Here is a 1,153,433-nt window from a genome sequence, read left to right on the forward strand (position 1 = left end):
CCTCGGGGCCTAGCATGGAGTGTGGCCCAGAACACATGCTTGGTGACTGCCTGCCTGACCACCAGACTGAGTGAACGAGCAAACCAAGGATCTCCCATCATCCCCGACAGGAGTGTGATCCACGGCTCTCTTGACTTGTGCGTGTGTGAGTGTCTGTAGGGGAGGCTGTTGAGGGAGGTCTCTGGAGGGGATCCTGGCCCAGCACTGTGTGTGTCAGACATGAAGCCATGCCCTGCCTGTGCCAAATGTGTTTTCTGGGCCCTTCGCGATCTCAAGGGTCACTATTTCCTAGAGAGCCCAGGAACAATGAAATGTTTTATTTGAAGGACGGAATGGAGATGAGATGGCTCTGGGGCCCGGGACCCGGGGAAGTCAGGGAGGATGGTGTTTGAAAGCCATTTAGCCATGAGGGCCCGAGCCTATAGGCAGGCTCAGGGTTGAATGCTGATAATCGGCTTGCAGGCACAGCTGACAAGGGTACATTGCTCAACAGTTTACTTGAAGCACTGGGTTCTTGCCACCACAGGAGGTTAGCAGAGCAGTTATTATAATTGTCATTTAAAGACAAAGACCAGAGAGGTTAGGTAACTTGTGCAAGATCACACAGCTACTAAATGGCAAAGCTGGACTGGACCCGACACCTCTGATCCCATGTCTGGTACAGTCTATCAGAGCAGGCTAATCTTCTGGTAGTGTTCATCTAGCCTGTAGTGTTCATCTGGGCCACCAACCCTGGGCATGTCCTGATTCTCAGCACATGGTGGCCATCCCCACCGTCAGGATTGTTTGTTGATGAGCCAGGGACCAAAATGAGTAATGGGGATGAGAGATGACAAAAGATCTGGTATGGGGGCTGGTAGTATTATGAGGGGTATCAGGTAGGGCTGGAGGGTATAGGAGGACTAAAAGGCTTGAAGGAATTCTCTGAAGGCAGGTACCCTTTTTAATGACTATGCAGTTAGCCAGGCCAGACCTCAGCTTGGGCCTCCCCTTACTTTCCATTTATCAGAAAGTTTCTTAGTAGTTTCTTAAATGCTTAGAGTAAATCCAGAGTCCTCACAATTGTCTTTAAGTGCCATAGGACGTGGCTGCCCATTATCTTCTCTTCTCTCAGTCTATAACCCTTCCAGTTCTTATTATATTAACCTTCTTGGCCATTTCTAAAACATTCCAGTATTAGGCCTCAGGGCCTTTGCACTTGCTGTTCTCTCTGCCCCAGAGGCCTTTCTCCTGGATGTTATGCAATCCACCTCAAATGTCACCTCCTCAAAGAGGCCCTTTCTTTCCCCTTATCCCATTGTCCTGCTTTATTTTTCTTTGTAACATTGATCGTTCTCTAGAATTTTATCACATATATTTGCATCTGTTTGCCAAAAATTAAGCCTCACAGGGCCAGGGACTTTTGCCTGTTTGTTCATTGCTGTCTGCTCAGCATCTTGTACAATGACTGGCATACACTAGGTGCAAGTTCAACTTATTTCTTGAAGGAATTAATACATTTTGAAGCTCTGGCCTCTCCATGGCTTCAGGTGCGCCACGTTCCAGGAACACTGATCTGGGCCTAGCTCGCCGGTACCTACGAGGCAGTAGGACTTGTACCTTATGAGGTTCACTGGTCCCCTGGAGAGAGGAGACATGTTTGGCAAGTGGCAGCCTCAGCCCCAGAAACCGCCGGGACCATCATGTCTCAGTCTGGGAAGCAGCAGTGGGGGCAGGGGCGGAAGCTCCCTGAGGCTGGATGTGGACCCATCAGCCAGAGCAGGCACAGGAGGGCAGGGCTGGGGAAGATCAGGACTGAGAGAGGCTGGGGTCAAGATCAGGACAGCAGGGGTTGGAGAGCAGGTCTTGTGTGTAGGTCAGCAGAAGCAGTTGTGAGGAGACAACGGACAGGGCAGCACAGTAGCTGTGTCTGGAAGGATCATGGGGAGCTTGCTCATGCGTCTCCTAGTACCCATCGATTCCTTAGGACTTCCCAACTGGCCTGGCTGGGCCCGGAAGATCCATTGCTTTTTTTTTTTTTTTTTTCCGCAGAATAAGAACAACACAACAATATTGAAATATGTAAAGAACCTTGATATCTATGATCTTGTAACAACTATGAATGTAGTTCAGTCATTCGTATGGTCAACAAGCACTATTAATCCCTTACTAAGAGCCGCACATTGCACCTGTTACCTTGGTCATGTACAAATCTCTACATTGATGGGGGTAACAGTTCTTCAACTAAACCCTTATTTGCTAAAAGAGGAAATAGCCCAGGAAAATCAGATATGGGACTCTCATCCCAGGATGGTCTCACTCTGGAGGCCAGAGGACTCTAAAGTGGCCTAAAGCAGAGGTTCTAAGAATTCGGGGTTTCACCAGACTGGTACATTTCTGAACTAAAAATGCCAAAACCCATTGGCGGGAAGAGGTCCAAAATTGCCAGATTTTCATTTTTCCAAGTAAGAAGAAAGAGAAAGAGGTTACTGGTCATTCTTATTTCACAAAAGGACATTTTAAAAATAGTCCACTTGGGTAAGGGATGATTCCAGAATTTTGAAAAAAATTGTAAAAGCCATCACATGGTGTCGGTTGTTCTCATTTCACTGAGGTTTGTTGAAAACGTCTCTGGTTAGCCTTGAAGGGACAGGGTGGGGCTCCCTTGGGCATCTGGGAGGCTCTGGTCTGGAGATTCCAGCCACTTACGGCCCTGTTTCTCTCTCCAGGTCTTCTCTCTCCTCCTTTCTCACCTCTGACATACAGACACATGGAAACACACTGCAAAGCTCCAAAGAGAAATGTAGCATGTATTGGAAATGGCTCTTGGATGGATAAGAAGGCAATCTCTCCTCCAAGTACTGAATCCCTAACTCCGCCAGGGGAGAAGGGTGGGGGAGGGAGCATCTTTCCCACTTTCCTCCCCACTGACCTTCTTTATTATACTCTCAGTATTTGCTTATGATTCCTATTAATCACATGTAATAACCCTCCCAATTATTAAATTATAGAGACATGCATTCCCTCAGCCAAACAGAATAATTATTTACTAAAATGAATTAACATATAGAAAAGCCTCAGTTCTATGGAGGCTGAAACTTAGCATAATGAATTTATCAGGCTTAAAAGAAGCCCAGACAGGCTTCTTTTTGGTGAAATAAATACACTGATTACAGCAAAGCTCATTCGTGCTGGCACTGTGCCATTTGCTATTTCTTTAATAAACACAGCTTGAGTTGTTTATCTGTTTTCAATATAATTTATTGAGGCTCCCCTTCTCAATTAACAGCCATAGTAGGGGTAAGGGTGGGGGGCGGGGAGAACATGTTCTCACCCGCCTCCTCCTGCAGGTCTGGTCCCCCAGGTTCCCCATTTGGGGCCTCCTCTGTGATTTGATGGGCCTGCCAGTCAGGAAGCCTGGTGCATGGATCTGCTCTGCGTTGACAATACACTTGTCACTTGGAAAGGCGTCTCCAGGACATCAGACTTAGCAGGGAGGGGAGCCAGTCAGGGGGAAACAATTATGCAAATGTAAATTCTCCAGAGCCCCTGCCATGACCTGGCAAGAGGATAAAGGTCTGCTTGCCATCCTCCTCCTTGGAGGCAGTAGCCTTCTTGCCGCATGTCTTCTGGAGGGATTCCTATGTTATTTACGCATCTTCAAGATGGCCTCGTGGACACACGGTTTGGAAACAGGATCTGTGCGTAATTCCTCCTGAAAACCCCTCTTTATTCATGGGTCCTACTAAGCCACTCAGTCTTCGAAATCTATTTTTTAATTGTGATTTGGGGACTGGGTCAAATGTTTACTGAGGGACATTTAGCTCATTCATCCACGCATTTGTTCACCCATTCAACGAGCATGTATTCTACAGGGCAGCACCTGGAGCTCTTGGGGCTTATGGTTCACCTTGTTCACTCCGTTAAAAATGTGCATCGAACATCTATGTCTCAGGTGCCAGCATATGGAGGTGAAAAAGGCGGGCGAGGTTCCCGCTGTCATGGACCTTTGCGGGGTTTGGATGAAGGGGGATGGCAGCCGTGACTCTGGGAAGTCACAGCTCTGTATAAATCCCCACTCCTGAGTGTGGGCTGGACCCAGTGAGTCACTTCTAAGACAGGGAATATAGCCACAGTGATGGAGGGGGGTTACTTCTGATTCTGTTACAAAGACCGCGACTTTGGTCTTGTTGGCTCTTTCTCTCCCCCTCCCTCCCTCAGCTGAAGCAAGCAGCGGGGCTGTGAGACGCTCTATGGAGACACCTACCTGGCAGGGAACCAAGGGTGGCCTCTGACTGACGGCTTCTGAGAAACTGGAGCCTCAGTCCCCCGCCGGGAGGAACTGGATGCTGCCAACGACTCTGTGAGTGAGCCGGTTTGCCGACCCGCCAAGCTTGACCTTGAGGGGCACCTGGCCTGCCCGACACCGTGACTGCAGCCTGTGAATCTCAAAGCTGGAGGCTCCAGCCCTCCCCGGATTCCTGACCTGCAGAAACTGTGAGATAGTAAACGTTGTTTGCAAGCCTCTGAACTCTGGGACAATTTGATATGTAGTAGAGAGAGAGGATGATAAACTGTTAACATAGTAGAATAGAATAGAATAGAATAGAATAGAATAGAATAGAATAGAATAGAAAAGAATAGATATAAGTGCGGAAAGAATATATCGACTGGTGACAAGGTGGTGCTGAGCATGAATAAAGGGCCCCATACTAAAGAGTGACAGGCTGGCGTGGTGACAGTTGGTGTCTCAGGGTGGGCCGGACTCTAAAATTCCTTGGATCCAGTGCCCTTGGTGAAGATTCAGCGTACTCTGCAGGTCTGTTCCAAGGGCATCCTGCCTTGGGTCAAATACCCCAGCTGATGGAAACGCCCATCTTCTCCATTACTCTATCCCATCTTTGGGTGTGAAAAATATTTGCTGCTGAGTGAAAATCGGCAGCCCTGTGGTTTTATCTCCCTGCTCCTGTTCCTTTCGTGGCCACAGGCCCACTCTGGTGTTTTGAGCTCCTCTCCCAGACAACCGTCTAGCTCTTCCTTGCTTGCTCTCTATTCCCTGAGCAACCTCTCCTTTCCTTCTAGACTCTTGGCCTCATTTGTTTCAATGCCACTTCTAACCTTTGTGATTGGAGACTTTCGAACTCCCCTTCCTCTACTCCTTGGGTCTCTCTCCACAGTCTCTGCTCTCGCTAGTGGTCTTGGTATTATTCCCATATTACAGAGGGGCTTTAAGTGACTTTGCCTGCATCCCTTAACTGGGACATGGCAGGGCTGGGATTTAAAAATGGGCCAGCCCAGCTCTGGAAACCCAAGCTCTGTTCAAGAAAACAAGGTATTCCAGTCCCTATGACTGAGGAACACGTTTCACAAAATTTAGTGGCATAAGACAACCATCTTTTGGGCTCATGTATAAATGCAGAGAGGGCACAGCACGGAGGGCTTGCTTCCAATTTACGGTGTCTAGAGTTTCAGCTGGAGGACTCGAAGCCTGGAGACTGTGCTCTTTGGAAGGCTCACTTGCCCCACTCTGCCCATTGAGGCTGCCTTGAAGCTGGGGGCCTTAGTTCCTCTCCATGTGGACAGGGTCTATTTCTGGGCTCTTCCTTTGTAAGAGCTCTGAATTCTCTGATCCTCTCCTCTCTCTTGCTCTTGCTCTCTTGCTCTCTACGTGGACGAACTTGGGCTTCCTTCCAATATGGCGGCCCCCACATTTGAGGGTCCAGAAAGAAGAGAGAGAACCAAGCAGACATCATATCTGCTTTTATGAGTTCTCCTCCAAAAGGAGCAGTATCACATCTGCTGGGTCGTACTTGTCAAGGCCGTCACAGGGGACCGTGTGAACCCCTGCCAAGGGAAAATCGGCTTCCCATTTGGATGGAGGGGTATCAAGGTTTGGAAAGGAAACATATGACCAGACACACTGCCCTGGCTGGCTACTATTGGACAATGCAACCAGCCACATAATGGACCCTGAAGGAATGCATCCAGGAGATGGGGGGCTCACCAGGGAGACTTTGTCCCAATCTTTGTAATGCTTGGACCCAACAAATGGAGACACCACATCATGTTTGTTGAATTGGGTGAATAAATAAAAAAATCCAAGTCAAGCTGTTTTGAGGGTTTATTCTTCCAATTTTCCTTTTACTGTTTTCTCTTTAACGTCTGCAGCCAAAATGTTTTATTTCATTGTTTTCCCTCAAGGTTTGTTTCTTCTGTCAGAGGTTCTAGGGTGCCATTGCATCACGGGCATCTGCTTCATACCTTGCGGGGATTTCTGGGGGAAAGCTCTTGAAAGCCTTGGATGCATGTCATGGAACTTTCAGCAGAGCCTTCAACTCTTAGGACAACATCGCCTTTCTGCCTTGCCCAGCCATGCTCAAAGCCTGGGGATTTTTTTTTTCCCCCTTGAGCTTTCCACAGACTGTACAAGGAGATGACAGGGAACCTGAGACCCAAGTCTTGAGGCTTGTCTTGGGACATCTGAGGGCCGGTGGTATATATGGCCTTATGTTTCTCCCGTTGCTGCCCCCGAGACTGCAGTAGTGGCTCTGAGTGATGGATGTCACAGCTATTTTTCTCCCAGGCAAGAATGGGTGTGTGTTTTCATGGGAAGAGGGCAGGAAAAGGCCTGCTCGTTCCTCAACAGAGCACAGGGCACAGGTTGGCGAGGACCAGAGGGGAGAAGGAGGTTGTCGTCCTTGGTTACACTGAGTTTGTACAGGCGGGTGGCAGCTGCGGGCTGGGGAAAAAGAGAACAGATGGGCTGGCAGCCCAGTGTTGCCACAGAACAGACACCTTCCCTGGGGGAGTAAACAGAAGGCAAAGGGCAGGCAGGCAGGGTCCCCTGCTCCTCGTCCCCAAAGAGGAAAAAGCCAGCAGGTATGGCCCAGCAAAGTAGTCCCAATATCCATTGGTGACCCCAGTTAACATCTGTGTGAGATGATTTCTTTCCCAGGGGCTATTGCCTGTTAACTGGGGAGGCCCAGCACTGGCCGCCTTGGGGCGTCTGGCTGACAACTGGGGCCGAGACACCTATGCGTCTTCTGTGTTGCCAGAACCTCCAGGCGGCCTTTAATTCATCCAAGGGTCATGTCCAGAGAGCTCTACAGTTGAGGGTAGAATAAGGAAATCTATGGTTCTCTATAAAAAGTAAAAGTTCAAATTTTTTTGAAATCACAGAGTATGCTCACAATAAAAGAATTTTAAAAAATACAGATTTTTTTTTTATTATTATTTATTCAACAGAGAGAGAGATCACAAGTAGGCAGAGAGAGAGAGAGAGGAGGAAGCAGGCTCCCTGCCGAGCAGAGAGCCCGATGTGGGACTCGATCCCAGGACCCTGAGACCATGACCCGAGCCAAAGGCAGCGGCTTAACCCACTGAGCCATCCAGGCGCCCCTAAAAAATACAGATGGTTTAAAGAAGAGAGCAAATACTCAAAACAAAAACAAAACAACAAAGCCTTGGTCATCCTTTCAGAAATTCTTTTCTGTACATATACACACACAGGTGGAAAATGTGTTGAAGTAAATAAATGTGGTTTATACTTTACAAACTGGTAACTGGCTTCCTACACCTTCCTACACCCTAACCCCCACATCTCCATCCATCAGCGTTCTCTTTTGATACCCACTTTGAAGATTGATTTTTCATTTTATGGGTGTACCATGATTTATTTTACTAACTCCCATCTCAGGGCATTTAGACAGTTTTCTTTTTTCTATTAGAATGAACAGCTTGATGGGCATTCCTACAACTAAATGTCTTCATACTTCTCTTATTATTTCTTTAGTATGTCTTCTGGAAAATATAATACCTTTAGTTGAAGCTCTTTAAAAACAGCTTTTGAAAAAGCTGAAAAAAATGTCTCCTGAAAGTTTGCAATTTATATAACAGGGTTGGTGCTTGAGGTTGCTAATAATTCATCACTGACACTTAGTGTTTTCTGTGTGACAAACATTGCGAGGGTTTGTAAAAAAAATTTTTAATTTTTTTATAATCATATAATTATTATTAGCCCCAGGGGTACAGGTCTGTGAATCGCCAGGTTTACACACTTCACAGCACTCACCATAGCACATACCCTCCCCAATGTCCATAACCCAACCACCCTCTCCCTACCCCCCTCCCCTCAGCAACCTTCAGTTGGTTTTGTGAGATTAAGAGTATCTTACGGTTTGTTTCCCTCCTGATCCCATCTTGTTTCATTTATTCTTTTGTTACCCCCCAACCCCCCACGTTGCATCTCCACTTTCTCATGTCAGGGAGATCATATGATAGTTGTCTTTCTCTGATTGACTTATTTTGCTAAGCATAATACCCTCTAGTTCCATCCATGTTGTCGCAAATGGCAGGATTTAATTTCTTTTGATGGCTGCATAGTATTCCATTGTGTATATATACCACATCTTCTTTATTCATTCATCTGTTGATGGATATCTAGGTTCTTTCCATAGTTTGGCTATTGTGGACACTGCTGCTATAAACATCCAGGTGCATGTGCTCCTTTGGATCACTTCGTTTGTATCTTTAGGATAAATACCCAGTAGTGCAATTGCTGGGTCATAGGGTAGCTCTATTTTAAACTTTTTGAGGAACCTCCATGCTGTTTTCCAGAGTGGTTGCACCAGCTTGCATTCCCACCAACAGTGTAGCAGGGTTCCCTTTTCTCCGAATCCTCACCAGCATCTGTCATTTCCTGACTTGTTTATTTTAGCCATTCTGCCTAGTGTGAGGTGATATCTCATTGTGGTTTTGATTTGTATTTCCCTGATGCCGAGTGATGTGGAGGATTTTTTTTTCACGTGTCTGTTAGCCATCTGGATGTCTTCTTTGCGGAAATGTCTGTTCATGTCCTCTGCCCATTTCTTGATTGGATTATTTGTTTTTTGAGTGTTGAGTTTGATAAGTTCTTTATAAATTTTGGATACTAGCCCTTAATCTGATATGTTGTTTGCAAATATCTTCTCCCATTCTGTCAGTTGTCTTTTGGTTTTGTTAACTGTTTCCTTTGCTGTGCAAAAGCTTTTGATCTTGATGAAATCCCAATAGTTCATTTTTGCCTTTGCTTCCCTTGTTTTTGGCGATGTTCCTAGGAAGAAGTTGCTGTGGCTGAGGTCGAAGAGGTTGCTGCCTGTGTTCTCCTCAAGGATTTTGATGGATTCCTTTCTCACATTGAGGTCCTTCATCCATTTTGAGTCTATTTTTGTGTGTGGTATAAGGAAATGGTCCAATTTCATTTTTCTGCACGTGGCTGTCCAATTTTCCCAACACCATTTGTTGAAGAGGCTGTCTGTTTTCATTGGACATTCTTTAGTTGACCATGGAGTTGAGGGTCTATTTCTGGGTTCTCTTTTCTGTTCCATTGATCTATGTGTCTGTTTTTGTGCCAGTACCATGCTGTCTTGATGATGACAGCTTTGTGTGAGGGTTTTATAGACATCATCTCAGTTTCCCCACTGCCTTCATGAGACAGTGTTGTTATCCCCACTTACAGATGGGAGAACTGAGGCTCCACGGGACTAGGTAACTTGCTCAAGGTGATGCAGCAGGAAACAGCAGAGCTGGGATTCCAGCCCAACTCAAACTGACTCCAACTCCCTGCTTTACCTCTCATGCTGCCTTGCCTCTCATTTGCACATTCACAAAACCTGCCTACTTTTTTTTTTTTTCTTACTACTAAGCTAAGTGTTCCTGCTCCCCTTATGGCTGCTGCTTTCATGGGCCGAAGAAGCTCTGATTCTCTCAGACCTGTTTTTGATTAATTAGATTTTTGTTGCCAAGGAATTAATTTGCTTCCCTTGCCCCTCCCTTTTTGCTCAAAAAGCACATGAGAAAATGATTTCAGCAGCAGGGATAATTACAGAAGATGTGGTGTTGACTCGGATGGAATGCAAATATTTTTGATTTTTTAAATTATTTTCCAGGACCGCCAGAGTGGAAGGAAGAGGGTGAAATAAACCCCAGCAGACATTAGGAGAGAGCAGGCACCAAGAACTGGCCCCTCTGACCGTCTCCAGGAGAAGCCACCTCTGGGTTTGAGTCTGGGTGGTAGTGAGAGGGCGGCAGCCCGTGGGAATCACTGTGGACACTCACAGGTCAAAAAGGCACAGGTGAAGTCGAGGTCCTTGCTTTTCCTGGCACTTTTCTTGCTTGGTCGTCATAGTTTCTCTCTGATATGTGTATGAATACTTCAGCCCCTCACAGGTTCAAGGACTTAAACTCGGCAGGCTAAAGGAGATGCTTGCCAAGAGACAGGGAAGAGAGTGGCTCGGGAAGGGGGGGGTGCAGGGTGGGGTGCAGGGTGGGTGTCACTGATCCCAGCGGTCCAGGTGGGCATGGGTAGGACCCCATCCTTCGACCCCCTCCCCTGGACTTGTCTTACACTTTCTGCATTTACTCCTTCATTTTGCTTGAACACTTCTTAGTAGCTTTATACAGAAGGATCCAAGAGGATAAATTGTCTTTATTTTTTTTCTAGCCTCAACATTCCATTGTTCTGCTTTCTCATAGTTATAGTTTGGGTATATAATTCTGGGTTGAGAGCTACAATCTTGAAGGCATTTCTTGTCCCACACTGCTACTCAAAGTGTGGCCACGGACCGGTGTCAGTCTGCAAACTGTTTGCCATTCATCTGTGATGAGCTAAATACAGAAATTTAACCACAGCATTTCATGTCTTTTGAAGTTGATGATCAGTTTTATTTTTTAATATTTTTTCAAGACTGTATTTATTTGAGAGAGAGAGAGAGAGCACGCAGGAGCAGAGGGGAGAGTCAGAGCAAGAGGGAGAAGCAGGCTTCTCGCTGAGCAGGGAACCGAATGCGGGGCTCCATCCCAGGACCCCGGGATCATGACCTGAGTCAAAGGCAGACACCTAATTGAGCCACCCAGGCATCTCTGATGATAACGCTTTAATTTGGCTTTTAATTTGGAATTTTTTGAGTAGAAGTTATTTCTACTCTGTTTTATGAAAGTAGCAATCAATGACAGAGAAAACAGTAAAATCTCCACCTAATACTTTGAGAAGCATTGTTCTAGGTTACTGTATTGTTCTTGAGAAGTCCTTTGTCAGTCTGATCTCAGTCTTGTCTTGTCTTTTCTTTTTTTCTTTAATATTTATGAGAGAGAGAGAGAGAGAAAGCGAGAACAAGCAGGGGGAGCAGCAGGCAGTGAGGGGAACTCACTCCCTGCCAAGCAAGGAGCCCAATGCAAGATGCAATCCCAAGACCCTGGGATCATGACCTGAGCGGAAGGCAGATGCTCAATGGACTGAGCCACTAAGGTGTCCCATGACCTTGGTATTTTCTAAGCAGTGAGTTTTTCTCTCTGAAGCTTTTAGGGTTTCCTCCTTATCTCTAAGGTTCAGAATTTCACTATGAGAAGTCTTAGTGACGGCCTCTTTTCACTTATTGCGCCGGGCCTGCTATGGGTCCTTTAACCTGGAGATTCATTCATTCATTCATATTAATTTTTTCCCTCTCCTTTTACTCTGTTTTCTTTTTCTGGAGTTCTTTTTAGGATATTGGTCCCCCTGCTTCGTATGTTGAATTTTTTATTTGTCCCCCTATTTTCAGTCTGTTCTTTTTGTTTTACTTCCTAGAAGAATCTTCAACTTTATTTTCCAATGCTTTCATTTATTTATTTAGGCTATAATTTATCGTTTATGTATACTATAGATTTTATTTTTAAGTAATCTCTACCTCCAACATGGGAATCAACCCTCCAACCCCGAGATCAAGAGTCACACACTCTACTGACTGGCCAGCACTTCTATACTATCATTGTTTTAATTTCAAAAACTCACTCTTACCTTTTGGTTGCCTCTTTTTCATAATATTCTCTTCTTGGTTGTTTTGCTTTCTTGGGGGGGGGTATGTAATAATCACTTATTTTGAGGATACTGACCAGATTTTTTTTTTTTTTTTTTGCTACGTCTTTGTTTCCTGCATGAAATCTGTTTCCTTCAGTTTCCTTTTCTCTATTCATTGACCTCAGCCTCTCTTCACATTGTCAAAGATGTTGGCTGTCCATTCCTATCTAATTGTAAGACATTACAAAGCTGATGGACACCTCTGTGTATGAGTATGGTTATAGGGGTTTGTCAGTTTGCAGACCTCATGTGGGCAATTGGGTGGGAGGCTGGCACTGGGAAATTTTTTCCCTTGGGACTGTTTGGATTTCCCAGAGAAGAATTTCCTGATGTCTTTCTTGGGGGAAGACACATCCAGTGGGAAAGAAGGATGAGGGATTTCAGTGTTCAGATACAGTAGGTCTGTAGTTTTGCACTGCCCCTGCCTTCTCCATGGCAGCTTCACTTCTTATTTTTTAAAAAGATTTATTTATTTTTGTGAGAGAGAGAGAAAGAGAGCATGAGTGAGTGCAGGAGTGGGGAGTGGAGGGTCAGGGCTGGTGGGTGGGGAGACAGGGGAAGCAGATTCCCCACTGAGCAGGGAGCCCAGGTAGGCTCCATCCCAGGACCCTGGCATCATGACCTGAGTGGAAGGCAAGAGGCTTAACCGACTGAGCCACCCAGGCGCCCCTCCAAGGCAGTTATAATCAAGTCTAGAGCTTCTCTAGGGTTCTGTGAGGCGAACTGGGGATCTTTGCCCTTAGCGTACTCTGCAAATTAATTTGTGTCTTTCTCTGCTCTGCTCCATCATTCAATACTCTTTCAATAACTTCTCCCCTTTCAAAAATTTAATGAAATCTCTCGTCTGCTGAAGCCCCCTTTCCCATTCTCTTTGCCTGGGAGGGAAAGCAGATAAATGTTTATAATCAATGGATCATTTTTAACCAGAAGTCTACACTCTGTACTTTCAGAATGAACTTGTACAACGTTGAATATTTATTCATTTTTCATTAGATTTAACCCATTTTGGATTCCACTGTGTCATGTGTCCCAGATCTTCATCCAACTAATAGATAAAAAGGTTGCATAAGCTAGGATCCAGAAGAAAGACCAGTGGCATATTCCTAAAGACTCCACTGATGGGTTAGGCACTGTGTCTGTCTTGTTCATGCTACAGCCCATGCGTGAGAACTTAATTGTTATATAATGAACATTGGATGAATGTAACCATCACATCAAAGAAAAGAAATGAGGGTGATCCTGTGAGATTTGTTTCCAGGAAACCTCTCTAGGTGTAATGCTCACCACTTTCCTCTCACTCATGAAATGTTATTATTTAATTATCCCTTATAGGATTTTTGTAGGGAAGGATATTCAACTCATGGGTTATGCTTTTGGAATATGCCTCTTTACACCTTCTCAAAAGAATAACACTGCCTTTTCTGGCTTTTCTCCTGGTCTTACAGATCCCAGTATATTATAACCCTGGGACAGGACATGCCTCTCTACCCTGGGTTCATTGGTGTGGGCTTGGTGCCTCCCGCTCATTTAAAACAGCCGAAGACCTGTCTTACTAGCTCTCTTTACTTTGTGTTCAAGTGCCTTCCTAAGCATATAGTCTATGCTTTCTAGTGTGAAGATTTTTGTCCTTGATAGAGCTAAAGGAGGTAAGTAGATTTTGCTTTTTTTTTTTTTTTTTTTTCCTCATCTGTGAATGTGCCCTGACACACTTAGCAGTCACCTCCTTATTCTTCCTGGTCTGAACACTGATTTTAAGAAAAGGGGAAGCTAAAAAGTCACTTGATCAGGTGCCGAAAATCTTACTACTGCATGATATTTATTTTGCTTTAATCAGTCTTTTACTGGTGCCAATGAAAATAGGTATGTTTTCTTTGGCAGGAGAGCCTGCTCGTACTAGTTTTAGAATACCTCCAAGCCCACTACAAATGCAGTGGACCTGAGCGAGGCCCAGAAGCTGTGAGTGTCCAGGTGAGGTTTCAGCAAGAGCCAGGACTCCTGGACAATGGCAAGGCGAGGTCAAGTTCAGGCCCTATGGCTCAGAAGGCCTCAGAACACTATGTCTGCTATGACCCTTGCCCACCTGTTAGCCTCATCCCAAACAATACTCTCCTTGTTTATTACATTGATGGCCTGTTCTTTGTCCAGGTCTTTGCATGTGACCTCCTTCTCTGCAGACAAAGGTGAGCTAGACAGCACCTTCCTTAGGAGGCCTTCTCTGACCACTCTAGCTAAATTGGGCTCTCCCCTCTCTCACTATTTGTTTTATTTATTATATCCATATAACTCATCAATACTAGGAATTTTCTCATTTGCTTATTTACTGACTTAGTATGTCTTCCTCCATCAACTGCAAACTCTAGGGACTTTATTTGCTTTCCCACTTCTGACTTGCAGTACTTAAGCTGGAGCCTGGCTCACTAAAGGAATATAATACACATCCATTGAATAAATGAATGAGAATAACTTTGCCAACCTCCTACTTCTTCTGAGAGTAATCCTTAACTATTACAGGCACACCTTGAAGATCCTCAGTCTATATTCTAGAACAAGGGTCTGCAAAATTATGGCTCCTGGGTCATATCTAACCCACCATCTGTTTTTGTAAATCCATTTTATTGAACGTGGCTGTGCTCATTCCTTGCCATATTTTCTATGGCTATTTGCACCCTACAATAGAGTTAAGTTGGTGAATCACACCAGAGGGCCTACAACACTGAATGTTTTTACCAGTTGGGCCTTCGCAGAAAAGTTTGCCAACCACTGCTCTATAAGGAAAGATTCTCCGCATGGCTTCAGCCCTTTCTCCCACGTGAGCTGGTGCCAGGCTGGCAAGAGGCTTTGTTGTCTCCCATCTCAGAGACCTCTCTCAGGCCAGCATCTTTAGATATGGGACTCAATCTTCCTATTCATAAAGTTTCTGGCCTTGACAATCTGCTTAATTCAGGTGGAAAACTACTTCGACCTGAATTATCCAGAGAACAGAGATCAATGTGTTTTCTCTAATTGTTAATTATCGGGATGACACATGGTATGATCCATTCTGCCTGTCTGTCTTTTTATCTAGAGGATGGGTTTAGCAACGCGCCTTGGTGACATGAAAGATAGACTTCAACTGTAAGATTTTATTATTTTTATTATTTCCCTTTGCTTAGATCTCTATAAGAATCATGATGTTTCCAAGGCAACACATGGCTTGGGGAAATGGGAGAGAATACTCTTGATGCAAAGGGATAACATCACAGCTACCACAACAATGCTATCCTGCGTGCAAATGTCGGATGTTCAGAGGGACCAAGTCATCTTGATTAGGATCTAGGAAGCTGGAGTTTCAAAGCGGAATAATCGTGCCCATGCTCCATACATTTGCAAGCCCTCCCTATAGTGCAGTGGAGAAGGGAACATGCTGGAAACAATGCATGGACGTGACTCCTGGGCTTACTCAGGTATGGGATGATTGTCAGGGGGCATATGATTGCCTTGCCAGGATGAAGCAGATGCTTTGGAATCTTCCCTTTTATACAAGTCTGGTGGGAGCCCAAGTTTCCTTTCCTTATCCACCCAAAATATTAGGAAGCTGTTCACACTGCCAGGTTGTTTTCCCTGAAATGATGCTCGTTTCCTAAAGAAAATTGCAAGTTTATTCCAACAGAGAATATGTTTATTGTAGAAAAACCAGAACATACAGTTATTTAAAAATAAGAAGGCAAAAAAGTCAAACTACCATTCCAAGGTAATCATTGTTCATATGTTATTATAAACCCTTCCACACTTTCCCGTATGGACTGAAATTTTTAAAATATATTATATATAAAATTTATATATATATATATATATACACATAAATATATAAAACAGACATGGAACAGATATGGCAAAATACTAGACACACTAGTCTGTAATCTGTTTTCTTTTTGGCTGAATAGCTTGTCATGTCATTTTTACGCTCTACTGGAGTCAGAATAGTGTGGGGTCAACATCATGTCCTCTGAAGCTCGACTGCCTTGTTTCAAATACTGACTCTATCAATTACTAGCTGTACAGGCCTTGGGTAAGTTATATAACCTCTCCAGTGCCTCAATTTCCTCATCTGTAAAATGACATGTTAATGATGGAATCTGCTACATCTAGTTGTGAGAATTAAATATGTCCATGCAAAAAAGCCCATGATGCAGTGCCCAGAACATGGGAAACTCTCATTAAATATTAGCAATTATTACCTTTCCATGTCAATACGTGTGTGTTGACCTCATAATTATACTGTCCGTGCTGGCGCTATTATACTGGGATGTGAGCACTCTTTTCTGCTGTTCCTCTGGTTTTGTGACAGTGTGTGTGCTTCAAGGCTGCACAGGCTTTAATCCTGTGTTTTCATGAACCAGAGGGTTGGAGTTGTATGTGCATCTAAGAGAAGAGAACTGAGGAATCTGTTACCTGCTTTCCTGCCAGAGCTCCTGACAATGTCAGGGGAGGGGAGAGGAGAGGGTAGATTTTGCGATGCTGGTACCCATTGGATAAGAGGGGATACAGGGACTAACCACATGAGCTTTGTGGAACAAGGTCTTGAAACTGCTACTTTCTGATCTTCATGAGAAAGCGACTTAACCTCTCTACACCTTAATTTTCACATCTGCAAAATTAGAATTCTTTTGGTATCGACCTCCTTAGGTTTTTGTGAGTGCTAAATTAGATCACTGATGTGAACAGTTTAGCACTTGCCTTGTACCTGGCAACCTCTTAGTAAATATTAGATACTATTATTAGAAATGGGAAGCTGCTGTCAAATATGAGGTTCATAATCAGAGCTACTTTTTCTACCCATATATTCACACATGCTTGGACATTCACACTGTTGATGTGCAGAACAGTCACTTGATTAAGTATCAGTTTGTATCTCTTCTTCCTTCTGTTACTATTACAATGCTGTTGTGTCTCAGTACTGCTTTTATACTTGGCTTTGGCATGCTGGGCTGGGACTGGTAAACCCCTATCTCCTTGTCGAGCGGTATGGTATTAGGCTCTGCCAGCAGGGGGTGATAGCTGGGGATTGGAAAGCAGAAGGAGGAGGGAAAAAAGTACTTCTTCCGGTTTGCTCTCAGTTCCTGCCACCATCACCCCACTCACCTTGACAATGGCAGTTGATGTCAATATAGCAGTTGATCCTGGTTTCATTTTTTTTCTCACAATCTCAAAACCAGTCTCCTTGTCCCTCCTTGGAGACCCTATCCCCAGCCAGTCGGCAGACCTTCCTCAGAGGTCTGGGTTCCTTCTGTGAGGACCTCCTTCCTGTTTCTGGGTCCTACAGCCCTAGCCTGTTCCTCTTGCTCCTCCAGCCTTGGTGGCCAGAGCTGCTTCCTGCAGCCAGTTTGGGGAAACGTCCGTATTCTCTCTTTGCTGTCTCAATATTCCAGTTCCCGGTGAACAGAACAATTCCCCACCCCACCCCCACTGCCCCAGTTTTATCCCGAGATTACTGACATGCAACATTGTACAAGCCTAAAGTGTACAATGTAATGGTTACATACATGTATATATTCTACCGTGATTACCACAATAGATTGAGGACTATTTTTTGTACTAGGTTATCTCTACTAAAATTATTAATTTTTTTTTTTACCAGACCCTGTCTAATACTACATACGAACTCAGTTTTTCCTAAATGAGTCACTCGAGAGGGACACCTTCATTTTATGAACAAAGATGTCAGCGTTGCCCTGAACAAGGGATGCCAGGAGTCTGCTCTTCATCCTGATGCCCTGTGCAGAACAGCTGCCTGAGAGATCACTTGCGTCCTGACTGTGCTCCATGGGGGCAGGGCTGCTCCGGGGCAAGCAGGGCTAAAGCAATGATGTGAAGGACCACACTGGGAGGGCGGGTGGAGAGAAGGAAGAGGAAAGAAGGAAATCTGGTTGTGAGAGGAGAGATGCTGTGACCATTGGAGTAAAAAATGACAGTTTCGAGGGGGGGATGGGGGGGAGAGGTGTTACAGAAGGCCAGGTGGAAGACTGTCCCCCAAGGGCTGGCCGAGGCTGGGGGCGGGGAGAGGCAGGGCATCCTGAAGATTATTAGGATAGTTTCGGCCTTTCATTTACTTACACATAATAAAAAAAGGCCTGCACAATAGACTGGTCAACACCACTTTCTTGCTTCAGTGGTTTCCAAAGGGACTCACTGCTTCCCTGCTGAGAGATTATTTCCAGGAGCCTGGTTCAGGTCACTCGCTGTAACCTCCCCGCTCCTTTCTCAGTTCCTCTGTCTCCCTGTCTCTGTCTGTTGTCTGCCTGTCTGTCTGTCTCTCACACACACATACACAGGGAGTGCTGGAAATCCCCTGGCCTCATCTGGGATACCCCTTCCCCGCAGCAGCCATGCCACCCAGCCCAGATCTGACCAGTGGGGCTTCAAGGGGTTGGGGGGGGGGATGCACACTGCCCTCTGACCCTTGGCTGTCTGGATCCATGGGTGACCAGGATGCCTTTGTTGAGTTCACACTGCCACTGGGGCTGCGGAGGGGGGAGAAGGCAGAGGGGTTCTGGGAGTGGGGGAGGAGTTGGAAGACCCTCTCTGCTAGGCCTCCCTATGGAGGCTAGAAACTCTGTGGAGTTTTTAGAAACTGTTTTTAGAAACTCTGTGGAGTTTTTAGAAACTATGGAGCAGAGAAACTCCCACCTTTGGCTTGGAAATTAATTGGTGGCTGAAAAATAAACTATGCTTTTTACTGCTTGGGTGAAGATTCAGTAAGAAGAACCAAAGCATCTACTGCTTCCACTAAGATGTTTGTAAATAACGCTTTTAATTTTGGAATAATTTCAGTTTTCAGAAAAGATAGTATGAGAGATAGTATGAAGAGTTCTCATATGCTCCTGTCCTGTGTTCCTGCTGTGAACATCTCACAACATTCATTGGAAGGAAGGCACCAACATTGGCACATTGCTAGTGTTAACTGAAGTCTTTATTCAAATTTCATTAGTTTGTCCATTTTGTGACCTTTTTCTGCTCCAGAATTTCATCTAGGTTACCATATTACATTTAGTCCTTGTGTCTCCTCTGGTGTATGATGATTTCTCAGTCTTTTTTGTTTTTGATGACCTTGACCATTTTGGGGAGTATTGGTATTTAAGAGAATGGCCCTTCGTTTGGGTTTGTCTGATGCTTAGACTGGGGTTATGGGTTTTGGGGAGGAAGATCACTGAGGTGAACAGACCAGCTCTCCCATCTATTAACCCTTCCTCCTCCAAAGTCCCTCCTGCTTCTTCATCACTGACCCTTTCCCCCATCCCGGGCCCCTGACAACTATTGTCTGTTTTTTGCCTCTACTTTGCCTTTTCCAGAATGTCCTATAAACCGAATCATATAGTACGTAATCTTTTTTTTTTTTTTCAGTTTTAAAAGCAGTGTTACTGAGGTATAATTGACATACAATGTACTGTACATATTTAAAGTATACAATTTGGTAAGTTTTAACATATGTATACATTTGTTGGTATCATCACCACATCAAGGTAGGGCACATAGCCACTGCCCTAAAAGTGAAGTATCCTCACACTCCCTCGTGATCTCTCCCTTCTGTCATTTGGCCTCAGCCCCTTCCTCAGCCCCCCCACCCCCCACCCCGACTGCCCTGGGCACACTTGCTGATCCTGTCACCTTCCCTGGCATCTGGTGCTCGTTCCTACTCTTAAGTCTTCCTCCCGCAAAGCTACCCACCTTGTCCTTTTGGTCTGCCCACTTCCGGCCTATCTTTCAAGTCTCTCCTTTAACTCCCCAAATAGCTAATTGGGACTTTAAAAGTTATTCTTTGAGAAGAATCCAGCTTACACTTGCTACTTGCTTTTCTGATACTAATATACTTGAAATAGCTTCTTGAAGTCCTCTTTGTTTACTTGTACAACAGTGCTTGTATCTTATTCTCCTAAGGTGAGGTGGCCCAGTGGGTAGCAGCATGAGCTCTGGAATTGGATACTTGAGTTCAGACATTAACTCCAGGCTTCTTCAGAACCTCTCCATGCCTCATGTTCTTTATCTGTAAGATTGGGGAGATAATATAACACCTACCACAAAGGGTGGTTGTGTGGGTTAATTGGATTTATCCACATAAAGCACTTAGAAAAGAATCTTTTTTTCTTTTTATTTAAAATCAAGTAATTAACATATAGTATATTACTAGTTTCAGAAGTGTAGGTCTATGATTCATCAGTTACATATAACACCTAGTGCTCGTTACATAGAGTGCCCTCCTCAAAGTCCATCACCCAGTTACCCCCTCCCCTCACCCACCTCCCCTCCAGCAACCCTCAGTTTGTTTCTAGTAGTTAAGTCTCCTGCAGTTTGTCTCACTCTCTGATTGCATCTTATTTTATTTTTCCCTCCCTTCCACTATGTTCATCTATTTTGTTTCTTAAATTCCACGCATCAGTGAAATCATATGGTATTTATCTTTCTCTGACTGATTTATTTCGCTTAGCATAAAACTCTCTAGTTCCATCCATGTCGTGGCAAATGACAAGAGTTAAAGGAATCTTGTTATAGATGGGCACTTAATAAATATTAACTCTCATCATCAGAATATTATTGTTGAAAGCCCTTTTTAAGAGCAAAACTACAGCTCTTACTTTACTTCCTGTGACCATGATGCCCTGCACTGTGGTAGGCATGTAGAAACTTGGCTATTTGCTGGGTTTTGCTCCAGGAGCCATTCTGATGTGTCCCAAGTTCCTGTGTGTGTTTCCCATTCTCTGGTACATGCTTTCTTGGGTCCTGCTGTTAGGCAAAGCACAAACAAAACAAACCAGATTTCCGAACCAGAAAGCTGTGACGCTTTTGTCTGGGTAAATATAGCCATGACATGTCTATTTCCATGGTTTAGAGTATCACCGGTGGAGATCTACACTGGAAAATTGAGTACAACACTTTTATCACATGGTTCGCTTTACTCATGTTTGGCTACGTCAGTGGCTTGGGAGCCAGGTGGCAGAACCCTACACAGCCAGGAGTCTGCTAGGATGCATTTTGCACAGAAGGCAGGAAAAGATTCAAACATTGACTGAGCATCTATTTCAGGGATGTGCTGGAGCTGGCTCAATACTCAAATTTTGGGGAGCTTTGCAAATGAGTTATTAAAAGCAGGCGTTTCTAAAAACTTAGACTTAAAACTAAATAAACTGTATTAAAAATAAAGGTAACAATGACATTCACATTGAGTATCAATACTAAACTATTTTCCTACTGTCTATGCTTTTGAGGTTATTTCCATGTATTGCATCTGCATGGTGAAAGGACGGTCTAATGGTGTGCGCTTTCCCATCTCTTGCCTTCTGTTTTCAGTGCTATCGTACTCGTAGCTGGCAATTAGCCTTGGAAGAAGCATGTAGAGTATTTACACCAGAGATATGGGCAAGCATTTCAACTCAGGGCTCTTCCTTCCTGGAGCAATGGCTGTTAAACTTTTCCCAGCACACCACTGATGGTGCCTACTGGGTGAAGCAGTTGGATGGTTTTGGTTGCAAGAAGCAGACACTCACTCATGTTAGTTCAACTACAGTGAGGAGGGGTTTATGCTAAGGGTATTTATTGTGAGAAAAGGGAGGTAGACAATCCTGGAGGTGATGATTCTTCTTATTCTTCTTCTTTTTTTTTTTAAGATTTATTTATTTGAGAGAGCTAGAGGGTGTGCACAATCCCCAGTTGAGAAGTGGCAGAGGGAGAGAATCTCAAGCAGACTTCCCACGCCTGGGGCTGGATCCCGCGATCCAGGAGATCATGACCTGAGCCGAAATCGCAAATCAGACGCTCAGCTGACTGAGACACCCAGGTGCCCCCCAGGGATTCCAGAATGGGCCCCGTCCCAGGGCATTATGGAGCTACAGGCAGGAGGGTGGTTCTGGGTCCAAGGCTACTCTGGTGACCCCAGAACTTGGCCTTGGGCTCTATGCTCTGGTTCACTGCTTGTTCTCATGGTACCTGATTCTTTCTGTCCTGGTCTCAGCAGGCTCCCACGCCCTCTACCGTATATCATCTCTCTGTTATTGTTTCTGCTTCCTCATAATTTCTCATATCTTTGGCTTGTATTGATTCATCATAGCCATTCCAGATTTTTCTTATTTTTTCCTGTTGAAGACTGTGTTATATTCTATTGTTTATTTGTTACTTTACTCTCTGCAAGAGGGAATCTAATTGGTCCAGCTAATTTTTTCATGCAAGATTTTGTCAGTTGGTAGTTGACTGATGATTTACTGGGATTTCCACTAAATGTTTGTATCCGGCCAATTTTGGCCAGGAAGGAAGGTAGGATCACACAGAAGAAATTTTGGCCTCACTTATATATGGAATAGAGAAGGAGACAAAGAAAGAAAGAAAGTCAAACTCATAGAAACAGAAAGTAGGAAAGTGGTTGTCTGAAACCAGGAATGGTCAGGGGGACAGAGCTTGGTAAAGGGGTACAAACTTCCAGCTATCAGATGAATGAGGTCTGAAGATCTAATGCATAATGTGATGATAGTTGATAACACTGTATTTTATAATTGAAATTTGTTGACAGAATAGAACATAGATATTCTCTCTTCCCCAAAAGATAAATATATAAGGTGATGAGATGTGTTAATTAACTAGATGAGGGAAGTCTTTCACAATGTATACATATATCAAATCACCACAATGTACATTTTCAAATCTTACCATTTTGCATGTCAATCACCTCAGTAAAGCCAGAAAAAAGAAGAAGAAGTAGCTACTACCAGAATGACTAAAATCAAAAAGACTGACAAAGTTTGGTAAGGATTGAGGATTTGATGCATCACTCCAGATTTCCTATTTTTCTGGAGTAAGTGAAAATCTGCACAGCAAGTTAGAAAACCATTAGGCAATATCTTCTAAAGCTGGCCATACTCTTACCCTGTGATCCAGAAGTTCTACTTGTGCTCATACTGCTCATACTCACCAGAAACAAACGCTTGCTTCTATGACAGGATGTGCACAGGAATCTTCTCCTAGTGGCCCTGCTGGTGACAGTCACACCCGCAATGCCCAGGAGTCTGTTCCCAGGACAGCGAACCCATAAGTTGTGGTAATTTCACACAACAGATAAGAATGTTATTGCCGGGGCGCCTGGGTGGCTCAGTGGGTTAAGCCTCTGCCTTCGGCTCGGATCATGATCCCAGGGTCCTGGGTCCCTCTCTGCTCAGCGGGGAGCCTGCTTCCGCCTCTCTCTCTGCCTGCCTCTCTGCCTACTTGTGATAGCTGTCAAATAAGTAAATAAAATCTTAAAAAAAAACAAGAATGTTATTGCCATATGTAACAGCATGGGTGCCTCTCAGAGACATTAATGTGTGTGAGGGGGGCCATCTTCCAAAGAACAGAACTGTATAATTTCAGTTATAGATATTCAAGAATAGATAAAAGTTATCTATGGTTAAAAAAGTCAGTATAGCGGCGGTTCTTCTGGGAGGTATTGGCAGGGAGGGGTACGGAAGTGTGGGCAGTGTTTTATCTCTTGATCTGGGTGCTGGCTCCTCAGGGGTAGGCATTTCTAAATGTTCTTGGAAATACACACTGAAGATATAGGCTCTTTACTGTATGTACGCTAAACCTCAGTAAAAAGTTAATAAAAGACAATAAAAAAGAATGAGGTATGAACATTGCTTCTAAGACATTCAGAGCCCACCAGGCGGTGCCTGACATTGAAAACACAGAAGTATAGGGGCCTCTGGGTGGCTCGGTCGGATAAGCATCTGGGGCTTCATTTCAGCTCAGGTCTTGATATCAGGGTCAGGAGTTCAAGCTCCGTGGTGGGCTCCATGCTGGGCGTAGAGCCTTTAAAGAAAAAAAAAAAAAAACCAAAAACCACAGAAATATACTTGAGAAAGGCAAATGCTAATTAAAATAAGTATGAAGTGCCCATCCATAGATGAATGGATAAATGTGCTATATATATATATATATATATATATATATATATACATATTATATATACAATATGTGTGTGTGTGTACATAATGGACTAATAGTCATAAAAAAGAATGAAATCTCACCATTTGTGACAACCTGGAAGCACCTGGAATGTATTATGCTAAGTGAAGTAAGTCCAAGATAAATACAGTATTATGTTACTTACATGTAGAATCTAAAAAACAAAACAAAAAACCCAAACAGACTCATCAGTTCAGAGGATCGGTGTGGGTGAGGGAAGGGCGCAGGAAATGAAAGGGATTAAAGATATAACTTTCCAACTATAAAATAAATAAGTCACAGAGATGAAAAGTACAGCATAGGTAACGTCATCAATAATATTGTAATACTGTTGTACGGCGATCGATGGTAACTACATTTACCGTGCTGAGCATTTTGTAATGTAGGTAATTGTCAAATCACTGCACCGTACACGTGGGACTAATACAGCATCGTATGTCAACTATACTTCAATTAAACAAAATCTGTATGAAGTGCTATGGGACCTCAGAGGAAGGGGCCACGGATTCTGCTGGGAGAACAGCAAGAAGGGAATTCGCATGCACAGTGTTAGTATGTGCCAACTGCATTAAGTAAGTTCCCTCATTTCATCCTGCCCTTCCCTTCCCATGCCATAATTCATAAGGCAGGAGAGCTTTGAATGGGCTTTTGAGTGACATGTGGGTATTCAACGCAAAGTAAGGAAAAGAATCATTTCAGGACCGTGGGACCATTTACAGTAGAACCCTTTTGTAATGGTGTGTTAGTTTCCAGAGGCTGTTGTAACACATGAACAGGAACTTGCTAGTTGAATGAAACACAGATTTAGTCTCCAACAGTTTTGGGGGGCAGAGGGCTGAAGACGTTGGCAATTTCTTGAGGAAAATGCAGGCTCTGGTAGCTTGGCCCTCCTGGGTTTGTGGCCACAACATTCCAGTTTCTGCTCCTGTTGTCACATTGCCTTCTTCTCTGTGCTTCTCTTTTATAAGGATACTTGGAACGGCAGTTAGGGACCACCTGGATAATTCAGGACTATCTCTTCTTCTCAAAATTCTTCATTTAGTTACATCTGCGAAGACCCTTTTTCCAGAAAAGGCAACATTCACGGGTCCCAGGGATTTGATGTAGATATTTGCCTACCACAAATGGGTTAATTGAATTAATAATATATACCAGTTTATGAAAAATGACTAAGTAGGTCTTTGCTAGGTACAGGGAAAGGGAAGTCTGTGTATACAGGAAAATCCTGGAAGGTGCTTCATGAGGATTATAATATATTTCATTGTTTATTTGCCCCTGACTTCAAACTCCTTGGTTGGGAACACATGAATTCATGCACATGTCCACACACGAGGGCACATGTGCATGTACACACACGCACACACACGCACACACACTCACACACACACACAAACACACAACTTTGGCCTAGTCTGGGATCTTCTGGAGGTCTGGAGATCTACCTACAGCCCATACATAATTCACAGTCCATCATGTGCTTCTCCAAAGGGAAAATATTTTGGAACTCTCATCTGTATTCTGAACCATCTTCAGCTAATAATCCTTTTCTTCCAACAAAAGCATGTTGGGTATAACTGATAAAGAGCTAAAGTCTGGAGCTCCACTTCTCCCTGATGCCCTTGATCCAGTCTCCAAAGAGCCCAATCCAAAGGATTGTTGTCTCAGATCAGGAGTTGGCAAACTTTTCCGGTAGTGAGCCAGAGAGTAAATATTTGGAGCCTTCCAGGTCCTGTGATCTCTACAGCAACTACTCAGCTCTGCCGTTACTGAAAAAGGAATGGCACGGCTGAGCTCCAAACAAAATTTATGGATCTGAACTTTGTGTTTCGAAAGTGTTTGTGTCACCATAGTTGACACGCACTGTTACATTAGTTTCAGGTGTACAGCCAGTGATTCACTTCTCTGTAAGTGACACTGTGCCCGCAAATGTAGCCACCATCTGGATGGACACAGAACTTTGACTTTAATATAACTTTCACGTCATGACAAACTTTTCTTTTGATCTCTCCTCCCCAACTATTTAAAGATGTAAAAATTATTCTTAGCTCCTGGGCTGTGCGAAAAGTCAACAGGTTGGATTTAGCCCGCAGGTTACGGTCAACTCCCTTCTTAGATACTAACAGCCCATCTGCGGAAGCTCTCTCAAGATTTATTTATTTTTAAAAAGATTTTATTTATTTATTTGACAGACAGATCTCAAGTACGTGGAGAGGCTGGCAGAGAGAGAGAGAGAGAGAGAGAGAGAGGAGGAAGCAGGCTTCCTGCTGAGCAGAGAGCCCGATGCAGGGCTCCATCCAAGGACCCTGGGACCATGACCTGAGCCAAAGGCAGAGGCTTTAACCCACTGAGCCAACCAGGTGCCCTAGTTCTTAAGATTTAAAATCCCAGAGCCCCCGTATTGGAAAGGAACACAGAGGCTCCCCGTCCTTAATTTCCTCCATAAGAGCCGCCTGCCCTCTAGTGCCTCCCTGTGTTGTCACCCAGCATCTTCCTGAGCTCCTTGCAGCTGCAGGAAACCCCACCACCGGGTCAGCTCATTTCCCCTCCCCCTAGACAGCGCTGATTGCTAGGGTTCTTCCCCATGCAGAGCGGCACCTGTCTCCAGTGAGAGTGTCTACAGGATATAGTTGAAACTGTGAAGCACAATATTAACACATCAGGTTAATTTCATGCTCTACTTGTCTTGGGCTGATATTAACGAAAATTAAATTTTGTGCTAATCAGCCTTAGCGTTCAGCATGCACGACACAAATTTGTGATTTCTGGCAAGGGTGGTTAAATCATATTTATGCTATTTGTGTGGTGCCTGAATAACAGGGAAATACTATTACCAACAATTAAACTCCCAGGTTGACAGATGTCACCCTGAGCAGACATGGGCCAGTGCAAATACAGATTCTTCTCAGCAAGCTGCAGGTGGAAAGGACACAAACCAGGGAGCCATAGTTACTTTTCAAATTTCCTCCTTTCCTTTGAGAGCTAATTCTGAACATTTGACCAATGCAAATGATTTTACTCTGTACTCTGATTTCGCCCCTCCCCCTCCCTCTTTCTTCTTTATTGGCTTTGAAAAGTACATTTTTTTTAAAGATTTTATTTATTTATTTGACAGAGATCACAAGTAGGCAGAGAGAGAGAGAGAGAGAGAGAGAGAGAGAGGAGGAAGCAGGCTCCCCGCCGAGCAGAGAGCCCGATGTGGGACTCGATCCCAGGACCCTTGGAATCATGACCTGAGCCGAAGGCAGAGGCTTTAACCCACTGAGCCACCCAGGCGCCCGAAAAGTACATTTTTAGAGAGGAGGAAGAAGGAATGTTTTCCTCTTTCCTCGACACCACCAAAAGAGTTCTTTGAGCACTCAAAAACATTCTTGATAGTTGCAGCTGACTTGTTGGTGTGAGTGGTTGGGGGGGTCCATTAGTACTTAGCAGAGTACCTGGCGTTTTATCTGTGTTCTCTCTGTGAAGAGTCAGTCGCTAGCAGAGGTGCTGTGTGGTGCATCTCATAGGTCTTGTTTCCTGGAGAAGGTAAGAGTCCCTGAGCACACTGGCTTCAGATGGGTATCTTTCCAAGGTCTCCTGTACTTCATCTTCATTCACACTGGAGCATCAGGGGAATTGAAAGTCCTTAGGTTCCTGGATAAACAGTTCATGTAAGACTCACTGGATGCATCCAGGTGTACGCTCTTGAAAGGTACCTGGCACATCTTTCTTTCTAAAGAGGAGAGTGTGCTCCTGACTACTAAGCTGCCCAATCAGCTCTGTGGGGTACAGGCAAAGCTTTTATACCTCTTGTCTGTAGGTTGACCAGTTGTCCCGGTTGGCTTGGGACTGAGGAGTTTCCTGGTATGTGAGACTTTTAGTGTTCAGCCCAGAGCAATCCTAGGCCAACTGGGGCAGTTGGTCAACCCACCTTTAAGGACTAGTGGGGCCAGACAGGCAGTCCTAGGCTACTGCCTGATAAATTGCTTATCGTCCCCCAAAAGGCTCTGGTGATTGCATCGATATTTTGGTGAACCCACCTCTGGCAACAACCTGAGCCCCTCAGAGCCCAGTTTTGACCCTTCTCTTTTCTTTATTCATGTATCCACTAGGGGTTGAAGAATCCTCATTTGGAAAGATGCGACTGGGGCTGAAATGACCAGCATACCACACGCCTACTGCCTCTTTACTCCCCCACCCCGGAACAGTCCGTTCTAAATGATCCTGTGCCCCCGTGTTAGCCACTGTCCAAACACTGAATCCCAGGCAAGTACTATCAATCAGTACAAGTTGGCACAAAAATAAGACCTATTTACCATCTTTGGACTGGGGCATTCCTCCAGAAGCTGATGTGACCCAATGGACAATCACAAATGGAAACCAGAGTGCAGAAGGTAAAACTCAGCAGATGAAGCACCCTGGCTATTGGGCCAAGGGCGGGGCTTAAAGATTGTGCAATCCAGGAGCCACAGAACCAGTCAGCTGATCTAGGACATGCCCCATTTCCGGTTTATTCAAATTGGGTGCAGATCTTGTGTTAAGGGGCTACTAAGCTGGCTTTGTGGTACTTGGTCTGACTGACATCTGGGGCCACCTGGATTCAAGCCTGTGTCCTCTCTTTACCTTGTACCCTGGCTGAGCATTCAGCCATGGGGCAGTGTAACAAGCTTGTGTTCCTCCCACTCTCTGTGATGGGTTTGGCCTTGTGACAATGGCACTCATAAACATGGGACTCTCTTGTGGGTGGGCCCAGGGCCAGGGCAGGGAGCCAGCCAACTGGCATAGGTAAGGCCATGCTCCTTCAAAATAGTGAAAGGGTCTAGCCTTGGTTGATCAAAGAGCCAGTGTCCCGAAGCCCTGGTCCTCACTTCTTCTTTCCCCTCCTTCTGCAGTGGCTGCCTGCCCTACACACCAGAACCTCCACTTCTTCTTCTGCATCCAGCAGATGAAAGCCATGCCTGGCACAGAGGCAGCCTCTAGGACAGATCTGTTGGGTCTGATTTGGACTATCAGCACTCTCCAGTATGATGTGATGTGCTGTTCCCAGTGCCCTGGCGCAGCCTCCCACTTTTTCTCCCACCCAGGGAGCACATCAGAAGGCCTGTGATGAATATTGCATATTTGCTATTTGTATTCAGAGCCTTTCCAACATCATCCCTGTATTAGGAGTAGCAAATAATTCTGGGAATGGATACATTTGTAGGGCTGTAGACATCGAAAATGTGTTAGTTCATTTGATTGTCACAGCGACTCTATGAGATATATACAATTGTCATCCCCATTCTGCAGATGAGGAAACTAGGCATGGAGAGTTACCAAAGGTCACACTGTGTGCGTTAGGTGCAAGTGGTCACAGACAGCCCCTTGGGGTCCTCACATGTTCACACAAGGCACAGAATGCAGTAGAATGTGGTCTTGTACACCAGGACACGGAAACCCAGCCGGCCTTGGGCTGAAGACACTAGGGCAGGCATTTGTGTGAACTGACACCCAGAGACCAGATGGGCCCAGGAGCATCCCAGTGGATGGCAGGGGGCCAGGTGATGACTGAGAACAGACACCTCTTTCCCCCATGCTTTGGTACCCCCACGCAAAAATCAACAAACAAAGGAGAAGAACTAAAGAAAATGCCAGAGTGAATACAATTTCACTGAGATTGTGCAGAAAAACACAGAAGCTTATATTTCTCACAACCATTTCTACTTAATATCCCCCTCCCTGCTTGGTTCTGGGAGGGGAAAACAAAGCCAGACTTGTCACCTGCCCAGGTCTTTACCTGGAAGGCGAGTCCCAGGGTCTCTGCTCTCATTTGCCTGACCTGTCCTGCCCTGGGGCCTGGGTCATATGTGGGGGCAGTAGGGCACAGGCGGTCTTCCTGGGGTCTCCCCAAATCTGAGCTCTCTGCTCACCCTCTCCCTCTTCCTCTCATAATAGCACATGAGATTACTTAGTCTGGGGAGTGGTGGGGAGTGGTAAGGTGTGGCTTGGGCTGACCACATTTTCTTCGAGATCTGTCATTTACAGAATAAACTTTACACTCTGACTCTTACAAGACTCAGGTAACTGTTGCTCAAGAGCCCAGATCTCATCACTCAAGAGCCTTGAAGGCTTTTCAAACCTCAAACGCTAAGGATCTGCCTCTAGAGTTCTGCTCTGCTTCTCTGTTCTGCTGTAGTTACCCGGCCAGGAGACGACAGGTGTCTCATGCTTCTGTTTAGCTACCCCAAGGGGATAGCTGGAAATACTGGGAAAATCCATCCATCAATATCATCCACATGGCCACTTATTTGCCTTCCTAGACTCAGTAATACTTTTTTAAAAAATTATGTATTTGTTAGAGAGGGTGTATGTGCATATGAGAGTGCAGGGGTAGGGGGAGGTTGGGAGGGTGGGGGCTTGGGCTGGGAAGGGGCAGAGGAAGAGAGAGAATGAGAATCCCAAGCAGATTCCCTACTGAGCACGAGCCCAAAGCCGGGCTTTCTCATGACCCGGAGATCATGACTCCAGTCAAAATCAAGAGTTGGACATTATACCAACTGAGCCACCTAGGCGTCCCTCAGTAATGCTTTTAAGGGTCAGTTTACTAGTACTTTGTCCACAGTAAATTTCCTAAATAAAACAGCTACTATATTTCAAGCTAGTATATTTCAAGTATATTTCAAGCTTCAACAGAAGCTCAAGGCTGCTCTAGTGTGAGGACAAAGTACCCAGACCATTTGGAGAAAGGTGACTTAGGAGCAGCCCACAGCAGGAAGTCTGTTCCATATCTGTTCCGTGGCTGCAAGGGCCAGGCTTGAGCTCCAAACCCAGAGCTGTAAAATGGGTTTAATCTCGTGCAATGATGAGAACTGGCTGCTGGAGTATAGCTGTGTTAAGAAGGATCCTGAGGCTGGGTCTGTGCCTAGCAGGAAAGAAAGAAAACGATTGGTTGATAATGTCTGACAGACACCTGACCCTGGAGGAAAGGGCAACGCTCCTGCCAGGTTCTTGCAGAACTTATTCCAACTCCTTCTCTCTGGAAGATATAGTGAGGAACCCCAAGTGGTACAGCAAAGTGGTTTCCTCCTTATGTCAAAGCCTCAGATCACAGGGATCCCTGAGCTGTTAGTACCCCCAAAGCAGCCTGGCAGGACTGGGCAGGACTGGCTCTGAGATGCGTGTCTACAAACCTTGAGCGTTTTTTTATTTGTTATTGTTATTATTATTATTTTAACTGCTCAGGGTTTTCTTTCTATCATCATCATCTCCTTGAAAGGTATAAATAACCCCACTGGCACAGTGGGGAACTGGCTCTTCAGGCTCTGAACCAACAGGGGGCAGCAGAGAGCAGAGAAGAGCCCGTCTGGCTTGGGCAGCCCAGGTCCCAGGAGAAGCACTCCACTCTTCTTCTACTCCCTTGGAAAGAGAATCCTTGTGGACTCACAATGTGGAAACGGTTATTCATATAGTGATGTGGTCCAAGGGCACATCAAGAAAGGCCCAATGCCGGGCTCGACTTTCTTGGTGCTTCAGGCGGAGAAAAACCGCTGTCGGAGGCCAAGCTGCTGTGAGATGGGAAGGAGAGAAGGAATGAGAAACAAAGAGTGACAGTAACTCAGCACCTACACAGGGTCAGGCCCCGGTGCCTGCTGTTTGCACTCACTTTCTCAATGACTGCTCAAGGTAGGTGAACCTCTAGCTCACAGATGACCAAACAGGGACCTGGAGGGCTTAAGTAACTTACCCAAGATCACATGAGCTAACATCTGGACTCTCCTCTGTCCAAGCCTCTGGGTTATGATGCCCTTCCAGGAAGGAGGCAGGAAGGTGCACATGCTGTCAGGATGTCCTGGGGGAGTTTCTGTGGGCCCGAGAGAAGGCCAACTGCTGTCTTGGTGCCGTTTCCTCTCTCCTGATGGCCACGGACGCCGCTGCACTCAGCCACATGATGGGCACTTGGATCCATCCATTCAGCATCCCAGGCAGGATCTGCCAAGAAGCAGGTCTGCGGTGAGGGTGCTTGTGAGTGTGCTGGTGGAGTGAAACCTCTCAGTGAGGTGGTATCCCAAGGACACACGCCTATAAGGAGCCCCTCTGACTGGGCAAGTAGGGAGCAGAGCACCTGCTTGGACGTGTCCCCAGGGAGCGCTGTGCCCCACTTGAAGCCCTCATTTTTTCTCTAGTGTCTTCATCCTGTGTACCCATTTACTCTGTGTTCAGTGGCCTCAGAAATTAATCTGCTGTGTGGGGACTGGAGCCACGGCGAAGGACAGTCGCAGAAAGAGATGGGAAGAAGGATCGTAGACACTAGTATGGAACTTCCACACGCTCATCGTGGGGGCCAATGATTTCATGACCCACCTGCGGAGTACTTACGTCTCCTTGGAAGCACCGGGGTGGAGCACGGATTAGAACCCGCCGGCCCCGGCCACCTGTAGGCTCAGCTCCACCGGGGCTCAGAAATCCAGCCTGGCCTCGCTTAGGAGAGAATATTCATGCACATTTGAAATTGTGGGGGTGGGCTTGGGGGCATTGGCGTCAGAGACATCTTAGTGTCAAGTACTGCCCTCAATTCTGAGAACTCTACTAATGTCACATTCCTGAGTCCAAGCCTGGCCCTAGAAACTTCGCTGCTGCCTCAGTAACTGCCCTGTACCCTGGGTCATCCCAGACCAGATGCCTGTCTTCTTTGGCTGGCTGGCGCCTGTCTCCCCTACCCAGCAGTCTACCAGCACAGCCATGGGGTTGAATCCCAGCTGAGGCCCAAGCTGTGAGCTAACAACAGCTCCTAACTCCACCACTTTTTTGGTGTTGCTTTTTCTTTAAGTTTTTTTCCTGATCATAAATACAATATTTGTTAGAAAACGTATTAAGAGAATATATATAAAGGGAAAAATGCCCTCCCATCATCCCCCCTTCTTTTTTTATTTATTAATTTTTTTATTCATCCCCCCCTTCTTGATTAATTTTTCATGATTGCCCTTCTTACTGTCTGATGCCCTGTATCTTTTTGTTGTTTTTGTGGTTATTGTCTGTCTCCCCTTCCAGAAAAGAAGGTTGACAGAAGGAGGGACTTTCACATTGTGTTCCATGCTAATTCATTAGTGCCCAGATCAGTGCCTGGCACACTTGTAGAATGAGGGATTTTAATTCATAATGCCAGGCACTCAGATCTAATTTTATTTACCATTACAGAGGGAGCATTTGTCAATGGCAGTAAGTGTTCTTCAAAAGCATGATTTTATTTTTATTTATGTAGAGAGTGCTTGAGTGGGGGGAGGGGCAAAGGAAGAGGGAGAGAGAGAGTCTTAAGCAGGTTCCATGCCCTGCGTGGAGCCCAATGCCAGGCTCGATCTCATGACCCTGAGGTCACGCCTGAGCTGAAACCAAGAGTCGGACGCTTAACCGACTGAACCACTCAGGTGCCCTCGGGACCCTATTCTTTCGGCAGCTGCCTGTGTGGCCTTCAGCAGGGGACCTGAACTTTGCTCCTGTCCTCTTCTGTAATTTTCTGAAATGCTGGTTATAATTCTCTCGCCCACACCCCAGGGATTTCCCAGGAGTGGATGAAAAAAAAAAAAAAATCGATGTGAAAATGCTTGTAAACTTAGCCAGGAATCCACCACCCCATCCTCCTCCACCTCCAGTCTATTCCAGAACAGTCCTTTGAATTAAGCACAGAAGTGGGAACATTCTGCCTCGAAGAATACAGGCTTGTGGGGTCACAGGCTTAGGACACAAGGCATTTTAGAGTTTATTTGGGGAGAAGACCCCAAAAGAGCAAAGGGCCTTGATTCCCAGTAGGCTCCCGATTTTGGATCTTTGCTCGAGCTGTTCCCTCAGTTTGCAGTGCCCTCCCCCTCCTTATCTGCCTGTGGAAAGGTTTCCAAGAAAACGTTCTGTTACCCTTCACACGTGGGAAGTGAACTTGTCCCCGGGCACTGCACAGGGCTTGCGCTCTTCACCCCTGCCTGCTTCTCCCTCCGGGCACTTTAGTCCATGTTTGGGTTGCCGAGGACAGTGGTTCTCAGCCATGGCTGCCCATTAGAGTCACCTGGAGAGAGTTAGACTCACCTGGCCATGGCGCTCAGCATCAGGATAATTTATGAGCTTTCCTGGTAATGCTAACATCCAGCCGGGGGGTGAGAGCTGCGGGCCGAGACCTCCTCCCGCCTTACATGGGATTTTTCTTACAGTCTGTTCTTGAAGCCCATAGGCCCCTTTCCTTCACGACCCCAAAGGAGAGATGAATTTCCATGAAGACAAGACTTCATTTCTGACTTGATGTCTTAAGCAAGGAAAACCTAATTCGTGGTGTCAGCGGGGCCCTGAATTCCTGTTCCAACCCTTCAGGCCAGCTGGCAGCCTGGACTGGGGTGAGCGACAGATGTCTCTGGAGCAGGACAGCCAGGTAAGCATATGCAACCCCAAGCTGCCCAGAGAACCAAGAAGCATCTTGCGTCTAAAGGGCAGGGTGCCTGTGTTTGCTGGTGAGTGCTGTGGGCTGGAGTTATTTACCTGCTGTTGTGGGGTCGGAAAGATGTGATTCTTCTGGGGGAATTCAGGCCCAGTGGTTCACTTTGGATTAACAACAAAGAATTCTTCCTGCTTCCGTAGCAAACAGGCATCTCTCTGTCTCCTACCAGTTGTAAATGAAGCTTGCTTGGTCCTGGGTCCTTAGTGAAGAAGACATAGAACTTGGATCGGTGGATACTTTGAGCCCATTAGTCCCTGGTAATTACCTTCCCTGGCTTACTACTGCTTGTGCCCTAACCCCAGCCTGAGCCTGGTTATTCAAGGCCTACTAGCAGTAGAACCTCAGTTCACTTTGTCTAGACTTCAAGTCACCATTAGAGATCTCCTAACCCCACGGTTGTTGCGTGGGCTCCTGGGGTAGGGCGGTAGGTGCCAGAAACATTCCTGATAATTTATGCCAGAAGTGTGTGTATTTTTTTTCTTGAGGAGCAAATCCATATCTTTCAGGTAACTGGAAGGATCTGTACACCCCCGGTGGTTAAAGAACTGTTGGTGTTGTCTAGTTCCTTTGTTCTAGAGAGGAAGACACTGAAGCCCAGAAAGGGTCACACAGAGGTGGGCTTCAGGGCCAGGGCTCCAGGGGCCAGGTGCTGCCACTGGGCCATCATGGATCAGCCCTTGACATTCTCCGCTGCCTCTGTGATTTCCCTGAGCTGATACGTGGGGTGTGCTTTTCTTTTCTTTCTTTCTTTCTTTTTTTTTTTAAGATTTTATTTATTTATTTCACAGGCAGAGATCACAAGTAGGCAGAGAGAGAGGAGGAAGCAGGCTCCCGCTGAGCAGAGAGCCCCATGGGGGGCTCGATCCCAGAACCTCGGGATCATGACCTGAGCTGAAGGCAGAGGCTTTAACCCACTGAGCCACCCAGGTGCCCCTGGGGTGTGCTTTTCTAAGCCGATTTCAGCAATGCCGATCAGGGCTGGCAGGAGCCTCCACAACCCTCTGGTCCCAATGGCCCAGGTTGGCTGACACTTCATGTCCTGGCGTTGGCTCTCCCTTCGTCTTTCTTGGGTCCCGAGCATCTGTTCAGGCAATGGGCCACCCAGCTGTGACGTGAGTCTCACTCAGGCATTTCTTACTAACATACCACTTACCTTCTCTATATCCCTTGGTTTCTGATTCACCTTAATTTAGGGTAGATAGGGCTTTCAGGTGTTTTTAATTTTTAAATTATGTTGATTTTCATTTTTTAGTGTTTTGGCCTCTATCAGATTACCATCTCTTGATTGCTAGGGCACTTAGTGACTGGATGCTTCATTAATTTGCAACGCTAATGTCAGCTGAGCACGTCTTACAGTCACATTACAGACAGGAACACTGAGGCATGAAGTCCCCGTGACTGTCTCTGCTGTAATTTTGTAATGATTAAATATGTGTGCCAATGTGTGATGAATGGGCGCTAACTGAATGGTAACTATTCCTATTGTTGTGGCTGGTTTTTTAGGGTTTTATTTGTGCAAAGACTTTGCAGATTCCTTGAGGGCAGGGATTATGTCTTAAACTCTCATTATCCCAATTGCAAGTGGCACAATGCTGGGCATTTCAGCACGGCTGCGTAAATTGCTGTGTGCTGATTTTAAGTAAGCTTTATGCCAGGTGAAGCCTGGGGGTGGAGACGTCTGGGAGGAAACGGTCAGCCTGGGTGTGGTGTCTGCTCTAGGGAGAGTGTGAGAGAGTTCCTGGGGAGTGGCCATCCTTTTGTCAGATTATTTTCTTGGTCCCGGGGCACAAGCTGATCTGGCTGGAGGTCAGGCGGCAGCTGTGTGCCTATGATTCCCCAGGACAGGAGGAGCCAAAGACTCAGCCAGGGCCCCCACCAAGAGTGCCTCCACTGTGGTCCCTGGGAGGCAGCCTTTGGACAGAGTTCATGGGCTCTGTGGCAGATGCTCTGGTACAAGCTGGAAGCTTGAACAGCTGTCGACCTCTGACCTTGAGCCCAAGACCTGGGAGGTTCCTTCTGCACAGAGCACGAAGGTGGGACCTGTGGCCGGTGGCGCTGACTTCACCTGCACCTAGGAGCAGGCTCTCGCTGTGTATTCAAGACACCAGAACATGGCTCTCTTGGTCCCATCTCCCTCCCTTGCTCACCTCTCTTAGGCAGATGGCCCTGGGAAGCCCCCACATGAACACCATTCCCCTGTGAACTCTGTGCCTCTCTCCAGCCCTTCTCCCTGTGCCCCATCATTTCTTGCTCCTGGCCTGCGATGTCCTTTTCACTCCTCTTTGAGCCATCATAACCCCCCACCCCATGCTTCCCATCAACTTACACAGACTTGGCAGCTCTGAACCAGGTCTGCAGGGAAATGTCTTTAGGGTACAGGTGAAATCAGGCTACATTTCCTGGTCGGGACCATCGACTTTGGCAGCAGACACACCTGGAATCAAAATCCAGTTCTGCTCCCTGGCCAAGTAAACTTGGGCATGAACTTCCTCTTTTCTCGCCCTAGTTTTAGCTGTAAAATGGGGTGGAGGGTTGTAATACTTGTCTCTGAAGATTGTGGAGAGAATTAAGAGATGCCAAAGGTAAGTAATGTCTCAGGCTCACAGCCAGCCCTCAGGAAATGGAAGTCATTTTTGAGGCCAAATCTTCAGCTCCCTGGTTTTCTAAGGGTCTATATGCCCAGGGCTCCACCCGCTCAGGACTCCCAAGGAGACAGGGATGCCACTGGCACTATCCCACGGAAAGCATGTGGGGATTGTGGTGTGGTACTCAGCCAGGAGGCTGTCCTCTGCACCCCCGTTTCTGGGAGGCTGGGATTGGAGGTGGTTATCGGTTTAGAACTCAGGGAGACCTGGCTTCCCACCATGTGCCAAGGTCTAAGCTCAGTAGATGTCATGCAATCCTCAGTCCCCTGACCCACGCATCAGCAGAATATACTTTTCCAGGCAGCTGTGGACACTAAATGAATAAACTGATGTACCATAGTGATCAGGAGCCCAGCCAGATTCTAGAAGCAGACTGCCTTCTTGGGTTTAAATCCAAGCTCTGCCCCCGACTAGCTCTGCAGTTTTGAGCAAGTTAATTGCCTTCTGATTTGAGTTACTCTATTGGAAAGTAGAGACAATACTGTTATCTATCTCATAACACTGTCATGTGTAAAATACTCAAAATATCGTTTGGCAATAGGTAAACACTTGGTAAATATCAGGTCCTGTTTTATGATGATGAGAGTACCTGCTACTGTGCCCGGCAGATTTTAAGTTGCTTCATGACAAATTTCCTTCCGTTCCCCTTTCTGAATCCAGGGGGATTATGGCGCCTGCGATTCCACCATTAGTGATTTTTGATCTCCTAGAGTCTGATAATCATGTGGAAATACCCCACGTTGAGGATAATAATCCTCTGGGTATTATTCAGTTCCAGGACACAATATTTGGCTCTTCTTGTGTCAGGTGCCCCTCCCCCCAGTGGTGAACTTGAATGAGATGTGATCCCTGCCTTGGGCTCACAGCTTACTGCGGATTGAGTTATTTGTGTATCTGTTCCCTTACACATTTGTGTAGCACCTAGCACGAGCCTGAGTACTTGTGGTCACAGGCACAGAGAGCCACAGGTACTGTGATGGGAGAGATGGAGGCACAGGGAAAGGGGCAGAGACATTGTCCTTTCAAAGCGTTCTTAGAGCTGAACCTTGGAGTCAGAACCAAAGATGGTTGAGCCTGGGCCTGAGCGTGAGCAACAGTGCGGTGGGAGGGACATGGGCAACAACAGTGAAACTGGGACAAAAGACCCATGGGCTTGGGAGAGTATGCCCTTCAGCCAGTGTCCTTTACCAAGCATGTGGGGGCACTGTGCTAGGTAGTAGACCCAGGTGGGAGAGAAGACGCCATCTCTGCTCTCCATCAGCCCGCAGTCTATGGGGGGACACATCCACTGTCTGGGCGAGAAGGTTCTGAATCTCCCTCTGGGCTTCCTGCTCCCTCCCAAGTCTGTCAGCTGCCGAATGAGTTGGATGGGCTGTCCGTGTTGACGGGCTTGCACTCATCACGGGTGGATGTGGGGTAACAGGGAAACTCAGGGTAAGCATTAGGCGTGGGAAGTGGAACGCGTGGGTGTCATTGTGCAGAAATAGGGACCAAGCTGAAGAATTTGGGGGTGTGTGCCGTGACCGCAGGCTTCATCTCCAGGTTGTACAAGGTGTGAACTCTGTTGTTTTTGTGGGGGGGGCTTGGTGGGAGTCACTGATGCCATTTGTGGGCCTGCCCTCGTCCTACTGTAAAATCCTTCCCTGCTAACTCAACCCAGCTGGCTTTGGAGAGGAACACAAGTAGTGATCTCGACAGTAGTTCACAAAAATCTATGTCCACTACTAGTCCTAACCAGCATAGGTCTTCATTAGAATTATAAAAAAAGGACAAAGAGCACATCGGAACTGGAGGGAGAATCAGCAACTCTGAAGAGGGAGATCAGGCTGAAGATTCAGAACAAATATTTCTGACTGAAAAAGAATTAATGTAGGAAACAAAAAATTTAAATGTATAATGAATAGCCTCAGAGGCATTTTTTTTTTTTAAATAGAGATTATTTATTTATTTATTTGACACAGAGAGAGAGAGAGTAGAGAGAGAGCAGAAGCGGGCCCCTAATGTGGGGCTCGATCCCAGGACCCTGGGAGAGAGAGAGAGAGAGAGAGAGATCACAAGTAGGCAGAGAGGCAGGCAGAGAGAGAGAGAGAGAGGGAGAAGACTCGCCGCTGAGCAGGGAGCCGGAGGCTGAATCCCAGGAACCTGAGATCATGACCTAAGCCGAAGGCAGAGGCCCAATCCACGGAGTCACCCAGCTGCCCCCTCAGAGACATTTTAAAAGATACTAAATCAATAAAGAAAAGGCTGTCAAATGAAGAGGAAATCAGAAAACATGAGTGTTCTAAGAAAACAATTAAAAAGAAAAAAGTCAATAGTGACCAGTAGAAGGGGTTACCACTGAAAATAGGATTAGTTCAATTCAAAGACAACTTGGAGACATTTTCCAGAATGCAGAGCATGAAGACAAAGAGATGGGGATTATATGATAAACAGTAAGAAACATATAAAATAAAGCTAGCAGGTCCAAGAGTCACAAAACGAGAATACTAAAGTAGAAAATAGAGTGAATCAAGGAAACAGAAAAACAAAGTTATCCTATTAGAAGAAATACATCAATCTAGATTGGGAAATCTCAATTTTATCAAGGCACAAACTGGCATATATCTGAAGTTTTGGAATTCTAACCAAGAGAAAAATCCTATAATCTTTGAAATGGGAAAAGTAAATTGAGGCTTTCTTCCCCTCTATCTTCCTCTACCCTCCTGGAGGAAAGGTCACAGTAGTATTGGATTTCTCATCTCTAACATTAAATGCTCGAATATGAGTTAGAGGGGGAAATAGAGGGACCCTATCTATAACCACTCAAATATTTCTTATGTGAAGGCATGAGAAAAAGGTATACAAGACAGACTCAGAAAGTACGCTTGCTACCCACAATAACCTTTAAAAATAATCCCTCAGAGAAGCTCTCCAGCTGAGGCACCTGCGTGGCTCAGTCAGTTAAGGGTCTGCCTTGGGCTCAGGTTATGATCCCAGGGTCCTGGCATTGAGCCCCACAGAGGGCTCCCTGTTTATGCAACTGAGGACACCTGTGCTGCCCGGAAACAGAAGAATGAGAATCAAAGCATAACCTTACCAGTATTTGTGCAAGTGTTCAAAGATAAGCCTTGTGGCAAAAGCTGAATTGTGTGGGTAGAAAGAAAGAAAGATGGATGGATGGATGGATGGATGGGTGGATGGATAGCTAGATAGAACAAGCAGCCAGCAGAATGGACTCTACCCTAATTGTTCTTGCCAGTGCAGAGAAGATAGAGGGGAAGAAAGCCGTGGTCAGATTTCCCCCAAGACAGGAAGCCCCCAGTTGGAGGTGAGAAATAGAAGAAAAAACTCTGCAAATAGCTATTGATCCTTAAAGATAAGTAACACGGAAGATTCTGGAATCAGACCCATTAACTCACCAATTGACAGCCCCTCTGGTAGTCAGTAGTGAAGCTGACAAGGGAGTGGGCAGAGACTGGATGCGTGCACACTTGGACCAAAGTGTCCCCTTCCTCTGCATTCCTCTCCTCTGGTTCTTTCTTACTCCACTGGTCTTAGCAGCCAGACCCAGGGACAGCCAGAGCTCTTCTCCCCCAGGGGAGCCTTGGTCTCACCTGTGTTCCGTCCTGCTGGAACCAGGTGGGCAGTGCAGCCTCTGAAATGGGTCCAAGCTGAGCATTCCTTAACTTGGGCTCACTTTTAGGAGCATGTCAAGTAAGTGCACATTATCTAAAAACTTGCTCTTATATTTTTCATCTCAAATTCTGCCCAGCTATGTCATCTACTCTAGTGCAGAAAAAGAGACAATGAACCAAAATAATAGGACCCATTCCAAGTTTGAACACGAACTCTCTTCCACTTTAAGGTTCCATTGAGAAATTAAATTTCAAAAGGAAATTCCTTTTGTATATAAAATCCCAAAGAGAAACTGTCCACAATTTCCTTTTCTGCAATTTCTTTTTCTGCCCATTCCCAGCCGGAGTGGGGCTGCTTGGGTAAGTGGATACCGTCTGGATTTTTCTTTGGTCACGTTAGCCTCTATTAGCTTTTACTGAAGTGATTGAATACCTCTTCACCTTCAAAATTAAATTCGTCAGACCTCAAATCTCTCACATGTTCCCCGTTCTCTCTCCCAGTCCCAGAGGTTCAGCAGGTCAGGGTAACACCTCTAAAGTGAGAGCTTGGCAGAGAGCTTGACCACTGTCTCGATAGGCCTACAAATGTTGTAACTTTATTCTGTGTATCTTTTTAACAAACCATAGAATTCATAAAGACCCCTAATTTTCCGTGTGATGTTTTTCTAACATTCAGGAGGACTGGCCCCAAATGGCTACCTCTGATTACGAATGCAGAAGCAAATCCTTCTCTATAGAATGTTAGCAAATCAAACCCAGAAAAGCATTAAAAGTACAACCACCACGACAAAGTAAGGTTTTGTTCCAGGGAAGACAATATGGTTTAACATGAGAGAAATTCGTTAATGAATTCATTTTTACTAATCAGATTAAAGGAGAAGAAGCGTATAACTTTCTCTATGACTGCTGAAAAATACTTCAGAAAATTCAGCATCTTTTCCTAATTAAAACTTAACTTCTGAAGCAGAGGCAGTTCTAAAATAGAAAAGAGTATAAGACATGAGCCGCAAGCAACACATTTGGTGGTACAACAATAGAGGTCTATCTTCATAAAGACAAGGGCAGTGTAAGAGACCTCCTGCCTCTGGGATTAGTCAGGAGGGTACTGGAGTTGGAGTCCTAGCCAAAGCAATAGGATAAGAGAACGAAATGAAAGGTACCAATATTGGAGGAAAGGAGGCAAAATTATAATTATTTGAACATAGGAAGATTGGTGAAACTAAAGTCAGCTATTAAGAATTTTTAGTGGTAATAACTTCATATGGTGACAGATGGTAACTAATCTTATCATGAGGGCCATTTTATAATGTGTAAAATATCACTAGGATGTACACCTGAAATGAATAGGATATTTACACATCCATTATACTTTAGTAAAAAAAAATTATGAAGTTTTTATCTGTAAACATTTTTAGTTGAAGTGGTAGGTACAAGTGAAGTATAGAAACAGCATGCACTTTGTATGATTTAGTTAGGTAACACAATAGGGAAAATGTTCTCACAACAAGATGATCTATGAATTAATTGGGAATAATTGTGGCTGGAAAATTTCAAGTCCAGCTTGAAGAAAATCATAGACCTTTATGTATGCACGAGAAGGTTTAAATAAATGGCAAAACACACCCTATTTCTATGTGGGAAGGTTCAACATTATAAAGATAATAATTCTCAAATTAGTGTGTAAGCTTAACTTAATATAAATAACCCAATGGGTTATTTTTGGTGAAGTCAGATAATTCTGAAATTAAGATGAAAGAGTAAATATGAAAGAACAGCTGAGAAACTCTGAGAAAAAAAAATCACACTTCCATTACCAGGTAGTAGCGCAAACTATAAATTTCCTGTGCTTTAAACAGTATGATTCTGGTGCAGGCTGAGCTAGACTAGTGGAACAGAATAGAGAATATACATAGGAATTCAGCAAATTCCTGAATTTTAAGTTAGCAGTGACAAGAATAGTTAATTTAAATATCATTATAACAATGATCTATCCACTTAGAAAAAAATCTAAACAGAACCTGAAGGAAATATTGGAGAGTAGTTTTTATAATCTTAGGATGGAGGAAGGTTTTATTTTTTTTTTTTAAAGATTTTATTTATTTGACAGAGAGAGAGAGAGATCACAAGTAGGCAGAGAGGCAGGCAGAGAGAGGGGGAAGCAGGCTCCCTGCTGAGTAGAGAACCCAATGCGGGACTCCATCCCAGAACCCTGAGATCATGACCTGCGCCAAAGGCAGAGGCCCAGCCCACTGAACCACCTAGGCGCCCCAGGAGGAAGCTTTTCTTAAAATATACTGAAGTCCCTGATATGAAACGAAGGACTGACAGATTTGGTGAAGTAAAAATTTTGAATATCTGAATGACAAAAGGCACCATAAGCACAGATATAAGATGAGGGACAGACCAGGAGAAAAATATTTGCGCATTGTATAACAAGAGAAAAGATTTCTAACCAGGTTATAAAAGATTCCTAGCAGTCAATTAGAGAAGTGCTAAAATCTGGTAGAAAATGGCCCCAAAGTATTGGATAGTTAAGGGATGCTTGCTAATGTAACAGATAGCCCCCAAATCTCTGTAAAATCTGAAATGATTGTTTATGATGACATAGCAGCTCTCCTGCAAGCAGTGACTCAGGGACTCAGAAAGCTATGCATGTAGGTTTCAAGGTTAACATGCTCCACTGGTGGTAAGTCAAGGTCTTTGCTCAACATGGTGCTTTTATTAAAGCAAGGGGAGATAGACTGAAGAAAAAAACAAGGACATTTTAAAAGCGAGATAATTTCCAAAAGTGGCAAGTGCTGAAGGTGGGGAACAGGAGGTAATCAGTGAGTAACTCTCTGGGGAGGTGACATTTGAGTTGTGACATTAATGAAGATTAGAGGTCACCCATGTGAGAATCTGAGGGAATAGCACTTTGGGAGGAGGAACAGCAAGGGGGAAAAAAAAGGCTCGGAGGTAGGAATGAACTTGGCTTACTTGAGTTGCACAAAGAAGCTAGGATTGGAGAAGTCAGAAAGGAGAAAGTTGTAGCATCACCAAAGGGGCTCGATGAAGTCCCACAGGGCCTTATAGAAAAAGTAAAGGTGTTGGTATTTATCGCACGAGTGTTGAGAAGCCAAGATGTCACAGTGTCAGGGCAATGCACACGATGATACCACTTGTCTCATTCCACAGAAAAGCACGAAAACCTAGTGGCAATGCAGACAGATTTTGAAAACCCTCTCTGAAGGCCATGTTGAACCAATCTGGGTGAGTTCTCCACCCCCGTTTCAGGTTGAGGTTTGCTGACTTAAGTAATTTAACAAGGTTTCAGCTGTGTAGAATGTGTAAATGTTATGCAGAATGAATTACAGGTCTGTAGACACTCATTTCAATAGAAATAGAGCCTATTAGCAAAGTTTGCCTTATGGAACGGCCCCAAATGATTTACCCTCTGCCAGCTTCTCAAGAAATGCTTCAAACCCCGTGAATGGTTAGAGGCTGATGAGATTGTTAAGAGATGTCCATTTGGCAATTATCATATGATCTCTCAGATATGAGGAATTTGAGAGGCTGGGTGGGGGGTTTAGGGGGTAAGGAGGAAAAAATGAAACGAGATGGGATCTGGAGGGAGACAAAACCATAAGAGACTCTTAATCTCAGGAAACAAACTGAGGGTTGCCGGGGGGAGGGGGGAGGGAGAGGGTGGTTGGGTTATGGACAGTGGGGAGGTATGTGCTATGGCGAGTGCTGTGAAATGTGTAAGCCTGATGATTCACAGACCTGTACCCCTGGGGCAAGTAATACATTATATGTTAATTTAAAAAAAGAAAAAGAAAAAGATGTCCATTTGCTTACTAGAAGCTCTAGGTTTGATTTTTGGAACATGGCTTGCATTTGTCATGAAAAGGTGAACCAGACCCTTCCACGGAACACCCGACACAATGTCTGCCCCCAGTCCACGCACAGTGCTGGTGAAGGAGTGTAAATGAGAGAGAGACGGACAGTTCTCTGTCCCTGGTCGTGAACTGCATGCTCTCCGGGAGGATGGGGCTGTGTCCCTAATACCTACAACGATGTGTGGCCCATGGCAGGCACCCAGTCAGTGTGTTCAAATGACTGAAATGGGAATGATGAGATTTCTGGATTTCAACCACATTTTTGCACATAACAAACGGTACAATCACTTGGTGCCCTTGGTTTGATGACAGTTCTTCAACAAAGTAGACCATGGGTAGGACTGTTGATGTGGTGCATAGGCGCCTGCCTGATCTGTCCCTGTCCACACCTCCAGCCTCATCTCTAGCCAACCCCCGCCCCCTGCTTCCTACTGACAGTGCTGGGGTCCTGGTGGCTTCTGTGAGACCTCCTCCTCAGGCCTTTGTAAGTGCTGTTCCTCTATGGAGAACGTCCTCCCCTGTCCCCCGCCCTCACCTTACTGGTTGGTCTTATCAACTCCCACTTAGCCTTCAGGCCCCCACTCAGGTGTTGCTTCTTCCGGGATGGTTTTTGTGCCCCCATCACGATACCCCATCACTCTTCCCTGTTAGGCATGCTTGTGTCGTCTCTTTCATGGTGATTATCAAAGTTCATGATACGACTCTGTAATTATTTTGAGATCACAACATGTTGCAACAGTCATATCTGTTCTGTTGTCTACAAGCTGCATGAACCTTGGCAAGCTGCTTCACCTTTCGATAGTCACTTCCCCGGCTGTAGAAGAGGGGGATAATCGCAGTTGTGAGAATTAAACAATGCAATAGATGTAAATGCCACTTAAAGTCCGCGATAATTGTTTGATGAATTTGTGTCTCCTCCACTAGAGCTTAAGCTCCAGGGGGATGAGACGAAGAGTCTATAGTTGACTTGCCATTATGTCCCTGATAGTCTGCACTGTGTGGCCTCTGGTAGGCTCTCAGAACGTGTCTGTGAAAGGAATGGATGAAGAAGTGTGGGGCTTTCCTCCAACAAAAAAGGTGTGGTACTGAGGGAGGGGCCTGCTGCAGAACCCAGGAAGGCCCCCTTGATGAAATGTCTCCCCCACTCAGTCCACTCCAGAGCCCGTCATCGCTAATATCAGGAAGTCATGAGGTCTGGAGAGTGCTGGGAAAGTAGGCCCTTTCAAAGTCAGCAGCGCACCTGCTGTGGGACAAACTTTGAACGCTACCCAGTCCCGGCCCAGCAGCTCCTCACAGCCTCCTGATTTTCTCAGACAGATGCCGGAGGTCCTGATGTATTAGAAGAGGGCGGTGGTTTTCCAACTTTTGGATGCATCAGGCTGAGCTGCAGATTTATTTGTTAAAGCCCAGATTGCTAGCCCCAGCTCCAGAGTTCTGATGCAGCAGCCTTTTTAGAATCGGCATGTCTAACAAATCCCAGGTACAGCGGATCCTCCTGGTCTCAGGATTATAGTTTGAGAGCCATTGGGTTAGAGGCATGTTCTATGGTTGGGGGAGGCAGCGTGTGGGGTTGGATTAGACGTGGGGAGAGTGGTCCCACTGGCGGTGACATTCCAAGTGGGTCTTCAAGGACAAGCAGCGTTTTGCAGGATGGGGAAGGGGGTTACATGCAGAGATGAGGCATGAGCAAATGTGCGGAGAGTTGAGAGTGTGTATTTGGAAAGCCGTGTTCATGGAGAAGGCTGGAGGCTGGGAGGGGCTGCTACCAGGTAGGACCTCTGCTTGTTTGTCCCTTGTTCGTCGGCATGGGGAGAGCCAGCCTGAGGAGCAGACAGGCCAAGGAGAGGACACCAGAGGCAGGAGGAGCTGAAGTTCTGGAGTGACACAGGCCTGGACTTGCAGCTTGACCTGCGGGTCAAGCTATTCACCTATATTCACCACCTGCGGGTCTTTCAACAAGTCATTTGCCTTTCGCAGCCTCAGTTTCCTTGTCTGTGAAACAGGACCAGTAATAGCACCGGCTTCATAGGGTTTTGTGGACAGGAAGAGTGGATGGCTCTTTGGCCCCTGGTGGATACTCAGTAATAGCGCTATCGGCAGGTCAGTCTATGCAGACGAGGAAGGTCTGGGGACTGCAGTAGAGTTGTCTATACCTCTGCTGCCCTCACTGGGCTGGGCCCCTCTGGGCACGGGCTGTGACATTTCATCTGGGTCTGCCCACCCCTAGCAGAGCTGGAGCCTGAGCCTGGACAGAGCCCAGACAGATGCTCTAGTAATATGACTTGGGCAGGAATCTCTGCTTCTAGGCAGGGCTGGGGTGACCTGAGACCAGTAGACATGTTGGGGAAGCGAAGGGACAGGGAGGCAGATAAGGTCATGAAGCCTCTGCCCATGCCCCAGCATGGCCACAGACTGAGGGCCCAGTCCAAGGGGGCTGGGGCCCCAGGCCCAGTTTCAGGCCACAAGACTCCTCTCTTACTGGACATTGAAGAGGGCTTGCCTCTCCAGACGGACAGTGCCATGACCTAGACACTCATCACCTGTGGTCCGAAGAGAGCAGGTGTCAGGGGAAAAGCACTGTCCTCGGAGTGAGAAGGTTTGGGTCCTAGTCTCTTCCTCCTTCCCTCCCTGCAGCCTTGGGCAGGTGACTTCCCATCTCTGGGCTTCTGGACTCATCTGTTATATGAAGATGATAATGTCTTCTCTCTCTGAATGCAGAGGGCTGGGAGCCCTGTTCTCTTTGGGTGAGAGGACCAAGCCTGGGGAAGAAGGCTTAGAAAGAGAGGGGATCCATCTTTCTGTCTTTCCTTTCCCTCCTTCCTTCTCTCCTGCTGCTTCCATTTACAGTGCCAGATGCCATGCATGGTGCAGGGGACAGAGCAGCGAGCAGGACAGACACAGCCTTGCTTTCAGGGAGCTTCGGGTAGGTGGATTAGAGGTCAGGAAAGCTGAACTAGGTGAGAAACCAGGTCATTATTCAAGGAGATCATAGGGAAAGCTCTGGTCCTTCAGCAGTGACTCTAAAGACCAGTCCCGGTGACTACAGAGTTGAAGGCAGCCCCGGCCCTGGCACTTAGCAGCCTCAGAATACAGTGTTTCTTCGAAGCTGCCGGAAAAGCCTCCCTCACTTATTCCTTCATTTCACAGAGGTTTATGGAAAGCTGCGGTTTACCAGGCACGGTTCTAGGCCCCTGGGGGTCTCAGGATGCAACTATGAACAAAGCAAAATGTCCCCCTCCTAAAGTTTGCATTTAGTGCGGGAAGATAACATATACATACCTACTGATATAAATCATCAGATGACCAGAACTATGAAGAAAAATAAAGTGGACCAAGGGATAGGAGCTGTATCTTCCCCTCCTCATCTCCATCCCTTTTAGTGGGAGCAACTGTCCTTGTGCAACATCCCTCCAGGAGGAGGGGCTGGTCTGCTCTTGGGGATTTGGGAGAGAGAATGGGTCCCACTCTCCTCGCTCCCAGTCTGCTGCCTGTGAGCCTGCCCTCTGCAAGCTCCAGCCTGCCCCACACCTCCAGCCTTAGTTCTTAGGTGTCTCTGCTGCCCAGGCCAGCTGGGTGAGCCTGTTTGCCTGGTCTGCAGCTTGGTACCCAGAAGCCTACGTGTCCGCAGGTCCAAGCCTCATTTTCTGATGGCGGTTCTGTTGGAAACAAAGGCAGCGTTTTGTTTTCCCATCTGCTCTGCCTTTCCCCACTTATTCTGATATTGAATCAGCATTAATGTGGGGCGAAAGGTGCTACTTAGTGGTCCCTCTCAGTTCCTAGTGAAGAGCGTTCCTTCTAGGGTGATAAGAGGGATGAGGAAGCCCTCTCTGATGAAGTGACACTTTATTTATTTATTCATTTATTTTTAAACGATTTTAATGTCGGACAGTATTTTTTTTTTTAAAGATTTTATTTATTTATTTGACAGAGATCACAAGCAGGCAGCGAGGGAGCAGAGAGAGAGGGGGCGGGAAGCAGGCTCCCTGCTGAGCAGAGAGCCCAATTCGAGGCTCGATCCCAGAACCCTGGGATCATGACCTGAGCTGAAGGCAGAGGCTTTAACCCAGTGAGCCACCCAGGTGCCCCTGAAGTGACATTTTAGTAGAAAAGGCCGGAGGAAGTGAGGGAGAAAGCCACGTGGAAGATGAGCATCCCAGGAAGAGGAAACACCTTGAGCCCCGAGGCAGGGTGGGGTGGTTGTAGAACAGCAAGGAGGCCAGGATGGCTGGAACACGGTGCAAGTAGAAGAAATGTCTCTTAACCGGCTTTCTGCCTCACACAGGTATTTGTCTGCGTTGGGTAAAACCAGCTGCTGAAGGGTCTAGTACACCTCAAATAACAGATACACGCGGCATTCTGGAAGCCCTTGGGCTTTTGTTCCGAGCAACCTGCAAGTCTCTTCATCCCTGTTCAGTGCCAGGACTCCCCTTCCAGTGCCAGGAGCTAGAGCCCTGTGCCGGAGAGCAGCCTGGAAGATGCATGGGGTCTCCGGGGGGAGCCTGGCTGGAAGGCAAGATTCACAAGACAAAAAACAGAGGTGACCCTAAAGTTGAAAGGCTTGAACCTAGCTGGGTGATTGATTACCAGGAGACCGCCCTGATTTTGTTCTCTAATTACGGTGTTTATTTGATGCATCATATTGGGCCTGAAACCCTTAATACCAGCCGGTGCTGTTCATTGTTACAATGTCCTAATTAAGCTTTGATTTATATGCTAATTTTATTCCAAGTGTGTTCAAAAGAGGGAAAGTTATTAGACTTTATTTTGAGATTACATTTTAATCCTGGGGTCTGCCGGGTGAGCACCATGTTTATTCTGTCACCTTTTGTTTCCGGGATGTTGGTGGCAATTGTGATTATTTCCTTGGAGGGGAGAGATGATGAAATGGTAGGAGCTGTTTGGAATCGGTGGGGCTTCTGCTAATTGGAATTATGTAACCTCTTGCCTTTGTCTTGACAGTTTCTCAATGAGGCTTGCTATGACTCCCAGCTGGTTAGGAGGGGACGACTAGGGTGTGCCTTGGGGATGTCATGGGATGGTAAGCATTTGGAAGGAAGTCCTTTACATGAGGGAGTGATTGGATTTTGGAATGCAAGTGGAAATTGGGCTTCATCACCCGAGTCTCTGAAATTTGTCAGGGTCACACAAAAAAATTCTGGTAAAGAGAGCAGCTGGTCTTTGCTACAGAAGGAATGCATTTTGTGTATCATGTGTGTGTTATGGGTGTGTTTACATTATCATCTATCCTGAGTAGAAGGCATTGGGTTTTTCTGCTCGAGGATTAAGAAGTCTTGCCATGAACTATATGTCTGTTTATCTCTAGGCCTTGGACTTCACAGATACCCTGAAATAATGTGCAAAACAGTATATGTATCTGCATGTGTGTGTGTTTTTCTGGGGAAGGATCCAAAGTTTTTATCAGATTTTCAGGAGTACTGACATTCTCAAATGTTAAGAATTGCAGGCTTGGGAAGCATTAGGCTTGGATCTGGGTTTTAATGTCCTAAGATTGTCTGTGTGGTTTGAAAAAGCCAATTACCCAGTGGCCCCCTTTCCCTATCCATCCAAAGGCTATCTGGAGGCTACCTAAAGGAGGGTGCCTTGGATGAGGGAGCACAGGAGCACGTTGGCTTGGAGAGATGTCTACCCAAGCATGTCTTATACTGAGTGGCATGGCCAAGACTCTTTGTGCTGAGTGGCCTGAAAATCCTTTTTGTCTCAACTCTTGAGGGATACTTTAAAAATAGTCGAGGACCTCTCAGTACACTCAGAGTTACCTTATCTCTAGCAGCTTGTCTCTCCCCATGTCATTCTAGCAAATGGCCCTCCACTTGTTCTTCAGATTTTCTGATTAGGTTTTATAGTTTCTCATACCTCCCATCCCAAGCACCCCTACTCTTCAGTCAACAGTGAACACTAGATAAGAGAAGTTTGCCAGTAGTTTCATAGCCTTCCATCGCGACTGGTACAGGGTCTGTGACTCAATATCAATCGCATTTGACAGCTTAGCTTATTCTAAAACGTTTAATTTAGGGATTCGGTTTCTAAAATAATGATGGAAGATAATGTTAATTGAGCTCTTCTGTGCTAAGATTTTTAACAGTCTTATCTCATTTACTGCTCCTAAAAATCCTCAGGGTAGGTCCCATTATTATCTCCATCCTATGGATGGAGAGCCCGAGGCTACGGAGGGTTGGAGGTGGTCTTGTGGTCCCATCTATAGTACGGAGTTAGTTGGGATCAAAGCTGGGTCCAGGTCCACGGTCAGGACCACTATACTGTTTCCTGCCGGGCCATTACTTCTTAGTGTCTCCTTTTCAAAAGCTTCTGCAGAGACCATTCATCTATCCTTTTGGGTATGAGGACATGGAAGGCATGAGGACATGGAGGTCAGCTCCTCTAGCTCAGGATTGTATCTTTCCAGGGTGACCAAGGGCTGGTTTTTCAGTTACCAGGGCCATGCCTCTAATCTCTGCAGGGAGCTGACCCTGAATTGGACAAACTGCCTTCATTTTCTTGGGAGGTCTTGGCTCTGCACCCCTCATCAGTCTTTCATTGTCAAAGCCTTCCATCTGACCTAGTTGCATTATGAGGTGACTTTAGGAAGGTTCTAACACTTGCTCTTGATGCTTATATATTAGCACCTCTGCTATTCCTTGCTGTTTGCCTGTATTTTTAACTTTACACTTCAGCTTCTCTCAGCTTTTCCAGAAAGCTGAAATGCCCCTGTCACCTGGTGCTGCTCCGGAGGAAGAATATTTACCACTTTCCAAAGATGCTGACCCTGGGATGGTGATGTCTGTTTGATGAAGGCCCCAGGTGACCCATAGAAGTTTCCTTTGAAAAGTATACCCTTTTAAACTGATAACATAGTTGGTTGAGCATCCAACTCTTGATTTTGGCTCAGGCTATGATCACAGGGTCGTGAGACTGAACCCCATCTTGGGCTTTGCATTCAGTACAGAGTGAGCTTGAGATTCTCTCTCTCCCTGTCCCTCTGCCTTGCTCCGGCTCATGCATGCACATTCTGTCTCTCTCTAAAATAAAGTGTTAAAAAGTCACATATCATCTTCCCACCTCATTATAAGGAATTCATCTGTCTTACTCCCTTCCTTACCTTTGTCCACATGTGTATAAATTTTACTTAGTCTCGTGGTGGCATACATCCATTTTATGTTCACACTTAATGTAGTGAGTAGGAATTTCACAAGTTACATATTAAGGGTGCAAAGACGGTCATTTTATTTTTTCTATAACTTAAATCTCTATTTTGAGTTCCCTTTATACCTGGTGGCAAAAACAAAGACACACACACATACAAAATCTTACCTTATTTAATCAATTCTATAGAAACTTAATCATCCAAAGGTTTCTTAGGCCTCTTTTGGGTAAGCTCAGTTGATTTAGAATGTTCTTTCTACCTCTGTCCTTTCTCTGAGAGTGTCTGCCCTTCCTCCCATTCATAATCTCTCTCTCTCAAATCTTTAAAAAATTATGTTTAGTTTTAAAGTAATTTATTATCTATTTATTTTTTAACTTAAGTAATCGCTATACCCAACGTGGGACTTGAACTCATGATCCCCAAATCAAGAGTCACATGCTCCTTGGACAGAGGCAACCACGCATCTCAATTTTTGGGTAATTTTTAGTTTTCAAAGATTTTATTTACTTATTAGATAGAGAGAGCGTATAAGCAGGGGGAGTGACAGGTTCCCTGTTGAGAAGGAAACCCGATATGGGGCTCAATCCCAGGACCCCAGGATTATGACTTGAGCCAAAGGCAGACACTTAACCAAGTGAGCAACCCAGGCCCCCCAATTTTGGGGTAACTTAAAAAGGAATATCTTATCAGCTTAGAAGACATGGAAAACACAGAAAAAGAAATGGGAAAATTAAAGTTACCCCAAATTCTACCATTCAGAGACAACTACCACAAATTCCATAGGAGGAACGACGTTGCTAATCTTGTTTACTTCTGTAACTCAGAGCCCAGGCACATTGAAAGTGCTCAGTAGATATTGCTAAATTAATAAACTTTCACTTAATTTTTTCCATCCACTTGATATGAATGGAATCCCGCTTGACCAACTGTTTTGTAACCTACTTTTTTGTGTGGTAATACATCATTAACATTTTCCCAAATCCATACATATTCTTCAATATTATTTTAATAATGGTAGGGTATTCAAGTGTAAAAGTGACTGTAATTAATTTAAATAGTTTCTTAACCCACTGAGCCACCCAGGCGCCCGAATTTAAATAGTTTCTTAATGTTAGACATTTAAGGTTTTTTTCCCTTAAACTTTTTATTCTTCTAAACAATTTTATATTCTTTTACATATATGGGTACACAATTGTCAACCCAAAAGACATGGCTATACCTTCTCAAGGCTTGGATGTGTTCTGTGTTCTAAAAGATATGTACATTTCTAGCACCATGAATTATACCAGAATGTACATTTCAGGAAGCAGGGATTTTGTTCATTTATGTACTATACCACAATGACTCTGGCCTAGAGCAATGCCTAGCGCAGAGCAGTTTCTTAATAAATACTCGTTGACTTTGTTTCCCCGTGCCCTCATCAGCAGGGCATACCATGACTTTAACAAGTTTTTTCCCAGCCTGATGGCAAACATAACAGTTCCTCCCTATAAAAATCATAAACTCATCCCACCTTCTATCCCCTAATGCTTAATAAGCCTGCTGGAGTTGGACCTAAATATTTAAAAGCTGTGCTCAAAACTACAGCTAGGCAGAAATAAGCTCTTCTAGAAGTGGGATCTCTGGTTTCGGAGGTTCCCTGAAGTGCCAGGCGCTATGACCCGAACTTGCTTCCACTCACACAGAGCCAAGCATTCCATCCCCATGGGAGATTGCTGCAGGTAAAGGAAGACAGTGAGATTCAGGGCAGTGATGCTTCAAGGATCTACTTTTCCACGAAGGAGAACATCTTTGGTTTCCCCCCACCCCTCACAAAGCTAACTTACTGATCCAGAAAGAAGAGGTTTTCTTTTTCCTTTTTCTTTGAGGATTTGGAATATGTAGGCTTCCATCAGGCGGTCCCGGGGGAGAAGACACGGCATGGAGTGGTGGCATCACCAGGCTTTGAAGATGCCTTGGAGAAGGTCCTACGTGTGGATGTGGGCTCCGGGGGCCCTGTGGGTACGGTGCTGTGTGCGCGCCAGCATACGTGCCTATGTGTGCGTGTGCATGTGTGTAAGCACGTGCAGATAAGTGCTAGTCAGGAGACAGAAAACCATCTAAAAAAAGCCAAGTAGGGTTTTTTATATGGGTGTCCTGGCTCAGCCGACTGGGCTTTGAGTAGTTAAACCATTGCACGCAGTGGGAGAGGAAAGGAATTGGCCTTGATTTCCAGGCCACGTTCACCTGATACCATAGGACCAAAAATAAAAATAAAAATAAAATATCGACTAGGGTGCCCTCCCATTGGAGAAACAAATTCTGGAAATGCAGACACTCCTAATGTGCTATGCAAAGTGGCCACGCCAGAGGCCCCATACCTGCCTTCACAGGAAAGGTTGCCATCAGTCCACACACAGGAAGCAAGGGTAGGCCTTGTCATCGAAACAAAGAGCCTTCTCTTTGAAGAATTTAGAGAAACAAATATCAATGGAGAGGCACACACCCAAGAGACAAACATTATTCAGATATGAAGTAACTGTGAAACTTTTATTCAAAGTAGAAGAGGACACACCTGTTCTCTTCCAGACAAGAGACTTGTTCTAGATTGGGAAGTAGTGGGCTCCTGGACCGCCACATTCTCTTGGTGACATGCCTAAATATTTCTCCCATCACCTGAGTCCATATTCTCCCCCGCCTTGCTTGCACTGCTAAAATTGCCTCCTGTCTCTGTGTCTGCCATCTTCCCTGCTCTAGTCCATTCTCCACACTGGCCACCAGAGATAACTCTCTTTTCTTTCTTTTTTTAAAAGATTTTTATTTATTTGACAGAGAGAAAGAGATCACAAGTAGGCAGAGAGGCAGGCAGCGGTGGGTGGGGGGAGCAGGCTCCCTGCTGAGCAAAGAGCCCGATGTAGGGCTTGATCCCAGGACCCTGGGACATGACCTGAGCCGAAGGCAGAGGCTTAGCACACTGAGCCACCCAAGAGCCCCAGGCTATCTTTCTAAACGGTGCTTCTGACCACATAAGTCCTATTTTTCTTGCTAAAAGTCCTTCAATGGCTCCCTATTGTCTTTAGGAGGAAGCATGGCTCTTGAGACTGTCCACTTCCGCACCACACCACGTGCATGTCCTCTCATCTTCAGTCCCCAGGTCTTTGAACACCAGAGTTTCCTGTGCTGGAACCCCTGGACCCCTTCTTCCTCTAACTTGTTCTTACTCTTTGCTTCCCCCAAGTCTCTTCATTTATCAAATGTGCCTTTCCCATGGGACCATAATGGTTGTTTTACAAACAATGGCTGTGAAACCACTAGGATAGATGTTTCATTATTAACTATGTTTTTAAGATGAGTACCATGAAGCTCCAGGAAGTTAGAGTTCTTTACCCAGATGGTGGAAATAGTAAATGGAAGATCTGGAGCTGAAAGCAGGCAGTGCAGTAAGTCTCCTCTTGGCTTCACCAGGTAAAACATGATCATTAGCAGCCTCAGCAGCTGGGGCAACATCTATTCCCATATTTTTCCACATCCATGTTCAACAACCCTTCTCGGTACAGTCTGATCTAAAGCTTAGAAAGGATGTCAGCAAAGGCCTACGATCAGGACGTCTACAGCCAGGCTACTTGCTCCTTACTAGCTATGTGGTCTTGGAAAGGTCACTTGGCCTCTCTGTGCCTTTTTCCTTTTCTGCAAAATAAGGATAACAATCGTTTTTATTTTATAGTATAGTTATGAAGATTACGGCTGGGTCTACTAGTGGGGGCCTGCAGTACACAGCACTCTTCAAGAGAGACTGACCCACCATAGACCTTGGCTGTGGCACTCAGGTGGTCCTGCCTCCCCAGCCTGTCCTAGCGGTGAGTCCCCGACTCAGAGAGAGGAGGGTAACTCAGAGGATGGCTTGGCATGAGAAGACAAGCTGGGTCAATCACATCTTCCTTCTGGCTCTGGAAGTGGGCCGACCCGGCTGTCAGTGGGAAGTGAGGCTGGAGAGAGCTCTGAGTCTAGGTGAGACAGCGGGCAAGCTGAGGTCCCTGGGAACTCCATGTGTAAATGGAGGAATCCCACTGGGCAAAAAGGAGGGTTGGGCAGATGTTCAAAGAGAGACTAAAATCACGAGACATCCTGTTATAGTGTGGGTAGCTCTTTCCTAAAACTCCTGCTGATATATCTGCCCCACCATGCCTCTCTCTCCCAAATATGTTCTAAATCTGTCCTCTTATGTCCCTCTCCAATCTAGGCCACTTGCCACATCTTATCTTGTGACTTTGGTGGCCTTCTAACTGGTGTCCCTTCTTCCTCTTTTATCCCTGATAATCCCTGTCCCAATAGCACAGCCAAAGTGAGCTTCTGAAAACATGCTCCCTTAAAACCTTCCCACTGCACTGAGAACAGACAACTCTGGCCTAATTTCATAGCACTCTTCTTGTCATTCTCCACTCTTTAGCCACATTGGTTTTTCTGAATGCATCAAATTCTTGGTGGTCTCAGGGCCTTTGCACTTGCAATTTTTGCTCTGTCTGTGAGGTTCTTCCCCAGGGCCTGCATATTTCCTTCTGGTATAATTGGCATTGTTATCTTTTCAGAGGGGTCCTCCCTGGTCATCCTATGAAATACTGCCCCCCCCACCTCACTCATTGTTTAATCACACCATGTTCTACTTCCTTTGTGAAAGTTGACCCTTTTAAAAAATTATCCATGTTATTTATTTGTTTCTCTGTTTAATGACTGGCTCTGCTGCTTTGATATAAATTCCTTAAAGGAAGGAAACTTACCGGTTGTATTCACTGTGGTATTTCCAGCAGTGACAATAGCGCTGGAAAACACAACATAGTAGGCACTCAATAAATCATTGGGTTTGTTTTAAATTGTAGTTTTCACTCCATCTCTAGCCCACATATGTCCCTTCTTTTCTTCCAGATATCTTGAAAATCGAATGAGCCTACTAAAATTAACTAATAGCTTGGATCTTCTTACCCATTTCAACCTTGCTAGAATGTTCCACCCAAGCCCCTTTCTCTACATTCGACTCCTCCACAGCCCAACTGATGTGCTCATGTCACCCGTGGGAGGTTCTCAGCAGGCTTGTTTTTATAGCATCCTCCCATGCTTGAAGAGCGCTGGGGCTGGGAAACCAGAGCCAGTCCACCCCCTGCTTCCACCCCTCACCAGCTGACAATAAACTCCTTCCCAGCCACTGTCTAGTTCAGACAATGTGGCATTGTCTCAAGCCATGAGAGTGCCGGTAAACAGTCTCCTTACCTCTCCTCCAGCTACTCAGCTGTGGTGGCGCTAGATAGGGGATGATGAGAGAAAAGTTTGAGAAGAACCTGCCAGAGGAGAGAGGGGAGAGAGGACTGGAGTGTCCCATCATCCACCTCTTGTAACCATTCTGCAGATGAGGGTGCTGAAGTGACTTCTGTTAAGTCACTCCTCAGGGAAGTTGCAGAGGGAGGCGGCACAACTGAGGGGCACAGACAGCCTGAGAAATGGGGACAGTATAGGAGGGAGAGAAGTTTTCTTCATATGCAAACCTCTATAGTTGTCTGGAACTTACGTTTTCCAAGAACAAATCTTCAGCTGCTTCCTAAAGACTCAGAATAGGAGTCATATTAAATATGATCACAGCAAATTGATTTGCCCCCCAAATGGGGAAAGGATTTATACATTCTTTGTGTGGCACTATCCATAGGACAGGATCTTTGTCTGGCTTACCCTCCAACATATCTCTAGATGCTAGCACAATTCCTGGGACAAATTTATTGGAGGGAAGAGACCTTACTTTGAGAAATTACTGTATGCCTAGATCTATGCTAAGGGTTAAGAGGAATAAAAAAGAAGAGGTAGATACTATCTATTCTCTCCATCTTTTGATTTGGTCACAAAAAATCTGCTACTAACCAGCTTTGTGACCAAAGGCAAGTTATTCAACCCCTCTGAGCCTGTTTCCTTCCCTTTCTTCCTTCAGAAAACAAGGATAATAACAGTACTCACTTCATTGAATTATTGTGGTCTTGAATGAAATTAAGTATTTAAAGCAATAGACATGTCATAGACTTGCTCAATAAATTATAATTGATAATTCTATCAGTGTAAAATATTGGCTATCCAGAATTTGAATTATTTTTGGCAGCTGAACTTTCCTAGTAGCCCTGACTTTGGTCTACTAAGTTCCATTTAGCCAATTTGTATGAAAAGCTCTCTAGGATACTAAAATCTTCCCTGTCTTATAAGACCTTTGTTGAATTGAATCAGCATTATGATGGGCTCATGCAGTTTAATGAATGGAGGAGATGCGTAAGATTGATTGCCCATTCCCTATATGGTCCCAGATTGCCTGTACCTTTTGTTTTGTTTTTCATAGGTTTGTTGGCCTCCTCTGTTGATGACAGATTGTCTTCTCTGACTTCTTATACTTGTCAGTTTGCCAACTGCTAGGGAGAAATGCTTTCCTCTGATTTGCTGTGGGCTTGGAAGCTAAATAACCAGCCCCATTAGAAGTGTGAGTAAACCAAGAGCCTACAGGCTTCGAATGAGGATCTGAAAGGCTGTATCTTTTATTGCAAACCTTTGTATCCCCTTTTTTGACTTCTCAGAGATTTACTAATTCTTCGCCTGTTCTCATTATTGAGAGCGCACTGCACAGACCTGGAAGTTCTTGGCATATGTAGGCACTCGATAAAATCTATCAACTAAATGAAGGAGCAAGAAAACATAGCCCCATAGGTATAATGTACTGTAAACCTAGGGAGTCTGTGTGAAAGGAAAGGATGAGGTGAGAGAGCATGGAGGAAAGTGAATTTGAGGTTACACTGAGGCATGTTGGAAGAGACAAGTTGAGCTAAGTCTTTTAAGAAGGGGAAGATGGTGGGTGATGATAAAGCTGGTATCATGCAAAGGTATAGAAAAGAGGAGGAGTGGATAGTCCCCTGTCCCTGCTTGCTCCTTAGGCTTGTTTCCCCCAGGATAATCTGATCAAGATGTTTGTAAAGTATCCATCCATCTATCCATCCATCCATTCCCAAGTTCACTAAGCATCCACTGTGCTTGGTTCCTTCCCAGGTGCAGGGGGTAGGAAGAGAAATACGAGATGGTTCTTCTATTGAGAAGTGCTCTTTGTAACTTGAGTAAAAAACAAACAAAACCAACAAAACAAGGAAGAGCTGATGTTATAGTCTTGAGTCTTTGTCTACCTGGATGAGGACGGCCAACATTCGCAGCAACATCTAGAGTGGTATTTGACCAAAAACTGGATACCACAGCCTAGCCAAAATTAACCATCCCTGGAGCAAACCGGATCTATTGGCAAAAGCCCTTCACAGCAAAATACATTATTGCTTACAAAGCATTCATGGCCACATATGATCCTCAGAACATGTTTGCCAAGAGGGGTGGCAGCTTCTTTATTTTACAGATGAGGACTTGAGGCTCAGAGATAAGGATGTTGGGTTGATACAAGACAGAAGATTCCAGCCTAAGCTGTTTGATTAATTCTGTGTTCTCACTATGTCACTTCCTACAGCTGGGCACATGGTGCCTCTCCCTCAAGGTCCCTGCTGGTCTTCTCTCTTACAGGACATCAGACAGACTTGCACAAATTGGCTAAGTAAGTGGCATGGTTTTCATTTTTCCATTCTCGCATCGAAGTGCTAACCAGGCCTGACCCTGCTTACCTTCTGAAATCAGGTGAGACTGGGTGTGTTCACAGTGGTATGGCTGTAGACCATTTCTCAGTTCTAAATGCGCCCTTCTGGGGCATGCCCCCGGTGTGTAATACAAGTGTATGTGTTTGAGTGGGCATGAGCGTATGTGGCCTCCCAGCCCAGCTAGGCCCGCTACTCTCAATACAAGGAGGCTCCAGCACTTTTCCTACCACAAGACCTGGGGTGTAGTCGTTGGAGCTGGCCCACGTCTGGCTGAGTACTGTGTAGGCCTTGTCAATCCCTCCTGCTCTGATGGCAGGTAAGCCCACCCCTGTTTTCTGAGCTTGAATCATGTTCCACACTTCAAGCAGCAGTAGAACTGGCCTTTTGTTTTGGCCTCTGTCCTGAGCCTCTTTCTGGAGGTCTGGTGGACAGACCCTGCTGCTTGGTGGCATCTGTAGGCTTTGGAAAGGGCAGGCCACTCTCTTGCCAGGACCCATAGGACTCCTAGCCCTGTCACCTTGGATACCCCATGTGATGGAGCAAATTTTGATTGGAGGGGAAAACAGGAGGGAAATATGAAGTCTTCAGAGGCAAAGGCATTTGCCCTAGCACCTCTCCTTTTACTCTGTTTCGGGAACTGGTCTTGTTTTAGGGGATGAGCGGCTCCCCCCCCCCCCCCCCCCCCCCCCGCCAAGTTCCAATCATATTTGCAAATACTGCCAGAGTCCTAAGATTCTCCCATCCAGACACTTGTACAGTAGGCTACCTCATGAAAGGGGAGTGCAGGGATACAACTGAGCCCAGACCTCTCTGACTTCAAAATGGCCCTGAGGGGAAGACAAAAGATGAATGAAGAACTTTCTGAAGAGGGGTTACCCGGGGACAGTATGCATTCTGCCTTCTAGTTTCTGAAGTTCTGGCTGTTAGCTGGCCATGAAACTTTGTTCTGTGTGTCCAAGAGAACAGAAATGGATCTTGGCATGGAGACAGGTTTCACTTTCGTGTTGGAAAGAACTTGTCCCCAGTCAGAGCCCTGCAAGGGGAAAGGTACTAAGCGTTGCCTTGGGAGACTGAGCGCTCCACCCAGGAAGGTGTTCATAGGCTGGACAGCTCCCTGATGGGAACCTGCCCCAAAGGATTTCTGGATTTAGTGGAAAACTGAACTAGGTGTCCTGATGTGTCTCTTGACTCAGGTTCTCCAGCGAGGCAGGTCTTCCTTAAAGTGTCAGGTCCAGAAGAAGGATGCCGAAAAGGCAGGACCAGATGACTCTCTCTACCCACCTCCCCCCACCCCCGGGGGCCTACCCTTGAGTGGCAGCAGCTCCAGAGAGACCCCTGCCTCTCTCTTCGGTCCCCTAGCCTGGGAAAGGGCTCGGGACCCCGGGATGGCGAGGTCGCCCATTGGCTGCGAGGCGCCATGTGAACGATGTTGGTTGGTTGGCGGGAGGGAGGAGGAGGCGGTTTCCCGGGTAACGGAGGGGAAGGAGCGGCTGCAGCGGCGGCGGCCCCGGCTGAGGAGCGCTGGCCGGAGCGTGGTGCGAGACCGGCTGGAGGCGGCAGCGCCGCGAAGCCGCGTGGGCGCAGGTAGGAGCCCCCAGTGCCGCTTTCCAGGCCGGGGCTGGGCCAGACTACTCCGCTCCAGAAGTGGCCGGGGGAAAGTTTGCCGTTCAATGGGACGAGAGGGGAGGAGAGGACTTGGGGATGCTCTGTGTTGGGCTCCGGGGCCGGCCAGGGCGGGGACTGCGGGTGGGGAGAGGGTAGGCTCCGCACCCACCCGCGCAGGGACCACACCTCCGCTCGCGGACCCTGGCGAGGGCCGGTGCCTCCCCGGCCGGCCGCGGTGGCCGCAGCACAGAGACCCTGCGGGCGGGCGCATAGCGACCCGCGCACGCCGACGGCCGGCGGGCCCTTGTTCAGAGACGAGCTGGGAAAGTCTTCCCTGGCGAATGAGGGCTGGGTGCGCATCGCGGGGCTGCGAGGCGGTGCTGCTGGCTCCCGGGGCTCACTTTCCCCGCCTCGGCTATGCCACACACGTCCCCAGCCAGAGTGGGTGTGCGTCCCCCTGGGGGTGCGTGCCTGAGGCTGGGTGGGTCTCCTTGTGCGTGTTCCTGTGTTTCTGGGTGTCTTCTGTTTGTGTGTCTGTGCGTGATTGTATCTCTGGGTTATCCTCACGTCTGGGTCCTCGTGTGTTTGCTGTTGGCGTGGGTGTCTGTGCACGCCCTCTCCGGGGGCTTGTGTTTGATTATCTCTGTCGATTCTTCTGCCAGCATTTCCATGTATTTTCGGTTTGTGTGTGTATTTCTTCTCTGTATGCTCGTCTGTGTGTCTATCAGTGTGTGGGTATGCGCGCGTGTTTTCTGTCTGTGCCTCTCTTTTCCAGCCACCTCTGTCTCTGAATGTAGGTCTGGTACCTGTTTGCGTGTGACCCTCTCTGGGGGGGATGTGCACCCCGGTGTTTGATCTCAGCTTAGGTAGGTATCTGGGCGTGCGGGTGGATGTGTGTGCCTCTAAGTCTGCGTGTGTGCATGTCTGAATCTCTGCGAGTGTCTACTACGCTTCTCTCAGTCTGTGTCTGAGTCTCTTTGCTGTGTCTATAAGCGTGTGTGTGTGTGTGTGTGTGTGTGTGTGTGTGTGTGTAGGTGGATCCGAGCCAGGGGCAACGAGGCCGGGCCTCGCATCTCCCTGGCATTCTCTCTCCCACGCTCGCTCGGGGTAGCCGCAGGCGGAGGGGCGAGGGCAAGGGCGCGGGCGGGGAGGGGGCGCCCGAGTGCCGGGAGCCTTGGCGCCTCCCGGGTGTGCGCTCCGCTGAGCCGGCTCCTTTCTTGCGGGCTAAGGGACCCTGGCGGCGGCAGCAGCAGCCCGCGCCGCCCAGCTGGGGCCCTAGTGACTTATTTTTGTGTGTGATCCTTTCTTTTCTTCAGGGAAGAGGCGGGAGCACGCTCCGCTCGCTTGCCGTGCGCAAATAAAGGCGGGGGTTGGTGGCTGGGTCAGCTCTCGTCGCCGGCTTAGCAGAAGCGGCCGGCTCGGGTGGATGCCCTTTGGGAGCAAAAAAGCCCCCAGATCAAAAACCCAGCCTGGAAACCACCATGCCTCCTTGGCTGTCTTTCTTACATTTTATGTAACTTATTTATTGATTGATTAATGAAAGGCTACGTTTCCAAGAAGCTCCTCATTTCCCCTATTGGCACCGAAGACTAATTAAAAATGCTGTGTTAGTGATGAGTGTTAATTAGACCATTGGAAAGACGGAAGCGCCCTTGTTTCAGAAGCTTAACTCCAGTTATGATACGAAACAGGTCAGGCTTCCCATTCTCATCAGCACCCCAACTCGCCCCGCCCCCAGCCTTTAATCCAGGTTTAAAACCAGTTTCCCCAGACTTGGAACCACCTGGAGGAGGGAGGTTTGGTAGGACAGGGGTAGCTAGAGAAGGAGAGAGAGGTGAGGAGAAGGCCAAAGAGGCTTTGCCAAATTTTAAAAACTTCGGAGAATTTAAGAAGGATGTTTCACAAAAACATATAAAATGGGCTGTCGATTCTAACACCTAGAGAGGAGGAAGAAATACATTCTACCTGTGCTGGCCTGGCCTGTGACTTGTCTAGCACCTGGAATCCCTGACTGGCATTTATCAAGAACAGAGTTTTATTGCAAGAAGGAACCTCAGTGGGCCTCTTGGAAGGACGCCTCTACATCTGAGACTAGATCCTTTTCTGGATCCCCATATTCTGGACTCTACCTTCAAATCAGTCTTTAATTTTTTTTTTTTTTTTTTTTCACTTGGGGATTACCCAGAAAGCAGGAAGAGATTTGAGCAGATGTGGAATGGGAAGTTGGAGAGTTTTTGGAGATGGTATTCAGTCCAGGCAGGAGGAAGCCCCGGCAGTGTGTTCAGAATGTCTTCAGTATGACTAGATTTGTCTTCTGGACTTCAAGGGGCATTGCCCTCCATGCCCCATTCCCCATCTTACAGTGCAATTGGGTCCAGCCTTCTCTCGTTCCCCCTTCTCTTAGAGCTGCTCCTGGCCGACTTCGGGCACAGAGGGAAGCTAGTGGCATGTTGCTGCATTTAGGGATCATTCCAGCAAACATGTTGACTTTCCAACAATCTGGTTAAATGGTCTCTTCGTCCCACCTTTCAGGTTTTGTTTGTTTTTTAACTCAAGTGTGTTTAAACTTCCTGAGATTTCTATGGGCAGTGAGAAAACAGCTTCTGCATCAGGACTTGCTTCAGTGAAGCCTGCCCTCCCCACTCAAGAAACAGATTGGATACTAGCTAAGAGGAGCATCCTTTCTTCTCCCCTTTTTTGCTTCCTCTGTATACTCCTCCCTTCACCCCCATCATCCCCAGCACCAGAACAGTAATGGCCCCAGAACGGGAAGAGACTTGCTCCCAGAAAAAAAACCAAGAAAACAAAAACCAAAAGGCTCCCAAGAGGTGTTGAGCATCCTCTCACTCCCTGCTGATGGGGAGGGACTTCTGTGGCGAGGACGTCTGTCCCCATGTGCACTTGGGATGTGTTTACCGGCTGGCATGATGGGATATGACAGGGTCTCACCCGGGAGAGAGCTAGGGCCTGGTGCAGAGTGCAGAGCTGTTCTCCTATGTGGAAGGAGCCCAGAGCTGCGAATGAAGCAGTCCCTCTAGAGAAGGCCCTTCCAAGTAGGAGACCCTTTGGCACCTGTTCTTTTTCTTTTATTATTATTCATGAGGAGAGCTAGGAGCTATAAAAACTGTGGACTCTGGATTTAGGCTGCTTGTGAAAAGCCACATAGCAGTGATCCGGCCACAGCGGCATGGATATGAGCAAGGACTCTGAAAGTCAGACCTGGGTTCAAATTTCAGCCTTAGAGTTTACTGACAGTGTGACCTGAGCCAACTTACTTGATCTTCCTTATCGTCGCTTGTCCCACCTCTAACACAGGCTATGAATCCCTAACTGAAGCAAGATCGCTGGCAACCAGTTCTGGGTAGAGATTTGTTGAATGAATGAGTGTGTAAAACAGCCGACAGGGTGTGGCCAACAGGTGTTCACGCTCCATCACCCCCTCCGTGTCAGTAGGTGATCCCTCTTCCCACTCTGTGTGTGTCACTGTTATCCCCACTTTACAGATGAGAACACTGAGGCTCAGAGAAGTTAAGTGACTTGCTCAAGGTCATACCATCAGTTAAGCTGCAGGGGTTCAGACCTAGATCTGAGCCTCCTAGTGTGAGGTCTTAGTCTAGATTCAGAAAACGGTATAATTTGAAGTCAGTTTGCCTGAGTTTATTTGCATTGGGATCTGGAATGATGAAGAATGGATCTGAGTTTTCACCTTTGTCAGGGATCCCATGAGGGGACTTTGGAAGTGAAGTGGTGGTGGTGGGCAACCAAAGGGCGCCTGTTTCTCTGGAAGCTCTGCTATCACCTGGGCTAGCAGTGGTCTTCACCCATGCTGTCTTTTTGTTTTTGTTTTAAACTTTTTTTTATTTATTTGGGTGGGGGGAGAGGAGCGTACAAGTGGGGGAGGAGCAGAGGGAGAGGGAAAAGCACACATCGCATGTATGTGAGGAAAAGTGCTCATCGTATGCTTAACTGACTGAGCCACCGAGGCACCCTTCATGCTGCCTGGCATGTCAGTGCCGTTGGCTAGAGGAGGTGCCCCTCTTCTGGACATTCTGCTCTCATTGATTCTTGCCAAATTCAGAACATTTGTGACTTGGGAATTCGTGTGCCAGAATCTGCTCTGGCTGAGTGTTTTCTGCGGTTTGGGACAAGCCTTCAACCTCTCCGCCACTTCTCTCCCCAAGAGAAGCATTTCCCGTCTTCCTCCTCACAAGCCCTTTGTGGCCGAGTCTCTTGTCCCCGTTTTAACCTGCTTTGGCACTGAGCCGTGGTGCGGAAGCCCCTTTGTGACGGGGGTGGGGTGGCTTCGGCCTCCTTCCAAAGTGGCCACCGGTCAGGACAGCTGCAAGGGATGGTCTGAGGGCTTCTGTCTCGTGCCCGCTGCGGCCGGATCTGCCCACAGCTCTCCCGGAGGCTGGCGCGGCCTGAATTGTAGAATGGCCAGGGAGTTGATTAGAAACGCTGGCAAGAGCTAGTGCCTTTTCTCGATGGGCTGCCCCCCCACCTTTTTTTCTTTTCTTTCCTGGTGCTGCTGGTTCTATGTATGGGAAGAGGCATTCATAATTTATGTATCGGTACCTCTTCGTGGGAATTCTCAGATACGTGCCCCACCTCTCGGCTGCGTCCACGGAAGGGCACACCCCGTGTGAAATGTTTTTCTGGGTGGGGAGGTCCCTCCTCTCTCCTCCCTCCCTGTCCCTTCGAGCTGCTGTGACGTCAGCAGGGAGGTGACTGGGTGCTTGCTCTGCCTGCGGGTTCCCAGTCAGGGAAGGCAGCTCGTAGCACACCCTGCCTTTCAGCCCACAGCTGGTCCAGGCTGCTCTTTTGCATCTCCCCCGCGGCCCCCGGTGTCTCGCCTGCCACACGCTGCCTCCGCAGCTGTAACTGGGGGGGGGGGGGGGGTCACGGAAACGTTGGTGCCTGTTTGCTTCCCAGACCATTGCTTCCCTGTCTCATCATACCTGGGCGCCTTCTTCCTGGGATGATGGTGGACCCCACATGGGTTTGAAAGATCCCCCCTTTCTGGCTCTGGGGTGCTTATTTCAAGAACAGGGACCTCCCCATGCCCCTCACCAGGAGGAGCGGGGAACCCATGAGGCCCCCCGGTTGCTTGCCCATGGAGGTGCTGGGAGGACTGAGGGGCTTGGAGGAAGATCGCTGGCTGCTGCTTGGTTGGGGCTCCGGCTGGTGGGTGAGACAGCTCATCCCTGAGTTGTCCCCCAGAGCCACAGCTGACTGTTGAACGTTGTCTCCTAGGTATGGGTCTCGCTCAGTGAAGGAAGACGACAGCCTGGGAGGGGAGCCACCTCTGGGATGAACGCCTGCAGGACCCGTGAGGGGCGGCTTCTGGCGCAGAGCTTGTGGTGATTTATGGGAGTCCGGGGCTGCCGGAGAGGGATGTGGATGCCATCAGCGCGGTGGATTAAATGCCCATTTACATTGTTATTGACATATAAATTATCAGTGCCAAGGAGACAGCGAGGGGAAGGATTTCAGGGGCAGTAATGGGGCACGTGCCCCAGGATATGGACTTGTCTTTGCCCAAATTTGTCCTCCGGGCTCTCAAGAAGCCAGTCTTGGAACTGAAGTAAAGCCCCAATTCCCCGCTCTCGCCATGCCGGCAGCAGCCGCCCTCATCACTAGGGCAGTGATGGCGAGTGAGGTCCCCGAGTGGATTTTAAGAAGTCAGGAAGACCTTTGAAGGGGGAGCGTGGAGTTCCTTGGCTGGAGAGGGCCGTGTCTGGCGGCGTGCATGCATCCCCTTTGCCTGGCTTGTTCTCTTGCTCCGTGGATTTGGAAGCCTCGCTGAAGGAGAGAGGGATTTTATTCCTGGGAGATGGAACCGGTCTCCGAGTCCAGCCAACAGCAAAAGAGAAAGCTGGTGACCCATGGACTGGAAGATCAGAAGAGGGTAAGTGGCAGAACTTGGTCGCCTGGCTTAGGGTGCTGGAATTGCTAAGCAGGATTCAGAGAACCCAGGTGGTGGTCAGGACAGGACACTGTTGTCCTCATTACGTGTGCTCCGTCTTCCTCTGGTGAAGCAGGTTGGTGTGGTGGCTTCTGCTTTGCCAGGTCCTAGTCCTGGGCTTGGAGTGGGCAGGGGGACAGAGGAAGGAGACCTTTAATCCCGGGAGCCAGAAAGTCAAAGATTTTTAAGCTTTAGCTCCGGAGTTAACAAAGGGTGTTGTGTTTCCGGAGTCAAATCTGAGCTTCTTTGCCCTGAAGTCCTCTTTGGGATTCACACACTCTTAGCACCTTTTGGAAATGGTGCTCACGACAGCAGTGGTTTTGTTTGAGTTATCCTCTGTGTGGTCTGCTGGCTCTTGTGTTTACAGATCAAAAACATATCCTACTCCAGTCTTTGGCCCCATCTGTGAGAATGTCACAGCCATTTAAAAAGGCCTGTTGAGTGTAGGTCATTTGCTGTCATTGGTCTGAAAGCCGCCGTCACCCAGGACCTGTGTCTACCAGTTAAAGTTCAACTTGTCTTTTAGAAGCCGGGCACATTCAGGAGTAGCACTGAGTGGCTGGCTATCTAGAAAGGAAGCGGGAGCTGTGTCTCCCCGCTCCCGAGGGGAATTGCTAGGACCAGGACATGGCAGGGGTTAAACCCAGCTCAAGCGGAGCCAGGATCTGTGTTAATCTGAAAATATTTCTGATATTTCATGTTGTGGATGGTAGAAAAACTTCTGGTGTCCTCTCAATGTGGAGTGGGGTATTTCTTCTCCTTCTGTGTTCCAAAGATCATTTCTTCCCGGTGTAAAACCCACAAGGAGGTGAAAACTAGCCTTACAGCTTTTCCCTGTATTTTAGATGGCTCTGTGTGCACACATGTGCATGTGAGTGAGTGAAAAGGCTTTGTATGGGGTTTGGATCTGACTTTCGAAGGATAAAAAGAAATGGAAACAAATTACATTCTCTAAACATAGAGACTGACTCCATTCCTGAAGAAAAAATATTCCACTCCCGAAACTACACTTGCCATAATGCAGGAAGAATACTCACTATCTTGGGCACCTAGATAAGTCAATTTGTTTTGTGGTGTTTGACTTACTCAATGTATAACCTACTAGGTCTGTCTGCTCCTATTTCTGCAGGAGATTTCTGAGAGGAGGGAAACTGATCATTGTGATTGGGACCAGGGATTGAGTGCATTTTACTAAGGGTTAGTCAAGTTTGGTATTCAGACACTTGGTAGAGGAACATTTGGGACCTCTGACACTGTAGAAAATTTTAATTGGGCTGGTACACCAAGATAATATGCAATTATGACGGCCTCTCCTGGCTAGGTGTAGATGTCTGCATTTCCCATCTGTTCTTGGCTCTGGCTGTGTTGGGTCCACATGTACTATGGAGCCTCTGGAAGTAGAATATAACCCCAAGCGAGGCTCTGCGGCAGCTGGGGTAACATCAATTGGTCATGCTCAGCTGACATTCATTTTAACTTGAACTCTAGCCGTCATGGCGATTATTAAATTTATAATGATATATGTACGATCCATTTTAATGACTCTCCATGCTTGAGCGAACTCTCACTTGTGCTGGCAAAATAAGGCTTAATAGAGTATTACATTTCATCTCCTACTGCATTTTCCAGGCTGTGGTCGAAACTTCGCTTAGGAGGACTGAGATTGTTTTTCCCGGTAGGCATCGTGATCCTGTTCTGTGTTGCTCAAGTACAGTTTTACTTGAGTATGGTTTCTGGGCTTCTAGAAATACTGCCGGCACAGCAGCTTCTGTTGGTGTTTACATGTGTGTGTTTGTGGGTAAACGCACACCCCATTTGCGTCAAGTGTGAAGCTAAACAAGCCGCTGAAACTGCGAATTGGCGGGGTTTTGGCTCACGTATCTTGGGTGAGCTGAGCGCTCCTCTTCAGGGGGGATTGGCTGCAAAATCCAACAAAGGCACAATCACGGCATCTGCTGGGGAGCTGGGAAGCCTCCACCAGCATGCTTAAGTTACCAAGCGTTCATTGGCACCAGACCCTTGTGGCAGTGCTGTCAGTCTGTGTGTGTGTGTGTGTGTGTGTGTGTACGTGCTCCTGGATGGAGGACAATTGTGCATAGCTACGGAAACAAGGCAGAGGGAGAGTGGCTGGCTTCAGTTTTGGTGTATTTCCTACTGTCCTGAGCAGCAAAATCCACTTCTCCAGGGTTTGGTTGGTTTCGTGCATCTCACCATAGCTTGGCCCTTATTTGGGGTTTCATAGAGTCGGAGTGGCTAGTTCTGGGCTCCTCGGGGTGGTATCTGCCTGTGCTTTCTGTGGTAAAGATTGCCATGAGTGGTTGAACCCAGAAAGTTGGGTTCAGATGTCAGTTGTGTTGCGTCCTAACTGTGCACCTCCGGGAAAGCTGCTTAACCTCTCTGATCTTCAGATTCTACATTTTTAACAGAGGATGCTAGTATTTAATTACAGGGTTCTTAAGATTAAATGAAATAAAGTGGGTGAGGAATTTGGCACTTGGTAATTATTTAAGAAATATTCTGTATATTCTTGGGACAGTTTGCAAAGTGGGATTTTTTCCTTCTCCTTTTGTTCTTAGAGCGCTGCATGTAATTTTGTTTTAAATCTTAAAAAAAAAAAACCCTCAAGTAATACATACTCATTACACACTCAAACATTACAGAAGAATACAGAATGCAAATTTCTCTTCTCTCTCATTCTACCCAGCACTGCTATTAACAGTTTTGTATATATCACTCCTGACTAGTTTTCATTTGTTTCTTAGTAAAAATGGAATTGCACTGTACATATTTTCAAGAGACTTGCTTTTTTCATTTAATATTCTGTAGATATCTGCCTGAGTCATTATATACACACCTTCCCCATGCCTTTTAATGAGTTATAGAATGTGCCAAAAATTATTTAATTAATCCCTTAGAGATGCGCATTTAAGATGTTTCCAGGTTTTTGTTTTTGTTCTGCATTTTTTTTTTTTGGTATTAAAAAATTCTTTTATTCATCCTTTCAACAGGTATAATAAGTGCCTTCCATGTGTCAAGCACCATCCTAGGCACTAGGCATAAACTAGACAGATAAGACCTCTGACCTGGCTCAGAACCTTATGTTTTAGACCAGCATGTTCCCATATAACTTCCTGCAATGATGGAAATGTTCTATTCCGGCACCATACAAAGTAGTAGCCTCTAGTCATCGCTGGCCACGGATCAATTGAGATGTGGCTAGTGTGACTGAGGACCTTAATTTTAAATCTCGTTTAGTTTATTTAAATTGAAATAAACACTTGTGACTAGCAGCTACCGTGTTGGGGGGTGAGTGCCTCTCTAAACACTAAGCCACAGGCATTACTGAACGTCATTTATTTGTGGACAATGGCTTATGCTCTAAAGAAAATAAATAGGGCGTGGTGGCATAAGGGGTGGAGGGAGGGGCACATTTCATACTTATAATCGTGTTTTTAATTTCCTTTTTAGTAGAGGTAGTACTTGCATCCAGTGAATTGCATGCTTCTTAAGGTCACAGGTTGGTGAAGTTTTTATACGTCTTACACACCTGCGTAGCTACTGTACAGATTGAGATGGAGATAATTCCTTGCTCCCGCGAGGCTCGATTTGGCTGATGTAGGGGATGCCTCCCTGAGAGACCTCAGTGAGAAGAAGCAGCTGGTCATGGGGAGGTCAGATGGCAGATCGGAGGTGTGCGGGCACCCATGCTCACCCCGTCACTGAGATGGCTGCCCTTCGGAGCTCCCCCGCCAGGTGACTTCTCCTGGCACCACTTACAGACAGTAGGTCTCATGTGTCCCCAGCACTTGTCAAATTTAAATTCTGTGCTGAAGTCAGGAAAATCCTAGAGAGGCGCGGGGCTGCAAATTGCTGCGGAGAGGAAGTCGGTGAGGTGAGTATTGTTCGGTGCTTTAAGAACCCACTTAGCCAGCATAGATGGGAGAAGTAAAATTTCCCTGACAGATACCTATTGATCAGTCCAGGGAATGACTCTTTGATTGATTTTTTTCTACTCCTCCTTAGAAGTTTGTCCTTCACAGACGGAGCTTTCCCACAGAGGCTGAACATGGTGAAGTAAGAATTGTTCAGGGGGGTTTTAAGATACTTGATGACTGAGCGGTGACAAAGATGGTTTAGCGTGAATCCTCCTGACTGTCAGCTTCTCGGCATGAAAGCCTCCTGGAGACAGTTTTAAAAAAAATTGACTTTGGAGAGGGTGAACTCAGGCTTAGCGTAATTAAAATCTCTGAGGTTGGCGGAACTGCTCTGGATTGCCGAATCCAGCTCTGCAAAGGGGAATTTGTTATCCCACTGCCCTATCCGTTTTTCCTCTTTGTTTTTATTCATGGGACCCCCAGCTTTGCTGTCACCTGTGGTGGCACCTCAGAGTCATTTGATCTTCCGATCCCCCCACCCCCGCCCCGGGTCCACTACTTTGCCATGCCGGCATCAGCTGCCCTTGCTTCTGTGTAGCCGTGTATGAGGCAGCTGTCTCTTTTCTCTGCTCTTACTGCTGAGTTTCAGATCCGGGAATTCTTGCCTGGTTGGTGGCACAGCCTCCTGGCTGGCTCTCTTCTTTCCAGCTCCCTTTGGTCCATCCTCTCCTCCTGGCCGGATTACTCTTCCCAGAATCCAGTTATTATCACCTAGTTGAAGTTTTCCCACGGTGTTGTTATAAGACACGGTCCCTAGCTCCTGGTCCTTAAGGCTGCACGCAGCTTCTGGGGTGTAACAGATGAAAGCTTGAAACTCACCGGAGTCTCGTTGAGCTCCGCTTCAAACCTGCACAAGTTCTGTGACCTCCCTGGGCTGTGTCCCCCCGCGGTATTTATTCCTAGGTTGTAAGGTGCTTAGCACTGTGCCTGGCACGTGGGAAGTGATCCGTGACTGGGGACTGCCGTAGTCGCCCACTGTCTCTGAGCCGGTCTTCTTGCCAAACACTGGTTGCTGTTCCATGAGCAACTGGTACATTTTCCCCCACCCCTGAGTCTTTGCCTATGCATTGTGTCCACCTGGAGGGCGCTCCCTCGAGATCCCTCACCTGTCCTCTGTGAAGAATGGATCCTCTTCCTGTTTCCATGCCTTGCCCAAGTGCTGCCAGGGTAATGGGACACTGAGTTTTCTTCACGGGCCCAGGCGTTTCTTTATATGTCACATCCGTGCCCCAGATTGTTGTCTCACTGATAAAGGAGAGACAGCCTTATCCCTCTCTCCATCCCCTGGCATGCAGTAGGCCCCAATAGAGATTGGATGAATATTGTCGCTTTGAGATTCCTCTTACTCTTCCCAGGTGGCTGGCTTGATGTGTCCACTCTTCTAGAAAGAGGAACAAGAAATAAGATTCAAGGGGATCGTTGGGAGTTCTGTGCGGTGATTGATTTAGGGAGGCTAGATGGGGCCTGGTGAGTGGAATAGCGGAAGGGGGGGGGGTCTGCTGAAGCAATGTTGTAAAGGAAGAGGCAGGAGAGTTTGGGTTCGTGGCTAGACCAGTCGCCAGATAAACGGAGAGGGATGAGTCTAAGATGTTGTTAAGCTTTTGCACCTCGATGGCTGGATAGGTCTTGCAGGGGTTGGAAGTCTTGACACCTTGACTTGATTTGTGCCAGTGGGAGTAAGCAGTTGTTTATTTTCAAACAAAGAAGGAAATCAAGACACATTTGAAGCCCATTTTCCCAGGCACTAGATGTGACTAGCTGTAGTGAGTTTTTCAGAAAGGGTTAAGAAATTAGATTAAAAGGCTAAGGAAAGAGAAAGTAACATATTGAACAACTGCTTTGTGCCCAAGAGTGTACTTTTATCTCATTTAGATATTTATAGAGATATTATCAACCCATTTTACAGATACAAAAGCTGGCACTAAGGGCTTCTTCAAGGATCCGCAGCTTATTTTGTCTGCTAGACACCTGCATCTCATTGCCATTTCACCTAGTCATTGGGATTGCATCTCTAAACTTTTTAAACCAGATTGTACTTGAAAACTAGTTTCTTCCAACTTCCTTGTAGTCATATACATGTGTAGACATGGACACACACACACACACACACACACACCCCACAGCCGGACTGGCCTTTGTGACATCTTACAGGTGTTTGCTCATTTGGGAATTATGTCCCGATTCTTCATCAGATCAGCGCTACAAGCCACGCCCTCCCCAAGATGTGTCATAGGCAGTTGTGGGGCTGAGCAGCCGCAGGGGAATTCTCCTCTGCCCTAGTGACCCCAGTGAGCTCTGAGATGCTGATGGTTTGGGGGGAGGTGGTGAGTGCTTTCCTCACTGAGCTGAAATGCTTCTTCCTCGGCCTGGGCCACGGTGCTGCTGCTGCCCCTACGGAGCCTGAGGTTGCAGCAATTACAAGTTGATCTACCTTCTGACAGCGCCCTCCTGGTGGTCCTGGCCATCCTCCTGGCTTGAATGGAGGAGGTGGTAACAGAGTGCTTGGAGGATGGACACTACAGACCGACCACAGCACATTTCACGTGTCACTGAAGAAGGATGGAGAGACTATAGCCAGATGTAATTCAATTCAGAAAGTTCTGAGGCCCTATTCAGGTACAGGAGAAGAGGGGTTAGGAAAGGGGTCAGGCCAATGCCCCACTTTCATTTCAATGGAAAGAAGGTGAGACAATACAAGACCAGTCCTGATCATTCATTCCTTCATTGACCCCATATGTATTATTTATTATTATTGAGTACTTACTATATGCTCGTCTGCCATAGTGTGGAGCCCTGGGGTCCTAATGAGGAACTTAGATACTGTTCCTAATCTCTTGGCACTTTCATGTCTTGGAGGAGTCAGTTCAGCCAGCAGTGCTGTAACATTAGGGAAGTGTCTGGTTTGGCAAGGTCAGGGGAGGCTTCCGTCCAGGTGGGGGGGAATCAAGCTCTGTCTCTCTAGGACCTCGCAAGAGACAGACTGGAGGGAAGACTCCGTAAGGAACTCCCAGGATGGACTGAATTGTGCCCTCCCAACCCCAAATTCGCATGTGAAGCCCTACCCTCCTGATGTGACTGTGTTTGGAGACAGGGCTATGACTGGTGTCCTCGTAAGAAGAGGAAGAGACACCAATGATGTACGTGCACAAGGGAAAGTCCATGTGAGACCATAGCAAAGAGGCAGCTGTCTGCAAGCCAAGCAGAGGCTCCAGGAGGAGCTACACCTGCTAATACCTTGATCTTGGACTTAAAGCCTCCAGATCTCTGAGAAAATAAATTTCTGTTTAAGCTACCCAGTTAGTGGTATTTTGTTATGGTTGCCCTAGCAAAGAAATACCCCAGTGCATAGTGAGAGAGAGAGTTTGGGCCAAAGGTCTATTGTCTGCAACAGCCCTGACCGTAGGCTCTCTGAGGACAGGTATTAGATCTGTCCCCTAGTATCTAACACTCTGCCCCATGCTGGTGCCGATTTTGTAAATATTTGTTTAGTGAACAAGTGCTTGAGGGAAAAGGATGAGGAAGCAGAATGGAGAGATGGGACAGCCCATGCGAACAGTTGGAATTTTGTCCTGGAGGCATTGAGAAATCACTGCAGGCTTCAGAATTAGGGACGGAGCCCAGGCGGTGCTTGGGAAGATTCTGGAATAAACTGGGGCAGATCTGAAGGAGTGAGGGTGGCCGTGTAGGTGAGAGAGCCCAGGATCAAAGAGTGCCGTTAGGAAGCCACAGTAGTGATGTAGGCAGGCACCTGGTGATAAACTTCTACTCCGGGGCTGAGACAAAGGGAAGGGAAAAATGAACACAGATACAAGGGGATAGAATTGCAAGAATTGAATTTGGCCAGCAACTGGTTCTGGTTGACTCCTGTCCTGTCCATACACCATTTGGATGTGGCTAAGCTGTTTAACTATAGGTGACATGAATTCCAGGTGTAGAGCCTCTGCTCTGTGTCTGGTAGAGTGGTGTCCGGTAGCCCAGGGGCGCTTTGGATTGTGACTCTCTAATGCACCCTGGACACGCTGTAATCTCCTGCCACCATCATAACACAGCAGAGGATGCCATCCCTACTGATGGCTGAGGGAAACGAGACATGAACAGGCAAAGCCACCTGCTCAAGGTCACACACCAGCCTAGGGCAAAGATCTCCTGTGCCCTCCCCCGCTCCAATTGAGGGTCCTCTTCTCCCAACTTAGGATCACTTTCCAAGTGGAAAAAACTCACCTTCTTCAATCAGCAGAAACGAATGCTGATGTTCTCTTATTTTTGCTTAATTTTCAATCGGAAAAAAGACTTGGTATTTTTTAAAGTTAATTTTTAAAATGCTGGAAACGTTAGGTTATTTATTTATTTATTTGGAACTTTAGGCACTGAAAGTTGAACGGTAATTCAGGCACCTTCTAGGTGGCTATTGTCTTTTATTGGAAAGATTCACATAGCCAGCTTTCTAGCTGGTACCCTCTGTGGGTCTCTGGGGTTTGCACATTTGTGAAAGCCCTTTTACTTACCTGATCTCTTTAAACTTCACTTTTTCCTGTTGGTCTCTACTGTTTCCCATTCATTCCTTTCTTAAACTTTCTAAAGTCTGGTTTTAAACGGGGTCGGGGGGGGGGGGGAGAGTGACAACGTTACCTAGGTTGTTTGGTATTTGTTAATAACACACAACCTTGAGACCTGATTACTTTGGATAATGGACTTATCCTTTTAGCCTGTGCTGCTTCATCTTGAAAATTAAGGTGATAATAATAAAACCTTTGGTGAGGATTATGAGATATAATATACTCGAAGTATTTAACGCAGTGCTTAGCACACATTTAAGTATTAAATGATAGCTATTCTCATTCTTCTCATATGTTTCTCTTTGCTCATTTAGCAAAACCCTTTAAGTGGCCTATTTGGGGAATAAAATGAAGGATGAGGGAGGATGGGTGACTGCTGCTAGTTCATTTGAGTTTACTTTTTTGGTTAACTGAGGATCACATAACATTCCTTCTGGTTTAAACTTCTATTACTGCACATCTTTGTAAAAGAAAGTCTGCTTTTCTGCTTTAGAGTACAGTGAAGACATTGAAATCTTCCCTTTGTAGCAGTCTGAGGAGCTACCTTGACCTCATCATTCCACACATTAAATGACAGTTTATAGGAATCTGGCATATGGGAATTGGGTAAAACCTTTGTGTGAATGCAAAACCTCCTGCAAATTGCATTTTTACTTGAATATATTTTGTGAATTTCATTTATTACACTTTGTGGCATCCTCTAAAACCTCAGCCCCAGGGAAAAAAGATCTGGTTACGTAGAGGTGAGTTCCAATTAATCAAGGTTTTGCAAATCCTGTCCTAGTTTGCTTTGCTCCTGAAGTGTAGATCAGATCCTTCCATTCCTGCAGTTGGAATCACAATAATGACATCTCTGACTCCCATCCTCAGGGCATTAATTTTTAATCTTCCTTCTCTTTGGGATAATTAGAGAGAGGGCTGTGGGGGTTGGGAAGAGAAAGGGGACGCAATGGCGATGGCAAAGAAGGAGTGGATGTATGTATAATGTAGCCTCTTCCAAGTAGGGGAAGGAGCAACTGAAGCTTTGTGTGTGCATTCCCAGTTTGCTTGATGGGGGGGGCGCGGCAGGGAGCAGAGGCAAGGATCAGGATGGGGGCAGGTGGCTGATGAGGCCAGAGCAGGGCTGTTCCTGACATGGGGTCACTTGGGGAATGAGCAGAGCGGTGTAACCGTATATATTAGAAAGGGAGTTCAAGAAGTACATTTGGGTGTATGTGGCTATTTCTCCCTAGGCTAGGCTGAGTAACTATAGACAGTTACTCAAAGCCTTATCCATTGCCTACACCCACACTCCCTTGAGCCTCTGGGATCACAGTGGGACTTGAGGGGCAGTAATCAACATCTCAATTACAACTGGCAGGGCCTTATGTCTTTTATCTCTTGAGAAGTTCTCACAGAAGGACCACTCTGGCCATCTGGGGACAAAGTACCTTTGTGTTCAGCATCCAGGTTTTTGCTAGGAGTGGGGCTCCTCTAGCAGCCCCCATGCCCACTAAAGGGTAGATTGCAGATGAGAAACTCCCTTGGAGTAAGTGATTCTAAGTTAAAGTTAAACTATTTCTCTCTTTTTCACCGATATAATTAAAATGCAATAAGCAAAAATCCTTACTGACATGGAAGAATCTTAATGGAAGCTAAAAAGTATAACGAAGAATTGTAGTTCTTATTAATCTTATAAATCTTCTGCATCTCACTTGTGTAATCCTGCATTGAATCAATTGCATGAAGTCTTTCTTCTTCCCTAACCACTCAGTTTCATGTTTATTTCTAGATTCTTACCACCTACTACATTGTTTGGCACATGGTAGTTGATCAGTAAATATTTGTGGAATGAATGAATAAATGAGGGGGAATCAACATCCTGAATGCATCGAGGGGGCAGGTATAAAGGGAAAGTGGGGGCTGTCCTTTTGACTCTCTGTTGGACTCCGTGACAAAGAGCACAGCGTGTTAGAAAGGAGAAGGCTTTCGTTGTCTTTGGTTTTGTGATGGGAGCAAGAGCGTCTGGAAGGACTGCTTCGATGCAAATCTCCCACATTTGTGCATCTTTAAATGTGTATGGGGTTTTTAAACTGTGAGGACCCAGTTTTATTATTGTGAACTATTATCCACCTCCACTACCCCCCAACAGAGATGTGCCTTTTTCCTTTGAGTTTCCATGGGGTCTATGGTGACGGGTGACCTGGAAGGTCACTTCACTGATGTCTGCCTGAAATGCTCACTTAGGGGTGAGATTAGAGGCAAGGACAGTGGTTCATGTGCACCCAGATAGGGATGTACTGAATACATCAGTGCAAAATATGTCCTTACATATTGCAGCACAATGGGACAAATTAGGAGAAGGAGTAATGGGGAGTTCAGGAGGGAGACATATCCCGTTGAAACCCGTGGGATTTTCTAAAATGGAGACTGATGATCGAGTCATTGACTAGAAATACCTGGGCCTACCTAAGGCCCCCCCCCCCCTTTTTCCCACAAGAAATGGTGTGAACTGGTAGGTTTATGGTGTTATTCTTTCAGGTGATTCTTGTAGAGCAATGGGATGATATTCAAGAGGAACAGCTTTGTGCAAGAGACGCTGGCTAAGGTTTGTCCTTGAATGCAGCTGGGGTGGTTTGATCCTCGTGTGACCCAGTGACCTCACTGATCAAAGTTGCCACCATTGGACTGCATGCCCCTTATTGTGGATTGGATGATTATTCTACAAATAGTCATTTCCCTCCTTATGAGAAGAGGGTGCTTTCTTGCCCCACCGATGTTGGACGTGGCCAGTGACCTGCTTGACTAGTGGAGTGTGGATGGACATTCAGTGTTCCAGCTTCAAGCGTAGGCCTTGAGAGACATAACTTGTTTCCATTGGCCCTTCTGGGAGTTTCTGACGTTCCTGTGAGAAGAACAGGAACTGTTCTTCAGCTGCTGCCATTCCATCTTGGGCCTCAGAAGCACATGAACAGACCCGAGGCAGAGCTGCCATAAAAAACATGCAGACCTGTGAGGGAGAAATCAATACTTACTTCTGTACACCACGGAGATTTTGTTGTTGTTGTTGTTTGTTATGCAGCAAAACTGACTGACACACCCTGGAATCACATAGACCTTTCCTGGGCAAAGTGTGTGGTCATGTGTGATGGTTAGTAATTACCTCAATGGATAAAATACAATAATAAAATTGACAAAAAATAATTAGGTGCAGGGTTTGTTAAAGTTTGCTCCTAGAACCTTTGTGTGAGAATTACCTGAACAAGCAGCTCTGATCCATACACACCAAATTAGAATATCTGGGGTTAGAGCCCAGGAAGCTGCATTTAAAAAATGTATTCCAGTGACAAAATGGGCACTGAAGTTCAAGAACTGCTCTCACAAATGGATTAAAACCGGTGACCACCTCCATTAACACCAAAACCAGACTCTGCAGGAATGGATTGGAGGAAAAGGATTTTTAAGTAATTGCATGGGCTTTCACTTAAGTTCCTTTCAGGGGAAAAAAAAAAGCATTTTATTGCCTCTTGTTAGTAGAAAGGATACATTTGCTTAGGAATCCAGAGAAACTTCAAGAACCAGTTCAGGAAGGGCAGAAAATAAGGGAACTCCAGGTCCTGGCCAATCCTTCCTTTTGGCTGTCTTGTCACCTCTCTGCCTCTCTTGGTACATCCATTCTTTCTCTTCTTCCTGACACCATTCCTCCATTGCTCTCCATAGTTTCTCTTGCTTTCCTCTTAACTTCAAGACAGACCCTCATCACCTCTACCCAACATCACAACCTATTCTTTCGATATCACTGTCCACTGAGAACTTTGTCATGTTCCTTAGTTCAGAGTCATGAGAACATCTTATCAGCCCATCTCAACTTGTCCAGTGTAGAAGCAAGCCCAGAGAGGTAGAGGTAGATCTACCTCTGGATTGGCTACTCATGAGTCCTGTGCCTGTTTCTGGGCCAATCAGCTATAGCTTTGGTGAGGCAGGGTCACATGGTACATAGCCACGGAGGGTGGAGGGATAGGTGATGGTTCATATCTCTGTGCTCTTGGATAGAATTTGACAGAGGAGGCTGGAGAGGAGCAGGCACTTTCTGGGGTGGACAGTCAGGGGCATGATGGAATCATCTGTTGAGTGTTGGTCTTTCTGACTGGATTGTCCTTGCTTTCACAAAGCTCAGAGCCCAACAGAATAACCAGACATTAAGTGAATAGTGAAGCAAATATCTATGTAGGTCTTGAAGTTGACAAATGAGATATACCAGGGAAGATGGAGCTTTCCATGGTGGAAACGGGAAGCCAGATGGTGCAGTGGAAAGAATTTGGGGCAACTGGGAAAGTGCAATTAGAGCAATCTGGGTTTCAATCCCTGCCTTAGGAAGTACTGGCTTTTTGATCTTGGGCCAGTATCTCAATATCCCTGAGCCTTACTGCCTTTTCTATAAAAAGTGGATATTGACAATTTCTACCTTGTAGGGTTATGTTAAATGAGAGAATGTGTGTAAGATACTTAGCATAGTACCTGGCATATTGCATTGCTTTTGCTCAAAAGCAAGTTCTCCTTTATTGGTCTCTGAGCTCTTGCTAAGCTATGAGAAATTGCACTTTGTTTTTGAGGTCTTAGGGGATCTGCTTTGGGACCAACATTTCTTGTCTACAGAAGTCTGAATTAAAGCCACACTTTTGAGAAGTCTTGGGTTCCAATTCCAACCCATCATCTGGCATAATGGCTACGACTGGGCGAGTTTGCCTTTGCCTGGGCCTCTGTTCCTATTGCACTGGTGTGAGATTCTTTGGCTCTTTTGTCCAGCCTTCTGCTGGCCTCTGGTGTGGGGGTCACTTTAGAGGGATCCTTCTGCTTGTAAGGCAGGGCAGAGCTCCCAGCCATACAGTGTCTCCCTCTCTGTCCACCTTCCACAATTCCAAAGCCATACACTAAGCCCAGGAACCAACTTACTCTGCTGATTGAGATTAGGAGAGGTTGAAAGTGGGAGTACTGAATGTGTGCATTCTCTTTTCTCATGGCCATCGATCACAGGCAGGGCTGGGATAGGACTGTAAAGGGGGAACTGGCAAATACGCAGTTTGCATTACTAGAACAACATGAAGTGCTTGCCTATGGTAATTGAAAAAAATCTAATTTCTGCCCATGTCCCTGGAGTATCTTCCCATTTAGATTCCTATGGAGTCTCCAAATTTTATTATCAACATAACTAAGGGGGCAGAAGAGATTCATCCCCCAGAGTTGAGTTGTGAGGAGAATCCCTAGGCCCGCAGAATGGTGCCCAACTATTGATGGTGGATCTCAGCTAGACTGGGGAGGATGGGGTAGAGGTGATGGAGACGTGAATGAGGACAATGCAGATGGGAAAGTGAGGGCGGGCTGGAGAGGCCATTGCTGAGGCCTTGAGGTGCAGGTGGTTTTAGGACACTGTTACTTTGAATCTTGACTTCAACAACATAGAAGAAATGGCACAATTGTATCCACTTTACAGATGGGAAAATAAAGGCTCAGAGAAGTTAGATAATTTTCCAATGGTTCAACAGCTGAGAGTGGTAGACCTGGGTGTTGAAGCCAGCTCTGTCTGCATGACTTCAGAGTCTATTCCCCTTTCCATCAAATACCACTCATTATCAGACATTAATATACCATTGACCCGACTTCTGCCATGTTATTATTAGCCCCTATCTTTAAATTGACTGACTTTAAAAACATTTAGCCTTGTTACAAGGATAATATCAATGAAATCCTGGATTTAATGGGCTACTTATTTCTTCTTTCTAATATCCATTAAAATAAAATCATGGTTGGGTTTAGGTGGTTAAGCATCTACCTTCGGCTCAGGTCATGATCCTGGGGTCCTGGGATCGAGCCCCACATCGGGCTCCCTGCTCAGCTCAGCAGGAAGTCTGCTTCTTCCTCTGTGCCTCCGCTATACTCATGTGCACATGTGCTCTCTTTATCAAATAAAGATCTGAGCTGAGACTCAGAGTTGGACACTCAACAAATGGTCATGACATTTTAAAAAAGTAACTTCAGTTTCAGAAACATTGTCCTGTACGTAAATAACAATGTAACAGCAGTAACACTTCCCAATTGTGGAATACTCACCATGTGGCAAACACTGGCTAGCATCCTATCCTAGTGGGGTAGAACACAGGCTCTGTAGTCAGACCTGGGTTTGAAACTCAAATTTGCTACTTCCTTGATGTGGAACCTTCAGTGACCTAATTAGCTTCTCTGTGACTCACTTTCCTTATCTGTAAAATGGGGATGAGAACAACTTTCCGGAGCTGTTCTGAGAATTAAACAAGTTAATAACACTTAGAAAAGTTCCTTGCACTTACTGAGTGCTGTAGAAGTGTTAGCGATTATGCATTCATTCATCCCATCATTTAAATACCTGACAATGTTTGATCATGTTCTATACATCAGAGACCGTTCTTGGTATAATCTGCTGGACAATGCGAATGATGTGTGAATTATTATTACTGTCCTCCACACTTTACAGTTAAGAAAACTTAGCTGGGTTAATTTCCCCTAGTTTCCCACAGCTCAGACCTGAGGAAGTAGAAAATCAAACTCAAGTATATATAAAACCCTGCTACCCCCAGAACACTTCCCCCAAATGTGGTGTTTTTTTTGTTGTTGTTGTTGTTTTTTTGACACCAGGTTTTTTTTTTCCCCCTATACTGTCCAATTCTCTGACACCAGCTGGATGTCTTACGATGCAACTGAATTCTGCCACTATCTACCTGGAGTTAGTGTCAGACCTCATAAGTTTAGGGCTCGGTCCCACAAGACTGCCCCCTTTTCGGATGCTAGGTGTGAGTCCAGACCATTTGTACTCCTGACCAACCAGTGTTAAATTGTGGGTTCTAGGAACTCTCCTTGAGTTTAAAAATTGGCTGGAATAGCTTGCAAAATTCAGGGGAACAGTTTACTATTACCGGTTTATTATAAAGGATACAACAGCCAAATGGAAGAGATGCCTAGGGCAAGGTATGGGAGAGGGGTGTGGGACTTCCATGCCTTTTCTGGGTGAACCACCCTCCCATCACCTCAGTGGGCACAGCAACTCTGAAGCTCTCCAAACCCCCTTGTTTAGGGATTTTTATGGAGGTTCCATTGTATAGGCACTATTGATGACATCATTGACCATTGGAGATTAACTCAATATCCAATGTCTCTCCCCTTCCTGGAGGTTGGAGGGGCAGGGGGCGAAAAGTTCCAACCCTCTAATCACAGGGTTAGTTTCTCTGGCAACCAGTTCCATCCTAGAGCTACCTAGGGGCTCCCCAAGAGTCATCTCCTTAGCATCTCATTAGTTGATACCCAGATATACCCAAGGACAAGACACTTCGCTCACCCCCCTCAGGAAATTCCAAGGATTTTTGAAACTGTGCCAGGAGCTGAGGAGGAAGACCAAATATGTATTTCTTATTATATCACAGTATCGCAGAAGCCTTAGATGCTTTTTTTTTTTTTTTTAAATTTTCTCTGCCATCTGCCATGACTGTCTCCCCATGAAGGGAAGCCCTGCTTCCTGGAAGAGGGAGGCTCACCCACTTATGTCTCTGACACATGGCCAGATGTCATCCTTTTGGGCCAAGTGAACTTCCTTGCCTAGTTTTCTGAAAGCAGCCAGTGGTACCCTGTCTCTCCCTGTCTTCCAGCTTTGATTCTATATATGTGTGTGAGTCTGTGACAACTGTTAGCCTGTCATGGCCATGGCCTCTCTGTGTCCCCCACAGTGGGCCCTAAGAGCCCTGGAGCCTCTGCTCGTGCTGGGCCATGGGCTGGGCTCAGTGACCTGAAATAGATGAATGTTACCATACCAGAAACAACAAAGCCTTCGTACCCAAACAGCTTGCTTTCTAAGGGCCAGGAGTTGAGGACCTGTTTTCCCTTGTAGGAAATAGTGGTTTGCTTTACAGATGCCATCATAGAGTTCTTCTGCTCAGAGATCTTTAGAAAACTGTGGCCCCTTGTTACTTGAAATGAATTTGTTCACTATGCAAAGCGAGGTTTACCCCACAACAATAATTTGATTTTTGACCACCTTGCACAGGAAGATCTCTGGGCAAATTTTATCATTAAGCACACCTGAGCCTCCTTTTGAAGGCAAGAAATTCACCTCTCTCCCTCTTTTGGAAGGAATGAACCAGAGTTGATCCTACTTCAGGTACTTTTTCAGGTGTGTTTAGAGTGCAGTTTCCAAGAATGTGGATGACATAGTACATAGAGATATAGCTTGTATTTGGGCTGTTGTGGACAGGACCGGCTTTCCTCTTGGAAACAGAGGTGGTATCTGTGCACTTTCACCTTATCCCCCACCCCCTTCTCCAACTAGCCACCCCTAGTCACTCTCCAAGATATTTTTAAAAATATTTTATTTATTTATTTGACAGAGAGAGACCACACGTAGGCAGAGAGGCAGACAGAAAGAGAGGGGGAAGCAGACTCCTCGCTGAGCAGAGAGTCCGATGCGGGCTTGATCCCAGGACCCTGAGACCATGACCTGAGCTGAAGATGGAGGCTTTAACCCACTGAGCCACCCAGGCGCCCCAGCTCTCCAAGATTTACCTCGTGTTTCTTTCCACTTGAAACCATTCCTATCTCTTCTCTCTTGTCTTAAGCAGACTCCCCTGCTGAGCACAGTGTCTGATATGGAGCTCGATCCCAGGACCCTGAGATCAGGACCTGAGCCAAAACCAAGAGTCGGACACTCAACCAACAGAGCCACCCAGGGGCCCCTCTCTTGTTCTTTCTTCTCTGACTCTATTCAACCACCTCCCTGTTTTTCCTGCCTGATCCAATATTTCATTGAGTCACATGTGGGTTAAGAGTTGTGGAATTGAACAATGAAAATCCCCACTCTTTAGCCTTCACAAAGTGACTTCACCTCTCTGCCTTAGCTTCCTTCTTTGTTCAGTGGGAAAAACATTAGTGGCCATATCCTGGCCCTATTATGGGGATCAAATGAGATAATACAAATATTTAGCAGGTACCGGGTAGATAGTAACTCTTCAGGAAATGCCAAGCAGGAGCGGAGACAGTGATAGTGATGGGAGTTATGGTCCCAATTAGAGTGTAAGATGCTGGAGAGCAGAGATTGAGTTTTGTATTTTTTTTTTAAAGATTTTATTTATTTATTTGACATAGAGAGAGGCAGAGAGGCAGGCAGAGAGAGAACCCTATGCAAGGCTCATATTTGTTTTCGAGTTGTTCATGGGTTACGCTTGGGACCGCTCTCCATAAATACACAGTGGATTTAAAGAAGTTGTAAATTTTATGCTTTCCCTTATGTCTGCTGAATTAGAATTGTGTTTAAATAATTTTAGTTTTTGCCTGGTACTTAGACCCATTTTACAGAGGGCACGCATCAGTAATTAAGTAAGAGTTGTATTCCTACGTGTTTATCTTCTTAGAGTGAGAAGCACCTGACCACACCTGCTTCTGCTCTAGGTCAGCTCGTGCAGAGTGTGAGCCCCAAGCAAGAGCCACCCTTGCTCTTTTGGTGTGAAGTGGAGCAGGTCATATTCTCAAAGTAGCCAGAGAATTAGGAGCAGCTCTGAGAATAGGGGAAGTCCTATGGGAGACGTCAATAACCAAAATTATCTCTCATTTCAGCAGCCACTAAAAAGATCCCCACCTGGCTCCTTCCCCTGGGGGCTGACCTCTCCCCTATGCTTGCAGGATGGGCCCAGAAGGGGTGAGGAGAGAGCAGTCATCAGGCATCGGGTTACCAGAGGGGCATGACGTCAGGAGACTCTGACTGCTCTCATGGAGAGGCAGCAGCTGTGCCTGAAGACTGTACATGCTCCATGGAGCCCTTCTAGGGCTGAAGCTCTGGGTGGCTGGAGGAGGGCTGGAGATGCACCCCCCCCCCCTCCACGTAGCCAGGCTGTTCTTCCTGCTCAGTTCACCCAGCAGCATTGCCTTTCTGCAGCTTTCCCAGTGAGGCCAGTTTGCAGAGAGGATCCAGGAGCTCCTTCATGGGCAAGAATGTGGGTATTGAGTTGAAGAAAAGCTTCGGGTCCCTGGGATGGGCTTGCTCAAGCTGCCAGTGGTAGATGGTGGCAGAAGGATGACCCGGGAAGAGCTGGGTCTACAATCAAACAAAGCCCAGATGAGTTCCTGAATTTAGTCCTTAGGATAAGACCTTTGCAAATTGCTTCTCGGCTCTGAGCTTGTTTTCTCATCTGTAAAATGGGGAGAATAATGCTTTTTAGAGAACACTGAGACTGTCTAATCCATAACAAGAGCTTTCCGCATTGGCAGCTCCTTGGTATGCCCAACTCTATCCCGCTACTCCCAATATTAAACAGACAACTAGCTAGAACTTAGTAGCCACAGCTTAGTAGCTGCTGGACTGTACCTGCCATGACTTGCTTCAGCTATGCCCTTTTGTTTGGGGCACCATCCAAAGCAGGTTTCTAAAGGCTGGTTGGAGCCCCTCTTTGATATTTGGGTCTTTAAATGTAGAGTCATCATTGTGCACCTGAGGACACTGAGGCCCAGAACTGTCATCCCCAGAGTGACCCAGGACCAGGCCCTCAATCCTTGTTATACAGCACCATTTGTAATTTCCTGACCACTCGGGATCTTTTCACATCCTCTGAGCATTTGCATATGCTATTCCCTCCGTCGAGAACAACCGCCTGTTCACTGTGCTAGACTGTCTTCCTTGAAGATGCAGATCGGGAGTCAGTTCTGGGAAGGCTTCTCGGACCATCGTCTCCCTGGCTGGGTTGAGGGCCCCTCCCCTGTGTTTCCACGGCCCCTGGAGTTGACCTCTGTGGTGGACTTCTCACACATCCTTGTGTACAGCTGTTTCCTTAATGGTCTCTCCTACTTAGCAATGAGCTTTCCAAAAATTCAGGCCAAGTTTTACTTGTTCTTATATTTCTGTCCTCATGTCTTGCACATTGTAGCTTGTCTAAGAACTTTTCATGCAGTGAATGTATTAGTGAATGAAAAAATATCGAGGATGGGAGTATTGCTTATGGTAGGAGCTTTTTCAGAAGCCTCCCATAGGCTCTGTTAAAATAGGTGGCAGACCTCTAGCCCATCTGACCTTGGATACTTCTCTGCCTCCCTCTGGGCTGGTGTCCCTCCTACTAACCTATCCTGCCAGAGCTGTATGTCCAATCTTATTGGCCTTAAGGCCTAGAAAGCTTCCCAAAATGAAGCCTGGAGAAGCCTGATATTTAGGGTCTGTATTTAAGACAGTCCCTGCAGCTTTCTCGTGGTTCTGTCCTTGGCCAACAGCCTTATAGGAGCTGAGTTCCCAGAAGATGCAGTAATGGAGACATCACTCTATGGTACTCCAGAGCTTAGCATAAATAACCCTGGTGTGCATTCGTTCATTCACTCATGCATTCATTCAACTCATTTCTCCTTCCATTAGGACACATCATCACAGAATGACTGCATATAACTTCATCACTCATATGGCTCCGGTGTTATTCAGAGTAGGCAATTAGATTTTTCCCAAAGGCCAGATTTAGGGGTCAAGAGGGCAGGCTGATGGACCATTGACAAGCGCTCTGATGTCAGCTTTAAAACATGCAGTAGAATCCTGAAGAAGTAAGATGCTTCCTCCCAATAGGCACACGCCCCCAACCTCCAGTAGCGGGTTTGGAGATAGAACTCCTCTCTTCCCTTCCGCAGGGCAGGGAAACAACCAGCCAGACCCAGAGGCCCTGCAGGATTTGAAGCCCTGAGAATGGCAGCCGTGATAATTCTGCTCTCCTGCAGTCAGAAGCAAGCAAGCTTGCTCCTTCCAAGCCAAGCCTCCTCGTTCATCTCAGGGCAAAGTCAAGCAAACCGATGGGACACTGAATGGGGCCCAGCTCCCTCCGGATTGTGGGAAGCTGGACCTGGGGGTTTGTGTGACCTTAGAAGAGTCATTTTACTACTGTGAGCCTCCGTTTTCTTACCTGTGCCATGAGAGGCTGAGCAATTCCAGTCCCCCCCGCCCCCCCCGCCGCCACCGGTCACATTGTTTGCTGGAGGAAATAAGGTCGTGTTTGTGAAAGTGAGAAGGATCCTAACCACGAATGTTCCTTGTGTGTTTATTCCATCCCAGGCACTGTTACAAGTTTCCATTTTGTAAATAAAGGACCTGAGACCTGGGGAAGGGAAGTGCTTTCCTCAAAGTCACACAGCAAATAAATAACAGCGTGAGAATTTGTCGTCTGTCTTACCCCTCAGCCTAATCTTTTCATTGTTCTGCCGTGTACCGTTTCATATTTGAGCTGTGTGACATTGGGTCTGCCACTTCCGTCTCTGGTCTTCGGTGGTGCCATCTGAAGATGAGAGACTTGGCCTGGATGAAAGCTAAGGTCCCTTTTAGCTTTAAATTCCCGCTTTCGTTTTAACCAATCATGCATGCGTGCACCACCCTACAACTTTTGCTTCTTCTTCCCACTTCGCTGTTTTGAGCATGGAAGGACTTGACCATTTGTAGCTTCTAGCCAGGAAAGCTTGCTAGAGGAGCAGGCAGATTGCAGCGCACATCTACATAGCAAAGCCAAGCCTGCCTAAGTGGGAAATGGATGTTGTAATACAAAGGCAGTTAGCAGGGTCCTTGGAGGTTTCAGCAGGATGTAATTATAGTTCTTTAAAAAAAAAGGCTCGCATATGTTTTTGAGCAAACTTAACAGATGCCCGGATGTCATGTCTGTATTCTTTAGGGAGTCTAGGATGACTAATTTTCTACAGCAAGTTTGCATCGCACATTGGAACGACCCATTGAAAATCAATTCCTAGGGTGCGACTTAATGAAAGCTTTCATTGATGATTCAGATTAATAACCGAGCATCCTTTATAAAATACCACAACTTCGCTTCTGCCTGGTCTACTCTGTGTTTGATAAACTAGATGGATAATCCTCTCTGTAGTTATAGTTTAATGTAATTCCTTTTTCCATAGCCACGCCTGTTTATAGGGATTGAGGGTTTTAATGCTGTGTGGTTCATTTCTGGTGCAACATCCTTTGCAAACTTTTCAGACTTCCGCAGAGATTTTCTTTGAGCTGTGCCCTGGGGAGATCTTCTAGATGGTTTGCTACCATTTTATTGTAGAATTAAATGCACATCGATTCTAAAGAATCAATGCCCGGTTAAGGCAGTTTGGGGGCCATTGCCAGACCCCAGCATACTTTATCTGGAAAAGTCTTTTGGAAACCCATGTCCCCCCGAGGCTGTTGAGAATATTGAGCAGCCGCATCAGGAAATCGAAAGATAACAAGCCTAGTTTCCTTCCGTGGGCACCTTGACATCTTTTTCCTTGTTGGAGCTCTAGCCAGTCTGATACATTTCCAGTTGAATTTTTGGCAGCGAGTGATTCCTGTTCCCAAGACCAGGTTGCAGCCTTCTGGGTTCACTTCTCTGTACTGGTTGCCTTGGAGCCAAGAAATTTTCCCCATAATAATAATAAACAGTTGAAAACAGTTGAAGATAAAAGCGTTGCACGTGTCCAGCTCAGGCAGAATGTCAGCCTTTCAGTTGCCTCCAACTATTCATAACCCTCCGTAATTTCATTGCTATCGATTTCTCCTCCTCCTCGACGCACTCTCTCATTGGCCTGTTGCCCGTATCCCGTAATTGTGCCAGTAACCCCCCTGACCTTTCCTTTGCTGAGCCTGATTAATAATGTACTCGACACATTTCCCTGTTGCATCAAATACCAATTTGGCCTGAATGGGTGAAAGAATGTCTAATGAGGAAATGGTTAAGTCTTTTTATTGGACAAGTCTTTTCATTGAGCTGGTCTTGGGAGATTGGGGGGAAGAGAGGAAGCTGCATGATAACATTTTGTTCAGCAAGTTTTTCTCAAACTCTGCCGCGGAGTCTGATTCTAATTACCCAGATGCAGCTTTTGTGCAGGAGAGAGTTATGTCATCTGTTATCAGGGGACTCTGAGCAGTAAAGGCCTCATGTGACACCGCTTTGTGGCAGGTGCTTGCTGCTTCTCAAATGTTTCTGCTAAATATTTTGGACCAAAAGGAGAGTAATTACAACATGGAGTAGAATGTATATTTAGGAAGGAAGGGGGAGAACCGTCCTCTCTTTCCTCCAAAACTTTCTTTGTGTCCTGATATGACCCAGGAATGTGCTAAGTCAGAGAATGGAGTTGGGTAACACAGAGGAGGACATGGTGTCTGCACTTGCTGACTCTCTGTCCGACAAGGATACATCATTTAACAATTGCTCCAAAGGCCAGGTGAAGCCGACATGTGTCAGGAGAAATGGCTTCCAAGCTGGGTAGCAGCAGCCGGCTGGGCTCTCCAAAATTGCAAGCGGAATTCTGGGTGAATTCCGCTGCTCCCTGGGAAGAGGCATTGCCTTGAGATACCCATAGCCGCAGAGAAGGTCAGTGTTGGAGGTTCTTCGAGATCCTATAACCCAAACCCCTATTTTACAGATGGGACAGATGGGGCGGGGGTGGTGTCTCAGGACGTTGTCTTCTATAATCCTTGCCATCATTGGAAAAGAACTGCAGAGGAGTGGAAACAACTGCAGGAACCCTGTTGTACTGAGCACTTATTACGTATTATTCTGTACTAAGAATTCCATATGCGTGATTTCCTTTACTCTTCAGAAAAAGCCCAGCTGGGAGGGACTATTTCTCATCCTCACCCTACTGATGGGCCAATGAGATTTTGAGACCGTAACTTTCAGAGGAGCCTGCTCTTCGGTCTTCGCCACCTGATGCCAGTCTTCATTCCAAATCACCATGTTCTTACCACCTTCTGACTGAGTCTAGTTTAGCTTCCGCTTGTTTGACGGGTAAGGACACCTGTAACTCAAGAAAGAAAAGCAACTTGCCCAAGGCCACTCAAAGAGTGGAAAATACTGTTACTGCTATTGAAAGTAGCTAACATTTATCAAGCACCTATGGTATACCAGAGATAGTGCTGTGTGCTTCCCGTTTTCTTATTTCATTTTTACCATCATTCTAGAAGGAGGTTGGTACCGCTGGGTGAGGTAACCAAGGGCTGGGGAGGTTAAGAATAGCTCTTCCAGGGATTCATAGTTAGGATTTCGGCGGAAGTTCCAAAATTTCAGCTATCCTCTTTCTAGTTTGTGAGGCCTGGTGTCTCAGAATCCTACACATACCCATTTCTGTATCTCATTGGATCCTAATGGTAACCCTGTGGGGGAGGAATCAGGAAACCTGGAGAGAATCGTAGCTTTGGTACTAAACGTGTCGTGTGCTCTCAGGTAACCCACATCCTCCCTCTGTGGGGCTCAGTTTCCTTACTTGTAAAAGAGGGGCAGTATCCTTATTTCTGCCGCGGGATCTCGTGAAGCCGTGAATGCTCATACGCTTCCCCAGCTGAAAAGTGCACAACAGGGGATTATTTGGGTTCTTTCCATTAGGTCCCTTTATCCTTTGAGGTCTGGCAGCTTCCTCTGGAGCTCTGTCCGTTCAGATCACCACTGGAGGGCCCGTATTTGTTGTGAGTTAGATGACAGCTGGGTTTGTCTTTGCTTCGGATGAAGCGTGGCCTGGATCTTAAATGGCTTGTCAGCGAGACCTCTTTTCTAGCTGCTCCGAGGGACAACAGAGCCGGGCTGGCAGGGTTCCCTCCGGTTGTCTGGGGGTGCCTGCAGAGAGGAGCGGTGGGACCTCTAGCACCAAGTCCCCATGTCCTCGTGCTTGAAGGATAATGCTGGAAAAGGAATGGTTCCACACTGAGGCAGGCTGAACCCTGGTTCAGAATCCTGCCCACCGCCACGAGTGACGTAAGGACCAGAACTGCGAGGTGTGGGTAGTAAGTCATGCTGAAAAACAGACCACAGAAAGCAGGTTTCTGGGCCTCCTGGCTGCATCAGCAGTGTATAGTAAGCATTTCACAACATTTGCCCATTTGCGCTATTGGGGGTTTCTAGGAAAAATTCATTTTAAACTTAACCAGTCTTACTGTGTGTGTGTCTTTTTTTTTTTTTTTAAATCAGGATGGGGGATATTGTTTCTTTCTTTAGTCTGCACTGATTTCTTCCTTATCTGAAATCCTGTATTATCTGATTTTTCTCTGAATCTAAGGGAGGTGAATGGCATTTTTAGAGAGTCATCTTGTCTCTTCACTGGACACTAGGCCAAAATTTTTACACATATTGCCCTCTATCATTCCTACAAAACCAGATCATACCCTCTCCCTGCAATGTTCACATTCTCTTGCTTTTCCTGCCATACTAAAGATTTTACCTGCTAAGCCTCCTTCATTAGGTCTTTCTCTGAATCTAAGTGCCCTTGGGCTTAGCCCCCCCCTCCTTTTTTTTTTTTTTTTCTTCTCAAGGACTTCATGAATGGGCTTGTCTGGCCCTTTTGGCTTTATCTTCCGTCTTTGTGCTGATAACGTCCAAGTTTATGTCTCCCGATGCAAGTGTGCGCCTGTGCTCCAGACTCATGCGCGCGACTTGGGAGTCTTGGCTTCTGCCTGTCTCTTCAGCCTTTTCTTTTCGCTTCTGTGAGGCACAGTGACCTTTGTGCTGTTCCTTCAACCTGTGAGTGAATTCCTACCTCAAGGTCTTTGCACCTGCTGCTCCCTGTGCCTGGGAATGGTTCCCCCAGTGTTCGCATGGCTGCCTCACCCTCTCTTCAAGGCACGTCCCCTAAAAGAGTTGTTCTGACCCCATCATTCAAACCCAGCCCTCCTGCAGGACCGCACCTTCCATTCTGTGCCCTCATAATGTCCTTGTTTTTTGGTTAGAGCCCTTATTCTACCCGAAATGGCATTGCATGCTTATTTGTATTCTTGTTTGCTCACAGTCCCTCCCTCCAGGGAGGTAAAATCTACAAAGGGCCTAATGCCTTGTCCTGTTCACCTCGGTAACACCAGCACCTGGGATGGGGCTGCCCACAGCCGGGGACTGATGAATGTTCGTTAGATGTTGAATGAAAGAATAAGAGAAGAGTTAGGTACCCAGTTTTATAGGCGAGCAAGTGGAGGCTGAAAGATGTAATATACTCCATATCACAGAGCTTTCTTTCCCCTCAGAAGACGTATCATGGTTTTAATCACCTACATGAAAACACCGCATTGAGTTATTTTGATAATAATGTATAACTTAAACAAGGATAGATCTCTCTTTGCTGTCCAGACAGCAAAACTCAGTATGTGCATTTCATAGCAATTATGGTCATGTATCATGACCACAATTTACCACATGTATGACCGATCTGTTTTCTCCCCGAAACACATGCTTTTTTGACTTCACGAATAATCTCGGTGTCTTATTATTTATTATGTGTACAGTAATTGGCACTCATAACTCTTTGTCAGCTCCAGTAGATGACCCTTTATCTAGGAATTTAAATACCCAAAGCATTCGAAGAAAATTTTTCTTAAAATATCTATTTACAAGACCCCTCATCACTGTCCTCGCTGAAGGACGATTTGTCACCGTGACAGGTGCAGGATGATGGGGGTGACCTTGGGTCAGCTGGATGGCCCTGGGGCCCTACGGTGTATTCTCTGGAGGCCCAGTGTTGGGAGATCCTAAGTCATTCCTGTGCTTCGGCAGAAGCCTGTTGTTCTGCACTTTTATGTCGCAATTATGCTAATGTATTTTATGTATCCATTCTTCCTCTGCGCAATAGGGAGAAACAGCAAGAGACTTCAACCAGAAGCTGCGGAGCTAGGTCAATTCCTTTTTTTCCCTTTCTTAACGGTCTCTCCTTTTGATTTTAAGGGTGAACTCTGGAAATACCGTGAATCCAGGACAGTTCAGAGTCTGAATATTTGGGGTATGCAACCTTCCCCAACCTTGTTCCCCAGCTCTTTGTTCTACCTGGCACGTTGGTGTCCTTGATATCACTTAATTCTCCCCTGCAAGGCTTTTTTTTTTTCTCTTTGGACTTGATGCCTAGCCTGTCTCTACATCAGAACCCTGCCCGACCTCCCTTCTGACTGGCAGGCCTTCTGGTTCACAAAGACAGACTTTGATTGTATCTGTCCCTTTGGGTTGGATGCTGCCTGGCTAACCCAGCCTTTGGATCAGGACTAGGACCCTGATGTCTTCCTCTGCAGCCACATCAAAAGCTCCTCCTGGATGATGACACTTGCAAATGCTAGCCCAAGGCTGGCTACCTGGAGCCAATCAGTAGAGATTTGTTTGTCCACTACTTGGTTGGTGGCAACCGGTTATGCCTTCCCACGATCTCCTCTGCACATCTGGGTAAAGACCCTTTGTAGTTGATGGTGGCAGATGCCTACAGGAGCATGGTTTCCCTGCTGCAGCTACTCAAAATCAGACATGTCTAAATTCATTCTAGAGGAGGGTGAGTACAGACCAGGGACCCACAATGCATTGAGAAAGCTAGGCAATGCATCGCTGCTCCCTTTCCTTCCATTCTAGCAAAATTCTTCTGGGTGGTTCTTTTCCTAGTGCTTGCATTTTAATAGCTACTCCCTCCCCTCCAAGCTCAGCTCTTGCTCTGTGCATCAGTCTGAATTTCCTGTTCTCCCAGCCTTGCCTTCCTATTAAAATAGGTATGAAAAATTTCCATTAGCCGATGGAAATTCTGTGCATACAGTTGGCATTCTCTGTGCATGACCTGCTGGAAGCCGTGGCTTGGGTGCCTCCGAATTTATCGACAGGATTACATGAGAGCCTGGCGCTTTCCTCTGTGGAGCTGTTCAAGTCCTATCACCTCTACCTACTAAAACACTAGGCTCCCCTGGAAGGTCTCAACAAAAGAATCCCATGTTATTATCTCTTGGCATTCCTGTAGCTCTTTATTTTTTAATCTTCCTGTGCTGATGGTAGGTGGGTATGTGTTTATGATTAATGTATTAGCCTTCTCTCACAAGATTCATTTTTATTAAAAACACAAGTACCACTGTAAGAGGATTTCGGGAGAGGATGGGCAGAAGAATTGAATATCTACAGGCATAACCTGTTGCTTAAACAAACAGCTATGAGGCAGCCACAGACTTTTTTTTTCCAGGTAGCCCTAGTCAGTTCTCATTCAGGTAGGGTGTAATCCCCCCCAAAGCTTGCTGTTTTAAAGCCAGTCCTGTCACAGAGGGAAAGGCAAGTTTATGGAGATTATTTTAAGAAAATTCATGTTTTCTACTTTCTGTAGTTATTTCCTGCTCAGAATGTTTCCTGGTTGTGCTTCTCTAGAACACATTTCCTTGTTTAAGCTAAGTTAAGATGGATTTTCTTTTGCTTGCTCTCTGAAGCATCCTGATCGGTAAATATGGGTAACACGTACACACAACATGTGGGAGTTTACAAAGCACTTTCACATTGATGGTCATGGTCAAATCTCACGACAACCCTGAGGTAGGTACATTCAGATTCCCCTAGCACAGAAGAGGAGCCAGAGGGTCTGAGGGGTGGGATCCTCATCCAAAACCATATTGCCAATGAGAGGTGGAGCTGCACTTGAACCTTAGTCCTTTCATTTGTGTTTCAAGTTCTTTCACACTGTCTCACAAAGATATAGGTTTTTGTCCATCCATCCTTCCGTCCATCCATCCATTCAAAATTACTCATTAAAGACCTACTCTATGCCAGATACTGTCTGCAGTGTTCAATTTGGCAGGCAAGACAGTGAGTGAGTACATGGATAATTATAGCAAAGTATGACAGGCATTAGCTCAGGCATTAGCATTAGGGCTCTGGAGGAACGAAGGAGGGACACCTGACCTGAACCAGTAGTCAGGGAAGTCTTCCTGGAGGAAGTGATGCTAAAGCAGTTTTGACATATCTGTGCATTTGACAAGCATTTATTTCCCTGGATGGGATGTTTCTTAGGCACCACTTTTCTGCCCTCCCATTATAGCACTCTTCGTTGAGCTCAGTTGTCAAGAAAGTAGTGGGGTGGAGATAGTTCCAGAAGGAAGAGCATTCCCAACGAGGGAACTTTGAGGGAGAAGGTGGCCCGGAGAAGGCTGCAGACACATGGGATGTGGAAAGAGCACCGTACAAGAATTGGAAGATCTGGTTCTGATCCTGTCTTTTTTCTGGCTCTTGCTTTCTTATCAGTAGCACAAAGGAGCTGGGTCTATAAAAAGCTGAAGAGTTTTGGCTGCACTGTCCCAAGCAGGCAGTAAGAACAAGGCAAATACGAATGTGGTCCGGGAGCTTGGCAGGGTGCCAACCCACGCTTTCTCATAGCTTTGTGGCTTGGCACTGGCTCTTCCTTCTGCCTGGAAAGACTTTGCCCATCTTATCTGTCCAGTAACCTCAAACTCCTCCCCTGCTCTGTTCTGCCTGTTCTGGGGAAGATACAGAGACCCTTCTCAGCCCCCACAGAGCCCGGGGCCCTATGTGTTTGTCCCGCCCACCTGTCTGGATATTTGCATGCTGGACTCTCCACTGAGCCTGGGCTCCGTGGCGGGGAGGAGTCACACCTCTTCCGTCCGTGTTCTTAGCACATAGACTGAACAAAAGATGGGGGACTCTGGACTTTGGTTTGATTGGAGACCTTCAAGATGGAAGAGGTTTCCAAAAATGACTTGGATATTCAGAATAAAAGGACTTTCATGCCTTTTTCACAGACAAAACTCTCAAGGCCCAGTGAGGTTCAAGGACTTACTGAAAACGGCAAGCCAGGTCTCCTGCTTCCCAGAGCAAAGGTTTAGTTAGCCGTTCTACCAAGATTCCCTGGATTTCAGTCTCATTTCATTCCTTTGGGAAAAGAGAGGCATTTTTGCTGGCGGGAGTTGAAGGAGCCAGGAGCCGGGGTCTAACAGCTTGAGGAGAGGGACGATGGGAAGCGCATGAAGGTTCATTTGGGTAAACAGCTTTTTCGATAGATTAAGACGGTGAGGCTGGGGGGAGGCAGGTGGAAGACCAGAGAGGCAGCATTTGATGAGGCGGAGCTGCCTGGGCCTGGAACAAACAGCTCCTCTCTGGGGAGGGCGGAGAGGATCTCGCAGAGCGTGTGTATGAGACAAGCTCCATGTGCGGTGAAGTGATGTGTACTGCAAACACGTCCCCCCCCCCCCCCGCCCCGCCTCGGCTGTCACAGACCTGGCCCTTCTGCACATGTCATTTTTCTTTCCGCTTCCAAGTTGCAGTGGACTCTTTCAGGCCATCTGAACATGGGGGACTGGGCTTTTTGGGGGGGGGCGGTGCTTGCTTCATTCTCATGCCTAGTCTTCACTGCTCTGGGGTATTGTTTTGGTCTTTGTTCCTCTACCCCTGACTTTATTCCTTGGCAACGTGCCTCTGGCTCTGTGGGGCCCCGGATGCATCTCCCCAAGCTGCTGCTTGTCAAAACCCACCGAGAGGCTTCTTATCAGTTCCCTGGCAGACGCAGGGTGGCGGCGGCGTGTGCACGCACCGGATCACTGATAGGCGCCGCTCGCAGACCCAGCACGCACCTTTAATGAAGAGCGCCGTCTTGCTATTTGCCATGATAGGGCTGGTCATGATCAAAGCATCTCGTTCGGACTGGCTTTCGAAATGGCAGATGGGGAGCTGGATGGGGGTGGGCAGGGGGAGCCCCTGGCAGAGGAAATGCTCCCTTTTGTAAAAAGCTGACTTTGTCCCTGCCAAAGCCTCTAGGTGCCCAGTCCAGAACTGGTTGGACGCTACCTTTGATTGTGCTTTTCTGCTTCAAAAGAATAGATGATCAAGATATACACTCCAGGCACTGCCAAGGGGTTCTGCCAGGATGTTGTCCAGACCAGCCTCTGAGCTCCTTGAAGACAGGGGCCTTTGTTGTGTTCTTCTGGTTCCTCATCCCAGACTCTGTGTCAGGCACATGCATCTGTGGGTGCTCATGGGCCTGAATTCAGCCTTTGCTTCACTCCTTGTTAGTTGTGTGATCTTAGGCAAATTACTCAACCTCTCTTGAATTCCCTTCCCAGCATGTGTAGAGATGGGAGGCAGAGATGTTTCCTGGAGATGCAGCTGCCCACACTGAGTCTTGATAGATTAGGAGACGGTGGGGCTCTGTGGTGGGCAAGTGAGGTCAGCTCCATAGACTCAGGTAGTTGGTAGTGAGAAGGACTGTTGTTCAAGGTCAGGCAGGCTAGTTGGGCGGACGGGGGCGTGCACAGGGAACAAGGATACTGAAGTCCTGGTGACGGGGTGGAGAAACCAAGAGGGTTGGAGAGAGACCTATTTAGAGACTAAGAGCAAGGTCTTATTGAGAGGAAGATGGGTGGTTGGGATGGGGTGCTTCGAAGCCATGACAGTGATAAGGTACATTCTAAGTGAGATCTGGAAGAAATTTGTGCCCATATGTCACCCTCAATTTGCTAGAAAATGTCCACCCTCTTTCCATTTCCCGGTTATATTCTGAAGCAGATTCCAAGTGGCTGCTATGGAGGAAAGGGTAGAGATGGGACAGTAGCAACCCCCTTGAACCCCGACACCTGCTGGGCATGGCCACTTGGGCTTCCCTGACTCTTCTCTCCCCCAGGATCTCTCTGATGTGCTTATGTCCCTGGGGCACTGACTGCATCCCCAGGTGTGCTTCTTACAGGCTTTTTCTCTGTCACTTCAAACTGCCTGCTTGGCCAGGTACTCCTCTGAGACCCAGATATCTTCCATAATACTTTGCTGTCTGCATACAAACTCCAGCACGACGACAGCTCTCCACTCCCCTGCCCACAGTGCTTTCCCAGGGGCCACCTCCTGCCTCCACCAGCACCAAGAATTAAACAAGCTCTTCCACATCGCCAACAGAACGTTTTAAAGGACAGATTTAATGAATATCTTGGGTAGCTATAGTGTCTATAATTATAGCCACTTATAATAGAGTGATATAATTAATATCTTGTACTATAGTTGCAGAAGGGATAAACACTGCCAGGACCGTTTTCACCTTCCAGACATCCCTTTTGTTTAATCCTCCTCAGCCCCTCGTTGTTGTACTACTTGCAATTAAACCACGTAAGTGGAATCTTTTTATGCAAACAAATAAAACTAATAAATAATAGAGTACATCTTCTCTTTGCTCTGGCAACAATTTACTTGGACTTAATGAGATTTGAACCAACATGGCAATATTGATATCCATCAAGGTGGTTGTAGTGCAGTTCTCTCCATGTTGGATTTCCTTAGGCTACTGGTGTCCCCTTGCATTAGACATAGGACACCTGCGGCTCTGAAAGTCTGGAGGGCACTAGCTGGAAATTGTGTTGGTCTGGGAAAACCATGGCTACATGGGCTGTCCTGTAAGGAGCCAGTAAGCTGTCCTGTAAGGAAGCAGAGTGCTTCTGAGTAGGTATGCGAGAGGGAAGAGCTTCCATCTCCAGTGATCCTCTGTGATGTCCTCTGTGACTGCAGGCCACCAGGAAGTGGCAGAGCCTTCAATTTCATGGCAGAGTCTCGGTGGTCCATGTGCTCTGATATTATGGTGCCGTGGTTGATGTCCCCCCGTGCCCAGCTGCAGGAGCCGTTGGCGTAGGTTTTCTGCATACAGTGTACATACAAATCTGATCATGTCAAGTCTGATCCTCCGTGGACTCCTGGTCACCTTTGCAAAATGTCCAAGCCCTTTAACTCGACAAAGAGCTCTTCCACGAGGATGACTAGCTGCCCCATTTTACCCGAGATGGCGGCAGGGGGGTTTCCTGAGATCTGGGCCTCTCGGTGCTGAAAAGGGAAAATAAAGGCAAACTGGGATGAGTTGACCACCCCTATAATCACAGCCGAGGCCCAACCCTCCATAGCCCCAATTCCTACACCCATCCATCTGGTGGTTCAAACTGGGGTATAATGGTTCCTTGCTATTTGCTGCTTCTTTGCCTACATTGCTGCTTTCTTGGCTGCCTGGAATGCTGCCCTGCTCCCCTTTTGGCCTCACCGATTCTCCTCTTCCTTTAAGACTCAGCTAGGCGGGGCACCTGGGTGGCTCAGTGGGTAAAAGCCTCTGCCTTTGGCTCGGGTCATGATCCTAGGGTCCTGGGATCAAGCCCCGTATTGGGCTCTTCACTCAGTGGGGAGCCTGCTTCCTCCTCTCTCTCTGCCTGCCTCTCTGCCTATTTGTGATCTCTGTCTGTCAAATAAATTAAAAAAAAAAAAAAAAGACTCAGCTAGGGACAGCCTCATCTGGGAAGCCTTTGCTGACCCCCTAAGCTGGGGCGTTTCTCCCTTCTGTGCCCCCGTTGTTACAGTCATCCCTCTAGCCCTTCATTATCTATTTCCTTGTCTTTCCCCCCCCCCCCTCCGCTGGACTGGACAGGAGTATGACCTGGTTCTCCTAGCACCTAGCACGGTGACCGGACAGAGGCATTCCTGAAATATTTAATTCAAAGATTTATTTAATGGTGTAAATATTTAAGCGAATGGATGAATTAAAATACAGTTCAGGCATTGGTGGACTTTCAACACTGTGCACCTGCCTTCTCCTGACCTGCACATGGGGCAGTTCATGAGAGACTTAAGGTGGCTCAGGGCCACCAGACCGCCTGTCCAGGGAAAAGGGGGCTGGAGGTGGGCTGGAGATATGGGCTAAGGGTGGTGGCTATCTGGGGCTCAGAAGCAGGCTGGCGTCCTGGGAGCTGGGGAGGTGGGGAGAGAGAGGGGGCATCCTGGGCATGTGTGAACCAAAGATAACATCAGGGCAAGTGGAGGGTCACTGGTCATTTGGCTCTTTGGTGCCAAAGAGATATTCTTATTTAGGATGTCTGCCCAAATAGGGGTTAAGGGCCCTTGAGAGAGAGAGAGAAAGAGAGAGAGAGAGAGAGGTGAGAGAGATTTAGGAAGGTGACCAGGACACAGAACTTACGAAGTTCCTTATAGAGAAGCCCTGCGTGGGCTTCGCAGGGCAGAGCAGAGCTGGGAAGGCACCAGCAGGACGTGTCACGGGCAGTGGGCAGTGTGTCCCGCACCAGCCGGGGGCATGGCCGAGCTAGTCCACGTGCAGCTCACGGGGCCCATTACCACCTGGCCCCCCGGGAGGGCGCGCTGCCTGTAAAAGAGGTCTCTGGGGCTTTGGAGGGGGCTGGCTCATGCACTGGGATTCTGTGTGCAGGGTGAGTATGGCAGAAAGGCAGCGGGGAAAGGCAGAGCCTTTTAAATCTAAGCTGAATGGGAAGCCTGAGTGGGAAGGGCACGGTGTCCTCAGGAGTGGAATAATGTGCTTGCGACACCATGTTCCCTGTGTACAATGGGACAGGAGGTGAACGTGGGAGATGGCTTTGCCTATAGAACTCCTTTCCTCTCGGCCAATGGTGAAGGAGAGCCTGGAATTGTCAGCAGTGACCTTTGACGGCAGCCCAGGTTGGGTGAGGTAACCGAGCTGCCCCTGGTGAACTGGAACCTGTTGGGGCGTCCAGCAGAGCCAGCCCTTCCTGGAGTGGCTCATTCTGGCCCGAGGCGGGCTGTGCTCTAGGTGAATGACTGCATGACGAGAGCCTCGTGGCAAGAAATGATCTCTCCTACTTCACAGAGGAGAAAACGGTGGCCCAGAGAGGTGTGATAACTTCAAAAGCACTTAGCAGGGCATCCCAACAATGTGGCTACATTTCAGATAAGGTTTGACCCATGCCAGCCATTGCCCTAAGTACTTTATTTTTTAATTTTTATTTCTTTAAGATTTTTTTAAAAAGATTTTATTTATTTATTTGACAGACAGAGATCACAAGTAGGCAGAGAGGCAAGCAGAGAGAGAGGAGGAAGCCAGCTCCCGGCTGAGCAGAGAGCCCAGTGCAGGGCTCGATCCCAGGAGCTGGGATCATGACCTGAGCCAAAGGCAGAGGCTTCAACCCACTGAGCCACCCAGGCGCCCCTGTCCTAAGTACTTTAAAGATATAGCACATTTATTCTTTAGAGCCACCTGTGACATAGGTGCAACTATTTGCCCCATTTTCCAGATGAGGAACCTGAAGCACAGGGAGGTTAAGGAGCTTGTCCAAGGCCACACAGCTTGTAGTAACAGAACCAGTTTTCGAACCTAGGTAGTCTGACTCCAGAGCTGGAGTGCTCACCGGTTTACAATACTACCTTGCATCCTGAGAATGCTCCATAACTGTTAGCTGCTGTTCCTATTATCACCTTCCCCCAAACCCCTGCCCCCGCAAGGCACACAGCTTGGCCGGCCAACGCTGGGACTGAACGCAGGATGTCTGACTCTTAAGACATCTGCTTTGAACCTCTGTATTAAGCTGAGGGAGGGATTTGTGGATTTTTCCAGTTAACTGGAAGTAAGTAAGTTAGTAAGAAAAGCCAGTTGCTGTCAGTGCTGTGGCAGATTCGCTCAAGCTAGGTAGTATCTGTGTTTCCTTTCTGGGCTCATGGCCCCATTACACGTCCCTGCTGACAGATAGAAGCAGAAAGGGTGTGCACCGCACGCTTGCCCTGGTCCCAAATAATCCAACCCATGTGTGACCCTAGAGGGCTTAAAAGAGGGTCACAGGAGCCAATAGCCTGGAAGCCTGAATGACCACATGGACTGCCCCCACTGGACTATGATGCAAGCAAAGGGCCATCTTTATTGTATCAAGTCACTGAGATATTGATATTATTAAAGCAATCAGTACCCCCCCCCCAAAACATGTTTTTGCAGGGGTAAGTGAACCACAAACTGGGAGAAAATATCCACAATGCATACATCTGGCAGTGGACTCCCATCCAGAATATATAAAGGTTTCCTATAATTTGACAATAAAAAGACAACTGCATAAAAAATGGGCAAAAACTTGAGTAAGCACTTTGGAGAAGAACATACAGGAATGGCTTAATAGGCGCATAAAAGGAGTTCCACATCATTAGTAATCAGGAAAATGCAATTTAAAGCCACAGTGAAATACCATATAGAGCTTTTAAAAAAGCCCCTAAGAAGGGCGTTAATCCAATTCTCCACCACGGTAAACTGAGAGAGTAGGGTTTTGAAATGACACAGACTTTGGGTCAGACCCAAGTGAGTTCCAATCCCAGCTTGTGCCTCAGCCTCCCTGAGCTGCACGGGCCTGCTCTGGGCCATCAGGGCACTACCTCCCGTGCTGGGTTGTGCTGAGTGAGACATCATGCAGCTAAAGCCTCTGAGCTCCAGAAATGGGAAAGGTCTTTCCCTTTAGTGAGAGAACCATTGTCCGGGATGTGTCAAAACCTGAAGTGTTTGCACGGCTGCTCGCTGAGCGATTCTACTTCCGGGAATTTCTTCTAAGAAAATAATCTTGGAGGCTCCAAGCCTTAGCTATTAAAATGTTTATCCCAGTGTTGCATTTAAGTGAAAAATTGGAAGCAAGCTAAATTTTCAGTGGTAGGAAATTGGTTAAATAAACCATGGTGCATCTATTCGATTGAGAACCACCCAGCCATTAAACATTATGGAATAGAAGGACATGTGAGGATGTGAAAAAATAGTCACAGTAAAAAAGCGGAACAAGCAGACTGCAAAGTAGGATGTATTCCATGAGCCCATTTTTAAACATAAAAAAAAAAAAAGCCTATGTAAATATCTAGAGAAGAAAGAGACTTAAAGTTTATACCCTAAAATACTAAAGTTTTTATCTCTGGGGGGTGGGGTTGTGAGTTTTTTTTTCTCTCCTTTGCTTATCTAGACTTTCTAGATTTCCTATCGTAAATAGGCATTACTTTGATAGAAAAAAAACTAAGTTATAAAAACTTTTTTTTTTTTTTACCTTTTCTGCATTAGCCATGACCTCCTTTATCCCCATGTGTGGTTGTTGACTTGGACAGTGTAAAAAATGAAGACAAGTATGTATCGACACAGGAGATCTCTGGAAACTTCGAGTGTGGGGTTGCGTTGTGGTTTAGTTGGGGGCTGGTTGTTGGATGTTTAATGTCATGGGTATCATTTGCATGGACACGTGTGCACATATGCATGGACGTGTGTGCACATGGATCTTTGCACGCCTCCCTTTGCCCAGAAAGTGTTGCTGCTCATGTGAACCCTGTCCCTGACCCAAATGTCCGTGGCCCTGAGACGCCATCCAGGTGCCCAGTGGATATGAGCTCCTGTGAACAAACTGAGGACCCCAGATAAAAAGTGGAAACTCCCAGCCTTGATATCACCAGACATCTGGCATGGGAGCACATCGTGGAGCAGCGTCCTCTGGGCTGATCCACTCACCACCCACTTTCTTACCCCCCGCAGCTGGGGACCGATGATTGTACAGGAGTTTGTTTCAAGATCGTCAAAAACATGTTTTTGCAGGGGTAAGTGAACCACAGACTGGGAGAAAATATCCACAATGCATACATCTGGCAGTGGACTCCCATCCAGAATATATAAAGGTTTCCTATAATTTGACAATAAAAAGACAACTGCATAAAAAATGGGCAAAAACTTGAGTAAGCACTTTGGAGAAGAACATACAGGAATGGCTTAATAGGCGCATAAAAGGAGTTCCACATCATTAGTAATCAGGAAAATGCAATTTAAAGCCACAGTGAAATACCATTTCATACCCATTAGAATGGCTAAAATTAAAAAAAAAAATCTGATAATTCCCAACGTTGGTAAGTATATGCAGTGAGCAAGTTCTCAGTTCAATGCTGTTTGAAATCCATTTAAATTTCTGTTCATGTACATTCTGTTCAAAATCATTTGATTTATATGAGAGGGCAGTTTCTGGATAAGTATGCTTATGTGTTCATGCACTTACACAACAGTCATGTGGAGTTCATGATGGATAAGTCAGAGTTCATGTCTTCGAGAAGCATATAGGAAGTTTGCAAAGTGAAGCCTGGTTAAGTCAGCCACCATACCGCTGGTGTTATTAACTAAACTCTCTTGATTCTCAGGTACATGTATTAGTCTACAGCCAATTTCAAAATTAATCTGACAACTGAAAAGAAATGTGTTCCTGCACCAAAAATAAGTCTCCAGGTGCCTTTGTCTGCATGTCATTTTTTCACACGTGGGCCTGGCTTCCTCAGGAAACAGGTTTCATCCTCTTGCCCTTTGCCTCCACATTTAAATTTTTTCAAAATAAGTGCATGAGAATGCATGGTATTAATGATGGTTTGGTCCATCTGTTCACGCTTTCCCCCCCTCAGTCTCTTGTTAAATATAACTACATTTTGACCTCTGGATTTAAGGAAATGAGATAAATACGGTCTTAAACCATAAGTTGGTATGGCTTTATTTACTTGCCCAAAGGTCTGAATATAAGGCAAAGGTTAAATCCACTCAACAGAATTGTGTGTGTGTTTGTGTCTGTGTGTGCGCAGGCCCAGCATTGAGCTAGGTGCTGTGGAAGGAACAGACAGCTCTGATAGGAGAAACTGATATCACTTTATAATGAGAAGAGCTCTGGATTTAAAGGTGTGGACTAGAGTAAGTCCCAGCATTGTCTTATCTATGTGATCTTGGGCAAGTCATTTTCACTTTCTCAGCCCCTTTTCTCCTGGGTGGAGTGACTATCATACAACCCATCTCATATGGGTCACGTGAAAAAAATCCTGCCACGTGACAGGTGCTCCAGGAATGCATGCCAAACCCGAACCTCAATAGAGAACCACGATGTGTCTGAACAGATTCTCAGAGACAACAGGAGACCATGCAGAGCCTATTTTATGAAGTTCTTAGGAGAAAAGCTCAACAAGAGGAAAAACCTGCTCATGTTAGGCCCCCTCTGATGAACCCCAGGCATTAGCTGGGCATTACTTTGCCTACACCTCCCCACTCTTCGTGTGTGACCAGGAATAAGGGCATCAGTCAGGAGTGCATTAGAAATGCAGAATCCTGGGGCCCAGGTGGCTCAGTTGTTAAACATCTGCCTTCAGCTCAGGTCATGATCCCAGAGTCCTGGGACTGAGCCCCATGTCGGGCTCTCTGCCCAGCAGGGAGCCTGCTTCTGCCTCTCCCTCTCTCTCTCTCTCTGCCTCCCACTGCTTGTGAGAGCGCTCAAGTGGATAGATAAAATCTTAAGACAAAAAAATAGGAAATGCAGAGTCCCAGGCCCCTTCCAGGCTTACTGAATCAGAGTATGCATTTGAACAGGAGCCTCAGGTGATTTGGATGCAGATGATAAGCATGTAAAAAAGATAGATGGTGTTGACAGAAGGCATGGCGAACTTTCCAGGAGGTGGGTGAGACCTTGAGAATACCACTTTCCAGGAGGAGGGAACTTGAGAACGCCATACTAGAAACCTCACATTGTGCAATGTAGGAGAGGGGGTTATGGGATTTGTAGAACAATGTGTGTAAATCTTTGTTTTGGAATACTTTATAAAACAGTGGATTATAAATTGCACGTTGGAGTTTCTCAGGATGATGGGACATGTGTGATTCCCCTTGCAAGCGCATCGCTCATCCTTGACAGACCTTGTGAGACGATGGCTTTCTCCAGCTGTTCCCAATCCAGGGAAAACCAGCTTTCCACCCGATGTCCCGAGCCTGGCTTCCTTGAGGTTGAGCCTCACTGGAGACGATGAGTTTGCCTGCTGATCCTTTTTCTCGTTTTAAGATTTTAATTGCTGGGTATTAAAAACACCCATGGAATATATTTTCCATTGGAGAACCTGTTTTTCTAAACGTCCTGTTATGTAACCTGTACGGCAAGATTGAATTATAGATGAGTGGAGGCTTTGCTGCTGGGAGAAGTCTGAGGGAGAGTGGGTGGCGGTGGTGGATTTGGGGGGATTTGGAGAATGGCTGTGTTTGTAGCGATTGAGCATAAAATAAACATTAACAGTGTGGTCACGCAGTATAAAACAAAGTCTGCAAAATCTTATTTTGTCATTGGTGTCACCCCTAAAATGCATAATGGCTCTGGTTCATCAAACACCTGGCCTGTGTTGCAGACTTTACATACGTTATCTCCAATGACGGCACAAGGCAGGTGGCATTATCCCCATGTAGAGGTGAGGAAGCCGGGGTTCAGAACAATTAAATACCTTGTCTAAAGCCATAGTACTAGCAGGAATGCTGGCATTTGTATGTAGGCCCTCTTACAGAGCGGCGTTCTCTGTACTCTGCCCTCAACTGCCCACTATGAACCAGACTCTGTTTTGGCATCCCATGCCACAGAACCCACCAGCTTTCTTTCTCAATGGATGGAAGCCAGTTTCATGAACGTGTTCATCCATGAGCAGGTGGGGGATGAACAGTGACAGGGCTGCTGTCCATCCTGTACGGGAACAAGTCAATCAGTCAGCTAGTCAATTCCACCAACATCCCGTCAATAGCTACTCTGCACGAGGCGGGGCTCCACAGCCCAGGGAGAGAGAGAGGAGTTACAGAGCCTGGGAACTAAAGCAGAGTAGCCTGGGCAACACAGTGTGCCTTGGCAAAGGGTCTTCCGTTTCAGAGGCTGCGGCGACATAGCAGAAAGGGCACAGAATTTGGACTCAAAATGTCTGGATTGGAGTCTTGCTCTCACATGCACCAGATCTGTGATGCCGAACAGATCCATTTTCCTCTCTGAGTCTCAGGTTCCTTATGTGGCTCATGAAGAACCCAGGACAGGCACCTCGTGGAGTGGTTGTAAGGCCAGGATGTAAGTGAACAAACCAACACAATGCTTGGCACGTGGTCATTGCTTTAAAAATGTTTATGGATTTCTGAGTATTTGTCTTTACTGTTTTCAAAGTTTTGCGGTTCCCAAACATCTCATCTGTGCTTCTGGGGGCTATACAGGTTGGCCTTACCCTTCTGAACTTACCCCAGCACCTCCAACCCGGCCCACAGACCTGAGCTCTAAGCAGAGAGGGACTGACTGTGTTCCTACATCACCACTATGATCTGGTCAAACCAAGAAAACTGTCCTGGGGTCTGAGATAGAACCCCATCTTCTATTCAGTGGCCCAGCCTGCTCTGTATCCCTGGCCACATGGGATATTTTTATCCTTTGGCCAGAGTTTTGTAATCTGCACCGTTTGTACAAACATTCCAGGAAACAATTGTTTGTACAGGCTCATAAATTTGTAGGACAGTTTACATATGGAGCCCAATTAAATGATAATCTTCTGGGGCTCGGGGCCCATTCCAGAGTCCTCCCTGTGGCTCTCTCTTTCTCCTGGGCCCAGCTGTGTGGGTCCCGGCAGCCTGAAGCTGTAAGATTCTGCTTTGGCCCTCTTGACTCTTTCCCTCAACCCCTCTGTGGCCTTCCATGATGGCTGGTCCCTGACCCATAGTTTTCTGTCTCTCGTGTCTTCCCAAGCAAGAGCTCATCAGCCCCTATGCCTCAGCTTTCATTCTTCAGTGGACAACTCCCAGACCTGCCCCAAATGCCCCATCTTGCATCCTGCTTGCAAAACAATAATCAGTATGAATTCCATCCTTTTGCAAACATTCACTGAGCTCCTACTATGTGCTGGTCCTGGGGATTCAGGGTGACTCTAATACATAAAGTCCTGATGTAATAAACATGTAAAATAAGAACTTTTTTAAGTCCTAAAGTTTCAGTTGGGTGGGGGATAGAAATGAAATGTCAGATCAGATGGTCAGGAGACCATCTGAGTTTCGTGGCCTGTCTCATAACTGGGAACAAATGAGTTATGCCTCTGGTTTGCCTGCTCAGAGGAAAGTAATGCAGGTAAGAGCTTGGTACAGGGCACCAGGATATGGTGATTTGGGAGGGGAAGGCTCCTCTAGGAACTGGACCTCCCAGGAGACCCTGCCTCCTTTGGAGCCAGAAGATCTGGGGGAAAAGCAGCAGAATGTACAAGAGTGGAGTGAGTGCGGTGGATTTGAGGGAGAGCAACTCTTTATTGTGCATGTAAGTGCCAGGCACTGGGTGTGGTTCGTAATCCATCCTATGTGGAAAATAGGGACATTATCCCTGCCAGTGACTCAAGATGTGCTTGGCACTCTGGTCCCGCTCTTGCTTTAAGGATGAAGAAGCTGGGAAGTGGAGAGAGGCTAAGTAACTTGTTCACAGGTGTCCCAGATCAAGCAAGTGGTAGGTCTAGCCTTTCACCAGGTCCTTCCTGGTCTTTGTCCTCTGCTGCTCACTGCCCCACGGTACTTCACTTTAATGAAACCTCACCTCCTGTCTTTACCATGTTTGCCTCCAAGGAGGCACCCCTTCTACACCTTTCCCATCAGAGTCCCCCGCCATGCCATCTCTGGCCTGTCCCCCTGCCTTGCCCCCAGTGCTGAGTCACTTTTTCCCCCCGATTTCCCCTTTGCCCCTTCCCAGTTGCATTTCGCCTGTTCCGAGAAAGCCCTCACTCTGGTTTCTACCTGTCCTGTCCTCCACCTTTGCCAGAAGCATCATCCTGTCTGCGACTTCCTCCCCATCCTTGAGTTAAACCTTCAGTGAGTTTGGATACTCTGAGTTTCAAAGGATAACAGGTAGTTTAGACCTTATTAGAGACATTAAGGAGGACCCCTTGAATTTGAAGAGGACACTGGAGTGAACAAGACATTCACTGTTAATGGGTGTCCTGGGAAGAGTCCTGTGCCTTTAAGTAGCAGAAACAGTAGGTGATGATTTTGAATTTGGGTGTTGCTAATGGCATCACAGTAAGAAAGTAATAGGGATTTTAACACCTATCAATGGGGTGTGGGGCAGTGGGGAAGGAGTAAGAACGGGTCAAAGAGGAGGGGGTTTTATATGTACATTGAAACTAACACTGGGTTCAGTCTTAACTTATTGTAACTTTTTAAGATAATTAATTAATTTGTCAGAGAGAGAGAGTGAGTGAGCAAGCACAAGCAGGGAGAGTGGCAGGCAGAGGGAGAGGGAGAAGCAGGCTCCCCGCTGAGCAGAGAGCCTGAGGCTGGACTCTATCCCAGGACCCTGGGATCATGACTTGAGCTGAAGGCAGACGCTTAACCGACTGAGCCGCTCAGGCGTCCCTAATTGTAACTTTTTAATCTATTTTATGAGTTTAGAAAAACAAATGACAGATACTTAGCACAGTGCTGTGCACATAGAAGGTGCTAATAATAGTTCTTTCCTAATTCCTCCCCCCCACCCCCAAGCTTAGCCCATAGCAGATTAACCAGATCTCCTGAATTTGTGTTTAAAGCTACTCTCCTGGAGAAAACGAGATTTAAATAAAGTTAAAAATTAAATAATTACAAACGATGGCGAAGGAGGGAATACATTAAACTCTTGGCCAGAATGCCCAGGGAATGAAGAGTCTAGGTTAGTGTTTTCTGGAAACTGAGAATTGTTCAGACTCTCTCTGTGGAACCCCATGATGACTGGATGATGAAGAATCAGGTGGAGAAGATACCGTACGGTGGATATGGGCAGAAGTCAGCCAGCTGGGTTCAGGTCCTTCCAGTGCCGATTGCTGGCTATGTGGGGCAAATTCATCTCTCTAAGCCTCAGTCTTCCCATCTTTAAAATGGGTGTAACAATAATTTGTTCCAGGAATCTACGGCTATGTAAAAAAACCATCCCAGCAATAACTTAAAGCAATGACAGCACTCACAATTGTGATGCCTTGCTCACAATCTGTGATTTGGGCAGAATTCAGCAGGGACGGTTTTCTTCGCTCCATTCAGTATCAGCTGGGATGGAAGCTGGAATCATCTGAAGGTTCATTCACTCACTGACATATTATTAGGTAGTTGATGCTGGCTATTAGCTAGGGGTTTAGCTGGGCTGCATGTGGCTTCTCTATGTGGCCTGGTCTACCTCACTGCATGGTGACAGGATCTGAAGGGGAGAGTCCTGAGAAAGTGTGTGGGGGGTGGTGGAGAGCAGAGGGGTTGCCTTCAATGACCTATCTCAGAACACCCCACATCATTTCTGCTACATTCTATCATCAGAAGTGAGCCTACAGACTATTCATCAGGAGCCAGCAAGCAGCACAGACATCACAGAGCCTGCCTGCACACTGGGTCGTGTTGGAATTCTGTTCTCCCTGTACGGGCAGAGGATCTGTGAATTGAATGACCTAACCTTTGCAGCCTGAGGTCATTCTTCCCCCTTTCCCAGAGTGTCCATCTTTCTGTCTTCTTTGAAAAGGGCTTTGAGGGTTGATTAACTGGGGACTGCAATATTTTGTTTTGCCCCATGCACCCTGCTGAAGGAAGGACACAGTCAGACTGTGAGTGCCATCTTTCTCAAGTGGTTGTCCAGAAGGTCAGACAGGCTTGTATGTCCTATTCCCCCTCTGTGCCCCGTCCCCCTTGGTCCTTAAGAGGCCCCTACGGTCTACTGGCTTGCCCGAGACGCTCCTGTTCTCCACACCGCCCTGAACTCAGCTGGGCTGATTTGTATCTTTAAAACACTCTCAGCCCTCTCCACTCGCTGTGCTCTGGTGATTTAGAGGGAGGGTGTGGATGAATCCCTTTGTCTGTTTACAGGGCTTGTCAACTACAAGCTATTATCGACAGCATGGAATTATGTATGTCAATAAAATGTTTTTTAAAAAAATCAACAAAATGTGTTTTTAATTTTACAATGGGAATCATATCAACTGTCAAATGAAAATTTGTTCCTCTTCCTTGAAATAGAAAGTACCTTTTGTAGACAAACCTGAGCAAGAAGACTAGGTAATTGGGCCACTATCTGCGGGCTTTTTCATTTGGATTGTCTTCCTTTTTCTCTCCCTTATATGTCTGTGGTTTTTTTTTTTTTTTTCTTTCCTGGTAGCAATTTACTTGTTTTATAAATTTAAAATGTACTGCATTCAGAGCTGTTTTGCTGCACATTATTAGTTGTGTGTAAAAGGGGAAATTTATGACTTAAGGTTTTTGTTTTTGTTTTTGTTTTAAGTCAAATATCACTTGGGAACCTGGGAGACTCATGTAGATTCTTGTATTAGGAACTTCTCTTTCCACGTGGACTGTGAACCCTTAGGTTTTTCGGAGGCAGCAATGCTGTGACCTGCTTGGTGGGAGGCGGGGAGTGGTGTGAGAGGTGGAAGACACATCCTAGGTCTCACCTGGGAATTAAAATCCAAACCATCCTGCCTGGTTCCCATCGCAGTGACCACGTCAGAGCCAGGGAAGCATTTGTGTCCTCTTGGGTACTTTGTGCAATGGCACCTCATGATTTTACTGTTTGGGGACAACTTTGGGTACTGAGAAAGAGGGTATATTCCACTCTATACTTTTCTTTAAAGTATAGATATTACTTTTATTAGGGGAAAGAAAACCTTTGGTTTAGGAACAAAACCACAATACCTGAAAGATCACTGTTGGTAGTGACTGTTTTTAGGGCTGTTGGGCAGTTTTTCCTTTATTCCTTTGGCCAGTATTTTCTAAGGCAGTCCTCTGTTCCAGGCACTGTGCTAGACTCTGTGAACTTAATGGTGAACCTAATCAGCCATGGCCCCTGTTCTTACAGAGTTTGGAGTCTGTACAGTAATCATATGGTACCATTGGAGGGTAGGAAAGGGAGATTTGACTCAGGTGGGAAGGGAAGATGAGACTTCCCTGAGCTGAAATCTGTGGGCAGGATTGGAGTTAGAGGGTACAAGGGGAGAGACGAGTGTCCCAGCCCGAAGAAACAGCATGGGTGAAAAGCCCAGCATCCAGAGGAAGGGGGAGGCTTGCAGGCCTGAAAAAGGCTCAGTGGGGTTGGGATGGAGCCCTTGCACCCGGAGGTTAGGAGAGGTGGCAGGGACACTCAGCTGGGCACTGCAGACGAAGTGTGGGGAGGTCGTCTTCATCTGAGAAGGTAGCAAGGGCCTGGTGCAACCTGCAGTGTGTAAATGAGCGGTCTAGAACCCTCTAAGAGCGCAGACGCAGGAAGCTGCTAAACCCCTCTTGCCAGCGGCAAGTCTTCCTCAGTGAAATGGGAAAGCACACCAGTTCCCACGACCTTTGGGTGTGCGCAACTGTCGTGTCTTTAGGTTCACACGATATCTTAAGATCTTGTGGTGCTGAGCTTTGGGGTCAGTGAGGAAGAATGAGGCCCAAGAGCATGTGTCCCTGTGTCTGTCCTTGAGTCCACGTTGGCCCCCGAGGGCGCACATGCTTGATTGCTGACACAAAGCCGTTTCTGGGTGGGTACCTAGGCCCACCTTCTGCTACCTTGGACAGCGCCCATGTTACTGTCCTTTGATTTCCGTGTGCATTCATTCCGGGAGGGCCTCCTGTGGGCCAGGTTCCAGGGATGGAGAGAGGGTTCTTGCCTCTGACAAAGCTGCCCCAGAAGAACATCCAGGCAGGTTGGGGCCACAGCTCTGCAAGGTGGCTGCCTCCAGCTGCCTTTTGCTCAGAGGCAGGTGCGTCTGCCCAGCTGTGTTCTTGCCCAGGAGGCACCATCTTAGCCGGAGTGCGAAGGACCCTGTGGCAGTCCACCCTGTGTTCAGGGCAGGAGGGAGCCTCCAGGGAGAGGAGGGGCTGAGTCTGCCACAGATTTCTGGTTTCTGGGTGTCATTTGGAGGCCAGCCCAGCACACTATTGCTCTGGGTCTTCTTTCAGCCTTGTCCTTGACACTGTCTCTGCTCCCACTTTTCTCCTTTTGCTCTGTTTCTGTTTCTGTGCCTCCTCTGTGCCTTTACCCCACAGCGCTCCTGTAACACACCCGAGTCTTATTTCCTACCCAGTCCCAGCCCTGTCAGACTGATCCCGGCCTTGCAGTTCCCCCCAAAGTTTTAAGTTGGGAGAATTTTCCACCAGCCTCAGTCAGGAGTTGAGAGTGTCCCCATCTGTGCATTGGGTAAAAATACCCACCTCCTGGGGTTTTGTGAGGATTAGCTGAGATGATGCATGGAGAGTGCCCAGAGCCCTGTCTGACCTGTCCCAAATAAATCCCTAATAAGTGACAATGGTAATTATGAATAACCAACCTCGGCAGCTTCAAGGGTACGAGAGAGAGAGGGTGGCTTTTAGTCAGTGGAACGACCGGTAGTGAAGCCTCTGCTACTACCGCTAGCTGACACAGAGCCTTAATATGCTCTGGGGACTGAATAAGACAGTCACTGTGTTTACCCAAGATCACACAGTGAGGAAGTGTGGAGACAGTCTTCGAACTTGGGTCGTGGCCTAAGGCATATGTGGGAGGAAAGGTGTGAGATGTACAGGATCAGGCTTTGGCCCCAGGGATGTCTGTACTGGGTTGGTATGTGGTACACAACCTCTAACGCACGGCCTGTGAGGACATGGACGCACTGCATTCTCTGTGAAGAGTTACTGCATCACTCAGAACGCCCTGTCCCCGTCATTCTTCTCACGTCCACGGCTCATGCAGGACCACAGAGTGAGATCCGTGGAGTCTGCAGGGGTTCCAGTAGCAAGCTAATGCTCCTTCCTTCTGGGGCACCTCAGCTGGTGAGGGGGGCTCGGCTGTGCGCCAGTTCTCAAGCTTTCTGCCAGCACCGCCCTTCTCAATAGTCCCAGGTGAGGGGACTCGGCTGACGTTAGAGTTAGGTTAAGGGGTGGCGTGTGGGGCCTGTGTTTCATGTCTGGAGTGAGGCCGTCTGTGACAGTGTGGCTGGGTGAGGCAGCCGGCTCTCAGAGCAGGTCTTCACTTGCCAAAAGAATTCAAGACATCCAAGCAAATCCCCTTCAGCCGTGGTTAGGCTGTTACATTTGGATTAGGGACACTGGATTCTCCAGAAGTGGGTCCCATGAGTCTTCACTGGAGACTGTTGCCTTGTGTTAAGGGGAATATTGAGGGGTAAAGGGTAATAGGTGTGCATTTCTCCCTGTACTTCTCTGTGGTTGGGCCGCTGGTGATGTTAATGAGGACAGGTAATCCTGACCACGTCCAGCAGGTGCCATGGACAGAACCAGTGATGGCTGGCATGGTTAGGAAGAGATGCAGAGGGCGTTGGGTACTGTTCTTAGATACTCAAGGACCTTCTTAAAAAGAGGAAGCGGTGTGTTTGGGGGCTGTCAAATGGGCTGAATGAGGGCTATGAGTGGGCAAGGTTTTGTTCAGTTAAAGGAGGACCTCTCTGACCCAGAGTTAGTGATCACTGGATGGGATGCTTCCAGAGGCAATGATCTCTCTTTGTCCTGGAGGTACACAAGTTAAGACTGAGCAACCACTCGGCTGGCCTATTGTAGAGAGGATTAGACTCTCTGAGGTATGTGTGTGGTGTGTGTGTGTGTGTTGGGGGCATTGTCTTTGTGTCTGTCTCCTGAAAGGGGCTGTAGACCCCTGACCCCTGACATCCAAAACTGTTACAATGGCTACTGGTGGTATGAGTATTTGGGGAGGGGAGGGAGTGAGTCTTGTCAGTATTTAATTTTTATTTATGCATATTTAAGTTGAATTTGTTATAATGAGCAAGCATTGATTTTAGAATAAAAAAATAGATTAAAATTGCACGCTGAATTAAAATTGCCTCTGAAATCCATATCTCAGAAGAAAGACTGGTGGTCTGTAAGTCAGGAGACCTGGGGTCTGGCCTCAGCCTAGCTGCATCCTCTCCGTGTGACTGAGTAGGGTACAGTTCCACTCGGCCTCAGTTTGCCCATCTGTAGAAGGGAGGATGGGACTGTATATGCTAAGCATGGGCTCATACAGCTCTGATAGTCAGGTTGGCTACAGTGGGGGGCGGGGCTCAGAAAGGGACAAAAGAGGGCAATCCCGGTGTCTCCATATGATGGGCTAGTGACAGCAAAGGAGTATGCATCCTTGGACTGTGTACACTTGGTCAATACTGCTCCATTCCCTGATCCTTCACAGTCTGGGAGATGTGTGGCAGGTGCTGGCTGGCACATCATCAGTGTCCCAGAAACTCCGGGATGCCTAGAGAAGGTGACCTGGGAGATGACACTGCTGGCTTCACCTTCTGTTGGCCAGTCTCTGTCCCTTTAAACACAGCTGGCTTTGGCTTTCCCGTGCATTGTGTATCATGCTTCCGCCTCCACAGGGAAGCAGGGCAGTTAGTCTTACTTACAGTCTGGCTTGTCATTCCTGACTCCCCTCTGTGCTCCACCCAGCCCTCTGCTCTCCTGATCCCTGAACTTCTCACCCCTGTGTCCATTCCCCCACCTACTGGAGGCCCTTCCCTTGCCACTGAAACCCAGTTTCTCTTTGGACCCTCAGCTCTGACCAGCCCCTTGACCCTGGGTAGACCCACATCTGGGGGCTAGTCTCAGCCATGTGAAGCCATCCCTCCTGAGCAGCAGCCTACCCTACGCCCCTCTGACAGCCCCACCCTTCTAGGGGAGGATGATCTGGGCCCTTTCCTTCACCCATAGACATGTGCATAGTTGGTGGGTGAGCAGTGCTCTTGGACACAGCATCAGCCCCTGGCAAACACCTTTCTTGAACCCCCGGTCACTATTGCTTAAGTCACAGCTGGATGCTGACTTCAGAGTACATTGATTTCTCCCAGGGCTTTAATAATCCTGAGCTTTGGTTTGCCTGTTGGCTCCTTTGTAATGTATCAGCCTCATAAAATGGTCACTTTTGGTTAAAAGATCTTATTACTGCAAAAAGAGATGTTGAATCACACTTTCAAGGTCGCTGGTGAAATGTGATCTTTGAGACTCATTGGCTCTGGTCCAGGGCACGGGGAAGTGGATATTAAGAAGATAAATTAGAAGTCAAAACACAGTTCTGTTTTCCCCTGTGTGTTAGGCTGAGTGTCTGTGATGAATTTTGCAAGGAAAAAAAAAAATCAGAACTCCCTCTCCCCGCGCTGCACTCCCTGCCACCTTCAGAAGTCAGATTCCAACCTGGAAAGGCCGTCAGCATCAGCAGCTCTTTATTGCAGCCGTGACATTACCAGAATGGTAATTTCTCTGGGAAGTAACATGGGCAGCTCTTTTCTCTCCTACAAGCCTCCAAGGTTGTCTACCCCTCAGCCCAGGCACTTTCAATTCTGTGCAGGGCAGCAAGTCCTTGTTGATGGCCTTGCTCTGTGCCAAGCACATTGTGCATGGACAGGGGACACAGAGGAACATGACAGGGCTCCTGACCTCCGAGCCTTCAGGCCTCTGGTGGGGAGACAGGGAGATGTGGTCAGAGTCCCCTTTTGCCCTCAGTGTGCTGCTGGGATAGATGGCAGACCCTGTGCTAAGTAGTCTATGTGCATTCTTCCCTCCATCCCAAGGTCTAGGTGCTATGAGCAACTCCATCCATGGTGAGGAAACTGAGTCACCGAGAGGTTAACATGCCCAGGGCCAGTGATAACACTGAGGCTGGAACCAGATCCTCCTGCCTCCACAGTCAGCTCGCTCATCACCCCACATAGGGTACCACCCTTCTCAGCACCCAGAGAAGCCCCAGGCCAAGTGGCCAGGTGATAGAGAAGCATTTTTAATTTTGCAGCCAACCCCCTCCCCTCACTCCCCACTCCCACCAAGGCCATTTTCACTTCCATAAGCATCCTATGAATGGGTCTCAGTAGCAGGTTAGTGCTTTAAAGTGACAGACTCCTCACTTGGATATGAGAGACCAGCTGGCCTTGAGGCAGCCTTTTAAAGCTAGGGCAAAAAGGGACCATGCCTGTTATCTAAAGGGTGTGTCAGGGCAAAGCTGGGGTGGGTACTAGGGTAAGTCCAGGGACAGCTGGGGATTCAGGAAAAGTCAGCCTTCAGGAGGGTGGGGAAATATCTCGGAGAGCCACCTCTTCCATCTCCTTACCCCAGCCTCGCTTCCCTTTGTGTTTCTTCCCCCTCATCCCTACAGACATGGTGCGCCCAAGGCTAGCTCACTCTTTGGGACGGCTGGCTTTTCTCATAGGGGGACAAATGGGGAGAAGAGGTTATTTCTTCCCCTTTGCTACTAAGTAAATTTTTGTGCTTCTAGGGTCATCTTTCATGGGCACAAGTACCCCTAAAAGATCCACCATTATAGCATTTCACTTCTGTGCAAAAATAACTCTGGATGAGAGCTATGTAATAAAACTGGAGATTTCTCAGCATAAATAGTCTACCGTCTAAGGACAACCTCCAGGGAAGGTGCCAGATCCTTCTTACTCATCCCTAGAGGAAGACACAGCATGGACTGGCCCATGAATATGGACTGGTGGGCATTTCTAAAGCTCTGAGGACTACTTCGGATTGGGAGATATTTTTGGTTATTTTCCTGAGCCTCTGAACATTTCCCCCTCTACCATTCATTCTTTCATTCATTGGAAAATGACTTTCTGCATTTCTGTTTTGTACCAGGCACTAGCCAAGGCACTAGGGGGATGCATTGTAGACAAAAACAGATTGGTCCTGTCCTTCTGGACTTGTATGAAAAGTGGGGATAATGAATGATCAAGATAAAATGAATACAACATGTTACATGAACATGAACAAAAATGAAGTTAGGTATAAAGATTAGGAATGTGGTGACAGAATGCTGGTGGCATGTGACGGAGTTTGGTTGGAAAAGTCCTCGTGGACATGGCCCACAATTCAGCAGCGTCCTCAGGTGACAGCCTGGGGGATGAGGGTGTCCAGAGAAGAGAGAGCAGCAAGCACAAAGGCCTCTCAATGAGAGCGCGTTTGGTGTCTCGAGGATGGACAGGGAGCCAGTGTGGCTGGAGCCCAGGAGGAGCCAAGAGAGAGCAGTGGGTGTCTGGGGCCTTCCAGGCAATGATAAGACTTTGGTTTTTACACTGAGGGAAATGAAAACCCAGCAGAGGGTTTTGAGCAGAGGAAAGACAACATCTGGATGACTTTTTTCCAAAGAGTCCTTGGAACTGCAGTGTGGACAGTGGCTGGAAGGGGCATGGGAACACGAGGAGAGCGGTTAGAAGAAGGTGGTCTCGGTGATCCCCATGGGTGGTAAGGGAGGGGCCTGAACTCTGGTCATAGCATGGAGGTAGAGAGAAGTAGACCGAGCCTGGATATGTTTTAATGTATGACAAACCATACTTGCTGATTAATGAGTTCAGGATTATGAGAGAAAGCAAAGAGTTAAGGAAGACTGAAATTTTTGGCCCGAGCCAGTGGAAAAATGGAGCTTTTATTTAATGAACCTGGGAATACAGTTGAAGAAGCACCTGTGGGGAGAAGAAAATGTAGAAGCTTAAGTTCTGGCCACACTAAGGGTAAGATATCTAGTAGACCTTCAAATAGAAGTGTTGAGTAGGCAGTTGGGTATGACTCTGAGGTTCAGAGAAGTCCAGTCCTCATACATGCATTTAAGTCATCAAGTCTGTTTAAGTGGTATTAAAACCATGACATTGGAAATAAGTATAGATAGAAAAGAGATCTGAGGACTGATCTTCCGATACTCACTCTGACATTAACAAGTCAGGAAGATGAAGGGCAACAGTGCAGGAGAAAGGAGGAACAGCCAATGAAATGAGAAGAGAAGCTAGAAATGTATCCTGTTGTGACCAGTATCAGAAAGATACAGTTCCTGGACATTCTCTGCTTCTTCCAGGCCCTGTGTGTCTCTAACTTTGAGTTTCTCCTGCAGAGGTAGCAGCAGACTGCTGTCACAGCGGACTCAGCGATGCAGAGTCCTCATCCTATCCTATGTCCTGAGTGAGTTTCTAGGGAGATCCTTTGGTCTATTGGCCAGGAGGAATCAGGACTACATTTCAGGTGGCAAATGGTCTTAGACCATTCTAGTAATTAGGATAGAGGAGGTTTGCTTATGAATGGAAGAAGAGTGGAGACTCTTTAAATTTTGAATCCACAAAGCAAGAACATACAGATATCCTTCAGTTTTAAATCTGAATTGGAAATCCAATCTTCCAATGAAACAATGAAACCTGCTGGCATTTCTGGGGAATTATGAAACCACTCCCTGAGCAGCTGTTATCTATTAGAAACTGAACTGCTGTGGCTTCAACAGAAAATATTGGAAGGAAGAGACCATTGTTTCACTGCAATTAGAATGTAGCTTGATGTCTTGGAAAGAATGAAAGCCTTGATCTTGGTTCAAATTCCAGATCTGCTCCTGGTTAGTCATCTGTCTGACTACTTAAGAACTTGGATCTCAGTTTTTTCATCTATAAAATGGGCATAATTTTTCCTTACTTATAGACATTAGAAAAATTTAAAGTGTGGGTAGTGCCTTGTTTATTATGGGCTTAGTTAGGGTCATTTTATTTTATTTTTATGCAGTTGCTTTTAAAATCATTTAAGGTAAAAACATATATTTATTACTGTTTTTAAGTTTTTATTTAAATTCCAGTTAGTTAACATACAGTGTAATATTAGTTGCCGGAGGGTCAGTTGATTTTATTTGTTTTCTTCTAGTAAGGAAGGGCTGGGGGGTTTTAGGGAGGTACAATAGCATACATTGTAGGCATAGGTATGTGCCTCCAACTCTGAAAATTGTCCTCTCTCAAGGACTCCTCAATCCCTTTGGAGACACAAAGCTGTTTGCATGAGAACAGACTGAAGAGTCCTTCGGTGAGAGACAGTCTAAGGGGGGGAGAGGAAGCTTCAAGCATGATCTGGGCTGAGCCAAGAAAGATGGATAGAGAGTATGGACTACAGGCAGTTCAATGAAAACCCATTTAATTTGAACCCTCTCGTTCATTCAACAGAAAATTGTCAGGAACTACCGCCGAGAAAACAGAAGTAGTTTTGTCCTCAAGCACTCCCAGGCCTGTAGAGTGTTTGAGCTGCCAGAGACATTCCTGATAGGGTGTTGTGAGTTCTCTGATGATGGGCAAAGGCCCTGTGGCAGCACGGAAGGGAGGCCTCTCATAGTAGAGACAAACCTGACAAGCCAGGGTTTAATTCACGATGAGCTTTGGAGAATCAGATCAGTCATGAGTCAAGAAGAAAAAGAAGAGTTGTCTTCTTTGAAGAAGTGGCAACATCTTCGTCATGTTCCCGTCATGGAGGCTCTGGGGAGGCGCTTGGCTGGTTCCAGCTAACTATGCATCATGAGGAAGGAAGAGCCTGGCTTTCCCATCTTTTGCAGCCGGCATCTTCCTTCACTCCCCTGGGGTTGTGTTGGTACCTCTTCCTGGCCAGCTTATATGTTGTCCCACTTAGCGCAGGGGAATCAAGATGGGATTTGAAGCCAGGGGACTGAGTTTGAATCTCAGCATCAATCTTGGCAAGCTGTGAGGGCTGCCCAAGTCCATTTCCCCAAAGGTAGAACCGGGGTCATGATGCTTCATGTGCAGGTCATCGGAGGATGACTAGCTTGTGTAGTACCTCTGTGGGAGTTAGAGTTTGAAAAAGCTATGCCTTCCTTACAACACTTTACCGTCATCTTCTGGCCTGTGACGGGAACAATGCCCCTAGATTGACACAGGGAAACACATTATCCATTCTAAAATGGTAGCTGCTACTGCTATGATCATTGTTGTCGCCTTGGTGCAAAGTAGCTCCAGCCGGACCTTTTGGTGAATTAGTTGGATCAGCCTGATGCCTGATGAATCAAACTTCAACACAGAAGCTCCTCTGATGAGCTAATATATAACCACAACAACAGGCAGGGGGCGGGTGACAGGAGCTGTGTCTTCTTATTAGAGCTTCTGTAACACTCGGTGTCAAAAACTGAAGGTCATCGAAACATTGACCATCTCTAAATTATTGTGTTGCCAAAATAAGTCCTACTGCAGAGCAGACTGTCTCCAGCCATTGGAGATCAAAATAGAACCTAATGGATTTAGGAAGCAATCAATGCTACTAAAGACATTTGTGGGTTATAGCCCATAAAATATTAATTCTCTCTGTTTGTCTTTAAGAATATATTTTATATGTTAATGCATTATTGAAAGATGCTTCTAATATTAGGTGACTTAAGACCTGAACATGGAAGGACCAAATTTATTTTTCTCTGTGATATAAATGTAAAATGAAAAGACAACACCCAAGCCCACTAACCATGCTGTCAGCCATGAGTCGAAAGCTGGGGAATCCAGCTGTACCCTTGTATCATGAAGTGGTTTTATTTGCATTTGGATGGGCAAATAAATAACTTATGTATGACGTTTCCCACCTAATAAAATGTTTCACTGTCGGATTTACTGGGCATGTTTATGAAATCACAACTGTACAGCTCAGCTTTATTTGGCCTTAATGACATTAGAATAAGGGAGGGTTGTGTCTGGATCTTCAAGGTACAGAATGTTGCAATTGAAGGAGGAGAGATTGCTGATCAAAGGAAGCCAGGGTCATCTGGAAGAGGGGGGGCAAATTGGTTAAGATCAACTCAGAATTTACCTTCTGGGAAGAAAGTATTGTGGACATGTGGGTTCTTCTGTGAGTCAGCATGGTAGGATCAATAGAAAAGTACACAGGGCATATATTTCTTGGTATATTTCATGAAACACAACATTCTGGAAGAAATGATTTACTGCATTTTTTAGGGGGCCACAGAGCACTGTGAGAATTTGAGCCATGGTGCCACACTTAAGACGCATGGTCATATCTACATGCATACAAAATTCTTCACTTGATTTCAGAGGGTTTGTCTTCCCCTACAGAAGACTCTTGGCTTGGATCAAGTCCAGCCATCCTGTTTTCACTCAGAATGCTGAAACTCGAAGTGGTGGCCTGCGCAGGATCACACTGCTCCTCGTACCTTATCCCAATGCCACCTCTACAGTTGGTAGAAGAAAGTGTCCGTGTGGCATGGAGGAGTGTAGACTTTGGATCAAGACTGCCTTGGTTCATATGGGGGTATGCTACTTTGTGGTTTGACCTTGAGCAAGTATTTATTTCTCTGTGCCTAAAATTTCCTCATGTGTTAAAATGAAAGTAATAATAGCACCCACTACACAGACTTGTTGGTGTGAATAATAAAGGGACTGATATATGGAGAGTTTGGTGCTTGAAACGTAGTAAGCACTTTGTACATACTGGTTTCTGTCCTTGTGTGTCTAGATCAAGGCCCCCTGCTATGTGCTTTCATGGCTCTTTTTATGTTTTCTCAGTCTGGTTCTTTTCCCCCTTGTTATGCCTACAGTGTAACTGATATAGCTTTGAAATGATCTTGACTCTATGTTGCTTATTTACTTTTGGTCTGTTGTGGTGTAAACAGATACTGCTTCATCCCCAACAGTTAGAATGGCTCTTGGTACGTGGTAAGCCATCAATAGGCATTTATTGCATGAATGAATGAATGAATGAATGGCTCTTATTATAATCTGTCGCTGTGTGCTCATGTGATTAAATAGCATCGGTCTCCCTCCTACACAGGAACCTCCATGAGAATATCAAAGTTCTCTCCATCCCTCAGCTCTGTGCCTGGCACATTGGGGGTTTTCAATAAGTGTATGTTAGTTGAGTGTACAAATGCTTATATGGAGAAAGGAGAGACTGAGAATAACAAAGGGAGCATAGAGAGAAGAGGGAAGAGGAGAAAGCATGATTTTTAAGGTCCAACATTTATGACACTTACCTGTTCATTCATAACTAAGGCAATAGGGAATGTTGGTGAAGAGCCCAGAATCCAGAGATGGTGTCAAACCCCATTTCAGCTGCTTACACTGTATAAATATGGGGCAACTTAAACTCGCTGTGCCTCCGTTTACCTATCTGAAATATGGGGTTATATTTATAGGATCTCTAAAAGGATGGTGAGTTGACCTCTGCAAAGTGCTTAGAGCACTGACAGGCAAATAGTAAATGCTCGATAGATGACAGAGGTAATTATCATGTATTTGCTAGTTCAGCAAAGATTTATAGACTATTTACTACCTGCCAGACTCAGATATACAGAACAATGCCCTCCTCCTATGGGGAGCTCAAAATCTTCTAGGAGAGACAGAGAAGCACATCAACAGTTATACTCTTGGGCAATGGAGTCAGCCAGGGGGTAGATCTGGCACCCTCACCAGGCCTGGGTCCAAGGCACAGGGACATGGAACGTTCCAGAGAAGGGGTGGGTGGGGGTGGAAGAAAAGCTGAGATTAACCTAGTAATAGAAATGGGAGGAAGGGCATTTCCCATAAAGGAACAGGCACTCAGCAACACACTATGTTTGGGAACAGCAGACAGAACCAGAAGCCGTTCATCCATTTAATTCATCCTTTCCATATTCACTGAGCACCAACAATGTGTGTGCACTGAGGGTAGCGCAGAGAACCAAATGGGCTAAATCCTTGGTGTCAGGAAGCCTCTATTCTAGCATGGGAAGACAGACAGTAAACTGATGTGGATATCCTCTGTCATGTGGCTGGGACCACGCTGGGGGAAAACCGAGCAAAGTGAGGGCTATAAAGTGTGCGGTTAGGGGAAGGGCTATTATTTTTGATGAGGTGGTAGAGAAGGCCTCTTTGAGAAGTGACATTTTTACAGAGCCTGAAGGAAGCAAAGGAGGGAACCATGTGACTCTCCAAGTGGACACTGGTCTGAGTAGAGAGTCAGTCCCTGAGGTAGGAGCGGGCTGGGTCTGCTGGAGAAATAGCGAAGAAGCCAGTCTGGTCAGGGTGCGAGGGGAGAGAGAGAGGAGGTCAGGCAAAGGTGCAGCCGGACGCTGTTGGGTCTCAGGATGCCACAGTGGAAACCCTGAGCACAGAGTGGGAAGGAAGACAGAGCCCTTGGGGTTCCGATGCCTGGGCCCCTGGTATAAGCTCTGCTGTGTGATTGGATTTTCTTCATGAGGGCCAGGAGAACCATGAGCAACAGGACGATAATGTTTTTAACAATGATAACTCTACACTGAAGAGTTCATCAGAGGGGATGGGCATCAGGTGAGGAGCTCACAGGGTCACCTAGGTGAGAGAGGAGGGTGGCCTGAACTTGGTTGGGGGAGGGGAGAAGAGTTGATCTCACCTGTACCTGTCTCCCTCACTCTTGGCAAGCTCTTTTCCCTCCATGGCTTGCCAGTGCCTCACATGGAGTAAGCATTGCCTCCTGAATTGAATTGTGGGTGGGAAAGGTCAGAGTTCAGTTGTGGTAGCTCAAGAGGCCGATAGTGAGACAGCACCTTGCAGCTCTCTGTGAACGCTTTCATAGATACAATTTCTGCAGCTCCAAGCCTAGGTTTATAACACAGAGGCATTTCCATCCCACATGCTGCCTTGCAAATCAGATTATTTTTTTTGAAATTAATGTCATCTGTCATTAACAATTTTTTAAATGCGCCTTTGTCTCTGTTCTTGGAAAACATTCTTAATTTTTATGCTAAATTGAGTGCTCACAACCCAAGAGCTCAGCGATTTTGCACTTTAAACATTTACTTCATGATTTATTTCCTTCCCATGAATTCATTATTAAATTTTAAATCCACACTCCTATTCAGCAGGGAATCTCAGAACAGAGGGTAAAATGACTTTTTTCTTTCTTTTTCTATTTTTAAGTTTTCTTTTGGAAGTGTTGTCTGTCTGGTCTTCAAAACCCCATAGCTAAACGTCTGCCTTCTCCTTCTGCCCCATCCACCTGTATTTCCAGTTACATAAAGCAGTGGACAAGGAAGGGGTGAGCACCAAGGACAGAGACAAAAGGTGGCTGACTTGTCCATCCTAGATATTTTGGCCCTAGTGCCTAGAGGAGAGGAGTTGGCATTAACTGTCCCAGGAGAGCTCAGAATCTCCATGCCTCTGAACATTCAGGAACAAGAAGAGAAGTACTCATTTACATGATTACTGAGGGCTGCTGGCTTCAGATCTCCAGGTCCCCCCAAACGGATAAGGAAGCAGATGTTTGGGAGGGATCTTCCAGGAAATTGATAGTTTTTCACCCCAATTTTGACACTGGACTGACTCCCTCCTCTTCTCCTTTCCCACCTGGGTCTCCATTCCCACCCCTCCACGATAAATGGTCCCTTCCTTTCTGTAGTGGGTGCTTCTGTTCTCCACTGAATTCTTCCAGCAATCAGGGCTGCATTTATGCTTCTGTGAAGGACTGGTGTCCTTCAGGTTTGTTTGTCCTGAGAGCCTCTCCCACTGCACCTTGCCAGAGAACCACACCTTAACCACTCCGCTGCCACAGATGCTTGAAAACCCCATTGAAAGACAGCCTGACACAGGGGAATAAGCCACACTTGAGATTCATACAGGTTTAGGTTGGGAGTTTCTACTTCCTAGCTGTGACCTTGGAGGAGTTCTTGAATTTTTCCAGACTTTTGTCCCCTCGTCTGTCAGATGGGATTAGCAGTACTTGGTCTGTAAGATACGTGCATATCCCAGCATAGAGTAGGGGCCAGAGAACAGTGGTTGTTCTCATTTTCTCTGTTTTTATGAAGTCATTGGGGGAAGGCTTTGGGTCTCCAAACAGCCCTGTAACATTGTAAAGGTTATTTAGGAGCAATGCTATATGATGCTGTGACCCAGAATCACCTTGTACAGATTGCTTATCAGACGAGATGGGGCTGTGGTGAGAGGAAACGCATTGCATTGTGTGAGTGTGTGGGGGGTGGGGAGATGGGGCAGATATGCAATCTAACTCTGGGTACAAGGAAACAAGTAACTGGGAAGAGCTATTGGGCACCTGTGAGGTAGGCACAGGTGCGACACGTTTTGCCGACTTCCAGTGGCTGGCTTTGCTTCCGTGTTCTTACCTGGCAGCTTGGGCCACCTGGTAGCCTGCTAGGCTCAAGGGAGTGCACAATTTGGATTTAGCAGGTTTGAATCCAAGCATGGCCACCAACTGGCTAGGTGAGCCTCGATAGGTGACTCCCTCTCTGATCCCCAGTTCCCTTATCTGCTTCAAGAGGGACTTGCGGGGGCGCCTGGGTGGCTCAGGGAGTTAAGCCTCTGTCTTCGGCTCAGGTCATGATCCCTGGGTCCTGGAATCTAGCCCCACCCACATCAGGCTCTCTGCATTGTGGGGAGCCTGCTTCCCTTCCAATCTCTGCCTGCCTCTTTGCTTGCTTGTGATCTCTGTCAGTCAAATTTAAAAAAAAAAAAAAAAAAAAGAGGAACTTGCCTATGAGGGTGTGGGAAGAGTGAATGGTATCAATGAGGAAAGCCTTCTGAAGAATGACAGGTTACTAAGCAAACCATGGCAGGGGATGTTCTCCAGGGTGACCTGCTCAGATGCTTCCAGGGGTCTCCCTGGAACGCTCCTTCCCTTGGGATGGGCTCATGTCCCCAGGAGTCTCCTGCTGTTACCCCTCACCCAGGCTTCTTTTCTGCAATTAACCAAGCTCCTTCGTCTCTTGGAAACCCTACCATCACCACTGCCTTTTAGGGCACGTGGGCCTCACTGCCAGAGCACCCTGTAGTCAAGAGGGTTTAATTTGCTCCTGGCCTTTAAAACACACCCATAAAGGCAGCAGGTACTCATGACTGTTTTGGGGAAAATTCTCTGGAATCACCTTCTTCCCCATCTGCTCCTAATTCTCCGGCACCCTCTCTTATCTCTCTGGCCCCAGACTTCTGCTGCACGTGCCAAATACCGTATCTACCTCTGCTCCCCTATTTTGGGATAACTTCCAAGCTCTCTCCTAGAGATTTGTTTCGGGTGTCCTGTATGGCTTTCAACTTTAACTCATTTGCTCTCTGTCTCTGAGTGCCAGACGCAACCTCATTTGGATGAGGGCAGATGGAGGAGATGGGGATCCTGACCTTACCCTGGCAGGACGTGCGGCCCATTTGGAATAGCTGAGTCCTGCCGGTGTGAAGGGTCTTTCTCTGCACATTTTCTTATTCATTTTATGGACAGTTTCAAGCACTTACTGTGTGCCTGGCATAGGGTAGGGGTACTGGAAGTGCAACAAATAAGGCAGGTCCTGCCCCAGAGGAGGGGACAGTCTAGGAAAAAGTAACACAGTGTCAACAGTACAGTCAAACAGGGTGGTGCTGTGACAGACCAGCGGGGAGCAGCACTGAATCCCAATTTCCTGGTGATCAGGGAAGACTTCTTGGAGGAAACCAATCATGGATGAGACATAAAGGAGGACTAGGAGTTAGTCACATGAAAGAGTGGAGAAAAGAGTGCTCCAGGGACCCTCAGCAGTGAGTGAGGTGTGGCAGGAGTGCGGCACAGGGTGGAGGGATTTTAGGGGTGCAAGCTGGGTCCGGAATGTGAGAGGGTGTATAAGAGTGCTAAGGAGTCTGGACTTTCCCCTGTGGACAATGGGGAGCCGTGGGATGATTGTAAACAGCAGCTTTGCACCCTGGAGCGATGGCTGCTGCTGCTGCTGCTGGAGTCTAGTGGATAGAGCCTATGCCTGGGCTGTGGGGGTGATGGATGACCTCAGCCCTTGGAACTGGGACCCTTTAGAGAGTTCCCCACCCCCCACAACCCTCAGGCGCCCCCCGCCCTTCCAACTTGCCACTTAAAAATGAAATGCCAGCCTTCCTTCCCCTCCACACTTGGCGTTTAGTGTGTCCCGGGCTTTGTCCAATCAGCACCGGCTGGCTTAGTGCCGCTCTGTTCCCTGGCTGGGGCCTGATAATGCGTGTCCTCCTTTGTTTCATTGTTCAAATATGTGTCTGCGATGTGGTTGGGACTGATAAGTAAAGAAAATTGTGTAGCTTAACAGCAGACATTTCATGACCTCCGGAGTCCCCCAAGATGCACGCTCCCAGCAAATTGTCGGCAAGCCCATTTATCACCGCTCTGACCTGGGACTTGGTGCGCATTTCCCTATGAAAACAAGCCGGCGCCGTCAGTTCCCATCTGCCCTGGTGCCACCATAATGAAGCGAGCTTTAACTAACCCTGGTACCCACTGAGCGACCCCATCACAAATGGCTTTTGGGATGAAGACACCTGCACCTAGAATGCATCCTCTTCCTAATGGTGGATTCGTGTGGAAATCCAATACACCCTTGAAGCTTTATTTATTTTTGGCTTAGGTAATTGGATAGCATTAATTATTTATATTTCATGTTGCAAGCGGGCAGAGAAAGGGCAGGCCAGAGGGAGGTTGGGAGACGGGCTGCCCACCAACTGGGACCCTAGAAAGCAGCAAAAATATTCTAAACTTGATGAAGAATGGGTAATCGTGTGCCGTATTCCCAATAAATTTTGTTAGAAATTTTTTGACATGGTTTCTCAGAAACTGGTGACTCATAAGGCAAAAATCATAAGTTATCATTCTTTGGGAAGTCCCTTGTCAGTGCAGTTCCTGCTTCCCCAAACCTCATTGCACACTGTGGTCGTGCCTTCAGGGATAAGAGCAAGCTGCAAACCCTTACTGGAACATTTGCCACGTGCCAGGGCCTGTGTTTAGTAGCCACTAATGTTTGAACCTCACAGTTGTGTGAATTATCTGTTTAATTATTATCCCTATTTTATAGATGAATAAACTGAGGCCGGAGAGATTCCGTATCTCTCCCCGATCACAGCTGGTGCATGACAGAGCTAGGACTTGAACCTGGGCCTGGCCGACCCAGAGTCTTCAGCCTCTTTTTTTCTGAGGATGTTAATCCTCCAGACTGAAGACAGGCACCCCTCTGAAACGGTGTGTCCCACTGGGGTTTTAAGCTGCGTGGTAGGATCAGGACGAAGAAGTGGATAGAGCTCCCTCTTTTATACTTGGCTTTCTTTATGAGTTGTGAAGCTAAAGGTTACTCTGTTAATTAAATGGGGAAGAAAGGGGACTGTTGGAGGATCAGTGGCAAAGTGACTCCAATTAAACCTTTAATGAGTATATTAAGCCATGTAAATCACACGCCTTTTTTTTCCCCTTTGGGAACATCAGCGTCCCTTGGTGAGCAAATCATTGGCCTACCCCGTGTCAGCTGGGGCCTCTAGGAAGCTAGAAACATGGTGTATTCTGCAAGTAAAAAGGCTGAATGATGTTTGAGGGTTTAAGGAAAAGCAAGTAATAAAGAATCCGCTTTTGATCACTGGTGTTTTACTAAATGTGACTTCCAGATTTAACAAAGCATGGAGACCCATTGAGGTGTTGCCTTTCCTAATGTTGCATGAACAGGACTTGGTTTTCTTTGAGACTCTGAGCCACTGCTGGCAGTCCCCTAATCTCTCAGCTGTGTTCTTGGGTGGTGGGTGGCATCTGGAAGCTCTCCTCTTGTTCCCGTCTCTAGGTTGAAATAGCCATGGGCTGCCTGGAGGGGGCTTGGAAAGGATGAAAGGAGGGTCTCCTCCTCACTAAATGGAGTGGGGGAGGCCATGAGCCAGAGTCCACGACTCTGGACTATGTAAGCAATCATTCATTCATTCATTCACCCATTCATTCAACAGATCCTCATAGAACCCCTAGAACACTCTAGGGTCCATGCCCTAGGATTTACCATGGCTATTTAATTTAGTTTTCTCAAAACCCTTGGAGATAGACTTTCTGACCCCCACCCCCATTCTAAAGATGAAGAGACAGACTCAGAGAGGGTACTTACTTGCTCAAGGCCACACAGACAATCTGTTACAGAGTTGGAACTTGAACCAAAGCCTAATTGGTTCCAAAGTTTGGGATCTTTACTTGATGTGGAGGAGGAGAGAAATGGCTGGATGTCCTAGGCTAGGCCAGGCAGGATTCAGGATTCCGTGGGAGAGGCGGGGGAGTCCTGGGACCAGACTGGGGGCCAGGAGCTGGGCACAGGAGACTAGATCCTACAAAGAGAGCCTGGGATAGCACAGCCCTTCTGTGCCCCAGGCATGGAGCTGCTTCTCTAACTTCCCACCCATACTTCGTGCCCAGCTGTAGGGGTGCCGACAGAGGGGGGCCCTTCCCAAGAGATTGGAAGCAGGTGGGGCAGTATTTTGGGATGTGGTATAAAGGTGGAGAATGTTTTGTATCAGACAGCTCTCGTGCCGCTTTCCTGGGGCCCTTCCCCCCCTTTTATCTATCGTATGGAACTTTATTTTGACTGTCTGCTGGTTTTCATCTAATCCCTGCTTCTTTATGTATTCAACACGCACTTAAACAGTATTAAGCATGCTGGGCACTATTCTAAGCACCTTATAAACACTAACTTGTTTAATCTCTAGATTAACTACTAAGTAGATACAATTTTTTTAAAAGGATTTATTTATTTATTTTAGAGAGGGGGAGGGGCAAGGGAGAGGTAGAGAGAGTCTTAAGCAGACTCCATGCTGAACACAGAGCTCCAAGCGGGGCTTGATCTCACGACCCTGAGGTCACGACCTGAGCTGAAACCAAGGGTTAGATGTTTAACCTACTGCGCCACCCAGGTGCTTCCGCTAAGTAAATATTATTATCCCTATTTTAAAAATAAGGAAACCAAGGCCTGGAGGGGTTAATGGACTTCTGCAAGACCACATAGTCAGGACATGGCTAAGCTGGAATTTGGACCCAGAGGACGTGGCTTCAGCCTCTGGATGCTTGACTACAACATTGTGCTGATGTTTCGGACAACCCTCTGATGGGATAGTGTCATTCCAAAGAAAAATGTAGAAAACCAGAAATACTTGGAGGCATGAATAATGAAGGCTTAATGGACGGACTGCTGCATAATAGGGCCGATGTTTGGACGCAAGACATTGTGTGCCTTCCTTCCCATTACACTTCAGACCGGGGTGGGGGAGGCCAGACCTCCTTTAGGGCTAGGCTTCCTTGACACAAGAAGGGTTCTTCCCCTTGCTGAATCACTGGACAGAGGTTTCCTGAGCACCTAGTATATACGAGGTACTGTGCTGGCTGGTGAGGACTGAAATGAAACCTCTTTACTCAAGAAGGTCAAAGTTGAGTGTAGGGGACAGAGAAAGGGGCCGTGTGTGATAAGGCTTGGGGTGAAGTGTTGGTGGAGTTTAGTGGGTAAGAGAATAGGCTTTGGCACCATCTTTACCTCGATTCAGTCCAGCTCCACTGAAAACCAGCGATGCCTCAGTTTTTTCATCTGTGAAGTGGGAGTAACAGGTTTTGTTTGTTTGTTTGTTTGTTGCTTTTTAAACCTTGTCCAATTCATGAGAATTGGATGCTGTGGCTGCCATTAAAAATGAACACTGATGGAATGTGATGATTTTCCAAAGATCCAGATGGTGGGAGCACAAGGCCAGATTTCTAGACGAGGTTTATATTCTTCTTACTTATTTATTTATTTTAAAAAAGATTTTAATTATTTATTTGACAGACAGAGATCATAAGTAGGCAGAGAGGCAGGCAGAGAGGGGAAAGCAGGCTCCCTGCCAACCAGAGAGCCCAATGCGGGGTTCAATTCCAGGACCCTGGGATCATGACCTGAGCCGAAAGCAGAGGCTTTAATCCACTGAGCCACCCAGGCACCCTTATACACATGGGGTTATATTCTTAAGGGGCGTGGCAAAGGGTAAGAAGACTTGCCTTAGCCCTGGCAGGCTCCATTTAATCGTGGTCCCGGGCATCTGGAGGTGTCTGCTTGGATAGTCATAAATTCTCCCAACACAATTGAGACAAATACCATTTGTCCAAAGAGGACTTGGCCGTGCTTTTTGTCACCCACAATATTTAGAGCGGTAGCTCACTCTTTTGTTGAAAGCTGTTGGTCTTTTTTTTTTTTTTTCCGCCAAATTGCTCTTTAGAAATACGGGCCCTCTATCATTTGATCAGTTGCCCTTCATTACCCGCCTGACCTCTGTTCCTTCTTTCAGAGCTCGTGTTGATGTGTCCTCTATAGAGAAGCCGTCCCCGCCTGGCTGGGGCAGAGGGCTTTGTACACAATGTGCCGTTCCTATAGCTGTGTAGGAGTGCTGCGATCGGCAGAGTATACGAGTAACCCCAAGAAGACGAGGCAAGCACGTGATCCAGCTTTGGAGCATTGTTGGACCCAAGGATTAACAATCAAAATTAAAATTTAAAAGTAATTAAATTCAAATTAAAAAGTAACTAAAATCCATTACTTACATGTCCTGGAGACACCAAAGATACTCATCATCATCTACCGCAAGCCTTGGCAAAATTCCCTTTTCTCTCCTCTCCGGTTGCAGCCAACCCCTCTCTCTGCCTCAAACCCCAAATCTCATAACACATGATATGCAAGAATTTTCTGCCTTTTTTCTCCCCTCTGTGTGTTCTCTATTCCTTGTCTGTGGATGTAGTTTCTTTCTTAGCAAGCAAAACACCTTTTTTCTTTAAGAGAACAAAGCAGGAAAACTAAGATGAAAACTAAGGATTTTCCTTAGTCGGTGGAGATGAATATAAACATGGAAACACTTAAAGTCCATCAGTTTTTGTCCCACCACTCAGGCTCCAGACCTCTCCACTGTGAGAGCCTTTGGACTGAGCAGGCATTGAGCAAATCGTCGCTGTAGCCTCTGTTTCCTGAGGTAATGGGGAAGGAAGAAAGGCAGGAAGCATAAATATTCATTTGCTTGTTGAGACTCTATATTCATGGCTCTGGTTGAGTTCCAGGATCATTTTTCTTCTTTCTTTCTTTCTTTCTTTCTTTCTTTCTTTCTTTCTTTCTTTCTTTCTTTCTTTCTTTCTTTTCTCTCTTTCTCTCTTTCTCTCTTTCTTTCTTTTTTCCTACAATGAAGAGAATCAAGGGCATGTGCATGGTATCAGATCTGCCCTGAGCTGGTCTGGAATGCAGGGAACAGGTGTTGGTGCTGCAGGGGCAGCTTCCCAGCCCTGTGGAAGCCTCCGTGTCATCTCCAGCTCTTTCATGTTCTTCAGGCCAGTTAGCTCTGGAGCTCTCAACCTGGTGTGTAGCAGAGTCACCTGGATACGTCAGGTGCCACTCCCCAAGTTTCTGATTTATTAAGGCAAAGTGAGTCCTGAGAATCTGAATTTTAACAAGTTCCCAGAGCTGCTGTTGCTGCCTTTGGAGCTGTACTTTGAACACCACTGTGTCAGCAGCAGAATACTTCCATTCCAGACCGTCTTGTGAGCTCACTAGAACTCCCAAGGCTCCAGGTGCCTGGGTGGCTCAGTGGGTTAAAGCCTCTGCCTTCAACTCAGGTCATGATCCCAGGATCCTGGGATTGAGCCCCACATCAGGCTTTCTGCATAGTGGGGGTCCTCCCCACCCCTTCCTGCTGCCTGTCTGCTTATTTGTGATCTCTGTCTGTCAAATAAACAAATAAAATCTTAAAAAAACAAAAACACTCCCAAGGCAATTGAAAGTCCCTGGTTTATGGGACATTTAAAGGAACTTTCTAGTAACCAGAATACATTTTCTACCCCTATGCCATCAATAGCATTTCCTTCCCCTTCCCAAATGTATCTAGAATCTTTCTCCTTCATTACAAGACCCCAGGGACATGGATGACCAGGAGCTGGTGTGTGTGTGTGCGTGCATGCGTGTGTGTGTGTGCATGCATGTGGCTAGGGTGTCTTTGTTCTGTCTCTTGGCAGTCTCTTCTGGCTTCCCTCCTTCTGGTTATGTCCTATTTATTATTTATTAAGAGGCTTTTAGCCCAATCCCAAGGCACCCTGCGAATGCACTAAGGGGTGGCACATGGGGAGAGGTGACGTGGTGACTAAGCCCTTCCATCTGGCGAGAAGAGGATCAGAGTTAGAGCTTGGCCTGGGACACAGCCCTTCCTCTGTGTCTGCCCAGCTTGGCACATCTGCACCTCATGAAGCATCTTCACAAGCTGCCATCCCATTTTTTGGCACAGCATCCAAAGAGAGGCAGATAGGGCAGGTATTACTATCTTGAATGTAAAGATGAAGAAATTAGGGCTTGGTGAGGTGGAATGATCTGTCCAAGGTAACATAGCTTGTGGCTATAGACCAGAGTTTGGAAAGAACCCCCAGTGTCTTTAGAGCAAGATCCGAAAGTCTTGGTTTTGACTCTCTGACATCAAGCTCTTTGCTTGCAGTCAGTCAGTCAGTCACTCAAACTTTCAACCCACTGGTGTTTACTGAGAGCCTCCTATCTGGGAGACTGCCTGTCAGGAACTGAGGGTCGTCAGCAGGCAGATCTACATGGTGCCTGCTTTGGGGGAGCTTACAGCCCAGGAGGGAGTCCAGGCACAGAGAGAATGCCACCAAGATGAGCACTGCTGAGGGAGTAGATATGGCACAGAACACACCCCTCACTTTGGACTCCGATAAGGGCTCGCTGATAAATTCTTTTCCAGGCTGAACCTCATATTCAAGAATGAATACTGGTGACTTAGGAGATGGGGCAGAGGAAAGCATTCCAAGCAGAGACCAGCATATTCAGGGTCTGCTGGGTGGAGATAGTAGAGCATATTTAGGGAACTGAAAGACCTGTGGGTCTGGTGCAAAATCAGCCAAGGGAAGAGTCTGGAAAGGGAGGCAGCAGCCAGATCATCAAAGGGATTTGGAAGATTTTTTCTAAGAGCTGTTTGGAGCCATGGGAGGTTCATGGCAAGCCGAGCAATGTGACCAGATTCACATCTGTAATGTGGCCGGAAGGCCAGAGTGGACGCAAGGAGGCCACTTAGGAGGCTATTGTGGGAGGTAGGACGTGGACTGGCCTCTCGGGGTGGCAGTAATGAGTGAAAGCAAGTGTGGACTCTTGTGATAGATGGTTGGTAGGATGCAGGGCTTCGTGGTCTTTGGGATCCAAGGGAGGGGGAAAGGCAAGAGTAACACTCAGCTGCTGGATGCCCATAACAGAAGTTCAGAGAATGTTTAGGGACCTAAACACATCTGATGGCAGACATATGCCTTGGATGTGGGGTGCCGAACCCTGGAGGTTTGGGGAGCAATGGTCCTGGAGGGCTGGCTCTGTGTTGGAGTGAGGAGTGCCTTTCTCTTTGTACATGGCCCCTGCCTGCAAGCTGGCCATTTCTGGACTATATTCTGCTCATCTTTGTTGTTGAAATGCTATGTCTAACAATCATTTGCTTTTTAGAAACCATGCAGCTTTCCTGCTATCTTTAGAGAAAATGCGCCGCAGGTGAGCCTCATCAACACCCCTACAGAAACCCGTCATGAGCCACTTAGAAAACTTGGGAAACAGGTCTGATATGGATGGGGCTCACGAACAAGATTCTCCAGGGAATGTGGGCACAATGTGTTTCCCTGAAGTTTGCATCCTTCAGGACAGCTGAGAACGGATGCTGGTGCAACAATCCCCTGCTCCTTCCTTTCTGCACTTTGGCTGGTACGAGGAAGGGACCGTAGCAGGTGAAACCTGAAGACCTGGCTCTTAGTCCAATGAGAAGAAATGGGGAGTGAGAGAAATGGATATTCCAATTTTTTCCCAGAATTTGTTGGGATAAATAGTTCTCTCATTAATGACATCTTAGTAATTCCTTGTACCAGGCTTAGTAATAGAGGATTAGGGAATGACAGAGGTGAGATGAGGCCCTTTCCTTCTAACAGCCTAGAGAAATGGTTGTAGGATGAGACACTTGCCCAGTTGCTTGAGAACAGGAATAATTTCTGATTAATTTCTGTGATCTCTGAAACTAGCATGAAGACTGGCAAAGCAGGAGTTGAAAAAATGTTTCTTGAATAAAGGGACGGATGGGGCACCTTGGAGACCCATTCAGTCAGTTATCTTTCACTCAGGTCATGATCCCAGGGTCCTGGGATTGACCCCCACATTGGGCTCTCTGCTCCACAGGGAGCCTGCTTTCTCCCCCACCTCTCTCTGCCTGCCTCTCTGCCTACTTGTGATCTCTCTCTCTCTCTCTGTCAAATAAATAAATAAAATCTTTAAAAAAAATTTTAAAAAAGCAGGATGGATGGTTGGTTGAATGGATGGATGGATTGATGGTTTATTGATTGGACACATGGATGGATAGACAGTTGGATACTCTTCAGTCTTAGGAAATCCTGAAATAATAAAATGTGTGTACAGGATACATTTTGTCATTTCATTGACCAAATTGTGATCTATTCACTTGGTCTTGCTGGTGCTCTGTCATCTCCAACAGCTTAATAGCCACAAAGATCTGCGTCATTTGGCATTTGAGTTATCAGATGACTTTCGCATGTTTTCCTCTCAGGACTGACCCAGGGTCGTCTACATATTTACACACGTAGTGAGTCAACCACTCAAACATTCTAAATGTTTGACTAAATATATCAGTCCACCATATTTAAACTGGAAGGAACATCAGCGATCATGTAGTTCACTACCTTTTTCTTAGGAATGGGGAGTAAGAGAGTTGAGTCAATATCAACTCAGCGAAGGGAATCAGAAGAAAACAGCCCTGAAATTTGTGTCTGGCAATCACTTCACAATTTATATAATAAACTCCTTGCCTGCTTTCTTCAGTTTGTTGTGAAGGTCAGATGAATGCACAAGAGCTCAGAGACCAGTGGGTCTAGCTGGTAGCTGGAGAGCAGACAGTAAGGCTCAGGTTTCTCAGTCAGGGTCTAGGCACTCTGCTAGACCACACTGCTCCTGAGAAATGTCATCAACCAATGGGCTTGTTGTACAGTTTGGACAAGACCAAAATATGGATGATTTATAAACCTACCAGAATGGCTGAAATTGAAAGGGTAAAAAATGCTGTGTTGGTAAGGAACAACTGAAATGCTCACACACTACTGGTGGGAGTGGAAGTTGATGCAACCACTTTGGAAAACTGTCAGTAACCACTAAAGCCGAACACGTACACTTACCTGACGGAGCTGTTCCAGTCCAACGTATATGCCCAAGAGAACTGAAGGCAAATATTGTCTAGAGTGTTCAGAGCAACATTATTCATAATAGCCAAGACCCAAGTACTCTACAAATAGCCAGTAAGAGTAGAATGAATAGACTATAGTAGACACAAATAATGTACTGTTACCCCCCAATGAGAACAAACAGGCTAAAGCTACATGCAAACCAAGAGTGCATTCCGCAGTGTGTGGGAGGGCACTGGCGGAGCCTTCCACCCCTTACCCATCACTGCCCACCAGAATTAGACCCCTGAGGCTACTGCTGCCCCTGAAGGCACTGGTCAGTCGCTTATCTTAGCCTCACACTGTGGGAAGCCAGACCTTAGGTTTGACGTGTGGCTGGGGGACCTGGTCTGTTCCTGCTCTCGCCCTCTTCATGCTCCCCCTTCTCCTGTCCCAGACCAGACCCTGAAGCCCTCTCTGGCTACATCCCAGCTGGAAACCATGCTCTTGGTTCTCAGAGATCAACTTCTGCCTCCTTTGCTTGCCGGCTGCAGTCCCAGTGCCCGTCACACAGCTGTCTCCATAACTGCTGTTTACCATGGTGGACCAGACCACAAGTCTCACACACACACACACACACACACACACACACACACACACACACACACATCCATACAGGCAGACAAGGGCAGACTCAGAGTAAGAGCTGAATGGAAGCTCAGAGGTCCCTGAGTTCAGCATTTTCCCCAAACAAGGCTCACTTGCCTCTGATGGTGTGCTTCTAAGCATTACCTGGAGTTTGTAATTATCAGTTTATTTTGTTGTGTATTAGGAAAGAGTATGATCAGTGCATTACAATCTTTTTTTTAAAGTGCTTTATAGTCTTGATTCATGTATATCATTGCTTAGGATGATGTTAAAAATTTTAGAACACTTTTGATTCAAAGACAAACATTAAATATTAGTATATATGACATAAAGATACAATGAAAGTCATGAGGGTGGAGGTTTGGGAAACACTAATCTAGTGTCCTTGGTTTACAGTGGGGAAACTGAGGCCCGAGATGGGAGGAACAACATCATGATTTTGACTCCTAACACCGATCCTGTGACAGGTGCCTTAACAGAGAGTTTCTGAAGACAGGCATTTGCCTTAGCATGGGAGGTTAAGATACCTTCCCTTCCCTTACCATTCCTTACCACCATCCCTTACCACCAATGAGGGAGCAGAGTCTCTTATGGGGGCAGTGATGAAAATATAGGTTTTAAAGCCAGATCAACCTAGAGTCACATCCCAACTCTCCATTTTCTTGCTGTGTGACATTGTGTGTGTCATTTACCTCTCCTTATCTGTAATGTAAAACCTTACATGTGCATCGCGGTGCTGTTGTAAGACTTAAAAGAGATGATCAAGTCCCAGGCCCACAGCTGATCCATCTCTGTCCCTGGAGAGAGGAGGGATTCACCTAAGACAGTGTTCAGAGTCAGAGCCAGACCCGGAATCCAGAGCTCTTTGCTCTGAGGAACCACATTTGTAGTTCTGCAAGTCCTCGCTTCAGTGGCACGGGGCCAGCTACGAGAAGAGCAGCAGCACCATTTACCCTGATCGCTGCTGGCTGGCCCGTCTGCCTGTGGTGAGAGCATCAGTGATTTTACGAAGCCTTCCTGAGTGGGCCTATGGAACAGTGAGCTGGGTCTCACCAGCCACATGGGCTGCCCGCTTGGGGGGAGGAGCCCACTGCTGTGGGGAGGAATTTAGGGTTTCTGCAAAGGGGAGCAATGCCCCTGTGATGCCAGCCCCAACCGACCGCGGCTGCCTGTGTAGAGTTCTGGGATGGGCAGGCCCAGGAGGGGTCCATTCCTGTCCAGCAGGAAGCCATTCCCGTGGGCCTTCTGGGGCTACGTGCAAACAAGAGGGCGGCCCTTTGTTGTTGTATGCACTGGCCGGACACTGCAGGTTCTGGGACCAGCAGGTCTCCAGGGCGACAGTTATGCAGGAGATTAAATGGAAATGATACGACCTCATAGGAACCACCCAGAAAATGAGAGGATTTGAGAGCACCCTCCCTTCCTGTTCTTCTTCTTTTTCTTCTTCTCCTTTCCTCTCACCTGCCGTTCACGGATTCACTTATTCAAGAGGCACAGTAACACACCAGGAGTGCTCACAGGCGGAGAGCCCTGAGTTCCAGTCCTGACTTTCCTGTTCAATATCTGGCCGATCCGTGTGAAATGGCCGTTGTTGTAAGTTTAAAATGGTCGAGAACTGTGGGCAAATTGCTGAATCCTTTCAAGCCTTAGTTTCCCCATCTGGAACTTCACTTGTCTCACAGGATTATAATGCTTAAATTACAATGTATGCAGCGTGTTTAGCTCAGCGCCTGACACATAGTAAATACTACATGTATTTTCTCAAGGGTGAGAGAGAGGTCATTTCCTATGACTTATCTATTACTTATATAGCCTCCGTGAAGTTGTGCCAAATCTCTTGGAGCTTCTGTATCCTTCACTGCTAGACAGAGAGAGTATCTGCCTCAGAGGGTTACTGTATAGATCAAATGAGCTAATGTGTGTGAAGTGCTGGTGGTCGGCACCCAGTAACTTCTGGCTGTTCTTTTCCACTCATTCATTCATTCATTCATACATTTACAGACATCTCTCAGCTAACAACTATGCCAGGCTCTGTGCAAGATGCTAGAAACACAAAGACAAAGGAGACATGGCTCTTTCTGTTAAGAATTTGCTGTCCAGTGGACTCGGCAGGCAAGAGGCTTGTGAATATTTTATGTTGTGGGGAAAACAAGTAAAGACAGAGCTGCCAAACTGCTGGTCCGATAGTGTGGGTTTTGTCTGAAGTGCGAGGAGCATTTACTGAGCATCTACTCTGTGTGGGTGCAGCGAACGCATTATCCCGTTTAACCAAGACCCAACCCATGAGGTAGGTACTATGTGAGGATCCGTACATAGTTCAGAGCTACAGCTTGCTTGCTATTGTCAGTCTACCTCTAGGGTTCATTATCTCTTTACTTCACATTCCCTCCCCCCAGCCCAGGGAGTAGATCTGGGGGAGGGGGACAGGAGGGCCTGAGGACCTGAATGTAGGAGTCCGCTTGATCTGACTGGCTACGGGTTTCCTTCCTCTGAATTACTCGTGAGTCTATAGAGATATCTGGGGTCAGGGGAGACTTCTGGCAGGTTTTCCCTTCTGGCCTGGGATGTGCCACTTGTGGTTCAGAAATAACTGGGCATCTCCTTAGGGCTTGAAGCTTGAGCTGGAGATCATAAAATAGCATCAAGCCCGTTTAGCTCTAACTCCCCCGTACAAAGATGCCGTGTTAACGCAGACCCTGTGAAGCCCCAGATCCCCCATTTCCTGTGTAAGGGGTGATTTGGGATGGAAGTTATATGCTGCTCTGTGATAAACTAATGCTCTTAGAATTTTAGCTATTCAGTGTAGGAGCTGCCTTGGCAGGGAAATTAGACATGGAAAATTTTAAGCTCTGGCCTTATTCATTTTTAATTAATTTTTGTGTAATAAGCTGTAAGCACATTAATATCAATGAGATACTTTCTGCAGTGTGGCTAATATACAGCTCTAAGGAGCCTTGGGTATTGTCTTCCCCTCTATTTGTGTTGAACAAAGATTACTGGTTCCCTAAGTAATATTTTCCGGTTCTTGGGAGGTGAGGCTGTGAGAGAGAATTACATTTTCCCATCAGGCTGGAGCTGAAATGTTGTCATGGACATTTATTTGAGAGCAACAAGAAGAACACTACTCATGGCACTTGTCAAAGGTTTCACTGCCAGGAATTAAAGAGTCTTGTACACTCTGAGATGTGGTCAAATGTGGGACCCATAACTCAATAAGCGGTAGAATTTGGAAGGGGATTATTCTAGTATTTTTATAAGAAAACCCATGCCAGAATTTCAAAATAAAAATATTTACTTATTTAGGTTAAAGTGGAGTAATTTTATTATATCCAGACATAACAAAATAGAATGGTATTCTATTCTTCCATTTTTTCATTCATTCATTCATTCATTCATTCATTCTACAGTAATTTGAGAGCCTATTATGCTCAGGGCATTCTACTAGGAAGTATCACGTACACAAATCTGAAATCCAGCCTGGAGTCTAGGAGACTACAGTTTAGTATGGAATGTTTTGATATAAGGCAAAGCAATAAGTATCGTCATTGAGGCAAATGAGTGCTGGAACCGTGGATTGGAGAGATTATTTGTAAAAGAGAGAGTATGGACATGACTTTTCAACCAGACCTTTAAGGAAGCATCGAACTTAGACTTGTACAAAAGGAAGGAAAAGCTGTTCTTGGAGAAGGAATAGCCAATCCGTGTCCAAGAAGAGCGGGGACAGGGTCAACAGATCCAAGGAAAATAACAACATGCTTTACCACTGACATATTTTTAATTATGCTCTTCCCTTCTTCAAGAATGCGTTTTCTTTCTTCCAACTGAGTAGGTTCCCTTCCCCCCATCTAAGGTCAGCCTGTTTGAATTCAACTGGCTTGTCTTACACCAGGTAGGGAAGCTATGAGCCAGAGAGTTAGAAGGACATATAACTAGTTGGTTACAGTCTTGACTAGAACTAGATCCTTGTGGTTTAGTCTTCTGTGCATTCTGTATCGTTCTGATCCATTAGGTCACAGAATAATGGCCAAGAAACATGCTTCTAGACATGGGAAACTATGGTGCTCCTAAATGTGGGAACAGGGATGGTTCTGGATAATAGAGGCTTATCCAGAAAACCCTTTTGTTCTCAACCCTTGTTAGTTCTGAATTCTTTTTTATACTCTAGTAGATAGAGTATAAGGCTCATATCAAATTCCCCCACCCCAGGCTTATAATTCTGAGCATCAGTTCTTATAGTTCTGTTGTTGACATCAAGCACAAGATAGCTTCTAAAAGTTACTGGGCAGAAAGAACCCTGTGGTGAGACTGTTTTCTTACATTTTTGTCTTTTTGTTTTTATGACAGAGGTAAAGAGGGAAGGAGATCAGGCTTCTGAGTTGCTGAGGGCTCTGATCTAGCAAGGTTTGATTAACTGAAATTGTGATATTTTGGAGAAATGTGCTATTTGGACAACTCCGGCTCAGTGATTTTGAGTAATGGTGAGAGGAAACACGAGTTTGGGTTTGGAGAGACTCTGGGAATGTGGTTTTCTGCAAAATTTGACAGCTTCCTGCCCACCCTCTCCCTTCCTCTGTGGTTTTAATCAGTGCTCAGGGCATCCCACAAAGCAGTCTGCATCCCAGCTCTAGATGCAAAGAGCTGTCTCTTCCCCGAAGAGGGACCGGGCTGGGTCACGAGGAGGTTTCTGGGATAAGTGCTGCTGGCAGTCTCCGAAGGAACCAGCTTTCCCAGGGCCACCGAGTGGCTTCTTCCCCATTACTCTTCTCTGGGAATTTTTGCCATCACAACCCGATACTCCATGAAGGACTCTGTGAAGAAATAAATCAGGGATGCTCCTTGTTCACAGAAAAAATATTGGCCTTTCCACTCCAGTCACTGTTTCCAAAGATACTGTCTCGCCAAGGATAACAACGTCTACCCACAAATGGTTCCATTAGCGAAGAGGGACAGGTCAGCAGGAATCCTGGTGTCTCTCATGGCGAACATGCCAAGAAAGAAATAGGATTCGAGCCTTGGGGGGAGGGAAGCCAAAATAGGCTGTAACCAGCGAGAACCTCTTTGTGGTCCCAGAGAGCAAAGCCATATCACTTTTTGCTTTCTAATGAGTTGATGGACTCCTCCCCTAGGTGCTCTATGATTGTAGGAAATCCGTGTCCCTCTTGAGGTGCTGTCTGACCACCCATGCCACCACATTGTCCAGGAACCTGATGATTTGTATGGTACAAAAGGTCAGTCATGCTTTCTCCTCTGATAGGAGGAAGCAGTGGTGTTTGGGGGGGTTCACCCCCACTGTTTCCATTACTCACAGCAGCCATTGAAGACTGGTCTTGGCACCTCTCTCACTGAAGGAGAAGATTAAAGAGAAACACAGAGTAAATCGTAGCATGGCACCCTGTGACAACGTGACGGAGACATCTCGGCAGCTGTTGAGGACGCTCTCAGCTTCTGAATTTCCTTTCACTCATTGAACCAAAACCACCCATATAAAAATAAGCCTCTCCTCCACAGGGACCCAAGCTGTGGCTCCTTTGTTCAGCAACTCCCTGTACGCATCTGTCAAGGAAGGTCAGGTCACATGGCTGTGTCCTCCCCTATATAAAAGAGGATGACTGTGCACTTGGCCCTGGTGTCGGGAAGAAATGAGATCGTGCACATGGAGCTCTGCTTGTCTCCTGGTGTACGGTGGAGCTTGGCAACCGAGCAAGACCTCTTTCTTCTCTCCTGCTGCTCCTCCCTTTCTTTCTGTCTTTAATAAGAAATGGAGGAGCACTTGCATCTAGGATTATTGAAGAAACTCACTTTATTTATTTATTTATCTGTTTATAGATTGGTGTATTTGAGTATAGCTGACACACAATGTTACATCTGTTTCAGGTGCACACATAGTGACTCAGCTTCTTTAAACCTTACGCTGTGTTCACCACATGTGTAGCTACCCTCTGTCACCATGCACAGCGATTAACATCATTAATTATATTCCCTATGCTGTACCTTTTATCCCTATGACATACTCATTCCATAACTGCAAACCTCGATCTGCCAAGCCCCTTCACCCATTTTGTCAATCCCCACCCCAACCCCTTCCCTCTAGTAACCATCAGTTTGTTCTCTGTGTTTTTAGGACTGATTCTTCTTTTTGTTTGTTTGTTCACTTATTATTTTTTCTTTTTTTAGAGTTCACATGAATGAAATCATATGGTGTTGGCTTGACTTCTTTCATTTAGCATAACACCTTCTAGGTCCATTCATGTTGTAGCAAATGGCAAGATCCCATCTTTTTTTGTTGTTGTTTGTGGCTGTGTAATAGTCCATGGTGTGTGTCTGTGTGTGTGTGTGCGTGCGCACGCGTGTACTACCTCTTCTTTATCCACTCATCTAGTGACGGACACTTGGGTTGCTTCCATGTCTTGGCTATTGTAAATAATGCTGTAGGAACTCTTTTATTTTTAACCAGAACCTTTGCCTAAAAATAGGAGAGCAGCATGTGCAAATTAAAAGCCAAATAGGATCCTGACAAAATTCTTGTTTCCATCTTCAGAATGCAGGTGTGAAACTCTCAAGGGCGTCTCATCGTTGGCACACATGATTGAAAGTCAGGTGGTTTCTGGACGGTGGTAGAAAATAGTTGTTTTTGGTTAATTGTCTGGAGAAGGAGTGCAGTCTCCTACAGCCTTGCCAACAGTGTGTATTATCAAGGGTTTTGATATTTGCCATTCCAACTTGTGAAAAATGACATCTCAATGTAACTTGATTTTTTTTCTGTAAGTTATAAGTGGAGCTGAACATCTCTTGTGTATTTAAGAGCCACTAGTCTACCATTACCTGTGAAGTGTCAGTTTATATCATCTGCTTATTTCTTACTGGGTGGTTGATATTTTACTTACTGATTTCTTGAAGCCTTTAGATATTAGAGAGCTCATACCTGTGGAATATGAGCTTCAGTTCTCCCCAATTTATTGTTCATCTTTCTGACTTTGTTCACAGTGGTTTTGACTCTTACGTAGTCCAAATTATCAGTCATTTTTAAAAATTACTTGTGGAAACTTTCCTTAGGAAAGCCTTCTTTATCCTGAGCTTACAAAAGAATTCTCCAGTGATTTCTTCTTCTACTATAATAGTTTCCTTTTATATATTTAAATCCTTGAGATCTTCCAAGTTTTTAATTAAACCCAGAAGTCAGATTTTTTTGTTAAATAGTTCATTCATTAATACTGACAACGAACTCAGATAACATATACACATGTTACGCTGGTCTAACAAAACACGCACATGGGCTAGATTTGCTCTGTGGAGCCCTGATACACAGTTCCAGACTGTCATCCTGCTGGAAAATGTCAAGTAATGGGGCACCTGTAGGTGTGCTGTTGCTATAAGGTACATCTTCATTTCCACAGTGTCTTTCCAGTCACATCCCAATTTGTCCTGAAGCCTTTGCCCTCTGTGTACCAGTGACTTTGGCTTAGAAGTGTTGTCTGCTGGCCAGTACTGAGCCTTGACAGCCGCTGAAATTTTTGCCAGCTGCAGATAGGGGCTAATCCGATTAGCCATCGCTGGGAATTATCTCCCTGACACGTTCAAGCCACTGTACTGCCTTGGCTGTAGGTAATTGGTTTTGTACCCAAAGAGGTGAGTGCTTATCCCTGGTATGACTTATGCAGACACTGAATTCAGATTCGGATTACCTGATTTAAAAAAAAAAAAAAAGTGCAGTTCGTGTCCTTTCCCTTAAATGCTTTGAGATCGCTGGGCAAAGGGTGCTACTCAAATATGAAGTTCGATGAGTCCAAATGAAGCTTCTGGCTCTGCTCCCTTTGCTTTCTTCAGGGATGTCCTGAGCCTTACAGTCACCTTTTCTCACCGTCACTCGGTCACCTCCTGGTGTAAAATTTATAAGCAGAGAATCAGGCTGAGAAAGAGAAGGGCTGACTGGCAAGACCGTTAAAATAGGAAACGAGCAGAGATGTACAAACTAATTGTTGGCAAACACTTTCCCATGTGATCCTTCCTTCATCTGTATCAAGAAAGCTCTTGCCTAAGAACCTTGACTTCTATGCAGGGCGGTAAGGTGTTTGGAGGCAAAGGAGAGGGATTTGTGCCTGTCTGATCGCAGAGCTGGGAAACTCAAATTTGGGTACCCCCCAAAGAGAGGTTGCCTGGGGAGGAGGGGAGCAGGGAAAATCCTGAATGGACCTCCGACTTTTTCCATCCATCACACATGCTCATGAACCCTTCTGTGAAGACATTCTAGAACCGCCCCCAGGCACACTCAGAGTCTTCTGCCTCTCTCGTTAGGGTTGGGAGCTGAATTAGAAGAGGGATCCTGGTTTCTAGATTCTTATCAGCTCCACTCACAGTTCCTGGCACAGGGCTGGTGTATGGTAAAGGTTTACTGGGTGAGTGAAAACTTGTGCCAATGCATTCGTTTATCCAGCAGCTCCTGGTTCTGCCCAGGGGGTCAGGCCACTGGTTACTTGCCAATCAATCAATTAATCAATCAACAGAACTTCAATGAGCTATTATGGAAATGTCCAGGGGCTTAGTAGAAAGAAGGCTGGCTTTGGGGTCGGGAGATTTTGATCCCGATTTCAACTCTGCCACTAACCCAGTGGGTGACTCTGTGAACCTCAGTTTTGTCCTGGGTAGTATGAGGATGTCAGATTACGGCTCTCCACAGTTTCCTCAGATCTGCTGTTCTAAAAGTCTGTGGTTTGGGGACTGTAAGGGAGCGGCCCCTGTTCAGTAACCGTAGACATGGGCTGGGCACCCCCCAAATGCCATTTATAGGTCGGCATAAACGCTTCCATTTTAATCCTCAATGCCTCTCTAAGAGGTGAGTATTATTTTGTCCACTTAACAGATGAGGAATGGAAGGCTTAGGACACTGGACAACCAGATTCTCCAGTTTTCTGAACTCAGTAGTTTCCTTCAGGAGAGCACTTTGTTTTTCTCCTGCCAATGCCTTCCATCTCACTTCCCTGTCATTTGGTGACATGCATAGTTTCCAGTCCCTTTCAGCCATTAAAGAGAAGAATTCTCATCTTGACTTATCTGAACGTCCAGTCCAATTTAAATCAAAAACTGTAATTTGATATTCAGCTTAAAGCTTGATTCCCCCCAGCTCTAGCCTGTTCTGGAGCTCAGGGAGTGACACTGGGGATGGGGGGAAACCTCTGCCTTTCATTGTCCGTGCTCTACCTCCCGTCCACCTCCCTTCCTTGCTCCCCCAGCTCTGGGTCCTCGGGGCTGGGAAGAGGAGAAAGGACGGCAGCTGATGCTCTTGGCACTGCTTGCTTAGCTTGCCACTTGTCTTCGTCAAGGTGGTTCTCCAAAGTCAGCTCTTCCACGGAGACGTGGTGGGTCCTCTGAGCTCTCTGCACTGCCCCCCATGACATGCACTGTCCCCTTGCCCCAGCTGACCTCTTGGGTGCCTGCTTCCCTCCTCCAGTCCCCTCTCCCATAGCCTTCTTCAGCAGGGTTCTTCTGAGACAATTCCCGCCTGCTTGGCCCTCACTGGTGCTCTCTGTCCCATGGGTACTGTGCAGCCTTGCCCTGCTGAACGGTGAGTGAGCAGCTAACCCACTCCTCACCCATGTGTTCTCGTCCCGTCATCACCATTCAGCCTGTGGCAGCAGCTTTCCATTCACGGACTCTTTCAAAATCCTGGGTGCCTGTTGAATTCCCAAATATTTTCTCACTTCTGTCTGCTCCATTAATGTCAAGGAGTTGTTTTTAGAAGTTTCTGGAACTCTGCACGCATCCAGTTAAGGAGGTGAGAAGCCATTCTCCCCTCCTGCATGGATCCTCAGTCTCTTGAGGTGGTCCCTCTGGGCCTCCTCAGTTGGCCAGTGAGGGCTGAGGGTGGAAAGCACCACCTTTCTCTCCCTCCCCATTCCTCTACAAATGTCCTCAGAATCATCTGCTCCTGGGGCGTCCGGGTGGTGCCATGGGTTAAGTGTCTGACTCTTGGTTTCAGCTCAGGTTGTGATCTTAGGATCGTGAGATCGAGCCCCGCGTCAGGCTCTGTGCTCAGCACGCAATCTGCTTGAGTTTCTCGTTCTCCTCTCCCTCTGCTCCTCCCCTTGCCCCATGTGTGCACGTGTGAGATGTACACGTGCTCTCTCTCAGATAGACAGACAGATAGATCGATAGGTCTGCTCCTCACCGAATCTCCAGCCTCCTCTTACACAGCCTGAGTCCAGAAGGGATCTCAGAGCTAGCTTTGTCATCTCTCAGTAAGTGCTGTCTAGGTGTGTCTGCAGCCCTCTAGAACATGGGCTGTTTGTCACCTTTAGCTTGAGGCTTTAGCCGAGATTTGGACACTGTAGAAAAAGCCCCCTTCTTTAGTCCGACTAGCCTTTACGATGCATATCTGGCTTATTTTAGCTTTATTAATGGCAATGTAGAAGGGCAGGTGGAGGGACATCTCATCTCCTGCCTGGGAGTTGCCAACAGTTAGTTTTGCCTGCTGTCCCTCTGCCCTCCGTGGTCCAATGGTGCCAGGCTGGACTGGTGCATGTTGAAGCCCGGAATGGGAAGCGACACAGTGGGCCATGCTTCCTGGAGCGTGCAGGTCAGCAGTCATGTTTCCAGGTCTTGGCTGCACTCAGTGACTCCCGGAGCTGCGATGGGGCGATGGAGCCTCCCCGTTGGCTTCAGCTTGCCCCAGGAGGAGGCCTGGGGGATTGCGCGTGCACTGAACAATAACCGCGTCGCTGAGCTCAGAAGGCCCAGAGGGGCCTGGCCTCCACAGTTTTCAAGTTTTGTTTTTATTTCAGACGCCAGTGTTCCAACAAACTCTTACCTGGAATTGAATTGCACTCAGTGGTGTTTCTGGCCAGAGTGGGGGTGGGGCTGGGGGCCGACTCCAGTGCTCTTGTTTTGCTTCTGTCTTCATGGTTCCAAGAGAGCTCTTGGGAACCATTGGGGTTTATGGGGCAGAGATAAGAAGCCCAGGGTCAGAAGACAGAATGCGGAGGAAGAGAGAACCTCCAGGCCCGGGACCTTCGGCAGAATCTCTGAAGAAAATCTCCTATAAGAGGCAAAGACATGCCCGTAAAGGTGCAGGTGGAGAATGGCAGCTTAGCAGTGGCTGGTGAAAGCACAACTTTGGGATTTTTCTGGGAGGCTTAGATGGCAATGGGGCTGTCAAGAGTATTGATGCGGGACGCTTGGGTGGCTCTATTGGTTGAGAGACTGCCTTCAGCTCAGGTCATGATCCTGGAGTCCCAGGATCGAGTCCCACACTGGGCTCCCTGCTCAGCAGGGAGTCTGCTTCTCTCTCTGACCCTCTCCCCTCTCATGCTCTCTCTCTCTCTCTCTCAAGTAAATAAATAAAATCTTCAAAAAAAAAAAAAAAAGAGTATGGATGCGCCTGGATTCATGGATGTGGTGTATGACAGGGTAAGCTGGGAGAGGCCCATCTTGCTGAGGCCCTTGTGTGAAAGCTGCCCGCCCTTCTCCTCTAGGTTGGTGGGTTACAGGAGAGTATCGGATCCAAGCTGTAGGCCGGTTGGCAGCTGATAGGGCGACCTGCTGCTGAAACTGGGCATGACTGGGGTGATGGTGATTAAGTGAAAATATCAAGTTCTCTCCCTGTGGAAGTTCAGAGTTTAAACCACAGAGAACGTGCTGGGAAACACCACAGACTACACATAGGCAGGCAGGAGAAGCTGAGAGCTGTCGCGGGTGCAAGCAGGTGTCACCCAGGAGTGAGCAGATGGAAGCTGAGCTGAGGGCTGGAGGGTGAGGCGGTTGGTGGACAGGATCAGGGGCAGCAGAAAGGTGGGACAGGGTGGGGGGTGGGTCTGGGACCCCCGAGGAGCGGCTAAGGCATTCGCATAGGTAAACCTGCATCATCCCGAGTCACCCTACACTTTCAGAGCATCTCCCGGCACTAATCCATTCCCGGGTTTCCATGAACTTCAAGTTCTTGCTTCCTCACCTTCGTTTTGATCTTCCCAGTAGACTTGACTGTTGAGGAGAGCCTGGCTGTCCATCGAAGCCATTCGCCTTCAGTCAGAGCCAGCTCACCCAGAACCGTGGTGTTCTGAACACCTTGGATGGCACCCCAACTGCTCTCCCTATCTGTCAGGCTTGCAGCTCTTGCCGGCAATGGTTCTCACAGGATACTGAGAAGCTGCATGGAGTCTGTTCCGAGGAAGGGTACTAGACACTGAGAAGAGAGGATGTTGGACCAGGTGATAAAAAGATAAGTGTCCAACTTCCAATTCTGTCTTCAGATCCATGAAGAGTCAATATGTGGAGATGGGATTGCATTTTTGGAGGGGGAGTGCCTCTAAAGGGCGGATATGGGACTGGAGAATGGAATGGTGGTTGTCACTTCAGCTTTCTAGTTGCAGTGGTCTTCAATGCTACAGTGTGCTTCTTCTATGAGTAGTGAGCTCCCCGTCAATGAGGGCAAGCAAACACAGGTTGGCTGCTCCATCGGGAATGCTTTAGAGGGGATTTCTGCATTTGATTGGGTACTTAGACAAAGCCCAAGAGTCCTCACGAGTCTGAGATGCTTGGATTCTTTATTCCTCTGCTTTTTAATAGGAAGCAGCGGTCTAGTCCTGTTGACCTGCCTAAAGGGAGGGAATGGAGTGTTTTGACTGTTGCTTTTTACAACTGAGTTCGGAGGCAAGCGAAACCAAATCTATTTTCAGAGCAGCAAATGCCAGCACAATTTATATCAAAACCTCCATCTGCTCAAGTGAAAGGTGGTAGTATGGACCAAGTGTTCTGTGACCTGGCGGCCTGCTTGCCTGTTGAAGGATGTTAGCTACACAGGGGCTGCCTGATTAGGCCCCTGAATCTAGCTGGGAGCTTTATATTAACTCCTTGCTGTTGTGACCACCATTGGCAAATTGCATTTCCCCGAACGTGAAGGCAGATCGTTGCTTTTCCAAAAGAAAAAAACAAAAACAAAAACAAAAAAAAACCCCTCAAATTCAATAGAAATGTTTAAGCACAAATAAAACACACAAATAGAATCTGCCTTAGAAAAGAGTTTTCAAAAAATAGAATTATGTTAGAGTAAATGTGTTAGCTGCAGTAACAGATAAACCTTACAGTCTCAATAGTTTAACACAATAAAGGTATATTTCTCACCCATGCCATGGTTTCAAGTGACTCAGGAGGGGGCTGTGCTCCATATAAACATTCAAGGACCCAGGCTTCTTCCAACTCAAGGCTCACCCACCACATACATCACCCAGGGACTGTTAGTACCCTCCATGCCATGAAACTATCATTGACCTTACTGATCACTCTCCAGGGTAACCTAATAGATCTTCAGCATCTGGCCAATAGGAAGAAGAAGAGAAAGCATAAAGATTGTGCAGGCGATCTAGGTGCCAGGCGTGGAAGTGTTGTTGGTCACTTTGCCCATGTTCCATTTGTGCGAAATAATCACAGGGCCTCCCTTGAGAAAAGAGGTCTGGGAAATAGGTCAAAGAGGAAAGGCTAACACAGATTTTGGTGAATACCAGCAGTCTCTCATAAGAGACAGAGGATATGACTTTTGATGTGTCTCAAGAGATGGATGTTACAAATTTATCAGTGAAATTGGAGCCAGGCATCTGATTTTACATACGGTCGGGGATCAGTGACTGTTGATGATGTGGACATTCAAGATAATAAGGCATCTTGGTCCCTAAGGGAGGAAGTGGCATTGGGGGTCATTTCTGTGCAATGTAGTGATGGAGGAATAAAGCACCTTTCAGAGAAGAAATAATATGTCAGAGTGGCCAAAGTTTTATTATAAATAATTAGACAAAGAGAAATTAAGAGCCAAGAGAGAAAGGGAAGGGAAGGGAGGAGTTTTGCAGTGGAAGGAGCTGAGTTGCCATTGGAAGCAGGGAGTCCATAACTGAGTGAGCAGCTACCCTCCTGGGCTTTGCATGAAGTTGCCATGAATGGATCCCCAGTGGTTTACCCCTGGTTTGGAGCTCATTCTTTCTTTTCCCTCCTTCTCCTCCTCCTTAACTTGTGCTCATTTGTGTGTGCGCGTGTGCACGCACACACACGCGCGCGCAAGTTCTTTGTAAATTTTATCACTTGTCTAAGACCACAAGGACCCTTTTATTACAGATTTCTTCTTCAGCTTTCTCAGAAGGCACGTACTGTTTTAACAGGTCTCAGGGTGATTTCCTGTCCTGGGACATCAGATTATTCTAGACCAGGAGATGGAAGCTAGCACCTTGGTTTTGTTATAAATGAGCCTTCAAATATCAAAAAAAGATGACATATACATGGAAATATCAAACGTAATTTGAATCTCTCATACTTCTATTAAGAGAGGGAGAAAGTGGGGAGGGGCAGAGAGAGAGGGAGAGAGAGAATCTTAAGCAGGCTCCATGCCCAACGCAGAGCCCAACTTGGGGCTCAATCATGATCTGAGCTGAAATCAACAGTCGGATGCTTAACTGACTGGACCAGATGCCCTTAATCTCTCATACTTTTATGGTCAAAAGAAGCACAGGAAAGAAACAAAAGACTGTGGGGGACTTTTGTCATTGTTCTTTTCAGTGAAGGTAGGAAGTTCTTCATGTTCCCCAAATCTGTTTTGACATCTCAACTGGCTCCCAGTTCTCCTAAGTCTTGATGGTGCCAATCTGTCAGCGGTGGAGTAAAGTAAGTGGAGTGCAGAAGGGACAGCAAGGTCATTCTGGATCATGCGGTCACAAGGAGACAGTGACCACTTGTGAGCTAAAGCTGCTACCATCCTCAGCCCCCATGTCGCTGCAATGTCCCAGGTTCAAAGATTTCTGGTTATCTGAGGCTAACAAGAAAAATCTTCCATTTCCAATCCTTGCAAACTTGTCCATAACCCCAAATCCAATCTCTTTTCTAAACATAATGTAGTAAATACAATAGAATCTTTTCTTGAAACCTGAGGATTTCAAGTGTCTTGGGGTGGGTTTTCTAAATACTGATTCCGATCAAGATTGGTCCCATATGCACCTTTCTTTTCTACCCCCTTCCTTCTCTCCATTTATCTTTTTAGGCACCTCATTTTCCAGCCAAATTAACTATGGGGGAATATTGGAGACATAAAGGAGAACAGTCCTTTATTCTTTAGGGTGAATTCCCAATTTTTCACAGCTAAAACTCACAAATAGGTCATATAGCAAATGTCTGTTTGTGAGTTATTGAATTTCATCAAATCTCAAATGCCACGGGTTGTAAAATTCACAGTGATTTTATGTGCCATTCAGAAAAAAAATGACCGGCAATTAAACCATGACACGAGGCGTTCTCCTCACTTAGCATGTTTCTACTTACAGAGAGTTCTCTTATATTTAATTAGACATAGCTTTCTACCATACCGCTCCCGCGCACGCATGAAAAAGACATAGACAAGATAAGTTGAGAAAGAGATTCCAAAAATGTCTCCAATTAGAGCCTAAGATTTCTGAATCACTTTTGAGCCATCCATATGTGTGTTTTCCCACAGAATATCATTCTCTGGCAGTGCCAACATAAGCATTGGCGGTTTCATGTTTCTGAAATAAATTCTTAAAATCAAAACCCATTGGTGCAGGACCCTTCAACTGGCTTGACCATTACACAGAGTGCGTCTACTTTTGACTCCTGTTTTCCGTGGCTTCTGATTTCTGCCCCCCATCCTTTATCTTCTAAGCCTTCAATTCAGGGGGTTAAAAGAGTCCTTTGCTGAGCTCTCGTTATTGGGCTTTAATGTACATCCCTCCCTATGTGGGGGAACTTGTTGATCCTTAGAACAACCCTGCGAGGAAGGTGCTATTGTCATCCCAGTGGACAGCTGAAGAAACGGAGGCTTCCAGAGGTTAACGCGTCTGAGACCCGGTTAGTGGGGAGTCAGGACTCGAACCGCATTTGCCTGCCAGCTTGCACCCTCGTCACTGTCTCCTTGTGAGGATTGCTGGCATGGTGTTGGGTCATCACGTGTGCGAAGTCAGAGGGTCACGGGAAGCTCAGGTCCGGATGGTCATGCACATGGACCCAAACTCAAACCCTGTGTCCGGCCTGGGAGAATGATTCACCTTTTCTGAGCCTGTTTGCCCAGTTTACTGACCTCACAGAGAGGTGGCGAGGTTTGGGCGGGGTAATCTGTGTAACAGACGACATGCAGCCATGTTGACTTTCTGTCCCCCACATAGGCTCCCTCACATATTTGGCCCTCCATTATTCATACAGGACACGATCAAGAAATGTAGTTTTGTGAATGAACACCACGACGGATGTAATTTCCTAGGTAACTGAGGGTTAATTAGAAATCCTCTTTTGTTCCAACCCTTGTTAGAAATACTTAGAAAATGTCAGAGCCCATTTTTCTTCTATGCAGCGAGCGTGATTTAATCTTTGATTCACTCCGAACATCAGTCCTCATTACCCAGGCCTGCAGGTATAGCCGCCAATGATGTAGGATATTGAGAATAACATGCAAATTGGTTAAAAAAATTAATTCCAAATGCAGACTTTAAGACCCTCAGCCAAATGCCTATATATTTGAATTAATGTCATTGAAGGCAAGGTATCAGAAGTGTTTGAAGCATGTCTTTATATGCAACTGCTACTCAAGTATTTGTACAATTATTCATTCAAAAAATTCACTCAGAGCTTAGGATATGTCAGGCAAAGGGATGGTGTACCAGATAGACAAATGTGGTGGCTGTCTACGTGACATGGGGAACACAGACAGCTGGTAGGGGCTGTCCTGGGAGCTATGGGAAGCCATGTCAGGAGTTCCTTCCTCATCTGGGTTTAGTGACTGGTAGGGGTGAAGGTGATGACAGTCAGGTCAGGGAAGGCATTCTGAAGGAAGTGATGCTTAAGCAAGATGAGCTGTAGGAGGAGTTGGGGTCGGACAAAAGTAAGGTTTCCTATGTATGAGACACTGCCTGTGCCAGAGTGTGCCTAGGGTTTTCCAGAATGCTGGGGTCAGTGTGGCTGGAAACCAGGAGGACTGAGAAAGGGTAGAGAGGAGAGGGGCCAGGTCACGGCCCTGACTGACCATCTAAGGGAGGCTTGCGCGGCGCCAGTCATTCATTCTTGCATTCTTTTCTTGGCCATTTACTTGGCAGCAGGAGGGCTGGAGGCACCACGTGTGTTAGACACTGGGTGTGCCCAAGAAGCAGGTGTCCCCTGACGTCAGGATTCCCATAGTCAGCGGGTGAGAGAGTCTTGTCAGCGTCATCAAACATGGTCAGGATAAGAGATGGACACAGATCCTAAGGGAAGAACACTAGCTCAACTTGGGAGGTGAAAGTTCCAAGAACGACCCTGGAGGGGGCAGGATGCATGAGCTGTGCCTCGTGCATGGTCCACACCTATGTCCTTAGCCATGAGATGCTGAGTGTGTGGCCCACAACTCCCCTGGTGCCAAGGGGACATTCAGTGAGCGAGGGATTGACTGAACAAATGAGGGACTGCGGAGTCGGTGTGACCCTCCCGACTCACCAGATAGTCCAGGGGTTTCCCCCGAGTCCATGCTGCAAACACATGTGGCAACACCTGTGCCTCATTGCCACACAGGCCAGTCCTCCCGCACAGCGTTCTGGAAATCCGTGCACAGAGAACGCAAGTTGACCTTGCTTGCCGAAGAGCTCCCGGTGGAATAAGGAAGACAGGCATTAAATAAACAAGCACACAAATAATTCTCTAATTAAAATAGTGACACGTGATACAAAGAAGATGTGCAGGATGATGTAAAGGTACATAAAAGGGACCAAGAAAAGATCTCTTGGAAACTGCTGTTTGCCTGAGGCTCTGCAGGGTCAGAGCAAGGTGGGAAGAAAGTCTCGGGCTGAAGCAGGAGCAGATGCAGAGTTTCCAAGACGGGGCAGAGTAGAGGGTGTTCAAGGACACGGCAGAAGGCCAGTGTGGCTGGAGCTGAGGCATTAGCTGGAAGAGGAGCTGGCGGTGGGGTGAGGCGGGAGCATGGGGCAGAATCACAGCCACCTGAGAGATTTTGATCTCTGGCCCCAGAGAACTAGATGCCATGTACTTGTAGGGTTCTTGGCAGGGGAGAGGCATGGTCAGTCACACGGGCTGCTATGAGGCCATCAGTTTGGAGGGGGCATAGAAAGCACACTCACACACACTCACTCTGACACGCTTGTATGAGCACCCACATACACACTTGCTCTTGCACACTCACCCCCCCCCCCCACACACACATATGCACAGCCTCCAGCCTGTCTGACAGACTTGGGTACAGTTATCTGTAGGAACCCCAGACAGAGCTCTGATAAAGAGGCCCGAAATCTCCGAAATCCAAAATCTTCCTGATCTTTCTGCAGTGACCTACCCCGTCCCCTTGTGTCAAAGCTGCCCCTAGAAAGAGGACCATGACTTGCTTTTTAGTTTTTAACCAGTTCTGTGAAACAAGATAGACAGCACTTCCACACCGTTGCGACTCTCAGGGAGACCGTGTGGGTCACGCGGATAATGTGCCTTTATCAGAGCCCATTTTCTCCTCGGTGTGGGGAGAGGGAGGGCCCGGACCTGGGGTGCTAACGTTGGACAGGAGTGGAATTCACCCCTGGGTCAGTGTTGGCTAGAAAGTGAGCATTAGCACGTATTCAATTTGGTATAGGAGCTCCCCTTGGACACTGAACCTGGTCCTTATCTCACTTTTCCCGTTAATAATGAGCTGTTAAATCACATTGCCCATGCCATTTGCAGAGATAGTGATGTGCTGGCCTAATTATGGCAGCTCTGACGCCCCATCATCTCAATCTTCCGCCTAATGGCTTGGCTGGGGGAGCGGCGGCTTGAAGCCACCCGTTGGGTCTGCCTTCCTTCGCTTCAGAAATCTCTAGGTTCAGAAGCAGGGACTATCACGACTGAAGTGGAGTGGGGCACTGCGGAGGGGAGACCACAGCCTGTCCCATCTGCGCATCCTCGGCTCCCCCATCTCCCCAGGGGCCCTCTCAGAAATGCCAGTGGGTTGAAGGAACGGGGCCAGCATGGGGCACGGCTGGCTGGCCTTGCACTCCTGTTTTTCCTTTCTGGCTTCTTGCGTTCCTTGCCTGAGCGTTTCAAGTAGGCCCTCTGCTCCCATCTGCGTTTTTCGGGCAGCATGGACAAGCTGCTGACTTCTTTGGGATGAGGCCAGCTGATAAACAGGGATAATTATATCTATGGGTTTGTAATCCCTCAAAACCCAAGGTGAAATGATTCGCCTCAGAGGGGGTCCTTCTCCAAGGAAAATGACTCGTGTCCTGTGGTAAGTTGTGGTGGGAAAGGAGGTACGTTTCTCAAATGTGGGGAGATGACCATTCTCTGCTCTCGCTCAGGGAGTCCAGGCATTGGAGCGCTGGCTAAAGTTAGGGTCAGGGCAGTGTTGGTCTGTAGAAGCCTGCAGAGTTTAGGAGATGGTGGCATCACAGAAAAGACCCAGAGTTCTGGCTCCATCCTGTCACCAGCTGGCTGTGTGAACTTAGACAAGACACCCTTTTGCTGCCTTGGTCTCAGAGTCCTGATCCTCACAATGAGTGTGAAAATGGGTTCCATCAAAAGTATCATCTTCTCCCTCTCAACCCCCATTTTTAGGTGTGTGGCTCACTTCCCTTGACCGAAAAAGCCACCCAGGTAGAAGGGCCTGTGTTCCTAATGTTGTGACCTCAGCTGCTCCTTCCACAGTGGGGAGAAAGAGGGTCTCTTATGGGGTGAGATTTGAGATACATTCCTGAAGAGGTCACCCTACGTTTCCATCAAAGTGCCGAAATTCCCACATTCACCTCTACTTTGAGAGGAGGGCCAAATACTGTCGCTGAGAGAGTGTGAGCTTTGGTCATGAGCCCCGAGCACTGGGCATTTTCCAGATTACTCACAGCACTTCGGAGCCGAAGTTCTGGGCCAGGAGGTTCCCCCTGACCTCCATGCTGGCCCTTATCCTTCTGGAGCTGCTCCTGCCTGTGAGACATGGAAGACGGGCCACACTGCAGCTTGTAGCCTGTGGCTTCCTCCGTGCCTACTGAGGGGCCAAATGATACCATGTGGAGGCCCAGTCAGGTCTCCACAGACTTGGACCAATGGGAAGGAAGACATGTGGGGGAGCTGGGAAGATGTGCCCCCACTCTTTTTCCCTCCCACAGACCCCTCTGAGGTACAGTTTGTCCTTGCTGAGCAGACACACCTGCCACGTGACCTGCCGTGGCTCCTAGCAGTAGAACAGTGGCCCACATGGTGAGCCGTCTTCTTGCCTCAGTCCTCTTTCCTTTCTTCCCACTCTCCCCGGGACCCCCCCCCCCCCCCGCCCCCCGTCCAAAGAGGGCTGGGCCTTGAATTCCTGCTGAAGCTCTGCTTTCCAGAGGGCCTGGACTTAGACAGCTGGTTTGGCATTTGGCTCTGCCACTGCCCAGCAAATTCTTCATGTCTCCTTAAATGTCAGTTTTCGTTACTACAGAATAGGGATAACAATGTCTCTCTTCTAGAGTGTGAAAAGCAGAGATAACGATTCAAGTGCTTTGCACAGAGCCTCGTGTGTATGGCATAGGGAGTGCTCAGTTCAAGACAGCTTCTTTCCATTGTCTTTATTATTGCCACTGTTACTGTTTGTGACTGAAACAGCTGGCTGTCCACCAGAGACCCCTGCCACAATGAAGAGTTACTGCTTGGAAGCCCTGTCCACCCAGGGACTTTATTCTCCAGCCTTCCTCGAATCTCGGGAAAGCCATGTCCCTAAGTTCTGGCTGGTGGGATGTGGGTAGAAGTGACGTAATGTCTCATCCAGGCCTGGCCCATAAAACGGTCTTGCTACAGCTGAAGTGTGTGCTGACGTCTGCAGAGTACCCATCACCCTGGAACCCCGAGTGGCTGCAGACTGGGGGCCTTCTGCTCCAACCCCTTACTCCAGCCTTGGACTATTCCTGAACAAGACATGAATTCCCTTTGTGTTGAGCTATCGAGGTTTTGGATCTTATCTGTTAATAGCAGGTGGTGTTACCTTAATAGTTATATTGTTGTCGCTACTGTTGCTATAATTTGTTATTATGCAGAGGAAGGCCTTCTCTAGGAGGCCCTGTGAAGGCGCTGCTGGTGGTCAGGCTCGAGGTCTCTAGCATTAGAGCCCCTGCAGGTGAGCTGCAGCTTCATCGATTTCCAAGCTGTGGGACGTCTGTGCTAAATCGCTTTATAAGGTGGGTCATAGGGTGTTGTGAGAATCAAGTAAGGAAGCCTATATGAAGAACAGGACAGTGTCCGGCACAGAATGAGGCCAGTGAAAGTGAACAACTGCCACCATGGTCACCACCAACACCATTGTCATTTTGTCAGTGGAGGGTTGGGGGCTGGGTGAGTGGGAGGTGGGGCCAGGGTCTGGCTCTCAGGTTGAAGAGGGGTGTGAAGATTCAAAACACGGTGCACAGCTTTGAGAAAGGCCTGGAGCCGTGGGAAGGGGAGGTGACGGGGTTCTGAAGACAGACAGGGCCGACCTCACAATTCAGGGAGGAGCGGGCGACAGTCTTCCGGAAGAGGTCCTACTGGCCACTCAGCCTCTTGTGAGAGCGTCCTGTGGGTGGAGCACCGTTCTGGGTGCTGTGGGGGATGCGGAGGAGAGAAGGAGGGCATGAGAGAGGACCCCCAGCACCCAGGGTGCACCAGACACGGTTACTTCACCACAAACCTCATGAAGTTGCTGGGATGCCCATTTTACAGACGAGGAAGCTGATGCACAGGACTCCATGACACCTGCCCAGAGTCACACCGTAAACTGTGGAGCTGAGATTTGCATCTGCAGCTGGGCAGGGACTCTGCGGTCTCTTGAGCCACATGCATTCACCAGAGCAGATCCAACAGAATTTGGAAACGTAGCTGGGGAAAGACAAGGACTGACAGTAGCCAGGTACTTGCTTTATCTTTACTGGTGGCTGACATTGTGGCATTTAGCACATCCCTTTATTGTCTCTGATGTATTTTTTTTTTTTTAATAAGTGGGAAAAGGCTGTGAAGGAAAGCCACATGTGTCAGGTGACTCACTGGATTCTTTCAGGACAACAAATAACTCAGTATCTTTCCAGCAGTTTACAAAGTAGGTGGTGTTATGGAAAACTGAGACCCAAAGAGAGATCAAGTCACTTGTCCCAAATCTCTGTGGCATATCCAGCTACCTGGGCATGTGTGTCAACAATGTTTTGGTGGCCTAACATCCCCAATTATTGTGCATTCCCATATTGGGTATCTTCAAGACTTCTTCCAGCTCTTAATTGACTCAGACTTCTTTTTTTTTTCTTTTTCTTTAAAGATTTTATTTATATATTTGTTGGAGAGAGAGAGAGAGAGAGATTGTACAATCAGGCAGAGGGAGAAGCAGGCTCCCCACTGAGCAGAGACATCCCCCCCCCCCCCCAATATGGGACTCCATCCCAGGACCCTGGGATCATGACCTGAGCCAAAGTCAGACGCTTAACTGACTGAGCCACCCAGAGCATTCCAACTCGGTCTTCTTTTTGCAGAACTTCTTCAAGATAAGCGGCAACTTGAATATGCCTAAGAAAATGGAAATGGAGCCAAGAAGCTGCCTTTGAAGCAGAGGGTCAGGGATTTTGGTTCTGGCTCCGAGCCCCTCTTTTCCCGCTCCTGCCGTGCCCCCATCCTAGCTGTGGCTACCAAGCTTCCTCTATTTCTTTAAGGATGGGGAGGAAAAATTTCAGTGCTAATTTCACATCCTTTCCCACAGATCTTCTACTGTGTGTTTTGTGTCATTGACCAAGGCCCACCCAGCACAAAAAACAGGACTCGGGCTTATTGGGGTTTAAAAAAAAGTAGACACAACTCGGGGTTTATCTCTTCGATGGACAGCGCTCCAGGGAATGGAGTTTTTGGGGAGTTTCTGCCTCTTAATGAGCTGCTTGCAGCCTGCCAGGTGATAGCAGGGGCCAGCGATTGCTTTAGGGGATTTGATAATAAGAGTGAGGACTGCAGCTCACGCAGAGTGCTGCCCGCCCACCAAGTCATCATTAATACGAACAGCTGAACTGCAGACCTGCGCAGGGCTCTTGGGTGCATGGGAACGAGAGAGAGACCCAGGGCATTGTGAGGGTGTCCTTGGAGTATGCCCGTCCACCTCTGCACTCGGGGATCCCACAGCTGCCGGATGTGGATCTGTGTGGATGACTATGGGGAATGCATGTTGACATATCTGGGCCCAGTGGAGAGAGATAACTGATGTCAGCCCCGCCCCTCAAGGGTCCTCTGAGTCCTTCAGGCAGGTGTGATTCCATTTCTCACCAAAGAGAGGGAATCAATAGTGAGAAAAAGAACACAGCGTGAGTCAGTGAGGTCATGCTGCTGCCAGTTGGGCCAGATGGGAGTTCTGTGCATTCCCTTCTCTGAACCCTGGTGGTTTTGCCCCCTCTTACTGTATGATTTGAGATACCAAGATCCACTCTTGTCCAGAAAACCGGTGGTTAGGAGAGGGTTCTCTCCCTTCTGGTCCCCACCTGAAAACCTTTTCCAAGTGGGCAAACCAGTTGGAAACAAGACCCAGGCAGTCTCTTTTTAGCTTACTCGTGGCTTCCCTGAAACTGAGCAGGATGGTTCTTTTCAAAGCCTAACTGGTAGATTTTCCATCAGACTGTCCTGTGGAGACCCGAGTGACCATTGGCATCTGTACCTTGCTTCACAGTTTTCAAAGCGCTCCCACGTATCCTCGTTTGAGCAGCTTGTGTGGCGTGGAGGGTCGGAGCCTGGATTCTGGAATCTGACAGAGTAGCTTCAGACCCCAGCTCTCCACTTCCTGGCAGAGATGCCAGGACCAACGTGCTCAGCCTCAGCTTCCGGATCAGCAAAGTAGGGATAGTAATTCCTGTCTTGTGGAGGTTTGTGGGAAGATGATAGGAGATGATGCATTTAAAGCACTAGGCTCAGGGTTTAGCATTTACTCTGCAGCTATTATTAGCACTATAAATAATTCTTACAATCCTGTGAACTACGAGGTAATAATTTACGAGTTATTAGGTGAAATAATATGCATCCTTGACTTTAAAAAGAAGTTTGCCTCACGGCCAGACCCCCATCTCCTTTCACTTAGTAGAGTAATGTGGATTCATGGACCAGCTACGAACTTGGGTTGATTTGTGAGGATGTCCCAGAAAGAGTTCTGTCTTCTCATCCTCAGTGTCCCATGAACCCATCCTTCCATAGGACTCCTACAGGGAGGCACGCCGCCTTCCTTCTCTTTCTTTTGACCAAACACATCCCAGCACCCTGGTTTTAGCCTGAGCTGTTGCCCATCACAAGTGATGGGAAATGGTTAAAGATGTTCAGGATGGCCTGGGTGCTTCTTCAGCGCCCATGCAGGCCTGGCTGTCTCACTGCATGGATTGGAAAATGAGTAATATATTCCTCCCCAGAGAGCAAGATGGAAAGGCCACCTGGGGCTGGGACACCCTTGGGGTTCTAGATCCCTACCCCCACCCCAAGTCCGTTTTTATACTGGATCCTGGTATGTGGTTCTCCTAGGGGAGGCCATTTGCTCTTTAGCTGGACAATTTTGCGGGGGGACATGGTGTTTGGTGCTCCGGGCTATGAGAGTTCATGGCATGAACTTGAGTAAGTTGCCTAACCTCACTGATCCTGTTTCCTCCTTGGTAAAATGAGACAGTTCTTCCTTCCTACTGTGGGCGTTCAATGCATCAGATGTGTATGCATGCTGCATATTGCCTGGCATATAGGAAGCCCTCAGTAGATACCGTCTGTTTTCTGTTCTGCTCCTATAATGACTAGTTGTATAAATAAAGCCTCTTCGGCAATGAAATTAGAGTCTGTGCAGGAGAGAGAAAGAGAGGGCAGCCAGAGAGTCAGTCTGCTAAGAGTGATAGCTAAGGAAATAGAGCTGTTTCGAGCGCAGTTATTTATTTGCAAAATAAACCACCCAGGATTGTACACAGCATAGGACTATTTTTTTTTTCCAAACTGTGAAATACAATTTGTATAACATGATCTATGGATTATTAAATTCACTGAGCCTGGAGCCAGCCTAGAACTGAGTGATTACTTTTACTTTCCCCTCCTTCCTCCTTCCCAGCCCCAGCCCCTTGCTCTCAAAAGCCAGAGTGGACCTGGCTCCTAGTTTGGGGAGCTGGAGCCAGTGAGGCAGGCTCTGTGCTGAGCACAGACTCACCCATGGCTGTGTCCATGGTGGTGTGTGTGGGGTGGGGGACTCTTGCAACACTCCCTAGGGGCGTCTTCCAAGGACGTGAGCGCCTGGTTTGAAAAGTACGAGTTGAGAAGTAATAGTCATGGGTAGAATGGGTAGAATGCAGTCCTGGGCCTGCAGGGAGGACTGTGAGCTCCGGGGGTGCCCTTCACTGCCCGTGGAGACTGCTTCCATCTTTTCCGCAGGGACTTCCACCTCTCGGGGCTGATCCTCCTTCCTCTTCATTGAGGGTAAAGGGAAAGTTAAGGTGGAATGTTTGGGGGGCAGGGGTAAGAGCATGGGTTGGGGTACACTTTTATTATTACAGTCTCTGGCCATGTCTGCCTCCCCCGCCAGGTTCTGTGGTCCTTGAGGGCAGGGCTGGACCATGGCAGTGGCTTCTATGTCCATAGTGCCCAGCACGGGGTCTGGCCCAGAGTAGGTCAGTGGTGGGGCTAAGAAAACGGTTGTGGGTTCCAGTGACCTTTCTTCCTTCTGCAGTTTTCTCTTGCATCTGCCCCCAACCCTGAATTTGTGGCTTCATCCTGTTATAGTAGAACTAAGCAGAGATCCAGAACAGAGGGCAGTAAGGAGTCTTATTTGGTTTTCTGGGGTGGCGGCGGTGGGGGGCGGGTAGGCATGACAGGAAGGGAGGCTGACCTGAAAATCCTATCACTTTCAATTCACCACTGGGACTTCATAAAAGAAAGTAACTGCCTAAGCATTTGGGATAAGCAGAAGAAGACCTTCTATGATGACAGTGAGGGTCTGATCAAGGAACTTAGAAGACCATTTGCGGCCCCACACTGGAGATACTGGGGTGAGTGGCAGCAGGGTGTGTATGAATCTTTAAAAATCCCCTCTGTGGCCCATTGGAAGTCAAGCAGCAGCTGATTTCCCTACACAGCTTCTAGTGATCAACTCCTCGGTGGCAGGGGGTCACTTGGAATCATCAGCACTCGGAGCTGCAGGATCTCCGAATTTCTTTCTCCTTTCATTTCCTTCTTTATCAGTCAGTGTCCGAAGACCAGCTCTTCCGAGTTGCAGAGCCCTGGAGGAAAAAGCCCTGGTTGCAGGAAAATGGCTTGGTCTGTCATTTTTGGGCCATAGCTGGCCCAGGCAAATCAGTGCTTCTAAGTTCTGAAGTTATTTGTTATGTCCTATAGGATAATTAGCAAAAAACCAAACAACAACAACAAAACCCCAAAAACCATCCGAAGCAGCTCATAATTCAAAACTTCGCTATTTCCTAGCTGACAAAAAATGCCCTATTAATAAAAATACCAGAAACTGTCACATCCGTAGGCTCCTTTTGACTTTTGAATGAAGGTCTGGCCTCCTGAGTGTTGAGTTAGTAAGATCTGCCCATGTAACTTTTATGCAACTTTGTCATTTGCAGTGAAATCCTGCAGCTAGACTGGCTTCGTCAGTTTGGTTTGAGGTAGGAACATGGTCATGCACAGTTTCCACCAAGTGGCATTGTTTCTTTTCTTTCAAGATCGAGGTCATATGTGTGTCGGGCCTGTACTTAGTGTATCTGATGCTTCCTGGTCTGGGCTGCCTGAGCACTGTGGGTACCAAGTGGTGGGTGATCGTTTGGGTCTGCTGGGTGGGGTAGAGAGCTGTAGCAATTTTGGAATAAGGTATGGGCTTAGGTTCAGAGAGGGTAGAACGACTTGGAGGTTTCGGATGGGAGAGGCTCTTAGTAAATGACCACATAGTAGGGGCTCCTTCAGTTACCCTCCCAGGATACACAGACCCAGAAGATTTAACTCACCCCAGATGAACTCTGGAAACACGGAAGGAGCTGCCAAGATAAAGGGATCTAGTAGCTTTGTCTGCCCCTTACCTCTGGCCACAGCCCTCATCCCCTTGCTCCGGAATGGAGATCCAAGGCTGCTGTGTGTGTGTGTGTGTGTGTGTGTGTGTGTGTTGTCTTCCTCTCCTCTCTGTTCCCTGCCCCTCCCCAACTCTCTTCTTTTTTGAATCTCACATATTCCTAGAACTCTACCTCTGTCTCCCAAGCAGCACAGAATCTGTGACACCCCAGAAAGGGAAACACACCTCTTTCTGATGGGCTCCTTGTCCATCTACACCTTCTCCTAAATGATACATGTTTTGTCTTCCCCCTTCCTCCTTCCGTCCCTCCCTTCTTTCTTCCTTCCCACTTTCCTTCCTTCTGTCCAGCAGTTGATCTAGCACGGACCTGCTCCTGGTGTGCTCTGGGCTAGGCTGGCAGCACCCAGCAGTGGAGCCTGCGATCTGCAGGTGGCGAGAGGTCACACAGCCAGTGAACCTTACAGGTGACACAAGGGCTGTGGAGAAGTGCGGGATGCTAGAGCACCTAGTGTCAGGGATTCAAAATGTGTGTGTGTGTGTGTGTGCGCATGCACGCATGTGGGTGTGCATGAAGCCAACGATCCCCTTCTCCTCATTTCCCTTCTGTTCTTTCCAGAGAGTGAATGGCCCTCCAAAAATCAGTCCAACTAAAGGCAAATTTAAGGAAATCCTTTTAAGGATTTAAGGAAAACTCATTTAAGATACTAGTTATCCAGCACCTGCCATGTTTCTGGCCATGCTGGGCCCTGAGATACCGAGACCAATGAGGAAGACACAGGTCACAGGGTGAGGAAAGGACCACAGACAGAGGACCGTAATGAAAGGCCCCATGCATTTCTTCTCTTCCAAGAATGTTACCCACTCCCCCTGGAGCACCTTCCTTCCTCAGGTCCCTCCCCTGCCCTGTCGGGATGCCACATGCTCTCTTTCCCTCACAGTCGCGTATTTCCACTTGGACAGCAGCAACAAGATTGCAAGCCCTGACACAATGGTTTCTATCCTCAGAACAACCCTAAATAAAGGTACTTGCTGTCCCCATTTTATAGACGTTGAACCCGAGTAACAGAGCTATGAAGAAATTTGGTCAGTGTCCTATAAACCCAAAGTCATGGCCAGTGAGTGCCAGAGCTGGGGTTTGACCCCAGGAAGTCTGCGTCCAGAGGCTGGGGTCATAACCCTGGGAGTACATTGCCTGTATTCAGTGTTTAATGCTATGAATTCCCCTTTAAATGTTAACAGCAGACACCACATCTGCTGGGTTCCCTCTAGATCCCCAGCACTTAGCCTTGTACCCGGTACATCGCAGGTATTCAAAAGAAAAACAGGGAGACTTGCTAATTGCAGATGACGGCAAAGTAAAATCCTGGTCAACAGATATAGGAACCGAGGACAGAGCAAAGCTGTCAGGGTTGGAAGCCCAGGAGGGCTGTGGTCCGGACTTGACCAAGTTCTGTTGGCCGAAAAAATTTCGATCAGTTCGCGAAAATTGATATCTTACACTGGATTTTAATAGTGTATTTATTTGGAGGATCCCTGACCTTGCGAACACATTTTGGTATGTGGATGTCTCCTCTGGACACCCTCTGGAGACTCCCACAGGCTGCCTGGACACACGCACGGGGTGTTATCTCTGATACCTGGCTTTTCCACACAGCCTGGAGGCTCTGCCGTGCTGGTCCCCCCCAGCACAGCCTGCCTGTCCGCTGAGCCCTGAAGCTCCGCCCAGAAGTCACCCTCTTCCTCAAGGGGCCATCGTCACCTCCCTCAGAGTACCAACCATAAGGGCTCCAGCTTCCTCTCAACTTGCCACAGCCCTGTTTGCATGAAAGAACTTGCTCTGAAAGCAGCTCACGGTCATTTCCAACCTGACTTAATTCTCTTCAGATTGGTGGAGGGGTCCAGGAGAGGCTGTCATGGTTTTTGGCTGAGACATCACTGGGCCTCTAGCCCCTCCGTTTCTGCCACTCCTGGGCCTCAGAGCAGAGGCCAGGGCTCGGCCTAATCCTTGAGGCCCTGCTGCTCCCCTCCTTCTCCTGAAATCCTTCCAGCCAGGGGTCTAAACCTTTCACTGATAAACCCTTTCTTTTTAAAAATGACTCATTTAAGGTTTTGTCTCCTGCTCAAGGCCGGAGTCAGCTCTTTAGAAAAGGGAAGAGAGAGCCCATCAGGAACCATTTGTCTGCCTCCCCGTCACTATTGTGCCTTAATTGAACCCCTTTATGTGGGGCGAGGCCATTACGATCATTTCTCATTATTAATTGCTCATTCGATTATGCCTCTGAATAGCCTTCACTGGCAATTTTGGACGCCGTTCTCTGCCACTGCCTCGGACACGGATTCTTCTCACAGAGCCATGCTAGCTCGCACACAACGAGGGGCCTAGGGCTGCGAGACCACAGCTTAAAGTCCACAGTCCTTGCCCCTGGGGTCAGTGCCACTCAGAGGGCTGAGGTGAGGGCTGAGGGCTGGGGTGGGGTGGGACAGCAGGGCCTTGTCGGGAGGCTGACCAGAGAAGCAGGAGGAAGGGCTCCGTCTCCCAAAGGTGACCGGGCAATGGGGTGGGCGTGGGGGTTCGGCTTGATTACACTGAAGGCAAGGGGTGTATGCAGAGGGGAAGCCATCCACCTGGCCTTATGGGCGGGGGGCCGACACCAGCTGCCCACAGCTGCCTTGGGGCTGGCCAGGAAAGTAGGTCTCAGGGAGCTTTGAGGGTCATAGCCCCTATGCGGCTCACCTTTAAGAGTGGATCTCTCATTCAGGCCTGTCACCCTGAGGGCTGGAGGGTGTCCGTTACACCTGTCATTTACGGGTGGCTAGGCCTTGTGCTTAGGGCCTTAACGTGGACTAGACTGGAAATGTTCCAGATGGGAACATCTCTGCGGACAGGGATCTTGTTCTTTATTCATGCCGCATAGACTTGTTGACTGGTCATCGCTTGCCTGCCCTGTGCGGAGATGGCAGGCAGGCCAAGAAGGGTCAGCCCTTCTGTTGGGGAGCCTACAGGAGAACGGGCAGTGAACCAGCCCAGGAATTACGGGGCCAGCGTAGCTGAAAGCCATGAAGGAGGCAGATGGCCGAAGAGAACGTTTCTGAGGAAGTAGCAACTCCTAAGAAGCAGCCAAGGGAGTGAGGGCTGGAAGGTGGGGGGGACAGACAGAGGCGACAGCACGTGCAGGTCCTGAGATGCCACAGACCTTAGTGCTTCAAGGAGGAAGACGAAGGCCAGTGGCTAAAGCAGCAGCTCTCAAAGTGGACCCGTAGACCAGGAGCATCAGTGTCGCCTGAGAACAGGCTGGAAGCGTAAATCCTCAGGCCCCCCTTGGACCTACCGAGTCAGGGACCCTGGGGTGGGGCCCTGCAAGCCCTCCCGGGGACTCTGACACATGATGGATTTCAGGAAGCCCCTGCACCAGAGCACAGCGAGCGGGGAGCTCTGGGACTTGCCCGAGAGCTGCAGGGCTGGGGAGGGTCAGGAAAGGGGCCATAGCTGTGTTGATGTTCAGTTTCATAGGAAGTCACCGAAGGATTTCCAGCACTCAGGTGACGTGACCTGATTTTTAATTTTAAAATCGTTCAGGCTGCTGCGTGGAGAGGAGATGGATCGGGGATCGAGGGCCGGCAAGGGGAGATGCAACACTGGTTGGGAGGCCGTCGACCTTCATCCCTACCACCTAGAGCCACAGGTGGTGCAGACGAGATAGATGTCCAGTAAATATCCACAGAATGATCACATTTTAGACTGTTACATACTCTCAAAGCATCCTGTAAGTTTCATTCGTAGCATTCGCCACATTTGGAAGTAAATGACTTGCCCCACATTGTTGGTATGTCTCTGCGACCCTGCTATGATTTCTGCAAAACCAGGACAGGGACCAGGCACAAGGCCCACCCCTTAGGGGCCCGAGGAATATTTGTTGAGTGAATAATGGAATGCCACCCCAGCATCATGATCAAGGGGCACTAGTTTTGTTCCCATTTTGCAAGAGATGAAACATAACAAGGGGTAAGTAAGTTGTCTTCCTCCCAGAGCCAGGAGGCAGAGGGGCATGCCTCGGAACCCAAGCTCTTCTGCACTATGTTAACTCCTCCCTGTTTTGTCCTTTTGCCTTTGTGCTGTTTCACAACAATCACCAGCAGAATTCAGGGTAAGGTCTGGCTGGTGAAACATTCCTCTGAGAATGGTTCTCAGCCTTGAGCTACTGCGCCAGAGCCACATCAAAAGGCCGGGGATATTTGGGGGCCTGCAGGGTTGCCATGGTGTTTGACCTCTTGAAGGCCCAGGCATCCTCAGGGCTATGGCTGAGGCCTGAGTGTGCATATTCATGGTGGGGCCGGCCCTGCAGAGGGGGGTGGGAGCAGCCCACGCAGACAGCATCAGCAGCACCTGCTGGCCGGGGTCTAAGTCCTCGGGGGTGAGGTGGGTTTATCTCTCTGCAGCCTGGATCTCTCCTGTCCGCACCTCCCACCAGCTGAGGAATCCGCTCTGTAGACCATAATCAGGAGGCTCTGCTGGTACAGGGCGAAAAAGGAAAGTAAAAGAACTTGCATTTCAAGGATACCTGTGATGTACCAGGTGCTCTGGGGTATTCCCTAATGGGAAAACCCCAAACCACCTAGTGTGTCTGAGGTGCTACGATGGGTCTCCAGGCACTCTTCCATCCTCAAAACCCTTTGAGAGATAATAACGATTATTGATAAGTAACATCTATCGTGTGGGACAACTTGTAACATGTAACGTAGCTGTTACACAGACAAAATGCTTGGGGCTGCAGAGCAGATGAAGTGCTCGCCTGACCTCCCAGGGGGAAGTTTCGGAAAGGGACATGAACCAGGTCTGTCTGACAGCACAGCGAGGCTCCCCGTCCCACCCCACCCCCGGCTCTCCTCTCGGAGCAGTCCTCTGGGATGGCTTGGTTGTCTCTCCCCTAGATGCTGCTTTCCAGTGATCTCTCCGGCCACAGTGTCTATGGTCCCGTCCTCTGACGTGCCTTTTCCCTTGTCGCTTCTCCGGGATTCAGCTCTTCTGTAAAGCGTGATCAAGGCAGGGGGAGATCAGGAGACTTACTGGGTTCTTTCATTGATCAGAAACAGTAATGGAGCTTCTGCTGTGTGCTCGACCCTGTTCAAGGCTCTGTACACGAAACAGATAACATCTCTGCTTTCATAGAATTCATTTTCCTAGGGCGGAGGAATATAAGCAAAATTTAAATAAGATGGGAGAGAAGGAAAACAATGCCACCACCATGTCATTTTGGGGAGTAACGCTACATATTGGGGTTAACCAAAGTCAAATGATGGGATAGAAAAGGCTGTATGGGTGGGAAGCCTGACTCCGGTTGGGTGGGGGAAGCGGGTCTCTAGGACGCTAGGGTCTCTAGGGTTTCTTGGGGGCAAGAAACACAGCACTGTGAAGACCTAGGGGCCCATCAGAGGAAGAGCAGGTACGGATGCTCTGTGGCTGGGAACGTTTGTCCTATCACTGGGAAGAGTGTCCCAGACAGAGCCAGCGCTTGGAGGGCCTTGTTGGCCGTGGTGAGTTCAGGTTTCATGTTAATTCGGATGGGAGGCCATTTGAGAGGTTTAAGCAGCGAATGACACCCTCTGATTTACATTTTGAAAAGGTCACTGGGGCTGCCACAGGAAGGAGAAAATACAGGGGTGGGGTAGGGAGCAGGAAGACCTGTCATCTCTGTAGGAGATGCCTGTCCCGGGCTATCACAGGCGATGTGGAGAAAAGTAGACAGATTTTATAATAAGTTTTAAGGCAGGGCTGTCCTGGGAAGAGGGGAGAACAAAGAAATTTGTGATGAAGCTCTTGCCCTAAAAGACCTTCCAGACTTGTGTTTTACCCCCAAGAAATAATTATAGAGAACTGAAGAGAATGAAAGGCAGGAGTGGGTTGTGGGGCATGGAACCATCTACAGACAGGTACCCAAGGAATTAGAGGAGGAAGGGAGATGGGGGGGAGGGTCTTCTCTTCCAGGCCCACTTAATCTGTCTACCTTCTTTCTGGACCCACAAGCCTTGTCTGGGCTCTCATCTCATGGGTGGTTTCATGACAGGTATGGCACCTGTGGGTCAGGCGTCCTGCTCCCGCCCAGTTTGCAAGCCCAGCCAGACGAGAGCATCTGGGAGGTGGAAGCATCATGGGAAGAGGAGGACCTGGAGTAGCATTTGGGCCTGGTACCCATCGCTGTCACCCAAGGAGTGGCTCACGCCGCAAGAGATGATTCCAGTGACAATCACAGTGCAGCAGCTGGGAGCAGAGGGGGCTTGTGCCAAGGAGTCAAGGGAATGAGATGGGGACAGGCTAGCCGTACTGCTCCCAGAGCCCCTTCCCATGAATGTCTGGTCTGGATGGAGAGGAACCATCAGGTGAGGGACCCTCCACTCATGCAGAGAGTTCACCAAAGCCTTCCTGTAGCGAGCAGGTCAAGGCTAGCTCTGCACATGCCCTGGAAACCTGCCCCGGAACATTCCCTGACTCCCTGTGTCCAACAGACCACACTTAGACGACACTTAGTATATGCTAAGCACTGTTCTAAGTGCTTTGTGTTTGTTTACCTGTTTAATCCTTACAATAACCCTTCAAGGTAGAATCTATGATCATCCCTGATTTATAGATCAGGAAACCAAGGCACAGAGAGGTTAAGATGTTCCAGCTCCACAGCTGGTAAGAGGAGGAGTCAGGATTTAAATCCAAGAAGTCTAGCTTTTGAGCCCCATGTGTAACTAGTTCACAGTAAATGACAAATAGAGCCCAGAGTCCTCTCTTTGCACTCTTGGCTCAATGGTCCATCAAGCCACCTTCCAGACATATCTCCTACCTCTGGTAGGCAGTCATCTACAGGTGCAGGAGTGCAGATTCAACTCCTGACCTAGACCTAGACCTAGCCTCAACCAACCTTGGCCTTGTGACCAGGGGCAAATTACTCAGGCTGAGAGCAGCTTGGCTCCTGGCAGGGAGGCTTGAGTGTGTGAGTACAGGTGACTGGTGCTGGGGTTGCGGAGGAGAACTAATAGGCCGTGAGCCTGGAAATGTAGGCTGAGCTTCTACTGTTCAAGTCCTCAAGATCCCTCAGGAGACTGAATATCATGCTAAAGGCAGGGAAGAGCCCCATCCGTTTTAGCTCCCAGTTGTAGGGAGGCTACCAGTTGTAAGTTGTAAGAAAGTCCAACACCAACTAGCTACAGAATAAAGGAATAGCCCGGGGTAGAGAAGGTTTAGGGCAGGCTAGATCCAGGGATGACACACCATGTCATTAAGAACGTGCATCTCCTCTCTGCAAGCTGCATTCTCATATACAATCTCCCCTGGGGTGGCCAGGGGTGTGTCAATGCCCCTGCACTTAAGATCCCCAAGAACAGAGCATCCTTTGCCTGAGCCCAGTCCTGGGATTAGCTCTGGAGCTGGGATTGGCTTGGTTTAGGTTACTTGCCCATACCTGGACCTATCACTGTGGCTTGGGGGGTGTGGTGCTCTGATTGGCCAGGCCTGGTCACAGGCTGACCCCAAGGTAGACTGAGTGGAGGACAGTCCCCTCTATTACCAGGAGAAGGACAAAGATGGTAGCAAATACAGCAGATATCTCCATAGAGCCATGCTCAAACAAAGGAGTGGTGTAATCAAACAGTATTTTAGAAAGAACGCTTCGGTGGTGGCATGAGGATGGACCAGGCCAGGGAGACGGTGGGGACAATGGTGGGGGATAATCTTCTTGTGCTGGAAATGTACTGTTTGGTGTGGACGCTGGAAAGACTGGATCTAGACTGAGGAGAGCCTAAGTCCAGGCTAAGTTTTTTAGATATTATTCTCTAGGTACTTGGGAGCCATAGAATGTTTTTGAGCAAAAGAGTGCTACAGCCTGGGTTGTGTTTTAGAATGATCACTACCACATAATCTATAGGGAGGTTTGGAAGTGGGAAGGAGAAAACCTTCCAAGATTCTGATCAGTGTGGAGAAAGCAAGAGGTTTAGATTCAGAGAGTGGGACTAAAGTCTGGTTCCTCCACTTTTAATTTGTGTGACCCTGGCAAGATACTCAACCTTTCTTTACTTCAATTTTATTTTTCATTTTTCTTTCTTTCTTTCTTTATTCCTTCCTTTCTTTCTTAAAAGATTTTATTTGTTTATTTGACAGAGGGAGAGAGAGAGAGACAGTGAGAGAGGGAACACAAGCAGGGGAAGTGGGAGTGGGAGAAGCAGGCTTCACACTGAGCAGGGAGCCCGATGCAGGGCTCGATCCCAGGACCCTGGGATCATGACCGGAGCTGAAGGCAGACACTTAACAACTGAGACACCCAGTGCCCCTACTTCAAATTGTCCTATCTGGAAGATGGGTTAATAATCTTTAGAAAATTTCTGTAAGCTCCTAGCATGGTGTACGGCATATTGCCAGTAGGCAGCAAATACTACTTTCTTTTCTTCCCCCCTTCCTCTTCATGTGATAGATTAGGCTGAAGAGTTTCAGGAAGTAGGTACTGACTTAGGGTGCATGTTTGGGCTTTGAAGCCAGACACCTGGATTAAATCCAAACCTCCCTGTTAACCAGCTGTGTGACCATGGACAATTAGTCAATCTCTTGAGCTTCTGTCCTCATCTGAAAGATTTCATTTACAGTCCTACTTTACCTAACAAAGAGAGCTCAGCATGTTGCCTGCCTGGCACAGAGCGGATGACCTCCAGATAGTAGTTGTTGGAGATCATCATTTAAAACAGTTCCTGGGCAGGGAGAGCAAAGATGAGCTTAGTAGGTATGTGAGTATCTCACTGGCGACCCTGCAGGAGAGCTTCCCCTCGCTTGATGGGTGGATTTCTTGACGCTCCTCATTTCCTTCTGCGTGCCACAGAGGGATTTGAGACTTACAGCATGCTTCTGATGGGATTCATAATTTCAGATCCTTAGAATTAAATTCCAGGTCTGATTTTCCAGGAGGGGGCGATTAGCAACTCCAGCGGCTTCCGTCTGCAGAATTCAGGTGCTGTGATGGTAATTTGTAACCAGCACCTTCCCATTTGGCTCCTTTGCAGCCATCTGGTCCCTTTAGCAGAGATCTGTTTTGCTGGCAACTACCACGCTGAGTAAATGCCACGAAAAAGTTGAAATTTATCCGTCAGAGCTCAGGGCACCACGGAGATTCCCTGTTTAGCGACCCTGCCTCCCCCCTCACTGGTCTATCGCCAACACTCCTCCATGGGGATTTTCTAGCGCTATGATTATTTTATTGCCAAGAAGCAGAGCAATTATAACTTTCGGAAGGATTTCCTGGGAAAAGATGCACTTAGATTTATGCACAAGCCCACGTGAAAGAAGAGGTTTGGGACTTGAGCGTTTTATGTGGTTTTAGATGCGAACGTGAGTTTCATTTCACTTAAAATACTTCATAAGTGTCTACCTAGTGCATACTTCATTAATAATAATGCCGATGATGATGATGATGAAAGCTACCAGTAATTGAGAACCTATGCAACAGGCCATGTGCTGGATATTTTTACAAACCTCTCTTCTGATCAGTGCAGCTTGGAAGGGACTGCTCGGATTCTTCTTTCTTTTTAGGTCATAGTTGAAGATCACTCATGGGTCATAAAATCATCTTAAAGAACTGGAACCAGCATTTTAAAATTGAAATAGACTAAAATGATATGAAGTAGAAGAGCAGATAGCAGAAAGCCTTGCGAGTAGCAAGGGGAAGAAGGTTGCCCGAAACGTGCGTCTCTGCAATGAATGTTATGTGTGCGTGTTGGAGTACTAGTTATGATGACAGATACCTAACTTACTGTGGGCTGGGTGAGAAAAGTGTGAACACACTGGGCCTCTTCAAGTGGTTCTCGAGCTTTATGTACATCAGAACCACCTGGGGTCCTGTTAAAGCAGCGTGCTCTACCCTATCCCTAGAGTTTCTGATTAAATAGGGCTATGTAGGACATAAAATTTTGTTAACATGTTTTCGGGTGCTGGTTGTGCTGTTGGTTCGCAAACAACATTTGAAAATTACTGGCCTAATTATCCCCATCTCATAGGGGAGGAGATTCTGAGATTCAGAGAGGGAGAGTAGCTCACCCACCACCATCTGAAGTTGGTACAAAGAAGAGCTAGGGTTCAGATCCAGTCTGCCTGAGCCCTAAACCGTGAACTGTGCTGTACTTACTTTGATTTTGGAAATAATCTGTCTTCAGTGATTAGGATCCAGCAGGAGTTCCTCTCTGTATATTTTGCATGTGTTTGCATTTTCTAAGTCCCATATAAATAGCCTGAGATAGAAGAAATGTGCCATTTGCAGACTCAGCCCCCCCACCCCCGTTATTTAGATGAGGGCCTACTACCCAGAATGGGGGAGTGATTGAGTAGCACAGGCTGGATGAGAAGCCAGGCAGCGTCCTTAGCTTACATCGAGCTTTGCAAGCCCACGCTAATTTACACTGTTTTTTCCTTCGTGCCTGGGTCTTCCTTGGAGTCTTGACACATGTGTTGCTTGGTTTCCTGAAGACCCCAAGGTCAAGAGAAAGCCCTACTGTTCAGGAATGTGCCCTATATCAACTGTTTCTGGAAGAGCCCTCGTAGAGGCCAAAATTTGGTACTTTCTGGGCTGGGACACTGAGTATAGTACTGAGAGTATAGTATTGAGAGGATACTCGAGCATAGTACTCAGAGTACTCTACTGAGTATAGTATGCAGAAGATACTTCTTTTCTTCTATGTGTAGCTGAGTTGAGCAAGCAGTAGCCATGGGATTAGACAGAGCTGGGTTCAATGCTGGGTCTGTTACTGTGTGATCCCCAGTCATCTACTGAATTTTCTCCAGGTCTCGATTCGTCATTTTGTATACAGGACTAAAAATACTATACGCTCATAGGAATTCTTTGAAAATTAAATAACATACAAAAAACACTTAGTGTGGTACTTGCTACTTAACAAGCCCTCACTAGGTAGCAAGCAGTATAGGCTTCATTCATCCACTCGCAAATGTTCATTGAGCACCTGCTCTGTTTCACGCACTGTTCTATGAATGCCAAAGCCACAGAACTGGATACAGCCCCACCCTTGGCTTTAGGCAGCTCACAGTCTATTGCTAAACTGGCACAGGTGCCTCCACTCTCTGATCCCGGGCCCGTGGCAGACGAGGTTCCCTGATTGGCATATCATTTCTTGGGGCACTCAACGTGCACCTTTAGCATCAGGCTACCCACGGCGATGAGGGCAGTGCTCCCAGCAGACAGAGTGGGCACAAACCACCAACTTCTCTGCCTAGATTAGCTAGATTAGCAAGTGAGACCCAGAAACGGACAATTATGGGATGTTTGTAAATGTCGCTAGGGGAAAGCAGAGGTCCTCAGGAGCTGTGTGACAGTTGTTGAACTCTCTGGGGAGTGCATGATGTGTAAGGCTTCCAGAAGGCGCGGAATCTGGAGGGACAGATAGGAGTTAATGAGGTTTCAAGGAGGGGTGGTGATCAGAGAGAAGGGGGGACAGCGTCCATGCATCCATACATGCAAGACAGACAGACAAGCAGGCAGATAGCTATCTCCCTATTCCTGTCCCGGGTTCTGGAGGCAAGCAGGAACAGGGAGGGTTTGGGGACCTGAAAGGAGGACAGAGGGTGAGGAAAGAGAGCTGCTGAGATTGCAGTTGGAAGGAGGGACCTTCTGGCCATCTTGATGCCCGTGGACCATCAGCGTGCCCCTGAAAGCCGGTGGGTGAGTGGCCCCCACTCTGCCCGAGGGAGCTGAGTGGCCACTGCTCTGCTGCGTAGGAGGAAAAGCTGAACTGATGCGGATTAACCTGGAGAAAAGAAGCCAACAGGCAAGAAATGTTCCTGCTCTGTATGAAAACCCCTGAATCCAGTGAAAAGATTTAAGGGATAATGGAAGCATTTCTCTATTTCATATGGTAGTAATCCGGGTCCCTTAGGATCAAGCACAGAACCTGATTAGTGCTGGGCCAAAGCGGCCCAGAGCACCCGTTTCTATCACGAGCTGACTGCAGGCTATACTCTAATGGGATTGTTTGTTTGGAAAAAAGAAAAAAAAAATCTCTGCTTGAAAAAAATGTCCTTCTCATGGAGCCCGAGCATTGTTGCTACTGTGAGGGGATGGGGCTGGAAAAAATATTTCAGGCCCCATTCTTGGGGGTGATTGCCTTTGAATTTTGGCTGCCGAGCTTTCTGGTTAATAAGCTTTAGAGTTGAGGGAGTAGAAAGGGAGTGAGTGGATGCAGGGAGATATCCTCTGGCTAGAGCAGAGTGATGGACAGAGACAGCACTCCTCTTGGTCTGGCACTTGGACTCACACTTGCAGGACCCTGAGTGAGACCCTTCCCCTCTCTGGGCCTCAGTTTCCCACCTGCAGGACAGAGAAGTTGGAATCCTACTGTCTACGTCTCCTGCCATCTATAATGTTCCTCGTTCCTCATTCAGATGGCAACTTCCAGGGAGATTTAGCTCATAGGGAGTTTGGTCAGCAAAGTTTCCAGGCTCTGTCTGTTCTCACCTATCAAGGGATGCATACAACTAACACGCCTCATCTGCATTTGCCGCTGTGATCAGAAGCAAACTGTGGGTTACAAGAAAGTTAGCCACTGCTGCCAGGTCCCTGCTGAAATGTGTGCTGTGTTCCTACAGTTGGCTTTTGGGTCTTTTGTGTCAAACTCAGAATGCACTTTTCAGGGAATATTCAATTTAAAGGTAACTTTCTTGGCCAACCTACACACACACACAACACACAAACACACACAAACAAAACAAAACAAAACACCCCAAAAACTACAAAACAAAACAAAACCACAAAACCCCTGTTTAGCTCTTAGTGGAACTAACATATTCATTTTAGGGGACTGAGCTGATGACAAAACCATTTCCGTGGAGTGGCTTGGAGCTTGGCTCCTTCACGAGCTAGCCTGGAATAGTAGGGTTTTGATGGGGTTTCTATGGACTAGTCCCATTTCTTTGGATTGGTTTGGAATGGTGTTGATTTTGACAGGCTGACTTGGGATGAAACTATCTTACAGGCAGGCCCAGGAAAGCATCTGTGAGATAGCATTTTCTACTTCCCTTGAAGTAAGAGGACATGGGGGTGAGGGACTTTATGGGGAGGTTGTATATTTTCTCCTGCAGATATGTCAACTATGGTAGCAGGTATGAGGGCTTCTGATTGCCCAAAGAGAAGGGAGCCCCTTGCTGGAGGGAGGACTGTCCTGCCATGGTAGCTGCAAAGAAGTCAACATTTCTATTTTAGGATTTGTCTGTACCTACAGGTAGAGTAGAACCAAAGATCATATTTGGTTTGAAAAGTAAAAACTTTTTTTCTGTTAAATAACCATTATTTTTCTAAAAGATTTTAACTGTTATTCAATAAATTAAAATTTCAGATTTGTAATGAAAGACTAAGAAACTCTGGACTTTTTGTGTGTTGGAAAGAGATGGAAAGGGGAACTTGAGAGAAAATCCCATGAGTTGGGCTTTTGAGAAAGTGACTGAACAAGTTTGTAGCTGAACTCAAAGATCAGATGAGGGTAGAGCCTAAAACATACTCATTTAAGGTTGTGTTTGGGGCCAGCCACAATTTACGTTTAACATTTCACTTTTTCCTCAAAACCACCTGTGATATAGGGATCTTTCGGTTGGAGAAATTGAGGTTTAGCTCATTGGTGGTGGAGGTGAAATTCAAACCCAGCTGTCCGATTCCTTTACTCTTTCTATCTTAGAATTAGAAATGGTCTTTGTCCTAAGGAAGGAACCCAGAAGGTAATCAGTAGAGAGGAAATTGAACAGCTAATGCTTTGATGGAAGAGCATTAACCTGTCCCTAGAACGTTTGATGCTTCCTAGAGAGACATAGGGGTCCAGAAATGTACGTGAATATGAGCATCATTAAAATGCAGTTCACAGTAGAGAGTTCATTTGGTTGAATTTCCTGTTTCCATGAGAGAGTGATGATGATGATAATATTGGTGCTGTGTGAGTTTGGTATTTTATTTAAATTTTTATAGCAACGTGCCAGATGGGAGGACAGGCAGCATTTATAAAAGCCTTGTTGCTGCCCTGGGTGATAGGCCAAGATAATGATTCACATGTTTCATTTTGTCTGTATTGATGGGATTTCTCCCCCTGTGACCTCATCAGGGAAAATGCATTTGCACCTGTCCATACTCCCCTGTTTCCTCCACCAAGAGTCCCCACCGTGCCTGTCCCTGAGATGGAGCTGGTGGCAACACGCTTGGGAGGGACTCTTTCCAGTTCAGGGGTGAATGGACTTGCCTGCAGTGCCTCCTGGCTTTTGTTTCTGAAAGTCTGGGAACGAGGTAAGAGGTGTGCAGGTGTGCAGGTGTGCAGGTGCCCGAGCCCACTGCTGCTCAGAGCAGATGAACCTTTCTTGGAAATAGTCCTAGATGATGAATCATTCATGTGGTACAGAGAGATTCTCGGGAAATTTTTCCATTCACGATGTCCACTCTTTGACTCTTGAATGCATTGATGTTTGCTTAGTCCCCAGCTCCACGTGGCTTGGGAACGGGTCTGAACGAGCCTGGGGGGAACCCCATGTAACCTGCCACTTGGAGCAGGAAGGGGAAAGGTTTGAATGTTTCGCTGGACAGAGCTGTCACTCCCCTTTTTCCCCTCCAGTTATAAAACATTGTGGAGAGCTCAGAAAATGGAGAAAGTTACAAAGAAGAGAAGAATTTCACTTCTAGCCTGCTACTCAAAAGAAAAGGATTTTTAAAATATATCTCCTTCTGTGAATCAGAAAATCTCTCTTTCCATCACCTTTCTTAACCCCCCACCTATCCATTTTTTTTTTTCTTTCTTTCTCTTTCTTTCCTTCCTACAGTCCAAGTGTGGTCATATTATATGTATAATTTTTAGCTTTTTTTTTTTCACTTAAACTTACAGCATTCATATTGTCCCATGATTTTAAATTTGTTTCAGAATTCACATTTTGAATATGCCTGATTTGATAGTTAATATTTCAGAAGAATTTTTTTAAATCAGCAAGGCATAATATTCAATGAGTATACCACAGTATAATCCATCACCTATTATCAGACATTTAGGCTGTTTTCAAAATAATAGTATTTTAATAAGCATCTTTGAACATGAATTTCAGTTGGCATTTCTGATCATTTTCTTAGAGAAAATGATCTACGTACTTAAAACAGAAAACCACTTGTGATATTCGTGGCTGACTTCCATTCCAGGAAGTTTGTACCAATTTACATTTCTGTTAGAGTCGAACAACTTGTTCCTTGGTACCCTGGGTGGACACAGATTTTTCCTGGAGAAACAGCATTGCATTTAGAGTAAGTTGAAGGAAGAGACCTGATGTCCAGTGTTACCCGAAATATATGGGAAATATCTTGTTTCTCGTGGGCACCTGTGAATCTCTCAGATTCTTGGACAGATCAGAATGACCTCTTGCTGCCAGGCTCAGCATCTTGTCCCTGGATGGAACAGTCTGAGGGCAGCTGGGCAGTTGCTTGGTGAGGCTGAACTCACTGCCCTTAGCTCTGGGCAGAGCAGAGAGGATGTCCACCTGGTTCTGGCCTGAAAGAGCTTTTAGTCTAATGATGGAGCCCAGGCTCAGCCCAAACTGAAGAGGGCCCACAGAGAGGACGACATAAAGACAGGTGCCACGTGGCCACACATGCTCTGTGGAAGCACAGGAACTCAGAGAAGGGAGAAGCCACCAGGGTGAGAGCCAACAGGCAAGGCTTCCAAGGGGGAGGTGGGCCATGGAGCCAAGGAGCCTTGGGGTGGGCAGCAGGTGCATGGAAGGGAATTTGCATGTGCTGAGCCTCTCCTGCGGACAGGCTGTAGGCTTGGTGGTCATGCATGACAGTTCTGGACCCTCTCACATTCCATTCCCAGCCCCACTACTCACTCTCTGTGTGATCTTGGACATGTTAGTTAACTCCCCTGAGCCTCCTCATTTTTCTTATCTGTAAAAAAAGGAAAAAAGAAGTTGCCTAGGGTTGTACAGTAGTTTCCCAGGACTGCTGTCATGAAGTACGATTAGCTGGGTAACGTAAAACAACAGAAATTGATTGTCTCACAGTTCTGGAGTCTAGGTCCCAAATCAATCTGTTGGCAGGGCCACATGCCCTCTGAAGCCTCTGGGGGACGATCTTCCCTTGTCCCTTCCAGTTTCTGGTATTCCAGACTTTTCTTGGCCTGTGACAGCCTAACTCCGATCTACCTCTGCCTTCTTCCTGTGTGTTCCCATGTCTTCCCAGGTCCCTTTTCTCCCTGTGTCTCTCCTTTTCTTAGAAGGCTACCATTCACCAAGGGCCCAGCCTCCTCCGAGATGACCTCATCTTAACTGATTACAGCTTCAATGACCCTATTTCCAAATAAGGTCGCATTCTCAGATATTGGGGATTAGGACTTTTGGGGGGATACAGTTCAACCCATTACAGGTTGGTTAGGACGACTGAATTGAAGTAAAACTCATAGTCCAGTGCCAGGCTGCAGTAAATCGAAAAAATTGGAAGCTATCACTGGGAACTGTTATTACGGTTGCCGCGCAGCTAGACCTCTCTCTGTTGTTATTGCATTTTGAGGAAGCTAGTTAGCCCCCATTTTTTGAAGAGGAAATTGAGGTGCAAAGAGGTTATGTGAAATATGTATCCCATAATGGTTCGGTGTAGAGACTGGGGAGACAAAGAGCTGCGGTTTCAGTCCCCACAAACCATGTCTGTGACCTCGGAGCTGCATATTAGGGATAATCACACTGACCTTGTGGGATGCCCATGAGTTCTTGCGAGGCTCGAGTGAGAGCATTTCATGTCAGGCTCCTAGCCCAGTCCCTGGCAGGCGGAAAGTCCTCAAAAACTGGTAGTCCTTTTGTTTACATGGCAGAGCTGGGATGCGCTGCCTCCCAAAGGCTGGTGGTTGCACCCTGGCTCTGGTTCTGGTTCCGGTCCCAGGAATGCCTGTGTGTGGATGTGAGTCAAGAAAAAACAGAGGCAACCCCCCCTCCCCCACCCCTGGATGAGGCGGAAGTGGTGGGGAGTCCATCTCTTCAGACTATGGCCTGTGGCCTTTGTTATTGGCTCTTTGAGGGTGGGGTGAAAGATAGCCTGGGGCTTAAAAGATTGGCCTGGGGCTTCCGGAGGATGGAATGTTCTCTGCTGTCCCTTCCAGACTGAGCAGGAAAGACCTACCATTCCTAGAGACCAGTCCCACTGGCCCTGCTAATAAAGCTATCTGGTCCACCAGAGCCATTGTGCTCATGTGGCCAGGGGTGTTAGTCCCTATGGTCCATCATCTCCAGCATATTCCACAATGACCTCTCATCTCACCTTACCGGGTGGACTGTCACCTGCTTGCAGGATCCTGGCAGGCTTTTTCTTGGCACCTTTGGCAGGCATTAGAAAGAACAAGAAGAAAACCACTGAAGTCCCAAAGTTATTTTCCTGATATGGCTACATTTGTTTCTGGCTGTCCTGTGTTTCAGCCTGTTCTGTATCTTCTTACTGGACTACTTTTAGTTAATTTTTCTTCTTGCTGTATTGAATTTTTCCAACTAGGCAACTCTGGCCCATCCTGCTAAAGCCCCCCTGAGGTGCTCTCACTTTGATTCTCTGTCTTCTTAGAAGGAAGCCAGAATGCAAACTAAGGCAGGCCCTGTGCCTTGTCTGTCATCTCAGTCCCTATATTAATGCTAAGAGAGGAGGGTTGCCCGATGACCTGGAGGTATCTTGACGCTGAGTTTGCCTCTGGCTAGAGGGTCAGCCCAGGTCATACCAGGCAGCCCTTACAGGGGCTCATGGGAATTTATTTCTGCAGATATTTCATTTCCAGTCCCCCTGGAGTGGAGGTAGGGGTGAAAGACCCAGAGGGGGCCAGTGAATCAGTGTTGGCTGACTCATGGGGCTTCCAGGAAATGTTGGTTGCTGTAATGACCCCCTGGAGGTTTCTGGACTGTCCCCTAGACAGTCTGCAGGAAAGTCAGAGTGAGTCCAGTAATGTTTCTGCTCTATAGACTCCCTGCAATCTTAGAAGCCTCAAAGAGGGTTCCTGTAGGAAGTGGGTGGCACGCTGGGAAGGAGTGATTGGAGGGGCTTGATTGAGGGACTGTTTACAAAGGTCTGGACAGAGGTACGGGAGCCAGTAGCAACTAACAAAAGTAAGAGCTCTTCCAGCCCCTAGGAGTGAGTTGAGGGGAGAGAGCTCTAGCCTTGGGCAGGGGCTGCCCCAGAGCATCCTTAGCTTGGGGCAGGAGAATGAGGCATCTTGGCAAGGAGGGAGCTGGGGAGTAACTCCCCGATCCCTTCTCTCCCTCTTCTCATGTGAGAGCCTCTCATTGACCTAGAAGGAAAGGGAGAGCAAGGCAGTCTGCAGAGTCTCTTGAGCCACAGAACAGGGTGGAGAAGTGTGCAGAATGGATCTGGTGGGGCAAAAGGAGAAAATCAGCCACCACCAACTGCCCCAAAGTCTCTGGTTTTAGTGAAGGTCATTTGCACTGGCGTTGAAATTTGCCTTCTGTCTCTTTCCCCATCTCCATTTTCTGGATGACTTTCTTAGCACCCATGACTCTATCCTCCTGATATTGGCGTCCTTTTGAACACTGCTCTAAGGGAGAGACAGGGCTCCACGCAAAACACGCATGCCAAGGAGTTGGTTGGTTCCCCTGCGCAAGTCCCTTAACCTTTCCAAGTCTCCATTTATTTGTCTGTAGGTTGGAGATGGTAATGCCCTCCATAGCAGGTGGTTAAGATGAGGAAGTATTTACCAGTACCTGACATGTGGTCCATGCCCAGCAAGTGGCAGTAGCCCTCGTGAGCCACAGCAACAACTATTTCTTGAGCTTACTTTGCGCTTACTTTGCGCTGGGCTGATGTGACTGATTTTAGGACCATCGGTGGATTGGGTTTTCTCTGGTGGAGGAGGTCTTCTTTCCAACACGATTTTATCTGTGCAGGGCATGAGGGGTAGAACTTAAGAAGCTGTCTATCGTCACACTGAGAGCTGATGAGGGAGCTGACCCAGGACTTCATTCTTATAACCCTCATCCTCTGCTCCTTCTCAGTAGTGAATACATCCCCATCCTCATCCTCACGAAGTACTCACCTTTGATTTTCAGAGGTAGAGAAAGCATGAGGAGGGCATTGCTCAGCCCAGCGAGGGAACTGGGTATGATCGCGGCCCCTGCTCTGCTCGGATGGGGCTGCCCTGGCACCCATCTCTCTGGCTCCCAGAGCCTCTAGGACCTTCTCTTCCCGAGCCACTTCACTCTGCTTCCCTTCCCTTAGGTGCTGCCCTCAGATCCCCCAACCCCCTTACAGGCACCTTTCTTGAATACCAGTTAGACCTACCAGATTCCTAGATCTGTTGAAATTAAAAAAAAAAAAAAAAAAAAAATGAAGTTCAAGGAGTAAAAAGTGCTTTGCTTTTAAACTGAATTTTGAGTTCCTCCCCATTTCCTAGATCTTGGCTCTGCTCCCGGGACTGTTGGTCCCATCTGTGTGTTATCGGGCAAATCTCTTTTCCTCTCTGGCTTTCAGTTTGTCTATCTGTAGGATGGGGAGATTAGACTCTGTTCTCTGCTCCCCCTTTCAGCTCCAATATTCTATGGCAAGCTGAGAGTGTGGAGGGGAATGAGGGGCAGTGAGGCCAGATGGCATAGCGGGTAAGCACAGGGATTCCCAAGTTGGCTCCAACCTCTACTTGCTGTACACTCTCAGGGCTTAACTCCCTCCTTTGTAAAGTGTGGGATAATTGGAGCATTTACCTTACAGAGTCGTCCAGCGAATTCAACAGCTGGTATATGCAGAGTGCTTAGAATAATACTTAACATAGATATGGTAGTAATAATAGTACGCCCGCTGTTATCATTGAGCCCAGAGCCACACAGGGCTGATCGAAGCCTCACTATCAGCCCCAGCAAATTCATCAATTGGTCTGGAACATGATCTCCCCATTCTATCAGACGTAGGTCTCACAGAGTGTCAGGAAGAGTAATTGATGTTATCTGTAAGCGTCTGGCCCAGAATAGGCCCTGGGAAAGTATTGTCACCTTCCTCCCTTGATGCTGTTTCTTCAAGGCTCCTGATTCTTGGTTTGTTGATGCCGTGCTGTTCATGGACTCAGTGGTACCTGCAGGGAAGATGAAGATCGGCCTGACATTCCAGGGATGACAGCACCCTTGAGGCCGCCGGGTCTGGTGCTGTTCGCGATCTGATGTGGGGCCCTCCCAGCAGCTCGGCTGTGGGGCTTCCACAAGCACCGTGATTAAGTGGAGGCTTTCCAGGTCTAGGCACAGAGTCCACACTTTGTGCTGCAGGCCAGTGGACTCCATTTTCCAGAAGAGAAGAGTGAAGGCTCACAGGAATCTTCCCAGGTCTCCGGAGAGAGCATCCAAGCTGGGATTTGGAGCCAGGCTTTCCGAGTTTGGCATTCTGGGTCAGACCCATACCTGCGTCTTTGCTGCTGCTTCTCCCAGCCATGTGCTTTGAGATCAGAGCCAGCCGAAACCAGAAGCTAATGTGGCTTAGTGGGGTCTGTGCGGGTCTATTTCTGGCCAAGTTGGGTTTGCTTTGTTCATACCTCTGACAGAATCTTTAACAGTTGCTAGAATCCTTGCAGATAGGTCAGAAACGGGCCCAGGTTTCTGGAGAATGTAGCTAGCCCAGTGCAAAGTCATGTCTGCGAAATGGGCACACTCATAGTCTGCAGGAGGGTTATAAATTGGGCATGGGTGAAGAGGGTAGCCATCCCTAGAGCGCTTCCCAGGAATCTTCTGCCTGCAATACTCTCCACCAGAGACAGTTTTAGGGAACCCAAATTAAAGAAGCTGTGCTCTAAACCATAGGAGCGGTGGAAGGATGCCAGGAGCAAGCAGTCCCTGTCACCTGCTGCGATCCCACATCTCACATCCGCTCTGAAAAAAATGCTTGCAGATGGGCCCCAGGAAGCAGCGCAGTGTGGCTGGTGAGGGAAAAATCCGTGAACAGCTAGTGAACCACGGCATGGCTGTACTACAGAGCATGTTAAGAAGACTGGGAAAGTTCTAGATTTGTGGCATTCTTCTATCCCCAAGAGTTAATTGAGTATAAAAACTAAATTGTGGAAATATATTCACAATACGATTAGCATTAAAAAGGGACAAACACTGCATAAACGTGTAGCCTTGGAAGTATATAGACTGTGCATGCTTTGAGGAACAGTAGAAGGTTACCAGAGAAGCTTCTATAGTGGTTGACTTCAAGGAGGAGAGACCGCGTGTGTGAGTGCAGGGGTGCGGTGAGGGGATGGAGGAGGGGCGTGGAAGGAGCGTTAAGCCTTTTCTATACTCTCTGGTAAAAAGAATATATTAGCATACATACATGGGTTATTTGTTTGATTAGAATTTTTTTAAGATTTTATTTATTTATTTGAGAGAAAGAGCGAGAGAGAGAGCACGAGCCAGGGGTGGGGGTAGAAGGAGAGGGACAAGCAGGCTCCCCTCCCTACCGAGCCAGGAGTCTGATGTGGGGCTCGACCCCAGAACTCTGGGATCATGACCCGAGCCACCTGGGTGCCCCTGTTTTGTTAGAAATTTATATTTAAAAAAAGAAGAAAGAAATTCATCCTCAGTCATGGGAATCACAAAGTCTTCTCCCAAGGATAGATGGATGAAAAGCTAGCTTTGCTTTCCAGAGAACATCCTTTATTTTCATTTCAAGAGGCCTCAAGGCCTTGGACAAATCACTCTACATCTGTGGCCTCAGTTTCCCCATCTGTGTAATGTCACTCACAAACTGCATCTCAAATATCACAAGGTCCAATGGGTCAAATTTAAGAAGCTGTTAGTGTACTTCTATGAAGAAGGAGAGGATGGACTTGGAGAAAACGGTCCTCTGGTTGTTCCTGACAGAGTGTCAGGCTGGTCAAATGAACAGGCGTTGGCTCAGTCTGACTGGCCAGTGGCCAGCAGTGTAGACAACCTTCAGCAGGGCCCTGGGTCAGCAGCCACAGGGAAGGGGAGGGCTTCTTTCCCTGGTCACAGCCCACACATGTGGGAGCCGAGACAGACTGTTCCAGAATGCTCCAGGTGTTCTGCGACGGGTCTCTGTTTCTCGGGTATGAGCAGCAGCCTGTGTTGCTGCGGAGGATGTATTTTGTATTATGTCAAAGGGTTCGGGTGGTTTTTCTGTCCTCTTCTTTCTCAGAATGAAGAGGACAAAGCCTCCCTCTCAGTGCAGCCTAGCAGACCAGAAAGGCTTTGAAATCATGAAATGCAAATTCTGACTGCTTTTGAACTGTGTTGAAGGCGGAGCTGCTGAATTAAATTAACATGGCCCATAAATACAGAGGTTACAGAATGGGAAACCAAGTGCTTAGAGCCTTTTGTCCCGAGGAAAAATAATCACAGGACAATGATCTATTTTGTTTGGATTACAGGCTGGGCTGATATCACATTAGCTCAAACCTGGCAATATTTATGTTGAAAACGGCTGTTTGCGGAGTACTGTTGTCCCAGTGTATCCCCATGGGGAATCCCTCCACGCAAAGCAAGCTGGGCACAGGAAACCTTTGCCTCCCGCTGACCTGCCTGGCTCTGCCCAGATTGCCAGAGAGCTAGAGTTTGGCTGTGGATAGAGTTTGAGATGTGGATAGAGATGGAAGGGGAAGGCTCTAGCACAGACAAACTGGGGACCCACGGGGGTGAAAAAAAATCAGCCTACCAAAGAAATTATTTTTTGGGATTTGTCTCTCCTGCTTCTCTTGAGAAATAAAATCGCAACAACATTTGACCAGCACACCCACGGGGCCATATCACTGGAGCCAAAGAGTGCTGTCCCTTTGGCCAGAGTACTCCTGTTAGCCAAGCCATAGTTCCCACCAATCCCTTTTGCTCCCCTGCCCTCAGGCTGAATGTCAGTTGCCATTAAAAGCATATCACTCTTGGGGCGCCTGGGTGGCTCAGTGGTTTAAGCCTCTGCCTTCAGCTTAGGTCATGATCTCAGGATCCTGGGATCGAGCCCCACATCGGGCTCTCTGCTCAGCAGGAAGCCTGCTTCCCCCCTCTCTCTCTGCCTGCCTCTCTGCCTATTTGTGATCTCTATCAAATAAATAAATAAAATCTTAAAAAAAAAAAAGCATATCACTCTTGTGCTATTGTTTATCTTATCGTCCAAAAATATTTATTTTACCAAACCCCTGGCATACTAAAATGTAAGATAATGTGCATAGGATCATCCAGACCCCCCCCCTTTTTTTTCTCATAGCCAGCTCTGCTCCAATGGGTACTGCTGAAGCTGCTAGACTAGACATTGGTCTAAGTTCTTCACCAACTGATCTTAGGCAACCAGTTGCTCTGACTGCCCCCACTCCCCCACCCCCTGCCCCACTTTGGGTTCTGGTGTCCTCCTATATAAAAGAAAGAGCATCCTAAACTGGGTCCCAAGTAGCTTAGCTCTGTGGGACATAGATAGGGTCCCCTGATCCAGTATACTGGGAAGTGCTGTTAGACAAAATAAGGTCAGTCAATCCCCACAGGCAGGCTTTCCAGAGCCCTGAAGGCATTGACAGGTGTCTGTTTCCTGAGTGAATTTACCAAGGAAGCCTATTTTCACAGAACACCTTAGACCACTAGAGTTCTGTGGCTGGGATCCTCAGGATGGGAAGGACGGTGCCCAGGTTCCTGCCTGGCAGCAAGTCTCAGTGCCCGGGTCTGGCCCTCCTGGTCCTCAGCCAGCATCACGGTGTCTTGCCCAGCACCAGCAGGCCCTGTGGCCCCCTTGCTGTGTATCTTCCTTCTGTCCTGCTCCCAATTTCCTCTCCATGCCCCCCTTGGACATCAAGGGGTTCTGGAGGGTAAGAAATCTTTACCTTCCCCATCATACCATGTTCCTAAGCGCCCTAACCCCCAGTCTGAGCTACAGTAGGATAAAAGAAGACAGTATGGGGTTAAGTAAAATGATGTTTTGGGATAAGGATATGAAGACGCTTTTCAAGGTGAATCAGACACTCGCACAGCCCTTCATCAATGTTGGCAGATGAACGGTGGTGAGGGTATTGGTAAGAAAAAATGGCAAAGCTTGTAAAACCCATCTTGTTCATGGCCCTTTTTGTCAGACTCTGACGTTCTCTGTCTCCTACAATGTTTGCTGCTTGCATGACACTGAAAGTCCTAGAGGGCAGGGAGCAGCATTGATTTTATTTGCATTATTTATTATACCCTATGCATTCCAACAGCTAATCAAGAAGGATTTATTGAGTGGGGTTGCTGACCCCTCAGGTAGAAGGTCCCACCTTAGAGTCACAAATAGCCAAATGCCCACCGTGTGGCAGAGCAGGAGCTGCAGACTCTGCAATCAGATAGAACAGGAACAAAATGGTCTACAGGACTTGGTCACATCGCTTCTCTCTGAGCCTCAGTTTTCTCATCTGTACAACGGGGATCATACCGGAACCATCACAGCCCTCACGAGGATTCCCAGCAGAGAGCCTGGCATATAGCAGCCTATAGGAGATTACCATTGTTGTGATGCCTGAAGGTTTGCTAGAACCTTCTTTCACGTGCATGATCTCATTGCCTGCTCCCTGAGCCAGGTGAAGCCAGGATCAGGACAATCTGCATTTTACAAAGAGGAAACAGAAGCTCAGAGAGGTCGAAGGCCTTGCTAGAGGCTTCTCAGCCAAGAGGATGGCGGGAACCAAGATTTAAAGTTTGGACCTCCTATTCTATATGCTGGGTGGCCTCTAGCACACGACTGGTTCCCACCTGACGGTGCGTTGCCCAATGCAAACCCCATTTCGTATGCTGGCTGATGTGGTGTTGTCATGAAAGATGCAGCACTTATCGCTATGAGTGAGCAAGGGTCTTTCCTAGAAAGATGTTCTAGAGCCCTCAAGGAGCCTTTGTAAGGGTAAGAAGCTGTGCCCGTGGCACAGGGTTCTATCTGGTAGAAAGGTAGTCAGGATCAACACCAGAAAGTGTGAGTGTCCGGGGGAAAAGGGTAGAGCACAGGAGCAGGAGCCCCCTTTGAGAGGTGGGGGGAGGTGGGATTCTGGTCCGCACAGCAGGAGGGAAGGGCAGAGGAAACTCAGAGAGCAAAGCTCTGCATCAGCAAAGCAAAGGGGAGTCTGGGTCATTCAGGGTGACTGGACAGGCCGAACCAGAGCCAGGTGCCTGCAAGAATTGCTGATGGAGGGCTTTCAGGGTGAGGGGTTGGGAGAGGAATGGCTGGGGGTTTTCAGGAGACAATGTCAAAGCAACATTTTTGACAACATTAAAGACAGGGCAGACCAGTTTGGAGCTCACCAAGAAGGAAAACAGCAAGGGCCTAGCAGACCCAAGTAGAAGGAAAAAGAGGGGGCTTATTAACTAATCACTTAATAATCAAATAGTTCAGCCAATCAGTCAACAAAAATGTATCGAACACCGACTGTGTGTCAGGCTTGGTACTCGCAGCTATACTAGCAAGATGGTAGGGCTCAAACGAAACCACGACCGACCCACCAAGATGAGAGCCAAGGTCTCACCTGCTGTCCTAACCCCTCTACCGTCCCATGCATGTGTGCACATGTGCACAGACACACTTGGGTGTGTGCACACGCATCCCCATCTTCCGTTCTTGCTGGCTTCCGGAAGCATTACCGGACATCCCTCCTCTGTGCCAAGGCAAGGTCCCCGACTTGTCAGGTCAGAGATTCTGATGCACACACAATGTCTACTTTAGAAGCAAGGCTTTCCCCATAATAAGATGATTAAAGCGGAGGCTTTGCCTGGCATCCGAAGAACTGTTTCTCATTACATGAGACAGGTGCACGTTTTTTGTATAGCTTCCAGCTTCCAGAGGTGTCCCGTGACATTGGCGGTCTGGACTGGGCCCACAGAGGTGGGTGGGCTTTTTACCAGGTTGCCCCAGCCAGCTGGATGGGGCTGAGTCTGGGGGGCAGCTGGGAGTTGAGCTGGGAGTAGTTCATTCGGTGGCCCCGGTCACTGTGTCGGGTGCAATTAACTGAGCTGAAAGGAGGCTAAAGCAACTTCGCTGACAGGGAGGTCAGAGAGGATGAACTCTGATGGGAAATTAATGATGAGAGTCTGGGAACACCACAAGAGGGCTTTGCCTCCATGGCTCTGGGGGGTACACTAGTAACGAGTCCTGCCCACTCCTTACCTTCCAACACAATGCAGGAACCCAGGGGGCCTCTTTGGAGATTGTTCCTTCTGGGTGTTTCAGAGAACGCACCACTGCTGGATGGTAATATTAATGATACCAACTAAACTGTCATCAGTGACATGAATAACTAGGGAGCACTTACGTGACAGTGGCTATGCCGAGTGCTTTATATTCTTACAACAGAGTGTCACAGTGACATCCATATACCAGGAGCCGTCGCAGAGCTTAAGTCATTTACCAGAGATTCAGAATCACTAACTGGCAGAACTGGGATTCGGACCTCAACTCTCCCCTGCTGTGTTATTTGATGTTTTAGTAGGTCTTGCCTAGAAAAGAAGGCTGGGGCTGGGGTGGTTCATGGTCTAGGGCAAAGACTGGCAAACTGATGCACCAGCTGTATTTTAAATAAAGTTTTATTGAAAAGCAGTCTCCCCTCCCCCCCTCCCTTTTTTTACAGATTGTCTATGGCTGCTTTCCACAGTAACAGCATTGTTGAACAGTTATAACAGCCTGGCTGGTGTCCCAAGCCTAAAATATTTACTTTCTGACCCCATTCACACCAAGTTTGTCAACCCTGATTTAAGGAAACCCACAGTGACTCAAATTAAATGGGTTTCGTTGCCGCATGCCTTCTCAGACGTTGTGAAGTTCCGAGACAAGGCTGTATATTATTTAGTATGAGGCAAACGCTTACCTGTTTGACCAGAGGACAAACCTCCCCCCCCCCCCCTTTCACAAGGCATCCTTGAGCTTTCGGAAGCGCTGCCGGAGACTGATCTCAGTCATTTGGTCGAGTAGAAGAGGGGCTTAAAGAGAAAAAGTGGCCCCAAGGCATGTAACATGTGTGGTTGTACAAGGACTTGACTTCAATCCCAGGAGTTTCCCGAGGGGCTGTGCGGTACTGTTTGCCCTGTGCCAGCTTCAGTCAGAGAGCTCGGTGCAGTTCCAGTGGCTCCTTCTCCAGAGGGGGGTCGGCGGCGGTGGTGGCCAGAGCAGCCTTTTCCTCATTCAGCTGTCCGATTACAATGATGTTCTACAACCCTGTCTTTATGAGGCCTGTTTGTTCTTCAAGCCCAAGAAGAGAAGGAAAAATCATCATACTAATAATGAATGTCAGGTTTAATCAGCATCATCTGACATTATGAGAATTGAATTTCTACCTTTCACTGCATACATTAAATATGGGGCTTTATCTCCTCATGCAGAATTGATTTGCTATAATTCTCTCCTTTGGTTCTTGTCATGTAAATCGTGGCATTTCTCCCCTATTGACTGCATGAAGCATAATCTGCAGAAGCAGATTAGAGGTGTGAATCCAGCCTCCCTGACCAGCTGCTGCTGAGCTCTTTGTCTGTCTGTCTTTCTTTCCCTGCTCACGCATTCCCTCTCTAGAATCCTCTTTGGGGCTGCCTACTGGCCAGTCATGCCCTCTACAGATGGAGCCTACCCCAAGAGATGGTGGTGTGCGGGCGGAACAGAGAGGCTGCATGGAAGTCTTGAGACCTCAGACGTGGGGACCTCCAGCTCCTGTACTGTAGACCGGTGACCAACGGGTAGTTTGTAAAAATGGACAATGGGGCCATTTGCAATTCTTGGCCACTAACTAATCAGATTACCAGTGTCTTCAACAGAGCTACACTCTCAAATATTCCCCATTGGGTCCTGGAAAATCTCTAGTTCCTGGCATCTGTACTGGATGGCTAAAGACAAAAGTGACTTCTGGCTGGTCAAAGAGCCAGGAGCCAGATGGGGACCTGGCCCATGGGCTAGACCTATGAACTCTGGCTTGAAAACCAGCTCAAGGCTCTGTGGAAAGGAGTGAGTTCTTGCAAGAACTGTCTCTGACACATAGGCTGTAACACTCTGTGAGACCGCAAGTGTGGACGTTTATACCACCACTCTGTAAAATCCTTAATCCTCATTTTTATCTTTTAAGTATTTCTTGCTGAATACCTGTGTAGTGGCTAAGAGACGGAGTTCTGAAGGCAGAAAGGTCTGGGTTCGAGTTCTGTCTTTCCCACTTATTATTAGCTGGGTGGCCTTGGGCAAATTACTTAACCCTTCTAAACCTCTGCTTTACTATCTGTAAAATGGGGTCATAGTGGTAGCCGTGTCCATGACCTTCTTTGGAAGAGTAAGTGAAATAATTGATGTGAAGCATCTGGAACAGTGCCTGATACATAGTAAATGGTCAACACATAGAGGCTGCTCTTAATGGTAAATTTTTATTCTGGGCCAGCTATGTCTTTTTTTTTTTTTTAAGGATTTTTATTTATTTATTTGACAGAGATCACAAGCAGGCAGAGAGGCAGGCAGAGAGAGGGGGAAGCAGGCTCCCTGCTGAGCAGAGAGCCCAATGCAGGGCTCGATCCCAGGACCCCAAGATCATGACCCCAGCTGAAGGCAGAGTCTTAACCCTCTGAGCCACCCAGGCGCCCCTGTGTTAGCTGTCTTAAGACACAACTTGTGGGGGGGCACCTGGGTGGCTCAGTTAAGCATCTGCCTTCAGCTCAGGTCATGATCTCCGGGTCCTGGGATCAAGCCTCGCATCAGGCTCCCTACTCAGCGGGAAGCCTGCTTCTCCTTCTCCCACTCCCCCTGCTTGTGTTCCTTCTCTCACTGCCATTCTCCCTCTCTGTCAAATACATACATACATACATACATACATACATACATACATAAAATCTTTTTTTTTTAAAAAGCCACAATTTGTGGTAGACTATATTAATATAGCGTTGTCTACCAAAAGGCTATTGAATATCAACAATAGATCTCAGGGGTACCTCACAAAGGTGGGGAGGGGCACTTACTGAACATCAGACACTTTTTAAATAATAAGTGGTCAATGACAGGTGGTTTTCATAATATCACTCATTGCACGTCCCTTAGTGTTGCTGTCAAAGATAGAATCCTGGGCAAATAACCAAGCGGTCTGGCTCAGGTGGAAAATTCTTAATGCTTTGCATAGGGACAGATAACTTAAAAAGGAAAGTATAAGTTACGTTTGTAATTTTCAATTTATTATTCATTTATTGAAAGCCTGCTCTGTGTAAGCACTCTGTCCAGAACTGTATTGTAATCTAATTATATTTCACAATAACCCAGGAAAGCAAGTACCATCATCATTCCCATTTTATAGACGATGAAAGTAAGAACCATCTACATAATCACTGGAAAGAGGACCACATCAGCTCCAAGATGAATTTCCTCTACAAGCCCTCTGCTGCTTCATGGTTAGCCTCCCAATTCTGTAATAAGCCTCTAGTAATGAGAATGTGCTGCTGAATTAGTAACTTGTTACCAGAGCTATATCCATCTAAACTCTACTGCTCTGGACCAGAATAGAAGTCCCTCAGGACCCCTGGGTTGTTGCCGCCTGTGGAATAAGAAGGCAGGCTTCCATGAGTCAGGCCATGGCCAAAGCAATACTTGCAGATACACGTAAACTCACTGTAAATGGAGGTGATGTGTTGATGTCGATGACCGGGAAAGGTCAGGCTTTAGATGATGTGAGCCACTCTGACCGCTCAGCACTGTCCTCTCCAGCGGCCTTTGCAAGCCAGAGCTATTGGCACAGGCCAGGCAAGGTCCTGAGAGGCTAAGAAGTCAGCCTGAGCTGGCCAGGTGGGCGGTGACCTGGGATTTTTGGTCAGGACCATCTAAGCAATAGCCTTAGTGCTGTTTGTCACAAGGTAATGAGGTGGGGTTAGCCTCCCCTTAAGTGTTCAGGGGAGTCACAAAGACTCCACCATCACATGTGCACACACGGGTGAATATGAGTGTGTGTGCCTGTAGGCATGTGTGTTTGGGCTTTCTTGAGCAGCGAACATTCCCCACCATGCCTCTCATTGCTACTGTGCACCATTGCTGGGCCCCACACCCCCGTCCTCACTTAAACACCAGCTTCCATTTCCTGAGCCCCGCTTCCTGTGTACCGCGCATTGTGCAAGCCTTTGAGCCTGCCCTCTGACTCAGTCAGACGCTGAACCCCTGTCGTAGCTGAGTGAACACTGTGATTCGACTTGGTTTTCAGAAGAAAAGACAGAAGTTCAGGGAGGCGAAGCCACTTGTCCAAGAAGTAGGAGAGCCAGAATTCACACCAAAGTCTCTTGATTCTGAAGCCCAAACTTTTGACTCAGCAGATACGGGTCCAAACACTTCTGTACCCCTCTGATGACGGGGAGATCAGTGCTGGTTCCACTGTTGCAAAGCCATGGCTGTTAGAAAAAGCATCTCTTCCTAAGGAACCATAATAGTCCCCTGGAAAACCTTGCCCCCGATGAGCAGTTCGGCCAACTGGTGTCTTTCTGTGTAGAGGAAGGGGCGCTCTAGCTCTTGACCTGAAAAACCTTTGCTTAGACCCTGAAGTATCTGTTCTTTTTGACCTTGGGCTGTGATTTCTCCCTGTTCCCAAAAGTGGACCCCTTCTGGGGGAAGTTCCAGCTTCGGGTCTTTCTTCCCCAGAAGGAGGCAGCAATAGGCTTTGTCCATCCTGAACCCAACCCCCTCCCTCATCAGCCTGCCGGCACCTGAGCCATCAGCCCTCCAGCCCACGCCCTCATCAGCCCCACAGCTGCCGGCTTCTGGGGTCAGGCAGGCAAAGGGCTGATGGATGGGCCGGCAGGTGCAAAGAAGAACACTCAGTGTTGAGTCTCTGGCAGCTGGCACAGGGCCCAACTTTCATCTGCCTGCTCTCCGCCCGTGTTCCTGCCCCGCCCATTACCCATCTAGACAAGGCTAGGAGGGAATCCATATGGGGTGATAGGAGAGTTCTGTTCCCAAGGCCAGGAAAATCCCTGCTTCTTGGGATGTCTTCATTCATCCCTGCATGCTAGAGGCTCAGGCTGCAAACCCAGTTGTTTGATTTCCCACTTCAGCTCTGCCGTAGGACTTACCATAGGCAACTCCCATGGACCCCTCTGGAAATCAGCACATACATTAGACAAAGCACAGGCCTGGGATTCCAGAGTCCCAGGATCCTTGCTTGGCTATACACTTGCTGCGTGACATTTGGCAAGTCACTTCCCCAGCTTGGGTGCTGATCTTCCCATTCACAAAGGGCATGTGTGGGTTTCTGGAGGAGTCTTGAGGCCAGGTGGATATCCAAGGTTTTTCTGGTCCTGAATTCCCATTGTCAGAACCCACTGACTTGAGATGTCCCCTGGGCACCATGTTCAAGTGGGAAGTGAGTAAGTAGAGGAAAAGAAAGCTAATTCATCTGTCTCTGCCCTCCCTTCTGCCTGGGATCAGACTCCTGGAATGTTACCAGCAAATGGGGCTTGATTTGGGAGATCCTGAAAGGCTCATATATCACCAATATCTTCTCCATCACTGTTAATTTAACAACTGTAGTCACTCTTTTGGGGGCACATGGTATCTAGAAGTCACCTGTCAACATTTAAATATGGTACTTGGGAAGAGAATTGAATAAACTCATTCCCATCCACTAACTCCCAACAGATGGAATTTGTTTCCTGTGAAGCAGACCCTTGAAAGACCACATCGGTAGAATGAGTTTTGATATGGGAGAATCTACTAAGGATTAGAAAGAAAGAAATTGAGGGGGGGGGCAGCAAGGGCGGGAGGGACAGTGGGTGGGTGTGGACAGTCCAGGGGATACCTTTGAATATTAGGGCGCAGAGTGTACAGGGGTGGGATGCTATGGCATGGAGATGCTCTGGTTTCTAATTACGCCAACAATAGGCCCTATGGCCTTGCGTTGTCCAGGGCAGGCCTGAGCCAGGCTGCAGGGCTGGAGAAAGGAGTCTGGCAAAAGCCCCTTGCACCACGTGCCTCAACCTGACCGTACTGGGGAAACTTGCATTGCCCACTTCTCTGAGTGGGTTGGGTTTTGCAGCCCTTCAGGAGTGGGGTAGAGCAAAAGCATACACCCGCCGCCGCCCCCCCCCCAGTAGCCCCGCCCAAGAGGCTCAACCTAACCTTCCTTTGATGTTTACCCAGTGTAGCCTCTGGGGTATTAGACCAACCAAGCAAAAGTGGGTGGCCTCAGAGTTGCTGTGGGCAGGTGCCAAGGAGCAGGGAGGCTTTACATGCATCCACTTAAAAGCTCCCCCAAACCCTGTGCCCCTGAAGCCACCAGGTAATGGGCTTTCCCACCATTTTTTCAATCCCCAGACCATGGGTTTTACAGGTTCTTCTGCCTCAGTTTCCCTTTCTGCCTTTCAACCTACAAGACTCAGCTCAGGCTCTTCTCTCTGAAGCAGCCTGCCCATGAGTGAGTGAAAGAATGAATGTGGGTAGTCCCTCAGATCTAGAACCATCCTCAGTCTATCGAAGCACTTTCTAGTATCCTTGAGTGGGTGCTCTGCAGCCCCAAAGAGCTCCTGGAGGCCCCACAGGATGCCCAGGGGAAAGTACAGTCAGTTAACTGCAAGCTGCAAGTCCTCTCCTGGCCCTCAGAGAGTGATCAGGATTCGGGTGGATCCACCTCACCAGAGGGGCGCTGGGCTCAAACACCAGAGAAGGCTTAGGCATATTGCCTGGGAAAGTCACTTCCCCTTCTGGGTGCCTTTCCCTGGGAAATGCCTGGAGAACACTGGGACACCTTCCAGCTGTAGCAGGGAGGGGCTGACTCAGTGGTTTTAAAATGCAAAGATCTGACGCTTGCAAGGTCACCCCAGAAGTGATGGGGGAGATTCAGTGCTGAAAGGCATTCCTGTTTAAAATCTTCCTCCTAAGGAAAAGAAACAGCTTCACAAAATGGGGGTTGGAGATGGTACTCTGCTCCCAAAGGCTTCTGACGCGTTCCCAGTGACCCCACAACTCACTGCCTGTTGCGGTCGCCTCCCCTAGTGACTTGTTTCTAGAAAACGGAATATGGCGTTGATGTAGAGATGTCACATTCACATCAGGTTACAAAAAACTGTGACTCTGTCTCGCTGGATTCCCTCATTGGCTTCTCAGCATGCTTGCTTGGGTGAAGCAAACCATGTTGGAAAGGTCCAGGTGGGGGCCCCCTGGGTGGCTCAGTCAGTTAAGCAGCTGCCTTCAGCTCAGGTCATGATCCTAGGGTCCTGGAATCGAGTCCTGCATCGGGCTCCTCACTTGGCAGGCCGCCTGCTTCTCCCTCTGCCTGCTCTGCCTGCTGTTCCCCCTGCTTGTGTGTGCATGCTCTCTCTCCCTCTCTCTCTCTGATAAATAAATAAAAGAAATCTTTAAAAAAAAAAAAAAAAAAAAAAAAAAGGTCCAGGTGGCAAGACCTGCTGTGGGCAGCCTCTGGCCAACAGCCAGGGAGAAACTAAGTCTCCTAGTCCAGCTGTGTTCAAGGAACCAAGTCAGGCCAACAGCCATGTGGGTGAACTTGGAAGCACATCCTTCCCCTGTTGACCTTCCTGCTATGACAACAACGCAGCTGGTGCCTGGTTTGAAGCCTGTAAGAGAGACCGCAGTATAGAAGACCCAGTTAAACTGTGCGTGGGTTACTGACCCACAGAAACTGCTGTTGTTTCAAGCCACTAAGTTTTGGGGTAATTTGTTACATAATAGATAACTCATACATGCTCCCAGAGTTTTAGGGAGCCATGGATGGAAGCCCTAAAAACGGGAGATAGCCTAAAAATTAGGAAGTTCCTTCTCCAACTTCAGAGGAGTAGGGAGAGCACCCTATGGTGTCACTGAGTGACTGCAGACATGGCACTGCCCCTCTCCTGCCTCAGTGTCTCCATAGGTAAAAGAGGGAGTTGGGTTAGCACGATGACCTTGGTGAATCATAACGTCAGCATTTCAACGAACATTGCCTTCCTCCTCCTTAGTAATTTTGCTTCCTGTAACTGATTGAAAAGATACGAAATGACAAAAAAACTGCTCTAAATACCACAGTGCTGCTGACCAGCTTTATTAAATAGTCATAATCAGACTTCCATATGTTTGATGATTTGTCCTCCCTTTTCCTGATTCAATGTAAGGCATTGCTGGGCAGGGAGTGACTATGGCTGAGGAAGGCTCTCACTGAGGACAACGAAGACAGGCCTTTTGGGACTCAATGGTACAAATATACAGGTGGCCAAGTAAAAGTGAAGGGGGGTTGCAGCACTCAGACAGCTTTGGGTTTGCATCCCAGGTCTGCTCCTTCCAGGCCATGTGCCACAGCTTCCTCTCTGAAGTGAGGATCGTAACAATCGCCCCACAGTGTTGTGATAAGAATTAACTTAGACGATAGAACGAACTTAGCAGCCAGTGAGTGCTAATAACTACTCAAATAAGCAAACATTTACCTTTGCATCATTCTTGATATGCTAATGTACACATAGAGGCCCTTTATTGAGCATTTATTGTGTGCAAGGCCTGGGCCCAAACTCTTGGTGGAGTGTTTCAGATGCCAGCTTACAGGACTCCCTGTTTGGAGGGCGGCCCTGCCTGTCTTCCTCTCTTTAGGGTAAAGCAGACAGTTTTCTCCCCAGGCTGCTTTGGATCCCTTGGGCAGGCCACCCTCTGGAGGACATCAGGGTGTCTGCTCTCAGGAGTCTGTCACACAGGTGATGCTTTCTTGAGCCCAGAACCCTGCATCTCTTCTGCTCTCCAAGGGTCTGTTTCTCCCTGGATGGAGTGGGTCATGTCCAGCAGCTTCCCCAGAGGTAATGAAACTGTCTTGGCTGACGGTGTGTGGGGGCATGTCTCTGGGACCGTGAAGATCCAAGGCCTCCATCCCTTCCCCAGAGATCTGTGTCTTAGGTGAAACTCTACCTGGAAATCACGGAAACCTAAGACTCAACAGTAGTGTCTTAAGCCCCTGTAAGGGTGGGCTGGGAAGGAGGGTATTCTACTGTTTGAAAATCATGGTGCCTTTCTCCTTCGGCTGTCACTTCTAATAATATGTTTCTTTGAAAAGAAAGCAATACTCTGCATTATGACATGGGAAAGGCAGAGAATCTGGTTTCAAGCACAGTAGTGTTTAATTTTAGCTTCACCAGTCACAGGCTGTTCGAGTAACTGTTTCCACTTTTCTATATCTCAATGCTTCATCTGTGAATAGGAGTCCAGTCCCAGACTTGCAGAGGGACACTTTGAGAGACGAAGCAGCAGCCTGGACGTCAGGAGTTAAAATGAAATGCACAAGGAGGTGTTCAGATATGATAGAGAATCACCTGAGCCTGATTTTCAGCTTTGTCTTGGGAAATCAGAGATGACATGAGAACTCTCTTGGAGTGTTGGGGTATACTAGGTACCAAGGAAGTGTTAACTATCATAAGAATGTTTCTTATGGGGGGTGCCTGAGTGGCTCAGTGGGTTAAAGCCTCTGTCTTCGGCTCAGGTCACGATCCCAGCGTCCTGGGATCGAGCCCCGCATTGGCCTCTCTGCTCAGAGGGGACCCTGCTTCCCTTCCTCTCTCTCGGCCTGCCTCTCTGCCTACTTTTGATCTCTGTCTGTCAAATAAATAAATAAAATCATAAAAAAAAATGTTTCTTATGAAGATAGCTTTCCTCCCCCAATTCATCCCTGACTTCTAGGCCCATGATTTTCCCACTGTCTCTTGAGAAGGACACTGCCATGGGATCTACAGGGATGTTCCAAAATACATTCTTATTTCCCCCCACAATCCCAGAAATCCAGTATTTAGCTGAGTACATATTTCCACCCTAGGAAACACTATATTTCTCAGCTTCCTTTGTAGCTAAATGTGGACATGTTACTAAGTTTACAAAGTTATGTATCATCAGATGTTTAAGGATAGGGCCACACTTCTCTTTGTCATTTCCATGATCCAGCTGCCTGGAATTTGGATGTGATGGCTGTAGCTCTTGCAGCCACTTTGGAGTATGAGGATAAAATCCATACTCAGAGTGAGGGGCAGACAGTGAGGTGGAAGGAGACTGACTCCCTTATGTGCCAGCATAGAGTGTCTATCTTCAGACATCTTTATGTAAGAATAAACCTCTGCTGCATTTAAAGCACTGCTTTTTTACTTTCTCTATTGTATTTAGCAAAACCTCATCCCCATGGATACAGATAGAAAATCTCTGTTTTCCAAAAGGGCTAAAACTTTGTTTTCCAGGGGCAACTGTGTGGCTCAATCAGTGAAGCATCTGCCTTCAGCTCAGGTCATGATCCCAGGGTCCTGGGATTGAGTCCCACATTGGGCTCCTTGCTCACCAGGGAACTTGCTTCTCCCTCTCCCTCTGCCTTCCACCCCCTGCTTGTGCTCTTTCTCAAGGAAATAAATAAAATCTTAAAACAAAAATCCCTTTGTCTTCCAGGAATTTATCCAAAGGGTGTAATTAGGTAATGCTTAAAGTCATGTGGGAAAAGATATTCAGTCTAATTGTTTTTTTGTAATTGCAAAAGAAGTGGATACAACCTACATTTCCAACAGTAGAGGAGAGGCTAGGTGGAACATGGTACATAACAGAGCAGTGGCTGCAAGTTAAGGACGTGGAGTCTGGAGTTAGAGACCTGGGTCTGAGTCTCAGCTCAGCCCCTCAGAGGCTCTGTAAATGGAGCCACTTCTACTTCACTTCTGTGAGTTGTTTTCTTATCTGTGAAGCAGGCTGATAACAATAGTGTGAGTTTATATTCTTGTCAGGAGGATAAAATAATATCAGGTAGGTAGAGCACTTAACCTAGTGCCTAACTCAGTGTAGTCACAGGGTGAAAGCTAGCAGCCTTTCTCTCTTCTCCCTCCCTGCTTCTCCTTCTCCCGCAGCAGGGTACTCTCCTGGACTTAAAGGTAGTTGCACCACCAACACCACTACAATGAACACAATAAAGGTGACCAAACGAGATTTTACTGGAAATTAGAAGGCATGTTGTACTCAGACTGTACAGCATGATTCTAGAAGTTTGTATGTATCTGTAGAAAAGTCCAGAGGGAAACACACCAGCAGTGCTTATCTCTAAGATGTAGATTTTATTGATTTTGCCCTGTTCCTTAAGCCTCTCTGTAATGTCTAATTAGACAATGGAGATGAAATATTGTCATAATTTATCATTAAACATAACATTATTTCCCTCATATAAAAAAGTGAGGCACCGCTAAGCTATCCCAAGCCTTGTGGGAACTGGTTCTTTAGGGAGCTGGTGAATAGGAAGCCCCCAGGTGGCCGACTCAGCCCTGTCTGGTGGGGTGGATCCTCATGGTAGGGCAGGTGGCCGGAGGGGTTGGAGAGACAGGTCTCTAAGTAGAGCTGCCCGGAAGACCTGCTACCTTCCCCACCATCCCTCCCGAGCATTTCTTTCCAGTCTCTTCTTTCACCTGGAAGAATGGCTACTGCTCCTAATGAATGCCCTCCAGAGAGTGAGTTTAATTCTCTATTCTCTATGAGGAAGAAAAGTTATTTGCCTCAAAAAAAAAAAAAAAAAAAAAAGGCAGCAAAGAAAGCAGGACATGAGCCCACTAGCTACATATGCTTAGTTAATGTGCTGTGTATTTTGCAAATCCTCTTAGTAGGGAATTGTTTTATCTCCCCTCTGGCTGGGTTTGCAGCTGCGGTGATGACAGATGCTGGTCTGGGCCCTGCAGACCCATTGGAAAGCCACAGAGGAGCGGCTTCTGGAACCCAGGCCCCTGGCAGAGGAGTGGCTGACCCCGGTGCCATGGGGTCTGAGACCCTAGTTGGAGTGTCCTGGAGAACAGAAAATAAGACAACTGAATGAGGTAGAAGCCGGGCACTGGAGGGGCCCAGCTGGGTCCCTGTGGGCAGAAGTACCCACTGGCTGGGCACCTGCTGTTATAAGTTTTTATTCACTTAAATGTGCAGGGACTCGGGCCAGGCCTGCTGTGATCTCTGATCTCCTGGCTCATAGGTTCCTCTCCTTACCCAAACCTTACTTCTTTGAGCTGCCAGGTCCTGGGACTTAACCATATACCTAATAAATGTTTGTTCTTTACTAGGCAATGTTGATATGTGATTTAATCCTCATACCTGCCTACAAAGTTGTCCCCATTCTACAGATGAGGAAAGTAAGGCTCTGAGAGTTAATACCACACAGATCATTAGTGCCGAGCCAGGGTTTGAACCCAGATGTGTCTGGTTGCAAAGCGTGTGCTCCAAAGGTGGCGGTCTCAGCCCGGGTCATGCATCAGAGTCACCTGTGGGACTTGCTCATTACAGAGATGGCAGGAACCTGCCCCAGGTTTCCCGAATCACCATTCGGCAGATGATGCTGAGGGTCAGCCTGGCTGAAGATCACCAGGAGGCTCCAGGATCCCGAGTGCTTGCCCTGCGTGAACCCGGTGCTATGGGAGCAGGGGTGCTAAGCCCAAGAGTGCATGGTGCTGGGTCTGTGGAGTGCGTACCTGGGCTGGTCTTTGGGGCCCTGCCATCCTCTTTCCAGTCCTTCTCACTCCACTCCTGGTTAGCTTCCTGCAGACCTCAGCTGACCTCTGGGCTAATGGTGGTCCTGGGGCCCCTGGTCAGAACACCGCACCCCATTTTTCCCTCTGCTTCTGCTGGGCCTGATCTCTGTCCTTAGAGGAGAGTTGTGGGAACAGATCTGGGGCTGCCTGCTGGGAATATGTGTCGACTTTCTAGGGCCCTGGTCTCCAAAGGACCTGGGGGTTAACTCTATGGCTGACAGTTGGGATGGGAACACTCGTCCGCCCCTCGGGTCACGGCATGAACCCAGATGTCTGCTCAGCTCATGACAGCTGAATGCCCTTGTCTTCTGTTTGTTCTTTTCTTATCTCACCTCGGCTGTCTCCCTCATTCCGCAAGTCAGCTCCAGGCTCTCTTGGTTTGGGCAGCTGGAATGGAAGCAGGCTCAAATAGGCATGACAGACTATCAACAGACCACTAGGTGCTGTGCTTTCTGCTGTGAGAAATGGAAGCAAACTCAGCTATCAGACCACAGAGGGGGGCTACAGTTAACACTGTCAAAGGGAAGGCTGCATGGAGGAGGTGTCAGTGGTTACTGACATGCAGCTTGTTAAGTGTCCTGAACAACAATCTATGCAGCAGAACATATAGGAGTGCTTAAACATAAACTGCCTTTTATTCCTTCAGGAAACATTTACTAAGGGAATCATTAATCATGGGCTGGGAGGGAATGCATTTTGCTAACCAAAAGGTGAGCCCCCATGTTCTAGGAACCATTTTAGGCATAACTGAGTCTCTGTTCTCATAAAACTTAAATGCATGGATAAGATGCATTTGTATAGTGTGTATGTGTGTGTGTGTGTGTGTGTATGTGGTGGTGGTGGTAATAAGACCTATAGAAAACAAAAACAAAAACAAAAACAGTAAATCCAGGAAGGAGAATAGGCAGTGCTGGGGGAGGGGCAGTTCCAGACATTGCTGTCAAGGCTTCTCTGATAAAGCGATATTCAAGCAGGGGTGAGGGAGGGCCACTGAGATAGAGGGGAGGGAGGGGTGAGAGGACAGAGAATGGAGGGGGCTGGTCTACTACTGGATTTAGAGATTACATTGTCTCACCTCTCATCTAACACAGTGGCTACAGCTCAGACCCAAAGGAGGAGGGGCTTTAGGAATAGAAAAACTGAAAAGAGGGAATTTCTCCTCAGATCAAGGCTAGAGAGAGACTTGGGGCTATGGCGTTGGGTGAAAATCAGAGTCACCATGTGATTGTTTTTTTCCAAATAAAATACTGACACATTCTCAGAAATTTTCTGATAAAAAAAAAAAAAAAAAAAAAAAAAGCTTTCAAAGGGTTAAAAACTCATGTTTAAATATGTGATAAGTTATCTGTTCCTGTGTAATGAATTACCCTAAAATTCAGTGGCTTGAATTATAAACATTTTTTATTTCATAGTTTCTGAGGGTCAGGAATCTGGGAGCTGCCCAGCTGGGTGGTTCTGACTGAAGGTCTTTCAGGAGGCTGCAGTGAAGACGTTGGACAGGGCTGCATCCATTTGAAGGCTCAACTGGGGCCAGAGTCTCCACCTCTGAGATGATTTCGGCCACATGCCTGACACGTTAGTGCGGATGGCTGGAGAAGGCCCTTCTCAGGTGGACCTCTCCAAAGGGCTGCTTGAGTGCCCTGACAACATGGCAACTGACTTCATTCAAAGCAAGTGACTCAAGAAGGAACAAGGCAGAAACCCCAGTGGGTTTTGTGGCCTAGCCTCGGAATTCATGGAACATTGGGTCTGCAACATCCTATTTGTTACATGGTTCTGTTTTGTTTAGTGAGGGAGAAGGCGACAGAAGGGCGTGACTAGCGGGAGGCAAGGATCACTGGGCGCCATCTTGGAGACTGGCTCCCAAAATTGGCACCTAAGAAAAATGTGTTTTAAAATGACATGCAATTCGTGTTATTCCAGGAAATTTTTGATAAGTGATTACTTAAAAAAAAAAAAAACCCAATCTGCTTGACTCTTATTACTTAAGGTCGGGTGGGCTCCTAATGACAAAAGAGGAGACACAGGCTTTGAGTTCTTCCAAACTTCGGGTTAGCTCGGAATTTCACTTGTTGTGCGTCGACGTGTTACTTAATCTTCCTGTGTCTCAGATTCCTCACTTGATAGAGTGGAGAGTAACAATAGCGCTCTTCCTGGGGGCTCTTAGGACTAACAGCGAACAGTACCCATCCCGGTGTGTAGAAGGTGAGGGGTTGAATCCCGGTGTTACCCCATATGGGTTATTTGACTCTGAGGAAGTTTCTTCACTTCTTTTTGCCTCTCCACTTCTATAAAATGGCAATAATCATAGTCTCTGCTTCATGGGGTTGTTCTGAGGATAGAATGAGAATTTCTTAATAAAGTGCTTAGCACTATGTCTAGCATATCCTAAGTGCTATATGAGTATTTGTGAAATAAAATAACCTTAGGGTATAGTAGGAGTTTTGTTATGGATAACTCTCTCCCCTCCATCTAGGCTTTTGCCCCGTGACAGAGACAGAAGGTACCAGAACATACTGGGGGGAAAAGGTTTCATTGCCTTGGTTGAGTGGGCACCTTTAGAGTAGGGGGTAAGGCCTCCCTGGAGTGGTCTAACGTGTCGGCTATTCCTTGGCTTTTCACAGCCTCAAATCTTCCAGACTCTCCTCCTGTTTTAAAATTTTGTCCTGACTTTTCCACAGTTAGACCAACAGCTGCAACCCCAGACCTGAGGGTCCACATGGCTCTGAGCATTAGGAGTCATTAATCAGGGGGTGGGAGGGAATGAATTTTGCTAACCAGGAGATGAGCCCAGCACCTGAACTTGTGACCTGAAAGCCAGATGGAGAAAATACAGTTCCCTTTCAGAATGTCCTGCTTTTAAACATCAGTTGGCAGAAGGTCCCCCATGAGTCCCTTTCTGCTCAGATGTTGTGCTGGGGGTTGTCAGGTTTGGAAAAGGGAGGAACATAAAGGAGTTTAGAACAGCCGACTCTGAGAGAAATCATTAACACCATGGCTTGCTTATTCTCAACCAGATACCATCAGAGCTCATTTTAGTGCTCATGGTTATCCTGAGGTCATTTTGTCATTGTCCTAATTTTACAGATAAGGAAATGGAGGCACTGAGAAGTTCAGTACCTTGCATGAGAACATGCACTTGGGAAGAGATAGAGCCATGATTCAAACACAGGCAGCCTGACTCCAGAGCCCCGTCTCTGGGCTCTCTATATGCCATCCTGGGAGCTCCAGTCTCTTGGGGCCATCCCCATGCACCACAGAGCTCCTCTGGAGAAGAGGACAACAGATCCAGGCAGTTTCCTGACTCTTATTAGATACTGACCCCCTGGTGGCTATGGACAAATCATTGTACTCCCCCTGCCTCAGTTTCCTCAGCTACAAAATCAGATCCCCCAAAGTCCTCCCAACTCCTGGTGAGAAGGACACAGGCATTAGGAAATTGGCAGATTTAGGTTGGAACCCTGGTTTCTTTGGCCAGGTCCCCTAAGTGACCTCTCTGAGTCTCAGCGTCCTTTTCTATACACTGAGGACAATTAAGCCACTCCACAAGGGTGCAGGTTGAACTGAATGAGAAAATACATACATCATGTTGATATACAGAAGGTACTAGTAAATGTTTTCTTCTCATTCCCACCCAACCCCATAAATATTGTGAAACTCTATTTTTAAAAAATCACAAACCCATTTCTTTATGTCACAAACATTTACTCTTACCAGTTTATCCCCAGATTTATCCTATTCCATTCATTCGTCTATCCATCTGCCTGTCCATCTTCCTCCTACTCATCCATTCGCTCATCCACACATTCATTCCCTCAGATAATTGTGCTCTTACTGTCTGCTGTCTTCCAAAGGTGGGAAAGCTAAGGGTTTTGCTCTCAAGTAGCTCATAATCTGGGTTCGGTATACGCTGTTGAGTACCACGTCATAATCAGAGGTCCAAAAGTCTTAATAAGTCAGGTTTAAATCATGGGTTGACAGCTCTGTTATTAAAGTAGCTTTTCCTCCTAAGGTTTTCCTTCACTTAGTATCAAGGTTCCATCGTTAAACCATTAGTTTAGCCCATCGTCATGTTCAAATCTGTGTTGTTGAAATAAATCCACAGTCAATGTTTGTCTCTAGCTCATTCATTTTGCTTGAACCGTACAGCCCGGACAACCTGCTCAGACCAGCTCTGGGCTGTTGCGTATGTATTTCTTAGAGGGCAGTGCCAACACCCCAGGCAGGCACAGCTGCCCTTGCCACCTGGGTAGTGTGATTTTTCCAGGAGTGCCTACCTCATCTAATTGGTTTGGATGGGGAGCAATTAATGATGTGGAACCTCTTTGAAGGCACTATAAATAAAAGGTGGGGAACCTAAGATTGAAGTGAACCAGAGGTTGCAATAATGATGACAAATTGTTTCTCCTAGAAGGTTTTTGTTGTTGTTGTTGTTGTTGTGTGTGTGTGTGTGTGTTTTAAAGGAGCTAGTTAGTGTCTCTCAACCGTGATGACCCCACATCAGGGTAAAGATGGGAGAAGGTAGGGATTCTCTGTGTAATTGGTGATGTGTGATGGATGCTAGGAGGGAGATGTTCCTATCTCTAAGGAGATATGAACAGTACCTGGCATTTAGATATCTGCTGAGCCAATGAAAGGATGTTTTTCAGAGCAGAGGAGAATGAATCTGGGTTTCAGAATGACACAGACCTAGCTCAGCATCTTGAACTTGGAAATAGACACAGCTTTACCCTGCTCGGCTTTGATTTCCTGCCTATTAAATAGCTATGGGCATAATGATTACCTCTCAGACCCACTGTGTAGAACCGGTGAGATAACATAATGTCCGCAGCTGTGTCCCCAGGAACTGGCCTGGGCTTTTGCTCCTTAAGTACTCATTGTAGATGTTCCATGAGAATGTAAGTCCCTTCCATGAAATAGGTTTTATCTCCGTGTCGTCTAGATGAGTTTCTGGCTTACAGTAGGTGTTTAATCCCAAACAAAGATGAGCCTGTTTGCTTTGCTTTTCTTCTCTGTGGTAGATTAACTGTATCAGTTTTTCCATTTGTTCACACACGCACACACACACACACACACACACACACACACACACACCATGGTATCCATGCCCTGTGCTATGTATCCGCATTTGCTTTCCGTAAATAACCACTTCCTTGGCTCTAAGGCTGGAGAGGTGACATGTTTTGGCCAATGGGATGTCTCATGTGACAAATACAGAGGCTCAAGGAGACATGGGCCCATCTCTGCTCTTGCTCCAATTTTATTGCCATAAAAAGAGGCTCAGCCTGGCCTAGTAAGGAGTAAGAGACACCTAGAGAAGGACTGGGTCACCCGACAGCCATCTGACCACTGCTTATGAGAGTGAACGGAGCCACAGCCAGCACTGCCCAGCCAAACCCAGCCTAAATCACAGACCCTCAGGCTCACGAATGAAGTAATGCTTTTTGTTTTCAGCAACAGGTTTTTTGGGTATTTTGTTACATAGCATTATTGTGACAATAGACAGCTGATACAACCTTTCCCAATTAATACCTGGGGTGGATCTTAAAAAGTGGCCAGGAGACATAATGAACATTTCTTGTCTTTTTTTTTTTTATTATTTTTTATTCATGCCTGGTAAAATATTTGGTCAGGAGGAAGCTGGCATTAATTGCTTAAATGATTTTTAATTGGAAAATCCCAGCCATCCCTGTAGGGCTGTCTATCGCATAAAGTTGTAGTCAGCTGGAATAATAACATTAATGACATTAAAATCTTACCTCCACAACACACTTTAAGACGTATGAAACCTTCCCTATTTTTGATAGGTGAGGTGACTCAGGCAGGGTCACATAGCTAATGAGTGGCAGAGAACTCTGGATACAAGGCGTATTCATTTTCTATGGCTTTGTCACAAATTACCACAAACAGCGGCTTAAGAAACATAAATTTACTATTTTAATATTTGTTAGGTTGGAAGTCTGATAGAGTCTCAAAATCAAGGTGTCAAGAGGACTGTGGGGTATTTTTGTTTGTTTGTTCTGTTTTTGTTTTTGTTTTTCTGGAAGATCTAGAAGTAAATCTGTTCCCTTGGTTTTTCTGGCTCCTAGAGACTTCCTGTGTTTCTTGGTTGGCACTCCCCTTCCTCCATCCTCAAAGCCAGTTATGTTGGATCTCTCTGACCCCTCATGTGTGGTCCTATCTCCCCAGCTGACTATGGTCAAGAGAGCTCCTCCACTTCTAAGGAATCCTATGACTGGATGGGGCTCTCCTGGATAATCCAGAATTCTCTTCCTGTGTCAAGGTCCTCCACCCTAATCACACTGGTGAAGTCCCATCTGCAGGTGAAGTGACAGAGTCGCAGGCTCCGGCAGCTCAGATGGGGCCCCCTTGGCAGGACCCCTGTTTTGCCTGCCGTACAAAGGGTCATTTCCAGTGGCTCATCTCATCAGATTTTGGCGGGTTATTAACCTCCCTCCCCTTCTTCTGCTCTCCCGTCCACCACCACTGGACCACCATAGTTTATCAACCCCACTGGTTATAAAATCTCAGTGTTTGGGCGAGTAGAGAGAAGTGCTAAATACTTTCCCCTGAACAGATCTTGAGGCGAAGTTGCATTCGAGGACTTTGCCTCCACGGTACTTTCTATTCCTATAAAATCACTTGCGGTTAGCTACAGACATGTTTCTGATTAAAACGGTCCAAAGGGTGTGTTCCTTCAGCATTTATTGCTTACTCATCTCTCTTGGTGTAAAGAGACCAGATCCTGTAGGGGAAACGGATTTATTTTATGGCGGGGTAGCAGCCGCAGAAATTATTTCATGCAAATGAAGCTTGGCAGTGTGACTTCATGAATAAGAAATGAGCCGGTGTCTCCTCTCCCCACGGGCGATATTGCGCACTGGGAAATTAATTGTGGCATTCACTGGGTGGCCCCGGCTTCTCTGTCAGGGTTTCAGGCAGATACAAAGATGCTTCCTTTCACCCAACTGGATATAAAACATCCATGCTCTGCATTGTAAGTGAACAATGGGCGGGTCTCAAGTCTAAAAGCATCTGAAAACCTTTTAGGACTTGAGAGCTCGGGGTGGAGGTCAGTATGGCACTGAGCCACACTATAGTGGCCATGGATTCAGATCACCTCTGACTTGACCCAAGGCGGCCTGGCTCTTTTGAATGACAGTATCCTCAGTGGCTAAGCACATGGTCCCAGGAGCCCAAGCATCTGGGTTTGAATCCCTAACTCTGCTCTTTTCTGGCTACATGACCTTTGGCAAGCCACTTAATCATTCTGCACCTCAGTTTCCCTATCTGCAGATTAGAGATGATAGTAACACCTCATAGGGTTGTTGTGAGGATTAAATGAGTAAATGGGAACAGAGCATTTATAACAAAGCCAAAGAGCTCTATTGACTCTAGGCTATGAAAGTGCCAGAGAATGTTACTTCAGCTAAAATTATAATGAATGGTGAGTGCTTTTTGCTGATGATGGTCTTGGCATTCACAACGTCATCAAGATGAAGTAGAAAAATAAGACTAATAATGAGAAGTCTTGGGTTCCAGCCCCACTTGTCGCCACCCAAATGTCTAGATAATTCATTTACTGTACCCTGCCTCTGTTTCCTCATCTGTTGGATGGGATAATGATTGTTCCAGTTATAGTAATATATGTAATATTATATTAAGTCAATATAATAATATATATAGTTACTATTAGTATAATATAGTTAATAGTAAGTTAATATAATATTATATATATACATATACATATATGTATGTGTGTGTGTGTATATATATATATATATGTATATATATATATATATATGAAACACAATTCACCACCAAATTTAGTACCTTATAATAACAGCCATTTTATTATAAGTTACAATTTTGTGGGTCAGGAATTTGGGCAGGGCTCTGCTGAGTGATGATTCTGTCCCACGTGGCATGGTGTGGACTAAGGTCACTTGTGGAATTCAGGAAACAATGAGCCAATCTGGCGGGTACAAGATGGTTTCACTCATGTGTCTGGTGCCGCGCGGGAGAGAGGCCCTGAGGGCTGGGCTCAGGTGGAACTCTCAGCTGGAGCACTTATATGGGGCTCCATCTGTGTGCTGACTTTGGGGTATGAATTTTGATGCACCAAGAGACAGTGTTCCAAAGGACAGGGGATGGGAACTGCCACCTTCACAAGGCCTGGCTTTGGGAACCAGCACAATGTTACTTCTGCCATGTTCTGTTGGTCAGAGTGGAAACAGAACTCACCCAGATCCAAGGGGATGATGGGACCTGGACCTCACTTCTGGATGGGAAGCTTGTCAAAGAATTTGCAATCTTTAATCTTCGAGATGATTCTGATTTAAGGATCATGGTGTGTGGACACAAAGTACTGGGTAAACATGGTGCTTATTGTTGGTTTTTTTTATTAGAGAGAGACAGTGAGATAGAGAGCAAGCACAAGTAGGGGGAAAGGTAGAGGGAGAAGCTGACTCCCCGCTGAGCAGGGAGCCTCAAGCAAAACTTGATTTCAGGACCCTGAGATCATGACCTGAGTTGAAGGCAGACACTTAACTGAGCCAGCCAGACACCCCACGGTGTTTATTAAAGTGAACTACCTGAGGTCTTTTTCAAAGGTCTCATCTAGGCTCATGATGGCAACATACACAGAGGAGCTTCAAGGCTTTGATTCCACTGTATTCTAGAAATCTGGAGCTTCCAACCTGTCAAGGATCCCAAGCCTGACGGAGGAGACAAATGAAATGTTTTGTTCACATCAGAGCCATGGAAACATGGAATGTGCTGCCCTTGTGAGGGAGTGAGGGTCCTGCCACCAAAAATACTCAGGTCTAAGCTAAATGACCTTTTCTTAAAGATTTTCAAAGTGGTCAAATGTGAAAGGTGAAGCCATATGACCTGTGCAGTACATACTTTGGGAATGTTTATGAATCTTTGATTTCTGGGGAAGGCATCGAGGTCTTTCTCAGTCCTGAGTGCTATGAATGAGGACAGTTGGAGTGACTCACAGGGCTTTGCGACTACACCCCATGGGACTAGGAGCAGAAGCAAAACCTTCCTCGATGGATAGTCCCCACCACCCATATGGAAGACAAGGGAAGGGAATCTACGTTTTGAGCAGAGATGGGGATGGGACTAAAGCACGACCTCATTAGATCCTCACACCTGCCTTGAAAGATGGTACCGTTCCCCTGACGTCTTAGATGAGAAGACGGAGGCACAGAGAAGTTAAATTTCTTGCCTTGGATTTAAAGATTCATACCCAGACCTGTAGGTCCCCCAAACCCAGCCTCTTCCCACTTCTGTGTTCCACTTCCCTCAGTGGGAATACACTGGACTAACTGGGATTCATTTGGTTGCACGTGACAGAAACTCAGTTAGGATGGCATTAGGTAACCAGGGGACATTTAATGGAAGTTACTAGAGAAGCACATAGAGCGAGTTAACCCCAAGAAGGATAAAGGAACTGTTGAGTTTAAGGAACACAGAAACCATGCCTGGGACAGCTCATAGGGCTCTTTCTGTAGCTTCTGCCTTGGCTCCTCTCTGCATGTGGGCAGAGCTCTTTCATGCTACAGATGGACCTTACCCAGGTGGCAGAAAGCATGGCCACTAACCACTACAAAAATCTCTTACATCCAGCCATAGACACTGGAGGTATGTATAAAGAAAAACAGACTGAATTACTTACACCCAGGTTAAAAATCCCCAAGGAAAGGAGGAATTCATTGGCTTGGCTTAGATCAGGTATCCCCAGTGGACCAATTAACGATGGTTTGCAGAGGGTGGGAGGGTCCCTGGAAGACAAGGATGGAGTGGGGAGGGCGAGAAGAAGACGAGTGCTGGTGAGCAAGGCTGTAAGTGACCACGGTATCTCTTAGATGGGGCCATTCCTACGCTCATGGCAGGACCAAAAATCACATCTCACTTCCAAGTTCAGCCTGTAGGTGGCTCAGCCATAACATAGGCTGAATGAGAAGGCAGTCTGCCTAGATGTGTCTTAGACCAGCTCCTCCAGAGTGCAGAGCCTGAGGCAAAGACTAAGATCTGGATGTTTCCTTTGCGGGGGTGCAAACTCAGGGGACAAAGGTGAGACAAAGGGAAATGAGGTAAGAGCACGTGAAGTAATGCTAAATGGCGTATTACCTTGATGGCTGCTGTCTCAAGAGCGTCTCAAAAGAGCCACAGAGAAACCCCACAGGTCAACATGTAGGATCTCTCGGCATGGGACTTCTGTGGGTGGGCAGCAAGGAAAGGCTGTCATGAAGTAGCCCATGGAGAAAGAAAGGAAGGAGAGTGGGTGACCAGCTCCCTCTTGACCCCATTTTCCTCACTGGTCACTGCGTCCAGTCGGGACTTAACTCTACTTCACCCAACCCAGTGCCATTAGCAGCCTCTGGGATAGCAGTTCTCACACCAGCTTGCAGAGTATTTCATCCGAGTCTGGAAGAGTTCAGAGGAGCCAGAAACTGCAGGCATGTGGCTGGGCAGGGCCGGCATCCCTAGAACTTACAAGAGGTAGACCTGCCTGGGCCCAAGTCAGGCCCAGAAGCACCCAAGGCAGACTGAGAAGCCCCTGAGAAGGCCCTTGGGAATGTTCATAAAATTTATGTCCCGAGTGCTGTGTCTTTGCAAAGTTACTGCACGTCTCTGAACCCCACTGTCCTCAGCTATAAAATGGACTTGATAGTAACCCACATCTTCCAGATCAGAAATTATATCAGTTCCTATTGAGTGTGGTGCCACGCTCACAGCCAGTAGTAAATACAGAGCGACCATTATTAGTAGGGTTAGGAGCAGCTCAATTCCGGTGACATTAGCAGGGCTGCTTTCCCTGGGGGAAAAACCATTGAGTTTTGGTAAAGACTCTTGAGCTAGAATATTGGGTGGATTGGCAGATCTGAGAGAGTTGAAAAGAGACAGAAAATGCCAGCCAGAAAGGAAATGCATAAAGTATCTGTCCATTGCTCACTCCTCACATAGCACCTGCTGCCTAATTTGTGGGAATCATTGCACAGTAGATATGTGGGGCTTCTTGTTTAAAATTTATTAAGAATTTGAAGACGATGTCAGCAGAGCATTAAGCCAGCACAGGGTCCTTCTGAAGGCAGAGCCCGGTCCGACTCTATAGGTCACGTGCCCACAACACCAGGCCTGTCCCCACACTTACACACTGTCAGAGTGAAGCATGTGCTGCTATGGGCCAGAGCTTGGCAGTGATCCCTTTTCCCTAGCAACCTCTCTCCTTACCTGTGCCGGCATGATGGGGTCTTGGAAACATCCCAAGATGGGGAGGGATTTTGGAGCTGACTGAAAATGGCTCTACCTGAGTCCTGATGGTGTCATCAGCAAGTCAATGTGTAACATGGCTTTTAAGGGCAAATATAGAACATACACATAGAGATATAATTCTTTGTGTTGATGCGAGTCTGTGTACTTACAGGAGTGTTGCCATGGTGATTGGCAAGGCCGGCTGTTGTTTCATTTCCCCCAAAGAATTATATGGTAATGATGGTCCCCCAGAGAGTTCTTCCAGGGCAAGGAATGATATTAAAAATCTGCAAATCAATGAACAGGTAGTATGTAGAACCTCATTCTCATTAGTTGTAATTAACAAGAGTGTACAATGCATGGAAGGGAAGTGGCCAATTTGGGCTGGAAATGCAGAGAGTGGACTGCTTTTGGAGCCTGGGTTTGAATCCTCATTGTCACATAAGAGCTGGGTCACTTAATTCCTCTGAGCTCAGTTTCCCCATTTAGGAAATCAGGATCATTATACCAAATTGTGGGAGCTTTCAAAATAAAGTATATGAAATACTTAGCTCAGTTTCTGGAATATTGTAGACATGTATTGCATGGTTGCTATATGGCAGTATTAATGAAATTCATCATAATAATAATAAAAATAAAGTTTCCATTTATTGAGGATGCCTACCTATGTGTCCCAATGTTTATCTGCATTATTTCATTTAATTTTATAGCAAACCTACCAAGTGAGTAAATTGTGTCATTTTATAGATGAGGACACAGAGAAGTTAAGAGACTTGCCTGAAGTCACACAGCTGGTAAATGACAGTGTTAGGATTCAAACCCCTGCAGTCTAATCACAGAGCCCAAGCCCTTAAATGCTATATACAGTTCCTCTGGGATGGGGATTAATAAAGACATGAAACCGGAAAAAGTGCTGAGAGATATGTAGTCTTTAAATTTCATGTTGGTTCTGGGAGATTGGTTCTTGAAGAAATAAGGAGTACACTTCTTTCTATCTCAAAGGCAGTGGTGGGGCAAGAGTAGAGGAGAGGGGTTTGCATAGGCTTTTACTGGTAGGGGTTGCTCTGTGGGCCAGCTTTGCTCTGTCCCAGGGGTTCAAAGATCTCTTCATAGGACTTTCCCACCAATTCCTCTGGAGTTGCAAAAACCCCTACCCTGGTCTGAATTATGGGTTAGGATTAGTCAAGATTAATGGGCCGACTCATTGACTTCCCCCTCCAAGGGTCCTTCCTCCCCAGGGCTCTGGGGCTAAAGATCTTTGTCTTCCTCCAAATGAAACAAAATCATGTAAATATTCAAGTCCCAAATTAGCCTCTTGGACTTCTCTTCAATGCTGTGTTTCCTTAAATATGGCAGGTAACTACTCTCCCCAAGGTCTGTCTTCTCGAGCTGTTTTCCTCAGCCTTCACTTCTTTCACTCTTAGCCCCACTCATGGTTAGGCAAATTCCCAATCAACCTTCATATCTGAGGGAAGTGTTACTTTCCCAGGGAAGCCTTCCCTGACTAACCCCTTCCCCGGGCTCTGCTAAGCCCTCTTGTTATAACTACTATAGCCACCTGTCTGTCTTTTGTAGCATTTATCAAAATTTTAATTAATTATGAGTGTAATGATTTGATTAAGATCTGTCTCTCTCAATCAGTCTTTTATTACTATTGTATCCCTGAATGCTTGTAACAATGGCTGATTCTGAATTGGCTGAATAAATAGATGAATGGAACCTCCAAAGTTCCACTATCAGCACGGGGTGGGGTGGGGGGGAGGGGTGCTTGTGCCTTGCAAGGTGAGAACATCACAGCTTTCCCAGCTTCCTCAATATCCGGTAGGCTGACTGTGGTCCTGCTGAGTGTTCAAGAGAAAAGCAAATAAGATAAAACAAAGTCATCACACAGCAGGTCAGTGTGGGAAGGAAGGAAAGAAGGTAAAATTACTAGGCATCTACTGCATTTTTTATTTTGTCCTCATAAACCCTACAATATAGGGGAAATGATTTGCATTTGACGAACGAGGAAACAAAAAAGATAACGGGGCATTAATTAGGGCAAGTTAGTCCTTACTCTGGACCCCAGTGCCCTGTCCTATAAAATGAAGGTGGGATCGGGGGCTGAAACAACCCTTAAGAACCCTTTCAACCCGTCCTTCTCTGACTGAGGCTTAGTCCCCTGACGTCCATCCGTGTATGTGCATGTGTGCATTAAGTCCATAGAATCATCTGGGACAGGGACACTGTCATCAGCATGATCACGGGCGCTGCAAGCTCTCAGGGGAGCCCCCAGCCTTGGATAATTACATTCCAAAGTTCAGACTTCACATGGACTTTGGGAGCATCTGTGTCCTGTGCACCCTACGAAGGCTGGAATGTCTTGTTCAGCTTTTATAGCATGCCATAGGAAGGATTATAAAGGGATTAAATGCAAATGCATTTAAGAATTGGCTGAATCAGGCTTGTATTCCCAGCACTGATAGTTGGGATATTTATTCAACCCAGGATCATAGGATGCTTTTCCTAGCCTTTTCCTGCTGAGCTGTGATAAATGATAATGCAATCAGCAGAGGCGAGATGAGAAGATAACTAGCTGCCCCACCCCCTTTTTGCTGGTTCTCTGGATTTCATCAGTGTTTACCCCCTTAAGCCACTGATTTGCTGCCCCTAGAACTCTAAGGAAGAAATGAATTTTCTTCTGGAGGCTGGGTGGTTAAACCCTTGATATTTGCTGGAATTGCTTTAATCTTACCCAAAACTTCCAGCCAGACGTGTTATGAGCTGGATCTTACAGGCAGGGACCCCATCCCGGGCAACGAGTCTGGGGGCCTTTTTCTCCTCTTCTGGGCATTAGCATTTTTCAGGAGGAGTTATCACGTGGTTTTAGTTCCTTGACTTCTGTGGTGTAAACAGACTGTTCAATGGAAAAACAGAGGTTATTTTACGAGATGGGAAAATACCAGAAGGAGACTTGAATGGAGAGCAGGGACCAAGGAGAGGTATAGAGGGAGCAAGTGGCAGGAAGATACCCAGGAGCTGGGTTTGGCCTGGGGGGGAATGAGAAAGAAGGCTGTAGAAGTAATACTAGCTAATCCTTCCACAGTTTTCTGTTCCAGGCCCTGCTGTAAGCACACTGTGGGTGCGAACCCACTGACCCTCACAGCTACACTCTCAGTTTGATACTCTAATGTGTCTATTTTATTTTATTATTTGACAGACAGAGATCACAAGTAGGCAGAGAGGCAGGCAGAGAGACAGGAGGAAGCAGGCTCCCTGCCAAGTAGAGAGCCCGATGTGGGGCTCGATCCCAGGACCCTGAGATCATGACCCGAGCCGAAGGCAGAGGCTTTAACCCACTGAGCCACCCAGGTGCCCCTATTGTGTCTGTTTTAAACATGAGGAAACAGAGGCATCAAGAGGTGGGAGCCAGTGCTCTTCACCGAATAGCTAGACTTACCCTCTGATAATGGTAGTGATGATTATAACCATGATAATACTAACAGTGGTGGCCACAGTTTACTGTTGACTGTGAACCCAGCTCTGGGCTAACCCCTGTCTCCGGCGATCCTACCACACACCTCCTAAGGATGGACCTATTTTTATTCCAAATCGTACAGGTGAGGAGACAGCTGAGAGGAGGTTCACTGGGCTGCCAGAGGCGACAACACAGAACCAGGCCTTAGAGCCAGGACTGTTCCAGTCCAGAGTCCCCACTCGTCACCGCCCAGCATCTTTCGTGGGAGCAAGGACTGATCCTTTTGTTTTCTTACCAAAGAGCACGGAGAAGCGGGCAACTCTCCTTTCCCTCTCTTGAGTTTTCCTTGGCAGCTGTGTCCACGGCACACAGAGTAAAGAACCCTGAAGAATAAAGATGGGCACTGGGAGAGAGGACTTGGAATTATCAGGGTAGGAAGACCAGCTCTTTACTTGTGCTTATAAACTCAAAAAGAGCTGGGATTGCGCTGAATTTATTGGCATGTGATGTGCTTTTGATGTGCGATGTGTGTGTTCACACACTACATCTTGGTGGGTCCTTGCCGCAAAGCTATGGGGCACATATGTATTAATCTTGCTCTGTGGTTGAGGGACAGGTCCAGGAGGCTTTGCTGGGGTCTCAGAGCCAGGAAAGGGCAAAGCCTATCCCTGCCCATGTTTCCTGACAATAAGCGTGTGGGTCTTTTGGAGCCATCGCTCCAGGGTGCTTAAACCAGGTCCCTGGGTGCTTAAAAAGGGAGGAAGGTCTGATTTCACTTACACCAAATGCCCAGAACAGGCAAAGGTAGAAACAGAAAGTAGGTTCATGGTCGCCTAGAGATGTGCAAGAATTTGAGGTGGGGGGAGAAGTAACTGCTAAGGGATGTGGGCTGTTTTTTGGGTTTGTTTTTTTAATTTTTTTGGCGGGGGTGAAAATGTTCTAAAACTGGTGACTGGTTGCACAACTCTGAACATACTAAAAGCCACTGAGTTGTACACTTTAATTGGATGACTTGTATGAGTATGATCTGTCCGTAGAGCTGCTCTTACCTAACAAATGTGGGGAAGGTGGTTGGGGGTGTGGACCAGGGAGGTCCAGTGCGTGAGAATTGCCATGCTGGGAGTGGAAGCTGGTTCAGGCAGCCTTTCTGGTCCAGAAAGCCTCTGGAAACAGACACTGTTGACTTCTTATCAAACAACTGTTATTTCTCAGCCAGTCTCCAACACCCTTCAGTTCAGGCCTGGGAGGTAATGCTGGAGGGGCTCACCGCTTTCATCACCCAGGCCACTGTGCCCTGGGGACCACCCATGGGGCCTGTGCCCTTGCTGGAGCCCTGGAGAGCCCAGCAGCCTCTCCCCAGCCTCAGGCCTTGCCATCTGGCCCAGCCTTTCCCTTCTGACCTGGGGCACTTTGCACATCCAACCCAGACTGAAAAACAAAGTCCTATCCAAAAACTGCATTTGCCAAATAGGAGTGGATGTAGCCAGTAACAACATATTCTGGTGTCTGATGGCCAGAATTCTGCACACTGTCCTCTGGGGGCCCTGCCTAATGCCTTTTGTACCCCAGCCCAGTCTTTGACATTGCTCGGCCTGGACAGATTCCAAGGGAAATAGACAGACTCTGTTTTCCTTCCCATCAGGAAACCTCCCTGCTCCCTGGGGAGCTCTCCACCCGGGAGGTTCTACTGGGACACTTAGGTGCCCTTCCTCTGAGGGTGGGAGGGGGATGGGGGTATCTGATCCATATCCTGAGAGCTGGGGGCTGAGGGGGTTCGGTAGGTGGTACTCTGCAGGCTCCTCTGACTTTGTCTCCTGGGAAAACAGCCTCTTTCATTCGCTGAAACTGAAACCCAGAGCTGGCAGGTTCCTCTCTTGGGCAGCCGCTGAGCACAGACACTGGGACTTAATTAGAGATGAAGGCGGGAGGGAAATCTGAGAGGGGAAGGAAGCTATGGGAAGTGGTACAGAGATGCCAACTGCCAAGTGGTCCACGTGTCTGGGAAGCCAGGAGGAGAGGCGCGTGGAGGGTGGGAGGAAGAGGGAAAGAGCCAGTCCCATCCCCTGATGGTGGGCTAGCATCCCAGGGTCCCTGCCATGCATTCACATTGTATTTTAGGTTCTTAGAGTAGAAGCTCATTTCCTTAGGATGGGGCAGAATGTCTCATTGGAATTTCTAGATAACTCAGCCGGAAACCATTCTGTTTCAAGCTTTGGAGGAAAAAAGTAACTTTTGTCTCCTCCTTGTCAGTCCCGGATGGCTTTCCAGCATTGTGTCTCAGTATCGATGTCCTACACTGCCCTTCACAGGCATGCACCGCATCTTGGTCCGATCCACAAGCAAGGCAATGACAGAATACATTACGGTTTCCACTGGTTTGGACATTGCTACAAAGAGGGAGTACAACCTGCTGTGGAAAAGAAGCAGAAAGTTAGTTCTCACGATTGACTTGAAAGATGTGAGAACTTGGCTCGGATAGTCCATAGGAGCACACAGAAAGGGCACTAAAGAGCTCCGCTCACTACACAGCGAGCCAGGCTGGGGGAGGGGGGGGCGGGGCGGCATGGTTTCCATCCATGCTTCTATAGCCCCTGGGTGACAAGTGTGATAACTGGATTTTTTTAAAATTATTTTTTATTTTAATTTTTAGAAAATGATCTTAATTATTTGAGAGAGAGAGCAGAGCAAGAGAGAGAGACAGCACACAAGCAGGGGTGAGGAGCAGAGGAAGCAGGGAGCCCAGCATCGAACTCCATCCCAGGACCCTGAGATCAGCCCTAGAGCAGAAGGCAGATGTTTAACCGGATGAGATACCCAGGGGCCCCTCTGAGCCCTTTCACAGAAAGGGTGAGACTTGGTCCTGTTGCAGCAGCAACTATGTAATTATCCCCAACTCCGTTCCTGCTGCTTTGTGTCTTTTTGCCACTTAGAATGTATCATCCACAGCTTTTGAATTTGATGGGGTGTTATCCTCAACCAAAAAAAAAAAGCTGAGACTCGGTAGTGTTGAAGAGCTGATGGGAGGTGTGATGACCCTGAGCATCTCAAGTGGCTGTTTGTATGGAAAATGATGGGGTGGGAGCCAGTGTCCCCCAGGGAAGGCTTGCAGGTTGTCCAGCCAAATCCCAGAGTGGTGGCACTCTGATGTGACCACCATGCTCCCGTCACTGGGCAGCAGTCACAGGGTGTCTCCGTGGAGGGGATGGATGGGGGTTTGGGGGTGCTCCAGAGGACAGGAACATGGTATGCACGCCCTGCCCTCAGGTTCCCGTTACTTTGTTTCTTTTGTGGCCAGTGGTTAGGGGTTGAATGGCATCCCCCAAAAAGATAGATTGAAGTCCGAACTCTCACAGTCTCAGAATGCAACCTTATTTGGAAGTCAGGTCGTTGCAAGAGGTGACTCATTAAAACAAGGTCATACTGGAATAGGAAAGGCCCTTGATCCAAGATGGCTTGTGTCCTTCTAAGAGGAGGAGAGAGAGACACACAGTGAGCAGACTGCCACATGATGATGGAGACAGAGACTGGAATGGGGTAGCTGCCAGCCAGGGAATGGTGGGGATGGTTGGCCACCAGCATAAGCCATGAACAGGCAAGGAAGGATGCCACCCAGGGTCCCAGAGGGAGCATAGCCAGCTGACAGCTTGCTGTTAGGTTTCTGGCCTTCAGAACTGTTAGGACAATAAATGTCGTTTTTTAAGCCATCCAGGCTGTGGACCTTGTCACGATAGCCCTGGAATATGAACACGCCAGCTCCCGTCATGCCCCACCATCGGTGCCGACCTATAGTTTTTCTTTAAAAGTTCTAATACCTGCGCTGAGCCCAGCATCCAGGCCCACAGGCCTGAGGCCCATTCTTTCCCATCAACATGCTTTTGCAATGCTCTGCACCTGTTCCTGCTGTGCTTGTCTTGTAGGAAGCCCAGAGCAGGGAAATCTTCATTTGCCCCTTTTAAAGCTCCAGGGAGGGCCTGTTTTCCTCAGAACTAGAACAATTTAATTTCCCCCAGGCTTTAACTCACAGTTTCTCATCAGATCCTCTCAATGATGCTTTAACACTGCTGTTAACCTTACTTTTTACAGATATTTTAGGTGAAAATATTGATCACCCAGCCCACTTCTCCCCATCAGGCCACAAGAGTCCCTTAGGTATGGCTCCCTCACACGTAGCCTAGAAGCTGCCGATGGGACCAGAGTCCACTTTCTCCTCTTCTCAGAGAGAGCAGCTCACTGGGCTTTTTATCCCTGATGTTGGGCTTGGAGGTGTATTGGACCTCTCACTCTAGGTGATGCTCCTTAAATCAGTTGAGCATTTACTGCCTGGGAGGGAATCACTGAAGAGAGGATTCTGGGTAGGAGGTCAGGCTGCCTGGGGCCAACTCCTGTCTCTCAGGCCGGCTGGCGTGTTGGTCATACTCAGCAGAGCTCCAGGTTCTCTGGAAGCCTTCCTTCCTTGCAGCAGCTGCTTTTATGAGGGGAAGCTTTGGACTCAAGAGCCTGACCAGAGGTGGCGGCGTGGCCCAGGCATGCCTCGGCCAGGCCCGGTTGTGTGTCAGGCTGAGACCAGGCCCAGACGACAAGTGTTGAAAGACCTCTGAGCACATCGGCCTTCTGTGTTAAAATGGGACAAGCTGACTGGGAGTTTGGAAACTCAGGTTCTCGACTCCCACTAAACTTACGATTTTGTAGAGTAAGAAAATAATAGTGGAGCCCATGGACTTTAGGTTTTGACCCCCGGATCGGAGCATGATCAGCCATGTGATTCTGGGCAAATTATGTAATATCCATCAGCTTCAGTTTCCTTGGCGGCAGAATGAGGGGAGGGGTGGGGAGGGGAGAGGCAGCACCTCACCTGGGACGTGGGTGTGAAGAAAACATGTTAACATATTTAGAAAGTTCATGGCACAATGTCCTGGCACCCAGGAGAATGAATTTGGATTGGTAGAAAGTGGCAGAAGGAATCGTTGCTAATTCCCTTCTTCTGGGCCCGCAGTCCACTTTCCCGGTTGCCAATGGTAGTTCGATGGTCATCTCAGAGCTGTGTCTTGCAGAAATGTATGGTCACCCGAGTGCCAGTCTGGAGAGGTTCTAGGGTGTGAGCATGTCCTTGGTGGTGGGTGGGGGGGCTCTTCTGTGGGATCTCTTCCCTGATTCAACACTTTCTGGTTCTGATCCTGAGGGCTCGCATGTCCTTGAGCCCATCACCGACTCTCCTCTGGTCTCAGTGTCTTCTTGTAGATTGCTGAGCAGATGAAGTAACGCGTCACCCACAAATGGCCCCTTGGTGCCTGGCGTTCGGTCTAGTTTCACGCACTCCAAATTCACCTCTGTCTGGCCTGCCAATAAGTGATTGTTTTTAGCCCTGCAAGGAGGCGGGGGTTGGGCACCAAAGGCCTAGGAGTCATTCCAGAATTCCAGGTCAAGCTACAGAGCTGTATGAGGCTCTTGGCCAGGCTTATCTAGAAGTTTGCACCTGGAACTAGTGATACCCCCCAACAGATGTAGTGGCTAAAGGAGTGGTTCTCAAGCAGGGTTTGGTGGCCCCCATGTGGTATGCCCAGCACCTTTTACGGGTGAAGAAGCCAATTAGAATCAATGGGCAAAAGTCATTTTGTTATAATCCTAGGGAGAGCTAGGATTTGAACTCTGACCATGTAGCTCTAGAAACTCCAGCAATGGCTGGCACACCCTGCTGCCTCCCACCACCCAAAGATAGTGGCCTCTCCATAAATATTTGTGTAATGAAGGAAAGAAAGTGAGGACACTCCCTTACCAGTTCTGGCATCCAGGAAGGCTTTCCCTCGCTCTGCCTGCCTGAGCTTGCCATCCAGCCCAGTACGTTGGTGTGCTATATTACTCCTCCTGTCTGACCAGACCTGATCAGGGCAGGCAATTTCATGGAGATCAGACCTGGAGGGGATGTCCTTCAGCAAATAGCTCTTTGGAGGAAATGAGGCAAACTGTGTGAACACCAGAGGAGTGATGATTCCACAAACACTGGCAGTCCTCTTGGGGAGATGCTGTGCCTTCTCTGGGGTGCCGAGGCTGGAAGCGGGATGCCCTTTTGATAATTCAGCTGCAGCAGGAACCTGCTGATGAGTGTGTGTTTATTTTGTGCTACGTAAGGCAGATTTGACGAACCGAGCTGGACGGAAGCATTTTGAAGGAATAGCTCTTTCTCTATGGCTGAGTCTTCCTTTCATTCTCCTTGGGCCCGAGAGCCCTGAAGTCCTTTCTTTGCTGGACCTGAGAAGGGAGAAGGTTTCTGGCAGGGCACCTGGAGCTGGGCTCTCCTGCTGCTCAGGCAGCCCTTGAGTTCAGGGATCATTGGGATGATGGCTGCTTCTAACCCTTGGATATGCCAGGCGCCTGTAAACAATACACATGGCAGTTTGACCAGACTATGGCCCAGAAGCCAACCCCATACCATATCTAGGCAAGTATCACCATGTACAGATGAATTTTTGAAACGTTGCTGAAACCTAGAAAAACATTAAAGGACTTGCCAGTGCAGAGGGGAATGAGCCATGGAATGCCTCTGGCATGGCAAAATCCTCCCCATGGCCCGTGGGCTCCCCTGCCTGCCTCTGCCCCACACATCCAGCCCTTTCCCCGTCATCACACCACAAGCTTTCTGTTCCATCCTACCTCCTTCTTGGTCCAGGGTCCTTGCAAACACTAGCCCTTCGACTTCCTTGCTTCCTCCTTTCTCCTTCTTTGGGGCTCCTCTCCCTTATTGCACTCTGTCTTTGGGGACCCTAAGCCCTCTTGCAGAGAACATGAACTCCCCAGGGACATGAAAGGTGGTTTGGGTTTCTGGGAGGAAGAGCAGGAGAGGCCTGTGGTGTGTGTCCAGGTATCTCTGGGTACCAGGCGTTCTGCTGGTTTCTGTCATAACCTGGCATTCACAGGAGGCAGGGCTGTGGGCCTTGAGGGAGCAGAGGCCACTACCAGCTGCCACTGCCATTTCATTACTCATCTGCTAATTGTGGCAAATGGGGATTTTACAACTCCCCGGGCCCTCATTGGGAGCTGTGGCAGTGCTTTGATGGGGGCTGCGGTGGGGTGAGGGGTGGAAGGAAGGCCAGCCTGGGAATCCCTTCAAGAGGCCCATGTGTCTGCTTGGCTGGCTCATTTGGGTCCTGCAGGCCTGAGTCTGGGTCTTATAACCATTTGGTGATAAGGCAGGGAGGGCGAGGATCCACAGATTGCAGGCCAAATCCTGCTTCTCCCAAGTCCTAGTGAAATCGGCAGCTTGCATCATTCACAACCGGTGGTCATTGGTTCCCATTGGGCTCAGAAGAGTGCCTGGGTCACATGTGGCTGCAGGGCTCAGCTTCGGACAGGAGAGTGGGGGGACTAAGGACAGAGAAGAGACTTCCTTCTGGAGACTATGGACCCGAGTGGCCATGGGGAGCCAGAGCCGCAGGGTATAGGGCTGAGAACAGCACAGACTTGGGAGCCTGACAAGCAGGAGCTGGCTGGCTTCAAGTGTGACAGGTCTCTTAGCCTCCGAGTCTCAGTTTCTTCACCTATAACATGGGAGAAGAATCCTCGTCTCTCTAGGTCGTGGGGAAGATGAAGTTAGATAGTGTGCCTAAGTGCTTAGCAATAAAGGATGGCTTCCGAGAGCCAGTTGTCAGGAAGAGGATTCTTATGCCCTGCCCAGCTCACGGTTCCATTCTTGGCTTATCTTCCATGTCGGTGGGGCTGCTGGAGGAGCCCCTGATCCTATCTGCAGCTCAGCACTAATACCATTAATCAGAGCTGCCATTAGGGAGCACACTTTGAAGGCCAGAGCGTCAATAATGTACTTCTGATCTTGACAAACACCCTGCAAGTAGGTCCTCTGAGATCCACGTTCCAGACAAGGATGCAGGAATCAGGGAGAATTGATAACTTGCCCAGGGTCACCCAGGGAGATGCAAACCCAGGACTGTCCCTCTGCCTGACTTAGAACCAGAGGGTCAGCTGGATCCTTCCTTTCTCTTTGGCTACAATCTTTTGGTTCTTTTTCTGAAGAGCTCTAGCCAACTTTATCTGTCCACCCCATGCTCTGATAGGTGGAATGCAGCGGGAGTTAACCCGGGGTTTAGGAGTTTCGACAGATGGGGCTTTGGAACCAGCCCAGCTCTTACTAGCTGCATGGCTCAGACAAGTAATTTGCCCTCTTTGGATCACACCTCCCTGTTTGCAAAGTGAAGATAAGGCCTGCTTCACAGAGAGGTCACAAGGGATTGGAAGTGTTCAAAGATGTGCTAGGGCCCAGAGAGATGCCAGATTCCCTGTCCCCTTCCTCAGGGGCAGCTGTGCAGCTTGGAATTCTCCACAGAGCCGCTGTCTGCTGACCATCCAAAGGGTGACAGTGAGACTGGACAGAAAGCCAAAGTGGGCCCCTCACAAAGGCCTGCCCTTCCTCAGCCATCTCCAAGCCAGGGGATCCAACAGCGTATCCTTTTTAATAAGGAGAGGAGTGGTCCAGAGAGCACCTGTTTCTATGGTTACAGGAGTGTGGCCTCCAGAGGCTTCTGACTGGGTGATGAAGGGCTGAGGCAAGTCTACCTCCCACCTTCATAAGGCCCACAGAGTTGGTTAAGGGGCCCACAGAGATGCCTCCTCCTTCTCACCAGTTGGGGACATCTGAGCCCCCATCCCTGACCTCAGCAGGAGCCTCTGGAGCCCTTCTCTGTGGTGAGCATCCAGGCTTCAGACAGTCACTCCGCCCTCCACTGACACCACATGGCCTGCATCTGAGGTGTCCCATCTCCCCTGTGATGCAGTCTTTCCACATTGGAGAAGAATCATAAACTTTGAAGTGGGGGTTGCTGGGTCATCCTGTGGGAGAGGAGAAAATGTACTAGCACCTCTGTTGTTTCCTGTCTGTGCTGAAAACCTTCCCCTGTGGTCTCCCATGTCAGTGAGATCAAGACCACGTGCCTGAACTGGCACTCAGCATTCTCCACGTACCCTGACCGGCCTCTGGGGTTGTAGTGATCGCTATCATTATTATAAGGAATCATGATGACTGTTGATTAACATGATCAATCATCCACATTTGAGGACTCACAAACCGAGAAGCAATATCCTAAGGACTTTACTTGCGTTACCTCACTGACTGCTAATGACCACCATTAGTACGGGTGAAGTACGGGTGAGGTCCCCATTCTCCAGTGAGTTGACTGAGGCCAAGAGAGGGTAAGTCTGGACGGAGGCTGTTGGACTCCAAAGCTCAAGCCAGGGTCATTCTGTGAGACCATCACCCATACATCCAAGGCCCCAGTGCACCCTTCCTTCTCTTGACTGGTCAGTCTCCAGCGTGCCTTCCATCATCTTCCCTCAAGCTTGCTCATGCTTTTCCTCTCCCAGGAAGGCCTTGGAAGCAGCATGGAATAACGGACAGGGCACAGGCTCCAGAGCCAGGCTCAGCTGGGGTTGGAATTCTGGCTGTACCACTTCCCAGCTACTGAACTTAGCCTCAGTTTCCTCACCTGGAAAATGGGAGCATGGCATGGCATTGGTTGATTGTTGATTTGATGAGTTAAGATATGCATAACATCTGGTTCGTAACACTATCTCACCTGTCCATGTTCTGCCTAAAACCAGAGGCCTGGTTCTGGCAGCCCCTACATTGATAACTTCTCTGACTAATGCAGTCTGTTGACACTTCTTCTTCCAAGTCACTCTGTGCCACCACAACGTCCTTTCCTCATTCTATCCCTTGAAGGCAGAGGCCGACATTGACCTAGTCCTATCCCCTGTATAGTACAAGAGTTTGATACAGATTTGTGGAGTAATTGCTTTTCAGGGTTCTTCACCATCTGCACCTTGTCTCTCTCTCCAGCACTCTCACTCTGTACCCCCAGTGTCTTCACCCTGCACTCTCCCATCACACGCCTGTGCCCCATCATGCCCAACTGCCTGTGCTTCCTCAGACATCAGTGTCAGTGTTCTCTCCTACCTCCTAGTCCCTCTGTCTGTATTGTCCTTCTCTATTTTTTTTCTGGGTAACTTCTGCTCCTACTTTGAGATTTGGCTCAGACATTCTCTCCTCCTCCAGGAAGTCTTCCCTGATATTCCAGGCTGGTTAGATACCCTTCATCTGTGTTCCCCCAGCCCCTCTGCTGACCTCTCCTAGCACTTGTCACAATGCATTTGCTGTATTTGTCAAGTTGTCTATCTCGACAGCTAGATTATGATCCCCTCGGGGCAGAGACTATGTCATGGCCATCTTTGGGGTCCTGGCATTTGACACAGTGTTCACCATAAAGCCAGTGGTTGTTGAGTGGATAGAGGGATGAATGGACACATGAGTGCCTTCTCAACACTAACTATTGAAGTATCTGCTGACTGGGTTATGCACTGTCTATGCCCACGATGTGACTTGGCCACTTTTGCCTTTGTATCCTGGAGACTGCGCCAGGCTGTTAAGGGATAGGACCCAGAACTACAGAATTGTGTCTAAATCTGCATGTGCATTTCGTGCTTCCAATTCAAACCTTGTTCATTAGCACAGCAATTAACGGCAGTGCCTAATGACAGATGGTCCGGCTGCGTGCCTGAACCCCTGGCTCCTTGGTGGGCTTGGAGTGGGGCAGACACGTCTGGCAAGGTTGATGTTTTCATTGATCTAGCAAGTCTGAGCTCCCAGGGCTGCCGGCTGTGGAGACAGTGAGCTGACGTCAGCAGTGCATGGGTGGGGGCTGGGCCTAAAAGGGCCAGGCCTTAGAGCTAGCACTTGGAAAGGTAAATTAGGGAGGGTGTCCTGCTTCCATTCTAATCCTAGGATTTTTTTTTTTTTTTTAATCTGACTTTCATATTGGGAAGCCCTAGCACAACACTCCCAAATTTTCTTAAGCCAGAGAAGCTCTAGGGTATTCTACAGGAGATGGTGTCCCTTTCCTATTAATTCCTTAGAAGCTTCTGGGCTTTCTGCAATTATTATATAGAATTGTAATGATCATGCTTCTTGGCTTAAGCTAACAGACACTTGGAGTTTAGTATTTAGAGTCATGTGAGATCTATGTTTGTATAAACACAATTATACTTAAGCCACTTCGGGGAGAGAATATTTTTTCTTCCTGTTAATCCCTGGTTTGAATTAGCTCAGGGATTATTACCCTGTGAATGATATTTATTTCTCCATGAAAGAAATATCAAATTGGCATTCAAACGGCCATCTTGGTCATAAATTCAAGCCAGATTGCAATGTCCTAACCCAGAACCGATCTCACAGACCTGGAATCCATCCCAGAGTTATCCTGCTATCCCAAGATAGAGCTAGAAAGATCTTCTTGTCCGACCTGCACACACAAGGAAGCAAGGACCCAGAGAGGCACATTGACTTGCTTAGGAACACACAGCAGGTTCATGGCCCAGCTGGGTCCTCTTCTCTACACCAGGTTTCAGAGCTTCAGAAATGCTCAAGTTTCGCCCTATGCCAACCCCAAACCACTCTAGCAGAAATTCTTCAATAGGTGTGGGACAGATCTCCTTCCTGGCCTGTGCACGAACTCTGAGTGAAAGAGAAGAGAGAGCGTGCCCTGAGGAAGGCTGTGGTCTGTTGTTAGTCTTGCAGAAACCACACATCTTGCTTTGAGAGATGTTGACAAGGAGCCCTGCTGGGGAAGAAGGTTAGCTAAGGTTTAGAAGTGCCCTGATATGAAGCCTTTGGGATATGGCCCTTCTCTTGGGTGGAGTACGGGGGGCAGAACTGGGGGAAAAGCCTGGTTCCCCTAAGTGCCAGCAGGAGACATACACATGGTGTAATTTCTTGTCCTCAACTTGCAACTTCTTACCCAGTGGACAGGCTTCCTTGAGAGAACCTTCCTGTGCCCTGTTCCTTATAGGAGGCCTCACCTTCATCCAGCACTGATCTGTAGTCCTTGGTATTTGTCTGATGACCTGCTGGGGTCACCGTGAGGAGGAATCTTGGTCCTCTTGAGTCTCCAGGCTTATGTGCCGCTTGTCACCAGGAGAGAGAAGAAGAGATTCCTGGGACAAATGCCTTGGAGCTAAGGTCCAGGTGTTCTTGGTGATCCACGGACAGGTCCCGCCTCTCCTGATATTGTTCCCCACCTCCCTGTCAGGGGATGCCGAGGCTTAGGTGGGCGTTGTAAAATGTTGGCCTGGAAGAAGGGCTCATTCTCTCTCAGAGTTGTATTGAGTGTGTCCACAACCCTATTCCCCATTGCCATTGGGGCAGACCTGTCCTCTCTGTCTTTTTATTTTTTATTTTTTAAAGATATTTCGTTTTTAAGTAATTTCTATACCCAACATGGGGCTCGAACTCAAAACCCCAAGATCAAGTCATACACTCTATGAACTGAGCCAGCCCGACACCCCTGTCTTAGCCTTTTTATTTTTAATTTCATTTCTTTTGGTCTTTGTCCTTTTAAAAATTTGTCCTGGGGCCCTATGGTGGAAGGGGGGGCTCAGGCACACATTCCTCTCTTGGGCCACAAAGACATGATCAAAATTTATCCAGTCTCAGAGACATTTTCTTTTTTTCTTCTTGGGAGACAGTTTTTTAACAAAATACAAAGGTAGCAGGAGGAGCTTTCGATGGGAAAAGTATGTCTCCTCTAACCCTTCATCTTATCACCACAATTTGCCCTTCCAGTCTTGGCACGGGTTTATGTATTTCACACAATTCTAACTTTAATAGAAACATAACTTTTATTGTCTTTTTCAAATTTAGAAAATTCATTTACGTGCAGTATTAGGACCCAGAATAAGCTTGTGTTACTTTGTTCAACAAAGAAACCCCAGAAGCAGTGGCTTAAACAAAACAGAAGTTTATTTCTCTTTGAGGTGAGAGCCTGCTTTTACAATGACCACTGCTAGTAGGAGTATATTACCGAACCACTTTGTTCCAGCGGGTCCCCTGTGGCCAGCATTTCTGTAGAAGTCCCGGGGCCCCGACGTTCCTGCCGCCTTACCCACTGCTGGGGAGGGAGAGTTAATTAGTGCTCGTGCAACAGCATCTCTGTCTGTCTCTCTCGCTGCTGACAATCATGCTGCCTTGCCTTTAGTTTTCTCAGATGGCCTGTATCAGGCACCAGGCAAAGATCCTCCAGTCTCCAGCGGACATATACTCTCCAGCACATTTAAATTACTTCCTCTAGGCTAGAGGGGGTAACCCCCCCAAGGTAGCTCCCTACACCTCCCCCTAGCAGCCCTCTCCAAATCCAGGACTCTCTTGAATTTATCAGACACTGACCATGAACTTGCAGCTTGGCCTTCACTGTACTATGCAAAATACACACTGCCTTTTTGTCTGTCTTAGGGTCTTGGCTGAAATGTACTTTTAGTCCTGATTCACAGACTGAACTAGTCCCTTCCGAGTGGTGGAGACTGTCTCCCACCAGAACTCCTACAGGGGGGAATCCGACAGGCTCCCCGAGTCTCCTCTGAGGGTTGTGGATGCCAAGTTGCCAGGTCACAAGGAGAGAACCCCCTCCTCTTCCCTAGTCTTGAGGATTAAGCTACTGTTTTTCCTCTTAACAAATGGCTGGGGCACGGTAGGAGGATTCTCCAGGAGCTTTGTGAAAGCGAACCATGCTCGTTGGCTTCTCTGTGATTTGGTGGCTGTCACGAAGGATTAATTAACTTCTGCATCAAGGAAACTGAGTGCCTGCCCCCGACCCCAGCCACACTTTTCTAATCTTGGAGAGGACCAGGGAGCAGCAAAGGGGATGAAAAAACAATGGTAGAACGAGAAAACAAGAAGGAGATGGATTCGAGGAAGACCTTCGGCATGAGCCACTATCAGTCTGCCATGGTGGGCTCTGGGCATTTTCCCCTCCCTTGCAATTTGTAACAATAATGAGTGTTTCACAATGTAGGGGCAGCGCACAGGGTCACATCTTTTATTCTGTCCTTCGCTCAGCCTGCCAAGGACTGTATTTCTCACATGCACAGTCTGCCTTCCTGAGGCCTGAAGCCCCGAATTGGGGACAAACCTGGCAGGTGCACAGAGGCCCTCCAGGAGCATTTACCATTGCCCTGCAGAACAGAGCCTGTTTCCCTTAACCTCGAGGCTGCCAAGTAAAAAGGCTAGGAAAACAAGTGGTTCCCGTGTCTTTGGATTTTGCAGACCAATAAAATCTTTTAAGAATGGGAAGAAACTTATTCTGCAAAGTAAGGACATTGAAGAAAAAAGAAACTCAAAAAAGGAACACTTCCATCATTTCATAAAAGAAAGGACTTCTTAGCACACACACATACACATGTGTGTGCATACGTGTACATATACACACACTCAAACACCTTGTAATCTCAGTGTAAACAGCAGAACTTTACGCTAAATGGATTCAGATTTTTGTATGAGAAGTCCCAACACTGTCTTCACTTTTCTCATCTTGTTGGCAACACATTAAGACTTCACAGTAGCCTGTTTCTTGGACTGAGGCTCAGAAAGCGCAAGCTGACGTTACTGAATTAGTCACAAGGTTAAGTGCACTGAGGTCTCCAGACAGCTGCATCTCACTGCATTTGCTGATGTCAGTGTTTAACATGTGGTGTGGATCCCCGAGGTCTCGCTGGGCACTAGGTTTGTGTGGGGATACACACAACTCCCTGACCTCAAGGGAGTGTGCACTTAAGTGAGGGATATGGAAATGTCACCTCCTCAGGGAGGTCCTCCTAGACCACCCTTTCCAAAGTGGCAGCTGAGACCCTCACCAGCTCCAATAATTCTCTAACACGTCACCTTTTTTTTTTTTCTTTCTAAAGATTTTACTTATTTATTTGAGAGAGAGCGAGAGAATGAGAGAGAGAGAGCATGAGAGGGGAGAGGTCAGAGGGAGAAGCAGACTCCCTGCCGAGCAGGGGGACCGATGTGGGACTCAGTCCCGGGACTCCAGGATCATGACCTGAGCCAAAGGCAATTGCTTAACCAACGGACCATCCAGGTGTCCTGACCTTTTTTCTTTTCCTTCAGAGTTCTTGCCTTCATGGAAATTCCCTTGTTTATGTCTTTGTATCTTCCTGTATGGCCCATCTCTGCTCTCTGAATGTAAGCCGCAGGAGTGCAGGAACATTTCCTGGCTGATTCCCCCGCCGGAGCTCCCACACAGGGGAACAAATGGGCCTTCCCTAGGGTGGTGGCTGGGGTAGGGTGGGATCCTGGGGTGGGGGCAGGTTGTGGGTTGCAGTGCCCCCTTGCCCTGGGTCTCTCCCACTTTGTCTAACCTCCTGAAATCACTCAGGGGTCAGGTGATGAGATTGGGGGACACCCTGCTTTGAATGGCTGTTTTGGCTTCTGAGTCAGTGGGGTTCCAGTGAGGAAGATAATTTCAAGTGGAACAATAGTGTTTCTTGAGAGAAAGGGAAAAAAAAAGATCTGCTTTCTACCATTGAGCTCCCTTGCTGCCTATGTAGAAGTTGCTGGAAGGTCATGCGGAACATTGAGAATGGAAAACTCAAGAGGCTCCCTCCCCACTGCCCTTCTTCCCGTGGAAGTCCTGAGCCCAACAAAGCACGCTGGTGGCAGCAAGAGGACCACCCTCACCAGGTCGCTGCTGGGAATGGTCAGAGGTCGCAGGCAGGAGGACCAGAGCCCAGCATTAGCATTCAGCCACCTTGGCAAGGAGGCAGGTGTGGGGACTGCCTCGGGATAGGGCTGGGCGCCCTGTGGTTGTCTCTCTGGGGATTATTGTGGTTACAGGAAAGGGACTGTAAGCTCCTTCCACCCTGTGTGGCAGCAGGAAGGCAGGCTAAGCTGGAGTTCAGAGCTCCGCCTGGGGCATCAGGGCCCAGGCAGTGAGCATTGCGTTTGTGGGAGAAGCTAGTTCGGTGGTAATAACGTGAGTTAATATTTGCTTAGAATTTGCCATGTGCTCTGTGCTTGCGCCAGAAATGCTCCTAACAATCATAGAAAATAGATGTGATCATTATCTCCTCTTCATGCGTGAGAACACCGCAGCTCAGAGGGGTGAGATAGCTCCCCCGAGGTCGGGCTGCTGATGTATGACATCGCAGGGACAGGAATCCCAGCCTGCCCTCCCGCCCACCAAGTGCACACACACACACACACACACACACAGCTGGGCTCACCTCTGCCTAACGTGTGCCCAGCTTTGGTGACAAGCCTCAGAGCTGCTCTTGCTCTAGAGGTTGGAATACAATAGTAATACTAGAAATAAAAGACAGGGGAAGACCTGCTGAGTGTGAGGCCCGATGAGGATACGTTGTGAACCTTTACTCTTTGAAGCCTCCATCAGCCCCGAGAGGTAGTGTTCTCATCCCCGTCATGTGGAAGACGTGTTCAGACAGTCTGAATGAATTTCCCAAGTCACACAGCCACAAGGCGGTAGATTCGGAATTTGAACCCAGGTTGGTCTGACTTCAGTGCTAACTCAAAAGCATCATCCTGCGGGAAAGAATTCATTCAAGCAATATTTACGGAGTACCTACTGCATGCCAGGCATTGGTCCAGAGGGTAGGGATTAGTCACTGAACATCAGAGACAAAAATCCATGCCTTCGCGGGGCTCACATTCCACCGGAGAAAATAGACAATAAATGCAGAAAGTGGTAACTATGTATAATTTCAGCCAATTATAAGTTATTTTAAAAATTAAACAGAGTAGTGAGGCAGGGGTCAGGGAGCTGGGGTGGTCCTGTCTTAACCACAGGACCCCTCTGGCTGCTCCCTGAGTGGAGACTGCAGGGGGTCAGGGCAGTTCCAGGACCGAGAGTGGTGGTGATTGCTAGAATCCAGTGAGGGACCAGTGTGGCTTGGATCAGGGCAGTGGTGGTGAATCAGTGGGAGGTGGGTGGATTCAGGATTTATTCTGAAGTGACTCAGTGAAACTTGTTGATAGATTGGAGGTAGATTGGGAAAGAAAGTGGGGGTCAAGGGTGACTCCCAGACTTTGGCCTGAATGACTGCAGGGATGGAATTGCTGGTTGCTGAGATAGGGCAGGCCAGAAGGTCAGGAATTCAATTTTATGATTTGTGTTGGAGGTGTTTATTCCCCATCCCAAAGGGAGATGTTGAAAAACCATTGTGATTTATGAGTCTGGAATTCAGAGGGTGTTCTGCAGTAAATACGTACCATATTTCATCAGATAGAAGATGCCCCCGATTGGGAGACCACTGTCATTTTATGTACTACTACGAAAACACACTGCCAGTTAAACTAGGGCACATCCCAACTTCAAAGATATTAAAATGTGTCTTGGAATCAACAGGATATAGTGAGTTTGGGAGTTTCCATTGTAGAGATGGTACTAAAGGTGATGGAAGGTAATGAAATCACTGGGGGAGTGATGGAACCCAGAGAGAAGAGAAAGAAAGGGAAGTAAAAAGACTCCGCCCACTGGCCAGCAGTGTTTCAAGCAGGCACATGCGCATCCTGTTCCAGCCAAATGCAGTCAGGCAGGTAAACCTCTTCTTTATAGGCAGATGCCACTGAGACCATCCCAGGGAGAGGCTTCAGTCTGAGGGTGTGAAGGTCAGAATCAAGGCCTTGGATACAACACACGACATAACCCAGCACCTGCCATCCAGGAAGGCTCACCTGGGGTCAGGCTTGGCCTCAGTTTCCTCATCAGCGATACATGCCTATGATGTCTGCTCTACCCTCCTCAAACCCAGAACACAAGACAGTCTCTTCTTTTTCTGGGCCTCTGTTCCTGCACCTACAAACGAAGATTGGACACAGGAACCCCTGAGCCCTGTTCCTGCTCCAGCATTGTGAAATCAACACTAGCTGCCACACTTTGAGCGTCTGAGAGGCAATTTATATAAGTGTTAATCATCATAAACAATGATTTAGTCATCTTGAGGAAGGTCAGAGGGCCCAGAACCCAAAAACCTGTCTGGATCCTGTTTGTCAGTGGTCTCCCTCTGGGTATCACATTTCGGGAGCTCTAGCTGCTTTTCAGACCGTTGAAGGGCCACGGGGGTTCTCTTAGAAAGCTGACATCTAAGCAGTCCGTAGGTTTTGTCAGTTTTGACAGCTGCTCAGAAGCAGAAGTTCCAAAGAATGCTTTGAATGGCATCCACTTTGATCCTGAAATTCCTTAAGCACTACAGCCAGAGTTGGCTAAGGCAAACACGAAGATGGCCGAGAACACGTTAGTGGGGCTCTGAGCCCCAGTAGTCCTCTGCCCAGCACTGTACCTCGCTCAGCTCATTGCCAGGGAGCCATCTGAGTCTACATACCTGCACTTCACCCCCGGAGCCCCGATATGTGGGCACCTGGCTACACTCTGTAGCCAGCAGAGTTAGCCCTCGCTCTCCGCAGGACTTTCACTTGTCCTGCCTCACCGCATGCCCGGATGTACTGGCTCCCTCCCTCTGAGGCGACTTCTCTGGCCTGGAAGGTTCCACCAGGTCTGCTGCATGCACTTTCCAGGTGTGTGATGCCGGCTGCAATCTGTCTTGTGGGTATTAATGCGGTCTTCAGGGGTGGCTGTTGTTCTCAAGCTGTTCTACAAAACTGGAGCATGCTGGCTCGGAAAAACCTTGCCCAGGTTGGATCCCTTCAAGACTTGGACACAGTCTCTATCAGGCATCTGTTTTTCTAAAAGAAATAAAATATAATAAAAATATTTTACTCTTCTACTGTATATATATGTGTATATATATATGATGTAATATCTATACTATATGTACGTATATATATATAATGTATATATACGTACATATAGTATATATATATACATTATATATATATATATAAAGATCATTCAGAGGACGTGTATTATTAGTCTCATTATTAGTCTCATTATTAGTCTCATTTCCACCTCAGGTAGCTGAGGTGGAGAAGCACTCAGGCCATTTCTGGTGGTAGAGCCAGGCTGCAAAGCAGGGTATTTAAAGGGCTCCAGGGGCACCAGGGTGGCTCAGTCAGTTAAGCATCTGTTTTCAGCTCAGGTCATGATCCCAAGGTCATGAGATCAAGCCCTGCATAGGGGGCCCCCTCAGGAGAAGAGAGTGAGTCTGTTTCTCTCTCCCAAATAGATTAATAGCGTCTTAAAAAAAAAAAAAAAAAAAAGCCTAGGTCTCTGGATTCCACCAAGCCTCCTGTCTCTGATGTGTGGCACTGACACATAATTCTCAAACTAAACTTCATCGCACCCCGGTCAGAGCCCATGGGCAGCCCCTTCCTGTAATATAACAAATGAACTTTAGGGTATTGGCACACAGAAATGGGGAAGGGAATTTGTTTCAGGGCCTCCTATGCTCTTATGGGAAATGGAGTGTCTCCTGGAAAGGTCAAGAGAGAGAGAGAGAGACAGCTGACACTGGGTGTGGAGGTAACTCATACCGAATCCTGTGGACTGAGTCCAGTGCTCTCTTAGACCATGTTTTTGCATGTCGAGGGCTGGTGTCCACAGAGAGTGGTGCTGAATGGTGTTCCCTTGATCAGAGAGAGGTTGGCAAAGGTTACTTGGTGTTCTCTGTTTCCATGAGATGATTCCTTGAGCAGGAGGTGGGAGGGAAAAAGTAGATTGGAGTGAGTTTGAGTGAGGGGACAGAGCTGGCTGTTGGCTTAGGCCTAGTCACAGAGCTGACCAGAGTCAGTTGCTGTCAACCCTTCGCGTGAGGGTTATAGTGTAAATCTTGGCACTGGGGGACCATCCTGGGCATTGTAGGATGTTCTGCAGCCCCCCTCAACTCTACCCACTAGACGCTGGTAGCACCCCACCTCCACCTCAGATGGGACAACAAAAAATATCTTCAGACATTGCCAAATGTTGCCCGAGGAGCAAAACTGCACCAGCCTCTTCCCCAGCATTAAGAACCATTAATGTGAACAATTTCCTCACCCTCCTAAAAAGATCAGCTACCTGCTTGCTTGCCTGTCCTGGGGACTTCCTGAGAATTCTGCCTGTGGCGTGTGGCCACGGGGCTGGGTGAAAGCTGGGCTCCAGTGTAACCAGGTTCTCCCTGTCCTTTTAACAATTGTCCTCTGGAGCCACCTCACAGTGAAAGCTTCTCTGGGACTGGTGCTTTCTCTCACGCCTCTCCATCCCTGCCAGGTACCTTCTGCTTATCCTCGAGCACATCAAACGTGTTCCCACCTCAGGACATTTGCACTTATTGACCTCCCCAGCTATGCATCTCCTTCTCATCATTCATGTCTCTACTCATGTTGCGCCATCTTGTGGGCCCTCCTTGGTGGTCATTCCTGTTACAACTCACTGTAGCTCTCTGCTTCAGCATTTTCCACCCTCTGGTATCATCTTATTTATTAATTTGCTTATTTGTTTCTTACATTCCTCCCCCACTAGACTGTAAGCTTCCCAAGGACAGAGACCTGGGCTAGTCTGTTCCTTGCTATATCTGCAGTGCCAACTGCGGTGCATGGCTCACTGTGGGTTGAACGGTTTGGGCGAGCACTTACTGAACATCTCCTCTGTGCCAGGCACTGTGCTAGGGGCTGAGGACGTCACGGTGAAGAGCGCAGTGCCCACCTCCTGGGAACTAGGTGCCTCGTGGAGGGAGAGCAATGAAGTGAGGATAGGGAGGTACGGGGGCATGGAAAGGGATCAACAGGTAAACCTGCCTGGCAGGTGAAGAAAGACCTCTGGGGAGGTAGTTAGAGGGAAAGGGGGAATGCACAGTCCCTACCTAGTCACGGGGATACAGAGGATCATGGGTGACACCCAGGGGCCAGGGAAGGAACATAACACAAAGCTCTGTGCTGGAAGAGTACCCATCTAATGTCTGCCATGAGGGTGGGGGAAGGTGAGGGTGTGGAGTACTTGAGGCCAACTCCGAGAGGCCCTGACTCTCAAATGAGGATACTGTCACCCTACCCCATAGCAAAAAGGAGCCACCAAGGCAGCATAAGCTAAAGCTTAAGAACGTAGGCTTTGAAGTTCATCTCAGACCTTGGTTCAAATCCTTACTCTGACACGACCGAACTATGTGACTGTCCCAGAAATGTCACATCTTTTAACCTCTATTTTCTCATTTTTGAAGCGGGATTCACATTCGTCTTGTTGGGTTGTTGTGAAAGTAAAATGAGTGCTTAGTACAGTGCCTGGCGAACAGTAAGGACTCGGAAGCTCCTCGCTATTCCTCCTGGTGTGGTTAACAAGGACATATTGGAGGTTTTCCAAATGGGCAAGGGATGTGATAGATTAGCATCTTAGCAAGATGGCTCAGGCAGCGGTGGGAACAGCAGGTGAGATGGGAACCAGGGAGAACCGGTAGGAGGTTGCTAGAAGGAAAAGGGAGGTGAGGGGAGGTTGTGTGCATCCTAGGTCCCAGAGCATCTATTATAGCAAGCTGTAGTGGCGGGAGATATGGCCGCACTTCACCCCTCAAAGAAAGGGCACAGGGCATAGAGGAGGATCCCCCACTCCTGACAGGTAATAGACACCTAGGTGAGGATCGGGTGGGGACTACAGCTCAGCCTAAGCTGAGCAGCTGAGAGCCTCTGGCCCTCTGGAAGATGCAGCTAGATCTGCATTTCAGATGGCTTGCACCCCTGGAGAAGGGGTGGCTTGCCATTTGCATGGGTGATATACTTTTAATTAAAATGGTAATCATTTGAGCATTCCTTAAAGTTTTACTTTGGGAATTTGCTGTCTTGCAAGCTCTGCCCTAATTAACATTCTCTTTATCTCTTATTAATAAATTATATCTCAGCAGTTTCATCCACCTCCTTTGATCATCGAGGCTCATCATTTCTGAGCCAAACTCCATTCCATATTGACATTTAAGGTACAATGGGCCCAAATCAGGAGTTTGAGAATTAGAGTTCTCAACTCCCAACAACATGCAGATCGATCTTCTTGCTGCTCAGCTGGGCCCCAGGCAAGCACACGACATATGTGTCCCTGAGGTCAGGAGTGTTGACCCCTTGATACTTACTTTGAGGAAGGACCAGAGGCAGTGTTCACAGATATATTAGGACCCAGGATCATAACTAGGAAAACAGAAGCAGAAAAGCTGGCAGGGTAGCTCACAGGCTTCAACCCCAGGCCAAGAAATGTTAAGTAACCTGATTCAGGTCACAAATAGTAGTTGAAGATTACCAGTAGTTGAAGATTAGGCAATCAGTAGAGACTAACATTTTCTGGGCATCTATTATGTGCCAAGTCCTACGTTAGGGGCTCTATGTGCATGGTGCCTGGTACTATATCAAGCCATCTAATGAGGTATAGACAGTTTTGTCTCCAGTCTCCAAAAGAGAAAGCCAAGTCTTGGTGAAATTAACCAACTTCCCTAATGTGACCCAGATGCCAAGAGGTCCACTGGTATTAAAATCAAGGTCCGTTCAGTGTCAAGGACTTCTTTCTCTTTACTGCATCATGCTGGCTGCTTTAGAGCTAGAATCTCCTAGATCCAACCCCTCTGACCTGTCTTTTAAGACCCCCTCTGGAGGGTGTGTTAGACCATTACTACTCTAGCTGTGGTCCAGGGATCAGTAGCACCATTAGCTCACTTGGGTTCATGATACAACTACAAAATCTCTGTCCCCAGACCACACATGGAAAGGATCTGCATTTTGACAAGATCCTCCAGTTGTTGTATTACTCACTAAAGTTTGGGAAACAAATTAGAGATTTGATATTTGTTCAGTACCTACTACTAACCCTTATGCACCTTCCAAGGTCAATGATATTCCAACTGAACCATGGAAGAGTTAAGTGACCTCTCCCAGGTCTTACATGCAGTTAGTGGCAGAATCTAGACGTGATCCCTAGCCTAGGCCCTGACCTAGATTCTAGGAGTTTAGGTCTAAGGTTATCCCATGTTTTCAGGTTAGTGTCCTTGGGCTTTAGGATGATGGCAGTGGCTACTGGGAGCCCTTTTTAGCATTCCCCAAAACCCAGCTGGTATCTTCTACTTCATCCTAGTCAGATTGTAGGGACGTGTACTTGGGCACAGATGTCTTTGCTTTTGACAAAAGTTATAACTGGCGAGCATGGAAACTGATTATTTCCTGGAGAGCAGGAGTTTGGATTGGCAATTGTACAGAGCCTTGATTAATGAAAAATGGAAACATTAATTAATTACCTTTCAAAAATTGACTTGTTATAGGAGACAATGGCTTTCAAATTGCAAGGTTCATGGTGGGAAGGAGATTTTAAAAGGAGTCCCTAGGGGTCTAGTAACAACTTCTCATTTGTGTTGAAGAAAAAAGCCAGTGGACCAACAACACTAGCCATCAGGGAAATGCAAATCAAAACCACAATGAGCTATCACCTCACACCTGTTAAAATGGCTATTCACAAAAAGACAAGAGATAATGAGCGCTGGTGATGATGTGGAGAAAAGGGAACACTTTGCACCATTGGTGGGAATGCAATTGGGGCAGCCACTATGGAAAACAGTACAGAAGTCCCTCAAAAAAATTAGAAATAGAACTAGCGAATGACTGAGTGACTCCACTCTTGGGGGTTTATCCAAGGGGAATGAAAACACTTACCTGAAAGGATGTCTGCTCTCCCATGTTCACTGCAACATTGTTTACAATATGGAAACAGCCCAAGTGTTTATTGATGGAAGAATGGGTAAAGAAAATGTGGTACACAAAGACACACACAGGGAAATTATTTGGCCATAAAAAAGAAGGAAATCCTGCCATTTGTAACACCATGGATGGACCTTGAGAGCGTTATGCTAAGTGAAGGAAGTCAGACAAATACTAATACTTTATGATTTCACTTACATGTGGGATCTGAAGAAACCAAACTTGTAGAGATTGAGCACAGACTGGTGGTTACCAGAAGTGGGGGGGGGGGGGGGATGGGGGCATGAGGGGAATAAGTGAGTGAAGGGGGTCAGAGCATACAAACTTCCAGTTCTAAGATGAGAAAGTCCTGGGGATGTGACGGACAAGGTGGTAACTACGGGTAACAATGTGGTATTGTGTATTAGCTGTGAAGAGAGCAGATCACACCACACACACATGCAAAATGTAACCACGCGAGATGATGGAGATGCTAAGTGGACTTATGCTGGTATCATGTGGCAATACACACAGATGTCAAATAATGAAATTGTACTCCTTAAACTTAGACAATGGTAAATGTCTATTTTAGCTCAATAAGGCTGGAAAAATAAAACGATAATTTCCAAGTTAAAGAAAATAAAAACCCATAGAATCTTGTAAGGATGCTAGTGTGGGTGCTGCTTCATACAGTATTTATTTAATTTTCACCCACCCGATAATAACAGCAACAGTACCAACACCATATAATACTAATCATAATAAGAGCATCCAACATGAGGAGAGACTATCCAGACGGTGCCAGCTGATGTTCTAAGCTAACTTCCCAAAACTTCATGGGGCAGGTTTATAATTAGGTCTATTTGTCACCCCCCTTTTACAGCTGAGGACAGGGGACTCAGGGTGAGTAAGTGACTTACCCAAGCAAGGCACACAACCTGACAAAGAGTGGAGCCTGGATTCACACCCATCGCCCAAATACCCTTTCTCTCCATGCACCCTACCCCTGCTGCTGCTTGGCTTCTCCTGGCGAAGCCATTGAGGCTGGTGGTTTCATTCTGGGGCTTTAGAAGGGGTCATATGTCATCAGCTAGCAAGTTGACTCCCTCTTTTCTTCCTGCTCTTCAGTGAATTCTGGATATGGTCGCATTTGCCATCCATCTCCAGCCTGGCTTTCTTGAACTCTGGACACAAACTCCCATTTATATCAGATCTAGTCCAAGCGCCTTTTTCAAGTCAAACAGAGCTGGGCTCAAGTCCTGATTTTGCCATTTTTTTATGTGGCCTCGGCAATTCTATGTCTGTGGGTATGTGAAAATAATGATAGCACCTCCCTCATGGGGTGCTGTGAGGATTGGGAGGGAAAAGGTATGTGAAAGAACTTGCCTGGAGGTTGCATTTTGCAGGGAAAGCTCCTGAGTTCCAGAGGAATTAGCAACTTGGCGAAGTTTTGAGTCTTCTCAGGGAAGGGGCCAGAACCCAGACCAGGTCCCCTACCTCACTGTCCCTTCTGCAACATTTGTGCTCGGCGGTAGGTTTGATGAGAAAATTATAAAGCATCTCAGCCCATTGAAGAATCCCTCTTTGCTTTTTGGTTACCATATCTAAATATCATTGACATTGGAAGGTCCTGGGTTAAGGCCCAGTAACCCAGTCAAGCTGTGACTTCTCTGGAGTGGCCTGGCCCACATGGCGCATGTCTATCTTTCAGCTTAACCCTGACCTTTTCTGCATCATCTCTCCTGGCCAATCAAGCTTTGGAAGCTCACCATTCATGTCCTAGTGCAGTCCTCTGTTTTATTTTCAAATTACAGCATTCTTATTTATACTTATGCTTCATGTCATAGTGCATGTTGGTTTGTGTTTTATTTATGTAATGTCTACCATTTTCTAATTAAACTTTTTATTTTGAAATAATTCACAAGCTGCTGTAGGAAATAATACAGGGAGATCTTGTTTACCCGTTATCCGGTTTCCCCCAAGTGTCAAAACTTGCAAAACTATAGTGTCAATTCACCATTAAGATACTGACATTTAAAAAAAAAAAGTATCTTTTTTTTATTTTATTTTTATTTTTTTTTTTAATTTTTTATTTTTTATAAACATATATTTTTTATAAACATATATTTTTATCCCCAGGTCTGTGAATCACCAGGTTTACACACTTCACAGCACTCACCAAATCACATACCCTCCCCAATGTCCATAATCCCACCCCCTTCTCCCCAACCCCCTCCCCCCGGCAACCCTCAGTTTGTTTTGTGAGATTAAGAGTCACTTATGGTTTGTCTCCCTCCCAATCCCATCTTGTTTCATTTATTCTTCTACCCACTTAAGCCTCCATGTTGCATCATGGAGTGTATCTTCCTGGGGCACCTGGGTGACACACTTGGTTAAGCATCTGACTCAAGGTTTTGGCTCAGGTTGTGATGTCAGTGTATTGACATCAAGCCCCACGTAGGGAGGAGAGTCTCTCTCCTCTCCCTCTGCCCCTCTTGTATGTGCTCTCTCTTTCTCTCTCAAATAAATAAATCCTTAAAAAAATTTTCTTTCCACTAGATATTAAGGCCATTATATCAATGATGTTGTCTTGTTCAACACAATATTCTCAACATCTAGAATAGTGCCTGACAGATAGAAAGGTATTCGTTTGCTAAATATATGAATAAAATGTAATATAAGAGCCCTGTGTCATTTGTCATTCATTCCCTCTCCCCCGCCCCCAGCCTGTATGGGTTTCTGTGATACCCAGGCAGCCTTACTGTTGAAAAGTCACAAGTTTCTCCAAGTTCTGTGTCCTGGGTCTCATTGAGATAGTTAACCTTCAGGCTGGGGTGAAGATTTTTCCAGGGCTAAGTATGCATGCATCGTTTGGAGAGCATCAATTTCCAGACATTCAGCTTGTCTTTCTACTCTCCCAAGACTGATCTGCCCAAGAAGGAAAGCTATCCAGAAGGGTTCACATAGGCTCTGCTCCCACCTGACAACAAGTAAACCCTCTCATCCCAAATCTTACTAGGATGTTTTGCCCTTGGATTTCAGACCACCTGAGATATAAAAGGGAGAAGTTGAAATGTTAGTTTGGAGTAAGTTATCTCTTTATTTTTATTTTTAAAAAAGATTTTATTTATTTATTTGACAGAGAGAGACACAGAGAGAGGGGGAACACAAGCAGGGGGAGGGGAGAGGAAGAAGCAGGCTGCCTGCTGAGCAGGGAGCCCAATGTGGGGGCTCCATCCCAGGACCCTGGAATCATGACCTGAGCCGAAGGCAGATGCCTAATGACTGAGCCACCCAGGCACCCCAAGAGTAAGTCATCTTTAATGATTAACAGGGCACCTTAAACACAGAACTTCTTGCCTTTCCCTGCATTGTGCATATTCCTGTTATAGGCAAAGCATAGTGCTGGAAATAAAGTCATTGAGCTTGTGTTGAGAGACCTTGAATCCAGAACGTACAAAGCAGTATAGGTTGGTGATACCTTGACCTTCTCAAGGTACTTGGATGTTTTTCAAGACTACCATTTCCTTTCAAGCTATATTGGTAAAATCCATGGGTAAAACTTATATGTGCTTTCCTTTCTATTTGACGTGCTTTATTCTATGAAGGTTGTTCAAACTTATTTTTTAAAATCACAACCTAAAATATTTATTCCAATGATACCTACTTCTGTTTCATCTTAGAAAACATATAGCGTTTTTTCCTATCCATTAACACAAAGGAAACTGTGTACATGCGTGATGACAACTTCTAGATAATCCGTCTAACAATTCACAAATGTTTTTTCAACATTCTTGTGGGGGGTGGGTGCAAAAAGACTGAAGACTACAGACACAACACAGCCATTTGGAAAGCCATTATCAGCTGCCATTTTGATTCAAGATTTAATGTCATTGGCATTTTGAAGCCTTTTTACTGCATCCCAAATTTGATGCAATTAGTCTACTCCCTGAAAAGTTATCAAGAAGCAGCCAGGCTACACATGCTCAGGGTTGAATAGTTCTCTTGAAAGAGGCCTAACTGTGTTCAGCTGATAATCAAACGAATGGCTACATTGCGATAGGTCGCCAAGAGGGACCCACTGCGCCCCCATCCCTTATCCAAGCCTGGGCTCTGTTTCTTGCTTGATAGGAACGCATAATCCCATCAGCGCCAATGGGAGTTATGTGCCTGTGTTACTGGAGACAATAGGCCATCTGAGAGGGACAATTGTTCCCAGCAACTGAGGGGGTAAACACGATTGGCTATTCCCAGCCACCATCCATGAAGGGCCTGGCTGAGCCCCTAAAGCCCTTTCTTTGTTAGGCTGCAGAGCTGCAGGATGGAGGACGTGGCCTGCCTTCTTCTGTGGTTGCTGTCCTCCACCTCCAGGGGCAGCCTGTCTCTGGGGCATCTCCCCAAGTCGCAGCCAAGACTGGGGCATCTCCCAAAGTCGCAGTCAAGACTCCTTCTCCTCCCTCTTTCTAGAGACAAACCCAAAGCCCTTTTTCTAGTTCATGCTTCACGATGAAATTGTAACAGTATCAACAATAAAAGTTACAACCATTTATTGAGCACTTATTACTAGCCCAGGCACTAAGTCTTCTGTAGACATTAAGGCATTTAGCTACAAATGCTCCTGGTAATTCTGCAGGGTAAATATAATTGTTCCCATTAAACAAGGTAAAACCGAAGCTCAAGTAAGTCCGGCTTCTGGTAAGCTATAGAACAGTTTCAGACCTCCAGGGCTAGTCAGTGTCCCAATACCGCTCTCCAAGTTCTGCTAGTGTTTCCCTCCAGACACTCCTTGAGACCCAGTCTGAGAATGTGCAGTATACCTGCTCACTCCACCCCAATCCCTTTCTTGGAGATTCCCAATGCATTTTACTTTATTAAAAGTTCTAGAAGTCCTGCAAGAAAGAAATGTGTAACTCAGTGCATTCCAAGTGAGGATCCTTTTTTGCACAACCCAGATCACATTTTCCTAAGTGCTAGCCCACACTGGGTCAATGCAGGGACGCTAGCTAGAGGAAGTCCTAACTGGGTCCCGCTCTTGCACTCATAGGCCCTAAGGCAGAGGTGGAGGTAGAGTTCCTGACTGCTGCTTTGGATTGGGGGGGGGGGGCGGTTCACCGTGGGGGGCACGTCCTCTCATAGTGTTCCAGCAGCAGCACAAAGCTCCACCTTCCAGTGGCTGTAATCCCATCTTCTACAGCAAACATGTGACCTGATTTCCCATAACAAGGGAAAAAGACAAGTTGCTCCAGGATATAGGGAAGGAGAGCTATTGGGCTGTATTGAGACTTTACTGCCCAGAGAAGGAGCTGGCATTCAGCGGGGCTGGAGTTTTCATACACATGAAAGTGTTGGGCCCTGTGGTCCACCTCTGGGCTGGCAGTCCGTGGCACGGTCCCTGGGTGATTTTGACTGTCCCTGGGACTCTCTACAGCAGCAGGCTGAGGCCAGGGCCGCTTCACTGTGCCCAGGGGCTCCTCCTCTACTCTGGGATGCGCTCACAGCTGAGGCCCCTCATCTCTTGGTCCCACTGGAGGGAAGGGACTGAGCCTCAGGCGTTAGGCAGAGCACGAGGTCCAGGCTGATGTGGGACATGCCAAAATGACATGTCATGGGGATTTGTGGGCCTCGCTGGAGCCATTTCCTCTAGGGGGTCATTTTATTTAGTTCCAATTGGACCCTGTGATTGGTCTCAGCCCTGGCCACCTGGTGTCCTGGCTCCATATGGCAATGGCTAGGAAGATGCCATTTTTCAATTGAAATATGCTTCTGCCTTACTGAGGATCAGTCTGTAATTGCCTTTGGCTGAAAAGGGGCTTTGATTTTTAAAACTAAGCCAGGAAATAATTTCTCCACCTCTGATGTGTCGGACTGATGGGTCAGTGTCTTCTCTATTAATTCAAACTGAGAGTCACAGCATGGGAGTGACAGGCAGGGTTTTAGAGGTCAGCGAGTGGGAATCCTCTCCACCTACCCTTGACAGATGGTCTGTAGCCTCTGGCTGAGCACCGCCACAGACGGGGAGCTCACTCTCTCACCCCGCAGACCTACCTGCTCTTGGCCAGCTCTCAGTAACTTTGACCCCATTTGGTGCTAATAATGTGGGCTCTTTTCAGGAACACTCGGGCCCTGCCATACCCTGCAAGGTATTTCGTATGCATGTCTTATCTGATCTTCACACTAACCCTCTAAGGTAGAGACTCTCATTCTCCCTGTTTTGAAGAGTGAGGAAATAAGTCACAGAGGGTTAAGGAAGTTGTTTGGAGTTCACAGGCAGTGAGGGAGGGAGCTGGTCCATTTAGGAAAGATCATTCCAGAGCTCTCAAACACTTTGCTTCCTGCTTTGGGTAAGAACACCCGATGTTCATCGAGTAGGATCCGGGCTGTGTGCCAAGGTTCTCCGTATAGATGGTCTCATTTCATTGTAACAATGTCTGGAGCATAACTCAACTAAGATCATCAGCAGAGCCACGCTTGTCAAAAGCTGTAAGGCTGCCATTCTAGAAACTGAGGCTCGGAAGATCTGGAAGTTTGCCTAAGGTTTGAGTGGCAGAGCCAGGAGGTGACCTAACGTGGACCACAAGCCCTTCCTTGGCCTCCTGCTCACCTCCAACCCTGCGCCTTGCCTTTCCTGCCTCTCCTGCTGCCTGGGTCTTCTGAGGAGAAGCTAACCCACCTCCCTGTCCTCTCCAGTAGCTTTACCACACTTTCTTGTGGCTGCTTAAACACAGGTCTAATCACCAAAGTTCGAGAACCACCCGACTAGAGGAAGAATTCTAAGAATTCCTTCCTCTGTTCTTGGTCATCTTCAGAAGAGGGTCCTATAAAGCAATGCGTATTTGAAAGTCAGAAAGTTATGGGTTCCAATGCCCACTCCCCAGTTTCCTCTCTGTGTGACCAACAGTTAATTGAATGACCTCCCAGAGGCGCCGTTTCCTTGTCTAGAGAATGATGATAAAAATGACCACCTTGTAGGTAGTCAAATCTGTCTCTTTTGGAAAAGGGCCTTCCTCCTGGAAGTACTTTCTAAATGTATCTCTGACATTCCAGGAAACATGGCTGAGCTGTTGATGACGTGTGTCACCAGCCACCATGGCAGCGGCCACTGCCATTGCTGAGACATCACTGTGCATGCTGTTTACTTGCACCCAACGACATCTCTGCGCTTCCTGTATCCTCACGACAAACCCCACATAATCCCACTGGCACAGCCTCCCCAACTTGGGCTCCTTTTTTAAAAAGAGTTTGGGGCGGGGAGGGGGGGCGCCTGGGTTGCTCAGTGGGTTAAAGCCTCTGCCTTCGGCTTGGGTCGTGATCCCAGGGTCCTGGCATCGAGCCCCGCGTCTGGCTCTCTGCTCAGCAGAGAGCCTGCTTCCTCTTCTCTCTCTGCTTGACTCTCTGCCTACTTGTGGTCTCTGTCTGTCAAATAAGTAAATAAAATATTTAAACAAACAAACAAATAAATAAATAAATAAGAGTTCGGCCCACTGTAGGAGTTAAAATCCATGGGGTTGGGCACCTGGTTGGCTCAGTTGGTTAAGCGTCTGCCTTCGGCTCAGGTCATGATCTAGAGGTCCTGGGATCAAGCCCTGCTTTGGGCTCTCTGCTCAGCAGGGAGTCTGTTTCTCCCTCTCCCAATCCCTCCCTGCTCTCTCTCTGCTCGCCTTCTCTCTCTCAAACAAATAAATAAAATATTTTTTTAAAAATCCATGGGCTCTGGAGTCAGGTGTTTTGCCGTTTTGGGCTGTGTGGTCTCGCATAGGTCAGTTAATCTAGCTGAGCCTGCCTCCCCAAACTAGAGTCCTTCAGGCTTAAAGACATATTCATAGGAGTAATCCGGCAGTATTTCTCTTTCTATTCCTTGCCCTCTTACCGTGGCCAGCTGGGAGGCTGAGCTCTCAGTGGCACTAAATGCTATTTGTCACTGCCTCTTCCTCTCGAGTTTGCAGGCTCATGCTCTCAAGTTAAGCTGAAGGATAATCTAAAAAGCATGATAATGGACACAAGCGTACTTTATCGTCTTATAAAAAGTGTGGTTCCAACATAAACTACTTCTCTTGTCCTTCCAGGCCAAATCTTGTGAATTAAACACACTAGTATGGCCATATGATTTGCATTATATGCATTCATTTAGATAAGATTTCTCGAGTGGCTTGTAGGTGCGTAGTGATCAGTACTGTGCCTGGTATATAGTAAATGCTTGATACATGTCTGGTTGCTGAATAAATGATTGAATGAATGAATGAATTACTGCTTCTTCAAGGTAGCAGTGACATGGGCAGAGCTGGCTGCCCTCTAAACCAAGTGACTTAAGCGGTGTGAGAAGGAGATAGACTTTGGTTTCAGACCCTCTAACTCTTAAGTTCTTTCTACTGCGAGTTTCTGATATGAGCAAAATGGGATCCATGATGTAAGCCAGCCACAGGTTTCCGAGGTGACAGTGTAGATGGCGGTCACTGTAAAGGTCAGGTTCAAGTCTGTTATCTCTGACACTCACTGGTTCTGGGACCCTAGTTAGGCAGGGTTGGAAACCCAGTGTTTTGAGTGACCGTCAATACTTGGACTGGGTTCACTCTCCCCATTCCACACCTGAGAAATGAAGCCATTTGGGAGTTGTGTGACTGTATTTTAGTGGAGGCTCTTGTCTATGCTGATGGCTGGAGTTGGGGAGAGAATCCACTCTTGGAAGAAAGGGGGGTTTACTCTGCAGCCTCTTCCCAGTTCCTCACCCTCTGGCTGCTTAGCTGGCCACCTTATCCTCCTGGAGACAGTGCGCAGAAAGCCTGGGAAGCCAGAGTGGGCAACTGAGTGTAAGGATGACGCCTGGCTTTGGAGCCACTCAGAGCTGGAGTGAACCTGACTCTGTCACCTGTTAGCTGCAAGACCCCAGGCAAATCCCCCAGGCTCTCCCTCAGCTTAAATCCTTGCGAACAACTTAAAGCAAAAGGATGGGAATGGGAATCCTAACACCTGCCTCATCAATAGGTTTCAAGAACGACCTGGGTCCCCCTGTGTAGAACACCTAGCACGTGCCTAGACAATAGTCAATGCTAGATTCTTCACCTGTCCACCCTGCTTTCAGCACAGGAGACCGTGACGCCAATTCGGGATGGAGAGGTTGCCGTGTTCAGACCCCTTCCCCCAAGTGAAGCTGCTCTGGGCCTTGTGGTTACTTTCTCGAGTGCCTGCTGCACGGCGGAACCCTCCTAGCCCAGGTGGGCATTTATAATTGGGAGCTCCCAGGAGGGCCACGTTACTGTCCAGCCCCAAGTGGCCCCTGCTGCAAGGTTTCATAAGGTGGGCAGATGTGCGTCTCAACACTGCCTCCGGGGACCTTGGTTTGGTCATGGCAGCGCACAGAATTATTTGCTACATGTGTGCTCTATCTTAGTCTCTTTCCCTGGGAGACCCTTGTGTGGTGTAAAGACTGGCATTTGAGGTGGGTGTGGCCTCCAGGGACAGAGTTCCTTCCAGCAGCTCATCTGTACCACCACTTGGATGATCAAAGGAAGACAGTCCTGGTGGGTGGTGTCTCCTTTGCTGTGGGGCTCTTGCCTGGAGGCCCCACTCATTTGAGGGGCCGGCCCTGAAGAGCTAGGAGTCAGTTTCTTGTCAGTTGAGCTTAGAATGAGTAGGCCAAAGCACTTTTATTTTTCCTTGAAGGTACGAAACATTTGGGGGAATGATCTAATAGTTGCCACCTTTCTTAAGCAGAACTCTTCTGTTGTTTGCCTCCAAATAGAATTGTGCGCAGTTATCAGATACAAATCTGTGCTTTGTTGTAAGGAGAGCCGCTCAGAGAGGGTTGGGCTTCTCCCCTCACCGAGGAGGTTTCCAACAGGTGTTCCCAGGGAAGCCGAGAAGCCCATGGAGCTCTGTTTCAAAACCAAGGGAAGTCCTTCTCTAGGAAACCACAGCAAACTGTGTTCAAGCAGGCATGGAAACAAATAGATGTTTCCTTGAACAGAGAGCCCATCCCCATTTGGTCTTAATTTGGAGTCTCTAACAAGGCCCCGCGGGTTTCTGAAGAGCAGATGACAGGGGAGGCTGGGCCCCCAGCTCTGAGACTTCCTCCTCTTTCAAGCCTGGCTGTTTCCTAATTGCGGCCATACTGAAGGCGGGACTGATGGACTGACTGACCCGTGGGGGTCCGGATGCCTTGATGGATGCAAGCCCTGTGGCGGCCCCTGCTGGGGGCCCTGAGTACGGGGCCTGGGTGGTGAAGGCCGAGCAGCTGGGGAGCAGGTAGGAGGACAGCCCGGCAGCTGGGCAGTGGAGCCGGCTGGACTGCCGCTCCTTTGAATCCCAGGCTCTCCAAAGCCACCTGCAGGGTGGGCTGACGTGGAGGAGAATGGGGGGGGGGGGGAGGGATGCACTGAAGGAGGGGCTCGTTCCCACGGTAACCACCCTCTGTTTTCCAAACTCTGGTGTGAATCACCCTGGGCTATTTGGAGGTGTTGTCTATTATTTAAATTGCCTTGGGGGAATGTAGAAAAGGTTTTGTTTCCCAGGTTTTGAGCTAGGGTGTGCTTCTGCGTGTTCGCTATCTCTGTCTCTCTCTAAAGTTCCCCCAAAGTAAATATAACCATTTTAGACTCCCTTTTTCTCCGTTTTTGTCCTTGAGATGGGAAGCTCCAGTCCTAACACATCTCACTTTCTAACCCCCAGGTGCAAATATCTCCCCAGTCTATCCAATGAGGAGACTCTGGGCTCCCTCTAGCTGTACAACTTCTAACTCATTCTGATCAGGGTCTGGGAAATCAGTTGAAATTGAAACCATGGTTAATACCTGGGTTCCAGAAGCTTAGCTTAGCCTTTGTACCTTTTTTCTGAATGGCGCGGGGTGACGAATCAGGGGTGGATGCCCAGAGACTGTGTCCTGCAGGCCGCCATGGGGGTCCCAGATACTGACATGGGGGGGGGGGGTTTCCTGTGCACCCACTTCCAACAGGGGCCTCCCAGCCCTGCGTTGGGGTGTGCTGCTGCCCTGGGGGTTAAGTGATCCTCTTCCTGTAACTTTGGAGGCCAACTCTCAGGTGGGAGAGTGGTTGTGAATTAAGGCAGCCAAGGCCTGCGAAGCCATCTGTGGAGCCCAGCTGAGGGCCAGAAGCAGGCCTGGCAGATGGAAGGCTCAAAGAGGCTGGAAACACTTGAGGCCCCTCACCCGCCCCCCAAATGTAATGCCACATTTTAAAAAATAGTACTTCATCATGAAACACAGAACTCGGACAGGAAAAGAGCTTCCTTCTGCTTTTTCTCACTGCGAACTCTTGGTAAATTATGGAAGCTGGTTTCCTTCTCCCACCACTGCTCTCCTAGGCCCCCCTTGGAGGCAGTGCCTGTCGTGGGTTCTAGCTCTGCATGCCGCCGTGCAGTCAGGCGTGGACAGGAGGCCGCTGGCTTCTGGCTGCAATTCCTGTCTTCTCTCCCTCTTCTGTGGTTTCCCAGGTTTTTCTTTCTTCTTCCCTTCCCTGGGGGCCCTTTCCAAAGGAAACGGTAGGGGCTGAGAGGCTGGGGGAGAAGGAGGACTCTGCCCTGCACATTCTGCTTTGCTCTGAGGCTTGCCCATCCTTGCTCCTGGACTAGTCATGAGAGTGAAATAGGAAAGGGCGTGAGAACTCACTTTCACTACAGGATCGGGCTGGCTTTCTGAGAGGTTTCTGGGCTCCGATTCCTTGCTAATTAAAACAAAGCAAAGTGCAGGCCAGAGAGTGAAGAAATTTCAGTGTCTGCAACTTGGTGGGTCTGTAAGAAATGTTCGGGACCCAGGGAGCCTCACTCCGGCGGCCGTTGATCTTCCGTGAACATCTCCATTCACAGGGTGCGTCTGTTCCTTGACAGTTTCATGGCTGGTGGTAATGAATATCTCCAAGGAACAGTTCACGAGGATCAAAAAGGAAAGAAACTTCAGGAAAGGACATAACAATATACTGAAATCCTGAAACAGCAAACACTGGCAATCAAAGGGAAGGCAGATGAAGGGGAAACTCAGTTACTGCCTTTCGCTCCTGCCAGCAAACATCTCCGCAGCGCACATATGCGGTTCCAGGTCTAATTCCGAGTGACACGTCCCAGGAAGTGGGACCTGTTCTTGTCTCCATCTTGCAGGTGCACTAATGGAGGCAGAGAGATGTCAAGTCATTGTCCCAAGGCCACACGGATAGTGGACGAGTGGGTCTTCATGGACACATACCGTCTAGGGTTACTGTTTGCCTTTGTAACCAAAGAGGGTGCCCTTCACCAATTACCTGCCAACGATGACTAATAGAAAACTTAAAAACATTCTAAAGGAGAGTATTGAAACGTGTAAGCTCCTCAAAGATGAGATCATTTGTGTTAAGTAGAGGGGACTTCTTCTCTTCATACCCTCCTTCTTGTCTGAGCCAGGGATACAGAGGAGAGACAAGACAGCACCTCTTTCCAGTTACTGATTCCCCAAGCAAGAATGGTTCAGAGGTCATCTGGGCCCCCAAGCAGGTGAATGTCTCAGCTTTTGGGACCCAGAGTCATTCTCCTCTTTATGAGCAGGATGAGATACTAAGAGGGACAGTTCTTACAGGCTTGGAGGTTTGTCTGTGGCTCCAAAGCTGAGGCCAGGTGTTCCCACTTTGTAAAGCAGGGCCTGAGCTGTCTACACTGGACTGGTTAAGAGGTGACTAACACCATCCTTGGGGATCCTACTTCCAGGGTGAATAAAGGCAGCCAGGGGAAAGACTGTCTGGAATCACTCAGAGAGGTTGAAGTTGTCTTCAAGAAGGGGGGCTGGCATCTTATTCCCAACCAGGTGCCTACTAGTCCTCATGGAAACCCATAGTGCCCTCTCTCCATCATGTGCTGTACCTTGGGACTGAAGGACAAGTGTTCCCAAGAGGCTGGGGATTCACCTGATGAGAAGAGATACCCCTGCCTTCAGAGCAAGGAGGGCAGCAACCTTGAGAGAGTGTGACCTTTCCTCAATAGTGTGGCAAATGGCCAGTGAGTGGTAACCAGGCTGAGCCTGGGCTGCCCACCAGGGAGGTAGGACTTCAACACCAGACTTGCATGAGAACGCTGGAGGGCAGGTTCCCAGGAGGAGTGAGAGGCCACCCCACAGGATGTGGAAGCCAAACTGTGCCCATGGGCACTAGGCCGTGTGTGCACTAGGCCACCGGCCATCCAGGGCTCCCTAAGCCAGTTAACAACGACATTACTCATATTCCTGAGTCAGCATCCGCCCTTTCCCCAGTAGTGTCCTATTCCATTTCCCCACTCCCCCGCCCAGTTCTGGAGGGACCAGACACAGGAAGGCAAGGGGAAGGGAGGGTAGATAGGAGAAGGCAAGCAAACCCCTCTTCCAGCCCTCTTCTGCTCTCTGGCTCCACAGCTCAAACCTCAGCCAGAGACAGAGGACATACACAGAGTTGGGAAAGAGCCACGTTTTCATTTAGATTGTACTAGACTTCTTACTACCTGGAGATGAGATTGTTCAGATACCCAAAGGCAACCAGAAAAACTCTGGGACCTGCTTGAGATATTGTCCAGGGACAAGGAAGGGAAATTTGACAGGGCAACGTCGGAAGGGAGAGAAGAAGAAAGCTCTTCCTGATGTTCACTTAATAAACTGGCCACATGAAGGAAATCAGTGGGTAAGAAACTCCAAATTTCCTTCCAGAGCCCCTCAGTGCCCCTGCCTTATAATAGGAAAGAGGAGCAGAAGAGGATATACATTCATTAACCACTTACTGAATGCAGGCCCTCTGCCAGAACCTTCTTCCCTAAAACATCATTAATCCATGGATCCGAATAATCCATGGGTTTGGGATGAACAATTCACAATCTCTGTTTCATAGATAAGGAACCTGAGACCCAGGGGTCCAGTGACTTGCCTGAGGGGAGGTGCGCATGGTCTCTGGAGCAGGGATTAGAATTTATAAGACTCATGGGCAGGAGCCCTGTTTGTGTGCTCACTGCTCTGTCTTTAGGGCCTGGCACTTAATGGGTGCTCGGTAAACATTTGCTTAATCAAAGCCTGCCTGGCAGGGGCTTACAGCAGCTCGCCCCTCTCTTTTCTTTCTGCAGAGGTGTGTAGCAGGTTGATTTGTACTGGGGATCGGGCTCCAGACTGTACCTGCTGCGGGGGGACAGACCACGTGTTCTCTTCCGCGAGGGACCCCTTTAACGTTACCCCCAGAGGAGGGGCCTCAGAGAAGTCACAGGACCCAGCCCTCCCCCATCCGTGGGCGTGTCCGCCTTCGCGCGCCGAGGCCCCAGGTGGCTGCTGGGGTGGGGGGCGGCGCCGGCCAGGGCCCGCCCCGGCCCCGGCCCCGCCCCTGCCCCCGCCCCGCCGGCCCCGCCGGCAGCCGCCAGGTGTGCGAGCAGTCAGCTTCTGGGGCGCTGTGTTGCGGAACATTCGAATTGGCAGGGCTGCCGCCGCTTCACACCGCGTGGCTCAGACTGGTAGCTTAAGCAGATGTCTTGTCAAAACAGAGTAAGAAACTGTGAAGAAATAGTCTGTGAAACCCAGCCATGTCCTGCTTCCTCTCATTTCTGGGATAAAATAGCAGTGGGGGTAAAAAAAAAAAAAAAAATGCTTTTTAGTTCTGTCGGAATCGTGTATTTCACGCGAGACCCGTGCACAACTTCTAGAATTGTGATTCTAGGTCAGATTGATTCTCCTGCTTTTCCTCGCCCTTGCCTTCCTCCTCTCCTGCTCCCCCCACTTCTGGCCCTCCCCACCTCTCCTCTCCTCTGGAGACGACTTTAACCGCCTGACTCCACAGCCCTGGGTTCCAGGGGCTTCGGAGGCCAGCACGTTCCCCTTCCCTTTGTCTGAGGAGCAGAGGGGAGGCTGGTGAATAATTGATGAGGGGCTGCTCTCTGTGGAGGCCCAGGGCTGAGACTGGGGTGGCGTGGGCCCTCGGAGAGGGCGCAAGACTGGCCTATTTGGGAACCTGTGGGGTGCAGAGGGCAGGGGTTCGGAGGGGAAAAGTGTTTATCACCTATGGTTTTCTCTTTGCCCCACTTGGGACCACTGGGGTGACCACGAACGGGGGCAGATGGAGCCAGGAGAGGGCAGGGGTGTGTGTGACGAGTCTGCAGGGAATTCACGGGTTTACAGCCACTGGGGTGTTCAACCTCCTCACCCTGCCCCTCTTGTGCTTCTCTGAATCAGTTCATAGAAACCCAAGGGCAGCACCATCACAACAACTAGGGTGCCTGGAAGCCGGAGCCTGCCTTATTGGACTCTGGGCTGCTGAGCTCAGGAGCCAGCCCCGCCCCAGCCTCCTCCCATTCCACCCAGAGCAGGGCAGAGTCACCCCAGCCAGAATCCCATTTGGGTCAAAGAACCAAGAAGAGGCTCCACTTGTCACAAGGCTGGGGAACAACATGAAGTGGAACCACTTTGTGGCAGGAAGGACAGGGAGAACCGTAAATTATTCAGTCTTGCAGATATTAGAGGCATTTTGGAGAGAAAGTGGGGAAAAAAGATTATTTCAGCGCTGTAGTGTGAAAGGGCTGAACCGCGTTCATTGGCCAGCATGCTGTGAGGATTTTCTGCCTTAAAGTAGCTTTCTCTGCGGAGCTGTCTCCTGGGCAGCAATTCTACCCAAGGAAGAATTTGCTTACTCCTTTAGCATTAATGTTGCATCCAGTGTGTGTGTGTGTGTGTGTGTGTGTGAGAGAGAGAGAGAGAGAGAGAGAGAGAGAAGGAAAGAGAGAGAGTGTGTTCTACTCAAGTAGATGAAATGAATGTGTAAGCAGAAATTCTTCTTGTCCATTGCCTCAATGGAGTGATAAAGAAGGCAAATTTCAGCAGTCCTCTCTGCCCTCAGCAAGGCTGTGTAAGATGCTTTCCATGGACACATTGTACAGGAAAATGTCACTAGGGTGAGGGGAAGCTGTCCCTGTCCCTTGAAAGAGCCCCGCCCGGATGGACTCCTGAGAGGGACAGCACTCTGGATGCATGGTCCTAGCCCAGCCCAAGAGGGCCCTCAGCCACAGCCTCTTTCTAGAAGGTCCCCCAAACGTTCCCCATCTCTAGAATCTGAGCTACAGGAAGTCAACGTGCCCCCCCATCCGAGCTCTGGGCTTCTCAGGTGTTCCTTGCATGGTCTTGAGCAGGACCCTCATCTTTCAGGGGGAAGGTGAGGGCTCTGCTCCAGAGTTTGTCCAGACTCCCTGAGGAAGGAAGAGCAGTGGGCACCCCTGCTTCACTCCAGGTTCCCTTCTGGTGCCCTCCACTTAGGGCTCATGGCCTTCAGAGCATCAGGATACCCAAATGAAGACAAAGTGTGCACACATGTGCACACACACACACACACACATGCACACACACACACTCATGCACACACACATGCACACACGTACACTTTCTCCCTCTCTCCCTCCCCCTCCCCCTAGGGTGGCTGAACGAAGTCTTTGGTTACTGTGTTGTCAAATGCCCAGGGACCGGTGAGCTGGGATGGCTGGTGGCCTCAGTCTGGTCTGAATCTCCACTGCCAGGCTGCATTGTTTGTAACAAATGGTTGTATTTAACAGAAGAACCCATTCAAGCACACTTTGGCGTGGCAAATTGAATCCAGCCTTGGCTGCTGCAGAGCTGAAGGTCTAGCCATCCTGTTTTTGGGGAGACACGCCACAGCTGCTAGACTCCATGGAAAGAGAGGTTCGGAGGCTAGACCCAGCTCTCTGTGGGAGTCTGGGAAGTAATCAGATGGTGAAGGCCCTGAATGGGCGGCAAATCCTCTGGGCTTTAGGCAGAGTAGTGTTGCCCTCTGCTGGCCAGTCTGAGCTAAGTCACTGCCTGGGCAGCACAGATTCTCTGATGTTCCCTCTGGTCCACTCAAAGGGCCTTGCACCCCACAGAAAGGGAGGCTGGCTTCTGTCCTCCCGCACTGAGAGAAGGGGACAGAGCATCTGATCTTACTGCCTCCTGAAAAGCTGTGAATGTTTTTTCTTTTGCTCTGTGCCTGAGAGGTAAAGCAAGATGTGTGGGGCAGCAAGGAAACTAAGTCAGGGCAGTGTCCTCCAAGGGCCAGAAGTGCTGAAAAATTTACGTCTAGGTTTTTATTTTAGTGTGTGGCTCAGTGAGGTAAGCAAACTGTCCCGAAGACACAGCTGGCAGGAAGCAGAGCCAAGATTGAATTCAGGATGTCTGATGCCAGCGCCCCCCATGGGAACCACCTTATGGGTTAGGATTTCTCTCTGGATGTTGGAGTGAGGGCAGGGGAGATGCCAGATCCCACAGGGGAGACACCAGACTTCATGGAATAAACTTCTGTCTAGAAAATGGGTCCTTTTGAACAAAGCTAGTAGAGGCGGCCTTGTGGGGCCGAAACCCTGTTAGTCTAGCTTTGGGTTCTAGCTCTGATGTTCAAAGCTCATGTGACTTTTAAGTCACTTGTCTTCAGGGATTCTGTTTTCTCACCTATAAAATGAGGGACATAGGCAAGGACTGGAATCAGATGCTGTTGTTTTACCAGCCAGGATCTTTCTAAAAATGATTTTCGATCTCAGGACGCCTGGGTGGCTCAGTCAATTAAACGTCTGATTCATGATTTCAGCTCAGATCATGATCTCAGGGTTGTGGTATCAAGCCCTATGTCGGGCTCCATGCTCAGCACGGAGTCTGCTTGAGATTGTCTCTCTCCCTCTGCCCCCTTCACCCTGCCCTTTCTCTCTCTCTCTCTCAAAAGAAAAAAAAAAAAAAAAATTCTCATTTTTTTCTCATGGACACCATGTTTTGAAAAAAATCTTATCTACCAACATGTGTTGTAATAATTTATTCCTCCTCTTATTTTGATTAAATAGAGATCTGTAACTATCTTAGATAGGCTTCTCAGGGAATGCAGGAAGCCAGGGCTTGTTGTGACAGAGTAAGAGCCAGTGGCAGTGGGGAAAAAAGAGGTTGGAGAAGATGTCTGTGACACAAAGGCCTCAGCCCATCCCCAGGGCTGAGCGGAGGGCCTGCACAGCTGTCTCCACTTGGTGAGGGGGCCAAGTCTGCAGACCCGACGTGGATCAGGTGAGAGCTGCAAGCTTGGTCAGGCAGCTTCCTTCGGGCCAGTGTTGTTCCTGGGGAGAGAGGGAGCCGTCAACAGCAAAGGACACTCCCAGAGCTGGGGACATGCAGGCCTCTGTCCTGAATTGGGCTCTGAGTGTGACACAGCACAAGATCCACTATACCGGTGTGTTCTTAAGCAGCAAGACACAGAATGATCTTCAGCCTAGAGAATATGTACACGTAAGGCCTCATTGAAGGTCAGTGTTCATTTTTATGAGATGCTTTAAAAGTAAAACTTGCTCACAAGCCACAGTTTTGCTTTCCCAGATACAATAGGCCTATGTACCCCAGGCTGAGAATGTGGTCCCTCCTTCCTAGCATTCTCTGAGGGTATGGCTTTTATATCCCAGAAATCCCAAGGAGATATCGCTACCAGGGAACAATGGTGGATTCCTCCAGTAGGCCTGCTTCTGTTCCCATGGTGCCTTTGGGAGAACGTGCCTTCCTCTTGGCGGCCAGCCCCAGTCACATTGCATGGCTTGCAGTGGAGACTGAGTAGAGCTCAACCCATGCTTATCACCTGGGTCGGACGCCCTTGATCAGGGCACAGACTGCACACCTGTCCATGGCAGTCCTGTCCTCTCATTTGTCTTTTCTGGCTCAACAGCTTCCCTTTCCTCCCTCTTTCAAAGCCTTCTCTCTTTTCCCTCCCTCCTGATTGTCAGAGCATTCTGCTCCCTGGGTGTCAGGGAGGATGTCTGAGCTCTGAAAATGCTCACTTTGCCACTATTGGGGATCTTGCCCAAGGAAACAATCTAAAATGTGGAAGATCCTTTATGCAGGAAGATGCTCACCCAATGTCATTTATAAAAGCGAAAGAGTCAAACCCTCCTAATGGCAGCAAACTAGAGAGGAATGGTATACTATGGTGCATCAGCAAAAATGGAAAACCGTTAAAAACTATATGGCAAGAAATAGCATAAAAACAGGTTTAGGGTTAACAATGCAGGCAACAGAATTATATTATACAACTGGAGGACAAAAATAGAAAATAAGTAACCGGTTAGAGACTGGTGGGAGTCTGAACTGTTCCCAGGCTTGAGGGGAGACGCCACAGCAGGTGAGTCTTAACTCTTTATGTGCAACAAAAACTCCTTTTGGCTGCTTGGTGAGCCTGTGGGTCCTTCTCGGCATGTTTTTAAATGCATGCAATATAAAACATAGAATCTCCAAGTACACCAATGGTATTGAAAAATGAGTATCAAAATATGAAAACAGATTTGCAATTTAGTAAAGTGTGTATTTCTTTTTGCTACCGCGAGTAATAAGGATTATCTAGCAGCACGTCAACTAGGTACCATATATATGAAGGAGTGGGGAAGGCAAACAGGATTTCAAAATACCTGCAAAGATGAAAATGTGGCGTATAAATGCCTGACATTTCTATTACTGATGGTGTGGCTTGCTCAGCTAAGACTCACTGTGATTTGATGCTTGTACTCATAATGGATGGAAATGCTGCACTCAAGTTAGAGGCTGATGAAATAAATCTGTCATGTTTCCCATCCCCGTTCACATTCCACTGAATGGACCCTGATTTTAAAACCCATGCATCTTTCTTTCTTTCTCTTTCTCTTTCTTTTCCTTTCCTCTCTTTTCCTTTCTTTCTTTTTCTCTTTCCTTTTCTTTCTCTTTCAATTTCCAAATTTTATGTAATAAACATGCATTACTTCTATAATGCAAACTAATCGGGGGGAAATGAAGACTAAATGAAGACTAAATAAGACTAAAAAAGCAAATGAACAAAGACAGTATGATTCAGACTTCACAACCACTTGTGTTCTCGCGTGTCATCTCATCCACTCCCAGGTTCACTCTGTGAGAGATCCTGTCCGTATAGCTATTTGGTGGATGAGGGCTTTGACGCCAAGGGAGGTTAAAGGACTTACCCAAGGTCATACAACCAGTAAATGATGGAACCAGAACTGAAACCCCGGTCTGTCTTTCTGGGAGCCCAGACTTTTACCTGTTAGACTCTACAGATTCTTACAGTCTGTGGCTAATGATGAGTAAGTTGAATGTAGTGTTTGCGTGTTTGATTTATCCTAACTCCTGGAAAGTAATTTCAGTGCAAACGTCTCCCTTTGGCTGAATGCTGTCTTTGCAATTCTTGACGACTGATGGTGTGTTGGGCTTGGAATAAGAAAACTAAGAGGTTTCTGGAGGCTTCAGGTCTGCTGATGGTTTGAGTAGGGACTTTTCTCTTTCCCCAAATGCTCTGATCAGTTCTCCTGTAGGAGCCTCGAGTCACCTTAGTTTGAGCTATACATGGGATGCAGTGAACATGACAAGCCCTGGCTAAAGCAAGACCCAAACAGAACAGAACAGAGCTGAACTTCAGTTGGGAAGGATGGAGTGGGGTCATGAAGGTTCCTGCAGGAACGACAGATTGCTGAACTGCCTTCTTTAGCTTGGGGCTGTGTAGAGGCCAAAAGGAGGTTATAATAGGCAGTGGCCACTGGAGGGCAGCATTGAGTCAGGATTACTGAGGGGCTCTTGGTCTGGTTCATATGTGAGCCCATGGGGAGGTTCCTCTTGGAGAAGGGGATGCCCCTGTGGGACCACACTCAGCAGGGATGGTCTCTTTAATGACTCTGAGAGGCATGACCTTTTACGAAGAGGCAGTATAATGTGGTGCTTACAAACGTGGACGATGGAGTTAGCCTGCCTAGGTTAAATACAGTTTTGCCATTATTGCGTGTGCAACTTTGGGAAAATTATTTAAACATTCTGTGCCTCAATTTCTCCATGGGGTGGATGAAGACAGATGAATTAATACAAATTAGGCACTGTTTTATTTGTCTACTTTTGCAAAACAATCACCCTAAACGACTATTTACTTGCGCACGATTCTTGAAATAAAGGCAGAGCTCCATGGGGGCGCAGCCCTCTCCTCCATGCAGTGTTGGCTGGGACAGCTCCAACTTGGGAGATCCAAGAGTTCTTCCTCAAATGTATGGCGCCTTAGCTAGCGGCTTGCTGAGCTTCTCTTTTGAGCGGGTCAGTCGGAATATTTTTACAAGGAGGCTCAGGACTCCAAGAGAATGAATGAATACCAAAGCTGCCACAGTCTTCAGGCCCAGACAAGGAGCTAACACGGAGAAACTCGCACCACATTCTGAAAGTCAAAGCAAGCTACAAGCCAGCACAGACTCAAGAAGAAGAGGAAGAAGCTCCATTTCTGTCTGGGAGTAGTTACTTGCACCTTAACGATGGGAGGAATTCTGGGTGCCTCTCTCTGCAAACAATCCAGCACAGATACTTAGAACAGTGCCTGGCACGGGGAAAACTCTCCAAACATGGGGCTCACGGTGGCCGCTGAGCAGACCAAGGCTGAGAGACACTGCAGAGATTTTCCCAAGCTCACACAGCTGGGAAGGGTAGAGCTGGCATTCTCTGGCAGATCTTTGTGAATCCAAAGCACATTCCCTTGCACATTGCCCGTATAAGCTGTGTGCCTTTGGCCAAGGCACTTAACCTCTCTGAGCCTTTTTTTCTTCATGTGATATCAGATAGACAACTACCTCATACAATTATCGTGTAGACCAATGAAGGAAATACCCAAGAAAGCATCGTATAAGTTATGAAGCATGGTGGGAGCTTCCATTATTTTGAGATATTACTTTGAACATTATTAATCAGAATTTGTCTCTTGCTGGTAGGATCTGGATTCCTGTTTACCTTCTTTGACACCAGCAGTGAAACTAGGATAATTTGGTGTGCCTGAGTGGCTCCGTCTTAAGCGACTTCCTTCGGCTCAGGTCATGATCCCAGGGTCCTGGGATCGAGCCCCGCATCGGACTCCCTGCTCAGAGGGAAGCTTGCTTCTCCTTCTCCCCTCCCCCCGTTTGTTTCCTGTCTCCATGACTCACTCTCTGTCAAAAAACTAAATTAATTAATTATTTAATTATAAGCCACTCTTATCTGTTTGGTAAGGAAGTTTCCAAGAACCGCCTTATATGAAAGATGAGTCAGGAGACAGGAAGTTGCCTTCTTGTGAAGCCTCTGGCCTCTTCTCTTTCCCAAGGCCAGCCTGGTTCATGTATTGTGTCCTCTGGCTGGGCTCCAGAGCCCCCTTCTCAGTAGACCACTCTGTGTCCTGGGCCTTCTGCTCATTGAAGGGTGGACAGACAGCTTTCCCCCTGCCTGACCTACCTGGCGTCTCCAGTTCTTGAATGGCCTCTCTGTTAGCCATTCCCCTCACGTGCCTGCTCCGTTGGAGCTGTGGGGACCAGAAGCTGTGCTTTTATTAAATTTCATCCTCATCAAAATTGCATTTGGTGGTTTTCCAAGTTATGACTTCCTAATTAGCTCTTTGCCGAAGCTATTTTTCATTGCTTCACTGAGGATCAGTGGTCAAATAGCCTCCATTTTCCTGACGGTTTGGCCTCCTTTGATTATGTCCCTTGTCGAAAAAGAATAAAAGAATGAAGCTATGCTTCCTGAGCCATCCAATCTCTAACCACAGCTTCGGAAAACCCCTGACATTCCCAGGCTATCTGCAAGCCAGACATCTGCTTCCTGCATGCAGGAAAACAGCCCCTCCTTGGGCTGGGGGTGCTGGAAGTTGGGCTCTTACAGACTTGCTGGGTTCAAACCTTAGCTCTGCTCTCTCCCAGCTGTGTGATCTCAGGCACATGAATCACATTCTCTGGGCCTCAGTGTCTCAGGGTCTCTGGGTCCCTGTGTAGCTTGACTATGGTCCTATCTAGAAGCTCCCTGCCCTGGAGAATGCCCTCAACGACACTGACAGCACTTATTATATTCTGAGGACAAAATGAAATACCATGAGGGAATAATATGAGGGCATAGGGAACCAGAAAACACTACACAAATCCAGGATTCCACAAATCCTGGTTTTTACTACCATGAAGAATAATTAGCTGTGTGGCCTTGGGTAGCTCACTTTAGCTTTCCAGATACTTGGACTAGAGAGTGGGTTATAAATGTAGTGGCTTTCGACAGGAAATGAAGTGGAGCCAATAGGAAAAATGCTATGTCAACAGGTATTACTATTAAAAAAAAGCACATGGTAGAAAAAGTTCCAAAGTTAAGTAAGTTTGGGAAACTGTGAGTTAAACAAAATTAAACAAGTGTCTTTCCTTGGGCTCCTCTGAACCTTGAATGTGACCACTTACACAGCGCATAAGGGAAGAAGACCACACGTTTCCAAACTTCTCTGACCACAGACCCCTTTTCCCACTAAGACTCACAGACCCCTTTTCCCACTAAGACTAGGTTCTACTGAAGGCACCTGCCAGGTGTCCCACCTGATCTCAACCATCCCTTCCAATTCTGACCTTCAGCCAGCCCTCAGTTTTGCTTGGGTCTATATGGTCAGGAAGAGGAATGCCTCATTGATGCTAAGAGACAGGAAGTGGGTTTTTTTTCCCTTTATTGTTGGTTTTCACTAAGATTACAATAGAGCACGGCTTGGTGTGGCCAGCTGTCGGTGAAACACAGGTATATGCAGAGATGATCCTAACCGAGCTTCCATCGGAAGGGATCAGGGGAGACTGGAGTGGGGGGCCAGGGAAGGCACACCGTGCTGGGGCCCGTCTGTTATTTAGGGAAAACCAGGAATCACCTGGACTTAATGCCCACCTCGGCATAACAAGGGTGAGGTTCAGATATCCAAGGCCTGCACTGAAGGCTGTTTGAGGCTGGCTGTTGCTTTCAGGGCACTGCTACTTTGACTGAATGTCTCCGCTTTCATGAAAGAGGTAAAGTAAACCAGTGAACAAATCGTGAGCTCCCAGTCTTACCAGGCATCCAGAAGTTACTTAATCATTTTCAACAGCTTTTCTACTTCAGATACATGTTAGGGAGTCCCTGGGGTCTCAGTTCACTCGCTGTGAACTCCAAATTCCACGGCCTACATGTCGCTAAAGCCCTTCCTAACTTTTCTGCTTCTAATACCTCTCGGACACTGAGTGCCTCGAGTGGGACCTCTGCCCTGCATCCTCCTGGCCAAGATCCCACAGCCTGTAAGTCGGGCTGGGTCAGGCTTGGCATCTAGCCCTGCCTAAGGAGAGGCTTCTCCACTGTCCCAGGCTGCCATCCCTGGGGGAGGAGGAATGGGCTGTGGGCGGGGGGCTCCTGGAGATGTGAGCTGAGGTCTCTGACGTGCCTTCACTCCGATCTTCCCTTCCTGCCGTCACCCTGGGCCTGGGTGCCAGCCATCTGGCCATCGAGCCTCCAAAGGGGTAGCCTCATGCCTTCGTGCTTTATTTCATTTAATCCTCCAACCATTTCCCTGACAGTGGTAGCAGAGGTTTCCCCTGCTATCCCAAAATAAAGCATTCCTGGGAGACCTTTCCGAAGCCGAAATGGGGTAAAACAAAGAATCAGAATTTATATAGGAAAAATTCTCAGCATTCCCAGACACCCTCCCCAGATAACCTCTCTTAGGCTTTTCTGATACCTTAGGACACATATTGATAAGGGCTGCACTAAATAAATCGAGATAGAGCCCAGATGCTCGAAGACACAGTTCAGAGCTGTGCGGCTTGAGGCTGAGCGGCTGAGTGTAGTTTCCGGGGAAGGCGCATGGTGGCGCCACTCCTGCTGTTGGAGTGCGGAATGTTCTCTAAGGGCTGCCTGCAAAGTGTACACTGAATGCTGTTTTCGCTTTTTGTCCTTTTTCATAAAAGCAACGGTCCGCCTCAGATGTCTTTCCGTTAGCCAACGGAGGTACTGATGGAAGCCTTTTGTAAAAGCAAAGTGGTGAAAAGCAAACTTTCGAGAAGATACCTGTATTATACCCATTCTACAGATACCCTTATTCAGGTTAACTAGTAAAAATAACCAAAACCACAACAGCTGACATTTATGGTGCTCTCGCTGTGTACCAAGTGTTACCTATATTGTCTCATTTATCCTCACGTCCCTTTATAGGAAATACAGCACCTCCAAGTGAGCAGATTAAGAATGACAGTGACCAAGTTATGCCCAACTCCCCAGACTTTGGGGCCAGATCTCTTTCTGGATGGTGGCAAGCCTAGTGGACAATCACAGTAACACCTGGGGATTCCGCACAAACTTTTAGGACATCTTGAAGGTGTCAGGTGTCCTTTAGGGAAGCACAAAACCTTTACAATAACCGCCCTCTTTATGAGACATGGGCTAAGTCTTCACTTAACCTCTTTGACCCTTGTTGGTTTGGGGGTTTCCCCCTCCCCTTTTTTTCAATTTCAGGTTTTGGTGGCCCTGGAGCTTGAATGGGGCTTGGGACTAAATGAGCAACAGGCTAGAATTCTAAGATGTTTGAGTAGGGATTATGTCTGCATAGAGCTGGGAGATATAATGAATCTCAGAACTCAGGAAGGAAGGAAGGAATGGACCATGGAGAACAAAGTCCAGTGCCTCATTTACAAAGATGGGAAGGGAAGCCCAGACTTGATAGGGATTCACTCTACACCATAGCAGTTGTTCTATGGCTGGAGCCCTGGCTGTCTGTCTCCTGGTATGCTGATCTCCTGCACTCAGAGCCTATAGGACAAGGCTGTTTCATAATCAAGTTTCCACTGAAAGCCAAGCATATGCCTTGGTGGTATGATTGGTGGCACGTCAGGGAATCACTGGCCATTCCTCCATTCCCTGACCACCGATCTACTCCAGTGAGTTTGCCCTGGGTCCTGAAAATAACATCACCCTTGAACTTGGAGTAGGTCCTACTAAGAGGCCTTACCTACCTGGGGAAGGTATTAACAGCAAAGCCCTAATTAACTTAACATCTGGGCCCATTAGAAAGCACACACTGAGACATTGGACAGCTAAGTTTGATTGCTCCAAAAGCCAGCGGGAAGCCAAAAGAAATACAGAGACTGCAAATATGGGTACACAGAATTTTCAAAACTTAGAGACCTCAAGTCCTCTCATTGCTTAGATGGATAAACCAAGATCAGGCAAAGAGGCTTTTTCAAGACTGCCCAGTTGTTAGGGAAACAACCCCCCCCTCCAGAAACACTCTTCTACTTTCTCAGCCTCTCCTCTCATGGGCCGCCCTCCTGGCGGATCACCAATCAGGGCGGTGGGGAGGGAGGGGGGGGGGGCGCGCAGGACTCTACCATCAAAGTCCCAGCAGTCTGGATAGATTTTATAGACAAACTTGGAGGCTGAGGGTCGAATTTACTCTTTGTCCTCCTTTGACACGGAGGGACTTTTACAGACCACAGTCCATTTCTCTGCTTGTAATAACCATAAATTAAAATGACCACCTTGGTTGCTATTTGAGCCCTTGGATGGTGAGGCAGCCCCCCTGGCCTGCAGTAGATCTCGAAGTAGGATCCAGGAATCAGTGACCCAGAATTCACCAATGTCCTTATTAAAATGCACTTCTGGGTTTTCCGCGACTCTCTGAATCCAGATCTATGGGAACAAGGCCCTGGAACTGGCATTTTGACGTGTGCGCAAGGGATTTGCATGCACCCTGAAGTTAGAGACCCACTGCTAGTGTGGTGGAACACAAGCCCTGGAGTCAGGCTGCCCTGGGTTCTAATCTCAGTTCTGCCAGTTACCAAATGTATGGCCTTTAGCACCCCTGAACCTTGGGTTCCTCATCTGTAACATGTGCAGGCAGAAATCATGATGACCTCATAGGGCGATTGAGAGGGTTTAAGGAGGTAAACCAGGTAAAATTCTTGGCATCTAGAAAGTGCTTAATAAATACTAGCTTCAACTAATGGCATTACTCTTTAGAGATAGTCCCTGTTTTCAGCTGTGCACATGGAAGCTACATGGAGGTCCTGGGGGTCCCAGGAGCCAGTCCTTCACTCTATCTTACTCCACCCCTCGAAGGGGGGGGAATTTGCTGAAGAAGTCAGCCACCCCTCCCCCGCCCGCCACAATCCCACTCTGCGGCAAGGGTCTCGGGGCACAGTGACAATGGCCACCTGCAGGGGGAGCCATACACACACACAGGAACACCTGTGGAAGAGGGCTCTCAGTGGGGAATGGGTTGAGGCTGGGATCAGCATGTTTTCTCGAATCTTCCTTCCACTGCAGAGAAGACTGTCTGGGGATAGTCACAAGACAAGGTGCAGCTTTTCCTCTTGCTGCTCGAAAAGTGAGACCTTGAGCCGGCTTGATGCTGGGCCTCTCCCCTGAGGCCTCCGAAAGCGCCTCGTGGTTAGAGGTTGATTTTGTTTTCGCCACCCAGTCTGGTCCTGGCAGAGCCTTTGCAGAGTGCTGGCCACGGCGCCTTTCTAAGGAGACTCTTGGCAAAGCTGTGATCTGGGCCTCGTGTTCTTTTTTCCATCTGAAGAAGCGTGGGGGTGGCTACCACACTTAGCCAACCCCCTTCACCTCAGAGTGGGGGTGAAGAGTGACGTGGGCGCATGAGGGTGCACAGACCTGCCCTCTGATCCCAAGCTAAGTCAACTCCCTTCCTGCCATCCCCTAGGGAACAAGGCATGAAGAAGCCCATCACCATGGTTTAAGCACCTATCGTGTCCTCTTCTGTACCTCATGAGCATTCTACTGAGGTGGAATGGAGATTCAGAGAGGTCTGGTAACTTGCCCAAGGCCACACAGCTAGTAAGCAAAGATAAGGATGTCACGTGCCACCAACGGAGAGCTTCACAGATTTGTGGGCTGGACGGCAGCCATATCACATGTGCTCAGTCCTCCAACAGCCAAGTTTGTAAACCCTGGTGTCTATAACCCTAAAGCCTTCTCCTGCCCCTGACTCTACACTGCCCCAAAATGCTTCAACAGATTACTCTCCTATTTCCCCAGTCTTCCAAATTACTAAAATTCCCATTTGTCCCACAATTAAAAGTCCCCTCTTCCCTCTTACCCAAGGGTACTTCAGTGAGGATGGCATGCGTGGCCAATCATGGTCCCAGTTTTTGATTTGCCCCAAATTCCTAGTCTTGAAAGCACCAATTCCGTGCTCCTCTCTGCTCCTAGAAGCCCACAGGTCAGAGCATCTCGAGTTATGGGGCGACTTCATCCCCGGAGAAGCCCGATCCCTTGTGAACCCCTTTCGTGGCTATCTGGCGTGGGCCTAGATTGACAGCCCTCCTTTTTGTCACAGGAGTGGATGCCAGCGAAGTGACTGCCTCAGTCCACTCGCTGCCTTGAGCACACCTAAAATACACCGTGTCTGTGTGCAAACACGTCTGCTTTTGTGAGCACCCGCCAAGATGTGCATTTCAAAGGTGCTGTGGTGAAGGAGTCCCGGGACATCTCCGTTTTCTGCCCCGCCATCTCTCCAGCCGCCGGGAGCGCCAGCTGTGGCCTGATGCAGACCTGCACCTAGAGGAACAGATCCTGTAGCTTCTCCTCCTGGAGCGCTGGGCTTCCTCTGGTTCACGCTGGCGAACTCTGAGGTCGGTCCATGGCCACTGCTGCAATCAGACCGCGGGACAGCGCCCTGCATCCCCCTCGCAGGGCTAACCAAGGGGGTCATTTTCATTTACCTGCCTGTTCACAGGCAGAGAAACAGAGGAGGAGAAACGGACAGGCAGTCCGGAGTGAAGGGCCTCTCTGAATCCAAAGGGGATGGGGGCTGACTACCACCGTAAGCCTCAAGTTTATCTGTGAGCTTGAGTTCTAGGAACACCATTTGGCTCAGTTATGAGATTCTTTCGGTCACTGTGACAGCCAGCCCTGTGCCAGAGAGATGGGGAGCCTGGGCAGCTGAGGGCCAATGGCCTAGGCTTGGTACTGCCTGGGGACCTCGGCACTTCTGAGCTGCTGGTCAGCTAGGAAGTTCACGGGGCAGAGAGGGTGGAGAGCAGCCGAAGGTGATCTACTGTGGGTGCCGCATCCTTATAGTCCCATCATGAAGGTATCTGTAAGCTCAGTCTAGGTATCAGAGCCAGGGAAACTGAGGCCTGTGGAGGCCCGGTTACTAGTCTGTGCTCACAGAAATGTTCTAGGAGCACATCGAGGGACAACTCAAATCCATGCATTTTCGCTATTGTCCGTGAGATGGAATTTCCCAAGTCCCATGGAGGGGTCTTCATGTGACTTATGGAAGGGGACCCGCGCCGGCTGCGGCTGTCATTTCTGCCAGCAGTGGGAACGCTGTCCTGGTGAGGGACGATCGACGTCAGACCAGAGACTGGACGACGGAAGGTTGTTTCTGAAATATTTATCCCTGCAAAGTAAATATTTCTGTCTCCATCAGTCCAGAACTTCCCAGCTGACAGCTTCCTACATACTTCTTTTGCTTTTCATTTTTGTCTGTGGACCTCTTGCAGCTGAAGGAAGAAAGGCAGGCGAATGACCCAACCGGGACAGGGACTGGGGGGCCGGGGCTGTGGAGGGGAAGCATCTGGGTGGGCATCCCACATGGTAATTCTGGGGGAAGACTCAGCTACTAGCGAACCAAGCTGGGGCTTTCCATGTGGTTTTGGGTCAAGGTATATTGTTCTCAGCAGTCATCTTGCAGGCTTACTACTGTAATATTCTCACATCCGTTCCCTTCTCTCCTGTCTCATTAGCCCCGCTAAGAGAGTTCAATAACTTGCCCAAGGCCACACACCTAGTAAGTTCTGACGTTCCATCTCCCCAGGGATGGCGTTGGCCTCTGCTCCGTAATCAGAAGGCCCTTCACGAGCTGGGCCTGCTTCTGTCAACAGGCACATTCTTGGGCCTCTCACCCTGGCGCCCTCTGTACCGGGCATGCTGCGTATCAGTCCCTCGGACACATGCTCTCTTCGTAGACCTCGCGCACGAGCCGCGCCTCCTGCCTGGGACCCTCTTTCTCATGTTATTATCTTAAAAAAAAAAAAAAAAAAAAGGCCCTCATGGAACTTTCTTAAAGTCCTGCTTAGACTACAGTTCCCCTCTTCTGAGGGGCCTCCTCCTACTGATCTACCTGCTCACCGACGTACACACACCCTATCCCCAGCCTCACCCCTGGGCAAGGGCTCCCTGCACACACGCGCACCCACACACACACACACACACACGCCCTATCGTAACGCTGATCACACTTTGTGTTTTTGTTTCATCTTCTGATTCGCCCAGACTTTGAGCTCTCTGAGGGCAGGGCCTGTCTCACGGCTGCAACCCCAGCAGCTGACGCAGGGCCTGCTTCCCAGTAGGTGCTCAGTAAACATTGGGTGGACGAACGTGCGAGCAGGGGAGCGAGAGCACAAGGCCCTGTCCTTCGGCCTGGCCCATCGTCCTCTGTGCTTCTCACCTACAGTCTGTGTGAGTCTGGTTAAAGGGCCCATTGCTCTGTGCCTCAGTTTCCCCCTCAGAAGAGTGGAATTAGTCATGGTGTACCCCAAATCTTCCAGAACTGTGCCTGGCACATGGTAAGGGCTTCATAAATGATGGGAATTTTGTTCTAAGTCGTACAGTGATCTTCATTCGTTATCTCCAGCTGGGGAAACCTGTGTTAGGTGCTGAAGCTTGCCAAGGACAGTTCCCCTCCCAGAAACAACAAACCACCAAACCGACAGAGGACATTATTCCTTTTGAAAAGCTGGCCTCAGATGGCATGGTACAAAATCTCATTTTCTCCTTGACTTTTTGTTTGGGAAATGCTTGGTCTCCGAAACCCAGGGGGGACTCTGCCTTGGTGCTTGAGATCAGGAGGCAGTCCGGCCCCTTTCTCTCAGGTGTGCCCCTGCTGCCTCCACTGTCCGGAACGGACCTCTCCCCTCCCCCAAAGTCCAAGGGCCACCTTCCTCACCGCCTACGCTTCTCAGAAGTCACCTACTCAGCGCGCCGTCTGTGGATACCCAGGGACATTCTAGCGGCCTCTGCTCTACAGAAAGCTGTGGGGTTTTCCTTCTTAGCACATTACCTGATGGACCATGTTATCTATTTCTTTATCTCGCTGATTATCCCCTCTTCTTCTCCAGCCCCTGTAGTAAGGGGTTTGAAGTCAGGGGTTTGACCATCTTGCTTGTTGCCTTTTCTCTGGCGCCCTGAATATGCCAGGCACTGAGCATGGGCTCCGTGCGGGTTTGTTCCAGGTTTGAGCATACAGCTAGGAAGGAGGATTTGCTGGCAGGTTCTGAATTTAGAACTCACCTGGTGCAGGTCTGTGCTTCGTAGAGAAAACCAATCTGTGCTGAGCTGTCTCTCTGGGCCAACCTCGGGCCGTGCATGGCATCTGTCATTTCAGTCCCTCTTCACAGTAACCTTACAGGGGAGAACGTTGGGGCTTGGAGAGATGATGAGACTTATCTGTCACTGGGCAGCAGAGCCTAGGGACTGTGTCCTTTCACTGGTCAGAAAGCGATGCCTTGGCCCTGCCATGCATTCTAGCCTTTCAGGGAGGTCTCCCTGGGTGGTCCTTGAGCGTGGAGGCTTTGCAGGGCCAGAAGGCCTATCTCTCCTCACCTGTCTGTGTGCGTGGGTGCCCTTGGCATATGCGCCGAGTCAGGTGGCCCAGGCAGCTTTCTGCAGTTGGAGGTGGCAGGCTCATTACCAGCTCCAGGAGGAGCCGCAGGGATGTGTAGGGAATTGTCTGAAAAGTGTGCCGAGAACCGTGGCCTGGAACGGCCCTCCCCCTCCACCGCCTTTCCTGGGAGAGTGGGATGCAAGGGCCGGGCCAGGACAGGCAGCATGAGAGTGTGGAGGGTTGTCTCTGCCAAAGGAAAATACTAGACCTGGCTTAGAAAGACCTGGGTTCTGAGCCTGGCTCTGCAGCTGACTAGTTGTGTGAAATCGGCCATGTTTGCAGAATATCCCCGTGTCCCTCGCTCATACCATTTCGGGGGTAATCCACGTGTACCTTCCAGACTTGTGGGAATGATCCATGACACTGTCCAGGTAGCATGCCTACCTGCCCCTCGTGCAGAATAAATCATAGCTCTTTTGTGTTTATGCCTTGCAAGCTACAACCTCCTCCCTGGTAAATTGCAAAATGTAAGGTTTCACTCAGCAGAACAGCCTGGCGCACAGTAGACGCCAGATAAAAGTCAGTCCCTTCATCTTCCCCTTCCTGTCCTACACCAGCTTCCAGACCTGCGTTGTCCTTGGGGATGCGACACCCTGGCCCTGCCCTGGAGGTTTGCTGTGGGCTCATGGTTAATGGGCCGTCTTCTCAGGGCAGGAAGCCTGGGGGCTGGGATGGTCATTTTGGAACTCTCGTGTTAGAAGTGCCCATCCCTTTTTCCTTCTTTCCTCTCTCCCCACTCCCCCCCCACACCCTTCTTCCTTCTTCTCAATTCATTTTAACTGAGGACCTATGAAGGGTCAGGCATTGTGTTAGGCACTGTGAAGACAGCTGTGAGCAAGACAAGGTCCCTGCTATCGTGGAGCTTCAGTCTACTTGGAATTCAGCAAGGAAGAAGAAAATAAATGTACAAGAAAATAAAATAAGCATTATGAAAGCAGAATGTCAGATCCTACTAGGAGCTGATGGAGAGGGGAAGCAAAGCTGTTTTAAATGTGGAGCCAGGAGAAGCATGACTAAGGAAGCACTATTTGAACCCAGACTTGAAAGATCAGGTTGACCATTTGTGCTCAGCATTGGGAGGAGGGATTTCGGGCTGCACAGCGGCACACACAAAGGCCCTGGGGAAGGATGTCCTCTTTCTTGGGGGCAGTGGGCCCCAAAAGGAAGCCACAGCTCTGCTCCTGCAGCTCAGGCAAGGCAGATAGGCTTCATCTCTAAGTGTCGGCCCCACTTAAGATCCTGCTCCCAGGATGTCCTTTCTGCAGTTAATTTGTTGCAACTGGCAGAGGTTAATCGTGTTCATGTTGCTCAGGACCCGTGCCAAGGCCAGCCCTTCTCACAGATGCTGGTTTAAATTAGAGGGGGTTTTTGCTCAAGACCAGATTCCAAACTGGTCCTCTTTCTGAGCCTTCCTATTGGGCAGACCAAAGAATGTTGGCTGAAGCTGGGATCATCAAGCACAGGTGGGAGATGCCTGATCCTGCCAGTCCAGGGAGAAACAACTCAGAGCCCATCAGCCCCCCCCCCCAAACCTGTCTGGCTCCCTGCTGCTGCCAGAATGCCAACCAGACCTGCTGATCTCCCATCCAAGGCACTCCACGATCGGCCCCCACCTTCCTCCTTCCTCCTCCTCTCTGCACACACCCTCCTGCCTAGCTCTCTGCCTCTGCCCACTTTGCCTCCCCGCAGGGAAGGTTCTACTCATTTTCCCTGGCACTGCTCAAATTCTGCCTCCTGTATAAGGTCCTTACAGATACCTCCCTGGGGGACTCCTCTTCTCCTTTATTCTCCTAATTTCTCTTATGCCCCTTTAAGGTATCAGCCATAGTGTCGATCGAGTTGGGGAGACTGAGTTCCACCCACGGCATGAGCACCTGGAGGGCGGGGGCTGTAGGTGTGCATCTGCCGTTCTGGGGCCTCGCCCAGGCTCATGGGTTCAGGTGTTCATTCAGCAAATGCTTATGGAGGGTCGGCTCCAGACCAGGCGCCAGGAGAGGCAAAGGGGAAAGAGCTGTAGGTCAGCCTGCTCCTTGCTCTTCAGTGGTTCCTAGCTTCGTGCAGGGGCCAGGCCATGAGGACACCATGGTAATGTGGAGGGCTGAGCAGATCAGGGTGCCTGTTCTCACAAGGGGTACCCAGGAAGGCTTCTCAGAGGAGGTGACAACTAAGACATGGAGCCACGCAGTGAGGGGTAGGGGGCAGGGTTACTGGCCCCAGGTCCCCCATCTAGCACATGGTAGAATGGGCCCACAAACTGGGGTCAACGTCCGTGCCAGAGTGGGCTCCCCTCCTTCTCCACACCCCCCAGTTGGCACTCTCCTTTCTGATCCTGCTCCACGGAGCGAAAAGGAGAAGTATCAGACCCTCTTGCCCCCAGCCTGGGCAGCCGTACCACATTCCACTGCCAAACCTTCTATTTCCAAGCTAGTTCAGACCTTTGATGACTGCCCTGGTCCTCGGAGATACAGAAGCTGTCAGCAGAATCTGAGGCCAGGGAACAGATTTCCCACCACGGGGGATTGTGGGACAGTTTTCTTCTTACTCATGGTTTTTTCTTTCTTTTCTTTTTTTTCCCCCCTTTTTTCAAAATAATGCATACTAATTGTAGAACATTTGGGGAGAAAATACGAATCACCCATAATTCTGCTGCCCAGAAATAACCATTGTTAAGGCTTTGCTGTATTGAAATAGCTATTCTGGGATTTTATTTAGAAGTTGCTACAATGTATAATTACGGCTTATTAATTTATGCAAAGACATGAATATGATTAACTTGTATATATGGAGCTTGTGGTAAAGACTGGCACACTCTAGTGCCTGGAAAGCTCAAAGAAAGAAAGAGGGAAAGAACTAGGTCTCACCACCCCACTGTAACTAACACCCTTCATGCAGATAAGGCAAGATCCAAACCCTGTGATCGAATAGACCTTCTCTCACGTATCCTAATCATGACCCATCAGATAGTTATTGTTCTTATTTCCATTTTACAGATTAAAAATAGAAAAATAAAATCAACAAGACGAGACCAGTAGGCCCCATAACCGAGAGCACAGGGTTGGGTTGCCGTGCCTGGGGTTGAACTCTTGGTCCGTCCTGCTTTCCAAGTGTGTGTTCCGTCTCCCTATCACACGGTCTCCGTGGCCTTATCAGAAGCCTCGGAGAGAACACACATGTTGCCCTGATAGATGGCCAAGCAGAGACAACTAATGGTTGTCTACTGGGTGCTACCCTCGTTTCTTTATCAAGCCCTCTGTTGGACCAGCCTCGGGGGGACTCCGAATGCTCCTTCCGGTAGTTGTGACATCTCAGCCTTCCGGGGAGGGAAAGGACCCCAGAGGATCAGCTAGCTAAGACGGTCACTGCATTTGGAAGAAAGAAATAGGGTCTGCGGTTGTAGAGTCCTCAAGAGATACTCCTGCTGGCTGTTGGCCGGAAGGCGTCCCAAAATAGATCTCTTGTCATGATTACAGCAGCCTTGGCCTGACCCTCAGCTTGTAGGCTCCACAGTGACTCCTACCAGCCACCTCCCACAGATCAGTCAATACTCCAGACATAAGGGCACTTATATGGGCAGGGCGTTGCAGGCTGGATTCTGTAGGATGAGATGGGATGAGGTATAAATCGTGTCCCAGTGTGCGACACCTAGAGAAAGACAGGGCAGAATGCGTGCTTGTGCAGGGCAAGCCTGGATGGTGCTACAGATGAGACAGAGGTCCCCACTGGCTCAGGACAGAGCAAGTGCCAAAGAAGACATGGCTGCTGAAGGGGTCCCACATCGGACAACAGTGGCTGGGCCCTTGTCTTCCTGCCTTGCTCAGTTACTGGTTGGGGCTGCCCAGAGGAAGGCGTGCCCTCCCTGCCCCTGGCTTTCAGGTGTTGTTTTTTTTTTTGCAGGAGGAATTGAGGCAAGCATCTCTGTGTATGTCACACAGGGAGAAATCTAACCGTTGCAAGGACTAGAAAGCTCCAGTTGGTTTCATCAGTGAATTCACACCACATAGAACAGCAATGTGGGAAGCTAAATATATTCAGAAGACTGCTAGCTGGGCCTGGAATCAGACCATAGGAATTATAAATTCGAAATTCTTTTTTTTTTTTTAAGATTTTTAAAATTTATTTGAGAGAGAGTGACAGAGAGCCAGAGCACAAGTGGGGAAAACAGCAGAGGGAGAGAGAGAAGCAGCTCCCCGCCGAGGAGGGAGCACAATGTAGGGCTCGATCCCAGGATCCTGGCATCATGACCTGAACTGAAGACAGAAGATGCTTAACCCACTAAGCCACCCAAGGTGCCTAAAATTGAAATTCCTAATGGCATCAGGGTAAGATAGTCTGACAAGGTGACAAGCTGAGTACTCTCACTTTAGGCTTTGTCACTTATATTAATTTGCAAGGGCTGCCATAACAAAATGCCAGAGATTGAATGGCTTAAACTACAAAAATTTGTTTCGTCTCCTTTCTGGAGGCTGGAAGTCCAAGATGAAGGTGCTGGTACACTTGGTTTCCCCGGAGTCCCCTCTCCTTGGCTCATAGATAGCTGACCTCTCATGCCTCTTCACATGTTGCCCCTGATGTCTCCCTGTGTGTCCTAATTTCCTTCTGATAAGGACATGATTCAGAATGGTGAGTTTTTAAGAGACATAATTCAGTCCATAACAATCCCTAGCCCTTCTTTGGGTGGACAGTGTCTGCCTAATGCAACTGACGCAGACACAAGTCTTGCCTTGTTGAGTCCATCCTATCTCTACAGAGAAGGGATGGTTGACATGGGATAAACTTTAAAGAGGTACCTGGCCATGAAGGGCCTTGGATGGCAGACTAAGGAAGTTGTATTTTCTCCTGAAAACCAGGGGAAATTCTTGGGGGGCAGTGGCATGATCAGATGCATATTTTTGGAAGATCACTTTGCCCATCGCTTGGAGCATGGGTTGAAGGAGAAGGAAGGAAGGGAGAAGGAAGGCTCACAGTCAAGAGATAATTGTGGTAGTCCAGAGAAGAGATAACATGGCCTGAAATGGGGAGGTTGCCATGGGAATGAAGAAGAAAGAACGACTTTCAGAACCTTTTAAGATCCATTTTTCCACAGTATGGTGGCAAAGACTCAGAGAGGCCATTCAGATGTCCAATCTGCTCATCAAAGAATGGAAACTGTGTTGCATGAGTCATATTTTTAACATCAAAATGCTTCCTCTAGGTGAAATCTTGAATGGGAGAGCCACATATAAACAGATTATATGTATTGAGGTTTATATTTTGTTTTGGCAGAAGTCATAGTAGAGATACCAAATCTCTGCCCATTGGGGTGCCCCAGTATCTCCCAATGGGTTCTGGAGATCCTGTACCCATCCTTAGGGTTTCTCTCCCTCCACTTCTTCCTCCAGTTGGAGGCAGACATTGAGCTGGTACACATTGGTGTAACCACATCTTTTTTTTTTTTTTTTTAAAGATTTTATTTATTTATCAGAGAGAGAGAGGGAGAGAGCGAGCACAGGCAGACAGAATGGCAGGCAGAAGCAGGCTCCCTGCCGAGCAAGGAGCCCGACCACATCTTAACCAGTTGGTGATACCACCTGCCCTGAGTTCTCTATGGGCCTCCCTGCTCAACATCTTCCAACCATCCAGCCCTTGCCCCTGCTCCCTAGACCTCTCATCAGTCCAGCAGCCCCTGGGACAGATACAGGCACACAGAGGGACTCTAGGACCTTGTTCTCCAGCTCTGTGGCCAGCATCTATTAACAGGTTGGTCCCTTGCCATGGTGATTAGCAAATGTCTTGAGTATCACCAATCCTTGTGTCTTGCATACCAGTCATTTCCAGCTACAGGCATTGTTCTCAGAAACCCTATGCTCTTTATTCCTTCTCATGGGAACGCCTTCCTCTCCTTTCAGCCTGGCCAGCTCCTGCATGTCCTTCAAGACTCGGCCCATGTCACCTCCTCTAGGAGGCCTTCCTTGCTGCTCCCAAGGCAGTGTTCATGGTTCTCTCTTAAACCCAACTCTCTTATGGTCCTTTTTGTGCCCAACATGACATATATCTATTTACCTGCTGTTTCAAAGGGGCAGACTGAGCCTATTATTCTTTCTCTAAAACGTAACACATACTAGGTACATAGAGTTGGAAGGAATGTCTCTGAGGCCCCGGAAAGGGGTTCTGGGGCTCTTCATTTCGCTGTTTCGGGGCAAGCAGCACTGGTTTTATATTCCAAGGGGAGGACTCTCCATTTCCTGCTGTGTCCCCTAAAGAACTGAAGTATCTTACAGCAGGCCGTATCTTCCTCATTAAAGTGTCCTGGGCTCCCAGGTCAGTGTCTGGCACACAGAACACCCTCAGTCCATGTTAATAAAAGGCCAATTTATCACAGTTCTGGCACTCTGCTAACATGGAACACAGGTATTCCAGCTCAACCCTGGGACCCAGGCCTAACACTGTGTTTATTTATCACTTGAGGAGACTGAGCTCAGAGGTCAGCGGTTTGTCCACGGTCACTGTATTAGTGATGGAACTCCAAGTTCTTAGTTAGCCTCTCCCCTGGACTGCACCTGCTTCCCCAGCGGGGCTGCATTTCAGACCCCCATCCTCCGGGGTCCATCCTACAGGAAAGAAACTGCCCGCTCACTCCCTTCCCTAGGCTTGAGGCAGGTGACACAGCACTGGGTGGGGACCAGTGAGGGAGAGAGAAGACCAGCCGCTGGGGTCTGGCTGTCCATGGGACCGTGCTGGCCCCCAGGCTCCGTCCCCACTCCTCTTGCCTTCCCAGATTGTCGCGGTCAGCCCTGTGTCGGCCCCGTTTCTTCCTCTGTGTCCTTCACCCCCTATCTTTTTCACAGCTCTGTTTCCCCTCTTGTCAACAGATCTCTCAACAAAATGTTTTCCATCATGGCAGGCTATTTTTAGCCCTTTATCAGAGTTCTTTCCTTCGGTAATGAGCTCCCTGGCACTGGGCGGGCAGCCCAGCCCAGGCGTCAGCAAGCACGGCGCAGGCAGGAGGCGCGGGGCCCGTGGGCATTGGGGAGAGGGAAGAATGGAGTGACCCAGGCTGGGCTGGGCCTGCGGGGGGAGGGGGTGTTCTGCTCCAATGGCAATGGCAGCGGCAGCGGCGGTGGTGGCAGCAAGAGGCTCATTCATTCCTCATTCCAATTTGTTCAAACCGTTCTTTAAGAAGGCGGTGTGTGTGGAGGGCCTCGGAAGCAGACAATCAGTGACAGGCGCCCAAAATAGCCTCGGAATCAGCAGCGTTTTGTTTTGCTCCAGGCTTTTCATGCCTGCACGGGGAGGAAAGAAAGGATCCAGAGCATTTTTTTGCGTCCAAACACACATCTTTTCTACAATAAGACAAATGACTCGTATTCCTGTGTATTAAATCCAGCAGTGTCCCCTCCCCACCAACTGCCCTTCTCCAAAGACCTCTCCAACATTTCCTTTTGAGGCCACAAGCGAGGGGATCAGCAGCTCAGGCAGGCTCTGGGGCAGTGAGCCCCGGACTTGTTGGGCTCCGCCTGCGCTCGGCTTTCACAAGTGGGGGTTTTAATAAATTAGCACCAGTGCTCGTGCTGCTACGGCTGCTGGGACGGCTCTCAGGAAGGTGCCGTGAGTGAGGACCAGGCCCTGCCAGAAGAGACAGGAGCCAGCAGCTGGCTGGTGGAAACCCAGGGGTCCCTAGTCTCTGGTTATATCAGCCTTTGCAGAAACCCCCAGGCTGTTTTCTGGGGCAGCCCTGGGTCGCCCTGCCCCTCACTGGGCTTACAGGACCAGCCTTCGCTTCTGCAGGAGACTCCCCCATGGCCAGGAAGGCCACGTAGGCCAAGAAGAGTTCCTAGGGGAGAGCAGGAGACCTGGATCCGTCTTAGCCCCAGGCTGATGCGCAAAGTGACCTTGTCCAAGCCGCTCCCCACCTTGAGACCAGTTGTGGGGGAATACACTCTCAGAGCACCGCACTCCTACTCCTTTGGAGCACTTACTTGTGGGATCCTTTGACCACTTAGTCATAGGTCTGCATACTTTCTAGGCCCCTGAGCCAGCTCTGGCCGTACACACTTAGGTCTGTATGTCTATGGCTGCTTTCGCAATACGATACCATAGCTGAGAGGTGGCTGTGTAGAGGTGGTCTGGACCCTAAAACTGAAAATATCAACTCTTTGGCTCTTTCAAGGAGAAATTGGCCAACCGCTGGTCTAGCTGGTGAATCCCATGAAAGGTTTAGGGACACTCTCAAGGTTAATTCAACCAGGAAGTGGCCTCAAAATAAATATGAATGTGCGAGCCTCAATATCCCAGACCATTGGGGTCTTCTCCATTAAGTCTGTACAGGTAGAGTTGGAATTTGCTTTAAAAAAAAGAAGAAAAAAGCCCCTCCCAGAAATAAAAGCCATCTGATGCATAGGTGGGTAAAGCCAGTTTCTAGGATAACATTCCTGAGCACGGTCTCTATGCATGTAGACACTCTACCAAATCCTAGCCATGTGGCTGCAGGAAAAGTTCTATACTCCTCTGAGCCTGCCTTGTAAGACGGGTCTAATAATACTTCTTTTGTAGGACCATGATGAGGGTTTAGCAGGATAATCTAAGTAAAGTGCTAGGACAGTGCCTGGCAAGTATTGGGGGCTCTCTCCAGTCCTGGCTCCCCTTGCTGGTCACACTTTTCAGCCGGGTTCCCACTGGTAATGACATGCCACACCCTGGTCTTTATCTGAAAGTCTGTCCTGAGCCACTGACGTGGCTAGACAGGCAGAGTAAGGGTCCTGGGACCATGAGAGGCAACAGGATGTAGAGGTTCAAGTACTTTAGAATCACTAGTTCAGATCTTGGCCTTTCTACTGATTCACATGACCTTGAGCTTGTCAATTGCCCTCTTTGAGCCTCATTTTCTGTATCTGAAAGGTAGATTAAAAAATGGGCCCTTTCTTGCAGGGTGGTAATAAAGATTAATTGCATGATGTGTGCTGTGTGTTCAGAACGGGACCCGGCACTCAAGAGTGCCCAACAGTAACTGCTTAGTTGCTCTTCCCTACCAGCTGAGTTGGCTCAGGGCGATTCCAGCTTTTCCCAAGTTCTACCAGGAATGGGGTCTATGGGTGTCTCTAGGCCCCTCGTGGACTGCACCTTGGCAGTGAGAAGCTCTGAGAAGTCCTCTGTTTTGTCTCACCGAAGTGGAAAGTTCTATAAAACCCGGAGGCACTGCGTGCCAAACCAGCCCGCTACACTCCTGGCACGGGGACCAAACAGTGACTTTCAAAATGTGTGTTTTCCTGGATAAAACCTCTAATTGGACAATTGTAGGTCTTCTGGCTGTATATAGACTTTATGACTTCGAAAGCTCTTAAGCTGGGGTGAGAGAAAATTTATGAATGGGATTTCATTATTTCTGTAGCACTCTGACTCATGCTGTTGATTCAGTTGTGGGGCTGGGCTTCTGTTACTAATTTCTCTTTGCCAGGTGGTCCTTACTCCGCCTGCTCTCTCAGTGAGCAGTGGGGGCCTCGGCCAGTGCGGCCAGAGACCCAGAAAAGGGTTTCTGGCTGCTTTAAGAAATTGTCCTGGACCCAGATTGATTTCCCAGGCAAAGGAATATGGTGCTAGGGAATTTCTCAGGGAAGCTTTACAGTTCTCTCTTAAATTTTGAAAGCTTGTTTTTACCAGGCTGTTTAAGGCCCTTGCATAGAACACCCTCATAGTCTGCGTTACAGGCATTGGTCTTAGAGGAAGGGCCAATTCCTGGCTGAGGGACATTTTCTTGGGGTGCCCGATTCTAAAAGATCTCTTGAAGGCAGGCAACGGAGCTACAAAGATATGTCTCGGTTGATGTAGCAATGAAGCTGACTTCACTTAAATGTTGCATTGGTTAGAGTAACAAAAATCTATAACAAAAAGATTCCAAAGTGTATAAAGGCTCAAATGCAATAGAAATTGATTTCTTATTTACACCATTGTCCAAGGCTGATCTATCTGGTGACAGTGGGTGGCTTTCATCCACCCAGTGATTTAGGAACCCTGGCTCCTTCTACCGTATGACCTCACAATCCTCTTAGAACCTTGAAGTAACCTGCATCTAGCCAATGGAAGGTGAAAATGAACGCAGGGAAGGCTTACCCGCTTCTCATAAGCCTTGGCCCCGAAGTGACTCTTTTAATGTCTCATTTTCCATCGGGAAGGACGTGGCTACTCCTAGATGCTAGGGGGTCAGGGGACTGCAGTCACTTACTGGGAGACCCTTTCACATGGACAGCTATGTGCAATGGAGGGAGTACATGAATTTTAGTGGACAATGAGCAGTATTTGCTATAGAAAGGGAAATGGACCTTTCTATAAAAGATTAAATACAGAGAGGATGTTGTTGAGTCTAGCCCCTGGCCCACAATGAGGGCTATAACTGTCTTTGCCTTTGAATCCTCATTCAATGCCTCATAGCAATGCCAAGCCTATAGCAGGTGCTCAGTAAAGGAATGTGAAAGGACCAAGTGAGGGGGTGAATATCCTACCAGTTCTATTTTTTTGTTCCCTGGCTTGGGCCATGTAAAAGAAAGTTAGGTTCCAGGTCAGCTGGCAGCATTGAGGGTATTCCTGTTGGGCCCCAAGTCCAAGGGTTGGTCAAATGTCCCCCCAACAGAATCCAGCACTCATTGTTACATATTCAATACTTTATAAGTTGCTTTTATTGAAGAGAGTAAAGATCATATAAATGTGGTCCTCTCCCGAACGATCTAGTGTATGGGTGTTGTACCTAAGGATCCACAGGATTTCTGATTAGAAGGTCCCTTAAAGGACATCGAAGTCCATAACTGCAAATGTGACCCAACTCACAAGCTAACATGCTTGGCCCTGGCTGGCTGGCCTTAGATTGTGCAGGAAAATGTGCTGCGATTGACTAGTGATAGGTACCACAGGCAAGGGGTAGGACAATGGTAAGCTAAGATTTTGAAAAATCCTATCAAGTCTAAGATCCCCATAATTTATGTGTAGGGGTAAAGCTCAGAGAGGAGATGTGGTAGGCAGCTGCCTTAGAAGATTTCTGTTGGAAGACCTGGAGGAGGAGGTAATTAGTGCCAGGAACTAAATAGATGATAACAGAGAGAAAAATCCTGAAAAATTCTCTTGGAAATGCCAGGGAGCCAAAGGCAAGGGATTGGTCTGTTGTGGCTATTTCCAAGAGAGAAAAGTAGAGACAGAGCACAGGTGAGGTCCACCTTGGACTTTGCTACTGGCATTCTTCCTAGTGAGCTTGATCAACTTTAGGAGGGTATTATGATCCAAATTGTATTCCCCCAAATTCATATGTTGAAGTCCTATCATCCAATACCTTAGAACATGACTGGATTCCAAGATATGGGCTTCAAAGAGGTAATTAAGTTAAAATGAGATCTTTGGGGGAGGAGTCTAGTCTAATATGACTGGTGTTTTTACAAGAAGAGGAAAGTAGGACACAGATACATGAGCAGTGATGAGACCATGTGAAGACACAGGGAGTAGACGGCCATCAACAAGCCGAGGAGAGACACCTCAGAAGAAGCTAACTCGGCTGACACCTTGGTCTTTGATTTCTAGCTCCAGAATCATGAGAAATTAAGCTTCTGTGGCTCAAACCATCACATACTTTGTTATAGCAGCCCTGGCAAACTAACACAAGGGGGAAACGAAGTCTGCTGTTCTTGCCCGTATTTCTCTCGAACACATGCGCCTTGGGCAGTTGCATGAACAGGTGGACAATGGGCAAATGGCTGGATTTTAAAGCCCTCAAGGTATCCCGTGGTGACCTGGACACAGAGGCACCATCCAACCCAGGAGCACCACAACTCACCACCAGTTGGTCCTGCCTCTGTCCCTCCCTGTGCTACCTGCTGGGGGTCCAGAGACACAAAGGTCATGGTCCCCAACCCAGGTGAGCTCAGTCTGGAGGGAGAAAGAGAAGTCCTGTGTTTCCTGGGTTCTAAGATGACAATGATTATGAAATACTTCATTGATTTAGCAACAGTGTTTCAGGAGGCAAGAAATACTCCCAAATTAATGAGAAGCATAGATTGTCAGACCCATCCTGATTTTAGTGAAATAAAAATGGGACCACTTGCATGTCTTGTAATCAAAAAAGTGGAGTCAGTCAATGATTAGAGTACCAGGTGACAGGTGCTCTTATAGGGAGGGTGTCAGGGAGATTGTCATTGTTTCTGCCTTGGCAGGAGGTCAGGACCCTAGAGAGGGGACATCTGAGGAGGAGTATGCCAGGCAAACAAGTCAGGAAGGGTATTCTCAGCAGAAGGAACAGCACCGGCAAAGGGGGATGGGTGTATACTTATCTGCAATGGCTACAGTGTGTCTAGAGAAGCGAACAGAGGTGGGTGGGCAGACAGCAGCCTGTGAAGTGCCTGGAATGCCTTTCCCAAAGCCCACTTCATCTAGAGCATAGGGTAAGGAATGAAGCCACAGGCCAAGAGGCAGAGGGCCCTGGCTCCATTCAGAACAGGAGTCCCTGAAGCAGACAAGCTATAGCAGCTCCTCTCTGTCATCTGCTTCCAGAATGGAAGCACAGACGCATGGCAACCAAAAGATGGTCTATTTAAAGCCACTGGTGAGTAAGTTCTAGAAAGCACACTGAAGATGAAGAGGGAGAGAGGGAAGGAGCAGGCCAAGAAGAAGAAGCTCTGAGGGGGAATGGCTCTGCTCCTGCTGGGCACACTGTGGGGTTTAGGACAAGTCCCTGCCTCTCTCTCGACCCCACCTTCTTCAGTACCCAGTAGTGGAAAACCATGTGGATGCAAGAGCTAGTCACACGGGTTCAAAGCTTTTGGGTCAAAGTCTTTTCTATGTTAAAATGGGATAATACATAACTTTTGGGTCAAAGTCTTTTCTATGTTAAAATGGGATAATAATGGTACCTACCTTTTAGAGTTGCTATGAGGATTGTGAGATAATACACACAAAGAACTTTTAACAGCATCTGACACATGCAAAACACTCCCCATCAGATATTGTGAGAAATGGTGATGATGATGATGATGGTGATGATGGTGATGAAGATGATGATGGTGATGATGGTGGTGGTGGTGGTGGTCGTGGTGGTAATGATGATGATGGTGCTGGTGTTAATGGTGATGATTATGGTGATGATGTTGATGATAGCTGTGTAGGACTAGCTTAGCAGGTTTTGAACCTTTAAACCATGCAAACTTTCCTCCAACCTCTTTGGAACATCAATGTGCAAGAAAGCCTCCACTGAGTTCTTTTGGTGTAGACAGGAGACCCTGAGCCCAGGCACTCAGCATTCCCTTACCCAGAGCTGTATCCCTGCCCACCTGGAACCCTGAGGCTCCAGAAAGTCAAGGTTGAAAGCAGTTGTCCCAGGGGATCTTTGAGGTTCCTCTCAGCTGTTTCTTTTTATCTAATTCTTCCTTGGTAGCTTGAGTGTACATCCGGAAAAGCTCTCTATAAACCTCAAAATCATTTTCCCAAAGCATCAGCTGAGCCAGGCCCCAGGAAGAGTCCAATAAAGGCCATGCAAAGTGGACATTTGAGCAACAATCCTAACTGCAAACACCCACAGACAATCTGATACCAGCCCCACAACTTTTTAAGTCAATAAAAAAATTTTAGCCAATAAATTTTTATTTAAGTAATTTTACATGTTATGATTCATTCCACTACACATCAAAGTCACCTTAGTTCCTGCAAAGTGTGAGTCAAGTTATCGTCAAAATAGGCCTTCTTGGGGCGCCTGGGTGGCTCAGTGGGTTAAGCCACTGCCTTTGGCTCAGGTCATGATCTCAGGGTCCTGGGATCGAGTCCCGCATCAGGCTCTCTGCTCAGGAGGGAGCCTGCTTCCTCCTCTCTCTCTCTCTCTGCCTGCCTCTCTGCCTATTGTGATCTCTGTCAAATAAATAAATAAAATCTTTAAAAAAAAAAAAAAAGATAGGCCTTTTTGAAAGATCTTATGTTACCTCTCCATCCCCCATTGTCTGTCAGTTAGCCTTGTCACGGTTCTCTTAGCTGAGAGACTTTTCTCTTCACTTGAATATGGACATAGTGATGACATACTTCATCCATCTCCTACCTAGGATCTTTGGACTCTAGTTTCTTCAAACGATTCACCTTAGAACTCCGGAAGTCGGATTGCAGAATGTACATTGCTGTTTTGGCTAATGATCTAAAATGTATTATTCCTTAATACACTTCTAATATGGAGGTCATGTTACTTCCAATTTTCACTCATGACCTTAGCAAAAAAAATTACAGGTCTTATCACGTCACCATTGCAATACATTTACTGAGACAGAAGAATGATCTCTGTCTCAGTTTAGCTGCATTGAGAATTTCTAAACACCACAAGCAGCAGTCCCCATTCTGCTGAGGATGTGAGGTGTCACCTCCACATTTTTAAAGAGAAGTGATGCACATGTGACTGTCTCTACTGGTCACAGTCTGGGTAGTTTCCCATCCCTTTGCCTCTAGACCATTGGCACAGCCACTGCCCAGTGTGTTGTACACCACCATGGTTGTCTCTTCTCTACTAAGGGACTGTGTCTTGTTCCCAAGCACAGGGTCTGCGCTTAGCAGGTGCCTGATAAGTCAACGCCGGATCTACTGAATGGGATTGAATCTGGATGCCTCTATGAGGTCAGCTCCAAGCTGGGTTCAATGAAGATCTAGAGAGTCTTGGATCCTGAGCAACACAGAATTTATTATCAGAGAAGGAAGATAAATAGGTACAAGTGTGATAGGTTCCTAACCTACTGTTAGGAAATAAAACTCCAAAGCCTAGGATAACCATTGTGTGGCCCTAGGACACAGAGAGGTAGAGGTTACCTTCAGAATCTGCTGGGGCTGGGCCTTAGAAGGACCCTGGAAAACTTTATCTGGTGGTCCTAAAAGGGACCTCAAGGACCTCTTCACTTCCTGGGAGCTCAGAACCCCCTGTGCAGCTCTGCGTGACTATTTCAACATAAACAGAAGGCTGGCCCCTTGTTGTGTACATTGTTTTCATTGTACATGCACTGTAGACATTGCTCTTTCAACATCCACACCAGACTTTGGAGGTTACAGTGAACCAAAGCTGGGAGAACAAGCCTAATCCCTAGCCTATCATTTCAAGCCAGTCATCTTTGACTGCTCATATTAATCTGCCTCTGCTTCTGGTCACATGCCAGCTGTTTTAGCTACCTGGGGCTTGTTGCACTTCTCTAAGTGCTTCCACCCCTTCAATGACCAGGTTCTTTCTGCCTGACTTGCCTTTTCCTGCACCACTACTCCTTCCACATCTACTGAGCTCCTACTCATTTTTCAAAACAATCCCCAAATGCCACCTCCTCCAGGCAGCCTTCCTAGATCTCTCCAGTTGGAATTATTTTACTCCTCTGTCTCCTATACTCCTATAGAACCTACACGGGTATGTATGATATTCTGCTTGGGTTTGAGTTACATCTCTTACTTTAGTCACTGTGTTATAAGCTTGACTGGAACAGAGATTTTTATCTTACTGGCATTTGTACCCACATGTATATGGGAGGTCTATGGATTTGGGCTTCAATTTCTAGGTCTTTTTTTTTTTTTTTCAATTTCTAGGTCTTTTGGGGTATGTGAACTTAGGCAAGTTGTCTAATGTGCTTAAGTCTTAGTATTCCGGACCATAAAGTGAGGGTAAAAATAATCTTCCTCATAAATTTATTGTGAGCATTAGATGAAGTGCCTTGTATACAGTAATAATGAAAATGACATAATAATAATAATGAGAGCTAATATTGATTAGGTACTTACTTAGACACTCATTTAGAACATAGATTTGAAGGGTGCCTGGGCGGCTCAGTCAGTCAGATATCTGTCTTCAGCTCAGGTCGTGATCTTGGAGTCCTAGGATAGAGTCCCACATCCGGCTCCTTGTTCAGCAGAGAGTCTCTACCGCTGCTGCTCTCCCCTACCCCCTGCTTGTGCTCTCTTTCTCACTCTCTCTCTTAAATAAATAAATAAATAAAGTCTTTTTAAAAAGCATAGAGGTATCCCTCATACACTTCCCCCAGTTTTCTCCGGTGGTAATATCTTACAATTGTAGCACAGTACTAAAATGGGGAAATTGACACTGTTATGATGATGCATATGTAGGTACATGTGGTTTTATCACTCATGTGGATTTGTGTCACCACTGCCACAAACAAGACACAGATTTACTATCCCAACAAAAACCTCCTGTAGCCTACCCCTTTCTAGACTTACCAGCCTTCTCCCTTCTACCATCCTTAACTCCTGGCAACCATTGTAGATTCTCCATCTGCAGAATTTTCTCTTTTCAACAGTGTTATCTGAATGGAATGACACAGTATGTGACCTTGTAAGATGGGATTTTTTTCACTCAGCAAAATCTAGCCAAGTTATTGTGTGTATCAATAGTGTGTTCGTTTGTTGCATGGAGTAATATTCTGTAGTATGGATGTACCATAGTTTAATCATTGAAAGCATCTAGGTTGTTTCCCTTTGGGGCTATTATAAATAAAGCTGCTGTAAACATCCATATGTAGGAGTTATTTGAACATAAGTCTTCATTTCTCAGGGATAAATGCCCAGGAGTACAGTTTTTGGGTTATATGGCGAGTGTACAGTTAGTTTTTTGAGAAAGAGTCAACTGTTTCCCAGAGCACCTGTACCATTTTACATTTCCACCCACAATGTGGAAATGATTCAGTTTCTTCACATCTTCACCAGCATTTGTTATCACTATTTTTTTTTTAATTTTAGCTGTTCTAATAGGTGTCTGGTGACATCTCATCATGGCCTTACTTTGCATTTCCCTAAGAGTTAGTGATGTTGCATACCTTTTCACATGCTTGTTTTCCTTCTATATATCCTCTTTGGTAAAATGGCTTATTCATGTCATTTGCTTACTTTATAATTGAATTGTTTTATTTTTTAATGCAGAGTATTGGGAGTCCTTATATATGCTAACTATGGGTCCTTTGTTAGATATGTGGTTTGTACCATTTGCTCATGTGATCCTCATAACATTCCCATGAAGAAGATACTAAGATTTTTTTGGTTTATTGGAAGAGGCGGTTGAGGAAGCAAGAGGTTAGCACGATGCCCAGCACATAGCAGGTGTTTAGTAAATAATCACAGGAAGCTGTATGCAGATGGAGCTCAGACTGAAGGCACATGCAGCTCCTGGTACTTTGGAGGAAGTATTTGGAGGAATGAGAAGATGGAAGTTGAAGCCAGCCATCTGTAGGGCACTTAGTACCTGGCCATCAACCCCATTTAACAGGCTGAAGAGTTGAGGTACAGGCCATGAGCACAGACTTCGCTCTGTCTGGAAGTCCTGGTAAAGCTGCTAAGACTGTTCCTTCTTTTCACATGCATCCTACCTCTCTCTTGTATGGCAAGTTTAATGGACAGCTGGCCAGTTTCCACTTCAGGGTCTTGTTTATAAGGCAGGGGATTTCTCCTGTGCTTGCCCTTTCCAGGGTGCTGGGAGGCAGCCGGCTGTCATGGGAAGCATAGAGTCAGGAGTCAGAATGCCTGATGCTGGTCCCAGCCTGGCAGTGGCTAGTGTGGGAACCGAGTGCTTAACATCCCTGAACTTTCCATCTGCACATCTCTCAAATGGGAGAAGCAACAGGCATTCATGGGCAGCGTGGCTGTGCAGATTAAACAGAGTGCTGAGGTTGAGAACAAGGGTTTTGGTAACACACATGAGTTCAGAATGGAGCCCTCCCTTTTCTGTGGGTTTCTATGTAAGATTTCTATGTAACCTTGATTGAGGAGCTTAAATTTTCTAAGCCTTGGTTTCCTTATCTGGAAAATGGGGATAATCTCAGTTCCTACCTTAGAGGGTTTAGGGGAAGATTAAACAAAATGATGCATATCAAATATTGACACAGATCCTATATCAAGATGAACATGACTCACACCAGCTAATATTTATTGAGGACTTACTTTGTGCCAGATCTGCTTGTCTTAAGTTGGGTTCATCCACAATAAGATTAGGCACCAGACAAGGATATAGATGTAGGAAGTTGATTTGGGAGGGGACCCCCAGAAGCAGGGTAAGAGAGGGACAGGGAGATGAGGAAGGTAGTGCTGCTGCGGGCCACTGGGGGAGGGGGATGCTCAGAGTCATTGCACCGGGGGAGGTGTTTATCCACCAGCTCTGGGTCCTTAGAGGCTGAGATTGGCTCCTGGGCTAGTCACTCGACCACAATTACCTGCCCCATGCTTGGGCTGAGTGTATCGCCACAGCCAGAGAGCACCCTCGAGACAGAGACTCAGGATGCTGTGGGCGCGTACATGGAAACTGGACCATCTCCAAGGGCACATGGGTGGTTCTGGCAGCCACTGTTCCAATGCCCTAACCACTTACAGTATTAACTCATTCCATCCCTACAACAATTCCATGAAATGGGCATGATTTCTATCCCCCTTACAACACAGTTCCCAAATACACTCCCAGTAAAGAAATGCAGCTTCCATGAGACAATACTAATCCATACCCTGTGCCATACACTCTGAAACTTTCTGGTTTTTATTTTTCCTTTTTTTTTTTTTTTTTGAATCGTGTTATTTTTAAAATGTTATTTGTCACCCACTAAACTGTTTCTATAACCTAGTAATGGGTTGCAATCCACAGTTTTGGAAAAGACGGTGTCCTCACATTCTATTTAATAGGACGATGTGGATGGCAGTGGTGATATCATAAGGCTGGCATAGGGCCTGGTGCCCAGAAGGTGCCCAGAGAATGTTGGTTTCCTTGCTTGCCTTCCTGGAAAACCAGAGCCTGCAGGCAGCTGCCTCCCTGGCTTGCAGACAGAGGCTTGGACAGGCCCCACTGTCTCCTCCTCTGACCCAGACTTGCCCCGGTGGGGACTGTGCAGCCTCCTCCCTGGAGATGGGCACCCTCTTGGGCTATGACCTTCAAGTCACCAGCTCCCCAGAAGCCAGCCCCTCCTTGGGAGGCGAGGTTATGCCCTGTCCCCACGACGCTGTCACTTCCTTCCCCTGAGTCTTTCTGAGTGAAGATTGTTCCCCTAATCAGGATGGAGACGCAGCTCATTACAAGCTGGTGAGGCAACGGCTCTGTGCTCTCGGCCCGAGACAGGCTGTCTGGGAGCTTGGCCAGCTTCCCACTGCCCTGAACGCCAGGCCAGTGGCCTCAGAGCAGAGCCAGCCCTCTGGGTTTATTTGCCCCCTTCCCAAGAGACAGAGGCAGACAGACACTCTACGACGATCTCCATGGCTTCCACTATTGTAAAAAGCCAACACAACGTGCTGCTTCTAATAGCATCAGACCAGCACCCATAATAACAGCTAGCTTTCACTGGACATTCGTCACCCACTAAACACTGTGCTGAATGCCTTCTATGCAGCATGTTGTGCAAACCCACCAGAGAGGCTTGATTATCCCCACTTTGCAGATGCAGAAAGCAAGGCATGGAATGTTTGGGTAACTTGACAAGCCCACCAGGCAGCTAGAAAGTGGCCACGCCCAGCTGTCCCTGATTCTACACCTGCTCACGTCACCATGTTGCTGGCAAGAATGTTCCCCTTCCTTCTGGGTTCCAACCCTGGCTTCCCTCTGTGTAGTGGCCAGGTGAGTTCCCACAGATGACATCACCTCTCTGAGCCAAGTGCACTCCTCTATAAAGCAGTTCCCTATGGCACCTCCTACCTAAGGCTGTTAGAAGGAGTAAAATGAATTGATGTGTATATGCATCTCTTGGAGCTCCTGATAGGTTAGAGGTGTTTAATAAACCTTTTTATGCAAGAGCCAATTCAGCTCTTTTCCCACTGACTTGACAGTACCCTGCAGCCATTTCCCAAAGGCATGATGTCATCATCCTGAGAGGGAATGGCAGCCCTTCTAGAAACTTCCATGCACCCCTAGGCTTCTCACACTTGTGCCTTGTCTCGCCCCAGTGCCTGACCATACTGACTTCCCCGGCAGAAATCTCTGAAATGACTAAGATCTCTTGGAGGACTATGAAGAGGCCATTCATTTCCTCTAACAACAGACCCCTCCGCCCGGAAATGAGGGGAATGGAGTGGTGGCCACAGAGCCTGGTGCTGAAATCCTCGTTAGCTGCAGTTTAATTACTGCCTGCAGTATAGGTTTTTAATAACAGTAAGTCCCAATTAGTTGCTTGTTACTTCAGAAATAATTACTGATAGTGGCCCTTTGTCTTTGTTTTAATTCCATTTTCATTCTCAAGCTGCAGCAGGCTAACTGAAAAAAAATTGGGGTACCGGGGGTGCATGAGGAGTGTTTGCATAGAACTGTGGATTTAGCTGGAGTGCATGGGTCGGTCTGGAATGGCCATTCGTCATTCCTGATGATACCTCTGCAGGGAAAAGCCTGGGACCTTTATCTTGAGCAAAGGGTGGAGATGGGGTTCTGCTATCAAGGGCAGGGGGGTCTGAGACTTGTGACCTGCCGCACAGAGGGACCACAGAGCTGCTGGCCTCCAGTTGGGAACCATGCCTGTTCCTTGCCCCTCCACTGCCTGGTGGGGGGAGGGCCAGACCCCGGTCACTAACCACAGCAGCGACAGGCACAGCCAGATGGCAGAGCTGTGTCTCAGTGTGAGGAGGGGCTGTGCCATTTCCTCTGTGGGGACAGAGCCCCAGTCTCAGCCACACTTCTGATCTGTGGTCTAACTGGGCCTTTCTGCCACACCGTGAACTTGGAAATGCCAGGGGGACCTCAGAGCTCTCACTGCACCCGTGGCCTGCACAGCAATCAGCCGTCTGGGCTCCCTGGGAGTTGCACACAGGTAAGGCCATCTGCAGCTTTGTTCCAGGCGCCACAGTGGTCTCCTAGCTTCCGGGAATCCTTCTTGGGTCTGACCTGCTTTCATGCTGCTTTGATGTTTTAACTTTTATTCTGTTGCACTGTGAGAATATTGTAGTACCAAGGAGCTAGTGTCTATTGAAACTGTGTGGCTGTTACAGCTAACAAGTGTTGGTTACTTATTATATGCCAGATCCTTCTCGACATGCTTAGGACATATTTATTCATTTCATCCTCATAGACAACTAACTCTCTGAAGTAAGTACATTTATTGGCATCAGCTCTGATTTGGAGATGGGGAACCCAAAGGACACAGAAAGGTCAAGCATTTATCCAAGATCACCCAGCCCGTCCATGGCATAGCTGGGGCATTCCTTCCCAGGCAGTTTGGCTCCTTGGGCGAGCACTTTCTCATTAGGTCTTCCTACTTCTTATTAGAAAAACTTGAACCATTGAGGAACAGGGTGCATCTCAGTGCAAATACCCTCTTGACCCCGAGTTTTCTTGGGTCAGTTCTGAATAATATATTCTTTCATGGCCGGGATTTTTTTTTTTTCCCCCTTTTAAAAATTTCTTGTGCTGATTTTTCACTCCAACTGTGTTCTCTGAAAGCTTCTCCCCTTGTGGACCTTGCCGGGAAGTTCCAGCCAGATGCCCTCTGTTCCTAGTGTTTTGTTGCTTCAGGGATGAATAAAATGGGCCAGGAACCTTTTGGATCCAGCCCAGGTGCTGTGACTCAAGCCGCCCTCGCTGGAAAGTGACGGAGTCCCCTTCCCCATCATGCTGGCCGGCTTTCAGCCCTTTTCAGTATGTCCTGTCCCTGTTCCCTCATGCCCATCTTGTCAAGGGAAGAAGCCACACTGCTGAGCCAGGAATTTGCTTTTTTCCCCACCATGTTCTTTGGTCTCTTTCCTTCTGAGCATCCTTTCCAATGAAACCGCAAACTGTTTGTCTGGAAGAACCTGATGAAAATGCGTCCTGTCTCTTGTTTTTATTCTTGCCTCCTGTTCATTTAATCCACCAGCCTGAATCCCAATGCTATCTTACTGTTAATAATCTGGGCTCTTCTGCATTTGGAAGCTCATTTGGAAAACCGTGTCCACAAGGCAGAAATACTCCCCTTCATCCTGGACACAAAGGGGCCCTTTGAAGGTGCAGAGGGTTTGGGCTTAAGAAAGTAAGCAAACAAGCATGGCCTTTGAGCAGAGGAGTGTGGGCGGGTGGGAAGAAAAGAAAACAGCCTTATGAAACCGAGCCTCAGTTTACTTAGACAATGGGAATTTATTTGTGCGCATGCTGGGCCCATTCCATGCTCATGTCCCAGAGTTGCGAGGAATGTCCCTGCCGTCGACTCCAGAGGCCCGGGGGCTCCTTGCCAGAACCCCCGATGGCCAGTCTTTCTGAAGGGTCAGATGACACGTGGGCTGAGGGGCTGATCTGCTCAAGGATCTGTGTGCGGGAGAGCTGGTGCCTGTGTCCCATTCCCGGGAGTTTCCCCTTCCGTTGGATGGCTTCCCTGTGCCTCTCTTCTCTCTAGCTCTTCCCCTGACAGCATCCAGAAATATTTCAAGCCTCAACAGGTCATAATACCTTTTCTTTTCCTCTCTCTCCAAACTGATCCACTTCCCTGTCTTAGCTTCCAAACAGACCCTGAGAGAGGGACCGCCATGCCAGTCGTTGACTTGGGAAGTGATGTCCCAGGGTGTTTACCCACCAGCTCACCTGCCTTGTCGCTTGAAAGGCACTCCTGGCATGCGAGCAGCCCGGCACTTCCGGCCTGCCCTGTCTGCTGGTCCGGCATCCCCTTCAGAGAGAGAGTGCCCCCCCACAGAGCGGCACTGTCCCTGCTGTGAGTGACTGCTGCACTGGGCCATCAGTGATGCCATCAGTGGTTTCTGCTGGAACACCTGAGGAGTGTGATGCCACCACCAGATGGGACAGAAGGAGAACCATGGCCAGTATTTACCTCTAGCCTCTAGCTGGTTGTGTGTGGATTAATCTGACTGATTCCTCCACAGCCTTGGAGGTAGGGCTGTGGTCTTTACAGTGTAGCCCTGCAGCTGAGAACATGGGTTCTGGGAGCACTCATGGGTTCAAATCTCTTTTCAGCTGAGCAGTTGTGTGACCCGGGCAAGTTACTTAGCCTCTTGGGGTCTCAGTGTCCTTACCTGCAAGACGGGGATGAAGAGAGTGCCTATTTTATAGGGTTGTTTTGATGATCCAGATAGCAGATATGTATAAAAGGACTTAATAACAGGAGCCAGCATACATTAGGTATTCGAAAAACACTCGCCATCAGTCGCATTCTACAGACGAGGAAATTGAAGCTCAGGTTGGTTGTCTTGAGCTCAGGGTTGTAAAGCCACCAAATGGTGGATGCAAGACCTTCACTCGGGCTCTCTGCAGTGACTGTCCCCCCCACTTTTCCCCTCTGCCATGTGATTCTGTAATCGTCAGTACGCGAGAAGACACTTTATAAACTGTAAAGTGCTCCGCACATGCTTTGCTTACGTGCCGACTATGTCTTGGTCCTTGTAACAGCAGATACAGTCTTGTTCTCTTAAGAGCTCCAGTCTGGCGTTTTAGTTCTGCTATCTGTCATCGCTGTGGAGCTGGCACTGGGCACAGAGCCTGGCTGGACGTCAGCTAAGTGGATGAGTTGTCGGAGGCCCCAGCATGGGCCGCCCCTGATGCCTCCCCCCTCCGACCCGTCACAGCTCCCATCTTGGAATTTCTGTTCAAGCCAAGCCCTCTCCCTGACCTGCCCCAGGTGCTGCCTCTCCCTCCTCCTTCCAGCCCCCAGTCGGAAGTGCTCCCTGCTCCACACCACCTTCTGCCTACTCCTGCGGTCATTGTCACCCATGTCACCACCTCCCCACTTCCTCCTTCCCCTTGCGTCCCCCAGCACTGACCTCCAACTCCCCCGACCACCCATCTACTTGCTCCCACCCCCATCCCATGTGCGCCCCTTCACGTGCCCCTGTGTGCTCCCCTTCCTGACTCTAGGTCCAAGGGCTGAGCATTCATTCCTCTGTTCATCTATTTATCTGTTGTAGCACCAACCACTGTACCCCTCTGGGTAACTGACTGGGAAATCGGGACCCATCCAATAAAATCATTCCATGACTAGAGGAGCCCAGTCCCCAGGGAGGATGGCAGGCAAACCTCACTAATGATGACAGTGAGTCTTGAGGGGGGCACAGAGCTGAAGGCGCCGGGAGTCTCTTTCTCCACATGGTAGAGTCATGGAAACCCTTACAGAGGTGACACCAGAGCTCAGCTGCTAGATCAGGGTTGATCTGGCTGCAAGGAAATGCAGCCTTCTCAGGGAAAAGCCAGGTCAAGGAGAAGTAGAGCAGAGGGAGGATGGATATGGGAGAAATACAAGGGAAACTTTGTAAGCAAAGAACAGGACCTTCTCTGTGGAAGTCGGGGAGTCGCCAGGACCCCTGGTCTCCTTCGTGGTCAGTGTCCAATCTCCTCTCAGCTTCCTTTACCCACACGATGCCATGCGACCCAGCTCTGAGCCTGTGTGACTTTTCCCTACCAGTGCCCTGCAGTCTCACCGACAGTTTCCAAGGCCTGCGACGCTGACCAGCCCAAACTGGGCCACCGGTCCATCCTCGGTCCAGGCATCCTTGGCCGGGGAAGCAGGGTCATCTCAGTACAAAAGGGTCACCTCAGACCCAGCAGGACTGGGAGGGGGAGGATAGCATCTCTACAACAGTTCTGAAAGGGAGTGTGTTAATTTCCTGGGGCCATCACAACAGATGACCACAAACTTGGTACCTTAAAGCAACAGAAGTTTATTCTCTCACAGGGGTGGGAGCCAGAAGTGCAAAGTCAAGTTACTGGCAGGGTCCTGCCCCTCTGAAGCTTCTGGGGGAAGTGTCTGTTCTGTGCCTCCTCCAGCTTCTGGAGGCTCTTGTGTTTCTTGGCCTAGGGTCCCATCGCTCCAATCTCTGCCTGTCTTCACATCGTTTTGTCCTCTGTGTCTTTTCTCTCATGAGGATCACTCGTGGCTGGACTCAGACCTCACCCTAACCTATGCTGACCTTGATCTTGAGATCCTTAACTTAATTACATCTGCCACGACCCTTTTATCAAACAAAGATCACCATCACAGATTCTGGATGAACGTATTTGGGGGGGGGGCACATACAACCTGCTCCAGTGATAGTCCGATGTGGGGATCAGGCTGAAGGCACAGCATGAGCAAAGGACTGCCACTCAGGGGACAACGGCTCAAGGGACAACGGCGCTCTGCTGCTCTGGGAGCCTGGGGCTTGCTGACGGCAGCAGTGGGACCTGAGGCTGGGTGGGACCGAACTGCAAGAGGCCTTCTGTATGTAACAGTAGCTTTGCCCTGTGGGCAGCAAGGGGCCCCTGGTGGCTCCTGAGCAGTGAAGGAACATCATATGAGCTGAGTTGTAGGCAAGCCACCCTAGGCACAGCATGGAGCTGCCTTAGAGGAGGACCGGGATGAGGGAGATAGTTATTCAAGAAATAGTTGCAAAGCACGTACTTTGTGCGGAGCATGTTTCTGGAGACTTCGAATAAAACGATCAGGGACAGGAATTAAGCTGCTGCTACATTAGGGCTTAAAATAGAGGAAGGAGAATGGAAAAGAGGAAACTATCCCCCCATATTTACAATATTAATCAGTAATAAGAACTAAAAAAAAGAAAACGAAGCTGAGAAATGGTTATAGTGCTTAACGAAAGGTTTTTATGCAGGAGGTTTAAGAAAGACCTCTCTGGGGGCACCTGGGTGGCTCAGTGGGTTAAAGTCTGTGCCTTCAGCTCAGGTCATGATCCCAGGGTCCTGGGATTGAGCCCCGCAGAGGGCTCTCTGCTCAGCGGGGAGCCTGCTTCCTCCTTTCTCTGCCTGCCTCTCTGCCTACTTGTGATCTCTCTTTGTCAAGTAAATGAAAAAAGTCTTAAAAAAAAAAAAGTAAAAAAAAAAAAAAAAAGAAAGAAAGACCTCTCCGATAAGGTGACATGTGAGCAGAGCCTGAAAGAAGTGGAGGAGGGAGCCATAAGTTTTCTCAGGGAATGGTGTTCTAGGCAGAGGGAATAGAAAGTGCAAATGCCCCGAGGCAGCAGCATTTTTAGCAGGTTCGAGGAAGAGCAAGGAAGAGAGTGTGGCTGCAGGCAGTGAGCAAGGGGAAAAGAAGGAGGCAATAGCATCAGGGAGGAGGTGGGGTTGGTCCCATAGGACCTCTTAGGCTCTAATGAAAACTTGGCTTTTATTCTGAGTAAAGGGTTTTAAACAGAGAAACAAAATCTGACGGAAATGTATTAAAGAGATTATTCCGCAGGCAGTGTGGAAGAGAGATAGGAGTTCAGATGGGGCGAGTAGTGTAGGTTACTGGAATCGTGGGGACAAAAGGTGACACTAGCTCTGAGCAGGGTGTTGGTGGTGGGCAGAACCAGCCAGATTCTGAATACACATTAAAGGGCGGCATTGATAAAATTTGCTGATACACTCCTGGTGGAGTCTGAGAGAAAAAGGAGAATAAAAACATGACTCCAAGGCTTGGGGCCTGAGCAACTGGAAGGATGGGGTTGTCGTTTACCGAGATGGGGAGCCAAGGAAGCACTGGGGTGTGCCGGGTGGGGGCAAGAGGTTGGGGGCATGCTTTTCATGGGTGGTTTGGGACATAGGAAGTTACTGAGCTTTGCTTTGTGCCCAGCAATACCTCCCAGGTATTAATTGCGTTGAAACTCACAGCAACCCCGTGAGATGTGTGTGGTACTATCAGCCCCACTTACCAGTGAGGACACCAAGGCTCAGAGAAGTTAATTACCTTCTCCCACGGTCTCCCGGTGAGTGAGCCCAGATGCGTTCCTGACTGCTACAAAGGACTGTGGCTGGCTGTTTGAGAGGTCAAGGGGAAGAGGAAAGGCAAGGAATATCTGAGAGAAACACACCCGGGGGGGGGGGGGATGGTGATAGGCCCCCACCTGGCCTCCAGGTTCTCATCTAGACCTTTCGGCCTTCCAGAGACTCTCCTGGCTCTCCAGCCCAGCCCCATCTAAGATTCTCTCTTAGAGAATAAGATTCTCCATCTAAGATTCTCTCTTAGAGAATACCCTTAAGAAGGGTAAAGGAGCACACCTCTACCCTGACTTTAAGTGTGTTTTCCCGCATTCCCTCTTGTTCTGTTTGTGAAATGCCCGCTTCATTTCTCTCTACTTAAAAAAAAATACACCGCAGGGGGGAAAGAAATGACTTAGTGGAAATGTTTACATTTCCGGGCCCAAAGTCATTTCTCAATATTATTTTTTTAAAAAGAAAAGATAATGCAAAGTGGCTGAGGTTGTGCCTAGCCCAGGAGCCCTAAGCAACCGAAGGGGAGAGGCTGGGAGAGCCGAGAGGAGGGGGGGCCTGCACCCGGCCTTGCAGACAGAACCTTCCTGGCAACGCTGCCTCCTTTGCTCTATTTGTTTGACTAGGAAGGATTCATTCTGGAGCTGCCTTTTTCTGAGGGCTTCTGCTGGGGACCCTGCAAAATGGGTCATGTCTCCCATTAGCTTGGTGAGAGTTCAGATTCAAAGTCCCGGGCCCTGGCAGTGCCGTGTCCCCAGGATGCCCTGCTCCCGTGCTGTCTCCAGCAACCTGCTGCTTGTGTTGGAAGCTGTCAGGGGAGACAGCAGGCCGGTTATTCCTGGAAATCGGGGTCTGTGCAATCACACCAGTTGAGACCAAAGCAAAAGATTAATGAGAATTAGCGAGAGGTCTGCATTCAGGACTGAATTCTATAATTTTATCTGTTTGAGTTCCATTTAAGTACTCATAATTGCTCAGAGCCCGTTCAACAGAGAGGAAGGAGTAGGGCTGGCTCGCTTTATTGAAGAATTGGGAATAATTTGCGACCAGCTTCTTGGCAGCACAAGCCAGGCTCCTTTGTTTGGCTGTCAAGAACCTACACAGGCTTATTTGCTTTTTTTTTTTTTGCTTTTTATTTCAAAATGCATTGGATATTGGATACTGTCACGGACCAGGCTATTCGCTGGCTGCTTTCTCATTTGTTGCTTTATTTAATCCTCATCCTAATCCTGAAGTCTCAATCTTTAATACTCGCTTATAGATGAGGAAACTGAGACTCAGAGAGTCCGCCTGCCCCAGGGACTCAGCTACTGAGTGTCAGGGTGCCGGGCTCTGTGTCTGGTGCTCCCCTCTGACAGCTACCCGCCCCCCAACCACAATAGCACCTCTGTCCCTTCCAACTTTCCCTCTCTTACCTGCCGTCCTACCACCGCCCTCCCAGCCCTGTGTCTCTGCTCCTGGATCTGCTCCAAGCAGGTACCTGATGCGAGTCAAATCTGAATCCAAATCTCTGAGCCCTGCCCTGGCCCTGCTCTTACTCTAGAATAACACACCAGGGAGCCATAAAGGCCAAAAGAAGTGAAATTACCTCTGCTGGGAGCTGTGGCTCGCAGAACACCATGGAAGTCCAGAAAAAGGCCTCCTACAAGACCTCGCTCTTGTTTCTGTATTATTACCCTGATGCTTTCTTGGCCTCAGTGCAGTCACAAAGTGGGCCGGCAGCAGGGCCTGACCTGAGGTCTTGCTAGAAGCCCAGAATCTTGGGTCCCACTCCAGATCCACTGAACAAGAAACTGCATTTTAGCAAGACTCCAAGTGATTCAGAGCATATACCCTGCAGCTGGACGGGCACTGTTCTAGCCTTTGTATTCCCTTCATATCCACAGCCCAGGTCCCAGATTAGGGAAGGGAGTAGAGGGCTGTACGCAGCTGGGCTCTATTCCCCTCCCCACTAGTGAGAGGCCCTCTCTTGTTTTGTGTCCCTTGGGGTTTGGTGAGGGCACAGTGGGAAAGTGACCCCAGCTTCACAGCCCTTCAGCTTTTACTCAGATGGGCCCTTGGGGCATGGACGTGACCCCGAATCCTGACTTCTTTCCCAGATCTCCTTGTCTGCCCTTGGAACTGAGAGCCCTCTTGGCCCAGAACAGAAACGGGATGATTCCTTCTTAGCTTTCCTGCTGCTTCTGAGCAAGGCCTGAGGACCAGTTCTACAAGGCAACCCTACCTGGTGAGAGAACAGGCCGAGCTGGGCCAGCTGTCATTGGAGGTTGCAGCCCAAGGGTGTGGGTTCTGCAACAGATGCACTTGACCCCATCCTGAAGGCTTTCTGCCCCGTCAGTGGACTGTGCTTCTTATTCCAAAGACAAGAGTACGTGGCCTCAAAGGCTGACTTTTCCACTCACGGCTCAACTCCTTTCCTTACAAGCCTTGGAGCCTCTGGTGAATGGGTATGGCCAGCCTGGGAACCCTGGTGGGGGATAAGAATGCAAACAGGTCCACTGAGTGGGATGTGAAAGGGGAAGCTCAGGTTACAGGCTTCTCATCACAGCATGGAAGAGATGCTTCATGTCAGAGGGAACCAAGGAAAAAATATTCCATGCCTTTTAGAAGCCTTTCAGCAGAGATTCTTCCACCCAGAGAACTGCCCGCCAAACCCTAGTGTTACTTCTTTACCATCCTTCATTTTGACATTAGATCGGGGGCTAAATGCAAGAACTGCGATGGAGTGGGAGCTATTTCTCTCAAAATGCAGTATCTCCTCGTGTACCCAGATACCCAGAACTGCCCTGTTCTCCCATTTCACAGATGAGGAAAAGAGCAGTGACAAACACAGGGACCACGGCCAGTAGGAGCCAGTATTCAAATCTAGCTTCTGGTGCCTTTCTGCGTCACCCTGTTCTTTTTTTTTTTTATTGTTTTTTTTTTTTAAAGATTTTATTTATTTATTTGACAGACAGAGATCACAAGTAGGCAGAGAAGCAGGCAGAGAGAGAGAGGAGGAAGCAGGCTCCCTGCTGAGCAGAGAGCCTGATGCGGGGCTTGATCCCAGGACCCTGGGATCATGACCTGAGCTGAAGGCAGAGGCTTTAACCCACTGAGCCACCCAGGGGCCCCTGCGTCACCCTGTTCTACTATGTTCAGCATCCCAACAGAGAAAATGGGCTCCATTCAGACTTTTCAGAGCTCCGTTGATCAAATAAAAGATCTGCGGTCCTTCTGGTAGGATGCATATTCTAACTGTAAAAACAGAGGTACATTTACAGATGGTAAAATGCCGTCGAGCCCCCTGCCTCTCCTCGGGGCCCCCACCCCATTCCCCTTCATGCCCTCTCCCGCACGGTACCCGGGATGCCAGCTGAAGACCGGCAGATGTCACTGCGGAAAGAAAGCACAAGAAAAGCAAAGCCTACTGCCCGGCTGTGCTTATTAGTGTGTGAACACAGTGATGCCCTTGACGTTTCTCAGAGGAAGGGGTGTGAAGGCCAAATCGACTTTGGCTCATGAGTCCCTCTCTGCACAAAGGTTCGATTGAGGGGAGAGTGTTCATTTATTTTGAGGAAACCAGTCCTGTGTCAGCCATGATCTGGGGGAGAAAAGATGTCCGTATGCCATGTGGCAGGTCCCATCACACACGTGTGTGCACGTGCACACACACACACACACACAGTCTGGTTGTATGGACACTAGGATATAAAAACTCTCCTGTGAGAAACAGTTTCATCACTCTCTTCTGTGGCCAGCTCTGTTGGTTTCCTACTGCTACTGTAACAAATTACTGCTAACTTTGCGGCTTAAAGCAACACAAATATATTATCTTCTGGATGTCAGAGTCTAAAATCAAGATGTCAACAAGGCTTTTGGAGGCAATAAGGGAGACCCTTTCCTTTCCTTTTTACGGTGTCCTTAGGCTTCCCACATCCCTTCTCTGGAGCCCCTGGCCTGCAATCTGTCCCCATCACTGGGACCTGTGTCTTCACGGCTCCTTACCCTCTCTCGCTCGCCCACATCTCTCTTCCATCTTTAACGACCCTTGTGATTACAGTGGGTCCACCTGGATAATCTAAGATTATCTCCCTATTTTAAGATCCTTAACTTAATCACACCTGCACAATTTCTTTTGTCATGTAAAGTAACATCTTGGGGGGGGTTGCTCAGGGAAGTAGGTCATAGAGATCTCTAGAGGGCCATTATTCTGCCGCACACACCAGCACAGGCCTTGGTAAAAGCAGATAACACATGAGGTTGGTTAATGAATTAATACACTGCAGGCATATTTTGGTCATTTGCATTACTACCAAAAGGACAGCAACTGATTGCAAATACAAAATTGGGACAAAGATTGAAGTTGACAAAAGGAAGAGGAGAGGAAGAAGAGAAGGGCCTTGCAAAAGACATCAGGAACAAGTGTGTAGAAACACAAGGAAGACTTGCAGAGGAAAGGGAGAGAGATCTGAAGGAGGGTTGAGGGATGGAACAGTGCTCCAGATGGAGGGGACAGCATGGGCACAGGCCTAAATGCAAGATGGGGCCTGGAACGGCTCGATCCTGTTGGTGCTGGTGCTGGTGGTTTGCAGGCTGGGCTCCCTGGGTAGACACTGAGCTCTCTGAAAGCCTGGACTGTGTCAGCACTTCCTTACAGCCCTGAGAGCTTAGCAGACCGACCCCTGCAGGCCTCCTCCAGCCTTAACTAGGGAGGCTGTTACCATTCGATATGTACAATTAATTGAAAAATTGGTTCTCAGCCATGCGAGCCTCTGTGCTCTCAATGATTCTACTCCTGCTCTGCTTTCAAAGCCCGAGTGGAAGGGAGAGGGCCCCGTTGAGGCTGTCCTCAGGGACTGTGGTACAGAGATTTAAACTTGGCCTCAGTCATGGTCAGCTCAAGCCCAGCAGCATTAGCAGCTAACCTTACAGACCTCTTACCACTCATCTTCCCAGCAGTCCTGCAGGCCAGGAACTAGTCTAATCCTCATTTCACAGCAGGAACACTGAGGCAGGGGCCTCCTCCTCGGACGCCCCCAAATCAGGTCTGACACTTGCTCCTTGACGCGCTGGCCAGCAAGAGGCCGTCCTTCGTGTGACAGCAGTGACGTCCTCAGGGACATGGGTGAGGGTGACGGGGAATGTGGAACTCTCCATCGGGGGTTTTGCCAGGGAGCTCCTCTCAGCTCCCGAAATAAATCCCTTCTTTATTCCATCTGCATGAGTTTAATTCAGTCATCTTTTCTCTTCATGATTCAACTTGATTCCAAAAAGGAGGTGAGGAAGCTTAAAATACATAAGTTAATGCAAGCTAGTAACCTCCATGCAGTCAAGAAAGTCAGAGGAAAGGAGGCAGAGGAAGAGAGAGGAAATCAGGAAATTGTTTCCAAGGCGATGAATGCCATGAGCTTGGACGTGCTGCGTGGGTGTGGGCTCTAACTGCGGCTCTGAGCTTTCTCTGAAACAGACTCTTAGAGTCCCAGAAGTCTCTGACCGCTTTATAACATGAATATAACACAGCCCCCCCCCCCCCGGGTAAAATGCCTTGTTGCTGGGAGACCTTTGTCATCGCCTGCCTACATCCCGTTCTCCAATGGTAGCCTTCAGTTTTAGAGAGGAAGCCCAGAGATCAACCAGTTTAAGAACAGATGTTGGCATTTATTCCTGTAGTTCTACTGGTTGGATGGTTGGATGGACAGACAGATGGACGGATGGATGGATGCAGGGGTGAGAGCCCGAGTCTCCCTGCCTATGTGCCTGGACATGAAGTACCACTTCGGGCTCAGGTGTGCCCCTTCCCAGATCAGACAGACGTAGCTGGAAAAGTTCCCCAAGGGACTGAGGTCCACCCAGTGTCTGAGTTGAGGCTGTGAATGGAATCAGAGGCCTTAGGAAGAGAGATGTGTTTTTAATTTTTCTTTTTTATTATTGTTCTGAATATGTCTTCCTGTTTCTTTTCCCAGCCTGTTTCTGCATCAGACAGGCCTTGGGTATGGGTGGATCTCCTGGAAAGTGCTGCCTTTGGCCTCCCAGGCTTGGCCTGTCCTGTTGTTTACTCTCTGATGGGGAGCTGGCTATCCCCTGCCCTGTCCAGGCTGTAGTCACGAAGTCAGGATGCGGTGGGAGGGCATCTGAGATGCAAGCCAGGGCCCTACCAATAACCTTCCCTTGGACTTGAGGGGTCGCTACAACTCTCCAGCTGACTTTTGCTGGGTTGAAGCAATTTTTATGGTTGTTAAGAGCCGAGCAGCCAGCGTTGGAATCGCTGCTGTTTACGGGCTGTGTGACCTTTGGAATGTTAGTGAACTCTGCTGTGCCCTTGTTTTATCAATGATTATATATTACTTACCTCAAAGGTGAGGAATGAGGATTAAATTAATTAATTCATGGTGCCTGGTCCATGGTAAGCAACTCAATAAATGTGACATAAGATGGCTAAAAATTGCCCCCAATTGCCTTGCCCACCTATTAGATTTGCTGTAAAACTCAAATTAGCCATTCACTCATGCAATAAATAATAAGCGTTTTCTACCTGCCCCACCTGGCCCTAGGGCCTAAAGGTAAGCCGCCTGCCTTTGGGGCCCTTTTGTAAGAGGACTCTGCAGATGCAGGTTGTCCACACCAGTGGGAGGGGGATGGTCTCACCCACATTTGAGCCTCTGAAGCAGACGTCTTTAAAACACGACCAGCAACGGGGTCCTTCTTCAACTGGAGTTTATGCAGAACCCCAGTTGGTAAAACCAGCAAAAATCCCTGGCAGCTCTGACTGGAGGGGGCCCCAAGGGGGCTGAAGTGGGGGGAGGGGTGACACTTCCAGGCTGCTGGGTCTGTGCCTCTCCACTCCATCCCCAGCCCTGGGGGCCCAGAAACCCTTAGGCTACTTAGAACACCGGTGAAAACCCTTGGACCTGGAGTGCCTTGTGTCTTTTTCTCTGAGTTCCACACATTTCTCTCTCTTTCTCTCTCCCTTCTTAATTGTAATGCTTATTTTTAGAGCAGTTTTATTTTCATAGCAAAAATGAGCAAAAATGAGGGGAATATCCTCCCCACATATAGGCAGGCTTTCCTGCTATCAACTTTCTGCATCAGAGTCTTTGGAGCTACATTATCGCCCCAAAGGCAGAGTTTCCATTAGGGTTCACTCTGATTGGTACTCCATTATCTTTTAAGCATACATCCCATCGGCATGGTGGGTACATGTCTGAATGCTGGGGGCCCCAGGCACCCAGCTCCAAGGGCCAGGGGGCAGATGTCATGCTGAGTGGAGGGGCCTGTAGCTTTCCTCTTCTCCTTAGAGCCTCTGTCTGGAATTTCCCTTAGCTCCTTTTATACAATGGATTATGATCAGAACTTCCCTCAATGCCTATGTGCCCTCTGTTTTTTGGAACTTTTCCTTAATGACCCAACCGGCTACCATAAAATTCTCATTTTTAACATCCAACACAGTCCTCTCCTTTGTGACTTCTGGACAACCTCCTGGACCATCTCTTCATGCTCACAATAACGTCCAAAAGAAAACCCTAATAGAGTCACCAGGTGTCTGCATGCCCCAAGCTGAGGAAAACTCAGAATTCATTGCCTGACAGGCTGGGAGGGTTAGTGCCCACTTGACTGGCTAACTTTCTTGACAATAAATACCTACTATATGCACACACACACATGCACATGTGCACACATGCACACACGTGTGTGCGCACACACACATGCACACGCACATGCACACACACAGAGTTTTTCAGCACTTAAATGGATTTACATTCACATTTAAACTCCACTTGGGGGCGCCTGGGTGGCTCAGTGGGTTAAGCCCCTGCCTTTGGCTCAGGTCATGATCTCAGGGTCCTGGGATCGAGTCCCGCATCGGGCTCTCTGCTCAGCAGGGAGCCTGCTTCCCTCTCTCTCTCTCTCTGCCTGCCTCTCCATCTACTTGTGATTTCTCTCTGTCAAATAAATAAATAAAATCTTTAAAAAAAAAATAAAATAAAAAAATAAAAAAAAGAAATAAACTCCACTTGGGAAATTTTCCTCAGCTGTAAAATGGGTATAACATAGCACCCCCTCATATGGTTGTTGTGAAAGTCAAACAAGATAATGCACGTAAAGTGCTCAGGCCGGTGTCTGGCACAGAGTGAATATTCAATTAATATTAGTTGTTTTCATACTTATTGCTATTATAAATGCATTTCATACACATATTATCAAATATTTCTGAAACATACAGTGTTATAAGGAATCAGCTCGGAAAGGGACAGCGTCAGAGGTGACAATGGAATGCTTCGTGTCATTAGTGGTATTGGGCACTTAATCACACTGACAGCCTTCGTGTATTGAAAGGCTGTAATGTGCTGGGCACAGTGCTTCAAAAGTGATGTCAGTGAATCTTTCCGAAGCAACCATTGGGGTAGGCTTGTGGTTTTTTGGTGTGTTTTTGTTTTTTCCTTTCAGGAAATTGAAGCCATAAGCCTATCAGCTGGAGGTTCCAACTGCCTCTGTATCAGCCACTGTACCCCCCCCTCCCGCCCCGCTGTCGATACAGCCCCTGGCCCGACCCCACCTGTGCTCTGAGCTGTGTGTGTTCATGGTCCCCACTTTCTCTGACAGCCCACACAGAGCTACACAGCTTAGGGCCATCTCTCCTGACTGCAAAATTTTTATAAACAGCACACAGTGGAAACATTGTCATGGTGTTTTTCCCTATTTTCCAAAATAGAGCCCTGCACACGGTGGATGTGTCCACATGTAGTTCCGTGTGTCCCTGTCGGGGTCCAGAAGCCCAGGGCATGTGGCGTCCGGGTATTTCTGTGCGTGTGTGTTTTTAGTGTGGGCCCGCCTCTCTTGATCAGTATTCAAAGATAACCGTTTCTGCGTCTGTGGATGTGTGTGTGTGTGTGTGTGTGTGTGTGTGTGTGTGTGTGGTGTGTGGTCGCTGTCGATCTGCGGGCCGCTCTGCCTCCCCCGGCAGTGTCCACAGGCTCACTCCTCCCCGTGCGTGTGTGTTTGGAAGCCTCGGGCCATGCCCACCTCTCTCCCAAGGGTGTCCACAGACGCGTGTAAACGATCCCTCTCTTCTGTTGTTGAGATTTTCCTAGGACACGTTGGCCGGCGGTGCAGGGGGAGCCGGGAGAGGGAATGTTTAGTCTGGCAGGCCGGCCACAGGAGACTCCCTGTGGAGTACCCAGGCAGGGCGAGCCGGGCCCCAGGGCTGCTCCGAGTGCCCCGGTCGGTGGGGAAGACAGGGTTCTCGGAGGGACAGGGCGCTCCTGCTGGGGCAATGCTAGGCTCATGATAGCTCCTCTAGCAGGAGGGACAAGCCGGCTCTTAGGCAACCCCAGTGCCACTGAGACGGGTTCCTTGACTTCTCTTATTTTCCTTTGCTTGGTTCTGTTCAGTCCTCCGGAGAATGGGTTTTTGTGCTGGATTAAAGCTGGGTGAGCACCGGCATGAAGTCTGGGGTCTGGCAGAACTAGGACTGAATGCTGGCTCTATCATAAACCAACCACATCATATGGGGATGGGGATGGTTACTAAATTTCTGAGCCTCAGTTTCTTTATCTGTGAAATAGGTATAAAAACAGTGCATTGCAGGCTTGTTTGGGAGGCTTCATGGTAAGATCTGTGTCAAGCCCTTCATAGGTTCTCTATCACTTCTTGTCCCCCTTTTCTTTGTGGAATTCTCTGGATACCAGCTTGATGACCAGACCTGCAGGGCAATGCCATGAATTTCTAGCAGAAGAGCTATTTATTTCTGGTGACGTAGTTGAGGGACAGAGAGGAAGGCTCAGCTTTGCCAATGGCTTCTTTTGACTTGTTATAAATTGAGTTTAAACCCTGGCACTTGATGTGAGTGGGTGTTAGGAGGGCATTTTAGGAGGATGGTGGCAGCTGGAGGAGGCACAGGATGGAATTTTGGCAGAAGGCACGCACCTGCCTTCCCGACAGAAGTGAGGTTTCTGAGCTGGTGACCAGCTCATGGGAGATCATCAGGCTGTTCCTGGACTGGTAGTCGGGGTGACAGGCTACTTGCTGCATCACTGTACAAGGCTCTGGTGCTATGAGGAACTGTTCTGGGCAGTGGGCATTCCACACTAAACAAGACCGATACAACCACTGTCCTCCAGCCACTTCCCCTCTTGTGGATGAAGACACAAAAAAGACCCCGCAGGAATCAAGAAAACTCATATCAGCTAGTTTCCAGAACAGCAAGTGCTATGAAAAAGATTAACTATGGTAGTTGTGATAAAGAGTGAATGGTGAGATGTAGGGTGCCACTTAGATAAGGTGGTCCTGGGAAAGGTCCTGAGGAAATAGCTGTGGTTCAGACCTGAATGATAAAAAGGCAGCAAAACAAAGATCTGGGGTGGGGGTGGGAAGGAGGAGGAGCTTCTAAAGTCCTCCTCTTCTTCAGAGTCCAAGTTCAAGTCCTTACAGTGGGCTGTCAAAGCTCTGTACAGTCTAACTTGCTCCTCTGTTATTCTCCCCCAGGTCATTCCTCTCTAGTCATACTGGCACACAACCACCTCAGGGCCTTTGCACTTGCTGTCTGTTCTACCTGGAGCATATTCTCATGGATAGTCACCTAGCTAACTCATTCCTTCTTTCAAGTCTTGCTTAAAGATCATCTTTTCCATGGGTTCTGGATTCTTCCTTATCCTGTGCTCTTTTTTCTCTTAGTCATCATCTTCTAATATTTAATTTACTTATTTATCCTTTATTGTCTTTGTCTCCCTTGTAGATAATAAGACACATAAGGGCAGGTATTTTTGTTAGGTTTCATTCTTTGATGTAAACAAGTACCTAGAACTGTGCCTGGGATATTATTAGGAGTTACTTAATAAATATCTGTTGGACGGATGATGGATGGATAGAGGGATGTGTCCCTGGTGACTCAAGACTCACCCTTATCATCAGGAGAAGCAGTGAATACGGTCTGAATCTCTACCATGGGCCCAACCATTTGCTAAGCTGTGGCAATGGGAAGCCCCAGATTTGATACAGAGATAGGACTGGACAAAGAAAAATCAGCTGAAAAAAAACCTCGAGTCATGTTGAAGAGAACAGGGCACTGAGAGGAGTTACATGGTTCGGGGACCATGAGAAATCTGAAAAGGGGAGAGTTAGGGGCGGGAGAGGGACAGAAGCAAGTGGAGTAAGGAAGAGGATGGCCTCCCTGGAACCGAGGGGGGAGAGTTCCATCTTTCCATCTTGGGTAGAGCTGAGGGGCTGGGGTGGCAGGAAGAAGATGGAAAGATCCACCACAGACACATACATGTGCGTACACACTCACACTCTCACACACACACTCACACACACTCACACTCACACACACACACACTCACACACACACACTCTCACACACACTCACTCACACACACACTCACACACTCACACACACACTCACACACACTCTCACACACACTCACACACACACACACACTCACACACACTCACACACACACACACACACACACACACACACACACACACAGCCCTGACCATACATTCTTAAAATGCAGTCTCAAATGTCTGGCTATAGAAGCACACTGATGTTTCCACAGACCTGAATTCAGATCCTGTGTCGTCTTCTTACTCAATATGTATCCTTTAGCAAGTGACCTAACAGTTCTGTGCTTTGTCTCTGATCCTGGGCTAAATATTCCCTACTTCATGAGAGTATTAGAAGGCTAAAATGTGATGATCTGATCACTGAAAACAGGCTTTGGAGTCCGGCTCATGTTCAAATTCTGGTTCCAACTTTTGCAAGCTGTGTGTCCTTGGGAAAGTGACTTAACCTCTCTGTTTCTCGGGGCTTTTTTTTTTTTTTTTTTTCATTGTAAATGGAAATCACATCAACCTTATAATAAAGTTATGGAGATGAGATGAGACAATAAATGGAAAGTGTAATATGTGTCATTTATGATATGAAAAGGTTCAGCACATAGTAGGGCCTGGCACTTAATGGGCCCTGAGGTGCTAAAAAGATATTTGGAAAAGGTGAGGCTGGCTGAGGTATATAGGATCAGTTGGGGGCCAAGAGGCTCACGCACCTGCTGTGCTGGGCTAGGACTTTGTGGTCTCAGGGACCATGCCGCGTGGGAGTGGAAGGTTGTCCGTGGCGCAGTCCCCTGGCCACCAGCCACAGGAGCTGCTCCGACCTACACAGTCCCAGTTTGTGCAGTGGGACAGAGTGCCCCGGACTCTTCCATGTGGCCTTTTCCCAAGTGGAAAGGTTGATCACCATTGTCTCTAAGGTCCCCTGCCTCGGTTCCAGCCTACCCATCTCCCGGACTTCCTAGCAGAGAGCCCAGCATAGAAGGAAATCTGGTAAGAGAGCAGGTCCCCTCCTGGGCTCCGGTCCCCCTGTCTGTGCCCTAAGGAGGAGGGCTGGAGGGGGATATTGGTTCTGCCTGCAGGGTTGAGCGCTTGGGCTCCAGAGTCAGGGAACCCCAGGGCCAATCCCAGCTCTACCTGGGCCTTGTTGTACAAGTTCCTTAACCTGAGCTTCAATTTCTTCATCTGTCCAAACGAGATCATGGTAATCCTAGCAACCACAGCTGTAAGGAGGCCTAAGTGAGTTTGTTCCTGTGAAATGTTCTGCACGGGGCTGGCGCATGGCAAACACCCAGTAAATGATGGCTCCTTTAATCACCCCGGGAGGCTCTCCTGTTGCTGACACTCTTGGAGCCGGTGTGTCTCCCTCCCACTCTGCCCCGAGGGTTTGGCTCCCTGGATGCTCCCTGTCCTGGCCAGGAAGCGCCTTACAGCCCAAGACAAGGGAGTTGGACTCATCAGGCAGGAGAGGAGCCAGTGGACATTATGTTCCTTCCCAGGAATGGGAAAGTGGGAATGTTCCTGGGCAAGGACTAGGGCTCTGGGGCGAGCTCACCCGGGAACATCCTCCCCCCATTCCCTGCTGCCCTGAGTCCTGCTGGCCGGCCGTGCTGAACCCCGTGGGGAGGCAGGCACATCGGAGGCAGCCGGGCCTGCCTCAGACTCCTGGCACATTTATGCACGCACACACTCAGTTACAGATATCCCCACAGTCCTACACACACGCGGTGACACACACCCACACCCACATGACCGTGTGCTCATCTGTGTTCTTGTGGACACATGTAACCCACAGATCCTGAAGTTCGGGCCCTATTGGCGCGCGCGCGCACACACACACACACACACACACATGCATATACAGGGCATTTCTTCATTCCCACATGCCTACCCACACCCACAAACGCACTTCGATTTACCCGCATGATCACATGGGGATTGGCATAAATGTGCATAACAGAAACACGCACACATGTGTCCAGGTGCACCAAACTCCCTGGCCTTCTAGCCTTCTGGCAGCATCTGTCACGATACTCTCCAAATCAAACAGCTCACGCCCTGTCCCCTCTACCCTGAGAAGCAGCCTCTCCTCAGTACTCCCAGACGTGCACCTGTTCTAGCCCAGCGGATCGGTCTCCTGACCTCGTTCTCAGCTCCCCCCTCCTGCCCCATCATCCATCCTCATTCCACAGGGTCACTGAGGTTCTTGGGGCCCCAGACTCCTGTAGGAAGTACAGGAGGAGGCAAAAACAGCTCTGTCTTCTCAGAAACCAAGTGGCTGTTCACGGTCTCGCTGTCCACATGTGCCTCCTGCTCCATGCCGGGGCTCTGTCTTCCTTTCCCTTGTCAGCCTCCTCTCTCCCACGCCATTTCTGAGCCCTTGCTCCCAGGGCCACTGCCCTGTCTTCACCCACCCCCGCCTCTGGGCCTTCCAGAGAACAAAGCTCAAATGTCATTTTAGGCAGACCCATTTTCCCCTCTCTCGTGTTTCTCCTTCCCCTGCCGGGCCAACGATCGGAGAAGCCATCAAGGCATTTTCCTAGAATATTAGTAAGAAGAATAGTGATGTCAACAATAAAGCCCTGTAGAGCAACTCCCCCAAGGTTAATCGTGCCTCTAAAAGTAGGAAGAAGCAGATGCTGGTGGTGTTCAGTATCTATGGTATTTTTTTCTTATGTACACACATATACACAAACACACACATACTCACGTACACACTCCCACAGCAGTCTTAGAGAATTAGTTCTCTTTTTCCTGCTCTCCCCTCTTCTCCCTCCCATTTTCACAACAGTTGCTGGAAAGGGAGAGGCTGAGCCCCTAAATAGATCCTAGAAAGGCAAGGTGGGCTCAGGTAGGAAGGACAAATCCTGGTAGCAAAGGGGACGTGGCAGAGGCTGAGCCGATCTGTTTCGGGTAGTTCCAGGGGGTTCCATCATCACACGAGGCACTTTCCTGCCTCGCACTGTTTGCTCTCAGCGCCTCCCCTGTTATGGTGCCACCAACGGTCCCAGCTTTGCTGGTCCAAGCATCCCCTTTTCAGAAGCCACCACCCCTGTCAGTCCAGGAGGACTCTCCCATTCTATACTCCTATGGGCTGTCATGGGCACTTGGGATAAGGTTTCCTCCACCTCATGGGTTGTGGGGCTCTCTCTGTCTCCCCAAATCTGTTGTGAGCTCCTGAGGAAAAGGGCCCATGTTCCCCCACCTTGGAGCCCCTAATAGAACCACATAGCCTGGCACAAAGAACACTCAATAAATTACATATCTTCATCTTCATTTCTCTGGATCTGTATGTGATAAATATCTACACCATCTCCATCCATACTCCTCTGCAAAGTAGTTTAGAGCAGGGAAGGCTGCCTGGTCCCCCCAAAGGTCCTCCACCTGAACAACGGGAACCTGATTTCTGGGTCTGCCTCTACCCCTTACGGGCTTTTTGACGCTGGACAGACCATTTCGCTTTTTCAGATCTCTGTTTTTTCATGTTGAACAAGGAAAGACAGGAGTTGAATGAGGACAGTGGTTTTCAAACTGGATTCTAAGGAACCCTAGGGTTCCAGAAAGATATGACGGAGAGCGCGGCAAGAATGGAGGAAGGTAAAGGCCTCTGGCTGGGGCTGAGCTACCAGGGCGGCTCCTCCTCATTCTGTTTTATCCACTACGGTTCCGTACAAGATTACAGTCTGACAAAGGGTCCTGTTGCTAAACAAGGAAAAGGAGAACTGTAAAATGCCAGCCTCGATGCTGCGACCGGGTCTTTCCAGCTCTGACAAGCCAGGATTTGTCTCCTCTATCACCCCTCAAAATGCCCATGTAGAGAGAAAGCAAAAATCATTCTTCCTTTATGGATGTAGGGCTCCCCACCAAGACTAGGGTGCTCCTATAACCTCCTCTTGCCTAAGGTGCTCATGTAGCACATGAGGACACTTGAGAACGTCACTCTTGGGGTTTCTAAGGAGACTTGTATTCAGTGAGCGATGAAGGCAAAACCTCCCCAGCCTAGACCATGGCTCCTGGAGAGTGGTGGCTCTGGTGACCCCTGCAGTCCCCGGAGCCTCTCTGGGCGTCATGCCTGGCTCGTGGCTGGGGTTTGCCACCCGAAGGTGAAGATGGCTCTGTGATTAGGAACCAGTGTGTGCTGTGAGACATCTAATTAGCCATCGTCTTCCCGGGAGACAGCTCAGTTGCGTAATTTTTATTTCCATATTTTACACACCCTCCATCAGCAAAAGAGACCCGAGCCAATCTTTCACCAGCCTCACTGTTTGTTTGCATTCCAGCTGTGCCAGTGGCCCCTTTCTCGTCTTTCCACCATTCCCACCCCACCGGGGAACTTGCCTCCTGGCAGACAGGGTAGAGGTGCAGGCAATAACTCTGACATGTTGCTTCAAAGACCCATCTCCAAGACCAGCACACTGAGAGCAGCCGTATTGGTTAGATTTCCTGTTTGTCTGGCTTGGGGGAGGGCGACTGCATACCCATGTACTGTAGGGAAGGGGTATATGGCATGGAGGACGCTAGGTTCGACATCAAACGGGACCCACCTTTGTCTAGCAATTTCTTTTTTTTTTTTTAAGAATTTATTTATTTATTTGACAGAGATCACAAGTAGTCAGAGAGGCAGGCAGAGAGAGAGAGAGAGGAGGAAACAGGCTCTCTGCAGAACAGAGTCCGATGTGGGACTCGATCCCAGGACTCTGAGATCATGACCTGAGTCGAAGGCAGAGGCTTAACCCACTGAGCCACCCAGGCGCCCTGTCTAGCAATTTCATTCACCTCTCGGAGCCTTGGCCTCCTTCTCGGTTACACCAGGAACCTAGTGCCTTTCGTTAGGAGGCTGTTGCAAGGCTCTGTCCTTCAACACGTAGGCCCTGGGTTCCTCTTGATGAAAAGATTTGATGGAAGAGCTTTGCAAACCGAGAGTGCTGTCTCGATGGGATTATTCTCACAATTTCCGTCTGCCCTTGATTATTCAAGGAGGTTTTATCAAGTTTCGATTATCCAGACTCGTTATTATGAGAATATTAGACTGGCCAAGCCCTTCCCGCCTGCTGTTGCCTGTCTTGTGGTTTTCATCTTGGTCAGTTCAAAGAGGCTGATTCCTTGGAGCAAGCCCAGTAGGGAGAGACGTACATCCTGAGGTTATTATCGATGGCAGTTTTTCTCTCCCATTGGGATACACACTCAACCTCTCTCTTACTAAGTAAGACTCGATAGGTGCTATAAAAGAAATAGAAGTCAGATTCCTGACTTCCACGGAATCTATCTAATCGGGAGGGCAGAGATCCTGTAGCAAGCACTGTTTTTATGAGCAAAGTACTTCATGGACAAAACACTTATCCTCATATGCTTCTCATCTGAATCTTTTAAGTGGATATTATTAGTCCCACTTCACATACAAGAAAACTGAGGCCACATAGATGGTAAGTGGGGCAGCGTGAATTTGCTACCTCCCTTTGACACTGCACCGAGACTGCCCTGTGTCCATCTCCCTCTCCAGACTCTGAGCTCCTCGGGGTCAGGAGCGATCTCTTCTCATCAGAGTGCCTGGTAGAGGCCCCCTCTTCAGATGCTGACCACTGAGCTAGCTCATTCGGAGGCCCAGACTCCTCCCAGTCTCTCTGCATTCCCCTCCCCTCCTAGTCACATCCCAGAAGGACCTCTGCCTTCCCGATCCGCCTGCCAGCAATTCAAGGGCCTCTGCACAGCTGCCAGGTTGTTGAGGCAAGCGAAGGCTTGACCGGGGCCCGGGGCTCCTGGCCGAGCTCCTGGATCTGTCTTCCCAGACAGAGGGGGAGGGCCCTGGCATGCGGGACCCTGGGCCCTTACCTGCCAGCAGGGCCGGGGGCCACTCACCCTGCCAAGAGGCTGCGCCACTCACAGCCGCCAGTGGAGACAGAGCCCGGGAGGCCTGGTCAGCGGTGGCCTGGGGGTTGAGAAATGTGCTGGCTCCAGTCTGACTCCTTCATCTGAGAAACAGGGGAACCTGACCCAACAGCTCAGTGTTTGTTTCTCCAGAGTCTGGAGCAGCCATACAAATCAGGCCTGCCTGACAGAGCCTGGGCCCCGGGGAAAAGTGACCTGTTTCTTTACTCTGTCTTTCAGCCCATGTTCAACAGGCTGCTGCCAGCAGAAGACTTCTAAATGTTTTGCTCGGACCAGGACTCATGTGCAGGCCTCATATCTGTGTGGGCCCAGGCCTTGGGTGTCCCGGAGGAACTAGGCATATCTCACTTCTGCGTTTTCCCACTGAGATGCATTGAGAGGTGTCCCTGCTCAGAAGACTGACAGGCCTGGGTTGGAGTTCAGCTCTGACAATTACCAGCTGTGTGGCCTTGGGCAACTCACTTAACTTCTCTGAGCCTGCTTCTTTATTTGCCAGATGGGGATAATAACAGCAGACTTCCAGAGTTGTGAGGACAGATACACCGAAATAATACATTGAAATTGCCTAGCACATGGGAGATGCTTTAAAAAGCTACACTCCTTTCTCCTTGCCCACGATGCCAAGGCTTCCTGACTTTCTCTTGCCTCTCACCTGTGTCTTCAACGTGCAGAAACCCCTGAGCTCTGGCTTCTACACCAACCACAGTCTAGCAAGTTTTCTATGTGGGCTCCCACACAGCCTGGGCTACTGCATCTCACTGTGCCCCTATTGTCCTCAACACATACAAGGGAGGGAATGTCCATTACCAAGAAACAGCCCATTCACAAATCTATTTGTTAACATACTCCATCCATTCATTCATCAAACATTTATTCACTTCTACCCTGGGAAGGGACCCCGAGAATGCAGACGTGAACAAGACACAGTCCCTGCCCAGAATCTAGTTACTGGAGCAGGTGGACAAATGAAGAGGTAAGAGTCCATGGGTAGGCAGCATTAGTAGAAGAAAAGTGCAGAATTATGGGGTACTTCAGAGATGAGACTCCTCACTCACCCTGGAGAACCAACGTAGGCTTCCCAGAAGAGGTGAGGCTAGGGTTTAGCAGGGCAATTAGGGGTTTTCTAGGCAGAAAATAGAGAGGAAGATGTTTTAGGGAGAGAAGACACACACACACAATGGCCTATGGGCTAAGAGAACATGCACATGAATTAGAATGTGCCAGCTACCATGACAAATGTCCCCAAGTGTCAGTGATGTCACACAATCGAGCTCTGTTTTTTGCTATTGCAAAAGGTCCAGCACTGGTGTTCCCGGCTGGGTGGTTCTAGCTACTCTCTTCCCAAGATAACTCAGGGACCCAGGCACCTTCTATCTATGACCCTGCCATCCTTTAGAGCCTCAAAATCCATCACTGTTAGCCATGGCCCCAGGAGGAATTTGCCTTTTAGCAAGTACAGAGTAGTATCTCCATCAGCCTGGATGAAAATTTTCTAAGAGTTGAGGAAAGTCGGAACAAATCAGGTAACCAAGAGGCAAGAGACGCTGTTGTACTAGGCAGCAAGACCAGAGCGTTGCAGGTGAGACACGCCAAGCTAAGGAGTCTGGATTTAATCCTGAGTGTAGTGCAGAGTCATCAGAAATGTTGAAGCAGGGGAATGATGTGATTGGATTTGCTTTTGAGACTAATTACTCCAGCTGCAGTGTGTAGGAGAGACTGGAAGAGAGAAATTGGGGGCAGTGGAACCAGTAAAAAAGGCAGTCTGGTGATCCAGGCAGTCTTACCTTAAGGATAGCAGGCAGGTGGGGGCTGGCAGGAAGCCAGGGGGTCAGAAGTTGTCCTAAGAGGCTGTCTGGGTCATCGATTGGGATCTGCATCGCTGCAAAGCTTCAAACAGCTTTTGGGTCCATATCTAGTTCAATGGCTAATTGAACCTCATGCTCGTGAAATTAGAGTCAATACAGGGCAGCTTCTTTGAGTGCTGTTCCCACCAGCCTGAGTCTCATCTATTAGAGACGTGGTCAATAGATGTGGACAACACATTTGCCAGCTCCTGAAGGAATCAGACATGTTTGTGTTGTTCTCTGAACATCTGCATCTTTCTATCTGGGTCAGGCTCTGTTTTCCAAGCCAGTTTCTCAATACCTCTGTCTCCCCTGAGGGAAGCAAGGACTTGCCCTGAGTATTGCTGGGAAGATGGAGATTTGCTTGCCCTTGGAAAGGAGCTCTGGATCCACAGCTGTCTGTCCTCCAGAAGACCCCCTGTAACTCAGGGGTACATCACCAAGAAGGGGATCTGTTGCCCATAGTCCTTGAGCCCAGGAGGCTGTTCGTTTGCTTCATGCTGGGAAAAAGAAGAGATCCAAGTCCCTGCAAGCAGTTCTTTTCTTGAAATCTTTGGGCCTTTTACTTCTCTGAAGGATGCTAGAATTTCAGGTGGTCCCACACCTTCTGGACTAAAATACAAGACCTGGTCGGTCCAGATCCACATGTATAGACCCACACCTTGTAAATGTGGCAATGAGTTTCCTCTTTAAAAAGGGGAGCTTCAGCACTGCAAGTTGAAAATATTCAAGCGGGTCAAATGTGGTCCAGGGCAGCCCAGCCATTCCCAGCAGAGGCTTCTTTGAGGTAGCAGGTGGAAGGGCTTCCAAGCCTCCTTGTTTCTTCTGTCTATCCAGGAGTTGGGCTTTGGTCTCCTGGCTACATGAAGGGCCATGACTTCTAGCCTCTGTGTTCTCCGGCTACTGGCCTTGCATCTGCCTTCAGTCTCTGCCTTAGTCCCAGCTTACCTCTGTACTCATGACCCCCTGAATCTGTTCCCTTTCCCAACCGAGCCTGCCCGTACACATGTAAGGTGATCGGGGGTCCTCAGTAACTGGTGGGGGTTTTGTTCTCTTTGTTTCCAGGTGACTTCTTAGGCTAGACTAGCAATTTGGCTTTTATTTCAGTAACAAATTTCTGATGAAATAAAAGTAGCTATCATTTATTGAATATGTACTGTGTGCCAAACATTCTATATATGTTATTTTTTGAAGTCATCCCGGTAATCCTGGGGATACATATGGCTACCCCACTTGTATGGGATGCTTATGGGATTATATGCTTCATGTCCCCTTTTCCAGGAGCCCCTTCTGCAAATCTATAGTGTTTCAGCAGGAGCTCCCTGGTTTCCGCGGGATCCCCACCACTGGCACCCTCATAAGTGATCTCAGGGTAAGCACGTGACAAAGGTGTCACCAGCTGCTTCCCTCCCTGGGAAGTCTAGTGCTGGGACTGAAAGAAGGAGATCCTTTTCTCTCTCAGTGTCTGAGCAGTAATGAGTAAACTACAGGGACCTTCTGTAACCATGCTTTCTACCACATGAATCAAAAAAACAAGCCTTGGGCTTGAGAAAGCAAAACTTTCTGGAAGCAATAATGTGGTAGAGTGAGATAGATGTGGTGGGGTGAAACCGACCCGGCTTTGAAGCCTCGCTTTGTCAGTTACTAACCATGTGGTTTGGACCAATGATACTAATCCTACTATTATCCAACACTTATTGAGTCCTTGCTACATACCAGGCATTGTTCCAAATGCCTTGTACGCAGACTTACATACACTCTACATGTGTCCTCAGAACAATGTAAGGTGGTTTCTATTATCATCCCACAAGGAGACTTTTTACCCATGAGGATACAAAGGGCCCAGTGCAGTTATCAATGTGCCTGAATGTACACAGGTGGTTGATTGCATTTCTTGAGCCTTAACCTACCCACCTGGAAAGAGAGAGAGCACTGGCCCTTGTGCAGAAAGGAATTTACACAGCAGGCTGAGACTGCCGTCCTTTCAACCCTTGTTTGGAGGGTTTCTGGAGGGCTCCCGCTATTCCTTGATAAGGGAAGGGTGGCTCTTCGTGCCTAAAAGAAATGTATGCAAACAACATGGTTTTTGCTTAGGGACTCCTGATACATCTCTCTGTTGGTTCTGTTGCATGAAGGAGAGGGTGAAGTAGATCCATTGCTTTGGAGAGGGTTTGGCCTCCAGCAGTGGGTACAGAACAGATCCTCTGTGAGCGGCCCCACAGGGAGAGGGTATGGCCCACGCCGCAGAGGCCTCTGGAGCCCTTCCACCGCCACAACCATGACTATTTTTGCTCCTCAGATCATTATACTTTAAGACTGGCATGCTACGTAGGATGGCAAAATATTTCTAGATATTTTATCTGCAAAGGAAGTATTTATTTCAAGAGGTTTTCCAGTTTTTAATAAGGTTGTGCGTGGGGAGGACACTTTCCGTTGCTGTATTTTTAGGTTGCTTCTCTGGGAAACTGAGCACCACTGGCCCACGAATGTCGATGAAGCAGAAAGAAACCCGTTGCTGATAGAGGCATTCCTGGTCTCTTCCTTCATTCTCAGAGGACATGGAGGCCCAGAAGAAAGATATTCTAGGTGTCTCGCAGGCCGCCCATGGCCGAGTGAGGCCTGGCTGTGTGGCTGGGCACAATGCGCCCCCCCCTACCTTGCCCGCCCATCCCCACCAGTCCAGTGGAGCCAGGGGACCCCACCCTGACCGACCAGCCTTGTGTGTGCTCGGGAAAGTGGAGTAGGAAGTGGGGAAACGTGGAGAAAGGGTCCAACTGTGGGATCCCCTTCCAGAAACGGGCTACAGAGTGTTGACATTCAATTGCATCTAAGACCTGGTTGTCCTTCGTGGGATGATTTATCTGAATTCATCAGGGCTGAGAGGAAGGGAGAAAGGCAACTAATGGCCTCCTGCTTGTCCATCAAAATCAGTGTGTATATGTAAATGAAGCCAGGTCTAGAAGTGCCAATAAAAATGACAGAACCCACTAAACAGGTTATTGAATTCAAAAACACCATTTGGGCTTTAAAACATCTAAATGGTTCAGAGCAAAGTGGGACTTGGAGCTGAAGTTATCCATTTAACAAATTCCATCTCATAACTCGGTCATCTGGAATGGTATTTCCCGAAGCGGAGCTATTAATAGTAGGTATTCTGGGAAGAAAGTTTGCTTTGGTCAATAAGTTTAGGTAATGTACTAGTCAACAAAGTTGAGTGGGTATCTTTACTGCGGGACTTGTCAGAGCCTGTGTATGTGCATTGTGAAACTCCAAGAGAAGGTTGTGATATAGTATTATAACACACACGTATACATATATGTATCATCTAAGTATCTTTAGTGTGTGTGTGTGTGTGTGTGTGTGTATGTGTGTGTGTATGTATGTGTGTATGTGTGTATATATATATGTATACATATATATATATTACAAATAACATACAAATGATGCTGTGCTTTGTAATATACAGTATTGCCCAGACTTACTCACCTGAGGATCTCTTGCTGTGAAGCATCTTATGGGACCATCATTTCAGGGCCTACTTTAGGAAACACAGTTTTAGATTGTGTTATCCTCCCCTCAGACCTAAGACAACAGGGGTAGGCTTTAGCCAGCTTCATTTTCTAAGCCAGGTGGCTGGGTTGTGAGCTAAGGGATGCAACAATAGGGCTTGAAAAAGATGACAGATTGACTTTTGGTCCTTTGGGCACTCTCTAAACTGGGATGTGTTGAAGTTCGAGATCCGCACCCAGGTGCCGCCCCTATGAAGGGACATCATGGGGCTGACGGGGCTCAGCACACCCAAAAGACATTTCTCCCGGGTTCACTGCCATCTATCAGGCTGTGGGTAGACGGCCTGTAGCTCATCTGCTCACCATCCCAAGCAAGCAGGGGCTGATGACCTCCTGGTGGGCCAGGCGTCCATTTAAAGTCTGAGTGACAAGGGATCTCTAAGGTCTCTCCTGGCCCTGGGATTTCTGAGTGCAGGTGGTTTGCCCTTGTAAAGTGGACCGATGACCGCTTTGTCCAGTCCCCTTCCCTGCTACATTCAGCCCATCAGCAAGCCCCTCACTTCTGCCTGCAAATGAATCTCAAATCTTCCCTTCTCTGTCCACTTCCCCTGCCATGACGCTAGTCCAGGTGACTGTCATTGTCTGTCTGGAGTACTGCAGTGACCTCTTAGCAGGTTTCTCTGCTTCTACTCATGCCCTCTTTTAACCAGTTCCGCACAGTGATCAGGGAGTTCAGCCTCTTGGCAGAAAGGCACTTGCCTCCCTGTGACCCACAAAGCCCTCCCTGAGCAAACGCAGCAGGCCCCCAGCATCTGCCGGCGTGTGCACTCGCAGTGTGAAACACAGTTCTCTGCTCCTCATGGGACTGGTCCTTCTCACCATTCAGGTGCAGGCTCAGATGTCACCTCCTCAAAGAGACGTCTGTGCCCACCTTCTTGAGAGGAACACAGCCTTCCTTCCCCAAGTGTGTACTCATGCTCTCTGTGTTTCTGAACACTTGGTCTGCTTCCTTCCTAGCACTTAGAATAATCTGAAATATCGGTTTTACTTACTTGTCACCTGACCTGCCTCCCCCATCTGTCTCTCCGGTTTCCATCTAAAATGGAAGTCCCCCAGAGGCAGAGACTTTGTGTTGTTTGTACTGTATTCTCAGCGAGAACAGCGTGTGGGAAAGAGAAGGTGCTCACTAATGCTGGTTGAATGACCAAATTCCTTAATGACCCCTTCATGTATGTGGGGGGACAGAGGGGTGGAAGGGACGGGAGTTCTCTCACTTGCAAACCTTGGGTGCAGTGCAGAGGCCACACAGAACCCCATGGAGCCCCCTAGGTCCCCACTTTCCCACAGTGGGCTGCAACCCCGGGGGTAGCTCTCCAGTTCCCACCACCCCCTTCAAGTGTCAGCCAGCCCTGCCCAGCGACACTCCTAGGAGTGGACCAGTCCGTGAAAGTTCTGGACTGTTTCATCCGACCTGCACCGAGAGACAGAGCCCTTTCCCCAGTGTGCAAACTGTTCAGCACAGGGTTAGGAGACCTTCCTTCCCAGAGGGCTTTTTGAGCAGAGAGACTCTCATCCTTCTGGGGCTGTATAGGGCAGACTTCCATCTGGAGATGGTGAGTGAGAGAAGAGAGGGACGTGGATGACCTCAGGAGTCAGGAATCGGCAGCGGCTCGACGCTTGTCGGACCTGGAGTTGCACTGCTGGGTTCTGCTGCCTCCTCACCGATGGCTCCAATGGCTTCCTCTCCACCTGGGCTCTGGCTGCGCCAAGGCGCTGTGCGCTGAGTTGACGGCTTTGATTAAGCGGCTTTGATCTCTGTGGAGCATCTCGGAATAATATCTTTTCTCTCAGCATCTGCGCCAATTCCCAAAATAGTTTAGCCCAGCCAAGCAGGAGGGGGGCTGGATTGCAAAGTGTATTATATGAGAGATTTAAAAAGAAAAGGCAGCTGCAAACAGTCAGGGGTGTGTGTGTGTGTGTGTGCATGCACGCTCATGTTACTGTGGGTACCCAAGGCCCCTGGGAGATGATTACCATGCTACCAGTATGCACCGGGCCCTGTGTTCACAGTGGTTGCCCGCTGGGAGAGAGTGGCCAGCTTGCAGCAGTCAGCCCCTTGAATCAAGAGGCAGTTCTGTGGGAGAAACAAAAACATCAAAGGCCTTTGTTTCTATTTACTTGACTTTTGCTTGTTTTCATGAAGACATTTGGAAACTGTAAGCCAGGTTGCCGCTGCATGGCAGTCTGTCTGGTGTTGGTCTGGGCTTGCGTACGTGGGGTGGGAATTGCTGTGGTTTCGAGGTGTCCATCCCATGGGCAATTTTTCTGTGCTTCCTGTGACATACTTGGGCACACGCTCACTGCAAAGTTTAACCACCTCTGCATCAACACACGGATGTCTGAGTGTCCCGGGTTGGAAGGTGGGCACCAGAGCCTATGCACTGTGATGCCTGCAGGTGCGTTTTTTTCATCGCGGGGATGAGCCCATGGATGCCCAGGGCTGTGTGGGTGAGTGCACATACATCCATGGTCTGGTGTGTTGGGCACACATGCACACTGGCTGTCTTTTGGTGGACTGGTCATCCTGGAGGGGCATGGTCTATGCACCAACAGAAGGAGGCGTGTGTAGTTACATTTGCGTGGGGTGAACTCCAGAAACAAATGCTGGGGAAAATGTGTTTGATGTCAGGGCATTTTGAACTCTAGGTCATTAGTTTTTCCCCTTTGGTGCCCCTCCCCTGGGAACTTTGTCCTTGTCTGTAGCTCCTCCACATTCACAAGTGGAAGAAAAACATCTCTATTTGAGACCCCTTTGTTCCTCTATAGGAAGCATTCCTCTGTGCTGGGTGTTTGCGTCAAGAAGCCTTTGTTCCTATGGTGGCCACAGGCCAGTGGATATGAATTTATGCATCTAACATAACCCGTTGTGGTGAAGGCCTTTGTACTGAAGCTGAGAGATGTGGGAGCCAGGAGGCAGGCTGTGGTCTGACATTCCTTCTGATCCAGCCATTCATGTGGGTTCCTTTGCTTGGAGGATCCCCCAGTGATGGGTCACGGGGCAGCCATGGAAGCTGGGCCCTTGCTGGAATAGAGAATAAAGCGCTGGGAGGGAGTAGTCTGTTTTCTAGTGCTGTTAAGTGGTCTGAGCCTACAGGAAGAGGTCCAGAGGTGGTTGGGTGGTTGGGTTTCAAGCTAAGGGGAAAGTCGGTAGCAGAGGTGGGACCTGAAAAGGTCCCAACTCCAGACAGATGGGAAACCGGGCTAGGGCAGACTACAATAGGGGTACTGCAAGGTGACCTGGTTAGTGGCACAATGTGTGGCCAGAGGTGGGGGGTCGGGGGCTCGATGGAAGGCCACATCTGCTATTTCTCAGTGCTAATTGCCTAGAGCACTATATTGGGAAGAACTCTCAGGCCAAGTACATTATTATGGGGAAAGATGATGATGGGTATATGTGTTTCCTATTGCTGCTGTAACCAATTATAGAACTTTGGTGGCTTGTAACACACAAACTTATTCTCTTCCAATTCAGGAAGTCAGAAGTCCCAACACATGTCTCCCTGGGCTAACTTCAAGGTATCAGGAAGGGCTGCATTCCTTCTGGAGACTCTGGGGGGCGGGGCGGGGAATCCATTTTCTTGCCCGTTTCAGATTCTAGCAGCTGATTGTATTTCTTGGTGTGTGAGTTTCTCACACTGCATCTCTCTGATACCAGCTCTCCTGTCTCCCTCTTGCACGTAGAAGGACCTTTGTGATTATGTCGGGCCCACGCAGCTCATCCAGCATCATCTACCTCAAGATCCTAATATTCGCCACATCTGCCAATTTCCTCTTGCCATGGCACGTGACATGTTCACAGAATTCAGACATTATGACAGGGACATCTTGGGGGGGCTGAAACTCAGCCTACCGCAAGAGGGATAGATTAGTAAGGTTTGCCAAGGCCTTTGTAGGAGTTTGGGGTGATAAGAATGCCAGATAGTCGCCATCCCTGATCTGGTACCTGATTAGGGTAAAGTTGGATAAGGGATATCAACAGCCTTGTGGGAACAGGGCAGGGGACAAGAATTGAAGGAGACCGCCATTTATTGAGGCTTTTCTCCATGCCAGGCACCTGTTATGACACGGAGACATGTCTCATTCATTACCAGCACAGCTCTTTGGGTGGACGGGTAATTAGTATTTTACAGAGGTGAAGACTGAAGCCCAGAGAGGTTATGCAACTCACCCGAATGCACCCAGCTGGTAAATAACAAGGAAGAAAGGCAAAACCAAGGGACACTGTAAAGCTGCCCCGTGGCTGAGGCAGAGGATAGGGCAGTTTCTGACACAGCCACAATGTCCTTTAAAGTGGGGCTGGCCACAGGGGCCGTGGTGCTGCCCTGGATCGATGACAGTGTCTGACACAGAGTTTTTCTCGGGAGCCATGCCCCCCTTGCAGATAGATGATCCCCCGGCTTTGCAAGTGGGGTTGAGTGAGAGGCCAGGGCTGGGGGCTTCAGCTCTATCATCAGAAATGCTAATGGCCTCCCTAGCAAACGTCACAGAAAATGCACACCCAGCATCTCTGAGTGTGACTTTGCACAAACGTGGTTTGTGTTCCAATTGTCTTTATTACCGACCTGGAGGGGCTGGTGGAGTGGAGCTGGATGAGAAAAAATATGGATGTGTGGGGCGGGAGCTCTTTTTTTTTGTCTTGAATACAGATACTACAATCAGCACATCAGGAGTATTGGAAATGGAGCAGAAGAGGCCAGCAGGCTGGCTTCCCCCTGCTTTTTGTCTTTTGGGCTGTGTGGGACAGCCACACGTGGCAGGCAGAGACGTGGGTTTAGGACCCCCTCGCAGCTGAGGTCCCCAGGTGGTATGTGCTATGGGCCCCAGACTGGCCAGAGGTCAGAGGGCAGAAGGAAGTGTGGGCTCAGAGCAGTCCAGATTCCAGACACGGGGAGCTTATGAGGGTGGGGTTATGTTGGAGTGTGTTACTGGCCAGAGGCAACCGCGACAGGACACCTATTTGGAAGGAATCATACAATAATTTTCAAATAGCAGCTATGCTCTAGGCACGATGCTATGTGCTTCAAATATAAAATCATCCATCCTACTAACAACACTATCAAGTCTTTATGATCAATTTCCCCAATTTACAGCTGTGGAACATGAGGCCCAGGAAGGTTAAGTAACTTGCATGAAATCACACAGCTGAATGTGGCAGAGCTAGGACTTGAACTGAGGCATAACTCTCTCTATAACCATGTCTCCTTGAGTACTGCAGGAGGACATTACCCCCCATCCCCCAAGCCCAAGTCTCCAGAATTTCTGAAGGATCCACTGTAAGCATGGGGCAGGGGGCCGGGCAAAGCCAGCATCTTCTGCACAAGGAGGAGGCTGGGTAAGAGACAGCGCTTTTCCTCAGGTCTCTAGCTTGAGCCGCTGTCGCTGGCTCTCCCTTGGTCTGTGGTCCAGACTGCCCAGATACAGTTCCCCCAGCAAACTGCCTTCGGCTCGTGGAAGACCACAGCCCCTAGGGGCCCGAGGCATGTCTGCACGTGTATGTGTCTGTCCACCATTGCAGATTCCAGTTGGGATCCGTCATTGGATTCCCAGTAGGTACGGAGATGTGGGCTCTGTGCCCCAGTTGATGCCACCATGGAAGCGTGCAGAATAGCCCTCGGGTCAGACCTAGGGCTAAAGCTGCCCTCTGCTCCCTGAAATGCCCCGACCCCTTGATCCCCACCAAGCCTGGAAGTTCAGAAACCTAACCACAATACAAAATGAGCATGTACTGGATGACTGGTGTCCACCCTCACTGACAGCAGCCCCGGCGCTGTCCTCCGTCGCCATTCTGACTGGAAGACAGGCAACATGGCCCGTCTACAGTTCTGGAAACTGAGGCCCAAGAAAATTAAATGACTTGCGTCTGCTACAAGCAAGTGGGGGCATCAGCACCTGCATCCAGATGTTCTAGCTCTCGAACTTGGATGTGCATGCCCACTTGCTATCCCCGTGGCCCGTTCCTTTCAGGGCTGAGCCCTGACTGCTGACAGATGTGGAATGCATGCAGAGTCAGGCCTCCTGATTCATTCTTTCCTGAAGGCGAGAGAGGAGGTAGGCTGTGGGGACCTGGAGAGGGAGGTGGGCTCTGGCTCTGCCTCCCATGTCTGCTTCAGGGAACGCCTGGAGACGGATGGTCATGGAGGACCTAGCATGTGCCAGACACAGCGCAGGACTCTTACCTTAATCCCCCCCCCCCCCAGTGCTGTGAATTAGAGGATTTGTCTCATTTCACAGAAAAATAGGAACCTGAGAGGCTGAGGCAGTCAAATAGCTTCCTGGAGCCTGCGTGGGGCAGGGGCTTTCTGTGCGGGATGGCGGCTGGGGGTGGCTGCTTCCTCAGGAATTGTGGGAGCCCCCAGCTCGGGAGAGTTGTTACTAAAAACTCAATTCTATCTCCTGAAAATGAAATGCCTGGTATTAAAAACGAAAGCAATAACTCAAAACTCATCACTTGAATCACTTTCTTAATAACTTTACTACTCCGTAGGTACTGTGATGGAAAGACTATTTAAAATACTACGTAATGGTTAGTTATGCCCACCTCTTCCCGATGCCACATTCAGAAACGTCCCATCGGTCGCTTGACATGAGCCACATTGAATCTTTATACCACAGAAATAAGCCAACAGTCCAAGCTGGGCTGGTTTTATTTTTCCTGGACAGCCAGCTGTTTACCTGCACACCACTGCCTGAGAGGCCTCACCCGTGTCATGTCCCAGGGCAGCCCAGTAATCCAGAGGCAGGCGCCCAGGGTCAGGAATCTGAGTGGCTCAGTCCCCACTGGGGATGGCCCTTCCCTTGGCTGGGCAGTAAGCTTTGTCCCGCTGTCACTGCTGGTGGCGCTACGATGTGCTGGGTAGGACAGTCCTGGAGAGTGGTTGCTGATGGGGACCCCTGTGACATCACCAGCGTGTGCTCTTGCCACTCTGCTATGTTTGGCCTTTGGGGGGGGGGGGACAATGGCAATGTCACACATTTGTCCTTTGACCATCCCACTTTGGCAGTAACACAACTCAATATTTGCACAATTTTTTTCCCCAAGATTTTATTTATTTATTTATTTATTTATTTATTTACTTGATGGAGAAAGAGAGAGAACAAGCAAGGGGAGCAGCAGAGGGAGAGGGAAAAGGAGACTCCCTGCTGAGCAGGGAAGCCCAACATGGGGCTGGATCCCAAGACCCTGGCATCTTGACCTGAGCTGAAGACAGATGTGTAACCAACTGAGCCACCCTGGCGCCCCTCAACACTCGTACATTTACTAAGTTTAGAGAAATCAGAGAATATGGATAAGTCACAAGGAAATAAAAATGACAAATTTCCACCATCCAGAAATAATTACCTACCTATTTTACATTGCTTGTGAACACTTTCAAAAGATAATAGTACACATAGGTTTTGTAACTGGCCTTTTTTTCATTCAACATTATAAGCACCTTTCCATGTTAATTTGTATGGAAGCTGTTTTAGTGGCTGTATAGTATTCTATCCTATAAATGTTGGATGCCTGCTGTCTTAGGGCAGTTAGGTTTATTCCTGTTTTTCTCATGTGTGTTGTGCTGGAAGGAACATTCTTGTCACTAATCCTTGTATATTTCCTCTGCATAAATTCTCTAGAGTGAGATACTGTGTTAAGGGGTGTGATACACTTCAGTATTTGCATCTAGTCAGCGGGTTAAATGTTCCCTCTACTTTCACCACTTGATCTGAGATTGAAACAAAGCAGTCTAAAAAATTTTAGAATAAGACTATCATTCCATTTTTTAAATGATATGGAGAGAATATATCATAAAGAACATTTACAACTCTAAGGAACAAAACAGATGAACATAAGGGAAGGCAAGGAAAAATAAAATAGGACAAAACCAGGGAGACAAATCAGGGAAGATGCTTAACTCTAGGAAACAAATTGAGGGTTGCTGGAGGGGAGGTGAGCAGGGGGCTGGGGTAACTGGGTGACGGCCGTTAAGGACGGCACATGATATCACGAGCACTGGGTGTTATATGCAACTGATGAATCACTAAATTCTACCTCCGAAACTAATAATACACTCTATGTTAATTAAATTTAATTTAAATTTAAAAAGTTTTAAAAGCACTTACAGTTTAATAAGAAGAAGATAAACAATATAGTTAAAAATTGGACAAAATACTTGAACAGACATCTGACCAAATAAGATGTCTGAATGGCAAATAAGCACATAAAAAGACACTCAACGTCGCCAATAATCAAGGAAGTGCAAGATAAAACCATGATGAGGTACCTCTGTATACCCACTGGAATGTTAAAACACGAAAGGGTGACAAGTACCAAGTGTGGGCAAGGATAGGAAGCACCTGAATCTTTCTTGTGTTGCGGAGGGGAATGTGAAATGATGCCACTCTTCTACAAACAAGTTGAGCAGTTCTCGCAACGTGAAACATGGGTTTACCACGTGTTGGGGGTTGAATGGTGTCCCCTGAAAAAGATACGTTGAAGTCCTAACCCTTGGTAACTGTGAATGCAACCTTATTTGGAAATAGGCTCTCTGCAGATATGCTCGTGTTAAGAAGAGGTCATTAGGGCGGCCCTAATCCCGTGTGACCTGGGTCTTTATATAAGAAGAGGGAAATTCAGACCCGGACGCGCAGAAGGGGAAGCTGTGTGAGGACACAGACAAAGAGGGAAGATGGCCCAGCGGAAACAGAGGCAGAAGCTGGAGTTTCACTGCCGCAAACCAAGGACTGGAGCTGGGGCTGCCAGAAGCTGGAAAAGGCAAGAAAGACCCGTCTCCCAGCGGGTTCTGAGGGAGCAGGACCCGGCCAACCCCTGGATTTCAGATTTCTAACCGACAGCACCACGAGACAATGGATTCCTGGTGGGTTAAGCCACCCCGTTGGGGGTACTTTGTACTACAGCCCTAGGAAAATATATATGCACATGACCCAGAACTTCCCTGGCCAGGTATTTAACCAAGAGAAACGAAAATACAGAGTTACACAGAAGATTTCTTTATAGAGGAGCCTGGCAGCATTATTCGTAATAGGCCCAAACTAGAAACACTCCAAATATCCAACAAGTAATGGATATGCAAATTACTTTGTGGCCACAATACAACACTACCCAATAGTTACAAGGAATGAACTACCAATACGTATGCCAACATGAACGCATCCCAGAAACATGCTGGATGATGAAAGCCAGACAACAAGACGATGTACAGAATAATCCCATCCATGTGAAACGCTAGAAAAGACACAATTTTTTTAAAATTTGACAGAGAGATCACAAGTAGGCAGAGAGGCGGCAGAGAGGGAAGGGGAAGCAGGCTCCCTGCTGAGTAGAGAGCCTGATGCGGGACTTGATCCTAGGACCCTGGGATCATGACCTGAGCCAAAGACAGAGGCTTTAACCCACTGAGCCACCCAGGCACCCCTAGAAAAGACACATTTAATCCTTAATGAACAAAAGCAGAAGGTGGGAGATTTCAGGATGGGAGAAATGTCTATACCTTGAGTGGGGTGACAGTTACAGGTCACGTTTCAAAAACTCGTTGCACTGAACCCTTCCATCGGGTGTGTTTTATTCTATGTACGTAAACTCTTTCTCAATAAAGTTGGCCTGAAGTCGGAGAGCTCTTTGCTTATGGTTCCACAGTTCTGATGGCCAAGACAGAGCGTGAGCCCCATTATCTGTGTCTTCATGTCTTCATTCCAGACAGCTCTTAGCAGAAAAAAAAAAAAAAAAAACATCCCACTAGGTTTGCTGTGCAAAGCCCTTAGGTGTGCTGCACAGGGCCTCTTGACACACTTGAAGAGCTTTTCCCTGGAAGGCATTCTTCACAGCTCATCAGGGAAGATGTCTTTTCTCAAGGGTCCTGTAAGAGCACAGAGATTAAGTAAGAGCTTGACTCAAGTATTTCCAATCTGCCAGGCCCCACCGGGGAAAGAGAGGCCCAGGTGCACTTTCCTGGGGGACCGCGGGCTGGAAACATCAGGTCCTGTACCGCACAGTCAGACAGGGGACGTGGCACGTATGCAGGTCATGCTCAAGGGACTACCCTTCACCACACAAGTCACCGGGTCCCTGTGACCGCAGAGGAGCCCGCACATCCGTGAGCTCCTGCCGAGGACTACTGCTGACAGGCAGGACGGCTGAGAGGTCAAGAACACCCTTTTCCCTGACGCTTGTGGGGCCTCAGTTTCCCCATCAGTAAAGGGAGCCTGTGATACCGATTTGACGTTTGACTGAGGAGGAAGTGAGGTAGTATTTGTGAAGCACTTAGCACCTTGTGGCCAAGGTAGAAGCTCTGTGTGTGGGAGCTGGTTTTCTTTTTTGAGTTATGATTACCCATCCCACTACGCTGAAGAATCCGAGGACGATCCAAGTGAAGAATGGAGGCGGGTAGCCCGGCTGGTTATCCACTTTACCCTTCAGAGTGAAGATAGGACGGATGGCAGCACTGACAGATGGCATCTGTTTCTCCAAACCATTTCTGGCAAGATGAGTCACCAAAGCGTAACAGCATATGTCTTCGTTCTGACCTAGAAGGACGAGTATCCAGTTAGGCCAGATCCTGGAGGACCTTGAGTGCCAGGGTAAGGCGTTGGTTTTCTATTCTCCGTACTGTGTTGTAATGGTGGGCCACAGAACATTCTGGAGCAAAGAGGGACCTGACAAGGGTGAATCTAGGATATTAACCACTGAAATGAATCTTACTGGGAAAAATGCAGTTTGTGTCCCTATGATCCCCACTTACGGAGGCCGTCATCCAGGGCTGGGGGCTCTGGGAGGGAGTGCTTGGAGGAAACTTGGCTTGGGCCAACACCCTTGGGACGAGCTTCGTCCTGGGGGCCGTGCTGGCCTGCACAGCACGGCTGAGCCACAGGATGGGTTTCTGCTAGAGCCCTGGGTCAAGGGAGCCCTAATCCCAGCCCCTCTGCTAGAGGAGCTGAAGAAACAGCCCAGGGGCCAGCCCTCATTGCTGGACATTTCTCTGAATCAGCCGCGGTATGAGTGAGAGACTGAGGCTTTCTGCAGACCCTGAACATCTCAACCGGATACACTTGGGTTTGTAAACAGAGAATCATTGATTTCCCTCTTTCTCTTTTTTCTCTTTCTCCCTTGACTCCTCGGGGACTACATGTATACAACAAACAGCAGCACAGAAGCATACGTGGTGTAAAAGCAAAAGCACGACTTCAGCCCCCATGCTTGCCCTGAACGCCCTTCCCCCCTGCTGGGGGGTAACCACTGTTAACAGTTTGGTAGGCAGCTCATGCATTTGCATGCGTGTATGCCGTATCCAACTATAGAGCTTTGTTAGCATAAATGGAACCATCCCATCCAGAGTCTTCCCCACCTTGCTTTTTCACTTGGCAACTTTCCACGACAGCACATATAAATTCACTTCTTTCCTTCTAATGGAGGCAAAGTATTTCATTCTTTGCATGGACTATAATTTCTTTAACTAGCTTCCTGCAGATGAGTCTTTATGCCGTTCCCACCTTTTTTGAGACTACAAAGCACCGGTTTTCATTTGTAGAGCTCTGGAGAAGGCAGAAGGCTGCCCGGCGTTGCACCTCAGCTCACTGAACAAGGCAGCTTTGCAGTCGTCATCCTTGCTTCCGTGCTCGGCTTCAGGCTCTCCCCTGGCCTCAGCCTCTCCTGCCCTCAGCCTTAATGACATGTGACACTTGGCACAAGAATGACAGAGCCATGGAGGAGCTCCACTCCATCCCTGATGCGCTGTGTTTCTTTTTTAAGTGCTCTTGTTAATGTTTCATGATGGATGGCAGTGAGACCTGGGAAATGTACCAGCCTGGATTCTTTAAGTATCTGCTCCCGCTAACTTAATGTATTCATTTATTCAGTGTGACAGTAACTGGGGGGAAAAGTACTGTGAAAGCAGAGGCGAGCTCCAAAGGGAGGTAAAGGAGGACAAGAGGGAGAGCATCAACATTTATTAGGCCCCTACTAGGTGCCAGGCGTTTGAGATCTGTGCACTCGTGGGTACTCCCCTATCCTCCCAGGACGTTGCTGTCAGGCCTCCTCTTTTTATAGATGACAAAACTGAGATGCAGCCATTTGCTCAAAGCCATGCAGACAGGCAGAGCCGGGATTCAAACCCAGACATGCCTGGCATCAAAACCTCGTGCTTTTCCCATTGGACTCTGCCGCCCTGGTTGCTGCGTGGTTGGAAGACATCAGAGATGACGGGGCATGAAGTTCATAGCTGACACTTACCAGGTGCTTACTGTGTTCCAGGCACCCTTCATAGCTCACAAGGCATGTGAACACTTTTATAATCGTGTAAGGGAGTGAACCCCTATTATGCCCATTTTACAGACGAGGAATGTAACTTGCCCGTGATAATGCAACCCTAGCTAGCAGAGCTGGGACTGGAACCAGAGCAGACTCTCTGGTCCCAGACCCCCTTGGGCAGAGCCATTTTACTTTCTTGCCTCTTGCCTGGATGACCCAACAGGACAGAACTTTAGGGGTGATGGCAAAGATCAGATGGCAGCTTTGCACTCCTCTGGGCCACTGGTTAGAGAGGAAGATTGCCAGATGTTTTTCTGAGTAGGGGCTCGGAGGTCAGTGGCCTTGCCGCACTGTGGTTATCTCACATCACGGTTTCCGGCTAAATTTCTCCCTAAACAGCAAACAAATGACAAAATGCAGAGCACAGAGGGACAGTGCGGAGGCTCTGCATTCCCAGGGAGAAAGGCTGGCAGAGCTATGGGGCCAGTTCCTGAGGGCGAAGGCCCATCCCCCATCTCAGGAGAGAATTCACCTCACTTTCTCTCATGGAGTTTTGTGCCCTACTGGATTCTCCAGCTCAGCATTGGTCTGACCGAGGGACCTGAAAATGCCAAGCTCTTGAGACAGGAGGCAGCTTGGTGTGCTTGAGAAGCAGAAAGAGGGTCCCTGTGGTGAGGAGCTGTGAGCAAGGGAGAGGTGGCTGACAGGAGGTAGGAGAGGGGGCCTGGAGCCAGGCTGTGCTTGAGACTGGTGGGCTGGGGTTTCCCTCCAAGTTGGAAGGGAAGACATTGGTGGTGGTGGGTGGGGAGGGAGTAGGGGCCTCGATTTTATCCAATTCGTGCTGCTGACTGCCAAGGAGGAAATGGGCCAGGGTGGAAGCAGGGTGACCGGTCAGAGGGGGTCAGTGCTTCTCAGTGTGACTTGGGCACCCAGCAGCACCCACATCACCTGGGAGTGTGCCAGGAATGCAGACCCTCTGGCCTCGCGCAGATCCCCTGACTCAGAATCTGTATCCTCAGGTGATTCCTGCGAGAAGAACCTCTCTACAGAGAGGTGAGGGTCCCTGGACTCAGATGGGGACAGGGAGAAGCTCAAAAGTGATCAGATTCACGATGTATTTTAAAGATAGAGCTGACGGCATTCGCTAATAATTTGGATGTGGGCCCTTTGGCAAGAAGAATCAAAGGCTCTCCCCACTAGGTCAAAAGCCTATTTCAGCCTACACAGCTGGGTGAATGGAGGCATCATTGACTCAAGGTGGAGGATGCTGGGAGGGAAGGCCCATGGCAGGGAGGGGACAGTTGAGTTGTGTCTTGGCTGTGATCCTTTTGAGATACTCTCTAGATATTCAAGGGGTGCCATTGGCTATACAGAGTCAGAGTTGAGGGGAGACAGCAGGGCTGGGGATATGTATCTGACTATAAAAATCCCTGGGAAGTTCTAACAAGTATGAGTGGAACAGAGTAAGGCCACAAACTCAACCTGGCCTTCAAATACTTGTTTGGGAAAAGCCACAGAGTCTAGAGCAGATTAGGAAGGCTACCTTCATGGCTACTCCTTTTCGAGCATATAACTTACAGCAGGTGCATAAGTGTGTTTTTAATTTTTGTTAGTACTTCTCAATATAACTGAGCAGGCAGCCCTGTTTTACACATCTAATATTCCAAAAAAGTACAAAAGAAGTGTGTGGTTCAGAAAGGGTAGGTATGGTGCTGAGGATTTGAACTCAAGTCAACTTTCAATGTATTCTTTTGATGATGCCCCCCTCCCCCCCGCTTCCAGGGCTGATCTTCAAGTGGATTCTGTATATCAGAGAAATGCACCTATGGCTATGTTGTCGCCCATTTCCCACCATCCTGTGCTGCCCACTTCCTTAGGCTCTGAAAGTTCTCCAACCCCATATCCTGAGAGGGCCAGGAACACAGGATTTAGTGACAGCAGACAGGTTAGACCAGACAGGAAGGACCTTGTGTGCAAGACTGTGTTTCTGTCCTTCACCACCCAGGCAAGGCTCATCTGCTGGCCTGGGGCTCCAGGGCCCTATGCAGGCAGGTAGTGAGACAGGGAGGAAGAGTTGGTGTCCCGAGAGGATTGGACAAACAGGTCCAAGCAATGAGACCTCTCCTAAAGGAGGAGCCTGGGGTGACAGATGGGAGCAGATTTCTGGATACATCATTACAGCAAGGACAGAAGCACTGGGTGACAGAGACCCATATTAAATCTGAGGCACAGTTGGGGACCTGGGCTGGAAACACAGTCCAACGTCAAGTATTACTAATTATGATTAATAATGAAAGCTACTATTATTTATCAGGCACTTTCTGTGTGCCAGATACTGTGCTAAGGACTTTTATATGTGCTACTGACATTTAGTCCCCAAACGAGAATAGCTTTTCCTCTGCTATACATTACACATTTATGAACTCACTTAATTTTCACAAGGCTATGAGGCAGGTACTATTATTATTCCACTTTACAACTTAAGAAACTGAAGCACAGAGAGTTTAAGTAACTTGGCCAAGGTCACACAACTAATAAATGTGGAACCAGGATTGATTGGAACCTAGGCTGTCTGGCTTCTGAAGAGTTAAGGCTTTGAACCACTACTCTGTAGTGAACACTTCACACATGGAAACTCACTTAATCGGCATGACAATGGCAAAGGTACCATTATTATCTCCACTTTACATACAAGGGAAGTGAGTCTTAGGAGGCTGTGTGATTTGTTTGAGGTCCATAGCTGGGAGGCAAGGGAGCTGGATTTACAGACACTGAAAGTCCAAACTTTGAGCCACCAGCCATGGCACTAGGTCTATGCCACTTAGCCAAAGGTGAAGCTGGCAAAGAGGCGGCTTCGGGCCGAGCCCTTTGAATATGGAAATCAAAGTCCTTGGATCCCTTACTGAGAATCAGACGGGCTCTAAAACTGATGAGCCCAGTGCTGTGCAGAAGCAGGCTCTTGTTGGCTCACAAGAGCTAATCGCACACATTCTTTCCAACTCTGCATTCGCTGACATCATGTTGGTTGCTTGAAATCAGCTACAGTGGGAGTGATCACACCATGGAAATCAGCAAGTGCTACAAATCAGGGATTATTTTTTTCTCAGAGAGCTGATGTACCAGAATACCACTGATTAGGCTTGAGCTGACATTTACAATCAAGTATATTCCGTTGGGGCTGGAGGAGAGTTGGGGAGTCAGAAAACCAGGTACATCTCTCCACTGGCTTTGGTGGAGACAGAAATCAGTTAGAACATTTTACAAACATGTACTTAGCAGTTCAAGTATGCTCTATTGTCGTTAAGTTTAGGTCCTGGAAAGATAGCAGTGCCTTTAATAAACATGTCTCTGATCTTGTGAACCTTATAGCCCAGGGGGTAAAATGGATAACAAAAAATAAATATAAGTGTACATTTTTGAGTTGGGACATTATGAAGGGAACAGGAGAATCTAGTTGTTTAAGGAGGTAAGGAAGGTGACGATAATGGGTTGACCTTTAAACCAGAGAGCTTCAGGATGCAGAAAAGGAGCCAGGAAGACCCAAGAGATGGAAGAACATGTGTGAATTTCAGGGACACGGGTGAAAAAGAGAACCAGGTATAACTAGATGGGGTCCTATGGGCCACAGGAAGGGGTGCGATGCAGCAGGAAGCTTTTGGAGAAGGGTTTTAAGTGGGAGTTAGCAGTGTCGGGGAAGGTAACGTACTTCCACTTCTGATGAGGAAAGATGACTTTGGTGTGGGTATGGAAAGTGGACTGGCAGAAGGGTGGTCAGAGCCGAAGCAGGGAGATCTCTTAAGAGGAAATTGCAGGAATTCAGGCAAGAAATGATGGTGGCCTGGACTCTATGGGGACACATTTGAGATCTGTTTTAGGAGGTAGAATCACTAGATGAAGCTGATGGACTGATAAAGCCTTTAAGGCAAGAGAGAAGATAGCATCAAGGATGTATCCCTCGTCTGGAGCTCAGTTTCCCTGAGACATTTTAGACAAGAGCCCTCAACCAGATTCCCTGAGTTCAAACCCAGACCGCCCTGTAGCCCAGGCAAGGGACTCAACCCCCGGGGCCTCCGTTTCCTTACCACTAAGAGAAGAGTTCTTAACTCACAGGGTTGTTGTGAAGATTCAAATGAGTTATTTTTTATTAAGTGCTTAGTGTAATATCTGAATATAGTGAGCACTATGTGGGGAAAAAAAGACTTATTGTCATTGTTATTGGTCTATTGATAATTTCTCTGTCTCTCATTAAAAGACTGAGTCTTTCAAGGCAAACAACTCTTGTTTGGAGAGAAAATGTTCTGGAGAGAATACCGCAGGCATCCCTCTTTCCCTGTTTGTGTTCCCTTCCCCTGCATGGGTTTGGTAGGCGAAGCTGTTCAAAATAAACACAGGTCTAGTGCCCCAGAAAATATCAGGTTAGGCATCACAGCAAAGGCCAGACACACGTCCCTGCTGGACAGGAAGAAACAGGCTTGCTTTATGCTGACCTGGCCGGGTCACTGCGTCCCAGTGGCTGCCCTAGCAGGGTGGACCACCCCAGCAGGTGGGGCCTCTGTCTACAACCTCATCACCTGTGTCGTCTGCTCCCTTTTCTAGTGTGGCTTGGGGTGAGTCACCACTATCATTCACCACTCCCTGGCCTGGACATTATGATTCACAGGCTCTTGAACTTGACATCCAGGCAGCAACAAGAGATGGGGTCAGGAAGAAAGCAAGTGAGCAGTGGAAGACAATTACACTAGGCTGTGTCAGGAGTACTTGGGGGTCTGTAGAGCACTGGGGTGGAGAGAAAGGCAAACACATGGGGAGGGGACAGCAGATCCCAACAGAAGCCAGAGACTCTCAAACACTTCCAGCTTTAGACATCCAGACTCAAGGTTTCTCAACCCTCTGGCTCCCTGTCCCAGCAGCCTGGAAGGTTTAGACAGGGTGTGTTACACACATAATAGGTAACTTTGTTTGCTTTCTAAATATAAACCTACAGTATTGAGGGTGGTGTAGTCAGTTAAGCGTCCAAGTCTTGATTTAAGCTCTGGTCATGGTCTCAGGGTTGTGAAACCAAGGCTCGCATCAGGCTCCATGCTGGGTGTGGAGCCTGCTTGGGATTCTCTCCTTCTGCCTCTCCCTCCACCATTCTCTCTCAAAACACACACACACACACACACACACACACACACACACACACACAAACAAACAGAAAACTGCAATATTAACTATTTGTCTGCTGCACAATTCTGATACAAGCATGAATAGAGCATGAAGGGGGAGTAGCCCAGCCAGGGATGGAGAACTCCCTTCTGATCATGGTAGTAGTCATAATCATTATCATTTCTGTGCAAATCTCTGACAACTGAGGGAAAATGGAACTTCTGCACAAAATCAGCCTCTTTTTTAAAATCATAAAATATACAGAATCTGAAACTTACCATTTTAACCATTTTTAAGTATACAGTTTGTTGGTTCTAAGTTCATCAACATTGCTGGGCTACCATCCGTCTCCAGAACTGGGGCATCCTCCCAGACAGATACTCTGGACCCATTAAACAATGACCTTTCTGCCCCCTACTCCCCACCCCCAGCCCCTGGCAATCACCCTTCTACTTTCTGTCTCTGTTAATTGGACTACTCAAGATACCTCATATAAGTGGAATCCTACAGCATTTGGTCTTTTGAATCTGGCCTATTTCACTTAGCACAATGCTTTCAAGTTTCATCCATGTTGTAGCATGTGTCAGAATTCCCTTCCTTTTTAAGGTATACAGATATGCCCCACATTTTGTTTATCCATTCATCCACTGGCAGACTCATGGGTTATTTCCACTTTCTGTCTGCTATTGCAGTGTAACTCTTGCTGCTAGGTTTGATGACGGGATTTTAGGTCAAAACAGCATGTAAAATAAAAGGCATGACTAGCTTTTTTTTTTATATGGTGTTTTCAGCTTGTCCAAGGGCTTCAGAAACTAAGGTATGATAGTAAGAATAGGAGTTTGAAGCCCAGACAGGTCTGGGTTGTGATCCTGGTTTTGTCCCTTTACTAGCTGTGTGACTTGGCACAAGTTCCTTAAATGTGCTGTGTCTTTGTGTCCTTATGTACAAAGAAGTGAAGAAATTATGCCTGGTATGGACAGTTTTATGACAGTGAATGAGAGAACGAGTGTAAAATTGTTGAGTCTCACACTTGGGTTTGATGGCTTCCATTGTTAATTTCACGTTAGTTCCTTTCATCCATCTGATTCAAATGAGAATTCGGAGTTAGGGAGGATATGTAAGATATAATGGGTAAGGAGACGAGAACACTACTTAATGATCAAGGTCAGATTGGAACCCAGTTCTCCTGGTTTTCATGTGAGAGATGATCAGGGAGAAAAATACATTTAATTATATGACAAATTCCAATCAGTTGCTGGGGGCTACCTGGAATGCAGTAGAGAAGTGCTGTGCTTGATTAGCAATGTCTGCCACAGGAATGGGAATGGGGCATGGGGCACGGCAGCACCTCTGGCCTAGATTATAGTGTATAGCATTATAAAAATTGTTGTTTTTCAAACTTTTGAAGAGAAGGAACCTCTGCTGTGTGTTTTTAAAAAACTGTTTATTGCCAAGATAATAGGAAATAACGATTGTGTACATGTTAGATTCCTAATTTGCCTCCCATCAAAGACCAGAACATTGTTGTCCAAAGCAGTTAAAAACAATATTATGACTGGCCGCTGATACCACACCGGAAGCGTACTAGTTGTTGTCAGAGCCCCTCTGGATGTCAGAGTAAAGAGGCAGCCTTCCCAGGGAGGCCTCATCTTCCATCCACACTGCAAGATGGCCCCAAGAGCCAGGCAGTGGGATCTTCTTTTTTTTTTTTTTTTTAAAGATTTTATCTATTTATTTGTCAGAGAGAGAGCGAGAGCGAGCACAGGCAGAGTGGCAGGCAGAGTCAGAGGGAGAAGCAGGCTCCCTGCGGAGCAAGGAGCCTGACGTGGGACCCAATCCCAGGATGCCGGGATCACGACCTGAGCCGAAGGCAGCTGCTCAACCAACTGAGCCACCCAGGCGTCCCCAGTGGGATCTTCTGATGGAGACTGATTAGCAAGCTCTTTTGCCTATAAGATCAGATCCCTGGGTCCTCAGGGAAGAATGCTGATTTTACTTCCACCTGCATTTCAACCTTTTAGATTCCAAGTGGTCCTCCTTTCCCCTGTGTGTCCTTCCTGTTAACCACTGAAGGGCGTTGTGAGACCCTGCACAGGGGGCATCCCAGTTGCTCCAGATAGACCTGCCCTTGAGCCTCCTTCCCATGCTTTCTGTCACTGAAGCTGTGCCATGGGTTCACAGCGGGGTTCCTGCAGCAACAGCTCCCTGCCTCAGCCTTGCCTGAGACACTCAGACCCCCAGTCCATGGGCAGGTGCACTGTGCGTGTTGTACCTTCCCTAGCCTGGTGTGCCTGCATCTTGTGGTGCTACTGCCTGATTTCAGGTACGAGTGACCTGATGCCAGCCAGGGCCCTCCTGATTTCCAGGCCCTTGTGGTCCATGCCCTGTGGAAATCCAAAGCCCTTCCCAATTTCCATCAATTCCTGGCTGGGGTCCCGGTAAGAGAGCCACGGGCACACGTCCCACAGAGTTGCCTCCTTACTTGGATGGTCATTTTCCCACATGCCCTTGTAGATTTTGCACCACATTTCCCGGGTTGCAAACCCTATCCCTTTCATGCAAAGCCGTGTGTGTGAACAGCAGGTTAAAGATGTGCTGGAGAGGGGCACCTGGGTGGCTCAGTGGGTTAAAGCCTCTGCCTTCGGCTCAGGTCATAACCCCGGGGCCCTGGGATCAAGCCCCGCATCAGGCTGTCTGCTCCGCGGAGAGCCTGCTTCCTCCTCTCTCTCTCTCTGCCTGCCTCTCTGCCTACTTGTGATCTCTGTCTGTCAAATAAATAAATAAAATCTTAAAAAAAAAAAAAAAAGATGTGCTGGAGAGACAAAGAGGGGATGTGTATTTCAGAAATGCATGAATCTCCTAAGGGGTGTTCGGTACTGTGTGTGTGATAAAGAAAAATAACAAAAGCTGATGTTTCCAGGATGCTTATTATATGGTAGACATTGTGCTGAGCACTGTATGGACATGATCTGATTTGATTGTCCCCATGACCCTATGAATTAGACACTATTATTTTGTCTCATTCACAAATAAAACCGAGGCTTTGGGGGCATAAGAAACTTGTTCAGGGTTACACAGCTGGGAAGTGGCAGAGCTGAGGAGTTGAACTCAGGCAGTCAGGCTCGGAGGCTGTCCCCCCAACTGCTCCCGTGATCCCTGGCCTCCCACCCCGAGTGGCTTGGATCTTTCTTGTCTGCTTTGCCATACAGCCCCCTGCCAACCCCTGCCACCCAAGTTCCACGCCAACCTGGTAACAGATTCTCTTTTCTTCCCATTCTCAATCCTTGTGCTCATCTCCTTCCTTCCGAATGAGCGTGGAAACTCCAATATTTTCTCCTTCTATTATTCAGAACAATTCTAGCCTCCCTAGCCCTTTCATCCCAACTTCTTCTTCTAGCTTAGATCTAGCTTAGATGCCATCAGAGCTCTCAACAGAACAGAGGGCCTCATGTATAATCACAACCACACACCTTTGAGATTAGGAGTGTGGACTCATCTTATAATATGCATGTTTTCTGCTATAAGGCAGGGATGACAGGGGTGTGGCATGCGGCTGCCACTCCCTGCTCCATACCCACGGCAGATATCACTAATTAACGACAGTAGTCCTTTCTGCAGAGCCCAACACACCTTCAGTGCCCACAGCATGGAGCACTGGGCAGCCATTACCAACTGATCTGGCCAGGTGCATGAAATGTAACCTTCTTCCTTCCCTCCTCTCTGGTGAGGAGAGATGAGACCAGACCACCCTTCGAAGGGAAAGGCGAAACCAACCGCAGTCACTGAAGGAGACTTGAAAGGTGGGCCTCCTGCTGGCCCTCAACTCCTTTCTCTGGCCTCTCTCTTCAGCCTGGTCTGTTTTGGTTGAAGGTTCTTTTGATCGAAGAAAGGAAGTTGACTCCTCACAAGGATGTGGGTCTGAGAGCCGGGCATGGAGGCAGCTACTGGGGCCTCCAACTGAAGACAAACCAGATTTGCCAGTTTCTTAGCACACCTGTGTCTCCCTGTTGTTATGCCTGGGTCTATAGTGGTCATGTTACGTCTTGGACATGACCGATCTGTGAGACATCAATGGAGGGGTCATGAGTTCAAGCTTAATTGAGAGCCATTCAGAGAATCACCTCCTCCCCCAAGTCAATGTGATGGTGACAGGGTTGACCGGAGAAGTGAATGTCCCAGAGGAGACTGAGTCTGTCATCCTTAGAGCTCTGGCAAGCTCTGAAAATGGGGTGAGTTATAGAACTCCGAATCTTTGTAGAAACCGAGAGCCAGGTATCACCCAATTCTTGACCTTTAGCTGGCCTGTGTTTGAACCTGTAGCTACATCCTGAGGGCTTCAAAGTGCCAGGGAGCTCTTGCGTGGAAGAGAATGTTGACCTCCACCTGCCCAAAGAAGGAGGGGGAAAAGATGAACATTTACTGAGCACCAACTATGTGCTTGTAATATGAAGACATATTTATATCCATTCTCACAATCTCACAACCTCAGAACAGCTGAATGAGGGATAGAGCATCTCCCTCCTCACAGAGGAAAAACCTAGAATTCAGAGAAAGTAAGTCACTTGCTCCGGCCACTCAGCCGGTGAGTAGCAAAACTAGAATTCGGAGTCTTGTGAATGGTCTGTGAAACCTGAAAGCTAAGGAGCTTATCACCTGTATGTCCTGTGGGGGCTCCTGGGTGAGAGGTAGCCCCGGGTCTGAGAGGCTGAGCTAAAGGACCCTAGCCAAGAGAAAGCCGTTGTGAAGACCAGCACCAAGTTAAGAGAACAACAGTGACCACTCAAACCCAAGAAAACAAGAGGCACACTTGCATCCACTCCCGGGACAGCAGCTCCTGCCCTGTGGCTCCTAGAGCCCACTGGGCTACAGACGACCAGGGGTCCTTTTGCTTCCCAGCTGATTACCTGGCAGTCCTGTTGGGCCTCTGGAGCTGATACTGTTTCTAAAGCTGGATGGGGAGAAGAGGGGCCAACAGACAGACGGATGAAGCTGATGGGGCATGATCTAGGCGGCAGCTGCCTAATACCCCTGCTCATAGCTCACAAGCTTCTCCTTGTCCTGACGGTTGCTCCATTCCAGAAGCCTAGCCAGAAAGAGGGAAGGAACTGGCCCTCTTGTAAGATGGAGGTATTAATATTTATCCAGAAGGGTTGTTGCTCATATTAAAATCAATATACGTAAAAGCCTTCAGAGATTACAGACACTCCATTGCCCTTACTGTTATTATCTCTTGATTTTTGATTCATTAAGATATAGATTTGAGGATGAATATATCTCAGACTTCTCACCATTGAAAGTATTTATCCTCTTCTCTGGGAAGAGAAAAAAAGCATGACAGAATCAATTTAATAACATTTGGCAGAGTGTTCTTATCACTTTTTTATAAAGAGCTTTTTAAATCAAAGTATAAAATGTGAATATGGTATTTATGATCAATTACAAGCATAATTGAAGATTACTTCATTCCACAATTATGAATAATCACAGCATAATTTCAAAGAATGGAAAGCCACCGTCTCCATCATCATCAGCCCTATGACAAGCTGCCATCTAAGGAACTGGTCCCTCCACATTGTTATGCTCACATCCCCCACAGACCTACAAGGGAGGTATTGGCAATCTCCTTTCGCAAGTTAAATAAAACTGGGTCTTCTTTCTGAGGCGTTAAATACCCATGTAACTTCAAATGGCAAAGTCTCGGGGCTGGAACTTGAACCTCCGTTCTCTCTGATTCTAAAAGCACACGCTTTCCCAACTCCATCACCCGGCTTCCACTATTTTGTGTGTGTTTTTCACTGTCCCCCCTCTTCCGGTGGGGTTTCTGATTCAGGTGGCCCGAGTTGGGGCCCACTGCATCCCATGGAAGCTAGGTTCCCCTCCAGCAGTATCTGGGATGTTGTGGAAAGGCCACCTTAAGCTTTTGGAGAAACCGCTGGTCCCTGCTGATGCCTCACCGTGCCTCTGCCAGCAGCCTGTGTGCAGCAGAAAATAGCCACCACGTTATGGCTAGCATCAAGGGAGATCTGAAGTGACCGCCTTGCACCTGGGAGGCTGCCGCCTGGAAAGTTAGATTTTCCCCTGTGGTCGCTAGCTTCCCAGGCAGCTTGCAGAACTTGGGGTGTCCTGATGCGGCCACCTGTCTGAAATGCTGCCTCCCTCCCGGTCTTTGCCCCCCCCCCCCCCTTAACTGTGCTGCTTTGCCTTCCTGGACTACACTGAGCTCTTTTGCAGCTCAGGACCTTCCCATACACTGATCTGGAAGGTTCTTCTTGCTCACCCAGCTACCTCCATCTCCACCTTTATGCCGCTTAATGAGGCTCTACCCCTGCCTCTCACATTAGAATCGTTTGGATGTTAAGTAATTAATTTGAAAAAAGAAAAGATGATATACAAACCTCACCTTCAACCAACTGAATCAGGATTTCTGGGGTTAAGGTCCTGTCACCAGTATTTCCACGTGGTTCTTCAGATTTTTGTTGTTGCTGTTGTTTTACATGCAGTTAGTACTAAAAACTGTTGATTCTAGCAAGTTCTACTTGACTCAAATGTCACTTGTCCAGAAGCCCTTTCCCAGTCTTCCTCCAACCCCACCCCAATGCTGTCACCCCCAGATGAGAAGAAGCCAGTCAGTCCCCCAAGAAGCGGTTAGGTCCTGGGCAGAGAGATAGTGTCTGCCATGTTCTCTAATCGGGCCTCGGAGCCAGTGCCGTGTATGTACCTAGGCCGTGCCTGTTCTGATTGGCTGGCTGATAGAATGGGACCCAACAGATTCTGAAATTCTGTAGTTCTTCACTGAAACCAGCTCTGTGCCAGAGCCTGTGCTGGGCTCTGGGGATGGACGGCTCAGGACCACATGACACTTAACCTTGAGATGCTCAAAGTCGGGCAGGAGAGACAGACATGTGAACATATGACGACGATGTGGCTTCTGACTAGGGCACAGATGGAAGGTGGACAATGCCTTCAAGCCTGAGGAACCCACTCAGGACACCTGTGGGTGTGCCTTGAGGGCACCCGGAGGTGAGGAGAGAGAGTAAAAACGCAGAGGAAGCTCAGTTGGTGAGTTGTAAGGCCCAGGACTGGGGCTGGGTGGCCTTGGGGGCTGGGGTACTCCGAGAGGAAATTGCTGGATGTTTGATAAGAGCTTGTGCTTGAATTGATGAAATCGAATGAGGCAGGTCAATGCCTGGTCTCAGGAACAGGAGAACTCCCTGGGCAAGTGTCAATGTGTGTGTTTTTTTTTTTTTTTTTTTTTTTTCGATTCTTTGTTGTGAGATGAGTGAAAAGAACACAGTTTGTAAAATGGTGACCCACAGGTTTTAGGCCTGGAGCAGTATCATGGTGAAAAGAACATTTCAGACGCCAAAGGAACTTCCGCATAGCTCAAGTCCTTTATTTGTATCTCCCAAACACGGTGGAAGAGACTTAAAACCCACAGCCATGCGTCTCCAGGTGTCTGTCAGCTTGTTTTTCAGCACTCTCATCCACTGCCTTGATCCCTCTCGGTGCCCTGGGAGCACGTCTTAGCCAAAGCCTGCCCAGTTCCCCCGCCGCCAGGTCCCCAGGCCCCCTGAATGTCTTCCCTCTATCTTTCTGCATCGGGAAGGACACCTCCCAGGAGGAGAGAGGACAAAGGCAGGAGGGCATCAGAGCAGGCAGAGCAGGAAGGGAAACAGTTGGGAATATACAAAAGAGAACTTTTTTTTATCCCATGGGAATAAGGCCTTCACTTGCCACGTGAAATGCTCTTTCCATCCGCTGCCTCAGAAAGTACCCTTGGGTTCAATAGCCCAGTGATCTGACATGTGCCTGCAGCTCCATGGTGTTCTCACATCGTTTCAGGCCAGGGAGAGATCCCCCTGATTCCGTTCCTCCTCACAGAGTCCATTCACCTAGCCCTGCTTCGAGGTGGAGCTGAAGAGAGGGACGCTGAGCCACAGGGCCCAGGTGCCCCAGCTGTGGCTGCCCAGAACTCAGGCTGTCTCTCTTCAGTTCAGGGGCTCAAAGAATGAGAGGTGAGTCTGCCAGCTCCCCAGCTCCCTCCCCTGGGGCAGTAAATAGGCTTTGGGGAAGGCAGAACCCTTGTAACAGAGAAGTGATGTCCCCTACACTTCAGGCCCGTGGGAGACAATTAGGAAACCTTGAGTGTTTATTTGCGGTGCATCCTCTTGGGGGACCAGTGAAATGAAGGACGAGTAAGTGGACAGGTAGGCGAATGGAGAGACGGACAGGTGAGCGGCACCCGGAGCGGCTGGAGAGGCGGATAGCTCCACCGATGCGCTGCAAACAGAGGCACGGCCCAAGACTGAGATATATCGCGCTACTCCTTGGTGTCAGAAGCCGCGCTGGGCCATTCTGTAGGAAAGAGCATGGAACTGCATAAGGCATCTCCACTGCCCACGTCCCACAGGATCCAGACATGTCAGAGCCTACACGCACTGCCACCTTGGTTCCTCACCTCGCCGTCCAGTTCCTCAGCCCCGCGGTGGCCTTTCTTGTCCCTTTCTTCCTTCCTTCACTCATGGATTTAAAATGGTTCCAGCACTTCCTGGCTTATATAGTAAGGGTTGTATTGCGTAGGCTTGGACAGGTTCCTCATTTTCTCTGGGCCTCGATGTTAACGTCTGTAGAACGTGGATAAGAAGAGCGCTTCTCTCCTAGAGTCCTGGATGATAGAATGAGTCCATGTCCTGGTGCACAGTATGTTCTAGAGAAGTACCCCCTATATAGATCACCTACTAAGTGCCGGGCACTGGACACCATGCAGCTCACAGCCTACCTCCTCTTCCGTCACTGGTGATATCCTGCCTGTGTTGTAGTTCAGTGCTTGTGAGCAGGGGTTTTGAGCTACAGGCCCCTGGCTGAGGGCTTTGAGCTTGGCTAGAGGGCCCTACCCTATCCTGTTCCCTCTTCTTTTAGGGAACTGTGGGTCATTCAGCATACCCTCCCTTTTGTCCCACCTTTATTTCATATAACATTATGCCCTCTAGGTCCATCTGTGTTGCGGGAAATGGCAAGCTCTCATTCATTTTTATGACTGAGTAATATCCCATTACATGGAATACACACACATATCACATCTTTATCCATCCATGTATGGATGGACACTTGGACTGCTTCCATGTCTCAGCTATCGTAAACAATGCTGCTATAAACATAGGGGTGTGTATATCTTTTCAAATGAGTGTTTTTGTTTTCTTTGGGCAAATACCCAGGGGAGAAATCCCTGGAATGCATGGTAATTCTAGTCTTAATTTTTAAGAAATCTCCATACTCTTTTTCACAGTGGTTGTACCAATTTGCATTCCCACCAACAGGGTATGAGGGCTCATTCTTCCCTACACCCTCACCAACACTTGTTATTTCTTGTGTTTTTGACTTTAGCCTTTCTGACAGGTATAAGATAACACCTCATTGTGGTTTGATTGGTATTTCCCTAGGATGAGTGTTATTGAGCATCTTTTCATGTGTCTGCTGGCCATGTGTATGTAGATCTTTTTTGGAAAAATGTCTGTCTGGGTCCTCTGTCCATCTTTTTTTAAAGTAGGCTCTATGCCCAATGTGCAGCTTACACTCACAACCCCAAGATCAAGAGTTACATGCTATACTGACTGAACTAGGCCAGAACCCCTTATAATTGTAAATTTTTTTGATGGTTGCATACCACTCTCTTTTTCCCCCCTGCCCATTTTTAACTGGATTATTCGTTGTTTTGGTATTGAGTTGTATAAATTTTTGTATATTTTTGATATTAGCCCCTTATCAGCTATATGACTGGCAAATATCTTCTCTCATTCAGTAGGTTGTCTTTTTTGTTTTATTGATGGTTTTCTTCACTGTGCAAAATTTGGCGTTTATTTTGATGTAGTCCCAACAGTTTTTAATTTGGTTTTTCTTTCCCTTACTTGAGGAGATGTATCTAGAAAAATTTTTCTACAGCTAATGTCAAAGAAATTACTGCCTTTGCATTCTTCTAGAGGTTTTATGGTTTCAGGTCTCACATTAGGTCTTAATCCATTTGGGGTTTATTTTTTTGTATGGTATAAGAAAGTGGTTTGCTTTCATTCTTTTTCTTATCTGATTGCTGTAGCTAGGACTTCTAGTATTATGTTGAATAAAAGTGGTGAGAGTGAACATCCTTGTCTTTTTCCTGATCTTAGAGGAAAAGCTCTCAATTTTTTACCATTGGGTATGATGTTGGCTCTCAGTTTTTCATATATGGCTTTTATTATGTTGAGGTATTTTCCCTCTGAACCCACTTTGTTGAGAATTTTATCATGAGTGGATGTTGTACTTTGTCAAATGCTTTTTCTGCATCCATGAAGATAATCATATTTTTTCCCTTTCTCTTATACACATGATATATCATGTTGATTGATTTGTGAATATTGAAAAACTCTTCAATCCTTAGAATAAATCCCACTTGATCATGGTGAGTTATTTTTTTAAACATATTGTTGGATTTGGTTTGCTAATACTTTGTTGAGGATTTTTGCATCTGTGTTCGTCAGAGGTATTGGCATATAGTTTTGTTTGTTTGTTTTATTTTTGTAGCATCTTTATCTGGTTTTGGTATCAGAGTAATGCTGGTTTCGTAGAATGAATTGGAAGCTTTCCTCCCTCTTCTATTTTTTGGAATAGTTGGAGAAGATTAGGTCTTAACTCCTCTTTAAATGTTTGGTAGAATTCACTTGTGAAGCCATGTGGTCCTGGACTTACTGATTCAATTTAATTACTGTATAGATTGGTCTGTTTAGATTTTGTGTTCCTTCCTGATTCAGTTTTGAAAGGTATATATTTCTAGGAAGTTATCCATCCCTTCTAGGTCATTCCATTTGTTGACCTATCATTTTTTGTAATATTCTCTTATAATCCTTTATATTTTTGTGGTATTGGTTGTTATTTCTCCTTTTTTATTTCTGCTGTTGTTTATTTGGTTAGTCTCTCTTTTTTGTTGATGACTCTGGCTAAAGATTGTCAATTTTATTTATCTTTTCAAGCAAGCAGCTCCTGACTTCTGGATCTGTTCTATTGTTCCCTTTAGTCTGTGAACCTGGCTGAGTGGTTGAACTTGGTTAGAGGGTCCTACCCTTTCCTGTTCACTTTTCTTTTAGTAAATTCCAGGTCATTCAAGATCCTGTTAAGGCCAGGGGCCCACAAGTGGACTTAGATTACGGCCTATAGTAGGTGGGACTCCTTCCTCCCTTGTGCTGGGTGATGCCCAATAGGTCAGACATGGAATCCTTCTTGGCATCCAGATTTTAAGTTTCTCAAAATGCTAATCTAATCACACCACTTCCCCACCTATGACTACGGATAGACTCAGGAAAAAGTCCTAATGCGTTCAGCTTGCCATATGGTCCTACGTGATTCAATTCCTGCCCACAAAGTTTAGAAACTCCGCCTTTCCTTATCATGCCCATCTCGCACTCTTTGACCCAGTCTGACACTCAGACCCTCAGATGGGCACACATGTCTGTTGGACCTCTGCTTATACACACGCTCCTTCCGCCTGGAGGACCGTACACCCCCGACGCCATCCTCACCTCCTGTAACTCCACTTGCTGCGTTATGTCCCTGTGTGGGCGTTGCCTCCTCCAACAATCCTCAACCCCCAGAGTCTGCGCGTGCTGCCTCTTGGCCTAACCCTGAACTCACCGGGCAAGTTTCGGCCTTGCTGGACTCCCAGCGAGCTCCAGGAGGAAGGGCACAGGCCTCTGCTCTTCACTGCCTGGTGTCTTTGGTGTCTCTGCTGGGACCTTATTCAGCGTGGGCTCTGTAGGTCCCTGTGGAATGAGGTGTTTGCCTTTGCATCGCTCAGGGAGCTGCAGAGGGGACAGTGTGCGCTCTTCTATGGCATCCCAAGGAGACAGCTGCCGCGGCACGATGGGTCCTCACCCCAGGCCACCCACAGCCTCCCACTGAGGATGCACAGAGTCCTCAGGGGCCAGGCCAGCAGAAAGGGGCTGCTGACCAAGCATCTCTCTGACTCACCCAGCAGAGGAGGGAGGAGGCGGGTGCTAATTGCCTGATCCCTCCACACCCAAAGAGAGGCCCAGCCTTTGAAGCTGCAGCTGGGCCACGGAGAGGGTGGGAGCAACCAATGAGGTGATGCCGTGGCCGTGGGCACCTCTGAGCCCACAGGAAATTATTAATCAAGAAATAACCACCGCGGAGCACTTTGTGTGGATAAATAATGACACCCTGTCTTCCCCGACAGCCTGGCCTAAGCACTTTCCAGCCACAATCTGGTTCATCTGGCCTCCTCGGAACGCCAGGGCAGCTCACGCAGGAGGCCTGCGTGTCCTTCCAGCTCCCCTCCGCCCTAGTGTAGCCTACCTGGCTAGGCCAGCCCTCACCACTCCTCTCCTCAAAGCCCTTGCTGTGCCGAGACTCTGGGGACTCCCTCTGGTCTGAAGACGGCAAATAGGTTGCATCTCGTGCCTCAACTCCAAATGGGCAGAGGGGCCTGGAGCGTGGGTTGGGAGGCACGTTAAGCCTATCGTAAAACAGGGTGGTGGTCAGTGAGTGTCCTTTGCTTGGTATCTTCCATCTAGCTCTTGCAATCTGCCTTGTTTGGGATTGTTTGCTCTTGCCTCACCAACAACTTGCGTGTGCTTTAAAAACTTATCACACACCGGAAGCATCTCTAGCATGTGTGCACACACACTCACAGATACATCCCTCCATGACGTGCGAGTGCTTGGGTATCCTCTTCCTTAGAGCGGCCTCTCGTCTCCTCTTGTTTATATGTCCTGTCCCTCGGCTGGGAATACCCCTTATTCACGGTGATTTGGGAAATTGGACTCACCCTTGAACTCAGCTCCCTCCACAAAATCTCTCTCTGACTCCCCCACCCTGGCAGCATGTTAGGGTTACTAATGCTGCTCCCCTGTTTCTTCTGCTCCTGTTTTCTTCCCGCAGTTAGATGAACCCCTGGGGGGTCCCACTGAGCCCACTCGTCCTAGCAGCTCCTCTCCACCTGCCCCTCAGGATGGGGTTTCAACTATTTAGAGTAGGGGGTGGCAATATTTTTCTATAAAGGACCAGATGGTAAATATTTGGGGCTTTTGCCTGGCCACCTCTGGTCTCTGTTGCATATTTTCGTTTTTGCTTGTTTACAACCCTGTAAAAATGTAAAATCATTCTTAGCTCAGGGGTCATAACCAAAAAACAGGTCAAAGGCTGGATCTGGCCCATGAGCTGTAGTTTGCCAGCTCCGGATTTAGGTCAATAAGCCTTGAGGCGCTTCTGCTTGTGCTTAGCGTGATTCTCCGTGTGGGAAATACAAGTCTGCACAAAGCACAAGCCGTGTCCGCAGGGAACACGCTGACTGGAAGGAGGGACATTGACCAAGAGGCCGTAGTGTGCTGTGTGCCCCAAGATGACTATGGGAATGTAGGTTTTTGGGGAGGATTTTGAGCTGAGACTGAACATCTAGGAATGAGATGGACAGGAGGAGGAATGAGACTAAGGCAGAGGGAAGAGCAGGGCAAGGGCACGGAGCTTGACCCTGGGTTGCATTCCTGGCTCTTCACTAACCTGACCTGGAAGGAGCAAGTTATTCTGCCTCTAGAAGTGTTAACTTTCTCATCACCATGCAAGGAGGGCATGGTGATGAGGCCTGCCTCTCGGAGATGTTTCAGGGAGTTAGAGAATCCCTGGTCAATACCCACAAATGGTGACCAGAATTTGGGACCAGCCTTTGGGCAGGTGGGATGCACGGGGCATTATTGGCACAGACCTGGCGGCAGAGGGAGCATATAGAGAAGGAGCCTAAGAGAAACCAAGAGCTGGTACATTCCCCAGCAGCCAGACGCAGGACAGGCCTGTGCACCGGCAGAGTGCCCTCCATCTCAGAGTCAGGGACTAGGGGCCTGTGCAGCTTCCTGCCAGCAGCTATGGCATCTTCCATGCAGGAGGATTTGTCTTGGAGAGGCAGACAGAGGGACAAAAAGATGTTCTGATGGCACAGAATATTGAGTTGTGAATATTTGTATGTTTATTTGCTCCTGGCCCTTCCCAAAAAGGAATTCGACAGGTTGCCATGAGTGACGTGCATATGGTATGATTGCTAGAGAAGTGAGGAACAACCGTAGCCCAAGAGCTGGATGAGACACTGGGTTTAGCTCAGAATCTATGACCTGCTAAGGCATGAGCAGAAGCAAGGAAAAGAACAAGGAACTAATAATACTGAGAATATAGAGAACACCATTGTTGTGGAGGGCATTTGCATGCAGCACTCCCTTGATGATAAATATTATTACTTCCATGTATAGGATTGAGAAGTTAGAAAGTCTATGTTGTGCTTTAAAAATACATTCCTGTGTGTCTGTGTTTATTGAACATCTACTACGTGGCAGGCAACGTGCCAGATGCCTCACACACAGAAGTAGATTTTGTCATTATCCTCATTTAACAGAGGAGGAAACCAACAAAGATCAGAGTGGTAAGGTGATTCCCTAAACGTCACACAGCTAGTAGGCGCCCAAGCCAAGATCTACACCCAGAAGAGTTTGATTCTAAATGTCCTCTTTCACCACCTTATTAAATCAACTTCTCTGAGAACAGCCTCCCTGGCACTGAATTCTGTAAAAAATTTCTCACATAGAGTCTTAATTAGGGGGAGAAGCAGAACTTGAATGACACAATAGGCAATTTTCCAGAAATCTGTGTTGGTTTTAGATGGAGGGTAAAAGTTTTTGTTCATTGTCTTTGGTTTTGATAAACATCAAATGGACCAACACCTTGGCCCATGTCTTTCTCCTTGGGGACCTCTTACCTTCCTTCCATGAGGGGCTAGGCCTGGGCATAGCCAGGTCAGGGGGAAGGGTAGTGAACCCAAGGGCAGGGACCCAAGATCCTTTCAGGCCACGGTGGGCGGCAACTGTTCGGAACGTCATACCCAGGACCACTGAAATTGACTAGCTGGCCCTTCCCTATCCCCTTCTTGGGGCTGTGTTTTTATGACACTTCAGTTCGCTGCTTCTCGGGCCCTGGGTGCCTCCTCTGAGCCGAGCCAGCCTTTTATGGCCATGGAGCTAATTAAGTAACAGCAACACAAGGGCGCTTGGAGAACAGCTCTGGTCGTCATCAGGCCTGGGCTGCAGAGCCAAGTGCCTCTGGCCTGGGCTATGAAAGGATCTCCTGGCTCAGTGTCAGGCTCTTCCTCGGCCCTCCCTCCTGCTGGTCCTGACTCACCTTCCCCCTTCCCTCTGATCAGGAACGCTTGAAGCTTCTTCTCTCCTGAGCTACCTAGAAACCTCCTGAGATGGGCCCAAGGATCCCTGGACCCCCAGTGTTATTTCCATTTCCACTCTGTGGTGACTTTTGCACAAGAGGGACATGAGGACAAGCTCTCAGGCATGCGCATGCATACATCTTCTTTCCTAGGAAGGCACCCTTTCTTTCCAGGTGCCGGCTTCGGGCCCCAGGACCACCCTTGACAAGCAGGAATAGCTACAGCTCCCAGTCGGCCATTTTTCTCAATGGAATGTTGCAAGCAACCAGCTCTGATGGTTGGATTCCCCTGCCCCCTTCCTGCAGCTTTGGAGCTGCAAGTTTGCTTATGGAGGTGCTGTCCCAGGCCAGGTTTCTCTTCTCCCGGGAAAAGGGAGGGTCTAGAAAGAAATCTCGGTGGACATACGGTGACAACTAGAGTTTCTGCAGTCGAGGTCACACAAACAGGCAGGCTTTCCTGAGTGTCAGGCTTCCTGAGTATATCTTCACTTCTCTGAGTGGAACGTCAGGCTTTCCACCCTCGGCCTCCCTGCCCCGAAGCCTGCTGCCCTCCGTCAGGCCCCACACTTCTTTCCCAGCCTCTCTGAAATGTGCTTCCCATCCAGGATACAGAAGCTCCTAGGAAGGGAGGGAGCCAGCCTGCCTAGGTTCAGACTAGGATCTGGTTCAGACCTTTGCCAAGCCTGTTTCCTCCTCTACAAAATGAGGGAATGTTTAGACCCCCTTGTGGAGTTCAGGTGAGGATTAAAGCAGGGAATCCTTGGAAAGAACTCAGCGGGGTACTTAGCAGAGAATCTGAGCCCTGAGATCAAGGGTGGCTCCTCCTCTAGCCTCAGGCTTCTATCCCATCCGCCATAGAGCCTGGACAGACCCCTCCCCAGCGCGGGTGGCACACAGCTGCCCTCTTGACCCTCCACCCCTAGGCCATAACCCTCTTTCCCAAGCCATTTCTCACCCTCCCCACTCTTCCGGGCTTCCCCAGGAAACTGATCTCTTGTTCCGGAAATGCCCCCTAGCCTTGTAGGTGCTATTCCTTCTTCCTGGTCGGCTCTCTTCCTCTTCTCACTTGATAAACTCCTACGTGTCTTTCAGGGCTTAATCTAAATGTCCCCTTCTCGGAGATGTCTCCCCTGCCTACCATTGTGCATACTCACACCCGCACACGCACTCACACTCTCTGTAGGGTGCCTCTCCCTCTCTGGACCCCTGTAGGAGGCATCACAGGAAATGAACAGTCAGTGTGTGCTGCTTTTCTATCTCCTTCACAGCCTGTGAGCTCCTGGAGAGTGGGTTTGTGCCCTAATCCCATATTCCTCCTGGCACACGACATAGCACGTACTAGATGTTCAGTAAATACCCACGGGACTAAGGCAGGCGTCACTGTTCTCACTGAGGGAGGCATGGTTGAAGCTTCCTCTCCTCCTCCAGTAAGTCAGGCTCGCTCTGGGTAGTCCGTACTATTCCCCAGTGTGGCTATTCCTATGGCCCCAGAGTCCTTCCCCCAAGTTGCCCAAGGCCCCCTTAAATTAATTGGTGTTTGCAATTCATAGTCTGCAAGTTTTCACCACGACTAGTGGTAACAGCAGTCAGAACACTAACATCTACTGATTGCTTATTTTGCGCCATATGTCTGACATGCCCGATTTCACTGAATACTTATAACACTATGAGGCAGATAGGGCTGTGACACCATTTTACGGAAGCTGGAACTGAGGCTCAGACTGAAAATTGGGGAAATGGACCTTATCCTCAGGCCCTTTGATACCAAATCCTGGGATCCTTCCACCTGCCCTGAGAACCTGGTGCTGGTGCATCAGAAGCTACCAGAGTCCTTGTTCCTCAACTCTCTCCTTCCTGATTGAGCTCCTTCCCTGTGCCCTTGCTCCTCTACCCCACTCACTGCTCCAGAGCCTGGCCTCATGATAAGAATAATCTGGGTCATGGGATCTCCTGAACCCTAAGCTATGTATTGAAAAGAAAGCAACAGTGGAGTATGATAATATTGAGTTCAAAATTGGCTCGGCTACCCTCTGGCTGCATGTCTGTGAGCAGGTGTCTTAGCCTCTAGATTTTCTAGAGATGCTTCTAGATTTTCATGTGCACAAGGGAAATAATATTACTAAGCCTAGTGGTTTGCAATGAGGACTTAGAACCTATCTCAATGCTTGGCTTATAGTAAATCCTGAAATAAATGTTTCCCTCCCTACCTCTCCCTGGAAAAAAGCAACAATTCTTAAAAAAATTTTTTTTTTTCAGAAAGCGATTTCTATGGCATTACACTCAAGGAAACCATAGCAACCGGTTTCCTGCAGCTTGGTTTCCGGCCTTCCCCAGCTGTACAATAGTGCTGGGACATAGCCTTTGTTATCCCAGTACCCCAGGGAAGATATGGAAGTCATGCGCTCTGTGGGGTGGGGGCATCTGCTGGGGACATCGCCCAAGCTGAAGCTGGTGTCATTGTCATTGGCACCTCGGCTGCCAGTGCACTGAGGCTACCCCAAGCCTGTCCCTTCGTGGTCAGGTCACAAGGATGCTTGGTTCCCCACTGGTGACTCTATTCATCTTCTGAAGGCCCGCTTCGTTGTGGGTCAGGCCAGAGCAGCTGGCCTTCTTTTTTTATGAGGATAAAAGCAGCATTTGGTTGGGTCTGGAGAGCTTCCTGACTCTTCTTAGATCTTTAAAACAGAAGACGTAAAGCCCACAAGAATATCCTGTGATCATATGCGCGTGTGTTGAGCGTGCGTGCATGCTGGCCGTGCCAGGAATGAAGGGAGTGCCTCTGAAAGGCACGACAGAGGCTGCCAACTCAGGTTGGTCTCGTAGGAGTGGGAAGATCCACATCCCCATAACCTCCAAGACAAAGGGCTCCGGTCCACAGTGACGCCACACCCAGCCTGCCTGCCGCCTTGCACTCGGCCAAGGCGTCGTTCCTGGCATGAACAAATGTGAATTGTGGGTGATCAATCACGATCCGTAGGAGAAACAGGCAGGGTCAAAAGAGACGCACGAGGAGGCTGCCGGGGAAACCGAGGCGTGCCGTATTCTGGAATAGCAAATAGCCACTGGAGTGTTCAGGATCAGGGGCCAGAATGCCGATGCCTGGAACAGCCAGGCAGGTGATGTCAACAGAGGAGCCTATTTCGTTGGTGTAAGACAGCTAGGAAGGGTGGGGTCTGTGGAGAACTGGCTAGTGCATTCATGGTGCTAGGTGTTCACGTGCAGAATTTTCCAGCACCCCCAAGGGCCAAACAGAACCTCTCTCAGGCCAGATAAGTTGTGACTAATATCTACTGACATGCTGACATGGAAAGATTTCCTAATATATTGTTCAATGTAAAAAAGCAGTCACATTACCATGTTTTGTTTTTTGTGTGTGTGTGTGTGTGTGTGTGTGTGTGTGTGTTTTAATGTCTATGTCTATATACATAGAAATGCACAGAGAGGGCGCTTCGGTGGTTCCAGTGGGTTAAGTGTCTGACTCTTGATTCTGGCCCAGGTCATGGTCTCAGGGTCATGGGATCCAGGCCCGCATCAAGCTTGACATTCAGTGGAGAGTCCCCTAGAGGTTCTCTCTCCCTCTGCCCCTTCCCCTGCTTGCATACATTCTCTCTCTCTCTCAGATAAACAAACAAACAAATAAATAAATAAAAGAGAGAAAGAGAGAGAGAACAGAATACACAGAGAAACAAGGAATTACTCCAGAATTTTAATAGATTTATAGAGGCTATTATTTTGCTTCTCTGTTTTTTCATGTTTTCCTTTTTATACAATAAACATATTATTTGCCTAACTTTTTTTTTTTTTTTTTGAGAGTGATTATATTCTTCCCCAACCCACCATCCCCTGAATCCATCCCTTCAAGATTCAACTGAAAAATCACCTCCTCCAGGGAAACTCCCTGGTTCCCAGAATGGGTTAGGGGCCCACCCCCCCATCCGAAGTGCTCTGTGCTCCCTATATCAGAGCCCTTTTGGGGGGAGGTTATTGTCCAGTTCCCTGTGTATACCTACTCCCTGCTCAAATGGACACTAAGATGGGGACAGTGTCTAATCCATCTTTGTAATTTCAGCAGCTACCATGGAACTTAACACACAGAATGTACTCCATAAATCTTCAAAGAATGGGGGAATTTCCGAGCCGAAGGCAGGAGAAGGGCCCACTGGAGGCCCCATCCACAGCGGGTCTAAGAGTGGGGGGTTGAGGCCCCTGGAGCAAGGGGCAAGGACATTCCAGGAAGGAAAGGACTAGAGGCCATCCGTGGTGTGGGGGACCACCCCATCTGGCTGGCTGGGGGTGTTTGAATGACAGTAGAGAGCCATCTGGTTGAAACAGAGGAGGGTGCCTAGAGTCAGGGGTTGGGCCATCAAACAAGGGAGGTGGATTTGGTTTCAGGAACCAGGGAAAGCCTGGCCCCTCATTTCCAGAAGTCACTCGGGCCCCCTTTCATCATTCCTCTGATTCCCCTCCCCCCCTCGCCAGAGTGCGTTCCTGCCTTTTTGGCACTGGGAGCAGTGCTGGCTTCTGTCCTGGGCAGCGTGACCTGCTGCCCATGACTCAGGGGCTCAGCCATTCCTAAGTGACTAAGGCTGTCACTTCCCGCCAGTTTCCCGTAACCGCCTGAGTAAAGACTCAGTCTGAATCACCGTTTATTGTTTTTAGGGGTTTTTTTTCCCTGCCGTCCAGTTTTTAAATATCAACCACCTCAGCCAGGCCACCACAGCTGACACACCCACATCCATGAGGGACACAGAGCCCCATTCTGTTTAGGGAAGCAAGGCGGCCTTGGCACTGGCACCAGATTAGACTGATGCTTGAATCCTGCTTCTATCCCAGCCTGCTGTGCGCCCTTGAACAAGTCACTTCACCTCTCTGAACCTCAGTTTCCTTATTTGTAAAGTGGGGATAATAATGGGATGTCTGGGTGGCTTAGTCAGCTAAGCGTCTGCCTTCAACTCAGGTCATGATCCCAGGGTCCTGGAGTCGAGCCCCGCGTTGGGCTCCCTGCTCAGTGGGGAATGTGTTTCTCTTTCTTTCTCTCAAATAAATAAATAAAATCTTTTTTTTTTTTTTAATGTGGATAATAATGCCTATTTCAGAGAGGGTTATTATGAGGATTGGAGGTAGTCTGTCAAACAAGTGGTCCATGGCTGGCATTCTAGACATGGTAATTAGGGTCCAAAAGTGGGCTCATCTGCTGAGGAAGGAGCTCATGCAGGTGTAGGTCTTTTCTACCTGTCTTTTCAGAAAGGCAAAACAACAATGGGCTTCCTGAAATTGCTACTTTGGGAGCTTATTTCATGTTGCTGACAATTCATCGAGTTCTAGTAGCAATAGCAACCTGCATTGAGCACTTACTGTATACCAGGTACTATCCTAAGCATTTTACACGGAGAAATTAATCACCATAGCCCATTTGAAGCAGGCATTTTTTTAATCCACATTTATATATAGATAAACGGAGGCACAGCAAGGCTCACTAGCTTGCTAGAGAGATGCAGAGCCCGGGTTTGAAGAGTGATGAGCTGGTTTCAGGAAACTAGCAAGAGTGTCTCAGGGACGCGCCTGGCCTAACTGGGTTATCAATACATAATGACAGTATGGCAGGCAATGTCCTGAGCATCACTCAATTTCTGTTTAATTGTCGCAGCATTTATAAAAGGGAGTTTTGATTGTCTTCACCTTACAGATGACGAAATGGAGGTTTTGAGTGGCAAGGAAACACCCAATGTCATCGGCAGTCAGCCCTTGACCCCAAGTGGGTCTCAAAGTCTGAGGTATTTCCACCACCTTGTGTGAAGTGACTGATTTGAAGTGGGAGCAGGTTGATTTTATGTTTTGGAAGCTGACTGACCTGATTATTTGTCATTAATGACCCCCACCCCCGGTCTGCCTAAATCCCCCTGAACAGGAGACCACTCTGGTGGGATCCAACAACATCTTCCCCCATTGGTCCTTCAGGCCAGTGATCTGTGGGCTTCCGAAGGAACTGGCTCGCCTCCAGCAAGGGAGTGTTTGAAGTTCAGGAATTCCCTTTGCATGGTATGTGACTACAGTGTCCAGAGTCCCTCGCCAATGCCTAGCAAGCGTTTCCTCCAGACCAGATGGTCAAGAAGCCATTTCGGGATTCTGCCGAGAGACCAGTGGCACATCTGAATGGAATTCCTGTGGAGGTGGAATGTGTCAGGTGGCTGACACAGGAGGCTGCCTCGTGGTTCCACACAGGATTCAGGACACCTGATGAAACAGACCGAGGTGGGAACTAGAGGTCCAGAACCTTGAGGAAGCTGGTGTTAGTTCCCCTGACCCTGATTAAACACCTCAGTGGGAGACAAGCTGTGGAGTGGAGCCCCAGGTCTGGGGACCACCACCAGAGCTTCTGACTGGCCAATGAGCGCACTTACCTAGACAGCCCCTGACCCACCGTATGATGTACTTCCTCACGGTACTTCTTACTTGTTGGTTTTTTAACTTACCTGCCTCAAAGAGTGAGAGACTTGAGGGGAATGAAGGGAAGACAGAAAGGAGGAGCCGATGATGATGATATCCTAATAATAATCGTTCCCCTGGTCTTGTTATGCACCGAGCATTGAGATAAACCTTTTACATACAGTCATTAGCTCCTATAATCTGATCATTATCCCCACTTAGCAGTCCAGAGTATTGAGTCTTCAAGATGTTCGTAAATGGCCCCGAAGGAAATACATATGGATCACGGTGTGGACAGCACGCCCAGCCACGTGTGCAGGGCTTTACATACGTGGCCTAATCATTCCCTGTGAGGACCCTGGGAAGCTGGTCCTTACTCTGCCCATCTGTCAAATGAAAACACTGAGATTCAGAGAAGTGAAAGTGTGTCCAAGGTCACACAGCTAGGATGAGGGAGGACTAGTCTCAGACCTAAATTTGTCTGTGGGCTGCCAATGGTGTTGCCGTGGCTTTGGCTGGAAGCTAGAAGGCCTGGGTTTTAATGGCTCCTTTGCCTCATGTATAAAATGGGGTTGTGGATTCACACACATTCCTCCGGGGAAGCAAGAATGCCCTGGAGTTCGGAAAACTCTTTGTTCTGGAACCTTCCAAGCCTGTTGCATGGGGAAGACCCGAGAGAGAGAGCAGTTCTGTGTTTCAGACCTCCATGCAGGTTGTCCGAGAAGCAGAAAGCCTCATGGCAGCAGCTTGGGAACGCAGGTTCAAAGATGTGTTTTCCTAGAAGAGGAAAGGGTGAGCCGGACTGCCTTCCTCTTTTAGTTATCCCAGCAAGGGCTGAACTTCTGTGGGCTGAGATTTGGTGCAGTGAAAAAAGTATGGTGCTGAGTTGAGTCCTCTGTGATGGTGTTCCTAGGGGACTCCAAATGGCTGAGCCCTCTGAAGAGGTCTGTGGGCAGGACAGTCAGACAGGTCACAGGTGTGCCCTGGAGCGCCCTGGAGAGCATCTGGGTAGCTCTGTGGGTCTCCTTTGCCCTGGCCACTGTGGAGCTCAGCTGTGTTGGGTGTCTGGAAGGGCCACACTCAGAGTCAGATCTGGGATGACCTACCTCTGCCCCTTCTTTCTGGTTGGGCAAGTCACTCAGCCCTTGGGGTCCCAACTGCTACAAACCAGTACAAGGGTAAGGCCATGCCTGACAGGTCCCCAAGGAGGTGAGAAAAATAAGGATATTCGGTTAGGTCTTCAGCAGCCTAAGTTTATTAAGAGATCAACATTTATTTTGATCAATTGTCTCTAGGTTTTTGACATTAAAATATCCTCTCTTTTACCAAAAGGTGATAATGAATATAAATGTAGCAGGTTGGGTTTTTTTTAATTTCTTAGGAAAATTAAAGTTACTGACTTGTGTATGCTCCCTGATGCTTTGAAGTTTTTTTTGTTTGTTTTAATTTTTTAAGATTTTATTTATTTATCTGATAGAGTACAAGGAGGAGGAGCAGCAGAGGGGGAGGGAGAGGCCATCGCCCTACTGAGCAGAGGCCCAACATGGGGTTTGATCTCAAGACCTTGCCATAACCAAGAACCCGATGCTTAATCAACTGAGCCGCTCAGGTGACCCACCCCCACACTTTTTAACTTGCTCATCCGTGAACTCTAAAAATTGGAAATCGCTAACACAGCTTCTCTGAATGCTAGTTTCTTCATCTGTGAAATGGGGATAATAATTAGTGTTATTTCCTTTGACAAGTGAGGTAATGTGTAATTTGTATGTTCCTGAACTTAGGTGAAATAGAATTATATTTCCTTTTCGTGCCAACTAGTATAGCCCTGATCACCCTGTCCCCCTCTCCTTCCATTTCTGAGAAGTTTCCCAGGTCATTGGCTCACACGTGCTCCAGAGAGACAGTCTTGAGGGCTTTCTGTTCCATGGTAGCCCTCTTGTTCTCCCACCACAGTCTGGGTTTTTAATGTCCCCTCTGAGGTTACCACTTGGCTGGCCCGGGTGTCCCCAGCCCTGGCTGTCTCTGAGACCCCAGAGGCCATCTGAGGGTCAGACCTGATTGCTGTTTCCTCTCAGAAGAGGGGCAGGCACTCAGACTTGCCCCTGGGGTATTGCCCCCATGCTGATTATCACCAAAACCTGCTGCTGCTTTGAGCTGCTGTTGTTTCCATCGTGGAGAACAGCAGCAGTGAGGCACTGGCCAGCTCCTGGAAGGCTTCCACGTAGCCAGGAACATTCACTGTCCCTCAGGCTGCTCACAGCCTCTCCATGCTGCAGGTCCCATAGGCACTCCAGTGAGGGGTACAGGTCTCCCCGCCCCAGTCCCTAGGACTCCTCATGTTGCCAGCCCCTTCCAGAAGGAACAGCTATGAGAGCCCCTGGTCCTTTCAAAGGGAGAGCCCTCCCCTCCATTTCAGGGCTAGTCTTGTCCCTATGGGCTAAAGAGCCACTGTCGAGGTCATTCTAACCCACGCACTGCCCTCCCCCCAGCACAGTGCCTGACACATCACAGGTGTTAGTGAATCTTGATTTCCCATCGTGAGTCCTTCTCTCTGTAAGCGCACAGGCTCAGGCAGGGCTGACCGGTCCTGACCCTCAGAGGATGCCCAGCCGTGAAGCTCCTTCTCCCCCTCCCAGCCCAGGCCCTGCCTCCACCACAACCCCAACACCTTCATTCCAGAAAGCCCAGCCGGCCTCTCAGCTTGGGATGTTTGGATGACTTGTCCTGCCCTCTCTGTTCAGAAGCTCTGCCATCTGGCTTTACATCACCTTCATTTCCAGCCTAGTAGGAGGCTTCCTCTTATTTCAAAGGTCCGTGATATCATCTGTCAGTGGGGACCAGAAGGCTTGGGAATTTCCAGATGCCAGCAGTGAGGTGGAGGGAAGCAGGCTCCGGACAGCCCTGCTGGAATCGGGCCCCGTGGCCACACGCCTTCCCGGTCTCTACTCGCACACGTCTGCAGGTGTCCAGGGCTGGGGCACCAAGCTCTGTGGGCTCCAGGATGCTGTGAGGAAGAGGGGGAAAGAGGAATGGAGTGAAAGGGAGAAGATCCAGGGTCCCCGTAAAAGGCCATGCCCTTAAATTCCTTCATTCTGCAGAGATGCGTTTAGTGCCTCTAGATGGACAGACAAGTTCCTGCTCATTAATGGAGCCTGTTGGTCCATTCCAGGTTGAAAGACTTTAACACAAACTAGTGAGGCATCCAGGCAAGGCAGGAGCATGGCCGCAAGTGCAGCAGGGACTGTGCCTGGAGACCTGAGATCCAGACCGAGCCCCACCTCTCGGTGGCTGAGTGACCTTGGTAAGTCACTCTGGTCCTCAGTTTCCCCATCTATCAAGGGTAGATGCATCAGTCCCTAAGGGCCCCTGCTGATGTGGCCCTGGGAACTGTACCAGTTGGTGCCTTTGGACTGGGCTGACTCTCAGGACTCCGGGATTTTCTGAAAGGCAGATCTCATCATGTCACTTCCCAACTTCAAACCCTGCAGAAGCTTTTCACATTCCGTAAGATAGTCCAGAATTCCCAGCATGGTTCAGGAGGTCTCCCATGCTCTTCTCCTGGTTTCCTGTGCTCAGGCAACACCAGTCCTTTATTCTCGAATCCTTCATGCCCACACCTGTCCTGTCCCAGTGCCTTCCTGCACTTTCTTCTTTGCCCTCTGCATTTCTCTGAGCTACCCCACCCAGGTGGTATGTTCCCCTTGCTTTTCCTAGACTATGAGCTCCAGGAAGGCAGGGTCCTTCTTGTCCTGCATGTCATCATGCACCCAGCCTGGCCACCATGCAGACCCTCCATGTTTACTGAACGACTCTCTCTGGCCCCCTGAGCTCTCCTGCTGCTTGGTCTCGGGCTGTGGCTCTCAGCCAAGTGCTCTTGTCCTGGTGCTCGCCAACCCCCCAGCTCTCTTCAACCTGGGGGTTCACTCACCAGCTAAAATTACATTCACCCCAGGCCCCGTCTAAAAGTTGCATGTCCTTCAACAGAAACCATGCTGCCTTCACGAGAGCCTTGTGGTCCTGCCACAAGGCTGGGTGGTCCTGCTCAGGGCCCCCAGTGTGGGCAAAGGGCAGCACACTGGTCCTTGTCACTGTCACATCTTGGCTCTGTGACCTGCAACAAGACACTCCCTTCTCTGGGTTTTCTCATATAAAGGGAGGGGGTTACACTCGATTATAACATTTAGTCTTTAATGGGCACTTATATTTGTGCCAGACCCTGGGCTGACATCTTTATATGCAGTACAAGTAATGCCCACAGCGACCATATGGGGCAGGCACTGTTATTAGCCCCATTTTACAGATGGGAAAACTGAAGATTAGAAAGCTTGTGCAATGTTCCCAAGGTCACGTGGCTAGAAACCAGAGTTTAAACATAGTTTCGTCTGCCTGATTCCAGACGTTTAGCTCCTAACCGTTTTGCCTCTCCTCTTGAGGACCTCCTGACTCACTATCTTGGGAGCGTGAATCTGCCCAGAGCCTTAGAAGGGACAGTGTGAGGGCTAAGACCAATATGCTCCTCATACAGCTTTTCTCTCTGGAAGCAGGGAGATGTCACTGGAACACTGGCAGCTCTGGTAGTGCTCCCGCTGGGGCAGGCTGCATTCATAGGGAGGAACAGACCAGAGCAACAAAGATTTCTTACCCAGAGAGTGGGTCTCTAGGCCACAGCCTTCCTTCTCAGCTACAACTAGGTCCTGTCTTTGTTTTCCTTTTCTTTTCTTTTTTTTGTTTTCTTTTTTTTCTCTTTTTCTTTTTGTTTCTCTCCCCTTCCCTCCCTTTCCTTTTGTTTCCTTTCCTTTCTTCTGTCCTTGTTTTTCAATTTAAATTTTCATTGAGGGGGCACCTGGGTGGCTCCGTCATTAAGCATCTACCTTCGGCTCAGGTCATGATCCCAGGGTCCTGGGATTGAGCCCCATATCGGGCTCCCTGCTCAGTAGGAAGTCAGCGTCTCCCTCTGCTTGTGTTCCCTCTCTTGCTGTGTCTCTCTCTGTCAAATACATAAAATATTTAAAAAAATAAAAATAAAAAAATAAGTTTTCATGGAGTATCAAATGTATTCAGAAAAGACATAGACAGCTGAATAAATCATCTCAAAATGAACACAGCCGTGTAGGCACCACCCAGGTCAAGGCCTAGAACATTACCAGCAACCCAGAGTCTCCCCCGTGCCCTCTCCTAATCATTACCTTCCAGCCCCTGTGTGTTTTGATCTGAGGATATTCCCTGGAGCTATGGAGAAAGGCTGAAATGAGAAGTTAATTTTCAAATTATCCTTTCATCTCCAGGGAACTTGTAAGGCTGCAGGAATGAGGTGGGGGAGGGGAGGAATTCAACCTAAGATGTACTAAACCCTGAGATCTGGCAAAGGACTGCAGGTGCCAGTAAAAAGAAAGAGAGGCGTGGACTGGACTCTGTATGTGTGTGAGGGAGTGCACTTGTGTGTGTGTGTGTGTGTGTGTGTGTGTGTGTGTGAGAAAGAGAGAGAGAGGACATGGCTAGGTAGGAGGAGTGCACAGGGTCACTGTGGCCTCAAAATTTGGGTACTTTGCCCTATCACAGAGTAAGGTCAGGCCTCACTAAAGGGGCCATGCTTGGCTGAGTCTAGGAGATTTGATCTAGGGCCTCTGTGCCCTGGCCTGCCTCCCACCCCCCATCCAGATGAAACTGTTGCAGACTCCAGCAGGTGTACCTGCTGGAGAAACTGTCCTTGGGTTTCTTCAGACACTGTGGAACAGGATGAAAGAAGGGCTGGGACCCACACACACCTCACATCTGGAGAGGGTCCCCTACAGAGGTGGCCTGCTGTCAAGCTCAAGGATCTCTACACGGAGGGCAAAGAATCCCATCTCAGGCCTTGAGCACATGATCAGGAAACCCCTTAAGACTCTTGATGGGGGTTTATTGGCCTTATGTGTGCTGTGCGTAGTGGAACAGAAGGATTCAGTAGAGGACAAAGTCAAATGCTTAGGCAAGCCCAGACTCTGAGCTAGACCTGGGTCGGTGGATGTTTATTCATTCCAACAAACGCTTCTGATGCGGTGAGCATGAGATGCATTCTGCCCCCACCCCCACCCCCACTGGGTGAGAGGCTGCTGTCATGTCCTGTTTTTCAGATGACAGTGTGGAACCAGGAGGCACACAAAACCGCGGGCTCAGCCTCTTCCCGGAGAGTAATTTCACTTTAGATTTTGAGAAAAAACAAATAGAGAGGTGGTTTTTAAGAGAGAAAACAAGAATATATTATTAAGTAGAAGGACAAAATTCACATGCCCTTTTGAGACTTCAGAGATGACTTGTGCTGTTGAAAAATTTAGGTGGCCCCTTCATACTAGGAACCTGTTTCAGGGCAGGGGGGTACATGTGAGCTCTCCTCTGCTATGGGGCACCTTTGTGGACCAGTCTGAGTATTACTAAACAGAGAAGTAATTTGAATATATATTACACAACAGAGGGATATGGTTATTCTCAGGCCTTATTGCTGAGTAAGGGTACTTTCTACCCCGGTTAGCCTGGGACAGTCCCTATTTATGCCTGTTGCCCAGACATTGTTATTAATAGCATCCTCTTCCACTGCCAAAAGAGCCCAATTCGACTGAAAAATCGCACTGTGGGTCTAGCAGTGAAAACCCAGGAAGACCAGGAGGAGGCCTGGAAGCACATTCCCAGGCTGGAAGTGACTCTGTAGAGGGAGAGCCTTGTATGATCCTCCCACCCCGCCCCCCGGGAGAGTTCCCAGAGACTTTGGGGATTTAGAAAGAGAGAGAGAGAGTCCTGATGTGACGACTCTCATTGGTCCATTCTGGACCCCTTTGGTCAAGGCAAACTTGCTATGGGCAAAGGTCATGTGCCAATGCCAAGCAGAGTCAAGGAGGCCAGGCTGAGTCAGCCTCAGCCTGTCTCTGGAGCAGCCAGGGAGGGAGAGTCTCCAGGAACAAGGCAAATTAGAGTCAGCAAGTTTGGTGTTCTGAAGTCAAAATAATGTGTCAGTTCCAAGGGAGAAGCACAAAGACATCATCAGATGAGACAAGAAAGCTGCAACCAGGAATAGAAGGACAAGTCTGAGAAGAATGGTACGAGGTGCGGGGTGGGGGAGGTGTCAGGGCTGGGGCTCAGGCAAAGCTGGCAAAGGCTGTGACAACTCCATATGCTGAAGGTCGGCATAGGAAGGGGTGCAGCATGGCTGGAAAGGAGGCATTGATCAGGTGGAACAGCCACCACCACCACCACCACCACCACTCCCACCCCCACCCCGCCCAGACTGCCTTCACAGTCAGCCACCCAAAGTGCTTCTGGATTTCTGGCCTCCGTGCATTGCTATGATTAACTTATATGTAGTTATTTTTATAGAAAAATTATTCATGAGAGAAGAGAGGGATCTTAAAAATAGGAAGGGGCTATTTTCGCCTGAACCCTTTTCGGATCATTTCCTCGGGGACGAGTTAATCCGCCTGGCCCATCTATTGAAGCCCAGCTCGCTGCAGTGGGTGTGTCTCGGGTGTCAGCTCGGCCACCGGACAGGGTGTCTTTCCCGTGAGGCTTCTGTGTTATGGGCACTGAGCTCAAGCGCAGGGATCGCCACGGTGCACAGCATGAATCCTCCCTCGAGGACCAGACGAGTGCCGCAGAAAGACCCAAGAGAGGAGGCTCTGTGCACAGACTTGATTCACTTCTCTCTATTTTAATACTTTCTTATTTCATTCCTATTTTTGCCACCTCACAGCCTCCGGCTGACCCTCCAGGGCACTCCTCTCCTCGCCAGTTGGGACTGCATGGCCAAGCCGGAGCTTGGATAGCAGTCAACACCCCTGTGTTGAGGGTTTGCTCCCCAGACAGGGTGAGACTCTGGCACCCTAGCTTCTGTGTCTGGCACCCCTTATCCAGGTGTGGGCTGGGAGGTTGAGGGGACAACTAACAAGGACGATGTAACTCTGGAGTTTTGAAGTCAGCAAAGTCAGGGGAAACTTTTGGAGTCTGGAAACCAGAAGCAAAGGTGGCAAGTTGAGAACAGGAAACCTTGGCAGATCGGGGTCTGAAAACACATATAAGGAGTTTCAGAACAGCCCGAAGGGTCAAGAATGAAGAGTTGGGCTCACCTGGAAATTAGATACAGATTGGACCACCTACAGGCTGTAGGATCTTGGGCAACTTAATTGACCTCTCTGTTCTTTGATTGACTCATATATGAAGAAGTTATACTGAGCCGTACCTCTTGAGGTCATTGCAAGTATTAAGAGATAACACATGGAAAGCATTAAGAACCAGTCCCAGCATGTAGCAAGTGCTCAACCTACTGGAACAAAAATATTAATTAAAGTAAAGTTCTCAGGACCCACAAAAGGACTTACTAGAACATATGAATCAGTTGCCCACTGTGTGTGACCGTTCTGAATGGGAAGGATACAAAAGCCAAGGAGAAAAATAAAACCCTCCCAGGGATTAGTCTCGGAACCTTGGAGGCTCCAAGTCACACCAGTTGGTGTGAGAGAAAGTCCTTGCAGGAGCTTTGAAGGTCTTCTCCTCCAGGTTCTACATTTGCAGAACGAGGAACTGGCCCCACAGGAACAGAGACTCACCCAAAGTCATGTAGCAATTTCAAGGCAGAGCCAGGAAAAGAACCGAAATTCCATGACTTCCAAATTAGTGCTATAATACTGCACAGACCAGAAGTTTCTCTCCTGTGTCTATTCTGCTGTAGACCTCGAAGCTGGCCCAACCACCCACAGTGAGTTAGTCAGGCATCCTAGGGAATGACCAAAGCGAGAGCTCTAATGTGCAAACGAATCACCTGGAGCATTTTATTAAAAATGTAACTCTGTTTCAGGAGATGGAGGGTGGAGCCTGAGAATCGACATTTCTGAAAACCCCTCCGGGGGATACTGTTACTGCTGTGGACAATCATACTTAGGATAACAAGGTTCTAGGGGCACCCGGCTGGTTCAGTCAGTAGAGCATGTGACTCTTGATCTTGGGGTTTTAGGTTCAAGTCCAATGTTGGGTATAGAGATTACTTTAAAAAAAAAAAATCCTTAAAAAAAATCTTTAAAAAACCAAAAAAAAAACAAAAAAAAAAAAAACAAAAAAAAAACCCCACCAAAAAAAGAGTAACAAGGTTCTAGGCCAGCGCTGTCCAATGGAAAGAGCATATGAGCTACATCTGTAGTTTTAAATTTCGCAGTAGCAACATGAAAGAAGAAACAGATAACATTCATTTTAATATACTTCATTTACCCAACATATCCAAACTATTCTCATTTCAACATATAATTAATATAAAAATTTGGGGGATATTTAACTTTCTTTCTTTCATACAAAACTCTTCAAAATGTAATGTGTAGTTAATACTTAAAGGGCATCTCCATTCAGACTTGCCACATTTCAGTGATGAAGTTGCCACATGTGGCTAGTGGCCCTAGGGCTGTTGTAGACAACCGCCCAGGGGCTTCCAGCCCCAGCCCCGCCCACACCAGCCATATTTGATATCTTCTTGGATCTTCTGTTGGCTTTTCCCACCCTGGCGGACTCACCTAGCCCACTCTTGCCACCCTTGTCACGGGTGAGCTCTGTTCCAGCCCTAAGCCATGAAGACCAGCAGCCCTAAATCCCACCCAGCCCCCGCTTCCTGGGAATACAAGAGCCTGGATAGACATAAGGACAAAAAAAGGCCAAAACCCACCTTTCCTCCTTCATTTCAGGGTAATACTCGGTTTATCTGAGCCAGAAGGCTTCTGTCTGCCTGGCCCCGTGCTGTCTGAATATTACCATTAAATGCTTCAAAGCCTGTGCACTCTGTTCTCAATTAGAGGACGGGGACTGAGAATATTTCCACACGGCTCGGTCCCTGCCACTGCCTGGCCTGGTAGCTTGAAGCTTGAAGGGTTTTGCATGGGGCCAACCATGATGGCGAGCGACACAGACCATGATTCCGTGGCAGAGTGCCAGCGTGACATCTGTTGGCCCTCTGTGACTTCAGGTGAGGCTCCTTTCCTGCCAGGGAGATATCAGTGGGATCATCCGACAGCTCTAGCCGTGCTCACAGACTCACTGGGAGAAATTCCCACACCTGCTCAGGGCCTCAGTCTGGAGGGCTTGGGGTCTTATCTGAGCCAGAAGGAAAGCTACAAGCCTCTTCCCCCATCTGTGACTTGCAGGGAACTCACCAGGCACTTCTGTTCACTATAGCCCCCAGAAACCCAAGAAGTTGGTCATTTGGCTCCTCAGCCAAATGTTTGCTTTTGCTTGCTTTTGTCTGAGACAACTCTTAGCTCGCTGCTACCTAATGCTAAACATATGACTATCTGGAAACATCTAAATGCACCGTGCTCTACAGACGAAACATCCACGCAGGGATGTTCTCATTTAATGGCATTTTCTGGTAAGGCAGAAACCGTTCCTGTTTTACTTCCTATTGTTGCTTCTAAGCTTGGATTGAGTTTTTCCTGCCTTAGTAAGTCAAGTATAATGAGCAGAATCAAATTTTATCTAAGGTCAGTATCATTAGTGGTGTCCATAGGCATTTTTGTGTCTTGACCGTATAGGCAATTATATTTTATTCATTCATTCAACAGCTGTGTATCCAGTGCCTGTCATGGGTCAGGTGTTGGTCTAGGCTCCGGGGATGCATCAGAAAAAAAATTCCTGCTCTTCTGGAGCTCAGAGTCAACTGTGCTCATATGTGTTGCCAGGAGGGGAGGGACGGGGATGGACAATAAACAGGCGCAGAGCCTACAGATTGTACCAGGTGGAAAGTGTTCTGTGCGCTGCGTGAGCTTGGTGGGCTCCAAACTGAGGTCACAGGGCAGACAAAGCTCCCAGACAACGGACCACATTTCCCCCACCCCCAGCACAGGTTTTGCTGCCTGCCCCAGACCCTCTCTCCATGCTCAGTAGCCCCCTGTTTACTAATGGCTGGGACTTGCCAATTGAACAGGTCATCTGCTGGCCTCCTGCCCCCATGTTTTCAGATTCATGTTCTCACTTTCACTTACTTGCCACCAGCCCGTCTCTGGCCAGCCCTTGATTTCCTCTGCGTTTGAAGCCATGACTGTGAGTGACTCTCATCTCCACAGAGTCCTCTCATGATGGGAAGGGAGGGGACGTGTGTTTGGGGTGAGATAGAACATGGGTTGTTTGTGCTGTAAACTTTCCCCAGCGTCAGGAGCAGTGATAGCTAGAGGAAATATAAACAGCAATTTTCCACATGCTTTTTATGTCTCCATCAGCCAGGAGCGCCGTGCCGACAGGAACACTATCTTCATTTGTCCAGTGTTTGAAGCTGAAATGTGCCACAAATGCACCACTGCCCTTCCAAGTGTTGGTCCATGCTGACTGGCTTTAAGAAGCCACCAAAGTTATCGTTTCAGGAAGATAAAATAAAAATATATTGACAGAATACTGCTCTTGGGGAAAGTTAAAATAGTTTTCCTATTTATGAGCTGTTCTTTTCCACTTCACAAATATTGATGGCTCTCCCCCACCCACGCCCCTGCCCTTTCTCCTGTTTTGGGTGAATTGGGTGGAGCCCCCAATTCACATGGTTGTCTGGTGTAATAACAAGTGGGTCCATGCCCAACCCCAGCCCAGTGAAGCCCGAATGCCAGCAACAGGGGAGATACTGGAGGCCAGCTCTAATCTAGGAAGAATGGAAGAGGGAGAAAAATGCACTGAGTTGGGAATACACCAGAACCAGCTACAGTCCTCCATAGAAAAATATCCTTATTGTAGCTGGTAGGAGAATGCTAGGAGACAGGGCTATAAAATCTCATTAGGTTGATCCATATAAAATGACCATTTTTTAAAATCAAGAATAGTTATTATTGGCAATTTCATCGGGTTCCTGCAAAAGTAAAGAACAATTACCATTTATTGATTACTGTCTGTGTAGCAGGCATCGAACTAAGCACTTTATAGGAATTCTGTTGTTCAATGTCCACAGGAACCCAGCGGTGCAGCCTTTTAGGTTCAGCTCCCCAGAAGTAGATTCCAAGATGAGGATTCATGATTATTAGAGACATGCTCCTAGGATAAAAGCAGGACAGGGACAGAGACAGAGACAAAGCCAAGAGAGGAAGGGTGACTTCAGGCAAGGTGTCAGCTCTGTCTCATCCTGCTGGGAACTCTGGAGCTTCTGTTACACTTCAGTGTTTGTTCCCCCCGAAGACAAGCAAGCCGGGAACTCATGACCCTGCATCCCTCATTGGCCATGAGCCACCCCCAGGGAGTAGACACTCAGACACATGCAGCTCTTCGCAGGCCTGGGTGAAGGGCTCTAGGATCTGAAGGCAGGACTCTGAGCAAGACCACTGGGGCTGGCCACTAGGGGCAAAGCACATAGCAGCTGTGGGAGGGAGGCCCATGGAAATGCTAAGAGATGGCCATAGGCCTTGGTAGAGCATCTTGGGAGTCCCCTGGAGAGAGATGTTAGTTTCATCACCATTTTTGCACACAAAGCATCTGAGATTCAGAAGGGTCAAAATAATTGCGCTCTGATCACAAAGAGGTAGAGCCAGAGCTCTGTTATCCTGAATTGGCCACTAATGTATACTCTCAGTGTCACCTCCAATGTCCTTGGTCACTGGGGTCAAGCTGGTGGTACCTGGCTCTTCCTTCCCTTAGAATGAGATTGTAGAACCCACTTGGTTCATGCCAGTGGATTTGGGGAGGCCTCCCCAGCAACCATAGCTTATCTAAGCTCTCCCTTGTACCTCTATAGGTTAGAAAGGAGCCCTGCCCTGCCCCCAGCCCCATGGGATCTGCTGATATGTCCCTACACTGTCACTGGAGCTTGGCCTCCCATTCAAGTGTCCCCTGGCACAGGCAGGTGTGACCTGCTGCTCTCCACGGCCATGGCCAAAGAACTCACTAAAGCCAATGCCTGAGAGGCTTCTTATTTCTTGGGCGAGGAGCTCACCCCCAACTGAACAAGGCCAAGGGACACACTGATACCAAAACACCTGGTGAGGGGATCACCACCAGCTGCTACACTCCCCCGGCCAGGTGCTGCCACCTGTCCTTATCTGGCAGCCAAAGGTGTCCTTCCTGAGGGAGGTGAGTCAGAACCTTCTGCTCAAGACGTGCCACAGTGGAAAGGATAGAGACTCCAGAAGCCGGGACCCACGTTCACAGTTCTGCCACTTCCTAACTGAAGTGTTTTTTTCATTTCTTCATATGTCAGTTCTGTTATCTATAAACAGAAATGACAGTACTCTACCCTGCAAAGATGAAATGAGATGTTATCTGTAAGTGCAGAGTGGGCATTAGAAATATTTGGCCCCTGCTTTTTTTCCCCCCTAGGCTTTGCTGGCATTGTTTTCTGTCACGGTACCTGTCTTAACTTTGGGTTACTATATGCAGTTAATACAGCCTAGCTGCTCTGGTTTTGATTGGGTACAGGGTGTAAGCTAGAGAAACATGTCCTTTATTGCCCTGTGTTTTGAAAGGCTTTGTTCTTTCTGGGTTACTGTTCTGTCAAAGGACACTGGATGGCCTGCTTTTTTCTTTTTTTTTCTTTCATCGATCTTGAGTAATGCAAAGCTAGCACCTGGCCTTCTTCATTGAATTCCATTATACCCCAGATGCTAATAGCTCCTCACAAAAGGCCCTCTTGGATAGCATACCACAAGAGAAAAAGCAAAATGCTACGTGACACTGAGATGCTGGGTCATACCCCGCTCCACCCTTATCCCCCATACATAGAAATGCTGTCCCAGTTTTCAGCAGCCTAATTGAACATCAGTCATGTAAGGAAAAAAGAAGAAAAAAAAAAAAAGAAAGAAAGAAAAAGAAAAACCTTCTTTGCCACCCACACCATTGTGCTAAGAATAACTTCTATCCCAGCCACAGAGCTGGTCAGAGCCACTTCACAGTATCTCCATCTGGGGAATTAGGTGTGAGGATTCAAAAAGTGCATTCGTCCATTTCGAGTCTGAAGCTGGCATGGTCCCTAAAACTTGGCAGCCTGGCATAAAAACAAAGCACCTAAACAACCAAATGCTGACTTACCAAAACCCTGTCTCATGTGAAAAGTCTACTTTTCTCTTTCGTGGTGCATTAAGCTCACTTAGTCTGCTTTCCCTACCGTGTCCAGGAGTCAGACTTACCTACCTACTTTACTTACTGGGACGGGGTCCCGTTCAGCCTAGTGTCTCACAGAGCTGCGTCCTCAACCAGCCGGAATCTTCATGACCAGGATCCTGGTCTGCTGGTTTCAGGCTGAAACTGAGTTTCCATAGTGATTGGCTTTGGGGCAAAGATGGTTTACTCTTGGATCTTCCATATAAATAGAATCATCCATTCATTCGAAAATCTATTTATAGGATGCCAGCCTTGTGCCAGGCGCTGTGCCCCAACACATATCCGTCGTGAAGTACATGCCCTAAAACGCCTTGTCCCGTCTCTTGGACATTAGTCTGATACTAGAGGTTCTCTCAGCCTCACTTCCCAGTGGAATCATCCCAGGGCTGCTTGAAAGTTCTCTTTACATGTATTTTTGTTTTCATCCTCACAATAACCCCACAGAACAGACGCTGCTGCGGTGCTTATTTTCTAGATGAGGAAACTGAGGCACGGGTTGGTTGAGTGGCTTGCTCCAGGTTACCTAGCATCACAGAACCTAGAGCAGCGCATTCCTCCAGAGCATCCCACCCCCCGGTGTGGGGGGCAGCACCCGTGGGCAGGGTGTTCAAGAACGCTGGAGTGGGGGAGGGCAGAGAGAAGAAAAACTAGAAGAAGCTCTGGAGAAGTGGACCAGAGCAGGGCAGGAGGGCTGTGGGAACCCAGACTCGAAGGCTGGGTTTCATCCAGTAGATGATTGGGATAGCTCTGACCTCTTCCAAAGAGAGTAAGAAGGCAGTAGCTAGGACCCATGTCTACACAGCAAAAAGTAGGTCAGTGTCTTTGGAAGAGAGCTGTGAGGTACAGACTCTCTGTGATGGCAATTGGTTCTGACAGGAGCTGTGTGCTGAGTAGGGAGGGTTACAAGAAAGGCCTCCCGCCCTTGCCCCACTGATCTCTTGCTTCCACACATTACTGGGGCCTCTGGGGGCAGCCCCAGAGCAGCTGGCTCCGTGCCTTCCTTCCCCAGAAGTGTGCTAGCTACCCAGCACCTGTGCCCACTCGGCTCATCAAGTTCACCAGAGCCTTCCGTGCATTTGACCAGGACAGGCTCACCACAGGGCAGGGCATGGGGCCCAGTGCCAAAGGGGCAACCATGCAAGAGCCAGAAACCCACATCCCTGTCCATTATTTAAGCCAGGAGAGAGGCTACCCACCTCGGAAACAGTAGGTGGTCCTATTTGCACAAGGGAGCCTGGGTTCAAATCCCAGTTCTACCACTCACTATGCAATGCGGGGCCTGTCCTTCAACTCTATGTAGATCAGTGTTTTCATCTATAAAATGGGGTGGCCATTCCTACCTTGCAGGTTTAAGAACCAGAGATAGTCATAAGATGCCTAATAAATGCGTCTAAGCCCCTCAGTCAATGACAGCTCTTATTATAATGGATGCGTTGCCATTGCCATATTCAAAGACCCTGTGGGTCCAAACGGCCCAGGTAGAGAGTCACTGAACAACCCCCTTATTTGCAGCTGAAAAAACTGAGGCCCGAAATTGACCACGGGCTTTTCCAAGGTCACCTGGATTTGAACAGCAGAATTGGGAGCAAGAAGGACCTGTGAGAGGCCTTATTGTGTAAGGGGTGAGAAGTTCAAGTCCAGCTTGGCCACAGCCACTGACAGCTTTTGCCCTGATTTCCTCTCTCCATCATGGCACAGATACAACCTTTCTGGAAGGGTTGTATGGACAAATAAGCTGTCATTCCAGGGTGCTGAAAAGTACTCCGCAGGTGCCAAATCATGACTCTCCGTGGATTTCAACACTTCGGTTGGCACGCCTTCCTGCCGGATGCAAGCTGCATGAGGCCAGTGTGCGCGTACACACGTGCGTGTTTGTGTGTGTGCGTTTGTGCAAGAAGTACGGGAAGAGTAGGGAGAGGAGAGCATAGACACTCTAGATTTTTCAGAGACTATTTCTATACCGAGTTCATGTGCACTGTGGCTCAGCCCCCTGCCCTAGGATGCACTCGGGAATGCTGTCTTCCTTCTCGGGTCCTCAGCATCCTGCTTGCTGGCACCTGCTAGGGGAAGGAGTGAGCATAGGCAGCTGGACCAGGGTCCCCACTCTGTGGCCCACAGAGAATCGGGATCACATTGCTGATGGCCCATGATTGGTCCCAACTTGAGCAAACAAGAAACAGAGTCAGGGACTCCGTCCCAGGTTGCTGGTATCAAATAGGGTATCATGAAGAAAGTTGGATTTGGAATTAGACAGTTCAGCATTTGAATCCCAGTCCTACTGCTGCCTAACTATGTGATCAGAGGAAACTTATTACTTTACTGTCTGCACCTCTGTATTCTCATCTGTAAAAGGGAGAAATGTGACTTCCAAGCACTCTGGAGACTTTAAATGAGATGGGGAATCTGACACTTAACTGTTTCATTGCCACCCCAAACCCTGCCACCATCCCAGTGGCCTTCTGCACTGAACTACCTCGGTGGCTGGGCCATGAGATGTTGGTTGTGATTGTGGATTTGGACACGTAGCAAGATTAAAAGGCGGTTGCTGGAAACAAAGCTTGTCTCCCAAGGAGAGGCATCTCCCCTGGAGAGGATCGCCTCAGGCCATTGGTGGTGATGGGGAGACACCTGCGTTTGCTACCTGTGGAGGAAGAGCGGCACAGCACCCTGAACAAATGTCTCAGAGGAAACAGACATGCGCAGAGCCTGATCATGTGCCTCGTTCCTGAGTCTGGCAGGAGGTCAGGTGAGGAGCAGCGGAGAGGGTGAGCTTGGGCTGCAGTGAGAGAAGTGGGGCCTCTCTGGGCCTCTCACGGCTTGTGGAATTGCAAGGGATGTGTTTAGAGAGATCTTCCATCACCTTCTCTCCAGCTTCTCTTCCCTGCCTGGTCCATTCTGGACGCTCGGTGCTGGGGACACAGATCCTTTCCCCAGGATGCTGGGTGATGCCTTAGCCCCTCTCAGAGAGGCATCGTTCTCCATTAGGCTCATAGCCTCGGTTATGTCTTAGTAGAGGAAATTTCCACACACAGATATACCTACAACAAGGGGTCATGTGGTGACTTCAGGCTAGGTGGGAAAGGAAATGTGGCTTAAACACTTACTGTGTGCCCGGAAAAATGCTAATCATGGGGCCAGGAAACACTGATTTAGTGCTTTATTCATATTAATTCATTTAATTCTTCCTTCAACACTGTGAGGGAGATACCATTATTAACCCCATTTTACAGATGAGAAACCTGAAGCATGGAGAGGTTAAGTGATTTGTTCAAGGTCACACTGCCAACCTCAAACCCTGTGGTCAAACTCAGGCAAACTCTGAAGTTGTCATCCTTTTAACCACTCTTGGCTACTTCACTGACACTCATTTAATTTCCCCCCGAAGTCCCAGGTGATGGGTCTTACTAATGACATAAGTGGGGAAACTGAGGCTCAGAGAGTTTAAATGACTGGGCCAGGATCACACAACCCATTCAAGGTCTATGCACATCTGTCAGATTCTTTCTACTTCCCTAAGGGTCTTCCAAAGAAGCAACCAAAACCTTGACATTGTCTCTTATCCTTAGGGTAAAAGGGAGGAGAAATGTGGTGGGGGAGGAGGACAACCAGCCCAAACTTTTACCCCAGGCACCCTGGAGTAACCCAACTAATGTGAGTTTGCTTCTTGGTAAGCCACAGATAGGAACTAAATCACGTGAGATGTCCCTACAAAGGAAACTTTATTTGTAGCAAATAAGGAGACCATGGGGTGTAATTTCTAAAGCTGTGACTCCCCAAGCAAGGGTGAGTGGTTTCTTTTACTTAGGGTTAGGATGAATATTTAAATAAGGGAGCCTCGGGGCGCCTGGGTGGCTCAGTGGGTTAAGCCGCTGCCTTCGGCTCAGGTCATGATCTCAGGGTCCTGGGATCGAGTCCCGCTTCGGGCTCTCTGCTCAGCAGTGAGCCTGCTTCCTCCTCTCTTTCTCTCTGCCTGCCTCTCTGCCTACTTGTGATCTCTCTCTGTCAAATAAATAAATAAAATCCTAAAAAATAAATAAATAAATAAATAAGGGAGCCTTGTCATCATGTGTAGAGGTGTGCATAAGGTCACGCATGTTCCTTAAGGAAACATGTTTGTATGTACATTGTATGTTATGCAAAGCAGGCTTGGGTGGAGATTTTACTATTCTAATGTAGTAAAGATAACCATTGGTCACTCCCTGTGTCACTCCATGCTCGGTCTGTGCAGGCATGCGTCTTGAGTTAAGCCCAGACAGGTCTGGGTGGTCTGGGCCGCCCAAGCTCTTGTCTAGGCAATCGTTACTGTTTGAGGGGTAGTTTTGGTTTCTATCATGGGATGATAGGGGGACAGAGTTTTGGTGGGCACAAGCAGGTGAGGAGTAAAGGTCAGCTCTTGGAGTCTAGCTGGTGGCACCAGCAAAGCATGTGTGAAAACCCCATTCTTGTCTGGCTACCTTCCTTACATTTCACCCCAACATCACCCCAAATATCACTTCTCCAGAGAAGCCTTGGGTCCTCCACAGTCTAAAGGGGTCTAGATTCTTTATCTGAGAACATAGCACTTGCGGCACTTAGTAAGTTTATATTCACTGATGTGATCATGAATTATTGTCAGTTTTCAAGATTATACTATAAGCTCCATGAGAAAAGACCTTTGGTTCTTACTAATATTATATCATCAGCGATTAGCATGTTGCCTGGCATTCAGTAGCACTAAAATACTATTTAAATGAATGAATGAGCATAACACCTGTATGGTTCTAGACTCACAAGGCTCTCCGCCTCTATTGTCTCAAATCCTTGCAACAGCCTTGGGAAGGAGTTACCATCATACTCATTTTACTATTAAACAAACTGAGAGTCAGAGAAACGAAGTGATCCTGGCTCAGCCAATCCCTGCTGAAGTTGGGATTCACATGCGGGTCTGCCTGACTCCACCCCCACTGTTGTCTCTCCTTCACTCCGCTCAGTCAAAAACGGATCCTGGAAACAAGGAGTATTGATAAAGGGGCTCTGTCAAAGAAGAAAACAGAAGACAGTGGCATTGTGGAGACCAGACAGGACTGAAAGTCAAGAATAAAAGATCAAAGGCAAGGAAAGAGCTAAAATGGTAATGGGAGGGGAGTTCTAAAACCTGTCTTTGATAACACAACAGGAAGTCAGCTTTGCAGGCCAGATGCCTTTGAACAACTGGATTCTTCATCTCTAGGCCCAACCCTTCATGGTCCCCTCCACCCTCACCCTCATTGGGAGGATAAAACCCTTGTGAGCAGGGGCGCCTGGATGGCTCAGTGGGTTAGACCTCTGCCTTCAGCTCAGGTCATGATCTCCTGGGATCTGGAATGGAGCCCCGCATCAAGTTCTCTGCTCGGCGGGGAGCCTGCTTCCCTTCCTCTCTCTCTGCCTGCTTCTCTGCTTGTGATCTCTGTCTGTCAAATAAATAAATAAAATCCCTAAAAAAAAACAAACCAAAAAACCCTAGTGAACAAATGTTTCTGGATGGGAGTTCATTCAATATCCCAAAGTTTGAGAACATGGTCTTTGTGGAAGCCGGGAAGCCAGAATGACGATGCTTGAGGATCTCAGATGCAATGTTTAGAGACTGACTTTGTTGGAGTCACATTTGAAGCATGTCCAGATTGCCTCAAGGGAAACATTCTGATACATTTATCAGTGAATGTCTAAAATTCTTGCATAACGTGGAACTTCAAGAAAGTTGCCAGGCAATTTTTTTTTTTTTTTTTTTTAAGATTTAATGGTGTCCTGCCCCACTGTTTGTAAAACGACATCTTTCTAAGCCAAAAAATAAAAGAAACTCCCTATTTTGCTGTTTTCCACCCATCTTGAGCTTTGAGGTTTTATTTGCCTTGGGTTTGGAGAGTGAGCGGAAATCAACACAGCTGTTTATGTTTAGCGGCTTCAAATGAGTTCAGGGCGCAAAAGAACCTCATGGGTGTCTCTGCTTTGTTGACAGTTTTTAGACCAGCTTTAAGCTCAGCCAAGGGGTAGCGTGAATTAGAATTCCCTTTCACAAGTGCCCGGCGAAGTTCATTTGAGCCATACCGGGGCCCATTTCCTTCACATCTCTTTCTGCAGGAGGAGGACTCTGTCTTCAGCACTGCTGGTTATGGAGATAGCTTGGTACATCAGTCAGAAATGAACTGATTTCCTGGTCCCTCCGCTCAGGGGTGGTCTTGGCACTTCTGTAGAGAATGACTCTGTGAAGAGCTGCTTCCTTGGAAGGAAGGGAAATTAGGCGGGGTCTCTGGAGAAACCGGAGGAGGAGAGTACCCTGTTTTCCGTGACTTTGTTACACATATATAGATAACCTTTTCAACAAGACTGGATTGTTAATCTTTGGCAGCTAACAAAGCATTGGTTTCTTTGTTTCTTTGGGAGAGGGCTCATCTCACTTGCCTGCAAAGGCAGAAGGCAGAGTTGGAGATGCATTAAACTTCCAAATCATGAACATTTGGCGCAGTGCTTGGTTCACTATAGGACTTCATAAGTGCTTCTGAGTAAATAGAAGGTTAAGACAAGTAAAGACTTTTTGAAATATACGTATTTGAAATATACATATTGAAATGTACAGAAAATGCCATGGAAAAGCAAGCTAAAATCACTCACAATTCCAACCCTTTAAAACAATGATATTAAATAAGAAATTACTGGTCCCCTAACCTGCCTCTCAGAAATAACTTCTATTGACAGTTTGATGTGATTTCATCCTTCCTTTTCCTTCTTGATTTATATGTAAACACATATAAATATATGAGTGAATTTTAATAGTAGTGAAACATACATATAAGATAAATACCTTTACTAAGACTCAGTTTTAAATTTTTAAAAAAATCACAAAATGCATACCAAAGCTCTCAGTGATTTTTTTTTTTTTTAAGTTATCAACTGCCAGGATTTTGCTTGCCAGCACACCCTTTCATAAACAGTGACCTCCAAGAGTTAATTGTGCTCCAAGCCCTCCTCGGAAAGCTCTGACCTTGGGCACCACACGCCTTCCCTGTGGGTCATATATGGGCTAGCAGCGCCTCTCCTAGCCTCTCCCAACGGATGCTCGCCAGGCTCTGTGCCTGGGGCAGAGTCAGAGGGTGGGCACGAAGGCTCCCAGGATGATCCCAAAACCAAAAGAGGAAATGCGGCCGAGGGAGCGGCCGAAGCCTTGCAGTTCAGCTCCTGGAGGCCCCCACGGGGCAATCATCAAGCTGCTTGATGTCATCCACCGAGCTGCCTGGAAGCAGCATGTGGGCACTGACCCAGCTGCATTTGGGCTACAGGGACAGCTGAACGGGCTGAGGGTGTCTCTCGGAGAGAAAATCCAGCTCAGAAAGTCATAGAAGGTCTGACTTTTTCCAGATTGGATGCTAGTGATTAGAACTTTCAAGGTTATTGCCATAATAATCCTCTGCTCAGAAGCACCGAGAGCACAAAGCCTTTGTAGCATTTCTTAAAGCAGTGCTTTTCAATTTGCCTACACCTGGAGAGCTTAATTAACATGCAAATGTCTGGGGCGCCTTTCCCAGGGAGGTTGATTTAGCTGGTGCAGTGTTGGGCTTGGGCAGCCCTACTTTATTGATTCCCCAGGTGACTTTCAGGAGTGGTCAAGGCTGCAAAGCAGAGAGTGAGGACTAGCGGATTCAGACGCACCCTTTAAAATGTGCATTCATGGATTCAGCATTCTAGGGGTTTTTTGGAGGGAAGGGGTGCATAGGCACCTTTGGTGATCTTAAGCTTCTTGTTTAAGACTACTGGTCCAGTTGTCTTTGTCTCCCAGCTGTCTGGCAGCTCTGTCTCAGAACCTGAGCATAGGGTCCTGCAGACAGGATCCCATAACTGGCCTGGTGCTCATTCTTTGCCTTGATAGTAAGACCAGTCTCCTTCACAACCTGGTTGGTTATGAAACCTTTTCCCTGCTTCCTCAACTGCAAAATGGAGCAATTGTGCCACCATATAGGTAGGTTCTACTGTTACTGTTATGAAGGCTAGTCCGTTGATAGGATACTGTCAGGTGTCCAGAGCCCAGGCTCTTAAGTTCGAGTGTCTGGGTTCAAATCTGACTTTTCTGCTTAATCAGCTGTGGGGACCTAGGTAAGATACTGAGCCTTCTCTTGGCCTCCATTTCTCTTCTGTGTCATGGAAATGACAATCATGATCCACCTCATGAGATGCTTGTGAGACTCAGAGCTGAAGTATGTGAATGCTTATCGTAGTCCCTGGCACATATTTAAAAAAACTTCATAAATTATAGTTCTTATCAGGATCATCATTATTACTGGGTCAACTCTGGCTGTTGGGTCTAATCTGTTGAAGAAGAACAAATAATACAAAACAAGAAATATAATTTTTTAAAAGGTCAGTTTGAAACTCGATTAACTAGATCTTTCAATTAATATATATTTTTAAATCTGTGACAGTGAAAAAGCGAGTAGACGGTTACAAGTAACAAGCACACCTAAGCGCTTCCAGGTGGGATCCAACGATAACCTGGGCATGTTGAGCTCAGTCCACTTCACCTTTACTACCTGTAGGTATAGTCCTAGGTCATGGTCACTCCACAACACAGGGAGATCTGAAAGACGCTGTGAGTTCTGACGTGGCTGTAGCCAGTGGTATGGACTAGAAAATCCAGACATTTTTATATTCCCCTTCTCGTACTTCACCTCTTAGCCCATACATACAATCTCAATATTCACTTTTTATTTACATTTTCCCTGGTACCATCTCTTTACTAGGAGACATTTCCTTCCCTTTCCCCTTCCCCTTCCAGAGAGAGAGAGAGTGAGAGAGAGCGCAGCAGTGGCAGAGGGAAAGAGAGAGAGAGAGAGAGAGAGAGAGAGAATCCTAAGCAGGTTCTATGTTCAGCATGGAGCCTGATGAGGGGCTCAGCATGGGGGTTGATCTCATGACCCAGATATCATGATCTGAGCTGACATCAAGAGTCAGATGCTTAACTGACTGAGCCACCTAGCATCCCCAAGTCAGGAGACATTCTTATTGAAATTTGTTTGACAGCCTTCCCCAGAGTTTTGCAAATCACTGAGTTGGGATGCTGGGTAAGGATGGACAGGGAAGCAGTTTTCATTCTCATGGTATTCCTGACTCGGAATTTCTGCTTCTCACTCTTTCCCCTATTCTCTTTCTTCTGCTTCAAAAAGAGCCCAGATTCAAAACTCAGCTCTTTTTAAAAATAATTTTCCCTCATCAAAAGAAAACTCTCAGCACTCAAGCTTTTGGTAGCACATTGGGCCTTATTGCTATTTTGCGGAAAGGAAAGGGTTTTCCTATGCCGCTCTGCTCTGCTCTTTCTGTGCTTGTCAGGGGTCTCTTCACGGTGCTCTGGCTACTGTGTTTTGGGGGGGTCCTTCACATGAAACCTCTTCTAGGAACCCAAATCTCTCACTTGTCATGGACAACCATATAGCTTGACTCCTGGACTCTGGGCTAGCTTTTGGATTATCCAAATGATCCCTAATGTTATCTCTCAGACCACATACTCACAGGCTCTTTCTTGAGTAGCCCTGAACTGGCTGATTTGGGGGTTTCAGATTTGCCTAGTAATCATATTGCCTGAATATGGCAGTGATGTGCGACTTATATTCCCACTGTTAGGATTTGTTCACGTACTCTCCTCCAAACTGCTGAAGGCAAAAGCAATCACAGTCCATGTTTTATTTTATTTTTATTTTTTATATTTTTATATTTAATATTTACAATTTAATATTATTTTATATAGTTTTATATAAATAAAATAATTTAATATTTTATATAATTATATATAAATTATGTAATAATTTCTTAATATTTATTTGACAGAGAGAGAGAGCACAAGTAGGCAAAGTGGCAGGCAGAGAGATGGGGGGAAGCAGGCTCCCTGATGAGCAGTGAGCCTGGTGGAGGGGGACCTTGATTCCAAGACCTTGGGATCATGACCTGAGCTGAAGGCAGCCCTTTAACCCACTGAGCCACCCAAGTACCCCACAGCCCAAGTTTTAAATAAGAATGTTTTTCCTGGGGCGCCTGGGTGGCTCAGTGGGTTGAAGCCTCTGCCTTCGGCTCAGGTCATGATCCCAGGGTCCTGGGATTGAGCCCAACATCGGGCTCTCTGCTTGGCAGGGAGACTGCTTCCTCCTCTCTCTCTCTGCCTGCCTGTTTGCCTACTTGTGATCTTTGTCAAATAAATAAATAAAATCTTTCTAAAAAAAGAATGTTTTTCCTCTATCACATTTATTCTTATTAATATTTAGTCATTTTATTGGATATGGAATGAGGCAAGATGTCAACAAAAGAATCATTTCTAGACTTCACATACATAGATGGGAGAATGGACCCATATCTCTTAGAGCTTCTTCTCTTTTTTCTTTTCTTTTTAAGATTTTATTTATTGGGACACCTGGGTGGCTTAGTTGGTTAAGTATCTGTCTTTGGCTCCAGTCATGATCCCAGGGTTGTGGGATCGAGCCCCACATTGGGCTTCTTGCTCAGCAGGGAGCCTGCTTCTCCCTCTGCCTGCAGCTCCCCTGCTTGTTTTCCTTCTCTGTCTCTCTCTCTGACAAATAAATGAACAAAATCTTTTAAAAAAAAAGATACAATTTCTTTATTTATGAGAGAGAGTGAGTGAGAGAGAGCAGGAGCAGGGGAGGAGCAGAGGGATTGGGAGAAGCAGCCCCCCGCAAGTCGGGAGCTCTATGTGGGGTTCTATGTGGGGTTCAATTCCAGGACCCTGAGATCACGATCAGAGCCAAAGAGGCAGATGCTTAACTGACTGAGCCACCCAGGGAACCCTCTCCCGGAGTTTCAAAACTAACAGTGGAAAGGGGATTTTTGTCCATTACCTTTCAGTTTTCTGTTGGTTAGAAACTTTCATTACAGCTACTGGGGAAAAAAATTCCATTATTACAGATCAATGCATTTTTTAAATTAACATATAATGTATGATTTGCCTCAGGGGTACAGGTCTGTGAATCATCACGCTTACACATTTCACAGCACTCACCATAGCACATGCCCTCCCTAATGTCCATAATAAATGGCTTTTTAATATGAAACTTATCTGAAATTCTTCAGGGTAGATCGGTATCGCTTATTATTTTTCTAACAGAAATTTTATTTTTAAGTGTGAGAAGTAACAAATTGTGAGGAATTGGCTGCGTATATTTTGTTTTCACCACCCATAATAAGAACAATCTAATTCACTGGGAAAAAAGAAAGTTTCATTAATCAAAGTAGCTGCTAACCTCATGGGTAGTTGATTCGCCTTAGTACCTCATTTATCGCATTCCGTGTTGCTTCTATTAGATTATTTGTTTTACTACGTGCTGTTTATTTCCTTGTGTGCTTCCCTTACTAGATTGTGACTTCTTCCAGTTTGTTGTTGTGAAAAGGGGTGATCCTCTAGATGGAAAGCAGCAGATGCATCATTCTTTGAACCTCAAGAACAGGGAACAAGAATTTCTTCTTATTTACTCTCTGTCATAATACCCAAAGCCTGGTACATAAGGGGCTCTCAACAATTTCTTCACTGAATTAATGATTGAGCCACTCCCTATGCGAGTGATGCGAGTGTGCACATTGGCACACACGCTCACACATGCTCCTCATGCTCCAGCGTCTGCAGGTGAGAGAGCCCCATCTCCCGTACATCGTCTTTGCGCATACTGACCTGCACACAGAGCCATCTGGAAGAAGGCAGGTTAGAAGTGAGTGAGGGGCAGGGTGAGCCATCCTTCTAAAGAGCCATGCTAAGGTTCTTGCCCTGGTTTCTCTGCAGCCTGAGATGTGTAGGCTCTCAATTCAGCTGTTACCGAAATGTGGGCATTTGTGCCCTCTCTGAGATATGTGTCGTAAGTTGCCAAACCATGTCATAGAAAAATTAAGGAAAAGTGTGTTTTTGAAAATAAGCTAGTGTGATTTTATTGACTCCCAAAGAAACTCGTGAATGTTTTATATTATTTCAGAGACTAGCAACATTTCCCTTCATCGTTTCTAGTCAAGGGTTTCCAAGAGGCTGCTGACTTTTTTTTAAGCTCCTTCCTTTTTGGAGTGCCTGGGTGGCTCAGTGGGTTAAGCTTCTGCCTTTGGCTCAGGTCAAGATCTCAGGGTCCTGGGATCAAGCCCTGCATCAGGCTCTCTGCTCAGCGAGAAGCCTGCTTCCCCCTCTCTCTCTGTCTGCCCCTCTGCCTACTTGTGATCCCTCTCTCTCTCTGTCAAATTAAAAAAAAAAAAAAAAAAAGATCTTTCCTTTTTTTTTTTAAATAAGCTGGGGGTTTCAATGTTTCAGGTTCTTGTGGGACTGTCTTCTTGGGAGGTCAAGCACAGCAAGGGGTCTTTCACTCAGATGAAGGATGGGTTGATGGGGCTGGTCACTTGCAGGTCAGCTCTGAAGCCCCATTCACACTCAACTAATCACCAGTGGCTGGCGTTGAGAATCTGAAAGCAGTGCAGCTGTCCCATAGTGATGTGAAGATGGCTTAGAACCAGGGAACTGTCCGAACTCAGGATGATTCAGTGATCCCGAGAGCTTCAGGGGTAAGTTTCAAATTGGCCCATCACTGACATGTGGGTGAGTTGGAAGTTTAGAGTTAGACAAAAGAAGGAGAAAGAAGGGCTATCAATGTTGAGATTTTAAGTGGTGGGCTGTCCATAGTGGATCAAATTAAAACAATTTTTTTTTTTAAACCTGGGTAGTTTGTTCTTTCCAAAGCAGTTTGCCATTCTCTAAACCAGTGACTTCTTTAGCTACCAAGGCTTGCCAAACATTGACTTAAAATGACTTCTTTCATGTTAACAGCATACATATGGAAGGAGTAACTTTATAAGGCATTTTTATAATTTGAGATGATCTTATTTAAGGAGGAATCTTGCAGTTACCTCTTTTGCCCCAGGAAAAAATAGCCCCCCCCCCCCGTCTGGTTATGAAGATAAGTTGTTTTGCTTTAAATAAGGAAAATGAGGGTTAATAGGAAAGCTATAAAGGAAGATAAAAAGAAGTTCCTGGAAAGAGCAAATAACATTATTAAAGAATGAGGAGGCAGGAAAAGAAATTGGAAATAGACTAAAAGATTCACTCATCTTTCATCAAGAAAGATGACAAATTAGCAGTCTTTAGTTATAAACATCAGAAAGGGTGAAGGTGAATGCTCATATGTTTACCAAATCCTAGAGGATTAGGAAGAGGTTCCAAAAAAGAAGTCACTGTTTTTCATATGAGCACATAGTTGAGGGTCTAAGAACCCCAAAAATCAACAAATACAATTTAAACAGGAGAGCAAAGATAGCAGATCAAAGATGGCAAATACTTAGCATGTTTATCACTGTTTCTATTCTGCACCCATGACAGATATTATGAATTGATTAGGCTGCTCTTTCTAAGTAAATTAATAGATGCACAGTGTGACAGAAAGTCAATTAACTACAGATGACCCTTGAGATGAAACCCTTTGTTATCTATGGTTTAGCCTCACTACTCAAAGTGTGATCTCCAGACCACCAGCATGGGCATCACGTGAGCGCTTATCCTGAAAGCAGAATCTCAGCCTTCTTCCAGACCTGTTGAACCAAAACTATATTTTAGCAAGATCACCAGTAATTCCTAGATTCAAGAAGGTTTAGGGCGCCCTGGAAGAGCACTGAGTGTAGGATATATTCTTTAGGGTAGAAGCCCTGAAGCTTCATGCATCACCATCACTGATTTAAAGGCTTGTTGAACCTAGATTGCTGGGCCCCACCTCCAGAGGTTTTGGACGAATTGGTCTGGGTGGGATTTCCAAACAAGTGTCCTGCTGCTGCTGCTGCTGCTGCTGCTGCTGCTGCTCGGGGAACCATACTTTTGAGTATCTCTGTGAACTTTAAAGTTGAGGACTACAAGTATCTTCCCATAACTCTCTGTACATCTGAATGAACCAGAGTTCTGGGTAAAAGAATCTAGTATAACATTTCTTATGACCCTATGTACTTGAGTCTAAAAGGCTCTCTTCCTGGAGGATTGGTGCTATCATCATTTAGTCATGTATGCAGTAACAATCTGGGTAGCCGTTCTGTCCACAGCATTATATTTGATGCCAAGAGACTCAAATGAAGGTTAAAAATCGCAGTTCCTAATGAGGCTTACTCTCTGCGAAGAGAATAAACACGAAACGCTAAATAACATGGTGACATTAGATGGCAAAGGGCTGAGTGCTAAGTAAGTGGCACAGACCGTGTATGATTTAATTTCAGAGAGAGGGAGAATACCTGGGTAGATATTTCAACCTAGCTAGAATAGTTGTTTAGAGTGGGTGGAAGATAAGGTGGCCAGGGAGCAGGCCAGGGTAAGAAGGCACCTTCTCATTTGTTAATGCTGCTTTCAGAGGTTGTTTTCAAAACTTTCAGTTTTCCTTTGGTCGGGTAATGATAAATCAATGCTTTCAGCATTGTAAATCACGCTACAGGGTGGACATACAGGGAAAACCTGTTATCTTAGAGACAGAGAAAAAAGACAAACAGATTGTAAGCAGAGATGACTGGGATGGTGGAAAGCAGTAATTTAGGAAAAGGGATAATAATGCCTAACTTCTATTGACCCCTTACACTGACAGGTACTTATGCTTAACTGACATGTGCTATCTCATTTAATCCAAACAACCTCGCGTGATATAAATGTAGTCAAACCTCCTCCTTCGCTCCAAGTGAAACCCAAAGCTTTGTAAGCGTGCATATCTGATGAAAGAACTTGCCAAGTTTAAATCCAGGCAATGCTCTGGGGTGGGAGATGCTAGTCCATGAACTGCGAGGGTTTGGGCCTGTCTGGATCCTGCTTTCCAATCCTCATATACTCTACGTCAGGGAGGAACCCAAAGAGCAACTGAGAAGACACAAATCCTCGGACGCGTTCAAGTCGAGGAACCTGTGGGGCCAGTGCGTCCAAGGCGCGGACAGGGAGGGGCTCCTACAAGAAACGAAGCAAGGGTTAGCCTGAGACAGCTGGGGTCATGGAGCCTCTCCTGGCTTCCTCGGGCCACCCTAATGACAGAGTCCGTGGTAGGTTGCGAGCGGGAGCAGACTCGGGGCGGGAGTCTTCCCTGGGTCCTGTATTTGCCTATAAATACTTCAAATAGTTAAATGAAAAGAGCAGCCTTTGAAAGCTGGAGAGGAAGCTCTTGGGAGGTCCCCCGGCCCGCCTGGAAGTGCAGGCAGAAAAGAGGAGAAATGGCTGGCGAGTCCTTAGCGCGGGAGACGAGGAACAGCCCTGCCCAGTCCAGACAGGGGGCCGCCGCGCGAGGGGCGCGATTCCGGAAGATTCAAACCGTTAAGGTGACCAGAACAATTTGAAAAAAGGAAACAAACTTCCTCCCGAGTCTTGCCCGCGGGGCCCCGAGGCGGGCCTTTGCATTCGAAAGGGCATTTTTCAAAAGAAGGTTTCAGGGACGCGGGAGTATCGGCCCGCTGGGAAGCGCGCCGCAGGAGCAGTGCCGCAGAGCGGCCACCAGCCGGCTTTGTACTTGGCGGCCGCCGCGGCCCCAGAGTTTCGACCGCAGCCGGGCAGTTGAGGCCACGCCCCCTTTGCAGAGAGGACTGCAAGCGCTGATTGGCCCTCCACCGGCCAATGGGCGCGCCGGGGCGGCCCGGGCTGTCAGCGCGCGCCGCAGCCGCGCCGGCCGCAGCCTGTCCTCCCCTGCTCGGAGCCCCGCAGCCAGCGCAGCCTTCCCGGGAAGCGGGGCCGCCGCTCGCGAGCGCAGCCCTGCCCAGCCCGCCAGCCGCGCGTCCGGGTGCCCGCGCCCCACGGCCACAGCCTTGCTGCGCTTTAGCTCACAGAGCATGTGCAGACCTGCTGGCGCTAAGGTGCTATCTGTCCGGGGGACTTCTAACCAGCGGTGACTGTCACGCCTAGAGAGACCTTTCGGGGGCTGTCGCCGCGCCTCTGCGTCGCGGGTGACACTGCGGTGCTCGAGATCGGGGCAGCAACTGCCTCTTGGTGGAGGCATTTTGGGCTCCGTGCGTCCTCCCTCTCCTTCCTCCTCGGCTCGCTCCTTGCCTCCCACCGCTGCTGGCTCCTACCCTCGGCCGCTGACACCCGCAACCTCCTGGAGCTGGAGGCGTCCGTCCCCGCGGTTCCTCTTCCAAAGGGGCCTCCTCACTTCGGAGATGCAGTGACAAGTTAATATGGGCGTCCAAGCCTCGGCTTCCCAGGAGGAGAATCGCAAGAGGGAACAGCCCCTGAACGCCCAGATCCCTTGAACAGGCCGCCCAAGAGGGGCGTGAAACCCGGCTGCAGCATCCGTCCAGGTGGGACCTGCTGAGCTCCGCAACCAGTCCTCTGCTCCATCCCGCAGGCGCGCTTGCGGGTTTGCTGCTAGCTCCCCGACCCGGGGATTTTTTTTTTTTCCCCCTCCGCTGGTGGTGGGCGCCTAGTGGGCCGAGGCCCGGCGCCTGCTCTGCTACCCGCGCTGCCTTTAGCGGTCGCCTCCGCCGCCGCTGCCAGGGACGTGCTGGGAAAGCCGAAGCCCCGGGAGAAGATGCCGGCCATCCTGGTCGCCTCCAAAATGAAGTCGGGACTGCCCAAACCCGTGCACAGCGCCGCGCCCATCCTGCACGTGCCCCCAGCCCGGACCGGCCCCCAGCCTTGCTACCTCAAGTTGGGAAGCAAGGTGGAGGTGAGCAAGACTGCCTACCCCAGCCAGATCCCCCTGAAATCCCAGGGACTGCAGGAGTCGGCGGGGGAGGGGCTCCCGCTGCGGAAGAGCGGCTCGGTGGAAAACGGGTTCGATACCCAGGTGAGAGGTGCTGTGTGCCGGGGCGCTGTTCGGGGGTGGGAGGAGGTGAATACTTCTTGGGGGTAAGGTGGCTTGGCTGGACGGGGTAAAGGGCTGCCCAGTGGGCGGAGAAGGGAGCCATTCCACTTAGGCTGGCAGATCTGGGGATGCGCGCGGGGGACTGGGCTGGCCGGTGGGTGTGGCCGGGTGCCGGTGGTTTGCCTTAAGGAGCTCTGAGAGACCGGGGTGTGGGCACGCCCGCAGCTCCCTTCTGGGGGCACGGGTGGCGTGTTCACACACACACACACACACAAACAACCAACCAACCAAAAAACAAAAAAAAAAAAAAAAAAAAAAAACCCAAACCAAAAAACCCAAAACGTGCAGCTCTGGAAATGTCAGGTCCTGCATGTTGAGAGCTTGGCCTCAAGAAGGCAGTGTCTGCTGCAACGGCTGGCGGGCTGGCGGTTCTGCAAGATTCTGTCTGCCAAGGAATGGTCTGAGGCCTCCTTGGGCTCAACGCCCCCAGGCCTGGCAGCAAGACTTAAGCAAAGGGGTCTGGGGGTTGCCATCAACCTGCTCCTTTCGGCTGGACGATGGCCTGCCCCTGCCCATCCCTTGGGGCGAAAGGATTCCAGGCACGGTGCTGGGACTGCCATGGGATTGCCCGTGCACCAGCTGAGGCGGGCAGCCAGAGACTCCCAGCGTCCTGGCCGGCAGTTATGGCTGGGGTGGGGGTGGGGGAGGGGTGGGGGTGTCTGCCTCCAAAAGGCTCCCCGGAAGCTAAGCCCCCTCCTTTCAGAGTAGTAGATCCCAGCGCTGGTAGCCTGCCTGACCCGGTGTGGGGATGGGGAGGGGGGGTGGCTCCAGCTTGAAGAGAATTGGTGACTTTTACCTTTCCCGACAGAGCCTGCATCACCCAGTTCGGCTGGGTGACAGGCCCTGGCCGGCAGTCTCTTTTAAGGAAATCCACAAGGGCCAATCAGGTTCTCTTGGCCTCCTGCCCTCCCTTCTCCTTCCACCCCCCCCCCCCCCCATCTGGTAGGAGGGAGCAGGGGCATGCTCTATTTTCTTGGCAGTCAGTCAGCAGGGACTTTTGGGGACAGGCTGACCTGACGGATGTGACTGTCCCAGTCAGGAGAGGCGGGAAGCCAGAGGGGGAGGTGGTTTGGGGCTGGTGTCAGGGAAGTGGCAACAGACCAGCTGACCTTTTTGGCACTTTCCTCTCTGCTGACACTGTCTCCACCTTCTCCTGGAGCTTTCTCTGATCAGAGGCTAGAACTCAACACATTGCTAGCCTGTCCGATGGAGGAACTGGAGCTGGGAGCTAATCGTAAGCAGACTTTTGGAACTCTGGGCTGGAGAAGGCCCTCGGAGCAGATTAAGCTCCCACACCAGGCTGATAAGCATGCCCCTCGCTGCTGCACTTGCTAAACATTTTTGGAAGCTGACAGGTTTGAGTGATGGCGTGTGGGAGGAAGGCAAGATTTCCCCCTATGCTCCGGGGGCCTGTCTCTGCTAGGGTTTAGTGCTCTGTTCTCGTTTTCTGTTGTTAGCCACAGGATTGGTCCAGTCGGCTCTGAAATGAGAATGAGCTCAGGGGTACATTCTTGTGAGGTTTTTCCTATCCATCCTTGGAGGTGGGGCTTGTGAGTAAGGTATGGTGGGTGGTATGTGGGAGGTCAGAGCAGTGACTCTGGGATATGACACACACCCTTCCAACCTGATGAGGAGGATCTGAGGAATGAGAGGGAAAGTGGACATGGGATGGTTTCTGCCCAGGAAGCTCTTCTGCCTTTGCCCATTCGACCCTATATTTAATAAACATTGTTGAAGGACTTGCACTGGGCAGGTTCTGGAAAGGTGATTCATCACCCTCTTTTCTGAAAAAATGTTTTCCAGCTGTTCCTGGAGGGGCGGGCAGGGTCCTGGTCCCTCACTACTTAGCTTCCCTCTCTTACTCTTGGTCCACCATCCCCAGAATGCTGCCATTGCACCTGCCTTGACCTCAGTGGGACCTTGTGTGCTGATCATGAGGATGGTTTGGACTGACTGCTAAGGACATTGGCTACTTTCTGATGGCCTATGCTACTTTTATCAGCCTCCTCTTTCCTTATCCACGTTTGGGCTTCCTGAGGGTTCTTCTCTGTGGCAGGTGGTGGATCCTGGTGCTCACTGCCCCACCTTGGCATTGAAGTGACCTTGGCAAAGGCGGTTTTCCCTTCTTTGGAAAGGGCTTCCTTTCACTCTGTCTAACATGGTGCCCATTTGCCATTCAGGAAAGCCTATTATAGGCTTGAGGACTTTGTCTGGTTTGACCTCTCTAGTCCCTAATTCAAATCCTGGTATTGATCACTGGAAGATGATGAGTTATAGGGCAGATGACATCTTGGGGTCTCTGACTCCCCCTTTTATTCAGGGAGCTTTTGGCAGAAGACTGGGGTATGCAGTGGTCACTAGCAGAGGTTTTAAAGTCAGGCAGGTATCTGTGGTGTCCTGTCTTTGCTGCGTAGCAGCTGGGTGACCTATTTAATGAACCTCTCTGGGCCTCAGTCTTTCCCTCTGTAAAAATGGGCATAAACAGCCTTACAAATTATAAGGATTAAGAAGAATAACATGTGAAGTGCTTAGCCCAGTGTCTGGCAAATAAGGAATACTTAATATAATTAACTATTTATATTGCTAAAGCAAGAGATAAGACATGTTGAACCTGGATCTAATAAGCTCTAAGTGTGAAAAGGCATAGCTTATCTCTCTAGCCCTTGAAGGGTATTAATCGGAATTTACAGAGCATCTGTCAGTACCAGGCATGCCCTGAAGAAGAGGGAAGGGCACTGCTACTTGTTTAGTGCCTGGCTCTTTACATATAATATTATTTCATCCTCACAGTATTGCTTAAAAACAGACAAGACATATTCTATAACAATGATTTTCTATAATAATAATATAATGATAATGACAAATAATATAATAATGGCAAGTTAAATAACATAATAATGATAAATTAATAATATAACAATGGCAAATCAAATAATATAATCATTGCTTACATGCCAGGAATTGTTCTAAAGACGAGTACATAAAAAGCCTCTTTTGATTCTTCTGACAATCCAATGACATATGTGTTACTATGTTATGTTACTATAGGCGTATTCTCATTTTGCTCATGAGGAACCTGAGGCAAAACCGGGTCAGCAAGCTTGTGAGTAGCAGAAATAGAGTTAGAACTTGGACGACAGTCTGCTTCTGGAATCCATGCCCTTAACCACTCTGCTGTAGAGAGAGAACCACAGAGACTTCCAGCTTACTTGCAGGCCCTGGTAAGACCCCAGCTCTACCCATTGAGCTAGAAGGGTGAGTGAGTCTCAGCAAGATAGAGCAACTTGCCCTAGGTTATCCTGCTTTGGTGTGATGGAACAGAGTCAGGATGAGTTAGCTTCAGGGCTGGTGATCTTCCCAACCTTCATAGTGGCCTCCCTCCATCATTTAACCTGGCAGGTACACAAACTAAATAAGACATGGCCTGGGCCTTGGGGATTTTATAGTCTAGTTGGGAGGTATATCTGAGGTACCAAGGGCAACGGGACACAGTACAGAGAGGACTGAAAGATATGCTTGGGGCCTGCAGGAAGGGAAGGGCCATAATGGCTGGGGAAATCCAGAGGGCCTCCTGCAGTAGGCTGGGCTTCAGAGATGGGCAGGACTGACTGCGTGGGGAGAAGAGGAGGTGAGATGACCATGAGAGGGAAGGATGAGGGCAGGGCCATGCTTTGGTAGAGAGCAAAAGATGATGTCACCACAGGGAAGCTGCACTTTCATGCAACAGATAATTGTCTCTGTATCTAGTATCTTCCTTTTCAAAGGTGGTGAGAACAAAAGCATCTTGCAGTTGAAGGATTGGCTTTGCTTGCTGGCTGGTGGATAAGAACTCTGCATACGCAGGCCTCCTAGGAGAAGCTGGGAGATGGTGTCCATAAAGACCTGGTTCATGGGGCACCCAGGTGGCTCAGTGGGTTGGGGCCTCTGCCTTCTGCTCAGGTTGTGATCCCAGGGTCTTGGGATGGAGCCCAGCATCGGGCTCTCTGCTCAGCAGGGAGCCTGCTTCTCCCTCTCTCTCTGCCTGTCTCTCTGCTTCCTTGTGATCTCTGTCTGTTGAATAAATAAATAAAAATCTTTAAAAAAAAAAAAAAAAGACCTGGTTCATAACAGACCCTTGGAAAAATGACAGTGATTATTGTTATTAGCTTGGGGTTCAGAATATTCAACATGGTAGTTACAAGGGGAAGGAGGTGATTCTCACGGCTTCTTTTATTATGCAGCAACTCTGTTCAGCTAGTGACAGCCCTTTCCCCCCAAGCCGGCTTTCCATGTCCATCAACTGTGAAAAGACCTAAGGTAGCCAGAAAACAGTTCTTACGTACAACCCCATTGTCAACTCCCCAAGCCCCTCACCTTGAACCTCTCTCACAAGCCTGCAGCTGGGCTGTTGCCCCACTGGGGGGCCTGCGCTCTGCAGCCCCACACCCCTCCTGAATTCCCTTCCTTGTGCTGGAATACCTGGGCCTTCCCCCAAGAGTGAACATTTATAGCATCTGCTCCATTAACGCGGTGTATAAATTATGACCATATGCAAAGAATTGTTTTAGAGACATGCTCTGCGTTCGTTCAGAAACCCTGGCCGGCCGACCTTCAGATAAGGAATGCGCGTGAGCTATTTGAGGAGAGGTTAGCTTATTTTTAAGAAGCAGCTGCAGGGAAAAAAAAAAATTATATATATAATACTTTGATATTTCCTGTTTTTAGGAGCCTGGTGTTCAACTTGCAACTCATTTCTTTAAAAAAGTAATTAGAAGTGATTGAAATCCTCTGTGGGTGTTTCAGATGTTTAAAAAGAAAGAGCAGGGGAGGCCCCTGGGAAGAGAGAGCAGCTCCAAGCTTACAACCTGTTGCAACTTTGCCCCATTGTGTTTTGATTAGAATCCTTGCTCCATCATCAAAGTTGATTATGGATTTGATTAGTGCATTTTTCTGCTATTGTGTTATTCCCTTTCTTCTCTCTCTCCGTTCTTAGAGGGGAATGTATAGCATGGTTATCCGCCAACATGCAAGAATGTTTATATTTCGCCTATTATTGCTTATTCCACGGGTTAGTTTTCGTAAGACACTTTAAAGGTGGGACGGGTGGCTTATTTAGGATATCATTATGTGTGTATATATACACACGTATAGAAGTACATCTCCTTCTGGGTATGTGTATATATACATATATTCACACACGCATATACAAATAGATCCACATGGAACAGCTTAAAGTAACGAGCACATGTTAGCACACACACACATCAAAGGCCAGGCTGGAGAAATTACAGCCCAATTTCCAGCCTTCGGAATAGCTAGATTCGCTTCCCTCTTCTCGCCCTCTCTTCCTCTGTGACCAAGACTGAAGCACCCAATCTTGGTGTCCCGTGTGACTTACTTCTATGGCATAAGAGATGTGGCCTTGAGAGAGGTGCTTTAATGAAGACTTGGAGACGCTCCAGAAGCTAGGCTGGGAAAAAGCCGAACCACCCAGTGAAATCTGGGCTTGAGGTCAGAGATGCTTCCTTCCTAGAATCTGCCGGCACAGCAGGGAAGGAAGCGTTTCTGGAGCATCTGCTATGTGTCAGGTAGTCTCCGCTGCTTTATAGGTATCTTTGTCTGGTGCATGTGTTTGTTTTGCTTGTATACGTAGTGCTTTGCATATGTATTTGTTCTACCTATTTGTGTATATGTTTGTGTGTATATAATCTCAGATGCATGCAATGGGTAAAATGTAACGTAGTCTATGCATTTTATTTTCTTTAAGGATTTTAGTTATTTATTTGACAGACAGATCACAAGTAGGCAGAGAGGCAGGCCGGGGGGCGGAGAAGCAGGCTCCCTGCTGAGCAGAGAGCCCGGTGTGGGACTCCATCCGAGGACTCTGAGCCGAAGGCAGAGGCTTAACCCACACAGCCACCCAGCCGCCCCATCTATGCATTTTATCTGAGGAAGCTGAGAGCAAAGGGAGTTCGCACTCAGAGGCCGTTTTACACGGTAGATCTGGCTTCACTGACAGACAGACCAAGATTTGAATCCAGGCTTCGGGCAAGTTACTTCACATCTCTAAATGCCAGTGTCTTCACCTATAAAGTAGAAATGGGTAAACAGGTAGGTCGTTGAGAAGAGTGTCTGGCATATAATAAGCAAAGAATACTTGGTATTGCCTATTTTTATTATGTAAGGTCGGAGCCAAGTGTGCAAACCAGATCTGCCTCATCACAGGCTTACATTCTTTCCACCCGACCTGTCTCCCAGGTGCCTCCCAGGTGCACAGTTGATTACATGGCAGAACAGATGACTGACCCCGTGGAAGCAGAGAACATGGCAGGGCTTTGGTTAGGTGAATGGGGAGCAAGAGTACATTAAGAATGATGTCCTCTAAATGAGTCATATCCAGAGTTGTGAAATGAAACCTCCACATTTTGGTTCCAGGCAAGCTATCCCTATAGCACCAGCCGAGCCGAGGGCTCTACTGCAAACCAAACTTATGGGAAGTCTTCTTTGTAAGACCTTGCCTGAGCCAGCCCTGCAGCCACTGGATAATGTGATGGCCTTGCCATGTTCCAAGAATGGAACAATCCCATTGGCTGGGCTTCTGAATGGCTACTTATTGTTTTGAGGGCAGAAGGAAAGCCCTCTTCCCTTGCAGCTGGCATGATTATGGTGGGAGCTGGGCCTTGTGATCAGTTTGGTCACTGAGGTGCCCCAAGGCATGGCCGGCTGCCCAACGGTGTTTTACTAACTGCGTCAGGGCCAATTTCAATGGCCACTCTGTCTCTTGGTCACATTGTTCAAGGGGATGGACAATGTGTTCCTAGAATGTCTTAGGGAGAATGGGTCATGGGATTTGGGGAATAAAACTGGGTCAGGCTTTTTGTGTTTCAGTCCACTCACGACAGTAGTGAGTGACACAAAAGTTTTCTCAGGAACCTCAAGTCACCCACACAGAACCTAAAGAATGACTCATGATTTAGTGTCCCTTTCCCAAGGAAAACAGACCCTCTCTTGTGTTTTCCAAACAATGGCCCCACAGCCTCAGAATATTTTGTCTTTCCTTCCAAGCGAAACCTTAATACCTTCAGTGGATTTTAGGTTTTTCCAATCCCCTGCCTCATCTTGGTGGAAGTCAAGGTAATTATGAGCCTAACTCCCAGACTTCTTTGGGGGCCTTTGAACAAAATCACAGCAGTGTGACAAATGAAAAATAATGATACTAACAGTCACTGACACTGACTGAGCATAGTGTCTGTACCAGTGTAATGCATGGCATTAGACACGTTGCATGTCATTTAATCCTCACGACATCCCATGAGGAAGATGCTATTTCCTGAAGAGAAATGGAAAGGAAAGCTCTTGGGAGTCAGCAACTTTGGTTCTAGTTCTATCTCTTTGGATGCTTTGCTGTGTGACCTTCAACAAGTCATAGTCTCTTTTGAGCTTTAGTTACCTGACCTATAAAATGGAGGGGAACATTCTTGCTCCACCTTTTTTGAAGGTTCTTGCGAAGCTTAAGAGAAGCAATTATTAGGACCGAGACACTAGTTTAAGCACCTCACACCATAAATACCCTTTAAGGAAACCAAGACTCAAGGAGGTTAAGCTACAGCCAATAAATGATAGATCCAGAATTTGAGCCCGTATCAGCTTGACTCCAAAGTCAACTTTTTTTTTTTTAAGGATTTTGTTATTTTTAGGTAATCTCTATACCCAACATGGGGCTCAAACTTACAACCAGAGATCAAGAGTTGCCTGCCCTACCACAGCTGAACCAGCTGGGTGCCCCTTGACCCCAAAGTTTCAGTTTTTTGTGGTTTTTTTAAGATTTTATTTATTTATCTGACACACACAGAGAGGTCACAAGTAGGCAATGAGGCAGGCAGAGAGAGGGGGGAAGCAGGCTCCCCGCTGAGCAGAAAGCCTTATGCAGGGCTCGATTCCAGGACCCTGAGATCATGACCTGAGCTGAAGGCAGAGGCTTAACCCACTGAGCCACCCAGGTGCCCCTCAAAGTTTCAGTTCTTAAATAGCAAGAGTGGAAGCACTTCGAGAAAAAAAAAACAAAACAAAACACCTGAAAAGCCATTGTTAATACTAAATCAAAGTAAATTGCTATAAAATTTCCTTGGGGTGGGTACATATGACATTTGACTCCTCTCCTCCACCCCTAAGGTTTAGAAATATTGAAAATATTCTTTCAATATTAAATAAATATTAGTTTCTTAATAGTATCAGTTAAACCCCTCTGGGATTGGTAAAGTTCCAAGTGCTCTGAGGCCACAAGTTCCATTAAGCATTTTTAGTGGGATTGGCAGGGCTGATCCTGGAGAGAGAAAGGAACAAATGGGGAATTTGAGGGGGCTCTTGGGTAGCTCATTCAGTTAAGTGACCAGTTCTTGGTTTTGGCTCGGGTCACGATCTCAGGGTTGTGAGATCAAGTCCCGTGTCAGGCTCCACACTCAGCGCTCAGTGCAGAGTCTGCTTGAGAGTCTCTCCCTCTCCCTCTTCCCCTCCCCCTACGCATGTGCACATGCTCTAAATAAATAAATAAATCTGAAAAAATTGGGGAATTTGTTTGGAATCATTTGTTGGCCATCAGATAAATTCAGATTATGGGTCATTCTTTAAGACAACAGGCCTGGTATCTTCAACACTGACAATGTCATGAAAGACTAAGAAAAAAAAATTTTTTTTTAAATGTAAATGGAGAACTATTCTAGAAAAAGAGAACAAAGAGTTATGATGACCAAATCCGGTGAGAGATCCTTGACTGGAACCTGCATGAACAAAACCATAAATCCTAGAAAGTTCCTTTGGAGACAACTGGAGATACTTGAATTCAGATGGTGTATGAGAGAGTATTATTTCATCGATGTAAACAGTATTGAGGTTATGTAAGAAAATGCCTTTTTTCTTGGGAGATACATGCTGAAATATTTAGAGATCGAGTGTCTGGGTGTCAGCAACTATCTCAGATAGTTGGGGGAGAGAAAAGGTTAGTGTATCTGCAGAGAGGACAAAATAAATGTCATAAAGTGTTAACAACTGGTAAATCTAGGTGAAGATACATGTGCAGTTCTCTCAACTTTTCTGTTTGAAGTTTTTCAAAATAAAATGTTGAGAAACAAAAGGAAGCTCTGGCTAGAGTGTACATTAGCAGTTCCCCTTGACCTCTACAGTGTACCCCTGAGAACGTAAATGAGATAGGGATGGGTATGTGTGTGTGTGTGTGTGTGTGTGTGTACTCACTGGCAATAAATAGCCTGGCCAAGTTTATTTCACTGGGTTTAGGATCTGGACTCCTTATCTCCTTTCTGTGTAGTGTGAGAATCTTGGCTTCATTCCTGTTCTTTCATGAGACTAGTTGCTGACATTTTATGGAATCACAAGATCCAAGTTGATTTGATCATCTCTTCTAAAAACCTAAAATGTTTGCAAAGTTGAAAGTATAAAAGAAATTATTCTTAATGAGGAAATTTTAAAAAATATTAAAACCCCTGGTTGAGTCCTACTCATCTAGGCAGTGAGAAGGTGAGTGTGTATGAGTGTGTATGAATGGGAGCGAGTTTCTTTCTCTGCTTCAACCCTTTTTCTGTCCCCACTACTTAGGTCTCCTTTGCCTGGCTAAATCCTCCCCATCCTTTACCCATCCAAGCTCAGGCTTTGTGTCACCTCCTCCGGGAAGCCTTCCACCATCACCGTGGCAGCATCTGTCCTCTATGCTTCCATAGCCTGCTCTATAGCCTCCACAGCTTGGCCTGTGATGGCTTGCTTTTTTAGCCAGACCATGCCTTCCATGAGGTCAGGGATGTGTCCCTTTTGATCTCTGCTACGACAGGGTCAGCACATAGCAGGTTTCTACTTATAATTTGCAGAAGAAAAGAAGGATGGGAGGGGGAAGATGAAAGAAAGCGTTGGAAAGCAGGAGTAAGTAAGATACGGCGCACCAGCTGTGTTCGTGAAGCTGTGACTAAGCCATGTGTTCCACAGAACTCCCTCCTGGCATGTGAACTGAGAAGATCACGTGGTGGTGGGTGGCCAAGTGTAGGAGACACAGAGAGGGTGACCTGAACCTTGGCTGAGGCCGGTATCAAAGCTCTCCAACCCTAGATCTTAGCAAAATGGGCCTGGGCTGGCTGGGTAGAAGGAGGAGGCAGGTTCCCTTATGCAAGGCTGTTTACAATGTCCAAACCATCTGGCTGCTCCAATTGAAGGTCTGTCAGGACGCAACAATGACTGTAGGATCAGCTGGAGGGGTTGAAGGGGAGAGAAACACCATGGGCTTTAGAGAGCTTTGGTGGGTTTGGGAGCCTGCGCGCGCGCGCACACACACACACACACACACACACACACACACCAGCTTTGGAAGGGGGACCTGACAAGGGTTCTGAAGGATTTTAGCTGGTGAAAAAAAGGGGAGGGTTTCGAGAGTCCCAGGGTGGGGTGGCCCCCCAGGAAGGATGATGCCAGCAATCATTCACGTGCCATTTCCATCCACAATCTCACTCAATCCTCACGCGAACTTTCCGAGCCAATATTGATCCTGTTTTACCAGGAAGAAGAGAAATGAGGAGTCACTAGGAAGAGCAGCCTGAGAGGGGGCATGGAATTTATTCAGGTCACACGCGTGCCACAGACAGTGACCGGATTCAAACCCGGGTCTCTCAAATTCCAAAACCTCTTAGCCACTGCCTTCTTCTGCCAGGAACTGGAGGAGGGCCCGAGTCCCGTACTGAGGTGTAGCTTTAGACAATCGAATGTCCAAACCCTCTCTCCCTGGAGCCTGCTCCCCAACCTTCCCTGGCCTTGGCCTCCCTCGCCTGTCCCAGCCTGTCTCTAGAAGCATCGTGTTTATTGAATGGGGAGCCCTGTTGGCTTTTGCCCACATCCTGCTGCAATCTGGGCACAATCTGGTTCTCTCCCCTCCGTGGCTGCCGCCCCCCAGGTCACCCCTGGGCTGTGGGGCCCAGCGGGGGCCGTGTGCTTAACAGCTGGCAGACTTCCCTTCGCATCCTCCCACCGGGGCCGCTTGGCTGCAGCTCGCCGACGGTCCCCATTTCATGCTGATTTGCTTTGATTCTTTTCAGACCTGGGAGTGACGCATGTTTACGTCAAAATGTGTGGACCACAAGGGTTCCAGAGCTGTTAGACCCTCTGGTGTGGGAACTTTGGTTGTTAGCTGTCTCTGGACAGAAGAAAGCAGCTCTGTTGGTGGTGGTGGGGGGGTGCACTATTTAGGTGACAAAACCAGATTTAGAACAACCGGGCTTTCTTGGGATGTCTGCTTAGGGCTCTGCGCCTCTAGAGCCTCAACATGCCTGAGCCAGGGCGGCCCTCGGAGGCCAGCTGTTGTCACAGCTCCGTTGTGCAGATGGGGAAACCGTGGCCCAGAGAGGGGTGTGACTTGCCCATAGTCACCTATCAGTGAGGGCAAAAAAAAACTGGAACCGAGGCCTCCCATCTTCCGTATTCTTTCCACCCCACTCGCAGTGGCCGGAAGGTCTGCTCTGAATGGCCTGATGGTTTAGAGAAGTGCATCTGGCCCTAAACTATGTTCTTTCCCCCTCATTCTACCAAGCAGTAAAATAGAATTAATCCTTGCCTATTAGAAAGCTTTTGCATTTGGCTCAATGAATCAGAAAACAAGGACCTCTGTGTGGATGTTGTCATTGTAGCTGGAGACCACTGCTAAACACCTCCCATGGGCCAGACACTTTACCTACATCCTCTTATTTAAGCCTCACGATGCGATAAGACTGGCGGCATTTCATCCCTGTTATGTGTGAGGCTCAGAGGAGGTGAGTAACTTGACTGAGACCACGTGGAGTCAGTACAGAAACTCCGACTTCATGTCCCTGCTCTTTCTGTCCAGCCTCTTAGACGCCCTCCCCTCCCCCCCACCAAGCTGGAAGTCAGAAAGACCCCGGTTAAAACCTTCCCTCCCCATGTATCACCCAGGCAGCTAGCTAGCTTCCCCCATGCTAGTGTGGGGCCTGGGAGTGCAGGCTCAATAAACAGTTGTTGAGCAGCAGCTTAGACAAGGCAGTCCCACCAAGCCTAGACAAGGCAGTCCCACCAAGCCTCAGTTTCCCCTGGGAGGTATAGCGTTCCAACGGGTCATGCGGATTAAAGCAGTCAGCACGTGTCCAAATGTCTGGTGTGGGATAGATGCTGTTATTTATGAGACACTCACTGTGCGCTGGGCAGACTCCTAAGCATCTTCCATGGGTTTTCCAGCATCCTCGTCACAGAAGCAGTAACCTCTGAGGTTGGCCCTTTAGTGATTATCTCCACTCTACTGGTGAATTACGGCCTGGAGAGCCTCAGCAACTTGCCGGAGGTCCCCCGCCTCTAAGAGGAAGAGCCAGGCCTGGAACTTGGGCAGAACCTGCAGGGCCTGAATCTTCACCTACGGAATGGGCCACCCTCTGTGCTGCTTCTCACAAAACCCGGCTCTAGCTGAGCCTGGGGAGGAGAGACACGGACAGCTGAGGGCACGCAGAGGGCAAGTGATTTGCTTACGGCTCTCCGGAGTGAGTAGTAGTAAACCATGAGTAACCCCATGCATTCTAAACAGCGTGGGCCTTCATCATTCTTTAAAAGGTCCTGCCTCTCTAACAGGAAGGGACAAACCATTGAGCCCGGGAAGCATTCCCAAACCAGACACGGTCACCAAGAATCAGCGACTCCCAGCTGCCTGGTGGCCTGTGTGCCCTTCCCCTTGGGTCCCTGCTTCTCACTCATTTGGAATTGTTCCTTCTCTGGACTGCAGAGCAGAAACCGATATAAATTTGACCTGGTCCCCAGAAATGTTTACCTGGCTAAAAATATGCCGGCTTTGTTATATTTTTAGCCAAATTTAGATTCGAAATATATGAATTGCCCACACCCATGTATTAGGCATGAACTGTTGGGACATTTTGTAACAGGAAGCTGCTGGTTTTCCATTCCAAAGAACTGGAATTCGGTCAGAAATTTGTCATTTGCAAATGCCAACTCTCACCACATTCCACTGCTGTTTTTAAGAGTGTCTCGTCACCTGGATTCAGGGGCAGCAGGCCACGGGTGAGGCCAGCCTGGCCAGGCTCCCCCGGTGGATTCTCCAGGTCTAGTGCCTTCCAAGCGACCTCCATCTGGCTCTCCCCAGGCCCACGCCATCTGCGGTGTGTTGCCTTTGGACTCGTGTATGGGCAGACAGGGTGCTTATTTTAGAACTGGAAGGAGAGGAGATGTATCAATAAAAAAATAAAATTAAAAAAAAATTAAAGAGCACGGAAGGAAAAATCCATTCAGTGGTTTTAAAATATCTCGCCCTTAACGGGGCAGATTATTTTTGTTTCTTAAAAACAACTGGTCGTTTGCTCCTCGAAACAGAGCTGGAAAGAGAGACGTATAGGACTATAAAAAAGGAAAAGCCTGGGAAGGTGTCCTCTTGGTTTCATCACCCTGACCCAGGCACACAGGACAGGTCATTTCCCCCCACCGTCGAAGCCTCTCCTGCTCCTAATGGTCAGACTTGGGAACCTTAGAGCGATATCACAAAGACCCTGTTTTCCTAGCCCTTTATTTTATAGACGAGAAAGTTGAGCCTCAGGGCCTTTGCACTTGTTCTTTCTGCCTGAAATGTCTTCCCAGATATTGACATGGCTCACTCCCTTACCTTTGGTCTCTGCTCAGACGCTTTATCAAAGGGATCCTTACTGACCACCCTATATAAAACAGCAATCTGTCATTTGATACCTCTCTCCTTACCTTGCTTTATTTTTCTCCAGAACCAGAGCAGTCTTCTGACATGTCATATGTTTGTTTATTATGTGCTTTCCTCTGCTAGACTTTCAGCTCCATGAGAACAAGGGATTTGTTCAGCTTGTTCACAGCTGTATCCTTAGCACATGGTAAGTGCTTACTAATTGCTTAGTGAGTAAGTGATGGAACTCGTAGAAGATTTCAGGCGGAGCTGGGACTAGCAGCCAGGTATGACTCCCAGCCTAGGGCACTTACACTATTTCTTCAGACCCCACTAAGAAATCTATATTTTGTCCCTTAAGATGCTAATAGGTCAAAATACCATCCTTCTGGCAGATTTGCTTCTTTATGGGGGCTCTTAGTGCAAAGGCTGGGTGAGTGTCTTAGCACAAAATCAGGGTCTTAACACAAAGATATGGGTGATTTAGGTTGGCTGGGAAGGGTAATAGTTTTGCTCAGGTTGGAGAATTCTGACCCTCTGAGCAGACTCTTACTTTATCCAAGCTTCGGGCTGGCTCTGAGATGCCCATAGTAGAATGTGGGGGTAAGAATTGGGTTTGCTAACATGCACTGGTTTCATTTTGTCTTCCATTTCCCTTCTTCCTCCCTTCCTCCTTTTCTCTCTTCCTTCGTTCGTTCCTTCCTGCCCGCCTGCCTCCCTGCCTGCCTCTTTTTGTACTTTAATCTTTGTTACTAAAAGTATGGTCTGTAGGCTCGTAGTGATGGCATCACCTGGAAGTTTGGTAGAAATGCAGAATCTTAGGCATCATCCCAAGCCTTCTGAATTAGATTTGTACTTTAACAAGACCCCCAGATCATAGGTAAATTAATATTTAAGAAGCAGAGGGGCCCTTATGCCCTGACCCCTTCAGAAGTAGTACTTAAGAGAGGCCCCCTTACTATAAAGTACTCAGCTACCACCTCTGTCTAGAGGCACAGGCCCCATTGTCTCTAATTATTTTACCCTGTGATTAGGGATGGCAGGGATAGACCGGTCAGCCCTAGAGGAGGAGGGTGTCATAAAAGAGACTTCTAGAATCCATGCCCACTCCATTTTTACATCTTACTTACCTGTGCACTTGGCTTTGCAGCTGGTGTTTGATCGGCATGTTGGAGGCTGTCATCTCTCTGGGTACTGCAGAAGGAGGGAAGATCTAGTCTGTGACGTGGGAGCTAGGGTTAGAGGCCGCAGCCCTCGACCCTGCTAGGCGGTCTAGGTGGCATCTTCCAGGAGTAGGAGACAGTTCCATCCTAGCCCTTTTCACAGATGAGCTCTGAGATCCTTTCTAGCCCCTTCAGCAAAGGGAGGACAGCCATTCCCACTGCTGAACAGAGCCCAACTCCCACCATCCCTTGCTGTTCTGAAGTCTCTTTCCCGTTCTCCTTGAGCTGCAACTGGAAATTGCATTGCATTGGGGTTGGGAAGGAAGCAGGATGCATCCTGGAGAACCAAGGGGAGGGCCTCATTGCAGTGGCGCTGCTGGGCCCTCCCACTCTGCCTGGGGAAGCCTTCTCAGTGGACAGGTGCTCTGCAAGGCAATTGGGCCACCTGCCCAGGCCATTCTTTCAAGCACACTGCGGTTGTGTATTGATGTGGGGAAAGCCATTGATAAGAGTGGAGCAAATGAACTGAGCCTCCGGATCAGGCTATTTGGTGAAATTATTGTCTGATTTGCTGCCGGAGCTTTTTTGCTGCATTTTGTATAAATCAGAGCTATTTAAAAGCTGCTCACACGGTCACTGGCACCATAGAAACGGCCCATCCTTGTGCACACTCATCTCAATCAGGTCTGGGCCACTGCAGGAGGAGGAAGAGGCTTGGTGACCTCTTGGGAGTCTTCAGGAGGAAGGAAGGTGGCGGAGGGAATCAAGGGGGGATTTCTCCCTCGTCCCCAGCTCCTCTGGACTTGTCTCACATAACCGCATCCCAGCCTCATGGAGGAGGGTATCCCCAGCCACCCTCAAGTCCAGACCTGACCCTGAGTGGGGACAGGAACGCTGTCCTGTGCCTGAACGACGAGAAGGGGTTTGTGTGTGCATGCATGTTTATGTGGGAACACGTATGTGAAGATGTCTGTGCACGGGCACGCTTGCGTGTATGGGCAAGTATGTGTCCAGGTGCTCCTTGAGAGATTGGAAAATCTATTTCATAGGAAATCTATTTTGACCCCTGGAAGCGCAGGCAGCATCGGGAGGCCAGAGGAGCACTGTTCTTGGAGTCGAGAAACTTAGTTTCCCTTCCAGATACTACTTTAACAAGCTGCATGACCCAGACCCCTAGCCATTGGCTCTTTGCCAGGAGCAAGTGGAGTTATGAAAATAGAACATGTCCAGACGTCTCCCTCACAGAGACAGGCCTGGGGTGAAGCTTTGGCAGCTGTAGTTCTTAGGTGCAGCAGCGGATCCTGAAGCCACTTTGGGGTGAGATTTCCTGGATTTGAGACCAGCACCCTCAAAAAAAGGCAGGAGAATGAAGTGGGCAAGAGCAGGTGGTGGCTGGTTTGCATTCTGGCTCTGTCCACAGAGATACAGCCTTAGATGAGCTGCTAGATTTGCCCCCATCTCCTCCTCTGCTCTAGGAACAGGAGATCAGTGACCTCACAGGGCTGCTCTGAGCATTAAATGCCACAAAGTATATGAAGCATGTGACAAACCTGTGTGATGGATTCTCCATCAACTTTAGGTCTTGAACGTGTATGTGTATGTGTGTGTGTGTGTATTTTTTGCTATACCCTAATGTATGATAGAAACCTCTCAAGTAAGTCCAAGGTAGAATGCAGGCGAGAAATGAGATGGCAGTCCTCGGTTGTATTAGTGTAAATTGGCAAACCAATTGATGACTTCTTTGTAATAGTTACTAACAGGAAAGGGAATATGCAAACAAAGGTCCTATGGGACCAGAGAGAGATGCCAAGCAGGCCTGTTTTGCTCCACGATTGTGATTCTTAATCTTCAGTGTGCATCAGCATTGCCTGGATCCTTGTTAAATGGGCAGAATCCTGGGGCTCCCTGGCCTCAGAGCCTCTGAATTTGCAGATCTGGGCAAGGCCCGTGAACTTGTATTTTTGGCAGGTAAGACGGATGTGCAGAGGATAGTCTGTAGCCCCTTCTCGGACAAAGGCTGGTCCAGGGTAAAAGATCAAATTGGATGATTAAGAGAAGGGGGAGCTGCGTGGCTGGGGCAGGTGAGAACAGGGTCCTAGGTAAAGTGAGAGGAGCTGAGGTTTTGAATGCGTAAGTGCGGGATTCAGAGACAACAGGGCAGCAGATCTTGGATTCAGTGTGGTGAACAGATGGTAGAGGGCTCTGGTGCCCAGGGAGCCCTGGCTCTTCTCCCCACCTCCCATGGCTGGTGTGGCCACGTAGGGTGGGCAGCTCACTGGATGTCGGCCACCGGGAAGGGTTAGCCAGGACGCCTGCACTGAGGGGTTATGAACCCAGAGTGTGTGTCCCTTTGGCCTCAGCTTAAGCCCCAAGCTGGCCGCCTTGAAGTTGCCTGACAGCGCCCAGAGAGTTGGGCATCTGTTGCTCTGTGTGCTCATTCAGAAGTCAGAGCTTACGAGCAACCTGGGGCAGGAGATCTGGAAGCGCAAAGTGTATGAGATACTCAGGACGCCAGAGCGGGCTGGCAGAAGGAGCCCCAGAGATGAGGGGAGGCGTTGTGTATTTGAATGCCGGTGCTCCTTACTACGGGGCCATGTGAGCTGAGAGGGGACTGGGCTGGAATCCCACGTCTGCAAAAACCCCGTGTCCTCTTGATAAAGTCTGAACCCAGATATCCCTATCCATGGGCTTTGAGTCTGCTGGTCACGGGAGAGCACATTTTCTGGAGTCCTCCATGGATCAGGAAGAGCTAGCAATGAGAAAGGGTAGAGGAGCGAGCAGCCGTGCGCCAGGCTCCAAGCTTCCGTGATTGATGTCCTTCCATCTCCACCTCAGCAGGCAGATAGCATTAGTCTCATTTTACAGATGGAGAGAGAAAGGCCCAGAGAGGTGAAGCTCCTTGCCTAATCTGCACAGCGAGGACTTGGCAACGCCGGGGCTTGAACTCGATTTTTCTGGCTCCAACGGATCACCTCAGTTTCTCAGTGAATGTGGGAGAGGTCTTGCTGCTCTGTCCTCAGGTGCGGGCCCCTCAGACGCACGGCCGCCTCCGCTGGGGTGAGAGGCACAGTGTGGGCAGAGTGCCCCAGAGTCCCGTGACATGGGCAGGGCGGAGGGTGGGGGGGGTGGGGGACTCTGTTCCATGCCCTCTGTCAACAATCCAGCCTTCAGTAATGTCGCCCTGGCTGCCCGCCGCTTTCACCACAGCCAGACCCCCCACCCACACAGGCGAAGGCTGTGGCCAAGGGCGCTCCAGAGGGGAGGAGGAAGTGCCCTCCAGAGGGGCCTGTTGCAAAGCCCCTGAATGGCCCCATTGAGGCTGGGCAGGATGACAATGGGCCTGCTGGGGCCCTCAGTCAGGGTCCACCGAGGTGAGAGGGCTGGGGCTGGGCAGGACACGCGGGCTCAGAGGCCAGATGCTGACTTCCAGGGCTGGGAGCCAGCGCCTCTGACGTGTTCTGAAATGCCAGTTCTGCTTAATGGGGAGCAGCTGGGGCGGGCTCCACATTCCTCCCCGTGCCAGGAAGACCGCGTGAACCCCGCTCCCGAGGCCATGGCCAGCCTTTGGCCTTGTCCCTGCTCATCACTCTCTGGGCCAGACACGGCTCCTTAGGCTCTGAGGACTGTGATTGGCCCTTTCCAGTGTCCCTTTGGTTCTTGGGGGCATCGTTCTCAGTCCCTTTGGGAAAACAACAGCCCTTCCAACAACTTAGGGCCCCCGCAGGTGGGGGGAGCTAGATAAAATGCAGTTAAACCTGAATTTCAGATAAATAATAATGTTAAAGTATGTAACAAATATTAATGAATTATTAAGGCTGAACCAAGATATTAGTCTGTTTGGTATGACAAGGGAAACACCTCAAGAATTATCGGTTGTTTACCTGAAATTCCAATTTAACTGGGTGTCCTCTATTTTCAGTTGCTAAATCTGACCACATGAGCCAAAGGAGCCATATGGCCATATATGGGGGGGTCACTAGCACTCAGCTCCGTTTTCTGAGATGCCACCAAGGTGGGCATGGGAGAAGAAGCCTTTGCTGGCCCCGCTCTCCAGCTCTCCTGGCCCCGCCATCCCTGTCCTACTTCCCAGACATAAAATGCAGCACCTTTCAACACAGCCATTGTCCCACTGAGGTTATGATTCACCTCCAGCTCCAGGAGCTCTAGCTCTTTCCCCCAAAGCTTGGAGGTGCATTTCCAGCTGGTGACTCTGCACCGAGCACCTGATTCCACACTGGCTGAACCCTGTTGATGTAATGGTGGATGCGCCAGACATGGTCTCTGCTCTCAAAGGCGCTTACACAGGCCAGTAGGGGAGACAGCAGTGAACAACAGAGCAGCCATGATTCACAAACCATAAACACAGTGGGTGGGTGGAGGGAGTGACAGAGGGGCTCTGAAATCCCAGGAGGACAGCTCATCCACACCTGCAGGGCTGGACAAACACAGAGAATGGGCCTCAGAGATAAGACGATCCAAGTAAACATGCTGGGCCATGTCATAGAACTTACTTGCTGTGTGGCCCTGGGCATGGGATTCAACCTCTCTGAGCCTCGGTTTTCCTCATTTGTAAAGTAGAAACAATCAATATGCCTTGCCTCTAGGGACTGGTGTGAGGTTCCAAGTAGAATGATGCATGTGAACTGGTGCTGGCCACAGCGTGGGTTCTAGATGGAACGTGCTTTTGTGGGCGAGTAAACGTAGGAGCTGAAGGAGAGGAGAGAGATGGGGTGGGCAGGAATGCTTGGGTCCCATGCCTGATCCTTGTCTCTCCCTACCAACCTCCCCGGATGCTAGTTCTCGGCCTCTACTTACATCTCTGGACATTATTGTCAGTCTTTTGTAACGTTTTCCTTGTGTCTCAGGTGACTGACAGTGATACCGGAGGTTTATATGGTATTTCCTGTTGGCAAAGGCCAGAGATTAAGAGCATGGGCTGGAGATTCAAACAGGCCTGGGTTCAAACACTGTCTCTACACTGTGACCTCAAGTAGATGCTTCACCTCCCTGTGCTTTAGTTTCCTCATCTGTAAAATGGAGCCTCATGGCGTGGTTGGAAGGATGAAAAGACATCATTCCCATAAAGTGCTTAGCATGGACCCTGCACATAGCAGGTGCCCCAGAAGTGGGCAACTATCAAGAGGGTCTTTTTTTTTTTTTTAAATCATAACAACCTTGTGAGGTAGTAATTATCAGGTTGGGAATAAAGCTCAGAGAGGTTAGGTGACTAGCCTAAAGAGGCAGAGCCAGAAGGAGTGGCTGTGGGAGATTAAACCCCAGGCTTCTGAGGAGGGACTAGTGTCCAGGGGACTGTGCCTCCAGCTCCAGCTCCAGCTCTCAGCCAGACGCCTCTCCAGGGTCAGGCCGCCATCAGGCCCTCCTCTTCCGGCGGTGGTCCGGGTGTCTCCTGGAAGTCCTGGCATGCCTATTTGTGTTAAGCCTTGTCCTGCCCAGCCTCCTGGGGGGCGAGAAAGAGCATCCTTTAGGAATCTGAGGATTTACGGGTCCCACACATCCACTTTTCCTTTGCTGGACTTCAAGTTGGAGCTGTGGGCGTTTTTATTACCTTCCTGAACCTCTTTGTTAACTGATGGCCGCACAATTATGTTGTTGGCCTGGATGCTAGTTTTATTGTCTTGAGCACAAAAGCAGCTTTGAAAAGAGGGGGCATTTCTGGGGAGAGGCTGGAGGTGGGCCTCTCATGGGAGAAGGCAGACTTCCATTGACCACACCCCCCTCCTGGGGGAGCAGATGGATGAAATTGCTTCTCCAGGCGGTCCTCTGGTTTCTAATAGAATGAGAATCAACGACTCGTTATTGCTTGGTTATTGCTTGTGATTGTTCGTTGAAGGGAAGGTGAAGGGAGCTACCCTTTACTAAGAACTCGCTGTGAGCGGCCCTATGGGGGGCTTCCTTTGCCACATCAGGTTAAGTGCCCCAACTACTCACTGGGGTTAGGCCTTAGATCCATTTTGCAGATGGGTAACATGAGTTGGAGAGGCTGGTTGATTCCATCCAAGTCAAGTTGTTGGTAAATGGTAGGACCAGCTTTGGAGCTCAAGAGTGGCTGGGGAGTTCGTGCTTTGTTATCACTCATGTGCCTCGCTCACCTTCAAGGTTTTGGCTAAGAACATAAGGTGCCCCACGTATCGTGCAGTGGGCACGGGGCCACCTGGCGCCAGCCGTCCCCAGCTTCAAAAGGGCAGATGGGGGATATGGGACAAGAGCTGCGTTCTGACCTCACCTCTTTTTTCCTTTGGGGGGATAAAGGATTTTCAGCATGTGGAGGGAGGAAAGAAGGCTTTCTGAGGACAGGAGGAGGTGTGCCATGAGGGATGGCGTGAGGAGACGTGCTCTGACTGCATCTGTACAGGAAGGAGATGGTGCATGGCAGGCTGGAGGCTGGAACATGAGGGCCTTGGAGACAAGAACATTTGGTCTCAATCCCAGAAAGTGGGAATCATGATGGGATTCCGAATAGGGGAAGACAGGCTGAAAATACCATACAAGGGATTCACCTCAGGACGCTGAAAGGGATAGAGACTGGAGGTAGGCCTGACTGGGGATCCTTGGTGTTCCCAGGACCACTACTGATAGTGGTGGCGATGACCAGCCCTTGACGAGTGCTTACTATGGGCTGGGTACCAACCGAAGACGTGTGCATGTATTATCTTATTTAACACTTGCAATAGCCTTATAAGGAAAGAACTACCATTAGCCCCATTTTACAGATGGAACCACCATGGCACCAAGGCCTGGAATGGGGTGGGCAAGGAGGCTGAAGAGCAACGAGTAGATCCAAGAACATCAAAGGGCGAATGAGCACAGGACTTGGTGTCTCATGTTGAGGAAGGAGTGAAGGGGGAGAGGCCGTGCCGTGACTCCTAGAGTAAACTATTGCTTTTTTATAGGAGCCAATTTCCTGGCGGTAGTTATTGGTGAAGTTACTACCTGACCAGCAGAGGCAAGGTAGCAAATTCCGTAACTTCTGTGTTAAAACATAAATGTCATATTTCAGAGGAGGAATATAAGAAATCAGTGCGGACACAGACACCTGGACTTGAGTAAGACCGTCAGCTTCAGGGCAGGGAGGAATGAGATGTGGACCCCAGATGGGTCAGTTTTGAGAAGACTTGTGCCAGCCAATGCCTTCCATCAGGGCATGCCACCTCCACACATGACTGTCTTAGGTCCCTTTCTCTTGAACCTCTCGCCCTTCCGTTCCCACCCCCCACCCCACCCCCACCCCCCGCACCCAGTCTGACGCAAAGCCATTCGTGCTCAAGCATTCATGGCCAATGCTGGGTTACTGAGCATCTCTCCTTCCAGGTCACGTGCTGGCGTTTTGACAGACTTTCGGAAGTTTGGTTCATGGAGGTGGGGGTGAATTGCCGTGAGCTGGGGCAGGGACAGGAGAGATTGGCGCATTTCCCCCCACTCCCCTAAAACATGTAGAGGGAGAGGGCTGGAGTCTCTGCTTGTGATCTGAGCCAGCAGTGCCTGGAATCCGGAGGTCTTGGACCCAGCTCCCCAGGAAAGTCACGAACCGCACGCCCAGCCTGATCAGCCATGGAAGGTAGGATCAGGTGCATGATCATCCTCTCAGGCTGGTGGTATGGAAAGCAGCCCTCATCCGCCCCAGGCCCGTCTCGGTGGTGTGTCGTCATTACAAACGTGGGCGCTCCCATCGGCTGGGCCGGAGTCCGGTCCTGGCCTCGTGCTTATTTACTGTGTGACCCTGGTTTTCTCATTTGCAAAATGGTGATAAGGATAGTGCCTTGCTTATAGTGTTGAGAGGTCCTATAGCATGCTGATTCCAGAACCTGCACCTAGTATGTGTTGACTAAAGGTAAGCCCCACTTGCTGCCCCCATACCACCCTGAACCCCTGTAGAAGACCTCTAAGGATGCCACTGGTTGCAGGGTGGCTGTGAGCTGAACCCGGCCTCCTGCCTGCTCTCTCTGACTCTCTCTGTTAGTGATGTGGGAGTACTAAGGCGTTCATGTTGCCCTGGGAGCAGCCTTCTCCCCTAGAATCCTAAATAGGGCCCTGTGGGATTCTTCTCCAGCCCCACAAAGATTTACATCAGAGCTAATGATAGTTCCAGCAATGACTTACAGAGCATCTCTGTGTTCCAGGCACTGGAGTGATTAATCCTCCCAGCCATTCTGTAAAATAACCATTGTTATTACCCCCATTTTACATGGGAGGCATCAGAGGTACAGTGAGGCTAGGGCCCTGGCTTGTGCTTGGAGTCGTATAGCCAAAATCAGAGGCAGGACTCACACTCCTAACCTCTCTGCCATTCTGGGCCAAGGAGCTTCAAGCCATTACTTCTGCACGATACATGAAATTTTAATAACCTGCCAACAGCCCAGGAGGTTTGCTGTTTCTCTGAGCACAGGGGACCAGAGCCATCTGTTGGGTGCTTTTTTGAGGGAGCTAGTGTGACTTGTTTCAGGGTAGAATGCAGAGAAATAGCATCCTTTTTTTTCCCCCCCGTGGTAAAAATAACCTGCAGGGATAGGAGAACACATGGGGCGTGCTGGGAGGCTGACATTGTGGGGAGGAAGGAGCTGGAGTGCAGGGGAAGTCGCCTGCCAGTCTGCGGCCATCTGCCCAACTTGGGGACATCAGCCTGACCTGCCAGCACCTGTCCAGCCACCAGCATCCACCTTCGGGAACAGAGGGTCTCCCAAAGAGTCTTAGGCCCAAGGCAGCTCAAGGGACAGAGAGAGGTCCATGGGAGGAGGAGGGGTGCCATTTCCAAACCTATTGTCCATTCCTAAGGTGCAGCAGGGACCGTATCCCTCTCTTTCTTCATATCAACCAGCTCCAGACACAGACTGGGCATGGCTTTTTGATCACGAAGCCTATTTAAAAAAATGAAAAACTGGAAGTAGTTAGTGAGGTTGAGATTATGTTAATATATGCAGTTTCCACTGCTACAAGGATTAAAAATAGCTTCCTTTTAGGAAAACTGGAGCTACTCACTGTCAGTCTGCCTTCTAGGCCACTCTCCCTGGATTCCAGGACTGGTAGGCAAAGGGTACGACTGGGAGCACCTCGCTGGCTATCACAGGCTCTGGAGCTTGGACCAAGTGGAAGGTCAGAAGACAAGAGAAAAGCCTTACCCAGCATGTTTAATAGAACTCGATCTGCTGAGATTCCATGAGAATTTTTCTCAGCATTAAACACCTGTGGACATAGTCTAATCCTTCTCAGGGAGTACCTGTTCTTTAGGCTTGGGTCTCCTGGGGCACCTCGCATCTGAGCTAGGTATGTGCTAAATAAAATCTTGATTGATTTGAAGGTCAGTTTCAAATTCAATAACTATAATTTGTTGAATGCCTACAACGGGCTGAAGTTGGTTGTTTTTTTTTTAATATATAAGATTTCTTGTGTCTTGCTCATTATAAATCGATAAGGAAATTATAATTATGTCCATTTCACAGAAGGGATAATTGAGAGTTATTCTTTATAATTGACTTGCTAAGGATCAGAGAACTAGCTGGTGGGAGAGCTGGGATTTGGAGCAGGTGTCCACATTCATAATTACTTTGTCAGCCTGCTTTCCCCAGCCATGGAGCCCAAGACAACATCACTGGGGTCACTGCTGGAGCTCCTTGGGGCATCTGCTTGACACCATAAATGGATGATGTTCAGAGGGGCTCTTGAAGGGAAAACTGAGGACTGGGCCTTCCATCATTCCAGGTCAGAGTTGGGGCACCCTAGCTACCCCCTCCACCCCAGCAACTGGAAGAAGACTTCGAAAATTTCTAGGAAAGCAATCCAGAGCCTGATTTTAAGGGCAATCATGAGTACAAAGACAAGAAAATATGAGGGAAAGAAAGGAAGAAGGGAGTGATTCTATTTATTAAGTCTCTTCTATGTGTCCAGTCCAGTGCTTGGCAGCATGGGGAGGGAGAGGGCAGTACAGAGTGAACAAGGACAGAATTCATGCTTTCATGGGCCTTACAACATACTGGGGAAAATAAGCACGAATCACATCCTTTCTAGAAGAAGGGGAGGGAAAAAGAAGGGAGGAATGGGGCCCAACTGTCCAATAGGTAATTCTAAAACAGGGTAACATGGTGGAAACTGGTAGATTATGATCCCAGGCTTTGGGGTCAAAAAGACTGGATTCAAGAACTGTCTTTGCTCCTTACTATGCAAGACGCTTCAACTCTAAGCTTAGTCTCCTCATCTGAAGAGCTAGGATAAGAGTTTCTACTTCCCAGGGTGCTTGGGACGGTCCAGTGAAATTGCTCTTAGAACACACTTAGCAGGAAGTCTGACACACATACAGTGCCCTGTGCATGGTGGCTTCTACAGGTCATTCTCTGATTGCTCAGACCTAAGCAGGCCCAAAGCAGCCGATGAGGAGGGCTGGGATAAGTAGGTGCTCTGACAGCCCAGTCAACAGAGCACAGTGTAGCCGCTAACGGCTTCGCAGCAAAGGAAGAGGGGACCCAAAAAATCCATGGTCTTATCAGTTTTTGCAGCAATTACTGATGGTTTTGATACTTCATGGGCGATCAAGAAGAGCTAAATTTCTGTCCAATGTGTCCAATGCCCTCAGATGTTTGAGAAGGTGAGATCGTATAATGTAGAACTTCATGGGAGTCTAAAAAGGGCTAAAAGAAAGGTTTGGGCACCAGTTATGTTTTCTATGTCTTGTGGTCTGAGTTCAGGCAGAGAATAGTGGCCGCTCGACATATGTCTGTGCAAGAGCCATCCGGAGCCTGTCAGCCTTGTCCGGGCTGGGTTTCCAGTTTTAGAGATGTAGATCTTAAATGTGGGTGAGGCCCATCCAGGAGACGAAAAGACCCCATCTGTTTGGTTCTGGAGAAAGCAGTATGGAGACTACGAGAAGTGGATGGTGGCTTTCCCCAGTGAGGAACACGTGGGTGAGTTTTCATGTGGGGATAAGGTGTTCACAGATAACATAGCTATCCAAACCTGATACCCGGCTCTTGGGCATGGTGGGTGAAGTTGGCAGATGGGGCTTGTGTTTGGGAGGGGAGACCAGGGAGGACATTCCTGGCCACTGTGACGAGTCTCTTCCCCATAGCAGAGGTCACGTGGCTTTTAGTGCATGGGCTCTATGACAGCTCTTCAAAGGTGTTGGAACTCCTGCAGATGGAAGGCTTCTGCTGCTGTAATGCCTGGGCTGCCTAACACCGTGCAGAGCTGTGTGCTGCCCGCTTGGTCAGGAAAATTTAGAGTCATTTATTGAACATCAACATACATCAGTTTCTCTGCCAGTCCACCTAGTTTTTCATTTAATCGCCATGGTAACCCCACAAGGTAGATTCTCCTTGTATTCCCATTTTAATGATGAGAAAATGGGTGAAGAGAAGGTATGGTGTCCCAGGTCACACAGCTAGGAAGTGTCAGAGCAGGATCCCTTTATTTTGAGGATCAGTGGCAAATGTTTAAGATAAAGTTCACACTGACGGCCCTCAGGATAAATTATGTCTATGGATACATTTATTCATTTGGCGCGATGTTTTAAAAATTGTGTGAGTGACTTCAGGTAGTGTTTTCTGTTTGCCACAGGCCCCACCACTCCCAGTTGTCTTACACCTGGTCAACTGCTTGCTCCTTTAGGAATCTGAATGTCCAGTTCTAGGCTACACCTTTCTTTTGCTTGAGTCAGTGATTGGGCCAAAGGGATTGACGGTGTGCTAGTAAAGGATGCTCTCTTTCTTCCTATGAATAGGGGAAAAGAGCTGGTAGCTTTCCCAGATTTGAGAGGACTGAGGACCTTCGGAGCCTTGGATTTTACTTTTGTGCTCAACAGTCAGTTTTCGTGAATTCAAGTTTCACAGTGGACCTGAAGAGGATAATGGAGAGGGAAATGCTTTAACCTGTCCTTGGAGCGAAAAGGAAAGCTCTCCCATAGTTACCAGTGCTCCAGTCATACCTCCCAGCCATTCAGCCCTTAGCAAGGTGTTATCTACACTGCCTACTTTTGGAGGCCCCTACTATGGACAAAGTGCTGTGTGAGATTCTGGGAGGGATGTCTGCATGCATCTAGGGACAAGAAAATTCTTAAGGAACTAATTAAAGGCAGACTAATTTGTGGTGGGCCTGAAATTTGGAGGGGTTTGTTCAAAGGAAGGAGGGTCAGTGGCAATGGTAGAGAGAACATGATGGGCAGAAGAACAGACATCAGAAAACATGAGAGGCATTAGGGAAGGAGAGTCACCCATGTTCTGGAAGCTGTGGAGGGAGGGGCATGACCAGAGAACCAAACATCAGACCATACATGTTTTGGTAGCCCAGTTGTGGATAGTAGCAAGCATTTATTGCTTATATATAGACTTACTATATTTTACTATAAATATTTACTACATGCTTACTATATATGGCTTATATATATACTTACTGTATATCCAGGGCAGGTTAAAAACGTATTATATATATACATATATGTTATCTCCTCTGATCGTCACAAAAAGCTTATGGGAAGGACACTCTTATTATCACATTCGCAGATGAGGAAACCAAGGCAAAGAGTCCAGGGTCCCATTCAGGGTCATCTTGCTAGTAAACCAGGTGGTCTGGCCCTGAGCCCATGCTCCTAAACTTGGTCCCGTGCTGTTTCCAACAGTGGCCAGCTGACCTGGGTGTCAGACTGTGGCAAGAGATCGAGAGAGTTTTCCATGCCAATGACACCATTTTCCAAGATTGGAGTCCAGGCTCTTCTCTGGATGGCCCATTTCCCTTTACAGTGTGTCTTCTCCCACTTATCCCTTCCAAGACCCTTATACTCCAGCCCAAACTCTATTGGAAGAGCATGAGCTCGCAAGTCCTATAGATGTAGGATCTAATTCTGGCTTACTGCTTCCGACCTCTGAGGCCCCTGGGCAGGTTACTTACCCTCTTTTAGCCTCTGTCTTCCCATCTGTAAACTGTGGGTGGTAATCGTGCCTGCCCCCCATAGAAATCTTGTGTGAACTGAAGGAGGTACGTGAAGGCATTTAATGCGGGGTCTGGCACAGAGGTACTGCCCAAGAGACAGCTGCTTTGAGCAGAGAATTAATTCCACAAGTAGTGGAACTGGTCTGGAACTGGCGGGAGCATTGGTGTGGTTTGAGTGAGACTTCCAGAACCACGTGCTACCTTCCAGGCAAGATGCTCTGGGCAGGGCCAGGCAGCGGATGGCTGACGTGCCCCTGGTCCGCTGGGGCCAGGAAGATGACTATTGCTGGTTCCCTGCTACTGGCACCTGGCCTGGTGTCAGTCCTGCCTGTCTCTAGGTAGTGGGAGCAGACGTGCTTTGGTCTTGGTGCCCAGACAGGCAGGGAGTCAAGAAGCCGCCCCTGTCTTTGTCCAGACGCATCCATGTGCAGAGTAGAAGAGGCCGCTCTGGAGCGCTGAACTTGGTGAGGTGCCGACCCACCCCGGTTCCTCTCGGCCTCCGCCGCTGCCCTGGGAAGCCGTAGCTGCTGTTGCCACCTAGTGGCGCGTTTCGGCAACACATGCAACCTCGTTCAAGGCCACAGAGCTCACGGGCGTCCTGGGTCCTGGGAAGTAAAGACCCAGTGCAGCCCGCTCACAGGACAGAGGACAAAGCTGAGATCCAGAGGCCCAAATGGCGAGGTTCAGGAGGAGTACCACCCACCTCATTGGGAATTCGGACAGACAACGGAACTTGTAGGAGTCAGTTTCTTACCTAAAACGTGGTGAAAATCCACATCTATGCATAAGGGCATTGTGAGGCTCCCTTGAAGGACTTTCTAAACTTCAGAGCAACTTTGCAAATGGGAGAGGTGAGGGGGGTAGAGGAGGTGGTGATTATTAGGTTGCAGCTGCAAAGCAATGGGTTGCTCCTGAACTTGTGTCAGGCATCGGACCTAGCATCTCCCCCAACCCTGCTGAGAGGGACCACAGACCACCCAAGCCGAGCGGGGAGACAGGAGCAGGACTGGAGGCAGGTCCTCCCTTTTTTCGGCCCAGCTTATCTTTAGGGTTGGGGGCACGCTGAGGTCTTCAGGCCCAGGCCCTTTTCTCCTCCTGGATCTTGCCTCAGGTTTCCTCACCCAAAGGCAGCTGTGGGTGGAGAATGCCTCGTGCCTGCGGTTTTTGGCTCTGGGAATGGAGCCTGTGGCTGAGTTTCCCTCAAGGACAAAATCCCGAGTCTGAATGAGGGACAAGACACAGCACTCCAAAATGAGGCCACAGAGAAGGGCTGGCCTCAGCCCCGGAAATGAGATGGTATCTGGACCTGGTCATGAAGTACTAGCTCATCCCTTCCTGCTGACAGACAAAGGGCCCTGGGTCAGGCGGTCATCCCAGAGGCTTCTCGGTGACCTGCCCTGGCGGCTGTCTTGACTGATCCAGCCCTGGAAGCCTGGAGTGTTTTCTGCCCCACTGAAAGTTTGGGTCAGGCTAAGGCCATCCCCATCCTCAGGCCCTAAAGGTCCTCTTCTGGTTGTGATGTGCTCCCCTGCACATAACATCCCCCTGCCTTCCACTGGCTTCAGAGCAGTCAGTGTTTATTGCATATCTAGTATGTGCTAGACATTGTGTTGAATGTCTTCACAGACAGTCTCATTTCTTCCTTAAAACGGTGGGGTAGTTTTTCCCCTATTACAGATGAAGAAACTGAGGCTTCCAGAGATTGCTATTTGGTTAGTGAACTGGGATCCTGGTTTTCAGCTCAGACTTTTTGCTTGCTTGTCTTTATGCCATCTAAAAATGAAAGTCCTTCCAGAAAGAGACCTGGAATGAAGGCCTAAAGGAGGGGTGAGTCCCAAGCTTCAATGAGTAGAAGAGAGAATCCCAGTGGACCCCCTGAAATGCATCCCTGCCAGCCTCTCCCTGACAAGGCCTTGCCCTCCCAACCAAACTCACTCCCACTCTTTTAGCAATCACCTCTGTGAATAATTACTTGTGCATCATTCCAAAAATTTTTATACAAAAACAAGCATATTTGAATACATCTCTCCTCCCCAGCTTGGAGTCTCTCCATGCCCACAAATGTCTTTTTTCACTCTTGACATGAAGATCAAATACCCTCTCTTTAACCTCCCTGTTACAGTCTCTTGTTGGCTGTTGGCGCTGCACAATGCGTTGGCTATAGCCCTCCCGGTGGACATTTTGGCTGTGCTGGGCTTTTAAACATCATGAACAACGTGTTCATTATACCTTTATCTGTGCACAGTTGCACAGAAAAGACTGTGAGATGGATTCCTGGAAGCAGAAGTGTTGGGTCAAAGCACATACTTTCAGATATTGCAAAACACTGCGAAATGATTCTCTGGAAAGTTTGTACCAGGTTGTACTCCTACCGCAGTGGAAGGAGTAAATATTTCCACCTGGAGGATGAGTCAGTCCAGTCGTGTGGCTGGACGCTGGTTTAGAAAGCATGATTCCCGAAGTACCCAGGATCGACTTCCTCAACCCCCTTCAAGAATCTCCTTCCAGCCTACCATGCTGTCATGAAATCTCCCTCATCACTTGACCCAGAATTGGCATTATCTCCTTGTATTGTCTCTGGAGGACTCAGCTGTCTAGGAACAGACATCAGTCCCAGAGGAACAAATGTGGGCTCTGGGAAGGGTATTCAGGAAAGCCGGCTGCATTCGTTAGCCATGGACTTGGTCAGGGCCATGGATGAGTGTGGGCCCTGGGCACTTCTGCCTTTGTGGACCTCTTCCTCCATTTAAAAGAAAAAAAAAATACACACACACACACACACGTATATATATTAAAGTTTATTTAATTACTGCTTTGGTATAAAACAAGTCTAATCTAGGCTGGATTGTATTTGTTATTTCTTCTGATTACAAAAAAAAATTATAACATTTCCATAGGTTCTACAAATATCGTGGGCCCTAAACATGGTACCTAATGGATCATTTAGGTCTGGATTTGTTCTCTGGGTTGCCCTGCACGCATCTGCCTCCCTACCTGTTGTCTTCCTCCTTCACCTTGGCTTTGACTCTGAAAAGTTATGACATCGAATCTAGCTGGCCCTCACAAAAAAGCACTCGGCAACATTTTGACCAGGTCAGGGCTGATAATAACCACTCCCAGCAGCAGAAACTTGCAGTTTCCAGAGTGACTCACCAATACGGTTAGCTTAAAATATTATGCCCATTTTACAGATTAGGACGCGGAGACATAGAGTTAGTAAGAAATAGAATTCCAAAAACTGCAGGCTTGGCTCACTTCACACTGTCCCGCACGGGCCAGCTCTCTCTTGGCCTGGGTCAACCCCAATCCTCGGAGACACCTTTGTCCTTTGAACATCCTCAAGTGTGCGCCTTTACGGAAGCCAAGGCGGTGACAGTACCATATCCCGACAGGCTCACTGGCAACACTCCACATATCTGAGCGACATATGGAAGTCAGTGCAGCCATGTTTCCCAAAGCTCACCTTAAATAACCGACTTCAGTTTGTGTGTGTGTCTGTGTGTTTAAACCAGAGTAAAACTGATTGTCACACGTGCCTGCAATCTCATTTTAATGTGAGTACAGCCTGATTTGAAATTCGGAATGAGACGGCTCAGCATTAATTACCTCCCGACTGCGCTTTTTATTTATGGAGTGTATTTACTGTCGTTAACCAGGAGGATGCTGGAAGGGCACGGAAGGACGATTAATCACAAGAAGGTGGATTTAATAAGTAGTTGTGGGGAGCGAAATTAGAAATGGATTTATGTCTTTTTTATTCATATTTCCTCTGATGTCCACATTCTTCTGATTCATCCAACCTCTTTGCCACATGCCTCCTCCGTTCCTCTTCCTGGAATCCTGCTTCCGTTCCCCTCCTGTCACCCTGTGCACAGCGTCACTCACATCCACCTTCTAGGATGTTCCCCACGATCTGTGCTCCCGACCAGGTGTGGCCGCAGGTTAAGGTTCGCGCCGAGAGGGACGCCCGGGTGGCTCAGTCAGTTCAACATCTGCTTTCGGCTCGGGCCATGATCCCGGAGTCCTGGGATTGAGCCCGCATCAGGATCCCTGCTTCTCACTCTGCTTGCTACTCTCTCTCTCTCTTTTTCTCTGACAAATAAATAAAGAAAATCTTAAAAAAAAAAAAAAAAAAAAAAAAGAAGAAGAAGGTTGGTAAAGCAAGGCTCCCATCATGTCTTCCCCTCTTTAAAAAGCCATTGCGATGATTATCACATTTGTCTACCTTGTACTGAACATTTACTAGGTCATCGCTCATATTATTTGACTTCCTGTAACGCTTCGGGACAGGAATAATTACACCCCATTCATCGATGTGAAACTTGAGGCTCAAGGAGATTGAGTCAGTAGCTTGAAGTCACACAGCACAGAGAGAGGACTCAAATTCATCACCTTCCATCCCCTGTGCCACTCTCAGACAGGACAGCAGTCAGACAGCGCTGCATAAAGCAAGGCCACCAAATAGCCAGGAGTGGACAGGACCTAGGGCAAGAGCTGCACCTCCCTGCTTGGACTGTCCAGTGTCCCAGCTGCCCTCGAAGGGAGGGGAATCAACTTTCATCCTGTTCCCGGCCCACTTTGCTTTGCCCTGACTGTCTCCAGGCAGTGGTACTGATCTGGTTTCAAGTAGGCTTTTTTTTTTTTTTTTTTTTTTTTTTTTTTAAACTGAAATTGCAGGGGCACCTGGGTGGTTCAGTCGGTCAAGCGTCTACCTTTGGCTCAGGTCATGGTCCCCAGGGTCCTGGGATCAAGCCCCACATCAGGCTCACTGCTCTGCGGGAAATCCTCTTCACCCTCTCATACTTCCCCTGCTTGTGTTCCCTCTTTTACTGTGTCTCTCTGTCTCTGTCAAATAAATAAAATAAAAATCTTGAAAAAAAAAACAACAAATTGAAAATGCAGCAGAGTTGGTGTAGACCATTCACATAGTACTTTCCCTCAGCACTGATTTCCCTTTCAGGAAGAGCCAGTGTTCCCTTTCTGCTCAGGTGGAGACCTGAGAGTCTCCCCAGGGCCCACTGACTGTGTGGTAAGGTGCTTATGCATAGCCCGGGAACCCCAAGAACACAGGGCATTTGAGTGCTGCACCTGTGGGATCCACCAGGCAAGGAGCAGGACCTTCTGGAGGCTTTGAGGGTTTGGCGGTACGATACAGGAGGTTACTCTGAGGCCCCGGGCAGCGCTGCATGGTGGAACAAAGGAGTAGGGAGATTGCATTTCCTGTGGAGCCAAGCACCCCCAAGTCCCACGTGCTCCCCGCCCCCCGACGGTTCAAAGGCCCTTCCAGAGTCCTGCGTGTGTCCTGGGCTTTCGCATCAGGCACAGGAGACCATGAGGCTGACCTGCTCACTCGCATTTTCCAGATGGGTAGCCGAGGGTTGTTGAGTTCAATTACGCCAGTCTCACTTGTGGTGAAAGTGAGAAAGACAGGCTCTGGAGACCCGGGCCCCATCTTCAAGGACTCTAGGAGGGCGGGAAAAAGAAATGCACCTGGACAGCTAGAGGGGAAAAAACTCGGGCTGGATTGGAATCCCACCTCCATTACTTCCCACTGATAAGCCTTTCCTGAGCCTCAGTTTGCTAACCTGTAAACTGGGTATAATCACATTTAAACTATAAGCTCTTCCTCTAGGTCTGCATGTTGTCTGGCATGGTGCTTGGCACTGGGTCCATGTAAATGAACACTTGGTGAAGGAAGGAGCATTGCTGTAAGCGCTAACTGTGGTACGGGGCTAAAACATGCAGCGTGGGGGTCCACAGGAAGCACTCGTGGACAATGGCTCTCGTGCTCCCTGGAGGGCTGAGTACCCTGTCTACGGAGAGGTGCAGACCCAGGAGAGGCAGGCTTGCGGGAGAATGAGGGTGTCTCTCAGCCAGATTCCCAAGGCAGGTCACGGTGCTGGAAGACCAAGCTGCACTTGGACGGACAGGATCAAGGATACCGACAGGCCCAAAAGGGACAGAACTTGAGCAAACTGCAAGGCTGGCCAAGGACGGGATTGAAGCCCAGACACTCTTAACTCTCAAGAAAGTGTCATTTCTGGACGATTCTGAGGTCTCTTTTACTCTTTTACATTCCACCGACAGATTGTGTAGCCATCCGCCGTTAAATGCTCTTAGAATTTCAGATGGACTCTTATTTTTAGAAGCGACATCACACTGAGCATTTGACAATGATTGATTCATTTCTCGGCTTATTTTAATAAGCTTAAAGGCGATGGTGGATCATCGTTTACAGATAGAGTCAACGCAGCATTTATGGTTCCTGACTCCACGGGCCTGCAACTCTCGGTGTCATCATTAAAATGAGGACACCCACATGGGAGAGTCGGTGGGGGGGGGGCTCCCCCGTCACAGGGGTGTCCCCACCTCTTTCGAGCGTCTTGCTTCACCAACAGCAAGTCACCGGCTGCTGCGACGTGGTTCCCAGTCTCACTAGAATGTCATTATGTTTTATTATGACTTTATTCTTCCTGTCAGAAGCTGGTTGATTAGGAGCTGGAGGCAGCCAGTAATGAAGCTTACCTGTCAGGGTTTAGCTCCAGTCAGAATGAAACGCGCGCTCCAACTTCCGCCTTTCATTTCCCTGGGTGTCAAGGCTTCTGGAATTAAGCTCCTTAGGGGAACAATACCTGACCCAAAAATGTTAGAACAGGGATTACCGAGATGGAAATTCGGTTAAGTTACCTCCTTGTCACGACCGGGAAGAGCTGTGAACGCTCAGGCTGCTTGGGAAAACTACTTATTTGGGGAGGACAATGGAGTTCCAAGCCATAATAGCCAGGGAAAGCAAGTGCTGGGATCAGAGCACTCAGACCCGATATTCCTTCGTACCCCAGAGAAGAGATGTGGGCTAGTCCGGAGACTTTGATGAAGAAAAGTGCAAAGTCCACAGAATCTTTGAGGGCCATTTGTCATCTGTGGGCAGGCCTGCCTCATGTCTGTGGCTTTGAGGGAGCTGTGTCAGATACTTTGTTCCTGCCGATGGTCCGTACGAGCCAAAGGCTACAGGAAGCTTTGTTCTCGACTCCTGAAAATTATAGTCTGATGTACTTCAAAGGGATTCTAATGAGGACATTGGAGGCACAAAGAACCGAGCTGTGCAGATTCGGTTTGCAATTCCGCGAAGCTGGCGTTCCTTGGTCTCCCCCGCCAACTGCTTGCTCCCTTGCCTGTGCCTGTGCCTGGTGACGACGGTCTTAGAGGCCCTCGTCACCCTCACCCGCCTTTCCCCCTCTTTGCCTTTGCTAGGTTCGTCTCACCCAGCGTTTTATTTGCAGCTCCTTTCTGAATTCTTTTCTCTCGCTTGACATTAAAGGTTTGGCAGACATAGCCTTCCTTTCTAAAATGTTTCTTAGGGATGCCAGGGTGGCTCAGTGGGTTAAGTCTCCAGACTCCTGGGTTCCGCTCAGGTCTTTATTTCAGGGTCCTGGGACGGAGCCCTGAGGCAGACTCTGCGCTCAAGCAGGGAGTCTACTTCTCTGCCTCTCTTCCTCTGCCCCTTCCCCCACAAAATATATATAAATCCTAAGAAAATTTTAAAAATGTGTTTATTAAAGACATTTTCTGAGGATCTATTAATCCTTAAAATACTCACTTAAATCTCTCCCCGCCCCCCCCAATCATATATGTGTCTCTATCTCTCTCGCACACACGCGTTCAGGGTTTTTTCTCTCGACTCTTTAGAACAGTTCTTTGATCTTTGCCAAGAAAGAACTCACTCAGGCCTGCTGTCCTAGGCTCCGCAGACATTTGTCACCTCTTTCCGGGTGGCTTTTAGTATCAGCGAGAATCCTGGGAACTCCATCCCACCCTTAATGATGCCTTAGTAACCTGTAACTACCCACTCCTTCCACGGGTACTTCTAGAACAGTCCCCAGAGTATGACATTGCAGAACATCCAGTCTGGAGGGAACTTTATAACTTGCTCTGTCCCTCACTTCAGAGAGAGTAACAGAAGCCCAGAGAGGAAAAGCAACTTGCCCAAAGTCACACAGGAGGCAGAGGCAGAATCAGAATAAGGCCCCAGCCCTGTAAGTGACTCTTTGCTCTCCTCTATGAAAATTCATTTTTTAAAAAGATTTTATTTATTTATTTGACAGAGAGAAATCATAAGCAGGCAGAGAGGCAGGCAGAGAGATGGGGGAAGCAGGCTCCTGGCTGAGCAGAGAACCCAGCGCAGGGCTGGATCCCAGGACCCTGAGATCATGACCTGAGCTGAAGGCAGAGGCTTACCCCACTAAGCCACCCAGGCGTTTGAGAATTCATTCCTGCATACAAGTGCCCAGCCAGAATAAAACATCCTCATGGAGTCAGAATTATAGCTCTCACTTATGGAACGTTAACTCTGTGCCATACATTAGGCTAAGTGCTTTTTAGACACACCTCATCTCATTCTCACCAAGTACTCTGGGAGCTGAAATCCATTTCACAGATGAAGGAACTGAGTGGAGGATATGCTACAGCTGGTTGGTCCTGGCTCTTGAGAGCCGATTGTCTGTGTCTCTTCTTAATTCTGTGTTTAGCGATTTCCCGTTGCTAGCTGACTTTGGCTGCCAGGGATGTATTTACACCACAGACATCGGCAAATGCTACAAATTGCGGCTTTTATCCACGTCCTGCACCCGCCACCCCAGGAGATCCAATATACCAGCACACTTCTGGGCTTCCTGTTTAGCCTGCTCAGGGCCGCGCAGCAGGGATGTGAGAGAGCCGGGACTGTGACCCACACGTGTCTGACTTCAAAGCCTGAGCCCTTCACCGTCACCTTCTGCTGCTAGTCACCAAAGCCAGGTTTTGGGAAACCTGTCCCCCCTGAGACTGGAGGCAGTGACATAGAGAAAGCTGCTTCTTTGGGTCTGCTACCTAGGATGGTGGCAGGGTGTGAGATAACCCGTTCCAGGGGGTCCACACCTGGGTGCTGGAGGTTACCGCCAGAGCATATCCCAGACCTCACTCCAACACTCCGCTCCAACACTCAGGCTTCCTGGATGTTTTCAAGGCCTCCAATCATACTCGCAACTCAGGGCCTTAGCTGCTGTTCCCACAGCCTTAAATGCTTTTCCACAGGTAAACGCAGAGCTTGCTCCCTCACCTCCTTCCCTGGGCTCTTCCTTGACCAGCCCATGGAAGACAGCGCTGCAGTGCTCTCCGTCCACTTCCCAGAGGTTACGTTCAGAGCACTTATCACACTGCCTGTCTTACCGCCCACACGCTTTCTTTCGCTTTCTTTCTCTCCAGCAGACGGTAAGCTCCATGATGGTTAGAACTGCACTGTGCTCACATGATAGCTTCAGAGGGTAGAAAAGGGCAGGATTGAATGGGGAAAGTAATAAATCTCAGCTATTACTCTATTCCACATGCTGCCTTTTTAGATATGCCTTAGGGGGTCGACTCCTAGCTTAGCTCTTTACTCATAAAGACAAAGGGCTTTCTCCTTGGCTCTCTGACCACATGGGATCGTCAACGTTGACAACCACCTTCTGTCTCCCCTAGAGCTTCTTCCGTTTTCCCACTTCCCCCACCACACACAAAATAGGCCAACAGTCCCATCTATCCATGTTGATTTGCTGACAAATAATTATTAAACCCTTTTTTGTTTTTTAAAGAAATTTTGGCAGGAAAGGCAGAGGAAGAGGGGAAAGAGAATCTTCAGCAGACCCTGTACTGGGTGGGGAGCCTGATATGGGGCTTGATTTCAAGACCCTGAGATCATGCCCTAAGCCAAGTCAAGAGTCGGATGCTTAACTGACTGAGCCACTCAGGCATCCCAATTATTAAATTTTTTTTAAAAGACTCTTTTAAAAAATATTTGTTTATTTATTTATTTGACAGAGAGAGAGAAAGAACAAGCAGAGGTAGCAGTGGAGGGAGAGAGAGAAGCTTAGCAGGGAGCCCGATGCGGGGCTTAATCCCAGGACCCTGAGATCATGACCTGAGCTGAAGGCAAATGCTTTACTGACTGAACCACCCAGGCGCCCCTATTAAATATTTTTTAAGAGGAACTTCTTTTTAAAGATTTTATTTATTTATTTGAGAGAGAGAGAACACATGCACAAGCAAGGGTAGGAGCAGAAGGAGAGAGAGAGGGTCAAGCAGATCCCCACTGAGTGCTGATCTCGACACGGGGCTCAATCCCAGGGACCCTGAGATCATGACCTGAGTTGAAGTCAGACACCCAACCGACTGAGCCACCTAGGTGCCCCAAAAGGAACTTTCAACTCCAAGAACTAATTACATTTCCATCTTACAAGGCCCAAGTGGCCATCCCATTGAAACTGACTATGTAAGAGGATGGTTGGGGCTGATTGAGTGCTACCTTTGAGAAGAAAATGTGAAGGGATTCGGGTCACAGCCCACAATGGGAGCAGCTGCAGGGACCGTGGGCTGAGTGCCTATTCACTTCTTCTGACCTGTGGGGTCACACTGAGGCTCTTTCTCACTTTCCCTGATCCTTTCTGACAGTAAGTACGTCATCACACACACACACACACACACACACACACACACCTTCCTTTTTTATTTCAAAAATTGTACGTGTTTATTGTAGAAATTTTAGAACATATGGACAAGGTAAAAGAATAGTTAAAAATGACTCATAACCTCAACTCAGAGATAAGAATTGTGAATATTTTGGTGAGTTATTCTTTACCAGTCTTTTTTTCCTACTGTTTAACATCTCTGTATTTTCTGGCCTCCATTTTTAAAAACTTCTTACATCATGGACATCTTTCCATGTGATCAGTATGTTTATACCCAGTCACTTTTACTAGTATTTGATAGTATGTGGGTAATTTATTACAACCATCCCTGACTGTTGGGCGGGCACTTACGTTGTTTCCAACTCTAGATTGTTAATACTGGGATATAACTTCTCCTTAGTATTTCTTGGACAAATAGTGATTATTCTGACTGTCATTAATGTCCATTACTGCAAACTCAATCTATGGACAGAATGTTTGTGCTTCACCCCCCACCCCCATTCAGGTGTCAGAAATCTTAATCCCCAACGTGGTGGTATTAGGAAGTGAGGCCTTCGGAGATAATTCGGTTTAGATGAGGTCATGAGGGTGGAGCCCCACAATGGCATTAGTGACCTTGTAAGATGATAAAAGGACCAGCATGTGAAGTTACAGCAAGAATAGGGCCATCCAGCAACCAAGAGGAAAGCCTTCACCAAGAACCCCAACATGCTGGCATGCAGCCTCCAGAACTGAGAGATATAAATGCCTCCCACAAATACTTACTACAATGGTGTATATATATAGCAACCAGGACTTTACCTCAGGACCTTTGTACATTCTATTCCATCTCCTTAGATAACCCTTTCCAGCCTTCTTCCCCTGATTATCATAGGTTCTTCCTGCTGCCCTAAAGCATACATTTTCTTACATTTTAATGTTTAAAAAGATGATGAATCTACCAGCCAGTGTGTGGGTTTGTGGTGGCAGTGAGTTGTGGACATAATTCCTTTTCACCCTTTCTAAAAAAAAAATTTATTTATTTGACAGACAGAGATCACAAGTAGGCAGAGAGGCAGGCAGAGACAGAGAGGGGGAAGCAGCAGGGAGCCCGATGCGGGGCTCGATCCCACGACCCTGGGATCATGACCTGAGCCGAAGGCAGAGGCTTTAACCCACTGAGCCACCCCAGGGCCCCCCTTTTCATCCTTCAAAGCGCAGCCCAGCCCAGACTGTAATCTCTGAGTTACCATAAACCCTTGGGCTACTCTCTCCTTGCACTCTGCACACTGCCTGGCACTTGCGCACTCGTTTGTCTCTCCCTGGACAGCAAACACGTATTTTTTGTTCCTCAATACCCAGGTCCCAGCAGCTCAGTAGCCCGCACTCCAGGACAGGTGTAGAGGGGAAGGGTAGGCGGGGAGCAGGTCTCTGGTTGCCTCCTTTCTCCCCAGCAAACAGGTAAATGGAGTTACTTCCTCATTCCAGGCCGTGGGGAGCTCTCTTGCAGAGCCCTTGGTGGGTAGGTCAGTGTGTTTCACCTGCCCGCCCTTTGAGATTAATGTCCGTCTCGGGCCTTGCTGGGTATATTTATTTACTCTGAGCGAGGGTGGGGAGAAAGCTTAGCAGGCGGAAGTTTGGGTCATTCGTGCCCACATGGCTCTAGAGAGCCTCCAGAAACCAGTAACCTGCATAGCCATTGTTTTCAGGGTACCTCACAATGACACTTAAGACTCAGGGGAAATGCTTGAATTTCAGCTTCACAAAAGGGCCTGCCGGAGATATCACCTTTCCCCGCTGGCCCCGCTGGCCCCGCTGCCCCGCTATGGCCCAGACTATTGATGAAGTTGGCCATTTGAGCTCTTCAGCATTTCCTCCTCCCAGCTTCGCCCCTCCCCGCACTCCCTTCTGGGTCTTTCTCTTTGTTCTGAGTTTGTCTTCCCTTATCTGCCTCTGCAGTACTTTTTGTCTTGTTTTTTATTGCTTAGCTCTAACTCCAGAAGGAACATGGCACCCGTTGCCTGGGGATACACACTTCACAAAGCAGGGAAACAGACATCTTTCCTCTCCAGTGGGGAAGATGGGGGAAGGCTTCAAGCAGGAGACCGGTGGTGCTTGAAGGATGGGTAGGATTCAAATAGTGGTATCAGGTAGAGGACAAGTGATAGAGGAAGGGGAGCAGGAAGAAAAAATGATGAACTCATTTTAGCTAATTACTTTCTAAGCTCAGGCAGGAGTAAGCCAAGGTCAGGAAGGGGAGGACTGGGGCTGAAGCAAACATGTCTGCGTTATGTTCATACAGCGGCCTCAGTATGCTGCCCACTTGCACGTATGGGTAGACCAGATGTCCCCAGGCCCCTGGTTCTCCAGCCTCTATGTTGGTCTGGATTCTCCTCACTCTACCCCATGACAACCCAGTCTCTGAGCTCAGTCTCTCTCCAAATTCAAACCCAGAGAATCCATCATCATGAAACTGTTGGTATCCAATTAAGAGTTCACTGCGTATTTTGTAAAAGAGATGGGGGGAAATGGGCTTATCTCGTACACGGCACCACAAACAACTGGAAAAATCCATTAGATGTTTCTATCCCCACCCCCAAACTCCCTAGTCACACCATGGTGTGGAGGGGTATGGCTCTCTACTGCTTTCAGTCTAGCTCTTATTGGTCCTGTCGATCTCCTGGATTCTTACCTGTGAACCTCACCTTTCTCTCTCTCCCTCAGCCAGCTCTTCCCACCCAACTTATATACCACTGACACAACATGTTTAGTCAACAGGGCTCCCTAGTTTTTTGATCTATGCCTTCCTGCAAAGAGGTTTATTTGGTTCTATTCTCCAAACCAATGTAATGCTTTCCTCAAGAGAAATTCTGTGGCTGATCTAGTCTCCCTCTTGTTACATGCGTATTTTCTCATTCAGATTCCCACAACCTTCACGTATAGATTAGACAACTGAAAATAAGAGAAATTGAAATGAAAATGAATTGGTTTGCTCAAAGTCACATGGAAGCCAACAAGGCAAACATGAGACTAAAACTCTGTCACTTTTTAAAAAAATGTATAAAAGCCACCCCTTATACATGGAGTGTGAGGAGGGTGACTTTGATGGGAGTAGGGCTAGACATGTAGCTGAGGACCTGTGTTAGGTTCCCAGGGCAGCCATAAAAAAAAAAATACCACAGCAGTGTGGCTTCAAACAATAGAAATGTATTCTCCTCGTTTTGGAGGCTAGGAGTCCAAAATCAAGGCATTAGTGAGGTGGGTTCTTTCTGAAGGATTCCACCAGGAGTCTTCCTTTTGAGAGAGAATCTGCTTCGTGCCTCTCTCCTAGCTGCTGGTGGTTGCTGGCGACCGTTGGCATGTAGCTGCAACCCTTCAAACTCTGTCCTCATGTTCACGTGGCATTCTCCCAGGATGTCTCTGTGTCTTCATGTGGTCTTGCACAGGCCATTAGATTTAGGGCCTACCCTAATCTGTGATGAACTCATTTTAACTAATTACATCTTTTTTCCAAATAAGGTTACATTCGGAGGTCCCGGAAGGATAGGGAGTTTTGATGAGACACCATTCAACCCAGTCAAGGACCAGTTCATAAGGGTTCTAGAAAGTCATGCTGGGAAATGTAGACTGAGGCCAAGGAACGATCATGAAGGGTTTGCAAAGAGGAGGATGGCAGGATCCAACCGAAAAATTCCTCCCGTCCCATCTGACTGGTTCCATGTGATTTCCAGATCTCTGCAGCTCCTTGTGCCTTCCTGCTTCATTCAGGAGTTCAGCTGGGTGGGCTTCCACCAGCCGGTGAGCCATTTCCAAGAGTGGCAGCCTTTTCTTTCTCTTGGAAACTTTGCACTTTGGGAGAAACTTAGCACTTGCCTCCGTGGTGCCTTGGGCTAATCAGTATGCCGCTTGGAACTATTTAAAGCCTGATGCATTAGTCACAACAAATCTGCTCCCGCTGGGAGTTGAAAAGACTGAACAGGGCGCCAGTTTCTTTTTGGTAAGTGCTGTCTGTTTTCTCCCTCACGTCATTTTCACCCAGCCCTTTGCATTCCTTGGACTTCGGGCCCAGAGTCCCTTTCCTGAGTTGTCCCTGATGCTGGAATTGCTGCCAACGGCTAGTCAGGCCACCTTTGAAGCCCTTTCTGAGGACAAGGGCCAGAGGGCTAAAGCAGGGCAGGGAGGGCAGAGCATGAGGGGCTACGAGGTCTGGTGGATCCGCAGGAAAGACCCTGAGGCCCAGCTGGAAGCAGCTAGAAATGCCTTGGGGACCTCTTCACTGCCCGCTCTAACCCACCCCCACAAAGGCCAGGCTATTTTGATATGCCTCGAAGCTGGGAGAGTATGGAAACTTTGGCCTGCTCTAGCGGCAGAAGCCACAGGCTCCCTCTGCCTCTGTGGCTTGGCCAAACCCTCAACTGGCCTATAGGGGAGCGGGCTTGGGGGAGGCACCGTTGGCCTCAGGGAGCGTGCAGAGGCCAGGGGCTTCCATTTATTTTGAGCAGGGATTCTCCAGCAGCAAGCATGGTTTCTCCACACGGGGCCCAGCCATGTCTTCGGATTCTGTCCGGGGCAATAGGTTGGGTGAGGAAGCGAGCATAGGTGGTGACAAGAGGAGAATTGAGATTCCTGAATCAGAGGCCTTCTGTCCTCTGCTCTGGCTACCTGCAGGATCTCCATCAAGCTGCTCTGAGCCTGGAGAGTAGGTAATTCCTGGCTCTCAGCGGGGTTTTAGAAGCACGAATGGGAAGATTTATATAAAAGTGCTTTGCAGGCTCTAGGGTGGGCAGGGGGGAGTAGAATGGAAAACGTGTGGCCCTCTCTCTGGTCCGCAGGAAGAACTTACATTTATGGCAGCGGCAGTATGGGCTAAAGGTTCTTCTGAATACTTCCTGTGCATCGTTTTACATAATCTGCCAGGGGGCCGAGGGGTTCACACTATTATCATCTCTCCTGTATAGATGAGGAAACCGTGGCTAAGTGAATTTAACCACTTGCTGAAGGTCAGACAGCTACGTAGTTGTGAGGACTCCATTCGGACTCTGGGACCTGCAGGCTTGCGCCCCAGTCTATGCTGCCTGTCTCGATGCAGTGATAATATTTAAACCTGCCGTTATCGGGACCTAGTCTTGACAAACCCTGAAAATCCACGGTCCCTCACCGTCACAGCAGCTTTGTCACCTCCCCTTGATGAGGGAGTAATACGTGCACTTTGGTTCCCTCCGTTTATTGAGCACCTACTTTTCAGTTCAAGGCCCGGGGACAGGAGGGATGTAACAGTGAAAAATGAGGGGGTTCTTGCCTTCCTGGGACTTTTATTTTAGCACCGGGAGACAGGCCGTGAAACACGCAGGGAAAATAATTTCAAATCAGAGTGAGGGCGGTGAGAATCAGACAGTGAAGTGGCAGAGAGAAGGGAGGCCAGGGAAGGCCTCTCTGAAGTGGGGGGGGGGGGGGGGCGCTGGAGCCGAGACCAGAAGAGTGAGGTGAGGCCTCTGAGCGAAACCTGTGAGGAGGAGCGCTCTCAAGTCGGGGGACAGTGGGATTCTGTGAGGTATAAAGAGGGGCAGGAGGAGTTGGAGGAGGGGAGCCCAGTGAGTGAGAGGAAGTGTGGAGCAGGTCGCAGGAACAGGAGGCGGTGACCGCGGTAGAAAGTGAGGTGACTCTTAAGAGGCAGTAAGGATCAGGAACCCTCTCTCACTCACGCCATCTCCTCAGACCAACTGTGCTGCCATGTTGTCCGCTATGTGCTCAGCAAGGGCTAATGATCGAGGAAAGGCCCGGGCCTGGGCAGGGCAGGATGGGCTGGTGGGTAACATCATTGGTGGGTGGGCTCCAGCTTGCAGTTGGTGGAACCCTCCCTATTTTGCTGCAGGGCAAGCAGGTGGCAGACCTGGGGCCCTAAAGGTTCCCTTCGCACACCCATACAAGCTAGAGGTCCTAGTCCCCTCCAGGAGTTGGCACCGTTGGTAGTCACCCCATGACTAGACCCAGCCAGCTCCCAAACTGGGAGCCAGATATAACTGGGAAGGCAGAGCCGTTTCTTCTGTCCTACTCACACTCCCCTACCCAGGAGAATATCGGTCTTAATTGATAACCTCTGGGGATTTTGTAGGAGCTCCACTGTCCATGGAGAATTGCTAGTATATATTCTAAAGAGCCTAGTAAGATTTTTTTTTCCTTTGAGAGGGAGGAGATGTTTTGTGGGATGGATCAGAATGAAATTACAAACTTTGGACCTGGAAGATACTCAGGAGATAGTTTTGCCCAACACTCTCACTGATAACAAGGGGCGAAGCCTTGGGAATTATTTATTTCAGCGTTTTTCTGGGGAAAAAACTAAAAAAAAAAAACTACAATTTTCCTGACTTCGTAAACAGAATAAATGGATTCTTTGATTGGACAGAGGCCGGCAGAAGATGAGAGCGGGGCTTCTGGTATCCAGGAAGGGTGTGGTTCTCCCAGGAAGTACTTAAGAGCTGGATGTTCTTGGGCAGGTCGCTTCAGGTCTAATTCCTCAGTTTCCTGATCCATAAAATACAGACAATGGTGGACACTCAGCTGAAGGGGTTTTAATGTGAACTGAATAAAATTACGTAGTGTATGTAAGGTGCTGGTCACACAGTGAGGATTCGATAACGGATGACTGCTGCTACCATTTGCGGCCACAGACGCAGAGGACGCAGATCAGCAGTGATGCAGAGCGGGTAGGAACGCTCAGGATGGCCAGCTGGCCTGCAGACATGCGGCATGGCTGTTCTCTTGAGCTCAGGCTTCCATAACGTCCCTCCAAGTTGATTTTTAATTCTCCATCCCCCACCTCGCCCCGAGTTTATCTTACTATTTGCCTCTATTTCCTGAAAGGCTGTTTCCGTTGCTATTGTTATTGTTGTTTTTTAAGATTTTATTCATTCATTTGACAGAGAGAGAGCATGAGCGGGGGTAGCGGCAGACAGAGGGAGAAGCGGGCTCCCCACAGAGCAGGGATCCCGATGCAGGGCTTGACGCCAGGACCCTGGGATCACGACCTGAGCTGAAGGCAGACACTGAATTGGCTTAGCCATCCAGGCGACCCCTGAAAGACCATTTCTAAGAGGAAAATATTCCCTATTCTGTGAGACTTCCTGGGTGTGAATTAGAATTTTACCATAGAATTTTGACTTTATTTCTGCAGTGACCTCAGCACATCTGCCAGTGGATGGGCCTGGACACTACTGCAGGCTGGAGAAAGGTACCCAGCCTCACCCAGTGGTTGTAGGACCCCATCCTTTGTCCCATATCAACTCAACCCCCAGGGCCACAGGGAAGAATTGTAAGATGACAGCTCATCTTCTCCCACAGGCACCATGTTATGGTTTCAGGTGAACTCATCACTGGACAGTGATGTCTGTTATTAGTCATTTCGTCCTGGCTTGGGGGGAGACTTCCCCCCTGGCTTGGGGAAAGCATCAGAAGCCCCATGGCCAGCAACCACTGACTCACAAGCTCTGAGAACTGACTGTTCATGGTGACTCGGCATTGACTCGTCCCTATGGCAGGCTCTGCAGGAGCCTGGCGGGGCCTCACCGTCCTGTCCCTTTCCTGTCTGCTGAATGCAGTCCCCATCTTCATGTTAGGAAGCATCTTTTCAAAAATTAAATTAGAAGAGTAAGAGACAAATATTAAGAGCCCTTTCCAAAAAGGAATTTAGCTTTGAGAACCGAATCCTGTTTAATATCCTGGGTTAAAAAGAACCAGCTAGGAACTACAAATGCAGTTGACTTTGGCCCTGAGATCTGTAGGGAAAACCAGAAAAAGAAATAGTCATGAATCAGCAGCACCAGCAATGTTTGCTTGTGAGCTCTTTTAGTCAGGTACGTGAATATATAATTCTGTCCTGGGATTCTGTGGAGTTTACTTTGTGCCCCAAGGTGTGGAGTTTGGAAAAATGCCAGCCCTGATGGTTCTTCTGCTTTGGGAAATAAAGCAAAGGAAACTCCCATGAGAATGCTGTCTCTTGGAGAACCGTTACTCACCTGAGTCCTGGGGTTCAGAGGGAGGTTCAGAGTGAGTTTGCAGGGGCTCATGGGACATCTGAGCCCAGGAGCTGCTCAGTCAGTGCCAAGGCCCAGGGCCCAGGGAGAGGGCACTCAGGAGGGGGGTGCTTTGGACTTTGGGGAGTCGTTTACTTCTTCATCTTCTTTTTCTGGAGCACCTGTTTGCACCAGGCACTGTGCTAGGCATGGTGAAGCAACAGTAAGGTTTCTGTTGTCATGGAAACCTTCTTGTGGGGAGATACACACAGGAAAGCAAATGCATTAAGAAGTTTATTTCAGAGTGGCAAGTGCTATGAAGACAGTGAAGCAGGGCGATGTGTGCAAGAGCGATTGGGGGTGACGTTAGACCGTGTTAGACCCAAGGCTCCAGCCATGGGAAGACCAGGGGAGCCCGATGTGGGCAGGGGCGTCACCAATTCAAAGACTGTGGGTAGGGACAGCTGTGGCTCCTCTGATGCACATAACAATGGCCAGTGTCCCTGGAGCCTCGTGAATTTGTGGCTCTGTTCAGATTTATCCCTGGTGTGCTATTGCCCCAACTGCTACATCCACTCAGAGGCCATCTCGTAGAGGCCGGTTAGGAAGGAGCATTTCAAAATGCTCTGGAGACAAGCAGAAATTGTTGAGGAGGGGACTACTGCTGCCCTCCTCCTCACTGCCACCATTGAGTCAGTGGGCTCATGCCTGCTGTGTCCTCCCAGGAAGTCTACTTCTCTTCATGTCCACCACCTTCTCCTGATTCAGACCACCAGCCTCTCTCCCCAGGTCTCCTGGAAAAGCCTCTGAAACCAGTTCCTCATGCATGGTCTTGCCCATTCCCAGTCCACTCTCCACACTGTGGTCAGAATGATCTTTTAAACCTTCAGATCTAGGGACACCTGGCTAACTTATTCGGGGGAGCATGTGACTCTTGACCTCAGGGTCGTGAGCTCAGCATGAGTTCATACCCACATTGGGTTTGGAGATTACTTGAAAATAAAAGCTTTAAAATTAAACCAAACTAAACCTCAGATCTAATCATGTCCCATACACCTCCTCCATACTTTTCTATAACTCCCCATTGTTGTCAGGATTGGGACCCAAATCCCCACAAGGACATGCAAGGCGCATCTCTACAGAACCCTTATTTCTCCACCAGCCTTGTGTCCAGACATTCATGGCTCCATTTTGTGCTCTGGCTGCATAGGCTTTCTTCCAGTTCCTCTAATATGCTGTACCAGTTTTGGCCTCAGGATCTTTGCACAAGCCTCGAGGGCTCTTAATCTCTTCTCCTTCCATGCATCCTGGCTTCAGCCACTTCTACCCAGGTCTCAGCACATCTGTTACTTCAGCAGGGACGTCTTCCTTGTTGATCAACACTGTGATACTACATAGGGTCTTTGGTTCCATGGCCCCAGTAACACTTCATATTCATCGTTCTAGCTCCCAACACATTTCTATTTATCCGTGATCCTTCTTCCCTGCACTAGGCCACACGCTCCAGGAGGGTGGGAACCAATTCGGTCTCGTCCATGACCGTGTCCTCAGTGCTTCGAAAGTGTCTGGAGCACAGTAGACACTTGATACGTATTTGTTGAAGCAATGAAGGGGTGAGTGCTCACAAAGACCTTGACTCTTAAATGTTCCACTTGAATGTGCTACTTGCTTTCAACAAAATGAATGAACAGGAGACCGTCTGTATTTTCTGTTCCATTTCTCTACCCTATAGAGATGGTGATTGATATCTGGAGTTCAGGAATAAGCACAGTGAGCAGGAATTCTGGCAGATGAACAACCTGCTTAGGAAGCCTGTTCTTGCCTTCGACTATCAGAACAGTGTTATTTTCTTTGGCCCGAAGGAGTCTAAGACTGTGTGTACTCAGGGAAACGGTGTAGACCCGCAGTGTGGAGCCGGGGCCAGGGGTGAGACTCGAATAATAATCAAGTGGGAGAGGGTTGTGTGAAGCCTGGTGGGGGACATCGCCTTTCTCAGCGGCTGAGGAATTGGAACATTCCCCCTTGTGTCAATGTGGAAGTGAATGAATTAAGTTCCGTTTTATGCTGTGCCTGGAAAAATACCAATGCCGCGTTCGCGTAGTTTCTGCAAGCAAACCCCAAATGCCACTCAGTCTCAGACCTGGGAGAGAGTGTTAGAGGGAAAAAGAGTCAACATTCACAGACTATGGGAAATACCACTGAAGTGGGAAAAGATTAGAGCCGTGGATTTTTACTCTTTTCGGGTTATGGACCCCTTTTGAAAATCTGACAGAAGCAATGGACCCTTGCTCCCTTTCATGCCCCTTGACCCTCTGCAAAATATATATCTGTATAACCTCCTCTCATCCATGGAGACCCCTGGAGGGCCATAGCCTCCAGGTTAAAAATTCCAGTTAGTGGGTCTGGTTGGAAATTGAGCAGAAAGAAGCTAGTGAGAGATGACATGGAAGCCCAAGGTGGACAAGGTTTGGTTTAAAGAGTGGAATAGAAACACCCTGTAAGGAGGGGCTTGTATTCCCGAAGTTCTTTGTTTTTTAGAACAAGTTGATTGGCACAGGAAGACCAAAGGCACCAGAGTGCAATCAGGCTAGCCTCTGAGGCTGAAGGGAAGCCACTCTGAGTATTTCCCCAATTCAGCCAGCCACGGTGATCCATCCACTAAAATCCACCAGGAGGCCAGGAGTTGAGCCTGTCATGTTCACCACTGGTTCCCGGTGTCTAGCTCAGTGCTGGGCACATAGTAGGTGCTCAATAAACACTTGTTGAATGGCTGACTCAATGAGTCTATCCTGGGTTGCCTCTCTTCACTCTGTCTTTCTCTCATTCATTTTGTTCTGGATTTATCAGATTTTAGTTTTTATTTCTTTGTTCAAGAGATATTAATTGAGGTCGGTGAAAGCATGGCATGGGTTAGCTGAATCCAAAGTTGATTTAATTCTAAAATTATACAAAAACCTTAGGTGGAAAAAAAAAAAAAAAGCAATATCTGTTTTAGCCTGCAGGTGGGCATTAGTTGTCCCTGGGCAAGGAATGACCTGAGACTGAAGATCTCCTGCTCTGGGATTCATTCCCTCTAGCTTGAAGTCTTAGTTCTGCTGCTTGGGAGTGACGAGAGCCTCAGTTTCCTCAGCTGTGAAATGGGATGTGAGGATGACGTAAGGTTATGCAGTTAGGGCACCTAGCACAATTTTTGACACACACCTACATGTTGCTTTTATAAATGTCAGACATTTTTGTTCTTACCTGACTCCTCTGCCGTGCAATTTGGTGGTTCCCTTAGGGCCCTCTTCCCTTTTTGAGCCGCCAGTTCTGAACCCCAGAAACTTTTGCTAACTATACACTACATCACGTGCAGCCTCTAAAAAGTCCCAGAAATATTCAATCATGGCTATATTTAAGGACTGGGGACATTACTAATTTCCTCCCTTCCTATTTTTCCATATTTTTAATTTCAATTAATAAGCATGTATGACTTCATAATTTAAAAATGACCAGATAAGAAAAAATATTGTAGTAAACGTGTGTCTATTCCACTTGGCTAAACTGAGAGGTAGGTAGGAAACAAGAACGTTTTATTGCATCTGGTCTGTAGCATCAATTCCGGGAGACCAGGACTCAGTTTGTCCATTACATCACCCAAATCAAAATACCCACAGACAGGTGCCGTGAAAGGAAGGCGGCATCCCTGAGTGGGCATGGATGTGCTGTTCTGTTTGGTAGATGTGGACTTAGGAACGGGGACTCCTGGCTTCATCTCCCAGCTCTCCCGCTGCCCAGCTCCATGTGCAACTTTGGGAAAATTTCAGCCCCAGTTTTCTGATCAGTAAAGCGGGAGAGACAAGAGGAGGGACATCTCCTCACAGACCGTTGGGGGAGCAAACATTGAATACTTCGCACGTCCAAGGAAGTCTTCCATTTCTCCAGCAGCACCAGTGACGTGTGTGTGCTTTGCACATGCGTGTGTGTGTGTAGGTGTATATATAAATGTTTGCATTTTGATGTCGACTCATCATCTTGGCCCCCTTCACGGCCAGACCAGAGCTCTTGATTTCTCAAACCCAGCCCTCCAGCCGCGCCTCCCTTAGTCTTCTGACCGTCAGGAAATGGCGCCAACGCTGACCCAGTTGTTCTGCCTCAGAACCTAAGCATCGTCCTTGGCTCCTCTCCCTCCCTCACACCCCATATCCAATGTGACAAGTCTGCTGATGTGTCTCAAAATCAGCCCCTTCTTTCGACAGCCACTGTCCCCATCCCAGGCAAAGCCACCATCCTGTCACTACCATGTGGGAAGACCCTATGGCCACCCCCCAACGGGGGAGCCAGAGTGAGCCTGACACACGTACCTCGGGCTGTGACACGCCCTTGCTCAGAAGGGCCCCTGCCAACCGTGGCTTCCTGTGATGCTGGGGATAAAACCCAGACGGCCCTCTGTCCTTCAGGTCTCTGCACTGGGGAACAAGCAGACCTGTCTGTCAAGGGCCAGGTAGTACATGTTTCAGGTTACGCTGTCACGTGGCCGTCCTCTTCTCCTCCTTCTTTGTCTTCACCATTGTCTTCATTTCTCTCTCCATCTTTGTTTCCTTCTTCGTCCAACCCTTGCCACATGTCATCCCTGTTCTTAGCTTGCAGCCCAACGGGAGCACACCAAGGGCTATCGTTTGCAGACTCCTGCCTGATGTGTGCTGGCCACGACTTTTCTCTCCAGCTCATCTGCTCTTGCCGTGTGTCCTGCTCTCTCTGCGCTGGCCCTCGTGGTGTTCCTGCTGTCCTTGAGCAGCACCCGGATCGGATTCTGCTCAGGGCCCGTGTTCTTCTGTCCCTCTGCCCCTGACGCTGTCCCCTCAGGGCTGCTATGGGGCTCACTTGCTTCATTTGCTTCTCTGCTGGCAGGTGCCTCTGGAGAAGTCTCTCTGAGCTGCCATTCTATGGTATTCATCCCCCATTCCGCACCCCCAGGCACCGTCTGACTCTCGCCCAGCTATGTCCTCCGGTACTTACTGTATGTTTACTTGCCTGTCAGTCTTGCTGCCCTTGTGTGTCATCTTCTGTCTGTTCAACACGCTGTCTCCCCGACACCCAGAAAAGGATGGGGCATTTGGAGTTCATTGAAAAATATCCATTGCATACATTAATAAATGTAAGAACAATTCTGCCCTATAGCTAGTTCTCAACCCTGTAATACTACTTGTCCACAACAAGGCGGCTCTCTTGATGAATTTTCGGCCCTGTTGGCTGGGTCTGATAACGGCACCAAGCTCTGCTCTGAGTGACAGTGAGGACTGTGGGGGTCTGTGGGATGAATCCAAGTGTGAACAAGGGTGTACAGAGGACCAGGGGGAGGAGGGAGAGCAAAGCCAGGCTTTGAAGTGAGGGGAACTGTCCAGCTCTCAGGAAACTGATGTCATTGGATCATCCCTGGATCACAAGTACTCAGTGGAGCCCATGCCTGATATCTCTTGAGGAGGGAGAGAAGCATTTCTTGGAACCAGAGGAAGAGGGTTGAGATAAATTGTCCTTCCCAGGAACACACAGCCAAGACAGCCTGCAAACCACTTAGTGCAGGCATTGAAAGGATGGTGCTTATCGGGCCCAGATGGGACATGGTGGGAAAAAATCTGGTATTTCTGGAGCCACTGAATAGAACATGGCGATTCCCAGCCCCAGGCACAGATCTCCCAGAATCTCCTTCTAAGGACTTTGGGATTGGCAAGCTAGAGGAGTGCATCTGGAGCAGTCAGGTTTCCCTCCTCCCACCCCACATTCCCAACCTGCCTTGCTCTTCTTGTTCAGAAGCCTTAGGAGAAGGGGGATTGGATCAGCATCACTGCAAAAGGGAGTGTAGGCCCCTTCCTGGGGGCATTGCAGGAGGTTACTCTGGAGGTGTACTCCAGGGGACATCCTGTGGATATTTCTAGGAGGACCTGATATCATGCCACTTCAAAGTCTGGTTCAGGGTCAGACCATGAGTCTTGGATTGGCCAGTGAGCCTGGCTATACTCTCACACACCAGGCAGGCACTAGATGAGTCCTGGCCCAGGAGCCAGGTCCATGGGTAAAGAGAGAGAGGAATCTCTTCCTTGCGTGCCCCTTAGGATAAAAACTGGGAGACGAGGGAGTGGGGAGCCTGTGGACTGTCCAGATTGGGGGTTTTATGTCCATGATTACAAGTCTAGTCCTTGATTTTTAGAAAATAAGACATCCATATGATAGGAGAAGAAATGCAATGATAGTATAAATCAGACTGTCCATCCTAGCCAGGCCTTAGGAGCCCAAGGCAGGAGGTTAATGGTCTGGGATCTGTGGATGGGTCTGCTGTGTGACCTTGCCCTAGTCACTTGACCTTTCTGGGCTTCAGTATTTTCACATACAGCATGGTCATGGTATATCTTGATGATGCCATCTCATGAGTTATTGGAATCAAACAAGAGAACAAAGTCTTTGTAAAGTTAAAAAGGCTCTAGTCCTGTATAACTTGATCCCTAACCAAGTTGCATAAAGCAGTAGACCAATAGGAGCAATAAACATCCGGTGAGCTTAGACCGGGTGCATGCCCTGTGTTCATGTGTTCATGTGCGTTTCACGTGGGCCTCACTGGGGAGACACTGGCACCATTATCACTTCCGTGAACTAACAGATGAGGTCATAAGACACAGAGAAGTTAAATAACTTACCCCAGGTCACACGGAGAGGCGGGGTGGGCCGGACTCTGAATTCTAGCAGATTGTCTCCAGGGGGATGCACTGGGAGCTTGCACTGGGACCTTGAGGGCCTGTAGCCCAGATCTCCAAGCTCCCAGCCCAGCCTCCAACCCCCCCGCCCCACCCTTGGCTTCCTCGGGGAAGATAACCACAAGTCTGTCCAGTGAAAACAGACCCATCACTATCTCTTCCCTGCAGAGGCGTCAACCCCTGCCAACTGCGGAGAGACGGCTGGGTCTCCACACAGCCTGATGTTTACCCCCTCCAGGAGCCAAGGGTTCCAGTGGGGATGCTGGAGGCCTGCCAGGCCTGGGAAGGAGGGGGAGAAGCCAGGGAGCGTGGGCTCCTCTGGGTTCTGCAGAGCGGGCACGTGCGGGGGAACTTCCCAGTCCACGATGGGCCTCCCTCACTGCACAGTGAGTGGGTCTTGAAAAAACATAGCCTCCTGTCCCTGCTTTCTCAAGGAACTCTCTTCAGAACAGGCTAGTGCTTTCCATGCCCTCCTCAGGAAGAAGAGCAGGAAGGGCAGTCAGCGCCCCCTCCCCTGGGTCCCTCCTTGAGGACTGGGTGGCCAGGCCAGAAGCCCGGGGCCAGGGGCTCTGCTTGCCTGATGTGATTCCATTCAGTGGAGTCTGCGGAGTTGGGCCAATGGAGAAGAGCAGACGAGGGCTGCGGGGCTTCCTCTCCGAGAATCCCTCAGGAGCCTTTTCAAATGGCCTGGGGCAGTGAAAGAACGTGAAAACAGGTACAAGAGGCATTATTAAAAGAACTAAGGCCTTTGTCCTGGGCGGGAAGCATGAGCACCATCGAATATGTAAAGGTCTGCCCAGAACAGGCTAGTTCAAGGTGGCCTCGGTGGGGTGCAGGGAGGAATGATGGGGAAGAGTGCAAGGAACCATGCAGACATCTCCAAAGAAGGAGAAAGAACTCCCTTGGGGGCAGTGAGCTCTCCATCACGGCAGGGGTTCAGGCAGAGAGAGGAGACCCTCTTGGCAGGGACCTTGTCAAGTGGGGGTGTGCGCCCAGGGAGGGAGACAACTCAGGGATCATGAAGGCCTGCCAAGCCCTCTGGGAGCCTGTGGCCCTATGAAGAGAGAGGGGAGGACGTGGATGGAAATGGCCTGGCATCTTCTATGCAGGCGTGCAGCATCTTCTATGCTGGCCTTTCCCACCTTCACCCTGGACCTCAGTTGTCCCTCTTGTTCTGTCTTGGCCCTAGCTCCCTGTGACGCCAGGCCTCGCTATTACCTTTTCTTCCTGTAATAGCCACCGGCCCTGCACCCTGCCCTTCTGTGCCCTGCTCATTGCTGGGTGACGCTACTGGTTAATGGGTCAGGTGACTCATTCTGGGGCTTTCTCAAGTGACATGATGCCACTGCCTGGGTGCAAATCTCCTTCCCCTGGAACAGTGGTCTCAAGTGTAAATGGGCATCAGAATGAGCTGCAGACCTTACAAAACAACAATGACAAAGCAGACTGCTGGGTTCTACCAGAGTTACTCTCTCAGTAGGCCTGTACTGGTGTCCAAGAATTTGTATTTGTAATACATTCCCAGGTATTGCTGATGCTGTAGGACCAGGGACTGCACTTGGAGAACCTCTGTTCTACGAGACCTATAATGCCGAGGGCATGGGTCCAAGGCTCTGGGTTCAGACAAACCCATGATGGAATTCCCCCATTTATGAGCTGTGTGACCATCGGTAATCTACCCAACATCTCTGTACTTCTGTTACCTCTTCTGGATACTGGTGATGGTGCCACTTTCAGAGAGTCATTGGGAGGATTGAAGATGCTGATTTATAGAAACAGCTTCGTGTCTGGGATATGCTAAGTATGCAGAAGTTCCATCAATGTTAGCAGTTCTCATGATCAGAAGAAGATGAGGGCTATTTTAGACACTCCACGCCTCCCTCTGTAGGACAGTGGTGTCAGAGCAAAGGCACATACCCTCCTCCCATTGTGCCTCTGTGTAGGGCCAAACCCATTGTTATTCCTTACCATCTGCTCCATGCTGGAAGGGTAGGGATTCATTATCAGTATGGCCATCCTTCAAACCTTGGGTTTGTGTCAGAGGCCAGCCACACATTCTGAATGACTGGCTTTCAGTGTGACTCTGCAGGATCCGGCCTGATAGAAACCAGATTGTGTGTAGGACACAGGGGTGGGGTCATCTGAGTTCTCCTGTCATGTTTCTGTTGGAGCCCCGAGGCCCCCATTGTCTCATCATCACTCAGATCCTGTGGTCTTTGGCCTGATTGTTATAAGGATAGAAGTGCAAGCTTACATCTCTGGCTGCAGGGTCTCAGAATTAAAGGAGCAAATCTAGGAGTGGCGTCAGAGGGACTCTTGAATGTTTGAAGAGGGAGACCCGCTGGGAAATACATCCCGGGTTCCACCTTGTGGGACACCAATCCTGAAGTGGGTTCCTTGCAGGAGTAGCTTGAGAAGTACTCTACCCACAGGGCCCTGCAGTGAAATACACTTGTGAGTTGCTCCATTAACAATTGCCTGCCTAGAGCTCCAGGGTGCTCACTAGCATATGTAAGCTTCCCAAAAGTCCTACAGTGGAGACGCATAGGTAAAGCTGTTGAACATACTCTAGTCTGTTCCCATCAATTAATTTTGGGAAACTAGTTCTAGGAATTTATGGTTTTTTCAAGGGCCTTCATAAGCAGTATCTCACCTGATTTTTTAAATAATCCTTAGAAGTAAGTATGTTCATCCCCATTTTACTAAGAGGAGGCTGAGATGCAGAGAGATTTATAACTCACTGCAGGTCACGGGGTATTTAAAATACTATCTACAGTTGCATGATCTGAGAAACAATTCGTGCATTTGATAGAAGTTTGTTTGTAGTGGCAGCAATCATTAAAATGGAACACAACCAAAAAACAAGCAAAAAAGGGGGAAGAAAGATCCCAATAACTGGGCATGACACCTATGATTTGTAAAAACCCTTTCAGTGAAGTATATTTATTTTACTTTTGACCTTGGACTCACCTTATGGTTACGATATTACTACACAGAGACAGGACAACACAGGTGAAGTATGTCAATTCTGCAGCCACTGCTTCAATCCAGGCAGTGTCACTTACTAGCTCTATGACCTTGAGCAAGTTATTCAACTTTTCTGTGCCTGGTTTCCCCTCCGTGAAATGTAATTTTTACACCTGTAGCACAAGGTTACTATGATGATTCAATGAGATATTACGTGCAGACCTCTCAAAATGGCCCATAACCCAGAAGACACACTTCAGAAAGTGTTAGCTATTTGCGGCTACTATTACTTTTGTTAATAATAAGAATACTATGTAAAGTCCCCGTGTCTTGAGGACCCGCAGAGAGGGTGTTTAGATTGGAGCCCGTAGGTCTAAGACTTAACCTGGCCTGCTCACTGAGCAGCTGTGCAACTTTGGACAGCTCGCTTAACCTCTCTGTGCCTCGGTGTACTCTTCGGAAAATGGGATCACGCCCGCCATCTAGCTTGGGTCACAGAGTGGTTCTAAGAAAAACCACCTGGGTAACCGCTGTGGAAGTGCTTTGACAAACATAAAACTAGGTCATCACGAGTTCTCCGTGTCCACATCTGACTGGAGCATGCGCAGGGAGGAGGGCGCCGGCGGGGAAGAACGGCTCTGCTGGTTGTGTCCTAGGACCTGAGAAATGCCCAGAAGTGCCGAGGCCGTTTCATCAACCGTAGCAGTTCCGTGGGCCTGCACAGTCATTAGCGGTGCCGAGAGAGTTTTCCTTTGCTAAACAATGGCGCCCTCATTCTGGGATTTCCCGGGTTGTCCTTGTTGACTTTGGAATAGAGGGTGATTGTGTCCGCACTGTGTCGGCCGGTGCATCTCAGACATCTGTTTCCTCCTGTTTACCCTCATTCATGTGTACCAGACCCACAGTGCCAGCCCCGAGCCTCACCCTTGTGACATTCATCACAGGTACCCTCTCCTGAGGGGGGGTGGGGGGCTTCAGAGGGTGTGTGTGTGTGTGTGTGTGTGTGGCAATCTCCTGTGAAATCAGGCTGCCTGACAAAAGTGGAATCAATTTACCTGCTGCTTTTGTTCCAAGGGAAAAGCCTCCAGAGCCCCCATTGGGGAATAATATTTAACCCACTTTAAGAACATTTGTGTTCCTTTCATCTCTCAATCATGAAAAGCAGTGGCATTTCCTACGGCACCAGTTTATTAGGGAGGCGCTGAGTTCCTCAACAGTGCCCAGGACGTGTAGACCACAGCCCCTTGGGAAAGATGCTGCCTCTTAAATTGCTAACTTTAATCCCTGGTGACCAGAACTGGCCCAGAATGAAAGGGCTGATCCCATGGGGAAAATAAAATAAACAAAACCACACCACCCTCTCCCCCCACCAAACCACAACCACCGAAAACAAAACAAACTAACGCAACCCAGTGAGAGTTCGAGGACGACTGCAATCCAGAGCGGGTCTCTGAATCATTCGGTCGCAAAGCCAGAACAGAAGACAAAAATTAGAAACCACTGAACTTCCTTAAGTGCTTTGACAATAGCTATCCATATTTCTGTGCCCATAGTTCTGTGGCAGAATTTTTTAAGACTTTTTTTACAATTTTTTAAATTTATACTTTGAACAGTTTTATTTCCCCTCACATGAACCCCTAGCCCAACTGCGGGGGCCGGATAGGCCTAAATGGGTCTTTAAGCTACCTCCGAAAACGTCTGCAGTCCCCACGTCCTGACACCTCACTGGGGTCAGAGCAGGAGATGCAGCCCTCAGAGGACAGGAGGAAGAGGGAGGAGAGAGGGCTGGCAACATGGAGGCCCTTTAAGCGGGGGGTCAGAGGTCACCCAAAGATTGCACAATTTCCACCCTTATCTGCTTCACTGAAGTAGTGAGAGGGGAGGGGGCTGGAGGAGGAGCCCCTGGGCCTGAGATGTTGAATAGAGCAAATAAATACCAGGGGTACCTGGCAACCCCGGGATCTGAGGGGGAAGCAGACCTGCTCTTCCAAACTGTGTCCTAGGCCGCCTGGGACCATTCTGGCTGCTTTGGATGTCAAAAGCCTCTTTCCCCAGAGCTTTACAGTTGGTCTTTGATTATTCATTCATTCTTCCTGAAATTTAGTGCTTGCCCTAAGCTCCTTCTATGTTTGGCAGTGTTTGGGAGGCTGAAGGGAAAAACAACACATAATCCTCACTCTCCAAAAGCTCTTCTTCTAGTAGGATTTAAAAGGAAATGTCCAGGGGCGCCTGAGTGGCTCAGTGGGTTAAGCCTCTGCCTTCGGCTCAGGTCACGGTCTCAGGGTCCTGGGATCCAGCCCCGCATCGGGCTCTCTGCTCCGTGGGGAGCCTGCTTCCTCCTCTCTCTCTGCCTGCCTCTATGCCTACTTGTGATCTCTGTCTGCCAAATAAATAAATAAAATCTTTAAAAAAAAAAAAAAAGGAAATGTCCAGTATCTAGATCCCCAGCAAGCAGGCGAGTCCCGAGATGCTATGGTGCCCTGTTTCCAGCCTCCAACTCAGTTGGGTTTCTTTTCAGTGCATTCCACACAGGGCAGCAGAAGTGTTCTATAGAAGGGCCCCGGATTTTCCTGGACAATTATGGGGGCAGGGGGGCTGGATGAACGTTAAGCCCCCTATAGTCCTGACCTTCTGAATATATTCATTCCATCTGATAATACCAACAATAAGCCCAGCACTGTTCTGAGTGTACAAAGATGAATAAGACGGAGTACCCGTTCCTAAGCAACTTACAATCCAGTGGTAATAATACTCCTATCAACACGAACACAACAGCCAGTGAGTGTATCGAACCCCAACTGTGGAAGGAGATGGAGGATTCCAAAGGCTGGTGAGAAGGCAGAAACAAAGAGCTGGGGACCCCAGAGGAGAGGAGAATATGTTCTCAAAGGGGAGGGTTCGAAGACAAGTTCACCAACTAAGTTACTTTTGCTCTGGATCCTGACAGACCTACATGATATCATTTGGCAGACAAAGGAAGGAGAAGCATTTCCATGCTTTTTTCCATGCACACCTGAGCAAAGGTGTGCAAGGCAGAGTGAGCAGCCCACGGGGACACAGGGAAGAGCCATGGGAGACACTGCCCCACTCAGACCCTGACGCCCCCAGCACTGAAAGGAAGAAAGTGAATTGTGGGAGGAGCCAGAAAGCGACAAATTAAACCCTGTTCAGGGAACCCACTACAGGCAAGATGCCTGTACATAATTCTTTATCTCACAAAAAAAGAAAAGGCGTGGGGGAGGGAGAGAAATCCTTTGCTAACCCAGCCCAGCCCACCCCCTTCTAGGGATGTATTCATTCATTTGTGGGCTTGTCAGTGTGACATTGTGTCTGCCCTCCTGAAAGCCATACATCTTACTTTCAAACCCTCCCATCGCCTTGGACCCCCCGCAGACCCCAATGTTCCCGGTGACCTTTTGGCAGGGGGCTCCGTCCCCTCCAAGGCTGGTGGAGGGGGAGAGGGCACCTCTTGGGGGCTCACCCTCCTGGTCCCCAGCTTTCTGCTCCAGGAAGGATTAGTGCTTTTTGTAAATTTGACTCTCCATTCCTGAAAAGCCTGCCAGCTGTGTACCTTCCACGAGTCTTTTATTTTTATGTCTTCCTCCAGATCCAAGATCTCCAGGCCCTCCCAGAAAGGGAAGGAGACTTCAAAGAAGCCTTAAGCCACTTGCCAAAATGTCTGTTTGCAGAGTGTCTTCATCCTTTCGGGGATGGCATTTCGGAGACTGCCTTTCCTGTGTGCAGTATGACAATACCATGGACACAACAGAGGTAGGGGGCAGGCAGACCGACCCCAGGGATGCTCCCGTTGGGCGGTCCTGGAGCTGATCGGATAGAGCCAGACACTCTCCCTGGGGAAAAATCACTTTTCTTTGCGTTGCTTTGATGAGTAATTGAAAGGTGCCCTGTGCCATGCTTAATAAATAGCGGCAAATAGGACTAGGATTTTCCTTTGACAGGCAATGCTAAACTCTTCTGTGCTATTTTACTATTCAGGCCCTGTTATGCGGGGGAAAAAATAATGCACTCCCTATGTTAAAAGCTATTCGCTTCTTTCCTACCTCTGGGGTGGCCCACGGCTCTTGGTTCCTCCTTTGTCATCCTTGCGCCATGTAAAAGCCGACATCTGTCCTGTGTGGGTGGAAAGGCCTCAGCCCACGTTCTATGGGCAGTCTAGAGAGCCCATTTTGTCTGATATTCCCCGGGCTGGCCCCCGCAGTGTCTGAACTTTTCCCCATTAGTCACTGCTTTGGCTGAGCAAGTGGAAGACCCCTGTTAAGCTGGAATACGTTATCTGGGAAACACATTAAGCCATTAACAGCTGGACACAAATTAGTTTATCAGACAGGGGCCGGACTTGCAGAATGTAGGAGGGAAAAGGGACTTTACAGATGATCATTTTAGAGGTGAGGGAAAAGAGGTCTGCAAATAGCAGGTTAGGGGAATGGGGCTGCCAGGCCTGAAACCCTGCTTTCTGGTCTGAACCTCTTCCTCGTCTCCAGCTTTCATTCAGGAGATACCACAGGCCTCCCCTGGCTGCGGAGGTACTGGGAATTCAGAGAAGACTAGGAATAGGGAAGACAGACATGGAAGGAAGCAAGGGCTGAGCGATGTGGGTCGCATCCCTTGGATGCTGGGGATGAGAAGGTCTGGAACAGGACACTATCAGCAAAGGGCAGATCTAGTGTCTGGTGGGGGGGAGGGTGGTCAGTGCCACCAAGGGTTACATAATACTGGAATTTAGGGCCCTACCTTGTGGCTACCATGAGAGTTCAAGAGAGGTCACGACCAGGGAGCTGAGCTAACCTTGGGGTCAGCACTGAAGAGGCAGGTGCAAGGGATGGGCCAGAAAGCCAGGAGCTGAAAAAGGAGGCCCACCATGAGGAGGAAGAAGACCACGCATTCAGGGCAGACCTTCACAAGCATTGCTCCCACCGCTGTGTCCCATGTGGCCAACATGGGCTGATCTCTTTCCCTTAATTCACATCAAAGGACTTGGTGGAAGATCACAGAACTAGGGGGAAGGAGAAGAAAGGTGCTGGGAGAGGCAGCCTGGGACAGGATGAAGAGCTCTCCAAGATGTAGGAGGTTTTAAGGAGGTGCTTCTGTTTCTGAAAATCGGCACGGTCCTGACACCTGCTTGGGTGAACTCAAAGCCATGACCCCCGGGAGTCACCCACTGCATCAGCGGATGGCTGGTGACGTTGGTGTCCTTTTCTTTACACCTCTCCGTATCCAGGTCCTCATCCTCTATCTCCTGCATGATTTTAACAGCCTTCTAACGGGTCTCCCTCTCTCCAGCCTCCACCTTTCCAAACTCGCCTTCTTGCTGTTCCGAGAGAGGTCCTGCGAAAATGGGGAGTCAGTCAAATCATTCCCCTGGTTTATAAGGATGAAGGGTAAGATCACCTTCACAACCCCATTTCCTGCCCCTTGGTCTCCTCCTGACCACACAGCACCTGCCATGCGTTTTCTTGCATGGGCTGTCCCGCCTTCCTGGGATGCTCTCCTCCTCTTGCCGAATCTGCCTTCATCCTTCCAGATGCAGGTCAGTGCCACTTCTGTGAAGCTATTCCATGCTTCCCAGTCTTGGTTATAGCTTTTATTCTTTAGGGCCCAGCTGTACACCTGTCAATTTGCACTGCAATGGTGGGTGTATGTGTCCGTCATTCAATAGACCGTATGTGCGTGTGATAGGGGGTCCTTCCTGATTCTCAATGCCCAGCACAGTGCTGGGTACATGCATAGGGTAGATGTTCAAAGAATGTTTGCTCAATGAGTCAGTATACCTATGGTCTGAAGCGTATAAGATCTGAAAGTCAGGGGCGCCTGCGTGGCTCAGTGGGTTAAGCCGCTGCGTTCAGGTCATGATCTCAGGGTCCTGGGATCGAGCCCCGCGTCGGGCTTTCTGCTCAGCAGGTAGCCTGCTTCCCTTCCTCTCTCTCTGCCCGCCTCTCTGCCTACTTGTGATCTCTCACTGTCAAATAAATAAATAAAATATTTAAAAAAAAAAAAAAGATCTGAAAGTCAAGGCCACGGATTCATTCTTTTTATTGAAAGAATGACCCAGCCCCTGCTTCTGCCTTGCACCATGAGTGGGATTTTCCATCTTTGACCAGCAAAGATTTTGACTGGAACTAATTGCTCTTTCAGTGGCTTTCTGGGGATGTCTAGTTTTTTCATGTTTGGGGGTATCCTAAAGAATATGATAAACCTATAGATGCTTCCCCAGAAAATGCACAAATGCCCAGTCTCACAGTATTTCATACAATCAGGAGGTTTCTGGACTGCACGTCCTCCCACCCAGCTCCAAGACCCCTGGCTTAACACAGCTGTCATAGACAACTTGTGTTTTGCTCTCTTGGCTGATAAGATTGGTCCAGCTTTATTTTCAGAGAAAAAAAAATAGTTATTTTAAAATCTTGTTTTCCAAATATAGGAATACATTATAATATGGATACGCTTTCTCACATGACATATGCTACCCCCCTTCTCTGTTTCCCTAGGATGTCCCCCTTCCCTTTAAGCAGCAAATATGCCTGCCTATGTTGCACTCGCCAGAAAGATGCATGGAGATGCACATAGCACAGTCTTTTGCAGTCCTCAGTCTCTGTCAGGGCCCAGACAGGATGTGGGATATGCTGTCCTGGTCTGGCTCTATCCTTTTGCAGAGGAAGCTGCAGGAACTTAGGACATTATCAACAGACTTTCATTTGGGAAACATCTACTGAGCTCCCACTCTGTGCCACGCACTGTTCTAGGCACTTGGGGATACAATAGGGGAACAAAACAGACAAGGCTCCTGCTTTCATGGAATTTATAGCCCAGTGGGACAAGGCAGACAATAAACAAGAATATAAGTTAACTACATTCACACAGTGAACAGGACAAAGGAAAGACAACAGAATATGCAAAGGGGAAGGTCGCTACATGAGAAGTCAAAAGGCCTTTTGAGGAGGTGACATGAGAATTGAGGCACAGGCAGGTCTAGGAGAATCAGAGATCCAGGGAGAGACACTGTCAGGTGCCAAGGTCCTGAGGTGGAAAGGATTTCAATGTGTTAGAGAAAAAGAAAGACCACCACCTCTACCACCCCACCACCGCTGCTGGAGCACAGTAGGCAAAAGGAAGACGGTGGGGCATGAAGTCCTAAGCCATGAAAAGAGTTGGGATTTTTCATCTGTGAAGGGAAAACAAGTCACGAGAGCTTTAGGCAGGGTAACATTTTGATCTAACTGGCATGTTTGGAAGATCACTTTTAAAAGGTTTGGATCCGTATTACCACCTCCCCTTACTCTGAAGAGTTTTGACTACTGAAATGATGTGTAATAAACCAATTCCCATGAATTCTCCTCAAGGCTCTCTACTAGCAGGGGACAGCCAGGTATTAATCCTAAATTGTCACCACCGCAGGGATTAGACAAGCCCTGAGGTCTGGGTAGGCCATGCCCTCTTGCCTTGATTCCTGAGCCTTTTCAGGCTACTCAAAGTCTCTGGGGACCCTGCCAAGGCTTGGCCTGGGAGGTGAGGAGGTGCTTAGCCCCCTACAATGTCAGAGGAAGACACAAGGTAGAGGGGGCAGGCCTGAGAAAGAGCCTGTGGCAGGTGAGGCAGGCAGAAGAGGAAACAAAGGCCACACAGTCTCTTCCCCTAGTCTGCCTCCCCTGTCATCGCCTGCCCCCTCCTCTGCGCACCCCCCCCACCCCCGGGCCCAGGGCCACGATGTCCTCTCTGTGGCAGCGGCCAGGTGTGTTTGAAAACACTCAAGCCCCGTCCTTGTCCTTCACGTAGCAGGAAATAAATGTGGCTGGGGAGTTGCGGTGGCTGGGGCAGGGTGTGGGCGACCGGGTGTGTGCGATGGGGTGGACATGGTGGGGACGGTGCCTCCATCCCACAGTCACAGTTCCAGTCACAGCTGGGGGGGGTGGTGACCCCGGAGGGCTTACTGTCGGACAACTTGGGTGAGTTCGGTGCTGAGAGCAAATGCACATGGAGCCGGGCATGCGTTGGGAGGGGTGCGGTCCGTGTCCGGGCTGAGGACCCGCGAGTCACAGACTGCAGCCCACTGCTCCCCCGCATCGAACCTCTTCGTTTGTGCCGAAGGCTGCCCGGCTACTGGCGCCCTCCCCGAAAGAGTTAAGGACCTCCTCCCCTTCCACCCATCTTGCCCCTAAGCCCGCACCCGCCACCGCGGGGGGCTAACCCGCCCACCCGAGCGGAGGGGCCTCGCGGAGCGGCCCGCGGGCCGGCGAGGGGGCGGGGAGCCCCGCGGCCCCGACTCCCGCCCCCTCCCCGCCGCGGCCCCAGCGGCCTCCGCGCTGCAAGGCGCGGGCGTTCGGACGCAGGGGGAGTTGTTTGATTTGGCGGAGGCGAGGAGGCTGGCGGGGAGAGAGCGGGGGAGGCACGGGAGCCGGGCAGCGTGGGGGCCGGGCGCCGGGCTCCGGGCACCGTCCCCCCCACCCCCCACCAAAACCGCCGCGCGCGCGCGGCAGCGGCCAGGGCGGGGGCGAGGTGGCCGAGGGCGCCGGGGATGCCCGAGGGTCCGGGGCGGAGACGACGACCGGTCCGGACTGCCCGACCTGCCTGGCGCGCGGGCAGGTGCTTCGGTCCCCTCCCCCTTTTTCTCCTTTCCTCCCCCCTTCCCTCTCTGCCCTGAAGTAAGATGAGCGTGATGCTGTGGCGCTGGGAACAGAATAACACCACCATGAAGCTGGTAAGGTGGACTGCAGACCTCCTCACTCCCGGGGGTCACTGTCCCACTTTTTATCCCCCACCCCCTCCCCATCCTCTTTGAGAATTGTCTCCCGCGATGAAAAGACCCTGAAATGCATTTTGTACGTGGTGTTTCCCCGTATTATTCTGAAGAGAGATTTCAGGCTTGTTTTAAACCAGGAAAAGTCCATGTGTGTATGTGTGTGTGAGTGATTGAAGGAGGGTGGGAATGCGCTGCAGTTTCTCCCGGTCCCTTCCACCTACTAATTCCTGGGGATCTCCTGGGTTGCACATGCATCTCCTGGGGATTGTGTCCTGCCAGTAGGTCTGCGCCCTCACCACCGTCCCGGGTCAACGTGGTCTGTACACCCACCCCCATTGTGTTGGGATAGTTGGGGAGACACGCCGGTGCTAGTGCTGATCTCTGTTGCCGTTTGGCTTGTTTGGGGAAGAGAAAAAACAAACAACAACAACAACAACAACAACAAAAAAAAAAACCTGAGGCTAGCTTGAATGCGCGTGGATTCCGTCCCCCCCCCCCCCCGCCTCTCACAATAGCTTAGTTTTCTTCCTAGCATGCAAGAATCTTCTTGGTTGCAGGTACTTTTCCCCTCCTCCGTTTTCAAAAATAACCGCTCCTCGCTCCTGGGAGGGCTTAGGAGAGCAGTGTTTTCCTCTCTGCCCCAAGAAGCCTGACTTGTTTCTCCAGCCCAAGGAGAAAATGTAATCAGAAGGCTCTTCTCTGGGTTTTGCTTTTGTGATTTGTTTCTTATCTGGTGGTTTCAAGTAGACCCTAATTCCCCACTGAAGTCAGCCAGCGGTCTGGCCAAGTTAGTTTCCCCCTTGGATGTCAGCTTCCTCCAGAGCAGAATGGGGCAGGTTCTCACCATGTGTTGCTGATGTAGGGATAAGAGACCATATTTGAGATTTTCCTGGCACATAATAAGAGCTCAGTAAGGACTGGGTATCATTAATAAGCCGGAATTCATACTGATTGTGCTCTTGAAAGATGCTACCAAAAAAGTCACAGCCGCTGCGTATACTAACAAGATGTGAAAATACCTCAGCTGGTTCTTCATATAATGAGCTTATTTGTTCAAAAAACGGCACCTTGCTTTTCCTACTTCTTGAGTTATGTTTGGCCTGTCTAACTTCAAACTACTATTTTACGGTTTCTTTTAATGTGCTGTAACATTAGCAGACGTTATGCACCTTTGCTGTACTGTGTCGGGACCGTAGTTGCCTAATCCTTTCCTGGAATCTTTCTCCAACCAGACTGTTGTGGGAGAGCCCAGAGTTTCACACATTTTCTCTCCAAGCTACACCTGAGACGCCACTTGAGAATGTAGCACAGGGAAAGGTGGGTCCTGGTGTGGACCGGCTAGGGTCCAGCTGCAAGACCTAGATGCTGCTAAGGGAAAAAAAAAAAAAGAAAAAAGAAAAGAAAAAGAATGACTTGGCAATAGGGAAAACGTGGAGCATCCCAGAGGACAGGTCTTCATGGCAGGTGGCTGTGGTAAGGGCTGGGATGTCCTCATTGCTTCAGCATAGCTGCCTTTTTACCCCATGGAAGGAGCATTCTCCACTGTGGGTCAAAGGTCATCCTTTATTGGGTCGTCTGGTTCTTTAGACCTGGGTCTCACTTTTCAAATGAACTGTGAGGACCACCCAAGGGTAGCTGTGGTACTCCAGAGGACTCACCTACCGGTGTGGGGGAGGTGCCACAGGAGCTCCAAGAATCAGAAAGCACTGGAGAGGCTGCAGTGGCTGTGTTTGTGGCCGCCCCCCACCCCCACCCCACCACTGCCCTCAGACCCCAGGCAGGAATGGTGATGACAACTATTACACACTCACATAGCCTTGGCTATCCTCAAGCACAGGCCTCAGCTTTTCTGCAGAATCCTGGAAAGCATTGGGCACACCATTAGTTGAAACATTGTTAGTTTGCTTTTTGTCTGGTTACCGACTGACTGGGTGACTTACCAGTATCCGTCATTTGGTACTTACTGGGTGCAGAGCCCAGTGGTGGTTGGGAGGCTGTGCTCCTCAGGTAAGGCTTTGCTCTCTGATGATCCTTGGTTTGAATTCTAGGCTGGTCATTTGCTAATGTTCGAATCAGTTTTCCTCTTTCCCAAGTTGTGAAAAGATAAGATGAGATGAGACTACAGAAACAGGATCCAGCAGAGTCTGAAACATGGGTGTCTGGACTGGGAACAGTTGTTGTTTGATGATGATGACGATGATGATGATTTTCTCTCCTTTGTGCTGTTGGGTGAATGGTTCAGTCTTCTGATGAGCTTGGGGAAGATAAACCTTTCTTACCTTTGAATTATGAGCGGCCCTTAGGAGAAAGGAGCTCTCTGGGAACATCCTGGAAGTCAATTGCTTGTGAATAACTATCCCAGAATGTGGCTAGGGGGCCAGAGGTGAGTGTCTGAACTTTTTATCACTGATGCAGTTCAGTAAACATGAAGTCAGTTAACCCACAGCTTGAAAATTCACTCTTCTGATTGAAGAAGGGAACCAAACGATTGAGTTTAGCTTCTATTTTGAGGCTAATTGGATCAAAATAAGGCCAAGAGTAATTAGAGGCAAAATTTGAATCTTTGCATGTTATCTCTGCAGGGGAATGTCAGAAATGCACCTGCCCACCTAGGCTAGAAGGCAGTAGCCAGCAAATCCTATTTCTGTCCAAATCCGACCTGACAGGGCCAATCACGCCTTTGACGGAAATGAGAGGGGTTGACTGCTCAGGCCTAAAACACCCACCGGGAGGGGTAGCTTGGGGCACAACCCCAGAGCCTGACATGGGTGGTTCTGACATCCTTATCACCACTTCGTTCCCTTCTTTTAAGATTCTTCCAGCTTGGGCAGGGCAAGGAGAGGCGATGAGGCCCCTTCCGGAGCAGCTTATTATCTGAGAAGCAGCAGAGCCAAAGAATGGGGAGAGGAAAGGGCCAGAGAGCAGCCACCCTTGCAGCCTTACCTGTCCTGGGGCACAGAGCTAAGTGTTCCAGCCAGAGAGACCCGCAGTCCCAACTCTGCACAGGAAGCGCTCTCGTGTGACCGAGGCCAGTTGCATAGCCTCTTACTATGCAATTTGGAAAGAACTGTAGTTGACAGGCAGTGCATGGTCGCTCTTAGGATTAAAAGATGACCCCGTAGTGTTGCATGTCTCCATGCATGAAGAAAAGATTCGACAGAAATATTCCCAGTGTTAAGGGGGTAGATTACCAGGGATTTGGGGGGGGGGGGATCCTTACTTTTCTTTTTTCTTTTTAAAAGATTTTATTTATTTATTTGACACAGAGAGAGATCACAAGTAGGCAGGGAGGCAGGCAGAGGGAGAGGGGGAAGCAGGCTCCCGGCTGAGCAGACAGCCCGATGCGGGTCATGAGACCATGACCATGACCTGAGCTAAAGGCAGAGGCTTAACCCACTGAGCCACCCAGGCGCCCCCTTACTTTTCCTTATATTCTGGATTTTGCCAATGACCATGCATTATATTTATCAAGGAAAGAGAAAGAAAGTACTGCTAAAAATAATCATTTTAATAGCTGATGTATGCTGAGCTTTTGCTTTACTCTTTATTCCACTTCATCCTCTCTGTAATCTGGTGAAGTAGAAACTATTATTAGCTCCATTATTCAGATGAGGACGTTAAGGCTCAGGAATTAAGTGACCTTCCTAAGTTTCCAGGCTTAGAAACTGGTAGAACCTCTGCTTTGTCTGAAAGCAAAGGCTGTGCTTTGAGCTCCTGTATTTTAATGGGCTGGGTATGTCCTGGAGAGCGGCAGGCTCTTCTGAATTCAGTGTATGATATAGGAGTATGCCTGTGCTGTACAGGGCTGGGTGATTCTCTCTGTGGGTTGCTACCCGCTGTGTATCCCCTTTGCTCAGGGAGATGCTGTAATTGAGGTGGAAAGGAAAGGGAACGCAGTGAACAGGCCTGGATTGGGTCATTGCCCTTCAGTGTCCTGGAAAACACTTAATGGGGCCCTTCCTCAAAATGAAGGAGAAAGTGGCTTAGAATGAAGAATAATTGAGAATAATGATGATCAGGGAATGTGCCTCTGACCTTTGACCTTTCCCCCCTAGAGATCGGTCAAAGACCCCCTGGGCCCATCTGAAGCCAGGCTAACAAGCAGATTAAAAGAGGTCAGTGGGTTAAAGGGCCCTGGCTGGCTTTCTGCAGTTACATTACTCCCTCCCAAAGGCAAGGATGCTGTGGACTCTGCAGGTCCTGAGCTCCCAGGTTCTGTTTTACAAGACTGTGGTCCTATAGCTCTTACTCATCTTTCTGTGCATAAACGGATTCTCCTCTTAATGACTTCTAGGGTTTTTGTTTTATTTTGTTTTCTGAATAAAGCTCGTTTGCCACTCGTCTGGAGGTACTCCACTCTTCTACTGAAAAATATCAGTCATTTCCACTCTTAGGGACTTCTAAAACTTTCTCCTGCTTTCCATTAATTATGACCGGCATAGATTTTACCAGTCTCCCAGGTACTGCAATCATGTCCGTTTTCTATTAATTACAAAACATCTCCAGGGAAGAAATTCCATCTTTTCCTGGAGAAACCAGGTTGAAATACATAGGAATGTTTCCATATGCATTTCTGCTGTGGGTAATGAGTCATCATAACCTTGATACACTTTCCACAATTGAAACCAAAGCATGTAAGGAAGGTTTGACTCTGGTTAATTACTGGGAAAATAAATAATTAAATATTGGAAAGGGAAGAAAGAAAAACCCTGAAAGTAGTAAGTGGCTTCCTTTAGGAGACATTTGGAGGTTACGCATTTTCCTTTATGTTGGTGTTAATAGAAACATAGAGATTTATAATTGGTCCCCCTCTGGTGGTGCAGCAGTCTTATATTACTTATGCAACTGTTTTTATGTGGACTCAACAAAATATATATATATTTTTTCCTTTTTTCGGTTTTGGATCTGGCTTCTGTCATATATTGCCAACTACCCAGAAGACGTGTGTGGCTAAGTTTTTCTTTCTAGGGTTGTCGGCTTGTCCAGGATGCGTGGACCAGACTGCCTCATGCCCCTGGCTGGTGAGACATGGGGTCTTCCCAGGGTTTGTTCTTTTTGACTCAGATGTTGACAACGTGATGTCATAGGAGATAGGCGCAGGGAGACCGGGAGATCGGGAAATGAGATGAATGATTTAGAATGATTTGAATGATTTAGAATGAGTTAGAATGATTTGGCCGAGTGTGTTTAAATGGGAAACAAGAAAGTGTGATGGAGATATCTGGGAAGGCTGGGAGGTAGGAGTGGATAGTCTTTGCCACCAAAGATCCTCACTGCCCATGGTCATGACGCCGTGTATGGGACAGGAGTAAGCACCTGCATTAGACGTGATCTTTGTCATTGTGAGAGAAGGACTGCTTGCTCCCAGGGAACATGGTAGGACCTAAGCAGAAACAAATCTATAGGAAGGCAGGTGCTGCCAACAGGGACTTCCCCAGCTCCAGTGCCTCCTCTCTGCAGAGAGTCCGGGGGTGAGCCTCGGTCCTCAGTTGTAGCTCCTATTAGCGTCTCTGGCCCTGTTCTGAAGTTTCCAGAATTGGGACTGCAGACTGAGTTCTTGGTCAGAAACCGTCTGTGGATTCCTGCTCACTAGTGAATGAAGTCTGACTCCTCCGTGGCACCCAAGGCCAGCAGAATTTTAAATCTGACTGTGCGGGGCCTCCATACAGAAGCTGTTCGTTCCAGTCAGCAGGGTCAGCCCCATGATTTAACGCTTTCCCTGCTCCCTGGGACTAAACGCTTTCTCCGTCTGTCCAGGTGCTGTCCTCTCTCCCAAAGCTCAACCCAAGTTCTCTTTCTTCTGGGAAGCCCTGCCTGACCACACCACCTCCTGGGCCCTCTGACAGGCAGTAGTGCTAGCCCACCTGGGGTCCCATGCCGCCCTAAATCCTGAGTGATGTGTGTTGCCTGAGCAGACATTAGGGGCATACAAACTCTGTCCCCTCCCAGCTCAGCTACTGACTGCAGTGCGCCCTTTAGCAAGTACTAACTCATCTCTCTGAGTCTGTTTCTTCATGGCCGTGATAACTGAGGGCTTCTTGGGCTTGTTTGATAAAATGGATGTCTTTTGAGCGGCACCCAGCCCATAGTAAGTGCTCAATAAACGTGAGCTTTTGTTATGACGATGATGGTACAGTCATTTATTCAATACGTATCAATGTCATTACTGATGAAATGTTTATCACATACCAGGGGAAGCTCTGCTAAACCAAAAGAAATTTTTGCATGCATGGAACTGGTACAGGCTCCCTGCTGTCTGCAGTAGGGTGTCCCGGTAAAACCTTGCAGCAAAAATGATGTAAAGTGAAGAGGCAATTGTCATTACTTTGGATGGACCTTTTTGTGAATATTCCCCAACCCAAAAGACAACCTGTCTTAGGCCTTTTCTGATACCTTAGGACACATCTTGCTCTTAGATATGCAGAATAAACCCAGATAGGGGAAAGAAGCTCCCAGACACAGTTCAAAGCTGTGGGACTTGATGCTGAGAGGCTGAGTGTAGTTCCCACGTAGGGAGCTTGGCGGCGCCACTTGCTGCTAGGGAGCCTCACGGCCTCTGGGAGGGCTCCCTGCAGAACAAATGCAGAGTGCTATTTTTGCTTTTTGCCTTTTTTCCTGAAAGTGAGAAACTTCTTCATATATTTTATTGGTTAGTGAAAACAGGTACTAATATAGGTGTTTCATAAAAGTAAAGTGCCATAACATGAACCTTCTAGAAGTAGGAGATACCTACCTGTATTTTAGTGGAGGAATCAGACAATAATGGCTCAGTGGGTTAAGCCTCTGCCTTCAGCTCAGGTCATGATCTCAGGGTCCTGGGATCGAGCCCTGCATTGGGCTCTCTGCTCAGCAGGGAGCCTGCTTCCCACTGCCCCCAACCCCACCTGCCTCTCTGCCTACTTGTGATCCCTCTCTCTCTGTCAAATAAATAAATAAAATCTTAAAAATATATATATATTTCTTTCCTATGGTGCTGGGTGCAAAGAGAAAATATATATTCCTTTTGTATAGTGCTGGATGCTGGAGAAAAATACAGCAGGATAAGGATAGGGAGTATGAGAGAGGTCACTGTTTAATATAGGGTGGTTGAGGAAGGCTTCACTGCAAATGTGACATGACTGTAAGCATTACTATCACTCCTCAGGGAGGCATTGTAAGTATGTGCCTGTATCATTTATTATCCAAGCCAGGATACTTCTGAGAGGGAAAGGGGGTGCTATCCCTCATTGCAGCAGGATATGGGAGTAAACCAGGCCTGTCCTGGGCAAAGTGAGATGCTTTTATGGTTAAACTTGCTTATTCCAAATATAGAGATGGGCTAAAAAGATAATGTGTCAGACAGACCTAGATTCACATCCTGGGTTCTGTTACTTTCTAGCTGTGAGATCTTGGGTGAATCATTTAATCTCTTTATGTGTCAGTTCCCTCATCTGTTATGCATATGTAATAGGTTTTTTGTGAGAATTAAATGAGGTGAGGCAAGTAAAGCATTCAGTGTGGGACCTGACACCTCACAAGCCGTCAATAAAAATTCATTACCATCATCATCATCACCACCACCACCAAGGGCAAATATTATTCTTTTTCATATCTTTCACTGTGCCTGGGAAGGGGTTAGGGGTATGCAGAGTGGGTTTGCTAATGTTAGGGTTGGAAATTTAGCTAAGCAGTGCACTTGGGAGGTGACTTGGTCTGGCAAATAATTGCTTATACCCATACACCTAGAGAGTAAGACTCACGATGCTTGGATGTTGGAATCAAAGCTTAGATGGGGGTGGGGGTGTGGTTCATGCCAGGCAGCCACAGGAAGAGTTAGACAGTCAAGTCTAGGACTAACAGTCTTGGAAAGTTCGATCAGGAGGGGGCCCATGACCGTGGCCCCCAACAATCCATTTCACAATGGAGGAACCGGAGAGATGAAATGACATACCCAAGGTCTCCTGGCCTGCATCCGGTTTTAATGCATCTGCCATTACCCACCTGGCAAACTGGTCTAACAAAGATTACACAGAACAGGAAGGGGGAGCACTTAGAATTCCACCTGGGAAAGCCATGTTTCTTTGGAAAGGGGCCATAGATGATGTAACCCTGCCATATCCCATTACCTAGTACTTGGCTAATCTTGGTACGAAACTTGTTTTGGTGAAACTTGAGTCTGGAGAAGTTGAGTAAAGTACTTACTTTCTCACTGTTGAAGACCTACTAGACCTGGACTAACATTTAATCTAAAGAGTAAGGTGATATTTCCTGAGATAGCAGTGAGTTCATGTTTTGAAATTAAATGAACTGAGTTTATTGTGTCGGTTGGCTTTTGTGTGTGTGTGTGTGTGTGCGCGCGTGCGCACACGCGTACACGCACACACGCACGCACTAACTGTGGTAGTAAATGTTCTCTCTGCAAAGTAACTTCTGGCTGCTGTTTGGGGAAGAGTGGGGAGCTCTAGACACAGAAGGTTTTAGACCTTAGAAGTTGTCTTACTGCTTCCCTGGTTAGGCCCTACTGCAAGCTGAGCCACATTGTGGTCTAAGGGGGTCCCCTTTTGAATAAATCAATTTCGGACCCGGGACAATTTGGGGACCACTACTAGGTTTTTCCTCCATTGCATTTCTGAATACATGCTAAATACTCTCTCCTCTACCTCCTCTCCAAGATGCTTTTCACTCGGTAAAGGATGGCTGCCTTCCTACTTACACCAGGTAAGGAGGAGAAAAGTTCTATTCATGGACAGCAAGCAGGTCATCAAAGAAAAAGAGCACGGATATCATGAGATAATGCTAGGAGATCGAAGTGTGGTGCATTCTCCTTTCACTTAGTTCCTGGAAGTTTCCTGTAAGAAAATGGAGATTGACATATGACTGAAATAGGCTTCTTCAAGGAGACAGAGTTTCCAGGCCATATATGGTGCAGTTCCAGGAGATTTCAGGAGCTAAACCCAATTGATTATGTCTTCATAGTAGCCATTGTGGATAAAGAATCTCATTCCCCATGCCCCCTCTTGAATTCCGCTTACCTTAACTCTGCAGACACCTATTAAAGCATAAGCCCTGGTCGGGGGGTGGGAGGGTTGGGGGGCACAACAATTGACTCCCTGTCATCTTTGCATTCCCCACCCCTCCACAGCACTGGGCACACACTGAGTGTTCAGTAAATGGGGCAATTCTGACATCACCATTCTGATTTTTCAACTTAATGCAAAGTTTAATCACCTAAAATGCTGGCTTGTTCGCTGGAAGGTTAATGAAATCACTCGAGCGAGCCTGAGCAGTAGCTGGCAGGGGTTCCTGGGCCCCGGTCCAGGGTGCAGTCTGGCTCCCTTGCAGCAGAGGTCCACTCCAGACCCAGTGCTTGAGTGTTTCTGGGTTTGTAGCTGCTTGGGACGTGTAAGACCAGTGGCAGTTACCGTAGGAGATTCCCGCTGGGGTGGCTCCTAGGAGGCTCCCAAGAGAGATCCAGACTGGGGAACACAAGGGACATGGAGATCCACCTTATACCTTCCAAGGAGGAGGTCTCCTGTTCCTTCCCCTCCACCCTCTTTCATGCATGTGCACACACACACACACACACACAGGGACACACATCACAAGGTCTTTACTTACGGTCCTCAAAAACTGAGGTTCTGGACTGAAGTCTGGAGCAAAGACAGGCCGAAGTCAAGCTAACGTGAGGCCCAGCTAGGTGGGGCTTTTACTGGGTGTCCCAGGCCGGTAGCTGCTGATTGAAGGTGGGGTTCACGCACCCGGTACCAGATGTGAGGTATCGCTGTGCTCGGGCAGCAGAGGAGTGTGGGAATCTGATTGATTCTGAAAGTTAATGTCGCATTTGGAAGAAGCACAGCAGCCCGTTCCACCTGCCCTTTATTGAATTTCCGGCCCAGGACTGCTGGAATGGTGATTTTCCACTTGCTCTGGGCTGTCGGCATTTGGTATGTCCCAGGTGCTGTGTTCAGTTCTGGGAAATGCAAAGATGATGGAGATGTCCTAGCTTTTGTCCCACGGTTTATGCCTCAGTGGTCCTTTCTGGACAGAGTAAAGCCGAAGCTGCGATGTTGGCATGGGAAAGGCATTCTTTGGGTAGGGGTGCTGTCGTGGAGGCAGAATTGACAAGCCTGGCCAGCTAATTGTCAGGGGCTCTCAAACAAGAAGAGGGGTTTGAAGATTCTTGAGACTTTTAGCCTGGGAAATTTGGATTACGGCACTTGTCACTGAGGGGAGTCAGAGACTCAGGAGGAGGATGTTGGAAAGACAGGGGAACGAGACATGACGGGTTGGTTTGGCAGGACCATGCTGGAGGCCATTTATATCATTTTCAGGTTTTATTGGACGTTTCTCTAAACTGTGGTCTGCACTATGCAGGGGGATGGGAATGCAACAGAAATCAAGACCCTCATCCCTTCTCCTTCCTAGGAACAGAGACAAGTAGCCTTTATTCACCTGGAGAAGCCCCTTTTTGGTAAGCACCTTGTAACTCCCCAACTCCAGGACTTCTGATACATTCTAAAGAACATGACTTAGCCCTGAGTCCAAAGGAAGGCTTCCTGCCTTCTCTCCCATGAGTGGGTCACAGGGTTAAGCTGATGTAACTTACCCCCTTGGCTCCTAGGTAGAGGTACTTAACAGATAGGAAAAGGGGGCCAGAGATGCCTGTACCCCAGAAGTGAAGGAGACGTCAGGGAGCCTAATTTCTGCCTTTGAACCCTCCCCCCAGGAAGTTGGGGCCCCTTAAGAGTACTGGTCTCTGCCAGGTCAGATTAGACACTGCATCTCCTATAGGGGTAGAGAGGGAAGCCAGAAATACTGTTAGTGCTTTGTTCTTCGGGGAATCCAAGTGGGATCCTGGGAAAGAGAGAAAAGGGGAGAATTTCCTCAGCATCCTCCCTGCCATCAAGCTCTTAACAGACTAGCTGGGGAGGCCAGACTAACACAGGGGGAGCGCATGTCTGCAAATTACCGAGTGAGGATCGTGTGCCAGCTGTTTGCATGCAGAGGGAGACAGGGCATGCTGCGGTCTGAAGCAGGACCTAGGGATCATCCAAAGCGTGTAGGTTAAGTGCTGCAGGAGATCAGAGGCACCCAGCCTGTATAGGGCATTGATTCTGGAAACCAAAAGAACTTGGTCTAAATCTTTACTTGTCTGAGCCTCAGTTTCTGTATCTGGAAGGTTGGTGGAATCTTGTCCTGCCAGGGAGGTTAGAAATCTTAAAGAGCTGTGTACATGAGAGCATATGACGGCCTACCTAGTGAGGGGCTCGCACACAGCAAGGACTGCGAAAGTGGGGCTTCTCCAACTCCAGACACAGCCAGCAGGGGGTCCTTGGGGAAGCCTCACAGATCTAGAACTTGCTGCCGGACTTGCAGCAGAATGTGGAGCGGGAGAAAGGAAGGGTTGCAGCTGGGCGAATGGCAAGTGTAAAGGCTCACATTTTCTTGATTTTATGAAATTTCTTTTACAAGTGAGCGGATGAGAGGATTATGAGTAAGACCACCTGGTTTTCCCAGCTCAGAGAGAGAGGACTCACTCTCTTCTCCTCAAAGGAATTAGGATACCAGTCTCGCTTTTTTTTTTTTTTTTTTTTTTTTACTTTCTCCATTCTAAGCAGTGTGGTTCCAAGGACAATTTCACATGAATATTTCAAATTTAATATGTCCCAGATGTGGTGCTAAGTAACCCCTCGGACCGTCTCCCCATCTCGCTGTCTGCGCTTTTGTAACCCAGGCTTTCTCAGCCTCAGAGCTATCGCCATTTGGGGCCCAATAATTATTTGTCACTGGGGCTGTTTTGGGCGATGTGGGTTTTGGAGCAGCATTCATGGCTTCTACCCATTACAGAATCTTTAGTAGCAACCCCTAGTGGTGACAATCAGAAGTGTCTCCATGAATTTCCAGCATCGCTGGGGTTGAGAAGAACCACAGCAGCCAAGGTCCTGACATTTATGAGCTGCTCAAGTTCAAAGCATACTTCCTCACTGGAATCCTCGATTGCTCCTTTTCCTGTACACCTCCTCTCTCTTTTGTATCCTCTTGGGCTACTCCCCGGCCTCAGGCTGTACCATCTTGCCTTGACCTTACTAAGTCTTTCCCGCTAGTGGAGTGCACCTGTGCTATTCCGGTGACCCGCGTCCTCTTCTCAAGTGTCACATGACTGCGTCTTTCCTATCCATTGGTTCTCAGCCTGGTGGAGCTCCTTCGTAGAGACCTCCCCGACCCATCCGTCTATCTCATAGGTATCCCCTTCAAAATCTCAGTCCCTTGCTTTCTCCTGCAAACACCTCTCTCAGTAATCCGCCGTCTCCTTTATCAGGTTGCTGGTCTCCGTGAAGACAAGAGTCACACTTGACTGTTTTCACACGTGTCTCCACTACCAGGCTCAAGGCAGGTACCTGTCATGCGTGGACTAAATAAATGAATTAAGAAAGAGAGATGCCATTAATCTTATTTTAAAATTGATAATAGCACATCTCTGGAATTAGACTTCTGATAAAATAAGGAATATGCCCATTTTCTTCTTTGAATGACAGTCTCAGGACTGCCGGCAAATGCCTGATAAGGAGTAACTGCCAGAGGGTGCCTGGGTGGCTCCGTCGGTTAGGTGTTTGCCTTTGGCTGTGGTCCTGGTTCTGGAGTCCTGGGATCGAGCCCCACATCAGGATCCCAGCTCAGTGAGGCGTCGTCTTTTCCCTCTCCCTCTGCTCTTCCCCCTGCTCGTGCTCTCTTGCTCACTCTCAAATAAATAAAATCTTTAAAAAAAAAAAAATGTAGCTGCCAGAGAAATAATTATTGAATAAGTGAATCACTTACTCTTGTATAGTAAGAATTTATGTAATAAATATCATGTGAATTAATTATGATGAACATAAATAGACTTTAAGCAAGTAGCTGAAACCCCCATGATCATTCTTTGGCCTTCGCAGACCTTTATAGGGAGAGTTTGATCCCCCCATCCTCACACTTAGCTCCTAAGGTCTAAGACACTGATGCTATTTTCAGACATTACTGGAGCTAGAACGTACAAATGGAGTACCGCCTGGCCCACAGGACATGTTCCCCGCATGTTTGTTGACTCGAGTGGAATCAAGGTACTGAAGAGAAAGAGAAGAGAATTAGGTGAGTTGGGGTACAGGGAGGTGTACTCATCAGGAACTCAGCAGGTCTTAATCAGAGGCAGACAAATTTCATAACTCCTGAGAATTTACTGTCCAACGGGTGAGGTGCAGACTTTGGACACAGGACAGCATATAAGTATATCAAACAGCACCGTACTGTTTTAAATATCTTCTCAGTTGCTTTGAATCAGCATTAGGGCCTTTTTTCTTCTCTCTGGACCAGACTCTGCTGCAAGAAGCATGGAGAAGTAATGAAGATTCTTTACATTCTCAGACTGCTTTCTGGGAATCCTGCAAAGTCCCGACTTCTTCTCTGATTACTCTTCTCATGGCTGAGTTCAAGAGCATTTTGCAAACCCGGACTTTGAATCTGGGAAAATGCTTTATGACCATTTTTATGACCTCAAAGCAACCCACTAAGGCAAGTTATTTCCCTGTCTTTGCCAAAGGGGAAAAACCAAGGGCCTGGTAAATTGCCCAGGATCTCCCAGGCTCAGATGCTCACTTGTGGGCCGGCCCTCATACACTCGGCCGCATGCCGGCTCCTTCCATTAGACGTGCCTTGGCTGCTCTGGGAAGGGCCTGTCAGCAACCTCAGCCCACATTTCCATGGACCTCATGGTCTTCCTCAGGAAGGGGGAAGGCCCATTTCAGAGAACCATATACTGTTAAAGCTGTAAGTTTTCAGTGCAAAGTTCTAGTCCAAACCAATCCTTTTATACTTGGGCCAACTGAAATCCAGAGAGGGAAAGTGATTTGCTTAAGGTCACAACCCAGAGTCTCTTGACTTCCAGCCCAGTGCATTTTTTATTCCAACACAGTTGTCTCTTATTAGAAAAGTGTCCTCAGCACCCATGAGGTTTCTTTTCTTAGGGACAGGATAGTGCAGTGAGAAGAGCAAGGGCTGAATTTTGGATTTGAGGCTTATTGCTGTTTGTTTGTTTGCTTGTTTGTTTGTTTGAGAGGTAGTTAGGTCACTAAGGGCAATGGTTAAAGCGAGGCCTCTGGAGCCAGCCTGACTTGGTTCCCACCTCAGCCCAGCTTGTTCAGTGTGTACCTTGCTTCATCCGTCTGGGCCTCAGTCATTCTCATCTGTGAAATGGGGATAATCACCGTACCTCCTTAGTGCTGAGGCTTAAATGGGTTAATATATGTAAAGGTCTCAGACCAACCCCTGGCACAGTGTAAGGACTGCAAAATGTTGCTGTTGTCATGGTGCAAATCCCAGCCGCGTACTGGCTGTGTGACCCTGGGCAAGTTATCTGACATCTCTGAGCCTCAGATTCCTCCAGGAATGATTCTGGCTTAGCAGGATTGTTGAGTAGACTAGAGGCCATGTATATGGAGGCACCAGCCCACCTGGGACATGCTGAGACAAAGACCAGATCTTTTGCTGCCTCCCAAGTGGTGAGGAGACTGGGCTTGTGCGGCGGTCCACACAGTATCTGCACCCAAGTTGGTGCTTAAGGAACCCAAGTTCCTTTTACTGTTTGCAAAAGGAAGGACTATTAGGGTTGGTCTGCTGCTGCTTCTGAGGAAGACCTTTCACTTCGGTGACATTTGATTAAAAAGAATATGTATTTTCTCTGGGTTAAAAGGTACTGAGCACTTGCTAGGTGGCAAGCCCCATTCTGTGCCTTACATGCATCATCTCATTTACTCTGCCTAATAGTCCCATGACGTTAGTGCTATTATTATCCCCACTGTATACATAAGGATATGAAATCCCCAAGATGGTAACTTACCCTGAGTCCCATCGTTAATGAGAAGGGGAACCACACTATTGCACCCAGATCAATCTGGCCTGAAAAATCTATACTCTTAACCACTCACTGCTAGGAATTCTGCCAGGCCTTGGTTCTACAACCCCAGGCCTGAAGGGGTTGACGCCACTCCCACCAAGGACACCAGAGGAGGATGGGGCACCCCTCCCGAGTTAACCATTACCACCTCGCCAGCTGCCAGATGAAGAGGGCAGGCAAAGGAACCCCTCCCTTGCCACTCCTCCCCCCCACCCCACACACCGCACACACCAATCGGCTGCAGCCTGTACATGCCAAGCCCGCCAAGTTCCCTTCCCAGCCGGTTGCAGAGCCCAAGGGAAGCCACCACTGGCATCCAGGTCTCCGGGCCTGGTGCTGGGCAGGAAGAAGCTGTGTCTGGAGCTTCTCAAAGGCCCATCTTCATCGGCAGAGGAGAGAGACCCCATCCCATTGCTGTTGGTGAACACACGCAGTAGCAGAGCTGGGGTGCTGCAGAGTTCTTTCCTGACCTTAGAAGGCGTTCCCGAGTAAGAACATCTGTGACTTTCTTAAGCTAGGTAAGAGTTTGGGGCAAGCGGAGTGGTTTGGGTTCGAAGCCTGGGCTGTTTCCATGCATACAGCAGCCACCCAGGCCTCCTGGAGGAGAGTCGGCTGGAAAGAGCAGAGCTGAGGGCAGTGCTCTGTCCGTGGGACTGCACATGGGACTTGGGATTGCCTCCTTCTGATTCCAGCTCTGTTGTGCACTGGTTACCCAGCTCTCCTCTAGTATGGAGATGGTCAGTCTTTCCCCCCTAAGAATTCTAGCGGATACTGTAGAGGCCTTAGGAGAGCAGAGACACTGACACAATGCTGAGCCCATAGGAAATGCTTTGCAGGTGTCCATCTTCTGCTATCCCTGTATAGCCTTGCTGCTGCACCCACATGAGGGAAGGGCTGTGGTGGGGATGGGGTGGGGGGTGCCTGTTCTTCATAGGCATGGCGGATTCCTACACCTGAGTGGTGGTGGGAGATGATTCAGTTCAAAGAATGAAGGGAGGCCTCCCTTTCTGCCTGGCTCCCTAACACACACCTACTTAGGTCCAGGTTGCAGGCTTTAGGAACCCCCATATCCTGACATTCCTGCCTGCCATCCATCCCTTAGCCTCTCCCCTTTGCTCTGTAAGTTCTTCTAGAAGCCCGAGCCCTCACTGCCAGGTGGCATCTGGTTCTAAGCCTTGGGGAGCATGGTCCCCTCTCAGTGCCATGCCCAACACTGTGGTCTGCTGAGGGGCACAGGACTCTTTAACAAGAACAATTTTCCAGAACCACTGAAGACTTGGGTTCTGCTGCCTGGCATGCACCTCGGGCTTCCGGAGGGACGGAGTAAATAAAGCCTTCCATCTCCCCTGCTACCACCCCTCTGCTGCTCTTTGAGGAAGCTGGGAAGCAGAGGCCTTCTCTGCAAGCTTGCCAGCCGTTAGGGAACTCGGCCTCTGCGGGGATGCAGGCTCTGGTTTATGTCTCCCTCTGGGACTTCTCTTCTTTATTCAGGACTTCCGGCTTCATTAATAGGTACCTTTAATACTCTTATCTCAGCACGCCTTCTGGGTTTACTGAAGCACAATGCCAGAGCACATTCCTCCTTGGAAGTTACAGTTTGTTCTGGGGAGGTTTCGGGCTCTTAACTTTGAAACCACCAAGTTAGAATGGGCTCCAATTATGGAGGCAGGGAGAGGCAGAGGAAGACAGGGTGCGCCTGAGAGTTTGTTTTTGAGTGAGCCATTTTCTGTAATAAGGATGGGGATGCTGCCCGGAGCTTGTCTTAATGCGTATTTGTTTTAAAGATTTTATTTATTTGTCAGAAAGAGAGAGAGCGTGCACACAAGCCGGGGGGCAGCAGGCAGAGGGAGAAGCAGCCTCCTCACTGAGCAGGGAGCCCGATGCGGGGACTTGACCCTAGGACCCTGAGATCATGACCTGAGCCAAAAGCAGACACTCAACCAACTGAGCCACCCAGACGTCCTGCCTTAATGTATATTTTATCTAACAATTAGTTATTGTTACATTTGAAGATGTTTGTTGTCTGTCTCTGCTTTAGCGCTAGTGGCTGTATGTACATTCCTTCTGACTTTCGTAATGATTGAGTGTAGGAAAGCCAACCAAATCAGGTAGAATTCCAGTCAAGTCATAATTTATTTCTTCAGGAAGCTTTGATTCAGTGCTGAAGTGTGCTCAGTCTTTACTGGTTGCTTTTCCTCACTTTCTTGGGTCTCCCCTACCATCACCTGTCCCAAGTCTCTTGTACCTCGATTATTCCACTGGCCAAATACTTGGGCTCCCTACTTCCACTCCTGGCCCCAAACCTCCATCCATCCTTCCCACAGGTGGCCAGAGTGACCTTTGGAAAACTTAGATCATGTTGGTCCCCACTTAAACCTCCCTGGCACTGCCCATTGTATATAGACTAAACTCAGCACCCCCATCATGGCTTGGGAGGTCCAACACCATCTGACCCTGACCCTGCCACCTGGTATTATCCCATGTTACCCTTTTTGTCCTGTGAGGGCAGGCACTGGGGACTCCTTTCTGTTCTTTTCACAATTTCTGGCCCTTTGCCACCTCCAAGCCTTTGTCTGGGCTCTTCCCTGACCCCGAATATTCTCACCGAGCTTTTCACGTGATACTTCTTATCGTAGCCTCAGATAAGTCTCCTTGACCCCACCCTCAGTCACTCAGCCATGAGCTCACATCACTCTCTGCCCTTCCACGTGCACTGAAATTGTCCTTTATGAATGAATGTATTAACTTGTTTATCATCCGTCTCACTCAACTTGTGGGTAAGTTCCATACCTTCAGGGACATGTGTGATTTTCTGCTGAATTCCCGGTACCTAGTACAGTAGCTGATCCAAAGCTAAGGCCTAATACATATTTGTCAAATGAATGAGTGACTGAACAAACAGGCAGACTCCTCGAGCGGAGTCTTCTGAAATGGAACACCTGTGTCTGCAGTCGTAGGGAGGCTTCCTTCTTACCTCACCCACGCCAGCAAGGCTTCCTCCCCCACCAACCATTAGGATTCTCCACCAAGTGTACTGTTGTTACATTGGTCACATTGAATCGCCGTGACTTTCTCACATTGTGTCTCTTGCATGCTCTCAGATGCTGGTTTCATGGATAGGCTTTGTAGCTGCTGAAGAACCCAATGTGATTGCTTTATGTAGCACGTGTGGCTTCACCCTCCAAAAAACATTGTGAGTCAAGGTGTTATTTATAGTGAGAAGAACAACTATTTCTGCGGAAGACATTTTCCCGTATCAAACATATTCTAGGATATGGTTTGTGACATCTCTGCTAAAAATGACCATGCTAGAGCCACAGGGAATTTGGTTTTATCCTCTGTTGATAATGAGTTACTTCCTTGACATTGTTTCTAGCCTTTTCCTTAATGCCTTCTTATGCTGAGTTTGGGGGTGGGGGGGTGGACCTCGGTGCCAGTAGCATCTTCATGAGAATGCTGAGAGAAGATCACGCACTTCCTTTCCTTCTCGTAATTGTGAATCTGCATCCTAGAGTTACCTTAGCTTTGCAGCCATAGCCCTATGACTAAGGAGGTCAGCCATGGCCGAGTTTCTGTTTGGTGCCAACTGCATGCTAACACAGCTAGTGTTTCCCAGCTTCTTTGGAAACCAGATCCTGGGAAGAGAGCTCAAGCATTTGCATCCACTAAGGGCACCTGACCCATTGTGGCCACTGCTGTTTCAGCTTCAGTGCGGGGAATTTCCCCTGTGTTTGATCACAGCCAATTGGAAAAGAAGATGCTTGTGATTCTGAGAAGTCCAGAAACTTCTTATCCCCCTCTCTACACTGGAAGGAAGGGAGGTAGGCTGTTTATTCTAGCCTCAGTATCATTTATACTTATAAGGACTCAAAATAAACAAGTAGTGTTAAAAAGAGTATCCAGATACTAACATTTTCCCCAGTTAGCATTTATTTGAATAATTTATTGCAGATCTTTCTCCCCCCACCAGCTCTAGGAATACACACACAATTACACACACACACACTGCATTTAGATGAATAAGTTAAACTAAAAACAACCATTGAAATGAATGATTTAATTTAGAGGGCGTAGCTGCTTCCTTCTGCCTCACTCAGTCCCCCGTGGAGTAAGCAGGCATGCTCATCACTACCTTCCTTTCTGGGCACAGGAGTGAAGCAAGCGAGGTCGACTTACCTGTCTGGTGCCACCATCTGCAAACGGCTATTGAAATCCCTAACTTCGTCTGACTGTCTTCCTTTAAGAGCCTTCAAAGAGAAGTGGGACAGAACATTATTTAGAATGAATTAGGAACATTCTCAGAGCTGTCTCATACTCTCCTGGTAGGCCGAGTAGATTAGATATTTGAAATTCCCCCCAAAAATATTTGTAAGATTTAAGTCTGTTACCCAAACACCATCATTCTTACACCATGGTTATATATATATATATTTTTTTTCCCCAAATTTGTCTACGTTTTATGTTGCTTATTTATTTACTAATTTCCTTTCAGTTGACTGCTTAATTTGAGGAAATTCATTTAAAGAGGAAACTATATATTCCACCTATAAATGCAAAAGCAGTATCATTGGACATAGTGGAACGTAATCCTAGAAGTAAATATGTAGCTATTAAAATACGATATTTACCAGTATGCAGTCTAAACTCTTGCAAAGCGTGCCACCACAATTTGTGTACCACACGTTGTGAAACAGATTGATAAAGGAAATCCAAGCCTTTTTGACCAGGGAGAAAGGAAGACAGACTAGAGAAGGGAGGAGGAGGAAGCATGAGGGCACAGAGTTGTCAGAAAGTTTTATTCTCATATTAAATGCTGAGTTAGCCATCTCAGAAGTGTGGTTAAAAATCTGTCCCTGTGACAGGTCTTATTTGTCACCCATGTTTGCTCTGGGACAAATGGTGGCTATTTCCTTCCTGAGCACACGATTCTGTAGATGCTCTGATTCTGCAGGTGCCACGGGAGCTGTTGGGTAATGCACATGCTCATCTGTCAGTCCCACAGACCTGTGGCTTTGTCAGGTGCTGTGGTGCCTGTTGGCATTGAGGCAACTTCCAGGGATGAGATAAATCTGGGCCCTGGCTGGACTCTTGAAGTGAGCAGCTCCTAAAACCAGGGCTGAGCCCTAAATTCCGTAAGAGATAATGTGATAGAGAGAGTTACTGAGCTGGAGATGCTGTGCAAAGCGAGGACTTACTCCACTGGAGTCAGTTCGGGAGCTCGCAACCATTCTAGGTCCCTTGAGCAGGAAGGGATTTAATGCAGAGAGTTAGTGACATACAAAATTGCTGGAAGGACAGAAGTTAAGAGGATGTGGTTGTACTCTTGGTTTTGAGACCACACCACCCTAGCTGAGATCTAGAGGGCCTGGCGATACCGGCCCACCCACCTCGGACTCTCTTGAAGCCCACCACCACACGTCGGACCCCGAGGTCTGGCTCCCAAAGTCACTCCCATCTGTTGCAGTTTGCTTGTCAGCCCCCCTCTGCCTCGCTCCTGCCTTTCAGAACTAAATCACTCCCAAAAGCCCAGCTGCAGGGGTCTGGGATGTGCATCCAGTGGATGTGGAGGTGGAGGAGAGCGTAGGAGGGGGCAGTCGTGAGTGCTGCGTGCCAGTAGGCAAGGTATCCCACGGGGAGATGCGGCAGATAATAGCCCAGGTACGTGTGTGACTCCCAGATGTAACAAGCTGCAACTACCAGTGAGGTCTCAGGAAGGAAAGAATCACGTTGGCTTGATCTAGACCTTGCAGAATTCTGATCCAGGGACATAGGGGGATGTGGTAGAGAGGCTCTTGGTCATGGGCCATTGGAGATGGAGCAGTATGGTGCTACCAACCTGTTTTCTGAAGGCTTAAAACTCTCCCATGTCTTTTTCTTGAACATTCACTAGGTTCCATGCAGTATGCTGAACACATTTCATGTATGGTATTCTCGGTTCTCCCTCTGAAAGTGAGATCTTCCTGTTTTTGCCTCAGAGAGCCTTAGTAATGTACCCAAGGTCCCATAGCTAATAGGCAATGGAGAGTTGTTGCTAAATCCAGGTCAGCCCAATGCTAAAGTCCATGGACCCATCATGAAGCCACATTGCCTATCTGTGGAGAGCAGGGAGGGTGGGGACGAGACTGAGCCATGAGTGTCAGGCTAAGGGTTCTGGACTTGATCTCGGAGGATGAGAAGAGGCATCCTGGAGGTTTGACAGTGGGGGAGTGATGTGATGGAGGTGTGCAGATGGATGTAGGAGGAGAATGTAGGCCTGAGTGACTCAGGAAAAGGCCAGGGACAGAGAGCAGCTAGAGAGGAGAGCAGTAGATGAGATGTTCCAGCAGGTTCTTGCCCTTCTTCCTCTTTGGTGTTCCAAGAGAGTGAGCTCGTTGCCTAATGATTCCTGAATCCCAGATGATTTTAGGCTTTCAGTTTGGTCAGTGAAGCAGATGCCTTTTAAAAAGCATTTTTTTTCTTTTATTCACTGATGGTTTTAATTTTAGACTATGGCCAAGGTCAACTTTCCGATACAAATCATTCTCTCTTGCTTTCTTTTTTGTGCCTTTTTTTTTTTTTTTTAATGCTTTGACAATGACATTGATGATTTATCTTACTACCTGAGCTGCTCTGATCATGAGAGTCAGTGGGAATGGGCCAATGTCTGTGGGAACGGACAGTGAGCTACGGCAGTTCTGATGGAAAGAAGCCGATTCTAGGACAAGGGATGAAGTTTCTAATCAGAGACACCAGGGATGCCTGGGTGGTGCCATCGGTTAAGTGTCCGACTCTTGGTTCTGGCTGTGGCCATGACCTCCCGGGTCATGAGACTGAGCCCCACGAGGGCCTCACGCTCAGCACAGAGTCTGCTTGAGATTCTCTCTTCTTCTCCCTCTGCTGCTCCCACTCGTGTGCGCACGCACTCCCTCCCTCTGTCTCTGTCTAAAATAAATAAATCTTTAAAAAAAAAAAAAAAAAGTACCTGGTTTGTATTCCTAGTCTGCTACTTTGTGTTTGGAACTTGCCGACCTCGGGCAATTTGCTTCGCTTCTCTGAGCACCAGCCTCCTCCCGTATAGTGGAGGGATGACAGCGCTGACCCTCATCGGGCTGATGTCAGAACTTGGTGAAGCCATGTGTTCTGGAAACAATTTTCACCTTCCCTTTCAGCTTTAGGGATCTGTGGGAGGTGGTTCTGACCAGCTGAAGCCAGTTGTTGTGAACCTGGTCCTAATGATTTGGCCTCTAGGGCTTTTCTCTCATAGTGGTCCTGGTCTGATTCCCCTCCCTCTGGTCCCTGGCACAGGCCTCGGGGTAGACAGATACACATTCCAAACCCATCCAGGAGAAGGGCTGGTGAGCCAAGCCTGGAACAGTGTTACCTCCCAGGGAATAAGAACCCACACCAAATGTCGCTGATGGTGTTTGAGTTGATCTAGCAGGTGCAGTGTACCTACTCAGTCCACGCAGAATGTCTCTCTTTTTCCCTGCCAGAGACAACGTACACTCCCTTCTCAACTGACTGAAACCCTCTGACATGAGCTCCTTGACAACTCCCGCTTCTCTGCCAGTGCAAAGGGCTGGAGGCTTTTGCAATTCTCCAAGCATCTGGCCCATCTTATCCAGATGACATTTGGAATTTTAATCTTCTAGTTATGGGTTTTCATAAATCTGGTTTGAAATCATCACTGCCAGTCTCCTCTGCTGTGGGAAAATGGCTCGAAAGAGACATAGGGAGAGGCGGGATTGTGTGCGTGTGGGGATGACTGGTGAGCGTGCAGGCCGTGGTGGGAGGGAAGCTGGGGAGGAGCAGGTGGCCCTTGTTTCTGACCAGGGACAAGCACAGCTATAGAGTCACTCTGCTTTGGAAGTCTGTCCTGGGGCTTTGGGATCTTGAACTTGCTCTGTGCCGAGCACTGTGGTGGGTGTGTTACCTGTGTTATCTCTCTGCTCCCTTCACACGACAGCCTTTGTACTGAGAGAGAAAAACTGAGGTTCAGAAATATTAAGTAACTTGCCTGTGGTTATCAAGTGGAAGGTGGAGAACGTTTTGAAATCTGGGTTTAACAAAGTTCAAAGCCCGTTACTTTTCCAGTACACCTGATGACCTCCCGTTAATCCGTGGATTCTTGGAAGCGAAATCCATAGACCTGAAACACTGGGACTACCCTAGCTGGCATTCTTTTAACCCCTCAGCACCCATCTCCTCCACTGTGCTCGGAGAGCCAGGCAGGGAGTTGCCGGTTAAGGCGGAGAGGTGAGCACAGGCCGGGCCCTGAAAGACCCTGCTGAGGGCTCAGAAGTAGTTGGGACTTCACCTTTTTTTTTTTTTTAATCTTTTTGAAAACTTATTTATTTATCCAAGAGAGAGCAAGGGGGAGAGAGAGAGAGAGCACAAGTAAGGTGAAGGGCAGAGGGAGAAGCAGATCCCCACCATCACCACCGAGCAGGGAGCCCAGTGTAGGGCTTGATCCCAGGACTCCAGGATTGTGACCAGAGCTAAAGTCAGACACCCAACTGACTGAGCCGCCCAGGCACCCCAGCTGGGACTTCATCTTGAGGACAATGGGATGCTATTGAAGGTTTTCTCAGGAGAGTGGCGTGAATCCACTTCAGCTATTATTCCTGGCCTAGTCTGTGGCAGGGGTGCTAGCCCTTGTCCTCTCCCTGGTGGTTGATTGAAAGCATTCTGATGCACATGGGAACTCTCAGAGACTTTACTGTTACACTTGCAAGGACCTCAGGGACCCTAAGCCCCCTGCCAGTAGAAGACATTTTTATAGGATCTGGAAAGGTGAAGAAGAACAGAGAGGGCATTCCAGATTATAGATCTTCACTGGGTCGGTTCTAGAAGTGCTCAGACCGTCGTGTCCCTGTCATCAAAACTCTGCTGCGAAGCAGCCAGCCCAGGCAAATGGAGCGAACCCCGCAGTGGGTCTCCGTGTAGGCAGACCGTGTGCGATTTGGAATTGGTGGCCCTCTGCCGTGGATCTGGCGTCTGCCAAGACTGGTCACCTTCGGTGCTGGGCTGCAGCTGGCCAGGCCATCTGCTGTGCTGGTGTGGGGCGTGGGCAGCCCGGGGCATCCCTGGAGCTTTGGAAAGTCTGTCACCTTCCTCTGCCAGGACAGCCCGGCATTGGCTTGTTTCTCCTGCAGAGCTTCGGCAAACCGTGAGGGGAGCAGAGTCCCAGATGCAGCAGCAGCCCCAGTAGCAAGAAGAGAACAGGTGTGTGGGTGCTGTTCAGACCCCTTCCTTTGTCTTCTCCTCACCCTACTCCACATGTATTGGCGAGAACACCAGAGCCCTGAGAGCCTCTACTTTGTGCGGAGCCATGTGACTTTCAGCAGTCAAGGGGAGGCTTGGAACATGCTCCTTTTCAGGAGAGTAATTTGATGGAGAAATTGTTTTAACTGCCTGCCCCTGGGTTTCAGCCCAGGGCCTCAAACTTGGATAAAAGAGCCTATCTTGGCAGCTTCCCGGAGCCCAAGGGAGCCCCTCATCTTTTACTAAATTGACACACTCTGTTTGATTAATGCAGATGGGACGTTAGCGATGGTTTTATGGTGCCCCCCCACCACTGCTGCATCTCTGTGCTCCCCCAGCTGGACTGAACCAACCCCCAGCCACCCCCCACACACACACCGGTGGAATCCTTGCTGGCAGTTTGGTGCAGAGTGGCACTGGGCCCACTTCTGACAAGCCTGGCTTGTGTGTGTCCTCTGGATGTTCCAGCACTTGGAGGTACCCACAGCTTAACAAAGGGTAAAAGAGGACCCCAGTTAATTTCCAGGCCAAGCTGCCCCCTCCTGGGCCCATCTGTAGGTTTCATAGGTAGTAGCAAGTCCCCAGGGCTTGAGAAGCAAGGAAAATTTCCATTTTCCCCATCCTGTAATTATTCCCCAACATGTATTCATCCCATTTCTTTTTTTAAAATTTTTATTCATTTATTTATTAGAAAGAGAGAGCGCACGCATGTACACAAGCAAGGTAGCTGCAGGCAGAAGGAGAAGCAGGCTCCCCGCTGAGCAGGGAGCCTTTTGCAGGGCTTGATCTCAGGACCCCGGCATCATGGCCTGAAGCTGAAGGCAGATGCTTAACTGACTGAGCCACCCAGGCGCCCCTCTTTTTCCCATCTCTACAGAGACATCCTGAGACCTATCCAGTCATGTCCTTTCCTGACCAAAGTGTTTTATTCTGAAAATGCAGGCCCTGGACTGATCTGAAAATAGCTATCCAGAAATGTAAGCTTAGTGCGATTCCAGCTTGGTGGCTTGGAGATTCCACTCTTTTTACAATAGAGTGAAAAGGAAGGAGAACAGATATGTGTGTGTGTGTGCGTGTGTCTGTAGACATGCATTTGTGTGTGTGTGTGTGTGTGTGTGTCCTCTGGAAACTTTTGTGCTCTCCATACACCGTGATGAACGCAAGAGGGTGTGTGGGACAGACGTTGGGATCTCCACACAACCTGGGTTCCGGCCCTGAGCGTCAGTGCTGGACAAGCTCTTTGAGCTCACAGCTTCAGAAAATGTCTCCGCCTGAGACAAAGCGTGCTTGGGGCCATCCTGAACCTTAGGATGTCACCCAGGACCCAAACATATTCCTTAATTAGTGTCTGTGTTTCCTCATGGAGTTAGGAGGACTGAGAATTTCAGAAGCACAAAAGAGCATTTTATTTTTTCAGGGAGTTTTTTTGTTTTTTTTTTTAACCCCTGAGGTAACCTTATCGTTTATTTTTCCTTGTCTGATGGCAATCTCCCTGGTTGCTGACAGTTCGCCTTTGAAATGAGTCTGCTTTGATCAGGGATGTGGCAGCCAGGCAGGTCATTTTTACTGTCTGTGATTTAGTCCAACCAGCTTGGCAACAGCGGGGTCCTGTCCTAGCGTGGGGAGGGAAAACGGGTGGGCAGAGAGTCAGCCGGCGATAAAGCAGAGCTGCCCCTCTCTTCCCACCCCCATCCCTGCTGGGTCTCCTGGAAAGCTGCTTCCCCTGCCAGCCCTCTCCGGCCACGGGGATGAGCCTTTCTGCACGCACCTCTCTCTTTGCTGGGGTCTTCTCCCAGCCCAGCGTCTCTCCAGACTGTTGAATGATAGATATTTTGTCTTCACTGGCTCTCACGTTTATTTGCTGGCCCATCTTTAGTGCTTACTTCTACTCAGGCAAAGAGCGTCAGTGTGATCGTTCAAAATCTGTGTCTTCCCAATACAGGGAGGCAGTTTGGTGTCCCACCAGGGCAAGGATGGTGTCAGGCACAGGGACATCGGTAGCCCCAGATACAGTGAAGCAGGCTGTCCTGTGGGGGACCATTTCGGCAGGATGTGGCTGAGTGGGACTAGGCCCCTCTTCTGCAGGAGGATGATGAACAGGGCGGGCTCTAGAGTGAGTCTCCGTGCAAATGCCGACACCATAACTTACTAGCTCTGTGATCTTGGGCGACTTAGGTTGCATGTGAGCTTGGAATTCTCCAAAGCGTCACCTGAACAGAATGATAGTCCTGAGTGAGCTCCAGGTTTGCTGTGAGGATTTAATTGGAAGTGCCTAGAAAATGCATAGTAGAGCTTATGCTGTATAGTACGTGCTTAATGAAGAAGAGTTAATATCATTGCTTTTATTTTAATCATCTCCATTGTTATCGTTACTTCTGGTCACCCTGTTTGGGGAAGAACAGCCAGGGAGGGAGAGAACCAAAGCCTTGTTCTATGAAGAGTAGTTACAGGCAAGCGGAACACTGTTAGTACATGAAGGGGGGACATGATGCTGAAGGGCTGGAAGGATTAATCTCTGGGATTCTCTGCATGAAGTCAAGACCAAAACTCAACTTAGTGGAAGAAAGAGCTTTTCAAGGTAGCATTGGGTGGCTTCCCAGGGATGAAGGGGGTCTTCATCCTGGGGTTCTGGGGAAACTTGGCGTGGAACTTGTACAGAGGATTTGTACATCGAAGAGGAGGAAGATTGGGCAAGGGGACTCTCTCGAGTCTGGGTTTCAGAAGGCCCTGTGCTGTTTGTTTTTGAGGAAAAGCCACTTAGCAAAAGATGCCACACTCCCTCCACAGTGATGTTTACTCCATGATTACAGAGGTCTCCCCCTGACCGCCTGTGGTCTGAGAACTGACCCCTTCTTGTTACATCTTTTATATGAGACAGTGGCCATGCTCTTAATTTTGACTTGACTGGATGATTAATTCAGGATACGTAAAGCAATTAGACCTCATTGTGCTAGCCAGGCTCAAAGTAGTATGTTGGTGTATATTCATCCTGGAGAATGGTTTTGGGGAGACAAGATAAGAGCCAGTGGGGACAGGCAAGTTTGCAGCACTTTTGCTCTCCAATGCAGAAAAGCCCGCTAGGAGACCCCAAGTTGCACCCATTTAGACTAGGTCTTCATTGGCAAGAAGCCCGTGAACCTCACACGTTGACCCAGGTAGAGGTGAGGAGCCCTGTCCTCTCTGTCATAAACAGTCCTTTTGATCCGATCACGGAGAAAGGCTTTCTTTCCATTCCTCTCCAGGTCTGTCACGTCCTTGTGCAAAGAAGGTCATGCGTTCCAGGCTGGGGTTTATTTTTACCAGCGATACAGATGTTTCTGCTCTTGTGCAAGATTTCATTAAAGCTCAACCAGCGGTTTACTGTGGCGGGAGACTGCCAAGGTTAATATTTCTGCAATGCATTCCCTTCTGTTCATTCTTGGCACCAAAAAACTCCCAGGTGGGCATATCGTGCCTTGTGCCATATATCAAAACTCCACAAGGAAATCACCACCGGGGCATCTGTTTACCTCGGACGGAGCCTCTGATCACACCTGAGTGTGTTGGCGTTGCCTTGGGAATCAAGCAGGCGGACATTTCCTCCAGTGAGCTGCAGCTCACCTTTCCTGTCCCTCACCAGCTGCAGAGGCTGCCACAGCTACTCAGTGGGGGACAGGGGACGAGCACGGGAGCACGTGGCAGCATGGAATGCTACAGCCTTCCCAGTTACCTGCTGAAATATTGGGAGTGTAGCTTAATGATGAGGACAGAGCAGGGTTGCAATCCGGTGCTGCTGAGATGAGTCACTTAACTCTCCAAAGTACCAGTTTTCTCCTCTGTACAAGGGGTAGCCATCCCTGCCTCAGGAGACAGGAGAATTAATTGAGATACTGCTTACAATGGAGAGACACCTGAGTGCCATGACACGAGACCGTGCTCGTGGAAGGAAACTGCTGCGACTCCTTGGCAGCTCCCCAGGGCTGGGGCATACTGTCCCAGCCAGGGAAGTGCCCCCACCCCAACCTTCCCTGCTCTTCTTCCTGCTTTCCTGACAGAGAAGCTGGTGCCACAGAACCGGTTCTACCTGTGAGCACAAAGGAGCCAAGTTAAAAATAATAGTGGCCTGACTTGTTGGACGTGTGTTTCCTCCCCCTCTCCCCATTGGGGGCTGGTGGCTTTGGGAAGTGGTCCTGGGCTGTGTCTAGGGATATTTGGCCAGGGGTGAGAAGAACTTGAAGGCCAGGGAGGGCTGGGATTCAGGAGGAGACAGGAGAGGGAGGTCAGAATGTGATCTCTGGCCGGTGTGCATAGTGACTTCTACTACTGTCTTTTTCTTCTTTTGTTTTTTTATTTTTTTTTTATTTATTTATTTATTTATTTATTTATTTTACTACTGTCTTTTTCTGAATTCAGGGCTGCTCATTGGGTCAGAGTGGGAAGAGCAGGAGAGTGTGTGTGTGTGTGTCCCCGTGTCCATCCCTGTGCCTCTGGTTCGTAGCGTCACCCAGTTAAAACTATATGATGTTGGGGCACCTGGGTGGCTCAGTGCATTAAGCCTCTGCCTTCAGCTCAGGTCATGATCCCAGGGTCCTGGGATCAAGCCCCACATCAGGCTCTCTGCTCGGCGGGGAGCCTGCTTCCCCCTCTCTCTCTGCCTGCTGCTCTGCCTACTTGTGATCTCTGTCTGTCAAATAAATAAATAAAATCTTTAAAAAAAAAAAAAAAAACAAACTATATAATGTTCAGGGGCGCCTGGCTGGCTCAGTGGGTTAAGCCTCTGCCTTCTGCCTTCGGCTCAGGTCATGATCTCAGGGTCCTAGGATTGAGCCTGGCATCAGCCTCTCTGCTTAGCAGGGAGCCTGCTTCTTCCTCTCTCTCTGCTTGCCTCTCTGCCTACTTGTGATCTCTCTCTGTCAAATAAATAAATAAAATCTTAAAAAAACCCACAACTATATAATGTTCATATGAGCTTTATAAGACTCCACTGTGGAAGGGAATATAGAAAAATTATGCATTTTCAATTATGCTTCCACAACTCTGAAGACCACCCCCACACACACACCATACAGTACGCTACCGACCAGGAGATTCCTCACCTTGAGTCTTGCGAGATATCCAAGTGCTTTTTGATTCGTCAACCAAAGGCAGTTTTGTCTGTTCCACCTGAAATGCAAGGTAGATTTGAGCTGGTAGTTATCAGTGGTCAAACCTGTGAATGGTGTTGTGGGAGGAGCACTGTATTTATCAGAATTTTGTGATAACCGGGACATTCCATCTGTGGGCCGTCCTGGATGACGGTGACATCATGAGTAATGTGTTCCCTGATGGTTTCTTGGTAATCCATCACATCCGTCCATTCTTTCTGTCCTTCTTTCCATCCATCCCCACAAACACTTCCTGGCACTTAAGTTAGCACAAAACTGCAAGGGGGTATGGAGGTAATGATCAGAGATCCTGCCCTCAGAGACCTTAACATGGAAAATAGGAATCAAGACACTTAAGTACACGGATGAAAAGCTCAAGGAAAAATTGGGGTAGGGGGAAGAGTGGTATTTGAACCAACTTTTCTTTGAGAAATACACAGGATCCCCATTTGTGGAGACGGTGCATTCTTCAGTAGGAGTGAAGGCCCTGAGGCTGGAAAGAGGTGGTTCTCTCTGAGCAATCACCAGTAGTCTCACTGGGCTGAGGTGAAGGCGAGGAGGGGGCAGTCAGGGGCATCTCCAGAAGCAGCAGCTCTTGAAAGTCAAGTCAAGGATTTGGGACTTGATTCCGTGGGCATCAAAGAATGCTTTCATGCCAGGTGTGGCTGGGGAAACTGGATGGCCCTCACGTGACCCTGGATGCATGCTGGGGGATTCTGAGACGTCTTCTACTTACCCGAGGCGAGGTATGAGCTGAGAGATGAGGCAGTCTCACAGATGAGGGGTGCTGATTCAGCATGCCAGGCATAGGGAGAACCTCCTCCACCTCCTCCTTTCGTGGCTTCTTTCTTTTCAAACCTCTCCTTTTCAGTTTGTCTCGCTTTCATTGACAGTCTTCCCACTGTCTTCAGACAATCCTGTAAGACCTGTTCTCCCGCCTCACCTCTCCACCGTCTAGGAATCTGGGAGTCTGGAGAAGGATTCGGCCTCCCTGACCTCTTCTATCTTTGGAATCTTGGCTATAAATGGCTATAAATAAGGCCGTTGCCTAGTGCCACTATTGATGGTATTTGCAGCTGTCCCGTGGGAGATGGGCTCAGATGAATAACCCATTTTCAAGAGGACCTGGCCATTAGGTGACAGCTATTTATGCTTCCTATCGACTAGGGCCAAACCTGACTGTCACTGACATTAAATTTTCATGCGCCGTGAAGCCGCCTTTCCTTATTGGGCTGTCTCTTTCCATTTGTTTGAAATATGCAACCAGGCTGGTCTAGGTTCTCAAAAAAAGATGCGCAGCGAAATCTTGAGGGAGTCCTATGTTGTGGCTGCTGGGATTTTCCAAAGGCTAAATGGCTTACCCAGAGTCACTGGGTCAGTTGGTAAGTGACAGAGCCGGAATTCAAACCGACCCCTGCCGAGAATCAAAGCCTGGGTCATTTCCACGAAACCATGCGTGTCTGATTTCTGCACCTGGAATGTCACTACGGGTTTTTATTTATTTATTTTGTCCCCTGATGTCTCGCCCACTTGGTGCTGGGTAGTTGATTGCATGTGCAATTTTTTAAAAAGCTCATTCATGCTGAGTTGTCCTCAGGGGCCACAGTGTGCCGCCGTCTTCACACAGCTTCTTTCCCACACCCTCCTACGAGAAGAAACAAGGCCCTAAAATGTCAGGCAAGATCCCTTTGGGCTTTCTAATCTGATGCATTTGGTAGGTAGGTGGCTGAATTCTCTGGTATAGTTCTCAATGGAAAATCTTCCCTTCCTGAATTCCATTTCTCCGTCCAGGGGATATCACCTGGCATGTGATGCCTATTTCCTAGTGGCCTTGACGTTGATGTTCAGTCACTTGCGCTGTCATCACATTACCCTCTTCTCAAGTACTTCAACTGTGGATCAGGATCAGGGTTGGGGCCAGGAGAGAGAATGACTTTATCTCCACGGTTGTGGCAGCTCACAGAAGGACGAAGGTACCATGATTGAGAGCCTGCCCTTGGGAAGCAGGAGGCCTGGGCTGAAAGCCTCACTTCTTGGTCACTGCCAGACCTGAGGCCAATGGAGTCCGTGAATCTCAGTCCACTAATCTATAAAACGTAGATTTTTTTCTGGAGAGGAGGTGGGGCATTGATTTTTCATATTCTCATACTGCTTTTGTCCGCTGCCATATGCTAAGACTTGGAGAGACAAGAAAGAGCAGTGCTGAGGCCCTCCTCGGGAGCATATACTGAGTGACCATGCTGCCCTATTCACTGTATAATCTCGATTATCTGAACATTAAGAAGTAACTGAAGTGCTGATGAGATCCTCCCCCTTTCTCCCTCTAGAGATAATTACCCACGTCATCTCAAAGTAGAGCATGATCTGATCATTCTCAACTCTGCCTGGGCATCAGAACTCTCTAGAAAACATTGAAAAGGAAAAAAAAAAAAAAAAAGGCAGCTGTGTAGGTCACTCAAACCTACTGAATCACTCTTCAAAGGTGGGATCTAGACATCTGTGTTTTTTAAAAGTTTCCCAGGGGATTCTGCAGACAGCGAGAACTGAGACTACTCCGCGTAAGCAATGATTCGGATGAATGTGGTGTGTGGATCATGGACAAAGCCCCATGGGTTGTTTTTTTTTTTTTTTTCCTTGCCCTGAGACTAAGGTTCTCTCAGTCCTTGGCCTTTCTGCTCTTTCATAGAAAGCCCGGTGGTCACAATCATTTGCAAAGAGAGTCTCAAATGAGGAATTATAGCATCTTTCCCAGTAATACTAATCAAAGCTCCAAACCTGAATCCTAATCAGGACCCTGCAGAGGGAGGGTGAAAACAGTCGGCCTTCCCCCTCTATTTCCAGGGAGCTGTACATGGAGAAAGATGACTGCTAGGATGGTACCTTCCTAAGCTAGTTCTCTGCTCTGTTGAAAGCTGTGGCTTTCTTTTGTGGGGCGCTCCAAGGACCCCCTTCTAGAACCTGAGATGAACCCCAGTGTGCACTCTCTCCAAGGAGACACTCAGTTTTCTTGGCCTAACAGTGGGAGCTACAGACCAGCTGCAGCCCGAAATGGTCCCTGGCTCCACCATCTCTCCTGCTCTACCCTCAAGGTTCTCAGGGCGGGAGGCAGATCCCAGACCACAGCATCCCGCACCATGGCAGGAAGGCTCATCTCAAGATCCCCCATGACCCCATCAAAGCAAGTGCATAGAGGATGGGCTTACAGCTCTAAGTTCTCCAACGACACCCTCCTCTCAAACAAATCCTCTCACCACACTTTCCTCTCTTTTTATATCCTCCATCTGATAGAGCAGGGAATGTCTGGAAACCAGCTTTCTGATTTTCCCTTGAAATCCCCATTTTGCACATTTGTGTCACACTGAACTTGGTGCTTCTGCAGAAGCCCAGGCTTAGAAGCGGCCCCCTCTGTCACCCTGAGTTACCTGAATAGTGGCCGAAGGCTTAGACTATTGGGTCAGACAGGGCTGGTTTTGAGAGCTTAAGCAAGGGTTTTAACCTCTTCGGATTTCTGATTTCTCAGGAGCACGATGGGACTAGTCAGAGAAAGCAAGTGTGAAATTATAAGGATTCAGTGCAGCGAGTGCCTATAAAGGGTTTAGTGCCTGACACCCAGGAGGTGCTCCATGGTACTCATAACCTAACGCATTTCAGCTAAAACTCAGGCCACCATAGCTGGCTTCTTTAAAACTTAATTCTCGGGGGCCCCTGGGTGGCTCCATGGGTTAAAGCCTCTGCCTGCGGCTTAGGTCGTGATCCCAAGGTCCTAGGATCGAGCCCCACGTCAGGCTCTCTGCTCAGCAGGGAGCCTGCTTCCTCTTCTCTCTCTGCCTGCTTCTCTGCCTAATAAATAAATAAAATCTTTAGAAAAAAAAAATAGAAAAACTTCATTCTCGGACGGACAGGCAGCTGGAAAGGGGCCGCCTCGCCGCTGCTCCACAGAGATGCTCCTGGCTCAGCCGGTTCCTGGTGTAGAAGTCACCAGGGGAAGGGCTCATGGAGAACATTTCACAAAAGCAGGGTCACTGGAGCTAACTGAATTAAGCAAGTTATCGGGCAGTAGAAAACGCAGTTAGATTAGCATCTACGAAGCAGATGGCCAAAACAAGATGATGAAATTAGCTTTATTATGTTTAGGGAAATTAATTTGTCACTTTATTTTTTTCTTTTGTTTTCTTTTTTTTTTTTTTCTCTAAAGATGTGATTTTGTTTCCAGTAAAAGCAATTTGTAAAGAAAGCTTATCCTTTAATGGAAAACAAAGGAGATGGTAGGACCTTGAAAAACCCTTGTATTCTAATTGTCTATTAATAGTAAATTATGTTGAATGTGGCCAAGAGAACAGAAATGCTGCCACCTATTGCTGCTGAAAGCTGACTCACGTTTCCAAGCACATGGAGGATCTAAAAAATGTTCCTAAGAAATCCTCAGACCATGGGCCATTGAGTATTAAATTCATTTTGGAGACGTTTTTTAACTCAACGAAAGCTCTTAGAATCTGGTGTTTTCTAACTTACCTTATTACTTCCAGTGTCCCCCATCACTTTGGATCTGGTTAATTTGGTGGAGCCTCAGGCACTTTGATTCCTTCTCTTCAAGGTGAGGAAGAATCAAATGCAAAATCTTCAGGAACAAATGGGATCTTTTGAGATTGGGCTCCGGGTTGTTAACTGGGAGATTCTTATTCTTGGGGGCACAAATAGTTCTTTTCATGGCTCTTTTGAAAGGATCAAAGCCAAACCTGGAGTTTTGAATGGTCTTTCCTTTGTGAAGCCCTTTTATCCTTCGCAGTTACTAATGAGCATTCCAGAAAGCCTCACCCCCACTAGAAGAGCTTCTGGTACCGGGTCACTAGAGCATAGACTTTACACATATATCCGTGTGTGTTGCGTATGTGTTTGTATACACGTGAATGCTGTTTCTGAAGTTTTGTCACCTCACATTGAAAATCAGGCAAGGCATTCTGCCCTTGAGAATGGCCCAATCCACATACCCCCCAGGGGGCATGCATGTAAGAGCTCAGTGTTCAGACCCTGCTATCATCTGTTGTGGGGCTTTGCGTTTTGTCTTCGCAAGGGGACTTGTCATTTTACACTAGACTGAAATTGTCAGAGAAGGTGTGAAGATAGTGCAGAGAGCTCCCATTTTCTCCACATCCGATTTCTCCTCCCGTTCACAACTTCTGCTGTGGTACGTTTGCCGCAGTTAATGAACCCATACTTAAAAATTATCGTGAAGTGTATGCTTTACTCAGATCTCCTTAGGTTTCATTTTGTTTTAAATCTAAGGAGCTTTGTTGCAGGATCCCGTCCAGGATGCCTCATTAGGTTTAGGTATCCTATCTCCTCAGGTTCCTCTTGACTGTGGCAGTTTCTCAAACGTCCCTGGTTTTGATGCTTTTGACAGTTGTGCAGAGTACTGGTCAGGTGTTTTGTAGAACGCTCCCCCTCCCCCTACGGAGATTTGTCTCGTGCTTTTCTCATAAGTAGACCTGGCCTCTGGGAACTGGAGAGAAGAACCACAGAAGTAGAGCGCCATTTGCCAGAGGGGCACCTGCCATACACAGGACTTAGCCCTGGTGAGGCTCCTCCAGAACCATCTGGATGAAGTGGAGATGGGGTTCAGTCCTATAATGTTACTCCTTGCCCCCTTTCCATACCATTCTCCGCACAGCCAGCATGAAGCAGCGGCCATTCACACTCCACTTGCCTGAGAACTGAATATCTATATACATGACTTGGAATTCTTTTTGCATGGGAGATTTCTTTATTCTCCCCGTTTATTTATTTATTCAGTCACTTAACTTATACCAGTATGGGCTCATGGATATTCGTTTCATGCTTTGGGTCTTAATCCAGTCCTACTTTGTTGCTCATGTTGTTGTAGCTATGGCCATAGGGAGCTCTTTCAGTTAGCTCCTCTGTTTCTTTGGCACACTCCCATCACCATGTTTTGGTGGGGGCACACGTCCTTCCTGTCTGGCACTGTAAGTACTCCAGACCAGTCTGGAATATTTCCTGTCTCAGTCAAAGAATCAGCAGTTTCTCTGGGGATCCCTGGTTCCTTATATTGGAGAATGGTCTTAGAAACCAAGATATGGGCACTGAGTGTGCTTGTTGCTACTAGGGTGTTGTTGTTTTTAGACCTTTTCAGTCGGAAGAACAAAGAAATAAATGTATGTGTACTAATCCATGCATATAGACATAGCCACAAATATTATATCGAGATAAACTAAACATCAGTTTGTACTTATGTACTATAGAGATCAGTATATAGTTTATACAAATAAACTATTCTGTCATTTAGTTTATAAACTTCCCTTATAATTTACTTTATTTTATTTTTTTAAAAGATTTTATTTATTTATTTGACAGAGAGAGAGAGGTCACAAGTAGGCAGAGAGGCAGGCAGAGAGAGAGGAGGAAGCAGGCTCCCTGCCTAGCAGAGAACCCGATGCAGGTCTCCATCCCAGGACCCTGGGATCATGACCTGAGCTGAAGGCAGAGGCTTTAACCCACTGAGCCACCCAGGCACCCTTCCCTTATAATTTATATAGTGTTTCCAACTCTGGTCAATTACCACACGGATCATTCCGGCCTTCCCACCCCCCTCTCCTTGCTTGCCTATAACCCCAACTCCAACAGTGAGAAACCTCTGTGAAGCCTGTTAAACACACCTGTGTCAGGACCCATGTCCCGAGTTTAATTTAGATGCTCACCTGGGACCTGGGCATCTGTATTTTAACAAGCTAGACAGGTTGAATAACCCTATTATGGGCTCACGGTGCCATGTACTCATCTTGATAGCATTTGTCACAATTGTCCTCTGACATCTTTTTATGTCTTTATTTGACATCCTTCTACGATTCATGTCTGTCACTCCCTCAAAACAGTAAGTTGCATGTCTGTTAGGCTCACTGCTCTATATCCCCCAGAAAGGGTGCATAGGGCATAGGCACTATAAGTACTTGCTGGATCAGTGAATGAAATGATACACAGCAATAATGAGGAAGAGGAAAATAAATATTTATAGACCCCATCCTCCATTCCCGTGCTTTCTGGGTGCTTCTGAAATATTGTCCAGCTTGGGGATCTGAATCCACTCTGACCAAGGACAGAATCCAAGCGCTTTATATTATGGAGATCCTACCATAGGAAGCCCCTTGTTTCCTGCTTTGCATGTCAGCCAGAGCTGCCACCAGCCCTGCTGGAGCTGTGTGGGTGGCCCAGGAGGAGGCCAGAGAGGGAGAAATGGCAGCACCCATTTAGAGTCTCACCAAGGCCCCATTAGGAAATTGACTCCAATTTGGTTTGGGGAGAGCTGTGTTTTTTCCTCCCTTTTCATGCTCACAATGAAGGTGACATTGATTTACAATTCAGTGGGTTGGAGCAGGGAAGGGAGGCTTCTATGGGTGGAAAAGATCAATTAAATGATTATCCCAGCTGCCACACACTAATGCCTTTCTTACTGAGTTTCAGAATCAGGAAGCAGAAGGCCACAGCATTTAGCCTTTTACAGGAAATCTAATTGCCAACTTTGTGATGCCAAGTTTTATTAGATTGGGAAAAGTCAGTCTCAGCAGCTGGCAGTTTCAGGCACTACAGAAAGCCTCCCACTGGCCACCTGGATTCAAAATGACCTTCTTTGCTTCCTTTGTGGGTGCTTTCACTGAGGTTTTATGAATATAACATAAAAAAAAAAAAAGACTTATTTATTTGTTTTAGAGAGAAAGAGCAGGAGTAGGGAAAGGGAGTCACAGGGAAAGGGAGAAAGAATCCCAAGCAGACTCTGTACTGAGTGCAGAGCCCAACCTGGGACTTGATCTCAGGACACTGAGATCATGACCTGAGCTGAAACAGGAATCAGGTGCTTAACCGACTACAGTGCCCAGGTGCCCCTGAACATAACACTTTTGCAGTGTATCTCTTTCTGTGATCTTTATCTGGGCTCTAGGAGCTGGGACTTAAAGCCTGGCCAGCAGTCAGAATTATATATTGGTGACAGCAGTCACCAGTGCCCAGGGGTAGGCACTGGGCTCATGGCTGGGGCTTCTAACACTGAACAAAACCAGAGATCCTTGCTGTCGATAAAGCCCCTCACCTGGAATGTTCTTCCCCTAGATCAGTGGGTCCCAAGGTGTAGTGTGTACAAGAATCATTCAGGGAGGTTTGTTCAAACCCAGACTGCTGGGCTCACCCCTCAGAGTTTTGGATTCAGGCGATCTGGAGTGAGTCCTGAGCATCTGAATGTCTAACAGGTCCCCATGTGTTGCTGCTCCTGCTCTGGGAGAACCACTGCACTTCATGTTTGCATGGCGGTTTTCTTCTTACCAGTTAGGTCTCTATTTAAATGTCACCTCCTTAGAGAGGCCATTCCTGATGGCTCTACCATAGCATCCTTCCAGCCCTTGCCACACATTCTCTACTGCATTTTCTTTATAGTATTCGTCATTCTCTTGTATTAGCTGGCTTGTGAGTTTATTGCCATTTTGTCTCTCTCTCCCACCCCTCGACCTCCATAGAATGAAAGCCACGGGACAGCACTTTCTTATTTACCGTTCAGTCCTCCAAATCTAGAAGAGTATCTGCTACAGAGTACTACTAGCTCAGTAAATACTTAAATGAATGAAATCCTCACAAGCATAGTGAGTGTTATGGAGAGGCCAAGGATGCCGGGGGAGGATGGAACAGGTAGACCTCAGGTGAGGCAAGGACATTCCACTGCCTCCTACCCAGAGCAGTTTCTGGGTGTGGCGGTAACACCTATTTCAAACACTGCACACCAGTGCTTTTCTTGCAAGGTTATAGGCCGTGGGATTTGTTGGGAGATCACGGGAGTCCGCTTTGGATTTAATTGTTCCATAGTCTTTCTATGGTCCTGTCCACAAAAAAGGCCACCTCAAGAGCAGACCAGAATTCCCTCAGGCAGGCAACCAGCCCTTCCTTGTACAAACCAGTCCGCTAAGTGGCCAGGTTCCAATCACCGGGCTTAGCAGGAAGCAAGGCCAGAAATCGGCTGCTTCTAGTGATCTCCTTCCTGTGTCTACACTTGTCCACTCACTGAGATCTGGAACCCACGGCTGTGCGGGTGACCAGATAGCCTTTTCAAAAGCTCAGTGAGGTTGAGTGAAGGCTCACACTCTCTTGCTTTGCAGGAGTAAGACTTTGGGGTGGAAACATGCAGAGTCTTCTCCTTTATCAGGCTTTCAGAGAAACAGGAGGACAGACACTCTTGTTCCTCCCAGAGAAATTGTCAGGCAAAAGATGAGCCATGTGTTGGCACCACGCACAGAGTTTGTCCAAACCCCACTTGAGAAGATGAAAGCATATCAGGTCTCTGCCTCTGTGTGGCCCCAGCAGCCACTGCCTGGCTGAAGGGAGGCCTGTGCAGCCCCACGGGCTCGAGCTTTCTTGCTCGGCCTTTGCCAAGCACGGGCAAGCGGGGAGCGATCCCCCAGGTTTGTTTGCCTGGTACAGCCAAAGGAACCGTGATTTATTTCTCTCAAGCGTGTCATGAAAATGTAAGCACAGAGAGTCAGGTTATTTTGGAGGGCGAGGAGAATTGGGTGGGGGAAGAATCACAGCGCTCTAGTCAGGGCCGAGGGCCAGAGGGCGGCCCAGCAGGCCGGGGTAACATAAGCTGCCGCTATTCAGGAGGTGGCCTGTGTAAGAAAATCTGACCGCAGCGGGAGCGTGACTTCAGCTAAAATTAACCTTCGAGGCTTCACACGCCTCCACAGTGCTTTGAACTAGACGCCCGGAGAGGGTGCTGGCTGGTGGCTCCCCAGACTGCGCGCCCGAGGTTCGAGCCATGCCTATAAGCATCAACTTGTGGGTTCCTGCCCGGGGCCAGAGTCGGGACTCCTGCGACCATTACAAAGCAGTAAGGAACCTGGATGGCGCTGGCGGAGTCTCTGGGGAGGGGTGATGAAGTTTGTTTGAATCAGGCTGGTGGAGACAGATGGTTGTAGGTTGTTTTCTCAGCTAGGTAGGAGCACAAGGGCTCCGTGGGGGGCTTTTCAATTGTGGAATGCTTCCCTGAGCTCCCTGCAGTTAGAGCAGGTAGAGAGGATTTGTCTGGAAGTTGTTGACGGCCTTAAAAAAATACAGTTGCATAAGCCAACAGGTGTGGTGTATTTTCTCAACTGTGAGCCTCAGCAGGTGCAAATGGGGAGAAAAAGATTGACCTCTGTTAAGGGTTTGCGTAGATTACAAGCGTATTCTAGAGGGCACTGTAGAAAGGATTTATTCTGGGGCTATGTGAAGTCCCTTCTCATCCTGCGAGGCCTAGGAAGGGCGCTGCTGACCTCCCATCCCTGGCCAGGGCTACCCTCATGGGACTTTCCAGCTAGCTAGCGGCTGCCTCTGTGGCTTGCCTCTCACTGTGCGGAATCGGTGTGAGAGCTTGCCACACAGAGCCAAAAGGCAAGATTTTTTTCCTGTTAGGCCTCCTTCTCCTTCAGCCCTGGGGTCTGTGTGACACTGGGGCTGGCAGCAGTCCAGATGCTCGTGGTGGAGTGGCTCTCTGGTTCGACCAGCAAAACGGTCACTGTGATATGGTTGCTTAGTTTGCAAAAACCAAGGTAGCTTATCTTCCCGTCCTGCCCCTACCCCGACGTCCTAGGCACCATTCATGTTATAAGGTTTCGGAAGGGCTCATATTTCCAGGCGGAGTGTGCGTCTCCTCTTTGCTTAATGATTGCCGCGTAGAACCGACTCTGGAGTGGTTCACTGTTAAACGCGTATGCCCCCAGAACATTTGCTTAGGTGAGCAGGTGTTCTGTGTTGCCCTTTCCTGCAAAAATATGCTCAGTGTATGAATGGCATAAATGATGTAGGCCAACTCACTGTGCAGTCTAACCTTTTGATGCAGTTTTGAGGCCATTTTCCAGGTGAACCCAGCGACTGAGCTCTCTGAATATTTTCATCCTCCTGTTGTCTCCTTCCTCCGTCGTGTTGGCTCATTTAAAGGTGGAAGGCGGCTGGGGTTCTGGACGCTGGTGTGTCTTTTGCTTTAGGTGTCTAACGCTACCCAGGCGAAGCGCGATTAATGGGGAAGTCTTTGGATTATTACTATTTTTTAGTAATAATCCAGGATCTAGACTCCCTGCCCTGTGGAGGAGATTCCTTTTGAGGTAGGATGTTAAAAATAGACGTTCCAGTAGAGGAAGCTATGGTCTGTGGTTCTGTGCTTTGATGAACACATCTCATAGACTGCCCGGGGATTTCTGTCTCCTGCCGGACCTGGAGAGACCCCGACCTCCAATTTCTATTTTCCCTGGAAGAGAAGACTCTCCAGTTTGGTCCTAGAACTTCCTCCCTGTCCTGGCTGTCCAGTGACTTGGCGTCGTTTTCATAACTGCCGTGGGACCCCGGGGATGGCTGGGCTGAGTTTGAGTACCTGGGCTGCAGTGCTGATGCTAAATTTTGTCCAGCTGAGGTCTCCCCTTCCCCATCTGTAAAATGGGAACAACGTGGCATGGCTCCGGGATGTCTGTGAAAGAGATTCACCGTTTGTGAGCACTGCGGACAGGAGCCCGGGGGCCCTGCTGTAGTCATGAGGACTTCATTCATCTTGAGATGAATCAGTCGGGGTTTTCTTCCCCGGACCTTGTAGAATAAATAGTATCTTTGTGCTCTGGGCCAGGTTGTCCCCTGGGGTAGGGGAGATGCCCTTCTTTCCTGGCCAACTTGGTATCTGGTAGTCTTGCTAGTAAAGGCCTATTATAAAAATACAAAACACAAGAAACCTGACGTGCCCCAGGCCTGAGTGCTCAGACACCTGGGCTTGGAGAAGGGCCCGAGGCATAACGGCCATGTCTACCGTGGCCAAGTGTCTTGGCCATGCAGTTGCTGAGAAGGGAAAGAGCAGGGTAATGCCAGCCACTGCTGGGAACTGCCGACCTCCAGATAGTTGAAAGCCTGGGTGTCTTTCCCACAAATGGCACAGCACTGTCTTGGCCAGCACCCTGCCCGGTGGGACGTAGCTCTGACCATCGGTGAGGATGTCAGACCTTCTCGGGCTCCCCTGGGCCTGGTGACTTCGAGTACTTGGGCCTTCTTTGTTCTTTGAGTATCTGTGTGTATGCTCACAGGTGCATCATTTTTTTTTTCCCTCCTTTGATCCTTAGTCTATTTTTTTTTTTTTTTAAGATTTTATTTATTTGACAGAGTTCACAAGTAGGCAGAGAGGCAAGGGTAGGGGAAGCAGGCTCCCTGCTGAGCAGAGAGCCCGATGTGGGGCTCGATCCCAGGTCTTGGGATCATGACCTGAGCAGAAGGCAGAGGCTTTAACTCACTGAGCCACCCAGGTGCCCCCTTAGTCTAAGTTTATACTAGGTACTATGATCTTCTCCCTTTTACAGATAAGGAAACTGAGCTTGAACTTAAGCGACTTACCTGGATCTGCATACGTTAAGAGGTGAAGCCAGGGTGTTAAGAGATCAGCTGAGGCCTAGCAAGCATCTGAACGGCTTATTTGAGCAACAACAGAAAAATCGATTACAATCAGACTGTGTCCAATCTAGCGCATGGAAAGGGTCCCACAGGAGCTTTACAAAGTGACTTCTATAGGCAGACGGGAGTGGGATCAAGGAAGTTGATCAGGCAGATTACCCAACTAGTGCTGATCAGGTGATTCCTGACTGGCTGGTTTAAGATGCCTTTTCTGGGAGAGACAAAATTGTACTTAAGTCCCAGTTTGGTGATGCGGGGCTTAGCATAAGTGACTCCATTTTGGGTCCATTGTCTTGTTTTCAACAAGAGTTTGATCTGACCTCTCACTTGCAACCACTGTACAACATTTTCTCCTTGGTATAGAGACATTCTTGGAAGTTATCTTTTATTTTTTTAATATTTATTTATTTATTTGACAGACAGAGATCACAAGTAGACAGAGAGGCAGGCAGAGAGAGAGGAGGAAGCAGGCTCCCTGCTGAGCAGAGAGACCGGTGCGGGGGGGGGGGGGGGGGGGGGGATCAATCCCAGGACTCTGGGATAACCTGAGCTGAAGGCAGAGGCTTTAACCCCTGCGTCACCCAGGCACCCCTCTTGGAAGTTATCGTTAATGTGTTAACCATAAACCTGCCTGGTAGCAGGGGCGGGGGAGAATAAGGAGACCTGCTCCATTTACTTCCCAGGACCCCTATCCAAGGTGTTCCACCTCCCTCTTTTTCTAGGTGAAACTAAAGGAGGACCCCGCCACCTTGCTTTCCGCTCCGCCTTCAATCACAGCCCCTCCCGCAGGAAAGGGGACAGCTCATACCTCATGCACCGGGGTTCCTCCCTGGATGGCTTCTCCCAGATAAATCAGGCTGCTCTGTAATCTCAAGAAACCTGACCCGGGGGTTAATCCTTAAACTGTCGCCCAAGACTCAGGCTTCCTGCGCAAGGGGGCATCCTTAAATAATCAACAAGCATGCAGATGGTTTGCACTGGGTGTTGTGAATTTTAATAAGCAATCTACAGGTTAAATAGCCAGCCACCCACCCACAGTGGTCCAGGATTGGCCCTAAGAAACCCAAATGAAAACAACAAACCTTTTTACCATTACCAAAAAAAAAAAAAAAAAGGCACTCTCTCTCAAGTTTGCGAGAGTGATTACAATTAACTCACTTCCATCTCTGGCCTTTAAAGCACTGAGGACCCCACTGGAGATGTAAATGTTAGCTGGGAACGGTGACTCTCACCTTGGCAAAGCTGCAGGCCTGGCACCTAGCAAGCCTGATGGAAGGGGAGTCAGGTGAGTTTTGAGCACCTGGGTCAGGCTGAGGACCTGGTCAGGCTCGCTGTCTGGGAAGGGGGAGAGGGAGACCACTGTGAGCAGGGCCAGGTGGGGGTGGGGGTAGGGCGAGGATGGAGTCAGTGGGGGGGGGGGCCCAGGAGGAGCTAGGTAGCTGTGCAGCACCTTAAATGTTAGGGCGACCTTCACCGAAACCCAGGAGGCGTGTGCGGGAGGAGGGGCCAGGCAGCCCAGAGAGCCTTTCAGGGGTGTTCCTGGAGCAGCTGCCCCAGGGCCAGTTCCCCGTGAGGTGCTGCAAAGGGATACCATGACCTCACCACTTACCCACTTGGCCCTGTGGACAAACCTCCTCACTCTCTTTCCCGGGGAGTAACCTAACCTTGGCTGCAACTCGTTCTGCCCCCGTCCCTTCACCACCTGGGAGACAGGACTTGGCACTTCTTGGCCTTCCTCGGAACGATTCCACTTGCCCGAGAAAGCACCAGTAAGAGTATAGATTTTATTGAAGATTTCAGGGGGAAGCTTTTTGATTGTGTACAGCTGCATGAAATGCCTCCAGACTTTTGCCTCCCACGGCATCGTTCCTCCTCCCACGCCACAGCCTCTCCTCTTGTTCCAAATCTCTCTTAAAACCTCCTTGAATTCACTTTTTCTCGCGCAAAGCCTTTCAGCTCAGTCTCCGCTCCCCCGACATTTGCATCCTGTGGCTCATTATTCTGTGTAACAGCGAAACCTCCTGGGTGGGGGATGGGAGTGAGTAAGGGCATTTTCCCCAAGTCTCACCTGTGTATGGCCAGTGGCATTTTTAATGATTGAGTTTTCCAAGGGAAAAATCCTGCTGCGCACTGGGGTACCTCCTGCGGCCAAGGCTGACTTAAATCTACCAACCTGTCCTCTCTGAATTGAGCTGGGAAGAGATGGACTATAGTACACCATTATATACTGTTTCCTTTCTACAGATCTTATAGAGGTAAAGAACCGCAAGACAACAGCAAAATGTCATAAAATAGGAAGTGATGAGTTTTGAGTAGTACCACCTTTAGGAAATTTAATTGTTTTATATAATTTTTCAAAAACCTCTATAGTTCTGGAAAACCCCGATGACTCTGTAATGACATGAAGCTGAGCATTGCTAGCTTTGCAGCTGCAGACGAGTCGGGGATAGATAAAGGGTTGCAAGGAAGTTCTTGGGGTTGGGAGAAATGTTTGTGACCTTGATGGTAGCGATGGTTTCATGGGTGTCTGTAGGTTAGAACACATCCAGTTGCACAGTATATGCAGGTCGTGGTACGTCAATTAAATCTCAGTGAAGTTGGAAAGGAATTTTAATTAAACAATTTTAAATGTTTTTCAGACTGCTCAGCTTTCCAAGTTTAGCTTAAAGATACACGAGAGTTACATTTTTGCTTCATGAATTTTCTTTAAGTTATGGGGTCATGAATGATTTGCCTACACATTTATTTTTAGGAACATACAGTGCCATATATTTAGGGTTGAGGATAATATAAAAATAATTCAATTTCAATCGGCCTCATTTCCACTATAAATTTAGGATTGTATCAGATCACTACAGATTCTTTTTATCACCGATTCTGTCATTGTAACGGTGGATAAAGTAGTCTTTAGGGATTCAGGAATCACCCCATAAAAGAACACTGGAGAGAGACTAGGAATATCTAATCCCGGAGATCATATTAATCCTTTTGAGAATATTTTGAATAATTTTAAGTCGACTTGGAAACATGAAGTTGAACACCTAAGAAACTGCCCAAAGATGAAAACCCAGTCTTTGACTAATATTTTATTCTTTGATTTATTTAAACCAAACAAAACTAGCTCACCCATTCTGCCCCAACCTCCAATCTCTGGCAAACACTAATCAGTTCTTTCTATGAGCTTGTTTAAGATTGCACTTAGAGGGGTGCCTGGGTGGCTCAGTGGGTTAAAGCCTCTGCCTTCGGCTCAGGTCATGATCCCAGGGTCGTGGGATCGAACCCCGCATTGGGCTCTCTGCTCAGCGGGGAGCCTGCTTCCCCTCTCTCTCTGCCTGCCTCTCTGTCTACTTGTGATTTCTGTCTGTCAAATAAATAAATAAATAATCTTTAAAAAAAAAAAAAAGATTACACTTAGAGGAGAGAGAGATGATCTGGTATTTGTCCTTCTGTCTGACTTATTTTACTTAGCATAATGTCCTTGAGGTCTGTCCGTGTTGTAACTAATGGCAAGATTTCATTCTTTTTTGTTGCTGAATAGTACTTCTGTGTGTGTATCACTGGTTCTTTATCTGTTTATCCGTTGATGGACACTTAGCTTGTCTGTATCTTGCCTATTATAATTAATGCTGACGTGAACATGGGGGTGCAGGTATCCTTTCAAGTTAGTGTTTTTATTTCTTTCAGATAAATACCCAGATGTGGAATTGCTGGATCAGGTGGTAATTCTATTTTTAATATTTTGAGGAAACCCCACGCTGCTTTCCACAGTGGCTGCACCAGTTGGCATTCCCACCAACAGTACACAGCTGTTCCCTTTCCTCTGCATCCTCACCAGCACATATTATTTCTTGCGTTTTGCTAAAAGCTATCCTAACAGGTCAGAGGTGAACTCTCAGTGTGATTGTGATTTGCATTTCCCTGTTAGTGAATGGTGATAAGAATCATTTCAAGTACCTGTTGGCCATCTGTGTGTCATCTTTGGGAAAAAACGTCTCTTCAGATCTTCTGCCTTGTATTGAATTAGATTCATTTTTTTTCTTATTGAGTTTTATGAGTTCTTAAGAGATTTTGGATATTAGCCCCTTATGAGATATGTGATTTGTAAGCAAAATTTGTATTTTGTAAGCAAAAATTTTCCCCCATTTGGTAAGCTGCCTTTTTGTTGATGGTTTCCTTTGTGCAGAAGCCTTTTAGTTTAATGTAGTCTACTTGTTTATTTCCTTTTTTAAAAAATTTTTCTTTTATTTATTTATTTGACAGACAGAGATCACAAGTAGGCAGAGAGGCAGGCAAAGAGAGAGAGAGGAAGGGAAGTAGGCTCCCTGCTGAGCAGAGACCCTCATGTGGGGCTCAGTCCCAGGACCCTGGGATCATGACCTTAGCCGAAGGCGGAGGCTTAACCCTCTGAGCCACCCAGGCGCCCCGTTGTTTATTTTCTTATTGAGGTGTAATTCACATACAATATTAGTTTCAGGTGAACAACATAGTGATTCAGTGTTTGTATACATTGCAAAATGATCACCGCAGTAAGTCTGGTGATCATACAGTCTGGATACCATACAAAGTTAATACGCTATTATTGGCCGTATTCCTCACAATGTACCTTACATCTCGTGACTTAAGTGCAAGTTGGTATTTCTTGATCCTCCTTCACCTGTCTACCCCCTTTCCCCTTATCTCTGGCAACCACCAATCCATGAATCTGCGTTTGTGTTTGCTTTTGTTGCCTTTGCTTTTGGTGTCCGAGTCAAGAATCATTGCCAAGACTTACGGCAAGGAACCCTCCTCCTTGTTTTCTCCTAGGACTTTTATGGTTTCAGGTCTTATGTTCAAGTCTTTAATCCATTTTGAGGTACTTTTTGTGTCTGTTGTGACAGTGGTCCAGTTTCCTCCTTTTGCTGTGGCTGTCAAATGTCTGTTTTTATGCCAATACCACACATTTTGATTACTCTAGCTTTGTGATGTAGTTTGAAACCAGACTATGTGATGCCTACAGCTTTGTTCTTTCTCCAGAGTGCTTTGGCTCTTCAGGGCCTAGTGTGGTTCCATACAAATTTTAGCATTGTTCTAGTTCTGTGAAAATGTCCTTTGAATTTTGATAGTAATTGCACGGAATGTGTATATTGCTTTGGGGAGTATGGACATTTTAACCGTATCTTCTCAATCCATGAGCATGGAATATCTTTCCATTGGTGTCTTTTTCTTTCTTTCTTTTTAAATATTTTATTTATTTATTTGACAGAGATCACAAGTAGGCAGAGAGGCAGACAGAGTAGGGGGTGGGAAGCAAGCTCCCTGCTGTGCAGAGAGCCCAATGCAGGGCTTGATCCCAGGACCCTGAGATCATGACCTGAGCTGAAGGTAGAGGCTTAACCCACTGAGCCACCCAGGCGCCCCACCATTTGTGACTTTTTCAATTACTTAAGATTTTATTTATTTATTTAAGAGCACAAGGGGTAAGGGAAGAGCAGATGGGGAAGAAAAAGGTGGGGGAATCTCAAGCAGACACCATGCCAAGCAAGAAACCCTATTTCAGGCTGGGTCCCATGACCTGGGATCGTGACCTGAGCCAAAACCAAGAGTCTAGTACTTAACCGACTGAGCCACCCAGGCACCCGACTTTATCCATTTTTTTCATTAATGTCTTGTAGTTTCCGGTATACACATCTTTTCACCTTGGTGGTTAAATTTATTCCTAAGTATTTTATTGTTTTTGATGCAATCGTAAATGGTACTGTTTTCCTAATTTCTCTTTCTTCTATTTCCTTATGAATAAGGGCTATTTTTAACAACCAACTTGCAAATTCCCCTAAAATTGAGTCATCAACTCTCCTGAGCCTTTATGAGTCTACTGCAGTGGACCATCAGGTGTTTTGTGTCTGTGTGTGTGTATTTGTATGTTGTTAGATAGCACTTACATGCCCCCGTTAAGTGGGTCCTGCTCCTATGCTCCTGGAAACTGTCTCAGCGGAATGTCTCCCACCAGCTCCCGTCCTGTGCCTTGCGCTCTGTCTGGTCTAAAAGCTACAGGAAACACCGTGGTGATTTCATGGACTTTATAATCTAGGCAGTGAAGGGGAACAGATCCATTCATCCATTGTGCCTATCCATCTGTCCATTCACCTCTCCGTATACTCACTCACCTATCTTTCTCCCGCCCACCCACCCATATGTCCACCCATCTGAACGTCCACCAGTCCGTCCCTTCATTTTGCTTCCGTTCACCCACCCATTAAGTCAATACGTGCCTTTTTACGAAACCCCTGTGGTGTGTCGGGCATTGTGCAAGTGTTCCCAAGATGTATAAAACTTGTGCTCGACTCTGGGGACGCTGGGACTGGAGACAGGTGAATCCATTGTTATAAAAGCCACCATAAAAAGCATGTGCAAAGTGCTTTTGGTCCAAGAAGAAGGAACCAGTAACTCCATGTTTAGGGTGAAAAGTGGGTTGGGAATGGCTTTATAGGGACTGACCCTGGGTCTGGGTTTTAGGATCCTGAATAGGCATTTGCCAGGCAGTGGGGGAGTGACAGCACCATGCGCAGAGAGGACTATGTGTGCATTGAATGTAGGGTTTGGAGAGCCGGCGTATGAGACTTTTAAGTGTGAGGACCCCAGAATTGTCAAGAAGGGGCAGAAGGCTGGCAGGCAGTTTTCCTTTCTAGGAGAAGGGATCATCCTACTAAGTAGGGGGGATGAGGGGATGAGGGAGGACATGCCCAACCAACAAAACCCAACCCACCAGCAGGGACTGAAGCTTAGCATGGCCTGGAGCCTGTGGTGTGAGCCGTGGACCAGAGGTGTTTATAGTTGGGGTCGTGGAGACAAGCCAGGAAAGGAAACAAATGTTTAAAGGCAGCACCTGTGTACCAGGCCCTGTGCTAAGCATGTTAGAAACCGGTCTCTTCTCACAATAGATACAACAGTCCCTACCATGAGTAACAGGTGAAGCGTCCATCTGCCAGAAGTGGAAGCTGAGGATTGGAGAGAGGTGGCTTGCCCGTGGTCATGGAGCCTCCGTGGGCTCTGTGTCCAAACACATGTGGGATTTTTGAGGTCCCTTCTCTACGTACTATCCTCTCAGGCCTATGAAGAGGAAATGGAAGTGTAAGAGGTCACACAGGTTTCTGAAGTCTTGGTTGGGCCTGGTGGGGCCGAAAGTCCTGGGAGGCCTCTGCCTGTTGAGTGGAACTGAGGCCTTTGGGCTAGTTTGGGGGTCCGGGAGGCACCATCTCTGATACCCTTTACCTGTAGTCTACAGCTGAGGGGACTGTGGACGTTGGGAGGGTGGATAGAGGCTACTACAGAAAAAGTCCATTTATGAACAGAGTGGAGAGAGGCCCAAATCCTCACTGAGGTGGTTAGCCCCTCAGGGGTGGTTGCCCTGCCAGGCATCTCTGAACAGTTGTTGTGGTGTTTGGGAGGTTTTCTGTCAAAAAGGGTGTTTGTGGCAGCCACCCCAACCTCCTGGAAGGGCCTGAGTCCCCTCGTAGCTACCGCAGAAGAATATGTATGGTTAGTTAGTAATAAGCATAGGAAGGGGGAGAAAATACTAGAGAACTTTCTGGTGGACTTGGACCCTGGGCTGTCTCAGAGCTACCAGGCTCATGGTTGAGCGTGGTTCTGACCTTGCTCCTGGGGCTGCCCCGGGTGAGAGGAAGTACCTTAGAGGGGACCCCACTGGGCTCTGACACGCCCAGTAAGCATTCCAGTCTTGTTCCTTATGTGGCCTCATCTGACTTTCCAGGGAGGCCCATGAGAGACTGGAATACACATTTTACTGTTGTGAGCTGCGGTAGCTGTGGGCAAGGCTTCCTGGGTCAACTGGGGTGTCCCTTACTATTAGCTGTGTGAGCTCACCTTCTAGAGCTTCTGTTTTCCAGTATATGATGGGGAGATGATCATTCGCTGAGTCAATAAATAGTAAGCACCTATTGCATGCAAGGCACTCTGCTAGATGTTTGGGGGAAATGTGGTGAGTAACACAGAATTTCTGTCCTCTGGGAGCCGCTCCTCCAGCGGGGAGAGAGTGTTGATGAGATCACAAGTGTGGGACACTTGGCACCCAGGAGGCCCTCAACAAAAACAGGCACCCTCTCATAGTACGGGGTCTGATCAGGTGAGGAAGTGAGGGGTATGTGCTCTGTGTCCTGTAAAGTACGGTGCAGAGCAGCTCTGGTTCCAGGAGAACAGAGTGGCAAGCAAGGGAATCCTAGGCCTTATGTCATGGAGTGGGATAAGCAGAAACCCACGTGCTCCTCCTTGAGATCTCCCCAGTCCCTTCCAGCAGGTTCACCAGCCTCGTTTACTTTTCTGAAGCCACCCTTTCAAAACCTCTGGAGCCAGTGTGTGTACTCACCTGCAGCTTCCTGTGCTCCTGACAGACAATGCCACCATTGTATTGCCGTGGGGCTGTTCCCAGGCCTTTCCCTTGGGTCTGCTACACAGGGTCCCGGGCCAGCCTTGCCCTCCTCCAGACTGGAAGAACCAGGGGCACCTTACTCCTGAGCATTTCCCGATTCAGAGAGAGTCACACAATGGTAACATGTTACATTGGCATTTCAATTTTTACGGTCGTGATGCTGCTGTGACACCATGTTTGCTTTGTGCTGGGGTGACATGGGAAAGCGTCAGCTCCCCCCTCTGAGATCTGCGGGTCCTGAGTGACAAGCAGCCAGCTCTGTTCCCAGGGGCAGGAGAGTGTGACACTGTAATGGCTATGATGGGGTAAGCCTTGCTCTTTCCCCACATTGCCAACACACGTGACCTTCTGTGGAGTGTGGTTCCTGTGGGGGCCTCTCCATAGAAGCCTGGCGTTTCTAGGAGCCAGAGTCACTGCTTTAAAACCCTGCATCCATTTCCTGGGACATGGGGGGATTTCTGCTCATGGAACCTCCCCTTTCTCATCTGTAGAGAGGGCAATGAGATCTGCCACGAGAGTAAGTGGGGCATGAAAGGAATCATTGTTTGCAAAACTCCCATTGTAGGTGACCATCTTCATGCTAATTAGAATCATGACCAACATACCCTGTGCCAGGCACGGTGAGATTGTCTCCTTTCAACCTCAGAATAACCTGAATCGGTGGTTGATTCTTTTTACAGATAAGGAAATTTAGCTCAGATGGTTTAAGTATTTTGCCCAGGAGAACTCTGCCAGGAAGTGATCGAGGCAGGGTTGGAACGAAAATGGTCTGATTCTAGAAGGCTTTCTTTTACTTGACTCCTTGTAGACCTTTGACCAATGGGAATTCTTATCCTCCGCAAGCCTACAGCATGAGCAGGACCCAGCATGGGTGGGGGCTCAGACAGCATCGGCCTAATGCGTCAAGGTTTGCATGTGGCTCAGAAGCAATTTATCTTGACTTGATATTCACAGTTCAAGTAGGAGTAAGGATGGTGCCAGGATGTGGAGGAAGGTAGAAATCCTGAATAATGAAATCCAGCAGTGGGCTCCTCCCTCCCAATGCTTCAGTCTTCTGTCTTGAGAAGGATATATATTCCTTGGTATTAAGAAGTTCCTGTTACCCATTCTACACGTATGTTACATGTTTGTTGAGTGTTGAGCCGGCAGTATTATTCTGCATGTGCTCAGGTGGGGATTGTAGAACTCAGTCATGTCTCACTCTGTGCTCATGGAGCCCAGCTTTCTAGCAGCCTTACCTGGCTGGAGATGGGCCCTAAAGCCTAGCAAACCTTGGAGCAGCTCAAAGGTGTGCCACAGAATCTTTCTACAAATGTATGTTTGTTGATGGAGAAGTGCTTTCAAGATTCTTGCTTGATTCATACCTAAAATTTACACCCAAAGGACTCTGGGCTCTTTTAAGGAAGGCTCAGTACACCTTAAGGTCATCCTGACATATGTCAAAATACTATAATTCATAGTAATGTCTGTGAGCCATCAAGAATAAGTAAAATTTGGGGGCGCCTGGGTGGCTCATTGGGTTAAGCCGCTGCCTTCGGCTTAGGTCATGATCTCAGGGTTCTGGGATCGAGTCCCGCATCGGGCTCTCTGCTCAGCAGGGAGCCTGCTTCCTCCTCTCTCTCTCTGCTTGCATCTCTGCCTACTTGTGATCTCTCTCTGTCAAAAAAAAAAAAAAAAAAAATCTTTAAAAAAAAAAAAGAATAAGTAAAATTGGGTTAATTTAAAAAGCGGGAATCAAAATAATCCATTTAGGAAAGTTTCCCAATAGAATAGCTAAATATGTGTGGCTTTCAGAAATATAAACTCCCAGCAATCTAGAATGACTTATTCCCCCAAACTTAGATAGCCAGTGTTTATTAATTTGAATATTAATAACCACTCCTTATTTCATACTATGCGCTAGACGCTGGGTTAACCACTTACACACATGCTCTCGTGTAGTAAGCCCGTATGTCCCCGCCACACAAGTGAGGGGCACAGATGCTCTGTGGGGCTGTGACTCACCAAGGCCACCCAGCTGGTAAGAGGCAGAGCCAGCTCTCTGCCCTGAGCCGTGCCAGCTCAGGAGACTGACTACAGACACGCTGCCCTTGCAATTACTGCGGTCAATGGAAAAACCACACAGGACCTGAGTAATGCACCAGGTGGCAAAGATGGGCGTGGACAGAGAGTTCTCGCCTTTCAGGGTGGCCGTGACATGAGCACCAAGGATTCTGAGCAGAACCGGACTCTTCTTCACAGAAACCAGGTAGCGGGGCTGCTGGCCCGGCCTGGCCCCTGCTGTGCTGTGTGATCTTGAGCAAAGGACTGACTTCTCTGTGTTCCACTTCTTTCTCCACTGTGTGGGTGACACCATTTTCCCTATTTGATTGGTGGTTTTCGACGCAGCAGTTTTAAACAAGGCGGGAGTTCTTTGCCGTGTTCAGGTACTAAGTGAACACTCTGTATGTTGTGACAGTGTCCTTTTGGAACTTCAGAGCCATCAGAACTAAGCCATTTAACTGCCTACCGCCTTGTCGTGGGAATACTGGTTGATGTCATGGCCGAAGCCTGGAGCCAGACCTCTTGAATGGGGGCCAAACGGTAGCATTTCCTTTACAGCGGATTGACTGCAAACCACCTCCCAGGCTACTGATGGGTTTACTTTAATCTCCTCACTGGCACTTCCTTCTAAGAGATCTGTTTTGTTCTCTTTGTTCTGGAAAGTCTGTCCCGCAGGCCATCCACTGCCTTTGGGATCCATCCGGCTGTCCGGCACAGAGGTCCGCATTTGTGGCCGAGTTCTGAACGGCACCCACTTTCCGTGCAGTCGCTTTGTGAAATTGTTCTCCGGTTTCCTGGAACGCTACCCCCACCCCTTCCAGGAGGGCTAATTGCAGTGTAAATTTAGCAACATTCTTATCCCCGTTGATTTAACAGAGTGCAATTATTATCAGTTTTCTTGTTACAACTAATAATCGGGTTTTTTTTATTTCAATCGATCTGTCAAAATTTTCCCTCTTTGATTGCAGCCTCTGTGATACGGAATGATGGGGAGTTAAAAGCAAACAAATGACACACTCTTTGAAATTCTGTCAGGGGTAATAAGTGAATTGAACCAAATTCACTCCTCAGCTGTCACCGCCTTCCTTCCCTCTTTTATCTCTTCAAGCCTTTGACAGTAGCTTCTCTCCTTCACTGAGCACTTCGGAAGTATTGAGTCCCCAGTTAGAGGGGCTGAGGGGACATAGCAGGTGGCATAGCAGCAGACAGTGAGAGGAAGGAATCCGTGCAGAAGGCTCCTCACACAGTAGTGGGACGTTGTCCTAGAGCTTTGCTCTAGAATGATCAGATTTGGAGCTGGAGGTGGGAGCAGTGCTTGTGTTCTTTCCTACTGTGGGGTTCTTTTTCTGGTCCATGGCGACTAGAAGTTCACAGAACAAGGATCAGTGGGGTCCCGGGTAAGAGCATCAGCAGACCCCGGTCTCTAGAAGCGTGGGGACCGTGAGGCTCTGGAGCAATTGTTTCTGGAACCCTAAAGCTTGGACAGGAAGCTCTGTATGCGTTAGCCCTTACTTAGTATCTTTAAAACACACACTGTGGCCTTTTTGCGAGGTGCCAAATCTGACGGAGCCTTTGACTACGGATATTGTGAGTTGATTTTCCAAGGGTGCCCCTTGAAAGAATGACACTCACTGCCTGAGCTACTAAAAGAGTGAGTGAGAGCGATGGGTCTGACTTATGTCTAGGCTTAGCATGGGCCCTGAAAACAGATTCTTACAATCAATGTGTTTTCTTGTGACTTCTTTAAAAAGTTGAGAGCTGGGGAGAGGGGAGGGGAGGGGACACTCCAGATAATTAATGATTCTTGTTGGATGGGTCCTGATTAATGAGCTTGAGCCACGGAGTGATTTATTTTCTCTGTCTCTTCCTCTTTGAATCAATAGAGATTTGAGAGTCTGGTTTGAGGATCTGCTGAGAGCCTACGTTCTTATCTCAAATGTAATCAGTTTCCCAGAGATTTGTCCTCTTTCTCTCTGTTGAGCTCAACCTGGCAACCACGTATTTTCCGACTGCTCTGTGTCCCCACCTTGGGAGGTGTTACTGAGCAGCAAAGATGGATGGGACACGGTCTCTGGCCACACCTGGCAGGAAGGGTGGGAAGGTAGTGCTAACGTCCATGTTACCTACAATCTCTGTGTCATGTGCAGCTCCGGATGCAGTTGGGAAATCCGGGGTGACTTCATGGAGGGGCTGACCTAGGAATTGAGCCTTGCCGGGTGACCCCAGGTAGAGGTAGTCAGGCAGACAGAGATGGGGAGATGTGAGGTTGAGTTTTCCTGAAGGTGATCATAATTATTACTACTGAGCCTCTGGTATGGTAGGCCTCTTAGCTCCTTCAGTCCTTCTAATAGACTGGCCAGTCTTTTCTGCAAAGAGCTAGATCGTCAATACTTGAACCTTTGCGGGCCCAAATCTCTCTCTCACAGCCACTCAGCTGTGCCACCATTACACGAGAGCAGCTAAAGATGACAAGTGAGTGTGGCCGTGTTCCAGGAGAGCTCTGGTCACAAAAACATATGGTCACCTGGGTTTGGCCTGGGTCATGGACTACCAGGCTGTTTTATAAGACATTTGATATAATCCCCATTTTAAGGAAACTAAAACTGAGATACAGAAAGGCGCATAGAAATTCACTTGCCCAGAACCGAGGGCCTGCTTGACTGGGTCATTTCTAAAGCCCATCCTTTTAACTTCCACATGCACTGCCTCCCCCAGAAGCGTTGGACATGATCTAGGGAAGAGTGGGTGGATGTTACTGCCTTGAAGAGCAGTGTGAAAAGTCTGAATTTAATTCAATGGGAAGCATGGTGCCGTTGATGATTTTTTGAACAGGTGATAGGATTAGAGCTAACAGGAAGGTTAAGCATGGTGGCAGATTCTGTGTCCTTTTATATAGATGAGCTCATTTCATCTTCCTCACAGCCCCATGATGTAGGTCGTATTCTCCCCATCTTATAAACAAGGACGCCGGGTCAAAGGGTGCAGAGGTAATTGGCATCGTGAAGGTTATGATTTAAAGCGAGCATGTTGATTTGAGACCTCCCCTCTTTACCATCCCACTCCACTGCCCCCACTTCCCGAGCCCCAGGGTGGGTCAGGCCAGGAACTTCAGTGAGTCTTCACGGCCACCTTCTCAAGGAGGCCTTATTATGCCCATTTTACAGCTGAATAAACGGAACCTCACAGAAGTTGAGTAACTTGCCCAAGGGCACGCAGACAACAAGGGATAGAACTAGGTTTGGGGTTTTTATGTATTTTTAAAAATCTTTCAGTGAGAATGTAACTGAATAGAAGAAGGAGCCTAGAATCCAGAGGTGGGTATCACGGAGGAGATAAATGATTTGAATTAACTTTTGTGTTTGTATTCAGAGAAGCAACATGGTAGAAATGTCCAAGGGTTTCCGGAGCCCGGATGGGTTCAAATCCTGGCTGTGCCACTTACTTATAGCCTTGGACAAGTTACTGCTTTACCTCTCTACATTTCAAATTTCTGCTCTGAAAAAAAGAAATAATAATGTCTATTTCATAGGGTGAGGAGTAAATGAACTAATGTGTGCAAAATGTTTATACCAACAGATAAACATTTATAGGCATGTAGTAGGCTCTGTATGGTGGCTATTAAGTTCCTACTCTGCATTAGGCCTTTTTACCAAATTTTTTTTTTAAAGATTTTATTTATTTGGGGAAGGAGTAGAGGGAGAGAGACAAGCAGCCTGAGCACAGAGCCTGAGATCCCACGACCCTGAGATCATGACCTGAGCCGAATCACATCAGGCACTCAACTCACTAAGCCACCCAGGTGCCCCCCACCTTATATTTTTCTTTCCAAATGTCTGATCACTCAGTCGTCATAACAGCTGACAAGTAGATGGTATTGATCCAGTGTCACAGATAAGAACAACTAGCTTCAGTGCAGTTAAATAGCTTGCCTGAAATCCTACAGCCGTTTGCCCACAAACACATACCGAGAACTAATGTGCTAATGCTGCAGGTACCTTGGAAACATCAAAGAACAACACAGATCAAATCCCTACCCTGTGAAAACTCCAGAACTGGGACTTGAACCCAGGTCTGCCTTTTTTTTCCCCTCCCTTAACAATTTAATTTAGTGATCACTGGCGTTTAGGGTTGGCCATTTGATGATCATGCCTCACTTCCGTAGCTTTCTCAGTGCTTACAAAACTGAGACTGATCATGCTTGGGAGTCCTAGGGAGGCAAGTAACATGGATTTAAGGATGAGACAACTTGGACCCCGGTGTGGAGTAGCCCCATCCTACACTGGCCTCTTCAGCCGTGCAAGGGCAGACCAAGATTCAAGTTCGGGGCTGGGAGGAGACGGGGGTGTCTGTTCTCAGCTCAGGACGAAGCAGAAAGTGCAGCTCTGTCTTGCCCCATCTTGGGAGGAGGCTCTCCCCATCCCAGGTGGCATAGCCATAACTGCAGCCTCCCAGAAGTCTCCTAGGCGCTGGCCTGCTATCCCCATTCTGTGAACTTCGAGGGGTGGCGCCCCATTGTGTGAGGTTATTCTGGGCTCCTTTAAGGAGCCAAGTGGAGGAGAGAGCGGGGGTGAGGGTAGGACTCCCACCGCTCTAGGAGTCACATGCAAGATCTCAGAGCAGGCTTGCTGGAAATACAACAACCCCCTCCCTAATTTGCGGGATACATCATATGACTTAGTATATGAACCTGTCGCTGCTAATCCATGGGCCAGTCAAGGTGGGGTATCCTCTTTGAGCCATCACTGTAGGCGGGAGAAGGGTGCTGTTATATGGGGCCTACACGTCGCTCCACAGACGAGCCGGAGGGAGGAAGAATCTAGGAATCTGTCGTGGAAACTATCACTCAGAATTGTTGACTTTTCCAATTTTGTTTGTTATTTGGCTTATTTCAGTTAGGGAGAAAGTTTTCGTGCATTTTCTTATGCTTATCAAAGAAAAGATGCTCTTGTGGGGACAGGGCGGGGGTGGGGATGGGCAGGGTTGATTTCCTGATCCCATGGGTGACCCAGCCTCCCTTTCAGGCTGCTGCGCACACACCAGTGCTGTGTTTAAATATGTTGGAATTTGCTGGGTTTTTAAAATTATTACTAGTCACAGAATCCCAACAGTGGAAATGAGGTTTTTAAATTAAACCGATTACATTTGAGCTGATTGCAAGGTCGTCAATAACGCCACTCACACGCGAGTAATTGAAGGGCTCTGTGTTTGCGTACTTGGCTTCTTTACAAGGGACCCAAGCTCCTGAGAGCTTCGCTAACTCAATAGCCCTCCTCACCCTGAAATGGCCCATTAAAAGATGCCTGTTGGGTGGTAACCTCCCCATACGTTTTCTCAATAAAGAGAAAAAGATGGGAAGGGGGTGGTGGTGGCGGCGGAGTGGGGGGAGGCTTCTCTTGCATTTCGAGCCACCGCCTCTCAAAGCCGTCTGGAGCAGACTGTTTAGTTCTGTGTCCCCGTCCCATTCAGGCCTTTGCATGCTTTGAAGCTTTCTTTAGCTTTTCCCTGCGCCTCGATGGCAGATCTCTCAATAGGCAAAAGCCCAGCTGAAAGGCCCCTCCGCACACGGCTCTGCATGTTAATGGCCCTGGCTGGCCTGGGACAGCACGCTGGCGGGACAGGGGCTGCTGCGCAGGCCTCAGCAGCTGCCTCCGGCTCGGGGATGGGGTTTGAGTAGGTGGCTCAAGTTGCCTGTTTGCTTTCTTGCAGATCTATACGGACTGGGCCAATCACTACTTAGCCAAATCGGGCCACAAACGTCTCATCAAGGACCTCCAGCAAGATGTGACGGACGGCGTCCTCCTGGCTCAGATCATCCAGGTTGTGGGTAAGAGCGGGTTTTACATTGGGGACCGAAGACTTAGAGTGGAGACCTGGAAGGGGACGAGCCCGGATCAGGGACATGGAACACTGAAATCTCCCAGAAGAACACAGTGTTTCTGTCGCATGTGTTGACAGTTTACTTGATAACGTCTCCTGCTTGGGGAAGTGTGGATACCAGCTTGCTTTTCCTCTTGATGCTCTGAGAAGTAGGGCTGGAGGGGGTGCTGGTGGTTTGAGAAGGGCTCTCTGCCCCTTTCTTGTCCCCTGTCTTTTTGGTTCTCCCTTCTCAACCCGCCCCCCCGCCACCCCCACACCCCTCTGATGGTACTTTTATTGTGGGTTACTTTGGAAATATTTACCAAAAACAAACAAAAGGTACCACAAGACTGATTTAGTCCTGCAACTCTAATTGGGTCTAAGAAGGCAAAGAATCAAACTCTGTAGAGGGCTGGTTCTGGTTTTACTACTGGGAGAAGGGAGTTGGGGCTACGCGTGAGGAAGAACGGGTTCATCCCGGGAAGGCAGGTGGGCACAGCTCTGCCTTGAGCCTTGAAGCTTATGGGGAGTGCCCCCCACAGCCCTGCCTGAGTGCTCCCACCAAGAGGCAGGTCAGGCTGACTGTTGTCGCCGGTGGCTTCCGTGGCTGCCTCATGCCAAAGGAAAAGGCATAAGGACAGAAGCCCCGGCCAACTGGGTGTGCACTGCTGTGGGAGAGTTGCTTATCTTTCAAGTTTGAGCAGAATGACCTTGTACATAAAGTTGTAATTCTGCTCACCTCCATGGAGATTGTACCTGAAAACCCAGGCAAGCTGGCCTTAGCTGGACACTTCTGGACTGGTGCCGCCACTCAGATCCAAGTGCCTCTGCCATCCTAAGATTGATTCTTTTTTTTTTTTTTTTTTAGACTATTTATTTATTTGACAGACAGAGATCACAAGTAGGCAGAGAGAGAGAGAGGAGGAAGCAGGCTCCCTGCTGAGCAGAGAGCCCGATGTGAGGCTTGATCCCAGGACCCTGAGATCATGACCTGAGTCAAAGGCAGAGGCTTTAACGCACTGAGCTACCCGGGCGCCCCCTAAGATTGATTTCTTAAGACTAGCTTGTGCTTGTTCCCCTTCTCCCTTCCTGCCCTGTGTTCGTCGTCTGTGGCTGGGTAGCACATGGCCGTGTGTGTGTGTTAGCTCATGGTTTCTGGGTGTCGGAAGTGCAGGCACAGCATAGCTGGTGCCTCTTCAAGGCCGCAGTCAGGGTATTGGCTGGGACTGAGTCCTCATGTGGAGGCTTGACCAGGGAGGGGGCCTGGTTCCCTCACTGTTGGCAGGTTCATCTCCTTGTGGTCAGAGGAGGTGAGTCCTGATTTCTCCCTGACTCTTGGCTGGAGGGCTTCGCTCTTAGAAGCCCCTCTCAGCTCCTTGCCGTATGGGTCTCCCAGTGTGTTGCTTGGGTTGATTTCTTCAGTGCCACCAAGGGAGCACATTTCTAGAGCAAATTGGCTCGCCGGTTGTCATCTTCTACAATGTGACGTGCTTGTGGGAGTGACATCCCACCACCTTTGCCTTACGTGGTTGGTTAGAAGCAAAGCCTAGGCTCTGTCACACCCCACGGGAGGGGATTACACAAGGGTTTGAAGTTAGGCAGGAACATCATTGGGGGTGACCTAGAAGTCTGTCTGCTCTACTTCTTCTCTTCCATCCTCTTCCTCCTCCCACTTTTTTTCTCAAACTTTTCTGAGTATGGTTGGTGCCCAATGTTCCGTTAGTTTCGGTTGTGCGACACAGCGATGGGACGGTTTTATCCATTGTGCTCTGCTCACCACGAAGGTAGCCTCCGTCGGTCCCCATGCAACACTCTCACAGTATCCGTGACCAAACTCTGGATGCTGTGCCTTTTCTCCCTGTGCCTGAGTCTTTCTGTACCTGGAAGCCTGTGTCTCCCACTGCCCTTCACCCATTTTGCCTACTCCACCCTCTGTCCCTTCCTTACCCCCATGTCGTCATCTCGGATGGGAACCGATTTCTCTTCCTCCCGCTCTTCATCACTCCTGCCAATCCTTTACAAATTTCTCTCCATTTCCTCTACTTCTCTGTGACCTAGGGGATACTTGCCCTGTTTTACACCTGCAGACTCTGAGGCTCCGTGAGTCTCAGAAGCTCCCTATCACACAGCTAGCCCGGAGGGGATTCTGGTTTGGGTTAGTTTGCTCCTAACGCCTCTGTTTGTTGCCCTGCTGTGTTATACCTTCCTGTCAATCCCGACACATGGAACCCGGTACAAGGATCTGGCCTCCTTTGCTTCATTCAGTTCATCACGATTCGTTGAGCACTGACTGTATGCTAGCGCTGTGCTCCAAGCCAGGAAGAAAGAGATAAATATGCAAGGCCTGTAACCTTGGAAGAAGGAGTGCCATCTTCTTGCTGGGGTCTTCCTAGAGGAGAGGACTTGCCCGGAAGCTGAGTTTTGATGTCTACATCAGCAGCGTCATGTGAGGCAGGACTGTGGCTGCGTCTTGGGGCTGTGTAGTATTTCTACCAGGACCTTCTCAGCTTTCAGCACTGGGAACAAGTGGGAAAGGATGGAACCGAGAGGCCTTGCTCTCATCCCAGTTTCATTGCTCCCAACCATGGGACCTCAGAGTCCCTTTCCTCTGCTGCCTCTGCTTCCCTGTCTTTAAAATGGGCACAACCTGATTTTTATGGCATTCTTAGGAAATGCAAGGTAGGTAGCAAACATGACATGTTTGGAAAGTAAAGCGCTCTCGGATAGCACTCAGTGGCCACTTCCTAAAAAGTTCTGAGTACGAGAGTGACAAGGCCTTGGTATCCCGTTAGAGCGTATCATGATAGATTCGTTCTGTCTGTCATGGGCTCAGAATGGATGAGTGGTAGCATGGATATCATGAACTGACTAAGCACAGCACGAAGAGTGTAAACTAGTACAGTGTTTGTCTTGCTCAGGAGGATGCTTCCCTGAATCTATTTGGAGGACATGAACCTCCCTAGACAGTGACCTCTCAGGGCCTGAGCTACTGGACAGATATCTCGGCCTCAAGTTAGTACCAGTGCCTGACAGTGCCTGAGGCCACGAACTGCCTTTCCCTCGGCCCTCCAAGAGAGGCTAGCTGCGCTGGGGCCTCTGTAAGTGAAGCCAGATGTTAGTGCCTCTGTCTCTGCCCCTGCCTGTGCTGGGCTCACCCTCTCTGCTCTGACTGTGGAGAACAGAGACCCAGAGAATGAGGAGCTGAAAAGGTAGAGACACTTAGGAGTCCTGCGTGACTTCTTCTCTGGATTGTCAGTCACCTGGTTCAGAGTGTTTAATCTGAGTGTATCTTGTAAATACAGATTTCTTGGTGAGGGAGGCGGAGTGGCGTTTTTCTGACCAGGTTGTTCAGCTACTGAGTTGGAATCATCCCAAGGATTTTCTTTCACTAGGTCAAAATCTGCCCCCCACCCCTTGGTAGTATCTCCTTATAAGTACTAGTTCTGCCCTCCATTGCTATAAAGAATGATCATACTCTGAGACCACAAGAGCTTCAAAACTGAGGACAGTTGTGGATTATAATTATGGCATAAAATAGGAATCTGTTAAGTCTCTACTGACAGATACTTCAATCAGTGGAGAAGAAAGGCCTCCACTGTTTTGGAGAACAAATAAAGAGTGAGTTGCAACCATGATGGTAAAGATTAGTTAAGGCAAGAACCAATGGATTCAGACATTGGAGGAGAAAGTTTGAGGAGCAAGCAATTTGCATGGTCTCAAAGTGTCTCTTCAGTGATTGCTTATTAGTTGCAAGAGAAGTGTATCTGCACAGGGGAGAATCCACTTCATGACCAGGAGATCAAAATTCTATCAGTGGCAAGGGGTAGATGGATATCATGTACTTACTGATGTGATACCCAGAAGAACATAGCATCACTTATGTTGAATACCAGGCAGGGATGGAAAACCTGAAGCTAATCACGAGGAATCTTAGATCAACTCGAATTGTGGAACATTCTATTTAAAATCAAAACCAAGGGGTGACTGGGTGGCTCAGTGGGTTAAGCCTCTGCCTTTGGCTCAGGTCATGATCCCAGAGTCCTGGGATTGAGCCCCGCATCTGGGTCTCTCCTTGGCAGGGAGTCTGCTTCCGCCACCTCCTTCTGCCTGCCTCTTTTTCTACTTGTGATTTCTGTCAAATAAATAAATAAAATCTTTAAAACCAAACCAAAAAAATTGGCCTGAATTGTTCAAAAATGTCAGCTCAATGAAAGACCAAGCCTGAGAAATTGTTCCAGAATAAAGGAGATTAAAGTGATATGACAACTAAAGGTACAGCCAGATCCTGGTCTGGATCCTATATGGGGAATAAAATGCCATAAAGGACATTTTTTAGTATATTGCCCAAATTGGGATTATATCAATGTCAAGTTTTTTGAAATTTATAATTGTACCATGAGATAATCTCCTTATTCTTTGTAAATGCGTATGAAATCTAAGGGCAAAGGACACGATCTACATATTCTACACTGAAAGGATTCAGAAAAAAAAAAAAAAAATCCATATACCTGTACAGAGACAAAGGGGAGAAAATGAGAAAGGATGGTGTGTGGGAATTCTCTGTATGATTCCTGTGACTTTTCTGTCCATTTGAAGTTCATTCTTTCTTCCTTTCTTTTTCTTTATTTCCTTCCTTCCTTCTTTCCTCCCTTTTTCTTTGTTTCTTTCTTCCTTTCTGATTTTACTTATTTACTCTTAGTGTGAGCAGGGAGAGAGGCAGAGGGACCGACAGGATCTCAAGCAGTCACCATGCCTAGCATATGAAGCCTGACGCGGGGCTCAATCTCATGACCCCGCTGTTATGACCCCAGCCAAAATCAAGAGTCAGATGCCCAACTGACTGAGCCAGGTGTCCCCTGTTTAAGTGACTTCAAAGTAGTTAGAGAAAAGAACACCCTTACATGAAGGTCCATTGAAACTTGTAGTCAGGGAATTGTCCCTTTGGGGAACAATAACTTTCAAGGTCTGGGAGAGTATAGTACATAACAGACCAGTGGTGCTGTGAGACATGACCCATGATGGGGGTAGGGGGTAGAATCAAGCAAGGGTTCCTTGAGGAATTTACCTGTAGGCCAAGACCTCAAACTTGGAGTTGTCAAGGTGAAGCAGTCAGGAGGACATTCCTGGCAGAGGATATAGTGTGCAGAGACATTTGGAGGGTAGAGAGCAAGAAGGTCAACAAGGCAAAATAAGGTGGAATTACCAGGTATGGTGCAGTGAATTCTGGGCTCTTGCCTAAGCACAAAAGCTAGGGGTTGAAGAGTTGATTTTTCACATTGGGGAGGGCCATGATCAGAAGGGTGGCTTGAAGGAAAGCCTTAAGTGTTTTTTTTTTTTTAAATGATCATATAATGTATTATTTGTTTCAGGGTTACAGATCTGTGATTCATTAGTCTTACACAATTCACAGCACTCATCATAGCACGTACCCTCCCTAAGGTCTATCACTTAGCCACCCCATCCCTCCAACCCCCTCCACTCCAGCAGCCCTTAGTTTGTTTCTCGAGAATAAGAGTCTCTTATGGTTTGTCTCACTGCCTGGTCCCATCTTGTTTCATTTTTCCCTCCCTTTCCCTATGATCCCCCAACCCTGCCTCTCAAATTCCTCATATCAGTAAGATCATTTGATAATTGTCTTTCTCTGACTGACTTATTTTGCTTAGGGTAATATCCTCCAGTTCCATCCACATCATCGCAAATGGCAAGATTACAGTATTTTTGATGGCTGGCTGCATAGTATTCCATTGTGTGTGTGTGTGTGTGTGTGTGTGTGTGTGTGTCTTCTTTATCCATTCATCTGTTAATGGACATCTAGGCTCTTTCCATGGTTTGGCTATTATGGAATTTCTGCTATAAACATTCAGGTGCATATGCCCCTTTGGATCAGTACATTTGTATCTTTAGGGAAAATACTCAGTAGTGCAGTTGCTGGGTCATAGGGTAGCTCTATTTTCAACTTTTTGAGGAACTGTCATACGGTTTTCCAGAGTGGCTGCACCAGCTTGCATTCCCAACAGTGTAGGAGGGTTCCCCTTTTTCCACCTCCTCACCAACACCTGTCATTTCCTGACTGGTTAATTTTAGCCTGACTGGTGTGAGGTGGTATCTCACTGTAGTTTTGATTTGTATTTCCCTGATGTTGAGCACTTTTTTCATGTGTCTGTTGGCCATTTGTATGTCTTTTTCGGAGAAATGTCTGTTCATATCTTCTGCCCATTTCTTGATCAGATTATTTGTTCTTTGGGTGTTGAGTTTGATAAGTTCTTTATAGATTTTGAATACTAGCCCTTCATCTGATATGTCGTTTGCAAATATCTTCTCCCATTCTGTCGGTTGGTTGTCTTTTGGTTTTGTTGACTGGGAAAACCTTAAATGTTATGCACAGACACTAGCTCCAGAGTCTTCACCTATCCCAGAGAGATCAATTCTGGAGACTATGTGTCTGTCCTAGGAGTTGCGCTTCTCAGATAGTGGGATGATTTGGGACCCACACTTTTCTACCATTGCCTTCTGCGTGTTGGGCAGAAATGAACCTTTCACTACTGTCTTCTGTGACCAAGGGTCCAGTCTCCATTCAACCTCTTATTAGTGTGATTATCTTCTTGAGTCATGAGCTGCCTCAAGCCGGCAGTTGCCTGCCAGCCCATCCCAGTGCCATCGCCATGAGTTATTAGAAAGGCTTACGAGGTCAGGATAAACAGCATGAATCAAGAGGGAGAGACAGGCCTCCCTCCTCCTGCTTACATTGCTGTCACTCAGGAGAATGCCAGAAGGGGATGGAAGGAGAGAAGGGGTGGGAGGCAGGGAGGAAAGAATAGAGAGAAGGATGGAATGATGAACAGAAGAGGATTGGAGACAAGGAGGAAGCAAAGACGGAGGACAGGGGAAGAGCTTTCCTGTTAGAGGTGGAGAGAGTTGATCGCAGTTCCTTTTCCACCACCGTTGGGGCTACCGCTGAGCATAACCAGGAATTCAACCCTCTTTCCATTGAGGACCTATTACCATTGTGTGTCATTGGGTAAGTCCTCTGCCTTTCTGGGTAGCCAGTTTCTCTCTCTTCCTGTCGGCAGATCTGTCAACTGCCCTATGCCGAGACGCATGGGCTGCGGAAATGCTCTCAGCCCTTTGAAAGAAGTCCTTTGGAAAGCAGTGAACTTGGTGCCACTCTTCTTCCTTAAAAAGCTTTCCAATTACTGACTTGACACCTCGTGCGCAGGCAGGTTACTGCATTCGTGTGCTGAGAATGCCTTGAACATGCTGGAATAAATAAATTAGCACGGGCACTTAGGGATGCCAGTTTTAATCATAGCTGAGGACTTTGGGGACAAATGCCTTTGCTTCTTCGGTTATCTGTTTTTGGTTTGCAGCCAAAGGCCCCCTACCACAAGTTAATAAATTCAGCTCGAAAGACCAAACTCTTCTTCCTTCTTATCAGCAGAATCAGAGCCTCTGTTACTGCTCTAAGTATTTATGACAGCCATAGAAATTCTTGAGAATTTCAGGAAAGGAGAAGTATTTCAATTACATGAAATTGGAAACGAGGAGGTTCAAGATTTGTCTTGCATTCTTCTTAAGCATTTGTGTTGGGGTTTCGGCATTTGATCGACCTCTTCCTGGATATCTTTAGAGTCGTCTCCCATGGACTCCACTCCTCTGATTTACTTCGAATGTTGTAAAATGGCAAGAAGCTTATGGGAGCTGCGATCCTTGAATTGAGGCAGTACCTGACTATGGTTTGGTGACTGACCATGAAAAGGAAGTGGAGAGATGGTGAGACCAAACCTTTGGGTTTTTTTGGTTTTGTTTTTGTTTTTATCCAGATGGTATATAAAGAATCGTTAAAGTGATTTCTTAGGATCACAGTTATCCATCCTTCACTGTAATGGGCACTGATGACCTCATGCTGCATTAGGTCTTGATTGGAACCTGATGACTTATGACTTTGGGCCATCACGAGCATCCAGCTGGAGGATACCTTGAGCGGCCCGGATTCTCAAAAGCCACATATTTATTTTTCCGGGGTTGTATATGAAAACCCGAGGCCCGAGTGCAGGCCTGACATCGTCTCCCTTGTTTGAAGAAGTACCCTTTGTCGCGGATCTTTTTTTTCCATCTTCAGTTTGTATGTCTGTTTTGACAAGTGAAAGGACAACTGCCTCAACATAGGCCTAAAACCTTGATTCTTAGAAATGTTCAGGCGACTCATTCCTTAGTTCCTCTCAACAAATATTTGAGGGGCTACTGTCTGTCAGGCACTATCCTCAGCTCTGGGATTACAGTTGGAAAGAGTGAGTGGTAAAGCTTGGTCTGGAGTTCACATGCTATTCCGGCCGATTATAATTCTGGTATTTTCTAGTGAACTGAAGAACAAATATCCATGGGTCATCTCATCCACGGGGCCTTTTTTTTAATGTGCTTTTTAAAGGCTCCGTGGCACCTCTTTTGGGAATAAGGGAAGCAGGTTGAAAAGGCTTCCTACAATGTTTATCCTAGTGTTCTTAAGAGTTGGATCAATGAAGACTGACGTCTTCCAAAGTGGGGCATAAGGCTGAGTGTCTATTACTCAGGACAAATTCTAAAGGTGTAGATTAGACTGAATGTGTACTGACTGTCTCATGGTGATTGGATTTTTAAACAATTTCTTACCACTAGCTTGTGTCCTTGTGTCTTATTTCCCCCTTCTCTCTCAAAGTAGAAACACTAGAGAAAAAAAAAAAAAAAAGCCCAGTTGAGGTAATGGTGTGGAATACTTAGACTCTGGTGTTGTAAAATAGAGGCTTGGGACACTTTGATTCTATTATCCTTTTCAGTTGGTTTTTAATATCTTTTCATGGAAGTTTTTGGCATCGAATTCATTAAAATCTGATGTAAGGGGGGTTTTTGTTTTTTGTTTTAAAATCAGTTTTGTAAGCACTTCTTGAGCCTTGAGGACACAAATGTGAAAATCCAAATCTGCATGTCTGCCAGGCTATAAACAGCATAGCTGGGCAGACCGAGACCTGAAGGTGCTTTCTCCATCCCGGGCTGGGGGCTGGAGTTGGAAGGACAGCGGACTGGGAAAGAAGCTTAGAAAGGCTTCACAGAGGAGGCAGATCCTTAGTTCTTGACTGTGGACTCCTAGCTGAGTTTCTGGGTTTAACTCTGATGGAGACATCAGAAAGGAGATTAACACTGTATGTGATTTACATTGATGATAGACATTACTGAGTTAATGAGAGCTGCCATTTATAGAACGCTCCCTGTGTGCTAGGCACAGCGCGAAGCATTTTATTGCCATCCTGTAATCTATTTCCCACAATGCTTCCCCTAAAGTAGGTAGTATTAGCTCCATCTTATAGATGAGGAAACTGTGGCCCAGAGAGGTTGAGTGATATGGCTAAGATCACACAGCTAAGAAGCTGTAGAGCTGAGAATCTGCAGTATCTTTGCCTTTGAAGCCAGTGCCCTAATCTCTACATATATTGTGTTTCTGTGCTGCTACTGTGGCAAACTCAACCCCTCCCACCCCCCTGTAGATAACTTGGGCTGTGTCTTGCTGGGATTTCTCTGTACTTCAGCACCAGAACCTGGGCCTTTCTTCCGTATCACTGGTATTGATTTCCAGTTAATTCAACACAGTGTCTTTCTCTTACTTCTCTAAGGAGCTAGGTGCTATTATGACGCCAAGAGTGTGTTTCAGACTTAATTTGGACTTACCATATGGTCTTAGAAGAGCCACTTTTAAGTCTCACGCTCCCATTTTCTATCCGTGTTATCACATTGGGAATAGCATTATTAGTAATCCTGTCGGTATTAAGCAATATTAACATTTCTGGCTAAAGATGAGGTGAGACGGTTAACAGATGCATGAAATGATGCTCAATTCGTCGGAAAAATGCAAATCAAAACCACAGTAAGAACATCTCACACCTGTCAGAGTGGCTAATATCAAAAATACCAGAAACAAGTGTTGGCGAGGACGTAGAGAAAGAGGAACGCTCATGACTGTTGGTGGGAATGCAGACTGGTGCAGCCACTGTGGAAAACAATATGGAAGTGCCTCAAATAATTAGAAGTCGAATTACCATATGATCTAGTAATTCCATTACTGGATATTTACACAAAGAATACAAAAACACGAATTCAAAGGGATACACACACCACTGTTTATGGCGGCATTATTTACAATAGCCAAGATATGGAAGCAGCCCAAGTCTTTATTGATACATGAATGGATAAAGATGTGTGTGTGTGTGTGTGTGTGTGTTTGTGTGTGTGTAATATTACTCAGCCACAAAAAAGAACGAAGTCTTGCCATTTGCAATGACATGAATGGAGCTAGAGAGGATAATGCCAAGTGACATGAGTCAGAAAGACAAACATCATGTGGTTTCACTTGTGGAGTTTTAAGAAACAAAACAAAGGGGAAAACAAGAGACAGACCAACAACCGGACTCTTCACTACAGAGAACAAACTGAGGGTCACCAGAGGGGGACGGGGAAGGGACATGGTTGGAAATAGGTGATGGGGACTAAGGAGGGCACTGGTGATGACCATCGGGTGTTGAGCACAGTGTTGAATCACTGTTTTGTACACCTGACACTAATATAGCACTGTACGTTAACTACACAGGAACTAAAATTAAAAAAAAAAATTAAGAAAAGATGAGGTGAGATGCTATCATCCATGCCTTTTGTCCCGAGTGGGGCTAAAGCTGGACCAATCCACTCTGAGCCATCCCACCTTCTGTGGGGAGATCACAGTCACCTTTCGAAGAGCCCAAAGCGTAATCACAGTCCGGTCTATTTCTCAGTCTCCACACGTTTCTGTGATGCCCCATCGCTCCAAGACTGTCATCAGTGCAGTTGTCTCTGCGTTGGATGCTGACGACCTTGCCCCAGCTGTCCCCGGAGGACGGCAGCTCGATGAGTAAGTCCCGAAGCTTTCGAGCTGCGTCTCAGCATTTCTCATGGCCGCGCTGATTGGACAGGCCCCAGGATGGGCCTTAGGACGTGGTTGGCCTCAAAGGTCCTGAACATCACTACTCAAAGTATCTGGGGTGATTGTTTATTTTTCTGACTTGTGTTTCCTATTTCAGCAAATGAGAAGATTGAAGACATCAATGGCTGTCCGAAGAACAGATCGCAAATGGTGAGTACACGGCTGGCGAGTATTTGTGTGAGGGAAGGAAGCCCTGCCTCTCAGTGGTATTGACTGTCTTGAGAACATTCCCACCAGAAGCTTTCCCCTAGGGGATTATATTAATAAACTAACAGCTATTTCCTAGTAGCTGCGGTCGGCTTCTCTGAAATTTGTTGGCATTTATTAAAAAGTGGCCGTGGTTTTTACGTAGATGGTGAGACAGGGAACATGAAATACTGCCCTTTCTTTCAGAAACAAATTATGCAGACCTGGTGGAAATACACACTTGTTGAGCATTTGGACCATTGTGACTCATTCCGCTTTCTCAGAGACACACAACGATCTCTGTATGTGGTACTGAGGCACAGATGGGGTCATGGTATCTTGCTCAGAAATCAGGGCATGTGGTCTGATTGCCTTTAAAGGTTAGAATGATGTGAAAGCACAGTGGTGACAGCAGATGTGAAATGTATAATCATATCCAGACCATTCTTAACCTTGACAAGTTATATGCTCTCTGGTATTGTATGCTTAAGCTCTGATATTAAAGCTTTTTTTTTTTTTTTTTAAATGGATCTTTGAACATCTGTTCTTGTTATATGTCCTGTGAATAATCTTTGAATTAAAATTCATGATCACTATTGAGTTCAGAAAACATGAAATTGCAATGCTCTGAGAACCTGAGTTTTTCCCTTCAAAAGGCTTTTCAGTCTTTACGCCAAGTACATATATATCAGACTGTTAAGATGATGCTACTCCTACCTGCTTAAAATATGAAGGTGGAAATTTAAGGACAATTTTCTATTTTTGCAGGACATTAATCTGCTTCCAGAAACCTAAGAAAAAGGCATAATCCATTTTTTCTGACCTCCCCCACTCCCTTTGAGTTGACACAATTGGATACTGTCATTCCAGAATATAACAAAGTGATTGGCATTCCTTGGGTTTCCCTTTCAATTTTCCCAAGTATTTGTTATCCTTGTGAGTTGGACAGATCACCTTTTCAGTGCACTTTCCTTTGCATGCATAAAAACACATTTTTTATCCCAAAGAGGAGGGTGGATGGGAGTCCTCCTTCAGTTTACATTGTGAAACAAGTTTCTCTCTCTCTCTCTCTCTCTCTTTTTTTTTTTTTTTTTTTTGGTCATTGCACAGGGATTTTGTTTCTTTTTGTTTGACCCAGAGAGCAACCCCTCCTTATGTAGGAAAGTCCCATACAGACATCTCATGGCTGCTTTGACTTCTGGGCTGCTATTTTTGCTAGAGCTACTGCAGCTGTCTAGTGTATTAATAATTGAGAAAATTTGGAAGATAGAAGACTTAATTTAGTGCAAGCATTTTACACATGCAGTCATATCTTCACTTGAAAGAGATACAGTCGTTCCCCTGGGGTAGATAGAGATGCATTTGTCCCAGCCCGTTATAATGCGTACGTAGACCTGACATTGGAAGGTAATGAACCTTTTATTCTCTTTGGCACTTTTGTATTTTCCACGCTTCCTGTTGGAGGTGTGAAAGCCCGCTTTCCATGATTATAAAATAATACCACCATCTCAGATTCTTTCGTGCAAATTTAGTTCTAGATGCCAAGTGTTATTTATAAATGCTACCATGACACCAATGTAATTTTGTGGTTTCTCTAACTCTTTCAGCTGTGAAAAAGTATTGTTTTCCTCTTTTTTTTTTTTTAATGGCCTGTGGGTTTGTGTGGGGTTTTTGTTTTTTGTTTTTTTTAGAGCACAGGAATATAAAATCCTATAATTGTCTGTGATAATTAGTTCCAGCTAGGGGTGGGGAGGCAGACACGGTCTGGTAAACATAGCAGAGAATAGTTCAATGTCCAGGATGTGAGGCCAGGAAAATGGGAAAACCTCCATCACAGTCATTCCATTCTGCAGCAAAGGAGAAAGATGGTAAAGACAACAACAGTGCTATTGTTGTTAACCCCGCGTTGCAAACTGTGATGGGTCCATAAGACGGAACCTCGCCTGGGGTGCCTGGGTGGCTCAGTGGGTTAAGCCTCTGCCCTCGGCTCAGGTCATGATCTTAGGGTCCTGGGATTGAGCCCCGCATCAGGCTATCTGCTCAGCAGGGAGCCTGCTTCCCCCTCTCTGCTTGCCTGTCTGCCTGCTTGTGATCTCTTTCTCTGTCAAATAAATAAATAAAATCATTGAGAAAAAGACAAAGACAGAACCTCACCTGACCCACCAGGCTGCCCAGTAGCTCAAGTCTCAAATTCCTGCACTCCAGGCTCTACTTCAAATGTTCTTTAAGTGAGAGCAGATAGCTCTGGCATCTATCTATCCCAGGGGCACCAATGCACGGGCACCAATGCACAGACGCAATGAGTATGGTGTTGTCCCTTTGACCTGCAGATCAGCAAAACTTTGCAGAGTGCTGACCATTGCCAGCCACTGGGGTGGGCCTCGTGAATGCTCAGGTGAATGAGATGGGGTCCCTGCCCTCCAAGAGCTCCATGATGAGTGGACAGGAGAGCAGAGCATAACGGTGCTGCTGTTTGCATAGACCTCTGTGCACATGACACAGTGGGGGCCCATTGCATCCGAGAACGAGGGAGGGTCAAGAGTAACTTCTAGGGAGTGAGTCTGAAAGGTAAGAGGATTCACCCCAGGGGGATGACGGGTGGACGAGGATTCACATTCCTGGAGCATATCTTTACTAAGTTTGTCAGGGACCCTGCGAAGGAAGGTTTTGCAGCATTTGCGTATGATCCTACCCAAGGGCCTTAAGCTGTATCTAGGGAGGCTCCTCTCCTCCAGTGAGGAGTGAGGCATGGAAGAGTCCAGAATGCAGCAGACCCCATAGCCATGGCAGTCTTCAGGTCTGAGATAAGCCTTCTGCATTCATCATTACTTCCCAAATCACTGTATTTTGGGAAGCAACCCCCCACTGGGCCCTGGAGTGAAGTATTTTTGAAGGAAAATACCCGTGGTCATCCAGCCCTGGAGAGGGACATTCAGTCATGGGGTCTGGGAACTGAAAATGCTACCTGGTGGGGAATGGTAGTTCCTGAGTTCATTGTTTGCTCTGACCTATAGCTGCACAGTGCCAGAAGGTTTGTGCTCCCATTCATGCTTGTGGGCACATCCTATACTCTGGATGCTGCTGTGGGCCCACATAATGCTCCCCCAATTCTGGTGAAGAGACTGCAGTGCCACGTGGTGGAAAGCTGTCCCCAGGGCAAGACAAAGCCAGAACCATCAGCATATACTGTAACCTGCTGGTGGCCCTCGTAGGATAGGACCATTGACAGTGGGCACAAGGCAGGGAGACATGGCAGGGACTTGCCTTTCCCTAGGAGGCTGGCCTCAGCTTGTGTTGAAGGAGTCCTTTGGGCAGTTTTGGGCTGACCTAGCCCCTCCCGGGGCCCATGTCCTTGGAGATGGAGCTGTAGACACGCTCCTGTCTCCCCTCACCCACCAGGCCATCCCTTTGGTCCTTAAATGAGTTTTGTGTGTGTGCCTCAGAGCTGGTTAAAATGTTTTGTCTGTTTAGCATTGCCATGGCAACCCAGGGGCATCTTTTTGGCTTTCAAGTGCTGTGTTCAGCAGTTAGGAGTTAGTTTGGGAAGAGAAACTGCCTGGAGCCTGGCCCGAGGGCACTGCCTCTCCTGGAACCCCTGGGCTTCAAGACAGAGCCTCACTTTGGGGCCTAGGAATGGCTGCTTCAGGGGGTGGTTTTCTTTTTTAATCATTATTATCTTACAGGGCTTGGCTTTCTGTTATGGATGAGGAGAGGTGCAAAGTTAGCAAGGCCTGCTGGCCCTTTCAACGGAAAGCCCTAGGCCTGTTTATCCCTTTGGTTGCTGATCTCCAGCCCAGGGTCATCTGGGGCCTCCTAGTGCAGCCGCCTCCCGAGCTCTCCAAGTGCTCTGCCTTCTTCTCTTGGTGCTTCTACTTTTTATTTATTTATTTCAAAGATTTCATTTATTTATTTTTAGGGAGAGAATGCACAAGCAAGGGGGAGGAGCAGAAGGGGAGAGTCGAAGGGCAAAAGAATCCCAAGCCGACTCTGCGCTGAGTAAGGAGTCCGATGTGGGGCTCAATCTCATGACCCTGAGATCGTGACTTGAGCTGAAACTAAGAGTCAGGCACTGAACCGACTGAGCCACTCACGAACCCCCTTCCCATAGAGTGTCTAGATGGAGGGTCAACTGGGCTTGAGAACCATGCAGGCCAAGTTCAAGTTCCTCCTCTGATGTTCTATGGCCTGGAGCTCTTTATTTAACCTTTTGAAGGCTCTATTTCCTGTTCCTGAAAGTGGGGTTGGTAGTACAGCTCATAAAGTTTTCGTAGTACTAATGAGGCAACGCAAGGGATAACCATGGGTAGTACTGATGAGTACTGATGAAGATGATAAAATACAGCAAGAGCCTGTCGGGGTCCGCCTGGTGCCAGGGGCCCGGCTCAGTGCTGCCCAGCGGTCCTCTCCCTCCGTTCTCCCAACAGCCCTTTCAGGTAGGTGAGCTCGTTATCCCCATGCTCCTAGCATAGGAACAGCCCTGGATACGTGTCAGTTTCTAGGACAGTGGTGATTTGTGATCGTAGTTCATGTGTTGGGGTCATGGAACCCTCTGGAAATCTGAGGAAAGCTAAGGCCCTCTCCTCCCCAGATGACACAGCCCCCAGAATTTTGCATACACCTGAGCAGATTGTAGGTCCCAGAGGCCGGCCCATGTGTCTACCCGGGGCTCCACAGACCCAAAGTTCAGTGCCCCTGCTGCTTAGGGCACAGCTCCGCCCCCCACCCTGTTCTTTCAGCAGTCCCCATGGACATGGTGGCACCCGATTCCCAAAACAATAGGAGTTTGTATGTAGATACAGAGAAGTACCAGGCAGCGGTTTTCAAACTCACATTCCATGAGCAGAATCCACTCCCCTCCCAAAAAACAGCACATGGGGACTGAGGCTTTACAAGGTCTTGTTCTCTTTCTTTCTTTCTTTCTTTCTTTTCTTTTTTTTTTTTTTTTTTTTTTTGTCCCAGTTTACTCACCTAGGAAGCAGAATTGGAGCTCAAACCCAAGTCTATCTAGTTTAAGAGCCTGTGGTGTCCACTTCTGTGACAAAGAAGGGGTATAATAAAAATAGTCTCCCCCTCCCCATTCCCTACTCTAATTTTTCATTTGTGGGTAGAGCAGCATCAGCAGAAGGGAGGAGACTGAGTATTTCCGGAAAGGGCCTGGGCTGACCTGTGGATGGAACCTCAGGAGCAGAGAAAGGAGGAAGGGCCCCCATGAGAGGCAGCTCTTGAGGGCCTTGGATAGGCCTGGTGCCAGGTACCTCCCCCTCTGTTCTCCACAGAGCCTCCGGGGCCAAGGCAAGGCCATATGCAACAGAATCAGGTTTCCAGGCCCAGTGACCTTGGGCCCTCCTAACAGCTGAGAGAAAGCCGGCCACATGCCTAGGGAGTGTCTGAGATCCTTGGGCAGCTGAGGTGCCTCTTCCCTGGGCCCCTGAGCCTATTTTTATACCACCCTAAGGGCACACACATGTTACAGAACTAAGGAGGAATGAGGAAAAGTCCACAGGTCCCTTAAAATTTAAAGCAAACTGGAAAGAGTCCAGGGCCAAGGTCAGCAGGCAGCATACCCCACTTCCCACTCGATGATACATCCATTGTCACCGCTTCGGTTTTGGCCGGTTATGGCTTTCAACACGGAGGCAACATCCATGTCTTAGCTTTCTGCCTCTTTGGCCCATCTCTGTTTAAACCATCATGGGCTGCCCCTTCCCCTTTCCTTGCTCTTGAGCACATAGTAGAAGGTCCTGCACAATCCACTTACCATCATTGCTTGCCATTGGGCCTGTCCAACTCCATACCCTGGGCATTCTGGAGCGTGGGGTGCCCCCAAAGAGGCTTTGTACTCCTGTCTTTGTACTTAGCCACATGCTGTCCAGACTGCCTGGAAGAACTGAGGATCGACCCACGTGGATACTGTGACCTTTAATCTTTAGGTCAATTGTTACTCAAGTAATTGAGATAATTAGGTGCCTGTCCTCTTTCCTGTCTCCAGGTATTGGGTGCCTGCATTTCTCATAGCACCTCCTTGTGGTTGTCTGTTGAATTGTCATCTTGAAGGAGATGCGGTGTCTTTCACCTGAGTATCCTAACTTAGGATACACTTAGATGATTGGCATCTAGTAGGGTTTAATAAGTGTTGGATGGTTGGGCAGACAGACAGATGGATGGATGGAAAGACTACGAAGGGATCTGGCCTGGACTTGCCCATGTGACTAAAGGATTGTAACATACCCTCATCAGATCCTTATTTATGGCCGTAATTTGGGTATTGGAAGTTCTTCAGTGTTATCCCAGGAGTATCGTCCCTACTCTTAATTCCTCTCTTTCTTGGTTTATCCAAAAGACCCAAGTAGAACAATTTAGTTAAACTTTTAGTTTATTGAGTTCTTGTGTATCGCTCGAGGTAAACATACTAGGCATCCTTACAACCACCAGAGATTATTAACATTGATAATAAGAATGGTAAGTGCTTGGAGTGCCTGGGTGGCTCTGCTGATTAAGCATCTGCCTTGGGCACACGTCAAGATCCCTGGGTCCCGGGATAAAGCCCCGAGTCAGCCTCCCTGCTCAGCGGGCAGTCTGCTTCTCTCTCTCCCTCTGTCCTTCCCCCTTGCTCCTGCTCTCTATCTCTCTAAATGAGTCAATAAATAAAAATCTAAAAAAATAAAAAAAATAAAAAAAAAAAGGTAAGTACTTTATGTGTTTTAGCTCCTTTTATTCTCCTAGAATGAGAAATCGATCTTGCTCATTCCATTGAATAGTGTGGAGAAGCTAGACCCTGCTGTCATTTGTTGTGCTCTGCCAGGGGCTACATGTGAGTCATGTTAGAGAATCTCTCCTTCTCTTCCCCTCCTGCTACAGAGCCTGGGGTTACTGCCTTGTCCCAGATTGTGTTCTTACATAAGAGGAGCAAACATGTATCCTATATACTTCTAACCGGGCAATGTTTTAGACCTCTGCATTGATGGATTTTATCTTCATAAAACCCTATGAGAGCAGTTACCTTTATTCCCATTTCACAGATGAGGAAACAGAGAGGCTTAGTAACAAGCATGAGGTCACACAATGAAGAAGAGACTAGCTGGGATTTGAACCCTGAAAGCCTGACTCTAAAGCTCGTCCCCTTAACTGTTAGGCTATGCTACATCTAAGGAAACTGACTAGAGAAAAGATGGACTGGGATGTGGCACTACAAAAATCACGTTTGTGGTGCTGGCCCTCCTACAGGTATGGGCAGAGCCTGGGTAGAGGCCTTCCTTCATGAGAAGGAGATTTGGTTTGAAGACAACTGGAATCAGGCAGCCTTGGGTCTCCCATCCTGGACCTCTTCTACTGGGCAGTTGACTATATCTGAGCCTGCCCTCCTCTGTGAAAAGGGGTTGTAATGGAAGCTGCCTCCTAGGGTTGCTGCCAGGGACGAATGAGGGATGGTATTATTAGCACCTGGTGTCACCCTGGCTTATGGCGAGAGCACAATAGATGTTTTCCATTCCCTGCTTCTGAGTCCTGTATATCCTGACTACTGTGCACTGAAAGGTTTATTCATACTCCAAGTAGGCACCCAGTATGGTAGGCCGAACAGAGGACCCCCAGATGTTCCACATACTAATCTTAGGAACGTGTGTGAATGTTATCTCACATAATACAAGGGACTGTGCAGGTGTGATGAAGTGAGGGCTTTGAGACAGGAAGATTATCCTGGATTACCTGGGCAGGCCCAGTGTGATCATCAGAATCCTTCTCAGGACGGCAAGGAGGTGAGTGAGGACATGTGATTACGGGACCTGGGTGGGAGTGGGAGGCAAGAGAGTGGCAGGTGCTGCTCCTGGCTCTGAAGAGGTTGGAAGGGGTCATGAACCAAGGCATGCCGGTGGCCTCTAGAAGCTGGAGAAGAGAAGGAAAAACTGATTTTCCTCTTGAGCTTGCAGAATGGATCTAGCAGGCCGACTCCTTTATTGTAGCTCTCCGGGACTCTAAGAGAATTTTAGGTTGCTTTAAGCCACTAAATTCTGGTCCCTTGTTACAGCAGAAGCAGGAAACTAATACTCACTGGGATTCAACCAAAATAATTCTTGCCATATTAGAAGTATGCTACCTGAGTTTCTAGCAGAGGCCCATTTGGCTACTATGAGCCCCTCGGGTTTCTGAGTTGGCCGGAAGTTGCTTCCGTTGTTAGAAGACTTCAGAACTGAGCGTGCCGCCTTTGACCTAAATTCAGAGCAGGTCACTGTAGGGAAGTAGGGAGAGAACAGAGCCCCATATTTAGTTTCTGGCAGTGGAGGGCCATATTGTGGGTGGCCTCAGACCCTATGCTGTCCTGGGGTCCACAGGTGTCAATTACAACTTGGGCCCCAGGGACTCGTGACCTCTTCTCGAACCTACACTTATGAGTAGGTACTGTGCTCCCCAACTAATGTGTGTTTGTCTTGTAGCTAATACGACATTTAAACACATTTTGAGATATTTATTGTATTTTGTTTAATAACATCCAAGCTTTGTAGTATGTATAACGTCTTTTTCATCTTTTGGTTCAATAAAAATCTCCATATTTCCAGCACCTGGCACGGGGCTAAGTACATTGGAAGTGCTCAGCTCATGTTTCTTAGATGAACGAGCTTCAGCAATTAATGGCCCGACTGTCCAGGACTGCCCAGAGAGTGGGGGTGATGTCACACGTGAACTTTAAATATGTCAGATATGTACTATGTATTTTGTATTTTTCAGTGCTATAAAGAAACTTGAGTTGTCTTAAGCCAGGAAATTCTCTCCAATCATCTCTCTCATGATTTTATATTTTAACTTAGTTGTAAACATGTGCGGGAAAGACCCCCATAGAGCAGATTATTTTCCTTGATGAGGGAAGTAGCATTTGGTTCTGCAAAGCTTTCCGGAGCAGAGCCCCCCCTCCCCACTCCGGAGTGCCCAGGGGCATCACCTGGAGGGCTTGTCCCAACAGGGCTGCGCCCCACCCCCCAGAGCTGCTTATTCAGGAAGCCTAGGGTGGAGCTGGGGTATTTGCATTTTTAAATGAGCAAATCATGGGCGCCATGCTGATGCCCTTGGTCTGGTGACCACACTTTGCCAACAGTTAGCTTCAAGCCAAGTACAGAAAGCCTCTTTGGGGCTCTGCCTGTGCAAACACACATACAAATGTGAATTAGCTTGCAAAGTTTTTTAAAATTTGTAAAAATTAACAACAGTATCTCTAGAGGGTTTATTTTAAATTTCAGGATTTTGAATGAGCCAGTCATTTTGCTTTTTTTGGAAAGGTTAAGATGCTTTAGATGTCTCCGTGTCTGAGAACTGTAGTAGGCTCGGAATGGAACAGATCTAAATTGTGCTCATGGCCGTGGTCTTGGAGTCTGTCGGCACATTCTCTGTCCCTTTGAGCTCACTTAACCTGTGTGACCTTTGGTTTCCTCTATTGAAAAATGGAAGCGATAATCCTTTAGCACATTGTACACTTAACTGCCTGCCTCCCAGTAGATAATAATGTCTTTGAGGGCGCTGTTGCATCTGTCCATCTGTCCATACGGCCTGGCACCTGGTAGATGCTCAGGGAATATTTGCTAAAGAAACACTCAGCACACCTGCCTGGGGACTGTGGCACTGTCAATGGCAAAGTGGTGCTCGGTCAGGTTAAAGAACTTAGCAAATGTGAGAAGTGGAGGGAGAATAGCCACACATCTTCTTGAACTAGAAAAGAGATCGGATGGTGACTTACAACCATGGAGATTGTGGTTTACAGAACAGCCATCTGGGCCTCATGCTTGGATCCATCTTACATGTAGTTCCTGTGTTTCAGCCTAGCATCAAAGGGGGGTCTTTTGTATGTGTGGGGTTTTTTTGTTTGTTTGTTTTTTTAAAAGAGATATTTATTTGACAGAGATCACAAGTTGGCAGAGAGGCAGACAGAGAGAGAGAAAGGAGGAAGCAGGATCCCCACTGAGCAGAGAGCCCGATGTGGGACCTGAGCCGAAGCAGAGGCTTTAACCCACTGAGCCACCCAGGTGCCCCTGTTTGTTTTAATTTTTCCATGAAGCAGAACTGAGCCAGGACTTCCTCTTTGCACTTGGGTAAAGCATGGCTAGCCTATGGTGTCTGCATTTTGGGGACTGGTCGGTAGATGAAAGCCTGTGGGCTCAACCTCAGCAAAGAGAGGAGGACAGTTGCCCACCAGCTGAGGTCAAGTCCCAGAAAAACTTTTAAAACAAACAAAAAAACCCGAATCGATGCCGACAGATGAAAGTCAATGTACTTCGTAAAAATTGATCTTCTAGTCCATCCATCTTCCCTTCCTTCCTCCCTTCCTTCCTTCCCTGATGATCTACCAGTGCCGGGTTGGCACTCCTCAGGCCAAAATTGGCTAAACCACCAGAAGGGTGTGGGCTGCATTTCTCCTATGCTCCACCATTCCCTATTGTCTCACCTGCAGCTTTTTTTACTCATTTGTTACTGGCTTGCCCCTTACACACATTTGAGGTTTGTGATCCCCAAACTGTTGTATTCTTAGGAGTGTCATGAACTTCTTCAGAGATCCTAAGCACTGACTTATGGGCACTTGAAAGATCCTTGTTTGGGGAGAATTTTGACTTGAAAATAATGCCCGTAAGTGTTTATATTAATAATTTTCTGCTCCTGAAGATTTCAAATACTAGGAAAGGAACATAAATATCTCCTACAAAACATGTACAGGAGAATGTGGGGAGAGTCAGCTCCTTCCTCTGTGAAGTGTCCTTTGTGTCCTTTGTCCTTCTAATATGAAGATGAGATTTGGTTCAAAAGGACTGATGACTCGCCATCACACACAGCCAAAATCCCAGTGGTCCATAGCAATAGTGAAGCCCTTGCCATTTCGTTGTTAACATTCCATGTTTGTAGGGGGCTTCACAGATTTAAACCTCTTTCCATTAAGTGTTCTGATTCCCACTCTACCATGTGTTTAATATCTGTAGCTTTAGAAGGGGACTTTAGTGCCTCCATGTCCCCATCGGGAAAATGGTGATAGCATCTACCTCATCTACTGGTGAAAATGAACTAAAATAATGACATATGCCCAAGAATTTATCCCAGTGCTTTGTGTTTTATAAGCATGTAAATAGTAGTTTCTTAGGTCTCTGTAAGGCTTTCTGCATGCCCATTTTTCTGAAAGGAAAACTGAGGCTCAGGGAAATCAAGAACCGTATCCTAAGATAGTCAAAAAGCTGAGAAATCCACAGATGTCCTCTCTTGGGCCCATCTCTCTGGGAGGGTAAAATTTCCTATCCGTAATGGCTCCAGTCACAATGCAGCAGACAACACTTTGACTTAAGGTTTATCCTTTGGAGGAGATGGGAGTGGATGGTAAAATCTTTGTTTTTTCACACTTTCTCTGAAGGAGCGGGAAGGCAAGAGGTGGAAATCCAGGCAGCCTGGATTCTTTTCACTGTTGTGAAGGATACCTAGTTCCCTTTCCTGGGAGATTTTGAGAGAAATCAACTGGGAATTAAAGCCTTTCCTGGGCCCCATCCTGCTTCTCTAAGGGAATCCTGAAGTGGGAGCTCTGACTAAAGCAGAGGGTCCTTCAGAGGGTCAGCCTACAGATGGGATGTTTCCTTTGACTTGATGTTTTTCCTCTGTTTTGTGAGATTCCTTTCAGAGACTTGCAGAGATTTTATTCTGAGTTTCAGATGTACTGATGCTTTATTTATGAATAACTCTAAAGCTCTCTATTTTTATAATCACCAGCAGTTTAATTTTAGCCTTTAAGGGGAACGTATCTTCCTTATAGGAATTGTATGAAATAAAATTATGAAATAAAATTGCATGAAATGGCCAATATTTCACCATTTTTAACCTCCAAAAAATTGCAGTCTTATCCGGTTCAGCTGGATACTTGACAAGGACAGAAATAGTAACAGAGATTAGCATTAAAAATTGACACTATTTCTTCCCAGGTGCATTAGATATCTTGTAGCCTTGGAAAGCTCAAGGATATCCTGTAATAGAGACCTTCCTTGTCTAGTCTATTCTTTTCTTCCGGCAGGCTTGGTGCCTCTGACATTCTGCCTATGGCAGTAAACAGAGTGGAGAATTATTTTAATTATTCATAGAATCCTTAATTTTTGATACCATATGACTTCTGATTGGGCAGCATGTAGCTCTTTGCATAGATCACAAATTTTAGAATTTGAAACCATTAGTCAAATCTCGCATCTTGGTATATTTTATGTGCTACTTGCAAAATCTCCCCAATTAATGCTGATGAATCATCAGCAGCAGTCTAGAATTTAGGCTGTGCTCTGAGGCCATACCTACTAACAGCTTTTTGAAATTAAAAAAAAAAAAAAAAAGATTGAGATAATGTATAGGAAAGTTGCTAGTAGTGGGCCTGGCATATAATAATGACCCGCTAATGACTAGCAGCCTCTGAAATTGGAGTGAAAAGGGAAGGGCAATTTTTGAATTCCATCTCCTGCAGAAAAGAACATGACCAGGGGATGTTTGCAGGCATAGGACGAAAGAGCAGACACCTTCATCCCTGCCTTCACCAGTAGAAGGGCGAAGCCTTGCAGGATTCTGAACTGGGCATGAAGGCGCTCTGCTTAGCTTTGCTTTCCTGCTTACTGATGCTTCCAGGGTGTTTCTTGCAGTGTGTGCTGTCTGTCCTTGGAATTGCATGGTAGAAATCCAGGGACTGATTGCTCGCGAGCCGCCCAGAAGAACCAGAGCTACAGATGATGGTGAACTGGCTGAAAAACAAAAGTGCACTCACAGGCTGGTCTGAGGGAACTGACCACCCAACTGGGGGGCAAGTCTGGCTCCTGGTCCTCATCTGCAAAAGGTTCCATTACCCTGTTCCTGTGTATGTATTTGGTCTGTGGGGAAAATGACCTTTTCTAGCAATACTTCCATGGAGGATTTGCTGCTGCACCCATGGAATGTATTGAGGGTCTGTTTTGTTTTACATTATGTTTCTCTTCTGCCTCTCGAAGACTTTGTGGTAGTTTATGGGTTTAAGGATATAAATATGGCCAAGATACAAGAAGAACCAGACTGTAAAGAGCATAGTGAGTCCATATCGGGCTTTTGAGTTGGTGAGTTTATAGGTGTGTAACCCTTCCCACGTTTGGGATCTGTGTTTAGTGGGGAGATTTTTGCTTCTCCTCTGCTTTTGTGTAGGGGACTGTCTATCATGTGAGGAAGGACCACACTATCTTGTCCCCTCTGTTTCTCCTTCCCCTGGAGCAGAGGCTACAAGAAAGTAAATAGTTATTATTCATCAAAGAATGAATGAGGCTACCAAGTTTCAGTTAGTTCCTGGGTGGAAACTCTCTAGCACATGTCCACGGTACCTCTCTTCTCTGTTGGTTCAAAAGGCAGCCCCACGTTTGGCATCCAGAAGGCAGGCGTTGTTGAAGTTGGTGTCTGAGTTTGTACCCTTCTCTGAAGGAAAGCCAGGTTTTTCCTCAAAAGATCAATGCTCCTTCTTAACGAAACTGTTTGTTTGCTATCTTAGGGTTTTTTATGTAATTTAGTAAAGGAGACTTTGAACTGAAATCTTTGGGGATAGAAACTGCTGATTCTAACAGGGTGGAAAGAATTCTGGCTACAAGGAACCCATTCATAGAGAGGCCGTGCGAGTGTCGTGTAATGTAGCAAGCCTCAGAGTGTCTCACAAATTCCAAAATGATCCTGTACTTCCAGGAGAGGCCAGTGATCTCTCATATTCTGCTTTTATGGAATTGTATGAAGAAAGAGTCTTTTAAAGCTCTGGCTATGTAAAGTTCCAGACCCTTGACCCAGGTCAACCCATCTCTGCCTCTGTATCTCTGCTGAGAGAGTTCTATATATTTCTGTGTTCTAGATGAAGAAGTTGAGACTTAAAGCAGTTCATGCATTTTGCTAGAGTCTCGTGGGTGATGTGAGGGAACCGGAATCTAGTGGAGGAGTCCGGAGCCCACATTCTTCCAACAGGTACCTGTCATTCTAATAACTGTGATGGAATACACGTACCAGTGGGAGAGGTGACCCACAGGAAGCCAGCAGCAGTCCTTCTGCCCCGGTGTGATTAGTTGACTTCTGTCTTTTCAAGAGTGGGCTTGCTGAGACATAGGCCAGACGTTAGGTGACAGAGAAGACCCAGAGTCCTGGATAGCCAGATTTGAGGGGAAAGTTAGAAGCAGATGGAAGTCAGCTCAGGTAAGCTTGTCGAACTCTGCTTTGCCAGGGGCCAACTCCAGACATAGCTTTGGGCATATCATGGGCTTAGAATGATAGCCCAGAGACGGCATGTCAAAAATGACAACATAGTAACAAACACTGCCAGTTATGGGGCACCTGCTTAGCCACTCATACATCCTCTCTCAGAATGGCCACCTGCCCCTGCCCTGTGAGATAGGTGCTGCAGTGCCCATTCAACAGGTCAGACCACTGAGGAAACCTAGTGGAGATCATTGTTTCATCAACAGCAAAATCGGGATTGAAACGCAGATTTGTCGTACTCCAAAGCCTGTGTTATGTCCCTGAATACTACTCCTTAGCCCTAATCACTCCCCACTAGCATTTTTTTTTTAAAGATTTTATTTATTTATTTGACAGAGAGAGAACACAAGTAGGCAGAGAGGCAGGCAGAGAGAGAGAGGAGGAAGTAGGCTCCCTGCTGAGCAGAGAGCCCGATGCGGGACTCGATCCCAGGACCCTGAGATCATGACCTGAGCCAAAGGCAGCGGCTTAACCCACTGAGCCACCCAGGCGCCCCCCCCCCCCCCACCTAGCATTTGTATCGAGCTCCTAACTTGGAGGCCTCACCTTGGAACTGTCCCCTTGTGGGGAAGACCAGGAAGTGAGGCAACATGACTCTGAAACTGGAGTGGGGAGGTGACGTTAGCAGTGGCATGCCGGACGAATGCACGTGGGGGCATCCGCTGGGCCTCCCGACCGCACCGATCCCCAGTGGAACTGTCCCCTTCCTCACTACCAACTGATGCTCTGCAGACCTCAACTGTAAGGGTTCATTTTGGGAGCCTCCAGTGTCAGGACTGACTTCTAGAACGTTCCTATCCCTCCCTTTCCAGATTTCTCTTTGTCTCGAGGGAAAAATTGAGAAGTCAGAATATAATAGGAAAATGAGGTATTCTAAGCATTTGGAAGCAAAGTGGAGAAAGATCGTCACTGGAGGAATTTGAGATTCTTGTTTTCAATTTTTATATTTTTTTAATCCATATGGACCTACCCATTTGCTGTAATAGCAGAGAGACTCCTATAAAGCTTTTTTCCTCCCTGTTCTTTCTTTCTTTTTTTTTTTTTAAAGGAGCTCTTGACAACATCTTGGAAAGCTGAAGTTATGTTATATACAGTAAGATGGGTAACATTGCCAATTAAAGGAAGGAGCTGGGCGAGGCATTACAGCAGCAAGCGCCATCTAGCCCAAGTCCCACATTCTTCAGCTTTCTGTTTCAAAGCTGCCAAGAAGGCTAGAGCTGATGTGCTGAATGGCCAGAAGTGGGGCAGAAGGGGTGGAGCCCCGTGTGCTATTGGGCTAGGATGCCTCCATGCATCAGCCAAGCAAGCAGCAACTTTGGGGGCTCACAAGGGGAGATACTCTTGAACATCTCTCCACCTAAGAGAATTTTAAGTGCCACTTTATAGTTCCCTCATTTCTGGGGTCTCCTAAAATGTAAATCATAATGGCCAGGCTCCACCAGCTCAGTTCCATGGGACTGTGTCTCCAGGACTACACTGTGGCCCATGAAGCATATGATCACGGGCTGGTGCTGGGCCCCAACACTGAGAGAGGTGTCCGAGTAACAATTCAGCTGGACAAATCCTGCGTCAGGTCATGGCCTAGGAATGCAGAGGGAAGAGAGAACACAGGTGAGGCAGGCATGTAGGAGAAGCACTTCCCCATAGTTCATTTTGCTTTCTGGCTTTTTGGTTTGGTTTCATGATTGCTCTTTCTTTCTTTCCTTTTTTATTTATTTCTTTTACTTTCTCTTTTCTATTTTTATTCTTGGAAAGGGGCAGAGGAAGGAGTGTCAGAAAGGCATGGTGTCCTGTTGGTTAAGAAGCAGACCTTCCTAATACATGTGACCACAGATGCTGATCTCTCATTCCCATGCCTCCCTATCTCCATGCCCAGCCCAGATGTCACTGGAGCCCCTACTTCAAGGACACTGCTTGAGCCATCCCAGATACAAAATAGCCCAGCTTCCAGCTTTCAGACTGGAAAGGCTTTTCCTGGCTGCTGTTGCCCTGGTAATGGTGGGGAGAGAGTACACTCCAAGGCTTCCCTAAGAACTGGAAGGAGCCTTGCCTTCTCTCTCCTGTGAGTTATTGAAGGTGGCCCTGTGTGGCCAGGCATCTTCTCTTGCTCAGTGTCCTATCTCCTAGCTCTTCTCTGCCTGTTGGCCTCCAGCCATTTTGATTCTGTTTTGGTTATCAGAACGTGGTATGCTGTACATCCTGCATGGAACCTTCAAAGCCGTAGGTTTTACTGGGTTTGAAATGGTCTGTCTCCCCGCTCTCGGGGCCCACTTAACTCTTAGGTCTCAGCTCACATTCCCCTTCATTCAGTAAATTTTGAGCATCTGCAGTGTGCTCCTCACTGTACTAGGTGCCTGGGGCCATGTCACTGAGCAAATGGACAAAAAGCCCTGTCTCTTTGAACCTCCATGCTATCTCTTCCTTAAGAAGTTTTTATTCAGGGGTGCCTGGGTGGCTCAGTGGGTTAAGCATCTGCGTTCAGCTCAGGTCAGGATCTCAGGGTCCTGGGATTGAGTCCTGCATATGGCTCCCTGCTCAGTGGGGAGCCTGCTTCTCCCTTTGCTTCTGCAGCTCCCCCTGCTTGTGCTCATTGTCTCTCTTTTGCCTCTCTCTCTCTCTAGAAAATAAATAAAATCTTTTTAAAAATATAATTTTCTTAAAAAAAAACTTTTTTTTTTTTAAAAGATTTTATTTATTTATTTGACAGAGAGAAATCACAAGTAGATGGAGAGGCAGGCAGAGAGAGAGAGAGAAGGAAGCAGGCTCCCTGCTGAGCAGAGAGAAAAAAAAACTTTTTTTAAATCCAACCCTCCTCCCCAGTCCCCTGGGTAGATGAGGTCTTCTAGTACATGAGAGATGTTGTCTCTTACTTGTGCAGTATTGACTTAATATCCAGTTCCCCCTTCTGTGAGGTCAGGAATTATTCACCACTGTATACCCAGTAGGTGTTCAGTAGGTAGGGAGTCAAGGAATGGATAAATGAATGGAGGAATAATTATTTTTGTTGACAAGTAGCAGCATCAGGTGTGAGGGTCACACTTCAGAAGGGAATTTGTTTGAGCCGATGTATGAGGCTCCTGAGGAAGCTACACTGTTGTGTTTTTAGACCATCCAGGACGTGCAAGTTCTTACTCAGCCTTGTCGGGGGTCTGGGTCTACCATTCCCAAGGCTCTGGGTATTTCATGACTTTAAAAAATGACTTTAAGCATGCCTGACTTTCATACAGCAGCTGCTTGCCTCTCCTCCCAGGACAGAGATCTCCAAGGGGCCCCAGTGAGAAACTCTTAACTCATGATAACTCGTGCCCCATTTGTTCACACACCCGGAGCCCCATCTTCCCCCTTGGGCTGGGTAGTGCCCAGAGGGATGGTCTTCGTTTGCATTTATCATTTTCATGCGCTTTGCACTCAGCTACACTGGTATTCAGAGAAAAATGCTGCCATGACAACTGCCACAACAGATGGTATTTGATCAGTCTCTAAGCTACGGAGGAGATATACAGCCGTTCTTCTGAGGTTTGCATATTTCACTTTATCATGAGACCCAGGCCAGCCTTAACCATGGTTGAAATGTGAAGTTTTCCATTTGCCTCCCAACCCTCCCCCTTCTCTTTCCAGTTGTTTGGCATTTGTTTTGATTTTCCTTGCTCTCTGGCTGTCCTGGGTGGAGATGGGCTCTTGGACGTGGGAAGCAAAGACAGCAACGCACACAGTCCGTGGAAGTTGCCCTGCAAGTCTCAAGTACAGAGATTGTTGAGAAACTATCCAGCTTGGGGATGGAGATCCCAACTGAGACTGGGAAGGAGCCCTCACTGTAGCCTCTCTCTCCTGGATCATCATAGTCACAGACGGCACACGGTGAAGGCCACAGACGGCACACGGTGAAGGCCACTGTGCATATCTGTCTTGGTCTTGGTTTGTCCCCTTACTCTACCTGTGCCTGTAGCCAGCCCCATTCTGCTCCCAGGGTCTCCAAGCCACGTTGTGGTCCCACTTCTGGGCTTTCCACCTCCACCCCGCCTAAAACTCCAGAAGCTTCTTTCCAGAGCTCTTGGACCCATTTCTATGGCAGTGATGACCGCAGAAGCCTTCTCCCCCGGTGCAAAGTGTGGCTCCCGCCATCCCCCACCCCCAACATTGGAATGTCAGGCTGTGCACAGATTTTTGTCAGCTAATTTTGGAAAGTAGTTTATATTGGCTGCTATGTGTTAATGAACCACTTTGGTCGTATTTACATACTTTGCTGCTTAAGAGCCTTTCCCATCATTCTGCATTCCCAACTCTAATCAGATCTGCCTTCCCAACTCTAATCAGATCTGCCTCTCACCCTGTGTGTCTGGGGAGCACATGCACCCCAGGGCTCATCAGCGCTAGGTACGGGGACACTCTTGTGCTTACTGAGGGCCCCCGGCCAGGCCCTCACTGGGTGTGGTGGCGGTGTGCAGTTTCAATGGTGCACGAGGATAGATTGCTTGTTTACTGTATGATACTTGGAAGAAAACCTTAAGGTGAATTTCAGTCACAAGAGAGGCTGGATCAAAGAAACATTCTCCCCTTCTGATCTCCTTCCAAGTGAAGCCAGGAGGTTGGAATCCACATCTGACCCTATTCTGCTTCCCAGCCCCGCTGTCTTCCTGGGGTGCAGATGAAAAGAGCGTGGGTCTCAGCAGCCTTGTCAGGAGTGATTTTTAACCTTAATGGAACGTTATTAAAGAGTGGATTTGAGACTTGAGGAATGTTTTTTGAACTCCTTCTTTGAGCAGAGAAATCATAGTAGAGGGAAAAAATTCAAGGCACTTAATGGGCTTATGAATCGTCTTTTAAATGATGACCCAAGTTCTTATTTTTACTTGTAACATATTCCAGGAGTGTGATGCAACCATCCAGACTCTGTCCCCTGCTTTATCTTCTCTTTAGGAGAAAGCGTTCTTGGTGCCCCTAGACCTTCTCCCTCCACCTAACCAAGGAAGATCCTGATGCTTCCTTTGCTTATATGCTCTGATTCTCCCTGACATGGCTGGGAATTGGGGTGTGTGTCGGATGGCTCTGTGGGCCCTAGAGACAAGCGCTATGTAAGTTTGGGCTCCTGGACAGGACAAAGACTCTGCCCTAACGTGGTCAGGAGAACCCAGCACAGTGTCTGGAATAGAGCAGACATCTACAATTATACTGATTGATGAAAAGAATCATGGGTTTCTCAGGCTTTGGACTATTGACCTTTTGGGTAGGATTTTTCATCCTTATGTGTATTGTAGGATTTTCAGCAATATCTTTGGCCTCTACACACTAGATGCTAGTTGTACCCCCCCCACACTGTGAGAACACAGAATGTTGCCAGATGTCCCTTGGGGGTGGCAACATTGTTACCCCTTCTCCCAGCACTCTGCCTGCCCTGTGGAGAAATGATCTTGAAACTCTTTGAAAGAATAATAGGGATTTTAAAAAGTAACAGGAGGAAGAAAAATAGTCCAGGTAACCTATTTATAATTATTCATTCCTTTAGTAGAATTTAACATTAAAAGAAAGCCCAGTAGATGGCCAAATTGAACTGAACCAAGGGCTAGCCCGGCAGGAAGAAATTACCATGTACTTTAAAATACCATGCATTGAATGCTCCATAAATGTGCCATGTAAATGTGCCTTATGTTCCTTGGAAGAAAATGTCTATAGAATAAGAATGTTGTAGTAGGGCAGTGATTTTCTTGAATACATCGGTGGGGGTCTTTTTTATTTGTTTGTTTTTAAATCAATGCTACTCTGCCACACTGTTGTGGAAAAAATGTAACCTACCCACATCAGCACACCTCCGTGACGCTTGCCAGGATAGATACCAAGTGTGTACTATTTTTGATTTTACATTAATAGATTCCCAGGCAGTCAGCTTTTTCTTTATCTCAATTCTCACAGGGACAATACTTGCCCAAACCTCACTTATCAGCCATGTGCAAGATACACTGAAGAAGCAGGATAGGATTATTCAAAGGAAAAAGGGATTGAAGAGTTTTATATTTTTATCATGATTTAAATATTAGTCCCTCTGTGGGGGCAACAGATCCTTTTGTGTGATTTTGGTACATTACCATTGTGGGCTGTTGTGGAAATAAGGACTGATAGTTATTTTTCTCAAAATGTAACAGGGGGTAATAACATTTAGAGATCTAATTTTGATTACTTAAAATGTAAGCGGATTGCTTCAAAACGCCTTCCACAGGGGTTCTCTTGCCATTCTTCCTTCTTTCCCCTCCCCTTGCCCTCTAGGATAGCGGCACCTGCTTGTCATCAACAGTCCTTCTGGCTTGGAAGGAAGGAAGAGTTAAAAGCAATCTTGCTTTCCCTCCCCCTTTATATGAAATGATTTTCTGCAGTGGTGGCAGGCATAACCCATAACATCAGCATTTATTTGCAGGAAATTGCATTTTGACCCTTTTTCCAAAGATGATTTAAAAAAAAAAAAAAAGTCTCCCAGATGAAGATCTTTGAGGGTGAGCTGGAGGCTGGGAGAGAGATGGGAACCCCAGCTAAAAACCATAAGGAAGGAGCAGCCTCGGGCTGGGGGTGGAGCAGAGTCTTAGAAAGAGGGCAGTTTGATTGAGGTGCCCCCGTAGCTCATTTTTGTGTTTGGAAGGTCTGAAGACTGGGAGCAGAGAAGGAAAATGCCAGACACAGGGAAGGAGGACATATATTCCAGGAAGACTGTCTTGGAGCCAGACTTTACACAAATTAGACCTCTTCTTGCACAGTAGACTCTGCGCTCTGTGGCTATGAAGTCGCCTTCAGAAGGTCGCTTGGGAAGGGGAAAGGAGAATGGTCACATGGACACTGTGAAAGACAGTCATTTATTCAAGATAAATCCTATGGGTTAAACACCCTTTTGAATGTATAAGAGTGCTGACAGAGCGTAGGAAGTCCGGTCAGGGGCAGGGGAGTTCTCCACTGTGAAATGCAAACTGTGTGAAATTCAAAGATCCTTGTGCCAAGTCAAAAGCGGTTTCTTTTATTTACGGTCACCATTGACATTAATCGAGCCTGAACATTTTCCTGTAGACCAAAAAATCATTAGCCTTGACAAATGAAGTCAAATCAGACCTTTGGGAATGACCTAATTGTTCTTTCCCGAGGGCTGGACGTTTGCTTGCCCTCGGCCGTGGCATCAGCCCTGGCAAGCCTGGGAGGCCTCCCAGACTCTGGCAGGTGGGTTCCTTCTTGTCACAGAACACACAAAGGACAGAGGGGTTCACAGAGGTCACAGCCCTCCCTCGTCATCTGCAATGCCCGCCAGCCTGAGAATTTTGTGAGTAAACACGGCCCCAAGCCCTGCTGAAACTCCCATTCACTGTTTTCACATTTGACAGCGTGCCTCCTTGGTGCTGGAAATTTCTCCCAGCTGCTGGTGGACGGGGTGGGTCTACTGTCCCCTTCATCCCCACCTCCATTTTTCTGGCAGCTGCTCAAATTTTCAGGATAGCTCTAGTGACAGTGGTACACATAGGCACTCTCATTCCACTCTGGTTATTTTTGGTAGCCATGAGCAAGCCAGGGCCTTGACTTCTGGAACTGTGTGGTTGGGATATTAGGTAACTTTGCCTTGTGCAAGTACAGACCGGGAGTCCTGACCTGCACCCATCCATCCATTCATCCATCCATCCATCTGCCGCTGGCACGTCATTTTCCTCGTTGCGAACCTTAGTAAATGCACAGTGAATCCTCTCTCCGACATCGCCCTTTGTTCCTGATAAAAGATGGCTCTGAGAAGGCTGAACCTTGATTGAGCGTATGTCATTTTTTTTTTTTTTTCTAGATTGAAAACATAGATGCCTGCTTGAATTTCCTGGCAGCGAAGGGAATAAACATCCAGGGGCTGTCTGCAGAAGGTGAGTCAGAGCACTTGTCATGAAGCTGCCTTTTCATTGTTAGAAATGCCCACCTGTTACTTACTGATGACTTTAATACAGTTAAGCCCAGGGGTGCTGGTGTGCGCTTCTGGCTTTGTTTTCCTCCTGGTTTTGAGACAGCTCAAGGCCTGTCTAGACTCAACTATGCCAACTTTTTGACACCTAAAGAATCACTCCAGGAATGGAGATCCCACCAGGCTGGCCGGTGTCTGCTAGACACAGAGGAGGGGGTACTCGAGATGCAGCCGCTTCTCTGGAGGAGGGCTTAATCCAACAACGCAGATTTGATTCACCCAGCTAGCAATTCAGTTAATTATTAAGCTGGGCCTTATCTGTGGGAGAGAGAACACTTAGCCACAGCTTATATTTAAATTGCACCGTTCCCAGGGAAAAATGCAGAGTCCTTATCTCTTGCTTTTCTTAGAAGAAGCAGTGGCTTTTCTTAGTTCAAAAAAAAAAAAAGAAAGAAAAGAAAACACGTGATATATTAATGAGAGGCTGCGTTTTGACATCCTGATTAGTTTTTAATTAACTCCAATTGGGTGGCTAATTAGCACATTAGCGTGTGCTGGTGGTTTGCTATTCAATTAAGTATTGGTCTGGAGATGGCTGGTCCGAGTTCTCAGCCGCCTCGGGCAACGTCTCGCCCTGGAATCTTCCGCGCGCTCTCCGGTTTGTAAATACAGGCAGCTGCCAGCCCAGACGCGGCCACAGGCCTCGGCAGCCTCCCAGCCTCATTAGGCTGCACCTGCCTCCAGTTTTCCCAGAACAGGTAAAGCAGTTTGGGCCTCACGTGACCCCACCTTTCCCTAGCAAGATTGCTTCTTGAAAAGATACCTATTAGCATCGATTCTGGTGGTCAGGGTGGGGAGGAGGGGGGACAGTGAGGAAGGAAGAAGCCCAGTGGAACAGGTAAGTTTGCAAGTGTGGCCAACTTGGGGCCCGTTCCTTGCTCTGCCCTGCTGCGCGGTGAGAGCTTGATTTTCCTGGCTGTGTGAACGGTACTGGGGGCGGGCGGCTACTCCTGATGCCTTGTGGGTGTGTAGTGCTGTGTCTGAATGTGACCTCTCCGATGCTGGGCCTGCCCCGGTTCAGGGGTGGACACCCTGCTCGCAGAGGTCTCCATGGCACATGTCAGCTGGTCAGCCCTAACCCCGGCTCTGAGAGGGGGGATCCTCGGAGGATTCCTTGGCTCTGGGGGATGGGCCCTCCTCTGTGGGGATGAGACCTGGGCTCCATGACCCATGGAATGCAGCTTGCTGGGGCGTGGTGGGGCTTGGTGTGGGGTTTCCATGGATAGGTGGGGAGATGCAAATTCCCATTCCGAGGAACATCATTTCCTTCTGGTAAAGCCTTGTTGTGTTGGCGGGTGAGTGGCACTCACAGGCTCCTCGTGCTTTCTGGAAGGGGTCGGACCCCAGGCCTGTGCCCCCCTCCCCCGTCCCCAGCAGAGTATCAGCAGGGACTTGCCCAAAGTTCTGCTCAACAGAAAGGGCTCTAGGGGATGTGGACTCCATGTAAGTCACCTTCATCTATGTGGCCTGGAGGTGACACCTGGCCCCTGTGCCATCTATCTGCGTGTTTTCCTGTGCTCTGCCTCGGTTGTCCCCCTGAACCTACCCCGTCCTCTTGATACCTTAAGGCACAGATTATTCAGTAAGTACTTGTTGAATAAAGAAGTACCATCCGCATTTCTCAGGCTTGTCTGTGAAGCAGCTCCTGCGCCTTCAGCTGAAGTGGGGACGCATAATAGCTGGAATGTACAGATGACAAAAGTTGACTTAAAGAGGTGCTGAGTGACATCCTCAAAGCCTGTAGCTAGTGAGCAGCAGAGGCAGAGCTGACCCGGGTCTCTGTGATTTCAGAACTCCTGTTCCTGGTGTCTTTTGGGACAGCAGAAGGATAAAGTCGAGGCATGTCATGTACAGGTGAAGGAAACCAGAAAAGATCTAGAACTTTCTTGGCCAGAACACTGTCTCAAAAGATCAGGCCTATCAGGGAGTCCCTCAGCTCCAGCCTTGCCCGTGTTAGGATGTGTCCCGTGGGGGTCTCTGAGCACAGAAGATCCCACCAACCCAGTGTGTTGAGGTGTCTGTCATTGGGGCACAGCCGGGAAGTGGCTTCATGGTGTTTCAGTAATGGCCCCCCAACTGTGTGATGTGGAACCCCTCATCTTTCCTGCTGAGTCGAGACTCACTTTCTGACATCTTGGCCAGAATACATAACTCGTCAGTCATGGTCCATTATTAGAACAGTTTTATGTTAATGCTTATGATGGTATTGTTTTGGTTTTTTTTAATGTTTAACTTAAATTCAGTTTAATTAACATATAGTGTATTATTAGTTTCAAGAATAGGATTTAGTGATTCATTAGTTGCATACAATATCCAGTGCTCATTACATCATGTGCCCTCCTTAATGCTCACCTCTCAGTGACCCCATCCCCCTATGCACCTCCCCTCCAGCAACCCTCAGTTTGTTTCCTAGAGTTACCAGTCTCTTATGGTTTGTCTCAACTCTGTTATCTTATTTTTCCTTCCCTACCCCTGTGTTCGTTTGTTTTGTTTCTTAAATTCTACACATGAGTGAAATCATATGGTATTTGTCTTTCTCTGACTGACTGACTTCACTTAACATGATACCTTCTAGTTCCATTAATGTTGCTGCAGATGGCAAGATTTCATTCTTGTTGATGGCCGAGTAATATTCCATTGCATATATATATATATATATATATATATATACATATACCACATCTTCTTTATCCATTCATCTGTTGATGGACATCTAGGTTCTTTCCATAGTTTGGCTATTGTGGACATTGCTGCTATAAACATTCAGGTGCACATGCCCCTTCAGATCACTACGTTTGCATCTTTAGGGTAAATACCCAGTAGTGCGATTGCTGAGTCATAGGGTAGCTCTATTTTCAACTTTTAGAGGAACGTCCATGCTGTTTTCCAGAGTGGCTGCACCAGCTTGCATTCCCACCAACAGTGTAGAAGGTTCCCCATTCTCTGCATTTCTCATCAACATCTGTGATTTCCCGAGTTGTTCATTTTAGCCATTCTTACTGGTGTGAGGTGGTATCTCACTGTGGTTTTGATTTGTATTTCCTTGATGCTGAGCAATGTGGAGCATTTTTCATGTGTCTGTTGGCCATTTGGATGTCTTCTTTGGAGAAATGTCTGTTCATGTCTTCTGCCCATTTCTTGATTGGATTTTTTACTTTTGGGGTGTTGAGTTTGATCAGTTCTTTATAGATTTTGGATACTAGCCCTTTATCTGATAAGACATTGCAAATACCTCTTCCTATTCCATAGGTTGCCTTTTATTTTGGGTCTTGTTTGCTTTTAAACTGCAGTTTCACATTCTGCTCACTGCTCTTTTTCACCCACATACCCCAGAGAAGTGGCTTTGGAAGATTGGAGAGGGGGAGGGGGACCTGGGTGACTCAGTCAATTAAGTGTCCAACTCTTTATTTTAACTCAGGTAATGATCTCAAGGTTATGAGATTGAGCCCCGCATTTCTCTGCCTCTCCCCTCCAACACCCCATCTTGCTCTGTCTCTCTCTCTCTCTCTCACACACACACACACACACACACACACATGCTTGCTCACTTGTTCTCTCTCTCTCTCTCTCTCTCTCAAAAAAAAAAAATTAAAAAAAACAAGAAAAAGAAGATTAAAGAGGGATCAGGGCCTAATGACTTCTCCCCCTCCCCTCTTTCCTTTGTCTGAGCCTCTAGAACTGGGGCAGATAAAGCAGGCAAAATTCTGCTGGTTGAAGTCACTGCCCTCTTCTTATAGAGCTGTAATTGCTCCTGTCCCCAGGCCAGAGTCTCTGCATGCCCCACTGACCATGGACTTGCTCTCATGCTGTTCCCGGCACATTAGTAGTCTTTTGTGAGATTGTCTAGCAATTCTGGCTCACCCTCAGTGGGTAGCATTTATATCTGGTCCCCCCCCCCAATTCAAGCCCCTTATGGTCCCCAAATAAGGTGGTCCTAGTGAGACTGTAGAGCCCAGTCTCTTCACCCCTGTATTACACACTACAGAACTGGCAGAATGAGTGGCCTCCATCTTCCACTTAGAGTAGGTAGAACAGTCCTTCTGTCACCTGGAAGCCCCCACCATGTAGTTTCTCTCCAACTCTTTCCTCCCTGATTTAGGTGGCCAAAGAGGCAGATCTGCCAAGTCCGTGCTGAGCAGATGTCCAGCCAGGGCCAGGAATGCCAGTACCCAACTTGGAGTGATTCTCTTGGCCCCTCTACTCCTTTGTCTTCAAGGAGCACAAGGACCTCACCTCCTTTTCCTTGGCGGGGGGTGGAAACTGATCATCAGACATTGCCACCTTCCCCCACTCTGCGACACTTTCTCACCTAGAAAGATCTAGATTTTGGCGGGGTTGTGGGTTTTGTTGCTTTTTTTGTCCATTGAGGCATTTTTATTTGCTTGTATGTATTACACCCCTAGAAAAGGCATCCCAGAATTTTCCCTCCTGTGTGTTTTCACCTTGCTGTTTCATGGTCCATGATGGCAGCGAGGTAGTCCATACAACGAAACCAGACTGGCGGATGAGAGCAGATATTTCTGCTCTTTTTCTAAATCTTTGAGTTTTACATCCGATCTAGTGCTCATCACTCCACCCTTGTTTAACCTGCCTCGAGGTTCACAGCAACATTCCCAGGTCTGTGACCATCAGTGATTTCAAATTCGCTAAGGTAAGCATGCTTCATCATTGCAGCGAGAAACCAGAGAATCGTTTTCTGGAGCATGGCCTTGGAGAGAGCCCACCTTTGGAACATGACCTGGTGTTTGCCTCTCTTTTCAGCATTATTAATGCTGTTGAGGGCATCTGCCAGGATGTTCATGTGTCATTCATGGGCAGTCCCATTACAGTGACCCAGGAAGATGGCAGAAAGAATCCTCTAGATCTTACCTTGGCTTTTGAGGTTGAGGGATAATGATGGTGTTTGTTGGTGAGACATATTCTGGACTAGTACGGTCTTGGAGGAAGGTGACTGGCCCACGCTTTTGTCAACTCCTTGAACTTCTAGAGAAAGGACGCTTTTTATCCTCAAATGGGCTTTTTTCACTTTATTCAATTTCAGGATTACAAGAAACCTCTCACTTGACATACTGTTAAATTATAGGACTAGAAGCCGTTTATGGAGAACCCATGTGCCAGTCAGTGAGCTAAGTGCTGTACGTGTTTTATATCTTATTTAATCCCCCCAACTTTTTGAGATCAGTATTCATTTTATCCCCATGATACAGAGGAGGAAACTAAGGCCCAGAGAGATTAAGTCCCACATGGGAAAAGGGAGGCCCACAAGGTCAGTGGTGGCTAAGATACTCATCTGTTTCAGAGGCCTGGTGTTCTTGTCGCTCCTCACAGTCTTAACCACCTGCCTAATTACTAGAAAAGCATTATTGTGTTTAAGAAATAATGTAGTTTTAATGCTTTTTGTTTTCCTTTTGAAGATGGTTGAGTGCCCTGAGGCTCCTCCTCTGATGAAAACCATGGGCGGTTGGAAAACCCCATATGTACTTCTCCGCCCTCTTCCAGTGACTAAAGCAGGATTTAGAACCTCGGGAGGGTGTATGCACCTGTCTTTGAAACATTGCAGCAGATCATGCCCTGCCCCAACCTGCCCGATAGAGGACCACAGAGCGCCTTTGTTCCAGGGTAGAGGCTGCGGGCCCAGGGGAACCCCCATGGAGACAGCACTGGTTTGGGACACTTCGCCTGGACTAGGCCTTCTCACCCGCCCCTTCTGTGTTCGACAGTTGGAACCATCCGGTATCGTGGGCGCTTGGTCCTCACCCTAACCTGGGTGATTTTCAAGATCCCTTCAACCCCTCCCCGACACACACTCCACGAGTCACGACCATCTGTAAACCTGTCCAGTGGGGAAAGATAGTTTTTACCCTTGGGAGCTTTGCAAACACCTGGCCCTGAGCCTGCCCCCCCGTAATGGAGGCATGAAGGTCTGGGGGGTGAGGCCTATCCAATTTAGTTCAGCAAACATTTGCTGGACACGTCCTGTATACCAGGCATAGTCTCAGCCATACAAACTTCGCTCCAGTTTCCATTTGTAAGAGAGCTGGGCTACTGGTATGTACACAGTAGTGACAAAGAAAGCCAGTGATGAGCTTGGCTTGGGGGCAGTCAGGGGGATTGAAGAGGCAGTGGAATTTTGCCGGGGTTTGACAGGATACAGAGGCGTTCACCAGACAGGAAAGAAGATGGAAAGTCCAGACAGAAGTCTGGAAGTCCAGACAGAAGACAAGGCATAGGTAGTATGACAGGACTGAAGACCCCCTCTTTATCAACCTTGAGGACTGGAGGAGACAGAGGCAGGAAGATCCTGCCAGGTGCCTCCAGGAAGGAGTGCATGATTTTGGACTGATGAGTTCAGACCTGGTTTGGCCAGAAACCTAGATGTTGAGCTTGTTCCCCTTTTCGTCTGAGCCAGAAAGCTCAGGTCTTTCTGGTCCGTCGCAAGAAAAGCAGCAGGTGGGTTGTTTCCATTTTCTTCTACCCACATCACCTGTGTGGCAGGGAGTGGACCTGATTCTGTTCCTCACCAGAAGGGGCCCGTAGGCTCTCCCACACCCTTCATCCGTGCCACTTGCCCCGTGGGTGTAGCCATCGACCCGCTTGGTGAACAGGACACAGAAGGGCTGCGGGAACGGGGTGGGAAGTTCTGTGGGGAGTGTAGGTTATGCTGATGGAGGAGCAATGCCTCAGAACCCACAGTCCCGGGTCAGCTGCATAAGTTGGATGGCGCTGTGAGTTAAGAGAACTGGATAGGAATTCTGACTCCACGGTCTGGTCTGAGCTGGCCCTGCCTTCCTCTGGCTTCTGGCCCATTCTTCCCTACAAAGCAGATTTCTTTGTATTAGATGATCCCAGTGTTGGTGCCTTTGTAAACCAGGTCTGAGGTTTCAGTAATGCTGGAAGAAAAGGACTCTGTTTTTCCTATCCTTCATGCCTGGTGTCCCTGTACAGTATCTGGGCACATTCATACCAGCTGGTGGGAGCAAAGAAATCAGTCAGAACTGGAGGGAATTAAAGCGTCCAGGTGCTACTGAATTTATTGGGAATGGAAAAATGACTGCTGTAGCCCGTCCGGCGGACGTGGGTGTGGCCACAAACAGAAATGCCATCAGGGTTCTCAGGCAGAGGTAGACACCAGCTAGCTAGTGTAGAGTCCATTCTAGCTAGGTCTGTGTTTTTTTCCTTTCTCTAGAATTCTAGAATGAGGACAGCTGATCCAGCATAAAATGATACTCTTTTTCCAAATTTTGGGAAATGTCATGAGGGAAACATTTTTTTGTGGGTTGATGGATTGTGTCGTTTGCTGGTCGGTGCCACCCGCTTACCAGGCCTCGTGGAATGCAGACACACTCCCCTCGGAAATGCGGGGAGAACACAATTCCAGCTATTCTGGGTACTGTCTGTTGTAGACCACCCATGGCAAAAAACTTTGTGGCTTCCAACCCCAAACAGAGCATCTGCACCTCTCCAGTTTTTGTGCTCTGCGAAGAAAAGGGAACAGTCCAGACATCACCACCTGGGGAGCGGGCCTGGAAGATGTGGTCTGTCCATGCAACTGGGGGTTACTCAGCAATGCGGAGAACAAAGCTAATGACAAATGCTCTAACGTGGGTCATTTAAAAACATGTTCCGTGGAAGAAGCCACATGCAAAGGACTACATATTACATGGCTCCCCTTCCAGGAAGTGTCCAGAAGAGACAAAGCTTGTAGAAACAGGAAGCAGATTCGACATTGCCTGGGAATGGGTTTGGGGACTGACTGTGGATGAGCCAGAGGACTCTGTTTAGGGTGATAGGGAATAGGCAAAGGTGACAGACAATTCACTGAAGTGACTGAAAATCATAACCCACTTAATTTTCTGGATACAAATTGCCCCTGGGTAAAGCTGTTTAAAAGAGAAATGGGGACCACCTGGGTGGTTAGGTGTCCCATCTCTTGATTTTGGCTCAAGTTGTGACCTTAAGGTTGTAAGTTCAAGCCCTGTGTCAGGCTCCTTGCCGGGCGTGGATAGTCAGCTTGAGATTCTCTCTCTCTCTCTCCCTTCCCCCGTCCCAGCAGGCACATGCATGTGAGGGCTTTCTTTCTCAAACCAAAAAAACCCCCAAATCGGAAGTTCCCCATTGTCTTTTGTCTAATATGAGATCATTCCTGGTTAATTTCCTTCTCCATGCCTGTACCTGTGGCCTCAGGGGGAAAGAGCAGGGGGAATGGGCAGCTTCTTAGTCTTCCATTAGGGACAGAGCCCTGTGGTGAGTTCTGAGGAGGCTGTAGGTAGAGGGGCCGTATTTTCTGAACCAAAATGGGAAGTCGAGTCAGGCAGCGTCCTGGGTGCTTGACACACATTTTCCTCATTCAGTGGTCACTTAATTCTCGTAACAAGCCTGTGGGAAAGGTGCAGTTTGGCATATGCCCGTTTTAAAGAAGGAAACGGAGGCCCCAAGAGGTTGAGTCTTCTGAAAATTCAGTCTATAAATGATGAACTTTCGAGATTCAAACCTGGGTCTTTCTGGCTCAAAAAATCAGTGATCTTTATCATGAAAATCCCCCCCTGCCAAGAAGAAGTATATGTGTGGGAAGACTATTTTTTTGACGGAGAAAGCAATGCTTAGGAACTGATGCTGAGTTCTGAACAGTAAGGGACTCAGCAACCGCAGTGGGTAGAGAATATGACAAAGCTGTCTCTTTTTGCCCTGGCTTGGACTGGCCTGCCAGGAGATGCTGATGTGGACATGCTTGCCTCTCGCAGGGAACAACCCGTCCGCCCCTGCGTGTGCTGAATCTTTATAGTTCCTCCCTTCTTTGTTGTTCTTACGTGGTTCTAAAAAATGTATTCTGGAATGTGCCAAACATTCCATAATCATAGAATACTTACAGAAGGATAAGGAATACTTATATGCCCACCAGCTAGCTTAATAAATAAAACATTATCTGCTTGTGCTTTTAAATTTACCACACATGATGGGTAGACAAGTAAAGCCAAGTTACACAGTGTGGAGAGACCAGGCTTTGAGAGGGAAAAACCTAGATTCAAATCCCAAATCCCAGCTCCGTAATGTATTTCCTTGGAGAGGTCCTAAAACCATTCTGAGATGCTGTTTTTCTGTACAAGAGGGACATTAACACTCACTTCCCAGATTGTAGGGATTGAATGAGATCATGCTTATTAAGAGCTTAACCTGATACATACTAATTAGTGGTAGTCCTTGTTCTTATAAACTGTATAACCTGATAATGATCAAAGGTACAAAAAATAAATCTTACATAGATTTCACCAATCCCCATGATTAGCCCTACTTTCTCCCTCCTGTGACTTTAATTTTGAGGCGGCAAATGGTTCCCCAGGTTCTTTAACAGGTGCTAACCTGCATGCCAGCTGAATGACCTCCAGAACCTGGGGGTCTCCGCCAGCTCTGTGGGGCTTTCTCTGCTCCCCAGATTGCACAAGAGGGTTTATAAGCATTCTCCTTTGCCCAGGCCAGTCCTAGCTTATACCTGACCCCCTGGCCTAATTAAAAGCTCCCCCCTTTCACTCTCAGAATCATCATGATTTGCATGATAAGTCCCAAGATGACCCCAGTAAAAACTGTTTCTAAGGCACGAGCCCAGACCTGTATGGGAAGCTCATCCAGGATTCGGGGGGTGGGGGGTGGGGTTATTAGCAACCAGGTCCAGAGAAGGCCTTCACTGTTCACAGTGCGCTTACACAGATAGGCTCTGACTGCATCTGTAGGACAACCTTGTGTGATGGGAAAGCTGTGTCGGTATTGCCAGTGAAGTGCAGAGAGCCACATTGTGTTGTCAGTTGTGATCTCCATTTCTTGGGGCAGTCATTCAGCCTGGCCTGCTCAGATCACGCCCAGGACACTGGCAGGCCTGCAGGGAATGGGATTTGTTTCTGAAAGGATCCCATTCATACCCTCTGCCCTGCAAGGGTCCTGTCTCTTCCCGGCCCCAGGGCTAACCTGGATGTGTACATTCCCCACACAGGGGATGTGCCCCTTCCTCCACCCCACTCCTTCTAACCCCCTCGCCAGTTCAGAGAAGGAAATTCAGCCTCTGATAGAAGCAAAGCAGAGGGAGCCCCCAAGATTCCTTCTTCCTGTCCCTCGGGCTGGGTGGCCCTATTACTTTACCCTCAGAATCGGTTCAGGCCCTGGCCATTGCATCTGGTGTTAAAAGAACATAAAAGAAGGGATTCCCCAAGGAGAAACACCCTCGATCCATAGCCTCTGCCTGTGAATAAATATTTTATTCCTTCTCAGCAGCTTTTTATGCATGCCTTGAGGCAAATGCATTTTAACAGCTAAAAAATTGTGTTTGGAATAAAAATTTTCTTACCCTCACTCTGTTCTGTTTTTTTTTTTTTTAAATACAGAATTTTGTGTGAGTTCTTTATGAAAGCAAGTCCCCTATGGCCGATCCCCACACCCATCCCAAATGAGTGATTTAGTAGACAAGGGAAACACAGAGCCATGTGTCTGAGAGAAGGATGATTTGGGTCGAACGGAGTGAGGATTTCTGAGTGGGGTGGGAATCCCTTGGCGTGCACGAAAGTGGCTGGGGGCACAGAGCATGGACTGGGCCGAGCTGCCAAGTGGAGACCAGCGAGTCTCCCCTCAGCGCTTGGGGAGCACCTCTGTCCTGGATTGGTTGCTTTGCCTGAGAACAAGCACGGTCTTGCTCAGGAGTCTGACTTTTTCTAGTCGTGTCCTTGCTGAGAATTTCCTCCTGGCACCTGCCAGACATCCAGTTGTAACTTGCTTCGTGTATCCGCTCTAATCCCAGTCGGGGAGAAGCAGCTAATTTCTTTGTGGCCGAGGCCTGACTTCCCCCCCGACGGGGATCCCCGGGGAAGTGTTGAGGAAACCTGTCCTGTCCTGGAGAAATGAAACCCGTGAGCGAGAAAGGGCTCCCAAGCTGGGACTCTCTGTCTAAAAGCATCTCTTTCTTCTTATCTTGCAGAAATCAGGAATGGCAACCTCAAGGCCATCCTAGGCCTCTTCTTCAGCCTCTCCCGCTACAAGCAGCAGCAGCAGCAGCCCCAGAAGCAGCATCTCTCTGTGCCGCCACCGCCCGCTGTGGCCCAGGCGGCCGGGGCCCCCTCCCAGTGCCAGGCTGGCAGCCCTCAGCTACAGGGGCCGGCTACCCCCCAAGCCCCGGGCCAGCCTCTCCAGCCGGCGACACATCAGCAGTCAAAAGCGCAAGCCGAGATGCAGTCCAGGTGGGGGCTCCCTGCTGCCCTGTGACTCCATGGTCCCCAGGGTGCCCTTCCCCCAGCCTCCACCACCCCCCGCCCCACTGCAGCTGAGGCTGGGAATGTTCTCCTTTGGGCCCCTTCTGTGCTGAAGACTACTGGTAGTGGGGGGATTAGCCTGACCTTGGACCAGATGTGGTGGGGCTGCCTCCTGTGCCTGGCGGAGATGTGCACTTTTAGAGGTCGGACTGGCCAGCAGCCAGAGCTAATGAGCTGCTCTTGCCTAGCTCTGGCCTGTGTTGCACATGCTCCTAGGCAATGAACAGCCCCGAAAATAGACTTCAGACTGGTTTTGCATGTTTGCCTGTAAGCTGGGTGTTCGGTGTTCTATGCGTGACTCATTCTGCTTAGTGGAGGCAGAATTCCTGCTGTAGATGCCTCTGCTGCACCAGAAGAGAAATATCTAGAGCACAGAAGAAAGATGGGCAATGCTTAGCAAGGAAGGGGGCAGCCGCCTTCCCAGAGAGGGCCGGGGACTGGGTTTTGTTAACCTTGCGAGAGTGGTTAGCGGCCTCAGCTGTGGTCCTCTGTTTTGTAAGATTAGGGTGTAAGTGTTGCTCACGTACCCGGGGGGCTGATGCCTGCCAGTGGAGCTCTCGGTGTAGGATGATATGCAAGCACAGGGTCAGGGTGCTTACCACCTACTGGGTTACACTGGGAAAAGTTGCACTCCTCAATGACTCTGCAGAAGATCGCCTTGTAGAACATTTGTTTTAATGGCGGACGGGGAAGAACGGGGATTTGGAGCTAGAAGATTTTTGACTTATAGTAAAATTCTAGAGAAAAGTCCACAGTAATTGTTTAAAGCTGTAAACCTTTAGTTAGCAGATCATCTAAATGTCACTAATTAAATTGATTGCTTGGTTTCACTTAACATGTGCTGCAGAGCAATGACTTTTGCTTTCCAGTCCCCCCAAAGCACCAGTGTTCATAACTATAGGGTTTCTTGCACACGTTTTTGTACCCTCAGCAGCCCGTCATAGTTGGACAAAGCACAGAACAGTTCCAGACAAAACAGTTGCCTTATAGATGTTTACTGCTTTTTCCTTCCCCTGAGAAGTGCTACTTCCCACTTGTGATGGTGTTAAAACCAGCAGTGATGGATGTGTTGTAAATCCCCTCATTAATTATCTAATTATATCCAATTTACATTATGGAAATTTATAGGCAAGTAGAAATGCCTGGACTAGTAATGAGGAACAGAGAGCCAGGCAGCGAGCCCCTGCACCTGACCTGAAGAACCCCCTGAGTACGAGCCATCCTCTGATCAGAGGTCCCTGATGGCCCTGGGTGATTGAATGACCAGGATCTCATTGCCCACACTGTATTCTACAGGGTGCTTATTCCCAGGGTGGTAACTTGCAGGAGAAGGGCTCCATAAGGGGAAAAGTTGGTAAATAATCTGGGTTGAGTTGTTAGAACTGTTACTACGGGTCTACTCAGCTCCTTGAATCTGCCAAAAATGCATTCATTTGTTTAGTTAGTGTTTGGATGCCTTCTGTGTGCCAGGCACTGTTCTAGGCACTTGGGGTTCAAAGATGAATGAGACCACTAATGTGCCTACTCTTTGGATTTTCCTAGAGGAGGCAGGAGAATAGGGAAGAGAACTATCAGATAGTGCTACTACAGTAAGATGATGGGATTCAGAAGGATTAGGTTAATAATTTAGGTTGAACTGCTAGGAGATTCTCTCTGGGAATATGACACCAGGGTAGAGATAGGGATGACCTGGAGCAAGCCATGTGAAGTTTAGGTGTAGAATAGATCAGCCAGAGGTTGCAGCTGGTACAAAGGCCCTGTGGTGTAAGAGACAGCGTGACAGGTTGGAGGACCAGAAAGAAGGCTGGTGTGGCTGGAGCTCAGTGGGTGAGGGGAGTTGGACAATATGACAAGCAAAGCAAAGCCTCCATCTACATGGAAGATAGTATGACTGGTGGTCCCTGCAGTAGCCTAGTGCCGTGACCCTGAGGTCCAATCACAGAGTGCTAGCTAAACTGGGGAAAGAGTTTGCATTTCGTTTTATAGGTAGCAGGAAGCCACTGGGGGTTCTTGAGCAGAAGAGAGACTTCATCTGATTTAGAGTTAAAAAAATCTTCTTAGCTCCTCTCTGGATAATAAGACTAAGAAGCCTAGAGATGGAAGGAAGGACCCCAGGTAAGAGGCTCCTGTAGTCCTCCAGGGGACGGTGCTTGGACCAAGGGGTGGAGCAGATCTGTTGATGGACCACTTAACGAGGGTGAGCCAACAGGGCTGTGAATTGATGGACAGGCTGGAGTGAGGGAGAGCATCACAGATAAAGCCTAGATTCCTGACGTGAGCAGTGGTAAATGGTACTATTTATGGAGGCGAGGGAGCCTGAGAGAAGAGCACATGTGCACTGTGAATCTTCAGAAGGGGCGGTAGAAAGCATTCCTCCAACTTAGCCTCAGAACTTACTTCATAGATCTTCTCACTGCATACAAGGAACATATGTTGAGCAACGCCGGGCTTGTGTCACTAAGCTATGCTAGCCCGAGGCACCCACTCCAGTGGAAGGCGTATGTTTTCTTAAGAAAACCAGATGTTCCAGTCAGGATACCCATCTCCCAGTAAGAAGAAACATTCTACTGTTAATAAAGGCTTTACCTAAAGAAGAGCCAAACTTACTTAAGCCAGGATCCATTTATTCTAGAGTGATTCTTAACCATCATGGCCCCCTGATTCAGTACTGTGATGACATGGATTGGCCTTTGGAGTAGCTCTGTGTCCTCCCTCATCCTTTATCTGGCCCAGATTGGGTTAGTTCCACAGGTGAATGGTTTTCCACATTATATACTGATTCTAATTTTACTTCCAAAGGATGATCATATCCTCAAGTTCTAGGGATCTAATATCCCATGCTTACGCTCTGGCTATAAATTTAAGAAGAGTAAAATGGCAACACTGGCTTAGTTCCATTGTATTTCTATCCCACATTTTGTCTTTGGTAACCAGAGCCCCAAGGGTAATGGTTTGGACGCTTGATCATCGGTGACAAATATTGGCGCAAGCCCGGAACGCCAAGTTCCAGTCCCCTGTTAGAACTGTGCCAGATACAAACATGCCTAAACACTGCACCTCTTGGGATAGGAAATGCTAAAACCTGGCAGCTTTTCCATGAAATTTGTTTAGGAGTCGTGGAAGCTGGCAAAGGCCATTTGAGCTGCTGACATGAAGGAATCCGAGCAACTCCTCCATGATGGCCCAATGGAGACTCACGTTTACCTCTTCCCTTCAGCTCTTCTCATTAATCCGTGTGAGGCCAAGAACTTGATCCACATTTTAGCTCTTGAAATTCCTTGCCAGTGCAGAGTCCAGGAGAGGAGCCCAGTCCCCAAGACTCATTTTCCTTTCCATCTATATCTACCATATGTATTACTAATATTCAACTGGTCAGGAAAAATCCTGGTAATTGCTTCATTTTTTTTCTTCTTCTGTATTCTCTCTTCTCTCTTCCTTTACTTCCAGAGTCTAGTAACACCAACATTGTCTTTCTCACCTGAGACTGCTGCATAGTGTTCCAAAAAATATGTGTTGAGATACACAGGTCGGTATAGGATGAACATGGTATAGGGTGTATGGATACAAGAAAGATAAATATTTCTACCTTTTATAAGGCAGTAAGTTTACCTTTCTATTAAACTCAATCAAATTTCCTCACATGTACAGATTTTTAAAAAATATTTTATTTATTTATTTGACAGAGAAAGATTACACGTAGGCAAAGAGGCAGCCAGAGAGAGAGAGAGAGAAGCAGGCTCCCCACTGAGCAAAGAGCCCAATGCACGGCTTCACCCCAGGACCCTAAGATCATGACCTGAGCCAAAGGCAGAGGCTTAACCCACTGAGCCACCTAGGCACCCCGACATGTAAAGATTTTTCATCCAAACCCTAGAACTTAGCAAGCTCAGAAGTCTTTAAATGAACATTTCTTTATAAAAAAAAAAAAAAAGAGAGAGAGAGATTTACTTATTTATTTGAGAGAGAAAGCAGGCTCAGTGGGGAGGGGCAGAGGGAGAAGGAGAGAGAGAATCTTAAGCAGATTCGGAGCTGAGCATGGAATCTGATGTGGGTCTTGATCCCATGATCCTGAGATCACAACCTGAGCTGAAGCCAAGAGTCAGATGCTTAACCAACTGCGCCACCCAGACGCCCCTTAAATGAGCATTTCTATACCACTGAGAGTGAATCTTCCCAAGAGCAGCAAAACTTGCAAACATCTATACCCTTGTTTTAGGTCAACATTTTATGGCACATTTACCTGAAAAACGTGCTGGTAGAGCAAGTATGTGAAACAGAAACATTTAGATACTCTTAGAAAAGTATAAAGTTTGTTTACTTGTCAGACACCCCTCACTTTGGTGTCTTCTGAGGGGAAGAAGAAGCCTTATGTCCCAAGTAGCAGAAAAGATATTTGGCATTTAAAAAAAAAGAAAAGAAAAGAAATCACAGAAGATCTTAGATAATCTTGATAGTAATTTCTTCACATTGGCATTTTGTCACATCAGAAGCGTTAGAGCCGGAAGGAAGGCTGTGTATTGTAGGGAAAGTGGGCAGAGGGCGAACCAGCCATCCCCACTGTTACCTACACCTGTTAGTGGTGTGTGTGTCTAATGTATCTTCCCTCCCCTCACTCATCTCTTCTACTGTTTTTCTTTCCCATCATGCAGTGCGTCATCCAAGGACTCATCTCAAAGCAAAATCATCCGCTTCACTCTGGGTCAGAAAAAGATTTCTAGGTTAGATTTTTCTGTGTCCTGCAAAGCATGGTTTCAACCCAACTCATTGATCCCTTTGCTCTGGCTAAGTTTCCTTTCAGTCCCTCTCCCTGTTCCGTGTTTGCGGTTTGAGCAAACCAAACATGCTTTGGCTAATGACCCAATGTTGGAGAGTTTTGAGTGTCTGGGGTGGGGCGGGGTGGGGGGGGGAGACATCATTGAAAAGGAGTATGTATGTGTGTGTCAGAGCCTGTGTGAGATGAAGCTGTACATACTGCTTCTGCATTTCTTTGAGTTGGCCTTTGATTGTTCGCTCATCAAAATCCTTTCTGATTTAGGGAGAGGTAAGTTTCTAGGTGGATTTTGTAGTTGTTTTATGATGAGCTTGGCTCCCTGCTCTGGCCTGGCCCTGATCCCACCTCACCTGCATCCCTTTTGTGTGTGTGTGTGGTGCTTTTTATTGTTGCTGTTATTGCTAAAATTACTAATGTGGGATTGGTTTTCTTTTGAATTCTAGAGAATGGAAGCATGACTCCCACTGGTGGGAGGAGACAAAGCAGCAAGGCAGCTCTGTCTCATTTTCGTTTCTGGATGCTCTTTTATACCTTGGAGAGATTGCCTCAGTCTCCTAAAAATAAAAATCAGCCTTGCCTACTAACTAGTTCTCTTGACACAGAGTTTTGCATCTACGGCCTCGTAGGAGGACCCGTTCCAGGGTACGGGAAATTGCCAGTCATGTCTTTGGGACCCACTGTTCTTTTAAACGTAGCAAGAACTAACATTTTTGAATGTTTGTTATGCACCAGTTTGAATGCATTCTCTTATTGAATCCTCACGTCAGTCTTCATATGACAGGTCATGATTGTCCCCATTTTACAGATGAGAAAATTAAAATTGAGGAAGTTAGGTAAGTTACCCAAGGCGACACAGAAAGTATATAAAAGCAGGATTTGAGCCCCGGTATCTTAATCTAGAACCCTCACCTTAACCACTGTGTTACACTCCTCTCTTTCTCCTCCCCCGAAATCTGGTACTTAGGGGGTTGTCAAGGCTGCTTTTAAAAATCTTTGATTTCAGACATTACCCTCCGTCTTTTGCCTCCACTTGTAATCCCAACAGAACCCAATGCTGGGGTGGAATTGCTTCATTTACTTTTCATTGAATTCTCACTTAAAGCTAAAGGGAGACCCTCACTGCATTTGTATCTGTATTTGGGTGGCAAATACGTTCTGAATGTCAGCCTGCTGCCCCACTCCGTCAACCTCTAGGTCCCTTTTCTAGCCAGAGCCTTTTTTTCCTTTTCTAAAGGGTTACACATCGGGAGACCCAACTTGGGGATCTGCCTGGCTGTTGGGAAGAAGCCACAGGGCAGTGACCTCTCTGTAGACCAAGTCCAGATACTACACTTACTTGTTTCCTGGGGACAGGAGGGAACCCACATTCATCAGTGCTTCTCATAATCTTGTGTCTTTGTCAGTTTGGGGTGCTAGAACAAATCACCGTAAACTGGGTGACTTAAACAGCAGAAATGTTTTCCTTACAGTTCTGGAGGCTGGGAAGTTCCAGGTCAGGACGACATTCAGTCAGGTTCTAATGAGAGCCCTGTTCCTGGTTTTCAGTAGCCGTGTTCTTGCTGTGTCCACACATAGAGAGCAGCACGAGAGGAAGCAAGCCCCATTCATTCTCTTGTTCTAAAGCACCAATCCCATCATGGAGTCTTTAACCTCATGACCTAATTCCCTCCCGTGAGCCCCATTTCCAGATACCATCACCCGGGGTTTAGGGTTATGACACATGAATTGGGGCAGGAATGGGGAGGACATAAACACCCAGGTCATAACAGCATACTAGAGAGTGCCTGCTTTCCCTGAAAAGTAACACAGGGTCCAACTCGGACACCAACTGCCCTGGCAAATGGGGTTCCCAGTTTTTGAGTGTGATGCAGATGTATCTACATAGGTGTCAACCTAAATAAGGAGGTAAACTGAGGCAAGCTCAAATTACCAAACTCAAATTGAGTTTATTTGGGAATAGCAAAGGAATTGCAATTTGGGAAACACATGCCAGAGCAAGAAGCAAGTGAGTCTATTGAGGATTTGGAGTGTGCTGTATTTTTTTTTTTAAGATATTTATTTATTTATTTGACATAGTGAGAGCGATCACAAGTAGGCAGAGAGACCAGCAGAGAGAAAGGGAAGCAGGCTCTCCACTGAGCAGAGAGCCCAGTGTGGGGCTGGATCCCAGGACCCTGAGACCATGACCTAAGCGGAAGGCAGAGGCTTAACCCACTGAGCCACCCAGGCACCCCTGGGGTGTGCTGTATTGATGGACCAGGAGTGCAAGGGGACATGTGAGGGTCCAGCCAGATTCCAAGCAGTATGTTCATCAGTTTAAGGATGGAGAGGAATTCTGGCAGATGTGCATTGGTCAGGAGATGTTTCCATAATCCGTAAATCAGACATTTATGGGAAATGAGCCTCCCCGTTCTTAAGTGCCGTTCTTTTGAGGGCGTGTGCATGAGATGCTCCATTTCCTATCCTCCAGTTCCACTGTAGATTGAAATTCTTTCACGGACAAAAGGAAAGGAGGAGAATGAGCTTGTAGGGAACCTGAAATCCAGTGTTTGTTCCCACGCTGTGCTCTGTTCTAGAAGATAAAGCAAACAGGAGCTTGCTGGGGAAATATCTGCTTGAGGCACATGGCCACTGCGCGATGATTTGTTATCAGTCCCGGATGGTGAAAGGAGGCAGTGGGAAGAGAGGAAGGACTGAAGGGTGAGGCTGTGTCTGCCCCTTCCCCAGGGTGTGCTGGGTATATGGCTTCCAAGCTGACTGAAAGCCAAGGTCTGGCTTTCTTTCAGGGTCACATCCCCCCACCTAGAGTTTCTTTTGGATACATTTTTGTTTCTGATGAGGCTAATGAAAGGATGTTCTTTGTTTCATTATTTGCCTAATAATCCTCCTTGCCCTCCCTTATCCCCCTCCCTGCCCCCCCCCCAGCCTTGAACACAATTCTGATAAGCATTTTAGCTGATCCAGGCATCACCAAATGAAGCCGTAATGTTAGCAGCCAAAAGAAATAGACTCACGCCTGCTGATGGAGCAAGGCACCTCTCCCAGAGCTCAGGAAATAGATCTCACTCAAGTGCAAACATTGCTGAACACCTGGTGGAGTCAAACACCTCCAGAGACACCAGGGGTATCCAACAGGGTGGGAAGCCTCACCCAGGAGTCTGGATTCAGGGAAGAGGCTTATGGGGGAATCAGCACAGGGATGGAGGTTTTCCATAAATTTCTGCCTTCGACTACGATTATTGTCCCTTGGCAAGACCAGCGGGTGCCCGGTTCATAGGAATAGTCCATCTGCAGAGACATGGAGGCTTGGCGGCTGTGAGTGCGGCTAGTCAAACCTCCTGAAAGCCCCTCTTCACCATTCACCACGTCACCTGGGCAGATGATTTATTCTCCAGGAGCCCGTGTTTCCTCACTGCCTCATTCAGTGTGATGTGGATCAAGTAAACTCATCCCAACCCTTTTATGTCTGGCCCATAATGAGTGCACCATAACCAGCAGATGCAGTGACGTTGGTGTTTCGGGTTGATCTGGGCCAGAACAAATAGAACCTCTAGCAGAGCCCCACGGAGTTGATCTACATGACCACCTTATGGCGAGGAAGCGGTGGGGCTCATGCTTCTGTCCTCTTTGTCTAGCTGCTGAAAAGCAGAGGCCATGAAGATGAGAGATTTAGCATTTAATGATCTCTTCTGGCTAAAAAAAAAGCATCTCTGATCACACCTTCCACCTGAGATCCCAAACATGTGTGCACGAGCTGCCATCCTTCCTGGGAGGGCCATCTTCTCCATTTCAAGAGGCTTTGCGGGGAAGAAGGCCTTTCTTCCCATCAGCGTGCACAGCGTGTGGAGCTGGGATGCACTCACAGGTTATGTGCCAGCAATGACTACTTACCACCCTGCCTGCTTGGCTCTGAACATGTTGACGAAATCAGCCATGGCTCCAACAGCAGTGGGGTTTCTCTTCTGCCTCTTTTTAACACCACTTCCTTTAAATTTACTTTTTTTTTTTTTTTTTGGAAAAGCAACATGTGTATGTTTCAAAGAACCCATCTGTGCCCTCTGTCATTTTGTAACTATGTTTGGAACATGGAATGATCTTGGGAAGTAGAGTTGTTCTGGCAAAGGAGTCCTTGAAACATTCTGGCACTATAAATGATGCAGGATTGACTTGACATGCTCCCCTCTCGCTGCTGGTCCACATGAACGAGACCCAACTCTCCTGAGAAGAGGGATGCTTACATACAGGTAGCAACTGTTTCCAGGCTGGGACTTGATAGCAGTTCTGGTGATGCTTGAAGATGTTAACAGTAATGAACTTGGGAATGTGAGCTGGGTCTGTGTTACTGTGAACCAGAGCATACTCTCCTTTTCTGCTCTAGCTCTGCTCCCAGCCTCCCTAACAAATGCCTCACTGCTGGAGGCCAGGACAATGTCCAGATTCATATTGTGGCACACAAGGACTTCTCTACTGGTGTCCTGCCTGTTTCTCCAGCCTCATTTCCTCCCAACCTATCCCCCACTCCCCAGTACACATCAGCCCTTCCTTCCTCTTCAGGAGACCTCTGCCTTTCATCCTGACTCCGTACCCTCTTGCCCTCCACTCACATTTCTTTTCTTTCTTTTTTTTTTTTTTTTAAGATTTTATTTATTTATTTGACAGAGAGAAATCACAAGTACACTGAGAGGCAGGCAGAGAGAGAGAGACAGAGAAGGAAGCAGGCTCCCTGCTGAGCAGAGAGCCCGATGCGGGACTCGATCCCAGCACCCTGAGATCATGACCCAAGCTGAAGGCAGCGGCTCAACCCACTGAGCCACCCAGGCGCCCCTCCACTCACATTTCTGTTCCATGCGCCACATCTTCCTCTGGGGTGCCATCTATTTGGAACCTTCCCTGGCCAACCCACCAACTTCCAAGATTATCATTTTCCTTCTCTGAATTACTTCTGACCTTTGTATATTCTTTTATCAATACATATGTAATCTAGATGTCATTCATCTGGGATCAGTCAGCCCCTTAAGAACAAGAACCCTCCTTCTGTCTGGCCTGCTGTAGTAAAATACCACAGACTCAGTGGCTGATAAACAACAGAAATTTATTGTCCACATTTCTCAAAGCTGGAAGTCCAAGATCAGGATGCCAGCCTAGTTGGGTTCTGGTGAGCACTACCTTCCAGGTGGCAGATGGCTGACTTCTCACTCTGTCCTCATAGGGTGGAAGAGGCCAGCTAGTATTCTGCACCATGTTTTATAATGGTGTTAATATCATTCTTGAGGGTTCTGTGTAATGACATTATCATCTCCCAATCATCTCCCACAGGGCCCACCTCCTAATGAGATCACACTGGGCATTAGGATTTCCACATAGGAATTTGGGGTAGGGGGACATAAACATTCGGACCATAGAAAACTCTTCTTCAGTTTTCAGAAAACCCAGTGCCTTCCCCATGATTGCTCATGTACCTTAGGTCCTCATGGTCACCTTTGTCTTTGAAATGCTACATTTGAAATCTTATAATTCACTCTGAATTAAATTGGGGGAATTGACTCACTATCCCAGAGAATATTTTGGTTCCCTCATGGGTTGATCCAAACAAGCCTTTTCCTTTACTTCCTACCCACCACACGTTCATTCATGGCCTTTGTATGTTAGGTGCACTTTGCTGAAAATTTCAGAGGGTTGGTGGGGGGCTTGCTTTGGAGCAAGCAATTACTCAAGCCCATTCACAACAGAACCCATGTTTTTTTTTTTGTTTTTTTTTTTGTTTGTTTGTTTTTAAAGATTTTATTTATTTATTTGACAGGCAGAGATCACAAGTAGGTGGAGAGGCAGGCAGAGAGAGAGAGGAGGAAGCAGGCTCCCCGCTGAGCAGAGAGCCCGATGCCGGGCTCGATCCCAGGACCCTGGGATCGTGACCTGAGCAGAAGGCAGAGGCTTTAACCCACTGAGCCACCCAGGCGCCCCCAGAACCCATGTTTTAAAGCATCTAGACACTTTCTGAAACTTGGAAGAAATTACTTGGTCTCTACCTAGTCTTTCCATTTGGTCAAGTTCAAGCAGCTGTCCTGACTAAGGTGTAACAGTGATGGAAGTAGGTGACATGAATTGGCTTGAACTTTGGGGTGGCTTTTGATGCCTAAATATGTGCTGACCATTCCTTTTCATATCAGCCTCCAAGGCCTTCAAGAGCTCCTTCTCCATGTCCTAGGAAATTGGGCACAACCCTGCAGCCACTTGAAGGCTATGCGGCTCCCATCAGAGGTGCAGCTTTAGGTCCTGACTCAGTGCAGAGAATCTGATGATGACCACCCATGGGAAACCAGAACTGGCTTAGTTGATCCAAGACCAGGAATGTTTCACTCTGGGGGCTGGCTCAGAGGTACCCTAAGTATAAGGTCTCCGTCACAGATAGTTGGATGAAGCAATTTCTCTTCTGGAACATTTCTTAGGGAAATGAGTACCATCTGCCAAAACCTGGCTTGCCTCTTTGAAAATGTAGATCTCAGACTTTCTTATGTTGATTTTTGTTCTCTCTCTTCTGATACTTTCATCTAGATCCATCGATTTCCTCCCATTATTTTGATTGTTTTTTTGTACCAAAGCATCTTTCCTTTATTATAATGCCGAATTCATTTATGAATTCATGCTTAGCAGAGAGGATGAGAAGGGGAACTCACATGCATTAAGTACTTATAATAGGCCAGACATTAAGCCCCATTCCAAATGAACAACTATCCTATTGGATAGTTTATTATTATTCCAAAGTTATCTGATATGGAACATGAATCTTGGAGAGATTATAACACTGGTCCACTGTCATGTGTATGGAAAAAGCCCATATTTTATCCATTATTCCACACTGCCTCATAGAGGACTAGACTGCCTACGCAATTCAAGGTTATACTCATTCCATCTGATGCTTTGATCAATCTTCTTTCTCTAATGGCCCTGACTGCCCTGAAAAATTTGTGGTCCAGCCCTGGGTCAGGGCAGTGGGGGCTCTTCAGCAGCTCTGCGAAGCGAATATATCTTTTCCTTTCCTGTTGCTTTTTGCCTCCCTACTCCTTGCAAGCCCCCTCTGAAGTAGAATGCTATGGCCCTTTACCTGTACCACTTCATACAGTTGCTGTGACATTATCTTGAAACAAGGCTATAATGCTTTTCCAGGCCTGTTTGTGGGCATAAGGACTCCTGTAGACTATAGCTGGGTTAGTGGAGTCCAGCCCAAAGGACTCCACGTCTGCACCTGCAGAATCCCTACCATTAATTGTCAGTACTCCGCTAAAAATGACTTGGAAGCCTCCCTGGATGCTGTTTGTACTCGAAGCGGAACCAAGATGTACCAAGATCCCATTCCTAGGCCTCCTTATCCAGTTGTGCTGGCCACATCTTGTATTCAAATATAGACCAAGGCACTGCTGTTTTTGTACCCCACTCTGTGCCTGTCTTTATGGGGTGAATATCTTCTCCAAACAAGATGGGGTAAATTAACAGAGGGGCAAATCCTCCCAGGATTTGGAGGAAAGTGCACTTCCCTCTGCCACTTGGTTGGGAAGAACTCACTCTGTTCCTTCTCGCCTAGTTCCCAGTCAGGGAATTGGGCCACCTTCTTCTTAACTGTATAAATTTTACAGTGCTCTCACACTAGCTCATGTTCTCTGTTTATTCTACAACCATCTTTCTTGCTCAGCCAGCAAGAAAAGTTTAAAGCGATTGCCTGCTTATATGTAAAATGCTTCCAGACTGCAGACCTCTTTGGTGCTTACAGATTTGCATGGGAAGAGAAAGTTGAAAGCTTTATGAGTTGAAAGTTCAGACTTATCACTAGATCTAATGCTAGTCAGCAGAGGTTCCAGTGGCTTTTAAACACAGTTAAGTAGGTTTTAACTGAAAGATAGAACTATTTCATTATTTATTCATCTTTCAACTTTTAATGATTAGAAACAGCCTGCTTTGTAGTCTCTGAACCCAAGTTCCTGATCTGGGGAGACTTAACCTTAACTCTTGGGGGAGGAGGCCATAATATCTTGAGATGTATTACAAAGATGTCTGCTAGCTTTATTTCCCAAATTACCCCAATAGAGGTATTTCATTTAAAGAGAACATGTATATGTGTGTTTAGGTTAATGGATTCCTGCTGGTTTTACAGAAAGAACATATTATTTTATCCATCTACTGTGCAGAGAAGCTGGCCTTCAGCCTCTAAATAATGCCTATGGAGACAAGTTGTCAGGTGTTGAGGAAGAATACATGTCTTAACACATGTTTCCACCCAGGCCATAAGTTTTCTCATTGTAGTTGTATTGGGTTCTGAGTGCTAGCAAGTCTTTTTCTGACCATTATGAATTACATCATGTTCTTGACCCTGCAACCCTGGATTATGACAAATATATGACAAACCAAAGGTAGGTATTAATGCACACATAATAAGGTAAACACTTTAGAGTCTTAATTGACCTGTATGTTCCACACTTCATAGAATTAGAGTTGACATGGTTTGGCCCCACGGAAAAGTAAAATTACTCATCCAAGAGAATAAGGAAGATGAACTTTGTATTTTTAATCAGCAAACATATTCATTTACTTTTTCTTCAGAATTTGCCTTTGCTCAAAGGCAAACTCAAGTTTTGCTGGTGGACTTTGCTGCGGTCATTAGTAGCCTAGGTGTTTGTAGTGATTCCACTAAATATTTTGATTGGCAAACCTCCACAGACCCAATGTCTTGAATGGTTCATTTACCTCCTGCATGATTGCAGTTCTTTCTTCTGAGACACTGCCATTCCCCTGAGACTGAATCCATCCTTCTGTTGCTCTTGGATTTTAGACTTCCAGGTCCCACTGCAAGGGTATCCGCTGCAGGCAGCGAAGCCAAAACACGTGGAGGGTCAGCCACTGCTAACAACCGACGCAGCCAGAGCTTTAACAACTATGACAAGTCCAAGCCTGTCACCTCCCCGCTTCCACCACCACCACCAAACAGCCATGAGAAAGGTAAGTCAACTTCTTGAGGATCCTTTTTGACATCTTCCTTTACAGCAGATCCAGTTCCTTTTGGTGAGTTTGGTCAGGGTTGGGAACGGGTTGTAAATAAGACAAACTACAGGACATACTGGCTGGCAGGAACTTTGTTAGCAGAGGCATTAAGAAGGTGAGGGAAATACGTTTTTAGTTGCTAGCAGAAATACATGTGTTTGTTTCAGTGAGGGCCCAGAAGATATCTGACCATGGAGAGAAGTGATACAGCATCTACAATTTGAAAATAAACTTTCATAGAACATGTTGTATATGGTAGATCGTTTTCTAGAAATGCAAGCTTCTTAGAGGATGCATTGTGTAAACTGATTAGATTTTTACCCATCAAAAGTGATTATGAAGGAAGTTAAATAGAAGGGGCATTTCACCCTTCGAAAAGACATGTGGGTTGGCCAAATGAATACCTTGACTACATAAAAGAATATGCAACATTATTCTTGTGTTCTGGTGATGTAACTTTTATCAAAAGAAGATAAGACTTTTTGCTATACATAGCCCTGAGATTTTAGGATGGGGGGAAAGGTGAGTAGCGTTGTGGGGGCTGTTGCCCAGAAGGTAGTGAAACAAACCTTTGCTTGCTCCAGTCTGTGTCCTGTGGGACACTGGGGAAAGGAATCAGCATAGAAGATTCTACGGTAAGAGGCAGAGCCCTCCTTCATTCCTCCCAGGCAAAGGGGTATAAACTTCTTCACAGAACACATTCAGATCTCTTGTAAGCATTGTCTGTCTGATAGGATTTGTCCTAGACGTGCCCCGTTACTCTCCCGAGACCCAAGGGGGCTGCCTCTCACTCCTTAAAGTGCTCCAAGAGTCTGGTCAGCCTTCCCACTGTGAACGAGGTCAGAGCCTCCCTGACCTACCTCTCCAGCCCAGGTTGACTTGGTTCAGTGGAGCTGGGTTTCTGCCCTACCCCTAGCTAGAATATTTGAGAAAATATGAAGGACATTTGTGTATGGCTGATATATATATGGCAGAAGGTTTTACCTACAGGGCTCTGGAAACTCTGCAACTAGAAGTAGGATGTCTTAGCCAGTCAAGATGCTTTGTGATCCAGCCTTGGCTTCTGCCTGAAGAAGATCATTTTTCTTCTTCTCCGTTCCCCCTCTTCGCCTCCCCTCCCTTTCTCTTCTACAACCATACCTAAGTGTGTTCTTTTCAAATATGTGTTCTTTTCAGAAGTGTGTTCCTTTTTAAAAGTGTGTTTAACTTGCAAAAATAACATATGCTTATAAAATGGTACAAGTACATATCAAAAGTTCTCCTTTGCATGCTCCCTGAAGGATGCTAATATAAACCGTCCTCTATATATTCTTCTGGAACTGATTTCACAATACATTTACACACACACACACACACACACACACAATCTATATAGAAAGGTGTTTTTTATATAAATAAATAAGAGATACATTTTACAGATTATCTACTATGGGCCTCATTGACTCCCCCAACAAACTATGTTGTTATCCCCATCTTATAAGGGATGAGACTTGGGCAAAGGGAGGTTGAATACTTGCTGAGCCACATCAGAGATGGTGAGAGGTGGAGTTAGATCTGAACCTACGCACCTTGGTTCCAGAACCATTATTAATAATACTATGCTTTTCCTGCAAGCAGAAAAGAAATGCTCAAAGCCTTGCCCATTGAACTCTGGAGATGGGCAGGTGGAGTAAGAGAGGGGAGCTAAGAGGATGTGGGAGGCACCCTGCCCAGAGCCCTCTGCCGGGCCACTCCGTCCTTGTGCCGTGGTCACCTGGAGAGAATGTCTTAAAAAACATCTGAAGGATGGATGTGAGACCAATATCCAAAAGACTGAGAATAGAAAGAGAAGTTCCTCATATTTAGAACAGGTAGGGGAGGATGAAGGGTTGACAGCTGGAATGTTGTCCCAGAGCCTCCCACAGAGGCAGGGCCACTCAGGCAGCCCACCAGGTGCGGGCCAGCTGTGCTGGGACGGCCACCAGTCTCCTCCTGTCATGGGCACGGACTGCCATGTATGCCCAGAGCAGCCAGAGAGCCACACGCCTGTCAAAGGATGGCGGCTGCAAATTCTAATGGTGGCATTGCCCCAGGGACGGACTGTGGGATAGGAAGAAAGAGAAGTCAGACTTATTTACTGAGCAGGTAGTATTTGCCAGGGACTTTGATCGTCACCGTGTTACTTGATCTTCACAAATATCCTGTGTGGTAACTATTATTAACCTAGTTCTACAGGTAAAGGAGGCTAACTGAGATTAGGTCACTTGCCCTCCCTGTAATTGAGCCCTGGAATTCATATTGAGATTTGACGCCTGGATTTGAACTCTGGCTCTGTTCTGTCCCCTGGGAGGTCTATGACAAGGATCGAGTGAGGTAGTGTGAAAATATTTTGTGAGCTATGACTCTCACAAAATCCACTGAGGATTTGCTTTTGGAATGATTAAAAATAACTGATTGGGGTTCCAGGTGCACCAAAGGGTGCTTTTGTTTCCCCTTTCCCATCCTGGAGAGTTTAGGTAAAGCCTATGTGAGGCAGACCTGGGTATATTTTATATCAGCGCTTTCTGACCATCCTGAGGTAAAGGGACAGTGCGACTTTACCTTCAGAGGTTTTTGTACTTCCTCCTCCTTGCTCACCGACCCTATGTCCTCCACTGAATCTGATCTCTATGGCAGCTTATGAGGTAGCCGGATCCAAGCCACATACAGTATATGCAGAGAGAAGTAGCTCCACCACCCGGCCATGTGAGAGGCAACACAGGTTCTTGGGTGCATAAGGTAGCCTGAGATAGCATCCTTCATCCTGAGAAGTCTTGCAGAGAGGCTCACTAGTAAGCAGATAGATTGGAACTCAGTGTGGCTGGTGCTGCGGTGGGAGGTGTGGACTGCTTTCTGGTGAGTTAAAGTCCATGATATGATCTCATGACCTGTCCTTCTAGAAGCTTTCTTGTGAGGCAGGCAGGCCCTGATAGCATCATGTGCTGGTACCTCACTCTCAGGTAAACCAATTCACACAGTTGTATATGTCATCCATGGGGCCAGAATTCTCCTTCTAGGAACTGATCTAATCACAGTAAGGAGAGTGAGAAATTCAGTATTCGGTCAATAAAGGAGAAAAATATTTCAACACTGAGTCCTGATTTTTTCAAAAGGATAAAGGGAAGTAAAAATTCACCCATTATAACAGGCGAATTTTCCAGAGCCTGGGAACACTTAATTTTTTGTGAGGAAATACTAAGAGAATCCCCTTAAAATCACACCCAAAGAGGCAGATACCCTCCTGCCATGACCAAATTTTAAAATTTAGTTTTGATTACACTGAACAGTCAACTGAGATGTGAAATAGAAGAAAATTAATAGATATATAAAACAGTTCACAATGAGAAAAAGCCTAGGGACATACTCAGTTTATTAGCTCATTCTATGAGGTGACCAAGGACATGGTTGTTCTATCAAACCCAGGAATGTCCCTGTATGGCCACATAACCTATTCATTGTCCCAAAGATTCACATCTCAGATTTTGCCTGTGAGGTTTGGAGGAAAGTCTATAGACCCTTAGCCTTTAAGAAAACCTGCTAGTCGTCCCATAGTCATCACAGTTGTGGTTAGGTCTCTCTTTGGCTTCATCCTCTCACTCCTTCAGGCAGGGGTCAAGGCCCAGCCTCAGCTGGCCTGCAGGATGTGACGAGCAGGATCCCCTCAAAACACCTATCAAGGGATGGCTTGGAAGCATGAACGCTCCTCACTTCCTCTGTTGGCTCCCGGTAGCCCTCAGACTCCAGAGAAGACTCCCAGATTTTCAGGGAGAGGAAATATCTGTCGTGTTCAACATTCGTGACAATATCTTCTCCTTCTATCCCTTCACTTACATCTTCTGAGTGGGTTAACGCTGCCAGAAATCTCCTACATTTCTAAAGTGGTCCATCATATGAATTTGAAACGTTTAGGATTCCTAAACTAAATTCTAGGCAAATGGGAGGATGAAAGATGTTCTCTCTTGAATGACAAGGTTTTCTTCATCTTGGAGAAAACATTCATTATTAATATTTTCATGGTACAAATCATCCTGTCAAAAATTGTCAAGCGACACAAATGTATTGAAAGAAAAGAACTCTCTGTAATCCCTACCTCTCAGAATGAACCACTGTTTATCCCGTAGCTTATATTCTTCTGTACTTTCTTTATGCGTATACCATCACATTTTGATAAATCTTTCCTAATATTTAGTGTTTGCTGAGTACTATTGTAAGGGCTTTATAAGGAATAATTTAGTTCTTATGGGAGCTCTTCCATACACACGCACACATACATTCGCACACATTGTGTAGGACTTAAAATCTCCTAACTAAAATAAACAAATTGTAGCCAGCCTTTTTATAGGTTTTTCTCTCTTTATAATAGTTGCAGAGTACTCCGTTAACATGAATTTACCTTAATATTTATAACAGCATTGATCTTGGTTGCTTCTGATTTTTTGATGTTATAAGTAGTACTGACGTGAGCATCCTCTTTTTTGTACGTGTACACTATTTCAGTGGCATTGCTGCATAAAGGGTATGCTTGTGTTATAGCTGTTTTAACATTGCCAAATTTTGCTTCCAGAAGGTTATACTTATGTCTGTTCCCATCAACCACAGGGCGAGAGGCTAGTTTCCCTACACACTTGACACCACTTCTGTTTTCACTCTCTTGCGCAAAAAATACTGTTTTTGAAATGAGGCAAATTACTTTAAGAAGCTGAAAGAACACGATAGTTTGCTTAAAAGCTGGCCCTTTAGCGGTGTGGCCTACATTGCTACTCCTCCTGGTTCTGCTGCTGTCAAAGCTGTGATTGAGGCTTATGATGAATTGGGAATAATCCTTGCTTGTACGAATCTTCGGCTCTTTCATCACTGATTTCATTGCCCAGTATTTTATGGTTTGCTTATGTGTAGGTGAAAAATCACATTTTTGACATTTTGACAATGTCTTTTTAAAAAAATAAAACATTTAAGTCTTAGTCGTCAAAACACACACACACACACACACACACACACACACACACAAAACCGGCCCTTTTTACTGATGCTTTGGCATGAGTTGCAACCAGTGACCTTGGCAGAGCACAGAAAGCCCTTGGTTGGAGAGCAAAAGCTCTCTGCCAACTAGTGTGTCCTCATTCAGGATGCTGAATTTCTCCAGGCCTCAGTTTCTCCTTCTGCAGTGTGAGTCTGAGGTCGTCCGTCACCAAGCCACAGTGAGGTATGAGTGCTTGTGTTCCCCCTGCCCTTTGGTCTTGCCTAGTGGGAGCCCTACCAGGGCATTCTCAGAGGTTCCCTCCCCTGGTCTTTGTCCCTTGTCATTTCAGTCCTCTGGTTCACACCCGCCTGTCATGGGTTGAAAAGAGGAGCCAGACATGGGTGGAGACCAAGTTCTACAGCCTTCAGCACTATGTCCTGTCTGAGTAACATCAGAACCATTGATTTAGAATCACTGTGAACTTGTCACTTCATGGCTGGTGAAGCGAGTTATTTATCTGAGTTAATGATTGGGAGAGGTAAGCATGAAGAAGTTGCCCATCCCCCATCATTAACCAGGATTCTGACCTCAAATTACAGATGAGATGCGATTAATTCAGTGGTTGGAGACACACAAAGAAGAATACAGTTGGGTGCCCCCGTTTCCGGTTGTTTCTCTCATTTGTTCATTTTGTTGTTCCTTCTTTCCAGCATCGGGCTTGTCATCATGATTGAGGGGACTGTGGCACAGACTCTGTTTTCCTGGGCTGTCAGCCTCAGGGGGGCAGGTGATGCTCACAAGTCCTAGAAGAGATATGCTCAAACTCATGAGGAAAAAGATGGACTTAGCCAGGAAGCTCCAGGAGGACTTGAAAGGAATGATAGCATTTGCAGTGATGTCCAACTCCAGATTTTCATGGAGAGAAAGAGAGGGGAAAGCTGGGAAGGGTCGACTCATCCTACTGTTTGGGTCCAGGTGTTACTCTGACAGAACATCTGCTAGGGTCACTATGTTAATAAACTCGTGTCCTATGGAGGGCCTAGAGAGGGGAAATTTCTACAAGATCATTTCAGCAGTGGGGTAGGGCCTCCCTTGGCTGTCCAGAGACCCTTGCCTCTCCAGAGCTGTTATCCCTGGTCAAGGACAGCTCAGGTGCCTGTCTGTGCTCAGTAGGTGGTAATCATCTCTGTTTGGGAATTGGCTGAGAGGTTGGCTTGAGCCTCCAAGCAGAAGCCACAATTGTCTGCGAGCTTAAAAAGGCAGCATAAAGATTTGAACCGAGGAGGTATCGCTGGATTTAAATAGAAGTCTCTGGGGGATCGTCTGGAAATGGAATTCAGGGAACTGTTAGATCAGCCATTGAGGCCAGTCAGACAGAATGAATTAAAAGCTACCAAACTTAGGGACCTCACACGTGGTACTAGAAGAAAAAAAAATAGCCTAGCGAGTGTTTGCAAAGATACACTGGTCTCGGATCAGAATACAGTTATCTGGGGAGGAAACGTTGAGGCCCTGACAATTAAAGAGAAAGTGTTCATATCGAAGCAGACAGTTGTGTTTGAGTTCTGGCCTTGCTCCTTGCCACAAGTAAGTGCAGTGCTCACCGGGACATCTACTCAGGGTCCCCCTCAGAGGACCAGTGTAAGCCACATTTGCCACTGTCTTGCTCAGGGTATAGACGGGAATCACAGGTGGCTGGCAAGGCAATGAAAGTGTGTCTCTTCCACAGGAATGGTCCTGTTGACAGCGCCCCATGTGGCCATCCAGGTACTGCGGCTGCCCCCTCCTACTTAAGGGACCATTCAGGTGTCAGGGTACAAGACTCACACACAGCAGGTGCCAGAGTCAGGGTAGTTTAAAATCACATGCCCCATGGGAGCCAGTATGTCTTGTAAAAGCACCATATGCATAACTTCTAGATTCCTGCAAAGAATAGGTCTGATCAGTAGTTAGCACTTGGAGAAACCCAAAACGAAAGTGCTCCCCAAGAGGTATTTATACTTCATTTATGGCTCTTCCCAGTCCAGATGTGGTTTAACTATCAAGGGTCATTTTTACCATGAGCAGTGTTGCTTGGTAACATAGCTGACATTCTATCTTTATCAAGTTTCCAGGGGAACAGAGTTACAAGGTTAACCGAAGGCTAAATTCTCATGCAGAAGGGGGAGAGATTTTGTTCATCCTTTTCCAACAGTAGGTCAGCTCACCTCTCACTGAGTTTATTTATCTGTGTACTGGCATCGGGCTGCCCTGGCCCAGATGATGATCCAGAGTCCGATGTGAAGCATTCTCTCTGATTTTTTTATGTAGCACAATTCACGTTTTCTGTCCTTGCTGCCTCTACTGAGTGTAGACATCACTATGAAATATTATGACTTGCTGTTTCCTCATAGCGAGCTTATTGACATTGTGGGTTTCATTTGTACTGTGGGAAAAAATTACCAAGTTCTGATTTTCCGAAATATCCTATAGTCAGTTCGTTTGCTGTCTGTTAGTGGTGCCCTTTCACACGTTGGCAGGTGGAGGTTAATGGCTTCTGCAGAAAGGCCAATTTCATTTTTTTAGTTTTCATCTCACACCTATTTCCTTTTGTTCTTTAAAAAAAAAAAAAAAGATTTATTCATGAGAGAGAGAGAGAGAGAGAGAGGCAGAGGGAGAAGCAGCCTCCCCAAGGAGCAAGGAGCCCTATGTGGGACTCGATCCCAAGACCCCAGGATAACAACCTGAGCTGAGGGCAGTTACTCAACCATCTGAGCCACCCAGGCACCCGAGTTTCCTTTTGTTCTAAGCAAAGTATTGGCATTGTCTAATTGAACAGATGAAAAGCCCTAAAATGTATGGTTTCGAGTCTCCCAAATAATGCCTTGAACAGTAACATTGTTCCACTCTGACAGAGTGTCTGCAAATTGCCTCTGTACAATCCAAGAGGGGACAGCATGGTGGGTCTCTGGTAAGTCTAAAGTGTGCCCCTTAAGTCCCATGATCTGGTGGGACAGTACACTCAGGATTCTGGACTGTTGTTTCTCAAGGTGTAATTAACGGACCATGGGTACCAACAGCCTTTGTGGTAATTGCTAGAAACACAAATCCTGAGGCTTTATGAACCTAGTTCTTCTAAGTCACACTTCTGAGTGAGAGCCTGGAAATCTGCATTTTGGACCCGTGATATTCCTAGAGCACTGAAGTCTGAGAACCCCTCTCCTAGGAGGCCTTCTGGGTCACCTTTGGGAGAGCATGTTGCCTTCCAATTATCCGTTCGTTCTCAGCAACCACTTTGGGATGTGTTGTTATGGGGAATGGAGTAAATGTAGTAAGATACCCAGACTAATGCCTGACATACAGCAGGAGCTCTGTAAAAAGGAAATTTAGATTTGCATATATGTTGCATTGTACCTATATTTAAAATTATTCTTAGAGCCATTAACTTCTACTGGGTAGACGTACCTATTTGTGTAAGTCTTTGTATCTTCTTTTGGGTTCATTCCGTTGCCTCACTAATCTTTAGTGAAATTCTTATTATAACTTTTTTTTAGAGACAGTTGGGGGAGGGGGCAGAGGGAAGAATCTTAAGCAGGCTCCATGCCAGTGCTGAGCCTGACATTGGACTCCATCTCAGGACCCTGAGATCATGACCTGAACTGAAATCAAGAGTGAGACACTTAACCACCCAGATGCTGCTCTTATTGCAATTTTTCAAAAATTTTCAATATTACTTCATTCCAACTGAGCTAGTAGAAAACAAGGAAAAGGATTTTGATCTCCTAGTTAGCCTGGAAATACAAAAAACGGAGCATCGCTGTGGGGTCTGGATATGGTAGCAGAGGTAATGCAGCGATGCAGGGAGGCACTTGAAGGGGAAAGTCAGCCCACCTTTTGACTAGAGAGTCACTGTCTGGCTCTTTCTCTGCTTGGCATTTGAAAAGCCTGATGTTACTTTATAAGAGCGTTATCCTCTTTAGAGGAAGGATGAACACTAGTAAAGCTTCCTGCTATGGTCCTTACCCTGTAGCATTAAATTAAAGTCAGACGTGAAGGTGAAAGAAATGGTATGTGATACAGTCTCTCTGGCCACCTTTGGGGACCATTTTCTTGATCTACTGTGTCATCCGGAAGGTGTAATTCACAAGGGGGTCTACTGTGTGATTCGGAGGTGGTGATGCATCGGTCCTTCTCGTGGGGAGAACGAATAACCTTTAGTGCTAAGGCCACCCGTCTCACAGAGAGGAATAAGAAGGATATCATCATGTTGGCTTTCCTCTACATATGGATATGTTTCAAAGCCTGTGTGTGAGCGTTGGCTCTACTGTATATCCTTTTTCCAAAATACAATAAACCTGACTTTTTGTGAGAGGAAGATGGAGTTAGAGACAAGGAGAGAGAAAAACCACTTGGGAAGATGAAATACCTATTTGATCAGTTTGTGTCAGGAATAGAAAACACCCCGCTGACGCTCCTCTGATCTTGATCTTCCGGGGATAAATCTGAGCATTTCCTTGGCTTCCATCCGCTCTGTGGAAGGCATCACACGTACATGAATGCAATCTAATTTCAAGGATCATTGGTGGGGGGAAGCATTTGTGTTTCTGGGAGTTTTCATCATTTTTACCCAGGTGTCCTCTGTGGTCAGGGCTTAGTTGTCATTCATGAAAATGCTTTTTTAAATATTTAAGTATTTGGCAGGGTTTATTACCACGGAAGATACACACATTTTGGGATAAATGGAATGACCTTTTCTCTGAGCACATATGGCCCATATTCACCACGCATACACCCAATACTGTTCTGTTCAAATGGACAAGCCCAGAATGCTGTTACAACAAGGGAGAGCTCCTGACCAATAAAACTTGACTACAGGGAGTTGCTTGTGCATACATGCGTGGCTCCTCTCTGTTGATGACTTGGAATTGTCATCCTTAAACGAACCTAATGGATAAAATGGACTGTTTCTCCACCGTAGCCTGCCATCACCATTCTGTCACAAACACATCACACACGTCCCAGGGAACCTGTCTTCTCCTGATGAGAATGAAATGAGGGGGGTCCCACAGAGAATATTTGTTTCCAAGATAACGGTCAAAAGACAGTCACCTTATGGTAAGAGTGATGCACAAGCCATAGGCAGACATTGGGCCGACTTAATGGTTGTGTGACAGAGTGTTTTGTGCCAAGGCACTGTGGTCACAGTTTACATTCTTAATGTCCTAGGGATTCCTGTCATGAATTCTTAGCTGCAGCCTTGCTGATTCATGTGATTAGCAAGGCTTCCCAAACTTTGTGGATATTCCATAGATAGTGATGGAAATTGGTGGCCTGGCCTACTTCCATCATAAGAGCAAAGGTAAAGAGAGCCCCTCAACACCTAACATTCCCTTTGCCTTTTTAAAACTGAGAGAATCACAGCATATTTATGAAATGTGAAATGGAGTGGGGAATCAGTGACTTATAGTAATTCATGGGTAAAGCAGTTTAAATAAAAAAAAAAAAACTTTGACTCAGGACAGTCCAGACATCGAGTCTCTGCTGCCCCCTACTGCCCATTTTGTGTATATAGCATCTCTGGGTAGACTCTCAGGGCACTCTGCTGGGGAGGGTAATTAATGACTTGAGATTGTCCAAACGTTCTCTTCCAGACAGGGTCTCCCCCGATTTGTTTCGTCAGTTTGAGAGGATGCATGTGGATGGAAGAAAACCCGCGTTGTGGACATGATAGGGTTCACATGTTTGGAGAAGAATGACAGTAGGCCTGAGCTAAAATCATCTCCTCAGGGCCATCCGTCTACCCTTTCTCTTCAGCAGCCACCAGCTGGTGGATCTAAGAATCCGGTTTAACCCTGAAAATAAGGATCTATGGGCACTGGCTGATTTTTGCTTGAGAAAAATTCTGTGAGATTTGGCTTTATTTTTAATCATTTCAACCAGACTATACAGTATGGAGTATGTGAATCTGCCTCCTTATGATGCATTCATGTACTTGGAACTCAGTCTGTCATCTGTTTAGTGCATTCCTGGACGCCTTCTAAATCTCCAGCATCATGCTAGGCACTAAAAACCCCAAAGCGATAAAATTGATCATCGTCTTTGCCCTCCTGGAACTTAGGGTCTGGGGGCAGGAACTGATATTAAGCCACAAATAATCTCATGAACTTTTGTGTTAACTGCTTTTAAGAAGAAGATTAGGTGCTATGAGGGATCATAAAGGATGATCCAGTTCTATGGGTGAGATAAAAACTCATCAGGGGGAGATCCAGAGGCGAAGTCCTCAGGGGTCCACTGAGCAGAGAACACCCATTCTTTCTCACGCAGTGGCTGGAAACAGGATGTTTATAGACAGAGATCAGTTTCCCTTTAGAAATGAAAGTCCATATCCTGGACCAGTTGTCGTTGTTGTTGTTGTTGTTGTTGTTGTTGTTGTTTCCCTCCTCTCTTTCTGGTCACAGAGAGGAGAACTAAAAAAATTAGAGCGACTCAAACTTTCCCTGCATATTTTTTAAAAAGAACTTATCCACATTTGCCTTCCCACAGTTAAACAGGGCCTCACGGGAGTAGGGAGTTTCCCGACCTCACAGGAACAGAACCAGAGGCTAGATCATCACTCACAGACGTTACCAAAGGTGGGGTTTCCTGTATTCGCAAGTAGACTGGGATAGATGGCTTCTAAAATCCCTTACAGATAGAGGATTTGATTATCCTAGGCAAAGCGTGGAGTTGGTATGATTTTACTGGGTTCTGGACAGGTATAGCAATGACACCTATCCGTTATAGTTGATTAGAGTTCCTGGAGGCTCTCCTTTGGATTGGTTCCTTTGAAGGCATTCGTTCATTCCCAAAACTCACCTTATTCTGGATGGTATTGCTCTCATCCTAGGGTTCACCTCTGTGCTGAACAAGTTGCATTTTGTGTAGCTAATGGCCTGTGTACAGTTTGTGATGACTTCCTTTCCCCCATTCAAGTAGCTGGGGAAGATTTCTCCCCAAACTTAGATAAGTTATCTAGAACTTCCCCAGCTCATACCCTGAGGCCATCAGGGAGGCAAGGATTTCTGCCCAGCTAAAAGCAGTCATGGCTCCTGGATGAGAAGTTCTTATTCATGGGTGGTTTCAACCATTTAACACTTGGATTCATTCCCTTGTCCTCCCATGAGAAGAGCCAGATATAAATATCTTAAGGCAGAATTATTTCTAAAAATCTGTTTTACATACATGCTGTAGGGGGCAGCATTCATTAAGGAAAGGCCCAGGACAGCCCGTAGAAGAGAGGGATTGTTTAGACCTTATAGGGAAGAAACTGGGCCCCACTTGCAAAGATATCTGTGCACCAGAGATATTCATTCTGTCATGTTCTTCATACATGGATGCGGTTCTGGCCCCTTGGTAATAACACGCCTTAGGGGGACAGGATCACCTTACATCACAGGAAATTTATCTGGCCTGGAGTCCGTACCAGTGAGCACTTATGGAGGAGAGTGACTTTTCCATATAGGACATATGTGCTAAGGCACGGATTCCTACCCAGATCCCCTGATGCCAAGCTTGTGTTCTTTTAGCCACTCTCTGAGCCATTGTGGTCTATCCACCCCAGTCAGAAATAGTGACTGTTTCCCCCCCAAACTGCTTCAAACCTGTTTCTGCCTAGGAAATCATAAATAATAGTTAAACTTATGGGAGATAACCTTTTCCTGGATCTTCCAGCCTTGAGAAAGTCAATGAGGCAGTTTGTGACTTGTTGACCCCTATCGCCCCAGACCCTAAAAATTATGGCTTCAATAACAGCTACGTATACGGAAGCCTACAGGTTGTTGGGACAGTCCTGCTGAGGTGTACCAGGCTCGGGTGATCTCAGTTGGGTTGGCTCACGCACTGCGGTCATCTGGTTGTCTGCTGGGTGCTGACTAGTCTGTAATGCCCTCAGCAGAGATGTCCCCACTTCTCTACCCTGTCTGTCTTTGATCCTCCAGGCCAGCCCAGGCTGTCCTCCTGATGGATGAGTTCTGAGACAGAGGGCTAAGTGCACAGCCTGTTGAAGGCTAAGTTTTGGAAAGGGACATTGGTTCTCTTCTGCTGTGTTCTGTTGGCCAGAGAAAGTCACATGACCCGGCCAGGTACAGTGAGGAAGGAGCTCAGAGCCATATTGCAGAGTGTATGTGATACTGAGACGGTGGGCACTCGTGCACTGTTTGCCGTGAGCCTACCACAATAAATAAGCTGGACCCCGGGCATGTGCGTTAGTGATTGATTGATTTTACTTGCCACAGTAATAGTCCATTTTCATGGAGTGCCATGAAAAAGGGACTCATACTCTGAATTCATAAAAGATAAGCCAAGACACACTTGTCTTTTCCTACAAGTACGGAGGTGTGCAACTGTGCCAGCTCTCAATGGGGTGAGTGGCTGAAGGATCCTTGCTTACTCCAGCCCCACAGAAGGTCTCCAAATAGCAGACGTGAGCCCCGTTGCTCTCTGAGGCCCCCTCTGGCCAAGCTAGGAATGCCTGCGACAGTAGCATCCTACAGAAGGGGACTAGCTCTCTGTCAGTCCATTTTTCAGATCTTCAGGGTCCTTGGCCTTCAGATACCCATGCTCCTCTGCTTTTTTCTGTTCTGTGCTGACTAGCGCAAGTTGTGTGAGGAAGGGGTTCAGGACCCCAGGGGTCTGTTCCCAGCAATTCCTCTTGATGACCATGTGACTTCAATGGTATGACTTTAATATCTCTGAACTTCCAATTCCTCGGATCTAAAATAGAAGTGAGAGTAGCATGAACCTCATAGAGCTACTCTGAGGATTACATAAGATGAAACATGTGAGGAAAAACCCCAGAATTATGTATGTCATGTATATCGGATGCATGAATTAATTCCTGAGTGTGTGAAGTCTAAAATGACTTCCTACAGGCATAGTAACCACAGCAGCTAGATGCAGAGCCCCAAGAAGCCAGTTCTCTAGTCCTGGTCTTTTGCTTCAGATCAAAAGTCTAACGTGCTCATATAACCACATCTTGCTTAGCTATGTCTCTCGTGGATAAACTATGATGAAGGATGTTTTTGAAAACCAAAGGGACCAAGAAACCCAGAGTGACCTTCACTAAAAGAAGAGCTTCTAGCAAATGAATTCTTGTCATAGCATGGTTATCTTAGAAATGGGTAGCCTATTGATTCTCGAAATCCCCTCACAGCCAGTCACTGGGGGAGGGGAATTAAGGATAAAAAGTATTGATTTAGACAAGTAAACATAATGGAGGAAGCATTTGTTAGGCTGCCATTTTTATTTTTCATAAATTGCTTACTAGAGTAGAAGAAAGAAGATAAGATCTTTCAGCAGGGTTTTGAACAAAAGGGTATTTTTAAACAAAAGGATATTAGCCAACTTAATTATACTCCTGAAGCAATGTAAAGGTCATGATTGATGGTTTTCACACAGTGTTTTGGAACAAAGGCCCCTTTGATTAGTAAAGGGTTTTTTTTTTTTTTTTCCTGAATGTGATTCTATTTTTCCTTTTGTTTGCCTATCATTCTTAAGTCTGCATTCTCTGATCTTCTTAATGCATCCAAACCCACAGTTTAAAATAACCTGCTGCCCCACTCCTTGGGGTGGTGACCGGAGCATCTTTGGACAATAAAAGGAAAGGCATCATAGCTGAACTAATGAATAGTCCAAGGAAAAGGGTGAAGCAACTCCGAGTGGGGCAGTTTCTGAGCTCCCTTCTGTCTGAGCATAGCCGGATACCATGGCTCCAGCCTTGGGCTCTTGGTCAGCGTTAGTGGTCATGTCTGGGGAACCGATGTAGCCACTGCTGGCCGGAAACTGAGCAGGACTGTTCAGTCTCATTAAGGAAACCCTCAGATCACCCTCTGGCATGAAACGCTTCAGAAATCATCAAACAGCTGAGGTTGAAGCTGGGTTCCTTGAAGTGTGTCCAAAGGCTTTGGCATATCTGCCTTTTGGATGAGCTTAGCTAAACAGAGAGCTTTTCAGGTCTGGTGTCTGGGGGTGGCAGGAGCTCCTTGGGTCCTGGGAGTCACACTGAGGTGGGATAGGAAAAGTGGGAAGAGGGAATTGGCTCTTCTTGGCCCACTCCTTGCTCTCTTCTCCTCCTTCTTTTTTAAAGACTATTTGAGAGAGAGCATGAGTGGAGGGCATGGGCCGAGGGAGAGGGAGAAGCAGACTCCCCACTGAGCTGGGAGCCTGACGTGGGGCTCAGTCCCAGGACTCTGGGATCCTGTCCTGACCTGAGTGGAAGGTAGATGTTTAACCGACTGAGCCACCCAGGCACCCCTCCCCCCTCCTCCTTTAAGCTGTTCTTTCTGTCACTTTCCCCTCTGAGAAGGTAACTTCCCAACACCAGGAGGACCAGACGTTTCCCAGAGAGTGAATCTGTAGTTAATTGCAAATGTCTCTGTATCGTTTTAGGCGAGCACTGTCACTAGCCCTTTCTGCAGTGCTGGTAATAGTCTGTATCTCTGCTGATACGCTAGCCACTAGCTACAGGGGGCTATAAAACACTTGAAATGTGGCTGGTGAGAATGAGGAACTGAAATTTTAATGGCTTCTCTTTTAATCAAGTTAAGTGGCCTCATGGGGCTAGTGGCTACAGTATTTGACAGTATCTCTGAATGAAACCTGTTATTTGGGGGCACCTGGGTGGTTCAGTTGGTTAATCATCAGACTCCTGATCTCAGCTCAGGTCTTGATCTCAGGGTCATGAGTTCAAGCCCCACACTGGGCACTGTGCTGAGTGTAGAGCTTACTTTAAAAAAAAAAAAAAATCATTTAGAAATTGATTCCTCATCATGAAAGACCAAATACTGCTTGATTTCATTTATATGAAATATCCAGAATAGACCAATCTATAGCAACAGATAGCAAAGTAGTGGTTGCCAGGGCTGCGGCCAGGGTGGGCCTGCAGAGAGGGGCATGGCAAGTGACTGCTAATGGCTACAGAGTTTCTTTTGGTGGTAATAAGATGTTTTAAAATTAGATTGTGGTGATGGTAGCACAACTGCATGAATATACTAAAAATATTGAGTCATACACTTTCTTATTTTTTTACAGTTAAAATTAATAATTTTTTATTAGCATATAATATATTATTTGTTTCAGGGGTACAGGCCTGTGAATCATTAGTCTTACACAATTCACAGGACTCTCCATAGCACATACCCTCCCCAATGTCCATCACCTAGTCACCCCATCCCTTCCACCCCCTTCCAGCAACCCTTAGTTTGTTTCCAGAGATTAAGAGTCTCTTATGGTTTGTCTCCCTCCCAATTCCATCTTGTTTTATTTTTCCCTCCCCTTTCCCCCACAATCCCCCCATCCTGCCTCTGAAATTCCTCATATCAGGGAGATCATATGATAGTTGTCTTTCTCTGCTTGACTTATTTCGCTAAGCATGATACGCTCTAGTTCCATCATCGTAGTTACAAATGGCAAGATTTCATTTCTTTTGATGGCTGCATAGTATTCCATTGTAGATATATACCACATCTTCTTTATCCATTCATCTGTTGATGGACATCTTGGTTCTTTCCATAGTTTGACTATTGTGGACATTGCTGCTATAAACATTGGGGTACATGTGCCACTTTGGATCACTACGTTTGTATCTTTATGATAAATACCCAGTAGTGCGATTGCTGGGTCATAGGGTCACTCTATTTTCAACTTTTTGAGGAACCTCCATACTGTTTTCCAGAGTGGCTGAAATTAACCAGTTAGGAAACTACAGGTGTTGGCGAGGATGCAGAGAAAGGGGAACCCTCCTACATTGGTGGGAATGCAAGCTGGTATAGTCACTCTGAGTCATACACTTGAAATGGATGAATGTTACAGTATGTGTATTATATCTCAGTAAAGTGTTGTTTTGTTTTTAAATAGTTTGCTTTCCTGCCATATGCAAGTAGATATTCTGACCCTAGTTCTTCTCCTACCACCTAAGTGTGGTTAAGTACCTACCCTTTCTTGGGCCTCAGTTTCCCCTTGATAAAATAAAGGTGTTGCCTTTGCCTCAAGGGTAGCAAAGAAGAGAATTTCTGGTTCTTCTTTCTTTGCATCTTTATAGCTTTATTCCAGGTCAAGTAGGAATGTACCCCTTTTCTCTGGGAAACCCGGTTCCAGGAGAGCCCCAGGCAGTAGACAGAGCTTTGAGCAGGTTGTACCTTGCTCTGCTCTGTCCATTCCCTCTGGAACCACACTGTAGAGAGCCTTTGGTGCTGGCCTAGGAATTTTAAGTAACAGCTAAGGTATTTATCTTTTTGCCTTTGATCCAGATAAAAAGATTTGCTTTGTCAGCTGATCTAATGCACAGAAATGGTTTTCCATACCCTCAGCAAGCAGATTCCCAGGGGCAAGGAGGGATTCCTGATTTTAAAATGTCTTGCAGTTTTTCGTGGTCTGTGGTTGGGGATCCTGTGGAATTTCTGGGAAGTACATTCTTCAGGAGCAGGCTTCAGCTGCTCTGTTTCTTCTCCCACTTCTCACTGGGGCTTTGGAAAACAAAGGCGGGTATAAGAATCACCAATCAGTGACACTAGAGGAAGTAATTGTTACTATTATCCTCCTTCTCCTCTTCATTGCTGCCGTGAAGCCTGTAGTGTGTCCATGAGCAGATGTTACAAAAGCCTGCCTTATGAATAACTTTAGGACTTACTTATTTCATGGACGTCAGGGGATGGACAGTGAACTTGTGACAATGAAATGATGGTAACGGTATCTGCTGGCTATTAGGTATTCGTTTGGCCCTGGAGTTATTTGGGATCCTTTGCATGCTGGCCTCTTTTAATCCCTCACACCAGGTAGTGTCCATAGTACCTTCTCCATTTTACGGATGCAGAAACTGAGGCTCAGAGTTGAATAAGTTGCTTATAGCGTTGCCGCTGAGAAGGCTAGAGATGAGATTTGAACGAGGATCTGCACAACTCCAAAGCCGACATTTTGCTTTTAACCATCATATGATCGGGGCGCTTGGGTGGCTCAGTGAGTTAAGAATCTGCCATCAGCTCAGGTCATGATCTCAGGATCCTGGAATTGAGTCATGAGTCAGGCTTCTTGCTCACAGGAAGTCTGCTTCTCCCTCTACTCTTCCCCCCTGCTCGTACATTCTCTCTCTCTATCAAATAATAAATAAAATCTTTCAAAAAAATTTGGCTTCTACCACATCTCACTTAAAAAAAGAAAAAAATCATAGGATGGTACAATTCACCTTTGGCTAAATTTGCTAGTCATTGAGTTCCTTTTTGTGTCAGGAGTTACTTGCAAAGCTTATTTGCAAATCAGTGCAGTGATGACCAAACCAGCAAGTGCCAGATGAGTGGTGAGTTAATACACAGAAGAAGGAGAGAGTGTTCTAGACAGAATAGCATTCCCCAAGACTATGGGGTAAGGAAGAGGCTGGCATGATCAAGGAACTGGAAGTGAAGTATGTGTATGTGTCCATCTGAGGCAAAATGACTTCTCAATTCTACCTTGCAAATCAGTGCCAGACATGAGTTCTGTGAGGACGGGGAGCATGCTGGCATGTCCAATAAACCTTTGTGGGAAGAATGAATGGTAGCTGAAATGGGGTTAGAACTCAGGTCTTCTGAATCTGGTTAGTGGTCTGCCTGGTCATGTCCCTCAAAGAACCCTTGGACAATTGCAAACTGGCCTTGAGCAGAGGATGCTCATAGTGTTGTGATCTATAATAAGAAATGTGTATGGATTTAGTCTTTATCCCCATTTCCAGCACAGAGCTCCGAGAACTCTTGGAACTTGCTAAGTGAGGTGTATGATCAAGGTGTTGTGTCCTTTATGCTAATGAAGTGACTGGCGCCACACCCAAGGGTGGGAGCTAGTGCCAGTGGAGCCAACCTTGGGATTGAAGGGTTGGAACTTTTAGTCCCACCCCCTGACCTCAGGGGAGGAAGAAGGGGCTGGAGACTGAGTTCAATCACCGGTGGCCAAGGACTTCCATCAATCACGGCCAAGTAATGAAGTCTCCATAAAAACACAAAGGACAGGGTTTAGATAGCTTAGAGGTTGGTGATATGGGGAGAGTGGTATCATGGAAGTGCCATACCCTTCCCCCTGCCTTTCCCTGTGTGCATCTGTTCCATCTGGCTTTTCCTGAGTTGTGTCCGATTCTAATAATCCAGTAACCCACTAAGTCAAAAGTTTCTCTGAGTTCTGTAAGCTGCTCTAGCGAATTAATCCAACCCAAGAAGGGGTCTTGGGTAGCTCCAATCTATAGCCAGTTGTTCAGAAGCACAGGTGTTAGCTTGTGTTTTCAACTGGTGTCTAAAATGTCGGGGATGGGGCGATAGTCTTAGGGACTGAGACTTAACCTGTAGGATCTGATGCCAGCTCTGGGTAGATAGTGTCAGAAGTGAGTTGAATTGGAAGACATCCAGTTGGCGTAGGGGAATCGCTTGGGTCTGTGGGGATACCAGCCACCCCTACCCACTCCCTCCCCTCCACCTCCCCTTCCCCGAACCCTCCCCCCACCACGTCCTTATAATGACCTAGCATACCTCCACAGGCCAGTCATGGCAGAAACCAATTTTCACGACTCTCTGTGGGGTCAGAAATCCTAGCCTGGAGGCAGAGCTTCAGCAGAGGTGGAGAAACTACAAAGTTCTGTCCAAGGGGATTTGTGGACATGGTGGGCTTACGGTAAAGGAGCAAGGGACGTCAGATCCAGTGGCAGGTTGATCTGTGGACACAGGAAGCCTGACAGAGCTCTGTGGTGATGAAGTCCTGGGCCACTTACAAGTCCCAGTTAGCAGAAGGCAGCCCTGCCTCTGTGAGCACCCCTGGTAGCTTTGGGCCACCAGGGGCGGGGTTCCAACTGGTGGGACTCGAGGTGGCTGGGATTCCATCATTGAGCTGCTGCTAGGTTAGATCTCAGCTGAGTAACATCTTTTGGTGCTTCTGTCCTAAGTTTTAAGCAAGATGTCTGTGTTTGGTAGTAATTCTTTAACTTCACCTAATTAGATAAAAATTAATGAACTGTTAAAAAAAAAAAAAGGCAAGAGGAGCTAGGGCCAATGTTACTGGAATTTAAAAAGTGGAGATGGAATTTTTATCTGGACTTCAGGACATTTTTGCCTCTTCACTTGTAGAAAAAGAACAAAAAAAGTGATTCTCGTGCATTTCTGTATCTCTTGAAAAAAGGCTACTTTGTTTTCAAACACCCACAACTTGGAGCAAATGTTTATATTCCAGTTTAAACACATTTGGACTTTACTGTCCCTGCTGCTGGTTCCTAAAATGTTAAATAAAGGAAACAGGGGTGGGGGGAAGTGTTCCAATGTAACTTTTTAGGATGCCTGGCTCCTTAGCCGCCCTATGAGACTGGTCACTGCCGATCTTTGTGTCCTCACAATCTGTCCCGGAACAGACATCGATTAGATGAATGAATGTGTCCGGCAGAGTCCACACCACTGAGATGCCCATCTTCCCAAAGGACCATCCCATTAATCTAACTGGAAATCCTCACCCTTGGGAACATAGCCCTGGGGCTATGTTTCTTTCTAACCCTTGAATAAGTTTCCGAGAGACCCGGACTGGGTCTTACTTCTCTAGGGACCCTACGCACCTTTCTAGGAGGACCCCTTTGTTGGACATTTGCTCACCCAGCGCGTTTGTCTCCACACTGGGTTCTGTGAGATGAAAGCTTACTGCCGGCAGGGAAAGAGAAGCTAGTTGAGATGTCAGTTCCCGTGCACAGTTTGACTAAAGGCGGGGACGGGGCGTGTCATCCGAGTGGTCCCAGGGAATCTGTGCATTCCTGGCTGCTATTTTAAGACTCTCCTTCTAAACTGATATCCTTCAGGTTTATTTGGATTAACTCCTGCTCTGGGAAGTTGGCTTGTTTCTGCGCATCTGCACGATCACAAAAGTAGCCCCTCCAGGACTCGGGCCGGACAGCTTCAGAATAGCTAGCATTTTTCTTGCCGGCACTCTGTATTGACAGCAGGTTTGAATCACCCGGCCCTGTTTTCTGTAACATAACCAGGCCAGAAATCATTTAAAAAACATTTTGGATGCCTAATTTGATCTTCTCCATGAGAGGGAGGCATGGCCTGGTACATTTTGTGCTGGAGGTTTAGGAAGAACACACAAGGACCTCCCTTGGCTGTCCCTCCTAGTTCCCGCTGACCCGCGTGGGAGTGGGGGGCCCTTTCACGGTCAGTTGGGATGTCCCCTCCACCCCCTGCTTCCACCTGCTGGGAATTCTTGGAGAAGTCAGTCTGCTCGCTCCCTTGCTGCTGGCACACCCCAGTCGGCCCTTCTCTTCCTTTTGGCTGGGTCTCCGGCTGGTTTCCTTAAGCTCACGGGGATCTGTGGCAGAGAGCCCTTTGTGCAGAGAGGCAGGAGTTCTCTGAACGGTAAGCCTGTGCATACCCTGCCCAGGTGCAGGCAGCACTCCCGCCTGCCTTTCTCTGAGAGGCGAGCGTTGAGACAAGAGGGGGCCCATTGCCCCTGATCTAGTTCTAGGTTTGCTGCTCATTCAAAGAGGGATCTTGTGTAGGAATCGTGCTCTCTGGGTCTCAGAGTCCTCCTCTTCTAGAAGAAGCATCACATTAACTGACCTGAGTGTTTTTCCTTTTTTTGAAGTAGGCTCCATACCCAACGTGGGGCTTGAACTCTCGACTCAGGATCCTGAGATCAGGAGCTCTCCCTGCTAAGCCAGCCAGGTGCTTCCCCTTCCCCAACCCCTCCCCGTGTTTCCTTTCAGCTGTAATGGACATTGATCCCATCCTATGTGGTGGACGTAACTCCCTGAGGGATAGTACCTATTTCTCTGCCTTTCATATCCCACTGCCTGCCTTACTCTTCTATAGGTATTGTCCATTCTCGGAAAGCTAATGTAATTCTGGACAAAATGTGTTCTTGTCAAAGCCAGAGCAGAGGCCTTGGTCCCTAGAAACTGTTTCTAACCTGGATACCAGCTGTGGACTCTCCCAGCCAGCTGAGGCTGAGCCCACTTGTCCTGGCTCATGTGAGCCCATTGAAAAACGTTGAGGAGTTTCCCAAGACTGCTGACACCATGTTGGTAGTCTGAAATCATCCGCCATGGGAGTTTTTACACCGCAGAAATCCGCCAACTCTGTAAATGAGAACTTTTCTCGCTTTTCTTCTGAGGATTGGTTGTGAGATATGACATTCACCAGCCTGCCACTGAGAGGCAAATGAAATTGATCTTCCCACGAGCAGTTGCGAGAAGACCCAGTGGGCTTTCAAATCTTTCTGGGTGTTTCGGTTTTGCTCATTTGTTGGGGGGAGGATGGGGTTACATTATGCTGGTCAGTTTTTCTTCCCATTGCTGCTGTGCTGAAATCCTTGAGCTTGTAATTCGTGGATCATATCCTTCTGTGTGCAGGATCCCTCTCTTACCCACTGTAACTGCTCCAGTTCATTCTCTCTTCAAAAGAGTGACATAAAGCTTTGGGCATAGATTTTTCCCGAAAGTTTAAGGCCATGGAGGGGTTACAGTGCTGCAGTGCAAACAGCTTAAAATTGAATATTGGATGTTTCTCTTCTTAAGAGTCCTTCCCGCCACTTGGAATTTCTCAGTGGCCTCCTTTTGTTTTTAAGATTCCCGCCTCCTACTGTATTGTTCAGCTATCCTTCTCACACTCTCCCTTTCTTATCAGGAGTAGTTTATTTGCTTTCTTATCTTTTTCCACACCGGGCCCTTGCCCAGACTCAACTTCCATACTTGGAGTGGCCTATATCCAAGGCATTTCCTAACCAGAGCTTCTACGAGGACCTCTCATATCAGCTGTTGAAATCATATTTTTTTTTTTCTCATTCCACTGTCTCCAAAGCCTGGTAGCTGACTGCGTTCAGTTAATAATTCATTTTAACTCAAAGATGACTCACAGCTTTGCTGCACCAATCCAACATATTCATTTGGCACACACTGAATTGAGTGTTAAATTTTTGGGTGGTTTTTTTTTTTTAAGATTTTATTTATTTATTTGACAGAGAATGATCACAAGTAGGCAAAGAGGCAGGCAGAGAGAGAGAGAGAGAGAAGAGCAGGCTCCCTGCTGGGCAGAGATTCCCAATGTGGGGCTTGATCCCAAGACCCTGAGATCGTGACCTGAGCCAAAGGCAGTGGCTTAACCCACTGAGCCACCCAGGTGCTCCAAGTGTTGACTTTCCACCAAACATTAAGATTTCATGGAGTCCATCAAGGGCTTAGTTTTGGGTGATGATGGGGGATGTGGGGAGGGGGTATAGAATCCCCAGTCAGAAGTTATCTGATTTTCTTAAAAAAAAATGACTTTTGTTGAGAAGGGTAACTCATAGAACGTGGACCTTGGAACGCTGAATTACCATTTCCGCTCCCTGTTGGACCTTTCAGAGGGTGTGGCCCCATCACCATGGCCTAGGAAATCCCTGTGAACTGGCCTGCTTTCCCATGCACTCCAGAGGACAGGCTCAGGGTCAGTTCCCGGCAGGGGCCCCTTCCCTCTCAAATGCGGTTTCTCAACACTGCCCTCTGTTGGAAATGCCCTCCATGCTTCTCATCCTCCTTCCCACCACATTTCTGATGGGTCTTTTGTATGTTTCACATTTGACTCTGTTTCCTCTACAAAGCCTTTCCTGACTCCTGAGACGGAGTTTGAAACCCGTTCTTCGAGTGCCCACAGCAACTCGCTCTTCTTCTCTGCTTGTCCTCATCATGCCCCACAGTTATCTTGCCAGTCCTTCATTAGCAGATGGGCTCCTGGAGGTCGGGGACCGAGCCTTATTCTCTCCTCTCTACTTCCATCACAGAACTTGGCAGACAGAGACTTAAGATAAATATTTGTCAGTAGGCATGAGCTATAGAGTAATTATTTACAGCTCAGACCCTGGAACCAGCAGATATGTACCTGTCATTTGATATTGAACAAGCTTCTTAATCTTTCCAAGCCTCAATTTTCTCATCTGTAAAATGGGGATGGGTATTTACGTCCCAGGGTTCTTGTGAAGAGTTAAATTAGGCAAAGCAAGTAAAGTAGTTAGCACAGTGACGTTTACACAGTGTATACTCAGTAAAGTATTATTAATGATTAATCATATTTAATTATTGAAATCAGAAGAGCAAATAAGGAAACAGGCTGATATTTCTGGTGTATGTGTGCAAAAGCAGTAACTTCCAGCATTTAACGGGAAGACAAATTATCCTATTTCCAGTAACATTTAAAGCTGTGTCTGTGATTTTCAGTAATAGATACTAATAGTCAGAAATGTACCCTGACACTGTCACAAAGCTTTTCAATTAGACCCAAGTTTACTGAGGAAGAGAAATGGGATAACCTACATTTGAGGGTGGAAAAAAATCAATGTGCATTAAAATATGAAAAGTCTTGTTGCTATTAACTGAACTAGAAAATACAGTTAACTAGAATACCTCTTCTTAGTGGTTTAGAGCATTTTTAATTAGTGTTTTTGCGGTAACTATTAGGTTCCTGACTTCATGATGTTTGTCTGTCCTGCAGGCATCCACCCACTTAAGCAAAATTTATCCTGTATCAGGTACTGGAGATAGAAAGATGAAACAGAGCCCCTGGCCTCAATGAGTTAATATTCTGGAGCAGGGCTTAGCAAATTCTCCCTTATATGGCCAGATGGTGAATATTTTGGGCTTTATAGGCCCTGGGCCAAGGAGTCTCTGTTGCAGTTACTCAATTCTGCCCCCATAGTAAGAAAGCAGCTACAGACAATATGTAAATGAATGAGCATGGTTGTGTTCCAATAAAACTTTATTTACAAAAGTGGATGGTGGGCTGAATTTGGCCTTCAGGTTCTAGTTCACTGACCTCTGTACTAGAGGTGGTGTACTTAAAGTGAACTAAATCTGTTCCAGGATAGCAGTAAGTACAAAGGGCTAAGAACTATGAAAGACAGAGAATGGGGAGATAAGAGGAGGCTGGGTTGGGTGGTTACCCTTACAGACGGAATAACTTAAGGAAGCAGAGGTACCACGCGAGACGGAGGAGAGCTAACTAAGGCCAGGAGGAAGAGCTGCAGGGGTGGCCCCTGATGCAGAAACTGGTACAGCTAAGAGATCTTAGCTGCTCCTGGACAGCACTGACCAGGCAGGATACTTGTGAAGACCTTCCAGCTCTTGGGAGATTTGACTGAACAGTCTTGACCCCACCTCCAGGTCCCCATAGGCTGCTGTCCCCTAGCTGCTCTCCTTAAAAGTTGTCTCTGTTGTGCTCCAGCATCCTGAACACTATTTCCCGCTTCCTTGCTGGCTTCCAAGGCACATCCACTCACAGTAAGCATTTCAGTAACTGTAACATCACAGTTTATTGTGATGTCACAGGGAAGGAAACGTTGCATATCATGTCCCCTGGCTTGCTTGTCCCACGAACTTCCTTTACTTCTTTTCTGTTTCATGGAAGCAGGCAGTTTGTTCCTTGTTCTGTAAGACACACAGGTTCCCCAAGTGGATGTCCTACCAGTGGCATCTCTCCCATCCTAATAGAAACTCTGGTGCTCTCATTACCCTAACAGTGGCTTCCAGAATCATTCTGCTACCCCCTTCTCATGCCACAGCTCTCCCCACCCCTGACAACTTTGGTCCCACGGGTGTATTCTTACAAAGGAGAATGAGGCTAAGGCAGCAAACTATAACCTCCATGTTGGACAGGCCTTGGCTCGAATCTCTCCTTTGCATTCACCAGCTGTGTGTTATCAGGCCAGTGACTCAACCTTCCTGAGCCGGAGTGTGCAGTTCCGTAAAATAGGCTTGGGACCACCCTCTTTGGGGTTGTTTGTGAAGACTCAGGAAAAGAACATGGCCGCCCGGCTCAGTCCTAGTCAGTGTGGGTCTAGTGCTGGTTGTCTTTTCCTGCCTTCATTTCCTTCTTTAGGTCCCAGATTGGGAATATAAAATTGCATTTGGGTCTCTGTCACTCATTTACTTTTTCATTACTACGCTATCGGTCTCTTGATAGAGGAAGTTCAGCCCTTTGCGTTGAACTTGTGCTGTCTGGATTGACAGCTGGAAGTGACTAGATCAGTGCTCCGATTGATATTATTTGAAAACATCAGCTTTACTTTTGGCTTGTCAGCAAAAATTGAAAAAGAATGAGAGTCAAGTCTGCATGCCTGTTCTTTCCAGCCCAGACTAGGAGGTGACTTGTAAGGGATCCCTCACTGTGGAAACAGATTCGGTACGTGCGCAGAATGAAGACTATGGTGGGTGCTGGCTGAGCAGGGAAGAGTAACATTCTGATTGAGTTATATGTCCCATTTTTCATTATGACTCGGTGCAATGGATATGCCCCCGGAATCCCTGGTTAAGATTAGTATCACGAACACGTTTGGCTGACCAGATATTAACCCGGATCAAGCAGAGAATCTGTATATTTTGTCCGTGTGAGCTTGATTTTTTTTTTTAATCGCTAGGCTCGGGTGCCTAGGCAACTTTATTTCCTTTCAATACTTTGTAACGAATCAAGTTCTAAAAGCTCTGTGGCAAGAGTGGTAAAACTGGCTTGAATGACTTTCTTGATTCCCCCTTGCTCCCACACTGGGTTAGGTAACCCCTTTTGTTATCCGCTGTTCCATAAACATTCCTTTATCCAATCAGTTTCATACTTTGTTGTTACTTCTGCTTTATGGTCAGGCAAACCCCTAAGGCTTAGAACTTCTTGAAGGCATACAGAGCCCCTTATATTCCTTGCTAGCTGTACTTCTGGCACCTGAGATGTTGTCTGGCACAGAAGTGTCAAACCCACTGGAGGGATGGGACGGAATAGGACGGATGGAGGAGCAAACACTAAATGTTGTGCCGGTTCTAGGATTCTAAGGAGAAACAGCGCCAAATAACTTGGAGTCCCAATCATATCCCTGGTTACTGTACCTCCAGAATTCATTATTCAAGATGACAGAGATCCCCTGGAACAACATTTAATAAGCTTTGGCATGTGTAAGTGTGCATTAAAGCCTCCAACCAGTCCGTGAGCGGCCTGGTTTCCACATTATATCTCCTAGCCCCGCAGTCGGGTGAGAAACTCTTTGAATCCCTTTGCACCGTCATTCATGTGAAGAGCCTTTTGAGTCTTACAGAAACAGAGCAGATGTTGCCAGGAGTGTGTGAGTCACCTGGCCAGACAGAGCTGTGTGTTCACTGGGCTGCCTCCAGCAAGCCTGGTCGGGTGGACGAGGCCCACGGGCGAAAGCCTGCCTTGCACCCGGCCCCAGTTTGGAGAGAAACAAGGGGGAGCTTGGCCACAGCCTGCAGTCAGCCTGGGTGGGGCCCTGGGGACCTGAACGGTGGGACTTTGGAATGCACAGGGCCTCAGAAGGGCAGTGCTCTCTCCTATAGAGCCAGGTCAGATGGGGCTTTTGGGGTGTTCCCTGGTCCCGCTCTACCTATGGAAGACAACGCTCCCCCAATATGTGGCACAGCTATGCCACACTCGGAGAAGCCCAGCGTGAGGAGGGGAACAAGATCCCATCTGTATGCAGAGCTTTCTGCAGGGTCTTCTGTCATTTTTTGCTCCTCATGGCGAGGAGAGCGAGCTTTGATCACCATTTTCATTTAGTGGCGTCAGTGGATTAAGTGCACGGACTTCAGTGTTTAAATTCTAGCTCTACCATTTCCTAGCCGTAATACATCTCCAAGTTGCGGTAAATCCACTCCCTAAGATGCTTGGGTGTTAACTAATGAAATCATTAAGTGGATTTAGCAAATGGATTTAAAGTGCTTAGTGGAGTACCTGAGGCAGGGTTGGCATTCAGCAGATGGTAGTTATTGAGGTTGACTTTTTACTTATGAGTACCAGCAGAAGCTCAGCTAGACGGAGTAACTAACTCCAGGTTACCAAGCTATAAAGTTGGACTTGAGCCCCCTCCGCAGAGTTACGTGATTGCAGAGTTCTAAAGGTGCGACCACAAGCACAGAGCAGAATAAGACCTTTACCTTGGCATTCTTCTCCATCTCATCAGGATTATCTTGTTTTTTAAACGATGTCCTAGCCTTACAGAAGAGTTCCTAGGATTCATCTGAATGAGGGCTCTAGTTACAAAAATGTGATCTACCCCCAGCTTGTCATAGGCTGGGCTGTTCTATAAAACAGAACAGACACCTGGAGGAAATTGCTTCCTGATTTGGGTGAGTAAAGCCAGTGAGCAGTCTCTGGGGGCATTTTCTACCTCCGCGTATTTCATTTTGTTTCAGAAGAAAAATTCTGTCTTTTCATTAAGAAGACAACTGTCGGGCCAAAAGGCTCAGAAGTCTTGTGTGGATCAGTGACATCCGCGAAGCCCTGAAATTATTTGATCTATCTGATACCAAGTGTCTGCATACTTGGCAGAATCAGGATAAATGACTGCTTTTTTCCTTCTGTTCCTGAACATTTGGCATAATACTATCGTAGATGGTGAATAATGGTCCAATTCAGCTCTCCATTTCTGCATTGATTCCCCTGGAGAAAGGCAATAAGCTAGTTCTTTGGTTAGCTTCTGATTTTGATTGGCAGAAAAAATAACAGCAGAAAGATTACCTTTTGCCAGCATCCTAAATTTCGATGGACAAAAACCATACTCAAATTATTGCTCAGTTCTTGGACATTCCCATTTTTCCTGGGGGGAAGAATGCCCATTTTTCTCAGGGGAGAAGTGATAGGTCAGAGAAATTTGTTGTAGAGTCTCTGTAAGCGGTTGGCAGAAGACTTGATGAAAATACTATATCTTTTACCAAGAAAGGAGCATGTATGTGGACAGTGTATTGTCTCTTCTTGGGGCGGGATCACTAGGCTTGCCGCTGACCCATGTAGACATTGAGATAAAGGTGCTTGGCAGTAACGTGTTTGATCTCAGGGAACCTACCGAAGCCTGGTATCTCTGTTTCCTTACTGGTGAAATGAAATCATTATTACCTACCTCATTGGATTTCTCCTGCAAATAAAAAAGAGTACAATAAAAATGCTTTCTGGCACAACATCTGGTGCAAAGTGTCGGCTCTGTAAATGTTGGCTGTTATTAATATACGATTATTAATATTGTTAGAGGGTTTTTTCCCATGGAAACCTTTTGTCAAAGAAAATCTTATATGTCAAGAGAGCTCCTCTGGTAGTAGAGCGAAGAACCCCCCCTTTCCATGGTTGCTATCAGCATTTCCCCCTACCCCCCACTTTCTGGCCGGTCCCTAGGCTCTTTCATGGATCTTCGGGGCCCTGCACCCTCCGTGCTATAAAGGGTCCTTGACCTTTCACAGACCTGAGTTGTGAGCCTGCCCTGGCTGTAGCTTTAACCCTTTTTTGCTGCTATTCAGGGTCAATGGGCAGAAAAATCCAAGGGAAAAGCCAGCCACCTTGGTAATAAGTGTTCTATCACTTTTGCCTTCTTCCAAGTGCTCTTTTTTTAGATCTTATTTATTTATTTATTTGACAGACAGAGATCACAAGTAGGCAGAGGAGGAAGCAGGCTCCCTGCTGAGCAGAGAGCCGGACGTGGGGCTCAATCCCAGGACCCTGGGATCCTGGGATCACGACCTGAGCCGAAATCAGAGGCTTTAACCCACTGAGCCACCCAGGTGCCCCCCAAGTGCTCTTTTATCCAAGTTGAACGTCTCAGTCACTTTCAGCCACTCCTTGTTGAAAGTCTGGTGTACGGTCCTCCTCAGATTCTAACCCTTATCCTGAGCAAACTGCGGTTTGCTCAGTGTGGTGGAGGAGAGAGCTCCTACTCTTCAGTACCCGGTTCTCCACATTCATGTGGGTGACAGTCACCTGAGGAGCTGGTTAGAGCTCCAGCTGCTCAGGTCCATCCCCAGAGATGCCGAATGGCCAATTTGGGAGCCGAGCATGCAAAGCTACTTTATTTAACCAGCTTCAGAGCCCTGAGTTGAGTCTCGGCTGCGCCATTCACTGACTGACTGCGAGACCTTGGAGCAGTCATTACCTGCACAGAGGTCCGTTCCCTTTCTGGGAAATGATGTAGTGGATCTCTTCCCAGGTCCAAAATTCTGAAGATTTCACCCTTCTTGCTCTGGTCTGAGCTGGGCGCCACAGGGCAAGATCCTTACTTCCCTTGTTCTGAATGTCATTCTTGTATTAATACAGGCCAAGATCACAGCCATTTTCACGGCTGCCATGTCCCGGGACTGTGTCACGGTGAGCCTAATTGTTGATAGAAATCTTTTTAGGCACGTCGCTGTGCAACCATTATTCCTGCTTCCTGCTGGCGCGTGGTCTTTTCAGCTACAGTGCAGAGCTTTAGACTAATCTTACTGAAATAAAAGGGAGAAGACACATGTGAAGGATACTTAATGCTCAGAATGTATATCATGAAAGCATTCTGCAGACTACTAGATTATGACTTCACAGGGGGGAAAAAGGGGGTACATCTTCTTCCTTCTCCCTTGTGTACTTTTTCTGGTTAGTGACTGTTGCCTGTTGGACAGCTGTCTTACCTGATTTAAGTTAGGTGCCCATTTTCTGCCCCCCTGCATTAAGACAGTGTTTACCAAAATGCACACCTTTAGAAGCCATTACCTTAAACTATCCCCGAAAATCAGTTTATGGCAAAAATACATTTAGGAATCATACTCTTCCCTTAGCATTTTGGATATTCCCAGTGCAAACGTGCCTAGTAAAAGCTCCCAGAATTCCTGCAAGGCAAAGAAACAGCCCACTATTTAGCCTTCTGTTTTCCAAATTTACCTGACCTTGGAACCCCTTCTATTAACGCCTCTTTGCATGGGTCATTGGAAAGCATTTTGGTTTAATACTGGTGTTGAGGTTTGTATTATAGAGTATCCATCTTTGGCCCCAAGAGAAAGCAGGAAGATTTGGTTGGTATCTTAGAGGAGAAGGCCTGCAGAATTCCTTGACTAGCTGTATCCTAAAGGAATATATTTATAAAAGCCCACAACCGTTATGCTCTGCCAAAGAGCTGTTGGCTGTGGACAGTGACCTCTTGCAAGAATAAGATTGGCCCCTTGTAAACTATTTATACTCTCTCTGTGAAATTTCCTACACTCGTGAAACAAGGGAGAAAGTGTTCTACGTCCAGTTTTGTGCTTTCTTATGGCCATATATGGTACAAGATAGAGAAATGGCTTGACCAGTTAAAACAAAAGCTTTCCCCTGAAACCAATTGCTTGGGATTTCGAACGAATAGTTCAAGAGAGAGGAAGGGGCTGCTGTGAGGGTGATGTGCTTTCCAGAAATGAAAGATGAAGAAAAGGAACAGTCTTTATTTTTAAAGGCATCTTCCTGCAAATGTCAGCAAATGATTTGTCTCCTTATCCAGCAGAGCTGGGAGGATTTTTAAAAATATGTGTAGGACACCTTTTGATGTATCAAGTGTACGGGGGAGGGAGAGAGAGATTTTAAGAGCTCTCTTAATAAGACATTACTACAAGGTTGGATGTAAGCACAACTGTATACTAATATTTCCAGTAAGTTAACCTTTGTGTAGTTTACCAGCTCTTGATGGCATTAAGCTGATAGAAAACCTTATAAAGCTGGAGAAGATATAGGGAACACTGTGCAGGAAAATGGTACTTCATTATCTTCATCCAGGACCAGGAGAGAAACAAATGATCTCATTACCCATGCTGCCACTCCATTTTATCCAAAATAAACCAACGGAAGGAAAAGAATTGCCTTGTTATATATTAAAAAGCATGTATTTAGTGGCGCCCACTTTAACCCACTGAGCCACAGCCTCTGCCTTCAGCTCAGTTCATGATCTGAGGGTCCTGGGATCAAGCCCCGTGTCAGCCTCTCTGCTCAGTAGGAAGTCGGCTTCCCTTCCTCTCTCTCTGCCTCCCTCTCTGCCTACCTGTGATCTCTGTCAAACGAATAAATAAAATCTTTAAAAAAAAAAAAAAAAAGCACATATTTAAAAACAACAGTAATTGCTCCCACTGTGGAGGGCCCCTTCTCTCCCTTCCTTTGGGGCAAAAAAAGTCACCGAGGAAGACCAGGGACCCCGTGGCTCCCTAGGAAAAGAGTAGGCTGCCATCTAGCAGGAAGATGTCTTTCCGCATTCTGCACATCCCTTCCTGTCCACACCCTTACAGGACACTGGAGTATGCGGATATAACCTTTTCAGGGACCCGTTACAGCAAAATTTCCACCACACATAGAAGAAGAAACACTAAAAGCATCACCGAAGTTTCTAGTCTTTCCGGTTCACTTCGCTTTAGTATATGCGCTGCCAAAGCAAGCACGCTTCCCTTAGCTTTAAAGGTAACAAGTGGCATAATTAACCTAGGCCCCAAAGCCAAGCACACCAGATACACACCAATACGAGCCCTGTGGCGGGATCGCGCTTGGGTAATAGTTTTTGTTTGTTAGTTTTCCCACCAACTATTTCTGGGCACCCACTGAGGCTTCAGCCATTCTTGTGAGTAAGCTCAGGGCGGCTAGCTGCTCACCACCGGGCAGACCAGCGAGGGCCAGGGACCCCAGAGAAGCCTCAACCAAGTCTTAAGTTTCTTCAGATTAAAAAGGGATGGCTTCTGGTTTGCGGATTCTGGAGGTTTCCTGGAATGGAAAGTATGGAAGGTAAACTGAGGGCTAAGGTTGGCTGTGGTGGTGGGAGAGGGAGGAAGGTAAGGCATGCCAGTCAGAGCAAACAGCTTCCCCAGAGAGTTGGTGAAGCCGGTGTAGGAGAAGGAATTCAAGTGGTGGAATGTGCTTGCCAACTAGAGTCTGTTAAAAAAAAAGATCGCCATTCCTTTGAAGCAGAAATGGTTTTTTCCAGCTAAAATAGTACTAATAAAGGAATATCCTAAACGATAAAATCTCATGTGATTTGTTAGCCATCAAACTACAGAGACACTTTTTCTTTAATATAGCAAACATTTCTTGAACCTTCTGTGGGTCCCCGTGTTAAGAACTGGGAATGAGGTTTAGGCCACAATGGTCAGAATTCTGTGTCACCTGCAGCCAAATACAATCTGATTTTTTTTCATTGTGGTATGATATTTGCCATTTTGACCATTTTGAAAATGCACCGTTCCATGACATTGGGTACACTCACACCGTCGTACAGTCATCACCACCATCTCCAGAATTTGCATCTTCCCCATCGGAAACTGTGGATTCATTATTCCCTCTTCCCTTCAGCTCCTGGCAACCATCCTTCTACGGCCTGTCTCTACTATCCATTGTTTATCCACTGACGGACACTTGGATGGTTTCTACCTTTTGCGTATTGTGAACAATGCCGCCGTGAACATAGGTGTACCGGTATCTGCTCAAGTCCCTGCTTTCGCTTCTTTTGGTTATATGCTTTGAAGTGGAATTCCCAGGTCATATTTTATGTTTGATTTTCTTAAGGAGCTGCCATTTTGTTTTCCACAATGGCTGTACCTTCTTATATCCCCACAGTAGTGCACGAGGGTTCTAATTTCTCCATGCCTTCTACAAAGCGTGGTTTTCTGGTTTTTTGTGGTTGTTTTTAGTAATAGCCATCCTAATGGGTATGTAGTTATTGTATATATATACTTATTGTAGTTCTGATGTACATTCCCTAATGATTAGTGATACTGAGCGTCTTTCCATGTGCATATCGGCCATTTGTATGTCTTCTTTGGAGAAGTGTCCATGTGCCCGTTTTTCCATCAGATTGTTGTGGTGCTGTTTTCAAGTTATAGGAGTGCTTGATATATTCTGGCTATCAATTCCTTATCAGATAGATGGTGTCCAAGTATTTTCTCCCCTTCTGTAGATTTTCTTTTCCTGTTAATAGTGTCCTTTTTTAACGATTTTTTTTTTGTTTGTTTATTTTAGAAAGAAAGAGTGTGAGTGTGGGGGCAAGGGGAGAGGGAGAAGGAAAAAATCTCAAGCAAACTCCATGCTGAGTGCCAGGCCTGACATGGGGCTCAATCCCATGACCCTGAGATCACGACCTGAACTGAAACCCAGAGTCGGACGCTTAACTGACTGTGCCACCCAGGTGCCCCAATAATTAGTCTTGTTTTGTTTTAAGTAGGCTCCATGCTCAACATGAACCCCAGGATGGGGCTTGAATTCAAGACTCTGAGATCAAGACCTGAGCTGAGATCAAGAGTCAAACATTTAACTGACTGAGCCACCCAGACACCCAAACCATGTCCTTTGATGCACTCAATTTTTTCATTTTGATTTTGTATGAATCATAGAAAATTTTGTATGAATGATTTTGTATGTATACATACATACAAATTGTATGACTTCTTTTCCTGCCTTTTTTTTTAACTTCTTTTTTTTTTTTTTTGATGTCACATCCAAGAGATCATTGCCAAATCCAGTGTCATGAAGACTTTGCACCAAGTTTTCTTCTAAGAGTTTTATAATTTTAGCTCTTACATTTAAGTCTTTGATCCATTTTGAGTTAATTTTTTATATGGTGTAAGGTAAGAATCCAACTTTTTTTTGCATGTGGATATTGTTTTCCCAGTATCATTTGTTGAAAAGGCTGTCCTGACTTAATTGAATAATAGTGAAAATCATCTGACCATATATACACAGGTTTATTTCTGGGTTCTCCAGTCGAATCCATTGGTCTGTATGTCTGTCCTTATGCCAGCACCACACTGTTTTGATTACTGTAGCTTTATGATTACATTTTGAAATCAGGAAGTATAAAACCTCCTTGTTCTTTTGTTAAGATTGTTTTGGCTATTCAGAGTCCTTTAAGACTATATATGAATTTTTGGATGTTCTATTTCTGCAAAAATCATCATTGGGCTTTTGATAGGGATTGCGTTAACAGAGCGACATTCTAAAAATACTTGTTTATGTAGATTATCAACCCTATTCTAACTTGGATGTTCTCAGAGCCTATGGAATTGTAGACACAAGAAGGTTCTTAGAGAGAGTAGGGGTCCCAGCACCAGCTTCCTCTTACTCTATGCCCTGGCCTTTTCCTGCCCACTTTCCTTGGTGGTTCTCATTCCCCCCCTTTCTCTCTCTGTACCTACAGTGATCCTCTGAAAGAAGGATTGAACAGGAAACTATATTGAAGCCCATGCCCTTAATATTAGACCTTGATCACAGCAGTCCTGAGAATGCTCCCTGGCCAGGCCCAAGAAATCCTTCAGAACCAGTTTCTGGATTGAGTGAGGTTCCTGTTCTCCTCTCTGGTCTGGTGACTGACTACCCAAGCTGTAGAGAAATTGACCTGAGCAACTCTGAAAACCATCTCTAGCCTGTGTGGCTAGAGTCCATGCACTTTCCAAAAAAAAAAAAAAAAAAAAAAAAAAAGAAAGAAAGAAAGAAAAAGAAACTGGTTTCATTTAGTCTAACAAATCTGAATCTGAATGCTCAAGATTGACACCTTGACAAATTATAGGAAATTGCAAACATTTTCCCAGACCCAATTATCAGGTCTTTTCCTGAAGAGTACTGAGAGGATTTAAGCAGGGAAACATCCCCAGGGCAAGTTAAAATCACAGTGGGGGTGACAGGAGCTGGGATCAGCCAGCCTAGAACACTTTCCCTGTGCTCCTGCTGGCTTCAGGACCAGACCACCAACGTCTCCCTAACTGGGAGGCTGGGGACAGAAGGGACTGGGGGACCAGTGTTGGCCCTCTCAGAGGGAGAGAGGAAGAAATGCTTATTTATCTGCCTTAGACAGTATTTTCATTTAGAAAGTATTTTGGTTCCTGTCAGGGAAGGTTAAGGCTGGTTGCCAGAAAAACCAAACGTCCCCCTCCCCACAGGAGGATTAATGTTCTCCCTAAACCTTTTTTTTTTTTTTTTTTTTAAAAAAAAAGCCTTCTCTCTTCTTCAAAGACATCCTGTCTGCAGTGTTTCAAATGAGACTTTTCCTTCTTGTGGTGGTTTGTCAGTTGGTGGTGGGTGAACCTTGGAAGCTGGCCTTTTAGAACTGAGTCATTCAGGCTACAGGGCGCAGTCCCCTGTAGGGTATAAAATCTGTTCAGAGACTTTGCGATAGGCATTAAAAAATGAATTAGGGTACAATATATTAGAGCTTATTGCTTATAATAAGATTATGCCTTGATAGTTTTCAGTTTTGCGGGTGGATGTTTGGATGTTTGTAACATGTCCTTCTTACTATTGAGTCGTCAAAACTTGTTAAAGCCATTATTTTATTTTTTTTAAGTTATTAATTTATTTGAGAGAATGAGAGAGAGAGAGAGAGCATGAGAGGGGAGAGGGTCAGAGGGAGAAGCAGACTCCCCATGGAGCTGGGAGCCCAATGCGGAACTCGATAGTGGGACTCTAGGATCATGACCTGAGCTGAAGGCAGTTGCTTAACCAACTGAGCCACCCAGGCACCCAAAGCCATTATTTTAAAAATTATCTTTGGCTCAACAAGGCCTGGTCATGTTGCCAGTGCTAACCATTCTCAGCAAGATGCCGTGCTAAGCAAATCCACGCAATAAATACAACTCCAAAAGGGACCCATTTCAGATTTGCTTTGAACCTAGTCCTTATCTGGGCCTTCTGGTTTGATTTCTATTTCATTGGTTACATTCTCCAAAAAAATAGATTTAATATAAGTAGGTATTTATAAAATATTTATTATACATTTTATGTGAAAAGTAAGTATTTCTTGATTTAATGGAAAAGTGTCTCCCCAACTTCAGTCTTTCACAAACTTGCATGAGTTTTGCCAAATCGGTGAACTTCTTTGGTTTTATGTTTTTGTTTAATCGACTCAAATTTTAAATCTCTATCAAATATCCATGAAACAGTTAACTTATATATGTGCTAGTTATCTTTTCTAATATTGCAATAAAATAAATATATGACTTTCAAAATATAAAAATAATCATCCACCTCTGAAACTAATAACCCAGTATATGTTAATTAAATTGCATTTAAATAAAATTTTTTTTAAAAATATTCACCCATGTGCCGTTGAAAAGAGTCTCACCCACTTCTGTGGCCCACACACCATTGATGGAGAAATACTGATGTTCAGAACATTCTTTGATGTTTTTCTCTTTTCTCCTTCTTAGATTCCTTAGCTCTAACAAAGGTTTGTATACATGAGAACAGAAACTAGAGCTGTTCCTTATTAGGGAGAGAAGTGCTCTTAATTTTAAAGGACTCTCCCCACTTTCCCTCCCCCAGGCTCATTTTCATAGAATACGGGCATTTCTGAATTCACAAGCTCCTCATTCAAGGCTAATTCTTTCTTCACCCAGACAGTTTTCTCTGACATTTGCTAATAACCATCTTAAGAGAACCATGGAGGCGGAATGCTTGGAGGTAAAAGAACACCTGTATGTCACAGCCCAGAGTAAATGACAGGACTGCGTTTTCTGGCTCCAACCTCACTGGGCCTCTTGGAGAGTCACTGAGTTTTGAATGGAAGTGGAGCTGAAAAGACACTAGAGAAATAGCTCATCCTTTCTTACAATTGGGTAACTGAGGCCCAGAGGGGCAAAATGGCACATCTAGGGTCACGCAGTTGGCTGGTGACAAAGCTTAAATCTTGGCTTACCTACCCAAAGCAAGGTGAGGACAGTCTCATGCTGGGAATCACAAAATCCCGGCATTAGAAATGGCTGCTTTCCAAAGGAAGAGTAACAGGCCCCCAACAGCCACCTAAGCTAAGGTCACTAGTGTGATACCTTCAGAATGATGGGAACATATCAAACCACTCATGACCTTGAGCCCCCTTCATATTAACTATTAAGGGGATTTCTAGCCATGACGTAAATGCAAAATATAGATGGTCTGATCCTCCTCCGGTGCCCTGTTGCTGTACTCAGGAAACTCCTGTTCTGAAAACCAAATGCAGATCCTCTCTACCTTGTACAGCTGTGACAAATAACCTTGAAATGTCCCTATGATTCCACAACCAGGGGACCCCAGGCTCCATGCCAAGTAGAAATTCTAAAGCTTTGAGTTTGTTTTTGTTTTTTGTTTTTTGTTTTTGCCGGAGTTCAGGCTAGAAAGTTTTAATAAAACTCTAATGACTAATCAGAAGTCTGTGTCTCTCTTGCCTTATATGCAAATTGTAAAAGCCCAGACTACCAAACTACAATCTCAAAGCCATGAGTGTTTCCTACACTCTGGAAAGCTATAGGACACAAAGATAAGTCAGGGAGGAGGGACCAGTGGATAGCCCCCCCAACCTATAGCAGAAACATGGCATGACAGTTCAAAGCTCATTGGTTCTGTGAGGCTTTCCCAAATGGGAGAATTAATGGATCCCAACCATTAGGCCTCATGGCCCTTGCTACAGCCCACCACAGTCCCTTACACTGTTCTTTGCTCTCTTGGAGGCCTGTTGCATCTTTGGGCAATGAGTTCCTAGAGGGCAGGAGCTCTATTTTATTTTCCTGGTACCTAGGGGAAGGAGTTGGCCCTCTGAAATCTGTTTTGGGGGAGATGTGGAGAATATTCTAGGGAAGCACAGAGTAGGGGAAAATGCCATGTGACGTAAACCGAGTGATTCATTCAGTTTTATGGTCTCACTGTGACAGAGAAGACATCTGAGCAGGGGTTTAAAAGATAAGTAGGGGGCGCCTGGGTGGCTCAGTGGGTTAAGCCTCTGCCTTCAGCTCGGGTCATGATCCCAGGGTCCTGGGATCAAGCCCTGCATAGGCTCCCTGCTCAGCAGGGGGCCTGCTTTCCTCTCTCTCTCTCTCTCTCTCTCTCTGCCTGCCTCTCTGCCTACTTGTGGTCTCTTTCCCTCTGTCAAATAAATAAAATCTTTAAAAAATAAATAAATAAAATAAATAAAAGACAAGTAGGAATTTCTGGGAGCCATTTTGGCCCAGCCTGAGAAGCGACAGTGTGAGTATACGTCATGCCTATATCATGACAGCCCTTCCCCCCCGACCCGGCACACAGCCGAAGGAGGCACACAGCCTCGTCTTGGTCTGTACATTTCACGTATCCAAGCCAGGTGTCTGTGTAACTCTGGATCAGTGGTGAATTCGTCAGTCATTGGCTAATTTCTAGCTGGACACGTTAGGGTTAAAAATACACGGACGTGCGAGGTAGAGGCATTTGTCAAAACCATTTCAGGAGGCTTTATGGAAGTCCCAAGGAATGTGTGGGAGCAGAGAAGTCACCCTGACCCACGTACTTAGGCTCGGTGGAATGTGCCCAAGACTTCTTTGGGAAACTGGGACGCACCTCTGAATGTGATGTAGTTCTTGTAACGGTGTCCATGGTTACAACCTGCCCACAAAGACCCCCTTTTCTTTAGCACTTACTGTTTTTTCACATTTTTAAAAAATTTAAATTCAATTCACATATACTGTATTACTTGTTTCAGAGGAAGAGGTCAGTGATTCATCCGTCTTCTGTAATGCCCAGGGCTCACTACATCATGGGGTGCTTACTTTCTAACAAATGATAACACTGATTAACTATGTTAATTCCAGTTGTTCCTCTCTGCTAGAATGTAAACTCCATGATGACAGGGCCTTGTTGTATTGCATTGATGTATCCCAAGTACCGGGAACCATATCTGACACACACATTGAGTGAATATTGACATGAGGAAAGATATTTGAATGAACAAATGAGAGAACACTTCTGCCCCAGATCTGAGCTCAAGTAACGGGAAAGACAGTTGTCCTGGGAGAAGTGGAACTTGGGAACGGAGGCCACAAGGATTTCCTCCAGAGACCCAGCCTCTGTCCAGAAGCTGCCTCCTTCCCAGTGGCTGGGCTGGCTTGTGCCCCACCAAGGATGTCGTGAACACACCTAAGCAACAGAAAAGTTGATGCCTCAAAAGCTCTCTCGAGTGGTTCTTGTTTAAATATATCCCTCATCCAAGGAGGGAGCTGTGGTAATTCAGACCTGGAGCACTGTGTCAGGAGCCCTGGGTTCAAGTCCCAGCTATGTCCACGTCTAGCTATGTGATTTCAGGTCAGTCGTTAGCCCTCCCTTGAGCTTCTGTTTCTCGACTCATAAAATGGGGGCAGTGAACTCGTCTTCACGGCGTGCCTAGCGCTACACCTCCTGATACCAGGTGGCCCTCCATGAGCAGCGTCAGGCCCATGGAGACCCTCTGAAAGCCCGGCCATGTGGGTGGGTTCGAGAGCCTGTTTCCAAGCCAGTCTGCAGCTCTCCCCAGGAAAAGATCCAGCAACGCCCCATGAGTTTTGTTAGGGAGGTTTGGGCAGCACCCCCCGCTCCAAACCGAAATCCCCAGTAAGTCAGGAAGATGTATGTGTTTTAAAACATTGGGAGGTCTGCTTTGGATCACCCTGGAGCTGCAGCTTCCTGGAGCAGCTGGGAGTGAGTGGAGGGAAGCGGTTCCTTTGCTGGGAGTTCTCCGGGCTCAGTGCTCAGGTCCCACACGGGGGCTGCCTGCATTCGGCTTTGGCGGCCGTTGACTTTTAAATCATAAAAAGCCGCTCTATACACAGTTTACTCTGTTGCTAGAAGGCAGCGGAACATAGGTATTTTTAAAAAAAAAAAAAAAAAAAAAAAAAGGCAGAAGAAGCAGCCGTTAATCCCGCCAGGCTTCTGGGCACTGGAGCGGTTGCGGATGACAAAAGTTAATTAGAAACATGAGCAGTTTAACTGGAAACACTTGTGACAATTGGAAGGGCAGCCTCTCCCGTTGGAGAATTTTTCCTGGGGAACCGTTGCGGGAGGAAGTTACTGCTCCTAGGTAAGTCGTGTCACGGTGACTTTACAGACACGGACGGGGGCTGCCATGCCGCATCCTGTCTGTCCCGTGGGGTGGGTGGGCATGGGCTGTTGGTGGCGCGACTCCAGGCTCAGCGGGGACTTGCCTTCTGGGCCCCTTTCTGTCTGACAGCTGCCCTAATGCCTGCGACAGAGCGGTGCGGTTCTGAGCGCTCCCAGAGGACATCACAGCCCTTGTTCCTGGAATATGGGCCCCTCGCTGGGCAGGAGAACTCGGGTGTGGAAACTGCCCTTCTCAGAATCATTCGGATTCTCAGTTTGGAAGTATCCTGAGGCTTTTCTGAGCAGAGAGTCTGGCTGGGGAAACACTCCCCGAGCGCCAAAGGGGAAGCCTTGACTTTCCGATAACCTGTGTGTTTTCATGCCTCCGGTAAAGCGTGTGCAGTGGATACTCTGAAGCTAAAAGGTCTTTTTTAAGTCTTGCCTGAATCATGTTTGTACCTCCTTCTGAGTGTCAGCATAGGAAAAACGTGTCTGCTTTGATAAGAGCTAGCAACTTCCTCAGGTAATTATTCTGTAAAGATTATGCTTGGTTTCTCTTTCTTTTTTTTTTTTTACCCCCTGTTTTAATGTCTCTCCTATATTTCTTAAAGTTGGCTAATTCCCAGTTATTTCGCGTAACTGAGAACTCAGGTTGTGGGTTGAATAATTCATAACAGTAGGCATTTCCTACGTCTTTCCGACATACCATAGCGGCGATAGAGTTTTTGGCTAGTTTGTGTTTCTGTAAATGTATGCTTAATTGTGCTTTGCACATGTTGGTGCTAAGATCCGCGCACATTTGCATGACAGATACCAGAATGTGCCGGTAACGTGAACAGGGTATGACGGAGAGCAGCGGGCAGGTAGGATTTGAACCTACAGGTAAATGCACCAGGCGGGGGATGGTGTCCTCGGGCATTTGGGTAGAGAGCGATGGGCCCTGGAACCATGGCCCTCCCTCTTGCACCCACAGCGCAGGTTCGTGGGCATAATTTGGGTTTCCTTCTTTTCCCCGTCTCTGCAGAGCCATTGGCGAGCCCCGCCTCCACCCACCCCGGAATGAGCGAAAATGCACCTGCTTCTCTGGAGAGCGGCAGCAGTCCCAGCCCTGCTAACAGCAGCGCATCCTCGGCCATCCCACAGCCCGGTGCCGCCTCCAAGCCCTGGCGCAGTAAGTCGGTCAGCGTGAAGCACAGCGTCACGGCGTCCGTGCTCTCGGTCAAACAGCCCGTGCCCGAGACCCCCAGGCCCGCCCCCGAAGCCATGAAGCCGGCCCCCAATAATCAGAAGTCCATGCTGGAAAAACTCAAGCTTTTCAACAGCAAAGGGGCTTCCAAAGCAGGCGAGGGCCCTGGGTCGCGGGACACAAGCTGCGAGCGGCTGGAGATTCTGCCCAGCTTTGAGGAGAGCGAAGAGACGGAGGTCACCGCACGCTCGCTGTCCACGGTGGGTCCCGCTTCCAACAGCCCCAAGATTGCGCTCAAGGGCATCGCCCAGAGGACTTTCAGCCGGGCGCTGACCAACAAGAAGAGCTCCCCGAAAGGCAACGAGAAAGAGAAGGAGAAACAGCAGCGGGAGAAGGAGAAGGAGAAAAGCAAGGACCTCGCCAAGAGAGCCTCTATGACAGAAAGGCCGGACCTCAAAGAGGGGCCGAAAGAAGACCCCAGTGGGCCGGTGGTGACTGAGATGCCAAAAAAGTCCTCCAAGATTGCCAGCTTCATCCCCAAAGGGGGAAAGCTCAACAGTGCCAAGAAGGAGGCTCCGGCCCCTTCCCACAGTGGAATACCAAAACCAGGGATGAAGAGCATGCCCGGGAAATCCCCAAGTGCCCCTGCCCCTTCCAAGGAGGTGGAGCGGAGCCGGGGTGGGAAGCCGAGCTCAGGGCTCCCCCAGCAGAAGCCCCAGCTAGACGGCAGACACTCCAGTTCCTCCTCCAGCCTGGCGTCCTCAGAAGGCAAAGGCCCTGGAGGGACCACCCTGAACCACAGCATCAGCAGCCAGACTGTCAGCGGGTCCATCGGGACCACCCAGACCACGGGAAGCAATACCGTCAGTGTCCAGCTACCTCAGCCCCAGCAGCAATACAGCCACCCCAATACCGCCACCGTTGCGCCTTTCCTGTACAGGTAGGTGTCTGCCCGCCCTCCTGGGCCGTGGGCCAGGGAGCCTCTCTGGTGGGGTCTAATTCTTGGAGGGCGGGACTCCGGCCTGCCTTCCAGGAACAGGCGAGCTAGCAACTGAGGTGCCCCTTCCTTGATCAGCTCCTCGTAGGGCTGTTCACCTGTGCTTGAGGGAGCAGTCAGCGCAGCATGGCTTTGTGGGTCAGCGGGAGGGAAAGCTAAGGAGCTGCCCCAGATGAGAAGGAGTTTGCTGGGCATGTGGGGACCCAGAGCCATTTACAGAAGTAGCCTCAGCACGGGCAGACACGGCGGGTGGTTTGGTATCGCCCGACGTGACCAGCCCCAGCATCGGCCCTAACGGATCCTGAACAGGCTCCCCAAAATGGGCAACACGGAAGTCCCCTTGCTGGATACCTGGGGCTTCTTCTCACAGAGGCGTTGGTTTTGAACTTCTACACACTCATGGTTTCTTGCTGCATCACACGTAGTAGGCATTTTTTCAGTCCTTGCTGTGAACTAGGCTCTTTGGAGAGGCAAGCGGGGACGGGAGGAAGGGACTGGTTCTAGAAGAACAAAAGAACCAGATTATACTGAGACAGGCCTGGACGTTTGCTTGTTTGACTCCGTGTAGTCCTGTCCCTGTCTGTCTCTAACGGCCCATCCTCAGGACCACGGGCAAGCACGGGGAGCCAAGTGCTGCTTGCTCTGTGTGCTGGTGGCCCACGGGGGCCTCTGATGGCTCCGCCCGCACCCCACTGGCTCTGGGTGGTCCTTGACACGTGCAGATGAGTCCCCTCCAGCAGACAGAAGCTCCCCTAGCATAGCTTTTAAGGGCGTCCCAAGGCTTTGCTCACCGTGCTCACCTTGATCCTATATTTGAAATGCACAGTGCCTTTGGCCACTCTGCACAGCCGAATGTTCGTGATACCTCTGCCTGCCTGCCTAGCAGAAGGGGACCGGAGACTGAATGCCATGTTCTAGGCACTTCCTGTAAAGCCTCTGCCCTAAATACAGACACGTATACACTGTACGCACACACTCGTACGCCCACAGGCATGGGCGTACGTTGACAGTCACGAGTACAGACACAAGTCCACCTTCTTGTACAAAATGCTAGTGTGCATGTGCCCACGTGTATTTACATCCCTGTTCATATGCATACACTCGTGCCCATACCTTCAGCTTCCTGTGTTGACACGGTCCCCCAAAGACTTGGATATCCTCTCTCTCACTCCCCAAGGTGTATTCTGGGAGGCTTTGTTACCATCCCTGCCAACAGCGGCTGGAAGGACTGGCCTGACTGATTCAGAGCAAAGCCAGGCAGGTCCAGCCAGGGAGGGAATGCCAGGCCTCTTCTTGTCCCTCTTTCCTTCTCTTTGGCTCACCCTCCCCTTCAGCAGGGGTCATGCCCAGACTTTTTAATTGGGAGAAGGTCATCTCTTTATTCCACCAAGTCATCAGCTCAGCTAACAGTTGGAGAAGAGTGCCCGGGCTTAGAGAATGAATGACTCAGCGCTCGCGCGTCTCCATGCAGGGCTTTGAATACAACAGTCCTCTGAACCGTGGAGGCAATTGAATTGCTCCCCATGAAATTTTTATCGTTCCAATAACATTAATAGTCTTGAGGTCACGCATATTCAAGCTCCTGCTCACAGAGTCTTGATTTGCATTTTCCAAATTAAAATATAGGGTGGTCTTTGGTCACCATCCATTTCACTCCCTCTTTCTTTGTTTTTTCTGTAATCATTGGAAGGATTGTGAGACATTTAACCTCTTTTAAAATTTCAAGCTTTTCTGCGAGAGGAAAACTCTTGACGAAAGGGCAAATGTCTGACAAATAGGAGGAATGAGAAAATGTCATGCTCTCTGTCAAGCTGCATTTTTATGTTCACGTTCACCGCGTGAACGTCGTTCTGGCCCCCCTGATGTGCCTTTTCTTGTCAGGTGAACCAGGATGGGAATTGGGGCATCTGGGCTCTGTCTTTTATTAGCTGGTGACTCCCCATGTAGTCTTGGGCCCTGCCTGTGGGGACAGCTAGGGAGACTATGCACCAAGTATGTGCAGAGACCCAGCTAAGGGCTTTTCGTGCCCTAGCCCATATAGTCACCCCGACACGCCATGAGCTAGCTATTTTTGAAATCCCCATTAGGTAGGTGAGCAAACTGAGGCCTATAGTAATTAAATAACTTGCACCAAGTCCAGAGCTAATAACTAGGAGAGCTGGTGTTTAAAACCAAGTCTGTCTAACTAGAGGGACCGAGTTTCTAAGCACAAACCAGTTTCGACTCTCTGAATCACTGCATCTCTCTGATCTACCTTGTCCTCATCTGTAGAATGAGGAGACTGGATGAAATGAGGGGATTTTTTAAGAAAAATAGGTTAGACACCCCTTGTGCTCTGAAGTTCACTCAAGTTCATGGCTCACAGCAGACAATTTGTGCTGCTCCCTCCACCCCACCACACATCCCCCCAGAATCTATCCATGTTAATGATGTTACCAAGCCACAAAAGAAAGATAAATCATCTTCTAAAATCACTCTGAATGAATTCTGTTTATCAATTCAGAAGTAACCCTGGACATCTGTTACTTGACACTTGAGCAAATACTTCAGTCTTATCACATGTGATTCTTGTAGCAGCCAGGGGAGGTCGCTGTTGTAAGCCCTGCTGCACAGATGGGGAAACAGAGGGTCAGAGGTGTGAAGGGACTTCTCAGGTGCAGGCTAACCTCCAGCCAGCTACAGTCCTACAGCCTGGAGGGTTCAGACTCCGAGTCTAATGCTCCTTCCCATATCTAGCATCTTTCCAGACTTAAACATTTCTCATTCGTCCATTCATCACGCCCTGCTGACCTCTACTATACAAGTGAACTTGATCAGCTCAAGTTCTTGCAGGTACATATCAAAAAAGCCAGTCTTTGCTTTCAGATAGCTCTGTGGTTGAGGAAAGGTGTATTAATTAGATCCCATTGTAATGTATTGACATCAGAGGAGTAAGAGCCCTGGAGAACTGGAGAAACACACAGGGGGAGCCATGAGCTAGCACTGCCCGGGGAGCCTTCCTGGCCAAGATGACGTGGGAACTGCGTGTTGAAGGCAGATTGGATGCAAAATGAGAAAGAAGGAGGAAAAGAGCCTTCGGGCACAGGTCCCAGATATAACTGCTAAGGGCATGATGTGATCTCAGAATGGAGGGAAGGCTCAGGTGGAATATAAGGCCCGGGTATGTGTAAAGGGCAGGAGTGGTAGAAGACAGGGCTGGGGATGAAGGAAGAATCCCCAGTGGGGCATTGTCTTCCACAGTAAGGACTTAAGAACTTTCTCCATGGGCAATGGAAACTATCAGAGGCCTTTCCTCAGAGGGATGTGATCACTCCAGTCTCCAAAAAATCATCAGAGGATGGTGTGGGGAGCAGACCAGACCTACAGGCAGTCTAGAATAGAGAGCACAGATTCAAATGCCTGATTCAGACCCAAACGGTAATATAAATCAGCGGCTTGGGGTAATAGGACTGTGGCCTCGGGAGCTCTGGGCTTCTCCGGAGGGAGCAACCATCCCTTGGCGCCAGCAGGTGGCGCCCTGCAAGAAAGTCAATCAGGACTTTCTTTGTTTTTACGGAAAAAGAAGAGAAAGGAACAAGGCAGAAATCCAGATATTTCTTGCGAAATCTCCCAATTTTAAATGTTGAAACGAATTCAAAAAGCGTTAAAATACTACACAGACCAGTGAGAATCCGTGGGCTGGTTCCAATACTTGGCTGCGATTCACAACCTGTAGGCTGGAGGCAGTGTACCTGTCTATCCCGTACTTCTAGGGCAGAGAGGATGAGACCTTGGACTCTGGCCAGTGGGTCCAGAGGAGCAGTGTGGATCCAAATATTCTCAATGGTTGGAGACAGCAGGAATTTGGAACTGATGGCTTCATTTGGAGGGCACAGGCGGGGCAGGATGGGTGAGGAGGTTTCCCAGTACGTCCCCCACACTGAAGACCATTCACATTCTTGGCAAACGTTTTCTTCATAGAGAGTGAAATCTGGCTGAATGAGCTCAGGATGCTAATGAATTAATAAGGCTACACCCAGGGTTATGCATCTGAGTGCAATTACGCATTTGCACGCCATGCCGAAGTCAGCAGAGGTACTTGTGACAAGAAGGCATGGCACGAAGCAGTTGCCTTGATTTGCGTGACAAATGAGGGCACGGAGAAGGTTTGGGGAAGTACAGATTTCAGTCAAGTGTTGAAATAATGATCAATGCGACCTTTCATCTCAGAGGATCTGAGCTCTGAATCAGAGACGGAGAGGGCAAACACACCTGCTTGGCACCCACTCCCAACTGGTTTCATAGTCACCTCTTCAGAGAGAGCCAGGTCAGGAGGATTGGGGGAGGGCCGTCGGGCTGTTAATGGAGTCATCTTTATGCTTGACTTGCTGGCGTCGCTAAGGACTCAGAAGTTTGCTCTTTGGCAGAGGTTAAATGAACCAAACCACACTGTACTCTCCAGTGTTTTTCTGGCTAGACCTAGCTCCCTGATGGGGATTCAGAGAAGCATTCCCCAGCGAGGGCTTGCAGACCCTGCATTTGGGCAATGAATATTTCATCTTTTACAGTTCGGTGGCTCTCTCTGTTTCTAGGACATTGCTCCACATGCGCCGATGAATTATTTAGAGTCAGTCTGCTGGTCTATTCTATTCTAAAGCTTCTTGTTGAAGGGAGTGATGGTGGGTGGGTGCTGTGGTTAGACCACAGTGGTCCAGATGTGGTAGCTACCGCTTGTGACAAGTGTGTCTGGTTTGTGTGTGAAGGTCCCAGACAGACACCGAAGGGAATGTTACTGCTGAATCCAGCTCCGCGAGTGTGAGCATGGAACCCAGCCACTACACCAAGAGTGGACAGCCTGCTCTGCAAGAACTCACTGGTGAGTATGGAGCCCCCGGAACGTCTGTGTCTGCTGGAGATGAGGCCTCCCGTACGGCCACCTGCTGGAAGGGCACAAACCCAGCCTGACTTGGAGTGACTTCACTGTTGCATTGATGGATGAGCTAAGGGAACTTACTTTATTTTTTTATTATTTTCTTTCATCTTGCTTCCTGTCCTCTCTCACACAATCCACTTGCTCGTCCCTAGAATTGTAAGTAAGTCCCTTACTTATTGGCAGATCTTATTTTAATACATATTCCATTTCATTCATGTAGGGGCTCTAGGCTGCTCTGACACTTAACCTTGAATCTCCTTGTTTACTCTTCAGATAAAGTCACTTTTGCTATAAAACACTGTCTTCTTTTCTTTCCTGTATGGAAGCACTGATTGAAAACGCATTCTTAGCATTATCCATTAGTCGGAAAGAAGAATACAGCATGCTTCTTTTACCAAAAAGAAAGAAATGACCATATCTAAATATTATTTTAATATAACCTAGATGATGACGATTAAAGGGGTATTATGTTATGTGAAAACATAAAATCCACAGTTGTCATGTACTTAATGGCACAGATACTGATTTATTAATGTTATACTGTCACATTCTTAAAGGAGAAAAGTTAGCGTAAGAGTTGGGATTCCTCCTGCCCTGGATTTGGAGTTACCACGCCCTCTGTCTGTCTTCCCTGTTCCCCAACTCTATGCCTTCTCTTCCAGCAACTTCTAATCAGGGAAGCAAGTGGTAAACCACATATTTAGCCGTGGTTGTGTTAGTCTTCACATATCTTACCACTTCCAGAGTTGGGTTAAAAACTGAATCCATGTTTAAAATCCATTTATTAGACTAAATATCCATGACCACACCATTTTAATAGCCACATTACGGCTGTGGAATCGGTCTGCAGCCCACGTGATGGAATCATACCCGTCTCACCATTAACCCAGAGTATTAATTTCAGAGGCTCTCAGCGATTTAACTATTTCCTTCTGGTTCTGCTGGCCGGGTGCGGTGCTGGGGCAGAGTTTTGAGGCCATTTATAAGTGATCCGTCGGGCAGCGGCTCAGGGCCCCACATTTGGGATTGATTTTGTGCTTCCTTCTCACCAAGCTCCGTAGCCCCCTTGCAGATGAGGACACAGAGAGGCCAGCCGAAGGGGCCGCCATGAGAAGGGCGTGGCGTTCGGCGACGGCTCAGGTCTCCACACGCATTCCAGCCCGTGTTCTTTTGTGCACACATCAAAGGAGCCGGGCCAGCGCTCCGAGAGCCCGGCGTGTATCAGACGTGTGTCCCGTGGAGTAACGTGGATTCGTGTCAGACACAGGCTGGCAGAATTCACATTTGAAAAGCAAAAGCAGCAGCCAGAGAACATTCCACATCACACTTGAATTTCAGAGTGACGGATTACAGCCTGTGATCTTTCACCGGTTCTTCCCTTTCTCCATGTGTCTCCTCTGCGTCGGGCCTGCATAGCCAAGGGAGCGCTCAGGGAACCTGAGACGTTATAGTTGGTGTGGGGGACAGATCTGTGCAGCCAGGCTTGTCTGATCACGCACTCTGGTTTTTGTGAAGTCTGACGGCATGTATCGCTGATGGGGATTTTGCCTGCCCTTCCTTCCTTCCTTCTTTCCTTCCTTTTTCTTCCTTTTGCGGATGGGAATTTCTTAATCAGAGTGGTTTGTCTTTACATTCAAGGAGTAGAAATCAAATGTGGGACTGTACTGTGGATTATTTTATAGAGACAGCAAATGGTAGTACAAGGTTAAATGAACTTATTCACAGCCGATCCCTTGAAATGACAGTGAATGGTAGGTGTATTTAGAAATACATTTTTAGGGATGCCTGGGTGGCTCAGTTGGTTGGACGACTGCCTTCGGCTCAGGTCATGATCCCAGAGTCCCGGGATCGAGTCCCACATCGGGCTCCCAGCTCCATGGGGAGTCTGCTTCTCTCTCTGACCTTTTCCTCGCTTATGCTCTCTCTCACTATCTCTCTCTCAAATAAATAAATAAAAATCTTTAAAAATAAAAGAAAAGAAATACATTTTTAGGGGGAACCTGGGTGGCTCTCTCACTTGAGTGCCTGACTCTTGATGTGGGCTCATGTTGTGATCTCAGGGTCATGAGATCGATCAAGTTCTGCATTGGGCTCCACGCTCACTCACTCTTTCAAAAAAATAAGAAGAAAAAGAAAAAAGAAAAAGAAAGGGACATTTAGGAGATGATTTGACCAATTGGTTTGTTCTTCCCCTCCTTTGGCAGGGAAGGGGGATCAGGTGGATTTTCCCATGGTGCTTTGTCATTTGCATAACATTACACCTGAGGGGGCTCCTGGGTGGCTTAGTGGGTTAAGCCTCTGCCTTTGGCTCAGGTCATGATCTCAGGGGCCTGGGATCGAGACCTGCATCGGGCTCTCTGCTCAGCGGAGAGCCTGCTTCCCCCTCTCTCTCTGCCTGCTGTTCTGCTTACTTGTGATCCCCCTCTCTCTGTCAAATGAATAAATAAAATCTTAAAAAAAAAAATTAAATATATTTTTTAAAAATTACATCTGAGACCTGCATCTTGGGTGGTAAGGTTAGAAGGGAACACGCACACCTGTTTATTATCTGATCCATGAATCCCTTCTGCCCATCACTGATGAAATGTCTTTCCGTCTCTGCTTGGGTATTTGGGACAGGAAGTTATTCCTTCATAAGGCAGCCCTTCCATTTTTGGTGTTGACTCTAACTAATAACAGAATTCTTTATTCTTTCATTTCTGATCACTGGATATAATCCATCTCCTGTAGCCCACAGATAATTTTCATTCTCTGTCATACAACAGGTTCTTCCTTAAGGCTCCTTCCTCCAAGTAAAAATCCTGAATCCCTTCCATGTTCCTCTTGTAGCACCCTGACATCCCCCCAACTTGGCTCTATGTGATCAGAATGTGGTGTTCTCTCCATCACAACCAGTGGCCTAAGGAAGGCTGACCTTGCAAATTCAGCAGAGCTGCAAGGAGCGTGGAATAGCTTAACATTTCTGTGTATGAGTAGAAGGAGCCTCTCTTCCCATGGGAGCATGGTTGGGTTCTTATTTTGTTCAGGCAGTGAGTTGGTAGGGGATTCTTACATCATCCGTTGGGCAGAATTGGCAATTTAGAGTGTGATCACCTAAAATCAAGGCAGGTGGGTTCCTGGCTTGCCTTTCTGCATTGCTCTTGGAATCTGGTATGTGTAGAGCTCTGAGGGGAGCAGACATTTCCCAGAAGACCCCCCCCCCCCACACACACACACCCCACCCAGGGAAAAGAATGAAGCCCAAATCCAACATGCCCTTCTCTTGGGCCAGGCATATCATATGCATCTTCATTTAATCCTCAGACTGACCCTTTCAGGGAAGGTTTTCATCCCCATTTTACAGATGGCATTCGGAAAAATCAGTGACTTACTCGAAGTCAAGTGCAGCACTGACAAGATTCAAGTCTTTATCTGCCAAAGTGCAGATAGTCTGCACTTCTTCTTCAACCCTACACTGACCAAGCATTTCTGGACAATAAATAGGTCTCAGGCATCCATAGATTTGTGTGACGGTCACTAAGAGTAAGGGGTGAGTTACCTTCCCACGTCGAAGATCTTTGAATTTCTAAAGGAGAGTTACCAGACAAACATGTCAATTAGGAGAGACTTGGAGAAATAAGTATAATTATTATAATTTGATATGTGATTAATTAATTAATTTGAAGATGTGTGCCTAGACTTAGCTTTGATAAATGTGTACTGCAGGGCCTAGACCTGTCCAAAGGGTCAGTACCTTTTTGGCCTTCTCACATAGATAGAATATGGCCAAACTAAAGATATTTACCTGATGGCCCCAGGAGAAAGATGCAGTTACTGTCTTCCAGCGCCTCTCAGGGGAGGTAAGCAAACATTTCATCACTGCTTTCCTTTCAAAACACATCCATAGATGTATTTTGAAAGAATTGGGTGGGAGATGCAAGCTGGACCACTTTTCAGATAAGAGAAAAATGCCTTCCAACTTTCTCTTGGTTCAAAAGGGGGAGAAAATTGAAAACACTTGGCATTTTCAAGGACAAGAGAGTTGGCTAGAGCCAGTTTCCCCCATAAAATCACACATCTATCATTCGGTCCATCTGCCAACCTCCAGGCATCACCGTGTCAAGAACGACCTATGGAGGCTGTTTTGTCTCAGAAAGAAAGTCGATGCTGTACCATTTCTTAGCGGCCTGTTGCCTTATTAATGGCGACCTCTGGGAGTTCTCCTCGGCGGCTCGTGTAAACCTTCCTCACTGCTGCCCGTGTGCCCTGTGTTCTGTGCGGAGATTTCTTTAATAAGGTTGCTCAACCCTTTTGACTGAGAGAGTCACAGGCTTTTCAAGAGTCTCGATGGTGGTTCTGTGGTCTTCTCAGCCCTCCCTGGAATGACTCTGAGGAAAGGACCCTTGTTCCTTTTCATCATTCTTGGGGTGATTCCCGTCTCCTCTGTACCCTCTCCGCCCAAACAAAGCAGAATAGCCAGAGAACCCAGAGCAAGGCTACTCTTGAGGGCTCGTGGTGGTTTTCCAGCTTCTGTATGGCCTTTGTCTCCTGGTACATTTGACCCAGCTTGACCTCTACCTGGCCTGGTGTCCTCCAGAAATTCTTGCCCCGAGAATGGAAGTCTCTTGTGACCCGAAGAGAAGCCCTCGGTCCTCTTGATGGTTTCCCACTCTGCAGCACCAGCGGGCATGGGTCAGTGCTTGAGCTGGGCTCTACGCTCAGGGATCTCCAGACCCCAGCCCGTTTAATTCCCTACCGCCGTCCTACGAGGTCATGGCTGTTACCATCCTCATTGCAATCCTCTGGAATCGGAAAGCTAGAGAGGGTCAGCACCTTCCCCCGAGTCCCATAGCCAGTGAGTTAGAGGAACCAGAATTTGAGACATAGTAAATCTCACAGAAAGAGGCAGACCTCTCTCTGTAGGAGTATTTGTGATTAATAAGTGAAGATCTTTTAGCCACTGTGCCAGTACCATTGACGAAGTAGGGCTGGTAGAGAGCAGCACGTTATCGCCAGTGGGTAAGAAGATAAAATGCCTCACCCGCTTTTGCATCGGCAGAAGATGCGTCGTGGGGGGTGCTCAGACCTAACTTGTGTGTGTCTTTATTGGAGACCATTTGAAAACGTATTGACCCCTCAGACTGGGTGCCTCACTTCTCCTATAAGCTAGACTTCACCTTTCTCAGGAGGGACCTGGAGGGGAAAGAAAGACTTCTCTCCTTGGATTTTAACAGCTTCCTTTGGGCGTCCATCCATCCACGTGTTCTCAGATCCTTAAGCGTCCCCCGGTGAACGTGGAACGTGGCGTGTTTCGTGGCGCTCACGATTGAGCAGAGAACTAAACGTCTTAACCACCATCGTTCCAGGGGAAGACCCCGAGGCCCGGCGACTGCGGACCGTGAAGAACATCGCCGACCTGCGGCAGAATTTGGAGGAGACCATGTCTAGTTTACGGGGGACTCAGGTCACACACAGGTAGGCGTCTGCCCTGTGAATTCCTTCACAGACTTGCAGGCAGCTTGATTTCCACGCAGCTTCTCCTCTGTGTGTTCGTGCCATTGGCAAAGCGCCTTAGCTAGTAATGGAATAAATAACTTTGATCCCCCAAGGTGCTAGAACTCACAGGGAATGCCAGGCAATGTGCAGAAGAGAGCTGGAAGGAGTGAAAATGAGGGTAGGCTGGTCGCTCCCCCAAGCAGATGGTGCTAGATCTATGCGACAGAGAGCACGGTGGACCAGTTCCATTAGGTTTCACTTTCCTTGCCTTTTCCAAGCCTGTACTGTGCTGTGAAAAGGAGCAGGTGAACTATATTTGACCTGTGTGATAAAGTGCATAGCTTGAATTCCTACCCAGTCTTCTGATACACAACACTCTGTAATGTTGTTAGTCATGCCCGCATAGGAGACACGTAAGGAAATATTTATAAAAACTTGGGATCACGTTTAAACTATGATTTAGTTGGATGAAATCTAGGATTCCATTGGAAACACTCATCAGGTTGTTTTCAGTGTTGAGGAAGAAGTTGAAGAGGATGCAGCCCTCAGACACCCCTTGGTGGATTTTGGCAGAATCAAGTTTTACGGTTTGTGCTGGGCTTTAATAATGAAGGCAAAGTCTTGCTTACCCCCGTGGACTCCCGAGGAGTCTCCTGCTCTCCAGTTTCGGTCTCTTTGATCAATGGATAGAGCAAGGAGACAGCAGGGCTTCCCCAGAGGTGAAACACTGGGAGTTCTCTCTTAAATAAGACAGAGGCCTGAACCTTACCCCAGTGTGAGGATAGTAAGGCTGTTTCTCGAATCAGAGGGAAACAGTAAAACAGCTGAGGCACCAAACTGGTTCTTCCAGAGGACAGTCAGCTTAGGGGGTGATGGTGGGGTGCCCCCCGCCAAACCTTCAGCTATGTGATGGTGTGGAGCCAACCAGTAGGCCCTGAGACTTTGTAATCAAGAATGAAAAATACTCTTTCCACCCTGATCACCAAAACTGACTTGCTGGGTGGGGGGGAGGGGGTGACTGTTGGATGGCTTTCGTGGCGTGACCTAGGATGGTCATGATGACAGCAGGGAGACCTTTGATGGCTTTTCTGCAGGAAAGACACTCTCTGCTCAGGCAGAAGACCCCAGGGTCCTCCACAGAGGTACACTGACCAGCTTGCTTGGACCACAAGAGCTACAGGGCTACAAGTGTGGACACAGGAGACTTATCAATGGCCAGGGATGAGCCCAGTCTCCTGACAAAGTCAGGTCCTTGTGACTTAATTTATTATGGACCTCAAGCCTGGGTGTATCCTACTCTTCCAGCCTTTCCCTTCCAAAGTTTAGTTGTCCTTTTGGAGAAAATGTGGGAGAAGCAAAAGTGTTGGGGAAAGGGAGCTTAGAGCTAGAAAATCAGGGCTCTCCCCACCTGCTTGGTCCATGGGAGCTGAGCATGTGACGGGTGACATTGGGAACTCCAGAGTGGAAAGGGTCGAAAGGGGAGCTGTGACACAGTCTGCAAGAAGGGGTGGGCCCATGGGTATGTTACAACCCCTCGTTACTGTTTCGGCATTTTCTCTTTACTCTCTCAGGTTGGAAGGGAGATTCCAATAGTTCAGATCATTTAACGAAAGGAGTTGGTAGTGGTTATCTTAGACCATGGTTTAGGGGGAAGGTCTCTGCTGGGCTTTTCAGAGTGTCCTACGGATGTACAGTTCCGTCTTTTCATTTCTCACAAAGGAAACACGCTGCGCGGTATATCTGTGGCTGTTATTTGATCCTATTTGGTATATAGGAAATATTTCACAGTTCTCAAAAAAATGTAAAGAACATATAAACTGCAAAAGGATACTAAGCACATGAGGGTCTGTCTAAGCCAAGGCTGGTTTGATGTTTTCAGCACATTGGAGACCACATTTGACACCAACGTCACCACAGAGATAAGCGGGCGCAGTATCCTCAGCTTGACTAGCAGACCCACTCCCCTGTCCTGGAGACTTGGCCAGGCCAGCCCTCGGCTCCAAGCAGGAGACGCCCCCTCTATGGGCAATGGGTACCCACCTCGAGCCAATGCCAGCCGCTTCATCAACACCGAGTCGGGCCGCTACGTGTACTCTGCCCCCCTGAGGAGGCAGCTGGCCTCCAGGGGAAGCAGCGTGTGCCACGTGGACGTCTCAGACAAGGCAGGAGACGAGATGGACCTGGAAGGCATCAGCATGGACGCCCCCGGCTACATGAGTGACGGCGATGTTCTGAGCAAGAACATCCGGACGGATGACATCACGAGCGGGTGAGTACCTTGGGCTTCTCTCTCTTTTCCCAGAGTGGGAGGTGGCTTGACAGCCTGTTTCTCTTTTGCTGGGCTTTGTTTAAGTTCTCCGAAGGAGATCAAACTGTCTACTTTGCTTTCTGCTCCGTCAAAGGCTGTATGGTTGGAGGGGAACCTCCTGGGCTGAGAGTCACCAGATGTGGGCTGCTGTCTAGGCTTCGCCAGTAACTTGCTGGGGGGTCTAGCAAGGCTCCAGCAGTAACCAGAGCGATGGTCGGTAACAAACCTATTGTGCTTGGGTGCCTGGGTGGCTCCGATGGTTAAGCGTCTGCCTTCGGCTCAGGTCATGTTCCCAGAGTCCTGGGATCAAGGCCCACATTGGGTTCCCTGCTCAGTGGGAATCCCCCCTCGAGCTGATGTGAGTAACCCCGCGTCGGGTTCCTGGCTTCTCCCTCTCCCTTGGCTGCTCCCCCTGCTGGTGCTCTCTCGCTCTCTCCGTCAAATAAATAAATAAAATCTTAAGATGAAAAAACAAAAAAACCCCAAATCTACTGTATTGATCCTTGAAACCAAGCCTTGTAGTTAAGATGGAAACCAGACTCTTCAGCCTGGCCTCCCTGGCCCTATGGGATGTGGCCCTCACCTTCCCCTCAGAGCTCCCCACTCTCCACCTGCCTTGCTTCCTCTGCTGTGGCTGCCCCTTCTCTCCGGTCTCATTAAGCTCGCCACTGCCTCCCGGACTGTGCACTGTCAGCCTCACTTCCGCACCCCTATCTTTGGTCTCGGCAAGTCTGGTTCTTCCTCCTTGCCCTGCTTGCCTCTCTTTGGGGGTGCCGTGCTTGACCATTCACCTTGAAGGAGTTACGTGGCCTACCCCTTGCCCTCGTCCTCTCCATCATCATCTTATGCTCCTTTGAAAGCTTATCACTATTTGAAGTTATCCTGTTGATGTGTTTATGTTTTATTGTCTTTCGGCTCCTCGTGCTTACCACACAGTAAGCACCACAAAGCCGGGGCATCGGCTGACTCATTGGCCACCTTATGCCCAGTGCCCTGTACATGCAGGGGCTTAGAAATTGTGCTGAATGAATGAATATGTGTTTCGATAGATGAAGGAGCAAACCCAGCCTCCCTGTGATCCATCTGTTCACACGTGAAGTTCGGGGGAGTGGTGGGTTGGTGTCTGAGCCGCATCATGGCCAAGGGTGGCACGAGGCGTAGACGCCTGACATTAGCTCCACTTCCAGACTGCTGTGTAAACAGAAGGTGCCTCTGTTTATTTCACTTGCCTGGGATTTCTCCATGTGTTAGCCTCACTTGTACAGAAGTTCTCCACCGTCTTTTCCTCCTCTCCCATTCTAGCAGTCAAAAAAATTGCAGATAATAGAAATCAGGAAGAAGAATCATACTGCTCCTTTCCATGAACAGAGTAATCAGGACCCCCAAGGGTGAGTCCGTACTTTCATAAGCTTGATAATAGCTAATGCTCCCACTGTGTGCCGAGCCCTGGGCCAGGGCTTTACATACATTATCTTGTTCTGTTCTCATAGCAAGCAGGCGATATCATAATTCCCATTCTATGGATGAGTAAACTGAGCCTCTGGAGGGTTCAATAACTTGCCCAAGGTCCCAAAGTGATTAGGAGGCAGAGCCCAGAGTCTGTGGCTTCAAAGCTAGAGGCTGTTAGTACACCATATTGCCCAATATTTTATTGCTACATTAAAATAGCGCAACTGCTGGAGTTTATTTCAAAACTACTTTTGCTTAAGTTTATCTGTCTGAGTAGGCATGTTCTTTTACTCAATGAAAATCTTTGCTACAGAGGTTCTTTGGCTTTCTTTCTGCCTGTCACTTTTAGAACTGTCTGGGTGAGTGAAACCTTGGAAGATAAGAACCATCCAACCCTTTGTAACAAATTTCTGCTTTCTGGAATGGCTGACAACACTAATGGATTGGAAATGATCTGGATAACTAAGAGCATCATTTTGTGTTGCTGGTTTTCCATGGCACAAAAAATAGACACACCTATTACTAAGATTAAACTGCATATACTTTAACCTTTTTATTATTATTTAATAAGACTTTTGGTATCCAACATGCCTCAAGATTATCACCATCAATTCCCACTGTAATATGCTACTGAAATATTTTTTAGTTACTTTGAGATTTTCCTTCCTCCTCCTCCTCCTCCTTCTTCTTGTTTTTGCTATCCTATAATAGTTAATTTTACTGTCGCGTCAGTCTTCATCCTCAACAGTTGGTCAGTGTCTGATCGTGATGCAGTATTGACCATTTCCACAAGGTGGAGACATTGAAAAACACCATCCCCTGATCCATTTAGTGACATTAGTAATGTCTCAGAGAGACATTCCCTGTTTTGTTTTGTTTCGTTTTGTTTTAGCTCTTCAGCCATAACTTTTATCCCTGTGAAACAGCACAAGTGTTTACATTTCAGCTCCTGCTTCGGGAAACCCTAGACTTTGAGCAAGTCAGATACGTTCAGAGCAAGTGTAGATAAAATCACGGAAATGTAAGCAAACCACCCAGTGATTGAAACTGGAGAACTTTGGTCTGGCTTTTCTTTAGTGGAGAGCTTTACCTTCCAAATGTGGAGGTGGGAGCGGAAATGGCATCAAATGCTCCTTTTAGTTGTAACACTCTGAAACACGAGTTAAGTAGGATAACACTTTATGGAAATGTGTGTGAGTTTCTGCTTTGAAACCTTGTTACCAGTGCACCTTCCTATGCTGAGTTCAGCTTTACTGTCCTTTGTACTCCACTCTTCTACACATGTAGACAACGTGTAGGTATCGAAGGTCTGGACTCTTATTCTGGGCTTTATGCTCTGCTAAGGAAGTCATTTCGCTGAAGTGGTTGATGTGGTGGAAAGAAAAGATTGAGATGTCCTTCTGTGCTGGAGCCTTCCTCTACCCCTTGCAAGCTCTGTGACGTTAGGTCGGTCACTTTCCTCCCCTAAGCCTCACAGCACTGCATTTAAAATGGTCTTCAACTTTCTACAATTAGATACTTCTCTTTGAAGTCATATCTGATTAATGGCAAATATCTGATGAAGACACAGAGCTTCAGACAAGGTCTTATCAACCTCAAACATCCAGACACTTGGAAACAGTGAGATGATGAAAGTTTTCATTCAGATGCTTATTTGGCTAGTAGGAGCAGCCTTGATGTATGAGTAGCATATAAATCCCTTTGGGAACTCTTTAAGGAAAGTTTTTGTGAAAGTTTACAGTGAGTTTATTTAGAATGCCTGACATTAATTTCTGGTTTCTGAAAACCTATGAACTTGTGTTTTGTTTTGTTTTTTTAAATGACACACTACCCCAGCTTGGTATATAGCAGCTGTTTTTTGCTGTCTCTAGTTCATTGTCTCCACTGGCTGCATGTGCACGGGCACCTGTGTGCATCACTCAGTTCTCCCTAAGGTGTGGCTGAAATGACTCTATTTCCACTGAGCTTTGCTAAGAACCTAATAGCAAATGCCTCTTGTCTTTCAAAGTGTGTATTTATCTAACTCTTCCATTGCACTTAGTATGTACTCGGCGTGTCTAAGTCCTTTCCATGTTGTTGCCGGACCTGGCCACTTTCTTTTATTAGATCAATAAATTGGACTTTGGCTGTACTTAATAGAAAAGAAATGAAAATAACAGACAAAGATGTCTCCTGCTAAGTTTTGATCTGTGAAGTCAATCTGCTTACTGATCTTCTAAAAATTCAAAGTGCCATATGGTATAGAATAAAATTAAAGGGACAGACTTAACATCCATATGTTTGGAAAGATGATTTTTTTTTTTTTTCTTTTCAGAGGAGGCACTGAGTTGTATCATGTTCCAAAGTATACACCCCTTCCCGGGTGGGGGGGGGGGAGATCATTTAAATGTAACAGTAGAAATTTTTCCAAGAACCTTTGATGGCTTCCCATGTTTTGTGGGAACAGATCTCAACTGTACGTGGGAGGCTCTTTATGGTCTTTTCATCCATTGTCCTCCCTGACTCAGCCCTGGCCACATCCCCCCAACATGTCCCACACTTCCCACTGCCCTGGGCTACCTGACATTCAGTACCCAAAGCTGTGTCCTACATATGTAAAGCTTGGTGCTTCAGGATGTGGCTCTTTCTCCATGGCATTCCTTTTGCCTCAAACCCATCTGACTTATCCTAAAAAATAGACACCTCCTAAAAAAAATAATAATAATAGTAATTAAAGAAATCTTCCTCTGTGATGCTGTCATGAAGTCCCCGGCCTGAGTTACCTCTATACGTGTGTTTCTGGTGGCCTTGGTTCTCACCCAGCCTTACATGAACTTCTCACTTTGTGTGGGAAGTGTTTGAGAGGGGCTGGCTGGTGTCGAGGAGAGCAAACAGAGTTGAGAGTGAATCCTGGCTCTGCCAAATGAACTGAGACTAGTCGTTAACCTTTGGGACCTAGCGATAGAACTTGAAAAGTGCTTGGCAGAGACCAGGATGCTCAAGAACCATCACGTACTCTGTGTTTGTGCGCCTGTCTGTCTCTCGGTCTCCCATCAAAGGTGGGGTTCCCAGTAGGCAGACCGTGCCCATTATTTTTCTAAACTCAGAGACTATAAGTAGGTATTGAATGACTATTTGTGCATGGTCTGTTCTCCATGCCCACCCTCTCAGGACCTTGGACTTATATAACTTGCTGTCTCCAGCTGTGAATCTCAAGGATTCTATCTACAGAACTTGGGAGAAAATCAGCTTCACCTCTGGTGTCTTTTTGGTGCGATGCATAGCTCCATCTAGTGGCCAATGTAGGCTGTGACGTTGTGGTTTTGATTGCTTTCAATTCTGTCTTCTATTGGTGTAGGACTCAGGGCAGAGGAAGGGGCAAATGAGCAGTTGGTTTGTCTTTCAAATGTGGCTTGACCAATAGTGTGGTGGGGGAGAGAAAGCAGGGTTGTGAGCTAGATGGTCTTCAGAGCTGGTCTCGCAATGGCTGTGGTCTTCCCCATTAGGTGTCAGAGATTTCTCCATCAACAGATAGTATAAGGTGCCTGGTGCCTGCTGGGGAACTCGGTTCTTCAGAATCAGAGGAACCCACCCCTGCCGAATTACTTGTAGCTCCATAAATCCATTAGAGCATGTCTTAGCTCAGGCTGCTCTAGCAAATTACCATAGACAGGGGGACTTATACACCAGACATTTATTTCTCACTGTTTGGGTGGCTGAAAGTCCAAGATCAGAACCAGCCTGGTTGGGTTCTGGTGAGTGCCCTCTTCCTGGCTTGCTGTGTCCTCACATGGCAGACAGAAGAGGCTTGGGTGTGTCTCCCTCTTCTTCTGAGGACTCTAGTCCCATCATGGGGACCCCAACCTTTCATGACCTCATTAAACCCACTTGTCTCCCAGAGGTCATTCAACATGTAAACCACATACAAACATATGAATTGGCGGGGGGTAGGGGGTGAGTGGTGTTAGGGAGACAAGCATTTCAGCTGTAATGGGTGATTCATTTGTATGTGCAACACCTGTGCTTAGATGGCTTTCTCCATCGTTGCTCCCAGGTCACCTCCTCCCAGAAGTTTTCTGTGATTCCATCCAAGCAGAGATGGTGATTCTTTCCTCAGAACTTGACTTACCCACAATAGTGAACTGGGCAGTAATAGTACAGGAAAAGGGAGGCCACCCAAACATGAGGGCCATGGGCCAGGGGGGCCGTGGAGATGGAGGCACCCTGTTCTTCTCTTCCTCCCTCATGGACCATCACGGACAGATGTGTAGGTTGTTTCTCACCAGGTCAGTGTCGATCACAGCAGACAGCACCATGGGCCAAAAAAGCAGCACCAATAGCATGAAAGGCTCTTTCTTATCTGGTAAATGTTTCTCATGGTCTTTCCAGGCCAGACCTGAAGTGACCTTGCTGGGCTGTTGTTCCTGGCAAACTGGTAGGAGAGGAAGCCAAAATACTCCTTATAGCCAAAATGCGTCCTGGGGCCAAGATAAACGATTTTAGGTGATGCTGTCCTCAGAGGCCCTGGGTCATGGCCAGGCATGGCAAGCACCTCTGGGATGTGAAAAGGATGGGCTCATGTTTCTCCAGGTTGTTTCCTCTGCTAGGATCTTGCTTCAGAGGGCTCTTAAAAGGCATGGGAAGACCAGGTTGCAGGTCGGCCACTGGGGCAGGTCCTGCTGATGTCAGAAGGGTCACACTGCCTTGGAAATGTGAAGACTCAGCTCTGTAGGCAGACCAATCTTTAAGGCCCTGGGCAAGTCACTTGTTCCCAGTGCACTGCTGACCACTTACTGTGCACGCATCCCCACGTGTGCATACACACACGTGCACGCACACACACATACACACACACACACACTCTTAAACCTTCAGTGGAGCTCCAGCATGAAGCCACAAGCCCAGAGGAGCTCAGTGGGCTGTTGACGGAGCTGGGCCAGGTCCCAGTGTAGGGTTTTTCCATTCCTCTCTGCTTCCCTCAGTACTTCCTCACTGACAGGTCTTAATGGTATACGAATTCACAGAAACCGTAATACTTTTCCCTGTCTGATACTTTCCCTGGTGTTAAATATCCCAGGCAAGTCTAGTGACCCCTGTTTTCCTAAGAAGCTTTCGAGTAAGCGAGCACAGAGTGTGGCGGGGGTCTGGGGTGCGTGCAGGATTAATTTCCCCAAGTGTTACCCAACCAGTGACAGCTTTCCCTAGGTGGTTGTGAGGTTACCTGACGGGGGCTGTTTGACGGATTGATGGCTCTGGCTACCCATGTCAGCTGTCCCTGATGGCCGGGGAGCCATCCGCCGTGCCCTTCCGTGCGCCATCGACCCCCTTGATTTACTGAGTGTGGGAAATCCGTCAGCCCTTATCAGCAGCTGGTAGGCAGTTTTATCAAAGAGAGGACCGTGGAGCTGACAACAGGCTGGAAGTGGAGAAATTCCCCAGCATTCCCGAGCCTACTCCAGCCACTGTGGGTGACGAAAGAGGGAGCAGGCAGAGGCCAGGATTAAAGAAAGATTTACTGGGGACAGCTCCATGCAAGGACATGTGGTCCAGCTGCAGCATCAGCAGCCTAGACCACCACTCATAACTAATAGCCAATGTTGACCTGGGAAATTGATGAGGAAGAGAGGGGAAAAGGGGGTGTCTTGTCTTCTCAGGAAACCAGGCCCTGACTTCTTGAGACTTTCCTAGCTTGCTTTGGGATTTAAATCCCTTCCTACGTCCCCCCTCACCCCCTTCCCTCCAGCATCCTCCAGGGAAGGAGAGGGAAAAGGGAACAAAATGGGTTCTATGGGAGAAGAAAGCCATACCTCAGGCCTCCTGGAAGGGTCCTTGGAGGGGCTCTGACCACCTGCTCTCCCACGCGTACCAGCACGGGCCCCAGAGTTTCCCAAAGCATGGGCTCTTGGGGAACTAGAAACTGGAAAGCCCCCCACTGGCCTGCCTTCTGTGGAGGTGCTAGGTAAAAGGCAGTGAAATTCCATGTGAATGTGTTTATTAAATTTGTTCTGTATTAGAGACTATGCTAAAGGCACGGAGGTCAAGAGAAATGAACAAGCCCCTGTCCCCTAGACCCTCCCATGAGGGAGGGGAGCTCCTGGCACAGGGCAGGGCAGAGGCTGTTCAGTGGAGAGCCCTGGAGAGAGGTGGGGAAGGGGGAAGCAGGGGGTTCTGTGGGGACCACTCATGGAGAATGCTGAGTGGCCCATGAGGTAGGGGCAGCGGGCAGAGTGTGGGCTGTGGAGTCCCGCCTGGAGTCCGAGGCTGGCTTCACCATGCTTCGATGTGTGTCTGTGAGCGGCTAGTTGGGTTCCCCAGGCCCCTACCCCAGCGCTGTCGTTTGGCTTCACTGAGATGAGGCACCGGCAGAGCACCCAGAGGTTGTCCACAACCGCAGTGTCCGCCAGCTACAGCACCTTCACGACATGTGAGCTGGGCCTTGAAGGATAAACAAGCAGCCAGACCAAGGTCAAGAGCAAGGGCATGACGACATATGGGCGTGGGTATGTTTTTATGATGGGTTGGAGATGGAAGGCAGGAGGGGGGGTGGGGGGGTGGGGGGTGCTCCAGTCAGAAGCTGCGAGAGTCCACACGTACCTAAATATACAAGTGAGGCCAAGGCTGGGGGAACAGACATGCACAAGGGTCAGAGAGACTTCCCGTTGAACTCAGCCTGCCATGGAGGCACCAGGACAACTTCCATGTTTGCTCCCATGCCGGAAGTGGCTGGGAAAGAGTTGATGTTTGACTTCAACACCCTCCATCCCAGATTTCCCCCTCACGTGTGGGCATCCACCCAGGGCCCTCACAAGGTGTCAGCCTCCAAACCAGCTCCAAAGCAGGGCTGGCTGAGTGTTTAAGCAGAGTATGTGGTAGCCTACAGAATGGACCTCTAGGGGCTCTAGGAAAATGCCAGCCCCAAAGCCTTCCAGTCCTTGCCCTGAAATAGCTCAGGGCCTAGTAGGGGAGAGTCCCCTGTTGGTCAACACTTAATTCTAACCCAAGGCAAGTAGTAATCAGGGTTAGCACTGAGAAGCAAATTGTGGGGTCTCAAGTCGGATCTGAGAATAGAACAGGCCCCATAGGGGTCTTTTATGTTCTCACTTAATCTTTCTGGCAAGTCAGGTTTCTCAGGTTTCTCATCTGCAAATGAGAATCCGCATGCCCAGAGCTGCCAGTGGACTGAATGAGGTAATGCATAAAGAATGCTGGGAGGATGTCTGGGCATCGTGGATCCTTCTGGATCGTCCTCTTAGTGGTGGTGCTGTTGCTCAGGTTCGGTGGGATATGATGTACATATAACACCTAGTTCAGCGCCTGGCACAGGGCAGAAGCAGTCGCAGCGTTTCATTCTCCTCCACCTTTACGCATCCTCAGACCTCAGGGAGACTTCTCACAGTGCACGGGGTTTGGGGCCAGACCGTCATCGACATTCACGTGGGGAATGTGGATACCCCTAAACACTCCAGCCGACAAGCAGAGGCCAGGTTAGAGCACCTGCTGGGTGAATCAGGCCGAGCGAGGCACTCCTTCCTCTCCTTCCCACGTCTGGACTGTCCGCTGTCTTGTCGGAACAGACATCCTGCCCTTCTCAGGGCTCTTCGTCCGTAAGCAGTGTCCACAAAACACCCGCCAGCATTCAGGGATTACTCAGAGCAGCCCCCACGTGTTTAACCAAGGGAACCTCCACTGCCGCCCATTAATCAGTGCTATGGAGAGTGCTCCGTATTTTTCACAAGTTGACAAATATTGAGCAAGTGCCTCCTCCTTTCTAGGCTGTGCTCTGGGGTAGACCAGCAAGATTGGTTTTCAGGGCTGGACAGTTAGGTACTGTGTATTTGGGGGGACCCACTTTTGATCCTTGTAGGTCCTTCTAGGGATAAACGTGGGACCCATGAGCTCACATTCACCGAGGGGCACTCACACATACAAGAAAAATGTATTTCAACTCTGTAGCTCTCAGGGGGGTGCCAGGGAATACAGGTAACATGGAGGGCACGCTTTCCGAATTGTTGAGTCTTACGTATCCCCTAAACGTGGGCTTTATATGGTATTTTCATTTCATTATTAAGGAAAAAGAAGACCCAAGAGGCTCTTGTTACTTAATTGTTTTAAGGCCATGGACGAGATGGAAAAGAGGGCCTGATAGCTTATTGTTTCTTTCCCTTTGTGTGCTGGAATTTCAGTGTGACTTTGGCGTCTTTGTTGCTGTACAATAGTTGCATATTCGGGACTGTATCCTTGGGGGACCCCCTCCTCTTTGCTGACATGCTCTGGTCTGCAGGGCCCTAATGCACCTTGAATGGAGAGCAGCCAGGAGTCACAGCTAGACCCGAAGGTCCCTTTGTTTTCCCGTTAGGCTTTTGCGTAGCTCTCATCTAGAAAACCCAGTCCATGTTTATTTTTTTTATCTTAAAGCATATAGATCACTGAAAATACCCTTCCCAGTTGGTTTTCAAGGGTCAGCAGCGACAGAGTGGCCCAATAGATTTATGATGGTGAGGTTGGAGAAGACGAAGTTCGACTTGAGGTGACTATGAAAAGAAACATTTGGATGAGAGGTTGGGAGTATTTTGGCCCTGAGACAGTAAAGCCCATGTTGAAAGCTCAGCAAAAAAGGTAGGGGGGGTGCATATGTGCCTTTACTCAGATCAAGATAAGAAACTGACATTTTGTTGGGAATTCATGATCTTCTCTTGCTGCTCTGGAGTCATGGTATGATGGAAGCAAGTTCGGTCTTTGGACTCAGAGGACCTGACCTCTTACCCTTCGCTTGCCATCTGTGTGACCTCAGGGAAATTGTTTCCTTTTCTGAGCCGCTTCCCGTCTGTTAGATGGTAGCCTACTTTTTAGGTGCGTAATGAGAAGGAAAGAGAGTGAGAGTGTGTGTGTGTAAAGTGTCTGACACACGGGATGGGCGTTCCCTTGAGCTTTCTCAGACTCGCTGCGTTTATTTGCCTTACTCGGTTTCTGTTTTTCTCCCCTACTGAGAATATTCACGAAGACGATCTCCTGCCGTTTCTTGCGCTTGAGTGTGGTGATCACGCTTTTGCTCGCTGTGTCAGAGTTGATCTGTTTGTGTGTTAATGTTCTCCAGAAGAAAAGTTGATGTGGCGGTTCAAGTCCAAAGGCAGTCTGGAGGCAGAACTTCCTCCTCCTTGGGGAATATCAGCCTTTATTTCTCTTCTTTGAACTGCTTGGATGAGGCACACTGGTATTATGGAGACCATCTGCTTTCCTGGATGTCGCCTGGTTTCCATGTCCTCCTCCGCTAAAAAGTACCTTCACAGCAACGTCTAGTCTAGTGTTTGCCCCAGTATCTGGAATCATGGCCCAGCCAGGTTCATGTATAAATTAACCGTCACCGTCTGCAAGCAGGCCTTGTAGGGTCAATGGGAGTGAGTCATCTGGGGGCAGGCGGCAGCTACCTGGGACCCAGAGAAAAAGAGCAACACATCAGCTGCTAGAAACATCTGTCAAGACTCAAGGCGAATGCGTCCTGCCTGGGGTGTGACCACAAATCAAGGGTCTGTGCATGCCTTGGAAGAAACCATGCATCCCTTCTAGAATCCCCAGGGTCCTGATGAGAAACCTCCCTGAGAAATGGAGGGTTTGACCTTTTCTCTTAATCCTGCAGCAACTGCGGGGTGAGGCGTGGACACTTCTGGGCCGGAGGGCTGATGATTGTTGAGACCCCAGAGTGGAATAAGATTCCAAGTCTAAGGAGAGGCTCAAGTCTGTCTCCAGAGTCTTCTCTGGGCTATAAATCAAGCCTGTGTTCATTTCTCGATCTTGGGACAAATGGGAAAAGGGTATCTATGGTTCTCTGCCACGACCCATGGTCCAGATCCCAGTTCCCAGATCTTGAAGCTCGGAACTGCCTAGTCATCTGTTTTGAAATAAGGAACCTCGGGGCACGTGGGTGGTTCAGTGGGTTAAAGCCTCTGCCTTCGGCTCAGGTCATGATCCCAGCGTCCTGGGATCGAGCCCTGCATTGGACTCTCTGCTCCACGGGGAGCCTGCTTCCTCCTCTCTCTCTGCCTGCCTCTCCACGTACTTGTGATCTCTCTCTATCAAATAAATAAATAAAATCTTTTTAAAAAGAAAATGAAATAAGAAACCTCACAGACTTGAACAATAAAGTTTAAAGGGTAGAATCAACTCAAGTTGTCAGAAACATGGGACAGAGTAAATGTGGCGGTGGCCCTGCAGAGAAGGGGGCAGGCAGGAGAAGTCACCGCACAGTGACCACTAGTTCAGGTCTGTCTGGCAGCCCTGTAGCCGTGGTGCAGAAATCCACGACAGCCAGACTGCACCAGCCAATCTTTCCTGTGCCGGGCACTGTGCTGAGCTCCTTCCGTGCGTTGTCTCCCTTACTCTTCACATCAGTGCTTTGAGAGAGAGGCTGTTTTTCATCTTCTTTTAACAGTGAGGGAGACCAAGCTCAGAGAGTTTAAGTGACTTGAATAGATCACCTGGGTAGTCACTCCTGGAACCAAGTGATTGATCGATCTGAATTCAAAGCCTGTGTTGCAAGAACTCTATAGTATGGCTTTTCGCTGTCACTAGATCCCATGCTCTGAACAGACAGAAAGCAAGAGTGAATAAGAAACGTGGGAACTCTCTGGGCATCAGAAGCCCCAAGCACCTGCCCTGTGCCACGTCAGGGAGCGAGAAAGAGAGACGAAAGGTGGGGTTCAGGAGGGTCAGGCTCAGAGGGCTGAGTTGCATGGGGACTTGCAGATACTTGGCAAGTGCGGAGCTGGCTGGGGGAGGGGCGAAGGCAGATACCTTTCTTTGCCTCCAAAGCATTATTACTGGGTTTCATTTGTATTCAGTGTCACAGTCCCCCCCCCCCCAAAGCATTGAAAACACTGTGTCAACAATTCCCCGGTACCAATGCAGAAAGTGAATAGGGTCGAACCTGGTTCTGTGAGCACTGGAAAGGGAGAGCTAAGGAGGTGGTGAGAGGCGGGAAGGTGCAGAGCCGGAGTCCGTTTTGCACAATGATTTCCCAAAGCACCTTGCCATCCTAAGGCTTCCTGCTGTTAGAGCTCACCCAAGCGGTCATTTTACTTACCCACTGTTTCCAGACTTTGCCAGTGTGATACCTGAATTCCTCCAAGGATTCTCCTCCTGTGGCCCCCCCACCCACTGCGAACCCAAACAAAACACAGCTACATACTCCATGCCACTCGGAGACCTCAGAATCATGTGCAGCAAGGTAGAGAGCTTTACGAATCGAGGGACCTTTGCCTTACTCTGTGAGCGTTGTTCATTAAAAGCACTCAAACACTGATTTGGGAGAGAGGAAGGGAGACGAAGATGGGGGACAGCTCACATACCGGCCTTCCTCCTTTGCAGGCTGTGTAGCTATTTTAGACGTTGATGCCAACTGTTGAACAAACTGTTTGCCGGAGATGTGTGCGAGGTTCCTTGGAAGAACTTCCATTCAGTGTCTTGCAGGCGGGCCCTCTAGGGTACAAAGAGCCTGTCTAGCCTCTGACCCAGTGTACATCACAGTTATTAATCATGATCACTGCGGGGCGCCTGGGTGGCTCAGTCGGTTAGGCGTCTGCCTCCAGCTCAGGTCATGATTCTGGGGTCTTGGGATCAAACCCCATGTCAGGCTCTCTGGTCAGTTTGGAGCCTGCTTCTCCCTCTCCCTCTGTCTTTCACTCTCCCCTTGCTCATGTGCGTGTGCTGTCTCTCTCTCTCTCTCTCTCTCTCTCAAATAAATAAAATCTTCTAGAAAAAATAATCAGGATCATGGTGATAAGAAGAGCCGCTAGCACTTACACAGAATTTCCGAATGCCGGGCACTGTGTGCAGCATTTTCTAGTCATTATCTCATTTTACCTTCACTTTGGTCCATATGCTCTTCTTCCCCATCCCTGCTATCAGGAGGTGGGACCTTAAAGGGCTTCGGTAACACACCCAAGGTCACAGAATTCGGGAGCCCAGACTCAGAAGCATGTTGCCCGACTGCAAAGCAAGAGGGCAGCTATGGTGTTCCAGGCTTTTCACTGGAGCCGTGTAAACCGGTCGGACATCTACCTCCTCTTTTTCCCCTGCCCCTATTTCTCCTCCTGTGTTCCCACATCCCTTCCCTTCCACAGCCAGAACCCAGAAAGAATCTCTGAGTTTTCAGTTCCTCGTTCCGGGAACGCAAGTGGCTGAGGGCAGTGGATTCTCTCTGCAGGATCTCGGGCCCTGACTCTCACTGGCCTCATGGCTCCCATTTCCCTCAAGCATCCCTTCGTCACTTTCCTTACCTCTGACCTCAGGGCCCATCTGACACATCCGTGCTACACTTGCATGAGAAAAATCTTTCTAGAACATGTATCTGACCACATTGCCACCTGCGTAGAAAGCCTCAATGGCTGCACGATGCCTGTGGGGGAGACTCGGTGGCTTAAGACAAATGCCTCCGAAGTCTAGCTGCTAGAATCCACTATTTTATTATGCTCATGGAGTCTCTGCATCAGGAATTGGGGCAGGGTCCAGTGGAGGCGGCCTGTCTCTGCTCCGCCGTGTCTGTAGCCTCAGCTGGGGCACCTCCGGGGCTGGAGCCAGTTTCAGCACGGGACCTGTGCCGTCCCAAAGCTTGTTCCCTGGGATGACTTGAGGGTTAGGACCAACATGGCCTCTCCATGTGTCTTAGCTTCCTCATAACATGATTGGCAAACTTTTGACCCTGGATGCCTAGGGCTCCTGGGGCAAGTGTTAGAGTGAAGCAAAGCCAAGCCTCACCACCTCTTAGGCTCTCCCCTAGGGAGTCACTTCCACTGTACTGTATTGTACGGACTGTAAACAGTCCTAGCCCTCCAGATTCAAGAGGAGGGAAGGGAAACATAGATGTCATCTCTCAGTGGGAAGGTGACAAGGTCACCTTGAAGAAGAACCCTGTGGGATGGGAGATGTTGCTATGGTCCTCTCTGGAAGGTGCGGTCTGCTCCTTACCCCCTCTGGTGCCCAGCATGGTATTCAGGGCCCTCCATGGTCCCCAACTTGACTGTAAGCTTTGCAGAAACCCAGACCTTTCTGCTTTACTATGTATCTCTTGTGACTAGCACAGGGCATGGCACAGAGTAGGCCCTTCTCTACATTTGGGCAGCTGATGAGTGATCCGCTTGCCCTGCCTCATTTCCCATCATCTCCTCCTTCCCCTCACTGCCCGCCCCTCCCCCTAACTTGCATGCTAGTCCTGACTGTGGACCACTGGCATTTTCCTTGAAGTGGGCAGCAGGTCTTGTACCTCTGTGCCTTTGCATGTATTCATTCTTTCTACAGGTTCCTCCACCTCTGTTCCCACCCACCTGCCATAGTCCATTAAGGACCTAAGCGGAAGCTAGGTGGCCTTCTCTGGCCACCCTAGCACCTGGTAGTACCTCCCAGGAAGGTGAGACCTTCCTCTCAGTCCCTTCGCTTTGTGTGTACAACTGTTTCCTAGACCAGGAGGTCCTTTTGCAGAGGGATTCTGTCATTTCATTCCCACATTTCTTAACTTCTTCTTGCAGACCTGCTGTATATGCTTTGCGATGGGTGTGGTAAGGAAGTAGAAAGGAAGAAGGTGGTAACAGCAGCACTGCTATTAATAGTAACAGTGATTATCAATAGTACTCATGGGAGCCAGTGTTTGTAGAGGGCTTTCCACACAGGCAGGCGCTTTTCAAGTATTATCTCTTTGAATTCTTAGAGAAATCCTAGAGGGCCTGCAACATGTTATTATCCCCATTTTACAGATATGGAAACAGAGAAGCCAGTGGGAGTCCAGCCTTGGGCAAGCCAGGTTTCCCTGGTAGAAATGAGAGAAGCCACCTGTTTGAGGCCATTCGGCTGCTAAAGGGCATAGCCAGTTTGGGGTTGAGCTCTCAGCGTCTGAAATCCAAACCTTTCCCCTTTGGTGCTGCCACCTGCTGGGCTTTAGGCTCTGAGACCCCCCCCCCACACACACACAATTTTCCCAGGTTTTAGAGAGCTCTGTACAATCCTACCTTCCACTGGATTAAGAGAATCTTTTAAAGAAAATGAAAATAAAAATCATGGACAGTGGGGAATTTAGCCATGGGGGACAAGACTACAGTCAGCTCGGATCCAGGATGCCACCCAGTGTGGCTGTGACAGTGTTCCCTACCCCGGGGCCCCTGCTCAACCCTGCTGTCCCTTGGATGGAGCCTGTGACTCCTCCCTCCTTGCATTATCTTCCCCCCTACCTCTGCCCCATCTTCCTAGCAGTCGTGCTTGGAGCCTTCAGGGTTATACAGCCCACTATTAATAGTGTCTGACTTATCTCTAAACAGATGCAAGGTTGTTTTATTTTTCTTTCTATTCCTCAAATGTTTAACACGTGTTAGACATAAAAGCAATCACATTCTTGGTGGTTGTTTATTCTTGCATTCGGTCCACCAAAAACATTTTTAGGTGCTTATCTCAGGCATTCTGGGCACAGTTCTAGGGACTAGGGATATCGAAGCAAAAATACATATCCTAAAATAGTAGTGACAATAACAATGATCTTACCTTTACTGAACTTGGGTGAGAGGCTGGAGCACAAGGAGATGGAGAAGCAGTTACACTGAAATGTAAAATAAAGGAGTCAAGCTTTTATTTTTATGATGAAAGATTTGTTGAGCCCAGCGAACTTGCTGAACGCAACACCACGTGAAAATGAAACCACATCAGCGTCTGCTCTCCAGTTGTCTGTCCGTGCGCGTATCACTTAAACTCAGTAAATCTCGGTTCTGCATCAGAAATGTCATTGGGTCAAGTCATTTATCCTTAGATCTTCCCCCAAAGATCTAATATCCTGTAGTCCTGTGAGCCTGCATATTTTTGGTATTTTGTGTAATGTTCAGTTGCATGTAAGGTGAAGTTTGAGAGGTGGGACCTTATCCTAAGTGGGAGGGAGGGGGCGTGGTCTTCATTTTAGCACTAATGTGCTGGGTAAAGCAAGGCACTAGGACTGAGAACACCCCGTCAGAGGACAGATCAGCACAGTGTTTAGTCACTGAGAAGCCCATCGTCTGTTTGGGGGGATTTGTGCTATGTTACCCCCCACAGACACTTCTTGGTGCGTCTTGCAAGACGCACTTTTATTGGCCTTGATAGAAAAGGGGCATTTTTCTCTGGTTTCCCTGAGAAGGACTCAGGTGCTGCTGGGGATGTGCCCAGCTGGATCCTGGGCTGATTTTCCTTTTCCAGTGGACGTTGGTTTGCATGCAGTGCCTTTTTATTTTAGGATTTTGTTGTATTTTTAAGATTTTCAGGATTTCTGGGGCGTCTGGGTGGCTCGGTTGGCTAAGCGACTGCCTTGAGCTCAGGTCATGATCCTGGAGTCCTGGGATCGAGTCCCGCATCGGGCTTCCAGCTCCATGGGGAGTCTGCTTCTCCCTCTGACCTTCTCCTCACTCATGCTCTCTCTCACTGTCTCTCTCTCAAATAAATAAATAAAATATTAAAAAAAAAAAAAAAAAGATTTTCAGGATTTCTACCATAGCTTATTTTATCAGGATTATGCTGCACAACTGTTTGGGAGTGCTGCCCCGAAGAGGCAGCTGTGAGATCAGCCTGACCTGGCCGAGGCATGGGGTGGGCCTCTCTGCACTCCCAGCTGCAGTCCTCTCCCCTCCACAGGAATAGAGCCTATGCCCCGTCTGTCATTTCTGGAGAGTCTCTTGATACGGAGGGCCTGCTGCTTAGGTAGTCCAGAGTCTGAACTCTGGGAGGAAAAAAAAAAGCTGGTTTTCAATCTTTGTTTTAATCCCTTCCTGATTAACATAAAGACCTCACACTCTGATTTTTGAGAAGGGGATGTGGTGAGGGTGAGAATAGGTATGACTTTTGAGAATCACTGCATCCTTAACAGTTCCCACCAACCAGGCTCCCTGCTGAGCGCGGAGCCCAACATGGGGCTCCATCCCAGGACCCTGAGATCATGACCAGAGCTGAAACTGGTCATGGTGCGGTTTCAGCTGAAGCTGAAAGTTGGATACTTTACCAGCTGAGCCACTCAGGCACCTCCCAACCAGGATTTTGTTAGACTTTATAGAATAGACTACAAAAAAACAGTGGGTGTTTTTATTTGTCTGTTTAAAATGGTAAATCTGCAACATGAAATACACATTTTCAGACTCCCGCCCTGTCCCCAAGATGGGCCCAGGCCCACAGAGAGCAGTGATTCCCAGCTGCCCGGGTGCTATGTCTGAAGGTGACCCCATGCACGCAGACACATGGAAAAGTGAACGGGGCCCGGTGTCTCTGTGTCAGCTGTTGTGTCTCCTGGTCTTGCTGGATTTAGTGGCAGGTAATTTGAGCATCCTGTGGTCACCCAGTTTTGGCTTAATCCCCACCCTTGAAGGCCAGAAGCCCTGCATATCTGTTTCTTTGAATTGGAATACATTTACTGAATCCCATCTAGAATGAATGCCCAGAATAATGATTTCTTTTTTTAGCGGGGGAGAGAGAAGGGGGAGGGGGCAGGAGTGGAGGGAGAGGGAGAATCTTAAGCAGGCTCCATGCGGAATGGAGGGCTGTCAGGATCCTGAGATCATGACCTGAGCTGAAATCAATAGTTGGATGCCAAACTGACTGAGCCACCCAGGCACCCCCAGAATAATGATTTTTTTTTTTTTTAAATGAAAGTGCTACCTGGTAGACCTTTAACATCTGAGGCCACACAGTGAATTCATTGTACTAAAATTTTTAGACCCTTTGTATTTGCACATGTGTGTCTCTATAAACGATCTATAAACGATCTAATTTTCTTGCTGTACTCTAGGCTGCCTGGAAAAACACCCTCTCATCCTTCAAGATGCCGCTAATATCTCTTGATCTAAGAATCTTTCTGGCCCCTCTTGCTGCTCTGGCCTTTGCTGAATCCATGCCAATATCTGCATGTCTGCACTCAGCCCCTCAAGGCCAAGGACTAAGTCTGCTTCTCCTATCCCTGGCACCCAGGCCAGTGCCTGCCGCACAGTAGGGGTTGCATAAATGTGTCTTACACATGACAATACCTCAAAATGGGGGCCGTCTCTAGAGCAACAGCCTGCATAGGACTCACGAGGGCAGTCCTTCCTGCAGCCCCCAGAAGCCAAGTTGTTTGTGGACATTGGGTGGCGTTCCCCAGGCCTCCTTCATGCCTCCATCTGTCTGCAGAAGGGGTCCGTCTCCCATTGATAAGTTCGTTTCGTTCTTCCTCTGTCTATTATTCTCAGTGTGCCCTGACGTTGCTTCCAGCTGCAGTCTAGGTAAGACAGTGTGAAACTTGCACAGACCTGAACCAAAGCTCCAGCTGGCCTCTCCTTCGTCTGGTAATGACTGTAGTCATGACCTAGGGGTGTCTCGTGAAACCAGAAGAGAGAGAGACCCTGGATGTCTGATTCCACCCTGAGGTTCTAGTCGTCTTCAGAAGGGATCACATAATCCCGAATGCAAACATAAATTCCTCTGACCTAGTGTGAAAAGTTGCATCGTAGAGCACTTTTGGGGTTGGGGAGCTATAGCAGAAATCACAAGAATGACAAGAAATCACAAGAATGATGAGGTGGCTCAGTTGAGTGAGCATCTGACTCTTAATTTCGGCTCAGGTCATGATCTCAGGGTCATAAGATCAAGCCCCATGTTGGGCTCTGCGCTCACCCGGGAACCTGCTTGGGTTTTTCTCCCTCTGCCCCTCCCCCTGCTCACATGCAAACGCGCATGCGCCATCTCTCTCTCTCTCTCTCTCTCTCTCTCTCTCGCTATCTCTCTCTCATCTCTCTCATCTTTAAAAAAGAAAAAAGAAATTTTAAGAATGATAACATGGAGCAGCATCCAGGGGATTCACCAGCATGCCTCCAGTATGTAAGAAGTTCCTGGGAGGAGGGGTTCTTTAGGCAAAGCAGAAGGCTTTTCAGGGTAGGGGCATGGGATTGGGGCATCTCCCATACTGAGGTGAGCCATCCACATATCGCCTGTGATCCTCTGTATTCAGCGTGCCTGCTGCTGTTCTCTCACGGCCCCTCCCAGCATGGGCTTCCACAGACACACACTTCTGGGGTCTGTAGGCCTGTATGTCCAAGGACATGACTTAACTGCCACTTTTAATAGAGGCTTGGAGTTCTAACATCTTTTACCGAGCTTTGACCTGAGATGGAATGGCCATCAGGGATCAGATGCCGTTAACATGGACACTGTCCCCTTAGCATGGAGGGTCAAGACTAGTTAGGAGGATTTGGAATGTAAATTACAATTATACTGTAGTCACATTGTGGTCACTCTTTAACTCTTAGGGAAACTGAGGCCCACATAGCTCACAGTTCCTCCATCCAAGCCTCCTGACTGCCTGCAGGAGAATTACTTACATGTCTGTTCAAAATGCCGATTTGGGGGGCGCCTGGGTGGCTCAGTGGGTTAAGCCGCTGCCTTCGGCTCAGGTCATGATCTCAGGGTCCTGGGATCGAGTCCCGCATTGGGCTCTCTGCTCAGCAGGGAGCCTGCTTCCTCCTCTCTCTGACTGCCTCTCTGCCTACTTGTGATCTCTCTCTGTCAAATAAATAAATAAAATCTTTAAAAAAAAAAAAATGCCGATTTGGGGGAAGGGATGACTAGGGGGAACACGGGACACTGGGGGGCATTAATACTATTCTTGTGTGATACCATAATGCAGGGTACATGATATTATGTGCTTGTCAACCTATAGAGCTCTACAATCCAGAATGGACCCTAATGAGAACTCTGGAGTTAATAAGAATCCATCAACTGGTGCATCGGTTGTAACAAGCGGACCCCACTAATATGAAGTGTTAATAATAAGGAACATGGTGGCAGAGGAGAGGGCGTCTGTGGGAACTCTGCTTTCTGGGCAAGTTCGCATACACCACAAAATGCTTTAAAAAAAAAATCTGTTTAAAAATGCAAGGTTTGGGTCCCACGAATGACATCCTGCATCTGGGAAGCTGGGGTCTTGGAATCCACATTGTCTTAGGGTCCCCAGATGATTCAGGTGTATTTTAAGTTGGAGAATTCCTGGATATGTCAGTCTTTTCTCACCATCTGTTTGTTCCAAGAAAGAGCTTGAAGGGGCGACTGTCTCCTGCGTGTGAGAATGTGTTTCATCTTTCAGTAGGTGGACAAAAAACTTCCTGCCAGTGCTAGAAATACTTGCTACAATTCCCTACTGACAGTTGCACCACAGTAAAGATAATTCAGGCCAGAGCAGATTCTAGACACAGGGGACTGTCCGATTTCCAAACCGTGCAGGCTTTCTTCAGAAAGATGCCCTGCCAACTCCTGTTTTAAACGAGCCTCATTAGGGATGACAGTGAACATTTTACATATGTGTATTTATTTAAAGAGGGGTGACAAATTCACTGTTAGAATCCCTGGCGCTCTGTGGGGTTGAGTCTATTTTATTAGCAAATTATAGACTCTTTTGCATCAAAATGCCTGTGGGGTTTATACATGTCAGCATCCTAGGTAAGCTGAGCTAAAATACGGACATTCGTGCTAAGTGGAATTTTCTGGAATCTGTGAATATTCACACTGCATTTTTCAGAAGACACAAGATCTTGGCAGCATGTTTCTTCACCCTGCAAGAGTATAAGAGTTTTCTCACTTGATCAATCACTCCTGCTCGGAGTGTGGTGAGAGCAAGTACAAGGCCACGGCCATGGTGAAATCGAGTCTGGGTGCTAAAATGCAGGGTGACGGGAGTTACAGCTACGCCACGTGCCACTGTGGGGTCAGTTGATAGCAAACACAAGCACAAGTCTTGCTATGTGAGAACTTGCAGAATACGCTGAAAGGACGGGTTCAGCCAGGACCCCCTTCTGCCCTAACTCAGGGGGACTGCTCACAGGGGGCCCAGCAGGGACCTTTGATCTGACTCGACTGGGTGCACGTCTTGCACATGTGTGACATGGGGTCTGTAACGTACGGTTTAGGAATTTCTGCTTTAGACAGTGCTCTTGGACCTGTTTTTGATTGTATAGATAGAGAGCTTGTTCCTGCATTAGACATTATGTTTGTTTTTAAAATATATGCACCGTGTTACTGGAATATTGCATATAGTGTAAAACCTGCACGAAACACAGGAACCAAAAGTGACATGATAAGAAACACATACAAATAGAAGCACCTTAGTTTTTGCTCCTTTGGATTGTCTTACTTTCCTCCCTGCAGAGACCGCTGCATGAGACCAGGACTTTCCACGCTGTAATGTGCATTAGAACCACCTGGGGGTCTCACTGAACCTGGGGGAGTCTGATTCAGGAGGTCTGGGATACTGTAGTTCTAAAAACTTGCCAGGTGACAGCGAAGCTGCTCGTCCATGGCCCCTTTTATGAGCGGCAGGTGAGGTCTCGAAGCACGTGTTGTTTTGTTGCAAGAACCCCCCCCCCCCCCATTGTGCTTCTGTTCTCATTCAGCAGCTTTGTGGCACCTAGCTTTAGGAAATCGTCTGTCACCCATTTCCCCTGGTGAGACTTAAAGGGGACCTCTGGGGCCCTTTGTCTCTTCTTTACTTAGGCCTGCCTTTTCCTGCTCCTGCCTCTGTCCCCATGGCCTACTGAAAAGGAGCTCCTGTTTGACTAGCTTAGCAACGCCTTCGCCTTCGTAGTGCTCCCCAGAGAGGCATGCTCTGGTGACCAGGCTAGTCGAGCCTCTGGAGCCCAGTTTACTTCTGCTGCAGGCTTCACTTCCTGCCGCACCCAGGATCAGAGAATCAGGATCAGCCGGGTCTGCCCAGTCATCTGGCTCACCTTACAGCCAGCACGCCGTGCGATGAAAGTGAAATGCAGACAAGCCAGGGAAGGGGCCAGAGCGCACTGAGCTGTGGGGATTCCCGGGTGGCCACTCATGGCTGTCTGTGCGCTGAGCCGGGGTGGTTCATGGCACAGCCTCAGGGGGCTGCTCCAGGCTTGAACAAAGTAGGCGGAGGTTTTGCTGGAGATGAGAAGTGACCTCCCACATCTTCCTAAAAGAGGGATATACCACCTTGGTGATGTTCTGAAGAGCCACAGCGGGGAGCAGTGCTGAAAGGTACCCAACTCTGCATCAAGCCGAAAGGTAGGAAACGGCTCGGAGTCTCTGCATCCACACCTCCCCTCTGCCTTAACCAGCAGAGTCGCTGGAAGACTTCCCCAAAAGCCATGAAAGTCGAAGAAATGCTCCTTGATTACTTGTGTTGTCCAGTCCGGATTAATTATAAAGTGCTGTGGTTACAGATAAACTTAACTGAGAAAGACATGGAAACCTTACGCTTTCTCCAAAAGCAGCTGTTGGCTTTGTTTTTTTTGGCCCGTAATAGAACAGAGAAGAAGCTGCATCACGGGCTTTGATTAGAGCTTACCTTTATCTGATTTGAAAATATTAAAGAAATGGGCGCCTGGCTGGCTCAGGCAGACTCCTGATCTCAGGGTTGTAAGTTCAAGCCCCACGTTGAATGTATCTTTAAAAAATAAAAAAGTTTATATGTTAAAGATATTTCATGAGGAGGGTATTAGAGTCACTGGGTAATGTGTCTCTGTGGTTGTCATTTGGGGTGGAGGTTAGGACCAGGATGGTGGGAGAGGCACGAAATATGCCCCATTTGCCTCAGCTTGGGTGCCTAAAAACCTTTGAGGACAGCGTGGTTTCCAAATGTTTCCTTCACAGAGTCCTAAGTCTTTGCTTAAGATTTAGTACTATGGTTTTAAAATGAGCTCTGAAAAATTAAACCCACTCCCCCCAACCTATTTTTGCATTGCAAATGTATTCTCCTCTTCCCCTAAGTCAAATAGAAAAGCTTCTTTTCTAGAGGTCAGCTTTTTCCAAAAGGGCACAGGCAACTTTGTTAGACTGGTTTGTCCATTTGTCCTTCTGTGACCCAGAGTGAAGTTTATTCATCTGACTTCTAAGACACCCTAAACTACTGGCGTCCTTGTACAGGTTTGTCCTGAAACTCAATTCACATGCTCATAAACCTGAAGAGTACGTATTGTGCAGCATTGCTGGGGGGCAGTGGAGCTCTGGGGAAGGCATATGTTGTTGGGGTCCTGGACACTGGGGAGATGCTCATCTGTAGGGACTTTCCATCAGCCCTCAGCCTTTTTCTTTAACCATATGCAACAAAGTATGTGCTGACATATGTGCTCATATAGTTATATTGCTATTGATAAGGAATTGTACATGTATGTGTATTTTTTTTTCTCATATGCCATTTTCTTTGCTATCTTCACGTTTAAGTCAAAAGTGTATCCAAAACATATAGACAGGTCGACCCATCTTTGAAGAAAAAAATAATTACCTGGGCTTGATTCCCCCCCCCCTTTTATTCTACTTTCATTCTTTGCATCTGAATGTTTCTGCTGTTGTTTTTTTTCACACCATGCTCTGTTAGAAATCCACTGAGCCTGATGAAGTCAGTATGTGTTTCTTCCCCTTCCCGTCCACTCCCCCCTCCCCCAGTCCTTGACAGAAGGTGATTTCTTTTGTGATTAGTGGAAGTCAGTTTGTGTTACTTCCAAAGGCCAAGGCCCTGTTGAGCTGTGAACTCTGGGAATGAGGAGCCAGCTTCCCCTCCTTCTGAAGGTGATTCACAAAGCCAGTTTCGCTTGTTTCCCATCGTTGTCTCATTACATTTAAAGAAGAGACCTTTTGGCGAAATGTTGGCTTCAAAATCTGGTGTATTTGTTCTAACAGGTCCTATTAGATTCCAAAGCTTTGTCGTAGCTGGTGTCAGTTACATAGAATGCACCTATTTTGTCTAGAATGTTCCTCATAATAGGCATGTGGTGTTCACAGATCTCTCCTGGCCTGAGGGCTGGTGAGTCTACCCTACAAATCTGGTCATTCCCCCAACCGACTGAGACAACACAGACAGGATTCAGACAAGTGGTGCATTTTGAAATGTCTGTAGAAGGGATCACTGACGAGAAAATGGCTCACCCAAACCGGAGTATTGAATGACAGGAGGTTTGAAAAGTCAGTGTTCTCTTTGACCCAGAAGCCAGCCTGTTAGTCATTGGCTTAGTACCTTCATCGCTTCCCGGGGCTCCAAGTCAGAGGTCTCAACCCACCTGGCTCCCTGACAGAGCCCCAGTGCCTGTGCCACCTGGCTCCTGTCTATTCCTGATGCTCCAGCCACAGAATATCTACCTCCCAGCCTCCCAACTGAACCCTCCTCTCCATTTCTCTTTGCGTTTGTATGTGATACCCACGTGTCTAGACTCCTCCTGTGACTGGCGAACTCCTATGCATCCCTCAATGGCCAGCTTACATAGCTCCTCTATGACTCCTCCTCCTGTGTGCTCTGAGCTGTCCTACATCCATCCGTAACACCGCTCTCCATGTCATAGTAGAATTATCTGTTCAATGTTGCAGTCCCCTGTGGATTGCAGGAACTAGGTCTTTCTACCTCTGTAACCTCAGCCTAGTACAGAGCCTGGTACTTACTAGTTGTGCAACTAAAAAGTGAGAAGGGGATACACAGTCACTACTCTGTGTTGTGGGCAGTCATTGGTGTTGAGAGTCACAGAAGCTAATACATTTGAAGTGCTCCCAGGCACTGGGCTTCGTATACGGTGGCGTCTTTAGCCCACCGCAGCCCTGTGAAGTTATTCTGTAGTTTCACCCATCTTGTAGCCGGGGAAATGAAACACAACAGAATTATACCGAAAAGTGTGCCACAGAGCAGGGATTTGAACCCACGCACCTGGCACTGTGATCCTGACCACAATTTCCTTGTCCTCATCTGGAAAACAGATAATACACTTCATACGGGCCTTGAAGGTACAGTCTCATGACTTATGGGAAGCACTTAGCACAGTACCCAGGTAGCCTCCATAACCTTTAGTTCTTATTAGTGAGGATGTCCCGAAGGCCCCCCATCCGGCAAGGGGCAGAGGAGACATTTGAACCGAGGTCTTCCTGACAAGAGAGCCCTGTTGTTAACTCTTATTCTCGTGGACCAAGCCCTGAAAAGAAAAGACCCCCCTTGCGTTGTCAGCCCAGGCTCCATTGGGGTGGGGTAAGGGGCCCTCTGGGCCAGCTGTGGAAGGTAGAGACCGAACCTCTGCATGCATCACTGCAGAACTCGAGACCATAATGTGGAAATTGGTGAGCTGCTCGGTGGCTTAGTCAGGACCCCACCAAGCAAACATAAGGATGTTACCACCGGTGTGCTAATAGGCTCTAGGGCGAATTACTCATTTCCCCCAAGGAGAAAAAGCCCTAGTGCTGGCGCTGGAAGTTCCAGTCCCTGGATCTGCTGCTTCCTTTCCTTGTGACCTCACACAAACCCTTTGATCTGTACCCAGTGGGAGCCTCGCTGAAGCTCCAAAGACAGGGTGTTGCCGTGGCTCCCCGGCCCCTATCCCCACCATCAGGAACACAAGCCTTCTCAGCCCTCCTGGATCAGGGATGGTGATTCACATGGGCACACACTCACCTGTAAATTATGCTTTCCTGAGGGATTGACTTGAGGAAGGCAGTCTATACTCATATAACCTGTAACCAGGTCCTACACAAATCTGGATCAAACCAAAATTATAGGGGGCGACTGGGTGGCTCAGTTGGTTGGGCAACTGTCTTTGGCTCTGGTCATGATCCTGGAGTCCCGGGATCAAGTCCCACATCGGGCTTTCTGCTTGCCAGGGAGTCTGTTTCTCCCACTGACCTCTCTCCTCTCATACACTCTCTCTCTCTCAAATAAATGAATAAAATATTTTTTAAAAAAACCAAAATTATATTTTTCATTGAGAATACAAGAGTTATTTAAAAACAGAGAGAGCGTTTTGTAAATGAGACCATTGGAATCAGTAGGTAATAATTTAGAAATAAATATATTATTAGATTCTTGAGTGTGAGCCTGGTCATAGTGACAGCTGTCTCCATTGCTGTATGATCTCCTAGTGAGACGACATAAAACAATTTTATTTTTGAGACTGTTACAAAAATTATATGTGGTCGGATATGTGTTTTTACAAATGTCTGGGAAAAGATGTAAATTCCCCATTTCCTCCCCATTTCTTCCCCAATCCCCTCCCCCACCACTCTCACACAGGGTGAATGAAATAGATTTGCAGCCAAGCTGGGTCACAGATCAGTTGCATTCAACTCCACTGCTCTTTAGCTCTCTGTGCATTTGCAAAGGCAGGGGATCTGATTCATCTTGCCCTTCCCCTCCTCTGGGCCTGAACAAAACCCGAATTCCCAGCAGCACCTGACAGGCCTCGGTAACATACCCAGACACATATCTTCAGGGCCCTGCCACCACCATTTTTGACAGAGCCACAGCATGCTCAGGTGTTAGCCGGTTGGATGCTGAGCCGCATCTCTGCGTTCGTCTGCAGACCGCTCGCCGGGTCCTGCCCATGCCTCTGCAGAGAGCCGAGGCTGTGAACACAGGGGCCTCGTCTGCACGCCTGGGTGCGTGTGATCGCCCCACTGTTGTGTGTTGTTTCACCAGCAGTAAAAATCCAGCGGGGAGATGAATGCTAAAATGGATTTGTTTGTCCTTTGGCAAGATCCCCGCCATTGAAAAGTATCAGTTGACATGGCTGGGTGGGTTTTACTAAAATCAAAATTAACTGCCTTGTTTAATGGTGCAGCACATTGTGTTCTGAAGAGCTTCCCCTGAATTCTCCTTGAAAGGACATTTAAGCCAGAAAGTCTAGTCTCTAGCAAAGTTACTGTGTTTTGATGTAGGCGAGTTTTTTGTGGTTTTTTTTTTTTTTCCCCCTCCTGGTGCTGGCTAGAGGATGTGTACACGGAGATTACCCCTGGACCCTAGGTTACACTGAGAGGATGAGTGGTTAGATGGACCGGTGGATGGGTAGACTAGCAGATAAACAGTTCAGTTTGCCTTTCCATATATCTTAGATGTTTGCTGACATTTAAGAGGAAGGAAAATGCAGAACTCCTGGCTAGCTCAGTAGGTGGTACATGCAACTCTTGATCTCAGGGTTGTGAGTTGGAGCCCCACACTGGAGGTAGAGATTACCAAAAAATAATAATAATAATAATAAACTTTCAAAAGAAAAAAAGAATTGTTGTTTGTTTTTAAGAGGAAGGGGCATCTGGCTGGCTCATTCAAGTGGGAGATATGACTCTTTATCTTGAGGTTGTGAGTTTGACCCCCATGTTGTGTGTAGTGATTACCCAAAAAATAAAATCTTTTTAAAAATAAAATAAAATAAAAAGAGGAAAGCAAACCTGTAATTGGTGTCCTCCCAAAAGGTTTTTGCTAAACTCCATCCTATGGCTGTGTCTTTGGTCTTCATGCAGTAAAAACAATTTGTCGTGAGCGCTAAGTATGTGTTAGGCACATGGGATATAGAGTTCAACAAAGTACAAATAGTCCCTGTCCTCAAGGAACTTATTGGATAGTGTAGGAGATAAGCACTAAAAGGTAGTTACACAAATAATTCTTAAACGATAGCTGTAATTTTTTTTTTCAAATTGAGATACAATTCATAAAAATTCATCCTTTTACAGTCTATAATGCAGTGATTTTTAGTATTTTGACAATGTTTGGTTTGTTTTTTTGTATGACACAGTGGAGTGGAAAATTCAGTCTAATCTGTTGCCGTGTTGTTGGTACAACCACAAGCAATTGGTTTGACTACTCCAACAGACTTCATACCAGGTTGGCACTGCATTGCCTGTGACCATCAATGCCATTAAAGATGGGTGGGAGGGACATCAGAGAAGTTTCACTTAGATCTAGTGTCCTGGAAGCTGACCTAAAGGAGAATTCTTCTGATGCATACGGACAGTTCTTACCCCAGATGTGCCAGTGAGATCTTCCCTGCCCCTAACTGAAACTTACTGGCCGTGGACAACCTCCCCAGCATCCCGTAACTCCATGTTTCTAAGAATATATCCCAGAAAGGACCCAAACTCGATGTAGAAGAAAGTCCAGAACTGACAACCCTCAAAAATCTACTTCATGTATTCTAAAGCTAAAATACTAAATGCAGTGAAACTCTGTGTGATGCAGGTCCGTGGACTGTTTCAGGAAAATCACCCCTTCTTGGTCTTCTTAATAAATGTCATTTCATTTGAAATGTAAGACCCCTACATTTTCAGACACCTTGCAGGTCTATCTGATGGGGCCCATGTGGGAATTCAAGAGGCCCAAGTTTGGTTTCTTGCTCTGCCCAACTTCTATCTTGCCTTCCTGTCCTCCTCTGAAGGTGGGAGCGATGGTACAAGCAGTCTCCCTTATGGGATGCTGGGAAGGAGGCAGGGCAGATGAGTCAAAGCTGCTTTGTACCTGAACTACCTCCTGCCGGCGGCCAAGCTCTCGGGAACTGGTCTGGGTAGCAGATGTCTGTCTTTACAGAAGAAGTTCCAGGGGTACACCCCCTCCCCTGACAACACTGACTCCATCAGAAGATAGCTTTGTGGACTCACTAAGAAATCTGGAAGAGTAAATTAGTCTAAGTGTTGGAGAGTTTTGTGACAACCCTCTAAGACGTCGCTATCAAAGGTGACATTCACGATTGTAGACACTTCAAGATAATGACACCCCTAATAACGTCTTCCAGTTTCTGGTCTTACAGAAATGGCAGAGCACCTTCATACGCCTTACCTGGCGAATTCTCATGTGTGCCTTGGGGAGGCAGGAAGGCTGTAATAGTCCCATAGTTCAGATGAAAGAAAGACCCAGGACCCAGAGAAGCAACTTGCTGGTGATGACAAAGGTGGCCCATCTGTCCTCTGTCTTTTCTTTCTCCCTCTTTTAAATGCTTGCCCACTTTTTCCATTGCACTCTTCTGTCATATTTTTTCCTATGCTTTGCTAATGATTGTCAGCTCCACTCCCGTTACTTAGGTAAGAAACCTGCTTGTATAATTGCCAGATTAAAAGAATGTCATGAATACATCTGACAGTTAATGTTGTTCACTAGTTCCCTTCTGCTCCATAGATTCCTGTGAGTTTGGATTAATTAAGCCGAGTTCTATTTTTGCCAGCAAGTGGGTGATCATTTGGGTTGAATCAACAGCAGAGCTATCCCTGGGCTGTGATCAGAGATAGAGCCTCGGGAAAGCCTCAGTTCCTTCCCCCTTAGAGCATGGGGTGGCCATGCAGGGCTCCTGGATATGAACAAGGTTGTGCACGAATTACTCTTGACCATATACCTGCATCATCCTCTGGTCCTGTTGCAGGTACATGACCGATGGCGGACTTGGCCTCTACACTCGTCGCCTGAATCGGCTGCCCGATGGCATGGCAGTGGTGCGGGAGACCCTGCAAAGAAATACGTCCCTGGGCCTCGGCGATGCTGACAGGTAAGTCTGCTCCGCGTGGGACTGACCAGGGGCAGAGATCCTTCTAGAGTGGCCTGAGAAGTGAGGGTGTGATATTGAGAGCAGACGGCCACCACTGTGACCCATGCAGGGGTCAGGAGGCCTTGAAGCCGTGCCCGGGTTTGGAAGCTGGTGCAGCAGGTAGGAGAGCACTGTGGAAGATTCTGGAGTCCTGCTCCTGGTTAGGGTGGTGCTTCTGACAGCAAAAAGAGAGGGAGTTTGGGCTCAGGGAGTTTGGGTCGTTATTTTGTGCTGCTACTGCAACTTTGTCGGCTGCTCAGGCCCCAGGGATCCACTTTACTTCCTCTGTCAGCTGGCTTTCTAGGTATGGTACCTTGGAACACAGTCCCTGGTGATGCACAGAGGGCCCGGGTGCCCAAGGGAGCTGCTCCTGGCCTTGGTGAGCAGGCTTCACTTCGGGTCTCCTGCGGCCTGACCCTGGGACGCAAGGCTTGGGGATGTCGTTTCTACTGCGCATGCTGAGATGCCGAAAGGCTAACCCTTGCCCAGCCCCTGTCAGAGAAGACAAGAGCTTCAGAGAACATTATCGTATAGAGGGCTGTTTAGTAACCCTGACTCTGGCACATAGAGTCTATGACCTTGAGCAATCCATTAAAGCAGGGTTCGAACTATATGATTTCCAGGACCTCTTCCAGCTCTGCTGTGCAGTGTTTCTAGATTTCAGTACCCTTTAGTGGTCTGACCATTGAAGGATTTTGCTGGCATACTTGACCTCTTTCCCCATGTGTGCTAATGAGACCGAAAATGGAATTTAGATGTGTGTGCTTGAGGCCACCAAACATTTTGGGGGTGCTAATTTTCTTGTGCCAGAAATCCGCATATTTGCAGCACAAACCCAGCTTCTTGCTGTTCTCTTAGCTGCATATACTTTTTGCAAAGAGCTAAGTGATGTCTCTGGCTCTCTGGCTTAAGAGAACTAGGGCATCCCCCCAAGAATGAAATTTGCTCAAGAGGAATCTTCATCGTCTCTCCAGGAAGGCCAAGAAGCTGTGTTGGTGTAGAGAACACTGAATCAGTTGTCAGAAACTTGGGATCTGGCCCGGGCTCTGCCACGGACTTGAATATGCCCTTCTTAGAGTCCGCAGTGTCCAGGGTGGTGATTTATGCCAGGAGATGACAAAGGCCCATCGCCACCATGCCAGCTCAAGCCAGCCTTCTTCCTGGAATTGGTTCATTTAAAAGGATTGGTTTGAAAATTCCACAGAACGGTGAACCACTTAAGAACTGCTCTGGCTTTTTTTTTTTTTAATACTGCCCTTTTAAAAAAATTTATTTATTTTTAGAGAGGGAGGGGGGGGCAGAAGGAGAGGGAGGGAGAGAACCTCAAGGAGGCTCCACCCCCAGCAAGGAGTCCAGCACGGGGCTCGATCTCATAACCCTGAGATCATGACCCGAGAGACGGACACTTAAGCAGCTCAGCCACCCATGCACCCCAGAGAACTGCTCTTTCTAAGGATGGGGTGCTCTGTAACTAAACTCTTTAGAGGAAACATTATCAGGGAGAAAGTCCGTTGTTGTATCACCCCCACTGGAGATTTCAACAATTTGCCTAGTGATTTTGCTAATTTGTATTCTCCTGTAAACATGTCGCTGCTTAGTAAATCTATCAGCATGAAATTCAGGCTTTACAAGGTACATTTTCCCTTGCAGCCGAAGAAGAATCTGTGCGAGGCAGTTTAATTTAATGCTTCATTGCAGGGTTAATGGAATTATAGATCACAGCTGGGCTTGTTCCTGCGTTTGGAGGTGGAGGATTGAGGGTGGGGGCTGGAGAGATGGATACTGTTTGTTATGTTGTCCAGCTCAGCCTCTCTGATGGGACTACCTGGACAGTGGTGTCTTCTGGCTCTCCCCAGACTGGAATGCTCAGATGTGATCATTTCAGACTGAAAGGATAACTGACCAGTTTTGTTTTTTAAAGATTTTATTTATTTATTTATTTATTTGGCAGAGAGCACAAGCAGGGGGAGTGGCAGGCAGAGGGAGAGGGAGAAGCAGGCTCTCCACCAAGCAGAGAGCCAGGGATAGGGCTCGATCACAGAACCCTGGGATCATGACCTGAGCCAAAGGCAGACGCTTAACAACTGAGCCACCCAAGTGTCCCATACTCACCAGCTTTTAAAGCTAGAATTCAGGTGGCTTTTATTTTCTTTTTAAAAATAGGATCTAAAAATGCCTATAAATCTCCTATTTCATATAAGTTTTAACCTGTAGGCAGAGAGATATTTTACATTTTTCTAGAATATGTTAAATTTTATTCATCTCTGAAGTTATTATAAATAGACCATAGAAATGCTTCATCTTTGGCAAAGTTGAAATTGTAGTAGATTTGTGGCTATAAAGTTCTTCATGCAAATCTTTTCCAAAAACTGTATTCTAGATGAGTATTTCCCGAAGAGGGAGGCTAATATTAGTGGTATAGGAAGTAATTTTAGATAGCAGACAGGGAAATATTTATTTTACATTTTAATTGTAGCATTTTAAAAAATGTATAGCTAGTACATCAAACCCAAGATTTTAAAAATATTGTTTCGGGTAAAGAATAGCATTGGCATGAGACAATTTAATGTGAAATATCAAAGGAGAATGCCATAGATGGTGTCCAGGTATTTTTTTAGAAGGTAGTATGCAAATGGCTTCAGACAAGGCAATCCTATTCTTGTCCCTATAATGAGAAACGTGTTCTTTAAATTACTGAAATTAGACAAGTAAAAAAAAAAAATACAAAAAACGCAGCACCTTTCCAGAATTCTTCCCTTTTAAGCTGAAGAAAGAAGGTCCCAGAGCTGAGATAGTTCTAGGAGGTTCTTTATGAAATAGACAGCCCAGTCCTTAACGATTCACGCATAGGCTGCAGACGACATGAGGGCTACGAAGGAAATAGGAAAAGTACTGAGGGCCTGATGAGACGTCAGCCGAGAGAAGGGGAGTGTAGGAAGGGCAGATCACCTCACGGCGCCCACAGGAAAATCATTAACCTCAGCGGGCACAGCTTGGGAGCTAGAGCTCTTCCAGGGGGAGGCCCAGAAGGACGCTGACCTACCAGATGGAGCGTGGCTGTTTGCAGCAGGATGTGGCTGGGGTATCTTCAGGGCTATTAAAAGGAACTGATAGGAATATGTACCTTCAGAGCCTGGGCGATAGGGACCCTGTCGGTCCGTGAGTCCTGTATGTCACCAGACAGTGTCTGAGAAGTAAGAAGGGAGGGTAGTAAATCCACAGTGCCAAGTCTGCCTTTGATCTGCTGTCACTCTTCAGGGTTGCCACTCCTGGGCTCCAGTTTTTACCTGATAGTCATCAGTGGCCAGCCGGCAGAGGGGGCAGGATCAAAAGGGACAAATGGAGGTGGCTTGTTCCAAGTCGCAGGCCCCAGATAACAGGCAAATACAGAGAGGTTCAGCATGGAAGGCCCTGAGTTGGCAGCCTGGGAGGAGGAAGAAATAGGCCCCGGGGAGCTAGGAGGCCGGCCTCGCAGACCCTCAGATGGTTTGCTGAAACTCCTGCCAGTTCCTGCATGCTGTCCGCTCAGGACCCATCAAAAGTTCTTGAACTCCCAAGAGCTGAGTGCTTTCAAAGCGTAGAGCTCAGCTCTGGGAAAGCTTCCATTTCCAGGACGCTGTCTGTGACCTGGGCAGCATAGCCCTAATGCTGAGGACCCTCGCTGGCATCCTGGATATGCAGTTCGAGGTTACTTCTAAATGGTGTCCCCTGGTCACACAAGTGTCACTGATGGTGCACGCAAGGACAGAAATCAGGTCGGGAGGAGGGCTTTGGAAATGACTCGGTTACTTTCTTCTACACCATTAGAATATTTATTGACCTCCAGTGGCTCCTATTAACTGAAGTGGTGGTAAAAATAGTGCAGAGTGATTGCTGTGCGGTGAAACGTCAGCCTGAGACCTGAACCAAATGACAGTGGCCCTCTGATGCCATGCCAAGAAACCAAGCAGGAAAAAGAAACTGTTTCTGTTCCTTCTTGTTACGGGGTTTTCATTGCCCTCCAAGCTCTGAATGTTTTCGGTATTGAGATTACATTTGGAAAATGAGGATTCACAGTCATCCTACAAGCTTTACCCAAGTCCCTGGCTGGGGCCCTGACCTTGGGCCCAGAGCTGTCCCAGGTTCAGCTTGAATTAAGAGTCCCATGGTGTGTTGATATAACTATGCAGCTGGTATTTCACCAGCCTGCCGGGCCCAGTCCTCCTCCTCACCAGGAATGTCACAAGATGTCCAAGGCCCAGGGCACTGCCGGGCTTTGGGATTTGTGTGGATGGAGGCAGCCTCCTGGCATCCCGCTGTGTATTCACCGATTCAGGCCTGACCTTCAGGGAAGAGTTGAATCCAGACCCAAGATCCCTAGCAGCAAACAACATTGATGGGAGCCCTTACCAGGTAGTAGGTCCCCAGCCCAGGTGTGCCTTAGACACAGCCCCTGCTGAGGTATGCAGGTGAGAGGAGGCACAAATGGGAACCACTCCCTTGCCCTCCCTTCCAAGCCCCGGGCAGACAGGGTAATGGTCCCACAGTGTCCACAGCCTAATCCCCAGAACCCGGGGGTATGTTACACCACAGGGTGGGGGGTAGGAATCACAGTTGCTTATCAGTCAGTGTTTAGATAGAGAGATTAGCCTGGATTATCCTGGAGGGCCAGTGTGATTACTGGTCTTCAAAGTAGAAGAGGTGGGCGGGAGAGCAGGCAGAGCACTGAGCCACAAGGACACCCCTTGCCCTCTGGCCCTGAAGATGGAGGGAGGGGCCCCAGCCAAAGAGTGCCTGTGGCCTGTCTAAAGGGGACCGTGCAAGGGGACAGACCCTGCTCCAGAACCGCGGAGTGAGGGCGGTCCTGCCAACACCCTGCTTTCAGTCCATGAGACTGAGTTTGGATTTCTGCCTCACAGACCTGATAGTCCATTTGTGTTGTTTTTGCTCCCGTGTTTATAATAATTTGTTACAGCAGCGATAGACAACTAATACAGGCCAGAAAATAACAAAAACAGTGGTAGTCACCATTTCCCAACGGATCGTTGTAGGTGAGGAACTGTGCCAAGCACCTGACCGATATGATGTCGTTTTCTCCTAACCCTGACCCTTTGAGAGGAGGTAGCATCCTGGTTTCATAGATACAGCCATGGTGCCCTGAGAGGGTCAGGTCAGTAAATACGTAGCAGGTTACATATACAGCTGGCAGGTGTCTACACTGGAACTGAAATCCGGGCCTGCCAGACCCTCCCAGATACAACTACCACTTTAGGGAGCCCTTGGTTCAGAGACTTACATTTCCCTGCCTCCGAGCCCTTATCCTCCTGTCTTCTCTTTAAATGAGCCCCTCGTCACGAAAAATGCAAGCACATGGGGCACCTGGATGGCTCAGTGGGTTGAGCGTCCAACTCTTTTTTATTTTCTTTTTACGATTTCATTTATTTATTTGACAGAGAGAGCACAAGCAGAGGGAGCGGCAGGAAGAGGGAGAGGGAAAGGAGACTCCCTAATGAGCAGGGAGCCTGATGTAGGGCTCGATCCCAGGACCCTGTACCATGACCCGAGCCAAAGGCAGATGCTCAACCCACTGAGCTATCCAGGCACCCCCTTGAGCATCCGATTCTGCTCAACCACACAGGACAAGCCTAAGTGAAATGAACTTTGTCTTGTTTTCCCCCTCCCTTCTGACTTTCCCCAGACTATTCTGCCTTGATCTTTTCTTGTTTGAGTTGACCAGTGGATCTCTCCCTCCCCTCCATCTCTTTCTCTGTCTCCCATCTTTCCTCTCTCACTGTCCTTCCCTTCCCTTCTTAAGTGCCCATTAAACCAACCAGTGCCCTGGAGCATTTTCTTAGTTCTGCATTATACTCCTCTTTTGGGGACAAGAAGATGCCTCTAGCACAGCGTCCCGCATCCATGATCCTCCCTCTCCCCCTCTTCCTCTGCTTATGGACAGCAAAGAGAGAGACAGAGTGGGAGAGGGTGAGAGTTCCATTCATCTTAAAGCTCATAAAAGGAGCCTTAGAGGCAAATCTCTCTTTCCGCGGTAACAGGGTGATAATTACTGCATGGGCTTTTCCCAGAGGCCTCTTTGCTGCTGGTACCACTTGCTTCCTTTTTAAGGAAGAGCTGCTGCTTGTGGAATGGGTGGGCAGGGGGCCACCTGTGCTGAACAGGAGGGGGATGCTGACAGGAAGGAAACCATCTGCAGTTTAAGCCACAAAGGAATTCTCCCAGAGGGGTTGTACAGAGAAGAGAATGAATGGTCTGGGGAGTATCATTTCACATGCATGCAATGTTTCCACTTAAAAAAAGAGAGGGGAGGGGGTAGTGGCCACATGAGAGTCTCCCGGCATTGCCCAACTTTGTAACTGTGTTCCAGGTTACACCACAATAGAAGTACAGCTGTCTGTGTGTGTGTGTGTGTGTGTGTGTGTGTGTGTGAGATAGAGAGAGAGAGAGAGGGTATGTGTGTATGTGGAGAGCACAGCCACTCCCCCAAAGCACATTTCCCAAAACCGGTGCCTTTTCAGTAGCTGTTTACAGGTAATTGTATATTTGATGTTTGTTCCAAGTGTGAGAAGACATCTAGCAATATGAAAGCAAGAATGGGAGGTCAAAAAGAAAAACCAAAATAGGGCACCTTTTTCTGTGCTTACTGTCTCAGCACCCTAAAGCTTAGGCCCCAATGCTAAGTCAGAATCTGACTGCATCTGTCCCCTGCAGTGGAAAATGGCATCATGTGTTTTAATCCAGGTACTTGGGCAAGTCTTTGCATTAGTCAGCATAAGATTGTTTATACTGTGTAACAAACAACCCCCCAAACACCCACCCTCGCTGTCTGGCCATTGTAGCTCAGTAGGAATCTATGTTCTACATCATTGTCACTCTAGGAACCCGAGTACCAGCACACCAGCTATTTAAAGCACTGGCAAACCATGGCTAAGAGAAGCAGAGTGTGGTGAGCCACGTACTATCTCTTAAAGCTTCTGCCCGGAAATGGCCCATATAACTTCCACCGATCTGTTGTTGGCCAAAAGATGTCACATGGCTATGCTTGAATTCAAAGGTGACTAGAAATAGAATTCTACCATGTGCTTATAAGAAGAGAAAATATATGGTGAACTGTACTAGTGACTATCATCGTTTAATTACACGCAAGTGATAGACCTAGCTTTATGCCATCTCCTCCCCATTATTTAAGCAGTCCTGTATCATGTAGTTTGTCATATATTTATACCTACCTATGCATTGCCAGGCCCTTCGGCACCCAGTAGGACTGATAGCTTTCAGTAGCTCCTCTGGGTTGGGAAGAATGAGCAGATGGGGACTATGAAAACTGAGTTGCTTAAGGTATCGTAACCAATGCTATCAGTCATTTGCGTTTCCAGTTTTAGTATATGTGCTGCCGAAGCGAGTACTCAGCTGCATTTCAACAAAGTATTTGGACTGTGTTTTGATATGTGACAGCTGATGGAAAATGCTGATGATTATATAATATTTACCAAGCACCTACCATGCAGCCAAAGAGGAGTAGGACATAGTCCCTGCTCCCTGCTCTCAAGAAGCTTGCTATCAATATCAACTAGAGGGGTGAGAAGCCAAAGAAGCCATCATAACTCACGGTGCCTAGTGCTGCAGAGACTGTCACCATGTGGTATGGAGCCAGAAGGACCAGGAGTAGCCATGGGGGCTGAAGGTCTTCCTAAACTTGTTATAATAAAATGCGGGAGGTTTCTTTTCCTGCTGGTGATGATTTGGAAGATCCCCCCAAAACATTACCTAAGTGTCGCAAGAGGCCTGCTTATCTCATCATCTGTTTGAGATTTTCTTTTTGTTTCCTTTAATGTCCTTGGTCTTTAGAAGAGCAACCTAGCCTTGACTTCTGTTACTAAAATGCAGCAGCTGATTTACAGAAGCCCCGTGGATAAGGCAGCCCTTCCATTGGTCTGCCAAGTGTCTCTGGTTACAGTTGTCACCTTTAGACTGGTCATGCTGGACAGCTGTGCCAGCCCAGGGTTTTTATGCCAGGTTACCTTGCATGTGAATATCTTTTCTCCAGACCCACCTCTCCCAAGCTGGTCCATGCTGGATAGAACTTACAGAGCAAAGCTGCGGGGAAGGAGACCTTCAGAGTCACCACTTAGAACTTCCCACTTCCCCTTCACCAGAGGAGACCAAAGCCAGGGAGATTGTTAGTGGCCCAGTGACCACTCTGTCCTCCAGGCTTTCGGGAACAGGGTCATCTCGGTGTGTTTGGAAAGGATGAAATTGAGAAAGCAACTCCAACGAGAGCATATTATCTCTTTGGTGATGATGATGACGGGAGCCCAGGCAGGAATGGAAGGAGTGCAGTAGGAACCAGGAGACCTTGACCTTGTCCTAGATCTGGCTCGGCCACCGCTGAACATCTTGGGCAAGATGCTTCTACCTACCCCCAGTTCTTCGTGTGCACTTAGACCGGCTGATTCTAAGTCCCCAAGCTCTTATGAGTCATTGTTCGTTTTTTATCACTCGAAGGGCAGGGTTCACAAAATGACTCGTCACTGTATGCATCTACACAGGCAGGGAGCCCAGGAAATTTTCATCTCTGATCATCATGATGACAGGTGTCATTGCACAACAGTGCGTCAATGAAGAGTGTGGTTCTTGCCCAAGGCCTCTGGGGTGTGCAGATCCAGTGGACTGAAAGGGCCCCACTTCTGCTAGCCAACCTCTTTCAGAGGAGAGAAAGGGCCTCTGTCCTCACTAAACTTCAAAGCTAAGCCTGTTCTAAAACTGCCACACACTTAGAGGAGGGGGAGAGGAGGGTAGCTGTTGCTGATGGTGGGTCTGGAGGAACGCCCAAGGTTGAAGGACCAGAATGAAACCTTCCAGAGGGGGAGTACGGGGTGGACAGAGCTGTGGATGAGAGTCTCAGGGCTGTGGACCTTTCTGATGCTCTGGAAGAAGAATTCTGCTGTCCTACATTGCAATGAATTTTGCTCTAACTTGGAGCTTCACCAAAATTATATTAGGAGTTGAAGCTTATGGAACTGCAGTTTTATTTTCATGGAGATAAAATCCCAAGTGACTAAGTGAATTGTATTTATTTGGGTGGGTGTTTTGACTTAGGATTTAATTAGACTTGGATGCGTCTTGTTCCCTAAATCAACAGAGAGTGGGAGCTGCCTTCTAGAGTGGGGTGATCAGCCTTGGGAACAGGTGGTGTCATGGACTTAAAGGGACTTCCCTGTGCTGTGATTTCTCATAGCTGGCAGGCTTCACGAGGTACACCAGCATCGTGGAGAGCCGGACGGCACTTGGTGGGGGTTCATACAAGAAAACTGTGGATTTGACATCAAAGGGAACAGGCTCCAAAAAGTGACATTCCTTCGCCATAGGCATGGTGCTATATGGGGCAGAGTTAGGATTTGCACTCCAGTATCTCTGGGCACAAATCCTTTACTTTCAGTCATTGTGTCTGCCTCCTCTTCTGTTCAAAGGCTTGCTTTCCAGCCCTCCAGAAGGTTCTCCAGAAGGTGAACATCACTTGAAGCTACATGAGTAATTGCTGGGCCTCTTCTTGGTGCCTAGCTCTGGTCTAGGTATTTGCAAAGGTGACAACTTCTGGGTCTCCCCTCCCCCTCCAGAGGCTCAGGGAGAGGAGCGAATGCGCGGAGTATAGCTCAGCGCCATATCAGGCTCTGCTCTTGATGAGGGAACTTTCTCTCTTATTTAGGAGGAACTTAAGAACATCTGAAGCCCTAGGGATGTGATTTTCCTCAGGAGAACATTTAACTACTTCAGTATCGGAACCTCCAGCAGAGTCTTCAGAGTGACCTTTGTCCCACTGATCACACACAGACCTTTGGGGTCTGCCTTCAACCACCCTCCCCTGGGTGTGGCCTCGACCACAGACCCCCGTGGCTTTGCTGTGTCTCAGTATCACAGGAAGACGAGGTCAACTTTGTCTGCTCTGCCACAGCCCTCTTGTTTCCTCTCATCCACTGTGCACTTTGATTTATCTCCCTCATTCATCTGTGATGTTCGGCTCTGTAAAATTGCTTGAAATGAGATCTGAAGGGAGGCTCTGACATTTTGAGGGATGTGGCAAGGTTGTGTGGCAGAGATGAAAGGGGCTGAGGGAAATGAGGTGGTTGCATGGCTCGGTGGGCTCAGACCCCTGCCTCTTCTTCAGCTTACCCTGAGATTTGGGGACAGGGACTCACAGCCCTACCAGTGGCAGCACAAGGCTTAAAAAAAAAAAAAAAACACCTGTCCTCTCTGGCTGCCACTTTGGGCGGTCTTAATGTGCATTGTGGGTCAGCCATGAGCAGGCAGCTGAGGAAGACGTCCCGCAGAACCACAGAGCTTCTGGATTGGGAAGGGGTCTGTGGTGTTGCCTTGTACTGGGTGCTCTGGTGCACTAGAGGTGAACACAGGAGGCCCTTTGGGTGTCCTCCAGTCGGCCAGAGCTGGTTTGGCTGGCTGAGCACTGTGGGGGCAGATGGGGACTCCGGGCACCCTCTGCCTTGTCCCATAGGAGTTCCTGTGGGGAGAATGGATCCATTTCTCCATAGTCAGTCAGTGTGGAAGGAGCTCACAAGAGCTCTGGGAATCCCTGTGATGGAAGTTCCTCAGGAGGCTGCCCAGGACCTGTGGCTCTTTGTCATCTGTGCTCTAAGTCTCATGAGCAGCCACAGCTCCCACTCACTGAGCACCTACTACATTCCAGGCATTCTCTCAGATGGTTTCTGAATTTGTTTTAATGCCCCAAAGGATCCAATAGGACAGGAGTTATCCCCATTTCACAGATGAGGACTCTGGATCATTGAGTCGAAGCCACTTGCCCAGGAGCACACAGGCAGTCTTGAATTCCAACCCAGGTCTATGTGACTTCAAAGCCAATATTCCAAGATGTCATGATGCCTTTCTCTAAAGGGGGGCTGGGTGTGGGGGTGTGCCAACCACAATTAGTCCAAGAATCCAGCTCTCTCTCAGAATAATCAGGAGTAACCTTCAGGGGTACCTCGTGGCTCAGTTGGCTAAACATCTGTCTTTTGATTTCACCTCAGGTTATGATCTCAGGGTTGTGAGCTGAGCCCTTCATGGGGCTCTGCACTGGGCATGGAGAGTGTTTAAGATTCTCTTTCTCCCTTTCTCTCTGCCCTTCCCCATCTCTGTCTCTTCTACTCACCCCCCCCCCCCAAAAAAGTAACCTGCCTCCACTTGTGCTCTAAGACTGGCTCCAGCCTCCCCTGGGAAGCCTCCCTCCCCTATTCCCTCCTCCCATTACCCCAACAGGGTCCTCTGGGGGTGTCTCACCCATTCAGGGTCTCCCCCTCACCTCTAGCACATAACGTGCCTTTGAAATGTGGTCTCCTTTGGGGCTCTTGGCAGGCTGAGTCATTAGAGCATACAACTCTTGATCTTACGGTCATGAGTTCGAGCCCCATGTTGGGCATAAAGCCTACTTAAAAAAATATACGGTACACGGAGTGTGCTTTCTCCTGCTAAATTAAGAGAGGAGCCGGAAGAATATCTTATTCTTGGCATTCCCTGGCTTTGCAGAGCCTGACGTATACTGTAGCAGCTGTTTGCTATATATTGATTAACATTATCTTAAAGATGATTAATAAGTCTTCCTGAAAGTTTATGTTCCCTCTCCTTTTCCATCCCATCCATGGGCAAGTCTTGGGCATAGTCCCTCCAAAGGATCCTCAAATCCCTCTGCTTCCTTCTCTCTCTCTCTCTCTTCCCACCACCCCTCCCCCACATGGGTCCAGGCTGCCCTTATCTCTCATTGAGCTCCCACTGTGGTCTCCCAACTGGGCTCATTGTCTCCTCTGTGACCTTCCTGTGGTACATTCTCTAGCCACCGTGATCTTCTTTAACACGTATGTCAGATCACCTCTGCCCCCTGCCTAAAACTTTACCTCAGTGGACTCCCAGTGCACCTAAAATAAAACCCAGACTCTTTACTATGGCCTCCAAGGCAGGACATGTTCTAGTCCCTGCCCATCTCTCTGACCTCACCTCTTCCCACTTTCCCCTCCCTGACTCGTGCCTCCAACCAGCTCCTCAAATTCGCCAAACCTTTTGCGTATCCTGTTCCCTCTCCCTGGCCTGTGCTCCTTGCCCCTCTCCCTTTGGCCTTACCAGGCTGATTCCCCCTGTCCAAGTGTCAACTCACACATCACCCTCCTCTCAGAGACGCTGTCCCCGACCACTCTATCTGACAAGGTCTCAGCTCTTAGTGTCTTTTAGAACATCGAGTCTGTTTCACATCCTGTCATTTTATTTGTGTATTATGACTCTGCTTTCGGCCATAAGCATCAGTCAAACAAACTAGGTCGCTTCTGTTGGCAGGCGAATCTCTTTCCTAGCACAGAGTCCGGCTCCAAGAACTGCTCAGTATGTGTACCGTGAGCGGGTGAGTGACGGTCCGGCTCTGTGGTGCAGGGTTAGTGTGCAAAATGTGTAAACCCATGTGCTGCAGGGACCACCCCTCCCCCAACCAGAAGACACTGCCCAACCAGACCGGGGCACTGGCCAGTCAGGCCTCCGCAGTGGTAAACAGCTCATGGAGGGCACAAATTCACCTGCGTGCTCAGGCTTCATCGTGAGCTGTCCCACCCAGTCCTCATCCAGTCCTCCAAAGAACTTAACCATGGCTCCAGGCTGCCTTCAAGAAGGCATGGGCTTGGGGCGCCTGGGTGGCTCAGTTGGTTAAGCCACTGCCCTCAGCTCAGGTCATGATCTCAGGGTCCTGGGATCAAGTCCCGCATCGGGCTCTCTGCTCAGCGGGGAGCCTGCTTCCCTCTCTCTCTCTCTCTGCCTGCCTCTCTGCCTACTTGTGATCTCTCTCTGTCAAATAAATAAATAAAATCTTTAAAAAAAAAAGAAGGCATGGGCTTGTTTCAAGAAGAAATGGGTTTGTTGGTGTCCAGGAGCTTCTCCTGTGGGAGACTGAGTGGTATGACCCAGTCCCCTACCTTTTTTGGGAAAAATGATTTCAAACCCTTGACCCCCTGACACGTTCAGGCTCCAGGGTTGCCGCTTCTCGGCTACATGACTTCTCTCAGCTACGTGAGAGGTCAGTTAACCATCCTGAGTCCCTGTGTCCTGATCTGAAAGATAAAATTAATGAGACCACATCGTGGAGCTGCTGAAGCGTGGATGCAGGAGATGCGGGCACGGTGGGTGTCAGCACAGTGGTGGGGGCCCGGGCCACGCCCTCGCTGGACGGCAGCAAGTTTGATGTAGCACAGAATAGCACAGAATTATGCATGGAGCGGGAGAGGGAGGCACGAAAGGGGCAGGTGCCTAAACTGGGCAGCCAGGATGGAAGTGTGGGTCCTGGTGGATCCTTCTCGCCCCAGGTCCCGCACCACGGCCATGCAGCCCCTCTGTCCCTCAGCATGTGTGATTCTCCTCGCCCAGCTCTGGTCCCCCTACTTCTCCTGTACTTGGATACTCTGTCAGGAGAAAAATCAAAGATGCCATTTAAGGCCTGAGAACCCCCAGGGTAAGTGGCAGGAGCTGAAGTCGTACATACTCTACGTCCTGGCAGGAGGGCCCCCTTTTTGGAACCAGCAGAGTGACCACCACATAACATCAAGGTGCAAACCTGTGAAAATCCCCAGCAGAGGTCTTGAAACAGAACCTGAAAGGGTTTATGACCCTGGGGATTTGAACATCTCTTGGAGCCAAGCAATAATTCCCGCTCTCTTTGGGAAGTCAAGATCAGAGCCATAATTTGAGGAGGGCCTTGGATCGGGTTCTGATTATGTTTGAAGACACATGCTGTGAGATGATGAAGCTGTTGTGGGAGGGTCTGGGGTCCTGAGTGGGCAGGGGGTGTGGCGGGGGAGGGGGGAGGGGACTCAAGCAGGGTGTCTAGCCAAGGCAATTAAATGTCCTTGCTTCTTACTTTAAACAGAGCCTCCCTGAGGGCTGTGCTGCTCTTAATGATCTGGAATAAAGGGCTAGAGAGCAGAGCCAGCAAGCTGGAGGGGCTAATGCGGCCCTGGCCTTGAATGTCCCTGCGGGAAGTCTGTAAGGGAGCTCCTGTGTCCACAAGCAGCACTTGTCATGCTAATGACTCAGCCACTCTGGTGCCACTGAGGTCAGCTCCCAGATTTCAAATTTGAGCTCCTCCAGCACTGGAGCCAAAGTGCTGGGGCTCTTTCTCTCTCGCTCATCCCCCCTCATCCTCCCACTTCCTGGCATGTTCTCCTATGCTGTGGTTCCTGGCACAGTCCCTCTGCTGTGCTGTCACCGTCCTCTTCCTCGGCACATCATCCCCCACATAGACACAGTGATATGACTGTGCATCACTTGCCTGCTTAAAACGTGTTGTGGCCCCATATCACGGACGGGCCAGAGTGCCAGCCCCCCAAGGCCCAGCCAGCCTTGACCCTTGCTGCCACATCGGCCTCCCTGCCCACATCGTCACCATCCGCAGCACCAAACTCTTAGCTGTCTTCAGCATACTCCATGCTGTCCCAAGGCTCTTGGCCCACAGAATGCCCTTGACCCTGCTTTGCCAGGCTGAAACATATGCTTCTGTCCACATTGAATGGACAGAAGTCACCCAGCTGGGCATCTCACACATAGCAAGTTTCCTTCCTTGGTGCTCCCAAAGGACCCCATGCAATGCTTTAACTTCTAATAAAATTTTGACTTTCTTTTTTTTTTTTTTTTTTCTATTTTGTCTATGCTCACCTTGAAAGCAGGGGTTATCTTATTTATCACTGAGTTTGGGGACCTAATAATAGAGTGTCTGTACTCAGTAGTCCTCAGTCAGTACTTGTTGAACTGAACCTCATGAGTCACGTCTCCCAGGTTCTTCACTAGGAACACCCTTGTTTTTCTCACTCTCAGCACCGGTTCAGCCCTTAGCAGCGTGGCTGGGGCAGAGTAGGTCTTCAGTGAGGATCAGGTGCAAGTCTGGCTGAGATGACTTGGGTATGGCTGCCCCCCCATCTGGCAGGGCACTTGCCAGAACCTTACTGTGTAGGGGGTGCTCTGCTAGTGCTATGGGGACACTGGGACCTGGAGTGGGGCCTTCCTTAGAGGTACAAAAAAGCCCTCTCCCTTATCGCAAAGACTAGGTCATGGGCAGTTGAGGGAGGGGATAGTGCAGACAGCAGAATGTCAATGCTTTCTGGTTCAGAGGTCAAAATGAGCCTGTTAGAGCAGAGGCAGACCGAGAAGACTTCCTGGAGGAGGCAACTTTTAGTACATCTTGGAAAACAACTGGGATTTGTGAGTGGTGAGGAAGAGATACAGCGATCCAGGCTTGGCAGGGAGGGAAATGGGAAGAGAACAAGAGGAGAGCCTAGGGAATTCCTCTCTGGGAGAAGAAGCCCCATCTCTGAAAGCTATGTTTTCTAGGTTGGTAGGTGCTTCTGTCTGATGTGTAAAGGCTCACCTCTGGTAGCCAGGGCCCACCATGCCCTTCGGAGTTAACCAGGGCCTACCTCCCCCTGCTCCAGGCTGAGTCAGAAGTTATCCCCCTGTCCTTCAAGAGAAGCCTTCTACAAACAGACTCTGAGGCACTGAGGCAAATAGCTGACCGATTCGTAGGTGCCCCGTGGCTCACAGTGATAGAGCCCGCTGCCTAATGATTAAACACTGCACAAACACCCAAGGACCAGGGTGTCCCACCATAAATGGATTGTAAACCAGGGTGGGAGCTGCTGTCCTATGAGCTGGGAAAACGTGAGACTGGAGAAATGCTTTCTGCCCTAAGCAGCTGACCCTCTAGCAGGCGGCCAGAGAAAAGATCCAGACCTTGATGCAACCAGGAAGGAGGTCAGGGAGGAGAGAAGTTGGGGTTCTGAGGTCACGGAGAGTGGAGAAGAATAACTGCTTCCCTCCCCTGCCCTGTGCCAGGTGCTCAAAATACACAGTGCCTTAGTATGCATCACAGCCTGGTGGATGCGATCTTCAAGTTGGGGAGATAGAACTGGTAATTCATGGGCCTGGATTCAAACAAGATCTGTATTGCTGTTCCATTTCATCTGCATACCCAACTATGAGGGGAAACTATCACCACCATCCTCAAGTTAGATGATGTCACTGACCCAAAGAGACTAAGTCATTTGTCTGGAGTCATGTGGCAAGCGGGACTAGGACCCAGTTGTCTGATGCTCTAACAGAAGCTGCTCCATTATCCCCAGTGATACACTTTGCCCCCAGCCATTCCCAGGGGTCAGGAGACTCGAAGTACAAGATGTGGGACATTGTCTCTCCTACTCTATCTATACCTACTTCCGCCTTCTTTAAGTCCAACCAGTGAAAGAATCACACCTGATTCTGCCTGTTGCCTCCTAGAAGGAGGCCATCAGGCCCTACCGGTAGGAAAGGTGAGGGGTTCATGCCTACCTACCTGCCCATATTTTCCTGGTGGTACAGAAGGGCCAGACCTGGGGCCCCTGGGTGGCTCAGTTGGTTGAGAGTCTGACTCGGTTTCTGCTCAGGTCATCTCAGGGTCCTGGGATTGAGCCCTGAGCTGGGCTCTACTTCTCCTCTCCCTTTCTCTTTGAAACTCCCACTGCTTGCATGCTCTCTCTCTCTCAAATAAATAATCTGGGGCTATGAATATCAAGCTGACCCTCACTAGCCTCTGATAACCAGGGCTAAAAACAAAGCCCTCACTTGTCCCTGGCCATCTTGACTTATTGGGATCTCAGTCTCCCATTCTTCAGTGAGGAGAGGAACCATTCCATTAGCTTCTGGTTTTGTGATATTGCTAATAATAATATCTAGAGACCACTGGAGCGCATGGAGGAGCTTGTGTGGCATTAAGGATAATTTGAAAAGAAAACACCTAGAATTCTGTGTAGTCCAGAGACTCACTCCAGAGACCCTGGAGTGAGTTGACAACCATGCTTGTTGGCAAACCCCAGAAATCCCTGAAAGTTGGCTCTTTGAACTCTGTTGCTAGACACACCTGTAGGCCGTCCAGAAGCTCACCTGGAACTCCCAGTAGCTATTGTTCTTGCACGGGCCCTGCAGTCTTCTCCATGGCACCTGGCAAGGCTGAATTTGTACCTTCTGTGTCGTGCGTCAAAGGGGGAGCCTGCCGGGCTGCAAGGTCCTGAAGACAGAACCTTGAGTTTCAGAATCCAAGTTTCTCATGCACTCCCCACCTTCTCTGTGCTTCAGTTTCTCCTTCTGTAAAATGGGCACAGAAGCCTTGGCCTTTGCCCTCCCATGGAGCTTACTGCACCCCTGGGACGCAAGTAGCATTGCAAATGCGGGTCTCTGGCCAGAGCACCCCTGCTGCCACTGAGGAAATGGTGGAACATAATGGAACATGAAGCCTTGGGCTCAGATGCTGGGCCGTTTCCATGAGCTAATCAGGTTACAGCTAATTCATTCAGAACCTCCTTTGCTGAGAGCCTAGGCCTTGCTAGTCTCCCAAATTCCCTGTCTCTGCCTGTGCCTTCCTGTGACGTGAGGTGGGTGCTGAACGAAGAGAGCTTCTGGATCGGCCGGGTTGCTTTTCATATCCCAAGCTTTAGTCCCCGTCCTGCCCTGCACGGTCCGCAGTCCTTGTTCCAGAAGCCACCAGGTGGGCTTTGGGGAGTCGGGAGTCTCCTCTGCCTTTCTTTTGCTTTTCATGCTGCTTGTGTTGCAAGAACTTGAACCCGAGGCAATATAATGCAGTGAAGAACAGAGACCCTGGAGAAGCCTCTTCCCCTAGTTATTCGGCTGGAAAAATCAATCTCAGCTCCACCGCTTACTAACCAAGTAACTTAGAGGAAGTGAATGCAGAGCTAATAGAGGACCTTCTCATTCTCGCTGGGGTACCCACCCATGATAAGCCCAATACATGGTAGCTATTATTCCGAAGGAACATTCAGCTGTGGGGCAGGGCAGGAACAGGAGCGTCTCCTGATTTATTTTCACTGGACGCTAAGCTCTCTGAAAACAGAGACCCTGGTTGTCTGTCTGAGCACTTTTAAGTGGGAAGTTACAATCACATACTAGAAACTCCGTAAATGTATGTGAATGATTTCAGTCCCCAGTGGTTCTGCTTATTTTTGAATCATTCTTTAACAACAGAACAGGGGAAATGGTTCTCATCTGGAACAAGAGAGGTTTTGAATAAGGAGAGGAACGCAGGCAAAGGGAACTCCTGTGTGCCCAGGAGTGGGTGAAATGCTCTCAGGATTTTACCTCATTTTCACCCTGCGAGACTTCTTCTTGAGAAGTCAGCACGACCTTACCTTTCAGTCGGAAGCTAACATGAGGCTCAGGGAGGCAAGCTCGCTTGAGGCTGGAGAAACTGAGGTATAACAACAGTAGTAGCAGCGGTCAAAGCAGTAGTAACAGCAACCGACATCAGTCTAGTACTCACTACAAGCCAGACACTTCCCGAAATTTCTTCATTTAATCCTCTTGACAAGCCAGTGAGGGATTCTCATTTTCCGGATGAGGGGACTGAGGTACAAAAAGGTGACATAATGTGCACCCAGCCAGAGGTGTGCCTGAGGCTGGTATCCGGTCTCCAAAGATCATTTTCTTCTTGTCTCCCAAAAGGGATTAGTAAGGACTTTGTAGCCAGGAGCTTCCTGGAACAGAAGAATTAGGTTATTAAATAAAATGGCAGCACTTCCTTTCCTAGAAGTCTTTAAAATGAGCCTCACTGTCCGTATACCCAGGACGTGTGGAAGGAAATTCTCCCAGACGTGTAGGGTGAAGGTCAGAGAAACTGGGAGCCACTGTGGGGTCTAGCCTCTTCAAACTGCCCCCCTCTCTCATTGGGATGGCCATATTATTTTCAGGGAAGAAATTCATCTGCCCTTCCCCTGGAGTGAAATGACAGGTTTCGAAAATGCTCTCACAGTCTAAATTTAGCCAGCAGGGTCTCCGTGGTCACCAGAAGAAAGATAGGTTTGACAGGCTGGCTGGAGGACAAAAGCCAGTCCTTGAAGAAATCAGTTCTCCTTTGAAAGGTAGATCAGAGTCAACATGTCTGTCCACCGAGCCTGGGGTGTGAGTTCACCAACAGCATAGGCAGCAGGAACACGGAGGGCTGGGTCCTGGGGCAGAGCGAGCGCTTATTCTGCTCTGACCATCTCCCGGGATCCACCAGCATCAGAACAACTGCCTGCGACACCCAGCGCCACACCTTGGAGCCCTTGTTCCACGGGGCTGCTTAGAATTTGTCCAAAGTGTTTATGTCCACAAATAGGAGAAAAGCATCAGGATGCTGGATGCCTTGGCACAGCCTGTGAGATCCCTCAACACAGAAACCTCATTGTGTGGAGGCGACGGAGCAGATCCCAAAGGTTTCAGAATTCTCAGCCCCTGTAGTTTCAGCTTAAATCAGTCATTCGGCTTTCCCATTACTAGACCTTTTTATTTACATGTGCATTGACCTTTTCAACGTTCTCTCGTGGTGAATTTTCATTTTCACTAAAACGGGCGTGTGTCTGTCTTCATCTGTACCTGTCTTTTCTTTTTTACCTTAATTATCCTTTCCTCAGTGACTTCTTGAGGACCAAAAACTTCCAGAACTTTCTCTGTGGTACCCCCCCCCCCCCCCGCTCCCTGACAGCCAATGGGGATTTCAGGGACACAAGCACAGCCTGCTTGCCATCAGCACCTCCAGCCCGACCCTTTGGACTCTGCTCAGGCAGTGATAAAGAGGGACTGAGAGGAAGATCATTCGCACCACGGCTGTGTCCTCACAACCGGCAACCCAGACCTGGAAAAGAAATTTACCCGGCGTGGGGGATGACTAAATTTAGTATTTCTTCTTCTGCTGTTGTCTTTGATCCACTTGGCCTTTGAAAATTGAAGTTCCTCAGATCTGTTCTTTCCCCCTGGTTATTTTGCTAGATAAACCATTTGCACAGAATGGGGTGTATGTCTGCACATGCTTAATTTCCCTGGCATCTGATAAATGTTTTGAAATAGGGTAATGCTGGGAGCACTTTTCATTACCTTAAAGCACTTGCCGTAAATGGAATTGATTCTTTTCCTCAACTGCTGTGATGTTACTGCCTTTTTTTTTAGTGGATAAGATCACTCTAACTAGCTTCCCTTCTTATCATTTCCATCCTGTTCAGCCATCTTTTCCGTTCCTCCCCGGGTGTTTACTAGCAAATGAGATTCCATGGCCCCGCACGGCTGCACAGGTGTGTGTGAGACCTCTCTGACTTGGGGTGGGAATTTGGCATCCCTGGTCTAAATAGAGGAAGGGGGGTTGTAGAGCGTTTGGGGGGTGACACAGAACGAAAGCAGGAGTCTGGGATTGGAAATCTGAGGTCTAACTGGATCTACCACTGAACTCTGTGACCTCATGCAAGGCACTTATTCTCCTCTTGAACTCACCTATGAAAGGAGGGTGCTGAGCCAGGTGGCCCGAAGTTTTCTTTTTAGATCTGAACTTCTAGGGTCACCTTAGTTTACCAGATAGCCAACCCTGCTTAAGATTTGGGGCCTGGAGGTCCCTGGGTGACTCAGTCACTAAACATCTGCCTTTGGCTCAGGTCATGATCCCAGGGTCCTGGGATCGAGCCCTGCATCTGGCTCGCTGCTCGGTGGGAAGCCTGCTTCTCCTGCCTGCCGCTCCCCCTGCTTGTGTTTCCTCTCTCGCTGTGTCTCTCTCTGTCAAATAAATAAACAAAATCTTTAAAAAAAGAAAAAAAAAAGATTTGGGGTCTGATAATTGAAAATAAATGGTGTGGAGTTAGGTGCTGGTTGAGACCAGTGGTGTCCGAGTAGAGACTCTAGATCCTGCAGCAAATGAGCTCTGAGATGGTGGTAAAACTTGGAGCTTTCCATGGAGCAGACATAATAATTTGAAAAATGCTGAGGTTGTCAAAGGAACGAGATAAACGGCAAACAGTCGGGGGAGAATTCCGACCTGGGAAACAGAGCTGAGGTCATTTGCCTTTAGTATGCCTGCAATCCCTGCCTCCTGAGGCTTTTCCAGAAGCAGCGAATGTCTCGGAGATGCCCTGTCTCCCTCAGTATGAAGTTGGAGCTCCGTCCCTAGGCTTACTGTGAGGTCCGGCCCCATTCAGTCTTAGCCCTTCTTTCCCTCTCTCCAGCCACACTGAGCTACTTGCCATCCCCCCCCCCCCCCCAAAGCGCTCTCTCTCTCTTGTGTCATAGCCTTTGTGGAGGCTGTTCCCTCTACTTAAAATGCTTTTTCCACCTTTACCCCATCCCACCCATAGCATGGCTCTTATCCTTTGGAGCCCATGTTGAATGTCATCTCCTCCAGGAAGCCTTCCCTCACCACCCCAGTTCCCAAGACCAGATTGGGGTGACCCTCCTCTTTGCTTATGTCATCTTCTGAACTTTTTCCTTATCATACTGCCAAACACATGCTCTTTTACATGTTTGTGGCTCTTGTACTTCTTCATCTAGACCCTGAGCATCTTGAGGACAAGGACTCGTCCTATCACCACTGTATTCTTGATAATTAGGCGAAATGAGGAAACTGCTCAGACGGGTAGATGAGCTCCATGTCATAGCTCTCTGCTTCTTTGTGGGGTCAGAATTCACCCCCAGGTCTGCATATCTCCAGACCCACCCCTTCACCATACTCTGTAAGACCTCTCCCCTTCACCCGACCTTCCCCTGGTACTGAAGGAGTCTTGTCTCTTCGTACCTCCTATGATCTCCTAAGAAGCAGGAGGGGAAAATGGAATTTTTCTCAGACATGTGGTTTAGAGACTCATGGACAACACTGTTTGCTCCATGTCCGAAAGACTGAAGACTTCCATCCATTGACTTAGCAGGGTGCACCGTATTGCTGGGGGCCCCAGAAGGGAGTCTCTGTTTATTTTCTCCCTAGAGTTTGCCAGGACATTCCCATCCCAGATGCACTTGTGAGATAAGTATATTAGCCACTTTTCAAAAAACATCGTGAATTTTGAAATAAAATACACTTTCTGAAGCCTCTTGGATTCCAGCCACTTTGAAGGTCCTTGGATTTTCTAAGGGATGCAAGTCTATAATACGCATACAGCTGTGGCTCTTATCAGAATGCAGACATGCCTCTCATTACCGTTAATTGCGGCTCTACCATTGGGTGATTTGGGCTCCCACCTCCTAGCTCCGTGACGGAGAACCCATTTTATAGCTTGGCTACATAGGATACATTACAATATCTTCTAGGCAGCTGCTCTTTAGGTAAATTAATACCTGAGGGTCTTTATTCTTCTCTAGGAAACTTTAAATACTGTAACAGGCTTTCATTTAAGGCTGTGCACGTCTTATTTCACCAGATTGCTATTTGGAAGTTCTAACAAAACACCTTTATGAATAGTGGCCCTAATACCCTTAATCCACTAAACTTCCTGACATTTTAAACTAAGTGGATTGCTACGAATGAATGAAATCTGGCTTTCTTGGGCTTTCCTACTCTCTCTGCTCTCTTCCTCTCCCCAGCCCTGCCTGTGCATATATTCAGGGCCAACGTGCTAGGGTGCAAATTCTTTCTTGCTTTTAGGGCCCCAAACTAGAAAGGACCAGGAAATACCATGCAGCTTCTCCAGGCTCCAGGTTTTGATTGCGTGGCCTGACCTGCAGCTTTTTAAAAACAGAAATTTGGGTGAGGTTTCTGTTTCTCATTAAAGCTTACAATTTAAGGGCGCCTGGGTGGCTTAGTGGGTTAAAGCCTCTGTCTTCGGCTCAGGTCATGATCCCAGGGTCCTGGGAACGAGTCCCGCATCAGGCTCTCTGCTCAGCAGGGAGCCTGCTTCTCTCTCTCTCTCTCTCCCTCTCTCTCTTTCTGCCTGCCTCTCTGCCTACTTGTGATCTCTGTCAAATAAATAAATAAAACTTTTTTTAAAAAAAGCTTAGGATTAAAAAAAAAACAAAAATCAAATGTGAGTTGCTTTCTTATTAAAGGAAAAAAACGAGCTTTTTTTAAACTATGGAAAAATAGAAAATACAGATAAGCAAACATCACATGATGTAGTGATATGCTGTGATCACTGTTAGCTACCTTGGTGCCTTCCAGACAATTATTTTTGGTTCATGTTAGCATTTACACGTTTTACTTTTTTTAAAGGAGCAAAAATTTGAGTAGTTGCTATGAGCTAGGCACTGTTCTAGGCTCTTGATGTACATTGATTCCTTTTTTCCAGTAACTCTAGCAGTCAGAACCCGTTGTACAGATGATGATACAGGTATGCACACTGCTTAAGAAGTATGTTCGGAGTCAGCCAGCCAGAAGTGGCAGAGCTGGGGAGCATGACCTATAGTCCTTAATTGTAACAACTACACTATGCAGCCTCTAAAAAAAAATGAGAAGTATTTTATAATTTACTTTTGTATTTTGACACTGCAGCATGAGCACCTTTTAACATCAGGATTATCAATATCCTTTTTAATGGCCACATGGTATTCTGTTCTATAGAGAAGCCACAGTTGGATTAATTCTTTCCCTCCTGATGGATGTTCATGACGTTCCACTCCTTTTGTTCTTATAAACAACAGTGGGAAGACCATTCTTGGAGCTAAATGTATGCACACTAGCTCGAGCTGCAAAGAAAGCCTGTATTCTATATTTTCCTAATAATTCTGACATTTGTGTGCAGATGATGCTCTTGAGGCCCTGTGGAAGGACATAGTCTCAAGTATGTTCTGGCTACTGGGGACAGGGCTGCCCTGAACCATTCACACCCTTTCTGTCTCCATACTCCATTGTTCCTGGTACCATGTTTGCGATTGAAGGTTGGCTGAAGAATGGAGTTTCTGTTCAAGCCCAGCTAGCTGCCTGCAGCTGAACCTAAAAATGTCACGTCAGCTTGCACGAGGCTCTGAACTGAATGAGCGTTTTTATCTTTTCCTCTGAACTTCCATGAAAGTACAGAACTGGGAGTAACTGTGATGTTACCTACCCATGGAGTCACCTACACCTGTAGAGACAGAAAGAGGAAGAGAAGGAAACCAGGGGGTAAAGGTTGTAAAGCGGCTTTTGGTGAGATCGTGAAAATTGTCCCCATGGCACCAAATACTTGACACAAGGCAAAAATTCAGAGATGATTAAGGTGGTTTCAGTCATGGACTCTGCTTCGGGGATTCTTACCAGCAGTGTGGTCTGGGGCAAGTTACTTAACCCACTGCTCCTTAATATCCTCATGTATACTAGGAATGATAATACCTACTACACAGGGGACGGCAGGAGGATTAACAAGACCGGAGAATTTAGCCCAGCAACTTCCATGATAAGAACTCCATGAAAATGAGAGCTGAAAAAAAATCCAAAAAAGGATACCGACTTATGAATCAGGCAGACTTGCTCTTTAGCATTATGAGCTACATGACCTTGAGCAACTGACTTAACCTCTTGGAGCTGTAGATCATCTGTGAGTTGGAGATAATGAAATCTATCTTACCAGGTTATGGTGAATTTTAATATCAGCACTCTATAACCATTGGCACACAGTTGGTTTTCAGTACCCGGACCAAAATTTGTAAGCAGTTACTATGTGCCGGTCACTCTGCTTTATTTTTCTGCCCTCATTCAGTACAGTTTATCTCTTAGAAACTAGTGGCCCAGGGCACCTGGGTGGCTCAGTTGTTAAGCATCTGCCTTTGGCTCTGGTCGTAATCCCAGGGTCCTGGGATTGGAGCCCTGCATTAGGCTCCCTTCTCCGAGGGGAGCCTGCTTCTTCCTCTCCCACTCCCTCTGCTGTGTTTTCTCTCCCGCTGTCTCTCTCTGTCAAATAAATAAATAAAATCTTAAAAAAAAAAGAAAAGAAAAGAAAAGAAAAGAAACTAGTGGTCAAACAGAAGTTTAATTCTTAACCAGGCTGTAACTTTTCAGCTAATGTCACAACTAGGCAAATGCCTAGAATGAGCTGGGCTCTCTGCCAAACTAACTTTTTTTTTCTTCCTTTGACTTAGACAAGATTGTGGTTTTGAGATTGTAGAAGGTTTTGTGAACCTATTTTATGGCCCCTATAAACTCACAAAGGAAACAATGGAACACCAAAGCTTAAGTATAGAATAGGTTTTCTTACAAGGACGACTACCTCATGGTGTTGTCAGAAGGGTTCTGTGGGATGAGGTATTTCCATCATTGGATACAACACCTGACACTCAGAAGCTTTGCCTTAAAGTTCAAGGGCTGTTGTCCCCCGCCGGGGACAGATGGAAACATCAGTCAGATTCACAAGGCAAATGAATTTTCTTTTGAAAAGGAGTTTCAGTGGAAGAGAGGGATCTAGACTTATAAAACGTTGGTGCTGGGAGGTTTGAAAACCTCCAGGTGGTCTCGGCGTGACCTGGGGTTCATTGAACTGGGAGCAGCTGGAGAGCTACAGTCAGGAAGCTGGTCAGGCCAGCTCCCGTTTGGTGTTTTCTCCACTGCTCTGCAATCCCCACCACAGTGTGAGAGCTGCCATGGGTCAGCTGCGGGCTTACAGCACACTCCACTCAAGGCTGCCTATGATTAGCACCTCCATGTTTCCTCTGCAGTCTTGTTCCCTGTCCTGCTACCCCTCTCCCACATAATCTCTCCCTGCCCCCGGCACACTCAAGGATGTCCTTGTAGCCGGAGCCACATTAGAAAAAGCCAAAGGGTGACTTTAGAAATACTTATTCATTACCCATCCATTCTAAAAGAGATAATCTTGCAGCTGTAAAAATAAATTTTTGAACTCTTAGGATTCTTCCCATGTACCTATAACACCATTACATAAATACAGCTCCTTATAGCCAATGATGTGGTTTTAAATTTCCTTTGATTTTTCTGTTGTTGTTGTTTTTTAAGATTTTATTTATTTATTTGACAGAGAGAAAAAGATTACAAGTAGGCAGAGAGGCAGGCAGAGGGAGAGGGGGAAGCAGGCTCCAATGAGCAGAGAGCCTGACGTGGGGCTTGATCCCAGGACCCTGAGATCATGACCTGAGCCAAAGGCAGAGGCCTTAACCCACTGAGCCACCCAGGCACCCCTAATTTTTCTGTTTTTTAAATGAACAAATTGCTCCATGGATTTGCCTCTTTAGGCTTTTGTTTTGTTTTACATATTTTCTTCTTTCTTTATTTTTTAATTTTTTTAAATTTTATTTGTTTATTTGACAGAGAAAGAGAAATAGCAAGAGAGGGAATGTAAGCAGGGGGAGTGGGAGAGGGAGAAGCAGGCTTCCTGCTAAGCAGGGAGCCAGATGCAGGGCTCAATACCAGCACCATGGGATCGTGACCCAGTCTGAAGGCAGATGCTTAATAACTGAGCCACCCAGGCGCCCTTTCTTCTCTCTTTAAAATTTATTTTTATTTTTTGAAGATTGTGTTTATTTATTTGAGAGAGAGAGAACGGGAACAGAGGGCAGGGGAGGGACACAGAGAGAAGGAGACACAGACTCCCTGCTGAGCAGGGAGCCCAATGCAGGGCTGAATTCAAGGATCCTACCATCATGACCAGAGCTGAAGGCGGATGCTTAACTGACTGAGCCACCCAGGCGTCCCTAATATTTTCTTCTAAATAGCCACATTTATTACCAAAGATACGGGAAGGCCTTAATCTAAACTGTTTTCTAAACACTAGATGAAGTAACTTTCTGAACTGCTCTTACTCTTACTGGCCATGGACACAAGGACATAGGAAGCTTTGTGGCTGCTGTCATTAGCTGGGGTGTTTGGATGGGGTTTAATGGGATATTCTAGATTTCACTCGGTAGAAAGCTCTATCTAGGCACAAATGCGGACATTTTCACAGATTGTCAACTTCCAGCATTCCTATATAGGCAGCCTGGAAACACATTTTTCTGACCTTACAGACAGGAATCTTCTCTTCTCCCCTATCAGATGCTCTCACAGCTTGCCTTTTTCTTGGCATGCCTCATGGTTCACAGTGAAATGTGTATGGTTTTTGTTTGACTGCCTGACACTCCCACACATACCAGACTTCAGGCTTCATGAGGATAATGGGAGAGACCTCCTTTCTTTTGCACAGCTCTGTTTCATGCCTGGCACATGAAAGTCAACATCCAGCCAGTATCTTAAAGAGAACAGACAACCAGAAATATAGTAGAAGCCATGATATTGTGGAATTTGGTAAAAGAGTAGATCTAGATTGGATCAAGCCCAGAAGTGTGAGAAACAGCTTAAGGACTTTGGGATAACCTGCTGATGACCCTGGCCCACTAAGTGTGTTGGTGGCATCTGTTGGCATCTGTTGGAGGTGTTCACTACCTTACACAGTGTGGTGTCGTGGAGGTCAAACAAGATTTAGCATCTGAAGCTGTGGTCTTCAACCTGTCTCTTAGTAGTTGTTATGACTTTAGTAAATTTTCTGAGTTCCAGCTTGTTTTTCTCTAATATACGTGTGAGCATAGTTGTGAGAATTAAATGAGATGAGATTTTACAGACAATAAAGTGTATAAATCTGAATTGTTGTTATCAAAAATAACTTTGGCGTCAGATGTCCTTTGTTGGGAAAGCTGCCATTTCTGAATGGATTTGTAGTTGACCGACAGACATCCTGATAGAGAAGGCATCTCTGATGTTGGATTGAGGATGGAAGGTTTTAGGTGGAAGATGCTGACGACACCCGTGTTCACATTCTCCAGGCTCCCCTGTCCAAGGTCTGTTAACAGTTAGCTTTGGGCGGTAGACTCAGAATGGGAGGGGAGTCAACATGGAGAAGAGATTGGATACTCTTCCTGATGACCAAGGCTTTTGTTTAAAGGTGGAGGAGTAGGTTTGCTTTTACAGGTGAGGACCGGCAACTATGGGCCCCAGACGATCCCAAGAATTAACCAGTTGAAGGTTAACAGAAACTGAGAGCTCACAAGACAAAACATTTGAAGCTGAAAGGCCCCTCGCTGTCTTTGTCAGAAGACTGGAGAACAGTAACACCTTCTCACTGGCAAAGTAAGGCAGGACCCAGAGTGTGCGTCAATGCAGAGAGTAAGCTGGGCCAGGAGCAATGGAAGCAGAGAATCTAAACCAACACCTCAACAGGAAAGGTGGATTTCCCATGTATGCTACAGCTCCTGCTCCCCAGAAAGGAATGGAGGAAGTGGAGAAAAAAGGCTGGAGGGCCCAGAGGCACACTGACTCCATTTCCAAAGCTCTTTATTGACGACTCACCAAGGATCACTTATTACTGATGGGTCTGGAGTTCCCCAGGGGATGAGCTTTCTTTTCCATTAACACCTCCCTACCCACACTCAAAACATGGTAGCCAGCCTTCAGTTCCTCAGACACACAGCTCTCCCCTCCCTCTGGCCTTTGCACTTGAGGTCCCCTCCTTCTGGAACACCTGGCTTCCCTCTTCTGATGGCCTGCTGGCTCCCTCTCATCTTTCACATCTTAGGAGATGCCCCTCCTGACTGCTCTGTTTCAAGGAGACGCTCCCTGTGGCTCCGTTTCCCAGTACCTTGTTTATTTCCTTCATCACGGCTTTTACGGCTTTTACGGCTTTTACCGCAGCAGCCAGAATGATTGTCCTTGTTTCTCTTCTCCCAGCAAGTGGCCCCCTTGGAGCTGGGGCACGTTCTTTTACTTGCCCTCTGTTTCTCCCAAGGTCTGGTCTATTTGTTGAATGTTATTCATTTTCTACCCCAAAGCTACCTGGTTTCTTAGGGTTTTTATGAAAATCACCAACTTCCTAGTATTAATTCCTGGACTCTGAAGGACTCTAAAGCCCCCGGGACTATGTCTCCCCTCTCCATCATCTAGAGCAGATCATACTCCGTAAAATTCCACAGCAGGAATGAGATGCTCCTTGGCGCAGTAACCTCTTCCCGTTCCTTTCATCCATCCAGGAGAGCCTGCCTTCCTTCTCTTCTTATTTTATTATTAACAAGTCAGTAGAAAGTGATCCAAATGAGTCTACGACTGGCTCCTGAAAGAAGGAAAAAATCATAGTGTAAAAGTGGGACTAGACCTTGTGTGTGATGTTAGCACCATAAAACTCAGCCTTCGGCTCAGGTCGTGATCTCGGGGTCCTGGGATCGAGTCCCGCATTGGGCTCCCTGCTCTGTGGGAAGCCTGCTTCTCTCTCTACCCCTCCCCCTGCTTGTGTTCCCTCTCTTGCTGTGTCTCTTTCTGTCAAATAAATAAATGAAATCTTTAAAAAGACAAATCAAACCAAAACAAAACTCAGAAACAGCTACCCTTAACCTGGGGTTTACGGACCGGGGGCGGGGGGTGCGGGGAGCTCAGTAAATCCCCTGAAATTGTGGACAAAATGTCTCTATGCATTTTTGTTACAGCAAGGCAGACCTGAGTTCTAGCAGATTCTTTTTTCCCTCCCTATAAGATTTATTTGTTTATTTTAGAGAGGGTAGGAAAGGGGCAGAGAATCAAGCAGACTCTGTGCAGAGCACAGAGCCTGACATGGGGCTCGATCTCACAACCCTGAGATCAGACCTTAGCTGAAACCAAGAGTCAGATGCTTAACTGATTGAACCACTCAAGCACCCCTCTATCAGATTCTTAAATGGGTGTTTGACCAACTAAGAGATTAAGCTAAAGTCCTTGAAAGTACCAAGAGTCCCCAGGATACTGGACAGAATGTTCAGTTCCCTGTTTTCCCTCGTACCCTGTTGGTCTGAGACCCCTTTAGTCGTACCACTGGCAGGGAGGGAGGAGGTCACTCAGAGCAAAAGCAGACAGCCCTCCTGTCCTCAAGGAACTTGCTTATTTTTTGGAAAATACAAACATCTTCCCCTACAAAGAAGATCATGTGCTGACTGGTAAGTGGCAGAAAGTAACTGGGCCAGGATCTAGGGCAGTATCTCTGAGGAGGTTTCATCCCAATCAAGACCTAAACCATAAGAAGGAGGCAGCCATGCAGAGAAGTGGGGAAGGGCATTCCAGAAAGAAGGAACCCCAGCAGAGGGCCTAGGAAATGGAAAGAGGCTAGTACATTGGAGGGCCCAGACCTTGTACTTGAACATAATGAAGGAGAGGGGCAGAGTAACAGAGGGAATGGGCAGGAATCAGACTGTCTAGAACCTTCTTTTTTTTTTTTTTAAAAGATTTTATTTATTTATTTGATAGAGAGAGATCACAAGTAGGCAGAGAGGCAGGCAGAGAGAGAGGGGGAAGCAGGCTCCCTGCTGAGCAGAGAGCCCGACGCGGGACTCCATCCCAGGACCCTGAGATCATGAACTGAGCCGAAGGCAATGGCTTAACCCACTGAGCCACCCAGGCGCCCTGTCTAGAACCTTCTAAACCAATCTGGATTTTATTCCAAGTTCCCTGGGAAACTACTGGAAGATGTGGGGCAGAAGGCAACCCAATGTGAAGTACATTTGGAAAAGATGACTGTTCATGCTGTGTGGAGGGTGGCGCCCAGCAGGGCAGGAGGGAAAGCTGAGTGGCCAGGGAGGGGGCCTTGGAAGAGAGATGGCTTGGACCAAAGCCATCTTCCCGTAGATACTGAGTACTGACCCGCTTCATGGTATAGTGGGGAGGTATAGCCAAAAGGACTTGTTAATGGATTATAATAGAGGCAGTAAGAGAAAAGTGAATTGAAGGTGGCTGGGGATAGTTGTACACTGGCTAAGGCAGGAGGACTTTGGGAGAGGGAATGCAGACAAGCTGGACGTTGGAAACAAGAGTTTTGTACAAGGTACAGTAGATTTGAGATGTGTCAAGTACCCAAAAAGAGCCAGACTAGAGGGACAAACTTGAGCATTGCCTGTCTGTGTCTAGTAATTGAAGCCCTGGGTGCGATCCCCTAGGAAAAGACAAGGTAGAGAAGAGGGGCATGAGTGCTAGGACCCTGGAGGTCTGGACAGGAGAGGAGGGTGAGCAAAGGAGAGGGAGGCACAGGCAGTGAGGGAGGAAGAAATGAGGTGTGCGGGAGCCCCACAAGAGACCCAGTTAAGGAGGAAGCACCTGTCTACCATGCCACATGTTTATGAAAACTCAAGTAGGATCAACACCATTGGCTTTGGCAACAATGAAGCCATCAATGCTCTTGGGAGAAACAAAACATTTTTTCACTGGAGAGAGAATAGCCCTCAGGAGCTGGAGTACTGAAAGCTCTCTCCTTCAAGATGTTTTGCTATAACATGGAGCAAAGAAGCGTGATTGCAGAGGAGAACAGGGACAGGAGGTTAAAGAAGATTTTGTTTTGTTCGGTGTATCGGCCAGTGGGATAGAGTGCATACAAAGAGAGAAACTGATGGTGTTGGAGGAGAACGGTTTTTTAATAAAGTACTCGTTAGACATAAGTGAACATCTTTTTAGATTTACTTCAGCGGTTTTCTGTTTTCTCTAAGAACATACTGTAGCCCAAGAATAATATCTCCTTCCACTCTTTGGTGCCTCGGCAGTGTTTATCAGCTCGTCTTTGGTTTACACCTTGGCTCTATGAATTGACCTGGGAACCTTAACATCATCGGTAACATTATTTCTATGGAGAAAAATGCTATGAATTCTAGAAGGTCTTTGGAATTTGGCCTGTTAGAAGTCAGGGTCAGAAATGACGGGGGAAGACTGGCTCTTTGAAAAGCGCCAAAGGGCATCTGCTCTCAGGAGCTGGTTGACCTACCTTCCCTGGTTGCCTCTCCCTCTGTTAGATTTCTCAGCCAAGCTGATTGCTATCTTTCCTAGCAGGGGAAAGCCCTGGCTCAATGTGAACCTCTAGCTACGAAGAATTCAGTGTTCCCATTGAAGATGTGATTCTTTCAACCACAGAAAGAGAACGGACACATCCCCCTCGCCCCCGTCCCCAAGCACATTGTCTGGTGCAATAAACTTTGCCCTTGTAAAAAAAATTTTCCTCTCTGACAGAAAAAGCCAAGATGCTTACAGCAACTCCTTAAGGGTCTCCTTAAGGACCCTTTCCCTCCCTTAACCCTTTGGCTTCACTGACCTGACCTCCTAAGCTTTCCCTTATTTCACTGTTCTCTTTGCTCTAGCCACACCAGGCTCTGGGTTCTTGGAATGAAAGTGCAAGTTGTATCCTGCCCAGGACCTTTGCACTGACCGTTTCCTCTCTAGGAAGGCTTTTTGCCCCCAGAGAGTCATATAACCAGCTTCCATACTTCATTCAAGTATGTCGTAACAATCATGCCCTTAGGAGGCCTTCCCAACCACTCTAAGAAAAATTTCACACAACCTTCCCTCCCTCTCCTCCCAATCACATCCTCTTCCCTATATTATTTTTTCTTCTTAGCATTTATCCTTAATATAAAATTTACATTTAGTCTCATTTATTTTATTGTTTTACCACTATAATGTAAATTTAACTAATATAGGGAATTTCTGGACTATTTTTTTGACTGTTGTGTCCTCAGCAGTTAGAACAGTGATTTGTCCTACACCAACTGCTGAATAAATATCAGTTAGTTGAATGAATAACTAAATGAATGGATATACAGCCCTAATTTATGTTGGTGGTTGTTCTGGATTTTTACATATTAAATTTGCCTAAAACAAGGACAAGGAACAAGTATGGTAAATGGTGGAAATTTTTTGTATGTGTATGTGCGTCTATACACACATATGTGTATATGCTACATATATGTATATATACATATCCATATCTATAGGTCTGCATGTATATAGTCACCATCCCATTCTACCCAAATTAACCCAGAGGTCAAGTCATGGTAGAGAGATACATTCATTTCCAGGGACAGTGCAGAAGGTAGGCGGACCAGTTTAAAACCATCTTTGTCAGACTGAGTTGGATCCATCCTGACTTTTTGTCTCAATAAATCTGAGCCACACGGCCTCCCCAAATTCACCCTTCCCCCACCCCTTAGCCTCTGCCTCCCACTCCCCCATTGCAGATGCTGGCAGCATTTTTCCAAGTGGGGGAGGGCCCTGAGGGATGAGATGTGAATGATTAACTTCAGTTGGGACTCCTTCAAGATTACAATCTCTGCTCCTGGACACGTTTGCCTTTACATTCACCTGGGAAGCCCCACTAGACTCCGTTTCCTCTCTGAGTTGAACTTTTTACTCCCTCCTTCTTGGTTGGGGGAGGACTGGCTCTTCATTCCCCCTTTGAAAGGCTTCTGTTTGCTGAGCAAACTCTGACCACACAAGACCCTGCTTGGAGCCAGTTATTATTTCCTCCCCCACCCCGCCAACCCCCTCCTCTCGAACACACACAACCCCCTACACCCCCATCCTTCTGGAGAGGCAGCCCAGGGTGGGGTGAGGAGGGGGGAACCTTTCTCAGAGAAAGTCTTTGAAAGTTGCCAGGAGCCAACTGGTAGGATTTTTGGAGAGGGAGTTGGGGTTTTGGAGAGCATCTTAATCCTTCTTCATTTTAAAATAAAAGCTTGTGGCTATAACATAATTTTGCTTTTGAATTTTCAAGAGTAAAACAGTTGTTCATTGTTCACAGCATCTGTTTACATAGTTCCTTCTGAATTCCTTGATTACAGGTTTTAATAGGGATTAGTCGGTGCAACCCCTTCCCATCCCAGAACTGGGACTCTCCGCCGGCCCACCGCCCCTCCCAGCCTTTGTACCATAATGTTTAAAGTAGGGATGCATAGAGAGTGAACTTCCTTTAAAAAAAAAAAAAAAAAAGTAGCATCAGGAATTAATGTGTATTTTTGTTGGCACTGTATCAAAATTGACATCTCCAGAAATTATGTGCGTCACTGTTCATTGTACAGATGGATATCTTTTCCTTTTAGGGTTCAGAAGTTATCTTTGCAGGCTAATTATTTCAATCAAATGCTTTGCTTTCAGTTGTCAATGGAATAAGCTAAGATATGTTATCATCAGTGATTTATTGTGTGTGTCATTGTTAATAGTAGCACTTTTGGCTGAAAGGACTTTTTCCAACATTTTGGCACAGTCCATGGGGATTTAAAATGTTGGGGTTTTTTTTTTGTTGTTGTTATTGTTTCACGTTTAGATTTTATTCAGCTTGACCCATTGTTGCAGATACACCCGGGACCATAGTGAGGGCCCTCCTACTAGGTGCTTTACGGTAACGGTTTCAGAGTTTGCTCTTCGCTTTTGCTTCGCTGAAACTTTTCACAGCTGACTTGATACTACTAGCTCTCCGGCCTGACCTCTCTCTCCTTCAGCACTAAAGGGGTTAATTTTGTTGGTGGGTCAGATTTCTTTCCTGGGCTGGCGAAGAGTGATCCCCATCTGACTGGTCCTTTAGCTGCGGAGTTGCTGGGTGCCCGGGATTCCCTGGCCCAACGTGGGCTGGCTTGCCTGCCTGGCTGACGAGTGGCCACCGAGAGATTCTTTTGGCTTCTTTGTCCGCTTTCTCTAAGGACCACAATGTAGTGAAATGCTCTGGCCTGGAAACCTTACCAGGTAGGATGATTTCTTAAAATTTCTGGGTCTGGGTCGGGGTGTGCTGTGTGTCTGCCTTCCCTGTCTGCCGATGATACTGGAAAGCCGGCAGTGCTAGCAACCGGTGGTGCAGCTGCCAAAATCCCCGGTGGGCTCTGTGGTGGGGGAGCCACTGGTCAGGAATTCAGCATCCTTTACCCTGCGACCCCCAGCTCCATTCACTCTAACCAGAGCTACCAGAGCTATCATCTGGAGGAAGCCAGAGCCTTACACAAATGTCCTTGGTCCACCTGGACATTTGGGTAATACTGTCTTTCCGAGACCATCTTATCAAATTAGGCTGTTGAGACTGAAAAACTGGGTATTGATCACCCAGCTGTCTTTGATCCTTATTCCAGGCTTTTGCGGGAAAGACCTTTCAGTCTGGGGGAGGAGAGAGCTGGAGAGAAGCAGTGTGGGCCCCGGCAAGGGCTGCTAGTGGTTTGGAGGGCCCTGATGAAAATGACTTGCAGTTGGAGGTTTTGTTTGGAATCTAAGAAGCCGGGTGAACTTGCCGTTGTGTTTACTAATACTGCAAATTACTGGGTGGGTTTTTGTTTTTGTTTTTGTTTTTGTTTTCTGGAAACTGGGCTCCAAGAGAGATAGCATGGGAGATGTAAGTAAGAGTTATTTTCTTGTTAGCCCGGGCTGCTATAAAGCTGCCCAAAGAGAAACATTTCTATTTTCAAGTCAGATGGGAGAAGAGAAAACAATGGACATTATCACCTACTACTAGCCAAGCATCTAACAGACATTGTCTCATTTCATGTTCTTTGCAAAGCTAGCAATATTATTCTCAATTTGGAGGTGAGGCAGTGGGAACTAAGGGAGGTTAAATAACTAGCTCAAGGTCACACAGCTATTAAGAGGCAAAGCCGACATGGGAACCTAGGTTTACCTGTCACTATGCCTTCTGTGCTGGGCTTGGCAGATGGCTCAGAATGGCTTTATTCACAGTTTAAACATGGGCTCAACTGGAGGAAGGGCACTTTTTGGTGCAGAGGATTCACTGAAGTGCACGGGATACTGGCAAGCATGGCCTGCCTGGGCTTTTCAGATTCTACTTATTTCTGAGAAGGGGGTGGGGTAGGGGGTGGGGTGGTCTCTTAACTCTGCTTTGCAGCAGGACCTACCTGCAGTTCTCTGATCATTTTGAGGCTTCCCGGCTGGTGTTTGGATCTGTGACTGGATTTGTGCTTATACCTGATTCAGCAGGCAGGAGCCCAAGTGGAAGTCAAATCTGGGACAGCTGATGGCCTTGGGCTGCTGGGACTGTGCCCTGGAGCTCTGGGGCGGCCTCCTGAGAGCCTGGATTTATTGGGTCCTGGAGGGAGAGGTTGGACACCCGGCATGTTAATGCTGACCGAAGTTTGGCACCAGCAGCTCACATGTGTGCTGGGGTTGGCTAATTAGCTAGGGCTGAACTGCTTTGGGGTTGCAGAGCTGATTTTGAGTGGTTGTTTCTGGTTTTGTGGGGTTTGTTTTGTGTTTGTTTTTTCTTTTAGTTTGTTTATATTTTCAGTAATCTCTATACCCAATGTGGGGCTCCAAATCATGACCCTGAGATCAAGAGTCACATGCTCTTCCAACTGAGCCTGCCACCGCCCCCCCCCCCCAGGGGTTGTTTCTTGACCTGAGTTCTCTTCCCTTCCCTGTTGCCGCAGAAGGGGTAGCTTTTAAGGATTAGCCCCTGACAAACTGCAAAATTTAGTTTTGGGGGACAGCCACCTCTCTCAGCTGCCGCAAGTCCAATGTAGTGCTGTTCTGTGCTTTCAGGTTTCCAGACCTCTAAGAGAGTGTGTGTGTGTGTGTGTGTGTGTGTGTGTGTGTAGGTAGGTAGGTAGGTAGGTAATGGGAACGGTGGGATTCCACATCCCCCTCCACCTACTTCAGATCTAAGGCAGCCAGCCAATGCCCTAAGTTCTTCTATGACTGGGATCTACTTAAAAAGTATTCTTTCCGGGGCACCTGGATGGCCCAGTGGGTTAAGTGTCTGCCTTTGGCTCAGAGCATGACCCCAGGGTCTTGGGATCCAGCCCTGCATTGGGTTCCCTGCTCAGTGTGGAGACTGAGGCTTCCAGAGGCTAGACAGTCCGCCCAAGGTGCCTCAGTCTCCACATTCATGAAAAGGGAACGTTGATAGTTCGTGCTTTGTAGGGTAATAGAGAGGAGTGTGTGGAGTAACTTGTGTTCAGTACCTACCCAGGTGCCTGTGTGTTTGCTGTGATTTGCCTTAGTTCTGTGTGACATGCTGAATTCTGTTCATGCTCAGGGTACACATGTCTTCCGGTAAAGGCGGCAGATTGGGTTTGTTGAGATCTTTTGGCCAAAGCTTCCCGGCAGTGGACCAAGTGTCAGCAGCCTTCTTTGGAGGAGGGAGGGTTTTGTGTAGCTGAGGTCAGCAGACGCGACGGTGCCTACTGTAACAATGAGGCCATAAGGCCTCCCTCTGGGCTTTCCAGCCCGACCAAGCCGACCTAGCTCCTGGAGCCGAAGGGAGGAATTTCACGCTTACTCAGGGGACCACCTACTTGTTAAAGGAATGAGTTACCAAAATGGGACAAAGGTGCTGTGGGGGTGAAACTCAACCCCTGGCATTCTGAATGCTGCTAAATCCCCTTGGAGCCCTCTTTATGGGGCTCTTATTTCTCTCTCTCTCCTCCCCAAATGGTTGGCCTTGCACCTGGCACCGTCTGTAGGAGCTGCTCTCCCCTGGGACGCTGTGGCAGTGAGAAGTGGCAAGTTCTTGCCCTAGAACTTTATCGTGGGTTCCATAGTGTGGGCCTGTGTCTCCTTCCTGTGCTTCTCTCCCGGCTCCCGGCTTTTGAGCTACCGCCGGCAGGAGCTGGTTATCTCTGCAGGGCCTGCAGATCTGGTTGGGCCCCCACCAGAGGCTCCCGGGGCCTGGTGTTAGCACAGTGTCACAGGAGAGGAAGACTGGCTCTCCTGGGGACTGGGCCTGGGGGCGGGTTGGGGGTGGGGGGGAGGAGCTCTGATGAAGTCACTGATGGAACCCAGGTTCAAATAAATCTATTTTACTTTTCTCTCCACGGTTGCGCTGCCTCCCTCTGGAGCCTCCCTGGCTTTGTGGTCCCCTGGCCCACTGCTAGAGGAGACTAAATTCACTGGGGATTTGTGTCTCCCCTTACTTTCAAACTCTAGTTCTGGGCCATTTTGCAAACCAGGGAGGCTGCTCTCAGAGGGTGAAATCTAGAGAGAGGAGGTTTGCTTATGGCTTTTTTCGAGTAACTCTTTTTTTTTTTTTTTCTTTTTTACTGTGGAGAACATTGAAGCCCTTACAGTACATGTGATGTTCACGGCGTGAAGTGTGTCAGATGAATAAATAAACAAGCTAGTTGCACACCCTGGGGTCTGTGTTTGAACCCCAGCCTCAGCATTTCATAGTTGTATGACCTTTGGGCCTTTGTTTCCAGGCCTTGATTGTCTTACCTCTAAAATGGGTATCGTATCAATACCTATCTCATGGTACCCAAAGAAAATGTAAGTAGAAGGGCCCGGCACATACGTAAGCCACCAGTGAGTGTTATTTGTATCACGGAGGTGTGAGGACTAACTGAAATAATGCATGTAATTAGCATGAGGTCTGCCACAACTTTGAACTTCCTTTAAAGTTGGCTGCTCAGTTATTATCATTCCCAGATAGACAATGAAATGTGGGGTTCTGCGGGGGTGCTCCTGCCTTCTTTGAAGGTGGATTTTCTTAATCCTCCCTCCCCCCCCCCCCACCCCACCCTGCTCCAGTGGCTGGAGGAGGTGATGCTCTTGAGGATACCCCCGGGAGGGACATAGTTAACATACCTGTCTGGTGGGAAAGGAAGATAGCCAAACCCTTTCCCTTCCCCGGGGGTCACTGCTGAGCCTACAGTTGGGCTTGCTCACTCATCCACACCAAAGGATCTCATTCCTCTTGGGCCCTGGGGTTTCGCGGGAACAATTGCCTTGAACAATAGCCAGAAAACGAGTTCCACCAGTCTGGGCTCTTGCAACCCAATACATCTGTCTGGTGGGGGGGGGGGGGGCACAGGGCCCTGAAAATGAGCTCTGCTGTGATTCTGGGGCAGAACTGGAAAAGTAAGCAGGTAAGGCCTGGACGCAGCCTTGGTGGTTGTGTAGCACGCGTTCAGCCCCCCGGAGAGAGGCAGAGAGCCGGGGCCTGGATGGCTCCTGAGGATGCCAAGTGGACTAGGCTTTGGGGTTTGGGGGTAGCGGGTTAGGTGCTGCTGTTATGAAGACTGCTTCTGAGAACCTTTGAGAATCGCAGTTGCCACGGTTCAGGCACTTCCTTTCAGCTAACTTGCTGTGGTTTATCAGCGAGCGGAGAACGAGTATGCTCGATGTTTATTTATTTTTTTTTACAACATTGGTCAGCATGTTTCCCTTGAGTAAACAACACTATCTCACAGGGAGTCCATCTGAAGATTGTAGAGACCGCCTGGACCCTTCGGTCTCCCCTCTGTTGGGAGTCTTTTGCTGAAACACAGGATTCCTCACGCATGGGTGTGTAAACCCTAGTGGAAAAATCTGTTTAATCATCCCTTTAACCTTGGGATTCCGTTTTGCTTTTTTGCTTCATGGGAGATGAAGTTATAAATATGAAATCACACGAGTTCAGGGCCATTACAAATTCCTCCTGCATTCTGGATACTCCCTGGAAGAACTTGATATAAAAAATGTGTCCAGATGAGAGGCGAATTTTCGGGGACGGGGTGCATGGGGGAAGGCAGGATTCTCTCCTTGGTTCTGTGGAATGCGCACTCCCCACAACAGGGGAGAAAACAGGGAGTGTGAGGAGCTGAAATCATTTATGATGCTTTCACCTCTGTTCTTCATAGCAGAGAGCTTGTGTTTGTTTGGCTGTTAAATTTGTGCTTCAAGCCTTCTGAGTGACATCTGAATTCCTGACACCGTGATCTCAGCATGTCTTGAAAGACTGAAACAGGATCCTCCTGGCTTTATGGGTCTGTCCATGTTTGAGTGGATTTTCTGGTCACTTTTGGAGAATCTTTTCTCTTCACATCTTTCAAGAGGTAGTAGACAGGGACCCCTGGGTGGCTCAGTGGGTTAAGCATCTACCTTCATTTCTGGTCATGGTCCTAGGTTCGAGCCCTGCTTTGGGCTCCCTGCTCAGCGAGGAGCCTGCTTCTCTCTCTACCTACCGTTCCCCCTGCTAGGGCTTTTTCTCTCTCACTCTATCAGTCAAATAAATAAATCTTTTTTTTTTTTTTTTTTTTTTTTTTAAAGAGCTTAGTAGACAAAGAGTTGAGGCCATGGTTTTGGTCAAAATGAGGTCTCTTCTTTTTTTTTTTTTAAATAAACATATATTTTTATCCCCAGGGGTACAAGTCTGTGAATCGCCAGGTTTACACACTTCACAGCACTCACCATAGCACATACCCTCCCCAATGTCCATAACCCCACCCTCCTCTCCCAACCCCTGTTTCCCAGCAACCCTCAGTTGAGGCTTGTCTCCCTCAATGACTTGTCTTCCTCCCAATCCCATCTTGTTTCATTTATTCTTCTCCTACCCCCTAACCCCCCATCTTGCATCTCCACTTCCTCATATCAGGGAGATCATATGATAGTTGTCGTTCTCCAATTGACTTATTTCGCTAAGCATGATACCCTCAAGTTCCATCCACGTCGTCGCAAATGGCAAGACAAAATCAGGTCTCTTCTTGATGCACGTGGCAACTGTCCGCTGGTGGAGGTCCTCTGGTGATAAAACTGGTTAGCAGACATTTCCAAGCCGATCTATATTTGCTCAATTTTGGATGAACTAGAAGGTTGCATGGAGTCTGGTTTGAATCCCACCCTTATGTTGACCTCTGGGCCCTAAGCCTGTGTGTCATCCAAGGGAAGAATGGGAGTGGAATAATACATGTGACGTGCCTAGTACGGTACCTGGCTTTTGGTAAACCCTTTCAGTGGTGGCTATAAATAAGAGGTAAGATTGCATTCTATTCCTTTGTGGAGAAATAGTGTGGTCTAATGCCAACTCTATATTGTGACTTGTATTATTACCTTTACTGGAGGGTCTGCACACTCAAATCGCAGGGCCAGCCAGGTGCGTGAAGAGGAGCAGGTGGGGATTGTGTCGAATGGGAAAGGCTGTCTCTGTCTCTGTCTCTACTCGGGGTTAGCTAATCGTCTCCTGTGTATAAAATACGGGCACCCATTCCAAGTATTTAAAAGATTGTGTGTGCCTTAAAAATATTTTGAGGGGTGAAATTAGCAAAGAAGGAACCCAAAGACTGAACGTCCAGTTACCCGTTGGGCAGTTTTTACTGAATGGGAGGAGATGCTCTGAGCCTGGTGGGGACCTTCCATGTGCCCATTTGCCTCTGGACCAACTTTTCTCTGAGCTTAAACTCCTAGGATGTCAGGTAGATGTCTGGGATGGCTGCTTTCAGTTCCCTCATTCTACGGAAGTCTGGGGTCTAGAGAGAAAAGGAGGTGTCTAAACTCTAATGGGAAGTAGTAGTTCTGGGGAGGGCTGGCGGCAGGACCTTGTTCTCCTGGCCCCTTGCTGTTGCCATTTCCATGCCTCCAGGGAGATGTTGGCACAGCAGAGATTGTTGGTGGGCCTGGGATTTAGCACTCTGCAGACTCTCGCTGTTACCTGGGCTGACCCCTGGCTGGTGGCTTGGGGAGGTATCAAAGTCTGTAGAAATGTCTGGAACTCTCACCGTTTCTACTTGGTGTAGTTTCTCATTGCTCATCTCCCTGTGTTACATTTTTATTTGTGCCTTGGCTCTGTGTTTGTCTGTCACATGCCCCGGCCTCGCTGTCTGGGGTAGGGACAACTGGGAGTCCTCACTGCTTTCACACGGCCTGGTGCCATGCCTGACCCATAGAGGGCGCTGACTCACTGGGTAAGATGGACATGTGACTCCAAGGTCCCTGGCTTAGGATGCAAAAGTAGTGAGTTTAAGAGTCTTGAAGAACAAGGACAAGTGTTTGATGAGTTCCTTCCACCCACCCATTGGGGGTTGTTTTCTTTCTTTTTTTAAAAAAGATTTTATTTATTTATTTAACACACACACACACACACACACACACAGAGAGAGAGAGAGAGAGAGAGAGAGCGCACAAGTAGGTAGAGAAGCAGGCAGAGAGAGAGGGGGGAGCAGGCTCCCCGCCAAGCAGAGAACCCGATGCGGGGCTCAGTCGCAGGACCTTGAGACGATGACCTGAACTGAAGACGGAGGCTTAACCCACTGAGACGCCCAGGAGCCCCTGAAGGTTGTTTTCCTGTATGATCACTTGTCATACCTTTTGTGTCATTGTGTGACTGCCAATGTGGGGAACATTTCATTGAGTAGAGTAAAAGGGATGTGCCTGATCTGGCTGCAATGGAAGGATCTTCTTGCCATTTCTCTAGCTGTCTCTGCCAAATAATTTATAGGGCATAAACATGATATGCTGTATTGAAACTTTAAAAAAAAAAAGCGGGGGGTGGGGATCAGCCAAGCTCTGTATCCCATGTTCCTCTGAATTTCCTATAATACAGCCGGCAAGGCAGGAGGAGGGCCTGGGATTCTGCTCTGCTCTGCTCATCTTCCCACAATATTGGACACAGTGTTTCCACTGAGATTTGGGGGAGCTCTTTCGGAGTAAATTTGGAAGTCTTGCAATGTAGAGCAAAGGTGAACTGGAGTGGAGAAAACTAGTAGAGAGAGGAGGTATGTTCTCTTGGGTTCATTTATTTTTTTATTTTTTAAAAAGATTTAATTAATTAATTTATTTATTTATTTGACACAGAGAAATCACAAGTAGGCAGAGAGGCAGTCAGAAGGAGAGGGGGAAGCAGTCTCCCCGCCGAGCAGAGAGCCCCATGCGGGGCTTGATCCCAGGACCCTAAGATCATGACTGAGCTGAAGGCAGAGGCTTAACCCACTGAGTCACCCAGGTGCCCCTCTCCTGGGTTCATTTGTTCTTCTGGTCATTCATCTAAAAATCCTTCATTCATTCACAAAACAAAATCTGCCATAATAGTTTTCTAAATGTCTAAAGAGTGCTTTTGTATCCAAAAGGAACGTCCTAGACTTCATTAGGTTTTACTGTTCGATTTACTAAAGCTTTGATTTTTAAACCTAGGTTTTCTTATAAATCTCCTCTATAAATCAAGAGGTTTTGTATAAATTAAGATGATTCCCACTTGTTATTTGATTAGTACTTTGCTAATTTAGCTTGGACAAATTGAGTTTTGACAATTAGTACTGTTTGGAAACTTGGATAATTAGGTTTCCTTAAATATTTTAGATTGCGTTCATAAGTTTAACATGCCTGGTTTCCTCAAGTTCTTTAAACATCTGACAGGGTAGACTCACCAGCCTAACAAGCAAAATCTCCTAAGCCCTTAACTCTTGCAAACCAAATAAAGTTAAAATGTCATAAATTAGGTTTTCTCAAACTCTGTAATTCTTTTTTACAGGCTGACTGCAGTCCTTAAACCTTTCATCTTAAAAATCCAAATCGGAAAGGAGGACTCATTTAAAACTGAAATCAGAGGACTGTTTTTATTTACCTTCTCTAATATGCCCCATATTCTTTTAAGTATTATAAATATATAGAGATTATCCAGTGATCACAAAGATTTCATCCTGTACTTTATTCATATTATGATTTACTCCCTCAGCTCCCCTCTTTTTAAACCTTCCCAAGGATTTAAAGTCATTTACTCCCAAGAAAGTGCAATACAGGGGCGCCTGGGTGGCTCAGTGGGTAAAACCTCTGCCTTTGGCCTCAAGTCATGATCTCAGGGTTCTGGACTCGAGCCCCACGTCCGACTTTCTGCTCAGCAGGGAGCCTGTTTCCTTCTCTCTCTCTGCCTGCCTCTCTGCCTGTCAGTCAAATAAATGTAATCTCTGTCTGTCAAATAAATAAGTAAATAAAATCTTAAAAAAAAAGAAAGAAAGAAAGAAAGAAAGGGCAATACGTTTGTCATCTCCAGTGGGCTCTTAACCATCGTACGGGATCAAGAGCAAGACGCAGGGATGGTCACCTCGTACTCCAGAACGATTGTGTTCCAGAGCCAGAGCTGAATACACTGTAGCTCTCTCTGCTGTGTCTCCTGTATCCCTTGAGCTGGAATCTCATTTCAGCATGTAGCAAACACAGATCTTTTGTGTTCCTTTCACATTTCCGTTGTAATCCGCTTCTGTAACCCCTTTTGACATTGCTCACCCAGACTTGGGTCAGTGGACTTTGGTACCCTGGGTGCAGGTTGTACCTAATTGCCTTTGCCACTTGATTGGATGCAGCTAATGTTCTTCCTGTCTGGATGGCTTCTGCATGCTTTCTACATTTTTTCCTGTCTGACTCTTCAGCCACATGTCTGGAGTCCTTTTACAAACAAATGGTACTTCCCCATTCGGTCACATGAGCATACCAAGAGACAGAACCCAAAGCAAACTAGTTTTGAGCAAAAGAAAGAAATTTATTAATTCTCACTTCGAGCTTCCCAGCGATTGCTTCTGTCTTCCCAGGGCCTCAGGTATGGCTGGATAGGGGTGCTCCTGTGACATCCTTCCTCTCCTCTCTGCTTCCCTCTGTGCTACTCGCTGCCTTCTCGGGCAGGTGAGGACGAAGTGCTCCCTGGAGGCTCAGGCTCTGTTTGCATCTCTTCCAGAGCCCTGCTCCGTTCTTCTTGGCGTCTTCTGTGTGGTCATGCAGGTTTGGGCAGTGCTGTATTAGGCCAAGTTAAAGAGATCATTTCAGCACTTGACATCTGTTCAGAAGTTTATGGATGCCGTGAAAATCTAAGAGAGGCACCGAAGAGCCAGTGTCTAGCCCACGTTCCCTTGTTGGGGCAGCATTGTTATCCCAGGCATCTCCTCCAACGACTTCACCTTCCAGTCCCATCCTGGAACGCACTGCCTCTGATCTTGGTGGCTCGAGATCACTGACACCCTGAATCTGGGGGAAAGGCCAAGTTTGAAGTAACCAATTTTTACATCCAGACAGACTTGCCAGTATCCCAAAAGATCCACAAGGGAGGGGGACATGGCTGGTTCTCCATAGACAGGGTTTCTGGCACCAAGACCACTCTTGCTCAGCCCGGGCTGCCCTCGGTGTCCCTGTGCCTTCATCCTCATCACTGGGGTCCCCACACCCACCTTCCCTGGCGACAGTCACTTGTTTCTTCCTGTCTGGGCCGGCTCAGTCAGGGTAGCTCTGAGATGCTCCGGGCACCAATGTGGGAAGCAGCTTGTGTCCAATAAGGGCCCCATGCCCCACTGGCATAACAGCTTGGTGTTGAAAGGCCATACGGGAGGAGGGAGTACAATTTCAAAGCGAAAACTCCGGGCCTTGGATTCATGGGCATCTGTTACTAACTTCCCCCCTTCTCCCTGCCAGCCACACTCCTCCCTTCAATCCTCTTTCTTCTTCACTGGATTATAGGAAATTGCAGATATATTAAACTGCTAACCTCAGAGAGCAGATGCAATTAAAGACTCCTGTGGCAATTTATTTATTTATTTATTTATTTATTTATTTATCATCGTGAGAGCCGATTTGGGCCCTTCTTCATCTGTTAGGTCCTGCGCCCTCCAGCAGAGCCACATGGTTGCCAGCCTCGGGCTGTCATCCACGGGTCTCCCATAAAGAAACTGAGGCTTTGGTGTTATGACTTGTCAAAGAATGAGCTGGGGGGAGGAGGCTGAGTTCAGAGTCCACAGCTGGTGGCAACTTGCTGTTGCAGCTTGCCCTGTCTGTCTGCTGAGTGGAGTTTAGCCCCGAAGGGTTGGATAAGTATGAGCTGTGCGCCTGCAGGTTGAGGGGACGTGGCTCACCAAGCGGCGAGGTTGGCGCCTGCCACTGGACGTGGGAGTGTGGACACGGGCCCGTGGGTAAGACCTTCTAAGCCTCTGCCTCTCCTGAGACCATGAGCCGTGTCCTGCCGTTCTGGTGCGTGCTGAAAGCTGATACAACAGAAAGCCGTTTGGCATCACAGTAAAGTAGGTGGTTCTGGAGTCAGAAGGGCTGGATCCAGGTTCTGGTCCATCTTTTGCTGGCTGTCTGGTCTAATGCAACCTTGCCTGCCTTTCTTTCTTTTTTCTTTTAAAGATTTTATTTTGGGGCGCCGAGGTGGCTCTGTCATTAAGTTTCTGCCTTCAGGTCAGGTCATGATCCCAGGATCCTGGGATCAAGCCCTGCATCGGGCTCCCTGCTTGGTGGGAAGCCTCTCCCTCTCCCACTTCCCCTGATTGCATTCCTGCTCTCCCTATGTCTCTGTCAAATAAGTAAATAAATAAAATCTTTTAAAAAAAATATCTTATTTTAGAGAGAGAGCACGCACATGAGAGAGGTGGGGTGGATAGCAGAGGAGGGGGAAATAGTCTCAAGCCCGACCCCGAGCTCCATCCCATGACCCCAAGACTGCAGCCTGAGCTCACACAAGAGCCAGGTGCCCAACCCACTGAGCCACCCAGGCACCCCACCTTTCTTACCTTTCTAAGCCTCGGTACCTCTACCTGCACCATAGGAGAACAAGAGTACTTACTTTTCCGCTCGATCAAGTAGATCAGGTTACATTTGTACTGGAAGCTTCCTTTGTAGTTTACTCGACTTCTCACTCCCACAAGTTTAAATCCACGAGTATTTCCTGAGCACCTGCTCTATACCCACCACCCTGCAACCAAACAGGAGAGAATGCGGCAGGCTTGGTTGGGGTGTGGGAGGTGGGCATTGTAGGTACGGGGATGAGGGGAGTCCCAGTCCTATGTCTGGGAAGAGGGACAACAAATGTAGAGTCTTGACCACAAGAACCCTGTTGGCATAGAAGGGATAAGAGTCTGTGAGATGAGAACCAGGAGGGATGAAGAGGCGGGCACGAGGCAGGGCTGGAGAGGGAGGCTGGATCGGAAGCTTGTGGTCACTTCAAGTTTGGGCTCTAAGTGCCTAAGAAGCCCATGGAGGGTATTACGCCTCGGACCCATAGGGTATGATTCATGTTTCAGAAGGATGGTCCTGGCTGCTGTGAGGAGAACAAATTGTTAGGGACAAGTGGGGCATGGGGCTCAGTGGTGTCTTGGCGGTCGCCCAGGCAGAGCTGAGACCAGCTGGAAGTGTGGAGCAGCAGAAGAGGTGGAGGGTTGGGCACGTGGGGATATGTTTGGCAGGTAGACGTGGTAAGACCAGGAGATGGGTTAAAAGTCTTGGTGGCAGTGGGAGATAATGAGGAGAAAGAAGAACCATTGCTTGGAGACTGGACTTGAGCGGTTGGGGGTGGCCTTGGTGGATTTGTGGTTTGGGAAATGGACTCTGTTTTAGATGCATCCTGGGATGCTATTAGAGTTAGAAGTGCTAATAGAATTGACAGGTTTCTGCTGACTTCTGAGGCTTTTCTTCCCCTGGGATTTGACTCCAGGAGTGGAGTCTAGAACCTTTGTAGAGCACCCCATGTTTGCCCTCTGACCCCCCCCCCCGCCCCCAGGAGAGCGCTGCTCTCTGCCTCCAGCAATAGTCCCCAAGCCCACTGCTTATCCTCTGCCGCTAGGTCTGAGAAGTAGCCATTCGCTTCTGCAGAGTTCCCAGGATGGACTTGAGGACGGGGTAGGAGGCAGGGAGCGTCTCCAGCCACCTCTGTCCAGCCACCCTCCATGTGGGGGAAGGTCCATCTCTGCCACTTTGCCCAGCTCCCAGTCCAGAACAGCAAGGATAGATGGTGTCCTGGAGATGAGTCTTGTTAGAGGCAAGAAGAGCTTCGTCTGGGGCTTTATGCTGTAGGCACCTTCGGGGCTGGTATGCACTTGTTTGTGTTGTTGGCCTGAGCTGACCCAGCGTGAGGTTTTGGTGCTCAGAATGTGTTTGTCTCAGCAGCTGGGATGACAGCAGCTCCGTCAGCAGTGGGATCAGTGACACCATAGACAACCTCAGCACCGATGACATCAACACCAGCTCCTCCATCAGTTCCTACGCCAACACACCTGCCTCCTCTAGAAAAAACCTGGATGTGCAGGTAAGCGATGGTCTCCTCCAGCGGCCCCTGCCAGCAGGGTGCCTTGGGCTTGAGGACCAGGTGGGCCATCTAGGGTGAGCGGGATCCCCAGGTCCATGAGATGAGGCCTGATCACATGCTTGCTGCCTGTGCTCGCCCCTCACTAGCCCTGGCCTCCACCTGCAGAGAAAGGAGGTCAGGCAATGGGGAACTAGAAACAGGAATGGGGAAGCCTCACTGTTGTCTGTGAAGGTCTTGGTAAAACCACATTTCCTTCCTGGGCTTTCATTTCAGAATCTGCTTTTTGTTGTTTTTTTGTTTGTTTTATTTATTTATTTATTTTTAAAGAGGATGCTGGACTCGTTTGGTCCTTCTTAGTCTGGAGTGTGTGGCCCCTTCTAGCCACAGTGAGCTGCCGCTGTCCAGGGTACATGCTGATCTCTGCAGAGTGATGGGGTGGGACCAAACATTGACAGTCTCGGGCTGGAAGACCAGTATGTCCTGACCAGAGGTTGGGAACTATTGGTCTGAAGGTCACATCCTCATGGTGATATTTGTCCATTGGCTTATGGCATCACTTTTCTTTTAAACCAGGTCTCATGTCAAATTTTATTTGTTTTTAAATATTTTATTTATTTATTTAATAGAGCATACAAGCAGGGGGATCAGCAGGGAGAGGGAGAAGCAGGCTCCCTCCAAGCAGGGAGCCGGAAGAGGGGCTTGATCCCAGAGCCCTGGGATCATGACCTGAGCCAAAGGCAGACACTTAACCGACTAAGCCAACCTGGCACCCCTGATTCCATGTCAAATTTTAAAAATTGTATTATTTCACATGAAAATGAGATTCTGATTTCTTTCAAAGATCAGAATGCTTTGCCTTCTTGAGCCTAGATTCTCCACATGGCAACAATCAACAGGTGTCCAAGTGTCTGCCGCTTTCAGACAGGGAGCCCTTGTCCCAGCGTGTCCCAGCTGCTCCTGGCCAGCTGCGCCCTTCAGTATACCTGCCAGACCCCAAGGTGGTGGAGTTTTCCGCCCCTACTTTAAAACTCCCAGACTGGATGTCTCTGAGACTGTGTGTCTCCCGATACCGTGCTCCCTTCTGTTTGCTCCAACGTGGATTCACGTGGTTGCTTTCACTCAGCCTCACGGCGCTCCTTTGTGGGCAGAGGGATTGGTTCTAGGAAACCCATTTTACTAGCAGAAAAGTGAGGTGCCACCCTCCTAGCCAGTCCCCAAGGTGGGACTGACCGGTGCAAGGACCGGTCAGGTGTGGTGGCACTGGCTTCTTTGGTCTGGGATCTTTTTCATGATGGGTCCCTCCCACCGGTGGGGGCTGCTGGCTGTGATGAAGCCACACGAGGGTCTGCTTGGGACACAGTCTCCCCGAGAGGCCTGGGCGAGGGCAGAACTGACACTGCTCTCTTCCCTCACTCCCACCCACACCAGCCTCCTTTCTCTCTTGTTTCTCTGCAAGATAGGAGCTTCTTTGGAAATTTCTATGTGTTCAGAGGTTTTTTGTTTTTGTTTTTGGTTGGTTTTTTTCTTAGAGGACTGGGCTCAATAAAGAACATGTCATTTCTTGTGTCCCATAGAAATGTGGACGTTGACTCCTTGAGGAAATATGTTGGGTGTCACCTCTGGGATTGCCTGTGACTTCTTGAATTTGCACTTTCTCCGGGATTCCTAGTTATTTTTGAGTGAGAGTTGAATGGCGGCGGCGGTGGTGGTGTGGTGGTGGTGAAGGAAAAACACTACCCAAATTACGGAGGCAGGAGATGTTGGGGCTGAAGATAACAGTCCGCATCTTGATCTGAGTGAGTGGTAGTTATGAAAGTAGGTTAATTTTATAAAGCCTGTTCAGGCTCTATACTTAACTTTGTGCATGGAGTATGTGAATGCTATACCTCATTTTAAAAGGGTGATTTAAAAGAAAAAACCATACATAAGCCCCTCTGCTTGAGAGCGATCACTGTTTGATCAGTGATTAGACACAAGTTAAACACAGCCAGCCTGTGCCCCTGCCACTTACCCCTACCAACTTTTTTCGCTTTCCTCATGGACACTAATTTCTTTTTTTTTCCTGAGAGGTTTTTTTTTTTTTTTTTTTTTTTTAAAGATTTTATTTATTTATTTGACAGAGATTACAAGTAGGCAGAGAGAGAGAGGAAGGGAAACAGGCTTCCCGCTGAGTAGAGAGCCCGATGCGGGGCTCGATCCCTGGACCCTGAGATCATGACCTGAGCCGAAGGCAGAGGCTTTAACCCACTGAGCCACCCAGGCGCCCCTCCTGAGAGTCTTTTTAATTTCAGGGTAACAATAACAAGCTTTTAGACTCTCCTTAGATCCTGAGGTGGAGAACCCAGAGAGGAGAGAGACCGACAGACAGAGAAGGTTGTGGAGAGGGTCCGGGAGAGAGGGAGAGATGAATAAATCAATAGGTTTCTCTTTTGTTTACTTGAAAGGTAGGAACAGTCTTGCTTTTAGTTGTCAGTTAAGCCAACAAAACACTATCAGAAGAATCTCTTGTCTTTGTTTCCCTCCCACCAAGGTAGGACCCGGGCATCTGTTTTCCACACTGATACAGAGTAAACATCAGGCATTTACAAATGATTTCCTATCTGATAGACTCAGATTTGGTTAAGGGCAGCGCCCCCTCCTCTCTGACCAGCTCTTTGCTTTCATCTAGAAAATGTCACATCAGAAAAGGTTCAAGAATGGCACAAACATGTCTTTTGAGCTGGTGCAGAAGGTTGATTTCAAGGGACGGAAGGAGTTTAATATTCATTGGGTTGGTTTGTTTTTTGCTTTTGCTTTCTTTGTTTTTTGTTGTTGTTATTGTTGTTTGCTGGAACACTACCTGAGTTTAAAATATTGAGATAAAAACTAAGCCAGTAGTTCGTGGAATAAAATAAAGGCGGACTTGCACCAGTAGCTCCTGAGATTCCCAGGGAGGTGGTTTCTCTGGCATCCCTTTGTTCCTGTGAGGGAGTATCTCCAAATATTTGAATCAGCGTAAATTGCAGCCTCATCCCCTCCTCCCTTCATCCCACTCTGAGGAAAGCTAAGGGCCATTACTCCTCTCAGAGCAGCACCAGGCAACGGGAAGATGTGTGCTGCCATCATTCCCCAGGGCTCGCTCAGGTTTCTGTCACAGACTGGTTTCTCCCCGATCAAACGGGGAGTGCGCAGTGTCCCAGGCAAGGCGGGGAGAGACAGAAGAAGCAGCCGGCAGACAGGCCGGGAAAGTAGGCTGAGGACAGGTTGCCTGGCCAGGTTTGCACATCGGAAGAGCTTCTGAGGAAAAGTGAAAAGGAAACCCATCCAAGGAACAGGGAAGTCGTGGTCCAGAAGCCTAAGGAGCAGCCTTGTTAGCGGAGCAGATCACAGAGAAGCTGTCCTTGGGAGACAAGAGCCCCCTTCGTCTGTGAGTGACTGTCCTCCTGGAGGATGCTGAGAGGCACCGAGGGTGCCTTCGATGGGACGCACGTGCCCAGGTGTCCAGCCCCAGGTCTCTCTGATCACGGCTCCCCGGCGGGGCAGAGAATCTTCTAGCTTGAGGTCTGATAGCCTTTCAGTGGACTTCTGCCATGAGGACTGGTGAGTCTGGGCAGCCAAACCAGGTTGTGGGGTCAGGGAGAAGGGGGTGAGCTCCTGGTCCTATGGTATCCTCAGAGAAGCTGATCAGCCTCTTCAGGCCTCTGCCTCCTGGTCTGTAAAGTCACAGCAGTGAGACTTGTCTCAAAGGAGGAGTGTGGTAGTGACATGGAACTACTTCATCTGAACATGCTCTCGTGGTGTCTCATTCTTAGTAGGTACTCAGTTTCTTTTTTTCTTTTTCCCTCTTTCCTTCCTTCCTCTAGATTACCTGTCCCTCTGCCTCCCTCCCTCCATTCATGTCAGTAACGGAAGTTTGGCTGTGTTCTTAATATATCTTGCAATTCATTTTATATTTTGTAGCATTTTATTTTTAGGACAGTGTGTTGGTGGCAGAGGACTTGTGACAAACACCTCTCTCTCCCACGTGATCATTTGTCCATTCATGTCCTTGGTCATTCAGTATTTCCCCTCAGTCTATGCAAGGTTCCATTCCAGGTGCCAAGATACAAAGAGGCATGTATCAAAATGCCTTTAATTTTCACTGCCTGTGAAGTTTTTAGTATACAAGGGGAGGAAGATAATTCCATGTGAGTTTAGTTTTTGCTACTCGAGGAAACAAAATTCTGAGTTCTGTGGCAGGGATTCCTGTCCTGTGTGAGGCTTTGAGTGAGCCTAGAGCTCTTGGTTGTTCTCTGGCCATTGGTCTGGATGTAGGGGTAGGGTTTGGCTGGGGGCAGCCCACCTGCTAGGGGCTGCTGCTTGTGGCTGTTGGCAAGTCACTGTCCTTCTTCTCTCCCTATACTTTGCTAGTCTGTCACACATATGGATAACAGGACAAGCTCAGAGGGTTAGATGAGCTAATAATATATGCGGAAGGACACAGGGCCGACCTGGAAGTGGCTGTGGTACTACCACTTCTGATGCTGGTAATTACTTCTGTGATGACTCTAATCGAAACTTGAGCCAGTTCAGCGTCCTGACCTGCAGGGGATGTGGGCAGGAGGAGGGCAGTGTCCTGGCTTCTAGAGGCTTGTGGCCCAAGAGCAGGAAAGACGAGTGCCTTATTCACCCTCATGCAGAACAAAAATGGAATAAAGACAAGCAGATACTGGGGGTTTTCAGAGGTGGGAGAGTTGGTAACAAAGACTGAGTCCCTCCACATTTGGTGACAACTCTGTGCCCTCTAAGACTCCTGTCTCTTGCATCTCCATTTTATACACAGGTCATGACCTTAGAGGAGGTAACCTACTCCCTCCAGAGGAGGGAGCACCCAGTACATGAAGTCCGACTCCAAGCCCATGTTCTCCCCCGCACGTCAGGCCATGTGGCCGACCTTGGTTCCACCCTCTCCCTCTGCAGATCAGCCTCCCTTCTGTGGGCCGTCAGTGGCCAACCTCCAAAATTGCAGGCCTTCTCCCCACCTGCGTTTGGTTGTTTCCCTACCTACCCTTTGGGATGTCAAATGAGCGAGCGGACTTCCAGGTAGGGACAATAGGAAAATCTTTCCAAAATTAGGAGCCGTTGGAAAGGAGAACAACTGACGAAGGCATGGAGAGCCAAGGGAAGAACACAGCTCTACCTCCCCAAGCAGCTGTCTTGCTGCCCTTCACTTGTCAGCTCTGCGACCAGAGAGGCTGGGAATTTTTCATCATTTTTTTTTTAAAGATTTTATTAATTCATTTGAGAGAGAGAGTGAGCAAGAGAGCACACGCTGAGGGGGGAGAGGGAGAAGCAGACTCTATACTGAGCAGGGATCCCCATGCCAGGCTTGATCCCAAGACTCCAGGATCACGACCTGAGCCAAAGACGGATGCCCAGCCGACTGAACCACCCAGGTGCCCCACTTTCTCATCTTTTGATCCCTAGTGATGCTACTTCATGATCTGGCACATAAACCAGGAAGGTTTTGTTAAGGAATTGAGAACTTAAAACCGGTAGAGTGTCCCAGGCCTGCTATGCAGAGTAGTGCTGGGAAGGCTACTGTGCTGGGCCTAGTTGGGGCTGTGATGGTTGGATGTTCTTTCTAGAGGGAAGATTGAAGTCATAGTCCTGGGCCAAGACCATGTGCCTTCTCTCTGTCACTGGGTAAATCAGAGGTCTTGGGGTCGCACCCAGAGGCTAGGCTGGAGCTGCTCCGGGGCTGGGGTTGGGGCACAGCCAGCCAGTATGGAAGGGGAATCTACTCGGTTAGGTATTGTATGAGGTGTTGTGTGAGACATGTGGAACTGTCTCTTGTCCTTGGACTTATTCTCCAGGAAGGCAGTGTGGCATAGTGGTTAAAATCTGGCCTCTGATTTTAGGACTTCCTAGAATCCTTGAATAGCCACTTCCTCACTTGGAAGTCAGTCTTGGGCAGTTTTCTTTTCTACTCTGTGCCTCGGCTTTCATAGGTTAAGTAATAATATGAACTATAATTTCCTCATGGATTTTTGTTGAGGATTCAATTAAATGATTCATGAGAAGCACCTTGGCCCAGTGCCTAGCACATAGTAAGTGCTTAATAAATGTTAATTGTCACTACTACTACTCTTAGCATCACTATAATCTGATTAGGGAAAATAAGGAATAGGATAAGTAAAGAATAACTAATAATAACTAATACCCAGATGGTAGTTAAGTGCTAAGTTTTCAGTATTTCCTGGAGTGTATTGGAATGTGTCAGAATGTACTTGAACATAAGCTCCAGGAAGTTAATGACTTGTACCTGTTCTTATTCATTTACTACAATGGGGTCCCGGGCCCCATAAGTTTGTCTTGGTGTATGGTGGCACCCAGGAAATATTCATGGATTGAGTGCTTCTAAAGGTACTCTCTTCCCTGTCTCAGGACCTTTGCATGTGCTGTTCCCCCCTGCCTGGCATGCTCTTCCCTAAACTCTTCTCAGTAAGTTCCTTCTCACTCTTCAGGGCACTTTTCAAACAGGCCTGACCACTGTCCCCCATCTTCCTCCTCATCAACTGCATTACATCAGTGTACTTCTATTTCTTACTCCTTGTCCTTTTTCTTATAAAATTTCATAATTCATCTTTACTCATTTATTTGTATTTACTTAGCCAACCTCTGCCTCTTTCCCTGGACTGTAGGCTCCAGAAGGGATGGGACTTAATCTGATACTTGGATCCTCAGGCTTTCCATGGCGCCTTGCAGATGGCGGGCTTGGAGGAACTCTGGTTGAAGGAATCGACTGAAAGTGTTCGGAGGAAGGAACATGGGCTGGAGTAGCTGGGACAGGGAGTGGGTCACTTACGCCTCAGCTTATCTGTAAAGCTGCGATGAAGGCAAAGCTACGTCTTCTCAGGACGCTCTTTAACCAGAGAGTGGTTGGGATCGGAGACCATTTTGTTGAAGCCTGCTGTACCTTGAAAAGCACGAGTTCGTTGGTTCCCTCCTTTACTCAACAAGCCTTGATGCAGCTCCCGCTGTGCTCAGAGGCAGGAACACCCTGTCTCGGTCCCTTACCACAGCTGAGTGCGGGGGAGCTGCCCACAGCCAGGGCGTGAGTCTTTTGTCTCCCTCCTCCTTCTGGGGCCTAGTACCCGGAGGGAGCTCAGTATATGTTTGAGGCACGACCAAACCAGGAAAGGCACCGTCGGGTGGCTGTGATGGAGAACTGGAATTTAGGATGCAGGGTCGAGGGGGGAGAGAGAGGCTGTGGTGGTGACTGAGAAGGGACTTAAGTGGGGCTTGTCTGTGTTCAGGTTTGTCCCATACCCTGATATACCCACAGAGGAAGGCATGGATACCTGTACTACTCTAGGGTGAAAGGCATTAGTTAGGGCAGATTCTTGCCGGGTGATCATTGTGATTTCCTGCCTTAATGGCGTTGCCTACTGTTGGTAGTCAGGTATAGCAAACACAGGCCTTGTCACTTGGTGTGGCCAGCCTTGAGTGTTGCTGACAACAGCCACCAGCATTCACTGCGCGATTTCGCCCTCCTGTCATCCCCTCGGACTGGCCCCGGCCCCCTAGGGAGGCTCCCAAAGCATTCTGGTTAGCTTTGTGCCTTTTCACTGGGGTGAATCATTAACATCACACTTCTGTCCCCTCCTGGGTTCCATGGCCAGCAGGTCAGGGCTCTTCCAAAGAAAGCTAGCTAATTATAGCCCTTGTCTGAACCAAATCCCGCAAGAGGAGCAAAGCAGTGGCATATAAATGGAGTAGGGTGGGAGCCAGCACCCCGGCTCTGGAGGGTTTGTCTCCTCCCAACCCCTCTGTCTCTCTCTGCGCGGCGTGGAATCAGCCGCCACCGTTGCCTGCTCGGTTGGCGTGTGAGGCTGCCGCGCTGTGCTAGGAAGACGACAGAACAAAGGGAAACAGGCCAGGAGGCTGGGGGCCGGATGCAGAGAGGTCTCGGGGGTGAGAAGCACTTGTCACCAAGCGGCAAAGAGTTGGTGGCTGAATCCTGGCTGCGTCTCGGTCTGCTCATGTTTCTCCTCGGTGGAGCTCTGTCTCTCTTTTTCCCCGGCCCCTCCTACTTCTTACTCTCTTCTAGGACATAGTTATATTCTGTACTTTCCTCGAGCCAAAAAAAAAAAAAAAAAAAAAATCAGGCTTTCTAGCAAGATCACCAGACTGTAAAGGCCCAGACATTTTCTAGTCGTCGTCTGTCGTGGTGCTGGCGTTCTCGCTGCAGGCTGAGGGGCTCCCGGCCTGGGATTCCGGAAGGACTCATTCCGCGTCTCATCCACAGACCGACGCTGAGAAGCATTCCCAGGTGGAGAGGGGGTCCCTGTGGTCGGGCGATGACGTCAAGAAGTCCGACGGAGGCTCCGACAGCGGCATAAAGATGGAACCCGGGTCCAAGTGGAGGCGGAATCCCTCGGACGTGTCGGACGAGTCTGACAAAAGCACTTCGGGCAAGAAGAGTTCGGTCATCTCGCAGACGGGCTCGTGGCGCCGAGGCATGACTGCGCAGGTGGGCGTCACCATGCCGAGGACGAAGGCAGCTGCCCCAGCGGGCGCGCTCAAGACCCCCGGAACCGGTGAGTGAGGGGCTGTGCCGTCTCATTTCTGCCTGTGTTGGTCTGAAAACCGAAACCCGCAGACACTCGAGCAAGAGCTTCAGTCCCCGTCTAGGGCAGCTATTTCTTCTTTGAGTTTAGATCTGCCAGTGACTAGCTTTCGGGAAGGTTCGCATCCCTGCATTTTCCCATGTGGAAAGAGGTCCGTGTGTCAGCCTCAAGCTCTGCAGGTGCTTCAGCAGCCAAAGGGGATGGAGTGGGCTTAACCAGGGGCTAGGGAAGAGCCCACACACGCGTGTGCAGGCTTTCCAAGGGCGTCAGTTTACGAGCTGCCTTTATGTCATTCACGTTGCCCGTGATTTAGGGACGTGTATAAACAGAGTAGTGTGTTTGCAGGAAGGCAGAGATGCCCCCTGAAAATGTTAAGGCAGAGATGCCCCCTTTAAATGGCCAGAGAAGGAAGAAAGGTCAGTAGAAGGCAGGATCTCTTGCCCAAACGTACCAGCGATTGGCCGGTTTTGCTTTGTTCTGGGTAAATGTAGGCTGGTTTGCAAATGAGAAGTCATTGACATCTCCTAGAGGGCTCACGGCGACAGTAGTGGGTAGATTATCTTTATAAAAAGCTCTTTCCTTTGCCTCCCAAGGCTACTGCTTTCCCCAAGGAAAAAGTGAACCAGTTCTTTGGCGGAGGGAACGATTGTAAGCAGATGGGTTCTTGGTGTGCACACTAACCTTGCTGCTTTCTCCCTTAGGAAAAACAGATGATGCAAAGGTGTCTGAGAAAGGAAGGCTGTCTCCCAAAGCTTCCCAGGTGAAGCGGTCCCCGTCAGACGCAGGCCGCAGCAGTGGCGACGAGTCCAAAAAGCCCCTCTCCAGCAGTTCCAGGACCCCCACTGCCAATGCCAACAGTTTTGGGTTCAAGAAGCAGAGCGGCTCAGCTGCTGGGCTGGCCATGATCACAGCCAGCGGGGCTACGGTCACCAGCAGGTCAGCCACACTGGGCAAGATCCCCAAGTCATCTGCACTCGTCAGCCGGTCCACCGGCCGGAAGACGAGCATGGATGGGCCTCAGAACCAGGACGATGGGTATCTGGCTCTCAGCTCCCGGACCAACTTGCAGTACCGGAGTTTGCCAAGGCCCAGTAAGTCCACCAGCCGCAATGGGGCTGGGAACAGGTCTAGCACCAGCAGCATCGATTCCAACATCAGCAGTAAGTCTGCGGGCCTGCCAGTGCCCAAGCTGAGGGAGCCTTCCAAAACGGCTCTGGGCAGCTCTCTGCCGGGCCTGGTCAACCAGACCGATAAGGAGAAAGGCATCTCCTCCGACAACGAGAGCGTGGCTTCCTGTAACTCAGTGAAAGTGAACCCAGCTGCCCAGCCTGTGTCCAGTGCGGCGCAGGCGACCCTCCAGCCGGGAGCCAAGTACCCCGACGTGGCCTCTCCCACGCTCCGCAGGTAAGTGGGTCGGTGGTGGTTGGCAGCGCTGGAGTCTGTGGAATGGCATCCTGAGCGTTTGTTCGTTGGTGAAAACAGCCTGTTTCTCCACGTCTGTTTAGTCAGAACCTGCCAGCAATTTTGTACTCAGCTGATTATTTTCCCATGTGGGGAGGAAAACACCCAAGTGTCTGAATCTGTCATCTGGGGTCAAATCCTGAGTCCGCTTTCATCAGCCACCGTGGATCCCTTCTTTACAATTTTGTTTCAGTTTCCTCATCTGTAAAATGGGAACACCTACCTGAGATTGCATGTGAATTTTTTTTTTTTTAAGATTTTATTTATTTGTCAGAGAGAGAGAGAGCAAGAGCGAGCACAGGCAGACAGAGTGGCAGGCAGAGTCAGAGGGAGAAGCAGGCTCCCTGCCGAGCAAGGAGCCCGATGTGGGACTCGATCCTAGGACGCTGGGATCATGACCGGAGCCGAAGGCAGCTGCTTAACCAACTGAGCCACCCAGGCATCCCAGATTGCATGTGAATATTAACTTTTGTAGCCATATCTGGCCCATCGTAGGTGCTCAGCCAGAGCTAGCTACCATCCAAGATGAGATCTTAATACGCCCCTAGACCCCAGGTGGGCGTATGAGGAGAAGGCAAAGGATCTTTTTTCCACCCTTGTCTTATTAATTCTGTGGCTGAGATTCTACATCATTATGCCAGACCGTGAGCTCAGCCAGATCCTTCTCTCAGCTAGCCCAGTACCCTCCCCCTCCACCACACACATACTTTTTTATACTGCATGCTTAATTCCAAATTTGTTTCTGAAATTCTAGCTTTCTTTAAAAAAAAAAAAAAAAAAGACAAAAAAAACCTTTTAAAGCAGAAGTGTTTCTGAAAAAGAGAAATTGATTTCTTATTCCCTTAAAAAGGCATTTTCCGGGGCGCCTGGGTGGTTCAGTGGGTTAAGCTGCTGCCTTCGGCTCAGGTCATGATCTCAGGGTCCTGGGATCAAGTCCCGCATCGGGCTCTCTGCTCAGCAGGGAGCCTGCTTCGCCCTCTCTCTCTCTCTGCCTGCCTCTCCATCTACTTGTGATTTCTCTCTGTCAAACAAATAAATAAATAAAATCTTAAAAAAAAAAAAAAAAAAGGCATTTTCCCACATTTCCACACTGAATGGAAATTTTGTATATGAAAACAGTGTTTTTTTTAAAGCAGTTCCTTTTTAAATATGTACCGCTTTTGATGGCTCGTATCATCTCATCCTTCTCTCTGCTGAACCGTCCTCAAACTGGAATGGCATAGGACGGAGCTTATCTTACCATTCCCAGGAAATGGCTTATCCTAGGAAAGAGTCTAAGTCCCGGATAGAAAATTAAGTAGTGAAAAATAAAAACTATGTGCACCTATTGGGGGGTGAATAGGAATGTTTGAAAAGACTTCAGAAGAAGCCTGCCACGGGAAAAGTGTGGTGAAGCAGTTCACTGTTCTTTGTCTAGACTTGATTATTAGAATTTCAGTAATGATTGTTTTTTCAGGGGAAGGTCCTATCGGGCTGCTCTTTGTTGTTCTAACAGATTGCCTTGTAAATGAAACTATCCTCTGCTTCTTGCCTCAAGTAGTATATGTAACATTCGCTCTTTGGTATTATAGATTTCCTTTAGTAACTACAAAGGTATTTTACTGGACCCTTAGGCTACTGTTACAGAATACTTGAAAATGCATGCAGATTCTGAGGCTCGACACTGAACAACTTTCAGCCAAATCCTGTTAATTACATTTTTTCTAAATCATTAGGAGGTGTTCTCAATTTCCTCTTTGTGCCTTAGTGCAGAGAAGAGAAATCTCAGATCCAGTGATAGCGCTCTTCAGATGACGGGAGGGACCAACAGACAAAAGCCTGGGCTTTTTCTGCGTAGTTACATGGAGGAGAATTAGGGGCAACAAGCAACAAAGAAGATGCATAGGATTTTGGTTTTCTAGTGATTGAAAGGGCTTGACAGTGGAGTGAGTTACCCTTAGAAGTAGGGAGCTTCCAGTTACTGGAAGTACGTAAGCACACCAAAGCCAAGATTCTACCAGAGGATATCTCATTCTTTGGTTGTCGCCAGGCAAAAAAGTATTTTCTTTTTTTTTTTTAAATAAAGATTTTATTTATTTATTTGACAGACGGAGAGAGATCACAAGTAGGCAGAGAGGCAGGCAGAGAGAGAGGAAGGGAAGCAGGCTCCCTGCTGAGCAGAGAGCCCAATGCGGGGCTCGATCCCAGGACCCTGAGATCATGATCTGAGCCGAAGGCAGACGCTTAACCCACTGCGCCACCCAGGTGCCCCCAAAAAGTATTTTCTAATCTGTTACCAGATACCATAGTGAAGATTAGTTATGTGTGCGTATGTTTGTTTTTACGATAATTGGGATTTGTAAGGACTCCCGGGAGAGAACAAAGATGAGACTCCTACCATGGAGTCGCTGGGTGCAAGGTGACCTGCCTGTCTTTACCTGTTTCTCAAGATAGGTCGTGGTTTTGTCCCTGCAGAGATGCACGTTCCAGCAGGGTTTGGTGGATGGAATGACTTGCATTGCTAGAGCATGTCTCCATCCTTGGACTTTAACAGTGTTCTGCCATTCTTCACAGAGAGTCCTGTTGCCAAATGAAGAGAGAGGCCCATGGGCCATTCCCTGTTTTTCTGGCAGTACATTTCCGGTCATCAGCGGGGGGATGACATGGAATGACATGTCTGTCCCCAAGACCCAGGGCATCTGCTCTTACATCTCATGCCCCGGCAAGATTTCTGTGTAGATCCTTGGGTAGGACTAGCCTACCATCTTTCAGATGGGCCATCACTTGAGGAGAAATCCAGGAAGATACTTTTCCCAGCACCCACCCCCCCGCATCCAGATCTAGACTCGTCTTCTTGATCAGTTCATGTCATTCTTAGAGACCAAACAACCGAAACCTTTGGAACTGAACTGAGTACCTGCTTTGTGCCTGGGGTCTCAAATACAAAGATGATGAAGATAGATCTTTTCCTCTAGATGTTTCGGGGCTGGGGCAATTTTCTAGTTACCCTATTTATGGAAATGAAGGGAAGCAAGATCTGGGACCACCATGGCTAGGCCTATTGAAAATTATTCCACGTGGCCCTAAGGGTCTCGGCTACAGCCTCGAACTTGAAGCTGGAGCCTTGTGAGACACTGGTGTCCTTTCCCAGCAGGAGCACCATTAGCCATTTCAGTAGCAATGACTGTGCCCCTCCCCAGGAGTCTTAGCGCTCCTGTACTTGTGCCCCACCGTTAACAGCTCGGCACCCCTCGTTGCTGGCTGTTCAACCTGCACAACCCTTTGTCTCTTCACAGACTCTTTGGTGGGAAGCCTACCAAGCAAGTGCCCATTGCCACAGCAGACACCATGAAAAACTCAGTGGTGATCTCCAATCCTCATGCCACCTCGGCCCAGCAAGGTAACTTAGAGTCCCCCTCGGGCAGTGGCGTCCTGAGCAGCGGAAGCAGCAGTCCTCTCTACAGCAAAAATCTGGATATCAACCAGTCTCCTCTAGCCTCCAGCCCCAGCTCAGCCCACTCGGGCCCTTCCAACAGCCTCACCTGGGGCACCAATGCCAGCAGCTCGTCCGCGCTCAGCAAGGACGGCCTGGGCTTCCAGTCGGTCAGCAGCCTCCATACCAGCTGCGAGTCCATTGACATCTCCCTCAGCAGCGGAGGGGGGCTGAGTCACAATTCCTCCACGGGCCTCATCACCTCCTCTAAGGACGACTCCCTGACTCCCTTCGTCAGAACCAACAGCGTGAAGACCACGCTGTCGGAGAGGTTGGTGCCGTGCGCCTGTATCTCTTGGAGAGACACCCTCCCGCAAGTCAAAGGGTTTATGTTAGGAATCCCAAATGTTAGTTCCCCTTTGCCTGGGAGAGTGCGCTCTTTCTAACCACTGCTGTCTTTTTTCCGTGGGGAAGCCAGGCTGGGATGGAATTCAGCTCGGCTCTCCTTCCTGTTACCTTTTCCATCGCGGTTATTCTCCATGCTTGGAGCTGCAGGCGGCGACGGAGGGAGGGCTGCAGATTTAATGCTCCCGTTGGACATGGCATTCCTCCTTGGAGGTCCTTCCATTTTATCCTGTTCGTTCATCAGCTGCTCGTCCCCCCCACCCTTGTCATTGTGCAGGCAGAGCGGGTGGCAGGAGACGTTTCTAGGCAGTGGGGTGGACTTGGTGGGTGTCACGGCAGGCACCCTCCTATTAAAGGGCTGCCAGCCAGAGTGATCGAGACACTCAAAGCAGCCTCAGAGCCCCGGATTCCACTGCAGCGTGCTGTGTGTCTTGTTTTCCACGTAGGCCAGAACGCCGGGATGCGCGCTGGGAATGAGGAAAAAAAATGTCTAATCATTGTGTGTGTCCGACCCCTCCCCTTTCTTCCCATCTAATGTTCCTTCTCTTATTTTCTACCTGCCTGGACTTCTAGCCCTCTCTCTTCCCCTGCTGCTAGCCCTAAGTTCTGCAGAAGTACTCTGCCCAGGAAACAGGACAGGTAATGACATTGTAGGCCTGGGAGCCCACCGAGCCTCCAGGTTCCTCTGTCCATCCGTGTCAAGCCAGACGTCTTGTGTGAGGCTGTTGGCCTGAGGCTGCCGCTTGTGTTCGTGGCTCTGCTGTACGCTGTGACCCCAGACATGCCAGGGAGGGTCTGCTCCGCTGTCCACCCCAGCCCTAGAAGCGGTGGAGTTGGGCCAGCCCGTCCTCCCCCCCAGCTTGGGAAGGAAGCTCAGCCGCTGGAACTGGGGCTTGAACTGGGGCGGCAGACGCCCTCCCTTGCATCTCTGTCCTCCTGTGGCATGCTCCTGCTTCCCAGCTCCCTACCCTTTCTTCCCTCTCTCCCCCACCCCCCTCCCAGCCCAGAACCAATCTCCCACCCACTGTGCGGGGGAGCCCTCACCTTTGTCTCCCCTGCCCCTACTCCCCACGCAGCTGGCTCCCTTCCCTTCCAGAAAATCCTTTCCTGCTATTTATTTGGCTGGTGCGTCTCGCAGGCTGTTGTGTTCTGTGTGCCTGTTTCCTGGAATGATCGTGAAAAAGAGGACATGGAGGGGTGAGGCTCTGCAAACTTAGAGGCTCGCTTGCCCCTAGCTGCCCTGTGGGTGGGCCTCAGAGATGGATACTGACCTCCAGTTTGTGGGGGAGCCTCAGCTTGGCCAAATACAACAACCAGATGTTGTTTCATGGTAGGGAAAAAAATATTAATGAAAATCCCCTTCACCCCATCCGTGGCAAAAACTTTGTTTTTGTCAGACTCAGCAGACCAAGCCTTTAAAACCTTGTTCTTTGGAAATCCAAATGCCTTGACTTTATCCGCAGGCAAGTTGAAACCTGCCCGCACTCGGGCCCAGGGCTGCTCACCAAGCTAACCAAACTAAGAGGGACCTGGAATTCATATTATTCCAGGTGAATTCCAAATATGCAGACTGCTGGCCTCTTGACACCCTCCAGCAAGTCCCTTCTCTCACATGGAGTCATCGTCAATGGCATTTGGGGAGGGTCAGACGCAGGGGTGCTGGCATCTCTCTCTCCAAGAAGCAGGGGTGCTGGTGCAAGCCTGGGTGACTGGGCAGCAGCAGGTGTGGGCTCTGCTTCGACCTGGGGCAGCCCCTGAGTTTTGCTTTGCATCTGTGACAAAAGAGGAAGTTTGGGGTCCAGTGGTTGTCTCGGGCCTCCTGGTGCCTCGGGGTGTGCGCTGGGGTCGGTCAGGCCCGGGATCAGGTGTCTCTTGTTTTCCGTGGATGTGGATGTCTTGCATGTGCCACTGGATAGAAGGGAGCGCTCCGTGGTGCCGTGAGTCTCTTGCTCCAGATCTCCGGCCCCCATTTAGCCTCTCCCTCCTTCCCTTGCCTGCTTTCCCTGTGCTTCTCTGAAGTTCTCATTTTTGTTTTAACTTTCCTACAGTGACCCGCACCTTGATAGGAACACTTTGCCTAAAAAAGGACTCAGGTATCTGCGCTTCCTCCTTCCCTCCGTACCATCTGGTGTGGCTTTGGGGCTTGGCTGCGTGACTCTCATGGCTGGGGGAGGGCTGAGGGCTGGGCTGGACTGGGGTCCCCGCTTTGGCCACCGCAGCAGGACCCTCTGAAGCGGGGGCTCCCCGGGCACCCTCTCATTCCCATCGCTCCATCTGTCGGCTTTTTTGCTTGGGCAGAGGCTGTGCTTTTTCAGGCTTATTATGGCGAAAGCCATCTCATGAGGAACACCCCTTGGCAAGCCCAGAGAGCAGAGACAGCCTCTCCTGGGACCACGGGGTTCCCTCAGGAAGCCCTTCACCCTGACCGTTCCGCTCACGGCTGTCTTCCAAAAGAAAGGACGTGACTTATGGCACGTTGGTTAGCCAGGACATGGCAAAGAAGAGAAATAAAGCTCCCTAAGTTGGAAAAGATTCAACTTTGGGGGCCATAGAAAATTAATAAAGCCGGGGGCTTTGTCTTTCCTATAAGTATCTCGTGGAAAATTGTGTCTATTTTCGGTGCCCAACAAGACAACGGGTGTGATGATTGGCTTTGGTATAAAGAAAAGACTACCGGGAAGGAATGTCCTTCCATTCATCATTAAGTCGTGGATCATTTTTGGTGCAAGTCCTGGTTAAGCAAGATGCCAGAAATCACCGTTGCTCACGCCAGCTTCTTCCCTTTGCCAACCAGAGGGACTCCAGTTCTAACTCCTGCCCCACGGTCCTACTGTATGACGGTTGCCGCTGTCATTTCCCTGCTCTTTGAACACCTTGTTCTTCGTAGCATTTGCTTCACACTGCACTAGGCATTAAGTGCTTTCGCAAAAAAAAAAAAAAAAAAAAAATGGAACTTGGAATGAAATGTTTCATTGCTGTCATGTATGTCTGTGGTTAATAACCTGGAGCTCTTAAGGCTGAGAGCATTTTGAGCAATAATGTGAGGTAGGTATCAATGCTGCCTTTCAGTAGGGACTCGAGGAAAGCCAATTCTGAGAATCTAAGAATAAGAGTATTGAAAATGCCCCAACAGACGTTCTGCGGGAGGAATTTCAGCACTGTGGCCATAGAGGGAGGGGTTGGCAAAGGCCTTTTGTGCTTCACGGTTTTCTTCGTGCCTCTGAGGGCTTCAGACTAATAATACTCAGTTCATGCCACTCCCAAGATGAGTTTGACATTGAGTCCCTACTTTTGCCTCTAAAGTGTAATTATCTAGGAAGCTAATCCCTCTAAAGAATAACATTTTTAAATTTTTAAATTTAAATATGTATATATATATATATATATATATATATATATATATATATGTATATATATATTCCCCCCCCCAGTGGATCTATTCTATCAAAATGATGTAGCTTTAAATTTTTTTTTTTAAGATTTTTATTTATTTGACACAGAGAGAGAAATCACAGGTAGGCAGAGAGGCAGGCAGAAAGAGAGGAGGAAGCAGGCTCCCCGCTGAGCAGAGAGCCCGACACAGGGCTCGATCCCAGGACCCTGAGATCATGACCTGAGCCGAAGGCAGAGGCTTTAACCCACTGAGCCACCCAGGCACCCCTAAATTGTTTTTTTAAATTTCAGAATAGAGATACATGCTAGGCTATCTTCATGCAATTGGTGGGACCCAGAAAATTGTATGTCCATCACCTACAGCAGATACACTCTGCCTGTCCCTCCTAGCTCCTCCCACCACCACCCCCCCCCATTCACGCACAATGCCAAGATACCAGCAACTCTTCTTCTCGAGTCCAGAGAATCCCTCTGGTTCCATAATCAGTAGTCACCCCACAGTAATCTGTGTGTAAGTCCAGAGGTACTCTGGTCACAGGGCACTTCCGAAATTTGAGATGCTGCCTGTGGGCATGATGAGAAAAGCATGGATTTTGGAATCAGATGTAAAATGGATGAAATGTCACCACGTGATACGAGGCAGGCCCTCCCCTTCTTGCCGTGTAAAATGGGGATAGTAGCCTCTGCATGGCCGGGTGGGTGGGAGGTGTTGGCGAGATGCCTGTGCAGGCACCCGGCACAATGGGGACCTTGAGTACACCATTGCCAGACCTGTTACGTAATAAGTGAGGAGCTGGGTCCCGGGACGTCTGTGGCACCCAGTGATTTGGGGTTCCTTTTACGGAGACTTACCGAGGCTTCGTTGCAGCAGACACAAGTATCAGTGTCGTCACACCTTCTGTCGCGTCTGGTTTCTGATACGCTGGGACTCGCGGCCACTTACATGCGCCCGAGAACGCGGCTGCCATGAGCTATTGAATTAAAACTCCCTCGAAGCTCTGACAGCAGCTCCTTCTGCTGCTCCAGCTCTGTCAAGGTGGGGGCTTTGAAATGACACTATCGTGAATCAACATGTTACAGATACGCCCAGGGACGGCTCCTTTGAGCATTTACAGATCTTGCTCCCTTTATCCTCCACACTAAAAAGAATTGTAGTTTTCCCCAAAGGCAGCCAAGTAGCAAAAAAAGGTTTGGAGAAACTTCATAAGTTTCAGGATATGTAGTAATGTGATTTTTTTTTTTTTTTTAAACATCATCTTTGGCTCTGTGTGTTTTTTTTTTTTTTTTTTTTTTCCATCTATTTATCACCAGCTCCCCGGAGTTCACGTTCATAAGTCTCGTTCACAGTTAATCCCAGCATAATTTCTGTCTATCCAGGTATACTCCCACCTCCCAGCTTCGCACCCAAGAAGACGCAAAAGAATGGTTACGGTCCCACTCTGCAGGAGGCCTGCAGGACCCTGCTGCCAATTCCCCGTTCTCCTCTGGCTCCAGCGTCACGTCTCCCTCGGGAACGAGATTCAACTTCTCCCAGCTTGGTGAGTAGCCACTGACAGTTAGCTGTGGCAATCAGCCCTGGGGGACAGAGGTTAATCTTATATTTTGAAAGAGGCCTGTGGTCATTGCCAAGTGGTCAAGCCCTCCATGTTCATGAGCCCTCCGCAATGGAACTTGATTATAGGGAAGTAATAGCAAAAGGGAAAGAAGAGAAAAGGTTTGGGTACTCTTATCAGTATTTATATGGTTGGTGTAGGTAGGGTTATAGTAAAGAGCAAACCATTCTACTTTTTTTTTCAAGTTTACTTTATTATTATTTATTTTTTTGACAGATCACAAGTAGGCAGAGATATAGGAGGAAGCAGGCTCCCCACTGAGCAGAGAGCCTAATGTAGGGCTTGATCCCAAGACCCTGGGATCATGACCTGAGCCGAAGGCAGAGGCTTTAACCCACTGAGCCACCCAGGTGCCCTAACCATTCTACTTTTGAGAAAAATGAATTATTTCTAAGACATCTGAAGACGTAGGTTTCTATCTAAAAAGTTGTAGCATACCCCGTGTCTGGTCCTCTGCATGGCTCTATTAAGCTGGAAAATAAAGATCCGGTTTTGAGTGAACACATACTCTTGGAAATGCCTACTCCTGACATAATGCTTTGACTGGCACAGTGGGGAGAGGAGAAGAATTTGTAAGACAGCCCCTGCTGACATGTTAATGGATTCTTTTTCAGAGAGACAAACACACCCACACAGACTTGTAATCAGGGTAAGAGAACAATCCAGAGCTTTATCTGAAACTGTGTAAAAACCGACAATGATCAGGTAGCAGGTATTATATATAGTTAGGAAAAGGGAAGATCCGTCCTGGCTAGAATTACCAGGAAGAATGGGAGCTGAGCCCTAAAAGACTGATGGAGGGAAAATCCTGCCCACTCTCATCTTGCTCTTTAGAAGGGAGGCCTTTTCTGATTATTGCAAATAATAAACACGGCTTCTTTAAGGACAGGTGTGGCTTATCATCAAGTAAGACTTCACTTTTCCTTTTTAATTAACAGGGAGATACTTTGGAAATACCGTATGTTATTGACATGGTCAGGACTTTAATAAAAAAAAAGCCTGTTGGGGCCAAGGTGGAGGGGAGATGCCCCTTTGCCCTGAAGCTCTTTAGGCGCCATTACAAGCATGCCCCATTGGAGGCAGTGAGGTCTGTGTTCATGTTGTTCTTTCCCAGCCCTAACTCTTTGAGGCAGGAGTTTCTTGTCATGCACAAATGCTTCCCATCTGATCAAAAGCCCGGTTGGACTATTTTGGGCTTTGGCTTTAGAGGGAGTTGTTCCAGATGAGCCCAGGGAGTAATTAGCTCATGCCTGGAAGGTGACACTGGCTTGTCGGAACGTGCCAAGTTGGAAAGCTGAGGCCCAGAGACTTGCTTTGGAAATGACCCACCTTTCCTCCCTTATTTTTAGCTCTCCGTGTTTTATTTAAATGTGGATGTGATAGCCTTCTAGAAAACGGACGAGGGAGGGAAGTCGGCAGGGACAGATATGGCCGATACTCATCAGTCCCCTCGTCATCCCTATCTAGGACTTGAAGAGAGACATGAATTTCCCACCTTTCAGTCCCCTTCCTTTCTTTTCCAGCGAGTCCCACCACCGTTACTCAGATGAGCTTGTCCAACCCAACCATGCTGAGGACCCACAGCCTCTCCAATGCCGACGGGCAGTATGACCCGTACACTGATAGCCGATTCCGGAATAGCTCCGTGTCCCTGGACGAGAAGAGCAGAACCATGAGCCGCTCGGGCTCCTTCCGGGATGGATTTGAAGAAGGCAAGCATGGAGGGTTACCGTCTCAGGTCCTGCGTTGCGGTGAATGGCCCTCCATACCGCATTCGCGAGCAGAGAGCCCACGTGGAAGTGCTCCTAGCTCTCTCTCTCACTCTGGGGGTTGGGGCTGGGGAACTCTGAGTAGAGGGGTCTGGTTGTTCATTCACCTCATGGGTGGGGGGGAGAAGCTGCTGAAGAAACTCGAGTGAACTTGGAGCGGACTGTGTTCTACTCTAGGCTTCTCCCTCTTGGACTTGGGCCACAACTTCTTGGCATGAGCCTCCATCTTGAGGTTCAGCTGCCGGCTCACCATCTTGGCAGCCTGTTTCTGGAGAGTTAGTTCATTTCCCTGGGCTAACGTACTCGTGTAGCTCCGGGGGCCTGTGGGCAGCCGGCCTCTCGACTCCACTCCAAAATTTTCTATTTCTCAAGCACATTTTTTTTTAACTTTATTCAGTGACACCCTTTTCCTTCAGGTATGCTCTTTTCCTTCTTTGCTCATTAACTGTGAATATTTGGGGTCAGATTTTTATGTTTTGTTCATTTTAATCAGAATGTTGGGAGAAAGTAGCTCTGGGCATTGTTGCCAGCGTCTTCCTAACTTGGTTCATCTCTCTTTCCCTTTGTTCCTTCAGCTCAGGGTGGGAGCTAGAGAAGCAAGCAGTCAAAACCCTGTGGAGGGACAGCCCCACCCCCAAAAAGCTTCCTGAAGATGGGAATGATAGGATATTGGAGTCAGTACTCATTGACTAGTTAAAACTATGGAGTAACACTACCAGGGTTTGAGTTCTGGCTCCCTCGCTTTGGTAGATGATCCAAGAGGATGAGTTACTTTACCTCCCTGTGCCTCTGTTTTTTTTTTTTTTTTTAACTGACAAAATGAGAATGGTAATAGTACCTAGCCCATGAAATTATGAGAATTCAACGGTAGATATAAATGTTCACCCGCTAATGTCATTACATGCCCTAGCCTGTAGACTCAGCGTCAGCAGTAAGGTCCTGGCAGCTGGGACTCCCCAGCCAGGGGATGGGGACTCTCAGAGCAATTGGAGCCCAGGCTATGGCCATAGCCCTCGTTGTGCCTTTTTTGCCAGTGACAGACGAGAATGCGGGAGAATGTCGAGGGGGTCATGGGTGTTTCCCTCTGGCCCCAGCCCCTGTGAGAGTGGGAAAATAGTAGCACAGCCACCTCCTGGGAGGAGAGAACAAACTTGTCTTATTTTTGTTTTTTTAAAGACTTTATTTATTTGAGAGAGAGGGAGAGAGAGCACAAGCAGGGGGAATGGCAGGCAGGGGGAGAAGCAGGCTCCCCGCTGAGCAGAGAGCCCTATGTGGGACTCAATCCTGGGACTTGAGAATCGTGACCTGAGCCGAAGGCAGATGCTTAACTGACTGAGCCACCCAGGTGCCCCTAAACTTGTCTTGTTTAAAGAAATCCCTAAACAAACTGAGAGAGAAAGAAACAGAATAAAGTCTTCCACTGTTGTCCAGTGTACTTGCTTAGAGAAAGAGTAAAGGGTTTAGTTACGGGGCACTTGCCCTCTGGTCCATCTTCCTAGCAGCGTCCCTCCCTTCACCCTGATTTACATGTCCCCTGTACCGGGTGAGCACAGTGAGCAAGTCTGCAAATCCATGTATGGGCACCTGCTGGGACAGAGGATCGAGGAGGGGTAGAGCCGAAGTTACCCAGAGTGTTCTGCTAGATTTAAGAGAACCCGGGTCCCTCAGAGCGACGCGCAGGTTGACCCGAAGGTAAAGGCGTAGGCAGCTGGTCTTGAACTTTTTCCTACTCCATGTGCTAGCCAACCATGGCCGCAGAGCATTCCCCAGCCCTCCTTGTGACGACTCACATACGGAGCACGTCCTGGGCCACATTCATCTTCTGTGTCGTGTGTGTGCCTGAGTGAACTGTGTTCAGGACTGAGATTTGTCCAAACAAGCACACTTCGCCTCATAAAGATCCGGGGCCATTACAGTCTCATCGTCAGAGAACTTTCCTTTATTCCATCTGGAATCAAGCTGTCAGGCAGCACCACTGTGGGATATCTGGGATGTCAAAGTGACATTGATAAAAAATGCTTGCCCACAAGCAGTGTCTAGACTTTTGTAAACCCTAATGATTCATGGTGACGTGGACTGAAGGGCAGAGGTAAAAATCAGGTTTGGTGGGAAGGGGGTAGGGACTGCTGTCGATATACACGATGAGCGCATACCATTTTCATCTTTTGGGGAATTTTGCATCGAATTGCTTTTACTCCTTCCAGGGCTATTACATTACAAAGACAAGACAGAGCTCATGCAGTTAGATGCTTTTCATTCCATTGGGTGAAAGCTGTTCTTCCCATTTTGAATTTATAAATCCCAGAGTTGGAGAAACAGGGGGAAAATTTTACAACTCATGTTTGGACAAGACAGAACCCCTGTGTGATAGTCAGTTAGGTACGTCATATACCAGAAAGCAGGAGAGAAATTGAAGAAGAATTAGCACAAAGACGTGGGGGAGGTTTCTGTGGGATTTAATTAGCACTTTCCATTTTGAAGGAAGTGAGAGTCATAAATATGTAGATTAGGTACAGCCATGGCCCAGATGCAACCTTTCAAAGTTATTTCAGGTAAATTAATTTTCATCAGATGCATTATGCAATCTTTTTTTTTTTTTTTTTTTAAAGATTTTATTTATTTATTTGAGAGAGAGAGAGACAGTGAGAGAGAGCATGAGCGAGGAGAAGGTCAGAGGGAGAAGCAGACTCCCCATGGAGCTGGGAGCCAGATGTGGGATTCGATCCCGGGACTCCGGGATCATGACCTGAGCCGAAGGCAGTCGTCCAACCAACTGAGCCACCCAGGCATCCCTGCATTATGCAATCTTAAAGTCAACTTTAATAGCGTACATTTAGGGAGATGCTTGAGGCATTTTGAAAATGGATGTCTTTGCCCGGGAACTTTACCAGTCATCCCTAATTGCTAGTGCAATCTTAAGCAGTTCGTATGGAATCCATAGGAACAGAGCAGCTTCTTAATAAATAAATATTTTTATTGCAACTCACTTGGGTTTCTAGCACCTGAGTTGTACCTGTGATTGAAATCCTGGCACGTCTGCTGCTAGACTTGGAGAAAGGACTTGATACTGCTAGGCCTATTTCCTGTTCACTAAAAGGTAGAAAATAATTGTGCCTGCTTCAGAGGATTGAAGTGAAGATTAGGTGAGATAAATCCACAGAAAGCATCTCATGCAAAATGACTTCCAAAGACGTTTACAGTCAGTGTTCAAGCAGATGGTAGCCATTGTTGTAATTGTCAGGTTTTGTTTTCTCCTTCTCCCCAAGGGCCATTATCCCTGTTTTGTTTATGGCAAAATTGAGGCTGGAGAAATGCCTTGGGGACTGTGTGCAGCCAGGACTCGGTGCCAAACTCTGGATTTTCAGCCCTCTGTTTTCCTGTTCAGTCCTACCTTGACATCTGACTCTGCCTAGGTCGCAGCTGGGCTTTCTTACCTCTGTGAGGCAGACTGGTCCTTCATCAGTGTGTTTTCTGTTTTCAGTTCTGCTTCCTTTGCTGGTTCAGAGGGTGGTCCATCAGCCATCAGAACCGTGCATCCTTCTCACTGGTAGCACCTCTGAGAGTATCAGCAGTGTACTAAGAACTAGCCTATGTGCCTCCAAGCCTGTCTCTGCTCCTAACAGGCTGTGTGTTCTTGGCCATATCACTTAGCCTCTCTGGGTCTTAATTTACTCTGTTGTGTGTTAGCAGTGGGAACTCCTGCCCTGTCTGGGACTATTACCTACAAATTCTCACTTCAAAGGTAGTACACTTGAGAAAGTGCTTTGATAAGTACGAAGCTGGAGATATATGCTAGATGCATCGGGGCCTTTGGTTGCTTTGTTGGCTAGAAGATGCCCAATTGTTTCATTCTGTCTAGAGCATGTACGTATCACCACCTGTACTTTGGGCAGGGATGAATCGTGTTTTTCTCAAACATGCAATTGTTTGCTCATTTGGTGCCAGCTTTGCGTCTATGTAGATTGGATGAGTGGCTGGGGAAACCATTCTAAAACAAACCAAAAGGCTTTACCAAAAAAACAAAAAATGAAAACAAAAACAAAAAACAACCATCAGAAACTCCTAAATCAGGTCTCTCACTTTTTTTTTTTTTAAAGATTTTATTTATTTATTTGACACAGAGAGAGAGATCACAAGTAGGCAGAGAGGCAGTCAGAGAGAGAGGAGGGGAGCAGGCTCCCTGCTGAGCAGAGAGCCTGATGCTGGGCTCGATCCCAGGACCCTAGATCATGATCTGAGCCGAAGGCAGAGGCTTACCCCTCTGAGCCACCCAGGTGCCCCCTAAATCAGGTCTCTTAAGGGCAAAACAGTCTCCATACTTCTGGTCAGCAGATCCTGTTCCTGAATGCTGGGTGACCTTACAGAGACCAGTTAACCTTACTGGGTTTCAGATTCCTCCAGTGCAGAGATGGCCTAGACAAGTGTCTGTGGTTCTTCGTAGCTTCAGAATTTTATTTTATTTATTTATTTAAAAGATTTTTATTTATTTATTTGATAGACAGAGATCACAAGCAGGCAGAGAGAGAGGAAGGGAAGCAGGCTCCCCACTGAGCAGAGAGCCCGATGTGGGACTCGATCCCAGGACCCTGGGATCATGACCCGAGCCAAAGGCAGAAGCTTTAAGCCACTGAGCCACCCAGGTACCCCACATAGCTTCAGAATTTTAAAGATATAGGTATAGGGCAGAAAATGCGTGGTGTGATTATGCCATTCTGGCTTTGTAAGTCTTGTATGCCTTTTGCTGTCCAGAAGTATCCAAAACACATAACCCAGGCTCTGATTTGGTTCAGCTCTCTTGGAGCGAGGCCACTGCAATGGTTCAGGCAAGCCACATTCAGTTTGGAGCTGACTCTGGAAATCAAGGAATCTTTCTTTGGACCGCGGCCTTGCTGTTGCTATTTACCTAGTGAGAGGAGTTAATTACAGGGAAGAAGAATTACCTCCATAGGAGCCTGCCAGTTGTGCTCTTCCCCGGCGGCCCCAGGCCTGCACTGGGGTATTGCTGAGGGCAGTGTCTCTAACTCTGTGCATATGAGCTGGAGAGATAGAAGAGACCAACTTCCATTTTCCAGCAGATTAGTCCCACATGACAGCCCTGTGCTGGCTGAGCAGGTGGTATGATGGAAAGATGTGGGGCTGGATGAAAGAAAAGCTAGAGGGTGACTACATGTTACTCATGTCTCTTCCCGCATTTGGCCTCCAGTATAATCTGCCCCTACTGCCTGTCTCATGGGGCTAGAGTACGTTAACCCCTTTAGAACATTAGACCACTCATTTGGGGCATGAGAGGCGTCTGCTGGTGTGTCTACGTATGAACACTGGAAGCCATTATTGTCCATTTATGCCATAAACTGATTTCTTATGGGGCAAGGGCCAGAAAAGTCATGGATGGCAGAGGAATGGAGGAAAAGATCTCAAACCCTAGTGTTCCTAAGGAAAATGTATGTGAGTGATGGTGTAGCCATAACCTCAGAAGAGCAGGCACCTTCCAAGAGAGAGGAGGGCCGGACAGGCAAGTCAAGAACTGTGTGGGTTCAGAGGGGGAGGGAATGTATCCGGTGCAGGCAGGCAGGGAACGGAGGGAAGCCTTCATGGAGAGGCGTTGTTTGAGCTGAGCCCAGTGATTTGGACAGGCAGAAATGAAAAGCATCCAAAACAAAGGGAACCGTACAGGCAGACACTCTGGGGAGGCCAAGTGCTAGGCGGGGCGCGCTCGAGAGAAAAGTGCAGGGTTCTGAATGGGATGGGAGCCCATAAAGGAAGAGCAGGAGGTTGGGAGGTTTATGGGAAGACAGTGTGGAGGCACCTGGGTGGTGGGCTGAGCTATTCGTCAGGTATCTCATGGGCAAGTAGCTTCTGCCCAAAGCTGATCCAAGTTGAGTTCACTTCTTGGGTGGTAAGGGCAAGCCTTTTAGTGCACGTGGAAAGTTATTCCCAAGCCTCCCACTCTCAGACCACAGAGGATAGCTAGTGTGGGGGTAGAGCATTCGACTTGTGGTCAGGAAAGCTGTGCCCAATTAAACATCTCTGATGTCTCCACAGGCATATTTTTTGTCTCTCAAAAAGTTGTCGAGAGATTACTAATAAAATGTCATTAAAGCATCTGGTTCCCAGAAAGAGAAGTGCGTTAGAATACTTAGTCCTAGAAAAGACTATGATTTAAACTTACAGAGAAATAATAAAATAACTCCACTGGCTGGGGGCAGGAAGGGGCACGACGTGGGTATGAAGATGGATCTGAATCCAAAGAACCAATCAGAGACAGAAAAGAGGACACCACTTGATTGTCCTTTTGTACACGTGGTAGAAATCAAAAGAAGAATGTCTTCTTCAGTAGATAATGTTTTCTGAGCAAGTGTTCTACCACATGGTCTTCTAGAATGAGTTGACTATGGCCAACAGCCAGCCTCCTGTGTTCATGATAATGGGCTCATCTTCGTGCATACACAAGTGGCAGAAGCTAGCAGGGTAGACAACATGTATGCAGCACAGCCTCATCCCTAGAGGAATACATGAGAGAAAAGTCATGGGTGGCAGAAGAATGGAATGAGAGAGAAGGAAAGGAGTAAAATGTGCTGGGATAGAAAAGGTTACAGGTTGCCTGTGGGTAATAGAATTATGAGTCGTGTGGGTTGTGGCAGTGAATATGTTTTCTTAACACTTCTCCATACTTGAACATTTTTACTTAGTAACCATGTATTATTTTCATGGGGGAAAAAATTATGGAGAGGTTGTAGGGGGGAAAGGAAAAGAGACTCCTTTCGGAAATATTCCTTGACTCTGACCTATTGCCAAACCAGGAAAAGATGGGTCAAGGTGAGATGAAGTTACCTGGTAGAGTCCCATAGTGCTGAGTTAGTTTCTCTTCCTGTCTCCCTCTTTGGCTCCATAGTTGCCAGCTGTGCAATTTACCTTTTTTCTTTTCTTCTCTTTTTTTTTAATAGTTCACGGATCCTCACTGTCCTTGGTTTCCAGCACGTCATCAATTTATTCTACAGTGAGTATAAATCAATGCTATGTGGCTGTGACTGTGAGAACTGGAGCTCCTTTCTCCCGTGTATCAAGAATAAAATATAAAATAAAATTGTTTCTCCTAGAGAAAGTATCTCCATTGTAAGGGGCCTGATTCATCAGGGAGTAAGATTTGAAATTGACAAAAGCTATGAATTGTAACGTCTCAACCAGTAAATCAGGAACGGACTCCTTTGTTAGAGTGGCATTGCGCTTTGGGTGGGAACTAGTTAGAACGTGTGAGAAGCCTTGGCCGCCTGCTGGTAGCCTTAGGAAAGAAAGGCCTTGAACAACTTCTGTCTGCCTCAGTTTCTTTATCTGTCAAGCAGAGAGAATAGCCGCCCTTAGCTTGCAGAGCTTGTGGATTTACTGTTGGGAAGATGACATTGACCTACAACGTATATTCCTTAATGACAAGGACTTTTTACGTTTTTATTCCTAATGTCTGGAACAAAGCCAAGCATGTAGTAGATGTTCAAAAAATAGGCTTGAATATGAGGAAGTGGAGATGCACCATGAGGGGTTAAGGGGGTAGGAGAAGAATAAATGAAACAAGATGGGATCGGGAGGGAGACAAACCATAAGTGACTCTTAATCTCACAAAACAAACTGAGGGTTGCTGGGGGGGAGGGCGGTTGGGAGAGGGGGGTGGGGTTATGGACATTGGGGAGGGTATGTGCTATAGTGAATGCTGTGAAGTGTGTAAACCTGGCGATTCACAGACCTGTACCCCTGGGGGAACAAATACATGTTTATGAAAAATAAAAAATAAAAAAAAATAGGCTTGAATGAGATAAGAAAACGCCCGTGAAGTACTGAGGGCAGTGCACACAGCCCAGAGCCGGCGCTGGCTGTCGTCGGTGTTGGCCAGCTTCAGTGCGTGCTCTGCTGAGCAAATCCGCATAGAGTCCAGTATGGTTCTGGATTTGTTCAGAGGTGCTCGCTTTTTTTTTTTTTATAGCTATGTGTGTAGCTATGTGCGTAACTGTTTATCTTAGAAACCTTACTTTGGGAATTCCTATAGGAAAAAAATCATTTCATTAATTGAGAATTGGAAATTCTTTAGCTCTTCATTCCATGGAGGACAGATGTTTTAGTAATTCACTTTTTGGTAGTGCCGGGTTCCTGGGCTACGTGTAGGTAGCAGGACAAACTGTATACGGCCCCTTAGAAGCTAAAGGCCATCCAGAATCCAGCGAGAGAGACTAGGGCCTGACTCTTCTTTCGTAGGCCTGTAGCAAGCAAACAGACTTCAGGGATTGCTGACATGGTCTGACTTGAATGACCTTGAAATGATCTCTTCTGCTCCTACCCACCTTGCCCTCTACCTCCAAAACACCTCCTTCCTCAGCCAGACATCTGGTCTGAAGTGTCGTCACAGAACCCTCACTTTTTCATTTCTTAGAGATCACTGAAGCCATTGTCGACGAAGAAAATGTAGAGATGACTTTCTGTCAGCTAGCCCATACGTTAAGTCCTTTCTTCAAAAGGGAAAATTGGTGACATGGGTGCCAAGATGGTACTTTCAAAACTAGATTTACTTTTTGGACAGGGTTTACTGGCCCTCAGTCTGTGCCGGGCTCTAGGCTAAGCCCCAAGGATGAGATGTAGGTGGAGAGAGAAGCCTGCTGCTGAAGGCTTCTGAGGCCAGAGGCACCCAAGAACACCTTGGGTTGTGGGACTCTTCAGTCACAGGGTTGGTACAGAGCCACTACGGCAGACATCGCTGTGCCCGAGCCCCTTATTTTCCCAGTGGAGCTCCCAGAGTTTCCTGTCAATACGGAGAGGGCCGTTTGTTCTTGGAAGAGTGGAAAACAGGGCCTGGCTTACATCAGCCAGCCTCGGAAGGAAAGAGCATGAGCTGCTCCCACTGTGAGAATTCAGGTGCAGGAAGCCATCCCCAGCATTTCCTGGCCACGGTGCCTTCATGCAAATCATTGCAAAGTCTTGTCCTCAGGAGCCTTTCCGTAGCTCCTATTCTGGGTGTGCAGACAGGAAATTTCAAATGATTCTTTCTGGATTGATGGAAATTCACACATTACCAGAGACCTAGGAATAGTATTCAATTTCGTGTTTAACCAGATAGCAAGAGACCCAGGGCCCCGTCCTTGTTTTTTTCTCACTGTTTGACTTTGTACAAATGACCTCATTATTCCAGGTGTTTGTCAGTTTTGTCCTTGCTGTCGGGGGGCTGTGGCGTCTCAGGGCTGCCCACAACTTCTGACATTTGCTGAGTTGAAGGGTCTCTTTTTTTTTTTTTTTTTTTAAAGATTTTATTTACTTATTTGACAGAGAGAGAGATCACAAATAGGCAGAGAGACAGACAGAGAGAGAGATGAGGAGAAGCAGGCTCCCTGCTGAGCAGAGAGCCCTATGCGGGACTCGATCCCAGGCCCCTGGGATCATGACCTGAGCTGAAGGCAGAGGCTTAACCCACTGAGCCACCCAGGCGCCCCGTGAAGGGTCTCTTTTTACCTGTGCCTTCTCTGAGCATATAGGTTACTTCTGCAGACTTTTACAGGAAATAGCCTAACATTTAAACGTTTTCACGCTAGAGTAGTCTGCAGATTCCAAACTGTATCTGGCTACGTAGGTACCACCCAGCATGGACGTGGGGTCCCTTCTGTCTTATTAGCTGCTTGGCAATGATAGAATTCTAAAACTCAGGCACCTTTGTAAGTGTTAAGGTGAACCAGTCATTCCTTGTCTAAAACGAGATGGTTGGGTTTCCTAAGCTGCCCCCAGCCCAGACCAAAGAGTCTATTTCATGGCTGAGTGTCTTAAAGGGTCTTATTGGATGATTGATAATGGGTATTTCCCCTGATATCTATGTAATTTCTGGATATTCAAGAATGCTCATTCTGGCTAAAATTTGCCTGAAATTTTAATTACAAAGGAAAGAAAAGGCAACATGTTGGTGAACAACTACTGTGGAGAAGTCAGTGCCAACCCTTGGAGTCGAGAAACTCTAAGGGGCCACATCTAGCCTTGGACTGGCTTTCTTAAATGGTAGAGGGCAGCAGTTGAGTTCTCAGGGGATCTGCTGAATGGAGGGAGGCTCCCAACCTCACTTAGAGTTCCCAGAGGCACAGAAGAACAGCAGCTGGGGGTAAGATACAAAATACAGGATTTTCCAAGCTGCTTTTGAGAACAGGGGCCCAAACCTAGAGACAAATGGGCAGAATGACAGATGGTGGCAGAGGTATGGAGAAGGAGTGTTAGACCCATGGATGTAAGTGTTTAGAAGTAGGGCTCGTCCTACTTGGATGGTTCAGCCTGCTTACAGACCTCCGCTAGCCTCCCAAATGTTAGATTGCCATGACATTCTCACCATTAACTTTCTCCTTTGGATCAGACTCAGAAGTTCAGGGGCCCGATTTGGGGAAGGCCTCCGTGAGAATGTAGCTGTAGTAAAAGAAGGAAAATGTTCTTGTTAAGATCATAGACTCTAGAGCCAGACTACCATGGGTCCAATCCCAGCTCTGCATCTTAACAGCTGGGACCATGGGCAAATTAGTCAACCTCCCCATGCCTCAGTTTCCTCATCTGCAAAATGTGAGTGAATAGTATTAGTACCTGCTCAGGAGGTTGTTACGAGGATTAAATGAATAATGAAAGGAAAGAGATTAGAAGAGTGGCATGTGGTAAGCATTCAATAAATACCACCTATTATAGGAGGTGAGGGACTTGGCAGTCACGGTCACCCATGTACCCCGGCTTCTTAACACAGTGCCTGACACATAGTAGGAAATCCATAAATTTTGATAGGTGGTGGTAGTGGACCTGAAGAGATAGAACACCTAGATGGGCAAAGAGGGATAGATGAATATTCCCAGAGAGGGAAGAGGGAGCCCGGGAACTCTCCCAGTGTTCTCCCGAAAACATTTCTTAGATGAGATTGTCCAGCTGTGTGACGTCAGGCAAGGTCTGACCTCTCTGTGCCTCAGAAAGAATACGGACCTACTCTGTAGGGCTGTTGTGAGGATTAAGTGGTTTGGCCCCAGTATTCCTCAAAACCAGTTGTTGTTGTTGTTAGAGGCCAGCTGGAGGGAGGGCCCCCCTGGGCAGCATCAGGAGTCTGGGCAGTGGGGTAGGGAGCAGGGGGAGAAGGGAACGCGGGCAGGAACCACCTCCCACCTGCCACAGCTGGTGGGTGTAGGGTCACATTCTGAGCTCATGGAGAAGTAGACACCAGGGTCAGATGCTGATTTTTTAAAGTGATGGGTTTGTCACTAGTAGCTGATAGGATTGATTGGATTGGACCAATCCAGTTGGTCTAGGACCCAAGGATAACACAGAGTCTTTACTGACCTTCACCTGCCTGTCTGGCTCCCAAGTCACTGCCCCACCCCCAGGGAAGCGTGAATGGAGGGATGGACGGAAGGTAGGAATCCTTCCAACATTGCCCAGAATGTGGGGGTGTCTTTTTTTATGGGCCCCGGGGAGAACCACAAGAGAAGGAAAGAAAGGTTCCCCTTGTCGGTTCCCCCTATGGAAGGAGAGGGGGTAGCCTTGTAGTCCCTGGCTGGCAGGTGTCTGAGTCACCACAGACACAGCCCCAGGATGGGAGACTCTCCCAGTAAGAGGGCCCACAGGCTGCACGCATACCCCCCAGAGTCACAGGTAACTAGGGGCCGTGAGGTGGGGCAGCGGGAAGATCCACACAACCTGGGGAGTCAGTTGGCTGGCTGCTGGGGGCTCCCAGCCTCCCTCACTTGGGAGGCCTTCCTGCTGCTCCTGGACCAGCGCCTCAGACAGAAGAGAGGGAGGGGTCAAACCGGCGGTTAACCCATGAGCAGTCCTCCCGCTAGGAGCGGCCAGTCACATTACAAATTCAGATGAATGACTGTTGATTCTTTAGTGTACGTTGTCCTCAGTGTGGCCCGGGATGTTTTTGAACCTGTACATTTATTCACTAAATTAGGGCATGTGCCCCTGGTTTATCCCTTTTTGTCACGCCTTCTCTAGAGCACCTGACCGTATCATCTCCACACGGGAGCAGGGGTCTCCTCACAGCCAAAATAATTGCAGTGTTGTTCTCCTCCTTCCTAATTTCTTATAATCATATGCTCTTCCTATTTGGCCTTTCTCATTGGTCAAATTAACCGAACCAGTTTATCCAGAAAAATACACCAGGAAAGAAACTCCTAACTCTTAGGGACTGCTGTAAGCATCCAAATCAGGTGTTCCCCACAGACTGCATTGCCCCATTCTTTGTTCCTCCACTGGTCTAATTTCCCTTATGATTTCCTTACAGCCCGAAGAAAAGTGCCAGTCGGAGGTAAGGATCGGTTTGCTGGTTGCATTCCCTCCTTCGCTATTATCCACTGCTTCGCCCCGCTCAACCTGGGAACGGGCTGTTAAAGCAAGTAACTCTGTCCCTTGCCAACCTTTAGATTCGCAAACTGCGGCGGGAGCTGGATGCCTCGCAGGAGAAGGTTTCAGCTTTGACCACGCAGCTGACCGCAAATGTGAGTACAGATACAGGGTGGTAGCCATGGGAGGGGGGAAGCCTCTGCTCCCTTCTGACGGGACGTCAGGGCTGCCTAGCCCTGAGTACCGTGGGAGCAGTCCCGTGGGAGGGGCGTGGCTTTAGCCTTGGAGCGTCCACTCTGGCTCTGAGCGGCTCTGGGCTCCAGGCAGCATCGTTGAGCCTCTGAGCCTGCATTGGCTCATCTGTGCAATGGTGATGGTAAGCATCTGCTCTCTGGGTTGTCACGTGGTCAGTACTGGAATACGTTAAGGGCTCAGAAATGTTCGTTTCCCTTTTCTTCCTCTTTCTGAAACTTTTCATCTTCAGGCGGGAAAAAAATAAAAGAAATCTAAGGCTCCAAATAAATAGCTGACTGTTCTATAATTATAATACCCACAATTACGTGTTCAAGAAATGCTGCCAGCTAGCATTGAATTCAACAACTGTTTTAGTGCCAACTGTGCCTCGGGCACCATGGCTTCAACAGCAAAGCAGGCACAGTCACTGTCCTCTTCTTGTGCTTTCTCTGGTGCCGCAGAGACAGAACTGTTTAGCTATGACATGATAACTGTTCAGAGAGAGAGATAGAGGGAGAAGGTTGTGGGAATGTGTAAGGAGGATCACCTAGCTCAGTCTCGTGGTGGGGGAGGAGGGAGGTCAGGAAAGGCTTCCTGGAGGAAGTGGCATCTGGGGGATGCTGAGTAGGAGAGGATGCGCGGGAAAGCAGCATTCCCACTAGTGTGCAAAATGTATTTGTGCAGAAGCCCAGTGTGAAGATCTTAGCGCATTTATAAACTGTAAGTAGCTCAGTGTATAATTAGAATCTATGGCTTGGATATGAGGAAGAGGGGAGGGGAGGTGAGGTGAGGCATCAGAGAAAATCTAGGGGCAGGTCTGTCGCATACCATGGAGGCTCTCAGCTCTTAGGCGGACAGTTCGGGCTAAAGGAAGAAGAGCTTCATTGTTGTGTATGTGTGTTATTGTTGTTTTAAGATTTTATTTATTTATTTGACAGAGAGACATCACAAGTAGGCAGAGAGAGAGGGGGAAGCAGACTCCCTGCTGAGCAGAGAGCCCGATGTGGGGCTTGATCCCGGGACCCAGAGATCATGACCTGAGCCAAAGGCAGAGGCTTTAACCCAATGACCTCCCTCACACCCGCTGCCCCATTGGTGTGTTTTAAGCAGAGCAGCGAGGTAGTTTGGTTTGCTCTTCATGAAGCTTCTTGACTGTGGCGTGGTTATAAGATCAGAGAGTCAGAGTGAAAGCAGAGACTTCAGGTCTGCAAAGTAGCCCCACTGCAGAGCTGTGGGCCGGTGAGGGTTGCCCTTCAGAGGTCGGAGCCTGAGGTTTGGAAGGTGCGGAGATGCCCCTGAGGCAGGGCATCCTGCCTGGAGCACACGGCCTGGGCTGAGACCACAAACACCTGTGTGTGAACCTGTCCCAAAGCAGCCTGCACGACCCCATAATACGCTGTTAGAGTGAAGGGCGACTTCAAAAGGCTATCTTTTCTGGACCAGGAAGCTGAGTCCATCAGTACTCCAATGAATCCTTTACCTGCGGTTCTTGCCCAGGTCGTTCCTGCTGAAGCCTGAGCCAATGGAAGGAAACTATTTCTCTTTAAAGTCTGTGCGCAAAGTACCTTGTGGAGTACTTGACCTTAATGACAAGCTCAATAACTCGTAACTTCTCTCACTGTTCATACTCCTGAGTCCTCTCACATTTCTGGGAGTCTTTGCATTATTTTCTCACCCTTCCACATCAGGCCACTGAGTGTTTCGTTATCCGTCTTCTCTCTGCTGCTTCCATCGTCGGTAGCAGAACATCAGAAATTGCTGGGCGATTTGAATTTTGAAGCTTACTAGGTCTTTTTTTTTTTTTTTAAAGATTTTATTTATTTATTTGACAGAGAGAGACACAGCGAGAGAGGGAACACAAGCAGGAGGAGTCGGAGAGGGAGAAGCAGGCTTCCCACAGAGCAGGGAGCCTGATGCAGGGCTCGATCCCAGGACCCTGGGGTCATGACCTGAGCCAAAGACAGATGCTTAATGACTGAGCCACCTAGGCACCCCTGGGTCTTATTTAAAAAAAAAAAAAAATCCTGGAGGTATTCTTCTATGAATAGTCTTCATCCGGGTACCATTTGAATCCAGACCAACCCCAGACCCAATGAGCCAATCTGGATATAATCCAAATGTGAGGTTTGACAGCAACCCCCATACCAAGTGATTTGGAGCTACTCCCCTAGTTAAGAATTCCTGGCATCCATTGGTGCCCTTTTACTCAAAACCTACTTTCATTAGTTTAGTTATCAAAAAACTTGGGTTCCTTCCTCCAGTGACCTTGTGCTGCCCAAAGGATCTTAACACTGGGCCATTTGGAACTCTACTCTCTGTTCCAGAAGAATCCGAGGGAGATCCCTTGCATTGCTATTATTCCAAAAGTATGATTTGCTCCTCACCAAAGCCACTGAGTCCAGTATTGTTTGAAAGTAAATATTTAGTCTTACCACACACCACCGGCCACGCTAACGTGTTTTATTGTCTGCCATCTTTCTCACAGGCCAAGCTGTGTTTGTTTTTCTAGGACAAACTACTCAAAGCCACCTTCTCTGGGTGTTTTTATACCATTCATGTTTGTTTTTCTGGGAATGTGAGAAGGGCACTTGGTAAGAAGTCTGCTGTGCGGCTCTGAAATAGGCTCCAAACAGCCTCTCAGCCCGTGTTTTCACAGTTGCTAATGACCCGAAGTTAGTCCTTTCTCTAGAAAGCACAATGCAAACCTCTGGTTCTTCAGAGCAAACATGGCTTCTTCTTGAGTTTGCAAAAACACTTTCTTAATAGCAGCCTTCTTGGGGTCAGGTTTTTGTTTTTGAGGGAATAGAAAGTATGAGTGCCCACAAACAGAACCCTGGGTGGCAATCAAAGAATGGAAATAAATGGAAATTTGGTCGTTTAAATTTGACCTTGGCGTTCCTTTGAAACGCAAGGTTAGCAGTAATTCATTTCAACATCCTGGCCCTGGCCCTGTTTCCTTCATCCACTATGTAAACTCTCTTGAATTGATTGGCTTTGGTTCTGCCTTATTCTCCTGGGCAAACTAAACAAAAGCATATCTCTTGATTTTAAAATGCAACAGCATTTTTTCAATTTTTAATAGGGAAAGAGCATGCAATCAGAAAGAAACTGGGCAGTCCATTTAACATTTCTATTACGAGAGGTCCTGCTCCCTGCTAACTCCTACAGCTGTTGGAAAAGAGACCCAACATGCTAGAACATCTCTAGTTCATGCTAGAGATGCCTTATCCTCAGCTGTTTCAGTTAGAGGAAGTCTAGTGACAGAGGCCTCTGACTCACTTCTCTGATCTCTCCTCTTTAAATTGAAATGTCCGCTGACCCTCCTCATGACCCGGGACAATGTCCCACCTGTCCCCTGGTTGTTCCCTCACTTTGATTCTTCACCGAGTACATCAGTCTTCTCTTCCTCTAGAATATTATGGACCTCATGATCAGATCTTACTTCTCCCTCCTCCCAGGAGTCACAGTCCCTCTGCTAGCTCTTCTCTTTCTCCTGTATTTGCCCACTCCTCTCCCACCACCCTTTCCCATTCTGTCCCCACCTGTGTTTTCATCCTGTCTCTTGTCACTTCATCCATCCCAAACCTCTTCCTTTCCTTTCCCCACAGTGTCTGTTTATTCCTATGTTTATGGACCTGTGTTCACCTATATTGTTTCACTTAATGCTCACAACAACCCTGGGAGGAAAGTAGATACTGCACCCATTTTATAGACGGAGAAATTGGGGCACCTGGGTGGCTCAGTGGGTGAAGCGTCTGCCTTCGGCTCAGGTCATGATCTTGGGGTCCTGGGATCGAGCCCCACGTTGGACTCTCTGCTCAGCGGGGAGCCTGCTTCTCCCCTCTCTCTCTGCCTGCCTTTCTGCCTGCTTGTGATCTCTGTGAAGTAAATAAAATCTTTAAAAAAAAAAAAAAGTTTTATAGATGGAGATACTGCTGCCAATAGGATTAGCTCTCTTGTCCGTTCCTTATTCTTGGTTTTAACCATATTATCAGGTCCCTCAGTCAACCAACCAATATATCATGGGCTGTTCTGGAGGAAGGAAGAGCCTTGCATCTTGTCCTTGAAGAGGGTTGAAGAGAAAGGGGCAGACAAAAGCATCTCATTTCTCAACTCTTAATATACGCGTTTTTTTCCCTACATTTTTAACATCTCTGCAAGTGAGATGCATATTTTAATTAGAATTGGCAGCATTTCTCAGGATGTCTTAGTACCATATGAAATAGTGGTGTGTCTGATGTCATGTTCTAACAGGTATATAAAATTATGGAAGTGGGGCACCTGGGTGGCTCAGTTGTTAAGCTTCTGCCTTCAGCTTAGGTCATGATCCCAGAGTCCTGGGATCAAGCCCTGCATCGGCCTCCCTGCTCATGGGGGAGCCTGCTTCTCCCTTTCCCTCTGCCCCTACTCCAGCACGTACTCTCTCCCTCACTTGCTCACTCTCAAAAAAAAAAAAAAAAAAGTATGGAGGGGCCTTGGGAGAAAACTGTAACTCCTTGGAGGAAGGGGAAGGTTTCTCCAAGGAGGGAGCAGATGGGCCTATCCGTGGCTTTTTATTAACCGGGATTAGAATAAACAAAATAGCCCAACCACTGTGCTCACCCATTCTGCAAACGTGCCCAATGTGAGCCTCTCCTGTGAGCTTGGCACTTGGAGAGCAAAGCTCACGGGAGCAGAGGAGGAAGACAGGAGGCAGTAGTTGCTGGAGTACACGCGTCCTTAACTGTGACACCAACATGCATGTAGACCAATAGTCCATGTGCTTTCAAGAGTAACCATGAGAGAACCAGCCCATCTGGGGGTGTCATGAAGACACAAGCTGAGATCTCTTGAGAAGGATATATAAAAACCAGACAGGGGGTGCCTGGGTGGCTCAGTGGGTTAAGCCGCTGCCTTCAGCTCAGGTCATGATCTCAGGGTGCTGGGATTGAGTCCCGCATCGGGCTCTCTGCTCAGCAGGGAGCCTGCTTCCCTCTCTCTCTCTCTGCCTGCCTCTCCATCTACTTGTGATTTCTCTCTGTCAAATAAATAAATAAATAAAATCTTTAAAAAAAAAAAAAAAAAGAAGAAGAAGAAAAAAAACCAGACAGGAAGACAGTGGGGGAAGAGCACTGTAGGCAGAGGGGAAAGTAGGTACAAAGAACCTAAGGTGGGAAGAAGCACAGGGTCTTTAAGGACACAATGAGCTGGAGTGACTGGATCTCAAAAAGATGGAAAGTGGGGCTCCAGGGGCTGAAGAATTAGACGGGAGCTAACTCACGGGGCTCCGGTGAGGATTTCAGCCCTGAAGACCCAGCACCCCCTGGGCCCTCTTGCCTTGCGAGGCAGTCTAACTGAGGCTGTGTCTTTCCTTCTCCAGGCCCATCTGGTGGCAGCCTTTGAACAGAGTCTTGGGAACATGACCATCAGGCTCCAGAGTCTGACCATGACGGCTGAGCAAAAGGTAAAGGCCTCCCCTCCCTGCTTAGAACTGACAGCACAGCTCCAAACTGACGATCTCTTGTTTCAGAGAAGGGTATGGATGTTCGTGTATTTGAACTCTTGGAATCGAATCATAAAGAGTTGTACTCTGTTGAGTGCACATCTGATCCAAATGGCGGGGTGTGGAGTGGCCGCAGCCCTTCATCTCTCACAGGCCTGTTTCTGCTGCTTTTTAAAAAAGATTTTATTTACTTGAGGGAGAGAGGGAAAGAGAACACCAGCAGGGCGGAGAGGCAGAGAGAGCAGCAGATTCCCCACTCAGCACACTGAGATCATGACCCGATCTGAAGGCAGACGCCTAACTGACAGAGTCACCCATGTGCCCCCATTTCTGCTGCTCTGGTGTGTTTCAATCCATCCTCTGGGAGGGGACAGAGGTTTTGTGGAACTCCTTCATGCTCTCTGCTCCGTGCTGAAACAGAGTTGTTGTTCATGTGGACTCTGTACAGAATGACTGTAGGATGACCAATATTTCCTGCTGTTCCTCAGGACTCAGAACTGAATGAGTTAAGGAAAACCATCGAGCTGCTCAAGAAACAGAACGCAGCTGCCCAGGCTGCCATTAATGGGGTCATTAACACGCCAGAGCTCAACTGCAAAGGTAAAGGAAGGGGGGGCAGCCTGCAGACCAACAACCTGCCTGCCCTTAGGAACCTTCCCCTGATGACGTGTGCCGCAGCCTCCCTGCCCCGGGGTGCATGTCCCTGTCCGTCAGATGGTCCCGGGAGGAGGACACTTGTGGCCCGTGACTTCAGGCCTCTAGGAAGATAGCTCCTTCAGCTCAGTCTCTGCCCTGATGTAGCTCAAAAATGGAAGAAAATCTGTTTCTATGGGTGAAGTGTCAAAAGTGTTTTGCTTAATTTCGCTGGTGTCCTTATATTTACATGTGGACACGGGCCAGCCTGAAATGAGCATCTCGTGTTCATCCAAGGAAGTGTTTCTGAGTCAGTTGCTTCGTGCGTGTGTATCTTACCTGGGGCCCAGATGGGGCTGTGAGGACGAGTTCCCTCCCACCGCAGTGATGTTGTTGGTGATGGTACAAGTCGCAGTGACAGCCAGCATTTAGGGGACACGCACTGTGTTCTAAGCACTCTGCTCAGTGTTGTAAATTATTCACTCTCTCGTTTTCCTCCCATGACAACCTTACAAGGGCAGTGCTGGTCCTCTCCACATTGGATTGATGAGAACACTGGGTTGCGGGGGCGAGAGCCCCGTCCAGAGGTCACAGTAGTAAGATTCATGAAGTGGGACTAGAACCCAGGTCTCTCTGACTCCGCAGCCAGTGCTCGTAAAGAGTAGGCTGCGGGTTTAGTTCTGTGCTTGTGTGGAAAACTGGCCACAACCTGTATTTGGCATCTCCGTGATTTCAGATACCAGGTCTCTGAAACGTGATGACAGAGTTGAAATGGAAGGGACTGGCAGCCTGAGTGAGCAAAGAACACGTACCAGGAAGAGGGGCTCCCACACGTTAAGACCCTGAGATGAGATGGGCTTGGCATTCCGGAGGGGTCAAGAGAAGGCTAGTGAGGCAGAAGCATACAGGGCAGAGTGGGGTGGTGAGGGGCACCCCGACAACACAGGTGTCTGCCACAGTTCAGAAACGTCATCGGGTCCTGGTCTCAAGCTTAAGAAAGCTGGTGGCAGGGGCAGGGAATTCTCTCTCGAAGCCTCCCTTGGCTTCTTTTTGGTGGAGTGGCTTGATCTGGCCCTCAGGTAATTGACTGAAGAGAGCTCAGCGTGGACCTATTCAAGGATCTTAAAGCCAGCAGCTGAGAGCAGAAGTTCATGTCTAATGGGAAATACCCAGCAGTGCCCGAGTGTGTGGATTTAGGTGTAAGAGTCATTTTCCCTGGGACAGAGGGATGGGCTGAAGGCCACAGCTGCTGACCTCCTGCCTTGCATCCCCAGGAAACGGCACCTCACAGTCGGCAGACCTCCGTATCCGCAGACAACACTCCTCGGACAGCGTGTCCAGCATCAACAGTGCCACCAGCCACTCCAGCGTGGGCAGCAACGTAGAGAGTGATTCCAAGAAAAAGAAGAGAAAGAATTGGGTGAGTGTGCAACCAGAGACCTTCGTGCGTACCAGCAGACCAGTATCCCCACCCCAACCCCCAGAAAGAGCCCCCGGGCTAGCTCTTTACTCCAGAGCATAGAACTTTGGGAGTGGATCCAAAGAAGCTTGTGGGTATGTTTCTACCAAAATCAGTGTTGTGCTCAGCCAAATACCAGGACTCACAAAAGTACCACCATCTTGGAGTTTTCTGTTCCATGAGATTTTATGTGACATACTCATCTTTCATTTCATATACGTGTCATTTCCTCCTCCTCGTAACGTTAGCCGCGAAGTTCCAGGTACTAGAGCAAAGTTACTCTTCGTTGGTTTCTTTTTCGTTATTATTATTATTATTGGAGTGTGTATTGTTAATTACCCCATCATTATCCAGAATCCTTATCTGTTTCTTTACACAGTTACCAATTATGGCATGAAACCGATTTTCTCCGAACAGTTTTTAACCGTGCCCTCTAAAGTGAAAGTTTCATAATGTAGATATTAGGAGTTAGTGAAAGGTTTTAAACTGGGGTGTTGTACTTCAAAATGGCAAGTTTAATAGACCCAGTCTCCAGTGTATTGTTTCTCTATGTTTCCTTAATCCCAGTGAGCCACTCAAATTCCTGTACAGTAGTGTCTTGAGCAGCTTTTTCCCATTTTCCTGGGAATATTACACCCACCCACCCAATTTTTTTTAAAGTAGATTCTATGCCCAACATGGGACTTGAAGTCACGACCCCGAGATTAAATAAGAATCACATGCTGCACGGACCAAACCAGCCAGGTGCCCTCCTACCAACCCATTTATAGTTGTGTCAAGGCTGGGGAGCTCTGGTTGGTCTTTGCTGCTCCCTGTCTTCAGTGCAGAGAGTTCAGGTTGATCTGAAACAGGCTAGTGCTCACAGCACCCCATCCATCAGTGCCGACAGCATCGTGTTTCCATTGTAACCTCAGTGTCCTCATCCATTCCATACACTTCTTCCTCATTTTGTGTTATCTTGGATGGGTGGCGAGGTCTGGCCATAGAGCAGTCGCAGTTTGAGGAATTCCGGTTGCTGATGACTTGTGCTGGAAGACCGTAAGACCAGTTTAGTGTGACCCTCTCATCATTCTGATGAAGGTTTTTTCTTCGTTACTAATGGCTTTTAGTCAACTCATCAGCTATGCCTTGAATAGCATTAACATATGTTGCTGTTTCCAATATGATATTGGTAAAATATGATCTGACTTGATTATCAAAGTGATGAGAGAGAATTATTTTCTATGAAAAACCGTGTTTATCCATTTTCTCCAGCTCAAGAACTAAAACTTATTTACTTGCACTAAGACAGTTCTTGATTGTTGGTAGAAGGGAAGATAGAGAGTGGGCATTCTCAGATGATCTCGAAGCTGAATTCTGTCTAATCTTTGTCATTTCCTCCTCCATGTGGCCCTTTGCCAGAGGTAGGGGCAAGTCTTGAGGTTGGTGGTTTGTGTGCCAGATCCTTCTGTTTCTATAACTGGAAATTTGATGAAAAGTAGGAACTGGGCTCTCGATCAGCCTCACTTAGATGTGCCATTCCTTATGGATCTAATATTGATGAGCAAAAAAATCCCAGTAACTATTTCAGAATGGCCTGTTTCAGAATTTCTTAATGGCTAAGAAAACCGCCAAGGTGTTTTCAGAAAAAAGGTTTTAGTAAAATGGAAATTAGTTTTCAAAAGACCTTTTTTCAAAACAAAGCTTAAGTTTCTTGGTCTAGAAGAATACATGCTTATCATCGCTTTCGGAGAAGACCCTGCACTTTAATTCTTTATGTTCTCAGAGTTTTCAGCTCCATCTCATAATTTGGGGAATTTGTGATATGCCAGTTCCTTTTTTCCCAATATAGTTAATAAATTTCCTAGAAATACCTATTTTTTTTTTTTGAGTAGCAATTGAGATGGCTAATTCCCTGCTTATTCTATCATTTATGTGTATACAAGGACAGCAGGAACTCCTAAGTAGATCTCTCCGAAGGCACTACAGCCATGTTGGGACTAGTGCAGCAGTGAAGCTATTCTTGCTGAGAAAAGAAGACACAGACATGCCAAAAAAAAAAAAAAGATAAGGCCTTAAGAGACAGAAGTGTGAGAATCAAAGGAAGGTCAGGGGCAGTCATTTCCACCAAAGAAGCTGGAAGCACTTGGCTTGTAGGGACTCCCCGAAGCGCTGTTCCTTTCCTTTCATAATGAAGGAAGACGCCTGTAATGCTCGGGAAGATTCATGTTCCTACCGGAAACCTTCTCTGTGTGTGGTGTTTACTATTGGCCATGTTGTGTCTGAAAAGTCCGAGGCTTTCCCTGTCACTGGCTTTCTCTGTTAAAAATTGTCTTTTTTCCTTCCCCTTCCCCATTTTTTTTGCTTGCGTTTTCCCTGGCAGGTCAATGAGGTAAGCGAGACCGACGTTAATATCAGATACCAAGCTAACCCATCCATTGATATGACTAATCTCTGCATCCGTCCCCATGTCTGAGCATTCCTGCTTTGTTGCTGTGTAACCTCATCTTCCCGCCATCCATCTGCTGAGCCAGGCTCTGTCTTGCTGTTGGCATCTAGCCTCGAAGCAGGAGTAGGCATGGAATGTCACCCACAGGTCCAGTCCTCTGAGCTGTCAGCACCAGATAACTCTTCTTCCCTTACTGCACTGATTCAAGAGAGCTGTTGGGAACCTTTGTCATTGGTCGGGGGGACACGTGGGAGAATTAATTGCTCTTTTGTCTGCATGTCTCTGTTCGGCCAAGGCCTGAGTGTTGGTTGCAGCCCCGCCCTGACTGATAGTCTCGTGTGTTCAGTTACGCAGCTCCTTCAAGCAAGCCTTTGGGAAGAAGAAGTCCCCCAAGTCCGCATCCTCTCATTCTGACATCGAGGAGATGACCGATTCCTCATTGCCTTCCTCACCCAAGTTACCGCACAACGGGTCCACGGGTTCCACGCCACTGCTAAGGGGCTCCCACTCCAACTCCCTGTGAGTCTGTCCCTTGGGGATGCACGTGGGTCAGACAATGCCTTTGGCCCCCGGGAGCCCTCCCAGATAGGAATGGAGAGGTGTCCTGTTACCATTCATCTTCTCCTTGGAGTTTTGTACATCATGCTTTCATAGGACTGGGCATGTTCTTCTAATGCTTTAGGGCTGGAGAGGTCGAGAGAGAGAGGAATCTTCCATTGTTGGTCTGATGGCATCACTGAGTGGTCATGGGCAAGGGCTTAACCTCCCTGTTTTCATTTGTCAAACTGGGATAATGGTTGTTGGCTCCTTATCTGATCGTAAGGATCAGACGAGGTAAATGGATGGGAAAGGGCTACAACCATCTGGCTGAGAGGGGAAGATAGTGTTATGAGTGTTAGTTTTTGCTGAAATTTTTAGTGCATTTTTAATTTTTTTTTTTTTAATTTATTTGACAGAGAGGGAGATCACAAGTAGGCAGAGAGGCAGGCGGCGGGGGGGGGGGGGGGTGGAAGCAGGCTCCCTGCTGAGCAGAGAGCCAGATGTGGGGCTGGATCCCAGGACCCTGGGATCATGACCTGAGCCAAAGGCAGAGGCTCAACCCACTGAGCCACCCAGGCGCCCCTTAGCTCATTTTTGTGGCAAGACTTAAAGAGATTATGCCATCCTTCTCTGATCAAAATTTGGTGTTGACTCTTTCTCTGAGGTCAGCCCTCAGCAACTGGAAGTTTAACAAATGGAGAAGACTCAGTGATATATTTCTCTTTACCAAAGGGTTCTATATTTGGTAAAATGATTGGTCACCAGGGACTCCCCTGGTAAATTTTAAATGAGTCAATTTGTAAAGAGCTTTTCAGGAACACAGCTGCTTCTGTTAAATGAGACAAGTGTTTGCTCATGTGACATTGGCTTAGATGCCATTTCCCTTGGCATTGAGGTACGTAGATGGAAAGAGTCCTCTTCTCTTGCCCAGCCAACCTCCCATGGTCTCCACTGAGCACCCACTGATCATTGCTCCATTAGGGGTGTAGGGAGACAGTCCTCTGTCCCATCTAAAAAGAACAGCCCAGACTCCAGAGGCAGGAGCACATCAGGAATGGCTTGAGATGGATAGATGGGGACCCAGGTGTCAGCTCAGAGGGTGGCACAGCCAGCCAGCCCCCTGCAGAGGTGAGAAGGATCGCCCCTGCCCCCTAGGATGGAACTCCCTTAGAGGCCGTGGTATACCAGGCCAGGAGTGAGAGAACGGCAGCCCATGTGCTTTGCAGGGACAGTTAGTGAGATGAGACCGTGCCCAGAAGAGAGCCACTTTGGCTGAGGTTGGATAAGAAAGTGGGTATCTGGACATGTCCGTTTCATCATGGGTGAAAATGAGGTTAATTTCATCTACTTCCCTAAATACTTGTGAGGGCCCAGTCAGATACTATGCATGAAGGACCTTTTTCCTCTGCCCCTTCCATCTCAGGAGGCCAGATGTAGGGAGCTGTCCCTAAATCCACTTAGCCAGCAGGCCACCCTGCTGAAGACAGCAGCCGCACCTGTGTGACTTATGGCTGACTTATGGGATGGGTGCATGTAGTGTGGATGAGGGGCTCGGCTGAGTCTTTGCAGCACACCAACTGCCTGAACACCACATAAGGCAGGAAGTGAGTGACAGGGAACAGCAGAGCCACGAGTTCTCCTGGCTCCTGCTCTCGCTCCACGCCAGGTACCGGGTACAGCAGTGAACCAGACGGATGAAGTTCCAATTCTGATAGACCCTGTATCCTCAGGTGAGAGGCAGACATGAAAGAAATCTGAATAAAGTAGAAAACAATGAGCTAAGGGTTCACACTGGGAATTAAAATGGTGTGTTGGGACACAGAGTACCTGGCAGCAACTGTGGATGGGGTGGCCAGGAAAGGAGGGGATATTCCAGCTGAGATCTGCATGATAAGAGGGACCACACTGGTAAGTTCTGCTCCATAACACTAGCTGCTGTAACCTATGCGGCCACAGGGCTCCGTGGCTTGACACGGGACTGTTGATCTCTGGTTCACTCTGAACCTAGGACAGGTATGCATTGTCAATCAGCAGGCAGCCTGCCACAGAAGGCTCCTTCCATCTTCTGCAAGAGCCATCCCACAGGACCTGAGTTCTCTGCTGAGAACTCTGTGTCCAGCCAGCAGGTGGGAAGTGGGGGAGGGGAGATAGTGCAGGAGAGTTTTATGGGCCAGGCCTGGAGAGACATGTCCCCTTTTCCCAGTCCACTGAGCAGGGCTGTCCCACCCACAAGGGAAGAAGTGAAATCTCCGCACCAGGGAGGGGAAGGAAATAGGCTCCCTGCAGCCTTCCTGAACCCCCAGAGAGCTCAAGGAGCCTAAGGTGGAGACAGGCTGGGTGTGGCTGGGAGGGGTGGTCACTGTGTGGCAAGTATGGCTGCTGCATGATAGGAAGTAGGAAAGTAGCAAGAAGGAGGCCATGGCAGGAGGCAGGGCCAGAACATGGGAGGCACTGAAGTCAAAATAAATTTGCATCTGCTTCTATGTGTGATGGGTTATCAGCCATTGGAGAGGTGTTTTGGGCTTTTTGTTTTTGTTTTTGTTTTAAGATTTATTTATTTTAGAGAGACAGCCACACAGGGTAGAGGGTGCAAAGGGAGAGAATCTCGGGCTTGGCACAGAGACCTATCTCAGGCTTGATCTCATGACCCTGAGAGATCATGATCTGAGCCAATATCAAAAGATGGACACTTAGCGGACTGAGCTACTCAGGCAGCCTATGGAGAGGTTCCCCTCACCCCCGCAAGTTTATTTAAGTAATCTTTACATCCAGTGTGGTACTCAAACTTATGACCCCAGGATCAAGGGCCATATGCTCCACTGACTGAGCCAGCTAGGTGCCCCGTGCACCGGAGAGTTCCAAGCAGGAATGTAACATCATCTGAATGCATGTTTCACAAGGATCAGTCTGCTCCCTGCAGATAAGGAATTCGGGGGAGCAAGAGTGGAAGTAAGGCAACCACGTAAAGGCACTAATAGCACTCTCCCCCACTGTCCACCCAACTGTGGGCTCTTTCCTGTCCTTGGAACACTCCAGTCACACACCCCCGGGCCTTTGTCCTTTCTGTGGCCTCTGCCTGTCCCACTCCTTCCCTAGATACTCTCTTTCTTCAGGTGCTCAGTGTTTCCTTCTCACTGATGCTTTGCCTGCATCCCTTGCATAAAATAGCCCCCTCCCACAGCCAGCAATCCCCATCACCCACTTAGCCGTGTTCTGTTTCTCGCCATGGCCCGTGTCACCACCTGACATGTAGATTTCCTCAAGTTATTAGTTATTTGTTCTTTGTCCCCACTACACCCCCCCTAAAAAATACAGTATAAACCACAGGGAGGTAGGCACTGTTGGATTTGCAGACATTTAGATATTAGGTGAGGTAACTCATAGTAGTGAGTCCTGGATGGATTTTAAGATGTGTTCTAGAAGAAAGCTGACAGCATGTGGTGATGTCAGGTGTGAAAGAAAGAGAAGAAGAATCCTTGAATATTCTTAGATTTGCAGCTTGCATACCTAGGTGTGTGGAAGCATTGTTTCTGGAATGGATGGAAGGCATGGGCAGGGCAGGGCAGGGCGGCTATCAGGAGCCCTGGCTTGACTGTGTAAAGTCCGAGTTGCTCAGCAGACACCCATGTGGAGATGCCAACCAGCCTGGGGCTCCTGGAGGTCTAGATCTGGGAGACGTGGGCTCATAGGTGGTCCTGAAAGCTGAGAACCTGGAGGATTCTCCACAGGGCTAGATAAAGATAGAGAGGAGCCAGAGGGCCAAGGACTGAGCTCGGGGTGCTCTGACCACAGGGTGCGCAAGGAGAGCAGCCAGTGAGACGGGGAGAGGTGGGAAGAAAACTGGAAGCAGAGAAAAGAAACTGCTGGGAGGGAGGCGGTCGCTGGACCACGTGCTGCCAGGCAGTTGGGGAGGATGAGGGAGAGTGGGTGACGCATTTGGCTGAGCAGCCTTCCCGGCAGCCATCCCGAGAAACGCTGCCTCCAAACCCGCTCTCCCCTTAGGGACTGGGCGGGGCAGACTCTGGTCTGCTCCCCTTCTCCAGCATTCCACAGCATCCATGCACAGTGGAGATGTTTGTTTTTGGTCTGGTTTTCCAGCGGGTGGGCAGAAAGCAAATGCTTCTTTCCAACCTTGAAGGGTTTGTAAGAATGTGCAAATCTAGAAGTGAGAGGAAGTTCAAAGAAGAAACCCAAGGCAGAGGAGTCGGGGGCCCAGAAAAGTGCCTACCCTGTGGGCGAAAGGAATGGTGGTGTGGGAAAACAGTGTTTCCCACACTTGAGGCATTTAAAATTAGGTATGCCACCAGCCCTGCATCTGGCCGGGACAGCGGAAATAGGGGAGTAACATGGTAGGGACTGAGTAGGAAAAAATCGACATCAGGTTGCTTCAGTAAGTGGTCCATGACGTGGATGAGCATGTACTGTGTGCCTGCTGGATACAGTTCTAGACTTAAGCAGATGCACCAGATTCTATCCTGATTCTGTTACCCTGATTTTTTTTTTCCCCCACGGGCACGGTAATCTCTCCAGGACTCACCCTCCCCCTGTTTGAAAGGGGATAATTGTAATACATCTCCATGGAGTTAGTAGTTGATGGAGCAAACTGATACTCTTCGGCTAGCTGGCACAGTTGTTCGTGTATTCAGTAAGCATTTGCCTGAGCACCTATTACATACTGGTCAGTGTGATTAGGCACTGGAAATGATGCAGAGAACCCTGGTCCTGGAGCAGCCAATAGCCATGCAGGGAGTAACCTGTTGAGTGCAACCAAATCTTCAGAGACGTAACAGAAGGCTACCGTGGAAGGAATCTGGGCGCTAGGGTTAGAGACTAAAACTTAGCTGGGACTGTTGCAGAAGAACTTAGTTTTCGGGGCACCTGGCTTGCTCAGGCAGTGGATTCTGCCAGGCTCTTGATCTTGGGGTTATGGCTTAGAGCCCTACGTTGGGTAGAGAGATTGTTAGAAAATTAAAGTTTTGAACTTTAATTTTGAACATCCTCTCTGTGTTGAGTAGGACATCCCTCCCATGTCACCTTGCAGCTGTATGTTTCTGAGAACTGGGCTATTTTCGGGGAGCACAGTACTCTCGGCGCACTTATTCTCAACACAAACTTGATCTTAGTTTGCTTCTCTTTGCCAAGTCATTGGCCAGGTTTTGCAAAGTAGCCCGTGTGTTCTATCCCACAAAGTGGGTGCTGAAGAAGTCTTGTCTCTCTTGCTGCAAAAGCTTTCTTGGGGAAAGGCACAGACCATGTGGAGGGGATTGGGGCAAAACACTTGCCCCAGAGGGCCAGACACACCAGATTGACGGTGTGAATCAAAGCCAACTACTCCCTGCACTGAATTAGAGCCTGCAAGGTCTGTGCGGGGCACAGTTTAGCAGAGTGGAGTGTCATGATGGAATTTTCTTCAGACTTCACACTCCATTTAAACCAGGAAACCATACTCCTCTCTCAAGAAGAAACCAGTGTTTGCAAGCTCCCGCTGCAAACCTTGGCAAACCAGAAAAGGCGTGACTATATAGTCAAACCTTATAAACCATCGTCTAGTCAAAGCACAGAGGTGGCGGGGTGGGGAGAGAAAGATCTGAAGTCATGTTCTAGCCTCTTATCCCAGATCTGTTCACCTTAGTTTCTCATAGGCATGGAGTGGGAATAATCATAACATTTTCTGGTGTTTATTAGAGGTTTTAGAAGATTTTGAAGCTGAGAAACTTCCTTGACCACTAACCACATTTTTTTTAAATTTTTTATTTTTTATAAACATATATTTTTATCCGACCACTAACCACTTTTAAAAATCAGAGATAGTTTTCCTCTCTTACCATCTCTCAAATGAAATCCCTTCAATGCAGGTTGAGAAAATAACAATAAAAAGATTTGGCCATGCAGGTGTTAAACTTTTCTTCTAGTCCTTTCTGCCCCCAAATACATTACATCTCTTTTAACAATTATAAATGGTTTCCCTGTGGCAATGAACGTTTCCACACCCTCAACCAGTTTTACAGGTCAGGCTTTTTTTGGCCTCAAATCCCAGGACTTGGTCTTGGAGAGTGGGCTCCACAATTACTCACCATGTCCTTCGGAGATCATCAGCTTCAGCTTTGTAACTTTATGAATGTGGTTGTTGGTTTTTGTTTTTGTTTTGGTTTGGTTTTTTCCCCCTTTTTTCCTATCTTCAGTCCAAGAAATGTCAAAGCTGCTTATTCTGGATCACCCCTAACCCCAGATCCAATGAACTTTGAAATCAACAGACTTTTTTTTTTGAGGGTCCCCTTTACTAGCATGGCCATTCATTATGACTTTTATGATCTTCCATTTAGTGCTGCTTGCCTGGTATCTGAACAGCAAACCTAAGCTTAGGAGGACCACCCCTTAAGACAGAGGGACTCCACGGGGTCCCGGGATCCCCCGATCTGGCACGCAGCTGGAAGGACATCGAACCTCACACTATTGTTCAGTTTTCACATAAAACTGGGACTGCTGTGTCGTATCTTCCTGTCTGCTCTCTGATGATCTGAGAGGTTTCTCTTCCTTGGGATGAGCTTAGGAAGCAGTGTGGGCAGGTGGGGGAAGGAAAAAGTGTTACTCTTAAGACACTTAAAAGATTGAGGGGTTTTTTTTTTTCTTTTTAAAGATTTTATTTATTTATTTGACAGAGGTCACAAGTAGGCAGAGAGGCCGGCAGAGAGAGAGGGGGAGGCAGGTTCCCCGCCAAGCTGAGAGCCCGATGCGGGGCTCGATCCCAGGACCCTGAGATCATGACCTGAGCTGAAGGCAGAGGCTTAACACACAGAGCCACCCAGGCGCCCCAAAGATTGAGTTTTAGAATGCGACCCAGAGTAGATTAACACCTTCTACTGGAGTCTTTCCGTTATTTTCACTTTTGAGCAAATAAAAGTCACCCCCCCAGGTGTCTGAACTTAGAGTGTCTGATCTTTAAAACAGACAGTTGACCCTTCTTCTCTGAGTGAATTTATATCTCAAGGGCCATGCAAAGTCATTATAGGGCCCCAGCTGTGTACACATTGGGATGGAGGGCCGGTTTCAAACCCTGAGGGTTACTACTCCCTTTTGCCCGCTGCTGTTTATCCCAGATTATTGGAATTTTGCTGAAAGGCAACCCAAGCCATCCTAATAGGCTGACCTCTGCCAAGAAAGAGCACAGAGAAGCAAGTCAGTCTGTAAATTCCAGGCTTTGGTATCATGGCCTCTGGGAATCCCTGCTGGCTGGTCAGATGGGGTGACTGCCGAACAAACCTGCTGACGGACAGGGACCAGTGGTCAGTGGAGGACTCAAAGGAGCTGAACCCAGAGCTGCTCCCATCAGTAACACCTCTCCTTCCCTAGCATTTCAGAGTGCATCGATAGTGAAGCCGAGACGGTCATGCAGCTCCGAAATGAGCTGAGAGACAAGGAGATGAAGCTGACGGACATCCGCCTAGAAGCCCTCAGCTCCGCACACCAGCTCGACCAGCTCCGGGAGGCCATGAACAGGATGCAGGTGAGCCCCGGAGCGGAGGCCCAAGCCCCAGGCTGTCTGGGAAGGAGTGGTGAGGGGGCTGCTCTCTGCCACACCCCCCAGCGCTGCCAAAGGTGGCAGCCCTCTGCCTTTCAAACCTGTTTCTCCACTCTTATCTTTTTTCTTTCTTTTCCAAAGTAGCAAGGCTCCTCTTCTCATGCCTTTCCCGGGATTGCTCAAAGTTGAGTCTTTTTATTTATTTATTTATTTATTTATTTATTTATTTATATTTGACAGACAGAGATCCTAAGTAGGCAGAGAGGCAGGCAGAGAGAGAGGAGGAAGGAGGCTCTGTGCTGAGCAGAGAGCCCATTGCCGAGCTCGATCCCAGGACCCTGAGATCATGACCTGAGCCGAAGGCAGAAGCTTTAACCCACTGAGCCACCCAGGTGCCCTCAAAGTTGACTCTTTTCAGAGTAATGGCGAAACTGTGCGTCCCTGTCTTGTGTGCCTTCCAGCAGCTCTGCCGTCCTGTCTTGCTTGCGGCCGTCTCCTTCCTCTGGTCTTAGAGATTGCTATGGGATCCTTTGTACCCAGAATCTGCCACCCACCCACTCGCAATTCCAGTTTCCAGACTCCTCAGCCAGAGAGAGCCCCTGACTGCTCCCTTTGCCTGCACCAGAGGTTTCTCTATCCTAGTCCCAGTGTTCCCTCTGCGGGGAGAGCCTTGTGCACGGCCAGACCAGACACGTCCCTCAAGGATTAGCCTCCCTCTCTCCATAGCTTTTCCGGGTCCTGCGTCTGCAAGAGTTAGCGCCCTCATCTGGATTCCTGCAAATGTGTTCTTAGAGCCCCTCCTCCCTTCCCCCTCAGACTAGAAGGCTTTTGGGTCTTCTGGCTACTCTTTCTCTGTGTCTCTTTCTCTGGATGTAGCTCCAGTGCTGTGCATGTGGTAGGTTTTCCCTACACACGTGTAGAGAAAAAAGAGCCCTATGGGCTCTGCCACATGGGGTCTCACTGGAGAACCAGCGTTTCCCAAAGGAGGTTCCATGGGATACTCGTTCCATGAGAGGCTCTGTGAATGGAGAACTCCTGGCTCAGCTGTGTTCAGGACTGCTGCACACTCTGCCACCTCCGAGCCCCACCATGCAGAGCAGCTCCTAAAGGCTCTGAGCCCTACAGAAAAGAAGTTCGCCAAGCCCAGAGTCTCACAAAACTCTTGTATTGTAAGACTCTCAGTTAAGACTCAGACAGCAGGGACGCCTGGATGGCGCAGTGGGTTGAAGCCTCTGCCTTCAGCTCAGGTCATGATCTCAGGGTCCTGGGATCGAGCCCCACAGAGCAGAGAGCCCGCCTCCCTCCTCTCTCTCTCCCTGCCTCTTTGCCTACTTGTGATCTCTGTCTGTGTGTGTCAAATAAATAAATAAAATCTTAAAAAAAAAAAAGACTCCACAGACTCTGGGAAGCATTTCTGATTCTTTCCAAAGGCCAGCTCTCCACAAGGGTGGCCCTTGCCTCGCCAGACAGGTCTTATGTGTACCCAAGAGCAGCCAGTGCGGCCGGACCTCTCCAATGGTGTGACTGGCTGGGCCTCGGCTGGGATTCCCACCTGATCCCTGCAAGGGACTTTCCAGTTCTTGCTCCAGAAGATGCTTGTTTGTGTTCCATCCACCTAGTAAGCGAACCCCTCCCTTACTCTTTGCAGAGTGAAATAGAGAAGCTGAAAGCTGAGAACGACCGCCTGAAGTCCGAGTCTCAAGGCAGTGGCTGCAGCCGGGCACCCTCCCAGGTGTCCCTCTCGGCCTCCCCTAGGCAGTCCATGGGCCTCTCCCAGCACAGCTTGAACCTCACGGAGTCAACCAGCCTGGGTGAGTGGCATCCCGGGGCCGGGGGCAGGTCAGGGCCTGCAGCTGGCACTCCAGTCTCCAAGTAAGAGCCCCGAGATAAGCAGATGAACAGATGAAATGGAGAGGCAACAGGCGTGTGTGCACTTGGGGTGTGTGTGTGTGTGTGGGTGTGCGTCTGCTACCGACATGAGCTCAGCCGTTAGACTGCTGTCATGCTTTGCTCCAGTGCCCCCAGTTCTCCAAGCCATGAGTTTGGATCCTCTTGTCCGCCATGCTGAGTTCCGTTTGATCCATTTTAAGAGGCTGACCCACAAGCTGAATGCTGCATAAAAACCCCACAGTAGCTCGTCGCAGCTGGGGCAATGGCTTGGTCTGTGGTATTCCTGCCTTCAGGATGGATTCCCGGCCAGCACCATCATGAGCTACACGAGCTAGGTTTTCTTTGTAAGCATATGGAGGCTGATGCTTTGATTTCCTATCCATAATGCTACGTTGCTCTCATTTTGGTTGAGCCCCTGCCTCGCACTTCCGTTTGGCAAGGCCCATCGTGAGCCTGCTGGTTCTTTGGTTGGTCCACCATTGGTTTCTGTGGTTGCATTCTCCATTCTGCCCTCTCCCCTTCCCCTACCCCACCCCACGTCCCTGCACCCCGACACCTGGTTTGTCCTGCTGCAGTGCCAACGAGCAGCGGGGGTGTCAGGAGGCCGGCTTTGCTGTCCCCATGTGCCTAAGGCTGTTGATGTTTTCCATTCGCAGACATGTTGCTGGATGACACTGGTGAATGCTCGGCTCGGAAGGAAGGAGGCAGGCATGTTAAGATAGTTGTCAGCTTTCAGGAGGAAATGAAGTGGAAGGAGGTTAGTTGGATCCCTTTCCCCGCTCTGCTTGTCCCTTCTCCAGGTAGAACTACCTAGCTTAGTGATGGCATCCTCAGACCGCATCACCTCCACGCCCAAGGTGATTCGGAGGTCCTACTAACACTTTCCTTAACTAACCACAATCCCCGGCAGCATTTTGACACAATTAATGTGAGCAGACGGCCCCTCCCTCCCTCTCGTGTTTGGAAAGTCTAATAATACTAAAAATCGTCCCCTCTTGCACTCGCACAAAACTAATGAAACACTAACGTCCGTCGGAAACGGCTTTTCTGACTTTAATGTGTCCCGAAAGAAGGCAGCTAAGCACAGTTAGCACGGAAGGCACAGAGGCAAGCCGACCCAATGCACCAGTCTTGTCCAGGGTTCAGAGCCTGCAGACAAGGTGGGACACCGCGGTGGCTGACGTGAAGCCGGTGGGGCGGCCTGACTCCCCGGGCTGAGGAATCTTGAGTTTTCTGAGTAGTTTTAGTTCTCTTCCAGAGCCTGAGGAGGCCACACCCACACTAGGGACAATTTGGGGAGTAGGGGTGGGGGTTGGCAGAGTTGACTTTTCGTCATTGATTCAGTCCACACGACACTGAAATGACCCTCTCTCAGAGAAGCAAGAAAGATTTCACAAGCCGTTATTTCAAGTCCTCTTCAGCTGTTGTTTGTTGTTTCTTGGCATCCTTGCCGACATGCTGTTTGTCGTGGAGGACTGACTGCCTGGGAGCCTGCTGTGCCCACCGCAGCAGAGCCGTCTATGGCCAGACCCTCTTTGCCAGAGGATTCTACAGTGTGGCTGGCCCTCCGGTCTTGTAGAAGGGGGAAGGCCCAGAGTTTGGAGCTGCCAGTGACTTTTCTCCTCATCGAACCTAAAAATACATATATTTTTATATATAAAAATAAATCTGAAGAGGTCCGTTTTCAGAGCTTAAGTCATGGCATGATAGGACTGTCAAGGGGAAAATTCATTCTTAGAGCGTTCTTATAAAAAATTCAGGGGACACCTGGGGATGTGCCTTAATCCAGTGATCCTCAAGAGGAAGAGGTCGATTCTACATTTTACAGAAGCTTGAGTCCCTTGAGAAATTGTATTGTTCTGGATCACTGCAGGATCCAGGTGAAGCGGGTCAGCTGGACGGCGTCCCCTCCGTTTTACAGCTGAGAAACTTGTCACCCAGGCGTCATTTACTTCAGGTCACAGGGTGACTAGTAAGGCCAGATCATCTCACCGTAAGGCTGGTGTTCTTTTCTCTGCTGACTTTGCTTAACTGCCACATACATCCCACCCCTTGCTGTCCCTCTCCTAATTCTCTATCCCTATGAGCCTGTCAGAGCTAAGATTTTAAAATGCAACAAAATGGAATATTCTATTAATTTTTCTTGAATCATTGTGATTCATGAGCCCTACCCAGTGCAGAGAGCCCTGTGGGCAAAATTCAAAAGACATAGAAAAAGTATTTTTTGTGTGTCAACTTCCCAGAGTTTTCCTTGTCTTCTGAATTGAGTACGTTTTAACTTTTAATTAGCAGTAAAGCAATAAACTTTATAAAAGAAGAAAAGAATCGAACATATTCTATCCTTAAGGAGTTTAAGATCTAACAAGGAGGTAAACTTGATTTACAAATAAGACATGAATACCTAAAAGTAAATAAATACAGAATATGTTCCTGTATCAGTTCGGTACAGAACCAGTGAAGCAATGTGAGCTCTGAGCCTGATGGGTTAATCATTGAAGGCTTCCTGGAAGAGGTGAGTTTGCAAGCAAGGTTTGGAAAGGGAGAGATGGCAGATAGGAGAAGGGAGAGCATTCCAGGCCAGGGACGTGATCTCTGCACTATACACGGCACACCTTCAGAAGGTTCTCGATTCCAGAGAGGAGATCCTCTCTTCCTGACCCACGGAGTACTGTTTCTGCAAGAGAGCAGGGCAAGTCTTTAAGATGACTGTTTTCCATCTACGGTGTGTCTGGTGTTATAACAAATGGGACTTTTATTCCCCTCTCAAACCATTGGTGGCGCTCTAAGGCAATCTGAGTCCTTACTAAACTGTGTCAGAAAAGATGGGCCTGTTTTTCACCTGCATACATTTCCTTACCCTTAGGATTCCAGACCACACCTCTTTCTTATTGGCTGCATTGGAGTTAGTGGCAAGACGAAGTGGGATGTGCTCGATGGGGTGGTTAGACGACTGTTCAAAGTAAGTGTCTAAGAGGATGGCTACGGCTGTCTGCCTGAAGCGTGGGGGCCCGGGTTCAGGGAGGGAAGGGGTGGTTTGTGTCCGGAACATGGCCACTGCCTGGGTCTGCCCCCATCCTTGTGTTGCTGGGGATAGTCTCTGGGCACTTCTAGTAACAGGAGGATAGTGAGTACTGGCTGGTGACTGGTCAAGCCTGCTCCTGGCTACCCTTGGCGGTGGTTGACCAGCCTGTGAGAGCCGTTTCCCTGGCCTCAGGCAATTGTCTGAGCCTCGCGTGGTGAACTGCTAGTTGAATATTGAACTGACTTAGAATATACTTTGGATTGAGTACCCTGTGGCCAGGGCCATTTCCATTCTTCATTTCCCGGGGACTGGATCCGACTTGCCCAGCATCCCAGCCAACGCTTCAGAGTCTGTGAATGATTTTTGCTTTATGTGACATTAACATCTGATCGATGGCCAGAGTCAAAGAGACTGGTATTTCTATATTTGCTCTAGTCACATCACTGGAATAACCAGATGTTTCACCTGAGGTGAACCTCAAACAGAAGGTGGTTTGGGAGAAGCTTCTTGGACATTTTTTTTTTCTACTGTCCTCAAGGGAGTCAGCAATCTTAAGTGTTGAGTAATATCGGTAGCCTGCATTTTTGGTGCCAGAGACCATGCTAGCATTAGTCCCGATTTATTTCCAGGCCTGTGAGGAAGGTCCTATTATTTTCCCACTTAAACAGGAGGAAGGTAAGGCTCAGGTCACCTGCCCAAGGTCATGGAGCTAGAATGCAGCCATGTTGACCCAGCTGAGTTGGTGTGACTTTAGAACGTGACTTAACTAGTACACTCCAGTCTCTTTCTAGCTTCTAGATTCAGGTGGCTTCTCATGCAGGAAGCCCTATTCTCCAGCCAAAGATCATTGCCCATCTTGGCAGGCTATGGAAATGTGACCGGGCAAGAGATGGAAATGGCTGAGGCAGACCTGACCTGCTGCCTGGAGCCCAAAACTGAGCTCTGCTGATGGGGAGCTGGGCCATCCTCGGATTAAAAAGACAGCAGTTTAAGCTGAAAAGAGCCTGTGGGCATCAAGGGGAGGGAAGTGAGACCATTAAAGGTCGTGAGACCTGTCCTTAATAATTCTACGTCGGTCACCATCCAGCTACCTCCTTGCCCACAGACCTCCAGGCCAGGTTCACTGACCTAAAACCTTTTGGTCACTCACCTCAGAGGGCGTACATTCCAAATTAAACACAGTTTTTCCTGTTTAAAGATCAAAAGCTGCTTTTTTTTTTTTTTCTTGCAGTCCTGGGGTTTGCTCCTTTTATCATCCGTGTGGTGTTTGCTCTGAGCCAAGGGGAGGGGCTGGTGGAGAGTTCTTGTCAGAATTTCTCTCTCACGAGTTTTCCAGCACTATTCCCAGGCCCTGGTGTCTTCAGGATTTCAGCTGAATTGAAGAAAAGCAGCCTAACGTTTCCTTGCTTGGTTCACCCAGACTAAACGTTCATGATTATGTTAGGGCTCCCTCCACGTCACTAACCAAATAAATCCGTACTTAAAGAGGCCTGTGGTACTCGGGACGCCATCCCCATAGAAAGTTCTCCCCTTCCCTCCTCCCCCCCCCCGAAACTTCTCGTTCCACAGCTCGGTTTCAACCCAGGCATCAACTGAGAGAGAAGATGATCAGAAATCCCTCGCAAGGAAAACATGAGTCACGGGCAGATTTCTAGCCACATCTTTGATGGGGTCTTGACTTTATTCTTCCCAGGAATACATCATCCACGTCGACCCTGTGAGTCAGCTGGGGCTGAATTCAGACAGTGTTCTGGGCTACAGCATTGGGGAAATCAAGCGCAGCAACACCTCGGAGACCCCCGAGCTGCTTCCCTGTGGCTATCTGGTCGGCGAGAACACGACCATCTCTGTGACCGTCAAAGGTAATTCGGCCGACGGCGGAGGTCGGGGTTTTTGGGGAATTGCGGTTTTTGTTTTGTGACTTGGTGTAGGAAACCGTGGCCCCCGTTTGGTTTGCACGCATGTGGGGGGCTGGGCAGGCTTCTCTAACCCCTGCAATCACAGTCGCTCTTACCTAAGCAAGTTCAACAGCCCTTAGCTTTTTCCACCACCGCAGGAAGCAGATAGTTTTAGTTTATTGCTGAAATTATATAACAAAAGGTCCCATTAAGCCTTATGACTCTGAGATGTTGGCATCTTAATAGCCCTGCGGAAACAGGGCTCCACTGATACCCGTGGGTTGCTCTTGCCAGCCGGCCTTGGACATGGTCCCGTTCTACAGGTGGGAGCCGCTCTCACCCACGCACGGCCCTGCTGGCATCTCCGGCGGCCTTATCACCCGGGGATGCTAGGCCCCAGGCCAAAGTGCGTGCCAAGGGATTCTCAGCCCACAGGATCTTGTGGGGGCAGAATCCTGGCCAAATGAGTCTAGCAAACTGCATCATTGTGTATTCAGGGGACAGGAAGACAGGAGTGTACGGGTGCACTAACACCATCCTTGGATACATGGACTCCTACCGGGAAGAAGGCTGTTGAATCCAATCCGACACAAATATATTTGACGGCAAACCTCCCCTTTCCCCTGTAGTCTATGAACTTCCCCTTACCCTCCACCAAAGAATGGATTAATGAACACTATACTTACTATGTAAGGCACAGCTTTTTCTTTTCTTTTTTTTAAGATTTTATTTATTTATTTATTTGACAGAGAGAGAGAGCGAGCATGCACAAGCAGGGGAGAGGCACAGAGTGAGAGGGAGAAGCAGGCTGTCTGCTGAATGGGGAGCCTGACACAGGGCTCAATCGCAGGCCCTTGGGATCATGACCTGAGCTTAAGGCAGATGCTTAACCAACTGAGCCACCCAGGCACCCCAAGGCACAGCTTTTGACTATAGTTTTAACAGGGCATCTTGGGGGTTGTTTGACGTAAGCTTCGCTTCCTGGTTGGAAGGTATTTCAGAAGCGCCCCACCATTCCTTAGGAGCATGAATTCTTACCTTGTTCTGCCAGGGACGAGTACAGTGTTACCATGCGAGCCTCACACACAGCCTTCTTAACCATGTCGATGAGCAAAACTGCACGCGTGTGGCATTGGATGCTAAAGATAGCTTTAGCGGGAACAAATGCACCTGGAAAATGGCAGGGAGCACTTCAAACATGGCCGGATCCAGGCATCCCGACAGTGCCCTAAGAGCCAGTCCTGCCTCAGCTTGGCATATTTTCTGAGCTCTGTGCACAGCTGTAGAAATGGCCCAGGTAGCCCCAATTCATCCTTCTGGCTGGGGAACCTAAAAGGAAGAGAATGTCCTTTTGGAAAAGTGGGACAGAAAATTCCAGCAGGTGATTCTAGCCCACCTGAGTCAAGTAGCCATCACTGAACCGGTCATGGCCTGAGAGAGGATTTAGCCCAGCCCGGGCCCTTGTGTACTGAAGGTGCTGGGTCAGCCCCACTTGAAGGCCCTGGAATGAGCTCCCCACAAGAAGAGTCCTACTAGAAGGGGCAGGAGGATGGGGTACTAGGCACACCAAAAACAGTGCCGCTCCACAAGAACCCCCTCAGGGAAAGCCTTATCTGTCACGGGCTTGAACTGCGTTTCATCTGTGCTGGTGAGCGTGGGTGACTTGGAGATGACAGCTACAGTCACTGAGGGGTAAAAGGAGTGATCTGTCACAGAGACCAGCCCTCTGTAGAAACCGGGACAAGATGGTCTGCCAAGGTGGAATGTGCCCGGCCCCCATCCCAGCCCAATCTACCATGGTCAGCACACCAGGTTGTTCAACATCTCGAGGGATCCCTTCAGGTTTATTTTTAAGCAACACCTGACTTCTGTTTTCCAGCAGCGCTTTAACCCCTGCCTTCAGGACACCATAAACTATACAAGAGTTGGAGCTGAAATCCGTGGGCTGCAGACGGTCCACTGCAGTGGTCCCAGGGGTGGGGGTGTGGCTGGGCACACCCTGTAGTGAGTTCATGGGCAGAATAGTCACTCCCAGGGGGCTTTAGCGCGAAAGACCAAAAGAGCATCAGCGTGTATGTAGAGAGAGATTTCTGTGGGTTTTTTCCTGTCTCAGGATTAAGTTTAGACTAGAGACCCTGCATTCCACACTTTGCATCGAGTTCTAGCCAGTGTAGGGTACCCTGAGCTCGGTACCAGGGAAGTCTTAGGCCTGTACCCAGAAGATAAGTCATTTAGAAACCTTCATCATGGTCATTCTGGAATAGTCTCCTGCATGTAGGGGCTATTCTCAGAAGTTGGGGGAGGATTGGAAAGTAGCATATAAATGCATTTGTGAGGTCTGTTTGCAGTGAATAATTTTGTAGAAGAAAGATACTATATGATAAAACAGAATAAATGGGGGTCCTGACTGGCTCAGTTGATCTCAGGCGTGTAAGTTCGAGCCCCACAGTAGGTGTTGTAGAGATTACTTAAAAATGAAATCTTTAACAAAAAATAAAATAGAATAAATGCTTTTCATTTGACTTTTTACCTACCTATGCTAGTTTTCTTAAGGTAAGTTTTAACAAAACTGTTTTAGGTTTTAGACAGTGACCTTGGATGGATCTTCTTTTGAGAATGATATCAAGAAAATAGTTGTTTTAAAAAAACCAGGTTAAGCATCTGACTTGGTTTTGACTCAGGCCATGATCTCAGGGTCTTGGGGTCCACCACATGCTCTCTTTCTCTCTCTGACTACAAATGAAAGTTTTCCCAATAAATAAATAGCCAGCAGCCCTGGGGCACCTGGATGACTCAGTCTGTGAAGCAGCTGCCTTCGGCTCAGGTCATGATCTGGGGGTCCTGGGACCGAGGCCCAGGTTGGTTCTCCCTCTGCTCTTCCCCTCTGCTCATGCTCTCTTTCACTCACTCTCTCAAATAAATAAATAAAATCTTTACCAAAAAAAAAAAAAAACAAAACAAAACCAACAGCCCTGACTGGTGGAGCGGTCCCACCTAGGAAAGGGGAAAGATACATTTCCTTCTGACATTGTTGAGACTCAGAGGTCTTGCTGGGTAGCCTCTCGGCTTCCCCTACCCGTCGTCACATCCCCAATCAAACTGCACTTCTTCGTTCTCAAGATGAAGGGGTGGCCTTCTTTGTGGCATATCTGAGTGTGGGCAGCAGTGCCTTAGGGCACAAGAGAGAACAGGGTGACCGGCCACTCCAGGGTCTTGGCAGACATGGGAGACTCGAGTCTGGTCTGGGCAGACAGCAGCAGCACGGTAAATCCAGACAGGCAAGCAGAGCCCAGCGTCTTAGCAATTCTGCAGAGGACAGACAGGGCCCCAGGGCCCGGGTGCCGGAGTGGAGGCTGAGTCTGGGCGAGTCGGCCAAACCAGGTGTCGGGCCAGACGGTGCTTATGAGCAGACAGACGGCCGTGGCTGCTTGTGCCCTGCCTCCCGTGTACCCGGATGGGCAGAGGTCTCGGGGGGAGTGGCTGCCATGGACAGAGTTCGGCAGTCCCGGGGGCACGTGCAGAGCCACCTGTCATACAGGGCTCCAGACCCTTCCTGTCCCTCTTCAACGCAGGGCTCGCAGAGAACAGCCTGGACGCGCTGGTGTTCGAGTCCCTGATCCCCAAGCCCATCCTGCAGCGCTATGTGTCCCTGCTGGTGGAGCACCGGCGCATCATCCTCTCCGGCCCCAGCGGCACCGGGAAGACCTACCTGGCCAACCGGCTGTCTGAGTACCTCGTGCTGCGGGAGGGCCGGGAGCTGACCGACGGCGTCATCGCCACCTTCAACGTGGACCACAAGTCCAGCAAGGTGAGGAGGTCCTGTGGAGGCTTCCGCTCAGCCGCGGCCTGCAGCGAGTGGCCCTTTTGGGGCCATCAAGGCCACTCCTGCCCTGATGGGGAAGCACGGTCACCCGTGTGGGCTCACTCGGGCTTGCGGAAGCCTGTGGAGAACGTCAGGATGGGGGAGCAGAAGGCGCAGCCAGGGGTGCCACCTGTAAGGAGAGGTGGCCCACCTCTCACTGGCCCACTCTGAGCTGGCTGGGACGCCCAGTACTAGGAGTCCTTTAGGAGCACCCCAGAAGCATCCATTCTGGTTTGCTGAGAACTTGTCACGTGCTTACTTGGCGCTCTTGTTTCTCCGGATGAAACATCCTTTTGAGGAATGGTGAGGACATGCACAGTAACAGCTCCCATCACTGACCGCTTGCCCATGACCAGCAAACTGGCTGCCTCACGCTAGTACCCTCGAGGGGGAGGTCGTGGCTCCTCATGTCACAGAGGCAAGACCTGAGGTTCGAGGTGGGTGGATGTGCCTAGGACCCCTTAATGGTGCAGAGCGGTGGACTAGAGTGTAAGTCAGAATCCTAGACTCCAGAGCTGGCATCAGGCTTCAGTCCTGCTTCATGGGTACCCCTGAGGAAGTCTGGACCTGGTCCCAGGAAGTGCTTTCTCAATCCTGTTTGCTGCTCATGCAGTGGGAGGTGATGGATGATTTGCTCGCGCTGGCCCTGAGCAAGGGGACTGGTGAGTCAGAGGCAATTGCGAAATGACCCATCTGCCTTACAAATCACCTGGCATGCTCCGAAATACAGATTGCTGGACCTCATTCCCAGATGACGGCTTTCAGTATGTTTGGCAGGCCGGGAATCTGCGCCATTCAGTCTGCTGGGTGATTTTTGATGTCGGGGTAGAAGTAGAAGTTTTCAGAGTGCCAGTGCCCAGAGTCTCTGTGTGAGCCCACTTAGGGAAAAGCACCCTGTCCCAGGACCAATGAGAGAAGTATCCCCTCCAGACACATGGTTGGGGGTCGAGCCCAGGCTAGATTTGAGCCCCTTCCCAAGTTCCCCTTGACCAGCACCCTCGGTAGAATGCAGCTTACCAGCCATACCCCACAAGCCTGAGTAGGGGAAGGAAGGCTCTGGAAACGCTGTCCTTGTCAGGTATCTGAGGCCACGAACCCCTGGTGGAAAGGAGCTAAAGGAAGAAGAAATTACTAGTAACTTAAAAAGTGGGGCTTTTCCTGATGCTAGCAAGCCACACTTGGGCTTAAAAGGGTGGCCTGTGTGTGTGTTTGTCGGAGGGAGGGGAAGCATCTCCCTCTGAGCTACCGGGCTCGTGCATGGGACCATGGTGTGGTGAGGAGCCCACAGCGAGGCAGGCCCGAGTCTGGAGCCAGGCCCCTGATTCCGATGTGCCCTAGCCTCCTCATTGGTAAGATGGAGAGAAGCCCAGTGCCCACCCAAGAAGGTGACTGTGGGGCTGCAGAGATTCTGTGTGTGAGACTCTAAGTCCCTGGCCACCATTGTTAGATGGTAACACTAGCAGCCAGGCACTCTGGTGCCTCGCCGCTCGTCTGCCCGCCGTTTCAGCTGTTCCTCTTTTGCACTATTATCCTTCTTCCTCCTCTTCTGACCCACATCCCTAACCACAGCCGTGCTGGGATGCATCCTAGTTCCAACCCAAGCCAGTCCCCTACCTCTTCTCCACAGTTCAGCCCAGAGCTTACCCTTTCATCCAACCATCCAGGGCCCCCTCGGTATGTAGGCCCTCTCCCCTGTGCTGCTGGCTGTCTGTTTATGATGGCACTCGCCGTGCGGGGGGAGCGCTTCTTTGCTGTATCCATCCATCAGGGGCTTCTGTGTGAGTGGCTCTCAGGCAGGTGCTGTGGGAGTACAGACATGTATAAGGCACCCGCCCTTGGGAATGTTCTGGAAGGTCGGCATCATAAACAACATCAAGAAAAACAGCAACACTTGCAGAGAAGTGTTAGGATCAGGGAACACAACCGTGCCTGGGCACCCCACAGTGCCTCAACACAGGCTCACCACAGCCTCCTCAGGGGCCTTTCCACCTGTGTGAACCTGGGCAAAGTAAAGGCTTCGAGCACGTGCGTCTTTATTGGGGAGCATTCCCCCGCTGAGTCTTCCCCCGACCTCCCCAGGAATTGCGCCAGTACCTGTCCAACCTTGCCGACCAGTGCGGCAGCGAGAACAGCGCTGGGGACATGCCCCTCGTCATCATCCTGGACAACCTGCACCACGTCAGCTCCCTGGGCGAGATCTTCAACGGGCTGCTCAACTGCAAGGACCAGAAATGGTAAAGGACAGCTCCGGGCCCCATGGTCCCCAGAGGATGGTAGCTACGGGATGTGTGCTGCATGGGCACGCTGCCCCCGCAGCCCGGGGTCCGCGGGCGGGGTTGGGGAGGCAAGCAGCCATCTGCCTGCTCGGGCGGGCGCTGTGGGCTTCCGCTAGCACCTTCCCTGGCTCACCTTTGACTCACCGAGCCTTCTTTTCCTTCCCATCCCCGCAGCCCTTACATAATCGGCACCATGAACCAGGCTACCTCTTCTACTCCCAATCTGCAGCTTCATCACAACTTCAGGTGAGGCACAGCTGTCGGGCGCCTGTGTCGGGCGTCGTGCTGAGCATTTGCCCGGTTGTAACCCATCTCGTTCCCACGATAGCCTCAACGAGGTAGACTGATCTTGCACATTGGGACAGGGAGGCTGAGAGAATTGCTTCGCGTGGGGTCACCTGGCCGGTCAGCGGCAGAGCTGAGATGGGAGCCTGGGTCTCCCTGAGTCTCCCCCCCCGGGGTAGCCGTGTCAAGGACATGGCTCTGGCCTTGCCCCCCTGCCCCCTGCCTGTCCCTGGTGATGCATCTCTCCGCCCCAAGTGATCCTGAGAAGTGGAAGCTCTTGCTTTTGAGTGTCCTCTCAGAGCTGGGTCTGTGGGGCTTTGTACTCCAGCGGTCCTGGCCCTCTACCAAGGTGCTGTCACTGCTGGGATTCGGGAAGTGGGAAGGACTGTCCAGCTCAGTCATGCAACATGGTGATGTGGCTTGCCTTGCGTGGCTGGATGCCCTATGCCCCACGCCGCCTCCCACCTGACTGCCCCGCTGCCCCTCTCCTGCCTGGGCCCTTCGAGGTGGCTGGGAAGCCCCTCTGGGCTAGGCCCCTGGCTCATTTTCACTGGCCGTTCTGCAGGCGTCTCTGAGGGAAAGCTATTGAAAGTGGACCTGAACTGTGGTCATCCGAAATGTCGATTCCCCTAGGCCTGAGATCACGGTCACCTCTGCAGCCAGGCTGTCCTGGCTCATCAGTGCTTCCTCCTCCCTCCCCACCACCGCAGCTCCCCGCACACCTTCGCTGCAACCCTTGTGCCTGCCCGCAGCTTGGCGCCCTGCGGGCCCTCGGCTGCACCAGTGGCAGCTGAGGGAGCGTTCCAGAATCCAGATCTGACCAGAAAACCGTCATGCTTAAAGTCCTTCAGTGGCTCCCCATCACCTCCAACATGGAATCAGACCCCGTGGGTGGGCAGGTCAAGTCTGAACGCTGAATTACACTGGTCCCACTGAATCTCTGCCTTTTCCCTCAAAGACCCCACACACCTGTACGAAGGTGGCAGCCTGGTCTCCACCCCCTTCCCCAGCCCCTCCTGCTCTCAGACATCCGCTCCTCCGGGAGGCTTCGCTGTTTCCCCGGGCTTTGTCAGGTCTCGTCCCTCTGCTCTTCTACTTCCTCCACTAGACTGTGTGCTTCTGGGGAACAAGGACTGCGTCTTAGTCTTTGTCACAGCCCCAGAGGCCAGCCCACAGCCCGACTTCCAGCACGAGACATAGCAGGCTCAGCGGTTAGAGCTCAGACTCTGGAGCTGGACTGTGCTGGTTCTGATCTTAGCCCTTCTGTATATTAAACGGCCGTTTGATCTTGGATAAGCTGTGCAACCTGTCTGTGCCTCAGCATTTCCATCTGTGAAATGGGGATGGCTGTCGCAGCTCTGTCACAGGGCTGCCCTGAGGGAACTGGGATTTAATGTGTGTGCAGTGTTCAGAGCAGTGAGGCCTGTCCTCGTAACGGAGAAACCTTCCTCTCCTCCAGGTGGGTGCTTTGTGCCAACCACACGGAGCCGGTGAAGGGCTTCCTAGGCCGGTTCCTGAGGCGGAAGCTCATGGAAACAGAGATCAGTGGGCGAGTGCGGAATGTGGAGCTGGTAAAAATCATCGACTGGATTCCCAAGGTCTGGCATCACCTCAACCGCTTCCTGGAGGCTCACAGCTCCTCAGACGTCACCATAGGTAGGTGGGAGGCCAGCCAGGGGACAGACGCTGCTTCTGGGGCCCTGGCCGGGACAGCACTTGGCAGGCACAAGTCAGCCAGATGCCGCACCGTCCACACGGATGAGAAGGGGACAGAGGGATGGTCACAGCCCGGGCAGACCCCGTGCTGCCGGTCATCAGCATCCGGTTCTGACTCTTTCCCCCTCTTTGCACAGCCACTAGAGCTCGCAGCCGGCCTGCGCCAATGCCAACTCCCTGATGAGCCCCCACTGCCAGGCTCCCCCAAGGGCAGGGCACCCGGCCACATGGGCTCCACTTTAAAAATAAAACACAATCAACATTCCCGAAGCTTAGGGTTCAGAGAAAAAAAGACAGATCATCCCACCATCCTTACCTAATGTTAATTGAGCTTCAGTGTTCTGTCCTTGTCCGGGCATGTAGGCTTTGTGTGGGTGCAAACACAGCGTGCACACAGGATGCTCTTTTCTTTTTTATTTCCCGTTGTCCCCGGAGCGTCTGTGTTGAGGCTCCATTTTCACAGTCCTTCCCCGGGGCTGCAGAGTAATCAGCTGTGGCCATACCGTCGTTAATGTAACCTATTCTCTTCTCTGACGCTGGGCGCACCTCTGGTTCCAGCAGGTAGGGTTCAGCGTTTGTCACATTGCAGTGAACATCTCTCCCCTTAAAGCCTCTCCTCTCTCTCTCGGATGATTTTCTCGTAGGGAGAGAGATCCCGGGGAGGCGGTGCTTACACTGCCATTCAGAAAATCACAGGGTCCCTCCTGTGGGGTCTGTTAAGACCATGGCTTCTCTTAACCCCTTCCCCACCCCCTGTTTCAGCTCTGACTGTTTTTTCCCTGTGGTCCCCAGGCCCGCGGCTCTTCCTATCCTGCCCCATCGACGTGGATGGCTCCAGAGTGTGGTTCACCGACTTGTGGAACTACTCGATTATCCCCTATCTCCTGGAAGCCGTCCGAGAAGGACTCCAGGTGAGGAGCACACTTGCCATGGGCCTCTTCAAAATTGGGGGTGGGGGACTGTTCTGGTGACTAGAGGAGTTGTCTGTATCTCCTCCGTTAGACATCCGACAGACGTGGCGTGACCATCCCTCACGGGGGAGGCCCTCCGTCTGGCCCAGTGTAGGACATATCCTGACTCTTCCACTGTTAGTGTGGGACGCCAGGCAAGCTGGCAGCCTCTCTGTGCCCTAGTGCCGTCGCAGACAGAAGGGGAGAGTGACAGTCCTCCACCACGAGGAGTCACCACAAGGCTTAAATGCAGTTGCGGCCAGAAAGGGCCCAGCGTAGCGAGCGCACAAGAGAGGGAAGTGTACAGTTTGGGAAGCAGTCTTTCCTCTGCTATTTGACTCAAGCCCTGCCTTAGTCCCGAGACTTGAGCAGAGATTTTTTTTTTTTTTAGTTCTTTTCTCCATTTTTCAGGAGAGGAAAATTAAGGCTCAAAGAGAATAAGTGACTTGCCCAAGGTCATAAAAGGGACGCTTGAAGAATCTGAGATTTGAGTTCAGGCCTCTAGCTTGAAATCCAGGTTCTGAGGCCTCGGCCCCAAAGTACTCACTACCTGCCACTGGGACACCTTGCCCCCCCCACCCCCTTCCCCCCTGCCAGGGAGGACCCTGGAGCCCATGAGGTTGCAAGTCCTTACAGAGCAGCAGCTGGAAGGCAGCACCGCTCGCTTCTCATGCAGCCCAGCTTTGAATGCTGCAGGCTTAGCATCAGATTGGAGCCTGCCCCAGGGTCACTGCTGAGCCTGGAGGCCCCTGGAGAAGGTCCTAGGCTTGCAGCCCCCACGCTGAGTAATGAGCAGGCATCAGGCACAGTGGAAGAATCCGGGAACCCATCAAGTTCCCAAGGGCTCCTTGGTTTCCTCCACACTGGGCACCTGGAGACCCAGGAGGCTGCTGTGTGCCTGTGGAGGGCATAGGAGGGGGCACCCCCACGTGCATATGTGGGGTATAGCCCGTTCGTGGCTGCAGTCTGTGTGTGTCACTGCTGTACGTGTGGCTGAGTCCAGGGAATATGGGACAGCTTCATGCCATGCAGAGGTGCCCATGGTTTCCGGGGGCGTGTGGGACGGCGGGAACTGGGAAAGGACTGTGCTTCTTGTGACTGCTGTTCCATGGAACGAGCGCAGGTCCTGCAAATGCAGGGATCTGCGGAAACGGAAAAGCACTCTGAAGGCAGACCCGCACGAAGTTAGGCGGTCCCTTGGTCAGCCCCAAATTATTCATTGGTCGTGTGTGAAGACCATTCCCTGATGGCAGCATTTCTCCTGTGTCTCATGACTTTCATAAACAAAGGTGTGAGGATTTTAGATCTTGGCAGTAAGAATCTCCCTGGGTAGATAAATTCACTGGCCTGGGTCACCGGACCCTAATTTAGTCTTTAATCAGATGATCTGTTAGTGCCACAAAGCCAAGCGTCTATGCAGTCATTCTATTTTCTTGGGCCAGCAGAAGCTTGTCTTACATGCTGGACTCCTGAAGTCTGTTGCATTTCGGAAGCCCCTCTCCTCTGTTCACCCTCCGTGGCTTCCCGGGGCTGCGCTATGCCCGGCCCCTCTGGGAGACCCCCATGCTGCTCAAAACAAGTAGAGGAATTAGAGGTGGAGGAAATGCACCATTTCCTCTTATTTCTGCCTCGCATTTCGCTTGTTCATTTGCTTCTTCTTTGCTCCAAATTTATCTTGTGATGACAGATAGGGAGTGACTTCAGAGCGTTCTTGGAAGAACCCCTGGGCTTTGTTGTTAAAGGCCGGCCTCATTTGCGCAGTGAGCCCCAAACCAGGAGTGGGGAGACACAAGGAGTGCTCCAGCCTTGAACTACCCATCAGGTGGCTCCTTGTTGGTCCTCACCCAGGGTGGACGTGCCAGGACCCTGCTCCTTTAGACCTGAATTTCAAAGGCCTTCTGGGCACAGTGTAAACTGCCCTTCCTGGGGTTCATGGTGAAGGAGCACTGTGTCTCCTTCCCACCAGGAGTGAGAAGGCAACAGGTTGAAAGGATTTGGGGATGGCTATAGACCATTCCATCGGGGGCAGGGAACAGAGACATGCCACCATCTCATGGGACTTACCAGTTTAGTGTGAAGCAAGGAAATCATGACTTCCCTATGCTGTGAGGTCATTTGAAAGACCATCTTTGAAGAGTGTGCCACAGTTAGCATTTTACCAAGCTGCTTGGAAGTGAGCCACCTTGCCCCAGACCTGTGACCTCATCATCCTGGGGAGTCCAGGAAAACCACCAGAATCTGCTGATTCAAGAGGAAACCTGGTGTGCTCTTCAGGCCTCTGGTTTTGAAGGAAGGTCTACTGACGTTGACTGAGGGCTTGCTACTTGCTGGGTGCTGACGTTGACTGAGGGCTTGCTACTTGCTGGGTGCTGCTTGGGGCCTGATGTGCATGATCTCTTTTATAGTTCTAACAGCTCGAAGATGACATTGTAAGTGAGGAGACAGGCTCACGAGAGTTTTTGACTATTCGCCAAGTCCACTCAGTGGGAGGAGTATGATGAGCCAGTGTTGGAACCGTCTGGCCAACTCCTCCCTTCCTTCTGGGATTTTCAAGCTGTCCTGAGGACCCCCCAACTACCAGAAGCTTCTGGTGGCTCAGGGAACAAAGTGCTGTATTTCATAGGGCAGTTTTCTCCATAAGATTTCATGTAACCAAAGGTTGCCTCTCTTTTAAAAAAAAATATTTGACCCCCACCCTTCACCCCGCCCCGAGTTACCGGAATCCACGCTGACTGTGTGCTGGGCACTGTGTGGGGTTACTCCTCACGTGACCAGACGAGATGAGCATGTGGCCATGGGGGTACCGTGGTTCAGAGCAGGCAAACAGGGCCTCTGGTGTGGAGTCAGAGGCTCACAGAGGCTCAGGAGTTCATTGCCATTGTCTCAGCCCACAGCTCCTGAGCCATTGGGCACGCCAGGTGCCTCCCTGCCTAGGGGCAGGTGAATGTCCCATCTGTCTGTCTCTCCATCCAGCTGTCTCAGCCACTTCCCGGAGCTGCCTCAGGGCCCTGCTGCCGTGGGGCCAGGAGCTTTTATGATCATTCCTCTGCCTGCCACGGTCCCAGCCCAGCCATTCATCACCGGGTCTTGAACATGTCTAGTGGCGAGTGTGGAAGCTTGTAAAAATATTTTCTGTCCTTGCAGATGATGTTCACATGGGCCTAGTGTACATTTGTCTGATGACTCAGTTCCCAGTTCTGTTCCCCTTTGGAGCTGTCATTGTAAACATTTGCTGAAGTGTCTGAGGTCTTTAGAGCAACTCAAAGGACTCGTATTCCCTTGTGGGGCAGGGGAGAGCGTTGGGGTCTTTATCGGATGACCCAGCCGGCGCTGAGAACCTGGGCGAGTCTCCTGTCTGTAGGTCTCAGGTTCTCTGTGATCTGAGAAGCTTAGACTAGAGGAGTATTTTCTCTGGCTGGCTTCTGTGAAGCCCAGAAGATTCTCCAGGCTACTCATTGGTAAGGTCAGGGGAAGAGCAAGTATTTGAAAACCACTGGGCCATATTATGTCTAAGGGCTGGACGAGCTCCACATCCCAGCCTCTTTCTCTGCGGCTGTGAGCCTCTCCTCCTCCAGACTGACTCCAGAAGTGGGGCCACGTAGAAGCTCACGCGTGAGGTCTGGCTTGGGAAAGGCGGCCCAAACCTCCCTCTGGTGGGAGAAGCTTCTAAAATTGTAGGCATGTTTCTGATGAGGAGTAGCCTTCTTCAGTTCTGAATATCCCCCAAACGTGTGTGTGTTCCCTCCCTTCCTGGCATGCACGCACGGGCACACGCCCACACCTTCCCATCGTCCCTTCGTGTGCAGACTATGAACAGCCTCTAGAACGCCAGGCTGAATCCTGAGACTCCCCACTGCCCCAGGTGAGGGAAGATTTAGCGACAGACAGGGTCAGGGTGCTAGACGGGAGGGGTGCAGGTGTCTGAGAAAGCAGTGAGGTCATAGGAGGGTGTGCGTGTCCTGAGCGTGAGTGGAGTCCGTCACCAGTTGGGGGGATGGGTAAGCCCATGTGCTGTGCAGGCAGAGTGGGTGGCTTCCCCGACAAATCAGACATAAAGGTCAGAGATGCTGTTCGCAGCCATGACTCAGCCAAGTTGGCACATCCTTGTCTGGTGGACAGTGGTGTGCCTCTCCCCGGCCTGGTTTTGGCTGAGTCATGTGGCCTTGATGATACCAGGCAGACTCCGTCAGGAGAGGTGGAGAGGGTAAGAAAGGCCCAGACAAGGAAGCTGAGGTCCTGGGTTTGAATGTGACTCCTCTCCATAACCTTTCATGGTTGGCGCTTCTGTTTAGGCCCTGACAACCCCATCTGGTAAATGAGGCCAGAGGACCCCAGTTCCTTCCAGCTGGGGCAGCCTAGGACCCGGATAGATGTGATCTTCTGGGCAGTCAGAGCTCAGCTCTGCTCTGTGAGCAGGTCCTCTCACTGCCCCTCTCACCTGTAGAAGTCATGGGAGGGCAGAGGGAGCCACCGGGCAGACAAGGTGGTTCAGGAGTCTTTGGTCTGTGCTGCTGTGGGCTGGGGGGAGCCTCCCAGAGCCTCAGCCAGCACCGTGCTGGGCGAGCACACCTACCACGTCTCAGACTCGGGGGTGTGGGGAGGCCGGCAGACTTGGATTCCCATTCTACTGCCTTTCCTCCCTGGGTCTGTCCCCTCAACTGGGACACTCGGGCACTCGTACTTCCCCTTGGAGTCCCACGGCGGTTCAGTATTTGTAAAGCGTTGCTGACACGCCATCAGCTGTGAGATGCGGCCGCCTGTGCTGACATTAGAGAGAAGATGAAGACGAGGCCTGGTGGCAGCCCCGCTCAGGGAGGGGCGGCGTCCTGGGTTTCTGTCCTTGAAAGACAGTATAGATTTCCTGACATTGCCAGTAAAAGTCACGGCAGTAATTTTATCATTTAGTAGTTAAGGCTTAAGAAAAGGTCTTAAGTTAAGTGAAAATGTTGTTTTCTGTCAGTTGTTATGATTTTGAAGGATAATAGTTGAGAGAGAGACTTAAAACTCTGATACCAGTGCCTAACCTCTATTAACAGAGTGCTGGCTTGAAAATGACCGGCGCTGCCAGGAGGGGCTCTGAGAGTCCGAGCTGCTTCAGGAAATGGGGTTTTATCCAACCAGGGCTATTGGTGACCACCACTGTGGTGTTGATGCCCGGCCCTTGATCTCTGTGGGAGGTCATCCTCAGGGAGTAGGGCGCCTCCAATGGGACACTAGAGCCAGCTTGTGTGAGCTGATGCTCAGCACCTCCTTCCAACTCCAAATTCCATGATTCCATATTGGTAGTTTGAAATGGGTCATAGGAGGAGGATTTACAAATGCTTCAAATCACGCAGTTGGGGCTGCTTTTCAGATTGAATCACAAAGCATGGAGTTTAGGGGGACATGGCGAGGCGGTAGCAGAGCTAAGATGTGGACCCAGGTCAGCCTGACTCCAAAGCCAGCACCTTTGACCCCTATATCACATTGCCTTCAGTCTTAGCACATCAAGCTGTGTGTACCTCGGGTGGCTTCCTTCCTTAGAGTTCTGGAAGTGGAGTTGCTCCATTGGGAAAGGTATCATGCTGGGCTTAAGGAGGTTTCCAAAGGCTGCAAAACCAGGGCTGCAGAAGAGGTCTCGGGCCACTCCCAGACTATTCCTTCTTTGCCTGTTTCCAGCTCTATGGAAGGCGGGCCCCTTGGGAGGACCCCGCCAAGTGGGTGATGGACACCTACCCCTGGGCAGCCAGCCCACAGCAGCACGAGTGGCCTCCCCTGCTGCAGCTCCGGCCTGAGGATGTTGGCTTCGACGGCTACTCCATGCCTCGGGAAGGGTCTGCGAGCAAGCAGTTGCCCCCCAGCGACGCCGAAGGAGACCCACTGGTGAGTCTTAGCTCCCGGAGCGGCTCAGCTTTTACTGAGCACTTACTGTGTATTGGTTGTGACGCAAGGCATGCTGGGAACAGAGACGGGACCGAGCCAGGGTCTCACTTTGGAAGGCTGGACGGACCCCAAGGTTAGTCACACTTTTGCTAACATGCTCTCTCATGATGTCAGTTTCTCACTACAGCCTTGAACCCTCTGACATTTGTTCCGGTGTAAGGTAAAAGGTTACGAATGTGATTTTTTTCCAGCCTCAACTCCCCTATCCCACTCTTTGCCCTCTGACTAGAGTGCCACCTTTATCACGTGCTGTCCTGCCCCATTCATCTCTCCCACTAGTGACCAAGCAGAGGCAGCTCTCTGTTGCTAAGGAGCAGAAGGTCGAGCCAACAGATCAGGAGCATTGGCACAGAGAGGTCTGAGGCCACGAGGGGCTCCCAGGGACAGGGCAGCCTGAATACAGGTCCCAGGGCCAGCGACCTGAGCTAAGTCTGGGTAACATTGCCTGAGCTTTTTACTTACCCCCATCATTACAAGAACAAATAAAGGCCCTTTGAGAAGAGCCTGGACAGGGATACTAACACTATAATTACAGTGTTCTCTGCCTACGTGAAACTGTGAAATTAGACCTAATAAATCGAAAACTCTATTAAAGAAGGTGGAAGCACATATCCCAGAGCCTCCCACACTTAGGTGACCATTATCATGCCTTCAGTTTACCCTTGAGCTCCCTTGGCAGCTAAGGCAAGAGGAACAACACAGCAGAAAATAGGATGTGCGTTACTTTGTTTTAAGTTCTTTTTTTTTTTTTTTAGATTTTATTTATTTTATTTGACAGAGATCACAAGTAGCAGAGAGGCAGGCAGAGAGAGAGGGGGAAGCAGGCTCCCTGCTGAGCAGAGAGCCCGATGCGGGGCTTGATCCCAGGGCACTGAGAATCATGACCTGAGCCAAAGGCAGAGGCTTAACCCACTGAGCCACCCAGGCCCCCCTTGCATTACTTAATGAAAGAACACGTTCATAAGGGATGCAGCAGGATTAAAAGACAGCTGACTTGTTGTTCTTTCCCTGATGACTAATTGATTTGCTTGATAAATATCATCACCATCATCATCATCATCACTGCTGCTGTGAGTTGTCTAACATCCTTCTGACTGGCAGGAAGGAGCTGTGGTCCTGGGAGCTTTTCTTCAGCAGGAACTATATTTTAAGTGGGAGTGTTTGCAGAAGAAAGGAACAGCCACATCCAACATGAATTATGGCCACAGCCAGAGTCATGGAGATGTTTTTGTAGCTGCAAGCTCATGAGCTCTTTCCTTACATAAAAAATAGAATTTAGGAGATCTCTAGAGGAAAACATGGCTCCCTCGTCCCCAGAACCTCTTCTCTTACGCAGGAGTATTTGTGTCCCTGACTAAACATAAGGGCATTTAGGTAAAGCCTGGAGCTCTTGGAACCATTACACAGAACTCTCCCTCCAACCCCAGGTCCCCAGAAGTGAGCTGTGTTGGGCAGTCACCCTCACATAACAAATAGATACTTGGTATTTCTCCCTGCCCAGGGCCCGCTGTCTCTTGCTGACCGGTCTCTCTCTCCCTCATGAGACTGAGACCTCTGGGAGAAGAGGACTGACTCGTTTTTTGTTCGAGAATATACCCTGTAAATACACTGGGGCTGTTTGATGAGTGAATAATCGCTGCCCAGGATTGCCTGTTGAGCTTTGGCTCCACCTTTTACCCAGTCGTGGCTACACCAATAGGCCCCGCTGATGGTGGTTCTGCACCCTGGCAGGAGACCATGAGGCATCCTGAGAGGCAGCTGACTGGGAAGCAGCTGGATTTCATGCCCAGCTGCTTCGCATCTTGGCCCTAGCTCAGAGACACCCTTCTTTCTAACTAACTTGCTACATAGAATCAAAAAGACACAATTTACAGTTGTAAATAAAATTCATTCCTACTTCCCCTTTCACTGGCAAACAAATAACCAACAGACTGTAGGCAGGGAAGGTCTCAGAACATTCTTTAAACTTTTTAAACAAATGATGGTGATGATGGCAGATGTCCTTTATTGAGAACTTCCTACGCACCAACCCCTGTTTGGCGGGTCTGAGGCTCCTCCTGTCCTTCGACCCTGTGAGACACAGGTGCTCTTGTTCTCTCCGCTCTGCAGAGGAGGACTTGGGGGCACAGATATGGTAGGCAGCTTGCCTGGAGTTTCCTGCCTCAGCATCCAGGCACCTCTGCGCTTTGTGGCTCTGCTTGTGGCTGATGGTGGCCTCAGCATGAGCGGGAGCGTTGCCAGCTCCAGGCTGCCCTCTGGCTAGAGCCAGACATCTGCATGGGCTTGTTGCTGTCCAAAGGGGGAGCTGTGTGCCTCACTTATCAGTGGTGCCCAGGCGGCTGGACGGGCATCTCCACGCTGCCCGAGGGCTGTGCTTGAGTAAGGTGTGTCACTTGGAAATACAAGATAAATACTGGATTCGTAGAAGACTTCCTCTTTTGTTTTCTGTGCTCTGCCTGTATTCACTCAGTCCACACCCATAACGTGGTAGGACAGGTACGATTGTTCTCATGGGGCCAATGAAGAAGCCGAGACACAATAAGGTGAAGTAACTTACTCAAGGTTATGTGGCTCCTAAGTGCTAGAGGCAGGATTGGAAACCTGGAAGCCTGGCCTGAAGTTCACAGTTTTGTTTTTTCATCCACGGCCTCTGCTGTGGGCTGCAGCCCAGGGTGAGTCTGGAGGACAGAGCAGGAGCCTGGAAAAGTCCGGAGAAGGATAACTGCCAGGCCGAAAGCCGCTCATGTTCTCCCTCTCTCCCCAGATGAACATGCTGATGAGGCTGCAGGAGGCGGCCAACTACTCCAGCCCCCAGAGCTACGACAGCGACTCGAACAGCAACAGCCATCAGGATGACATCCTCGACTCGTCCCTAGAGTCTACTCTGTGACAGGGGCCAGCCATGGAGCCTGCCTGCCTCTCCCCTCCGTGCCCCGCTCCATGCGCGTCCCCTGCACCCCCTGAAGATGCCCTCCTGAGCCAGCCCCCCGGCCGCAGCGTGAGAGCCGCAGGGATACCCAGACCCCTCGTCCTCCAGCCTCGACTTGGGTGCGGGCCTCCCGGGCCAGCCGCCTTGGCACCGCTGCCTTCCACAGTGACACCTGCACTATCTCATCGTTTATTTTCATTATCGTTTGCCTTGTTGCCGTGACCTCCCTAAGACACTGAAGTTACTTCTCGGGAAAGGATCATCACCGTTGAAATGGAAAGGTTTATAAAGAAACACACACACACACACACACACAAACCAAGAACCCACTTGGAAGCTCTGAAACCCAACAGCATCGTGCTGCGAGCTGCCCAGAGCAGAGAGACTGGAGCCAAGCTGGAAATGCGGGCAACACAGCTGCCCCTCCACACCGACCCCCTGGCTGGGTCTTGCCGTGGGCGCCCGCCTCTGCCTCCCCGCCTTCCCCGCGGCGGGCCACGGAGAGAGCTGGTGCTAAGAGCACGGGCGCGGCCCGGTCCCACTCAGCAGAGCGCAGAGCACGGCGAGGGGACACCTTAGGCAAACGCGAAGCCCGCTTGCTGTTTTGTTTGGCTTTTTAAATGGTGCTCTCCTTCCCCGAGGGGTATTTTTGCCTGTTCCCATTCAGCCACACCTCCCAGACCCGGCAGCCTCCGGTCGGTCCGAGCGTGAGTGGAACGTGCAGGAGCGGATGGGACCACGGCGCGGACAGCGCGCGCGTGTCTGCGCCCTCCTCCTCCTGTCTCCGTGAATCAGGTTTTTCTTTCTGCAAACACTGTGGCCGGTGAGAATGGGTCTGTTTTGAACTGGTTACCCCCTTGCAAATGAGGTTTGAGTTTCCCCGCCCTCTTCTAACTCTTTGATTTTGAAGATTTTCCTCCCCGCCCCCCCCCCAACCTTTGGTCAGAATCAGTCCTTTGGTGAAAGAAAGAACCGCAGGAGTTGAGTTTCGGTTTGGTCCTGCTGAGTTCTGGTTGTTTGGTTGTCCATCCCCACGGGTTTACACCTCGCCCGGCCCTGCTGGGGCCGGGGGTGGGCGTGTCCTTTCTAGGAGGACCAGGACCCCATCCTCCACGCGCCGGTGAGCCGGGACCTTGCCTTTTCTTCTTGTCCTCGAGGCTTCAGAACGCACATCGACACCTCAGGCGTGCCAGCCCCAACCTCAGGTGGGGTGCTGAGGTCACCTCGCACAAGACTTGCACTTTCCTCAGAACCAACATGACGCAACTCCACAAGGGGCCGGCGGCCGCTCCCTTCCAGAAGCCCCGGCCTCCGTCCAGACGAGTCTTGCCTGACCTCTTCGGTGCTGACCTTCCCAAAGCGATGCCTTACTGGTTTTGTACTAACCGTGTTCATTTACGAGTGTTGTGCCTGCCTGGGGTCCATTATTCTTTTTCTTGTTTTCCCCATCAGAGCAAACAGGGCTAAAAAGTCATCCACTCATTAGGAGGACTCAAGTTGCTGTGACTTTTCTCATCCAGAAGACTCATCTGTGTGGATGCGTGACCATGGGTAAAAGAAAAAAGGAAGAAAAAAAAAAAGATGCTTTTTTTTTTTTTTTTTAAGATTCTTATCAGTCTCCAACTAACACTCTGCCTGGACAGTGATCTGTCTGATGCAGGAAAAGGCAAAAGTTCCAAGTCCTCATGACATTGCCGATACACACCCTACTAGGATGTGTCTTCAACATATTGGTATTTCCTTTACAGAGAGTGGTATATCTGTACATTGTTAGTTTATGCTTTATGAAGAGAATCTCTATCAGGCCCCGGTGGGGGTGTCTCCGTTAACGATCAGGGTTTTTATTCCACCTTTCACACTTTCTATTTCTGAAGGTCTGTCTCTGTACATTTTCTTCTCATTTTCTTACCACAAGAACTTGACCTGAAACTGCTCGCATGACATTGGATGATACCACTTTCTTCCTCCTTAGAGGAAAAGGAGAATGTGTCCCCTTAGCTAGTGAATGGAAAAGCTCTCCGTGCTGTCCTTGCTCTCATCTGCGTAAACTCAGACTCTCTTGTGCGCAACCTTCGTTAGCCATCCGGGTGTGTGAGTGTGTCTTGTTCTGTTCTGGCGTTCTTTTTTTTTTTTTTTTTTTTTTTTTTCTCCCCCATAAAAACTTCAAACCATGAATTTAGCCTGTGACCACGGGCCACACCCTAAGCCTTCTGGTAAACCTGAAGAGTGGTCCTTCTCAATCTGTTTCCCAACGATGACCTTACACGCTCATACTGTGAATTTGGGAGGAGATAAAATGGACTTCTCCTTGGGGGCAGTTTTCCCAGTCACCTTGTGAGTAGACACCTGCTCATATTGTTTGAAACCTTCCTCCTTTTTTCTCACCTTCTCTGTCTTCTCCCCTCTACTCCAGACTTCCCTTCCCGCTGGGTCCAGGTTCAGAACCGAGACCTCTGTCCCTGGTGCTACCTGGCTAAGGACCGGTGATTTCAAGTAGGGTAGCCCTTGTGGGATTCACAACTCCGTGTCCTTCCTAAAGTTTCGGGAAGCAGGGTTGTCTGATATGCACATTTCTAATTTTGGTCATGTTTTACTTTAGTGTCACTCACCTTTGACAAAGTGACTTTGTACTCATTTAGGGCTCTGTCCGAAATGCTTCCAGTTTGCCTTTTTCTACAGTTAGGCTAATTTTGAAATGTATGAAATTCTATGCAACATTTATGTTGAGTTACCAATGGAAGCCAAAAGTCTTCTTCCCAAACTGCCAAGAATTCTACAGGCCATAAATGAGATGGGAATATCTTTTAATTTAAGTTTGGGGGTGGGGGAGGGGTAGGACAAGGAATGAGACTTGCCTAGACCTTTGTTGTGTCTTGGGGACATTTTTTATTTCACTGTCGATGCTTCAACTTCGAAATTCTGTGGACTCAAATTTGATCGTGGCGAATCTACTTCAAAAGGAAAAGAATCCAACTTCGTGGATATTAAATGGAAGGTTTGCTGTTTTAATCTAGTTGTTTCCAGTGGAGCAGTTGATGAAATATGTCCTATAAGATGTACATTTTTTCATTGTAACATAGAAATTGTAAATAATCGATTAAAGTGCTGCATTTTGATGAATTTTTTCTAGCCATTTTTAAAGAGAAAACTAGGAATTGAGTATTTTGTGTACGGTATGTTTCCTTCCTCTTTCCCTCCCGGCCTCTCCCTATTTAATTTTCATTTGTCATGAGGTTTTTGGATTTGCCAATGATCTACTGGAGATCACGCCCCCACGTCATAGAGAATAAAGCCGATGATTGTACCAGTCTTAAATTATTCATGATTCAATAAAATTGATGCTTATTTATTCAGATTAGTGGTTTGGCTTTTCTGTGCTCGAGCAAGTCCTCGTCGGAGTTCGACTGCATGGCAACAGCAGCCATTCTGGAGAAGGATAGACAGCAGGGAGAGCCCGTAACTCTAGCAGACCTACCTTCGTCGCAAAGTCGTCGACAGTTTCTCCTCTAACTTTCTGCTCCTTGTGTGGGGCTTATTGGAAACACAAACCTTGGGACTCCTCTGAAACTTGATGAGTCCTTGGCGATCCTGTGGGAATGCAGATTCTGGTGGAAAGGTCCAGGGTGTGGCCCGAGGGTCTTGATTTGGTGATGTGTGTCCTCCGCCGCGCTGGCAGCAGCAAGCCCCATCGGTGTCCGGGAAGACCGCCAACGGACTTCTTGGCACAGGCAAAGTTTTTGTTTTGTTTTGTTTTTTAATGTATTGAATACCTATTAATAGCCAAATTGCTTTCCCAAACACTCCAGTATAATCCACAAAAAGACCCTGAGGAGATAAATATTCCTACTTCCATTTTACAAGTGAAGGAAACAGGAGCAGAGAAAACCACTTGCCAAGGATCCCGTCAGCTAAGAAGGCTGGGAGTTGGGAGTTCCAGCCCCGTCTTCCAAATCCAAAGCCTGCCTTGCTGGGCTGCTTCTGACCTTAGGGGCCCGGTTCCACTGAGCAGCTGGCAGCCATCGCAGAGCACAGGCCGTGGCAGATGAGATCACCTCTCAGCCTTCACTTTGAACAGCAACAACAAAAACTTTAAAGGCTTGAAGCGAGGCCTGTGGGTTCTCTGTGAAATAGACCTTCCACGGCTGACTCCGCGGCCAGTGATGTGAGCGGCTCAGCGTCTATCAGGCACCACAATGGCCCAGCCCGAGGGAGAGAGAATCCAGATGTTCTATAGAGGCGGTTTTTCCTGCCGGTCAGAAGGAACGAAGGGGAGCTGGTGCCATGGTTCGGCAACTAGATACCCTGAATTCCTAAGATTTCCCATGTTGAGTATCTGTTCTACCCATTGCTACACAGTCTTGTTCTCATGTTCTCGAGGATATAGGATCAGCATAGGTGAAGGGCATGAGGACTTCAAACCACAGTATCCACTTCTAAAACCCACGCCCTTTCTGCTACAGTCTCCTTAGGTTGGAAAATTACCCTTTTTATTCACAGATAACATTATGTACTTAAGATAATCTGAAAGAATTCGCAGACATTATTATAAATAGTGAGTTGAATACATCAGCTGGATACAAAATCAATACATGAGAATTAACTGAACAGGGGCGTCTGGCTGGCTCAGTCGGTAGAGCATGCAACTCTTGATCTCCAGGTTGTGAGTTCAAGTCCCACAGAGGAGGTAGAAGCTACTTGAAAAAAATAAAAAATAGTCAACATCTTTATGCAGCCCAAGTTTAAGAATTTCAAAGGTACCAGTTTAAAAGCATCAAAAATATCTAATACCTAGGAATAAATGAAATACAAGATGGGCAAGCCTCCCACATGGAAACGTGTAAAACATTGTGGAGAGAGATTGAGGAAGACCCAAACACATGTGGAGATAAATATTGTGTTTGTGAATTAGAAGAATCAGTGTTGTGAAGGTGTCAGTTTTTCCAAAACGGACTATAGATTTGACGCAATCCCACTTGAAAGTCCAACACAGTTTATGGCATTGACAAGATGATTTTGAATGTATTTAGAAATGCAAATGGTGAAACATAGCCAATGGGGAAGGAAACTGAGATTTCTCTAGCAGATGCTGAGACGTAACTGCCATCGTCATTAAGACAAAGAACAGGAACCGACAACAGTTCAAGATAGACTAGACATTCCCCAAATAAACCCAGCACATGCTTGCTTTACTGCAGAGAACTGTAGCATCTCAGACCAAAGGACCTATTTCCTGGAGAAGGGAACTTGACCGAGGACACGTGACAACGGGATCCACTCGTTCCTACTGGTCAAGTGGAGGCTGACCTGTCCTCTTAAAGACTCAAGGCACCAGCTTGAGAAAGCCGTTCTGTGTTGGAGCACTGCTTTCCAGGAAATGGTTCATGTTCAACCACTGGCCACTATTTGTTGCTGGGTGCCCAACAACTAGAGTGTGTAAGTCTGGGAACTGAGGAGGAGAAGTAGGAATGGCTCCCTCCAGCAACCCACCTGGGGAATTTCTTGATTCCTGCCCTACAACTTTAGGTTCTGCAAAATTAGAAGTGCCTGTCCCTGTGCGTATGGGCAAGAAGGCAGGAGGAGGGGTACTTCTCTTCTTCTAGCACTTTTACCACTGCCTTTAAAACTACATCTGCAGTGAGATCACTTGGGACTTCAGACGCTGGCAGGGTCGCTGACCCTGATTATGATGGGGAGCTAGCCTGTTCCATGAGAGCAGGAGCAAGAGTGTCTGGACTTGGGGAACTCTCGAGATATCTCCCGGTCATTTCCAGGGGCCTGGTGATAACTGTGAATGGGCCTTTGCTGCCACCACAGCCCGACAAGGCCAAGGTAGACAGTTGCTCAGAGCCTCCAGGAACAAAGTGCTGGCTGAGGGTATCACAGAATGCAGGACTGAGGAAAGGATGCTGAGGATCGGTGATGGCCCTGGGGCCAACTATAGCAAGGAGGCTAGCTTGTTCCAGTAACCCTCCCATTCAGAGTCTTTTCTTTGGAAATTTGACCAGCAGCTGCCTTGGACTTTCAGTAACAGAATAGACTCGATGCACCAAATGACCGGTCTGAGCACTGCAAGGCACAAGCTGTGGCAAACACCTGGCATGCTGACAGTATTCCAGTGCAAGCCCCCATGTGTCCCTGCTTCCCTGCCCGAGACTGTTCTCCAGTGCCACGGAAGGTTCACAGCAGCGCGCAGGGGATTCAATGGCCTGAGGGATGACCCACGGCAAATAAGCAGTCAGTGGAAGGATGCCCGGCATTCCCAGCCTCCACGGGATGAGTGGGAGGCAGTCTCCAGGGCTCTCTAGAGGCTCCCGGTGAGACTGGGTCTAGTGGCCCATAGTGCCAATCAAGGAGCTCTTCACTGGCTTTCTCCCTTCCTGGTGACCTTCATCTACTCCTTCTCTCAGAGCTGCGCGAGGACGAGCAGCGAGGGCACACCCTTGAGAGTGAGTCCGCCTCACATCATGTTCTCCCGGCCCCTCACTTGGCTCACCCTGGTCCCAGTGCCACCCTCAGTCCTGCTTCCTGACCCCACAGCACCAATTAGCTATCTACACTCACACCCTTTCTCAGGATCTGATAGGACCGCTCAGCAATTCTATTCTTAGTTGTTATTATGGATTGAGTGGTGTCCCCCTAGAAGGACATGTGGAAGTCCTCACCCCCTGAACCTCCACATATGACCCTGTGTAGAAATGGCATCTTAATCCAGATGAGGTCATCCTGGAGTAGGGTGAGCCCTTCGTGCAATACGGCTAGTCCTTATAAGAAGACGGTGTGTAGATACGAGGGAAGAACGTGTGAAAACAGAGGCGGAGATCATAGTGGCTGAGCTGGAAGCTCTAACAAGCATGAATCACAGGTGTTCCTTGCTTCCCCCAGAAGCTGGGAAGAGGCAAGATCCTCCCTTGAGTCTCAAAGGGAGCATAGACCTGCTGACTCCTTAGCAGGTCTTTTAGGCTTCTAGCTTCTAAAACTGTCAGAGAATACCTCTCTGTTGTTTTAAGCCACCCAATCTGTGGGACTTAGTTATGACAGCTCAATTTGGTCAGCCCAAATTGGTAGAGACAGCTCCATCACTATACTCATACACCCAAGAGAAATACACACACATACACACACACACACACACACACAAATACATACATATGCCAAGAAATAAGTACAAATTGTTCACAGCAGTTCTAGTGTTCATTCTAACAAAACCTGGAAACAACCCACACATCCACTGACAAAAGGACGAACAAAATTGTGGTAGGTCAGTGTCCTACTGTAGGGAACATATTTGTGAGTAGATATTGAGTTGAATGAGTAGATATTGAGTTGAATGCAGCCAGACCCAAAAGGATGCTGAAATAAGATTCCATTTCTACAAAGTGCACACTACCATTCGGGGCTGCATGCCTGCATCGATGAGGAACTGTAAAGAGAGCAAGGGTGGTGGTCAGGAAGGGGAAAGGGCCTTGGGATGCTGTCATCCTCCTATCTCCTGACTTAGCTGACATAGATCATGGAGCTGTCTTTGCTTTTTGTGCATTTCCTTCTGTGAATGCTATTCTTCATAATAAGGTTTTCAGAAAGCAAACGGTAGCCAGGCTGCCCACCCGGCCCCCTGCTCCCACCACTAGCTCCTGGTTTGAGTTCCCCGAAGTTGGCTTCTCAGTCCATTAATCAAGGGCACGGTTTTCTCCCACCTTGACACGAACTGATATGTGAGCGTGAACAGGTTAAGGCTGTTCCTAGGTCTCAACCCCCCTGGAGTGAAGGGGGCCTAACCACACCGGGCTTGCAGGACTCAGGGAGGGGCAGTGTGCAGAGTGAGCTGATGCCATGAAACACTTCCCCGATTTTCCTTGTCCTGCCAGCGCCGACTTCTTTAACCCCATAATCTCCGCTGGGTCGGAGGCTGGAGCAGTGGGACCTCAGAGGATGGAACTAGTCCAAAAGGGGAGGACGCAGAGGGGTGGGCCTGGGCTCCAGACGAGTGGAAACTAACTAAGGTCACAAACAAGGAACAGGCTGCTTTTTAAAACATTGAATGCGCCATTATGAGGGTCCAACCAGGGATCCCCTCCCTGGTTGGCAGGTGAGTCCAGGTGGTCTCTGGAGGTTAGCTTGCCTGGCAGGCTTGCTTTGGGCAGGCCACAGTGGAAAGAGTGTTGGGGTCTAGAGACCTGAGTTACTGGCTCCTCCCCTAGCTGTCTGCCTTAGAGATCCATCCCCCTCTCGGGGCAATGGTTTTCCCATTAGTCTAATGAAAGAATTGGACTAGCTCAGTGGTTTCCTAAAGTGGATGTTCACCACTAACAGAGAGAGTGCAGTAGAAACAGACTGTGCCTTCCCCTGAGTGCTGGTCAATCAGGATGTGCTTGGGACCAAGGACCTCTCCCAGCTCCCGCATTGCGGGCTGGTTATAGGCAGTCTATTATACCTCAAATTGGCCACGAGGGGGCAGCAAAGCCAAAGCAATGCCAGTCCTTCATCTGGCTGGACTTGCCTTTCTTAGCAAAATCCTTTCTCCACGGAAAGGGCATGGAAGCAATGATATTATTGTACAATGAAATTCACGCTTAGCAGCTAGATCTTGACTTGCAAACGATATATCTGAACAGGGGTTAGAATCCAAAATATATAAAGAATTTATACAACAAAAAAACCATAAATAATCTGCTTAGAAAAATAGAGAGAGGACCTGAAAAGGCATTCTTCCAAAAGAAGACCATTCAGACGGCCAACAGATACATGAAAAGATGCTCGACATCACTAATTATCAGAGAAATGCATATTAAAACCACAATGAGACATTACTCACACCAGTCAGAATGGCTAGTACCAAAAAGGTAAGAAGTAACAAGTGTTGGTGAGATTGTGGAGGAAAAGGAACCCTTGTACACTCTTGGTGGAAACCTAAATTGGTACAACCACTGTGGAAAACAGTAGAGGAAAAAACTAGCAGGTGAAGTACCATATAACCTAGTTATTACCCTTCTGGATATTTTCTTTCTTCTTTTCTTCCTTCCTTCTCTCTTTCTTTCCTTTTTTTTTTTTTTTTTTTAAGATTTTATATATCTATTTGTCAGAGCGAGAGAGAGCACAAGAAGCAGGAGGAGCAGCAGGCAGAGGGAGAAGCAGACTCCCTGCTGAGCGGGAAGTCTGATGTGGGACTCCATCCCAGGTGGGTATTTTCCAGAAGAAAACAAAAACGCTAATTTGGAAAAGCATATGCACCCCTACGTTTATTGTGGCATTGTTTACAATAGCGAAGATACAGAAGCAACCGAAGTGTCCATTAATAGATGAATGGATAAAGAAAATGTGAAACACACATACAATGGAATATTCTGAGCCATAAAAAGAATGAGATCTTGCCATTCATGACTACGTGGATGGACCTCAAGCGTCTTATGCTAAGTGGAATAAGTCAGTCAGAGAAAGACAAAGAGTTCATGATTTCACTCATATATGGAACCTGAAAAACAAAATCACTACAACAAAATGGAAACAGAATTCTGGGGGAGTGGTGGTCAAAGTGGAGGTGGGTGGGGGATGGGTGAAATAGAGGAAGGGGATTAAAAGGTACAAATTTCCAGTTACGAAATAAGTTATAGAATAAATAAGTCATGGGGATGAAAAAGTACAGCTTAAGGTATATAGTTAATATTGTCATCACGTTGTGTGGTGACAGATAGTAGCCACACTTACTGTGATAAGCATTGCAATATGTGTACCACTGATGGGTCACGATGTTGTACCCTAAAACTGATATGTCAACTAGTTTTCAACTTAGAAAAAAGCACCTCAGAAGCCAACATGCTGAAGGAGGTTGAGTAGGAGGATACCCAGAAGATGGGCCTTGATGGTGATGTTGACTCAACCCTAGGACACCTATGTCTGATTTTCTTGTAGGGAAATAATAAATGTTCCTACCCTTTCAGCCACTGTGAGTGAGATTTGCATCCAAAAGGGCTCCTAACGAGTACAGCTGCTTCTCCTGTGGGCAAGGGGAGCGTCGTGTCGTACCGTTTGGTGGACAGCTGGAGGCCCCCTTCTTTCATGACTCCGCCCTTCAGAAAGCATGGTGGGGGGTGGTACCTATGGACAAGGCAGTCACAGAAAGATGGTCCACATTCACTCCTCCCTCAGGGCCATGGAGCGATGGTGGCATGTTGCTGAGAAGAGGAGTTCAACAGTTTTAAGTGGTGGTGGGCCGAGAAATGAGGGACGCCCCTTGGGGCAGCTCTAAGTGGTAGTAGGGCCATTACAGCTCCATGGCCATGCAGACAACCGGAAAGAATTTAAGAAGAAAACTCCTTCTTTTCCCAATGATAAGCAACCTTAAAATATGAGGGACGTCAATGATGCAAAGTAGTAAGAAAATACAAAATAGTTATTAGTATGTAATAATCTACCTACAGAGCGTGGACACCATGCCAGAGAACTCAAGTTCCAGGCGTCGTCCCCGGGTGAAGAACCGTGGCGCTCGACCACAGGCCTTTCCATCCTTTGTGAGTCGCTTGGTGACTTGTTGGTCTGTATTCATTTCTTTTCTTATTTCAGCAGAAATGTGTGATCTTATTCAATGCTTATTCAATCTTATTCAATTTGGTAAATCAAAATAGGGTCATTTCAAGCCAATTAAGCAAGCTCATCTTTTTTTCTCTTCTTTCTTGGGCCCCTATCAGTGTTCTGCCATTTTAATTATGGAAACACTACGGTCTAAAAAAAAAAAAAAATGAGCATCTTAGCCAAGGTACACACAGCAATAAATGACAGAGATAAAGTGTGAACCAAGATCTGTCTTCACATATAACGTATTGTCTCGGTGATGATACATTTTAACTTAAAAGTTAGTCCAGGGTCAAAGAAGTCTTGCTACTCTTCTCAGTCAGTCAATACAAGTGTGTTTACCAGAGGTTTTATGGGCAATGCCTTAACCAATTTCAGTAGCATGCCTAGCACACAGCACATACTCAAAAATGACTTGTGGGTATATAATTCAGACCAAACAGCAAACGTTTGAGGCACTGTAAGACAAAGATGTTATTTTCCAAATCATGCTTTCCCTTTTGTGGACTAGTCACATCTGGGATAACTATGCGCTGTCTACCATAGAGCAGCCTACCGTGGGAGCTTGGTATGGACTAGTAATGGTTAAGACATGGCCTCTGGGGCAGGATTTGAAGCTCTGCTTTACCACCTGCTAGTTTTGTGACCTCCAGCAAGTTTCTTTTCTTTTCTTTTCTTTTTTTTTTTAAGATTATTTATTTATTTATTTGACAGAGAGAGAGAGAGGGAGGGAGGAAAGAGAGCACAAGCAAAGGGAGCAGCAGAGTGCGAGGGAGAAGTAGGCTCCCCGCTGAGCAGGGAGCCCAATGCAGGACTCCAGCCCCGGACCCTGAGATCACGACCTGAGCTGAAGGCAGCCTTTTACCTGATGAAGCCACCCAGGCGTCCCATTCCAGCAAATTTCTTAACACTTTGTGTCTCAGTTTCACTATCTGTAAATGTAAAATAAGTTCATTAAGTAAAAGCTACCGTATAAGGTTGTTATGATGAATAAGTTAGGAAATAAATGTATGATTTATAGACTAGTACCTAGTAAACAGAGGCCTTTAGACGTTATTACTCTGTCTACCTGTAACTTGACCTTCAGTAAGAAGGTGTCAACTTGGTATCCCACTTTCCACTCCAGACTAGAATTTAAAGGTCTGTGCCTGTCCCTCCTCTGTTCCCTTTCCCAGAACTCTTCCCCTTTCTCCCCACGTCCCCTCTGCAGGGAATCCCGTTTCCCCAGTGCCCCTTTTGCTCCTTGCCCCTTTCAGCGTCTATCCCTGGGTCCACCCCACACTCCGGAGAAGTCTCACCTCCTAGATCACTTTCACCCCCTTGTCTTTCCTGAACCCCAGAAGCACCTGCTGCCAGAGCTTTGTCCTGCGGTCCGTTGGCCAGCCTGCTCTGCTCAGCTGCCTTGTCACATCACACAGACTCTCAGCACAGGAATGCCTTCCCCCATGCACACACACACACACATACACTCACACTCCCCTGTGTGTGTAATCAGTGCCCAGCATATCCCACTCGTGCGCTCACTTCCACCCCAAGTGGAAGCAGCACCCCAACCTGCTTCCCAAACTCTGCTTCTCCGTTCACTTCTCTTCCATCAGCCCACGAACATGATCCAGAACCTACAGACTTAAGATACAGAAGGGAAAAAAAAAATCAAAAACCTCCCCTGTTGAACCACCCATAACGTCCAGCTACTTTCCATTGCTCTGCTTCCTTTCATAGCCCACCAGCTTGAAAACTTGTGTTCGCTTGCCCACCGTGGCTTTCAGATTCCTTTGACTGTGATCCTAAGAAATACGTTTTAGGAAGCAGCTCTGTGCACACACTCTCACGCCACGTAAGCACAGGCTGTCACACACCAACACACATGTTATGCATTTGAAACAAACAAACCATAAAACATTACTCGTGGGGTTTACATGGAGATTTTCTAGTCTGTTCTATGCTGGATTATGCTGTTCTATTTTTAAATTTAATTTTATTTTTATTTTATTTTATTTTTTCAGTGTTCTAAGATTCGTTGTTCATGCGGCCCACTCAGTGCTCCATGCAATCTGTGCCTTCCTTAATACCCACCACCAGGCTCACCCAACCTGCCACCCCCCTCCCCTCCAAAACTCTCAGTTTGTTTCTCAGACTCCACAGTCTCTTATGGTTCGTCTCCCAAACTGGCTGCTGTAGGCTGTATGTCCATAGACTATGGACTGTGTGTCCAGCTTCCCTGCCCCCACCGAATTCATATGTTGAAAACTACCCCCCAGTGTGATGCTATTTGGAAGTGGGGCCTTTGTGGGGAATTATGTCATGAGGGTGAGGCCCTCCTGAATGGGATTAGTGCCCTGATGATGTCTTGGAAACCTCCCTTGCTACTTCCTCCAAGTGAGGAAGCTGTCTTCTTCATGGAGAAAACAGCTGTTTCTGTACCCGGAAGTGGACTTCGTCGGAAACAACCATGAGTGCCTTCCTCTTGGACCTCCAGAACTGTGAGAAAACATTCCCGTGGTTTGGAAGCCCGCCCCTCCCCACACCCCCTAGTCGATGGTGTTTTTGTCACAACAGTCTGAACAAACGAAGACACTGGCCTATAATTTTATTCCACTTCCTCCTCTTCTATGAAATTTTCAGCACTGAGGAATGTTGTTATATATTAAAACACAGTTCAGAGAACAGTATGATATGATAAACTTTATGGTTATCCCTTAGAATAGACAATGTTAACACTGTCAAAGGTTCTCCAGGTTTTAGAAAAATGACAGAATTCAAGTCTTCTACATGCCCTCTCCCCACCTTCACTTCCCTGCCTGCTGCTTTGGAGGCAAGAATTGGGTATATATCCTGTCTGGGGTCTTAGACTTGTACTAAATCTTTGTTCATCTACCATAGATGTATTTTTCTAATTATTTGAAAATTTTGCATTTCACATTTAGGTGTTTAGGTTTTCAATTCTCTGGGAATGAACTTCTGCATAGAATGCAAAGGGTCAGAAATTTGCAGAATTTTGGAGAACCAGTCGTCCCAACATGCTTTACCGAAGTACACGTCTTCTCTCCGTTGAGCTGAAACGTGTTTTCTATTGAACAGCAAGGTTTCGTGTACATGTGGCTGTTTCTGGGGGCACCTGTTAATTCAAATCACTTCCATCTGGCTTACACACCCATGTGTCAAGCAAAACTGGTCCTCTCAGGGTTGCCGATGATTTCTATCTACTCAAGCAGTTTCTGTTCTCATCTTTCTTGCTGTTTTAGAAATTTCAGGAGTGTGGGCACGCCCCTACTTCTTGAAACAGCTCTACTCATTGCCTCCCTGACAATGTATTTTTCCTCCCACCTCTAGGGCTGTCTCCTTTCCAACTCCTTTACTGGTGTTGGCACAAGCTCCTTCTTCTTCTTCAGCCCTTCTTTAGTTTAAAAAAAGGGGCGGGACACAAATAGTACATGAATGCATTCCCCAAGTAGACAAAAGAAGCAAGACCTAACCATAAGGGGAAACACGAAATGTCTGTCCATCGCCACCCACCACCTGCTTCCTGGAAAAGAGACACTGCAGACAGCAGCTCTGGGCAGCACAGAATGAGAGTTGCCCCCAGTGTCGACTCCCCCCTTCATCTTCTGTCCTAGAACGACCCAGAAGTTAGATTACGCTTCCCTCCCTTGCAGCTCTGTGACTGAGCTCTGGCTCATGGTAGAGAAGGGGAATTGGTGGGTGCAATGGCACGGACTCTTCTTTGAGGAAAAGGACATGTCCTTCTCCTTCTCTTTCCTCCCTTCAACTTTTTTTTTTTAAAAAAACAATTTGTTTATTTATTTATTTTAGAGATTTTAGAGAGAGCACATGCATTTGAGAGCAGGGAGGGGGCCGAGGGAGAGGGAAGAGAGAATCCCGAGCAGACTCCACACTGGGTGCGAAGCCCCACACAGGGCTCAGTCCCACCACCCATGAGATCATGACCTGAGCCAAAATCCGAAGTTGGTCACCTGAGCGACCCAAGCACCCCTCCCTTCTGCTGTCTGATGGCCAGAGTCAGAGCAGCCACCTGGGACCCTCTAAGAGGGGGGATTTTCCCCACACCAAGCAATCTGTGACAGTAGCTGGGTGTCCTATGATTCAGCTCGATTCTGATACTGTCTACCTGGAGATAGCCCCAGATCCCACAGGTAAAGGGCTCAGTCCCATGAGACCACGCCTATTTTAGATAACAACCACAGGTCCAGGCTGTTACATGTGCATCTGATCGACTGGATCTAAGTTGGAGGCTCCCACAGCCCCCTCCTCCCTGGGTTCCATTAATTTGTTAGAATGGCTCACAGAACTCAGGAGACCAGTCTACTTACTATATTTCCGGTGCATTATCAAAGGATATAACTCAGGAACAGCCAGGTGGAAGAGGTACATGTGGGGTGCTCTCTGTGAGTTCACCTCTCCCTCCGAATCACCATCCCAGGAACTCTCCAAACCCCATCCTTCTGGGGGTTTATGGAGGCTTCATTATATAAACACAACAGATTACATCATTGGAAATTGAACTCACTCTCTGACCTCCCACCCCTCCCCAGAGGTGGGGGTGGGACTGAAAGTTCCAAACCTCTAAGCACATCATGGGCTCCCTGGGCAACCAGCCCCCATCCTTAGGTGCTCTCCAAAAGTCACCTCACTGGGGCACCTGGGTGGCTCAGTGGGTTGAACCTCTGCCTTCGGCTCAGGTCATGATCTCAGGGTCCTGGGATCGAGCCCCACATTGGGCTCTCTGCTCAGCAGGGAACCTGCTTCCCCTTCCCTGTCTGCCTGCCTCTCTGCCTACTTGTGATCTCTCTCTCTCTGTCAAATAAATAAAAATAAAATCTTTAAAAACCAACCAAACAAAACAAAACAAAAGTCACCTTATGGTGATGGCCTTTACTATCCTAATCACTTAGGAAATTCCAAGGATTTTAGGAGTTCTGCACCAGAAACCAAATGCGTATTTCTTATATTATAAATCACAATGTCACAGACCCCAGAGTGGGAACTGGGTATTAGGAAAACCAAAAGATCCAGAAGGCCTGAGATACTGATGAGCTTGGAGCCACGATTCCAGTGCCATACTTGTACATGGAAGAGAAATACGGATATTTCTGTAAACTGTGGTCTTTGAGATTTTCTCTCTCTTATACCCAAATTACCAACTCAGGTGATACACCCTTTAGAATCTTTATTAACAAATGTGTTCTTCTCTTTTTCATAAATGAATCCATGTATGGTCTGTGGCTGGGTTTTTTACTGAACAAAGCATTCCTCCAGCTCCCCGCTCCTCATTTAATCCACTCCTACAATCTGTTGATTCTCCTTTTAGCTGTCAACCTCTCTCCACCCTCCCTGCACCCCCCTGGTCCAGGCCACCATAACCCCAGCTAATGCGAATTGATCATTCTGCTTCCACTCTTGCCTACAGACAGAACGAGATCAGTCTTCAATCCATTCTTCACCTAGTGTTCAGGACAATGTTTAGAAACCCACATCTAGTCACGTCAATCCATATTTAAACCCCTTCTGTACTTTCCTGATGTGAGTAGAATGAAATTTAAGCCCCTTACGGAACCCCTAGAGGTCTGAGGGATTCCCTCTTTGCCCATCTCCCCAACTCCGTTCTGGTTCATGCTCTTCTTCTCTTTACCCACGTCCTGCTTCTGAGTTCCTTGCAAGCATTTTCCACCTCTGTCATGCCCTTTACAACCTCTGTCCCAAGAAGTCTGGATCATTCTTTCCTCAGTGGTTCCTTCAGGTCTCTGCCAAAATGTCACCTTCCTAAAGAGACTTTTGTCTGGTTAGCTTTCCCCCTATTTCTCCGATGGTCTTTATCACAATCTGTAATGACACATGCATCTGTTCACTGACTTGGTTATTCTCTTGCTCTTCTGCGGGGCTGAAAGCTCTCTGAGACCAAGATCTGTGTTTATTTCAGGTACGGCTCTATCCTCAGGAACAACCAGAGATCTAGACACGGAGGAGGCACACAATAAATAAATACCTGTGAAAGGAAAGGGTCCTGATGGTTCAGAAACCTTGGTTCACGTACCACCCTTGTATTTACAGGCTATGCCAACTTGGGGACATCAGTCAACCATTGGAAAATGAACCCTGCTCTGGGTATCTCATAGGATTGTTGTAAAAGTCAGATGAGATGATGTGAGGTGAGATTCTAAAGCTTTGAACTGAGGTGAGGGGTTTTAATTATTGGGACAAGGAAAACTTAGGACTTTGTTTGAGAACCGACTTTCTCAAATACTTGTGCATAAAACAGGCCTCTGTAAATCAGTCTGTCCAAGGCCTTGTCAATGATGATTGTTTATTCCTGGTCATTTCCCCTCATTGCTACAGCTCGAAAAGGCGAGTTTTCTTGGAAGACAAACGTTGGCCCTACTGAATCATCTATCCCAGTGAAAAGAAGTCCTTCTGACTTGAGAATGCTGTTAGCCGACATGAAACTTTTTGCTAAGAATGACAAAGACTCAGCTGTCTCACCCCTTGAACTGCTTTGCTTAGTCGGTGAGTGACTGCTGGGGTGTGGTATTTACAGAAAAGTTGAGTAAAGTGTAAGGGGTGGCTCATCCTTTCACGTTGGGTTGCCTGTGTAGTGTAAATAATCCCCTTTCCATCCTAGTCTAAACACGGTACTGAAACAAGATGTTTGTGCCAAAAAGAATTCCAGGAGGCATTATCCTGGGGGTGGGAGGTGTTGAGGGGGGAGTAAGGACGAGTGGGTTAAATAATAGAATCATCAGCCCCACGGAGTTCGGGCAGGGGTGGAGTGCACACTTTTGTTGCTCTGGATACTGAACAATGAATTGAAACTCCACTTTCCCTTTTCATAAGCACCGTGTTCAGACAGTATTTTTGCCGTTTAAACTATACAGAATGTGGTCATGTTTTCTCCTTACCAACACATCTATGCCTACAGATTTGGATTTTTTTTTTAAATTAGAGTAAGATTTGAGGATTATTTTAGATTTACAGAAAAAGCTACACAAATAGTACAGAGAGTCCCCTAGCCTGGGCACTCCTCTCCCTAATGTTGACACCTTGCCTTTCCATGGTACTTTTGTCCCAATTCATAAACCAATATTGATACATTATTATTAACTAAAGTCAATGCTTTATTCCGATTGCCTTGGTTTTTACCTAATGTCCTTTTCCTGGTACAGGAGCCCATCTGGGATTCCAAGCTGCATTTAATTGGGCTTGTCTCTGCACCAGCACCAAGAAGTCTTTCTTTCTTTTTTCTTTTTCCTTTTAAAGTTAAGCCATCAACTTAAAATCAGGGACACATTTTTCTTCCTGAAGAATGTAAAACTCACTGACGTGGGTCGGTCTTTGACGTGAAAACCATGTCCACGGTTAGTTAATACTGTCCAAATTTGCACGGTGAGGCTCTAGCTAAAGACACTTTTTAAAGGAAAGGGAGTAAATATTTACCAAAAGGGCCCCTGGTAGAGGCTGGAGTTGGTAGTTAGTTGGGTGGGGGACGGGGTGGAGATTTGGGGTCTATGGTGCCTCTGCCTCTTTAGTGAAAAGAGAATGTGCTTGCATTTCTGAATCTGGATAGATGGGGGGAAAGTGACTCGGCCTCAGTTTCCCATTCTGTCACATGCAGGTATTGTGACTCCAAAGCTGGGTTGTAGCAAAGGTCACATGCAAAATAGATGAGGGCGTTAGCGGTCTACCCAGCACACTGGGATTTAGTAGCCATTGTTGTTAGTCTTTTATATTAAGAAAGGAAAGAGAGGCATTTTGAAAATGTTTTGCTAGTGGCTGCTTGATTTAACTCATTGCCTCTAAGTAGAAATATCTCCTTATAACATCAATGTTCACAAACACATTCCAGAAACATTCCTCCTTCTGCTCTTTCTTGTAACTCTTTCTTGAACCAGTATGGTATATGGTTTTCTCTTCCTATCCCATTAAAAAACACACCTTCCCTCAAAGCTCTGGTCAGATTTCTCCAAGAAGCTTTCCCTGATGCTCTCAGTGCTGGGAAAAGGGGATAATCGGGAAGATCTGTGAGCCTATTTCCTTATCTGTAAAATGGGATTAAGAAGTCATAGTGTATACTGGGTGTTTACCCTAAAGACACAAATGTAGTGATCCAGAGGGGCACATGCACCTGAATGTTTATAGTAGCAATGACCACAATAGCTGAACTATGGAAAGAACCTAGATGTCCATCGACAGATGAATGGATAAAGGAGATGTGGTATATATCTACAATGGGATACTATGCAGCCATGAAAAAACCCCCAAATCTTGCCATTTGCAACATCATGGATGGAACTAGAGGGTATTATGCTGAGCAAAATGAGTCAATTAAAGAAAGATAACTATCATATGATCTATCTCCCTGAATGAGGAAGTGGAGATGCAATGTGGGGAGCTTGGGGGGTAGGAAAAGAATAAATGAAACAAAATGGGATCAGGAGGGAGACAAACCATAAGAGACTCTTAATCTCACAAAACAAACTGAGGGTTGCCGGAGGGAGGGGGGTAGGGAGAGAGTGGTGGGGTTATAGACATTGGGGAGGGTATGTGTTATGGTGAGTGCTGTGAAGTCTGTAAACCTGGTGATTCACAGACATGTACCCCTGGGGCTAATAATACCTTATATGTTTAAAAAAATTTTTTTAAATACTAAAAAAAAAAAAAAAGAAGAAAAATTCATAGTGTAGATTGAAGATGATATATCCAAAATGCCAACCTTCATCTAGCACATAAAAATAAAAATAATAATAAAATAGCTTTTCTTTTAGATAGTAGCATTAAGAATAAAAAGACGAATAGAAAGTCGATTAAGGATTTAATAAGGGACAGGCTGATTCCGTGTATGGAGTGGACAAGAGAAGGAAGTATCAGGAACAGCACTTGGGTTTTGAGCACTTTTTTTGAGCAAGAGAAATGAAGGCATTCATGGAGTTAGGGGCAAGACTATTTTGTTTTACTTCACTTTGTTTGAGTGGAGTGTTGGAACTAGAAGACACAGCACTTAGTCCTGGCCTAATGGAATTAAACAAGTTCTTGGGAAGGCCAAATCTCCAAACCCTGTTGACTGTCTAGGTCTGGAGCTGAGGAGAGAGATCTTTGAGATTGGGACTTGTCATCATACAGAAGCTAGCTGGAACCAGAGAGGAAGAAGCTTGTATAAGAAGGAGGACAGGGCTAAGGATAGAATCTTGGAGGAACATCGACAGTCAAGGGAGGGATGCCTGGGTGGCTCAGTGGGTTAGGCATCTGCTTTCAACTCAGGTCATGATCCCAGCGTCCTGGGATCAAGCCCCGCATCCAGCTCCTGCTCAGTGGAGAGCCTGCTTCTCCTTCTGCCTGCGGCTCCCCCTTTTTATACTCTCTCTCTCTACCAAATAAATAAATAAAATCTTGACCAAGAAAAAAAAAAAAAAAGGTAAGGGAAATGCAGAGGGTAAAGAATCCCAGAATGAGGCTCAGTTAGCTCCAGAAGCTGAGAGACATCCGGCAGAAGTGAGAGGAAAACAGGGAAAGATATTTTAGGGTATGTTTGGGGGAAGGGATAGACGTGATCATGCCTACATTCTCATAAAGGGGAACCTGGGTGGTGCAGTCATTTAAACATCTGACTCTTGGGGCGCCTGGGTGGCTCAGTGGGTTAAGCCGCTGCCTTCGGCTCAGGTCATGATCTCAGGGCCCTGGGATCGAGCCCCACATCGGGCTCTCTGCTCAGCAGGGAGCCTGCTTCCTCCTCTCTCTCTGCCTGCCTCTCTGCCTACTTGTGATCTCTCTCTGTCAAATAAATAAATAAAATCTTTAAAAAAAAATCTGACTCTTGGTTTTGGCTCAGGTCACAATCTCAGTGTTCTGAGATTTGTACCCCCCACCCCCATGTGGGCTCCCTGCCCAGCAGGGAGTCTGCTTGGGTTTCTCTCTCCCTCACCCCTGCCCTTCCTCTCACTCACAACCTTCCTCTCTCTCTCTCTCAAATAAATAAATAAATCTTTAAATGCACATACAGAAGGTGCCAGTGAGAAAGAGGGGCTGAATACAGATGGAGAAGAGGTTCCTTCAGGAAAGAGAGCTGACAAAGGAGGATGTGTGGAAAGCCTAGGTATGGTCATAGATAAGCTTTTACATGGGGCAGTAGGAACTTGGCCTGATATAGTTTTCTGCCATCTCTACTCTCCCGAAGCTCTTCATATGTTTAAGTAAGTGGTTCTCAAAGTGTGATCTGGGGAACCTTGGGAGTCTCCAAAACCCTCCCATAACTGGGTGCTGGGACTTTCCAGAGGTTACATGTGCCATGATGTCTCCTTCTGATGGCTAAGGGAGTATGTTCTTACAGATTCTGTGCTTCTGAGAATATCCTAAGATAAGAGCACCTGTGTGGCTCAGTTTGTTGAGCCTCTGCCTTTGGCTCATGTCATGATCCCAGGTCCTGGGATTAAGTCCCGCATCAGGCTCCTTGGTCAGCGGGGAGCCTGCTTCTTCCTTTGACCCTCCCCCTTGCTTGTGCGCTCTCATTCTTACTTTCTCTTTCTCTCAAATAAATAAAATCTTTTAAAAAAAAGAATAAGTGATGGGGCAGGAAAAATTATTGTCATTAAATTCCAACCTATACTTAGGTATAAAATATATGATCATTTAATATTATACAGGATGAAATGAGAACTATACCTAAAGCATGCCTGTGTGCTTTTTTCAAGGACTAGCACTCGTACAATTGTTTGAGCTAGCCACATCAGAGAACCCCGTTTGTACTTGAATGAATGACTGAGAAACAACAGCATCTCCTAGATATTTTCCCAAAGATGAAGTGAGGCTTTCATTTGAAACAAAAACAAAACAAAAACACTGTTGTCTCAATAATAAAATTTGAGCTTTTAAAAAAACTTATATCTACTACCATGAACTTGACAGCTTCTCAATACTAAAAGGCTTTTATGATGAGAGGGTTGGTAATGTGAAAAAATATATTATTTGATAATTCATGAAAGGGACAACATATAGAATATCTGCATGACTCAGCGAACCATTATTTTCCAAATGGCCAATGTGTGATGTTATGAAATCATACATGGGTAAAAATATCTGTTCAAAATGCAAGACAGACCAATAGATTTTAATGTGTCAGAGCTGGAAAGTTCTTTGATGGAATTTTAGATTTCAAATTGCAACTAACCTTTTAAAAAAAAACTACCACTTGTCAAGTTTCGTTGTTGTATCAAAGAATAGCCACAATTATCTAAGAAATCTATACAAATACTCCTCCCTTTCCAGCTGCATATCTATATGAAGACAAATTTTCTTCATAGCACAACAGACTAAAGAAATAGATAAGAGAATCCAGCTGTCTTCTCTTCAACCAACCATTAAAGAGATTTGCAAAGATGTAAAACAATGGTACTGGGTTTTTTTTTGTTTTGTTTTGTAATATATGCTTAATTTTCCCAAACATGGCATTTACATTACCATTTGCTGAAATTGTTCTAAGACAAAGTGATGAATAAATATTTTTCTCAGTCTCAATCTCTTATATAGAAAATATTGGCAGATAAAACCCATAGTTACTAAAAATCTTTTAGCTATTTCAGAGTGTAAAAGGGTTTTATTTATTTTAAAAGATTTTATTTATTTATTTGACAGAGAGAGATACAGTGAAAGAAGCAACATAAGCGGGGGTAGTGGGAGAGGGAAAAGCAGGCTTCCTGCGGAGTAGGGAGCTCAATGTGGGGCTGGCAATGGGGAAGACCAGGTAAAGAGGTTTGTGCAGTACCCTGGGATCATGACCTGAGCCGAAGGCAGACACGTAATGACTGAGGTACCCAGGTGCCCTTGCAGAGTGGTTTTAACACCCAGTTGGAGGATCACTGGTTTAGGCCACAGAGAGGAGGGCTGGTGGTGGAGTGGAAGACTTAGGAGCATTATAATGGTTTTAAAGAACTCCAGAAGATTAAAAAGCATAAAGCTCTGTTGGAGAGTTCTTATTGATTAGGGTTTGGTTAAGTGAGTTTTTAACCAGTTTAGTGAAGGGAGGAGGAAGGTGCAGTAGAGTAAGATGAACCTGAATTTGAATTCCAGCTCAGGAAACCATGGGAAATCACCCAGACTCTCAGCCTCAGTGCCAGCATCTGCATGTGGAGATAACAGTATCTACCTTAGATGGGTTACTGTGAGGATTAAACTCACCGGAGTCTTTGCTACTTAAAGTGCGTTCCATGAACCAACAGGTGGTTAGCAACACTACACAACAGATCCCTGGGTTACGATCTACGTTTTGTTTAGATCCCCACCTAGCAGAATGCACCCAGCAGAATACCTGCCTGCTACACATTTTAGCATTTCTTATTCTTCAGCTGATAGATAACAACTATTTTGGTCTTTTGGGCTAAGGTAATTGGGTTGACTTGGAAAAACATATTTGGTCAGTTTACTTAGTCTCTTTTTCTTCATTTTTGACCTAAGTTATCCTTCAACTCATTGAAAGGTCATTAACTTCCAGGCTTATGGTCTAGACTCTGGAGTGTCTCTGTCTCTCCTTTTAATTTATTTATTCACTCAACACATATCAGACACCCAGTATGCGTTAGCGACTACGCACACCACTAAGGAAACTGGGCAAAAAGAACATGGTCATCACATCTGTGACACTCTTAGCTAAAAGAGACATGAAAATGAGCCAAAATGTGACACGCATCGTTCTCAAGATGTAAAGCTCTGTGATTACCGGGCAGTAGTGTACAGGTTAAAAAAAAAAAAAATCTACAGAGTATACTCTTTTCTGGGTTTTCTTAACTTCTCTCTCTCTTTTTCTTTTTTTTCTATTCTATCTCCCTCTTTCTCTTTTTTCCCTCTATCTTTTTTCTTTTCTTTTTTGCCCCAATTTGAAAATAGTTGTTTACTAAATGACCCAACTACAAAAATAATCATGGTGGGTACCTTAGCTCACCCTTCTAATAAGTCTATTCATCTGGTCTTCCCCTTTGCCAGCATCTCCTCCTTCCTCAAGATGGGTGATGTTTTTCTTCATTCCCCCTTGTGGAGAAGCACCTGAAGGGCCATAAGAGGCTGTTTGCCTCTTTAACACTTTTCCCAACAGTATAGATCTCATGAATCCCATCCTCTGTGCAGATGATGCCGTGTTTACCAAGAGACGGAGCAATCAATGTGTTCTCTGTCAGGACCATTCTCTTCTTGTTGATTTTGCTGTAACCATGCATGGGGATCAATTCATGCTCTGACTTCAGGGCTGCATCCCCTCCTGCTCTATATGGCTCACAATCCTTAGCATGTTAACTGAAGCCTTGGTGAGCCTAACAAAGGGCCATTGATGATCTGGCAAAGGGGAAGAAGCTTCAACACCTTTTAAACCTCTTGGCTTGGACCCGATGATAAATGCCAGTTTGGGTTGCGCAGGTACGCGGCAGTCGCCATCTTTTTGTGCCATCCGACCCATTCAAATCTCAGTTCTGAGTGTTTGCCTAGATTCCTTGTGGTAGTGCTTAGCTTTTTCTTTTCTTTTCTTTTTTTAAGATTTTATTTGTTTATTCGACAGAGAGAGAGCCTGAGAGAGCATGAGCAGGGGGAAGAGCACAGGGAGAGGGAGAGGCAGATTCCCCACTGAGCAGGGAGTCTGAGGGGGGGTTGATCCCAGGACCTGGGGACCATGACCCCAGCAGAAGGCAGATGCTAACCCGACTGAGCCACCCAGGTGTCCCAGTGCTTAGCTTTTTCATAGATAGTCTCCCTCCTTGCCTTTCAAAGCATCTTTAGGGCCAACTTCCTTTTCAAATGCTTGATCTTCAACTCCATGAAATTCTTTTGCAGTTTTTAAAGGGTTTCTGGCACAGTAGGAACCTTCTTTTTCTTCTCTCCTGCACTCTCCCTGATGCCACCTGGAAAAGAAAAAGGTATCTCTCTCTTTTTCACTCACACAAACTCTACCCCCAATGTGGGGCTCAAACTCACAACCCAGAGATCAAGAGTTGCATGCTGTACTGACTGCACCAACCAAGTGTCCCAGTAACTTTTCTTAATTTAGAAAAACTTTGTCATAGAATGCTTCCTGCTTTGAAGTCTACATTGTATTATAATATTGCTTACCACAACTTTTTTTCATTTGGCTGTAATTTTGACCATTGCTGGATTTTAACTGTTCTAGGTTATTTTTTTTTAAAAGATTTTATTTATTTATTCGACAGAGAGAGATCACAAGTAGGCAGAGAGGCAGGCAGAGAGAGAGAGAGGAGGAGGAAGCAGGCTCCCTGCTGAGCACAGAGCCCGATGTGGGACTCGATCCCAGGACCCTGAGATCATGACCCGAGCTGAAGGCAGCGGCCCAACCCACTGAGCCACCCAGGCGCCCCTAGGTTATTTTTCCAATTTATTTACATTAAAAATAATTTTAATTGAGATTTTAAAAACACACATAAAATCTTATATCTTAGTCACTTGCCATTCAGCAATGTTAGCCATATTCTCTAGGACTTTTTCATGTTGTGAGGCTGAAACTCTGTGCGCATGGCACAACTCTATTCCCCCTTATCACAGGCCTTGGCAACCACAATTCTACTTTCTGTTTCTATTAATTTGCTTGTGTTAGATACCTAATATAAGTGGCATCATATAGTACTTGTCTTTTTCTTGTTAGCTTATTTCATGTAGCATAATGTCCTCAAGGCTCATTCATGTTGAGCATGTGACAAGATTTCTTTCCGTAAAGCTGAATAATAATCTATTGTGTGTAGATGCCACATTTTCTGTATTCATTCATCCATCGATGGACATTTGGATTGCAGAAGCTATTGTGAAGAACGTGAATGATGTGAATGGGACGACCTCTCGGTTATTGTGAACAATGCTGCAATGAACATGAACATGCCTCGGAAGGACTTTGACTCCAAGGGTAGACACGAATCCATCCCCATGCCTGAAAATAGTCCTTGACTGTAAGTAAGAAATGTGGGCTTGGGCCAGCAGGGAGGGAAAAGCAAGCTGCTTCTGCTCAGGATCTCATCGCTGGATGTCCAGGCAGCAGCAGTGGGGGAAGGAAAAAACCGCCTGAATCACTCAGAGCAAAGAGTTTCTTGTCTAAATTTTGTACGCCTACCATGTACAGAATGTTGTGCTAGGTACTTTCATATGTGTTGAGGAGGAAATGTGGAGGGTTTCGCAGATGAAGACAATTATGACAATGAAGATTTTTTTTTTTTTTTCCGAGTTCCCAGGATCATGTCTAAACAATAACGAAAATAGTGATCACCCGTGTCAGAGACAGGCCCAACAGGGGAGGATATCAGAATCTTATCTGGAGAGAGGCCTTTCGTTTTTTTAGAAAGAGAATCACACTGAGAATAGCAAAAGTCAAACTTTAAATATGATACAAACTACTGAAATTTAAGCTGAGCAACTTCTTCCCACCCTCACTGTTGGGGCATGGGTTCGGATAATAAAGAAATGCAGGTCTCTGTGGCTAAGAGACCAAACTCTTAAAGCATACAGAAACCTGGCCAGCATTCTACCTGACATTCTTTATCCCTAAGTTGCTGGCTAAATTCATTGTTTCTGTTGAAAGCTTGTCTTTAAAGAAATTTATTTTCACTTGGGCAATCCAGAGTCTGTGTGTGGGCTCCCAAGTCATGGCTACAGATGACATTCCTAAGAAAATCAGTTCATACACAAAAGTCAGGAGCAACTTTGAGCTTCCCTGGGGACCAGGAATTATAAAACCTTCAAGGAGGGAAAGGGAAAGCAGTATAAGATTGAACTGCCTTTCACTGAGTTCTTTTAGTGCATCATTTCAGTCCTTAGAAAAGAGGAGAAGGATTACCGCAGACTCAAGTTGTTGGTACCATGTTACTGGAACTACTTTACTTGTCACCATAGCAATTATAGTTATTTATGGTACAGGCAAGGAGAAAAGGCACTGGCCCGAGAGTTAGAGATGGGTTCTAGTTCTAGCTTGGCCACTAAGCAGCTGGGGGGTGCCTTAGATATGTGCCATCCCTTCTTGGATATCAGCTTACCTTCTATAAATTCCAGTAGCATGGGGACTAGAAGCTCCAACCCTTTCAGCTAAGACACTCTATAAATTAATGAGATCACTTGATCACTGTGTCCATTCTACTTTTTATTTGGCATTTGTTCATTTGGTACATATATACATATATAAAAATCTGTACAAGGTAAAAATACAAAATAAGTATTTCTTTATAAGTTATGCAATTAAACAGCTACATTTTTAAAGTTTAAAGGCCATTGCAAAAAAAAAGAAAGTCTAATCAGTCCTTTATAGTCATTCACAATAACATTGGTATAAAATATCCATACAGCACATGTGTACAAAATAGTGTACAGTTCATAAAAGCTGTGCAAAGACAGCAAAGTTCAGTAAAAAAAAAAAAAATCAAAATCAAAGAGGCTTGAGGGTTCTCTCTCTGCTCACATCATGCCCAGTGCTCAAGAGCCTTTCAGGTCAGTGAAATCTCCCCAGAAATAATAAAAGGGCACAAGGTAGAGTGCTTGGTGCATATACTGTGGATACGGAAATTTTAAAGAAAAAGCTTTAAAACATGCATACAGAAATAGAGATGGACTTTTCCCTCAACAACTCACTTCTTTGCCCAGAGAGCATTGGGGATATGACAGAAAAGACTCGTTATTTATGCTGTGCCTTAGACCGGAAGGAGTCTGTGAGCGTGTGTGTACAGATTTGGCTGGGTAGGTGACCCTCCAACCTAAGATAGGGAGGTGGAGGCATCTAGGAAGTCAGAGGTCTTGGAGTCATATGCCTGGGATGTTGTGACTCCTAACTTCTTTTCCTTTGCCATTAAGAGTTTTGCTAAAGACCTGCAGAGCCTGGCTCACTGCTAAACCCAGGCTATTGGTGTGAACACCCCCACTGTGTTTAAAATAGCTTGCAATAAGCAAGATAGGAGCTCTGGTGGAAAAGTTAAGGCTGGGACCAAGACTCAAGTTTCACTTCGTGGAAAGAGCTGTTGGGAGGTAGTGGGGGGGGGCGCCATTTTGGGCAATGGAAGGGGCTGGGGCGCCCCTGACGAGGTGATGGTTCTGCAAAGGGGAGCCACAGCGTCTGGGCAACCGGAACTAAGCGGACACGCAGACGGAATCCCGCCTCTTCAATTTCAAAGCACTTCTAAACAGTACCCAGGCCTCGGGGAGGGCTTCTAAGACACGGTGATCTCTTCCTCTTCATCCTCATCCTCCTCGGAATCGGAGAAGTCCGAAGGCTTGCCGGGGCTGCTCGAGTGCGCGGGCGAGGCGGGCAGCGGCCCTTCCAGCCGCGGGTCCCGCAGGTGCCGAGGGTCGGGGGATGCGTGATAGACTAGGCGGTGGCGGGGGCTGCCCCGGCCCTCGTCTTCCTCTTCGTCGTCCCCCGGGCCCTTCTGGCCAACGTCACTGAGGTCTGGGTGCGGATTGAGTTTGGTGGGAAGGGTCTGCTCTCGGCAGCCCCCGCTAGACAGGAGCTCGCGCTCCTTGGAGTTCCGCCACTTCATGCGTCGGTTCTGGAACCAGATTTTCACCTGGGGCGCGGGGGATGGGGGTGGGGGGGTCGGGGAGAGGGACAAGCAGAGGTTAGCGCAGGCCCTTCACACCAAGGCCCAGGGCTGGGGGGTGGGCGCCGGCAGGACGGCCTGGGAATGTAGGAGGCTCTGTCTTTCCTCTCCTTGCCTGCTGCCCACGCCCTGACGTGGGTTCAGAAGGCTCAAGGCACTCACCCTACCCTCACTCCCTCTTCAGGTCCTCGCTGCTCTAACCCCATCCTCTGACCTCTGACCCTGATGTCCGCGAGGGGTGGGGGGTGCTGAGCCGGGCGTGGAGTGAAGAGACCGGGAGAGAAGCGGGCTGTCCCGACGAGCCTCAAGGAAGCTGGTGGGTGCACCTTACTTTCCCCATCCGAACAATGGGACCGAACTGGTCTCAGAGAACCCTCCCAGTTGTACCATGCCTGGGGGAGGGGTGAAGCCTGGGGGCTGGGGGCTGGGAGGAGACCGCTCTCACTTGTGAGTCTTTCAAGCCCAACTTGGCCGCCAGCTTCTTGCGGTCGGGCTTGCTGATGTACTTCTGCTTCTGGAACATCTTCTCCAGCGCCTTGCGCTGCACGTCGGAGAACACGGCTCGGCGCAGCATGCCCCGGCGAGGCTTGCCGCGGGCCGCAAGCGGCCAGGAGAAGGTCCCCGGGATGGGCACAACGCTTGAGGACGCTGCGGAGGGGTGGGAGTGAGGGGTTGCGAGTGAGTGGGCGGCGTCCCGCCGGGGCAGTAGCGTCTACCCCTCTCTAGGGGCCTCCCTCGGTTCTTCTCTCTGATCCCTTCATCTCTTTAAAGCTCCCCCTTTTCTCCTCTTGGAGAATAGGGCAGGAACCTACAAACCTGCGAGAGTGAAAGGCGCTTTCCGCCCAAATAACTTTCCCTTTCAACCAAGCAAACCCGGATTAGGTAAAACCACGGAAACACAGAAAACAGCCCCTACAATAGCCTGTTTCATTTTTACATTCAACGGTCTCAGGGGAACAGTCTCAAGGGGGCAAACCTACGTGTATCAGCTAAACTAACAACAGAAAAACATAAATTACAAAAATAAAGATAAAATATACAGAGGATGCCACTGGGTTTCCCCCTTAAGCTTTTTTTCACCTTGGTGGCTTTTGTATTCTTTAGATGAAAAGGAGGTACTTTACCGATTTGACAGAAGAAAATCCGCTTTGGATTTTTTTTTTTTTGAAAAATCCAATCAGCATTCATCTTTTTCATATTAATCTTTCCTCCCCTCCCCCACAAACGTAAAGAATTCGGCCCGAATACATGAAAAGTGGCAGCTAATTAGCACATTGACCGCTCCCCAATGGGTATTGGCATGATAAAAAGGGGGAGAGTTTTGCTTTAAGGGAGGGAAAAAAAAAACCCAAAAAGAAACAGAGACTCTAATGAAGCGTGAATGGTAATTGTGTAGTAATGAACTAACAGAAAAAGACTGAGGACAAGCAGCGAAAGCCATATATTACTGGGACAAAAGAGATTTACACTTTCAAACTAAACACAACTGCAGGCCAAGACCATTGGGAGAATACTGATGGCAGAGGCTTCTCTTCCCGGAATCATTTTCATTAAATGGACATGAAAAGCTATTTATAAAGCCCGGGTTGTTTTTGTTAGAGCATTGAGATGAGGGAGAAAGGGAGCAAATTCCATTATCAGCAGCAGCGTGAATAGTGGTGGGGGGGCTGTTGGTGAATTCTCTCTCCCCCTTTTAAAAATCAATTGCATGTTTCTTTCGCTGATATTTGGGAGTGTTGTCGTGGTTTTACCCATCCCCCACCGTCCATGCCCAGTCTCTCTTCTCTTTATAGGCTCTCCTCTGTCTCCACTGAGTCTCCACTGGTTTCAGAGTTTTGAGCTATAGTTTGAGTCACTACTAGGTTTGCAGGATGAAAACCTCCCATAAACTGTGTTAAGGTGTTTCTCCTTTAGACTGGGACCCAATTGCAGGCTTCCCTCAGACTTCTTATGTTACAAGCTCAAAGTCTTTAAAAAGATAAGGCGGTGGGGGAAGGGTCTGAGAAGAGGTTGGGAAATCAGGTTGGAAATAGAAGGTTGGGGTTGTGGGAGGATCTAGTCCCCCTCCCCCTGGGCGACCCCAGGCATCCCACACAAGAGGGCACCCCATGTGGTCTTGTGAAAAGCCCCAAGCCCTGAATGAGTCTTAAAGAGAAATTAGCCCCGGCTGGTAGGTGTCTCTCGGCGGCGTGGAGGGGCGAGGGCCGATCTGTGTGTGGTTGCCCGAGGAGCTGACCAATTGGTCATGGTGCTGAAACCTTTGTGGGGAATCGTGGCCAAGTGCACTGACTCTGTGGGAAAACGGCGGCGTGAAGGGATGCCAACAGCTCCTCGCCGGGAAGGGAACCGCCTCAAATTGGGACCATGACAATTCCTGCTAATTTGTAGAGCAGGGAATTGGTGCAAAGTGTCAAGCAGTCACTGCTTGTGCTAAATAGGGCATCAAATTGGCGCGACGGATTCGTGAATGTTGTACGCCTCGCAACCTCTGAACCAGAGCATAACCCCGAGGGGTGGACGGAGAAATATGGCTTCGGAGCAGGGAGCGATGGGGGACGGCAGGGAAGGGGGATGAGACCTACCTGGGAAATAAGAAGATCTGATGAAAGGCTGGAAGGAACCTTCGAAGTAGGGAAAGGCGAAAGTCTTGGGAGGAACGCTCTGGAGCAAGGCGGGGGATGTTTCTGGCAGAGAATAAAGGAAGAATGAAAAGGAGGGAGACAGGGAATTTGATTAAGTACTTGATTATTGTACAGAACATTAAATACATGATATCATTAATCCTTCGGCTGGCTTCAAAGGCATTTTCCTCGGTGTTTTGACAGAATAAAAGAAATCTTCCCCTAACATTGTGCCATCTGTGAGTATCCTTCCGCCCTCTCCGCACCCCCCCCCCTCCGCCCCCACGCGATCTGCCACCTCAGAATCGGCCCGTCCCCAGTCTCATCCTGGGCACTAGAGAGATATGTAGTATTGGGGAGAGGAAGAAAAGAATTGCAGGTCCAGAATACTAGCTAAACTAGTAAATATATTGTCTGGGATTTTAAAAACTGGCTTCCAGAAGTTCGAGGGCAGAAACACAGACGCCTAGGGGCGCACGCTCTCTCCGACTGCAGGTGCTCAAGTTCATTATGAGGGTGGGGCGAACCTGGAGCTTTTCTTCCCAGGAATTGGCTGGACTTAAGTCTCACAGTGCGCGACGTGAGGCTTCGGGGATCTTGCGTAAGTTTGTGCGTTGATGTGTGAGTGGGTAATTGCTGCATACAGGAAACCGAGGCCAGAAGTACTCGCACCCTGACCAGTGCGTTTTGCGCTCACTTACCTGTTCTGGGCGCTGAGGAGAGGATGGCGTTCACCCCAAACTTCAGAAACGTGGGCTCGTTGGCAGGTGAGGCGGCCGTCTGAGGTGAACCGTCTGGTCGACTGCCGGGACTCGGGGAGCCCAGGTCTGAGGTCCCGGTGTCTGTGAGAGTCGTGGGGACCCCCTGCCTAGGGGGCGACATGCTGGCGGTGGGTAAACTGCGGGGCAGGTAAGCCGGAGGTCGGCTGATGCGAATCAGATCCTCCACCAGGAAGCTGGAGTGGCCAGAAAATGCCGACTGCAGGGACTGGGGCAGCGTTAAGGTGGGCGTGGGGCGCAGGAGGCTGGGGTACCCCGCGGGGGGTGCGAGGAGGCCTGGGAACATCATGTTAGGCGCGGGGCGGGCGGAAAAAGCCTTCTTCCAGTGGCCGGAGGTAAAAGTCTCTCTTCCCGCCCCTCCCGCCCCCGCAGTGCCCTCTCTCTTGGGCAAACGTCTCCAAGTAATGATCCCACTTGGGCGTCTGCGAGTCCTCCGTGGTCCCCGTCGAGGTGATGGTTTTATAGTGGCCCGCCCGTTAAAGCGCTTTGAAAAGTGACAGCTCTGACAATGAAGTTCAACAAAGTTCTCCACTCGAGCTTCATTCGCCGGAGGCTCTGGGCGCTCTGATTGGCGCAGGGGTGCAATTTATGATTGGATTAGTCTTCATAAGCATGGCCCGCACAATGGGCCGGCAACAAAGGCTGGCGCGCATCAATTCTGCATATCGACCGCCTCTTTGCAATACAGTGCGCCCCCAAAGCTCTCGCCGGGAGTTTTTGTTCCCAAGCAACACCCGGGCTAATTAAATGCCTATTTAGAAGTTTCAGATGACATCTTGCCTCATAGAAAAGGAATTATTTAAAGAACGCACTAAATTTATTTGCAGCTCCCCTGCTGAGCCTGGAAAATAAATCAATAAATATTCATAGAAATTCATCTCCAGGCAATCAGTAAAATAACCCTTCCCCTTGTGGGGTGGGCAATGGAAAATTTCAAGTCAGTGAACATGAAAATATACTCGCTTCTTCAGTCTCTAACCCTACACACTACTCCAGCTGAGGCATAAAGCAGATGTGAGGGGCGGGTAAAATCAGTGTTTGTGGGGTGCCATTCTAACAACACAGGGAGATTGGAATGAATGCTTTGGGGTTATTGGATGTGAGTCCATAAGGATGGAGGGGGAGGTCTTTGCTTCCTTTGTGTCGGGAAACTAATGGAGTTTGAGAGAGCTGGGAGATACCTGAATGATAAAACGTGTCTCTTTCTGCAAACTCCCAGCAACTTAAAACGATTTTCAGCGACATTTCTGTAGAAGTGTCACCGAGGAGCACTTCACAGCTTGCTGGCCTCGTAAAGGATCAGAAAGCAGCAAACGACCAAGGCTAGGCGGCAGTATTCCACTTGCACATAGGACTTACTCCTTCTGGAAGCAGCCTCAAGCCAGGTGACTAGAACGCTGAAACGCTACCCTGGCTCCTTTCCAACCTCAAAGAGCATTCTGCAGTTTCATTTGTAACTTGCAGCCTGGACTGTTAAAACCATAGCAGTGAAAGTTGAGGGTTCTACCTATTGCTTAACTTGGCCAAAGTTTTGCAACCTCCTAATTAACTGCAGTGCACAAGCACGTGAAAGCAGTGGGAAGAATGCCATTCCCAAGAATGCTGGCCCACAGTCAGGAGAGTCTATGCTTAATCTGGGGCCCCAAACGAGAATCTTCTTGGAGACAGTCCTTCCCTTTACTCTGGGTTGGGTCTAGGGTGGCGCTGAACCTCCATTCCCCAGTTTCTCTGTTCGGCGAGATAACAGATGTGTTAAATGTCCCATTCATTTCTTTGGTGTGGCTGAACCTCCCCAAAGAGAAGTGTGCAGCCCCGCCAGGCTGCCCTGATCCTATTAACCATGAACTAACTGTCACCTTCAGCTGGTTTTCCTTTTTGCTTTTTAACACAAAGCTTTCTCAAAAATCGTATTAACCAGCTTTATTTCTCTCGATGGTTTTGTTCAGGGCGTTTTGTGTTGATGATCTCCATGTCGCTGCTTTAACCATTCAATAAAAGTGCATCTGTGATTTATATCACATTAAACCAGAAACAGAGCCCGCTAAAGCTCTCCCTTGATTCAAATTAAAAAGTTATTTAGGGCCAGGCTCTGGAGCCGAATTATAATGCTCGAAGATGACGCAAGTATGGAGTTTCTGAGCCTATGACGCTTATGGAGGCGTACTGGGCGGCAGGCGGCTGAAAACCTCTAAGGAAAGGAACAACTTTTAAATAAGTGGCTCTTTAAATATGCGAAATGTATTGTTCCAGTTAATTGGAGTTCCCGGGAAAGGTGGGGGGACATGACAAACCTTGGAAGTTTGTTTTTGAAGTTTTACAATAAAATAGGGGTGGAAAGTCTAAACCGCTTGAGCACCTGCACTTTAAGTTTGCCACAAGACAAAGTTTTCCGTCGCTATCAATTCCCCACTACCCTTGTCCCCAGCTGCTTTCTGGAAGCTGGGAGACCGGCTCTGGTTTTGCATTCTCTCTCTCCAACTCTTCTCAGATCCAATTCTCCTCCGCCTCTCACCTCCCTCCCTCCCTCCCTCTCTCCCTCTTTCCTTTCCTCCCCTCCTGGAACTGTAGTCAGTTCCCGAAGGAGAAGAAAGGGATGACTACAGGTGTTGGATTACCCATCAATGAAGCGCTTGCCCAGTCTTCTGGGGGGTCGGAATAGCGCTTCCGTTTGCAAGGTTTTTTTTGGGGGGGGGGCGCGCTAAGAAGTCAAAGCCAGTCTGGAGCCCTTTTAGTGCCATCCTCTTCCCTAGGCTTCCTCTCCTCCTAGAGCATTTCTCTGGGTGTAGTTTTTAGTTATTATCCTGCCCACCTACACGCTCCAAGCGCCCCTACTACCACTCCCACATGCGCGCGCGCGCGGCCGCCCGCACCTCCCCCCAATACACACGCACACACACACACACACACACACACACGCATCCCGGTCGTTCTACCTTACTATAGACTAACTGCTGCTAACTTGTCTGCTTTTTAAAAGGGGCCCTGACATTTTGGAAGCAACCCCTTGCTGCGATCCACGTGGACTCTGCTTCCAGTGGTCTGTCTGCAGAGCCTCCTGAAGCATTCCTAAGACGCAAAGAGGACAAGTGAGGGCGGGGGCGAGGGCTGGCCCTCCGTGAAAAGGCAGAATAAATCCTAAGGAAGCAAGAAATCGGACGAAAGGATCTTACTTTAAGTGATCTCCTTGAACGCGTCTTTTCAAACCCCGCGATAGCCTAAGGGGCTGCGCGGCGCTGCGGCGGCTGCTAAGACCTGTGACTAATGCCGTTTGACCTGAGCCCTTGGGGTTTTGTGCGTCCTGCCATTCATGGTAATGTCGTTATCTTCAAGTGTATTTCAAAGAAGTCACTCACGTCCTCTCTCCCAGAGCTGGGTTGTCTATTTCTCTTTCAATGGAAAAAAACGCGAGTGGAAAAGTGAGACTCCGAGGCCCTGGCTGGCGTTAAGATGCTTGACTGCCCCACAACGCTACTGCTCGCGCGGGGAGCCCGCGGCTGAGATGGCTGGGACTCCTGGGCCCTATGAGGCTAAAGCCGCAGAAGCCTTCCTGGAACCGTAGGGTAGACTCTTGGAACCTTCTCTGGGAATTTCTTTCCTCCCCGCCCGTGGAGAGCGGGCGGGTCCCAGCCCCACGCGCCTCGCTCTCCGGGTCGTGGGGCACTCCGCAGCCTGTGCACCCTGGTAAGCGCAGGCCGCGCGGAGGTAGGTGAGGTGCCTGCGATGTAGAGAGTGGGCTTAAGACTCCCTGCCTTCCGAAAAGTTAAGGAGAGATAAGTTCGGGAAGGTTGGGACCCCAAGGTAGCGCTTTGCAAGGATTTGAACCCCCAGGCCTCGGCGCTCTGGGTAGGAGTTCGTCTTGAAAGTTTGGCAGGATGCGGGGCGGGGGCGACGCAAAGGAGTGCGCAACGCCTGGCTTCTTTGCTTCTCGGGAGAAGAGGGAGCTGACCCGCTAGGCAAAGGAGGAGGGCGACAAGGTTTGGGCTCAAAGAGCCTTCTAGTCGCCCCAGCCCTCTAGGCAACCCGCTCTATTAAGACACCTCTAAAGGGGTTCACCTTCAGAATAGGCCACAAGGAACTACCGGCCTCCCCAGCTCTTTCTAGCGTCTCCCCCCACCCCTCATTCCTTTCACACTCACCCCCCCCCTTTTTTTTCCTTGAAAATCCTTCTATTGTGCCAATCAAGCAGATGGTTTGCAGGAAATATAGCTTGGCCTCGCTGACCGAAACTAATTTTAACTAGCTTTCCAAGCCTGAAACGTTTGTTTTGCTCTTACAAAATAGCCCCCAAAACAGCTGGCAAGGGTGAATTAAACCCATTAAAGACACATTTATAAGAAATTATATTCACATAGATTGCCTGAACCCCCTTGTGCAGCCTAAGAGGGGAGATGAGCGCATTTAAATGAAAATGTCGCCGAACGCTCCTCTCCTTAACGTAGCCTGAAAGTCTCAAAACATTTTACTAAATAGATTAACTTGACTATTGTCTTGCATCACATTTATCAGCTTCATTAAGTGAATAGCTGAACAAATATATTACGCATGCATGAAAAGCTCTTTTTCGAGGAGCCTCATTGTATCCTCAGCCCTGACAGGTGGTTAACTGTGTGTTGTGTTTTTTTGTGGGTTTTTTGTGTTTTCTTTTTCTTCTTCTTCTTTTTTTAACCCGAAGAAAGAGGATCTCTGTAGAGCAGCTCGGAGCGCAGTGCCCCGCTGGCGAGAGTTTACTTTGACTCGGGCTCGGACGCTGTGGCCCAGTGGTATTAACACGGTGAGGCGTCGGGAGAGGCGATCTCAGCCCATTGAAAATAATCAAAATTAAATTTAGAAGAGCCGGGCCTTGAGTACTTTTCCTCTCCATCACCACCGCCCTCCCCCCTTTGTCTGGGACATCAATTTTGTATTGTTTCTTTTCAAAGCTAATAATGTTTGTCTCTCTCTCGCCTTAAAAATAAGTGGCCTTCCTTTTCCTTGCTTGGCCAGCTCTCCTCAGGCTGCAGGTTAAATATCCTTTTAACTCCCATTCGGATCCACTTCACTTTACTGGGTGTCTTTAAGGATAGTCCTCGTCTCCTGGGTCTCGCCGTGCCTGTGTGTAAAATGAGGGACTGCCCTAGCGAGCTCTCGGTAGGCCCTTTCAGGTCTGACCTAAAGTTCTTAAAACGCTCAGCTCTTTGTCGCCCCACCGCGGGCCCCAGCAGCTCCCAGCGTCCGGCCCCTCGGGCCACTGGAAAGACGGCATTCTAGGTCCCCAGGGCGCGCCGCGAGCGGAGGGAAGGAGCTCCCAGAGCGCCTCAGGCTTCCGGGCGGGGCGGCTGACCTCGGAGAACTGCGCCTGCGCGCTTTCTGCGTCCCGGGGGTCTCGTGATGCATTGGGTGCGGAGCGGAAAGCCCTGGGGCTGCCCGGCCCTCGAGGCCTGCGGGGTGGACTGACCCGCACCCTCCTCCCGCCCCTAAGAGCGCCCCTCTTCGGTGCTGGTCTCGCCACTATCAGTGGCCCGTCGCCAGGTGTAAAACGGGTGATTCTCCCTGACACGCTCCCCTGGTGCTGGGCGGCGCCTTTCAGCTGCTGTAATTACCCGTGGCGGCCCCACAGCGAACCCTTTCCTCACCGCCCCGCCGCCTCCCCACCAGTCCGCCCCCATCTCCCCCACCCCCAGGCCCTTACCCTCGCCTCAAGCTGGAGCTATTGATTTCCCGTCCCAGGGTCTTTCTGGGTAAAGCGGCTTGGATGAAGGTGAAGTTCGCTGACGGGCGCTGGGTGGGAAAGGGTACAGGACCTTTCTCGGGGGCCTGAAAGAGCTGCTTTTGTGGACGGCGGGAGGGAGAAGAGAATATGAAATCGATTCCTCCTTCTTCTAGTCCCCAAGGACTCCAGGATGGGGAGCAGATGCCTCAGAGCGAGGCTGGTTTTGTGTCGGCGTGGAGCTGGCCCCTGGGGTGCAGGGGAATTGGCGGTCTAGTGGGCTGGGTGACAGATCCTGGAGCCATGAACGCGCCCACTGCTCACCACCACACACACTTCAGGAACGGGACTCCCGAGAAGCCTGGTCTAGTTTACTTGGAGTGAGTGTGTGAGAAGTCTTAGATCAGTCCTCAAGCTACCTCTGGGGCTTGTTGTCTTGATGTTAAATCCCATCTTGTCCAATATTTCAGAGCCTGCAAGGGAATAAAGATGTTTGCCTATGCACTGAGACACCCTTCTTAGAATTTCGGAGACAGAACCTTTCTTCACCTTCTCCTTTTTCTTTCCCTTTTGTTAAAAACAAACAAACAAACCAGATGGTTTGCTTTAAAACACAGAAGGAAGAGGAGTTATTTGTAGATTTAGGGACATTTGGTTGGAGGCGGTAGAAAGGAAAATATCCTTGTTTCTAAACATCCCCAACTCTTCAGCTCATTTTCTCTGTTTGAAATTTAGAGATTGATCTTTTGGGACGAAGAGGTAGTTTGCAAATCCAGATACCCACGGGAGGATTCGAGGTAAGACTACTAGTTCTTTTTAATGTGGTGAAAATTAGTTTTAAAAAATATATTTCTTGTAACAGGTAGGGGGGCTTGATTTGGTCAGAGGAGAATCCTATTGGATAAGGAGGCAAGTTTGAATCAGGAATCAGTATTTGAGAGCAAAGTGTTCTGAGGTGGGTGGGCCTCTAAGTTGCTGGAGATATGTGGGCTCCAGGCTGAGGTAGTGCTGGAGGTTATTTCAGGAAAGAGAGAAGGAAAAATCCCCCAAGACTTTTATCTGCTCTGTGACTCTGCTAGTGCAGGAGAAGGAGAGGGAGGCTTAGGAGAATGTGACATCCTCTTCCACTGAGAAGGGCTGGGGAAAATAGTCTTATCTTAGGGTATTGTCTGTTTTGCACAAGGGCCTTAAGCCAACTGCCATCTATGAGAATTAAATCCAAACATTCCCTTGCCTGCTTACCCTCATTCACTGACGACTCCTTCTCTAACTGTGGAGAGAAAAAGAGATTATTATTCGACAGAAATGCCTTCCATTTCCTTCCTGCCAACCTACTCTCCTTTCTGTGCACGTTGCCACCGAGTTCAGGCCTCTCCTGCCTCCCTGGGGACAGTATTAGTTACTTATAATCTTTCTGCTCTTCCAAATCTACTTCCAGCCCTTCTCCCCATGCTTTGGCCCTAAGAGGCTGGCCTCTAGGCAATGCCTTGGCTCCAGGATACCTTGCTGGCTGGTTTCTTCTAGTTGGTTTCAGTCCATGGGAGGAAATGACACCAAGTCAAGGGCAGGAGGAGAGAAAAGTCAGGCATTTATTGTTACTGCTTTCTTCTTGCTGTGTTGAATTTCTGGGAGTGACTACAGCCACAGCTCACAAGCTCCCTGGGCTCTGGAAATATTTTCTTGCCAACCTATTGTTCTTTCAGGCCCAGAGATGGGACATAATGGCTTCTCACTGTTGCTAGTCTTTGGGTGCATTAACATTTCTCCTTTAGTCCCATAACCCTGTCCACACTTCTGTAATTGTTTTTTTTCTTGGAAATATTTGCCACTGAATTCCTCACTTTTTCATTATTCTCCCTACCTATAGCTTCAGTATCCCCTTTACTACAGATTCTTTGAAATAATGCTCATTTTGGTCACCTGGCTGGCTTAATTGGTAGAGCATGTGACTCTGGATCTGAGGCTTGTGAGTTCAAGCCCCATGCGGGGCATAGAGTTTACTTTAAAAGAACAAAACAAAATATCAAATAGTGCTCATTTTCAAAATCATCATCTCTTGGCCTTATGTTCATCACTAACAACTTCTTCTGACATATTTCCTCTAACTTTTGTGAGATAAGATCAAAGGAGGAAGCCTGTGACATACCCCACTCCACGTCCCATGCTGACTCCATCCTGCATCACAAATGGTCATGCATCCAAGAGTGTGGATACCTCAAGCACATGTCCAAGATCCCTCCACATCCTTGCATGCCTAACAGTAGGCCCTGAGCTATGCCTCAGCTTAAGGATGAGCATGCTAGGGGCATAGCTGACTCTTGGAAAGAGAGACTTAGGAAGAAGCTGGCGTAGTCTCTGATCACAGTTTTGGTTCCATTTGAGTAAAGAATTTCAGGGCCTAAAGGAATGTGCAGGCTCTATGTGAACATGTCCCCTCAGCCACAGGACGTAAGTGGAGCTGAAGGGGTGACAAACTGGGGCCCTCTTTAAAGTTCAGAGCCCAGGCCACTTCCTTGTCTCTCCAGGTCTAAGCATGATACTTTTTTCACAATCAAATTTTTGAATGCAATGTCTGCCCTTGGGTTCTCTTATTCTTGCCACCTCCATGAGCTTTCTCAACCTGGCGCCATCACATTCTACTGGAATGGCTTTGGTCAGTGTCATTGATGTCATCCCTGTGGGCCTAGTCAATGATCTTTTCTTCCTTGGCCTGCCTGCAGCATGTGTCTCTGCACTTCTCTCTCCTTCTTGGTCTCAGGGTTTTCTTTTTCTTTTTCAGACTGCTTCTTGCTGTGTTTAGGAGCTCTCTTTTCTCCCTTTATCCCTCAGCCTGTGATGTTATTCTGACTTAGGCTTTTCTCTTAGTTTATTTATTTATCATTTATTCTATCCCTGTTGAGCTCCTTGCTTTTCTCCAAGTGTGCCCTGCCTTCTCAAACCCCGGTGCAAACTGCTCCTATACTCTCTTTGCCTGGCTGACTTCTGCTCCTTGGAAAAATTTGGCTTAAGACTTACCTTCTCCGTAATGCTTCTTTGACTTGGCCTCTGAGGTCTGCACCTCTTGGATATTTTCTTGTAGTACCTAATACCCCCTTTAATCATTATATTTATATTTAGAGTCACCAGATCGAATACTGAATGCACAGTTACATTTGAATTTCAAACAAATAAATATTATTTTTCATGTAAGTATGTCCCCAATATTGTGTGGGATGTACCTATACTAAAAAAGCTATTAACTGTTTATCAGAAATTTTAATTTAACAGGATATTCTGTACTTCTGTTTGCTAAATCTGGCAACTGTACCTATTGGAATAATTTACATGTCTGTTTCCCCTGTACACCGTAGACCCATTGAGGGTGGGCACCATATCCTTTGACACTGTGTCCTGGTGCCTGGCATCTGGTGTGTGTTCAGAGACTATGTACGTAGTGATATATCCTTCAAATTCTGGGAGCACTCTCCTGTCTCACCTAGAAGGACCTTTCCTGCTTTAAAGTTTGGTGTATTTGATTCACTGATCTCTCTTCTAACCTCTTCTAAAGTTTTATCATTAATAGTTCTTCTTTTTATACTATTTGGTTCTCTAGACAATAGTTAGATTGAAAAGCTCCAGAGTTTGTCAGACGACTGTGTAATCTTCATTTGTATCCCCTGGACCAGTCCTCTTTGCTGATTTGGATGATTCAGTTGGTGTTTTGGCCATCAGTGGATATTCCCAGTGACTATGCTTAGTTGACCAAATATGTTTAGCAGAGAGCCGATTTCATAGCACAGGCAACATATAAACACTAACTGCTGGTCTCACTGCATTAGATGAAATAAATGTGTAATATTTATAATATAATTGATGAAGGCACTGGCAGATCCTTACCCAACCCTCACTTGGGTTCTTAGATAGAAACTATGTGTATAAATAGGTATTTTAATGAACTCATCACTAAGAGAAATTATGTGACCCAGGAAGCAAAAAGTTGCTACTCTGATAACCGGTATTTATCAAAAAGGGGGTTCCAGCTCATCTTTAAGCCCTGGGTACTTAATCAGCTGACATGAGATAGAAGCCCAGCACAGGGTATCAGAATTGGTTAATTCCGGTGAAAAGGAAGGTAAAGAAAATGGGAAGCTCAGAGAAAATGCAGAGATGTCCATCTTATCAGAAGAAGAGTCAGTGTATAGAGCTAGAACTGCAGTGCCCAATTCAGTAGCCACTCGCCACATGGGACTGTTCAAATAGAAATTAGTTAAATAAAATTGAAATAATTTAAATAAAAGCTTAAATATAAATAAAATTTAAAGTATAGTTCCCCAGTCACATTAGCCACAATTCAAATGCTCAATAGCCACATGGGACTCGTGGCTGCCATATTGGATGGCACCGGTATAGAACATTTCCATTATTGCAGAAGTTCTTTGGACAGCATTGACTGGAATTTCTCAATGTGGGAAACTGATGCCAAGAAGCTGAGGCTGTTGGCCTGGGGAATGGAGACAACAAGGATATGACTGCCATATTCAAGGATTTGAAGGGCTGCCAAGAGAAAGGAAATAAGCAGCCAGTTCTGTATTACTGGAAGGAGCCAGAGAGGGAGGATACTTTATAGCAACTTTATTGCATACTTTGTAGCAACTAGAGACTTTAATATATAACTCATATCTTTTCACCCTGTCCTTCCTTAAGTTAACAAACCTTTCCTGAGGTTCTCCCATGTCCCCTCAGGAATGATTCCAGATCTGGGAATACTGGCATGAACCAGACAGACACAGCTTGTGCCATCCTGGATCTTCCCATTCCAGGAAGTAAGGATGGTTCCCTCCCAGCTGCTCTCCCCGCCTCTACCACAGCTTTGCCTCCCCATTCTCCTCCCTCCTCTAGGATGCCAGGCCCTTTCTTGTTAGTGTACATTTACACGTATTTTTCTCTTTGCTTGATTTGTTTGCTTTGTTTCACTAACTCCTGATCATCCTTCAGATTGCAGTTTAAATGCTGCTTTCTCATTACTTGGTTTTGATGACCCTATACTTCTTTTTTCTTGGATTTCTACATAGAGAAAGAGAGAAAGAGAGAATGAGAGAGCACCGGTTACCACTTTACTAGCTTGAGTCCAGCTACCTAATCTTTCTATCCTTAGTTTTTTCAAGTGCCTCATGTAAAATAGATATAATACTTACCCTAAGAGGCTGAAAAATGTTGCTTTCCAGAACAGTAACTGGCCAATATTTATTTATTTATGTATGTATATATACATACATACATAATATATATATGTGCGTGTGTGTGTGTGTGTGTGTGTGTGTGTATCAGTGCCTTTTCTTTTCAGGAAACTAAATATCCTAATCCTATGCCTGATTTTCTTTTAAATATCAGGGTAGGATATTTAATGAAACAACAATGACAACAACACATGATAATCACAGCTTGCTTTTTTGAGAACTTATTCTATGCCTAATACTGTATTAAGTATTTTCCATGCATTATTTAAAATAATCTTCAATCTTATCCAGCCTTATGAGATGGATCCTAATATTATTATCCTCCCTGATCTACAGAAGAAGACACAGAAACTTAGAGAAATTTAATAACGTTAAGTATGTTGGCTTTGCGTTGTATCAGCCTGGCAGGTTAACCTCCTTTTTTTAGAATTCCCTTTGCCACCTAGTTCCTGTGGGAATGGGCCACCACAGTCTTGAGAGATCTGGAGGGCGGAAGGAGAGCAGCAGCCATCTTGTAAGTGGGTCAGCGGGCTCACCTCTTTGTGAGGCGGCAGCTGGACATGGGGGCTCCAGCGTCCCCAGGTTGTTTGACTTCTGAGCCAGGAGCCAGGACCTCCTCCCTGGAGGAGGGCACTGGCTTGTGCAGGACACCCACATGCACAAGGTCAGACATAGCAGGGACTGACAGGGGTTCCAGTCTGTTCTTGTGGGGTTCCAGCTTGTGTTTGTAGCTTCCAGCCTGATATGGAAACGTATCTGATATATATGGTGTATTGCTCCTTGGTTCTACTTCTCTGATTGAATCCTAATGCACAGCAAATACCAGAGCTAAGGCTTGGAACTCATTCTGACCCAAGGACCTATGTGCATAACCCTTATTCTGTACTGACTCAGAACCAACCTCTGAGGAAAGCTTTGGGATTTTTCAGCTTATCAGATTGAATCTGTGGTTTAAATTCTAGGTCAGGAGCCCTCTTCTTTTCCTTTGAAGTACTAGGGGGATGAAGAAGTCATTACACTCATAGGCCAAACTGACATTTGGAGGGCATTTAGCAACTGTTAAAATTTACCTTAGTTTGTAAAAACTGAAAGTTCTACCTCTACTACTATGAGTAATAATGATATGAGTATATATTTAGCTTTTAACAAATTTCAGGTACTATTCCAAGTGCTTCTTGAAGTCATTTGATCTTCACAATAACATTAAGAAATACAAGTGGTACTTACTTCAAACACCTACTTCATTCATAAAAGTAGGTGTTAGATTTTTTTAAAAAGAGAATTCTTTGTAGGCAAGGGCCCTAGAGTTAGGGGAGCTGTTTTTTCCTGCTCTGAGGTAGACCTATATGAGCCACAGGTTGATGTGGCTCCATTTTGGAAGAGCATATATCTAAAGGACTTAGCACATATCTGTCAGCCGGGATACTTCCAGCTGCATTAGCAAAACATCCATCAAAAATAGAAGAAACTACAAAGAGAAGTTATTATTTCCTAAAACAAGAATTCCAGAAGGACCAGGGTTCATTAATTCATTGTCCCATTGATATCATCAAAAATCAAGGTTCTTGGGGCACCTGGGTGGCTCTGTCCATTAAGCATCTGCTTTCAGCTCAGGTTATGATCTCAGGGGATCTCACCCCATATCAGGCTCCCTGCTCCGCGGGGAGCTTCTCCCTTTCTCTCTGCCCCTCCGCCCACTCCTGCACCCACTCTTTCTCTCTCTCTCACAAAGAAAATAAATAAAATCTTTTTTTTTATAAATAAAATCTTTCAAAAAAAGATTTTTAAATTTAAATTTTAATTTTAAAACAATTAAATTAAAAAAAAAATTTTTTTTAAATCAGGGTTCTTTCTGTCTCTGCTCTGCTATCCTTAATATGTTGACCTGTCTTCTGTGGCTGGCTCCCTCACAGTTTCTTTTGGCTGCCCCAGCTCTATGCATCACATGCAAACGACAACACAGAAAGAGAGTCCGTTTATTGTCTTCGCTCTCCTTTTATCAGCAGGGAAAAGAAGTCTTCTCCAGAAACCTGCCTGGAAGATGTACACTCCTGTGTCATTGGCCAGAATAGTGCCAGTCGCTCACATCTAAGCCAGTCATCGGTAAGGAAATGGAATTGCTTTTTGTCATTAAGTAGATCAAGGGTCACTTTCCTAGAGATTACGTAGGTACTGGGTTTCTGATCAAAGGTCCCTATTAGCAAAGGTAAATGGGTGTGACTTTAGATACAGAACAGACACTGTTACTACATGTTGAAGCATAGTGCATGAAATGTGCCCTACCCAAGTTAGACCCATGGCTGAGTTCTAGTAGCTACTCTTACTAGTGTCTAGCTCCTATTTCATAATTTTTTTATTTTAAGATTTATTTATTTATTTATTTGAGAGAGAAAGATCATAGTGGGGAGAGGCAGAAGGGGAGGAAAAGAAAATCTCAAGCAGACTCTGTGCTAAATGTGGATACCAGTCCGGGGCTCAGTCTCATGACCTTGAGATCATGACCTGAACAGAAACCAAGAGTTGGATGCTCAACTAACTGTATCATCCTGGTGCCCTCCTCCCATTTGTTCTTTTGAGAGAGAGAGAGAGAGAGTATGAGCAGGGGTGGGCGAGGGGCAGCAGGAGAGGAAGAGTCTGAAGCAGACTCTACACCCAATGCGGAGTCAGATGTGGGGCTTGATCTCACAACCTTGAGGTTATGACCTGAGCCAAAATTCAAGAGTCAGATGCTTGACTGACTGAGCCATCCAGGTGCCTCTGTTTTATAAAAATTTTTAATGTATTGCAGATACTGCTAATGTTCCCTGATACCCATTTGTCTCCTTTGTTATGGACATACTGCATTTCCTAGATTTCCTCATAGTTAGATGGAGCCATAGACTCAGTTCTGGGCAATAGAATGTGGGCAGAAGTAATGTGCCTCCCTTCCAGGCTTGGCATATAGAGTCTCTCATACAGAATCCTATTTCTCTTTGCTTCCATTAGGACACAGAGGTCCCACGTTGGAGTGTTAGAGGTACAGTGCATAATGAATGCAGGACCCTGAGTCACGGTTTGGAGGTGAGCCACTGATCTTGTATTGGACTGTGACATAGATGAGAAGTAAGCTTTTATTGTAAGATTTTGGGGCTATCAGAGAATTTATCCTGACCTGACTAAGGTATTCACCAAAATCATCTTCCTCATGCCTCGTGTTTTGAGCTATGGGTTGCAGATATGATGTGCATGTCTCATACAGCCACATGGTTATTCTAATAGGCGTGAAATCTCATGCCTATTAGAAATAAAATCCCTTTCATGTTAGCCTTACTTAAGCACTTTCAGTGATAGGGAACACAGTATTTCTAGCAAGAGATAACCTCTAGTTAGTAAGAGATAACATATGGATTAAATGTGGCAAATAGACTTCAGTTCATAGGCTGAATCTCACTGATGGTAGTTGCATCTAATGTACTGTGTAGAGGGACCTGGGTGGTTCAGTTGGTTAAGTGTCTGACTCTTGATTTCAGCTCAGGTCCTGATCTCAGGGTCATGAGAAGATCCAGCCCCATGTCAGGCTCTGCACTGAGCTTGGGGTCAATATGTGAACTTCGGGGGCAAGGGGTCAACGTGGGCAGCCTAGGAACCTCTGTCACATGAAGAAGGGTGTCACAAGGAGGGTGACTGAGTGCTGAGTCCCCTGAGCTCATGAACGAAGTCTCCTAGATGTTTCCTGTTAAGGGACAGGACTGAATAGGGCTGAGCTTGCAGCAGAAGATTCCTTTGGCCCAGACTGTAGGTAGAGGAAGGATGCGGAGTGAGGATTTTACCACATTGATCATTTTAAGTGCAAGAGCGCTTGCTGCCATGGACACAGCTAGTAATCGGGAGTTACTAGATGAATGTTTGTTGAATGAGTAGTGAACAGCCAGGCCAAGGGAAAGGAATAAAGTGGTTACATTTCTTTTTGAGTAAGAATATGGTATGTAACAACATTCTTGAATAGCTACTAACCCTGCACTTGGCAGATCCCAGGCAGCAAATTTCAGATGTTTGGGCAAAGGCACCAGTACTAAGGGGAAGAAAAGAGAGCGTCACTTTTAGTGGCAATTCACCACCAAATCTAATAAATTAACACAGAGTCTCTGTATCTACGTTATATGAAAGTCCACTTTATATGAAAACAAAGTCTACTTTATATGGAAGTCTACTTTATATGAAATCAAAGGTGTTCTCCTCTGGCACAGAAGAAAGCAAGTTGCTTTGAAAAAAGCATGAAGGGTATTTGGTAAAACCATAACTTTCTTTGCAGCTAACTGAGTAAGTGTTCATGTGTTTTAATTCTTATTTTTATTTTGTTTATAAAAAGTGCATAGCTTCTTAGTATACCAACTTAGTTAGAATATGTTTTAAAGGGTTTCTCAGATTCAGAACCTGTTGGAGGACTGTGGTTACAGAACATATTGGCCTTCATCGGTTCAGAAAGACAAGCATTTCCCCTAGGGTCACTGTCCTCTGTTTCAGACTGTACTAAGAGGAGGCACAGAAATATTTAAAATAATTAAACTACAAAGCTAGAAAACATATCAATAACCCCAGTTTATGAGCATATATAACTTCTGCCCTTTTCTAAAAAAAAAAAGCATTATTATTACTTGGAATTTTTTTTTTTTTTAAATAAAGCTTGCTTTGTGTTCTTCCTCTCTTGTTTCCACTTTCAGCATAGAGCCTTTCACAAATCCATATTTTTTTTTTCTGCTACCATTCAAGATATTTTGCTATCAGTTACGTACAACAAATGGCATAAAGAATGAAGAGTGGGGACTGTTTTGGTCCCTGCTATTCACATTTGCCTGTTAATCTAATTACCAAGGTAGGGGCTCCAGAAACTGAGCTGCCCACATAGAAAAGCTTTCCCCCCACCTGGTGGATTACTTAGACAAGCTTTATAAATGGGCAGAGTTTGGGGGGGGGGGGCGGGGAGCGAAATGAATCTTTTTTTTTTTTTTTAATGTTTCTATGCAGAGCAACGGAAAGAATTTAGTGGTTGTCAACATGAGTTTATTACAAAGGTATCGTTTAAAATGTAGGTTCATTTTCACTGAGCTTCAGGTCACGCAAGCCAAGGGAAACCTGTGCTGCTGTTTGTTTTTTTGTGTGTTTTAAAAAGAGCCCATAAGACCTAACGGAGAGAGATGAAGTGGGTTGGGGTGTGTGGGGGGGGGGTCGCGTCCCAAGGGAATGATGTCCATTAAAGGGTGGCTACTTCAGCGGTGTTATTTCCAGAGGCTCTTAACAGTTGTGTGAAAGGGCAGCTTTGAAAGAACAGCCTCGGCCAGGCCTGATTTTGAACTGTTTTTCAGTCCTTGATTCCTACAAACAAAATAAAATACCTTGTCGAATAGAGCCCATTGAGGGAGGATGATGGGTTAAGAGTGGGGCTACGAGGTGGTAGCGTGGGTGCTTGTTTATCAAGGAGGAGGGGTCCGTTGTTCCTGGCGTCGGTGAAAGGAAAGACGCCAGAATCTGATGGCTGGGGTACCATTGATGTGAAGTAACGGGGTAATCGGATTGAAAGGGGGCCATAGTATTTATGTCAGTTCACGTTTCGTCAAAGGAATAATATGAGGGGTTACCTAGCTGGGGCTTTGGCCTGGGGGTTCAGCTAGCAAGTATCCAGGCCTCATTGGCTTCAAATATAAATTAATTCTCACAGGAGCATTGCCTGATTAATTTATTTGCATAATAGTAGAAAAACTGCAGAGTGGTTACTTTTTTTTTTTTTTCCCCTTCTGTAGGGATTTGGACAAGAAAAGGTTTAAATTCATTTGAAAGAAGTGTGTGTGAGAAGTCAGAGCAGCTAAAGCCCCTTCTGGGGCTCCCAGAGCTGTGTTATGGAGGGAGAAGGGCTGGAGTGGAAGCAAGGCTCGTTTGTGCAAGAAGTTTAACTCTTCCTAGGATGAAGCACCTCCTTCTGGGGCCCTTTTCCTGTGCTTGGTTTGGGGGACTTAGGTCTTGGCTCAGATGGGAGCATCAGGTTCCGAGGGGGAACGGGCAGTCTGCCCCAAGTGAAATATCCAGTGGGTTCAAGTTCTCATCGGAGGACGTCATAGTTGCAGAAAACATATAGACGGGTTCAATTTTGACTTACTCGCCTTTCCTGGTATTTCGGGAAAGAATTTCAGGTCTGTGTGGCATCCCAGAGAGAAAGTCATTTGGTTTTTAAAACTCATGCCATTCAGGATCTGTTTTGACATAGCGTGTTTATTTAATAAGTACCTGCTCGGCAGAGCCTGGTTCAGTATGTGATGCCGGGTATGCCCGTGGGGTCAGTGCTCTTATCTCAGGAAACTGCATTATAAAAATGAAATGGAAGAAAGAGGGCAAAGGATTCTGAGTTTCGGATTTTCAGTATCAAAGTTATTTTTCCTCCAGACCTTTCAGTGATAGAAAAGAAATTGTAAATATTGCTATAAACCATACTTAGCAAATCCAGCTTTGATAACTTCCAGCCTTTGCTCAAGAATAAAGAGCTTTCTTTTCATAGGACGGCAGATACTATCTTTAGTATTTCTTACTCATTCTTATTATCTTTATTCTCTCATCATCCATTGTTGTGAAAAATAAAGCACCAAAGCCATTCAGATGAAGCAGCCACATTGGCTCAAAATGCTATTTCTACAAGTTCCCGATGGAAATACTTTAAAAATAGTAGCAGGACAAATCCCATTCTCTTTTTTTTATCTTTTTAAAAAAAGCTTTTATTTAAATTCCAGTTAGTTAAATACAGTGTAATATTAGTTTCAGGTATACAATATCATGATTAACACTTACATACAACACCCAGTGCTCATTACAAAATTGAATATTATTAATCTTTTCCAGCGAACCTGGGTTGCTCAGTAGGTTAAGCATCTGCCTTGGGCTCGGGTCATGATCACAGGGCATCAAGGCCCAGCATCCGGCTTCCTGCTTTTTGGGGAGCCTGCTTCTCCTTCTCCCTCTGCCCCTCCCCACTGTGCGCTCTCTCTCTCTCTCTCTCTCAAATAAATAATATTTTAAAATCTTTTCCTTTGCCTTTTGCCTCTCTTTTAGTCACTCTCCTTTCCTCCGCCTCTTTTGTTTTTGTCCTCCTTTTTCTCACACTACTCAATTACCCCACTTTTATTTACTCATTCTTCACATTGTGCCAAATCATAGGAATAAGATAGGAAAAACACAAGTTTTTCTTCTTTCAAAATTCTGCAGCTTCCACAAATCCCATTTTCTAATTGATTGCATGATTAATTCTAAATTTTATCATGAAAACTTCCTGCTATGAAAGAAATGCTTATGGGCGCCTGGGTGGCTCAGTGGGTTAAGCCGCTGCCTTCGGCTCAGGTCGTGATCTCAGGGTCCTGGGATCGAGTCCCGCATCGGGCTCTCTGCTCAGCAGGGAGGCTGCTTCCTCCTCTCTCTCTGCCTGCCTCTCTGCCTGCTTGTAATCTCTATCTGTCAAATAAAATAAATAAAATCTTTAAAAAAAAAAAAAAAAAAAAAAAAGAAAGAAATGCTTATGGTAGAGACTCAACAAATATTTCTTTCACTTTCTTTTCACTTAAATACACCCAGGATGTCAATTAGCAAATGCCTTTGTTACTTAGGAATATTAAGGAACAAGAGAATAATAGACCAGAGAGGGAAGGGTGTTCTACACAATTCCACCCGGCCTAGGACCTCCTTTCTATAGAATCTGTCATGTCCCATTTCCTATTAACAAGGGTGAACCTCTTTCTTAAAAAAAAATATGTATTTAGTTAGAGAGAGATTACATGAGTCGGGGGAGGGGTAGAGGAAAATAGGGAGAGAGTGTCTCACGCAGACTCCTCGCCAAGCGTGGAACCCAACCCAGGGCTCCATCTCACAATCCTGAGATCATGACCTGAGCTGAAATCAGGAGTTGGGTGCCCAATTGACTGAGCCACCCAGGAGGTCCTGGGTGAGCCTCTTTTTAAAAAGAGACTTTTTTTTTTTTTTAAGAGTAATTCTAGATTTACAACAAAATTGAAAAGAAAGTACAAGAGATTTCCCATATATCCCCTGCTCCCACATACGCATAGTTTCACCCATTATCAACATTACTTTCCAGAATTGTGCTTTTTTTTTTTTTTTTTTTTTTTTACCAAGGATGAGCCTACATTGACATATCATAGTTACCTCAAATCTACGGCTTACCTTAATTTACTGTTGTGTTGCACATTCTCTGGGCTTGGACAAATTTATGATGATATATTTCCATCATCATAATATCCAGAGTATTTTCACTCCCCTAAAAATCCTCTCCCTATTTCTCTCTCTCCCCACACATCCCTGGCAAACACTGATCTTCTTACAGTTTATATAAGTTTTGCCTTTTCTAGAATGTCCTATAGTTGAAATCATATAGATTGGCTTCTTTCACTTAGTAATAGGCTTTAAAGTTCCTCCATGTCTTTTCTTGGCTTGAAAACGCATCTGTTTTGGTACTGAACAATACCCCATCATCTGCATGTGCCACAGTTTATTTCTCCATTTACCTACTGAAGGATGTCTTAGTCGTTTCCAGGTTTGGGCAATTATGTATAAAGCTGCTATAAACATCCTTGTGTAGGTTTTTGTGAACATTAGGTTTTTAGCTCCTTAGGGGTAAGTTATAAAGAATACAATAGTTGGATTGTACTGTAAGAGTATGTTTAGTTTGGAAAGACACCTCCAAACTGCCTTCCTAAGTGCTTTGCATTATTTGGCATCCCTCTCAGCAATGTAGAAGAGTTCCTATGTGCCAAACACAGAGTATCAGTGTTTGGCGTTGCCAGTGTTGGAGATTTTGCTCATTCTAATGGGTGTGTAGTGGCATCTCATTGTTCTTTTATTTTGCATTTCCCTGATACAAATCAAAAGGTATACTTCTGGGCACCTGGGTGGCTCAGTGGGTTAAGGCTCTGCCTTCAGCTCAGGTCATGATCCCAGGATCCTGGGATCGAGCCCCGCATTGGGCTCTCTGCTCGGCGGGGAGCCTGCTTCCTCCTCTGTCTCTGCCTCTCTGCCTACTTGAGATCTCTGTCTGTCAAATAAATAAATAAAAATCTTTAAAAAAAAAAAAAAAGGTATACTTCCTTCTGAGAGAGGGGTATTGGAAATTTTTAAAAAATATTTATTTATTCGAGAGAGAGTATGAGAGTGTGGGGGCAGGGGCAGAGGGAGAGGGAGAGAGAATTCTCAAGCAGGTTCCAGGGTGAGCCGCCTGAGATAATGACCTTAGCCGAAATCAAGAGTCAGATGCTGAACCAATTGAGCCACGCAGTTGCCCCTTGGTAAATTTTTACATATAAAATGATACTAGCTACTGAGAGAGAGAAGTTAACCAATTCTCATTCCCTTCAACATCTTCAGGGGCTTGCGGTGGTTTTGGTGTGGGTGGAACCCCAGGGTGTTGAGATTGTGGGGAGGAGACAATCACTGAATAAATTGGCTACCATCAAATTGTGGGGCATGTTCAAAGCTGGACCAGATAAAGTTTCAGCCCTTGGGAACTTCCAAGTAGAGAAATTCTTGAAGAAGTCATTGTTTCAGGCAAGTTTATCAGTTAATGGGGAATTAACCAGGCAAATAGGAGTGTTACTGATGAATACTGGGGCTAAGTCCTGGGTCCTATGAAGAGCATGTTCAGAAATTCTGCATCTCTGAAATCTATTTAATTCACTGCAAGCAGGTTGTGCACATATTACCTAAAAGGTACCCTGGGCCACATAAAGAAAGAGACAATGAGGCCTTTACAGTGATTACAACACAGTGAAGTTTCTGAGAAATGAGGAGTCCTGCCTTGATGATGGGGTTTTGCATTGCAGGGAAACACTCTCCTGGGTTCACTGAGGTTCCCTTTGTCCTGGGTGCTGCTCTCACCTTAGCGCACATACATCCCCACCCACCCCCAAAGTGTGCTCCTACACATCACACTGAAGAAGAAAATCCTCAATGGCTGTAGTTTCTAAAGTAAAATTATTAGTTTTTACTATGCATTATTCACATAGGTGATTTGGTCCTGCAAGGCCAGTTCCCTTCAGGGACTGATTTCTGATCTCCACCTAGACATACAGTTTCCTCTGATTTGTATCCTGCCTTCATGAGATCACGGGTTACACCATGGCTCCAGCTGTTCTTTTAACTCCCTGTGACCTTGGGCAGTCACTTAACTCTTACCTCCTGATTTTATTGTCTATACAGTAGAAAAATTAATATTTCACTTTCTCAAAGGAATATTGTTAGGGAGAAATTAGTAGATTTTTAAAGAACTAAAAATTATATAATACATATAAATATCAGTTAGCATTGGTATTATATCACCACCCCACAATGACAACTAACATAATTGGTACTATACCACCATTTTGGATATTTTTATTCTATAGGCATCTTTCTGCTTTTTCTTTTTGTGACTGGAACTAAAAAGCACAGAAATATCAGATCATGCCTACATCCCTGGCAACCAATTTTCTTTCCCTTTCAGACAAAGACTCCTCTGGAGGTCACTCTCAGTTGGTCCTCCAAAGCTTATCATATTGGACACAAGTCACTCTGCATGGGATGGCGCTGGTCAGGTACTACATATTAACTGACCCAGTGGTTTGTAATGTCCAGGGAACATGTGGCAAGGGCTGGAGACAATTTTAGTTGTTGTAAATCTGGTGGTGGGGATGGGTACTGGGAGAATGCTATTGGCAAACAGTAGTAGAGGCCAGGGATGCTGCTTTACAGTGCATCGTCTAACCCAAATGTCGATAGTGCCAAAGGTGAGAACCTTAAAGTAAATAATGACTTCCATTTTCTTCTAAGTCTGTTTATTTTCAGTAGGTTTATTATTTTTCTTTTTAACTTTTTCCTTTTTTGGTTGAGGAATATTTACATGAGCAAAATACTCAGATATTAAGTGTTAGGGTTTGATCACTTTTGGCAAATGCCAACATCCATGCAAACCAGATTCCTACCCATACATAGACCATTCCCATAACTCTTAATAAGTTCTCTTGTACCCCTTCCCCATTATTTTGTACCCCCCACAAAGGCAACCACTGACTGATTTTATTTTCACCATATATTATTATGCTCATTACTCTTGAATATTAAAGATGTCAAATCTGGGGCATGGTAATTGATGGGGTTAGTGAGATCAGCGACAATTAGACATCAGGGGCCAGGGAACTAGGCCTCACAGCATGAGGCTTGAGAGAGAGGAAGATCAAGTCCCGTGCAAAGAGAGACAAGCAGGTAGCTGGCATCAGAGCAGTCTTGCAGGTGACAGCTGACAAGCGTTGTTGCCAGGGAAGCGGAAGAGAAAGAAAGGAGAGCCAGTGGTAGGGAACAGGGCCCTGATGGTAGAAATGTGGCTCGAGTTGCTGAGTGAGGGCTATTGGCACTCACAAAGAGCTGGGCTCCTGAAATAGGAACACACGTTGAGAACTTGGTCAGGGAGAGTGTATGTATTTCCCAGGGCTTACATAACAGATGACCATAAACATCTTAAATCTCAAGATAACAAAAATATCTCTCACAGTTCTGGGGCTCATAGGTTCAAGCCCAAGGTGCTGGACAGCTGTGCTCTCTCTAGGGGCTCTAAGGGGAAGATCCATTCTTTGCCTCTTCCAGCTTCCAGTAGCTGTCAACGTGCCTTGGCTCAATGGCTTGTGGCCACCTCCTTCCAGTCTCTGCCTCTGTCTTTATATTGCCTCCTTCTCTTCTGACTTTTTCCTTAGTGTATCTCTTATAAGGAGACTTGTCATTGGATTTAAGGTCCACCCAGATAATCCAAAATGATCTCATCTCAGGGTTCATAACTTGATTACATTTGTAAAAACCCTTTTAGTAAATGAAGTCACATTCATAGGTTCCAAGCATTTGACATGGATATTTGGTGGGGAGGGGCATTTTTCAGCTTACCAATTTGGACGAAATTTGAGTGAGAATTTTCTGGAGCTGGACTGTGAAGTCAGAGAGGGCCCACTGCAGGTGGTTGGGATTAGTTCCAGGGAATGAAGGACATTAACATTTATTGAGCATCTGGTAGTCCCAAGCACAATTCTAAGTACTTCATTATCAGGTTTAATTCTAAGAAAGACTCTCTGAAATATCTGTGCTTTTTTCTCCCTCTTAATTTTGTATCTCTAAGTTTGTAAAACTTAGAGAAAAGTTGAAAGTACAGTAAACACCTGTATATCCTTTACCGGCATTCCCTAATTGTTACCATTTTGCCTCATCTGTTCTCTCTGTGTATATACATGTATTTGGGGGAGGGAGAAGCTCAACGATTTGAAAGTAAGTTATAGATACCCTATTTCAACCCTAAATACATTAGCATCATCACTGATTTTACAAATTGAAGTAGTTACTTTTGACAATGGGAAAATGGAATCTCAGCAATGGTTAATAAACTTCTTAGTCTCAGAACTAAAGTACAAAACTCGTATTTTAGTAGAAGTCTGTCTAACTCTCAAACTCATGCTCTTTCTGCACATTTTTATTCATTTATGCATTTATTCATTCAGTGGTTTTGTGGGGTGGGCAGCCACCATGCACTAATGATACATTGGTTAAATAAGGCACACAAGGCAGAATGATGATAAATTAGCAAAGAATTAAATGACCTAGAGAATTCAGGGTCTGTGACGAGTACTGACTAGTAGGGGAAAGGTGGTGCACAGCCTGGGAGATTAAAAGAAAAATAGCACATGGCTTCTGCCCTAAAGGACATTGCAATGGAGCAAGATTCTCCAAAATGAGAAAGGGACTCTTAGCAGTGAGAACCTTCCTCCCAACCTTTCTCAAGAAGCTTCAGAAGGAGATGCTTTACTAAAAGGGAGTAAACAAGGAAGAAGACATGGGATCCTAGAAATAAGGGATTCAACCCAGGGGAGAAGCAAAGGGAAGTCTGGGGCAGCAGAACTAGAGGATACAGAGAGAAGCAAGTGGACGCAAGGCCCAGGAGAAGCCAGGGAGCTGATGATCACCTGATTCATTTGAGGACAGTATTTAGAGGTGTTTCATAATTCTGAGGGAGAGTTTTAGAATATAATGAGAGCTATGCAGAGAGCTATATAAATAAAAAGAAGAAATTATTAGTTGTAGGAAAAAGAAAAACTGCACAATAAAGGCAGTGGAACCATAGTCAACAATGAACTATATTTGCACACTTGTAGTACAGCAAACATGTAATGGTGATTACATCAAAAATAGTGATATAATTATCGTAGGAGAATGGGTGGGAAGCATTGAGCGAGAAGGGTCAACCTTCATTGTCCATGACAGAAATTTAACAGATGCCAGAAGAAATTGTTTAAAAATATAGATGTGGTCCATACACACTATGGAGTATTATGCCTCCACCAGAAAGGACGAATACCCAACTTTTGTAGCAACATGGACGGGACTGGAAGAGATTATGCTGAGTGAAATAAGTCAAGCAGAGAGAGTCAATTATCATATGGTTTCACTTATTTGTGGAGCATAACAAATAGCATGGAGGACAGGGGAGTTAGAGAGGAGAAGGGAGTTGAGGGAAATTGGAAAGGGAGGTGAACCATGAGAGACTATGGACTCTGAAAAACAGTCTGAGGGTTTTGAAGGGGCCAGGGGGGTGGGAGGCTGGGGGAACCAGGTGGTGGGTATTAGAGAGGGCACGGATTGCATGGAGCACTGGGTGTGGTGCAAAAATAATGAATACTGTTATGCTGAAAATAAATAAAAAATAAATTAGAAAATATATTAAATATATATATATGAAAATAGTTCTATCTAGAGAGTAAATGGGGGGGCAGGGAGTGAATGTGAGGGGAGGTGACTGAGGATTATTACGTAAGCTCTGGAGCACTGTTGGAGCATTTACAATTATGTACAGGTACTACTTTGATATAAATAAAGAACAAAAATTGGTAAAAAGGAGGAAGAGAGAGAAAGCAAGAGGTAAGAGAGGGAAGGAAGGACAATGTCTGACTGAGGTGAATCTCCTTTACTCTGCCGGTCTGGAGAAAAGAGGATGGATTCATGAAAGTAAACAAAGGGACAGGAAAAGGGCCCCTGGGGAGGATGAGGACAGGAAAGGGATTTGGGTTGGTCACAAATTAGATGATCCAGCCATTAAATTATACGAATTAGATGTTGTAGGAAGAAGACTGCATATCCGACAAAAAACAAAGACTCAGTACCTTTGAGTGTTGAGACCAGATTATCTGGACTTGGTCAGGAATTCAAAGTACCTTTTATCCCATGAGCTCTGAAGATTGAATGGTTCTTAAGACATTTTCATCTTGAAAATGTTTATGATTTTTCCTCATTCCTAACTTTCCTGACAACTGTATTAAGTAATAGGTATAGCTAAGTGTAAATGAACTCCCAGACTAAGTGTATTTCAACTTTTTAAAGATATAGTAATTCACCCAAGATTTTTTTCAGAATCTAGAGATAAAGTGCAAATAAGAACTCAACTTTGCCCTTGAGAAGTTTACCGTCCACAGAGGATATTTTGGAATTAGGGGACAGAGCATAATATTTATGGTTTTGTAAATTCTCTTTGGTTTGTCAAGGCAGTCTATTTTGTATTAAAGGTAACATTCTAAAGTGACACTAAATTTGCTATATAATATTGCATGCATTTTCCAAAACTTTCCCTTTAAGTACGTATTTAATTTCCTGTAAGTATTTCCAGAATCGTTTTGGTCATGGATGCTCTCAAATTTTAATAAGTATTGACTTACGACTTTTTACATTTTCAGCTTTTATTTGTCCATCCCCAGTATTCAAAACTACTGAGTTTCATCATAGGTGTGATTTTAAGAGGCCCAATTAAAGTCTCTTTTTAAAATTTTCTTTTACTTTGTGATCTGCTGTAGTTGTTAATATGTAGAATAATGGATTTCACATCGTTGCTCCTGTAAAAATCTGTCTTGCACCTGGTAGATAGTATTTAATTGAACAAATGTAATATTGATGATTGCTCTTGTTTGGGATTGTAATAGGAAATAGCCAATTTCAACATTTATAGAATTTAGACACAATCTGGTGGGAAATGTGATACTCTTAGTCCCCTATCTCTCTGCTCAGCAGGGAGCCTGCTTCCTCCTCCTCTCTCTCTCTCTGCCCGCCTCTCTGCCTACTTGGGACCTCTCTCTTTCTTTCTCTCTCTCTTAAATAAATAAAAACGCAGATCTACTGGGGCCACCTGGATGGTTCAGTTGGCAAATCACATGACTCTTGATCTCAGGATTGTGAGTATGAGCCCCATGCTGGGTGTAAAGATGACTTAAACAAGAAAATCTTAAAAAAGAATAGAAATATAGATCTGCATTCCTTCAGTCTTCTGTTTAAAAACACTCAATGGCTTCCCATTGAATTTAGTAGAAAATCACAAAACCCAAGTGCCTTGACCTGGCCTGCAAATTTTCACTTTTGTTTTTCTTGCCCCTGGCAATTTCTCCAGCCTTAGCTTCCATCTCCTCCCTATCCCCAACACTCCTGCTGCGTGGGATATAATCTAGCACCTTCAGCCCCTCCCAACAGACTTGGAAGGCATTTTCTCTTCTCTCTGCCTGGGACACTCTATACCCCACGTCCTCCTGGTAAGGCCAGATCTCAGCACTGGCTGTTTCAACATAATTTTCTCTAGGAAAACTTACCTAATTGCACTCACTAGAAAAATTTGGTCCTATGGCATCTGACATTTCTTTTTTTATAACACATTATCACATTTAAACTTACAAGTGCACTGAGTTCATTCCTTCCAGGTTCAAGTTCGATGATGGCAGTGATGATGGATATCTTGATTATCACTTTATTTCCAGTGCCCAGATCCATGCCTAATAAAGCATAGTAGAATAAATAGGTGGATGGGTGTTTTGACCACAAGTATAGATGTTAGTCCCATGAGTATAATACTTAAGTTCTCATTTACATCCCCATGGGGAATAGTTATTTTTATGACATATAACTTTTTCACATTATAATTATTTATTCATTTGTAACTAGGTGAAAGGTGGTTTAAATTAATCAGGGGAATGGCTTATGGACAGAGGCTGTCTCCGAAAGAGCAAGAGCCATAGTCTATAGGTTTTTAGATCCTTTGCACAGGACCAAGTAATGGAAGGCTCTTTAGGGTCACCTTGTCCCATTGGGTTATACCCTCATTTCCCACAATGTTCATACCGCAGCCTGGGCTGCCACATGTGTGATTTACAATTACCAGGTAGAAGATTGGGTCAACAGTGTGTTGAATGATTGGTTAGACAGCTGCTACACAGGTTAGTCTGAAAATACCAGGAAATTTCTATGCTGGTAACAATAGGACCATTTTCAGTTATAAGTGGCAACTTAACCACTGCATCAGAGCTGTTTATGAACTAATTTTTTTTAAACCTTTCACAATAGACACCCAATGACAATTAAGCATAACCTACCTTGGTGCTTAGGCTTGGTAGAAAAATCAGACCCATGTCCAGAAGAGCGAGGTGACCGCGATGTGAAATGTTCTAGATGGAGGCACTTCAGCAGGTGCTCCTGCATTCAAGGTCCCTACACAGTGAAAGGATCACTACAGGGAAAACTACAGTGGGGCTCTTTTCCCCAAAGAGCATCTTGTTTCCTGACTGCCTTCTTATTTCTAGCCTACTTTCATCTCAAGAGAGATTTGGATGGTTTCTGAGTTAAGAATCACTCACCAGATTTTATCTCAGATGAGCAATTTGTGGTGAGGTTATAATAATCCTTTTGAGTGCCTGGAAGTTCCAGGTGTCGCTTGTCAGTAATAGCTGCTTAAGATGGAAACAGTCATGGGCTTGTTCCCAGAAGAATGGCCAAGTTACTACCAAAACTCTCAGCCATTAGCTAAAATTGATCTGGGAAGAGGTGGCCTTTCTTTTTAACTCTGTAATGCTTTATCAGGCTTTGGTGAGTAACTCTAAATTTGTCCTTTGAGGTTTTTTAAATTATTATTGTGAATAAAAACATGGGAAGAGATTTATGTAACGAATCTTGGTTTAATCATTCTATTACTTGAAAACACAGTAAAACAGACCTGATGATTAGGAGTGACAGTGTGAATCAGAATACTTCGTACATAATGTCCATCTCCAAAAAACAACAACAAAAAACAAAAAACCAACCAACCAAATGAACAAAAAAACATTTTTCTCCTAGTGGCTGAGTACCCAATAATGCAGCTTTCGCTAAAGAGAGAAAGAGAAAAAACATTTACTTCCAAACTGCCAGTAGCCTAAACAGCTGCCAGGAGAGAAACCAGGATATTTCCTTTCAAAAATCTAAACAGAACTTTTTGGAAACAGTTCCACCCTCTGGGCAAGAGAGCCAGAGGGCTACTGAGAAGCATGCTCTGTAAAGACAGTTTTCTATATGCAAACATTCCTTTCTGATTGTCCAACTCAGTACTGAGATTCTCTCTCCCTGGAGTCCTGCCATCATACTCTCCTCACCTTATTGGTTTTTCTACGAAAACAGCAAAGAATATGGTCCCTGACGGGGGGGGATGTGCATAACTGAGCTGATTATTTTAGATTTAGTGCAATAATTTTTTATAAATTGGACAGGAAGTAATTGAGTTGCATTTCTCCCATTTCACAAAAGGACAAATTGAGGCTTGGAAAAGAGTCTGCTTTCTCATTTCCACCCAGTAAAGTGCCATTGAGATTCTAGGGAGCCTCCTTGTTCTTAGATCAGCATTTGGATATCTGCCTTTTGGGGTTTGATATGAGGGAGTTGGCACTTAGTGCCTGCAGTCTCCATGCCTCAATACTATAGAGAGTTTGATCATAGAGGGGGAACATGGAGCCCTTCAAAACCTGTCACTTGAGTGGGAAAAACCTGTGGCCTGTCCTAACCCATATAATATAATCTGTTGGAGATGCTGGGAAGGTGGCTCTCTGCCTAATGGAGACCAGGCAGTTGTCCTGGGAAGAGAGAGAGCCCTCCCATGGGTGTTCAGAAGCCCTAAGTTCAGGACCTGACTTTGCAGATATGGCTTATGACTGGGCAAAGCTTGGTACGCTCTTGTGGCTTTGTGTGTGTGTGTGTGTGTGTGTGTGTGTGTGTTGCCTGTTTCTCCAACTGGCTGCATCTTAGAGCAAGCTTATCCTCACTGTCTCTACTCCAGCTCTATCATTTTCTCTCCACCCCAGGGCCTTTGCATGGACTGCTCCTCCTGCCTGGAAAGCTCTCCTGCACCCCCACCCCCATTCTCACTGCCACTCATTCTTCTGGTGTCATTTAAAATGTTATGTTTTAGGGAAGCCTTCCCTGAACGCCAGTCTGCATGGGGTCTCACCACTATAGTGTTGATCACAATGATAATCAGCTTCTTGGTTTTTTTTTTTTTTTTTTTTTCAAAGATTTTACTTATTTATTTGACAGACAGAGATTACAAGTAGGCAGAGAGGCAGGCAGAGAGAGAGGAAGAAGCAGGCTCTCGAGGAGCAGAGAGCCCGATGCGGGGCTCGATCCCAGGACCCTGGGATTATGACCTGAGCTGAAGGCAGAGGCTTTAACTCAGCCACCCAGGCGCCTGATAATCAGCTTCTTTTATGATTATTTAGTTTTTTATTTTTTCTCCTCCCCTAGATGATGCAGAGATCATATCTGTTTTTTTTACTATTATTTCCCTCTGAGCATGTTGCCTCACAGAAAGTAGATGTTTCCGATATATTTACTAAGTGAATGAATGAAATCCATCACTTAAATGCCCTGAGCCTCAGTTTACTCTAAAATAGAGATCAGAAATCCTACTTCTCATATTTTCTATATGTGTGAAACAAGGTCCTGCCCTCAAAAGCAACTTGGACAGTGCCTGCATTTAGTAGGTATCAATCAATATTAGACAAATAAGGAGTTTAATGATAATAGTACCTGTTAAATATGTGAAACAGCACTTCAGGGGAAGGCCTGAGTATTAGCAGCACCATTCATGTGATGCTTTGTACTTAACAGAGCTGTTTCCTATGTCCTATTTTCCCAAGATGGCCCTAGGAATATCCCATCTCACATCACTGTCTTCCAGTGTCACTGACACTCCTCCTTTGAAGAGGTAGGGTGTGTGTTCCCTCTTTTTGAACCGCAGCAGGACTTGTAACTGATGTGACAAATGGGAAAATGGCAGACGTGGTGCTACATGACCTCGGAGGCTAGGTCATAGAAGAGTATGACTTTGGCCTGGTGCTCTACCTATCTCAGGCACTTGTCCTTTAAGCTGCTACCATGTCACAAGTAAGCACGGAGATGGTCAGCAGTAGTGCTGACTGCCAGACATGTGAGCGCATGAACCTTCTGAGACCCCAGCCCCAGCCGTGAAGGGGCCCTGGCTGACAGAACTAAGTGAGGCAGAGACAGGATGTCTCCACTGAGCCCTGTCCAGATTGAGATTTGTGAATGAGGTCGATATTGTGGTTGTAAGATACTATGTCTTGGAGTAATTGTTATGCAGCAATAGATAACCGGAACACAGGATTGTCGCAGACCTTGTACTGCTATACAGTAAGCAAGTGAATTATTCCCACTGATTCCCATTTTTGAGATCAGGGTGCTGAAGCTCACTGTGGTGAAGTGACTTCCCCAAGATTACAGAGCTGGGGAGTGGTAAAGTCCAGGCCTCTGGATTTCTAGGATTTGTCTTCCCAGTACTCAAAAAGTCCTGACTCTCATCACATGGGCCTCAGAACTAGGGGGTGGAACTAACCCTCTGGGAAATTTTACATCCTGCTTCACTGGGCTTGGGAGGCCTGGGGCTCCCATCCCTGTGAGCTTGTGCTCCTTCGGATATTCAATTGTCCTAGCCACACACTCCAGAGACAGGGAAGAGAAAATTGGCGCAGATCGTAGCCTTAGGCTGCATTTAATTTTTCAGGGTGCTAGCAATCCCTTATGCCATGAAAGTTCTACACTGATGCTTGGTAGATGTTATCCACACTGCAGAGAGATAGGAAAGGTTGAGACAGATAAAGAAACCAGCTGGAGGTGGATCCATGCCTCTCGGCCCCAGACGTGGATAGAAGATTTCAAAGGGTTTGTCTGCCACCCCCTTCCTCCCCACACCCCCACACGCAAACATGGTTCACTGTTTTCATCACAAGAAACTAAGTGAAAGTCAACTCCCATGGTGACATCAGCTTTGATTACCCCTGACAAAGAGTATCACAGTGATTGAGCACAGCACATGGTAAATGCTCAACAGGGAACGGGCGTGTTTCCAAGGCTCCTTGTAACTGTAGGATCAAAACTGAACTTCTCTGCATTGGACATGCACAAAGCTCTCTACGATCTGGTTCTCTCGCTGCCCAGCCTCATCTTCTGCCACATGCTTCATGCACATCATACTCCAGCAACAATAAGAGAGGTATCACTACGCCTCTTACCTTCACATCTGCCTGGGATGTCTCCTTTCTGCCAGTCTGCTTGACAAACTTCTCTTCTTTCAAATCTCAAGAGCTATATTCTCCGAGAAGCCCTCCCTGACTTTTCCAAGCCAACTTAGAGAATCATATCTTATGTTGAAGCAATTTTATTTTCCATTCTGACTGGAGGCACTAAAATCAAAGACAGAGACCTCCCCACTCGAAGGTTTTCGTTTTCTAGTCCTATAGTCTGTGCCTAAGGCAGAGGAGGAACTCGGAAAAGATTTATTAAATGAATACATTTTCTCATTTAATCCTTATGACCACCCCTATAAAGTGGGTACCTTTATAATACCATTTTGTAGGTGGTGAAACTGAGTCCAGAAAGGTTAAGGGACCTTCGGTGGCTAAGCAGCGGAGCCAGATATCAAATCCCGGAATGTTTACTGCCAGAACCCGTGCTCCTTCTGCCATGTCACCTGCAGCCCCCTCTCCATTCAGAGATGTTTGGATTAACAGCTGGGAAGAACAAGAAACTCTGTAGATCAAGGCCACCCTGGCGCTCTTTGCAGTGCTCTTAGAAAGTGTCCCACCTGCTCTGTGAGTCAGCACAGTTCAGAACGCACCTTTCAAATTAGCTGGTGTGATTAAGGATTCACTGCTCTTTGTTTTTCAAGTGATTTTTTAAAATAGAGATATTTTCCTGTTTATTATTCCTGTGCTCCAAATGCTCCAGAACAGCTCTGGGACTCGGGCTGCACCTGATTTTCATCAAAGTTTTTATGTTCTTGTTGACCCCCGTCTCCTCTTCCAGATTAACCCGTGTTTGAAGTTTTGATTCATTTTATTCTGCATTGATGGGGAATTCTGAACTCTCTGCTTCTTTGAAACAAGCCCTACTGGGTCTGTCAGCTATATGGTTGCAGAGGAAATGATCTTCTGCCACATAGCTATAGAAAGTCGAGTGGCAGAAGTAAATGAACCTACTATTTCCACAAAGGGATATGCTGAGAATTGCCAACAATATTTATGTGGGCATTGTGCTCCCAGATACACTTGGATGGCAGTGAATTGTCAGTTACTATGACAAAATGACTAAAGAAATCAATCTGCCAAGTATGAATAGCTCTCAATGGGCTTCAAGGTTCTCAGGTTAAGGGACCCGCAAAACTGACAGAGGTTGGGTCTCATATCGATATGACCTCCATTGGAGAGCATGTAAATTAGCCAAGATGTAGGCAAAGAGGTCTGGTCCCCCTGCCCATACACCCCACCGCCAAGAAGGGCATTTTCCAATATTCATATGGAAATCAAAGACCATTTTAGAAGGCCCGAGAGTCCAGCCATGTTAATGACATTCAAATCAGGCCTTTTCTCTAGGAGAACCTTAAAGGCCTTTTTAAAACACATTACCTGCCCAATTCCAGAGAGGAGGCACGACTTTCATCTTTTCGAATGACCTTTTCTATCTCCTTATTCATCTTCTCCCTAGCTAAATCATGTTGGATTACATGAAAATAATATACTGTGCAGAAATCAAATGTGAACCTCTCTCTATCTCCCTGGCCTCCCACACACACAATAAAAAGTGATTTTTCAGATTCCTCTCTCGATTCTAAGCCATCCCTAGAGTTTTCTCCATTTCAGAGAAAGTGATTTTTATTTTATTTATTTTTTAATTAAAAAAAATTTTAATTCCAGTGTAGTTAACATCCAGTGTAATATTAGTTGCAGGTGTACAATATAGAATTTCAACAATTCTATACATTATTCAGTGCTCATCAGAATAAATGTACTCTCAGTTCCCTTCACCTATTTCACCCATCCCCTTACCACCACTCCTCTGGTAACCATCAGTTTGTTCTCTACAGTTAAGAGTCTGTTTCTTGGTTTATCTCTCTCTCTCTCTTTTTTCCCCTATTGTTCATTTGTTTTATTTCTGAAGTTCCACATATATGTGAAGTCATGTGATATTTATCTTTCTCTGACTGGCTTATTTCACTTAGCATTATACTCTTGAGCTCCATCCATGTTGTTGCAAATGACAAGATTTCATTCTTTTTTATGGCTGAGTAATAATCCATTATACATATATACCACATTTTCTTTATTCATTCTTCAATCGATGGACACTTGGGCTCCCTCCATAATTTGGCTATTGTAAATAAAGAGAGAGATCGATTTTTAAAAATTTTTTTAACTTTATTTTATTTTTTCAGCATTCCAAGATTCAGTGTTTATGCACCACACCCAGTGCTCCATGCAATACGTGCCACAATACCCACCACCAGGCTCACCCAAACCTCTCCCCTCCAGAACCCTCAGTTTGTTTCTCAGAGTTCAAAGTCTCTCATGGTTCATCGCCCCCTCCGGTTTCCCCCAACACCCTTCTCCTGTCCTTCTCCCAATGTCCTCCATGATATTCCTTATGCTCCACAAGTGAGTGAAACCATATGATAATTGACTCTCTCTGCTTGACTTATTTCACTCTGCATAATCTCCTCCAATACTGTCCCTGTTGATACAAAAGTTGGGTATTCATCCTTTCTGATAGAGGCATAATACTCCATTGTATATATGGACCATATCTTCTTTATCCTTTCGTCCATTGAATGACATCTTGGCTCTTTCCACAGTTTGGCGACTGTGGCCATTGCTGCTATGAACGTTGGGGTACAGATGGCCCTTCTTTTCACTACAACTGTATCTTTGGGGTAAATACCCAGTAGTGTAATTGCAGGGTCATAGGGTAGCTCTATTTTTAATTCAGAGAGCGATTTTTAAATAAAAGTCTTTTATGGGTAAGTGCTGGGTAAATTCCCAATAAAAAGATAAAGTCAGTCATTCCAACATCTGAATGATTTGTAAAGACTTGACTTCTGGAGCAAGATTTGGAAGGAACAAAATGTTGAAAGCCATAGACTATTTCATTTAATTTCCAATATTGTTGCTGATTTGTACTGTAATTTTAGTGTAACACATGAAAATTCTTTTTTATATATAAATAGCCCATAAAAACAAGTTCTGCGCAAATTTTATATTCTTTACTCTAAAAGCAAAGGATCAGTAAAGTAATTATGATCAGAAAAAAAAAAAGAATTCAGTTTTCTTTACAAAAAAAATCCAAAAGTTTTTTTCTATTTCTTACCAACTAAGTCTCCTTTGTCAGCCCTTAGAACTGTGTCTCATATATTTAAAATAAACTAAGAGAAAATGTTAAGATGGGGTAAAGATTTTATCTCAATTTAAATATCCTAATGTGAGAATTGGGAGGTGCACTGCAGGAAGAGTCAGAAAGCCTGGTCAAGTACTTAGGATAACCATGTAGTATCTGATGGTGTGGACTGACCCCCAGTTCCATCATCTGTTAAATTACAACAGTGTCATAGCTAATGACACTGAGAACTCAGAGATGTCAAGTTGGCCATCTTTGTAGTTGTTAAAAGACAAACTCTCCTCTGGAAAGTTATTTGGGAGGACAAAAGAAAAAGCTCTAAAGGACTGTAAATAGTGTATAATTCAGTATTGAATATTGTAGTAGGATTTTAGCAGCAGGAGATTGGAGTTAGGGTTAAAGGAGTCAGGAAAGGCACAATGAAGATACATAGTTTGGTCTGGACCTTGAAAAGCAGGTCAAAATGTAATGCTATGCAATTATTTAGTGTTCTTTTTAAGTAATTATTTAATATTCTTAATATGCAAGGCTCTTTGCAATCAACACATCAAACATACCTATAACAGAAAAGGCGAAGGACTTAAAGATTATACATATAAGACAAAAATATCAAGAGACATTGAATATTATTTCTTAATTAAATAGTATTAAATATTAATTAAATAGTATTAAAATAGTCAACCTAATAATGAGGAAACTTTGAGTAATAACATGTTTTCCATTCAGTTGGTAGACATTTAAAAATATATAATTCATTACCTAGTAGTGAAGAGACTGTTCTTGTGTCTTGTTCATTGAGTGTAAATGGACACAACCATTTTGGAAGACACCAAGGTGATATAAATCAAAAACCTGAAAAGTGTTGTTTAATCTTGATGATATCATCAGAGATGTCCACAAAGATACAAAACACTGGTACAACATGAAGCAACTTAAAGTAGCAAAAAATAGAATTACTAGGCGCCCAACTATAGGGAATTGGTTTAATAAATTATGGCATGCAATATTTCCAGGGGTGCCTCGGTGGTACAGTCATTTGGTTTTGGTTCAGGTCCCGATCTCTGTGTCATGTGATGGGGCCCCACATGGGACTCTGTACTCAGGGCTCAGTCTGGAGTCTGCCTGAGGTTCTCTCTCCCTCTGCCCCTCCCTCTTGTGCTCTCTCTCTCAAATAAATAAATAATCTTGAAAAAAAAAAAAAAAAAGAGAGAGAAGAGAGCACCTGGATAGCTCAGTCAGTTAAGCACCTGTCTTTGGTTCAGGTCATTATCCCAGGGTCCTGGGATCAAGTCCTGTGTGAGCTTCCTGCTCAGTGGGGGCGTCTGCTTCTCCCTTTCCCTTTGCACCTCCCCCTGTTCATGTGGTCTCTCTCTCCCTCACACATTCTCTCTCTCTCAAATAAACTAATTAATTTTTAAAAATCTTTAAAAAAAAATAGAATGTTTCCAAAGTCTTTTAATGGCATGGGCAAATACATCTGACATAGTGATTAGTCATGAGAAAGCCAAATTTGAAATTACATAAAAGCTATTCTAGTTAAAGTGCACATGTACATTTGTACTACATATGTAGGTATACATATATGCTACCAAAAATGTAGTGACTCCCTCTGAGTGACAAGACTATGGATTATTTTTATTTTCAATTTATAATTTTATATTTTTCCTGTATTTTGTATATTTTCTAAATGTTCTTTGTTTCTTTGTATGTATCATAATTTTCCACTTATTCTTAATCTAACAATAACTATGTTATTGTTTTGCTTTGTAGGAAGTCAATCCCATTTTCTTGGATGTCTCCATCATCCTTGCTGTTGTTACACTGGGTCAGTGACTCCTTGTTACTCCAGAAACCTGCCCAAATGCCATATTTCCCATTGAGCTAGAAAGAACACATCCTCTTGGCAGATCAACTTGATGCAATGTCTCTCCTTCTTTGGCCCGATCACTTATATTGCAAGACCACAACAGTAGCAGTTAAGAATGATGCTTAGTGAAGAGCTTGGACTCTGGTTTGATTGCCTGGGTTCTGTGAAACCCTGGGCAAGGCACAGAACCTTTACCAAATATCTTTTGGGAGTGGTGGAAAGTAAAAGATGCTTATTGAATATTTATTAACTTGTTGAAATGAATGATGCAAGAATAGATAACAGAAAAAGAGGCCTCAAGACCTAAATCTCTGTATACTGCTTTCTATGAACATTTAACATGTGCTTCCCTACTCTTGAGTAGAGTGGCGACATGGTATTTTATTTATTTATTATTTACTTTTATCTTTTGGCAGCATGGTATTTTGGAAAGAGTAGACTTGAATCAGAATTTGAGCCCCACCAAGTAGTTGATGCCCTCCTTGTTCAAGAAACTGAGACTTTCCAAACTTATTTTACTCACCCGTGAAAGTGGGGATCAGAGAGAATTCTTGTGATGATCGCCTGCATTGTAGGACTCTTCTGTGAATATTTCTGTACTCTTCTCTCTTGATTTCTCCCTTCCCCAAACAAATGAAGTGTGCACTTCTGCACTTCATCTTTTCACCCCAAAATTAAGGATGCTTGAGAATGATCCTTCACCGGAGCCCCTGAAGTATCTTTTATGGAGCTTGATTGATCTGATTGTAATGGCAGACTCTCTTCTGATCAGCACAGGTACAGAGATTGATCCTACATACTAATAGTTCCCTTCTAGTCATTCATTGTCAAGCATCTTTACCTGCTGTTTCACTCAAATATTTGCCTTTTGCTCTCCATGTGAACCTAATCTGCAGAATCGGTTTCTACTAAATTTTGAGATTTCTTGTGCCTGAGAATGAATGTCTTTTTCTCTACAGTTCTGGGGAAACTAAGTAAATTCATTCTTTTTAGGGAAGTGATTAGTTGACAAGTGGTTGCAACTTTACCCTAAATGTGGTCATATTTAGGCTTTTTCGTCCTCTTGTCTTCCTAAAAAAGGGGTAAAACTAAGCCCTCTTTCACTGAACTTGACATCAATGATTATGAATGCCTTCAGAAATAAATCCCAATGCCCCATGAGACAAATGATTTTGAGCCCACCCTGTGTGACCCATAATGTTTATGGTTTTTAAGAATATGGGAGATCTGGTTGGGAGAGTAATTATAAGAATCAGATCACTGCAGCAAAAGAAACTGAGAAAGAAATCAATGGTACTGAATCCTAAAAGTCTGCCAAGCAAGAAGCCAGGGTAAGAGACATGTAGTTCAGAAAAGAGTTCGACTCCTTTTGAACTTTTATATCCTCTAATCCTTAAAACAGGTTTGCTCTCTTGTTCAAATTCACTAAAGATCCAAAACAGCTGGGTAAAATCTGGAATAATATAGGGTTACTGTTAACATGTTTAAATTGAGTTCAAATCTTAATCTTTTTCTTTTTCTTTTCTCTTCTGTTTATTTGCTTCAAAGGGTTTCAGGGGCAGTGATGTGAATTATTCTGGATGTGCTTGCTAGATTTTAGGCTTTATGAGAAGCAAGATGCCTGCTGACTTTGTAAGCATGAAAAGACCATTCTGACTGGGGTTTTCAGATTCAGTTAGTCTGAAACTAATGACTCATGTGGGTAATTATTCCCACAAAGGCAAAAGACATGTCTAATTGGAGGAGGTAGGTAGCAGGACAGGTCACTGATAGTAGGTTGGCTTTTCCCTTAAAACAAGCAGAAAATGTTTCGATGAGAAATACTACTCCAATTTGTAACTAAGTTCACAAATGAATTTTCAAATTGCTGAGTTCTGATATGGTTCTGACAAAGCATCGACTTCACTGTATCTTACAACCTTGTTCCTCTTGCACCTTGCCTTAACTGAAATTTATAATTGTTGTTGTTTGTTCATTGTTTTTCCTTTTCCCCTTTTTTAAAACTTCTGGAGAAAGCATCAAAATCAAATGAAAACTTATCCTCCAAAAGCCACATTAAATTGACGTATATAAAAGGTACATTACTCATACTTCAGTTACAATATAGGATACTTAAATTGGATGATCTTATTTCCTCTTCATAAAGATGTAAAATTGACACATTTATTTAGCAAAGGAGTTTAAAATACCTTTATTTTCTCTGAGTGATTTTTTTTTAACTGCTCAAGATATATCCCTGTGGAGGAGTAGGGGGAAAGATAGCCCTAGGTTTTAGATTTCATGCCATTTTCCCTAATGAGAGAAAATGTCAAGTGTCTTTAAAAACATACACGATTTTAAATTGATGACATCATTTTAAAAATGACATTTAGACTCCACTTTTTCTTGCTAACAAAAAAAGAAAAGCCACCCAATCTATTTAGTTTGTATTTGGTTCTGGCGAACTGTTAATTTGAGTATATTATGAATATAGCCATGTTTGTGTATAAGAAATCTGCTCCTGGTTTTCAAAGAAATCTGGTTTAAAAAAATCAGACATACAAAACAGATTGGTGAGGGGTGTTGATTCCCATTAGAAAAGTCTCCTTCACTTTACAGAATAATTTGTACTAGTATTCCTTTAAATGCAGCAATTTTTGTGCATTTGTAGTGTGATTTTGTACAAACAGAATTTTTCAGAAGTGTGGGCTTAGTGTTAAAGTTAGTACTTAAATTTTATTGTATTAATCTAATTCTCCAGGTAGTTATGGTTTTTTTTTTAAAGATAGCTTCATTTGACTTACTCAGACAATGAAATTAAGTTATTTATAGATTAGAATTGGAAAGGAACTTAAAAACATTTTATGAAGCATATATCCATTTGGTTCTTTAATATTGACCGTGGAGTTAAAATGTGGATGGAGAAAAGCTGATCAGCATTTTCAATTTATCCCTACTCTCAGTTTGGTAGTGTGTCTGTAGGAGTAGGGGTTGTGGTTGGCTTAAGAAGTTGACTAAAATTTCACAGCCTAAAAATGATCAAAGGAGCATTTTCTACAACCTTTTATTCAGCGAGTGCCAAATGAAAAGGAAAGCATCTTAAAGTCACTATTTGTGCTTTTCATCGTAATACTTGCGATTCAACACAGATATATGTAATAATTTTAAATGCTATTTGGCCTTTTTCCGCCTCCACTCCCCTCCTTTCCAATGCTGTTTTTTCAAACTTAACGAATTTGAGACCTCTTTTGAAACTATCCCCCTGCCTGTCACTGTCCTGAAGACTCACACACTCCCAGCCACTGACGCCAAAAAGACCTGGTCAGAGAGGGAAGGAACCTTTCTACAAACAGATTTTTTTTTTTTTTTTTTTAAAGAAGAGTATCAAACGAAACAATTTTGCCATGAACAATGACAACGTATCTGCCAAGCTGTCCATGACCCTTAATAAAAATCATATGAGGAAATGGCGGAAAGGCCAGCGAGGCAGACTGTCCGAAAAGAGGCGGAAACGCGGAGGAAAGGGGTGCGTTCACGGTTTTTGAGGTCTTCTTGGAGGGACCCCCAGGGGCTGCTTTGGAACGAGCTCTGGCTGCCCCTGCACGCAGCTCGCGCTGAGAGCTGGGCGCGCCCTTAGGACCTTTTGAACTCCGGCCGCTCGACAAAAACACCCTTTTGAAAACGTGGCATTCACTGGACTGTCAGTGAATAAGCAACGCCAAATTAAGGCGCTAATATAACCGTGTTGGGTTTAGAACTGTGGCTTTGGATTAATATCAGGTGCTAATTTCAAACATTTGGGGCAGCTCTGGAGGAAATAAATAAGGGAGCGTCATACTTCCTAAAAGGTTTTTTGTTTGTTTTTTAATGGTTGAAGAAGGGGAGGGCTGGTTTTTTGTCACAAGCACCCCAGTAGCATTAATTATATGCAAAGAGAGTAACTGTGAAGGCAGGAAAGACCACCGCTCTGCCCTTCTTCCGGTTCTCCTGGGAACAAGCGGGTCCGCCTGGGAGGCACGGTTTGTGCGCAAAGGCGCAGTGCCTAGGGCAGGAGCCCGCGCTCGCGGAGGGGCCCAAGTCCGCGCCCAAAGATCTGCTTCCTAAAATCACCCAGGGTCTTGTGGACACCCAGTCCAGTCCAAGGTTCTCCCCAAAGGGTGTCTTGGAAAGCATTGAACTTGGAGCGGAGTTCTTGAGTATCTTGAGTGTGAAAACAAAGGGCCTAATTGGGCCTCCGGGTCTGCGGCTACGGGTGGGTTTCAGATCGGTGTCGGGGCTGGGAAACACCCACGCCTGTCGCGCTCCCATCCCAGACTCCTCGGTTTCGAGAGCCGTGGAACCCGAGGCGTGATCACTCTTGTACCCGTAGTCGAGTAGAGGGAGAGGCCGGAGCTGGGCGTCCGCAGAGACGCGGGCACCCTCCGCCCCCGCGCGCCCCACCCTGTTGCCGCTTTCGCGCGCGTCGCCTCGAGCCGGCCGGCCCTTCTTATAGCAGCACAAAGGGTTTGAGGTGCATTGCTTTCTTTGGCGTAAAGCCCTCGCCGGGTCAGAGTGAAATCTCCGCTTTTTTCAGGAGCATTGCAACACAAAAGGTTTAAGGGGAGAAAATGTTAAAAGGAAGCCCTTTTCTCTTTAGGCTGAATGCAGTGGGGGAGATTAAAACTTTCATTTGAGATTTTGCCGTATTCATGGTGGTGGGGCGGTGAATAGGGTCGCGTCAAAGCCCCCAGCGCTGCTGTGTGCCCTTTTATCTCCCGCGCATCTTCAGACCAGGTTGTTTTGCACTTGAAAGAGGGGAGAGAGGGGAATGTGGGATTTTGACAGCTGATATTGGCCTCTGAACTCTTGATGGGGATTTTCTAATTAACCCCAAGTACCCATCAGGTGGCCAACACGGAATGCTTTCTGTCAGAGAGGGCAAAAAGTTTCCCATTTTGATCAAATGGATGAGGAGGGTTGGTTTTTTGTTTTTGTTTTGTTTTGTTTTTTGTTTTTTCTTTAAAAGAGTAAGGCAATTTAGGAAGAGTCTGTGCTCACAGAATTTGAAAGGCCAGATGGAGCAGGTTGGTTTGGGACGGGCAGCCTGAGGACCCCAGTAACGGGGACTGGGTAGGTATCGTCTTGACATGGCCAGCGTTAGAACACTCGGGAAAGGGAGTTGTGGTCCATGGGACTCAGAGAAGATGAGCTCCGTGTGCTTTCCGAAGCGAAGCCAGCTCAGAAATTTGAGTGGAGAGCTCTAACTTCTCGTTTGACCTTCTGTTGGGGATTCCTATTCATTTGTTAGCTGGTGTTAATTCTAGTTCAAATGTCCAACTCTTTGCCGGGACCTGAATATACCATGCATGTTTTTCCACATGGTTCTACTGAATGCATCTCCAGTGTAAGAGATGGTAGAAATGGTCTATCAGTCTTCGTCAATGAAGAGAGAACTACTGATTCATTGATTCAAGAGGCAAAAGTGTTTGGGTTGTTTTAGAGCAAGTTCTGGAAAGAAATAAAAACTTCCAAATTCTAAGTCCCTTAGGGATTCAGGATCAATGTACTTGGGGGTGAGGTCCCTGGAAAGTATATGCTTGAAAAAGGCCGTGGAGAAGGTGGTTTTTCTGATTGGGCCAAGCTCTAGGGCAGTGTTTCCCAGGCTTCTCTGTTAATAACAAGACTAGGAGTGCTTGTTTAAGACACACACACACACACACACACACACACGTTTTGGGTGTCCATCTTTGTACTGAAAAATTCAATGGTGATTTCTGAAAATGTATGCTTCTGACAAGCTTTTCAGAGAGCTCCCAAGCCCCCCCAAATCTCCTGGGCTTTCCACTAGGCCACTGGCTGCTACTTCTCACTTTCTGTTGCAGGTTCCTTTCCCTCTCCTTGAACTTTAAACGTTGAAAGAACACCATGGCCCAGTGTTGTTGGTGTTTTTCTTTTGTTGTTGTTGTTTGTTTTTTTAATATATAAGATTTAATTCCAGTGTAATTAACATGCCGTCTTACGTAAGTTTCATATGTACAATATAGTGACTCAGCATTTCCATCCATCACCCAGTGCTCATCACAAGTACCCTCCTTAATTCCTATGGCCTATTTCACCCATCTCCCTTACCCGCTCTAGTAACTACCAGTGTGTTCTCTATAGTTAACAGTCTGTTTCTTGCTTTGTCTCACTCTCTCTCTTGAGTTCCCTTCACTTGTTTGTTTGTTTATTTTTAAGATTATTTATTTATTTATTTGACAGAGAGATCACAAGTAGGCAGAGCAGCAGGCAGAGAAAGAGGCGGAAGCAGGCTCCCCGCTAAAGAGAGAGACCAATGCGGGGCTCGATCCCAGAAACCTGAGATGAAGACCTGAGCCAAATGCAGAGGCTTTAACCCTCTGAGCCACCCAGGTACCCCCACTTGTTCGTTTTGTTTCTGAAATTCCACATCTGAGTGGAATTCTCTGACTTATTTTGCTTCATATTATGCTCTTTAGCTCTATCCATGTCATTGCAAATGGCAAGATTTCTTTTTTTTTCCTTTTACAGCTGTATAATACTCCACCACACACACACACACACACACACACACGCACGCATACATACACACCACCTCTTCTTTATCTAGTCATCAATCAGTGGACACTTGGGCTCCTATAATTTGGCTATTATAAATAATGCTTCTATAAACATAGGGATGCTTGATGCTTGTATCTCTTTGAATTGCTGTTTTTTTTATTCTTTGGATAAATACCAATTAGTGCAATTGCTGGATCATAGGGTAGTTTGAAGACCCTCCATACTATTTTCCACAGCGGCTACATAAGTTTTCATTCCCACCAATAGTGCATGAGGGTTCCTTTGTCTCCACATCCTCACCAACACTTGCGGTTTCTTGTGTACTGGTTATAGCCATTCTGACGGGTATGAAGTGATAGGTCGTTTTAGTTTTGATTGGCATTTCCCTGACAGTAAGTGGTAGTGAACATCATCTCTGTTGGTTATCTGTATGTCTTTTTTGGAGAAATGTCTGTGCATGTCTTCTGCCCATTTTTAAATTGGATTCTTTTATTTCGGACGTCGAGTTTTATAAATTGTTTATATCTTTTGGAAACTAGGCCTTTATTGGGTATGTCATTTCAGATATTTTCTCCCATTCTATGGGTTGCCTTTTAGTTTTGTTGATTATTTCTTTCACTGTGCAGAAGCTTTTTATTTTGATGTATTACCAAAAGTTTATTTTTGCTTTTGTTTCCCTTGCCTCTTTGGCCTTATCTAGAAAAAATCTGCTACGTCAAATGCCAAAGAAGTGCCTGCCTGGGCTCTGTTCTAGGATTTTTAGGGTTTTAGGTCTCACATTTAGATCTTTAATCCATCTTGAGTTTGTTTTTGTGTGTGATGTAAGAAAGTGGTCCAGTTCCATTCTTTTGCATGTGGCTGTCCAGTTTTCCCCAACACCTTTTGTTGAAGAGACTCTTTCTCCCATTGGATGTTCTTTCCTGCTTTGTTGAAGATTAATTGACCATAAAATTTTGGGTTTGATTCTTCATTCTGTTGATCTATGTGTCTATTTCTGTGCCACTACCATACTGTTTTCATTACTACAGCTTTGTAATATAACTTGAAGTCTGAAATTGTGATGCCTCCAACTTTGCTTTTCTTTTTCAAGATTGCTGTTGCAATTCAGAGTTTTCTGTGGTTCCATACAAATTTCAGGATTGTTTTAGTTCTGTGAAAAATGCTCTTGGTATTTTGTTAGGGATAGCATTAAATGTATAGATCGCGTCATGTAGCATAGACATTTAAACAATATTTGTTCTTCCAATCTATGAGCATAAATGCCTTTCCATGCCTTTGTGTCATCTTCCATATCTTTTAATCAGTGTTTTGTAGTTTTCAGAGCACAATTCTTTCACCTCTTTGGTTAGGTTTACTCTTAAGACTCTTATTTTTGGTGTAATTTTAATTGGGATAGTATTCTTAATTTCTCTTTGTGCTGCTTCACTACTGGTATGTAGAAGTGCAACAGACTTCTCTATGATGATATTGTAACTGCAACTTTACTGAATTCATTTATCAATTTTAGCAGTTTTTTAGGGAGCCTTTTGGATTGTCTATATATAGTATCATGTCATCTGTAAAAAGTGGGAGTCTTACTTCTTCCTTACTGATTTGGATGCCTTTTCTTTCTTTTTGTTGTCTGATTGCTGTGGCCATGGCTCAGTTTTCAGTACTCTCTCTTTCTAAACACACTTCCTTGGTGATCTCATCTATCTTGTAGCTTCCTACAAGACTCCAGGAGTTACAGCTCCAACTTAGATGCTCCGGAAACTCTAGACTCTTCACTTTCTAATGGCTTGCTTACCATCTCCCCTTGGCTTTGACACTTTAGCCCAGAATATTCTCTCCCCATGTATCAGAAAGAAGGCTACTGTGACTGGAGCATATCATGCAAGAGTGGGAGGGCCCTAGGGATGAGGTTAGAGGGGAAGGCAAAGACCAGATTATTAGGGCTTTTAGGCCTTAGGAAGGAGCCTGGTCTACCTGATCTAAATAAGGTACTAAAAGAACCCTAACTGCTGTATGGAGAAGGAATTGGAGAAAGGCAAGAAAAACAGAAAATGGAAGCTCAGTTAAGAGTCTTTTGCAATAATCCAGGGGTGCCTGGGTGGCATAGTCCGTTAAATGTCTGATTCTTGAGGGGCACCTGGGTGGCTCAGTGGGTTAAGCCTCTGCCTTCAGCTCAGGTCATGATCCCAGGGTCCTGGGATCGAGCCCCGCATCAGGCTCTCTGCTCCACGGGGGGCCTGCTTCCTCCCTCTTTCTCTCTGCTTGCCTCTTTGCCTACTTGTGATATATCTCTCTCTCTGTCAAATAAATAAATAAAACCTTTAAAAAAAAATGTCTGATTCTTGGTTTAAGCTCAGGTTGTGATCTAAGAGTCATGAGATCAAGCTCTGTGTTGGGCTGTGTGCTCAGCACAGAGTCTGCTTGAGTTTCTTTCTCCCTCTTCCTTTGCCTTTCCCCTCAGCTCTCTCTCTCTCTCAAATTCATAAATAAACCTTAAAAAAATTTTTTTGTAATAATCCAGATAAGAGAGGATGGTGGCTTAGTCCAACTAGAAGCATTGGAGACAGAGAGAAGTGGACAGAGAAGGGACAATTTTGAAAGTAGCCACAACTGGACTGTCTGGAGGATTTGATTTAGAACTTGAAGGAAAAGAGAAATCAGGTGACTCCCAGGTGTTCAGATTAATAATTTCGATAGTAGTATCATTTACTGGTAGAAGTAGAAGGCAGTGGCTCCTTACTTTTTCAAGTTATAACACATGAAAAAGAATATTTGTAAGATATAGTGAGTAAACTAGAGGGGATTTACAGATGTCTATATGAGGTTTAGTGAAAATTTTCACTGTTGTTTTCTTTATATATCATGTAAATATGATAAGAAAAAACACAAAGTATTAAGGAAGATATATCAAATATATTTTTTAAAGTACCTCTTCAATAAAATCTTTTTAGGGGCGCCTGGGTGGCTCAGTGGTTTAAAGCCTCTGCCTTGGGCTCAGGTCATAGTCCCAGGGTCCTGGGATCGAGCCCCACATCGGGCTCTCTGCTCCGCAGGGAGTCTGCTTCCTCCCCTCTCTCTCTGCCTGCTTCTCTACATACTTGTGACCTCGGTCTGTCAAATAAATAAATAAAATCTTCAAAAAAAAATAAAATCTTTTTAAAATGTGATGAAGAATTTGCTTTGGAACACTGCTTGGAAACAATGAGCTGCATTACCTCAGTGAACATGACTTTTTTTTTAATATCAGGTTTTTTTTTTTTTTAAGATTATTTATTTATTTATTTATTTGAGAGAGAGAGAGAGAGAGAGAGAGTGAACATGAGCAGGGGGAGGGGGAGGAAGCCTTATGCTGGGCTCAGTCTCAGGACCCTGAGCTAAAGGCAGGTGCCTAACCGACTGAGCCACTCAGATGCCTCTTAAAATCAGGTTTTAAACTTGAAATAGCTACACACAATTCTGACAAGGACCGTTTAATGATAAGTTCTTTAAATTTTTAAAACTTTTTTTCACACAAGAGACAAAATTAGAAATATTTTTCCAACAATTCAAAAAATTTTAAGAGTTAAAATGAAACTTAAGGGGGCACCTGGGTGGCTCAGTGGGTTCAGCCTCTGCCTTCGGCTCAGGTCATGGTCTCAGGGTCCTGGGATTGAGCCCTGCATTGGGTTCTTTGCTCAGTGGGGAGCCTGCTTCCCCGTCTCTCTCTGCCTGCCTCTCTGCTTACTTGTGATCTCTCTCTCTGTTAAATAAATTTAAAATCTTTTTTAAAAAAATGAAACTTAAGGACTTTTAAGGTCTTTGTTGAAATCTCTTGTAATATTTCTAATGGATTTAAAATCCAATCGAATATTTCCATTTATCTATTTGTTCATTCAGTAGTTATTTATTGAGGCTTGCTAAGAGTTAGTTACTGTTCTAGGCATCTAAATTGCTAGTATTTCAAAATAACAATGAGGCTCTAATTTGCAGAATCTGCTTGCCTGCCACCAGCTCGTCTGTCACAGTATGTTATCTGATATATGTGAAGGGAGAAGGTAGAAGCCACCACCTGGAACTGCACCTGTGTGGCCTCTAGCCCATCTCTTTGTCCTGTGCTCTGTGCTCCTTGGGCTTCTGAACTCCTCCAGTAGCTTAGTGGGTGCTCTGCAGCTGTCTGCCTGGGGAAGAATCTTGGCTCATCCATCTGGTAGAAAAGTGGGGGCCCAGCATGGATCATTTTGTTGGCTGGTTTTGGGATTCGTGAGATTGCTGGTCATGGCATCCGGCCCTGCTCAGTGGTGCTACTTTCAGGGATACCTGGATAACTGCCTAGTGCCCTTGATGGCCCCAGAATCCACTGGCCACCTCCACACCGGACATTTCATGCACACCTGGGTGCCATGGCACTGTGTAAGGTGCTCTCACTTAACCAGTTCTGGTGGGTGAGCTGAACTGTATGGACAAAATTGTGTCCTCCACCCCCCTAAAGTCATACGTGAAGCCCTAGCCTCCAACATGACTGTGTTTGGAGACTGGGCTGTTATGGAGGTGATTAAGTTTAAATGAGATCATAAGGGGGCCTGATTGGAAGAGAGAGACAGACAGATACCAGGGATACATACAGAGGAAAGGCCATGTGAGAACACAGTGAGAAGACATCCGTCTGCATGCCAAGGAGCGAGGCTGACACCTTGATCTTGGACTTCTAGCCTCTGTACTTGTGAGAAAATTAATTTCTGTTGGTTAAGCCACCTAGTCTGCAGCATTTGGTTATGGCAGCCCTAGCAAACAAACACAGGAAGCGGGCTAAAAGCAGGGGTTTTCAAACTCGGCTTCCAGGTGGGGCCACCTGAGGGTCTTTAAGCAATATCTGTAAGCCTGGGTTCAACCCTCAGAAATTCTCATTTGACTGGCCTGGTGTGTAGCCTGAATTTTTTTAGAAGTTCCACAGGTAAGCCTAAATGTCAGCCAAAGTGAGAACCGCTGAGGAAATGGGTATGAAATTTCAAGGAAATAGATTCAGTTCTACCAGAAAAAAACAAGCTTTGTTTGGGTATGCCTAACAAACGTCAAAATCCCCATCACTGAAAGTATTTAAGCAGAAGTTGGAGAGAGGACAAAGGGCTTCCCATGAGAGGGTGCAAGTGGTCACCAGAGGGCCATTCTCGCTGCAGATGGAACATCAACCCCGTCACCCCCAACATCCATCTTTGCCATACCCCACACAGCGTGGACAGTCTACTGGGGCACCTTGGATTGCTCCCACTCTGTAGTTTCTGATCCCACTGCTCATTCCCTGCCATGTCTCCTGTGAGTGTTTCTCTGTGCCCTTCCAGACCCTCACTATTGATGGAGAGGCTCAACCCGATGTATTCTATGGTTCTTTCCAGATCTCAGATTTCTTCATTTTAATCAAGTAAAAATATAGCTTCCTGATTGTAACGGGAGATGTGAATTAAGTTAGCAATTTCAAGTTGTATCAAGTTCCTCTTCAAGAGAAAGGCAGATTTAGTCAATGAGCTATGCTTATTTCTACACAAATTGAATTAGTGGAAAATGAAAGGGTCACCTGCTGAAGATGTCTCTTTGGCCCCAACAGATACATGCTTTCTTAGCCTGACTGCCTGGGAAAGCTTAAATTGGTTGTGGGCACACCTGTCAACCTCGTTTGTAATTTTTTTTTTCCTGCAGGATGCTTATTATCCTGCAAGTCTGTGCAGTAAGCACAGAAAAGAGAGGCAGTGTCAGACATCCAGATGATGTCTATCTGCAATTTTGAGGCAGAATACCTTTTTCAGAAAACCCCATTTTTTTTCTCTTAGGACCTTCAACCAATTGAATGATACCCACACATATTGTCAAGTATAATGTCCTCTCGTTAAGGTTAGTCAATTTTAGGTGTTAACCACTTCTTCAAAACACCTTCACAGCAACACCTAGATTAGTGTTTGATTAAATAACTGAGTATGATAGCCTAGCTGAGTTGACACATGAAACTAACCATTCCCGACTCTAAGAAGCCAGCAACCTCTGGGCCCAACTTTTGATTCAGTCTCTGTAATTTGGGAGGAAACATTATGTGAGACCTTAATTTCTCTTTCTTAAATGATCTGGCCTATGTGTGGACATTGCCCCATGGAAAAATTAGTTTTGGTCAAGGTCAAAGAAGATGGTAGAATGATGTTGATGGAATGGCCTCTACAGAAGCACTCTCAAACAACTGTAACTTCACTAATTTCAATAAAACACTGCTTTCCATTCTCTTTGTTAAATATATAGCCCCATGAACCCTCTTGGCTTGTTGGGCCCTCTGCAGTTTACCTATGCAAGTCTGCCCTGTCAGTTGAGTTGTATGCTTACTAAGAGTGAGTTGTTTGTTCCTAAACCTGCTCATGCCACTTGTTCTTGCTAGTAGCACATTTGTAAACCAAGGGGCTTGACCAGATCATCTTTTAGTCCCTCTTTTCATCATCCTCCCCTGATTTCTTTCTTCTCTGAACCTCAACCAATTAGAGGCAAGAGAGAAATGGACACATCTAAGACACATCTAGACTCCTTCTTGAAATTACACCACTTGAATGAAATTATCAAGTTTTAATGCAATTAAAAACATTTCATTGAGCAAAACTATTCTTTGGTAGGTCTCCTTAATTAATCATGATGGTACTGGTGGGTAATGTTAGGATTGTACAGGTGTAAATGCAGCCTGATGAGGCTGGCAAGAGGGCAAGATGGGCAGAATGACCATGTCAGAAGGAGACGAGGTTGGTGGGGCCTGAGCAGGGCCATCTCCAACGGCCCAGGCATGAGTGAGTGCTGTTGACTTGCAAGGCCTTCAGATTCTGCCTGATTACTGCTCCCTAGCCCATGCTATAACAAAAAGGCACAGACACTCATCACTGTTCTGATGGGTGCTAGAGCCTAGTAAGTCTAATCAGTCTTGCCGACACTTCCTGTTTTAGCTGGTGCTATGACAAATTGTTTCTTTGCTGAAGTTCATCCCACATATCAGTGGTGTGTGTGTGTGTGTGTGTGTGTGTGTTTGGGGGAGTCAGGATTGCTTAAGGAACTGTGCTAAATTTTAGGAAGCCGTAGAGTGCATGGTGGAGGTCATGAAAAAAACTAGTTCTCAGTTTATCATATGTTAGTCTTCTCATTTGATTTTAATCCAGAATGCAGAAAGTGCTTTTTATTTTATTTTATTTTATTTATTTATTTGACAGAGAGATCACAAGTAGGCAGAGAGGCAGGCAGAGAGAGGAGGAAGCAGGCTCCTTGCTGAGCAGAGAGCCTGATGCAGGGCTCAATCCCAGGAGCCTGGGATCATGACCTGAGCCAAAGGCAGAGGCTTTAACCCACTGAGCCACCCAGGAGCCCCCAGAAAGTGCTTTTTAATTGCAGTCTGTGAACATTTGTCCTTTATGTTTTGGAATGTTCTGCCCTAAAATGACTACATGAAAAGTTTCTTTATTGACTTATGGTATATAATTTAAATCCCTTCTCTGGGAACCTGGGCATGCTGACATTTCTATAAAACATTCTTATTCAAGGCAGGAAGTTTTCCACTGGGAAAAGATTTAGTAGGAGAAACCAAATTCCTTTGTCAGTATCCATCAGTGAAATCCATTGGTTTTGCTCTTTTCATGTATTGTGGGTGTGTCCTCAATTTTCTGTCAGTGATTTTGAGTTTCTGATGTAGAACTTGGTATATTTAAGGATTGGAGGAGAATTTTGGGGAAAGAAGCATGTAACAATGACAGATGGTTTCAGAGTCTCTTACTGTCTTTTGAGTTACAGCATTCTATACACTATATTTTAGTACATTCTAAGCTATTTACTTGGTAATTTCATTCAAGTGTCTTACTAGTACTTGAAAGCAGTATGTAATCATCTTACTATTTTCTGGCTCAAACCTGCTCCTTTTCTATTCTCTACACTAGTAACTAGAATCATAAAGGTCAGGGCTGTCTAAGCCAGATCCCAAAGGGCAGCCTAGACTCTTCTCTCTCCTTTGTGTCCTATACGTAGGGAAAGCTTATAATTTATCCCTCAAATCAGGACAGTTGTTTTGTTTTGTTTTGTTTTGTTTTTAAAGATTTTATTTATGTGTCTGACAGAGATCACAAGTAGGCAGAGATGCAGGTGGGAGGTGGGGGAGCAGGCTCCCTGTTGAGCAGAGAGCCAGATGTGGGGCTCCATCCCAGGACCCTGAGATCATGACCTGAGTTGAATGCAGAGGCTTAGCCCACTGAGCCACTCAGGTGCCCCAAATCAGGACAGTTTTGTGAATCCAAGGAGGTACTGTTAGTAATTAGGCCAGGACAACAGATGTAAATTGAAACTGTCTTAGGCAAACTAGGACTTATGGTCTCCAGATTACCTCCTTTACACTCCTTAAATGTCACTCAGCCTGTTTCCTCCTTCAGGTGCCTTTACCCCTGCTTTCCTTAGGCCCCCAGCAGCCCTGACCTGGCCTGTTATACCAGCCTAGTCTTCCTGCTTCCTGGCCTGGCCTTCTCCAATTCACCCACTATCCTCATCCAGGTCACTCTCTGGCTTAAATCCCCTCAGTGGCTCTGTGGACTAGAGGATAAAGACCAGACTGCTTAGCAGAGAACTCAAGACCCTTCCTGACGGCTTCTTTCCTTTCTAGCACCATTCCCGCCCATTTCTTCTCTTCATCCACTTCTCTAGTTTTTCTGACACAAATCATCACGTGTTATTCTTTTATATGTAGTGTCTGCTTCCTAAAATGCCTGGCCCTCTTGCCTGCCTGCCTGAAATAGTTCAAGATTTAGCTCAGGATATAAGTTGAGGATGTCCCTCTCTTCCTTTCTAGGGAAGAGTTTTGTAATATAACAATATATGGATTTAGAGTAAAAGTACTCTGAAGATACGACCTGTCCTTGATCATTCTCAAGAAGATTTGGGTCTCAGGACCCCTACTCTTCCTTGTGTGAACTTTAAACAGAGACCCCCCCCCCCCCCCCACACACACACACACTTGTTTTGAGCAGTTACAGCTCCTACAAACTCAGAGTTAGAAAGCAGAGCTTGGCCTGGATTTTGGACCACCACTCCTACCCAAACCAGAAGTGTAGGCCACACCAGTATTCCGCACGCAGTAGAGACTGGGTTGGAGGGGGGGTGTGCATCTGATGTGTGAATGCCGTCTATGATGTCTGATTTCATCATGGTTACACCACGTCTATCAAAGCGCATGTGTTGTCACCCCACCCTCCCTGTTGGCTACTCCCTTGTCCCTGAGGACGCCTTCTCCTCGTGCCCATCACACTCCACTCTTCCCAGTGAGTCCTTTGATCTTTTATTTCATTTTCTTGCTGTCTTTTTTGGCTGGTAAATGCCAGTTCCGTTGGTCAATGTCTTTTTTTCAGAGCGACATCGACATCCACTTCCAGGTGAGAGCAGCTCAGTCTGAAAAAACTTAAGCAAAAGGGGTCTTTATTATGTGGATTCTGCTCTATCTAGTGGCTACCAAGGAGGGGGCTGCAGCAGCCTCAGAGGAACTAGGACCAGGCATAAGAATGCTGTCAGGACACTCTGTCTCTTGCATTTCCTGGTCTTTGTACATCTGCTTTATTTATTTCTCTGCTGATTTGTTGTCTCTGTTTTTCTGGCTATATAAATAACAATAAAAAACAAAGTCATGGAGAGGCCCTAGGCTTTTGTGCTGCAACGTTATTTAAAAGGGCTGGAATGACTCTCTGATCCCATTTCCAAAATCCTGAGGCAGAGACTCAGTGTTTCAGTGGGAGGAGGATGTCCTGTCCTGGGCCGGTGTAGAGTGGCACCCAAGAGCTTAGCACCTACACAGCAATCATATAGATGCAAGCGGGAAGGGAGGGCTCATTCATTTATTCTCAACAAGGGTTGACCATGTGCCCCACGTGTGTCCACACGGCACTAGTCACTGGGGAAGCAAGTGAGTGGGGGAGAGTGGTCAGCAAACAGACCTGCCCTCTTGGAGCTCATGTTATCATGGCGGAGAGAAACCATTCACCAGGAGCCAAATCAACAGGATCTTCTAAAATTTAAATTCATTTTAATTAACATATAGTGTATTGTTAGTTTCAGGGGTAGAATTTAGTGATTCATCAGTTGTATATGACACCCAGTGCTCAGTACATCACATGCACATACCCATCACTCAATTACTCCATCTCCCACCCACCACCCCCCAGCTACCCTCCATTTGTTTCCTAGAGTTCAGAGTCTTATGGTGTTTCTTTCTCTCTTATTGCATCGCATTTTATTTTCCCCTCCCTTCTCCTATGTTCATCTGTTTTGTTTCTTAAATTCCACAGATAAGTGAAATCATATGATATTTGTCTTTCTCTGACTTAGTTTGCTTAGCATAAGACCCTCTAGTTCCATCCATGTCATTGCAAATAGTAATTTGCAATTCATTCTTTTGATGGCTGGGTAATATTCCATTGTGTGTGTATGGGCGTATACCACATCTTCTTTATCCATTCCTATATTGATGGCCATCTGGGCTCTTTCCATGTTTTAGCTCCAAATAAATAGTATTAAGTTGATAATGGATATAAGTAAGAACAAAGAAAACCGCTCTAAAGAAATGGAATTTAAACTCCAAGTGGAGGATGACAATGAATGGGCCCTTAGAAGAACAGGGTGAAAACCTCCTGGGCTTTTCCAGGACCAGGGGAGAGAGAGCAGGTCAAGGGCTCCGAGTTGGAGGAAGGAGTGGGGTGTCTGGAAATCTGAGGCAAGACCTCTGAGGTGACAGAGTGAGTGAGGATGAAAGTGTTCTGACACGATATTGGACAGAAAATGCTTGCAGGCCATGGTCATGACGCTCAGCAGTGGGAGATCACTGAGAGGCATCGGGCAAGGCATCGGCATCGCCCGGTCTAGGGCCTTTGTGGGAGGCATGCATTGGACAGGTAGGTTCTAAAGCTGAGGGACTGAGAGCTCGGGGCCTACAGATGGTCCCCAATTTATGGTGGTTCCATTTACAATTTTTCAAATCTACTGTGGTGTGAAAACGATAATGTGTTCCACAGAAGCTGTACTTTGAAGTGTAAATTTTGATCTTTTCCTGGGCTAGCGATATGCAATAAGATCCTCTCCCATGACACTGGGCAGTGGCAGTGAGCCACAGCTCTGGTCATCCCTGCAATCAAATGGTTAGAAAACCAATACACTCACAACCACTCTTTCACTTTCAGTACAATATTCAATAAGTTACATGAAATATTCAGTGCTTTATTATAAAATAGGCTCTGCATGAGATGGTTTGGCCCAACTATGGCCTACTGTAAGTGTTCTGAGCATGTTTAAGGTAGGCAAGACTAAGCTCTTTTGTTCAGTAGCTTAAGTATATTAGATGTATTTTCAACTTAACGGTATTTTCAACCTTCAGTGGGTTTATCAGGACATAAGTTGGGGAGCATTTGTAGACCCTTTGAACTCTGATGATACTAGTGGAAATTCTATGGGGATTACTTGGGTATGGAAATGGGGGAAATGGAAGAATCAACAATGTCCCCTGGAATTTGGTTAGAATAACTGGGTGGGTCATCGTTGGGTCATTCACTCAGAAGCCTGGAAGGAGGTACAGGCTTGGGTGCTGAGATGGGGTAAAATCAACAGGTCCATTTAGTTGACTAATTCTGAGATGTCTGTAGGGTATCCAGATAGACTCACTTGGGCAAGTCACTTGGATACATTAATTTGGAGCTGTTAAGAGAGATCTAGGAGAAAAAGAGAAATTTGGAAATGCACATAGATTAGCATTTCAAGTGGAAGCACACATAATGTGCTTGATACCCAGAGTGGGTCTTTTTCCCCCCAAATATTTAACATTTATTTATGAATTTTAAGATTTTATTTATTTTAGTGCATACGTGCACATAAGAGAGAACAAGAGAGGTGGAGGGGCAGAGGGAGAAGCATGTTCTGCACTGAGCAGAGAGCCTGGTGTGGGGGTTCATCCCAGGACCCTGGGATCAGGACCTGAGCCGAAGGCAGATGCTTAACCGACTGAGCCACGGGGGCACCCCAGAGTGGATTTTTTTTTTAAACACTCCCTCCTTTATATGACAAAATATTTTTCCCAATAATCCTGTAATAATTGGAAATACTCAGATTTTCTTTATTTATTCTTTAGTTTTAAAATAAAAAATTAACAAGTAAAATTGTAAGAATTCATTGTCATCTTCATTTTAAAGATATTCTCCAAATTTAGTAAAATATTTATGAATTATATTTTACACTTACCAACAAAAGTATTACACTTTGTAGTTCACACTCAGTTTCACTATTTTAAATGTTGAAGGCAGATACTCTGTTCACAGAGAATGACAGATGAAATAACTCAAGTTTGATTTTGTCATTTCTTATGGTCACTGTACTGTCATTGCTTATTTTGAATCTACTGCTAAATCACAGGAATGTCGGTATTCCAGGGAGAAGAGACATGAACTGTATCTGACACAAGACTGAGTAATTTCAAAGTATTAGGAACCTCTCTTGAAATGAATGCCCACAGCTGAGTCTGTGGGAGAAGGGAAAGGCTCACTGTGTAAATGGATTTTTCCAAATTCCATGTAGAATACACAATTAAAGAAAAGTAATACAAATATGGTAATTTGAAGCTCCAGATCTTTATTAAAACTCAAGATTAATTAAACCATTGTTTAGAACATAAATCAATAAAATCTCTCCCTCTAAAAGGAGTATTTTATGACTGATGCTATCTAGAATTGGTGACACTAAAAATCAGACCCAGGTATAATTGGCATATTGTTTTGAAAATCTATATAGACCATGCACTCTCTTACTGATTGTATGAGGGATGAGGGTATCCACTGCCTTGCCCTGGGTATGCCTCTGATTTTACGCCATGGGAATGGCTGAAGCAACCTTTGAAGAGTGTACATCCAAAAGGACAAGGACCAAACCTTGCCTCATTCTTCATATGTAGGGAGTTAGGGAAAGATGAACCAGAAAAGGAGGCAGAGAAAGAACAGCCAGTGAAGTAGGAAGAAAATCAGGAATCTAGATTCACAGAAGCAAAGAGAGAAATATGTTTTAAGGAGAATGGGGTTGGTGGGGCCCAGTGCTGCTCAAAGGTCTTATAAGATGATGACTGGCAAATGATCTTTGAGTTCCGCAACCAAGATCTGGGTGCTGACTTGGATAAGGTCAGTTTCAGGGGAGTGATGGAAGCAGGAGACAGATAGAAGTAGCTAGAGAGTGCTCAGGATCTGATCAAGGAAGGGCTGTGCATCTGGACAGCCAGTGTGAAAAGCTTTGCTGAAAAGGGGACCCCAAAAATGAAGCAGCAGCTGGAGAAGAATTTGGATCAAGGACAGTTTGAGACTGCATATACTGGAGCAGGAAAGGTATAATAGAGAGGAAGATTCAGATGATGTAAGAAAAAGAGGGAATAACTGAAGGCGTATCCTTTACAGTCCTGGAGAAGGTCAGAGGGGAGAGAATCTGTCTGCAACAGTGGTTCTCAAGCCATGATTTTCAGATGATATTGATGCTGCTGGTCTGTGGACCACATTTTGAGTAGTAAAATCTAAGGCATGGGCAGGAAAATAGCATTTGATAAAAATTAGGGAAAACTTTGGGACATTTGAATACAAACTTTAAAGTTCTATAAAACCAAAACACCATAAACTTGGTTGAAGTCTAAATGTGAGGGAGGAAAAAAATCGTCACTATTTATATGACAAATGGGTAATTATGTTCACGTTGAAAAAATACACAAGCAACAGGAAAAAACAATACGATAATAAATGGCCAAGAAATATGAACAAGTAATTCACAAATGAAGAGCTCAATAAACAGAAAAATTCCGTCTCCATAGTAATGAGGAAAACTAAAATGCTGAGATACGCTACTGTACTCATCAAGTTGCAAAATGTGAAAAGCTGACAATTCTACAGTTCTAGAGGTGAATTAGCATGTACTCCCAAACACAGCTGATAGGAGTAATTTGGTAATTCCTAAGAGAGTTGAAGATGCTCATGCATTAAAATGGAGAAATTCCACTTCTAGGCATATATGCCAGTGTACATATTATGTAAAAATATGCACAAGAAGATTAATTACAATATTGTTTATAATAGAGAAAAACGACAAGCAACTTAATGTCCTTCAGTGGGGGAATGGAAAAGTGCATCTGACATAGCCATACAATTGAAAACTCTTCAACACTGAAAATTAGTAAGCGAGTGCTGTTCAACAACATGGAAAAATATTTCTAAAATATTGAGGGTCACCTATATTGAGGGTGGCTCAGTCAGTTAAGTGTCCGACTCTTGATTTCTGTTCAGGTCATGATCTCAGGGTCAGGAGATTGAGCCCAGTGTCAGGCTCTGTGCTGGGTGTGGAGCCAGCTTAAGATTCTCTCACTTCGGGATGCCTGGGTGGCTCAGTCAGTTAAGTACCTGCCTCTGGCTCAGGTCATGATTTCAGGGTCCTTGGGATCAAGCCCCACATCATCTAATTCTGCCTCTGCTCCTCATCCTGCTGCTCTCTCTCGTATATGCTCTCTCTCTCTCTCAAATAAACAAATAAAATCTTGAAAAAGGTTTTCTCTCTTCCTCTCTCTTTGCCCCTCCTACCCCTTTTCCTTGGCTTTATGAATGAATGAATGAATGAATGAATGAATGAATAAGTAAAAATGTTGAGTGAGGGGTACCTGTCTGGTTCAATCTGAAGAGCATGTGACTCTTGATCTCCGGGTCATAAGTTCAAGCCCCATGTTGGGTGTAGAGATTACTTAAATAAATAAAAAAAATTTTTTTAAATTAAAATGTTGAGTGAAAAAAGCAAGATACAGATATATAGGTACAACATATAAAAGCAATTTATATAAAGTGTAGAACGAGCGAGACAAAGCTATATACTGTTTATGAATACATACACAGGGAGAAGTATAGAATATTCATGGGACTGGTGACTGATGACTAATTCAGGTTAGTGGTTACTTTGAGGAAGAAGGGACAGAGAGATGAGAGGGAGAACTGAGATCAGGGAGGGAAGTACAGGGAAAACTGTCCGTAATGCTTTATTTCTTCAAAAGAAATGTAAAACAAACGTGACCATTTTCAGATTAAGTAGAGCTTGAACATTAGAAATGGGAGTGTTTGTTACAGGATTCTCTAAATTTTTCCCCATGTTTGAAATATAAGTAAATTTTAAGAAAAAGAATAAATGACATTAAATTCTAATCACTGAAAAGTGAACAGAAGTTCTTTTCAGAACCATTACAGAAACTCCTCATTGGACTCAGGGCTTCCAAACCTAAATATTATTTCAGTTGCCTGCATTTCCCAGTAGTAAGTACAAGAATGGGATTGGAGTGGGTTGGGGATTTAGAACTCAAACTACTTATGTCTGGTGGCTAGGGAATAGTAATGGGTGATAGTGGTAGATGGCGAAGAAAGACTTGGAGACAAGGCGCTCCTAATTTTCTCACAGGTCACTTACTAGGTCCGTGGTTCAAAATAACTGTAGTCACCTTCTAACAAAACTTGCTCTCCTAAGGCACCTTTAAGAAATAAAAAGCAACTTCTGATTTCCTGCTAATTTCCTCTTTGTTATTTTACTAGCAGCCACACTATTATTATTTTTTTTAGGTTACACTGACAAAAGCATAGTTGTTTCTTCAATCATATGTAATAATAGACTCATTGATTTACTTGAGAACCTAACAGCAACATTTGTTATCTTAGGAATATGCATCCGGAGAGTCAAACAATAGAGTACCAGTGTTCTTTGGGATTCTAATCTATTTGTAAATTTGGGGCAATCCTTTCCCAAATAGATTTTTTTTTTTTTTTTTTTTTTTTTTTTGAGAGAGAGTGTGTATGTGCATGGGGCATAGAGGCAGCGGGAAAGGAGAGAGAGAATCTCAGGCACAGTCCATGTCCAGCATGGAGCCCAAGGCAGGGCTCGATCTCAGGACCCTGAAATCATGACCTGAGCTGAAATCAACAGTTGGTCCCTTAACCCACTGAGCCACTCAAGAGCCCCTCCAAGTAGAATGTTATAGTGGCTTCTACTCTTCTCCTTGGCAACCATATTTTGCACTTTCTCATATCCAGAGATGGACTCTCTTCCTCTACCCTTCGAACCTGGGCTAATTATGTCTTATTTGGGGCCAATAGAGGGTAGTGAAGAGACCTTGTGTCAGCTCTGAGGCTAAATGTCAAGAGGCCTTGATTGCTTTTATTCTTTTTCTCAGAACTTTGCCATTGCCTTAAGCAAAAACCTGGGACTAGCCTGCTGGAGGACACCCCACCATGTGAGGGCAGGGCACAGTCATACCAGACTAGCCAAAGCCATCGTAGACCAGTCAACCCACAGTGAACATTATGAGTGAGCCTGAGATCAGCCACCTCTCATGCACACCAACATATCTCATGAGAACTTAAAGTAGTTGTTGAAGCCACAAACTTTTGGGTTGACTTATTAAATAGCTGTAACTAGCTGACACAATTATGTAGCCTGGAACCTTGGGAAATAGTACTTGAGATGGTCACTGCTCTGTGATCACATACAGCAATATTTTTCAATTGCTTGAAACTTCAGTGTAGCATATGCTAGAAATGCATTGCTCTGAACATTGCATTGTGGCTGTCATTAGCTCTCGAAGAAGTGATGGGTTTTTGACGTATTCTGTTGGAAAACATTCATGGGAAAAGGCCAGGTTAACTTTACTTAGATTCCTTAACCCTGACTTTCCTCACACCTGTCACATGACCATCTCGAATCTTAATGTTATGGCAACATAATCACATTCTTTTGCTCATTAAGTAAATTGTAGGCTAGAATTTCAATTTGGCTACTTCTTTGAGAGCAGAAAATTGCTTCAGTAATACTAATGAAATGCTCATGGACTTACATGCCCATAAAAATATCTCAATTATTTGTGTCATTTGCTTTTTTCCTTTGACCTTTTCCATAAGCATCCACTTGGCATATTGCACAAAGGGATGTTTTCCAGCAGAAGGGGAAGAAAATGTTCACCTGTTTTAAAAAAGCTGCCACCAGGATTCTAACACAGGCAAGGATTTTTTTTCTCTGATCCCCATATTACTGCCCTGAACAGACTGTAATTTCATCAATTTTCCATGCTTATGGTCATGAATGGTTGGCATTACCATATCTTAGTGTTAACAAAACGGGGATTTCATGGCTCCAGTTTTCACTTGAAGACAAGGAAGGCGGGAAGACCTCATCAGAAATATGGTGTGTCTCCTGTTGGCCTGAACATGCCTCTGGGTGTAGGCTTTCCTTTGCTTTCTTTTTCTTTTGTGCGGATGTCAGTGGCAGACTTATCCCCCACCCTCCCATCCTCTGACCCAGTCTCCTTAGGTAACAAGAAGGCCAAAATCTTTTCCAAAGCCTTTTTTTTCTTGAGCTTTAGAAAGTTGGTGCTTAAAATATCTGGACTCTTCTTTCTTTCCAGAATCTGATATGAAGCCATGTATGGGGAAACTTGAGTAACATTTATAATAACAGATTTATTTCTCTCTGCACTTCCTAGACTCCTTATATTGCTTTGAACTGAGATAAATGCATTTATTCTTTTATAATTTGTCATTGTAAATTATGATAAAACCTACTGGATGTTGAAAGAACTCTGACAAGGGTGGGGGAAATGTTGCTACTTGAAGTAATTTCTTGCTCTCTTGCTTATCAGCTGTATGACTTTGGGCAAGTTATTGTAGCTTTTCTCTACCTCAGTTTTCTCAGGTGTTAAATGATGATAGGAATGTCTGCTTCAAAAGATCATTATGAGGCCTAAGTTTGCTAAGACCTGTAAAATGCTTACTACATGCTTCGCACGTGTAAGCCCTCAATAAATGTTAATTTTAGTTATTCTTCACTTTTGTTAAAACTGTGTATATGTATTTTATTTTTAGGATGGTCCTCTTCCTCCTAAATACTTTCTCATAATCCCTTACATGAATTTGATGTTTAACAACTTATAATGGAGTTTTATATTTGGTTCCAATAACCCTAGGGGTGTGGACAGTACAGGGATTATCATACCTATTTTACAAATGAGGAAGGAAAATTACACATACAATTATATGATCCACATGATCCAGCAATTCTACCTGTAGGTATATACCCTAAAGAATAGAAAACAGAAATTTAGGCAGATATTTGTACAATAGCATTCATAGTGGCATATTTGCAATAGCCAAAGGTTGGAAGCAACCCAAGTGCCCATGGATGCATGAATAGATAAACAATATGTTTAATGATAAACAATCAATGGTCAGTGATCAACGGTACTATCTGACAATTTATATTTTTCACTTAATATTGTATCTTTATATTCCAAAATATTTACCTACCTTATTCTCTAATAACCGAATAATGTTCCAAATCTTTCCCCCTTTCCCTCCCCTTTCCCTCTTAAAAAAACAAAAAAAACAAAAACAAAAACCTTGGGGCACCTGGGTGGCTCAGTGGGTTAAAGCCTCTGCCTTCGGCTCGGGTCATGATCTCAGGGTCCTGGGATCCAGCCCCGCATTGGGCTCCCCGCTCAGCGGAGAGCCTGCTTCCTCCTCTCTCTCTCTCTCTCTTCCTGCGTCTCTGCCTACTTGTGATCTCTGTCTGTCAAATAAATAAACAAAATTTTAAAAAATATTTAAAAATTTAAAAAAATTTTGATTGTATTATTATAATACAAATAACTATTGTATTATAGTTAAGATACAATAAAACACACTCATTTAAAATGTGCTATTCATTGAGTTTTGGTAATGCCACCAATCAAGGCTTAGAACATTTTCATAACCTCCAGAAATTCCCTCATAAGTATCCAAGTCAATTCTTCATCTCACTCCAGCCCCCTCCAAGCAACCACTGATCTAATTTCAGTAACAGAAATAATCTAATTTCTGATCAGTTTGCCTGTTGCAGAATGCCATATAATGAGATCATACTGAATGAGGCTGAGTACTTTTGCTCAGCATCATGTTTTTGAGATCTGTGCTCCTTTTCAAGGTTGAACAGTGTTCCACAATATGAATATACCATAATTGGTTTATCCATTCACCTGATAACATTATTTGGGTTTTGAAAATATTTGGGTTATTCCCATTTTGGTGATATTATGAATGAAGCTGCCATGGACATTCAGACATAAGTTGTTGTTGTTTTTCTAGACATGTTTTCATTTCTCTTGAGGAAACATCTAAGAGTGAATTTGTTGTGTTATATGTAGAGTGTGTGTTCAACTTTAAAATATAGTGCCAAACTATTTTCCAAAGTGGTTGTACCACTTACAGTGTATAAGAATTTTACTTGCCCTACATCAGCAGCAGGACTTGGATCTGATTGTGGTTTTAATTTGCATTTACCGTGTTACTAACCGAGGTTGACCAACTTTTCATATGTTTGTTGGCTGGCTGTGTGTGTGTGTATTGTTTTGTGAAGTGCTTGCTGTACAAATCATTTACCTGTTTTTAAAGTAGGTTGTCTTCTTCTTAGTGAGTTGTAAGTGTTCTTTGTATTTATTCTGGACACAAGTCCTTTGTTGGATATATGTAACATGGATTTTTTTTCCTCGCATGAAGATTGATGTTTCTTTTTTGTTAGTATTTCTTCAAAACAGACACTTAAATTTTGGTGTCCAATTTCTCAATATTTTTCTCTTATTGCTAGTGCTTTTGTATTGTGTTTAAGAAATCTTTGCCTATCACAAGAGGATGAAGTTTTTTTCTATGTTTCTTCTAGATATTTTATAGTTTCAACTTTTGCATTTAGACTTATGATCCATTTTAAGTTACTTTGGTATAGGTGAGAGGTACTGGTTAAGTTCATTTTCTTTCACAGGGATATCCAGTGGTTCCAGCACCATTAACCATTAGTTGAAGTGAATTCCTTTTCTTTCCCATTGAATTATATTATTGATACCATTTTTGAAAATCAAATGAACTCTCTCTTTCTTCTCCTGTTTATCTTTATGTCTGTCCTTGCTATACTAGCACATGGTCTTGATTGCTGTAATTTTTATGAGTCTTAAAATCAGGTATTAAAAGCCCTCTAAATTGACTCTTCTTTTTAAAAATTGTCTTAATTATTCTAGTTATTTTGCATTTCCACATAAATTTTTGAATCAGCTTTCAATTTCTTTTTAAATAAACTGCTTGGATTTTCATTTGAATTGCTTTGAATATACAGCTCTATCTATGGAAAATGGAATTTTAGTAATATTGAGTCTATCAACCCATGAACATTTGGGGCTTCTTTAATTTTTACTAGTAGTAGGTTTTTAAATTTTGGCTGTACTGATCTGAACTATATTTTGTTAAACTTATCTCTGGGTTTTCATATTTTTGATGCTTTTTAAAGTGATGTTAATAATACAAATTTAACATCTTTTTTTTCTTTCAACATTTAGAAAAATGTCATTCCATTCTCTTTTGGTTTACATTGTTTATATTGTGAAATCAATGGTTATCCTTCTCTTCATTCCTCTGTATGTATTGTCTTCTTTTTCCCTCTCTGACTTCTCTTAAGATAGTCTTTTCATAACTGTTTTTCAACAATTTGATGAAGATGTACCTTGTGTGGGGTTTTTTGTTGTTATTTTTGGAATTTATTGTACTTTGTGGATCTGCAGATTAATATATTTTTATTAAACCTGGAAAATTTTCAGCCACAATTCATCAAATTTTATCCTTTACCACCACTCCATCTCTTCTCCTTCTGGAAGCCCAATTATCACTTAATGTTGTTCCATGGTTCACTGACGTACTGTTAAGTTTCTAAGGCTTTTTTCTATTACTGTAGTTTGAATAATTTATGATGCCATGCTAAATTCACCAATATTTTCTTCTGCAGTACCTAATCTATTAAATCTATCCACTGAAATTTTTCGTTTCAGAAATTGTCTTTTTAAAATCTAGAGTTTCCCTTTACTTCATTTTAATAGTTTCTATCTGCCTCTTCATTGTGTCCATGTTTTCCTTTAAATTATTGAACCTGTTTATAACAGATGTTTTAAAGTCTTTTTTCACTTCTTCATCTTCTCTCCTATTTTTTGGTCTGTTCTAATGACTTATTTTTTTAAGGGTATGGTTACGGAATGTATTTTCCTGACTCTTCATAGACTAGTCATTTTAAAATTATATTCTGGACATTGTGGATGCTATTTGAGAGTCTGTAGCTTGTGGTCTTTCTTTAAAGCATGCTGAATTTTATTCTTTCAGGTAATTATTTTTGTGGATGATCAGATTTATTCTGTAAAGGATTTTTTTAAAAATAAGGCTTTACTAGGGTAAGACTAGAAAAACCTTTACCCTTAGTTTATTTTAACCCTACTTTTAAGCTGTGATCTTTCTGGAATTTCTATTTAATATCCTGTGTATACTGTCGGATCTCACCATTCTGGAGAACTCAAATGCTCTCAGCCCTGTGCTGGGTCTGTTCAGCTTCTAGCTCTCCTGCAGTTGTTCTTTGACTGGGCTGTGGTGTCTTGCTCTATGCACATGCAGGTTCATGTTTAGTCACAGACTCATGGGACCTCATACAGATTTATAGGGATCTTCTACTGTGTAGCTTTCTTCTCAACAATAATTTCCCTTCACAAATTCTGGTTGTCTCAGCCTCTCTGAAATCTTACCTCTGTCTCCTCTGTTCAGTGAGACTACTGTGCTCTGCTTGATTCTCAGTATCTGTACTGAGGTTTAGAAAATGCCTGTGTGAAGAAATCTGGGACAATCGTAGTGCTTATCTCATAGTCCTGAGCTACTGTTGTCCCATTATGAAAGTACTTGTTTCATCTATTTTGTGCAGTTTTCATGGTAGTTTATGATAAGAGGGTTAGTCCAATAGTCTTCTTCCATTTTTTTAATTTCAAAGAAGTTGAGAAATTATCTTTGCCCCCATGATTTATTGGTAGGATGGCTGTAAAATTTATTGTACATCCTTTACCCTTTTGAGAGTAAAAGAGAGTATTCTTAATAATTAATTACATGGACACAAGAAGGTCATATTCTGTTGTAGGTACCATAGGCTCCTGATATTGTGAACATGGACACAGCACACATTCTCTTAAATCTCTTCTGTCAAGATCAGTTCAAGTAGCTTTGGGATATAAACAAATTCCAGGCCAACATATTTATTATAAAAACAAATACCCACCACATTTTTTTGATTTAATTCTCTAAAGAATCTTGAAAACTTTCAATAATTTTATTTTGGGAGGATCTTATTTTTCCTATTGTATTTAAAAAAAAATGAGTCTTAGAAGGAATATAAAGTTACAGACTGAGTAAAGTGCCCATCAGGTGATGTTATGTTCAATTTTTCACATGTGAAATTCAGGATTGCTCTATACAACAATCCGAAAGACATAAAGACTTAATGACACAGTTGTTAGTCACACAGTGAAAAGAATGCTGGATTTAACTTGAAGAACTAGGCTTTGCCAGTTATTTGAAATAAAGCTGTCAACAAGTTATGGTACCTATTTCAACTTCAAAGGCTTCATCTGTAAATACCTACCTATAGGTTTCTTGTGAGTTAATTACTTAATATTTGCAAAATACCTAGGCATTCAAACGAAGTAGCTATTGTTGTTTATAAATTAAACCTCGAATCTACAGTAAGCATTCTATTGATAGCTATTGTTAATATTTGTTTATTTATATATATATATAAATTATAGTTTATTTTAATGTAATCAAGGGTAATAATAATAATGACCATATATCAAAGGTTTACTATATGCCAGGCTGGTGCTAAGTGTGTCACTTGCATTATTTCATTTAACCCTTAAAACAAGACTGTCTGGTGGGAGCTATCTCTACTCCTACTTTACAAATGAGGAAACTGAAGCTGAGAGGGGGATGAGGAGGTTGAAGTCACACGGGTCGTGTAACTATTAAAAGGAGGAGCCAGGAGGTATCCCAACTATACAGTTATTTGGGCAAATACCAGGAACTTATCCTTTTGTGTCCTACTTCCTAAGGAGAGCATTGTCTCTGTATGAATGTTAACCCACAAGAAGAGTAAGTAAATAAGGAAGATGCTGAGATGTGCCTTTCTTCCTGGAGAGAAACACTAACTTAGGACGCTGTGCTGCCATCAACACATTGCTCAGTCTTTCTGGACATCAGCTGCTTACTCTGCCAAGTGAGACCACTAGATTAGATGAGCCCTTCTAAAACTTACTTTCTATGTTTCCGTGATTTCATCTTTCCATGCGGTCATAGCCTAAGGACTTCTTGAGATGTCTGGATCTCAACACTTCCCAGGACATCCTCCGTCGTCAGTCTTATTTTACCTGCCACCGGGGGGCTCTAATGCAGGGAAGATGAGCTAGGTTTTCATTTGGCACCAAAAACTCTGCTAGGATTTTTCTGTGAAAACTCTCAGGAAAACTTGAGGCTTTCCTCAGACTTAGGAACATGTCTTCTGTGGAACAGATGCCCAATAGACATTTGTTGATTACAGGTCAGAGGAAGGCAGGTGTTGAAGTGCAGGGAGATTCAAGAGACCTGTGTTCTGGCTGCTCACTCCTCTACCAAGTGGTTGTGAGGTCTGAGGGAGAAGCCACACGACCTCTCTGGGCTTCTGTAACTCTTTCTGTAAAACAAAAATAATGGGGCTATTGGGGGAAATGAAATAATATCATTTTTAAAAGCCACTTTGAAAAGTATAAGTATAAAGAAGTATAAAATATATGACATTAAAAAATACCCCTATGAAAACCAAAAAAAAATTTTTTTGGCTCACTAGTACATTACCCCAAAGCCTCACACCACATAGTTTTACTGAAACCTTTAAAAATGTTGGCTGACAGAGTGCGTTCCTGCTCCCCTTTCCCAATGTTCAGGAGGCTTCCTTCCTTTTTCACACACTTCTGCATACAGCCCGCATGCAGATATACAGCTGGCTGGCAGTTGTATATCATGGTTGGGCCTGAGATGTATCCAAATCCTGGCTCTGATGAGGAATTCCATATACCCTTGGGGGTGGTTATCATCTGTTCAGTCCCTGGCATTCGACATGCACCCCAGATTGTGCCTCTCTCTGGGGAAACCAGCAGATTCGGTCTGAGGAGTATGCACTGGCCAGGGGCTTCCACAGTTCTCTGATAAACTACATATCCTTCAGTGGCACCTCTTACTGCTTTTCCAATTAGCAAGAAATGGCAGTCTTGAAATTAAGAAACCCATGACCCCTAAATATTCTTTCTAGCTTCTGTAGCCCAAGAACACAAACTTCTCTGTTTTTGCTGTTCTGAAATATATTCCACTGAGATTCCATTTTCTCCTTCCTCTTCCTGGCTGCCCCGTACAAGTGAAACTTCTCCAACACGTTAGCATCTTTCCCTTCTGGGGATTCAAGAACTCCCGTGGTTTCCCACTTTCCAGAGAATGAAGTCAAATTCCTCCAGGTTCTCTGATGCCTCCCACATGTCCCTTGCCAGCCCACCCTGCTCCTGCCTAGGGAGACTGCGCTACCTATCAGCCTGAAGTCATTTCTGACTTCTGCATAAAGTCCATACTTTCCCATCTGCATATGACCTAGTCCTGCCATCCTTCTAAGCATAGTTTAAAAGCTATCTTCTTTATGGAGTGATTTCTCCCACTTCTCAACTCACTTAGTACTTTCTGCTTTGTGTTCTAGGGAGCTATGACTTTCTTCCTCTGGTGTCCAATTTATTTTTGCATTCCTATAGTATCAGCACAGGATAGGCCCCCTAGAAATACTTGTTAGACAACACGAATGAATGCAGTTAAATCTAAAACATCTTTAGAGAGCATTCTATTCAAATACATATTTATCCAAAATTAAAGTTCCCCTTTCTTTAGACATGTCTAATTGGGGCTATTTCTACTGTCCCAGTTCCTTAGCTGACCCTTTTCTGAGGTTTGTGCCTGCTCTTGCTAATTTTCTGCTTTTCTCCATATTAAATTTACAGCTTATATCAAGCCTGCTTGTTTAAATTTTTTTCTTTTCCCACTGTTCTCATGTCCCTTTACAATGTATGCAATTACATGAACTGCCTTTGAAAGCAAGATTAGATTTTAAATCTTGTGATTAACCTTTCACATTGTGAGATTGCCAGCTCTAAGTTTCTTGTGCAGTTCTCTTGTTTTGCTTTAGATTAATTTCTCTATTTCATCTCTTCTGTTTTGTGTTATTTTGCAACTTGATTCTTGGCTGCATAGGCTCAGCTTGGGAATTTCTTGCCTTGCTACATTTTATAGAATGACTCTTCTGCACAAAATCAAACAAATCTATAAATGTGGGAAAACACCCAAGATAAATCTGTCAGTTAAGAGTATCGACATAGTTGCCAAAATTGCAAAATGCTTGTTATTTTGATACTTGGAACACAAGGTCTTTGAAGGGGAAGCTTCAAAAATTTACTGAAAATATGAATTATATATATTTACATGTGGAAGCATTTCCTAAATAGAAAACTACTTAGCTTTAAACTGGAACATTAAATTGGAAGACTTTTTGTTAGACAACATGATAAAATTCTGACTTTTGGTCTATATTTGTTGAAATCTTTTATCAAAAGATTTCAAAAAAAGAAAAACTATCTTGAGCTTAGAAGAACACTTAGAAATTTTTAGAGTTCAGCGGACAAGTATTTTGCCCCTCACCCCCCAAAATGGGAAAAGTGTGTATTTTTTAAAATGCAGGATATTCAGAAAATAACCAATGGATGGCCTCATAAGTAAACAAGATATTTGATGTTTTAAAGTGTTTTTCTTGAGGAAATTGAAATAACTTCCAAAAATTCTCAATTTCCTGGCCATCAAAATAAAACTAACATAAATAAACAATCAGTATTTAGACCCATAAAAGAGATTAATTTATAGTAATTTGTTATAGTCAACATCCTAGGCATGAAATTAATTCAAGCATGATCTGAAAATCCTGATAGTGTTAAAATGGATGTTTAATGTGTTATTAGTTAATGATATTTCATCTGAGGACCTTATCAAGTTGCACACAGCAAAGCTCTTGTCATTATTTTTTACTCTCCCAAAGTGACACTTTAATGAAATGTGTCAGCACACCAGTGTTAGGATACGTTTCATTAATGCCCCGCACTTTTGTTCTATGCTTTACATTTGGAAACAGATTTAAGTATTAAGTGCCTCTAATGTCTGCAGCCAGGGAATCCTTTCCGAATTTGTAACAGTGACCAGAACAGACCGCATTACACTCTCCAAATGGTGCGGTTTTGCATTTGAATGTCTGAATTATCCCGGTTTCTTAGAGACGACCACAACACCAACATCTTAAATCCTCAAAATACTGTCCGCTTCATTGAATGCTCGCGATCTAAGCATATGTGTAATTATTCTGTAATTCTCCCCAAAATGTGATTCCTTGGAAATGCATACTAGGTTTCCCCTATTGTAAATCCAATGACTATTTCTTTGTGGCCACTTCTTTAAATACGGTAACAAGCAAGTCTGTGTGTCTGGGTGAACCGCCTTGATAATGATGATTTCTTCCCAAGCTCTCCTTGGGACACCCATCAGGGAAAATATGCCCTGCATTTGTTTAAGGGTAGAGACCACGATCACAAAAAGACCCATTTAAGACGGTATCCATTACAACTAGAGGATTTCTTGCCAGAAATGGGCCTAATGTCACTCACAATAGCCTTAGAAATAGTCTTAGATAGTAAGTTAGAATTTGCAAATGTTACCAGAGCCAGCTGTGGTAATCCACGGCTGCATATAGATTTTAGAGAAGAATAGAATCCCATGCCCCTTAAAACAGCTTTGGATGTGGTCAACCGTGGAAAATTAAAACATACACTTTAAAAACTGACAGCTGGAAAGAAAGGTGGTTGGTGGGGGAGCAGCGGTGGGATGAAATAGAAGGGAATCTTGGGATTAGAGTTTAACCACTTTTTATTTTACAGTGTTGCACATTTTGGGGGAAAACTCATTGGTGGTGCCTCGGCGCGCTGTGATTTCAAGCCACCAGTGAGATGCGGTGTGTGGAAGTCTATGTAGATCGTTAATGTTCCGTCCCAGTGTTGCCGGGCTGGTGTTATTACAACCCCTCATTAACTCCTGTGTGAGTTGCTTAATTTGGCCTTTTGGTTTACCAGAGTGCGGGGTGTGTGGGTGTTTACTGGTAAATACAAACGACCGTGGAGTTGGAGGGAGAGGAAAGTCAACTTGCAGGGTCAGAGTTACGCTGTGGATAATTTGATAATCGCTCCCTCGCAGGTGTTTGCATTGAGTAATGCCCCGTCTTGGCATAAGTTTGCAAATAGCTTGGCTTTTGCAGCCCACGCCGCTCCCACAGCCCCATTTTTAATGGTAGCTTTAAAAATGATTTCAGCCTCCTGTGGGCTTGGATGTTAGCTGTTTACTGGTTCACCTCGTGCACTTGTTTATTCTCGGTGAGCATATTCTTAGAAGTTTAGAATCTGGAAGAAAACCTGGTGCCCACATAGGCAAATCTGTCTTACTGATCATGGAAAAGAATTGTAAAGTTTGGAAAAAGGGAAATACACAAATACACAAGTAACAAATACACAAGTAACAGGTGAAGAAGTGACAATGTCAGCAACTTGTGTCCCTCCGAGAGGAAGACTGCAGCTGCTGGGGGAAAGTGGCCCTCACGGGGAGACCTGTCCTCTCTCTTTGCCAGCCTCTCATGAGGGAAAGCCACGGCCGTGTTTCCACTAGCCCTCCACCTGAGTTCAGAAAAGACCAATTTTTTGTTGGAAAGTGATTTTAGAAATTTAAAAGGAATGAAAGAGACAACTTAAGACCCCAGAATCTACACTATTGCTTAGGGATTTAGGATCTTCCCAAGCAAAGACTGATGTACGTAAATGAGCAAATGATATCTGAATTCCTCATGTCTGTTTATATCTATGTTTTTATTTTATTTTTTTTAAGATTTTATTTGTTAATTTGACAGAGAGATAGAGAGCAAAGTAGGCAGAGTGGCAGGCAGAGGGAGAGGGAGAAGCAGGCTCCCCACTGAGCAGGGAGCCCGATATGGGACTTGATCCCAGGACCCTGGTATCACTACCTGAGCCAAAGGCAGCCACTTAACCGACTGAGCCACCCAGGTGCCCCTATATCTATGTTTTTAGAGTACTGTATAATTTATCTGGACATTATTTATTTGCCAATCTAAAGAGAAAGAAAATGTAAAAAGTCTTCTGAGCAAGCAAAATGTATGTCCCTAAGTCTGCTAACTAATTTTATGACTGAGACCCCCTCGCTACTCACTCAGAGCCTACTTACTCTTACATTACAAATAATTCTAACAAACATGGATGTCTGCTTCCTGGCATGCATTAGATTAAAAGCAGCATTGCACATGGGAAACAAATGAGGAGAGGGTCTCAGACACTTTGGGGACAGCAAGAAGTAATCGCTGACAGCTTGATTGTGAAGGGGGAGACAAAAAAAATCCATATAAAGCCAACATAAAATGATGAAAACCTAGCAGTCTAGAGCCCTTCAGGGTTTTACAATTTACCATCCCAGAAGGTCTCACTGTATTACAGCATAGATTTGAAACTGAGGCTCATAATTAAAACTTTGAGTCAAGAGAAGATTGTTATTAAATGCGCCTGTCTTTAATGTGGCACATTTAAAATAATTTCCACTGAAACTGGTTAAAATTAAGCTAAAAGTCTTTGTGCCCAGAAAGCTGGCTGTTCATAGTTTGGACATTTATACTTATGTGACTCTTTGTTCACAATACCAAATAATTAGTACCTAAAAATTCCTCATGCTTTGAGTGTTGGCATAGCCAAATGTTTTTACTCAAATTGAATTTTATTACTGTAATTCATTTGTAGTGAGACAACTGGCATGATGAAGGAGGAACCACTAAAATGAGAACCAGGAGATGGTTTTCTTGGTCCTTCTGCTCCCTCTGAGATGTTGGGTGTTATGGGGAAAGCAGTCACTCTCCAGTGCTCAGATTTCTCTCTCATTTAGTGGAGTTCTCAGACCCCATCCACCCTGACAAAGATTTTTCTGGAAATAGTAGCTCAATAAGCTGTCAGCAGTTTTCTTTGTACTTGGTGCAGCATTGAACTACACAGGCTTGCCTTCCATCTTGCAGGGATTAGAGGAACCAGCCTCAATGTCTGGACTCACCAACATCCTGTCAAGATATTTAAAAATGAATCTCAAAGGACTTGGAGCCTTCACATAACAACTACAACAGCAACAACAACAATGATAACAAAAGGATGATCTCCATCTCTTAGTGGTAAGACTGTAAGATTTTTATTTTTTTCTTTGTTTCTGTTGTATTTCTAAACGTGTGTGTGTGTGTGTGTATGTGTGTGTGTGTATGTGTGTGTGTGTGTGTGTGTGTTATTTTTATAAGGGAAAAAAAAAAGCATTGAAGCTATTTTTACAACACAGACCCAAAAGAGAAAAACTTGAGACATGAAGCCTCCCGAATACTGAGAGAAACTCGTTCCTGAAGGCAGAGTACAGGATCCAGAAATAGGACCCTCACATCGAGGGATAGATTTACAACTATTATCCCAGCCACATCCATGTCTTAAAATCAGTGACAATTTCTCAGATTTGTGGAGGAAAATTAGCAACTGGCAAACCAGAGGTATAAAACATTAAAAGAAAACCCCTCAAACAACCAGCTTCTAATAACCCTGGGCTTCTGACTGCTCCCCTGTGTCCTAGAGTGTTATCATGGCAAAATGTCCTCACCAGGAATGATCTCACTGTGATTTGTCAGTGGTTAGCTGATAAGGAAGGAGTATTGTTCTAGAACTCTGGATCTCTGGCTGTGTTCCCTGGGATCATCTCTCCTTGTACAATTGTTAGAAAATCTGCAGCCTGCCAGAACCCTGCTTAAAAATATCAGAGAAACAGAGAAGGATGCAGGAGGCTGAGGAAACCGAATGTTTAATGTCCAAGGAAAGTGGCCGGCAGGATGCTGCCAGCAATGAGTTGACTGTGGCTCAGGAAAATGGACCTGGCCTGGCAGCCCCAACTTGGCAACAGCTTGTGGGGAGTAAATCCTCTCGCTGGAGGTTTTGCTTAATCTGAATAAATTCAATTTCAAAATCTGCCCTTGATCTAAGCCCCTTAAGCTTCAGGGGAGGGCCGAGGGCCTTCAGGGTCAATGCCAATAACAAAAGATAGGAAAAAATCCACCTTGCCTCATATCTCATTGCTGCATTCTAGAAGCTGTTCACTCACTGCAGAAAATGTTCCTTTCAATAAAGTTGTCTTTGGAGAACCCACCTCCTTTTATTTTAAATATAACATTCAGTACTTCCTTTTCAGACATTTAGCTGTTTCCAAGAGGAATACTGGACAGAATGTTGGAAGGTATGTTTCCTCTGTCCCTATACTTGGAAGAGGTTTTTTTTTTTTTTTAATGATTTTTATTTTGTTTTATTTATTTGTCAGAGAGAGAGAGAGAGAGAGTGAGCACAGGCAGACAGAATGGCAGGCAGAGGCAGAGAGAGAAGCAGGCTCCCTGCCGAGCAAGGAGCCCAATGTGGGACTCGATCCCAGGACGCTGGGATCATGACCTGAGCTGAAGGCAGCTGCTTAACCAACTGAGCCACCCAGGCGTCCCACTTGGAACAGTTTTAATCAAGAAAGGATGCTATATTTTGTAAAATGCTTTTTCTGCATCAGTTAAGAGGATCATATGGTTCTTGTGTTTTCTTTTATTAATGTGATCTATCATGTTGATTGATTTGAAAATGTTGAACCATCCTTACATCCCAGGAATAAATCCCAGCTATTGCACTACTGGGTATTTACCCCAGTGAAAAGAAGGGGTACCTGCACCCCAATGTTCATAGCAGCAATGTCCACAATAGCCAAACTGTGGAAGGAGCCAAGATGTCTTTCAGCAGATGAATGGATAAGGATGATGGGGTCCATATATACAATGGAATATTACTCAGCCATCAGAAAGGATGAATACCTACCATTCACATCGACATGAATGGAACTAGAGAATATTATGCTAAGTGAAATAAGTCAATCAGAGAAAGACAATTAGCATATGGTTTCATTTATATGTGGAATATAAGAAATAGTGCAGAGGATCATAAGGGAAGAGGGGAAAACTGAATGAGAAGTCATCAGAGAGGGAGAAAAACCATGAGACACTCTGGACTCAGGGAAACAAACTGAGGGTTTCAGGAAGGGAGGTGGGTGCGGGGATGGGGTAACTGGGGGATGGGCATTAAGGAAGGCGTGTGATGAGAGGAGCCCTGGGTGTTAAACGTAACTAATGAATCATTGAACACTACATCAAAAACTAATGATGTACTGTATGTTGTCTAATTGAATTTAAATAAAAAAAAAATAAAGAGTGTTAGGAGGCCTGGGTTATAACTCTGAACATGCCTCTACCAGCAAGCAGTGGGATTTTGGCAAAACAATAGTGGACTTCAGTTTTATAATGAAGGCCATGAGGTGGTTGGGCTGGACATTTTCCTTCTAACTGTGGTCTTTTCAACACTTGCCCTTAGAAGGGTTGGAATCAAATAGCTTGGTAAAGACCACATTCACTTGGAGACTCACAGAGTTTGTTAGCATGTTAAAGGCTCTGAGAAGTCCTGTAATAGAGAAACTTCAAAAACATATTTTCAACTCAATTTCCCAAACTTCCTTACTGAACCACACCTTTGTCTGGTAATACCTGTTGTGAAACCAGAGTCCCGCTCTGACATAGATGGGCCCTGTGTTTAGATGGGTCTGCATGTTAGCAGCTGCATGGTTATACACGTAGAGGGTGTGATTTTTTAGACTGCTGCAGGCTTAAGATTGGAAGATACAGTTGCATCCTTGGTTTAGGGAATTAGGAGTCAAAACTACTCAGCAGTTTTGTTAGCATCCCGTGGCCACTGTAACAAATTACCACAAATTTGGGGCTTTAACCAGTAGAAATAAATGTGTTTTCTCATGATTGTTGTATTGATATTATGTAGCTGTCTGTACCAATGCAGTATGGTACAGAGTTAATACCCAAGTTCCTATGTGCAAAATAAGGCCCTTGCCACAGGCCATAAAAGCAGTATCATGTAGTGGCAAATGTAGTCTGAATTTGATTCTTCGAAGCCTCCATTTTCTCATCTGTGAAATGGGGATACTAATAGTATCCATCTCATCTAGGGCAGTTGTGAGGATTAAATGATATAAAGCTTGTGGCAAGAATGTAGCACATTGCCTGGCTAATAGTAAATGCTGAAGCTATCCTGGCTATTGTGGTAATGATTATAATTAGAGGGTGGAGTGCATTCCGAGAGATCTCCAGAGGCCTCCCGAACACTGATAGAGGCTCCGGAACCATGGCTTGTGGGAACGGCTGTCTCTGAACAGCAAGAGATCTGCCTTCAGATACCTGAAGCATTGCGTAAGGCAGAGCAAGCAGGCTTGTTCTGTGACTGCCGCGGACGGACTCAGAAGCTGTTTGTTGGAGCTGCCAGGAGTGGGGGGAAGGGGGCACAGCAGCTCCGTTGGAGCATCTGGGTCTGCCAGCGACAGATGAGAGTGCTTCTGGGAGCAAGTTTGGCATCACAGGAAGCGTTCAAGCAGCCTGGGCAGCCCGCTGCTCAGCTCAGGATAAACTTTGATGATCATGTCTCAGGCTGGGTTCTGTGACACTGCCTGCTTGGTACCTGTTCTCAAGTTTCTTAATTCAAAAAGGTGACTGTTTCTTTTGTTAATGTCTTGATATTAGCCAGGATTGTCTTTCTTATTTGCCAGGAGATAGAAATCCAACATATATTTGATTAAGGGGGGGGGGGGAATTATTGGTTTAACTAAAAAACTTAGGGCAATACTAGCTGTGGGCCCCCTGGATGCAGGAGTTTAAACACTGTTCTTGGGATTCATCTCCTTCTCTCCTGTTCTCTGTTCTGCCTTTCCCCTGTGTTGATTCCATTCTTGTATGGGGTTTCCTCTCACAGTGGAAATATTGTTCCCAGTGACACCAGGCTTTCACTTAATTTCTCAGCAGTCCAACCAGATTCAGCTTTTTGAGGTTGTCTGGCACCCTGTAGCAGAGATATTTTTTTCAAATGTGGGCAATCCAGTGTTGAACTGTAATTGGCCAGGCTTGGGTCATATGCCCAGCCTTGAACCAAACCCTGTGACCAAGGATTCGAACTTGACCAGCCTGGGTCACATGTTCATGCCTGAGTCCCCATGGCTTAATAGTGCTGGGAGTGTGGTTTCCTAAGCACAGACCAGGAGCCTTTGTAGAAGGTGTGGGAATGAATGACAGTTGATGGCAATAGATGTCCTCTCCGGCCACATTAGGGACCTGGGACCTGATGGCGACAATTGAATAGAACCTTGCTTCCATCTGGCTGGTTGCTGGTATGTTGTTTGGGCTGATTCACTGCCCCTTAAGCAGTGTATAGGTGGAGAGAGGCTGAGACTCAGCCAGATACCACCCTCAACATTGCCTGGGGCTGCCCTGCTGCTATGGCCCAGGGGGCCTGGGGCTCCTGAGCCTATAATGTGTTATCCTACCTGGGACAGTGCGAGCGTTGGCTGTGAATTATGAATAATTATGAATAATTATGCCAAGACAACAGGCATAAGCCAGGACTGTCTCAGGAACTCTCTTAAGTGTAATTACCCTTATTGTGAGTAAACGCAGTACAGTTCTACCTAGTTCAGCCAGTAGTGACAGAGCCCTTCCTGTGCTGGCTCTGGGGCAGTGAGGTGAAGTGGTATCAGTTTGGGGTATCCTGATGTCCATGCCAGCCTTGGCCACTCCATACTCTCTCTTTCCTTCCCCAGCTCATCAAACCCTGTTTGCTGACAGAGGTGGACCCATCTATCTTGTGCCTCAGCATTAGAATGAAAAACCTCTGTGTTAAGCCTCTCAGGAGACTTGGATGTAAGTCTCCTGACTTATTTAAAAATTTAAAAATAAATTTAAAGCCTGCTTTTTTGTTCTAGAACATCTGACCCTGGTTCAAGCTGAGCAGTTCAGAGCATGACTGAGTAGATGGGTGTGGTGAGTTTGCAACACGGTCTCTCCTGACACTTCAGATCACACCCCAGTTCCCCCAGTCATTTACTAGAGACCGTACTTTTGTCAGTGAGTGTTCTTGGCACCCTTGTCAAATATTAGTTGACTGTATATGTGAAGGTTTATTTCTGGGTTCTCTATTCTGTTCCACTGGTCCATAGGTTTTTGAGCCAGTGCCACGCTGTGTGGATTACTATAGCTTTTTAATAGAGTTTGAAATCAGAAAGTGTGATGACTACACCTTTGTTTTTCTTTCTCAAGATTGCTTTGGCTTTTGAGGTCTTTCTGGTTCCATATGAATTTTAGGATTTTTTTTTCCTATTTCTGTGAAAAAATACCATGGGAATTTTGATAGGGATTATACTGAATTTGTAGATCACTTTGGGTAGTATGGACATTTTCACAGTATTCATTCTTCTAATCCATAAACACAGGACCTTTCCATTTATTTGTGTCTTCCTCCATTTATTTCATCAAAGTCTTACACAGAGTATTCAATGTACATATCTTTTATGAACTTTGGTTCAATTAATTCCTAAGTATCTTACTATTTTTTGATGCAATCATGGTGGGATTTTTTTTCTTTTCCTAATTTCTCTTTTGGTTAGTTTGTTTTTACTGTTTAGAAATACAACTGATTTTTATATGTCGATTTTGTGTTCTGTAACTTTACCTAATTTGTTTGTTCTAACAAATTTTTAGTGGACTCTTTAGGGTTTTTTATTTGTAAGATCATGTAACCTGCAAACAGAGACCATTTAACTTCCTTTCCAAATGTTATGCCATTTACTTCTCTTACTTGTCTAATTGATCTGGCTAGGACTGCTAGTACTTTGTTGAATAAAATTGGTAAGAGTGAGCACCCTTGTCTTGTTCCCGATCTTAGAGGAAAAGCTTTTAGCTTTTCGCTGTTGAAAGTAATGTTGGCAGGGTGCCTGAGTGGCTCGGTCGGCTAAGTTTATGCCTTCTGCTCTGGTCACGATCTCACATTGATCATGGTCATGATCACATGGTCCCACAGTCCTGGAATAGAGCCCTGCATCAGGCTCCCTGCTCAGTAGGGAGTCTGCTTCACCCTATCCCTCGGCCTGCCACTCCCCCTAATTGTCTTCACTCTTTCTTTTTTTTTTCTGTCTCAAATAAATAAATAAATAAATAAAATCTTTTAAAAAAAGAATAAAATGATGTTAGTTGTGAACCTGTCATATATGTATAGCCTTTATTATGTTGAGGTTTATTATATTAAGCTACACTTAATTTGTTGAGAGTTTTTATCATGATGGGATATTGAATTTTGACAAATGCTTTTTCTGCATCAGTTGAGATGATTTTAAATGTAATACCTGAAATAATAAGTAAAATAAATATAATAAATAAAACTCCTAGAAGAAAACATAGGAGAAAAGCTCTTTAACATCAGTCTTAGCAATGATTTTTTGGATATGACACCAAAAGCACAGGCAACAAAAGCAAAAATAAATTGATAAGGCTACATTAAGTCAAAAAGCTTCTGTATAGTGAAAGAACTAAACAACAAATAAAAGGAAACCTACAAAATAGGAGAAAATATTTATAAACTACACATCTGGTAAGGGGTTAATATATAAAATATATGATAAACAAATACAATTCAATAGCAAAAAACAAACAACTCAATTAAAAAGTGGGTAAAGGACCTGAACAGACATTTTTTCTAAAAGAAGACATAGAGATGGCTAACAGGTACATGAGAAGATATTCAACATCACTAATTATCAGTAAAATCCAAATCAAAACCACAACAAGATATAACCTATTACTGGTTAGGTTGACTGTTATCAAAAAGACAAGAGATAGCAAGTGTTGGTGAGGATCTGGAGAAAAGGGAACCTTTGTACCTTGCTGATCAGGAGACAGATTGGCATAACCGTTATGGAAAATAGTATGAAAAAATGCAAGAAATTAGAAATAGAAGTATGGTCTATGGTCTAGCAGTTTCACTTCTGGTTAAATATCCAAAGGAGATGAAATCGGTTTCATGAAGAGATATTGCATTCCTATGATCATTTCTGTATTATTCACAATAGCCAAGATATGGAAACAATGTAAGTATCAACAGATGAATGCATAAAGAATGGAATATTATTCAGTAATTAAAAAGAAGGAAATCCTGCCATTTGCGACAATATGAATAAAACTGGGGGACAGTATGCTAAGTAAAATAAGCCAGATTCAGAAAGAGAAATACTGTATGATCTCACTTACATGTCTAAATCTAAAAAATTGAGTTCAGAACCGGAGGGTAGAATGGTAGTTGCCCAGGACTGGGTGGTGGGGAAAATGAGATGTTAGTTACAGGATATAAACTTTCAGTTATAAGATGAGTATGTTCTGGGGATCCAATGTACATCATGATGACCATAGTTAGCAAGAGTGTATTTCTAGAGTAAATCTTAGGTGTTCCCACCGTACAAACACACATACACACACACACACACACACACACACACACACACTCTCTCTCTCTCTCTCTCTCTCTCACGGTACTAGGAGGTAATGGATGTGTTAATTAACTTGGTTGTGGAAATCATTTCACAGTGTATACACATATTAAATCATGTCACATACTGTATTATACACAGTTTCACTAGTCAGTTATACATCAGTAAACCTGGGGGGGGGGGGTAGGGATCACACCCCGGGAGGCGCTGACTACCTTTGGAAAATAGTGTTCTTTTACCTGGAATCAAACCCAGAGGGCTCCTAATGGTCAGCCTTGAGTCCTCTTTTGTCCATCCATAGTCCCAGAAGACTTTAGCTGGCCCACCACTCAAGTGACTTTGGGAAGGTATCTAACTTAGAGGTCACATTGCACAGGAGAGGAACTCAAAGCCAGTCAGATTTGGGTTACTTCTTATTTCCACTAATGAGCTCTGTCCTCTTGGGCTGGATGCTCACCTCTCTGAATCTCCAAGTCACTATCTGTAAAACAGGGGTGGGGTAGTCAGAACTCCCTTAGAGTATCGTGATGATGATTAGATAATGCAGTGCACTTTTATTTTTATTTATTTATTTATTTTTAAAGATTTCATTTATTTATTTGTCAGAGAGAGAGCGAGTAAGAGCGAGCACAGGCAGACAGAGTGACAGGCAGAGTCAGAGGGAGAAGCAGGCTCTCCACGGAGCAAGGAGCCCGATGTGGGACTCGATCCCAGGACGTTGGGATCATGACCTGAGCCGAAGGCAGCTGCTTAACCAACTGAGCTACCCAGGCATCCCATGCAGTGCACTTTTATAAGATAACATGTTTTAATATCATACATAAAGTACTTACAGAGTAAGTTTTATTTAGAGAAATGTTATGTAGATAAGGGATAGAAAACAAAATCAGTGATGGTTAAACCATCATGTCCAAGAAGGATACAAAAATGGCAGTCAGATCTAAGTACTTTGCCACTGATTTGTTATGTGACCTTACCTTACTTTGACTCTCTGAGTCTCAGTTTCCCCATTTATAACATGATTGCTAAAGGTGCTATTAAGAATTTAAAATTTGTGTTGCAGTTCATTTTTATGTGCAGCAAATTCCATGGCAAATAAGGCAAGGGGAAGCAGGGTTAATCAGATTTCTGTCCTCAACGATACCAAGCTTGTTCCCACCTCAGCGTCTTTGCTCCTATTGTTCCCTTTGCTTGGGCCACTCTGCCTCTAGATCTTTCTGGGTCCTCTGGATCAGTCAGATTTCACCCCAAATGTAATTTCCGCAGATCTGTTTCCTAATCACTCACTGTAAAGAGACCCCTCACTTTAAATTCCACACTGTTGACATCTTTTGTTGTTGTTGTGGGAGAATGTCCTGTGGGCTCTGTGATGTTTAGCAACATCCCTGGCTCTACCCACTAGATGCCAGTCACGTGCCACCCCCATCCCTGTCCAAGGTTGTGATCAATAATGTCTCTAGATACTGCCCAATAGCTCCTAGGGGCACAATTGTCTCCAGTCAGAGCCAGTGGCACAGAGCAATTTGTCTCATGATCTGGGGACACTAAATGGAGACCAGTAACTCCTATTCAGTTCTTTGATGGGTTGGTGTGGTTTCTCTCATTTATATTCCTCTGGTTAAGGCTTTCGTTCTGCCTAACTTTCTGGCCATGTGGGGTTATCTCTCAGTTTCTTTTCTATTCCTTATTCTCTCTATATATATTCTATATATTATTCTTTTCTATTCCTTATTGAGGAGGAACCACTCCCAGGGACCAAAACTGGAATTGGTGGGAAAACTAGTGACCCTTGGGGCACCTGGGTGGCTCAGTGGCTTAAGCCTCTGCCTTCAGCTCAGGTCATGATCTCAGGGTCCTCGGATCGAGCCCCACCATCGGGATCTCTGCTCAGCGGGGAGCCTGCTTCCCCCTCTCTCTCTGCCTCCTCTCTGCCTACTTGTGATCTCTCTCTGTGTGTCTAATAAATAAATAAAACCTTAAAAATAAAAACAACTAATGACCCTTACCTAGAACCATGAGTAATGGGCTGGTGGACTTTCTTCTCCATAGGCTCTTCTATGCAGAGTACACACTGGCTGCTGGAGAAGGAGGCCAATCTAGCTGACAGATGTAAAAGTGTTGTGCTAGCATGGTGCTGTTTACATTAAATAGTGTGCCATTAGGTAAGACACATATTATCCATCTTATTGTGGCACCACATCAGTGTTTTCTGTCTATCCAGTCCACATGTCTCCATGCACTGTTTGGCCACTGGAAGCAACTGAAGTTCATGACCCATCATGCTTTAAATTGGATGTGCTCATCTAAATGGATGTTCTAACTCTAATCTAATCACAAATAGAAGATGATGCTGTGGAAGATGGAAGCTAGGACAGCTCTGTAGAGAATTTTATTTGAATTTCCATTATAGGTCCAATATCACAGCCTCCAACTATGTTTCATTTGTTTTCTTCCTTAGGTAGAAGATTCTGGGCTGGATAGAAAGTGTTCTTTATCTCCTCATGTTAGCTCCAGCCTATGTGGAATTGTACCCCTGAGTTTAGGGGACACAGTGAGAGTAACTAGATGAATCCAGGCACCCACATGTGATTTTGTTTGCCTCATGCTATCTGAAGACTCTTCAGATTCTTTCTTGGGTATCTCACTTCTTAGCAATGGATTGCTGGGGAATTAAATTTTATCTATTATTTAGGCAAATATGGGCTGGGACATCATTTGACAAGACCATTAGATTAAACTAAAATACTCCATATTTCCTGATGAGAAGGTACAGTCTAGGGGTGCCTAGTTGGCTCAGTGGGTTAAAGCCTCTGCCTTTGGCTCAGGTCATGATCCCAGGGTCCTGGGATCGAGCCCCGCATCAGGCTCTCTGCTCGGCGGGGAGCCTGCTTCCCCCTCTGTCTCTGCCTGCCTCTCTGCCTACTTGTGATCTCTGCCTGTCAAATAAATAATAATAAAATCTTAAAAAAAAAAAAGAAGGTACAGTCTATGAAGACTTGAATCAGATTAAAATATTTCTGTGAACTGCTTATTACCTCAGTAACAGTTCTTGCAGGGTTTAACAGTTTATTTATTTTATCTTGAGAAAATTCCTCTCTTAATTCCAAATGGAAATTCACTTGTACTATTCTAAAGACTCATTATTACTGCATTTCTCTGTATAAGAAACATTTTCTCCTTCTAGACTATAAGCTCAAATCTTATGGCCATGCTCTACACCTCCTTATCTCCATCATGTCCAATGGTGGGCACAGACACACAGGGCATACTAGATATGTGTTTGGTGGTGATATGAAACTTGGGAGGGGAGAATGTGCTGCAGTTTCACCAAAATAATACATTTCACCAAAATAATATAGAGACAAATAGAAAACATAATTTATCTGTGCTTCCATTGTTTATAAACACTGTAAATACTTCAATATACTTTTTTTCTTTGAGATCTGTTTAGACAATATATTTTACCTTAATACTGAAATGCAAATCTGCATCTTTCTCTGTTTTTGCTCCTTATTGTGTGGTATGAGCATGTTCTAAGTCATTAGATACTTGCCCAAAATACCTTTTTTTAAAATTTATTTATTTATTTTTTAATTTTTTAATTTTTTATTTTTTATAAACATATATTTTTATCCCCAGGGGTACAGGTCTGTGAATCGCCAGGTTTACACACTTCACCAAAGCACATACCCTCCCCAATGTCCATAACCCCACCCCCGTTCTCCCAACCCCCATTCCCCCAGCAACCCTCAGTTTGTTTTGTGAGATTAAGAGTCACTTATGGTTTGTCTCCCTCCCAATCCCATCTTCTTTCATTGATTCTTCTCCTACCTACTTAAGCCCCCATGTTGCATCACCACTTCCTCATATCAGGGAGATCATATGATAGTTGTCTTTCTCCGCTTGACTTATTTCGCTAAGCATGATATGCTCTAGTTCCATCCCTGTTGTCGCAAATGGCAAGATTTCATTTCTTTTTTTTTTTTTTTAATTTTTTTATTTTTTATAAACATATATTTTTATCCCCAGGGGTACAGGTCTGTGAATCACCAGGTTTACACACTTCACAGCACTCACCAAATCACATGCCCTCCCCAATGTCCATAATCCCAACCCCTTCTCCCAAACCCCCTCCCCCCGGCAACCCTCAGTTTGTTTTGTGAGATTAAGAGTCACTTATGGTTTGTCTCCCTCCCAATCCCATCTTGTTTCATTTATTCTTCTTCTACCCACTTAAGCCTCCATGTTGCATCACCACTTCCTCATATCAGGGAGATCATATGATAGTTGTCTTTCTCTGCTTGACTTATTTCGCTAAGCATGATACGCTCTAGTTCCATCCATGTTGTTGCAAATGGCAAGATTTCATTTCTTTTGATGGCTGCATAGTATTCCATTGTGTATATATACCACATCTTCTTGATCCATTCATCTGTTGATGGACATCTAGGTTCTTTCCATAGTTTGGCTATTGTGGACATTGCTGCTATAAACATTTGGGTGCACATGCCCCTTTGGATCACTACGTTTGTATCTTTAGGGTAAATACCCAATAGTGCAATTGCTGGGTCATAGGTCAGTTCTATTTTCAACATTTTGAGGAACCTCCATGCTGTTTTCCAGAGTGGCCGCACCAGCTTGTATTCCCACCAACAGTGTAGGAGGGTTCCCCTTTCTCCGCATCCTCGCCAGCATCTGTCATTTCCTGACTTGTTGATTTTAGCCATTCTGACTGGTGTGAGGTGATACCTCATTGTGGTTTTGATTTGTATTTCCCTGATGCCCAGTGATATGGAGCACTTTTTCATGTGTCTGTTGGCCATCTGGATGTCTTCTTTGCAGAAATGTCTGTTCATGTCCTCTGCCCATTTCTTGATTGGATTATTTGTTCTTTGGGTGTTGAGTTTGCTAAGTTCTTTATAGATTTTGGACACTAGTCCTTTATCTGATATGTCGTTTGCAAATATCTTCTCCCATTCTGTCAGTTGTCTTTTGATTTTGTTAACTGTTTCCTTTGCTGTGCAAAAGCTTTTGATCTTGATGAAATCCCAATAGTTCATTTTTGCCCTTGGTTCTCTTGCCTTTGGCGATGTTCCTAGGAAGGTGTTGCTGCGGCTGAGGTCGAAGAGGTTGCTGCCTGTGTTCTCCTCAAGGATTTTGATGGATTCCTTTCGCACATTGAGGTCCTTCATCCATTTTGAGTCTATTTTCATGTGTGGTATAAGGAAATGGTCCAATTTCATTTTTCTGCATGTGGCTGTCCAATTTTCCCAACACCATTTATTGAAGAGGCTGTCTTTTTTCCATTGGACATTCTTTCCTGCTTTGTTGAAGATTAGTTGACCATCGATTTGAGGGTCTATTTCTGGGCTCTCTATTCTGTTCCATTGATCTATGTGTCTGTTTTTGTGCCAGTACCATGCTGTCTTGATGATGACAGCTTTGTAATAGAGCTTGAAGTCCGGAATTGTGATGCCACCAACTTTGGCTTTTTTAATATCCCTTTGGCTATTTGAGGTCTTTTCTGGTTCCATATAAATTTTAGAATTATTTGTTCCATTTCTTTGAAAAAGATGGATGGTACTTTGATAGGAATTGCATTAAATGTGTAGATTGCTTTAGGTAGCATAGACATTTTCACAATATTTATTCTTCCAATCCAGGAGCATGGAACATTTTTCCATTTCTTTGTGTCTTCCTCAATTTCTTTCATGAGTACTTTATAGTTTTTTGAGTATAGATTCTTTGCCTCTTTGGTTAGGTTTATTCCTAGGTATCTTATGGTTTGGGGTGCAATTGTAAATGGGATTGACTCCTTAATTTCTCTTTCTTCTGTCTTGTTGTTGGTGTAGAGAAATGCAACTGATTTCTGTGCATTGATTTTATATCCTGACACTTTACTGAATTCCTGTACAAGTTCTAGCAGTTTTGGAGTCGAGTCTTTTGGGTTTTCCACATATAGTATCATATCATCTGCGAAGAGTGATAATTTGACTTCTTCTTTGCCAATTTGGATGCCTTTAATTTCCTTTTGTTGTCTGATTGCTGAGGCTAGGACTTCTAGTACTATGTTGAATAGCAGTGGTGATAATGGACATCCCTGTCGTGTTCCTGACCTTAGCGGAAAAGCTTTTAGTTTTTCTCCATTGAGAATGATATTTGCGGTGGGTTTTTCATAGATGGCTTTGATGATATTGAGGTATGTGCCCTCTATCCCTATACTTTGAAGAGTTTTGATCAGGAAGGGATGCTATACTTTGTTAAATGCTTTTTCAGCATCTATTGAGAGTATCATATGGTTCTTGTTCTTTCTTTTATTGATGTATTGTATCACATTGATTGATTTGCGGATGTTGAACCAACCTTGCAATCCTGGAATAAATCCCACTTGGTCGTGGTGAATAATCCTTTTAATGTACTGTTGAATCCTATTGGCTAGTATTTTGGTGAGAATTTTCGCATCTGTGTTCATCAAGGATATTGGTCTATAGCTCTCTTTTTTGATGGGATCCTTGTCTGGTTTTGGGATCAAGGTGATGCTGGCCTCATAAAATGAGTTTGGAAGTTTTCCTTCCATTTCTATTTCCTTCCATTTCTGAAATACTACAGAGTAGTTCAGTGATGACTATAAAATAATGTACTCATGGGCATTGGATTGGCTTTAATATGGGCTATTATAAACAGTGCTTTGCTGGATAGCCTTATACAAAGTATAGGACATATATTTCGATACATTCTTAGAAGTAAAAATTATTGTGGGGCACCTGGGTGGCTCAGTGTGTTCAGTGTCTGATTCTTAATTTTGGCTCAGGTCATGATCTCTGAGTCATGGGTAAGCCCCTTGTTTGGCTCCCTGCTGAACATTAATCCTGCTTAAGATTCTCTCTCTCCCCCTCTCCTTCTGCACACCCCCTATCTTATGCACACACACACACACCCACACACACACTCTTTCTCTCTCTCTCAAAAAAAAAGTAAAATTATTGTGCCAAAAGTTGTGTTTTTGAAGCTTTTGATACACATGTCTACAGTACACTTTCATTTTTCTACATAGGTTTCCTAAACAGTAATTTATAAGGTGGCACTTTATTTATGATGGTGGTTCAGAGAAGGACCAACTTATGAGCAATAGGAGCAGTATTAATAATTACAATAAAAATTATAATGGCATCTATACAACAAGTTACAGTTGAGGAAACACTTCTCACTTATCTTTTTTTGTACTTACTTTCGTACTCAAGCAGATATTATTTAGGTCTTACAAATGAAGAAACTAAAGCTTGAGAAGATTAAATGATTTGTTCGAGGTCATATAACTTATCAGAAGGCTTACCTGTCCTTTAACCACAGTGAGAGAACCAGATATGGTTGGAGATAATGAATGTTCTGGGTTGGAGGTAATTTTATCAGAGAGGAAAAGGATATATAGAACTTGTTTTTGGTGCCCAAAGAATGTCAGAGCCAGAAGGGACTTCTGAGATCATCTTCTCTTACTTCACTCAAACTACATCTCAGAGAGGAGAATTAACTTTACTGACAAGGTCACACAGAGATTCAATGTCATGGTTGAGGCCAGACCTGAGAAATGCAGTATAGATCTGGACAGAGGACAGAGAAGGAACCAGTTTAAAATAAAGCAAAGCAATTTTAAAGTTCTGGACCAAAGGAGGTCTTAATTCATTTAGCATCATAGGAGCATTCCTGATGCATCCCATCTAAATGCAGTTTCAATTTACAAACAATGCAAAGAAACATCCAGGTAAATCACTCAAATAAGCTTTTTTGTTTATTTTATTATGTTTTGTTTTTTACCTTTCACTAAGTACTTTATTCAAGTTCTGAGTCCTTTAATGGGATCATATGACTCACACAAATACGAAAGCAGAATCATGCAGTATAAGGCATCTTAGTAAAGTGTAACTAACCAGACCTGTGGATTCTCAAAATCCCCTGGAGGACTTTTTGAGGATATGGATTCCCAGAGTCCCATCCCAGAGATTCCCGTTCAGTAAATTAGATGAACTTCACTACATGCTTCCAAACTTGCTTAAAAACAAAGACTATGCAAGCATTTTCAGTGTCAATTGAATCCTCGCAAGTAAGACTATGAATTGGTAAGAAGTCTTAAGATACAACACAAAGATTTTTTTGACATGTCAACAGCAAGGGATCATTCCTGCTTAAAAAGTAAATTGGGGAAGTAAACTGCTCAATGTCTGTTCAGAATGACCCTATACTTAGAAATGTCTGAAAAAAATTTAGTTAGGGAGGCATTAATAGTCAACAAATGGATTTTCTGTTGTGTAAATGTTTATACAGATGTTGTAAGTGAGACTTTTCAAAAAAGAACCCCGAAGGTTGCTGACAGCAGACAGCTTTGCATATGTGTGTTAACAGGAGAATGTGCTGTGTTTCAAATGAATGGGGAAGCGGGTCTAAATGACTTTCAGATTAGCTGGAACAGATGGAAGGGTCACAGTTGAACAACTTGACACACCAGCATAAAGGCAACGTTGAAGTGGAGTTCATTGCCTCTGACAGATACTGTCAGTCAACCAGGCAACTCTCGGTTTACCAACAGCCTAGATCTTCAAAGATTGAAAAAAGAATTTTTTAAAAAAGTATTTTGATGCAAGAAATGGAGTTTCTCTGTTTTTGGGGGGGTTTTTGTGTGTGTTTAGGAAACAAAAATCAATTATGTATAGGCATTTTAAAAACTAATATGATATAAATTTGGCATTGGGGGGCTTTCACTCATAAATCGTTTTGTCCATTTAGTCCACATGATGGCTTTTGAGGTTTCTATCATCACACTAATTAAAACACAGAACAGAATACCAGAATGATGGAAGTGCAGTTTTTAAAAACTGTTCCATTTGCATTTTGATCACCTTTTATCTGAAAAATGTGTGCAAGCAGGGATTAAAATGTAGCATATTATTAGGTCATTCTTTTTCTAGGTCTGACTTTGCAACTTACAATATGTGTTCTTTTGCTTGTGGCCCAAAGAGTAAAAAATAAGTAACCAGATTCTCTTTATTGTGAGCTGCTCCTCGAAAATCAGATGAGAGCGTGGGCGCTACCTCCCCCTCAGGCCACTAGGGGATCTGTGCAGAATCTGAAGACCCTTCCAGACCATCAGCCTTATGTGGGTCCTCTGCAGAAATTGACTCTTCTCTTTTCTGCCTCAACACAGGAGAGTGATCCAAAGTAACATTCCTATGTCCTTCTACACATGTTGTTAGAAGGTTGGAGTCCTGGAAAGTTTAGAAAGGGGATTACTGTTTGCACTTCATCGTTAGGGAGGGCCACTAATCATTGGCTGGTTATAGGCCCTAATAGGCTGAGAGTGACCATGCGTAGTATAGAGGTGATGCCAATTATTAAAAGCTTGCTGATGGTATTTCTATGGCTATGGTGGTTTTAGATCCTAAACCCATTTTCTTAGCACCATGGACTATGGCCCAAAGCCTTTAAGGGTGGAAAGCAATCCCCTTAACTCTGTGCTTATCCATGTCACAGCATCACCACTCCCCCCTCTCCCAGCAAGGCCCTGTCTTAGGAAATCTGGCTCACTCACAATTTAGAAGTGGAAACTCAAAGAACCGCATGAATCCTGCCAGGTCACAACTACTTAGACTGCTGCAGACACGTGGGCCAAGATGAGCTATTGAGAGTTTCTCTCCTGGGAGTTGAAAATTGAGGCAGAGATTGAGCCAGTCTTCATTGCTGGTCATTAGAGCTGTACGCTTGTGGGGTAGCCAGTATGGCCATCCCAAACCTCATGCAGGTAGAATCTGGGGAGAATAAAAACTAAAAGCTTGACAGAGGAGAGTAGTTTACAGAGGGAGAGTAGAGGAGATATGGACAAAGAAGCCCAAGGGAGAGATTCACATGGCTCCAGGTAAAGGGGAAACTGGATATATTTTCTGTTCTTTTGGGACCCTGCTATACTTCTGCAATTTGATTATAGGACGTTCCCTTTTATCATCATGCTAAACTCACTTTTACTTAAACTAATTTGGTGGGGTTTCTCTTCTTTACAAGCAAATATTATGACTAGAGCCCTATAAAATTTCCATTCCTTAAAGTTAATTTAAAACATTTATCAAGGACCTACTATGCAAGTGACATTGTGCCGCCCTCTGTGGGTACAGTAATGAATGAGAAGGGCTGGGGGCACACCCTGTAGGAGTTGACAGTTCAGGTCAGCCTCACACTTCCCATCACCACCTCCTTCATGTCCTCCAAGCCACTCATGGGACGTCTGCTGATGAGAAGTCCTTCTCTTCTCCAGTCCTTCTTCCCTTTCCAACCACTTCTTTGCTAAACTGCCCTTTAGGTATCCACGTGCACTCCTTGTGGGCACCTATAACGTGGCTTTTTGTCTCTTTGTTTGTTCTCTGCCTCCCCATCCTACAGCCTCCTTCTCTATGTCCCCTTTCTTTAGGAAAAAGATTTTTATTTATTTATTTATTTATTTGTCGGAGAAAGAGAGCGAGCACGAGCACACACAAGCAGGCAGAGTGGCAGGCAGAGGCAGAGAGAGAAGCAGGCTCCCGGCCGAGCAAGGAGCTGGACGTGGGACTCAGTTCCAAGACTCTGGGATCATGACCTGAGCCAAAGGCAGCAGCTTAACCGACTGAGCCACCTAGGCGTCCCTCTCTGTGTCCCTTTTGCTAGATCCCTGTTAAGGAGAAACTGTGTATTAATGAATGACTGTGGCTTAATGTGTTATTTATGTCCCTCATCTGTTCCTAAGGGGAGGAAAAAGTCCCTGTACTTTGTGGCTTAAAACAACAATGATCATTTATTTTACTCAAGAATCTGCAATTAGGGCGGGTCTCACTAGGAACAGCTCCATCCGTGCTTCATGTGGTATCAGCCTGGGCTGCTTAGCTCAGGTCTGGAAGATCCACTTTCACAATGGCTCCTTCTCTTGGCTGGTAAGTCGCTGCTGGTTGTTAGAGGAGAGCGCAGCGGGGGCTGTGGGCTGGGACCTTCCGTGGTCCTTTCCGTGCACCTCTCCACTAATTGCTTCAGGTTCCTCACAGCATAGAGTTGGGTTCCAAGAGCAAGTATCCTGAGAAGACAAGACATTTTGATGACCTAGCCTTGGAATTCACATAATGTCATTTCCATAGCACAGTATTAGTCAAAGCAGTCGCCAAGACCCACCTATACTGAGTGGGAGAGGATATAGATTTCACCTTTTATCTGAGAATGGCAGGGTTCCAGGAGAGTATATTGTATAGGAGATATTACTGTGTCCCTCTTTGGAAAATCCATTCTGCAACAGTGTCTCACCTAGATAAATGTGCATCTAATCTGGGCCCCATTTTAATCAGAGCTCATCCAAGAAACAGAAGGCCACCAAAACTAGTGGAAGGTAAAGGGAGATTATAAAAAGGAGGGAAGGAGATCTCACAGTAACAAAATATAGGAAGTACAATTAACTCCATAGGAACTGGTGATCAGACAGCTGTCTTTCCATCTCTCTCTCCTCTGGAAGACACGTGATCTCTGACACTACTTCTCTCATTTTGCTCAATTTTCCACAGACTCCTTTGTCAACATTCATGTGGTTGTGGAGGTGAATGCCCAGCGAACTCCACATAAATGTGTCACCCAAGTGCCTACAACTCTCTAATGTCTTTGGGTCTCTGGGTCAAAATATAGAAGGGATTCAGCTTAGTCTATAGGTGGATGCCCTGGGTCAGATGTCTAGACTTGTTCCCATCAGCTGTGGCAAGGAAAGGATGACACATTGTATGAACCTGATTTTCCAGCAGGGTATGGAAAGAGACACTGCCAAAGAAAGATATATGGTGGTGAGGGGTGTAGAGTCAGGGAACAAAGTGGTCAAGATCACCATCTTTTAGCGAGGACTATGTAATCCAAGTAGGATTTTTGTGACAGATCTTAGCTGTAGATAATGCTCAATAAATATTTGGCATTTTTGGTTTTTATTAGGCAGACATTGTCCAAATATTGTCACTCCACTATTTTTTCCTCAAAGAATAAATAATTTACCTTTTAGACACTCTGTGTGGGACAGTACATGCAATATTTTAGGACAAAATTAAACTTAGAATCAATGCTGAATGATTGTCATAATAAACAGTTCAGTATTAATACTGAAAACAATTGCAAAGGAATCTAGCTAGAAAAGGTAATTAGAAAAAGCATACAAACTCTCTTGTCTGGAGTGTGCTCAGGGTAAAAGAAAATCATTAATAAAATAAATAGTTTGAATTTATATTGATTGTAAGTTAAATTCACAAGAGAGAATTCATAGGACTTTTATGAGTCAACTAATGAAGTACCAAAAACATATAAAGCCAAAATTGTATGAAACATAAAGAGAAATTGAGAGAGACAAAATTATTATGAAAGATATGATTATCATTATCTGATATCAAGTAGACAAAAAGGATAGTACAAAAAATATAATTTTTTAAAATGTGTGTAACAAAGCCTTTTAAGCATCCATGGATTGTATAAAACATTGAAAATATATTAGGCCACAAAGAAAAGCTCAACACATTTTAATAGCATTCAGTGCCCTCTATAATTGAAACAAAAGTTGAAATATTCAACTTTTTAAAAAGCAAGTGAGTGAAAGAAAAAAAATTAAAACTTTAATAATTCTTTAGAGAGTGTCATTAGTAAGGGGTGCCTGGGTGGCTCAGTCGATTGAGCTTCTGACTTGGTTTCAGTTCTGATCATGACCTTGGGGTCATGGGATAGAGTCCCACATCCAGCTCTGTGCTCAGTGCATAAAGATGGCTCAAACCCCTCTCTTCCCCTCTACCCTTTCTTCTCTGTCCCTCCCCTTGCCCCTTCTCCCATTCATGTGCATGTGAGCACTCCCAATCTCTAAAGTAAATAAATAAATGAAATATTTAAAGTGGCATTAGTGAAAACACTGAATATCAAACACTACTGGATATGAAAAGTCTGTATCTGGAGCAAGACTACTAAGCTTAAAAGTATCAGCTTTAAAAAAAAATTTTTTTTAATTTAAATTCAGTCAATTAGGGGGCGTCTGGGTGGCTCAGTGGGTTGAGCCGCTGCCTTCGGCTCAGGTCATGATCTCAGGGTCCTGGGATCGAGTCCCGCATCGGGCTCTCTGCTCAGCAGGGAGCCTGTTTCCTCCTCTCTCTCTGCCTGCCTCTCCATCTACTATTGATTTCTCTCTGTCAAATAAATAAAATCTTTAAATAAATAAATAAATAAATAAATTCAGCCAATTAACATATAGCATATTACCGGTTTCAGAGGTAGAGGTCAGTGTTTCATCAGTCTTATATAATACCCAGTGCTCATCACATCGTGTGTCCCTCTTAATGTCCATCATGCAGTGACCCCATCCCCCCACCTCCCTCCCCTCCAACAACCCTCAGTTTGTTTCCTATGATTAAGTGTTTCTTATGGTTTGTCTCCCTCTCTGATGTCGTCTTGTTTTACTTTTTTTCTTCTCTTCTCCTATGATCCTCCATTTTGCTTCTTAAATTCCACATATGAGTGAGATCATATGAAAATTGTCTTTCTCTGATTGACTTATTTCACTTAGCATAATACCCTCTAGTTCCAGCCACATCATTGCAAATGACAAGATTTCATTTTTTTAATGGCTAGATAGTATTCTATTGTATATATATACATACCACATCTTCTTTATCCATCCTTCTGTCAATGGACATCTGGGCTCTTTCCATAGTTTGCCATTGCTGCTATAAACACTGGGGTGCAGGTGCCCCTTCAGATCATTACATTTGTATCTTTGGGGTAAATACCAAGTAGAGCAATTGTTGAGTTATAGGGTAACTCTTTGTTCAACTTTTTGAAGAACCTCCATGCTGTTTTCCAGAGTGTCTGAACCAGCTTGCACTCCCACCAGCAGTGTAAGAGGGTTCACCTTTCTCCACATCCTCCTCAACATCTGTTGTTACCCTGACTTGTTGATTTTAGCCGGTTTGACTAATGGGAGGTGGTATCTTATTGTGATTTTGATTTGTATTTCCCTGATGCCAAGTGATGTGGAGCAGTTTTTCATATGTCTGTTGGCCATTTGGATGTCTTATTGGAGAAATGTTTGTTCATGTCTTCTGCCCATTTCTTGACTGTATTATTTGTTTTTGGGGTGTTGAGGTTGATTTCTTTATTGATTTTATACTAATCCTTTATCTGATATGTCATATCTGATAATATCTGATACTGATCCATATCTGATATGTCATTTGCAAATATCTTCTCCCATTCTGTCAGCTGTCTTTTGTTTTTGTCAGCTGTTTCCTTTGCTGTGCAAAAGCTTTGTATTTTGATGAAGTCCCAATGGTTCATTTTTGCCTTTGTTTCTCCTGCCTTTGGAGATGTGTCTAGCAAGAAGCTGCCGTGGCCAAGGTCACAGAGGTTGCTGCCTGTGTTCTCTTCTAGGATTTTTATGGATTCCTGTCTTAGATTTAGGTCTTTCATCCATTTTGAGTCTATTGTTGTGTATGGTGTAAGAAAATGGTCCAGTTTCATTCTTCTGCATGTAGCTGTCCAATTTTCCCAACACCATTTTGTTGAAGAGATTGTCTTTTTATCCATTGGATATTCTTTACTGCTTTGTTGAAGATTAGTTGACCATAAAGTTGAGGGTCCATTTCTGGGTTCTCTATTTCCTTCCATTAATCTATGCATCTGTTTTTTGTGCCAGTACCATACTGTCTTGATGAATACAGTTTTGTAATAGAGCTTGAAGTCTGGAATTGTGATGCCACCAGTTTCGATTTTCTTTTTCAACATTCCTTCGCTATTTGGGGTCTTCTCTGGTTCCATAAAAATTTCAGGATTATTTGTTCCAGCTCTGTGAAAAAAGTTGATGGTATTTTGATAGGGATTGCATTGATTGTATAGATTGCTCTGGGTAGCATAGACATTTTAACAGTATTTGTTCTTCTAATCCATGGGCATGGAACATTTTTCCATTTCTTCATATCTTCCTCAATTTGTTTCATGAGTATTCTGTAATTTTCTGAATAGAGATCCTTTGCTTCTTTGGTGTAAAGGTATCAGCTTTTAAATATAACTAATAATTAAACAGAACATGTGTTTAAGAATAAATGAAAGATTATATATTCAACAGAATTGTTCTCACAAAAACTTGTAATGAATATTCATAGTAGAAATATTCATAATTTTTTAAAAAAAATGTTAACAGCCAAATGTCCATCAGTTGATGAATGAATAATAAAATGTGGTAGATTCACATAATGGAATATTATTCAGCAAGGAAAAGAATGAAGTACTGAATTCATGCTATAACATGAATGAACCTTGAAAACATTACACCAAGAAGCCAGATAAAGAAGGTCATATATTGGATCATTCCATTTATATGAAATGTGCAAAATAGGTAAACCTATAGAGATAGGACATTAATGGTTGCCATGGGTTGGGGCAGTGAGGAATGCAGAGTGACTGTTAGTAATAGGCACGAGGTTTCTTTTTGGAATGATGAAAAATTTCTAGAATTAGATAGAAGTGATGGTTGCACAACATGATGAATATACTAAAAAAAATCACTGAATTGTATACTTTAAAAGAGTGAATTTTCAGAGTACAGGTCTTTTACCTCCTTGGTTAAGTCTATTCCTAGATATTTTATTCTTTTTGGTGCAATTGCAAATGGGATTATTTCTTAATTTCTCTGTCACTTCGCTATTAGTGTATAGAAGTGCAACAGCTTTCTGTATATTAATTTCGTATTCCACAACTTTACTAAATTCATTGATCAGTTTTAGAAGTTTTTTGGTGGAGTCCTTAGAGTTTCTTTATTTAGTATCATGTCATCTGCAACTAGGGAAAGTTTTATTTCTCCTTACCAATTTGGATGCTTTTGTTTCTCCTCCACCTCCTCTTCCTCCTTCTTGTCTGATTGCTGTGGCTAGGACTTCCAGTACTTTGTTGAATAAAAGTGGTAAGAGGGAAGGACATCCTTGTCTTGTTCCTTATCTTAGAGGAAAAGCTCTTGGTTTTTCCCTGTTGAGTATGATATTCGCTGCAGGTTTTTCATATATGGCCTTTATTATATTGAAGTATGTTTTCCCCTAAAACTACTTTGTTGAGAGTTTTATTACGAATGATGTATTTTGTCATATGCTTTTTCTGAATCTATTGAGTTGATCATATGGCTTTTATCCTTTCTCTTGTTAATGTGCTATATCACACTGAATGATTTGTGAATATTAAAGTACCCTTGTAACCCTGGAATATATGGCAGTTGGTTGTGGTGAATGATATTTTAATGTATTGTTGGATTCAGTTTCCTAATATTTTGTTGAGGATTTTTGCATGTATATTCATCAAAGATACCAGCCTCTAGTTCTCTTTTTTGGGAGTACTGTCTGTATCTGGTTTTGGTATCAGGTTAATGCTAACCTTGCAGAATGAACTTGGAAGCTTTCCTTCCTTTTCTTTTTTTGGAAGAGTTTGTGAAGAAACTTGAAAACTGTACAAGGAACTGACACAGCTCAACACCAAAAAAAAAAAAAAAACAAAACCTCAAAACAAAAAAAAAACCAGTCTGATTAAAAAATGGGCAGAAGATCTGAATAGACATTTTTCCAAAGATGACATACAAATGGCCAACAGACACATGAAAAGATACTCAACATCACACATCATCAGGAAATTGCAAATCAAAACCACAACAAGAGATCACCTCACACCTGTCAGAATGGTTAGAATCAAAACACAAGAAAGAAGTAATGGCAAGGATGTGGAAGAAAAGGAACCCTTGTGCACTGTTGGCAGGAATGTTAATGAAGCCATTATGAAAAACAGTAAGGAGGTTCCTTAAAAAATTAAAAATTAATACACTATGACCCAGTAATTCTACTACTGGGTATTTACCCAAAGAAAACAAAAACACTAGTTTGAAAAGTTATATGCATTCCTGTATTGCAGTATTATTTATAATCACTGAGATATAGAAGCAACTCAAGTATCCATCAATAGATGAATAAAGAAGATATGGCATATGTATATATGATCTATATCATATAAATATATCACAACTTCTCTCCCTGTCACCTCACAACAAACAGTTCTTCGGCATGGCAGCTGCAATGTGTCGCATTTCCTGCTTATGTCCACACTCCCCAAGCCAGCCTCCTCATACCTTCTCAAAGAACCTCGCAGTAGCAGATAGCAGCTCTTCCTCAGACACCAGGTCCTAAGTTCCCAGAGCTGCCTCCTCTAAGACTCCAGGTCCTAAAACCTCAAACTTCTCCTTTGCTCCCTCTGGGGACTGGCAGCTGTGTTTGTATTTAGTGGCTCTGTGCCACCTCAGAGACTCCTCTGCCCCGTAAGTCCTTGCATACTTATTTCACTGATTCCTTGTGATACATTCTCTCTGTTCACATTACTGTCGTGGTTTCTATTTTCCTGATAGGCTACTAGAGGATACAGCAGGAAATAATGCAGATGAGAACAGAAGTGACTGGATTAGAGAGAGAGAGACTGAATTTACAGTTATCCAGTAGTAGTTCTTAGATAAAATGAATAAAAACGACAAGCCTCTGCAAAATCAGATTGACAAACAGAGAAAGAAAACATATGTTTCAGAGCACAGAAAACGATAAAGAGATGTCCAACTTTAGTTTATGAAGTAAACAAAGTATTAATATACTCAATTTTAGACCACAAGAAAAATGCAGCTGGAATTTCCCAATGGTATTGCATGCAACACACTTCCCCATGATGGAACACTGTTCTAGTAATACTTGTGACCTGAAAAATGTGTTCTAAAGTCAGATAGATGTGGGAAATTCTAATATCTTTCCCCTGGAGATTCATAGGACATGTTTGCATATTACAGCCTCTGAGGATCTCTGCTATAAAGAAACCCTTTTGAAGGCATCCCCCCAAATGTTTTCCAAATGTATTTGATGTTCTGCAGATACTCTAAGACACCAGCGTGGAAACATTGCTGTAAATCTCATTTGTGAATATGTGTGGAAGAATTTTTTTTAAATGCTACTACACAGAATTGGGTAGAATTACCTTTTGACCAAGTAAAATATGTAACAGGAATGCAAGAATAGTCTGCTCTAAGAAAATATATAAGTAAAATATATTATGGCAAAACAAGAAAAAAATATAACTAAAAAAATGGATGTTGAAAAGGTGCACAGTAAAATTGAGGACTTATTTCTGACTAAAATGCCTAGAGTACTAGGAATAGATTAGTACTTCTGTAACCTAATTTTAAAAATGTGTACCAAGCCAACTGTCACTTATCACAATCTGAGTCAGATTAATCATAAAATAAGTTTACTGTAATATTGAGTTAAAAGCAAAATTTAGGGCTGCCTCGTGACTCACTTGGTTGAGCGTCTCCCTTTGGCTCAGGTCGTGATCCCAGGGTCCTAAAATCAATCAACACGTAGGGTTCCCTGCTTAGCAGGGAGTCTCCTTCTTCCCCTGCCCCATGTACATGTTCTCTCTCTCTCTCTCTCTCAAATAAATAAGTAAAATCTTTTTTTAAAAAAGGCAAAACTTGAATATTGTATAATAAAAAGATTATTAAATAAATTACGCCATGGCCATGCAATGTAATTGTTTGTAATTATCTAACATAATTTTTTAAATTGTGGTAAAACACATATAACCTTAAAATAGACCATTTTAATCCTCTTAAGATACATGATTCCATGGCATTTATTATATTCACAATGTTGTGCCATCATTACCATCATCTAGTTCCAGAATATTTTCCTTATCCCGAAAGAAAACTCCCTCCCCATTAAACGTTACTCCCCATTCTTCCTCTCTCCAGCCCCCGACAACTGCTAATCTGCTTTCTGTCTCAATGAATTTGCCTGTTCTGGTCATTTCATATATTTAGAATCATCCAATGTTACCTTTGTGCCTAGCTTCTTTCTTTCACTTAATGTAATGGTTTCAAGATTTATCCATGTTGTATCATGTATCAGTATTTCATTCCTTTCTATGCATGAAGAGTATTCCAGTGTATGGCTATAACACATTTTGTTTAGCCATTCATCAGTTGATGGCTGTTTGAGTTATTTACCCCTTTAGGCTATCGTGAATAGTGCTGCTATGAACATTTGTGTACAAGTCTTTTTTTTTTTTTTTAAAGATTTTATTTATTTATTTATTTGACAGAGAGAAATCACAAGTAGGCAGAGAGGCAGGCAAAGAGAGAGGAGGAAGCAGGCTCCCTGCTGAGCAGAGAGCCCGATTCGGGACTCAATCCCAGGACCCTGAGATCATGACCTGAGCCGAAGGCAGCGGCTTAACCCACTGAGCCACCCAGGCGCCCTGTGTACAAGTCTTTAAGTGAATATATTTTTGCAGAAAATTAGATGGCATGGAAAAATTCCAAAGTATTACATAAAGTGAGAAAAGGCCTACAGAACTATAATTACAGTAGGATTGGATTTTATATTCTACTATATAAAGACTAGGTGCACAGGAAAATTTCCAGAATAGTCACAGTAATTGTTACTAAGTTGTAAATATATCGATGATTTTTTGATATGTTATTTTACATATTTCAAAGTTTCTACAACTAACATATTTTATAACAAGGAAAATCAATTTATTTAACAACTTATTTAGGAAACAGTGCTTGGGAAGTGAGAAAATAGAGTGTGTCTCCTATTCTTTTGGGGACCATGTCTGGACAGATGATAGATGATGAGGTACTAGTGGAGGATGAAAAATTGCAGGATTCTGGGGACTCCTGTCTGGCTCAGTCAATAGAGCATGTGACTCTTGATTTCAGGGTTGTGAGCTCAAGCCCCACACTGGATGTAGAGATTACTTTAAAAAAGAGAGAAAAAGGAATTGCAGGATCTTTAAAAAAAATGGACGATTTTAATGTATTTGTAATCAGCACAGAAGGACTCAGCAAAGAATGAAAAGGTAATACTGTAGAGAACAGAGGAAGAATGAATTTCTGATCTTAGAGAAATCAGAGAAGGGGGTGATCAAGGATGGAGATAAAAAGACTGGCCTTGGGGCGCCTGGGTGGCTCAGTGGGTTAAAGCCTCTGCCTTCAGCTAAGGTCATGATCTCAGAGTCCTAGGATGGAGCTCCCCCCCCCATTGGGCTCTCAGCAGGGAGCCTGCTGCGCCTCTCTCTGCCTGCCTCTCTGCCTACTTGTGATGTCTCTCTGTCAACTAAATAAATAAAATTTAAAAAAAAAAAAAAAAGACTGGCCTTAAAAGCAGGAAGATATGCATTTTCCTCTTAGATTCAAGGGGTTTTAGGTCAGAGTGCCGGCAGGTAGGAACTGGGTGTAGATGCATAGAGAAAAGCTAGAGAGATTTCACACCTAATAGATTTAATATTCGTAGTGAAATAAGCAAAGTCAGATGCTGGGAAGAGTGGGTGAACTAGGCTGTCAGCTTGAGAACTTAAAGTTTAGAATGTACAATGCAAGCAGCCAGGGACACCCAGCTTTCTGCAGTACTCAATCTATTGTTTATTGCCTTCGTTGCATATTGCATTCTAAAATCCAGGAGTCATCCTTTCATTTACAAAAACTGTACTCCACATAGATTCGTTTCTTTTTGTTGCAGATGTTGTCCTGTTTTATAGATGCAATAGCTTCTAGAGCTTATTGACAGTCCAAGTTGGAATTGTTTCTGTGGTTCTCCTTTGCTTCTTAGGGCTCCCTATTTTCTCATCCCTTTTCGGTTCCTTTCTTTTGAATTGCTGCATATTCCTGTGTATGCAAGGAGTGCTCTCCTTTTGCTCATCTTTATAGTGGAAAGTTTTGTCTGGTATCTAAAGTTCCATGATTAATTTTGTGTGACGTTTATATAACTCTTTAAGCTCAGATGAAGGGGGAAGTGCCCACTCCTGAGTTACTAAACTTTTACTCTTTGAATCAGTTAGAATTAGATTTGGCTGGAGCAGACATAGGTAATTACAGTATTTTAAATGAGATAGAAATTTGTTTCTGTCTTATGTAGAAATCTGGATGTAATCAGTCTAACACTGGTAAGGCAGCTCTCTCTAAGTCCTCAGGGACACGGGCTCCTTGTAGTTTTGCCACCATAAAGTGTATTCCTTATTCCCATGGCCCATCGTATAGCTGCAGCCATCCACTTACATTCCCAGTAGCAGGATGGAGGAAAGGAGGAAAAAGAGACTAAGGGAGGCTGATGGACACTGCCATGTGATACTTTTACTTACATCCCATTGGCCAGAACTTAGTCACATGACTGAATCCTAACTGCAAAGGAGACTGGGAAATGCTCTTTTTATTCTAAGCAGCAGTACGCTCGGCTAAACCTTTCACTACTTAGGAAGAGGAGGAGAATGGCTGTGAAGGGCAACCCATGAACTCTGTCTGTCTTTCACTGATCAGAGATCTTTCAATGATCAAAGATACCTTCACCATGGAGCAGAAGGAAGCAGCCACCAGAGGTGTCAAAGCAGGGATATTTACTTTTCGTGTGTGAGTTGTTTCTCCCTTGGATGTAGTTGTCTGAATTAACTTCACCCATTCTTTTCTTTCACTTGCGGGATGCTCTTGCTGGGAGCCACATTTGGCAGGCTCTTCTGTATATTTTGACAGACCTTCCATCCATGCCAGTATGGTCTCTTGCAGCAGAGTCCTGATCCCTTTTGAATTCTAGCACTCTGCCCTTTTACAGCTTTAAAAAAAACTTGGAATTTGTCCCTTCATTGATTTTTCTGCCAGAAAAGCTGCATGCTAGGGACTGTTGTCTGGGCTCCATAGGGGTCTCTTCCTTTATGACTCAGTCTTTTTTCCCACGTGGCGTCTTGTTGGTCCCTGCAGAAATATGGGACTGCTTGCACTGTAATCTACAGAAATTCCTTAACATTGTTGACATGTGGGTGGCGCCATTCCCTAGGGTCCAGTGAGAAAATGGATTTTCCTCCTAACATTTGATTTTCTTTGATAATTTTAGTAGAACTTTTGTTGTGAGAGGGGAAGTTAAACATAAAGCTTAATAATCACCTTCTTTGATCAGAATCCATTCTTTGCTTTTGTTATGGTGTCATACATGGTAACTTGGCATATTCCTGTACAACTAGACTGCATCCAAAATTCAGATATTAATATGCGTGAGGCTTTTAAAAGGATTGGAATCATTTTTTTCCAGGAGCCTTCAGAAGTGATAAACATTGCTGTGCTTAGAGAAGTCTGGGCATGTGGGATCATAAATCCACTTGACTAACCTTAAGGAAAGGGGAATTTTTGTAAGGTTGTACATAAACCAAAATTAGAACCAGAAAACTACCTGTACCACAGGTATCTACTCTCTTGGTCTCTCTTATGGGAGATGTGGTTTCTCATAATGTTGTTGCTTCTCTTATGTATGTCTGAGCCAGTCATCTAGCTGTCTGTCAACTGGCTTTTCCCCAGTTTCAGTGTGTCCATAGTCTAAGTGGATACCCTGGCCCCAGGTCTGCACTGAGATTTCTCTGTTCATCTCTAGCAACTATTATCTTACTCTTTTCAAATTCTCCAAAGAAGAATCTGATTAGCTCAACTCAGTTTTGCTAGCAGGCTTTTTAAGGATAAGTCACAGGTCAGGGACAGGCTGCCCTCAAGCCCAAGTCCACCTCCATTCATGTCAGCTGAGGTGTAGAGCAGTGAGAGAAGCATGTGGCACAGAATAGCCCTGTTTAGAGCAGAGAGGCTGTAGCTCTTGCTGGACTTGTCTGCCATTGACTCTAACCCCGGTGATGTCTCAGGCTGTTCCACATTCATAGACTCCCTTAGCCCACAAGAATAAACGACAGCCTCCTTAGTCAAGCATTCAAGGTTTCACACACTTAACTGTGTCCACCTTGCCAGTCATGCCTCCCACTCTCACTCCGTTTGCCAGCCTGACTTTGCCCTAAAACCCTCCATACAAATTCTGCCTGTAGGCCTTTGCTCATGTTGTGCCTACCTTGCCTCTCCACCTCCCAGCCCCCCCACCATCCTTCAAGGGGCAGCTGAAGCGACTCTTTATACCAATGACAGCTAAGATTTGTTTGGCATCAGCCATGAACTAGGTATTCTCCTACATACTTTAAATATATAATCTCATTTAATTCTTTCTCTGTAGCTTCCAAAGTAGGTATTATTACTCTCGTTCTAAAGGCAAGCAGAAGAAGCCTTGGAGAAGTTAAATTACTGACCCAAATTCACCCAGGGAATAATGTCAAAGTTGGGATTCTGAACCCAGGGCTGTCTGATTTCAAAATCTATACTTCTTCTGAAACCGTGCTTGATTGTAAAGAATTTCCCGATGACTTGAACCCATGGTTTTCTTGCCCACCTTTGCATAGTACCTGATGTCTATTCTGAATGACTGATTTGAAACTTAACAGATGATTGCTTATATTACTGATTGGCTTTTGGGGTGTGAAACTCCCCCCACAATTGAACTCTAAGCTAGTGGTCTTCAGTGGGTAGCCCTGTCTCTAGGAGGAATTTTGGAAATGTATGCCTGTGCAGATTGAGCATCACGTTGATCGAGAGGATCACTGTTACTTACTGTGCAGGGGCAATGCATAGGACAGTTTCAGGCAGTGAAGAATTAATCCCATAACCCACAAGACTCTTCCGTGCTCCATGAGACATCCAAAGTTAAGAACTTGTTCATTATTATCCATAAGGTTCAAACCTAACTCTGCTTTAAATATAGACATCAAGTAACCTCTGTACAATTTTAACATGTGGAGAATTTTCCAGGAGTGCAGTGACCATTGTTTAAGAGGAGAAAAAAGGAATGATTGTACTTTGTTTTGCTTGGTCTTTGGCCAAGAATTTTTCACCATTTCAGAAAATACAGGTACTGATGACAGCACTGCCTGTGGTATTTGAGTCTCCAACATAGTATAGTCATTACATTAGAGTCAGCTTTTATGCTGATGACATTGACGATGATTCTATATGTAGACCAAAACGTCTGACCTCTCTTAAACCAGTAGAGTAACCTACCTCTTGTATTCACATATCAAAATACACGTTGTTTTATTATAAATTATTTTCTTTTTATTTTTCCTTTATATATGGATAGGGCATATGTTAGTTTTTGTTTTTTTTTTTTTAAATTATATATGTAAGTAGATTATATCATGTACAATAATGTCTCTATTTCAAAATAAAGGGGATGTTAACATTATAGCGTTGGGAGAGAAGAGGACCAAGAAGCAGGGCTGTGACCCTGGGAGGACAAGGACCAAGCTTCATGCTGGTTTGACTTCCCAGAAATCCTGGTAGTACTTCGCCTCAGGGAGATTTGCACTAATCCTAAAGGGGGAACAAAGAGAATCAGGCGCCATCCCGTTTATTCTTTATCAGAGAAAGAATACTAATGGGCTCAGTGGGGCAGCCTCCGCACTAGCCCCCAGCCCTACTGATTTTTAAAGATCCACACACCAGTCAGCATGTAGATGAAATCACTTCTGGTTTTATCAAGGAAGTACTTGGCATTTAGAAATTGAGATCTCAGAGATGGATGTCCTTGAAGTTTGCATAGTGTGTATCAGTGACGTTCCAGGGAAACGTGGGGGCAAAGGGAGGGTAAAGCATTCACTTTGTTTATTTCATCCAATGAAACAGAAGGTGAGCAGGGACTACAGAATAAAAAGAACAGTAATAAGAGTCTCATATGATTTCCTTCCCGAGTATTCTCATGCCTGTTGCCTTAGTGACCTTAAAACACAAGTATAACAACATGTATCCACCTAGGACATTTTAAAGAGTTGGGTTATAAGTATTAAGGAAGAAATATTGTCTCCTTTACTGAGAAGCCACTTGAGAGGTCTCTGAATGGTAGGTGGGGGAGTGTCCTTCAGAAGCCAGTGACTGGCTTAAAAGGGCTCCTGAGTCTGATAAATGCAAGGAATACCATAAGAAAAACAGAGTAATATCATAATAAAGTCGACTTTTCTACTGAGCTCTGTCTCCTACTGGACATCTTACTAAATGTTTTACATACATGATCTATTTTAACCTCTGGGAGAAAAGAGCCTGTGAGATAGGTTATTATTAGCTGCATTTTATAGTTGAGAAAACCGTGGCTCAGAAAGGCATGTGACCTGCGGCTCCACAGGTTAGTAAGAGGTAGAGCTTGGATTCCAATCCAGCTTCGTGCAGCTCCAAAGCTCCTGCATGTTCTTCTTTGCCATTCTGAAGACAAAGACACCCCCAGAGTCTCGATGCCCTACAGGGGTTGCCCTTCTTTATCAAAACCAGAAGAGACAGGGCTCAGACAACAAACAGAGGCTTTTTCCTTCCAGAGCAGGGGAAATAGTCTCCTCCAAGCCAAATAAATAAACTCATTAGAAGAACAGGAAGAAGGCCTGAGCCACTGGGAGTTGGCCTTCACCTGCAGGAGAAAGCACAGATTCGTCCTGGGGACGAACGGCCCTGTTTTTCTCTCTTGTTTTGGAAAGAGGCTTGGCTGTCAGGCTTTGATTCAGAGCAGGAGTGCATTCAGAAGCATCCTCCAGCGAGGCTGGGAAGCTGCTCACATCCCCGGAAAATTCAGTGGGAGAAAAAGTTTATGGAAGCGAGTAGGAGTTTATTCAACAGTGTCTGAGCCCTTTCAGAACCATGAGTGAGTGTCTATAAAGGGGCAGTCAAGCATAGGCTGGGAATTATCCCTGTTGGGTGCCTACCTGTGACAGGCCCTCATGAGCTGCTGAGAGGCTCATTCAGTGCTCAGGGGACAATGGCCAGTGGGGACAAACAATTCGGAGGAGTCTATCATTCTGGTGGTGTTATCTTTAGCACTGAATAAAACCGGAGTTCCCCCTTTCTGCCTTCTAGTCAGCACTATTTTTAGGAGCCAGTGGTACTTTTCAACTCTCTTTCAGGATTTTTCAACAGGTTCACAAGGGCACGAAGTGCAGTATATAAAAAGAGGATAATGACTTGACTTGAGTGCAGGAAAAGGCCCAATGAACAGAGCAGCCAAGCTTGCCGGGACGAGAATAGATGAAAGTTTGGAGAAGAGTCAAGAAGAAATGGCATTGTCTGCGCGGTGAGACTCCCCGTTTTCCATACAGTACTGCTGAGATGCCGAAGTAGACTTTCTCAAGTTCAAAGTTTAGAGAAGAAAGAGTCAACTTTGAGCAGTTCTGAGTGAGAAGCTGAAATAACGTGGGGCGGCCTTCTCTGTTCACGGTGGTCGAGGGTGCGCCTTTCCTACCTGATCCTGACGCGGTCGCTCTCTTCAAGGGGCCGGCTTCATGGTGGCCTGACCTGCGCCATCGCACAGGATCCTGAGCTTGCGACGGCCCTGCACTGGGTTGAATGCCCTCCTCTAGCCATCCTGAAATTCTTAATATTTGAACAAGGGACCCCACATTTTTATCGTGCCCTGGGCCCAGCAAATCATGCAGGTGGTCCTGGGTTAGAGACACAAAGAACTGTCACACTGCGCAGTCCCAGACACAAGGCCATGCTGTGTCAGAGTTATATGGGGAGTTAGAAGTATTTATACTTTGTGAATTCCCGACTGGTAGAGCTGGTCCTTTTTGTTGTTGTTGTTGTTGTTGTTTGTTTGTTTGTTTTGTTGGTTAGTTGGTTGGTTTTTTGGGTTGTTGTTTTAAATTTTATGTGTTGTTCCTGTTATAGGGGAAAAGATTGGTGCTGGATTTTCTTTATTTAATGCATGCTGTTTTAAAATTCCCCAAGGAGGTAGTGGCCTTTGTCCAAACCTGTGTCTGCATTCTTTGGGTAATTCTATACCCCATATTCCACATGGGATTTCGCATTCAAGGTGCCCTCATGGGATTCCATGGTCAGAGGCTCCGGAGGAAATGAGGTTCTTACTGAAGTCTAGGGAGGGTTGGTTTCAGCCAGGGGAGACTTTTCCTTGGTCTGCCAGGTGTGGAGGAGGACAAAAGAAAAGTCTGCCTTCCTCTCTCTCAGAGAACAAAGATCATAATACCTGCTGTTTCATAAGCCCAGTCACAGCACCGTAGTTGGTGACAGCCAGAAATTAGACGACATTCACAGAAAGCAAAAGAGAAACACACATTAACACTGTCGGGCAGTGTCTCCCTGGGCTGGGATCCAAAGCCCCCCACTTTAAACCCAGAGTGGGGCCAAGGGCACACCCTGGATGATGCCCTGTTCAAAATTCAAATGACGGATTAATGACATTTTACCTAACTGACTTTGGATCTGGGGCATGGGGGGAGAACAAAGAGACATATCATGCCAAACTATGTGATATGTCATCTAATCTTTAAAATCTTTCTAATTTTAAGAGGAAATTATTTAGAATTTTTTTTTTTTTTTTGACAGAAATCACAAGTAGGCAGAGAGAGGGAGAAGCAGGCTCCCTACTGAGCAGAGAGCCCGATGCAGGGCTGGATCCCAGGACCCTGAGATCATGACCTGAGCTGAAGGCAGAGGCTTGACACTTTGAGCCACCCAGGCACCCCAAGAGGAAATTATTATAAATAGTACAATAATGACAAGAAAGAGGGAACATTATAGATGTGGCTTCCAATCTTGATTTCTGCATTTCTGACCAGGATGATAGGCAAGTTCCTAACCTCACTGATCCTGGGTTGCCTTACCTCAAAAAGATAGAGGTGAGAAGGCCTATCCTATACTCCAAGGTTTTCGTGAGTCTCAGATGTGGCTAATGTGTGCCGTAAGCCACTCAAAAGTGGCTCATGTTGTCATAAATGGTTACAGGCACTCCTCAGCAATCCAGACTCTCTTGTTTGGACCCAGAATCCTTCCCACCTCTGCCTCCTCCCGCCTTCTCTTCCTACTTAAACTTCTCAGTCTAACTGTGCTCCGGGAGTGTGTCTGCCTCACATCTGGAATATCGAGCCTGCCAGGTAGGCTGGAACCTCTGTCTCGGAAGGGTTCTGGAGGCCCCACTCCCAACCCCAACACCCAGTCATCTTTGTGGGGTTCTCATCCCAATGACCATCGTTCCCTTGTCACCAGAGTGTTACCTCACAGATGGAGGACCTAGTCTGTGGGAAAGAAGAGACCATGACTTATCGGAACATATGGTTTCTTAATTCAAGTTAAAATGTCTGAACCCTGTTGCATCTGGTGCCATTTTAGTTTGTTAAAAATGCCACACAAGGCTGTGACTAAAGGGGAAGAAATGGAGAAAAATACAGTTATTACACACTCAAGAGCCGGGTTTTGCGGCTCATTACCCAGTGGCCTCCGTGACTAATTAGGTTTTGTCACTGTTGCTGGGTCATTATGCCTTAATTTTTTTGCATAGTTATTCAGCCGTCACTTGAGGAAAAATGCAGTAGAGAAATACCCTTCTCTGTCTCTCCTGCTCTGAATCACTCAGGCTAAAAACTCTCCGGCAGAGAGTACCCGAAACTGATGAAATGATCATTTTGCCACAAAGGGACAAAGGAGTGTTCGTGGATTAAAGAAGCGCTTCTTTATCTGATGGCGTAGACCTCATTGAGGAGTGGAGGGCGCAATTCAGTGGGGAAGATCATTAACTTTGAAGTCAGTCATCCAAAGATAATGTTTGTCCCTTTGCTTCCTTTGTTGCCCAACTGGCCTTAGCAACCTCTATTTTTTAACTCATCCTTGAAAAACTGGGGGAAAATGCGTAATAAAATAAAGGCCTTAGGTTTTCTGCAGGCCGGAGGCCTAGGTTAATTTTCGCTGGCAGCAGAGGAAATTGAAGACACCATGGTATTAGCACAGTGGGGCTTGTGTTGGGTCTGGGATAGTAAAAGGACCCATGGTGAGAGGGGAGACATTGGTGTCAATCATGGGGTGCGACGCCACAATGGCCAGTAATTGGCGTGGGTCCACCTTCTACGTCTGTCCCGCTGAGCCTGCAGCCCCCGGCCCACTCTTGAGCCCCATCGCTAACAAGTAAACAATTTATCAGGGTTAGGTCTCCTGCGGGCTGCCCCATCACAGGCTCCATTCAGTCCCGGTACCCCCCCAACCCCCGTGCCAGGCCCGCCACACACACAAAAATTTACGTACACCGTGCAATTTGGGGCAGACGCACCATGTAACAACAAATTTACAACAGGCCTACCATGAAAATGGCTGTGTCAATATAGCTGCAAACTGGGGTGGCAGGGCAGCTGTGTCGGCAGAACTGGTGGCCCCCAGAGGACGTCAGAGGAAGAGGGTCACAGGCATCGGATCATATCAGAGCTAATGATGACCCCTGCATTTTTGACACAATAACTCACACAGATGTTCACTAGAATCAATCAATGTCTTATAAAGAGCCTAGCCATTTTAATGTCATTCTCTGGGTTTGTTTATTCTGAGCTTCGTCCTTTGAATGGGTTGGGGCTCTTTAGGAACCAGAGTGTGGGGCTTGGGGCCTGCAATAGGGTTTTGACAGAGTTGGCTGTCGTCTAGAAAATAGGGAACTAGACTGTTTGGAAATCCAGCCACGTTTCCTTTACCAGATGTGTGACCTTGTTCAGGTTACCAGTTCCTTGCCTGATGGGTATGTTTTGCAGATTGAATAAGCTCTTTTCTTTCTTTCTTTCTTTCTTTTTAGCTCTTATGTCAAGTATAACACATAATTCTATATAAAAAGAGAAGTAGCATTTATTGAGCATCTCCTATGTGCCACAATTTATGTCATTTAACCCCACAACTTCTGGGAAGGAAATGTTGTCGTCTGCCTTTTCCAGATAATGTGAGAGAGGCTTCCAAATGGAAAGTGAATAGTAAGTACCAGAAATACATTTAGAACCAAGTCTGTGTGCCCAGAGTTGATGCTGTTTCCTGTTCTTTTGCTGGGAAGCAGATGCTCTTAGGGAATTTTACATATACAGTCTCATATTCAGATTGATAAAACAAAATTCTGCCTACTGGAGAATATTTCTTTGATGGATTGGGATGGGGAGGGAATCCTATTAGACAGGCAGAGTTTGCCATTACCAGGCTTTTTTCTCTGTTTATCGATTTCAAATGTTTTACCATTGACTTTGACTGTGAGGTTTATTCACCCCCAATCCAAGACACCCTCAATTGCTATACACACTATTATTTTATATACCACCAAGAAAGGAAAACTCCTGCCATTTAGAATTTTCAGGTGCTACTGGTTATAGGACTTATCCCTAGTTGAGTGATATTAAAGTATAGAAAAAATTGTGCATTTGGGAATCGAATATGTGTATTTGGATCTCAACATCACAGGGCTGGTGAATTTTTCCATGTTATTTTTGGGAAAATCCTTGGCTTAATTTGCTGTTTCCTTTCTCTTTCTCAAAGGTCTGGACAAATCAGTACTTAGTGTCTAGGGCACAGAAGCCAGTGCAGAAACAGTAAAAGAATAAATGAGTAAATGAAGTGTCTGATGTCTCAACCTTCAACTCCTGAATGAGAGCAGAAGCTGCATTTCAGGGAGGAGTATTTTCTGTCGCGTCCAGGGGTCCAGGTCCTGTTTTATTCTTGGGTCTAGAGATGAAGGAGGTCCAGGCCAGAGCACCTTCCTCTTCGTGTTCACAGTTACGAGTCTGGCTGATCCTGGTTCCCTGCGCTGCAGTCTTTGTGTGGCCTGGCCTGCTGTACTCAGGACAGAGGAAGGGAGAGGGACAATCTTACCAGCCATTGTCCTTCTTAGCAGCTGAGACAAAGGAACGATTTTATGCTAATCGGCGTACATGAAATGAGCATTTTTTTTTTTTTACAAATTTTACTTCTTTCACTTGGAAACCTGATAAATGAGCGGAGCCTGTAGAGCCACATTCTTCAGCAGAGGCACGCAGCTAGGGGGCACTGCATGCAGGCAGTGGGGGACTTGGCAGAACCTGCCTGGCCTTTAGTTGGGTCTTCACCTTGGGGCTCTCTGCATTTGTGGGCAGGGCTGCAGCAGTGTGGGCTGTCTTCGTGGAAATGAAACTGATATACTCACCTTTTTTGAGGAGAGAGTGATCCATATTGGGGGTACAGGAGAGTTGTCTCCCAAATCAGAGGCAAAAGAAAGTAGGAAAGAGCCCACATTAACCAGACCTACACAAGGCAACTATACAGGGAAGACTTCCGGCCTAAGACAAGTCCTTTGAAAAAGCAAAAATGCTTACATGTACTCTGGTGGGCGCTTTCTGTCCTTCACAGTAGATCCCCTAGCCTTCCAGGTTCCTGCTGAGCAGGCTCTGAGCTCCCCCAGATTTCACCCTTGACCCTTGCCCACGCTGCTCCCCTACCATTGTGGTCGCCTTTGTTCATTGCCTTACCTACATCGTTTCTCACGATCCCGTGCATTTGCTTCATGTTCTGAGTCAACTGTCACCCCTCTCTCTCCAGTTTTTCCTGATTTCCTCTTATCAGAAGGGCTATCATCATTTCTTCCTGTTTAAAGGTAAACAGAGGCATATTAAAAATTTTAAGAGTTGGGACACCTGGGTGGCTCAGTGGGTTAAAGCCTCTGCCTTCGGCTCAGGTCATGATCTCAGGGTCCTGGGATCCAGCCCCGCATCAGGCTCTCTGCTCAGTGGGGAGCCTGCTTCCTCTCTCTCTCTTTGCCTGCCTCTCTGCCTACTTGTGATCTCTCTCTCTCTGTCAAATAAATAAATAAAATCTTTTTAAAAATTTCTTTAAGAGTTTATCTAAGAAAGAAGTGATTCCATCCAGTTGGCTACACCGAACCGGAGGTGGTTAGGAGTCCTCCACCAACAGGAGCTGGGTGAGGACTTTTAGAAATGAGGTGCAAGCAAAGCAAGGAAATTGTTTGATTGGCTCTAGCTCAAAGCCTACTTGATTCTTTCCAGTTGGTTGTCCTTAGGTTTTGATGCTATAACCTTGAAGTATTTATAGACTTAGATCTTGGTTTGCTTATGTAGGCTGCCATGGCATTAGAGCCCACCACAGTCTAATGGCCTCCTGGTTTCATTAAACCTCTTTCAACCCCAGGACCACTACCTTAGTCTCATTGTGTCCGTGTGATTGTCATCTGTGTCATTTCATAGATACAGTTAGGACTGCCCAATGCTTGCAGGTTGCCGTGGCCTGCAAAGGACTGTGTCTGGGAGAAAGACCCTCTATCAGGCAAGATAGGACACTAAGAGAGACACATATATGGACACTTACAAGCACCATTCACCAGGCTGAACTCAGAGCAATTTTTATAACTTTCTTAAATGAAAAAAAAAAAAAAAAAACCACCTTCAATGTTGAAAAATAGAGACAATCAAAAAGTTTTAAACAATTGCTGATCAGACTTTCAAGTGCATTATTAAATTTTCTGCAGCTGTTTAGTGGGGCCAACTTGAAGAGTCTTCTACTGCCCAAAGCTGGCACAATTTGTGTATCAATGAGATTAATAACAGCAATGGGTTGAACACATTAAATATATTTAAATTCCTAATTCAAAGTGCTAATCAAAAGATTCCAAAACAGAACTTCATGTGTAATCTTTGGGAAGATCCTACAACACCAACTCATTATTCTAAATAAATAAATAAAGGGAGAGAATAAAACATTGATCCTGCCTTCCTTATATGATCAGATCAGCGTAGTAATATCGGGGAAGACTGACCCCTGGTGACACATTATATATTTTTTCATTTCCTCATTCACTCCTTCAGCAAACACATATTGAGCCCATCTCCCTGCCAAGCCCTGTGCTAAATGCTAGGAATATAATGAATCTAAAGATCAGAGTATATCCTGTTAATAGGCAATGTTATGGGCAGAGTAGGCACTAAGTGATCACAGGGCTGCATCAGGGAGGGTCTGATGGATTGGGTACCTGTCTTCTACCCCTCCTCAAAGGCAAGCTTCTCAGGGTATTTGGCTCTCTTCTGTTTTGCTCCTATGACTGGGGCATCAGGGGTGCCCAATAATAGTTTGGTAAATCAGCCTGGGCTCTTAGCTGTAAGCCACAGAAAATATCTCTGGAAAACTTAATCCAAAGAGGAACATGCTTTAAAGAACAAGGTAGATCACCAAATTAATGGGCAACTTGGGGGACCAGATTCAGAAAGAGATTGAAGCAGCAAGAAATAGCGCTAAAATCGTGATATGGCAGTAGTCTCATGGGGATCTTGGATGTCAATGTTGTTGCAGGCGTGTGTACCCCCTGGGTGTGTGAGACCCTATGGAAGCACTGGTCGTGTGAGCAGAGGGCATATCTGACTCATCATTTTCTGCTGTGGAAAGTAGAGCTGGGGCTCATGCTGAGACCATGGAGGCGGTTTCCCCAAAAGACAGGGAGGTTGGTGCTGACTAACCAAAAACAATGGCAAATGTCTGCTACAATTGTTTGAAATGACTTATTGATTAAAGAAATGCCTTCTTCCTATCAATAAATTTCTGCACTGGGGGAGAAACCCAAGGAGGCTAAATGGGTAATATGCTTTCTTGTGTTCACCTACCTCACTTCAGGGGTACCTTTGCATCCTGAACTCCACCTCTGCTTCCCTTCTCTCCTAAGCCCTCCAGTTGGAAACAGAAGGACCAGGGGCACCATAGTCTGTAGGACTTTTAGCCAGAATGGCAGCTCAGCCAGCTGACTTTCGCAGAGGGGGGAATCACTCAACTCACAGAAAACTAAGGGTTGAGCCTTCTAGTAGAGGCTAGCGTCTCATCCGCGCAGAACCTCTTCTTTCCTGGAGTGTTTCCCTCCAGAAGAAAGCATGTCTTGGATGAAGTGAAAGAATTGGGATCTTTGAAATTATAACAGTAATAATCAGTGGGTCACATGTAGCGAGCACTTACTATGTGATGATCACTGATGTAATTTTGCATAATCATCTTTTATTTATTTTTCATGATCATCTGTTTTATTCTTCATGATAATGCTATGAGGTAGACACAGTTATTATCTGCGTTTTGTAGATGGGGAAATGAAAATGCAGAGTGAAGTAACTGTCTAGGTCCTTAACAGAAATCCTCACCCAGAGCTCATGTACAATCAAAGAAGCACAGAGCCAGAAGCCTCACCGAGGAAACCACAACTGTGGTCCAGTGACAGATTTGCAAAGCTGCACTTGAACCCATGTCTGGCTCACACTAATGCCTGTTGTTATGCACGGACCTGACTCAATCTGATTCATGAATAACTCAGATTCATTTTGGTAGATAGTTGTAGTTAGTGGTGGGTAAGTTAGTTTCTCTCCCAAATCATGTTATAAGATTATAATGTAGGTAAGTCTTAGGCTAAATTCTGGACACATATAGATATTTACTAACAGTTCTGTGTGGTTTCTATACTCTGACCTGAGAGCCTGATTAGTCGCCAGCTCTCTGTTCTGTCAGGTGTTCCAACAGTCATGCATATGGAAGATTCACCTGCAGCAGACACAGCAGCATTTCTGGGCAGTGTTCTCTGCCTTCTAGTTGGCATCACACAATCAAAAACCCTCCTAAAGCGATGGCTGAATGCAGGACCAATTAGGGGTCAAGCCATTCCTTCGGGGTTCAGAAAATAGTTTCAGTAGGTTCTTATACCATGTTCACAAAAGCATGGGATGGAACCCTAACCCTAACCTGTTTTAGCCCATCCCTGAAACTTGGTTGCCTCTCACTTTACCAATGAGAGTTGATTTCCTAACATTTATAATACTGTTTAACAGGATGTTTGCTCCACTGCTAGTGTTCCCCTGTTTGACTTCCCTATGCTAGTTAGTGTGAATTATCGATCAATAATGACTTGGCCTTTTCTGGAGTATATCTTTTCTGAGATAGCATTAGCTCACCACTCGTGGGTAGTGCTCTGTTGATAACCTGTGAGCTGATCACCCCTGGAGTTACAGCTGAAGCTATCTGGCCCCTCCATACTATCACACAGATTAGATGGAGGCATTTTAAGGAGCGGCAGACATTGGAAACCCCATTCTGCTGACCACCAAACTGAGCTGTTGACAGGGGAAGTCCCATAATCATTGAAGCAGAGAGGCAAGGGTCTTTCTTTAGTAGTTATGTCCTAGCCTCATTTTACCTGTGACCCTCAGTTCCTTCCTCTAAAATAGGAGTAATTATACCAGCCAAACCTAACACCATACAGGATTGTTGTTGAGTTCAAGCAATATGTAAATTGCCAGACTTCCAGCATGTCTCTGTCTACTGACTTGTCCAGAGGTTCTTGGAATTACTTATTTAAGTTAATTAGAGACTGAGTCTGTACAAACCCTGAAAGGAAAAGAATGGGGTTTAATCTCCAATTTAGATTCTCTGTGATACCTAAATGGGTGAAAAATGAAATTAAACAGGATATCCATTTTACCAAGACAGGACTTAGTATTCATATATTTTGAAACATTGCAAAGTGTTCCTGACTTGTTTTCAGATTTCATCTGAACACTGAAAAGGCCTGGTCTGAGCTTTGGTTTGGACATTAAGCCCTACTAATTAACATTTGCCTAATCCCCCTTGTGGATCCAGGGTTGTGTTCTCTAAAAAAGTGAAAAAGAGCTAATTATTAGGGCTTTGATATGAGAGTCCAGACATCCAGCATTTCCCCCCATTTCGGTGTCTTTGGTGGTGCAGAGACAAAGCACTTGGGAGATTAACTCAATGTTTCAATACCATGTTCCATTCTTTGTTGTGCAAAAGGGAAGATTTTAACTCTTTTTCCTAGAACGGAAACCTCTTTCCTCTTTGCAGGCATATGCACAACCGAGACTGTCTCTTGCATTTCCTTGATCAGATTTCCTTTGGATGGTTTCCCTTTCACAATAAAAATAAAAAAAATAGAGCAAAGTCTTGTTGAAATTAATATTTCACTCTTATGTCATTTGCTCCCTGCTCTGTGGACCTGTTTCTTCATCTGTCAACACAGACAAGATGATTTCCCACCTAACTGACCCATGGATATTGTGATAACAAATTAAGTACTTGAAGGGAGCCAGCTTTAGAAAAGAAAATCTAAAGTCATTAAGCTCTTATCTACAGTGTATCTGTGAAATTTTCATTCATGCATTTGTATCTTGATGTATTTATTTAATTAATTCGGTAGACATGTATCGAATGCTTTCTGTCTGCTGGGTAGAAAAGTGAATAAAATACAGTCCTCGTCTTTAGTGAGAGTCCAGTATGCTGGATACAGATGGTTCTGTTGCTTCTCCCTTTTCTAAAATTGCTTTTATCACCCCCTTCCCCCCCAGCCCAAATCTTCAGTGTCCTCTCAAAAGCAACGCAAACCCACGCTGTTTCGGCTGGACTTGGGGTTGAAGTAACAAAGGTTGCCTAAGCTGTGGTTACAGTTACTTACGAGGGGAGAAAAGGCAGCAAGCATTGGTGATTCCACATTCATTCCCCTAGGAGAAAAGCTCTTTATTAGCAACCCAAAGAGTAAAGCATTTAAGTTCTTTCAGTGCTTCCAGTTTTGATGAAACAAAAATGGTATAAATTCATACAAATATTTTTCAGTTTAACTCAAATTTTTCAAGTGCCTACTAGCCCTCAGGTGACCACAATTGCATTGCTGCTGTTTCCTCCAACAAAGGCAGTGGACAGTAGTTGTTGGATAGGATATATATAATTCATGCCAAAATTCTGTATCTCTTGTCTACACAATACTAATCATGTGTGGCTTTTGAAGGTATCACACATATTTGACTTCATATTAGCAACCTATCTGGATTATTTATTCATGTTTTCATTCTTTGGCCCAGGTAAACAAAATAAAGCAAAACAATACAACACAACAACAACAACAAGGAAAGGAATCTTTGTGATTCAAAAATCGCACATGTGCCGTGGAAGCCATTCTGTCCCTAGAATGCTGCTACAGATTTGACATTGATGGTACATTCATTGTTGCCTTACTTCAAGTGTTGCTAAGCTGCCTGTGTTCCCTACACTACTGATCTCTAAAATCTTTCTATTATGAAAATTAGTTAGTTGTATTTCTGTTCATTTATCAAATGCAAAAGAAGAACTACTCTCTTGTGCACTTGGCATTTGTAAAGGAACTGTTTGGAGTAGTCGTTGATACTACACAGTCTGGGGCATAACTGGCTAGTTTCTTCTCCTGGCAGCCATGGCTGTATGGGAGAGCGTGAAGTTCGTGTTCCTTATCATCTGGTATCTGCAGGACCGAGGGAAATAATTTCTCTACAGGATCTCAGCCCCTTTATCTAAAAGTGGTGGCAATGTATGCAACTTCCAGGGTTTTCATAAGGATAAGTGAGACGGTGTATGCTATTGTGATGTTTAAGGAGTGAAACAAATATTAATTGCACTTGTCACCTTACTTCTAATTAATGAGCATTCATTCAGCTCTCGGGTGCGAGTTACATTACATTGCCTCAGGTCCTCGTGGCAAATTGATGTTATTATACCAGAATTAAAGCTGTGTCCTTGTTTTTTTTCCTGCTACCTCTTACTGCCTTTCTGCAAATGCCTAGACCGCCTGGATTCCATTAGCTTGCCTGAAACTCTTTCCATGATTAAGAATTGTAGTCCCTCTTGCAATCTCATCCAAGGAACATCTGCTCCGAGAAGCCAGTCAATATTGTGGAGAAGTTCAAAGAATGAAGACCATTAGTAGTGTCAGCTTTACAACCAGGAGGTAATGGCATTAAAGGGAATGGTCATAATACCCAACAATAGTGACCTCATTAACCAGTGATTTATCATGATGAAAAGACCTGTTTAACCTTTGGTCTCCACAAGCTTTCTCCTTTTAACAAAAAGGTCTATTATTTCAAGTTGTCAGGAGATAATTTGTGAGTTGTTAAAGGATAGATTCAATTACACTTAAGACAGTTATTTGGAAACTGTACTCTCTGCAAGGTGCCTACACAACCATTTTTGTTTTCTTGCATCATTTTTCTGGGAACAAAAACCATGGGCATTTGTTGAGTTTTGCTACTAGAAACTACTGCAGTTGTACCTTCTTAGGACCCTGCTGTAGATACCTGATTACAAATTGGGCTTTCTTTGCAACTAGTGCAAGGGGGGTTTTAGATGGGCTCATTGACATATAAGGTGACATGTCAAACTCCTCGGTCAATTTCACGTAACATTTATGGACAGCCTATTCTGAGATCAACCGAGTTGGGCTTTTGTGGTAGGAGATACAGCAATGGATAGGCTGGGCTCTGCCTTCCAGAAGGTCAGAGACTTCTGTGGGGAAGTTCTCTCAGCCGGCATTTTGTAGCCCCATCCTAATGGTTCCTGAGGTGATTGTGTCCCTGTAGGGCTCTTGCTGCTCCGAACTGGCTGTGGCGGAGGGGGGCGGCTTCTCTCTCCCTAAGGAAACTGACCAGAACACTGCCGAGAGAGGAAGAAAAGAGAAAAGGTTCCTGTTTGGGGTTGTGCAGACTGCTTGGAAGGATTAACTCTGCTGGGTGAATTTCGTCCCTGTGTCAAACGGAGGAATGAGAAAACTATAACATCTGTGCCACTCCAGATCTGGGCCTCTTTAGAGCAGAAACTGTCAGTTGTGACAAATTGAGCCCAATTGTACAGAGGCTTTTGTGAGGTAGACAAATGTCCATCAGGGTCTCAAATGACCACCAAACTCCGTTCACTTGTGCTTTCTCTCTAATTTACACCCCGGGTCCCTGAGGTGAGAGACCCTGCTATTTGATCGCCTGACCACAGTAAATAACACCAACTGGAGAACTTTTAAATGACGATATTTAGAGAAAGTCCAACTTTCAGGGTGTGATGGCAAGCATTTCAGCTGCTTGTTCACATTGTTTAGCTACTGATGCAGGAGGTATAAGAGATATTGGAAATAGGATCATCTTTGATGAAGCTTGTATTCCATGGTAAACCTGAAGCTCAGAGTTTGGTTATAGGTTAAAATTTTAAAATTTTTGACGCTGTACTTAAGAAAACATGTTGCTTGTCTTTCAAGTTGCCAAGATATCTTGTATACTATTTTGAATTTTTTTCTTAAAGCCTAATTTCAAATTTTTACCTAGGATTTTCTTGGGGAATAGAATTCCCCACTACATGGTTTTAGTTACTTATTAAGTTTTTTATTTTTGTTTAAAAAAAATTATCTCCCCCCCCCCAGAAACCTAATAAGTCATCCTTGATTTCATCAGGAGGGAAATAATAAACAATATCCAATTTTGATGTAATAAATATTCATACCTGATTATATATCATTATGATTACATTAAAAGAATACATTGAGGCTCTTGAAAGTTTTTGAAAACTAAGTAATTAAACAAAATAGTAGTGCAAATAAAGGAAAGACCTAATAGAACCCATTCTTAAACTGCCATTATTAATTTAATCATTCTACTTTTGAGTGCTGTATATCTTCCACAGAAGTTCTGAGATAGCTTAAATAAAGTTGCAAGACAGTTTTTTTGTTTTTAATCATATAAAGGGAAGATTAAGTAATTATAAACTGGAGACATAATCTTTGGCTTAAACCAAAGGGAAATACGATAAATTACATAAATCCCATTTTATAATATACAAAAATGGAGAGCTAACAGGAAAGTCAGAACTTTTCAGGGTTTTTAAACTGGAAGGATCTTCATGTTAAAGTTTTGATGTGTCCAATCATTCCCTCCATCGTCAAATGCCAATTTCAGAAAGAGTTGAAAATTAATCATAGATTGTCAGTAGAGCTGCATTGGAAAATAATCTTGAACTTGAGACCCAGTGGAATTTCTAAAATTGTTACCTGCTAGTAAAGAGGAGATTGGCTCTGCAGGATGGAAAGTGATCCAAACCAGTTACAAGGGAAACAACACACAGAGACAAGGAAGGGGGGCAAAGCTTTACATTCCCTGCCTCCAGAATGGTGCTTCTAGAACTATCTGTACTGAAGAACCAGTTTTTCTTTTTTTTATTCCCAATCTATTACTGACCTCTAAATGTATCAAATGCAGTAGCAAAGAAGTACGAGGCAAATGAAATGAAGAAAGCAAAGACATATAAAACACAAATTGAGGTATTTATTAGGTATAAAATTGTTTCCATTAATGTAATTAAACTACAAAAGTAGAAGAATTACAAAACTGTATATATAGTTCACCAAAAGGGTGCCTATGGGCAATTAGTATATAAAATTACTAGTACACTCATGACTTTTTGCCACTCCTAAATCATAATAAAATAAAAATGATAAGTAAAAGAACAATTCCCCACATTTAATGCCTATGTGCATACTTTGAGTATACATTGTGTATATGAATAGTTTTTATAAGTCAAATTTATTGAAGTATAATTTACAGACAGCAGAATTCACACTTTTTTTAGGTACACAGTCTGATAAGAATAAAGGTATACAATTATGGGACCAATCAAGGTATAGAATATTTCATCATCCCAGAAAGTTCCCTTGCAATTAAACCCCTCTCACCACTTCCTCCTTGACAACCACTGATATTTCCTTTCCAAAATGACATATAAATAAAACCGTGTATTATGTAGCCACGTATGTCTAGCTTCTTTCCTTTAACATATTGCTTTTGCGATTCAGCTGTGTTGTTGTTTGTATCCATTATTTATTTCTTCCACTGCTGAGCAGTGTTCTATTGTATGGTACATAGTACAATTTATTTATCCATGCGCAAGTGGAGGAACCACTGAGTTGTCTCTAGTTTTGGTTAATTATGGATAAAATTGCTATAAATATTTGCATGAAAGACACATGTTTCCATATCTCTTGAGTAAGTACCTGGGGTTGCTGCGTGTTATGCACATTGTGTATATAGCCTTGTAAGAAACTGTCAAAGTTTTCCAAAGTAGCTTCCCATTTTGCATTCCTACCAGTGATATATGAGAGTTCATTGCTTACTAGAACTCTGTATTGTCATTTAAAAAAATCTTCAGTCATTCTAATGGGTATGAAATGGTATCTCATTGTGGTTTTAATTTGTATTTCTTTAACTATTGAAAGTGAGCATCTTGACATGTGTTTGTCTCCCCATCTCTTACTTGGTGAAGCATCATTTTTTTTTAATTTGAATATTTATTCATCACGTGTAAGGAATATTGTATTACATACTCAAGATGAATAAGTCTGAAAGATATCATGGTCTGCAAGAGATAGGCATTTAAATAAATAATTGGAATATGATATGATAAAAATATGGCCCAAACTTGACATTTAGAATCACATATGTATGAAGATGGTTAGATTTACTCTGCAACATAAGGACAACATATAAACAAAATAAGCAATGGATCATTTTTAAATGGAGTTTTTCACTTTAGACAATTTAGATAATATAGGATACAAAAGAGAAAAGTCATTATTAACATTTTGACTTGTATATTCCACTCTTTGTATTTTTTCTTAATTTACCAAATGAGATCATACTGCATCTACTTTTCTCCTTAAGCAGCTTTCTATGGAATTAAATATTTTCCTACAATGTCATGTTAATAGTTGCAAAGGATGCAATCTTGTGTTCAGTCAGACATTTTTTAAACCAATCTGTTTCAGCTGTTTCTAAGTTTTAATACTTATGAACAATGTTCTATTGAATATTCTTGCAGATTGCACTCTTGAACAATCTTTTCTTTCTCTTTTTTTTTTTTTAAGAATTTATTTATTTATTTATTTGACAGAGAGAGATCACAAGTAGGCAGAGAGGCAGGCAGAGAGAGACAAGGAAGCAGGCTCCCCACTGAGCAGAGAGCCCCATGCGGGGCTGGATCCCAAGACTCTGAGATCATGACCTGAGCTGAAGGCAGGGGCTTAACCCACTGAGCCACTCAGGTGCCCCTAATGTTTTCTTTAATATAAATTTTTTTTGCAGGGACATCTCTGAGTCAAAAGATACAAATACTTCTGAATTTTTAGAAGGTATTACCAGATTTCCTGATAAAGTGGTATAAATTCATATCTATTATCAGCATAACAAAGATGAACACTGCAGGTAATATTTTTAAAATTAAAACAAATTCCGATTTTCTCTTAAGATTTTTTAAAAAGATTTATTTATTTACTTGAGAGAGAGGGAGAGAAAATCTCAAGCAGACTCCATGCTGATTGCAGAGCCTGTCGTGGGGCTCCACCTCATGGCTCTGAGATCATGACCTGAGCCGAAACCATGAGTTGGACACTTAATCAACTAAGCCACCCAGGTGCCCCCAAATTCCAATTTTAAGTTGGATTTATTTGATTACTAGGAAGTTGGATATTTTTTCTGATGTGCATTTCCTATTTCTATGAATTATATTATGGATTTCTCCTTATGTCCATGGCCTGTATCTCTAGTTAAATGTTCATCTCATTTATTTGTAAGAAGTCTCTTTTTCTTTTGATGATCTCCTGTAATGCAAATGTGTTTTCTGTTGTCATTTGCTTCTTTTCATTATGTTCCTAATATTTTCTTCATTGAAGTTTTAACTTTGTTCTAACTTGTCGACCTTTCCTTATAGATCTATATCAGAACTCAACCTTGTCAAGTCCTCTTCCACTCTATAATTAGCTGGATATTTATCTTTTACATTTAAATAAATGGAGCATTTGGAATTTATTTGGATATGTCACAAAGAATAAGGATTTAACATTTTTTCCCCAAATGACGAGCCAGTTGTCCCACCTCTACTTATTGATAATGGACCTTAGATCTTTTTCTCAATATTTTCAATCACTTATCAAGTTCATTATATATAAAGGTATGTTTCTGAACTTATCATTGTGTTCCAAAAAATTTCCTGTCTTTTCTGAAAATGAAAAATAAAACAGTGCCACACTGTTTTAATTACTGTTGTTTTATAATATGTTCTAATATTTAATATCTAGGACAACTACCTCTGTGTCCTTTACACTGTTTATAATACTTCTAAAAAATGTTCTAGACTATTCTCAGACCTTAATGTTCTGGATATGCTTAAAATTATACTTGAGTTTTAAAATATACAATTGGAACATTTATTGAAATTTCATTAAATTATAGATTAATCTGAGAAGAATTTGCATCTTTAATATAATCAGCCTTATCATTGAAGGACACACCATGTCTCACCATTTACTCAAGTTTTCATTTATGTTCTTCAGTAAAGTTTTGTAGTTGTTTTGTTTATTGTATTTTAATTCCAGTATAGTGAACACACAGTGTTATATTAGTCTCAGGTAAAGAATTTAGTAATTTATCACTTACGTACAACATCTGGGGCTCATGACAAGTGCCCTCCTTAATATCCATTACATATTTAACCCATCCCTGCACCCTCCTCCCCTCTGGTAACCATCAGTTTGTTCTCTACAGTTAAGAGTTTATTTCTTGGTTTGTCTCTCTTTGTTCTTTCGTTGTTTCTTAAATTACACATATGAGTGAAAGTGTGTGGTATTTGTCTTTTTCTGATTTATTTCACTTAATATTGCACTCACTAGCTCCATCCATGTCATTGCAAATGGCAGGAGTTCATTCTTTTTTATAATTGAGTAATATTCCTGTGTGTGTGTGTGTGTGTGTGTGTGTGTATCACATCTTCTTTACCCATTTGTCTATCGATGGACACTCGGGCTGCTTCCATAATTTGGCTATTGTAATTAAAGCTGTTATAAACACAGAGGGGCATATATTTCTTTGAATTAGCGTTTTTGTGTTTTGGGGGTAAATACCCAGTAGCATGATTACTGGCTTATAAGAGAGTTCTATTTTTTGAACTTTTTGAGGAACCTCCATGCTGTTTTCCACAGTGACTACACCAGTTGGCATTCCCACCAACAGTGCCAGAGGGTTCCTTTTTCTCCACATCCTCAGCAACTCTTGTTTCTTGTGTTGTTGAATTTAGTCATTCTGACAGGTTTGAGGTGCTATCTCATTGTTCTTTTTTTTTTTCTTTTATTTTTCTTTGAGGTGCTATCTCATTGTAGTTTTGATTTGAATTTCCCTGATGAGCTGTTAAGCCACTTTTCATATGTCTCTTGGCCATCTGCATATCTTTGGGAAAATGTCTGTTCATTTTTTCTTCCCATTTTTTAATTGGATTCTTTGTTTCTGGATGTTGATTTATATAAATTCTTTATATATTTTGTATACTAACCCTTTATTGGATATGTCATTTGCAGATATCTTCTCCCATTCAGCTGGTTGCCTTTTAATTTTGTTTGTTGTTTTCTTCTCTGTGCAGAAGCTTTTTATTTTGAAATTAGTTTATTTTTAGGGGGGCGCCTGGGTTGCTCAGTGGGTTAAACCTCTGCCTTCGGCTTGGGTCATGATATCAGGGTTCTGGGATCTAGTCCTACATTCGGCACTCTGCTAGGCAGGGAGCCTGCTTCCTCCTCTCTCTCTCTCTCTCTCTCTCTGCCTGCCTCTCTGCCTACTTGTGATCTCTCCCTGTCAAATAAATAAAATCTTTAAAAAAAAGTTGTAACTGAAAACAGTTTATTTTTGCTTTTATTTCCCTTGCCTAAAGAGACATATCTAGAAAAATTTTGCTAGACATACCTATAAAGTTATAGTTATTTTAAATAGGTTTGGGTGCCTGGGTGGCTTATTCAGTTAAGCATCTGCCTTTGGCTCAGATGATGATCCCCGGGACCTAGGATCAAGACCTACATGCTTTTCCCCCTTCCCCTCCCACTGCTTGTGCTTTCTCTCTCTCTCCCTCTCAAATAAATAATAAATAAATAAATAAATAAATAGGTTCTGCAAGTTTTGCTTCATCCAAGGTATTATATCATTCTTCTTGTTATTACTATTGGCACCTATTTTTCCATGATATTTTCCAGCTGGTTGCTACTTTTCTATAGCATTCTATTCATAAATTATTGTTCAGTAATAGACAAATAGTGTAATTAGTTCCAATAGTACTTTTTATATTGGTTAAAAAACTCATAAGATAAAATTTATAATTTTAACCATTTTAGTGTATAATACAGTGGTGTTAATTATATGCATATTATTGTGCAACAAGCTCTATCGACCTCTCACCTTGCAAAACTGAAACTCTATATCCACTGAATACCAACTCCCTTTTCCCTCTCCAAGCCCTTTATTTGTAATTTCTCTTTTAATTGTTCTGACTACTTTAGATGTTTCATATAAGTGGGAGAACACAGTTTTTATCTTTTCATAACTGCTTTATTTCACTTAGTGTAGTGTTGTCAAGGTTCATCTATACTGAAACATGTAACAGGATTTCCTTGTCTTTGTTTTCTTGGTTTTTCCATATGGCACATTATATAACCTATAAATAATTATAACTGTCTCTACTTTTCCGATTTTTCATTTCATTTCTTTTTCTCGCATTTTATTACTTAGAAGAATCTTGGCTGAGAATTACAGGTAATTCCTCATAAAGTTATGTTTTGGTAACATAGTAAGTTACATTATTACTTTTTTGTTTATTGAGGTCTTTAAAAATCAGGAATGGATGTTAATAGATTATTTTATGAAAAAAATAGATAATTTTATGTGAATCATTTTAGAAATTTTAAAATAAACCCTCTTTGGGTATATTACATCACTCTTTTAAAAATATGCCCCAATAAGGGTGCCTGTGTGGCTCAAGCAGTTAAATGTCTCACTTGATTTCAGCTGAGGTCATGATCTCAAGGTTGTGATACCGAGCCCTGTGTCAGGCTCCATGCTGGACATGGAGGCTGCTTAAGTTTCTCTCCCTCTCTCTTTGTCCTCCCCTATTTCCTCTCTGAAAAAAAAATTCTGTATATGTGTGTGTGTGTGTGTGTGTGTGTGTGTGTGTGTATTTCCTTCAATGTCATTTTAATAGGATGCAATTGTACAATTGTGTGTACATTCAAACATTTTTAAAAATTCACCAACCACTCAAGATATAAAATAGTCCGATTATCCCTGAAATGTTACCTCATGCTAGCTCCTGGCAACTCTGACCCAGTTGCTTATAGTTTTGCCTTTTATTTATTAATTTTTTAAAAAGATTTTATTTATTTATTTGACAGAGAGTGTCTCTGACAGACAGTGTTAACTCTTGTCACCATGCTGTTCATTGGATCCCTAGAATTATTCCTTCTGTAACTGGAAATTTGTATTTTTTTTTTAAGATTTTATTTATTTCACAGGGAGAGAGAGATCACAAGTAGGCAGAGAGTCAGGCAGAGAGAGACGGGGAAGCAGGCTCCCCACTGAGCAGAGAGCCCCATGCGGGGCTCAATCCCAGGACTCTGGGATCATGACCTGAGCCGAAGGCAGAGGCTTTAACACGCTGAGCCACCCAGGCACCCCTATTTTTGCCTTTTAAAGAAATATCATATAGTGCTTGTTTGGACAGTGCATATACTAAAATTGAAGTGAAAGAGAAAAATTAGCTTGGCCCCTTAGGAAGAATGACATACAAATTTGTAAAGAATTTCATATTGTTTAAAAAAGTCATATAAATATTAAGGGGGACACTTGGAGTGAAAAGGAAAGACAAACACAAGAAGGAAATAGAAAATCTCCAGAAACAACAATAAAACAAGTAATAAATTGTCATATACATGGAATCATACAGCATGGAGCCTTTTTGTGTGACTTCTTAGACTCGGCATGACGCTTTTGAGATTCATCATGTTAGTATATGCATCAGTAATTCATTCATTTTCATTGCTGAGTATTATTTTAATTGTTGAGTGGTTGAATTTAACAAACTTTGTTTATCCATTCACTGGTTGATAAACCATAGGGGTTATTTCTGATTTTTAGTGACTGTGGATGAAGTTGCCAGCACCAGTTACTACAGGTTTTATTGGTATGTGAGTCTTCCTTCCTCTTGGGTAAATAGCTAGGAGTGAAATTACTAGGTCATATGGTAAGCACAAATCTTACCTTTATATGAAGCTCTCAAATTGTTTTCCAAATTTGTTGTGTATATTCACCAACCATGTAAAAGAGTTCCATTTGCTCTACATCCTCACCTGCACTTCCTACAGTCAGCTGTTTTTTCTTTTAGCCATTCTAACAAGTGGCATCTCATTTTAACTTGCATTTCCTTAGTAACTAATGATGTTAGCATGTTTCCATGTGCTTATTGGTCATTCACATCTCTTCTTTGGTGATGTGTATGTTCAAATAGTTTGCTAACCAAAAATTTTTTCTTATTATAAAGAGTTATAAAGAGTTCTGTATGTAAGTCCTTCATCAAATTATTTGCAAATATTTTGTCTCTCTGGTTTGATTTTTTAAAAATTTTTCTAGTAATTGCTTTTATTTTTTTTTAAGATTTTATTTATTTATTTGACAGAGATCATGAGTAGGCAGAGAGGCAGGTAGAGAGAGAGAGGGAGAAGCAGGCTCCCTGCTGAGCAGAGAACCCGATGCAGGGCTTGATCCTGGACCCTGGGATCATGACCTGAACTGAAGGCAGAGGCTTGAACCCACTGAGCCACCCAGGCGCCCCTAGTTATGGCTTTTAAAGAACATAAATTTAAAAGTTTTATTAAGTCCATTTAATCATGTTTTTTTCTGTTATGATTCATGGTTTTTGTGTCTTAAATTTAAGAAATATTTGCTTAATATAAAATCATAAAGATATTTTCCCATATTTTATTCTAGGGACTTTATAGTTTTAGTCTTTACATTTACATCTGTGACCATTTGGGGTTAACTTTTGTTTATGTGGTGACTAAAATTTGAGATTTTATTTCATTTTAATTTTTTTGGGTATATGAACATTCCATTTATTTCCAGCACCATTTACTGAAAAGACTACACTTTCTCCATTGAATAACCAGGACAGTTTTATGAAAAATCAGTTGACTGTGTCTGTGGCAAATTTGTAGATCCTCTATTGTTTTAATCTCTATGTCTATATTTACTTGACTATCTCACTATCTTTATTAGTGTAGCATTATAGTACGTTTTCTTTAAGTATAGGTGACACACAATTTCAGTTTCAGGTGTACAACATAGTGATTTGACAAGTTTGTACATTAAGTTGTGTTCATCTCAAGCGTAGCTACCATCTGTCCCATTACATCCTTATTACAATGCCATTGACTGTATTTCTTATATTGTGCCTTGTATTCCTGTGACTTATTTATTCTACAACATGAAAGCTGTATCTCCCTCACCCTTCACCTATATTACCCATTCTTCCACTCCCCTCCCTCTGATAACCATCAGATTGCTCTTGGTATTTAGGTCTGATTCTGCTTTTGTTGTTGTTGTTGTTTATTCATTTGCTTATTTGTTTTTAGATCCCACTTATGAATGGGATCGTATGTTATTTGTCTTTCTCAGTCTGACTTATTTTACTTAGCAGAATACCCTTTACGTCCATCCATGTTATTTCAGATGACTTGCTCTCATCCTTTTTTATGGTTGCATAATATTCCAATGTTTATATAAGAACCATGTTTTCCTTTTCTATTCATCTATTGATGGACACTTGGTCTGCTTCCATATCTTGGCTATTGTATATAATGCTGCATTAAATATAGGAGTGCATTTATATTTTCAAATTAGTGTTTTCATTTTCTTTGGGTAAATATTCAATAGTGAAATTATTGGGTCATATGATATTTCTATTTTTAATGTCTATTTTTAATATTTTTAATATTTTAGTGCACAAGGGTTCCTCAAAATCAGTTGATGTTCTATTTTTTCAAAGTTGTTTTGGCTACTTTAGGTATTAGATTTTCTATATTAATTTTAGAATAAGCTTTTGATTTATATTTTATGTAAAGTATCCTACTGGTATTTTGATTGGCATTTATTTAAATCTATAGACCAATTTAAGCAGAGCTGACATCTTTCTGGTGTTGAGTCTTGTAATCCATAAATATAGTATATCTATTTATGTAGGTATTTAATTCCTCTTATCAGTGTTTTATAGTTTTCACCACATAAATCTTACACATATTTGCTTAGATTTATTTCATTTTTTCATGTTTTTTGATGCTATCACAAGTGAGATTTAAAAATTTAATTTGAGGGGCGCCTGGGTGGCTCAGTGGGTTAAGCCGCTGCCTTCGGCTCAGGTCATGATCTCAAGGTCTTGGGATCGAGTCCCGCATCGGGCTCTTTGCTCAGCAGGGAGCCTGCTCCCCTCTCTCTCTCTCTCTGCCTGCCTCTCCATCTACTTGTGATCTCTCTCTGTCAAATAAATAAATAAAATCTTTAAAAAAAAATTTAAAAAAATAAAAATAAAAATTTAATTTGATTGTCCATTGCTAATAAATAGATATAACTGATTTTTGTAAATTGACTTGCATATTAAACCTTGCTATAGTCACGTATTACTTCTAGGACCATTAAAAATAGATTATGTGGATTTTCTACTAGATGATCATGTTGTCTGCAAATAAAGAGTTTTATTTCTTCTTTTACAATTACCTTATTTATTTTTCTTGCATCTTTGCACTGGTTACAATCTCCAGTATAATGGAGCAAAAACATCCTTGCCTCCTTGATTTTGGTGAGAATATTATCCCCTTTCTTACCACTAAGTACAATGTTAGTTATAAGTTTTTATAAATGGTCTCTATAAGGTTCAGGAAATTCCTTCCTATTCCTAGCTTGCTGAAAATGTTATCATAACATGAATGGATGTTGGATTTTGTCAACTACTTTTTTTTTCTTTTGTACCTATAATATGAGCACAGAGCATTTTGTTTTTAGTTCGCTGGCATGACTGGCTAACTTGCAAATATTAAATCAACCTTGCATTTTGGGGATAAACTCTATTTCATCATGATGTATAATCTTTTATATATTGATGGATTCAATCTGACAAAATTTTGTTAAGGATTTCTGTGTTTGTATTCATGAAATTCTTTTCCTATAATGTCTTTCTCTGAGTTTGCTATCAGGATAATGCTGGCCTGATAAAAAGACTCAGGAAATATTTTTGTCCCTTCTATTTTGTGTAAGTGTTTGTATGAAATTGGCATATGTCTTCCTTAAATGTATGGTAGAATTCACCAGTGAACCCATTCTAGGCCTGAAGATCATTTATAGCATAGCTTGGATAACAAATTCATTTGCTTTAATAAATAAAGCTGGCTCAGGCAGTACAGCATGTGACTCTTGGTCTTGGGGTTGTGAGTTCAAAACCCCCATATTGGTCTTGGAGCTTACTTAAGAAAAATAAATAAAAAATAAAAATAAATTTTAAAATGGCACTTATTAAACAGATAGCTATGTGCCTTCTATGAGTAAGACACTGAAGAGCTGTGGGGGACACCAAAAGAATATAATCTAGGGTCTAGAAAATAAGCTGGAGAGTATCATGCCTGAATGTTCAGAAAATAATAAAGGACAATTAAGATTATCTATTTCTTCTTGATTACTTTATATCTTTCAAGGAATTTTATTTCTCCTAAGCTATCAATTCATTGATGTAAAGATGTTTATAATATTATCTTATTATCCTTTAAGTTTGTGTAGGGTTTATATTGATGTCCTCTTTTTCATGCTAATATTGGTAATCTGTGTCTTTCCTCTTTTTTTTCCTTGATCAACATGGCTAGAAGTTTATCAACTTTATTGATCTTTTCAAGGGATAACTTTTAACATTATTGATTTGTCTCTATTTTTAAAATTTTATTGATTTCTGCTCTTCGTTGTGTCCCTCCCTTTGCTTGCTTTGGTTTTAATTTGATCCCTTCTTTTAAATGGAATCTTAGATTATTGACTAAAGATCTTACTTAGTTTCCAATGTAAACATTTAATGCTGTATATTTTCCTCTTGGCTATATCAATATTTAGTTTTTAATATGAAAAATGAACTTACTTCATGCTTAGGTTGAAGTGACCGATTTCTAAATGCTTAATGACAGTGTCTGCATTTCTTATCATGGATTGATCATAAACGTTTGGGTCAGCAGGTCACATTTCAGTATTTCTGCTTTTGCTGATGGGACCTGGGTTCTACCCCAGATTTGTTCACCACAAGGATTAAGAGATGAGGGCTGGAAGGAGGGTATAGTACCTGTGACCTCTGGGCCAGCCAACTAGAAAGAGAAAAGGACAGGCGTCAGCAACCTTTAGTGCCCCACAACACCCAGGAGAGAGAAGTGACTGCAGAGAATCTAGCCCTCTCCCACCTTAGAGACTAGTCATTAGGAGGAAGGGCTAACTGTTGTTCTAACATCTAGAAGAAAGTAGAAATTCTGTGTCTGCAAACCTATATAAATGAGGAAAAAGAAAGATAATGATTCTTCTCTGCTCATTCTACCATTACCATCCACTTTCTGGATTCACCCACCTTAGAAATAAACTACATTTGATAGTTCCCTTTTTTTATTATTTAAATTCAATTAGCCAACATATAGTACAACATATAGTACTAGTTTTTGATATAGTGTTCAATGATTCATTTGTTACATATAACACCCAGTGCTCATCATATCATGTGTCCTCCTTAATGCTCAACACCCAGTTACTCCATCCCCCCAACTGTCTCCCTAACCACAACCCTTGTTTTCCAGAGTCAAGAATCTCTCATGGTTGGTCTCCCTCTCTGATTTCTTCCCATTCAGTTTCCCACCTCCCATCCCATATTGTCCTCTGCATTATTTCTTATATTCCACATATGAGTGAAACCATATGATAATTATCTTTCTCTGATTGATTATTCTTAACTAAGCTTACAATGCTTAAGTGCTATGCATAAACTCAACCAGCTCGTTAGTGTAGACAAGAGAGAATGAAAGATTTCTTGACTCTTAGCCTAATATATTCTTTCCATAATGATAAGTTTACATGGTCTTTCCCTTGCCTTTTAGCTTATAATCAAAGTGAAGGGGTGGATGTGTGGGTGTCTGTAGAGCAGAAGAGAGAGAGAGTTTTCATTATTTAAATATTTTCATTAATCAACCCCTGGTTATAGAGATAAATGTCATATCAAAGATTTCTGTATTAAGAAATAGGAATTCGAATATACCATATTGTCAACAGTGAGATATGTCAAAATCACTGAATTTTGGAGCTGGGATCTGACTCAAAAGTCTGTGTTCTTTTCACTTTGTCTCATGGCTTCTCACATGTGATTACAAGCCCCAAGTCATAAAGGCACTTGGCTTTCAAATCCCAAAGGCATAATTTTCTTGCTGTTTTCTCAATTGCAAACACTTGCCCCCAGAGTACTGACCTTGGGACATAGGGCTCTAATTGCCCTTATTCTCACTTTAAAAGAGGAACGAAGGTTTTCACGGAGTAGTGTTTGAAGCTGAAACTAGTGTTGAAAGAGCAGTTGCTCCCCTTACTAAATTGTCCCAAGAGCAAGGAGTCAGTGTGCTCTCTCCTCCCAGCCAGCCTCCAACCCCCAACCCACACCCCTTTTTACCAAAGCAAAGGAGTATGCATCTATCTGCATAATCATTAAAATGCACCAAGTCTCAGAACTGGCTTTCTCTCCCCCCATTCTACTGCCTGACAAAGGATTTGTGACAAAAGACCTTCTTCCCAGTTTGTAAAACAGTTGTGTAAAACTCGGACTGTAAAGTCACAGTTGACTGCTTTAATGTGGAACAGCTGGGAGGGTGTAGACACACTGGCAGGTTGAGACAGGGACTGGGAATGGTCCCCCATTCTGCGAAGGGTCGACTTAGTCACACCACCTGCTGCCCCTATTATTTCAAGAGCAAACCAGTCATGACAGCCTCAACAGACGGACACACGGCACCAGACGGTGCAAGGGAAGTTAAGAAAAGATAAATTAAGTGATCAATAAAGATAAGGGACCTGCTCAGCAGTAAATGGTGCTGACAGACCAGACAAAACATGAAGCAAACGGGCATTTGATAATGTGGGGGTGTGTGGAGCTTAGCGTCAACCTTCATAGTATTGACATTTCGGAGACCACTGGGACATTGGCAGTGGATTTTCCTGGCTGGGCTGACTTGAGTTGGAGATGGTTGCTTTTATCTATCCAATGTACATGTAGAAGGGTTCAGGGTCCATTTTAGAAGTGTACTAAGCCATATACCTGGAGGAGGCCACATCTGACATTGACCTAAGCCAAACTAGATGATGCATGGGGGTGAAATTTGAAGTCTAAGGTCCACAAAGATATCTCTTCTTTTGACTTATTTGTTGAACATTCACCAGTTTGTTCACTGCATCTAATTTTGAACAAGCATCCGTTATGGACTAGGCACAGTGTGAGGCCATATTGAGTATGGGTATGTGGTGGTTATAATGGTGATGATGGTACAAAATTCTAGTCATTTCCCTGGAGGATGTTATAGACTAATGGGAGATGTAGCCATCTCGCTTCCAACACCATGTGCCCCGAAACCAGTTCAGATATAATCTCTCAAGTACTCTAGTAGAGGAGTGTACAACATGCCAGAGAGGGACTCAGTCTGCTTGAAGGAATTGAGAACATGTTTACCGAGGAGACTTAAGAAGAAGAAAATTCAGGGAAAGACGTTTCTGACAGAAGAAACAGCACAAAAAGCACAGATATGACAAATGTGGCCTTCCTTCCCCAGATCTGGATCTGCGTTCTCAAAACAACAGGTTACTCAAGGGTGAGTGATTTAAATAGTATATATTTTTAAATGTAAATAGAAGTATATAGTAAAGGAGAAAAATTTTCAAATTATTTTTTTGAGATAAAGTCTAATGCTGCCAAGAAATTCTGGGCTTTTCTATAAGGCTTTTCTATCAGGCTTTGTCCCCAGATATTCTTGGGGTTTGTGCTTATTCTTCTCTGCATTAAGTAGAAAAAGTTAAAACTTACGCATGAGGCATTCAGATTGGTATAGAGAGAAAATGAGATGTCTGGAAGGAGATGTTAGGAGAGGATAGGAGAGATTAGGCAGGAGACAAGAACAGGAACAAGGCTGGTCAGAGATGTGGCCATACTGACAAAGGTCTCCATGCCTCCTGTATTAGATGGAGATTTACAATGTACAAAGTACTTTTACAGAAGTATTTCCTCTGACCTTCATCATGACCCCATCAATGACTTTGAAATGGGGATAACATGAGCATATCTGTGGAATTTGGTGTTTAATATTTGAATTTAAGAAAGGCTCACTGGCTTTGTAAGAAGAATGAAATTGCTGGAAAGGTAAGAGAAGGAAACTAAAATTATTGAGGGCCTACAATGTACCAACCACTTTAACATTCATTATCTTATAAAGGTTTGACAACAGCTGACAGAAAACTCAAAATAAAATTAACTTAAATCGGTGAATTATTTTTAATTACCCATAAGGATAATCAGAGGTAGTCTTTGTAGGGCTGGCACAGAGTCACACTGTCTCAGTATTTAGGCTCCTCTAGCTCTCTGTTCAGTCATCCTCAGGAACCAAGAAGTTTGTTGAGTTCCAGCCATTATGCCTTTTTCCAACAACTAGCAAAAATTAAAGAAGGGCATGGAACCCTCCTAATTAGATCTCACTGGCCCAGATTCAGTCATGTGAACACAGCTAGCTACAGAGGATGCTGGGAAATGTAGTCTTCTAATCAGGCTGCAGCATGCTCCAATAAAAAGGAAGAGAATGGATCCTGGGGCTGACAACTAGAAGTTTTGCCACACAATTATCCTCTAGTTGAGGAAGCAGTTCAGAGAAGGTAGATGATTTGTTCCAAGTCATAAAACTGTAAAACTGCAGATCATAGGTTCAATTCAAGTTCTTACTGAATCTGAATCTGATACTACTACTCTAGTGCTCCTCTTGGACCTGGGGTGGTGGTGGGTAAGGAATGAAACACTTAAAGCTGAAAAATAGGGGGCGCCTGGGTGGCTCAGTGGGTTAAGCCGCTGCCTTCAGCTCAGGTCATGATCTCAGGGTCCTGGGATTGAGCCCCGCATCGGGCTCTCTGCTCAGCAGGGAGTCTGCTTCTCCCTCTCTCTCTGCCTGCCTCTCTGCCTGCCTCTCTCTCTACCTGCCTCTCTGCCTGCTTGTCATCTCTCTCTGTCAAATAAATAAATAAAATCTTTTATAAAAAAAAAAAAGCTGAAAAATAGGAGTACCTTGAATAGCATAATGAAGGTCTGAACTGATGATAAACTCTTATACCATATATTTATAATAACAGTGAAGTACTATGTCTTGAATCTTAGGCACCTATAAAACTTTATTCTACATTAACACATTCTTCCAAATTTGGGAGATAGTTATCATTAGTTCTTATTTACAGATCAGAAAACTAAGACTCAGAGAGGTTAAATAATATGCCTGTGTAGGATTATCTGCTCTATTTTTATGTTATGCTATCTCTCAGTGTATCATTAGAAAATAAATTTTTATTTACATAGGTTTTTATTTATCCACATTTTTCTGAAATATTGCTATAATTTATTCAGAGCTGAAAGGAAGTCCTTATGATTCAATTTCCTTTCCACTGGTAATGGGGACACTGAAGCACAGGAGTATAACAATGGCAGCCATGGCAATGACAGTGATTATAGTTATAGTGTGTTGGGTGCCGTAGGGTAGGTGAGTCTCCAGCCTTGTCTCCCAATGCCTGTCTCCACTCACCATCTTCCATAACCCAGTCAAGGGAAGAAGCATTGCTAAATGAATAACAAGAATCTGAAACACTGAATGGGTCATGGTTATCAATAGACAGGGTCACTGTGTTAAAACACCACTACCATTTCCTCCTACCTCTGTGTGGTGAGCAGATCCAGCAGGGTTCTGGGCACATGAGCGTGGGCCCAGTCAGCTCTCTCTCCCTCTGTTTCTTCCTCTCCTCCCCTTCCCCCTTGCTTCTTCACTCTTTCTTTCTTTCATCCCTTTTTATTCCCTCTTTTCCTTCTTTCCAAACCTGGACAGCTTTTTTCTTTCTCTAGCTTGACTTCTTTTTCCTGTAAATCCCCCAGAAGGTAGATGATTCTGAGATTGAAATTTGGGAGGAGAGGAATGCAAAGTCTGTGCTTCGTCCTCAAGCTGAAACCATGTGCTCCACCAAAGCTTTTCTGAATGTGAGAACAAGGGTGTGCCAGTAGCGAATGCCAAATGGGCTCTTTGATTTCCTTCTACTTTTGTTCCTCATGTGTTTAACTCCCTCAGAAGGAGGGGAGAGTGCAGGGCAGGATTTGATGATACCTAATTCGTCACTCTGATTATATCAATTCTTCCTTCACAAATACAAAGAGTTTACATGTGCCGGGCACCATGCTCAGCACTGTGTATGCAGGACTTCACACACTCCACACAGCAGCCATCTAAAGGAGTCACAGAGCAAAGGACTTGCCCAGTGCATAGCCATGCCACCAGGATCAAAATCCAGGTCTGTTTTGACTCCAACCCTGCTCTTTCTATGGCATGTATCAGTCCCCTCCAAAGTACAAAGGGAACCCACACGTGCCAGGCAGCCCTGGACTGGAAGCTGTTGCAACCCTAAATTAAGTGGAATATCCCCAGTCTTTCAAAAGCTCTTCCAGTCATGAGTGTCCTAGTTTTTGATTAATGCTTTGCATCTGTGAGATCATGCCAGACCAAGCTGGCCTGGAACTGTTTCCTTTTAGGAACTGGGCTCCCTGACTCTAGTCCTGAAAAGGCTATGATCCATTCAAGTCATATCTGCTCAGTAGGCATACCATATCCAAACTTGACCTCAGCAAACAACTGGAAGTGTTATGCCAGGGTGTGGAAGGTTCCAGAGGCAGCCATGTTATGCTTCATTTCGTTGTTCTGCCTTCCTCTAGCCAAGTTTTTCTTAGCAATTTCTGGGCATCTTTTTTCTTCTCCACATGACAATTACTGATCTAAGTAAGTGAGACATTGTGATATCATGGAACAGCTTATAATGGAGTGCCTGAAACACCAGTCCTAGCCCAGCCTCTTCTCTGTGCTAGCTGTGGACGTCTCTTAGACTTAACTTCTCTGCATACCAGGGTCTTCATCTGCTTAACAGAGGTGACAAATTGCTGTTGAGCCCCAGTAAGTTAGTAATACACAACTGTGTCTTATGAAATAACCTAGCAAATGTCATTTCTTGGTAAAGATTTTCACTTTCAAATCTGAGGTTTTTGAGAAAAAAGACCATGTCTTGTTGCCTCAGCTTACCTGTCCCCAGGGAGAATAACACCTCAGCTACTAGATTTTTATAAAAATTAAGTGAACTCTCTGTAAAGCGCCCAACGTGGAGGCTACGTAAAAGGTAGGAAATGAGGATTAAATGTTTCCCACTGAGCTCCTTTGTTTTGCGTCCCCAACTCTTAGCACATACTAAACATTAGTAAATATTGAGATAGCCAGTACAACATATGGATTATTAACAACAACAATAATCATCATCACTTTTTGTGCAGACTCTACCAGGCAGTATTCTAAGCGCATTATACATATCCACTCATTCAGTCCTCATAACTACGCTTCTAGAAGAGTCCTGTTATTATCCTCATTTTACGGATGAGGAAACAGATGGGAAGAGGTCAGTTACATTTCCCAAGGCATCATGATAACACCTACAAGGCCAAGATGTGCATGTAGACTCTCTGGCTCTAGAGTTAAGAGTGTGGATCACAGACCACATGTTCAAGCGCAAATGGCCAACAATTCTGCAGCTCTTCCCATCAAGAGGTGGATTCTATTTTCCCACCCATTGAGCCTGGACTGGCTTTGTGACTTGCTTTGATCAACAGAATACAAGGAAGTCGCTATGAGTTCAGGGCCTAGACCTCAGTAGGTCTCTGCTCTCACTGTCTTGAAAGGCTGTCACTATCTAAACAAATCAACATTAGCCTCCTTAAGGATGACCTGGACCAGCCATCCTCATCATCCCACTTGAGGCCCAGACCTGTAAGTGAGGCTCTCTTAGGCCATCCAGCCCCAGTCATCCCAGCCCAGAGCAGCATAATCTTCTAGCCAAAACACAGAATCACGAGAAATAATAAAACAGCTCTTGTTTTAAATCATGAGTTTGGAAGTGGTTTCTTGATCTGCTTAGAGGCTGTGTGTCCTTGGATGGGCTGCTTAGCCTCGCTGACCTCGGTTTCATTACTTATAAATGAGAATAACTATTCCCACTTTACAGGATGCTGTATGTTTGGCATGCTGTATGGTAAGTGAGGGCTCAAAAAATGCTAAATTTTTCCCCATGAAGAATATATTATGCAAAGATAAGCTTTGGTGGGAGACAAAGTGGCTAGAAGATCAATTTGTAGATCAGGATTACAAAGATTTAAGGACATGCTAGGTCACAAATACTTGGAACATGTAAGGGGGTATATTGAATTTTTGCTAAGAGGGGATTTAGAGGGTTGGTTGCATGGTTGGGTTTGAGGACCTTTAAGGTTCATTCTGTTCTTGAGATTTGACAAATCTCTGGCATCAAGGATCATATGAGCCAGGTTTAAACTTTTACCTCTCTTTTTCTCTCTTTCTAATTACGTTTCCTTTCATACATACTGGTAATGCCCAATGAGGGTTGAAACTAGGCATGCTTTGTTGAGTGTGTTCTAACCCTAACACAACAGAGAGCAGGGGCTCAAAAACATTAGCCGAATTGAGCATGTAGCACAGAGGATCCAACTGCTTTTACTAACAATGTTACCAGGAATGGACAAAACAATTAAAAATAATAGAGGCGGAGGGAGATAGAAATGGAGAGTTTTGTTTTGCGGTTTGGTGAAACACACATAAATATGCCCACAGGATGGTTAGCATGTGGGGTTTTATTCATCTGTTTGTTTTTCTGGCTTGTTTGTTGGTTTTTTGTTTGTTTTGGTTTTGAAGATTTGTTTTTACTATGAGAAACCTTTTATAATAAGTATTGCTGGTTCTCTGTTGCTTATGAGGGTCTCTTTCGATCCCTTAATCTCGCTAAACAAGCTGTCATTAAAAACCCTGCAAATGACCCAGCTCAAACACTCAGACTTGCATTTGGTGGATTTTTTAATGTGTCCCCTCCATAAAGACATACCACAGCATAAACCCAATTGCAATGGAATATGTCTGCAACTGATGAATGTACTTGCGCTGCAAGTTTCACTTTACAGTTTGGGAGGGGGTGATCTGTGTAGGGGCTGTGGCTTTTAGTAAAGGAAACTAAAAATACAAAATGAACCTTCACAGAATCAAAGTGAGTTGAAATATTCTCCTATACTACCCCAGTATTTTTATGGAAGACAAATAAAATTCCTCATCCATATTTCCCTCCTCTGTTCCCTGGCTTCAAACTCGAGCCTTGTGATCCGCTCACATTTTCCTTCTTCACTCTTTGCTGGTGCAAGTCATCTCCCGGCTTTGCAAACCCCAGCACTGCTGATGAATAAACATAGTTCTGTCTGTGGCGCCCCATACACTTTGGAGACAATGTTCAGCTTCAAAGTTTTCCGAATTGCCTGGTCTGGTTTTGTTAACGACATTAGTGGGACTTCATTGTCGGGGTTAGGGGCGAGACAATGGTGCATCTCTTACATCATCAAGCACAAGGAGCTCTGTCTCCAGCTGTACAAACAGCACAGGAAATGGATTTTTTTCTTCGTGTTATTTTTCGTCTATTAAAATTATGCAAACCCTGCAAATACAACAATTGCTTTGTTAAGACTCCCGAAATGTCTAACCATTCATTTCCCAAGTAAGGAGCCTGCGGTGCGTTTGATGCTGAGGATTGTTAATCCCAAACGTGGAGAACTAATAAAATAATCAAAAAAGGACTCCAGAAGTGTTGATAAATTTCAATTATCTCTTGCTCTGTCTCCCAGGATTGGGCTAGCAGGATGGGACTGCCTTCAAGTAGTACTTGAGTTGGGGCTGCATTTTCTCTTCCTCGGGCCCCGAGGCACCGACGTCTGTCCTTTGTGGCTGAATCGCCTTAGTGGGGCTGGCTGGCGTTTGGAGGTGCTCAGGGCTGGAGGAGACAAAGCAGGCCTGCTGCACAAAGGCGAGGGAGCCAAAGAAAGCAAAATTGAATCTCTAGCACCCTGCTCCTGAGTAAACAGACAAAACTAATGGGTCTGCCATTTCTCCTCCCATCCAATTACTGGGTTCCAGTAGAGAGAATATGGCAACATCAGCTCACACAAATCCTAATGCTCTTAATCCCTTCCATACATATAAACCTCACATCCACCCACATGACTTCATTACCCAAACCACCCAGGCAGACAGTGTGAAGGAATGGGCCCACCAGCTGCAGAAACCTGCCTTCTTCAGGTTTTAATCAGCTAATGAGGGATATGCAAATGGAAAGCTTATGGGATTATGCCTTGTCCGACAGCAGTTCACCCCTAGTGATAGAGGACTAATACAGGTGTTAGTAAACGGGTTATTAGACCCGGCCTAATTTAGGTCTATTCATGCCGCGCTCCCACTCTTAGCCTAAACATTTGTCCTCGTCCTGGGGGCCCAGCAGGAGCCATCTTTAGGCCTGTGGTAGGTCTGACATGAACTCTTCGCTAAAGATATGAAGTTAATAAATCCGGCCATTGGGTGTTTAGGCATACACAGCGACATGAGAGTGGCCTCTGGTAGGGGCTTTTTTCTTCCCCCCCAGGAGAAGGGCCTGAGAAACTGCTGGGGAACAGCGAGAGGGAGTTTGACTCAATATCATTCACCACTTTGATTCACAAGGAAATAGGGACAGAGACAGTGGTATATTGGTAGACGGAGGACAAACAGGTCTCTGGAAGAGAACCTGATTTGTAAGTCCACTCACTTCCATGGAGTAAAGGCTCCTACCATGGATCATGTCTAACCACTGATGTGACGTCAAGCGTCTTACAAAAATTCTCAAAAAATTAACCATCAGCTCTTGCATGCCAGTATGAGCAGGCTTCAGTGCTCCATGGGACACAGGCCTGGCCCTCATGACCTGTGGTCTACACAGTCATTCAAAGTGAGTCTGTGAGGTCAAAATATTTTTACTTTTTTTTTTTTCAAGATTTTATTTATCTATTTGAGAAAGAGAGAGAGAGAGAAAGCATGAGTGGGGATGGGGGAGAGGGAGAGAAACAGGCTCCCCAGAGCAGGTAGCCAGATGTGGGGATTGATCCCAGGACCCTGAGATCATGACCTGAGCTGAAGACAGATGCCCAACTGACTGAGTCACCCAGGTGCCCCAAAACTATTTTTACTGGATGCTCAGATGCTATTTGCCTGTTTTGATAGGTTGACATTTACCTTGATGGTGCAAAAACAATGGTGGTAAAACCGGAAGCTTAGCACAAACCAGCGCACAGCATGGCTAGAACAATCTTTGTGTTTTTCACCACTCCTCACTTGCCGGAAAACAAAAAAAATCCCAGCCTCTCTTGAGAATTAAGAGTGAAAATCATTAATTGATCAAATCTTGACGCTTGAGTACATATCTTTTTAATATTCTGTGTGATAGCCTAGGAAGTGCATATGAGGCACGTCTTCTTACCAGAACGTGATGATTACTTTAAGGCGAGCCCTGTCCGATGGTTGAAGTTCTAGGCTGAACTAGTGGCTTTTTCCATGAAATGGCATTTTTACATGAAAGAGCAACAAACTGGGCTTATTCAGACGTGGGCACTTGACATTTTCTTGCAAAGGAATGCAATGGACCTGTCATTTCAAGAAAACCAACTCACAGTACCTGTGGCTAATGGTGAAATTTGAGATTTCAAGCAAAAACCAAAACTTTAGAAAGCTGTATCTCCACATCATGAATTTGACATGTCCCAATATAAAAGACTTCTCAGTGAGATTAGCGCCTATCTATTTTGTGATATCCAGGAGCCACAGGAAGCCTTTCAGCAGCTTCATGACCTGACCTACAACTTAGAAAGGTCACTCCGACCCCAGGCATCTTAACCAGGAGCCAAAGACTGGTGAATGGGGGTCTAACTTCAGAAATTTTCTTTAGCTGGTACTGTGTTCTCATAGTTAAGAATTTAACAGCTGGATCGTTCAAGGCCCCCTCATTCTCTGGGGGCTCAACCCCCCCCCCCGTGTTTATATTATCTTCCTAGTCCTCAGATTGGTATAAACCAAAGGAAGCCCCCCATGGGGAAATGGTGAGGTGCTCAACCAGAGGTATACTCTCTTGACTGTGCAAAACTGGGAATTCTTCTGCGCTTTGCCAGGGTTCTCTTCAGCCTGAAGCTTTTGAAATGCCAGTGAAAGAACAAGAAGGAAGGTTTGTGGAAAGAATAAAATCAGGCTTGGAGAATTTTAGATTTCTCTAATTTTCTCATGGTGAAGAAAGACTTTTACATGTTATGACTTCATTTTCTACAAACTATCTCTACTGGGAAAATAATAAATTTACATGCCTGTTTCCATAAGGATATCTCTTATTCTCTTCATCTTAAAATAAGTTGGACTTTTTTTTTCTTTTTTTCTTTTTTTTTTTTTTTTAAGATTTCACTTATTCACTTGACAGACAGAGATGACAAGTAGGCAGAGAGGCAGGTAGAGAGAATGAGAGAGAGGGAAGCAGGCTCCTTGCTGAGCAGAGAGCCTGACGCTGGGCTCGATCCCAAGACCCTAAGATCATGACCTGAGCCGAAGGCAGAGACTATAACCCACTGAGCTACCCAGGTGCCCCAATATGTTGGACTTTAAAAAATTATAACTCTTTTATTTTCCAAGGACCAATGAAACATAATAAAAAGCCTGGGGGGGAGGGGAGAAAAATCACCTCTAATCCCCCTCTACATGGATTTTATTATTTTTTCATGCACTCTCTCTCCTAGTGTTGGCCCAGAAGCATGCATAATGATTACATAGCTGTCATCATAGCACAGAAATAAATTTATATTCTACCCTCACTTTTCATTAACGTGAAGAGGAACATGGACCCACCTGAGTGCGTGTGGGGTGCCAGGGATGGCCGGAAGTCGTAGCATGTGTTCTCTTCTTGATTCTTACCAGCCACTTATTAAAGGGGGTATGATTCAGGCTTGGACCACGGAGGTGACATAAGTGGAGGCTGCACTAACACGAATCGGTTATCAAGTTAACCAGGTTGGGAACGATGAGGAAGGATTCAAACCTCCTTTCTCAGGATGCCCATCCTCTTCCTCTTTCCGCGGCTGCGTCCTCTCCACAGTGACTTGTGTTGGCTTCGGTGATCTAGGGGATTCTAAACTGCCTGAAGGCAGAAACCCGGTTTCACTTGTCGTTATCCCCACAACCCAGCACAGTGTCTGGCAGGTCATAAGTCGTTAATCCCTATTTGCAGAATAAATACAGCCTCCGCACCCACCTTTTCCCACAACTCCTGAAGAGGTTAGGTGCTCTCCTTGCTTCCTTTATTTAACAAAATTGAATCAAACTTTCTCATGGTGCAGCCAGGCCGGTCCAGGAACACAGGGGAGGGTCCCACAGGACCAGCCAACAGGGTCCTTGGCTTCACACAGGATAGAAATCGAGCGCAAGCCAGAGAAAGGGGGAACAGTTTGTTGACTAGCGTGAGTGACAGGGAATAGCAGACAGAGTATGTGGGAGATTGGGAAAGGAGAGAACGATGAGATTCATCATGGTTTGGGATTAGGGATTTTTTTTTTTATACTTTTTTTATTTTTTATAAACATATATTTTTATCCCCAGGGGTACAGGTCTGTGAATCACCAGGTTTACACACTTCACAGCACTCACCAAATCACATGCCCTCCCCAATGTCCATAATCCCAACCCCTTCTCCCAAACCCCCTCCCCTCGGCAACCCTCAGTTTGTTTTGTGAGATTAAGAGTCACTTATGGTTTGTCTCCCTCCCAATCCCATCTTGTTTCATTTATTCTTCTTCTACCCACTTAAGCCTCCATGTTGCATCACCGCAGGGATTAGGGATTTATCAGGGTCCTGGGAATGTGTAAAATTGCTAATTGCTAAATTGCTGAAGGAGGGGACATTGATGCCAGTGTCAGCTGGGGTTTGTTTGAAGCTGGTGTCTTGGAACATGTTTGGGATCTGGCTCTTCTTAGATATTGTCAGGGGTGTTTGGGGCTTAGGATAAACTTTCTTGTTTCCTGCTTGGAGTGGGAGCATAGCTTCTGTGGCTTATTCAGAGGCAAATTATGAAACATGAGTCAATGGGCCTAGCAGAAAAACAGCAGGTCAAACCCTTTCTACAGTGGGAGTCCCAGAGCACCTGGGTGGCTCAGTGGGTTACACGTCTGCCTTCAGCTCAGGTCATGATCCCCGGGTCCTGGGATCGAGCCCCGTGTTGGGCTCCCTGTTTAGTGGGGAGTCTGCTTTCTGCTTCTGCCTCTGCTCCTCCCCTCCCCTCGTGCTTTCTCTCTGGCTCTCGCTGTCTCTCTCACTGTCTCTCAAATAAATAAATAAAATCTAAAATTAAAATAAAATGAGAGACTTTTCAGTTCTCTACTTCAAAACTAGTACGTCCTGGGCTCTCAACCAGGTACAGGGAAACAAAGATCAAAAACGCCCTGGAGGGAGAAGGCAGGACACCCGGAGGGAAGTGTTCCCTGCAGGTGTCTGAGGGCAGCAAAACAGGAAGAAGCAGCTAGGGATGTGTGGGACCATCCGGGATCGCTCTCCAGGAGAGATGGTCTTGTTCCATCTTCTACAGAGAGCACCTCAACCTCCAGCAGGCATTTTTTGAAAATGTGCACTTGGTTACAAGAGACCAGAGATGAGAAGGATTTCATGTTGTTAAGGATTGGGGTTTCAGGCTCATCATCTGCCTTTGAAGCATTTTATTTTTTCTTACACAGAAGGTCATAATTCACATTTTTGCCTCCTATATACCACATGGAAATCCATTAAGGCATCTTGCAATCTGAAAGAATTCTACTCACAGTTCCTTCTGTAAACAGAATAATTGCCACCACCACTGTCCCTCCACTGTTTACCTTTTTATCTGAATCTAATACATGATATTTTCTAAATTTTGTAGTTTTTGGAGTTTGGAGTTAGTGTGAGGTACCACAGCAACGGTTTTTATAAAATTTTCTTGCAAAATCGAGGTAAACTCTTACTCCATTGGTGCCTGTTTCATGAATTTACTGATGTGATTCTTTGTGCTCAATCTATGCTGACATCATCAGAATTCAGAGAGATCATATGAGAGTCCTGGTGCTAGATGAAATTGGCCAGGCACATTTTCAGAGCGTCTTGTACAAAAATGCCTGAAGAAATGCTTTTTTCTCCCCCTCAAAAATGTCATCTTCCAGGCACATGATCTCATCGCTATAGAATTCCATCTTTGGATAACAACATAGCCAAAGTCATTGCTTAAGTACTTTTCCAGGATGACTGCAGAAAATTCTTCTGGCCTTTGGAGTGTGTGGGGTTATAACGTGAGGCAGGTGTCCAATTACACTTCTTTTCTCCAGCTCTTAAACTATCTCCTTCTTCCTGCCCTTGCCTTGGATTTCCCTGGATAATTCATTGTCCTAAAATGCAGAAAAGATATTGGAAGTATTTAGATGCCAGAGTACTAGGTAATCATAAGTACTTCTTGGTGGTTCTGCTTGGTCTCAGTGGAAGAGTAATTCCAAACTCAAGGGAGCTGTTAACCAATTTATGGTCGTTCCCAGAACACAAAACAAGCTTTATTGCTTTTTATTTGTAATCATCGCCTTGAAATGGGGGGATGGGGGTGGATTTTTAACCTTTTTGGTTCCCTTGGAGAAGAGAGGACCCAACTAGATTTCTTGAATTCTTCCTTACAAAAGTCTTTTTTTGTTCCCTAAACACTTTTGCTGTTGGAAATAAAGAACTCAGCAGACTTAAGTCCTTCAGCAAATGTTCTAAACACCTAATTTGGGCCAACACCTTGTCCTGGGATTGGCCTGTTAACCTTTCACCCTTTACCCAGGCTGCCATGGGGGAATGATCCTCTTAGAATCCTCCCCAGGCCAGGCCACAACATGGGATTCTTAAGTCTATTTAACCTGGGGATTTGGGGAGGCAGCTTTTCTACCCCGCATTGTTCATCATTGCCGTTTGTTTTCTATAGTTCCTCCCAATTAGTTGGCCGGGGCTTTGAAAACACATGTGATTTTAATGTCTCGTAGACCATTCCTCTGTTCTGACAGGGAGAAACGAGAGCAGGCTCATGACGCTTTATAAGAGGTGGTCATGCTTGCGGATCCAAGCATAGTCCATAAAGAATTAGGTATCCCACATATTGCATCCTACATGACATTGGGTAACTGACACGTGTAATGCCATTTAGAATTTACACATTATTTTCAGTGTCTAACTTCCTTAGCTATTTAAAATAAACCTGTGGAATAAGTGAAAATTATAAATGCCAAGTTTGCAGATGAGCAAGGCGAGGGAAGCCAGGGACATTTCCAGAGTCTCTTAGTTAGGTAAACCAGACTTACGACCTGTTTTCCATTTCCTTTCTCATTTGAATAATAAACTTTAAAATTTTAAATAATTTGCTGTTTTACCTAATTCATTTTTCTTTTCTTTTCTTTTTAAGATTTTGTTTATTTATTTGACAGAGAGAGACACAGCAGGAAAGGGAACACAAGCAGGGGAAGTGGGAAAGGGAGAAGAAGGCTTCCCTCTGAGCAAGGATCCCAAAGCAGGGCTCTCTTCCAGGGTCCTAAGAGCATGACCTGACCCAAAGGCAGACTCTTAACGAATGAGTCACACAGGTGCCACTAATTCATTTTTCTTAATAAATAAAAACCAGCCAAGGAAAGTAGGACTTATTATAAGTCTGTTGTTCTCACAATATAAGAGTGGCAGGAATGTAGAAAAATATAAAGAAAGAAAAAAAGCAAGCAAGCTTTGGAGTCAAATAGAAAAATTAAAAAAAATTAAAAAGAGAGATCTATGCATTTGAGAACTTAGGAGATATATGGGGCACGTGGGTGGCTCAGTCAGTTAAAATTTGACTCTTGCTCAGGTCTTGATCCAGGGTCATGAGCTCAAGCCCCGTGTGGGGCATCATGCTGGACATGGAGCCTACTTTAAAGAAAAAAAAAAAAAAAAAGATATGAGATGTGGCACTGACTACCTTCCTGGAAGAAAAAGACCCCCTTACTCACAACTTATTGAAAAATTACAGAGGAATTACATTCTTCAATGTTTTAAAATAAAATTAAAATTTTAGAAAGTTTGGAAACATGTTTGTAGAAACCTGTTATGAGGGAAGTCTTCTTGTTCACAGGACCCTGAAGCTATGATGGAAGAGAGATGTTTTTTGTTTTTTGTTTTTTTAATTTTTTAATAAACATATAAGGGAGAGATGTTTTTTAAAGTGACACATATACCATGACAAAATTAAAAAGCAATGGCAGCTTAGAAAAAAATAAGAACTACCTTACAAACAAAACAATCTTTCTATTATTCTGTATGCTCCCATAAATCTTAAAAAACAAACCTTAGAATTGAGCAAATAATATAAATGGGAAATTCACTTAAGAAAAAACCCCAAAGTCCTAAAACGTAAGACAAAAGACTTAACCTCAGTAATCAAGGAGATGCCAAACACAGTGACAATGAAGCATCATTTTGCCCATCAAATTGGCAAAACATTAAGAGGGCAATACCACTGTGACTTGGAGAAGATGCTAGAAAACTGCTATTCCCATAAATTAATGGGATATGGGAATGTGTCTATTATGACAGGCTTTTTGGAAGGTAATCTGGTGATACATATTAAAATAGACTTCATTTCAGTGTATTAAACTTCCATTACCTCTAGCAATCCTGCTTTAAAAAAATACATTCCATAGAAATAGAAACATTAAAATAAGGTTCTAAGTTCAAGGTTGCTTATTATAGCAATCCTTATAATCATAGAAACAAAAATAAAATGGAAAATATTCATTAATAGTGGTATCTGGTAAATGGTAGAACAAACAAATATATCTACTCTATGGAATCTTTTTTCAGTCTTTAAACAAATTACATTATATCTTTCTCCCTTAACCTAGATGCATCCCATGTAAATAATAAATTTTTAAATTAAAAAAAATGAATCTGGTATGATACGTTCTTACTTTATAAAATTTTACAAGTATGTGTGCATGAGGCTATCTGTGTGTGCTGTGAACTTATCTAAGCCAATTTAGTCATGCATTAAATGTGACTAGGGTCATATTAGTAAATAATATTAACCTCTTAAAAGTTTCAGGTAGGTTTGGGATACCTGGCTGGCTCAGTTGGTTAAGCATCACTCTGGTGGAGTTCAGAAGTAGAGATCTGGTCATGGGTGGAGATCTCCTAATGGTAGGATGGATCCCCCCCCCCCAACCCTCTGAGTCTGGTCTCTGCACTCAGGGCAGAGTCCACTTCAGATTCTTCCTCTCTCTCCCTCACCCTCGCCCTCAGATCTTCTCTGCTTGAACAAGCACGCGTGCAGGCATTCTCTTTCTATTTGATAATATTTAATAAATGCACAAGTAAAATCTTAAAAAAAGAAAGTTTTAGGTAGGTTTAGTTAGCAAGTCTCGGACCCAATCCCACTTCATTCATGAGCGTTTATAACAAGCAAGCACACACAGGTCATATCACCAGTCATAGAAGCTCAGCTAAGTTCCGCTCCATCCTTTAGTTGTTTTGCTCACCATCTTGCATGACAGGTTCCCTTGAGCCAGATGTGACAATATGGCAGGGAAGGATTCTGTTCTCCTTATGGTCTGTATCAGGCCCTCAGAAATCCTCCCAAACAAACTAGATCAGTACTCTTTTTTTTTTTTTTTTTAAGATTTTATTTATTTGTTTGACAGAGAACACAGCAGGGGGAGCAGGAGAGGGAGAAGCAGTCTCCCCACTGAGCAGGAAGCCCAATGCGGGGCTCAATCCCAGGACCCAGGGAATATGACCTGAGCAGAAGGCAAGACGCTTAAGCAACTGAGCCACCCAGGTGCCGCTGGATCAGTACTCTTTAGAGTCAAGTCTTAGATACCACCTCTGAGGGAGCAGGCTGCAGACCTTGTTAGACATTTAAACCCTATCCATGCAAGGAAGTGGGGTGTCTCTAAAAGAGTTTAGATCAGTCGTATGTAATTGAACACCACCAATTTGACCAGTGAGAACCCATTTTAAACATCTATGATGCTAATAAACTACTAATTTCACCTGTGAAAAACCCATTTCTGACATTTACTATACTGATCAGTGAAATGTCTTTGTGTTGGTCAAAGATGAAGATAACTGATGCGATTATAGTAACCACGTCTGAATTAGGGCAACTGACTTGTCTTGGCTTGTGACTTAAACCAATGAACCCGAAGTAAAATCACACTGTCTGGATTCAAGCACTTTGAAATAAATTAGCTACATCATAACAGTATGATGGGAGGAAGTGGGGTATTCTACACAAGAACAATTCATACTGGTTAGGTAGAAATGGGAAGAGGCTAGAGCTAGAATATTAACTTATTCTTTATAGACCTTTGTATCATTTCCTTTGACACAACACACTCATCATTTTTGTACTTTAAAAATCTTAGAAACGTATTTTTGAAAGCAGCAGTAACTTTTTAAAAGTAAAAGCAAGGATTGCCTTGGCACATGCTCTTCTTTCTACATAGAACATCTTCCTCAGGACACCTGGGTGGCTCAGATCATGAGCCCAGGGTCCTGGGATGGAGTCTCACATCAGGCTCCCTGCTCAGCGGGGAGCTGGCTTCCTCCTCTCCCTCTGCCTGCCACTCTGCCTGCTTGTACTCTCTCTCTCTCTGTCAAATAAGGAAATAAAATCTTAAAAAAAAAAAAAAAGAACATCTCCCTCTTGTTTACATCTCCCTCTTGCTTATGTGAGCAGTGGTCTGCCTTTTCTCCAGTTCTTGTTTTGAAAGCCATGTTCTTTGGGAAGGCTGCAGCATTGAGGAAAAAAAGTCACATGCTTTTTCTCAATTGTTCCTGTAACATTCTAAATTTTCCTTAGCAGAAGATTCGTAACAATTCCCATTTGTCTATTTTTCCTGTCATATTATATATTTTATACATTGTCTTATTCAATGCTGTTGTCTCCTAACACCATGCCTGGTTATATTGAATGGCTTGCAAATCTGTGCTGAATTCATGAATGAATGAAGAAGCATATGAATGTTGAGATACAGCATTTCAGCATTTCGTTTGCTTGTGGGACCTTCGCCTTTATGATGCTTATGAAATAGGCTCAGTAAGAGTTCAACTTTCTTGCTCAGCCAATTTCTTATCATCATTTCATGCAAGAATATATGCGTCCCTGGCATAATTTTCAATACCAACATCTGCAACCCATAAGGAAGAAATAAAAATCTCCTGTAGAAAGTTGTCAGGCATCATGGAGTAGGAGGTGAAATTATACTACTCCAGACCCACATTTTGAGTCCTGGACTCACCATTTATTAAGTGTGGAATTTTGGAAGAGACTTTTAACAACTCACTCTGAGTTTCAAGTTCGTCATCTGTAAAATGGAATAAAAATTGCTATTTCAAAGATTTATGGTAGGGATCAAATGAAATAATATATGTGAAAACACTCTGTGAACTATAAAGTTAGAGGTACTTTTTTTATTATCATGCAGATAGATTACATTTCTTACATTTCTTTCTGGAACACTAAGGTTTTTCCATTGTTAGGGTGAGACATACCATATTTAATTTTTTGGGCATCTCTGGAGGGAAGATTCATAGGATCATAAAATATTAGAGTCTGAAGGGATCACAGAATTCTAGGCCATCCTCCCCATTCTGTAGCTAGGAAAACTAAGGTCCCGAGAAATGTTCTGACTTTATTCAGGTCATAGAGGAAGTTGGTTCAACTGAGGTCTTCATATGCAAAGGATTGTCTTAACATCTTTTCACCCACTCACTTTTTTTGTGCTGCAGAAAGAAACTCATTTCAGGCAGAATTTGCCTTGCTTTGACAGAAAAAAGTACTCTTAATCCCAAGCACAACACAAAGACTTCTTTGAGGAATTTATTCATGTGTTGAGCAGTGAATTCAATTATTGCAATGACAAATGCAAATTTCCTTGAAAAAAAGGTGTCATCTGTTGGCCAATTCATAAACGAATCTTATTGCACAGTCTCAGTGAGCTTGTGCAAGCCTTGTGCAACTCCAAGGAAACAGATATTAATGGCTATGAAAAAAAAACACACACACAAAAACTCTAAAGTCCGAGCCAATAAAAAGAAAGACTATGAACCACAGCTCTGCCTTCCCGTTGATACTGTGTTTGGGGAATTGTTTTAAGAAGAGAGCTCGGGGTTTTGTTTTTAGTATGGTGACAATAACTATCCCTTACATTTCTGAAGGCCTTCAGAATTTTCAAAGCGAGATCACGCACATTCTCACTTTGATCCTCACAACAGGCCTGTGATGGAAGCATGCAATTTTCTAAGAAAACCCACTCATGTTTTTCAACTGATCTCCTCTTTTGTTTCAGGCATATTGCGACTCAAGGAGCTACAAGTCTCAAGTGCAAAGAGTCAGAATAATTCAGAAAGACAAACATAATGGTTGAGTTTTTCTAAAGGAGCTCTGTGTGTGTGTGTGTGTGTGTGTGTGTGTTTATGCGAATGATAAAGAAATAATAAGCAAATGTGGGAGGGACTGGAGGAGAATAGGAATTCCAGTGGCCCTAAGGGAACAGATTACACACAACTGGATATGCTCTTTTAAATTTTCTATTTGTATGCTTCTCTTCGGATAAGGCTAACAACTTTATAGCCTCAATTTTGAGGAAGTTTTTTAAAAAGATTTTATTTATTTCTTTGGCAAAGAGGGAGAGAGAGGGAGGGAGAGAGAGCACAAGCTGGGGGAGCAGCAGGCAGAGCCCGATGTGGGACTCGATTCCAGGACCCTGGGGTCATGACTTGAGCCAAAGGCAGACACTCAACCAACTGAGCCACCCAGGTGCCCCAATTTTGAGGAATTTTAAGTTCAACATGGCAGGGGTAGTCATGGTTGAATGATTTCTTCAGTAACAGAGATCACTAGCTGTGGGATAGCGGCACTAGGACAATCTAGTATGGTGCGTGGGAGTGTGAACTCTGGAGTCAGACTATCTGAGTTCAAATCCCAGATTCAAGCTTACTGGTTGTGTGAAGTTTTTTGTAAGTCACTAAACCTCCCTGCTTCATTTCCTCTTCTCTGAAATAGTTATAATAATAGTACTTACTTTATAGGGTTATTGTGAAAATTGAATGGGTTAGTATATATGAAGCGCTTGGAACAGTGTCTGTTACAAAATAAGTACTATATGTGTTTGCTATCATCATCATTGTCATCATCAAGCATCAACATTGTTTCTAAATCTATGTCCCCAACCTCTTTTTGCACTAGGTATTAGAGGGCAGAGTTTGTCTTATCATATATAAGGCTTTATATTTTGGCGTCAATATTTTCTGAACCTTTTCACATAATAAATTATGTGAAAGGATTTTGCAACTCATTTTGGAATTTCTTACATGGGGATTAGAAGTCCTGGCTCTAGAGCCAGATGATGTGCACAAAATCTCTCCTCTACCACTTGCAAGCTTTGTGATTCTGGGCAAGATATTTACTCTAACTGGAGCTTGGTATAATAATGGTACCTACCTCGCTGGGTTATTTGAGGTTTAAATGAGACAATATATGCAGAGAGCTTATCAAAAGGGCTCCACATAGTTGTGAAATTCGTCACCATAAGAGAAGGAGGAAAGAGAATATACTTGGACTCAGAAACTAAACTTCTGGGGTGTCTGGGTGCCTCAGATGGTTGAGCATCCAATTCTTGATTTCGGCTTAGGTGGTGATCTCAGGGTTCTGGGATTGAGCCTTGTGTTGGGTTCCATGCCCCACATGGAGTCTGCTTAGGATTCTCACTCTCCCGGCACCTGGGTGTCTCAGTTGGTTAAGTGGCTGCCTTTGGCTCAGGTCATGATCGAGTCCTGCATGGGGCTCCCTAGTTAGCGGGCAGCCTGCTTCTCCCTCTCCCTCTGCTGCTCCCCCTGCTCATGCCTCCTCTCTCACTGTGTCTCTCTCTGTCAAATAAATAAATAGAATCTTTTAAAAAAAAGAGATTCTCACTCTCTCCCTCTGCCCCTCCCCTTGCTCATGCTCTCTCTCTCTCTAAAACAAATCTCTTTTTAAAAAAGAAACTAAACTTCTATTTTTAAAAAAAGGAATCAAAAGAACAGCTAAAATGTAATGAGAACTCACTGTTTGTGCCAAGTGTTATACTAAGCTCTGTATGTGCATTATCTCATTTAATGATGATATATAGATCATTTTAATATTAAATATTTATATATTATATTATTAATATAAATATAAAATATAATATTTAAATATTGAATAACATTTGATAATGATAAATATATTATTAAATTAAATCTAATTTAATGACTATATCTATATCTTTATATTTTTTAAAATTCCTGGTATAGCTCTATCATCTTTTATTCTATGACACAATTTTGAGACTGTTTTTGTTTTTTTTTTCTTTTTCTCTAAACAATCACTGTCAGCTGGCCTGGATTTATGATGCTTTAGTAAGAATGCTGAAAAAGTGAGAACATTATCAGTTTCTTCAACAGTTTTCATTAAGACTTCAAAGTCTCCATCCTAAGGTATTCAGACAGGAAAGACATTATGCACTGTGCTGTTTTATAGGGTAACCCTATGTACAACTTTTTGGGAACCTCCATGCTGCTTTCCAGAGTGGTTGCACCAGCTTGCATTCCTACCAACAATGTAGGAATTGTTTCTCCGCATCTTCACCAGCATCTGTCATTTCCTGACTTGTTAATTTTAGCCATTCTGACTGGTGTGAGGTGGTATCTCATTGTGGTTTTGATTTGTATTTCCCTGATGCTGAGTTATGTGGAGCATTTTTTCATGTGTCTGTTGGCCATCTGGATGTCTTCTTTGCAGAAATGTCTGTTCATGTCCTCTGCCCATTTCTTGATTGGATTATTTATTCTTTGGATGTAGAGTTTGATAAGCTTTTTATAGATTTTGGATACTAGCCCTTTATCTAATATGTCGTTTGCAAATATCTTTTCCCATTCTGTCTGGTATTTATATTTTAATTTTTTAAAGAACCTGTATATTATTTTCCATGATGGCTATACCAATTTACATTCCCAGTGAGTGCATGAGAGTTCCTTTTTCTCCACATCCTCACCAACACTTGTTATTTTTTGTCTTTTTGATTCTAGCCATTCTGACAAGTGTAAGATGGTATCTTATTGTGGTTATGATTTGCATTTCCCTGATGGTTAGTGATGCTGAACATCTTCCCATGTGTCTCTCTGCCATTGGTAGGTCTTATTTGGACAGATGTCTATTCAAGTGCTTGACCCGTTTTTTGGTTTTTTTTTTTAAAGATTTATTTATTTGACAGAGAGAGAGAGATCACAAGCAGGCAGAGAGGCAGGCAGAGAGAGGAAGGGAAGCAGGCTCCCCGCTGAGCAGAGAGTATGATGCGGGGCTTGATCCCAGGACCCTGAGACCATGACCTGAGCCGAAGGCAGAGGCTTTAACCCACTGAGCCACCCAGGTGCCCCTTGACCCGTTTTTAATAGGATTGTTTGTGTCTTTTTAGTGTTGAGTTGTATAAGTTCATGATACAATTTATATTAACCCCTTATCAGAATATTTTCTCTTATTCAGTAAGTTCCCTTTTGTTTTGTTGATGGTGCAAAACGTTTTATTTGAGTAGTCCCCATAGTTTTATTTTTGCATTTGTTTCCCTTGCATGTGGAGACATACCTAGAAGGATGTTGCTGAGGCCAATGTCAAATAAATTAGCACCTGTGTTTTCTGTTGGGAGCTTCGTGGTTTCATGTCTCACATATAGATCTTGAATCCATTTCGAGTTTATTTTTGTGTTTGGTGTAAGAAACTGGTTGCACTGGATTCTTGAAAAGATGCTGTTATAATCCCTGGTCTTCTTTGAGAGTGAAAGCTGACTTAAACAGATAAACGGCTGGCCTCAAAAGCACCTTGATTGTTTGAAGGTATCGACCATCCTTTTGCTGTAAGGCAAATCCTGGGTTGTGTATAGGTGATGTTGTGTATTTAATCTAAGGTCTAGATATTCTGAAAACCTTGATATAGTCTTTCTGCTTTATTTTCACAAACAATATAGATAATTTTTTTGGCTGAAATTATCTGGACCAGCACTGCAATGACAGAAATGTTCCATATCAGCAATATTTTATATGATTGTCACTGTCCACATGAGGCTCTTGAGCACTTGAAACTTGGTTAGTGCAACTAGTGTATTGTCGAATAAATTTCTAATTTTACTTATTTTTTTAAGATTTTATTTTATTATTTATTTGACAGAGAGAGAGAGATCACAAGTAGGCAGAGAAGCAGGCAGAGAGAGGGGGGGAAGCAGGCTCCCTGTTGAGCAGAGAACCAGATGCAGGGGTCGATCCCAGGACCCTGAGATCATGACCTGAGCTGAAGGCAGAGGCTTTAACCCATTGAGCCACCCGGGCACCCCTAATTTTACTTACTTTAACGTAACTTTATTTTAAAATGTTAAAACCAAATAGCCGGGTAGCACAATTATCTGTGGCTCTGAGGCTGCTTCTTTAAGGTCTGTCCACCAAGAGAACCTGGGAGCAGGAAAGGGCCTAGAAGAAGTAAAGCCCAAAAGCAATAGCAATCTAGTGCCTGGATCTTGGTTCCCCAATACTGTTCTCTGCTAAAAGGAACTAGAGCTCCTTTGAGAAATGACTGGTTCAAGGGCTGGGGCAAAGACGATCTAAGGTGAGCCCAGAGCCTTGTTTAATCAGAAACAAGGATATGTTCAAAGAATAATGGACACTTGTTAAAAAGACACGGAAGAGTTCTGGTTTTGATCCAGATGGAACAAGCCCCCTTCACTCGATTCCACTGACTACAACTGAAACCCTGGACAGAATGTGTAAAGCAACTATCAGAGGACTCTGGGAGGGGGATAGAGCAGCAGACTGTGGGGAAACCCTGTGTCTGAGGGACAACCCAGCCGTGAACCTCCAAGGTTGCTTCTCTTTTCCCTCCTAGGTATCCTGTCCTGGGCTCTAGGGCAGCCTAAAACCTAGAAATACAAGTGGGTGCAGATGGGAAAGCCTTTAAGAAAAGCCCATGCTTTATAACCAGATGGCTTAGAGAGGGCAGTCCTGTGGGACACAAGTCTTTTAACTTTTCCCCTCTGAATGAGAGCCAGCAGGGAAACAGCAGGTTACATTTCCTCTCCAGTGACAGCAGCTGCGGAAGTGGCCCCTGTAGTGTGCAGCTTCTGAAATTGTCCCTACCCTTTACCAAGCAAGCTCCATTGACATGGGTAGAGGTGCTCACTACAGGGAGAGCCCTTGTGAGTTTCCTGCATACATCAAGTGAGCGCCAGCAACAGAGAGTCTTTACTGAGATGCTCTTCCGGCTATGACCAGTAATTTAAGACGACTGTACCTGCGTGAGTTGAAAAAGCTGAATCCTTATTGGTGCTCTGGATAGTATAAACAAAGGAAGATAGTATAAACAAAGGAAGGACAGAATACAGAATAAAAAATAATATTGGGGGTCTCAGTATAATGGTGTGACAGGGAAGCCTGACCCTCTCTATTGCTCCCAGACACCTGCTGCTATGTACTCCGTATCTTGACTCTGTTATAAACAGCCGTTCACTGGGAGGCAGCCTGGACTGCTTCCTACCTCAGGCTATTACGTTGCTTGCAGAGGCCAAAGTGGCACCACGTGATCAGAGTGGGAATAGAGTAGCAAGACTATTGCTGAGAGACAGAAACCATGAGGGTGGTGTCTATGTTCAGGGATCATGAATGGAATTTCTGACTTTGGGCCTTCGTCTGCTGTCACTAACAGAACACGAACTATCTTGCAGCCCACCATGGTCTTAAGGGTTGTTATTGCCAGAGAGAGATGGCAAGCTTGCAAAATAATGTCTTGAAATCAATTTGCTTCTTTGGCAATCCCTAGATGCCAGAGCTCAGAGCAATAGGAGAGAACTGCTAAAGCAGGGCAGCCTTCAGAACAGGAATTCCCCCAGAGTATACTTTCCTGGAGCAGCCACGAGGCATGGGACAGTAGAACTTCTCTCACTTGCAAACTTAGCCTTCACTAACACCAGCAGAATTTTGTTTCTCTCTTTTCCTAGGCTAGGATGGCTCAAGACGTGTATCTACTCCTCCCCTATCTTCCCAGGCGCAAGGTCTCCTCTGGGGGTCATCCCTCCACGTTCATCCCCGCCCTGAGAGTAGAACTGAAAGCAGAGAAGGAGGGATCATATTCCCTTTGGACCCAGGTAACATCTGGATGTTGAAGCCTGGCCTGATATGTTTTTCCCACTGTAAGAAATACCCCAGCCCTGAGAAACTGCCTCATGACTGATTGAAATTTCCTTATTATCTGTTAAATTGGGAGTTTGAACTAGACGGGTATTCAAAATTTTTTTTTTTTCCAGATTCCTCTGGGGTATGGGACTCGGGCATCTCATTAACTAAAGTGCACCCTTATTTAAGGAGCCATGGCATATGAATGGGTCCCTCTAATTCCCTGGCACCATGCCACCTTTGCAGTAGGTTTCTTAGTGACTATCCATTGATTACTAATCTGGGGCAAAGCCAACACAGCTAAACCTTCCTCCAGATAGGTTCATTTTGTCTTACTGTTCTTGCCTTGGGCTGTTGTAGTCTTTTGATGAAGGTCTTAAATTAACAAGCTCGTTTCACATCTAGAACTAAGACAACCCTTCCTGTTCACCCCATTCCAAATGAGAACAATTTCATCCCTATCACTCTAAGATCCCTTGTCCCCAAAAGCTCAGATACCAATTAGCCCCCATTGGAGATTAATAAACAATACAATAATGACAGATAAAAAGACTAATTCTTTGGCTGAGAGAATCACTTTAATTAATTTAATCCTGGCTGAAAGATCAGCTGTGCTCAGGCCTGCTCACCAGCAGGGTCCATTTATCCCAGTCTGTCCCTTCCTTGAAAGCCAGGGTGTGCTTGGGAGCTGGCCCTTAAGCAACAATGAGAAGCAGATTGTACTGTCAGGCTTCATTAAAGGTCATCATTAGTATTCCAATTTGAAGACCGTAGCTCTAGCTCAACCTTTTACCAATTCTTCCCTGGTGCATTGTGAGGTTTGGTTCAGCTGTGAAATGTAAAATTTCTCCCTGGGCTCCCGGTGTCAGGATGGGTATCATTTGATGCCTGTCGCTCTGCAGCTTAAAGGGCAAATCCCCCTGGGGGAAGTGACGGTCTCCGGACTCTATTTGAAAATCAAGTCCTGTGCAGCTGCCTGGGATCCGAACATTTCAAGGGATGGAACTTTCTAGAAGTCAGCCTCAGCCATCAGAAATAGGCCTTTTCATCTTACCTGGGAATCTATTCCAACTGTTCTTTTGCAAAATAGCTGAAAAAGACTTCTTAGTGGAACCCAGGCTAGTGACAAATAGCAACCATCATCAAAGTGCGAAATTGCCCTGGGACAAAAGCTCAGTAGAGAGAGGGTGCTTTGAGGAGACAGTTTTCAGACTGCTCCCTGCGCACAGGATAGGAAATGGTCATTTTCCTTCTCTGCAAACAGCCAGTTTTCTAACCACTTTACCTCTGCTGAAGCAATTTTTATTTTTAGGTGATTGTATGCAGAGTGGTAAAATTTTACATACTTTTTACTCTTTTTCCTAGTAAGTAGAGCAACAGCCTAGTTTCTGCCTGTTTTTTTGAAATGAGGTCACCTCCTCCGGGTGCCTCTCCATCACCTGTCTTCTCTGACTCCCTGCTGTCCGGTTATTTTCAGCTGATTATTTTCATTGTTTTTCTCTTGGCTCTTTAACCTGCTTGTCTCACATCTGTTGGTGCCAGGCCATGATGTTCTTTTTTAAAATTAGTGTCTCTTTTGTACTGGATTCTAATCTCCAAATGAATCTGTCCCTGGAATGGATCTTATCCCTTCCTTCCTCCTTCCCTCCCTCCGTTCCTCCTTCTCATCTTCCTCCTCTTCCTCCTCCTCCTCCTCTTTCTCTCTCTCTCCCTTCCCCCTTTCCCCCACATTCTCTCTTTCCACTTGTCCTGGTTCAGGTTGGTAAACAACGTCTAGGAGAGACCAAGTTAAAACAGGAAAATCAGTGGACTGTCAACCACGTTTGTCGACAAACACCTGATGTCCAGAGTGATGTGTTACTGATGACAAGGTCTCAGTGGGAACATTTTCACAAAATCAGGGGAAAAGTAACTTTTAAGTAACTGCATTTATAAATGAGCCAACTTAAGCCCAAGTCTACCTTGCTGCAGTGGTTTCTGTGTCTGAGGGTCTTCCGCAGCAGTATATTTTGAATAGTCCAGTGTTAACCATAAGGGTGAAGTCTTAACAGTCACAGATCTGTCTGGTGAACTCCGCTTCTGATAAAGCTTGGCCCGTGTCAGTGTTCCCATGGGGCTTCCTCTGACACCCCGTCTCCAATTAGAAGACACAGCAGCCTGTTCTGTGTCCTGGAGCTGTCCGAGTACATCCTGGATGATAGCAATTTCAACTTGTCATTCTAGCATTCTAGCTGTTTGTCTGTGAGTAGCCTAGAAGCAAGGATGGCTGTGGTTGTTCTTCTTTGCTTTATTTTTTAAACGCTTATGCTCCTAGCACAGGCCTGGCACAGAAAGAAAGTTCAGTACAGATTGACTTAGAGAAATCACAATCACCACATGGCTCTCAGCGCTCAGCACACTGGACTGTGAGTTCCGTGAGGACACAGGATGTGAAGTCTTGTTCACTGCCATACTCTTGGCATCTACCATAGTGTCTGGGGGTATCATAAATGATCAATTGATTAAAAAAAAAATTTTTTTTTTAAGTTTTGGAATTTCTTCCTCATCCAAGAACTCTATCCTTCTAGAACCCGAAGCAGGGATTATATTTTAAGCCTCACATCTCTGCTCCATATTGATGTTGATAATTAGGGAAATCCCTGGTTATTTGTGCAACACTCTCTAGTTCACAGAGCTTGGCTATGTAACGTGTCTTCTTGGACCTACGGTACCAATGCCTTTTGGAAGTCGTGAGTCAAGAAGAATGGTGATGATCTCTTGGAGTTGTTTTGCTAGACAGACCAATCAGTTGACGAGTACCTGCTGCCTGGGAGACAACAGGTGCATGAAAATTCATCAAATGAACAAATTAATGAAGTATTTACTGATCATTGATTGAATACACAGAACTGTGTTAGGGGTCCTGGGAAATATAAAAAGTATAAGTTATAGATCTTTGCACAATGGGCTGAGGGAATCCTCAGCAACTTTGTCTGTGTCCTGCCCTTCTGCGCAAAAGGGCCCTACTGCCTTTATTCATGTGGACATCTGTGCTCTCTCTGGCTATAAGTTTTGAGGCGAACAGATCCAATAAATCATTCATACTTTAGCGTAAATTCGTAAAAAAGTTCCCACCATAGGTTGAATTCTGCTTCTCAAGTACCCCGTATAGGACCAAAAACAGAGCAGACAGTCTGTAAATTTACAGAGTCTGATTGAAACAGGAGAGGAAGGAGAGGCCCCGAAGGAGGGTATCACCAGTGGAAGGATTTGCCGTATATACCACGGCAGCAGGGCCTTCTTGGCTTCCCTTCAACTCTAAACAGTTACTTACCTTTCCTTCCCCAATCCAGGCAAGACCCCACGCATTCTGCAGAACCGTGAGATAAAATAAAATAAATGCCCTTGGTTACAACGCCTTGAGTGTGAGGATTAGTTTACTATGCAGCTTTATTACAGCAGTAGGTGACTAACTTAGGGTGGCACAGGTGCTTCGAGGGGCTTGTCTGGTATCGGGGCGGGGGTTTGGGAGGATGTGGATGACGTGGGGGAAGCCACGCAGGCAGCCCAGGACCGCACCCCGCTCCGACCACCGACCACCGACCACCGCAGCCATACTTAGATCTACTTTACATACCAGGCTGTGAAGAAGGGCGTCTGAAGCAAGGACCTTTTCAAACCAGTGTGCTGTTTGATCTCCAATGGTTTTCACAGACTAGAGTTTCTAGGATCCTAGGAAGACTCCCAAGTTCTGAATTTTGGTACTCATTAGCGGCGCTGTATGGCCGCCCGTCATGCTACTGTTTAAACCCCGCGGGGTGGGGGGGTCTTTTCTGGATGGCAGGCTCTGGGTTCTTTGGAAAATGCTTTAGTGCAGAACCCCCTGTAGTGGGCACTTGCCATTATTTGGCTGCCTGGCCATTCATTAGTCCCATGACTTTTTTTTTTTTTTAATGCCTTTATTGAGATATAATTCATGAACCATGAACTGTGCTTTTTTAATATGTACAATTTGATGAGTTTAGACATATGCATACACCCATGGTGCCATCACCACAATGACAGTAATAAATATCCTTCACTTTCAAAAGTTTTTTGTGTCCTCCTTTTTTCTTGTGGTAAGAGCGCTTACTATGAGATGTACTCATTTAATATATCTTTAAGTGCACAAGACCATGTTAATTATAGGCACTATATTGTATCACAGACCTTTGGAAGTTACTCATCTTGTATAACTGAAGCATTGAACAACAGTTTCCCATTTCCAGCTCCTGGCAACCACCATTCTACTCTCTGCTTTTGTAATTCTGACTATTAATATAAGTGGAACCCTACAGTATTTGTCTTTCTGAGACTGGCTTATTTCACTTCATATCATGTCTTCCAGGTTTATCCATGTTACTGCAAGTGGTAGTATTTTCTTCTTTTTTAAGGCTGAATAATATTTCATAGTATGTAAATGCCACATTTTCTTTATCCATTCATCTGTTGATGATAGTTGGATTTTCTCTGTATCTCTGCTACTGAATAATGCTGCAGCAAACATGGATGTGCAGATGTATCTTTGCGATCCTGATTTCAATTCTTTTATATATAATACCCAGAAGTAGAATTGCTAGATAACATGGTAAGTTTATTTTTAATTTTTTGAGGAACCTCCATACTGTTTTCTTTAGGAGTTGCACCATTTTACATTCCCACCAACATTGTACAAAGATTCCAATTTCTTCATATTCTTGCCAATGCCTATCTTTCTTTTTTTATAATTGCCTTCCTTCCTAACTTCTTTGAGGTGAGAGCTCTTTGTGGTTTTGATTTGCATTTCCCTGATGATGAGTGATGTTGAGCACATATTCATGCCTCAGTGGTCATTTCATATATCTTCTTTGGAGAAATGTCTGTTCATGTCCTTTACCCATGTTTTAATCAGGTTACTTGCTTTTCTGCTATTGAATTGTAGGTAGTCTCGCTTCTTATTTCCTTTCTGGATACTTCCCTTTTGTGTGTTGTCTTGGTAGGAGATAGTAGCTAGCTCCTAGCCTAGAAGCCTAAGGTGCTAGATTTCACTCTCCATTTCATGTAACATATAATAGACTTCTGGTGGATCAATCTTGAGCAAGCAGTGCAAGGATTTGGGAGAGATGGACATCAACTGCATTGCAGAGTAGACTTTGGACTAGACTATTGGTGTGGCCATTCCTGATGCTTACCCTCCCAGGAGTCTCATGCTTCCTTCACTGTCTCCAAGCCTGGTCTCTCAGCCTCTTGGCAATTCTGTGAGCACCTAGTGTCTACTTTATGGACTTCTTGCATTTTTCCTTAATATAGCCAGAGTCTGTTTTCTTTGCTCCTCTAAAAATTCCAGTGATACTCTCTGCAGGTTCACTTTCCATCTGCCTCTCCCTCTACAGTTTCTCATGCAAAGAAAATGGTGGATGTGCTAAATGTCTGAAGGAAGGACACAGGCAAGGGACTGGAGATAAACATCATGTTTACAGAGTCTTAGACTTCAGTTCCTTTCTGAGTACCTGTAGAATAAGAATAAATGGACTTGTGCTTTAAAGTAGTTAGCTAAAGCTTTATAGTTATTCTAACCTACGATAGGAAAATCTGGAGTAGACTATGTTCTTTCAGCCTTCCTCCTTCAGAGCTATGCAGTGGTTCCCAGTCTTTAGTGTGCCTTAGGGTTACCTGAAATATTGTTCATACATAAACAAGCTGGACACCCTCTCCCCATCCTACATCCAAAGATTCAACTTCAGTAGGAGATTCTGATGAGGAGGATCTTGGTATTAAACTCTGAAAAGCATAGGAAGCCAACCTAAAGATGAAGACATTACACAAAGAAGGAAAAATTCAAGAAAATCAGACAGAAACAATGGTAGAGCCCTCTTCAAGCTGTACTTAAAGTTCGATCCACTACAAAGTTAAGAAAGAGAATACGTTATTTGTATTATTTTTTTAAGACTATGTTTATTTATTTTAGAGAAAGGGAGCACTAATAGGGGGAGGAGCAGAAGGGGAGGGGGAAAGAATCTCAAACAGACTCTGTGCTAAGGGTACAGCCTGATTTAGGGCTCCATCTCACGACCTAAGACCATGACCCGACCTGAAAACAAAAGTCAGAAGCTTAACCAACTGAGCCACCCAGGTGCCTGTACATTCCTTGTATCATCTAAGCTCATCTGTTACTCACAACTGAAAGCATCCTAACTGGTATTAAACTGCTTTCATCTTGTACATCTGATTGGATAATCACAACCACCCCTGAAGAAGGCTTTAGTTTTATTCCTATTATCAGATGATTAAACCAGATTAAAAAAAAAAAAAAGCAGGAATCTTTGCATAAAGTGAGCATAATTTAGAGAGGTAGGTCTTCTTGAGGCATAGTGACCCTCTATTAAGGAAAATAGGATTGTTACCCCTATTGATACTGATTTTGTGTTTTACTACCTGCCTGAAGTCTTTTCTGAAAACTGGGTCCATTCTGATATTCATTATGAGCATGTAATTCAGTTTTTCTTACATAGATTTATGTTTCAGTATTTCTTTTTTTTTTTTCTGTCTCATGAGTTTCTCAAAGACAAAGAGCACTTCTTGAATCCCTCACATTCCCTAGAAGATGCTCGACCTAGAAGATTGCTAATTACTGGCTGACTGGATTAAAACAAAAGGACAGGTAAATGCAAGGGTAGAATAAACTGGGTTATTCAAATGTGTAACTGAGTTCCAGTAGTTTCTGACACATAGTCTGTCCTTAAAATTTTTTGCTGAATGAATATCAGTAGAGCCTTTCTGTTAAAATGAGACTTCACATCCATGACATTGGAGAACAGGCTTTTTAGCAAAACACTGATAAACTAACAATAGGTTAATACACGGTCGTATCTATCTTCAAAGAATAATGGTTTGAGACTGACAGATGCTTTGAGATTGAGCAATTTGAAGATTCTTTGTGATGCTCTTAACATCAGTGCCAGTAGCACTAACCATGAGATGTTTATAGCTCAACTTTCACATAATTTAAGATCAGTATTTCTGCTTTGTTGTGCAGCACAGAGCAAGAACTGCCTTACACTCAGTAAAAATTACACCATACTCAGACCACAGGGGGACCCATATGGCAAAAAGATTTTAAAAAATTGATGAATCTAACCACTGCTGAGAGCCAAAGATTGAGATCCTAGATTTTACAGTGTATGCCTACAATATTTTAATAATATTAATAATTACAAAACCTTAAATGTTGCCTCAGTCATAAAAGTTCAAAATGTGCTCTTAACTTGGCATTTCAACATGACATGGTGAACTAGACAGCAATTGTTTTAGACTAGAACACATGATTCCATTTCCTGCTGTAACATGTACCACGGTATGGATGGACTTGGGAAGGTCATGAACCTGAGAGTTCTTTCCTCTACTGTTAAGTAGAGATGACACTAAAACCCACTCCACTGAGTCACTGTGAGGGTCCAATTATTCAATAGATGATGGAAAAGTACTTTATTAAGTGTATCATTTCAGATGATTTGTGTGGCAAGAACAGAAATTTCCAAGTAGAGGGAAAGTGTTGGGTTTCATAACTGGAAAGCCCTGAGATGGATTAGGCTCCACCCCTCTTCTGTGTACAGCTTTGCTCTGCTCTTCTACTAGGTGTATTTATTTGGTAGGCTGGTTTCATTCTTAGTTTTACAATTGCTACCAGTAGTATCCTGGGCTATGGACTTTCTCCTTCACATCTAGGAGGAAAGGTGCTTCCTAGAACCTTCAAACAAAATTTCCTAAGTTTTCTCGTGATGGGACCACTCCTGAATAATAATAGAGGTCAGGACTATTCAGATTGGTATAGAGCAATCAGGGCTAACCCCAAGACCAAAGGATGAGATCAGTATTACTGAAAGTACATAGATACTAGAAAATTAGTAATATTTTCCCAAAGGAGAGTTAGGAAACTAAGGGAGGAAGGAGGAAAAAAACACTGAGTGGACACAAATCTTTGCTCCACTGTGTACAAGCATGGCTTTATACTCTGATTGATATTAATACCATAGCTCAATTTGGTATACATCTGTGTATTTAATCTATTTCACAGTTTTACTTTAAGATATTTGTGAGGGGTTTAACTCATTCTGTTTCCTTCCTTAGTTTTTGTTGCCACTTCTCAAATTACTGACAGTGCCCCTATAATGAGAGTCATATACACATTCGATTTGTAGCATATGGAAATGCATAGAAAACTGGAAAGCCCTGTGCAAGTGACAGATACTTTCCCTGCTACTCTGCTTGTCAATATGGGCCTTCGACTTTGGGGCTGCTGACTAGCATGTTAGGATTGCGTGATTCTCTGGACAGTCACATTCTTTGGAAGCTAGATTTATTCATAAAGGATATGCATTTTACATTCCAAGACGAAGCTCCTCAGCCCAGGCCTTATTAGACAACTTAGCCTCAGGCTTTTCTGAAACAGGTGGCTCATGGGCTCTTAGTATAATAGTACTAGTCATTTCGGTAACAGCTTAATTTGTGTAATGGCTGACAGTTCCCCAACTGCTTAGAAAGTGTAGGAGCAGTGGGTAGATGTGGGAATTCTGTAGAACTTTGTCCGAGGTGTCAGATCGCTGAGTGAGTGGAATGTCTAATGTAGATGGAGAATAATCATAACCAAAATTCCTAGTAGCATAATTATTTAAGATCTAAACCTGATTGTAGTTTTTTAAATTGCAGACATTCCTAAATGTCTGCAGCTTTGTGATTATTGAATATTTTCCCATACCTTAGCTCATTTGATTCTCACATCATTTTTGAGGTAGGTGAGGACTATTAGCTTTACAGATGAGGAAACTGAACCCCATAAAGGATAAAGGATTTGGCCAAAAGTCAAATAGAAAGTGTCAAGTCCAGATCTTTTGATTCCAAATTCAGTGGTCTTTTTCCATGTATATCAGATTCATTTTGGACTCCAGGAAAGGACTTAAACATTCGTGTAAGTAGGCACATGGAATGAATTAGTAAGATAGGAATAGAATCCTGGGGAGTTCTATAAGTTCAGAGGAGTCTCCACCTTAATCCCAAGAGGCTGCGGGAACGGCTTAAAAACTCCAACTCTTAAATTCGGGAGTTCTGGAATCCATATTTCAAGGGCAGATCATCATTCCAAGAGCTTTGATTACACTGTTAAGAATGACCTACCCATAGTAATGCATCTGTTTCTGACAATTAGCATGTTTTACTAACAATTAGTTTCACTATTGAACCATGACTGCAGAGTGAACTAATGTTCTCTGGAAGTCCGTCTTCTCCCAGGGAAAGAGGAATACCAACCAAATGAATTGATGTTGGCCCATGTGTTAACTCCCCCCCCCCCCATGCAGTTCCAAGGGAAGGGATCATCCAACTTTAAATTGAGGAATTTAGTTGGCAGATGAAGCCATTCATGTGGCCCCTAGCCATAGTTATCCAAGTTAATAACCATTACTCTCTTAGAATTGGTTTGATTTAAATCACTAGTTTTCCTACTAAGAACATATTTTTGGTTTTCTTCTTTACTCCTATAAACATATAGTCCTTGCAACTCAGATAGTTGCAGTGAACATTTCTTTTTAAGATTTTATTTATTTCTTTATCAGAGAGAGAGAGAGAGAACATGAGCAGAGGCAGAGGTGGGTAGAGAGAGAAGCAGACTCTCCGCTGAGCAAGGGGCCCAATGCAGGGCTCAGTCCTAGGACTGGCATCATGACTTGAGCCAAGGGCAGATGCCTAACCAACTAAGCCCCCACCCAGGTGTCCCTGCAGTGCACATTTCATTACCAAAGCACAATACATTTAAGATAGTAGCTTTGATATCCATTTTTGTAGAATATTAGAAAACTGAATGATGGGTTGCCTGGATGTTTCAGTCGGTTCTGCGTCTGCCTTCAGCTCAGGTCAGGTCATGATCCCAGGGTCCTGAGATCGAGTCTCCTGCTGGGCTCCTTGCTGAGTGGGAATCTGCTTCTCCCTCTGCCTGCCCTTTCTCCTGCTTGTGCTCTCTCTCTCCCTTTCTGTGACAAATGAATAAATAAAACCTTAAAAAAAAAAAAAGAAAGCTGAATGATGATTTTGTTATAAGCAGAGTGAATTAAAGCAGGTGCTTTTGAGGTTACAGGGGAGGGTGGTGAATCCTCTCCAGTGTAACATGGCTGTGTGGGGGTTATTTTTTGTTGTATTAGCACAACTAGACTATTGCCGAAATTAACTTCAAGTAAGTGCTTATATTTTGGATGTTTTATCTTAATAAGCATGTAAAATTATTTTAACACAAAAAGCACATGTTTATTTTAAGATTTAATTACTATGTTTGCATTTCATTCCGATCATTACATGTAGCTGGATTTATACCAAAAAGGATATAAGACAGGATGCTACATTTTAATTAAAAAGTAAAGTTTCTAAAGGGCATACATAGAGAGTATTTCAGATCACCAGAATCCCAAAATACTAGCAGCTGATATTGCACTCATCTTTTTGCTTATGTACAATTTGAAAATAAATTCAAGTCTTTCTACTTGAATTCCCAGATGAATTCTTGATTCAGCCTGGATGTGTCCAGGTCGGTGATGGTAGAAATCTTCCTGAATCTGCAGAATATTTACCCCTATGAAGTGTTAGACTCCCATGCAACAATCTCTAGGAGACCAGGGAGCTTCAGGGACTTTCTCTGGTCCTTGGTACTCCTTTCTTTAAACTCTCACCAGACAACATTGACTTGCTGACTGATATATCCATAGCACAGTGATTTATTATGATTGAAATCATGGAAGGATGGTAGTTGTATGCCCAGGTGAATTCTTTTCACCAGTTAAGGTTTGGCAGTCTTTTATATTGAAAAAATAAGGACTACATTATTATTGTTACTACTATTATTAGAACAGGTATTGGAATTTGACAAGGAAAATGGGATTATGAATTTTTTTTTAATTTTATGTGTATTTTTTTAAGATTTTGTTTATTTATTTGACAGACAGAAATCACAAGTAGGCAGAGAAGCAGTCAGAGAGAGAGAGGAGGAAGCAGGCTCCTGCTGAGCAGGGAGCCTGATGCGGGGCTTGATTCCAGGATCCTGAGATCATGACCACTGAGCCACCCAGACGCCCGGCGATTATGAATTCTTGACTTACTGGGCTCTACTCGTAAACCTTTGTTGTTGTTTTTAAGATTTTTAAAAAATATTTTGTTTACTTATTAATTTGACAGAGAGAAAGCGAGAGCACAAGCAGGGGGAGCAGTAGGCAGAGGGAGAGGGAGAAGCAGGCTCCCTGGTGAGCAGAGGAACACCTACGTGGGGTTCAATTCCAAGACGTGGGGTCATGACCTGAGCTAAACCGACTGAGCTGCTCAGGCGCCCCTTAAGGTTTCATATTTAAGTAATCTCTATGCCCAACATGGGGCTCAAACTCACAACCCCACATGCTCCACAAAATGAACCAACCAAGCACCCCTCCTAAACTTTTTTTACCAACATCGTAACATATAATAGGACATTTTCATCTTCTGTGTACTGCAGAAACTCTAATGTCTATATTCCAATGAGTTATACTATACCAATCTCCATAGTCAGTAGATGGTTTTTCACCATGAGAATGCATGTTCTAAACCAATTACACTTTTCACCCAGGAAAGGAGGAAAATGAGCTGTCTGCTCTCGTAATCAGATTGCCTGTTACTTGTCTTGCTCAGAAATGGGAAGCATTGTAACAATAAAATTTGGCAATAATAGTAGTCAGTTCTACTGCAACTCTTTTGTCCTAAGTACTTCCTGTCCCTTGTCCTTTCCAGTCGTCCCAAGAATCTTGTGTGCCAAGGCATCCGTTCTAAAGGATGTCTGTACACTTTTACCAACTTTCCCCACATCCCCCTATCTCCCAGGTCCTGACAAATACCATCCTGTTCTGTTTCTAAGAGTTTGACTTTTTCCCTTTCCTGACAGTCTGTCGCGCGTAGTCAGCTCTGAGATACTTAGCACTGCACTGCCCTCTTGTGCTTTCCTCCGAGCTGACACCACCAAGACCAGTAAAAACCCCTCACTGCCTTCCTCCCAAATAATCTTTCCTTTTCCACTTCAACAGTTGAGTTTACATTTAAATTGAGATTTTGGAAGGTTCTTCGCAGATAATGGTGTCTTTGTCCACGGTGGAGTCCTGAATGGTCCCTCCCCTGAACTCAAGATTTTCTCCCCTTCATTGCTCTCTTAACAGTAAATTGCGTAAAAGTGGTAAAAAGACCCCAAACCAACCAGTTTCTAAGAGCTCTGATGTTTGAAAGACAAACTACAATAGTTGTCAAGTAGCTGACTGTGTTCTGACAATTCGTTTTTATAATGACTCGGTTATGAATTCCCATTATAACTAACTAATCCATGTCCAACGGATCTCCTGAGAGGAAACACATTTGACAAATGGCCAAACTGATGAAAACTCCAACTCAAAGGCGTACTTAAAATGACTTCAGAAGAAAAGAAACATAAATTCCTTAAAGTGAAAAAATACTAAAAGATATTTTTTTTTAAAAACCCTCTCCCCAAAGTAAACCAAAACAACCAATTTTTGTAAAACCAGTAACGGAGAAAAATTAGTTTTTTTTCTAATTTAGTTTAATGCTCACCAAACCATATTTTGACGAAATTGTCCTAGGAGCTAAGTTAATTTCAACCAAATAGCTTTCTTCCAAATTCTATGTAGCTAAATTATTTCCAGTTTGCATTTGGCCAAATCCTATGCTACCCTCACAAGCCAATCAATATAAGACATTCAGTCATCAAAATGAGATTTTTAAACCTCTTTTACCCAGAAATAGTATGTATGTATTAAATTTATGCCTTCCTTTGGATATCTTGCTAGGTTTTTCAGCCTTTTCATAACCATATAATTTGATCCTCACAGAAAGCTGAGAGATCATTCCTATTTTACACCTGAGGAAATGGAGGTTTAAGTGAGGCTAAAGAAGTAGGGGCAAGGCTGGGATGAGACCCCAGATCTTTCAGGCTCTATGCTGTGGCCAGTTCCATCACAACAGTGACAAGAATGTAAACCCTGCTTTTTCCTTAAGGATGGAGCCTAGAACAGAGGTGAGAATATTCACATTCGGTTGAGGTGGACTAAGCAGGTGCTCACAGGATCCTGCTATGGAATCTGAAGGAAAGGGGCTCGTTTTAAGGATAGAGTTGAAATATCTCTCGGTCAACAACATGTGTACGCATGTGCATTTAGCTCCTATGATGAGATGATATAGAAGAAAGAAACAAAAAGGGATTTTTAAAAAGATTTTATTTATTTACTTGAGGTAGGGGGAGAGAGCACACACTCAAGAGGGTTGGGGGTGGGGCAGAGAGAGAAGAAAGCAGACTCTTTGCTGAGCAGGGAGCCCGAGGTGGGGCTCGATGCCAGGACCCTGGGACCATGACCTGAGCTGAAAAGCAGATGCTTAACCAACTGAGTCACACAGGCAATCCCCGCAAAGGGATTTTTGACCAATGTTGTCAAATGCATAATGTTCTGAAGTAATCTAGTCTCCAAGTTGTCCAATGTGGTCAAGGAAAGCTGAACTGTATTTGTTTGTTCAGCCACTCAGAAAATGTTTGTTTAGTGCCTATATTGTGTCAAGTGTCCTCCTAGGTGTTGGGGACATAACAGAGGACAACACAAAGTCCTGCCTTCGTGGACTGTTCCTTCTAGTAAGACTGTAAATAGGAGTGCATGGTGGGTAATTGAGGGATAAATGTGAGGGCTCTGATAGTGACCTTGACCAGTATTCAGGGAAAGGAAAAGTCAGTGAAGGTTCTAATGTATGGAAGTAAGCCTATAACATGGAGTCTCAAATGACTGAGGTCATACTTTCTAACATGTTACAAAAGCACATGGTTTTGTCATTTCTGGGAACATCGATTTTATAGTAAGAGTAGGACTAGAAATGGCTTCAGATCTTGATTCTTCTATTTTTTTAGCTGTGTGAACTTACATGGGCTACTTAATGCTTTTTACTGTTTCCTCATCTATAAAATGAGAATCATATCAGTACCCATTTCATCTCTATATCATAGAGCTATTATGAGGATTAAAAGAGAAGACAGTAAAGACATGGAAATAACTTTGCACAGAAACTGACACAGATTTGAGAATTAATAAATACAGCTGCCATATAAGTCAGGATGCTTTCAGTTGCAAGTGATTGAACCAAAAGAGAGTTTATTGGCCTGCATAATTAATGAGACAATGCCTTGGGACTTAATCTCTCTGTGATTTCAGCTGGACTCCCAAGGACGGGTAGTATCTGGATAAGAATGAACAGACATGGGACGCCTGGGTGGCTCAGTTGGTTGGGCAGCTGTCCTCGGCTCAGGTCATGATCCCAGCGCCCTGGGATCGAGTCCCGCATCAGGCTCCTTGCTCCGCAGGGAGCCTGCTTCTCCCTCTGACCCTGCCTGCCACTCTGTCTGCCTGTGCTCGCTCTCGCTCGCTCTCTCTGACAAATAAATAAAATCTTTAAAAAAAAAAAAGAATGAACAGACATTGAGCTCTTAAATATGACACGGTACCAAACACTTTGCATGAATTATCTCAGTGAAACCTTGTAAAACCCAATGAGGTAGGTATTGTAACCTCCTCAGTTTACAAATGAGGAAAGTAGGGCCCAGGCAGCTTCCTAGCTAGAAAGTGGCAGAGTGGGGAATCGAACCCAGCTGTCTTACTCCAAGGCCTTTGTGCTTATCCCTTCCACAGACTTCCTCTGAAGACGTTAATGGTGAATAGATGAAGAGGCTAAGGAGAGTTCCAGAGAGCATTATGAACATTTTGACTTGTGAGTTGCTAAGGAGTTCAGGGGGAAATCATATGTTCACTTTTTGTGTCCCCGACAGCATCTAACCAGCAGGCCCACAGAAACAGCTAATAGATGTTTAACAAATAGATTAGTTCATCCCTAGCAATCTCCTTTACTTCTGCATTCTCCAACAATGCTTAATTATTTTTTCATTTGTGAACTACCAATCTCACCCAAAAGTATTAGCCAGTAAACTTATGCCTATCATCATTTCATTAAAAAAAAAAAAAAAATCAGGGGCGCCTGGGTGGCTAAGTGGGTTAAAGCCTCTGCCTTTGGCTCAGGTCATGATCCCAGGGCCCTGGCATCAATCCCCACATCGGGCTCCCTGCTCCACGGGGAGCCTGCTTCTCTCTCTCTCTCTCTCTCTGCCTGCCTCTCTGCCTACTTGTGATCTCCGTCTGTCAAATAAATAAATAAAATCTTTAAAAAATAATAAAAAAATAAAAAGAACTAATAGTGAGCGTCCTCTCACTACATGAAGATCAGAGAGGATTTTCTAACTCTGGGGGTCCCGAGAAGACTGACGTTTCCGCCATCTCTGGCGCCCCCTAGTGCTTTGTGACGGAAACTAATAGAAGGTGCTGACGCGTGCGGGAGTGGAGGGGCGGAAACTGAAATCGTATCTGTTTCCTACAGGATGCGCACACACCCTTACAGACTACACTTTCGTTTTGTCTCTCCGCACGCTACTGTAACCAATGCCTGTGTCAGGAGTTGTAAAATATTATGTGACCTGGGCTTTCCCAGTCCCCCTATGGGCTGTGATCTTTATCAATCTGACTTCTCCCCCGGCTCCTATTCCTAGAGAATCACACCGCCTGTAAACCCGGCAGGTAGGGGAAGTGTGTGTCACATGTTATCTAGCAGGACCGCTCTCACTGGCCCCTCTAGGTCTCTCACTCTTCCTCGGGCTAAGGCTCTGAATTCCCAGAGAAGTTGAAACTGCAGGAAGTTCTCTTTGGAAGAAGATTCAACTGTTCCCCACTCATTTTTCCTTTATTTAGAGGGGCTTGTCCTTTGGTGTCGTGCAGTTTGTGTTTCTTCGCTAATGAAATGGCCCTTTTAGCTCCTCAAGCCCTCTTGCACGCACCAAAGAATTCTTACATGCCAGTGCTAGACTGTAAGTGCTAGACATGTAAGCTCTGACAAACAGAGCTTAGGAGGTAAACTCAAGTGACAGATTCCCACATGGCCTTGAATCAGATGTCCTACCCCGGCAGCTGGGAAATAAAAGATTCTTACACTGAAGTTGAAACCTGCCTTATATTTCCGTATAACTAAACAATTAGTGATCCTGTGTTAAAATTATGAATAATATGGCTGACTTTCAATCGGTGCTCAGTAGATTCTAAATACATTGCTGAGTACTCTGCATACAGCATCTCACTTAATTTTCACGAGTCCCCTGTGAAGTAAGTCATGTTATAATCCTCATTTTACAGATAGGAAACTGAGGTTTAGAGAGGTCACGTTCTTGAGGGACACTGCAGCTTTGAGAGAATCTGTCAGGGGTCATTGTTTGAGCCAGAAGACTGTTGTTCCAACACCGGTGCTACCTACCTACCTACGTTTCTAACTGGGTGAATTTTGGGGAGCTGCTTAACCTCTCTGTGCCTCAGTTTCCTTTTCTGTAATACCAAAAATTCCTGCTCTGTAAGGATGTTATGGGTATTAAATGAGTCAATACATAAGAAGTCATTAATGGTACTTGACATGTTAATAAGTACTACACTTTTTTTAAAGGAGGTGTTAGGCTCAGGATACTTCAGGCCACTTACATGGTCTCTTTAAAGTAAAGACTGTTCTCCTTATGGATATTAGGAAATGGGTCCTAATAACGTGTTCTGCTGTGGTGAATTTCTCCTTCATGCAGCAGATTCATCTGAGAAGCTTTAAAAACTATGGATCTTGGGGCATCTGGGTGGCTCAGATGGTTAGGGTCTGCTTTCAGCTCAGGTCATGATCTCTGGGTCCTGAGACTGAACCACATGTAGGGCTATCCGCTCAGTGGGGAGTCTGCTTCTCCTTTTTCCTCTGCCACCCCCCCCACCTGCTCAGCTCTCTCTCTCTGTCTGCATCAATGTCTCAAATGAATAAATAAAATCTTAAAAAAAAAAAAAAAACGATGGAGCTTAATTCTAGGTCTAGGGCAGACCCAGCCATCTTCATTTTTCTGAAGCTTCAAGAGATGCTTCAGAGTAGTCAGAATGACAAGTCGCTCAGTACTTGGATTTTTTTAAAAACAAAGTTTGCAAAGTTCCTCCCTGTAATAAGACATGCATTCAGTGCCTGTCAAATGCTAGATACTAAGTGCTTTATTTGCATCATCTCATTGAACCCCCTGCCAAAACCTCCATGAGTTAGGTAATTACCATCATTCACACTTGACAGATGGGAAAGCCAGGGTATAGAAAGTCTAAGGAACTTGCCGAAAGTGACTTAGTTGCTGGTGGCAGAGCCAAGACTTTAAACCAGGTGCACTGATCCCATGGCATAACCAGTTAACTAGCCTCCTCTGCCTTCCCATGTCTTGTCTAATTGGAACTTTGCCATTAATCTGGGCAGTCAGCTGGTTTTGCTATGATCCCCCCATTTATAGGAGAGAAGACTACAAAGAAAGACTTGACCAAATGTACAGCAAGTCAGCGTTGAAGCTGGGGCTTATAACTTGAAATCCTATGCTCTTTCAATTGCACAGAACTTTGAATAACCAAGGATGATAGTTATTTTAGAAAGTCTCTCATATGCTTTACTTCCTTCTCTTTCCTGCTGTGATTCTCCCGTCCACACCTTCCTGCTTTAGGTTACTCTGGCGAGGGCTTCAACCACAAGCCCTCTTCTGTATTTATCCCTTCTCTGCACACCCCTGCCAGCTTCACCTTCACCCACTAAACGCAGAGCTCATCAAGCAACTCTTTTGCTTAAATTTGATGAACATTTGTCCCATTTGCCATCTGTGGTGGGTTAATGGTGGCCCCCAAAAGATATGTCCACATCCCAACCCCTGTGAATGTCACCTTATTTGGAAAAAATAATCTTGACGGATGTAATTAAGTTAAAGGTCTCCAAATGAGATCATCTTGGATTATCTGGGCGACCCAACAACAAGTATCCTTGTAACACAGACAAGACATGGACACACAGAGGAGAAGGCCATGTACAGATAGGCAGAGTGAGAATACTATAGCCACAACCATGGAATGCTTGGATCCTCCAGAAGCTGGAAGAAGGAAGGAACGGCTCTCCCCTACATCCTCAAGCAGGAACGTGGCCCTGCTGCCTCCTCGACTGCAGACTTCTGGCCTCCAGACTTGGGGAAGAATAAATTTCTGTTGTTATAAGCTGCCTACTTTGGTGATTTGTTATGGTGGCCCTAGAACACTAGTGCACCGTGCCTTCACTTCTTGACTTTTAGGGCTCAAGACATCTGTGGCTTCCCTACTCATCCAGCCCAATGTCTCAAATAAACCCTCTGTTCCAGGCTGGTTCCCTTTCATGGTCTTCAGTATAGGACCCTCAGATCCTCAGTGTGCTTTCCCTCTTGTTGCAGTTGCTGCTGCTGCCTCTTCTTCACCTCCTCCCCCACCCCCTCCTTCTTCTTCTTGAAGATTTTATTTATTTATTTGACAGAGAGATAGAGATCACAAGTAAGCAGAGCAGCAGGCAGAGGGGGAGGGAGAAGCAGGCTCTCTGCTGAGGAGGGAGCCCAATGCAGGGCTCAATCCCAGGACCCTGGGATCCTGACCTGAGCCAAAGGCAGACGTTTAAACAACTGAGCCTCGCAGGCATGCCTCATGTTGGTTCTTCTTACTGGAAAGCAGATGTGCTAACCCAATGAATTCCCCCTCAGAAGGGAGCTGTCTTTTGAGGTGTTGTGATTTGGGGAAGGAGATGAGCTCTGCAAGGACATGGGGTGGTATGGGCAGGGCACCTTTGTCCATGAGCTCCTTGTCATATTTCCTCCTCTTTCACCCTTCCCCGTGTTGTCACTATTAAAGAGCATGCCTGAGGCTTACTGCTTGCACAAGTCATGCCTCGTTCTTGGGCATTATCTATAAAGTAAGGATATTTGACAAGCTGACCTCTTTCTCTCCTAGGTCTCCTATATAGAAAATCCATGTAGGGACGCCTGGGTGGCTCAGTTGGTTAAGCAGCTGCCTTCGGCTCAGGCCTTGATCCCACCGTCCTGGGATCGAGTCCCACATCAGGCTCCTTGCTCGGCGGGGAGCCTGCTTCTCCCTCTGCCTCTGCCTGCCATTCTGTCTGCCTGTGCTCGCTCTCTCCCCCCTCTCTCTCTGATAAATAAATAAAATCTTAAAAAAAAAAATCCATGTACACCAAAATTTTCTTGAACACCTACTAAGTGCTAAACACTGCCCCCAAAGCTAGGGCTCTGGTGTTTAGATAGATGTGGTGCCTGACCTCATAAGGTAGACGCTTCTTGGGTCGATGGATACTTGCTTGGCCACTTGGACTTGACCAAGGCCACACAGCTATTCAGAGGCTGTCCAGGATTTACATCTACTTCTGCCTGACTTCAAAGTTCAAGAATTCCAATGTAACTGGTGCACTGGTCAGAGTTTTGGCAGTAAATAATAGTGTGTTCAAATGGTAGAATGGAAGAGCTTTTTAAAAGAGAAGATTTCCAAGGGTGTGGAAAGGTTAAGAAGAACAAACGAGGAATGGTGCTGGGTCCCAATGCCAGCACCAGCAGGAGGCTTTACCACACTAGGGTCTGAATGGGTGATGTCAGGAGGTGGTTACCAAAACCTGGGAGAGTGCCTATAACTGGAAGGGAGGTAGGCAGGCAGGAGTTGTGCTCTCTGTTAGAGCGCCAACCCACAACAACCCTTAAGATGAGACTTGGGAGGATTAACACCCTAAATTCACACTTCTCCCCGTTCCATCTCCCACCTGGGCTTCCCACTGGCCAAATCCCACCAGGAGCCAGAGGACAAGGGAGACCAGATGGTGCATGCCTTGGAAGTCAGGTCTGGGGTCATGGAAGAGGATGCAGGGTGAAAAGTAGGTCTGCAGGGATAAATGAAAAATGCCCAGCACACCAGTGTTTTCCAAATGGTAGTCATTTAAATACTATCTTCATGAATTTGTCATATCCTGCATGTACTACACACTCCCTTTTTCTTAATATTTTTAAAAATGTTTAATAAATTTTTAAAATTTACTCATTCTTACATACTGTATTAAATGTACTGATAGTAATAAGTATTAATAAATGTACTAATAGTAATTAAAGTAATATGTCACTACTTCAAATTGAAGAAAACCATTGAAAGTACAATGGTAAGAAATTATGTTTAGTGAATTAAAAAAATAAATCATAATTACAATGATAAATTATCTTAGGAGGTCCTGTACAGTCTAGACCCCACCTGCCTCTCCAGTGTCCTCTCCTCTGTCCCTGTCATATGCTTTCATCCTCCCATTACAGCCATATCGATTTTTTTGGCCCCTCAAAACCAGCCACACTCCCACCTACCTCATTCCCTCAACACGGATCACTGACAGAATACACTCCAAAATGCTAGGGAACCTGAATATTACAACAACAAATATAGGACAATCAGCTAAAAACAAGAAGAACTATGCTTTCATAAAAAAGATTCTAGAGTTGCAGTAGTATCATTAATATTTTGTCATTGATCTGGATATCTAGGTTCTTGTCCTGACACCCAAGTTTAACTCTATGATCTTAAATCAAAGATTTAACAGATATGTGACTCAGTTTCTCCACCTATAAAATGAAAAAAAAAATTAGCATGGCGGCAGGAAAGAAACATGGGCACATATGCCAAGAGCTCTCCACTCCCACAGCTTTCAAAAGGAGGAAAAAAAAAAAAAAACACTGTCAAGAACATAAGTAGATATACTAAATCAGCTACCTAAACTGTTGAATGCAAGTCATGGTTGCATTTATTCTGTGACAGGGGAATACTGCAAAATTTTCTTCCAAAAACTTATCTCTATCAAATCCAAACTCTCTGTGCTCAACCAGATGTCCCAGTCATGCTACATTCAGGTATAGCCCTCCTTTGAAAAAAAAAAAAAATCCGGTATAGATATTTATGGATAAATGGGGTAACAAATGGACAAGTATGACGACTTTAGATGCCATTTAACATCCATTCTCCTTTCTTCTCTTAATAGTGACATCTACTTTCCCTGGGGGCTCTACCTCCTCACCCCCATCCAGGCTTCATTCCATTGGCCACGGTGATAGTCATGTAATCAGAATGAAGAGGTAAAATTGGGGACTTTTGTTTACAATTGTGCCCTTTTCTGTTAAACTTGAATCTGGGAGGATGCACTTGATGTCTTGAATGATCCACTCTCCTCATTCCTTCCCCCTGCTCTATGCCCCCTGAGAAACCTAGTCTGCACCATGTAAGTTCGCCCTGACTTCTAGTTGAATTCAGCCAGGTAGAAGTACCAGCAGGAGACCAGAGGGAGGGAGAAGAGGAAGTCTGGGGCATTATTCCCCTGACTTCTCCCCAGTGGAGTCTCCTCCACTGAAGATCACAGCTTCTGTGGGACGGTCCTAAGTTCTAGCGACTTGTCATCTCTCCCACCTTTGATCTTTTAAATACCATCCATGTAGTACACTTACCCTAGATTACCCACTTGGAGTGCCATTAGCTTTACTGTCTTCGACCCTGGCTAAAATAGAGGGTGAAGGGCTGGAGCTGCTCACATCCTTCAGGTTATCTTGTGGGGTCTGAGAGAAGATCAACTTGAAGGAGACCAGAGTCAAGGGAGTCAGAAGGACACCGAGTCCTGGCCCTGTTGGCTAAGACCTGACTCTAGGTTATGCTCACAGCTGTCACACACACTAATCTTTCATATGCATGAGCCAGTATATTTTCTTTTTTGCTCCAAGCATTTTGAGTTGGTGTTTCAATTGCTACAAACAGAAAGAGTCTAAATTAAAGTATAAGTAAAAAAATGTAGCCGAAAAGTGAAGATGCATGGATTCTTGACCCTAAAGAATTTCCATCTGAGCCAAACACAGAACGACTCTTCCAGTTCTGTCTCCATGAAGCCAGACCCTACGGAAGATCATATTTCAGGTTTCTGGGAGATTCGGCCTCCCCTACACAATATGTGTGTCCTTATAGTACTCACCTACAATATAGCAGGGGTGAGAGTCTCTGCTCCTTGGAGCAAAATGAACCTAACAAAACAGTTCTTATTTTACAGGTAACACAATGGAGGCCAAGATAACGAACAGGCTTGATATAAGTAAAGGTGATGTCAAACCTGAACTTGCTAGATAGGTCAATGTTTAGTTCTCATCCAGGATCTTTCCATGTTCCTTTTCCCCTCCTTCCCTTATACTTTTCTCTCCCGCCCTGGCCATGGACTTTTGTGGCTTAGAACACATCACATTATCTCAGGGCTTTGATGCTTGCCAACTGTCAGAGAAAAAAGTCATGGGCCTGTCTTTCTCTGAGTTTCCATCACTTGGTCTGTATACTCACTTGGCATTTAGCATGTGCAAAACCCTATGAAGGTTTTGGGGATGCTTGAGAATGTTATCATGTACTTCTTTTTGGCTCCTCAAGTATTATTCATGACTTGCCTTTTCAGTATCTGGTATCTGATTCATCCTGGAAAAATCTATAGTGCCTAGCACAGTATTTAGCTCACATTAAAAAAATCACTAAGTACCCATTGGCAATATTGACTAAAAGGATTTTAGGCAACTGCCAGCTAAGTTGCAGAAACAAAATTAAGGTGGTTCCAACATGACAGCCCTTTACTTCTCTCCCACTGCCCACAGGAGGACAGACAGTTCAGGCTGGGTAAGTGTCTCTGTTCTAGGAAGTCATCCAGGGACTCAGGTTCTAACTTCTTGCTCTGCCATGGCCTGTGGTATTTTTCTTCCCATGGTCAGAGCAGGCTCACTAGGTGGCCCAGTGGTTCAGAATGTTCTGGCCTAATGATAGGAGGAAAGGGAAAGTGAAGGGAAAGCCGGTAACTTCCTTCTTAAAATGTGATTCAAGGGGCACCTGGGTGGCTCAGTCAGTTAGGCCTCCGACTCTTAATTTTGGCTCAGGTCACAACCTCAGGGCTGTGGGATCAAACCCCAGGACCAGCCCCATGTTCAGCAGGGAGTCTGCTTGAGGATTCTTTCTCTCCCTCTCCCAGCCCCGGCCCCGTTCATGCTTTCTCTCTCAAATAAAAAAATAAATTTTAAAAAATGCAAAAATAAATGAAATAGAATGTGATTCAAACAGGCACATATTATATCTGCTTGCCGCTCATCAGCTAAAACATTGTCACATGGTCACATTGGCTTGCAAGTGATACTGGGAAATATAGAATCTAAATGGACAGCCATGTTGTCCAATATAACTTGGGACTCTATTGCTAAAAGAAAGACGAGGAGCCATATCATCATTTAACATTCACTGAATGACTAAAATTAAAAAGATTGATGATACCAAGTAGGTAGGAGAATAAAATAGTGTGTTCAGCTGAGCGAACTCTTCAGTCATTCCTTTCCTGGTATTTACCTAAGAGTAATAAAAATATATGTCCACAGAAAGACTGATACAGAACATTCATAGGAGCCTTATTCATAATAGCCAAAATCAGGAAACAAACCAAGAGGAGAATAATGTCCATCAAGAGGAGGATAATGCAACCCGTTGTGGGATATACATACAATGGAACGCCACTCAGCAGCAATACAGAGGAACAAAGTACTGATACATGAAACAACCAGGGCTGTATTAACCATTTGGCACAGCAGGTGCAGTGCCCAGGCCCACGAGAATGTTCCAGTTTCTTTACTATCAGGAGGAACAAATGAACTTTAAGCCTGAAGAGAACATTTTATTAATGTTAATTAATACAGACATATTTGTTTTTATAGTAACACAGATATAAGATGAATTTTTAACTTTATTTTTTATTAAGAAAGGGGCTCACGAGGTCACTAGGAACTTTGAAGGTCATAATGCAACCCTAGAGGGGTGCCTGGGTAGCTCAGTGGGTTAAGCCTCTGCCTTCGGCTCAGGTCATGATCTCAGGATCCTGGGATCGAGCCCCGCATCGGGCTGTCTGCTCGGCAGGGAGGTGCTTCTCTCTCTCTCTCTCTCTGCCTGTCTCTCTGCCTACTTGTGATCTCTCTCTGTGCCAAATATATAAATAAAATCTTTTTTTAAAAAAAATAATGCAATCCTACAAACAATACAGATGAGTCTTAAAAGCATTATGTTGAGCAGAAAAACTTGAGGCACCAAAGAGTATATGCTGTATGATTTTATTGAATGAAGTTTTGTAGCAGACAAAACTAATCTATTATATTAATAGATCAGAAAATGGTTGCTTCTGGAATGTGGAGGGATTGCCTAGAAAGAGAAATGAAGGTATAATTCCAAGATGACTGAAATGTTCTACATCTTGGTTTAGGTGGGTTACCTAGGTGTATACACAATTGTATAAAATCATGGAACTGAACTGTTAGGACGAGTGTGTTTTGTTGTATAGCAGTTATGTCACAACTAAAAAATAATACAGAAGAGAAGGAGAATGGACACTAGAGGAAAGTTAATAATCTCTGCAACAGATATGATGTTATCTGTTGATATCTGTTGAATTCTTGAGACAGGGCTAGCTGACAAGATTTTAAGTGGCATTTTAGCTGTAGGGACTCAAAAGGAGGGATCTAAGCACCGTGACAGGCCAGTGGGGAACAAATCACTCTGCTCTGTTCATTCAAGGTTTTTTTTATTGCAAGCAAGAGAAAGTAGCTCTGGTTAATTTAAGCAGGAAACGAAATTTTTAGAAGAATAACAGAAACTCTAAAGAACAGGCTCTGAAAACAGTCCGGAATTAAGAAGGCAAAACACAGAACCGAGCACACCATCAGCTGGCTGACAGATCAGAGGATGCCCTTATCCTATACCCACCCAGCCAAACCCTATCTCAGGCTTCCACTGCATCTACTTAATACTCCCCCGAAAGCAAAAAACCTGGATGGCAGTGTCTGATAAACTGAGCTCAGGTCTCACCTACATACAATTCCCAAGGAGTTGGGTGAGGGAACACCGCTTTCACTTGGCTTCTAGAGTGGGAGGTGGGGTCCTGCCTCCTACTTATTTTGGAATTCCCAAAAATAGGGATAGAATTTGAGTCTGGGCAGCCCCAAATAACCAACAACACCCTCTGCCTCTGTTGTTCAGATTCCTGCTTGTGATTCTAACTCCTGTCCAGGACTTCCAAGATCAAGAGCTTGTCCGGTGTAGACTGTTAGGTTTTTAACACCACTGATGTGGCTTGGGAGAGCGAACTCCAGGATCGGGTGTGGAAGGTCACCCTAGCTCACAGCCTGGGATCGGGCCGGGAAACTGGTTATGCTGGTGAGCTATGGCGAGAGCAAGGCTTACGCAAGAGAAGTATCTGAAAGACAGATAGGACAGGACTTGATTAAAATGGGCTGTGGAAAAGCCAGGAAAAGGCATCAAAGGGGACCGCCCAAATTTCTGGCTGGAGAGAGGGGGGGTGAGGAGTGTGAGAATGCAAAGGAACAGTGAGACCCAGGAGGGGCAAGGAGTAGGTTTGTTTCATCTGTTTGGAGTGGTTGGGTGGCAAAGGTTAAGGTTTGACGTGCTGAACTTGAGACAGAGTTGTCCAATATACAACTGAAACCTGTTTTAGAAACCAGCAAAGGTCCAGTCTATTGGCTGAGGCCATGGATGGGGCGAGCTTAGCCTGGGTGTTGACACGAAGCGCGGAAAGAGGGTGCTCGCGATTGCTGACGTTTAGGGGGCGGTCTCCAAGCTCGCGACAACGCCCGGCGCCGCGCACGTGTAGGCTGCCGACCCGGCCCTGCGCCCAAACACCCGTCCGCCCCCCGCCCTCCCCCAGGCCCCGCCCCGCTAGGCGGAGCGAGGAAGCGGCGTCGCGAAGTCACCCGGAGACGTAATCGGGTAGGCGCAGACTCTGCTGCTGGCGACCCCCGGTCGCACCTGGGAGGGGCACCCGCCGAATGGGGCGAGGGGACAAAGAACCGCGGGGAGGGGGTGAAGCCCGGACAGCCGGGCCCGCGGCGCTAAGCGCGGCGGCGGTGGCGGCTGCGGCGGTGACACTGGTCGCCGCCCTGCTCCTGCTGCGGCCTGAGGACGCAGGGTCGGGGCCTGGCTCCAGGTAACCCCTCCGCGCAGGGGACCGAGCTGGGCCCTTGCACCCCAGTGGGGGGAGGAGGGAAGGGGCTGGAACCCGGAGTAGCGTCGGGAACGAGGCCTTTGGGTGCTATGGCACCTGGGCGCATTCTCCTGTTCGGGTCCCTTCGGAGGTGTAGATTGGCTCAGATTCGGGCGATGGCTAGGGTGCCACGCCCTGCGGGTGATTCAGCACTTTCCCCTGGGCCCAGACGGCGGAGAATAACATATCTTTTCCCAGAGTGTATAAACCGCCATTGTTACCCCAGATAAGCAAGGACCATCCCTTCAACATCCCAAGACCAGCAGTCCATGTTGTTTCTGCAGCATGGCCGAGACTGAGGCACTGCCGAAGCTTCGGGAAGACTTCAGGATGCAAAATAAATCTGTCTTTATTCTGGGCGCCAGCGGAGAAACCGGCAGAGTGCTCTTAAAAGAAATCCTGGAACAGAGCCTGTTTTCCAAAGTCACGCTCATTGGCCGGAGAAAGCTCGCCTTCGATGAAGATGCTTATAAAAATGTGGTGGGTATTTGAGCTGGGACTCAAGAATGCAATAGCAGTGATTCTTCGGAGTGAACATATATTCATGTCTAAAGGCTGAACATTTCCTGGCCTGTGGTGGAGAAGAGGTGATCACAGTATGGCCCAGAATGGGGTGTGAGAGCCCCTCCTGGAAGCTGGAGTCCTGGTTACAGGTCCGGGTTGGCCTCCCCACTCACTATATGACCTTGGGCACATCCCTTCTTTCCATCTAGACCCCTATAAGGCCAGCCTGGCTTGTAATGAGGGCTCAGAAGACAGAAGAGCCAGTTTTCAGAGCCATTCAAGCTGGGTTCTGGAGACCGCCTGATAACCTGGGGCCATTTTCTCAATCATTTTGCCTGTTTTATTTACCTGCGCACTCAGTATTAATGTCAGTTAATTGCAGGCAAGGTCTATGGCAATAAAGGTGAGATTATTCACCTACAAGAATTGCCGCACCTAACATCCCAGGGCTGTAGCCTTGTAAGTGGAATATTCTCTTTGTCACACTTTCATGGTTAACCAAAGGATATGCCAGACTTTCCCTAAATATTTGCAGTCTGAGCTCTGTGGAGATCCCTTTCCCCATGTAAAGGGAGCTGTGAAATACAGTAAATTAAACTATAATGTGATCCCAAGACCCCCATAGCAATAGAAGTTGGTCCCACAGGCTTCACAGGTAGAACATCCCAAACAACAAGTGGTTTCACAAATAAATGTTCTTACCCCCTGTAGGTCCATGGTCAGATCATTTTACATCTATTCTGTGTCCATCAGGACTTTGCTCACACTTAGTTCATATGTGGTCTTCACATCTGGCTTCATGGAGTGTGTCAAATACCTCCAGTAATTAGAAACTGATACTGAGTTCCGTGCTTTGATAACTGAGTTTTGGTGGCATGTCTTTGGGTTATGTACTTAATGGGAACATATTTTTCTTCAGCATGCTCACAGTGTCAGAAAAACTGTTTTGAAAGAGCTGATGGTAGGGAAGGAAAACTGCATTTTATTTGAATTCCTGGATGATGAGAACTTCTCAATCTATCTTTTTTAAGTTTCACAACAAACTTGTGAAGTGACATGGAGGTTGTTGTTGTTGTTGTTTTTTTTTTTTAGAATTATTTGTTTTAGAGAGAGAGAGTGAGAGAGTGCATGAGCAGGAGGAGGGTCAGAAGGAGAGGGAGAAGCAGACTCCCGCTGAACTGGGCTTATCTCCCCATGACCTCAGCCATAAGCAAGAGACAGACCCTTAACTGACTAAGCCACCCAGGCATCCCTACATGGAGGTTCTTAAATCTGAGTGAGCACAAGAATTACTTAGGGTGCTTATTAAAAGTGTATTTTCTGGGGCGCCTGGGTGGCTCCGTCATTAAGCGTCTGCCTTCATTTCAGGTCATGATCTCAGGGTCCTGGGATCAAGCCCTGCATCAGGCTTCCCTGCTCAGTGCAAAGCCTGCTTTTCTCTCTCCCACTACCCCTGCTTGTATTCCCTCTCACTCACTCTCTCTGTGTGTCAAATAAATAAAATATTTTTTAAAAATGCATTTTCTGCTTCAGAAGTATTGGTATGACACCTCCTAATATATATGCCTTTTTATGAAGCACTCACTGGCTGCTTCTAACACAGGTGGTTCATGAATTGGACTGAAGAAAAAATTATCATTTCCGTTTTGTTGCTGGAAAAACTGAGGCATATAACTTGACCAAAATTACATGCTTACTAAGTAGCAGGCTCAAGAGTTGAACCTAGGTCTTTGAGATTCCAAACACCATTTCTTGTCTTGACATTGTACTTCACTGGTGTCCCTCCTGGTAGTATAGACAGGTCTTTTATGTTTCCAGAGAGAAAATTATAATTGAACCTACCTTTAGAGATCCGAATCACTTATGGCCCAGTTATGTGTACCATGGACATACAGATTGTTATTTTGAATTCAGATAATTGCTTTTTAGTGGGGAAAAAATGAGCTTGCAAAAATTTTTATAATATGATCATGCATTTTCCTTAATTTAATTTCTGTTTGATTATATTATTTTTAAACCTGGTTTATCTCCCAGCAAAGTATCCATTTGGTGAACAGTACCTGTAATGGTCACTTGCTCATAAGTCTTAAAAACTACCCAATACCTTATTAATATTGTGTACATTATTAAGTATATCCATGCTTAAGATCTAATGCCCCAGTTTTTTGCCACTCTGCACCAATGCCACTCTAGCTCTCTCAGAGGTTTCTTACTAGGTAAAATAAGCACTCTGTGGAATTATGATTCTCATGCCATAGGAGTCTGACCTACAAAATAGACTCGCATGGAAAAGATAGAATAAGAATGGCAGGAGAAAGAGAGGCCAGAGAAGAGAGCTTGCTCATTTATGACAAATGAGTAGCCTGTTCAGTAATGTTCTGTAATTTATTCTTTAAATCTAGAGGAGGATTTTCCCCCTCTTTTTTAATAACATCAAGTTATATACAGCTGTGTCCTTGTTGTCTAGAATCAAGAAGTGGTGGACTTTGAGAAGTTGGATGACTACGCTTCTGCCTTTCAAGGTCATGATGTTGGATTTTGTTGCCTGGGTACTACCAGAAAAAAAGCCGGGGCGGTAAGGAAGACATAAGACCCCTTTCTCTTCCGCTGGCTGGTAATGTCAACGATTCCTTTTTTGGTTACTCTTTTTCTTGACATCCGTAGTGCTTACATGTAATAAGCTCTTATCATTTACAATTTCATATACTGCTGTAGCCTTTGCTGAACTTTGAATAGTACTGATAAATTCATCTTTCCTTCAAAGTAACCTTTGAGTTCAGGTCTTCATGCTGGAGACATCATAAATATTTACAAGGTCTTGCCTCTTACAAATATTGCTGTCTTTACATCCCCTGACTAAGGCAAACCATTATGTCTGAGTAAAAGTAACTGGCTCATGCTGTTAGCAATAAGCTTTTTTTTTTCTTATAAATGTTTTAAACTTAAAGCGTTCTCTCTCACATGAATGATTTACATCAACCTATTTTCGTGCCAAGTTTTAAACTTAAGATACAGAACATCAGAACAGGGCACGATTCAGCTAGCCGTTAGTGATGACTCAGCCTTTAGTGGTGATTCAGCCCTAACTGACGCAGAACTGTTCTAATCCACGTTTTATCTTCTTTTTAATGGTGTTCTAAATCACATCAGCCTCTGTCCAGAAGTCCTAGGTTACTATCTAGTTAAAAGTCATTGCTTACGGGTACCTGGGTGGCTCAGTGGGTGAAGCCACTGCCTTTGGATCAAGCCCCGAATCAGGCTCTCTGCTCAGCAGGAGGCTTGCTTCCCCCTCTTTCTCTGCCTGCCTCTCTGCCTACTTGTGATCTCTCCCTCTGTCAAATAAATACATAAAATCTTAAAAAAAAAAGTCATTGCTTACTATGTAGATCCTCAGCACGTGTTAATACATCTTAATTTATACCTTGACTATAGTTTATTCCTCTGGCAGAAAATTGTTGGAGCTAAATGTGTTTATTTTTTTTTTTTTTAATTTTTTTAGAGAGTGCAAGAGTGAAAGTGGAGGGGGAGGGAGATGGGAGTGGCAGAGAGACAGGGAGAGAATCCCAAACGGGTTTCATGCCCATTGCAGAGCCCCAAAGTGGGACTTCATCTCACAGCCCTGAGATCATGACCTGAGCCGAAAGCAAGAGTTGGATGCTTAACGGACTGAGCCCCATAGGTGCCTAAATGTGTCTATTAAATTTGCAGGACCATGATGCTGCCGCCTTATCATAGATTTATGAACAGGCCCGTATATCAGAATCATTAGGCTAAGGAGTTCAGCTCAGATGTATTTCTCTGGCCCTGTTGGTGATCCCAAGAATAATTCTATTTATGCTTTTGGTAGGGATGTATTTCCAAATCTTCTGCGGTTCTATCATGTCCACTTTGGAACCCAGCTGGGTTTTGAGCTCAGTGCTGGGAAGTCTGGATTATAGAGAAGTTTAATCTCCCAGGAATTAGTGCATTGTGTCTCCTAGAAAGGGTCATTTTCCTGCTCAGCATCTAGTGTAGTTTCTGTCCCAGGGAGAGTCACAAGCAGCGTGCCCTCCAAAAAGCATTGAAAAACTTTTGTTCTAGTACACCGCAAGTTGAACTGTCTCAAGTGCCAGCCTGATTTTGGCAGTGACTCAGCAAAATAAAAACCACTGCATTAGGTATAGAGCAGTTGATTTTCGTGACATAAGGCAAATCTCATTATAGGGTGCCCCAAGAAAAAATCTAAATTGCTTTGTTGCACTGAAATTGTGTAAAGCAATTTTAATCAGAGGAATCGGATGTCTTTCCTCTCCAGACTATTTTTTTTTAAGATGGAGTTGGTTCCCTACCCCTCAGGCTCCAAAATCAGTTTGTTTTCCAAAATCGGTTTGAAAAGATAAAAGGATTAATGGGTAAGCAGAGAAAAAAACTAGTAAGCCAAACATAATCTCAGAAATGAGTTGGGGTTTATTTAAATGGTTCAAGAGGATAGTGACAGAAAGAAAACTGACATTTCTTCCAGAAAGTCTTTTTTAAAGAAATTTGATGCTAATTTAGGTTGGATGCAATACAAAATTTGGAGGTTGTGATAACTTTAGGCAATTCAAAAGAGGTGACAGTTCCCAGGTGGCTAGGTAGTAATAGTTGTTTGATGGGGACTGTGGGTTTCCAAACTCATCCTACTGGTATTCTGGGTCGGCAGCCCTGTCTACAGAAAAAGAGCTCATTAGGTAGATACTGAGAAGCTGGTACAAGCTTGGTGTCATTCTGGAGCTGTTTTGTAACTGGAACATCCCGCAGTTTTCCTTAGCAATCGGACTTTGCAGTACAGAAATGTCAAGAAATTCCGGATTTCTGTCTCATTATTGACACCCTCTGAGTAGCCATCTTGTTTCTCTGTGATCTTCAGAGGGTGAATTTGCTGGGGCTCTTATAACAAAGCACCATACCTAGGGTGGCTTAAACAGCAGGAATTTAGTGTCTCATAGCTCTAGGGACTTGAAGTCTGAGATCAAGGTGTTGGCAGCTTTGGTTCCCCTGAGGGCTGGGAGGGAAGGAACTTCTAGGCTTCTCTTCTTGACTCATAGATGACATAGATGACCTCCTTCTTTCTATATCTCTTCATTCAGTGTTTTTCCCAAGTACGTGTGGCTATGTCCAAATATCTCCTTTTTACAACAGCACTAGTACAAGTAGATTAAGAACCACCCTACTCAGTATGACCTCACCTTAACTTAATGTCATCTGCAGTGACCCCGTTTCCAAATAAGGTTATACTCTGAGATACTAGAACTCATGATTTCAACATGGGAGTTTTGGGGAAAAATATTACAACCCATAAAGTTCAGTCTTCTCTGATTTCCTCTGAAACTGGTGTGCGGCTAGGTCTGCTGGCCCTTTCAGCTGTCTGGAAAACCATTTCTTTAAATCGTGTTAGATGCTGATCTTTCTCACATTCCCAGGCCGCAGCTCTCCAGTCTGTGCAGTGGCTTCCTTACTTGGCTCCAGATCTACAGGGTCCGAATCTCCAAGGCTGGAAACTGTTTGTAGCATCTTGGGAGATTTAGACGAAGTCAACCATCCTCTTGTTGGAGCTGCTTTCACAAGGCATTAGGGTGTGTTAGTCTTCTTCTCCTGCTGCTTCTTTATGTACTAGAGTCCCAGATGGCCTTCACCTGGCTTTAAGAAGCAACTTGTGTGCCGGTAAAGGTTGCAATACCCTTTCAAGACCAGATCTACATTGGCTTGGGGTGTAGAGCAGAAACTCGCAGATGTCACTGAGAATAGCGTTTTCCCCTTATTTGTATTCAGAGAAGGATGTGGCTAGTGAGTTCGAGGTGGTGTCATAAGGTTTTGCCTCTCCATTGGCTTCCTCGCCGTCCAGGTTCTTGGATTCTGTTGAATGGACAATGCCAGTAATGTGATTAAAGCTGCTGTTGTAACATTCATGAGGCCTTGTTAGAGTCTCCTGGCTTCTGATTCTAATGAAACATCCTTCAAACCCAGGGGTTTGCGGACCAAGGCTGTGGGCCACATACAGCCTGTGTGTTTTTGTATAGCCCATGGAGCTAAGAATGTTTTTGTATTTTCAAATGGCTAAAAAATGTCAACAGGGGAATAATATGTCACGTGAAAATTTAAGAAATTCCAATTTCAGTATTGATAAATAAAGTTTTATTGGAACACTCCTGCTCTCATTACTTTATGTATTATCTGTGGCTGCTGTGAGGGCAGAGCTGTGTTGCTGTAACAGAAACCTGTAAATCTGAAAGGGTTTGCTCTCTCATCCTTTATGAGAAAAGCTTGCTGCCGCCTGTTGTCATGTGTACCATTTGATTCGATGTCTAGAAGGGGGCTTGTGAAGTCATAGGGCCTCAGTGGCTTGAGACTGTGTTTGGATACTAAATAGCCATGGGACCTTGGGTGTGCTAGGTCGCTCCCATGGGCCGGTGCCTCCTTGTCAGTACTGAGAAGGAGGTGGCCACTGAGACCCCCTTTAGTCTGCAGAATTCTTTGACTTCCATCACCCAGAGGAAAGAAGACCCCCACATGGAACCATTATGTGAGAACATAAGAGATAGACTCAGGAATCTCAGTTATCTGTTTGATTTTCTTTTTCTATCCAGAGCTTTTTCTCTAACCGGGATCTTGGTTCCACCACTATACATTAAATAGAGAGATGCCCTCCAGAAACACCAACCAATGAGGTCTTGCATTATACCATTTGTTGTTTGTCTGCATCTCTGTATTCTAGTCTAATTTATCAGGCTGGGTTGAAATGGGAGTAAAGCAGACAGAATCTGAAGCAGGAATGTGGCTAAGTGTGCCCCTTTACAGAATGACAGATCCTTCCTCCTTGGAAAAGGAAGCCCCGGATGTTGAGTCATTGTAGGGTGCTCTCTGTTCATGCCCATCAGTGCCGAAATACTTCAGCAGGAGAAGTTGTTTGTAAGCTGGTGTGTTCCTAGTTTACAGGCATGGGTAAAGAAGATTAGAAGAAATACTTAGTAGCTTTGGATTTTAATAAGATTTAAAGAGTAAATGGTTTGTAGAGCCTGTGGAGGTTCTGCCAAATTGTATTATGTTGTGTTTATTCTTTCGAGCAGGTGCTGGGAAAGGAAATTTATAGTAGGAACTTAACTAATCAGTTCCTTTTTCTGGAAGAAACTCTGATTTCTAGCTTAAAATAAGACACACTGAGTAAAGAATCATAAAGACACTGCAACAGAATGGTTGTAATGCTCTCAGAAGAGATGTCTTTTCTCTTGCCATATGGTTTGAGAAACTAAATATGATTTTTCTGGGAAAACACATGAAAACTGTGTTTCTGGGTTATGAAATAGCTTGCTTTAGCTTGTTTCTTCTATTGTTGTTGTTTTTATCTGCACCGCTAGAGAACAAGAAAGGATGTTAATTAGATTGTAAAGACAGCTTCCTTCTATCTCTAAATAGAATCTTCCTCACTGCAGAGAAAATTAGTGTGTGTCGGTATCTCCAAGGCTGTCACCAGGATCCACGCTTAAGTTTGGTTTCTAAGTCCTTGAAAGCCGTTGACCCCTCTGCTTTTGAGTTTCATTCATCAGCTAAAAGGCCACGCATCAGGGTGGGGGAAGTGAAATTCAAAAATTGTGGGCTTGGAAAAATGCGTATTTATAATCAGCTTGGGGGCTCAGAGGATTTGTGAAATCATTTTGGATTAACAGCCATTGATTGCTAATAAAACAATATTTAGCTTTGTCCAGAGAACAGCAGTGGAGAAAGGTATGGGCACCTTGTCAACAGGGCCCATTGAACAGGGATGACGGGCCCAGTGTGGGGGTCTGCGCGGCAGCGTAGGCGCTCGTCCTTCACGGAGCGGTTGTCAGTTGTTAGCCAGGCCGGTGAAAGGAAGGACGCCAGAGTCTGATGGCTAGGGTGGTATTGACGTGCTCTCGCTGACTAATCAGATTGAAAAAGTCCCATGGCATTTATGTCACTTTAATTTTCATCAAACAATTGGAGATGGCAGGACTCTATTAAGAAGAGGTTGATCCAGAACTAAAGCCAAATAAATTAGGGTCTCAGTTTAATCAAATTATCCCTTTACTGGCCCTGGATTAAGCGAGAGAGACAGCGTCGGTCCAGGGACTTGTGATTGGCTGAATCTTTCCTTTATTTTTTAAAGAAGCTGATGAAAGAAAAAAACGCATTTTAACAGAGACAACTATGATGACGCTTCCAAGAAATAGGGCTAAAACAGCAGCAACAATGAAATGGAATTGATTTCACTAGTCAGCGCTGGGATTTCATTGTGAATAACGGACCTGTTCTCGGAATCAGAGTTTGGGGATTCCTTCAGCGCATGTAAAATCTCAATTCGGAGACTGGCTTTGAGGAGACTCAGGGCCCTCCTTGAGGGACAGGGCAGGAACGCGGTTTGCTTCACACGGGTGTGGAAGAGTAGCACCATGGGTTGGAGTCAGCGCGTAGGGGAGTCTGTTGTGAGGCTCAAATGTGCACGTGTACAACACGGGAAAAGGGGTGGTGATGTGTGGTGACCAGTGACGTTTATGTTACGCCAGGTGAGACCTAACACTGCCCTGCAGGTAGCGGGCGTGGTTAAAAATATACTGTCACTGCTGACAGAGGAGGACAGGAGAGGCTTTTGGGGTTCAGGATGACATTCTAGTTCTTGATCTGGGGGTTGGCTACAGAGGGTGTTCAGTTGATGAAAAGTCACTGAGCTCTATACTTACAATATGCTTACTTTGCTTTTATGACCGACTTCCATACAAATCTGGAAAAGTTTGGGCCCGTTGTTTTAAAATTGAAATCTGATTAGTTTCCTATCGCTGCTGTAACAAATTGCCTCATCTTTAGTGGCTTAAAACAACGTAAATGTATCATCTTACAGTTCTATAAGTAAGAAATGTAACATGGATTTTGCTGAGGTAAAATCCAGGGGTCGACAGGGCTGTGTTCCCTTCTGGAGGCTGGGGAGGGGGGGCGGAATCCATGTCGTTACATTTTCCAGCTACTACGGGCCGCCTGCGTTCCTTGGTGCGCGGTCCCCTCCCTTCATCTTCAGGGCTGGGAACAGGGGCCTGAGTACTCCTCACACTGCATAGCTCGTCCCTTCTCTTCCACACCTTTAAGGACTCTTGTGATTACATTGGACCCATTTGATCACGCAGAATAACCTTATTTTAAGGTCAGCTGATTAGTAACCTTAATTCCCCCTGCAGCCTGAACTTCCCTTTGCTGTATAACATATTCACAGGTCCGGGGATCGGCACACAGACATCTTTGTGGGGCCACCCCAGTCACAAGTGAGCCCTCCGCATTAGCTGCAGGTGGTGTGAGATGAGCAGGAACTAAGCACAGTGGAGAGCATGGCTCAGAGGCAAGAATCGGCATTCCGCTCTCAGCTTTCTCTTCCGACCGGACGTTCACCAGGTCACTGGCCCTTGTTTTCACATCTCCCAATGAAGCGGTTGGATATGGTGTTTCCGGAGGTGCAAGACCCACCTCTCCTTATGAAATAAAACACTTAGGATCAATAAGTCCCCTAGGCCAAATCTTGAACTAAAAAATATCATTACGGTGGTAACGTAATCTTCCGATTTGGAATCGTCCTTATAGAAAACTTCATTATGTAGTTGTAGGTTTAAAGTTTACTAGGCTTTAGACTCCTCTCCAGCACTCTGGAATTTGAGGATGCCAGCATTGATGGTGGTCCTGAGAAGCTGTTGCTTCTGGCTTTCCCTTGTCTGGGTACAGGCATGTGTCCCTCCATTAGGCCCTGGAAGTGAGTTTACATTCTACTGTTTATACCATTCTCCCCACTCCCATTTATTGCCACTTGGTTGTTGTTGTTTTTCTAACTGGATTTGCCTTTCTCTGCTTTCATTGGACTTTTATTCATCCATTCAAATGTTTCGAGATTACCCGTCATGTGCTGAGCATACATTAATGCTGAGATATGAATTAAGAAGAAATACCCTACTCCTACACTTACCCGACTATGTCTAGACCAGGGGTCGCCAAACATTTTTTTTTTTTTTTTTTGACAGACAGAGATGACAAGCAGGCAAAGAGGCAGGCAGAGAAAGGGGAGTGGGGGCAGGCTTCCCGATGTGCAGAGAGCCTGATGCGGAGCTCAGTCCCAGGAGCCTGAGATCATGACCCAAGCCAAAGGCAGAGGCTTTAACCCACTGAGCCACCCAGGTGCCCCAACATTCTTGATTATATACCCATATTAAAAAAAAAAAAAAGTGAGGATTCACTCTTTCCTGGTATATGAAGTATGTTGTAAAGCATACACAAAAATGGGAAATTAAATAGACTTTGTTCTGATAGTGCCTGGATAGAGTTCTCAGCTATGCCCCAAGACCCCTGCCCATGAGAGCTGACACAGAGAAAATGGAGAATCGGAAAGTTACTAAAAGACAAAGAGATGTGTGACTTCAAGCCATTTCTTAACCTGGTCTTGTTATTCCTTTTGTCCCTTGCAGATTTGTTTGGTGTTTCTGTCTCAATGTCACTGTTCTTATTATTTCACCGGCCTTGCTGCCGCGGCTTGTCTGTCTGTCCTGAGGATCATACTTGGAGCGTTTCCCGGAGCCTCTGCTTGGATGCATTTTATTTAGATCCCCATTCTCTGGCAGGCCTCCTAGCCTGTCACCCAACCTGAGTAATCATCTTTGAGATGAACTTATAGCTTTTTGGAAATAATTCATACCCTTTTTCCCCCTCAGGAAGGATTTGTTCGTGTCGATCGAGATTATGTCCTCAAGTCTGCAGAGCTGGCAAAAGCTGGAGGGTGCAAACATTTTAACTTGCTGTCCTCTAAAGGAGCTGATAAGTCAAGCAGTTTTTTATATCTGCAAGTTAAGGTTTGTGCACATTTCTGTCTTTCATATACTTTGGAGAACCCTGGCTAATTGGTAATACTAAGTAATATAAAATGCTAAGTGATAGAAATGCACTGTATTGTCCATTTTTTCATAGCAGCAGGTACTGTTTTTTGCATGAATATATTTAGTAAACAGGAGTGATTTGAAATCCAATGTCTTTCCCTGTGTTGATTATCTGATAATCACAAAATCAGTTATGACCGCTCTGGTCTTGAATGGCAGCATGGAATCTGAGTATTAGAAGAGACTTTGAGGCAGTGATTCTTAAACTTTCCCAGAGTAGATGATATTGTAGTATTGGTTGTGGCTCTTGCCCTCAAGGTAACTCTAATCTGCTTGTTTGGGGATTCCCCAAGGCTAGCCCGGAGTTTGGTAATTTGATAGAAGGTCTTGCAAGACACAGCATATAGTTATATTCATAGCTATGATTTATTACAATAAAAGGCTGTGAAGCCCAAAGTCATTAAAGAGAAGGAGTTCATGGAGTGAAGTCCGGAGGAAATGGGTATGAGCTTCCAAGAGTCTTCTCTCAATAGAGTCACACGTGCTAAATTTCTTCAGCAATGATTGTTGAGAAATGAGAGAAATCCACCTGAGCACCAGAGTTCAGTTTTGTTGGAGTCAATCACATGGGCACCTTGAGTGTGGAAAAAAAAAAAAATTAAAAGCTTCCAGAGGTAAAGAGGTGTTCAGCATAAGCCACATAATTTATACAAATAGCTGAGGCAATATAAACCACCCTGTCAGTTAGGAAATGACGGGGACACTCCAGAAATCCAAGTTCCCAGACACAAACCAAAGGTCACCTCGCAGGCAGGCCTTTCTAAGGTAACAGTGTCTGCCTGCTATGTTAACTCTTCTATGCACCCTGCTAATAGAGACAGAACCTATCTTCATAAAAGCTAAGAGATCTGTCCACATAAACACTGGTATATGAAGGGTCGAGGCAGCATTATTCACAATAGCCAGATTAGAAACAACACAAATATCCATCAGCTGATGAATGGTTGAATAAAATCTGATACATACATAGGAAAGAGTATTAGTCACCAGTAAAAAGGCCTGATCCATGCTATAAGAAGGGTGAAACTTAAAAAGATTATGCTAAAAGAGAGAGGCCGGTCACAAAAGGCTATAAGTTGTAGAATACTGTGTATATGAAATACCCAGAATAGGCAAATAGAGAGACAGGAAGATTAATGGTTGGCTAGGGCTGCGGGGGTGGGGGGATGGGAGTAAGTGCTAGTTGATGTAGGGTTTTTTGCAGGGGGGTGAAGAAATAATTCTAAACTTAGGTTGTGGTGAAGTATATCTGTGAATATACTAAAAAACATGAACTTTTAATGAATTTTTTTAAAAGTGACCCAAGATGATGTGATGTGTCAGGTGAGGCACCAAATGAACAGTAGGAACAGGCCAAGAAAGAGGAGAGATGCCCCTGAATTCACAAGGCCTTCAGATGTCCCTGTGGCCTGAGCTCCTCTGGCACTTCTGTTCTTAGAGATGCCTGGCATGAAAATTCATGGCTTGTTTAACAGATTTAATTTAAAGCCATCATACAGATGTCATCTCACTGTCTCTTGAAATCCAATGGGATTTGTAAGGAAGACAGTAATAGAGAGAGTCTGTGCATCTTCTGACCCACTGGACTATCTAGAAACCAAAAAAGGGTTGATGTTCATCAGCCTGCAATGTTAAATCCAGACTAAGGAGAAGTTACTCACTGATGGTTGCCCTCCTAACAGGTTACTTACTCTCTGGATCTGTTCTAAAATCAGTCACATGAGAGGCTGTACTGACTAGGCAGCCATCCTCTCATTCAGGACATCTTTTATAACTCTCTACTGCCTATCAGGATAAACGATCTCTTCCTTAACTTCCCAGATTCGAAAATTCCAGATAACACTATTTACAATTGTTGAGACCCACAGAAGCAGATTATCTTCAAACCCCCAAGTTATTCCCTCATAAGCATTACAGTAACTTGGTCTTCTTGATTAAATACAAGTGGTTTTTATTAACAGGGAGAAGTAGAAGCTAGGGTTGAAGAATTACAATTTGATCGTTATTCTGTCTTTAGGCCTGGGTAAGTATTCATACTCCCTAATAGTATGCTACTGTTCATTATTCCCTAGAAGTTAGTTTTTCATGTGAAGAGGCTGACAACTAGGATATCTAAGATATGAAAGAAGTTGGTTAGAGTTGAATTGCTCCTCTGAAGAACATGCCTTTTGGCTTTGAAGGAAAGGGTAGACTGTTTGTTGGTGCCAGGTTCAGAGTAATCTGGAATTTCCTGGGTCACTTTTGCTGCCTTAAAAAAAAAAAAAAAATCCTCTTCATTCGCCAAATAAAACCTTTCACCCATTGTATTAGTCTATTCAGGCTGCCGTAACAGAATAACACCACAGACTGGGTGGCGTAAGCAACAGAAATTTATTTTCTCACAATTCTCGAGGGTAGAATCCAAGGTCAAGTTGCCATCAGAGTCCGTGTCTGCTGAGGCCTCTCTTCCTGGTTTGTAGGTGGCCTGCCCTGATGTGGTCTTTCCTCTGTGTGCATGTGGAGAGCTATCTGAAATCCCTCCCTCTCCTGCAAGGAAACCTGTCCTGTCAGATTGAGGTCCCACCCTTGGGACTTCAACTAAAGGTCCTTTAGACCTAAACTAATCTGAATTACCCCATAAATGCGCTGTTTTCAAATACAGCCTCACTGGGGGTTAGAGCTTCAACGTGAATTTGGTGGGCACAGTACAGTTCATAACACCCTGTATGGTCTGAAGACAATAAGCCATCTCTTCCTCTGCTTTTTTTTTTTTTCTCTTTAGAGTTCTGCTGTGTGATAGGCAAGAATCTCGCCCAGGGGAGTGGTTGGTTAGGAAATTCTTTGGCTCCTTACCAGAATCTTGGGCCAGTGGGCACTCTGTGCCAGTGACGACTGTGGTTAGGGCAATGCTGAATAACGCAGTGAACCCAAGCGGCAAGAAGAAGGAACTTCTGGATAATAAGGCCATCCATGACCTGGGGAGAGCCGATAGCTCTCTCACGCCATGACAGCACCGGAGAAACGCTTTCTACTGGAACTCAACGCCCACTGCCTAATTGGTACTTTCAGGGTCTAAAAAAAAGTCAGTGTGCTTTAACTGTGGTTTCCCTAGTTTCAGCTGCCGGATCCAGTAACAAATTACTGTGTCCTGCACCAGCAGTGCAGAGCCTGGTCGGACGGATCGATACATTGCCCAGGGAGCTTTTCAAAAACAGAGATCCGTAGGCTCTACCTCAAATCTCTGAAGCAGAATCTTCAGGGTATGAGCACAGGAACCTGTTGTTTTTCTTAAAGATTCCCCTAGTGGTTCTGGTGCCACTGGTGGGGAGGCCTGCTTTGAAAGGCTTGTCTACACAAACTTTATATGTTATGCAGATGATTTCTGTTCTAAAATTGTCATTTGTGTCTTTGAGTTTCCCGCTGCCGACTGCTGTATTTGTATCAGTGGGCGTCTTGCCTTACTACTTCTTTACAATGTATAATAAAAGCCATTATATAACCGAGCTTGTAAAATTCATGGGAGAATTAAATATAAGAAGGAAGATAAATGGACAAGTCTTGGGTGATTGTTAGGAAATGTCCAAGTGTCAGTGCTGATACGCAGCATTTTGGCTAGTTGGATGATAGAATAGAGCTAGTATTTATCCGGTGCTGGCTAAGTGCCAGCCTTTACACAAGCTCTCTGTCTTGTAACCCTCCACAAGCCTTAAAATCCTTGCAGGTGCTACTATCATCCCCATGTCTCAGATGGGGAACTGAAACTCACTGCGGTTAAGTGCTTTGCCCAAGGGACCAAAGCTGAAGACATGAAGCTGGGAATGACAAAGCCAGGATTCTAACCCAAGTCAGCCTGACCCATAGCTTGTATTATTTTTAATCACTCTCCAAAGCCTCTGGTAGCCGTATACTTCCAGGAAGTTCAGTTAACAGTGACTGGATGAGTACTTTCTATGGATGAATAAAATTGAAATATTTGTTTCTTTTATAGGGTCTAGGATCCCAGTAGTGATTAACTACAAAAAGTTCACAAAGCCAGTAGAAGTGTATGTCAAAGTGCCACGCTTTAAAAACTATGGAAAAGGAAAGAAAGATGTGGAAGGAGGGTCAAAGTTCACTAGCCAGTGTTAGTTTCTATCCACAAACAAAGGACAGTGGTGAAACCTGTCTTAACATCTATGCTGAGGGAAACATTGATTTGAATGATTCAGTCAATTTTTACAGGGTCTGTAGTATGCCAGGTACATTTCAAACTTCAGGAGACACCAGAGGATAAAGGCCATCCCCTTTAATTGGGGTTGTATATCTGTAGAAGGGATTGGACAGTCCCATTGTCAGTCACCCAGGAAAGAGACATATTTTAGGAAGGGGTGGGGTCTTAGGATGTGGACTTTAGGAAGGAGATGGAACATTCCTCCTGCCAGGCATGGGTTCCAAAGAGCAGCATGAAGTGAGGGGACCCCATGAAGACATTCTGAGGCCTGTGGGCTCTAAAAGCAGCTACCCCCAGTGGCCAATTTTAAGTTATTCTCTTTATGTTATTTCCTTACCCACAAAACCTTCTGTCAGGTCATGTTCAGCTTTTTGTTCTGGCCTCACTAGTGAGATGGGATGTTAGCGGGAGGGTCGGTCTGTGTTTGTCTTTGGAGTAGAAAGGAAAGTGGCTCCTTCTCAAGCCCAGCATCGTGGTAAGACACAAACTTAAGAAACAAGATTCTGGCTCAGTCACCCTCTAGACTGTGGGTTACTTACTTTAGTGTTGACTGGGTGTTACAAAGGAATTTAGCAGATTTCCCTCCAAATGTTAGACACAGGGAGAAGATGGCCCATGCTGGAGAAGGAGTTTATGTTGGAAGGATGAAGCAAAAAGGTGGATGGGCCCAGGTCACAAAAGGCCTTGAATTCATTCACCATACTGAATGCTTCCTAAGTGCTCCCGGACACACAGGAAGTGTAGATATGTCCACCAGTGTATGTCCAATAGGTAGAGGAGTACATTTAGAAACGTTTAGCAATAGAAGGCATCATTTTTATTCAGCAAATTTACCAAGTACCTACTATGATTTAGGCCATCTATTATGTGCCAGAGAAATGAAAGCAAAGAGACAAGGCCCTTACCCTCATGGTACAGCATTGAGGGTAAAACCAGAACAAACAAATGAACAAGCAAATGGTACATGCTAATAAAGAAACTAATGGAGGTCTGCTGGAAAGACAGTGGAAACTTCTTGAGAAATGACGGTTCGTATTTGTGGAGAATTCTTAGCAAAAGCTTTGAGGTGGGAAGATGATCAGTTCTAAATCAAAGTCTGAAGGGTTGGGTGACATGGAAATCAGGCAGGATTATGTGGAGTGTGGTAGGCCAAGGTAGTCAATTTAATTGGATAAACATGTGCTAGTCTCTAGAACTAAAGCTTGGTCAGTTACCTACAGAAGTTACTGCTGCCCACTCCTACCCAAGAAAGCATCTGTAGTTTGAGTACGTTAGGATAGGGGGAAAAAAGGCACGAAGCACAGAACATTTGTGTTCTTCCCACCCAGCAGCCATAATGTCACTTTCTGAAGGTATGGAAGAGCCACTCTGTCAGCTGCTTCCCATTGTTTAGGATAAAGTTAACACTTAATGTCTAAGCACTTTACACGTATTAAGTCATTGTATCCTTACAGTGGCTCTATGGCTAGTACATTCATTATCCCTGTCTTGTAGGTGAGGAAGTGGAGGTGGTGCAAAGTCTTGATCTTGCTCAAGATCAGACTGACAAAGTGACAGAAGGAGGATTCACACTAAGTAGGTTAAGTCTGAGTCCGTGCTCTCACTTAACCACTGCACTTAAAAGACTAAAATCCTTAAAACGGTCCGCCAGGCTTCTGCACCTCTGAGTGCTCTAGTACGCCCACACTGGCTCCTGCAGTCCTCTCTGGACCCCAAGGGAATCAGAGACCTCAGGAATCAGTGGAGTCTGAGGTCCTTGCCTGCGCTCCGCCTCCTCTGCCACCAGAGGGCGCCGCGGGTGGGCCACCCCCTCCACTAACAGCCCATTCGTCGAGTTAGAGACGCCCAGAGAGCGCGGTGCCCACTGTAAACCCGCGGTGGCGGGTCTCTGCGCTTCTGGGTTCAGGGGCGCGGGCGAAGGCCTCCCGGTGAGACCTGCCGCGGCGCGAGGGGGAGACAAAGGTCACATCAAAGTCTGCGACGCTTAGTACCAGATTCATCGCCGAATCTGCGCGCGATACATGAACCTTGGCGCTGGAGGAAGCGGAGAACAGGCTCCCGCCCCGCCCACCCAACTCACGTGACCAACGACCGCGGCCTCGAGGCCGGAAGCGCTCCCAAGCTCGCGCGCGCGCGTTCTGGCGTTTCTGGGCGGCTGTGAGGCCCCGCGAGTTCCGTCCCTGCCGCGCGCTCGCGCTCGTTCCCAGGCTTCCGGGCCCGGAGAGCTCGGCGGCGGCTGCGCGCGCGCTGCCCAGCCCGGTCCCCGCCCCCAGGCGCGCGGGGTTCCGGGACAACACAGCCATGTGCTCGTTAGCGTCGGGCGCTGCGGGTGGGTATCCCTGTCTACTGAGCACCCTGCTCGCCTGGCGCGCAGCCCGCGGGGCGGGAGAAAGACCTGCCCCTCCCGCTGCCCGTCCCGGTTGCGGGGACGGGACGGTGGGGCCTGGCTGGGAGTGGGGGAGGCGCTGGCGAGGGCCGCGGGGGAGCGGGGCGGAGGGCGGCGCACCCCCCACCCTGCTCCCCGTGCGCGCGGCTCGCGCCGGCGTCCGTCCGGGGCCGGGCTGATGGTTTGCGTGTGCTAGGCGGCCGGGGCGCTGTGGAGGACGAGGACGACCTGCCAGAGCTGTCCGACAGCGGTGACGAGGCCGCCTGGGAGGATGAGGACGATGCCGAGCCCCCCCACGACAAGCAGCAGACCCCCTGCCTGTTCTGTGACAGGTTCGTCCGCCTCCGGGCCAGGCGCCACCCCTCGGGTCCCCGCGCCCGGTGCGTCCGGGGGGTCCGTTCGTCCGAAGCCCGGCCCGAGCGGCCCACAAATCCTTGAGCCCTGGTGTGGAGTGAGGGTTTGCTGAGAAGGAAGCACCGTGCTCTAGAGGGAAGAGCCGTGCCCTGGAAACCACGTTATTCTAGCTTCTCTTCCGCCGGCCTCAGTTTCCCCGTGCGCGGACTCTGAATCTGTGGTTCCCAAGTCTAGCGGGGCACCCTGGTCTCCTGAGACTTCAAAGGATGCTCAGCCCGGCGCCTCCGCCCTTCCAAATGAGGCGTGGGACCTGGGAATCAGACATTTTTATAAAGGCATTTTCTGAGATGATTCTAATGAGATCAGTTTGCCAGTCACTAAGCCAGATCATCCCTCCGGGCCCTGCCAGCTTTATCGCTCTATAATTCATTAATGAGTACGGAGCTTCTCAGGTGTACTATTTCCACTTGAGCCATCTGAAGAATCCCCTTTCTTAGGTAGGGGCTCGCCATCTCTTGAAGGGAAAGAAACCTGATGCCCTTTTCACTTAGGGAGAAAGAAGCTATGGTATCAGTAACTCGTTTCCACAAAGGGTTTCTCGTATATCCAAATCCACGTTTTTCCACTTAAAATTCGGCCTCTTCATCTCAGGAAGCTTTGACTCTGGTCAGCCTTTTGGCAGTGGGTGTGAAAGAGGCCTGCTTGGCACGGGCCAGTGTTACTTGAACAAACATTTTCCAGTTTCCCATAAATCTAGGCATGGTGCTGATGGGTGGCATATTAGCTCCTCTTGATTCGTCCTTGTTCTCCCACGTAGCGCCATTTGCGTGGGTACAGAATGTCTACTACACTCCAGTTGTCCTAAAATAACGTTCATTGAGCATTAGGGGTGTACTTCGTGGTAAGCCGTCTAAGTACAACAAGGTAAACATTTGTTGAAAACTAGCGGCTGCATAGGTGCTAGGTCTGCCGAGGAGATAGGTAGCTCCTTGCTGTGTGTTCCTATCTCCGGTATCAGTTTCACAGGTCGCCTAATGAAGAGGCTTGGTCCTCACAGTGTCTGTAACACAAGTACTTTCAGAACACTGCAAGGTCATCTTTGGAATAAGCACTTTGGGAGTATGCCAGCTGTACCAATTACATGTTATGCTTTATTTCTAAAAGCAGTCTGAGCTCTCACAATTCAAAGCCGCTGGAAGCAGCATTGACACAGAGCAGAAAATCTGCTGTAGGGAGTTTTCATCTCTTGACAGAAACTATCAAAGGGAGTTCTCGTCCTTAAAAGCTTTTTGATAAACTCAGTGCTATTATTTGGCAAATAAATTAACTTGGACATTTAAAATGTAGTTTGTAGGGTATACAAGGGGACACAGAGGTACTAATTCCCTTTAGAAATGCTGGGTCCCTCTCATCTTCAGGTATGTTTGCTTTTTCTTATTTGGATATAAAACAGGACTTAGCAGAAGTGGGGGGAGTGTGTATTTCACCTGAAATCAATATTTAGACTTTTGAGGGAACTGTTTCATGAAGTTATGGTTTGATTTTTCAGGTTATTTACATCTGCTGAAGAAACATTTTCACACTGTAAGTCTGAGCATCAATTTAATATTGATAACATGGTCCATAAACATGGTGAGTATTTTTTAGAATAAAGGAAATTTTAGTTGTGAAATTTAAGTTCAAACTTTGTATTCCTCCAGACCTTTTCTTTCCTACACAAGTTCAGTGTCATGAAAAATACAACAAAACCTCTCTTATGAAGTATTTTTGACAAGTGGCCTTCGAAGGAGGACTAATTATAAATCATCATTTTAGATGAGATTCACTCTATTTAAGCTTATATTGACTGTACAACTAAAAGGCGGGAAGAAAGCAACCTTAGCATATGATTGCATTTTTATCATATTAGAATTAGGGAGAGCAAGGATAGAGGTGGACTTTGGAAAAGGAGGTGGGTCATTGTGAAAAAAGACAACTTACCAATTCAAAACATAACATGAACTTCAGGGCAAAAGGTTGAGTTTGGTAAGAGTATAGAAAAAGGAGTGATGAAGTTAAGGTGGTAAACAAAATATTTAGATGATTCTTTTGAAACTTGTGTTTGAACATACTTCTCTTATAATTGAAGTCTACTCTTTCAAATGTATGCAAAAGAGCTACACTGTTCCACTAAAATTAACTAAATATGGGGTTGGTTTTTTTAGTCCCTATATTTGCTATCATCTAGAAAAGACATTCAATGTGTGATAAAATGTTTTTTAAATCATAAATTCAACTGTGGCTGCTTTTATAAGACATGAGTGATTTATTGGTTTTTTTTTATGTGCATTTTTAAACTAAATTAGAATCATACTTTATAATTTTTAAATTTTTTTTACTTAACAAATAGAGGTTTTTATATGCTATTATGCTTATAAAACATCTTAGTGCTGTTATGTTTCTCATAACAACATTTTTCACAACAAATAATACTCAGTTGGTTGGATATCCTGTTGCTTTTCCATGTTTTAAATGGTGCTTCATTTCTGGAAAGAGAACAAGCCTCATTGTATTTTAATTTATATCACTTAATGTAAAAGCTGGTGTATCATTTGAATACTACATGCCCAGGCAAAATTGTACTTTGGTAGGCACCTTAAAAATAGGGGATTTAGAGACTTTGGGCTCTAATACCAGCTGCCAAATACTTGTTAAAGTCTATAACCGAATTTTCCTGATTTGTATTGTTCTTACAAATGAAGATATGAATTCTAAAAATTAATTTCCTACTTTTTCAGAAATGCAAGAAAAACATTAGAAATTGTTATCCATGTGGCTGTTTCTCAATTAAAATACTCAGAATTTTTTGTGTTTTTTTTTTTTGTTTTCTGTTTTTTTTTTTAAGATTTTATTTATTTATTTGACAGAGAGAGATCACAAGTAGATGGAGAGGCAGGCAGAGAGAGAGAGAGAGAGAGAAAGAGAGGGAAGCAGGCTCCCTGCTGAGCAGAGAGCCCGATGTGGGACTCGATCCCAGGACCCTGAGATCGGAAGGCAGCGGAAGGCAGCGGCTTTAACCCACTGAGCCACCTAGGCACCCCTCAGAAGTTTTAAAGTTGCTATTTCTAATTCTTAATGAGAAATTTAAAATATTTAAAGTTGTAGTTTAGAGAACAGAAATATTTTATTATCTAATCAGAGAAGCCTCTATAGAATATGTCATTTAAACAAAATGCATATTAAAATAGGTGAATTATCTTTTTTTTTCCTCATTAGGACTTGAATTTTATGGATACATTAAGCTAATAAATTTTATTAGACTCAAGGTAAGTCAGTAGCTTAATTTACAGTTTTGTTTGGAAATTAAAGAAATACCACAGTTCCTGTTGGGGTGTTGATTTTAGAAGAATACAAAGAACTGCTATGTAATCATACTGGGGTAATCATGGACATTAGGAACTAGTACAACATAACAAGCACCAAGTAAATGAATACACACCATGCTTAGTAAGGTATCATTTTTAACTATGTCCAAGAGGTGAATTGGTGCTATGTGAAAAAATAATTCAGTGTCAGATAATACTGATAACACAGGATTTCCCTGAATCAGAAATAATTACTAGTGTGATTTCAAGTACTGTGGTTGTCTTTTTGTTCTAGTTTTCAGATACTTAGTCCTTTTTTTGCTTCTATTCCAATGAATGTTTATGATGCTACTTCCCCCAAATCGAAACAATAAAAAGGTGCATTGAAACCATATTGCTTAATCTAAGCAATCATCCAGTCAAGTTAATGAAAGGACAGGTGAAGCATAGACTCCTTAAATACAGATTTTTTTTGTGAGGTAGACATGGTTCCCTTTTTTTTTTTTGCTTAGTTTTTCTATTTTTTGCTGGGCGGGGGTGTTGTGACTATATACAATGAAAAAACATGCAATTAATTTTACATCCAGAATCCTACAGTTGAGTATATGAATTCCATATACAACCCAGTGCCTTGGGAGAAAGAAGAGTATTTGAAGCCAGTATTAGAAGATGACTTATTACTTCAATTTGGTAAGATGAACCTACTGGGTCTTCTTTAACACAGGGTCATTTATAATGGCAAATGGTGGTTAAGTTTTCTAAGAAAATATATCATCTCCTTAATTCTCTAAAAACTTTACCAGGTAGTTGGTTTCAGTACGAAAGCTGTTTGATAGTTACAGTGACCATTACTAGAGAGAAATTTAGAGGTAGAAGTTTGTTTTAATACTGTATATAAGGTGTTCTGAAAATAGGGACTCTTGAGAAAATAATTTTTTTAAAGATTATTTATTTATTTATTTGACAGAGAGAGCGAAAGAGGGAACACAAGTAGGGGGAGTGGGAGAGGGAGAAGTAGGCTTCCTGAGAAGCAGGGAGCCAGATGTGGGGCTCGATCCCAAGACCCTGGGATCAGGACCCATGTGGAAGGCAGATGCTTAACCACTGAACCACCCAGGCACCCCAATAATTTTTAATTGTAGACTAATTTTTAGTCTACTAAAATTGACTACAATTTTAATTTAGCCAACTTAACTAAAATTAACTGAGTTTTTAATTTATTTTTAATTAACCAAAATTTTTAAATCTACTGATTCAAAATCATTTTTTAATTTTTTTCTGCTTCAACGTAACATTAAAGTAGTTTTTATAGTATTTGCTGCTTTTGTCTGATGCATTTAGATCAGATAATTGACTTAATTTAAGACACCTAATTTACTGAGATTTTGTTTTGATGCAAAACAGATTCCACTGGAATTTCCAAGGGCTCATCTACATACATTAACTCTACAGCCTTCCTTGTGGCAGGGCTACTTTCATTTCTTGACTATAGCTTTCTTATTTGCTCTGTGCATTCATTCATTTCCTATTTTACTCTTTTAAAGATTTATTTATCTGAGAGAGAGAGAGAGAGAGTGAGTGTGTACATGTGAGTGGGCAGAGAGATTAAGGGAGAGAATCTCAAGCGGAATTACTACTGAGTGTGGAGCTCAAGGTGGGGCTTGATCCCAAGACCCATGAGATCATGACCTGAGCCGAAATCAGGAGTCAGGCTCTTAACTGAGTGAGCCACCCAGGCACCCTAGCTCATTCCTTTCTTATTAAACAAGGATCTTAGGAAAATTCTATTGGCTTCTTATAGATACTTTATTGTTATAACTTATCAGGGTTAATACTTTTTTTTCCCCTTATTTATACTGTATTTAGATGTAAAGCATTTGCTTTCTTCAGGTCAGTAAGACCATTCTAAAAGGACATGTCCCTTCACATACAGAAGTTTGACAGTGTGGACTTGAGCAGTTCTCTGATTAGTGAGAGCTGTAGAAAATGAGTAGAAAACTACTCATTTCCTTGAGAAGGACAATCATTAAGTTGTATGGTACTGTGATGTAGTAGTTAGGACCTTAATGTTGGATTCAGGAACTGTTTAACCTGAATGGACAGAACTTTTTGTTACTAAGTTTTCATCTGAAATTCTTTCTGGCTCCAAAATTTGGTGAGTCCCGGGTTGATTTTTTCCCATTTTTACAAATTCTCTCTAATCTCATTTCTCCCCAGAGTGAACAAAGTGATCTCTTTGATAAATGACAAAGTGCCCACTAAGTGCTCTTCATGACTTCCTAAATTCAAAATCATCCAATGAACACTCATTGGTTAAAAGTGGTACATCAAATGCCTTAGAAACATGAAGAAATGACTCTTTCCCATAAGGAGGCCACAGTCTTAAGAGTATTTTGTTTTTAAATGTCTGTCTTGCATTATAAGGTCAGATATGATAAGTTTTGTGAGAAGTAGAAAAGGTAGTATTGTTCAGAAGAGGGAGAGGTTATATCAACAGATATTTGTTGTATGCTGGTCACTGTGGGTGCAGATCAGTATTGAATCTAACTCTCCAACAGGAATATTAAGTTAATTTCTTCAGCTTTAATTTGTAAAAAGGTGGTAATGACACCTTGTAGAATTGTTGAGAAGATAATGCATATTAGTGCAGTGCCTGTCAGAGGGTTAACTGCTTAATAAAGGAGAATTTATTGTTACTAGTAAATAAATAAGGTCTACAGGAGTTTGAAGGAAGAAGCCACGACTGGAACACTCAAAGAGGCCAGTAAAAAAGGGAGAACTTGAACTGGGCATGTCCTTGAGTGTGCTGCCTGCGTTCTCTCAAATAGTGCTCCTAGCCCTTGGTGGAGAGAGATGGAAGAGAAGGGCATTGCTCTCTTGGCTCCAAGCTTATAGACCTCTGTATCTCCACTGCCTTTCAATAAATATTTATCAAGCATCTGCTAAGTATTAGGCTTTGAGGATTTAAAGATGATCGAATTAATAAAAAAAGATGACTAAGAAAATAAACAATGCAAGTATAGTGTAAGGGGGGCCAAGTAACTATAAGAGAGAAACCTGGTAAACACTAGCATAGCCAGATAATCACATCAGTGATAAATCACGTTGATGTTATAAACTCTTTATGATGTGTGATGACACTTTCCCTCTAGTCTTCCTCCCCAAAACCAATAACCTCAGTCTAACCATGAAAATCCATCAGACACACAAAGTAAGGGTCATTCTACAAACTACCTGACTAGTACTCCTCAAAACTATCAAGGTCATCAAAAACAAGAAACATCTGAAAAATTGTCATAGCTAAGAGGGGCTTAAGGAGATATGACAACTGAATGAATTATAGTATCCTGGATAGGCTCTTGGGATAGAGAGGGGATGTTAGGAAAAACTAATGAAATCTGAGTAAATAAAATGAGGGCTTTTTTAAAATACCATGTAATATTTGGAAAATATTCCACAAAGTGTCAGTATTCTTTTATAAACAAAGAACCTTTAAACTTTGAGGGACAAAGGATCAAACACTTGATAGAACAATAGGAAAAAGTACAGGATGAGACAGTTCACCAAAGAGTTCAAAAGTAGCCCAGCAGTGAGATACCTTTTATTACCTATCAGACCAGTAAATATTTTAAAAATATGACGTATTTTGTTGACAGAGAAAGTACAGGCACTGTGATACATTGCTAGTAGAATGCAAATTTGGCAACACCTAACTAAAACTGAATGTGCCCTTTTTAACACAGCAGTTTCACAGATAAGAATCTGCTCTGAGGGTATACGTCCAACATTCTGAAAATACATGTACACAAGATTATTCAAGGTAACATTGTAATTTCTAAATATTGACAACAGCCTAAGTGCTCATACATAGAAGAGTAGTTGAGTGAACTCTGGTAGGTCCACACCATCTATTAAAACAACAACAACCACAACCCAAGTTCTCTGAACTGATAGAGTGATTTCCAAGACATAAGGTTAAATAAGAAAAGGCAAAGCTCAAAGGAGTATCTATGGTATGATATTCTTTTCATGTAAGAAAGGAAGGGATTTGAGAAAATGCGTGTGTCTGCTCATTTGTGCAAGAGAAATACGATAAAGATAAACTAGAAACTAAAGAGAGCAGTTACGTATGGGGTTTAGTGGGACAGCGATAGAAGGGCACAGTGGGGTAGACATAACAGGGATAATGGGGGAGTGACATTTCTTGTAGAATGTACCTTCTGTATAGCCCCCACTCTTAGGACAGAAGTATTATTTCTCATAGCCTTCATGTAATTAAAAAAAAAAAAAAAAACCAATAAAGCAACCAGGAGGTATGTGGGTAGTGGTGGTGCAAAATGGAATAAAAACACTAACGAATGAACTCAGCTGTATTAACACAGGACTAATGTAACTGCTGAAGGGGGTTGGGAAGGAAAGAGTTGTTTGAGTCACTAAAATCTTGACTGGATATTGCAAAAGAGACTACATAAATTCTGTGATCTAGTCAGTAAAGGTTTTTCTTGTAAGGTTTGAGCTAGCAATTCTGCGATTATGTATTGTCTGTAATAGCATGGACAAGTAAGTAAATATATTACGGATAATAAGAGCTAGGTTTCTCACTGTTGGGAAGGAGGTGTCAGATAAGGAAGTACAGAAGGATGAAATGAGTCCTGTAGTGATAGATTGGAATCAGAGGTATCAGTATCAACTGTTTTCAATATACATGCACATAGGTATGGGAATACAGGTGTCTGTGCATGTGTGGGTCAGTATACACACATGTATTTCCTGGCTCTGTTGAGAAAGCTTAGAAAAACCCCAGTAGCTGTAAACGTGCCTATTGCCCAGATTTTAACACCATTGTCCAATAAAAAATTTTTAAAAAGTTTGGAGAAGTGATTGATTCCATGGATGGCATAGGGCGATAAAAGATGAGTCTGGAACAGTTTGCGCCACAGAGTAAGGAAGTGCTTAAAAAGAAAAGGTGGGGGGGTGGGGGTGGGAAGAGGGGACTTACACAAGAATACAGGAGCCAACGTGAAGGACTCTTCATGGCCAAATCTGGAGTAATTTGAGGAACACAGTGATAGTGTTGGGTTTTAGCTCCTAGGATAGTAAATATACCTGAATTCATACCGATGTAATCAACTAAATAAATATATGGAGAAGGAGCAGCTCAAACCTAGAGCTGCTTTTTTAGAAGGGAAGAGAGAAAATGACCATTATGCAAACACCATAGTAATAACTTGCAGAAAAGATGCACCAATGGACGCTAAGATCAGTGGGTAAAAATTTAATATGAAATAGGATTTGCATAGTTCAGAATATCTCCCCAAGAAATTTTTTTTTTTATTTTTTTAAAGATTTTATTTATTTAATTGACAGAGATCACAAGTAGGCAGAGAGGCAGGCAGAGAGAGAGAGAGAGAAGCAGGCTTCCTGCGGAGCAGAGAGCCTGATGCCGGGCTGGATCCCAGGACCGTGAGATCATGACCGGAGCCGAAGGCAGCAGCCCAAACCACTGTGCCACCCAGGCGCCCCTCCCCAAGAAATTTTAAATACAAAGGAGATGTTAACTTTTCCAGCAGACACTCCCACACTGACTGATCAAGGCTAACATCACCATTAATAAGTACTATTGACACCTTGGAAAAACGCACCAGGATACATCATTTTTCTGCTGTACTTTATTCCAATAATGAAAAAACATCAGACAAACTCAAGTTGACAGACTGACTGTAAAATCAGTACTCTACGGGAGTGTCAGATACAGTTTTTGGGTCCACTAGTCTAGAAATAGTTCAAGGTGTTGGATATTTTAGTTGTGATCTCTTAGATGTTTTTGAATTTCTCTAATTCATCAGTCATTGATAGGGGTGTATTTACATTTCTATGACTGAAGAATTATCTGTTTTTGCCTTTTAATTCTATCAGTTTTTGTTTTTGTGAGGTTTATACTCATTTATAATTGTGATGCCGTCTTGATGAATTGACCGTCCTTTGTGGTAGTTCTCAGCTGCCAAAATGAAGTATCCAGGTGATGTGAACCTCCAGAGACAGAATGTAGATATGGAAATTCATCTTCCTGAATATGGTTTAGAACTTTGAATTAGACTTTTATAAATTGTAGTTATGGATCTTAATGTTGACTGAATCCTTTTCTCCTTTCCAATGTTTCCTTTATATGATTATCTACATATTATTAATGTTGAAAGATTACTCTGTCTTTTATTGCAGCAGAAAGCAAACATAGAAACTTGCTGAAACAAAGAAATCAATTTCTTTGTTCAGTTCTCATCTGTAATTTAGACCAACAAGCTGGCTTGTAAACAGTTTGAAGAAGTTTGAAAATGAGCTGTAGTAAGAAGTAGAAAATATGGTGTACTGTCCTTAACATATTTTGTTGTTCTCATTAATTTTTGGTGAAGTAAACAGCAAATGAATCTATAGTTGTTTTAAAACAGTGATTCAGTATTCCTCCAGACTAATTGGAGATTAGTGGCATGTTGTACTAGTGCTTTTAGAAGAAGTTCGATGTAGGCTCTAGTCTCTAAGTTGTATTCTCATGTATTTGTTAAGCTTAGTTCTTTTTTCTCAACTCTGTGTCACAACTAAAAACTGAATATGGAAAAATAAAGCCATATTTCTTCCAGTGCTGTACTGAAGAGAAAATATATCTGCATCATTTTTATTGTTTTAAAGTTGATCTGAAGGTTAATTGGACTGATTAATAGACACTGTGATTTTGACCACAGTCACTAACTCCATATATTAACTTCTGTTTGCAGAGTTGTTAGCTCTTCAGTGAAAGTTAATGAGTTTATACATCAAGACTTAAAGTTAAGTCTTTTGATATTAGGGATTAGGATGTCATAATACCAGCAATAAGACATTGGTGTATAGATTACACTACCCATTACCTAGGATAAAAAAGTTACTGAATGTATAGAATTCTTTATGTACACACTGTCCTTAGTGAATATCTAAATGAATGCCTGTTATTCTATAGATAAAGACTCAGAGTCTGAGAAGGGAACTAGTGTGGTGGAGAATATGAGCTAGGAAGGCAGGCATGGGTTGGTATCTTGGTTTTTTTTTTTATTAAATCACCAAATGACTTTGGGCAGCTCTCTTAATTTCTCTGAAATTTATATTTCCCATGCCTTAAAATAGGGATAAATATTTATATCTTAGGTTTGAGGAAGAAACAAGATGTAATGTATGTACTTGGAAGAAATCTGGTGATCAATACATATAAAGGGGGCGCTTGGGTAGCTCAGTGGGTTAAAAGCCTCTACCTTCAGCTCAGGTCATGATCTCAGAGTCCTGGGATCGAGCCCCGCGTCATCGGGCTCTCAGTTCAGCAGGAAGCCTGCTTCCTCCTCTCTCTCTCTGTCTGCCTCTCTGTCTACTTGTGATTTCTGTCTGTCAAATAAATAAGTAAAACCTTTTAAAAAAATAAATATTAGGGCTTTTTCCTTCCATTTTTTTGCTTCTTCCTGAGTTTAGTTCAGTGTAATTAATGCTTTAATATATGGTTAATTTAGCTACCTAATGAAAAAGTTAGACTAACAGAATGCTCTTTAAATTTAAATGGAAACAGTTTGGATATTAAAGTTTTATTTAACTAGAAGTACTTCTACAACTATTTCTCAGTTGGCTGCATAATAGGCCCTTATTATATATTTATTGATAATATGTTTATATTTGCTTCATTGTCAGAAGATGGCCTGATAATAATGTCCATTTATTTCTTAGATGTAGAAGATCTTTACGAACCAGTGTCAGTCCCATTCTCATACCCCAATGGACTCAGTGAAAACACATCTGTTGTTGAAAAATTGAAACATATGGAAACCAGGGCACTGTCTGCTGAAGCTGCATTAGCTAGAGCGCGTGAGGATCTGCAAAGAATGAAGTAATTTATCAATCTTACAGAATATTAGTTATTTAGAACCCCCAATAATACTGCTAATAATAAGGTGGAATATGGTAAAACATTCCATGTATTGGAAAGTACAATGTAGGTATTTAATCTTAAATTTATTTTAAGTTAATTAATGGTATGCAGCATTTTTATATGTTATAGTTGATTAACAGAATTTTGTGGTTTTGCCTGTTTTCCATTCTTTGTAATTACTTTTGTGCTTACAGTTATTGTTCTAGGAGTGTTGTCCTCTTGAGTGCTTTTGTTCTTTGATATTGCCTTCCTTTGAATTACTTGGTAATTTAATAGAATCTAATAGATTTTTCCACTTACTTTTTTTCTCCTAGCCTTTTAAGGGGGAGTAATTAATATTTTTTAGGTTTGGGGACAATACGGTGTTGAAATTTTTGTTTTTAAAGAACCAAAGTGTAATTATGTAGTGTTAGAAAACAAGATACATAAGATGATTTTGCCCAGTGAGTAAATTAGCCTTCTCCTGGTTTACTTCACAGAATATACTTCAAAGAATTTAATGTGCATGTGAATCACTTGGGAATTTGTTACACTGTACATTCTGATTCAGAGGTCTGAAGTAGGGCCCGAGATTCTGCATTGCCCAAAGTATAGCTTTAGCTGTTGGATTTTTGTAAGTTGGTTGCCATTCCCTCAGTACCCATTTGATGGTTTGCTAGAATGTCCAGGGAACAAAATGTAGCTGACTGTGGTTCCCTTTCCTTTTTGAGATTTTATGCTGGTTAATCTAGTAACCAACAACAACTTCACTGTCTGTCCCCCCCTTAGCATCTCCCCCCATGCATACATTATAGATACTTAATATGTTGTCATCAGAGAGGGAATTGAGTTTTAGAGCTGCAGTGGGTGGTGGTGTAGGTAAATAATTCTCAATTTGGGTCAACTTTTTGCCCGTATAACCCTTTGATGAAATATTGTGGTTTCAAAGAACATTAATAGTGTTGAAATATATCACACTGATTCATTCACCTAAAATAAGATTTTAGAACAATAGAAATAATAATATTGAATAAAAATAATATGGTTTTGTTCAGTTGAAAGGTACAAACAGCTATAATCTTCTGTTGGCAGTGTTTCTGTGGTACGAAGAAGGCATGTTTACGTCTGAGTTTGCATATGCTGTTGCTTAAGATCCAGCAGGGGGAGCCTTCCGTTGCTTTCGAGAGAATGTTGAAATAGAGGCTCATCACACTGCATACCAGACTCCCTTCCCTTTCTTCTCCCTCAACCTCTAGCCTTTCCTTTTTTCATGGTCCAATAAACCTGTCTCAAGGGTGTATTTCAAATTGATTACAGACAATTTGCTCAGGATTTTGTGATGAACGCAGATGTCAGAACCTGCTCGTCATCTACTACTGCCATTGCAGACCTCCAGGAAGATGAGGATGGCGTTTATTTCAGCTCATACGGGCATTATGGGATACATGAAGAAATGCTAAAGGTTAGAAAAGAGCACAAAGTGCTCCAAATCTGTACTAAAGGAAAAACCGAATGAAACAAGTTCTTAGTATATATTCTGTAGGAGAACTGGGTTTTTTTGGTGTTTTCTTAGAACTGCTTTTTAAATCTCTTTGGTGCTTAATAGCACATCTTGGGTTGAAAAGACTACAGGAGCACCACAGCCACTGTAAATTCGATTTAAGATCATTCTTAATCTTTATGAAATCTTTACTTTTGCTTGAAATAAAACATTGGAGAAAACTGCTGCTGGTTTTCATCTTCTCAAGAGCAACTATTAAATAGTAACAAATTATACATTTGCCTTTTAATGTACAAAGGGGATGATTAATTTTAGTGTTTTAAATAGTAATATTGACTTCAGTTTGGGCAAATAATTTTTTGGTAAAAAGTTAAATTGTAAATAATTTTTATAATTGTCATAGCATAACTTTGTTACATTTGAAATCATCAATATGTAGAATTTCCTAAATTGGTCAAATCAGGTTTTTAAATTTGGTTGGTTTTAATTTTTGTCATGATAATGTCCATAATATATTTCTAGCCATACCTAGTAATTACACATTTGACTATGTATTATAGATTGTAAAATAGTAACATCTAATTTTTTAATTTGGTAAAACTACAGTAGAACAAGTGTTGGAATGTAAAAAACTTCATGAAAGTGTTAGATTTTCATCTCTGTGAATTTTAGATGCCACTGCCTTTTCTTAAATACAGCCAACAAAAAATGCATTCCTAAATTCTTCCTCACAAGATTGTTTTATTTTGGAAAGCCTGGAGACCATGTTCCTCTGACACAGATAGATTTAAAATAACCAGGGATATTTAATAATAACATGTATGTATTTTATTGAGTCAGGTTTGCAAGATCACAGGGTGAAGGTCTCCTGATTAATAGTAATTGTAATTACTTGGGGTCTCTTAAAGCAGTGTCATGTCATTTCTTTAATAATGACATGTCACAGTCGGTTGTGCTTTTTGTTGTCACTTGGGTAATGGCATAGCATTATAAATAACAGTTATAAGTGATAAATTATTTTAAGTCGGAGTGAGTTTGTTTAAAAGAAATTGATTTACTCTGTTTTCTTTGTTAAAATTAATTTTATTGTGTCTAGAATTCTTTTTAAGGGGTTCACTTAAGCCCATGTTTGTCATTTTAAATCACTCCGTCAATTTAAATGCCATGAACCTTTAATGCCTTTAGTATGGAAATTGTGTGGGTTTTCATACAGAAGGTTACTGAGACTCCAAGTAGGTGGGACATAAACGTATCCTAGATACAATCATCAGGGAAATCCATTTTGACTACTTATTTCCAAATATCTGTCCTGGACATTTGTAGCTGTATATCCATAACTAGAGGATCTTTACACCTGGTCATATATCTTTAAGTCCTTTTGATGTACATACGGATTTAAGAAATTCCACCTTGAAGTTTTCAGTGCTACCTTTTCCCTTTTAGAGAATTGCTTAAGAATCCCTATAATATAATTTTCCATGCCTCACTTCCCATTAGCGGTTACACAATGTAATTACCTCTCCTTGGGAATGACTTGATTAAGTATTCATAAGAAATAAGCATATATTCCATGCAAAAAGAACTATTTATCCAATTTATATTTTGCTAACTTACATACTGTGGGTGAGTAGGAAATATTCTGTGTATCAAACAATACTCTGTTTCTTATCAAAGCAATTCTTATCTCACATAATCTGTTTAAGGTTATGTTATTACCACAATCTCATTTGATATTTATAGATAATTTTAAATTGAGAAACCATGGATAGGATTTATTTTTATCCTTAGAATTGGCCTTGCTTTTATTGGAAGAGTATTTGGATTTTTTGGTTGCTTAGTCTCAGGTATTTCAGTGATGGCATATGTTGTGCTTATAATTATAAATAAAGGTACTTTGTGATCTTAACTTTCTAGAGTTCAGATGAAGATAACATTTTTGAATTCCAGAGATAACAGCTGATGGAAGGATGGATTATAAGAACTTTCAAAATCCTTTGCCACTTTATCTTTTTGAAGAACAGTCATTCTTGACTAATGTTGTAAATCTGAGATGTACCACTCTTTTTTTCCAAGAAAAATATTGTTCATCCTGGTAAACATTTATCACAGATCATAGTACCATTAGATAATTTTTCTTTACTGCATTCTTCTGATTCTATCTTCATCCGACTCGTGCATTCCTTCTACCTTCATGAGCCCATACATTTAAAACATACTGTTATATATACATAAAATTCGTAGTATATACTTTTCTGTAGTCTCATTCTTAAATTTTTTCTTGTACATGTAGGAATAATTCCATGGCACTTTACTAGTCTTAAAAAATGATGTTGCTTCTTAGTATTAGAGCTCTGATTATATTCTTCTTTTGTGTTCTTTAGTTTTAATAGGTGAAAAAAATAATTTTTAAAATTTCTATTATCTTATTTTGTATTGAAGTGTTTGTGTTTTCTTAGAATACATTTTTACAAGTGGTTATGAGTGCTAGTCTTTTATTTGCTTGCATTTTCATTTTTAGTGGTTTTCCTTTCAAAACTTCATTTACTAAACTGAAGCTCTGCTATGCCCAAAGCACTCTGGTACACTTCGGATTTTATTGCACACGAATGAAAGCAGATGGATCTGTAAAAAGAGCCCGGATGAAGGACTGTAGTTGAGGGAGCAGCGGTGCATGGATTTAGGACAGGCATTCGGGTGCTTGTGATCAAGTTGGAGCAGTGGTGAGGCAGTGTGGTTGGCGAGAGCTTTCTGAGTGACTGCCTCCTAGACTGATGTTTACCCACGAAAAATCACTGGCTGTAGTACAAGATGAGTATAAGAATGACAAATGTATGGAATGGTATACATTTTTTTATATAAAGCAATTAGAAATAATTACATCAGAAAACATGGAATTAATTCTGCAGTTCCCCATTTTTTTATATCTTGTAATTAAGTAGAACAACTTGGCTTTTAATTTGAGACATTATATGGTTTGGGGGGTTTTTTGGCCTAAAATTGTTTTTTGAAGAGTATGGATTGCATAAATTTTGATATCATAGTATTTGCTGTAACATTTCTTTTTACCTAGTGTGAAACCTAAAGCTGGAATTCCTATTCTGTTTTTATTGTGCTCATTTTATTTACTTGGCAGCAGAGGCCCTTACTGCTTAATTTGCTGTCTGTATGTGTCTCAGCTAAAGTAATTTAAAAGGGAATCGGCTTTATTCATGAACTAAAATAAATGTTCACATTCGATGCCTGCGTCAGTCTCAGGTCATGTGAGGCTCCAGAGTGTAGAAGTCTCAAATGTGAGCTGCAGGGCTCAAATGATTTACCTTTGGGATTATAGGCTTTTAAGCATCATTTCCTACTACAGACATTTCTAGAAACAAAACAGGATTATAAATCAGATATGTGCTGATCAATGACTTTCTTAGAAAAAGCATACTCCGTGTGGCTTCATTTTTTATATGTAACCACAACTTTTAACATCTATCTGTTTTGGCTCTTTTTCTCCCATATTTTATTTTTTTTTTATTTTTTTTTTTATAAACATATATTTTTTATATACATATATTTTTATCCCCAGGTCTGTGAATCACCAGGTTTACACACTTCACAGCACTCACCAAATCACATACCCTCCCCAATGTCCATAATCCCACCCCCTTCTCCCCAACCCCCTCCCCCCGGCAAATTCTCCCATATTTTAACATAGCATTTTAACATTTAACCTAGTAGACTCCCTTTATTATACATTGTCAGGCTCTAGACTCCAGGCTCTATTTGATGGAGCGGAACATCATGTTCAGCTTCTGTTAGCTTTAATTATCAGTTGAAGTCTTGAAATGATAACACTTATCAAGACAAAAATGTGTACATCTTTAAGAATTTAGACCTTATCCAACTTTAAGTAATTTTCTTTGTGTGTTGTTGGCATTTTTATTTTTTATTGTTTTCTTTTAGGACAAAGAAATTAAGCTTAGCTTTCCAAGCAAACTAGCAATGTGTGATAAAATAACAAATATCTTCCTAGAAATTTTATATTTTCAGTCTATCTTATAAACAGAATGTTTTTCTTTCTCCACTCTAGGACAAAGTACGAACAGAAAGTTACCGAGATTTTATATATCAAAATCCACATATCTTCAAAGACAAGGTGAGTAGCATTGGCTACAGAATTGTACCTTTCGCAAGGCTCTTGGGTGATAGAAGTCCTCATTTGGGTCTCATTGTGCTAGCAGTTGATTTAGTGTACTCTGGCTTTATTTCATGGGAGACTTTTATGACGCTTCTCTGTGGTGCAGAATCCTGATAGCAGAAATGCTGATTGGTGCTGTCATTCAGTCTACAGATTTTTTTTTAAATTGAAATTCATTAATTACAGTGACATGGTTTAGGTAAACATTACTTATCCAGATTATTTTGCTTAAACCATATTGTTGATGTACTGTGATTCCTGTGAATTTCAAATCTATCAGATAAGCCTTGTACCAAAGCATACTTTTAGTGATTAGTATGTGTTAATTAGTTAAAAATTAATAATTTTAAGAAGTTATAAGTAGGGTCAAATATTGTAAGGTAGAACTTAAGTTCTTTCTTTTAAGACCTCATCTACTCCTTTATAAGACACTTTGTGTTTTATATTTAGTCTTAATACCATTTCAGGTTTTTTCAAAGATGGAATTTCACACTTAGTGTGTGTGTGTGTGTTTGAAATTTTTGTTATTTGTATTTCCTCCTTTATGAATTGTTTTCATTTTTTCTTCACTTCCTCCTTTCCTCCTTTTCTATGTTGGCATGTTTACCTAAAACTTCAGATTTTCTGTTTGTTCTTTTTTATGAAAATTAGTCCACTAATTTAGTAAAAAATATTATCATTTCTGTTGCATATATACTTTGTTTGGGAATTTTCCCCCACCCTTTGCACTTCAGGAACATGTATATTGATAACACACCAGGTTTTTATAATTCCCCTTTCACCTTCATTTTAAAAGATAGATCTCAAAGGTTATTTTATAAGCTTTACGTGATATTGCAGCAGTGGCTAGCAATCTTTATATTTTAAAAAATCCTTTTCCTGATTTGCATTTTGTTTGGAATATAATACAGATTGGCTTTTCACTTTCCTTATCTGTTTTCCAAGAGCTGTGTTTTACTTGTGACTTAACTGAGTTAGACAGTTGGAATTTATATAGTTCTCTGAAAGGTTTATGAAAGGTTTATGACAGTATGTGTTTCTTTGTATTTACTGATCCCCTGTATACACAAATAGGTGATTTCATTTTCAAAATCTTGGTTTTTATCAGTTCTTTGTACTTAGCTTTTTTGTGTGCTTTTTACATGTTATTACAGCAGAGACTAAGAATTTTTTTCCTTTTAAAATTTATTTATTTACTTATTTAAAGATTTTATTTATTTATCAGAGAGAGTGGGCGAGAGAGCAAGCACAGGCAGACAGAATGGCAGACAGAGGCAGAGGGAGAAGCAGGCTCCCGGCCGAGCAAAGAGCCCGATGCGGGACTCAATCCCAGGACGCTGGGATCATGACCTGAGCCAAAGGCAGCTGCTTAACCAACTGAGCCACCCAGGCGTCCCGAGACTAAAAATTTTTTTATAGTTTTTATATTTATACCCAAGTGCTAGAACAATTTATTTAATATGTCCTAAAAACCATTTGTTTCCCATGAAGCAAATGTGTTACTATTAAAAATTTTGCTTTATATTTGTAGGTAGACTGTGCCCAGATTTTTATTTTATTTTTTTCATTAATATGTTGTAGAGAAATTAAGCATGTACTGGTCTGGGCATCATTAGTCCTGCCTACCTTCTCAGGAACCAAATAAATAATAATTTTAGAGAAGTGGGTGGATTTCTTTGGGCCTTATCTGTAAAATGAAATCATTTTAACCCCTTCTGGTTTGAGATATTATGATTTTTTTTTAATTGCAAAAGCACTGTTTTTGAGCCATCTTTTCATATTACTTTTTGATATAAATACTGTAAGAATTTGTTAAGTTAAAGTTAAGTTAAAAGCATCTTTTCCAGTAAATTTCCAAGACTCTACTGGAAAGGCATAAATATTTGTAATTAGAAGATTATTTACTGAGAAATTAAGTAATTCTGAATATTTCTACATGTATGGAATGCATCTTAGTGGATTCATAGACATACACAGTCACTTCTGCATCTCGTTTTTTATTTTAATGGTATTATAGAAATGTTATATATATTTGTTACACATTTTCAGACAAATTACATGCCCATGGAAAATGGATAATGTTTCAGTTATTTTGTGTTTTACTTACTGCTCCTACTGAAGATGTTAAATCTGCCAAAGTCAGAAAACAGCTTATTAATAATTCGGGACTGTTTTTCCTTAGCAGTTTCTCTAAAATGTTTTCATTTAAGTTAATCAATGTGTAATTAGTTTGGCTTGGCATTTATGGCTTCTCAAAAGCATACTGCAATGTAAAATATTATACCTATCAATTTTTAACTCCTTAGAACACTTTCATGGTTTAATTTCTGTAATTAACAATATTAAATAATCTAGAGCTTTCATATTTTTAAGTGATGTGGGATACTTTTCTTTATTATACTGTGGCTACAGATTTAGAAAATTTACTATCATATATTTAAGTAGCATTTGATAATTTATATATTGCTTTCAAACATGTTGTGTCATTGTCACTGTACAATATGCCTATAACTAGGCAGGGCAAGTGTTTATGTCATTTTGCACATGTAGATATTTGAGACCAGTAGGTTAATTGACCTGCCCTAAAACAGGCAGCTAAAATAAAAACAAACCTGAGGGTTTTTACTCCTAGTTTGGTGCCCTTAAGCCTATGCCACTGCACTTGAAACACCATTATTTTAGGATAGAATGAATAATTAGAGTGGGATGCATTAGTTATATTTTAATTGACATTATTTTTCATATTTAGTCATATGATTTTTGTGTGCCATGATAGAATATGTTCATAAAATTATTTAAATCTAATTCTTGTTTAAACGTATGAAATAACTTGTTTTCCTAAGTTTTATTAACATTGTTTTTGTTTGCTTTTATTTGTATTATGTAGACAAACTTTATACAACCCTAGCTTCTATATCATATTATGTAGTGCAGAGTAGAGATTTATTTTTCAAAAAGGTGCTTATAATTACAAATGCGTTTCTTCTTTGCTTCTCTTTCTCAACCCCCCTTCTTGCCTTCTTTCCCCTATTCCTTTCTTATTATTGTTTGAATTCACAAACCTCCTGTGGAGGCCATATGGTTTCTCAGATTTAATTTAACTTTGGGTGGCATTTAATCGTGTTATCATGCACTCATAATTTCTATTTATAATCCATTGAAGAAATTCACAGTTAAGTGCCTTCACTATGCTTTTGATTATTATCTATAGTTAAATTTATTCACTTTTTTCTTCTCCTTTTTTTTCTTCAGAAAAAGGAATCAAATTCCTTCAACATTTTATAAAATTATGTTAGTTTATTCTGTCATCATTTTTACTTTCCTTTGATTATATTTTTAGTTTATTACCTAATTTTGAGCTAGGTGTAATAAGTAATTAATATATAATTAAAAATATTTTTTAAAATATAGCTTTAGAAGCAGATTGAACTATGTTTGCATGTTAGCTTTGCAAATTATCCACTTTATGATCCTGACCTGTACCCTTCTCTTTCTCTCTGAAACTTTCTCGTGTTCCTCATTTGCAAAATGAGCATTAAGACACACACACACACACACACACACACGTATGCATGTGCATATAAATTATGTGTGTGTATATAGTGTTACAAACACATACTTTAATTGGAGTGTATAATATATATCCTTCTATACTAAGCTTTCTTTATTCAGCAACTTTCCTTAGAGATGATTCCTTACTAACATTGGCTCATATGTCCAATGTAAGAATGTCCATAAGTTTCAATTTTTAATACTAGAAACAATTCATTTAAAAATATAAAATACTTAAATTTGTTTTTAATATATGTAGGAGTATAATAATAAGATAAATATCTAGCAGTAGACTTCCTGAGTCAAAAAAGATTATTTATACCTTAGATGGTATTAGTGCTGCCAGCCTGTCTTTCCATAAACAGTGTGTGACTGTTGATATTCCCAGTCACCATTACCAAATACTACAGTATCAAACTTCTAAATTCCACACTGACATTTTATTTTTAATTTTGAAATTTTGCAGATACTTTATTTCAGTGAAAGTTTCTAGGAACTTAGCACTTAACAATTGTGTTACATATTTTTCCATTTTTATTTTATGTCATATATTTCAAACTAATGTACTGTAAGCATATATGCTACCTATTATAGTATTTTCTTGCTGTTATGGTTAACACATTATATTTGTAACTTAAGAAAATGTTTCAGTTTTGTTTGTAATGACATGTAGTTTCCATCTTTAAATCCTTAACTTTTTTTTGTTAAAGTAGCTAAGTTAAAATGTGGTGACTCAACTCAGACGGGGTACAGATTCTCTCTGGATGAAAGCATCCGGGCCTTGTCCTTCTTTGAGGGGCACAAGGTAGGAGTCACAGAATAGTAAACTTTTGACAACTTTATTGCTTCAGTGAAAATCAAGCTGTTTAGATTTTCTCTCCTTTGGAGTCTGTTCTAGTAAGTTATGTTTTCAAAATATAGTGGAATGAAGCACTCCATTCATAACAGTAAACAGTATAGAAGATAAAATGCATACGAACAAACTTAAATAATGTGCAGGGCTAAAATGAAAAAAACTTTTAAATCTGAAGAACATGATAGTTAATTTAAACAAACTGAAAGCCTGTTTTCTTGAGTAGGAAAACTCAAATTGTCCATTTTCTCTAAATTAACTTAGAATTTTTAGCCCAATCCCCATAAAAATACTAAGTTTTTTTTTTAAAAAGCCTAGACAAGTTTATTCTCTTGTTCTTATGAAAAAAATAAATATACAAAATTTTCCAGAAACACTGTGAAAAAAATTTTGTAGTGAGGGTGGCCCAGAGAGTGGTCCAGCCTTACTAAGTACTAAAACATTCTGTAAAGCTTCTGTAATCAGTATAGTTACTGGCACATGATTATATAAACTAATGGAGCAGAATAGAAATCCAAAAATATATACATAATTTTTACTTAATGCTCCAGGGTCCCATTCAGGTTGCTGTAACAAAAATACCATGAACTTATTAATGGCTTGTAACAACAGAAATTTATCAGTTACAGAGGCTGGGAAGTCCAAGATCATGGCACTGGCTAATTCTGGTGAAGGCCTGCTTTGTGGTTCATAAAATGCCTTCTTCCTCCGGAGAGGAATCTGTCCTGGGGCCTCTTTTATAAGGGTACTAATTGCATTCGTGAGAGCTTTGCCCTTATGACCTAACTACCTCCCAAAGACCCTTGTTTCTAATACCATCACTTTTGGTTAGGATTTCAACATATAAATTTTGGAAGGACACAGATAATTCAGCAGATCTTAACAGTCACATATCAAATTAGTAAGGGAAACAGACTGTTTAATAGCATGTTGGAACAGTTGGTTAGCCATCTGAACAGAAGTAAGGTTGAAACCATACCTCTTAATATAAACTATGATAAAGACAGAGTATATTAATGAAACCATAAATATACCAGAAGGAAATGTATGAGGATGAAATAGGGAAGATGGGGAGGGTCAGTCTAATTAGGAAAATCCAGAAGGAAGCCATAAAAGACATGATTGGTGAGTTTTACTGTAAGTAAAGAATTTCTACATAACAAAAGTCACTGTGAGTGAATCAAAAGACAAAAATATATGCTAATGTGGGGCACCTGGGTGGCTCCATCAATTAACTGTCTGCCTTCAGCTCAGGTCATGATCCGGGGGTCCTGGGATCAAGCCCCGCATCAGACTCCATGCTCAACATAGAGTCTGCTTCTCCCTCTCCCTCTGCCCCTCCTTCTACTCATGCTCTCTTTCTCCCTCAGAATGAATATATTTTTAAAAAAACTTTAAAAATATAATCTCTCATAGCTACTAAAACAAGAGTTCCTTAAAAAAATATATGCTGAGAGAAACATTCCAGGTTTTATTATGGAGGTTTAATTTCCTTAACTTACAAAGAATTGTTTGACAAGATTTGCAAAGAAAGTTTTGATTAGAAATTTGATAAGAAAAAACTTAACTGGAAAAATAGAGGAGGGGTATATAAGTAAATAGTTTCTAAACAAAGAACTACATATGGCTCTACAATGTAAGGAATGATGCTAAATTTCATGATAATGGAAATACATGTTTTAACTAGACCAGTATATTATTATTTTGTACTTGCAAGATTGGCAAATAGCCAAAAGTGTGACTGTATGTTCCATAGGCTATTCTCACCTGTAAGGACATCAGCACTTAAACATTGTTGGTTAGATTGGCCCAAGGAAGAAAATTTATTTGATTATGCCTGCCATGATTACAAATATGTATATTCTCTCTGATAGATTTACTCATGTGTGAATGCAGTTGGTTATAAGGTTATTTATACCTTTGATTATCTTAGTAAAATTTCAGAAACTATCTAAATGTCCATCAGTAGAGAACTAGGTCCGTAGGTTATGGTGCAGCCATAATACGGAATCCTATATGACTATATGAGAGAAAGAAGTTCTGTAAATTGATACAGAAAGATCTCTACATTACATTGTTAAATACAAAAAGCAGTACGGAGCGAGGGCAGAAGGGGAAGGAAAAAAAATGTGCATTTGCATAGAAAGTCTCTTGAAGGATAACTAAGAAATACAGCTTTTATATTTAAACTATTTGACTATATTACCTAGCTGAAGAATAAAATAATTCTTGAACAGTTTAAAAAATTCTTAATTCTTGTTCTGTTTTTCTTACAGTAACTTCCCATTACTCAGAATAAAATTCAAAAGTTCTGTGTGATATGGCCTTCTTAACCTCTGACCTCACCTCCACCTTTTCTCACTCAGCTTAGCCATTGGTCTGGCTTTGCCTGGTACTTCATGCCTTGCCTTTGATATCCTCCGTGGCCAGAAGACACTTCTCCAGATACTGTGCATAGTATACTCCTTTATTGCCTTCAGTTCTGTGCTCACATGTGGGGAAACATATTCACAGACCTATTTAAATTTCAAAAAAGATGTGTCCCCTCTTCCCTGCTCTAACCTCTACTCTGGTGCTTGAATTTCTTTGTAATACTACCACCTGACATTATTTTATATTTGTTCATTCATTGGTCTTCTCCACAAGAGAATCTCCCCTTCCTTAAGACGGGCTTGGTCTTGTTTGTGGCCGTATCCCATTACTGTGATCAATGCCTGCTCTTAACTGCACTAATATTTACAGAATACTGAAATCATTTCATATTTTGGGATAAGTACATAGGATTTAGACCATCAATAATGAAAGACTTAAGGCCCTACAGTTTTCAGTAATTTCACAGAGTAGTATACCTCTGAGTACTTTGCCTTATGTGTGTCCTCAGCAATTTGTTTTTGTTTTTTAGTTTTTTTTAAAGATTTTATTTATTTATTTGACAGAGAGAGATCACAAGTAGGCAGAGAGGCAGGCAGAGAGAGAGAGAGGAGGAAGCAGGCTCCTGCCAAGCAGAGAGCCCGATGTGGGACTCAATCCCAGGACCCTGAGATCATGACCTGAGCCAAAGACAGAAGCTTAACTCACTGAGCCACGCAGGTGCCCTGTTTTTGTTTTTGCAGGTTTCACTATACAATCCTGAAAATAACATGCAATTCTTGATTTAGAAATAATTGCTTTTTACCTGTCTCCAGTATCATCATTTTTTTAAAAAAAGATTTATTTTATTTATTTATTTGACAGAGATCACGAGTAGGCAGAGAGGCAGGCGGGGGGTGGGGGCGGGGAAGCAGGCTCCCCACTGAGCAAAGAGCCCCGTGTGGGGCTCGATCCCGGGAACCCTGAGATCATGACTTGGGCCGAAGGCAGAGGCTTAACCCACTGAGCCGCTCATAGTGCCCCTCCAGTATCATCTTAAACTTTGATTCTTATTACCTTCACTAATGATAATTAGTATCATTTTTATTTTTATTTTTTTTTACTTATTAAAGATTTTATTTATTTGAGAGAGAGAGATAGACAGAGATAGAGAAAGCACAAGTGGGGAGGAGAGGGAGAAGCAGGCTCCCCACTGGGCAGGGAGCCTGATTTGGGGCTCAGTCCCAGGACCCTGGGATCATGACCTGAGCCGAAGGCAGACACTTAACTGACTGAACCACCCAGGAGCCCTGAGGATCATTTTTAAAACTTATATTTTGAAGTTCTGAATTCTAGAAGCCAATGTATTTTTAATGTACCTGTATTATTTAAATGAGTTGAGTATTTAATTTTGGATCTGGAGGGGATATGACAATATTCTACATCTAGGATTCCTTTATAAGCGTTTGTTAATTGTATTGGATCAGGCTCTTATCCTGCTTAAGTTAATTCCTGCCTTTCAAACTTGAGAAAGTTTATTTAGGCTAGAATTTAGAACTACTAAACCTAAATTAGAGCATACATGCATACAGTAGGGAAATTATAAACAGAATACTTCCCTATGAAGTCTATACAAATTACGTATTTCATATAAAACATCTCTTAATTTACATTGTTGCATCTGATTGTAGCAGAATATAGCCAGATATGCTGTTGAGAATGTAAAACAACCAGGGTGCTTGGTTGGCTGAAGCAGTAGAGCACAGGACTCAATCTTGGGATCATGAGTTCAAGCCCATGTTAGGCACAGAGCTAATATCCCCCTCCCCCCAAAATATTGTAATATCTTCAGGGTTTTTTTTTTAAATAGAAATTATTACTATCATTGATTTGTAAAATTTTAAATTTTGTGGTCTGTTCCTTCCCAGTAATGTCATATATATAAATAAAACTTAAAATACTAGACCTTCTCAATAACATCTGTTTTTTTTATTATACCAGGTGGTTTTGGATGTTGGTTGTGGAACTGGAATTCTCTCTATGTTTGCAGCTAAAGCTGGGGCAAAGAAAGTTTTTGGAGTTGATCAGTCTGAAATACTTTACCAGGCAATGGATATCATAAGGTAGATGTATTTTAAGGCTTGATTTAAGATTATTTTTAAATATGATGACTAATCCTCTTGTCTTTAATAGCTATCTGAAGCAGACTCAAGACATGTGTCTTTTAGTAAAAATTCATTCCAGAATAATAAGATTTTAGGTTAGATTGAACTAAGCATGTTTGAGGTATGAATAGTCATTACACAGTTCTCACTGATGACAATTATTTTTATACAATTTCTTATCTTTCCAATTATGGGTATAAATATGCTACTTATAATAATAACAAAATTAGAAATCGTTGACATAAAAGATAATATTGTCAGAGGACTCAACAAAACTGAATATTCGTTTCATATTCAGCAAATAGCAATCAGACTAAAGACTAAGGGTTATATTTTTTCTTTTTTGCAACACTAACATTTGTGCCTCCTTCAAATTAAAATAAGTGAATTCCGAAATGATTACAAACAAAGCAGAGGTGATTTAGAGTATCTCCTAAAACTTAATTTTATTCTCTAGAATATCTCCTCTCTTTGAGGAGTTAGGTTAATTGATCAAGGATTGACTTTACAATTGGCTTATGTCATAGTAAGATGGACTTTATTTGAACTATGGCTTAGAGAACTAGATTTCTTCAGCTGTGTTCTTAACAAAGCACCTTATACTTGGAACTTAGGAGTAATTTTCAGAGTAAATAACTAATAGGAGCTTCTCAGCAATTCTCTCCCCCGTGGCTCCCCCTGCTTTATTGAGATAAAATTGACATACAACATTGTGTAAGTTGAAGATATACAATGTAATGCTTCCATACCTTTGTGTATGCTACCGTTAACATTACCTAACACCTCCATTGCATCATGTTACTACCATTTCTTTTTGTGTTGAAAACATTTAAGATCTACTTTCTTAGGAACTTTCAAGTGTATAAACTTTTAAGTGTTTAAATACAATATCATTAACTATAATTACCTGCATACATTACATCCCCAACAGCAGTTCTTCAATGGTCCTCCCATTGATACTTCATGTTCTGTTTTCTTAAAATTGATTAATATTAATTCTTCCTTATTAGTATTAAATTTGAATGTAATTATGTAAGATATTTAAACTTGTAGATGTTATTGTATCATGTAGAGTTTAGTGTCGTGGTTCAGAGTGCAAGGTTTGAGTCAGGATTGGTTTGAATCCTCACTCTTGCTTACCAGCTATTTGAACTTAAATTTTATCTAACCTCTTCGTCACCTGCTGTTTCACTGTCAAAATAATAATGAATACCTCACGATTATGAGCAAGGTAAGTTATAAGTAAGATACGCATATAACTCTTTGGCATGTTGCTTGGCCCATAATAGGTACTGAAAAGTCAGCTACTATTATTATTAACAAGTACCAAATTGATGTTAATGAAAAATTACATTGGTCTTGGTTAGATTTTTCATAGTTCTGGGTTTGTGCTTATTCTTTTCATACTGGAGAAAATGGCATATATGTTGCATGTATATAGGCAACTCTGTAATCTGGTATGCCAGTAAGGACATCATTATCATTTTGGGGTTTCCATAAAGAACACCCTCACTTGCTTGTGCATTGCCATCCAAACAAATATGAGAACCAGTGTTCTCAAGAAGAGATTGTTTTAGAACAATTATCAAAAATACATTGTTGGTGGGGCGTCTGGGTGGCTCAGTGGGGTAAAGCCTCTGCCTTCGGCTCAGGTCATGATCCCAGGGTCCTGGGATCGAGCCCCACATCGGGCTCTCTGCTCAGCAGGGAGCCTTCTTCCTCCTCTCTCTCTGTCTGCCTCTCTGCCTACCTGTGATCTCTGTCAAAAAAAAAAATAAAATAAAATACATTGTTGGTAGGAAGATTATGGTAAGATATTTCTACTTGAAGCTCTAATCTTATAAAAGACCATGTACATTTACATGTTAATTTTCACTTTTGGTTTCTACAAAGTGCCCTCATTTTAATTCCTTTATGGAAGAAAAGGAAAAGGATGGCAATAACAGCCCTCTTATTTTATATTGTTTTATTTTTGCTTCACATAGAATGCCTAGTGACTTTTTAGAAATATCTATATACAATGATTATATTCATATTCATTGTATATAAAATGTAGTGCTGCAGTGTATGGAAATTTTGCATAAGGTCATTTATTGGAAATGACTTAGCACTCGGTTTTAGGTACTTCATTTTAATAATAAAAATTGCTAACCTTAACTTATTACTCTCTGTTGAATCTTATTTGAGGTAGATATAATTGGTAGATACAATTATAGTATATGATTATCCTTATTATAGAGATGAAGAAATTGTGGCAGAGATTGAGTAAGTCTCCTTATTTGTAGTGGAGCCAGGATTAGATCCCGGGCAGCCTGACTCCCTCATCCTCACAGCTGATTTACTGGGCTGTATCTCCGTTTAACTTCTTGCAGGGCTTGTGTTAGTTGTATGCAATAATTTGCTTTACTTAGAACCCATAGAATTTGAAAATCAGCCCTTTTTGCTTTAGATAAATTTTGTTTTGGCTAAACCAACATTATACTGTTTCTGAAGAGATTTTGTCCTTTGCCTGTTTTATTTTGTGAAAAAGATAGTTACATCCATAGTTTCTATAAGCATCTCTCCCTTGTCTTCCATTTGAAAATTTGAAACTTACACTGTTGGATAAAAGAACTTCTATTTTTCTATTTGTGAATGTCTCCCTAAAAAGGTATGCAGGAGACAGTTTACTGTTAATACTCCCACAGCTTACTGGCTATTTGTTCTCCCAGATGAGGAGGCAGTCTATCATATTTCTCTCAGCATCTAGAAACACATGACTTGATTTCTGGTTTTGGCTTTTTGATTAATTAGCTACATAGTAATTATCAAATTACTTCTTTAATCTCCGGTTTCTTCCTTTATAAAGTGAGGTTGATGGTGGTTACATTGTTATAAGGATTGAATCCATTCATTGTGATTTACAAAATGGCTGACATGTAACTGCTTACTAAATTTTAGCAGTAAATGTAATATTATTAATTAGTAGTAGTAGTGGTATGTTTAGCTTGGCACCAGTGCCACAAGTAATATTTTATATTTTGTTGTTTATGTTTCTAAAGTATCATTTATTGTAGCTATCCCCTCAAAATATGATGACTCTCTTTTATGCCTTTTTTTTTTTCCGCCCCCAATTGTTCAGTCTCTACTCTCTTAAACCATTAAACTTCAAGTTTTGGCCAGTTTCATCCTGTATTCACTCTCTTCCCTTGAAATCTAGTCCCAACTTCTCCCCACCCCGCCAAGATTATTTCCTCCTCCTCTTTCTCATTCTTTTTCTTCTTCTTCTGTAGAGAGAGAGCTCCTGCATCCATGGTGTGTGGGAGAGACAGAGGGATAGTGAGAAAGATTTTCAAGCAGACTGCATGCTGAGCATAGAGCCTGACATGGGGCTGGATTTCATGACCTGAGCCAAGCCAAGAGTCAGACGCTCAACTGACAGAGCCACCCAGGTGCCCCCTCTCAACTTCTCTTATAATTGTCTATTATTGTATATTGGAGCTTTCCAGAATTATCACAGTCAGTGAAAACAATTCTTCCAGTTAGCACGCTCTGAGTCTTTGCTCTTCTGAGGCTGTTACATCAGCGATCTGTACACAGTAGAATTTCTATAGAACTCTGTAAGCTGATATCTGCAAAAAAGCACTTAAAGGGGTGCCTGGGTGGCTCAGTGGGTTGAGTTGAAGCCTTTGCCTTTGGCTCAAGTCATGATCCCAGGGGATCGAGCCCACATCGGATTCTCTGCTCAGCAGGGAGCCTGCTTCCCTCTCTCTCTCTGCCTGCTTGTGATCTGTGATCTCTGTCTGTCAAATAGATAGATGGAGTCTTTGGGGAAAAAAAAAAAAAAGCACTTTAAATTCTAAGAGGGACACTTTTAAAATGCATTTTTCGTTATTTTTAAATATATTTAGTATACAGTCCTTGAATTACATTCAGAATGTGATAAAATAATTTGTATCCCTTTATTTAAAAAAGAGATCTAATATTTCTAAAGAAATGTGTTTAGAATGAAATAAATAATGACTTTAATGTAAACTGACATGTATATTAGGGCTTATAATGTATATTACACATAAATGTATATTTGGGCTTAAGATGAAGGTCAGGCTTGCAGTTTTGAGGTTGCAGACATGATATAAAGTAGAATATAGGTTTTTCAAAGATGTTGTATTAGCAGGGCCAAATAGAACTCCAAGTGAAATATGGAAGGATGAAAAATTGTTTCTTATTCATGCTGTTGTACTTTGAACTCCACAGTGAATGATAATTTTAGAAACATAAACATACCTAAGGACAGCAAAGCTATGGAATTGCCAGACAATTGTATACTGTGTTCACCCTCAGGAAGCAGGGGTAGCATCTGGTAAAATTTTTGCTGTAACTCAGGCTGCCTTTGGCTTCTCATTGACTCAGCCATGGAATAGCTCATTATTCAGAGTTCTGCATGTTGTTGCACAGGAGCTTCCAGGAGAAGGTTGATCTATCATACAGCCACGGTGCAATGCTTTCAGTCTCACCATGACATTCAAGATGCAATCTTTTATATTGCCTGTATCTAGAATACTGTTAGAAATGAAACATTAAGAAAAGCCTAGAGAATATTTGATCTGTTGTCATGTTTATTTAGGTGTCCTCTGGATTCTCGGACAGGAGCTATATTTTCTTAATCATTTTATTCTGAACACCTAGCAAAGTGTCTGATTCATGGCAGATGCTTGGTAAAGTTCTTTGAGAAGAATTAACATAATGATTTTAAAGATAGTGATGACCCCTCTATCAGGTTTGGAACAAGATCACAAAATATACCAGGATAAATTCTTGAAGTAAGGATGTTCCTTCAAATTTTGTTCCTAATTTAATGGAAATAACACAGAAAAGTGTGTTAAAGCTGCAGAGAATTTTGAACTGCTAATGAAGTTAAAATGGCAAAAAACACATTTGCTGCTCAAAAACCGTAGAATTCTAATGAAGGTAATGAAGGTGACCGAGACACTGTACAAGAAAACTAAATTCATTTCTTCTCCCACCCCACCAAATTCTTAATTTCCTGTCCCCTCAGTGATCCTGTTTTGAAGGTCTCATGACTGCCCTCTAGTCCAGTGGTTCACTGGGAAAACTCCTTACATTCAATATAGAGTTGTATTCACAGTTAAGATTTATTACATAGCAAAAGACATAGTTCAGGGACAGCAAGAAAAAGATACCCTTCAGTAAAGAGGTCATGTAGAGGCTCCCAAGTAATCCTTTCTTTGCAAGAGTCACGCAAAATGTACATTTCTCTCTAGCTGCAAACCTCAGAAGCACATGTGAGATGTCTCTTCTTGAGGAAGTTTGCTTGAGTCTTAGAGTCCCTAGTTCTCAAAGAGAGCTGGTCATATAGGTGCCTGCTCTGTGACCTCCCCCCCACCACCATGGTGTAAATGCATGTCAGACCCCACGTACACATCAGGAATATTCATGTTTGCTTTAAACATGCTGTCAGGCTGGTCCATGGCTTGGGGCATATAGAAGAGCATCATTACCCTCCAACTATGTGAGTGTTCAGGAGTTCTGTAGAGTCCGGTCAGGAATTATTGCCCTGGTTCCAGAGATAAGATCTGAGAGAATAGATCTGCATTGGTGCTTTTCTCATGGGTAAAAATTGAAAACCTGGGATTCATACTTGACCTTTGCTTCTTTTTTTTGCCACATTCCTGTTGGGGAGAATCCTGTTAACTGAGAACCCTTACTGTTTTCTCAGATCCATCCCTCATCTATCATTGACATGTCTTGAATCCAGAATTCAAATTCTTCCATTTCTCACCTAAGTTCAGACAGCTGCATGTAACCGGTTTGGTTATTTGTACTTTGCCTTTGCTTCCAGCAGCTGTCAGCCATTCTCTCCAGGGCAGTGGGACTGATTTCCCTACTCAATTCTCATCCCCTTTAAGTAAAAAAGTAGGGGGAAAGGATGTATTTTGTGTTGGGAAGACGTAGAGAGGATAAAGAAGAAACTAAAGATTTTCTGTGATCCTAGTATGAGAGATCACTATCAGCATTTTGGTAAGGCTATTTATTTATTTATTTATTAAAGATTTTTATTTATTTATCTGACAGATCACAAGTAGGCAGAGAGGCAGGCAGAGAGAGAGGAAGGGATGCAGGCTCCCCGCTGAGCAGAGAGCCCGATGCGGGGCTTGATCCTAGGATCCCGATCCCCCAGGACCTCAAGATCATGACCTGAGTGGAAGGCAGAGGCCTTAATCACTGAGCCACCCAGGTGCCGCTTGGTAAGGCTTTTTAAAAAAGGCTTTAGGTCAGGAGATGAAATATATAGAAATGCAAGTTTTTCCAGAATTTCAGTTCCTCAAGTTTAGGCAGGGATTTTTCTCTCTCTCTTTTTTTTTTTTTTTTTTTTTTTTTTGCCACCAGGAAAAGTGATGTGTGTGGCACATGGTAGGTATTCGATTTAAATATTTATTGAATGAATGAATTTATAAATTAATAAATTTTTAAGACCTGGGACATCAAACATTCAAAGGTAAATCAACATCAAACCTGAAAGCCCATTTTCTATGCCTGAATCTAGATGATTCTTTTCATCATTTTTTTTTTTCATTATAGTAGAAGCTGAATTATTGCTAATTTTAAACAATAAATGTTCTCAGTGTTCGTAATTCCGCAGCTACATACCTGTAAACACAAATGATAATTTGGGAGGGAGGCAGTTCATTGTATTCTAGGAATACACACGCCTTACTCTGACTCCATGGCAGGGGCCTGCATTTGGAATGACCTGCCTGGTCGTGTATTTATTTTTCATGGGATGTACTTACATCTACCATTGGTCTCAAATGGTTAAGAATCCTTGTTTTGGGGGGCACCTGGGTGGCTCAGTCTGCCTTCAGCTTAGGTCATGATCCGAGTGTCCTGGGATCCAACTGCATGTCAAGCTTCCTTGGGTGGGGGGGAGCCTTCTTCTCCCTCTCCCTCTACAGCTCCCCCTGCTTGTGTTCTCTCTCTGTCAGTCTGTCAAATAAATAAATAAAATCTTAAAAAAAAAAAAAAAAAGGAATCCTTATTTTTTTGTTGGATTTATGAATGGAGGACTAGATTTTTTAGTAAAGGTAGGTAGAATGTAATTTATCTCTGAGGGGAGCAGAGGGAGACCTCCCCTTTCTGTCATTGATTTTTCAGTGTCTGTCACTTCTACCTTGTATACCTTTTAACTGCAGGGCTCTGTGTTGTGAAGAATGGCTTCCACCTGCACTATAATCTCTGCTGTGTACACCAAGCCCTGGAGCCTTCTTGACAAGTTTACCAATAGAATTTAATTCCTTTTTTTCTTCCACTAAATTATTAGAATCTTTGCTTCTTTGATATCACCTCCTAAAATCTTTACACATTTATCAATTTATTGTTGTATTTTACATTGCTTTATTGACATTTCCGTGTGCTTAGGGAACAAAAGAGAAGTATCTGTGCTTGGGTGCCACAGTGAAATGAAAGCAAAATAATATTACGTAAACCTTATATGTTTTTGTATCAGGATATTCCCTCCCTGCCCTTCCCTAGCACTCATATATTCTTCTAGATGAACTCCATAATTACTTTGTCACAAACTTTAAATGCCACCTACTTGACTACAGGTCTTCATTGCAGGAACTTCTCTGATGCTTTACGCTGCTTGCATTTAACTCCCTATTACACCATGTTTTTCTTTGGACTAAACCAGGTCTTTAATCTATGTCACATCAGAGGTACATTACGCATTTGATCCTATGCTTCCCATTCTAAAAAATCCTGAAATGGCAATTCACTGTCTTTAAATAAAATCTAGACTCTTCAGTATCACCTCTACCTCTCAACTTCGTCACTGTGTTCTTCTTGCACTAATCATATCGAGCTATTTATAGTTCTTCGGATTTGCATTTCTCTTTTATACACACACACACAGATGTGTGCATACAAATATGACTCTCCCTTACACACAAAGACATACATGTCTTTGTGGGTGCTCTGTCTTTTCCTGGTTAAACTCAGATGTCCCTCCCTTAAGGGCTTCTTATATAAGCTCCTGTGATACCCTATGCTGCTTACTGTTCTATCTCCCTTAGACCATGTTCTTAAATGGGTGGACTGTGTCTATCAAATCTATATGCCCAGTATAAGATAATTAATCATGCTGATATTCCGAATCATGAAATAAAATTGCTACTTTTATGACAGAATGACCAATATTTTCCCATCTTATTTCTTAACAGAATTTTCACTCAGAAAATAGATGGTTTCAATACTCACTGGAGTACTCACTGGAGTTAAGAGACTTACTTAAAATATTCTTCTTACTACATTGTCATATTTCTGTGGATTAAAGCTAATTTCTGAGCAGGTGATTCTAGAGATAAAATTCATTTGGCATGCTTTTATGCCAAAGAAAGGTTTAGTGAGTAGACACTTGAGAAAAGTCAACAAAATGTATAGTTTTTTTCATGAATGGGGAATCAGGTGATGATTAAGATGAGCAGTCTCAAGAAAGAGGTTATCTATGTGAATGATATCTGTGTTGAGCTGTTTCATACAGAATTACTGGGACTTATGGCCTTTGTCTTTTTTTCTGTGTATTGCCTGAAATCTTAATCTTTCCTGCTATATTTATATTTGAACAAGTAATTACTGATGCAAGTAGGATTATGACTTGTAGCAGACAATAAACAGCCTGAGCAGATGGCCTTTTACAGAACACATCTTGTTTCAGCATTAGCATTCTGATGATATTTCTAGGCAATGGGAACATTTTGCTCTTCTAGGAAGCTCACTTTTTGTTTCTTTTGAAGTGTTTGTAATTATTAGAACCACATAAATATTTCAGTAAATAGTAAGCAACCACGGCAATTTTATCAGAAAGAATTTTATTAAGTACTTATTTGAAAAAAAACTCAAATATGATAAACAATCCCTTTTTCTTAACTTTTGCATGAAATATAACATGTATTAAATGTGCATAAATAACGAGAAATAGAACATTACCACCCACCCACCTCCATTTGCCCTTTTTCAGTCAGATGCTGCCCTTGCCTATTTGAGTTACTTTGATAGTAATGACTACTTTGTTTGCTTTCTACTTTAACCACTGACATCGACTTCCATTTAAGATAGTTTAGTTTACTCAACTCTTGATTTTTAAATAAATAAATTGATATGTTATGCATTCTTTTTGTCTAAGTTCTTTTGCTCAGCATTTTTTTTTTTAGTGTTCATTCATGGTATGTGTAACTGGAGTTCATTCATGGTTATTATTGTAAGGACTGCAGTTGATGACTATATCACAGTTTTCTGATCTGTTCTTGACGGACATTTTTTAGGTTTTTCAGATTAGAGCTATTATGAAAAATTCTGTTACAGGCTTTTTATACATAATGGTTCTGGTTGGTATTGTCTCATCTTTTCCATTTTTTTCCAGTTGGTCTTAGAGCACCTCATTACAATTTAAATTTGCATTTCTATGGTTATTAATTAGGCTGAGCACCTTTTTAGGTGATTACTGGCCATTTGAGTTTTCTTTTCTGTGAAATATCTGTTGATATCTTTTCTCAGATTTTTGTTGAGTTGGAGCTTCTCCTTTATTTGTAGGAGATCTTTATATTTTTAACATTTTAGTAATTTCTAGGTTTTATATAGTGCAGATATCTTCTCTCGTTCTTGTGTGCGTTTTCCCTTCATAGTGTCTTTTGATGTACTGAATTCTCAATTTTCATAGAGCAGCATTCTTGTTTAAGGCTGTTTTTGAGCTTATTGAGATATTCTCCTATGTTCTGGTGTAAATACTTGATAGTTGTGTTTTTTACATTTAGGCCTGTGATCTCTTGGGCATTGTTTTTGTATATGGGATGAAGTAGTGATCCAGTTTTATTCTTTTTTTTTTTTGTAATCTGTTTAAGTGACCTAGTTGTCCCAGTCTCACTTATTACAGGGACCATTCTTTCCTCTCCACTGTGCAGTGTCATTCATCTTTGTCAAGAATCAAGCACCCATATATGAGGGCAGTATAACCTTTATACTGAAATTCTACTAAGGCAGTAGAACAGAAAATTACAGGTTACTCATTCATGAACATATATGCAAAAATTTTAATCAAAATATTAGAAAACTAATTGAGCAATATATTTAAAGGTAAAGTTTATCCCAGGAATGTAAGGTTGGTTACGTATGAGAACATCAGCCAGAACAGTCTATTGAGATCATCTCACTAGATGCAGAAAAAATGGCTTAATAAAATCCCATATCCATGCAGTATATCAATGGATTACAGTTCTTAGTGAACTAGAGCTAAAAATGAATGTCCTAACATGAGATACAGTACCTACAAAAAAACATAAGCCCTAAGGCCCATGTCTTGATGAGGCATTGAAAGCATTTGCTTTAAGTTCAGGAACAGGACAGAGATACCTGCCATCACTATTTCTGTCTAACTCTGTAAAGGAGATCCCAGTACAGCAAGGCATTAAAAAGAAAGTTACAAGAATTGAAAATGAGAAAAGAAAACTATTCAGATTTACTAATGGTATGTTTATAAATATGCCCTTCAGAAATAAATGATAAGTAAATTATTCCAATAATAAAATTATCAAGATGCTGAATAGAAATTAATATACAAAAATTAATTGTATTTGATGTGGTGTTCCATGATTCATTGTTTGCACATAACACCCAGTGCTCCATGCAATAATGCCCTCCTTACATCAAAAACTAATGATATACTGTATAGTGACTGACATAACTTAAAAATAATCAGTTGTATTTCTGTAAGGAACATGAAGCACTTAAACAGTGGAAATTAAAATACCCAAGTGTATTGTTAATTTCTAACTTCCCAGATAATTGAAAGACATTAAGTCACTTTGAATGGAAAATTTACCCACAGGTTGAATATCCCCCAGTAAAGGTTATACATGAATCACAAGTCAGCTGTTTTAACTTCTTCTTCTAACATTTTCTGCAATAATTTCTGCTAAGAATAAGCCTGTAAAGACCCTAATGAATCTACTAAGATATGAACCATCCTCTACAAAGCTTGTTACTAACTCCTTAGTCGTGAACTTACCTAATTCCTCTTTTCACACTGTTTTTCCAAAGCCATCTAAACTGTCCTTCTCAATGAGCTGGTTTTTGTTTACTCCATTTTCTTCTTTTGTTGACCCCCCCCCCCCCACTTTTTTGTATGTCAGCAATATCATGGAGTCCTATTCTTGGTAATTAATGTAATCAGAAACTACATCTTGATTACAAGGTTGCATAAAATGCTCAAGAATGAGGAGTCACTGAGTTCCACATCATCATCTCTGTCAGTAGCATTCGATTATATTGTTCCTTGTAAAGCCAGTCGAAGTTTACTTGCACTCACAGCATTCCTTCTGCTTTAGAGGGCTATTTGTGTTTTGGGAAGGGGATAGAGCAGTTACCCTCATGGGGTAGATATATTGTAGCCCAACTCTTACTGAGCATTTAGTTGTTGTACCACCTAGAAGCACCTGTTCACCGCAATATAGGAATCCATCATCAACTCAAGTAATCCTTTCGACTCTGTTGTATGTAAAATAAGTGATGTATCCTCCTGATTGTCCATGCCAGTAATGATTCACTAAGCTTTTCTAGTATGTCTTTGTGAAATGCCCTATTTCTTTCACAATACACTCCGCACTCAGGAGTCCTCTCACCTTGTCCTCCACCTACCTTTGGGATAATCCATAGCCTTAAATTCATTACTTTCCTAATGGATACTTCCATCTCCCCAAGTAGCCATATAAGCACAAGGAGGCCTTCCAGTGAGAGGAAAAATTGTTCTTGCAGGGTTTTTTTTCTCCTGCCCCTCTCTCCTCCCTGAAAGAACTAGTATTTCTCAGACATGCGAATAACAGCCAGAGAATAGAACTTTTCACTGTCTTCCCTTCTGCCTACTGATGCCTGCCTGGCCAATGGTCAGTTTCTATGAGTCTGAGTATTCCCATTTCATACCAAAAATGTCTAGGTAACCATCTGAGGATTAATCTTTCTATTTTTTTAGTTCCTTCCTTTTCCTGGTTTAAAAGTGCCCCGAACCTTTGTGTTCATGGATCTGTATGAGAGTTCTCCTACTAGCACCACACTGAGCTAACTTACTTTCCAGTAGACTCACACGAATCTGATTACCCAGAGATATTACCCAGTACTAAGCTTCATTAATAATTTGAAAGATATTAGTAGTCATGAGACTCATGTAGTAGGGAACAATCTGGTACATGGAGAGGAGCTCCTTACTTAGAACTCGTGTCTACACTGGGTGAGAGAATACATGCCTGACAGAGAGAAGGAAAGACCAAAGCAGCTGCCCTTAATGTCCCAGACTTCTCCCTAATTAGGACCTCTAAATTGCCTGTATTTCTGAAATTGTAAAGCTTGACTCTGGGTAAAATCTGTGGTTCATGATCCTTTGTATTCATTCACCCATAAGTCCATCCTCTGTTCTTATTCCTTCATATTTCAGTATCTCAGATCATTTTCCATCTTTCTGAACAAATTCTTTAACATTTTTTTCATTGTGTACATATGGCTGTAGCCAAACAAAATCAAAATGGTATTGGTTTGTTCAAAAATATATTCTGCTTCTATCTTGGAGATATTTTATCTGTGTGGCAGTTCTGGATTGGTGTCATAATGCTCTAGTATGGAAGTCCATAAACTTCACCCATGGACTGGCCACATGTTTTGTAAATAAAGTTAGGATATAGCCATGCCCTTTTGTTTACATATTGTCTATTGCTGCTTTTATCCAACAATAGCACTTGAGTAGTTGCAAGCAGAAACCCTATGGCCTGGGAGTCTAAAATATTTATTATTTGGCAATTTAATAAAAAATTTGCACACCTCTGCTCTAGTTCATTGGTATTATCATTCTATTACCTTTCTGGCCTCTGTTGTTGCTATTAAGAAGCCACATGTCAGAGTAACTTATTTTTATTGGAGATAACCTGTCTTTGTTGGAGATTATTGTCTTTGTTTTTGATTATTGAAGTTGTAATTTATAGATTTAAAAGAAATTAGTCTTAGATTCTTTGGATTCATCTATGGCTTAATGTGTTTAGCCAGTTCAAGAAAATGCTTATCCTTTTTTTTTTTTTTTTTTTTTTAAGATTTTATTTATTTATTTACCAGAGAGAGCAAGAGAGTGTGAGAATAAAAGCAAGGGGAATTGTAGGCAGAGGGAGAAGCAGGCTCCCTGCTGAGCAAGGAGCCTGATGCAGGACTTAATCCCAGGACCCTGGGATCATGATCTGAGCTGAAGGCAGACACTTAATGGATTGAGCCACCCAGGTGTCCCTCATCCTTTATTTCTTCAAGGGTTTTTTTTTTCCTGTTCCTTTTATTTCTTTTCTTTCTGTGACCTCATTTTTTTCTATTGTAGATTTTCTCACTATATTCTTTGTCTTAGCTATGCTTCTGTAGTGCTCTAAAAGCAAGTGTTGGCAAACCTTTTTGTAAATGGCCAGATTTTAAATATTTTAAACTTTATGTGTCACTTGTGCTGCTTCCTTCTTGCTTGCTTCTTCCTTCTTAACAACGCCTAAGCCTATGAATGTACAAAAATGGGCACAGGCTAGAAGGCCATAATTTTACAGTCCTTGTTCTAAAGATTCAATTAAAAGACAGATTAAGTGTAACACCCAGTGCTCTACATCAGAAACTAATGATGTACTATATGTTGGCTAATTGAACATAATTTTTTTTTTAAGGCAGATAAATAAATAAATAATACATAAATAAGTACATAAAAAGATCAAGATTGTCAGACTGGATAAACATAAGACCCATCTGTTTTATAGCTTCAAAAAAATCCAGTCTAAATACAAAAATGCCATAGATTAGAAGTAAAAGAATGGGGAAAGATAATGGTATGAAGACATAAATAATTTATAAAGCTGAAACGAATATATAAATATATAAGCAAAACATAAAACTTTAGGCGTTCAGAGGGTATTTCATAATGATAAAGAGATTAAATAATCAAGAATATGTGATAATACTAAACCTGTAGTCATCTAACAAAGGCTTCAGAATACATGAAGCAAAAACTGACAAATTAAAGGAGAAATAGACAAGTTTATAATCATGTCAGGAGATAATCAGTACTTTTCTGTCAATAATTGATAGAACAAGTAGATAGAAAATGAATAGAAGTATAGAAGATCTAGTTGACACTTACATAACACTTTATCAAAAAATATAGCAGAATAATATTCTTTTTTCTTTTTTTTTTTTTTTTTTAAGAGAGAGATCACAAGTAGGCAGAGAAGCCGGCAGAGAGAGAGAGAAAGAAGCAGGCTCCCCACTGTGCAGAGAGCCCAATGCGGGGCTCGATCCCCCAGGACCCTGAGATCATGACCCAAGCTGAAGGCAGAGGCCTAACCCACTGAGCCACCCAGGCACCCCAGAAAGATATTCTTTTTAAGTGCACATAGAACATTCATCAAAATAGATTACATATAAGACAATAAAAAGAAGTCTCAATAAGTTGAAAAAAATTTAAATCTTATAGACCGAGCTTCTTGGTTTACTAAAATTTAATTATAAATCAATAACAGAAAGATATCTGATAGATCCAAAATATTTGGCAGTTAAATAACACATTTCTAAATAACACATGGTTCAAAGAAGAAATAACAAAAGAAAGACTATAGAAAATATTTTGAACTGCATTAAAAGTACAGGGTATCAAAATTTGTGGGATGCAGCCAAAGCCATACTCAGGAGGAAATTTAGTTTTAAATGCTTATATTAGAAAAGAAGAAGTATTTAAAATCCATGATCCTAATGTTCCATCTTAAGATATAGTAGAGAAAAAAAAGTGAAATATACCAAGAAAGAAAGTAAAGATCAGAGGTCAATGCAATACAAAACAAAACAATAGAGAAAATTAATGATAACAAAATATATTTAAAGAAGATAGCATTAATAAACCTCTAACTGGAATTTTCAAGGAGATACAAATTATCAGTATTAGGATTGAAGAGGGGAACATCACTACAGATCATATAGTCAAAGGACAATGAAGGAATATTACAAACACCTTTATGCCAATAAATAATAGCAATTTAGGTAAAATGGAAAAATACTCTGAAAAATGAAAGTCAAAATTGATTCTAGAAGAACTAGAAAATCTGAATATACCTAGATCTAATAAATTAAATGAGTGGGTGGGTGCTTGGGTGGCTCAGTCTGTTAACCATCTACGTGCAGTTCAGGTCATGATCCCAGGGTCCTAGGATCAAGCCTTGCATCAAGGCTCTTTGCTCAGCTGGACCCTCCTTCTCCTTCTCCCCCTGCCTGGGCTTCATCTCTCGCTCTCTCTATCTTAAATAAATAAATAAAATCTGAAGGAAGGAAGGAGGAAGAAGAAAAAAGAAAATGAGTTGGTAATTACAATCCTTCCCATAAATTAAACTGCAAGCTCAAATAGCAAATTTCTTATAGCATTTAATGAAGAATTAATACTAAACTCTTAGAGGTGGACAGAACCCTTCACAACATAATTTAAAAGGCTATTACAATGATACTAAAGTCAAACAAATATTCCAAGAAAATAAACTACAGACCATTATCCCTATGAACATTTTTTTTTTTTAAGATTTTATTTATTTGCGAAAGAGAGAGTGCAGTCAGAGGGAGCGGCAGGCAGAAATTCCATCCATGGATGTATGGATAAACAAAATTGTTTTATCCACACAGGAATACTAAGCAACAATAAGGAATGCACTATACACAAAAGTATACATGAATCTAAATAGTATGCTTATTGAAAGAAACCACATGCAAAAACATACATTTGTTATCATTCCATTTATAAGAAACTACAAAATAAAAACCTAGTATGTAATGAAAGAAGGAAAATCAATGTTTGCTTGTGAACAGGAGGATTTTCTGGGAAAGAGTACTAATGAATTCAAGGAGGTAGAAATGTTCTGTATATTGATGATGATATTGATCACTCAAATGTCTCTCTTGTAAAAGTCAACAAAATTTACCCTTTAAATGAATGTACTTAATTTTATGTAAATGATACCTCAGTGAAGTTGGGAAAAGACATCCTCCTTTGTTAGCAGAAAAAGTCCTTTGTAATTCAGATGTACATCCTCTGAGGATTGAGAGTTTATTTATTTAACTAGATAGAAACTTAGAAGCTTGCTTTTAACTTTTTGAAATCATCTCAACTCTGTTGTCTACTTTATATTTTAAAAGGAAGGTGAAAAATACGTGCTAGTCTTAGACCAAGCATATAAAAATACCTAATGAGTGTCAGTGGACAAGGTTAAATAAATTAAGGTGGTAGTAGATAGTCAGGTTTTATGCAGCATACAGTATTTTGAGGAAATAATGTGCTGAGAGGATGTATGTGCTGCTTTCACAGATACTTTGATCCTCATAATAGACTGTGAAGTAGATAGGGCAGGCATCCTCATTCTCTGTTACACATGAGCACACAGTCTCAGAAGATTATGATATAATTTGATGAAGATCACTTAGCTGACAATTACTAAAGGATCAAGAGTTCAAATAAAGAGTTTCTGGCTTTTAATTCTCTCTCCACTGTGAAACACAGCTTGCCTTCAAAATATACTCTTGTTGCCTGCTCTGTATGTCTCTCTCCACCCCTCCCTTTGGAAAGAAAACAAAACAAAACAGTAACTTTATTGACATACATTCTTGATAAAATTCAGATTTCTTTTCAGGCTGAAGTTTTCAGTATTGGTTCAGGGTATTGCCATATTAATCAAAAACATTTGTGGACATTTATGCAGTGATCAAAAATTAATTCTAGTGCTCAGGGAGTAATCAAACTTAGAACATACAAAATAACCTGAACAGTTACCAAGAAATTATATAATATGATTAATTTTCTGAGTCTAACATACTAATTTAATTATTATGATAATTTTCAGACTAAATAAACTTGAAGATACTATTACACTAATTAAAGGAAAGATTGAAGAAGTTTGCCTTCCTGTAGAAAAAGTGGATGTTATTATATCTGAGTGGATGGTAAGTGTTTGCAGAAAAAACTACTTGTATTGGTTTTTAAAAAAGAAAGCAATGAGTAAGATAGTAGTTTTCTGCATTTAATTATATTTGATAAATGGCAGAAAAATGGCATTATTTTAAAAACAGCTACAGTCTTTTTATGGTAGTTTATTCTGATATGACACTGGCTATTTGTAATTGTATTAAAAAGAGAATAAATTAGCTTTTTTACTTTTAAAATCATAATAAGGAATTACTGTTTTTCTGTTTTCTAAATTTGTAGAGAACTACATATGTTTGCTGAAAAGTCTTTGAGGTCTAGTAAGGACTTACTAGGACTATTTGATCCAACTTAACATGATGTTGCCAGTATTGCTGTAATACTGAATGTCCTGTCTTTCTTAATGTCAGGCCATGTACTCCGTGTCCTTTATCACACAATAAAATTTAAGATATGTTATATAGTTTTAGAATTTGCTTTGGAAATCATAAGTCAGGATATGGAATGTTTATTTTTAAATGTATATGAAGTAAAACTAATGGTATTCAACAACTAATTTGACTTGTTGATAATGCCAATTTGATGTAGACAAGTTAGTATTTCTAAATAAAGATTTCTTAAGTATTTGGAAGGTTTTTAAGCCTTTTTTTAAAAAACCTTATTTGATACATATATTTTCACTAAATGAACTTATCAAAAATTTGGGGGGAAAAATGCATTATGCTTTATATTATCTGTACATTTTGAATAACATAGCAATAATTCTAGCAAAATAGGAGGGATTTCAGGGAGCTTTTGAAATGTTCAGATTTAATATATGTAAATTTCGGTCTAGATCTGGTGACAGTCTCCATTGTTAGCAGTACCTCTTTTGTACATGAAAGAGTATGTTGATTTTTTTATGGTAGAGTTGGCTTTTAATAATTTTTAATCACAGTGTCATTATTTATCTTATACCAAAGAATTTGTATTAGCACTCTGATTTCTTTTATGAATTGGGTGAAAAGATAGGGGTTTAGTTACATATAATTAAAAATCCAGCATCTTTTAAAGGTGCTTTGTGGAAGCACATTTGAGGCATTTACTCAGGGATAATTTATAATAGTGTATACTAAATGTTGGCTGACGTCCTCATTTCCCCAGGGACCATTTTGCTTTTCTTGGAAAAATATATCTCTTAAATTACTCCAAATTAGGATATAAGCAAACTGAGACAGACTTTACTAAACTTCCTGTCACCTCAGTTGAACATTTTTGCATATCTGGGTATAACTAGTTGCATTGTTCTTAACCTGCCTAGCAGAATTATACTTCTAGATATTGATGTTCTAGGAATTTTCATTTTAAAATCTGAAAGTTGATCTAGAAGTATGAATATTCTGTTGAAATCTTAGAGCCAGTTGGTATAATAGCAAAAAATTAACTGGGTTGACTGAATTTGTGAGATCGTCACATTTACAATATGAACTTTATTGAAAGGCTGTGCTGATCTTGGGCTTATTTGTCCTCAGGTGCATTTTACACTCTTCTCCTACTTGCTTCTGTACTGAAGGAGGGCTAATTCTGCAGGCTGCTTTTTTTAGGCTCCAGGGACAGCCATCTTCCATGGGGTTTGAGAAACCCAATGGGAAACGCTGATGGGGGATTTAAAGAAAGAGAAAAGTCAGGACATTTTTTTGCTTCTGTTTGCCTCGAGTTATATTGCTGGCAGAAGCTATTTCTTTTGTGACTCCAATTCCCACTGGATAAGTCCGTCATTAATTCCAGTGACTGTGTGACTCTGGCCCTGGACTCTTGTAGCAGTGCTTCTTCCTTTTGTCTCTCTAGCCTACGAATACTAGTTCCTTCCTGGTGTCTGCTGGTATCCAGTTGCCTCTGTCTCTTCTTGATCACTTACCATATCATTTTTCTTTTACCATTTCTGTAAAAGGTAACAACGTCCTGCATTCATTTTTCTCTATTTCATGATCTATGGTTTCTGGTCTTCTAGACTGTAATTGGTGTAAAGGGTACCTCTCATTTTGGAGGATTGGTCAGATATGATCTCTGCCTTTATTAGGAAGGCAGTATAATACAGATAATTCTGAACCTGGAATGAAAACCGGTTGTTTGGAACCAAGAGTCTTTCAGAAGCCCTTCCCTAAGAGAAGTAAATCAGTGTATTCAGGAAGTGTTAACTAATAACTTTCCTTATTCCTCTTTACAAGGGTGTAACTTAAGAGTTTGCTTTATCTTACTGTCTTCCTTTCCTTATAGGTATCAGTGGAATTGAAGTCTAGCAGATGGTGTTAAATGAGTTAGGTGGAGCATTAGACACTCAAATATATGGCAGTTATTCTAAGGCAGTCAACTTTGGATAGCCTTATTTCTCTAATAAAATTTGTGTTAAGCTTTTTAAATAGGTTTGTGCTAGAATGTTTGAGTCAACTTTGTGGATTGGTAATAATCATTTATGGTACTTTCTAAATCCTATAAGTTCTTTTTTAAATTGGGTACTTCCAGGATTTCTGAGCTCAGTAGTTGGAAAATTCCAAATAGCTAATTAAACAGGAAGAACAGATAAGCTTTTTAAGATATATCCAACATTTTCCAGATATTTCTGCTTTGGCTGAAATAGTGGGTAAGTGGCAAATCATTGAGTACTTTTTTTTCAAAGATTTTATTTATTTATTTGACACAGAGAGAGAGAGATCACAAGTAGGTGGAGAGCAGCAGGCAGAGAGAGCGAGTGGGAAGCAGGCTTCCTGGTGAACAGAGAGCCAGATGCGGGGCTCAATCCCAGGACCCTGAGACCATGACCTGAGCCGAAGGCAGAGGCTTAACCCACTGAGCAACCCAGGCGCCCCAGTCATTGAGTATTTTAAATCTAATGTAAATGCACATTTTCATTAACCAGCATCTTAAAACTAAAATATATTGTATAGAGTCCTCTTTCCTTTTTTTTTAAACATATGTTGGTAATGATACAAAAATCTAGAAACACACAATTTTAAGCCATAGCATACATTGTTTTTCTCTTTTTTTTAAAGTTCAACAAGACAAAAAAATACATACTCTGTATAAAAATTGGAATCAGATGTTTAAATTAGCAATGTAGGTATCATATGTTACACAGATGTACATCTGTTTTCTTCTCCTGTAGTCCCCTAACTATTCCATGTTAATCTAGATTGATTTTTTTGTCTACAACTATTCATGAACTTTGCCTTTATTTTGGAAGATGTCCTTAGGTAAGGATGTAATTTTAAAAGCCAAATCATTGCTATTAGCGTATTATTTAATAGGCCATCACTTGCCTCTTAGAGTTATGAATTTCCAGATTTAGGCTTTCCTTTAGTTTTACATTTTCATTTTTATTGAATGGAATTTCCATTTGTTAAAATTTTTGTCAGTTAAGTAAATAACTGATATTAAATAAATAACTGAGGGGCGCCTGGGTGGCTCAGTGGGTTAAAGCCTCTGCCTTCAGCTCAGGTCATGATCCCAGGGTCCTAGGATCAAGCCCCACATCGGGCTCTCTGCTCAGCAGGGAGGCTGCTTCCTCCTCTCTCTGACTGCCTCTGCCTATTTGTAATTTCTGTCTGTCAAATAAATAAAATCTTTAAAAAAAATAACTGATATTAAATTAGCCAGTATTAAATAAATAACTGAAATAAATAAATATGAGTAAAGTCAGTTTAATCTCTACAAGAAGTTAATATTTATGCCCATGAGTATCTCCTTTCATTTTCCATAAATTTACTCCACCAATAGAACCATTCTTTATGACAATTTATTTCTGATTGCCTAATAAAACTGTTCAAAGTAAGTGTCCCTAATTTTTTTTTTTTTTTTAGTATTTTCTTTATTTATTTGACAGACAGAGATCACAAGTAGGCAGAGAGGCAGGCAGATAGAAAGAGGGGGAAGCAGGCTCCTTGCTGAGCAGAAAGCCCGATGCGGGGCTTGATCCCAGGACCCTGGGATCATGACCTGAGCCGAAGGCAGAGGCTTTATTAATCCACTGAGGCACCCAGGCTCCCAAATGTCCCTAATTCTGTGCTACAGACCAGTTAAGCCAGGTTCGTGTTTTCGTGTGTTCGTGTTTTCCATGTATGTCTTTAGCATGACCTCCTTATAAACATGTAGATAAGATCCTGGCATCATATGATATGATTGCCAGCAACGATTCTTGTTTGCACCTTCATTTTTCTCTGTCATCAGGATTATCGGCAGAATTACACATTATATTTCATTATTGTGATCATTACTGATGTGCATTCAAATTGCCTAAGGTCCCTGTTGCAGTTTTTCTATCTCAGCTTGCTTTTCACAGAAGCTACCTAAAATTTCTCTTTACTCAAGTATACTTGGATGTATCCTTGAAATTTAGGAATTAACTTTCCTACTCCATCTTCACCAGCACAAGTGTATCTGTGTTATACACATGCATGCATACACCCACAATGATATCATCTGTTCGTATTTAATACTCTTTATTAATGACTAGCTTTTCGAGATACCATTTAAAAAATAACATAACTTGTGATTTGGCTTATCAGCAATTCACAAAGTAACCATGAAGCCTGTCATAGGTCACATTTTAAACTGGTGGGTGTTGAAATGTTTTTGTCATCTTTAGTTTAGTCTGACAGTGAAGCCATGCCATTTCAGCCAACTGCCATGAGGACAGGTAACCTTTCCTGGTCTGGTTTTTAACAACCCAGATTACACTGTATTGTAATTAATTGTTCATGTACCTTTTTTCCATTCTCCTGAGACTGGGAGCCAGCATTTACTTGGTATGGCCAGATTCTATCACAGGGCTTAGCATTAGTAAATGATGAGGGAATGTACATCACAAGAGAACTTTACCACGTAGAAATTCACTGGCCATAGATATGATCTTATTTATAATTTGCTATACGGCACATGCAGCCAGGGAGGAAACATATGAGAGGGTTAACCATGTTGCCCTGAAGTCAGACTGCCTTACTCTTCGCCCTGTTTTGCTGCTTGGGTTTGCTGCCTTGGGCATGTTACCAAACTTGTCTGTGCCTCAGTTTCTTTCTCTATAAAATGAAGATAATAGTAATACCTACTTCATAGGGTTTTTGTGAGGATTAAATAAATTAAGAGATACAAATTTCTTGAAGCAGTTTCTGCACATAATAGAATCTCAGCTATTTGGTTTTGAAAATTGTATAGTCTACTAAGCACTTGCTAACTAATGAATGAACTGCCTAACTAGGTTATTCAATAAGTAAAATTTGAAAATGATAATATACTTGAAGTAAAGACTATTAACACTTAGCTGAAGAACATTCTTAGTGCTTTCCCCTTGGTTTATGAGCCCTCTGTTAAAGAAGAAGTAATGCTGTTTACTTCTACCTGTGAGTGAAAGAAAGCTCCTAAAATTTCTAGTTTGCATTTTCAGACAGTTGGACATTTAATATAAACTCACTTAGATGATCTTATGTAACTGAGGTGGCACAGTGGTAATTATTATAATTAGTGTGAAGTGTTTCTCCTCAAAAATTATCCGTGAACAGATACTTGATTCACAAGAATTGAGTAATCATATAAATGTCACCAATCTGTAATAATGAAAACTTTCTTACACACCTCAGCCTGGATTTAGAGAACCTGCCAATCATGTGTTTGAGAAATAACAGATTAGGTATAGTGTGAAAATTTGGGAGGGAAAAAGCATTATTTGTATTTCTTTGAAGCGGAATGCAAAATTTCACAAATTTTTAAGATAAAACTTTAGCCTTCATAGCTTTTTGAGTCTTCCCAGGGTTGATTTTACTAAGTCCTTCCTAGTTCTTTGGGAGTTTCAGTTCATTCTCTTTTGCCATTAGAGCTACTTTAAGGGACAAGTTTAAGAAGCCATGACTTACACTGCTTTCTGAAACTGATTTAAAAAGGCTTGATGAGGGGAGGGGCCGGCTCCCGGCAAGCAGCGGAGCAACGGAGCACAAAATCGGGACTTTTAAATGTCTGCTCCACTGAGGGACATCACTCCAGAGGCTAAACCAGGGTGAAGCCCATGTGGGGTCAGTGTAACCCCAGGTCCCACAGGATCACAGAAGGACCAGAGGTGTCTGAGTGTCACAGAGCTCGCAGGTATTAGAGCTCCCAGGTATTAGGCTACAGCTACAAAGCCAAGGAGTGAGCTCTCAGCTCAGGGTTACCTTGAACCGGTTGCAGGCTGGGTGAGCTCGGAGCACAGCTGGAGGCCAGGGAGTGGAAGCGACCAGGTGCTTTTCTCCAAGAGCAAGCAAGGCCAGGGAGATGGGGGTGGATGGGTGCTTTTCTCTGAGGACTCACTGGGGAACGGGACCCAAGCTCTCAGCTGCTCCGGGCCAGAGATCAGGAGTCTGCCATTATCATTCACACCCTCCGGAACTAGGCAGAAAGCGCTCAGGGAACAAAAGCTCCCAAAAGCAAACCCAAGCAGATTACTTAGCCCGGCTCCTGGTAAGGGCGGGGCAATTCCACCTGGGGCAAAGACACTTGAGAATCACTACAACAGGCCTCTACCCCAGAAGATCAATAAGAAACCCAGCCAAGACCAACTTCACTTACTAAGGAGAACAGCAGAATTCCAGAAGAGGAGAAAGCAAAGCAAGGAATTCTCCCCATGGTTCTTTAGTCTTGCAGTTAATATTTTTTTCTTCTGCTAATTTTTTTTTAACTTTTGCCCTTTCCTTTTTTAACTTTTTTTTAAAAACTATTTTATCTTAACAATGCCTTACAAAAAAAAACAATAATAATTCTCTTTTTTGAACCTTCAATATTATAGTCATGTTTTATCCTCCATTGTATCTAACTATATTTTTTGTATATACATGTTTTCTTTTTTTAATATTTTTTCCTTTTTTTTTTTTTTTCTTATTTATCCCCTTTCTCCCTCCCACCATTTGGAGTCCCTTTTGATTTGGTTAAAGCACATTTCCCTGGGGTCTTTGCCACCCTTTTAACATTTTATTTGCTCCTTTATATATTCTTACCTGGACAAAATGACAAGGCAGAAAAACTCACCACAAAAAGAAGAACAAGAAGGAGTACCAAAGACTAGGGACCTAATCAATATGGGCATTGGTAATATGACAGATCTAGAGTTCAGAATGACGATTCTCAAGGTTCTAGACGGGCTCGAAAAAGGCATGGAAGATATAAGAGAAACCCTCTCCAGAGAGATAAAAGCCCTTTCTGGAGAAATAAAGGAACTAAAATTTAACCAAATTGAAATCAAAAAAGCTATTGATGAGGTGCAATAAAAAATGGAAGCTCTTACTGCTTAGATAAATGAGGCAGAAGAAAGAATTAGTGACACAGAAGACCAAATAACAGGGAATACAGAAGCTGAGCAAAAGAGAGATAAACAAATACTGGACCACGGGGAGAGAATTCGAGAGATAAGTGACACCATAAGATGACACAACATTAGAATAATTGGGATTCCAGAAGAAGAAGAAAGAGGGAGGGGAGCAGAAGGTATATTGGAGAGAATTATTGTAGAGAATTTCCCTAAAATGGCAAAGGGAACAAACATCAAAATCCAGGAGATGCTAAGAACGCCCCTCAAAATCAGTAAAAATAGGTCCACACCTCATCACCTGATAGTAAAATTTACAAGTCTTAGCAACAAAGAGAAAATCCTGAAAGCAGCCCAGGAAAAGAAGTCTGTAACATACAATGGTAAAAACATTAGATTGGCAGTGGACTTATCCACAAAGACCTAGCAGGCCAGAAAGAACTGGCATGATATATTCAGAGCACTAAACGAGAAAAACATGCAGCCAAGAATACTATATCCAGCTAGGCTATCATTGAAAACAGAAGGAGAGATCAAAAGCTTTCAGACAAACAAAAACTGAAAGAATTTGCAAACACCAAACCAGCTCTACAGGAAATATTGAAAGGGGTCCTCTAAGCAAAGAGAGACTCTAAAAATAGTAGATCAGAAAGGAACAGAGACAATATACAGTAACAGTCACCTTACAGGTAATACAATGGCACTAAATTCATATCTCTCAATAGTTACCTTGAATGTAAATGGGCTAAATTCCCCAATCAAAAGACACAGGGTATCAGATTGGATAAGAAAACAAAACCCATCAATATGCTGCCTACAAGAAACTCATTTTAGACCCAAAGACACCTCCAGATTTAAAGTGAGGAGGTGGAAAACAATGTACCATGCTAATGGACATAAGAAGAAAGCTGGGGTGGCAATCCTTATATCAGATCAATTAGATTTTTAAGCCAAAGACTATAATAAGAGATGAGGAAGGACACTATATCATACTCAAAGGGTCTGTCCAACAAGAAGATCTAACAGTTTTAAATATCTATGCCCCTAACATGGGAGCAGCAAACTATATAAACCAGTTAATAACAAAATCAAAGAAACACATCAACAATAGTACAATAATAGTAGGGACTTTAACACTCCCCTCACTGAAATGGACAGATCATCCAAGCAAAAGATCAACAGGAAATAAAGGCCTGAATGACACACTGAACCAGATGGACATCACAGATATAGTCAGAACATTCCATCCCAAGGCAACAGAAAACACATTCTTCTCTAGTGCACATGGAACATTCTCCAGAATAGACCACATCCTGGGTCCTAAATCAGGTCTCAACTGCTATCAAAAGATTGAGGTCATTCTTGCATATTTTCAGACCACAATGCTCTGAAGCTAGAACTCAATCACAAGAGGAAATTTGGAAAGAACCCAAATACATGGAGACTAAACAGCAACCTTCTAAAAAATGAATGGATCAACCCAGAAATTAAAGAAGAATTGAAAAAATTCATGGAAACAAATGATAATGAAAACACAATGGATCAAAATCTGTGGGACACAACAAAAGCAGTCCTGAGAGGAAAATACATAGCGGTACAAGTCTTTCTCAAGAAACAGGAAAGGCCTCAAGTATACAACCTAACCCTACACCTACAGGAGCTGGAGAAAGAACAACAAAGAAAGCCTAAGCCCAGCAGGAGAAGAGAAATCATAAAGATCAGAGCAGAAATCAATGAAATAGAAACTAAAAAAAAAAAAAAAAAAAAAAAAAAAAAAAAAAAAAAAATAGAACAAATCAATGAAACTAGGAGCTGGTTCTTCAAAAGAATCAATAAGATTGATAAACCCCTGGCCAGACTTATCAAAAAGGAAAGAGAAAGGACCCAAATAAATAAAATCATGAATAAAAGAGGGGAGATCACAACTAACACCAAAGAAATACAAACAGTTATAAGCACATACTCTGAGCACCTCAACTCCAACAAATTTGGCAATCTGGAAGAAATGGATACATTTCTAGAAACATATAAACTACCACAACTGAGCCAGGAAGAAATAGAAAACCTGAACCAACCCATAACCAGTAAGGAGATTGAAACAGTCATCAAAAATCTCCAAACAAACAAAAGCCCAGGTTTCCCAGGGGAATTCTACCAAACATTTAAAGAAGAATTAATTCCTATTTTCCTGAAACTGTTTCAAAAAATAAAAATAGAAGGAAAACTTCCAAACTCATTTTATGAGGCCAGCATCACCTTGATCCCCAAAACAGACAAGGATCCCACCAAAAAAGAGAATTACAGACCATTATCCTTGATTAACACAGATGCGAAAATTCTCACCAAAATACTAGCCAGTAGGATCCAACAGTACATTAAAAAGATTATTCACCACAACCAAGAGGGATTTATTCCAGGGCTGCAAGGTTGATTCAACATCCGCAAATTAATCAATGTGATACAATACATTAATAAAAGGAAGAACAAGAACCATATGATACTCTCCATAGATGCTGAAAAAGCATTTGACAAAGTGCAGCCTCCCTTCCTGCTTTAAACTCTTCAAAATGTAGGGATAGAGGGCACATACTTCAATATTATCAAAGCCATCTATGAAAAACCCACTACAAATATCATTCTCAATGGAGAAAAACTGAAAGCTTTTCCGCTAAGGTCAGGAACAAGGCAGGGATATCCATTATCACCACTGCTATTCAACATAGTACTAGAAGTCTTAGCCTCATCAATAAGACAACAAAAAGAAATTAAAGGCATCCAAATTGGCAAAGAAGAAGTCAAACTATCACTCTTCGCAGATGATATGATACTATATGTGGAAAACCCAAAAGCCTCCACTCCAAAACTGCTAGAACTTGTACAGGAATTCAGTAAAGTGTCAGGATATAAAGTCAAATGCACAGAAATTAGTTGCATTTCTTTACACCAACAACAAGACAGAAGAAAGAGAAATTAAGGAGTCAATCCCATTTTCAGTTGCACCCAAAACCATAAGATACCTAGGAATAAACCTAACCAAAGAGGCAAAGAATCTATACTCAGAAAACTATGAAGTACTCATGAAAGAAATCAAGGAAGACACAAAGAAATGGAAAACTGTTCCATGCTCATGGATTAGAATAAGAAATATTGTGAAAATGTCTATTCTACCTAAAGCAATCTACACATTTAATGCAATCCCTACCAAAATCCTATCCATTTTTTTCAAAGAAATAGAACAAATAATCTTTTAAAATTTATATGGAACCAGAAAAGACCTCGAATAGCCAAAGGGATATTGAAAAAGAAAGCCAAAGTTGGTGGCATCACAATTCCGGACTTCAAGCTCTATTACAAACTGTCATCATCAAGACAGTATGGTACTGGCACAAAAACAGACACATAAATCAATGGAACAGAATAGAGAGCCCAGAAATAGACCCTCAACTCTATGGTCAACTAATCTTCGACAAAGCAAGAAAGAATGTCCAATGGAAAAAAGCCTCTTCAACAAATGGTGCTGGGAAAATTGGACAGCCACATGCAGAAAAATGAAATTGGACCACTTCGTTACACAACACATGAAAATAGACTCAAAATGGATGAAGGACCTCAATGTGAGAAAGGAGTCCATCAAATTCCTTGAGGAGAACACAGGCAGCAACCTCTTCGACCTCAGCCACAGCAGCATCTTCTTAGGAACATCACCAAAGGCAAGGGAAGCAAGGGCAAAAATGAACTATTGGGATTTCATCAAGATCAAAAGCTTTTGCACAGCAAAGGAAACAGTTAACAAAACCAAGAGACAACTGACATAATGGGAGAAGATATTTGCAAAGGACATATCAGATAACGGGCTAGTATCCAAAATATATAAAGAGCTTAGCATACTCAACATCCAAAGAACAAATAATCCAATCAAGAAATGGGCAGAGGACATGAACAGACATTTCTGCAAAGAAGACATCCAGATGGCCAAGAGACACATGAAAAAGTGCTCCACATCTCTTGGCATCAGGGAAATACAAATCAAAACCACAATGAGATACCACCTCACACCAGTCAGAATGGCTAAAATTAACCAGTCAGGAAATGACAGATGCTGGCAAGGATGTGGAGAAAGGGGAACCCTCCTACACTGCTGGTGGGAATGCAAGCTGGTGCAGCTGCTCTGGGAAACAGTGTGGAGATTCCTCAAAAAACTGACAGTAGAGCTACCCTATGACCCAGCAATTGCACTGCTGGGTATATCTCCTAAAGATACAAACGTGGTGCTCCAAAGGGGCACATGCACCCAAATGTTTATGGCAGCAATGTCCACAATAGCCAAACTATGGAAAGAATCTAGATGTCCATCAACAGATGAATGGATAAAGAAGAGGTGGTATTTATATACAGTGGAATACTATGCAGCCATCAAGAGAAATGAAAATTTGCCATTTGCGACGACGTGGATGGAACTAGAGGGTATTATGCTTATCGAAGTGAGTCAGTCAGAGAAAGACAACTATCATATGATCTCCCTGATATGAGGAAGTGGAGATGCAACATGGGGGGTTTGGGGAGTAGGAAAAGAAAAAATGAAAGAAGATGGGATCAGGAGGTAGACAAACCATAAGACTCAATCTCAAAAAACAGACTGAGGGTTGCTGGGGGGAGTGGGGACGGGAGAGGGTGGTGAGGATGTGGACATTGGGGAGGGTATGTGCTATGATGAGTGCTGTGAAATGTGTAAACCTGGGGAGTCACAGACCTGTACCCTTGGGGATAAAAACACATTATATGTTTATTAAAAAAATTTTTTTTAAAAAGGCTTAATGAAGAGAATTGTCCTCAGAGGTTTTCTTCTCTTGGAGTACAGATCTGTTACATGTTATATTTTCTTTACTAGAGGCTCCAAATTGGTAAAATTTAGATGGCAGAACTATGAAGTCACTGTTTAGTTAGTTGAAGTGAGAATTAGGGCAGGAGTGAGTTACAGTAAATTTTGATCTGTTCTAATTAATGAAATGTTTTTTTCTGACCTGTTTTTGGTAGATTATATATTTTGAGTAAATACTTCAGTAGTGTAAATACTGAGTAAATAGTTCAGCAGACCATCGATTTGGTCTGCTCCATTTTCCATTCTCTTCCCTTTACCCATTTTTCCCCTTTATCCATTTTTAATACTAGAACATTTATTTGGGAATACCCAATTTAAAGTAACATGAAGTTGAGTGAATGTGAGGCCCTTCTCAGGAATTCACTCTTCAGTCTTAATTTTATTAATTTGTGCTTCTAGCCAATAAAGGCAAGTGACCAGAAACAAACTCAAGGCTTAAACTATTTCCTGTTATTAGGAAATGACATGTAATTTGTCTTGATCAGTTTTGCTAAAGGTTTGTCACTTACTGCTCTTTTCAAAGAACCCGAATTGTGCCTTTGTTGATTTTTCTCAATCAACATTTGTTTTCTATCGTATTGATTCCTGCTTCAGTCTCTATTATTTCCTTCTACTCTCTTTAGAGTTTGATTTGCTGCTCTTTTCTAGCTTCTTGAAAAGGAAGTGTAGATCATTGATTTCCAACTTTTTTTTTTTTTCTAGTATTTGGCGTTTAAGCTAATACTTCTAAATACTGATTTAGCTGAATCCTACATTCAATTGATTTTTTGGGTAAGATTTTATTTTTGGTTTGTCAGCGAGAGAGAGAGCATAAGCAGGGTATGGCAGGTGGAGGGAGAAGCAGGCTCCCTGCTGAGGAAGGAGCCCGATAAGGGACTCGATCTCAGGACCCTGGGATCATGACCTAAGCCAAAGGCAGACGCTTAACCAACTGAGCCACCCAGGTGTCCCAACAGTAAAGTGATTTTTAAAAATAGTTTTAAGTATTTCTTTTTTCCTGAATTATTATCCTTTATGCTGTTATTAAAAGAATAAACACTCAAGTATTATATTTGGGAGATAATCTACCATTAATAAAGCAAAGGCATTGCACCTTTGTTCTCCACATAAGCTGATGAAGTGCTCTCAGGGCCCTCATTGCAGAACCAGTAAACCCTGAAGAGCACCTCTTTTACATTTGTTTTCTTATGGATATCAGTTTTGACATCATTTTCTCTTTTCTTGTTCAGTTCTATTGTGACTACTGTTTTTTAGTAGAGAAAATGCACACACAGTTTTTTATGTTAGATAAGCAGTAAGCCAGACTGTGATGTGCATCACAGGCAATCACGAAGAGATTGCAAAGACGGAAAGAAATCTCATTCTTTTACATGGCCAACAGATAAAACCCATTACAAGCTTGTTCCCAAGATAAAAAATAATCAATTTTGTGACTGTTTTTAATTCCTATTTTTTTTCCATTTCATTATGTAACCAGAGAAGGAAATTCTGGAGTGCAATTGTGTAAGAATTTGAGAGGCACTACATAATTCAAATACTTCATAATGTTTAAGAACTAACAGTTCCCACATTCAGTGTGCTTATGGCTCATGGTGCATTCTGTGAAATTTCAGTCAATTTCTTTTGAAGATCTTTATTTTTTTTTTTTTTATTATTTTTCTGAGCACTCCTTATGTATTTGAGTTGCCAGTCTGTTGTTAGGACTCTTGTTATGTTTTCTGCATCTCGTGGTTTCTGGGCACATAATAGAATTTAACTCTCTGTCCCCTTCAAAGTCAGATGTGGCCCTGTGGCTTATTCTGGCCAGTGAAAGTCCTATCCAGACAGAATGTTTAATATCCAGTACACAGTTTGCCTATGCATCAGTTACTGTGGAAGCTTGTCAGTCTGACTCCTGAGGAATTATAATAAGCAATGACTCTTGTCAGCCTGTAATATAAGAAATAAATCTTGTTTTCAGTGATGATTTGGAAACTGTTAAGGTAGGATAACCTAGCTTGTCTTGATGGATACCACTGATGGATTCCCTATCAGTTATGTTTGTTAGCAGCACATGGCTTGTCATTGCATTATTTTTTGGTGTGATTTGATGAAGAAGACAGTCTTAAGTTTACCAGAATTCTTTTATTGAGTTTTTGTTTCTTGCTTAATAAATCTTTCTATAATTGCCATTACATGTTTATTAGACTTATCTATCTTCTATGCCTCTTATACTTCTTCATATTTTCTGTTGTTCTGACTCTTTTGACTGTATTCTGGATAATTTCTTCAGTCTTCCAACTTGTAACTAATTTTTTCTGAATCTTTCTAATTATCTGTTAAACTCATCTATCAAGTTTTATCTCTTTTATCTCTTTTTAATTTTTTTTTTTTTTTTTTTTTTACTTCTAGGAATTCTCTTTAGGTTCTTTTAAAATTTTGTTTGCTTGTTGCTCTTATCTTCAAGCCTCTTAATCTCATAAATTGTAAACAATACCAGCAGTTTTGCAGGTCTTCTTTTGCTGACTGTTGTTTCTACTAGCCTTCATTCATGGTGCTTGATGCTTGTTTATTTGAGTGTGTAGTACTATTCGATACTCTGCCGTTTATTTTCTAATGAACTTTATCTATGGAAAACTCTTTGGTGCTTGGGTTTTACTCCAAATAATTTGACATTTGTTTTGCTGTGTACCTGGGACATTTACAAATGCAGACTGCTGTCACTTTTTCTTTTTAATTTTTAAAAACACTTTATTCGGGAAAATTTCCAATGTAAAAACTTCAGAACGAATATTTCAGTAAATCTTATGCACCTGTCACCTAGCTTCAACAATTATCAATATTTTGCTGTTTTTGTTTTATTTATCTTTGCACTATTACATTTTTGCTATCTTTTTTAATGATAAAGACTTTTTAAAATCCATATTTATTATGCCTTTATGTATTATGTTATTGAGCCTAAACAAAATTACCAATATAGGCACAATTCCATATTACAAAAAAATTCCTAATATTCAGGCTGTGTCCACATTTCCCTGATTGCTTCATGAATTATATATATATATATATATATATATATATATATATATTCTTACACTTGATTTGTTTGAATCAGGATATGAGTTATATATACATGTTGCATTTGATTAATTTGTCTTATAAATCTTTTTTTAATTAAGCTCTTTATTTTGAGATAATTGTAGATTATATCACGTGCAGTGGTAAGAAATAATAGAGAAATGCTTTATTCTCTTTACCCAGTTTCTCTTAATGATAATAGCTTGAAAATCTATGGTACAACAGCACAACTAGAATATTGATAGTGATACCATTGGATACAGAACAGTTTCATCACTACAAGACGCCCTTCTGTTATCCTTTTATGGCCACACCCACCTCCCTCTTCCACTCCCCAGCCTTGACTTCTGACAGTCACTAATCTGTTCTTGATTTGTATAATTTTGTCATTTCAGGAATGAAATGGAATTGTATAGTATATGGCCTTTTTGGGTTGGCTTTTTTCATTAGTTTAATTCCCTGAAGATCCATCCAAATTATTGTACATATCCATAATCTCTCCCCTCTTTCTTAGTAGTATTCCGTGGTATGGATATACCATACTTGTTTTAACCATTTAACTTTTGAAGAATATCCAGTTTGGGGCTATTGCAGATAAAGCTGTATGAACATTTGTGTATATAATTTTGTGTGTACATAAGTTTTCCTTTCTCTCAGGTATATGCCCAAGAGTACAATAGCTAGTCATATGGTAATTGCATGTTTAGTTTCATAAGAAACTGCCAAATTGTTTTGCAGAGGGGCTGTACCATTTTATATTCTTACAGGCAATACATGACCATTCCAGTGGCAACATCTGTCTACATTCTTGCCAACATTGTATATTCTCACTATTTTTTAATTGAAGCCATTCTGATATGTGTATAGTGATATCTTATTGTAATTTTAATTTGCATTTCTCTAATGGTTAATGATGTTAAACATCTTTCCATATGCATATCTATCTGCCTTCTGTATCTTTTCTTCAATAAAATGTCTGTGTCTTTTGCTCATTTGCTAATTGGATTATTTACTGCTGAGTTTGGTAGTTCTTTTTTACTAGCTTTTAATTGGATATGTGGTTTGCAGATATTTTTCCCAATCTGTAGCCAATCCCCTTAACAAAGCCTTTCACAGAGCAAAAGTTTTAATTTTGATGAAGTCCAATTTATCAATTTTTATTTTTATGGATCATGCTTTTGAGATCAAGTCTAAAATCTATAGTCTATAGGTTCACCTTCTCTTTTTTTTTCTTGCCATTCTTTGAGAAACTGAGTCAGTTGCCCTGTAGAGTTTTCTGCATTCTAGATTTTGACAATTGCATCCTCGTGGTGTCACTTAACATGTTTTTCTATCCTTTGTATTTCTTGTAAATCAGAAATATGGGGTCCAGAAATAGAGGTTTAACATATTAAAGTTGTCCCCCTTTCCCCAGAATACTTCATGGGGAGCAGTGGTGGTTAGTTTCTGTTGCATTGAACAAGGGACTCAATATCTGCAGTCAAATGCTTTTCCACTGAGCTATACCCCCTCTGGTTGTCTCTGTATTATGCTAAAATTGATCAGTGGCTTTTTGGAGCTATCAGGCTAATCTATTCATTATAAACCTACCTAATGGTTTTAGAAGCATTGAAAATGATTTCTTGGATTTATTATTTCATTAAAAGTTGCCAAATTATGATATTCTACCTGTACCAATTATTCTTTGTTAGCTGAAATTATTTCTGAAGTACTTACTTTCTCTCATCAAATATTTGGTTATGAACCATAGTTAAATAGGAAAAATAGGATAAAATCTCAATATTTCCTATTTATTTGCCATTTTCAGAGTAGTGAATGATCATTACAGTGTCATTGCTTGTATGTTTATTTTCGTGGACAGATGTAGCTAGTTTTTTTTTAATATGAAAAATTTTGAGTTTATACTGATTTTTCCAAATTAAGATTATGGAATTATTTTTTTTTTAAGATTTTATTTATTTATTTTGACAGACAGAAATCACAAGTAGGCAGAGAGGCAGGCAGAGAGAGAGAGGAGAAAGCAGGCTCCCTGCTGAGCAGAGAGCCTGATTCGGGGCTCTATCCCAGAGCCCTGGGATCATGACCCGAGCCGAAGGCAGAGGCTTTAACCCACTGAGCCACTGAGGAATTTTCAAAGCTGTTAATTTTATACTTATATTTCTTCTCTACAGAAAATCTTGATTTTTAAGATAATGCTAATTACTTATTGCCTTTATCATGTAATTGCCTATTGTAGTTTCACAAATTTTATACCACCTTTATTACTAACAGTAAGGCTTCTACATGCAGTTGAAGATTTCTTTGTAATTTCTTTTGTTCTAGAATATATCATAGGAAATGCACAGTGTACTGTGTTTGAAAGTCATTTGAAGTAATTATTTTCACTGGTTAGGTAACCAACGTGACATATTATGAGATTTATTTATTTCCTGTTCTTCACTTTGGGACATTGTTTCTTCCTTTATTTAGTTTAATTTTGTGTTTAAATTATGAAGAAATGATGTGATTCTATTTCTTTTGTCCCTTAGTGAATAACTTTTTTTATGCTTTTGACTTATATAAAAAATATTAGATATATATGTCTTTATATTTTCACTTGTGTTAAACAAAAGTTAGCATATTTTATAAATTGTTTTATATATATATATGTACTCCAATAAAATTCTCTTTAATAAAAATACTAGCTAATACTTTAGTTGTAATTTTTAAAGTAGAATAGCCAGTTATAATTAATGGTTTTTTTCCAACTTGTATGGGAGTTGAAAACACTTTTAAAAATTAATATTCAGGGTGCCTGGGTGGCTCAGTCGGTTAAGCATCTGCCTTCAGCTTAGTTCATGATCTCAGGGTCTTGGGATTGTGTCCCACATCTGGCTCCCTGCTCAACGGGGAGCCTGCTTCTCCCTCTGCTCCCCCTGCTTGTATGTGTTCTCTCTGTCAAATAAAGAAATAAAATCTTTAAAAAAAAAATATTCTTTGGGGCACTTGGCTGGCTCAGTTGGTAGAGTACACAACTCTTGATCTCAGGATTGTTGTGAGTTTGAGCCCCACGTTGGAGAAATAAAACCTTTTTTAAAAAGTAAAAATTAATACTGCATTTCATACCCTTATCCTTGGAAACTGGTTCTGTAACTCTGGAGTAAGACCCATATGTGCATTTGGAAAGATCTTGAGATGATTCAGTTTTGCCTTTTTCTTTTTTTTAAAGATCTATTTATTTATGTGAGGCAGGGAGCATGTGAGCAGGGAGAGGGGCAGAAGAGGGTAAGGGAAAGAATTTCAAGCAGACTCCCCTGTGGAGCCAGCTGTGGGCCCATCACAACCCTGAGATTATGACCTGAGCTGAAACCAAGAGTCAGATGCTCAAGCTCAATCGAGTGAGTCACCTAGGCACCTCTGGTTTTTACCTTTGATTGTCTTGCTTATTGGCCCTTTTGCTGCAGTCTGAACAAAAGAACCAATTTGACTCTCCGTCTTTTGTTCATTAAGTGAGAGTGCCACCTAGGGGAAAGACCTTTAAGATGGTAGAAGTTTTTCAAATTTCAGAAGAGTGTGCAGAAGGAAGGAAGTAGTCTTGACAGAGAGTAGCAAGCACATAATAAATGGTAGCTGCTACTATTATTATTATTATTTTATTATTATTATTTTCATTCTTCTTGCATGGAAAGTAACAATCAAGTGAAGTAGTAATAAAATAGGAGCTGCTCTGACAAATAGTTGTTATATACATGTAAAATGCTTTTTGACTGTGTAATACATAGACGTTACAAATTTCATCTTGTCTTTACACCACCACTCAGGACCTACACTGGATCCCCCAACAAAATCTGTTAACCAAATTCTAGTGTATCCTTTCTGAAACATTATAATAAGTTATAACATAAGTCTCTACCTCTTGGCACATTCATTCATTTCTTTAACAAATATTGGGTGGCTACTATGTGGCTAAGGCTGTTCTCGGCAGAATAAAGCAGTGAACAAAATAGATGGCAAGCCCCACCCTTATATCTAGTTTAGAATAAGCATATTCTGCATATTATCCTACACCTTGCTTTTTTCTTCTCTTTTAAATCTATAAATTTCCCATTATGACTACTGTAGCTGTATCTCATAAATTTTTTGTTCAACTCAAAATATTGCCTTGTGATCTCTGCTTTGGTAAATGAATTATTTAGAAGTGTGTTTAATTTCTAAATGCTTGGAAATTTTTTAGGTACCTTTCTGTTAATGATTTATGATTTAATTTGGTTGGTATCAGGGGACATAATGTGTATGTTGCCATTACATTAAATTTGTTCAGACCAAGAATATGGTCTGTTTTGTTGAGTGTTCCACATTCATTTAAATGAATGTGTATTCAGCTGTTGTTGAATGAACTGTTATATACTTGTCAATTGGGTCAAATTGGTTGACAGTATGTATCAAATCTTTTAAGTGCTTATTATTTTAAGTCTATCTGTTCTATTAACCACTAAAAGAAAAATAATGCAGTTTCTACCTATAGTTCAGGAGTTGTTTCTCTTCTGTCAGTTTTTGCTTCAGATATTTTTATGTAGTTTTTAGGTGCATACACATTAGAATTATTATGTATTATTGATAAAGTTTGGCTTCTTTATCATTATGAAGTATTGTTCTTTGTCCCTGTTAAATTTGGTCCTTTAGTTTACTTTAACACTTTTCTCATTAATTGTGTACTATTCCAGACACATTTTAACATTTACAAACAGATTTGAGTGTGTTTGCCTTCTCCCAACTATTGCACATTATAGAACTAGTCATAAAATCTTCCTTTTAATAAGTTGTGAAATATAACATGCACAGAAGATACTGACGAATGTAAGAAATAGTTATATAATGAACACCTGTGTAATCATTAGTTAGATCAAAATGCAGCTGCCAAGTATCTTTTCAATTTTCTTCAAATATCTTTATATACTCATTTCATCCTTGGATTTCTTTTTTTACATATCTTCTCAAATATATTTAAATTTCTCTTTTTATTTTTTTTTTAATTGTATCTGCTACAAGTTCTTTCCCATCCCAGAGAGCTTACTACTCTACTGACCAATATGGTAGTCATTTACTTCCTTTATGTTTTTACCACTTACATTTATATTCCTAATCAGTTTAGTTTATATTTTCCAGTTTTTGAGATTTATGTAAATGGACTCAAAACATAACTATGTTTTTATATTAAAAAATAGCTTTTTGCTTTCTTCACTAAGTCATGTTTGTAACATTCATTAATAATACCCGTATGGATCATTTGTTCATTTTTGTATTTGTATATTCTATTATGTGACTGTTTAACAGTATGTTTATTATGCTATAATTGGTGGACACTGGATCATTTCCAGTTCTTTCAGCATGACAAATAATAGTGCTGTTGTATACAGGTACATGTGTGCCATTACACTCAACCGTGCTTTTCTACTCATTTATTTAGAAGTAGAGTGGCTAGATAACAGGGTGTGCTGCTCTTCTCGATTACTAGATGATGCCAAACTTCTTATTAAAGGTTGTGAAACTTTTTTTTATTGTTCTGTAGACTTGTCAACACTGGACATCGTATGACTTTGTAATTATTGCCACTCTGCTAGTCAGTAGTAGTTTCTGTTTGTGTTGAATTAGTAATGAGGTTCACCATCTCTATATGTGATTATTGGCTCTTTGGATTTCCTGTTTTGTATAGTAATTGTGTTTAATTCTTTGTCCATTTTCCTTTGGATTACCTGTCTTTTTCTTTCCTTTTTTTTTTTATTTTTAAGATTTTATTTATTTATTTATTTATTTGACAGAGATCACAAGTAGGTGGAGCAGCAGACAAAGAGAAGGTTGGGGGAAGCAGGCTCCCCACTGAGCAGAGAGTCCGATGTGGGGCTCAATCCCAGGACCCTGAGATCATGACCTGTGCCTAAGGCAGAGGCTTAACCCACTGAGCCACCCAGGAGCCCCTTACTTGTTTTTTTCTTAATGAATAGTGTTCTTTGAGGGAAGTAAAGATATGTGTGTGCTTGGTATCTTTTCAAATTCTGCCTTTTTAATTCTTTTTATGTTTTTTTGATGAACAGAGGTTCTGAATTTTAATCTAGTCAAACTTACATCTTTTTCTTTATAGTTAATACTTCTACGCCACCCCAGAACATGAAAATATTCTCCACAGACTTTGTCTTTTTAAGCTATTTGAAAGTCTTTAATTCACTTAGATAGTTTTGGGAATAAAAATTGTCGGTCTTTCTGGAGGCATTTTGATGACACAGATCAAATTCTTAAATGTGCGTGTCTTTTAATCCAGAAATTCTGCTTTAAGAAGTTTATCTTAGCCAGGGCGCCTGGGTGGCTCAGTGGGTTAAGCCACTGCCTTCAGCTCAGGTCATGATCTCAGGGTCCTGGGATCGAGTCCCGCATCGGGCTCTCTGCTCAGCAGGGAGCCTGCTTCCCTTCCTCTCTCTCTGCCTGCCTCACTGCCTGCTTGTGATCTCTCTCTGTCAAATAAATAAAATCTTAAAAAAAAAAAGAAGTTTATCTTAGCCATAAATGTAAAACATTGAAAAGATGTCTGTATGTGTTTGTGTGTACATATACATGTTCAAAACATTATTTTTCTTACCTATTCCCCAGTAAACAAATACAAAACCTACAATATTCTTGCTGCGTGGTAACAGCAGCCACCTTGCTTTTGCCAAGTGTGTGGCTGTAACACCTGTCTCAGTCATTGTAGAGCTGTCAGTAAGGAAAGTATCTCAGTATCTTCTTTATCACATTTGTGATACATTCATTCGCATTAGCACGTTAAGTTGAAAGAGGCAAGAGATAGACTGGGGAATCACTGAAAAAAACTTTACAATTCAGGTATTCAGTGTGTAAGGCTATCATAAATATTAACAGTGAAATAAAGATTATATTATATCCTGTAAAATCTTAAGTTTGGTACATTTTTAGCAGAGAGCATTGTAGATTAGGAGAAAGTACTTATCAGTTACTTTTTGGATGTCTTTAGAGTGGTTCTCATGGTGAAGGGTATCCAGTTTTGTCCACCTGGGAATATTTGGGCATTGGGAAATGTCTGGAAACATCTTAGGTTTTTATAGCCAGTGGGGGGGAGGCGGTTAGGGAGGAAGAGAGACAGGAGAAGAGTGCTGATGGGCCTGTGGTAGGTAGAAGCCAGGGTACTACTACATATCATACAGTGGACAGGATTGTCTCCACAATAAAATATTACCTGGCCCAAAATGTCAGTAGTGCCAAGGTTGAGAAACCCTTTAGTTCTCATTCCTATGCACTGATAATAACTCAACTTCTAAATGAGGTCATATTATAAAGTGCACCTGACCTAATATGGGACATCAAGGAAGATTTTCTTTAAAAGGTATCATCATTAGGAATATATTTTTGTCAGGGTGCCTGAGTGGCTCAGTGGGTTAAGCCTCTGCCTTCGGCTCAGGTCCTGATCTCAGGGTCCTGGGATCGAGCCCCGCACTGGCTCTCTGCTCAGCAGGGAGCCTGCTTCCTTCTCTCTCTCTTCCTGTTTCTCTGCCTACTTGTGATCTGTCTGTCAAATAAATAAATAAAATCTTTTTTTTAAAAAACAGAATATATTTTTGTCACACAGATATACAGTAGACACATCCTTAACCAATCTGCATTTAATTCAGCAAATTAATGATATTCTGCATTCTCTCTCTATAACGTGCTAGATTTCAATGGCTAACTGAACACTTAAAGCAGGTAAATTACCTTCAGTGTGCTCCTCCTGTTTTGCTTGTATTAGTTGTATTATAGGTTTACCAAGAGCTTATTGTGTTTGTTTCCCTGCTTCTTTATATAATATCAGCTAATATTAGCATAAACTATTGAACAGGACTGTAAAAAAGATTCCTGTTGAGTAAAGTAGTGAGTAAAACTGTTGTGACAGAATAGAAGCGAGTAGGTAGGAATTATGGAATTCAGAGATTTTCACTTGGCAAGGTACTCTTAGATTCTTTTTTCTATTTTAAAATAACCCAAACTGGAAATTACTTAACAGTACATTATAAGTGTGGTTTATGCAAGGAAAATTGTGACAATCCTCATTGATAGATTCACCCTTAAAGAGTATTAGTAAATAGGGACGCCTAGGTGGCTCAGTCCTTAAGTGTCTGCCTTCCGCTCAGGTCTTGATTCTGGGGTCCTGGGATCAAGTTCTGCATTGGACTCACTGCTCAGCAGGAAGCCTGCTTCTCCCTCTCCTACTCCCCCCAGCTTGTGTTGTCTCTCTCTGTCAAATAAATAAATAAAATATTTTTTAAAAAGAGTATTAGTAAACATATCTGCATTTATTTGTGTTTTTTTCTTAAAGCATATTGTTTTCAGTTAACAACCAATTAATAGTTCTAGTCACTGTAGGTAACAGTTCTATCTACAGTAAATTTTATAAAACTGAGAGTAGTATTGGAAAAAAGTGTCATGAAATATTTATTATGCTTCAGAAGTATACTGAAAATTGGGTTTAGATTTTGTAGTCTTGCTTATTTGTTAAAACTAATCTTTTATATTTAGATAAATTCAGTTATTATTTGTCACTAGACTTTCTACAGATTAACTCTCCATTTTATCTGTAACTTTCCCCTGTCGCTCTTTTTAATAATTAATTCTGCCAAAGAGTGTATCAGTAACTCAGTTATTTGTACTAAAAAAAAAGAGAGAAAACCTTATACTGAAGGTATCAGAAGTATCTTTTATCATTAATTTATTCTGAGATATGAACAGACATTTTAAAAATAAGGTTCCCATGTCAATGAATAATGTTAATATCTTAGTCCCAGATTTAATCCAATGTTTGTTTTTTTTGTAGTAACTAATTTTTGAAGTATAAATGCAAATTTTAATTTTAAAAAAGTAAATGTCTCTTTGGAAAAAAGAGTGCTCCATGAGCATCATGGGAGAAAATATTGGGTATAATTCTCTTCCAGATGGCACCCCTACAGGTGAGGCAGTAGCCTGTGAAATTACAGTCTGAATTACACTGCAGATGAGCCAGGCATTTGGAGGAGCGCCTTCTGATATCAGTAATAAATGACTTGGTTCAGAACCAAGGACAGTTCCCAGGAAATTAAAGGCTATTCTATCACATAGAAAGCCTATAGTAAAATGAAGTTTAGCAAAGTGGAAAGTTGAGAGAAAGGACAACAGTTAGCAAATAAACAATAGCAAACAATAAATAGCAAACAATAAATCTTTTCATCTGCTAATATTTAAAGCTAGATATGTTAATTTATCTCATAGATGTCATATATTGGTTCTACATATATTCTAATATTTGCATTGATTTTCTAAACTGATAATTTTCATAATGTATAGTGGCTTATACCCAGTTGCCAACTAAGCTATCCCTCTGACATATTATGACTCAGATACCTATTATAAATTCTAATCTTGTTTGATATGCTTAATGGGAAATTTTTCATTTCAGAACATTCGAGTCCTTAATTACAAAGGTAGTATAATATAATACAAACACTAAATCTTATTCTCAGTTAGGTATATCAGCTTAAGAAGTAACATGGGGGGTGCCTGGGTGGCTCAGTCATTAAGTGTTTGCCTTCACCTCTGGTCATGATCCCAGGGTTCTGGGATCAAGCCCCACATTGGGCTCCCTTCCCAGCAGGAAGCCTCCTTCTCCCTCTCCCACTCCCCCTGCTTGTGTTCCCTCTCTTGCTCTGTTTCTGTCTGCAAATAAATAAATAATTTTATTTATTTATTTATTTATTTATTTATTTATTTATTTTAGAGAACAGCAATATAAGATAGTTATTCAGAACGTGACTCTCTAGTTAAACCAAGGTTCAAACTCTGGGTCATTCAACTATTTCTGTGACTGTGAGCTGTTTTTTAAGTCCTGTGGTTTATGCCAGCTCTTGATCTCAGCCCAAGTCTTGTTCTCAGGGTTGTGAGTGCAGGCACCATGTTGGGCTCACAAAGGTTCTTAAAATACCCAGTTGTATTAAGTACGAGAAAAATAAGAAAACGCGGGTACTGTTTCATTTTTAACAAATATAATGTATGATACTAATAACTCTTATTTTTTTATTCATTCAGAAGTTTTTTACTGAGTTCCTACAATCTACTGGCCACATTTATAGCCCTCAGGAATGTACCTTCAAACAGTCCTTGCTCCTCTTGGAGCTTACATTTTAGTCAAGAGTTAAACACAAAAATAAACTACATTTTAATTCACGAATGTCACAAAGAAGTACAAAGTAAGGTAAATAGATGGAGCATAATAGAGGGGAAAGATGCTATTTTATGTGGAGACATCAGGAAAATACTTTTTGAGGAGGTAATAGTTGAGCAGAAATCTGACTGCTGAGTGAAATGAATGACCAATGAAATTGTCAGTCTTCACTGAGTCTAAATGTGAAGAAATATTAATCTATTCTTGGTTTGAAGGAATGCTTTTCCGTTGATTTATTAGTTCATCTAGTCTTTAAGTTAAGACTTACAAACTGCTTTGACAGATAGAAGCCTCAACATATACTTACATAAGTAACACCTCGATACTGAAGTAAAAAAATTTATAGATATAGAATACCATTATTAATTGTACAGCAATGCATTGGGTAAAGGGAGTTAAAAATGGGGAAAGATTAAAGAAGAAAGACTGGGGCACCTGGGTGGCTCAGTGGGTGGAGTCGCTGCCTTCGGCTCAGGCCATGATCTCAGGGTCCTCAGATGGAGTCCCACGTCGGGCTCTCTGCTCAGCAGGGAGCCTGCTTCCCTCTCTCTCTCTCTCTCTCTGCCTGCCTCTCTGTCTACTTGTGATCTCTCTCTGTCAAATAAATAAATAAATCTTTAAAAAGAAAAAAAAGAAGAAAGACTTGCATTAGCCTTTTGCTTCCATCCATATTAGCCCATTTATATGACATAGTACCTGAGCCCACATATTGATTTCTACCAAATTAAAGAATTATGTGATACAGTTTTTCACAGGTTTTATATGTTAACCCTATGCCAAGAACTGTACTAAGTCCTTTACCTGTATCAACAAAAGCATTTGATTGTTTGCTTTCCAAAATCCTCTGATCAGTAGTGATGACTGATTGAAAAAATGGGAAGGAAAAACATGGCATTTATCGAAAGGGTATTTTTGCTGCCAAGGATGATTATCTTTCTTTTGTTTGTTTGCACCTGATTTTACCTGAATTTAGCAGCAATAGGAATAGAATCATAAACCAGTGTTTTTTCTAAGGGGAGCAAAAAATCGTCCAGTGTTATTCATCCAGTCATATGACTTAAGGCATTGAACTTCTCTATTGTTGATGTCTATAATGTTAGGTTGTTTGAATAGTTAAAACCTTAGGAACTATCTCTAATATGGTTTAATCAGAATTGTAAGCTTAGCTAAGGTAATCATTATAGGCTTTGTGAAAAAATGCTTATTGATGTTAACTATTTTAAATAGAAGCAGACATATGGGAGTGTCTTAAGTGTAAATACCAAAATTTGAAGCATTAAATAAAGCTGATTTTTTTTCTTTTTTTTCCTTTATTTTATTATTATTATTATTATTATTATTATTATTTGCCTTGCAGGGAAAAAATCCTTGTGATTATCTTTGTGAGAAGAATCTTAAAGTTGGAATTGGCACTAATTTGGCCAATGTGACCAAATTACTTTTTGGGGGTTTTAAAATTCTATTTAATGTAAAGAAATTTTGAGTGTTTTATATTTTGTATTATGTATATGTGCACACATATACATAATCTTCACTGGTCTGAAAGAAGTGACACAAGAAAATGTATTCTCTAAACCCCCTAGAAAAAGAAAAAAGAGGAATTCCAGTTCTGACTCATGGGTTGTTATAGGACCCATTGACTAAATAAACATGAGATGATTCTGGATAGCCTGGTAAAACTTTATTTCTAATTTATTAAATATAATTTTAAAATTTGACAAGCCTTCACAGATATATTTTTTAAATAGCTCTTTAATGTTAGGCTAAATTCATAAGATTTATTGTTCTAATCTTTTATATGTATTAACATATTTAATCTTCGGAACAGCCTTATAAAGTAGAATACCAAAGTTGTCACTTTACAGATGAAGAAACTGAGGTACAGTGATGTTAATTTGTCCAAGGTCATATAGAGAAAGGGGGCTCTGTGATGTGCCCGGGTGGCTCAGTCAGTTAAGTGTCTGCCTTAGACTTATATCATGATCCCAGGGTCTTGGAATCAAGCCCCCGCCCCAGCAGGGCGTCTGCTTCTCCATCTCCCTCTGCCTCCTCCCCCCCGCCCCACTCATGCTTACAGGGTCTCTCTCTCTCAAATAAATAAATAAAATCTTTTCTAAAAAAGGGACTCCACTGGGATTTAAACCCAGGAGTATACCCTTTTCACCACTATTGGCATTGACTGTAGCACCAGTTTAAAATATGCCACAAATTTAATCTCTAATGGATAGCTAATAATAACTTTATCATAGATACAGTAAATAAACATGTTGTTAGAAGGAGCTTCTTTCAGTTACTGATGGAAAAGAGTTTGGCTTATCTGTAGTACATGGAAGTAAGACAGTTTGGACATAGGAAGCAAAACATTTAGCTTTTTGCCAGCTACTTTGAAAGTTAATACTAAAAACAGTTTGAGAGAGAGAGACGAGATCGGGCGCGTTCAGGGTGGTATGGCCGTAGACTAAAAACAGTTTGAGACAGTGACAAATGAATTTTTTTTTGCCCCCTTCCAAAAAAGACTAGACATACTAATGAATATTTAGTATGTATCAAAATGTGAATTATTTTATTTAAATTAATGTTTTAACATGCAGCAGTCTTGCAAATAAGGTTGGTTTTTTCCCTGTCAACCTGTTTTACCAGCTGATCTTTTTCCTTTGTCTGTGCACACATATACATAGTCTTGGCTCATCTGAAAAAAAAGAAGTACTAGGAGGAAAACAGAAGACTTCTCTTTGAATAATTCAATTAAAATTCACTTTAATCAGCACATGAATGCTTATTTATAAGGAGTTGTGTGCATAGATCTGTATTAATTATGTCAGATTGATAAAGATTTCTTAGTTGACTTCCTAAAGTTTCTTGTTCTTTGAATACACAGATGATACTAATAGTGAACAAATTTGTAAGAGTTAGAGATATTACTGAGATGCTCTAACCAGAAGAAAGCTTCCACCAAATCCTTAATTTTCCTAATGTAAACAAATTAATAAAAGGCTTTGTTGCTAAGTTTTTCTTTTGTAGACAAGTATTTTCTTTTCAGTGAATTGGTATGTTGCTGGGAGTGGGTAAAAATCAATATAGAGTTGCTAGTGGCAGTTTAATAAGGTGGGTTTTTTTTTTTTTTTAAGTGATTCAGGCTTGTGAGCTGTATTTTCTATAAATTTAAATGTGCTGTTAATCTCTTGTGAAGATTTGGGGCACTTCGGTGGCTCTGTTTGTTAAGGGACTACCTTTGGCTCAGGTCATGATCCTGGAGTCCCAGGATCAAGTCCTGCATGGGGTTCACTACTCAGCAGGGAGTCTGTTTCTCTCTCTGACCCTCCCCACTCTTATGCTCTCTTCCCCTTTCTCTCAATCTCTCTCAAATAAATAAATAAAATCTTTAAAAATAATGATAATAATCCCTTGTGAAGATTATCCATCTCAAGTTTGCAGGTTTTCCTCTTCTAGAGAACCCTTTAAAAAGTCTTTGTTCATGTGGTTAAAGAGTATTGCATTTATCCTGTCAAACAGTTATTTTTGTACAGAACAAATGAGTAAGTGAGAACAGTTTTTATTTAGAATGCTGTCACTAGGGCAGAATTCCTCTTGGTTTACTCTAAGCAGTAAGAAAGTGTTTGCTGTGCTAAGCACCACACTGAGCACTTCACTCTTCCTGCTGCTCCAGGTGGGGAGCGGGGTAGACTCTAGAAGGAGAAAGACTGACTCAAGCTGTCATTGATCCCTTACTCATGATACCAGTAGTGGTAAATTTCTTTTCACCTGTGCTATGATTATCCTTTCTTGGTGGAGAATTCATTACTGGTGTCTAAAATCTGGAGTACTGCAGGGCTGTATTTCATGAACATAGAACACTAGTTGTGTAAGGTATTGATAGGTGTAAAGTAGGGGGGAAAAGAGGTTTGTAAGCAAAAGAGTAACACATAGTTAAAATATGTTCAGTAGTCCTCTTTACCGTAACACTTCCCAGAACTATCAGCGTGATGACGTGCATTATGAATCTCAAGAGGAGGATAAAGCATCTGGGATTTCTTAAAGATTCCCTTCCTTTTTTTTTTCTTTCTTTTTTTTTCTTTCTTTTTCTTTCCTTCTTTCCTTTCTTTATTTACTTTTTTAACAGAAGAGACTCACTAGATAAGAAGCTCTTTGGGAAATGCTATTCTAGACTAGGCTTTCTTTTTCTTTTTTCTTTTCTTTTTTTTTTTTTTTAAAGATTTTATTTATTTATCTGCCAGACAGAGATCACAAGTAGGCTGAGAGGCAGGCAGAGAGAGGCGGGGGGAAGCAGGCTCCCTGCTGAACAGAGAGCACGATGTGGGCCTCCATCCCAGGACCCTGGGATCATGACCAAAGTTGACGGCAGAGGCTTTAACCCACTGAGCCACCCAGGCACCCCTTGACTACGTTTTATTAACCTTAGCCCTATCAACTTTTGGGGTTGGACCATTCTTTGTTATAGAGCTTCTTGCGCATTGTAGCATGTTTATCAACATTTCTTGGCTTTACATGACTAGATGCCAGTAGCACCCTTCCTTCCCCCCGGGTTGTGATCATCAAAAATGGCACTAGATATTGTCAGATGTCCTCCAGTGGACAAAAATCTGGTTGAGAGCCACTGTCTGGATTAATACTGCAATATTCTAGGTAGTTAGAGGGCACATTAACAATTTCTGTCTCAGATTTTCCTATTAATGAGGAAGAAACAATGGTCTAGAAAGCAGAAGCACGGATTAAGAAGGTTCAGTACATTTGACTGTAATAAACTGTCTGAGTCCACTTTATTCCCTGGCCTGATTTTTTAAATGTACTTGGAGAATTTAATGCAAAAAGTAACTTCAAACTTTGTAGAAAATTACATGACAGAGACAAAAAAATATCTTTTATAGAAAGAGTAGCCCAGATATTTAAGTTGACATACTTATGAGGATATTGATTACACATTTCTAAAATTCTTTTTTTGTGTTTATTTATGCAGGGCTATTTTCTTCTTTTTGAGTCTATGTTAGATTCTGTTCTTTATGCAAAGAACAAATACTTGGCAAAAGGAGGATCGGGTGAGTAAAAATTCTAGTTTTAATAATGTAATTTTAGTCTGGCAGAACCAAGTGAACCTTTAGATTTCAAATAAACTATGCATGACTGAGAAAGTTCCCAATAGAAATGAAAGATGTTTCCATAAGATGAAGTTTGAAGACAGTCATTTACTATACGGTTGATAGTAGAACATTATAGAAAATATGCAGGACTATAAGTTAATGGTATTTCAAGAATGCTTTGTATAAAAATACTAGTGGTAGGACTAGCTTTGGAAGCTATTTGATGTTGAAATCAAAATCTTAACAGAAACTCGTTTTGATTTTTAATCCTTATGACATCTAGGTGTTTGTTTTTTCTAATAGAGTATTTCATACTAGGTTGGAAAGTACCTACTTTACTGGAAAATTTTCCAGGACTTCACTAAATATATAAACCTGTCATCTCTGTAATTTAATGAGAATATTTTTAAAAATGACTCTTTGTGAAGTGCAATATTTTTTATACTGGACGTACTGGATTTTTTATCAGTATTTTTTATTGGATCCCAATAAATTTAGAAAGCTTTCGCATGTTCTGTACACTGTGAGATTGTGTTTTTATAAGCCTTCTGCTGTGAACAGTTATATACAAACAGTCCGTTTCAAGGCAGGGGTTATATTTTGTCCATATTTGACTCTTGAACAAACTCTACTGCTCCTGGAACATAGATAGAGCATCATGTAAGTTTATTGAATCATATCATTAAAACTGAATTGAATGGCATCTGTCTCCCTTCATTCACCTCTCCCTGAACCTTCACTTTCTCAAAGCTTCAAGATCAACAAGTGGTTTCTGTGGCCAGAGTACAGTTGTTATAATTATTATATAAAGGGGCACCTGGATGGCTCAGTTGGTTAAGTGTCTGCCTTCAGCTCAGGTCATGGTCTCAGGGTCTTGAGATGGAGCCCTGCTCAGTGGGGGGTTCGCTTCTCCCTTTCCCTCTGTCCTCCTTCCATCCCCTCCCCTCCCCTCATCTCATGCTTTCTCTCTGTCTCAAATAGATAAATAAAATATAAAATCTGAAAAATTATTATGTAAAAAAAGGTAGATGAAAATTGGACATTTTGAACTAGTGACATAAAGCTCTCGATCATAATTATGTGTCCTGCCCATCCATATTCTGTGAAATCACTTTGGCAATTATGGTACCGTAAAAATCAGTGAGGCCAAAACAAAGCACAGAAAATTCTCCAGTACACTAGAATTCTTTTATAATGGCTTTTAAATGGTTTGCCTTTCTTTTTCAAAATACTTGCATTTATTTTATCACTGTATTTCCTGCAAGCATTTCAAGATGTATTACTGATCTCTGACATGAACCTGGCTAGAATTTATATATATACTTTACCCTGCAAAAATCGGCTACATCTATCTATAGTTGAGTGGCTTTTTTTAAAATGACTGTTATATTTAGTAACTGAAACTAATATCATCTACCATTTGTTGATTGTCTACTAGCTGCTTAATACTATACTTTTATTTATATTATTACATGTATAATTGTCACAACAGCCCTCTGAATTTTAGAAACAAAGGTGTCCTAGAGGATGCATATTAAGTGGTCAAGCTTTGACTGTTTTTTTAAAAAACTGAGATCTGCCAATTCCAATATTCATGTTCTTTTCAGAATCCCTTTTTGTATCTCTACTAAAGTGTACTTTTTTTATTCTGATTCTTGCCTTGACATTCTAGGGAAGATTCAGGAAACTGTTTCCATACCTCCCTGAGTGGTATTCATTGATCTTACTGAAGGACTGACAGCAACTTAATGCATTTAAATTGAACTCTCAGTGAAATTCATTAATAACTTACAGCATGAAAATAATGAGGTTAGAGCTGATGAAACAGTAGCAGAGTATTTCCCATCATCAGGGGTGAATTGAAGGCTCCTAAGTCGGGGTTCTTTTCATATTTTTATGTACCTCATATTAGCACTGAGGTAATCTGGAGGTATATTGAGGAGAGGGCAGCATTTAATTGCCTAGGCAGTGCTATTGAATGTTGCTTATTGACAGAATTGAGAAAAGAAGGCAAAGTCAGAAATGAGTAACGTGAAGTAGACCATTTAACTTCTTTTGTGTTTGAGTATGCCTAATGAGTATCACCAGTCATCAGGTGCTCGTTCTTCTGTTACAAAGCAAATTTTACTTTTATGTTTTTCTGAAAGATTTAATAAGCAGTTAATGCAATGATTTTTTAAAAAGAATGATTGAATTTTGAGAGAGGGGAGAAATACTAAAGATTCATATAAGCATGAAGGGACCACAATTGATATTTTTCCATGAATTTAGGTACAATTTATGTCTCACTATATATACAATGGTATGGAGGAAGTCCTTTATAAAACACACTCAGCCAGAGTGTATATTCTCCCTATTATCACCAAGCAAATTCTCCAGTATTTTGGAGGTATTTATTTACCACTATGACTACTAATAAAAATGATTTTATAAAGTTAATGAAAATGTATTTACTAAAGATTGCTTCTACTATTTTTAGCTAAGATTTATAAAGCACTAGTTGTGTTCAGGAACCATAGTGTTTTACATTCAGCTAACCTATAGATAAAGAGGAAAACTAAGAAAATGATATGCTCTGGACAGGGAGATGGTTAAATACCTAATGGGTATAAGGAGGGGCACCTGTCATGAGCACAGGGTATTGTACATAAGTGACAAATCATGAAATTCTATAACTGAAGCTAATATTGCATTGTATGTTAGCTAGCTGGGATTTAAATTAAAAATTGGGGGGAAAGAACGATGTGCTATGACCTATGCATATTTTTACAACTAGAATTAAGACAAAAATAAATGTATGTTTTAGGATGATTACATAGAATGTATATATTTTATACCCTAACAGTGTCAAGTACTATATTTTACAAAAATTGGAAAAAGAATGCAGGAAGCAGGTGGGAAGAAGCGTATATACTTGAGTTGCATTATATTTAATAGCAAGAATTCATGGAATCTCATTTAAAGCTGACAAATCAAGTAATAGAATTGTAAGCACATTTAGCACTGCAGAGTTAATATTAAAATAGTAGTATTGATTACAGTCTAGTGGTAAGAATTGTGGTGAGAGACTCTATCTATATCAATTGTAGTGGTGATTACATGACTGTATGTGTTTATCAAATCACGTACAATAATACAGCAAAAAGGCCGAAAAGAGCAAGTTTTTCTTTTTTTTAAAGATTTTTTATTTATTTATTTGATAGACAGAGATCACAAGTAGGCAGAGAGGCAGGCAGAGAGAGAGGAGGAAGCATTCTCCCCGTGGAGCAGAGAGCCCGATGTGGGGCTCGATCCCAGGACCCTGGGATCTTTACCTGAGCTGAAGGCAGAGGCTTTAACCCACTGAGCCACCGAGGTGCCCCAACAGCAAGTTTTATTATTGCATATAAGTTATACCTTAATAATAGTGACATTTAAAAAACATGAAGTGCCATTTCCCACCTTGAAGTCAGTTGGACTATGATATGGTTTGATTTCTACTAAGCTGTGTATTAACTCTGTGCCCACTTCTGTATTCACTGTTAGTATCATCAATACATCTATCTTTTGAATTTAAAAAAATATGAAAAAAGGGAAGGGAGGAATAAAGAAATATACTAATTTCATCATTGTTCATGATAGGAGATTAATAGTGTTGAAAATAGAGAACTGAAAGTATTCTGTAATGTAATTACAAAGTGAGCTATGAAAACAAAAACACCGACTTCTTAAAACATTTTATTTTTAAGATTTTTATTTATTTATTTTTCAGAGAGGGAGAGAGCGAGCACAGGCAGACAGAGTGGCAGGCAAAGTCAGAGGGAGAAGCAGACTCCTTGCAGAGCAAGGAGCCCGATGTGGGACTCGATCCCAGGACGCTGGGATCATGACCTGAGCCAAAGGCAGCTGCTTAACCAACTGAGCCACCCAGGCATCCCCACAAACTTCTTAAATGTAAGAACTAATCCTTGGGAAAAAGATCATGTAGTGAACTACTTAAAAAAAAAAAAAGAAAAATTACAGATACAGAAAAGATAATATAAAATGGTAAAGGATGATCCAAAAAAATGTTTGTCATATCCATAAATGTAAACAGGTTAAACTCACCTATTCAGAGAAAAAAAAAATCAGTTTGGATCACCAAAAAAAAAAAAAAAAAAAGCCATAATTCTCTATACTTTATAGAGGCATATCTAAAACAAAATTATTTGGAAAAGTTTAAAGGATGAAAAAGGATAGGCAAATCCCCTCATAATGCAAGTAGCAGTCATGGTGTTATTGGATACCAGACAAAAGGGAATTGGAGCAAAATGTTGTATAATCAATCATATGAGTAGGGCTTAGAGCTAAGACATAAAATCATGCCCGTATTCATAGATAGTCAAAAGGTTTTTGATAAAATACAATTTATATTCTTGATATTTTTAAATGAGAAAATATGAATAGTGAGATAGCAATAATATAATATATAAATATAAATTAAAATATAAGTATAATAAATTAAATATAAATGTAATAAATATCAGTAATAGCTTATATGATAAAGTATACTTATCTCAACTGAAAATCTGTATCATGGTTAATGGGGAAATACTAAACACATTTCCTCTATAATTAAAACAGGATTTAAATGGCTACTATTACACCATTATTTAATATTTTACCAGCAGTACTAGTCAGCACAGTTAGAAAAGAGAACATAGAAGATAAATCACAAAGGAGATAAGGGGCGTCTGGGTGGCTCTGGATGAAGCTTCTGCCTTAGGCTCAGGTCATGATCTCAGGATCCTGGGATTGAGTCCTACACAGGGCTCTCTGCTCAGCAGGGAGCCTGCTTCCCCCCCACCCCGCCCGGCCTGCCTATCTGCCTATTTGTGATCTCTCTGTGTGTCAAAAAAATAAATAAAATCTTTAAAAAAAAAAAAAAAAAGAAAAAGAAAAGTAGATAAAACTAATTTTTTTGTAGATTTTGTGATTCAGACCTAGGCACTTCACGTGAATCAACTGAAAAATGATAAATAATAAAATAGTTTAGTACATTATTGAGCTACAAAATAACGTAACTAGAAATAAAACTTACATGCAAACAGCTTTACTACTAAAACACAGAAGAAAGATAAATAATTTTAAAGATAGACCATGTTAGATAGACCATGTTCTTATAAAATCTTATATTGATTTTCCCAAAATTAATTTAAAATTTAGTGTAATCTAAAAACATAGACATTTGTTGAAGATAGATGATAAGTACATGAAAGTTAATTATGCTCTTTTATTTTTGTGTGCATTTAATACTTTTGTAGGATAAATTTTATAAAATTATAACATAATTCCAACAAACAGTTTTGGTGTTTTTAATTAGGATTTTTAAATTTTTTGGTAGTAATGTAAAGGAAAACTGAGATAGAAGGGTGTCCGTGTGGGGGAGCAGGGGACAGAAAGGCTAGTGGTACCAAATTTAAAACATATTACAGAACCTCAATAATTAAAACAATGGACAGATAAATTGAACAGAATTGAGAATTCTGGTATAAACCAAATAATATATGGCATCTCATATAATTTACTATCGATAGTAAATTTACTATATAATTTACTATCGATAGTAAATTATATGAGAGAGTTAGGTAGCCCTCTGTGTTAAAATATAAAAACAACAACAGCAACAACAAGGGCGCCTGGGTGGCTCAGTTGTTAAGCCTCTGTCTTGGCCTCAGGTCATGGTCTCAGGCTCCTGAGATTGAGCCCTGAGTTGTCCCATGTCAATGCTCCCTGCTCAGCAGGAAGTCTGTTTTTCCCTCTTCATTTGCTGCTCCCTCTGCTTGTGTGTGTTTTGTGTGTGTTTGCTCTCTCTCTCTCTCTCTCTCTCTCGGTCAAATAGATAAATAAATAAAATATTTTTTAAAAAGAAAACACAATAAATTATAAAGTAAAAAATGCACACAGTGTAAATATTACATGAGTCAAGGTTAAATGCAGAAAAAGTAAAAATACTAGGAGACATAGGTGTATTTCTTTATAAACTTGGGAAGTGTGACTTTCTAAACAAGAACTTAGATTCAGATGCCTTTATTAGAAGAAAGATTGATATATTTGATTATATAAATAAATTTCTAAATCAGCATATGCCATATGCAAAGTCACATGAGAAAGTGCAGACTGAAAAACTTTTCAATTCCTGTCACTAACAAAAAGCTAATTTCCTTAATATCCTACAAATAAGACCACAAACCCAATAGAATATTGGGCAGAGAATTGAATGGCAGCTCACAGAAAAGGAATACAGATGACTCTTAAAAATGTGCTCAGTCTCTGTCCTCTTAAGAAAAATGTCCAATCTGAAGACTCTTATTCAAGGTTACACTGAATACTCCTACTCCTGTGTTTTTCTTGATGTTGCAACTTTGACATTAAGGTCTGTGGTGCATTTCAAATTAATTTTGTGTGCGGTATGAGGTAAGGATAGATGTTAATATTTTCCAGCACTTTTTGTTGAAATGATTATCCTTTCTGATACATTGTGTGGCATCTTTGTTGAAAATTAATTGGCCATATATGTTTGGGTATGTTTTTGTATTCTGTTCCTTTGATCTGTAAGTCTCTTTTTTCATCAGTACCATACTGTCTTAATTACTGTAATTTGCTTTGGCAGTTTGGTCTGTGTGTGTGGATATACATGTATGTGGTTTTTTTAAATTATAGAATCTTACCAGTTTTGAATCTATATCAGTCTATCAATTTTTAAAAGATTGCTAGAATTAAGATAGGATTGGCTTGAATGAATAGATCAACTTGAGAATAATTAGCATCTTAACAATGTATGAAGTCTTCTAAACCATGAACATAATATATCCTTTCATTTTTTAAAGCCTTTAATTTCTCTTGGCACTATTTTGTAACTTGCAATGTAGAGATCTTGTACATCTTCTGTGAAGTTTATTCTTTATTAAAAATTATATTTATTTGAGAGAGAGTGTGTGTGTTATGTGTGCATGAGTGGGGGAAGGGGGGCCTGGGAGAATCTTTTTTTTTTTTTTTTTAAGATTTTATTTATTTATCAGAGGGGGGGGGGAGAGCGAGCACAGGCAGACAGAATGGCAGGCAGAGGGAGAAGCAGGCTCCCTGCTCAGCAAGGAGCCCGATATGGGACTCGATCCCAGGACGCTGGGATCATGACCTGAGCCGAAGGCAGCTGCTTAACCAACTGAGCCACCCAGGCGACCCGGCCTGGGAGAATCTTGAGCTGACTCTGCACTGAGCACGGAGCTCTTTGCAGGGCTCAGTCTCACCATGCTTAAATCATGACCTGTGCTGAAATCAAGAGTCGGACACTCAACCAACTGAGCCACCTAGGCACCCCTGTTAAGTTTATTCTTAAGTATTTAATTTTTTGGTCATTTTTACAAGTGGAAAGTTTTAAATTTCATTTTTCAGTTGACTACTGCTGTTATAAAAATACAATTGATTTTTGTTTATTAACCTTTTATCTTGTGACCTTGCTAAGTTTACCTGATAGTTCTAGGAGTTGTTTTATGAATTCCTTAGGCTCTTCTATGTGACCAGTCATGTTGTTTGCAAATAGAGACAGTTTTTTACTTCTACCATTCCATACTTCCTTCCTTTAATTTGGGGGACAAGAGGTGCTATAACTCTTTGAATAAAATAGGAAACAAGTCCATTGAGCTATAAATAAATAAATGAATAATCTGAAAATTTGTTTAAGAATGGGATGTTTACCTAGTTTTTGAGAACCTCCCCACAAAATAACGCTAATTCCAAAAGAGTAAATTTCAGCTTTGAAGCCTAGCAGTGTCCGCCTTCATCACGTAATCAGGGTTGACATTCTCAGGAATGGGTCAGATTAAAATTGTGGTCAGATAGGGGCACATAGAAATGATTCATTTCGTTGAAACATCCTTAGAACTGGTAATAGTTTTGTAAAATTGTAATTGTTGCATAGAAAATTTAGGAGCTCATGAAGGGAGATATCTTCTTCTACATTACTAGAAAAGAATGTTGTTTGTATTGCCTTTCATTACAAGCAAAATGAAAAGTTTTTCTCCCTCACAAAACTAGGCTCACATTTTGTCTGGAGTTCTTCAGAATATACATCTTTGAGTTGTAATTATCAAGGTTATGAAGTTGAGGACTGCGCCCAATACAATGCACAATTACCAAGACAGTCAGTTCCTAACGTACAGTTTTCTGATCTTGACAGGCCATTATAATTTCTGGAGCCTTTTGTTAAAAATATGGATGTTCAGGCTCCACATCCGATCCTTTTGAACCAAAATGTAGGGGGAGAGTCCTATTTTAAGAACGTGTTCATTTGGATCTCAGTGTCCTGGTATCAAGCCCCTGATTAGGCTCTCTGCTCAGCAGAGGGCCTGCTCCCCCACCCCCTCCTCTGCCTACCTCTCTGTCTACGTGTGATCTCTTTCTGTCAAATAAATAAATAAATAAAATCTTTAAAAAAAAAAAAAAAGAATTCATTTATTTGTTCTTTTAAGAATTTATTTAAAATATGCATTTACCTTTGTATCACTCGAGGTTACGGTTGGAAGAAATAGAAATCTACCTTGGCTATTCAGCAGAGCAGGACTTTATTAAAAGGATAGTTAGGGGGGCACCTGGGTGGCTCGGTGGGTTGAAGCCTCTGCCTTCAGCTCGGGTCGTGTTCCCAGGGTCCTGGGATCGAGCCCCACATCCAGCTCTCTGCTCAGCGGGGAGCCTGCTTCCTCCTCTTCTCTCTCTGCCTGCCTCTCTGCCTACTTGTGATCTCTGTCTGTCAAATAAATAAGTGAAATCTTAAAAAAAAAAAAAAAAAGGACAATTAGGGTAGGTTTTTAGGTTCTTGTGAGAACTAGAAAACCAGACTGGAAGTCTATGCAGCCAGGAATAATGTTTAAAGTTATGTTAACAGGACCTCGTAGAAGTGATTCCACTATCCTAATATTGGGCACTAGCTGACATATGACATTGCTGATCTTAACAACAGCAGGCATTGCTGCCTCTGAGAAGTACCCAGAACTTTAGATGCTTATCATTGGTGGACGTAGGTCATATATGTATGCCTAACTTACAAGGGAGTGAGCTAAAGGAAGCTTCTGTCATTTTCAGCCTCCATAGAGGAGGCAGGCCCTGCCTTGTTAACATAGAGAATTTCACAAATGGTTCAGAAGGGGGCAGCAAAATAGAGTGGCAGATACAAGGGAGTCTATGCTTCACCAGTACTTCTGTCTCTGTCCACAGTTCTGCAATGGAATTTGCACTGGAAACCTGATAGATGTTATGAAGTCCCCCTGTGCTTCTATGCCTTCCTTGATATTCTTTATGTAGAAAGCTGAATTGTACAGCTTACTCAGTGCTCCCTCATTTCTACCTGGTTGCTTTCCTTTTTAGTTTTTCTTTTTGCACCATGATCTCCTTCCCTAACTCAACTGGAATAAGTAAGGCTGAATGTTTCCATTTCCTCACTTTGCCCTGACGTTTTATTAATCTCCAATCTTTCTCAACCCCTTTCACCCTCCTCTTTCTCCGTTAACAAGTGCCTATTTACCTGGAGGGAATGGGGCTCCTCTTTCTCCTTCTTCCATTTGAAAAGCATAAAATGTAGCATCATGCATAATGGAAAGCATATAGACTTTGTGGGTAGACCTTATGTTGAATCCCTGCTTTGTCAGATAACTAGTTATCTAGTTAGCTGATTAAGACTGGTAATTGGGCAAGTTACTTTACTTTCAGTTCTCTTATCTGTAAAATGAGGATTATAATCTAGCTTTATAGAATCAGAATCATTAAATGAGATGCTTGAAATGAAATGATTGCTCAAAATGGTTAATTCCTCTCCTGAGTTACATCTGGTATACTGTAGATTTATAGTGAAATGAGCTATAGCTAGTAAAATGAGATTAGTGTTAGGTTTATACTTTATATAAGTTTTAAAATTAATTTAAGTATCATGCTATTAAGACTTGACTTTCACACAGTTTATCTCAGTGTAATCAGTCACTGCTCATCGTTCATAGTGCTTGGAGGTTTCCTTTAGTATTTCCATAATTCACTATCAACTTTCTCATCTTCAGATCTGTGTTTTTCACATTTGTTATTTTTGTTTTGTTCAGGGATATTGTAGTAGCATCATTTTTCACTGTTTTTCAGTATATAATTTTTCAGTGTATATTGCAGCTAGCTTAGCTGGGCCTAGTCACTATTTATAAGTTAATGATGGGAAAATATTTCCAATTTCCAAATAAGGATTTTTTGAAGGTATCTTTATTATATAAATTGGAAATTGGTTTTTAAGCTTATTTAGCTTCAGAATGTTTGCTGGTTTAGTAGCTTAGTAGTACACTTCCCTTTATACATATCAATCATTTTGTCTTTGACTATTTAAAATCCTTCTCCATATTGTTGACATGTGTTGTGAAAAGAATAGTTTATTTTGACTTATTATCTCCTTTTATTCTAAACCTTTTTACTCTCTGGTTATTTATATACATGCAGTGATGCCAGTGCTTATAGGAATTATTTCTTTATGCATCTCAGTCTTACCCTTTAGTGTCCCAAAGTTTGTGAGGCATTTCTAAGGGATAAAGGATTTCCCATCTTTATCTATTCACCATGTGAGCTGTTCTAGTGACAAATGAATTCTGGGCAGTGAATCGAGAAGGACACAGATGTCAAAGCCATGAATTTATAAATGGTCTGTTAAGAGGGTGCTTTGTCCAATCAGCGCTTTGTTAATTTCACCTACAAAAAGGAATAATTATTCAATTATGCTTCTATCTGACAAAAATCAAATGACAAATGTGTCAGAATGTGAAAGTAAAGGGTTAGTCAGGATTCTGGCAGGTGGCCCAAAATTTTAGCCAGCTGTGAGGAGGTGGATATGGAACTAAACTGACCTCTAATACTGATTACAGGTCCTTTATGAATATTCATCCTTCTTAGTAACAAAGATAAAAAATAATTTCCTTTCCAAATGCTAACAAATAAACCATGATTTTCTGTATTTTTGTGAAATGTAATTACTTGAGAAATATACCTCAACCCTAGAAAAAGTATAAAGTCAGATTCCTCTTGTTTGTTTCTACTTATTACCAAGCTATTTGCATTTTTCCTTATGAAAACGTTATCCATATTTCTTGCTAATATTACTAATATAGCACAGAGCTTGATACAGAGCCAGAGGTCAGCAAACTTTTTCTACAAAGGCCAGACAATAAATATTTTCAGCTTTGTAAGCCCTCCAGTCTCTGTTCCAAATACTCGGCTTTGCCTCTAGAACACAGTGTAGCCATAGATCATAGGTAAATAAATGAGGGGTGGCGATGTTCCAGTTAAACTGTTTATAGAAACAAGCAGGGGCTGAATTTGACCCATGGGCCATTGTTTGCCACCCCTTGATATAAGGACTAATGATATTTTAAATTTTTCACAAAGATTTTTAATAATACCTGAAATAGAAGAACTAATTTGAATGTCTGTGTACTACATGACTCGGAAGGATACCCAGTTTCCCATAGACCATAGTGTGAATGGCATTCCCTAGAAGTAGCACAATATGGTGGCTCTGATAATGACCTCCCTCATCCATTTCTCCCTTGTCCATATCAGGGGTGTCCATATCTGGCCTGCTGCCTGTTTTTGTAGATAAAGTTTTATTGGAACATAGCCAAGCCCGTTTATTTATTTATTGTCTGTGGCTGGTTTCACAGTTCTAGCAGCAAAGATAAATAGTTTCAACGAAGACCATATTGCCTACAAAACCTAAAATAGTTACTTTACAGAAAATGTTTGCTGATCCCTGGTCTGTACCCTAACTATATTCGTCTTTAAGGATGGAGTTACAGGGAAAAATGTGTGAAACTTGTATGATTGTCATATTAAGTCCAACAAAAGATAGCTGGAAGTTGCCAAGTATCCAAAGTTACTTTAGAATTCTGTTTCTGCTTCAATATTTCTCACCAAAGGATCTGGTTTAAGAAACTAAACATGTGGGGCGCCTGGGTGGCTTAGCCATTCAGTGTTTGCCTTTGCCTTGGGTAATGATCCGGGGGTCCTAGGATTGAGCCCCGCATCCGCTCCCTGCTCAGCGAGAAGCCTACTTCTCCCTCTCCCACTCCCCATGCTTATGTTCCGTTTCTCACTGTCTCTATGTTAAATAAATAAACAAACAAACTAACTAACTAAACATGGTTTCCCTTAGCTAATGCTCTTCCTGGCTCAGCATAGTCAGCAACAAATCAGATACCTTGAAGAATTTGTATTAGTCAGGAATTTAAACAGGAAACCTAACCATGTGGGTGGAAGAGGAGGACAGTAGAAGTAACTCAACAGTCCATGGTAGCCCAGTACCCAGTGCTGTAGCCCAGTGCACTGATCACATCTGCCTCACATGCCCCTTAGGCAGGACTTGAGAAAGTTCTTATCATGACATAGCACCAAGTATTTTTTCTGGGTGTCTCACACATCAGGCTTGAAAGGAATAATTGCTTTGATGCCAGCAGATCTTATCATGGGCTTTATTAGGGGGGCGCCTGGGTGGCTCAGTGGGTTGAGCCGCTGCCTTCAGCTCAGGTCATGATCTCAGGGTCCTGGGATCGAGTCCCGCATCGGGCTCTCTGCTCTGCAGGGAGCCTGCTTCCTCCTCTCCCTCTCTCTGCCTGCCTGTCTACCTGCTTGTGATCTCTGTCTGTCAAATAAATAAATAAAATTAAAAAAAAAAAATTGTGACCCCATATGCACGCTGCTCACTCTGCCTAGAACACTCCCTCCCTGCTCCTAATTCATGTGGTCTTCAGTTCTTATATACTGTCCTGTACCTCTGCTATAGCCATATCTGAATTATCTCTTTTTGCTGTGAGCTCCCTCAGTATCTTCTACCTCCCCTTTCTTACTATTTATTACATCATCAATAATTGCCCCTTTTTAAATATGCTCATTTCTGGTTTATTTGATTATGCTCTCTTATTTTAATGTTGTAATAAGAACCTATCATTGAAATCCTTATTTTAGTCTTGCCATCACCATAATGGAAATCTTTTTTTTTTTAAAGGGCTACAAGATGGAACTTGGTTATTTTCCCTGGTCTATATCTGTGTTATTCCCCCACTACTAGTAATCAGCTGCTAATAATTCATACTGATGATTTGGGGATTTATATTTAGCCTTTGAAAAAAGTATATTTTGCCACAAAGGGAGATAATGATAAATTGTTGGGAATTTCATCTGTTACAGTCTACCCTGATATTTGCACTATCAGCCTTGTGGCAGTAAGTGATATGAATAAACATGCCGATAGAATTGCTTTTTGGGATAATGTGTATGGCTTCAACATGTCCTGTATGAAGAAAGCAGTTATTCCAGAAGCTGTTGTGGAAGTTTTAGATCCAAAGACTCTTATTTCAGATGCTTGTAGTATTAAGGTAGGTTTTTTACCAATTTTATTTTAACAGAATTGCCATTTTTATCAGTTTTCATTTATGAGTTCAATATTTGAAATTAACATATTGATATTATATATGGGCTTTCAAAACAGTGGCTATCCTTCCTATATTAACCGGTCTAATGTACCTTGAGGTTACAGTATTTACCAGTTGACTATATCATCCATTGGAATCACTTACCTTTTTGTATATCACAGTTCCTTACTCTGAGGGCTTTGAAGGTGAAAAGTCCTGCTGTATTATCATTTATGCTTCATCACCACCTCCATGGCCTTATTCTAGTTTCTCATTTACAGTGAGATTATTCATTCATATCATATGTTCTATACAGTTTAACATCTCATGTTCAAATCTCTTCCAGCCTTTCAGATTAGTAATTACACTGAATTTGCCTATGAAGCTGAAGCCCTACTCTGTTCAGATTTCTCAGTTAATTCCTTTTGTGTTTTAAAATCTTACCGTTCATCATGTTACTCTTTAGTTTTATTGTTAATTTTGCTGTGTCAAATTTACATAGGTTAAATAATAACTTTGCAGTGAAAAGTCATTGCTTTTCTTAAAAAATCCTTAGTTTGTCTGTTTTAATTAGATAAATATAGTTTGTTCAGTTTTAGGTTCAGAGCATTGCCTGATATTTGTAGTCACACTTTCATATCATCAATAATTGTTCTCTGCATAGAATGGATATTCAATAAATATTTGTTAATTTTCTTCATAGATAAAATATTTAAAGTTGGCATATAATAATAAACTTTAAAAGTTTCTCAACAAGAGCAAGCTGATTAAAATTGCATTTAGCTTTTAAGAAAAAACTGTAACCTGGTTAATGATTATAGTACTGTTGAATCCTGTGGTACACTGATAATAAGAGATTTATTTGCATTCCTTGATTCTGGGTAGGAGTGTACAGTTTCAGCCAACTCAGCCTCAAGGCTCTGCAGAAGAGGAGGGTAGTGGGGGGAGGGTATTTTTCTCTATAGTGCTCTCTTTGTTTAATGCCCAAAACTTCTATGAATAAATAGTTGAAATAGAAGATTTTAGACTAATAACAAAGATGTTCAAAAAATACACATACTCTTTCTCTTTTTTTTAAACATTAATAAGTATTTATTTACTTGTTTGTTTGGGTAAATATATTTTGTTCCATGTTCCACAATGCTCTATAAATAAAACTCAACCACACTGTAACTTCTTTAAAATTTTCTCAAGCTATTTAGAAGAGGGTAATGGCTCAAGTACATAGTCCTATGAATTGTGTATGCTGTGTCATAATCTACTCATGGCAAGTCAGGCCTTCATGACCTCCCTGCTCTCCAAAGTAAAATGAAGAAGAAATTGAACCAGGGCAGAACAGGAAGATAAGGCTCTTTGGCCATTGTTTTCCTGAGTTGAATCTTCTTCCTTGGCTTGGCTCTTTGATTTCATCTGTTACGGTTTTTCCTAATATCTTACAAAGTTTTCTTCAAATGCAGTTACAAAAAGGAATTCTAAAATACCTTATCCTTCTCATTAGCCTTTGTTTTCAAGTTGGCATTTCCTATAAAAATGTTGACTCTTATCATGTATAATTTATAGCAAATGTGTACCACTAATGGTATACAAAATTATTTTAGTTGGAAAACAAGAAAAGAATTTTGTTTGAAGATGTTTTAGTGTATCTCGGAAAAACTCTAGCACATCAGAGCCATGATTTGATATGTAGTGTACTTACAAGAAGTTTAAGTAAAAAAATACTCATTTGGTTTATACAAAAATTAAACGATAGTGCTAGTAGCCTTTAAATTTGAAAACAACCCCAGAAAAAAAAAAAAAAAGAGGGGGAAAAAAACCAACCCCAGAAGTGAGGTTTGAATGATTAAACTTTGCAAACCATTGGTTTACAGTAATCCTTTTTGCATAAAGAAATATTTATCTGTTTGATTTGGGGTTTGTTTTCACTATTTTTACTAAATTCTTCCTTCCACTCTTTCTTAATGGGTAGCAAATAGATTGCCATACAACATCTGTCTCAGCTTTGGAGTTTTCTTCAGATTTTACCCTGCAAATTACAAAGACATCCATGTGCACGGTAAGTGGTTTCATCTCCTTTCACAAATCTCACTAGCAGTGCAGTTGATGGGCAGGCTAATGAATTAATTACCGGACCTGTGATGAATGAAAAAGACTATTGCCTTCGACAGTCTATCTTTGCCTTTGTTAGGCTATTGAACAGATCTGTTTTGATGGGTCAGTAGACTTCAAAAAAGTTAGTTTAGTTGAGAGGAGAAAGTACTAGGACACCATGTTTGCAATGATTTTTCTTTATAAAGTCTTCCTTATTGCCTCTCATGTAATTGATTGAGAGTACTAGTCTTTATCTTCAGAGATAAGTTCATGTCCTTTACCTCCTGATAACTCTTAATACTCAATATAGATGGAAGTAAAATATGTTCATTTGGTATAATATTTTATATTCCTCTGTAAAATATAAGAAAGAAATGATGATTTACCTTTCTTTAAAGAAGCATCCTGGTGTAATTGGTCATTAGAAAAGTTTATCTGGATTCCCATTTGGTTCTGGCACTCACTAGTTCCTTACTTTGCTCAAGTCACCTAGGTAATCTATACCTCAGACTAATCAACTGATTTAAGAGAAATAGTAATAATTTCTATCTTGTAGACTAGTTATACAGATTAATGAATTAATATATGTGGAAGCACCTACAAAGTAGCCAGAAATGTTAGATTATTGAAATATATTAATTTTTTTCTTAAATATTTTCTAAATGTTTATTAATACTAAGATAACAATATTTTTTACCAGGAGACTCAGAATGTTAATAAAATGTGGGCCTTTACTTGAGAAAGTATGAATTTACGTAAGTGGTATTGATACAAATATTTATATTAAAAATTGATTGTATAGGGGCGCCTGGGTGGCTCAGTGGTTAAGCCGCTGCCTTCGGCTCAGGTCATGATCTCAGGGTTCTGGGATCGAGTCCCGCATCGGGCTCTCTGCTCAGCAGGAAGCCTGCTTCCTCCTCTCTCTCTCTCTCTGCCTGCCTCTCTGCCTACTTGTGATTTCTCTCTGTCAAATAAATAAATAAAATCTAAAAAAAAAAAAATAAAATAAAAAATAAAAATAAAAATTGATTGTATAGTTTTTGAAATACTAATTGTACCTTCAAAATTAAAATTTTACTGAAAACTATATAATCCATAACTGTGTGAAACAGATTATAGTCATGTTGACTTTGACTCTTGAACCTGACTTTTTAAAAGATAAACATACAAAAGATTTTATGACTTCTTAAAAATTGTTTCTGTCCATTTTGATCTAATATTATTTTAAATCAAGTGAGTGTAATGGTGTGCTTTGATGTTTTGAAGAATTCTTTTCATAGAAATTGTTTTTACAGTTTTTACAAAGTAGCTATCTAGATCCCAGATTTTTTATTTTATTTGGGGATACCCAATATATTTGTTTATCTGATAAAAACAAAATTTCATTCTTCCCATTCATTTCTCCCAGATTTTCCAGTTGTTCTTTATAATAACTGAAATAATTTGTTCGATTGAAATTACAGACTAAAGGTTTTAAGTCTTAGAGTTAAGCCCTGTGTTTGATGTTAGTAATCCTTGAGAGTTAAAAAAAGACCTCTCGATTAATGACAGTTTATTGATCTATAAGGGAATTCTTAGATAGAAATTGGCATATTACCAGTATTATTAAGTAATATTATTTTAGGTCGTCTCTCCTTGTCCTTCACATGAATCAGAGAGCAAATGTAAAACTGTAGTGAAGACTTGAAAAGCTGTTTTTAGCTGTGGACATTTTTTAGCTTTAGGTAGACAGAGGAGTTTACTGAGTTTTTTTGAAATGTTCTTTATTTTTTGGGTTATTGGTCAGGGTTCTTAGTTTTAGACAACAAGGTCCAAATCAGCTTGTTAAAGCAAAAGGTGATTTACTGAAGAGTTAAGCAGTATAATTCCAGACACACTGGGAGAGCTAAGGAATAGACAAAATACTCTCAGACCGCATCTTGGAACTAGCCTGGCCACAAAGCAGGCCTGTACCACTGCAGACCCTGTAAACCCAAGAGCCCCCCTGGCCCTGTTAGTGAGTGGTAGGCCCCACTGATGAACACAGATCAGCAGAGCTCTTCACTCCCATCCTGTACCTATACCCCCCTGCACACATCATGCTGTCCAGTTCCTCTGTCCAGATCTTCCTTCAGGACCTCTGGCAGCACATAGGTCCGGTTGTACACTAGTGATTAAAAAGTCTTAGCAAGCAGTTTTAGCTGCAGTAGTGTTGTGCTACAGAAGAGTTTCACAGTGCATGTATAGAATTATTTTCTGTTCCTATTACTTGCCATAGAGTAAAAGAAGCTTTTTGTTGAAATAAATTGTACTTACCCTTTAATGATCTTGGTTTTATTCTGTATATTTAAAAGAATAAAATAGAAACCAAACACAAAAAAGCTCATAAAGTCTAACGCAAAAACTATAATAGAAATTTTTGTATTAAAGAACATATCAAGTAGGTACTTGCTGCATTTGTTCCCCTATAGAGTTCTGTAAGAAAGATAAATCCAAAAGAACCTGTTATATTACCTTATTTCCTTAAAGAGCCTTTTAGATTAATATTTTTATTCCCAGCATGCCTGAATGATTTCAGTATAAAAGTCTAGAAACGAGGTAAGTCTGGGGTTTAGGTCGGAGGTGGCAGAAAGTTGAAGTGGACTTGTGTATAAGTCTGATCACTGCTGAAGAACTCCTGTAATCACCTTTGAGAGGAATGTATAGTTTCAAACCATATTTATTGGATACATGCCAGGTACTGAACATAGAAATTTTAGTACTTATTCAACTTTAACCTTTCTGAGATTATTCTGTCAAATAATTTGTCAACAAAAATTTTCTTGGTGATAATGTCTTAGTCATTGAACACTTGCATGCCAGACAATGTGCTAATCACTTTAAAATGATTATTTCATTTAGTCTTCTTTTTTTTTTTTTTTCATTTAGTCTTCTTAATAATCATTTGAAGTAGGTACTAATATTCCCATTTTTTGGGTGAAGAAAAATAAATCACTGTGTCTTACTTGTGAAATATCCTGATCCTGCTAAAAAAAAACTCCAATAGGATTGTACAAGCTATTAAGGGAAGATACAGAAACTTATGAATGAGATATTTGAGATGTGGAAGAAGAGAGGGAGCCTGTTGCATTTGAAACAGATCTGAAAAATCTAAAATATGTTGCATATGAAACAGGTCTGAAAAATGTGATTCTCAGCCAGTAGTCTAGCAGTTGTTGGTAGGGAGAGAGAGTGTGATCAAAATACACTCTTTCTCAGAGAAAGGGCTAACAGAGTTATATGATAAAGTAAGTGACATAGCCCATCCTCTTTGTTGAGAAAAAGTAGATCTTCAAAAAATTTTTTTCTTCATATTTTCAGAGTGTATTTTTTGTTATTCGGTCAAGCGTCTACATGTCTTAAGTACTTCCTTTTCTTCCCGGCATGCTTACCCTAATGTGAGCCTGGCATGAATAAGGGTTTGTGGCCTGTAATACCTTTATTACAGTTTCATTATTTGTGAGTCCCAACTATTCATCCATATCTACTCCAACTATCTTTTGCTCTTTGAGGTGGTGCCAACTCCGTACACTCTTCTGCTACCAACCATCTGGAGCTATTATACAAGCCTAGTCTCTAAGGCTACTTTTGAATAGATAGATTATTCGCCTGGTTACTTGGGAATAATCCACAACAAAGGTATTAAAAAGGATGAGTGCCTAATTGGAACTTTGTTTCTCCTTTATAGTGTAAGAAGAATTAGTGAAAATACTTAAAAAAAAAAGGCAGTACCTGCCAAAGAGATGGAAAAAGTTACTTTGGGGAGGAAGAGGTATGGCTTCTTTAGATAGGGTAAAGGAAAAAGTATCTGCTTTTCTACTGCTGAATACAAACCTTCAAATATATTAAAAAATATTAAAATCCTCCTGCTTAAAACTTGAATGCATAGCCAAAAAGTAAGATGGATGATTTCTCTGAGTAGTTAAGCCCATTTTAAATATATGCATAACCATTTATTTCTAATGAGATTCTAAATTTGTAGCCTAATTAAAATATTAGAGGAAATTGGATTTTTCAAAGTAACAAGATTAAGAAAACCCCCTTTGCATTTAATTTCAAAAGCATGTGTGCTGTAGACTGATAGTGTTTTTAGATGGCTTTCTCAAGTTAGAACCTTTAATAAAACATCTTTTCTTTGCAGTGTTCACCACCAACACACACAGGCATATACACACACCACAGAAGAAATTTGATAGCATTTTTAATGTAGTGTTTTTGCATCAATAAACTTTTTTATGTTTTTGGGAATTTAACAGGTTATGATAATCATATGTGTCTTGGATATTGGTTAAAGGATAATTTTCCAATGACTAGTAGCGCATACATAGCAATTTTTTAACATTTTTTATGTATCTTATATTATTGACAGTTTAGGTCAAATTGCCTTTGCTTTCATGATGAGGTATGAATTGTTAGCATCTGACTATCACAACAGGCTGCCTAACATTGCAGTAAATGAGCAGTCAAGTCCATTATTATATGGAAAGTTTACAAGTGTCGAAGGGAAGTGGTTTAAAGCCATACATCTTAGAACTAATATGTTGTATTTTGTGAGTTCTAGTGTATTTTTGTCATTTATTCAATTGTGTAATATTCTCCCTTTCTGTTCCATCGGGGTTCATACTGGCGTCTGTGTGTTTAAAAGCTCCTTAAAGATATAGGCAAGCATATGCATTGAATGACTCTTCATACTGCCTTTAATGTAACAAATGAGTTGTTTACCTTTAAAAGGAAAATATTTAAGATGATTTTATCAGATTACATGTATAAATCTTGTATGTATGACATGTAAAAAGATTTTTATTTGATTTATTAACTCTTAGAGCAGTCATTTTTATATTTTTAATTTCAGCATTATATTTTCTTTTATTCTACATCTCTGCTAGCATGCACTAACAATGACTGGTACAACAGTGTTCAGTTTGCATAAACTTCCCTTAATATATTTCTAAACATCATTTAACAAAGAACAATATTTTTCCTAGGCATTTTTCTTTTACTACAGTTGCTAAATTAAAGATGAACCACTGGAGTAAATAAAAACCAGCAGACTTTTTTTTTATATTTGTACTTAAAAACCTCTTACAGTAAAGTCTTCTGGATTTTATCAAAGTACACTAATATGAGTATGGTGGCATTGCGAGGTTTTTAATTTTTATCATAACTTTAAAAATCATTAATATAAGGATTTATATTAACAGATTTTTCAGTTAAACAAATATTAAAATATTAAATATTAAACAAATATTAAATACTACGTCCCTGTCTGAAATCTATGTACAAAGGTGCGTGCACGCAATACACACACACACACACACACACACATCCCTGTTCTCTGTCCTGAAAAGGCACTTAAGTGACAGGAGACAGGGGCTAAGAAAATTTTAGTATGAATATAAAATTCTTAGTATAGATGTATACACAGAGTGGTTTGGGAACGGGAACACAAAAGAGATATTTTCTGGAGGAAATATTGTAGTTGGTAATTAAATTCTATAGCCAAGATTCTATGAGGAAGAAAAAAACGCTTTGCCGCTCCCCAGAAGATTTTATTTTAAATGAGGGAACCTGATTCCAAGGATGAAAATGTTGAAGGGAAAGACTGAAGTATAGTAGCCATTTAAGAAGTTCACTTTGGGATAATTTGTTTACCTATTATTTAATTCACTTTTTTTTCTTCATCTACAGTCTTCCTGCTGTTGAGATAGCCGCAAAATACTTTCACGTTAAATATCATGTTTTTCAGTTCCATAATTTCTATTTTCATTTTTTGAGTTATTCTTTCATTTTTTTTTTAAACCAGTTTGGTCAGTCTTTTAATCTAAATTTCTTAACATATTTATAATCACTCTTTTAAGATCTATTTGCTACTTCCCTAAGCCAACTATGATTCTACTCTGTTGTTTTTTTTTTTAAAGTTTTATTTACTTAAGTAATTTCTACACCCAGTGTGGGGCTCAAACTCACAACCCTGAAACTAAGGGTTGTGCACTCCTCCAACTGAGCCAGCCGGGCGCACCCCTGTTGCTTTTTTTTCTTTTGATTATGGGTCACGTTTTCCTCTTTCTTCTCATATTTCATAATTTTATATTTTGTGTTAGTCATTATTTGAAAGGATAATACAGATTAAATAGGTAGTATTTTCCCCTAGAAGGGGTTCCACTTAACTCTGCCTGGCAGCTAGGTTTAAAGGGCTGATACCTTTTACCTAATTTGGAATTGAGCTTGGTGAGGGCTAGGTACCAGGGGCACAGGAATAGGCCCCTCTCTCTCACAGTTTTTTGGAAAGACAGTCAAAATACAACTGAGTTTAGGGAGAAAGACAAAGTCGGGATATTTATGAGGTTTGGAAAATCTGATCATCAGTGGATCTATCAGTACCGAGCAGGAAGTTGGCAACGGGAGAAAAGGTCCTCATGGATTTGGCATGGCTCATGATCTAGTTGAGAATTGATAGATGCAGTGAGAGGGTGAGTTTCAAAGTGTATCTCGAAGAGTAAACAGTCTAGTTGAGCTTTCTCTTTTAAGAAGAAGGCATTTCCTCTCTTAGGATTAGTTGAAAGGTCTGTTGTTCATGTAGACAGGTTTTCTTAAGGTGCTTGAAACAAACAACTTCATCTCCTAGGCAAATGGCAGAGTTGAGTAGTAATGTCATGTTGATGGTGACAGTGAACTGTGTGCTTGTAGATGATTTTGGCTTTAGGATCTAAGCATTGCAAGAAAACCTCTGCCTGCTTCAAAGCACAACTACCAGCTTTGTCCACCTTCTGGGTTTGCTAGCTCTACCTGTCAGGCTTTTCTAGACTTTAGTGTACCATACTAGCTCAGACCTGCCCATTAAAAATTGACTGGGTTCTCCTTGTTCCAGCTAGGTTGCTGTGCCTACAGCATTTTTTGCTGTTTTTCCCACCAAGGGTCCCAACATTGGATAAATGCCCTCAGGTATGAAAGCCACTGTTTCTCTCTGCTAAACTAGAGGGGGCTGGCTGGCTCATTCCTCTCTGAAAATAGTTAATCTAGACTTCTTTGCCTTCAAGATTCTTCTGTGTTATTAATGAAAAATATGATTGCTTAGTTTAGCGAAGATGTTTTTATTTTTGTTGTTATATCAATGTGAAGACCCTTTGCAAACCTCTACATCCTAACTAGAAACAGAAGTCCCTGCATGTGTTGTTTTTAAAAGCCCAATGTGGAAAATCTGGGCCTATGTATTTAAGACTTTTGAAAGTTGGGAAAAGTAAATGAACAAAAATTCAGTCCATGAACTAAAAAATAAATTGTATGTTACTTCCCAATTCTCATTTTGGTTTTCTTCCCCCTTTTTAAATGACATACTTGATAAATGATAGATATATTTGAGAGACACTGATAATTCTTTTGAGGGAGTCAAGACAAGTCTTTGGTTTACAGTTTTTTTTTTTTTAAGGCTAATGCAAATGTTATTAAATGAAACTTTATAATGTTTAAAATTCAAACTTTAATGATTCCTTACTCATAGTATCATTTTTATTTTACTTTTACTTTTTAATTAAGCTTTGAATTTTTCCAATAGCTTACAAATAAACTTAAGATGAGCCTATTTCTTTGTAATTGTGTTCTTAAATCTTCTTTCAAGGCTTTTGAAAAATCTCTGACAGTTGAAACCTACTAGTTCCAAACTCATTTCTTGGGTATTAAATCAGCTCTTAGTACTTTTAGGTGTAAACTGACCTAATTTTGACCTTCCAAAGGAGCTAATCAGCTAAGGAAACTAATTATTAAAACACATCTGTGCTGCTTAGAAATTGTAAGATTTGTTTTGAACTTGCATCATAGATTTTAGTGGGACATCTGGTATATATTTTAATAGGCTTCATTAAGTAAATTTTATGTGTTGGGAGGAGGACATTTCTAATTTTGTGATTCTACCTCTCTATCAGTTTTAGATTTCTCCTTATATAAATGATCATAAGATCTAGAGCATGGTTCATAACTTTGTACTCTTCTCTGAAACCTGAACCTTTGTAGTTAGGCTTCGGTGGCGGTGATAGTATTTAAATCTCTTCAGTTATTCACAGACTGTTTTTTGAGTAGCATTATGTACTAAGAGCTGGAAGGCATTTGGGGATATAATAACAAGCCAAAACAGTTCTTCTATTCACAAAGCATAAATGAGGGAGACTGATAATTTAAATTCACTTTATGGTTACATGTGATAATAGCATGCTAGTTATATAAGAAAGTGTCGATATTTTTTAGAGATGTAAACTGAAGTATGTCAGGGAGAAATGACATATCGGGCATTTGCTTCAGAACAGTTCAGCAAAGATAAGGGGGCAGAGGAAGAATAGATGAAGTAAATTTGCCAAATAGTGGTAGCTGTTGAATATGGGTGACAGGTACTCAGAGGTTCTATAATTGTGTGTGTGCTTAAAATGTTTTATTCGTAGATGTTTTTAAAGAAAAATACTAATGACAGCATACTAAGAAATGCGTAAGAGTGATAACGCAAAGGTACTGTGCTAAGTTGTTTCCATACGACAGGGCGACCCTGTCGTATAGCTCCCAAAGATGAACACATGCTTCCTCTGTGGCTTAACTGTTTCACTTTTAGGTCTTTACACAACAAAAGTGAGCTCATGTTTTCCAGAAGATATGTACACGGTATCCATTGTGGCCTACTTGATTATAATCCTGAACTGGAAACAAGCTAAATGTTTATCAGCAGTAAAATGGATAAATTAATGTAGCATATTTATGGAGTAGTATATGTCAATGAAAAAAGGTGATCTTGAGTATACATACGCTACAACATGGATGAATTCTTCATGAACAGAAAAAAAAAATCTGGAAAGTTTAAAAATACACCATGGAGCGCCTGGGTGGCTCAGCTGGTTAAGCACCCGACTCTTGATTTTGGCTCAGGTCATGATCTCAAGCGCCTGTGATCGAGCCCCACATCAGGCACCATGGTCAGTGGGGAGACTGCTTGAGGATTCTGTTGCCCTCTGCCCCTCCCCCCAACTTTAATGCATGTACGCGTGTGTGTGTACGCACACACTTTCTCTAAAATAAATAAATCTTTTTACAAAATAAACAAAAACATATTTTTTAATATAACATGGCACTCTGTTACAAGCTGTCTCCTTCATCTGGAGCCCAGAAATGATTTATACCATTGCCAGAAAAACTAGTTGAATTGAACTTACTGAGGGACGGTTGATACATTAGGGATTTTCCAGAGTAATTTTGATTACTTGACTTAACCATTATGTGACTAATTCTTCACGTAATATATGACTCTACTATAAAAGGGGGCTTTGTCTCATATTCAGAGGGATTCTATCTAGTTCTGATATTGTTTGTATTTGACTGAAGTCCAGGTGTACCCATTGCATTGCCTATAAAATCTTGCATACTTCTGTCTGGCCCCCACCTCGTATCTTTCTTTTTTCCCCAACCACAGAGTCTAGCCTTCTGAGCTAAAGCCCAGAGGATTTTAGCCTTTTTAAAATCTGGATTTTTTTCAACTTATTTATGGTTAGTTGCCTTCCTGTCTATTTTTGTACTTTTTCCTTGGAAATGTACCATTAAGAAAAGTTTAATTATTAAAAAAGATATGCTTCCCACTTTCTAATAACTTTGAGGTATGTGTTCATTGAGTAGAGTAGCGGGATGAATCACCTGCAGTTTTAAACCATTATTTAAACCTGCTCAGAGAGAATGCAGAAGTCCACAAAATGAGAAACCCTGAACTTGAGTCTTTAGAGTGAAGAGATTCCTATGCTTGAGCCTCCTTTGAAAGCCATGCTGTAAATAATGCCTCTGAATCTGCATTTTTGAAAGTTCAATAACAGTGGTTTTAAAGCCTCCAGTTGAGTTATATTATAAAAGGATTTGAACACCATATTGTTCTAAAATAGAATTTGAGTAGAGTGTTGAAATTCTTCTGTTGTATTACAATCATAATTTAATTCTAGATAGGAATAGGGTCATGCTTGAAATCAGCAATGCCAAGGGTCAGAATAAATTTGAGAGAAATAATCACACTCAAGCAGGACCCAAATACTTATCTCAAGCACAGCAATAAGCATAAAAATGGCTTATTTATCACACAATCAATAATAGTGAATTCTTTATTGGATGTGTCAGGGGAGTTCCCCCTGGACTTATCTCAGAGGCTGCCAATTAGCATTATTACATTGTAATAAATGAGTTTGACCAGGTATTTTCCTCTTTGATTTAGACAGTTATCCCCAAAATAATGACCTATAAGGAAGTAATCTTCTCAGTTCAGATTTCCTTTGACTTATGCTTTGGCAGAAGCCGTCGCAAAAATTGGCATTCAGAAATTCTGCACATCCTAAAGCACCTAATGTTTCCAGCTGTCTGATGTATACATATGTAGTCACAGGAAGGATCAGTCTTTATTGGAAGATGAATCAAGAATTGGAAAAATAAATCTTGTTACAAATACCATATGGCTCAGAACATATCAGTTACCAAAATCAGTCCATCTTTCTCTTTTCTAGAAGACTGAATGAGAAAAGGGCCAATCTTGAAATAGTAGAGAGTTTTCTAAAAGTGATTAAAATCAAAAAGGAAAGTTTAAACAGTGTTAATGTAACTGGTTAAAAGCTTCAGTTTTAGGGGTGCCAGTGTGGCTCAGTTGGTTGAACATCCAACTCCTGATCTCAGCTGAGGTCTTGATCACAGGGTCATGAGTTTGGGTCCTGCATTGGGCTCCATGCTGGGTGTGGAACCTCCTTTTAAAAAAAAAAAAAAAAAAAACATCAGCTTTAGACCCAGTGAAGTGAGTTTACTAGTATGACTTTAGAAAGAGTTATTTAACTTCTCTGAATTTCAGATTTTTCATCTGAAAAGTGGAGATCATAACAGCAATACCTACCTCATTATTTGAGTGTGCTAAATGAGATAATGTACACAAGCATTTACTACTATGTCTGGCACATAGGAAGTCTCCATAAAATAAGCCAATTATTTTTAAATTTGTTTTCCTGCCTTGTTGCACTTTGAATGAAAAGGTTGTGCTTTTTTTCATTTTTATTTTAAGATGTTATTTATTACAGAGAGATCACAAATAGAGGTCACAAGTAGAGGGGCAGGCAGAGGGGGTCGGGGGAAGCAGGCTCCCTGCTGAGCAGAGAGCCCAATGTGGGGCTCAATCCCAAGTCCCTGAGATCCTGACCTGAGCCAAAGGTAGACGCTTACCGACTGAGCCACCCAGGCGCCCTCAAAGACTACTTTCTTTACAGGCAAAGGTAATGCAATGAAAACTCTTTAATTTGTCCATATACCTCACTATCTGATGTATTGGGGAAATGAGACCTTTCTTCAGAATGCTTCATTTATGCAAATAAGCTGCTTCTAAAAGCAAAATCACTTCTTTTACTACCTGCAGTTTTGCAAAGAGTCACATTTTAAATTTCTAGATCACAAAGACAGTGACATAGCTATTACAGAATGCCCTTCACTTTAACAAGGATATGTCCTGGCTGTCCCAAAAGATTGTACCATAGCATTCCACCTGATGTTTTATTCTTTTCTGTTTATCCTTTAATTCAGCATCCAACCTCATGGATACAGGGTGGGCCAGAATCAGTCCTGTGGCCCCAGAAATGTAAGTTATTGTCTCACCCAGCAGTGTGCAGAGGAAGCAGTCAAAAAACACTGAAATTACAGACATAAAGCCAGAACTTACGACAACTGGTATAATTACCTTCTTTGAAAAATTGCAGCCTCTACAGGGCAAACATAAATGAATGCCACCAAGTACTTAGTTCTCACTTCAGCTGTTGGATACTTTTTTAGTAGAGCTTAGATGGGGAGGAGGAAGCCATCTTTTTACCTTAGTTTTTTTTTTTTTTTTTAGATTTATTTATTTATTTGAGAGAGAGTGCACATGAGCTGGGGTGAGTGGGGGGGCAGGGGGAGAGGGAGAGAGAATCTCAAGCAGGTGCCCCACCAAGTACAGAGCCTGATGCATGGCTGGATCCCAGGACCCTAAGATCGCAACTTGATCTAAAATTAAAAGTCAGATGCTTAACCGACGAGTCACACTAGTAGCCCTACCTCACTTTTCCAAAGAGAAAATACCCTGTTCATTTCTGGAAAGTAAAGTGCACCACATCTTCTACCTGCCTCCTTTTTCCTGTCTGTCGGAGTTTCTTTCAGTGTTTGATCTCTCAATTTATAGTCCCAAAGGCCTGTAAAAACAAGTGGCATTTGGAATGTATGGGTGGCTCGGTTAGTTGAATGTCTGCCTTTGGCTTGGGTCATGATCCCGGAGTTTTAGAATCGAGTCCTCTGTGGGGCTCCATGCTCAGTGGGGAGTCTGCTTCTCCCTCTGCCTACCGCTCCCCCTGCTTGTGCCCCCTCTCTCTCTCTGCCAAAGAAATTTTTTTTTAATCTTAAAAAACAAAACAAACAAACCAAAAAAACCAAAAAAAAAAAAAACAAATAGCATTTGATAGGACTTGATCACCTAGGAACAAAAATGGGTTTTAAGAGTTTTCAGTTTTAAACCTCTTCAGCCATCATTAAACTGGTTTCTTTTGTTTTTTGTTGATTTTTAAATACAATATATCCTATTTTGTGCTTAAAATTTAGAATGTTTACTTATCATTGATAGTATTTTCTGCCATTTGAGGAACTAGGAATGAGCCATAGAGCCTTTAGGTGGGTATTTTTAGGGAACATTAAAAAGCAGCATGAAAAATGGAATATAAGGAACAATAAGCATTGGTATAAAACCATGAGAAACTGATGCTATGCCAGGAAGCAGGTAGGCGATAGAAATCTAGAGAAGCAGTGGGCTGCACGTTGTGTAGTGGCAAGCACACACATGGAGAAATGCTTTTCAAGACAACTTTTCATTTAAGCAACATGTATTGAATACTAGTCCTTTGTATACTAGGATGCTAGTTCTGGCTTCTGTGTTAGGTACTGCGAGTACAACACAATATAATCTCTGATCCCCAAGACCTTAGTTTAAGAGAGGCCAATGTATAAATAGATAATTGTAATGTGGTATTCTATAAGAGAATTTTAATAAGAGAGGCATATAAAAGATACCCCTGGCCTGGCACACTCTTACCTGCTTTTCCTCAGTAATCCTGTTCATACTTAAGGTTTTACTTTAGGCATGGCTTTTTCCAGAAAGCCTTCCTAATACTGTGTGCACTAGATTAATGGGGAGCAAATAACTGTTGTCGGTGTAGACTTCAAAGAATGTTTCCCTAAAGTAGTTGATACCTAATAGCAATTTTGAATTTTAAAAATAGGAAGTTATAAGAGAAGTAAAGCATCATGATTTTCTTTTCCCAAAGGCTGACAGGAGTTGAGCATATAATATCACTTCATTATTCACTTATTAGTTCTCTCAATTAGCAACTCTTTATTAATTTTCTATAGAGCCTGCACTTCCTGGCTCTTTCATGCCTTTGTAACTGCACAGTTGTCTTCACTGTTGAGGTAGAATGTCCAGGTGTTGTGCCTGGGCAGTGAGGATACGGAGGAGAGCACGGACGTGGTGAGACTGCCCTTCAGGGCTGCAGGGCTCTGTAATTAAACCAAAAGCACTTTGAGCATGGAATGTGTTATTACAGGGAGAAATAGAGAAACATCTATTTGGCGGGATTAGAGAAGACTAAGCCCAGAGGAAATAATGTGTAAACAGACACATGGTAAATGAGAAGAAGCTAGTTTAGGGAATGGAGGAGTATTATAGGCAGGGAGCCTTAAGTAGGAAGGAAAAAAATGCAGTAATAAATCTGCCCACTATAATGGTGGACTACATAAAATGGAGTGACCCTTTTGCTGAGAATGACTACAAAAGCTAAATATAAAACACTATCTGTTTGAAGGTATCAGAGATATAAATTAGTAAAGCATTATCAAGCTAAAACTCAGAAAAGAAGACAATCCAGAGAAATGAGACTGACGTTTGGGTCTGCTTTTGCCCTATAGGCATTTACCAATTCAGAAGTAGCAGCTAAGACTTGTGTTGCCCTTTGATAGCCTCACATGGATAGGAATATAAAAATCAGGACTTTGTGATTCCCCAGTGCTTTGCATTGTGACCATGAAAGACTGCACCCAAGAATAGGGTAAAATTATAGATAAATAAACCCTTCCATGGACTGCAGCCTAGCTTCAAATCATCTGGGTGACCCAGGAAATTCTCAAACCCCATTAATAGATTAAGATGATCTTAGGGTTGCCAGCACCCCCAGATTCATTGCACAAAGATTCTTTCTAGAAGATCATTATCATTGACCTTAAATTATTTCTACAGTTTTTCAGATATAAGGTGCAGATTATAATCAAAGGTAATCAGTCACACAAGGACACAAGACAACATAAATCAATAACCAGCTGAAATAGTAAGCAATAAAAACAGAGCTCCAAGTGCTCCAGATTTTAGATATGCCAGATAATGGACTTTAAAATAACTCTTTGGGGACCTGGATGGCTCAGTCGTTAGCGCATTTGGCTCTTCAAAGTCGTGAGTTCACACCTGATTTTAGGCATGGAGCCTATTTTAAAAAGTTAAAAATAAAAATAACTATGCATACTAAGTTGAAGGACAAAAGAAATTGTAAATATCAAGCCACAATTGAAAACATTTAAAAAGAATTATAGCAGATTTGAAAAAGAGTCAAACATATTCTGAAACTTAACTAAAATGAGTTTAGCAGCAGATCTTAGCACACTGGTGTAGAAATGTTTATTGAACTAGATTTTAGGTCAAAAGGAAATATCTAGAAGGAAGCATGGAGGGATACAAGTGGGAAGATTTGGGAAGGGCAAGAGAAATAGAGGATACAAGAAAAGTCCTAATATATCTTTAAATGGTAGCACCAAAGGAAAGAAGGTGAGAATAACCACCAGTTTATTCTCTGTATTTAATTAAGAGTCTGGCTTTTTTTCCTTTGTTTGGTTTCTTAAAGTCCACATATTAGTGAAGTCATATGGTATTTGTCTTTCTCTGACTTACTTTATTTAACATTATGTCTTCTAGGTCCATCCATGTTGTTGCAAGATTTCATTCCTTTTTATGGCTGAGCAATATTCCGTTGTATAAATATTCCATACTTCTTTACCCATTCATCTATGGATGGGCAGTAGGGTTGCTTTCTTATCTTGGCTATTGTAGATAATGCACAGGGGTGCATGTATCTTTTCAAATTCGTGTTTTCATATTCTTTGGGTAAATACCTAGTGGTGGAACTACTGGATAATATGGTAGTTCTATTTAATTTTTTTGTTTTCCTTGCCAGAAGAGAGATATCAACAAAAATGTTTCTATGGCTGATTGAAAGAAATTACTGCCTGTTTTCTTGTAAGAATTTTATGGTTTCAGGTCTCACATTTAGGTCTTTATTTTGAGTTTATGAATAAGATTAACTTAAAAATTCATCCACTTCCAGATACATACCCAAGAGAAATGAAAACATATGTCCACACAAACACTTCCACATGAGTGCTCGTAGCAGCATTCTTCATAATAGCTAAAAAGTGGAAGCAAACCAGATGTCCATCACTTGGAGAATGAATAAACAAAATGTAGATCCATACAGTGAAGTAGTATCTGTCCATAAAACAAAACATATATTGGTATGTACTACAACATGGATGAACCTTGAAAAGGTTATGCTAAGTACAGGTAGCTAACCATGAAAGCATTCCATTTATATGCTCTTGCATTTGTATGATTCTACTTATATGAAATATTCAAAATAGGAAATCTATAGACAGGTCTGGGAATAGAGGGGGAATGGATACAGAATTTCTTTTTTGGGTAATAAAAATGTTCTAAAATTAGATTGCAACAATGGTTGTACAACTGAGTATTCTTTAAACTGAATTAATGCAGTTTATTTAAATATGAAATTTTTATGGTATGTGAATTATATCTCAAAAAGGAGGAAAAGAGGGGCGCCTGGGTGGCTTAGTGGGTTAAAGCCTCTGCCTTCAGCTCAGGTCATGATCCTTGGGTCCTGAGATGGAGCCCTGAATCATGCTCTCTGCTCAGCAGGAAGCCTGCTCCCCGCCACCCACCCACCCCCAGCCTCTCTGCCTTCTTGTGATCTCTGTCTGTCAAATAAATAAATAAAATCTTAAAAAAAAAAAAAAACTACTTAGTGCCTGTCAGTCTTAGACTGGATAAATAAACTGTTAGTCAGATATGCCTTACAGCCTTGTAACAGTTTAAGTAATGTGCAACAGTGTAAGTGAATCTAAAAAACAATAGTGAGGAAAGTAGCCAGTCCACAAAATACTACATGATGTATGATTCCATTTATGTTGAAATATGCAATAGGGAAAATGAATCTGGGATCTTAGAAATCAGTATAGTGGTGAGCTAACAAGTGCTGGTGAGGATGTGGAGAAAAGAGAACCCTTGTGTGCTGTTGGCTGGAAGGTAAATTGGTGCAGTCACTGTGGAGAACGGTGTGAATTTCCTCAAAAGATTAAAGAATTAATATATGATCCAGCCATCCCACTTCTGAGTATATGTAAAGGAAATGAAAACAGAATCTCAAGGAGATAGCTGCCCTGCCATATTCATTGCAGTCTTAGAACAGCCAAAATATGGGAGCAACCTTAGTGTCGATCAGTAGATGAGAGGATAAAGATACACACACATGCATATATAGATACACAGAGGGCTATTCAGCCATCAAAAGAAGGAAATCTTGCCACTTTCAACAACATGGATAGACCTCGAGGGAATTGTGCTAAGTGAAATAAGTCAGACAAAAATAAATACTGCGTGCTGTCACTTACATGCGCAATCTAAAAAAGCCAAACTTACAGAACAGAGAGTAAAGTGGTAATAACAGGGGATAGAGGGTGGGAGAAATGGGGAGATGTTGGTCAGAGGACACTAACTGAGTAAGTTCTGGGGATCCAATGTACCTCGTTATGCTTACAGTTAATAATACTGTATTATAAGTATTAAAGTTATTAAGAGAATAGATGTTAAGAATTCTCACCACAAAAAAGAAATGATGATTATTTGACACGGTGGAGGTTTTCACTAATGCTGATCACATTAATGGTTAATTACTCATTAATTAATTAATTATTAATGGTAATCATTTTGCAATATATGTATATCAAATCAATACATTGCACACCTTAAGTTTATAACTGTTATGTGTTAATTATATGTTATATGTCAATTATATCTCAATAAAGCTGGTGGGGGGAATCAGAATAGTAGTTACCCTTTGGGCTGGAGGTGCCTAGGATTGGCTCGAGTGGATTACTGGGGTGCTGGGCTGTTCTATTTCTTGATCTGAGTTTCATTTCTTAAACTGGGTTTCATGGCTGTGTTTTTTGAAAATTCATGGTGTACACTTAAGTGCACTTTTCTGCATATATACTGTACTTTAAAAGGTTTTTAAAAGTAAAAGTATTAGTAAATGTCAGTGATTATTGAGTATATAGAACAGTATCTTGTGTTTATAGCTAGGAAAAAATGTTGAGCAGTTAGGGCATGTAAGCTCTCAATTTATGAAATGTCAGAATTAAAGTACTTACGTTGTAGGCTCTGAAGAGGTGATCTCTTCTTCCTAAAAGCACTTTAGTAAGCAATTTTGAAATTACAAGGGACCCAGATAAGTAAATTTAAAAGAAATTTCAGTTACAACCTGAAAATATTTTAAGTAGGTCAAAAATTAATTTTATTGAATTTTTTGGTAAAAATACTTTTTAAAAAATATTTTTAGACCTATTGTCTGTTTTGCTACTTCCCCTATTGCTTGGTCTATTTCTAAACACTACTCAATTTGGCAATATCCCTTGAGGAGTATATGGCACTTAATATGTATTGTTCCCTAGAGGAATTATGAAAGAAAGAAAAGATGCAAATTTTCTCTTGGGATAAAATAGAAAATTAATTGAAGAAGAAAGAGTCCATGATTTAAGGTATAGTTAATACTGGGAGAAAATCATACATGATTTTCATATTTGTTGATTTCATCTTCTGAGTTTAAATACCAGTTATTACAGCAGAGTTCATACTCTTTATGCAGCAGCTTGCATGGCTTATGTTTATATTATCATCTTGTTTATATACAGTGATGTAAACTATAGTAATCATTTTTATGTATTTTCTTCTTACGCTTTCTTTACTTGCTTCAGACTCATCATCAGTTGGCTTTTGAATTTTGTATTAAGATTTTGAAAGGAATACTCCAACAAAAAATGAATTGTATTTTTGTTATAGTGATTCTGCTGCATGGATTACAAACACTCTATCTCCATGCTTGGATAAACTCCATCAAAAGCACATTATCCTCCTACTTCTGTGGCCAGCTGCCTAATTGTATCTGCTGTAACCACACGCTGTTGGAACATGATACCAATGAAGAACAGAAATGATAAATTACTCCCTGCAGGTGATAGTGATAATGATAATTTTTAATTTCCTTCTTCCTCATAAGGTCTAGTCTGATCTTATTTCATTGGCTGCCATCCTGTTCCATACACACATGATACATTTTCTTTAAAGAAATACTCATCACACCAAAATACACGAGAAAATAATTTATTTTTATTCCAAGTCATTGTTCTTCAGATGAGCATGTATAAAAATGAAGTGCATTTACCTTTGTGTGTCTGGGATAAACAAAACATGGCTTAAAACAGACTTTTAAATATTCAGTTTACACATACTGTGAGTTTTTTCTTCCTCTTTGTGAAATCCACAAAGAAGAAACAGTTCATTTTGAAAGACTATATTCTAATGCTTAAGAATGTTTAAGATGCACAACAAAGCTACGTGCCTGAATTATTTTCCTATATATGTGGAGGATCCCCACCAAATTACAAATGTGATCAGACTGTCCCAGAAGTTTGCTGCATATGCATGTATTTTTCTTTTATTCTGTTTTCTTCTATAATAAGCACTGTTGTTGTTCTTAATTACCACAGACTCTCCCGTCTCTCAGTCTAAGGACTTTATTGTTTTTTTTTTTTTTTTTTAGGATTTTATTTATTTATTTGACAGAGAAAGAGACAGCGAGAGAGGGAACACAAGCAGGGGGAGCGGGAGACTGGAGAAGCAGCCTTCGCGCTGAACAGGGAGCCCGATGCTGGGCTCAATCCCAGGACCCTGGGTCCATGACTCAAGCCAAAGGCAGATGCTTAATGACTGAGCCACCCTCAGGGGCCCCTCAGTCTAAGGACTATTTAAAAATTTTTCTGATGGTGGTATAATCAGTGAGATGTTATTTATTTAACTGTGACCTTGCCTTTACAGATTAGTCCAACTTCTACAGATGTTTTATTTTAATGCTTGTTTTTAACCCCCAGCAGTTCCCTTTGCCCCTGACAAGATATACGTGTGGAACAAAAGAGAAATGTATCCGGTCTTAGGCCTTATAACCTATCTGATCTTTTTCAAGCGCATGTCAAGCTGTGCTCCTGTTACTTATTACCGTTGCCTGTTAGCCATCATTTTCAGTTTCCTGTGGTTGTTGTTTATTCTTACATTTGAATGACTTCCACAGAGAGAGTGTAAGTTCATTGAAATTAACATTCAGCAGACCTAGAGGTAGCCTGTCAAAGTGATATTAACAAGGTGGTGAAACTAAAAGAAAAATGGTGGCATATTTATGTTCTTCACCAGAATAAATAGCTTTGTCCCTAAATCAGCTGACGTATTTGGTTATAATGGCTTCACAGAGAATAAAAACACTAATTGTAGTTCAGTTGGGTTTTATAGTCTATGATTCAAGTTTAATGACATTTTTTCCTCTTTTTGTCTCATATCTTATTTTAATTATTAAGGACCACTTATAAGTTGGGGGGAGCCCTTTCCCTTTCAGTAGCATTCTACTTGAGGGTTAATACCCATTTTAAAACCAGAAATGCCCTTTGGTTGTTTTAGAGCAAGAGTTTTCTACTTGCTCAATTATGTGAATCTTTCTGGAGTATTGTGGGGGGTTTTTTTGGTTTGGGTTTGTTTTTGTTTTTGTTTTAAGATTATTTATTTATTTTAGAGAGAGAGCAGGAGCAGGAAGAGCAGAGGAAAGGGATCTGAAGCAGGCTCCACACTGAGCGTGGAGCCTAGGTGGGGCTCAATCTTAGGACCCTGAGATCATGGCCCCAGCTGGAACCAAACGTGTGTTGCTTAACCAGCTGCATCACCCAGGTGCCCCAGTTATGTGAATCTTAACAGTCTGATGAGTCAATTATCTGCACATAATTTGTTTTTTTGTTTTTGGGGTGGGGGGTTGCACATAGTTTTTTATTGCAGGTGAATTTCTTCCTACCTTCTCGTGCTTCTGCTTCATGGGAGCTGTAGAACTGATTTTGGTATTACCCTCCACCAGACATGATTAGGGAGGTAAATCTGTTTGAGTTGAAAAAACTATTGTGCATTTCAGAGGGAACAATAAAGTAGATGTGACTTTAGATTTATCTTTGTCATAGGCCCCTGCCAAATTCTCATAATCAAAGTGAATTATATCTTTATTTTTATTTATTGTCTTGAGGCTTAGCATTGTTTTATTACCCCAAACTACCCAGTATTTCTTTCACTGAATTTGGGGGGCTTGGAGGAAGATGAGTTTCTTTGATTTTTAACTGAATTTCATAGATAGTTCAATTTGGGGATTGGAAGACAGTTCTAAAATACCTTTGTATTCTCAAATACTTTGATTTTTTAATTCTGTTGCAAACTCATGCATCAGTCTCCCCTCTTCGTTTAGAGCTATATACTCTATTATAATTACATTTGTTCTATCATAGTAATATTGCCAGTCTGTCTTTTACCAGAGTTAAATATATGAAGTTTTGCTTTGTGTATTTTAAACAGATTTATATTTATATTTGTATTTAGATCACATTTCCTGGTAATGGAAGTTGTTAGTATTATAGTAATATATATTTTATATAATAAATATATATAATTATAATTACTATATAATTATATAATGATAATAAATATATATAATTATTGTATTAGAGTTGAAAAACTTGTCATTTTTTTTCAAGTTCATTTAGTTCCTATTATATATTAGATATTGCCCTAGCCTTTGGGTATACAGAGGTGGGCGTTGCTAAGGGAACTGATAAAAGGTAATAATAATTAAATTGAATGTCTCTCCATGCAATACTATAGATCATTTAACTCAAGTGTTAAAAATAATTTATTATCACAGAAGCTGTTCATTTTTATGGGAAATCTAAATTATAGGTAAGGCTGATGAATATGCACACTCCAAATCTATCATCTACTTCAATAGGTATTATGATTTGTTAACTGGTCACCTGTTGTTGAAAATGTGGGCTAAAATTGGCATCTTATAGATAAATCGTTGCAAGCATACTTGATAAATTTCCATAGAATATTTTTTGGAAGTTAAGATTTACTGGGTCAGTGAGTATATGCATTATATAAACATTTTGACTGAGCCCATAACGTGTATTTGCACAACAGAAAAGTACACAGATCTTAAGTATAGTTTGATAAAATTGCACAAAGTGAATACCCACCATGTATCCAGCAGTCAGCTGAAGAAACAGAATATTACCGGCAGCCCAGGAGCCCTCCATGTAACCCTTTCTAGTTTCTACCACTGTTGAAGGGTAACTACTGTTGTGACTTACAACAGTGTAAATTGTTATTTTTTGTTATTTGTTATTTTTTGAATATTCTATATATAAATAGAATCATAGCATGTGTACCATTTTCTCTGTGACTTCTTTTTAATACAGATGTTTTGTTTTTTATTATGTATTGCTAAGTTCCCTCTAGAAAGATCATTTCAGTTTATTTTCCCAGTATGCATGCTACTTTCCCCACTAACTATGGATATTATCTTTTAAAAAATGTTTTCCCCACGGGACGCCGGGGTGCCTCAGTTGGTTGGACGACTGCCTTCGGCTCAGGTCATGATCCCAGAGTTCCGGGATCGAGTCCCGCATCCGGCTCCCAGCTCCACGGGGAGTCTGCTTCTCTCTCTGACCTTCTCCTCGCTCATGCTCTCTCTCACTGTCTCTCTCTCTCTCAAATAAATAAGTAAAATATTAAAAAAAAAAAAATGTTTTCCCCGGAAACCTGGGTGGCTCAGTGGGTTAGAGCCTCTGCCTTTGGCTCAGTCATGATCCCAGGGTGCTGGGATAGAGTCCCACATCAGGCTCTCTGCTCAGCAGGGAGCCTGCTTCCCCATCCCCACCCCCCGCCTGCCTCTCTGCCTACTTGTGATATGTCTCCCTGTCAAATAAATAAAATCTTTAAAAAAAAGTTTTCCCTATCGTGATCAAGGAAAATCGTATCTGATTGTTTTAGTTTACTTATTTTTCTAAGTAGGTCAAACATCTTTTACTTACACATATTATTTGATTTTTCTTTTATAAATGATTTTCCTGCTTTTTTTCTAATTTCTTTTGACATTGTTTCCTTACTAATTTGTAGTAACTTAATGTAAAAAAGGACAGTGTCCCTTTGTTATATATATATATATTGCAAATACTCTCAGATTTCTTCATCTTTGAATTTGACACTAAAATTTTATTTTACTAAGTATAAGTAGCATACAGTGTCATACTAGTTGGGTGTACAACACCGAAACTCCCTGCTTGGTGGGGAGCCTGCTTCTCCCTCTGCTCTCTCCCTGCTCCTACTTTCTCTCTGTCATTCTCTCTCTCTTTCAAGTAAATAAATAAGATATTCTAGAAAAAAAAAAGAATCTGGGGGTTTTTTTGTTTGTTTCTTTGTTTTTGTTTTTGTTTTGTTTCATATGGTATTTGTGTTTCTCTAACTTATGTCACCTAGCATAGTAACTTCTAGGCTCATCCATGTTGAATAGGAAGATTTTATTCTTTTTTATGACTGAATATTTCAGTGTTTGTATGTACCACATCTTCTTTATCCATTCATCTATCAGTGGGCACTTAGGTTGCTTCAATATTTTGACTATTGTAAATAATGCTGCAATAAACATAGGAGTGCATGTATCTTTTCAAATTGGCAGTTTTGTTTTCTTGTATAAATACCCAGTGGGATTACTTGATCACATAATATTTCGATTTTAAACTTTTTGAGGAATTTCCGTACTGTTTTCCATAGTGGCTGTACCAATTTCCATTCCCACCAACAGCCAGGTATTCCTTTTTCTTCACATCCTCATCAACACTTGTTATTTCTTGCCTCTTTGATTCTAGCAATTCTGACATGTGTAGGGTAATATCTCATTATGGCTTTGTTACTAAGTTTTAAGCTTCTCTTAAGTTTCTGCCTATGTGTGATGCTTAGAAAGCCTTCTTCACATCCCAGTTTTATAAACATTTCTATGTGTTGGTGGCATTTTGCTCTTCTTCCTCCTAACCACCCAACCCCCTGCACTGATCTTTGTGATTACATCTGCATACATGGAAAGCCCTGCCAAATGATGTTATATCATGTTTGTCTTAAAAAATCGTAAGTATTTTAAAGAAATTCTGAGGGAAAAAGTAATCTTTTATACTTAACAAACTGTTGATCATTTCTGTTGTTTTTCTGTTGTTTTTGATGTTTCAGGTTTCCTCCCAGTATTATTGCTCACCAGCTTGAAGAACTGCCTTTAACATCTCTTCTTTTTTTTTTTTTTTTAAGGTTTTATTTATTTATTTATTTGACAGAAGGAGATCACAAGTAGGCAGAGAAGCAGGCAGAGAGAGAGGAGGAAGCGGGCTCCCCGCTGAGCAGAGAGCCCGATGTGGGACTCGATCCTAGGACCCTAGGATCATGACCTGAGCTGAATGAAGACAAAGGCTTTAACCCACTGAGCCACCCAGGCACCCCTAACATCTCTTCTAAAGTTTTTTTGGCAATGAATTCTTTTAGTTTACCTTTTCTTGAAAATGTCTTTATTTTGCCTTTGTTCCTGAAGTATATTTTTGCTGGATATAGAATTTTGAAAGGTTTTTCCTGCTCCTATATTTTTTTCCAGCTGGACCTCCATTTACCTGTATGTTAGTTGCACAGGCCCCTGAGGCTCCTGCATTGTATTTCAATCTTTTTCTGCTGATTTTTCAAATTAGATACTTTCTATTGACCTATCTTCACATTCACTGATTTTTTTCTTTTTTTTCTCCTTGTCATCTCCATTCTGCAGTTCATCCCAGGGAGCTTTTTATTTTGGTTATTACATTTTTTAATTCTAAAACTTCCATTAGTTTTATTTATTTATTTATTCATTCATTCATTCATTCATTCATTCTTTTTCCTCTACAAGAATTCCTATCTTTCACTTCATTTCAGTGTGTTTTCTACAACCCCATTTCTGTTGCCTCATAACGGCATGGTTATAATTCTGTTTTAAAGTTTTTGTCTCATAGTACCAGCTTCTGGGTCATCTCACTATTGGCATTTGTGGATTATCTCTTTTCTTAAAAGTTAAAGACATTTTCCTGGTTCTTTGTGTGTTGAATAATTTTGGATTGTTTTCTGGATGTTGTGCGTGTTATGTCGTGCCTACTGTCGGTCCTGTTATAATTATCTAGAGAATGTTGTTGATGTTTGGTGTGAGTGGGCAGTCAACCCAGTTAAAGCCAGAACATAAGCCCTGTCAACCATGTCTGGGCAGGCAGTGGTTCACATCTCAGTCTAGTTCTTTAAACATTTGCTGTAGTGTTTTGGGCTCTCCTACACAGACCCTATTTAGTGATTAGTCTAACTCTCACAGCTTTTTCAAATCTCTCTTATGTTCTGGAGATCTTTGTTGATTAGAGGTTTTCAAGGCCTGTGCCAGTGATTGAGATTTTAGTTCCATTCTCTCAGCCTTTGTTATGTTGATTTGGAACTAATCTGTAGTTCAGAGGTCAGGCTGAGACTTTTTCTGGACCCTACAAAGTAGGGTTCCTCTCATTCCCCCACCCCCGCCATGATTCTCACATTCTCTTTTTTCAGTTTTTCAGTTGAAAATTATAACTTCTAAGTCTTCTTTTCAAATTCACTGATTTCATAAAGTATCCTGACAACATAGTAAGACTAGCTGAATTTGAAACTGAAAATCTTAACTAAAATGTATTGAAAACATGCTACATGAGAGACCTATGCAAATTAAGGAGAGCAACAATATGAATTACACATAGGCTTTGTTTTTAAAAAAACATTGCCGTCTGGGATGCCTGGGTGGCTCAGTTGGTTAAGCGACTGCCTTCAGCTCAGGTCATGATCCCACGGTCTAGGGATCGTTCTTGGGATCCTATCCCATCCCACATGGGGCTCCTTACACAGCCAGGAGCCTGCTGCTGCTTCTCCCTGCCGCACCCCCTGCTTGTGCTCACTCACTCACTCTCTGTGACAGATATAAATAAAATCTTTAAAAACACACACACACATTGTAGTCTGATAGCACAACTAACTATAAGAAGTATGGTAAGTTCTATAATAGAATTGTATATAATAAGCACATTCTCTCAGCAAATATTTTTTGTGTACTATGGGCCAGGCACTGCTCTGGACACTGGTGAACAAGACTGGCATACAGGAATAAATTTAAGAAAATAGTTGAATTAGTCTATGGAGAAATACCAGGAAATCAACTGACAGAAGTCATGTTTTAGAAATGTTCTGAGTAACTACATAGTTTTCTATAATAATCTGTACCTGAGTACTACATTGTTTTATATTTTGTCTGTTTCATAGAATTATAAATAGTATTTTGATTCTTTGTTGGTATCTAAAATGTAATGAACCTCAGTGTTAAATATTGAACTTGTTTTGGGCCCAATCCATATTAACCTCACAGATCAATAAAAGTTCACATTCTCAACAAAAGCAGCAGAGTACACAAATAAGCTAGCTTTATAGTGATTTTTCAATAATCGGTGTCCTATTTTTAACACCTTATAACTATTTTTTAATGCCAGTTTTAAAAATAGATAAAGCTAATGCTGTTAGTGAAAGAAAAAGGGATGGTATCATTTAAATTTTAAAAAGAAATGAAAATTACATATCCTCATCTGAATATTCATCTTTTAGAGATCATTTTATACTATCACAGTAACCCTTAGAGTTACCTCAGAGGTTCTCCTTTGGGTATTTGCTTAAACGTATGTTTTATTTGAGTACTATTATATATTTTTAGTTTATCTTCAGCCAAAAAGTGGCATTTAAAAATTCTGTTGATCTCATTACAAAAATATTCATAGTACTTTGCTTTAAAATTAGATGCACAAGATCAGAAAAAATTAAATGAGATCTTTGTATAAAAGAGTATGTTTAAGTTAAATTTACTGCCGTGTCACAAACCACCTTAAAACCAGGTACCTTGAAGTCACAATCATTTAGATTTATTTGTGTATGATTCTGCAGTCTGGACTGGACTTGTCCTCTAGTTCTTCTGCTGGTTTCTCCCCAAGTCTCTCAGGCTGCTGCAGTTGTCTGAGAGCAGAGAGCAGAGCACAGAGCTCCAAGATGGCTCCCGCCTGCACAGCAGGCTGTCTTTGGGAGAGCATGGGTCAGCTCTTGAGGCTGGCTGAGCCTCTTCCTTCATGTGGTCTCTCACTTTTCAGTAGTCTACCACAGTTATTTCTCTAATAAAACACATATTGGTTATTTGATTAGCCTTATTGCCCTTATTATTATATTGTTTCTGTGGGAGAAAGCCAAATTATATGACTTCATTTTCACATGTAACATCTTTTCCAAGAGATAATAGTGACCTGTCATAAGTATAAGAGGTATCTAGTCTTTGAAATGGTTTCTTTTTGCCATTATCTTGAAAGACTGAATAATTGTTATGTCATGTAATTAGTTTAATAATTATTTTTTTTTTTTAAACAGGCAATTGCTGGCTACTTTGATATATATTTTGAGAAAAATTGTCACAGCAGGGTAAGTATTATGAGTTTTCCCATAAGAATTAATTATGTGAAATACATTGTATTTTGTTTTTGTGCCCCAAGGTGTTTGATCATAAGCATTTTGCTATTGTAAGCAATCGGAGCTTGTATTTGATGTAGTAGATTAATGTAGCATGATATTAAAAATCTTGTACTTCATCAGATACTTTTGAACTCTTACCAATGCAGGTCGTGTTCTCCACGGGCCCCCAGAGTGCCAAAACACACTGGAAACAAACAATATTTCTATTGGAAAAGCCATTTTCCGTTAAAGCAGGTGAGAAAAAAAAGGGAGAGAAATTTCTTATTCTTTTTGAAGTAAACATTATTCCTTCATTTCACAGGGACTTTTTCTATGCCCACTGTCTTTGAAACAACGCAACATGCTAAGTAAATAAGATATTCTTAGAGCTACATAAATTTTAGATGGCATATCATTTCAATAAAGTAGTGATTTAAAGAAAACTTTTATTTAGATTAGATTTATAATTCCTGCCAGTTAAAATGTGCTTTAATATGTAGCTTTTATTTTGAGTACCACAAAGTAATTCCAACAACTTTTCTTTAAGTATTAACTAGTAGTATATATTAAGTTGCAAATAAAAGTAAAAATGATTTCACTTCCAAAATGACTATCACTGATAGAGGTGAAGTGTAAATTTAAAAGAATGCTATTCAGTAGTTACAGTTTTCAGTATATGTGTCTACATGGCTCTCCCCAGTCTGTACCCGCTCAAATCTCACATGGTGCTCAAGGACTGGCCCAATTCTGCATTCTTCTATCTTGTACCTCATTGATTGCTCACTCTGATGAGCACCTAGAGTTCTTACGTACCTATACCCTTAGCTTCAAAAGTTAGAATTTGACTGTGGAATGAATCTCTGTTATTTAAATTGTTTATTACATATAAATTATCCTCCCCCACCTTTGCAGAAAGCTTTCTGACTATATGAAGCCTGAATGTATAACAAACTTCCATGAAAAGAAATTCAAAATCACTAGGAACTCAGGGAGAGAGGCCAATTAAAACTATATAAGAGACTTTCTTATCCATCACTACAGGAAAAAAAAAAAAATCATAAAATTTAACAAGGCCAAGTACCTGCAATCATGTAGCCAAATGGGACTTTTATACTCTTCTGCTGATAGTCTTTATTGGTACAGCTTTAGAGAACAGTTTGCTACCTTCAAGTTAAGTATAGATGTATAAGTATCATTGCTAAAACCACAGTTTTTTTCTAGGGATGTATTCTGAACAGTCTCCCCTGCAGCCTGTCTACAACAATCTTGACAACAGTATGGTTTGTAGAAGTGAAAAATTGGAGGCACCCTGAATGCCCATTAACAGAAGATAGATAAATATGATAGTTGCATACAGTAAAATCTCTGTAACAGATTAATCATGTATTTGTGAATATCAGAAGCAACATTAAGCAAAAAAGAGTGATTCCTACAATACATTGTTTATATGGAGTTTAAAAACCAGTGAAACAGTTTCATGTACAAACACACATAGTCAAAGTAAGAAGCAATACTTAAAAATGATAACTGGGGAATTCAGTGTGGCTGCCCCTGCAGAAGAATAGAAATAGGATCAGGGAAGGCTTTATAGGGGATTCAGTGCCATAGACCTGAATTATTCCTTTTAGAAATTGAGGGAACTGTGGGAGAATGTTAAGATTTGACAAAACTTGAGTGGTGGGTCTGGGTGGTCATTATACTGTTCTCTCTCTGTTTCAAATATTCCATAAAATTCCGGTATAGTTTATTTCACTGTTGGTGCATAAATTGAATTTGGTAGATGCACATAAACACTATTAGAGTAAAGCAGCACCTCGTTGTCATGTTTTCCTTTAAGATTGTAGTGCTACGGAAATGAAACCTTGATGGTCTCATTTTCTCTTTCTCCAAAAAGCTTGAGCACAGCAAAACTGAAGTGTGATGAGCACAAATGAGATTTTATTACATTTTCATTTGTTTTTGTTTGGTTGGGTTTTTGTATAGCTTTGGTATTTGGATTGATACTTGGAAACTTGAAAATGTTGCTTTCTTCACAGTTCCCATTTTATTATCTTAGTGCTAAATTTTAAAGGTTGTGCTAATTCATTCATGTTTAAATCTTGGGAGAGATTTAAGATAGCATTTGAATTTTCTCCTACTAATTACAACAAAGTATTATTTTATTCTAGTGAAATTTTGAAATCCTAACTACTTATTACCCAGTAATCCTTAGAGTAACTGATTCAGCTTTTTCAGAATACTGTGAAGGAGATGTATGATTGTAATATTGCCTTGTCTACATTCTGTATTTCTTTCATTGCCATTGTATATGTGCTTATATTTAAATAGTAAGACCAGTACACCACAAAATTTTGGAATCCCCTAAAATACAACCAGGAAAAACTTAAAAGGGAAATTTCAAAGTAAGGAAAATGTGGTCCTTCTCAGCTGTGATAGTATAAAGAAGGGATTATATAAGGAAATACAACACCTTTTTGTTGTTGTTGTTTTTAAACCCTCCTAAACCGCTGGTGGTAGTACTAGTGAGTAGAAACCAGAAGTTGCTGGGCAGAGTACTAAAGAAGACATGCTAATCAGCAAAAGCCTCCAGAAATCTACACACAATGCCCCCTTAAGTTTTTTTGGTTTTGGTTTTTGTTTGGTTTGCTTTGGTTTTTGCCCCTTGAGTTTTAGATGTGTACTAAGATACATGGAGGTAGGATGAAATGCCTGAGGTCAAGCAAAGCATCTGAGGCAGCTGTGAACAAACACTTCTCAGAGATTCCATGTAGCTCTGGGTATTTGAGTTTCAACCAGCTAGAGTGGGGACTCCTTTTGGACTCTCTTCAGTCCAGAAGGACCATAGCTTCATAGTAGGAATAAACTATCCCTAAACTAAAGGCTAACCTGCATGTTCCTTAACAAAGCTTAAAAATAAGCCTCCTTAAAAGAAAAAGAGAAAAAAGAAAGAAAGAAAAAAAAAAACTGGACCAAAGTAACTTTACTGGCAAAAAAGGAAAAAAAAAAACACTGAACAACATAAAATTCATCATGGCCTAAACTTCCAATCAAATGCTAAATTCAGGAAAATGTCAATTGAAAGAAACAGATCCAGAAATGAAATTAGCACACAAGCATATTGAAACATAACTGCTGGGCACCTGGGTGGCTCAGTGGGTTAAGTCACTGCCTTCGGCTCAGGTCATGATCTCAGGGTCCTGGGATCAGAGTCCCGCATGGGGCTCTCTGCTCAACAGGGAGCCTGCTTCCTCCTCTCTCTCTCTCTCTGCCTGCCTCTCCGACTACTTGTGATTTCTCTCTGTCAAATAAATAAATAAAATCTTTAAAAAAAAAAAAAAAAGAAAGAAACATAACTGCTGTTATATGAGAAGATATTTAAAACCCAAATAGAACTGCTAGAGATGAAAATTATAGTATCTGAAGTGAAAGTGCCATTCGATGCAATTAACAGCAAAAAAGGTCAGTTTTCTTAAAGATGCAGCATAAAATATATCCAAAATGAAGCACATAGAGGGAAAAAAGACTTTTTAAAGAAATGAACATATCCACAGTAACCAGTGGGAAAATATGAAGCACACTAATTTAAATGTGATAAAAAGTCCCTGAAAGAAGCAGGGACAGAAAATATATTTGAAGATGCAGTAATGGCCAAATTTTCTTTCATTTGATAAAAGCTATAACCCACAGATTGAAGAAATTCAATGAACCCTAGGTAAGATCAATACAAAGAAAACAACACCAAGACATATCACAAACAAATTGCCAATAAATAGTCATAATAATATCAAAGTCTTAACATGAACCAGAGAAAATAAAACAGAGGAGCAAAGAAAGAATAGTATCAGAATATTCTTCAGAAACTATGTAAGCCAGATGATAAATGACATTTTCAAAGTGCTAAAAGAAACTGTCAATCTAGATTCTATATTTAGAATAAATGTATTTTAAAAATGAAGCCTAAATAAAACCCTTCCAGAAGAAAAACACTACAAGAATTCATCTCCAGCAGATTGTCAATACAAGATAAAGTAAGCTTCTCAAGTGAAAGGAAAATATCACCAAGTGGAATCTGAACGAAGGAATAGGAAATGTCAGAAATGGTAAATGTGTGACTTCGTAAAAAAAAGACTTTGTTTACTCATTTTTTTAATTTTGTAAAAGATAATTTAAAACAAAAATAATATATTATGGGTTTCAAAACAGAGACATAAAATTATGGCAGTGATCAAAAAAATTAATGAGAAAATGGAAATATATTAAGTTTTTACATTGCACATGAACTCATTTCATGGCAAATCATGATAAATATGTATATTGTAAACACCAGAGGAACAAGTTAAAAAAATTTTTTTAATTAAGCCACAAAATATAACTGATAAGCTAGTAGTGAAGATGAAATGGAATCTCAAGAAAAAGATTTGGTTCAAAAGAAGATACAATCGGGGTGCCTGGGTGGCTCAGTGGGTTAAAGCCTCTGCCTTCGGCTCAGGTCATGATCCGAGGATGCTGGGATCGAGCCCCGAGTCGGGCTCTCTGTTCCACGGAGAGTCTGCTTCCCTTCCTCTTTCTCTGCCTGCCTCCCTGCCTACTTGTGATCTCTGTCTGTCAAAAGAATAAATAAAATCCTAAAAAAAAAAAAAAGAAGAAGAAGAAGAAGAAGATACAATCATTAAGAAATAGAAAACAAATGGTATGGGACACCTGGGTGGCTCAGTCAGTTAAGGTCTTGGTCCCAGGGTCCTGGGATCAAGCCCAACACTGGGCTCCTGGCTGCTGGGGATCCTCCTCCTCCCTCTGCCACTCCCCCTGCTTGTGCTCGCTCTCGCTCTCTTTCTTTCTCTTTGTCAAATAATAAAATTTTTTTTAAAAATGGTATGATGGTAGACATATTCAAACATGGATAACTATATTAAAACTAAATGGTCTGTATATCCACATAATGGAATATTATTGAAAAGAAATAAACTGATGCTATGAAATGACATGGAGGAAACTGAACGCATATTACTGAGTGAAAGAACTAATCCCAAAAGGCTGCACACTGTGATTCCAGCTATATAACATTCTGGAGAAAGCAAAACTGTAGAGACAGTGGCGGGGGCGGGGGGAGGGGGGGCGGCAGATAAAGTGGTTGCCGAGGGCAAGGGATACAAATAAGCAGAGCACAGAGGATTTTTAGGGCAGTGAAAATAAGCTTTCTCACCGAATGCACCCTGAATAAACCAGAATGCGTGGAACAGCTGTTTGAGATCCCTGAAAAGTAAATAATATCAGATAAATTGGAGAAGACCAGAATTCGAATACCCTGAACTGGTGATAAATTTATGATTTGTTTGCTTCGAGTATCCCCAGTCTGATCTCAGGCAGCCCAAAACTCAGAATTAAGGCATCAGCACAGATGAACTAGCTCCTCTAATTCTAATTTGAGGAATGGGCAAAGGATCTCCTAATGCTTAGAGAAATCCCCATTTTTCTTATCTTTTTTTCTCTTTGTTCTCTTATATCCTAGCCCCAATAACCCCACAGTGGCTGCAGTAGGGATCCACAAACACCTTAAACTCTGAGGGACAGTATGTAAATGAGTGGGTGTGGCTGTGTTCCAGTTAAGCTTTATTTACAAAAACAGGCAGCCAGCCTCAAAGCCTTCCATAAAACAAATCTCCATGGCACAAATTGCTTCACTGCAAATTCTTCCTGCTACTTCAAAAAGAAATAACACCAATTCTATACAGTTTCTTCCAGAAAATAAAAGAGAACTAATTTTATAAGGGCCTTGATACCAAAAACCAGACAAAAATTGTACAAGAAAATTAAACTACAGAACAACATCTTTCATGAATATAGATGTACAAATTGTCAACAAAATACTAGCAAACTGAATCCAGCAATATTTTTTAAAAAAACAATACACTAGGACCAAGTGGGGTTTAGTCCCAGGAATCCAAAATTGCGTCAATAATATAAAATTCAAAAATATTTTAGAATCATTTAATGGTCTCTTTTTTTATTTTATTTTATTTTTTCAATGTTCCAAGATTCATTGTTTGTGCACCACACCCAGTGCTCCATGCAATATGTGCCCTCCTTAACATCCACCACCAGGCTCAGTCAACCATGTTAACAATCCGAAGAAGAAAAACCACATGGTTACATCCAGTGGATGCAGAAAAAGCAGTTGAGGGGTGCCTGGGTGGCTCAGTGGCTTAAAGCCTCTGCCTTCGGCTTAGGTCATGGTCTCAGGGTCCTGGGATTGAACCCTACATCGGGCTCTTTGCTCAGCAAGGAGCCTGCTTCCTCCCCTCTTTCTGCTTGCCTCTCTGCCTACTTGTGATCTCTGTCAAATAAGTAAAATCTTTAATTTAAAAAAAAAAAAGCAGTTGACAAAACTCAGTATCTATTCATGATAAATACTCATAGCATACTAGAAATAAAAGAGAACTTCCTCAACCTGATAAAAGGCATCCACACAAAGTCCATAGCTTAGCGTCATACTGAATGGAGCAAAACTGAATGCTTTCCCTCTGTATGGGGCATGGCAAGAATGTTCACATTCACCACTCCTATTTTCTTATATTGGAGGTCTTAGCCAGTGTGATAAGGAATGAAAAAAGAAACAAAAGTCATTGGAAAGGAAGAAATAAATCTGTCATTATTTACAGGTAATATAATTGTGTCCACAGTGAATTCTAAGGAATCTCAAAAAACTACAGAACTAATAAGAGAATTTAGCAAGATAGAAATTGACAGGCTGGGGAAAAAAAAAAAAGAAGGAAAGAAAGAAAGAAATTGGCAGGCTGATTCTAAAATTTGTATGCAGATGCAAAAGACGTGGAGTAACCAGCAGTTTTTCAGAGAATCATATTGGAATCCTTATACTGTATGATTTCTAAACTACTAAAAAGTTACATTAAACTAGACAGTAAGATATTATACTATAGGCAGACAGAGATTATTATAACAAGTAGAGAATCCAGAAATAGACCCATTTTTGTATAGTTAGTTAATTTTTTTCCAAAAGGTCACTGTATTCACTTGGAAAATGATAGTCTTCAACAAATAGTGTTTAGAACAACTTAAGTATTTGTACAGGAAAGTAGTTTTCATGCTTACCTTATACTGTATTCAAGAACCAAATCTAAATGGATCAAAAACCTAAATATAAATGTATAAAACTGCAAAACTTCTGGAAGATAACGTAAGAGATAGTCTTTGAGACTTGGGGAGGCAAAAGTTTAGGAAAGTGAGATAATGGTAAAACCCATTGCTGCACACATAAAATATGCACATTTTACCGTCAGTTATGCCTTACTAAAGTTAATTAAAAAAAAAAAAAACCTTCACTGTCAATATTCCCAGGATAAAATCCAAATTTCTTTCCGTGGCCCTTTATAATCTGACCATTTCTCCTCATTTCCAGTCCCAGTGTGTTACATTCCACATCAGTAGCCCATCATATGCTCCAGCTCATGTGGATTTATACAGACCACGCATTTTTTAGCTAACTTTCCTATCTTTTCTTACTCCTTGCCTTACTCTAAGATAGTCTACCTAGAAAGCTGTTTGATCTCTTTCACTTGATAAATTTCAGTTTTCTCTGCATTACCCAGCTTATTTCTATAAATCTTCCCTCACCTTAGAAAATTAACTACTGTCTGCTTTGTTCTCCTAGATCATTTCATGCATACATCTGTGTTAGTACATCTCAATATGCTGTGATAAAGGGTTTTCTAATAGATAAGTTGTCTTTCTCCTTTTTGATCTGATGGTAGTATTTGCCATATTGTAAATATTTTACTGAATGTACCAATAAGTATAGTGATAAGCACTGTCATTGAAATTTCATTTCCTCTAATCACCTTGGGTGACATTGTGCCAAAGGCATTTACTGGCCGTTTTATTTGGTTGTCCCATTTTGTCAACTGTGATGTTCTCAAAAATTTTATCATGCTATTGAACTTGAATAGCTTGGTGTTCAGATTTATCTTGGCATGTTTGAAGAGTTCTCTGTAGTTGTGTTTAATTACAACTAAAAGTTAATTTTGGACTCCTTATGCTCTAAAATTATTAGATAAAATTAAATAAAGCCAAGTGTCTATTCAGAATAATTTGCTGTGCATATAAGTCTTGTTTTAGTATCTAGAAACTAATATGTTAAGATTTATAAAATAAAATATTATAAATATGTCTTTCATTATGCTGCCTAGATTGTGGGGCATGGGGGCAGGTGTGTGAATATTTTTAGTAACAGTAAATCTCTTTTTCCACCCTTAAGGGTAGACTTGATATTTAGAAAATAAGAAAAGATGTTGTGTGAATAAGGAATTTCTCAGACTAAGAATTGTACATTTGGCCAAAAGCAAAATGGAAGTATAAAATAATGAGCCTAGTTTGTTTTGTTTGGTGTTTGGCTTTTTTATTATATTTTATTCACAGCCTAGATCTAAAAATATTTCAGAAGAAATGCTGTTAACATTTGAGGACTTCTAGCATTCTGGGAGTAACAAACCATCCTCCCAGAATTAATACTTTTAAAGTAGTTAGAGAACACTTACTTTAAAGTTTAAATTCAATGTGTTTGTCCCCTTTCCTTTAATGTACAATTTTTTACTGTATGAACTTATATGGCAGTGTTTACTGTAAAAATCCATATCTTTTTCATGTAATTTCACTTTGAAAATATGACTAAAGTCAGGCTATTTATTTTTCTTTCTCTGTATGTATCTAGTAAGCGTTATATGATGGAAAATCCATCTTTTTCTCTTTCATTCTTTAAGCTCTAATAGTGATAATAATGATTTTAAAATTTTCCCCCTTCTGGGGAAATGAAATTTCATTGCTCTGGAAGAAATTAATTTTAAAAAGCCACTAGAACAGAATTGAAATGAAATCAATTTTGCTCTTGATTGAACTGCAACACTGCTTTGTGGTACTAATGGCCGTCTGCCGATGATAAAAACAAGGTGGTAACAGCTCAGCTCCACAGAGAATGTCCTTTGCAGCTCCCATACAGTACACATGCTTAACGGCATCAGTCATTTTATATCTATTTGACACTGATTAATTACTACGATCCCTTCTGGTATTACACCTACTGACTTGGCACTTTTGTCAGGCCTAAACAATTGACAGGAGTTCAGCAGGGTGAATTATGTATTTATTACTGTGACCCTTCATGCTATTTAATTAACTTAAATAAGTGCTGTTTGCACCCTCATTTTGAAATTAAGATTATTATAGAAATAGTTACTTTGCTTGTATTTCACCTTAAGACATGAAAATTATACTAGTTTATAAGGGAATTAAAACGTCCTGTTAGGACGTTTTAATTATTCAGATGTTTTGTTTACTATTGATGCTTAAATTTTTTTTTCTTTCATGAAAATTTATCAAAAGTATCCATAACTAGTTCATCTTGACTTGTGCTACATAGAACTCTTCAATGTATCCTTTAAACTTGAAATGAAGAATTTGATGCCTGCCTCATAAGCTCTATAGAACACTTTTGATTTTGACCATTATCTTAAGGATTAAACTTAAATCAAACAGCAGCAACCATTAGAGGACATGCACTAAAAAGAAACATTTGCAACAATACCTCATATCCATCAACAAAATCACTAACTTGAATGCACAAAGGATTTTTTTTTTAAGGTGGTGGTTAAACATTTGAAATGATATGGTAATCACTGAAGTGTAATCAAAGTAGTCAGATTCTGACAGTGTTTAAATAACAAAAGTATTGTATTGTTTTCTTTTACTCATTTTTTTGTTTCGTTTCTAATAACACCAGCATTGTTGAAGATGGCAGGAATTAAAAACTGGTATATACTTTATGCCTTTTTGAAAGTATTCCACTTCTAATCATTCATCCTAAGGAATCAAATCAAAATTCAATTTTTTTTAAATATTCACTTTTCTAAGAAGTGAAAGTAATAGAAGTAATAGTGTTTGTTTGTTTTGTTTGTTTGTTTTTAAAGATTTTATTTATTTATTTGACACACAGAGATCACAAGTAGGCAGAGAGGCAGGCAGAGAGAGAGGAGGAAGCAGGCTCCCTACTGCACAGAGAGCCCAATGCAGGGCTCGATCCCAGGACCCTGGGATCATGACCTGAGCCGAAGGCAGAGGCTTTAACCCACTGAGCCACCCAGGTGCCCCAAAGTAATATGTTTTAAATTGCCTGCCTTGGGGCACCTGGGTGGCTCAGTCGGTTAAGCGTCTGCCTTCAGCTCAGGTTATGATGCCAGGGTTCTGGGATTGAGCCCCGCATCGGGCTCTCTGCTCTGCTTGTGTTAACTCTCTCACTGTGCCTCTGTCAAATAAATAAATAAAATCTTTAAAAAAAAAAAAAAAAGGAAAATAAATTGCCTTTTTTTTTTTTTCTTTTTTAAGATTTATTTATTTATTTGGCAGGGTACAGAGAGAATTGTTAAGGTGACTCCCTGCTGAGAGTGGAGCCCAACAGGGGGCTCCATCCCACTATCCATAAGATCACAATAGTCACTGAAACCAAGAGTCAGATGCCTAATTACCCAACCTACTGAACCACCCAGGGGCCTCAAGTTACTTTTTCTTTGAGTATATTCCTTGTGATTTTTATTTTGATTTATGGAATATTTAGAAGTCTTTTGTTTAATTCCTAAATGTTTTGGGATTATTCAAGTATCTTCAAGTATCTTTCTGTTAATTTTTAATTTTATTCAGTTTTGGTCAGAGAACATATTCTGTATGATTTCTTTATGTTTAAGTGTATTAAGATCTGTTTTATGACCCAGCATATGTAGATGTAATCTGTCTTGGTTCTGTAGATGTCAACCAGGTCAAGTTGGATAATAGTGTGTTAAATCTTCCATATTCTTTCTAGTTTTCTGTCAAGTTGTTAGTGCAATTATTGACAGAGGAGAGGTGAAATTTCCAGTGATAATTGTGGATTATATTTGTCTTCCTGTGGTTCTGTCAGACTTGCATCATGCATTTTGAAGCTCTTTAGTCATATAGTCATACATAAAAGTCATTAGGTCTCTATGATTTGAATGATTATTTTGAAATGTGTTTCTTTATCTCTGGTTGTATATTTTTTCCTGAAGTCATTTTTGTCTAATGTTAATACTGCCATTTCAGACTCTCTATGATTAATATAGAATTACATTATATAGAATATTATATAGAATAGTACTCCTTCGGGGCGCCTGGGTGGCTCAGTGGGTAAAGCCGCTGCCTTCGGCTCAGGTCATGATCTCAGGGTCCTGGGATCGAGTCCCGCATCGGGCTCTCTGCTCAGCAGGGAGCCTGCTTCCTTCTCTCTCTCTCTGCCTGCCTCTCAGTGTACTTGTAATTTCTCTCTGTCAAATAAATAAATAAAATCTTTAAAAAAAAAAAAAAAAAAGAATAGTACTCCTTCTTTTTACTTTGATGCTGTCTCTACATTCAAAGTATTAATACATATTACAGTTAATATTAGTATCGGTGATACTAGATTTAATTCTGTCATTTGCTTTTTTTTCAAGTATCCCCTGTTATTTCTTGCTTTTTTCCTTGCTACTTTTTTTTTTTATTGAATACTCTTTATTATTTCATTTTATCTCCACCCTTGGCTAATTAACTACATGTGTTGGGTTTGTTTTTATAATTGTTGCTCGAGAGTTCCAGCATGCCTTTTTAGCTTACCAGACTACTATCAAACATTGGTACGCCATTTCATTTATAACTTAAGACTCTCAGTAATTTACTTCCATTTACCCCTTCCAATCCTTTGAGCAAATTTCACTTCCCCAGTTGGTGCTATACATGGATTATCTCCCAATACATCGTTGTTATTCATGCTTTAAATATTCAGTTATGTTTTAAATTAATTTTAAATTTTTTCATTTTTTTAGATCTGCTTTGTTCAAAAATTAAACATAAAATTGTCCTAAAAATTTATTAATTTTTTTCCAAAATGAGTGAACTGTCTCACAACAATAAGCAAGAAGTACTAGGTATACATTATTATTTTCCTGCCATACTGTATTCCTTGAATTCTTAAACACATCTTTTGCCTCTCTTCCATAGGTGAAGCCTTGAAAGGAAGGATAACAGTCCACAAGAATAAGAAAGATCCACGTTCTCTCATTGTGACCCTCACATTGAATAATTCAACTCAAACTTATGGTCTCCAGTAAAAAGGCTATGAAAGCACAACTAACTTGCAGTTTTTAGTATGGCAGTGGGTTATGAGTAGGAGTGGAGAGAGGGGGTTTTATGTGAGCATGTAGCTGATGGATCTTTTCTAATGAGTCTACTCAAGATGAGAGACATGTGGTTGGAATCTCATATAATTCAGCTAAGGAAGGGAACAACAGTTCCTAGTGGACCACCTACATTATTATCACAGTCTTGGAAGTCTGCTCAGCAAGATTTTACAAATGTAACCATTACATTGAGTTTAGCTATACTGAAAATATTTAAATAGGCCTAAATTTGAGACAGAAGTAGTCTTTTGTTGTTTTTAATGTTTCTTACTATAAATTTTAAGCACTAGTAACTGATTAGTTATTTGGGTAATGTTATATTAAACTAGTAACTATATACAAACTATTGTACATTTTATTACAGATTTCTACTCTGAGGAGTAGTTTTTAATTGTATTATTTGGTAGAATATTAGAGTATAAGTAAAGAGCAAGTGGGAGGGACTAAAATATGGAAAAGAACATCACACAAATCATATTTAAAAGACAGCTTAGTTGATTACCCTCTAGTTCTGAACTTCTCATCTTTGCAGAAGTTACTTCGCCAGACAGTTTTCTAGTACTGCCCAGGAAATCTAATTTCATTGTGTTTATCCTAGGTTTCATACAAGTTTTTAAAAGGTCGGGAAAAATAAGTACTTACTTACTAATATATCTTTTTCAAACTAGATTTACATGTAACTGTTAATCTACTTACAGTTGTGGTGTTTACAGTTATTGACTCAATTTGAAAAGCAGAATAGAAAACATTCAATAAAATGTGTACAACAACCATTAACATTATAAAATATCTTAACATACTAAAGCCTTTTTATAAGATCAGAAGCATTTTAAAAAGTCTTGTCAAAGGAATCATCTTTAAGAAAATGGGGATTTAAGGACAGCTGGCTCATACACTTTTTTCAGTTCAACAGCTGGTTTTTCTTCAAAATAAGACCTACACAAGGCAGCATAGCGTGGTGTTGAGCGGCATGAGCTCTGGGGTCAGTGCCTAGGTGCAGGCTCTGGTGACAGCTCTTACTTGCTGTTGGATCGTAGTCCTGTTCCTTCACCTCTCTCTCCCTTTATGAATACACTAGTTCATGAGTTAATACATTCCAGCTACTTCAATCAGTGCCTGACACATAGAAGACATTCATTAAATGCTACATGGTAGTATCATTAGTCAGTCAAGGATCCTTCCACAAAATATGTGCTGTCTACATTAGATTCGTTTGGGAATTGTTCCCTCATCAAATAGTGCCCTTAAGTACATGAATGGGTGAAAATATTTTGACAGAAATTACTATAGCAAAATTCTTTTAAAAATTGTCTTTTGGTCTTAGGGAACTGGACTACTAGCAATGGCAAAATTAACCCCTTCAAATGATGTATTTCAGATCATAGTCCTTTAAGTCTTGGCTTCTTCTATAAGCGTAATTTCTGTTTTCACTGGGTTAAACCGGCCAGCTTGTTTTTTAATTTAAAACATTATTAGAAATGTGTGGTGCTGATAATTTAGCTCAAAGTACTTTAAATTTTGTCTGGGAAGACTTCAGGTACAAATTTGGGTATAGTAGAGTGATAAAAATAAGGAAACCCTGTAAAAAGATTTAATGGATTTTTAAAGTAACCAAATACAGCCTAATTTTTTTGCCTTTTCCTTCATGTAAGTGAGTAACAAATTTTTTAACTATTTAAAAAAGCATTTCTCAAAAATGATTTTTTTTTGTAAACTCTTGTTTGATTTGCCTAGATTTTCATCCAGTGGCTCTTTTAATTTTCTCCTGGTTATAAATAGGCCAATGATAGTTGGTAGGTCCCTGTTTACCTTTCCAGGCCAAAACATTCTAATGTGTGTACCTAAACATTTTATGAGAACATGAGAGTCCAAATGTTAGCTCTTTGATTGGAATTTCAGCCGTTAAGCTGGTACAAAAAATTAAAACTTCATAGCCCCTGACAGTGATAAATGCACTGTCCTTTCATGCTGTGACCGATGCACATTTAGGGATAGCAAACTGCTCTGTCCCAAGGATTTTATTTCATTTCCATTAAGCTTTTGAGATTTTATTTCATTTCCTATTTTTCTTTGTGAAGATTAACGTTGTTATATTGTAATGTATAGGATTCATCCAACTAGTCATCTCTATTCAGTCAAAGAGTAATTTTTGAACAGAGCATTTTGGAAGGAGTGTTTCAACAAAACAACTCTTGAGGGTGGACAGCATTGCAGAAAGTGGTCCAGTAAGGAGCCCCAACTGCTAGCACATTATAAATTTATAACACATTATAAATGAGGGAGCTGTCATTTCCCTTCGAAATAACCTGTTTGAAAAGGAGAGCAAGTAATTCTGGTCCTGTAGGGTTATTTGCTTCTTACCACTTAGTCTAGGTTAACCAACCTGGTCTGCCTGTATTTTCCATTAACCTACCTTTCTCTCTTTTTAAAGTGGAATATCTAAAATGTATTGTGTGAAGTTACCGAGCTGAGGTCTGCAGTCAGTCACTATCAGGTGGAGCGAGCTTGCTGACAGTACTGCTAAAAACTTAGAATAGGAAAGATTAAAACAGGATCACACATCATTTAGCTCCTGCCAGTCATGCCAGAAATGATCCTTTAAGCTGTAGCATAGATCCAGAACATCTAGGGATTCAGATTTTTCTGTGACGAATATCTCAAAAATGGTGTTACATCTACCCTGCTGTCATGGAATTTGAATCTGTGATGAAAGGCAAAGTCACTGAGATAGCTGAGGCCAAGCATTGCCTACAGTGGGTTGGCAGACTATGGCCTGGGGCCAGATCTACCCCATAGTCCATTTTGATAAAGTTTTACTGGAGTAGAGATAGCTAATAGTGTACGTAGACTTTCTTCACAAGGTTCATTAAGGGCAGTGGCAGAGAATATACACCCAATAAAACACATTACAAAGACTGTAGTTTTTACAAAAACTTGAAGCTAAGCAACTAGATGTACTTCATTTATGAAACTTAGAGGATTAACCAAGACTTCACCCTAATTTAAAATACATATATATAGTATTTACATACTTGAGACGTGTCTGGAATTGCAACAGTGTCCTGTGCAGAGGAAATTAGTACACTAAAACTTTGTAGCTGGTTATCCATTTCAGTTAGACAGTTTTAATGAGACAGAGAGAGGTACAAACAGAACTTTTTCAAAGTTAGAGATGGTTGAACCTCACCCACGAGCTACAAACTAAACTAATGAAGGACTTCTGTGAATCTCACTAACCTCTGGGTTTCTAAGAGGGCTCTGGACCCAAAACCAACTGCCAACATTAGGAGAGACAGTTGGGGTAATTGCTTTTTATCAGCACTTTTCAACATGCCTTGAGGCTCCCAATGCCTGCCTTGCTTGGTTCTCACTCTAGAATGTGGTGTTTAATCACTACACGCCATGGGAAGGTATGTAAAGACCCTGCCCAGCTATCAAGCCTTGGAGGCTCATGTATTTTTAATGATTTTGTGTTTTTTTCCCTACTATAAAGTTAGGGTAAATTTTTCCAAGCAAAATGATGAATAAGCAACTACTTTAAAGTATCTTAGCAATTCACTTGTCTTTTCCAATAAAGTTTTCAGTGTAAAAAAAAAAAAAAAAGCCTTCCAAAGAAACGGTTTTCATATAGTGCCTCAACATCTTGACTAAGTGGAGTAGTTAGCATTCATTTAGCTCTAGGGTATAGCTAAATATATTGTAAAAATAGTCTTATCATTGAGTTTGTTGTAATTTTTTAAAATTAAGCTAACAACTTAAATAGTAAAGGAAGATGAAACCCCAGACTCCCACTTGTTCTGCATCCCAGGCTCATATCCCTGTGCAGTTCTGTGTGTCTCCTCTTTTCTTTCTGAAATCCCTTGCCCTCCTGAGGATATTGCTTTCCCCGAAGTCCTCTTAAATAGTGACTGTCCTCTCCCACACCACTTATCTCCCTAGACTTGGGTGTGCATTAGGTGACTTCCTTGCTTTTGGTTGCCAGTTATGGACCATTCTCTCCAAAGTCCTTCCTATCCCCTCCTATCTTTATCTTCTGTCAACAAGACTAACACAAACTCTCCACCTCCAGCTTAATTTCCATTCTTTGAAGTTTTAACTGCCTCCACTGCCCCAACTGCTCCTGCTTAATCAGTGAGTTTAAGATTTCATGTGAATGATCCTTTTATACCCTGACCTTTTGGCTCATTGACGTCATCCAGTGATCTTGCCCTTTACCTAAATTCAGCCACTCCTGTGGTCATCCTGTAGAACTGGCTATATACCCAGGACTCAAACTCCTGTGTAAATCTCAACATTAAGAATCATTCTAACTTCCTCTGTTTTCAGCTCACTCTCTTTTGTGATCCAATTCCAGCAGTCCTCCAACTCCACCGACCAAAATCCACTCATTCATACCACGTCTTCTGTCGCTCACCCCTTCCTGTTTACCCTTCCCTCTTGGATCAGTTTAAAATTTGTAGTCCATCATTATAATCACTCCCTTTCATATCGCTGCTACTTCTTCACCTCTTCCTTCACTTTTCTGTACTCGGCTAAACCACAATTCTGCTTCTAGTCCAAACCTGTGACTGGACATATGCAGCTCAGTAAGGCTAGAGGAAGGCATTCAACCATACTGATGGTCTAGTCTTAAATGTATGACTCCTAATCCCCGGTGTCCAGAAGTCATTCCTTATTTTCTTTTCTGTTTTTCTCACAGTCTCCTCAATGACTATTTTACACTCCTCTCCTCCAGCCTATAGAACCTCCTCCCTCATTCTTTCAGGTGAAGTCCTTGTTTCTTATTTTACCAAGAAAAATAGAATGAATCTGAGAACTTCCACAGGTTTCCATACCACATGCCCCACCAATTTTTATGTCCGTATACTGCCTCCCCACTAATTGAACGTCCACTGCTTCTAGCCAAAGCTAGCCTCTCTCCCTGTGTCCCACATCTCCTTCTCTAAATAGTTCAAAGATAACTGCTTCAGCATGTCTCTCTGTATCATCAAATTTTCCCTCCACTATTCTCAAGTTAACATACAAATAGGCCATTATTTCACCCATGGTAATTTCTTTTTAAAGTAGACTCCATGCTGAATGTGGAGCCCAACACAGGGCCTGAACTTATGACCCTGAGATCAAGACCTGAGCTGAGACCAAGAGTGGGACACAGCTGACTGAGCCACCCAGGTACCCCTATGATGAAAAAGATTTTAACCCCACTTTTTCCTCTGCTATTGCCACATTTCTAGTTTTTCTTTTACACTGAGACCACTCAAAGAGTTGTCCATGTTCATGGTCTCTGTTGCTTCGCTTCCCATTTTTTGAACAACTGTATTGAGGTATAATTTATATAAAATAAAATGCACACATTACATGTACAACTTGACATGTGTATGCATATACTCAACACCCCTGTTAATATTTAGAACACTTCATTCACACCAGAAGGTTTTCCTGTGCTACTTTGCAGTCAACATGTATCCCCACTCTCTCTTCCAGGCAAAAACTATCCTGATTGCCATCAAGATAAATTTGTTTTGCTTGTTTTAGAACTTCATGTAAGAGGGGTCATATCATATGTACTCGTTCATTTTTGTCTTTCAGCATAGTGTTTTTTGAGATTCATCAAGTTTACTTTTGTCAACAGTCCATTCACCTACTGGTGAACATTTGGACTGTTTCCAGGCTGGAGCCATTATGAGCATTGGTGTAGAAATCTTTTTTTTAAGCCTGTGCTCACCAGGAGCACTGCCTCCAACACTTCACTGAAAGTGCTCTTATCAAGGTCACCAGAGAGGTGTGCATGTTGATAAGTCCAGTGACCAATTCTCAGCCCTCATTTTATTGGAGCTACCAGAAGTAGTGGGTGCTGAGGATCATGCTCTTGGCCTTCCCCACTCTCTTCCTCCTTGACCACTCTTCAGTTCCCTTTGTTGGCGTTTACTCACCACTTCGCTTTTTACATGTTGTCACCTTAGTCCTGAGATCTCTTTTCTTCCCATCTTTCTGCCCATCTTCCCTCCCCTGGTGATTTCATCCAGTCTTAATATTTTAAATACTTAAATGTTGATATTTTCTCAGTGTGTATCTCCAGCCGTCTTTCTTCCACTGTAGACTGTAGCCAGCCACCTGCATGCCGTGTTTACTTAGATGTCTCTTGGGCATCTGAAACTTAACATGTTCCAAAACTATTTCTGATCATCCCCAAACCCTGCTCCTGCTGTCTTTCTCTACCTCACTTAATGGGATTTCTTCTTTTATTGGCTCAGGCCAGAAACTTAACGTCATCCTCGACCTTTCTCCTCAACTCCACATCTAAGCTGGCCAGCAAACTATTGGATCTACCTTTAAAATATATCTAGAACCAAAATAGTTCTAAGTACCATCACCCCCATCCTGGTCCAAACCAGCATCATCTTTCACCTCAATCATTGATTCTCAAAATGTGGCCAGCAGACACCTGGTGACTCCAAAATAAAACTCTTCTTGCAGTAATACACATTGCTTGCCATTTTCACTATATTGGCATTTAGACGGATGATGCAAAAGCAATTATAGGTAAAAGTGCTGGCCCTTTAGCATAAATTGAGGCACCAACTATACTAATCATTTTACTCTTCACTACCACATACTCTCTTTAAAATGTCCTTGGTGATGTGGTATATACTAATTTCATTAGATCTTGACCCTTGAGGGGCGCCTGGGTGGCTCAGTGGGTTAAGCCGCTGCCTTCGGCTCAGGTCATGATCTCAGGGTTCTGGGATCGAGTCCCGCATCGGGCTCTCTGCTCAGCAGGGAGCCTGCTTCCCTCTCTCTCTCTCTGCCTGCCTCTCCATCTACTTGTGATTTCTCTCTGTCAAATAAATAAATAAAATCTTTAAAAAAAAAAAAAAAAAAAAAAAAAGATCTTGACCCTTGAATATGTGTCTTTTAATATTCTTAATGATACTAATAAAACACTTGCTGTGTGTTAAAATATAATATTTGTCTCCTGGGAAAGCACTTATGCAATTGATTTTTGACCTAAACTAGCCACTTTTTTCCATGAAGTATTATTTTTACTTGGAAGAATGACTGACAAACTATGGCTGGCATTATCTTGCAAAAGAGAAAAAAGTGAGCTCATCAATAACTTCAAATAAAACAAGTGGTAGAATTTGTTGCTAATGATAAAATGTTGGTTTTCAAGCTAAAATTGGAATTTTTAAAAATCTATATCACTATGAGCTTGAGGGCTTCCCAGTCCTTACTTAAAGATTAGTGGTGTAGGGGAAGAAAAACAACTTTATGCTCTTTTCTTTTTTTTTTAAATTTTAAAGATATTTCTTTATTTATTTGACAGACAGAAATCACAAGTAGGCAGAGAGACTGGCAGAGAGAGGAGGAAGCAGGCTCCCAGAGCAGAGAGCCCAACAGGGCTCCATCCCAGGACCCTGAGATCATGACCGGAGCCTAAGGCAGAGGCTTTAACCCACGGAGCCACCCAGGTGCCCCTATGCTCTTTTCTTAGAGGCTAATGCAGGGTAATTAATTTGCTTCAAATTAATTACCCTGCATTAGCCTCTAAGTGTTGAAAGGAAAAGTCACCTGTCTCACTTTAAGTCAAAAGCTAGAAATGATTATGCTTAGTGAGGAAGGTATGTCAAAGGCTAGCCCTCTTGCACCAGTTAGCCAATTTGTAAATGCAAAGGAAAAGTTCTGGAAGGAAATTAAAAGTGCCACTCCTGTGTACACACCCACAGATTGTAAGAACGTGAAACAGCCTTATTGCCAATAGGGAGGAAGTTTTCAGTGGTCTGGATAGAAGCTTAATCCAAACACAACATTGACTTTAGCCAAAGCCTAATGCAGAGGAAGGCCCTAACTCTCTACAGCTCTGTGAAGGAAACTGCAGTAGAAAAGCCTGAGGCCAGCAGAGGCTGGGTGGTGAAGCTTAAGTGCGAGCCGAAGCTAACAGTGCTGATGGAGAAGCTGCTGCCAGTGACCCAGAGCATCCAGCTAGCATAATAATGAAGGTGGCTGCACCCAACATTCCCAGTGCGACAGAACAGCCTTCTGAAGGGAGAAGGTGCCATCTAGGACTTTCAGAGCTAGAGATAAGTCAGTGCCAGGCTTCCAAGTTTCAGAGGACAGGCTGGCTCTCTTATTAGGGGCTAATGCAGCTAGTGACTTTCAGTTAAAGTTAGGGTTCTTTTGCCATTCCAAAAATCCTAGGGGCTCAAAGAATTATGCCAAATCCACACTGTGCTCTAAAAATGGGACAGCATACCCTAGATGAGAGCACATCTGTCTATAATATGACTTACTGCAGAGATGTGCTGCTCAGAGGGAAAAAAAAAAAAAAAAAACTTTCTTTCAAAATACTACTTACTGCTCACTGACAGTGCACCTGGCACCCAAGAGCTCTGATGGAGATGGACAGCGAGATCGGTGTTTTCATGCTTGCTAACACCACATCCCTCTGCAGCCCCATAGGTCAAGGAGTAATTTCAACTTTCAAGGTTTATTTAAGAAACACATTTTGTAAGGCTAGAGCTGCCACAGATAGGGATTCTAGTGATGGTTCTGGGCAAAGTAAACTGAAAACCATCTGGAAAAGATTCACCATTCTAGATGCCAGTAAGAACATTTGTGATTCATGGGAAGAGAGCAAAATATTAACATGAACAGGAGTTTGGAAGAAGTTGATTCCAACACTCATGGATGATTTTGAGGGGATTAAGAGTTCAGCAGAGGAGGAAATTGCAGAGATAGTGGAAATAGCAAGAGAACAAAATCAGAAGTGGAGCCTAGAGATGTGACTTTCTGAAATCTCATTATAAAACAAAGAGCAAAAGACTTGCTTCTTACAGCTGAGCACAGAAAGTGGTTTCTTGAGATAGAATCTGGCCCTGGTAAAGGTTGTTGAAATGACAACAGATGATTTCGAATATTACATAAACTTAACTGATAAGACAGTGACAGTTTGAGAGGGTTGACTTTCATTCTGAAAGAAGTTCTACTGTAGGTAAAATGCTATGATGTAGCATGACATGCTACAGAGAAATCATTTGTATATGAGTCCGTCAATGCAGCAAACTCAGTGTTGTCTTATTTAAGAAATTACCACAGCCACTCCAACCTTCAGCAGCCACCACCCTGACTAAATCAGCAGCCATCAACATCATGGCAAGACCCTCCAGCAAAGAGATTACGACTCACTGAAAACTCAGATGATGGTTAACATTTTTTAGCAATAAAGTATCTTTAAAGGATGTATGTTGTTTTTAGATGTAATGCTTTTGCTCACTTAGACTGCAGTAGAATGCAAACATAACTTTTATACAAATCAAAAAAAAGAAATTCAGCTGACCGGCCTCATTGTGGTATTTGCTTTCTTGTGCGGTGCTCTGGAACTAAACCCACAGTATCTCTGATGTATGCCTCCAAGTTTTAAGTACCACAGGAGCCTTCACAAGGAAGTAAAGGAAGACCCAAAGAAAAGGCTGAGGGTTTCATGCTAGGTTTGATGAAGGAGTGGCAAGTTGTAGGAAGATGTGATAGGACAAAAGGTAAGCTAAATGTCGTAAACTGGGGGAAACAGCAAGGCCTGTTCGTCTGAGGTCTATCCTCTCTGTGTTCCTTCGTTTTTGGAGTTATTCCTCTTTTCCCAGGACTAGAGAGCCCCTCTCACATGAGGGTTTTATGACCTGCTTAAGCGGAAAGTCAGAGTTTTTTCTGAAGGTGGGAGGAATCATGAGAACAGTCAAATATATGTTCACTCTAATGCCACTGTTGAACACTGAGTTCACCTATTTACTGAGAAGCAACAAATCACAAGCAGAGCTAACAAAATGGAAGGAAGGGAGAGAGGAAGAAGCTTTCCTGCACATGCCGTTTCTCAAATTCCTTCAGCTTGAAATACTCAGTGTGCCAAGATGCCATATTTTCGCATGTTCTGTACCTGATCAAAAGTAATAATAACGTCCTTGATTGTTGATACTATACAATGTTGAAATGTGTCAACATTTGAAAGATCTGCGTAACTCTGTGAACTAATATTCTCCCCCACTCAAAATGTGTAAGGTTACAAATATTCATTCTAAGGACAAGATAAACCCTGGATTTCAATGAAACAGTATAAGTTTATTGATAAGTTTCAGATTCCACATTGCAAATGACCTTTAAGAAACTACAGCTTATCAAGTTTGGGTTGGGTATTGAAGAAGATTATCTATACAAATCCTTATTTTCTTCATCTACCTCAACCAAAACAATGTATCTTAATAGACTAAATGAAGAAGCAGCTATGAAAATCCAGCTGTATTCTACTAAACCAGAGAATTAAATGATTTATACAAATGCTGAACATCACTCTTCTTACTAAATATTTTTGCTTTGAAAATATAGTTATTTCCATAAAAATATATTAATTTTTAACATGTGGGTTTATTATTCAGTGAATTAATAAGCAAATGTAAATATTTCTCTCTCTAATATGGTAAAATACCAGTAGATGTAACCCACATGAACAAAAGCTCTTTGGGATTCCTAGTGATTTTTAAGATGTAAAGGGGTCCTAAAACCAAGAAAGTTTGAGAACCACTGACTGAGACGTTTTTTTTAAGACTTTCCTAACTTTCCTTTGTGCTTCTGACCCATTCTACCCCTCCCCCTTCTGTCCTCAGTAGATCAGCTGAGGTAATCCCTTTAAGATATAAATCAGATTGTTACTCATTTACTCAAAACCCCCAGGAGCTTCATATCTCAGAGTAAAAGCTAAAATCCATACATTCACCTACAAAATGCTTTGCAGTCTCACACCGTTACTTCCCTCCCGGGAACCGTTTCCTACACTTGGCCACCGACTCATCTTCAACTGCTCACACCTGATGGGCCTCCTTGCCACAGATGGTCAGCTAACTCACTCTGTCGTCTCCTTCAGGTTTGGGCTCAAAAGTCACTTTCTCAACACAATTTCTCTGCCAGGCCAGAGTAAAGTTGCAGAACCCACGTTCACAATCCCAACTCTCTGCCCTCCTTTATTTTTCTCAGAGCCCTAATGCCTTTAATATACTATATGTTTTATAATTTATCTTTTCTATTGTCTTTTTCCCTCCTCTAGAATGTAAGCTCCAGGAGGACATGGATCTTGGTCCATTTCATTAACTGCTGTAGTGTGCACTGGTGCATAGTAAGAGCTCAGTATATATCTGCTGAATAAAAAAAATGAATGCAGCGTCTATGACCTATTATCTAGACTGGTAGTTTGCCACAATTAGCCAATGATACTGAAATACTTCATTTTACCTCTCCGAATTAGACCTTTTATATATCATCAGTGCACACTTAAATGTTCCTTTTTTCTCAATCACAGTGATACTTTAAAACTTCAAAGCCTGGGTGCCTCGGTAGCTCAGTTGATTGAGTTTCTGACTTCATTTTGGCTCTGGTCACGATTTCAGGTTTGTGAGATCGAGCCCCACATCAGGCTCCGTGCTGGGCATGGAGCCTACTTAAGATTCTCTCTCTCTCTCCCTTTCTCCATCCCTTCCCCCAGTCATGCTCCCCCTCCAGAAGAAAACAAAACTTAAGAGCTTAAGCGAGCAAATTGTTCTAAGTCCACAGGAAAACCCTGAATTTTCATTTTCAATAAAACTCCTCAGAACATGCAGACCTGTATTTGGGGACAAGCTACCAGTAGAGAAGCTTTCTGAACCAACAAGCTAGGACTGATTTTTGGTTTTTTCTATATAGTTGACACACAATGTTACACTAGCTTCAGGTGTAAAACATAGTGATTCCACAAGTTTATGCTATACTCACCACTAGTGTGACTGCCGTCTGTCCTGATGCATCACTATTAGAAAATGACTGCCCCTTGTGCTGTGCCTTTTATTCCTGTGACTTGCTCATTCTGTAACTGGAAGCCTATATGTCACACTCACCCATATTTAATGATTGTTACTTTACTTGCATGTTGATCCTTTTCAAAAAAGTAGATAATCTGGTGCATTCTAAAATTGGCAAAGTTAGGGGGGCACCTGGGTGGCTCAGTGGGTTAAAGCCTCTGCCTTCAGCTCAGGTCATGATCTCAGGGTCCAGGGATCGAGTCCCGCATCGGGCTCTGCTCAGCGGCGGGCCTACTTTCCTTCTTCTCTCTCTGTCTGCCTCTCTGCCTACTTGTGATCTCTGTCAAATAAATAAATAAAAATCTTTTTTAAAAAATTGGCAAAGGCTAATTCTGCTGGTAAGTGTGTGAAAATTGCATGGATATAGTTTAAACTTCCTTAAAAAGATCAAATATATCATTTTTTAAATATTTATTTATTTATTTTAGAGAGAGTGCAGGGGGAGAGGAAGTGGGAGAGAGAATCTTGGGCAGACTCCCTGCTGAGCCCAGAGCCAATGCAGGCAGGGCTGGAACTCACAACTCTGAGATCACAACCTGCACCTAAATCAAGAGTTGGATGCTTACCTGACTGAGCCACCCAGGTGCCCTTCAAATATATTATTTCTAAAACATTTTAATACTGTTTCATTTATTAATGGGTAAAGAAGGAAAAATTATGAGTAACTAAAAATCTCTTCAACACACATCTACATGAACTAATAATATTGATAGGAATAGTTTAGCTAATGAGAAATCTTGATCAGAAAACTTTGTTAAACCCTATAGATACAGTTTTATAGCAAAAGTGACAGCAAAGAAGTGGTGTTTTTACCCCATCTCTATCATAAA

At 45.3% G+C, this 1,153,433-nt stretch overlaps 5 protein-coding genes, 2 long non-coding RNA genes, 2 other non-coding genes and 2 pseudogenes across 21 annotated transcripts; 8 read left to right on the plus strand and 3 right to left on the minus strand.

The window, feature by feature from the left end:
* Positions 1-60,673: 60,673 nt before the first annotated feature.
* Positions 60,674-90,487, plus strand: LOC131810357 (uncharacterized). Its single transcript, XR_009345556.1, has 3 exons — positions 60,674-60,755; positions 66,030-66,684; positions 89,819-90,487. It is a non-coding gene; the product is annotated as an uncharacterized LOC131810357 (long non-coding RNA).
* A 143,654-nt stretch (positions 90,488-234,141) lies between these two features.
* On the plus strand, positions 234,142-235,449 carry LOC131838511 (RNA-binding protein with multiple splicing-like; annotated as a pseudogene).
* A 152,718-nt stretch (positions 235,450-388,167) lies between these two features.
* On the plus strand, positions 388,168-783,793 carry NAV2 (neuron navigator 2). Of its 8 annotated transcripts, none has more exons than XM_059138147.1 (39): positions 388,168-390,819; positions 513,465-513,582; positions 524,693-524,745; positions 546,821-546,893; positions 557,946-558,204; positions 562,926-562,994; positions 571,869-572,035; positions 613,641-614,742; positions 619,542-619,654; positions 625,057-625,165; positions 627,066-627,455; positions 657,053-657,175; positions 704,283-704,424; positions 712,694-712,985; positions 713,717-714,419; positions 717,752-718,219; positions 718,867-718,932; positions 720,342-720,386; positions 723,064-723,224; positions 724,823-725,011; positions 732,013-732,065; positions 737,337-737,360; positions 737,476-737,550; positions 742,989-743,072; positions 743,600-743,711; positions 745,019-745,164; positions 747,978-748,150; positions 755,522-755,675; positions 757,339-757,501; positions 758,237-758,337; positions 760,444-760,539; positions 762,296-762,464; positions 766,073-766,308; positions 768,442-768,596; positions 768,813-768,884; positions 770,383-770,579; positions 771,432-771,550; positions 777,248-777,451; positions 780,276-783,793. In XM_059138147.1, the coding sequence occupies exons 1-39, from the start codon at positions 390,562-390,564 to the stop codon at positions 780,399-780,401; spliced, it is 7,359 nt and encodes a 2,452-aa protein (XP_058994130.1). In that variant the 5' UTR covers positions 388,168-390,561; the 3' UTR covers positions 780,402-783,793. The 8 variants fall into 8 exon arrangements, with proteins under 8 accessions (XP_058994130.1, XP_058994149.1, XP_058994181.1 ...); XM_059138156.1 differs by having other exon boundaries at positions 388,169-390,819; positions 704,286-704,424; XM_059138215.1 differs by lacking the exon at positions 388,168-390,819 and adding an exon at positions 455,211-455,533.
* Positions 440,013-440,083, plus strand: LOC131823011 (small nucleolar RNA SNORD45). Its single transcript, XR_009350460.1, has one exon. It is a non-coding gene; the product is annotated as a small nucleolar RNA SNORD45 (small nucleolar RNA).
* A 20,144-nt stretch (positions 783,794-803,937) lies between the features above and the next one.
* On the minus strand, positions 803,938-805,472 carry LOC131838564 (large ribosomal subunit protein uL30-like; annotated as a pseudogene).
* Positions 805,473-808,183: 2,711 nt separating this feature from the next.
* Positions 808,184-812,262, minus strand: DBX1 (developing brain homeobox 1). The gene is made up of 4 exons (XM_059158429.1): positions 811,896-812,262; positions 811,156-811,257; positions 809,019-809,221; positions 808,184-808,540 (listed from the first exon to the last, which is right to left on the minus strand). The coding sequence occupies exons 1-4, from the start codon at positions 812,260-812,262 to the stop codon at positions 808,184-808,186; spliced, it is 1,029 nt and encodes a 342-aa protein (XP_059014412.1).
* Positions 812,263-814,088: 1,826 nt separating this feature from the next.
* LOC131838611 (uncharacterized) lies at positions 814,089-970,700 on the plus strand. Its single transcript, XM_059185053.1, has 9 exons — positions 814,089-814,097; positions 815,341-815,528; positions 817,144-817,492; positions 818,395-818,456; positions 824,879-824,978; positions 825,861-825,935; positions 883,915-884,064; positions 885,114-885,158; positions 968,036-970,700. The coding sequence occupies exons 1-7, from the start codon at positions 814,089-814,091 to the stop codon at positions 884,005-884,007; spliced, it is 876 nt and encodes a 291-aa protein (XP_059041036.1). The 3' UTR covers positions 884,008-884,064; positions 885,114-885,158; positions 968,036-970,700.
* Positions 937,416-937,521, plus strand: LOC131822981 (U6 spliceosomal RNA). Its single transcript, XR_009350434.1, has one exon. It is a non-coding gene; the product is annotated as a U6 spliceosomal RNA (small nuclear RNA).
* Positions 970,701-993,850: 23,150 nt separating the features above from the next.
* On the plus strand, positions 993,851-1,009,200 carry HTATIP2 (HIV-1 Tat interactive protein 2). Of its 2 annotated transcripts, none has more exons than XM_059138290.1 (6): positions 993,851-994,003; positions 994,562-994,757; positions 997,249-997,356; positions 1,005,497-1,005,634; positions 1,007,680-1,007,741; positions 1,008,480-1,009,200. In XM_059138290.1, the coding sequence occupies exons 2-6, from the start codon at positions 994,563-994,565 to the stop codon at positions 1,008,703-1,008,705; spliced, it is 729 nt and encodes a 242-aa protein (XP_058994273.1). In that variant the 5' UTR covers positions 993,851-994,003; position 994,562; the 3' UTR covers positions 1,008,706-1,009,200. The 2 variants fall into 2 exon arrangements, with proteins under 2 accessions (XP_058994273.1, XP_058994264.1); XM_059138281.1 differs by lacking the exon at positions 993,851-994,003 and adding an exon at positions 994,027-994,220.
* LOC131810393 (uncharacterized) lies at positions 1,006,063-1,012,115 on the minus strand. The gene is made up of 2 exons (XR_009345567.1): positions 1,011,988-1,012,115; positions 1,006,063-1,006,292 (listed from the first exon to the last, which is right to left on the minus strand). It is a non-coding gene; the product is annotated as an uncharacterized LOC131810393 (long non-coding RNA).
* PRMT3 (protein arginine methyltransferase 3) lies at positions 1,012,056-1,141,516 on the plus strand. Of its 5 annotated transcripts, XM_059138243.1 has the most exons (17): positions 1,012,071-1,012,236; positions 1,012,490-1,012,625; positions 1,014,197-1,014,279; positions 1,015,903-1,015,952; positions 1,016,579-1,016,681; positions 1,023,732-1,023,891; positions 1,025,230-1,025,374; positions 1,029,489-1,029,554; positions 1,038,352-1,038,473; positions 1,055,447-1,055,546; positions 1,085,954-1,086,032; positions 1,099,296-1,099,483; positions 1,101,486-1,101,572; positions 1,108,494-1,108,567; positions 1,128,417-1,128,467; positions 1,128,665-1,128,752; positions 1,140,549-1,141,516. In XM_059138243.1, the coding sequence occupies exons 1-17, from the start codon at positions 1,012,209-1,012,211 to the stop codon at positions 1,140,558-1,140,560; spliced, it is 1,572 nt and encodes a 523-aa protein (XP_058994226.1). In that variant the 5' UTR covers positions 1,012,071-1,012,208; the 3' UTR covers positions 1,140,561-1,141,516. The 5 variants fall into 5 exon arrangements, with proteins under 5 accessions (XP_058994241.1, XP_058994234.1, XP_058994226.1 ...); XM_059138235.1 differs by lacking the exon at positions 1,108,494-1,108,567 and having other exon boundaries at positions 1,012,074-1,012,236; XM_059138258.1 differs by lacking the exons at positions 1,012,490-1,012,625; positions 1,108,494-1,108,567 and having other exon boundaries at positions 1,012,056-1,012,236.
* Positions 1,141,517-1,153,433: the final 11,917 nt, after the last annotated feature.

This window comes from Mustela lutreola, chromosome 1 (genome assembly GCF_030435805.1).
Source record: "Mustela lutreola isolate mMusLut2 chromosome 1, mMusLut2.pri, whole genome shotgun sequence".
Classification (NCBI taxonomy): Eukaryota; Metazoa; Chordata; class Mammalia; order Carnivora; family Mustelidae; genus Mustela; species Mustela lutreola.

Excerpts from the sequence above, each read along its gene's own strand:
- DBX1 (XM_059158429.1), bottom strand. The coding sequence starts at position 812,262 with ATGATGTTCCCAGGCCTCCTCGCACCCCCCGCGGGGTACCCCAGCCTC. Across the intron at positions 809,222-811,155 it reads CAGATCTTCTTATTTCCCAG|CGTCCTCAAGCGTTGTGCCC; the intron begins GTAGGTCTCATC and ends ACCCCTCCGCAG. Across the intron at positions 808,541-809,018 it reads TGGGCTTGAAAGACTCACAA|GTGAAAATCTGGTTCCAGAA; the intron begins GTGAGAGCGGTC and ends CCCGCGCCCCAG.
- HTATIP2 (XM_059138281.1), top strand. The coding sequence starts at position 994,063 with ATGGGGCGAGGGGACAAAGAACCGCGGGGAGGGGGTGAAGCCCGGACA. Across the intron at positions 997,357-1,005,496 it reads CCAGAAAAAAAGCCGGGGCG|GAAGGATTTGTTCGTGTCGA; the intron begins GTAAGGAAGACA and ends TTTCCCCCTCAG. Across the intron at positions 1,007,742-1,008,479 it reads TATTCTGTCTTTAGGCCTGG|AGTTCTGCTGTGTGATAGGC; the intron begins GTAAGTATTCAT and ends TTTTCTCTTTAG.
- LOC131838611 (XM_059185053.1), top strand. Across the intron at positions 815,529-817,143 it reads GCAGAAGCCTTCCTGGAACC|CTCTTTGTCGCCCCACCGCG; the intron begins GTAGGGTAGACT and ends TAAAACGCTCAG. Across the intron at positions 817,493-818,394 it reads CGTCGCCAGGTGTAAAACGG|AGATTGATCTTTTGGGACGA; the intron begins GTGATTCTCCCT and ends TTTGAAATTTAG.
- NAV2 (XM_059138147.1), top strand. The coding sequence starts at position 390,562 with ATGCCGGCCATCCTGGTCGCCTCCAAAATGAAGTCGGGACTGCCCAAA. Across the intron at positions 737,551-742,988 it reads CCACGCAGCTGACCGCAAAT|GCCCATCTGGTGGCAGCCTT; the intron begins GTGAGTACAGAT and ends TTCCTTCTCCAG. Across the intron at positions 768,597-768,812 it reads AACTGCAAGGACCAGAAATG|CCCTTACATAATCGGCACCA; the intron begins GTAAAGGACAGC and ends CCATCCCCGCAG.
- PRMT3 (XM_059138235.1), top strand. The coding sequence starts at position 1,012,209 with ATGTGCTCGTTAGCGTCGGGCGCTGCGG. Across the intron at positions 1,086,033-1,099,295 it reads CTTGGCAAAAGGAGGATCGG|TCTACCCTGATATTTGCACT; the intron begins GTGAGTAAAAAT and ends CATCTGTTACAG. Across the intron at positions 1,128,753-1,140,548 it reads GCCATTTTCCGTTAAAGCAG|GTGAAGCCTTGAAAGGAAGG; the intron begins GTGAGAAAAAAA and ends TCTCTTCCATAG.